General features: G+C 39.0%; 3 protein-coding genes, 4 long non-coding RNA genes, 1 other non-coding gene and 1 pseudogene across 14 annotated transcripts; 2 read left to right on the top strand and 7 right to left on the bottom strand.

Annotated features, from left to right (window-relative positions):
- Positions 1-27,600: 27,600 nt before the first annotated feature.
- Positions 27,601-31,622, bottom strand: LOC148116630 (uncharacterized). Its single transcript, XM_087886679.1, has 3 exons — positions 29,681-31,622; positions 28,733-29,576; positions 27,601-28,117 (listed from the first exon to the last, which is right to left on the bottom strand). The coding sequence occupies exons 1-3, from the start codon at positions 31,620-31,622 to the stop codon at positions 27,601-27,603; spliced, it is 3,303 nt and encodes a 1,100-aa protein (XP_087742805.1).
- An 846-nt stretch (positions 31,623-32,468) lies between these two features.
- On the bottom strand, positions 32,469-33,783 carry LOC148116629 (uncharacterized). Its single transcript, XR_015731194.1, has 2 exons — positions 33,668-33,783; positions 32,469-32,767 (listed from the first exon to the last, which is right to left on the bottom strand). It is a non-coding gene; the product is annotated as an uncharacterized LOC148116629 (long non-coding RNA).
- Positions 33,784-53,651: 19,868 nt separating this feature from the next.
- On the bottom strand, positions 53,652-260,842 carry NRP2 (neuropilin 2). 4 transcript variants are annotated; one of them, XM_034431452.3, is made up of 17 exons: positions 259,632-260,618; positions 222,720-222,897; positions 180,787-180,968; positions 172,626-172,856; positions 171,449-171,604; positions 169,414-169,583; positions 167,304-167,459; positions 153,048-153,192; positions 148,292-148,641; positions 143,025-143,169; positions 134,394-134,510; positions 123,516-123,668; positions 102,277-102,542; positions 99,017-99,113; positions 94,339-94,383; positions 60,350-60,418; positions 53,652-58,281 (listed from the first exon to the last, which is right to left on the bottom strand). In XM_034431452.3, exons 1-17 carry the CDS (start codon positions 259,705-259,707, stop codon positions 57,977-57,979), a joined length of 2,841 nt encoding a protein of 946 aa, XP_034287343.2. In that variant the 5' UTR covers positions 259,708-260,618; the 3' UTR covers positions 53,652-57,976. The 4 variants fall into 4 exon arrangements, with proteins under 4 accessions (XP_034287343.2, XP_034287352.2, XP_034287359.2 ...); XM_034431461.3 differs by having other exon boundaries at positions 102,277-102,539; XM_034431468.2 differs by lacking the exons at positions 53,652-58,281; positions 60,350-60,418 and adding an exon at positions 85,024-87,786 and having other exon boundaries at positions 102,277-102,539; positions 259,632-260,842.
- On the bottom strand, positions 241,957-243,022 carry LOC132710651 (uncharacterized). The gene is made up of 2 exons (XR_015731193.1): positions 242,928-243,022; positions 241,957-242,021 (listed from the first exon to the last, which is right to left on the bottom strand). It is a non-coding gene; the product is annotated as an uncharacterized LOC132710651 (long non-coding RNA).
- A 46,867-nt stretch (positions 260,843-307,709) lies between the features above and the next one.
- PARD3B (par-3 family cell polarity regulator beta) lies at positions 307,710-876,242 on the bottom strand. 3 transcript variants are annotated; one of them, XM_060688120.2, is made up of 23 exons: positions 875,053-876,242; positions 842,790-842,891; positions 750,692-750,863; positions 737,227-737,336; positions 699,691-699,776; positions 686,892-686,978; positions 681,798-681,923; positions 679,624-679,973; positions 677,331-677,470; positions 675,798-675,926; positions 654,965-655,150; positions 639,307-639,480; positions 628,946-629,078; positions 620,747-620,834; positions 618,926-619,041; positions 602,015-602,059; positions 563,071-563,277; positions 561,670-561,928; positions 472,328-472,438; positions 447,777-448,076; positions 380,237-380,372; positions 352,443-352,522; positions 307,710-313,586 (listed from the first exon to the last, which is right to left on the bottom strand). In XM_060688120.2, the coding sequence occupies exons 1-23, from the start codon at positions 875,170-875,172 to the stop codon at positions 313,226-313,228; spliced, it is 3,618 nt and encodes a 1,205-aa protein (XP_060544103.2). In that variant the 5' UTR covers positions 875,173-876,242; the 3' UTR covers positions 307,710-313,225. The 3 variants fall into 3 exon arrangements, with proteins under 3 accessions (XP_060544103.2, XP_060544107.2, XP_034287298.3); XM_060688124.2 differs by lacking the exons at positions 307,710-313,586; positions 352,443-352,522; positions 380,237-380,372 and adding an exon at positions 409,019-413,641; XM_034431407.3 differs by lacking the exons at positions 307,710-313,586; positions 352,443-352,522; positions 380,237-380,372 and adding an exon at positions 413,710-413,936.
- Positions 626,071-626,181, bottom strand: LOC117675090 (U4 spliceosomal RNA). Its single transcript, XR_004594118.2, has one exon. It is a non-coding gene; the product is annotated as a U4 spliceosomal RNA (small nuclear RNA).
- Positions 862,523-879,950, top strand: LOC148116628 (uncharacterized). Its single transcript, XR_015731191.1, has 4 exons — positions 862,523-862,615; positions 872,289-872,639; positions 875,071-875,193; positions 877,748-879,950. It is a non-coding gene; the product is annotated as an uncharacterized LOC148116628 (long non-coding RNA).
- A 19,654-nt stretch (positions 879,951-899,604) lies between these two features.
- LOC117673797 (ras-related protein Rab-2 pseudogene) lies at positions 899,605-900,731 on the bottom strand (annotated as a pseudogene). The gene has a single exon (XR_015731190.1). The product of XR_015731190.1 is annotated as a ras-related protein Rab-2 pseudogene (transcript).
- A 196,148-nt stretch (positions 900,732-1,096,879) lies between these two features.
- Positions 1,096,880-1,102,126, top strand: LOC148116627 (uncharacterized). Its single transcript, XR_015733700.1, has 3 exons — positions 1,096,880-1,097,018; positions 1,101,360-1,101,450; positions 1,101,982-1,102,126. It is a non-coding gene; the product is annotated as an uncharacterized LOC148116627 (long non-coding RNA).
- Positions 1,102,127-1,153,433: the final 51,307 nt, after the last annotated feature.

The raw sequence follows: 1,153,433 nt of genomic DNA, 5'->3' as shown, positions 1-1,153,433 counted from the left end.
CCACACCATCTCATGGCAAATGCTTCAGACACTGCTGAAGGACCACTATGCCCCAACGCCATCGAAGTACGTCCAACGATTCGACTTCCGGCAACGGCATGAGGGAGAATTGATCAGCGAGTACGTCGCTGCCCTGCGCAAGGCCGCAAACCAGTGCGAGTACAGAGACCTCGATTAGTCTCTAGAGTTGCTAGAGCAACTAATCTGCGGAGTGAAAGATATTCGCTTGCAGAGGAGGTTGCTCGCAAACACAAATCTCATGCTACACATTGCACTGGACGAGGCGAGGGCTCAAGAATCCTCATCCAAGGCAGTCGAGAGACTACAGGGGTCGATGCAGAGCAGAATGACACAAAAGTCAGCCCCGGTTCACCAGGAAACCATTGGAATGGGGAGTGAGGGAGAGTCAGACGAAGAGGTTCTGCAGGACCGAACAGGACCGGCAGGACCGGCGGGGTCAGCGAGATGCCTGTGCGAGTTGTGGGGGGCCCCATCCATGCCAGACCTGCAAGTTCCGAGATGCTATTTGCTGACAATGCGAGCGGAAGGGGCACATCGCCAGAGTCTGCAGAACCAAGCAGAACCCCCATTACAAGCCGCGGAGCAACGCTAGCCAATCAGAGATGGCGCAGCAGACGAGAACCCATCCGAAGGGCAGCTACAGGAAAAGCGCAAAATCTGAGGATCTTGAGGCCTGCACCATCCAAATCGGCCGGACCTGCACATCCCCCGGGGAGAAGACCTACACGACGGTCGACATCAAGGGGCAGGAGTGCGTAATGGAGATCGACACCGGATCCCCAATTACCATCATGTCCTGGGACAAGCTAAAGAAGGCCATCCCCAGCATCCAGAGACGGCAACTGCAGCACCAGTGGCTGGGACTGCGCAATTACCTGGGGAACCACATCCCCATGGAAGGAATTGGCGAGTTCCAGTTGGAGTTCGGGGAATTCCGGGAGAAGCTTCCCCTCACCATAGTCAGCAGAAAGCTCCCAAGCCTCCTGGGCATGGACTGGTTCAGAGCCCTGGGCATGGGATTCACTGGAGTCCGCAACGTGCGAAACACCCTGAAGGACGACCTGATGCAGGAGTTCCAGGATGTGTTCGACGAGCGGCTCAGCAAGTATGTGGGGACCCCTATCTCATTCAACCTCGACCCCAATATTGCCCCCATCCAGCTGAAACCCAGGAGGGTACCCTTTGCCCTAAAGCCCAAGATCGATGTGGAATTGGACAAATTGATAAAGCAGGGGGTGTTAGTGCCAGTCGATCATGCTCAATGGGAGACCCCAATTGTGACCCCTGTTAAGCTGGATGGTCTGTGCGCATCTGCGCAGACTATAAGTGTATGATCAACAAGGCCCTGCAGCAGAGCGCCTACCCGGTTCTGATCGTACATCACCTTCTGCATTCCCTAGGGCCAGGCAAGATCTTTGCTAAACTCGATCTTGCACAGGCGTACCAGCAGCTGCCGGTAGATGGCGCTACCGCAGAGGCACAAACTATAGTAACACATAAAAGTGCCTTCAAGTGTACCGGACTCCAATTCGGAGTCAGCATAGCTCCAGGACTATTCCAGAGTACCATGGAGCGACTGTTACAGGGGATCCCCAGGGTGGTCCCGTATTTTGATGACGTGCTCGTCACTGCAGAAGACGAACAGCAGCTAGGGGAGAGACTGAGACAAGTCCTAGGGAAGTTCAGGAGTGCAGGACTCAGGGTCAAACGCAACAAGTGCATGATCACAGTCCCCTCTGTGGAATTCTTGGGGTACCGGGTAGACAGAACTGGCATACACCCCACCGAAAGCAAGATTAGGGCGATCCAAGAGGCTCCCACCCCCAAAGATAAGGCGGAACTACAAGCGTTCCTGGGACTATTGAACTTTTACGCAATTTTTCTAAGGGACAAGGCACAGTAGCGGAGCCCCTGCACAGACTGTTGGCCAAAAAGTCAAAATGGGTTTGGGGGAAGGCTGAAGCTACCGCGTTTGCTGCTGTAAAGAAACTCCTGTCGGCTGAGATTTTCCTAATTCAGTACAATTCTATGCTTCCCTTAGTGCTAGTCTGTGACGCGTCCCCTTTCGGCGTGGGGGCCGTCCTGAGCCATAGACTACCGAACGGTCTAGAGGCACCCATCACCTACTACTCCCGGACTCTTTCAAGCACCAAATGGAACTACAGTCAACTTGACAAAGAGGCCCTGGCAGCTGTCTCAGGAGTCAAGAAGTTCCATGAATACCTGTTCGGCAGAGACTTCGAACTCATCACAGACCATCGCCCCCTTCTGGGCGCAGGGGACCAACCCACCCGGACAGCCCTATCTCCCAGGATGACACGCTGGGCCATCTTCCTGGCAGCATACTCCTATCACCTGGTACATCGGCCAGGGGTGAGCATGGGCAACACTGATGCCCTCAGCCGTTGCCCATTACCGGACAGGATAGAGGACCCCACACCCGGAGTTCCAGTCCTACTGATTGATATCTTGGACTCGGGGCCCATCACTTCAGCAGAGGTGGCGAGGGCCTCAACCAGAGACCACATGATTAGGACAGTCACAAGTTGGGTCACGAGGGGGTGGCTGGAAAAGACTGAGGGCGGGGAATTCAAACACTTCGCTAACAAAAAGGGCGAGCTGACAATGCAAGGGAGTTGTCTTTTGTGGGGCGATCGGGTTATTGTTCCCTTGTGCCTAAGGGAAAAAGTTTTAAATCTATTGCATGAGGGGCACCCTGGGATTGTGAGGATGAAGGAGTTAGCTAGGAGTTATGTATGGTGGCCCCTAATATTTTTTTTAAATTTGATTTATATGCTGCCCTTCTCCGGAGACTCAGGGTGGCTTACAATGCGTTAAGCAATAGCCTTCATACTTTTGTATATTTATACAAAGTCAGACCCCCACAAACTGGGTCCTCAATTTACCTACCTTAGAAAGGATGGAAGGCTGAGTCAACCTTGAGCCTGGTGAGATTCGAACTTACAGTAATTGCAGACAGCAGGTGTTAATCACAATGCTATCAGTTTTCTGAGCCACCAGGCCCATTGGTGGATAAAGACATCACTGAGTGGGTGGGGAAGTGCCAACCCTGCCAGGAGTCTAGGCCAGACCCCCCCACAGCACCGGTTAGGGAATGGGAACGGCCCCAGGGTCCCTGATCTAGGATCCACATAGACTTCACTGGCCCATTCCATGGGCAGGTATTTATGGTCGTCGTGGATGCCTTCTCGAAGTGGTTGGAGATCAGACTCATGAAAACCACTACCACTGACGCCATCATTAGGGAGCTAAGGCAGTTGTTCGCCACCCATGGCCTACCGGACACCTTAGTCTCAGATAACGGGCCCCAGTTCATGGCCACGCAGTTTGAGGGGTACCTAGCAGAGTTGGGGATCAGACATGTGCTATCCACCCCGTTTCATCTGGCTAGCATGGATTGGCGGAGAGATTTGTGAGAACGGCTAAGGAAGCCATCTCACGCCTAGGTCCCGGGGACTGGCAGGAGAGGATAGATAAATTCTTAATGGCCCAACATGCCACACCATGCACCACCATAGGCAGGAGCCCGGCGGACCTTCTGATGGGGAGAAAGCTCCGAGGAGTCCTAGACAGACTACACCCCAGTTATTCCCCTGACAACTTCAGAGGGGCAGAGAAAAGACTTAGGGAGTTCACAATAGGAACACCAGTATTCGCTAGGAATTACGGGAACGGGCCCCTCTGGGAAACCGGGACAATCATGAAGGTAACCGGGCCCAAGTCATATAGAGTAGACATGGAAGATGGGAGGATTTGGCACCGACATATTGATCAGTTACGGAAGCGTTTGGCCACTGACACAGAAGACTTCTTCGACAAACCTCTCCCTAGCTACCAACAGAACTCTCGACCTAATTCAAACCCAACTCTAGCGGAGGACTTAGCTGTCTGCCCCAAGATCCAGTGCCGCCCCATCGCGCAAGATCGACCAGCCGCAGAAGTCGCCGCCCACAACAAATTCTCGGAGGTTCCATTGGCAGAGCAGGGAGAAACAGAGAGTTCCTCCGACCTGCTCGATGCCACACCTCCGACTGAACTGCGCAGGTCAACTAGGGTGCGGACACGCCCTGGTCACCTGAGAGACTTTGTATGCTAATGTCCACCCCAAGTGACTTCTGGGAGGGAGGAGTGTTATGTATGTAGATTTGGGTGGGCAGTTTGAATTAACTGACCGTCAGCTGATTGGCTGACCACCACAGCTGCAAGGTATATAAAGGGAGCTGTTTCCCCTGGTCAGTCACTGGGTTCTCACCCTACAATAAAGAGCTGTTGTCACTCACTGCCTGGCTTGCTGTGTCCTCATTCACCCAACTTAATACTCACTGTTTCCCAGTCTCTAGCCTGATGCCTTACTTACTACACCAAACTGGTTTCTTGCTCCTTTGGCTTAGGATAACAACAGTAGCACCACTAAAGCTGAATGAGCACAGACTGCAACATTGCTTCTCTACTATTTGGTTATGAAAAGGTAAATGGTTAAAATCACCCATAGTGTAGCTACAACACAAAAGCATTAAATTGTCAACCTGATGAGGAATGTGATGAAGGAATTTGCATCAGAGACATAAGAAGATGAGGAGCACTTGCATTGTGGAGCCGGATCCTCACTCTTTTCAACACTTTGTATATACTCCATCCTCTTGCCTAACAGTTTAGTTTCAGCTATTCAAATCTGCAGAACAGACCAAGATGAAATGCTGTTTACTTCATTCTGGTGGGCTGTGGGCACAAAGGGATCAGCTCTGCAATTATCCATGGCTTTTGGTCACACTCCTTGTGGGGAGGACATAAATTCAAGTCCAGGACAGACCCTGGGGAGAATCTTGTTTAAACTTGTTAAAATATTTTCCTAAGCTTCTGAATTACAGAAGCAGTTGTAATGAATCTGACTCTCTCCTAGGCGTGAGTTTTATCAGCATTATCTCTGCTTCACATGGAATCATAATTCATTTCAGAGTCAGGATACTGAATCTGTTCAGTTCCAGCAACATTCATAACCTTGTCATTATCCAGAAGATGAGAACCCAAGGCAGAGATGCCCAGTTTTTAAGCCCCTGTGCAATGTCCAGCTTATCACACACACACATACACACACACTGCGCTTCCCTCAATATCTGAATCAGAGGAGCACTCCCCTTTTGAAGAATCACTTTTATAAATTACGGCTTGGCAGAGCAGAGTTGTGGGGAGTAAAGGCAGGAATTCCCATGAATCAATCCATGATTGAGGATTACTTTTCAAAAGGGGTTACTTTTCAAAAATTGCATGGCTTGTTGTTTTTAAAAGCCACTCTTCAGCGTATTTCTAAAATAGTGGATCCCAGAAATTACAGATGATGTGATTTTAATGCTTCAGAACTTAAAACCAGCCTCTCTCCCTCCCTGATTCCACCCTGTTCTCTCTGAATGATGTTGCTCCATTTTAGTGAACTTTGTAGATTAGATCAGTGGTGTGAAGTTGAATGTTTAAAAATCAGTGAGCAAGGCTAATTAATCTGGTCTGGCTACAGAGCACATTACTGATGTTGAGTTCTTTCTGGATTAGCTTCAGTATTATTCTTGGATGTCAGTCAGGATCAGAAATTGTTAGCATTCTTCAGTCCTAGATAAGACTTATATTTTTGGCCAGAAAAATACGAACACAAAAGACTCGTGGGCTTTGGATCTCAAATATTATTTGATATATACTCCTCCCCATCCCACTCCAGCCCCATCATCCCAGATGGAGTTAGGCTTTAACTTGATAATCAGAACATAAAATTAAAATTGAGGGTCAGGTCTATCTTAATTTACAATAAATCTCCCCTGCCCTGGTTGGTGGGAGAGGGTTGCTCTTCATTTGTCTGATCGTGATCCTCAACAGGCTGAGGCACAAACTATTAATGAATTATTAAGGTCAGACTGATGGGGAATGATGAAGTTGCTGGTTGCATTATTTGTTTTTTATTACTGAATGAAGGCTAAAAGGCAGGTGTAGCCTTGCAGGCTATCTAGACAGGAACCACCTGGAGGTTCATTTGTATGGTAAACTCTTCTCTTCTTTGGAGAAAGTTTAGAGTATTAATAGAGGTAATAAATCAGTGCTTGAGGATGTGCCCTCAGTGATCTATGAGTGAATATATTGCTCTATCTGACCCAGCTGCAGCTTGTGAAAGAAATAAAGGGAATTGATATGCATAAATTCAGATTTGTTTTTCAAAAAAAAAATGCACAGGTCATTTTTTTCATTAGGATTAACTTTCAATATTCAAACTTCAGAGTTTTCTCAAGCTAGGTGATAAAAAAAAAACCCTAGTAAAAAACCGATCTTGGTGGAGATCTCCTTTTATTTCTCTGTTGCTCAGTTTTATTCAGCCTTGAGCTGGAAATGGAGTAAGTTCGTGTAGTATGATATGCACTGACCTAGAGCAAATCTCATTCAATGCAGCAAGGCTTGCTTTGGATTAGATTGCCCCGTAAAGGTGTCAGAGCCAAGCTATCCTTCAAATCAGGCATGGCCATGCTAGAGGGGATATTCCACCCTCCCCTTCCTCTCTCCAAGGACTGATGCCCTCATCAAAACATCCTGTAAATTGAGTCAGGCTGAGAGGCTCAAGGCTAACCAATTAGCTCCACTGAAACCTCCTCTCCCTGCCTGGGTGATTGCATTCTAGCCCAGCCCAAAATATGGGTGCTTTGGGGGACTGACCAGAAGAACTTATGGGATCATAGAAAGCAATCAGAGATGTAAGGTTGGTGGTTTTGCTTACTCCTCCTTGAAAGTCACCAGTAATAAAGGCTTTGAAAAGTCACAACAAAGTGTTTTTATTGCCTTCCCACATTAACAGAGGAAGCTTAAGTGTGGTAAAGTAAAATATATTCACACTTTGACATAAAACATCTCCAAAACATACTAAAGGCCATGTTTAATTCATCAGTGGCAACAGTAGATTGATTTTCCTGTCTTGGGGATAAACCCAATCCAGTAGATTGAGGTCTCTTCTAAGCCAGCAGATTCCTCTAGAAGGAGACCTACCTTGTGGAATTAACTGCTGAATTTATTCATTGTGCACGTTTTCAGCCATTTTACTTCTACTGCAGTTTGTTGTTATTATTCCAGTTAGACTTATAAAGGACCAAATTGCTTGTTGCTAGTGGGCTGTGCTATAAATACCTAACATGTCCCTTTATCTTCGTAGCCTCTAAAAAATGCCAGCAAGCTGGGAAATTCCATCATGCAACATTCTTTAAGGGAAGTGCACCTAGCTAGGAAACAGGGAATTCCATATGCATGGCCATCTGGGAACTTGAAGAAATGATTGAGCTTTTTGCATATTGACATCTTGGGAATCTATAGATCTATTTGGCATTCTTTCTATAAGATGGGACTTTTACATGCTGTAACATCTGAAAGACCAGTTTAGGGACAGATCACCATGGACAAAATCTATCTATGTGATCACTAGGCATTGAAAAATGACATGATGGCATATAATCAATTTAAAAAACCTAGCCACATTTTCATCATCAATGGGGGTTTATTATTTAATATAAATTTTATTTTCAAAATGTAAGAGAATAAAGAGAGATGAGGCTTTAATTATCGATGTAGAATAGAGAGGTCTCTAACAAATGTATCTTTGTTCCTACAGGTGGTACAATATCAGGAAGACAGCATCTTCAAGGGAGATACTCTTCTGCAAAGTATTAGCATTAGGAGGGATTAGCTGGAGGATCAGACATTGGAAACCAGCCTGACATAACCAAACCATAAACTTCAGCTGTAAGAATCCTGGCCAAGCATATGCATTGTATAAAAATAGTCTAAGGAAGAATGTCTGTTTAAAGGATCAGATAGCAAGTCTGGATATATAAAATGGAGCAAGAAATATAGCAATGGGAACTAAGAGAGTTGAAGGTAGAAGAAGGTAATTGCTTGGGGCTGGTGCTGTGGCAAGAAGAGCCTGGTCTGGGGACCAAACTTTGGCTGTGGTTTGTCCCTGTAAACTTTGACAAGCCACCTCAGATATATTTATAGGATCAAGCCTGCTTTGTTCTACTTCTATGGATACAATTGTTCAGGGTTTATTGATTGTTTGCTCTTTCAAAAACGTCCTAAGGTGCACTGTCACACAGAATTGTAACATTTGTGATCTTCTGAGTTGAGTTAATAGAACTGTAGAAGGTTTCTCCCCCCCTTCTTCTCCCTAGATTTTTAAGGATTTTCCCATTCTAAAGTTTATTTAGGCTACTCTATCCAAAAATTGAACAAGTTTCTGGAAAAGCAGAGGTGTTTGTATATTTTAAATTTAAAAATTCAGGATTCAGTTCTATATGTTTCCTTTTCCAATTACCTTAATCCAAGGACTTGTTTATTTATTTAAAATGTGGGTTGAAGGAAAGATCATTCTTTTTCAGAACATACCAAACAGAAACTTACAGTACATTTTCCCTTTGCTCAGTTCATAAATTCAAATGGGAAAGGACCAAACCACACGTAGTTTTATTCCATCTGAGCTGTGGTTTTGAATGGCTTATTGTTACATTGTTGACTAATAATTATATTGGCCTATATGCTACTGGTAACATTAAAAAAACAATTTAGTTTGCTAATCAGCATATCATAGGAACTTTTTCAAATTCTTTGCTAACATCAAGATATATTATGTCTACAACATTCCCCATATCTATTAAGGACTTTTTAAAAAAAGGAGATAGCACTAGTCTAACAAAATTTATATTTGACAAATCCATGCTAAGTTATGTAATTATCATGTAGAGCAGTTCATAAAGAAATATCTGTAAAGGACTTTGGAAACAAAGGAAACCGATTTCTTTATGAACTACTCTATAAACTTTTCAGGTATTGATATCAAATCAACTTGCCTATATTTTAGTAGATCTTTTTCTCTCCTCTCCTCCCCACTCATTTTTGAAGATACAAATAACATTTGTTCTCCTCTGGCCACCTGGCACTTCACTAATTCGCCATGATTTCCCAAGAATAATATATAAAGTTTCAGCCAGTCCATTAACTGTTCATAAGACAATCTGTGCTCCTTCCAACAGACCAAAGAACAAATTGTATCTGGGTCAATACATTTAGTGCCCTATCCTTTGAGTTACCCTGGGTCTTGGACAAACAATTCTCCCCTACTCAATCAGAAAAGAAAAGGAAAAAAAAAAAAAAGAATCCACCTTCTTATATTTATTGCTGTCCTGAAAGCTATGTAAAGGATATTGGTGTGTAAGAACAACAAAGGAACCATCCAAGCTTTCTTGTCCCTTCTTTATATTGCATGAGAAAACACCTGAAGATGAAAGGATTTTCAGCATTTTTGCAACCAGGTGCTTTCCCCAGTACTGTATCTGTAACCAAGGATGCATGGCAGCCAGAGGAGAGGGAGAAAAATGCCCTAAACAGTGCAAAGAGGTTCCAGGAGGTTAACTTTAAAATACAGCTGGGACTCAAGACTGGATGGTTTTAGATCAGGGGTGGGCAACTGTGGTGGGCAACTGTGGACAGCCAAGCTGCTCAGAAATTCTGGAAGTTGAAGTCCACAGGTTCTAAAAGGGCCACAGTTGCCCACCCATGTTTTAGATGAACTTAGGAACCAAGGACAGGCAAGAGGAGTTGTCTTTTCTCTCAACAGAAGGAGCTATTTACAACTCTAGTACTTCTAAAGAAAAAAGTTGTGTTTCAGATTTTTTTAAAAAAAAATCAGCGTAACATAAGTGTAAAATGCTAGTGGCATCTCATCCAACAGGGCCCACTGTTAATTCTGAACTAGAGTAAAATGTTCATATAGAAATGCCCAAAGTACAGAGGTCCTGGTGAGATTTCCCTATTCTTGCCAGCATTTTTTTTAAAAAAAATTCCAGAATCACTGATTAAGTGACAAAACTCTACTGATAGAAAATTGGCTTTGTTTGAACAATTTTTTCTGCCTTAGTCTTTCACTGAACTAGTTCTTACAAAATCTTAGTCTTCCATGGAATGTAGTTAAATCCTGCCTTTAATCATGCCATTACACTTTTACTACTTATGTCTGATCAGCAAGAAACTGATTAATTGGTAGAAAGATGCCTGCAATGAGGAACTGGGAAACAAAGTGAAATGGTGAGTCCTTGGTGCCCCCTGAGCCTGGCCGTTTGCTTGAAAATGATTCATTACCCAACTATGTAAGTAGCCTTTTTGTAAATTATTTGGCTATATTGGGGTCCCTGGTAATGATACAATTGGTTGAAGAGGTATGTTGTGCTTGTGTATTTTGGGGTGCCCATAGAAGCATGGCAGGATGTATCCACTGCTTTTCATCTGCCACTGTTGGCTGTCTGTCTCCTGTCCACCATATTTTTGCTTAAAATGACCTTCCCACCTTTACAAGTGTTTTGCAATGACCCCTCACTGAAAATCTCAATTTGTCATGGTCACACAGAGTTCCATGTCCTGTGAGGCTCAGTTTGCTCAACCTAGAACACGTTTGCTTCCTGGGCTAACCTTTGCAGATTTTTGTCCAAATACACACACACTTTGATTTAATTCAGACATTTAATTCTATATTGTGGCTTTCTTTGCACATAGCTGTCTTTTTTCTAGTAATCAAATGTTCTGCCAATATTTTCTCCAGCTATGTATACCAGCAAAGAGAACCAGATGCTCTTTGTTTTCCTTCAAAATATATTTCAGTGTTGGTTTTGTTTAGTATTTCAGAGGATTGGCTAAAATACAGCTTTTAATAAACCTGGCCCACATTGCACTGGTTCTCTCAACATCCTAACAGTTTTGGCTGCCGCTCCAGATCTTGATTTAAAATCTGTCCTCATCTTTCATACAAATGAGCCTCTTGAAAAATAAAAAACAGGCCAGTTTAATTCATCTCACGTGTTCAACTTCATCTTCATTCAGAGATTGTTCCATTTTTAAACAGGAAAGGGATGTGGAAAGTAACTGAGTTTCAGCATATTTCTCACACACTTTAGCCAATCAGTGAAAGAGGAGAGAATTCTTATCCCTTATGGATTTTTTGTATGAAACAGGAAAAAATGAATTTATAATTTATAGTTTTGATGATTAAACAGAACAGATTATAGAAAGAAGAGAGTTATGTTGTAACTATAGAATAAGTTGTATATTTATAATTGTATTTATAACTGCTGTAAAGAAGATTGGAAGCTGGAAGTATCTTTTTCTTTCTTTTACTTCCCTCCCTAACATGATTAGCTTTTTCTTTGATTTTTTTCTTCTTTTTTCACTTTATATTTATTTGTATGAGTTTTTAATCTTAAAAAAATATCTTTAATAAAATTATACAGAAAAGTGAAAGAGAGAAGAATTCTTTTTCCTCCTTACAGAGTGAATGTTTACTTGTAACATCAGAGGGCTTGGAGAACAACCACAAACTATTTAAAGATCCTTGCAAGATACAAGATCACATATTCATCATGGGGATTAATAAATTTTATTTTATTTTAATTTTTAAATTTGATTTATATGCCGCCCTTCTCCGGAGACTCAGGGCAGCTTACAATGCGTTAAGCAATAGCCTTCATACTTTTGTATATTTATATGAAGTCATCTTATTGCCCCCACAAACTGGGTCCTATTTTATCATTGTCTTCATCCTAAAAAGTCATCTCTTGAACTGGTGATGTCTCTCATTCATGTCCTTAATAAAAAGGATGAACTGAGGCTGAGAGATCAATTAACAACAAGGTGTGTTTTGGATCCAGGTGTATACTCCATTGAGTCTCACTTGTATTTTTGACTCCCAGGAATCCGTAGTTGTAACATATCCTGTAGTTGAGATTTATCATGGCTTGAGTTCATTAAATAGTGGAACCTCTTGAAAATCTTGGCTCATTTCCTGAGTGACCAATGCCTCTTGCTTACTAGTCTTCCTCTTGCAGTCTGCTTTGCAGAAATGTTTGAAAATCTGCAATTGTTAACAAAATAAGCTATTTCATGGTTGGGGAAGCAATTCCTCAAGATATTTGTGCTATTGAGTTTCTTCAGTCTGTAATTAGCCTCTGTTTTGCAAAATAATGTGAATACACTCCTCTAGAACCCGGGATCCTGATCAGACAGTCTCTATTCTCCTGATGCTGCCCACTGGGCATCACAATAAACTGCTCTCTTTCTCCCAAGAGGCAGGAGCAAGTACTTCCTAAGTATTTCCTAATCCCTACGGAGTACTTGCTGGAGTTAAGGATGATGATGATACCAAGTCATAGGGAGTATGGTAGTCTTAACAAGGACTGCAGTACTGTGTATATTCCTTGGTTTGTTTGTTACTTTCATCTCTTTAACCTTGTAATATCCTTCCTTCTAAATAAAGTTTTATTAGGAATTCTTGAGGTTTCCACATTAGTACTTGTAGTTTCCTGGGACATTACACTAGTTCTGGTAGATTGCTAAATTTCATGGAATTGATTTCAAGTAACAAGATCCATTCATATATAAAATGAAAATAACATTTCAATCATATACTAATTTCAATGTTATATTTTTCTTGTAGGGGGAAAAGCACTGGAGTATAGAGTATAGACCCAAATTAGGGTCTCAGTTAAGGAAGGGACAAAGCTTTTTTTTTTAAAAAAAATCAGAGGTTATCACCCTTTTTCTGTAAATTAAAGATAAATGCATGCATCTTCTTGCTATATATTCAATGTGATAAGATTCACTGCCTTTTAATTGGTTTTAGCACTTTTTAGGCTGTGAAAGAAAGAAATAGGACAGGAAGTGCAATTCATAATCACAAAATGTGCAAGCTGCATTTTTCAGAAACTAGTTTCTATTTAATTCTAAGAAAGCAGGACTATATTATTGACTTGTTCATAATCAGGTACATAAGAACAGTTAAGTTCTCCGCTTGATCTCTCCACTAAGACCTGGCATTTCTACCTAGCCCATCCAGAGAGAGAATAAAGAAGGAGATTAGATAGATGAACAGCAAACTGTCTCCTATTCTATGAGAAGTATAGGCTCTTTTTTTCCAAACATGTCAGTTCCTGTTGATTCTATATGGAGTTCTAAGCTCTATGCTTAGCTTAAACTTGTCTGGGAGGATCATGAAATGAATTGTGGTCCATTGCACATGCTGGTTTTACATCTAAGGGTTCTGTGGAACAGAATTCAGATCCTGTAATATAAAACCAGTTTCAGGAAAACTATTTGAAAGAGTGGTGGTGTATAGCTTGCCACTTCTCAGGCTCAATGTCCTCATCAGCTGTCTTTTTCTGGATAATGGGGATGTTGTCCAGTAGTGGGATTCAAATCCCGGTGCTACCGGTTCGCTATCTGTAGCATGTGGGTGCACTCGCTTTGAGAGCATGTGGTGCTTCTGCGCATGTGCAGAAGCTTCTGTGCATGCACAGAGAGTTTTTGATGACGTCTGGGTGGGTGGGCAGAGCCTCCCGCCGCTGCCACTACCAGTTCACCCGAACTGAGCTGAACCGGGAGCAACCCACCACTGATGTTGTCCAAATAAACATGTACCTATTAACCCAGAATTTGAGTGGCTATGTTCCTCCCCCCCACCACCTTCAATTTGTTTACAGAGCAGAGCTATACTTTTTGCTTGACCTATATGGGCCCTATAATGATATATAGGAATGACCTTGGGAGACAGGGGGAAGAGCCATCATACAAAAGATATCTCAGTCTACGGAAGGAAAAGAGGTGTGAGAAACATCTCAGAAGGGGCTCCCCTAATTTCAGGAAAATAACGGTAAAGGAGGAGAATGATTTTAGACCTATAAAAATTCTGAAAGTAAAGATTTTGTTACAATAATCTCACAAGAAAGATAGCATTAGTACTCATGGCTTGTGCTTCTCATCTGGACTGACAGCCCCCACTCCCCACCCTTCTTGAGTGTAAGAATGGATGACATCATTCTCGAACTACTATCAGTCCCTCCACCCTGTTCCATTTCAAATCAGCAGTTGTCTGTCTTGACCACCTTTAGCCTTTCTGATAAGTCTGTAGATCTTCCTTCCAATCTTGTGACAACGCAGCTCTGATTGCCTAAAATGCCTGGCATGCCCTTCCTCCCTCAGGTGGCTAATTGCTATCTTCAGTAGCCATTTCTTCCTCTCAGGAACTTTCTGGTACTACATTCTCAGATGGTCAGTAGTTGCAATTTTTAGAGATATTTTATGAATGATCCAACAATAAGCCATTAAGTCAAATGAACTTTCCTTACTTTATATTCCCCACTATCCCCACCCCCACGAAACTCACTACTCTATTCAACTCATACAATCTACAAAGAGGGAACTTTCTGCCTGAGTTTAGTGAAGCATGTTCTCCTTACTTTTCACCCAGAAGCACATCTGCAAAGCTTCCCTTCCCTTAGAGTTTTCAAAGAAAGAGAGATAGGCACATTAGAATGAAGTTGAAAAGTTTCAGGTGAATGCTACTTTGCTTCTGTGAAGATGAACTGTGCCTGAAGGAACAACTTGTTCCCTTTCCTTTAATCATTACAGCACCAAAACAATGAATAGGAAGAAGGGAGGCAAGGAGGGAGGGAGGGAGGAAGGAGAATTGAGTATCAAAGAGAGAAGGGAAGGATGAATGAAGGCATTCATGGGTGCAAGCATATGGGAAAGCAAAGGAAAGAAAAACAGGGTCTTGTGACAAGACCCTGTCCTGAAATTAAAAAAAAAAAAGATAGGCACAGTCTGACCCACTCATTTATGGGGTAGCCAATAAGGTTTTTCTTCCCTATCTGGATGGGAAAAGCAAAAAACAGAGAAACAACCAATCAGGACCTGCATGGCTGTTGCCAAGACTGAGCACCAACATGGCCTCAATGCTAAGGTGACCAGATTTTAACATTGGTAAAGAGGGACATTGTGGGCGTGGCTTATTTTGTGGGCATGGCTAGCTGGTCATGTGACTGGGTGGGCGTGGCTAGCTGGTCATGTGACCGGGTGGCCATGGCTATGTGTATAGGGACTACTCAGAGGGCTGGAAAGTCATTTCTGACAGGTCCTCACACTTTTGACTGGTCCTCACACTTATGACCATCCTCACATTTATGCCCGTGCAGCATTCTTAACAACCATGTCACTCATTTCACAACTGCTTCTCTTCACCATGGTGACAAGATAGGGCAAAAACGTAAAATGTGAGGACAGTCGTAAGTTCGAGGACTGGTCAAAAGTGTGAGGACGAGTCAAAAATAACTTTTTCAGCCCTCTGAGTAGTCCATATGCATAAAAGGATACAGTAATAGAGAGGGATGAAGGAAGGGAAGGGAAATTAGAATAGGAGTGACGGTAAGAGAGGGAGGAAGAGAGGAGGAGAAGGAGAAAGGAAGAGGAAAGAAGAGGGTGGGGGGAAGAGAAAGTAAGAAGGAAAGAAAAGAGAGGTGGTAGGTTTGAGGAGAAAGATTGCTGTACAATAAAAAAAAGATGAAAGGGAAGAAAGCCAACCCCAAACAAATATAAAGATATTAAGATAAAGAATGAATTGTTAAACTTTAAAGAATAAAAGAGAACAAATATGAATAAATAGCAATAATTAGAAACACACATACAAACATACAATGTATTTTCTTTGAACAGAATATTTGGCTGGTTCACAAATTTAAACAGTGTTTAGTCATTTCAATTAAATTTACAATTTCTATATTTCCTTTTTGCCATATTTATTCCTCATCTATTTTTTTAAAAAAACAATATTACCCTTCATCCTCATCTCTAATCTTAATCAAATTCAATTTTTCCCTTCTATTCTATATTATACCCCTTCCCATTGTCATCTATTTTTATATCCATCCTCACATTGGTTAATTATGTAATTATGTAATACAGTTGTTTAATACAAATTCAACATTTTAATATAAATCAATTAGTTATATAACTATCTTTTTTGTATATTAATCAATATGAACATGAATATTCCAATTATTTCCATGCAATCCAATTTCTTACAAATCAATTAATTATACTTACCAATAATAATAAACCAAATAATTTCCCCCATATATTCCTCCAAACCACAACTTAACCATTTCTGCTTTCAACACAGTATACAATTAACAGTATCTCAATTATTACAATTCCCTAGTTAAAAAGAGCTTTTTTTTCTTTTGTGTTTTAAAATCTTGAACTCTCCTCTTTTGCCCTAAATAATTTCCCATTGTTTGCACCTACCTTTTTTGGTGAGGAAAAGGAAAATAAATCTGCTGCCTAATTTTCCAACGTTGCAAGCAAACAGCAAAGCCAACAGCCTGTTTTACTTTCAGTTTCGTTTTGAGCTTGGTTTGCACAAAGAGAAAAAAAAACTGCTGAGCAATTTAGCAAGAGCAGAGCCCTGCGCAAATCAGCTGAGACGGGGAAGCCGAGCTAATCAACGTAGGGCGGCCCTTTGAAGCCCCGCGGCAAGAGTTTAAACAGGTTTTTTCCCTCTAGGCATCAGCTGGGACTCAGGAGGCAGCCGGGACTCAGGAGGCAGAATGAAAAATCGGGACTTTTTTAAAACGCCGCGGGACGCGGGACAAATTGCTCAAAAGTGGGACTGTCCCGCCAAAAGCGGGACGTCTGGTCACCTTACTCAATGCCAACCTGCCACAGTCTTAATGCTTTTAATGTTGGCTTCAGAAACAGCTTAGATTGCTGTGTGGCATTGCCTTGGGATTGATTGTCACACAGAAAGCGTGAGTGAAGAATATGTACCGCCTTTTTCGTGTCTCACATCAAGGCCACAAGCCAGTATACATAACAGAAATAACTTAAGATATCTGGCTTTTTTTAAAACAAGCATAAGAACTTTTCCCCACTTACTGAAGAAAATTTGATTGGACTTTATTTCAATTTGAGATTTATGCATGTTGTCAAGTATTCCAGTTGTTCATTTCTGTTGATGACAGGCCTCCAGTTTAGATTCATTGCAGTTCTTAAGATCTCCTTAATATTTTAATGCGGAAAACAATAAATTTTGTTTTTCATAAGCTTCTCCCCCTCAGTAGACTGGTGATGCTCAACTGACTTGCTCATCTATTGTTCTTTAGTAGTGGCTAGTTTTCACAAACCATTTTGCAATGGATTTGTTCCCTGTCTGTTTGGACAAGAGCAGGAACAATAGGCTTAAAAAACCCCATATACCCATGCTCAATATTACAAATGAATTTAATTTTCTATAAGCTTAGACAGTTCTTCATAACTTGACAGGGGATGACATTCCTTTTCTTCAAAGCCAGAATCCTCCATGGCCTTGTTGTGCTTTCTATTAAAATACTCTCTCAACTGTACTTGAAAAATCTGGCTTTGCAGATGCTAACTTCTTTTAATGAACTGTGATTTATGCTTATATTTTTCCCTCTGATGTGTCAGTTGAAAGACATGTACACATATACCACACTGTGTGTCTGTGTGTTCGTGTATGTGCGCGCGCACACGCTATGTCTTGAATATTAGAATCTTTGCTGAAATTGTCCTCATTTTTATCTGGGAGAAGAAATCACTTTATTTTTAAGAAACTTTTCATGTGGTAAGTTCATAAAGTTTGCCTATTGGAAAGGTCTAGAAAGGCCAAGGTGGCCAAGATTTTATCCCACAATAGAGGATTACTGCTGAGCTGTAAAAAGTACAATTAAGCAAGTCTGCTGTCTTTCTAAAATATGGCCTCGAAGTCTGCTTTGCTATCCCTGCCCTTGAAGAAAATAAAAGGACACCATCATCTCCATTTCCTTACTTAGCATTGCTGAGAGAACAAGGCTGGATTTCTTTCTAGGCTCTTTTCCGGAGTCTTGAAATATTGAATCACAAGAATGCAGCAGCGATCTAGGTTTTCTAGATAAAGACAACACATGTCTACACATAAAATTCAATCAGAATGACAGTTTCCCAGATCAACCCTCTCCAATCCTCAACATGGCTTGTGAATAACCTGTTTTCTCACAGTGGAGAATTGGGCCTGCTTCATGAGTGAAATCCATGAATGGAACGCAAAATATCTGCCTTGGCAGAATCAGTGGCATCAGAAGGAAAGTATTATTTTATGGAATGCATCATGCATTGCATTCCACTTATACTTAGAGCAGCCTTTAAAAGGGGGCCCCATTATCATGAGAAAGAGCCAGGATGACAAAAAAGTGTCCCAATGGCTGCCTTTTATTGTCTTCCATGATCTCACAAAGTCTAAGCTTCTTTCACAATCAGAAGGAAAGATGGGTGCATGTGTATCCATACATCCATATATGGTGGAACTGGAGTTAGGCAATATTAGAAGGAGCATTTTAGAGACAAGTTACTTGTACAAGTTATAGTGGTATGTCAGAGCTGAATTGAATTTAATACTGCAAATGTTAGTATCTAAAAAAAAGTGATGAAAATGAAGTCATAAATTGTGTGTGGATATTGAAAAATGGTAAGGATCTTTGTAGAGATGGTATGACTGGAGAAATGTGACTTGCTTCTGGAATGCCTGTGCAACTCATTTAATCTGTGAGTCTACAGCCTACTTTGAATAGTTTATTATTTATTATTTATTAGTTCAATTTATATGCCGCCTTTCTCTGAAGACCATTATAAAAACATTTAAAAATTAAAACATTAAAACCCATTCACACCATTCATAGCCGGATCTCACAAGATCGCAACAGTGAGATCAACGGCCCCAGACCTGCTGGAAAAGCCAGGTCTTCACCGCTTTTCGGAAGGCCAATAGGGTGGGGGTGGTCCGGACCTCAGGAGGTAACTGGTTCCAGAGAGCTGGGGCAGCCACAGAGAAGGCCGTCCCCCATGGGCCTGCCAGTCAGCGTTGTTTAGCTGACGGGACCTGGAGGAGACCAACTCTGTGGGATCTTACTGGTCGCTGGGAGCTATGTGGCAGAAGGCGGTCTCGAAGATAACCTGGCCCTGAGCCATGTAGGGCTTTAAAGGTAATAATCAACACCTTGAATTGTGCCCGTGAGACCAATAGGGAGCCAGCTCGTGGAGAATTGGTGTAATGTGGGTGTATCTAGGTGCACCCATGATAGCTCGCGCGGCTGCATTCTGGACCAACTGTAGTCTCCGAACACTTTTCAAGGGTAGCCCCTTGAAGCACGTATAGAGCACGTGCAATAATCGTGAGATGACAAGGGCATGAGTGACTGTGAGGAGAGCCTCCCGATCCAAGTAGGGTCGCAATTGGTGCTCTAGGCGAACCTGTGCAAAGGTCCCCCTAGCCACAACTGTCAGATGTTGCTCTAATCTTAGCCGTGAGTCTAGGAGGACACCCAAATTGCGAGCCCATTCTGAGGGGGACAATTTCTCCCCCCCCAGAACCAAGGATGGACAATCAACATAGTCTTTAGGAGGCAATACCCACAGCCACTCGGTCTTGTCTGGGTTAAGTCTGAGCCTGTTGACTCAGTTGCATAAATAAAGCATGCATGAGAAAAGTTAGATTGCTTCATCAATAGTCCAATACTGACTAGGGAGTAAGACATAGATATAAGATGCTTAACATATTTATGGACAAGAGTATATGGACAAGGAATACCTATGTTGATAGTAGAGGGGTGCTGTTTTAGGACATGCATGTATGTGTACTTTTTGTATGCAGATGATGCTGTGTTATGGGCTGAGTATCTGTATTATTTGCAGTGAATGTAAGATTGTATGATACAATATTTCCTTTTGCGCATGCCCAAGATGGCGGTGGTTGCCTGAGTTGCTCCTGAATGATGGGGTGACTCTGGGCCATTTGGGGTTCTTCTGGGCCACAATGGACCATCTTGGCCCCTGCCCCGGCTAAGGGAGGTCCTTCCCAGCCGACCGAGGGCTTTTTCACCCTCCGGAACGCCTCGGCTGGGAAGGAATCAGCTGATTGCAGATTGATGGCGCCGTGGGTGGACGACGATGGTAGCGGCTAGCTGGCGGTGCTTATCTCTCCTTGTCTGAGGTGGCGGCGGTCGGGGCGGCAGCAGCAGCATGACGGCGGTGGCGACAGTGACGTGGTGGTCTCCCCCGGACCCTGGCGGCCTCTGGGCCTCTGGAGGAGCTGAGGTGCGTTGGGAGCCCTGATGGTGGCGGTGGCTGCGACGACAGCGGCTGTGATGCCAACAGCGGCCGCTGACCGAAGGCGAGGAAGATGGTGGTGGCAGCTGGTGGCTACTCACGAGGGAGAACGGGAGATACTTGGCTTATCATCTGGGACTGCTTGGACCTGGTAGGGTATCTGGCCAATTTTTGGTTGGACTAACCCGGCAGAGTCCCGAAGCCCCCACTGAAATCCGAGGGCTGGAGACTGGGGGATAGAATGACCTGACTGTTGGAAGATCTGGGGGTTGGGGAGGCTGGAGATCAGCTGAGGAGTGGGCATTTGGTCACCTCGGGCCGTCTCTCCCCCCCCGGCCTGGTTTCAGGCCTTATTATGGTCGTTTTGTCCTCAGTTTGCTTCCCTGCTGCAAGTTATCCCCCTTCTTATGTTTCATCTGCCTCTCCCTGGGATTACTACCATTCTGCTTTTATGGATTGGCATATATCTCAGCTGTGCCCCTTAACCGTATGGAGAGTGGACAATTATGCTGCGGGGCTGAAGGAACCGGTTTTTTTACTGCCGTCTCACTATCAGAGGGGATAGACCATCGAACTTGCCATTGTCTCTCCATCCAGGCCAGCCACCGTGAGAGGGTGACTTTGGGTATTTACCCTCTGACTATGTCGAAATGGCATGAGATTCCTCCCACTACCGTGAGAGGACAGTGGAGTTCAGTCCATTCGCATCAAGTTTTTGTCCATCTGCTCCTGGACCTTTAGACTATCTTACTGAATCCCGGCCAGATGTCACCTTCCATCGGCGGCTATTGATGTATTCAGCGGCCAAGCTTCTTGCATTGCGAGACTCCCCCCTCTCGCAGACTTGGCCCTCCACACTACCAAGGGCCTACCTTGATGATGGGTTTTGGAACCCCAAGAGGTGATATGCTGCGAGGAGGAGGTTGAGGGTTTTTTTAGAAAAGTTTTTAGCTAAAATTTTAAGGGGTTCGGGGGGGTTGTTTTATGATGGGACCTGGGGGGTCCTTGCAGATCAGGGAATTAGCCTGTCGGATGACACTAGTGGCGATGGCAGGGGAGGTGGATGGGGCAAGGGGGGGATGAGGGTCATTCTATCACCGTGGTGGTAGGGAGATATGGTGGGGGAGGGAACAGAGGGCTTAAGGACATCAGAGGGTTGCGTCCCTGCTGCTTGCAGCGGGTTCAGCGCTCCGGCCCTCGTAGTTCTGCCTGTGCCCCTGGGGGGTTAGGAGTGAGGAACCCGGGACTCCAGCTGGTGTATGTTAATGCCAGGTCCGTTGTCAACAAGGCTCCCCTCGTGCGAGATCTGATAGACGAGGGGGGTGCGGACCTGGCTTGTATCACTGAGACCTGGTTGGGTTCGGAGGGAGGGGTTCCTCTCTCCGATCTATGTCCACCAGGTTTTCATGTACCACACCAACCGCGACTCCCCGGGAGGGGTGGTGGGGTGGCGGTTGTTATTAGGGAAGGTCTCAGACCTAGGGAGGTCACTGTCTTTCAGATAGGTGGGTGTGAATCACTTCTGTTGAAGTGGGATCCTGGAGTGCAGTCGGCTCTGTTGATTATGTACCTGTCTCCCAGCTGCGTGTCTTCAGTCCTGCCCGCACTGCTCGAAGTCTTAGCCGAACTGACGGTTGAGCTCCCCAACCTGATGGTTGTGGGAGATTTCAATCTCCCGTCAGCCGGTGAGACATCTGAGTTGGTCCGAGAGTTCATGGCCTTCATGATGGCCATGGACCTGACTCAAGTTGTACAGGGCCCAACTCACAGTGGTGGGCACACACTCGACCTGATTTTTATCTCTGGGCAGTGGATAAATGCTCAGGGTAGGGATGATCTTTCTACTCAGTCCCTGTCATGGACCGATCATTCCCTCCTTAAACTGGACTTTCCGTCCATCAACCCCCACTGCTGGGAACTCGTTGGTTCCGCCCCAGGCACCTGATGGACCCAGATAGGTTCCTGACAGAGCTTGGGACATTTCCCACTGACCTATCCCATGATTCTCCAGATGCACTGGTGGATGCCTGGGAATGGGCGGCCACTGGGGCACTGGATCGAATCTCCCCTTTGCGGCCTCTCCTCCGAGGGGGATCCTGGGCAGCTCCGTGGTTCTCCGTGGAGCTGCAGGAGATGAAGCATCGGAAGAGATACTTAGAGGGCTGTTGGAGATCTTCCCGTTCCAAATCTGATCGAACACAGTTAAGAACCCATATTAGGTCTTATCTTGTGGTGATGGAAGTGGCGAAATGTGACTATTTCTCTGCCCTCATCGCGTCTGCAGAAAATCACCCAGTGGCCTTGTTCCGAGTGACCTGCTCTCTTCTTAATCAGAGAGCAATGGATGACCCCTTGCAAGGAAGCGCTGAGGACTTTGCACAATTTCTGTAAGACAAAGTCGCTCAGATCCGGACAGGTTTAGACTCTGACTGGGCAGGATCCGACAAGGAAGTGGGAGCAAGTCTTGAAGGTAACATCTGGGTTGACTTTGACCCTGTTTCTATAGATGAAGTGGACAGGATTGTGGGTAGATTGAGGGCCTCCACATGTTTGCTGGACCTATGTCCCTTCTGGCTTGTTGTGGCAACCAGAGAGGTGACTGGAGACTGGATCCAGGCGATTATTAATGCTTCATTGAGGGATGGGGTCTTCTCCGCTGTACTTAAGGAGGCGGTGGTTCGTCCCCTTCTCAAGAAGCCTGCCCTGGATCCGGCCTCCCTGAACAACTTTCGTCCCATCTCCAACCTTTGCTTTATAGCGAAGGTTGTTGAGTCTGTGGTGGCATACCAACTCCCACAATTCCTGGAGGAAACGGATTATCTAGACCGGTACCAATCAGGTTTCAGGCACGGACACAGCACGGAAACGGCATTGGTCACCCTGGTGAATGATCTCTGGCGGGCCCAGGATGGGGGTTATTCCTCCATCCTGGTCCTACTTGACCTCTCAGTGGCTTTCGATACCATCAACCATGGTATCCTACTGTGACGGCTCCAGGGATTGGGGGTGGGGGGCACTGTTTTACAGTGGTTCTCCTACTACCTCTCAGGCCGTACGCAGTTTGTTTGGGCGGGGGGGTCAGAGGTCCTTCCCGAGGCCCCTCACTTATGGGGTGCCACAGGGGTCGGTTCTCTCCCCCCCTGCTCTTTAACATCTATATGAAGCCGCTGGGTGAGATTATTCGCAGCTTCGGGGTGAAGTATCATCAATATGCTGATGATGCCCAACTGTACATCTCCACCCCAGATCAACCCAGGGATGCCCTTTCCATGATGTCTAAGTGCCTGGAGGTGGTGCGGGTCTGGATGGGTAGGAACAGGCTCAGACTCAACCCCTCCAAGACTGAGTGGCTGTGGTTACCGGCACCTCATGATCTAGTATCCCCATCACTTACGATGGGGGGAGTTGCTTACTCCCTCTGAAAGGGTTCGTAATCTTGGCATCCTCCTTGACTCACGGCTGTCCTTGGTGGATCACCTGACGGCCATGACAAGAGGGGCTTTTGCACAGGTCCGCCTGGTGCGCCAGTTACGGCCTTTCCTAGACAGGGATGCCCTCCGTACAGACACTCATGCTCCCATTATTTCTTGGTTGGATTACTGCAATGCCCTCTACATGGGGCTGCCCTTGGGGTGCACCCGGAGGCTCCAGCTAGTCCAGAATGTGGCCGCGTGGGTAGTTACGGGAACTTTCCATTACTCCCGTGTAACACTTCTCCTGCGCAAGCTGCACTGGCTGCCAGTGGCTCTTCGGATCCGCTTCAAGGTGCTGGTACTCACCTATAAAGCCCTTCATGGCATGGGCCCGGGGTACTTGCAGGACCACCTCCTACCGGCCTCCCACCGACCAGTGCGCTCACATAGGGCTGCCCTCCTCCAGGTGCCGTCGGCCAGACAATGTTGGCTGGCGGCACCCAGGATGAGGGCGTTCTCTGTGGCCGCACTGACCCTCTGGAATTGGTTACCCACCGGGCTCTGGACGGCCCCTGACCTCCGCACTTTCCACGCCGAGCTGAAGACATGGCTTTTTCAGCAAATTCCCTGATCTGTTGCGAGACTTTTTAATCGTTTGGGGATTTTTAAATTGATTAATTTTAGTATTGCATTGTTGTATTGTTTTTATTTTGTGAGCCGCACCAAGTCCTATGGGAGAAGGGTGGCATATAAATTTTGAAAAATAAATAAAATAAATAAATAAATGAATAATACTATGGTTCTGGAAATTAATGTGTAAAAAACCAAATAATGGACTGAACTATTATCAAAAAAGGAATAGTTATATTTTGCTAGAATGAGAAAGTATGGGAAACTGGATTGAAAAAAAATGTGCAAATGTGTGTCTGTTGTGAGGAATGAATGTCCATGAGAAATAAAAGTAGTGGTGTATAAGAGTGTGCTTCTGCCCAGTTCTGCACACTCAAGATACCTTCCCTGGAGTATTGCCATCTAGTTGGACCTAGGAAGTGTGTCTACTCAGGGATAGAATATACTTACCTGAGCAATCCGGCAGGCCCTTGCCCTCTTAGTCTTACTCATTAAAGGAGAAGGTTAATACTTACTCTTTATCCAGATACCGGGGGTAGCGGGGCAGAGCCTTTGGGTTGTAACATACAGCACATATTGCCTTTGTAGAAAAAGGATGAAACAATTGATCAATGGCTGCAGCAAAATTTCACAAACTGACTACAAGCAGCATCATGACTGAATTGCCAGTTTTATTCATTGGAGACTTTGCCAGAGGTTTGGATTTGAACGTAGTAAAAACTATTGAGACCATCAAGTTGAGAAGGTTTTATAACATGAGTGATAATAAGTGAGCGAAATAAGATCCTATGGAACTTTAAGATCTAAACAGACAGGCATTTTGTTCATAATGTGCCTGATACAACAGTTATTGAAAAGAAGAAAGTCTGGTTCATTAATGTTGCTATTCCAGTGATGCTAGGATTGAGGAAAAACACTTGGAAAAAATAATGGAATTCCTGGACTTGCAGATCAATATTGAATGCTTATGGAAAAAGAAATCCGTTGTTATATCAATTATTAGAGCCCTCAGAGCAATACTGAAAGGATTTTCTTGATATCTGCTCAGTAGTGTCCATGTATATAGCCAAGATATTGCAGTGGAGTTAACTAAATGTGTCTACCTTATCATCAATAGGGGAAAAATAATGGAAACTGAAGGAATAAAGATGTCTTATGGAACTATTGTGTGGAGTCTGGATGGAGATGATCACCACAAATACCTGGACATCCTTCAGGCTGACTTCAGGTACACTGAAGTCAAGAAGAAGGATAGGGTTTAACATCACGAGAGTGAAGAAGATCTTAAAGTCCAAACTCAATGGAGAAAATACTAACAAGCAATTGACATCTCGACAATTCCAGTCACTAGATACACAGCTGGAATAGTGAACTGAACTCAAGCAGAACTAAAAGCCCTGGGTAGGAAGAGCAGAAAAATAATGTTAATGAATCATGTCCTTCATCCACACAGCGATGTTGACAGATCCTAGTTACCAAGGAAAATAGGTGGGCATGGAATGTTGCAATGCACCAGATATCTGAAGAATAAAAAAGGGGAATTGGAAGAATAGCTGAAGGACAGTGACAATATGCTGTCATGCTCATACTATGAAGGCCTACTGAGTACTGGAAAGATCAAATTGGCCTATAAAACCAAATAAAAATAGAAAAGAGGCATGGCAAGGCAAAGCAAAATATTACATGGCCAGTACATAACAAATCTAGCAAGCAAAGCAGATAGCAAGACCTGGCCATCATTGAGAGCAGGAAAGTTGAAGAAAAAGACAGAGGGGCTAATTCTGGATGCAGAAGACCAAGTCTTGGGAACAAATGCATGCAAAGTAGAATTGAGAAGACAGCAACAGAAAACAAACGCTGCTTCTGCAAAGAAGCTGAAGAAACTGTGGGCCACCTAGTTAGCTGCCACAGCTAGTTAGCTTTCACAAACTGACTACAAACAACGGTATGATAAAACAGCAACCATGATATATTGGAATATCTGCAAGAAATACTGTTTGCCTGCAAGCAAGAACTGGTGGGATCACAAACTACACAAAGTAATAGAAAAGGAAGAAGCTAAACTACAGACAAGTGTCTGCCACATAACACCCCAGACTTAACAATTGTTGATAAGAAAGACAAAAAAGGCCAGATAGTGGACGTGGCAGTACTTAGAGTATCAATAGCAATAGGTGCCTTGGTGCAATCCCCAAACATCTGGAACATCATATAAATACCTTCAGCATTGATAAAATTGCCATCAGTCAATTACTAAAGGCTGCTTTACTTGGAACAGCTTACATCCTGCAATATTGCCCTTAACACCATCAAACAAAACATCTGCCTATCCTAGGTCCTTGATATGTAGATAAAAGTGCCAAATCTGGCCGACTGTGCAACCAACCATAATAATTAGTTTTATGGCTGTGAGAGTTGGATATGTCAAAAACAACATCAAAGTAAATTGAATACAGTGGGAATGGGACATGTAAGGTTTGCATATGGTGAAATAAGAGAAGATGGGAACAAGAAGGATGAAGAAATCAGAATGAAAACAAAGGTGGATGACCCAGTGGTTTGGTCATATAGAGGCAATTAAGGAGGGTCAAATTCCAAAACAAATAGTTGAAGAAAGGAAAAGGGAAATTAATAGTTGGAGATACTTGATGAGAGTCTCAGGACAAAAACAGTACTTTGCAAAACAAAAAGCAACATCTGAGTCAACATCTGAGTTTGGTGGCCAAAGGTGGTTTGTAAGGACAGAAATGTCTGGAGAAGTATAGTGAATGGTGTTGGTGTAAATTAAATTCTGTTTTTGTTTTCTTTTCTTTTTTTCTATCTCTTCCATTTCTTTTATGTACCATTTTATATTTTTCTTTTTTGCTCTTTGTAAAACATTGCTTTTGTTGAAAGAGAAAAGTGTGGCTGTGTTTGTGTAGGTGTGCCTTTGTGTATGAGTACTAGTACTTGTATGTAAACAAACATTGGGGCTCTGGGGATTCTGGAGTTTGTGGATTATCTGGATTTTTGCCAGTCTGAACTCAAGCCTGAGCCTGGAACAGAAATGTAGTAATGGCTCTTGTGGATGATCCATGATGAGACTTGTATTAAAAACTAACATTTTTATGCATTATTTCATGAGCTGTCTAGCTAAAATGGATTCGAATAATTTTTATAAGATTAAATGTACATATTTTGTAAGTTTGGACTACACAAGTAATATTTGGGTGACTTGGCTAGTACCTCTCTGTTCCACAGAGTTGTTGCGGGGATAAAATGTGGAACATATGTGTTAAATCGTGGGCGATTGAAGGAAGACTCGAAACAATGTAACTGTAACTCTTTTATTTAACTCCAGAAACAGCAATGGCTATTCAAACCCGGGCAACCCTTTATATAGGAAGGGGCTGTCCCCGGCTGCAACCACTGACGTGCCTTCTAATTTCCCGCTCTCAGGACTAATTCCTTATTGGCTTATTTGAACTGTACTTGATATCTAACACTCCTCCCCCCTAGTTCAGTGTCCGCCCGTCCGGGGTCTCTATGCTACGTAGTCGCGTAAGTAGGCGGGTCGCTTGGAGGTTCGACCGGACCTGCGCAGTTCAGTCGTCCCGGTGCCTTCGGGTTGAGAGGTTGAGGTCCGCTGCTCTCTCTGTGTGGGCTCCGGAACTCTCTCGAACTCGGTCTCTGGCGTGGATTCGCCTCCTTCTCCCACTTTACTTGGCTGTCCCCGCTGGCTCCTTTCGGCGCCTGTCACCTCCTCCATGGACTCAGGTACGTGCTCGCTGTTATCTTCTTCCGGGCTGGTGTTTGGCATGTCCAGAACTGGCGTTTGTGTATTGGCCCGCTCTGGTACTGCTTGCGTGTCTTTTCCTTCCCCCTGGTTGTTGTGCTGGGGTTCCCTCTCGACTCTCGTTAATCTTCCCCTGAGCTGGTCGATGTGCCTTTTCCAGTGCTGGCCGTCTGTTGTCTGGACCCGGTAGGATAGGGGCCCCGTCACCTGGGTTATTGTTGCTGGTACCCAGAGTGGGTTTCCGCTCAGGTTTTTTGCGTAGACTCTGTCCCCTGGCTGGAACTCCCGGATTCTGCTCGTGGAGTCGGTTGGCTTCTCTGTGCTGTACTGCGGGTGCAGTCTGTCCAGAGGGGATCTCAGCTTACGGCCCATTAATAATTCTGCTGGGCTTCGGTGGGTCGTGGCGCTTGGTGTAATGTGCTGGATGGCTAATAGTTTATCTAATTTGGCCTGAATGTCCCCTGGGCCTAGTCTCATAAGCGTCTCCTTTGTAGATCTCACCATCCGTTCCGCCAAGCCGTTCGTCGAAGGTTTTTTCGGGGCGGATAACGCGTGCCTTATTCCTTGGTCAGCGAGGAACATCTCGAAGGTGTTTGATGTGAACGGCGGCCCGTTGTCGGAGACTATGAGGTCGGGAATCCCGTGTGTGGCGAATAGGCGTCTCAATACTTTAATCACTGCGTCTGCTGTGGTCGTCGACATGAGCACTACTTCGAGCCACTTTGAATATGCGTCCACGATGACTAGGAACGTATTCCTTTTGCAAGGCCCTGCGAAGTCGATGTGCAATCTGGCCCATGGTGTTCCCGGGTTTTCCCAGTCGTGGACGGGGGCTGAGTTTGGTGCCGCCCTCGACTCTTGGCAGTTTGCTCAGGAGGACACCCACGTCTCGATTTCCTTGTCCATCCCGGGCCACCACACGTAGCTTCTGGCCAGAGCTTTCATCCTCACGATCCCCGGGTGCCCGTCGTGGAGTAATCTGAGTGTCTGTTGTCTTAGTGTGTTTGGAACAATGACTCTATCCCCCCACAACACGCACCCCCTTAGTCCTGACAGTTCATTTTGCCTCCGTTTGTATGGCAGGAACTCTGTGCTTATGTCTTTTTCTTCCGGCCACCCCTTCCAGATCCAATTTAAAATTCGCACCAGTATTTTGTCCTTTGAGGTGGCTCTCGCGATGTCGGCTGCAGATATTCGGGCTTCCTCCATCGTCTTGATTAGCAGGGTGGTCATCGCTGGCGCTGGATCCTCCCCCGTTTCTGGACGTGGGCACCTGCTGAGGGCGTCTGCATGGTCGATTGATTTCCCCGGGTGGTGGAGCAGTGTGTAATCGTAGGCCGCCAGGAATTCCACCCATCTTAGCATTCTGGGCGACAAAACGGGGGGTGTTGGTTTGTCCCCTGCTATGATGCCTAACAATGGCTTGTGGTCGGTTATTAGTTCGAAACTCCGACCGTAGAGATACTCATGGAACCTTTTTATTCCGGCTACTGCGGCTAACGCCTCTTTGTCCAATTGGCTATAGTTCCGTTCGGGTTTTGACAAAGTCTGGGAGAAAAATGCAATGGGGGCCTCTGTTCCGTTAGGCATCTTGTGGCTCAATACAGCTCCGATGCCAAAAGGGGATGCATCGCAAGTTAGTCTTATTGGTAATGTCCCGCTGTATTGCACTAAAATTCTGTCTGACGTTAAAAGGTTCTTTATATCTTCGAACGCTTTCCTCTCTCGCTCCCCCCATTTCCATTCTGCCTTCCTGTCCAGTAGCCGGTGGAGTGGTTCAGCAGTGGTAGCTTTCTGCGGTAGGAAGATATTATAAAAGTTAAGCAACCCCCAAAATGCCTGCAGTTCGGTTTTATTTTTTTTTGGGGGGGTGCTTCCTTGATCGCTCTCAGCTTTCCGGGGGTGGGTCTAATTCCCGACTCATCTATCAAGTATCCCAGGAACTCGACCTGAGTCTCTGCTAGTTGGCACTTGTCCCTTTTAACTTTGAGCCCCACTTTCTGGAACCTTGTCAGCACCTCCCTCAGCCGCTGCTTCAATTGAGCCGTGTCCCTTGCTGATATTAATACATCGTCGAAATATGGGACGACTCCTTCAATTCCCTGTAGGAGTCGTTCCATCAGGCTTTGGAACAGCCCGGGCACTACGCTCACCCCAAATTGCAGTCTCTTACATTTGAATGCGCCCCTGTGTGTAACGATGGTTTGTGCTTCCGCGGTGGCTTCATCTACGGGCAGCTGCTGGTATGCTTGTGCTAAGTCCAATTTTGCGAAGATTCTTCCCCTCCCCAAGGAATGCAAGAAGTGTTGGACTACTGGTACAGGGTATGCGCTTTGTTGGAGCACCTTATTTAATGTACTTTTATAGTCTCCGCACAAGCGTACTGACCCGTCCGGTTTAATCGGTGTCACAATGGGGGTTTCCCATCTCGCGTGGTCTATTGGCTCTAACACTCCCTGCGCGACCAGTTTATCTAATTGTTCGTCTATTTTTGGCCGTAGCGCAAAAGGGACTCTCTGGGGTTTGATTCGGATTGGGGCTACCTGGGGGTCTAAATTGAATGAGATTGGGGACCCTTTGTACTTGCCTAGCTCGTTGTTAAAAACCTCTGCGAACTCCCTCATCAGGTCCTCCTCCCAGGTGTCGTTTCCAATGTGATCGACGCCGGTGATGGCTAGCCCCAATGGCTCGAACCACTCCATGCCCAGCAGGCTGGGCCGGTCTCTGTCCACAATTGTGAGGGGTAGCGTGGCTTTGAATGTCTTGTAGGCTACGTTGAACTTGCCAATGCCTACCACAGGAATTTGGTTCCCTTGGTAGTCGATGAGGGTGAGGCGCTGTCGTTTGAGGTCGCGGGCTGTGATGTGTGGCAGGAGCTTCTTGATTGTTGTCCAGGATACCATCGATAGGCTGGATCCCGAGTCCACCTCCATTTTGCAGGGTCTCCCCTCGATCAAGACTGTCGCCGCCATCTTATTTGCCCTTCCCGCGCTGGCATGGCCGATCACGATGGTTTGATGGGTCTCGCCTCGATCCGCCCGATGGTCATCGTTTCTTTGTCCTCGCCCAAACGGTTGTCTCTTCCCACTTGTCTGGAATTTTCTGTTGTTTGTTGGCGATCGGGGGGGTCTGGTCCTCCTTGAGGCTGGCTGGGATGCCCTGCAGACCCTCGCTATGTGCCCTTTCTTTTCGCATCTTTGGCAGATAGCGTCCCGGAATCTGCATTCGGCTCTTGGGTGGTTCCCTTCGCATCCCGAGCACCAGGCCTCTCTCTTCCCCTGTTGTCTCTCCTTGCGATCGGCTCGGAGGTGATGGACTTCATCCTCCTTGTCCTCTTCCTCCGAACCCGATTCCACTCTTTCATAGTGCACGGCCGCCTCCTCCTTTACGGGCGGCCCGCTTTTCATTTTCTTCATAGCCGCCACCGATTTCTGGGAAGCTTCGGTTGCGGATGCTTCTTCCAAGGCCTCCTTGAATGTAATTTGAGGCCGGACCAGCAACCTACTCTGTAATGTGAGGTCCCTCAGTCCCAGTACTAGACGGTCCCTCATGGCCTCTTCTAGATTTAGGAAATCGCATGCGGCAGCTATTTCCCGCAAGGTCGCCACGAACGCACTGATCGTCTCTCCCTCTCTTTGGTCCCTCCGATAAAACTCATGCCTTCTTACCAGGGATGATGCTTGCGGTGCGTAGTGTGCCTTGAGTATTTCTTGCAACGTTGTCCAGGTCATGGTCTTCAGATCGGCTGGGGCGGCAAGCGCTTTTGCCATTTTAAACACTGCCGGGCCGCAATGGGTGAGGAAAAGGGCCCTCTTCCTCTGCTCTGATAAGCTCAGCAGATCGTTCGCCTCCATGAACATATAGAATCGCTCCATGTAAGCTTCCCAATCTTCCCCGGTTGGGTTGAATGGAGCGGGCGGTGTGATTGCAGACATCACGATAGCCGATGATCTGACCGGTGTTTCGGTGGATCGGATGGGTGGCTGATGATTGCTTGGAGATTGATGTGCAGTCCTGTTCCTTCAGATCCCACCTTCGTCGCCAATGTTAAATCATGGGCGATTGAAGGAAGACTCGAAACAATGTAACTGTAACTCTTTTATTTAACTCCAGAAACAGCAATGGCTATTCAAACCCGGGCAACCCTTTATATAGGAAGGGGCTGTCCCCGGCTGCAACCACTGACGTGCCTTCTAATTTCCCGCTCTCAGGACTAATTCCTGATTGGCTTATTTGAACTGTACTTGATATCTAACAATATGCATTTCTATCACATCGATCTCCTTAAAGAAAGATGGGGTATACATCAAGCAGATAAAGAAGAAAAAGTTCTTTTTTACTGCAATGATTTGCACTTCTGAAACTTACTGTGGAACCAGAACTGTTTGATAAATCATTGGTATTAACTGGATTATATTTGGATGTACTTAGATAATTTAATGAGAGTTTGGGGCAGGAGTAGGGTTGAAAACGAAATTCAGAATAGATCCAGAGATGGTTTTGTTACTGAATCTACAATAAGAATTTGTAAGACCAGCTCACTGCTTATTAATGATAAATCTGCATACTCATAGCTGTCTAGTGCTTAATTAGTATTACAAATGTCAATGGCAGGATGCATAACAATGTTTTTAATTGAATCTCGTTGTAGTTTCTGCAATATTTCACACAAGGCTTAAATGGAGAAGAGAAAATATGCATCTTCAAATATCAGTTCTTAAATGCTTTTAGCTAGTAATGCGCCATATACATCATGTTCATAAGAGGTGCTCCATTAATTAACATTAAAGTAGTATTAGTATGAGCTAAAATTTCAGAATCTAGGCAAATGAGAAAATGGTTTACACCCACAGCTCCCCTTATTCTTCCACTGTCTGCTGCTTTCTTCCCTCTTCTTGCTGTTGATGCATGAAAACTTTAAAATAAGAAAGAAATTGAAACCATTAGAGATCAAGGAAAACAAATGAAAACTTGGCAGATCAAGAGATGGCTGAACTAAAGCAGCCTGCCCCCACTTTTGTTTTTCCCTAGCTGAAACATTAGTAGGAATGGAGGGTGTCAGATCCCATGACAAGGTGGAGAAAAGGGGAAGCCATGGAGTGGAAAACTTGCTTTGTTCTCCAAAGCCCAGGGTGCTCCATGGCCCTGTCAAAAAACAGCCAGGTCAGAGAGGACGGTCAAGCCACAGCACAATCTCCACAGCAGCAGCCACTGTGGATGCTATGAGGGGAGCCAGTAATCATCTGAAAGGCCCACAGCACCAAGGAGCTAGGCAGCTGCTAAGCCTGTCAAACCATCAGCTTTCTTTCATCTGCCTTATGCTTCCTCCTGGCTACAGAATTAGGTGTATCCCAAACCAATGTGGGGGGCCCTTTACACCTTCTAACTCTTATGGCCACCGTTTGCTACTCACAAAATTATCATCCACACTAATCGTTTTTTAAATTATATGTTGTTGATGCTAATGTGGTAGAAGCACTGGTTTTTTATGAAACACCCTACACAGCAGCTGGGACTTAATTTATTCTTGTTCCCCCATTCCTAGTTTCTGTACACTTATGTACTATTTATTTCTCTTCTCTGTTGAACTCACTTTGATGCTATTTTTCCTCAGGCAACTTTTGTTTCCATTCCAGACTTAGTTTAGGAATCTGCCACTATATCCATAGATATCATAGCCCTTCAGAATTGGTGCCTGTAAGAATGGGAGATTTCTCTAGAGTTAGGGCGCAGGTCAATGGATTTGGCTTACTTTTGGTCCTTTTAAGCTGTGGCTTCCCTATTCTTAACTTTTATATTTGCAAACAAATCCTACCGTTATGAAATTCCAGAGACTTCTTTTGACTTCCTTTCAGGAGAAATTAAATTTCTATAAATATTGTATTGTGCCTCGGAACCTTCCTCCTGCTCAAAAAAGTGAGACAAAGTAATAACAGCATGAACGGGAAATAAATATTACACTTCTGTTTATAGCAATTGTGCAAATAATTTGCTAAGAATAAATAAAGCCCTGTTCACAACTTCCTGACCCAAAATGTATTTAGAATAAAGAGCAAAATCACATAATTGCACTTCATGAATTGCATCATATTCTGTCAAATTTGGCCTGTAGGGATAGGTCTTTTCTGGGCCTGTATCTTAGGGATTTTTCCACATAAAAGATTGAGGCAATCTTTACCAATGCAGGGTGCTTCAAAAGGATTGGGTTTCATCTCATATAATTCTCAACATGTCAACTGGATGCTTAGAAAATCAACTCAACTAGGGATATATTGAGAATAAGAAGTTAGTTGTGTTACAGATTCCCTCCACCTGATGCTGTCCAGATGTACTGGATATTGGTTCCCATAATTCCTGACCAGTCCAATGGCACAAAGCCATGGGAACTGAAATTTATTACATCTCAACAGTATCAGGTTTGAGAAGGCTGTGGACGTCATAACACTATATAAATTAGAGTGGCTTTTTAAAAACTGCTGATGACTCTGGATAGTCTTTTGCTTTGCAAAACAGCTTTCCAAGTGGTGCACCAGATGGATGCAACTTGGTGCCTTAACAGGAAAATGCAAGATTCACATTGAATGGCATTTTCTCATATAAAATGCTAGAAAGATAAGTGGCTAAACTACAATCACAAACAAGAGACTTTATAGGCTTCCAGGCCAGGTTTGAACCCAGCATGGAAAGGAACCTTGATATGAAAAATAAGCATCTTTCTTTGTGATAATGTGAGAAGGATCCTTTCTTCCCCTGGAGCCCAGTGAATCCAAAATGGAAAGGGAGCAGGATTGAGATGGGAAACACAACACAATGCCTATCATCTGCCTAGTTGTTTCCTCTAATTGTCCAAGAATGGTAATTTTGGGGAGCAAAGGCCAAGGATTGACATGATTTCAATCGTTTAAATATCTGATTAGAGCCTTTGAAAAGAAATTAATTAAAATGGGTCTGTGTCAAGATTTTGGGAAAGATGAGGACAATGGGCAGCAGAAAGTCCTAGCCTAGGCTACATGTGCACCGCAAGCAATTAATTAGTGGTTCATTGAGATTTCACTCATCTTCTTGCTAGGTGGCCTTCCAGCATTTATTTGAAGTTGTAGCTGTAAGAGATAAACATGCCTCTAATTTTTCACAGCCATGCATCTGGGCCATTAAAATGGGATAATATGTTCGTTAGGTTATAATTAGTTCTCAAAGATGCTTCGGAGGCATCTTGGTCTCCGAGACATCTGAATAAATGCAGAGCAATGGTGATCATTAAAACTTCACGGTTTTAATCACTGTTGAATTGTCTCAGATCCACTCCTATCTTTTGGCAGGTGACCCTGGGAGAAAAGGAAGGGCCACCCATTTACCTGCTCCCCAAAAAAACCATGTCATTTATGGAAGGGCCCTCATGTAGGTGTTTTTTCTTTTCTTCATTTTGCCTTTCCCTTGCTAGAAAGTAAGAAAGTAGCACAATGCAGCTCAGGCCATTCTATTTCCAAGCAAAAGGAAAGTACTTTCAAGCTTCATGGAATGCATACACCCTGAGCCACATCCCAGTTTTTAGACTCCAGATGGAGCCAGTGACTGCAGCCACTTTTCCTATTTATGTTGATCACTTGCTTTGGAACTGTCTCGTATAGCACAGGAAGAATCTGGAGTTGAAGTGATTTACAAGCTGTTCTAGAAGGACAGGCCTGACACTGATGGAGTCACTTATCTCCTGTTTGTGGCTGGCCTGGTGACAGCCTTTCCCTCAGGTATCAATCAGCCCACCTTTGTGAGGGAAAGAGCTGTCAGGAGGATCACATTGGGACTGTCATCTCCAATGGCATTGCCAGCTGCCCCTGTGGCTTCAAAAGTCTCCCTTTTAGCCTCACGCAGGAATGAAAGTCAGTGGCAAGGAGACGCAGCACAGCTTCCTGCAGCAGCAGCCCCATTAGCTTGGGTGCGTCTGGTTCCAATGTTTTCATGATGTCCCTAAGTTAACATAAATTTTCCCCTCTGCCGCATCAACCTGTCACTGCAATCTTAAAAACCCATATTACTAATTTGCACAAATTGGATGTGATGGGTGATGTTATTACAGGAGAGAGAGAGAGAGAGAGAAGGAGGGAGGGAGAGAGAGAGAGAAGGAGGGAGGGAGGGAGGGAGGGAGGGAGGGAGAGAGAGAGAGAGAGAGAGAGAGAGAGATACAGGAGCTGGGGAGAGGGGAATTCTTGTTTACATGGAAATATCTGTAAAGTAAACACTCAAGATATTTAAAATATTAACAAACCAGCATTTATTCTGGTTGATATTGAAGTTGAGGCTGGAGGAGGGGAGAGAGGGATCATAGGAAAGGATGTGCAAAGCCCAAACTGGATGCCATTTGCTCTTTATGCCTTGGGAAAAATAGGGCATACTTTAGTACTGACAACACAATACAAATGATTTCAGAACTGAAGAGAGGTGATCTCAAGATAGGATGGAGGAAGCGTACATAGCATTTTACTATGGGATGTTCAATAAATAAATATTCAGTGTTTGAAGACAAGGAAGCTCTAGTCTAAACAACACAAAACATTTTAGTTACAGCTGATGCTACAAACCATCTTTCTGTTCAGCAATGGCATATTTCCACTTTTCCCATTTCTTAGAATAGTTACAACTCAGTAAGGAGAGGAATAAACCTGGGTAAGTCAAACTTAAAGAAATAAGGAAGCTGTAGAGGAAGGTATTAGCCAACAAGATAAAAAACTGCATGTACAGAATGTTAGAGTCCTTCTTGACCTGCATTTAGAAGTGGTCTGGCTATTGCAATGACCAGAAGATGACATCTCCAGATTCTGTGCCAAGTAGTTCTACCATCACCGCCCCGCCCTTCCATTTTTTCCTATATGGATCTAGAACAGATTCTGATTGCTGCAACTCTCAGCAGAGAACTGCCCAGACAGATGAACTGGGCTCAGGTGGTTACAAGGGCTGAGTTCACACATTTTACTATGGCTAACAGACCTTAAGCATGATACTATATGTGGACACAGCTACCAGCCTCTTTGTCAATAAACACTTTCTTCCACTTTCAGGAAAGGAACAATTTCAGTTACAATGGGAGCATTTGTCAACACGATGTTGTTTCCCATCAATAGAAGTTACTTCAGAAAATCTGAATTTTAAGAGATTCACTGGGCATCTCTCTTTGGAAATAACTCCTGTGAAGGGAGTGCAACAAGGCAGGCTCCAAGTAGGAGCACAGGAAGGCAGGGTTTTTTTTTTCAGGTGAGGGCCTGCAAACATGTGTACCAGGGCATGATTTCCAATGTCCTGATTCAAAAGTCAAATGCAAACAGTGATGCTTCTGTGAGAACAAAGGCAGCCAAGACATAGGAATTATTAGTAAGTAGAGACAACAATTTCTACTTTTATTGTTTGTTTTTTCTATGCATGCAAAGCAATGGATGGGCTTTGACTCAAGGATGCCTGGCTCAGACATGGTTTTGCCAATGGGCCTGGGGACCCCAGGGTGATTTGGAGCCTAGGGTAATTGTCACAAGGGGGAGGGGGAGGAGTTTATTGAGATCTGTATTGAAATTTTATTTCTGTAAGCCTCCCAGAGTCATCGGGAGTTGGGTGGCCACATACATTTTCTTAATAAATAAATACAATAATAAACTGGTTCATTGGATACATCTACAGACAGAGGCAGAACTGAAGAGGAAGCTGCAAATCTGCTACAGGCTGACTGAACAGGATTTAGCCAAACAAGGGTCAATTGCCTTGTGTTGGATTTCAGCCCCAGAACCAGTTAAAGCAGGGAAGAGGGAGAGGGAACCCTTTGAAGGACTTTATGCTTCATCTCCCCATCTGTCTGTAGTTGGCCAGCTCTTCCTGAAGTTACCAACCAGGGCTATCGATCCTTTGAACAATAATCTGGGGAAATGCTAATGCATGGCTACACTTAGCTTGCCTGCCATCCAGGGAATGAAGCACTTGACATTAGAAGCTAAGATGAAATCACAAGCTCTTCAGGCATACCCAAGATGAAGGGCTGTTTGTCAGAACCGCTACAGAAGTGTGTGTGTGTGGGGGGGATCATGAATGGCTATATGCATGTGGACTGCAGTTCTAAAGGCACATTGTGGAGCAAAACAGCATTTTCAGTATTAATTTCTGAACATGTGCAAAACATAAACAGGCACACTGTTGGAACAGCTGAAATTAGTTCCCTTAATGCAGACAAGTATTAACCCAGGAAAACATCTTGAAGCAGAACAGTGGCAACCCATATTTAACATAGGTGAAAATGCAAACAAAACCGCACACCTATGGGCCCAGGTGCTGTCTTCCCCTATTTCTTTCTTTCTTTTTTTTATAAAGCTGGGCTTTTCTATTGCTCATAGGCCATGTTGTTTTCTTTGCATCATTGGATCTTAAAGCAGGTTAACCTTCCCAGGCCTCGATTCCCATGAACTGCAGATCTGACATTCCTCAGAAGCCTTTTTCAACGGAGTGAAAAACCACTTCCCTTGGACATATAAGAACAGAAATTTGTTCTGTCTTATTTTTGTTTGTTTTTTACTTTTGGCTCCAAAAACCTTGCTTGACTTGACAACAAGCAGAAAGTTTTCCAACCATCAAGACTCTTAGGTGGTTTGTGAGAAAAATATGCCTGCGCTCACATTTTGGGGTTCACTCCTTGGCTCTGAAGATGACCTGAGTGATCCTTGCTCATTCTCTGATCCCCAGTTAATGCTTGTTGTTGCCCAGCAGCTTTCGCTGTCAGATGACCTCCTCATAGGCATCTGCTAGCACCAATTACATTGCAAACTTTCCAGAAAGCATCAGATGGTAACAAGTGACAAACTTTGTAAAAGCAGAATATAAGCAGATCCTAGTTAAATTGTTGGGAATTATGAATTGATTTTTGCTATTGAACAAAGGGAGAGAGGGAGCATGGGAGAGATTTCTACTTCTCTTATGCTTTCCTATCATGAGTTTTGCCTTTATTTTTATAATCACAAAAAGAATCCATGGTGAGAAAAGAAGGGAGACTATCCCTTTCCTAAATTTTTATCAAGCCTTCAGAGGTTCTACCCTAATATAACGATTATATTAAGTTCCACCGGAATATAAGGATTTTTTCCAGTGCTGAGCTGAAGTTTTGAGGTTAGCAAGCTCTCTAGGTGGCAAAAACTGTCCATATAGTTGTTCCCTAACCTGCTTTATTAACACCGTTCCCAATTATTGTCATTCACCTACTTCCCTCCAAGGTAATGGGTGACAAATGTATTTTATGATCAGTTGCTGCCTTTGGTTGCTGCCTTTGGTTGCTGTCAGACTCAAGAGGAAATACTGCTTTAATATCAAAACACCAAAAGACAGCTTAATTCTAACTAAGGCTGGAAACAAAATGAAAGCATGGGGACATGGCAGAAAATAATGTTGCCAGGGCATGTATGAGCTATGTTTAAATATAAGCGGGGATAAGATCTTTGGAAAAGATTGAACCAGTTCATGCCTGCTTTCAAATGCATCCATCTTCTGCAGGGTGATGGCCTTGATTTTTGTATTAACTTGCTTGCTGGGGAGAATATTGAGGGCATAGCAGTCAGTCTGCCTGATTTATGGCCCTTTTGGAGTTAAGGACTGGCATCTTAAATCTACAATAATTAAATAAAATAAAAGATTCCATCAGTAATTCTTTTTTTACTGGAGTATTGCCCTCGATTGAGGGTTTTTGTTTTGAATCAATCATCCTTAATCCAATCAAAAGTCCCAACCCCGCTTAAGCTCTTCTTATGAGATGCAGAGGCTGGGCCAGTTTCTGCATTTTGCAGAGTCTGGGCCAGGTGCAAAAAATATTCAAAGTTCCCCTCGTTTGACATTCCTCTTTTCTTCCAGAATTCTTTTTGGACTTTCTAGTCTACCTTGCAGCACTGATATTCCCACAAGTGGGTTGGGTTGGTTCTCTGACCAAGTCCTAACCTGGCAAAGGCATGGGGGTGGGGGGTGGGGGGTGGGGGGGGAGAAGGGGGAAGGAATGCTGCTGCTTCTGCAAACCTCACCCTATATATATATATACTGTATGTTATGACATTACTTTCACGTACCAAGGAGCAGCACTTATGGATCAACAGTACAATAATTCTCTCATCATTTTGATAAAACCCTCAGATTCTGCAAGTGCTTCTGTCACCAGCTCCATCTCTGATTAGCTTCTAAACCCAGATTAGGTCAGCCACGTGATGCCATCTGCTCAGACCTAAAGCAATTCTCATTACAGGTGGATAATGGCTGTGTATCCCTGATTGAGAAAGTGTCTTTCTTGAACTATATTGAATTCCTAGTTAAACTTTCAACTAGCAACTTTTTAATGTGTTTAATTGCTACACCACACCAGCAAATTAAAGATTAGGGGCCATAGCACACTATATCTGTCTGTGAGTAGGGGTATTGTTGTTGTTGTTGTTGATGATTTACATTAGCCTTTCATATCCCAATGCTGGCACAACTACTTACTACATCAAGAGCAATAAAAGAAAAGTTTCATTTTAGTTGTAGAACTGCATTTTCTACAGTTCTGAAGACAATGCCATTAAAGATGTAACAGTGGAGCAGTTTGCTTGCTTGCTTCTTTGTTATTTAATCCTCTGGGTGCTCCAGGCAGCATACATAATGCTCCCTCCTCCAGTGTGTTCCATATAACAACAGCTTAATGCGCTAAATTGGGCTGAGACACAGCAACTGGCCTGAAGTCTCTCTGCAGACCCTTGTAGTTATTCCATAACTACGTTACTGTGTTTCAGTGACTGAAAAAGGCAGCTGGTGGGCAGTAACCTCTGATAATGTCTTTAGTGAAGTTGGAGTGGCTGGTGATGGACAAAGATGATCCATCTTTTTATTTCTCAGAAGTCAAGGAGATGGGAGCGAATGAGGTATGGATGTGTAGAAAAAGAACAGTTTACAGTAAAACAAGAAATGGGAAATAGGTATTTTGACTTTTGTAAAGTGCTCTGAATTTCCAGAAATCTGATCTGATTTAGCAAACTGTTGGGAATTTAATGTTCTTCCATCTATACATCTGTATAAATAATGTTTTGTCATTAAAAGTGCTACTTTTATTTATTTTTTCTGTGCATGCATGTACTAATTTGGAAACTAATACAATATAAATGTTCCAGATTTCCTGGTAACCAATAGGTATGCTAACTCACTCTTGTTCCTACAGGCACATGGGCCGTTGTTTGATTCCTTTACATGTTTGCATTGAATATTTAAAGTTGGTTAACATGATACCTATTATATCTACAAATGATTTGCATGTGTGAATGGAAATCACATTAACCCTGTTCAGAGGATGATGTTTAATTGTATTCATTTTATGTATTCAATTCATGCTTATACTTATATATATTATCTAATATGTACTCGCCAAACAAACAAACAAACAAACAAACAAACAAACAAACATAGAGTAGGGAGCAAATCCAGTTCTTACAGGTCCAGCAATTCTTTCTCTCCCTGTCCCATACATCAAGGTCACTTTTTTCCTATTTCTACTTCATTGAAATCAATAGTGCAGTAAGTGGGGATGGCTGGAAGGATTGCGAGACTGGCTGGGAAGCTGTCACAGAATGTTGATCATGTGACTGCAGCAGAAGCATGTAACACTGAAGCAGCCATAAATTTTACCTGCACACTATCCAATGTGATACCATAACATAATTTGATGGATTCACTCTTTGTATATTTTAAGGAAGAGCTAGCAAAAAACAAAAACAAAAGAGGAAATAACAGAGCAGCCTCCAAACTGTCACAGAATCTAAATAGTGGTGAACTATTAGAACATATATTATTCACAAATAAGCACATTGTAGGTAACAAAATGCACCCAAAAACTCAGGTTCAGCTTATCTATGGATGAGCTTATCTGTGAGTATACTGTATATATAGTAATACTTTTGAAAAGTACCTATATTTCCATAAATACTTGTATTTAAGTCTATTTGTGGTTGTCAAACCTTCACTTTTTAACCAAAATACCATAAAAAAATGTGGATTTTATGTTTATCTGTAAAATCTAGTGAAATCCAGGAAACTAGTGTTGCATGCATTTTGTATACCTGCATCACATTTGAATACTCGTGTTTATACCATATGGGATAAAAAATGTTAATTTTCTGTGAGAGTCTTGTTAGTAAGATGGGATGATAGGCAGAGGAGGCAAAGTCTCTTGATGTGACTTGTATTTGAGATGCCTTGTCTAATGAGGCACTGATTTTATTCTGAGCATCTAGTTAATAAGGTGTTTGGGATTTGTTTTTACTGTTTTGTTTCCATTTTTAAAAACTTGATTCCTGATGAGTTCCAATAGAGTTTCACTCACAGAGTTCTGTGCAGTTTGTTAAGGGACTATCTACAATCAAGAAACTGTGGATTGTTTATTCTGAATGCTCTTTAAATGTAGGAACCAGCTACCAATACCGGGAGTTCACATCTGAATTCAAAGTATTTTCATATGATTGTGAAGTTGGGGCTTAATTAGCCAGTCTGAGAAATATTGACCCTTGCTTAAAGACAGCATTCAAAGTGTACATCCTAGGTTTCTGCACGTTGGACCTAAACCAGCAGAGACAGCATCCTCCTGATTATCTTTATTTACTTTTATTTATTTTTATCCCACCTTTTTATATATAAATAACTCAAGGCAGCGAACATATAGAGTACCTAATATTTCTTCCTTCTCCTATTTTCTCCACAATAAAAACCCCCGTGAGAGATTCCGGCGGCGATCTCAGCGCGTTAGGGACGAAAGGGGCGATGCTCCGCTCCTGAGTTCCTAACAATCCCGCATCTGGAGCCGAAACAGGCGTTATTGATCTCGTAGTGATCAATAGCTTAAAGGGGAACATCTTAGGACCTCAGAGGAGATCGCAACTTCTCTGAAGGTACAAGATTAAGCCCTTAATCCATAGTGAGGAAAAACCAGCCTTACGGGACTGGCCAGAGGCGCTGATAACTGTATAAGAGGGAAGCGAAGATTGAAAACTATAAGAGGTCATCAACAGAAGACTATTATCTAGAAAAACCCAAAAAACTACCTGATAATAAGAAGCAGCGCTGGTGGAAGAGAAACCCGAAAAAAGAAAGAGGATAAGCGGCGACGGAAGATAGATCGGAATGGAGCCATTTTGAAAGCAAAGTGACAGCGCAAAAATCTGAACAGCTGAGTGTACAGTGAGAGCGGAAGAACGGAAGAAGGTAATTCCTATGAACACTGCAACGAGAATAGTGAATAATTTAAAAAGATTTTGATATTATTATTGGACTTTATGAGTGTGGACTGGATTGAGCGGAGAGAGTTGGACAAATAAGAACAGAACGTGCAGCACCGGAGCGAGCGGAGAGAGCGTGTGCAGTGTGGAGTGCCGGAGATCGGAGGAGAGGAGAGGAACCTGGACGGATTTCTACAAATTGTATTGGATTTAACTGATGTGGAGTGGCCAGAGTGGATTTATAAATTGATCGTATTGGATTTTACTGATGTGGAGTGGCCAGAGTGGATTGAATTAGATAATTCGAAGAAGAAAAAGTCTGTGGGAGAGTGCGGAGAGTTGGGACAAACCCCGGTAAAATTGATTGGAGTGGATTTATACAAATTATCTTTTAGTGATACTTCTTGCGAAGATTAGGATACAAAACTGATACAAAGTGTGAGGGACTTTGATTATTTGACTACTAGAGACTGAACTGTTTGGATTGAACAATTTAAATATTGACTAATACTTGGTGAACCAGATGATAAGGACTTAAATAGAGGATACAACATTACACTCTGGGGATCGGATGTGGATTCTAACAACAGGAATACAGAGGACTATAGATTAAATTGGATCGTGGAATAATTAAAGTGAATAGGGTGACTCAGACCTTTGGAACCGTATTTGGTTGGAAGTAAGATAAGTTTACATAACACCAAGACAGATAAAAGATTATAATTAATGGACAATATATATATGCTTGGCTTGATTTAAGTTTATTCTACTATATATCATAAGATACTAGACCCGGAAAATAACCTTTAATAACTTATTAGTTTTTTTCTTAAGTAGTTTGTCTAATTTGTTTATTTGAAATTAATTAAACATTTATAGCATATTATCTTCAACTATATTTAATCAATTTATTCATATACAGTAAATGATTTTAAATAATTAGATAGAACTATAATAATTAAATTGATATTGATACTATTTTAGAACTATTAGAATAAAATACATTTTATTTTGTAAGTAATTGAAGAATAAGGTAACTAATGAATTGTTAGAAGCTTACTTTTTCCCCGTTGTTTCCCCCTTCTCTTGCTTCCCCCCCCGCCTTCCTTTTTGCTGTTTTCCCAATATCGTATTATTAACCAGAAATACTCTGAAAAAACCTTGTAAAAATAATCCTGCATCTAGGTTATAAACTTTAGACCTGAGAATTTTATGAAATTGTGGGCAAAAATAATAAGCATAATAGATATGGCAACCTCAAACATACCAACTACTATTAAATCAACCAAGAAAATACCCCCAACCCAAACACTATTGGTGGCTTCCCCGGTCCAGCAGAAGACAGGGGAAACAACAGATAAAGAAAAGACCAACATAGGTATTCAAAACATCCAAGCTGCCCTTGCAATGATTCAGGAGGGAATGAAAAGGATGGAAGATAAGATGACCCTGAATCATGATGAAACCAAAAAGAACCATGAACAAATGCGATTGGATGTAGGGGAAATTAAAGATGAGATTAGAAATATAGATGAAAAAATAGAGAAAATTCAACAAAATATAACCGAAAATGAACAGAGAATCCATAAAGTTGAGGAAAAGGTGGAAGTCACAGCTACCAGGTTGGAACAGATGGAGAACCAACAAGCAACAAGAAGTCGAGACACAGAAGACGCACTGACATTTCTCGAAATGGAAAAGGCATCTTTCTACTTAAGATTTCAAAATATAGAAGAACAGAGAGAGGAAGACTTGGGCGAAATTATGGTTGGAATTTTGGCAGAGGCGACACATAAGGATAAGGATGAAATAAGAGGTGGTATCGACAAAATTTACAGGGCCTTCACAAACTATGCCAGAAGAAACAAACTCCCTAAAGAACTACACATCAGATTTACAAAAAAAACAATGAAAGAAGAAATATACCGAAAGATGAGAGAGGAGACAGTCATGTACAAAGGGAGGGAAGTTCTAACGCTAAAACAAGTACCGAGAAGGGCCAGGGATAGGAGAAGAGAATATAACTTCTTAACCCGACAGTTAAATAAACTCAAGATTAAATTTAGATGGCTTATACCAGAAGGAGTACTTATTTCTTGGGAAGGAAGAAAATTTCAAATCGACACCATAGAAAAAGCCCAGGACTTCGCAGACCAACATTTAGGATATGAAGGAGAACAGGAGAGCAGAGGAGGCAGAGAAGATTCAAACCCCAGTGACCAAGAAGAGCAACCAACAAATAAGGAGGACAAGGAACGGAAGAAGGGAAAGCTGGGGAAGGAGGAAATGACGGGGATCACACAAAGAGTCACAAGAAACACATCAAAACTCAAAACAACAGACAAATAAACAACACCAGGAATGGAAGAAGAACTAAAACTCATCTCTATAAATATAAATGGTCTAAATTCACCAAGCAAGACATCAGATATTCACTAAACTGCAAAAATTAGGAGCAGATATAATCACCCTACAAGAGGTACACATAAAAAAACAACAGAAAAAATTACTCGAAAATAAAAAATTAGGAGTAATGTACACATCCTTAGGCGACTGTAAAAAAAGGGGAGTGGTAATATATGTTAGAGACCATATAAGAACAAAGCCGATATATGTGGACAAAGAGGGTCGAGTCTTAATAATAGAAGTAAAACTGGAAACAAAAATAATACTGTTAGTAGCCATCTACGCCCCAAATGGAAACCAAATAGACTTTTATAAAAAATTACAAGATAAATTAAAAGAGCTGGATTATGAAAATATCTGCATTGTCGGAGATTTTAATGCAATTGTCAACACACGAGAAGACTACTATAGTAACAGGAAGAACAAAATCAAAAGGAAGACACTGCCACAAACATTCAAGAACTTGGTACAAGAAATGAGTCTACATGATACTTGGCGAGAGTTAAATACTACAACCAAACAGTATACATACTTTTCTGGCCCACATCAATCGTGGTCAAGATTGGATATGGCCTGGATGACACCCCAACTAAGTAAAGAAACACACGACGTAGAAATTATGCCTAACATGTGGGCTGACCACAACCCCATCAAAATAATTTGGAAAGGCTCCCGAAAACAAAAAAGATGGAAAATGGACACAAGCATTATAAAGGAAAAAGAATATCTACAAATGATGGAAAAAGAGATTAAGATATTTTTCCAAATTAACACAAAGGACCAAACGTCGTTACAAAATCTATGGGACACGACGAAAGCATATATTAGGGGCCTAACCATTGCATACGTGGCAAAGAGAAAAAAAGAGAAACAAAGAATCAGGAATGACTTATTGGAAGAAATCAAGATAGAAGAAACTAAATTACAACAGCACCCTAATAATAAGATAGCACAGCAAAAACTTAACTTGGCTAAACACAAATTGAATTTGACTACAAAAGCTGATTTGGCACAAAAAATAAAAATGGCAAAACAGACCAACTTTGAACACGCAAATAAAACTGGACGCTGGTTAGCCCATAAATTAAAAAAGCAAACAGACAAAAGAATTATACACCAACTCCAGGACGAATCAGGAACGTTATTCCATACACACGTAGATAAGAAAAAGATAGCCAAAACATTCTTTCAGAATCTCTATCGGCAGGAAGATGTCCCGGAAGACCAAATTCGAAAATATCTTAGTAAAGTGAATACTACACAATTTGAAGAAGAACATAGAGAGACCCTGAACCGTCCCATAACAATGACTGAATTGACTGAAGCTCGTAAAAAACAAAAGAACAATAAAACTCCAGGACCAGATGGAATTCCTACTGAATTTTATAAACACTCCCAACAAGAAATAGACGAAATATTGCTACAAGTCTTCAACGCAGCATTATTGACAGCTGAAATCCCAAAATCATGGACAGAAACCATTATTACGTTAATACACAAAGAAGATTTAGACCGGACCCAAGTTAGGAATTACAGACCCATTTCATTACTCAATGTAGATTACAAACTATTCATGTCAATATTAGCGCAGAGACTTAAAACAATAATTCATAAATACATACATACAGACCAAAACGGCTTCATACCCAGGAGGCAGATTAAAAATAATTTGAGAACGATCATAGATATACTGGAATACTACGATAAGAAAATAGATAAGGAAATAGCTTTAATATCTCTCGACGCCCAGAAGGCCTTTGATAATTTAAATTGGTCCTTTCTTATATCACAACTTGAATTAATGAATTGCGGAGAGAAATTCCTTAAATTGATAAGAAAGATTTACTCCTGTCAAACAGCCAAAATTGCAATAAATGGTGACATGACACAAACTTTTGACATTCAGAAAGGCGTACAACAAGGTTGCCCCATGTCACCTCTATTATTTATAATCGCACTGGAAGTTTTACTAACGGAAATCAGGAAGGAAGAAGACGTAGAAGGCCTTAAGATTCGGGGAGAGGAGTATAAATTACTTGCCTTTGCAGACGATGTGATCTTCATATTGGAAAACCCAATACGATCTGGAACCAGGTTGATGACAATGATAGAGGAATACGGGGAAGTTGCGGGCCTCAAAATAAATAAGCAGAAGACGAAAGTATTGACGAAGAATATGACCCAAACACAACAGTTGAAATTAGAACAAGAATTAGGACTTCAAATAGTAAAGAAAATAAAATACCTAGGTATTTGGCTGACAGCAAAAGCAACTACAATTAAAGAAGATAATTATACCAAATTGTTAAAACAAATCAAAAAAGACTTAGAAATTTGGAGTAGATTACAACTCTCACTGATGGGCAGAATTGCCTCAATAAAAATGAATATATTACCAAGAGTACTATATTTATATCAAGTGATACCAATACACCCCGGAAGAGATTTCTTTAAGAACCTCAACAAAACAACAATGAACTACATATGGCAGGGAAAGAAGGCCAGAATTAAAATCAAAGCCCTACAGGATTCACGGGACAAAGGAGGTCTAGCAACACCAGATTGGGAACTCTACTATAAGGCATCAGGATTGACCTGGATTAAAGAATGGATGGAACTCGACAACAAAAGAACTTTATATTTAGAAGGCTTTGACTTAATAAGAGGATGGCACGCTTTCTTATGGGACGGATCGGATAAAAGACACATGTACTTCCAATGTCATATAATTCGAGCTTCATTATTCAAGATCTGGCAGGATATCAAGAGAACTCACTATACTAAAATACCAAAATGGTGGTCCCCGATGGAAGCATTGATATACCCGAACACTCTCGAAATAGGAAAAATGATGAGGTACCAAGACTTACTGAATCATGAAGGCGAACTCATTTCAAGACAGCAACTCCAAAACTCCGGCATAAATATCGATTGGTGGCCCTACACTCAAATACACTCAAGACACATAGCAGACAAAAAGCAATATGGAATCTCGAATAATTTGAATGAATTAGATAAGATTTTACAGGGCCCAGAACAAAAAATGATAACCAAATTATATAACTACTTACTTAGATATAAATTACTGGAAGAAACAGTAAAAGAAAATATGATAAGATGGGCCAGGGACATAGGGCACAACATCCAACTGGCAAACTGGGAGAAATTGTGGAAACAGAACATCAAAATGACAAGAGCCATACCCTACAAAGAAAACCTCATAAAAATGTTTTACAGATGGCACCTAACACCAGCCAGACTAGCCAAAATATATCCAAACACCTCCCCACGCTGTTGGAAGTGCAAAACAAAAAAGGGGACATACTACCATGCCTGGTGGAAATGTACAAAGGCCCAACAATACTGGAAGGACACAAAGGAAATTATTGAAGAAATAATAAACCAACAAGTAGAAAACACTCCAGAATTTTTTTTATTTGGAATGATAACAACACAACACAACAAAGAGACAAAATACCTCATCATACACATCTTGACAGCAGCACGGTTACTGTTTGCGCAAAATTGGAAATCAGATCAACTCCCAACCAAAGACAAACTAATCTCGAAGATAACAGAATGTGCCGAAATGGATAGACTGACACTAGAACTCCAAGATAAAGAAGAAAGTGAATTCTATCTTGTATGGCACCAGTGGTATCAATGGCTAGAAAAGAAAATCAGTACAAATATAGATGAAAGAAAATAGGGTAGAAAAAATAAAACCGGAAATAAATAAATTAAGAGGAGATGCAAGATTATTTCCAATCTAAAACATCCAAATTGACAAAGTATTACTTATATATTAACTTATAAAGCAATATATATTCTGATGATGATCAAAACATATATGTAAAGTTTGGTGTGGGTAGGTTGGTGGTGGGAACTTGTTTGTCTTTGTAATGTCTTTGTATTTTTTGTATTGTCTTTATATCTCTGTTTAAAACTCAATAAAAAAAAATTAAAAAAAAAAAAAAAAACCCGTGAGGTGCTTTGGGCTGAGAGAAAGACTAGCCCAAAGTCACCCAGCTGACTTCCATGCCCAAATAAGATTTTTTAAATTAATCGCATCCTTGTTTATTCAGAAGTCACATCACTGAGTCACAGGTAACCCTATGAAAGAACTTTGATTGCCACCTCTCAATTGCTATGGGCTTCAATAAGTCAAGCCCCTGTGCTCCTTAGGCTACATTCAGCCTTAAGTTATAGGATTTTGTTTCTTTGTTTGTTTGGTGCCTTCAAGTCAGCCTTGGCTCCTGGCCTGGACTAGTCCCTGCAGTTTTCTTGGAAAGATTTTGGGACTGGTTTGCCATTGCATTCCTGGTTTCCAACCTGCTACGTCAACCACTACACAAAACTGGTTCTTAAAATATCTCCCCCGAAATCCGTGGTGTTTACAGATGATAAATTTAAGTCCAGCTGAATTGAATGTGCTTATTCTGACCATAGACATTCCCATTCAGCAGTTTTCATTCTGTTTCAGTTCCTCATAAAGCAGTGGATGCATTGCCTGCATTAAAAGGCTAAGAAGGGGCAGGGCACCACATGAGCTAGTCAATTTCTCCTCCTGGTCAATTACCTTTGATTTTAAAAGGGAATTCAAACAATGTTCCTATCTCAAATTGCCACAGCAGTGGAGTAAAAATAAGAATCCTTTCAGATCCTTAGTTGATGAAGGAAAAATGCAAAAAGTGTGTATGGAAAGGTGCTCACCCTGGATCCACCAATTATATTTAATTTTGAAGATAAAACCTCTTAGGGAAACATGACAAAGAAGTAAATGAAAATTTAAAATAATCTCTGTTGTTTAGTAATACCCATCAGTATTAAGTGCTTGTGCTTCCCTTCCACTTCTCTGAATTATATAGACATTTTTCTGCCTGGTAATGGTTAAGAGGGGAATTTCTAAGTGATTGTTTACTGAAATCCTGCTGAAAAGGACTTTTTGCATCAGAACTGGATCCTGAGTTTGCAAAGGCGTTCAGTAATGAAACCTGGGTTTATATTAAGAACCCTGATCTAAATCTTGGCAATGAAACAAGGCCTTTTTAGCCCTAGCAATGCTCCTGGGTTCCAGTAGAGAGCCAAGGTAGGGTTTTGTCCTCTTCTTCCAGTCCCCATTCAGACAAATTAAAAGAGGTAGCTATGCATGCCAAGCAAACAAGGGATGATTCACTCTTGCAAGAGACCAAAGAAGTTCTCGCTGAAACCATATTGTTCTGGGTGGGGATGGTGAATCTCTTTGCAGTCATAGGGCTCCAAGTTCAGAAAGGAAATTGACCTCTCATGTGATTTGACAAGATTTTGGCACTCTCTACCACAGGCATCTACGCATGCATTTAAGAAGGTGGAAAAGATCAGGACTTTGATCACAGTTCCTTCCTTGTGGTATTTCATCTCTCCTGCAGATACTGCTTCCATATAGTTATCACTATGGATCTCTTCAATGAATATCACAGAATAATTAAATATGAATAAAACTATTAAAGATGCCTTTAAATCATCTTTCAAGCTGCTCATTTAATCCAGAATTTACTCTCAATGTCATTTAGGGGTGTTGCATTTCTTTTGGCATAGGTGATCTTGTTCCCCTGGTAAACTTTGAATTGATTTATAATGGAATGGCTTGAAATACCAAAATTGTTTGCTCTTTTAAGATTGGAATGTACTGTATATTCTCCAAAGGACCTGGAAAAATAGATGGCAAACTGAAAATCAACAGAGTCAACAGAGTGTTCCACCTGCAAAAAAAAAAAAAAAAGGTAAATATAACTCTAGGCTGCCAGCTTTATATGTTTTTCAGTTGCTAGGAAGAAATCTTTGGAACTCATGTATTTTATGAGCAATACTTCCTCTGTATATCCTTTTTTCTGCTTCTGCTTGAATGAAAATATGGCTGCTTTAAGGGACCCATTAAAGATGTAGCTGTTCTAATGAAATGGTGTTAAAGCAAGGGTGTCAAACTCACAGCCCATGGGCCGGATGCATCACGCACTGGCCACGCCCACCACCGGTTTAGCGAAGGGGGAAAAAGTCGCAATATTGTCACACGATGACAATGTGATGCCACGAGTTTGACACCTCTGTGTTAAAGCAACTACCTCTTTTTTTCAAATTCTGTGGAAGAAAAGAGACAAGGGTGCTTTATTCCATGGCAGAGTAGTACTGTATTCTTTAGAATGCCAAAGCATTCAATTTTTGAAGCATGCATAATCCATCATCAGTGCAGTGATAATCTTCCCTTTATTGGATGTATTCAAGTCTAGAGAACCGACTCACTTGGATCCTTTGATTTGGATTCTGCACTAAATTGGATTGCAGGTCTAAATGGCTCCTCCCAGCTCTGTGATTTTATTCTACGTATCATTTCCTTACAATGATAGCAATGGTGGAAGCTGCCACTCATGACTACACTTCTTGTATTTGTAGATATTTTCTCCAGGCATATACTGAAATATGTGAGCTGCTTGTAAAAGTCGTCATGTTCCGTCAGTAGGATGTATAAGAAACAGCATGAGACTGAAGTGTGACAGGGATAAAAGATGGGTTCTCCAAAAGGTAGAACTGAATTCAAGCACAGCAGACAAACAAGGCGTATTCTGTTGCAGGACATCTCACCCCCAAAACACAGTCATCCCACTAGATTTGATTTGCTTCCAGCTGTAATAAATCTGTCCGAAAGATATGAGAATGGAAAGCCAAGCATCACTTTTAAATAGAACAATAGTTTTTAGTGGCCTCAGGCTCCAGATGTTCCCTCTCAGTCACTGCTGCCTCTTGACAACTTTTGCCATGGCTAAATCTGGTACCATTTTCCACAGTGTTGTGTAAACATTTGTAGGGAGAAGCAAGATAAGGAAACACCCCCTGCATATAAGAGATTAACGGATGCTGGTAGGCTCTATTAATGCATTAGAAATACCCAATATTTGCCTGAAGAATACTGAGCCAAATAAAAAAATATGGAAATAAGAGTATTTGAATTCATTTTTTGAATCTAATCTTAGTGCTCACACTCATAACAGGGAGGAAAATGAAATGAGTTGAAATGCCAAAAATCCAAATCTATAACTTTTTTAGAATTTAATCTTGGAAATTAATAAATGTAATACCTAGAGATCATTGCTTTGGAAATTCTGGACATTGTGTAGAAGAAATTAAAAGCTCTAAAGTAGGGGTGTCAGACTCAAGGCCTGGGGTCCGGATCCCACCCACAGGGTGCTTAGATCTGGTCGCGGGGCAGTCCTGGAAACAGCAAAGGACTCTGTGCACAAAAAATACAGAATGAATGTAATCTTAGGCACAAAATGTGACTCCATGGAACTTTTCCTTTTCCCTCTACCCAATAACTGTATAGAGTAGAACAAAATTTCATACTGTGCCACTTTCCCTTACATGTGTTCCAACCTGTAGAGGCTGGCTGAATAAAGTATTCATGGATTTCCATAATTCCTGCTCATTATAAAATGCAGAAGAATGCAATATGCTAAATGGCAAGAACATTCACATTTCATACATGTGTAGAGGTCAGAGAATTCAGCTCTTTGTGAATAATGTGGACTTATTTTACCACAGAATTTTTATTTGTTTCCTGGTAATTACAAATGATATTATAAGCAAGTCTAATCCAGCTAATGGTAGCACTGTCCAAGATCAAAACACTTGGTACATTTATTGAGAATTAACCACGCTGAGCAATGTGGTAATAATTTCCAATAAACACACCTAGCTTTGGGCTATGAATTCTGCTAAAAGCCCTGGGCACTTCAACCATTACCAATTTGTTACTCTAATTTTAATGGGGCAGTCACAATAGCTTTATTGGACTGTAGCCAAGACTTCACATAACAAGTGTTTTCAAAATTACAAAGTGCCATGGAAATTCAAGAAATTGCAATTATATGTAATCATATCTTAATCCACCTCTCACTGTATGTAACTTGTTATGTAGCACAATTAATCTCCCTGTGTGAAAAAGCCCATTGCCATCTTCATGAAAGACTAATCCAGTCAATGCCACGGACAAAGGCAGTCACACCGGCTGCAGGCAGGAGAATCGGTTTTGGCAGGGAGACCTGCCCTTGAAGCATCAGAAATCAGAACTTTTACCTCTCTTTCCCAGCTACAAAATAAGTGGACTCAGAAAAGGTATCTACTATAATGTTTATTAAATAGTACTTTTAAAAGGCTTTTATACAAATCATAGAAACACAGTTTGAGTTTTTCTTTAAACACTGAAGAATCACAGTAAAAGCTTTAAAGTCCACATGATCTGGCACAGCCAGTAAAATAGTCAAACTACCTTGAGCTGGTAAGATATGCAAAATCCCGTTTCCTGCATTTCCTCCCCCTCCTTACTCCCTAGACATCTCCCTAGAAAGCAAAGACCAATTATCCTGCAGCTCTCCTACTGGCCATGGTGAAGCTGACCATGGGAGGCAGGGAGGCAGGCAGGCAGGCAGGCAGGGAGGGAGAGAGAGGGCAAGCAATATTTCAGCAAAGGCATTGGTAACACTAGGCTGCATTTCTTTGTCCATTTGGAAAAGAGGGAGGTTACTAAAGAACATGGATCATCAAGCACAACATACATTTGCAGATGACAACATACTGACATGAAAATATGCACCATTTCTTTTCTTTTTCTTTTTTTTCCTTTCACCCTATGAAAAATACAATCAAACACCATTTTCTGCATTAGAACAGTAAAGCACCCAGCACGGAGGTAGGTGAGGTATCAGCTATGCAGCCATATGGCCGGATTCTTGTTCACTGAGTGCACACACAACAAAGCCCCTGTACCTGCCAACATGGAATACAAAGTGTGTGGGACTCTTCAATTGCATGCCATTTGCTCTGCCCTCCCAGTTGAACCTATGCTGAGGGCAGCAGCATCCTCTGCCTCCATTAAAGATACAAGAAACCCCACATAGCCACTCACATATATAATACATACAGAGAACTCACAAGCACGCGCAAACACATATACATTGTAATATATGTATACACGAACTCTCACTCTCTGTATGTCTACTACAGACAGCAACACTACCTTTTAATATATCTATATCATCTCTGAGGTCTTCCTTCATCCACCATACAAGTATAAGAGAAATATGGATGGGACCCCATCCAACTATGCTTTATTCTTCCACTGAAAACCATGGAGTGCTCCAGTGATAAGCCTTAGCTGGCTTGTGGACCTTTCTTCAACATTGGTAGCAATAATCAGTTCTGCCGAAGGAGCCCCTGTAAAATTGGATGATCCCACTCTATATGGTACTTCGGTTGAGGGTGAGCTGAAGTGTATTTGTATATGGTATACCTGGATAGATACAGTCATTATTCTGTTAGAGCAAGGCTGCTTTTAAGGCAGTGCTTTTGAAATGTCCTGCTACCAGGGTACTTTCTCTATGCTGACTTATGCTATGGAAACCCAGGCAAAAAACTAAACTCTTACACAGAATTGGGAGCACATACCAAAGTATTCTCGAGGACATGAGCCATCGGCTAGCCAGCGGTTTGCTCTGTGTGAACAATGGATGTTCCAAAACTCTCGATGTGGCTATTCATTTTAGGAATGATGGATGGCATCTTGCCCATGCTATTTTTCAAGGACATATATTTATAGGCAGTCCTCAATTTACAACTATTCATTTATTGACTGTTCAAAGTTACAATGGCACTGAAAAAAATGACCATTGCAGCATTTCCACAGTCATGTGATCAAAATCCAAGGGATTGACAACTGGCATATACTTCAGCAATGGCTGAAGAGTCCTGGGGTTGCCATTTGCGACCTTCCCAGCCAGCTTTTGATAAGCAAATGGGAGAAGCCGGATTTGCTTAACAACTGTGGCATAAAAAGTAGCAAAATCTGATGTGACTCACTTAATAATCACCTTGCTTAGCACTGGAAATTCTGGTCCCAATTGTGATAATAAGTCAAGGACTACCATTAATATTATTTTTTTCAATGAGTCGCTCCTGCAGGTCTTCTGCGGAACAGAGAAATTAGTGTAAAAATCAATGCTTTAACATCCTAATGTATCACAGAATGAAATGCACCAAAATCAGCTGCACTAAGCACACCTAGACCTGCACAGAATTGTGACTTCAGTGTGTTAAAGTGAAAGTAAGTGCCTTGTTCATATCCTTGCACACAGGTGGTTATTACCACATACACCAAACGTTCTAGACATTCAGCTTGGTAAGCATGCATATAAAACTGTTCAGAGGAGCATTTCATAGACTGCATGACAGGAGATCCTCTATATGTAGGATAGCTGCTGCAAACCCTCGTTTCTATACATGTGTACATATATGACACATGTGTACCCAAAGATGTACCATTACATTCACAAGTAGCAGTTTAGAAATGCATTCCTGCGAAGTGTAACAGGTGAAATGTCTTTAACAATTACTGACAATTAGGTACATTCCTAGAAAAGAGCTTAGCCAGCACAACATCACAAAGATGAAGCTATATCAGCATCATAGCATTATCATTGAATATCAAACTATCATACTAAGCTATGAGGTGTCATTCCTCAAATTACCACATTTAAAAAAAACCTGCATATCCAATCTGCTAATTTAGAAAATGTTCCACCTCAGTCACTGTGATTTTTTTTAAAAAAACAAAAAACAAAACAAAACAAAACAAAACAAAACAACCTGTGGCTTGAAGATTGCTGCCAAGAGCTGAACAAAAGGCATTGGAAATTGAAAGTTGATACTGTAAACTGGTCTGCAAGACATTTCAAGCATGGCACAGCACACATGAAAACATTAGTTATATATATTTGACTATCTGAAAGGACAAAACTCTACCCAGTAGAGATCTGATGGCAATGAAGAAGTGAAGGAGAAAGAGGGATAAGGAGAAATGTTGAATGCCTCAGTTGTAATTTGTTACATCACATATCTCTAAGGGAAAAATATTTTTCTAAGGCACTTTATTAAAAAAAGTCAAATACATATTCACACAAAGCCCTTCAAAAATAAACAAGTTGCTATGCAAACCACAACAAGCAAGTTGCATTTTTCTGAAGGAAGAAGAAGGTGATAGAAGATTGCTCCAGATCCATTTATGCGACATCCATACTAGAATATCAGCTTAACCTTGATACCCTGCAATTTTGCCATAACCTTAGATTTCTAATGGCTGGGTCCTCCCAAAAGGACCTGAATCTGTGAAGGACCGATGCCTTTGCCAGACAGCACAATTATGAATCTGCTCAAAGGCTATATTAGTTTAGAATCCTTTGCAGAAAAATTAAGTCCTTCTTATTGGCTAATGGTGCCATTAAATCATATCTGCCAATTAGAGGTATCATCGCCACTCTGTGTGATGGGCTGAATAACTGCATTTATTCCACGAGCCTTTTAATACTTTTTTTTCCCCATCAGAGTGGACACAGCATTAATAAAATATATTTATCTATCTATCTACCTAGCAGCCTGTCTTCCTCTTGAAATATATAAAAAGCCATCTCCTGAGTTCTTGGGCACCTTATAATTGTGTCTTTTGTTTGCGGCAATGTTTTTACACTAAAAAAACCCAACAAGATTAAAAAAAGAGGGCAGAAAGAAAAGGAGGAGAAAGAGCCCTTGTGATGAAGGCCTCTGCTGTTTCAGTCCAAGATCTGGATTTAATAAATGGCTCTTTTTCACAAATCACTTTAAGGCTCTTCAGCTTCTCTGGAGGAGGTGCTTCTGTCAACTTTCACACCTCAGGCTGCCTGTTTCTTTTGCTTGGTAATCCAGGAAGAAAGTGTTTTTCCTGGTGATCCATGAGCCAAATCCTCCCCTCCCCCCACATCCCCAATCCCTGCCACTCCTTTTCCGATTGGTGAAAGGGAGCCACACGGTTTCCCTTTGGTGGGGTGGGAGAGATGGGGGTGTTGGAAGCGGCTGCAGCTTCCTGGACTTGTTTCACCACCCACAGCACTGAGACAGTCCCTTTCAATCAAGCACCATTTCTGACAGGTGATCTACTGGCTGGGGCATGCAGGTACCTGTGTGTGCGAGCAAGCGTGAGATTATAATTCCTAAGACTAGAAAGGGGAAGGGGAGGGCGCCATTTAGCAATCTCATCTGAAGAAGGAAGTGGCAAATAATTATACATATAATGTCCCTGGCTTCCTCAAAACCAGGTGGATCTTTTGCCTTCTACAAATACGATTGGCTCATAGAAGAAATAAAATGGAGAGCATGGCGGCTGCTTTGTTTGAGTCTACCCAGTTCTTCCTGCAAGAGCAATTACCCACATTTCTTACAACTGGTAATCCTCTTCCAACTTTCTTCCTCTGCTGCTTTCTTCTTCTTTTTCTTCTAAACAACAGCAACCCCCCACCCCTTCAGCATTCCAGCATGGGCTTGTGTAAAATTATGGCATTCAGTTCCCATAGAAAAAGTAATCTTCCCCAGCCACTACTGCTGGAATGAAATGTCAAATGTGATTTCAGTGCAATCAGTCATGCCTCAGAGCAACACTTTTGGTGGTTCATTTTGACCTTGTGTTTGATGCCATCATAAAGCTCAAAGTTATAATTCTCTAGAGTGGTAGAGCTCCGGGAAGAGAGGCTAGTGTAGTAACAGGTGCAGTACAGTAGTAGCCCAGCACAAATTGCCCCTAGAAGGACTCCTAAAGAACTCATGGCTATGATGGTAACCAGGATGGGGTCCAGAGTATATAGCCAGCTCTTCTCTGTGTCCACCAGTGGAGTCAGTGGGGAATTTGTAGAAAGTGTGGTGTGGTTTCTGTCCAGGTTAATGGCATCTGAAATGCAATGGGAAGTAAGAGGTTATCAGAAAAGCAGTCTCAGGTGGGACTAGTAAAGGAAATGTCCCTGAGGGAAAAGGACTCCCATGGACAACTTGGAGGGGGCAGCTTCTAGAACACGGGTGTCAAACTCACGGCCCAAGGGGGGAAAATCATGATATGTCACATGACAATGTGATGTCGCAAGTTTGACACCCCTGTTCTAGAACATTTATCTGAACTTGGTTGGAGGACAGGCCTTATGTGTCCTTTAACCAAATTGTCACTGTGATTGTAGGAGGCCTTCTCCTGAGTGAACCAGACCTTCATTTGCATATTTATAGGAAGGTTAAAATGTCTGAAGCTAAAAGGTCTAATAGTACTTTTAATTAAACACTGTTGCTTTGGTAGATACTGTGTAATTCATTTTAAACTTGTCCTCACAACTATCTTTACTAGTGGGCCTCTTGCTGGTGTTTCTACTTTCTCAAGCCACAAGCAACAGGGAGCTTCTGTCTCCTACATGGAGACAGAAGGTCAATATTCACTGTCTCAGCCTGACCTTCAATTTGCATAACTTTATAATATTTTCCCTTCCCGTGTTTTCTGCCTGCTGTTTCAAAGAAATGCTCTTTGGTTTTACTTTAGTGAGAAAGGCTTAAAGTGCATGATTTTGCTTGCATCTCTAGTGAAACAAATTGCATCTTTTAGTTGCCAAATGTTTCTGCTGCCTAATTTGTCCCCAATTCATGCTCCTGCTAAAGCTTTACATTTCTTTTCCTCTAGATCCATCACATCTGAAGGATGCTAATTCTGTAATGGTGAGAAAATACCAGAAGGCTGGCAGGGAAGCATAGGGAGCATATATATTTAGCAGGGGTGGGTTCTAAATTTTTTTACTACCGGTTCTGTGGGCGTGGCTTATTTTGTGGGTGTGGTTTGATGGTCATGTGACAATTCTTTAGGATTTAGCAGAGGTACTGGTCTACCAGGCTTTTAACTGCTTGCAGAGCCGTACCTGTCTACCCATTTGTTTTTGGAGCGCACCAGTCTACCCATTTGTTTTTGGAGTGCACTGGTCTACCACCACACTGCCTTTTATCGCTGATCAGCTGTAGAGCGGCCCTTTGAAGTGCTGAGGCAAGAGTTTAAACAGTTTTTTGCCGCTCTACCACCACCGAGAGCATCGGAAACCGCTTTCAGGCAGCTTGGCCTCAATTGCCAATCTACCACCACCAAGCAGTTTACAAGGAGTGAATCGGTTCTAGCTGATCAGTTGAGAGGCTTCTTGGCTTCTCAATTTAAAGCTAAGGTGTCTTGGTTTTTTTTTTTTCTCTTCTTTGTCAAGTGAGCCCTGATTTTTTCCTTCTAGCCAATCAGCTGGGACTCAGGAGGCAGTGAATAGATTGGGGGCGGGGCCAGGCAGAGGTGGTATTTACCGGTTCTCCAAACTACTCAAAATTTCCACTACCGTTCGCAAGAACGGGGGAGAACTGGTAGCAACCCACCACTGATGTTTAGTAACAATTATAGAAGAACTTCTTCAGGCCTTGAGGAAGGGAATTCTAGATATTAGCTTGCTGTATTCTAACTTGCTCTCATTCTATATCTGAGAAAAGATATACTGGATGTTTTTGCGAAAGCGGTGTGTGTGTGTATGTGTGAAGATTCTTCCTCAATTTGCTCTTCTCCCTGATTGTCAGAGTCCTCTGATCTTGCACTTGACACATGCAACTGTGCCAGCATCCGCCCACCAATTAATAGATGGAGTTCTCACAATTAACAGGCCCTATTTTGTATAGAGCAGATGCTAATTAGTATTATGCAATGTGAAGGCAAAACTTACCCTGGCTATGGGACCAACTGCTATTAAAATACTGTACTTCGTTCCTATACCCTAAACATGTTTTTTGTAGCCAGAGGCAAGGACCCACATACACATCCCTACCAATTCTAAAGCAAACTGATCTAATCCACATATTCATAAAATGGCTTACTTGTGGCTAAGCAATAATTTGCTTTTCAGAGAATCATAGAAAGTAGAATTGAAACTTGAATACTGAAGCAGGGAATATCTGCTACTCACCATCTTCAGCGTCTTCTCCAAAGTCCTCCCCATGAATTGAAATCTCATCCTCTAATGCTGGGAAATCCACTGGAATGATAAAGATGTTGTAAAATGTCTAATTCAAAAAGCAGGAACAAGATACACTTCCCCTTAAATAAATACACACTTTTCAAAATGGTATTTTTTTTTCAAGGCTGTTTATAGTCAAAGCTAGGATGCATTCATATTTATTAGCATACTGTGGGAAATACATGCATCATTGTAACTTTTTTTTAATATTATAGTAACTTCTATTTTTCTACCAGACGGCAGGGAAAATGAGAATTGGAGGAATAAAACCAGGTAAGTCTGATTACTACTGAAGGAAGCTTCTTTATAATGGCTATGCTTCATTGAAGCATATGATCACATTTCCATAGTGCCCATTGTTAGTCACCATTAATGAGGCATCCATTTAGCATACCCTGTATGTTATCATCTGACATACATCTCAGTAGAAATAAAGACCAAATGACCACTTTCAATTTGGGTATCAAATGCACTCAAACTGGTTTATGGAAGCCGTGTATCATTATTACATGTATGATTGTGAAAGCCAGATTAATCTAGAAAGACAAGAATTCTGTAAATGCCTTCCAATATTCATGCAAATCATTCTTATAAGCCTAACCCTTTCTTACTAAAAAAAAAGAAGCTTTCTTTAGATTTCTAGAAACAGACTGAAAACTAAGTCTAGAGATGTTGTAGAGTATGCTAACACGTCATCACAGTATGTATTTTGTTATGCCTCTCCTGGGGAAGTAGTCTGTGAAAAGCATTGACAAAATGTTTCAAGAAATCTAAGTAGCTATAGTTTCACGATATATTTGAAAATGTACATGCCACTTCCTCAATTTTTTCACCTCACCTCACGCAATTTTTTCACTGCTTCCTTTTCAATGTGCCCTCTGCCCTTTGTTGCCCTCAAACATCACCTTCATTGTCCCACACATTCAACTTCTTCTACATTCTCTCTCTCTCTCTTTTTGGTCTTTCCATATCACCCACTTCTGACTGCCTCCCTCTCTTAGCAGCTCTTTCCGTGCTACCTGCTTCAGGCTATTTACTCTGGAGTCTGGAAAAATTAGGATGGTGACTACTGTACAGTCAAAATGGATTTCTCTGGTAGTTTCCCCTTTTCCTCAGTTTCATTTTTCTGCTTCCCTGATTTCCATGCCACTTGCTCAAAATTTATGTAATCTGCTCAGATTTTCCTCGCTTTCCTCTTGGAAGGAGGGACAGAGGATATTGTGTATGGTTCTGCCCACAGATGTGTGTATGCTCAAGAGAGAAGTAAATGTATGTTTGTACACTCAGCTTATTTTTTTGAAAACAGAGTGTGCAAGTTAACCTTTTTATATCTAATTACCTATCTAATTTGATCAGCTGACAGTCAGACATATATATGAATAGGAGAAACATTAATTTAACAAATGGGGTACTATTAATTTTATAGATGGGATGAACTGTCTCAGGGGTTTTTATGGAAATTATGTGGTTTTTCAAACTAATTTGAAATAATTATGTCTACTTTTTTAGTAATTATAGTTCCTTGGGAATTTATATATTAAAAAGAGAACTGCCTCCATTTAAAAAAAATAATCTTATATCTGCAATGGGGGAGGACATTAAACATTCTACTATATTTTAAAAGTTGACTTTTATAACTGGATTGTTTGTGGATGGGCATTAAATACAATACATTGGTATGGAGCTGAAATTGAATTATACTTCCTTATTAATTTTCTACTCTTTTGTCATTGCAGGGAATCCATAAACATGATTTATACATTTGTACATCAATTAATTTTATTTAATTTTTTTAATGGTTCGTCCACTTTTTGGACCTGGCATCATCCATTTTGGGAGTAGGACATTCTTATCATAGAATGTTTGGGGCCTTTGATCCTATGGAAGTTATAAGGATTAACAATAGTTGTACAGTAGACATTTTGCTTTTTTTTTTTTTACTTGAGGGCAATATCTCACATTTTTAAGGATAAAAAAGCTTATATGTGAACATACATGTAATCATTGGTGCACTTAATACTTGGAAGGCTCACCGCTGATGACAGCAATTCTATCTGTTTAGTTACATTCAATCAGAATAGAGCTGGAAGTGACCTTGGAAGCAGGAGATCCTATACCAGGGATGTCAAACCCAATTTCATTGAGGGCCATATCAGGGCTGTGGTTGACGTTGGGGGTGGGTGGGTGGGCAGGCGTGGCCAACTGGGTGGGTGTGGCCAGTTTGATGCCACTCCCCAAACTGCTGGTATGTTTCTTCTTCATATTGGGTAAACTGGGCTGAAGCGATGTGAGCTGGCTCCTTACATTTTCCAGGATGTCCCTACGTGCCAGATCTGACCATATCATGGGCTGGATCTGGCCCACGGGCCTTGTGTTTGACATCCCTGTCCTATACCATTTCAGACAAGTGACTGTCCAGTCTCTTCTTAAAAACCTCCAGTGATGAAGCACCCACAATGTCTGCAGGCAAGCTATTCCACTGGTTAATTGTCCTCACTGTTAGAAAGTTTCTCCTTAATTCCAGGTTGCTTCTCTCTTTGATTAGTTTCCATCCATTGTTTCTTGTCCTGCCCTCTGGTGCTTTGGAAAATAAATTGACCCCCTCCTCTTTGTGGCAGCCTCTCAAATACTGGAATATTGCTATCATGTTCCCTGGTTCAGTGATGGCTAACCTTTTACGTCACCGCGTGCTGGCCTGCATGCCAGATATGGCACGTGAAACCATCCCGCGAGGAATGCGTGGCCCCGCTGGTCTTTGCATGCATGGGAGTGCCAATACCTGGAAGAGCGGCAGTCCATCACGCATGTGCAAACCATATTCAACGAGTAGTTCTTAATATAACTACATCTACATGGAGGGAAGTAAGCAGTGGTGTACCACAATGTTCCATCTTAGGCCCAGTTCCCTCTTCCGCCCGGTTCCCTCTTCCTGTGCACACACATGTGCTGGTCAGCTGGCCATCGTGCGCGTGGGAGCGGTGAAACCTGGAAGAGCGGCAGTCCGTCACACATGTGCGAACTGGCACCTGAACTTCCGGTTTCAGGCACAGATGTGTACCCGACGAATGGCTGGCCATCATGCATGCACGCAATGTAAACCCAGAAGTTCAGGTGCCAGCCTGCGCATGCGTGACAGAATGCCGCTCTTCTGGGTTTCACCGCTCCTGCGCGCACGATGGCCATCTGACTGGCACGTGTGTGTGCACAGAAGCCAGCGAGGCCACGCGTTCCTCGCAGGATGGTTCTGCGTGCCACTTCCAGCACACGTTCCATAGGTTTGCCAACATAGCCCAAGTCCTTCTTTTCTCTAGACTAGCCAAACTGAAATCCTGCAACCATTCTTCATGTGTTTTAGTCTCCAGTCCTTTAATCATCTTAGTTGCTCTTCTCTGCACTTTTTCCAAACATCTTTTTTGTAATGTGGCGACCAAAGCTGGATGCAGTATTTAAGGTGTGGTCTTACTAAGGCTTTATAAAACAGTACTAATACTTCATGTGATTTTGATTCTATGTATCTGTTTATACAACTGAGGATTGTATTAGCTTTTTTGGCTGCTGCCACACACTGCTGGCTCATGCTTAAGTGATCATCAACTAAGACTCCAAGGTCCCTCTTACACTTACTGTTTTTGACTCTCCTAATCTGTACTTGTACCTTTGGTTTTTCCTGCCCAGATATAAAACCTTGCTTTTCTCCACATTAAATTTCATTTTCTTGGATATGGCCCATTGTTCAAGTCTGTCAAATTCTTTTAGGATCATGAGCTTGTCTTCTGGGGTGTTGGCTATTCCTGTCAATTTAGCTTCATCTGCAAATTTGTTGGGTTCCCCTTCTATTCCCTCATCTAAGTCATTTATGAAGCTATTGAAGAATATTGGGCCTAAGATGGAACATTGTGGTACATCACTGCTTCCTTCCTTCCATGTAGATGCAGTTATATTAAGAACTACTCGTTGAATATGGTTTGTCAGCCAATTACAAATCCATCTGATAGTGATGCTGTCTATCTCACATTTTTCTAGCTTACCAAGAAATAGGTTGTGGTCTACTTGCTGAAATCTAAATATACTATGTCCACAGCATTTCACTGGTCTACAGAAAAGACTACAATAATGAATTCTTTCCTCCTTTGGAACTGGCCTAGATTGCAATAATTAGTTATTATCATCTTTCCATTCTTCTTGAAGCAAAGGGAGGGTTCTGCATCCCTGTAAGAGTTCTCTCTCTGCTAATAAAAACAGACAGCCCTCCCCTTCTTACAGGGTTTGTATAACCCAAACAAATGTCAATCTACACATGGCCAGTTGGGCGTTACATGTGAGGATTGCTGCCTCCACAGTGTGTGTTGGAAATGAGGACGTGACTATTGTAGCATCTTATCTGTGGGCACTTTCCCCTAGATTAATCTTTGGTTGATGTTGAATCATCAGATGTTGAAGTTCCACATGTGAACACAACCGAAGCTCAACTCCCTTCATGAATAAATCCAACCAACAAATGTGCTACATTTTTATTCTTTAGTGTCAGAAATGGTATCACACAACACTGTCCTTCTCATTCTAGGGGGAAAGTATTCTGCTATTCAGCATGTTTCACACAAGTTAAAACACAAACAAAAAAACAATCAGCTGACAATTTGTAAAGCCAATGAAGTGAAACATGAATATATGCTTGACAAGCATGGCAAAAACAAATGCCTCCCACAGAAGGTGGTGATACAACAGTCAGGAATTACAAGCAATTATTAAAACTACAAATGTACTTGCCACGAGAAAACTAAACCTGAACTGCTATGCAGAAATGTGTGAAAGGCTCTGTTACTGGTACAGGCCTTGCTAAGTATGTCTGAAAAACAAAACAATCTCGAACAGGAGCAAAAAAACCAACAACAGCAGTTCAACAACAGTTTGGAGGATTGGGTTTTCAAATCACCCTCAAGGTCAGATGGAGACATTTTGCTGCCTCAAGCAAGAGCCCAGAGGGCACCCTCCTTTGCCACAGCCAATTTTCAGCTGTGTTGCATCATTTAGAGTGGAGCTAGATTGAAAATGTATCTAGACTTTTTTTTTTATTTTCTTTCTGTTGTCATTCAACAGAATAAAAGAATTAGGCATTCTTTTTAAAAATGATCTTGAACAGAATGAAATTCTCTTGCATTTAGTGATGAAGTGGGCAAGGGGTCTGTGAGGTGGCCAGTCTTTCATTGGACCACATTTCTGCAATAATTCACAGCCATTTTGATTTCAAACACTTCCAGTAAGGGAAAAGCTATGAGAGAACTCTCTCCCTAGGGCTTTTTCTGAAGCTTCACAGAGAGTTGCATTCTCCTGAGAAATATCAGTGAACAACACAAGTAGCACCCTCCACACCACCAGCAGTAGAGCTCAAAACAACCACCAAGTGCCATTTGAAAGAATGTCTCAAAGCCTAAAAATAGCCTAGAATAAAAAAGATTCCTCTGCCTCAAGGGGGGAAAAGCTTCTAAGACATCAAATTTTGTAGAGCGTTCATGTAGAACACAACTCTTGTATTACATCTCTGGAGTTGTTGGCAGCAGAATCACTTTGTCCCACTGAACAATCAGCACTGTTTCCATTATAATATGTTCTGTCAAACACTTGGCTCTAAGATTTTGAAACTGCAATGTTGGTGCATTCCCTTAGCTCCTGAGCCTCACTCTTACACCTCAGAGCCGTCTGCTGAGGGAAGAGCAGCCTACTAAAAGAGCCTTAGCACTCAATGGAAAACCCATAACTGAGTATGGAGCCGGATCCTAACCAAGGCATTATCCAGCTGTGAATGTTTTGTGTTCTGCTTGTGTGTTTTATTCCTCTTTCTGAATATTCATCCTTCTTTTCTGTTACAGTGTTAGAACTCCTGTTAATATTGTATGCTACCCAATGTTGCTCAGGAGACAAGCAGCCTTCAAAGTTTGGTAACAAACAAGACAGCAATCAGTATTAGCAGCCACTAATCACCTGAATCCTCCATGAACCTGTACAATCCCATTTTTAAACCAGTCAAATTGGCTCCCATTATCAAAACTGCTGGCAGCAAATGCACTGTTTGGGAAAAAAAAATCCTTCTTGTGTCTCATGAATCTTCCAGCATTTACTTTTAGGGGATGACCTCAGCTTCAAACATTGTGAACGCAAAACTTCTCTTTCATCACATTCTCTATACCATGCATGATTTTAAATAGAGTATCCCCTCCCTTGTCTCTCCTTTTTTCAACATCTATGCTGATAGTCCTTGCTTACTGACCACGCTTTCAGCAACCATTCAAAACTGTGACGTTGCTGAATGAGTGGTAATTACGACTGTTCCTTGAAGCTCTGGCTGTTGCATACTCCTGCAGTCATGTGATCGAAATTAGAGTGCTGGGCAACCAACTCATACTTACGATAGTTACAGTGCTCCATGGTCACTTAATTACCATTTGTCCCCTTCCTTACTGGCTTTCCACAAATAAAGCCAATGGGAAAGCAAACAAAGAAGATCACAAGTCACTCAAGTAAGTCCCTCCCCCCCAACCTCCTTACGTTCATGCAGGGCTGTGCCTTTTATTCCCTGCCATGCCACAGTACCCCCTTCCACAACTTGTGTGTGGTCTGTGCTTAGCCTCCTAGGCCCTGGCTACTTTCAATCTGATAGACAAATATACCAACAAATCAAAGGAACACCAATGGGATCACTACTCTTAGGATTCAAAGCAGAGGCCATAATGCAATACCTAGAAACTGTAACACTCATGAATACAACCCAAAGTATGGATCAGGTATGTAGATTACACCTTTGTCATAAACAAAAGGGAACAACTAGAGAAGACACATGAAGCTATCAATAACATCGTCAAAGGAATAAAATTTACAAGGGAAAAGGAAAACAACAACACACACTACTTTTTCTGGATATCCTCATCAGCAGAGGCAATGATGGGAAATTAGAAACACAAAACCACCCACACTAAGTTTTCCACTACAAAAGTAACAATCCAAGAGAAGCTATGTAAGAACGCTATTTAGAGGAGCACAAATACACTGCAGCAACCCTGAACATCTGGAAAACAAAACAGATAATCTCTACAGCATCTTCTAACAAAATGAATACCCACACAATTTTATCCAAAAAGTACCTGATCATTCAACTCAATATAGCACAATCAACACAAGCTGTTAAAAGGATTATGTATTTATTTATCTTATGGCTGTTAAAAGGCTAACACTGCCATATTTGGAAAAACATCTCACAAACAAACAACCGACTATTACAATCACCGTAGCACATAAACCAACTAAACCCCTATAAAACACCTTAAGTAAACCAAAACAACCCTTAGAAAAAACAGGAGTCATCTATAATATAAGTTTAAGGACTGTAGCGGCCACTATGTAGACAAAGATAGAAGACCTGCAGAGTACATCCCAAGTAACAGTCAGAAGACATGATGAAAATTCCTTAATTATGGAACATAGGCACAGACTTCATCACAGTTTCAGCTGAGAAACTGTGAACATCTTAGAACAAGTCCAAAAATGCTACAGAATTCTTGGAAGTCTGGTACTCCAACAAATCGGTCAGCAACAGGCACATAGAGATAAGCAACATTTCCATAGCATTCAAAAGAGACAATAAAAAACTAAGGACCATAACAGTTCCTTGCCAGCAATCAATATCCAGATTAAGCAGAGATTAATACCAAATTTAATACAATCAAGCAGTCAATAATACCCCAATCAAGAAACCACTAACTCAGATAAACTATCAAAGAGTAAACAACAGCTTAATCAAGGAACCACCAGTATCTTCTAGCTTCAGTGTGCAAAATCATTATATGAAAAGAAGTGCTTAATCTAAACAGAAGGGCTTTAGTTGACTTAACCGGGTCCCTTTAGGATCAAGCTATAAGAATTGCAGGTCGAGGACACTTACTTGGAAACAGCATCTACTGAAACTGGTGACTCAATATATAATTTTTATTAAGAATTTTCACATCAGTAAAAAGCAAATGTAAAGAAAAATGAGAAATAAGGAGGAAAAAGAAAGCAAAACTGATCTGAAGGAAAGAAAAACAGTGACACAAAAAATATGAAGTTTTTTTTTCAACAGTTATAAACAAATTTATCATCTCTCTTCCCTCTTGGTATTATAAAAATTTCTTCCACAGTTTAGTTAATCACTTTTCAGTCATCAAAACCATAAATTATCACTTCACTTTCTTCCATTTTTACCAAGAAGTCCATAAAAGATTTTCAGTCATGTATAAACGTCCTTGTGGTTTTACCCCTGGCTAGTCAGGTCAGTTTTGCCATTTCTGCCTGTTCTGACATTTTTACAATCCATTTTATCATTGTGGGAATTTTAGTATTGCTCCATCATTGTGCATATACCGGTAATAATGTTTCTATGCTCTACTTAGTAGCTCTTTAGCCTCTACCTAAAAAAGTAGAGACTTTCTTTTTCTTTTCTTTCTCAACTTATCTTATTGTTTAATCAAGTCAGGCAGCCATCTTTTTAAACAACTTTCTCTCCTATGGAGGTAGGATTTGATCAATTAATTAAATAATTCAAAAGTGCTTAATAAAACAATATTCCAGATTTAACTTTTCCCTTAATTCATTTTTTAAAAAAAGCTTTTTGCTTTTAAATCTTTTTATTTATTTAATTTATTTAATTTATTTAATATAATTTGTATGCCGCCCTATCTCCGTAGGACTCAGGGCGGCTCACAACAAATAAAAACAAACCCAATAAAACGTAAAATACATAAATATGCATAGATAAAATACATAAATGTATAAATATATAATTTAAACATATATTAAAACCCATTAAAATAATCAAGAAACCCCTCAGTTCAGGCTGGGCGATGTGAACAGCCATGTTTTTAATTCGCGGCGGAAGGTGCGAAGGTCAGGAGCCAACCGAAGCCCCAGGGAGAATTGATTCCAAAGAGTGGGCGCGCCCACAGAGAAAGCTCTACCCCTGGGGGCCGCCAGCCGACACTGTCTAGCCGACGGCACCCGAAGAAGGCCCTCCCTGTGAGAACGCACCAGACAATGGGAAGCCGTTGCTGGCTGCAGATGGTCCGACAAGTATCCTGGGCCTAAGCCATGTAGGGCTTTATAGGTCATCACCAGCACCTTGAATCTCACCCAGAGGGCAACCGGTAACATGGGAGTATCGGGACCCTCCCATCACAACCCGCGCGGCTGCATTCTGCACCAGCTGAAGCCTCCGAGTGGTCCTCAAGGGCAGCCCCAGCTAGACAGCGTTACAGTAGTCAAGACAGGAGCTGACTAGCACATGAGTAACTGTACATAGAGCACAGTTATTTTCTTACTTACAGTTATTTTCTTACTTTGTATTGTAATCCTCCCCGTAGGCTGAAGGTACAGTTACTGTACCTGGATGGCTTTTGCTCTTCTACTATGTTGAAGATCTTTGTCATTTTAATTTTTTTTTCATTTCATGGAAGTGCTTTAGAAAATGGGTTGGGCAAACCCACTATTGTTTAAGCAGGCTTTGTGTGAGGCTGTGTGCATGCTGTATCATCCCTCCACCCACTACTTGTGAATTATTGACAGGTTCCCACCAAATCCTAAAGCTGTGTTGGTGAACCTATGGAATGCATGCCATGAGCGGCATGCAGAACCATCCCGCGAGGAATGCACGGCCTCACTGGCTCCTCTTCCACATTCCTATGCACACACGCACACCGGTCAGCTGGCCGTCACTGTTCTGCCCCAGCTCCGGATTCCCGAGGATATTGACACACACCAATGGTCCTTATCAAATTTATTAAGTAGCAAGAATAAACCAAAGTCCGGCAAAGGTTGGCAACCAGCCCAGAAAACAAGATACGATAAGACTTTTCCAAAAATGCTCTGATGATAATTGCAAGTTGTTTCTAGCAAGAAACTTACTAATGGCGTGTGACTTAAATAGGCTAAGGGAGTGGCCAATTATCCTCAAGCCTTACTCTCAAGGAGACCTCCTCCTCCTGAGTAGCCATTCCTGCCTTTTGGCAGCCCTGCGTGCTCGAGCATTGAGGAGAGGCTCCTCCACTTTGCTATCTCCACTTGAAGGAGCCTCTGGAGTTTCTGAAGGTCCTGGCTGAGTCTCTGCCTCTGGCACCACATCCTCTTCAGCCGCCTCGCTGTCCGACGCGAGCACCGGCTGCACCGGCTGCTGGCGTGACAGCACACCAGCCTCCTCATCGTCGGGATCAGCCACGATCCACGCAGGCCGCTGGTGGGCCACAACAGTTGCGCGTGTGGGAGTGGTAAAACCCAGAAGAGTAGCATTCCGTTGTGCATGCGCAAGCCGGCATCCAAACTTTTGGGTTTACATCATGCGCATGTGCAATGGCCAGCTGTTTGTCGGGTACCGGAAACCGGGGTTTGGGTGCTGGCTCGCACATGTGTGATGGACAGCCGGTGCCGCCCTTCCAGGTATCAGCACTCCCGCGCGTGCAAAGGCCAGTGAGGCCATGTGCTCCAGGCGGGATGGTTTTGTGTGCCATTTCCGGCATGCAGGCTAGTATATGGTGACGTAAAAGGTTAGCCATTACTGTCCTATAGGCTTCCTAATGAGGAACTGCTCTCTGGAGCTCATTCTGGTGACCAAAGAAACTCCTTTAGCTCCTGCAAGGCACTCAGCTGTGGGTCTTTGCCTCAGCGTCATCCCTGCATTCCAGATACTTACTATCGTGCCAAGTTTCCATCCAGAAGTCAAAACCCGTGACCCAATAAACTACATCAGGTAATTGGCCTTCTCATTAATGGCCCCCCATTTATGAAACTCCCTCTTTGAAGATTTGCAGATGGCCCCATCAGTTACAATACTGACAAAAGCTCTGAAAATCCAATTGTTTAAAAGGTTTGACGTATTTTCTTGGTCATCTGTTATTTTATTGATTTTTAAATTAAACTTGGTAAATTCCTTATACTGGCTGCAGTTCACTATATTGGGCTAATTCTTAAAGTTTTATTTCAATGCTGCAGGTTTATTTTTATGCTTTATTTTGTTTGCTGAGAACAAACAACGTAATATTATGACAGAAACTTTCATTGTTTCACTGAAAGCACTAGATGGCACCAGTTCTTATATACTTCCAAACACAATTTCAGAAAGTCGTCACTAAACTACCAGAAATTTAATTATTACACAGCATGGAAACTTCTTCCCTCCCAATGAGTCAGTATCAGAAATCAAACATGACTGCCTCCATAAGAAGAACAATAACAGACAGCTGAGCCAAGAATATGCTTTCTCAACCATATTATCATATACTGAGTGACATGCTCACTTTCCTTGTGACAAATACTATTTTTGCAAGGCTTCTCCTAGAAAGGGAAATGCTCTGTTTAACCTTAGAAATCCCATCAGAGTTTATTATTAAATAACATCTAAGTAAAGACTGAAAGTAGGAATAGACACTTTACAATGGAATCTGAAACAAATGCTTCCTATTACTTTATGGTAAACTTTGTAAAGTTCTTTACAAAAGTTATAGAATGCAAATCAGCCTTACTGATTAGGGAGAGAATTGAGAAAATGGACCCATGAATATCTGATGCGCATCAAGAAACTATGACATTCAACCCAGAAGCACCTTAAACATTGCCTCTGAGATGAATGGGAACTATGGCATTACTCTTGGGACTAAGATCTCATGCTCACATTCCTATTACTGCAATACAGATATCTCACTGTTTTTAAGGAATATATCTTTACAATGCCTTCTTGGTGTCATTGCAGCATGCTGTGAAAAAAATCTTTCATGCTTCTGCTGTTAAAGTGGTATTTTCCTTCTCCTCCAAACATCTTGCTTTATAGTCAATTTACAACATTTCAGTGACTAGAATCTGTCAGTGACTTCAGTGAACAGCTCTTACTTGCCACTTGTAGATTTGCCCCTTCTTGTGTCATCTCTGATCACTGGCTCTATGGCCATTTTGGGTTGACCTGCATGAGAGGATGAATACCTGGCTTGTAGCTTTTATTTTGATATGGGAATCTACCGGAGCTTCCCAAACAAATGCCACTGCTGAAAACTGATAAAGTGATGTCAAAGCCTAAATAAAACAAAACAAAAATCACCTGACAAGTTGGATAAGTAATATTGGAAGGAATGGAAGATGCAGTGAGAAGGAGATTTGTTGATTTCTCTGCTAGTTGTAGTTCAACTCACAGGTTGCGTTCTTGGGCTCCTGGAAGATCAGTATTTATTTGTTTTACATAGGAATATGGGTCTCATAGCCTCTCATTGGGCACCGCCCTCCATATCCCTTTTGGCTTGGCTGAAAAAGAGAATGGATACCTGGCTTGCAAAGAATAGATTTTTTTTTTAAAAAAAACCCAAGGTTATCAATTTCCCAAGTGATCAAGTCCTATGCAAAAAGCTCCAAAGCCAAAATTAGAAATATCTTTGATTGACTGGTTGATGTGGCACAGAGGAAGACAGCAACTGGAGCCCTTGCACCAACCTGTATTACTGAAAGTGAATGGTGTTTCATTTTCCTGCTGGCTACCAGTTCTAGAGAGGTATTGGCAATTGCTTTTCCTATTGGCAGGTGTGACTATATAGGAGGAGACTAGAATTCAGGGAATCCACCAATTGCTGCCCTGAAAATGTCCCACATTAATCTGTAGGGGCAGTACCACACTCTGGCCTTGTTGCCAACGCACCAAAACGGTTTGTTGTGGGGATGATGTAAAATAAGTCAATGTACTTTTATACCAATTCAAAGACCAGAGGAGTGCACATTAACATGGCCAAGAGGAAGTGCCTATGTGAAAGAAGTTAGCAGAAAGAATAGCTTATCTCTAAAACTAACATTTTTGAGGTTTAATAGAACAGGACTTTGTATACTCAGTATTTCTCCCACATAACTTAATGGGCATTAAAATATGCTCAATCTTGTCCTCTTCCCTGTGACCTCTCTCAGGGACACCGGAGGAAAATGAAACCTAGTTTGTGTGTATATATTACACTTCTACATATATATTTATCAGGACAGCAACTTTTCAATACATCTCTGCTATGTCTATTCTAATCAGACAAGCACAAGGCACTTGGTGGCTTGACATGCCAGCAGACAAAGGTCAGCTATCTTTATGGAAGGTACTGGTAGGTCAATTTGTAGTCTTGCTAGGAGGAACTATATTGATTCTATTGGCCTCAACACAGCTACCCACATATATGTACACAGTGATTCCGAAGTGAAGGCAGGTGTTATTACTTAGGTTAGACATACTACCTAGGGAAATATTTATTTACTGGCTTCTTTCAGAATTTGAAAACCATAAACAGTTGTTATAGTTTGGACAGCAACTTCTAGAGGCAAATACCTTCCTAAATACAGGCTGAGATCCAACAGTGAAATGTAAAACCTTGGGGAAAATTAATGACATAAAAGCTATTGTAAGCAGTGTCTTATAAACTGGCTGATTGCCTATTTTATCATTTTTGCTCAGTCCATTAGAAGGATGGTACAGAGCCGGAAAAGAGCCAGTGGGCTTGAATCAAAGGACATGATGACACAACTTCAGCCCTATACAGCCAGCTGCCAAAGATGGCTGGGAAAATTAGGGATAAGGGACAGCATCTTTGCAATAGAAGAGTGTCCTCCAACTTGGGTTCCTACAAAAGTTTTCCTCTGCTGCTCCTATCCAAACTCTGTTCTGGCTGGTCATTCTAACTGCTGCAGATTGAGGAAGGCTGGCTTAGAAGGCTAATTGCTCCAGTCTTTAAAAATGTTAGTGTGAGAGATGGGTTGTGCAGAGCCATTGTATTGATTCTTTATGGTGCCTCCCCCCCCAAATCAGAAATGAGACTGGTATTGATTGTAAAGGTAAATGAATATCTCTGGATACCATAGAGGATTGTTTCACTAAAAGAATCTGATTTTCAGTACACAGAGATGAGACAAAAAAATAAATCCATTTCTTCTACTTTTTCCCACTTTAAACATCTGCAGAGGAGTTCTGCTTTTCTATATAGCAAAATACTAGAAGAGGCAGCATATGCAGTAGCTCTCTCTATTTAAATTCCATTTACAAAGCTTGCATCAGTTTTGGGGGTCATGGAGAAACAAATACATGCAGGCATCCAGGTTTTCCCCAGCATAGAAGCAGACAACCTGCAGCTCTGGACCCATTCCTTGCAACCCCTAGCATCTTCTCTGTCTTATCACTGAACATCAGTAAAACTATTTTTAACATGTTGTGGCAAGGAACAAGATGAAAAGGGTTAATGTAACTAGCATAGTAGGCTTAATAACCTTTTTTTAAAAAAACCTAATAAATCTCCTCCTAGCAAGGAAAAGATAGCTTTACACCTTTTTCATCCTTGTCCCACCTATGTTGCCCCTTGGAGTCTCAAAACAATGTCAATTATGGCTGTGGGCCAGTAAAAACTGACCATCATCCTGCCCTACACCTAGCAGCTGAAATATAGGCTGAGAAGTAAGGATAGGAGTTAAATAAACTGCGGGCTGGCACTGCTTATTTGATTCAAATATAAATTCAATTTGAATTCAAATGGAGCAGAAGCTCCTGGCTGATGCTTTAAGTGAGGAGCAAAGATTATTTCAGATTATAATTCGCACATTGCAATGTGTCCTTACCCACAATGCAGCTTCACTGAAAAGCTTTCCTTCTGGGTCCAAAGGTACTGCTTGTCCCACCACTACCAATCTGGTTTAGGGTTATAGTAAGTCTAAAGTAAGTCCACCTATGGACTGCCAGCAGGCCATCCTTCATTTGGAGAAAAACAACTTTGGGCTTTATATTTATTTATCAGGGCTGAGTTCTGAGCTACAGAATAACAGCTGTCATAAAACACACTGCTTTATTTTGTAAATAACAGCAAATAGTTGTAGTGAAGATGATTCCAAAAAAATCATTCAAAGTTCTGGTGCCAATCCACTTTCTAATTTGTCATGGAGACAATGAATATGATTTATAGCCAGTTCTCACCATAGTGGGACAGAAAACCGGTAGTAAATTTCCTTTATCCAGGGTGCTCCAGGACACTTGGCCTCATACAATATTTGTGCACTCCCTTGGGATGGAAGTCCAAAGCTATTAGTATAACTATGGCTGTGCAAGAGTTGTGACTTGAACCCAATTAGTTTTGTGACCTGCTGCATTGCCAAACTGAGCAATGATGTCACAGGATGAATATGTACTTTGTTGACCACATAGACTAGTGTAATGTGATTGTGTCTTCTCTTTGTGGTTATTTGGTCAGTCTAAACTCCAGCACAATTGAGACGTTCAAGTGAAAAGTAAAACTGAAGCAGTTAAGTGTCCTCTAACGCTTCAGTTCTGCTTGCTGAACATCCTAGTTTGGATCATATGCCTTTATAATATGACCTGTTTATTGAAGAAAAAGATTGGATTTAGCCAATATAGAAAAGAGCTTGACTCAAATACCCTTGTTTATATTATTAAATTATTACAGTGTTTTTGATTAGCACTGTGCACTAGTCAGTCTACTATGATTGGAACAGTATACATAAACTATAAATCTAACAATCATATATAAAATAAATAGCCAACAGTGTTTGTAAGAGCTGCAGAAAGTATTTTTAATTCAGAATATTTAAACTCATAAACTCAAAGCAAGCTAAGTAGTAAATATACCATTATTGGGCTGAGGGGGTGGGTATGTGAAAAGTATTTAAATCTATACCATTACTTTAATAAAACATACTAAGGTTCTAGAGATAGATTGTCTAAAAGATTTACAGCAAAGCTTTAAGCAAGACAATTTTGCATTAGCAGAGGAACAAACATTTGGCACCAGCCTTCCTTTCACTAGGAAAGCAAGGGACTCTTGTCATTTCCTAAGAGAACCTTATGGGGAAAAAAACTCTGAAGGAAATTATCTTGCATTATGGAATCAGAAGAAAAAAAGCTGACACACTATCACTATCCTTCAGAACTGCTAATTACAGATGTTTACTTTGTGGATTGCACAAAGAAGAACAAGGATGCACACATTAATACCAGGCCAATGCTAGAATTTTAGCAGCATCTGCAGATAACTTTGGCTCCCACTACGTAGTGTCAATTGATTCAGCTGCAGAACTTTAGTATTGGTAGAGCAAGTAGACATTTGAAGAGCCAAAGATTTCCCAGACATGCAGATACAGAGACAACAATAATAACATCAATGAGCAATAATTGCTTGCAGCCTGTTTGTCTGTTATTATGGTATTAAGACTCTAACTCCATCAGGATATATGGACAGACAGAAGAATTCAAGGGTTAGATGCCCTTCCTTTTACCACCAAATTGTCCCAAGAATTCCAGATTTACAGATACAACTACACATTTTTCTAGAAATTTAGCACATAGTATCTCTGGTAGCATCTTTAATTAGGTTGGAGTCTGAAAGCTATCAACTCCAAGGCAACTTTCTAAAAATGGGAACATTTCATATACATATATACAGTCAACTAGACAAACAAAGCTAAATAATCTCAAAGCCTGACTGAGACACTGATCCCAGGAGAGGGAGTTAGATTTCTTAGCTTCTAAATAATCTTTTGGAGGAAAATGAATCTGTAGAAAAAGGATTTCCCCCCCTGGATCAAAATAGAGTTAGACTACTGGCACTCATTGTCCAAAAGTTAATAAAATGTCTTTTACTGAATCTTAGGAAAAGCCAACAAAATCTGGAAGGCTTCCAGAACAGGTTGAATCATTCTTGGGCAGAGAGGGTGAAAGCAGTTTTGACTGCCAAAGTGCAAGAGAGGGGATATAACTCAAAAAAATATAGTAAACCAAGACAAATCAGACAAAGAGGCAAACTTACAAAGGGAAAAGCATCAGTGGGACACATTTGGAGGAGTACACTGATTAGATGGATGTTGTCTTAGGTGTTAGATGGGTTGGAGGAGGGAACGAGGGATCTAAGCCAAGATGGAGGAAGAGGACAGAATGCAGAAAGCTGTGGAATGTTAGAAACAACTAGACAACCCATGCCCCATTGGGTCATTGTTTCAGAGACATTTCCTTACCTAATCAGAGAAACAGAATGACCAAGGACAGGCAAAAAAGCAGTGGGAGCAAGTGTGATTTCTGACTTGCTGTTGGCTTCCTATTAAGCTTTACCATTGAGGAACCTGGTAGGGAGCTTAGGAAATGTCTTCCTTTCCCTTGCCAACAGGCAAGTAAGTGGCTGCTGCTGGGTGGAGGAGGGAGTGAGGGATTGTGAAACTGTTATGGAACATTGAAAATGAAGATTACATGACCACAGCAGCCCATAGCAGTAGCATTGAAGCAGTAATAACTTCCCCAAATTTAATTCCCGTGGGAGTGATGGGTCCCAGATTTTGTATGCATTCTGTAAGTTAGCCCATAAGTAACACCTTAGTTGGAAAACTGTTGCCCTATGATGCACCATTTCCCCCAGTTAGAGGTCATGACAACAAGAGTTTTAATAGTATATAGTGTTTCTCCAAAAAGACGGCCCACCTTGAAAAGAAGCCCTATCACATTTTTGAGCGGGGGCAATCAAATTAAGCCCCACCCACAAAATTAGCCCTAATTAAGACCCCAGTCACCCCGGGGTGAGGGGGTGGGGTGAGGCACACAGGTAAAAAATAAGACCCGGCCTTCTTTTTGGAGAAACACAGTAGATAGATGGAATACAATCTTCTCCATATATTTTCTTGGTGGCCTAATTTAACACTTAATACAAAGACTATTTTTATTAAGTTGAACTAGCCTGATATATAGCTATATATAATTTATAAAGTACAGAGGTGAAATGCTACTGATTTGGGCCGGTTTGCCCGAACCAGTAGTAAAAATGCTACTGGTTCGCCTGAACCAGTAATAAAAAAATGCTTCAAAAAGTAAAAAAAAAAAGTTCTGATAATCACACAGCACAGCTGATCGCCGGAACTTTTTTTTTTTAACTTTTTAAGGCATTTTTTTAGTACCTATTGTCCAAATCAGTATTTTTGTATAAAGTGTGATAGTTCGTTAGAGGCCATTTTGTGTGAAGTCCAGCTGCTTTTGCATTGTGTGTGAGTCAGTTGTATAGCTTTTGTGACATTTTGTATGTAAAGTATGATAGTTGATTTTTGAGCTCTCTGTGACTCTGTGAGGTTCCTGCTTGTTGCAGGGGCCATTTTGTGTGAAGTGCAGCTGCTTTTGCATTGTGTATGAGTCAGTTGTATAACTTTAGTGTTATTTTTGTGTAAAGAATGATAGTTTTCCCGGTCACATGACCACCAAGCCACGCCTACCCAGTCACATGACCACCAAGCCATGCCCAAATAACCGTTAGGAAAAATTTTTGAATTTCACCACTGATAAAGTATGAAACAACTTTATAGCTCAGACAGAATTCTAAAACATAGAAGACAGGTTTATGCATCTTGTGCCAACTCAAAAGCAAGCAAACCACATTGTATCTTAGCTGTTTGAAGTAGGCATATAGGAGGGGCATGGATTAAAGTGTTAGGATGATGAGGCTCAGATGGCAAAGAGAGTTCAATTCAAGCAAGCTAGAAATCTAAAGTGAAAATTCCTTCACAGTATTATTGACCAGGCTACCAAACAAATTAGGATTGCGAACAGTCTACTATCTTACAATCAAATGTTGAGGGTGAGTTTGAGATGAGAAGATAACTCAAAGTTGAAAGATTGTCTTAAGGCTTACTTACCATCACAATATCAATTTTATGTATAGCAGAAATGTCTGTGAGGCATAAAAAGCAGGGTGACTATTGTAGAATGATAGCTTGATGGCTAATTCTTGGTACTTAGGTAGAGTTATGAAAATGATATCTGAAACTCTCTGGAGCACTGTCAATGGTTGCCTGTGTTCTGGGTTTATGCCCAAAAGATGCAACTGGCTAATGTTGACTCCATGATTCTACTCCAGGTGCTGTCTACACATGAATTGCATAACACTGCTGCTGCTGCTGCTGTATGTATGTGTGTGTGTGTATGCATGTCTGTCTGTATATGTATGTACAGGTACGTACATGTATGTGCTAGGATTAGCATTTCAGTATTTGAATGATCTGGTCAATGACAGAAGCTTCCCCTATCCCCGCCATAACTTAATAAGTACATCTGTCAAATGGAAATGCTTTCAACAGTCTCACCCAAAACCTCTGATGTCAGCTTGCCAGCTTCTTGGTTGGATACTCAAGGATTCTGTTGCGTACTGAAACAACCCACACTGGATAATCTTTTCTGATGATTACCATTTTCATTTTGGATCCTAAAGTGCCACCCACTGGCAAGGAAGTTAAGTGTCCATTAAGCCCAAGGGTTGCAAATTCCAAGACCAACGAAATCTGGGGAAGCAACTGTCTTTTCCTGCCCAGCCTTCCCTATCTGTCTCCTTCAGACAAATGAGATGATAGAGAGCCTACTGCTTGGGAAGGCTGATTTACCCCCAAATTTGTCGTCATCTTCTTCTTTTTCTTCTTCTTCTTTGTTTTGAGTTCTTGCTCTCAAGCAAAGATAATCCTTTGTCTTTAGTTCCTCTCCGCATTCCAATTAACTGAAGATATTTATTGCTAATAGGCATTTATTGTGGCCAAAATGCTCATTTACATTACATATTCTGTCCTCGCTTTCTGTTTTACACAGAAAACATAACCTGCATTAAGATGAGCTATCTGGTGATTTAAGACCTATGTGGAAAAGTCCTCAGACTCCCGAGAGTGAGAAGACTTGATTTATCTCTATTATTATTATTATTATTATTATTATTATTATTATTATTATTATTATTATTATTATTATTATTCCACACTTAAAGCCAGGAGGAAGCATTAGAGCTGCTTCATGTGTGACATTTTGGAAATATGCCTGTATTCTTACGTGCTGAAAAAGGGAACATTTGGTGTATTAAAACATGTGTTTGGCACCACAGGGAACTGCTGATCGGTTGTGACTCCCTGCAGTGTATACCCAGTAATGTCTGCTGTTTTTGCAATAGTTTCTCCTGCCTCCCTCCTTCTTGGCTCTCGCCCATCTGCTGGAGCCAGAGTTCTTACTTTGCCTCCCAGCACAAAGGAAGTGGGGGGGAATGACTTGTGGACCTAAAAAAGAGCGGGACGGAAGGCCTGAGTGCCTCCATTTTCTCATATTACAATAATATGAAGCAGGCAGGCACCAATCTAACACCCTTATATTTCAGCAAGCATATTCCCTTCCTTTGTGTACGAGGTAGCTGAAGCCCACTAACTACAGATTATGTTCTTTCGGGAAGTGAAACCTAACCCTCCATCCATCTCTCCTTCTATCTTACCTCAGATACGAACTGAAGACATTGTCTGCTAAGGTTATAGTGGCATATACTATCAAACAGGAAAACAATGCAGTGGAATGCCATAGGTGTCTTCAAACAGATGTTCTGGGAGGAAGGGAGGGGAATGGGTAGTTTGAGTGCTTTCAGAACCAGCTGTTTCGGATTTTTTTTTTACTCTTTTTAAAAAAGTAATGTTTATGTCTGGTAGGTGAGAGCCAGTTTAGCCTAGTGGTTAAAGGTGTTGGACTAGAAGTAAGAAAACCTGAAGTACAAAAGCTTTCGATCAAGCTAGGAAGGAGGCAGAGGCAAACTACTTCTGAAAAACGTTGCCGAGTGAACTGCAGGGGTTTGCTCAGGAAGTCACCGGGAATCCAATCTGACTTGAAAGCAAATGTATCTGATGGGACAATGTATCTGAATTCCCCAGTAAATCCTACTTGTTTTGAAAAACCTGCCTAATTTGTAGCCTTCTTTGCTCGAGTTTTATTTTGCCTGAGTTTTCAGAGGACTAGTCATAATAATCTCTTACTGGATTTTGAAGACAATTCCATTTATTATTGCAGAAAGATCTTTGGCTCACAGTGCATTTAATCAGAAACACAGAGGACAGTGCTAGGAAAGGAAAGTACACTAGGTTTACAGAATATTTATTTTTCAAGGTCATATTCTAGGCATCTGACTAACTGTTCTGTGCTCCAGGAAAGTATATCCAAAAATAATCTTAAAGTGCCACACATTTCTTTTGATGGAGTGATTTCTACCAGTTTGTCATTGTGTAAAATGGAAATCACTTGCTCTTTTCCAATTACTTACCATTTCAATGTTTGATCTTCAGACCCCCCTCTCTTCAATATCTTCAATTGAAACCAGGCCATCACTTTTTTGTCCAAATGTCATATCTGCAGCCATAAACTTAGCTATCTAAAAACAAGAGCCATTGGACCTCTGATCCCAACATGGCTTGGGATGTTAACTTCTGAAGAGTTCCTCTATTTATTTATTTATTTATTTATTTATTTATTTATTTATTTATTTATTTATTTATTATTCGAATTTCTATACCGCCCTTCTCCTTTCGGACTCAGGGCGGTGAACAGCCAAAATAAAAACATTTATACATAAATACGATTAAAAATAGATTTAAAATAATTAAATTTGGCCCATAGTTTAAAATTTATCAATTTAAAATCCATATCAAAATTTAAAACCAACCATAAAATCATAAAATCAAGAGAGACCGGCTAACTGAAAGAGAGGAGTTTTTAGGGCCCGACGAAAGGTCCGGAGGTCGGAGATCACTCGTATCTCTGGGGGTAGATTGTTCCAAAGGGTAGGTTTGCATTTGTTTCTCTGGGCTTTTTTTCCCTCCAATATAATCAGTCAAATTGTTTGGGGTAATTCTGCCTAAGGTGCCTAAAGAGACCCCCCCCTAATGCAAATAAATAGCAAAAGACCATTTGTATTCCCCTTTACTACTTTATCCAGCTGACAACAATACTTAAGATGAAAACTAATCACTGTGATCAATTGAATACAATTTGAAGAATGTAAAAGATTTTAAAAGAAGACTTTGGCACATTGTTGTGAATTATTTAGATGCATTCACTGGGTTCAGTCAACATGTTCAAGATGATTTTTCAGTTATACATTTGCCAGTGTAAGACATAGCAGAGTTTATATAAATAAAGCCTTCCTGAATTGCTACTTGTGCAGTTAGTTCTGAAGTGTGAAGTTTGCAACACAGTGGTTCTTAGAAATAAAATAAAGTTTCAGAATAGTTGGGCTTTAAATAATCCTTTGTTAATTCTTGGTTAAAGCTGCAAATATTTCCCAACCATAATGAATTTAACCCTTTAGGGATTATTGATAGAATATGTAATGGGTTAGCATAGAGCTTTTCTCTTGGGATGCATCCCTTTCCTGAGTTGACAAATTTCTTGTCTTTGCTCATGCTACTTGAAGCATCACCTGATTTCACATAATTAAGTTACTATAAATAAATTAAATATTTTTCCTTTAAAAAAATCCCAATGTTTTTAATGAACTCACAACACTACATGAATGCCTAGCCATGTAAAGTATTGCTCTGAAATAATGGTACACAATCTGAGGTTCCAGAAGACTGTGTGGGCCCTCAAATCTTGAATCTCTAAATATTGCTGCCAAGTTTTTAAAGTAACAGAAGGTGTTACAAATAGAAATGGAGTAAACATATTATATATAATTAATTCATGTGAAACTGAATTACATTTAAATTGAATTCAATTTTTTGTTTTGCTTCCATTGGGTTGAATGTGGACCCTTGGTACAATCATATTTATATTACATTGTAAGATATACACCAGAGCTAATGATCCTGAAATCAAATGTTTGGATAGAACTCCTGAAGAGTATCGATCTTTCACCAAAATAAAATTTGACTGACTGTTCTATCATCCTTCTATTAAAAAATATCTGAAATGTGCTAGTTCCTCCAAGAAATAGAACCACATTTACTAAAAGTATTCTGCCTTCTCTTGAATTTCCTTTGGCTTTTTTTTTCTTGGCTTTGATATGGTATCCCAGATTAACTTTATCTTTCATTTCAGTAGCGAATATCCCACCATAGTGACCTTTCTTCAAAGTGTGAGTTTTATTCCACTATTCTGAGAGACTGCACAGTGCACTAAATAATTTCTTAAAATTGAGACACCACCACATGTCTCAATATTAATCTATTCAGATCTGTGCACATTTTCAAGTGGCCAAATGACCAATGTTATAGTGAGGCTTTTATTTATTTATTTTTTTAAACCTTCTGATGGGCAAGCTGGCCTGATACCCAGCCTAATTAGCAAAGATTTTTCAAGTGTGCTTTTGGAAAGGCAGTTCCATGCCTTATTTTGTAAATGCAATCCCATAGAGACAATTTGAAATGATGTGTCTCATCTCCTGGGCATCTTCTCCAGGGAAATCTAGTATAATCATAATCAGCAACTAAACACTCTAGCAAATCCCAAATGAATCTTATGAATTGCCTCAGTTGATCAAGATGACTACATTCCTAACAAGCAGTGACAGAAAAAAACCCCCAACTACACAGGAATCTTTCATTAAAGTCTCAATCCTCTACATAAATGGTGTGTGATTTTATTTTAAGATTATGCAGCACAAGATCCTATAAGTAATGCCCAGGGCTCAATCTGGAATACCTCCTTGTTGTTTCCTTTCCAGATGGTGTGATGGTGAACATAATTGCTCATCAGTAGTAGACACTTTATACGATCATAGCCATGCTCTTTCAGAAATTAATGTCAGTTCAGTGATCCAATATTGAACATTAGGATCCAATCTCAATTTCAAATGAAGTCAGGCAGTTAAAAGAGTGAAGATCCAATCTCATGTCAATTTGGATTTCCTCATCCTCAGGAAGTTGGAAGAGTAATAGCAATTCATGGCAGACATTCATAATTCTAGCTATTATCAATATTCACTACACTACGCTTAGGTTGCATAAGAAAGGAACTTGATAAAATCAAATCCTGTATTTGGGCATAGAACTAAAGCATATTTTACAAATGGGAGAAGTGGTATTAAACAGTATTAGAGATCAACCTCTGTGAACAAGATATGCATATACAGACCTGCAGTCTGTTCTTTCTCTTCTTATAAGATATACTGCTCACATGAACAGTGCTTAAAAATGAGACCTGTCTTAAAATCGTAATGATTGTGGGTAATGGAAATTCATATGGCACCAATTTTACTAAGAGATTCACCTGCTGAAAATTGTAAACTGAACCAAATACATCATCTACTGTATGCCACAATATTAGATCTATTAATGAGATCGTATCATTTAGCTTTTTGATAGGGAGAAAATTAAACTTGAACAAATTTGAGTATAATGGCATGCATATAAAATCAATCCAAACCATCCAAACCAATTCTTCATTTCATATCATTGGTTTTAATCTATTTAAATCTGAAGTCTCCAAAGTAAAGTGTCTGAAATCTTCCTACAGAGTAAAGAGCTCTGTACTGATCCAAAAGTGGACAGAGGGCCATAGTCAGTTTTTTCCCCTGTATTACTGATAATCTCATGAGACTTCCTGTCTTGCTTTTCCATAAGGTCAGAGTCCCTAATAACTTCAGATATGGTTACAATAATGCCGGAAATTTAAGGAGCCACAATTTCTCCTGATTTGTCTTAAAATTTTGTGATATTATTTTACCTTCTGCCACTTCATGGTGAGGGGACAATAGGTAGATACATATGTTATATACATATATATTAGAAAATTAGAAACACAAGATTCAAACGTGAGATAAAGAAGAAAACAGATCTATGTATAAAAATATCATTTTATTACATTCCACACAATACATTGTCAAGAATCTCAAAATTCCACAAGATATTTTCACACACAGGCAACTGAGTGATGCTGACAGTGTCACAGCTGTAAGGGGAGGAGTGAAAGGTGATGGTAAGTATTTGGGGTGGGCAGGTGAATCTTTGGTGAAATTTTAAAATGGGGTATCTCAATCAGGTTAAATACATCCAGACTAGGCATATTTTTTATTCAGGGTGAAATAGAGAATCCTCATGGACATATTGCACTTGATTGCTGAGGGTGGGTTGGGGCAAAATCAAGAAAACCATTGGGAGGAAATAGACCACTATTCTGCACTGGAGATTTCCTGTGACAAGTACCACAACTACAGAAAGTCAAAGATACTTGCTAACATATGACTTCCATTCTGAAAGATGTTTTCCTGGGTCCTACAAAACCAAAGGACTAAAAAGCAAAAAACAAAAGAGCAAGCACATCTTAAGAGGAGATACTGAATATTTTCTGAAATATGAGTTTTCCTTGTTCCATGGCCCTCCTTGAAGAATGTCCACCCCCTCCCCATTTTGAGATATCTGATATGTGATCACCTTTTGTTCTCACATGTCCATCCTAATCTAGTTAAAGCTTATCAGCACACACCCTCCTTTATTTTTCACTATGCACTTTGAAGAACAATTTCTGCATTAAACAGCACTGTGTGGCATTAGCCCAGCCTAAGCAAGCATCTTGGCAGAATCCATTTGCTACATGCATCAGAGCATGCTACCTGAATAACAGGATGGGAGGATATGACAAACATCTCTGGATAAAAGGGTGCCTCTGACAGAGCATCCCCAGCTGCTTTTGTGACCTTTGCTAATCCCACATAAATGTGGGGGTCAATTTGTTTGGAATCTCTCCTGCACAATTCGATTGATGGGAGTTGTTCAAGGCAGCACCCATTTTATTGCACAAGTCACATTGATTTCTTGAGGGCTTGCACAAGAGGTACCCCATGGGGAACGCTCCCACAGCCTTAAACCCCCAGCACAACAACATTTCTGCTCTATATTTCTGCTATCATGAAGGCAAAAGGATGAATGGCAGTTTGAAGAAAGATGCAGCAACAATTAGTCATGATGGATGTTTTTCAAAAAAGCAAAAACCATTGGAAATAGAATTCCATGGAGATGTATTTTGCTTGAAAATATATCTGATGGAACAATTCCAACCACCTTTGTGTATTGTAACATGTTAGTCTATATAAGGCATTTCCATTGCATTATTTCAGAGCAAATCAATAAAGAGAGGCTTACTGAGAATTCCTTTATACCTTTTTCATTAAAAGATGCAAAGATATCTGGATTTCAGTACGCCCTTATTTCGGGAGCTTTAGTTGACAGATGTTACTACCAATATTTCAAGAAGCAACATGACAACAAATACAAACTCTATCAGTCAGCCATTAATGCGAATTTGGAGAGAGAAAACAGGGGAAACAGTTGTCTTTTGTAAATTATTAGTAAATTTCAAGGGAAAAAATCCTTCCCCCCCAAAAAAATCCCAAATGAAGTATCTCTCGAAGTGAGGTTCACTAATCAAACTAAATAAACCTCAATTTTATGGAGCTTCCAAATCCTTTGATGTACTGATATCTATGCATAACTCTAAGACTGGGTTTAACAGATAAACTGAACATTCATTATGAGCTTCTCTTTTATAAGGCAACTTTAAAAAATTCGTTTTGTTGGATTAATTCCACTACCAAAACAATGGCTATGTTTTCTTGATGTCTGGGAACGCAACACTGTATAATCTGAGTTTTGACCATCACCAAGCCTTTCTGGGTTCCTCCTTTCCCCCGTAGTGATTTTTCCTTTTCTTTTTTTAGCTTGCCACATTTAATTTGTCTTGGGCCAAGCCTTTCTTTTTTAAACCAGCCTGAGCTAGCTGACATTCTTAAAGGATCTCAGTCATAAACCTAGCCAGAGTTAGATAAGGCAACAAAAAACATTGCTCACTTTGCCAAGGAAACAAATCAGCGTCTTCGGCTTTAAAAAGGTATTCCAGGAGGAAAGCCAGAATGGTACACGCAAGTCCTAAGTAATCTTCCCAGGGAGCCATCCAGCCAATATCACACACATGCACACTTACATACATAGAGATATAGATATACAAGCACACACACCTATTCGCTTGCATACGCCTCATGACTTGCTCTTGAGTTTCCTTGCAAGGTGTCTACTGGATAAAACCCAAAATCAAGTCTTTGAAAATAGAAATGAAGGAGCATTTGCTTCCAAAGAGACAGGGGAACTGAGTCTCTTCCAAGATGCAGCATTATAGTTTAAGAGTTTGTCAAAGAACAAGGGATCGGGGGAAGAGATATCTTGAGTTCACATATATGCTGGGCAAGGAGAAAAGTGCAAAATTGAGGCAACATATCTGAAGTCTGGTTTTGTTTTGTTTAAAATGATTGTGTTCCTGTTCCATTCTCAGCAATGCGAGCTGCGATCTTGCTCTAGTTTTATTGTTAAAGTCGGCTCCACAGCCAGAGGGGCCCCGTTGGCATAGTGGGAGGTTTTGTAGGTGATGGAGTGATCACTCTTCTTGGCCGCATAGCGGAACCGGTGGTAGTGGAGCACAAGGGCCAGCGCGACGGAGACCAGCACCAGAACAGCACCTCCGGCGGCCATAACGTAATACCAGTAGGCTGGAATGGGCTGCACTGACACCGTGTCCACTGTGGGCTCGCTCCCTGGCAGAAGGGTGCCCCCTGGGGGAGAGACAGAAGAATGTTGCTAGGTGGGAGGCATGCAGGTGGATTAAAAACAACAAGCACACATATACACACACATACACATGCTCTGAGAAATTTTGTGCAATTTAAACAAGGTCTTCCATGACCGAGCTATGTAGGAATATAACTTGAATTTTTGACAAGCAGGCAAATTAAAGCATTTCATTAATAGGGGAAGAGGGGAATGATGTAAATTTTGTTAATAGCCCTTATAGTTGATAGGAACAGACCCCCCCGCCCCCTCTCCAATCAGTCCCGTCTAGCAGCAATATGGTATTTGTTTGTCAAGCAATGACAAAACATATCACTGTTTTAAACAAGTGACAAGAGTTTAATTGCAAAGTATGAAGAAGGTTGTGACAGGATTAGAGGAAAGATACTAGAGAGGAGAAGCATGCTGCATTGCTATAGGAAAAGAAAAGGGAAAAGAAGCTCTGCTCTCACAGGCCATCGTGCTCCCAGTTTTCCCCAAGCCAGCTCCAGCTTTGCAGTTGAGCAGAACACAGAAAATTCTACTACGATTTTTATGATCTCTAGTATGACTTTCCAAATTTATAGCTAATTAAGAGTGGACTTATGGCACAATTTGAGGAATATCCACTCAAAAATAAATTCGACTGTACATTTCAATAGGGCTTATTCCATAATAAGCATGTCTAGGACTGCAAGCTAAGTATTACCTATATAATATTAGCTTTCCACTGATAACTGCTACAAATTCTATATTTACCCTGTATTCTTGCCTCAGAATCTTTGATTTTCTCAAGTCTTTCTTTCTTCTGGAATGTCTGAACAACTCTCCTTAGTCTGAACTAAAGGTATATTATAAAGTTACCTATCAAATTAATTAGTATGACCCAACATTAGATTAATTGATTCCCTTATCTACCCCCCTCTTCTCTATCATTTCCTAGATAGATTCCCATGCCTGGATAGTTCAAAACACTGCAATCCACAATGTTACTGGGTAACTCATACACCATCACCATTGAACATCAGTTCTGTTCTATAGGCTAGAAATGCTACAAATTGTGATACAGTTGAGTTTTCTTCTTCTGCCTTTTATCTATCTTGTCTTTTACAAGATCAAAAACGAAGTGCTTCCTGTAATGTTGGTTAATTTGGGGAGGGGCGGTATTATCTGTTCCACATGTCTTAAATATATGGTCAAAGGTGAACTACTGCTCAAATAAAAGGGGATTTCCTTCCTAAAAGAAAGGTGTAAGATGTAACTGCTTTCATTTACTATATATTATTAATCAAGTAATCAATTAAACTTAAATAAATGGTTCTATAAACCAATTTTTAATATAAATGCTTATGTTACGGTAGATAAAATTTATCTATTTATAAGTGAAACCTAGCACTTATTAGGAAAAAAAATTTTTCTTCTTCATCTCTTACAGACATAATGATAACATAATAGTATGGATCTAAGCAGAAATTCTCATCAATTAATTTTCATCACTAATTAATTCCACTTCCAGTTGATCCACTCAATTTAAATTGACTAGAGATACAAATTAAACCAGAGCTTATTTATGCCATATATCTAGATGTATTGTTCAAAAGGCTCATGTAATCAGGATTATTTGGTATGAATCAAATACGCATATAAAAAAACACTTTGCTAGAATCATTGCCTAAAGTGCTGAACAGCACAATGGAACTTAGTCTAAATAAACCAATGTAAAAAGCAGTCTCTAAGATGCTAGTTCAGAAATATCAGCTAAGTTTTAGCTGACATTACCCCTTACCTCATTTCAAAGGGTGACAATAATTCTCCTCAGTCAGACATTGGAAAACCAAGCACTCAAACAATAGGTTTGAGTCTACTGTCCTATTGCTATGTTCAACTAAACACTGTAGTGTGTTATGGAATATCATATTCATTCTATCAAGAAGGTTTTCCTTTAATTCTGCCATTTACAACTATGATGTAGGAATAAACACAATGGATTATGGTTGAAAAATGGCTGGTCCCTGTTGTAACATGAAGAATGGGTTAAGAAGACCTTATCACAAGAGTGTGAAATAGAAAGATTAGCATATAGAACAGGTGAAGGCTTGGGAATTACTACTAGCTGCATTTCTCAGCACTTGGTGTGATGGAATGTTGTCCTGCATCAGCAGAAAACAGCCCCTTGTATGTTGTCCTTTAAGATGATGAGCTTTTTCTCTCAGATTAAAAGGAAAGTGGGACTCTAGCAGCAATAGGCAGAAGAGAAGGAACAGAAAAAAGAAAAGAAAATCTTTAGTGCTAAATAGAAAGCATCCACATAAGTAGCTCAAGCTGTTGCCAGGTATTATATGTTGGCATATAATTCTTTACATATTATATTTTCAAGATGGGCACTTTATATTTTTCTATTTAAAGCATATCCCTAAATATGCCAAAAACAGATATGATGAGCAGGTATTTGAAAACACATGCCTCTTCTTGTGTACATGTAAGAGGAAACACAGATCTGTTCTTAAGCAATGTATAAACTGAAAATGCCAGGTTGCTGCTTGGAGACTGCCCTCATATTGTCAGTGGTGTGAGAAATTAGAAAACTGAGACTTTTTTCCCATTGGTTCTCCCTGTGCTCAGTTTAGCAGCACATTGGGCAGGAAAGAATAGAATATGAAAGGCTGGGAGAAGGGAACTCTTTGCTGGCTTGTGTGTGTATGAAACAACTGACTTTGCTGCCTTTTGCACAGGCAAATTTAAAGACATTAAAGGAAATCTCGCCCAGTCTCTCAAAAGATTTGCAAGTCCTTTCTAAAAGAGAAACAATCTGTAAAAGTCTTCCTATCTTCTTCCATGTGACATCCAAATTGTGATGTTAAAGAAGAGAACATTCTACTTTCTGATTAAGGTGCTTCATGTAGGAAACAAGCAAAGTGTGTCCAGCTACTCTCCTAATATCTACCCTTCAGGATTGTAATTGCAATTGCAGTATATATTTTCAAGAAATTTATTTTTAGATCAGCAGTGTTTTCACTAAGCATAAAGGTAGGTTCCCCCACCTCCACCCCGCATTTTCAGGAATAGTTAGGAATTTTAATTTGGTTGACTTTTTTGCACAAAGAATCTGGAGAATCCAATAAATATTTGGAAATTAGACTGACAATCATTCAACTTAAAAGTGAGGAGAATGCAGGGGTGAAATCCAGCAGGTTCTGGAGAACCGGTAGCGGAAATTTTGAGCAAATTTTGAGCAGTTCGGAGAACCGGTAGCGGAAATTTTGAGTAGTTTGGAGAACTGGCAATTACCACCTCTGGCTGGCCCCAGAGTGGGGTGGGAATTGGGATTTTGCAATATTCTTCCCCCAGGCGTAGGATGGGAATGGAGATTTTGCAGTATCCTTCCCCTGCCACGCCCACCAAGCCACACCCACCAAGCCACACCAGGTCCACCAAGCCACACTCACAGAACTAGTAGTAAAAAAATTTGGATTTCACCACTGAAACCCACTGATGGGAGTATGCATTTTTCCATAAAAATTTAAAAAAGCAAAATAAAGCAAGTCCACACACATAGAAGATTAAGATTATCAAGGAATATATAGGGGTGGATTTTCTTTATAACATCTGAGTTTTTAAGCAATATGGTGTGAATGTTTACATAGAAAAGCATTTATCCGTATGAATCCACACCTGTAGGCTAAGGAAGTACTGTCCAAACTTCTCCCAGAAGGAGGGGAAACATTGGAGTTAGAGCTCAGGCCTTGGCTCAGTTTTTCTCCAGTTAGAAAGAGAAGCTATCAATAGCTCTGGATACCAATGTATCCCATTCGAGATGTGCAAAGCTATTCTTCCTGCCTAGGAGACATAGTTCTCCTCCTTTACTTTAAGTATTCAAAACAAAAGTTCATGATACACTTACATTTTTAGCCAGATACACGGCATTCTAAACCAGGTTGGATAAGTAGTTCTACTCCAATAGACTTTTAAATCAGTCCTGTGTTTCAAACATAGTACAATACCAAAATCTTTCTAATTAAATATGGAGTGGTTTGAGCCAAAATGTTGCCAATACTCCTTGTCCATTCTATATAATGAGGGTTTAATAGCAAATTTTAAAAGGCCAATAAATGCTGCACATATGTAAGCATTTGTAGTTATCTCTCACCAATCAACAAATGTGAAATGATCACTTCATCCATCATTCATTTTGCCTTGCAGCATCTATATAGCATCTTTGCAACATTAGCACAACAGTGACAATTGCTATGCACAAAACAACAACGTTTGAGATCAAACTATTACACTACTTTCAATTGGGAAAATAAGCCAACAATCATGCCAAGGTTGCTAAAAAAAAACCTTCTTCTTTAACTTAAAACCTAAGTAAAAAGTTTTGAAGGTCAATATACCTTTCATCTTTGGCTATAGCAGATTTTCTACTAGGCTCTAAATCTTAATGCGCAAGGACTTTGCAAACTATTTTTCAGAACTAAGCCAGCTTCTCCCAACTACTCAAAATACATTTCTTCTGGAAGTCACAGCCAGCAATGTCTGGCAATATGTTGCCAATAGCCTGAAATTGCTCAAGGAAGGACTATCTATCCATTAATCAATGCAACAAAAATGATTTAATCTGCACTGAAAGCTTTTGGAAACGAATCCTCTTCCTTTTGGCCACACTAGAGTTTTGCATTTGACAAGGGAAAGGCAAAAAGCCCTGTGAAACAAACAAAATGAAATTTTTCCCCAGATTAAAAAAGAGATGTTTGGCTTCCTCCCCCCACTCTTCCTGACAGACACACAACAGCTCATCTCCACTGATTCAGAATCAAGTTTAATGAGCAGGACAATCTCTCTGCATTCCTTTCCCCTTTTGCTTCTTTCTACAAGTTTTATCAATCTAAGGCATCCCATTTTCTTTTCTTCAGGCCAGCATTAAGCTATTAAATGCACCATTTCACCCTTCTTCTCTCTGACTAAATGTCAGCCTTCAAACTCAGGGTGACAGTTGTTCCTCTGCTGCAGTTCCCTCCTCCCTACACCTGCTATGGTCCCTGCCTTGGCACTTGTTGGCTAAAAACATAATGCTAAATATTCATCACTGCCAGCTCATTGCACTTCTAATTCACTCTGATTTGGAGGTTAAGCCTCTCTGTGGTGGCCATTTATTCCCCCCTCTTATATCTTAAAGCTTCACTGCTCCTTGCCTGGTGCTGCAGACGGAGAGGAGTTCATTTGCATCTTTATGATCTCTATTATTAGATGGTCTGATTCCTAATACAGCTAGATGTAACTTCTGTACTAGCCCTGCAATGCAGCTTTAGCATTCTTACAATTCAGGTCTGGGCAACTTTCCAATGACCATCTTTAATTTTATCCATGTTTACCAGTGACTAGTGTAGGATTACTATATCCAAAAATCTATATGGCTACTACTTGGGAGCAAAGAGATACAATTTTTAAAAACTCTGCTGTCCTTTAATGGACATCTGGATTTCTGAAACCCCAACAGGATAGCCCTAAGTGAGGCTGCAGCACCTGAAGAAGGTTTTGTGGGTCATTTCTGTGGCTTTTTTCCCTTTAATTTTTTTTAGGTGTGAAAAATCTACTCAAAACCTTTTTTAAAAACCTTTTTTACTGGCAGGAAACTGAGCTCCTGCAACTTGACAGTTTGCTACCAAATGTTGTTGGTAGAGTCCCTGAGTTTTGGAAGATTTCAGAGCGACATGTGGCCTTGGATTATCCATAGCTACGGTATTAGATATCCTTTTCAAGGCAGTATTTCTAGAAGATTTTCAATTAAGCTACACAACAGAGTTAAACAGGTTTTGTTGTCATCACTTCTGAACCAGACAGAGAGGACAGAAAATGTGTTTCAACTCCCATTCATCTTAACAAAGATACCTATGTGACCATCTTCCAAATAATCAGTGCAGGATTTGCACTCTATGCAGGCCATTTTACCTTTTAGGTATATGATAAAAAGAAATTCAGTGGAAGAAGCATTTGCTACCCTAATGACTTGAACTTAGGCAGAATTGTTAAAGAGAGATATAGCTCTATTTTTTTTTAAAGGTAAAGCAGTAAGTTGCAAAGTTGGGTTGAACTTCCCAGGATATTATCCGAGTAAAAGCATGCTTGCTCTTCCCCCAAAGACATCTTCCAACTGACATTAGGTGAGAATGCACATACAGATAGGAGGACACACACTCATTATTTTTATTTATCAAATTTACAAACCACCCATCTTACTCAGAAAATGATTCATTGGGGTGCTAATACATAAAAGCGAGCAGATCTGTACAACTTTAAAAACATTCTGCAAGCATTCTTATAACTGAAACTGGCTCAAGTTATTTTATAGAATTAATTCTGTATTTTACACTCTTTTTAAATCCTCTCACTTTGATTTTATCATACTTAAAAGCTTTTTATTTGCATAGCAATTTTGTGTTAGTTTTGTTTGGTTGCATCTCACTTTCTGCACACACATTCATTTTTAAGTATTAAAAAAAAATCAGAAAATAAACCATGCAGTAAAATAAAGGCAAGTAGAAGAAAAAGTGCATTTTTACCTGAAATTTCAAATGTGTGTTCTCCAGGGAAAGCTGCAATGGGTTCTGTAAATAAAAAGAAGAGCTGAAAGTGAGTGTTTCCATCAGCAAATTATAGATCCTGAAGATAGTAACCCATATGATCACAGGGAGTATCTTGAAACCTCTAATCTTGAAGAACCTCTTTTTCAATTTGTACAAGTGGTAGCCAATTTTTTAGGGGGTGGGGTAGGATCTTCTGTATTCACTGAGGATAACGCTCTAAAAATGTGTTTGTGATAGCAGGCTTTCCACTAGGCCGGTCATAATAGGATGTGTTCTAGCAATAGAAACACAACTGCAATTGTATTTTCTTTTAATTTTTGGCCCAGAAGACAGAAAGCTAGGTGATAACAAAACTGATAAGCTAACAGACTGAAACAGTGTTGATTGCAAAGCACGCAAAGTATCTCAGAGAGTGTCTACATCTCTCATCCTATTCCAGCTCACAGGTTGTTTGGAGGATAAAATGGATTAACCTTATGGATACCACCATGGCTCCCTGAGAGAAGACCTTCAGTTGCATACATTAAATATTAATATACTATATTGATTCATAGCTTGGTTCCATTTGATACGGTGAACATTTGTAATAACTCTTATAACACAGTACATGCTAAATGCCACCAACAATGGTGGTGTGCCTTTTTTGAGGAATAACACAAGACATAGGCAGGGAAGCAAAGAAAATCCTTCTTCCTTTCCCCATGCATCTCTCTTGTTTTGAAACTGCAGATAAGTGATTCCTTCAAGTTTTAAAAATGAGGTAATAAAATTACTGGAGTGGTAAGCAGGGGACATTACACATCATTAATGTTAAAGATTAAGAGTAAGGTGGATGTAAGATGGGAGGATATGATAACAGATTTCATATATTGGAAAGCTTCCCCAGAAGGGAAGGGAAGGGAAGGGAAGGGAAGGGAAGGGAATGGAAGGGAAGGGAAGGGAAGGGAAGGGAAGGGAAGGGAAGGGAAGGGAAGGGAAGGAAAGGAAAGGAAAGGAAAGGAAAGGAAAGGAAAGGAAAGGAAAGGAAAGGAAAGGAAAGGAAAGGAAAGGAAAGGAAAGGAACTTAAGATGTCATTTCATAATGGGTATCAGGAAGTACTTTCTAAAGCACAATCTATTATGTATGGCAATGTCTGTTTATGAAGGTTTCAAGCAGGGATCCTAATTATATTTCTCCTAATTAGAGATGGTTAGAGATATTGCTTTTTTTCTTCCCCAAAATAGGAATAATGTGATTTTTAGTGTTATATCACAAACTCCATTTATATGCAGGGTTTTTTTTTTTATCACTTTAATCACTCAAGGCCACCCATCTCATGGTAGTGATTCTGGATAGCAAACAGAGAATAAAAACAATTTTCAAAAAATCTGCAACAACAAATACAATTGTTCGGTCCCAAATCCAGCATATATGAGCTGAGTTTAGCTTACAGATATAGATACTAGGTTTGACAAGTTTAAAAGAGGAGAAGGGGACTGCAGTTTCCTCCATCTAACCTTTCCCCAGCCTCACCCATTCTTTTTTTTTTAGTTCTCCCCTATAGGATTCCACAGCCTGAAAGAAATTCAGAATACTGAAACAGAAATAGATACTTAGCAGAAATAATATGTTACTAGCCCCTGGGGAGGGGAGAGTGGGAAGAAACGACCAATGTGTTTCACTGATTATTTTCCTGAAGAAAAAAGGAAAGGGCTTTTTTATTATTATTTTAGATGACTTCTGTATTACATTTGGAAATGGAGTCCCTTGGTATAACTATGGTTTCAATGGAGTGCTATGAAACTCTCAGCCAGTATAAAAAAGGAAAGTGACAGGTCTCTGAAAAAGAAAAATAGTAATATTGTGAGCTATTAGATGCTTTCCTCAAGTTGAAAAGGAATTTGATTACTTCTTTGGATTACAATTTTAAAACAGAAGCTTGTCAGTTTCTTTTTACAGTTGTGTGTGTGTGTGTGTGATTATGTATGCACACATATGTTTCAAATACTAAATGATTTAACAGAAACATCAGTGAAACATTTGAGCTTGACTTTTTTTTTCTTCTAGATATTGCCTTTAAAAATTATTATGAGAGGAAAATCCTGAGAGGCTGAGACAAATAAGAGCATTAGATGGGACACTTAATAATTAAAAATGGTGTAAAGAAAAGGATTAAACACTCATCATCTCAGTCCCAAGACCCCATCTCAAACCTCCCCATTACTTTTATTCCTTTAGAAATGCTCCAATTCATGGAACTGCAACTCCCCACATTACTCAACAAATCAAACAGCTATGTGAACAGCAAACCAATGTTAATCTGGGGAGGAAACATTCAAGCATGTCAATAATTCTACAGAACCAGGTTCTCAAAAGCTGGAAAGGACATGCATTTATTGTAAACATGGAAATTGCATCTGGTATGTAAATGTGTAGAAGATTTCTAAGTCATTACCTACAATGGTAACAAACATTTACTTGCACTGCAATACTTAACTCCTAAGGAATACAATCGTGAGCAAGTTTTGTGTATTGGTTAAGGTGCCAGGATCCAACTAAAGATATAAGAAACTACCTGTGGAATTGATTTTCTTGTCTGGTCTACCTAATGGGACTGAATTAAGAAGGTATCTATTTGACCATCTCCGAATGTTATCATGTTCTGGACTTTTAAAATGTTTCAGCTCATTTTGCTTAGGTAACAGATCATTTAGATGGCTATTATTTGCTATCAAGGACAGTGTCTTTCCCAGGACTTCAATTACAGCTACCAAATCTGGGCTGCAAACCTACAAACAACCATTAGCTAACAGCCAAGAAAAACACAAAAACTGAACACTGCTGCCTGAACACTGGTTGCCTGGAGTTTTACAGCCAAGATAAGATAACCTTTCTTTAACTGATGATGTCAAAGATACGATCCGCCACTCCCAAGGTGCTCTACTACTGTCTTATTTCAGTGGTTGATAGCACAAACCACAGTGATACTAAAGATGACAACATGCATGGAATGTCTTACCATAAATTCTGTTATTAGTATTTGGTGTCATTAGTATGTGGACAAGTATTGGTGTGATGGGATCATTAATGCACCTGTCATTATTGCCTCAATTCAGGTGCCCACAATAGCAGAATAACTGGCATATTTTTAAGAGTTTAAAATATTACAATTTTATTTGCTGGCTTGTGAATGTGAGTTCTAATGTCACCACCCTTTTCTGGTAGAATATTTCCTATTAATAAGGGTTTCTAATGATCTCATCAGCCCTTTCTAAATATACAGTGCTGACTGATGACTAATTTTGGCTCTTGGATATTGTTTTTTGGTAACAAACTTACTATTATTATTATTATTATGAACAGTCCATGCCATTGCAGAGACACACATTAATCTCTGTATGGATAGGAAAAACCATCAGTACAGGCTTTCCCCAGGCACTCTTGCTCCCTGACTTCTTCCAGAAGGACAGAATAGGCTAAATGAATGGGTGAGACTTGCTTTAATGCAGCCAGGGTTCTGTCTGCTTAACAACCTTAAGATAAGATTGCCTGCAAAGATGATTGCTATGTGACCTCTTGGCCACAACTGTAGAAGAATCATTTGCACATAAGAGCTATTGAACTAAGATGCTATTTGCTGCAGGGTAACCCATTCCTATTAATTTTGCCCCACTGCTCCTTGCTAGTCTGGAATTGAGTAATATACATACTGCAGGGGGGAAGGGGGAGATACAGGTTGTCCTACATGGGACCATCATCCTACAACCACCCATGTGCACAACAATTGGCCTTCTGATTGTTTCTGGCCTATTCCACACTATTGGAGAGGGTCATGGGATTCTTAACGTCAAACCAAAAAAATTAAAAAATGAAAACTTCCTGTCATTCAGAAAATTTTAATAAAGGAAATCCTTCAGAGAGGAGTTATTCAAGCCTAGCCTTAGTTCTAATACACTGATTATATGAGCAAGAGTTTTTGTCCATATGACAGGATGCATTCAATCAACTTATTTTTTTACCCACCTTGCTCAGTACAGAGTTTTTGTAAACTAGGTCTGAGTAATTTTTCTCCGGGAGGGGTGAGGGGGAATGACGACGACAAATGGAGATGGCACTTAGCAAAGCCATAGCCAATGCTTCTACATCCTTACTGAACGCCAAGATCACCTGGTTTGCTTTGGTGTTAATTGGTAGATTGAATGCATGGCTTAGGAACTATATGAAGGCTGCTTCTCATGAAATAGGCACCCTAGGAAGGCCACTTGGAATTGGATCGGTACTAATAAAATAAAATACTCACTTCATATTTCCCAGCTAGCATTTGTTATAACAGTGAAAAGTGAGTATCAGTGGCTAATTTGCATGCACATGATCAACTTGCCATTGGAACAGTCATCACAGACATGCAACTGCAAGCAGCCCTCAGATACTACTATTTTTGTATGAAAATGAACTATAAGATAGAAAAAAACCCTACAGTGCATTCAGTATCATCACAGCAGAAGTGCTATGATTCAGATAGATAGCTTTATACACTTTATATTTTGATAGTTGTTATGTGGGACAAGGAAAATTACATCAGAAATAAGAGTTCTCCCTCCTTCAACTTGTCAATTCTATTGTTTGCAGATGAGTTTTTGCTTCTTATTACAGATTAAATTTATCCTTACATACCCATGCAGTTCTCCAAAGAAGTATCAGTGCCTATTCGGACATCATCAATGGCAATGTCTCCTGAATGCCCATTGTTTATGGTGCCTTCAAATACAATCTAGGAGCGAAAATAGACAGAATAATAAATTCACAAACCACTCTTGCATATTTCAAAGAAAGGGATTAAAGTTATCAGATTTTCTTAGTATTTAGAAGTTTCCAACTGACAAAAAAGGTAGTAAAGCTCAAGAGAACCCTTGAAATGTATCCGTTATCACCAACTCCCCAAAAGTTAAATAGCTTTTTTTTTTTAACTTTAAAAGTTACTTGGAGTGGAAATAAATATTTGGCTGCCCACAATTCTTTTTGACCAAGCTTGAGGCTCAGCAATCTTCAGCTTCTTCTAATCCATTCCAGCTCTCTTCACTTTCTCCAGCTTTTGACATCCTACAGAAATTTAGTGCTTTATTGAAATCAGTACCTTAATTAAATTTTACATTATTTCTCTGATAAAACACAAACCAGTGCAAAACATCATAGCCTTTCAGGGGCTAGTAAAAACTTTACCCTAACATAATCTAGTATTTGGTTCTAAAATTGCTCGTGTTTTAACAATTTCATATCATGTATTATTTATTCATTTATAATTTAATAATAATTCTAGACAATTTTCGGTTGTCTAGAAAACTGCCTAGAGTCCAGTAGATCTGAATAGTGGATAAATGGCATTAAACTAATAAGGAAATAAACTTCACTTGTTGATCTGGAAATACAGAACTTGTGCATAAGCCTCAAATATGTATATATCTGGTGGGCAAACACCAGAGAATGTAATTTGTTTTCATTGTGGTTCTTCATCTTGGCTCCCCTCTCAGGTCCAGCTTGATTAATCTTCCAAGAAAGTAGCATGGAATTGGGAGTGTGGTGAGATGAAATCTATGTGCAGTTTCCATTAAGTTTGGGCTGTGATAAGACTCATGGAAACTGTCAAAAAAAGATCCCAAATAGCTGGCCTGGACTTTGGACCATATCCAAGTACTGTTTTCTTACTGACTATGAATGAGTGGTTTGAACTCCATACTAATTTTGTACAAGAAACTGCAAAGAGAAGAAAGAAAACCAAGCAAACAAACTAAGAACTTCATTCTGTATTCCAGCTAATTTTGCAATATAGGCAAATATGCCTGTCAGGTTTCATTTCCACACTTTATTTTAAAACTGAGACTGGCATTTTCATCAAAATGCTTCAGTGTGGTGAAGGGAAACAGAATGCGGGTTAGTGAAAAGCAATAGAGTAGGCAGGGAACATTTCTGGATTGTTGGGAGCAGAAGCAAATACAAATTGAAAAGAAGTTTCTGACGTTATATTCATATCAAATTTAAATTGCTTTAATAATTATTTCTCTTCCTAAGAAATCCTGGATGCTGCTGCATATCTGTCAAGGTTAGACTACTAAACTCTGATAGAGAATTTAAAACATTCCACAAAGCAAAAATTGTAGGGATTTTCAGAGGGAGGAAACTGGGTGGTTAAATAGTACAGATAGTCCTTGACTTATAACCACAACTGAGACCAGAATTTCCATTGCTAAGCAAGACAGTAGTTAAGTGAGTCATGCCCAATTTTACAACTTTTTTTGCCATGGTTGTTAAGAAGATCACTGCAGATGTTAAGTGACTCATGTGGTCATTAAGTGAATCCAGCTTTCCCTATTGACTTTGCTTGTCAGAAGCCAAATGGGAATGTTGCTAATGGTGATCACATGACCATTTGCTGCAAGCATTGTAAATATATTTTGTTTGCCAAGCTCTCAAATTTTGATTACATGATTGTAGGGATACTGCAATGGTTGTAAGTGTCGGACCGGTCATAAATCACTTATTTCAGTGCCATTGTAACTTTAAATGGTTGCTAAATGAATGGTTCTAAATCAAGGACTATCTGTATAAAACAATTTCAGATTACAATGCAAGCTTTCATCATAACTAGCATTCTTCTTCCAACAAGCAATTGGGGGTAAGTTTCAATCCTGGATTGCAAAAATGATTAAAGCATGAGGCTAGAAACCAGGAGACCATATGCTCTAGTTTTGCTTTAGGCATGAAGCCTGCAGAGCCGGTCACTCTCTCTCTCAGTCCTAGGAAGAAGGTAAGAGCAAACCCTAAACGCTTCGCTAAAAAAACCTGCAGGGACTTGTCCAGACAGTCACCATGAGTCAGAAAGTTACTCTAAGGCAGTGGTTCTCAACCTGTGATCTGCAGACCCCTGGGGGGGCTGTGATGTCATCACAGGGGGTCCACGAAGGCTTCATGCCGTCTAGTGCTTTAAATCTTGGTGGTCTGTGGCCACGATCTGTGACCACAAAAGGTATTTAAAAGAGGTCTGTGGTGAAGAAAAGGTTGAGAACCACTGCTCTAAGGCATTTATCTTTCTAATTATCTATCTGCCTGCCTCTACTATTCCAAGGGCATCTGCAAGGTGCTGATAAATCAGCCAGCATATTGGCCATGACTGCATGATGCATGTCAAAAAGGAGTGGGGTATTGATTAAATGTTTTGGCTGCCATCTTGATTTTTTTGACCCATTCAGAATTTATACACAGCTGCCCTCTATTGCTTAAAATGTCTGGAAACACGTGGCCCACTTTGGAGCTTTTGTCATAATCGCTCCCTTCCCCCCTACAACGAGGTGTTCAATTTCTTTCCGTGTTTCTCCAGTGTGGACTCCAGGCTCTTAAATAATTATAGCACCAACAATCTAGGCAAACTCTTAAATTCCTGCTGCCTCCAATATGCACTCACATTTACCGGTACTTCTTACATGTTTGCTTGACAAGCTACAGGATCATCATTCAAGAGAAAATAGGGGAGGGAAAAACAATCACAAAAGGTAGAGCTACCAGATCTGGGTTGCAAACATCTCAGTGATTGCAAAAAGCAGAAAATACATAGAGAAAACTCTATCTTTTTGTTGCCTTCTGCTGGTGATCTTGATTTTTGCAGTCCATGTCTAGCAAGAAGCAGAGAGTCTTTTAAGAATGTAAATGAAAATAAAATAAACCCAGAGCTAAGCTATATATACAATAGGCAAAATCCATGTACCAAATACACTGTTGTTCAGTTACTATAGCAACATGGAAAACAAAATGAAAGAAGGAAAGCTTCTTATGAACAATATTTTCTTTTCTTTTTTTTATGACAAACGAAACATGGTCTCTTGAAATCTGGGAGATGAACGTGCAGTGATGCTCAATCTCAATCCACACCTTAACATGCTCACCTGATATTCTGTATCATAACTAGGCAGAAGAATCCGGCCTTCTCTCCACTCCTCCCCTTGATCTTCCCTGATGATCCACAGTGGTTTGTTTTCATGCGTTGCCTCCCGCCACACCTGCAGCATAGTCCCAGTCCCTCCAGAGACCTGGTACCAAAACATCAGGCACACAGCACTCCTGGGCAAGAAGACAGTGGGACTGATCAGCCGAGCATGTTGTCCTTCTCTTCTTGCGCTGCTTTGCAACCTCAAATAACTCTTGCCATCTGCTGAAGAAGATTAATCCTAATTAGAATTTGCAATAGATATGGCAATCTATGGTTATTAGCTCTAGCTAATGAGAAATTCAACCATGAATAGCAAGAAAGTACATGGTTCATAATTTCAGCATGATGTAGAAAAAGAGGTCACTCATTTCCTGTCCTTCTCCACACTGCTATAACATGAGGAGAAAACTTAACACTTAAATGTCAGATGAAGGAAGCATGCATTTTAAATAAAGCATTGGGTATTCTCCAAAAATTACTGTGTTTAGACTATTAGAAGAAGAAACTGCTTCCGCAGGAACCTGCTTACTCATTAAGATATCCTAGAAAAACTTATTTTTGCATCCTACTTTATTTAATTATTCATTTCTTAGTGATAGCACCAGATTTAGGATTTTCTTCATTTGGGACCTTCCTTTTGGCTCTTAGCCTTTTGCAGATGTTTAAGACCATCTCATTTCAAAGTCATTTTTTCTAAAAAGAAGAATAATGTTAATTTTGGAAGACCTACAACTCATTCTCCACTCCTCCAACCCCCATATTTCAGTCTATTGAACTGCCCGGTATCATTTGATCTTGGCACTATAGAAATACCTGTAACAAAAGAAAATATTTTTGTGTTTGTCCCTAATCATTTTAGTTTTTTTCTTCTATATCATTTACATACTTTTGCATTTACTTTCATTTAATTCTAATCAGGGGTGGGCTTCAAAAATTTTAGCAAGGGGTTCTCTGCCTGGTTACTGGGTGGGCGTGGCCATGGTGGGAGTGGCCTAGTCAGTCTCCTGCACCACGGCCGGGGGGGGGGGGGGGGCATTTTTGCCCTTCCCTGGCTCTGGAGGTTTTCTTCGAGCCTCCGGGAGGGCAAAAATGCCTTCCTGAACTTCTGGTAGGCCCATTTTTTGCTCTCCCCGAGCCTCCGTGTGCGCCCTGCACTTACCTGCATCCAAAACGGGCCATGTGGGGACTCCTAGGAGGGGCGGGGTGGAGTGGGTGGGGCCAGTCAGGAGTGGGATTTGGGGGTTCTCCAAACTGCACAGAATCTTAGCTAGAGATTCTCCCGAACCTCTGCGAACCCCCAGCAGCCCACCCTTGACTCTAACCCTAACATAATCTTGTATTTCAGTATTCTCTCAATACCACATTGAAAGTTTACTGCTAAAAAGTGGTCTATCAATTAATGAAAACATTACACATAAAAGAGATAATAGACAATAATTCCTCCAAAACTACCAATGCATATGCTGGCTTGATCATTGATGCCATGCAAAGCATCTTTACTGACTTCTTGCTTGGGAATAAGGCCACTATGAAGCCTTCTTGCTTATTCATTGCTGAATCACAAGCATATTTTCATGGGATTTACACATTGGGAAAATTTCATCTGGTAAATATTTGCTTCTCATATGCATATCTTTAAAAAATATGCTATTAATTTTCTACAGAGAGAAGTTTAATCATGTGTGTAAGCCTATGACAGTTAATATATTTGTAGAATATTGATAATGGAGTATACACTAAAGACTGAATCCCAGGCATATTTTCATAGGAAAATGCCCCAATGTGTACAACAGGTTGCACTATTTAGATCATACTTATACGAGAGAAAATATTTGAGAAATGATAGCCCTGTACCTGAAGAATGAACCAAAGAAAATAATATGGAGCTGTGCAGCCCTTCAGATATGAAACCGAAAAAGTACCTCAGAGCATGTGGGGACATGAATGTGACTCTTCTTTCTCAAAGGCCTTCAGACAAATTTGTTGCACATCCCTACTAAACTATACACAAATCCTTGTTAGGAAGTCTAATTTTATGAAGAGAGGCACCCACCAGATGGGTAGAAAGATAGGACATTGTCCTGGCTGAGACAGAGAAGTAAGGTGGCTATCTATTTCACCAACAGCCATAAACACAAAAACCTCCTGATCAAGACACTTGAAAAGCTAAAGACAAATGATTGACATAATTAGGACAAGTGAAAGTGCTATAATTGGCAAAGAAAATTTACTCTGTAATCATGACATTATCAGTGCGTGTGCATGTGCATGCACATGTTCATATTTCTGTCTTTTATTTGCTACTCTGTTTTTAAGGTAGACACTTGTGAGCACTTGCTCGTCATTCACTATGCTGACATTACAACCAGTGGAGAGAGGTTCCCCCAGCCACCACTTAATAAGCAATAAATACTTCACAATCTGGACTAGCAGAAAATTTAACTGATGGTTCTGCTCCTGCTTCCTCCTCCTCTTTATATTTGCAAAGATTAATCCTCAACTTCAAATAGCAAGATGAAGCTGCTATTGGGGATCTAAGCAAAATAATTCAAACCTAGTAACAGATGCCAACAGCAAAGGTGACTAATTTGAGTTGAAAAAAAAATTCAGTCTCTCGGGGCCCTTCCCAACTTTTACCTACCTAAGTAGAGCAGAAACATGCCCTAGCAACATTTTTTTCTTCCAAGCCCACATGACATTGCTTTCATCTTGTTCTCAGACCTTGACTGTTACAAGCTTAAGATGCCCTTAGCTATACCAGTATTAAAAATAAAAAATAAAAAAGTATTTTCTCCTTATCTGTTCCCAAGGTTAGAATCAAAACACACAAAATCTATTGGACTTTGCTAGTCATTATTTTGAAAGGAAGTAAGGAAATACAGTGACCTGAAACAGAGGTAACAGAAGCAGGATAAGAATCAGCAGTGAGGTCTGCAAATTTGATACAGGTATCATTTTCGGTCAATTCAAAAATGGATGGACTGCACCAACTCAGTAATGGAGAAAGACCCTCCAGTAGCATTGTGGAAGTTAGGAATGTGTGTGTTATCTGTGATTTGTTTCTCCAAACACTCTACCACCTCTTCAATAGGCCGAAATTAGAGTAATGGAGAGTAAATAGCTATATGTTTGGTTGCCCTGAGGCAAATACTCAACCTTCCAACCCCAAATCCATGTTAATAAAAGTGGACTAGTTTTGGGATTTTAGTTTTTAAACAATGGTTAGAGTGGGAAGAAAAAAAGAAATCTGGGTTGGTTTGCTGATGCTTTAGAGTGACAGTAAGCTTTCACATTATCCAGTACAAACAGCCTGGTAATAATGCAAACCCTAAAACAAAATTAATGGAAGAGAATAGCTTCTAGATGTTTGCCCTGTACAGGCAGGAGAAAGAGAATATTGTTTTCACTATAAATAGAACTTACATTTGATACTCAGCACTCACTGGAACTATTTCATAATGGCTTTATAGCTTTGCTACAATAAACCTACTTATCTGAGGGTTTGTGTTTTTGGGCAGGCAGTCTTGAACTTTTTACCTTGCTGTTGAAGGAAGCCTGACAGTTACTGTATTGTGTATGAATGCTGTATCCACCTATGTCATGCTAATGTTGATCTCAGGATGTATTTAACAAACCAAAAAGCTATTCGTGTGGATTTTGTTGCTACTTTATAGGAAGAGTACTGACTTATGTGTTTTATTTATTAATGTAATCAATGTATATAGGCACTCACTCACCACACAATTCAGTACAATGTACATAATTAATAAACTGTAATAAATTTAATTAAAACACATAATAAAAGAAGGCATAAAATGTAGACCAAGCCAGAAAATACTATATAACATGTAAAGTGCTGAGAAAAACCGATCCAATGGTCATTCCATGCACAAACCCAATGCTGAAGAAAAAAAAAACAAGCCTTAATGCCTTTCAAAAAAACCAGACAGGGTCAGAGTCAGCTGGATTTCAGGGAGGAGGCTGTTACGAAGGCAGGAGCAGCAACAGAGAAGGCCTGTCTCCTAACTCCTGCCAGAGAGCAATGCCCAAGCAAGGAGACCTGGAACATAGCAAACCTGTCAGAACTTGCTGGATGGGCAGAAATAATCAAAATAGAGTCCTAAGCCTGGCCCTGTGTTGCTTTACCGATAATCTGCTAGTACATTTAATTAATTGTTGGTATTATTAGCAGAGTAGTACTAGCAGATGTTTCTTTTGTTTTGCTGTGGTAATGTTGCTGAATGCTACTCATGCAATGCCAGCTCCCATTTTGCAGCTTACAAAATGTATACTTTTGAAAACATTTAAAGAAATCTCCTGTCATGACAGCAGTTAGGTTAGTATACTTGGGAGGTGTTAACGACCAGCTAATTTAAAAAATAAAAAAACCTGATGAGATGATTGCCCTATATCTGGGGTGTCAAACTCGATTTCATTGAGGGCTACATCAGGGTTGTTTGACTTCGGGGGGGGGGTTGAGTGGGTGTGGCTGGGGTGGGCATGGCCAGAGTGGGCATGACCAGCTCGACATCCTGTAGCCCTCTGCCAGGGAAAATGTAGCCCGGGAAAATGGGCTCCGTTTTCACTGGCAGAGAGCTGCAGGAGGCTGTCACAGCCAAAAACGGAGCCTGGGAGGGCCGTGTGTGGCCCTCGTGAGCTTCATTTTTTCTGGCAGAGGCACACAGGCCAGTCCTTCACTGTTTCCAGGGTGGCCTTGTGGGCCAGATCTAAGCACCCTGCGGGCCAGATGTGGCCCGCGGGCTTTGAGTTTGACACCCCTGTCCTATATGCTTAATGCAGCATTTCTGAGTGAGAACAGAATTCTCTGTTCTATTGACTACTCAAAGTATTCTTTGCAATGTCTTTTAATCAACTCTCTTTTACCATTCTTTCTGCAATTATTATTATTTATTATTGGCTGGTATTAGTACAATCTACTCCCATTGAATTCTCATTATTTTCTATAGATAGAACACTTGGAACATTTCAAGTTCTTTTACATGAGAGGATATTCACTGTTTTTTTGTGTGTGTGTTCCGTCAAAGCACAACCAAACTGAAGGTTCCAATGGAACGATCTATGTAAGCTGCTTTGTTTTGAATAAAAAACAAACCAAATCTTCACTTTGTGCAAAACTCCAATTGTAAGCCTACTTTCTTATTGCAAGGGCAATTCACAATATTTCTAATTTAATAATATGGCTCAAAGATTGTAGAATTCCTTGTGACTGATTTAATTAGGTCACAAGGAATTGCAAATCAGCTTTCCCCCCAGAAAGCTAGGAAATTCAAGATTCATACAGTTTATTTGTTTTATTTAAATATGTATATCAATATACCTGGAAGGTCCACTTAGGCCAACATATCTAACCCCATGCTAAGTGCAAGAATCCAAATTAAAGTTCCCAATTCTACATCCCAACTCCAGTAGAAAAGAATACACTGAAAAACAGTCCACGCAATCCAAGTGACAACCCAGTCTCCCAAAAGAAGAGCTGCATAAGAACATTATTCAAACAGGTACAAGGGCACTGCAGCAACCAGGGATGAAATGCTACTGGTTCAGGCCAGTTCATCCGAACCGGTAGTAAAAAAAGCTACTGGTTTGCCAAACAGATAGTAAAAAAATGCTTTAAAAAGTAAAAAAAAAAAAGTTCTGACGATAACGCATCGCTCAGCTGATTTTCGGAACTTTTTTTTTCTTTTTAAGCATTTTTTTTACTACCGGTTCTCCGGAACCAGTAATTTAAAATGCTTTAAAAAGTTTTTTAAAAAAGCAGGAAATCCAAAAGCGTGAGTTTGGTGCGGACTGTGTGCATGTGTGTGCGACATGCATCTGGCATGAGCTGCGCATGTGTGCATGTCGTGCATGGGGAGAGAACCGGTGGTGACCAGTGGAGGATTTCATCACTGGCAGCAACCCAGAACACCAGAAAAAGGAAAAGGACTGCCTCCCAACAAAATGGATATTGACACAACTTTATCAAAAAGTATTAGACCACTCAACCCACTACAGCACAATCAACACAAGCTATGAAGGGATAACACTACCATACTTTAAAAATATCTCAGAAACAGAAAGAGATTCCATGTGCATTACAATCATGCAGCATCATGGCATCACCACAGGACACAAAGCAACTAAAGTGCTGTAAAACATCTTAAGTAAACAAAAAGACCCATAGAAATAAACCACATTTACACGCCATTCAAGGGACAATAAAAAAGCTAGGAAGGAAATAGAAAGACCAGAACACATCCTCTCCAGCAGCCTACACCCAGATAAATAGGGATTAATACCAGCAAGCAGAAAACAAGCAAGCAGAAAACAATACCCTAACAGGGAGCAAATTCCACATTTGCTAGGACTGATGATGTTAACTGGTTTGGTAATGAAATCTGAAAGCAAACCACCAAGGTCAGAGAACACCCAGAACTCCATTAAGTATCTCTGAGAAACTTCAACAGAATTTCCAGGTCATTTCACAAAGCAAAAGTATTTATTTATTTTTATTTATTTATATATCAAACTTCTTAATTGCCCATCTCCCTCAGAGAAGGATTCTACGTAAATATACAAATAACTCAGATCTTGGGCAAAGGCAAATTCTTTGAACATAAACATTCATTTTCACTTGTCAATCAAGTCATTTTAAGGTCTTGTATTTCACTGGCACTTTTACACCCTCTACATAATAGGGGCTCACATGACTGAATATTCCTCTAAACGTACATATACCAAATCCCACTGCAAAAAGCAAACCAAGCCTAAATACCCACAACAATCTAGATATTAGTGAAGGAAGTTCATTTTTCACGTTCAAGGAACATTTAAATCTAAACTGCCACCGTGTATTGTACACTGATACGATAAAGAGATATTTAAAAATACACCAGAAAGGAGTGAAAATTCCTCAATTTTCCTGGGTAACTGTCTGTATTATCCAAACACTAAAAGATGCTTCCAAGGTTTACTGAACTTTACATATACCATACTAGAAACAAGACAATACAAATATGGGTGTCCTGGAAGCCTGTTGAAAAGAGTAAGAGTCATTGTAGTATACGCAACCAGCCATATCCTGGATTGTAGCTATTTCCACTAACAAACAACAGCATTCTTACTAAATTAGTACTGAACCCTGGAAAGCTATTAGACACCATAAATATTTCCTTATCTTAAATGACCTGATATATGTTCTAGTGGCCAAATTCAAAATGGTGACAGCTATTTTTATGTAATGTTATCTTTTTAAATATCTGAAAATTATTGTGTTAGCCTTTCTGTTTTTATTTGCTTTATAAGACAATATTTAACTTCTTCAAACTATCCTTTACAGGAATATCCTATGTTTTAAATGCTATTGTATCTCTCCAGTTATCTCAATTATTCATTTACTTTGCTTGTCTATGGTGAATTTGGGACAAGCCTAGCAGCGAAGACTTTATATCTTCCTGCAATTATTGCCTAGTGTGCAGAAATGTATAGTGAAGATGCTGAAGGGTCTAGAATTTCTAAGTAGTCTACATCCATTCAGCAAATTATATTTTCAGCGAAACTCACCTGGATAGTACCACAAAAAACTATGTGGAAAAACATTTATTCATCTAAATGTTCTACATTCTGCTAAATGATCTATTAAATGTACAGTGCTTAAACTGGACTCATTTCAAGATGAAAGTGATGCCACATAACTATACCTACTTGAGTTAGCCGGATACCTCACACTGGCCTTTCTATCACCCTGCTTTCCATAATTCCCTGCCTTCAAAAGTGAGTGACAGCCACAGTGATGAGATCTCAGTTTCTAAGAAGTAGATTTTTCAAAAGCACAATTGCTCCTGGGCACTTATCTTCTGTTGAAATTAATAGATGTCAAGTTCTCAAGTGTCACTCTGGCATCAAAATCGCCACATTCACACAACCCATATAATAATGCAGACCTCTTCATTAAAAACATATAATCACAGTGTCTCTGGATTTAAAGGAAGTATATCAAGAGCACCAAGTCAAATTTGTCCAGACAATCTGCTATTTTTCTGACTTTCCTGCCAATATGGCCAATACGAGAAAAACATTTTAAAGTATAGAGCACAACACTGACTTGAAAGCATCACTGGAGGTAGAAATCAGCAGCCAGGGCTGGACTTATCTGACCTTGTGAACCTCTGGATATCTATCCAACCATACTGACCTCTATCAGCCAGCCTGTTTTAATAAAGCAGGTGCCCTCTCTTTGCACAGAGACACACATCAGAATTGAGCTCTGGCTCATTAAAAATCAAATACAGCTTTTAAGCATAGTGGAAATTTAATATGCAACCAACCAACAATAAACATACAATTAAACTGAAATATTTAAGTTATTTTTTTAAAAAAAATACCTGTGAAAATTAGTTTGAGCCTGTCATTAAAAAGAAAGTCCCATGGTACTTATTCCTAAGGCCGGATATTTTTTATAGTTTGTAAAAATATTTCTCCCATAGAAAGAACAGAGAGAAAGGTCTCCCCCAGGGATTGTAATACAAGGGAAGATTATACTGGATGACCCAACTATAAAAAAATGGAAGAGGGATTTTTCCCCCCAATCCACTTTCCCAACATAATGCACCATTTCAAAAATAGTATTCTTATGTAAAATATCCCCAAATAAAATATTCCTTATTCACTGTAGTTTTGTTTTTCTATGCTGTTTCTAGTTCAAGAATACCATTTTGATGCTCAATGTCCAAAATTAGACATAGCTTTCAAGATTATATTCTACATTATGTAAAGCCATAAAAAACTGGCAGCTTTATTTTGATGCCTTTCCCAACAAATTCCAGCTAATTAAGTCCTATAAAGTAAGAGAATTGAAAATGACTAGCTGCTGGGCAATTCATCTCCCCACTTTAGGGAGTGGGGCAGTGATTGGAACTGACATATATAGGGCAAGTGGCAAAGAAGCAAGAAAGACCTCATTCAGTCTCTCTCATCATTTTCTGGATGCTGCAATGAGAAGGGGAAAAAAAAACCACGGGGATTGTGTTAAAGATAAAAGATACCCATTAAAACCATTACAGAATATTGCAAACATGGCCCCCTTTCCCCCAAATAAAATTCTGCTCTCCTTTCTTTTTTCTCGTTACAAGCCTGGAGAGAACTACATGGAAAAACAGTGGTGAGGAGAATTGATGGCTCTGAAACCAAATGTTAATGAAGCAGGCAAACACTGGAAAAGAAATAGAGTGGGTGACTAGAAACCAGGGAAAAGGAAGGGTGCCTGTGTCTTCTAACACTCCTCTTCTAACACATTACTGATCATACCCACAGATCACCTGACTTCAATTCCAAACTAATAAATGGCAAAATATTAGAAATTTTACACATCTTGAAACTTTGGTGAAATGGGGTCAGTTTAAGAAGGTCATCACATCTCATGACTACTTAAGCCTGTCTCATTCATGGGCTCGGAGAGGAGATGAAGACAGGACAGCATGACCAGGAAGAGAGGCCACAAGAGCCAAGGGCAAGTGGAGACAGGGCCTAAGTAAACAGTAATGGGTACACCAGATGGCTTTGGGGATAATCACCATTTCTTCCCCAGAAAAGCAGCATCAGTGGGAGTTTACCAGAGCCAGACTGCTGTCCATTGCTTTTCCACATGGATAGATATAATGTTAGTGCCCCTTCATCAAACCCAGAAAAAGGAGAAGGCTGACTGGGGGATATACTAACATTTTTTTTTAAAAAAAATTATCTATTGAGAGATGTTTGTTACTTTATGTTGCTATCAAACATCCCTTTAACATATAGCAATGCAGTCCCCTCTGCATCTGGATTTCTTTGTTCCCGCTCTGTGGCTGTTAGATGCGGCAAGAAGAGTTTGAAACTGGCAACATGCCTATCATAGAGAGAAAAGGGGCTCTGAAATAAGCAGTCTTAATCAGAAATGGAGAGAATACCTTATATGAATGAAGGCAAATATGTGTCACAGGATAATGATGTGAGATCAAATGTGGGTCAGTCACTGGGACCAGAGATAGAAGACCTTATAGTCTCACTTAGACCATCTTCTTCTGTTCACCAGAAGGATTTGTGGGCATCTCAAGTGTCATTAACATATAATATCGAAACTTATTCTTTGGGCAGCCCATTAAGAGCTATTGGCACACAGCCAAATCTTGCTTGTCATGCTGAGGTACTGAATACTTTCGGAGAGATTATAAAGGAGGCAGCAGGCATTACCTATCTTTATGTGAATTTAGAATGATTCAGTGGCTCATGCTAATGGATGAAGGAATATAATGAAGGCCTGGTGGCCAAATAAGCAAGATCCACTGAAGACTGATTGGCTCTGCCAGGAATTTATATTTTTTGATGTTGTTAATTGGAAAGGAAGCAATCAGTACCAAAGAAAAGGAGCCATTCAAAATGTGTGGAAAAATAAAAATCTCTTAGGCACTGAACCGCTTGAGGAAGGAGTTTTAGCAGAAGGTTCTGATCAATGTCTTTAGGATCAGTAGCATTATTAACTCCCTCACCAGCTCTTTGATTTAAGGAAAAGGATCTGTTCTTAGTAAAGAGACAGGAGATAAAGCTTGAGCTGAACTGGCATCAAATGTTCAAAAGGGTGACCCTGAGGGATCAGTTCTGGCATTTCTGCTTCCTGCTGCCGCCTTTGGAGTGCCTACTTTGCATGGAGATTTATGAGAGCATCTGGATTCAACTGAGCTAGGACAATAAGAACATGCAAATCACTGTTGCTCACCAAACAACAACATAACTTAAGTTTCTTGATAAATTATGAGTTGATCTTCCTAAGCAGCATTCTGGGAAGCCAAACAATTTGGCCAACACAGATATCTGTTTTCTGCCAATGAGATGTCCTTGGCAACATTTACCATAGCATGAGTAAGACATTTCTGTCATTCAAACAATGCACTGGTGTGATAACTTATCTCTCAAAGTCATAATGTGTAGATCTGGCCTCTGCAATACCCAGCAAGGAAAATGGATGCAGCAGCAGAGATGGCACCATCTCCACCTACATAAAGCAAATTGAGATGCTCTCTGTTTAAGCAACCATTTTTTAACAGTGGGCCAATATGGGTTTTAAATCCCATCAGACAGAAAAAGGGAGACAATCAACAATGTCTGAAAAAGATTCCCTAAACCTTAACCTCAATTTTCCTCCTTAACACTAAGGAAAGCTAAAAAAAGTTCAGATTTACTAATAGAGGAAACCATTGACTGAAGGTATAAAAAGCTTATTTAGTTGGCTAACCTAAATCTAGGGAGCTGAGGTGGCGCAGTGGTTAGAGTGCAGTACTGCAGCTACTTCAGCTGACTGCTAGTTCAGCAGATCAGTGGATCAAATCTCACCGGCTCAAGGTTGACTCAGCCTTCTATCCTTCCGAGGTGGGTAAAATGAGGACTCAGATTGTTGGGGGAAATATGCTATTTAGTATACTGTCTTTGGTGTAAGCCGCCCAGAGTCCTCAGAGAGTGGGCGGCATAGAAATATGAATAATAAACCTGAGCCAATGCTTTTAACTTGCTTCTAATCTGCTTCTATGAGAGTCTTCTTACTTTGCAGTAGTCTTGTTTGGGTAATGCTGACTCAGTCTTTCATAAATGTAATATTTAAAGCCAGATGGGCATCTTGTCTCACAGGGAACTTTCCCAATCAGATTACCTGTTAATTTACTTGCCAAGTCACTGCCATTTTATTTTCTAAATAAAAAATCTATATATCAGCCAAATCAATGGAGACTTAAAACATTGTGGTCTGCATAAAGTCAAGCTTTTAATCGAATTTGGGGAAACCAATAAGATGATCACTGGCCTATCATCTCTTTTAATTATGCCTGATTTTCATGAAAGGCACTGTAACTACAGCTACTTCCAGGTTGAACTGAAGATAGTCTGCTGAATACCTTGAACAATCTCCCTCACTGCCTATGCCTTGAAGTGCACTAGATATGAATCTGAATTATATGCATTCTGGTATTGCTGACAGATTTTTCCCCCTTCCCATAAAGTAGAGAAGTTTTTTATTCTGGCCAACAGAAGGTCATTAATTCTTTTAACAAAGTCTCACTCTCCCTGACTGTCTTCAAACTTCAAAGGTATGCTTTGTTTGATGAAGTTTCATACAAAATACTTAAAGGCAATCAGCCCCTCCCCCTATGATTAGACAAAGCAGGAAATGGCCATATTGCTCCACTTCATGTTTCTTTAAGTACTTTTCTGGCACCTTTAATAACTGGATGAGGCTTTTGCATGTGCACTGCATATGCATAGAAGTTTGTCCCAACTTTTTCAGTTCCTGGAACTGACTTGATATTTATTTGCCATCAAATTAAGGGAACTATTTATGTCAACCTAATGAAGAGAAGGTAGGGGCAACATGACAGTTGTCTTCTGATACTTGGAGGGCTCTCACAGAGAAGGAATTGTCAACTTATTCTCCAAAGCACCTGAAGGTAGGATAAGAAATAATGGGTGGAAGCTCATCAAAGAGAGATCCAACCTAGAAGTTTCATGACAGTGAGAACAATTAACCATTGGAAAAGCTTGCATCCTGTTCTACTCTACTCTACTCTACTCTACTCTACTCTACTCTACTGTTTATTTGTAGTGATACTTGGATTTCTTTCCCTGATGACCTGTCCCTAACCTGATCCTTCAGTTCTTCCAATGATGCATTCATTGCTACCATAACTGATTTCATTCACCTTGCTGCTGCTCATCCTTGCCGGTTTTCTTCCAAATTTCTCAGCATCAGAGCCTTCTTCAGAAAGGGAGACAGCAATAGCACTTATACTTATATACCACTTCCCAGTGCTTTACAGCCCTCTCTAAGCAGTTTACAGAGACAGCTTATTGCCCCCAACAATTTGGGTCCTCATTTTACCCACCTTGGAAGGATGGAAGGCTGTCAACCTTGAGCCTGATGAGATTTGAACTGCCAAATTGCAGGCAGCTGGCAGACAGCAGAAGTAGCCTACAGTACTGCACTCTAACCACTGCACCCCTGTGGCTCATCATATCTGGATCTTCACATCATGTGTCCTAATCCTGGAACTATTGCCAAATTTATTTTGCATCACTACTATGTTGCAAAGTACCTCATTAAGATGAAGTGGTCACCTTGCACACCACAAGAAAGAAAAGTTTTCAGCTTTCTGTTCAAACCTGAAGAGATTCTTCTATACTTTCTCAAAGCATTGAAAACTGCCTGGATGAGAAGAACTGAGATGAAATGCAAACTGATTGGGAGATATTAAACTGACTAGTGTGATTATGATTTGGAAAATTAAGAAGGGAGAAACAACTGGACAAAATCTACACAGCAAGGAAAAACCTGGCCTGACCATGCATACGGCATTCATCAACTGATTCTAAGCATTCGTTTTGCAATGTTCCTAGATCAATATTAGAAATGTGAGCCAGGAAATTTAATTCCAATTCAGATGGATAATCTAGGTGATGTTAAACAAGCCATTGAGTTGTTTATCCTATCTGCTCACATTCAACTTTGTGCATTGCAACATATACACACAGCATCTACCTTCTTAGGTTTGTATCATTGCATACATTATTTGTGAAATAATATATGCAAGATAACTTGAAATAGGGATTTGCAGAAATTTAAATCACAAGTGGGAAAAATTCTTAAGATCCAGTGTGGTTCGAACTATCAGTGGCATCTTATAGAACTATGATGGCGAACCTATGGCATGCAGCATCCTCTCTGATGGCACATGAGCTGCCACCACAGTTCAGCTGTCCTACGCATGTGCCTCCCACTGGCCAGCTGGTCTTTGGGTGTCTGCCATGCATGCGCGGGATGTGTGCGGGGGCGGGGGGAATGTGCGGGGGCCATGTGTTCATGTGCGGGGGCTGCACATGCATGCGCGGGGACCACACCCATTGCATTTTGGGGATTCGAGTGTGCGCACTTTGGGCACTCAGTCCGGAAAAGGTTAGCCATCACTGCTATGGAAGATACCTCTTTTCCTGTTCCCGTATAGTGGCCACGCAAGGAGAATATATATTTGAATTCAGGAGCTGTTATTTCTAAAAACCAAAAGGCGATCATGCAAGACCAGGAAAAGGTACATTTTCTTTAAGGTGCCAGTAAGAAGATTAGAGAATATGCCCTTGCCAGATCTGAAGCATCTCTCCTGCTTTAGATCCAAATACTTGCATACTTCTACTCTGAAACATTTAAAGTGCTTTATAAAATGCTAATAATAATAGTACATATTGTGATTGTTGTTACTGTTCTTGTTGTTATGATTACCATTTCAAAAAAGTATAAGAGACCACTTTATATTAAATACTTCTAGCACAATGTAGCACAAATAATAGGGTTTTGTGGGATTTCAAAAAAGTTATTTTTCAAAATTCACTCTGTGATCAGAAACTTATTCTTCTACTGACTGAGCAGATGCTTTACCACTGGTCTATGGCCCTTTCCCAAGCCACCAGTACCCTATATTTATATTAACATATACTTTTTTCTCATCATTTTTCAATAAATCCTGTATAAATTATATATATGGTTTTATGATCCCATAATGTTTCCCCCATGATTCACTGATCCCATACAGAATTCTGTATCCCTCTTCATCAGGAGAAGATCTGAATTCTGAGAAAATGACAACATAACCCATCCAGTTAATTCAGACATAAACTCTACCTAGACTCACTACCAGATAATCTGTATAAAATTGTAGGCTAAATCCTAATTATTGACATAGCATGAAGATATTTCACTGCAGGAGCACAGAAATCTGTTTGCATGTGAAAATCCATGGGAGAGGAAAAATCCCTCCTGGCATGAAAACTGGAGTTGTACATTCCATTACTCTGGAGAATAGCTCATGTCCTAATGGATATGGGTGTGTAGTAAGAGAGACAAATTGCTCTGGGTTTGCTTTTACCAAGAGAGCTCCCTGCAGTTGTAATGGGACTTTCAGAGGGATGCAGGGATGGGATTCAGCCAGTTCGGACTGGTTCGGGTGAACCAGATGTTCATTTTAATCTGGTTCGCCGAACGGGTAGTTGCAAGGACTGGCTGACCCTGCCTCCCCCCTGCCCCCCTCCCAGAAGTCTCCATGCGGCCGATTTTGGATGCCAGGTAAGTGCAGGGCCTGCACGGAGGCTCTGGGAGGGCGAAAAACAGGCCTACCAGAAGTACTGGAAGTCCAGAAATGGGCCTTCTGGCTTCTAGAGGGCCTCCGGAGCCCGGGGTAGGCCATTCTCGCCCTCCTGGAGGCTTGAGGAAAGCCTTCAGAGCCTGGGGAGGGTGAAAATGCTCCCCCCATAGTGCAGAAAGCCGACTAGGTCACGCCCCCATGGCCATGCCCACCCAGCAACCGGTCAAAGAACCGGTTGCTAAATTTTTTCAATTCCACCCTTGGAGAGATAATCTTTGAGGCACAAGAAATATGGGGCTAAAAAAGGAAACATGAAGCTGATGGAAAGACTATCTTGGAAAAAATGGAGTGAAGAAAGTATATAATTTAGAGAGTCTTCCAATGCAAGGAGGGAAAGAGCTATGAAGAAAAAGAAAGAAGAGGACACAGGGGGAAAAAAAGCTTCCTTGCATGGACTTTAATGATCTCCTACTGGAACGCAAATATTTATCTTGCCTCATTTTGCTAGAGCCTGCTCTTCCTTTTTATGACTCTAATTCATTGTCTGTGTTTCCACATGTCTTCTTAGAGGTACAACCCATTGCCTTTATGGGAGCATTTTATTGAGCATCCACAGACTTTACAATTTAACTTGGAAAGGCTTGAAATACTACAAAGAAACGTATGCCCTGATCATCAACTCAAAACAGATTTTTGTTTTTTGTTTCTCAATATCTTGGGAGGGGGAAACGTTGCTAAATAGGACGGCATTATGCCAGGACAGATGGGCAGGCCCACTCGCAGTCACCACTACCAGTTCCCCGAACCAGTACAAACCAGTTGAATACCACCTCTGTTGATGACAGTATCTAACCATTTCATCCTCACCCTCACCCTCCACCTTCCTATTCTCCTTTTGCCTTCAATCTTTCCCAACATCAGGTTTTTTCTCCCAATGAGTCCTCTCTTCTCATTTAGTGGCCAAAGTATTTGAGCTTCAGCTTCAGTTTGAAATCAATACAGTTTTCTTTTGAGTAATAAGACTACACTGCATCTCTCTTTCCTGGGAGCATTTCATCACATTGTGCCTATGCTATGCCTAGGACGTTTCTTTTTTCTTCACATTATCAATTTTCTAGTCTATCTTGAGAAGCAAGAAGCAAGTTGTCTAAATTACTAGGAAATACAAACCCAAAAGTCATATAGGCTATCAAGTCCTACCTCTTGCTCAGAACAGGAATGCAAATTAAAATATTCTAAAAAAAAATATCTCTGGCCCGCACCATTGTTTCTACTGCTTTCCACAAAAGGCCTGAGTTTTGAAGTACAAGGTTTCCTCTGAGCATATATATATATTAAGTGAATACTCATGTCCTCCTCATATCATTAAGGGTGCCGATGCAATTCATTTTTCATGCACGCCTAAACTCAAGCACTTCTATTTAGAATCTGTGCTATCTGTCATTCTTTTATGACTATAATATCCATTGAGAAAAATAATACTTATGCCTTTTTTATTGTTGTTTTTTAAGTGAATCTAATAAATAAATGTATATTTATTTATTTATTTATTTATTTGATTTGATTTATATGCCGCCCTATCTCCGTAGGACTCAGGGCGGCTCACAACAATAAAATATCCGAATAAAAGCATGTTAAAATACATGTTAACCCCCACAGTCCAGGCTAAACAGCCATGTCTTTAAGTCACAGCGGAAGGTGCGGAGGTATATCTCCCCCCCCTTCATTATCTGTTGAAGCTATGGTTTTCATTCTGTGAAGGGTTTTATTGCACCAAGAAGTAGCTACAGTACCAATTTTAATAATGAACTGAACACAGGGAGGTATTTGGTTTTCTGTCCTTAACTACTACACTACCACTTCTGGTTGTTTGGTGCTGTTATTCCCAAGCATCTCCACCCCAGACCACCCCAACGATGCCCTTGATGTGATGTCTCGTTGCCTGGAGGCCGTGCGGGTCTGGATGGGGAGGAACAGGCTCAGACTCAACCCGTCCAAGACCGAGTGGCTGTGGCTGCTGGCGTCCCGATATAGTCAGCAGGTGCCATCGCTGACTATTGGGGGTGAATCTTTGCCCCCCACAGAGAGGGCTCGCAATCTGGGTGTCCTCCTGGATGCACGGCTGTCTTTACAAGAGCATATGACGGCCGTGGCCAGGGGGGCCTTTTATCAGGTTCACCTGATCCGCCAGTTGCAGCCCTTTCTGGACCGGGACGCCTTGCGCACAGTCACTCATGCCCTTGTCACCTCCCGGCTGGACTATTGTAATGCTCTCTACATGGGGCTCCCCTTGAAGAGCACTCGGAGGCTCCAACTGGTCCAGAATGCGGCCGCGCGGGTGATTATGGGCGCAATTCGTTGTGCCCGCGTGACACCCCTCCTGCGCGAGCTGCACTGGCTCCAAGTGGTCTTCCAGGTAAGATTCAAGGTGTTGGTTACCACCTTCAAAGCGCTTCATGGCATAGGACCCGGGTACCTTCGAGACTGTCTTCTGCCACCAATAGCCTCCCACCGACCAGTCCGTTCCCACAGAGAGGGTCTCCTCAGGGTGCCATCAGCCAAGTTATGTCGGCTGGCGACACCCAGGGGGAGGGCCTTCTCTGTGGGAGCCCCAGCCCTGTGGAATGAACTGCCCCCGGAAATACGTAAGATCTCCGACCTCCGGGTGTTTCGCTGCGCACTGAAGACCCTGTTGTTCCGCCAGGCAGGGCTATCAACATAATAATTTTAAATTGGGGTATTTTAAATTTTTGGGGTTTTAAATTGGCCAAATCTATTTAATTATTTTAATTTTTAATTATTGTTGTGTCGTGTGTTTTTAAATTGGCTGTACACCGCCCTGAGTCCTTCGGGAGAAGGGCGGTATAGAAATAAAATTATTATTATTATTATTATTATTATTATTATTATTATTATTATTATTATTATTATTATTATTATTATTATTTATTTGTTTGTTTCTCTCCCTGTTTGATAGATGCAGAAATCCTGATTAACCTTCTCCACTAGAAGCACACTACAATATGAGATATGATATAGCCATTCCAATCTCATTTCCTTCAATGAAAAATGTAAGTGATGCATTTGGGAATAATTCACTCGAAGGAAAGTTCTCCTGCCACTGAAGTAGGCTGAAGTAACACAACCTATAAAGACTTTTTAAAAAGATGATGAAATGCAAATAAAGCACTATTTCAATATGGGAACAGTCATTTGTACATGAGTATCGTACTCAAATTATTTCTTTACCAAACATACTCTGAAGGGGGGGGGGAGAGAGAGAACAATTATGAGACATGTCAGGGGAGAAAAAATGGAATGAAAAATTTAGGCTGAGTTATAAAAATAAGTAAGTTTTCTACTTACAGAAGGCTTATTACATTAATTAAATATTATTACAGAGAATAAGTTGGAGAGGGTGTACAGTCTGAGTCTTTCATGTTGCTGGAGGCCGCAGTTTTTCTGTGATATTAATTTTCTAAAGCATTTTAAATGTTAAAGAGATAAACACTGGAAATAGGAAACAGTTTCTCCAACTGCACCCCTACAGAGACTTTGACTTTGGAACAACCCAAAACGCACACTAGAGGCCCAGACAGCAGTCTCACTTTTTTTCTAAACATGACAGTTCAACAAAAAATGTGATCTTGGAAACTTTAAATGGAATTTAGGGTCAAAGCCAACATGTCTTAGCAAAACCAGGGGCTACTCTTCTTATCACTAAATGGAGGATCTGAAATAGAAACAAAACCGCCCCCCTTTCTGCCTTACTACCACTGTCACCCTCTTTGCTGCTTTATTTTTCCCGAGTCTGAAAATAGAGGAAAGAAGAATTTCATTCCCACTTCAAAGTCAAATCTGAGTTTATCTGGCTCAGTTCTTTAGGAAGGATGTAATCTTCTGTGCAAAATGTTTGCTGATAATTTTGTTAGTATGCATAAAATAGAGAGCCAGTTTGGAGTAGTGGTTTAAAGTATTAAGCTAGAAAGTGAGAGACCTCAGTTGTAGTTCTGTTTTAGACACAAAGCCAGCTAGGTAATCTTGGGCCAGTTCCTCTCTCTCCACCCTGGGAAGGAAGCAAGGGAAAGCCACTTCCAAAATCTTGCAGGACATCACCCCACACACAAAAAAGACAGCGTAATGTCACCTCCTTGGGCACCTAAAAAATCATGGGCAAGAATAAGATTGTCTAGTGGTTAAAGCACCAGGCCAGAAAGTGGGATCCCATGAGTTCAAGTTCTACCTTAGTCACAAGAGCCAGCTGGGTGACTTTGGGCTAGTCACTCTCTCTCTCACCTCACTTCACAGAGTTGTTGTGAGAAAAATGGAAGGAGGAAGATGTGTTGTATATGTTCACTGTCTTGAGTTATTTGAAAAAATAATTAAGACAGAAAACAAACAAACAAACAAACAAATCTGGAGAAATGAAATTAAATGCAGCAGTTCAAGCCAATGGTCTACACTGACTGAATGCATGGCCTTAACATGCTGTAGAATCTGCTGCAAGGCACTGGGACCCTACAGCAGGCACTGAGATAATTTACAGAATACAATATATAGAAGTGTTTGGAAGCTAGTATCGCAAACAAAGGCTGATGCTTAACCACCTAAAAGATAAATTAATCAGCGACACTCAATTTGTATTGGACCATTTTTTCGTCTTTTCTGTTCTGCCCAGCAGGGAACACTATCCTTCAATTCTAGAGCCTTATAAATCAGTAAATCTAGTTATTACCACCAACATATAGCTACCAGGGAGAATGAGTGGTTACAAAACACTTCTCTGTTAGTCAAGACCCACTAATGGGGGATGGGAATCAATTGGATTTATTGAATGCATGCTCCTTGGGTACAGATGTTGCAGTGATCGGGACTAATGCCTTAGCAATAAAATTAAATTGTGTGAAAGATTTCCCTCACACAGCAGGACCACTTCTAGTAAATCCTCAGATTTGTGGTATGAAATTTTAATGCCTGTTCATGGAAATTAGGCAAACATTTCTTTGAAGCTAGCAAATGTCTCCTCTTCTTCCTATGTCCAATGGGGAGAAGGAAAAGCGTAAATCCTGGAGTTTGTTGAAAGAGATGAAGAATGAGCAAACAGACTTTCAGCTACCAGACAAACTTAGATCCTCCACACAGCACAAGGACTCATATTGTGAAATCCTTATTGTGTTCACACAGTCCTTTGTCTGACAACACAAGTCTCTGTACTAGCAGAAGTATCAAAGCCTCCAATGCAAATATCAGGGTCTTACAGAGGCCCAGGCAAGTTCTAGCCTCAAGGGAAAATTGACAATGTGCATAGCAGAACAGCAAAAGATCTCCTTAGTTCCACATTGAAGGAGTATTCGCATGCAAAGGAATGCACAGAAAGCAGAAGCATCCACACTATCCAAAGTGAGACTTTTATTATTGATGTTTAAAACCAATACTAGCTCACCCAGACAAAAACAAGCACACTATTCCATTTTCTCAGCACATAAGAAGTCTGCAAATAAACTGAATACACGTGCACATGGACAGTTAGCAAATGATTTCAGTTTCCTCTCTGATTGTGCAAATATCCCTCCTGCAACAAATGCTTTACTTGAACCATCATTCACAACATTCACAGATAAGAGATGATACTTTACAGATATAAGAGCTAAGGACTAAGAATAGGGAGACACAAATTCAAATTCCTGATCTGAAGCTGTTATTCCATAGCCTCGCCTAGTTTATAGGGCAGTGGTGAAGACATAATAATAGGTGGTATGAATATGTAATGAAAACATATATTAGGAGAATTATACCACATACTGATTTACACCATAGACATCATATCTGTTTAAAAGCACTGTGACTTTTTTTACGTTGATTTTATTGAAGCAACATAAAAAATACTTGGAATTGATAAATAATTTTACAGCAGTATGCCAAAAAGGCAGGGTTTACAGACTTTGTAATGTATTCTATAGTTTTTCAGAGATAATTAAAGTACTTATTTTCCTAAGTCCACAGTTCATGGATATTTTTTCTTTTAAAAGGATATGAATTGACTTACCTGGGTAGACCCCGATGCCTGGTTCTAAATGGCTAGTCCAGGTATTTCTAGAATGAAAGGCCCATGTAAATCCTGTAGATGTGTCATGTGTCCAACCACAAAAATCTTCAGGAAGATCAAAGTTGCAATTGAATCCTAGTGGGACCTGGAAATCTTGTAAGAAAACAGCACAACATAAAAATGAGATCAAAGGAAGGCCTGTTTCTATTTAATAACTAACATAGTTGGCAAATCATAAATGGTTATAGAAATATAAAGTATTTTCAATGTGTGCAAGCATACAGACAGACTAGAGGTTCAGATAAATCTAAAATAAAATTTTGGAATTAATTATAAAGTATCCTTCCTATGTAAAAATATTCTTGTTTTAAATTTACTTAAAAAAAATATAATAAGACAAGACTTTAAAAATTGGGCACTCGAGGGAATTAAAAATTATAATTAAATGAGAAAAATACTTAAATTTGATTTACAGATGAAGCAAGTTTAACATTGGAGATGTTTAAGGATATTTTGAACAACGGACCCAGAAGTTAATTTTAAAAGTGTCTATTTCTATAGAAAGATTGTATCTAAAGCAGTGGTCACCAGTGGTCACTGGTGGTCCGTGAGAAAATTTTGGTGGTCTGTAGAGAAATTTTCGTATTTTTGCAGGTGGTGCAATACGGAAAAAGGAGCGCAGCCCTCGCCATTCGGAATGAATGTTGCTGTTGTGGCGGTGGGGAAGGGGGCGGCACAAGCAGGAAGAAGCGGTGTTTGCGATGGCTGGAAGCTGCGGGAGCGAAGCACTACTTTCATTTGCACGGCAACAGCATTCTGCCTCGGTATATTTGCGCCAGCCAGTGGCGCAAGGCAGCCTTCCTCTCCTGCTGCTTGGGACTCGGAGTGGTAAATGGCATCAGGTCTGGGGAGCAGCCGGATTTTGCTCTCCATTGCAGACGCCAGATCGGCTCCCTGCAAGCTCTCGTCTCTTGAGGACCACTCCCTGAAGCGGCGCTGGAAACTTTGGTCGGGCTCCTCGAGAGATGAGAGCTTGCAGGGGGCCGATCTAATGTCTGCAATGGAGAGCAAAATCTGGCTTCTTCTCTCCGCTGTAGGTGTGGCATCAGGATTCCGCCTTGGTATATTTGCGGCGCAAGGTAGCCTTCATCTCCTGACACTTGGGACTCAGAGCGGTAAATGGTGACTGGTCCGGGGAGCAGCTGGATTTTGCTCTCCATTGCAGATGCCAGATTGGCCCCCTGCAAGCTCTCGTATCTCGAGGAGCCCAACCAAAGTTTCCATATGGGATTTTCCCTTCAGGGATTTAGGATTTAGGAAAATATGAGAGATAGAAAGAAAAGGAGAGAATGAGGCAGGAAGAGACCTACCGGCTGACCCCATGGCCGCCATCCCCACCTGGCAATGATTACCTGTGAAACAGAGGAGGCGAGAAAGATGAGGGCAGCGGAGCCAGACAAACAAATGTGTAGTGGAGCCAGGTGTGGAGTTGAAAGCAGCAGAGCCAGACAAGGCAGCACGCAATGGAGCCAGGCGGGTGGGAAATAGGCAAGCGGAGCCAGAGTCAGATGAGCCAGAAGAGTCAGAGGTACAACAGAGCCAGATGAGCGGGACAGCAGGCAAGCTAAGGCACGAGCATCGGGACCAGATAATTTTGAGGATGGTGGAGGTGAGCTGAGCAAGTGGGGCATATGTGAGACTGACTGGAAATGTGCAGTTGGCCAAGGCAAGAGACAGTGATAGAGATATTGGGGTGCTAGGTGAAGGACACAAGGCAAAGGACACGACTGAGAGTGGGGAAGAGCCAAATTTCCCAGAAAAGGGCACAGAGGGACCCTTTTGGGGGCAGCTCTACAAGTGGGGACTCATCAGGGATCTACTCTAGTCCTTTCTCATAGCAGGGGTGATCACACCCAGAGACCTGAACCAAATAAGTAAAATGGACTCAACCACCGTTACTAAATAGTGAGAGGAACAAAATAGTCTAGTAGGCTATTTCAGTGTAGTGACTGAGATTCCAAGCGACACTTGGACAGAGGAGGATATTCTGCAAGCGGTAGAGCTTTATTCCCAGACCAGAGGGCATTTGTTGTGGATATGGCGGTGGACTGGACACTCCCCCCTCCTTGTGTTATTGGAGTGGAAGAGAAGGAGCCCAGCTTGCTTTGGAGAGAAGAGTTTCCAGTTAAATGAGGACGTAAGAGTGCAGGTGGTTCATTCAACCACCCCTCCAAGCCAGTGAATCAAGGAGTAGGGACAAGCCCATACCCTTAGCTGGGACATTTGCCCTGAAGGAGGAAGCACACATCCCTATCATATCACTGAGCTTCTCAAGGCTATGGAAGACATTGTGACCATGCGCACCCAGGCTGGCAGCAATCACTCAGGGACCGGGTACAGGAAACTACATGTGTTTTTAGGGACACAACCTGTGCCAGTGGGGGAAAGGAGTACAAAGCCTGGATGGAACAAGCCATGCAGGCAGTAGAAGAATGGGATGTTCCAGAGGCACAAAAGAAGAATAAGATAACGGAGAGTCTGTAAGGTCCAGCTGCAGAAGCCATTCGAAATGTAAAGCTAGGTGGGGTCATGTATGGCTCATGACTACCTCCGCATATTGTAGGATGAGTTCAGACAAACAGAGACAGTTTCTAGCCTGATGCACCAGTTTGAGCACATGTACTAGAAAAACTGCAAAAGACTTTGTGGGTATATTGAATCAGTTATTATGTCAGATCATGTTGAGGAAGGGATGGAGCCGGCTGAGGTAGATTGGACTAGATGCAACCGATTCTGTGAGATGCCTCACACACAGACTCAGTCTGGATACAGCTAAGGGCTCTGGGTAAGGGGGCTACCGTGGTGTATTCTGAAATCATAAGAGGGTGAGGGCAGAAGAGGCAATGGAAGATGCAAAGGAAGTGTGGCCAATTCGCCGGCAGAATTGCCCCTAGAAGCTGGGATGGTGAGCGCTGCAGATGCTGATGCCAGGCTTACCGCCTTGGAGAATCAAATATCCTGACTGATGGAGGCAATGGCCTTGTTGACAGCAAAGGTTGCCTCAACCCAGAGTGGAGACGCGACAGGACCAGTCAAAGGAGGGGCGGACTTCTCTACCCCAACTGAGAAGATGCTGAGATCAGTGATTTGTTATCTTTGCAGGGGTGAAGGACACTATAGATGTACCTGTCCGAGACCACACAGGCCAAGAAGTCAGACTCAGTCAGGAAATTACAGAGGGCCCCAGTGAAGGAGCGAACTGGGTGCTCACCTATGGCAGCTAGTTCCAGCCTTAAGAACTGCAGACAGCAGAATCAGGCACTGCAACCACAAGTGAAGTCCCACCTAAACCCTACTTGGTTGCAGAATCAGTGGGAACACCTTCTTCTGCAACGGATTTCTACCTATGAGGTGTAGCGAAGGTAAAGCAGTGAGGCATCACAACAGGCACCAATGATAGTTGACAGAGTCCCTGACAAATTAGTGGATCCCTCCCTCATAGTGCTAGTGCAAATGGAGGGTGTTTACACAAGGGGTCTTCTGGACTCAGGCATGCAGATGACTCTGTTTTACAGGGATTTCTATGACAGACAGCACCTTTTCCTACAAAAGCTGGACAATCTGGAGATTTGGGGACTTGGGACTGAGAGGTTTCCTTACAACAATTACCTACCCCTCCATATGACGTTTGGCCCTGGCTGTGGGGCACCCTGAAACTATTGATACCTTAGTCATTCTATGCACCTGCCCTGAAGAATCCCATACATTTGAACAATCGAGAGAAGACTGCTTTCATATGTCCACTGGGATTCTATGAGTACAGCCGGATACCCCAGGGTTTATCAGGGCCCCAGCAACTTTCCAGCAACTGATGGAACGAACGGGAGGAGACGTGAATTTGATCAAGGTGTTAATATATCTAGACAACATCATCATCTTTGGAAAGACATTAGAATAGCACAAGGAGCACCTGGAGAAAGTCCTAATATGTCTCCATGATGAGGGGTTGAAGCTGTCATTGGAGAAGTGCCAGTTTTATCAGCCATCAGTCACTTATCTTGGGCATGTTATCTTCACAGAAGGATTATCGACCAATCCCGTGTAGCTTGATGCCATCACTTCCTGGCCCAGACTGCAAAGTGTGGGTGAGCTGCAATCATTCCTAGGATTTTGCTCCTATTATCAGCAATTCGTTGAGGGGTTTGTGAAGATAGCCTATCCTCACAATGACATTTTTAGGAATGAGGAAGCTAAAGATGTTTGAGTAAGCCCCACCAAAGTAAGGGATCCAGGAAGTCCTGGAAGTCAATACAAGGAGAGCAGTGTGAGAAGGCTTTTTGTCAAATGAAGAGGAATCCCTATTCTGATCTATGCAGATCCAACCCTGTGAGCTACACGTTGATGCTATCAGGGACGACCTTGATAGGCTATTGTATCAAAAACATGATAGACATTTGAGGTTTGTTGCCTATGCCAGCAGGAACTGCACTCCACTCGAAAAAAACTATTCCACTCATAAAATAGAATCCCTGGTGTCAAAATGGGCAGTGGTGGACAATATATGGGGTGGAGTTTGAGGTCAAGACCAATAACAACTCACTTATGTATCTCCTCCACAGGGCATCAATGGTTGGCTGTTCTCCCTGGATTCCACTTCAGTCTAAAGCACTAGCCAGAAATGGGGAACAAAGATGCAAATGCCATGTCAAGAAGGTCTTATGACCTAGGGCTGCTGATAAAGAATGGATTGATTGACCCCAGACGGCATACAAGCTCTGTACCAAGGGATGGAACACCAGGCTAGAGGAGCAGCAGGGGCAGAGGCTATTAGGGTCACTGCTATGAGTGTCACCAAACTATACTGCAATCCCACTCTGGTGAGAGATGGAGGCTTGCATGTCTTAACCAAGAGGTTAAGGACCAGGCAGAAGACCCTCTTTGCAATGTGGCTGCAAGGACCGTGGAGAGTGGGTGGCAGGAGGCCCTGTTAACCAACTGCTCAAAAGAAGCCTGACTGTTGCATAAAGAATGGGATCTAGAATTTGGTGTTTCCATGGACCAGACATCACTCAGTTTGCACCAGGACTATTTGGATTGGTTGAGGAAGAGCCTGAAGACTGCATATGAAAGAGCCCAAGCCATTTCAGGGGTCCGAGGCCAAAGAAACAAGAGGAATTATGACCAGAACATGAAAATTCTACTTTTGTAGCCCAGTGACTGAATGTTGTTGCGGAATCTGGGCATCCCCAGAAAATATAAATTAGCTGATTGTTGGAGTTCCCAGACTTTCATTGTCTGTGAGAAGCTATCTGGGTTGCCAGGGTACTGGATTCACCCAGAAGAGACTATCTCTGAATGAGGTGGTACGAGTACCCTCCCAGCCCAGGTTGCAGCCTGCAAAACCTCTCCCAGAGAGGAAGGGCCAGTGACCAGAAAACAGCCCCTTTCATCAATGGAAGAAGAAAAGGAGGACAGTGATGAAGAAGGAGGCTGTATGAACTGGCTGTGGACATCTAAGCATACTGAGGCTGCTCCACCTGCACCTGACACAAATATTGGCTCAGAGGTGCTTAAGCCAGAAGCCCCCAAATTTGTGCCTTGGGAGCAGGAAGAAGTCCTCACAGAGCCTGCAGGAGAGGCAAGTGGACCCTCTCCACAGCAGTTGGAAATGGAACCCGAGAATGATCTCCCAGCTCCAGGGCCCCCTGAGCCTTCTGAACCTTTGGAGGAAGACCCATTTGCCCCAGGTGAGCCTGAAGACCTAAAAGAAGGGTGATACACTTCCCTCAGAGATTGACATATGCCAATCTAGGCCATAGCATGGAGGAGGTGAAGTGGTGAGATCACTGTTGGTGAACTGTTCGCCACTCTTTGGGGGACCAAAGACTCTTGGGCAGGGGAAATATGTAGCTGTCCCTCAGATGATAGTGCTCCACCGGCAGCCGGATATCCTCATACTAGGAGTGGGTGGTATCACCAAAAATTTGAGGGGAAGGGACAAAGAGGGGTTAAAAAGGGGGACACATGGTGGGAAGAGAGAAAACAATGACAGACTGAAAAGGAGAAGGGGAGGAGGTGAAGGAGGAGGAAGGAGAATGAAGGAGAACAGGATGATAGCAGAGTGAGGGGGAAGAGAGAAGCCAAAAGCAGAGTGAAAGAATAGCAGCCAAACTAAAAGTGTGTGTGTGTGTTTGAGAGAGAGTGGTGGCGGGGGGGAAGAAAGAGATTTTAGGAAGGCATGAGAGAGTATTAGAGGAGAGGGAGAGGCAGGAAGAGACCTAACAGCCAACCCAATGGCTGCCATCCCCATGTGGCGAGGGTTACCCAGAAAAACAATAAAGGTGAATGAGGTGAGGGCAGCGGAGTCGAATGAACAAGTGTGCAGCGGAGCCAGGTGTGGCGGTGAGAGCAGTGGAGCTGGATGAGCAAACGCATTGTGGAACCAGGCGCAAAGGCGAGAGCAGCGGAGCCAGACTAGGCAGCACACAACCGAGCCAGGTGAGTAGGGCAATAGGTGAGAAGAGGTGGAGCCAGATGAACTGGACGAGGCAGAGGTGCGGGCGAACCTGCAGCAGACAAGTCAAGGCAAAAACAGCAGGACCGTCGAGTCCATGGATGGTGGAGGCGAGCTGAGTGAGTGGGGCATATGTGAAACTGGCTGGAAGTGAGCATTTGCCTAAACAAGAGACAGTGATAGAGACTTTGGGGCACCAGTCAAATGACACAAGGCAAAGGATGCGACTGAGAGTGGGGAAGAGCCAAATTGCCTGGAGAAGGGGACAAAGGAACCCTGTCTCTACTGGCCCTTTCAAGGGCAGTGCTACAAAGATGTTATGGAAGAGGAACAAATTCTACCTCACAAGTTTGAAACAGAGTTGAAAGTGGATTTAAAAATGATACACTACAAGAATGACATGGTTAAAAAAGTTATATTGGACATGCAAAAGAAACTAGCTGATGTCTTAATAATTAAAAAGGATATACAAATAACAAATCAACAGAGTGACCTGAATAACTTTGCTATATTGTATTTATACAATATAGCAAAGAGGCTTGTTAAAGTTTTTTAAAGAATTTTATGAGAAGGAACAAAGAAAAACTGAAAAGAAATCAAGTTCTATGATATTATTTGAGGGGACTAAAAGATCAAGATTATTAGAAGTAAAGAGATGAAATATAAAACGATGAAATATAAAACCTTTATTTGATCAAGGTTAAAAATAGATAAGTTCTTATCTCTGGTAATCCTTAATGGACTTTTACTGACATCAAGACTAAAATGACAAGGCTTTATAGATTTGTTTGATAAGAGATAGGATATGAAAGGAAGTCATATAATTTAAGCGAAGGTGATAAGTTATTAAAATTGTTTTTAATTTATGATGAAGGTGGGAAGTCATTTCTTTATTTCTTTTTCTTTTCTATGTTGGAAGTTAATCTGCTAGACACACACACACACACACACACACACACACACACACTTTTAGCAGCCCTTTGAATGGCCAACCAACCTGGGAATAAACATAAAATCCTAATACTTAGACTAGCATCTCACTGGCTCCAGGGCAGGAATCCCCTCAGGATAAGGAAGATGCCAGATCCCCTCATAATAAATCCACACTTAGGGAGGAATCTACATATCTGAGAGCGATCTTCCTTTATGGCAGTGGCCTTCAACCTTTTGGGCACCAGGGACTGTTTCCATGGCGAAAGGTTTTTCCATTGACTGGAGAAGGTGGGCTTTTGCATGCTCCCTGCATTCTGCTGATGGGCCTTCGCTTGTTTGTGAAGACTGGTTGCTGGCATGCCACAGCCCGGTACCAGTTCATGGACCGGGGGTTGGGGACCGGTTTTATGGATTTCACACACACAGAATCAAAGCCCAGGGCAGGAGCACCTCAATCTGCCCAGGAAAGAGAATTGCCTATTGACAAAGTCACACACTAAAACCAGCATATACCAGCATATACACAAACCACTTCCCCTGAGGTCACACACCAAGGACCAGTCCCCCTATAAAGCCAAAATCTCTGGACCCCATTTTTTCTGTAACCTACCCCCCCCAAACCCTTTTGCTTTGGGAAATAAATGGATCTCCTTTCTCACAATATGTCTAGATTTCATTTTTAATTTGTTCTTCCACCACCCCAGTTAGTGTAACCCCCAAATTAATCTTCTAACAACTATATTCTTATTTTATTCTATTTCCCTTTTCTTTCCCTCTTTTTTCTTTCTTTTCTGCACTTTTACTTTTTGTTTTACTTTTATTTTTTTTCAATTTATATTAGTTTTTACTGTTGTAAATATAATTTAATAAAATTATTATAAAAACACAAAGGAAGAAAATTATACATAAACCATATAATTGTTTATTTTGATATTAAAAATCACAGCTAAATCAAAATAAAAAGCACAGAGGTTGTAATTAGTGTAATCCATGATGAAGTAGAAATTCATCAATGCACTGTATAATGTTTAGTTAGATTATTTGAAATTCCAGGTGAATTTTCCAAAGGCTAACTGCTTATCTGAAAATCAGCATGTCTGAAAGAAGGTTAAGTTGAAACAAGCAGATGCTTCCTCACTATTTGAAAAAATGATGAAAGAAGGGAGGGAGAGAACATTTTATCTGAAGCTACTCAAGGTTATTTCTGGATACTTCAGTATGGATATTGCTTAAGTATCCATATATCAGGCAGTTCCCCTGAAACCACTTTTAACATTACAATAAATCAATGTAATGTTTTGTGAAGTAACTCGCTCCTTGCTATTAAATAAGATCAGACTTCTGATCAAGCCTCTCTAGAGTTTGGCCTGTCACTAATAATATCATTCTGCAGTTCTGAGATTTCTTGGCTAAGAATGAGGGAGAAGCAAGAACAATCACTTAGCTGCAAACTCATTACTGACAACAATACAACTTGAATAGCCAAACAATCCCTATAAGTGGCTTCTAACTCACTGACATCAGAGAATTGTTTATTCTCTTCTAGCCAAAGAGATGGAAAGGTGGGAGGGAATGCACATACAGGTAGTCCTTGACTTACGACAACTGAGCTCAAAATTTATGTTGCTAAGTGAACATTTGTTAAGCGAGTTTTTCTCCATTTTACATCCTTTCTTGCTACAGCTGTTAAGTGAATCATTGCAGATGTGAAGTTAGTAACATGGTTGCTAAGTGAATTTGGTTTCCCCATTGATGTGTCAGAAATTCACAAAAGCTGATCACGACACTGCAACTGTCATAAATGTGAATCAGTTGCCAAGCATCCGTATCATGTGACCAAGGGGATGCTGCAACAGGCGTGTGTAAAACAATCATAAGTCACTTTTTTCAGTGCTGTTGTAACTTTGAACGGTCACTAAATGAACTGTTGTAAGTTGAGGACTATCTGTATTAAGAGCCGCAGTGGCGCTGTGGTTAGAGTGCAGTACTACAGGCTATGTCTGCTGATCACCGGCTGCCAGCAGTTTGGCAGATCGAATCTCACCAGCCTCAAGGTTGACTCAGCTTTCCATCCTTCCGAGGTGGGTAAAATGAGGACCCAGATTGTCGGGGGCAATATGCTGACTCTATAAACTGCTTAGAGAGGGCTATAAAGCATTGTAAAGCGGTATATAAGTCTAAGTGCTATTGCTATTACATTACATTACAGGGTCATGAAAATCCTTTGAAAGAGGTGCTATGGAATGAAAGGACATGGTAGAAAATATCTTTCTTTCTTTTTTTCCAAATCCTGAAAGGACATGAACATCTTCCAAGGTCATATAGCTGCTTGAGCTTGGAAAGAGAAGCAGTAAATCCAAGGATTCAAAAAGAACCGCTTCATAATGTTCTTATTATTATGAAGCACCTCTTTCAAGGGATTTGCAGTCCTAACATTAAAACACCAGCCACAGGGACAGAGCAAAACAACAGCACAGATATCTATCACCCCTTGCCATGGAATAGGGATGCTGCCACTGCTTGTCATTTGAGATGTTTAGCCTTCCTTGGGAAAAGAAAATGAGTAGGAGATGAAAGCAAACAGTATGGCTATTTACTACTTCATATGTGGTACCTCAGATATAACATACTCAGCAATATCAGGCAAATGATGGGGTGAGTGATTTTAAGGAAAGCCATTTGGGAGGGGATCAACAGGGCAAAAGTGACATGTGCTCTGGCCCCTTGGATGGACTATATTCATGCAGTAGACCAGGAGTCTCCAATCTTGGCAACTTTAAGATTTGTGGACTTCAACTTCCAGAGTTCCTCAGCCAGCTTTGCTGGCTGAGGAACTCTGGGTGTTGAAGTCCACAAGTCTTAAAGTTGCCATGGTTGGAGACCCCTGCAGTAGACAGAGCTGGGATGGCTGTTGCCTACAACCTGAATGGGTGGGGATAAATGGTGTGAACGACAATAGAAGAGAACAGTTTGGCTAGGGAGTGAAAGAGGCGTTGCAGGAAAGCAGGCAGTCAAGGCCTGAATACACTCCACAGGTTTGATGACATAATGACTCTTAGGGTCCAAAAGAGAAGTAATAACTCTCTCTTGAACTCAGCATGGTCAGACCATTGGTGAAGATAATCAAGAACTCTCTGATATAACTTTCAACTCCCAAAAAATTCCCACCAGCCTTCCTAATTATAAAAAAATCTGGAAAGCTCTAGATTTCCCACTCCTGACATAAAAGTTCTATGCTGAAGCCTGTTAAAATGCCATCTACCTACTTGTACTGAGGGTTTTTCCCCTCCCCTTGCTGAATAGAGTTTGAAAACTTCAAAGCGGCAATTAATAAGGTCCTTGATCACACAATTATTTATGTGTGCAGCTCTATAACACACTTTGCACATCTTGCGTGACATACGATATGTTTTCACTGGCTAAGGAAATACCTCCATTCTCCACACAACTATCACCACAATCTGTTGCTTCTTCATCAGTGGAAAACTGAGTGGTCAGCTCCTCACTCTTCAATGTGGGCTTCAGTGTCTCTGCAGTGGACTTCACATCTGCAAATTAAAGAAAAGAGAAAAGAAAGGACAAACGAATGAATGATTTCACCAGGTTCTAGATCGAAGTGAGATAGCAATCATATGTGATAGGAAAGAGAGAATTTTAGTTTTATTCACTTCCTGTGGGGCCTCAGCTTGCCTGGGTAAATAATACTAGGACAGATTGTTATTACACCACCACTTACCACTCTTTGAATGATGATATGGCAGATCCAAAAGGTACAGTACTTAGGAAGGCAAGTGACTACAATAGTCCTTGACTTATGGCCACAATTGAACTCAAAATTTCTATTGCTAAACAAGACAATTATTGAGTTTTGTTCCATTTTATGACATTTCTCACCATAGTTGTTAAGTGAATCACTGTCATTAAGTTAATAACATGGTTGTTAAGTGAATCTGGCTTCCCTATTGATTTTGCTTTTCAGAAGGTCACAAAAGGTGATCACATGACCCTGGGACACTGCAACCGTCATAAACACATGCCAGTTTCCAAGCATCTGAATTTTGATTACATGACTGTGGGGATGCTGCAATGGTTGTGTGAAAAATGGTCATAAGTCACTTTTTTCAGTGCTCTTGCAACTTTGAATGGTCACTAAACAAATGGTTGTAAATAGAGGACTACCATACATGCCGCCAGCCCCCATTTAGAATACAACCCCAAACATACTGCATATGGCCAAGCCCCATGATGCAACCACAAATATTGGAGTCATCAACAGTGGTACACAATTAAGGGCTTTAAAACAGGTCTTCCTCAAACAACAGCACTCAGCCAATGAATATTTTAAAAAAGATGAACAGTGCTATCTATACTGGTTCCCAGAAATAATCCTTACGAGGCAGACCCAGGAAAGAAACACGATGCAAACTGGTAGTAAAGGTAAGTAGAACCCACCCCTGGTCCCATCTCGAGACAGCACTCCGACCACTGCTTCTCCAGATGCAGGATCGGCCTGACTTTGACCGACAGGAAGAACGCTATTATGTCTAAAGACAATCCCTCTACTAAATCCCCCTCCTACTTTCCCACACATGAGAAGGTGGCAGCATGGAAGGTTCCGGCTTCCAAAGCTGACAGCCTATCAGCAACATACACCACTTTCTGTCCCCTTTCCATAGAACAAGATGCCCACACTCCACTCAACAGAAGACATGGTTACAAATCTGATATCAGAAATGACAATATTCTTAAAGCAAGAGAAAACATTTCTATATTTTATATCTCAAGAACTTTCAAAGACAAAAAAAATGCAAAACATTCAATAATAAATTCATTAATAAATTCAACACCATTTTACAGATTACAGATTTTACAGATTATGAACAGACCAAAGTTTCTGACCCAATAATATATTAACTATCAAAAGTGTTATATCACTCCTGCAACTTTATGCAATTTCACCCTTCTTTTCTTTTTTCATTTCATCCTATTATCCTTCTTATTCTCTTTCACAAGACACAAACCTACTATTTATGGGCTTATATTATTATTTTTCAAAATATTAAGCTCCTATGATAATGGATGAGTGGTCTTTGTGATGCCACAGGCCCCTTGGTTGTTTTTATTACAATAGACTGGCACAGCTGGAAACAAGTCTATTTATTTTTTGTTTATAGGCATTATGTAAATCTGAGGTCGCCAAAATATATAAAGGTAAAATATATAATGCTAAGTGTCAACTTCCAGCTCACTTTTTCTTTCTGATGGACCCTAAGCTCTCTTTAAAAATAAACATGAGCATCTTCATCTCAGTGTTTTATTTGAATTGCATGAAATGAAGCAGAAGGGATGAGAGGCAAGATCATGAGGAATCAGTGGTTTTTAACCAATTTAACTGCCCCTCATGGATGACATTTTGTGAATGAGCAAACCTTTTCCCACCAGCTGATTTGCAACAGCCCTCAGCACAACCTCCAAATCTCAGGGATGTCAACTGACACAAAAAGAACTCTCTGGTATATATAATTTAATCTTGCATATTTAAAATCTCTCTCTTTTTCAAAGATTTCTTTCTTTCTGAGACTGTAGAAATATAGTCCATTTCTACCTTTTTATTTTTCTTTTGTCCTCTCCCAAAAATTCCGTGTATATAAATATTCTTATTTCAAGATTATATATTGATGGCGTAGATTGTTTTGTATGGTAATCAAATCAGTTAATCTGTAGATGTTATAAAACATTACTGGTTTAATGCTTCAAGGAATGTATCCAAACCCTCATAAAAGTCTCTTTTTTGCAGTGAATATTCTTATTTTGTAACTTCTTATCCTGAGACTTTCAGTCAGTGGTTCTGCTAAACTGTTTCTTACAAACAACTAGCATACGGAACACAGGGATACACAGCAATCGAGAAAAGGAAGATTATGTGGCCAAATGTATGGATTAACAGAATTCTTGGTGTATGCCAAGGGAGCTATATTCATGGATCAACACAACCAGCTTGCAGCTGCTCCTAATTTGCTGTCCAAATTTGAAGACTGACATTAGTCTACCTTGGATCCCTTGCGTTCATGTGCCTGGTGCTCTTGAAGACTGTCTGTGCTCCTTTCCAGGCCATTGTGTTTCAGAACAGCACTTTGCATCTGACGCAACATAAGGTCGTGGTAACAAAGACCATTAGAACCACAGCTGCGTATGATCCACAAGGCAATGGGAAAAGAGGGAAGCAATTACTCATAGATGAGTAATTATGTTGTCTCTCTGAAAACACCATGCGGACATATACCTTTGCAAATATGAACCAAGCATATGAAGTCTGCACTGGAAATCAAGTAGAACTAAAAAAAAAAAAGAGGAAAAAACTCTGCCAGATGAATTCTAACCAAGCAGTGAATTCATACTCCCAGCAAGCAAGTCATAAAATTAATAGAAAAGTTCCCTTATGCGCAGGATAATAAAGTAATGGACAAAAGGCAATTAAGTTTCCCACATGCCACAGATATCAACATAGCTCAAGTGCCTTCTAGAGGCTGATTTATGGATCCAAAGGAAATAAAGAATTCTTTCATCTTTGGGTTTGGTGGTCAACAATCTTTTTTAGGCTTGTAGTCTTACTGGTTTTTATTTGAACTGGCAAAGAGATTTACTGCAGTTCTAAGAAAACTGAGGTCAGGAATAATACCTTTTTCTTTTATTAAAGGAATACGGCACAGAGAAAGCACACACATATGTTCAAATGAGCCAGTACGTAAGAACAAGTCACACAACACCTCAAATGGCATATCTATGAAGTACAAGAAGATCTTCTAAAGTTCTGTGGCTTTTTGTAGACAACCACATGATTACGTTTGGCTGTACAGCTCACCACTCCAGGAAACTCCCTAAGAGTAAGTGTCAAGATCAATTTAAGTCATTAATTAATAAGATCTGTAATAATTTACATAATAAGTTTGCCCCTTCAATTTAAAGAAAGAAAATAATGAGGTTGCATTACAGAGAACCATTTTACCTTCTAAAGAAACGTTCTGTACAATATCATATGCTAGACTCTATGAGATCAGTGTTATCATGAAGTTCACAGATACGATATACAAACACAAATTCTAAATGAGGAATATCATTTACTATTATTACTATCATTTACCAAATATGTTACTATTTGGCAGAAATTTGCTCGATCTGTTGAGATCAATCCAGTAAGGTTAGGATGTTATGTGGGCATATTAGGGAGGGAGGGAGGGAGGAAGAAGAGTTTCATGTTGTAGTCCTCCCTTAGCAATAGAAGCTGGCTGGGCAATTTGGGCCAATCCCTCTCTTAGCCTTAGACTGAGAAATCTAAAAGCATCTATCTAGCAATTGGACCAGCATGATAGATTACAGTTCATAACCTTTAGTGAAGAGGCCTTCATCATGCAGTGGATTTATTTAGACTGATAACACAGATAGATTCTGACACCTTGGTCAAACTGAGAGTTCAGGAATTTGCTACTTGGGAAACCTCATCTGATTATTTCATGCCAAGTCTAAATAGCTGTTCAGCATGTGACTCAGTACAAAATAATTCTCAGGCTTTCAACAAAATACTACACAACTTCAGAGCTGTATGATTTATAAGTTCAGATCTGTTATACAGTCATACATCTTCAAGGGTATTAACAGCAGCTTACATGAAAAGGAATTGAACAAAATGGTTATTAAAAATATCTGGGGAACCAAGAAATCCAAAGCTGAACATCAAATGCATTAAACCCTTCCCTTTTGTACTCAAAGATTTACAACAGGAACATAACTTTGAGAGTGATCTTTGAACATGAAAACCCCATAGTGTGTCTGCATCCTCTGATGGAGTAATTTAGAAGCTTTGCAGTGTCATATATGGTCAACAGAGTTGTACAGATTTCATAGCAGAATAAAGCAAACTTACCACAACAGTAGGAGAGACAATATTTGTTAAGAATGGAACATATGCAAAAGATAGTATCCCTCCTGCCGGGCAGTGTATGTACTGCAAGAGGCAGCTGTGGATCCTGTTACAAAGCCGTCAAGCAATGGAAACCAGATGTTTGCAAGTTCAAAGGAGAGAGGACCAGTCACGAGCTAATATTTGTCAATCTTCAGAAGGGAAAAAATGTTGGCAGGCCCTTGAAACAAGCCAGCTGTTGACCTAATGTTTCAATTTTCTTCCTACCAAGCAGCTAGAATGCCAAATGCTCCTGGCACAAGTTTCTGTAAGAGGTACTTCAGGTCTTATTACTGAAGAGCTCCAGAAACAGATCGCTTAAAGGTCAAACATGCAAGTCACACCATAAGTGGTCATTTACTGCATATTTAAATAATTTAACAAGACGTTACTAAGGCAACAAAGAGAAACAAGTACCACCATAACTCATAGTCTTTTAGGGTTTAAAAAAATCTACCACCAAGTTGCAAATAAGCATGTTCTTCAAAAAGGTATCCAAAAATTGGTTTAAAAGCATTCAATTAATGGTTTTATGAGGTGAGGTGTGGTATGAGCAACTAGCAGATATGAAGACCCTAAACTGGTGTTGTCTAGTCTAGTCTAGTCTAGTCCATTCTTGATCTAGATTTGATTTGTCTTTCTTTCAAGTAAAAAAAAAATACTAGTCTGAAACTGATGATCAAGGGTGAAGGTTCGTTCTCCGAGCTTGTGGGTTGGTTTCCGAACGATTCATTACCAGGCTAGGTAACATCCTACACCAAGCTACAGATATTCTCCATTATTGCAAACTGATGATCAACCTAAGGCTTTACGTACTGGTTCTGACAGTAGATTGAAAGGCATTCAACTGAGTGCTTCCCAGCAAAAGCATTTCTATCAACAGCATTAATGGGCATATGATTAGACTATAGTCTTTCTTCTAGACACCTAACATTTAGATGAAAGACCACTTAATCATATGAGCCTCCAATTTGCAGTCTGAAATAATGTTAAGCAAGACATACATTGGCCATCTTGATGAGTCTGGCCAGAATATTGACATTTTTGCCAATTGTAAGTTTATTGAATCAGAAGACTTCTTCTGTTCCAAAAATGTATGTGTGTATTTATTTTATAAATACTCACAGCAGGGAATGGGGTTCATGTGCGTGGCTGGTATATAGAACAGGGTGCCGGCGGTGGCAGGTTAGAGAAGTGGAGCGGATGGAGGTCGGTAATTTTTTTTTTGCTGCAAGAAGCCCGCAGCCGCTATCTCTTTTTTGGCGCAAGAAGCATCCAGCTGCACCAAAAAAAAAAGAAGCAGCTGCTGCAGGCATCTTGCGACAAGGGGGACGAGATGCAGGCTGGCGGAGAGTCCAGTGGCGACGGCTCAGCCCTAGCTTGCCTCTGCCTGCCACCAGCCACCACAGGAGGAAGGTAAGCCCAAAGAAAGAGGCGGTCATGGAGGAGGAAGTGGGGCTAGGATCAAGGCCTATGAAGGAGGAGAAACGGGACTGGCGAAGGGAGAACAGGAGGCCTTTGACAGATTAGGCCAGGCCTGGGCAGAAAATAAGTAGGCAGAAATTCAATTTTTTTTTCCTACTGGGTTATATGGACGTGGCTTGGTGGGGGAGGGGGTGTCATGTGACTGAGTGGGCGTGGCTGTGAGTGACATCGAGTTGGCCATGCCCACTCAGTCACAGCCCTCCCCCCAAGTCACGCCTACAGAACCGGTAGGGAAAAAACTTGAATGTCACCACTGATCAGACAGTTGATTTATTGAAAGATAGTAACAATCCAGTGAGGGAACTACTTCTTTGGAAGTTTGTACAGCCCAAGCCAATCTATACAATCAAGCTTTTTACAGATGTGGTTTCCAATCAGAAATCAAACCTTTTTTACCAGTGACATCTGGAAAGCAGACTGAACGCTAGATGCATCTTAACAAAATAAAAGAGAAAGTATAATTTTCTAACTCTAACAGTCAGCAGTAAAAGGATTTAGTTGGTAGAGGTAGCTTCTGCTTCACTTTTTGTCATTTCAGCTAAGCTTGGAAGCTAGAGGGCTAAATCCAGCTGACGGTTTTTATACTTTATGATTACACATCAAAAGGAAGAATAAGCAGTTTCTTTATAAAATCATATGTGTAACGTTTTGATTCCTTAGATTGACAGATAATTGGACTCTCTCTCAAGAATTCTGAAATATAAGAGTTTAACCTTGTGGTACAGATATCTCATGCTGAGCCTCCCTAGTTTTTGAGATGTTCCTGTTAATTATACTGAACTTCTTCCTAATGTATGCTGCTGGGCATATGAATTAACATAAAAGGATATCACAAAACATAGCATCAAATCAGAGCAAGGCAATAATTAAAACAGACATACAGAGTCATCAGTTTTGAGAATTACACAAAAGTGCAACTCAATGGTGCAGGATGGGTGCAGGCATTAGAATATTACCACCACCGCCACCATTACATACCATTCTTCTTCTTGTATACATTCCTTCTCCTTCCCCTCCCCATCTTAAGCCCTGATAATATATATGCTCACTCATATATATTATTCTACACATGCACACATGGGCCCTCTTGCTGCTCTTATTTCATTGGTAGAGATGGGAAAGCTTAAATTTTTGTGTGCGTGCTGAGATTCAGAATGCCTGCTCTCCACAACTCAGATGATTAGGAACCACAAATAAGAACGTCCTGGCACCAAGCAGTGGGAAGGAGAATCTAAATGAGAAGGAAAAACTAAGAAAATTTATATTCCTCTTTTAATCTGCACTCTGAATGCCATTTGGAAAAAAATACTGTATTTTTCGGAGTATAAGACACACTTTTTTCCCTCCTAAAAGAGGCTGAAAATTTGGCTGCGTCCAAAGGTGGGTTTCAGCAGGTTCTGACCAGTTCTGGAGAACCGATAGCGGAAATTTTGAGTAGTTCGGAGAACCGGTAGTAAAAATTCTGACTGGCCCCGCCCACATCCATTCTCTGCCTCCCAAGTCTCAGCTGATTGGGAGGAAATGGGGATTTTGCAGTAACCTTCCCCTGGAATGGGGTGGGGATGGAGATTTTACAGTATCCTTCCCCTGCCATGCCCACCAAGCCACGCCCACCAAGCCATGCCACGCCCACCAAGCCATGCCCACAGAACCGGTAGTAAAAATGTTTGAAACCCACCACTGGCTGCGGCTTATATTCCGAATGTAGCTTTTTCAAAGCTTTTTTTCAGCCCTAACAAGGCGCTAGCAAGTGATCTCCGCCCTTTGTCTGCTCCCTATGATTCTCAGCTGTGAAGCTTTTTTTCAGCCCTAACGAGGTGCGGTGCTAGCAATGAAGCGCTTTGCCTGCTCCCTCCGACTCTCAGCTGTGGTGTGGTTTTTTTCAACCCTAAGGAGGCTCTAGCGAGTGAAGCAATCTCCATGGTTTGCCTGCTTTTCTCATTGTTTCTCTCTCCAAAGATCAATTGTGCTTTAGAAGCTGTTTTTTATCCTCAAGCAGGGGATAAATGTGCTGAAGCTGACCAGACTAAGGATGCTAGCCAAATGAATATCTGGTTTTTGGGTATTTTCCTCCCCAAAAACTAAGCTCTGGTGCGTCTTATACTCCAGAAAATACGGTATTATTATTTGCTTGAGGAAGGTGCTATTGGGCTATCAACACTGAATTTGTGTCCCACAGCCTAATAAGCTATGAAGTTAGGCATAAATTTACAAAGGAAAGCGGTCCGAACATCCATAGCCAGTCATATACAAAACTTGAAGATTGTTCAGAAAGGAGAATATACAGCAACTGATGAACCCTAATAGGCAGAGAATAAGCAATGAAAATAATAAAATGCTATCAAAGACATTTTTATTAAGGATTTTCATAGTTAATATTGTCATCCTGAAAACATAAAGCTGAAAGAGAGCTTCACTATCATCACAGGAATACATAGAGTAAACATTTTTACTCATTTAAGCAGGGCAAGAATTATTCACCAGGAAGAGTGGGGAAAGGAAAATATTTGTGGTGCAATGTCATCAGTTTGATTCTCACATAGAAACTTTTATGCAAACATTCTCAGGACCAAAATGGCTGAAGGATTCATGGCAAGAAATAGATTCATAGAGCTCTTACCAGTCCAGTCACACCCAAGGACTTCTAATCGCATCCCGATCCCTGCTGGAGACCATCTTTCTGGGTAAACTCTGATGAACTGTGCAGGAACAGGATCAAATCTTCTAACTTCAGGGGTGTCGTAATGCATATTTCCTTCAAATATCTTAGAGAAACAGAGGTTAAATAGGACTCTTCTAGGTTTAGAGCCAAAAAACAATTTAAAAAAAATAAACAGATAGTAAAAGAACTCTTTGGGAGACTGGTTATTCTTTCAAATTTACTTGAATTTTTTTATTCTAGTAAATCAGGAGTGTCAAACTATTGGCCTGCGTGTCAGATGCGTCACGGGCAGGCCACACCCAGCCCCGTGAATGGGAAAAATGTTGTGAAATGTCACATGATGGCAACCTGACACCGCGAGATTGACACCTGTGTATGAAGCAACAATCAGTCCCATTGTAATGAATTGGGAAAACCTAAAGAATGTAATTGGTTACAAAAGGACAATTGAAAAGACAAAATAGAAAAATGCTGGGGGAAAAATAATGGCTTAAACTCAAGCTACTTGAAAAAGGATCTTTTTGTTAGCTTTCAGATAAGGATGTGATGTTCTCTGCATCCAAATTCAAAAATATATTTCAGAGGAGGTAAGGTTTAGGTGTCAGCAACCTCCTGAAAGAAGTTGCATCTTTCTTTGACTTCACAAGCCACCTGTACAATCTATGGAAAACATGTGTTTGAATTAAGAAAGCACCACAGGTAGCAAATAGGTGCTTCTGAGTATGTATGGCTATTAGCATCTCCTTATCCCACAAGCAGATTTTCCTGGGATCGTGTAGCTACTGTGTGAGCTTAGAAAGCACCAACATAAGTATATACCACTCCAGGGCACCTTTCAGTTTGAATTCAAAGTGTAGCACATTCCTATTTTCATAGTATTAATAGCTTTTCATCAATTGCTGACATATTAGACCAAACCACAGAAGCTTGTAATATTTAAGAATGCAAGCTGTCAGTATCATCTTGTCAGCAGATTGCTTTTTATTGAGGTGAAGCAATACTGAAGCTGCTTTTTCAAGAATAAATGACAATACATTCATTGAATGTTACCTCTATTAGAGAAGGTAAAAGGAAAAATACCCAACCAAGAAATACATCTTATACCAAAGCTGGCCAAGATTATCAGAAAACATTTTCTGTCTTAAATGTACCAATGGTTGAACTATCTTGGGAAATTCTACAATCTTTTTCCTGGAAATCTGAAAGATGAATTTTGCTGCCATAGGAGAACAAAGTGAACACTAAACATTTAGGTAAACAATATCATCTGCAAAACTACTGGTGAGCTTAGGTTACTTTGATTATAATTCAGTTACATTAGCCTGGAGCAGAAATTTCCTTTATCTTGGATTTTAAGAAATGCAGCACAATGTGGATCTTCCTCAGGTGAACCAACTAAAGAGTGGAGACCCTAGGGGAAAGTGTAGTTTGATAGATTCAACTTCAGCCGATATGAGCTACAGTGTAACCATGGTTAAGATTTGAACTAGACATAGGGAGACAGATGTTTGTGTGCATCCTCAGCCTGGGGAGCTCCCTGGGTGACTCTGAGCCAATCTATTTCACAGGGCTGCTGTAGGAGTAAATTGGAGGGTGGAGTTCTACAATACTGCCTTGAGCTTCTGGAAGAAAGGCATGTTATAAATTAAACAAACAAGTCAATGGGCAAGATCTGGTCAGATCTTGGTTATGTCATTTCTCATTACTGGAGTGTGTTCTACGTGAAATCACCTGTGAAAAATGTCTGGAAGCTGCAAGTGGAGCAAAAAGTGACACTTACAGTAGACTGCTAACTAATAATACAAGTTACAGGGATTATATGACTTCTCTACTGAAAGATCTGCTTTGGTTGCCAATTGCTTTTGAGGTGTTTTCAAAACTTGAATAGCTTTGAGCCTGTCTGGCTCACAATGACCTCTTTTGTTATACAACATTTGTTATGATGTGCAGGATAAATCCTATGGAAGATGCCCCCATTTTTCTGCTCCACAGGAAAGAACTTGAAATGCAGTCTCCTGTGTTCTGTTCTCTTACAATTCAGAAAAAATACAAAGATAGTATCTCTTTTATCAAACTTAATCCTATTTTTTAATAGCAATAGAGCATTTAGACTTATATACCACTTCATAGTGCTTTTACAGCCCTCTCTAAGAGGTTTACAGACTCAGCATATTGCCCCCAACAATCCTCATTTTACCGATCTCGGAAGGATGGAAGGCTGAGTCAATCTTGAGCCTGGTGAGATTTGAACTGCCAAATTGCAGGCAGCCAGTGACAAGCTGGTGATCAACAGCCTGTAGTACTATACTCTAACCACTGTGCCAGCAAGGCTCATATGTTGTGGTTGCTTCTTAAGTTTTGTTAACCATTATAAGTAGAAATATGGTGTAAACCAAATAATAAATGCAAACAAAAAAGTGTTAGGAGTGGGATGTAGCGTAATTTCTAGCCTGTTTCAAACCTTTATGCGTGTGAATCCTTCTAATGTAGCTTCAGGCTATATATATTCACATCATATTTATATAGTTTACTAAAATCCTAAACTCTTCTTAGATAGTATAGTATCTAGTACAACTATAGTATCTAGTACACTAGTTAAAGTGTAGTTTAGAGAGAGAGGGGCACATAATCCCTGTTTCCTAATCCTCAACTGTTTTATGGATCTTCATACATGGACTTAGATCTTCATACATGGGCTTAGATCTCCAAGTAGTAAAGGTAAGAGCTAAGAGATCATTCTGATGAACATACTTAAAGATGTCTTTGCAATTGCAAATTCTGAAAATGGGGATCTTCTGTGCATGGGAAACTTGCAGCCTTGACTTGATGATCTTGACTTACATTCAGTTCAAGGTACAACAAAATCCATGAAAAACCCCAACAAATCTCAATCGCCCTGTATTAACTCTGGTGGCATGCTATATAAAAACGACAGCTTAAGCATACTTTTTGGTGGTTGACTATAGTAATAAAAAACAGCAAGGGAGAAAGATGATAAGGCCTTTTCACCTTTGGTACAATCTAAGTCAGTTATTTTCAAATACATTTGATCTGCAAAGTAATTGAGAGACAGGATATGGTGCTTCAGTTTCAAAATTACTCTCCCTTCCTTCTGTCTCCATCTCACTCCTTCCTCTGCTAGCCAGAGTTTGTGGCCAACTGAAAAGTTCCATGCCTGAGAGCAGGATGCTGCTGCCAAGCGAGATGTAGTCCATCTGACAAACCACACAGCGTGCTTTGGCACAGGACATGCCTCCTCTTAGCTAGATGTTGATACCAGATATACTGACTCAAATCTGGTATAACTCTACTGACTTCTTGTGTAAACACTACTGACTTCTGACTTGGCTGTTAATGGTCTTCATCTCCTCACCCGCCTCACACATTTTTCCATCAAGTTCTAAAAGATACCTCTCTCTGATACCATATGTACTAATTCAAGTAATTGGCTAGCAGAAACTTAGACTTTGTGTTTGTCTATGATTTAGAGCCTTGGGCCTCCTGAACTAAGGTTTTAACAGTGGTGCAAAAGTTCATCTCTTAAATCCTTAACAAGTAAGAATGTCACTGGAAAATTTGGAAAAATGAAGCAGAAGCTTCAATAAGAACAACCCAAATATGGGCTCTAAAGCAGGCCATTTTTATCACAAATGGTCTATACTCTATATACCCTCACCTTCCTCTGAATCGTATGAAGAACAATGCCCTACTTCTCACTGAGGAGATAAAACAGAGACAAGGCAGGATACAGTAAACCAGGGCTGTGCCAAACGTTCTTTGCAGAAATGGTGACATTGGTGGGGGAGAAGTAATCGAGACTAAGCCATACTCTTGCTAAAAAAAACTGTAAAGAAAAAAGGCAAAGCTTTCCCTGTCCAGTCATGTCCAACTCTAGGGGGCGGTGCTCATTTCAGTTTCTTCCCTCTATTGGTTCATTTTTTAAAAAGCCATCATTTCTAACCAGATACTACTTTGCTGTCTGTCCTGTTCTGTCTATCCAAGCCATTAAGACACCCTGATTTCACTTCCTACAATAGCACGATAGAATTATTGGTAAGGCGTAGGGAATGCTGGATATGGATGTAATCTCAGCCCTACATTTTCCATTCTCCCAGTCAAGCAGAGAAACACTTGTTGGACAGGGGGAAAAAGGGAGGCACCTCCCCCACCCCTGAGATACTGAGTAGAAAGACAAGTTGTTATTTTTTAACCCAGCACCTTTGCACAGACCTCCCCAAAAAACAAACCCTGGAGCAGCAGTAAAACTCTACTTCAAGACTGGTGATCGGGCAGATTCATGCACTTTTTGGAAAGTACATGAAGAAGAGCCCGGGGAAGCAGAGGAGACTGTCTTGTACATCAGGACTTCTAATCTCTCAACAGAGCATTCCCCAACATCTGCTGCTCGGCTCAATGATACTTATTTCTAACATCTGGTTTTCTATGCACAGTAAGTGGTCAACGGTTGCTGTTGGGCATTTAAAGACATATTCAGCCACATGTGCCTTCACGTGCAATCTGAAATGAAAAGGCCCATGTGTAAATTTGCTATATGAGGGAAAAGAGAAAGAAGTGAAAAATAGATGACACTTTCCAGCTTCTAAGTGTTCCAGCTTTTCCACTATGATGATGATGATCCTACTGCTAAATAGGAAGAAAGGAAGGGAGAGGAGGAGGAGGAAGTACATTCATAGATAAGAACCCTCCTCTTTCCCACATCCTTTTGAAACACACATTCATCTTAAATGGTTTTATGCTACTTCAATCATTTCAACTTTAAGCAGCTCATTGAGAACTACTGCATAACCACTAATCACCAAAATAGAATAAGATTGTTTTTATACTGAGACAAGTGTGAAACATATGATTTTGCAGGTAGGATTGTGGTTTGCAGAAGGACCCTTCAAAGTGGTCATGTCTCCTGAAGCAAAGGCTCCCACTGATGTAAGCAGCCATAATAACTGTAGTTCGGCAGTCAATTCTCACTGGCTCAGGGTTGATTCAGCCTTTCATCCTTCTGGGGTCGGTAAAATGAGGACCTAGATTGTTAAGGGCAATATGTGCCTCTGTAAACTGCTTAGCGAGCTGTAAAGCACTACGGAGCTGTATATAAGTCTAAGTGCTATTGCTATAATAAATTTCACCAGAAAGGAAGAAGAAATAAAAGGAAAAAAAAGTACCAGTGCCCAGTAGCTCCCTATTACATTCCAACTAAGAGGTCTTACCTTTGGCTGCATGGTCCGGGGATCTTGTATTGAATGCCAGTCTTTCCCATCCATGCTGTAGGCCACTTTAAACTTCTTCACAAAAGCTCGGGCCTCCGCCACATTGATGCTGTCTCCACCTCGGGCTCCTTGGATAATCACTCCTTTCACATTCTTCGGGAGGCCCAGATCTACCTGCAGCCACTCCTCACTAGGCTGGGCTTGAGGGATGCGTGGGAACCATCCTGAGCGGCTGCTGACTAGGCGTGCCACACTAGGAACCCAGTGATATTCTCTGGTAGAAGAAGCTGAGATCTGAGAGTCTGGGATAAGTCCTGAAAGCATCCCCAACATACTGGAACAGGGTGAATCTGTATGAAAAGGAGCAGCAGTGAGCGTAGAAATTGCTATTATGCAAAATCAGGTGGGGGCTAAAAATTCTGCAATGACATAGGAAGAATAATTTCTCACTGCCATCTAGGTACTGAAGTTGATTGCAAAGCATTTAAGGCATCTTTGCTTTACTTTATAACAGCTTTCATAGGTACCAATAAGATGTTACCTAATGAAATGTCTGCAAGAAAACAAACAAGTTCAGAGAGTATTAAGGACTCCCGCTTTCATAGGTTACGGGGGCCCTTCCACGGTGGCTTAAAATACACCTTACCCAAAAATTCTTAATCCAAACTGGTCTCTGCTTCCAGCTAAACTTTCATCCGGTAATAGCATTCTGGTTGCTATTCCAGCTCTTTTAAAAATAGGTATCAATTAAATCCAATCAAATGAGAGATAAACCATAACTGGAGGCCATCCTGTTAAAACAATTCAAATGATGGCTAGGCTTAATGTTCTCTTTTTACATGTAAATTTACTTGTGGCATGTGAAGCCACAACTAATTGGTGGGGGTGGGGGGAAAGAAAAGCAATTATTGTACAGTCAGGTCCAGAAATATTGGGACATCGACACAATTCTAACATCTTTGGCTCTATACACCATCACAATGGAGTTGGAATGAAACAAATACAATGTGTGTTAACTGCAGACTGTCAGCTTTAATTTGAGGGTATGTACATCCAACTCAGGTGAACGGTGTAGGACTTACAGCAGTTTGCATATGTGCCTCCCACTTGTTAAGGGACCAAAAGTAATGGGACAGAATAATAATCATAAATCAAACTTTCCCTTCTTAATACTTGGTTGCAAATCCTTTGCAGTCAATCACAGCCTGAAGTCTGGAATGCATAGACATCACCAGACGCTGGGTTTCATCCCTGGTGATGCTCTGCCAGGCCTCTACTGCAACTGTCTTCAGTTCCTGCTTGTTCTTGGGGCATTTTCCCTTCAGTTTTGTCTTCAGCAAGTGAAATGCATGCTCAATGGGATTCAGGTCAGGTGATTGACTTGGCCATTGCATAACATTCCACTTCTGTCCCTTCAAAAACTCTTTGGTTGGTTTTGCAGTATGCTTTGGGTCATTGTCCATCTGCACTGTGAAGTGCCGTCCAATGAGTTCTGCAGCATTTGGCTGAATGTGAGCAGATAATATTGCCCAAAACACTTCAGAATTCATCCTGCTGCTTTTGTCAGCAGTCACATCATCAATAAATACAAGAGAACCAGTTCCATTGGCAGCCATACATGCCCACGCCATGACACTACCACCACCATGCTTCACTGATGAGGTGGTATGCTTAGGATCATGAGCAATTCCTTTCCTTCTCCATACTCTTTTCTTCCCATCACTCTGGTACAAGTTGATCTTGGTCTCATCTGTCCATAGGATCTTGTTCCAGAACTGTGAAGGCTTTGTTAGATGTTGTTTGGCAAATTCTAATCTGGCCTTCCTGTTTTTGAAGCTCACCAATGGTTTACATCTTGTGGTGAACCCTCTGTATTCACTCTGGTGAAGTCTTCTCTTGATTGTTGACTTTGACACACATACACCTACCTCCTGGAGAGTGTTCTTGATCTGGCCAACTGTTGTGAAGGGTGTTTTCTTCACCAGGGAAAGAATTTTTCGGTCATCCACCACACTTGTTTTCCATAGTCTCCCAGGTCTTTTGGTGTTGCTGAGCTCACCGGTGCATTCCTTTTTTTTGAGAATGTTTCAAACAGTTGTTTTGGCCACGCCTAATGTTCTTGCTATCTCTCTGATGGGTTTGTTTTGTTTCTTCAGCCTAATGATGGCTTGCTTCACTGATAGTGACAGCTCTTTGGATCTCATCTTGAGAGTTGACAGCAACAGATTCCAAATGCAAATAGCACACTTGAAATGAACTCTGGGCCTTTTATCTGCACATTGTAATTGGGGTAATGAGGGAATATCACACACCTGACCATGGAACAGCTGAGAAGCCAATTGTCCCATTACTTTTGGTCCCTTAACAAGTGGGAGGCACATATACAAACTGCTGTAAGTCCTACACCGTTCACCTGAGTTGGATGTACATACCCTCAAATTAAAGCTGACAGTCTGCAGTTAACACACATTGTGTTTGTTTCATTCCAACTCCATTGTGGTGGTGTACAGAGCCAAATATGTTAGAATTGTGTCGATGTCCCAATATTTCTGGACCTGACTGTATATAAGCATCTCAGTGAGACTGCAACGTTACTTATGTCCTGACCCAGAATTTCCAGATTTCAAAATGGCAGTTGAGCTAAGAAGCCCTTTGAAATCTCTTTGCTATGTAAAAAAGAAAAAAAAAAAGAATCAAGATGCAAGATTTACCTGATTTTCACCAAATCAGGTAAAAATGTTATGGTAAAGGGTCATTAAATCCCTGACCATTTCATGACTGCAGCCTCAAGTGATTATTTGCATAGGCCAATTACTTCTCCTTCTCCTCCAACATTTGTACTGGACAATCGTGTTGTGCAAAACCCAATATAAACCCTGGGCATTTTCCAAACCTCAGTGTCAGTCCTCCAAGAAAAAGATTAGGAAATGCAGAGCCACTGAGCAAACTTTTAAGTGCTGGGCCAAGTACTCCCAAATACTGATTAGCAGCAATGCCTAGTTATACCGTATGACTGCATGTCTGCCTGGAAAGCCCCAGTGATGCAATAAAGCCATGACACTATTCTCCTGGTACAAAGGTTGAACGGATACAAAACAGCATCTGAGAATGTGAATACAAATTTTGTGTTCCCTAAAATGGTAGCTTTTGATTGTGGGCTACTTGGTAATGAGGTAAAACCTAGTGCCTGATGAGGCTAACAGAACCTTTGTCACAAGGGCGATTTAAGAAGATCACAAACCCAGTATGCATATCCTTGTATTGCTGGGCTGACTCGGACACAAACTTGTGCACCACCCTAATAAATCTTCACATTAAAAAAAAAAAAAAACAAGCTGCAGCCACTGGAATGGGAATTTTCCCACAGAATATAAAGCTTTGATGTAGCAATTTGCACTAGGGCCACAGCAGATAAAGAAAGCTTTAATACCTCTCTCCCTGATTACCATATGAAATATCATTTCCTTTCTCAGCAGCTGCATTTGCATTTTTTAAAGTATGCAGGTTGAAGAAAAATGCATTTCAGGATAATTTAAGGAGACAAATGCACTTTTAGAGTTTCTAAAAGAACACACAGCTTTTAGAAACTCTAAAAATGCAGGAAATCTTTGAGGGGGAAAAAGACTTGTAAACTGGGTTCCTATTGTGATCCTTTTGGTAAGTCTTTTGTGCCTACTAATCAAGTTTCATGGAGAACTTCCCTCCAGAGGCACGGTCTTAGTATAGATAGTCCTTGACTTACAACCAGTCACTTAGTGACCATTCGAAGTTATGATGGATCTCCCTAGGTGCTACTTATGACCTACATTCAATCTGATGGCTTCCCCCTCCCCTCCCCCGTGGTCATGTGACTGCAATTTACAATGTGTGTGTGTTGTTGTTTTTTTGCCAGAAACCGATATTTACTTCTGGTTTCAGGCAGCAAATGCTCATTGCAGACAATGTATTTGCTTAATGACTGCTGCAAAAAAGGTCATAAATTTGGGTATGGACACCTTAACAAGCAGCATAACTTACAACTGTCATTTTGGCATCAATTATGGTCAAAGGGTGAGGACTATCACCTATAAAGCCCTACATGGCTTAGGCCCGGGGTATTTGGCGGACCATCTGCGGCCAGCGACAGCTCCCCATCGCCCAGTGCGTTCCCACAGGGAGGGCCTCCTTGGGATGCCGTCAGCCAGACAATGTCGGCTGGCGACCCCTAGGGAGCGGGCCTTCTCTGTGGATGCACCTACCCTGTGGAATCAGCTCCCCCTGGAGCTCCGGGTGGCCCCTGACCTTCGCTCTTTCCGCCATGGCCTTAAAACATGGCTATTTCGCCTGGCCGGCTTGGACTGAAGGGGTTTTAGAGGGGATTTTAATGGTTTTTATAGTTTTATAGTTTTATTGGGTATTTTTAAAGGAAGGATTGGACTGTATGTGTTTTATTGTTGTGAGCCGCCCTGTGTCCTTTTGGAGATAGGGCGGCATATAAATCCAAATAATAAAATAAATAAATAAATAAATAATAAAGGGAATGTAGTCGGTGGATTAGGCTGGCTTGGTTTGTGGGGGTTTGGGGCTAAGTGATATCTATCCCTTTCCCAAAACTATAATTCTACAGCATCATGAAATAATCTGAAGTGCCCATCTCAGAATATTTCTCTGCACAGGAAGCTACCATAGTTGTGACACTAACAACTAGGTTAGTTTGTAGGGTTGAGCAAAGGCAGAAAACGGTGAGTCTTTCTTAATGCCAGAAAAGGATAGACACCTGTAATTCGGCAGCCGTAGAGCTCCAGTCGAAGAGCGATTCCACTATGCCAAACCTGGGGACGGATCCGCACAAACCGAGTCAGCACTGGAGCATGGATTTTGTTCAGAACCACTTCGGAAGCATCAGTGTTTGCCTGAAATACCTGAGAAAGAGACATTCTCAACATTATACTTGCTTCACTGTGTAAAACTGAACAAAATAAAAAGGAACAGATAGGAAATATGAGCAATTGATTATGTAATAATACAAAATAGTGGAATAATTACTTTTCTATTTGAATTCCTTGCCTTGGTTAAGAATAATTTTCAACTCTGCACTATGTTTAGAAAAAGCATTTTTTTTTCTCCTGTGCAATTGGCAGTGCTAAGCTGGATGGATGAAACTCCATTCAGTCCTACTGTATCGCAACAGCAACTTAAAAATACAATTCCAGACAAATCAATTAAATAAGAACTACTTCTGGTTTTGAACAGACAAATCTGAAGCACCTTGGCTTAATTCCCAGAAGTGCAAGATGTTCAAAACCCTCCTAAAATCTAGATCGGATTTGCCTAAAATAGAGCATGCTAACAAAAATAACTTGAACTACAGATTTTACCCATTCATATTTGAGTTTCAATATTTACAAAGTGGGCGTAAGCAGTAATGATTATTGTCTCCAGTAAATTTTGGCAATGCAGATTCAAATCAGCAAATTAATGTGAAGACTGTTGTTGGTGTACAATGCTTTGGTTTCTCCCATGGAATTATAATCCGTCCAAGAAAAAATGCCAGTCACTTCTCTTCTACGTCCATGTGCAGACAAATAAAAACATTTTAATAAGAATAAGACTTGATGCAACGTATGTTGCAGAATTATTTGAACAAACTCCTGTCTTACCAGATGGTCATAATCCTTAATTACCATATGGACCATTTTTTCCCTTTTCCTTCTACTTTTTAATAGCTCGGGAAAGTAGCAGCAATTTTTGTTTTATCCTTTGTTTAATACAAAGACCAAAAAAAAATTATACAAGAAATTGTCCCCATATTTTCTTTTATTACTTCAATTTATATGCTGCTCCATTTCCAAAGAGTCCAGCAATTTATAATTAACAGCATACCATTAAAACACAGAAAATGGATGGCATAACCATAAAAGCAAAAAGGCCCTGACGTGTCATCATTTGAAGAGCAACATTCCTAAACAGCTGTCTACCAAGCCATGTTCAGGAAGGGGCAGTTCAAATCTCTAGAGGCAGGCTGTTCCAGAGGTGAGGCAAGAGAACATTACTGAGGAGGCTCAAGCATGGGGCCCTTCTACAACTGGAACCCCTAAAAAGGTAGTTCAAATATATCTCACCAGACAACAAGAGAGCTTTTATTGCTGGCGCTGCTGGTGTTTGTAATGTGATATCTGCATTTCAAACAATCAACTTTTCACATAATGTTCTCTTATGCTTTTTTTGGGGGGGGGGAATACAGAAATTTTATATGTATCTTCACATATATCCCTTTGATGTGGCTTAAGTAGACTGCAACCTAACAAACACTGACTGTAAAGTAAAAGTTAAACAATTTAGAGATTAAGAATCCTGGGATTTCAGGTAAGGCATTGTTTGAAGATCCTATGACATTTCCCTCAAATTCCAGGGGAACTAGGATTAAAGAAACAATGCAGATGTTTCCTCTGTTTGAAACAATTTAGTCATCTTGGGGCCAAAATAGTTTGCCAGAACCAATGTATCACGACCGCTGTGGCCGCTGTATGAACCTGTGCTCTGCATGAAAGCAGGGGAGAGCCGTTCTTCTAACACAGAGCGTGAGAAGAAAAGTATCGATGCAAAGCCTTTGGCAAAAGGCTAACCCAATGTAGAACTAATGCCTCTAACCATATACAAGGGCCTCCTTTTGTCACTCAAGAGCACATGCCCAGGCAAGCATCTCAGTAGAGAGGAGAGTGGCAAAAGTGATGATGGCTGCATTCTCTCCAACCATCAGGTCATGCAGCTTGTGACAGCTGGCGGGCGGGGGGGGGGGGCGCAGAGGAACTCAGTACTTCTGAGAACACTCCGTTAACACCCTTCATGCTAAAGTCAGAGCAAGCAGGCAAGGTAGTTAGCATCATTAGCACTTTCTTGCCCTCAGGGTAGCAAAATAGTGGCACTGTAACAAAGAATATATGCTTGTAAATCTGTGCTGATAACAGGTTTAGAGTAGAACAGAAATGCTAAACCAAAAGATGCACTGTGGATCACACTGGCAAGCACGATTGATGTGTTTTTAATATGCGATTTTTATCCCAACAGACCACCCTTTCCCCTATCTTTCCCTTACTCAGCAGTCACCAGATATCCTTTTCCGCAGGAAGTCTGGAAGTATCGGTGTCTGCCGTGAGTGGCTTTCACCTCTGCCAATATCCATATGTATGTGCACGCAGATGTATTTTGATACTGCTATAAAGCATTCCACGTTGAGTCAACCCACATAAGATGACATGTAGCATGTCATCTAAGAATCCAAGACAGGGGAGACCGGGGTGAAATTCACTTACCTTCCCTACCGGTTTGCAAATGTGTGTGTGCCCCGCACCTGCGTGCTTCGCTCGCACACACCATCATCTGTGCATGCGCAAAGCCTTCTGGGTATACGCAGAGACTTAATATTGTCACAAAAAAACAATGTCATGACGTTCACGTGGGTGGGCGGAGCCTCCTGCAGCCGCCACTACCGGTTTGCCCGAGCTGGATAGAACAGGCTGAATTTCACCCCTGGGGGAGATCCATTAGCCTCATTCCTGTCCTTATTCCTTGTTCTCTTCTCATCCTTCTTCAACATTTTTGCAACTTCAGCCTTGGCCCCTTCTTTCTACAAAGTCGTTTCTCTGAAATGGATTTAATTCCTCACCCTTCAGCCACCTCTTCTGTTGACTTATTCCATATGGTGAGTCCTCTTTTCTCTGTTTTGTTTCCTTAGTTTTCACACTAATTTTGATTCAAGCCTCCTTTGTAGTGTGAAAGTTATAGGGGGTTATTCTTATTTGAAGTGGTGTCGTATGCCAATCATTTTAGCAACTTGCATTTTCTCATTTACACTGATGGAACAGGATCAGGAAGAATTTTGTGATGGCATCAACTTTTTCAATCCTTTCTGTACAGCTGATAAATAATCCAAACACTATTTTTTTTCAAAGGAAAGTGTTAACAACCTTCCTGCTCATCACAACTTTAGGCTAAATTCATTCATTAGACACACTATAATTCAGCCAGGTGCCTAATTCCAAACAGATGTGCAAAGTCTGAAGATTCCTCCAGAAACAGCAGGATTTAGATATGTGAAACTGGCAACAAAAATCAAACCAAATGTTCCTATCCCAATTATGCTATTTCAAAGACCATGGAGTATCTATTGTTACCTAGGGCTCCAGTCTCTTTGGAAAAAGAGCATTTTCTTGCTACTGTACTGAGCGTAAGATCCAAACTGAATTACTTGCTGTATTTCTTCCAAGTAAAAGTATCATCTCTTAAATCCTATATAGTGTCAGTCTCTTTGTTGTTCTTTCGAATGGTGCCTTTGCCATCAATTATTGCTCTAAAGATCCCCAAGACAATGTCTTGATCACATTCTTTACTCCCCCACCCCACCCAAGCTGAAGACACAAATTTCTTCACATATCACTGTCCTTGATGCAGTCCGCTCAACTAAGGGCACTTTTAGGCAAAAGGTTGGAAATTACAGATTCAAACTGCCTGATACATGCTCTCCATGTCTCAAAAGACCTGTGTCTAGTCTTATGGTTACTAATCCAATCTGTTCAGAAGGGACTTGGGTATCAGAGTTGATAGCAAAGTCCACAACTATGATCAAAGCACAACTTTCCTTTTTGGTTAAGAATAAACATGATACCCGTGGGTCCATGTTACCTGTATTTGTGGAGCAAAACACAGAATGTGAACAACTGCTGATTGTTGGCGTTTTAAAGTCTGGTTTAATAAGCTGAATCAGGCAACCTCCTGATCTTCCTCTCCCCCGTGCCCCCCTTCCCTTATGGTTGCATACTATATTTGTTGGCAGTTTTCCTATTGTATTTCTTGGCAGTTTTTCTGGCCCCATATGAAAAGGAGGAGGCAAGAGAGAGAGGGGAGGGAGGGAGAGAAAGAGAGAGAAATATTTTCCTGCAAATGCCTCTGATGGTAAAATGTCCACAGCCCAATATAATCTTCCAGGGGTCTTTCAGCTAAAACATGGACCAGAACACACACATCTATTTTGCAATGTATTCTTTTAAGAAGTATTTATCTTCTTTGAGGTGGGGGGGGGAGGGGAATGAGAATCACAGTCACTCCAGGAGGCAGGAAGTGGCTCCTTTCAAAACGAGGATCCAAATGCCTTTAAGAGTAATGCGATGTTTCTTTCTGGAACATTGTACATAAAATGAAATGTTTAAATTGGCTTTTGAAAAAAAATATATACAACTTTGTTATCTAGTTATCAACTTTTTTTGGTTTAAAACCCTCACAGATTAATGAGGAGATAGGTGGAACATAGATGAAAGCCCCTTCAGTAAAGAGATTGATCCTTCCTCCCCAAATGCAGCCACAGGCAGGTAAAAATAATCTAGAAATGATATGAGTCAATGGTACTGGGGTGTTTCCCCTGTCAGTTCCTCTCCAGCTCACCTTTTCAAAATCACATTAATTTGGATAATCAGATGCCACACTGATCAACATAAATTAGTGTGCCAAACAATATGAGAACTGAAGGCTTCCCTATAAACAACCACAGGTTGCCTGTCAAATTGTAATCCAGAAGCAAATTCATAGTCATCCTCCCCTAGTCCTGGCAGCCATCTTTTCTCCCAGAATGTGATTTATAGGAGCAGCACAGAAGAAATGAGGCAGCCGAGCCTAGGGTGGTCTCCTTTTACACCACACTGGGGAAATCTGAAAATGAGACATGAATGGCCAGATTGTAATGCGGCAATATTGTGTCACCTCCAGACTTTTTCATCTTCAGTCTGGTATGAAATATGAATGACTATCATCGAGCTCTGCTTGGTTGGAATGAGCCTTTCTGAAGGAGAATATATGAATAACCACAAAATGCCATCACCTACACTGGGCTGCTAAATCTGATCATCACAGTCTTGGTGTTCAAAGCATAAAATATTAGGATTAGCTTCAGGTTTCTAGCTACCATTTGCAAAAATGCAAATAAACTGAAGAAATCAAGCTGTGGTTCCTTCTTCTGAAATCCTTGCACTTGATCTATTGCAGAAAATATTCTGCACAGGCTTTCATTTTTATTGGAACTAAATGCGAACAGCAAGTTTTTAAAGTCTAAGTAGCACAAAGCAAGATATGCTTTTAAAGGAAAAGAAGCAACATTAAAAGCTTTTAAGAAGTGGCTTTCTTATTTTGTCATTACACACAAGCACAGAATACTTGAACCTCATATTCTTGACAGATATGAAATATTTCATGTCAACAATTCTTTACTTATTTAGCTAATGCAATGTTACTTTACATGGGCTCTCACCAGGGGTGAAATCCAGCAGGTTCTGACAGGTTCTGGAGAACTGGTAGAGGAAATTTTGAGCAGTTCGGAGAATCGGCAAATGCCACCTCTGGCTGGCCCCAGAGTGGGGTGGGAATGGAGATTTTGCAATATCCTTCCCCCCGGAGTGGGGTGGGAATGGAGATTTTGCAATATCTTTCCCCTGCCACATCCACAAGCCACACCACGCCCACCAAGCCACACCCACAGAACCGGTAGTAAAAAAAATTGGATTTCACCACTGGCTCTCACTATATGCCAATACAGATGGTAATTTGTATTGGCATATAGTAATTTTAACACCCACACTCTAGTCTACCAAATTTTCTGTGGATCAATCTTGTATATACTAAGGCAGAGAGTGTAAATATAAATGGAAGAAATTGATAAAAAGGACTATTCAGCTTTGACCTATTAAGCTAAACCTAACCCACTAGCCATGTACTGGGATATGGCAGATCTTTTACTAAGTCCTCTCACTGTAGCTTAAGCAATCTTAAAAATAGCCATTGATGAGCTGCTTTTAATTCAATGGAGCACAAGATGCTTTTGTGAAACCACAGACATGTGAATTTCTATGTCTTTCCACTCAGGCACATTACAATCGAGAAAAATAAAAGACGGAAAGGGGGCCATACAGAAGAATGCCTTAGGGATTGCAGGTTAGGTTTAGGATAACTGAAAGGAATCCAGCCCAGACCTATCTTTTCTTTGAATTGCAACTTTGAATTGCAACAGCATCAGAGATGCACATCCTGCTTACCTTACCCCACGCGTAATCTTTTCCACTAATTCAGATTACCTGACATGTCCAGATGCAGAAAGGTATCAATAATCAAGAAATGCTGATCTGCATTGTTAATTTGCTTAGAGACACCACAAGAGTGTGGAAAACAACATGGCTGGATGTTTTTCTTTCCCTTTTATGCCCTCTGAGCTCCCACATGCTTCCAATTGTCCTCAACTCTAAATCAAATTCATGCTTCTCTTGGTGTTAAAGTGTTCCCTTGTCATTTCATTTTTAAAAGCTGCATTAGTTCCAGTGAGTGTAGAAACCCTGCCAGTTACAGTATCAGAAGTAAAGCCGGGGGAAGGGAGAAAAAGGCTGGCTATGATCCCCAGGAACTTTTACCTTATTTATTTTTAGTGCCGGTTTTGTTGTCAATAATTTGTAAGGGCATAAAAGAGAAAAGGTGATTGTGTTTCTTTGGAAGGGGTGATGGCTTGAAAGACACTTTCTGCGTATGTGGGTGTCTGTATCTGCCTTCTCGGACTCTTAGATTTAGGGCAGGATTATATTACCCTATGGAGTCAGAAAACATTAAGAGGATTAGGAGTTCAGGACTTTTTGAAGGCAAAAAGAAGGAAAAGCTGTGAGATTATCTTTTGACAGAGGGAGAGACTTTCAAATAAGAAGCAGAAAAATTTCAGGCACACACCATCATTCAGTACGAAAGACAATGAAACACTAATCTCAACTTCAGGATTAATTACTATATTACATTAGCCTTCCCAACCTATTACCTTCAAGAGGGGATAGATTACATCTCCCAGAGTTTTTAACCAACATTGCCAGTGAGAATGCCAGAAAACCTTCCTCCGAATACACTGTTGGAGAAGTCTGGCTGCTGATTATATTTGCATCAATTCAGCAATTCATGCAACTAATTGACTTACATGAACAGTGGATTTACACAGAAACATAGTTCGATTTATATGCTTATGGCAGCCTTTCTAAACCAGTCACCTCCATAAACATTAAACTGCAATTCCTGCCCTACTGGTGTGTTCACTGACTATGTTGTTTTCTAAGATATCTGGGAAAGAGGTTGATTAATTTCAACCTAGCAGTTGATTAGAGCTGATCAGCAAACTGGCACTGATGTTATACAGTTTAGCAGATACTACATTGAGAATAACATATAAATTATTAGAACAAATCCCCAACTTGGGTTTTCTTTTGTTAACCTAGAACTTGGATGTTCTGACCTGTCATGACAATTGCTGAGGAATGATGACTAAAGTTGTGTTTTTAGATCTATATGTGTAAAGAACTTACCCCTTTTGATCTGCACCCAGTTTCTATGGCTGGATTTTATTTCCACTGCTATTCTTACTGGGTGAAAGGAGAGATAATGGGAAGAGAAGTGCAGCTCTCATCATTTAGGGTCTACCTTATTTACATGAATAAAAATATTAAATTCCAATTTTAACTTAAAAAGGCAATATTGAATTATCTTTTTCCCAACTCTACACTCCTTTGCTCTAGATGCTTTTCACTGGTTTTTACTTTGGAGGGCCATTTTAGGGAATCTGGGGTTTCAGTTCCTCAGAAGATTTGGAGCACCCCTACACACAGCCTTAAATTAACACAGCAGAGGGATTCCTACAAAATGGAATAAAAAGACACAGAATATAAAAGTCACAATGCAGTAAAATCCTGCTTGGGAGAATGAGCCCACAAGTCTGACCTTCACGTTTTAGCCCCAAGCCGCCATCATCCAGAGATCTCATGGGTTAAATGATGGGAGCCAATTTGCTTTTGCACCCTTGGTTTCCTAGAGCTTGCTTCATCTTGCTACCCTACTTCCCAGTTTTTCTGGGATCCAATACAGATGTAGAAGTTGAGATCCTTCACTAAGAAAACAAAAAGTGGTATAATTTATTTGGACTTCAGTAAGCATTTGATAAAGTGGACCACAACCTTCTCCTTGATAAGATAAAAAAATGTGGGATAGGCAGCATCACCACTAGATAGATTCATAATTGGCTGACCAACTACACTCAATATATAGTCCTTAATGAAACTGCATCTACAAGGAGGGAAGCATGCAGGGGATACCCCAAGGCTCTGTTTTAGGCCCAGTATTCTTCAACATCTATATCAATGATTTAGATAAGGGGATAGAAGGGGAACTCATCACATTTGTAGATGACAGCAAGTTGGCAGGACAGCCAACACTCCAGAAGACAGGCTCAAGATACAGAAGACTTTGATAGACTTGAACACTGGGCCCTATCTAACAAAATGAAAGTCAATGGTGAGAAAAATAAAGTTTTACATTTAGGCAAGAAAAACCAAATGCACAGCTATAGAATAAGTGGCACCTGGCTCAATAGTAGTAACTGTAAGAGGGATCTTGGAGTCCTAGTGGATAATCACTTAAATATGAGCTAGGAGTAAGCAACGGCAGCCATTAAAAGCCAGTGCAATCCTAGGTTGCATTAACAGAGGGACAGAATTCAGGAATGGCTCATTCCTGTTCATATTCATATCATAGCAAACAGTGGTGGGATTCAAATTTTTTTACTACCTGTTCTGTGGGTGTGGCTTGGTGGGTGTGGCATGGCTTGGTGGGTGTGGCATGGCTTGATGGGCATGGCAGGGGAAGGATACTGTAAAATCTCCATTCCCACCCCACTCCAGGAGAAGGATACTGCAAAATCCCCATTTCCTCCCGATCAGTTGGGACTTGGGAGGCAGAGAATAGATGGGGCGGGGCCAGTCAGAATTTTTACTACCAGTTCTCCGAACTACTCAAAATTTCTGCTACTGGTTCTCCAGAACTGGTCAGAACCTGCTGAATATCATCTCTGATAGCAAATGATCAACAATATCACAGTTCATAAATGTTTTAGTCTCATAACAATAGTGGTAAAATACCATCTTTAACACAACCCAGTCCCAGTGCCACTATATAGCCCTTTTCTTCCACCATCTCTCCCTCACAGGTCCATTTGGCAGACTCTTTTTTATGTAGTCTGACCTGTGTGAAAAGTCAAACAAATTAATTTGGAATTAACCAAGTTATTAACCTTATATAGATGATCCTGCATCCATCCTCTGCATCTATCTGCCATTCTATACATGAAAACAATCATATTTCCAAGTGTTTTCTATAATGATATTTCTTACTTTGATCCAGTATGAAAAACTGTTGGATCAGAGCTGCACAACTGATGAGCTCCAAACTAAATGGAGCCCTCCTTTCATATACTGTGAGCCAACTATGAGTTCCCCAGTTCTGTATTCCAAAGCAAGTAGCAAAAATAACTACAGAGTCATTAATGCTGCAGGCAACCTTTTCTTTTGCCTATGCGTTACCAAATCAAGAAGCAGCGCAATGTATACAGCTTATTCCAAAGGAGGAAGAGGTTGGGGCTGGGGAATTTCAGTTGAAAGCCACACCAGCTATCAAATCCCGCCCCCCCCCCGCCGCTCCCCGATCTTCCAGCCCATCACAGTGCTGCTGTGACGATAAGGAGGATAAGCAGTATACAAGAGGAATCAAGAAGCTATTCACAAGCGTTTTAAGTGTTTAAAAAACACTTGTGATTCAGTTGCCTATCAACATTGCTATCATGTGCAGTTCTGTCTATTCTTTTCTCTAGTACATTTCAAAGCACACAAGGGCAAGTTTTGCTTCACCTCTTGGGCCATGGAATTGACACTGAGATTCAGAGTGAACTAATTTAACCTAAGCTTCTGGAAATATGAAAGGAGCTTCTGGCCTTGAAAAATGTCATTCCGTTCTTTGTACATCACACAGTTCTCACATCACACAGCGCTTCCTAAATGCCAGAATGTTAATATGCACATAAAGGTTTGAGTCTGAGAAAAAAAATAAATCTGTGTATGTGTGTATGTGCATGTGTCGATCTACGTTTCCCTCCCTCGCAGATTAAACTCTGACAGGTGCTTTGCATGTCCAAAGACAGTGCAAGTGGGTACAGGAAACGGATGGCACGTGAGGATTCTCGGACTGCCCTTCTCTGCCTTGTACTCTAAGTCCAAGTAGTGACCGTACTTGATATGGGCCGTGGAATTCTGTCAGAAAGTTGACACTGTCAAATGTTCTTTCTCTGCTGATTCCCTTCTCTCAACCATCTTTGGCACCCTAAAGCCTGTCTCCATTTCTGATATATTGTCCCAGTGCTGGCTGGGTGATGCTACCAATTGCTTTGTGCCTGGGAGACTTATCCACTACCCTGCAGCTTCTTTGTCAGGTTCCTGCAAAAAAGGTAAGAGCCGTGATGGAGATGGAAATCACTGGAGATGTTTAGGGGAGCTCCATCACTTCTTGGCAGGTGTTGGTTGCATGGTAATCCCTTTTTATTTTCTTCCCCTTCTTCTGCCCTCAAATCCAGTATTGTTTTCTGGAGAAAGAAAAGGATACAGCTGTCCCCAACTGCTATACACTCTCATTTATCTTGTTTCCTCTCCTCTTCCTAAAACCTATTCACATCCCTTGGCTTGGGTGCAGTTTCAACCCTGACAGCAGCGGGAGATTAAAAATATGCTAGCCTTCAAATTCTCCCTGCTTTTTCCCATCTTTCTCTCTCTGTCCCCCCATCCCTCCCTCCCTCCCCCTCCCTCTCCCTCCCTCTCTCTCTCTGTAAAAACTGCAAGTAAGGATGGTGAACTACTTTATTTTCTGGAAAAAAATACTATCGTTCTTTTCAAACTCTCTTACAAGCTTATTCTTCTTTCTTAGCTTCCTGGACATGTGGGCCTTACCAGACGTGTTGATAGCACCATTAACTTTGGATCTCATTCACCCTACCAAAGGATTTGACCGTCTTCTTCATCTTCTCATCTTCCCCTTTTCTGTACCGTCTAACATCAAATCAAGCTGCAGCAGAATTGACAAATTTATTTGGCACAGCATAATTATTTCAGCCTGAGCCATGGAGTTTCTGCAGGAAACCAGTCTTGGAATACTAAGGCTACAGCATCAGTTTCTATCAGGAATTTGTACACACCTGGCACCTGCCCAGGAGAAAGTTTCCTGCACAATATTTGGAATATAAAACCTGCATTGGCATAAAATTAATGTTTGAGGCAACTTTCACACTTTAGCCTTCATTATTCATAGAGAATCCAACTTTCTGAGTTTATTTGCTAATTTATTTATTCATTAGATAGATTTATATTGAGTCTTTCCAACGCACTTTGAAAATTCAAGGTAATTTAAATAATTTAAAATTGGTAACATCTAGCAAAAATTAAATGTTGAAAGCATCTAAAGCAATGGAACCAGAGATTATAAAATACATAAAAGTAATTTTAAAAACTAGTGTAATGTCAATTGCCTATTATAATTTTATCAAGATATAAAGTAAACAGATTGAGAAAATATATGTGGAGTGTGTACAATGCCAGTTTTATCACACCAACCCTCTTCTCATAAGCATTGCTTTAACCCCTTTGCACAGTGCAAGGAATGATCCAGAGGGGACAAGCTCACAAGTCTGGCTGAACATACTTAGAAATCCTCCCGGTTGTTCATAATCCCCATCATGCAGGCTTCCCAAATATGAATGCATGGCAGGTCGAGGGAGGACAGGAAGCAATCCTAGTTATATTCAACCAAATACAGAAAGATTCCACCTTTCCCTGGGCAAGGCCCTCGAGTGTGGAATCACAGGCATACCCATGAGGACATGATCCCTGCCTTTCCATGCCACACTTCCTGAGAACCTATAGGATGCTTATATTTCTGGATTAATGTTAACAACCATTTTAAAAACCTTTAAAAACCATTTACATAACTGATGCTCCTAGCAAACAAGCTTGTACTATGCTAAATCAATAGAATGAGATCAGGTGATACCAAAGTCTGCTCAAAAATAGCCTCACGCCTCAATTTGTTGTGAATGTCATATTTACCAAATTCAAATTCAGGGAATTTATTGCTTTTTTTTTCTTTTCCTGAACACGATTTTTAATTGTTCTCCATATGCATGACCACTGCAGATACATAAAACATTTCTCTCTGAATCCTGCTGGAAAGTTGGCTCAGGTTCAGCAAAAAGCATTTGGGCATTACTAAGTAAAAGGAAGCCACAGCAACGCAGAGAGACTTAGGTTCCAGTGGGTGGAAATTAAAGGAACCCTGTCCAACCCCCTCCTCTCCAAGCCTCCCGAGATCTCAAAGGTCCCCCAATTGAAGGATCACATTAAATCCAAGGAACACAAGGAACTGGAACATCAATGGACCATAGAAAGAGAAAGGCAGTCTTGAGGAACATGAACTGAACAAGTAGTTCAAATGTCCTCAACTGCTCTCTAGGCTTTTTTGTTGTTGTTGTTTGGGGGGGAGGGGTGGCTAACACCTCAACTGGAAGAAAACAGTCTGCTCTGGCTTTCTTTTCTTGTACTGGCTGCAAGACCAGTTCTGGGCAGGCCTGGCACTTTTCAGAAGTAGGAAAGGGTAGCCTGTCTCTCTTGGAGAAATAGGAGAAACCGTGGCACCATTCCCTTCAGACAACTGACAAAAGACCTCCCTCTCACCTGAAAGCAACAGTTTAAATGGGCTTCTTTGTCATTTCCCTGACAATAACAGAGAAGAGATACACAGGGGGTGGGGGTGGGGGTTGGAATAGATAAGCACCCGTCTCTCCTGGAGGCAGCAACTGCTTTAGTGAGGGTTTCATGGGGAAAAAAAGAGGAGGGATTTTTCCCCTTTGACCTAAGGTAGCTCACTGTTCTGCAGCACAGCACTGAGGATTAATTTAGAAGTGTCTCCAAAGAAAAAGCAAAGATCAGTGGCAGCTCCCTGTTGGTTGTCCCCCCATCCCCGCAGTTACAGCTTTATTAGACACAGCTGTGCTCCACACTGATATCCCTCTGGCACACCTGCCCAGGGCACAAAAGAAGGGGCTTACTTCCCTCCCTCCCCTGCCCCAAATCCCCATTGAGCACAGACTATGCATTCAGAGGTGGGAAGATCAGGGAGGGTCAATGCAGCTGTATTTACAGGCAGGCCAAGTACGGACTCAGACACCCCCCCCCCATGCATCGCTGCCAGCCAGCACTGCGGCTACAGTCCCCTTATCCCTGACAAACCAGATTGCTCCTTATTATTTATGGTTTGGCTTTATTCTCTAGGACATCATGATCCTCTCTCAGGATTTGTGCCCTTTCATTTTCCAGGCTTCAATAATTCCTGAAGTGCAGCTTCATGTGGTTTTGTGATTGTTAACCCAGCATGTGGATGAGGCTCAGGCCATTAATGCTCAATGAATCTTGTGTACTAAAACATAGTCTGCAAGACCATTTTCTCCTTCATTGGCAGTCAGAAAGCACACTGCAAACTCTCCCTCCACTGAGCAAGCTATACGCTCACCAGAGTGTGTTTTCCAAAAACACACTTGGTATCACACCAAATTTGCTCCTCCTCAAGCTCTGTTTGGGACTTGATTGATTTCACAGCATTCTCTGTTTTATTTCTGCGTCTTCTCTGGTCTACTACAAAACTGCAATTTTCCTTGGGATTGCTGTGGCTGTATTTGTGGATGGGCTCAACTGGTCCTTCCTTGTCTTCATTCCAATGGATGTTCAAGCACAGGGTTCATGGCCCTCAACTCCTCAGAACTTCTCTCCCCTCCCTCAATCCAGCCACCATCACAACTACAGTCACACTATTGGGAAGAACGGATGCATAACAGCCTTTTCTCCTTCCCAATTCATAAAATCTTTCAAAGGCAACAGAAAGGCAATCAGATTACTGGAACATTTCAAGATTTGCCCACTACTTCAACATGTTTCAAGAGAGAAGAAAAATGACTTGGGAAGAGAATGTCATCTTTTGCATCTTTTGATGTAAGCTGAATGAAATGCCAAAGATTCCTTACAGATTTGAGATCTTCCATTCCACTATCAAGATAAATTTTTGAAATCTGGAATTATTTAAAGAAAGGAGAAGAAGCACTTACTTTGTGATTTTTGCCATGCCGGTACATCATCCAGTCTTCTCCATTTGTGCTGACCTCCAGTTTGTATGAGCGAACATAGTATCCATTTTGTGTTTCTCTGGAAATGGCGCCCTGAGTAGCAATGGCTGTGAGCACTGTCAGAAAGCGAAGATCCACCTATTGTAGGAGCAGGGGATGATGACAGAAGAAGATTAGCAACAACAGACTTACTCCCATTACCTGAAACATTTGAGGTTCTTTCAGATATAATATTCTTGTGACACTTTAATGAAACTGAATGAAAATGCAGACCAAGATGAGAGAGAATTAGCAAGTTACTGTCATAAAAATGTAATGAGCCCATCATTCTACTGTGGGATGCCTTCCAGTTGAACCCCACAGAGAGATATCAACAACATACACAAGAAGCCTATGGTGCTAAGTGGGTTCCTCAAAATAGCCCATGCTGGGCTGTAGTTGCTTCAGGAGTATGTGTCTGACAATCAGGATTGGTGCTCAGCTAATATAAATTAGCATAACAATAACTCAATATTAATAGATCCCTCTGATGCAGCTTCAGCATTTGCCACTGGCCATGTCTGGAGTTCCTATTCTATCTAAATGCTGTCCCAGTATAAGAAGTTAATAGGATCAATTTTCAGCTGAGTTAACATTCCTAGATGCAGCAACATGTGAGCCATAGAAGGAAATGTTTTCAGTCTGTGGTTTTGTTACAGCTTCCAAAATTGAACTAGAATAGCACATTTTGGAATTGCCTCCCCAGCTCGTCTCTTTCTTGTTGGATTGGACTGTAAACATTTCTAGGATAAAATCTCACTAGGATTTTCACAAAATATTTGGCATAACTGTGTCACAGCCTTGGTTGCAAGCAATAATAATAATAATAATAATGTACTGCAGCATTCAAGTGCAAACATTTTTGAGCATAAGCAGGCTGAACGCTCCCTTAGCAGCGTATCATTAGTCTTACAGAGTAGAACCTCCCAATGTTTTGCTATGTCAGTTGCAGATTTCAGTAGTGAGAAAGGAATTTTTCTAGTTCGGGAAGGATATGCTGAGCTTGGTAAAGGATTTTAAAACTTTGATTCTGCTGTTACTGAAGTCAAATAAATCCAAACTTAAACCACAGGCTGTTTATCAACTGCATCATCTGTAGAGGCCAATTTATATTGAGGAGGGATGATTTTCACTCATAAGTTGAAGTTATGATGTTCACTTCATGCTTTTCAGAGATGTTCAATGGGTCTGATTCATGCAAGATCAATCTGCCAGCCCAGCAATTTAGAATTGGGCATCTATAACTAATGAGGACCTCTCTTTTTTTCCCCCTCTAATGGCAAGTGCCATCTAATACTTCCCACTGCAATCACCAATTTTGCCACCATCTGTTGGTTCGATGTAGGCCCTGTTAGAGCATTGTTTTCACACACTCTTACTGAAGTTTCCATTTGTTGAACATTGAAATCCCCCAGAAGAATAATATTATTCTACTTATACCGGTTCAACACACATGAGAAAGTCTCTCTCTTTTAGATCGCTGCAGAATCAACAAGGCTATAAGTGGTAGCGTGCGTCCTCCCCACTCTCTCCCTCTCCCTCTCTGGCCTCTGGAAAGCCCATTAAAGTTCAGGGGGCACCAGGTCAAGCCAAGAACTTCTGCAGGAATGTTAACAGCCCCAACAGTTCATGAAGACAGAGAGTCACGTACCCTTTCCCAAACAACAGTTCAAGCCTTTTTCACAGCTCTCAGTTTGCAGTAAGAGCAACAAAGACCCTACAAGGCTCATGTTCTAAGGTTGATTTAACAGCAGGGTAATCCATTTGGTTCAAGGATAAAATACACACATGAGCTGTGGGGGAAGGGGGAGAACATAAAGGTCTAGGGGACAGTCCTAGCCACGACATACGATGTGTCTCAGCAAATGGAAAAATAAAATCCAAGCTTTTTAGAGAAAAGAATGCCAGTTGAAGATTCTGGGTTTTTTTTTTTTTTTAAAAATTGACTAAAGAGTCTGGTAACTGGCAGGAAGCCTGATACTATAGCTTCCCAATCTTTCTACATGGTATAGGTGTCATTACTCTAGGCTATTGTGAAAGAAACTGAAAATACCTGCAGGAACTCTTTATTGCTATCCACATTAGGAGTCCACCCATTATCATCACTGTTGAGTCGGCTCTGTTGCGGAGTCCACCTGCCATCAGAGTATGTAGAGGAAGCTGTGATTTGCTCATTGGAGATCCGGCCAGATTCCATTCCCAGTGGACTGTTGCACTGGAAGTCTAGAAAAGGTAGAAGAATATGAAACTGAAGAGAAACTCTTCTACAGAACTGTGGGTTCCACTCCTAAATGAAACATTGGCATCAACTGCCTCCCAACATCCTATCAAATCAAATTGTTTATGGCTGCTGAAGCACAGAATTACCTCTACAGATCTATAAATTAAATATCAGCATTCAGAAGAAAGGATACAGGGCCCAATGAAATCCATTTTCAATTGTGATGCAACTACTGCAGAGAGAAAATTATAGAATTTTGCATGAAAAGCTGGGAATTTTGCACTTTGCAAGTGAAATAAATATTGTGAAAGTCTCCAGAGCTGATTATCGAACCATCTCTAATAAAGAGCTTTTCTGCAGCATACATACCTGTCTCTTTTTATTGTTTTTGAAATTTGTTTGACATTGTTTTTGTTCTTATAGTAAAGAAAGAAAATTAGATCAAAACATCCATAAGCAGACTAATTTTGTATTGATTATAGCTTACTTTTAATCATAAATCCCAAACAAGAAGAAATGGAGGAGGAACAAACAGAAATGTGGAACTCTCCTCTCTTTGAGGATATTATAGGTAGGCTTGGGTCATCTCTGGGTCTTTCTTTCTTTCTTTCTTTCTTTCTTTCTTTCTTTCTTTCTTTCTTTCTTTCTTTCTTTCTTTCTTTCTTTCTTTCTTTCTTTCTCTGAACTGTGCCTGGGGTCCATTTCAACATTAATCCGCTCCATTGCAAATTGGTTTTCCTCTGTCTATGTGGAGGGAAGGTGCTAAGGACAAGAATGAAAGCTGTAGGCCTTCCAGAGGTCTCCATCTTTGATGCCCATTCTTAACACTTCCAATAGGTTGAATTTCCCACCCTTTCTGGCCAGCAGATGATCTGTCCAAGAGCGGGAATGAATTTCCTCCTGTTCTGCTTGGACAAGCTAATAGTTGTTGTCGAAACAGAGAAAAAATGCAATTTCACAGGGTTCTGATACAAACACACACAGCTGCAATCTATCAGTTAGCTTGTTCAGGCACAGCAGGAATCCTGCCAGACTGTGTTCCCACTTGGTTTAGACAAACCAGGCGCTGGCCTGTCCAGGAAAAACAGGAGTGAGTTCTGAGAATAGCCCTCCTTTGAGTGTGCGAGTCCCTCCCAATTTGTGATCCCTATCATATTTATTCATGATATCTGGTGATTGCAACCACAGTTTGAGAGCCTACGTTATTACACTCTAAGGCAGCCAGATAGTGTCCTTGCTCTCTAATTCCAAGAAAATGCTGATTGAGGCCTTAGTTTTCCTAACAGGACTGGCAATGTTCACGTTTATCATAGAAAATGCAGAAGCCTTGCTTTTAAGAGAACTAGAAGTTCCATATTGTGTTTTCCATTTTCTAAACATGTCACAAGAGTAACAGAATATCACACATATGAAAAAGAGCTGAGATCTTACAAAAGACAAAGAATCAATTGGTAACGTTTGAAGCATTCAAATTCCCGAATTCTAATCATAGCTTCAAGTGCCTTCCTATACAAACAGTTGAACCCAAGTCTAAACTGTCTCATTTTGAAAATAAAATATTGAGATTTTACGTTGTACTTAGAGTTTCTACAGCACTTTCAAATACTGGCACTGAAGCTTTGATCTTAGTTCCAATATCTCACCATTTGGGGTAGAAGGACAAAATGTAATAGAAAACCAAATTTAAGGGCTCTAATGAAATTCAAATTCCAAATCTCAGCTATCAGTGCTAAAATTATTGAAATGTTACTTCTCCCCTCTAAATGTAAGGATCAGAAAAGATATCCCAAAATAGATAAATTCTAACTACACTGTAGGTCTAGAACAGGTCTTGAAAATACTTAGACTGAACAACCTGCCAACTTACTCTCTGGTGCCTCCTGCTGGACCAAATAATAGCGAGCAGAAAAGCCATCTTTAGCCACAGCCAAATCTGTGTGGAATGTGAGGGATAAGATGCCAGTAGTTGAGTGGATCTCTGAAAGAGTTTTAGTGCCACAGTACCTGCCAATCAAGGGTCCAACTGCAGAAGAGATGAAAGAAAAATACTATTTACCATCTCATAGGCATGTTCTCTCTTTGGTTGGAAAAATGACATAGACAGTTGAAGGAATAAATATGTCAACCAGATAAAATGAAACATTATAAATGTTTTTTAAATAACAGCCTTAATATGTATTATGCCACAGATTTGCAGAAGCTTTTCTTTATAGGCAAGTATTGAAATAAATAAACCTTTGCATTTCACACGAGTTGCTTAAAATGCCTACCTTCAACATTGGTTCACAATGTTAATAGGACAGCTTTTATCATTTCAAACTGCATCCTAATTGATGAGTGATTTAAGATAAATAACTATAGAACTTACCTGGAAGTAAATCCTACTGATCAGAATTTGACATCTGAGAAGAAAAGGCATATGACTACACAGTAACGTATCTATTGTGTATCTGTTCAGTCCCCCACACCCACACCCTAATAGATATTCACAGAAAACAAACAGGAATTTATGTACTTGTGAAACAACTAATTTAGAGCTATTTATATTTTTAACACATGCATTGTTTCCCTGACATGTAAATCACAAATGATGTGTTAATAGAGAATATTTTTCAGCCCCTTTTCCACAAAAAATTGTTGTGATAGTTATATGCAGAACTTTGCTGCAAGCAACTAAGTGTAAGTTTTTTTAAAAAAAAATGTTGTCCTTTTTTTCTAACTAGAAGTTCAGGATTCTTCAGGAGTTGAAAGATTTCAATTCCTCATCTAATTATATAAATCAGGTTACTCTTCTCTAAAGTGATTTCACTGTCGCACCAACTCAGAAAGGCAGACATTCAAGTGTAAGAGACAAAGAGATTTAATTTCCCTTCAGAGTTGATTCCTTTCTAAGAACAAAGCAACAATAAATGAGATTGCACAAAGCAATGACAATATTAGCAATTTATGACTGTCACATAATTCTTCAGTCTCAAAGTGAATTGTTCGCTTGACATTGGCCATCCAGAGAAGAAAACCACAGCATTGCATCTTTTAGTCCTTACCTTGAGGAATACCATCCCAGATGTCCAGCCAATCATATTTACAATCTCCCTCTCCGACTTGCAGAGGGTCATGCTCTAGGTCAAATGTTAAAAACTGAAGGACAATCTCCATTTTCGGCTTGGCCATGATTGTGAAGGCGCAGTCCAAATTGTGTGGATACTTATCGGGGAAGCCTGGGGATTCAATGGTGCCGTTTGAACTGGTGAAGTTTCTAGAACAATCTTCAGAGCCTACAGAAAGAGACAAGAAGGCCAAGGCCTCGCATTAACCTCATCATTAGCCACTTCCCTTACCATAGCCAGGCTGTGCTATGTTATTCATAAGCATTCTTTTTAAGCACTTAATTCCCTCATGCAGAAAATTGCTCCTGCCTTGCAAAAGTATTAATTATTAATATCACTGTCCCCATTTCATTTTCCATCCAAGTGGCAATTCTCAGGAAATAACACCTGCAGACTAGCAGCTTAAGCCTTGAAAAATGCCACATCTTCAACAATGACTAAGTTAAGACTGCTTGGGAAAGGAAGGACATGTGTGAAGGGTTCTGGTGAAAAGAGAAACAGAGCTGCCTTTCTCCCTTCATCCACGGTAATCATCAAAACTGAAATGCCAGTTATTTCTATCCTCAAGGAATGCCTTTCTAACTGCCAGCCGTGGGGACAATATTACCATTTATTTAGGGATGACCCCAACACTGGCCCTCATTGTGCCTCAGCAGCTAAGTGCCTTCTATTTTTTGCAGAGCAAGGTGCCTTAGGGAGAAGGAGACTGCATTCTCTTCAGGCCATGATTGCATTAAGGCCATCGCTCTGGAGAGAACAGACAATCGACAATTGAATTCTCTAGGCTTCGGGTCACTAAGATGAGGGAAGTGGGTAGAGAATGTTATAAGCCCTCTGGTTCCACAACTGTAGCAGAAGGTTACCTTTCACCACTCTTGCGCCCTTGGCTTTTCCAAGGAAAAGTTAATACAATTCCCACGACCATTCTAACAATTTGCATGGACTTCTGCTTCTCTTGAAGAAACAGGGCTGGACTTAAACACACAGGAGCAAAGAAGCCTATGGAAATCTATTTAAATCTATTTAAATCGATGCAAAATATGTGAGAATTAACTGGATGATATAAATTTAACTCCAACAGCACTGATTCAGGCATCTGAAAACAAATCATCAAATCTGTTAACATTACTGACCAACAAAGTTTGCGAGTGTGTTTTGAACATTATACTTATTGTATTATATTGGGGAGGGGAGGGCGAGTCAATTTTAAAGGGTTGTGCTCTACAGTATTAAACACATACAGAACTTTCAGGAATATGTTAACATTTTCCCACTACTGACCAACATCCTCATCACCGAATGATGCTATGATTCTAATAATTACTTTTTTTATATCAGAGTTTACAAAGATAAAAGATAAGAAAAACTAAGAAAAACATAAAAAGAAAAGTGCAAAGAGATAGAAAAAAGAAAAGAAAAAAGAAAATATGTAAAATATGACTCCTCCTCCCTCCAGACAAGTAGAAATAATTTCAGTAACTTAACACCTTCTCTAATATTTCAATTAGAAATATCTTTTTCTCACACCTGATTCCTTAACTATAATGAAATTGTAAAAACTCGTAATTCAGTTGTAATCAGAAAAAATCTATTAATTAAGAGCTCTCAGAAAGTCATATTTTAATCTTAAACTAATAAATCCGTTTTGTATTCCAATTTTGCACTTTCTCGAAGAAATATCTCCCCATTTATAAACAGATCTTTGAAGCCTTTTAGGCCTGGTCAAAAAAATTCCATTAATAGCTATCAGAAACTACTACGTAAGAGTAAAAAGAAAAAGAGGGGAGAAAGAAAGAATGGAAAGAGAAGGAGCAAGGGATAAAATACAAATTACAGGGAAAAAAAGACACTAGGAAAATAAGAACATCAAGAAAATAGAAATTTGAAATGGAGAAAGATTTAAAATTGATATCGATTAACATAAATGGACTAAACATTCCATCAAAGAGATCACGTACTTTTAAAAATTTACAAAGATTGAAGATAGATATTATAACATTACAAGAAGTTCATATTAAAAAACAACAACGCAGTTTATTAGAGAACCAAAGATTAGGAAAACTTTATACGGCACTAACAGAACAAAAAAAGAGAGGTATAGCAATGTACATCCGGAATCATATACAATCAAAGCAATTATTTGCAGATGAGGAGGGTAGGATGCTGATGGTTGAAATTGAAACAGAAAAGAAGAAGATATTACTAGTATCACTTTATGCACCAAATGGAACCCAAATTGATTATTTTAAAAAGATGCACAACAAAATTAAGGAATTGGAATACCAAAACATATGCATAATTGGAGATTTTAATGCAATTGTAAACATAGAGAAGGACTATAGGAGTTGTAAACATAATAAATCCAGGAAAAAAACACTTCCAGAAACATTTTATGATATAGTAGAAGAATTTCAATTACAAGATGCTTGGAGGGAACTCAATTATGATAAACAACAATACACATTCTATTCAAATCCACATCAATCGTGGTCCAGAATTGACATGGCTTGGATGACAGCAGAGCTTATAGCAGACATTAAACAAATAGAAATTACAACAAACACATGGGCTGATCATAGCCCCATTGAAATAACATGGAAGGGACACCAAAAGCATAAAAGGTGGATGATGGATAGAGATATTATAAATGACAAACAATATGTGGATATGATCCAAAAAGAATTGAAAATATTTCTACAAATTAATGTGAAAGAGCACACCAGTCTACAAAATCTATGGGACACAACCAAGGCATATATCAGAGGCTTAACAATTGCCTATACTGCACAAAAAAATAAAAACAAACAACAAATAAAACAAAATTTACAGACAATATTACATCAGTATGAATTGGATCTACAGAAACAGCCATACAATCAAGAAATTAAGGAGAAAATAAATTTAACAAGGCATAAATTAAATTTGATCACAACAACAGAAATAGCAAGAAAAATAAAAATCGCTAAACAAAACCAATTTGAACATGCAAACAAAACTGGACGGTGGCTAGCATATAAATTGAAAATAGAAAAACAGAGGAATATTATAATACAGTTAAAAGATGTAGATGGTTGTTTATACCAGAATATTGAAGACAAAAAACGAATTGCAAAGGAATTTTTCAAAAACTTATACGCAAAGGAAGAGATTAGAGAAGAAAATATCATAGAATATTTAAATAAAATAAAGATTCAAGAATTAGAAGAAGAACATATAGAATTATTGAACAGACCAATCTCAATGTTAGAATTAATAGAAGCGAGAAAGAAACAAAAAAATAACAAGACACCGGGAACAGACGGTATACCGGCAGAGTTTTATTAAGACATTCCAACAACCATTAGATGATATATTAATACAAGTTTTCAATGATGCATTAATGGAAGCTGAAATTCCGAAGTCATGGAATGAAACAATAATCACATTAATACCAAAACAAGATTCGGATCCCACGGAAATAAAAAATTATAGACCAATTTCTCTTCTCAATGTAGATTATAAACTATTCACATCAATTATAACACAGAGATTGAAAAACCTAGTCAAATACTATATACATCCTGATCAAAATGGTTTTATTCCTGGAAGACAAATTCATAACAATACAAGAACAATTATTGACACTCTGGAATTCTATGAGCAAAGATCGGAAAACCAGTTAGCTCTAATTTTCCTAGATGCGCAAAAAGCGTTTGATAATCTCAACTGGACATTTCTATTAGCACAATTAGAAAAAATGAAATTTGGAGAAAGATTTATAAAAATGATTAAAAAGATATACAACACCCAAACAGCAAAAATACAAATTAATGGAGATACAACTGAACAATTTGATATAAAGAAAGGAGTGAGACAAGGATGCCCATTATCTCCTATATTGTTTATATTAACATTGGAAATATTACTAGAAGAAATCAGGAAAGATACAGAAATAACTGGACTAAAAATAAAAAATCAAGAATATAAACTGCAAGCCTTTGCAGATGATATAGTATTCATTTTAGATAAACCCATACAATCTGGACCAAAATTAATGATAAAAGTACAACAATATGGAGAAGTAGCGGGATTGAAAATTAATAAACAAAAAACTAAAATTATAACAAAGAATCTTAACAAGTATCAAAAAGAAGAATTGGAAAATATATTAGGGATACAAATAGCAAAGAAAGTTAAATACTTAGGAATATGGATTACAAACAAAATATCAACTTTGAAGGAAGACAATTATATTAAATTGGCTAAACAAATAGAAAAGGATTTGGAAAAATGGGCAAAACTCCAATTGTCTCTTTTAGGCAAAATTGCTACCATTAAAATGAATATTCTGCCAAGAGTGTTATACTTATTTAGGGTAATACCAGTAAACCCAGGAAGAACATATTTTAAAGATTTAGACAGAATGATATTAAAATTTATTTGGCAGGGAAAAAAAGCAAGAATCAAATTAAAACATCTACAAGACAAAAGAGAGAGAGGGGGAATGGGACTCCCTGATTGGCAGAGTTATTACAAAGCCTCAGCGTTAATATGGATAAAAGATTGGATCGAACTCAAAAACATAAGAACATTAATATTGGAAGGTTTTGACTTAACAAGAGGTTGGCATGCATATCTTTGGGGAGAGAAAATTACAAAACAAGAACAATTTCGCAAACATATTGTAAGAGATAATTTGCTTAAAATATGGAATGAAATCAGAAAATATCACTATGATAGGATTCCTACGTGGACTTCCATAATGGAAGCACATATTTATCCAAATACAATAGATACAAATAAATTAAAAACATATAAGGACATCTTAAATGAAGAAGGAAAACTAAAAACAAGAGAAGAATTGAGAATGCAAAATGTGGAAATAGAGTGGTGGTCATATTTGCAATTAAAATCCAGATATAAATCTGATATGGAAAAAACTGGAATTCAAATGGAACCAAATCAGTTGGATAAAATTTTATTAGGCCCCAATGAGAAATTAATAACCAAAATTTATAATTTTCTATTGGAATATAAACTAGCAGAGGAAGTAGTTAAAGAGAATATGATCACATGGGCGACAAATTTTGGGTATGCAATAGAATTAAACAAGTGGGAAAATTTGTGGAAAAATATTAATAAATTAACATTATCTGTACCATACAAAGAAAATGCTTATAAATTGTTCTATAGGTGGCATCTACCACCGGCGCGAATTTCTAAAATGTTTCCCGGCACATCTCCACTCTGTTGGAAATGTAAAGCGCATAAAGGGACATATTATCATATATGGTGGTCATGTCCCAAAGCTAAAAAATTCTGGAACAATATAAAAATGCAACTGGAACAAATAATATCTCAAAAGGTGCCATTAAAGCCAGAAACTTATTTATTAGGAATACCTACAAGCAAATATGAAAAAGAAATAATATATTTAATAACACACATTTTGACTGCAGCAAGAATTATATACGCACAAAATTGGAAACAAGAAGAGGTCCCGACTCAAGAGAAATTAATATCCAAAATTATGGAATGCGCTGAGATGGATAAACTTACCAAGGAGATCCAAGGAAAAGAAGAATCTGAATATTATCTGGTCTGGCAAAAATGGTATAAATGGTTAGAGGGAAATGAAAAAAGAAGAGAAGAAGAAAGAAAGAAAAATTGAATAAAAGAAAAGATATCAATAGAGTAAAATAAAGTTTTAAATCAAATGAAATTTAAGAAAGAGACACGAGATATCAATAAAATAATATCATTATATAAGGTGAGAGAAATATTGTATATTGAAGAATATAGGATATTGATATTGTAACAATTCAGATATTATAGGTAGATGTTATAAAGATGATGTTTGTTGTAAATTGTTTTACTTGCATTTATAAATGTATTATGTGGTTTCTTAAATTAATAAAAATTTTAAAAAATTAAAAAAAAAAAAAAAAAAAGAGTAAAAATGCATTTTGCCTCCCCCTTCAAATATACTGAGGAGCCTGAAGATGGAAATTCAAATTTCAGCCATGGACAATTGAGGCAAAGGCCTTGATTTTTCCAGAGTAGTCTGCATTTTACATAGAAAGGGAATTCAGAGTGAAGAGGAAAATTGCAAGGAGAACACAGGCATTTGATGTAGGAGCTAAGCCTTCCAGAACTTCACAAGTAAGAGCACACTTTTACTCGACCCCTAAATTAAACTGGTTTGAGCAACTTTTTATTAGTTAATATCTTCAAAACTGAAGATTCTGAAGTTTCTTTGAAGATAATTAGATCACATTTGAATAGCATAGCCAGATCACCTCTGCCCCAAAATAGGTTGAACTGCATAGACAACTGTATCAAAGAAGATACTTAGGGCAACTTGCTTACTAAACAAGGCTTAACTCCAACCAAGTAAAGATAGACTAAAATTATTTTCCAATTCAAGGATCATTTCTGTATTAATATCTATTCCTAATGCCCACAGACACATCAAAACAACTTACTTTTGCCAGAGTTTGAGATTTTGTGACACTGGCGTTTTGGATAGTATTTATTCTCTATAGTCTGGAAATCTAGCAGCTTGTGTCCTCTACCAGAGCAAAATCACTAAAATTCAGATCTAGAAGTCATGTCAACCTCTTTCTTAACCTGATACAGTATGAAATGTGCTGCCATACAGTAGATTAATGTGCATAATCTATCTGAGGTAGAGTCTTCCAAATCTGTATAATCTCTACATGCTTCCAGGATTCATTAAGATTTCTGGGCATGATAAGAAATGCTGTTTGCCTCATGCCCTTTTCAGTTCCTCACAGCTTATTCCCCCACCCCCTTTTTTTAACCAGTGATATAATTCTGTGCATTTCCATTTAAAACTCAGATCCTATGACCACAAACTTTTTCTTTTTCAAGACTCACTGAGCCTGCCATGATGAAGAAAAACTATATTTATACTCCAGAATTTTCATCTCCAAACTTTCTAATCTGGCAAATACATAATCAGAGCCAAAGTAAAGAGGCACTGATTCACTTTCTCCAAAAGTAGGGTTTTAAAAAAATATTATTAAAAGAGCATTCTGAATAGTGGAGCTCAAGAGCGATGTCTGACAGCAATGCCAACAGCAGCCCACTTGAGCCACCATTACACCACTTAAATTACCTGGCTTCTTGAAAAAAAGAAAATACAAAGCTATTGATCAGTGCTGGAATTGCATATCCATGAGGTGGCAGGATGGGAAGAGAGGACCATTCTTGCTTAGCCTTTATTTTAATAAGCTTTTTTCTATATGACACTTTAAAAATATATGTTCTTTGTAATTCTAGAATAAATTAGATCACTTAATGAAGAAACTGCTTTCCCTTAGAAACCAAAATACCTTGTCAATATGCCATGAAATACGTCACTTTTTGAAAATGTTGATGAAATAGATTTGGTAAGGGGAGCAGAACTAAGGCAAGATGAATGTGAGGTTTAATAAGGACATTCTCATATGAGAAGTCTAACAATTCCAAGAACAGTCTCCCCAAGCTTGCCAAGTCATCAACACCTTCCTGAAGAAACTCAAAGGGTGGGCAGAGCCATTACCTCTTCCTCAGAACAGTGAAACCTGGAAATAGTTTAATAATCAGCTAGACAGGACTTCTGAATTTCCAAGAAGAAACCGAACAAAGGCTGTCCAACATCCTGCCAGCAATAAGTCTATTAACAAATAGACTTCCTTTGCTTTACTGGTGAGTAGAAGTGCAAATTTGCAAGGCTGTTTCATAGCCAAGAGCAGCTCAAAAGCATCCTACAGCTATGAGTGGTTCACTGTTCATACAGCACACATTTAGCATTTTCCAAGACACTAGAGAACTGATGATTTGGTTTCTGATAGAATTTAGATAGAATTCTGATAGGCTTTCTTTTTCAGGAAACTCATACACTCTTGAAAATGATTTGATTATAGATTACATTGAATCTTCCTTCAGGAACTCAAAATGAGAGAGAGAGCGAGGGAGAGAGAGAGAGAATGAATGAATGACTAGGGGAATTGTTGAAAAGGACATTCATAATATTGCCTATTAATATACCCCAAAGATTGCCCCATCTGAAAGAGGCCTAAGGATTTGGTTGGGAGAGCAGGTGAACACTAACCAGTCTTGTAGATCTCATAACGCAGAGAGAAGCCAGCACCTTGACGGGCATAGTCTGAGGTGAATTTGATATACACAGAAGGGCCGGATGATGTGATAGTAGGTGGAGCAATGTTTCCACAGTGTTTTCCCAGAAGATCTGCATTTTCATTATCCCCGTCCCGTATTTCAATAAAATCATACCTGCCAATGGAAGAAGAGAAAAAAAGAGTAACATTAAGAAAGAAATTCAGGAAAAAAATGAAATACTTTTACATTTTGACAGGTGTTTTATAGCAACTGTGTGACAAAGCCAGTTTCCTATGGCCCTGTTCCTTGATGCAACAAATACACTACATTTTAATCATATAATCTACTTTTGTAGCATTCCATCATCAATATTGTGTTGTCAAATTATTCTTTTGAGCAGAAATCACTGCGAACCCTCCAAATAGTTTGACAGCTACAACATTCAGAAAAGCTGCATTTCTGCTCTTATTGAAAATAGTTCAGTATCTAAACATTTTTGATCCCCTGAGACTCACTATGATAATCAAATATAAGGCATGCCTGGTACATAAAACCCAGAAAGCTCAAGACTGTTTTCATTTTTTGACCTTTTCATTTACTTATGTAAAAAATTGTTTTATGTTACTTATGTTTTGTTATATTCTGAGCTTCTATCTTTGCTGATTTGACGTGTGTGACAATAATAATAGGAAATTCATTTTTAGGTGCAAATGTTATTCATTTAACTTGTTTCATGCATTTTTTAATGGGCAAACGTGGCTATACCTCTTATAATTAGCCAGGCAGGAAGTCTTTCAAATTTCATGGTGTGAGAATCCTATCTGGCATATTGAGCCAGGATTCCTTATTCCTTCTTTAATTAAATTTGTATGCTGCCCAACAGCCAGTGGCTTTGGGCCCTTGCTGGCACCTTAAATCACCCTGAACAATAAATGTGTTCATAGGGAATGAATATAAGGCAAAATGACTTTTAAAATGTAGTCCATTCTTAGTGTTATGTTTGGATGACCACATTTAGGGCAGTCTGCCAATAGCTTATTCTGTTTTTCTACCTTTCCCAAAATTGCTGGTGTCTGCCCACCCCTGCCTCCACTTCATCTTTTGCTTTCCTCAGATAAATTGTCAACCTAGAAAACAAAGAAAAAGGAAGGGCAATGTGGGTGGAAAATGGGGAGATGGTTCATGCTCCATGTATTCATCAAAGAATCACCCCATAAATTAGCCACCAACCACAGACTTAAGTTGGGTTCTCAGCTGGGATATGAGACTCTGCTCTGGTTGCCTTGGGGAATGACCTGTGATTGGAAATGGTCCTAAAAATAAGTCATTGCTATTTTTTTGGACTTCTTATGGCTACATACCACTGACCATAGCATCCTTTTGGCTGGAATGCTGGCATGACTGGGCTTTGGTGATTCTGTTTAACTGCATTTTTGTCCAGAAGATAGTGTTGGAGAACCAAAGAGCTCCACCCCCTCCAAATGTCATTCAGTATCTAAACAAAACCACCAGGACAGTCATGGATGCTTGCAATGAGATATCAAGAAGACATTGTGACACCTAGTTCTTTGATTGGTGCCTAAGTTTAATAATGGAGAGGATGGGAATGAACAAATCCAAAGAGGTTTTCAGATAATTCTGTTGTTAAATAAAAGAGAGAGAATGATGGAGCAATTGTGGCTTGCTTTAAGAGTAGAATGAGTTGGTCTGAAGAAGAACTTAGCAGTTCATAGCTTATTCATTATGTAAGACCTTTTCCAACTCCATTTCCCCCCTTTTCCTGTAGATGCTTTTCACAATTGTTTCCCTGTTTTACCCTTGGATGTGTATCCCTTTCCCTATGTGTCTCTCCCCTAGGCCATGTCCAAGCTCATCACATTCAACATTCTCTTTTCAAAAAAAATAAAAAATTCAAGGCAAAATTTGATTGAGAAATGGTTTTCTTGCTTTTCAGCATTACAATCACAGCTTCACTCTGTATGCATGGAGGCAAGGCGCAGGTATATTGTATTTTGGTTACTTTGTTTGAACAGACTTGTGATTCCTGACATGAACTTTCCCCTTAATTTGTAGCACCATGTCGCTGCATATACAGAATACATTTGCAGGAAACTGCCCATCCCCTTCCTTTTATTTATTTGCATTGGGTTAACTTGTTAAAAAAACCCAGCATGTTACCACTCTCCCTCTCCTTTGAAGAAGAGGAGGAGGAGGAGGAAAGAAAAGTGATACATTGCCAGGCTTTGTCACAAGATCCCTTTATTTGTGAATCAAGAGCTGAAAGGAAAAATAGCATGTTGGACACGAAATGACTCTCATATGACTCATTCCTTCCCTGCGAGGCACACATTGCCAAACAACTACCCTACACAAACTTATAGGAACTCAGTGTGCCACCAGCTTAGACTAACTGAGTAGTCTTTCATATCACTCCTTTCTAGGAGTCAGTCAGGCTTCACTCCAAAAACAAATGCCTGAAGCTATGATACCTTCTATCTATAGGTTCAACCTATACACTCCGCTAAGAAGGATTGCTGCAGCCAAGTCTTGCAATCCTGTGGCTTATAGTAATATCCAGCCCTCAACCTGTCAAAAGCAAAGGGCAAGAAGTGTCCTTCAAGTAGCAAGGAGAAAGGCAGGAGTGAATACCAGCCTTAAATAGCCAGGCTTTACCTACCTAGGAAGGGAGCCAAAGAGTGTTTGAAGGACAAAGAATAAGGCAACTAGGAAGAACTCTTGATATGAATACTGCTATTTGAAAAGCAGGAAGAAGAGGGGCACTGGAAAGGGCAGAAGCTGTGGTACTGGTACAAATCTGCTTCTTCAACCACCGTAGGAGAAAGAAAGGGATTTATTTTCACAGATAGAGCATCTTTTCACATCTGAGAACCACTACAGAACGACACTACAATGAAAGTCTTTAAAAAGGCATGTGACAGTTAAATAAGCTTCCCAAAACTCCTTCCCAAACTTGGTCCCCTCCATTCTGAGGCATTCACCTACCTAGCCCAGTTAAGTCTACCACTTAGTCAGCAAAAGATTGCCTTCCCTACTGCAGCCATAGGATAGGTATAATACAATTATCTATCACATCTGAATATTACTTAGCTCTAAATTATTTGGATTATAGCTAGTATGGTCTCTCTCCCCCTCCCCCTCTCCTTCCCTCCCCCCCTCTCACAAACACACACCTCAAAATCAGTCTATTACAGCAGTGGTCCCCACCAGTGGTGGGTTGTCCCTGGTTTGCACCGGTTCTATAGAACCCGTACCAGCGGGAGGCTCCGCCCACCAACGCCAATGTCATCAGAATGCTTCTGCGCATGCGCAGAAGAGTGCGTACGGCCCCATTGCGAACCGGTAGTAAAGGTAAGTAGAACCAACCCCTGGTCCCCATCCTTTCTGGCATCATGGAACAGTCTTGTGGAAGATAATTCTTCCACGGATCAGTGCGGGGGGATTTTGCATGCAACCTAAGATCCTCCATATGCACAGGTAAAGCTTCACTCGCCTGCCCACCACTTGTGCAGCCTGGTTCCTAACAGGTCACAGACCAGAACCGGTCCATGGCCCAGGGATTGGGGACTCCTGTACTACAGGATAAAGGCCTGAACTATACTCCATCATGCTGGTCCAGTGTATACCAGTAGACAGATGTTTCTCTACTTCCCAGTCTTAAGCATTCAACCAGCTTTCTACAAGAGAACGGCTTCCTAACTCTCCCCATTCCTAGATTAGCACTCTACCACGATACCATTCTGGTTCTTATATATCTTAATGTCTTCCTACAGATAGTTTCACTGGCTGAAAGCTGAATATAACAACACTGATTAGTAATGCTTTTTCTATCTTTATATTTCTGAAACATTCTTTTTTTCAAAAATTTCATTTTAGAACAATGCTGGGATTAGAGTTTGAAACTGATTGAATTTGTAAAAGGAGGCTGTGGGGTTTTCAGGTTCAAAGCTATATAAGAGCAATAGCTTTTTTAGAAAGAGTCCAATGTTACACCTCCGCATGAACAACTTCTATGTAAAACCAGTAGGGTGTCCTTTGTTACATCAAGTTCCACACTTAGCTACAAATAGAACTATGCTGTATGCACGACCCAATGTTTCATCTGCTAGCGTATAAAATTTGTTCGAAATTAGTATTCATAAACTACTATATAAAATCACCATTTCCCCTGTAGTGAACATTGTAATTTATTCTCAGGTAGATATGATACAGTATGAGGTTTCTTAGAAAAGGGAGACAAAATACACAACTGGGGTTTTTTTTTAAAGAAATTATTTTAAAAAGCAGTACAGGCAGTCCTTGACTTACACGATTCATTCAGCAACCATTCAAAGTTACGGTGGTGCTGAACAAAGGGACTTACAACTGTTGCCCAAGGTTATGGTGACTGCAGTGCCCACAGGGTCATATAATCAAAATTCAGATGCTTAGCAGCCCTTCCACACTTATAACCACAGGGGCTCTTCAACCCTTCTCAGCTGCCTTTTTCCCCCCATCTATGCCCTTTTGGCACCCTGCCACCCTACACTCTGCTGTCCCAGCTGCCCTTAACTGTCTTGCTCCTGCTTCTGATAAGGCATGCCAGGCCTGTCTGCTGGGCTGGGCTGGCTTTGTGCTACAAAAGAGAGAGAGAGGCAGAAAGCAGCAACTCCTGAGCTGCAGGGTGCCAAAATGCCCCTTTGCAGCATGAACTTGGGTCGTGCTGTTTTTTGCTTTTTTCTCCTTTTTTGCAGCACAAAACCAGCCCCAGTAAGTCTCAGGAGCATGGCCAAGGGGCATTTTGGCATGTTGTGGCTCAGGGGCTGCTTTTTCTTTTTATATATATATATACTTAGAGCAGCCCCAGCCAGGCTGGGCATGCCTCATCAACAGCAGGAGAAAGAAGATGACAAAGGCCAGCTGAGGCAGTGAACTGTAAGGCAGCAGGGATCTGGGACTGCCAGGTGGTGATGGAGACGGTGGCTGGGATTGGGCTGACGTGGCTGTGGCTTTTTGAGGCATGGCAAGCAACCTCAGAGCCATGTGTTTATGTGGCTGCTTGCCATCTTGCAAAGCAGGGTGCAGGACAGCCAAAATGGCAGAGATGGCGGGGGTGGATGGAAGAAATAAGTGGGTGGGGGGAGTTGAAGAGGAAGAAGTTCCTTATCTTAATGAGGCTTCAGGCTGGGAGGGACCAAGCCAGGAATGACTTGGATTAATGTGGTTTTCAATATTATATTTGTTTTTCTGGGATTAAACTATACTGATCTCTCCAAATCCTGTAAACCTACCTCATCATGAAGTGATAGGTTGTTCTTGCGAGAGATGAACAAAGAGTGAGCCAAATTATGCAATATCAGGCACATTATGCAAAGACTTAGCTCTCCAGAGAAGGCTTTAACACTGAGAAAGGTGGAAAGAAAGAGAAAAGGGTGACCTTAATAATCATGGCGGGCGATTCAGTTATAGTACTGAAAAGTGCATCATTGGAAGTCCTGAAAGTTCAGGACAGATCAACATGGAAAGAAATCTATGTGGTGGCTATCAGTCAACACTGACTTGGTGACACATAATCAATCAGACTGCTGAATTCAAAGAGACATAATTCTAATTTGGCAAGTGGAAAATATTTGGAACTAATAGTTTGTAGTGTGTTTTCATTAGATACGAAAATTGGTTTTAGGACACTGGGAACACTTGAAGAATTTTCCATTTTTATTGTCACTGCTAATAACACTAATAAAAATGAATCACCATCTGCTTGATTTTCTGAGTAAGTGAATTAACGGCATATGTCTGTGCTTCCCCACAATGTGGAAGCTGAATCTTTGTTATTTATAAATCCACAAGCAGGATGTCTTTCCCCCCCAAAATTAATTGAAACGTTAACAATTTTAAAAGCCTGATAATGGTGAATTTACCTGTTGAACAAAACCCAACATTTACAATTGGTTCGTTACACCGATGGATTATGCATCAGCTGTCTCCTCATTCCTTTGGGCATTTTCTCTTACTACAAACTATGCTTAATAGCAAAAATTCTATGAAGGATGAATTTGAGGCAGGGTTCCAGGGCCTATTATTAATGCCATAGTTCAGTTTGGTAACTCATAAAATAAGTTGTAATAAAGTATTTTGGCAAGAATATTCTTTCACTCTAGAAAATAAAGTTAACGTATCTAAAGCCATACAGGTAGTCCTCTACTTTAGGACTAGTTACTACAGGGGAAAGAATAGTAGAACCTGGGGCAGAGTTAAAAGAGAGATCATCTTAGAATCTCTATGTAGCCACAAGTGAATTAAGTCCAACCCACCCCTTCAATTTAGTTGACCCTTATCTAATTCCTAACAGGTCCTAACCATTAGTTAAGAATATTTCTGAGTGAGAGCATACCTGTGCATAAGTGTAAAGCAATAAATCAGTTTAATTGGACCTTCACTCGTGGGCCTGATCTTTCACACCTGACAATTGCTTAGCAGCCGCGCGGGTGATTATGGGAACGACTCGATGCTCCCATGTTACAACGCTCCTGCGCGAGCTGCACTGGCTCCCGGTGGTCTTCCGGGTGCGATTCAAGGTGTTGGTCGCCACCTTTAAAGCGCTCCGTGGCTTAGGACCCGGGTACTTATGAAACCGCCTTCTGCCGATAGCCTCCCATCGACCAGTACACTCCCACAGAGAGGGACTCCTCAGGGTGCCGTCGGTCAAACAATGTCGACTGGCGACCCCCAGGGGGAGAGCCTTCTCTGTGGGGGCACCTGCCCTCTGGAATGAACTGCCCCCAGAGATTCGTAGGATTCCCGACCTTCTCCCCTTTCGCCGCGCCCTCAAAATGCTACTGTTTCACCAAGTAGGGCTGGCCTAATGCTATTTTAATGGGTTGTCTTTATTTTAGCTTTTTCGGCCAAATTATTTAATATTTTTAATTCATCTTTTAACTTTATATTGTTGTGGGTTTTATCTCTGGCTGTACACCGCCCTGAGTCCTCCGGGCGAAGGGCGGTATAAAAATTTAATAAAGAAAAAGAAAAAGAAAGCAAGCAGATATCCCCAAAACTCCAATGTCCAGTCCCTGCCTGCCCCCCCTCCTTCCATGGTCTTATGACCATATTTTGGATGTTTGGCAATGAGCTCAGATTTACGGCCATTTGTAGTACTCTATGTGACAATTTACAATGCGGTGGTTTTTTTGGGAATCCAATGTTTACTTCCAGTTTTTGAAAAAAATATCCCTGCATTTGCTTAATGACTACCACAAAAAAGTCATAAAATTGGATCCAGTCATGCTTTACAGTTGTTACAATTGTAACTGCCAGACTCTACTAAGGATTACCTGTACAGATCAGATGAACTAAGACCTACTCACATCAAAAGTTTTAAAGCAACAAAAATGAGTTTTCCTAGTCATTTACATACAGGAAATTGAAATACAATTAATTTGTAGAGGGATTTCATAAAAATTTAGGCCAAACTATTTTTAGGGTTTTCTTTCTTTCTTTCCTTTTTTCCTTTTGCAAAATATTTCTTGTAGAGAAACACAAACAGCAACAAAAATGCCAAACAAAACAAATGTATTAACACAAATGATTAGTATGATTTTGCTTTTCTAACAGCTCCTACAGTTTTCATGCAAAATTTTCCATTTATGTTTTTCTACTGCATGGCTAAAGATGACTGCACAGTGAGAGATAACGTAGATGGTATTACTGATGCTAATGAACACTGGGCATTTGGCTAGAGATTATGTATTTTCCTTTAAGGAAAAAAAGGGAGGGGGAAGGAAAAGAAAACCATTTTATTCCAAAAATCTGGGCATTTAGACAATAATCCCAAGAGCTACATTTTCTACATTTAAATTTAGATACAAACATGTATAATCCAACTAGTGTGGTCACTCCCTCAAACAATATTAAAATAGAATTCTGCTTTGTTTGGGATTTTTTGTTTTTATTTTTATTGCAAAAGGAAAAAAAATCAGTAACTTTGTAATTTTGCTTTCAAAAAAGTATGATTCAGTTACGCAAGGCGGGACAATTTCATGGTGTGATAACATGCAAAATGACTCAGCCAATCACTGGAATGACTTTAAAAAGGAACACTTCCTTTTTAAAAAAAGACAAAACCAGATTGAGTGACCCATTGGACAAGACAGTCTGAAATAAGTGCAGTTAATTAGCGTATCCATTTTACACATGCTAGCTCTGTTTTTGAAATAGTAAGAACAAACTTTCTTAAATATGGGATTTCTCCTCTGTAGTACTAAACTAAAAACCAAATTAAACTAAACATCCCAGAATCACAATTAATATACAATGGACAGTCTTGGATTTAACACTAACTTAAAAAACTTGTCCTATTTTATGATTTCTGTACTCTGGGCCCAGCGGAAACCTACAGCTGTTGCTCAGGTATTTAAAAAAAAAAAAAAAAAAAACAAAGAACAGAACCGTTTCTTTAATGCCCTGCCTTGCAGTTTTCTAGAGACACCTTATTAGACATAATTGAAAAGAGACTCCCCCACACTTTATCACACATTATATATTTTATTCTTTTTTCCCATACCACTTATTCTGGAAGTGAAAGCCAGCTGGATATCCTTGGGCCGGTCACTCTTTCAGCCCTGGGACGGAGGCAAGGCCAAGAAAATTCTAAAAAACCTTGCCAAGAAAACTGAAGGGATTTGTCCAGGCAGTTGCATGCATGTATACACACACACACACACACACACACACACACACACACACACACACACACACAAAAAATCTAATTTTGGAACAGCTTCATTTTACAAATGCTTTGGTGAATAGGGGCTGGAAAGCTAATCGAGGCATTAATGGAACTTTCTCCAGGACAGAGTTCATTCCTGGGGTCCTCCTCCTTCATTGGAAGCCAAACTAACTGGTGGGACTCTTTAATGGGACCTCCCCATCTGATCTCAGTGCATAGCTTGCACAGGATCGGGGGAGGGAGATGTCTTCAGTACTTGGGTCCCAAGTTATTTCCCAGTTACCCAGAGGTAACTGGGGTCCCCTTCTTTGGAGGTGTTCAACCAGAGGCTGGACAACCATCTGTCAGGGAAGCTTTAATTGGATTCTCCCCACTGAGCAAAGGGCTGGACTTAAAGGCTTAAAGAGCTGCTCCAACTCTTTGATTCTAACATATGAATAGTTTGCCTTTTATGAAAAACAGATTCAACATATGAAGAGCACTTCACTAGGAAATCATGTATAATAGTCCTTTTTATGAAACAGGTATTTTTTAGAGAAAATTCTTCCTATGTTCTTTCTGCTGTTATTCAGAATAATTCACTCTTAATGTCTCTTCAATCTCTTGTGGCCAGCACTTATCTCTTTCCCAGAACTTCATTCCTCTGTTTTCTCCATTAACCACAAAAACATTTTAAACAAAAATAAAGAAACCTAGAGACAACAAAGGGCTCTGTTTGGTGCTTCAGTTTATAACACTCAGGAGAAATCCTGTCATTTCATTCAAATCCCACAGCTTGGTTCTCGCACACTGCCCGAGGAAAAAAAAATAAAAAGAATTTTTTTCTTGCAAATGAATGAACTGAATTTGTTCCCACACATTAAAAGCTTATTGGCAAGATCGCTGAGCCAAATGCAATACTGAGATAAAAGTCCACGGCTAATAAAGATTTCTTTCTCATCTCAATTCCAATTGAAGGTAAATAATACAGAGAAGGTCCCAAGAAGCTTGACAAAGATTGAGTTTCCACAAGACCTTACAGGAGGTCAACATCTTTCTTTCAATCTTTCAATCTTCACTCTTTAAGGAGACAGACCACTTATGACTATTCTTCAGAAGTGCTATTTCTACACCCCATAGTTATGGTGTGTGTGTGTGTGTGTGTGTGTGTGTGTGTGTGTGTGTGTTTGCTAATGGTCATCTGTCTTTCTCTTCTTCCCATTCCTAGTCTAAAACAGCTTCCCCAATTCTCTTCTGATATTTCTTGTCTCACCCAACATGACATAATTTTCTTCACCCAAATAATGACCATGACAGCCATTCCGGAATTTTAGACCATGCAAAAGGAATGAAGCTTCATTCGTTTGTCTCAAACCGAACTCAGAAACACAAAAATTATCTTTGGGATTACTATTATCAGGATATTCAACCATAATTCTTCTCAGAAAAGATTTGTAAAAATAAAATATGTGGGTGATGAGTGGCTCACATTAACTGGGATGTTAGATGGTAAGGGTGGTATCAAATGATGGAATCATTTTTTTCTGCTCCTTCCTAATGCAGGAAGATTGTAGAAAACTCAAAAGCCTCATACTCTGCCCAACAACTGTTCTTATTGCCAATGTTGCTGAAGAATGTTCTCTCCTTCCCTCCCTCTCTCTCTCTCTCTCTCTCAGACAAAGAGAAAGAAAGAGGGAAAGGGAGGGGGAGGAAGAGAGGCAGCCTGCAAAATGTATATGTTGCTCCAGCCAGTTTATTTAGCCTTTAGAAGGAGATTCTTCATTCCTTGGTTTCCTTCCAAATGAAATCTGGATGATTAGGACTTGATTAAATCAAATTCCCTTAACTCTAGTCCAACTTCCTTATTGTCATCCTTTCTTCACAGCAAAGATTGAACACACCATCAGTTTCAAAAGATTATCCATGAAATAAGCCTTTTCACAGTTTTCTGCTCAGATGCAGAAGGGAAAATAAGATAAGATGTGCCCTATTATTTTAGTTAGCCTGCCTTCACAAAGTACATTGTCATGTTATCTCCAAGAAGGGAGCAGCCAAACACAAGACTAGTTCTAAACTTTTCTAGACATTTATTATTATGACTTTTATCAGCAAGCACTTATTCTGTGACATTTGTCACTGCCTTAACTGAGGCCTTGGCAAACATGTAGAAATTTATCCTCACAAGACCCTCTCAAGGGAAGAAAGAAAGAGGGGTCAATATTTTGCCCAAGGTCACACAGGAAGTTTGCAGGAGTAACTAAAATAGAACTGAGACTTGCTTTGACATATAGTCTAGGAAACTAAGCTTACATCAGATAAGCAACACAAAACAGAAAGATTAGGTACGGTTAAATCCTTAATCTTGCAAGCTTCTGATAACCAGTGTTGAATCCTGCATTCAGGTTAAAAGTCATAGTATATCAAATCACAGGTCACTGCAAAACAGTGTGCTCTCATATTCCTCTAGTGCTACATGGATCCTTATTTTTGTACGACACAAGCATAGAATTAAGTACCAAATGACTTATGAAAATTGGCTTGTCATCGTTTTCCTTTCTTGTCCCCAAAACTGCCTAAACTGGTTTGGAGATCAGACTAGCTTTCAGATTTAGTTTGTTTAGGTTTGTTGGACAAGACATAATCTGTACCCAAACTGATTAGACAATTCATAACAAATCATAGAGATTAAACCAATATAGGCCAATACCTACAATTCATCCAGATGTTGAAATCGGACTAATCTTGTCAAAGCCAATTCTTACTGATCAGTATGCAACACCTGTGCAAAGAAGTGGCCCAGGCCTTTAGGTCAGGTTAAGCAGAGTCCCAAATTTGAGGAGTTACATCATATTCAGTTTTAGCGCCTATTTTATTTTTAGTAGGTTTTAGTTTGTTGTAGAAGTTAAGGCATCAAGCTAGAAACTGTGACAAGCTAGAAACATGACTTTAAGTCCCACCTTTGGCCCAAAGTCAGTGGATGATCCTTGGTCAGTCACTCTCTTTCAGCCCTAAGGAGGAGGCAGTGGCCAACCGCTTCGGAAAAACCTTGCCACAAAAAACCTGCAAGGACTTGTCCAGGCAGTCTCTGAGAATCAGAGAACAGAATTAAAAATGGTATATGTTGTTTTTGCTTTGTATTTGTCAGTATGATGTTTCTCTTTTTTATATAGAGCTAGCTGATAATCTGGCATTGCCCGGGTATTTCTTTAGCCCAATCCTGAAATTGCTTGAGGCGTTCCAGAGTTATGCTGGAACACACACACACACACACACACCCCTAGGGGTGCGAGGGGTGGTTTACCCCCACAGTATTTGTTTTCAGATAATAAGTCATCTGTGTACAAATTTTGATTGAAATTGCTCGAGGCGTTCCAGAGTTATGCTGGAACATACATACATCCTTTTTAATATATATATATATAGAAGACTCAGCAATAAAATTGCAATGAATGATTGAATGAGTCACTTCTATTTTGTCATATACTTATTTGTGCATTACTTTCTGTCAACATTTTTGAAGGTGGATGCAAGATTCTGTTTTAATTTCTTTATATTTCCCCTGAAAATTAAGAACTACATCTCTTCAAGGATACAGGAAATGTACACACCTGTATACCAAGTTGGAAAACAGGTTCACAACAGCCTTTTAAATGCAACACAATTTATTTTCCGTATAAAAGGTAAAGTTGGAAATAATTTAGTAATATCATACCACAATTGAAATGCTCCCTAGTACATAAGACATCTATGTTTATCTTCTGATCTCTGGATAAAGGAAGAGAGAGAATTGGCAATGTCTATATTACAGATGTCCTCAGATAGTAATACTGAAAGTAGTCCCAATCTGGCTGAGATCCTGTTCTTCCATGATTCTAGACATAATTAGAACTTCTTGTCTGAATGACACTTTAACCTAAAGTAGTTCACAAAATTTTTCATGCCCATCTCCTGTTTTGTCTGGATGGAGGGGCACAGGGCTCTCTTTCATTCTCTTAACTTTTTAAAAGTGATTCTCACCATCCAGTGACCTTAGCCCCTGTCCATCCTCCAGAAAGACTTTGGGTGGTTACAGAAGATGGTAAGAAGAGAGGCAAAGAGAAAAGTTATTTTTTCTACAATTCTTTAGCTTATCTTAGGCTCCAATTCTATCTGTCTATTCTGTAGCACAAAACTCTATTATCACTCAAGGGATTTGTGACATTTAGGTGCCTAAATTGGATTCACCTTTTACCCCCCACCCCAAATCCAGAAGTACAGCATTTATTTATTTAGTGTATGGCACGTGTTAGCCAGGGATCACTGAGGAGGCTGGCTGCCTCTGTGAAAGGAATTTTTTTTGGGCAGTGTTATCTTTACCTGTGGGACACCTGAACGCCAGTAGGCAATCGGGGGAGGCTCCTTTCTTGTCCCTTCCACAGTTTATTAGCTCATGGGAATCGAACCGCCGAGCTGCCGATCTCAGTGGTGCGTCTTACCACATGAGCCACCATGGCCCCCTATACCTCTAGCAAATTTTAGCATTTAGCATAAAAGAGGGTAGAGCCATTCTATTGCTTTGTTCAACCCAGCTGTTAGAAAAAAAACAAGGTGTAGTAAATGACGCAGGGCAGAGGGGGATATAGGGTGCCTCCATTGCCTCTATACATTGCCCTGGAGATACAGCTACTGCAATATCCAAAATCCCCTGAGACCTCTTAACATGTCCCTCTGGGGGTTCTGCAATAGGTTCCAAGCACCTCTGCCTCTAAGCAACACTTCCAGCAGCTCCTACAACCAGGCACAAAAAAATATATATGCATAGCTACACAGACAATTTAAAAAGGCAATTCACTAAATTAAGACTGAGAAAATCTATTCAGTTCTAATGGATGTCAGCTGACTTTTGATCCTTAGAGAAACTGGAAAGAGAAGGACAAAATAAATCCCATTATTTCAGGGTGAGTAGAAAGGCAGCTAGGCCAGGGCCCTTTTCCTTCTTATAGTTCAAAGAGGATTTTCCTAATCCTCGCTGAACTAGGTTTTGATCCCAAGGCTAAGCACTCTCAGTGAAGTTGACCAAGCAAAGACACCACTAAGGTTTCTTCTCTGTACTCCCATGTCCCCTGGTTACCTAAGAGTCAGAGGTGATCTCATTAAGCCAAATAAGGTCAATTAAATAAAGTACTCTACAAAAATACCAAGAAGTAAATACTACAGAGTAATGATTCATGATTATTCCTCTTGCAGGCCCTTCCCTCCAGTGATTAGGCATTGCCCTGAGCAGATTTTTTTTTCCTGGGCTGCCAGTCTGCTTTGTTTTCTGTTGGTCATCCATTGCTATTTTTTATAACCTTGTGGTTGATCTAAATATGGGGCATTAAGTCAATGAACTACCATCAGTCCCAGAAGCTCATGCTGCATTCATCTCTCTGGGCACCCTTTCAATTTCTGTCTAGGCTGAGTAAAGCATGATCTTGTTGCTTTCCCACCCTATGCCCACAATATTGCAAAGTTTTCCTTCCCTTTCCATAATTTTCAAAATTTCTATATGTTGTGGCGTAGGAACATTGTTTCAATGAATCAACAATCTTATTGTTTTTATTCTACAGAGGATCAGATACAAAAGAAGGACCTGTCCCTATTGTTATGAGGGAGGGAGGGAGGGAGGGGACAGGGCAGTGGTGAAATTCAATTTATTTACTACCAGTTCTGTGGGCGTGGCTTGGTGGGCATGGCAAGGAAAGGATACTGCAAAATCTCCATTCTCTCCCCATTCTGGGGCCAGCCAGAGGTGGGATTTGCCGGTTCTCCGAACTACTCAAAATTTCACCTCTGAGATGGGGGAAATAGATGATTATATTAGCATCAAAGGGGTTTTGTGGGAAAGGAAAGCATAAAGACATCCATGTGTGCAGACTTCTGGGAAAGCAAAGGAAAGGTAGACAAAAATCTGACAAAATGCAACAATTTCCTCTATTCTATTACATTATTGTATAATAAATACCAATGAGCAGCAACAACCCCCCTCTTTCAGTCATGTAGGAAAACACAATTCTCAAGGATGCCAGTGCTCTTGAGAAACTATATTTACACCTTCCTAATGCTACAACAATCCGTTTTTAGAGAAAATTGGATTTTGTTTTCCATTTCATTGCTTTCTGAATGTTTGTTGGCACCTGATCACTGAAAGAAAGAAAACGCAAACTATTAAAAATGTTCTGAACTACAATGAACACTGGAACAATGTCCATCCAAAATTTCATGTCAAAGAATCTTCAGAAAAACAGAAATTTGGAGTCAGAAAAGAATTTTATAGCAGGAAGGAGTTTTACCAACTGAGTCTCTTTCAAAGAGTACTTTAATTCAAAGTACTTTAATAAGACTTATATACACAAAGTGCTTTTTTGTACAACAGAAGTGGTAGTATTTTCTGGTGCATGGATTGAATGCTTGCAGTCATGCAGTGGCTTAGTTGTCTTCTCAAATATTCAATTATCATATCTTCATGAGATCTTGGCAATTCCACATTAAAATAGTGAAGTATCACAAGAGTTTGAACGGCAACACTGAGATCTCTTGATTGCTGAAATCTTATGAAGTCTGGGGCATTTATTTAACTAGAAAATTTATAAGGTTGCCTTGGGTGGCTAACAGGATTGTGCACATGTATACTCTCAAAATAAAACTTCACAATAAAAATACAAACCAAATTTAAAGAAACTGTGTTAAAACCACAAAATACCTAATTACCAAATAGGTAATACAATAGTTGTATTATTATATACAAATAATAGTATAGCTGGTCATGATACAATAACTGAGGCATTGTAACAAAATCACAGCACAACTGCATCTATATTGGTATATATTTTTTGAAATAACTATCTTTATTTTGAATGAAAGTAGGAAAAAACGTACAAACACGTTTAGTGGGCCCATGGTACCTCTGGCCATTTTGCCAACCCTTGTTGTATAGTATTAACTGTTATTGGACTTATGAAATACCAAGATACAATTAGCAGTAATTCCTGTGAGATACTAGCACTTTACCTTATTGCCATGATCACAGAAATGCTGCCATCTGTATTAAAATCACATCTTCTTACACAACTGTTGGTCACATCCCTCTGTATCCAAAGTAAAGTAAAACCACTCCCATTATGGAAGAAAATACTTTGCATGAAATGGACTCAAAGCCATTGCACAAAGAATGTTACAAAAGTAAGATACTAAACAGATATTGTTGAACAGAGTGCACTGGAATGTAGTACATATTTATAAATGCTTTCTTCTATTTGAAAAAAACAAAACTATGCAAATGTAAATAAATTACTAAATGAGAAAGAAACAGCAAGCAAGAGTTTTTACTTCTGCTGTAACTATAGGATACAAATGGAATAGTGATGCAACAATGAAAAAAAGATTGGATCTAAGCTTAGACATATTAACATCTAATGAACAAAAATTAGTCACAACTAATTTAAATATCTTTCCTTGAGTTTACTTACTATGTGAGTACCTTTGGATCCAATCCAATATGTTTATATTAAAAATTAATTATTCATTACAGAATTGGTCCCACAAATTTTGATACCAAATGTGGGATTTTAGGCTCTTATTTTATATATTGATATTATTATGGAAGAGATGAAATCAGGAGAAAACAATAAATCACACGCAAGATCGAAGCAGCCATAAACGAGCTAAACTTGCTGACTTCTCTGTCTATCTTGAAATATATAAAGCTGTTTTAATATATAGCTATATTCCAAATGTATAATGTATGGAACCTCTCTTAGTTTTTGTAGAATTTAAGCCAGCTTGTTAAACATGGTTCGGAGAAATACAATTTGCTAAGTAAGAACATGGAGCTAATAATTGTTCACTAATTTTTAGAGCATTTTATTTCTCCCCATTTAATTAAGGGCAGGGAATAAGGATGGCACAAGAGATCTTCTAATGTCTGGCTTGCTGAAACCGCTTGCTTCGTTCAGTGACTTCTCAACAATCTGGCACCTCCCCTGTCAGATGAATTCCAAAGACATTGTTCTGGCTGGGTTTAAAAGGCAATTCCGACAAAATGAGTCTGGATTGGAGATTGAGTTTTTCTTGCCATGCCCCACGGAGTGATAGGGTCTGGTAGCATTTTCTGTACTTACATGATGAGAAGATCTAAACAACAGAAGACTCTATTTGTTGCATTCCTCGTTTTAAAAATAAAAGTAAAATAGTTTCCTGCGGAATTAGGCCAATCAAAGAACACTGGATAGTTAGAAGAAACATTGCTAAACAAACATTGCTAATCTGCCCACTGAAATAATTTATCCACACAGTTATTGTCTTCATTTTTTTCCAAAATAGACACAGTCTATTGTAATCACATGTAGCATACCACCAAGAAGTACAGGCCATTAGCCAGAGAATAAGAAGGATCAAGTAATTTCATAAGGTTGAATAAATTCCAGCCCCAAGAATACAAAAGGAGTCTAGGTTTTCCTGATTGCTGGGTATATTTCCTGCCCAAATTGTTACTGACAGATTCTGGAAAAAAGCAGCATAAAAATGTCAGTCAACTGTGACAAAACCTCAATATCATTGTAAGGCAGAGAAATTTTTATCAGGTACAGTTTCAGCTGCCAGGCAAAACCTCTTTCAATTACCATCACTATTTTGTAAGATTAATAATGCTTCTGAATAATGTCATCATTATAATCTATCCTGCTAAATAATATTTTGAAGATATTCTGAACACATCTTTATCAACAGCTTTTCAAACAAAACTTTATCTCAGTATACCGCACAAGAGTCTTGTCTATTGGCAAAGTTTCCTTTTTTATTATTAATTTAAAATGTTTATGTCTCAGTTAGCCTTCACCTAGTTCTAAGCAACTTAAAATACTTAAATATTGACAGCAAAAAGTATTACCCTAAAATCTTAAGGCAGCTTTTTTTTCCCATATTGAGCAGCAGCCTTTGAGCCAAGATTTTGAAAATATCATCAAATATCAATCAAGCATTGTTTTAATATTGAAGCAGACAGATCGTAGTTAGATCCATGCCATTTATAGTTTAAATTATACTTGGCAATAGATGTCAAAAAAGGACAGCAGATGAGAAAACAGTAAATAATATTAGACCAGATGATGATCTAACTCAATGTAAGTTAGCCTATTATTTTTTCCATATATAATTTTTTTTTTAAATGAAGGCTATAATGTGGTGTCCTACATGATAACTCTTACAGCATGGAACATTACTGCTCTGTCAACTTCATCTTCTCTCATCTCACGGTTATACGTAGAACCAAACGGGATAGAATCAATGCTGTCTTTAAGCTAAGGGGATTGGCCTATGGCACCAAAGTTTAGGGAATGCCAACGCCACCTCTCATTCCAAATCATTTAAAAAATGCAAATCTTTGAATTGGCAGGAGATGCTCCATCTGTCAAGGGAGCACACTCTTCAACCATCACTGAAAATGAGGTTAAAATGATAAGAAAATGTAAAATGATACAGAATGGTCTACTAGGATCATTAAGGCCACACTATTTCAAATCTCTTGGCAAACTTGCCTACAACAGTCTTGGAGTTTTTGCCTTTAAAATATGTATGAAAGAAGACTGAAATGGGTAACTGGTTTCATCTAAAATAAGGTGACCAGATTTTAACATTGGTAAAGAGGGACATTGTGGGCGTGGCTTATTTTGTGGGCGTGGCTAGCTGGTCATGTGACTGGGTGGGCGTGGCTAGCTGGTCATGTGACCGGGTGGCCATGGCTATGTGTATAGGGTAAGGTGAACAGATTTTAACATTGGTAAGAAGGACACCAGTGTGGGCGTGGCTTATTGTGTGGGCGTGGCTTGGAGGCCATGTGACTGGGTGGGTGTGGCTAGCTGGTCATGTGACCGGGTGGCCATGGCTATGTGTATAGGGACTACTCAGAGGGCTGAAAAGTCATTTCTGACAGGTCCTCACACTTTTGACTGGTCCTCACACTTATGACCATCCTCACATTTATGCCCGTGCAGCATTCTTAACAACCATGTCACTCATTTCACAACTGCTTCTCTTCACCATGGTGACAAGATAGGGCAAAAACGTAAAATTTGAGGACAGTCGTAAGTTCGAGGACTGGTCAAAAGTGCGAGGACCAGTCAAAAATAACTTTTTCAGCCCTCTGAGTAGTCCATATGCACAAAAGGACTAACCAGAGGGCTGAAAAAAGTCATTTCTGACAGGTCCTCGCACTTTTGACTGGTCCTCACACTTATGACCATCCTCACATTTATGCCCATGCAGCATTCTTAACAACCATGTCACTCATTTCACAACTGCTTCTCTTCACCATGATGACAAGATAGGGCAAAAATGTAAAATGTGAGGACAGTCGTAAGTTCGAGGACTGGTCAAAAGTGTGAGGACCAGTCAAAAATAACTTTTTCAGCCCTCTGAGTAGTCCATATGCACAAAAGGACTAACCAGAGGGCTGAAAAAAGTCATTTCTGACAGGTCCTCGCACTTTTGACTGGTCCTCATACTTATGACCATCCTCATATTTATGCCTGTGCAGTATTCTTAACAACCATGTCACTCATTTCACAACTGCTTCTCTTCACCATGATGACAAGATAGGTCAAAAATGTAAAATGTGAGGACAGTCGTAAGTTCGAGGACTGGTCAAAAGTGCGAGGACCAGTCAAAAATAACCTTTTCAGCCCTCTGAGTAGTCCATATGCACAAAAGGACTAACCAGAGGGCTGAAAAAAGTCATTTCTGACAGGTCCTCGCACTTTTGACTGGTCCTCACACTTATGACCATCCTCACATTTATGCCCGTGCAGCATTCTTTACAACCATGTCACTCATTTCACAACTGCTTCTCTTCACCATGATGACAAGATAGGGCAAAAATGTAAAATGTGAGGACAGTCGTAAGTTCGAGGACTGGTCAAAAGTGCGAGGACCAGTCAAAAATAACTTTTTCAGCCCTCTGAGTAGTCCATATGCATAAAAGGATACAGTAATAGAGAGGGATGAAGGAAGGGAAGGGAAATTAGAGTAGGAGTGACGGTTAAGAGAGGGAGGAAGAGAGGAGGAGGAGAAAGGAAGAGGAAGTAGGGAGGAGAAAAAGAGGGTGGGGGAAAGAGAAAGTAAGAAGGAAAGAAAAGAGAGGTGGTAGGTTTGAGGAGAAAGATTGCTGTACAATAAAAAAGATGAAAGGGAAGAAAGCCAACCCCAAACAAATATAAAGATATTAAGATAAAGAATGAATTGTTAAACTTTAAGGAATAAAGGAGAACAAATATGAATAAATAGCAATAATTAGAAACACACATACATACAATGTATTTTCTTTGAACAGAATATTTGGCTGGTTCACAAATTTAAACAGTGTTTAGTCATTTCAATTAAATTTACAATTTCTATATTTCCTTTTTGCCATATTTATTCCTCATCTATTTTTTTAAAAAAACAATATTACCCTTCATCCTCATCTCTAATCTTAATCAAATTCAATTTTTCCCTTCTATTCTATTTTATACCCCTTCCCATTGTCATCTATTTTTATATCCATCCTCACATTGGTTAATTATGTAATTATGTAATACAGTTGTTTAATACAAATTCAACATTTTAATATAAATCAATTAGTTATATAACTATCTTTTTTGTATATTAATCAATATGAACATGAATATTCCAATTATTTCCATGCAATCCAATTTCTTACAAATCAATTAATTATACTTACCAATAATAATAAACCAAATAATTTCCCCCATATATTCCTCCAAACCACAACTTAACCATTTCTGCTTTCAACACAGTATACAATTAATAGTATCTCAATTATTACAATTCCCTAGTTAAAAAGAGCTTTTTTTTCTTTTGTGTTTTAAAATCTTGAACTCTCCTCTTTTGCCCTAAATAATTTCCCATTGTTTACACCTACCTTTTTTGGTGAGGAAAAGGAAAATAAATCTGCTGCCTAATTTTCCAACGTTGCAAGCAAACCGCAAAGCCAACAGCCAGTTTCACTTTCGTTTTGAGCTTGGTTTGCACAAAGAGAAAAAAAAAACTGCTGGAGCAATTTAGGAAGAGCAGAGCCCTGCGCAAATCAGCTGAGAGGGGGAAGCCGAGCTAATCAACGTAGGGCGGCCCTTTGAAGCCCCGCGGCAAGAGTTTAAACAGGTTTTTTCCCTCTAGCCAGCAGCGGGGATTCAGGAGGCAGAATGAAAAATCGGGACTTTTTTAAAACGCCGCGGGACGCGGGACAAATTGCTCAAAAGCGGGACTGTCCTGCCAAAAGCGGGACGTCTGGTCACCTTGATTCTAAAAAGAACCTCCAAGTTTCACTAAAGCCCATAATAAAGCTAGGGTTTACTCTTTCGGGATGGGGCTATCCATAGTTTGCTTTAGCTTGTCACTGCATGTAAGACAGGAAATAAAAGCACACGTGATAAGACTAAATAGTTCCCAGGACCTTTGGGCTGAAGACAACTAAACTCCAACCAAAACAACTAGATAAGAGGAGAGCAAGCACATTTCTTGAGCAAGAATTGTATTTAAAGTGGTGCTTATAAATGAACGGATGTGAGCAATTTTATCAGTAAAGCACTTTGCAAATATGTCAAGCAAACATTCCATCTCTTCTTCTTGAGCAAAGAACAAGGCCCAATATTATTCATTAAAGAGTCTTTGCATTGCATTATATAGTCCTAGAAAAAAGTAAGAACATATGAATGTCATCATTGATGAAAAGCAGGGTTTTGTCTATATTTGAGCAACTTCTTGGCTTAGAGATCACCTCTAGAATTAAGTATTTGCAGCTTGGAATGTCATCCATACCCCTTATAGCTTTCTACTCCACAATCCAAATACTCTTTATATTTTGCACCTACACTATCCAGCTCAGTAAAAAGGATCCCTAATAATCACTGATTTGGAGAAACATTCAATTTTCTGCTTAGCTTTCACACTTCCTTTTTCTGATCCTTATACTAAATTTGGTTCACACTGCATTTGGTTAAAGGCAAATAATTCTCACAATGGTTTTTTCATTCTCCCTACAATGTGGCGGTAGCATATAAATGTATACGTGAGAAGAAAAGATTAATGATTTCCTCTCACTCTCTATGTCTAGTCAACACACTATTGCTAATCTTGCTCTAAGGTTTGAAATAAAAGCAAAAACAAAGAAGTCAACTTTGGCAGAAGCACTTATTGTTGAGCTGTTGGTTTTCAAAAGACACCTGTAAAATTTCTGACTTGAAAGTTCTAATCTCAGTCTCTGTCCAACGGTGTCCACTACTTGTTAAAAACTAAACACACATTCATGAACCCAAACTGGATTACTCTTGTCTTTTGTATGTTTAGAAAATGTTTAAAATTCAGTTTATTTTGGACAAAAAAGTTAATCTCTGTTTGATTAAAAGTTGCAGCCTGACCTGTTTTCAGTTATATTATTTATATTGTATTTCATTCATTCATTCATTTATTCATTCATTGTTTTTTTTCTTGTTACTGCTAGTTCATAATGTGAATATATCATATACTACTATGTTTTCATATTTCTTCCATTAACCCTGTACCTTCTAGAGGTACACAAAATGGAGAAAACTATTTTGATGTTTAGAAAGAAGGAAAACATAATCGGCAACTACTTGTATTGCATTCTAAAACAGAAGACTAAAATATTATGGCACACAATATTTTGACATCATGCCCTTAATCACTGGATTTCATGTATGCACATGTGCATATGCGCATACCAAACAAATCCTGCCAAAGCAACCTTTGCACTCATTTTATAGACTACATGAGTTGGAAATTGCAAAAGGATCAGACATTAAAAGGATAATTTTAGTGTCAATATTTAGAAATCTTCTTGAGTTAAAACACCTTAATCCTCAAGAAGCCGGAATATGCAATGATTACATGGAAGAATTCTATACAAAGGTGTGTTAAAATATGAACATTTTATAGTTATTAGATAATAGGTACTAACAATTGCCTATGTGGTTACCAACAGATTTCTCCAGTGGGAGATTAAGTAATATCAGTTATTGGCCAGATATAAATGTGACAGAGTTGTAATATCTAAAACTGAATCTGTTTTATAATGCAATATCTGGATTGTTTACTTACCAGGGAATCCCATTTTGAACATTTGCCCTTTTAAAAAGTTTGTTTGTTGTATGATAAATTACAAAACATTTATTTACTTATTCAATTTATATGGCCATCCATTCACCATGTGACAATGGGTGGCTAACAACCAGTTAAAAAGCAACCACAAAATAATCAAGAACAATTTAAAACAATGTGTTGAACTCGGGGTGAGTCATAATCTGCCCAGTCTCTTTCTTGAAGACTGGCTCATTCAGCCTCCTGGCGCTCTGCCTGAAGAAAAATCAAATTGTCAACACCTTACAAAAGATTAGCAGGGTCAGGGACATCCAAATTTCAGAGAGCATACTGTTGGATAGAGTAAGGCATGACCAAAAAAAAAGCATGCTTCCTGGGTTCCATCAAATGCCACTATGTAATAGAAGGGGCCTGGAGCATGACCAATCTGTCAGACTTAGTAGAATGACTAGAAATTAATGGAGACAGGCAGTCTGACAGATAACCTGGCTTTCTACCATGAAAAACTTATAAGTATACCCAGAAGCCCAATGCCCCACAACAAAGCTCATGGGGGAGAAGGGTTACATGAGTGTACAATGCCTAAAAAGTCACAGTCACTTGATCTTGCTAGAGTTACGCCTATGCAGAACTGTACAACCTTTAAATAATGAGGAAAAAAAAACCCTTTGATGGCATCACTTAGTCAATCTGGAATAGAGACATATGCTAGTTGCACTGCCTCATATAAGCATGTTAAGCCAGAGCTATACCTTGTATATTATTCCCCATACAAAAATGTAAGCTTGCAAAGTAATTAGTTACCTACTTCACTTAGTCACATATACATTTACTTGGACATAACCCCAATTATAGTAAATGAACCTCACTGCCAAGGAAATATGCATAGGATTTTGGCATTAAAATAAATATATGATATGAAACATTGAACTTCTTTTAAAAGAATGTTGAAAAAGAATGCGACTTACAGAATATTTTTTTTTTCTGAACTAAAACTTAATGCTGAATCAAAATAGAATGAGGAGGTGGACCCAAAATAAGAATAAAAATTCAAAGTTTTGATCTCGAATTTGGTTGGCACGCTTACTTGTTTTATGAAAACAAAGTGGATAAAGTATTTAAAAGTCATATACTTAGAGATTCTCTGATGAGAGTATGGAAGAAGCACCGAATCAAATGGGATTATAAAATACCGTTGTGGCTGGATCTTGGTCATATTATTTGGAATACAAATATAATGTCACTCGGGGGATTTTTATATAAAGAGGTTCTTTTTACAGATGTGGGCAGATGGCAACTGAAGACATTAGAGACACTGTTGGGTGAAGGGATTAACTTAATCTGGTTACAATACAATCAACTTCAACTGAGATGGAAAGAGGACCAAAAAACTGGTATTATGTTGCATGAGGAAGAGTTGGTTAGACATATAAAAGAGAAAGGTCCAATGCATATCAAAAGGCTATATAATGTTTTGTTAGAAAGGAACTCAGAAACTGAATTGGTTAAAGATTGCATGATTAAATGGGCACAGAATTTTGCAGAACCAGTAATGTTGGAAACATGGGAGAAAATATGGGTTCAGAATGTTAAATTTACGCAATCGCAGAATTTGAGGGAAAATTTTTATAAGATGTTTTACAGATGGCATTTAGATCCCAAGAAATTATCCTGTATGTATCCTAATGTTCAGCCAAAATGTTGGAGATGTGATTGTTTAGATGCTACATATTATCATGTTTGGTGGAATTGTAAGAAAGTTAAGGCTTTTTGGATAAAAATATGGTGGGTTATGCAGAATATTTTGAAGAAAAAAATTCCATTTTCTCCACAATTGTTTTTATTGGGTATAGTAAAGGGTTTTACACAGGATGAAATTAAGTTGATATTGTACATGATAACTGCAGCGAGATTATTGATAGGTAAATATTGGAAAAATGAAGCTTTACCCACTATCGAAGAATGGACTTTGAAGATGGCCAGTTTTGCCGAGATGGCGAAGATTTCAGCATATTTAAAAGATCGCTCACAAGAGACTTATGAATGGGAATGGAAAAAATGGATAGATTATGTGCAGAACAAATATCAAGTCAGAAAGTACCAAATAGTTTTTCATTGAAAGTACTATATAAAAATAGAAATGTATGAAAACTGTGAAGATAAAATTTTTTTAAGGGGGTCTGAGGGGTTCAAGTTTTATAAAAAGGGGATTTTGATGGGATTATATTTTGTGGAAGTCAGGGAGGGAGGGTTAGGGTGGGTTTGGGGGGGTTAGGGTGGGGTGTGGGGGCTGGGATGGGGGGGGAAATGGGGTGAAAATGTAATTGTAAAACTTTTGCAATTAAAAAAAAAAGAATAAAAATTCAACCAAGTAACAAAACAATCACTAAATGTTAGCCTTCTTAGTTTGGCTGGAAATATAATGTATAACTTCAAATGTTTTCCATGTATTGCAGCAAATGAGATCCAGTTTGGTGTAGTGGTTAAAGCATCCAGTTAGAAACCAAAAGACAGTTAATTCTAATCCCACCTTGGGCATGAAGTCAGCTGGGTGACCTTGGGCCAGTCACTTTCTCCTGAGCCTTGGAAGGAAGCAATGGCAAATCACTTCTGAAAATCCCTGCCAAGAAAGCTACAAACACTTGTCCAGGCAGACTTTGAAAATCAGGCACAATAGAACAGAGGGGGTGGAGGGAAGCAGCAAATATAAAATAAACCGAACAAGAATATGCTTGAAATAGGAATTTATCTCAGAATCTAAAATTGGGGCAGGAAAACTATTAAAACTAATAGTCCCACCATGACTGATGTAAATTATATGCTTTATATTTCATGTAATATTCTCATATGAAAGAAAAGAAAACCAACTGATCACTGAACCTTTGACTTGAATCAAAGCCAACTATAACCATCAGTTATAGTTCAATCTGAGCCAAATAACTGAATGGTTTGATTCCTTGTTTGTAATTTCATATTATTTATAATGAAGGACTATTCCTATTTTACATAGTTGAATACAGATGAAGAATAGCAAATAGACCCTTGAAGTTAGAACTGTCCTATATTTTATATTTAAAAGTAGCAACCGTATAAATATTTGAGTAAAGTATGGCCGTGTTATGTACATTAATAAGTAACCAAGATATTATATAGCATTTCACCTCAATAATGTCATTTTTTAAATTTGTATCATAATAGTTAAAAATTTGGAAAGTTGTGCTTCCTCTATCTCTAGATTTTGCAAGTTTATATCTCTTAATTTTTTTTCCCTTTCACGTGCAACCACCATTTTCTGCCAGAATTTCAATATCAAGTTTGTTCAAGACTGAAATTTCTACCATTCTAACAAACAAATTCAAATGTGAGGAAATGCCTGGAGGCCGTGCGGGTCTGGATGGGGAGGAACAGGCTCCTACTCAACCCCTTCAAGACCAAGTGGCTGTGGTTGCCGGCGTCCCGATATAGCCAGCTGGTGCCATCGCTGGCTATTGGGGGCGAGTCATTGGCCCCCATGGAGAGGGCTCGTAACTTGGGCGTCTTCCTGGATGCATGGCTGTCTTTAGAAGAGCATATGATGGCCGTGGCCAGGGGTTTTTTTTATCAGGTTCGCCTGATACGCCAGTTGCGCCCCTTTCTGGATCGGGACTCCTTATGCACAGTCACTCGTGCCCTCGTTACTTCCCGCCTGGACTACTGTAATGCTCTCTACATGGGGCTCCCCTTGAGGAGCACCCGGAGACTCCAACTGGTCCAGACTGCGGCCGCGCAGGTGATTATCGGGACGACATGGCACTCCCATGTAACACCTCTCCTGCACGAGCTGCACTGGCTTCCGGTGGTCTTCCGAGTGCGCTTCAAGGTATTGGTTCTCATCTTTAAAGCGTTCCATGGCTTAGGGCCTGGGTATCTACAAGACCACCTTCTGCCACTGATAACCTCCCACTGGCCAATATGCTCCCACAGAGAGGGTCTCTCAGGGTGCCGTCGGTCAAGCAATGTCGACTGGTGACCCCCAGGGGGAGAGCCTTCTCTGTGGGGGCACCCGCCCTCTGGAATGAGCTACCCCCAGGGATACGACTGATCCCGGACCTCCGTACTTTCCGCCGGGCGCTGAAGACTTTCTTATTTCAGCAAGCCAGGCTGGCTTAAAATTTTTAATTGGTTAATTTTATGGGTAAGGGGTTTTAAATTGGGGAAGCCAAATTGATTTAATTATTTTTTAAATTATTTTAATTTTTATATTGTATGTATTTTAATCCTGGCTGTTCATCACCCTGAGTCCTTCGGAAGAAGGGCGGTATAAAAATTTAATAAATAAATAAATAAATTTTAATAGTGGTAGTTCAAACATAATCAACGAAAAGTGGAATTCAATTATTTTTAAATTGACCATGAACAATATGATCAAAAGATAACCTTGATCAATGCCACTTTGAAAGTAAAAGATTTTTCCTAAACAACCAGTTTTAGAAAAGATTATTTATTCCAATATTCTGCAGTGTATTAAAATTAACGGTACAGAAAACTCTTTTCTGCTGAATAAACATCAATCCAACATTTTTCTTTGTCTTGTTTTATTTGTTAATCGTGGATAAGACCCTTTTAATATTGCCTCACTACTGCCAGGTTGTCGTAATGAATATTATTATCAATTATGTTAATCAACATTTTGCCCCAAAGCATCATACATTAAAACCCTAATTTAAAAGTGAAATGAGTTTAAACATGTTTCATAGAAAAGTCTTTATCCATTGTATATAAACACATCTATAATTACTAGAGTCCAGTATATGTCAGATCTCTAAATACCGACTGAAAATATGTGTTGGTAGTTGAATCAAAGTATTACAAATAGTTACGGCATTCTGCTTGCCAAGCCAACAGGACCAAGAATTACATTTTGTTTGAATTTAGATATTTTGAAGGATTTATTGTTGGACAAAATAAATATTTGATATAATATGATATAGATTTTTTCAGGTATTCCTTCTATCAAGCTTCTATATAAACATTTAAGCTCTATAAAAACATAAGAATTCTGGTGGTGATTGTTTTTTTCATTACCATATTTTCCTGCATAATATTTTTCAAAGAGTCTATCCTGTCTTTTTTTTTTTTTTTAACATTCTTTGGTATTACAGTGCATAATAATTTGCCCTGTTTTTCTTTCTTTTTCTAGTAATAGTGCAACTGTGTATCTTTCAATGAAGTTTAAGTGCTTCTTACACATATTTAATTCATTGAAAGGCTTAGGTTCAACTGCCTCCTTATGCATAAATTATTTTCACTTTATACATGAAGTTCTAAATGTTCTTTATTCAACATGCTATTAATAAAAATCTTTTCAATTTAGGTATCATCTGCATCCTAAATTACATTGTAGCAGAACTGTGGTGTAATTTTTAACAAATAGTTTTATATTGTTAATTGATTCCTGAATAAAATTCCATACTTTCCAGTTTCTTACTGTATTAAAAGTTACCTCTTTAATATTAATTTTTTCAGCAAGGAAAGGTGGGGAAGTAGCGTAGGGAGGAGAAGCAAGCTGATTGCTACCCATATTATAAAACAAGAAGTTGGATCTCATACAGGATATTAGAGATCTTGGTTTAAGAGGGGTGGAAAGTTGCTGTCAGCTTTGGAAGCCATATTAGGCTGGAAGCTTCCATGCTGCCACCTTCTCATGTGTGGGAAAGTAGGAGGGGGGCAGTGGTGGGTTGCTACCAGTTCTCCCCGGTTCTTGCGAACGGTAGTGGAAATTTTGAGTAGTTTGGAGAACCAGTAAATAGCACCTCTGCCTGGCCTTGGCCCCAATCTATTCACTGCCTCCCGAGTCCCAGCTGATCGGCCAGAAGGAAAAAATCAGGGCTCACTTGACAAAGAAGAGAGAGAGAGAGAGAGAAAAACAAGACACCTTAGCTTTAAATTGAGAAGCCAAGAAGCCTCCCAACGGATCGGCTAGAACCGATCCGCTCCTTATAATCTACCACCACCGATACCGCTCGGTGGTGGTAGATTGGCAATTGAGGCCAAGCTGCCTGAAAGCGGTTTCCGATGCTCTCGGTGGTGGCAGAGCAGCAAAAAATTGTTTAAACTCTTGCCGCTTCAAAGGGCCACCCTACAGCTGATCAGCGGTAAAAGGCAGTGGTAGACCAGTGTGCTCCAAAAACAAATAGGTAGACCGGAATGCTCCCCCCAAAAAATGGGTAGACTGATATGCTCCAAAAACAAATGGGTAGACCGGTACGGCTCTGGAAGCAGTTAAAAGCCTGGTAGACCAGTACCTCTGCAAAATCCTAAAGAATTGTCACATGACCATCAAACCACACCCACAAAATAAGACACGCCTACAGAACTAGTAGTAAAAAATTTTAGAACCCACCCCTGGAGGCGGGGATTTAGTAGAGGGGTTGTCTTTAGACATAATAGCATTCTTCCTGTCGGTCAAGGTCAGGCCGATCCTGCATCTGCAGAAGGAGTGGTCGGAGTGCTGTCTCGAGATGGGACGGATGGTGATTGGAGCATGTGATCGACTGAGGAGTGAGGGGATAGTTTTGGGGGGTTTGATTTACTGAGGGAAAACCCGGACCTCTCAGATTCGGGTTTTCCCAGATGTGCCAGTTTACCTATTCTAGTAAATTGAACTTTGAAAAATGTTTGCTTCAGAGTTTTTACTTGGAGTTGGGGGGTTTTCTATTGCATTGTTTATATGTCTATCAGCTGTCCAATTTATAGAGATGCATTTATTTTTTTAAAGAATTTATGCAAATATTATTTGCATAATGACCTCCGGGTTTTTTGCTGTGCCCTCAAGACCCTACTGTTCCGACAGGCGGGGCTGTCAAATTGAATGATTTTAAATTGGGTTTTAATTTTGGGTTTTAAAATTCAGTCAAAACTATTTAATGATTTTAATTAATTTTAACTAGGATATTGTATATTTGTATATTTGTATTTTAATTCTGGCTGTACACCGCCCTGAGTCCTTCGGGAGAATGGGCGGTATATAAATAAAATTATTATTATTATTATTATTATTATTATTATTATTATTATTATTATTATTAAATCTTTAGTGAGATTCACAGCCTTTGAGGCTGGTTAATAGCTCAGCAGCCCGAGTCCTAACCAAGGACCTAGGAACTGTTAAGGTATCATCGGAGGATGTAAGCTGTTCCGAGTAAGGTGGTTTTTTGTAGAGTCAAAATGTTCAAGTCCGGCAAATTTAGAATTTCTAAATAGCGGGGTAGCCCTTTGGGTATTGCTCCAAGGGCTCCAATTACAATCGGGACAACACACAATTTCTTTTTCCACAGTCGCTCAACTTCAATTTGCAAGTCCCGGTACTTTGTGATTTTTTCTTGCTGCTTATCTTCAATCCGTGCATCACCAGGTATTGCAATGTCAATGAACCATCCTTTTTTCTTTTCAACTATTGTTATGTCAGGTGTGTTGTGGACCAAGTGCCTGTCAGTCTGAATCCTAAAGTCCCACAAGATCTTGAGTTTCTCATTCTCTAAAACTTTCTCAACCTGATATTCCCAGTGGTTTTTGCTGTACTCAAATCCAAACTTCTGGCACAATTTCCAGTGAATGATCTTAGCAACACGGTCATGGCATTGTAGGTAGTCAGTTTGTGAAATTTTGCTGCACCCACTGATCAGGTGGTCAACTGTCTCATCTTTCTCATTGCAGAGGCGGCATTTGCTGTTGGTGGTAACATGTTGAATTTTTGCCTTCATGCAGTTTGTGGCTAGGGCTTGTTCTTGAGCTGCCAAAATAAAGCTTTCTGTTTCTTTTTTCAGTACTCCTGATCTTAACCAGTTCCAAGTTAGTTTCTGGTCAGCTTTGCCTTCAATACTTTTCAAGTATTGGCCATGCAGAGCTTTGTGTTTCCAATTTTCAGCTCGCTGCTCAATTACTTCTTTCTTATATTCTGCTTTTGTTTTAGTTGTTTTTAAAAGGCCTCCTTTATTTACTTCCTTAATCATTGGTTCTTCATTTTTCTGGATGTAATCATTCAAGCTGCGTTTTTCTTCTTCCACAGTCTGCTTTACTTGTAGGAGTCCTCGACCACCCTCTGCTCTTGGTAAATATAATCGGTCAACATCACTTTTAGGGTGCAAGGCATGATTCATTGTCATAAGCTTCCTTGTTTTTCTGTCCAAATTGTCTAACTCCATCTGGGTCCAGTCAATTATTCCTGCAGAGTATCTAATCACAGGTATAGCCCAGGTATTTATGGCTTTTATGATGTTTCCTCCACTCAATTTGGACATTAATATCTTACGAATTCTCCGAATGTATTTGGCTGAAGTTAATTCCTTGACTTTATTATGCATTAAGTCATAGGCTTCTAAAATCTCCAAGTACTTGTAGCCTTCTTCTGATTTTACTGCCTTTATCATTTCTTCATTCTCTAGGTCCATTCCATCCTCTTCTATGATCTTGCCTGTTTTGGTTGCTATTGTTGCACATTTGTCAACTCCAAACTGCATACCAATGTCTTGGCTGAATTCTTTTGTGTTTTCAATTAATAAATTCAGTTCAGCTTTTGTTTTACCAAACAGCTTCAAATCATCCATGTACATCAAGTGCAAGATTTTCAGTCCTTTCTTTGCAAGTTCGTATCCACAGTTCATCTTCTTCAAAATGATTGTCAGTGGTGGCATTGAGAGTATAAAAAGTAGGGGTGAAAGGGAATCGCCCTGGAAAATGCCTCGTTTAATTTCAACTTCACCCAGTTCTTCTTCATTAGCCATAAGTTTCATTTTCCAGAGGTTCATTGAAGATTCCATGAATTTTTGTATGTTGCTGCTGATGCCTAAGATTTCCAGGCATTTCTTGATCCAGCTATGGGGAACTGAATCAAACACTTTCTTATAGTCTATCCAAGCCATGAACAGGTTGGTTCATCTTTTCTTTGAGTTCTTTAGGATTAGCTTGTTCCTTTGTTCCTCTTGAGTTTTTGCAGCATCCTTTCTGTTCTACAGGAAGCAAGTTATTTCTTTCCAGGTATCCATAGATTTGGTTTGCAATGATACCAGTAAAAAGCTTGTATGTTGTTGGCAAACAGGTGATTGGCCTATAGTTTCCAGGGTCCTTTCCTTTTTCTTTATCTTTTTGGATCAAAAATGTCCTTCCAGTTGTCATCCATTCATCATTTTCAGGTGTTTTTAGGATCTGGTTCATCTGGGTTGTTGTTGTTGTTGTTGTTGTTGTTGTTGTTGTTGTTATTATTATTATTATTATTATTATTATTATTTTGTCAATCTTCACAATGCTATTAATTATCCATTAATGGCTGCCTCTTTGACTGTGGCTGGTTGCAAGACTGGGGGAAAAAAGTACAGCCAACACTCGCTCACTAGATCTATTATTAATTATCAGCTGATATTTTGGTGAGCATATAGTCAAGTCAGAACTGTATTTCAATGATTCATAATTTTCACTTCTGCTTCCCTCCACTGAGGCAATATAAAAATAGGCAGAATTTTTTTTCAAAATTTATGTTCTTCTTTCCCTGTAGATTGTTATATAAAATTAGCAAGCAACAATGTATTGTTTGTTTGCATATCATCACTGTCCATTTTCACCAAAAGTCCTGAAAATATATGACTGTCCCAATTTCATAAATGTTGGCTCAGACGTTCTAGCTTATCTGCGATATCCTAGTGATTCAATTCCTAAGCAGAGATACTGTATAAGATTGGGATCAGAAATATAATAGTGCTAAGTCTTCCTACCAACAATCCTATGAAGTTTAGCATATTTTTTCTTATAAACCCATACTTCAAAAACAAAGAAGTTAAATTATTGACTCAAAAATTAGAATCCGCATGCTTACTTTTGGTTTCCCCACCCTACAATCTATCCTAATTCAGAACCCAATATATGTCATGCTCTTTTCTCCTCTTAGATGTTCTTGTTTCCTGTTGTATGCCCAGTGTGCTTCTTTGCTTGGGGTTTGGCTTTGCCTTTGTGGAAGCCTAAATGAATATTGGCCGTCTGAAATTCTGGGTAGACCTAGGTTTTTTTGGGGGGGGGGGGGGTTGTCTGGCTCAGTCCGTCCTTGATGATACAAAAGGGAAAGACAATGATCTAAATCTATTGTGATACCTCAGGACCATCATTTATAATGCTTGGCCCTGGAAGCTTTTCTAGAGATCAAACTAAGAGTTGGGCATGTATTGTTTTATGTCATCTGGAACCCTGAGCTAAGAACCGCCATCCTGACTAAAGGCCTGGGCAGCCCTATGGGGTGGGGCTGATTTCTAATAGCAGATCAGTCCTCTCAGTTCTCAATGAAAGTAGCTGAATGCTATTAAATTGTGATCACAATTAGGATGCATTGTGTTTGATCTTGGCCTTATGGTCTTTTTATGACTCTTGTTTCATGGTTATTCTGGATTATTTGACTGTAAAGTTATGGCTCTCTCAAAGATTTTCCCATTCTGTGAGGAAACCTCTTCTACTGAATTAGATTTAGATTTAGATTTAGATTTTATTTGATTTGATTTATATACCGCCCTACTCCCGAAGGACTCAGGGCAGTGAACAGCCACAGATAAAACACATAAATACAAAATTTAAAAGCAAAGTAAAACTGAATTAAACAATTTTGGCCCAAGACAGATTTAAAACACCCCAATAATTTAAAACAGATTAAAATTTACATTTTAAAAAGGGAAAAAGGGAAAAGATTAGGCCAGGCCAGCCTGATGGAATAAAAAGGTCTTAAGAGCGCGGCGGAAGGTGCGCAGATCCGGGATCCTCCGTATCTCCGGGGGGAGCTCATTCCAGATAGTAGGTGCCCCCACAGAGAAGGCTCTCACCCTTAAATTCAAGCAGCCTAATTTTCATTAGTATAAAGAAAATAGATCCAAGAGATAGGTAAGAAACTCTTGACATAGCCTATTTCATCATAACCCTCAGCAAAATCTGTAGGTTGTACACACTAACACTAAACAAACTTACTTAGAACTACCGGTAACTCTAATATGAAAGAACATTATTTCTAAGCAAAAATACTAAGAAACACTGGTTGCTTTATTTTCATCCAATTCTCTGCTGAAACAGAGTCCAGGGTAGTTAGATGCTTTTCTAAGGTGAGTAAGAAATCTAGTGGGCAAGATCTTAGCTTGGGAAAATTAGTCCATATCCCTCATATGACTTTAATTCCTGAATTATCATTAATTCAGTTCTGCTGGTATTCCAGTTGATTGCCTTTAGGATGCAGAATACCTTCTGTAAAATTTTGCACTTCCCCTATAAAACTAAAAGCTTTAAACGCAATGGAATAATTAAGGAATAATGTTAGCATAATGAGAGAACAAGAGTTTGGATTTTAAATCAATGCTGTTGATATATTCTGGAGGCATTTGATCTATTTTTCAGGATCAAGAGACCAATTTTAAGGTACAATGCATAATACATCTAGCGTTGATTACATTTAAAACCAGTTTTCTGAAGCCTCACTGGCCTGGCCATTTAAGGTGGGTTCATTGTATTCTGCAATGATTTGTGTAATTTCCCTGTGTGAATTCTTCACACAGCATTCTATTTTTGTCAACCAAGAGCAAAAGAGGAAGTTCAGTTCAAGGTGAACACATTTAAGAATTTAAAAACCTGGTGACAACTTCACAGTTGTCTCAACTTCAGCCACTCTCTCTCTCCCCTGTAGGAGGGAGAGAGAAGTCTCAGAAGGCTGCATGCCCTCCCTGCCATGTCACCACCAGAGGGGGATGTAAGCTATCATTGAAGAAGGCACAGAGCTACCCATGCCAGGATGTCCCTTGGGTTACTCACAATTGAACAGAATTGAATAATGACAGAGAAAACTTTTTGGGCTGGTTTTAACCAATCTTCCGTTGAAGCAATTTCTTTGCAGTGGGAGAAAGTCTGCCCCACATCCATGATACCAACATGAAACAAAAAACTATCTGAATGCCCTATATGATCCTTCCGCATGATGAGTAGCCCAGCGTGGAGAAGCGAGACACATATTTCAGCAGCATTAATTCAGACACTGGAGGGCTATGGGACTGGGGAAGAGAATACATGCATACGGATTCCAAACTGAAACCTGAACTTGAAAGATGCTGTTGGGAGGGAGTGGGTGAATGAAAAAAGAAGGCCTTCCGTGCAGTGATTCACATACTGATGAGGTTTCAGAGTCAAATTTTCCAACCTAGGCAGAGTCAAAGAAATGAGAAGCAGCCATTATAGCCAGCTACGTGACCAAGGAGAACTCGGGGGCGGGGGGGGGCAGGGGGCGGGGGGGGGGGGTTCAGCCTCCGCAAGTTCAAGTCTCCTTCCAGATCAACAATGAACCTTGGCACAGGCATGGACATGGAACTTTGCTTAATCTAATATAACAGAACACCACAACAGTCTTGTTCTTTTTCCAATGAGATGCAGCTTCCCAATTCAACAAGCAGATACCTACCCACCCACCCCTTCCCAGCATGGATACTTGAAGAAGAGCAAGAGGGAAAACAGCAGCTGCACTCACTGCATGGAGAGTAAGAAATGGCAAGATGACTTGGGTTATTACCATTATTTCCAAATAGTTTGGCATGCTTCTAATCAGTGCTTCTGTTTCCCTTTCCCCTTTTGCTTTCAATTGGCTGCTGTGTCGATGCCTCTAAAGAGCAGCAGGGCAGACGATGGCTCAGCCTCCAGCCTTCATTTCAGAAAAAGCAAGCATTCAACCTCCTGACTGTGCCTATCGCAGCACACCCTGGGCGTTGATAACGGAAGGACGACAATTTCCTTGGGGTTGGAAGTACTTCCCCAAATTGAAGTGCTTTTTCCTCAAGCAGAAACAAAGCTGGGGGGAAGGAAGCAGCAAAGACGCTTTAACAGGGCCAAATGATTCCTTTCATGGTAAGGAAGGCCTCAAGGCAAGGGGGCTTCTTCCTAATTTTCCTAATTAACAGTTCCTAACGGACTGTTGGGATGAATGAATGGGTCTCCATATAAATAAGCAAAAGTGGGTTCATATGGGAAACAGAATAATACATTTGGTTTAATTCTCTTTTGCTTTTAATTCTTCAGCCCATGATTGCGATCAGTAAATCTGAAGATAAGGAAGCCAGGAAGGAAAGAATCCTGGTTTTGATTTTTCACTAGTCATTGGGATTGGGAAAAAATATCTTCTGCAAAACACTTTTGAACATATTCCCTTTTTAAAACTATTTTTCCAGTATCATCTGGCTGTTACTGCTGCTGCTGCTATTAATTCATAATTCCTGAAGCAGTCACATGTATGACCCTGGCCGGCCATGGATCATGGGAAAAAACTATATCATCATAAAGTAACTAAGCTATGTTTTGATGTTTGCCTAGCATCAATTTACTGGGGGACTGAAAATTACAGGGAGACATTACTCTCTACAAAAAACGTCATGACAAGACAGAGAATAACTAAATCCTTTATAGCAGCATAGAAAAGCTTACAGGGATCCCCGCTCAGAAGAATTCTTGGCAGCAACCGGAAAGTCCCCCCCAAAATTACACCATGGCCTCATTGATTATCACAGAAACAAAGAATTCTGGGTTGTCACAGACTCCGAAAGTCCAACAGGCCCCACTAGGACATCAGTGACAGATGACCATCCTGTCTCTCTTTGAAAAACTCTAGGAAGGAAAATTCATTCTTTAATGTGGCAGGTTGTTCCACTTCTACATGTCTTCTTGACATGTAGCTTAAATCAGCTTCTTTTCATTTTAATCAACTGGCTCTTGTTCTGTTATGTGGGCCAGCAGAGAATGATTCCACTCCTTTTTCTTTATGACCATCCTTCAAACTACTATCATACATTGTGGCTATATTCATCTTTTCTGTAAGTTAAATGGATCCAGATCCATTAATAGATCCTTTCAAACAGTGGATATCATCCTGGTAAATCTCCCTTCCCCAGAATCCCTGATCAAGACCCAATATTAAACCTTTATTGAACCTTCCTTTCTTTTTTGCCTGTCTGTCCAGTTCTCATGAAACCCTAAGGTTCTCTGGATAACACTTCAATAAGCTCTAGAGTAAAAGATTGCTTTGATTAAAACCAATGATATAAACTGAGGACCCTGGAGATTTGCAACTCTCCCACAAATTTTCTCACATTCCATTCATGGGATCAAAGGAAGAAAATATTCAGAAACAGACATATTAACCATTTTAATTAACTTAATTAGAATTCCATTTAAATTAAAACAGTTTTACTTCTGTTCTGACTATTTGCTTTTTCTTGATTTTGGTTTATATACTTTGAGAAGTGCAGATGCTAAAAGGCCATTCCAAGGCAAAGATCAACCAGGAACTGGAACAAGTTGTGCAGCCCTATTTTGCATGGATAATATATACATGGCATCACTGGAAGTAATGACGTTTCAATGCATGAAGGCAAAGGGAAAGAAATAGCAGGCACTTTCTAGGAAAAGTGCTTAAAAATACGTTTTAAAAATTAATTGAAATCACAGAGGGCTTTTAAAGGCCTAACCACAACAAATTTATGATCATTTATTTGTGAAAGATTAAGTTAGGACTATGTTGGGACATTATGCAAATTACATAGAATTATATTACAGTCCTAATGCAGGACATCCCATTATTTATGTATAAGCAAAATTTCAACCAATTACATAATAAAACAGCAGCTGCTGTTAGGCTGTAGAATTGTTTAAATTGTTTTGTGCAAGTGAATATTCTACTTTCCAAGATCAAAATCTATCACTGCTAGCCTGCTTAGAAGTAGAGAGGCTTTATAAAGTTTGGTGTGGATTTAATCCTCCCAATAAGTAGATTAAAGAGCTTTAGTGAAAATCTGGCTACTGATAAATTATACACTTCCATTGTACCCTTTGTTATCACAATCACTTCAGTTCTCTTCAACAGCCTTTCAAAATAAACTTTGTAAGAAATTCTCAAATAACAGCAAAAATGCCCTATTTTCCAAAATATTTCTCTACTGTTTCATGCACTCACTGCTTCCATCCCCCCCCCACTTTTTTTTTTTCTTTGCATGCTGATTTACATTTAGGGTGTGTGTTTCCTTTCTCCCATGCTGGACTACGCCTCTCCCATGATTAATTATTTTAAAATGGCTAATGGGTTATTGCCTTGCCAGCAATGCCTCTCCCTCCCTCCCTCCCTCTCTCTCTCTCACACACATACACACAGACATTATGAGAAGAAGTGACATTGCAAGAATAATAAATTAGAGGATTGCCTCCCAGGATAAAATGTTACTGATATAAAATAGACGTGTGATTCTCCCCATGAATACACTGCTGCAAATTCTTTCATTCTAAGCATTTAAGCCAATTCTCCTATAGGACAAGCATATTATTTTCCCTTTAAATATGGAACAAGATATCTGGCTGATTATAACTCAACTGCTATTGCAGTTCCTGGATTCTCAGGCAGAATGAATGCTGCATTTGGATCCTAAATTTTATCATATTAAACTTTTATTTTTCTTCGGAAGTACCTGGACAGGGAGTTAGCAGAAATGAAAGCAGAGTAAACATCTGAACCTGTTGCTTTAGCTCTCCAACCTCTTATCTCAGCTGGAGGATTGAATGGGAGGGACAGTCATATTAATTTGACCAAGACCAAACTTCTCCATATGATACAAGTCTGCTGGATTAGGAGTCACACTGATATTCAAGCCAATCGAAATGCACCTCCCCCTTCAAACCTGACCTTGCTATTTTGATATCTTTCATTCATCTTTCATTCAGCCAAGAATAGAAGAAAGCCATAATTTGGGACCAGCCAATAAACCAGAAGATGTAGCTGCAGGTAAAAATGAGTTTGTTTGTTTGATTGGATGAGATATATCATTTGATGAGATATATCAATTAGCAAGGTAATCATAAGCCATTACTCTGCCTCCAGAAGCCTCTAACACAGAACTGCCACATACAGTTGTTCCCACTGTATACTGCACCACATCTGGCCTTCACATAATTGATGATTTGCAAAGGACTCAGTGACACTTTCCTTTCTGGGCAAAATAATAGTAACTAACTGGTCCACCAGGAGACAGGAGGGCACTGGGGAGGGGGGGGACCGGGGTTTCAGCAAACAGGCATGATGACCTTATCCCCAAGGAGCGTGGACATAGCAACATGTATACACCTCCCCCACTTCTTCCAACTTAAAAAAAAAAATACTTGAAGAAGAAACATTATTTTCTAATTCACAAGAAGCTGCAATTTTCTTGCAATTCACAAGAAACTACCAAAATAGAGCTAACCAGCAAAAAGAGAACACAGTTCTAAAGCTTTGCAGCTTAGCTTGAAAGCTATTACTTAGAACAAACCATGATGAAGTATAATATCTGAATTAAGCTTGTTATTTCCTTCATGCAGAGTGATCCCTAGCTGTTTTCATTCAAAGTGATGGCAGATACCCTTGTAAACTGCTCCAAGAGCTAGAGAAAACAAGGACTATAAAACTATCAATATTAAAAAAAATATTAAAAGACATTGAGAGGTCCAACAAAACCAATCTTGGATAGCCACCAAGACAACAAAAATAATTTCATTCCAAAATGAACTGAACAGTTTAAACATGTACCAACAAGGATCTAAGCAAGCAATTTCAAGCTATGTCAGTTATATGAATTTACACTATTTTTTCTTAAGGATAAATTTAATTTCTCTGTTCTTATTTTTCCAGTTTCTTCTTTTAAATGTAAAACTTAACAAAGATTAGGCACATTTCCCCTACTATCTGTGTTTCACAAGAAATGTCCTTAATCAGAAAGCATTTTGTGCACAGTTGAGTGAATTTTCATTAAAGATATATGAATGTCAAAGAATAATTACGTTTTAACACAATTACAATAGTACAGAAGCATCAATTAACTAGGTTTACATTAAAATGTGAACCTAGCATTTCTCCCCACCTACAGGAGAAATTATTATTTTGGAAAAATCAAACTGCTGTATCATCAACCAGCACATCAATTCAATTTATCCACCCCCTCAGAAATAAGTAGGACTTAAAACCACATGAAAAGACTGCAGGATCAGATCTAGACATTCAAGAAAAGCAAAATATTTTAGACAGCCTCTAGGCCACAGACATTCAAACAGAGCTATAAAACCCAAGGGGCTACCTCATTAATTCATGCTTTTAATGGTGCTCACTGAAGCGGTTAATTATTTCTTACTAGCTGCTAATTGTTTTTCTTGGACATCGAGCTCCCTGGCTTTGCAATTCACCAAGTGCTGTAGAATCTGTCTGATTTTTGAAGGCAGGGAGCAAACACTTCTCTACTTATGAAAAATGTATAGCACACGAATAACCAAACCGAGGTGACAAGCTGCCGAAAGAGTCTATAGTTCTTTTTGCTAACCAGATGGGAGAGGAAACGTTAGGAAAAGTGCATTTTTCTCCACTGCAAGAGAAGTGGCACTTGCCATCAATATTTTATTTTATCAACATTAATAGTTTTGTACCTGGCCAATTACTGGAAATCCAATTGTAGCCTTTTTGAGTAAACAACAAAAACAAAAATGCCATCGTCATGCTATAAAAAAATAATCCCTTTTTTCTTTAGTCTTTTTATTATACAAAATCACCTAAGTATCCACCAATGGGAATTGGCTATACAGGTAGTCCTCAACTTACAGAAGCTCATTTAGTGACCATTCAAAGTTACAATGGCATTGAAAAAAGTGACTTACGGCAATTTTTCACATTTATGGCAGCACCGTGTGAAAAAATTCAGATGCTTGGCAACTGACTCATGTTTATGACGGTTGCAGTGTCCTGGGTCATGTGATCCCCTTTTGCAACCTTTTGACAAGCAAAGTCAATGGAGAATCCAGATTCGCTTAATAACCGGGTCATTAATTTAACAACGGCAGTGATTCACTTAACAACTGTTACAAGATAGGTTGTCAGAACTCACTTAACAAATGTCTCACTTAGCAACAAAAATGTTGGGCTTGATTGTGATCGTAAATCGACCGTACTGGAACAACAGAACCAATTATGTTAACTCCTATCAAACATGTAAATATAGGGCTTGCTCAGGACCAAAAGCCACATTTTCCAAGCTTCAATTTCTGTGCTTTACTATCTTATGAATTGAATGTCAACACATCTTGCAATTTTCAAAACTAATCTCTAAATTACCTTTCCTTGCAGTCTGTGGCTCTCTTAGTTTCCCTTCCCCCCAGCAAAGTGGCAGGCAGTTCCTTGGGTCAGTTGAAGAGGAGGAGGAATGATTTGTGATATTCCCTGTAGCTTCCCACAAGCAAAGTCACTGGGGAAGCTGGCAGGAATTCAGAAGTCACCCCTGCTCCCAGGGCTTTTTGCCCACCAGGGATCATTCTGTTTCTCTGTTTAAGTAACAGAATAGCTCTTGAAACACTAACCTAACACTAAATTGATTGTCTAGTATGATTCTAAATATGTTACCAATAGATTTGCTCCTATGTGAAAAAAACACAAAGACTCCCAACCAAACCATGAAGCTGATTCTGATTCCTGAAGCAGGAGCTCTTATTCCTGTATCTTTTTTTTTTTAAAGTAGCTTTTTCTTTTCTACCTCTGATGGATGAACAAATATAAGGAAATTGAAAATACTAGCATTGTGTATCTGTTTAGGCAGTTACTAAATGCTCAGTAAGACAGAAAAAAGACCTTGAGAGCCATGGCCATGTCAGGCACCAGAATATGATTCACACATTCCCCATCTCCCTGATTCTGTGCTTATTTGCAATGTAGCAAAGAGTAGGAATAAGACCTCTAATCTGTGCTCATGCATGCAGTGTAAGATATACTAATGGCTTATCAGAAATTTTTGCTTAATAGCTACATTCCAAGTGTGATATATTACTTGCAACTTTGCAGAATGGCACCATCAATTTTAGCTTCAGAGTTTCAACCTCCCATTCATCCACACTATCTAAATTCCTCCAATCACAGTATCAGTTTTTATAAAGATATTACGCTAATCATACAGTGGGAATGAAGAGAGGCCAAGAATCAGGAGGAACAGACTGGATTTTTTCCCCTAAGTCAAGGACAGGGGCAGTAGGAGACAAAAAAAAAAAAAAAAGGAACTGCTTACTTGCAATCGTGTTTCTCAATTTCAAAGTGAGGGTTGAAGTTGAGGGTGATCTTCTGATTGGGTTCTGGGGCATAAATGATCCACTCACAGTTCTGATGGGATGGGTAGTCTTGTGGATAGCCGGGTGAAGTGATGTAGCCAGCATCTTTGGAATTCAAGCGGCCCCCGCATGGCTGAGCTACAAACAAACAGATAAAAATATCCAAAATCTAAAATAAAGGCAGCAAGTGACATTGGTGATAATCTTAAAACACTTTAATATATTTTTCTGGTAATTGATGATTGAATTATGTTGTGATTTTCTGTTTTCCATTTGTTTTACTGTAGATGTGGATATTTAGATTTAGCGTGCATAATAACATCAACCTCAAATAGCAATACATTCACATCTTAGACAGTTCAGGAAAATAGAACAGCTATAAATGGGGCCCATCTACAAAATTTCTTTTTATTCCCCTGAATATTTAAAACAGAAAACAGATTATTTGGAAGTAAATAGAAGTGCCTCCAATTCTTTCCTTTCTTCCATAGTTAGTCTAACAGGACTCACAGGGATTATTAGATTCCAATTTAATAATCCTGCCTTTGATTTAAAAAAAGGAAAATACATAATTTGAAACTGGAATGACTATAGTCCAACTGACTATCATACACTTCTTTTCCTTCTTTGTCCCTGGTAATGCCTTTTCTCACCAATAGTTCCTCTATTTCTGAATTACACAATTCAGTACAACTGGATAAATCTCGCATAATAGTGATCACTATGCTTCAGTGCTTGGTTGTCATTTATCTTGAGAAAGTCTTCATAGGATGGTACTTAGCAGAGAACAGCCAACTGTTCTCCCTCCCTTCATAATTACCATGTCAAATAGGAGTGAGGAAAGCCATTACACCCCAAGGTACTGAAGGAACTGGCAGATGTCATCTCAGAACCACTGAACCAAGGGTGAAATGCTACCAGTTTGCTCCAGTTCAGGTGAACCAATAGTGATAAAAACTACCAGTTTGGGTGAACTGGTAATAAAAAAATGCTTTAAAAAGTAAAAAAAAAAAAAAAAAGAGGAAGGTTCCGACAATCACAGCTATGCCACGTGATCATCAGAACCTTTTTAAAAAACTTTTTTAAAGCATTTTTTTACTACCAGTTCTGGCAAATAGATAGTAAAAATGCTTTAAAACGTTAAAAAAAAGTTGGCCACACCCACCCAGTCACATGACCCCCCCCCCCACCAAGCCACACTCACAGAACCAGTAGCAAAAAATTTTGCATTTCATCCCTGCACTGAACTATATGTTTCAAAGATCCTGAAGCACCGGGGAACTTCCAGAGGACTGGAAAAGAGTGGATGTAGTTCCCATATTCAAAAAAAGAAAAAAAAAATAGATGTAGGAAATTATTGACCTATCAGCCTGAACTCAATACCAGGGAAGATTCTGGAAAAGATAATCACACAACAAATCAGTGAACACCTAGAAGCAAACAAAGTAATAACCAAAAGCCAACCTGGGTTTGTCAAAAACAAATCATGCCACACTAAACAAATTGCATTCTTTGACAAAGTGACAAAACTAGTGGACCAGAGGAATGCTGTCGATATAATTTACTTGGACTTCAGTAAGGCATTTGACAAAATAGACCATAACCTACTACTTGATAAAATAGAAAAATGTGGGTTAGACAGCATCACCACCAAATGGATTTGTAACTGGCTGACCAATCGCACTCAACGCGTAGTCCTCAATGGAACTGCATCTACATGGAGGGAGGCATGCAGTGGGGTACCCCAGGACTCTGTTTTAGGCCCAGTGCTCTTCAACATATTAATCAGTGATTTGGACGAGGAGATAGATGGGGAACTCATCAAACTTGCAGATGACACCAAGCTAGCAGGAACAGCCAACATTCCAGAAGATAGGCTTAAGATACAGAAGGATCTTGACAGACTTGAACATTGGGCGCTATCTAAAAAAATGAAATTCAGTGGTGAAAAAAGTAAGGTTCTACATTTAGACAAGAAAAACAAAATGCACAGGTACAGTATACAGTATGTGGTACCTTGCTCAATAGTGGTGACTGTGAGAGGGATCTTGGAGCCCTAGTGGACAATCACTTAAATATGAGTCACAGTGTGCTGCAGCTGCCAAAAAAGCCAACACAGTTCTAGGCTGCATAAAACAGAGGGATAGAATCAGTATCACATGAAGTGTTAATACCACTTTATAATGCCTTGGTAAGACCACACTTGGAATACTGCATCCAATTTTAGTCGCCATGATGTAAAAAAGATATTGATACTCTAGAAAGAGTGCAGAGAAGAGCAACAAAGATGATTAGGGGACTCAAGAATAAAACATAAAGAACGGTTGCTGGAACTGGATATTTCTAGTCTTATGAAAAGAAGGACTGGGGTGACATGATAGCAGTGTTCCGATATCTCAGGGATTGCCACAAAGGAGAAGGAGTCAAACTATTCTCCAAAGCACCTGAAAGTAGAACAAGAAGTAATGGGCAGAAACTAATCAAGGAGAGAAGCAACTTAGACCTAAGGAGAAATTTCCTGACAGTTAGAACAATTAAACAGTGGAACAACTTGCCTCCAGAAGTTGTAAATGCTCCAACACTGGAAGTTTTTAAGAAGAGATTAGATAACCATTTGTCTGAAGTGGTGTAGGGTTTTCTGTCTAAGCAGGGGGTTGGACTAGAAGACCTCCAAGGTCCCTTCCAACTCTGTTATTCTATTCTATTTCGGGAGTTACCTGGCAAGATTCAACAAGATCAAACACCTTGGCTTTTGAACGTGCTCGGAGTTTAAAATCTGTCTTGAAATTCACAAATAGAAAATAATTATTCTTTTTGTTTTTTTAAGCAACAATATTTATTTTATTTACTACATGTTTGTCCCACCTTTCTTGCCCAGGACATTTTTCATGATCTCTTTCAACTATTCTTAATTTAGCTGAAACCAAAAAGAGATCTGGCTCAAGATCATACAACATGGGAATTTCATCAGGAAGAAATTCCAGCCAATCTTCTCCAGTCCTAATTTAACATTTTAATGTAACAGTAGCACTCTAATGCAAGTAGACTATGACTACCAAATCTGATTTTAAGTTTTTTGTTTTTCAGTCTAGGAGCAACAGAAGCACCAATTCTGTTTCTGATTTATTTCATTTATTTCTGTGGAATAAAATCACCTGTAGTCTAAAGTAGATGATCTGCCTAAGTGTTGACTCTCCAACCTAAATTGAGGGAGAAGCAATCAAAAAATTACTAAGCCATCTTTGACCTTTTACAAGGTAGTTAGATAGCCATAGGGTATCCTGAGCATGCTCTTTTACAAGATAGCACCCTAGAAAAGTATCCACCCTGTCCAACAACAATGCCTGGTCTAAAAGGTCTACGTGTCCCACGTTAGGCCCACACATACAGTCTCTGGTTTAGCAAGGAATAGCTTTCAGATTACATCTTAACATTTCTTCTTTCCGTTCCAACCACAAAACTGCATGTCCACACCCCACTTCACGTCCTTTCTGCATGTCTTTCTTTCCTGGCTTTGCCTTCATCTCCTCCCTGTCTCCTTCAACATTTCATGGCAAGCTAAGCCGTTGGAATTAAAGACAGCAATAATCAGCAGTGGTGGTTTTTGTGGTACTGGCCCACAAATAGCCTGGTAACAATTACATCTTGAGCGAGGAAGCACTTTCAACCCTTAGTTATATAACAATGGGCCCAGGAGAGTGATTTAATCTTCAAGAAAACATTTCATCTTACAAATGCCACAAATCTGATTTATTATTTCATTACTGGCTTAGGGGGGAAAATCTGCATCATACACACAACTAAATGCATACTAAAGAATCTCAATAATGCCATTCCAATATGGCTGTAGAGCACACTGTTTTTATTTTTACTGTGTCCATCAAAAGGGACAAAACTGCACAGCGGTTCATTGCCACCACCAGATGATGTCCCCTCAGGGCAGCCTAAGGGGACTGTCCCTCTCTGCATGCCTCAAGCAATTTCCCAGAAGGAATGAGAAATAATGAAAGAAGGAAAAGTGCAGACACCCAAGAATTAAATGAAATAGCTTTCTCTTTGAATTACAGCTTTGGTTCAAATATGACCACAGCTGGAAACAGATAACAAAACAAATACTTTTGAGCAGTGTGATTGTACGTGTATTGTTTCTAGCAGCTACCCCTATTTGGAAATATCCAATGACAGGAGAACATTTTAATGTGAGGAAAATATAGTGGACAGAATGGCCATGTCTTGAGAACTGCTAAACAATGTGCCCCTTGCCCTGCAATCAGGCTTAGCCAAGCCAAGCAAGCAGCTTTAGTTTCTCCTTCTTGTGCTGCTTCCAATCTAGTTTAACCTATTTTTTCTAACTTGCTTTACGGAACAGAACTTTAGCCATCATGATCCAAAGCGATATGAGTTCTCTGCAGTCAAGTTAATAGCAGCCGACATTTGGCAAGGGGTTTTCTACTGGTGCATTGCTAACTGCTGCTAATTTAACTGGGACAGCCAAGACACATGGACAACCTGGAGAATTCATGCCTGCTTTACCATGCTGCTTCATGTTGGGAGTGGGACTCTAGGGGTATCCAGCCTAAATAGCATGGGGAGGGGCACACAAACAATATTAAAAAGGAGGTCTTTGGTAGTGGTGAAAACCTTGAGAACAGGAGGCTTTTCATAATAAAGAAAGCTCCTGAACACAGGCTCTGTTTCCCAGCTCCTCCTTCTAGCCTCTGGGGATGCTTTTATTCTACAGACACATGACACAGAGGAGTAAGAAAACTCTTTTAAATCAAGGAACACCAAAAAAGCTACTGGTGTATTCCCCACACTCCACCCTGTGAACGTTATCCAGTGAAAATAATACCTCTTGCTTATACAAACTTCTGATTACTCAAATGCACTGGATGACCTCATGGTCCTTCAGATAAATTGGGGAAGAAAAAGACAGGGGAAATGTTGCCTCAGCTGCATAGATACATAAGCAAAAGGCTGAAATTAGAAACTACAACAAACACTATATAAAATTATACAGTGCCTGTAGTTTTCCATTTGGGGAAATTGTTAATGTTTAGAATTTCAGGAGACCACAGGAAAGAGAACAGAGTGAAGAAAGTAAATGGACTTCAGAGTTTTTGCTTCTCTACTGTCAGTCATGCTTGAATGTCACCATCTGCATGAAACAGCATGGCCTTGTGAATTATATATTACTTCTCAGCAGCTAACTCTGGGTTTTAAGGACAGGGGCCTTCTTCCCAAGAGGTATGCATTTCCTCCTCTCCCCCACTCTGGTTGAATGATTGCCACTGAAGGTCCAATACACAGGAGGCCAAGCAAAGAACTTGCTTACCACAAACTGTTTTGTATGCTTGCCTTTTTCAATTTGTCGAGCCTCCGAATCTAGTTCAGCTGCACTAAATCACCTAAGAAAATCAGGCCACAGTCTGTAATAGGTGTGTCCAATCCTACATTTGGTGCCAATACACAGGAGGTGTCTGGTGCTCTCCAGCAGGGATTAACAATAACCCCATTTCTACCATGCTGGTTGTATTAGCAGACATAATGAGCTTCTCACAAATAATCCCATTTCTGTCCAAGAGTTACCCAATCTTCCCAGGGTTCCAAATAAGCAAACTGCATTTTCTGTTACCACTTCACACTGTCCAGTGAGTACAACAAGGAGGTCACTTTTTTTGGAAAAGGTGGAAGGCATCCTGGCTTTCATTCTCCAGTTTCGTCCAGTTTAGCTCCTCCAACCCTGGTGGTGGCACCCAGAGCACCGAGGCATATTGAGAGAAGGCAAAGGTGGAGACCAAACTCCTTAACTTGATCTCATTAAAAAAAAAAAAAAAAAACCTCCTTACCCTTCCCTGAAAAGCTATTCTCTGAAAGAATGGTTTTCCCCTTCCCAAGGATAGGACTAACCTGCTTTGTCCAAAGCCAGCAAAGAGGACTAGTGACAACAGGAAATGACTTCACAGCAGGATCTCTCTGCCTCCTATGCAAGCAACTTGCCATCTCCTGTTTCACAAAGGACTGTTTTCCTCTTTCATAAAATCTACCTTCCTTCCTCTGTGCTAGAGGAGACTCACAACATCAAATTTCTGGTATTAGGTAAACTGGTAAAAGGTTAACAAAACTTTTTAATCATGGGTCATGACCCAGAACCAAAATTCTCAAAATTTATCATTCTAAGTTCCACCCACCCGCCCACCCCCTTTTTTTTTGCACTCTTAGATAGCAAGTCTTCTGTGAAGACAATAGCCTGGCTTACTCATCCCTGGCAGATTCTCTTAAAGTCCTCTAGAACCATAGAATGTATTTTATCAGAACAAATGATATGCTCAGCTAGCAGTTAGCTATATAGCTCTGCAAGTTTTAAGTTTTAATTTGCTAGGTACGCTTTGGAGTGGGAACTCTTTCACCTTTTCATAGGTTGCATCTAGATCCTAGCTGTGAACAGAATCTTCTAGTGTACGAACCTATTTTTTAGTTTTTATATTTCACTTTCTTGAAAATCTCCCTTTTGTAGTATTTTTTGAACTCATTTTTGACATCAGAGAATACAAGTTCAACAAAACACGCAGTTCATATATTTCAAAATGTAAGTGTTCCCTATTTTATAATTTTATATACACTTATTTTGTTAGGTTACTTTTGGAATGAATTATTAGTATTACCGTGTTTCCCTGAAAATAAGATGTCCCTGATAATAAACCCAATCGGGCTTTTGAGCGCATGCGCTATAATAAGCCCCCCCCCAAAATAAGCCCCCCTGAAAATAAGCCCTCCTCAAAAATAAGCCCTCCCTGAAAATATTTAACCGCATGCGCAGCCGATCCCCGCCATTTCCTCTGGTTAGGTTTATGGAGATGGAGCTGGAAATCGGGTAAGATGGCAAGAGGAGCCCTGTCTTGCTCCATGCACCACAAAATAATAAGACCTCCCTGAAAATAAGGCCAAGTGCTTATTTCGGGGTTCAAAAAATATAAGACAGGATCTTATTTTCGGGAAAACACGGTGGTAGTATTAGTAGTATTACTACTACTACTATTATTTAGAAATACTTTATACAGAACCCTACAATATCTGGCAAGCAAAGCCCTTGTTAACAAATTGGCAGAACATTCTTGGCTTGTGTGTACGCCTGCACATGCACACATACACCCACATATGTGAACTGCTTTGTTCCGAAACATGCTGATTGTTTCAATACGTTTCCTTCTACAAACCTCATCCAAATAATTCTATGTGACTTTCCACTTTGGGGGAAAAAAACGGTATCCAGAAAAAAATCACAAGAAAGAATTTAAGAGGTAAGGATATATAAAAACATCTGGTTTTGTTCCATGGAGAGAATTTTGTCAACACAAAAACATTTATATAAACCCACAGCTCTTTTTAAAACCTCTTCTCTTTTCTCAGAATCCAGGCACATGTATGTATGCCGTATAGATTTTATGCATACAAACTACGCAGTTATTTTTCAGTTAACTTGATAGATGTACATGTCTACAGATTTTTTTTTGCCGTCCTCCGCACACTTTTACACCCACCTCATAAAAACAGCCATGCATCATTTGCACAAGTCCAACTCTTCCAACAAAAGCATTCAAGGGACACATTTTATTTTGCCTGGAACACAGACAAAGTAAGCAAAGAAAACTTTTATAACTTCCATATCTCATCTGCCCTTCACATTCAAGCTCTTGCATTGCGTTCAAGATTCTCACATGCTGTTAAACAATTTTTTAAAATGGAAAAGTAACAGAAATTCATGTGCAGTTTTATAGTTCCCCACATGTCCTTTGCATTTTATCTTGAAATGTCAAGCCACTTTATTTGACAGAATATGAAAAGAAAAGAAATATAATAGTCATTTTTCAAACTATGTACTCATTATAAAAAATAAACCGAGGTTGCCAGAAATTAGGAGGAAACTGCATGAAACCTGGATCCTAGAAAATTTGTCTGTATGATGGTCATATTTACAAATACAAAGCACTCTTAGAAGAATTTTGTTCAAAAAGCCCTTATCTAGGATAATCATGCACATTAAAAGAAAAAGTGTGGGAGGGAAGAGAGAAGAAAAAACAAAGTATTGCATTTATCAGGGAAAAAACCCTAAAATATTGCATTTATTAAGGTCTAAATAAGGGACAAATGGCGGAACAAGGAGGGGCATTCTCAATAGCGGGCATAATAACCCCGTATTCTGCCTATTCACCATGCTTCATAAACATGTCATCTGTTCATGAAGATGAAAATCTGCATATTTTCCATACAACTTATACATGCAGAACTGGAGAATAGAAGTATCTGAACAACATTTTGTATGTTTTCTACGCAATATGCTTATCCCCAAGCGGATGTTGGGGTGTATATGTAAAACAGATTTGTATAAACTCTGGTCAATATGCATAAACTCCAACAAAACATCAGACAAATGAAAACCATTTTGGACATCATCTCTCTCTCTCTCTCACACACACACACACACACACACACACACACACACACACACATTTATTACCATTCTGGAAGAAATATCTAAAAAATTTCCTCCAGGCATAGCAATCTCCAAAGTTATAACACTACTGTTACAACACTAAGCCTTTAGAATTGCATAAACAAACTCCAGTTCATATTAACATCACAGGAGATCTTGTACATCCTTAGTATATTTCTTAATTAAAGATATGAGCTGGGGCCAGGGTGGGGGTGAAGAGAGAACAGGCCCACACTGGTGAAAATACTGCTACTAATGTACATAAGCAAAATATTTCTGCACAGGATCTAATATTAAATATTCAAAGAGAATTTTCTCCTGGGTCTTGCAGTTTTACTTTAAATAGTAATTGGAGATGTAAAGCGACTCGATTAAAGCGGTATTGTTATTATTGCAAAAGAAGACAGACTGTACAAAAAAACCCAAGTGGGATTTAAGGTTCAGTGCGTCTAACACTGTTGCCATTGAAGACTGACGGTAGGTAATGCTGGAGCTAAAAGCCACAGGTGCTTCCTTGCTCAGCCCCGTAAAATTGTACAGATCACCCACAGATCACCAAAGGAGCAGAGTTACCAGAACGTGTGCCTCTCACCAAGTCTCCCTCTCTTTCGAGAAATTATCTGAGGACCTCATGGTACTTCAACAATAAACTCAACATTGGGTTTCAAAAAAGGAAAAACCCAGACAGCTGACTTCCTGAGCTGCCAGAGCTCCAATCCTTTAAACTGAACGCCTTATTTGCTTTTTTTCCAAATGCCATGAACATTTAGGTTCACACTCAGCTCCTGCCTGTCTTTGAAGAAAAAAGATTTTCTGCTCATCACAATTCAGTAAAGAGGGAAGATTTCCCGAAGGCAGCTTTCCACCTCAGCGCATGTGTCCATTTAAAGTATACTAAGGACTCCATTCATTGAAGGTTGAGCACCTTTTGCAAAAGTGCTGAACAATCTCAATTCTCAGCGAAGCTGAAAAATAATCAGCACCATCCCATTAAAGGTGCTCTTCCACTCCCTCTCTATGAATCATAAATGTCCTCAGCAAAGCCCCAAAGCCTTACATGCATAAAAGTCTGCTCTAGGATTCCTCTGAATCCTCCATCTGAGACCTACATGGTTCTAAGCACTCTTCTGCTGAGCACAGAGGCCTCCATTTGCCCTTCGCACGTTTTAACAAACAGATATCAGACTACAATCATTGGCATATCTGGATAGTATTTATAGGCAAAAATCCATTGTAACAATCAATGAAATAATGATTGGTTAAACATTCTGGGTATATATTTATTTCATATTTTTAGATTAATAATAGCCTCTCTAGAATGTTACACAAAGCCTAACATAGAAGCAAAGTGTATTCTACAAAAACACATATCATAATGATTATGCTTAAGATGCTGCATTGGGTCTCATATGACGCTTCTTTGCTGAAGATATCCTGTTCTGCTGTTTTTGAGCTCCGTGGTGGGAAAAAGCCCCAAAATATGAACGTATCAAATAAACAAAGGTGAATTTTGAAAGAGGTTGATTTCAACAACCAGCATTTGTTCATACTGTTAGAAACCTCATGGCGATTGAATCTCATCCTGATTCTAACTACAACATAACCAAACATTTATCTTGTTTCTAAGGAAGCTCGCACTATGACATGATTTGGGAACTGGTGGTCTATGCTTCTGCATTGTCCTTTAGCAGTATCAGAGACAGAAATAGTCTAAAGATCAGAAGACAAACTCCCAGTAGAGAATTGTAGCCTAGAGGCATGAACAAGGATTGAATAATGTAAATTTGACATCTTCTGATTTAACAACAGTGCTTATGAAAGTAATCTATCAAAGAATGACATCTAAGACAGAATCCACTAATTGGATAGAAAAAAATGACCTTTCCACTTGATGGCAAAGGTTATTTCTAAGAGATGCATCTTGCTGGTTTAATTTATATGCAGAGTAGATTATAAGAGATTCCAAATCAAATCAACAAAAACACCACAAACATTTGTAAAAATGCTACATCTGTAGGCCACGGGCTTTCTGCAGGCAAATCACAATGCAAGTAAATACATCTAAAAATTCAAGTTTTCATTACCAACTGGAAATCCTACCCACATTGCTAATAAAGCCTTCAGTATTCCCCCAGACAGATGTTTAACTAAATTTCATGGTAGGGATGCAGTCACGCTCATGATAGTTTTCTTTCTCTGCAGTCTGAACTAAGATTCTGTTTTTATTCAAAACGACTTCCCCTTGTCATGAGACCACCTCATAAATGCCACATCTGGGCTTAAGCAAAGGAGAAGAACAATCCATCAGCCCAAGAATGTGGTCATTTGACCACTTCCTAAGGCCAAGAGGGATGGGCTATAATATATCCACTTTATACTGCAAGACAGCCGTTGAGTAATGAACTCCTGAAATCTCAGCATATGGCTCTATTTTTCCGGTGAACATTCATGAGAACGAAATAAGATTCAAGCTCTCTTTCTTAAACAAAGATAAAAAGGAGGAGTTTTTTAAAACATTCACATTCTGATGTATTTCAGGTCTCAATCTTGCAAAGATTTGATGGATGTTTTCCTCCACTGTGTTTGGAAGGATTAATTTATTACAGGGATGTCCTAACCTACCTCCAAGAACCTCAGGGTGATAGAACTGCTATCTCTTCTCCGCCTTATCATCATCACCTTTTGTTTTGTCACAACAACTCAGTAAAGCAGGCTAAGCAAAAAGACTGGCCATCATCACCTGTGACCTTCGCAGACAATGTGAACAATGTGAACCATTTGCACAATTTGAATTTGTACGCTACAGCTGGTTCATGACATAAGGCATTCTAGCAGTTCTTGCCCCATTATACAAGTATCTTGGGGGCGGGGGGAAATCAAATAGGCAAATATGGTTTTAAGAGTGCAACTGCAAGCGTGTCTTTCTTTCAGTCCTAGTATCTTTAAGAAATAAAATTATAGAACTCTTCAATCAATTGGGCTTGCACATGAGCACATATGTACACAACTGCTTCAGTTCCAAGCTTGCAACTTGGAAACTTCAAGTTTGTGGCTTGATCATGGTTTACCACATCATTAGAAGACTTGCCCAAAGTTTTCCAGCAGTAATAACCCTGAAAGTATTTTATAGTTTATTTGGGAGTGCCTACAGGGATGTTCAGACAAAAGTCCGTTGTGTACAAAACACAGTAAGCCATAAAAATGCTCAGGCAATTTTCTCCTATAGCTAAAACTCTTCATTTTATCCTCTGGGTTACATCTACAAGGTTATGCATAGGAGTCATCCTCTGTCAACCCATTAGTATGCTTAGAACTTATTGTTCAAATAAGCATGAATGAATATATGGAGTTTTGGGGGGGGGGCTTCAAGTCAGTTTTCGACCCTTGGCCACTTCCTGGACTAGTCCCTGCAGTTTTCTTGGCAAGGGTTTTGGAAATGGTTTGCCCTTGCCTGCTTCCTAGGGCTGAGAGAGAGGGACTGGCCCAAGGTCACCCAGCCGGCTTCATGCCTAAATGGAACTAGAACTTTCTTAGCACTTTCAAATTTTAATTTTGGCTACATACTTTTCAAGCAGAATATCTAGAAAAAGAGGGAGTACAGAAACCTCTTCTCAGCAAGATCAACTTTGATATAAATATTAGACTCAAAATTGTGTTCAAATTTATTTAATGAAGAGGTCTGGCATTCAAAGTGATGAAGGGATACCTCAGTGAAATATTTCTGCTGTACTTGTCTTAAAAGTTTTCTCTTCCAAAGCCATCTATATGTGTACCTAATGGAGTTTAACTTTTCACTGCCAATGAGGAAGACAATGAAGAGAAGCTATTTACAGAGGATGTAGGGGTAGCCCACAATTTATCTTTTAATATTCACATTTTCCTTTTTAACAAACACAGCTGATGAGATTTTACATCCTGCTTAGCCATAATACCACCTACACTTAATATCATTATCTGACATCTTAGATCATAAACAAATGTAATTCCAATAGAGCAGATGATTTAACTTTGTTAATTGATATTTATGTCCATTATTGTCCATGTATTCCTGCAAATGCAGTTCCGGGGCCCTTGATGATAGTTCTGGAATTACAGTTCCTAACATCATCATCAATCATTGAGCCTCCCTAATACACCGCCACTCTGGTGCCTTCCTTCATGCCATCATCTCTTAGAAGAACCCATGTGGGGCTGCCCCATGCAAACTCTGTTCTGTCCAGCTTATGTGGAAAGGTAGTGTCATATTAAAAGTGTGCAGTAAAAATGGACAGCTTCAAGGTGGAAAATATTTTTATATTGTTTCCAAAAGATTTTATTAAAACATACCAGATTTCGTAGCAACATGTTAATCATTATTTCTTCCTTCCATGTGGAGATGTGTTCCTAAGTGACCAGCATTAAGGCTATTCATTATCAATAATATCTCTAAATTTGAGGTTGCAACAATAAGCCCCGTTAAACAATATTTAATATTTACTTAGACTAATTTCTGAGAAAATATACTATAGTAATATTAATACAAATTAAATTTGCATTCAGAACACCATTTTATTTGCATTTCAAATGTTGCATCTTTTACTCATGTTGCTCTGAAAAATATCTGTAAGCCAGCACATGTGGAAGAATTCAATACTCTAAGGGAACATGGTGAGAAACATTCCTATAAAACTGCTACCTGCTTTTAAAATGCAGGTGTGCATTCTGCAGTGTTAAGCAGAAAACAGAGTGGACACTTCAACTGGATGATAAGGGACACTCCCCATACTTTATGGTGTCAGACAATTAAATACTAATAGCACTTTTTTTAGTTCATAGAGTGACTCATAGCAAGGACCTGGATTTCTGGAATTTCTCACTGAGAACAAGGTCACATCAATGTTTGCTTGCTTTTTCTGATCACAATCGTAACATTTGGACAAATAATGTCAACAATGGGGTCAACAATGTATCTTTAATGCAAGAAAAGTGAGAATTCTTCCAATCCATCTATTTTGTTCAGCTTGAAACATAGGAAATTGAGACATACCATATGTTTTAGGTTTCTACCTAATCGGAGTTTGCAAGCATGGGAAAAGAGACTGTGTTGTAAATCAGGATAAAGTAGTCCATGTTGTACACATGTCTGCTCTCACAAAAGATATTCACATTTTCTATCAAAGAATCTGGAATTCTGTGCTTGGAACAAATTTAGCAAAACTGAAGAAGGTACGCAAATATAACTTATTTCCATTCATTTTCTCTCATCTGTAGAAATAGGTCACTGGCCTTTTGTTCAACGCTGCTAATATATATATTTTGTGGAAGCTCTATCCGTTAGACTGTAATTACGCTCTGCATACGTAACTGCTGCCTAAAGCAGTGGCTGTTTCCTTCCCCATCTATTGTCTCTCTGTAACATTTAAGAGGTAAAATATGAGGCAGGGTGTCATCCTTTTAGAATTCCTCTCAGCTATAGAGGTTTGTGGGGGCAGAAAACCTCAGTCACAATAACTATCCCATCACATAGGAAAGAAGACAAAAAGAAAGAATGCCAAATTTTACATTACGCCACATCTCTGTCTGATTTACCAATCACATTTTACATGCTGACATGTTCACATATTTAGAAAATACTGTAAAGCCTGAATCAACCCCATATGTAGGGGCTACATTTCATTTTTCTTTTTAATTTTATTTGAAGAGGCTGGAAATTGTATGTGATTGCTGACATCATTTATGCCACTGGAGTGGGAAGAATATTTTTGAGTTTGAGAAGTTTTAGGAAGTAAAAAGGAGGTTCTTAAATCTTGTAGACTTAGTACCTGTTTTGGTACCAAACAAGCAAGCAGAAAATCTGAGAAATTTGCTACCTTCTTATGGGACAGTTTGAGCTCTGAGGCAAGAAAGATTGTCAACCTTTTAGATTTTGGAAAGTTGTAAAGACTTGGATTTTCTGGAGAGTGTTTTAAGACTGATTCTTTAGACATTAATGGAAGCTTTCATTTTACTATAGTGATATATTGTTTCTGTTTTATATTATTGAATCATCCTGATTGCATTATATTATATACTGTTATGTGGCAAATCACTTAGAGTCCAGCTGGACTGAAGGGACATACAGGTAGTCCTCAACTTACAACAGTGCATTAGAGATCATTCAAAGTTACAACGGCACTGAAAAAAAGTGACCTATGACCGTTTTTCAGAGTTATGACCGTTGCAGCAACCCCATGATCATGTGATCAAAATTCAGATGCTTGGTAACTGGTTCATATTTATGACTGTTGCTGTGTCCCGGGGTGGTGTGATCCCTTTTTGCAACCTTCTGACAAGCAAAGTCAATGGGGAAACCAGACTCACTTAACAACCGGATTACTAATTTATCAACTGCAGTGATTCACTTAACAACTGAGGCAAGAAAGGTTGTACAATGATGCAAACTTACGTAACAAATTTCTCACTTTATAACAGATATTTTGGGCTCAATTGTGGTTGTAACTGGAGGACTACCTACATTTTGTAAATAAAAATAGAATACAAAAATGAGTAACTATCAGTGGTGGAATTCAATTTTTTTTACTACTGGTTCTGTGGGCGTGGCTTGGTAGGCATGGTGTGGCTTGGTGGGTGTGGCAGGGGAAAGATACTGCAAAATCCCCATTCCCACCCCACTCCTGGGGGAAGGATATTGCAAAATCTCCATTTCCACCCCACTCTGGGGCCAGCCAGAGATGGTATTTGCCGGTTTTCCAAACTACTCAAAATTTCCGCTACCGGTTCTCCAGAACCTGTCAGAACCTGCTGAATTTCACCCCTGGTAACAATGCCAATAAATATGTAGGACTCAGAAGCTAAATTCAGCACACAAGTATTAGAGTACAATAGACTAATAGGAAGAAGAGGAGGAGGTGGTGATGGTGGTGGTGGCGGCGGCTGGAAGGGACGTTGAAGGATTTCTTGTCCAACCCCATACTCAAGCACGACTCTTATACGATTCCAGACAAATGATTCTCCAATCACTTCTTGAAAACCTCCAGCGATGGAGCACCCTCAATTCTGGAAGCAAGTTGTTCCACTGATTAATTGTTCTCATTATCATAAAATTTCTCATTAGTTCTAGGTTGTATATTTCTTTAATGACCTTCCACCCATTACTTCTTGCCTTCACGTGCTTTGGAGAACAGGTTGAGCCCCTCTTCTCTGCGAGAATAATACTGGCTACCATGTCACCCCTATTCCTCCTCTTCGTTAGACTAGACCGACCTAGTTTCCTTAACCATTCATAGTAAGATTTAGCCTTTAGACCCCTTATCATCTTTGCTGCTCTTCTCTGTCTTTCTCAGCATCTTTTTATTAGGGTGACCAGAACTGGATGCAGTATTCCAAGTGTGGTCTCACTAGTCCAGTATAAAGTGGTGTTATCACTTCTCATGATCTTGATGCCATCCCCATCTATGCAACCTATGACTCCATTTGTTTTTGTTTTGGCAGCTGCAGCACTCATACTTGTGTTGGTCCACTAGGATACCTAGGTACCACTTAAAGTTACTATGGTTGGGCCAGGTACCACCTATTCTATACCTGGCTTAAATAGTACTTGGTTTTAATATAATTAATATATGTATTAATTTAATTAGCATTATTATTTAAATTAATTTAAGTAGTATTTGGTTTTAATTAGCATTAGCTCATCACTTTCCTTTTCTTTATAAATTAAGAAACCAGTTTATATTTCTGGCTGAGATGTATTTGCTAGAATTGTTTGACTGCTTTTCCCCCTTTCCTTTCTTCCCACAAAAATCTTGAGAGATAGCTTAGAATAGTTCACATAGGGGAGAAACTACTGTATATTTTTCAAATAGCAACAGCACTTATATCATCCCACAGTGTTTTGCAGCACTCTCTGGGCAGTTTACAATATAAGCATATTGCCCCCAACAATATGGGTCCTCTTTTTACTGACCTCGGAAGGATGGAAGGCTGAGTCATCTCTGAGCCCCATCAGGATCGAACTTCAGGCTGTGGGCAGAGTTTGCTTGCAATACTGCATTCTAACCACTGCACAGCACGGCTCAGTATTTAAATCCCTTTTTAAAAGGTACTACATAAATTTAGAAAAGGTCCCCAACCTTTCTTCTCTTCTCCATTACTTGGTCATACTCTTTTTAATCATGATATCAATTTGTTCAATACATGGAGCAGGAAGATAAGGGATTTTACAGGACCAGACCTAGCTATTGATGGAAACCATGAATAAAATTTGCAAGAAGAATAATTACACGTACCATCTTGGTTTCAAATGACTTAACTTCAATCATTTTTTCATAAAATATGTAAATCTCATCAATTGATACCATTAACATTTGAAAAATATCTTCTTTATAGCAGGAGAATCTCATTAATGTTATATAAGACTTTTGTATTAAGCATGGTAGATTTTCTTGAAAGTCTTTTAAAAACTCCAGGGGAATGATTGAAGATCTGAACTTGATGAATCCCACTGGAAGTCTGTGGCCCCGTGTTTCCTGAAAATTCATTTTAGCAAATCATCAGAAATTGATAACCCACAGGCAGCTCAGACACTCAGCTATAAATTGCACGATATAAATTGTAACATTTTCAGACTGGATTGGCAGAATTCAAGACGAGATTTAGGCCAAATGATAAGAGCCTAAAAATGTTGTCCCTCCATAGAAGTAATACTCCCGTGACATGAGATGGAATCAAATGTGATATCTGACATCTTCCAATCAGACTTTCAAACTTTAGTCACTCCCCATGCCCAAGAAAACATTTTTTTAACAATGCTGATTAAACATGACAGATAAAGAAAACTTTTTTAAAATGACTAAATTATCACAGTGAAACAACTGAGGGTATGATAGCTGGGGGAAAAACTCTGTGGTATCCCCAGTGGTGGGTTTCTACTGGTTTGCTCTGGATTGGGCGAACCAGTAGTAGCGGTGGTGGGAGGCTCCGTCTACCCGCCCAGACATCATCACAAACGCTCTGCGCATGTGCAGAAGTGCTGCACGCGAGCGAAGCAAGTTGCGAACCAGTAGTGAAGGTAAGTGGAACCTACCACTGGTAGGTTGCTCAGTGTCCTAAGCATGGCCTTACTTTGCTTCATGTTTAGTCCAGGGCTAGCAGAATTGTAAGCAAATTGGTACATATCACTGTCTGATTGCAGCGCCCAATTATTATTGAGCCTTTCTAGTTTAAAATTTTGAAGAAATAGTGAAATAGCATTTTATATATTTTCATAACAATTTTTGCTACTGGTTCATTGACCAGGTTTACTAGGAATATAAAATTATATAGTATTAGCTCCTAGTTTGTTATTGTAAAACATGGGAAATTAATATAATTGGATGAGTGGTATTTCTTGAAAATTGGTTGGCTGAAACATTAACCAAACAGTAGTTGTAGAGCTCTGAATGCCCTGCAGTGAATAATAATTAGTGGACAGATTTGAGAAAATGTCTTAAATTTATCAACTTTAAAAAATAAGACCAAGGAGCTTATAGTGGATTATAGAAGGAATAGATCTGACATCCAGCCCTTGCTTATCAATGGAGACCAAGTGGCCAGTTTTAAATTTCTGGGTGTTATTATAAACGAAGACCTGACCTGGGGCACTCACCTTGCAGCACTGGTCAAAAGGGATTACTACCTGAGACAAACAACTGAATGAAAAACTGCTGGTGACCTTCTTCCGCTGCATCATAGAGAGTATTTTAACTTACTGCACCTGTGTATGGTTTGCCAATTGTACAGTGGCAGATAGGACAGCACTCCAGAGGGTTAACATCATTGCCCAGGGGATCATTGGTTTCCCTCCCTCCTCTTTGGAAGAGCTTTATAGCTCCCGCTGCCTTAAGAAAGTTCAAAACATTCTTAAAGACCCATCTCATCCTGGGCACCCTTTTTTTGAACTATGACCATCTGGCAGACCGTACAGGATAATAAAAACAAGGACAAACAGGCTGAAAAACAGCTTCTGTCCTAGGGCAGAAACTATATTCTACTCTATAGTGCAATATTAATGCAATATCGGGTTTTCAATTCAATTGTATAGATAGGAATGTGAAGGATGTGTGTTTGTGTTTTATTTTTATAGTTATAATTTACACTGAAGATGGCATTTAAGTTCGTTGTATGAGATGCAATGACAATAAAGTAAACTAAAAACTAAGATTAGTTCCCAAAAGTTTTTTCCAAGAGCCTGATCTTCCATATTCCTAACAGTCACAAATGAAAGCACAGAACTTGCTATTTCTGGCGGTAGCCTGCTCTGCAGAAGGGATGCTCAGAGAGAGAATGCATTCTTCTGAGTCCCATCCCACTGCTCTTCACACTGGGTGGAAGGATAAGGCCTCTCAACATGTACTTTTTGCAGATTCTATTTGTAGTAAGTGGTCTTGTAAATAACTACAGACCTGATAACTTCGCTCTTCTAAAGTAACCACCTAAGCCCGGACTACCCAGTGGCTGATTACAGGGCATTTCTTTGCAGTTGAGAACAGTCCTCCCACTTTTTCCATAGATGGGAGAAACACTTCTTAATTGACCTTTCAAGTGTCAGATTTCTAAATCAGGAAATAACACGATTGTGAGAATTCATAATTCAAAGGAAAATGTCATCCTCGGTGCAATATTCTGTGAAAACAAACAGAAGAGGACTGGAACCAAATATTGGAAAGTACACACTGCACCACCAGACAGCAAATTCCTGAAGGCTTTATTAAGGCGAACTTCCACCTTAGGCAACAGAGGGATTTTTCTTTTCCTGTAATTACAAGGAAAGAAGTACAAGGACATCAGAGACCATCCTTTGAGGTTTGATTTGACGTTGACTTCAAAGAGGCTTATCCTGTTCATTTACAACACTATGACTAGAACTCTGCTTCTGCTAAGTGCCACTGTTAAACTGTGTCAGAAGCAGCCGTGGTTTACAACACAGACTTCAATTCTAGTAGGAATTTTGGTAGCTGGATAGAAGGGTGGTTTTTGTTTTTGCAAAGAAACCAATTCTCCTTTTTCTTGCATATGTATTAATTAGAAGTGTCAAAAGGCTGCTATTAGGATGAAGGTAAAACTGGAATTGTTGACATTCCCTCATTCCTTTGGGTATGACGTTGCTATCACTTGTCTCAAGTTCTGGATTAGACAAGTGTAATCTAGGACCTCATGGGAAACACAATTCTTGCATCTACAACCATCCAGTGCTAAGTGGAGGGCAGTATCAAAAAAGAGAGAGATTTTTATTTTGGCAGTATAGAACTGTACTCCCCCCTCCTCCATCATAAATAAATTCTGTACTTTAATTTGTGGTAGGATTCCCTCCCCTTTGTTCTTACATACCTACAATTTGTTTTTCTAGCACAGCTGGGCTGCCAAAAGGTCATAGGATTTGGCAGTCATCCCAGAGGTTAAAAATTAATTTTTCCTTATTAATACAACTGAGGGTCCCACAGGAGAGGATCCCAGCCTTATCTGAACCTGACAGCTTTCTAATGTTCTCCTCTAAGGCTATTGATGGTACAAGGCCACTGTATCCTGGAATGCAACCATGGAATGGAAGCCTGCTAAAGCCACGTTCCTCCTTTATTTTATTTTTGTTTGCTTTCCTTGTCCAAGGGTTGGGGAGTTGCTCTGTTACAGAGAAATAGGGATTAAAAACTAGGAATCTTACGCATCTATTCAAGGACATCATGGAAGAACATCTGGATTTGTCTTTAACTAGCATCCTGTCTTTGAAGTTCAAGATAGAGACTGATGTTTTCACACCTTGAGAGATAAAAAATTATCTTTAGATAAGCAAAACCCAAGGTAAGAGCCCTCAAAGCAGACTTGGTAACATATTGAAAGAATGAATAGGAAGGAAGCGAGAGAAGTGCAACATATGCAGAGAATAATTATTGTGCTTTCTTTTAAATTTAAAATGGCTCCAGGATCAGAAATTATTCATCCTAATAAGTCAAGAAAACAAAAATCCAAGACTTTATATAGCTAGTATTTGGGTATCAGTGGGGCTAATACCACAAAAGAAAAGTGAACTGAAGAAAACAGTTCTCTCTTCAAAAGTCAATGCAACCTTTTAAAACTTCTGACAATGTATAGTCCAAGTTATTTTCCATAGTGTAATCCTGGGTGAGTTGCAACTATGATTGAGTTGTTTATGATGCTTTCACAGTATAATTCATACCGTACTGAATACTGTTGCCAAGTTCAGTTGGTGTAGTATTACTTTTTAATCAAAGGCTTTTGGAGATTTAGTATTGCTCATTGATCTTTGGCAAGTTGTACTTCAATTAAATGATGGTAAGATAAAGACAATCCTCAACTTATGACCACAATTGAGCCCAACATTTATGTTGCTAAGTGAGAAATTTGTTAAGTGAGTTTTGCCCCATTTTACCACTTTTCTTGCCACCGTTGTTAAGTGAATCCCTGCTGCTGTTAAATGAGTAGCATGGTTGTTAAGTGAATCTGGTTTCCCCATTGACTTTGCTGGTCAGAAAGTTGGAAAAAGTGATCACATGACTCCAGAACACTGCAACTGTCATAAATGTGAGTCAGTTGACAAGCATCCCAATGTAAATCACACGACCACGGGGATGCTGCATAAGTGTGAAAAATGGTCATAAGTCATTTTTTTCAGTGCCATTGTAACTTTGAACGGTCACCAAGCAAACTGTTGTAAATTGAGGACTATCTGTACATTCCTCCATCCAAGATCCTTGCTGTTTCCACAGCCAAAAGTACAGGAAGCAACACTGAGTAAAATATGGAGCTCAGTTGGTACATGTTGTTGTCACTCAAGTAAACTCTACCTCCCTTCTAGGATTTTGGTACTTGAAAAAGAAATGATGCAGTATTGGTGAGGCATTAGAATTACTGGGTAACTCATACATTTGTCGGGGCGGGGGCATGACTCAACAACAGAACTTAAACTGAAGAAACTAACATTTATTCAAGAATTACAGAATGCCCAAGCAACATTCCAAACACAGACCCAACTCATCAAAACTTTAAAGAGGAGAAGGTGAGCAAAATGCTTGAGAATTGGTGACATTTAGTGGAGAAGAGGGAATACACGCTAATAGTGTTTTTAAAAGGTACTACTAGCATTTTGCTACAATCTGCTTTGGAAAAAATGACTGAAGGAAACTAAGAAATACTCAGATTCCCTGAAAGCCAGATTAGTTGATTTTTAAAATGATTTATTACATGCCATCAAGTTGCTTTCTACTCTTAGCAACCACATTGATTCTCTCAATGATGACCTTTCCTTAACCTTGTTCTTCAGCTCTTCCAACAGTGCACTCATCACTATTGTAACTAAGTCTATCCACCTTGCTGCTGGTTGCCTGCTTAATTTTCTTTCCTTCCCACAGCATTGGAGCTTTTGCATAATGTTCCCAAAATAGGATAATTTGAGTTGGACATTTTTGCCTTGAGTGAGAGTTCTGGATTGATTTGTTCGATGATCCAGCAATTTGTTTTCAAGGCTGTCCATGGCACTTCTCAGAAGTTGTCTCCAACACCAAAAATTCAAAAGCTTAATACTCTTCCTATCTTGTTTTTTTCAAATTCCATCTTTCACTTTTATAGAGTATCACAGGAAATACCATAGCTTGCATGATTCCGATCTTTGTAGGTATAGACACAGCACAGCATCTGAGTATGTTTTCTAAGATCAATTTAAACTTTAGTCATTAATAAATAAAACTATTCTGTTTGTTCTGAAATTTTATATTCCTTTTTTAAATGTTCCACTATGTTCATCTATAGGAGCATGTCCATATTTTTGGTCAGAATTATCATTTATCTTTTCATTTTTTCCATTTCAATTCAATCTAACTCTAACCACACCAAAAGACTTAGCCATTCATTTGCAGACTAGAGTTTGTAAAAACTGAGTCATATTGACAAACAAAGAGGCAACTGGGAAGAGTGATACAAAGCTTTGTATTTTGCCTGCAAATTTATAGCCAGTATTTACAAATGGAAAAAGACAAATGAAATATGAGATAACTGTTTTATATTGTCTATATTACTGATAGTTTGGAACTGTTTCTTTTTCTTTACATATGCACTTTCCTTACATATGCACAAGTCATATATACTGCTTTAGAGCAATAGTTCTAAATATTTCCTCCATTTTAAATCTTTATCAAATATATAAGGAACCAATGATCTACTTAACAAAGGAAGCTGCCTTATAGCCAATCTCTCTCTTTTTTTAAATCACTCATTTGTTAAATATGAAAAAGGTTCAGAAAATATGATAACTTCCTTAGAAACAAGTAGATACACTTCTTCCTCCACAACTTTCACTTATGTAAACCCAGCTTTTTAAATTCACTGGTTTCAATTGGAGCAGTTTAAATAGTGTAGTGAACTCTCTCTTGCTGAAATCAATGATTTTTCCAAGTGTTTACATCTTATTACAGAATAGACACGAATCTTGTTAAAGGCAACATTGAAAATAGCAGTTAAATGGAGCTACTCCAACTCAGCCAATCCTTTAGAAGCTGTTCAAGTCAGGCTTCCTAAAGTAAGGAGGACAACAAGCCCAAACATAAAACACAACAAAGCCTTTCCACAACATGGCCTAGATAATTTCTCTTAGGAAGCAATATATACCTGCTATGGCCAATCTCAGGGCTCTGGGCTTTAAAAGTTACCAGTGAATTGTATCCATGACCAAATAAGGCAAAATAGCATTCTTAATTAAAGGCAAGGATACATTTTTCAAAGATGCTTTTGACAACCATCCAGTTCCTTTTCAAAACCCTCATTTCCAAGAAAAACTTTAACTCAGCCAAAGAAACCAGTTAGCAGCTACCAAATATTTGCTGCAGGCTTGCGTTTCCCCATTGCAATATTTTTTTGCTAGATTTACTGAAGTCATTTCTACAAATGTTAGCTTTTAGCAAAGCATTTCAAGGTCTTTATGAGCACATATTGCTCCAAGTTGCACAAACAATATTTGAATTGCTATGCGGCACGGCCATCCAAAACTGGATTTATTTGTTTTGGCTCCCTTTTATAGCTAGTCAAGGGAGATTAAAATAGCTGCTAGTCCAAGCATCTGATTTATCCTTGGTCTCCTATTCACTGCCCTAAACTGTCTTCTCAACACCGCATGGCTACATACATGCTGGCAACTTCTCTGTTCACCCCTTCCAATTTTAGGAAATGTATCTGAACTACAGAAGGCTTTTTCACTCTATGTAGAGTACCAGACTATTTTCTATTTAAAACTCTTCCCTTTTCACATTTGACATCCCTTTGGGGAACTGAAACAGGCTTTCATTATGGATGAACACACCAGATCCTGGCATAAATTTATCTACATCTAACATGTGTTTTTACCCTGCTTTGTTAATTACCAAAGCCATCTGTGGGGAAGTCAGGGCTTCCTCCTTGTCACAATTTATCTTTATCTCTTGCTAGATTAGGTACTGAAGTCACATTATTGGATCTCAGGTATCACACTCATTTCTCTGAAGACAGAGCCTGACCAATATAAATAAAATCACAGGTGAATTAACCAAATCCACCCTTAAGTCTGTATCTTTGTCAAACAAGAGGTGATTGGCATGGATTTAATGTGGCATATTTGGAAAGAAAGACAAAGAGCCATTTGCACATACCAGGGATAATAGATTATTCAACACTGGATGTCTCACAGCTAAAGATTTGAATTGCTTATCCTGATAAATATTTGTAAGAAGAGAGCAACAAGCCAGTCAGAGCTTTCCCCCCACCTCCTTTTATCTCTTCAGACTGCTCTATTATTGTCTTGCAAGGCGGCACCCGTCACCTAGCAAGTTTCCTTTTCCTTTTATAAGAAACAGGCTAGCCAGTGAAAATCTATGAGCCGTGTAAGCTTTGCTTTTTTACACAGCCAACTATGCCTCCGTGCCTCCATAGATGTTCAAAGTAACACCTCATATAAGCTGAACACAGACCATTGCCATATTTTGAAGGCAGTTGCTACTCTCTCTTGTAGAACTGAATCTTCCAATTGGGAAAGATGAACTCAATTCCTATATATTCAGAACCAAACAGATAGCATTGATTCAAATATGTCATTCAAACATAGCACAGGAACAAAACAAAACAGTAGTTCTTCAGAAAGCATGACACAACAGTGACTAAATACTAGAGGGATTATTGTCTAGAATGTCTACACAACTCAAAAAAAATTAACACTGGACATAAAAGTGTTACTGGAAGAGTCAGATACACTTTGGTCCTTGAATACTAAACATAAATAGTCAGAAAGATAGATGATTTACTATCACAGCCATAACCTGGCTTTACTTCAGCCTTAGAGGAACTCTGGGAGGGCTGTGCACACAGGTTACACCTAGTATCTGAATGAAGATTATTCTAACCCAAGCCTACTTTGTTGCAGTACATTGATTGGACTACTGCAGCAACAATAAGATACTTTACTACAAAAGCATCTAACGCTCTCAACAGAATCTGTACATCATGGCAACACAATTTTTTTTCACATCATACCGTTTGGACCTCAGTTATATTTGAGAAAAAGTTAGTAGAGTGAGCTCAATTGAGCTTACTGAAATCTGTTTCTCAGTAACAGTACTTGAATTTATGCTGTGAAACTGCCATGGTATCTTCATCAAAAATACTTTTTTAGAAGGAAGTCACAAAATACAATCACACACAGTAAGTCATAATGTGGCTTCTTCTGTTTTGGTTTAGAAAAAGTTATTTGAACCCAAGCCGTGTGGTTTTTGGCTTAGTGTTATTTGGCAATTCAACCACTCTGGCTTTTTCAACTCAGAGTAAGTAATACAGTGGTCAGATGCTGGACTAGAACTGGGGAATCTCTGACTTTAGATCAATCAGTTTCTCAACCGATTTCAGAGATGTTGCAAGGGTAAAATCTGGGTTGATCAACATGGACATTGAGCAATCTCTCAGAGATATAAGGCAGGATATAAATAATAGTAATAAAAAAACCCAACCAACCACGGCTTTGTACCATACTGAAACCCAGTCTTTTGTTTCAACAGTACTTTCTAATAAATAAATCGCTCTTCCAATTTCCTGTTACAAGAAATGTGTTGACAGTAAAGGAAACAAGAACTCTTTCCTTTTGGTTTCCTATTTATTTAAATATCCCTATTTTCTTAGTGCCATAATGAGGGAGTGGTGCTTGGCAAAGAAAGCAACTTAAAGTAAATTTGTTGGGAATGCTTACATTTGCTCTTGTAAAATATACTGAGCCTTTCATGCAATAAAGTGTTATGCTTATAAGTGTTGTTTAACTATAACACATCACGTTGGGAGGGAGAAGAGACTCCAGCTGAGTAAGCTAGTAGAAAGTTTACTTCTGTATACACATTATTTGATCTTTCAGGTTTGTTTATTAACAGCTTCTCAACTTTTGCCCCTTCTTTTGTCAACATCTTCTCAATTTCTTCAACTGAAAGCCCCATTTGTTATCTATGGGGGAAAAAGCTATCATGATTATTTCTGCATTATTGGAGACCAGGACAACAAACTTTGCTGGAACGTCTACCTTAAACTCAGGAGGTAAAAGGTAAAGCCTCTTCCCAGTCAAACTTGATGACTACTAGAGCTGTGAAAGGACTTTGGATTCAAAGACAAAAAGTGCTTTGATGCAAGCATGGGCACCCATGCACCTGCAACTCCTTAAACCAAATGTGTGCGATCCCAGGAAAGGACACAGTTGCTTTAAGTAACTGCAGACGGAATATGTGTTCCCTAAGCACATTTTGTCTTTGAATCTAAAGAGATGCTCACCTCTAGTGACTATATGAATGCTGCTGTGCAGATTTCTTGGCAATAATCATAGTTTGTCATTCTCTACTTTTGGAATTTTTTTCACTTTAGGCTAATCTATAGTGTGGGGATTTCTTAGTAGACTCCCATCCAGGTCTGGGATAATCAGATCTGACCCCACTTCATTTTTTTCAGATTAGGCCCATGTCAACTAGGTAGTGCCATCTGCTATCGCAAAAGGAGCTCATAGCCTGGTTATCAGCCTTATAGGGAAGTTTTGGCAGTGTGCTTTTTTGCAAAATGTTATCATCACAATCTATTTTTAAACTTTGGATTTCTCAGGAGATAAAGCAACAAAAATAGCTAAGAAATACAGATTGTATTTCAAAGAGAAATATGTATATACAAGGAGAATGCACTTTGCATAAAATGAATTATTTTGGTGAGTAATAAGAGCTTGCTGGTAGAATCACTAGTAGATTCTCCCCAAAATATGGCCCTGAACATTATACACATTTTATGTATAATGGAGGCAACAGATTGAGAGAAATTATATGAACCCTACCTTATATTCCATTATTTATTTTTATTTATTTATATCCCACCTTGGGGACGTGGTGGCTCAGTGGCTAAGCTGCTGAGCTTGTTGATCGAAAGGTTGGCAGTTCAGCAGTTCAAATCCCTAATGCCGCATAACAGGGTGAGCTCCCGTTACTTGTTCCAGCTTCTGCCAACCTAGCAGTTCTAAAGCACGTAAAAAATGCAAGTAGAAAAATAGGGACCACCCTTGGTGGGAAGATAACAGTGTTCCGTGCGCCTTTGGCATTTAGTCATGCCGGCCACATGACCACGGAGACATCTTCGGACAGCGCTAGCTCTTCGGCTTTGAAATGAAGATGAGCACCCTACCTAGAGGCTAATGCTAGTATGACTATATGTGCGAGGGGAACCTTTACCTTTATCCCACCTTATTTTTTTTATAAACAACTTAAAGCAGCAAACATATCTAATGTTCCTTCTTCCTCCTGTTTTCCCCAGAACAACAACCCTGTGAGGTGAATTGAGCTGAAGGTGAGTGACTGGTCCAAGGTCATTCAGCTGGCTTTCATGACTAAGGGGGAACTAGAACTCACAGTCGCCCAGTTTCTAGCCTGGTGCCTTAACCACTAGCCTAAGCTGGCTTTCTCATTAGATATACATTTATAGCCCCAATGCAGATGGGTTGGTTTATAGATTTAAAATCAATACAGTTGTTTAAGAACTTAGAAAAAATAATACGGCCTCATTTACTTTTGAAATAACAGGAGAAAAAATGGAGTGTGACAAAAGGCGATTTTGGGGGGGGGGAGCAGAAGACCCAGCTTAAAAATGCAATAGGTAATAAATTAAATAATTCCAAATAAGTCCTCCAGATGTCTCCAAGTCTTCTGGAGAAAATCACATCAGAGAGCACCCATGTCAACATATTTGTGTCATGGTGTCCAGTATTCCAAACCAGTTGTACATATTGACAAAAGAAAACAAACACTCAGCCCATTCCATGTTGCAGGAGGACAAAGAAAAGTTGAACATAGTGCAATTTAAAAAGCAAATGGATCAATTCCATTAGATTTTTTTAACTTCAAGGTTATGTAAAGTTCATCCATAAGTCTTAACTAACACCATGCATATACTTTTTAGTTTAAGCTTTTTTTATATCGCTCAAACCTTTTCAGACAGGTTGTTCCAAATAGGAGGGAGGGAGGGAGGGGCAGTGGAAAACAGCTGGCAAATGAAGAGGGGGATGGGGACAATAAATAAAAAAATCATCTAAGGGCCACATATAATTTATTAGGTACTCATTCCTATGCTGGAAAAGGCTGGAAAGTCTACTCACTCTCATGGAGATTATTAATACAATTGCCCATGTGTCACCCTATCTTAAGCGCAACTTCTCTTCTTAGCATTAGTTTACAGCAAACTCATTCTTGATTCCTACTGTCCATAGTGATTCACAGGAATCCTGGCTACTCATTATTGGTTTCCTTCCTTCCTTGCTTCCCCCAGAGACCAAGACCAGCTCAAGACTCCTGAGAAAGGGCTGTATAGGAACAGTCATCTCTCAGTCAACAGAGAGACTAATCAAGCCTCCAGATTCCCAGTGTTACATTTATCGTAACCAGCTCTTTGGGAAAATCCCTGCACTTCTAGATCTTGAATTTAGAAGACCCACAAAACAAGTCACTGAGTAGGCACTTACTATGCAGGACTACTGAAGCAACATGCCTGTGGACTTAGGCTGTGCCTGGTTGAAAAATTACTGTGCAGTACCCACTCTGAACTTCCTTTAACAACAACAAAAAGCCACTTTTCATAACTCTTCTTGCCTCCAAGAAACTTCATGTAGGTGAGGGTGGATGCTAGAAGAGAATGCATGTTATCAGAGCCATGATGGTGCTGTGGTTAGAATGCAGTACTGCAGGCTAACTCTGCATTCCACTGCCAGGAATTCAATTCTGATCGACTCAAGGTTGACTCAGCCTTCCATCCTTCCATGGTGGGTAAAATGAGGAACCAGATCCACTTACCTTCGCTACTGGTTCGCGCACGGAAACGCATGCACGCCTCTTCTGCGCATGCGCAGAGCCTTCTGCACATGCACAGAGAGTAAAAATGGGATGTAATGATGTCCCAGTGGGTGGGCGGAGCCTCCCGCCACCAGTGCTACCAGTTTGTGTGAGCCAGATAGATCCGGCCAGATTTCACCACTGAGCCAGATTGTTGGGGGCAATACGCTGACTGTAAACTGCTTAGAGAGGACTGTAAAGCACTGTGAAGCAGTATATACCGGTAAATCTTACTGCTATCATTCTATTCCTTGTCCACCAATTGTGTTTCCATGGGGCTGTAGAGGAAGAAACATCAGCAATTCATTCACATCCCTCTCCTAGTAGTCCTTTTGGTCATAGGCTTCTTCAAAAAGAACATGCATGCCCAAATTCATGTGTCCTGAATTTCTTGCTGACTGGAAGAGTGGAGAGTCTACTCCTTTTCAGCCAGAATGAAAATGCATATTGAAGATGAATAATTAATGTTTCACCAAAAAAAACCCCATTGAATTATTTTGAGAATTCCAAGGATACCAAGGGGGAGGGAGGGAGGGAGGGAGGGAGGGAGGGAGGGAGGGAGGGAGGGAGGAAGGAAGGAAGGATTTTTCTTGCACAGCATCTAGTGACTATAGAGCTTTTTCCAAGTGAGGATTTCTGTTCGCCTTTACACACATAGAGCCTGGCTCCTTGATTTGAATCACTAAGCCATTTTGCTTTCCTGGGCAGCTTTCTGCAGGCACTATTTCTTAACTCATTTTGAGATAATGTCTTTATTATTATCAGGAGATGATTGAAATAAAGTTGCAAGCTTTCAAATTTCCAAGAAGCCTTCACCAGGAAAGATGATATAAATCTTCAACTGTTCCAGTGAAGAGGGTCTCGGTATGGATTTGTTGTTGTTTTTTCTCCCTTGTGGATCAACATGACTGCTTTTGTGCTTCAGTGTGACTAATAAAATACTGAACATAATCAATTAACAGAAAAAACCCACACAGAAGAAAGGGGGTTGTATCTTTGATGCTGAGATTGCATTTTCACAAATGGCATCACCTCCCACTATTAGATAATCCTAGCAAACCTGGCCTTGACTGACCTTTTTTACTTACTAAAAAAACCTCAAGCTTTAAATATATATATAAATACCATCTAGTCAATTATGATTTTACTATTTTCCAAGCAAAACATTTTACATTTCCATAATGACAAAGGCTAACTATTTGTTTATTTTTCTTCCTAACAAACTTTGGAAGAGTCCCTGGTACAATGTTTCTTCTCCTGTCCCCACAATCATATGCATGTCTTGATAAGTACATTTAAAACTCTAAGCTGTTTCAAATCAAAACACCATCCACAACATTTTCGTTCTAAGAGAAAATAGGGGGTGAGGGAGTCTTGTCACCTGGGTCTTCTTTATAGCTGGATTGTTAACCACCCTGGCTTAGAAATTGCCAAGCCTGAACCTCCTTAGGGGAATATAAAGACTTTCTCAGTGAAGCTCAACCTGGAGATGGCATAGACATCTATGCAATCATACAAGATTGGCAACCATACAAGAGTGGTTTGTCAATACTTTCTTTTGGAGACATTTTAGTATATAAAAACACAGTTTAGGTGAGCCCAGAAATTTGCTAGTAATGTCCTACCGAAATATTAACCAGCCCTAATCCTATTTAGCCTTTTTCAAGGTCAGCTGCCTTACTGTGGATTTTTGGCCAATATGGTTATAGAGCAATTATTCAGAAAAACAAATAATCAAACAAAATGAAAAAAAGGGATATATTTGGACAAAGGAAGCTGTATTAGAATCAGACCAAGACAGAATCTGAATATTTCCTCCAGCAGCCCTGCTTCCTCCCGTTTCTATTGTTTGGGTTTCCATCGTCAATTTTTATCATATTTAGTAATTGGGTTGATTAAATGTTTTGGAATTGGCATAGGTTTTTTTTTAATTGCATTTGATTAAAGCTGGTTCATTCTTTGACTAAAATTGATTTAATGGGCTTGTTTTACTGATAGCAAAGTGCAAGAGTCCTACCCGTAAACTGCTTTGAAAAGCATTTTAAAAATTCATTGCCCGAGTAAATAAAAGCAAAAAAACAAAAACAAAAAAACCAGGCTTTTTGGTTATGTGGCGTTTTGATCTTCAGAAGCTTGGCAGTCCCCTCTCAAGTTTAGAAACTAAAGATGAACCTCACAAATTCTGCCAGCAAAGTTACCCTATTGAGTACAGCATATGAGTTTCTCATAGCTTGTACCTGATGCCCTAAACCAGCAGATGTCCTCCCTATTACAAGAACTAATTGGAGGAATGAGCCCAAAGGGCAAGGATTAAATGGCTCTAGAGAGAAGATTCACTCACCCACTCCTCTCTCTGAGAAGTAATCTGGGTTAAGATTAGAACATAAGAAAACTGTGGACTACTTGTATAAGAGACAGAATGCAAAACTCAAATCTTGCTCCTATTTCTTCTGGATAAGGAAAATACAACATTTTAAGTACTCAACTTTACTTAGGCAGATACACTATGTTCTTGCTGTGCCTTCCATCTGTACTAACTGTAGAGGAAGTTAGCTAACCTGTAATAATTCCCACTCTCGTACCCAATTCTGTACGCACAACTAGAGTTTCATATTGCTAGGAAATCAACCTTTGAATTCTCACTTCATTTATGGAAATACTGAGGAGTGATTATAGAGTATTGAGCAATTATTTGCACCCTGTTGAATTATTTTGACTAGACCCCCTTAGGGAATGACTTCCTAACTCATCTACATTGATGTGGATGTATCAAAGCCTGTAGAATTAAAACCAGCTTGGCCTGCAAGTTGCCCTCTCATCCTCCTCTTTACCATTAAACAGCTTTCTTCTTCCAAAAGAAGCATCAGATTTATTTGATTATATTTGTAAAGAAAAGAGATTCAATCAAACCAAGTCAAGCAACTGGGGCTATATAGCTTAATCACAGCTCTGCTCTCCTCTATTAACTTTATGTCGGTATTAAGGAGAAATCAATCAGCTGAAATGAAGCATTAGCCACAATTTCCTCCTCATTGGGAAAAGCAACAACAGGCAGAGGTTCATTTGCAACTGAAATTGCTCCTGAGGGTAACAAGAGACCAGAGTGGTTCAAGTCCCCAAATGAGAGAGCTCCTTCTACATTCCCCAACTTCTCCCCACCCCCATATAGAGTATAATACCAAAATTTCTGTGTATCTCTTACATTTAGCCTTAAATCGGTGGGCTTACGATTTAGCAGCACAGAAGCCCATAATGGAAAGAAATGCATCATAAATGCTACAGCTACCTTGCATTCCATGGTTACCCATAATTAATGCCACTTGTGTATCATTTTCTTGAACACAGCAAATGCTAAACTGCAGCTGGACATGCTAAACACGTTTTACAGTAGTCTTACAGCAGCAGCAAAGCTAACGCAACACAAGTCCTTGAAAAATCCTGATACATTTTAAAATTTACAAAACAGAAAGCTAATAAAATATGAGGGAGACATTCTTCATTCTACCTAATTCTTTCTGTTTTTGGAAATCTTTTAAACTCTCTGAACTTGTTGAGTTCAAATTTTATAGTAAGCTTGTTTAACCATAGTCTGCTGAAACTAGCTTCAAAGACTATGTTTTGTTTACTTATCAAATTTATTTGCCACCCAACTCACAGTTCAAGGTGAGATTCCACAATGTCTAGATTCCTACACATACTACACATACATACTGCTTGATGGCTAACATAACATGCAACATAGTCCTTCACCTTGATCATATCAGAAGAAGTTTTCCAATATTCTAAAAATGTCCAAAGTCTTTGCAAGCAACCCAAAATGCCTCTTGTCCCCCCACAATGCCTCTTACTCAAAATGTTAAACCCTGCTTTAAAAAAATATTAGTAAGAAAATTGCATCTCTTAATTGCAAATCAATGCCAAGGGGCAAAAGAGATGATTCTCCCTACAAGCAGGGACAGCCTCTTGCCTGCTTCCCCCAGTTTGCAAAAAGATGTCCATAGGGATTGGGCAAAGAGGAGCTTCCAATGTATCTCCCTCCTGAGCTGCCATGTTTTAACTCACAAGCAGCACTGAAAAGCAGCATTCGTGACTGTTTCACCAGTCCCACTGGCAAAAGTCCAAGGCTTTTACTTCTTCTAAACCTGTTAACAATGCCATTTGGTTTCCATCAAGCTCTGACTGGGATTTAACAATATGGACAACTCCTCCTAGTCCCCAGAAAATTTAAATCATCGAATTGCAGGGGGAGGGGGTGCAAAAATCCTACATCTGCAGTTCTTCCAGCAAATCCTGCAAATGCACAAGCAGGGACTTTCAGAAGACAACAGCTGCAGAGGAAAATGGAAGAGCTCCTTATTCACAGAACCCTAACAGCTGAGAGGGACCAAAAAGCTACTTTTGCCAATCCCCACCTGCTAAATCTCCACTCCTTCCCCATCCACAGCACTCCCTATGCAGATGCTATGGGGAGAGAAAAAAAGGAGGGCTGTTGGAATAAATTCCTTCTGATAAGAGTAGTAAACAAGCCTACCCAACCTTCTTAGTTCCCCAAAGAGAAACTTCTGATGGTTGGGAAAGACTTTTTGTTTCAATTTAGCAATAAGGATTCAAATTAAAAATCCACACACACCCCACAATGTATGTCCCAGCACAATCATCATTTGTTCAATTAACTGAGGCATGTTTTTTTGTTCTTCAAAGGAGGCCGTGTATATTATTTTGTGAAATTTCAGTTCTTCCTGCCTGAATGGCTGCCAAAATGGCCAAGCCCTGGAAGTGAAAAGGCTATACAGGTTGTTCAGCCTACACAGATGCCCAGGGCTTACAGAAGAGCAGAGACGAGAGGGGCATTCTCTGAAAAACCTACACCAGTAACACACATCTGTCAGTGCCCAGCTCCTATGGCCTCAACCTCGGGCGAGATGAGATTTTAAAAACCCAGTCTGCTGTCAACACAGGGCTGCTGCAGCCTTCAAGGCAGCCACCCTCTGCAGCAAGGCACCAGTGCCAAGAATTCAGAAACAAGCCAGCATTTACGACACATTCATCACCCTTTCTGTCCCTTATTCCCTCCGTTACTTCAATCACGTTGCTGATTTCCCTGAAATCACCAGGCTGGGCTGGGGAGGTGAGGGGGAAGAACTTCCTTGGGGAGATTCCCCAACCTCTGCTGCTGAGATAGCTATAGTCCGCTCAGGGCTGCAAGGAAAAGGGCCCTTCCAGGGTCCTCCAGCAGGCAAAGGGCTGTCAGGCATTATTCACCCTCATCTCAGGCTTCCAACCCTTTAAGCTTAAGGGCTCATCTAACTGATAGGAATGCGCCACTTGCCATTTTTTTTCTTATTCAAAAGAATAACTTAGCAGAAACCCGGGGACTATTTTCTTGTTCCTTCATTTGAGGATTTTTATCATGGGCAGAAACAAGTGACCAGAACCCCCTGATTCAGAACTGAAAGGGCTTGCCTCGATTCTCACCGGCCACTTCGGATTTTCCCAGGCAGGGGCGTGGGGGGGGGTATTTCCATCAGCTGCAGCTTCCAGGCTGGGTAGCCCGGTAGTCCCTTTTGGAAGCCAGGGGGAGTCAGACAGCGCAACCAGGGCCAGCATTAGCGCACTTCAGCAAGCCTTTGCCCCGCACCCGCCTTGCCTAATAGTTGTGGGTCTTGTGATCCGCCCAGCCTTGGAGGCTTCTTTCCCCTAAAGAGCTGTGCGGCGTCCAATAGCCAGGGGCACCAGGGCGGGAGAGGCTCGTTGGAGGAAAACATGGCAGTCCAGGCCGGGCGACGGGACGGCCCTCGCAAGCCCTCTCGGTCAGACTTCCGCGGGAAGCTCGGGCGCAAACCTCAGGCCGCCCAAAGCGAAGGCACCGCCTGGCCCAACTGACCTCGGGGGAACTTGGCTTGAGAAGATTGCCGGAGGACGGGACTCACGGATGCCGCGCGGACTCCCGAGGGGATTTGTTTAGCCGGCTGTTTAAATAGGATCGGGGGGGGGGGCAGCGCCGAAGGTCCGCAAAAGTGGGCGAGACTGGCGGCAGGGCAAGGCCCCTTCGTCTGGTGGGACTCGAGGCGTTTCTCTGCCCGTCGCTTCGGAGGGGCGGCGGGCGCTGCCGCAAGGCTCGTCGTCGCCAAAAGCGAGAGCGGCGGTGGCGGCGTGTAGCACGCCCTGGACTCTGCGGGAAGCGCCGCCCCGGCGAGCCCCGGGGAATGTAGCCAGGGCCACCTTTTGCACCGGGGCTCTCAGACTCTCCCTCCTCCCGGGGAACAGGCACGAGGCTGAGGGCGCTGCCGTTCTGCCGACCGAGGAGGGAGGTCGGGAGGGAGCGTTAAAAAGGAGGCAACCCTCCCGCCCATCACTCTTAACGTTCCTTACTTCGCCGCCTCACTGACGCGTTAGCCAGCCTTTCTCCGGCGGCTTCGTTTGGATCAGCCCTTTGGGGGTCTCGCCTGCCACCCTGCCTTGCAGCCCGCCCGAAGTTGGTCCTCGCCCACCCGTCTCGTTGCCGGCTTTCCAACCCCCCTTAGAGGTGCCGGGCTTTGACGCGGGAACTTTGTGGTGTGGCCAAAGCGCTCTGCCATCCTTGGGGAAAGCTTTCGGGCCAAAAGAAACCCTGGCGCCCGGCTAAGGCCTAGCGAGCGGCGGCTTTCTTTCATCGACAAAATGAAGCCGTCTTCGTCCCATAACCCGATTCTAGCCTGATGGGTGGGAGCCACCCGCCCTGCGTGCCGGTCGACAATCTACGTAACTCCCGGAGACTTTTTAGTGCAGGAACCGTGCGCAGAATTGCGCGGCGCCCAAGCAGACCTCGAATGGAATCAGACTCCCTTTGGAATCGACTTGGAACCGCGCCGCGAACAATTTCTATTCTATTCGCTTCAAAGGCGCAGGACGCCCCCGCCCCCGCTATTTCGAAACTATCTTAAGGTGCTCCACTTCGCTGGACGAAGCTGGTGATTCTTGGCTCTTCTTCCCCTCCCCAGCCCTGTTGCTTGTGGGTCTGATCTGCCTTATCAGTTTTCACTGACCGCTCAGTAACCAATTTAGAGGAAAGGAGCGCCTGATATCTCCAAAGGAGTAATTAAGGCGGATGGGTGGGTTTAGCGCGCCCTCTTCACCAGTAATCAGAGATTAGTTCCAGCCTCCCTTTTTCTTTCAGGAACAACGCTGGAAGAGTTTTAAAGAAGCAATAGATGTTTCTAAACAATTCACTGCGGTTTGAAATAGACAGGAGGACTTAAAATGCGCCGTATGGATTGGCTCGGTTGTTCCTTGCAGCCCTTTTCGGCCAGTAAATTCATCCAGAAAAGTTTCTAACCGTTTTGCAAGGGTTTTCAGCCAAAATTGTATAAAGTTCTTTCTCCCCGTGGAAGAAAGTACACCTGTATGCGCGTGCGTGCACGTGCAGGAACAGATGCAAAGGACGTCCTCGGTTACTCTATTCCTTAGATATTAAGCAGAAAAGATGCGGTCGGCTGTTCTTTCCCGAATCCAAGCCACTCACTCACTCACTTTGGAAAACGCAAACTTTCCTATTTCTAGAAGGGAATCTCCCTTCCAGCACCACCCCAGTCGGAATTTTCTTATTTTAGAAATGTAAATCTGAAACGTATCTCACATTTAGAAATGATTTATGCCTTTTTGTTAAAGACAGGACAGATTTGGAGAAGTTATATTTTCTCTCCGCCTCCACAAAAATTACATAGCAAGGGGGACTTTGTGGTATGTTTAGATCTTTGATTTATTCCATATGTGACATGCACAGCTAAAAACAACCCCAGACTTTTCAGTTTGTTACAAAGTCATCATCCATTTTGCAACCAACTCAAGTGGAGCTTAAGTTGTTTTTTTGTAAAGGAGCGGAGTTACGGCCGTAGATATAAACAGAATCTGGCTGAGTAACCCCGGATTGGTCGCTTCCCCATCTCCCTTGAAAGAAATTGGTTGACAGAGGCAGGTTGGACGTGTCTTTTAAAATAGAAGTGGCGATCCTTAGGTCTTACCTACTGCTTGCCCCAAAACTCCCGATCCGGCCAAACGAAGGAGGAGAAATCCCCAGAGCAGAGGAACTGTATCCATTTCGGGGAAGGATGGAGAAACCCTTGATGGGGGAAAAAAAAAAGAGCGATTCCTCCCAAGCCGCGCTGGGTGAGGGAGAGCGGGATTTTTCTTTCGCAAGTCTCCGAGACGACGCGGATTCCGTCCCAGAATTTCCTCTGCCGAGGTTTCAAATCCGTCCCGGGGCTTCCACCCCTTCGGCTCCGCAATAAACCCACTTCCCCAAAAGATCGCCGAGCTGGAGGGAACTCCTGACGTTTCAGCAGGAAAAAAAAAAAAAAAGAAGCGCCCGGCAGCCCTGCTGGGGCGCGCACAGCCGGCGACACACGGCGCAGGAGGAGAACCGCGCACACACGTACAGCCAGAGCACGCGAGAGAGCCCCGTTCTTCAGAGCCCCGTTGCCTTCAGCGCCGCATCACCGGCGAGGTTCTCCGCAAAGCCGCCGGAAAAAAAAACGAAAAAAAAACAAAAAACGGGCCGCCTTGGCATCTCACCCAACCAGCCGCACCCCCCCCCCTCCTCACAGTCCTCGCCCGAGCCTGGCGGCGGAGAGCGAGAGCGCAACGCAGGGCGCTCCCGGCGAAGGGTGGTGGTGATTTCCCAGCCCGCGGCGCCCGGCTGCTTCCCCCCCTCCCTGATCCCAACACGCTGCCAGTTCGCGCTCTCAAGGCGGCTGCCGGTCAGCTTCACGCCAGAGGCGTTTTCCGGATGCGGCGCCGCGAACGACTCCTCGAGTGCTGCTCTGTCGCCGCCGCCGCCGCCGCCTTCCTCCGACGCGTGGGGTCTCGACTGAAGCTGTGCGGACGCTGGTGCGGGGTTGGCGGCTCTTCCCTTTCTTTGCCTCCGCCTCGGCTTCCTCGCAGCCTTTTCAGGCAGAGCAGCATGTGGATGTCAGACAGAAAGGCAGAGCTATCCGATTACACGCTCGCCCAGGGCCCGCCCCTTCTATGTTTCTCATTTAAACAAAACACACCGACAGCGGAGGGAGGGGGAGAGAGGGGAGTGGGGGGGGAGCCCGCGAAGCGCCGCGCAGTCCACGTTCAGAACTCGGCCGGGATCCAACGGGGTAAGCGAAGGCGCGGCGATGGGCAGAGGCTGCATAAGCCTTTCTCCGTCCCTTCCTGCTGCACCGGTCCGGCTCCGACTTTCTCGGCTGCAGCCCACGCCCGGCTCTTGGCAGAAGCAACAAGTCCGGCGCGGAGGCCTCTTTCTCGCTGGGCGTCTTGACTGCTGGGGCTGCTTTTTTTGGGGGGCGGGACGGAGCGGGGAGCTTTTCCCCACCAGCTCTCGGGAGGTCGCGTGAACGTGCTACATATTGCATCCCTCCATAAAGTGATAGGTATTTAAAATTATACACGCAGGCTGTCGGCGGAAGGTGATAGCTCCAATGCTTAACAGCTTTCTCCAACTATAAACCGGAGTTCTGAGCTCCAAACACCCACCCACACAAAGAGAGAGACACAAATAACACTTAAAAGGCTGGCAGGAGATACCTTATGCGCTACAACATAGCGGAATGATTTTTATTTATTTTTTTGGCATAAATCTTGCCAGCAGCATAGTAAATTAATTTACCCCTGGGAAAATGATAACGATTCAGCCTCAGACCGAGATTGGTTTAAATAACTTGTGGTGGTTGAAAAAAAGAATGGACTTGGTATTTTTTGCTTGGGTAAGAGAAAGCAGGCTTGCCTGCTTTCTACCTCTGGCAAGATGAAATCAGACGTAAATCGTGGCATGATATGGGCATTGTGCATTTTTCATCCAAAGTCTGGATCAAAATAATTTTACTTACTCGGTCATCATACACTGCCCTGTGCCCCCTCCTGTGCCCAAAAACACACAGCATCTACCTGACTCTACTAGGACTGGAAGAAAAGCAGGATAAGGGCAGTTTAATACTTGTATGGGAAACCTCATGGGAGATTTTGTAGGCTCTGGACTGGGAAACATTTTTTTGTTTTCTTTCAAATCCCAGAAGACATAGTTGGCAAATATTGGATGAGAGCTCCTGGAGGTGGTCATGAAATCATCCATCAGTGATCTCAGAATGTTTTGATATGGGTGCAGCCCAGTCCCCCCCCCCACACACACACACTTCTACCTGGTCTCTGGTAAGGAGAAGGGCAAGCAGGCAGGACATGTGCAACAAAACCATAGCAGCTGATTCTTATGACAAGGTCTGGCATGGTACCCTGTGGATATGCCAAGATGCTGCTGCTAGTTATGGAAACAGTCATGAGAAGCCTATTAGCACATTGGCTTTTCTCATAAGAGCTGCTTTGGAAGCAGTCCCAAGGCATCTGCTGAAAGCCCACGTGCATTCCATACGTAGGCTTCCCTGGGCCCAGTTTGAAAGGATAGTAAGAAAAGGCCCTTTGACACAGTTCCTATAAGACTGAGCTGCTCAGTTTCCACCAGTATTCAGTATATTGTTGCAGAGAAATCATCATCAGATGAGCCAGTGGAGCATAGGCGCTGAAAAAATTCCTAAAGTAGGTTGAACAAACGATGTGCTAATCATGGGCTGCAGTTGTGCCAGGTACAAGACTAGTCATTATGAACAGGCACATAGGTACAAGTCAAGAGTGGAAATTTTGAGTTGTTCGGAGAACCAGTAAATACCAGCAAATACCACCTCTGGCTGGCCCCAGAGTCAGGTGGGAATGGAGATTTTGCAATATCCTTCCCCTGCCATGCCCACCAAGCCACGCCCATAGAACCAGTAGGGAAAAAGTTTGAATTTCACCCCTGGTACAAGTCAATCAGGACATTCAATCAAGTTGTAATGTTGGTCGTTATATAAATGGTTGGAAGTAAATGCCATTGAACTGAGGCATATTTCTGATGACACATGGAGGTAACTGGTATTCAAGTGTTCTTGAATGCCAAGAACAAAATGAGTACTGTGACTTCAACTGAAGCCTAGAGTTGGAATTGCTTGCACCCACACAGATCAATTCTTTTCCTCTCGCCCCCTCCCCAAAAGAGGGGGAAACCAGGCCCTTGATTGCCGTTCTTAGACACTGGCTTTGTGCTAGAGGAGTGGGTAGTAGAAATGTCCTTGGAAAGCCAAGGTTTTGATTGAATCTCTAAAGAGCAATATGAAGTCATATGAAAAAGTGCTAAGGAAAAGAAATGGACAGAGATATAGGGGAGGTGAAATTGGCAGATTAAGAAAAAAACATTTTCATGATGCTATGACAAGAAGAGTCAATGTGCTCAAAAGCTCAAGTGCTTGTACCTGATGACTATCCATAAAACCTCATCATGAAATCTCACGGTTGACTGCGATGATGTCTAAAAGCATCACCAGAAGAGGGCAATGGCAAACTATCTCCCTGTTGGTGCTAAGAAAACAATGTCGATATGGCCAGATAGTTACCAGAAGCTGAGCCCATCTTGAGGAAGAGTGTGCCTTCATTTTATGGCAACAACTATTCTAAAAAGGATTGGAAGACAGATGGCTTAAATTAGTCTTTCCCCAAGCTGACACTTTCCAGATTTACTAGACTAAAATATTTGGTCAAGGTAACTGAAATTGATGAGAAATGCAATCTAACACTTTTGGGGAAGATGCGGTATAGTTCTTGTGTTTTTTAAACGTGTGACTATCCTAAGGATACATTAATATCCATTATTTTCTTGTTTTAATTTCAAGTGTGCACTTCAGTATTTTGAATCAAAATCTGTAATGCTACATTCAGAGAGATGGGGAACTATGTCTAGTGTACCTATTACTTAGTCTGATGAATTTCTAAATTTGGTTAAAAAAGCAGAACACCCTGTAACTTTCCCTGGTTGTGAACATTTACACAGAAGGAGCACACTCTCCCCTACACTGCTGCTTATCAGTCAAACGTTAATTTCTTCTCCCATCTTTCTCTTATTTTCTAATGTACAGTATGGCCTTGAGACTAAAGGATATGAAGAACGGCTGCAGTTTTGGGTCTGGCTAGTCTAAAGAAAAGAATTAGGGGTGATATGATAGCAGTATTCCAGTATTTGAGGGGGTCAAAGAAGAGGGGGTCAAATTATTCTCCAAAGCACCAGAGAGCAGGACAAGCAACAATGGATGGAAACTAGTCAAAGAGAGAAGCAACCTGGAATTATGGAGAAACTTCCTAACAGTGAGGACAATTAACCAGTGGAACAACTTGCCTTCAGAAGTCGTGAGCGCTCCAGCACTGGAGGTTTTTAAGAAGAGGCTAGACAGTCACTTGTCTGAGGTGATATAGGTTCTGCTTGAGCAGGGGGCTAGACTAGAAGACCTCCAAGGTTCCTTCCAGCCTCTCCTCTCCTCTCCTCTCCTCTCCTCTCCTCTCCTCTTCATCCTATCAGAATCCCGAAGGCATGTGCAATGCCTTCAATGCCTTTTTAAGGGACAATGGTGTCCCTTAAAAAAAAAAAGCATTTTATGTAAATATCTAAACTTTTGCAGAGAGTAAAAGAGATCACCCTGCAGTTTAGCAAAAGTAGCAGTTTTGGGAAAGATTATTCAGACTCCACAATGATGCTTTCACATTTCCATATGCTAATTTCATTGGATTTTTGCTTTGTTAACAATAGCATCCAGAAAGATTTACCATTAAAGGGTTACATTAAAGTTTAGGCCAAACGTAAGGATTGCTTGTTCTCAAATTAATTTTCTAAAGAGCTGCAAAAGTTTTTCCTAAAACTAAACTGATGGCACTTCCATGGTTGCACTTCCCCTTCCCTCTTGTGCAGTTGCACTCCCCACCCCCCACCCCCCTGACACCTGGTTGCACACCAGTGAAGATCTGGCTTTTCTCCAGTCCTACTAGCTTTGTAATGGAGAATATTGTCCCTTTTGTTTTACATTTATTGAACATTTACTATATTTACATACTGTGTATCTCACATTCATTAGCCAGTTTGGATGTCTTGTAGTAGAAAGCTAAGCTAAAACAATTTAAATTAAATAAATTAAGCAGCAGGAGCATTTTAGTAGGAAATCCATTACTAAGCTAAACTAGCCAAAAAACTTTGTGATAGTAGAAAAAAAACCCCAAGATTATTGGACAATTGCATCACATCTCTTGCTTTCTCGCTCCAGCTTTTACCAACTTTGACAATATCCCACCTCCTTTGCTTTCCTTCCCTTCCCTTCCATCTCTGTTTGGACAAATACTACACAACCACTTTTCATTGTTTTGTTTAAAAATGCTCTACAATTAAATCTCTTTAATCTTTTAAGGTCCGCCAGCCCCGCCGTTTGTAGAGCCGCTTCGATCGTGAGAAGCGGCTTGAAAACTCCAGAATCTGTAGGATTTGAAGGAGAGAGTTGGCAAGGCGCAGGTTGAGCCCCTGTGAGCCCCCAGGAATTTGTTACTGGGGAGGAAACAGGCGTGGCTCCCTTTCAACTTGCAAAGACTCCGGGCGGCGTGGGACGACTCTGTTTATTGCAGAGCAAGCCGGCAGCAGCAAACACAGCCGATTGAATTTAACCTTACTAATTAACGGAGAAAAAAAAAAAAACCCGAACCCTGAAACCAAGGAATTGCAAGTATTTCCCTTTCTTTGTGACTTTTTGATCTGACTAAAAACTGAAGTGAGTGGGAGTGGCTTGAAAAGATGGCGCCGCTCCAGCGCTAACAAGTTAACAAGCTGAAAGGGAAAGTGATTCTTTGAAGCTATTCTAACAAGTTACATTGTAGCGCTGTTTGTTGCGAGTACAGGAGAAGAGGGGTGAGAAAAAAAAAAAAATCCCTTTCTAAAACAAGCTGACTTCACACAAGTTTAAATTTACTTACTTCTAACCTGATTAAAACTGGGGGATTTTCTAAGAGGACTTTGTCGTGCTGGAAGAAGAAAAAGGATTTCTTTTTTTAGAAAATCTAACTCACGAGGTAAAATGGCCTCTAAAAAACAGGAAAGCAAGGCAGCAGGGGGGGGATCTCCCACACATAAGCCTGAAGAGCAGTTTGATTTTGAAAGTTTAAAAAAATTTATCACGCAGGCTTTGGATGATAAATTTCAAAAATCCCAACAGGAAATTAAGCAGGAAATTACTGAAATGAAAAATTTGGTGAAAGAGAATTATGACAAGGTGACTGATAAATTATCAAATGCAGTTTCTGGCCTGTCAGAAGTTATCATTAAAGTGGACTCTAAATTGGAAGAATTTAAATCAGAAGTGAATGTTAAAATAAAAGATACTGATTTTAAAATTTCTGATGTGGATAATAAAGTGCAGAGAGTTGAAGATGAAATCACGATGATGAAATTCCGGTCCATGGAATTTGCTATAAGAATTAGAGGTATCAAGGAGAGTGACCGGCAAGATCTGAGACAGGTTTGTGCTGATGCCTTGGCTGTGTTGTTAAAAATTGATCCTGATGAGATTTTATGCAAAATAGATAAAATTTACAGAGTGAACTCGTGGGTGGCCAGACAAAGACAATTACCAAGAGACGTGGTGATTTATTTCACAGACAGAAGAATGAGAAATGATATTCTGCAAAAATCTTTTCTTTCCTCTGTGCAAGTTGAGGGAACTCAAGTTGGAATTTATAAAGAGTTACCGCCAAAGATGCTGAAAGATAGAAAAGATTTTGGTTTTCTAGTAAAGGAATTAAACAAATTACAGATTCCATTTCGGTGGGATGCCCCAACGGGTATAATTTTGAAGTACCAGGGGGAAAAACACCGACTGAATACTGTTGAAAAAGCGGAATATTTTTACTACAATGTTTTTAAAGAGAGGTCACCATCCCCACGCTCATCTACTGTACTGGAGATAAAGGAGAGTGAGAAGGAGAAGCAACCCCAGCAAGAATTGGAAGTGCAGCTTAAGCAGATTGAACTAGATCCAACGGAAGCGCAGGGTGCTGAAGGAGGTTTTCTGGATGAGCCCCTGTTAGAATCTTCTCCAATTCTGACTACAAGAGATGTGGCACTGGACCTAAAGCGTATGGCTGAAGCTAAAGACCAGCGAATAACTCGTGCAGTTTCAAAACAACTTAAAGAAAAACAACTGCAAGAAAGAGCTACGGCACAACAATATAAAAAAGGAGCTAAGAGTACTACAGATCAAAGGGAAGCCATGGGGAGAGCAACGTCGGTGGCCTCGGAAGACATCCGGCAATTCTGCTCGTCGCTTCAAAAAGGTATACATGATGGTTAAGTTTTTGTCTTGGAATGTGAATGGACTGAATTCGCCACAGAAAAGAAAGAAAATATTTACATATTTACAACAATTTAATAATGATATAATTTGTTTACAAGAAACTCATATCAGAACGCAAGATCAAAAATATTTGATAAATTTAAAGTTAGGAATACATTTCATAGCATCAAATTTGGAAAAAAAGAATGGCGTGGTTATTTATATAAACAAAAGATTTTCAGCTAAAATTATAGAAGCGGATGAAGGTGGTAGATTTGTAGCAATTGAACTGTGTACTCCATATGGTCAAATTCTTGTGATTGGGCTTTATGCTCCCAACCAACAGCAGGATCACTTTTATAAAACTTTGCATACTAAAATGTTGCAATGGGACTATAGATCAATTTTGATTATGGGAGATTGGAATGGAGTAATTGATTCCAAGCTAGATAAAAGAAGTCTGGCGAAGTCAAAGATTAGACTACCACAAACTTTTTTTGAAATGAAAGAAGATTTGGAACTAAAGGATGTCTGGAGAATACATAACTTAAAAGACTTGGATTATACTTTCTTTTCTGACAGACATAGATCTTTTTCAAGGATTGATTTTATTTTAGTATCAAATGATTTACTTGTCAAAACAAAAAGAACAAAAATTTTTCCAAGAACTTTATCTGATCATAGTCCAGTATGGATAGAAATTGAGACTGCAAAAATTGAGAGAAGATCATGGAGACTAAATGAAAATCTGTTTAGATATGAAAAAAATATAATAGAACTTAAGAAGCAGATGAAAGAATTTTTTGAAATTAATTTGAACAAGGGTACCCCTATTGAAATTGTATGGGATGCGAGTAAAGCATATATGAGAGGGGTACTCATTTACATGAACTCTAAGCACAAATTGAATAGACAAAAGAAAAGAATTGAAATTGAAGCAGAAATAAAGAAAAAAGAACAGTTACTTATTAAAAATCCAACAGATAAAAGAACACATAGTGCTATAAAACTCTTGAAAGACCAATTCCAAATGCTTATGGCGGACCAGGTTGCAACAAATTTACAATATGCAAAGCATAACACATTTTGTAATGCCAATAAACCGGGCAGATGGCTGGCTTACACCCTAAGGAAGAAGCAGAGTATGCGGACCATCGACTGTATTGACATTGGAGGGACAGAAATTTATCAACAAAAATTAATTAAAGAAGTTTTTGTAGATTACTATACTAAACTATATGCTAAAGATGACATACAGAATGGACTTATAGAAAAATATCTAGAAAATAAAAGAGTTACAAAAGTTACTAACTTACAAAAGGAAAGACTGAATCACCCTATAACAGCTGAGGAGATAATTGTAGCAATAAAACAACTGAAAACTGCCAAAGCTCCGGGAACAGATGGTTTGACTGCAGTGTATTATAAAACTTTGCAAGCAGAAATGGTGGAACAACTTAGAGACTTATTTTGTAATATACAACAAGGGGGTAAAATACCCCCATCATGGAAAACAGCTTATATTTCTTTGATACCAAAAGAGCAAGCGGGTCCTAAAAAACCGGAAAATTATAGGCCAATATCTCTTCTGAATAATGACTACAAAATTTATGCAAAAGTATTAGCCAACAGGTTGATGCCAGTGATTCAAGAGGTGATTCATGAAGATCAAGCGGGATTTATAGAGGGTAGATATATGAAGGACAATGTAAGGCAAGTGATAGATTTACTGGAATATCTTGAGAAGAATAAACAGATCCCTGCAGTGCTGGCTTTTTTGGATGCGGAGAAAGCCTTTGATAGAGTGGATTGGAATTTTCTATTAAAGACTTTGAAAAAAATGGACTTTGGGGATCAATTTATATTGGCGGTTTCAGCAATTTATCAAGAGCAAAAGGCACAGATTATTATTAATGGAAGTTTGACAACAGATTTCAAAATTGAAAAAGGAACAAGACAAGGTTGTCCGTTATCCCCATTGCTTTTTATTTTAACATTAGAAGTCTTGTTGAATATAATAAGGGATTCGATTAGCTTGAAAGGTATAGTGATAAGGCAAGAAGATTACAGAATAAGGGCATTTGCAGATGATCTGGTTGTTACCCTAACACAACCGGTGGAATCAATAATCCTGATGAAAGACATTATAAGAGATTATGGTGCAGTATCAGGATTCAGACTGAACCAGAAAAAAACTAAGATGATAGTCAAAAATATGACACAAGAACGAAAATATGAACTTGAAAGGAGGGCAGGTTTTGAGATTGTGTCAAAGGTTAAATATTTAGGAGTTCAGGTTGCAGAATCTAATATGAAACTGATTCAAAATAATTATGAGGTTTTGTGGCGAGAGGTGCAAAAAGACATGGAGACATGGAAAAAACTGCAGCTTTCTTTACTTGGAAGAATAGCAGCAGTAAAGATGAATATTTTGCCAAGATTTCTATTTCTGTTTCAAATGATTCCGGTGCTTAAAAGTGATAAACAACTGAAAGAGTGGCAAAGAGGACTGAATAAGTTTGTCTGGAATGAGAAAAAACCGAGAGTGAAATTGAAAATTATGCAAGATGTTCCAGAAAGGGGAGGTCTTAAACTTCCAAACCTACAGTTATATTATGAAGCAGCAGCTTTGACTCAAGCAAGTGACTGGTTTGGAAGGAAAAAGACTGGAATATTGAATATAGAAAGTTTTGATCTTGAATTTGGATGGCATGCTTATTTATTTTATGATAATAAAGTGGATAAAGTATTTAAAAGCCATATACTTAGAGACTCTTTGATGAGAGTTTGGAAGAAGCACCGACTCAAATGGGATTACAAAATACCGTTATGGCTGGATCTTGGTCATACTATGTGGAATACAAATATAATGTCACTCGGGGGGTTTTTATATAAAGAGATTCTTTTTACAGATGCGGGCAGATGGCAGTTGAAGACATTACAGACACTGTTGGATGAAGGAATTAATTTAACTTGGTTACAATATAATCAACTACAATTGAGATGGAAAGAGGACCAAAAAACTGGTATTATGTTGCATGAGGAAGAATTGGTCAGACATATAAAAGAGAAAGGTCCAATGCATATTAAAAGGCTTTATAATGTTTTGTTAGAAAGGGATTCAGAAACTGAATTGGTTAAAGATTGTATGATTAAGTGGGCACAAAATTTTGAAGAACCAGTGATGTTAGAAACATGGGAAAAGATATGGGTTCAGAATGTTAAATTTACACAATCGCAGAATTTGAGGGAAAATTTTTATAAGATGTTTTACAGATGGCATTTAGATCCCAAGAAATTATCTTGTATGTATCCTAATGTTCAGCCAAAATGTTGGAGATGTGATTGTTTAGATGCTACATATTATCATGTTTGGTGGAATTGTAAGAAAGTTAAGGCTTTTTGGATTAAAATATGGTGGGTTATGCAGAATGTTTTGAAGAGAAAAATTCCATTTTCCCCACAATTGTTCTTATTGGGTTTAGTAAAGGGTTTTACACTGGATGAAATTAAGTTGATATTGTACATGATCACAGCAGCGAGGTTATTGATAGGTAAATATTGGAAAAATGAGTCTTTACCCACTATTGAAGAATGGACTTTGAAGATGGCCAGTTTTGCGGAGATGGCGAAGATTTCAGCATTTTTAAAAGATCGCCCACAAGAGACTTATGAATGGGAATGGAAAAAGTGGATAGATTATGTGCAGAACAAATATCAAGTTAGGAAATACCAAATAGCTTTTCATTGAAAGTATTATATAAAAATAGAAATGTATGAATACTGTGAGGGGGGGGAATTTTTTTTTTTTCTAAGGGGGTTTGAGGGGTTCAAGTTTTGTAAAAAGGGGACTTTGATGGGATTATACTTCATGGAAGTCAGGGGGGGAGGGTTAGGGGGGGTTTGAGGGGGGTTAGGGTGGGGAGCGGGGGGTGGGATGGGGGGGGGAAATGCGGTGAAAATGTAATTGTAAAACTTTTGCAATAAAAAAAAAATAAATAAATTAAGCAGCAGGAGCATTTTAGTAGGAAATCCATTACTAAGCTAAACTAGCCAAAAAACTTTGTGATAGTAGAAAAAAAACCCCAAGATTATTGGACAATTGCATCACATCTCTTGCTTTCTCGCTCCAGCTTTTACCAACTTTGACAATATCCCACCTCCTTTGCTTTCCTTCCCTTCCCTTCCATCTCTGTTTGGACAAATACTACACAACCACTTTTCATTGTTTTGTTTAAAAATGCTCTACAATTAAATCTCTTCAAATGAAATTTGCAGAATTTCTAGCTACATCAGAGGAACACAAGCTGTACTACTTGCTTTAGGCAATTTCTCTTCTTTGGAGGAGGAGGGAGTGGGAGGGGAATATTGGATGACCTGTAAGGATTACTGGGATTACCCAACATTTTAAACCTAGAAAATAAATGGTGATTATTTTCCCAGGATGACTCACTGTTTTTCTTTGGGAGCTTAATTTTGCACTGCACAGAACTTCTCAACCGATCCAGCCCATTTTTAGTTCAGCTTATAAAAAGTTCTTCTGTTAAAACCATCTGATAATGATATATTTTTGTCTTTATGACAAATTGCACCTGCTCACTTGAGACATTGCAAACTCTGTCACAGATGTCTAAGGGGAGTTTTTGATATCATCTACTGTTCAGTTTTGTTCTGAACCAAGAATAATTTAACAGGCTGGATGTGTGTGTGATTTAGACATTAACTAATTAACAAGCATGTTGTTTTTGGAAAGTTCACACATTATTATTGAGGACAAAAGGCAAGGAGTCTAAGATCAGGACACCTGAAAGAGCTGGTAATGTAAAGTTTAACTCTTTTGGTTCCTTGGAGATTGTACAAATCGTGTTCGGCACACCTGAAGAATGTTTTAAAAGACACAATGTTTAAAAAGACACAAATGAAACCAAGGCATTTTGAAGTCAGTGGTATTTGTTTGGATTGATGAACAAAAACTGCAAATTGTGTTAGTTGATTCTTACTAATAAAATTTATATATTGCTGTGATCCATCATATAAAGGAGACACTCAGGAAAGTTTACTATCATCCATGTACATGCTTCCTTCTAACTGAAATCCTTGTTAAATAATTGTAAATTTTACTTTGATTTTTTAAAAACATATAGACATTTCCATTTTTTCCTATCTCACCTGCCATTAATAGTTTGTCAATAGTTTGTTAATGAAACAGAGTATAATTCAGTGAATTTTCAACATGAAAGTGTGACATTTTAATGGCTAACTTATGGCTAGATTCCTTCCTAAGCTAGCCGTGCATGATTTATTTATTTGTTTATACTATTATAAATAGCTCTAGGAAACTATAACATAGTTTTTGTGTGTTATATACAAATTCCTCCAAATTCCTATCTGTGATAAACAGAAAAAATGTATTTTCTGAGATTGGTGAAACACAACCATTAAGAAGAAGAGTGAGGGAACATCATAATTAAAACTGGCATAATCCTAAACATATTTACTAGGATGACAAAATAAATACCTGTCAAATGCAATAACAGATTTACTAGTATAAAGTTTGTGTTTAGGGTGTTATACAATGAATGATGTCCACATCACAAAGAGAAAATGGGCAACACACAGTGCCAAGTGAGTCTTTCAGCTCTCATTTTGTCATTCCCAGGATTTCCCAAAACTGTACCACAAAAAGCACACATACTATTAAAATATGGACTTGAAATTTCCTGTAGGCTTAAAATGCTATTTTGAGGGGCGAAACCTCCAAAACACTCCCTGCCTGGGCCTCCAGAATTGCCCCCATCTTCTACTATATAGAGAAAGAAAAGTGAGAGGAAGAGAGGAGAGCAGCAGTTGTGGCTGTAGGAAGCAATAGGAGCCCAGGAAGCTTAATTAATCGATCAGAATAGAGCTGGAAGGGACTTTGGAGATCTTCTAGTCCAACCCCCTGCTGTGTTAAAGCTATGTTAAATCAAATAAGCCTTTCCTATTCAACTCATGTTTTGCAATTCTGTTAGCAGAGTTTTAGACTGTATCTTTCTCAGTTTAAACATAGTTGTTCTGCGTGCACAATATTTGCTCTACCATAGAGTTATGGCCTTTCCCAGTCCTGCCTAGATTTGGGAAGTTTATGTACTTTACATATGTTGGCTATGTACAACTACATTCTTTTATCAGTTTTCTGCTTTGTGGGAATCTACGTGCCTAGAGCTGTATTATGATTGGTAGGAGCTACTGAGTTTGACCTGGATCTGGAGTCTGCATTTACACTGACTTCAGCAGATTCCTCATTTAAAGTGGGCAGGGAAGGCAGCCCATGTAACTTTCACTGGAATTAAAGCCTAATTCTTAACACACCATCACTAATAGTCTTCCTCCCCCAACCTTTCCATCTCAGTGTATGAAAATCCTCCCTAAAACCTCACAGAAAATAGGACAATCTGTAATTTAATTGCTCTTTAATTGTTTGTTTACTTCAGCATCTGGAATAAATTTTAGCTGGGAGAATGTCAGAGATGAAATGCTGGCTGAAGTTTTTATGGGAAAGAATTTCCTCTCAAAAAAAAGGGTATCTTCAAACTGAGAACCTGTCTTGCTCCATTCTCAGTTCCTGTCTGGGTGAAATGGATTTCTTCTTTCACATCTCACCTCTTTGTTCTTTCTAGAATATTAAGAATTTGTCTTAAGAATTAATAACTTGTCATCATTCTTCCATTGTGGAACAAGCCACAACAGTGGATGATACTTATAACCTGCTTCTCAGTCTTGTCATATATATGTGAAAGTCTAACACAACTCATTCACCTTTTCGAACAGTCAAGCAATAACTCTGTTAGAATTAACCATTCTGCACTGGAGAAGAAGAGAGAAGATGTTGAGTCTATGGTTCTAGTTATGCAGATTGCCATGTTGCCAGATTGGATAGGTTTCTGTCACAAGGCCAACATTATGGCTCTTCTCCTCTTCATAGAGCAGTGGGACTGCACTAAATAGAAGGGCTGAAACAACCTGGTGTCCTCCAGATTGATGGATTACCTTTCTTGAAATAATTGGAGCAACAGGTTTTTGCAGCCCAACAATTCTGTATCTGGAAAGCAACAAGTTGGGAAAGGCTACCAATGAATTGATGGATAGATTGAATTTGATTTGCATTATCAAGAAGTTAAAGTGGGATATATGTTTCTGAGAAAGAAATTCATGACTGGGACTCATTGTGTTGGCTACATGTCCAAATAAGAGCTAGAGCAGGGGTGTCAAACTCGCGTCATCATGATGGTATCATGTGACATATTGGGACTTTCCCCCCTTCACTAAACCAGGCGTGGGTGTGGCCAGCGTGTGACGCATCCAGCCTGCAGGCCACGAGTTTGATAGCCTTGAGGTAGAGGAAAGAGAAAACCTGAGAAAGATAAATGGTTTAATGAGCAAAAAAATGGAATTTATAAGAAGAGTAAGAAGTATGCTGAAAGAACTCACTACACGTTTAATCAAAACCTTTCAGTAATACGTTTGCTTTGTTTGCTTCCCCACATTTTGTCATAGAAAAGTCAGTTTGGAGTAATGGTTAAAGTACCAGGCTAGAAAGCAGGAGACTGTAAATTTTAGTCTTGCCTTAGGCACAAAGCCAGTTGGGTTGATTTTGGGCCAGGCGCTCTCTCTCAGCCCTAGGTGAGACAAGGGTGAACTATTTCTGAAAAAAAAAAAATAGGCAGTAATGAGCAGTGGTAGGTTGCTACCGGTTCTGTCTGGATTTTACGAACCGGTAGAAACAGTGGTGGGAGGCTCCGCCCACCTGCCCGGACGCGCTCCTGTTGCAAACTGGTAGCAAAGGTAAGTGGAACCCACTGCTGGGGATGAGTCTAGGCAGTCAACACTGAATTGAAGGCACATACATACATTTCATTATGGAGTTCAGTGTGGCATCTCATATTGCCTGTAAAGTACGTCAAGTAAACACAGTGAAATTCTTCCAGATCTGGAAGAATGATTATGCCTCATGTTTTAAATCCAGCTAAGCTATTATATTCTCCTTGCTCCTAGGTCACAAAAGGCTTTGATTTTACTGTATGACATACCTTGGATAGAATTCCATATTTCAACTTTTCAGACTTTCTCAGATTATGTAAAGTTGACTCATTGTCACCTTCATTTCTGCCCACTCTGAAGCAATGAAAACAATGCTATGGAGGGAGGGAGAGAAAAGAGTCAGGATGAGGCAAGAGTTCCTGGCAGTGGGGAAAAATGGACCACCTACAAGCTCTGCAGAACTGAAATATCTCAAGCAAAAAGATCAGCTTGACTGCAATTTCAAATCTAGTGTAGACAGCCAATAATAAATCAAGCCACTTGGAATCAACTGATGATATGAGAGTGGACAGGTCTGGAGCTGATTGTGAACTGGCACAACAACCCAGCATGGAAGTGCATTACTTTCTCCCAACCAACTTTCCATTGTAAGAAAAAGTACTGTTGAAATACGTTTCTGGCATTGATGATGGGATCTCATTTTTCCTTCTTTCTCATTCAGTGATCATGCCAAGGATTGCATGCAAGGAGGAAGTCATGCACATAAAAGAAAGAGAGAGAGAGTACATGGATGTAGGAACAATTAATTTACAGCTGGGGTGCCTTATTAGACTGGAAGTTCGGTTTGCTGGCTAAAGACTATAATAAACAAATTGAATTGAAATTGAATATGGACAATTTGGGAAAATATTGACTTTGAAGGAAAATATTTCATATTAATCCACAATTTGTGTGTCTTTGTCTTCATCCTGGTCCTTCTAGGAGTGTAATCTACAGAGAGTTAGACAAAGGTCAATGTGCAATTTCCTAATGGGTTAATCTATCAGAATAGGTTTATAGGGCAACTTACTTATCTATTAAGACAAAACTTTATTCATGATAGTAAATTATACATATGTGAAACGTCTGACTTTTAATGAGTAACACAAAATATAGGTGTATGTGTACCAATTTTTGTTGACCTTAGTCCCAGGGTTTCCTTGGTGACACTTGGTTAAAAGCATGCCTTCACTTTGCTGTCCTTCTGGTAGAATATTTTTAAATTAATACCTGGACTATTTAAAAAATAGACATCCAGGTGGCACAATCTTTTAATTAAGAAAGTTTCAGCTGGGTATTTATAAATAGCACTTGGGAAACTGTACTATTACTTATCTATTAATAGAGATATTTTGGAGTTGGAGTACTATTGTAGTTGGAATGCTGGACTGGAATTAATGAAAAATTTAGTTCTGACATGGTGAAAATGAAACAACTAGATCGCGGTGAACCTGAAACAACCTATTGGGCTGTTATCAAAACTGAAGGTCAGATGAAAACTGTTATCTTCTGCCCAAAAGAAAGTCCCTTGTGGCTCTTTACATAGAACAGGCACAAAAAAGGGTCACAAGAAGTGTGAATCGTTGTAGAGCTCACATTTGGTGCAGAGCAGTAGTTGAAATTCTTTCATAATTACTTCATAGTTTTGTTACTCGTCTGAAGATTTGTGTTCTGGGAAATATATTTTTGCAGTGTTTTTCCTCAGTAACCAAGAGACTTCTGGCAGAGAATCCTAAAATGATGACTGTCACTTAGTTATATTAGACTAGGAGCTTGGTCTTGGTCTGTTTTACCTTACAGGGCAGTTGTAAAAGATAAATTCTGGGGGAAGAGAACATTGCCTGGAGTTCTGTCACTGCTCCAGCCTAAGATTCCTCCTTGGTTGAAGGATATGATGGGCTGGACTGATTACAAAGAGTTCAAGCTCAGGCCCCAATACTGCTGAAAAGGTAACTACAGATGCCTAAGTATGCCTAGGCATCTTCCACCATAGACTCTGTCCTTAAATTAAATGACCAGGGGTGAAATGCTCCCGGTTCGGGCCGGATCACCTGATCCGGTAGTGATTGTGGCGGGTGGTTTGGAGAACTGGTAGCGATCTCGGCATGAGGCTCTGCCCACCTGCCCGGTTGTCGTTACTTCCTGGTTTTAACCAGGAAATAATGTGTTTTGTATCCTCTGCGCAGGCCGGAACCGGTAGTTAAAAATGCTTTAAAAAGTAAAAAAAAAAAGTTCCAACTATCTTGCATCGCTCAGCTGATCGTCGGAACTTTTTAAAAAAACTTTTTAGACATTTTTTTTACTACCGGCTCAGGCAAATAGGTAGTAAGAAAATGCTTTTAAAAAGTAAAAAAAAGGCTCCGATGATCACAGCTGTGCTGCACGATCATTCGGAACTTTTTTTTCAACTTTTTAAAAGCATTTTTTTACTACCTATTCGCCTGAGCTGGTAGTAAAAAAATGCTTTTAAAAGGTAAAATAGGCTCCAAGGATCACAGCTGTGGCGCATGATCATTCGGAACCTTTTTTTTACGGGGGTGGGGGTGAAGCCTGCTAGGCCAAAAATGGGGGGGGCGTTTTTGAAAGAGAGAGAGAGAGGGGGGGGAGGGAGGGAGGAAGGAAAGAAAGAAAAAGGAGAGGGAGAAAGGACTACAAACGTGGCACTAGACGTAGCTTCAGAGGATAATCCAGGGCTGGAAGGGACCTGGAGGTCATCTAGTCCTACCCTGCTCCAGCAGGACATTGTTAGTGAGTTTCTGTCTTTTGATCCCCCAGTCATATGGTTACATAACCCCACCAAGCCACGCCCACCAAGCCACGCCCACAGAACCCATAGGAAAGAAATTTAGATTTCACCACTGTGCCAGACTGACTTTGGATAGGCACTAGAAGATGGGAAGACTGGTTATGAGCATCATGTATTCTTGATGTTCAAATCCTGGACTCGTAACTGCCAACTATACACCAGCAGTCTTGACTCTGGAAACAGAATAAAAGGGGAAGAGAAGACTATAAGGGAGGTGACCTTTTAGCTTCAAAGAGACCACAGAGTAGCTCAAATTAAAGCTATTTTTCATTTTCTGCCTCCTTGGTCTTCACTCCTATGTGGTCTACAGAGAAATAAGTCAAATAACATGCTAAGAGATGGGGCTAATTTATCTGTTTTGTTTGCTTTGTATTTTAATGGATTTAGACAGTTAAAAACATTATATTGCCTTTATTGTATTTTTCAGATATATGTATTATCCATTTTATTTTGTCAGTAGGAGGGACCGAATCATCAAAATTTCTGTTACAGTACACATATCATGGATTCTAAAATCAGTATTTGAGACTTAACCAACTTTGTTGTGACATAATTAATAATTATGGTTAGGCATCCATGGCACTTAAACTGTTCTGAGTATTTTACATATATTATTTAGTTCTAATCCTTAGGCTGGCCAATGTGCTTTTTTCCCCTCATGTATGAAAAAGAGCCCCAGGGAATGGCTTGGCTTAGTGAAGCAGCCATCAGGCCAGGCATCTCTTTAGCCACACAGTGAACTCAGCTCAAACTTGTTTAATTTTTCTTTCGGATTTCCTCCGATGAACCCTAAGCAGCATTTGTAGTCTCGTGGTTTGCAGGAGAGTCTGGTAGATAGATTTCAATTTGCCAAAAGACATCCGAAAGAGCTTCAAAAGTGGAAGGAGCAATTGAAGCCACCTTTTCTCATTCTTGGTGGCCGAAATATCTCCTCTTGGATGGTCTTTCTCCTCCTTTCCTTTCTTAGTGTATGATATGCAATGAAAGAAAATTACATTTTGTTTTTTAAAGATTATATCGGTATTGCAGTGCTTCTCCGCCTCCATTCAAATTAATTAGCACTATTACAATTCCTTGGTGGGCAAAGCTTTTTAGTGCTCCCTCACCTCCCATTGCTTTGAAACTGCCATACATCTGGAAGCCATCAGGGGGCAGCTGTGACCAGAAAAGAGTGAAACCAGAAGGAAACTAGGAAAATGCAGGCAGAGCAGAGAAAGGAGGAGGATGGCAGATGAGAAACTATCAAAGACAGAAACAGTGCAAATAAGGAACAAAGGTAAACACGTTGTGAGGCAGTCTGTAGAAGCACTATGGATAGGGAGGGAGAGAAAGAAGTGAACACGATATTGTTAGCTAGAGAAACATAAAAATGTTGAATTTGTACATTAGAAGAATGGAATTAAACACTAGAGAGCTGGAAAGAAAGGAGGAAAAAAAGAAAGGAAAAGGGGGGAGGGAGAGAAAGCTTTGAACCCAAGCATGTGAATTTAATGAGGCCAAATCTAAGAGTGTCAATATTATTTCTCTCTATACCTCAACAGTATAGAGGAAACGGATCCTCTTTCTTTTCCCCCCATTTTCTTTTCTTTTCCTTTCTTAAAGCTCGCTCTGATTCAGCCGAGTTTTTCAAAGTGCACTTCTTCCCAGCCATCCTCCTGGTTCCAGCAGGTTAACTTCATTAAAGGGTTCCTTCGGCTGCTTTCATGTTTGCTCGGAGTCCTACTGGGTGGCTACATTAGGCGGGAAAAAAAGCCCTCAGTAGGATGATGGTAAACGGATGTTTTACACCACACCAGTGAATGGAATGCCTGGGCGGGCAAGAGAGGGCCTCGGAGAGGAGCTGGGGTCTTTGGCAGCTATTAATTACGCTCCAAACACGAGGCACAGAGCCTCGGTGAGAAATAGCCTTAGGATTTGAAATGTAGCTGAACAAGAAGCTCAGCAAATTGAATTCTAAGGAAGAAGAAGCCCCGTGCCGTCTGCCACTGACCTCTCTGCGATAAGGGATCTAAATGGAGGGTGTTTCCCTCGTACTTCCCATACTTATTATGCAGCAGCAGCAGCAGCAGCTATTGCTGGCTGCCTTAGAGCTTTGTCATCGGGCCTTTATTTTATCTTTCTTTCTTTCTTTTTTCCCCTGTCTCCTTTTTGCAGACTTTGGGTGAGTGAGTAAGATTTTCTTCACTACGTTCCTTGGAAGAGAGGAATGCAGTGGGATGGAAAGTCCTTCCCTTAAAAATGAAATTGAAGCATGGGCAGAGTACTAGCATTAGGAAATTAGATCAGTGTGCACTAACGAACAAACATCCCCCTATGTTCCTTTTATTCTATTCTAGCAATAATACTTTCTAATAGACTTTTTGCCTGTTATTTAATTCACTATTTTTAAGACACAGTTATCTCTCCGTTTTTGAAAATGTGTATTAACTACCTGTGCATGAATATGGAAGGATTGTTTATACACAAACTGCCAATTAGTTGCAGTGCAGCTTCTAGAATATATTTATGAATTTGCAATGCCCAGATTTTTTTTTTAAATCAATACAGCAAACACTCTTTCTTTTGATGCAAGGCAGATTAAGGTAAAGTCTGCTTTAAGTTGAGGTTGACTCCTGGCAACTTCATGAATACATCCATGAGGTCTTCTTAGCAACAACAGAATAGTGCCTGGCCACTTTTGCCTTGTATGCTATTTTTTTTTCCAATTAATTTTATGCCATGGGATTTTCTGACAGTCTCTGTCCAGATTTGACATTATTTGAATAGACATTTTAAAAAATGCAATGCAAAAGATAGGGGAATCCAGCAATTGGGAAGGCATAATTAATTAGTAATATAAATAAACAACAGTCCTCTGAAGTTCAAATCAGAGTCTAATCACTTTTAGAGTGTAACAAATTTTGTATCGGGTCTAGTCTAAGGACTGACTCAGTGGAAGAAATAATACTACTTCAGCAGTCTTGACAGATGATAATCTAACCGCTGTTTCAAAAGATCCATTAGGGTTGAGTTTGCCACCTCTAAGGCAAGCCATGTCACGTTTGCACTGCTTGAACTAATAAGACGTATCTTAGTGATTACTAAACTTTGCTTTCTTTATATTAGCAGCTGCTGTTATCTGTCCCTTTCTCTGGAGCATTCAAGAATAAGCATGTTCCATAGTCTCCAAGAAATCTTTGGAGACGTTTACCATGTGTTCCCTTAATCACGTATAGTTCAGGCAAAGCAATCCTACCTTTTAAGTCTAGTGTTGCAGCCAGATAGAGTAATCTTGTCTGATCGGGTGGAGGACCCCAAAAGGCAGCAACCAAGTACTGCAGGATAAATTGTCTTCAGTACATTGGACTTTTACATATGAAATGGAAGGAGTGATACATAGTTTGTTGCTTCAAGATGGGAAAAGTCTCAAGCTGACCCTGCCAGGATTTGATGGAAAACACCATCAGTGACAGGTCATTGAAAATGTTAAGAGAAGCTATTATGAAGTTTATTAAAGAACAATTTGCTAAAGAAAAGCCAACATGACTTCTGTAAGTTTAAATCTCTTATTAATTTCCTAGACATTTTTTGTGTGCTCACAAACATGTATTATTGACTTAATAAATACAGCATGGTTTTTCCAATGCTTTCCTTTATATGGACCACTATATTATATGTAGAAGCTTTTGAGAACTATCACATATACCAAGTATCAGTAACATGGCATCTGTGGACACCAAGACACAGACATCCCTCCCAATATTGTTTCTACAGTACCCATGTTTTTTTTTTTTAAAAAAAAAACCTCTTTTATATTTATTCATCATTTACATGGTTGAAATTTTGTGGTATCACCAACACTTTTAAGATTCTTGGGTTCTCATGAGGCCTCAAGTAAAACCACCAAAATCTTAGTTGATTTACTACCTTTATATGTTTTTAGACAATTTGTTTTATTATGGTGCCAGTAAAAACCAACATCTATAGAACCCATACAGACCATTAATTTCTTCGGACCGCAGATTAGAAACTCCTGATAAATTATACTTAGACCTCAAAATGCTTATGAAAAAGACTGTCAGCAAAGGTTCCTGGAAATCTTAGCAGCTATGACACAAGAGAATGGGTGCTCTTGGCAATGAAGAATAGGAAGAAATGAGTAATTATTTTGGAGAGATATACAAAGTGAGGGTTCCTAAGGATTTGTATTGGGACCAGTGTTTTAAACATAGTTTATATATTATCTGAGGTTAGTACAGAACAGCCAGCTAAAAAGTGAAAAGTAAATTTCTCAGTAACACCAAATTCTTCAGGTATATGGGATTATGAAGAGTTCCAAAATAGATCTGTCTTAATACATTTTGTAATGAAAAATGCAATTCAGTTGAGACAACTACAAAAACGGATATATGGGATAAAACATCCAAATATCACATATACTATTTGTGGTTCTGGGATGACTTTATCTGACAAAAAAGAAATCTTGATATCATGGAGGATAACACCATGAAAATATGAAGTCACTATGCAACAGGTATACAAAAAGGATCACTTCCATACTAGAAAAAAAGTTGAAAGAGAGTGAAAAAGCTGTCACTTTAGTAATGTTATTATCTAAATGTATGATGGAACCATCCTTGAAATATTGTATAGAGTTATAGTCATTGCATGTCAGTAAGATCATCATAGAGATAGAAATGGTGCAGTAAAAGGCAGCCAAAATTATTAGATCTCTGTATCCTTAAAAAAAAAATCTAGCGTGGGATTAGAAAGAAGGTATGTAATGGTGATGAAGGTGAGCAAATTGTATAAAATCACACACTGCATATAAATACTTGAAATCATTTCTCTCAGTCCCAGAGTATTATAATTCAGAGTTAAATCATTAAATGTTCATGGAAGTTCAGGACCGCTACAAAAAAGTACTTTTTCACCTTTATCGATGCAATTTGTTGTCTTCAGGTATGATGATGGCCACCAATATACACAGTTTTAAAAAGTAACTACTGTAGATAAATTATTGGAGGAGAAGACTGCTGGCCTTCATGGCTACATGTTCCCTCTAGCAGCACATCTTCAAGGTTTTTCTAGCAGGCAAGAGTGGAGGAAGAGGTCATCCTTATTTCCTGTTGGTAATGCACAGGCTGTGGACGCAGAATGTTGGACTTCCTTAAAAATTGATCCAGCAGAAATGTTAAGTCCTTTAAATGTGATGCTAGGAACTTGAGACAGTATTTTGTCTTGCACTCTCATAGAATGAAACAAAATTATTTCTGATGATCCAAACACTATGCTTCCATTTGTACAGCCTAATATAATATATCAGTGGCTTTGGTTTCTGATTTGTTTGTGCTTTTTTAGATACATTCCCCCCCCCCCGGCTGCATTTCAACTTATGAACCATTAAGACACCTAAATGGGCTGGATCCAAGTCAGGTTACTCTCAACTTATATTTTGAGTATTTTTTTTACTTTTTTGGTGGGAGGGGGGTGGAAAGGGCAACCATTGGTAAAATCTTTTTCCTTCTTTTCAATTTCATCTTGTTTGTTTTAGTTTAGTGTTCCCTCCCAAAGAGATCCTTTGGCATCTGCCTCTTATAATGTTAGCCGTCCCTTCTGACTTTGCATTATCCGCATATTTGATAAACCACCTCTCTCCATCCTCCTTCAAGTTATTTCTAAATGGCCTAGAAGAGGACCTTTTGACCTTCTACTCAACACTTCTCTCAATGCTGGTGCTGAGCATATAATAAACATTCATTAGGTGCAATTTATTAACAACCACATATGATATATTGCCCCAGCAGGTGGCAGCACCTGGTTAATCCTGTCTGTACTTGGAAGTAAAGTAATATTGGGCCTGGTTAGTTCTTGCATGGGAGACTACTAGAGAATTCCATGCTAGATTGGGAAATTGGAAAACATTTTTGAGAGAAAGTAATAGCAAATCATTTCCATGCCAATTGCCAAGCAAAATGGCCTAGATGTGCCCATAGAATCACCAGAAGCCAAACTGAAGGAAACTTCACATTTATGACAGATTATATGCAAAATAAGGACTGGCCTAATGTCATCCCATAAACTTCATGGCTAAGTTAGCATTTGAAACCAAGGCTCTACTTGATATTCGAGTGTTCTACCATACCCTATAGTATGAGCCACGGTGGCGCAGTGGTTAGAATGCAGTACTGCAAGCTACTTCTGCTGACTGCTGGCTGCCTGCAATTTGGCAGTTCAAATCTCACTAGGCTCAAGGTTGACTCAGCCTTCCAACCTTCCGAGGGGTAAACTGAGGACCCAGATTGTCGGGGGCAATAGGCTGACTCTGTAAACCACTTAGAGAGGGCTGTAAAGCACTGTAAAGCAGTGTATAAGTCTAAGTAATATTGCTATACTGGCTAGCCCAGAGGTCTTTAAACTTGGCAGCTTTAAGACTTGTGGACTTCAACTCCCAGAATTCTCCAGCCAGCTAGAATTCTGGGAGTTGAAGTCCACAAGTCTTAAAGCTGCCAGGTTTGAAGGCCTCTGGGCTAGACAATTGTTATTTTTATACTGTATGAAAAAAAGGATACTATGAATCAATTCCCATCTTAACCGGTAAAGTACTGAAGGATAAGGCTACTTGTTTTTAATGTTTAGAGCAAAGAAATGACTAATTATTGAAATAGCTCTTGACATTTAACAGTGGTCAATTTTAAAGATCTCAAGCTTCCTATGTTCTTGCCCAAACCAGCAGCAATCTTTAGCATTTGTTAGGTAGTACCCAGACATGAAGGCTATATTTCTGCCCAACTTCTTTTACTAGTTATCTTGCCCTCAAGCCAAAAATCTTGGCAGATTCCACTTAACAGACTTTTCACACTGGGGCTGCTTGGTACCATTCAAAAGGATAAGTGTGTTTCAGAGAAAGGAATAGGATGCATTGCTCAGAATATGAAGTTTTCAAGTACCAAGCTAATAATTTAATAATATATTCTACTTTAATAGAGCTAGTGTGGTGTAGTGGTTAAGGCATCAGGTTAGAAACTGGAAGGCTGTGAGTTCGAGTCCCACTTTAGGCACAAAGCCAGCTGGCTGATCTTGAGCCAGTCACTCTCTGTCAGCCCTAGGAAAGAGGCAAAAACAAACCGCTTCTGAAATAACAACCTGACTCAAAGGTGTTTGTGTGCATGGGTGCAAACCATTCTACCTTATACAAAAATGTTAAAGTCTTTGTAACTGTACCCCGTTCGGATGGATTTTTTCCCCCCAGTGAACTCAAGTGGAGGTGAAATGGATGGCAAATAGGACTCCCCCATTTTATCTTCCCAACAACTTCACATCCTCAGAAGCTTGGAGCCCATTCACCATGTCCATAACGTTAAGGGAATTGTCCTAGTTTTTTATATGTGTATGTGTGTGTGTATGAAAGAGGCAGAAAGTTAAAGATATGTCTAATGTTTATGCAACACATCACTTTAAAATGATTGTGGAAGCTATGAGGAGGCATAGGCAAGGAGCACACTAACAGTAAGCCCAGAAAGAAAAGAAATGGCAATAAATATATTCTGAGAACAACATTCACAATTTATGCTGGCTTTGTTGCAGTAATTCTTAGAAGAACAACATGTTCCTTTTTATATGTATTTAGTTTTGTTTCTCACTATGTTTCACATTCCCTCGCCACCCCCCCCCCCCAGCCATCATAGGAGCAGTTCTCCTCATTTCGAAGTCCAGGACAGAAAACTAAGGCCAGAAGGTCTGTGAAGTATTTTATATTTATTTTTCTGCCAGCGATTCTGTTATGAACACTGCTATAAAATAGATTCCAAAACCAAATTATTACAGAGATATTTCATTTCCTTCCAGCCTGAAACTCACCAATAAATTTACCCTCACATACCTTCCTTCCTTCCTTCCTTCTTCCCTTCCTTCCTTCCCTTCCCTTCCCTTCTTCCCTCCTTTCCTTGATTATATTTAATAAGCCAGAAAATGCATGAAAATGTCACCTGCAATCTCCTTATCCTCTACATTGAGCAATGCTTTAGCTTGCAGTCTTTCACCTTTGCAAGCATACATATTTTAGAATACATTTGCATCCTACTAGAATCACATATTGCATGGCTCTAACTGGTCTTAATTTCATAAACACAATTAGAAAAGGCTGTGAAACACAGCAGGAGGGCCAATGTGTTCTACAGTGACATTCACTGCAATTTGAATGAGGGGGCAAACAGTATTTTTTTAAAAAGAGACTTTAAAGTGCTTTCAGAGAGCTTCAACCTCTTTGTGTTCATAGGAATGTAAGGTGATTCCTACAGGATCAATCTAAGGGTCTATCATATCCAGCACTTGAGAAGATTCAGAGAGGATGATGTAGCAGTCTTCAAATGCTTGAAAGATAACACACCAGAATTTTCTTCTATTATCCCAGGATGCAACACACCAAGTAATAAATTTAAATCCCAGTAAGGCAAATTCAGACTGAACATTGAAGAAAAAAAAAACACCCTAAGAATAACAGCTGTTGGATAATGGAACCAATCACCCAGGAAGATGGTGGGCTCCATTGAATGTTTCTGCGGAAGTTAAACATCCATTTGCCTGGGATGTTTTAACTGGGATTTATGCACTGAGCAGAGGGTTAGATGGACCTTCCAACAATATGGTGCCATGATCCCATCATGTCTCAAGCAGTGGTTACCTAGCTATCGGGTGGGTGGGGCACAAACCTGTTTATCTTCTTTAACTATGTTCAAGGATAGGTCACAATCTAAACTTTGAAACACATCATTAAACCTAGCTAAATTTATCATCACCAACAAATATAAGGAACATGAATAAGGAGATGTTCCTGCTTCTTGACTTCTAAGACGGCAAGCTAAATAACAAGTTTATTGTACAATTATTCTTAGTCAAAATTAAAGCCAAAAGAAAGCACATTTAGGAACAGAAGCAATAATCTTGTTCAGATTATCCTAAAAACTTCTTTTTGGGTAACAGAAGCTATAGAATTTGTCAGTGGCCAATCAAAAAATATGAATTTTTCTGCTTTTAAAATCCATTTTGGTTACAGTTATATAAAATTATCACCAAAAAGTTATTAACCATGGAGTGTGTATATACCCTGCTCAGAATTTTGTCTATTCTGTAACATGTGATAACAGCAGAGCAACCAAACCTAAAAATATCTGTAGATCCAGGCAGGAAAGACAAGGATATCATTGAAGGAGAGCAGAAGTTGTTCCAACAAAGGTTACGCCTTTGGGGAAATTTCAAAGGTCAATTTGCTGTCATTCATTGTGGGAACCTAGGAATGACACCATTGCAATAGGCCCAAGCAACTGCTTTGGGATCAGGTTGGAAAAGCAACTTTGAGAAGAATATGAAAGTAGATACAGGATTAAGTTTTTTTGTGCCATATCTTAATCTTAATCTTAATTTCTTTTTAAGGGTTTTATTAATTGTTCTGTTTTGCTTATCGTTTTTAATTAACGGGGCCAAATCTATATATATATTTTTAAATGTGTTTTAATATTTGTATCTGGTGTTTTTATCTGGCTGTTCACCGCCCTGAGTCCTCAGGGAGAAGGGCGGTATACAAATTCAAAAATAAAATAAATAAAATAAAATAAAATTTCTAGCGGAAACAGGTATTTTTAGCCAAGAGGTATTTTTAGTCAAGTGAAACCAGCGGGCTATGTGAAGATATGGGAGATGTACAGAATCCTTTGCTCCAGGGGTGAAATGTAAAATTTGTTACTACCGGTTCTGTGGGTGTGGCTTGGTGGTGGTGGGGTAATGTGACTGGATGGGCGTGGCCAACTTTTTAAAAAAAAACTTTTCAAAGCATTTTTTTCTAATGCTTTGAAAAGCCTTTTCAAAGAGGCTTTTTAAAAAATGCCTCTCTGACAATCCCAGCTGAGTTGCCTGATTGTCAGAGAGGTTTTTAAAAAAATGCCTCTCTGACGATCAGGCAACTCATCTGGGATCGTCAGAGACTTTTCAAAGCATTTTTTAAATCACCTCTTCGGCCAAGAGGTTGCAGAAAAAAATGCTTTGAAAAGCCTCTGACGATCCCAGCTGAGCCGCGCGACCATCAGAGGCTTTTTTTTTTACTTTTAAAAGCATTTGTCCGTCAGAAGAGGTTGTAGAAAAAATGCTTTTAAAAGTAAAAAAAAAAGCCTCTGATGATTCTGCGGCTCAGCTTTTTTTTTGTGGGTATGGTGGGGGGGGCCACAGGGATTTTTGCTACTGATTCTCCGAACCATCCGCTGCTATTGTTACCGGATCGGGTGATCCGGTCTGAACCGGGAGCATTTCACCCCTGCTTTGCTCCCTTTCCTGGTGATGGGCTACCAGATCTGGAATACAAAAATCCAGATGATCACTAGATGGCATCAGATCAAGTAAGCCCAGCGTGGGGTGGTGGTTGTTGTTTTGCCTATCTATGGACTGAAGGAGGAAGGAAAGGACTGTGTGTAAAGATGCCCTCTGTTGCCATATGCAACATCCATGAGGCAGGATTATGTCTGCTCTGTTTTTCACTAAAGTAAAAATATCAAAAATCTTAGAAAACTGCTCTAATAAAAAGATAAAGAGAACCCTGAAATCTTTCCTCCCCATCACAAGTATAAATAATTTTAGTAGCTTATCACCTTCTCTTAAAATACAACAAATGGTATCTTCTTTCTGTATCTCATATGTTATCTATAAACAAATCTTTAAAATCTTGCCATTCAGCCCTGATCAGCAAAAGTCCATTAAGGGTCACCAGAGATAACAGCGTATCTATTTTAACCCTGATCAAATCAGCCAACGTTAAATCCCTTCCCTTTACTTTTAACAATCTTTAATCCCTTCAAATAATGTCCTAGGACTTGATTTCTTTTCATTTTTTATTTTCCCTTCTCACAAATCTCTTCAAAGCTTTAACAAGTGTCTTTTGTAAATTCAACATAGGAACATTATCAAAGTCACTCTTTTGGCTATTTGTATATCCCTTTTAATTATTAAAGCATCAGCCAATTTCATTTGTATATCCAGTGAAGATATTATTTGATGTGCAGCTAGGCTTTTTGAAGCCAAACATACTGGGAGGGAAACAATATTAGGGTTAGAAGACATTGCACGCAGAAGGCAATGCTTTCTGGCATTTTCAATTCAAAGAATGCCAGATTGAAAAGTGAGGAAGAGCCTCCTTAAGTCAAAGACCTTGGAGACCCACTGCCAACAGAATCCTGGCTACAGGGAGCTGCAGTCTGGCTCAGGATAAGGCTGTAACACCAGCTGTTCAAGGATAGCATATTAATGCTCATAAAATTCTTCATAGCTCTAACTTGTCCTCTGAGGCTTCTCTTGGGTATTGGATTGTCTAGCTATTTTTTCTGCCTCTTTCCAACAATAATTCATCATCTTCACAAGAGAAGCAAGCAGAGGTTCATTTTCAGGTTGCAGCAAACAACATCGCAGGCTTCTGTGCCTTTATCAGCTGTACATCAGTGAGAATTCACAAGGTGACATCTCCTTCCTTGCTACATTGCCAGGCTAGAGAAGTCTTGTCCTTTTCTATTCCTGCCTTTTACAAAGCTGTTAAAGTCACAGCAACCTTGCCAGAAATAAAGGCTGCAATTTCAGATGGCAAGGAAGATTTTGTAAGAGAATTAGGGAAAACAAAGAATCAGTTGAGGAGGCAAGTTCATTATATCTTGCCTGGTCAAGGAGAAGAAACTCACATACCCAAGCAGGAAGACCTAAATTATATTTAGAGGAAGATTAAAATGTTACTGCTGACAAAGCAGAGTTATGGGAAATGCTTTTATTTAGTAAAGATTGATCTGGGAAACAAGGTGGTAGAGAGGCTGTGTGCATTTCACACTGCAGGAACTTTACAGTGCTTTAGAGTCAACTTTGGACCAGTCTGCTTTGTTCCAGCAAATAACCTGAATCTGAAAGGACAAAGTCAGGAAAGCTAAGGCTCAGAATGAACTAACAAATGACAATAATAATAATTTAATAATGATGATGATAATAATAATAATAAGTTTATTATATAATAATAATAATAATAATAATAATAATAATAATAATAATAATAATAATAATGTGGGACTTTTGAATACAGACGGATCATCGTTTGGAACATAACACACCAGATATCAGGGTTGTTGAGGGCCAAAACATACAGTTTATTGATATCGTTGTACCAGATGCCAGAGTCAAAGAAAAAGAACTGGAAAAAATTATGAAATATCGCGACCTGGCCATCAAAACTACACGGCTATGGATGAAACATGTAACAGTGATACCCATTGTCATTGGGGCACTTGGTACCATGTCCAAGAATTTTACAAAACACATCATGAAATTGCAGCTTCCTGCAATAACACCAGCGGAACTGCATAAAATTGTGCTAGTCGGAACATCATATATTCTAAGAAGATACTTAGTTGATACGTAGGACGCTGGCAGCAACCCGTATCAACCATTAATAGCAGCCAATGGTATTTGTGACACATTTTTAACTGTCCAGTTGACTGAGTTTCATGTTTAATGAATAAAAGAGATGATGATGATGATGATGATGATGATGATGATAATAATAATAATAATAATAATAATAATAATAATAATAATAATAATAAATCAACTGGAATCATCAACTGGACTTTGGCTGAGCTGGAAAACTTGGACTGGAAAACGTGCAAACTTTTGAATATGTACCATGCTTTACATCCACAAAGTGACATCGACAGGTTGTACCTGCCAAGAAAAATAGGAGGCAGAGGACTATTGCAAATCCATCAAACTGTAGAAGAAGAAAAATGAAGATTGAATGATTATGTGAACCAAAGAACAGAAAAATTGCTGCAGGCTGTGAAAACAGAGAACATTATAAAGACAACAGAAACAAAGGCAGAATGTAAGGAAAAACACCTGGTTGACAGATTAAATAGATGGAAAACCAAAGCTTTGCATGGACAACACTTGAAAAACATTGAAGGAAAATGTGATGACAACTTTACATGGGCATGGCTTAAGATGGGAACCATCAAGAAAGAAACTGAAGGTTTAATACTTGCTGCTCAAGAACAAGCACTACAAACTAATGCCATGAAAGCAAAGATACAAAAATCCACCGACAATCCAAACTGCCGACTTTGCAACAACAAAGTCGAAACCGTTTCACATTTAATATGTGAATGCAGAAAAATTGCACAAACTGATTACAAAACTAGACATGACCAAGTTGCTAAATTAATCCATTGTCATTATATAAAAAATACGACTTACCTGTATCCAAAAAGTCATGGGAACATGAAGTGGAAAAAGTTATAGAAAATGAGAAGGTGAAGATCTTGTGGGACTTTCAAATACAGACAGATCATCACTTGGAACACAACACACCAGATATCACAGTTGTCGAAAACCAGAACGTACAATTTATTGACATCGCGGTACCAGGAGATGCCAGAGTCAATGAAAAAGAACTGGAAAAAATCATGAAATATCGCGACCTGGCCATCGAAACTACACGGCTAGGGGTGAAACATGTAACAGTGATACCCATTGTCATCGGGGCACTTGGTACCATGTCCAAAAATTTTATAAGATACATCAACAAATTGCAGCTTCCTGTAATAACACCAGTGGAACTGCAAAAAACTGTGCTACTCGGAACATCATATATTTTAAGAAGATACTTGGCTGATACCTAAAACTCTGGCAGCAACCCGTGTCAACCATTAGCACCAGTCAATGGTATTTGTAATGCATTTTTGAATGTTCAGTTGACCGAGTTTCATGTTTAATGAATAAAGTATATAATAATAATAATTTTCTTTTAACATGTAGAAACCAAGAAAAAAGTCAAGGAAATGATTGGTCCACTAATGAGAAAAGATTGCAAGGAGGTGACAGGTAGCAGGAAGAAAGTGGAACTGCTTAATTCATTCTTTGCATCTGCGTTTTATATAAAAGGGGAAAAAAAACCAGACCAACCTATCAAAAGCAGAAGAAGACAGAATACTGTACAAGTCAAAGTAGGCAAGACAATGGCAAGAAATCACCTATTCACTCTAAATGAGTTCAAATCACTAGGAACAGATGGATTGTATTCTGGGGTTCTGAAAGAACTGGCAGACATGATCTCAAAACCACTGAACTATGTATTTCAGAGTTTTAGAAGACAGGCTCACTATCCAGAAGGATCTTAATAGACTTGAAAGCTGGGTCCTAGTTAACAAAATGCAATTCAGTGGTGAGAAAAGTAAGGTCTTACATTTAGGCAAGAAAACCCAAATACACAAGTATAGAATAGGTGGTACCTGCCTCAACAGCAATGACTATGAGAGGAATCTAGAAACCCTAGTCGACAACCACTTAAGTATGAGCCAGCAGTGTGCTGCAGCTGCCAAAAACTCCAATGCAGTCCTAGGCTGCATCAACAGAGGGATAGTATCAATATCATGTGAAATGTTAGTGCCACTTTATACTGCATTGGTAAGACCATCTTTGGAATACTGCACCCAGTTTTGGTCACTATGATACAAAAAAAGATGTTGAGACTCTAAAAAGAGTGGAGAGAAGAGCAATAAAGATGATTAGGGGACTGGAGGCTAAAGCATGATGACGAATAGTTGCAGGAACTGGGTATGTTTATTCTAACAAAGAAAAGAACTAGGGGTGACATGATAGCAATCTTCCAGTACTTGAAGGGCTCTCACAGAGAAGAAGGGGATCAATCTGTTCTCCAAAGCACCCGAGGCAAACAAGAAGTAATGGGTGAAAGATTATTAAAGAGACATCAAAACTAGAAATGAGAACTTTTCTGACAAGAACAATCAGTAGAATTGTTCCTTCAGAACCTCACTGGAGGATTTTAAAGAGATTGGACAGCCAGAATGGTATAGGTCCCTTCCAATGTGGTTATTCTATTTTCCATGTTCTGATGCCAGTAGACTTTGGGTAGTGTCAATTTATTATTAGTTCTGCTGCTTATATGTAATACAGCATCAAATCTAGTTCTTCTGAAGAGGTTCTGAGCAATCCAACAAGAACTCCTTTCTCTTGTCATAGCTTATGTCTTCCTCATTTTTATTCTGGGAAGCTGTGAAAATCACAACAGGGTCAAATGCTTGCATGCTGCTTTTCAAGAAACTCCGTGAGAAACAGAATCTGTGGCTGTGTGGAAGTGCCTTGTAAAATATTAAATTGTTCCTCCTTGGATAGATTTCTGCTGCAGATCCAAAATATTTAGTTGTATGAGATGATGAACACGATGACATTAACTCTATCTACTGTAGATTGCAAAGTGAAGTAGACTTATAATTGAATATTATGTCAGAAAGATAATCCATATCCTCCACCAGAATTGTTGCTTTTAATTCTACATTTTTCAGAGAAAGCAACTTTATTACTGATTTGTACTTGCCTCCCCTGGGTACCTAGATCTGCACTTTTCAGGGTGTTCCCTAAGGAAAAGAGGAGATCAAGATAAATGAAATGGTCTATGCATCGGAAAAGCATTTTAGGTACTGGATGGTTTTGCTTGCCTTATCATTAGTTTCCAATTCCCTGCAGGATTCCTGGGGAGTTAATAGCTGGTTAACTATTATTATTATTTATCTTCTCAACAGCTAACCAGTCCTGATGCTATCCTGGGAAAAGGATCACTTTACTAGGTATAAAAAATTGTTCCTGCATCCTTGTGTTTAGTTTCTTAAATTTCATCTATCCCCCAAGCTTCAGCTTTACTGTCAATCTCTAAAAGCATAAGATCCCATCATCAGTAATTCGTCAGGAGAATTTTGGTTTAAAATTCAAGTATGCAAGTATGTAGGTTTGATTATAAGCGGAAGGATCATTACTGTTAAAGAAACTCCAGAATGGCAGTTTTGGGGAAAACAAACGAAAAGCTGTATTTAGTGTCTTTTGCCCATTGTGAGGGGAATGAATAAAACATTTTATATTTTACAGCTGCCATTTCTTAAGAGTTCTCTGTTCACAATAGTCAAAGCAGCTTTAGTGAGTTTAGTTGCTGTAAAAACACTTTTTGTTTTGTTTTAAACTGTTCTATTGAAAGAATGTACATGAATTGGCTCATCATTCCTGAAATTTACTGGGAAAAAGAATATGGAAAGCAGCAGCTGGAAAGGGACTCCGAAGACAGGTTCAAGGCAATCTTTGAATCGAAAGTAAGAACCAAGGATCTCTACATCAAAGGGGATCACCAGTCCCCCCCACCCCAAAACAATTGCATTGGAGAATACTTTTCCATTGTTGGGTACATTTATATATATTGGGAGTATGTGTGGAAGGCTTGGAAAGAATATGATTTGGGGAGCTGTGCAGTAGGACAAAGAAAAGACGACAAGAGCAGATTTGGAAGCAGTCAATTGTTCTTCCTATCCTTGAGGCTACCATAACCAAACTGCAGAACTGCAACTGATCATCAGATGGCAGCACAGATTGGCAGCAAAGGGTCTTTGTTTTCTGCATCTCTTTTCAGGTATCCAATGGTGCCTGGATTTTTTACAGCCCAGTTCTTGTTGCCCTATTCTTTCCTATTTCATACTCCATGGAATGATTTCATCTGTGACTCCTATAACAATTTTCTTTTTTTCCCCTTCAAAATCAAGTTATTTTATTTACTTTAAATCTTTTTAGTAATTGTATGTAGAAAAACCATTGACAAGTATATCCTTCTAATGCCAAATCTTCTCTGCCCAAGGGAATTCCAGATGGATTTCAGGATGCCCTGACTCTATCGTTATAGCATTCTCAGTTAGACTGAGCCAGCCTTACGTTGAATCCTAATCAACCAAGTTTATATAGGAAAACACAGTTCTCACTCAAGGTTTGTAATCCTTAATTTAAAATACAATGGAGCCAAAGTTTCCAAAAACTCTTTGATTTCTGCAGAAAATATTTCCTCATTCAAGTCTACATTTTGTTGGTATTCCATATTTGATACTAAGCAAGTGCATCTGTTGCTCTTCATACTATAGTTTCAAGAGTCTTTTGCTGCAAGGTATGGCTCACTTGCCTGATTAATTTTAGACCTAAGAAATCCCCTAGAGTTCTTTGACTGTGGTGGATTCTGTAGGGTGATCCTAGAGGGGATGGGCACTGGGTAGCACAGTTTTTAATGCAACGTAAAGATCTTTTTCAGCATTAAAAGCACCCTACCATTGGTTCCTAGCACAAATGCTGTTAACATAGCATTGATGGCTGAATACTAGCTCTTTAGCTTATTAGTATTTTCATTTAAAAATATCACTTGGCATAAACTCAACTTCTTCTGAGGGCAAAAGAAACATGTGATCTCTCTCTGCAATTACAGTTGCTAAGGAATTGGAATGGAAGCTGTTGTCATATTATTGTAACTCATTATAGCTACTAATTGGACACTCATCTGACAAGTACCTTATTGTTTCAGGAAGGGATAAAAAAGACAATTAGGAACAAAACAAAATTAAAAATCTCTGTATGGCTATAGGTACGGTCAGGTTATTGTTTTTCTGCATTGTTGTATATTTCAGCATAAAGAAGCAACAGCTAATCAGATATTGTTCAGCCTTTTTGTTTTGAATACATAAAGCCTTATCCACACACACCCATCCCACAGAGACACTGACTAAAGATAAAGGCTACAATGACTTTCAAAGGTACTGACTGCATCAAAGGATAATCGGTTCCATCAGGAATTACTAGTTCTGAGCACATTTGAAAATCAAGCTGAACATGTTTGAAATGTATGCCAGCATTTTTCTTGGTCCTTGCTAGAAAACTAAACTTTTTTTAAAAAAGGGTTTGCCTGAAATTAATCATGAACTGTCCCATATCAATGATACTAATAATCAATTTTACTTCAAAGGCACATGCCCCTGGCTGTCTGAAACAATGCCAATGAATATTTTAATTCTGATTTTTTTTTTTATTCCGGCCTTACTCAGCATCAGAGTAAACTTTTGATACATCTGCTCGGAAGAGACTCGGTAGCAATGTAAACTGCACCTTGGAATTACACTGTATTTATTTTAAATGGCATTGCTAGTTGTTTCTTGGCACTCTGTTTTGTAACACACCTCAGCTCACTCCATCTGTACCACAACCTGAAAATGAAATTCAAGAATGTTTTCTGTACCACACGTAAATGGAAGCCAAGGTTTTAGTACCATGTGGATTTGATTTTAAAAAGAGTGAGGGGAGAAGAGAGGGAGAATAAAGCCAGCTGTGTGAAAATCAGCAGCAACCAACCTAAAAAAAAATTAAAAAATAAAGTAAATTGTTGTGTATCTCAGTAAAGTAGGAATAACTGCTTTTAAAAATAAATGTTTCCTTTATAACACAGAAATACTATTTTTCACGAAATGGCTTTAGGATTTACAGGTGTTACGGTCTAGTTGCACATCGACCAACCACCACGATAGGTATAGACAGGAAGATAATGGGGATAGTTGATGAGATCTTGCTGAGCTGATAAGAGCACTTCTGCTGGAGACCTGGATTTGGAGACTAAAGATACGCTCTGCTGTGTTAGGCAGTGTCTGCCAGAAGATCCGCCAAAGGGACATTAAAATCTCAACAGCACAGAAATTAGTATATGAAGATGACCAGTTGTTCAAGCTTACAAGTTGCACTGCTACATTTCTAAACCAATCCTAACTGGAAGTAAGACAGGCTGAGCCCCAACTTACCTTTACAAAAAAGAACTTCTTGGGCAAAAGGAAGAAAGAAATGCTGGTAATCATTTTTGGCTGGGAATGAGGAAAAGCTGATCTTCTGTTTTCTCCCCTGTCTCTCCATCATTAACCTGGGCACAGCTGGGGCTTGCTCAACGGAAAGGACAAATACTGGCTGGAGTCTTTTTGCCCTGCCCCAAAGGGAACTTAGGACATGCTATTACAAGCCATAATGCAAGAACTTCCCATCAAGGTTTCTTGATGACAACAACAGTCTTGCCTTCTGGTTCCACCTGTACAAGGCAGGGAAGACACCCATAGGTCATAAATTGGTGCAACCTTCTCTTCTTTTGGAAGAAGCTAGGCGGCCTGCTCTGGACTCCTCACTCTGATTTTCATCATTATATAATTTTCCAGTTGTCACTAAATAACATCTGCAGTAGCAAAACATTTCTGATCAGGAAAGCACTTGTCTACTGTAGGAAGCTCTAATTTCAAACCCTTCCCAGATTTAGTGTCTGTATTTCTAAATAGTAGTTTGTGGAATATATCCATAGTAGTATGTGGGCAAAGAGCTTCTGCATCTGGTGTTTTTGAATTCCCAGCCAGCCTGACCTTTGGCTGTCTCGCTTCTCTAATTAGCCCTCTGTTGACCCAGGATGTACAGTTGTAAGCACTGTTTAGATTCTCTCTCTTTTATACTATACCACATTCTCTGCCTGAAGCTTTGCTAACTAGGTAGTTAAGGACTGATTCTGGGGAGTTTATGATTCACAAATAAATGACTTGAATACGTGTATTCAGCTCCCACAACCTCAAGCCCTGTTTGGATCAGAGTTCCCAATATTCCCAGCAGTTGGGAGTTCAGCAAGTTGTAATCCCAATACATTTGGAAAAGATCCCATTTGAAAACAGGCAGCTGGGAGCTTTTGGATAAGGCATAGGTTTAAGAATAAGAAGGCATTTAGTCAATCTTTTGTGACAAATCCTTGCAATTCATATTTTGCAAACTAGGATTTATGGCTACAAAAACCTCAGTGATCACTAGATGACACTAAAGAGATATTCTTTGCTGCCAACAAGTGGTAACCCAGATTTTTCCAACCTAGATCTGACAGCCTTATTGCAAGTCACTCAGTTTTTCCAATCAAATTACTGTTGTTTTTCAAAGACCCCTAACTTCCTTTTCCTTTATGCACACACAAAAAATAACAAATAGGAAATGAAACTCAGATTTTTCCCCCAAAGCAATTTTTAAAAAAACCCAAGGGTAAACAGAAATATGCAAACAAGGTAGATTTATGGATAAACACAAAAGTTTTTTTAGCCCTTATTTTTCTCATGTGGTAAAAAACCTGGCTCAGATTTGTAATAGGACTTGCTACTATACAAGCTACTGTTGTTTATGCCTGGGATTAACCATGATACAGTAGAATAGGGTTCCCCGTGAACCAACCGATCGGCGGAGCCGCACCTCCAAATAGCATGAGGGACATAGCGGCACGAGGGCAGGGAAGACCCTAGGTCAGACAGACTGCGGTCCTTTGCGGAGGCGAGATGGCCGTGCTGTGGTGGCTTTAGCGGAGCTGGGCACTTGGGCCTCTTCAGGAGGACATGGCCATAAAATGTGGAAGTCTGAGGCGATCAGGGATCCAGAGACGGATAAGCATAGGAAACAGGAAGAGCAATTTGTGACGGCTTCACAACTAGGGCTAAGATTCGAGAGCGGCCGCCAGCCGGGGATTAAGCGGGAAAACCACTTGAGACTGGGAAGCATTTCTCGGGGAAGCTCTGGCGCCCCTTCCGTTGCGTTCTCCTGGGCTCAGCGGAGAGAAATACGGACTTACTGCACTACCGCGGTTCTTGTGTGCGACGTCGCTCCTGTCTTTTCTACACTCTCCGGCTGCTCCCACTCGGTTCAGAGGAAGGGCGTCCACTTTGCCCGCAGCTCACTATTAGCTCTGCTTCAAAAAAGCCGCTTTTGCCAGTCATTAAATAGATATGGGCGTGCATTGTGATGGAAATGTCGGCCTCTTTAGAAGCCCCACGAGCCCCCGGGTTTCTCTTGTGTTCCAGCTGAATGGCCCTTCCCTCCTCCTCCTCCTCCTCCTCCTCCGCCCGCATTATATGAAAGGATCTTCAAGGAGTGGAAAGATAAGGGGCGAAGAGGGCTGTGTATGGCCGTATTAAGGTCGCTAGGCTTTATCTTTCCCTTCTCAACCTGTTTTTGATCAGGCTGAGGTTGCTTTGCTATATTCGGCATTGATTTAGGCACCTACAAGCGAAGTCGACTAAAGCGGGTGGGGAAAATGCAGCTATCTTGTTGGGTGCCTGATTTGCACAAGGGTAAGCTTTTAGCCTAGCGGACTTACTTTGTTGTGTGAACCAAGGCAGTTGGGCTGATTTAGTTCATCTCAGGTAAGCATGTTGTATGCCTGGGTATTTATTCGGAGGAAACTCTTAGTCTTTATCTGAGAAGACACACTCCACTCAGGGATTATAAAACAGAAGAAATCCTTTTTGGTTCTTCGTGTCCCATGATTACTCTGAGTCTGGCATCAGTTCCCTTCCCTAGCCACCTAACTAGGGTGAAATCTGACAGGTCACACCAGAGCGCAGCCAGTAGCTGTTTCTTTGCTATGAGATGTGAAAACAAACATTTGCATCCTTAAAACAGCGTCCCCCAACTTGGCTTCCTCCAGATGTCCTGGGACATGAAGATCCCATCCTTTTTGTAGCTTCTTATCAAAGGTCTCAGTATTTTGGAATCATTCATGGAGTTATTTGAGAAACATTCCATTTCCGTTAATGAAAAATTGCAAGCAGCTTTAGTTCCTTAGGGAGTAATGACACTCCTAATAGTAGCAGCAAATTGAAAACCTTCTCTACTGAGTGGGGCATATATATTTTGAAGAGAAAATAAAAATTATGTATTCAGCACTTTCTTATATTTTTATGTGTTGCTATAAATGAACAGCACAAAATGATTGCTCATGAGAGAGGAGGAGAACCCAATCATTAAATAAATACATTTTACAAAGATAATGCAGAAAATTCATAAAATACTACACTGAGGAAATAGGATTCATAGTCTTTTTAGCATTGTTTTTGTTTGATTGAGTGGGCATGATGGCTATGTTACTCAAGAAAAATCATACCAACTAAAATTATGCATAAATGCATTTTGTGAAATGGTGCTAGAATTAATGCTCAGAAACACTGGCCCTGGTCTGCAGGTAATTATGATAAAGGTACATTTTGCAAAGGTACCATTATCTTAATGGGAGAAAGTGGAGGAAACATGATTTCTGTTGTCAAAATTGTATTTCCTTTGAATTTTTTTTATTTGTAGAGAGCCAAAGACATATTCAAGCCAAGTGCACTCTCTTCTCCATTTCTTTCTGTCATCATTTGAAATATCTTTCCCTCAGTTAAATATGTATATTGTTAAGCAACAAAAAGTCCACATAACCCACTAATTCAGCATACTTTGAATGTGCAAGCCAAATATTTCTTCTTTGGAATTAGATTTGTTTTGCTTCCAGTTAATGTTATCTGCTGCTATGTGGCCTTGTACTCTGAATTTCATGTTCCTAGTGACATTTTAAATTCTTTTAATATGTACAAGCCCAAAAATTTGTAACACTATATCCTGTTAGGGAAAGAAATGTCCTGCCAAAACAGCACCAGCCTGGATTCATTTTCATCTTGAAACTTTCCTGTGTTTATAGGCCTACAATGTAATGTTTATATTCTGGATGAGGTAGACATCATGAAATTGTTCTATTTGAGAAAGCTGACTGTAGGAATTTTCACTGTAGAAATGCTTTGTCCAAGTTACTATTGAAGTTTTTTTCAAGCAAGTACAAAAATCTATCTAAAACAACAAAAGTCATTGGATAATAGCCTTAAAGTTTCCAATGCAATAAATTATGAATTATGATTTGAACATTCCTGGCCTAGATATAAGGATTGAATAAAAATAGTGATGAAACAGGAAAATAGTCCTTGGAATGAGCTGTTTCCTCCCCAATGTTTGGAATTAGAATAGCCAAAGTCTTATCAATAAAGGAGAATATTTGTAAGTCAAAGTTGAAATAAGGAGTCCTTGCTAACACTGATAATGTTACCTAGTATGAGTAATGAAAAGTCTGCAAGAAAACAACCACGCTCAGAGAGCACCAAGGACCCCTCAAATGGTCTTATCTAATACATACTTACATTAATTGCAAACTCTTAACTCAGATCAGTGTTTCTCTACTTGCTGTTTCAGACTTCAGTAGGAAAAACCAAATCTCAAGAAGCTGAAAATGAGGAGTATGCCAAAAAGTCAAAGGAAGGAACACACCTGGAATCATACTATCTTTCTCCTTACAATAACATTTTGGGTAGTTAGGAGGCGTATTATAAATTGTGCTGCACCTACAACTGGACTTCTAGCAAAAACTATGAAACATGTTGTTAAATTTCAGACACATGGTTGACTTGTTCTAAACTACTGGTAGGTTTGATATCTTCTAACCACATATTGGCAGTTTCATGTTTGCTGTAGTCATTTTTATTACCTCTAAAATCCATATGGGGTTATCACAATGAACTCACACGCCTCTCCTTTTGGTCTATTCAGTCTGATAGAAGTTGCCTCCACACAAGTTTCACAACTGTGCTGAGTTTTGCACCCGAATAATCCCCACTTCCTTTATTTCTCCATCAATTTATTCAGCCTTTTTTTGCTCCTGATAATTTTTCACTGCTTAAGTCCATCAAACGTAGTCACAGATAAAGGACATGGGATCGATACTGGGAATGAATTTATAATGTGCCAGTGAGAATATATTCCTCCCTCATACCAAGATTATGAGCTAGAATAAAATCCAGAGATAAATGGAAAGTTGCTGATGGAAATGATTTCATTGTCCTAGGTTTTACATCTCTATGACCACTTTGTGTTGGGCTTGGAAATGATGAATGCTTTATAATTTGTTTCATTTTTATTGCAATGGATAATAGGGGAAATTGTTAGGGAATATGCCATTTTTAATTGAGAATCAGTATCTGAGGGCCATGCGTAGCTTCCATTAGATTTTGCAATGTTTTCAGGTATGTTGAATTACACCTTCCCTAATTTCTTGTCAGTTTACCAGAATTAAGGAAGTAGTTAGCTAAATGGCATATATAAATGGCAACAGGTAGAGGGCATGCGCAGAGGGTCAAAAACAGGTTACTTCCTGGTTTAAACCAGGAAGTAACGATGTCCGGGTGGATGGGTGGAGCCTTGCGCTGCCACCACTACTGGTTCACTGAACTGCGTGCCACTACTACCGGTTTGCCTGAACCAGCGCAAACCAGTAGCATTTTACCCCTAGTTCAAAGCATTCCAAAGGTCAGAAGCACTTGTACTATTATCCCTGCCATAAGTAAGAAGATCCATTTTTATTTTTAGACTCCAGTTTTTTTCTATCTGGATGAACATCCCTTACTTCATAAATCCATGTTGTTGAACCTCAGAAATTGAGCTGGTTTCTGTCGTTAAAATCCCATGGCGATCCCTGCCACTGAATTATTCAAATTTATTATCATTGTCATGCTCCCTGTATCCAATGGCAGTCCACAACCGAATACAGAATATATGTTTCTAGATCTTATGGGAATGTGGTGATTGTTGCTTCTTAATATTTGGATATAAGTTCATTCTAGCATTGTTTTTTCTCTCTCCACTTCAACAAGATTTCATCATATTTTTCAATTGTGCTTTTTATATTCAGATCATAAGTAAAATGATATATAATGACATACAACTGGAGTTGTTAAGAATTAGGCAGCATATACATTTAATAAATTAGCAGTGTTATTTTATTAAGCCAACTACATCCCAATGCATTGCAAAGTAACTTATCTTCTTCCATTTCTATCCGAAATCCCAGCAGGCAGCATTTTTTCCAGAGAAACCTAGACCATTGCTTCTTTTATGTGATATGATGATGAGGAACTTCCCTTAACAAGTGAGTGATGTATTCAGGGTACATGGCAAAGATTCCAAAATAGATCTTACAGCAGACCATAATTCAGGCAAATTACGCCACTTTCTCACTTGGTCATATAGAAGAACTTGTATTCCTTGCTAAATAGGACACACTGGTAGCCGTGGTTCTCGCTTGCTTCTTGCCCTACTCCGGCTTGAGTAAACTAACAGTTTGGATTCAAAGTGACAAATGTGCTGTGAGAACCTTAAAAAACAATAAAAGCCACATTTTCAAGCTTCTGTTTATAGCAAATGCTACATTTTCTCAAGTGCTGCTCTATAGAAAAGCTCTAATTTCATAATTTCTGATTGCTTTATTATCTGACGTAGGTGAGGTTTATTCAAGTCATCCTTCTCACAAACAAGTACAAGAAGTTTGCCAAGAGAAAAAAAAAACCTGAAGAGATTTCACTGCAACTTTATTTTTTTTCCACACCTTCTAATGAATTTTCATGGCAGCATTCACCTCAGTGCTATATTTCATAAGAGAAAATTAAAAACCTGCCTTGAAACCTGGATGACAATGCCGCTAACATCTTTCAGAAGCTGGCATTATCCTTTGAGAGCCTTTCAGCTTCATTTCTATGCCCCATTGTTTTCCCTCACAAAACATATTTTAAATATGAAATATTGAATGTTCATAGCTTCTTGATATTGTGTTTTAGTCATTGTATGTTGGAGGCAAAGGGCATGGTCTTATATATAGAATCCACACCAAATGTAATGATTTTGTAATTATATTTCACTGCACAGATGCCTTAAGAAATGTACTTTCTTTCAGACACAGAATTTACTGAGGGAGCGTGAGTAGCAACTTTCCTTCAAGACTGCCACATCCCTAGAAATTGATATAAAGGCCTTAACTTGGTGGGAACAGTTGCAAAAAGCATCTCCTCACTATATCTTCCTAGAGGTTTAATGTGGTGTACCACCACCTAATAAGTCTGGCCCTCCCATTAAGTCAAAAGAAGGCAGAAATGCTGGGAGGCAGAAGGAAACTATTATAGGATGCCATGCAATCCACCTATATCCCTTAGCTTCCTGATTATTAGTAGATAACTATTTTATTATCTATTGTGATGAATAGCTCAATTTGCCAATCTAACTAGCCTTTGTAGCCAGAATGGGAACATCATCCTGTCGTTTGCCTTAAACATCAAAATCTCCTGGATACAGTAGGCAGTCTGGTGTACTCTTGATGTTTAGGATTTTAGTTTCTGTCAGTGTGCTCAGTAATTAGGAAGTAGGCCCTAAACCCAGAAGGCATCAGGTTGCTTGCCTACATGTTGTATCAGCCCAATGCCAGTTTCAAGTTTGAAAGGGTTGATGAAAAGCAGATGCATTCCTGGTGTCCTTGCACTTATATGTCTGTCTCAGGGATTCCCAGACTCTGAGTTCAAATTCTTTGGGGTGGGGTGGGGTGGATATTGGCAAAATGGAAAGGAGTTCCAACTTTCCAGTTTGTTTAAACAAACTGACAACTGCTGGCAAAGTGGGAGGGATAATATGAAATGTGGTGTGGCAGGCCTCCTAGAATGGGAGGAACATGGAAGTAGTATTGCAGCTTCCACTCTACCCAAGCAAAATCAACCCCACCCAGCCCTTGGGAAGCCATGACTGATCTTGAGTCTGCACTCCATTTAGCATAAATAAGGGGAATCCATACACTATGCTGGTTGGAAGCAATGACACAGAGAAGGGAAGACTTTCAGCAGTTGTTCAGGAGCAAGACATAGACCATTTGAAAGGAGAAGGTAGGGGTATCAGGAACGCTTGTGATCCTAACCTGCAATAGGGCTACCAAGAAGATAGCTAGGCAAGCTAACATCTGGAACACAAAGGAAGGCCAAGGATTTTTGGAAGGGTGGAAGGAAGGAAACAGTGAGGGTGCTGGTTCTATAAATTGAGCCAAGAAAGGAGTGTGATACAGGCTGGAGAAGCTTCTTTGTCTTAAATGGAAGACTGGCTGAGATCCCAGGAGAAGCCTCAAACAAAAGGTTTTGGCTTTGACAAAAAAAGCCATACAGTGTCTCTGCCCAGAACGTTTCCCTGAGCAGAGGGAAGAAGGAACTCATTTGATGCTAAACTGTGAGCAGCTACACTCACTGGTATGAAGAAGAAACTCTTAAGTTTAAAACATAGGAAGATTGCACATATCTATGTATCATTTTAGGGGATCACAGCGCTGTAAAGCTTGGAAAACCCCGACTTATGGTTATGAACTGCAGGCCACATTTTCCATAGTGCCACAAAAATAATGCCCATTGGATATTCTAGGACAGTGAGAAACAAAAATGACATCTTAGTGTTCTAGTGTGTGAGTATTGGATAGTTGTGGTGTCTATTGTCATCATGGATAGGTCCCCACAATTTTTCAATATGGCAAGGAACAGAAAGAAGATCAAACTCCAAAATTCCAAATTCATGTGTGACACAAGCAGAAATCAATGGCTACTAAAATGTTTAGAACTAACTTAACGGCACCATCACTAAGGTAAAGATGTTTGTGAGAAGAAAAAGCCAAGAGAGCTCCAAGACAACCTCCTTAGTGTTTCATGAGACATGTTTTCATAACAGTCTCCATAGAAGGGTGAGGCTGACCAAAATGAAATTGAGCTGATCTAGAAGTGATGTCGCATTTGCTATCAGAAAATGAAAGAAAACCTTCTATGTGAACAAAGTGCCTAAAATAACATCCCATGAACAGCGATGTGTGGAATATGTGTCTTTATATTTGTGTTGTATATATTAATTGTAAATGTATTATGGGAAGAACTAACATTCAAATAGAAGATAGTCAAGTCAGAATATATTTGAACTATCAGTTTAATTTGTATTGCTTGAAATTTCACTTTGGATGTCCTAATTGATTTGAGTGAGATTTCTGAGATAGATCATCATATTAAGTTAATAGATTCCAAAAGTTGGTTGGGGGAAAGGAAGCAAATATGTACATGTGCAAGAAGACACAGCTCATCAGATTCAGGAGCATCCAATAGTAAGTGGGAAAGTGGATTTGAATCAAATCTTCAAAGTTCAAACTCTCCTGATAGATGATTGTGCAGCTAGCTAGCATATGATTGTTCAGCAAGTCAGACTATCTTCCTCACATCACTACATTAGTGTTTTCACATATGGCAACTTTTTTCTGTTCCCTCCTTCCGTTTAGCTTTCCAGCCAGGCCAGGCCAGCATTGGTTTTGATCTATTGAAGTGGGGAGGGAGCAGGTTGTCCATCATCAAAGGAATCTCAGTTCCCCTGTTGGGCAAATGCTTGCCCACATACTGCTTGAGGGGAAGACAGAACCGTCTCAGCACACATCAAGGGAGCTCTGGAGGCAGAGATGAGGTGCAGATGCATCCTGGCCTTCTTCGTTCTTCTGTTTGATGCCATGGCACAGAGACTGTTTTCAGATCTTTGTGTCAAATAAAATACCATGGAGCTATTCCTTTCATCTTTCTGCCTCAGCCTAAAATAGCAGGTTCTTCATTCAAGCTTCTCGTTAGATGGTATGCATATCTTAATATCCCTGCTGAGACAGCTTCAAGACCTAGTTCCGGTAGGGTGAAAGATATATGAAGTCTTACTTCTTGGAAATGAAAGCTTGAAAGTTACTTCTATAATACATTGCACATATTCATGACCATACATAGTAAAACATGCTATGATACTTTATAATTTTTTGCATGTCATAATGTAGGTGTTCTCAATTTACAACCATAATGAAGCCTGCCCATAAAGTGGGTCAACACATAACCAGGCATGTTTTATGAGCAGTTTTGGGTGGGTTATGGTGAGATGGGTTGGGAGAAAGGCTGTACAGGTAGTCTTCAACCTATAACCACAATTGAGCCTAAAATTTATGTTGCTAAGTGAGAAATTTGTTAAGTGAATTTTACCCCATTTTATGATTTTTCTTGCCACATTTGTTAAGTGAATCACTGCAGTTGTTAAGTTAGTAACACGGATGTTAAGGGAATCTGGTTTCCTGATTGATTTTGCTAGTCAGAAGATCACAAAAGGTTATCACGTGACCCTGGGACACTGCAACTGTTATAACTGTGAGTCAGTTGTCAAGCATCCGAATGTAAATCACATGACCATGGGGATGCTGCAACTGTCGTGTGAAAAATAGTCATAAGTCACTTTTTTCAGTGCCGTTGTAACTTCAAATGGTCACTAAATGAACTGTTGTAAATCAAGGACTACCTATATATCATATTTTAACAGAAGAGTTGGATTACACTCTGCCTTCTCCCAGGCCTCAAAAGGCCCAATAATTCAATCAACAGAGTTTTATCTCTAAAATATATTCTGTTCAGGTCCTACCAATTGCAGCCTACTCTCATTTCACATCATTTCAAACCATAGATTTGTATATACAATATGCATGGCATCGAAAAAAACCTTTCCTTCCACAACCCATATAAACTTACTCCTCAACCCCCTTCCAGAAAGGTAGAGGGATTAAAGTTTTGGACTACGACTTTTAGCAGGAAGAAGGAAACTAAAATATTTTACTTATATAGATTAAGTTGCTTAAGTTACTTTACTTATATAGAAAAGTAACATTCTCTGCAGAACTCCAGGTCAAAATTCCCGTTTGCATTGAGTGTTGTTTATTATCTGCTAAAAATTAACTGAATCTAGCCTGTCAAATATCACACTTTGAAAATTGCTTTGAGATTTCTTTTTACAGGATGTGGTATTCAAATATTTTAAATAAATAGATCTATCTGTCTGTCTGTCTATCTGTCTTGGTTTTTCTTAATTCCAGAAATATGTTGTAATGAATACAGTCACATTCTTGAGAGGCTGGAAAATATTCTCATGAACCAATTCTGAGGTTTTGCTATCAGTTCATTCTACATATTAGAGAAAGAATTGTTTTGGTCACAGTGCATCAAGGTCTTTACTTGTTGCTACATAGGGAACTATTTTAAATTCTTTTTTTTTAATAATTGCATTTGTTTATGGTAACAAGCAGGCCTGCTCCTGGTAAAAGAGATCAGGGAGCAGATGGGAAGCCTCAATCCCTTCAGGTGCTTTTACTACTAAATGTGTGCACTTAGCATCTGTTGCCATTTGCTAGAGTTTTTTAAATATGAAATGTCAGAAAGGGAGTTCTAAAGAGCCAGGCTTCAACTGGATGTAGCCTGCAACCTACATGAAAAGGAAGCCTGCCATTCACAGTGGGTCTAGGACAACTCGCTGCTGCCATCTCGCCACAGCCAGTGTGCCACGGGACAACTTGTTGTGGACAGTTCCACACAGGATAACTCAATGCAATAAATGTTATCCACCACTATTATTTTTGACATTAATTCCATTTTTGTCAATGGTGGATAACACTTATTGCATTGAGTTGTTTTGTGTGGAATTGTCTGCAGCAAGTTGTCCTGGGGAAGATGTCTGTGGCAAGATGGCCGCGTAGAGTTGGCTACAGCGAGTTGTCCCATTCCGTTCACGGCTGCCTGCATCATCAGCCAAGTTTCTCCTTGACAAACTTCTGTTGAGGTCTGACTATGGCTGAAAAAAAACAAAAAAAAAAAAAACAAATTTAACAAAAACCACAAAAGGCATTTCTTCTCAAAGCTTTATTTTAATGCAAAATAAAACTGTCCAAAATCTATATGGCATCCAGTATCTCTATATATAACAAAGCAAAACAGCTCAAACTTAATTTTGTTACATTCAAATTAATGATGTCTCAAATTTCTTCCTCCCCCCCCAATAATTTCCCCAAACTTTTAACGTTTCAGCTCACACAAATATAGATTTGTTCTTTAAAAAAATCTAAATATAAAAAAAAGGTCACCCAGTGTGCAAACCAGAGCAATTCCCATGATAGCTCCCCCACTGATGCCTGTAGAATTGCACCCAAAATAAACTTGAAATGGATGGCTTGTATGCTGAGGGTCAAAACAAGCAGCATTCAAGTGCACAAATCATCTTCCCAGGTTTTCTGAACAAGGGCCTGATCTGGGAAGGCATGAGCTGCTCCCATAAGAGATAAGTGAATTTACAGAACACAGAATACACAAAAGAATGGTTTTCGCTCTAGGCATAACTAGGCAGGATGTGAAACTGTTTCTGGCTCTGGACTTTAGCTGGGATAAGGAGTTTGGGGATACATTTGGAGAAGGGTGCTTTCCTAAAACTAATATTGCTCAGCCACCATTTTCATTCAGGTAATCAGAGCTTGTTCATTCTTTTGGGATTCTACAGGTGGTCACATCCAATTCAGGCTTTTTAAAAATGTCACCAATAATTTGATAGACAGTACAGTGGTTTTTCTAGTTACTTTAGAAGATTCTGATCAATCTTCTGTGCCTTGCTTGCCCAATATTCAGGTTTGGTTGACCACTGTTAGCAGTTTTTCATCCCTACTACAGTATATGATTATCAATTGAATGTTTCCCTCTTGGGTGTATCAACTGTTCAGAACAAAGTTTGTTTGTAGAATCATTCTTTAGCCAGTTTTTAAAGAAAGCACCAATAAGGAGCACATTCCTTAGCCTTTTTTTTGGTTAAGCTGGAAATGGCTGAAAATAAATAGTGTTGAGTAGATGCAGATTAAAACTATTGCAATGCACACCTCTGGATTACTAATTCTTCTTATCAGAAAACAGAAAATGAGCCAAGGCATTTGTATAAAATCTGGGATTGCTTTCCTGCTTTATTAAGACAATTTCTCCTCCATCCTCTTCCTCCTTTTCCAGGAAAACGAAATTGAAACAAGGGCATAGAAGGTTTCATTTGATCTTTTGCCTAGAAAGGGATCCACACTCCCAAAGCCATTTTACAAGTGGTTCCTGCTGGACTGGTATGTTTTTAAAGCAAATTAATGCAAAGTATATCAGAATATAAATGGATTTTTGCTGGTCAATAATATTTTTATTTATTTATTTAGATAATTGATATGGCTGCCCAAACATATGCCTGCAAAGGGAAAGAGAGCAGCTATTTTCTTAATGGCTGATGCTGGTTTTTGCAAGGATTATATTGTCATCCATCAGCTGTAGCACCTTGTGATGTAAGTGTGGGCTACACATTTTTCTGCAATATGGTGTTGAGAAAGTTTCCATCATGTTCTCTCAGAGAAGCAACCGTTCTCTGATGAAGATGTACCTCTTGAAATCAATTAACACATCCACCTGTTTTTCCCAAGTCAGAATCCTGGCTTTCTGGACTCAGGAGGATGGCATGTAATTCTTTTGCACTTTTTCTCACACTCAACCCAAGAATTTTTATTTTTCTTGCACCTGCACAAAACACCTCTATAGTGTTGTGCTGCATCTATTATTTTGTAACAGGGAATAAATTCCCTTACTGATCTAAAAAAGAGACAATGTTTAATAAGCTACTGGTTAAGATTAACAGTCCGGAAAATCTACTTTTGACCTGCCTGACTTGCTCTATCCAACTGGGCCATTGCAGTCAATGGGAGTTTTCAGATGGGAATTGCAGCTGCGCAGCAACAATTGAGCACCATCCTCAAAACATAAATAACCTAGGCAGACTCTTTTCATCCAGTTTGGATTTACCCTCGCTTTGTTCCTGAAATGCTGTCAGTTATCTTTGTAAAGGGTAGGGTAAGGTTTAGTGGCATTGATTTATAAGGTGGGAGTTTGTCTTTCAAGGCTACTCTTAATTATAGTCAGGCTTGAGAAAGCCACTATCACCAACATTTGTTGTTGCTACCCAAGGAGCCCTTTACATTATAAGTCATGATCATTAAAAAAAGAAAAGCATATTAAAATAGTTTCACTTCACTTCTGACTGTTTGTCTGCATCTACTGCATTCCTGCCAGATTTTTATTCATTTAAGAATATGGATTTTTTAAACATAAATTGAAGGCTTTATACTTGAATCAGAAGCACAGGCCCAATCCTTGAAGAAGAAAGAAAATCTGTTTCAACTTTGGAATGGCTACTCCAAAATCTAGAGTTCTTGAATATTCCTACTCAAATAGATGTCCACATCTGTTCTGTGCACAGCAATTAAGGAAAACATAAACTGAATTTAGTTCACAGAACTTTACTCACAGATTAAATCAGATAACCAACATCACTTCTGGATTATGTTGAGGCTTCTTTAAAACCAAGGAGATTATAAAAAGGAAGCATTGGCAATTCCAAACAGAGAAGAGTTGAGTTTGGATGTGTTTCTTGTTGCACATAAGCTATAAATATGCTAAATACTTGACATGATTCACAAAGGTGAAAACTTTTGTATGTATGCATGTATATGTATGTACATATACATGCATACCGGTACATATATACATACATACATGTATGCTACACACATCAAGGAAATCCATCTATTGTGGGGTGACAAATTAGCCAGAAAAATAAAATCTGATATAAAAAGAAATTGTCTGCCTGAATCATATGTATGTGCAAAGTCACTATATACTGGTGTTCACAATATGCAATTTTCCATCCTCCCTGTAATAGTTCAACTCAATATGGATTTCTTAAAATGTCGCCCTAACAAAAGTAAGTAAGTCATCAATTTCAGACGTGATTACATAGAGGTGGGTAGGGAAAATTAACTGTTTGCTTAAAATGGCATGAACAAGATTTGTTCATTTATATAAATAGATTTTTCAACGGAAGGATCAATGTAGTCTTGCAATTCCTTGCAATTAATTCTTGATTAATCATTCAGGGCCAGTTGAAATTAAATTCATCCACTGGAAATAGATAATTGGCCTTTGAATGGCCATAAAGCTCTGCATTTTAGGGGGGAAATCTAACACATAGGTGTGGGTGCATATGTAAGTGTGCTATGTGCATTAAAAATAACTTATTGGTGACATTCCCCTATTAAAATGAACATACTTGCTATTTCTCATCACTGGAGGCTTTCCATTTAGCCCCATGTTCTCATATATTTAACAGATAGTGGAAAAAGGCTATGACCTTTAACCTTGATTCAAAATCTCTATAGTACCTCATAGTTTCTGAATATGAATGCATATGAAATCAGGGCTACATTCACACCAAGCTGCTGACTCTTTCAGGGACACTAGAGAAACTGACCCTCTAAAATATAGTAATACAAATTTGTGTACATAATGAATTCTCTATAAGCCAAATCTCTTGAGGGTACCTGGTGGAATGAAGCCATTTCAGAAAGGCTAAATGATAAATGGCTCTGCCTACTTGATGACCCCTCTGAGCAATATATAATAATTATTAGATGACCTCTATAATGAATCTTGTTAATTTGCTGCATACCAAAATAAAACCCAAGGATTTTCTGTGGCCAAGCCCAAGATCTTTCATTTGGAAGGAAAAGGGCCATAACATTAGACTTAAAATGAGACCCCAGTCAGAGTTTGGAATTTAAAAAAAACATGCTGAAGCTATTAGAGACTTTTTAGAGAAGCTTTTAGAGACTGAAGAAAGTCTCAGAAGTTTCATTAGTCTTAAGTGGCAAACAACAAAAATCGTGAGAACTTAAACTACCTTTGCATTTTACAGAAATGTGCAAAGTTTGTCATTTCATTTCTTCTTTTCTTCTAGCCACATTCATCACAACTACAGTACACTATGATTCAGAGCATCCATGGGGACAGGGTGTCAAAACCATCAAAATGGCAGCTTTGATTATTTGGTTGCAGCTGCCATTTTGATTTTTTGACACCTGGCCCTTTTCTTCCATCCTGGATATTCCTACCATGATTCTACCTCAGTGGAACCCATGTTATGCTTAAATTTCTCACTTGATAACTATTATACATACTATTATTATTTCTTTTTCTTCCTTTTTAAACCTAGAATCCTCCAATGCTCCCAAAGATCTAAGCACTGTTAATGCTTGGCATTTAACAAACCTTTCCTCTGCTAAACCCTCTAGGATTAGCTGTGGGCTGCTTTGCACAGGTGATTTAAACAAATAAACTAACAAATAGCAGTCTAATAGTTACCCAAATGGTTGAAAACACTCAAACAATTTGTTTTCTGATAAGGCTATGAGAAGGATGGTCGTGTAGCAAAAATGAGTTCCTAAAAACACGATATTCCACAGCCATCTTGCAACCTTTTTGATTTGGAGTTGTGGCTGGGGAAACAAATAGTAATAAAATATCACCAGAGCACAAACTCCACCCTAGTATACAATGATTAAGTATATGCTCCATTGGTGTATCAATGGAGAATCAGCTCTCTCAAGACACAAAGACACCTAGTCCATCCACACACATCAATATACTGGCATACAAATGAACTAAATCGTCTAATAGTTGTGAAATCAGAGGTAGGAAACTACATACTGAGCCCTTTTGTATTTCCTTCCAGAAATCTTTACAATGCAACACTGTATGGTGCTCTATGAACCTTCGGCATCTTTTAAATTTGTCCATCTGCTCTTGTTATTAGAAAACAGAGAGAAGAGGAGAAAAACAGCTTCAGAACTGAAGCATCCTTATAAGCAGCTGAAAAGAATATTCATAAAGGATTCAGAGATGAGGACAATAACAAGTTCCAGGTCATACTTTGAAAGGAACACATCTCAATGATACTGCAGAATATTTCCAATTCTTCAGTTCAGAGGAAATCTTAGTAAAGGACCTGTATATTGACTGTACCCTCAATAGCATGAATTTTGTGCCTTTTCTAAAATCATTTTCTCCCCCCTTCCCCCCAAGACCATTTGGCTGTCTTTTTTGTGCCTGTGTAATTGCAAATAGCCCTGAGTGGCACTTTGTGATGTGCGTAGAAATACTGCTGAGTCTTTATCTACCATCCTGTTTAAACACTTTAAAAAAAAACACACTCTTATTCTTCAATACTTAAAGATCATGTACCATTTGTATGAGTTTGCAGTACAGCTGGGTACATGTTCTGGTCATAGATTGGCCAGCGTTAATGAGCACTTTTTGTGGAATGACTTATAGCATCTTCATAGCATCACCCAGCCAGTGCTGAAGAAATATAAAGCTTGTTTTTATTACCGGTATGTTGGCAAAATAATGGGTGGATGACTCTAGAATATGCTATAGGTTGAGAGTGCAGAAATGACTTCAGAGGGACTAACTGTAAGATGAAGTCAGCCATAAAATATCAACAACAGTCCAGCTTTCAATTATACAGCTGCAGTCACAGAGTCCTTCTGCCTTGGATCTTGATACCTGCATTGGTAGTGATCAGGAGTGCTTTGTCGGTGTCCTATTCTGCCCACTTCATTATAAGGTGGAGCTCTGTGGCCTTGTGGTGGGGACGGTGGTACATCTTGGCGGAGAGGTCCTTTGTGCTGAATTACTGGCTGAGGTGGGAAATACTGTGAATACCATAACTCTGTTGCTCTTGGGCCATCTGGTGGATGAAGGTAGCTCCCTTTGGAGGGATGACCTGCAGGTTGGCTTGCAGGAGAGTAGGGAAGATCTCTTTCTTTGTGTGCTATCCGTAGCCCTGTTAAATATTCCATTGGTTCTACAGATCCATGCCTAGGAAGAAAAATAGAAAGGATGGGGGGGAGAGAATATGTCAGTAAATAGTCTTGCATCAGCTTCATCTAAAATACAGCAATTGTTTTGGGCAAGAAATGTCATTTCGAATAATTTACAAAAGTCCCACAGAATAGAAACTGAAGCTCTGGACTGGTAAAACACAAAGGAAGCCAGTGGAAAAATCCAGCCTCGACATAATGCAGCTTCTTCATCAAAAGGTTCAAGCTATTCATGATTTATTTGCAAAACTGTACTGAAAGCACTTTTTTTTTTTGTAAGAAAGTAAAGTCTTTTTAATAAAGTATACTTGTGTCTTGTTTAGCCTGAAGATATATTGATGACTTTGGTCTGTATCTCAGCAACCCATAAGGCTCATGTACAATTCACACCTCAAAGCTGATTTGCCCATGTTCTCGCCTCAAACATGCCAGTCCATAAAACTCTTGAAGGCCCACAATTAGAAATTCCCATAAAAATATTAAAGATAAGAGGATATAGTATCTGTTTAGTGAGCTAGCTGCCAATGACATTTTTCTCTCTGTGTGTGCAGCAGCCATGTAACCTGTGGTATATGTATGATCTTGTATACGCTTCTCAACTTGCTTCCATTAATTTATATTTGACAAGATTTGGATCATTGAAAAACTCACGCCATGGACTGCCAGGGGAGAGCTGATGATGGGGTCATTCTAAAGGTTTTCTTCCCCAAATTTAGATTTATATTAAAGAGATATTCTCCCTAAAGCCAGGACAAATGATACATGGAATAAAGAAGTGTTGTATCTAGATGTCAACTCTGACATGATGAAAGTTTGACCTATTAGGAACTGTTCTCTGAAGAGTGAAATGCTTTTTCAGTTACAGAAAGAACTCTGGATGTCTTTGAACTGACTTGCTGACTGTAACATTGAAAAATCAAAGGAGTTCATGTCTTAGTGCTAGGTTTGTCAGATCCAACATGTCATATTTTCCACTCTTTCATGAACCTCAGACAGTGTTTCAAATGTTGTATTCTTCTGCTAAATTTGTGCAATTCATGTAATTTGTGCAATTATGTTTCATGCATTTGATCCAGTTTGCCAAAGAAAAAAGTGAAGCACTGGAGAATAGCCAAGGGAGAGCTTCTCCTAGGAGTAGAGATATTTAGAAAGCATAAGACAATTTTTTTGCATAAGCAAAACTGAGATATTTATACTTACAGATTTTTTTTCTAAAAGAGGCAAGGGAGCTGTAGTGGGTGGGCAAAGATTCAAAGTGAATATGAAACAGATGGATGGACAGACAGAAAGACAGATAATCAGCCTAAATCAATCAGCTGCAAGATGAAGGTGTCTTCACTTAACATTATGAACCATAGAGAAAGGATTTTAGACTTCCTAGAGAATGACACCAATTATCCCAAATCACCATCACTTCCATGCCTAAAAGTAGACCAGAATTTGGGTCTTCTCATTCCCAGTGCAGTACTTTAACCAATGCATCACATTGTCTTACACACACACACACACACACACACACACACACACACCAGTGGTGGGTTCCACTTACCTTCACTACCGGTTCGCTATCATGAACATGTGCAAGCTTTGTGCACATGGATCACTTCTGCGCATCCACATCACTTCTGCACATGCGCAGAACCTTCTGCGCATGTGCAGACCATCTGTGATGACATCTGGATGGGTGGGCAGAGCCACCCAGAGCCTGTGTGTGTGTGTGTGTGTGTGTGTGTGTCTGTCTGTCTGTCTCTCAGTGGTGGGTTCCTACCGGTTCGCACGAACCGGGACAAACTGGTAGGAACCCACCACTGAGAGACAGACAGACAGACAGACAGACAGACACACACACACACACACACACACACACACACACACAGAATTATGTTTCTTCGTAAACTAGGAAGGAAGGGAGTTTGCATGTAGTTACTTATGTTAAGTAATTTGTGGTCTTTGACTTGATGCTTGATGCAAAAGCCATGCATTGTTAGAGTTCCATCTGGATAAAAAAAAAGTACCTATTAGTTCAAGTCATCTATAACTTTGGGCTACAGAGTCATTCAAAAGAGAGCTCTACTTCTCCTTTCTAGAAAAGTGGCAGAAATATTGAGTCTCTGTTGGCAGTTTAGAATTAGCTTAAAATGGTTCTTTGATCTGGCTTTCTTGCTAGATGTGTAGGTAGAATATATATTTCCTTTTTGTTTTGTTTTGTTTTTTGCTTTGTCAGCCACAGCCATCTTGATAAAGATGGACCTTGTCAGTCACGTTTTAGCTAACTCCAGTTTAGATTACTGTCACATGAAATGTGCTCCCCAAGGGAGCAGGCTTGTCATCCATGTCTTTTCAATGCTATGCTGACAATCTTATCTCAGACATTTCTATAGTGCTATTATTCCTATGATGTTGGCCGCCTGCGTTATATTGGAACAGAATCTTTTTAATGACTTTTCTGTATTATTTATTAACTATACATATTTTTTTCTTTTTAAATTACTTCAGTAACTTTGTGGTATGCTCAGAAAATTCAGCTGATGTACAATCTTAACTTAGCAGATACGATCTACAAATCAATCAATGCAGTCAGAAATTACTCAGAAACTGTTATTAGTTCAAATGTTGCAGTTTAGTTGCTGCTGGGAAATAAGCATTTTGGCAAACTATAGCAACATAGCACATCCAAATTTAGAGCAGAGAGACCTATTCTTGACCAACAAACAAGTCAATAAATAAGCAAGGTATTGGTTAGGGTTAGGGTTAACTCAGTTCAGGATGATAAATAAAGGAAAGAAAGAACATATGCACACAATACAGGTAGTCCTTGACTTAAACCATATGTTTAATGACCATTTGAAGTTAGAATGGCAGTGAAAAAAGTGACTTATGACCATTTTTCACACTAACAACCATTGCATCTCCATAGACACGTGTTCAAAATTCAGATGCTTGGCCACTGGCTAATATTTATGATGGTTGCTGTTTTCCAGACTCATGTGATCACCTTTTGCAACCTTCTTACAAGCAAAGTCAATGGGGAAGCCAGATTCACTTTGCAACCGTGTTACTAACTTAACAACTAGCAGTGATTCACTTAACAATTGTGGCAAGAAAGATAATAAAATGGGACCAAATTCACTTAACAACAAGGACTACCTGTAGTCCCTTCTTGATCTAATGCTACTTTCAATCATAAAGAAAGTATCCTGAATTAGGGGATAGAAAGAGAACCGATTGTCTTGAAACGTGGTTGCAGTAGTACAGGTGGCAGCAGTAGTTCCCACCACACATGTTGGCTTGTAGTCCATTCAGCATCTCTGAGGGTGGCTTTATACCTTCAACACTTGGTCTGGAGTCTCTCACAGCAAACAGGGAGGGCCTGTCTTTTATAATGTTCTGTTTTTAAAGTGAAGAATCTCATGGGAGTACAGGAGCCCTGAAAGTCCAAGGCCTGGAATTTTTCCTCTTTCTCTTTCCACTTTAAACAGGAAACATTTGCACTAAGCAATTCCAGTGGGAGAACGCAGGTTCATTTCAAGGCAGATAATGTTTGCGTGTTGCTTATGTTTGGTGATTTATCCTATGGGCTTAAATGAGTCCAGCAGGAAGAAAAAACACACATTATGTTTCATGTCATGTAAAACAATGCTTGGTGAGTCTGGAGCACAGCACAGACACGAATCACTAGACAAATAAGATGAGGGTCAGAAATGTGCAATTTCAGATAAGAGTAGAATGATCAGCAATTTGCTTCTTCTTTTTTAAAGTTATTATTTTGGCATGCCAGAACATGGCATTTAAAAGTGCTGAGCAACAAAAGTAGGTTATCATGGTTTTAACTCAGACTGGTTAGTGCAGGAAGCTGGAGGAATTTCATATACTCCTAGAGTCTTAGCAGGTAGGGAAGATTATGAGATCTTGTAACTATATGAATGAAGCATTAAATGTTGCCTCACTTTTTGATGAAATGAACTAAGCAACAAAAGAGACTGAAACTAGATGGAATACCCCCAGGATGGACTTTGTACTCCTTTTTTTTGAAGAGCTTTATCTAAATTGTAGTGAGAGTCTGAATATCTAGAATGATCAGCCTGAAACAATAAATGTGGTGATGTAGCTACTTTAGCTAATTTGAGTAAAATAAAGTTCTCTTAATTTTGTTGGACTGACAATATTGTTAGTATTTTCTTTGCTTTGCTTCCCCCCCCCTCTGTTTTTTTCTTTGTGTGTGTAGAAAATGATGACTTTAGGGGAATTTTATCTGGTGGATAAAAAGTGGAGATAGTTCATAGAATAAGACAAAAATAAGATAGAAATACACATACTGGCCCTAATTGAAGTCTCATGACTAATCCGGAGAACAAGTGGAAAAAATGTTGCTAACACAAACCTACTATTTGTTGTGTTAAGAAGGTGATTTACAGAAGTTACTTTGATGGACTGTTTTGAGTGCAGGCTGTGGAAAAAGGGAAAAAGGATTTTAATTAGGGTGTTTTTGAAATAAACATACAGAGTGTTATTTCTGTTACTCTTGGGGAGAGATGAAGCACTATTCAGGATATTAACCCTCTTCTATCCTCCCTAATTTTTATATACTAATATAAAAGTACTAATGTACTAATTAGAGGACTAATTTTTTAAAAGGTTGTTAGAAGAAATAGTAAAAATTATTGCCAGAGTTCTAAAGACTTTGAAATCTTGCCAAGGCAGCCCCCAACAGCCACAACTGGGCTAAATTATATGTTTATATTGAAATATAATTCCTTTTTGTGTAAAGTTGTGAATATAGAAACTAAGCTGCTGTTTCAAAAAATGTCACAAAATCACGTTGGTGCTGAAATGGGCTTCTTTTCATATATGCAGTCTGTAGTTGTCATTTATTTTCAAGTTGTGCATTTTCTTTTCTTATTGATGGTGGTCAGCAGTGTGGAAGGGTTGAGAAAAGTGCACATGATAATATCAAGACACAGGAAAAGTGGGGCTGTCACCTTAGCATGGAAAGCAGAGCAATGGCTGTGAGAGATTTACTTTTATTACATTTTATTTTGATTTACATTTTATTTTTCTGATAAAAGAAAAATAAGGGGAGAGCCTGATAAAAGTGTATAGCTACAGAAATATAAACATACTTATGTTTATACTCGCCTTTACTTGACTTTACACAATGCCTTACTTGTTGCTACTTTCCCTAAAGAAACAACACACATGCAGACTGAGAATTCACTTATGTGTCTTTTACTTTTCCCTTTCCAAACATAAGGAAAAGCAATACTGTTTTTCACTTTGCAAAAATGGCTTATCTCCAAGGAGGTCCTAATGAATTTTATTCTTGGCTCTTATTGTTTTTGTTGACTCCTGCAGGCCCCAGAGTTCAGAAGCCCGGTTCATGCCTCCACAGTGACCCATGCTTTGGAGGGTACACAAGTCTCTCAGATCAACAGGGAAGGCAGAAAGTCAGTGACCCATGGGATTCATCCAAAATGTCTGCTGCACCAAAATTTCTGCCACTCAGAAAACATGTGAGGAACATTCCCCATAAGGGAAAGAATGAGAAGAAAAACTATCCTCAGGAATTCCAACAGGTCACAGAAGATTTAACAATATGGGAAATTTAATAACCCCAGAGAGCAAATGGAAAACTGATGCAGTCTCCAGCGTACATAATTTTGTCAATTAGATCAGCTGCCCATATCACCTGGCAATGTGAAGAAAAGTAACAGTGATATTACTTTTACCTGGCAGGCAAAGTGGCAGGTGAAGTTGTTGAAACTGAGCAAGTATTGCAAGAGTGTAAAGACAAAGATACTCATATTAATCTCTCAGGCTCCTGGCATTTCCCTTGCTTCTAGGGGATAAGCAAGTATGATCTTTTGTACATGCAACAAGAACATGTAACCAGAAATTCCACAGATATATGTCACCCTAAAGCACTAGAACAAATAGGGGAAAATAAATGAATGTGATTATAGTCTTATGCCTTTAAATTTTTGGCCCTTTCTCCTAGGTATATATGTTTAGGACCTTCTATTCCCTTCCATGAATAGAGGGAAACTATCTAAATAGAGAGACCCTCTATCTGGGGAAACTCTGCTGAGGATCATGGTTTTCTAAAGTCCTCATTTAGTTTTCCACTGAAAACAGCTCAGTCTCTACTGTTGGAGGGACACAGGAGGAGGCCAGGCTAATCAACTCATCCTGCCTTCGTTGAAAGGATAGCTCTGGCTTTCTCCCATTTCTTGCCTCTTCTCAGCTCCTTGCTTTTATTATATGCTCCATGCGCGCGCACACACACACATACACATCCCTTTTGTTCACTTCCAACAACATCTTTTCTTACACATACTCAATCCCAAGAGGAGAGCAGGGATAGAGTGTCCCTCCTCATCTCCTTGAATGCCTCTTTCCAGCTACTTGCTTTCATTATCTGCACCTCCTGCTTATTTGCTCACTTTTAAGAGCATCTTCCTCTAATAATGTATTCTTGTCAAAGATAAATACATCCATTAACAAGGAAACAGTAAAGAAATGCCCTTTTCTTCTTTCAGGTTAATATGTGGCCAACTAAAAAAGTGCGCCCATTCAAATTTTCAGAAAATTAGTCTTGTTCAAGGTCTTGAAAATGAAGAGGAAAACAAAACAAAACAAAACAAAACAAAACAAAACAAAACAAAACATGGGTTTTGCATGGTACTGGACCAATAAGCAATAAGAACCAGTCTTCCAGAAAGTGCATCAAACTATATATTTCAAATGCTTAAAAGTCATTAAAAAGCAATCAAGTTAAAATGATAAGGTATGATTTTAGCTCAGGCTACAGAATTCAAAAACAATGTTTTGCTTGTTCTGCTTTTGATATATTCATTACTATACTAAAACCAATCATTTGAACTGGGTCATTTCCCCAAAGGTTCAAAATCAGAACCAGTGAAAGCATATAAAACAGAATCATTAGACAAATGGCAAGGACACTTAGAACTATTTGTACCTGAACATTCAGCTTTATGAGTTAAAAATAATGTAAGTTATTCCCATCTTACTGATGGTATAGTCTAGCAGAAAAAAAATGGTTCTTGGGTGGGCTTAGCTCAAAGCCATATCATGGAGTCATGCTGTGGATTGCATTACTCTTATGCTCAGTTCTCCATTTTCAAACGCGAAAATCTGAGGTAATCTCACCAAAGATTATGAAGCACTTGTAAACTACGGATGCTCCAGAAATGATGAAGTTCATAGTTCAGTTAAGCCCTATTTCGTCATTTTTCTTTAGTAAACTAAAAAGAAAATATACCTCTGACCAGGCACAAGATTGCAGGTGTCTTAATCTGACTGAGACATTTTCCTTTATCACTGGACTGAGATGTGATTTGGAATTTCTAATGCAATTTTGAATCCTTTAATTCCATAGTCACATTGTTTAGAATTCTTTTATTCATGTGAGATGTTTACTCTTGATGTAAATATATGCTATCTCACAGCTTCTAATCTAATGTCAAAAACTATTTCAAAGCATAGAATAAGGCCTACAGTATTTATTTCTTTTACCTGAGATAACAGTTGCCAGTGGTACAGAACTTGACTCTCAGTGTAGAGAAAGTCTGAATCATACAAGTCCTTGCCTGTAGCCCAGAAACAGATTTACACCCTTAATGAGAACCAGACCGCAGAGAACTCCTGTGCAAAATCCAGCACTCTGCCAGTGCTGGTTCCAATGCTGGAATAGACACTGATCTTCATTATATGCTTTGCAAAAGTGCTACATAAGAGGCATATGGTAAGGACATGAGGGAACAATTCCAATCTTACTCTTTGGGGGCCTTAGGAAGAGATAAATGTTAGGGGCAAGAGGCAGATCTTACACTGCCAGAGATCTTCCATAAGATCTTAACCTTCCATAAACAACTTGCAGGTGTCTGGTTATAAGTAAGTGTTTTCAAAGAGAACTCTGCCGTTATCATTTTGATAGGGAGGAAGGTGTTCAATGACTTTGTCCTATTGTTCCAACAAGTTTAGTTCTTCTCTATTACAAGTAGCCAAACAGCAGCATAATACAAAGTTAGGAGATAGTTCCTTCCAAAACCCAAGCCCAAAGAATCTTAGACAAACTATTGCACAAATCTCTTATGTCCTCAGCGCTTACTATATTTACTCAATAACCCAAGTTCAGAGTGTAGAGAGAAGTCCTTTTGTGGGACAGCAAATGCCCAGTAGTAGTAGCAATAGCACTTAGACTTATATACCGCTCCACAGTGCTTTACAGCATTCTCTGAGCAGTTTACAATGTCAGTGTATTGCCCCCAACAATCCGGGCCCTCATTTTACTGACCTCGGAAAGATGAAAAGCCGAGTCAGCTTTGAGCTGGTCAGGATCGAACTCCTGGCAGGGGGCAGAGTTAGTCTGCAAAGCTGCATTCTAACCACTGTGCCACCAGGGCTCTTTCTGTTCATTCATAAGGCTTCTGATCATTTGTTCTGATAATTTGTTAGTAAGGAACCAGGTAGAGAATTTGAAAGCGGGATCTTCCAAGAGAAGTTGCGGTCAAGAAATTGGACCTATATACAGGAACATTTTTACATGCATAAAGTTTATTAGATTAGATGTTTGTGCGTATGTGCACAACTGTATTTATCTAGGGGCAAACCTATCGGCTACAGCTTATTGAAATCAATTTGGAAATCTTCAGAATAGGCTGGCTTCTTCTCAAATGTCCTTGGTTTTAGTAATTTTAAAATAACATTTAGGGAAGAGGGCCATGCTTTTCACATTTAGAAACGTCAGGGTCCCAAACTGCTAAAGGAAAACATAGATGCTAAAAGGAAACACATTCTGTTTGTTGCTGCTGATGTCCATGAAAAACTCTTGCACCTCATAGTACAAAGCAGATGTTTAGTAACTGCCATCCAATCCTTGCATATGCCACACACAGACTATTTATGAGTTGCTCTTGTAAAGGTGCTGTCTCCTCCTATTCTTTATCAACAAAGTGTGGCTACAAAAATCAGACAATGTAAACTCTTATCATCTCGGCCTCTCCTGCAGCACATGCCATGCACTAGAGGCTGTTTGTATTTCGAGGAGTCTGTTTGGAATTCCTGCCGTGTCAGATTTCCAGTTTCTAGACCTCACATGCAGCACTGCCGCTAAGCAGGATTAGCAAGCTACTAGGCAGCATTATATATTACAGGGTTCTGATTTCTTTAGGCTTTACAGAAGAGATCATTTGATGACTTAAGATGCTGAGTGGAGAACAAATGTAACAAAATAAAAGGCTTCACATACCACTTTTCTTTGCATCAATCTAAAAAAAAAACCTACATGAGTTCCTTCGCTATGCTGATAGCATAATTTGGATAAGGACATGTTTAAAGAAAATTGAAGAAGATAAGTTGGGCTAGCTTATCTTCTCCTTTGTGCTACTGCAGTTAGATCCAATTCCACTCAGAATCCAGACATCATAGAGTGAAAAAGTGGGCGAGAAATGGGGGTTGCTGCTCTGATTCAAACTATTTTCCTGTCTAACCCACAGAAATACAATGAATGATGCTGGCAGTACTGCTTCCACTGAACTCTTGGGGGATAGTTGATGTCTGATTAGAAGCCTTGAAATGCGAAGCTGAACCTCTACTAACAACTTGTGATAGGAATAACTGTCAAACAAAATAACTCAACCTGATTGCTTTAAGTAGTGAAATCATTCAATTAGAAAAGTCAGTAGTAGCAAACTTCAGTACACAGTCAGATTATTTTCTGTGCAGAAGACAGAAGGCTTCCTATTATTTTTTATGATTTTTTCCCAATAATGTCTTTGTCGCCATGTCTAATTTAGTTAGCTTCTTTCCAAGTTTCTCTCTTCCTATTTCCCCCACAACAACGACAGAATTATTGGCAAACTCAGAGTTGGGCTGAAAGAAAGTGATTGGCCCGAAATCCCGAAGCTAGCTTTCATGCTTAAGGCGGGACTAGAATTTATAATCTTCTGGTTTCTATCCATGGCTTTAACCACTAGACCAAATTGGCTCTGTTATTAGGCCTGTAAAAATTTTAAATTTACTTGCGAGATGTTTCAAAAATAAAAAAATAAGGGAAAGAGACATTATAACAAAGAGTGTTAGAGTAGTTGTACAGATTAAATGTCAAATATTTATTTATTTTTATTTATTTATATTTAAATTTATATACTGCCCTTCTCCCGAAGGACTCAGGGCGGTGAACAGCCAAAGGTAAAAAACATAGAATACAGAAATTTAAAAGCAATTTAAAATATATTAAACAATTTGGCCCAACAATTAAAATACCCCATTTAAAATTAAAATTAAAATTAAACAATTGGAGAAGTTAGGCTAGCCCGGCTTGTTGAAATAAAAAAGTCTTGAGAGCCCAGCGGAAAGTACGTAAATCCAGAATCATCTGTATCTCCAGGAGGAGCTCGTTCCAGAGGGCAGGTGCTCCCACAGAGAAAGCTTTCCCCCTGGGGGCCGCCAGTCGACATTGTTTGACCGACGGCACCCCGAGGAGCCCCTCTCTGTGGGAGCATACTGGCCAGTGGGAGGCTCTCGGTGGCAGAAGATGATCTCGTAGATATCCAGGCCCTAAGCCATGGAGTGCTCTAAAGGTGGTCACCAACACCTTGAATCGCACCGGAGGACCACTGGAAGCCAATGCAGCTCGCGCAGGAGAGGTGTTACATGGGAGCGCATGACACTCCCATAATCACCTGTGCGGCCGCATTCTGGACCAGTTGGAGCCTCCGGGTGCTCTTCAAGGGGAGCCCTATGTAGAGAGCATTACAGTAGTCCAGGCGGGAAGTGACGAGGGCATGAGTGACCATGTGCAAGGAGTCCCGATCCAGAAACGGACGCAACTGGCGAATCAGGCGAGCCTGATAGAAAGCCCCCCTGGCCACGACCGTCACATGTTCTTCTAAGGACAGCCATGCATCCAGGAGGACACCCAAGTTGCGAGCCCTCTCCGTGGGGGCCAACGACTCGCCTCCAATAATCAGAGATGGCACCAACTGACTATATCGGGACGCCGGGAGCCACAGCCACTCAGTCTTGGATGGGTTGAGCTTGAGCCTGTTTTTCCCCATCCAGATCCGCACGGCCTCCAGACACCGGGACATCACGTCAAGGGCATCATTGAACTGGGTTTTCCAATGAACGTAGAACTTAGAATCAGTTGTTAAGAACTCCAAAAACAAAATGAGCAAAAAATATGCTGTTTGGAAAACATGTGTTTGGAATTATATCCCATTGAACAAAGTGTGCTTTGCTTTAGTTTGCATCCAAACTAAAATATTAGTTTGGATGCAAATTAATCAATGAATGCACTAAAAATACAATAACTACTTGAATGAAATGAAGCTCAAAACGTTCAAAATAGAAACATCTTTTCTTTAAGTCTTAACAGCTCCTCCCTTGCTTAACCTGGGTGTTTTAGAGCTCGCCAGGATAACAGGCTATTAGGTGGCTATTAAGTACATTGAAAATAAAAAGCAAATTACATGAATGGTCCAATAGATTTTGGAATAAGCTACAAGGGAAAGTGACTATTGTTTGCCTAGCTTTCTTTACATACTGACAATCTTGGGCAATGCTGGCCTCCTTTCTATGATTCCCTCTTTGGAATTAAATAACTTATTGAAAAACATGCTGCTATTTTGTGACCTTTTCAAAAGCGAAAGGAGCTAAAGCCTAATGTAATGACTAGCTATTTAAATTAACAACATATGTTTTACTATATGCTGTACATTGTTTAATACAACATAATACCATGATTGTCATTAACCTCTTGGCATCAGGAATTCTCTTTTCCATGCCAAGTAATCCCGTCTTTTGTGTTGCAATCCTTTTGACCAGGTTTAGAATGTGGGTTCCTTCTTTCTACTCTTTGTTCCTCAAATTGGTATGAGCTGAGATCTTTATGTTAACAAAAAGCATTCAGCCCTGTGGAAAAAGAGCCTTGCATTTTACTGAATTAACCTTTCGGACCAATCTAGAGATGGAGTATTAGAGAATTCCTAGGTGAAGGAAGCAAAATTGCCACCTTGGAATGGCCAAAACTTTAAGGATCAAACCAAAATAGCAATCCCATCCCAACAGATTGTTGGCTTGAATTATGCACTTTGTTCAAAGATGGAGAAAATGCTTGATATTATTGAGGAGAGGCAACCAATTCTCAGTAGCAAGAAATTGAAATAAGGTCTGGTATCTCCTATTTAGTTCTAAGCCACTGCAGTCAGTGACAATCTGTTAGAATTTGGGTATCCTGGTTTACTTATTTCCCCAGCTGTCATCCCACACTATTTTTCTTCATGGAAAAAGAAATTTGCATGATCCTAATGAAATCTAAATATAATAAGTAAATATATAAATGGAAAAGGTACAGATTTAGAAAGAACAAACTGGAGTCCAGCTTGCATCAGATGTGTGATTAATGTTAATGAGGCACCTGATATCAGAAACTAAGGAGAACAGGTCTGAAGGTGAGCTTGTTAGTAGCTGGCAAGATTAAGCCTTGTTAGTGCATTTAAAATAAAATTCTCTGATACTCTCTAATGAAAATATCCTTCTCTAGCATGCATTGAGAAAGCCAGCAATATTGGCTATAAGGGGAAGGGGTGTACTGCAGATGAGTTACATATTTAAAAACTGCTTTTTGCTAGTGCTTTCCCTACAGTGCAGAGATTTTAACAGAGTATGTAAAACAAGTTCACATATAAAAACACATTTTAATCAGTTCCTATTTTGTACATGAAAAATCAGCTGCACTTTTAAAAGAATTTTCCACAAACAATAGAAGCCATTAGCAGATCTCCTTAAGTTGTAACAAGTGGTACAGAAGATTCTAGCTATTTAAATGTTAGATTATTATTATTTTTATTCACATAAAGCCTGATTTTTAGAAGATGGATAAAATACTATAAAAGGTTATTAATATACTACAGAACATTTTAAAATTATCTTTTATCTTAATTAGAGCATTCATTGGTGTTTCCTCGTCAGTGCTCATCTGCCCTATCATTCTGCAATTATACAAAAAGTTTCACTGAACTCAGAAGAGTTAGTTATTTAGAAATTTCCCTCAATTTTAGACTTTAATTTCCAAATATAGTAATTCAAGCATATTTGCTAAAACATCTTTATTTCTTGTCATACCTAAAGCTCAAAACAAAGTTCACCATCTTTGTTTAAAATATTTTTGACTTTTCATTAGATATTGCACTGTGTATGTTTACCTATAGTTTTTTTTTAATATAACAGAAATAATGGATCATTATTTCTATTTCCTCTACATGACATTTATCTGCTGGGTTATATAAAAGTGGTCAGTAAGAAAGTACTTTGAGATGAAATACTTGATTTTATATTATGGCCCACCATGTTATTGTCATTTTCCCAATTTTGGAATGCTCCTTCTAGTTATCCACATTCCCCAAATTCAAGAAAAAGCCGTTCCAGTGAATATTTGTAGTAAATGCTACAGGAAACAGCCATCAACTGTCACCTTTGCAACTTGCTTTGGTCCTACCTGAACCAAGGATCTCTTCAAAAAGAAGAAAAAAATTCAAAGTTTGAATAAGTGACAAGATGCTGATGATGATAATGATGATGATTTGTCATAAGATAATGTTCAGATAGTACACTGAAAGTCAGGATGGGAGGCACCAATTTACATTTTATAATTAATTTGTTTATGGATCTTAATTTGCAGTTTGTTAAAAAAAACCCACCAAACTGCAATCATTAGCAATGATAAATTGGTCTTGATGATAAATACCAACTATCAATGGTACATGATTGGTATATTTAGGTTCTCCTTGGTCACCAGTATTCATCTGTGCTAAAGAGAGAATACAACTGGATGTTTCCTGCTTTCCTACATCTATCAAAGAGTTAACTTCAGACTGCTGCATGGTTGGAATGTAAATACAACTCACTAAGTGACCATAACTATTTTGAGTATTTAGAGAACCTCGTAATCCTCCTCCAAATATTGCTGGGCAACAGTGTGATCTGAAGAAAAGATGTGATTTGTATGTATTTTTACAGGCAATCATGCTGTGGATTGGTCTTCCTGTCAGGCTGCTGATATCCTCTCTCTCTTCCTTTCCACTCTTTCTTTGAGGAAGATTAATAGCATTTCTCACCACTCTTCCTTCCTCTTTCTTTTTTTGATGAGAAGCTTCTATCCTATCTCTGAATTTTGCATTGCACCACGGTGACTATAAAAGGTTAGGAAATTTAGGGGATGGGCACAGCCATTCAAGGGAATGACCATTCAAGGGAAACTACATTTAAATAATGTATTACTATATTACTTGATGATGTAGTGATATACTACTTTTGGTGATGTACATGTAGTTATTCACTGGATGCTTAAGATATAATCCATTTTATTCCAAGAGGGTGATACTCCTCCCCACCCCCAGGAACCGTTAGCTGATTTAAGCCATTTTTGACATAGGGATGGAAATTTTATCCTTAGCAAAGATCTTGGAATGATAAAATTGGTAGCATGCATGTGCTTCTTAGTATGTTTTGAATACTAAACTCATCAAAAGCACAAGAAGCACTAATCCTAATTAGTGGGAATGCTAATAAAAGAATTTCATGTCATACTGTTGATGTGCTGTTCTTAATTACAATTTCTCATTCTTTTTCACGATTAAAGATGACTGTTCTAAAAAGTACAAGTACCATCTCTCCTAGAACTTTTTCCCACTTGTGTTCCTGATTAAAAGGGATTGATCAGACCATATTATTTGAGTGATGTTTAAACTTCATTGATTATGTATTTGTTTATGGGCTCAGTTTAAAACACTGGTTCTTATTGTTAAAGGTTCTAAATTGGATACTTTGAGGATTACTGAAATAAATAAAATAGAGAGAACTTTGACTGGATTGTATGGCTTTTATTAACCTGGCTGTATAATATAAGCATGTAAAGCAACTGCATTATTCAAGTTTCAAAAAAGTTTCTCTTTTCTATGTTGTTTCCCTGTTTAACATTTTATAAATTCTGCATTTAATTATTCCCAACTTTTTTAAATAAATGAATTCAACAATCCATTATTCATCCATTTACACAATGCATTTGATTTATTTCAGGATGATCTGTCTATTTCATAAACCCTCCCACCACCTAGCACTCCAGGCAGCATTGCCAGCTTTTGACAATAAAATGTCCACAATTTGTCATCATGATTTTAGTTTATTTGGTGGATGGTGGTTAAACATAGGCTTTCCATTTCTAAACTTATACCCCGCCAGCCCTTAGTAAACCGAAAGAATATGACTGGTGTTCTCATAATGCTTCCAGGCAGCTTTCTGCAGCCCTTTGAAAAATGGGAGGGTGAGTTGTGATCATCAAGCTTCCACAAGTTGCCCATTACTATATGAACTGAAGAAGATATACAGAGCAATTCAGAAGTATAAAGGACTTATTCCCAGATAAATCAAAATAGCAGTCTTAATGATTAACGTCATAGAATTAGAGTACTTCTATGAAACTGAGTAAACAGAGTTCTGAACTCTTTTTAAATTATTCACTTAACTTTCAGATGCTTCTGTGCTGTGTACATGATGTTCATTAAACTCAAGCTACTGTGACCACATTAAGTGTAATATATAGCTGTTTCAATGTGCAAACTATTTCAGTGTAGTATACAGTAGATCAATATTCTCTAATGCAAGTGAGAAATGCCTCTGCACAAACAAAGGAGGGTAACATTTCCTTAAACTGACATCTCTCACAATTTATAGAATATTGTTATTTTTTATTTATTTAATTTATATACAGTAGCTGGCCTTCTAACAAGCAAGTGATTCTAGGTAAAGTACAATAAAACTAAAACAATAAATATCTAAAATCATTATCATCAATGATTATAAAAAATTAAACTATAAAAACAGCTAAAACAAAATTAATAGGCAAAGGGTGTTAATAGTAATAGAGTCACTCATCAGTTCACTCGTCTTCTGGGTCCTCCGACTTGCTGGCATAACCAGATCTTAAGGGACCTTTGGAAGCCTAGAAGCAATGAGACCATCCTTACCCAGGGGAGGGGTAAGTTTCCACAGTGTGGGGCTACTACCTAAGGTTCACCAAATGTAGCACTTTAGACAACAAGATCCATAACATACCCATCTATTAGATTTGCTGAGAAAGGTAGATGAAGTTTAGGAGACCTATTAGTTTGGGGAATACAACAGGAGCAGGAACAGGACATTGAAAAGCTACCTTGGTCCACGTAAAATTTCACTCATGATGGCATGGATTCACTCTTCCCCCTAAAATACAACCTGATGCGTGCCTAAAGCAGGGGTCTGCAACCTTAAACACTCAAAGAGCCATTTGGACCCATTTCCCACAGAAAAGAAAACACTGGGAGCCACAAAATATGTCTGACTATTTCTTAAGCGGCCACAAAACTAGCATATGTAGTTGAATTAAATGTTCTGTTTTCTTCTGAAACTTTTCTTTTCTTGGATTTATCCATGGTTGGCCTACCGCAGGTTGAAAAGCTCAATTAATCACGTGCCAGTGGGTGGTGCACATTGGCGGTTGTGATGCATATTTTGACTGACAGGGAGCCGCAGCAGAGGGGTGAAAGAGCCACATGCGGCTCCAGAGCCGCAGGTTGCTTACCCCTGGCCTAAAGCAAACAGAATGGTCAATCATAGCACAAGTAGTCAAAAGAGTATAAATAGTGTTTTAAAACAAAATGCATGCTTTAAAAATCACAGATGGGTAAATTGGAGCATGTTGCCTTTAGAAAAGTGTTTAAAAATCTTCAGTTGATAATATGAACTTATTTTTGTTCTTGCCAAGAAGCTATTAGTCTAGGCTCCAATCTCTGAGGGAGGCAAATTGATGGTTTTTTCCCCTTCTGTAAGGTAGCCACATAAACTGAAAGAAAAGAAATACCTTAATTTTTTTTAGAAATTAATATATTAGCTATTCCCAAATAATTGTTGCTGTTACTAAAATTTTATTATCGGTAGCATGCTACCTATTTATTTTACAAAGTGTGGATCAGCAAAACATGAATCCTGATGAAAACGAAATAAATCCACTTTTCCCTAATTCTTGAACACAGCCAAGCAAAAGACATAACTAGACATACACTTTCCATAATTCTCCTTCCTTTTCAATCAGCAAATATCAATGAACAGTAGTGTTACATTATTATAATATTATATTGTACATGCCTTCTATAATATTATATTGTAATACCTGCTGAAAAAATATTTTTTCAGTAGGTATTACCGTAATTAGCAGAGACGTCACTCTGCCAACGAAAGTGCGTATAGTCAAGGCCATGGTTTTCCCATTTGCAATGTATGGCTGTAAAAGTTGGACCATAGGGAAGGCTGAGTGCCAAAGAATTGAGGCCTTTGAACTATAGTGCTGGAGAAGACTCCTGTGAGTCCCTTGGACTGCAAGGCAATCAAACCGGTCAGTCCTAGAGGAGATCAACCCTGACTGCTCTTTAGAAGGCCAGATCCTGAAGATGAAACTCAAATACTTTGGCCACCTAATGAGAAGGAAGGACTCACTGGAGAAGAGCCTAATGCTGGGAAAGATCGAAGGCAAAAGAAGAAGGGGATGACAGAGAATGAGGTGACTGGATGGAATCACTGAAGCAGTCAGCGTGAGCTTAAATGGACTCCAGAGGATGGTAGAGGACAGGAAGGCCTGGAGGAACGTTGTCCATGGGGTTACGATGGGTTGGACATGACTTCACAACTAATAACAACAATTACCGTAATTGGAATTAATACTCTAAAACTCTTATGCAATAGTTTAATGTTGAAGTATCTGTTTAAGACAATTGCTTATCTATTAAATATTTTGTATTTTATGTACAAGGGGGTGTGACGGCTTAGCAATTAAAGACATCAGCTAGAAAGCTGACAGCCCAGGTTTGAGACCTGAATGCTGCGTGACAGGGTGAACTCCCATTACTCGCCCCACTTAGCAGTTCTAAAATATGCAAATGGGAGTAGATTAATAGGTACCATTTCCGTGGGAAGATAACAATGATCCATACGCCTTTGGCATATAGCTATACTGGTCACATCACCACAGAAAATGTTTTTGGACCACGCTGGCCAAAAAACAAAGATAAGTACTGTGCCCAGAGTCAGACATGACTGGATAGGAAAACCTTTACTTTTTTTTTTTTTACTTTATGTACACAATTCTATGTGTTACAGTATATCTATCTATTTACATTCTATAAATTAATAATAATATTTAACTAAAAGATAGAACATGAACAAAAGAAATGAACAAGCATAAGCTCTTTTATCTTTGTCTCAAAATAAAACATTGCCATGTCCTGTGTTTTTTTATATTTGGAAGATGACACTAAATTGTGAAATAAAAATAAAAATAAGGCTTTATAAACAGAGAATTGAGCTGCAAAATGTATACATAAGTCAGAATGTAACAAGAGTTAACAGTTCTAAACAATAGGCAAACATCTCCTGAAAAAGTAGCAAGTGTTGATTCTGGATTATTAAAAGGTACCATCTGCTTGTTGACAGATGAGAAACAGGATGGTAACGAAACTAAATGGTTGTAAAGCAGTCTTTGTGTGATTCAAACTGATTTTGAACAGGGAAAATCCTCTGTTTTATAGGGTGCATAACCTTAGCAGGCTTAAAATAGCTCAATCCATTGTATTATTTGTCTTTTATGGGAAAAAGAGATTCTTTGCATGTAAAAGATCTCCACAGAATGCTGAAAAAAAACCTCTGGTCTGATACACTGAGGAATGACCGGACAGTTGAGTTAGATAAGCCACTGTTGTGATTCGGTATCCAGAGAACCTCTTAAGTCCCCACCCCACCTCCTTCGATTGAGACTGCTGTGTCACTTATAAGGCTGGTGAGGAGGAGAATGTGGAGCAAACAGCATTCCCTAAGAACTATTTCCTGCTCTGAATAATATTTCTATATTGCTTTCCCTCTGCTTTGATTTGTATTTATTGTCAAGTTGCTATTGATTTGCAAGCTATAACCTCCTATGCATTATATGTAACACACACAGTTTTCCTGCTATGGTTGATGGAAAGGTAACCTTGTAAAAAAACAAAAGAACAGAGAGAAAATAAAGACAGAAAAACAAAACCAACCCTCATAAATTATTGGGCTACAAACAAACATGTAGTTTAGATTCTAAGTGCACAATCCTATGATCATAATCTAATATAAGCAGAATTAGGAACTTTCTCCACAGCCCTCTCCGAACAGCCCAGGGCTTAACAAAGTTGATTCTACCATTCATTATAAAAGTTTATAGCTTTTGCCAGCTCCACAACATGTAAGAAAGCAAACCTAAGAGTAGTTTTATCTGCCTGCCTGTCTACCTATCTATAGGACTGCCTGTCTCATACAATGATTCTAAGCAACTCACAACAATCCATAAAACATTGTTTAAAACATGCACTTCTCCCCAGATGCCACTCCTAATATCCTCCCAGATCAATCCCCCCATCCTAGCCCAATGCTAGTGGGAAACCCCAGGTCTTCATAGTTCTCCAGACATCTAAAAGGGTAGGGGTATCTCTGATCTCTGGTGGGAGGCTGTTCCAAAGGATTAGGATAACCAATGAGAAGGACGCTTTCCATCCATTGGCAACATTTAAGGGGAGGGGGTCACCTTATCTAACCTAGTAGGATAGGCAGATACCCTCAAGGAGAGACAATGCAACAATGGTCTGGGGTCTGTGTCATGTAGGGCTTTAAACATAATAAACAGCACCTTCAGCTGCTCCCAGAAAGCAACCAGAAGGCAGTGCAGCTGACATAGCAGTGGTGTTTTTCGGATGATCTGCATGTTCCACTGCATTCAAGAGCCAAATGTACCTCACAGATGGTCTGTACAAATGAAGTTGCTAAACTGTGTTCCACACAAGTTTAGCTCAGAATTGATGGTTCTACAAAATTGTTTCACTGTTTTAATGCTACTTCAATGTCTGACTGCCAGGTAGTCGGTGTGGATCAAGTCCAGAATTGACTAATGTCCAATGCTCAGAAACTTGTAAATAAAAGTTAGGAGAATCTTGTTTACATTCATCTCAAGGCCTGCAAGTATTTGAGCTCATATAAGATTCTCCTGCCTCCCTCAAAATGGCTTTTCTACTCCAGAATGTCCTGGATCATACAATAAGGCTTCTTCACAATGCAGGTGGGTTCCTCAATCCCTCAATTTTTCCCCCTCTTCCCCCCCCCCATGCCTGTTACCTCAGCTCTCTGACAGATATCCTTAGCAGCTAATGCAGGTCAAGCCCCCAATGGGCTATTTCAGAATGCTCAGAGATTGCTACATAAATGAAAGATGATCTTTGGGTTTTTTGTGCTGATTCTGTTTTAATGAGCAATGGGAATAATTAAAAGCTGGTGATTCTATATGACCTATTTTTTTCTTATTAGATTTGGAATGCTATCACATCAAGTGCACAATGTTTGTTTTTCACATTTGTTTCTCAACTATTTCAATAAAAATAGTTCTTTTATACTTGGAAAAGAATACTGCTTTCTCCTAAAATGGAAATTGATAATGTCAAATGCTATCATATAATACAATTGCTGCTGACACTTTGATTCAAGTGAGAAAAATAAAAAGTTTGCATTGAGTTTCAACTATGAAATCCTACTGAGATTACTTGTGCTGGCCAAAATTTGTTTCTTATCTATATCTTATTTCCCCAGGAAATGCTTCCATTTGATGTCCCATGACACACTCCAGATTTCTTGGATGCTCCTTGTATCAGGAGTCACTCTGATTCATATGTATTTGATTTCGACTCCACAGATGATGGTATGCCACCAGTCTCTAGAACACAGCCTAAAAAAAAAAATCCTGCTGAATATGCAGTCCTCATTCTCAGTATGAAATTAACTTTGAAGTGGAACACAACTGGTAGGCAGCTCATTTTCCTCAAGGATAACACCCTTCTTCCTCTCACTTCCGATAGCTGTTATGTCATGTTGAGAATGTTCTGCTGCTTTTTCAGCTGTTGAAAAGTACCGGATATCAATTACTTGGTGCAGGGAGGATGCCGGCCTGAATAACTGCTCTTCATTTAATGTTATTTCTCACTTCCCTGTCAAGGGTTCTGCCATGCAAATGTAGCCTTCCTCCATTCCTCTTGGATCAAGGCTTCATGACTTCCCCTTCCCTTTTATGACATGGTTCATGGGGGAGGGGGGAAATTAACTCTTTAAAAACTAACATTTACTCAAGAATCACACTGGATTGCGCAGATTTCAATCTTCCAGGGCAAAATCAGAAGTGAAAAGCTACATTCATTTAAAAAGGGGGAAAGTTAATAGTAAGGGAGAAAATGTTAATCATGTGTAACTGGATAAAATGGCTTTTGTAATTTTTCACAGACAAAAGGAACAGCCCAAAATAATATGTTGCAGGCATTATAGATTTTTCAGCTTTTATTAATTTGTACCAATTATGAGCATTGGTAAAACGCCATACACAAGTGCTCTTAACATATTATAGCACAACATTGAGATTACAATTTAAACCAACTGTTTCCCTAAAAGCCTGAGAAAAAAAACCCAGAAGGTCCTAGTAACTTTAGACTCATGGAAACATTTGAAATTCAAACAACCAAATTCTGATTTTACTTTTTGTCAACTTTTGTATCATGTCTAATGGTCAGGATGTTGTCCAATCTATTCTGATGATGATTTCCATGCTGCTTTTAATCCTTCCCTCCCCTGCACAAAGCCCCTTTTAATATAGATTATTATTTGGGGGGAGGAGAAGACAAGAGCCAGAGTAGTGTAATGGTTAAGGCATCAGGTTAGAATTCAGGAGACTGCGAGTTCCAGTCCTCCTTTGGCCACAAAGCCAGCTGGGTGATCTTGGACTAGTCACTCTCTCTCTCAGCCCTTGGAAGCAGGCAAGGACAAACCGCTTCTGAAAAATGTTGATTCAGGCAGTCTCCAAGAATTGGACATGATTGAACACAAGAAGAAAATATTTGGGAAGATCTGTTTATTTTACAACTAAATATTAAGCTTTGAAATGAGAATCAACCAATTGTTAGAAATGTTGCAGAAGGAAAGCAGAATTGGCATAATAAGGTTGTTGTTACTCAAGCAAAATGGTAATTGATTTTCCCCTCCCTGTCATAATATATGTTAGCTGACTTTATTGGCCTTGGAAGGAGATTTTATTTCAAATCAGTCACTGGGCAAACTTAATCCATGCTGCTATAATATCATCCTCTTGTTCCCCATAGGAAATGAGCCATCCAAATATCAAAGAACTGAAGTGGCATTAGAGAGTAATATTTACTAAGAGATACAATATATTATTTGTATTTGTTGTTTTCCCCCTTGCATTTCTCCAAGAGGAGCTATTCATGTAGAGGAGCTATTCATGTAGGAGGAGCTCATCTACAATATAGGATCTTGTCCCTTCCAACATCTGCCCTTAATTTTGACCAAAGGGAGGGTAACTCTTATTTGGATTCCTTTATCATCTCAAGAGTCAAGACATTCACATGCAATATAGTGCCCAGGAGATAATCTAGCTGGAATCACACTAAGGCCATATACTAACATATCCATCTTCTGTTGATGAGATTTGGGGTGGTTGATGTTGGTTCAGTATGTTGAATGAATTTAGCGCTTGTAAAATGTGGTTTATAGCTTAGTACTAGACAACCCGTGTCCTCTTCAGTCATTGTTTCAGAAATATTTCCTTACATAAACAAGGAAACAGAATGAGCATAGGTGGGCAAAAAAGTAGTGGGAGAGGGAGCAATGCCTTCCTTCCTTCCTTCCTTCCTTCCTTCCTTCCTTCCTTCCTTCCTTCCTTCCTTCCTTCCTTTCCTCCCTCCCTTCCACATGAAGTTTAGACTTCCTGCCAGCTTTCCCACTGAATGGATGTGGCATAGATCAGGGAGAGTATTCAGAGGTGTGTCAAGGATTAGGAAGGATACACAGTCAAGAGTGCATGAGAGGTGGGATATGGATTGAGGAAGGTGCACAAGATGTGACACAAGTCAGTAACAGTATGTAGGAATGCAAAGGGGTAGATGAGAGGTGATGCACAGATTAAGCATGGGGATGCAGTGTGGGTCAGGAGGTGTGCATGGGAATGTGCAAGTGGCCACTATGGCAAAACACAGAACTGGAGAGACATACCCAAGCAACTTGTGACCTTCCCTGCCAGCTTTCTCACTGTCTTGTGGGAAGCTGTCACTGAGCATTGGAAATGACAGTCACAATTTACTTCTCATGTTCTATGTACAATCAGTCTTAGCTAAATCAGCTAAAAATTAAGCTATGTCTTTTAATTAGGCATGGTAATTAATGAACTACTGCATGGGTTCAAAATTTCATTGTTCCCATCACCCATCTCCTTCCACTTATGACTGTATGACTGTAACTTTGTTACTTGTATCCTTACGATTTATATTGATATTGTTCCAGCTGCCTCCTCACCGTCAGACCCTGCCCAGTCAGAGTCCAGGCCGTCCTGAATCTGAGTGATCTTATCCAGCAGATGCTGACTAAATTCCTCGGCACATCCCTGCAAAGGATCGTCCCCCGCCCTCCGATTTAGGAAGGAGCGGGACACCCTGAACAGGGCGGTCGGGCGATTATCTGCAGATGCGATGAGGGCGGAGAAGTATGCTCGCTTTGCCACCTCCATCGCCACCAGATAGGATCGTGTAAACAATCTCAACTGGGAACGGTCAGATTCGGAATGGCTGGATCTCCAACCGCTCTCTAGGCCTCTCCTACGGCGCTTCATCTCCTGGAGCTCCTTCGTAAACCAAGGAGTCAACTAGAAATTTACAGCTGAGTTTAAAATTTAAAATTTACTCAGCTGTTTAGTTTAAAAGGGAAATCACTGGCTTGTAAAACTTCCAATTTATATCAATAAATACTTTCAGGGCAAGAACTAATAGCTAAAAAGAACAAATAATAATAATAACTTATTTTGGGGGTTCATTTCTAATCTTAATCCACATTTCTGAAGGAGTCAATCTCGACAATTGTTTTTAAGGTTTTCTGAGGGGTTATTTGGTTTTAAAGTAAACTCTTACTGATACAGGAGTGGATTCTCGTCTCCTTCCTAAAATTTCTTCTGTTTCTCCCTTGGAGATTGCTGATATAGTTGGACAGCTGCACTCCATGACTTATGCTTTGACCTTGTGACCTTCTCGGCTCCTTTTAAAAAAGAATCCCTTTCAGAATAAAAGATGACTTTGGTTGTTTTTTTTTTTTAAAGCAACTTGCTAATTACAGATAGCTTCATTTTAAAGAAGACTAAATGATTCCTGTTCATTATCATATTTTTTTGGGTGTGTGTGTGTCAAGGGTCCATTTCATTCTAATTGGAATTCTAAAACACATACAAAATAGTTCACCTAAGCTGTCAATGTTCTACCACTCTATTTTTATTTGACTGTTTTGTTTTGTTTTGATTTAACCTTTCCTAATCTGGTACCCTCCAGAATGATTAGATTATAACTCCTATGCTGGCTAGAAAATTTAGAACTATAGTACCAGATATCTGTAGGGCACCAAGTTGGGACTTTTAAAATTAAGCCAACTTTCAAAAGTACCCAGAAAATCAGATAATAGGAATCAGGATGTCATGCTCAAATGGATAAGTATCAGGATTGTGGCTCAATGGATAAATTACCTCTGAAATTAATAATAATCACACCCCAAGCATCACTTTTGTAGTTCCTTTTAAAAAAAGTTAACTATGGCTATTAAAACTGATAGAGAGTAAGGGAGAATTACTTATAAAAACAGGAAGACTAAACCTGACATGAGCTTAAATGCTTTAATAAAACAACACACTAAATTTAAGAGTTTTAAATATTGACATGAACCTTTCACGCTGCTGCCTGAATTAGAATTGCACTCTCTAACCATAACCAACTACCTGCCAAGAAGGAAAGTCTCTATGTGGAGGGGAGGACTTTAAAAAAAAAAAAATCTGAGCTGTATGCACTATGCAAATTGGGGCTGGTCACAAACTCCCACTTTATTACTTTTAAATATAAAACTGAAACTTAATGTTCATACATTAAAAATATATGCTTTTAAAGAACAATCATCATGCCCAGTTTGTCCTACAGTAGGGGAAAATACAGAGGAGATTGGATGGATCTGGTGTTGCAACTGTACTGAGTTTTGGGATTACTGCCTGGTTTTTGAATTAAGTGAGCAGTGCACTATTTGTTCTTGATGCACATGCACAACTCATTTCATTCCAAGGTACATCAACCTTGAGGACCCAGTTTGTGGAGGCAATAAGCTGACTTTGTATAAATATACAAAATATGAAGGCTATTGCTTAACGCATTGTAAGCCGCCCTGAGTCTCCAGAGAAGGGCGGCATATAAATCAAATTTAAAAAAAAAAATCTATACATGGAGCCCTTCCTTTCCAACTCAATCCCAAGGCATGAAAACAATTTTAGGAAATCCGGTGTCCTCTGCCTCAATGCATGAAAAATTCATCACAGGCAACAGAGCTGCTCTGGCCACAGGCAAATTTTGGTTGAGATATAACTACTTATTTAGCTTTTGGAAATGAATTTTTAATCTATGTTGCAAATAAGATTTTAAAACAAAACCATTAGAAGTGATTCATACTTGATTGGTACTTTCCTTCTGGCTTTTCCCATTCTATACAATTTTAACAAAACCTGCATGCTGAGCCTGCATCAGGGATTGCTTTAATTCGTTGCCCTCACCGCATTTGCTGCAACCTTATTCTTCTCCTGCTGGTGGGCCGTTATCTTTTCTATACCTTTCACAATAATGCGAGGTGGCAAAGTTCTATAATTATGATAAGTCACTTATCAAAAGCATTTTCTGCTTAAATGGCAACTTCTCTAAAACTGGCATGTTACCCCGCTCAATCTAAAGGGTTCTTCATGCCTAATCTATCATTGCCTTGACTTGATGAGCTAGCAGAAACAGCGGTAACAATCAGGAGCTAAGTAGATTCATCAAGAATAATTCATATGGCAGTGCTTTATTTAATATGAACTATTTGATATAATTAATTTAAAAACTGCACTTATCCTTCAGAGTCAGTAAAATGGATGTGAATTTGGTGAATCCAGAAACAAAAAAGCAATTTGTACTAAACAGACAAAAATCAAGACAAAAGCTATTTCCTTTGGATACTTTTAAAGTAAAGTGAAAGTGATTTATTATTAACACATACACACACATGTGAATCGGAATTGGTCATGCTCAGATTGTTGTTTATTTCTACATTTGAACAGAATTTTCTTACTACATAATAAGATAAAATTCCTATAGAGAGGTCACTTGATACCTGGACCTTCAAGATTTTGAAGTTTGTGAGCCAAGATGTTTCTGTTTTTACTACTGCCTTCACATCTCCTCTGGCCACAAATCCCAGGAATTACAAGTGAAATAAAGAGGAAGTAGTAGGGTCATCTTTAATTTCATATCAACTGCATAAGCCAATGGGTAGCCAAACTGAGCAGGTGGTCTAAGATAGGGAAGATTGGTTAAGAAATAGTGGAGCTAATGCCAAGAACTCCTGTGATGGAGTCTTTGGGCAGAGAGGGGTTTTTAAAAGGAAGATCTCCTTTAAAGCATGGATTAACATTATAGGGCAGGGGTGTCAAACTTGCATCGTCACGTGATGTATTGTGATTTTTTCCCCTTTTGCTAAATCATGGATAGCATGTGATGTATCCGGCCCACTGGCTGCAAGTTTGACACCCCTGTTGTAGGGCCATTAAGATATTAGGGGTATTTAGCACTGAGACAAAAAGTTCATAATTGAACAGGTTTGAAATATACCTTGGCAAGAAAGTTGCTCATAGCTTCAAAATCCCACTAAATAGTGGGTGACCCTTGCTAATAATGTACTAGATCTTTTTGTGACCCATGAAAATTGCTGCTTTAATCATCTAGATCTAAAACTGGTCTAAGTTTTCTACTGGCCTTATATAATTCATGCAAAAGCCTTAGAAGGTTTGTTACAATGACATCCTGATATTTATCCCTTTGCTTCAACCTAATTATTCCCTTTCTATCATATGTTTTTTGTTTTTGTTTAAAAAAGAACAGAACAAAACAGTAAATGATGAACTGAACTGTATTATAGCATTTCAAACGGCTATAGGAAGTCATTCTTGTATTTCAGCATTAGCCTGCTAGCAATAGGTGACCAGCAGTTCCAAGTCGGCAGGTTAGCAGGCGTCTAGAGAAAGATAATTATTTCTTTCACATCCTATATCAAAATGCAAATGAGATGCTGCAGGAACAAAATGACCTCCAGCTTTCCTACGTCCGTCCCCAGCAATTCAGTAACACTTTCTGCAAGCTTGTATTATGTAGCTGACTCTGCTGATGTCAGAAAGAGAAGCAGGTCAGATCTTATTGATACTTGAGTGGGAGACTGTCAGGAAGTCACAGAGCAGGGAAGATAAAAAAAAAAATCTCAGGACAAGACAATGCCAACCTCTTCCCATACTATGCCAAAAAAACCACCCCATATATCCAAGTCCATGAAGTCTTCAGAAGTCAAGCTCAAGAGATTCTTATCTTTATCGCATATTCTTATTGGCTTATATGTACATTAACCTGAACTAAATATTCCTTAATTTGTTATAGTCATTAGAAGTGATTAATGCAATGCATCATATACTGATTATCTTTGAAGAATTTACAAACTTGTTTAGTCCAGTATAGAAACAAAGATATTAATTGGAGCCGTTTGTTGGGAATGCATCACACTCATTTCCTAAGAGCTGCACTCATTTCCAGTTTGCTTCTTGGAAAAGTTTCACATCACATCAAAAATACCTTGGACTCAAATGATTAAAAAAAAACTTCTTCCCATTTGGAATTGTCATTTTTTATCTGGAAGGAAGCTTTTCTTCATATCTGGAATATGGGAGAAAAGTCCTTCCTGTGGTTGCATCCAATCTAGAGACTAGCTTCAGTTCCTTCCTGTGGAGTATTATAGAATTTAGCTATTTACCTACAAGTTTCTGTTTGCCTGTTGAGTTCTTTTACACTTTTAGAATTTTATCTGCTGCTTTGAATGAGATTGTTAAACAGCTAGGAGTAAATTGCTGATACGCAACGAGTAAATAAATTCTTAAGAAATACATAGGACAAGTGCTTTCCCTAGTTTTCAGAGACCTATTCAACAAATGCTAGGGACTGAACATGTATGTTCTGCATGTAGATCACCACATTGATTTATAATCCTTCTCCACCAAGTAGGGATGAAAAAAAAAATCTTTCAAATGTACTTTTCAGAAAGTTATATTAGTAAAGTCAGATATCCATGAAAAGAGCCTTTTTTAATAGGCATTTAATTCCAGTAAGAAAAAAGAGAATTCCAAATTGGATGATTTTCCATGGAAGAATAATGAATGAAGACTGTATTCCATGGAAAGAAAAGAGGCAACTCTTGTGCTCTCGCAATCAGTACAGACATTACATTTTCAAAAGACCCATTGACTTCCAGGAGAGAAATATAAGCAACTGTTACATAATTCTACACACCATTGCTAAGGTGTACCAATACAAATATTGGTCAGTGAGAGGAGAGAATGAAATACAGGCACCAGCTGTAGCATTGTGAAGCTTACACCTGCATATAACCTTGTAAGAGCAAGTAATTGCAAGCTCTGCATCTGGTTCTATCTCAAGGGAAATATTGAAAATGGGAAGGTGATTTCAAAAAACAAAAGCCTCCAACTGGGAAGATTAATTTTGTACAGTAGCATTGAAGAGATTGATTGGACAGTAGGTGTGTATGAGTGTGTTCAAGAGAAAGAACATGACTATAACAAATCTCAGAGTGATTATGAGCATGAATTAATGAACTATTTCCAGGTTTGGAAAAGCGGACAAATGTATGCAAGTCTACCAGTTGAGTTACTCAATTCACCTTTGTTCAAAGATTATTTAATACCCTCTCAGTGCTGTAGTAAATAATATTGTAAGGGAGTAGTTGCTCCCTTGTGTGGTTCATTTAAATCTTTCTTCTTTAATGGCTGGAGAAAAGCAGAATTCTAGATGTTCTTTTAACATTTCTTTTTAAACTTAAGCAAACTTCTAAAGATAGGGCAGATGCTTCTAAAGATAGGCTCTTCCTGCTCTGCTTTTCCTCATTCTTCTAGAAATGAATTATACAATGACAATTCTCTCTTAGCCTTCTCAGATTTATCTTAGTGTCCTTTAGACTAAAAATGCTGTTCTTGTACCAAGAGAAGGACTTAGAAGAATCAAAATATTGATTTTTTTTTTAGAATCAGCATTTTTTTTTGCCAGAGAGGTGGCCAGGTTTCCTTGGGAGATATATCATATTAATACTATTTATTAAAGGCCTTGGTGACTGACCTCTGCTTCTAGTGAAGAGTCTATTTTGGGCACGAATAATTTGCTTACCTGAGATGACTCAGACAAAATTATTGTTTGAACTAAAGCAGTTTACAACAAAAGTGAAAATGAAGAGCAAACGAGAGCAACAACTTTTGAAAAAGTAGCGAAGTCTCACCTATAGAACCAGTTTGTGATTTCATCACATACTCAGGATAAAAATCCCTTGCCTGTAGTGTCACAGATGGTGGGAGAAAATGGTACTGCATTTCTTAACAGGAAAGTTCTCCAACTATGTCCAGGGGCCAAAGGAGCATTGCAGAATTGGCCAGATCTCATGTTATTTTTTTTCTATGTGAAAAGATTAAATATTGCTTGACAGTCTTCTGCAGTGCTTGCCTTAGAGAGCCTCAGGGCAAAGAATCTCTCTTTCCTGCAAATCCGTGGCTTTCACATTTCTATTTTCCCTTTCTTTCTGGAGATTAAATAACACAATCCAGTATGAGAATGAGTATCCATCACTCCTGAGCCCTTGGGAAGATCTGATTTAGCAAAAAGTTTCCCACAAAATGTTGCCAAGTGATGACTGCAAACTTTGATTAATATGAGGTCACATGACTGGTTTGATTGAATCCTGGTTGTTTTCTTTGCAGCTTTTCATAACTGAGAACTCCCAGAGCATTAGCAACCTTGCTCTGTTAACCCTGTTGTGAGTTAGACTACTACAATTTAACAAACCCAATACTTCAAGGAAGCCTCTGATATGAAAGTTGGAATCTGTTTAGGAATCACACTTACACAGCCTAATTTTTAAAGTGTGAGTACAGAAGTTAGGAACAATTTGCTCTTTTTAGCTACAACTGGTATATTTATTTGTTCACCAATTTATTTGCCACATTTTAATTCCATTTTTTTTCAATTAAAAACACATTTAACAGATAACAAGCTTATAAAAAACAGATTTAAAAATACAATCTATATTTAAATTTATGAAGGTTTTTTTTTAAAAAAAAACCTATTGTGTATAATTTAAAACATCATTTGATCAGAAATGTGAGAACTAATAGGAGACCAACTAAATAAAGCCAGGAAAAGCCAAATGAAAACCACGTTTTTATCTTATTCCTGGAAACAGAGATAGTTCAAGCCAGACTGACTTCAAGCAGTAAGGAATTCCATGTTTTATGGGAGAAGCCACAAAATGACCTGCCTTTATGTGGATACTAGGAGAACTTCATAAAAGGAGGTAAGCCTCCTTATCTGTTCTACATGCTGGGCAAGTTCAAGAGGAAATTAGCTCTCTGTTAAGTACTTTGCTTCCACATTTTTGAGGGTTTAAAGATCCTATCCAACATCTTGTTTGTTCCTGGAAACAAATGGACCATTATATTTTGACTTACAATGATGTGAAAACTGAAGTCAGTGAATGTGCCATGGTATGTTTCAGATCAGTGAACAGTTTGAAAGTGGTCCAGTAATGTCAGCCCAAGAAGGTATATCCAACTATGAAAACATTGCCATATAGAATAGGATACTTATCTTGCAAATCTGACTGAGTTTTCCCCCTTCCTCCCTTTATCTTCATGTAAACTAGGGTGGACATTTACTCAAACTAATTTCTTGAACTGGCTTGAGACTCTCTTATATAACCTGGTAGCAATAATACACAGGCATCTAATAATTTCAGACAATGTGCTGATTCCCTCCAAAGTACTTAAATAATTTCATTGTGAAGGCCATGTGGTAAACACTTTGGGAGATTGGGTGAGAAGATGCTGCCTAGGGAATGGTCAGATGATAGCCTGCAGCTGGATAGTGTGTGGGGCAAGAGGTGCAGAACACATCCTCCCTACTTTCTTGGGTTGTAAAGTAGATGGTGAAAGACTTATACTTTCAGCCTTGAAGATTGTGTTAATGTAGCTTTACCATAAAGCAGAATTTGCTCCTCTGGCTGTGTTTCCTATCTGATCTACCTGGTAAAATTGATATTCATCAGACTGACTCGATCAGGACTGGATGAGCATAAACAATCTCTTTGGCAGAGACCCATCTTAACTTTGAGACAGGCCACCAAATAATATGTACTCCAACCTATAATATACTTTTTCCACATGACACTGTGCCAGCCCTTTGAGATAAGTCAGGTCAGGGAAAAAAATGCCACCAAGGCTACAGTAACTCTGCTTCATTGTTATAGGTTATGATAACAGACTTTTGAAAGCCTGGTGGAATTTCCATATTCCCCTCTTAGAGCAAAGAGAATAAAGGTGGGATTATCTTGGGGGTTTTTCCCCTCACTCCCTCTAATTTCCTAGGGCTAAGTTGATGTTTACTCAAACACTCTTGCATTCCTGCTTCAAGGTTATCTCTGTATTTCTCCATACACTCTGTCTGTGGCTCTAGACAGGACTGAATATGTGAATATAACGACAGCCATATATTCTTGTTGGCTGACTTAAAATACATGCACACATAACAGAGTTTCTCTTGAACTATCCTGTCCAGACTGGAAAAAATTAGGACAGTTGAACAGAGAGAATCCACAAGCCGTATATCCCATTAGAAAGACCAGATGACTGAGCATATACTCCATAGTAGGAAAGTATTTATCAGGAAAAGTATTATCTATTGTCATGCTGATTCTCTATAAGCACCAAAGTCATATAAGCTGACTGTATGACTGATTTTTCAGAAAAAAATTGCTCTGTCTTAGAAAAATTAGGAAAAGGGCCTCTTTCTTTCCCAAATTTCTTGGATTATGTCCAGCTCTTGGTGCCTCTAGAAATTTTCCGTATTACTCTATTAGCATATATGATTCCAAAATGTATTTTGAAATGAGCTGGTTATCATGTTAGGGCTAAAAATGGAATACTCATGTTTTATGATAACAGAGTACTAGTGTTCAGAAATAAAGTGTATTAATTGAACATGCTTATGAAAAGTTAAAGCTACCATCAAAGTGGGACGCAAGAGTTGAGATAGTGAAGACCTGAATGGGAAATAATAGTTCCATGAATCAAATAGGATGTGCACAGCTGGGGAGCATATTCAGTTTTTACATCCTATAATAGTGCACATATAAAAGAAATGAAGATGATTCAGGGATGGAATGGAAGACAGCCTTGTCTATAGGCCTAGAAAAATAATGGACATGAAGAAGAGACTGAATAAAGTGGAGTGGTGAGAAGAAAAGTGTAAGCATGATGGCAGCAAAAGGATTGAAAGAAAAAATGGGAACAGAGCTGTGATGGGATTTTGTTTTTCAAGAACTTAGAAACGAGTAAGTTGTTGCAATGAACCAGTGGAACATGCCTCTGTAATGGATAGTTGCATTTTAACCATTATCTGGGACAAGGAGGAAAACTATAGGGATACAAATGACACATGAATAAAGTAAATATAGTTCTCCTGATACTAAATTCATGAACTGTAGCCAACCTTATCACAGATGTGAATATAAGAAACTCCATGGAATGCCAAATGCTCTTTAAATAAGATAATGCTTTTTAACTACATCAAAGTATATTTAAAAAGCATTAAAGCCTGGGAAATGTTTTCTCTTAGGAGAGATCCCGAAATCCAATTAGATATTCTTAATACGCCTAATATAAATTTAAACAATTAGAAAAATTTTGAGGGAAACAGGTGACTTCTATCAAAAAAGCATACAGTAATGCAAAATAGTATTTGTCTGTCCCTCTCTGTGTATGTGTATGTGTTTCTATCTCTATAAGATGCTTTGGAGACTAATTTGACCCCCTCTCCTTTGTGGCAGGCCTTCAAATATTGAAATACTGCTATCATGTCACTTCTAATTCTTCTAACCCAAAACTGGCAGCCGTTCTTCATATGGTTTAGTCTCCAGGCCTTTGATCATCTTACTTGATCTTCTTTTAACTTTTTCCAAAGTCTCAACATCTTGGGTGAAATATGAAAGAGAGATCCAACCTAGAACTAAGGAGAAATTTCCTGACAGTGAGAACAATTAATCAGTGGAACAGCTTGCCTCCAGAAATTGTGGGCGGTCTGGGGCATGACTATCAAACTCGATCATGTCATGTGATGTATCGTGACATATCGCAACGTTTTTTGCCTTTGTGGAGCTGGGGTGGGCATGGCCTGCAATGCATCCAGTCCGCGGGCTGCCAGTTTGACAAGCCTGCTCTGGGGGTTTCATGAAGAGATTGGACAACCATATGTCCATAATGGTAAAAGGTCTCCTGTCCAAACAGGGGGTGGGACTAAAAGACCTCCAAGGTTCCATCCAACCTTGTTATTCCATGTTCTGTGTTCTACCTCACAGGTTGTTATTGTGGGGAATTTAGGAGGAGGAAGGAGTATTATGTTTGCTCACTGTCTTGATTTATTTATTAAAAAGATAGGCAGTTAAAAAAAAAGGTCAAGGGCACAATGACCTCATATCCAGAGGTTGCCCAGCCCTAAATATGACTGAAACATTCAGGCTGGAAAGTTCCTTCCTTGGTGGGGAATGTAGACTGTAGAACCATGATATTTCAGATGTGTGTACCAATGAAAGTCTAAAATGGGGTAGATGTTGACATTAATTTAATAAGCACACACCTCACCAAATTAGATGCTCCCCAAGTGAATGCTGATAACCAGTGGTGAAATTCAAAAATTTTCCCTATCGGTTCTGTGGGCGTGGCTTGGTGGTCATGTGATCGGGAAAACCAACTATCACACTTTACACAAAAATAACACAAAAGCTACATAACTGACTCACACACATTGCAAAAGCAGCTGGACTTCACACAAAATGGCCCCTGCAACAAGCAGGAACCTCACAGAGAGCTCAAAAACAAACTATCACACTTTACACAAAAATACCTGTTCGGGCAATAGGTAGTAAAAAAAATGCTTTAAAAAGTAAAAAAAAAAAAATGATCGCGCGGCACAGCTGATTGTCACAGCTGATTGTTGAAACCTTTTAAAAACTTTTTAAAAGCATTTTTTTACTACCTATTGCCCAAACCAATAGTAAAAAAATGCTAAAAAAAAGTTCACATGATTGCACGGCACAGCTGATCATTGGAACTTTTTTTTACTTTTTAAAGCATTTTTTTACTACCGATTTGGGTGAATCAGTAGCATTTTCACTACTGGTTCAGGTGAACCGCCCCGAACCGGTAGCATTTCACCCCTGCTGATAACCATATGTAGATAACTGTCCACATTTTCTTGAATACTGTAGACTTCTATTGCAACTTTTGCATTAGAACACTGGCATTCCAATTTAAGTCACTTTATTATTATTTACTAAAGTTTGAAACTGGCAAGGTTGTCAACAGAACATACAAAATATGACAAAATTAATAACAAAATTAATTACCATGATTTTTTTCAGTTCTTTTCATCTAAAAGAAAAGGTTTGAGACATGACAGAACTCTTGGGACAGTTAGAATTCTCATATCACCAAGAGTGGTATGCCTCTTTTCCATCAAAGTGTTTACTAATTATAATTCCATAATTAGTACAATTTAACCAAGAAATTAATTTGCCATACAGGTAGAAAACTTCTGTAGTTTTAACAGTAGATAAAATCTGAGAGAATATATAGCAGGAAAATATGAACAAAGCAGTTCCATAAATCTGTACGACAGCTGGACTCTTGGGGGGTGTTTTGTTTGAACATAAAATCCCTCAGTATCGCTGAGAATGATGCATTGACTTAGAAAGCTACCTTTTCTTCCTTCTGACCTTATATATTCCTGGATTGTACATTGGTATGTTAGGCAGATATAAACTATCTGCATTTCCATGTTCTCAGTTTCCTTTTTTTAACACTGCTACATATTGTGTGATTCTACTTTGACTTTCACCATACTTTGGTCATGTAAAGTCATGGTCATATTATTTGTAATTTACAAATAAAATTATTTTGTATTTTAGGATTTGCTAAAAATCTTTCCTGCCATATTTAGTATGAGAAGCTGGGGACAGCGACCATAAGGGAGGAGGCTAAATTAGAAAAACCTGCTTACACTATGACCATAGATCTGAACTAATTAAATAAATGTGTATGTTTGTGTGTATGTATGTGTGCACTATGGCTTTTCATTGGACACTGCTTATAGTACAAATATTTATTGATGGTTTCCAAGGTCTCTGTGAAATAAGATTTACAGAGTTTCAGCTCTTCAGAAGAGTTGGAATATCCTCTTAAAAGTGAAAGTAGACGTGTGCGGTAGTGAAATCCTACCGTGCACAGGGAATCCCGATCAAGAAAGGGCCGCAACTGGCGAATCAGGCAAACCTGACAAAAGGTCCCCCTGGCTACAGCCGTCAGAGGTTCCTCCAAGGTCAGCTGTGTATCCAGGAGGACTCCCAGATTGCGTGCCCTCTCCGCGGGGGCTAAAGACTCGCCCCCGATAGTCAGTGATGGAGTCAACTGACTATATCGGGATGCCGGGAACCACAGCCACTCAGTCTTGGAAGGGTTGAGCCTGAGCCTGTTCCTCCCCATCCAGATCCACACAGCCTCCAGGCACTGGGACATCACTTCAAGGGAATTGTTGGGGTGGCCTGGGGTGGAGATGTACAGCTGGGTGTCATCAGCGTACTGGTGGTACTTCACCCCAAAACCACAGATGATTTCACCCAGCGGCTTCACATAAATGTTGAACAGAAGGGGCAAGAGGACCGACCCCTGAGGCATCCACATATAAAAGGCCTCGAGGTCGATCTCTGCCCCCCTGTCAACACGAACTGCGACCGGTCTGAGAGAAAGGAGGAGAACCACCATAACACGGTGCCCCCCATCCCCAACTCTTCCAACTGGTGCAGCATGATACCATGGTCGATGGTATCAAAAGCCGCTGAGAGGTCTAACAGGGCCAGAACAGAGGAATAACCCCTGTCCCGAGCCCTCCAGAGATCATCAACCAACACGACCAATGCCGTTTCCATGCTGTGCCCGGGCCTGAAACCCGACTGGAACGGATCTAGATAAGACGATTCTTCCAGGTACTGCGGAAACTGTCGCGCGACCACACTCTCGACAACCTTCGCCACGAAGCGAAGGTTGGCGACAGGATGATAGTTAGCTAACACTGCCGGGTCCAGGGAAGGCTTCTTGAGAAGAGGCCTCACCACCGCCTCTTTCAAGGCCATGGGGAAGTAACCCTCACTCAACGAAGCATTAATAATTTCCTGGAGCCAGCCTCGTGTAACCTCCCGGGAAGCCAGTACCAACCAGGAGGGACACGGATCCAGTAAACATGTGGCTGCACTAAGTCTCCTCAGAATCCTGTCCACGTCATCAGGGGTCACAGAGTCAAACTCTTCCCAGATAACGTTCTCAAGACTATTCCTCACCACCCTGCCCAAATCTACTCAGTCAGAGTCCAGATCCCCCCGGATCTGAGCGATTTTGTCATACAGATATTGTCCGAAATCCTTGGCCCTGCCTTCCAGGGGATCCTCCCACGCTCCCGAATGGAGCAGGGAGCGGGTCACCCTGAACAGGGCAGCCGGACGATTCTCTGATGACGCAATAAGAGCGGAAAAGTAATTAAACTTTGCCGCCTTTATCGCCACTAGGTAGGTCTTAATATGCGACCTTACCAGTGTTCGGTCAGATTCAGCGAGACTGGCCCTCCAACCAGTCTCCAGGCATCTTTTCCAGCACTTCATCTTCCTCAGCTCCTCGGTATACCAGGGAGCCGCGAGGGATCGGCACCGGGTCAGAGGCCGCAAAGGCACGACTCGATCCAGGGCCCCACCAGCCGCCCGATCCCAGGCAGCCACCAGGTCCTCGGCCGAGTCGTGTGCCAGATCCTCAGGAAATGGCCTAAGCTCCATCTGGAAGCTATCAGGATCCATCAGGTGCCTGGGGCGAACCCATCTAATTGGCTCCACCTCCCTGCGGCGGGATGTCGCGTTATGAATGCCGAACACAATTTGTCTCTTTTCATTTATGTACATTTGCTTTGAATTTTATGGACTGAACTCAGAATAATTGAGTGAACAAGCTCTCCTTTATGCTGCCTGGAATGAACTTCCTTTCCTTGGTGGCTTATTATTGTTAAGGATAACAGTGTAAGGGGACAATTAAGAAAAACTGTTACTATTGTCTCTCAGACGCAAATACCAATATCCAAAGTTTGTGGAAGGTGTCCTCTCTATATTTTGCATTATAATTCCCATACTTTCTGAGAATAGTCATCTTCTTTGAAATACATCAAGGTTATCAGAATTCCCAGCTAATTTAATGTTGGCATTGTGGTGACTGGGAATTCAGAGAGCTGTGGTCCCAAAGTATCTTGAGGACACCAAGCATGCATTGCCTTCAACCAGTTTGGATTTTTTTCAGGGGGAGGGTGACTCCAAGTCAGGTGCCTGGACAAGTCCCTGCAGTTTTCTTGGCAAGATTTAGGAAGTAGTTTGCTCTTGCCTCCTTCCTAGATGAGAGAAAGTGACTGGTTCAAGGTCACCTAGATCAGTGGTGGGATTCAAATAATTTAACAATTGGTTCTCTGCCCTAATGACGGGCTGGGTGGTCATGGCCATGGTGGGTGTGGCCACTGGGTGTGACAGGCAGCACTCGGCCTCCTGCACCCCTCTGAGAGCAAAAACGGGCCAAGGAGGGGATGTGCCACCCACCCCCACACCCTGTTATGGGCATAGTAGGCCTCTCTGCAGCCTCCTGGGAGTGAAAACAGGCCTAGGAGGCATCCTAGGAAGCCAAAATGGGGCACTTGGGGATTCCTGGATGGGGCGGGATGGAAAGGAGTGGGGCCAGCCAGCAATTTAACTACCGGTTCACCTGAACTGGCCCACATCAACTGAATCCCACCACTGACCTAGATGATATTTTGCCTAAGGCAGGGATAGAACTCATGGTCTCCCAGATTCTAGCCTGATGAGTTAACCTCAAAACTGGCTATCTTGGAAATTATAGCGCTAGAAAGTTATAGCAATCCACTCCATTAGTGGAGATTTAATCAAAGATCTAAGTATGGGGCACAGTATGAATGCCTTGGCTGTGAAAAAAATGAAATTTCCTTCAAGAAACTCTCGAGCCATTGATATGGGACTGTGATTGCAACTGTTCCCAGCGTCCTCCACAAAGGATGTCTCATTCAGCTCTGCTAAAGTGGCTAAACTCTCACAGAACAAGCTTCCGCAGCATCACAACCTTCCCCTACAGATCATGATTCTTGCTGACATGTTCAGTGACTGAAACTTCATCTCCCCCCCTCCCTCATTGGCTGTCTAAATTATTAACACAGCTATAAAGATGGCACTAAATCATCAACAGAAGGGCAGCATAACAAAATTGCAACATAATCTCTCATTTCACTGCCAGATGTCTGTTCAATGCAGATTTTGCTAAACAGTGGAATAATGGGAGGAGAGAGAGAGACTCCTTGATTGCCTGTGAAAAAACGTTTCTGTAGACACACTTGTGTCTGCATAAAAGAGTGACTGTGTATAAATATACAATGCAGCTTACCTGGGTAAGGAGGCATACTGCCTTTCCATGCCTTCAAACTGGAGGTGGTGTGGAGTCTCATCTGGACCTTTTCCAGACACCTGTGGAGAGCAATAAAATTAGTGATGAAGATCAATTATTCAACCCTGTTACTGAAAACGTTTCTCAAAAATGATAATCAAATACAAACAAGGCTCTAGTATGCCAAAATCAACAGAGAAGAAATTCTGAGGCTCAAGAGAAATCCACATTTGATCTTATAACTATTTATAATAATTTCTAAAAAAAAAATATCCTTCTTCTTATTCCTTTTCCAAGCCAAAAAAGATGCTGTGAAGTTGTATGGAACATATTTTTGAAAGGAATCAAGAAAAATATTGCATAAAATGAGGCCAGTTATTGATAACCATTCATGATTGATCATGTTAAGATTTGGACCTAAATTAGCTTTATTGAAACTGTGGAACAGACTATAAAATGAACATGCAAGTATCTGATTATATGTTTTCCAGGATATAAAACATGATGCTGTCTGTATGGTTGCAACAGAACATTGAACCTTTGTCTTCTAAAATGCTAGAGGAATGTATAATAATTAACAAAATATGAATCTATTCTTCACTTTTTGGCAGGAGTGTCATGAAGGAACAAATAAGAAAATAATTATGTTTGTTCACTATTGGGGAAGCATGTATTATTGTTTTACAACAACCCATCTTCCTGCTCTAAAACGTCTGTCCTGCAAAATGCAAATTAAAGAATATATAAGACAGTTATATGTGAGGAAGAGTAAGTCAACAGAAGCCCAAATCTCTGCTCATCCTATCATAGTCACTTAAAGTGATTGCAGTCTTATCCACACAAGGAAAGCCTACCATCAAATTAAGATACACAAAACACAAAAGGGTTTTCACAACTTCACTTGTCCAATTAAAATATGTCTGCAAGAATAATTTACACCTCAACTATATTGTCATTTTCTATTTGTTCCTCCCTCCCTCCTTGAGCACACACATTGAGCCCAGCATACTAGCTGGAGATTTCTGGGAGTTGAAGCAGAGGTGGGCTGCTGCCGGTTCGGACCAGTTCGGGTGAATCGGTAGTTGCGACCTGCCCCGGCGCTATCCTGTCCTATATCGCTGTGTTTTTGAAGCCGTGTGCATACGCGGAAGGTGCTCACATAGTCGGTGCTGGGCGAACCAGTTGTTACATTATGTGACGCCCATCTCTGAGTTGAAGCCCACACATCTTAAACTTGCCAAGGTTGAGGAACACTGAGCTACAATATGGGAAGCTGATAAAGCATTTATGAGATGCTTCTTAGTAGAAAATGTGTTTGATTCTTTGCGAGAATGGTTAATCCAGTTAAGGGAGTATGCTTTGATGTCCAAAATAACTTTGCATCTTAAAAGTAAATTTAACACAGAATTTAAATAACAATAGAAACAATTTCTGGAATAGAACTTAATACCTGAATTTGTACTCCATCCATAATTTTGGTAATTTTATGTATATAGTTCATATTTCAATTTCATGGTATACTTAAAGCAGAATAGATTCTGACTCAATGTATTGTAGCTTATAATTTTATGTGGTGATTTATATCTTACTGACCACACTTCTCACTATTTATCCTAGTTTAAAGCTTAATAAAGATGGTAGTCATTCAAAGCCATACGTGATTTTCAGTCATTCATAATTTATTAATAGTATAGTGGAAAACTAATTTTTGGATGCTTTTATTATTCCTTGCCTACCAATTTATGGTTCATTTATTTTTTTATATGTTTACTCTTTTCTGTGTTTATATACTATGTTTATAAAAATTAAATAAATATATATTTCATTTCATTTCATTTCATTTATTAAATTTTTATACCGCCCTTCTCCTGAAGGACTCAGGGCAGTGAACAGCCAAGATTAAAATACATACAATATGAAAATTAAAATAATTTAAAAATAATTAAATCAATTTGGCTTCCCCAATTTAAAATCCCTTACCCATAAAATTAACCAAGTAAAAAATTTTAAGCCATTAATATATAAATAAAACATGCTATATGGCATAATAGAAAACTATGGTTTGATGCATGGACTTCCATGGGGAGAACAGAGAAGGCACAAAATATGCACAACAACATTGCAATGCAAGCTCAGCCTCTTAAGTATTTACATGCAATTACTAAGAAACACAACTTGTAGTATCATGATACATATTTCATCACTTTGGCATCTTTCTGGTTAGGAATGATGACTTAAGGGTCTGATAATCAGGGCTTATCAGTTTTCTTTGTCTCTGTCTCAGTTGCAAGAGGAGATGGGAAATTTTGCTTCATTTTTAAACAAATGCAGGTTAGATGTTTTGTCTCAACTCAAAACAAATCACAGCTATCCTTTTTATAGTTTAGGATGACTAAAAATGCATTTCCAGATGCAGGACTCTATTATTGTCCTTGATTGCTGATAGGAATTGTAAGTCAACAATATAAGGGTTGCAAACTGTGGCTAAAAATTATTTTCTGGATCAGAATTAAGATTAGTTCTGGGTCTGGACATAAAAAGAAACCAAGGCTAACTAAAAATGGATTTAGAAGCTTTCAAACTCTTCTTTATGTCAGAGTAGAAGAAAACAAGGAGGGAGGGCATGAGTTTATGGCCTACACATACATACATAAACCATAGTTTGGCATTAAGTTCAAATCAGACCAATATTTGTGCTGAGAAATCCAAGGAATGAACCTGAAATGGAAATGGATCTCCAGAGGATCCTTTGCCACAAGAAGTCCCTGGCTCCTGCTTCCAGCAGCATGGAAATTCCTCCAGGCCCAGCTGAAAAAAGTGAAAGTATCTCTGGAAGGACCTCTTAAATAGCCACACAATTTCCCCCTACAGATTTAATTTTAAAAAATATTAAATTAAAATGAACTATTTTGTGAGGGTCATGGTGACTTAATGAAGCAGTCTGCTAGTCGAGGTTTCTTTCCTATATTTATTTATTTAAGGGAGGGGGAAACTTGGATTAGACTAATACCTGAATAAGTGGCTATTCCCTCTCCTGTGCAAAAAAAAAACCCTTTTCATTACAAAGTCTGACATTTGGCTTCGTTCTCCAATTCTGTATCTCCTCGCAGTTTTGCACTTTTGCACTTATTCTTTTAAAATAAGGAGCATAAGAACATTAAAAAATACCAATTTATTGTTTATCAAAACCAATTTATGTACTTCATATATGCCCACACTATCTTTTTTATTACTATTGCTGTTATTCCTTGGGTGGAAGGAGAAGTAGAAGGAATCCCCTTGCCAATCCTGTTTGTGTGCTCTAAGATACGGTTGCCATAGAAACTCACTGTGGATACAGTTTGTAAAAATTTGGCTCACTACAGCTGTGAGATGCTGCGCTGGGGGTAAAGTGGCCAGAGAGCTCCAAGGGCAGGGGAAAGCTCTCCATCGTTCCTCCGAGAATCCACCAAGCCCTTCTTTCATTCACCATCTGTCTAGACACAAGTCAAGATGTGACCTCAGCAAATCAAGGGGAGGGGGAAGGGGGGAGCTGACCTAATAAAACAAGAAGGGAAAAATGCATTTATGGAGGGAATGGGAAGCATATGCCTGCTTAGTTCTCATTACAGCTACTTGTGCTAATAGATATTTTCATGGGCGTTTTTGAAATCCAAACAGGGTTCTCTCTGAGGTCGAGATCAAGCACACAATAGAAATTAGCATAATGAGATTCTAAACTCATTTTGTTTAGTGATTGTTGCTCTCCTAGCTCCTTCATGGAATGGATTAGCTTAAGCTTTGGATATGGGCTTTCAATACACGGGACGAGGCTGCTTATATGTAAAACTAAATGGAACTCTACAGACTGAATGCTCTACATCCAAACCATGCAAAAAAGTACAAAGGTACATTATGGGGCAATTATCGAGACCGCACATTTTATATCCTGTTAAGAAACATTTTCTTTCCTTCCTTCCTCCCTCCCTCCCTCCCTCCTTCCACTACTTCATCTAATTTCATTTACGTTATCAAAGGTCCTGTTTCAAGTTGTGATAAACCCCTGAAGGAGCAGTTGAATAAATTGATATATATATATATATATAATGATTATCAATAAAGTTCATGGAGTTTTACTATTTTCCCTCTTCCCATCGGTCCATATACAGGACCAGTATTGGTTTTTAAAATATTCAGCAAAGCATTTTCAACAAAACATTTGAATTTTCAGGTTTCTAATCTATTTTAATAAATTATTTATCTAGTTGAATGATTTTATTATTCTGCACCCACCTAAGGGCAGAAAAAAAGTGAATTGAGATATAAATTTGCAAAACACAACAACCACATTCTTAAAAATCTTTAGAGTTTAGGATAGCATATTTGGATTGAATTCCAAATAAAACCAGTATAGTATTTCAGGAAAAAAGTGAATCCCTGCTGGAGCTTGCTGCATTACCCTTTTTGTTGTTATTGTTCAGGTAAAAAAAACAAATAGATTAATTAATAAAACAGTTCAAATATGAATTTAAACTACATAGAACTTAGTTTAATATTCTGGATTAATTGATTTGTAAATCAGACTGAAAAATACCTGCAGGTAGATGAAAATATAATAAAAAGCAGGGGAAGGTTTCTGCTATTTTGTATAGCAGAATGACTGGCATAAATCTAAAGTTTCTAACATCTAAGTACAAGAAAGCAAGAGAGAAATCTGGCCAGTTTTTTAAAGACAGAGCATCCCTCATGAAATGTGTTGCTTAGAAAGGAATAATGTGTATCATGTTTCCAGACTAGCTACCAGTCCACTTTGCCCAAAATGGTATTAATCCTTATTTGCTTCCTTCCACTAGCATCACCGGAGGACTGTATATTTGTCAAAAGCATCCTGCTGGTGGCCAGAGCGGCCTGAAGAAAGCCCCACCCCTTTTGACTGAATGTCACATGCAGGGTGAGGTTTTGATTAACCTCCATCTGGACTTTTTTTAAAAATTCCTCCTGTGGATGCCCCTGTTCCCTTCCTAGATAGGTTTGCTAGGAAGAAGCCAGAATTGAGGTGAGCAACTCTGTCACTAAGAAGATATGAATTTGTTTAGTTTATTCGATCTGCATCCCACCTTTCTTCTTGAGCAAATACTCGGGGCAGTCCAAGTAAACTGCTATTCAGAGACTTATTAATAAAATTAGAATATTTTCAAATATTGCAAATAGGGAGGGAGCTGTCATTGCCTTTGACCCTAGCCTCTATACCTTTCTAATGGTATAGAACTGCAAACTATATTACCATAATGATAATATATATTATAGATATTATAGATTAAGCTACCTCACATAGAGGTATGAAAAACTCAGTGTGAGGCTCTAAAAGAAGAAGATGGCATCGGACAGCTATCCTATGATTGATGTTGCAGAAGGTTCAGAAATACTTATTTTCCTGTGGGTTGAGGACAGTTTCTTTCATACATGAACACGTTATGTGTGCAAAGTATATAAAACCTTCATTGGCTTCTGAGGTTATACATGTGTTGCCTTAGCTAGATTGGGGTTGTGGACTTATCTTCTGATATATATATATATATATATATATGTAGGTCTTTGGTTATTCGGGTCTTCTCCCACGTAAAATTGGAAGTGTCTTGGCGACGTTTCGACGAAGTCTCATTCGTCATCTTCAGGCTGGTGTTCTCGGCTTCGTGCTTCCAGGAGCAAAGCTGAGAACACCAGCCTGAAGATGACGAATGAGACTTCGTCGAAACGTCGCCAAGACACTTCCAATTTTACGTGGGAGAAGACCCGAATAACCAAAGACCTCCTATGGATTATTCATTTAGGGACTGTCTGAATTCCATGAGAGTTTCATAAATTGATTGCATACAGCAGCAGCATCAATAACAGTTTCCCACTTTTTATAGTAATAGTAGTTGTAGTTTATAACACTTATGGGATCATTCAACTTTTCTGCTTAAAAATGACTAGCCACTCTGTTGTACTGAGTGTTGTCACATTCCCAATGGAAAAAGGTGACATTAACTCAGGTACTCCTATTGCCTTCCTTCCAGGATCTCTTTTACCTTTGACAGTCACATAAAGACGTTCTTTCAAGCAAAGCTTCACAGGTTTTTTGCTGCCCATTCACTTTGCATTAAAGGGATGGTTTCAGAACTGGCCCTGAACTCCATTTTTTAGGAATTCTCCCTCCCTCACAATCAGAGTCTCCCCATTTATAATCAAGCATTGAAAAAAAAAATCATGAAAACAAACATGAACCCATAAGTCTATCTTTGACATTTTATCTCCAAGTTTATATTTTCCACTCAGGACATGTTTGTGTGCTGGGGTGGGGGAAGGCAATTGTGCAAAAAATATAGAGCTTGCTGTGCCTGTCCAAAGGGGATTAAGTCATGGACAAAAATAAAAAAGAATAAAATGTTAAGTTTTATCAGACACATTCCAGCCAATTGCATAATATCAGTCATTATCACAAAATCCATAGTCTTCCTGAAATGCTTTCTTTGTATCAGGAAAATGACCAAACAGATATTTTTTCTCTGTCTTGAGATTCTATGGCACATTATTTAACTAAATCCTTCCAGATTTTCCACATTTCCTTTAATCCAAAAGGTACAAATTACGATTTCAAACATCCTTGTTTTCATTTTTAAAAAATGAATAATAAAGGAAAGGAAGGAAGAAAGAACAGAGTGCTGGTGTTTTCTCCACACAGAGAAAGGGTGTGTTCTTGCTTTTCTCCTTGTGATCAAAGCTGAAACAGTGATTTTGCGTTATTATAAGAGTCATCATTTCTGCCTCTAATTTGGATGGTTTTTAATAAAGCTCCATTGATTCCACTGAATGAAACCCCTCTTGACAAATGCAGAACATACACACTGATTACTAAATACGCAGCAATTATCATATTCAGCAGCACACTTTAATATCTTATTTATAGATGTATCTATCTATAATTTGCTTTAATTAAGTTGCATTGATTTTAATGACAGCAGTCATCTCTTGAAGATGGAATTAGGGTTATATAATCCCATCAATACCATTGCATCATTGTTTAATGTTACTTTTTATACTCGTCACTGCGTAGAATAAATTGTTCTTTCTAAAATACCAGACAAAAGACAGGATATCTTTCACTGGCACATCTACTCTAGATGTGGAGGAAATATATAAACTTTTGAATTACATAAACTTCAGCCTGTATGTTTAATCAATAGACAAACTAACAAATGGTACTGGTATAAAAGAATAGGGTCGGTAGCTTTTGACAAGGATAGATATGGTTTTTCACAACTCTTGATTCTCACTGTTCAGAAAATCTTACTTCCACCTTTCCCTCTCCTCTGAATTACTTGAAAACATGGGTTACCTTAGATTGCTGATTAGTTTACTTGAGCCTCTCCATTCTCCCTCCTCCTTTTCACATAAAATTGTTGAGGGAGAGAAGGTTAAAGGTTATTTTCCCTTAAAAAACAATGGAACATTTCTAATCTCTCTCTATTTGGTTCCTAAAGAAAAAGATGCTTAATGAAAAATTGGTGCTGAATACATTCTTGTGCAAGTTGGTTAGGTTACAGTAATTTTAAACACATCTGAAGATATTGAGTGTATCTGCTCAGGCATCAAACAATTCTTATAAAAAGCCCTGCTCTTCTCTATAAGCATAAACTGTACCTCTGAAATGCCCATCTATTCAGGCTGAGCCTTATGAGAAAAGATGGTAGCAATGTAGTTTTTTTTCCCGAAACAGAAAAACCTGTTGCCACTCAATGTTTTGATTCATTTTGCGCAGTAATAAGGAAAGATTATGAGCATTTCAACAGGTAAGGCTTTAAGTTATGATAACGTAGCAAATTTTTCTTCTTCTATTTTCAGTTTGATAACTGTAGATGGAATTGACAAGGTAATACCAGAAACAGTAGCCTCATATAAACATGCTCTAAGATTGAGATTTTGGAAATACATTTATAATTGGTTCATATGTTAAATGGTAGGTAGTAAATGAACTATACATTCTTTAATCATTTACCCTTCCTATGCAAAATTATTCACTTGGCATACTGAAAGAGCAGCTAATTTGTAATGTCAAGAAATAGCTCATTTTTTAAAAAATGCTATTATTTTTAGTCACTTCCAATAACTAAAAAGCCCTTACAAGGTCTAACCGCAAAAATAATTAGAACTGTGCTGTATGAAATATTCGCTACTGTTAGTCATTTTTAAAAAATTCTAGTGTGATTTAAAATTTAAAAAAACAATAATCTCTTACTCCGTTTGGTCAATCTAACTCTAAATCTATCAGCTGAAAAGTATGCATGACTTACTCCCAGACAACTGTGTCTCCTTGTTCTCTTACTTTGCACAGACCAAGATTTCGGCTAATGATTCACTAATGGAAAAGGATTCAGACAGTAGGTATAAACGATAGCCAACAGCATATTTTTAATAGTATCTTTGCATTCCCTTAATCACCATTATATGCCTAGCTGTATATGTATAACTTTTCCCAACAATCTCAGTTAAGCAGTGTGAAAATATCCAAGGATCTGGGCTTCTAATAGTTTAAAAGTTTTACTGGATGAGATGGCCAGCAAACAATTTCACAAAGCATTCCAAGAACACTCTGGGACAACTTTGCTTCCTCTTTGATGCAAGAAGTTAGTTACATTTGGGAAAGGAAGCAACATGACATTTTGCTGCTTCTGGGAGTGCTTGTTTTATTTTGCACTACAATTGAAGCCCTCAGCGCCCCCCCCCCCTTTAAAAGGAATACCCTTTATGGCAGCAGATGGTAAAAGAAAGATTGGAGTGGTGAAAATACTGCTTGGGGGCTGTCTACTTTATTTTCTAGTCAGATTTATGGTTACCTAACTGTAGGCCACCCACAAATAGAGCAGGACTGGCTGAACCAAAAATAAACCACAGTTTCAGGCTGAAGTTAAGGTATTCTGCCTTAATCATAATTTGATACTTCTTGCTACTTTTTTTTTCTTCCATTCAATCATGTCAGATTCTCGGAGACTGTCTGAATAAGTCCCTGCTTTTTTTTTTCTTTTGGCAAGGTTTTTCAGAAGTGGTTTGCCACTGCTTCCTTCCTAAGACTGAAAGAAAGAGACTGGCCCAAGATCAACCAGTTGGCTTTGTGCCTAAAGCAGGACTAGAACTCATGGTCTTCTCATTTCCAGCCTGGAGCCTTAACCTCCACAACAAACTGGGTCTCCTTGGCTCTGACATCATGGGTTGTCATAGGAGTCAGATTTATATGCTCACATAGTTAAAAGAGAAGATAACTTCCTTGTGATCAATGGAATGAAAAAAAAAAAGGCAACAAAGAGTGCTGTCCTTCCGAAACAGGCATAAAGAAATCCTAGTATGTATGTATCCAGAATATAGGTTTGTCAATGAACTGTGCTTGTATTGTAATGAAGGAGCATAGTGATCAAACCAATATTTGCTATTTGCTTCTAATATGATATACTGCTAGAAATCATTTATTAGGAATTAAGCTTTGTTATTGGCTTCTGAGGGAACAAAACCCCCTGAATTAACGGTTGGAGATTGTTGTATATCTCCAACTAACATGCATATAGCAGCTTGGCCCTAGGTCAGTCTCATTGCACAAGTCGGTGCATTGGTGCACACATCCAATAAAGCCATGCAATTGGAATGAATGCCCACATGCCCAAGGAAACTGCAACAGAAGGGAATTACGTATGATCTCACACTAAGCTTCCAGACCTCTCCTAAATCAAGAAAACTGAAATCATGTTCAGAAGAATAGCAAACATCCCAAACTGGAGAAGAACATAAAATTACAGGCAACTGGGAATATTCTGTAATTCTGCAATTTGCTTTATAAATCCCAATTGCTAATGACTTCCTCGAATAGTGATTGTTTGCAATTACTATAGTGATGAAAAAGTAACTTTGGCACCTATGCCTACATTTACAATAACAAAAGTCTTCAGTGTGAAACTGATTAAGTTCTGGTCAATTTCAGGCAGCAGCTGCAGAAGGGTTCTAATCAATTAATTAAGATTACAGAGCTGCAGCTTGTTAACTGATGCTTAGCACTTTTTAGGGATGCACTGCCCTGCAGAGAAAGGCAGCTCAGAAAACAACTGCTTGTTTAGGCAATCTCTTCATCTAGCAAGGGAGCAAAAAAGAGAGAGGAAAACCAGGTTACACACAGGACATAGTATGAGAGAACTTTGTCTGAATGAGACAGCAGCAACAAGTGACTCTCTCTCTCCCCCCCCCACACTTCTTCCCTCCTTCCTTCCCTCTTTCTCTGTGTCTCTTAATTTCACTGAAATCAAATGCAGCCACTAAATGGAGTAATTGTTTTAAATCTCTATATTTTAGATTGTACCATAACTATTGTTACAGCTTCTTCCCTCAAGATGACGCTGTTGGAAATTGCATGCCAAAACAATTAGACACAAGGACAGTCCCCCTCCCCCCATGCAGTGGTGAAATCCAATTTTTTTTACTACCAGTTCTGTAGGCGTGGCTTGGTGGGTGTGGTGTGGCAGGGGACGGATACTGCAAAATCTCCATTCCCACCCCACTCCAGGGGAAGGATACTGCAAAATCCCCATTCCCTCCCCTCTCCTGATAGAAGGATATTGTAAAATCTCCATTCCCACCCCACTCTGGGGCCAGCCAGAGGTGGTATTTGCTGGTTCTCCGAACTGCTGAAAATTTCACTCCTGCCCCCATGCCATCACTCTCCTAAACAACTAATTCCCACAACACTGTTTTATGCACTGGGATGTCAAATTACCTAGTAGGGCTGTATTAGTATTAATCCTTCTCATCTTTCCTATTACCTATTTCCTTAGTTACTTATGACTATAACTTTGTTGTTTGTATGATTTATGTAGCTTGCTTTTATTTAGTATACTATTATGATTTATGTAGATTGTTTATTTAGTATCCTATGACTATCACTGAGTGTTGTCTTATAATTTATGATTGTATTTTATGATTATGATCATGATTGATCACTTGTTGCTTGTATGTACACTGAGAGCTTATGTTCCAGAGACAAATTCCATGTGTGTCCAATCATTCTATTCTATTCTATTCTATTCTATTCTATTCTATTCTATTCTATTCTATTCTATTCTATTCTATTCTATTCTATTCTATCCCTATCCCTATCCCTATCCCTACCCCTACCCCTATCCTTATCCTTATCCCTATTCCATTTACAATTATGTAAGCATTATTCACTCTAAAATGCAAGAGCCTCTAAGAATCCCTCTAAGGTAGTGTTCTGTTTATGGTAATATTTTTCACTCCTGATTACCAAAATGTGTTGATTAATAGCTGTATGTATGTCATTAGAATGCACATTCCATAGGTCAGAAGCATTTCTGGAATAAAGTAAACATGGAATAAGTCATGCTATTCTTTCTATCATCCATAAAAGATTTTCTTATCAATAAAGTTTCTGATGACCTTGGTGTGTCTGGTTAGCAGTTTTGCAGACTTTTACAGAAAAGCAAGCTCAAATAATTAAGTGTTCCTTTAATCTCCTCCCTATCTCATATATTGAGACAGAATGAGATAATGACACTACTATTTAAATTTAATTTCTTCTTTTTGTTGGATGAAACTTGAAGACAATAATATGTCAATCATATCATTTTAATATTTCAGTATTTCTCATTAATGCAATATACTTGGACTAAAAACAATTCTGAACAAAGAAGGTGCCACACTGATGGAAACCTCCAACGAGAAGAATTAAAAGCAAAAGATGTGCCTGGAACTGTGCTATGCAAGTAAGTCATATATACTTTGAGGCACTAATACAGATTTTTGGCTGAAATCTCTCTCTGAATTATTACACTTGCTTTTGAATGGACATGTTGGACTGCATGTTCACAGGAATCTTAGTTCCAACCTAGATGCTTCCAACCTAGATGGAAGCACACTGAAAATGAGAAGCCACTTCTGAGCCAGTGATGGTGAACTTTTTGGTCTCAGTGTGTCAAAAATTTGGAAAATGCCTAATTTGACTTTGCTGGAATGTTACCCTTCCCCATCCCCCCAAAAGAAACAATTCTCTATCTCTCCACCATATAGGCCATTCTAGTGGCACTTGGTGATAGCGCTGAGGCTGGGCCTGAAATCCAGTGCTCCTGAGCACCTGCCACGTGCCGCTTATCTTCAGGTGTGTTCTCTTTCTGCTGACAGGCCCCTACCAGAGGTTGCTCTGGGCTGCATGAGCCTTTGTTTTTTTGGTGCAGCTTCAGAGGATGCTCCATTCTCACACAATATTTGGAGATTCTGGAGGCCACATGAGAACATATCTCATTCTCATGCAGCCTTCGCTGCCTGCCAAAATCAGATGAGAATGAGGTGTGCTTTTGAGAATGGTTGTCAATGTTGGTCAATGCTAGCATGTCACCCAAAATGTTCTAGCATGTCACCTTTGACACTTGTGTCATAGGTTCACCATCCCTGCTCTGGGCTCACTGGAAGCACCATTTCCAAAATCTGAAGCTACCGAAGCTTCAAGATCTTATGATCCTTTTACAAATGAGATCATTGCCATCTCAGTGCCCTTCTCTCTGGGTGGCTTTTCGTCCCATTAATCCAATCATTTGTTTTTGTTAATTTGATGCTTTAATTGTTTTAAACACAAGCAGATTGTTGGGACCCTCGCATAGAAAGCCCAAGGCTGAGATAAACTAGAAAACGGACAACAGACATCTTCAACTGGATAATAAAAAAGGCTTGCTTTATTTTCATGTTTTTAGGCCACATTAAAAATACTTCCAGTTTTTTAACAGAACATAAAGTCAGGGAAAACAAAAAACAAAGAACAATGAGTCTCTTTTCAGCTTCTATAGAGAAGCAGACACATGGAATGGTCAGTTCTTTCTTTGTTTCTTTAAACATGGAAGGACAGCATTTCTTTAATACTAGCATGACAGTCTACCGCTTTGGTTCATTTGTAATATTAAAGCCAACCTTTTGACACTGACTGTGATTGAAAATAACTCCTTTTGTTCTTCCAGTCTTGCATTCTCTTCTTCTCCCTTTATTGCTGTTAGTTTACTACACGGCTGTTCCAGATAACTACTGCTTTCTAATGACTCACTGCTCCTCTTTCCAATCAGTTGTCTTGTTATCAGTTTGAATTGTTATCTATATTTTCATGTTCTCTCATTACATTAACTTTTAACCCAAGCATTTTGAGCTCAGCACATCGGCGCTGGAACTCTCAGAGGCTAAAGTTTCAACTTAAGCTACTCAAAACATTTGTAGAAGTCAGCAGTGAGTCTGAACAGTGAGAGCCAAAAATCTGCGCTTGAGACTTTGGAAGGAGAGGAGAGAAAGTAGCAAAACTTCTCAGTTCATTAACTGGCAATGGGCAGCTGGATCTCTCACTCTATTTTTAATATTTAGCATGATTCACTGTACTGTCATACATGGCTACATGCTGCTGTGAGAGTATGCATGTCACAGCAGGATCTAAAACTGAATTGCAGATCAAGCAGAGAAAAAAGGCAGTAAAATACACATATAGGCAGATACACACACAAGGGAAACAGCATTTCATTGTCTCTAGGAGTCTTGCTTTGCTAAAGACTCTCATGAGTAGAAAGCACGGGCAATAATCCTTGCATTATTACATTCTAAACATTTAGTTAGTGCACAAATCAGGATACTCCATCACCATAGGGGGAAAAAATGGGGTAGGGGACAGAATGACAAATGCCTTACATTGCAATCCACCCTGAATAAAACAAATAATATTTTTGCTGTTAAACTTTAACCTTGCATGCTTTCCTTCTAATCTAATAACAAACCAGAACAGTATTCATGGAATGTTAATGGCTAGAGTAATAAATCCACCTTAATCCTTTTAAAAATAGATAGGATAGAGGGTAAACAAGAAAGGCTTCTCTTCTGCTTGTCTATCCATTCCACCTTAAATAATTATGGCAAAAAGCCCTCTAAACTTCAGCCGTAGTATGTAAACAAAGCACATCACCAAAATTCAATTGGTTTGCATTAACATTTATCAAAGCTATCAGCTGAAGATGATTTTAGCTGAATTTCATATGCCATAAGAACTGACTTCTTTTTAAAAAAAATCACACTGGATTAAATTTTCCAAGTGCTAAAGATTTAGTTCCTTTAAGCCTGTGGTCATAACTGGGAGACAACTTTCCCTCCCTTGCTGATACCATTTTAACAGTTGATAACAATATTTGTGTGATCTAATGCTATCTACCAGTTTTGGTACCAGATGGATGCCAGATGGACAATGCCCTTTTTTGGACACCAGTGCTAAACATCATTGGAGATGGGGTCAAGTCTGGTCAGCTGGCCATCTCAAATGACACTTCAAAACAAGACAATTGAGGAGAAGACTGCAACATCTGTTCCAAATTTATAAGGACCATAGAAAATAATATGAAGTTAATATAGAGCTTCAAACAAACAAAGATTCTAGCCTCCATGAACTTTGCCTTGCAACTGGATCACTGGTGTCCCCTCTGACTTTAAAGAATAGGCAGTATACTTCTCTCTTTCAACAAGTGAATTATAATATCTCAGTTCAAATATCCAGATGACCTCAAATTAACAGCAAGAGGCCCAAGAAACTCTACCTTTTTGGTGCTTACCTGGATTTTTTCAGCCCAGCAACGGTGGTCATATGCAATAGTACCATGAACTCTCAAGACAGGGCAAGACAGCTTCCTTTCAAATGGCAAAGCAGGACAACAAAGCAAAACCAATGGCTCTTGTCTGGGAAAGGCTGAGACTGCACAGGACGCAAGCAAAGGGAAGAGGAAAGAGGACAGTGGGGCAGAGACCTAGTAGAAGTATTAATTTTTAAATTTGTTTTTCAGAAGGCAGGTCTAGCTTTCAAATTGGATGTAGCAGCAATTGTTTAATGGGCCAAATGTGATTTTTCAGAAGGAGCTTTCCCCCTTCCTTTCTTTATGTATAAAAGAAAACAAATGCCCTTAAGTTGAGAAAGAGGTCTGCAGGAAAATACAGCTGACTTCAAAGCACAGTCTCCACTCTGCAATTTTCTTCATAGAGAAGTTATGATAAACAGGTTATGTGGTTCCCTAAGGTTACCATGGAAACCTTTTCTTTTCAGGCCATCATTTCCAAAGGTACAATTTGCATCAAAATGACAGAACTTGATTTTTTTTGGGGGGGGAGGAGATTCAAGAGAGGTCATGCCAGCATGTCTTATTGCTATTATTTCAAAAGTTGCAACGGTAACATTTAAAGGAAAGATGTACTGTATTAATCAAGCTAAACTTAGTGGCTGAGTAGAAATTAACTGGTATTTCTTTGGTTATTAAACTTGTATCAGGAGAAATTAATCTTTGAATTCAAGAATAAATATTAAACATTAATTTTCTGTTGCACCTGGTATTCTTTGATACTGTATTGCCTATTGCAATGATTCCATAGCAAGAATCTGCTTTGGATGATGCCTGAACAGTCAAGTTTCCCATTATTCTAATAAGAGTTTGTCTTTCTGGATACTGTACCTAAGAGAAGAAGCCTTCTAACAATGGTACTGTAAATTAAACCAATACTTGATTTACAATCAATAAATCTTGTAAGCAGCTACTGCTATAATATGATCTATTCCCTCTAAGCGGGAAATAATATTTATAAATGCAATGTTTTTGATATAATCACCAAATAAAATCATCATTAGCTACATTTAACAATATTGTATGTGAACAAATGCAACATATATTTTAACACCTAAACACAGTGTCTCTTAGGTCACTTTATATATAGCTTAGAAATGGCAAATATGTTGATTTGGTTTCCCCATGTTTTGTGATTTATTTTGCACATCTGTCAAGTTAACTGAAATTATTTTGCACTAAAAATAATGTGTCTTTTGCATTGATTATTATTCCTCCAAACATGCATTTTTCTTTGCAATTTTGTCTAATACACCCAATAAATATACCCAATTTATGGAAATATTAATATAATCCTTCTTGCATATATTCATTATATTATCCTTAGTACAATTTTGTCTTATTGAATTGAATTATGGAATTCAGAAATATGGTGAAATGGTGATGAAATTTCAGTTGGTGCATTAGTTTGAAAATGGGAAAACAAACATGTTCACATTCAAATACAAGTAAATTGTGTTTTCTCCCATTACCATTATATAGTAGTAGCTCCAAAGGACTTTTGTAATTTCACTACAGGAAGCAGATCTGTGTATGTATCCCCACCCCATAAATGAACATGAAATGAAATTAATATTGCTGATCCAATAAAAGTTATATATGGTTACACTGGATGAATGGGAAAGTAATAATGAAAAGGGAATTGTAGCAGGAAAGATCTATTCATTTATGGCTCAGAGGATTTGGAAAACGTTTGTACTGTTCTCAAAAAAATGAGGTTTTGATGGTTCTTTGCAACCACATTAAAAATGGCAATTCAAATTCTATTTTTCCAGCATTACTAATATAGTTTCATGAAAAAAATTATTATTTGACTTTTGGCTAGTTCCAATATTAAATTCTTAGTATTATTATTATTTCCTTAAAGCTACATAATTCATGATTTCTCCCAGATATTTAGGAAAGAACTAAAATATTGGAAAGACACAAAAGTGTTGGTTTCATAAATGGAAGCTATAAATAGTTGGAAAAGAATGTCAAAACATATATTGTTTTTTCCTTGAAAAGTTTAAAATGTAACAAAATTTCAGGATATCTAAAAGCTTCATTTAAGTGTGAATGTTTCACATAAAGTTCATTGAAAGCAAGATAGATAGTAAAATGATTGCCCAAACATTTGAGTTAAGATTTCAAAATGACAGAACTGTAGTACTTGTTCTGAACTATGTTGCTTAAACTATCAGTAGCAAACTTTATGAATGTGTGTTTAGGATGATAAGCAAATTCCAGCGGAGGCATTTTAGATTTTATGTAATTGCTACAGAGCTTTGAAAAGGAGATGACATCTTGGGATATTACTATATTTTCTCTTTCTGTGCAGCTCATCAATAATACAAATGTGAATATGCAATTCAGAACTACACAAATAGACCATTGTGGCATAGTGCTTAAGGGTTGGACTGGCACTGGGAAGATCCTGGTTCTAGTCCACTGCTGATGTTTTGAACCAATCCTTTTTGCTCTATGTTCAACAGGTCCTGGATTACACACACACACACACACACACACACACACACACACACACACACACACACACACCTATATACAGGTAGGCCTCGACTTATGACCACAATTGAGTCCAAAATTTATCTTGTTATATGAGACATTTGTTAAGTGAGTTTTGCACCATTCTGTGACTTTTCTTGCCACAGTTGTTAAATGAATCATTGCAGTTATTTAGTTAGTAACATGGTTATTAAGTGAATCTGGCTTCCCCATTGACTTTGTTTTCGGAAGTTTGCAGAAGCTGATCACATGATTCCAGGACAAATGTCATAAATATGAACCAGTTGACAAACATCCGCATGTTGATTACATGACCATGGGGGTGCTGCAATGGTTGTAAGACTGAAAAATGGTCAAGAGTCACTTTTTTCAGTGCCGTTGTAAATTTGAAGTCACTAAATGAACTGTTGTAAGTCAAGGACTACCTGTATATTTTTGGGGGGAGAAAAATGGAAGGAGGGAATGTCATGTACTATATATTGTCTTGAGCTCCTCAAAAATAGGAGCTATAAATCTAATAGATATTCCTATTATCCCTAGGTGATAGACAAACAGATGAAAAGAGAGAGAGAGAGAAACTTATAGATCTGCACATGACTGAATATGGTGGCATTCAGTTTTTTTTAAAATTACATTAGTTTTGAATTTACGCTTGTTCTGTGTCAGATTATTTGTGAAGCTGGAACATGGTCTAAGCTTCTCTGTTTCTAGAATGTCCAAGCAAGAAGAGGAGCACATGGTACTAATATGAATTGAGAGAATGCTACTCACAAAAAATTAATCAGTTATTGTTGATGATGATGAAGTATAGTACTGTTAGTTAAAGTAGAATTTATTTTCAGATAATAAATAGGGATTGATGAACAATCTGAAACTTCATGAGGGGGGTCATATCAATGCCAATCGCCTGGGGACACCAGAATGGGATGGAGCCCGTCAAGTGGCTTATTTAATTGATTGATTGTTGCCAGGAGAGTGGGGGTTATTGCTTGTTACTATTTTCATATTGGGTTTTTATCTGTGTAAGCCACTGGGAGTCACTTGAAAGTGAATTGGATGACCATACAAATTTTCTTAAATAAATAAATAAATGAGCTGAAGAGTTTGGGGTATGATATTTAAGATAGAGAAGAAAAATTGTAAGAGAAAACTTAACTAACTTAAATGAATTCAAAATTCCATGGCCAGCTGGATTTCATCCCAAGGCACTGAAGGAACTAGCAGAGGATTCTGGAAAACCATCATTAATAATTACCGAAGGTTAGCAAGGTCCTGGTAAAGAGTGAATAGCATTCCTAACCTTAAAAAGAAGGTGGGACACTCAGGAAACTATAGACTTGTCAGCCTGATGTTGGCCAACTTTTTAGAAGGATGAACCATTGCATAGGCGTAACGTAATGAACAGAAACAACTGTTTCTGGTTCTCACAAAGAAACCATTCCAGAAATTAACCTTTTTTCCCCTTTATAGAATTATTAGCTTAGTTGTTCAGATAAACACTGCAGATATACTTAGAGCTCAGCAAATCTTTCAACAGAGGAATATTTCCTGGTATTCTCTTTTTAAAAAAGGGAGAAACATGGACTAGATGCTGTTAGGTCCAAAGTTGGCTGAATGAGTGCACCCAAAGAGTGTTCATTAAATCATTCCACTTTGGATTGGAGGAAAAGTATTGTGAGGAGAGTCCTGGTACTGTGTCAATATTTTGTATGCACTATTCAACATTTTTATCTACAACTTGTGACTTGTGTGAGCGGTGTTGAGGGAACACTCATCAAGTCCAGAAGGAGCAACTAATACTTTAAAAGAGAGAGAAAAGATGAAAAGCAAAAGCAAAACAAACATCCAGTCTTGAGCAGTGAGCGGAAATGAATAGGATAGAATACAGACATGAAAAATCAACTGAGTTGATCAACCGAGTTGATTTCTGAAATGAGGAAAAATGAAAGTCAAAAGAATAGGATGGGGGAGACTTGGCTTAGCAGCAGTAGACAAGAAAGGGATCAGGCAGACCTTCTCAAGTCTAAATTAAATATAAGCCAGCACTCTGAGGCAGCTACTTAAAAGGCAAATGCTCTCTTGGGAAGTATTAAGAGGAATAATAGAGTCCAGATCATGTGAAGAATTCTACTCTATTCTGCCCTGGTCAGACTCAGACCCACTTGAAATACTGTGCCCTGTTCTGGGCACTGTAGCTCAAAAGGGATTGTAACAAATTGAAATGAGATGGAGAGGGCCCTGAATGAAAATGGGTATGTTCCAGTTAACAGAAGGGATGATCAAAGAAGAAATGATAGCACATCATATCCCTCCAATGGTGGTGGGATTCAATTTTTTTTTACTACCGGTTCTGTGGGTGTGGCTTGGTGGGCATGGCATGGCTTGGTGGGTGTGGCTTGGTGGGCATGGCAGGGGAAGGATACTGTAAAATCTCCATTCCCTCCCCACTCCGGGGGGGGGGGTACTGCAAAATCCCCATTTCCTCCCAATCAGACTCGGGAGGCAGAGAATAGATGGGGGCGGGGCCAGTCAGAGGTGGTATTTGCCGGTTCTCCGAACTACTCAAAATTTCTGCTACCGGTTCTCCAGAACTGGTCAAAACCTGCTGAAACCCACCTCTGCTCCAATGTCTGAAGGGCTGTAATAGAGGAGGTGGAGTGGGCAGGACCACCACAAGTGGGTGAGAACTACAGTAAAAGTAGGAGGTTTAGGTGAAATGTCTGTATAAGCAATCAGCCAGCAAGACAGACAGCATATGACTGTCTTTCACTGAAGATTCTGGATAGTCACTTAATGGATATCATGTTTAGGAAGTCTTTAAAAACCTAGCTGTTCTCCCAGGCCTTGGGGTACAGTGTTTGTGCAGTCCCAGTGATTTTTTTTTAATTATAGGGAGTGTGTTATCTGGATCTATGGGATTTCTCTTTCTGTTTTCCTCTTACACTTATTTTTGTGTAAGCCACCTGGAATCATTTTGGAATTGGACAGTCTCTAAATCTCATGAACAAACAAACAAAAAAGTAGCTCCTACATGAACAGAATTTTATTATCTTTAAAGGATGTTTAAATTCAAGAATTATATAAAATATATGCTATCATGATTCTAATGTCTAATTTCTCTTTGTTCTCCTTTTTGTTCAGTTGGAAAATTGCCTAAGCATATGGGATTCTCTTTTTAAAAAATCCAATAAATCCATGTACATAAGTACATCCAAAATGATAGTGTAAAAATTAGAAATATGACCAGTATTTAATTATCTAAGAACTGGGCAGATCCATTTAATGCAAACTGGGGGGGGGGGAAAGGAGGGGGTGATGGCCTTGACAGAAAGGCTAGATTTGTAGTTTGTCAAGGAGGTGATTTAGCAAATGAAGTTTTCTCCTATCCTATTTTGTTCTATACCATAATGTATGCTTATTAGATTAGCATCTGCACCACAGATCTTGAAGTGGAAACTAATAAAGTTATCCACACAATATCTAGGTGTCTCAGCCAGTGACTTTATTTTTCATTTAAAATAATTATAACAATGCCACTTGTTTGTTAAGAAGCCTTTTTATATTCACAGATAATTGGTTTATACAACACCAAGCAATGAATTCTAATTTTCACATTTTTACTGAGAAAAGGGGCTGGGTAATAGTGGTGGGGTAGGCAGGATTCAAGCTGTTGAAACTTTGCAACTACTTCATAACAATGTAGTCATTACCTTTTAAGATTAGAAGTTAAAAGGAACAATGTTTCTGATGTAGTTTAACATGCAGCCACACAATTACTACACACCTTTAGTAGTAATGTAATTTGTCAGCTGTGGGGCTATTACCAATGGAAATTTATGGCCTGACCTATTCAAAGGAACGTGATGAATCTTTTAAGCATAAAGAAGAAAGAGGAGCACTTCTGCCCTTAATGCTGACTTTGTCACTTGAACAATTGTTTTTGTAGCATCCTTATCCTAATTTATTGAGTTTCCCTTAAAATCTCCCACTTAAACTGGGGATTTTATAAACACAATTTGATTCATAGATCTGAAATCAGTGTGATTCACTGTACATCCAGATGGTTTTAAAAAGAGAACCCCAGAGCTTCTTCTGCCAAGCACCAACTGAGACATTCCAAATTCTGCTGCCAAATTCCGGCCACAGTGTTCTTTGGGCAATCCACTGGGGTAGGGTAGAGGTAAGGATTCCATTCTCTCTTGGTTGCCTGCCAGCTTTAGTGCTGCTGCCTGTGATGCAGTCAATTACTAGCCACTCTCAAACCTTCAGGCTGATTAAATAAGCTTCAGTTACTGTGTCCTGCTCCTTGGATGGTGGTAGAGGTATGGCTCTTTCTGATTCAGTCTTCACCAATACTCAGAAGGGGCAAACAAAGAGGTAGCAACACTGCCAGGTGTTTTTTTCTGGAAAGGGAAGGACTGGAAGCAAGTTTACAAAGATCTTTCTTTCTTTCTTTCTTTCTTTCTTTCTTTCTTTCTTTCTTTCTTTCTTTCTTTCTCTTTCTTTCTTTCTTTCCTTCCTTCCTTTTTCTTTCTTTTTCTTTTTCTCCTCCTCCTTCCTTTTCCTCTTCCCCTCCTCTCCCAACAATTCTTTAGTTGGCAATAGTGAAACCTATGTAGTGTTTGTAGTTTTAATTTATATAAATTTCAATCTATTGTACATCTGCACTAAAACTACAATAGAGGTTGAATGGGAGAAATACCAAATTTATTTGTGGCATCGTTAGCATTCTCACCCACCCTTTCCCCCATGCTTAAGAATTATGAATTGCCTAATACAGTCCGCATTAGGCAAGCATTAGCCACAGAAAAGTCATGTCATTCCTTTTCTGCTGGAAAGAACAACATGTTCCATAATGTCATTCTGGGGGCAAAACAAGGAACCAGGGGTCTTCCTTCTAATGTGGCATATTTGTAGCTACAGTACTGCCTGTCTGAAAATCAGTTAGGGAAGCCAAATGAATTAGAATTGTGCAACTGACTTCACCAGGCAGAAGCTTTTCAAAAAGACCATGCTTGAATTCATAGGGTGGTTCTGCAGTAGCATCCTGTGTTCCATAAAGCTGTCATTTCTTCTATTGCATGAGAAGACAGGAATGCCATTACTCTCTGTGAGCTGGAATGTCACTTTAAAAATTCACACTCTGTTACAACTGTTTGTGGTTTAGGGATACCTAACCTACTCTAAACTCAACATCCTGAAGTTGGAATTAATTGCTTATTAATGCACAAAGAGCTTCTTTCTTAGCCCAAAGTAAGCAGAGAACCTTTTGACACAATATGAGAAAATTATGCAGTTCTCAACCCTTTTTTTCTCCCTACAACTTTTGCAAGGGGGCAGGAGGGGGATGTCTGGTTCCATGCCAGATGGATAATAAACTTTTTGGCCTTGAATATAAGCTAGCGTGATTCTTCTTTTCATAACTTAATTGGATACTACCAAAACTCAGTGTGCTGCAAAAATATTTGTCAAAATCTATTGAGAGGCCATATTTTCCCGCTGGACTATATCAGTTTAAGAACACAAATGGCTCAAGGAAAGTCAAATCTGAAATAAATAAATAAATAAATAACAAGGCCATAATTATTTCTTAAGGTGTTATTTATCAAGATTTAAATCTGATTTGCAAAACAGCTGAAAAAAAGAGTTATGAGACTGGATATAAACAAGATATTATAAAAGGAAATTGTCATGCAGTCTGCATCCATCTTACCAGTGAAGAACTGCACAATTACTGTGTTTTATGCAGCTCTTGAAGACCAAAAGATAAGCAACAGGGAGGAAATTAATGCCACGTCAAAGGACACAGCTAAGATTATAAAGTAACCAAATCTCTATATGAGATCTGTTAAACAATCCATACCAACGTGCAAAGAGATTACTAATTCCAAGTTACATTGTGGATGTGTGCACATGCACATATGGAGAATCAATGCTTCCAGCCCAAACGAGAATGCATAGAGTTGCTGGACTAACCAAAAATATCTCTTTATAAAAATTTGAAATCCAAGCTAAAAGGAAAAGGAAGCAGACAGCATCTAACCAACTTTGGTCTCAAATGCTAAGCAGGGTCTGTCCTGGTTAAATGGAGTACCAAAGAATAATTCTAGGGCTGTAATCAGCAGTTTTTTGGGGGAGATAAATGTCACCAAAATGGTGGGCATGATTAGGCAATCAAAGCCACTCCCCCCCCTTTTAGCATGCACCACATGCATTGCACACAAATAAAAAGACACAATATTTTTACTGCTTGCTCACACCCACCATTCTGTTCTTATTGGCACTCATTCTTTAGGTGACCCTGCCTGGGCAAATTGAAAAAACTTGCCAGAAGGCATCCTTGGCAAACCACTTCCCAAAAGCTGCATGGATGAAGCCATGAGGAACTGGGCTCAACTCAAGGGCACCTGCCAAGATTCTGAAAGACACATTTCCCCATTTATCTATGAATAGGCATGTATAAGCCTAGTTCAATGAGTAGATTACTTGGCAGCCTTAGTTTATCTTCATAAGTTCATTTACAAAAAAGTCTGAGAAAGAATAAAGAACTCCTCTTTTTTACAAGAGGTCCCAAGCTATCTTTAATTTCTGTCATTTTCCATTTGTTTGTGTCTAAGTTAATAGGAGGAAATGCAGCACATTTAATAGGAAATTTGGCTTCAAGGTGCTTAGATCAAATCCTTACAAGTATAGCCCTAGGTGTTCAATGCCATCTGTATGCTGATGATGTCCAACTTCTCTTTCCCACTGAAATCCAAGGATGGGCTTCAATTCCAAATGGTCTTCTGACACTCTTAAAGGCTGGATGAGAGCAAGTCTTCAGTCTGGATGCCCAGAATTAAATGCATCCATTTCGGTATACACTTCATCCTGTCATAACATGCCAATTTGGAACATGCTATGATGTTTTTTTAAAAAAAGTATTTGAAACCTTAAAAGAGAGAGAGAGAGAGAGAGAATAGGCTCTCCGACTGTCTTCTAATGAAGTGACCTTCTTTAAGGGTAAAGACAAAAGCTAGGCTGCTTTTGGCATTTAAGGCACCTTGCGGTTGAGGTGGGTGTTACTCTGAACAATGCTGCTATTGATTTCTAATTGAATGTTGATGGATTGCCATTTTAATGATTAAATTACAAGGTTATCACTTATTCTTTATGTTATTCCTTAAGGTTTCTTCTACCTCAATCTGGGGACTCCAGTTTATCAGAATGGCATTGATAATGGAATAACGGATGAATACAATACTGAAATCTCTTCAGGTTTTATCATTAAGATATCTATATAAGCAGTACTATATTTATTTTCCAAGGAAACTTTCTTAAATAAGACACATACACATAACAATAAATAAATCAATTGGGCATGGAGGGGGAAGCAAAACCATCAACAATTAGACTAGGTTAAAACTAAGGAGCCTAGAGTTAGTCAATATTAATTTAGAACAAGATAATAACTGATTTGATTAATGTCTGCTAGGAATTGTGAAGATTTCAGGTTCATTTCTCTCCAGGTCACACAAAAAGGCAATGGTTAATCAAGATACTGGTCTACTCTTGATATTCAAATTGTTTTTGTGAGGTAATGTGATATCCTTTTTATGGTATTTTTAATTTTTATATATTTTATAAATTGTACATATTGTATTTCAACACTATAATTTAAAAGTACATCACACTTTTGAGGTTGCTATTGGGGTTAGATGAAAACCAGATTGATTTTTTTTGTTAGATAGTGAGCCATAATTATAGCACCTGCTATCTATTAGGAAAATAGTATAAAGTTAACTATGGTTTAGGTAACAGGAATAATTGAAACATCTCTCTCTCTATACACTCTCTCTCACACACACACACCATATACATATATGTCACATATGGAGGTCAGGAAAAACCTTTAACAGCAGGATTTCCTCCTGTCTCTTGAGATGTGCTTGTTCATATGCAGGCTCCAAAAAGTTTTCAATTTAATCTCAATTATGGGACTCAGTTTCCTTCATTCTTATAGCAAACAAGGACCCAATGACAGGAAGGTGAAGGAGAAAGTTTTAAATATTTCTCTTCATATACTCCTCCGCTGACATAAACAGATAATTTCCAAGGGTAGAAAAATTCTGGATGATAGATATAGATATGAAGCTCTAAAGGTGAACTGCTCACAAATATATGCTTCCATTACTTTATGTATCCTATTTTAGGTTTCTTGTTTTGCTCTTTGGTGTGAGAAAACTTGCTTTTCAATGGAAAAAACCTCTAGTCTGATAGAGATTTACAGGTACAAGGTACTAGCCAACACTATTCACAAACCTATGTAGCAAAGAGCAGAGTTCGAGAAACATTCATTTGTACAAACTCTCCACCCCACCTCTTGCCATTAAAGTTGTACATCTCTTTCCTCCAGTGTGAAATCTATAGAATTAATGTTAGAACATGTGCCTTTGAATGAGAAATGAAACCATCTGAAGGTTTCTGATATTAATCAGTTTGAGAGCTTTAAAGCTATCTTGGGTGCTTTGATTAACAACCCCTCCTCTCACAGGAAACATGGAGCTTTAGGAATCAGTAATCTTAGGGCATTACACTTAATAGAATCCGCTTAAAAGGGATTACCGAGAAGGGCCTTTTGTGACGCTTCAGAGACTCAATGGGGCCATACTCAAAAAGGTAATAAAGCCCTTCAAGATTTGATAAGAAATGAGAATTCTAGGCAGCTCTGAAAGTACCACTGACCTGGTCAAGATATCAACCTTTTTTTCCACCATGTCTTGGGAATGTGAACTTGTTCTTTATAGGATTTCATTAGGAAAAAACAATCCAAGCAAAGCTGTGTGCTAAGATTGGATATTTTTGGTCAAGTAGTTGACTTACTGAAATATTATTTAAACTGATTTGTGTAGAGAACATCTCAGTATTCTTATGGGCACTGAATTAAAACCTGGAAGTACCATATATTCTCCCTGATCCAAAACGAAATGGATTTGGTGTAATTACAAGGAAGACTCTATCATAAATGAAAAGCGAATCTTTTGTAGCTTAAAGTGAAGAATAACATGAACCGGCTCAGAAGCCAAATGGGATGGTAGTTTCTCAGTCTCTTTATTGGACTCTTCAGGGCAACGTGTTATCTTAAAGTACACAGAGCCATTGCACTGTGCTCAATGCATCATCTTCATCCTCCATAAACTTTCCCAATGATCAGTGTAGCTCCATACCAAGAGGTTGATTTCTAAGCAGAGATGCAATATATATTGTATACATTAAAAAAAAAAGGAAATAAAAGAAAAGCGTGTGTGTGTGCATATACACACACATATACACACACGTATACACACACACACAATCATAACTAAATAAATAACTCAAGAAAATGTAAACAATTTGTTTGAATATTCTTTTAGACTCTGTTTAAAAAGAATCAATTTATACATGAACAAGAAAAACCTATTAATAATTCACAACTGCAAATTAGGCATTTGATTTGTTTTTCTTTTTTTCCATAAACTTAATCAATCCTCTCCTAATCCCATTTCCTCTGTTCCTAAGAAGCTCTCATTATGCTAAATAAACTAAATAAAGTAATGCCTTCAAACATTGCACAAGAATTTGCTGTTGTTTTTCCCTCTCAAAATCCACTCAAATTCCATTGGCAATTTGGTATGGAGACATCATCTGACTGATGCTGTATTCCCTAATCAGCTGTGTGACCAGCAAAGTTGTTACAATGTATTTCTTTCAATGGAACTAAAAATGAACTAAGTGTGGACAAAAATTTTATATAGGGTTAAGCACCCCCTCGATTATCTTGGCTTCCACACAGTCTCCAGCTTTATATCAAAATTACTGCTTTGTGAATAATTGGCATCATCTTAATCCTAAACCGATTTCAATTTGGGCAATACATTTGTGAGATAATCTATAGAATACAAGGAGCTGATATAAAGAGATGGTGTTTAAATTTTTCAGTGTTAAGTGAATATAAAATTTCAATTACATTGATATTAACAATGTCAGTAATCACTACTCCAAGATCCCATGATAAGAAGATGGTTTCCAGGCTCTTGGAAGAATTTAATGCATGCTAGCAGAGGGAGCAGAACAAGGAACAGATTTACACAGAAACGCTAGCTACCTGGTGCCTTCAGAAGCCAAGGGAGACTGTTCTATTACTTATTTAGCCTAATGACTACTTCGATTCTGAAAGCTTCTGAGAATTTCCCAGAATCACAAGACAGAGTAGAGAGGGGACAGCATTGATCAAAGTTCCAGAAAAAAAAAAAAAGACAAATGAAATGCCATTATTTGTTTTCATGACTGCATGTAATAATGTAAGGCTAACACAAGGAAAAAGGAAGAAAACCCTCACATATGCCCACAGGAGGTGCTTGGTAAAGTTATTCACTTTTTACTTTAATTAATGTATTAATATAATGCTTAGCCATTAAGCCTTGGATTGATAATTTTTTAAAAACTGGTCTATGAACAGAATAAAGATTGATCCGTAACTATTTTTATATTTTTCAAAGCCTATATATATTTCTCCATTATTTGCATAACAAACATAACAGATTAAATTGTTTTGAATAGATTTTGAGCACCTACCCAATGCTGATCATAATCAGATGATCTTCCTCTACCTTCTTCTTCATCATATAAAGGTACACCTTCTCTCCTTGCCTGATGATACTCTTTCCGTAACTTCTGGATGCGATCAGCAGTTCCAATAGATGGACGATCACTGGAAAAAAAGAAGAAATATATCAATAATATTTCAGTGTACTTACTTTCAGCTGGTTCATGTCTGAATTCATTCAACAAATGCAATTTTTCACTTAGCTTCATTTCTTCATAAACCACAATTAGGTAAATAAACACATATAGCACAAGGGTGGGTTCTACTTACCTTTACTACCAGTTTGCAATGGGAGCGCGCATATACTCTCTCGCTTCACGTGCTTCTGCGCATGCACAGATCGTCAATTATGACGTTTGGGTGGATGGGCAGAGCCTCCTGCCGCTTTTACTATCGGTTCTAAAGAACTGGACAGAACTGGGAGCAACCCACCACTGATATAGCATACTGGGCTAGCTGGTTTTTTTTCTTTTTTTACAATTTTACTTCTGTTTGAAGACAATCAGATATGGCACATATAATACGTCAAATATTAATCAGAGTTCTTTGTAGGCTTCATTATATAGGTAGTCCTTGTCTAGTGATGACCTAATTTAATGACTGTTTGTAGTTATGACAGTGATAACAAGGTAACTTTATGACCAATCCTCACATTTACAAACTTCGCAGGTCTGTAAAGCAAAGGAAAGCTGAAGTAAGATTGTAAGCACATGGCTTCACTTAGCAACCACTTTGCTTAGTGACCGAGTTGCCAATTGTGGTTGTTAAATGAAGATCACCTATAAATCATTAGAGAAAATACCGTATTTTTTGGAGTATAAGACGCTCCGGAGTATAAAACGCACATTAGTTTTTTGGGAGGAAAATAAGAACAAAAAAAATTCTGCCTCTGCCTACCAGCATCCATCGGTATTCATCTGGTATGAAAGTAGCATCCTTGCAGCAAACAGCAAACAGCCTGGTCAGCTTCAGCACATTATCGTAGCCTGATTCAGCACAAGCAGCTGATTGCCGTTGGATTGGCCTCCCGGAATACCGCCAATCAGCTGTTCCAGGCTGCAGGGATCGCCACAGCCATTGCCACCTCCGCACGTCACATTTTTTGTCTCCGCATGCCCCTTTTTTGGCCTCTGCGTGTTGTGTTTTCAGCCAGTTACAGGCACTGGGGATCACTACCACCACCAATCCCCGGCACCTGGAACCAGCTGAAAACGCGATGCGCGGAGGCCAAAAATGGGGCATGCAGAGGCCGAAAATGTGATGTATGGAGGCCAAAAATGTGATGCGCAGAGGCAGCGATCAGCAATGGTGTGTCTGGTGATCCCTGCAGCCTGGAACGGGTCTAAAACAGGGCTGTGCAGAAGTTGAAAACATAATTCACGGAGGCCAAAAATGCGACGTGCGGAGGCAGCAATGGGCGGTGATGTGCTGTGGTGATCCCTGCAGCCTGGAATGGGTCTAAAACAAGGTGTGCGGAGGACAAAAACAGGCGGCGAGTGGGGGCTGGCGGGTGGCAGGGCTTCGGCAACATGCTGTATAAGATGCACAGACATTTTCACCCACTTTTAGGGGGAGGGGGAGAGGAAGTGTGTTTTATATTCTGAAAAATACGGTAATCTCTTAGCATTATTCAGGATATCTGGAAAATGGTACAATCATAGCAGAGTCCTATTTATCCTGAGTTCTTTCTTCTTAAAGAACTATTTTTCATCTGCACATTAAACTAGCTTCTTGACATATGTTAAGAACAATTATCACAGAGAATAAGTGCCTCAGAGAGAAAGTCCATTCAGAGGGTAGTAAGAACAGCTGAGAAGATTATAGGAAGCTCGCTTCCTGTCATTCAGGATACTCCTTATAAGTGCTATGTGCTTAGAGCTGAAAGCATTGTTAGAGATCCCACACACCCACTTCACAGTCTGTTTCTGTTGCTCCCCTCTGGGAGGAGGTTTTGAAGTATTTCTAGCAGGACTACCAGATTATGTAACAGCTTTGTTCCCTATGCCATCTTTTCCTACAAGCCTTTGTCAGACTACTGTGTTTGTCCATCTGACCTCTCTTCCCTCCTTTATCTGTCACCTAACAAAACTTGCCAGTACTTGCAGAAGGTTTGTTGAAAGGGCTATGGCACGGCATGATTGGTATCATCTACAAATTAATGTTGAGCTTAGGCTACACACATGAACAACAACAACAAAAGTTAGCTGATCAAGATTTACATTTCCTGTTTTCTGTGAATTTAAATGTAAACTGAGACATGGTGGTACAGTGGTTAGAATGCAGTATTGCAGGCTAACTCTGCCTAATGCCAGGAGTTCGATCCTGACCAGGTCAAGGTTGACTCAGCCTCCCGAGGCCTCATCCTTCCGAGGTTGGTAAAATGTGAACCCAGATTGTTGGGAGAAGTAATTGTAAACCACTTAGAGAGGGCTGTAAAACACTATGGAGCAGTATACAAGTCTAAGTGCTATTGCTAGGTATTAAACTAATTTGATTCACAGTGATATTTTTAGATACCATATTCCTTTTTTACATCTGCTCAAATGTAGGGATTATATGAGGAGGAAGAAACAATAAGTTTTCTGAGGATTGAAAGAGGCTTGTTAGATAGTACAAGTTCCATGCACGTGGAATATAACAAAGTGCTCCCATGTGCATAGCAGATGTTAATGATTTTAATAAAATAATGACTTATTTCACAGCACAATAGAGAGGATACCATTCAGCCTCCACATTTCCTGTATTCATCTAACTGTGATACATAGAGATGTGAAAGCATTTTGCTATGGACCCTGACGGGAGCAATTTCAGTTTTTCACTCTCAACTGATCCATGGGAGTGAGATGGGGAAACAAGCTTTCACCCTTCCTCAAGGACTAAAACAAACAAACAAAAATCTGATTTTTTTTGGTAAATATACAGTTTATGTCTTTTTTGTGCTTTTCACAGTGCAAATGTTATAAGTCTCCTAGCAGTTTGGTTAGGAAATGGCTTCTTCTTTCCGATGATTCTTGGAATAACCAAGTGACATTTTGCAAAAGAAACAACCCTTACCCCAAATTAATCAACTGGATTATATCTGGATATTTTATTAAAAATCCCGACATAAATCTGCCAAAATGGAAATCTACCATGCAGAGCAGGCAGTAAAATGGATTTGCACATCCTGAGTAATATATTTGGATGTGACGCCTTATAAATGTGCACCACAGTCATGTTTAATAACCTTTACTAGAGTCATACATTTCCTTACATGGATATTCTTCCTGCCTGGAAACTTTGCAACCCTTGAAGCAAGCACATCTGATCATGATTTCACAGTTCACACAATTTTTTATCAAGGCAGTTTCTGTTATTATGAATCAGTGTCTTCATTTTCAGACATCATGCTTGATGGAATAATAAGTTGCCCATGCTGGCAATTTCTCAGCTGCATCAGAACTCCTTGAGAACTCCTTTGCAGAACAATTATGAGATTACATGGCCCACAGCCTTATAAACCTAGGTTCATATAAAACTGACTGTGTTGCATTGGATTGTATGGCCTGTTGGCAAACCAACCTCAACTTAATTGCAGGGCAAAACTATCAAGTTCCACACTAAGATCTAATTTCTGAGCGGGACATAGCAAAGGAGAGCTAGATTTGTGTATTAAGACAATTTTTTGCACTATGCCTTCATTGCAAACCTCCCCCCCCCAAAAAAAAACACAAATAAAAAGCAGACCACAGATTTTGAGGAATTTTGCTCAATCAGGGTTGACAACAATATAATTAAAGGGATTTAAACCTAACTGGGGATTGAAAGATAAACTGTGTAACAAAAAAAGCTAACTTCAAGTCCCAGGCAATGTAAAATGATTGTGATATCCAATCCTTTAGCAGTTCAGAATTTCAGCTTGCCTCCTGACAATTACATGAATATATGAACTACATTCAGAGTCGCCAGATGAATTCAATCAGGGCCAGGGAAATATCGCATACATAATCTATTAGTTTACCCCAAAGGAACTGAAGCATTGAATTCAAACAAAATGAAGTCATCAGTAATAATAATGATAAAAAAGAAACGTATAAGGCAATATTAAAAAACCCACCATTTTCTCATATTTGTAAGAAAAAAAATCATACCAATTGCAACCTATTCTTCCATCTGACTATATATACATATATTTAAAACTTTGTGTTTGATCAGATAGCCATTCTAAGGTAGAATTATGAAAAAAGAAAACAGATTTTAGATGCACAGGAAGAATAAATGCTTGTCTTAAAAAAAGCAATCATAGGTTACAAAAGAAGTGCAAAAATTTATGCCAACTTGAAAACTTGGCATAATACAATATGATAAGAATTACCATTGGAATCTATCTCTGAGACTTGTAATCGCTATTTAATTTAGGAACTGTCTGAATGGGGGAGAATGTAATTTTGGTTCACCCTGACACCATCTACATCTGTGAACTACACTTAATACTTGGTATTTGTCATCCTTGCAAGGTAGAACTAGACAGGAAACTTGGCTGATGAGCTAACTCTACCTTATTATAAGGTAATAGAATCTTGCATGTCTGAAAGTACATTAAAGGAGAATATTTGCAGCTCAGGATTGAAAAGAGTGGTCCTTGGTGCTCTCTGAACTTGATAGTTTTCTTGCAGATGTTTCATTACCCAAACTAGGTAACACTTTAGTGTTTGGGTAATGAAACTTATGCAAGAAAACAACCAAGCTCAGACAGCACCAAGGACTCCTGAAAGTACATTTTTACCCACTCCTCCCTGTTGCCTTTACAGTCTAAGAAACTAGGGAAGGCCCCTTTTGAGTCACTTGCTCTGCCTACCTTCTGCTGCAAGACGTCTTTTATCTGACTATTCCCTTGGCTGTGTCTCTTCACTCTGTCTTTCAAGGCCATTACAGTATCAAAGAGGGGGGGAACAGCCCATAGTTAATTAAACCTCAGTCAGATTTAGGCCACAATCAGTATCCATCCACCAATATAGACATCACGTTGGTGTCACCAGTAGACTGAATATATGAAGGCAAAGAGGAAACAAGAACAAGTATATATATATACTAGTTCTGGCTTTTGAGTACTAGTTGAGTAAGGGTGGAGTAGCTTCGGCTTCCGATATAATGCTCTTTATTAGAAACAAAGTTTGTTGACTTTGAAGCGGGATATATATTCTCAGTACTAGTGAATAACTAAATTATAAAATGCTGTGATATTCATAACATGTAATATAAAAGATAATAAAAACCATGTAACTACATTAATAACAAACATAAAACCAAATCAGTCAAATTAAAAGCACGTACTACTGTACTAGGAACATACAAAACACAGATGTCTATTTGCAAAGGCTTGATAGAAAGGCAAGTTTTAACAGCTTTCTGTAAAATTATTAAAATGGGGGCCATTTGAATCTCCCCATTGTTCTATTAGGTCAGAATAATAATGGGAAACTATTTCTGGCTCCACCACCTTCTCTTTCTGTACTAGTGATAGGCTGGCCACGGTCAACTTGGAAGAGATAGTCCTGTAGATATCCTATTTCCATACCTTGTAGGCTAGGGGTGTCAAACTCACACCATCATATCGTTGTCACGTGACATACTTTTTCCCCGTTCGCTAAACTGGAGGTGGGCGTGGCCAGCACGTGATGCATCTGGCCTGTGGGCCATGAGTTTGACACGCCTGCTGTAGGCTAAACAGGCTAATGCCAGTTTCTTATATTGCATTCAGAAACTCACTGGAAGCCACTGAAGTGCCTATATATTAAGCACAACCTTACTAAAACCACCTCTCAGCTCTCAGCAGTCTATTATTTTCTATATCAACTGCAATTTCCAAAGACTTCAAGGGCAGATCCAAGAACAACACATTGCAGTAATCCAATCTAGAGTCTAACATTTACCACAGTGTTTCTTTCGAAAAGGTCCTAACTAGTGCACCAGTGGGCACTAGTAAGTGGCAAAAATATCCATCAAGCCGTGGGCACACCAATAGGAATTTGGATGGGCTTGATAAATCCCTAGTATATTGTCAAGGAAACAATAATAATAAATAATCAATTGCATGGTGTTTGGTTCACCTAATTGTAGCTAAACAGTATAGTGAACAACTATATAAAGGAGACATCAGCGACTGGTTAATAACTAGAAAACTGTATCTGATTCAACAAGACCAAGTGAAAAGGACAACACCAGGAAAATATAGGCCAATAAAATGCTTGCCTTTGTTTAAATTACTTGCAGACATAAGTAGCTGACAATATCCAAGATTATTTAGAAGAAAAAAACATCCTTCCAGTAGAACAGAAAGGATGTAAAAGAAAAAGCAGAGATATGAAAGATCAACTGCTGATTGATAAAATGGTTCTGTAGAACTGCAAAAGCTGAAGAACCAATTTACATTATGGTCTGAACTGATTATAAAAAGGGGGTTGATTCATTATCATACAGTTGGATCATTCAATGTTTGGAAACAACTGGTGTCAGTAAAAACATTACAATGTTCATAGAAAAATAATGAAGCAGTGGAAGACAGAACTGATGGTTGGAAATGAAAAAAATGGACTTGTCAACGTTAGAAGAGGCATCTTCCAGAGTGATTCATTATCACCCTTATTGTTTGCCATTGGCATGATCTTACTTACAGTGATTTCAAAGAAAACAAATATTGGCTATTAGGTAGCAAAAATGCTAATAACATCTCATATTTGCTTTATGCGGGTGATCTGAAGCTTTATGGAAAATTAGCAATCGAAATCTAGTAATTGACAAAGAGTGTAAGAATTTTTAGCACAGACATAGCAATGGAATTTGGCCTAAAGAAATGTGCTACAATAGCAATAAAGTGAGTAAAATCATGAACAGTAATGGAACTGAAATGCCGAATAGCCAAACCACCAGGACCCATTAGAATGAAGCAAACAAGTATCTGGGCATTTGAAAGTTGAATAACATCAAGCATGGACAAGTTAAAAATGTGATTAATAAAGAAGACTTCCAAAGAGTGAGAAAAAGACAAAAATAAAGTGAAAACACCATTAGATATGATTTAATGCTTATTTTTTCAGAGAAATAATCAACACAAGAGAAAACATACTTAACTCTGTTGTATTATTAGATGTCATTGTCTTCTGAAGTATTTGAGAACCTGCTGAAATATTCATTTTGGCAATGGCATTTTCTTTTATAATCCTGATGCTTTTTAAATTATTACTCAGCATCAGCATATAGCAGTGATGGCTAATCTTTTTGCTGTCACGTGCCAAAAGCAGGGGGAGCGCAGGGGCTTGCACGCATGCCCACACCCATAATTCAATGTGCCCCACCCCTGTGCATGTGTGCACGAGCCCGCCAGCTCCCCCTGCTTTTGGCACATGATGGGCCCAGTAGGCTTGTTTTTTGCCCTCCCCAGGCTCCTTTCTTGGACCCTGGGGAGGGCAAAAACAGTCTCCCCCCCCCAGAGGCCAGAAACGGCCCATTTCCAGACTTCCGGTGGGACTGGAAGGCCTGTTTTTAGCTCTCCCAAGGCTCCAGAGGCTTTCAGATACTCTCTTTTATCCATGGTCAATGAGTTTTGGGTAGAATGGTTCTGATGTAGTAGTGGTTGTGCAAAATAGGCTGTGCTTTAGAGAGCATATGAGAAGACAAATTTAGAGCTTGGGCATTTGCAAAACTGCTGAAAGGAAAGCAGGAGATAGTGCTAATAGCAGGGAAATATTTTTTTCTTTTGTTTTGTTCAACTGCTGTCTTCTGAATGCTAAATGTGGTTCATAAATTTGAGTGTGGGGTATAATGGGGGAAAAGCTCAGAAAGAGAACCTCGGAAAACTGGTGTGCTTAACTCTTTGCCATAACTGTCAGCAGGATGTGAAAATATATTTCAGTAACTAAGAGAACAATAAAGCTTTAGAAATGAAAACTCTAGACTTTGCAGAACAAAATTATGGGTGAAAGATGATTCAGGCAGAGTCACAAAGTCAGACATGCCCGAAAGTGGAAATTGACAAAAAGTAACCTTATGTCTCATTCTGTGCATGAACACAAACAAATGAGGGAAAGAGATGATTTTTCAATGATTCATTTATAAACAGAAGTAAGTTCTAATATGTATTATAAAAACATCATCTGGGTCATTATCCAGTTTTATACTTAAATCCTTACTGATTTTTTAAAAATTATGTAGCTTATGCCCTTTTAACTAGTGTCATAAATGCTTCTGCCTAAATCATCAAAGATTTCTAAAGCAGCACATGACTACCATTTGTTTCACATTGAGTCCATCACCACTGGCTCTCTAGTGTGATGTCCTTCACTGCTCAGAGCTTTCTGAGGAAGGAATCTTTTCCCACAGTGTCAAAAAAGGCACTCAGGAGCAATTAAAAAGATTTGTGTCTCACCATTCCCTAATAAGACCAGGGAGTTCCTCAGGATGACCACCCCGGCTACTGGAAAGTCACATCACTGGATTCTATAGATCTTTGAGAGAAGATCATTTAAGTATTGTTAAGACAAACCATTATTCCAAACAAATACCCAATTAACGTCTTCAGTGAAGCCATTTTCTCTCATTACCTCTAGCTGATGCCCCTTGATTCTGTAACCTAGAGGTGTTTGTAGACTTCTTCTGAACTGTGATTAGGACAAGCTTGCTTGAACAGTTAAAACTGAGCTGTAATCAGAGCTTCTGCTATTATAATACGAAAAACAGCTTACTCCAATGAAGGCAGCATTTGAAGCTGGTAGAACAAATGTTCAATTTTTAACCTTGACAGAATATCAAGCAGGGAGTAAGAGATGATATAATTGGAAGCAAATTAGGTGTTTCTGGTCATATGTGTAAAAATGAATTTGACAAATGGCATTTTAGTTGCTGAAAGGTTCTTAGACACAAGGCAGAAAAGAGCTTAAGACCTTCATTTTGAAAAAAATGAAACAATGAAGTTATTAACTGCTATTCTGAGCTTCTAGTATAGTCTATTCTAGAATATAAGGTCTGAATCAGATTCAGTTACTGACAACAATTGACATTTTCTCAAACTATTGTTACAAGAACAAGTAATGAGAGAGAAATATCCAACTTTTGTTATTTTTTATTTAAATATAAAACATTTGTTTTTGAAAAATGGAATTATCTCTTTTTTTTTCTCTTGCTCTTTTGGAATCACCGAGAAATCTAGCAATAGAGGGCAATTTATGTGCAATAACTTCTTTAGAATACCCCGTGCAGAATATTTGGGGTATTGCTTTCTTCTGGTACATTTTCTTATAGAAATCTCTCTCTGTCTGTTGAGAAAAAGCAGCTGGCATATTTGTAACATACAGGTCACACCACTATAGAGTGCAGTTTTTCAACCTCTCACTCAATTTACAACAGCTGTAACAATTCAACTAAGCTAACACTGAATGTTAAATTATTGCAGGAGATGGCGGCTGCTTTGTTGCAGCTTTTCTTGTTTCTCAGACCTAAGAGTTTATTTAAAAGAATGTATTTTTTATCCCCAAGTATATTAAACTGATGTTTCAGGCTTATTGCCTATTGCATTAATAAACAATTAACAATGGTGTAACTTGAAGAAATATCTATCAATAGGCCCCAGAACTGAAAAGATTGAAATGTACAGAAGGGTTATTAGGTTATTCTTAGTTTCCTTCACTCAACTCTTATTAATGCTGCTATTTTGGTGTTGTTTTAGCTGATCTTCTGTATATACGATCCCAGTTAGTTAGAAATTGTTGCATATATCACCCCCATTCAGCATTTTTTTTCCATTAAAGCTCCAAAGCTAACCATTTGATATCCTACTTCCCATCTCTATTCTGCTGCTATTATGTATCTAAAAGGGAAAAGGATGGAATAACCAAAGACTCTTTGGGCCTGTCCAGGCCAACTACTCACAACCCTGTTACCAGTAGTTCTAAAACTTTCTTTGATATAGATAGATATAGATTGTGTAGATTCTTGTTGTTAAGTTATCTCTCTCTCTATTTGTTAGCTGATCCGAGTTAATACAAACTACATGACAAATTACCCACAGTAATTTTCCAACCATGATCACATAGTGATTGTGCTGGTTTCCCATGGCTATGTGGTCAATCAACACGCTAAGGAACATGGAAGCCCATTATGTTGCTTTCATTCCAAAATATCCAGATATGCCAATTGCAATGCTCTCTGAATTGCCACACTTCTAGGTAGTTGTCTACCAGTTGTAACCGTATTTTCCTCCTGATTCAGGGCTACCCCATATGGGCCACAAAAGTGTGGTTCACACCTGGCTGGAAGCAAACAGATGCAGGAAAACTCATTTAACACTTTGCTCCCTTTTAGTGGTTGCCCAGATACACCCATGTGTTTTAGTAGAAAGCTTGTTTCTCCATACCACTGTCTGAATGAGAGATCATTACCTGAGGGCACTTTCCTTTTTTATTCCTTCAGGCTACTTCTTCATGTTTCTTTTATTCTGCTTTGGATAAAAGCAATCATCAGAAAAGAAGGAATATTTTTACAAAATGGGAGGGAGGATTCACTCCCACTACCCATTTTAGCTTCGTTGTTGATCAGTTCTGACATTTTGTGACCCAACAGACATCATTTTGCCAGGATTGATAGCTTTTTCTTTGTGGGCCTTTGATTTTTTTCCCCGAGCCTTAGAATCTTCTTATGTGTCCAAAATACTTAACTTCTATTTTTATTTATACATTTGTTTGTTTCTACTAATTATTTAATCACCAGAAACAACAATATTCTAGGAGGCTTCTAGAAATTAAGTCCTAAAAGTAAGATATAAATCAAAAATTAAATTAAGATTGAAATAAAACATTAAAATTGCACAGTAAAATTAAGTACTTTATTTGAGCTTCCATTGAGCGCTCTGCTTTATTTCATCTAGAATTTGATTACTTTTCATACTTTTAGATATTCTCAACAAACTTTTCCAACACCACAACTCAGACATTTTTCTTTGTTCAGCCTTTTTGATGGTACAGTCTTCATAATCACGTTATATAGCTGGTGAAACTATGGCATTCACAATACTGTGTTGTCTGGGTGACATCTCTGAACTTTAATATTTTGTTTTGTCATATCACAGACTTTTTCCTATGTAGTAGATGCCATTTTATTTCATGTTTACTACTGCCATGTAAATCTTTGAGACTAGAAAAATACAGCCCATTACTACTTCATGTTCTTCTCCATCTATTTTTGTTGTGTGAATCTTAGTATCTTGGTTTTTAAAATCTGAGCAGTAGACTTTTGCACTGATTCCTTTAACCTTTAGCAAGGGATTCTTTAAGTCTTTCTTTCTTCAAGGGCAGCAAAGTGCTACCATCAACCACCATAAGGTTGTTCATGCTTCTCGTTATAATTTTAATTCCAATTTGTATTTCATTGAGTCCATAATTTCTCATGATATATTCTGCATGTTAATTAAATAAAGTAACACTATACAATCCTGGCATGCTCCTATGCCAATTGTGAATCATTGGTTTCTCCATAAAGTGTTCTCTGTTGCTTTCCTAGTCATCATATAAATTCTTCAACAAGCAGATAAAAGGCCTGGGGTAACCATGATTTTAAGAGCTATCAACAATTTGTTGGTGTCTACATTGTCAAACTCATAGTAAAATTAATAAAGCCAAAACAGATGTTCTTCTGGAACTCCCTTGACTGTTTTATTGTCTATTAGATGCTAGTAATATGATCTCAAGCACTTTTGCCTCTTCTGAATTCATTTTATACATTTGGGAGTTCTTGTTCCTGTATTGTTGAAATCTGGATTCAAAAATAGTATGGGAAAGAAGAGCCATATTTTGATAATTTGAGTGTTCTTTGGGGGAGACTTTTTGGAAAAAAGAAAAGAAATTTTTTTTACAGCCCATTGGCCAGTGCTATATTTTTCAAACCTATTTACAAATCACATTTGGCACTTTAACTAGATTATCTTCCAAAATGTTAAACAGCTCAGCTGGGATTTCATCAGTTCCTGATGAAATTGTTGTCAGCAATATTTTCTAGAGACCATTTAGCTTCTGTATGGTATTCCAGTTTACACATATCATTCATTTTGAAATATTTTGGGGCATGTTTTCAGCATATCTGCATCATATATTCTTTATCCAATAGATTCTTTCCTTCTTTATCTGATATTGTACCCATCTTTGCATAAAGAGATTTCTTAATTTCTGTAAATTTTCTTTATAGACACACACACAAAATTTTTATTAAAGAAGTTTTTTCAGAGAGTAAAACAGTACACATTTTAAGTTAAATATACAAGAAATAGTAATAAAGTAATTGAAAAGTGAAAAAGACATACAGTGGTACCTTGGTACTTCATTGCTTCAAAACTCATAGAATTTGGTATTCAACACATTTTGATGTGAAATGTTGTCCCAGGGCACTTCAAAAGGAAGCAGTGGATGGCCTTTTGGTTTGGTGTCGTGGCGAGACAGTCGGGGAATTAGCAGGCTCTGATGAGCCCCATGAAAACACTGGCTGATGAACCGCTGCTGATGGGTCTTCAGACCAGAACCGTCCTGCAGGGACGGGGAAGAAAAAGAGGCATCTTGGATGACCAAGAGGAACAGGTAAGTTCCTCGAAGGTCAGAGGAAACTCTCTATGACTCGGCAGCGGGGGATGGCAGCCATTGCGGCTGCCACAAAGCTAGGACAACCGGATTAAGTATTGAGCAGGAGTGATGATCGGAACAGAGTGTTTTGAAGCCAGGTGAGTGACAGCCAACCCAGGTCGGAAACAACAATAAGGGAAACATTTTTTAACTATAAGACTCCTAGTGATAAAACAGCAGCTAATGAGCGCGGGGGCAAGAAAAGAAGATTTTGAAGCATAACTTTAAAGAGATAAAAACCCGATAGAAAATTGACTTTTGAACAAAACTACTTAGAAATTTTAAATAACTAGGTTTGGTTAAAGGATTGGAAAGAAATAAAGAGATCCTTTTTTCCTCTTTCCTTTTTAAATTTCAAGAAAATAAAGAGAATGGATAATAAGCTCTAAAATAGAAGTGGTGTATAAGTAAAAGAAAAAAAGGGAAAAAGAAGTGAGAAGAGCTTTAAATTTGGACTGGACTTTAAAACTGATTTGATACTTTTGAAACTAAAAAGAAAAAGAGAAGCTAGGTAAGATTGTTGATGTAATTGAAACAAAATGGATACTTTTTAAACAACCGGAAATTGTGGATTACAGAGAGACACCTTCAGGAGTAAAAAGGAATATTGCAACTTGATTTTTGTTTTGGAAAATTGTGAACTTTACAGATAACAACCTTGAGAACTTGTGGGGGAGGATTTCTTTGTCTGCAAGCAGCTTGACTTTGGGGGAAAAAAAGAAAAAGAAAAGGGAATACAACGGAACTTTTATAATTGGAATAATACTAATTTAAAAAGAATAAAATGGTCCAGGAAACTAGAGAAATTATCAAATTGATCTACTTGCCATGGAAAAAAGAAATAAGAGAAATAACTATAATGTTACACAGAGGACTAAAAACTAAAATTTGAGGACACAAAAGTTGTAATGGACCATACACAAGCAGACAAGAAAACGAAGATGGAGAAACAAGACATAGAGGCTGAAAATAAAGAAGATAAAGACAGTGTGATTAAATATGAATAAGCAATTGAATATGTGGATAGTAATAATAAAAAGGAGATTTTTAGAGATTATATGAGATTAACAATAATATAAAGATGAATTTATTGGGATTAAATAGAGGAATGATAAAAGAAAAAAGGTTGGAAAATATTAGGGAAGATAAGATAAAATAGAAGAGTCCAGGACTTTGATTTATATAAGTATTATATTGAGATTAGCAATGGTAATACAAATAAGAGAAGAATATGTTATAGATACTAAGAATTGAAATATGGATAGAAGTTAAAATATATGAGAAATAGATTATCTGTTTGTAGAGATTACATTGGGATCAACAGTGAAAAAAATAAAGATGATTACACTGGGATTAACAGTGAAAAAAATGAAGATGATTACACTGGGAGTAACAGTGAAAAAGATGATTACACTGGGATTAACAGTGGGTAAAATAGGGGATAGAAAAAGGAAGATAGAAATGACAGGAAAATATGCTATAGATACCTAGACTTGAAATATGGATTGAAGCTAAAATATATGAAAACTAGATTATGTTAAAAGAAAATATATCAATGGATATAATGAATTAATTTTTATTGAGATGTTGGAGGGTACTATTTGAGAAAATTGATGGCTACAATAATCAGGATATTGTTTCAATACCTATAACAATTGCAATAATTTGAATATCCTCAATAATACATTTATTTAAGCAAAAAGAAAAGAAAATTGAAAGGATATAGGATTATGATTTACTAAATAAGACTCATTTAAATTGGCTTTTATATAAATGGTATTGTTAAATAGACAGAATTTAGGGAAGTAATTGTGAACTGTATTATGTTGTGTTATTTGAATTAAGAACTTTGTTTAAATGTCAAATTGGTATATTTTCAAGATTAGAGATAAGATTTAAATCTGATGAAGTAATAAGTAAATAAAGATTTAATGAATATTATATGAAGTAATAATAAAATGTAACTTCTAGAAATGGAAATAAGATTTAGAAATATAAACATGTTTGAATTGTATTTTTAATAGTGAGTATTTGGGGTAAGAATTGTGAAATGTATTATAATGTATTAATTGAATTAAGATTTAAAGTGGATTAATAGAAGGGTAATTGCTTTGATTAAGTTAATATGAGTTAGCTTTCTACAAGACGGTAATAGTTGAGATAGGTGATAAGTGTTATGGCAAAAATAGAATATTAAAAAAATTGTTAAAAGTGAACAAAAAGTTGAACAAATTTATGACCGGATCAATGCTCTGTTCCAAAAAGATGTATTGTATGTTTATTTGTGTGTTTTTTTAAACCCCCCCCCCCCAAAAAAAAGGAAGCAGTGGATGGCCTCAGAGGCTGGAGAGGAAGGCAGCCATGCTGGGAAAGTCGCTGACATAGGAAAAGGGACAGAGAAGAAGTCCTTCCCAGCTGAAACAAAGGGTCATATAGTAAGTCATATGATTTATTTGGTACTCATCAGTTTTAGTACTCATCGTGCCTCCTGGAACCAATTAACAGTGAGTACTGAGGTACCACTGTAAAGAAAAAGCAATTGAAAAGAACAAGAAAATAAGAATAATAAAAAAGTGCCTTCTGATCTTCGTAAAAAACAGTTATAAGTCCTTGGTACTCTCTAAGCTTGGTTGTTTCTTGCTGATTTCATTACCCAACTAGGTAATATCTTCAGTGCTAGTGAGAGGTTTACTCCTTATTTATATTTAGTAGCTTGCCCTACCAATGTTGGTAGAGGTCTGGTTTTCTCCTTCATAGTTCCTTGATTAGGGTAATCATAGATCATAGAAGTAACTGTCTCAGAGTGTACATTCCCAACTCTATAAGCTCAAAAGGATACGCTAATGCCTTCAAGTTTACAGTCCAGAAAGGGTACACTTTGACTGAACACTGAAAGAAACTATTTCAATCACAGGGCTTTAAAAAACACAACTAAGATAAAAGAACATTTTTTTGCAACAATATGAGCCTGAGAGTTTGGTTTAATCAGCTACAGACCCATGTGAAGTAACTCTTGAAATCAAATTGGCAACCAATGTTTTTAATGTTTTTCACAAAGAAAAAAATGACTGGGAGTATTTTTTTCCCCCTTAAAAATAAAGACGATGAGGCTGAAACTGCCAGCCACAACCCTATTGTTAAAAGCCTTCTTGCTTCCAAATAACAGACTTTCTCTAGCTACTGCAGTCTGGGATTCTCACCAATGAGAAGGTCTCCATGGCAGATATCCCATTGTGATGTTGACTCTCCAAGCAGCAAAATTCCTGCAGCATCTGTTCACTCACTGAAGAAGCACTGCAGGGGAAAGCAACACTTGGTTGAAGAGCCATGTGGCTGCTCAGCAGTGAATCCTGAAGCAAAATTACAGACACCACCATCTAGAACATGGAGTTCCAATGTTGGTGATAATACCAAAATGGTTTCACTCTCCCTTCAGAAACATTCCATAGGGAAAACGTTGTCTGTGATAGTAACTTTTTAAACAAGTAGTTCCATTAGTACTTATGTAGGGTAAGAGCAGCTTAACAATGGACCCAATTATCAAGAGAAGTGGCTGGTCAATCTTTGGATATGCTCAAGTAGAGAGAAAACCATCTCTTATAGGTGCCTTCATTTGGATTCCAGTGGAAAACAAAGGATTGGACTTCGCCTTTGGTGCTTTTGTGCTAATTTTTAAAGACTTGGAGTTATTTCTCTACACAGAAATACTTGAATATAACTGTGAGATTTAATTCTGCGCATTGCACAAAAAACTGAAATTAAGCTTGTTTTAGGAGCATCAATTGTTCTCATGAACAGATGTTCAGCGGTCCATTTATAGCCTTCACCCTTCATTTCATCATACCTTTCCATAACTAGAAGTATTGCAAGTCTAGTGAAGTAGCCTTAAATTTTAAATTCCATACATTAGTAATACTGGAAAAAAAAATCATTTGCTTTTGTCTTTTTAAAAGGTTATTTATAGGCTGCCTAGAATGTCAGAGAAAAGTAGATAGATCATGTGGTCAAAAAGCATCCTTATAATAAAAGAAAGCTTTTAATGGATGATGGCTACTGGGATAACATTAATCCAGTATTAAGACTTTTACGGGAAAAAATACAAATGCAATTTGTCTTTTTAACTGTCAGCTGCATTTTTGAAGCTTTAAAATCTGCAGCTTCCAGTGGCCTTTTGTCTTTCTGCCATGGCAGAAAATCTTGGACAGCTGAAAGAGCTTTGTAAGTTATCTTTCTCAAAATCCATCAGCTAATTCAAGGAACCTAATTAGAACTGCCATTTTGATGAAATGCACTAAGCCTCAATACAAACTAGTAACACCATCAGTGTTGATCACAAGACCACACAAAACAGGACTCTGTTGAATACGATATATACAAAAATTATAGATGGGTACAATTTCTGAAAACATGCATATTAACATAGGCAAAAATGAATATAAAGAAAATGAATGTATATCGCTTTGTGAAATATAGTTAAAGAGGAATTGTATCGTTTTACATACACTAGTGAAAAATTAGTCATTCAGAAGGAATATTTCACAAGGACTACAATTTCCATTGTTAAGTTATGATCATTGTAAATCAAGGCTGCCATGCGACAGGACCTGATTTTACAACTATATTGCAGCAGTCATTAAGTGAATCAGTGTATTCCTATGAGCATGTTTTGCTGGAAACTTGACAAAAAGGCCAAAAACTGGCAAAAACTGTAAATTGGAGCCACGTCATAGCATAATATCTTAACTGACTATTTAATATGACCCAGTTACCAAATGCCCAAAATGTGGCTCTATGTGTGTGTGAGGGGGGAGGGAGGAAGAGGGAGAGGAAGAAGGAGGGAGGGATGGAGGGGGAGAGAGAGAGCGAGCACTATTGGAACTCCTGAAGCAGATCATAAGTAGCTTTTGTGAATTCCATCATAACTTCAAACAGATGCTGAGACTGGTAAATTAAGGACTACCTGTAGATTAGAGGCTGGTGCAGGGTGAGAGAGAGTTTCACAAAGTTCTCTTCTCCAAGTGGCTCCTTGCCACAAATGTACAAAGGGCAGATTCCCTTGCTGTAGTGATAATCTTCCCTCCCTTTCCATTAGTAAATGTGTATGTGCCTGATTGTGCATTTTCAGGCAACTTCCATCAGTCCAAATACTTTCCTCCAGTGGATCTGTCCCTCCATCTCAAGATGCCATATGGAATTTGGCATTTTGTCAATATTACTCTTTTAGTAATTTGCATGAAAAGTATCACTCAACAGTGTTCTTTAGGTACAATAGTTTCTTCTTCGTGCTTTGTAAATTCCGCCCTTAATGCTGCAAACAATAGAAATCCTGGCACACCATTTCAAAGTACATGTTTTGAAATGCATTTTCCCATATATCTAATTATATTTCAGTTCTACTTATATGTTCAGCCAAACAGATGTAAAAAACAAAACCAGCCTCTTTTCTACAGCAGATGTTCTAGTTAAGACACCAGCACGCCAGGGGTGAAAGGTGCAAACTTACTAGGAAAGAATAAAGCATTCTAGCAGCAATTTAACAAGGAATAGCATAAATAGCAAGTTAAATAATTTGTAAAGAATTTCATTAGCTGCCAGTGCAAGATGTGAGGGAAGATGAAAATGTGCCTAGTAACTATGCACGACAGAACCGCTATTACAGAACCCACAACTCCTCCGAGATGTGCACATTTAATCAGTATTATAATCACTCTGTTACTCCCTCAGAGGTCTCAACCACAGGAAGCATTGGTTTAGGCATTACTGGACACAGATCTATCACCCGTGTGGGTTCAAGTAGGTGGCACATCATTCTCAAGGAGGCTTTGGAATTTCAGAATCTCCACATAATAGGAGATGAGTGAGTTTTGAATCATTAAGGAAATTATGCAAATGGGGTTTTGACATTCATGCACCATGTCTAATGATGTGCTTAACATTTAGACCAGGCCTGCAAAACCTATGACTCATCAAGCTGAAAGCCTTCACATTGGGCGGCTCACAAGAACTTCATAATCATAATTTTTTGGCCATCTGCCTCAGCTCTCAGACAACCCACAGGCCTCTGTATTCTAGAATTAGAAGCCTAACAGAGACCATTCAGAGGCCTTCCTTGATAAAGATGAGGGTTTATACATTGTTCCAAGTTTTAACCATGTACTTAACCAAGATTTGTTTAATAAACCACAATAAGACAGGTTCACAGACCACATGAGGCCACAGTAAACCATGTGATGTGTGAACTAAGGCATATTTTCTTAAATAGGAACCAAAGCATTCCAGTTCATTCTACTCTGATTATATCTGCTCGGGATTAGGCTTTTATAGCAATTTTGCACTTTTCAAAAGGATCACAGTTGAAATAATAGGAAAAATAAATCAAGAAAAGTCATCTAACCTTTTATATGATTACTGATTTCTTCCCCCATTTCCACCAATGATAGAAGGCTTGTAGGCTAGAGCTAAATGCTCATTGGTCAGTCTGGTTTTTTGGATCCTTGCAGACCAAAGCTGGGCTCAAGCAACCAAGCACCTACTACACACCTGCTTGTACCTACTGTTTTTCTTGTCTTTTTGCTTGAGAAATGGGGTCTGAAGTGGTTCGGGAATAACGAGAGGCACAACCAAGCAAGTGACAACAGCTCTTTAATTTACAGTGAGACTTCAGCAAAAGCTCAGAGGCTGCAGCCCTCCTTATATACAATCCTGGAGGGACTGTCAGCCAATCAGAAACGTAGGCAGGTTTGAAACTCCCGCTCAAAAGTATCAATACATAACACCCCTCCCTTCCCAGAAGGCACTAACATTCAAAAATTTACATAAGTACACACAAAATCTCGCAGGTGCCCCGGCCGAGTTCTCGTCCTAGTTGACCTGCGCAGTTCAGTGTTTGGTGGGGCGTCGAGCTGGTCGGAGGGACCTTCTGTCTCTCCCGGCTCCGCCAATGGAACCTCCTGGATTTTGTCCGGGGCGTGGTTATCCCCGGTTGGGAGTGGCGACTCGCTGGGGCAGCGCTGGAACCAGGGCCTGTCAGCTAAATATTCTCGCGAACCCGGGCTTGAGTTAGCTATTTTGGAAAAGTTGTTATAGTTAGGCTCGGAGATGTCTAAATTGATGTTTGCTTCGCCGACTACCCTTTTTCTCAGTTGGTCTATGTGGCGCTTCCAGAGTCTGTCCACCCCTATGTCTACCGTATAAGATTTCGGGCCTGTTATGCCCACTATGGTTCCTGCAACCCATAAAGGTCCGCTGGCATAGTTGCGAGCGAACACCGGGGACCCAACCTGAAACTGTCTCAGTTCAGAGGTCTCTCCCTTGAAATTTTCGTGCGAGTAGTTGGGGTGAAGCCTATCTAACACGCACCGAAGCTTCCTGCCCATGAGGAGCTCTGCTGGGCTTCTCCCTGTGGCTGTGCATGGTGTGGCATGCTGGACAGCTAGGAATTGATCTATCCTGGCCTGCCAGTCCCCGTTATCTAGTCTGGATAGGGCCTCTTTGGCCGTTCTTACAAAACGTTCGGCCAATCCATTAGAAGCCGGGTGGAACGGGGCCGATAGGGCATGGCGGATGCCCAGTCCGGCCAAGTAACCCTCGAACAGGGTTGCTGTGAATTGAGGGCCGTTGTCAGATACTAGAGTATCCGGTAGGCCATGTGTGGCAAATAGCTTGCGAAGGGCTTTAATAACTGCCTCGGCTGTGGTAGAGGGCATTAGAATGATTTCAAGCCATTTCGAAAAGGCATCTACTACAATTAAAAACGTTTGCCCATGGAAGGGACCAGCAAAATCAATATGGATCCTCCCCCATGGCCCTTTTGGTTTCTCCCACTCTCGGATGGGCGCTACCGGGGGATCAGGGCGAGACTCCTGGCAGGGTCTGCACTTTCCCACCCACTCGGAGATAACTTAGTCCATGTTGGGCCACCATACATAACTGCGGGCTAAACTTTTCATTCTGACAATGCCCGGATGCCCTTCGTGCAACAATTCTAAGACCCTTGTTCGTAGTTTTGTTGGCACTACCACCCTGTCACCCCACAACAAACAACCACCTTGCGTAAACAATTCGTTTCGTTTGTTTACAAAACCTTGGTAGTCCCCCTCGTCCACCTTGACCGGCCACCCTTTCAGCACCCACCCCATCACAGTACGAATTATCGGGTCCCTGGCTGAGGCTTTTGCCACTTCGGCAGAGGAAATAGGTCCCAAAGTTAATGTGTCCAGTAGAAGGACGGAGGCCTCTGGTGTTGGATTGGTCAGTAAGTCAGGTAGGGGACAGCGGCTGAGGGCATCCGCGTGACCCAGGGTCCGTCCGGGTCGATGTACAAGCTGATATGAATAGGCCGAAAGAAAAATAGCCCATCTAGTCAAACGTGGGGAAAGAGCAGCGGGGGTGGGCCTGTCGCCTGCCAAAAGTCCTAGCACGGGCCGGTGATCAGTCACAAGTTCGAATTGCCGGCCAAAGAGGTATTCGTGGAACTTTTTAACCCCCGCAATTGCAGCCAGAGCCTCTCTGTCCAATTGGCTATAGTTTCGCTCTGCGCTTGACAGAGTGCGAGAGTAAAACGCAATGGGCGCCTCTAGGCCGTTCGGCAGTCTATGGCCTAGGACGGCACCAACTCCTACGGGGGAGGCGTCACAAACCAATACAAGCGGTAGCGCTGCGTTGTATTGGATTAGGAAACTGTCTTCCGATAGAAGTCTCTTTACTGCCTCAAAAGCGGCTGCTTGTGGTTTCCCCCAGACCCATGGTACATTCTTCCCCAATAGTTTGTGTAGGGGATCTGCGACGGTAGCTTTGTCTTTCAGGAACATTGAGTAAAAATTGAGCAGTCCAAGGAAGGCTTGGAGCTCTGCTTTGGTCTTGGGGGCAGGTGCGTTCTTAATCGCTCTCACCTTGCTTTCGGTAGGGTGGATGCCTGTGCCGTCCACCCTGTACCCCAAAAATTCAACGGAGGGGACAGCGATCATACATTTATTTTTCTTTAACTTTAGTCCCGCTTCCCTAAATCTAGAAAGGACGTTCCTTACTCTGTCCCCTAACTGACGTTCGTCCTGAGCGCTGACTAGAACGTCATCAAAATAGGGCACCACTCCGGGAAGCCCTTGCAGAAGGCGCTCCATGGTGCTTTGAAACAGGCCGGGTGCGACGCTCACCCCAAACTGGAGCCTGGTGCATTTGAATGCACCCCTATGAGTAACAATCGTTTGCACCTCTGCCGTGGCATCTTCAACTGGTAATTGTTGATAGGCCTGAGCCAGGTCTAATTTGGCAAAAAATTTTCCGGGCCCCAGGGAGTGTAGTAGATGATGCACGATCGGCACCGGATAGGCGCTCGGCTGCAAAGCCTTGTTGATCGTGCACTTGTAGTCGGCGCAGATCCTAATTGAGCCGTCAGACTTTACTGGGGTTACTATAGGGGTTTCCCACTTTGCATGGTCAACGGGAACCAACACCCCTTGTTTAATCAGTTTGTCCAGTTCCGCATCGATCTTTGGTTTCAATGCGAAAGGCACCCGTCTGGCCTTGAGTCTTATTTGGGCTACGTTGGGGTCTAAATTAAGGGAGATAGGGGTCCCCACATACTTGCCCAACGTGTCCCCGAAAACGTCCTGGAACTCGGTCAGGAGACTGTCTTTTAACGATGACTTGAGCATCTGGTGGACGCCGGTGGAGCCCATGCCGAGGGCTCGGAACCACCCCATGCCGAGAAGGCTGGGAAGCTGCTTCGTGACAATGGTCAGTTGCAGGTCTCTTTCGTAGTCTCCGTAGGTGACTCGGAACGTGCCCACGCCTTCGAGGGGGACTCGGTTCCCTTGGTAGTCTAGGATGTGCAGTCTCTGTTTGGAGAGCTGGTCCTTCCAGAACGACGGCAGGAGGGTCTTTAGGGTCGCCCATGACATTATGGAGAGAGCTGATCCGGTGTCGATCTCCATCGAGCATGGCTTGCCGTTGATTTCGACCACCGTGCTGACTTTGTCCTCGATTTCCGCGCTGGCCTGGTCTATGTGAATGCTGCGGCCATCTCGAGGTTCAAATTCGCGCCGTTTTTTCGCGCCGCCTTCTCTCGTTGGTTGTTTCTGGCGCGTTGATTCTGGTTGGCTGCGGCGCTCACGTGGTTGGTGTTTTCTGGGCAGAATGGCTCTACAGACTCGCGCCAAGTGCCCTTTTTTCTCGCAACGCCTGCAGGTAGCCTCCCTGTATTTGCAGGACAGTCTATCATGGTGCCCTCCACAGCTGGGACAGCTTCGCCGTGGGCTGCCTGTGTCCTTTCTCTGGTGCTCCGTTCGGAAAACGTCTTCATCCGACTCGGACTCCGAGCTGGATCCGGCGTCTTCTCTGTGCACCGGGGCAGACTTGGGGTTGTCTTTGCTGGTCAGCGGACGCTGCAGCGTTTCTGCGGCTTTTGTGGAGGCTTCATGAGCCCTGGCCTCGTCTAGGGCTCCAGCAAGCGTTAAATCAGGCTTGGCGAGCAGGCGCCGTTGCAGCCTAATGTCCCGGACACCACAGATGAGTTGCTCAAGCAACGCATCGTCCAAGTCTCTATAGTCGCAATGGGTTGCGGCTTTTCTCAGGCTGGCCATGTATGCGCTGACCGGTTCTCCCTCTCGCTGAACGCGCTGTCTAAGTTGGTATCGTTGCACGAACTTGGAGGGCACGGGAGCATAGTGAGCCCGGAGCGTGGCCATCAGGGTGTCCCAGGAAACGGTCTGGACCGGCGTTGGCTCGCACAGTGACTCTGCCATTTCGAACACGTCCGGTCCACAGTGGCTTAGGAAGAGGGCCCTCTTCCAATTAGCGGAGAGCCCTTGCATGTCGCTGGCTTCGAGCGAGCATTCGAACCTCGTCAGGTACGAGACCCATTTTTCGCGGGTCGGATCAAAAGGCTTGGGCGGAACGTAGGCAGACATGTTCGGTATGCCTCCAGTAGTTCGCCTCGTCGCCTAGCTGAAGCTCGTGGTCTCACTGGTTCGCTTCTTGTGACCTCAATCCCACCTTCGTCGCCAATGAAGTGGTTCGGGAATAACGAGAGGCACAACCAAGCAAGTGACAACAGCTCTTTAATTTACAGTGAGACTTCAGCAAAAGCTCAGAGGCTGCAGCCCTCCTTATATACAATCCTGGAGGGACTGTCAGCCAATCAGAAACATAGGCAGGTTTGAAACTCCCGCTCAAAAGTATCAATACATAACAGGGTCTTAGAGGGTTAGAGAAGCCTTTAAAAAGAATCCTGTGTAGGGCTTCTACTTCCAAGCTTCTTCAGCCTCGCAAGGAAACCCACCTCTCATTTTAGCTCTGCAAATTGGAGGTATATTGACAATTCCGCCTGAGCTGTTTTGCCCTGAAATCCAGCTTGAAGGAATAAGTATAATAAAATTATGGTTTGCTGCGATTTAACGATAGGTTTATAATCTATGAACTGTTTTGTTTTTATGGCCACTGTTTTATGATAATTTAGTATTTATTCTGAAAACTGCTCTAAAAGCTTCTGAGTAAAATGAAAGAGGTATAAATTTTAAAAATAAATAATGCAAACATGCACATTGAAATCTTTATTTTCTTTTACTGGCTATGTTAATTCTTTTTCACGGTTTATAGGCACAAACATAATTTATATTTGTTATCAAGGAAGTTGTAAATATTGTTTGTACAAAACATCATGGAGGTATAATAACAACAGTACAATTTCTGCTTCCTTGCTTCTTTGAAATGGAGTTAAACTATATCCTGGAAAATAGCCATGTTTGAAATCCTGGTCGAACAAGGGCTTATCAAAATGCATCTGCCATTATCTTTTCTCAGAGGTACCTAAGGATCTTTAAACTGGTCGTTAAAATATATTACAGCATTACCAATTTGCCATACTCTGGGTGATCCAGAGGGCAAAATGAAATGAAAAGTTTCTGATCGATTTCAGAAACTTTTACAAAAACTAATATAATGACAAGCCCAACCTCCCATTTTGGCTTATATGCAATCACTCCCTTGCTCAGCTTGTGGCTGGGCATCCTAGAAACTCTGGTTTCAAACCTGAGCATTTGCACCTTTGCCTCCAGGGGCTTTTGAGGTGGAAGCTCAAGCAGAGGAGGGGGAAAAGACAAAGCCATTGTGAGACAAGCTCTGCCTCTTTTACACCTGATGGTAACAATAGATCAGATCCTGTGGACACATCTGCTAGTAACTCCTCACCACCACCTCCCAATCCTATTTTTTTCCTATTTTTTCTCTCTCCCTGTTATTTAGACACTTAGCAATATGCTCTTGCCAATCAATCAATCAAAAGTAGTAGAGTTGGCTGACTGCAAAGATATGCTGGTACAGTTTTGGTCCTCCAATTACATAGATTTTGTATGCTGGAGCTTCTGTGCTTAACCTCCCTGAACAGATATTTCTTACACCTGCAAGGCACATTCTGTCACCCCCACCCCCGCAGGTCCTCCCTCATCATCTTACCCTATCCATATCTTCAAAACATTGCTTTTGTCTCATTTCCAGCCCATATTTGAGGAAGTTAAAGTGCTCTTAATCTTTCAGTTTTAAAGTACGTTTTCTATCTATTCTTGATGCAATTTTTACAGTGGGTATGATCTGGCCTGCTTCACAGACCATTTGGTTGGTGATATAACCATGGTTTGAGGTCTGTTCAGTTCCACTTAGACATTTTACACTTGCTATGGGATCCATTCTGGGCATTTGTTACTGTCCTCCAAAAGTGGACTTTTGGCTCAGGGATGAAATCCAGCAGGTTCTGACAGGTTCTGGAGAACCAGTAGCAGAAATTTTGAGTAGTTCAGAGAACCAGCAAATACCACCTCTGGCTTGCCCCAGAGTTGGGTGGGAATGGAGTTTTTGCAGTATCCTTCCCCTCCCACGCCCACCAAGCCACACCACGCCCACCAAGCCACACCACGCCCACCAAGCCACGCCCACAGAACCGATAGTAAAAAAAATTGGATTTCACCACTGCTCTGGCTATTCCATATGAATGTCTCCATATGTTTCTACCCATCTGGTCAGGTCAGCTAGAGTTGGGTACACTCCAGGTTCCATCTATTAAGCAGTGGCATCTTACAGGACCTAGCAAGAATACTTTCTGCAATTCATTAACCTAACAACATCTGTAATTACCATTTAGGTGCATGATATGATGGGAGTAAATTATTAGCAGTAGATCTTCCAAGAGTTTTGATAAAGTAGATACAGTGTAAATACCATCCATCGAATAAATAATTGGTTGGCCATTTTCAGCATATGCTTAAATTTTCAAAGAGCAGGTAGCAGTAGCAGCCAGGGGAGCCTTTGCACAGCTTCGAATTGTGCATCAATTGCAGCCTTTACTGGATCAGGAGTCCCTGCACTCAGTCATTCAGGCTCTAGTCATCGCATGATTGGACTACTGCAATGCACTCTACATGAGACTATCCTTGAAGAGCATTTGGAGGCTGCAGAGTGCAGTAGTACAGGAAATTCTTGGGGCCCCAAGAATGCCCATGTAACACCACTGCTCTGTAAGCTGAACTGGCTGCCGGTCTGCTTCTGGGTGCAATTCAAGCTGTTGGTTATCACCTTTAAAGCCCATTCTGGCATGGGTTCTGGCTACTTAAGGGACCCTCTCATCCCTCTGGAATTAGCCTGCCCCACCCATGCTGGCAGATGAGGCATGCTGTGGGCCCTGTTGGCCCGAGTATTCCATCCGGCAGGGTCCAGGAGAAGAGCGTTCTGTGCCACTGCACCTGCCCTGTGGAGCACTTTGCTTCCCAGACTGAGGTTGGCCTCAACCTTCCTGACCTTCCGAAAGAGCCTAAAGATCTGGCTCTGACAGTTGGCTTGGGGCTTCAATGGGGGAGTATCCCAGTGGAGGGGGTTGATTAACAACAGATCCCACCTCTGCTCCACCCCTCCAATCCTGCTTCCACTCTCCCCATCTTTTAACTGAGCAGTGATATTTGGCTCTGTGTAGTATTTCATTTATTTTATTTTTGAACAGTTTTTATTTTTTATGATTGTAAGTTGCCCAGAGTTACCCTGAGATAAGATGGGTGGCCAATAAATTTTGTAAATATATAAATACATAAATACATACATACCATGTTTCCCCAAAAATAAGACCGTCTTATATTTTTTTGAACCCTGAAATAAGTGCTTGGCCTTATTGCCATGCGCTCAAAAGCCCGATTGGGTTTATTATTAGGGGATGTCTTATTTTGGGGGAAACAGGGTACATACATACATACATAAAATAAATGAAATGGTTGCTTTCTGAGGTTGAATATGCTGAGAGTATCTGATTCATCTAATGTCAAGGAGGTTGGGAAGAAAAATCCATATCTGCATGTAATGATATATGGGAAGTGGACTGACAAATTAAGACTTAATTCAAGAAAAGTGGTAGTGCAGACAGTACTGTCATTTATCTGGTTTCTGCAAGAAAAACAATCTTTTGAGGAAATGGTCCAATTTTGCAGTTAGACATATTTCTGAATTCTATACCTAACGTGGATATCCACCAAACTGATATGACTAGAAATGGCACTGAGACTTTCTCCCAGTGTGCCAACCACACTTTTGTTTTCTGAAAAGGCAGATTTTGCACCTGTTTCTTTTGTTTCAAACTTTACACAAAAGTATTAATAGACACAAGTTTGACATCAGAACTCAAAACAAAGACAAAATGATAGGAGAGCATTTTAACTTCACAGGACACTCAGTTACAGTGTTCAAGGTGGTATATGTCTCTCACTACATAATGCTGGCATAGAATCGTTCTTCAAGAAGTTTCAGGCTACCTCAGAAGGCCTTGCCAACACAATGGTTTTCAACACAAGCTAATTGTAATCTGTCTCATGTGTAACCAACCTCTGCATTCCCACTTTTTCTCTCCCCCCTGCAATATCAGTTTAATCATTCACTGCCTCTGATGCATTGAATTCTAACTCATGAAAGCTTATGCCTTTTAATGCAATTTGTTAATCGGAAAATGTGCTATCATGCTGCTTTTGATTTTTGACTAGCATACACTAACTTGGTTCTCTTTCTACTCTTGAGGATGATGTCCTTGAAGTATTTTTAACATATTTTAATTTGCCTCCTTTGTTAGACATTACATGGAACAAATGCAATGAAAATAGTTTCTTTTTTGAGTAATTGGGAGTTTAAACTTTGTGCCCAAAGAGACTGTAGTATTGTTGGCCTTGCAGTAATGTTTTACATATTTTTACATAGAGTTGTTGCATAAAACCTTTTGTTTTGTGGTACATTTTTTCTATTAATTTGTGGTTGAATTGTGCTATTCCTCCTAAAACAAGCAGTAGCATTCAATTGTCAATAATTGAGTCCTTTTGGATAGAAGAGTGGAATCTTTGTAGAGATCATAGAGAAGTAAGATAAAACAATTGTTTGTGATGCTTCTGGCAATTATGTAATTGTTATGTTAATTAGTTTAATTATGATTTCTTAAACTATGTTACTCTCCAAGCTATTTATCTGTACATATTCCATATATATATTTATATACTAAAAATATCTACAATTGTAGATAAACCTTTATATATTTCAGGTTATTATTCAGATGCTTGACCTCGTTTATGCAAACTGCTTTGCAGTATCCTGGAAGATGCACAGGAGAAGCACTCTAAGAATACTCTGTGATTACTTCTCTGCCTACATAAATTTTTCTCTTCAATTAAAATTGAGTGGGACAAATAGTGGGAGAAATAACCAAGTTAAGAGACAGAACTGGGATTAATCTTTTGTTGTAAGAATATCTACAAGCTACATTCAATGAAAAATATTGCAGTTGGAATGACTTCTGATGCTTGGCACATTACACCCAATCCTATTCCATCTTCCCTCACTTTGTTGTTATTTTCAGGGTGCTGTTCTGAGTGCAGCCTATTACTTCTAATGCATATGATGGCTTGAGGCCAGGAGAGCTGAATGACCATAATGCCTGTTGCAACTATCCTAAGAAGCCCTCGTTTGTGTCCAGCTGCCAAGGAAGGCACCCTTTTTTGCAGGGGTAGCAGAAATGCTTTCCTGCCTTCATTTTCAGATGGCTGATAAAGGCATTTTTTTAATCCATCAGTACAGAGTAATATTTCAATATTTCTTATTTCCTTTGTTTTTATTTGTCCTTTAAGACATGATTTTAAAAATGTCCATTGTTCTTGGTTTTTAATGGATTAATATCAATATCAATAGATATAGATATGGCTGTATAACACCAGGGTTTATAAATATTTATCCATTGTAAAACTAAGTAATATGTATACAATTTTAATTGGGCATGCAGGCCCAACTTTATGCCAACAGCTGTTGTATATTCACTATATTCTTTAACCTTCGACATGCCCAGTAAGGCTATACTGGAATTAAGAAAAACGTCTAGAGAAGGAAATCTATTCTAATGTGGCAAAATATAACCTTGTTACATGTATTTGCTACCAGGAGAAGTCTAATTTGAAGACTAAATACATAGCTTTTTGAAAACCCAGTATAAACATGGGAACGCGGTGGCTCAGTGGCTAGACGCTGAGTTTGTTGATCGAAAGGTCGGCAGTTCAACAGTTCAAATCCCTAGTGCCGCTTAACGGGGTGAGCTCCAGTTACTTGTCCCAGCTTCTGCCAACCTAGCAGTTCGAAAGCACGTAAAAAATGCAAGTAGAAAAATAGGGACCACCTTTGGTGGGAAGGTAGCAATGTTCCGTGCGCCTTTGGCATTTAATCGTGCCGGCCACATGACCATGGAGATGTCTTCAGACAGTGCTGGCTCTTCGGCTTTGAAACAGAGATGAACACTACCCCCTAGAGTCGGAACGACTAGCACATATGTGCAAGGGGAACCTTTACCTTTACCTATAAACCTTCAGAATATATTGGAAATGGGTCAGCTGAAGCCTTAAGATATGGACACCATCATTTTAGAATACAATTTGAATAAAGAAAAATATTGTTTCAGGAGTTGGCAGGGTTGTTTTTTTTAATTCCTCAAACTTTGCATAGGCTTTATACAATGGAGTCTCTGGGCACCCTCACTGTAGAGATATGAAACATCCTGAGATCGTAAATAGCTCTCGTGCCTGCCTTTAAAATGAAGCTGTAGTCAGCTTAATGAGATAGTTAATTGATGAGCCCTACTCCCTGCTCCCGTCCATTAAGGTAAGTAGAACACGTGCGCATCTCAGCTTGTCAAAGGCAAGAAAAACACATTAATTTGGAGAGTTGTGGAGCTGTTAATAAATATGACACTCTCTGGCAGGTTTTCTTCATTTCCTCATCCGTGATGGTCACTGTGATCAGAAGTCACAGAGGCTCTCTTATCCCCCTCCCACAAAAGTGTTATTTTAGGAACAGTCACTATACTGAAAGAGCATGAAGAAACACCAAAAAGCAGCATTAAGATTTTATTTCTCTTTAAAATCTAGTCCCGGATGTCGTAATGCAAACCTGTGCAATACTGTGCTCCATTTATAGATTTTTATTATAAAAATAAACATGCCATCTCCTTGTAGGGGCATTCTGTTCAACACCACCCCTCACTGTAAAGGCCTTTCACCAGTATTTTTTCCCCTCCAACTGAAATTTGTACAGGCTCAACTGACTTATTTCTAATAATTTTTCATTACTAACAGATTTTCATGTGTGTGTCTGTTGCACCTTTGCTTTTAGGATGAGGAAAGGAAAAGGGCAGAGGGAAGCGAGGGAAAAGCTCCTATAGCTGTCCTGAAAATCATCTCCCTGAATCTTGGCCTCATAAATCCCATTAAATGTTATATTTCATCAGCGGACTGGAAAGGCTTTTTTTTCCCCAGCGATGAAGTCTGCTAGAGAAGCCTATTTTTTAAATTTATGGTTTCATTTTAGAAATGGACTATAAAAAACCCTGGCACTGCTGTCTATCAAAGTGACTCCGACATGAGAAAGTAAGGTATAGTTTTTAAAAACTTGACTTCCTTAATGTATTGTGGGACCCATAGGCATAGTAAAAATTGGGGACTCTGACTTAGAGATGTACAAAGAGAAATATTTTACACCAAAGGATTATATTCTGGTCATGTCAGGGAGAAATCTATAGTGTCTCTTTTGTTTATTCAAGTCGAAAATAGAAAAGTTAAATCCCTTTTGCCTGTTCCTTCTCAACTTGCCTTTCCATACATGACTATTAAGCACCCTAGGCTGCCCCATCCAGATCCATTGTCTTCTCTTGAATTGTTAATTTAAAAGCTGCTTCATTCTCCGTTGCAGGTACATCCAGGTTTTTTACAGTATCTATGCAATGTATAAGTGCAGAGTGTAGAGAGGAATACTCAGGAGAACTAAAGGGTGGGAAAGCTCTAGCTTCTTTAGGGATGTTCACTTTCCTCCTTTATTTGCCATGTGATTTTTGTGGGAATCAGAAATATAATAATAGTGTAACCACGACAAATGCTACGTAAAAATGATTCTCTTTGGCTGTTGCCTTCCACCTGAAACTGCTTAAACAGACACATCTGAGGAGTGTAACATCATATTTAGATTTGGAGCAATAGGTAACAGAATTTCCCATTTGGCTTCCTCCAGCTCCGGGGCGGGGTGTGTGTGTGTCTGCTGCTTTTAAGAAATGTTGCCCAGGTTACACAGCACCATCTTTGTTTTTAGGATTTTCCCCTCTCCCATGATTTTTCAACAGAAACTTTGAACAAGTCCCAATAATCACATTTGTAAAGTGTTCTTCTCTCATAACTACCGTACTACCGTTCATACACAGAGATCTTTTTACTTCTTATTGGGAAGAAATGTATGAAACTCATGCCCAAAAAAATATGTTGGCTCCAATTTTGTTCAGTTACGCACTTCTTCCAATTTCAGAATTCCAACTAGAACATTTTGGAGAGATAAAACATATTTTAGGCTGCAAGACCATTATCTGACTAGGTTAAAATATACCTTGAAAAATTAGAGGATCATTTGGTGTCTTTTGGTTTTCTTTTCTTTAACCTCCTAATTGCTTTAGAAATTTGCACTACAGATAGTCCTTGACTTACAACCATTCATTTAATGACCATTTGAAGTTACAACAGCACTGAAAAAATGACTTAAACCTGTTTTCACATTTACAACTGTAGCAGCATCCCTGCAGTCACGAGATCAAAGTTGAGGCAACTGGCATATATTTATGACACTGCCCCTGGGTCATGTGATCACCGTTTATAACTTCCCATCTAGTTTCTGACAAGCAAAGCGAATGGGGGGAGTCAGAGTCACTTCATAACTGAATGATTCATTTAACAACTGCTCAACAAAAGGTTATAAAATGGAGCAAAACACACTTAACAACTGTCTTGCTTAGCAATGGAAACTCGGCTCAATTGTGGTTGTAAGTATACTACCTGTATAGTAATAACTGCAGCAACATAAAGCAAGACTGTACATCTATATAAAACCACTATTTGGTTAGATTTGAATCTGTACCTCTTATTGGCAATCATGGTTTCTACTGTCCCTGGGATAGTTTCAATGTTGGGTGCTTTAACCTACCACAATGCCTTCTTCTCTCCAGCCCATAGTAAAATTTTGTTGCTCATACTTACTAATGCATCTCAATAACAACTTACACTTACACATCTGCCCTTCAAATGACTTTCTTAAATGGCACCAAGAGGACCACAATTTCCTGTTAATTTAAATTTTTTTAATGTTCTTATTTTTATGGTATTGTAAGCCATACCATTTCTTTGCTCTACCAATAGTAATTATTCCTTTCCCCCCAAGCCATGCATTCAAAATACAGTAGTAGGAATGGTAGAAACAAATCAAATTATCATAATAAAATAATGCTTGTAATTCACATGTGAAGGATCCCTAAATTTGGTCTCTAAATTTAGAATTCAGCCATTAATACTCTATCGTTGCTAGGAAAACAAAGCAGTCAGGAAGTGGAATAAAAATTCATAGATTCTAAATGGAATTCTCTTTTACTGTTGTTATTGTCCTGTTTAATAATAATAAAAAATTATAGCAGCAGATCGTATTCTTCATTACTGAGAAAGTTAGCCCTGTAGAACCACTGGTTGAATGTGAATACAAACTGATGATTCTGCTACTAAAAGCCTGTCCCCCCTCCAAAAAAAAAAGTCTGATTTTGAGCAACAGTGAAAGAACAAGGAATGTGATTGTGGCTGTTCCTTTGAGCATTGTTGCCATAATCTAGCTGGTTGGTTGCCAACACATGCTCTACTGAGATCAGGTCATCTGCAAATGGGCAGAGTTGACACAGCAGCCAAAGTTTTGATAGGTGCTTCTGATCACTGAAGCTACACACACCTCCAATGAGAATCTGGCAACTTCTGCAGTTAGATCTAGAGAGAAGTGCTACCCATTCAACCTAGGTCCGATGCCAATTTCTGGATCCTCATGGATACGTGATCAAAATTTGGATGCTTGGCAACTGATTCATATTTAAGTCGGTTGCAGTGTCCCCGGGTCATGTGATCACTTTTTGCAACTTTCTGACAAGTAAAATCAATGGGGAAGCAAGATTCACTTAACAACTGTGCTACTAATTATAACAATTGCAGTGATTCACTTAACACCCTAAAACTCACTTAACAACTGTCTTGCTTAGCAACAGAAATTTTGGGCTCAATTGTGGTTGTAAGTCGAGGACTACTTGTAGGTTCTTTCTTCCCAGGATTCCTCTTGGTCTTCATCCAGCTTGTCACCACCATTTAAGCCCTGATTCCAAGAGTTTCATCTTCTCTCCTGGTTCAAATGAAAGTAAGAATGAGAGTTGCATATCTTCACCTTTATTGTTGATCTCTCTCAGTAGTGTCCTATCTGGAAACAGTATGAAGACTCCACAGAATGACTGTATTGGGCTAATCAGACATTCCCCAGCGCTATTGGGCAATGGTCCTTTAGAGGTGGAATAAATACAACAGAGGAGTCCAGTTCTCAGCTCAAGAGAGCTAGCCCATTCTTCTTCTATATGATGGATGCTTGCTGCTCTTATCCACTGCACACGCTAAAGTTAGTATCAAACTCATGTGTGCTTGCCCTGTTGACCAGGAAAGGAGAAGCAACAAATTTAGTTTCTCTCAGAGCCCTCACCTTTTTCAACTTTACATGAGCAGGGCAGGCAGGTTAATAAATAACATTGCAGCCCCTGTCATTTCTAGTTTGGTCTTTAGATGTGTACAGCACACTGCTCTCTGTATTCTTGATACTCAAAATAATTGTTTTAGAAGCGGAAATCTATAAATACCATTGTTTGCATCAAATTAAGCAACCTGCTGAGCAATCTTTTTATACAATGAAAATTACATCCATGCTAAGGAGCAGTGGAATCCTCTGGAGCATATCAAAACCAGGTGAAATTGACAAGAATTCTGCCCTTTCCCTTTTCAGACCAAGCATTTAGGAAAAAATGGTTAAAGTGGAATTTGTGTGTGTGTGTGTTTCCTTTAAAAAGAAAATCAGTCCAGGAGATGTAAAGAAGCAGGAGAATTCATTAACCTTGGGCCAGGATAAACATGGCTTGGATAGAATATCAGAGCCATGGTGGCACAGTGGTTAGAGTGCAGTACTGCAGGCTACTTCTGCTGACTGCCGGCTGCCTGCAATTTGGCAGTTCGAATCTCACCAGGCTCAAGCTTGACTCAGCCTTCCATCCTTCCAAGGTTGGTAAAATGAGGACTCAGATTGTTGGAGGCAATATACTGACTCTGTAAACCACTTAGAGAGGGCTGTAAAGCAGTATGTAAATCTAAGTGCTATTGCTATTGCTATCAATGAAGGAAGAGGTGGAATTACATAGAAGGCTTCCTTAAAACTGCTTCATTTCCAGTGAAGTTTATGGACAGAAGACAAATAGCTGAAGGAAAAGCACTACATCTTCCTCCCAGCTAGATATCATTTGATGTGATCATCCCTTTCAGAATTTCCATCTTTAATACATCCAAATTAGTAGTATATAACAATGTGATTAAAAAGTGGAAAATACAATTAAAATTAGGATGCAAATCATAACTTCTACTGCACAACTTAAAGGAAAAAATAAATTCAAAGGTCACTTAAGGCTGAGATATGGCTGGAAAAAATGGTAATATTGCTATCCTCAAAGGCAAGAATGAGAGAACGATTGACCATGGGGAAGATGGTTGCAGTAGATCAGTAGTGTACTTCAATTTCGGTCGCTACTTCGGTCTCTGCATGCACAGACATCCAGGCGGATGGGTGGAGCCTCCCGCCACTGCTACAGGTTTGCCCGATCCGGGGCGAACAGGTAGCAATCCACCACTGCAGTAGAGTATTATTTGGCTGGGTGACCCTCCTCACTGTAAAATGGAAGTGAGATCTTTTCTCTCCAGAAGAATTGGATAGCCAACTAGGCAGACAGATAGATGAAATTTAAATCTTTATATCCTCAGAGGTTCCCTAGAGAAAGATCATCCATCTGAATTTACTATGGGGCTGGAACTAAAAGGAGTGTTATTGATTATATTTTTGTCTCTGGTAACCTACTTGCTTTTATAAACTGCTTTGAGGTTATTCCCCAATGTAATAATGGCCACGTCCCAGTTTTCTTATGTTTAACTTTTTTTTTTTTTTTTGCCAAAAGCCTTTATCAGTCACAGATTCTTCAAGTGGAAAGATTTTGCTGCAATCAATGGCCCCTCAGTTGGACATGGTTCCAATTATTTTAAGCAACTGGCTCAAATAGAAACACAGTTGTGATGCAACTCGCCATATTTGAGCTTCACATTTCTTCCCAATGTGGTAATCAGCATAAGAATTTCTGTGGGGAGGAAAAAATGCATGGGCAAAGATTTGGACATTTTAAATGCTTTTTGGAGAATCCAAAGTACCTTGATTAATCCTGATACTAATGCAATTCTTGTTTTTGTGGGCTCTAAAACAAAAATATTCCATTGCAATTCTCAGTGAGAATTTTCCAGGAGGCTGGAGGAAAAAAAAATTCCCTCAGGAGGACTACCAATTTTCTTTAAGGCTTGGCTGAAAGGCCTTTTTCAAATGTTATCAGAAAAGTTATCGGAATAGAAACCTAACAAATGAAACAGTAACAGAAACAGTGATATCTGCAACCTTATAACAAAGTAAGAAAAGAAATAAGAAAATCTGGATTCAGGAAAGACAAAATGAACTTGTAATTGAATACATTGTTCAATTGTTTCCGAACTGTTTATCTAAATGTGAATTAAATTACAGCAGAGTTCATTATTTATACTTGGCATTTTTAAAAATACCAATACAGTTTTTTGAACAATATTGGGCCCAGTGTACTTATATGTTGATTATACTGTACACACTCAGAGCCCCCACCCTTGAGGGAGATAGGCAATCAAAAAATATGAAATATGAATGAATGAATGAATAAATAAATAAAATGCCAGCTTTGATGCATTGACTCCAGACATTGTGGCCTTCATTAATAAAATCACAATCTTAAGTCTAAAAAAACATTTTCATTTTGGACTTGGAATGGGCCAGATTGGTATTTTAGTTGTAGGAATGGTTCCTTTATAAATTTTATCTTTGAATATGATAATTTTAAGTGGTGTGGCGGAAACAAACACTTTGGAAAAACTTAATGGTTATAACTCACATTCCTTGGGGGCAAAAGCCATTCTGGGGAGAAGTGGACAATTTGCTTCAGATATGTATCCTGTTGGTAATTAACATTTGTTTACCTTTCTTGAAGCAGAATTTTCAAATCAGGAAATTATGGCCTGAATTGGAATATTATCTAATCGATATTTTCTGATATATAGTAGTTGCAGACAATTTTATTGCCAGGTTAGACTCAGATGATGACATCTTAGAGGTTAGATATTAGAGCTGTCTGCCTAATTCAGAAGAAGATATGCTCTCCCTGACTCACTATTCAAAGGGCAAGAAGCCAAGCTTTGCAGAACTCTAACTCCTAAACCTAATAGTCTACAATTTTATATTCTTAAATGGCTCCCTTGAGAAAGAGCATCCAGCTGAATTCACTACCGGGCTGGAATTAAAAGGAGAAATAGTTTTTTATATTTTTTCTCTCTCTGATAACCTTCTTTAAAATACTATGATGTTATTCTCCTCTTTATTTTGAGCATTTCCCATTTAAAGTCTATTGACCAGCAGTCTCATGCTGCGTTTTTATTTGTTTTTAATAAATCAGTTACAGGTTCTTCAGCTGGGAAGATTCCATTGTGATAAAGCTGTGTTGAACAAAACAATAAAAGGACAATTTTAAATGCAGAACAGTTCCAGCACATGCATCTGTCTTTTATATCAGAATCATTATAACTTAATATAAGAATTGCAAACATTATTATTTCCCCCAAATAATGACTGCCATAAGTAATATGCTTTATTCTAGCCATGTAAACTATGGTTAGATTTAGATTTATAAACAACATAAGAACCACATGATTATATTCATTTTTCAAAAAGTGTTGGAATAAGAAACAACTGCTACCAATCAGTTAATATACTTTCATTTCCCCCCCAAATTTGTATTTTAGTTCTACCCACTTCCAATCACAAGATGCTCAGCAATTTCCAATAATAAAAATAAAATATCTCCATTAGATGTTTTTGTATACTATTTTTTATTAATTTTTTATTACAATAGTAAAAGCCAATACATACTAAACTTACAAAAGAGATTAGAATAGAAAGAATAAAAAGCCAATACATACTAAACTTACAAAAGAGATTAGAATAGAAAGAATAAAAAGTGCAAGAAAAAAGAAAAAGAAATGAGAGAAAAAAGAATATGACAAAGAGTAGAAAAGAAATAATTAAAAAGTGACTTACAACGTTCATCACATTTGGACAATTTCAGTAACACTTCACCCCCCATTATAAACAGACATCTCTTCATCCGAAATTCAATATTTTTATCTGTAAGCAAGCCCATGGAATTTTTCAATCCTTGTGTCAGCATAAAGTCCAGAAAAGGTTGCCAGAATTTTGTAAAAAAAAAAAAAAAGTCTTATTTTAACCTTGATAAAAAAATCCACAACTTTATATATTCTCTCTCTCTCTTTCTCTCTCTCTCTCTCTCTCTCTCTCTCTCTCTCTCTCTCTCTCTATATATATATAATATTTTACTTCTAACAGTCTTCATCTTTAATTCATTCAAATATTGTCATAAGATTTGATCTCACTTCAGCTCCTTATTTCCATCACACAGACTTCTTCAAGGATTTAACAAGCCTTTTTTGCAGAGCCAATAAGAATACCTTTTCTGGGTCATTCTCTTGGTTTGGTTTGTCATTTTATTTTCCCTGTAATTTTTAAAACTGCAGTCACTTTTGGTACGTTCTCTGTCTTGTCAGATAAAATTTGCTCATTAACATCTTTTGGATGTTAGCATGTCCATAGAATTAGATAGCATTACTGAAAATGCTGATATTGTAACTACTAATGCTGACTCCATTCTTAAAAAAAACTCCTTTAATGTTTTCATTGTTTTGATGCTTTGTATCATTTTGTAAATTCCAGTATTAACCAACACCAAAATAAGTCTTGTATTTTTCCTTCTGCTTAGAATCTTTAATCCCTTCTAATGTTGTTTCTAAAATCATAAAGCCTTCATTATGACGTACAATAACCAAGATAAATCTGGTTCTTACGAGGAGCTGTTTATTTTATATAGTTAATTCCAAAATTATACAGTAAAAGTCAGCATTCCAAATTTATCTATTTATAACTTTTTTGAGTAAAAATCTTACTTAACTTTTTTGCTGTTTATTTCAAATACTTTTAAATTCTTAAGCTTATAAATATTTATTTCTTTTGTTCAGAGTTGAAGATAAACTCACCAACAACTTTTCATACTTGTTGTTCCAAAGGTCTCTAATAACTTTAAGATAGTTAATAGGCAACTTCTGATAGTAATTTGAAAGTGAGGCTTACAAACTTAGCGTCTTTTAAAAGGCTCTTGCATTGTGTTGTAAGCAAGATATCAATAGCAATAGCAATAGCACTTAAAACTTCTATACAGCACTTTCGGGCCAGATTACAATATCAGCATATTGCTAGAGGTGGAATTCACTTCCCTTCCCTTCTGGTTTGTAAATGTGAGCGCTCTGAGCATGTGCGCAATCTCCCACACATGCTCTTTGCTCGCGCACTACATCCAGGTGGGTGGGTGGAGCCTCCCACAGTCGCCACTACTGGTTTGCCAGAACTGGACAGAACCGGCTGAATCCCACCACTGCATATTGCCCCCAACTATCTGGGTCCTCATTTTACTGACCTTGGAAGCAGGGATGAAATCTAAAAATTTTGCTACCGGTTCTGTGGGTGGGGCTTAATTAGTGGGCAGGGCTTGGTGGTAAGGTGACTGGGTGGGGATATCTTGTTGGTCAGGTGGGCGTGGCCAAGTCAATGTCACTTCTTTGCCCTTTTTTAACCTACAAAACACAACACAATACAACTGGCTCACCCACAATGTAAAAGCAGCTGTGCTAGACCCAAAATGGCCCCTGCAACAAGCAGGAACCTCACATAGCCACAAAAAGCCCAAAAAAACAACTTTCACACTTTACACACACACAACAAAGAGCCTTGGCAGTACAGTGGTCTAAGGCACCCTGTTATTAAGCTGGTTATTAAGACCAGCTGCCTGCAATTACTGCAGGTTCAAATCTCGCCAAGGCTCAAGGTTGACTCAGCCTTCCATCCTTTCTAAGGTAGGTAAATTGAGGACCCAGTTGTGGGGGCAATAAGCTGACTTTGTATAAATATACAAAAGGATGAAGGCTATTGCTGAGCACATTGTAAGCCGCCCTGAGTCTCCGGAGAAGGGCGGCATATAAATCAAATTAAAAAAAAAAACATAACTGGCTCACTCACAATGTAAAAGCAGCTGTGCTAGACCCAAAATGGCCCCTGCAACAAGCAGGAACCTCACACAGCCACAAAAAGCCCAAAAAAACAACTTTCACACTTTACACACAAAATTCCACATACAGCTTTGTGAGATTTTGTGTGTTTGTGTAGTTAGAGTGAAACACTAAAGAAACACACTAAATCTCAGAAAGCTGCACAAATTTTATTTTATTTTATTTTATTTTTATATAAAAGCAGCTAAATTTAAAACTTCCTAAACTTTAAATGGCTAGGTCTAAAAAAAAAAACAGCTAAAAAAAACACATTAACTATTTTTTTTAAAGCTCCCAAAGGGGAAAAAAACTTGCCCAATAGAACAGGGGTCTCCAACCTTGGCAACTTTAAGACTTGTGGACTTCAACTCCCAGAATTCGGAATTCTGGGAGTTGAAGTCCACAAGTCTTAAAGTTGCCAAGGTTGGAGACCCCTGCAATAGAAGATACAAGGCAGGCAGATAGAGCTGCTCACCAATGAGCTTGATTGCAGGGAGGGAGATTCAGTTGCTTGCTGATGCAATGGATTGCAGGGATTACAGCAAGGCATTGCGACCAGCAGCTAAGGCAAGCAAGCTGTGGGGGAGGATTTTTGCTACTGGTTAGCAGGCAACTCAGCTGGGATCGTCAGAGCCACTTAAAAGAAAAAAAAAGGCTCTGATGATCGCGCGGCTCAGCTGGGCATGGGGGGCGGGGGGCAGGGATTTTTGCTACCGGTTCTCTGAACTGCCCGCCGCCATCGCTACCTACTCGCCCGAGCCAGTCCGAACCGGGAGCATTTCACCCCTGCTTGGAAGGATGGAAAGCTGAGTCAACCTTGAGCTTATCAAGACTGAACTTCAGGCTGTGAATAGCATTAGCCTGCAGTATTGCATTTTAACCATAGAACCACCAGGGGTCAAGTTGGTTGATCCCTTTGTCTCCTAGCACTTAAACCTGTCCTGTGGTCTTCTCAGTCATCTGCAGTATATATGGGCAAACTCCAATTTTCTCCTTGTCTGGAGAGGTATTGAAGAACTAATATACTCATCAGTTCCTCAGTCTTTGCTGCAACCATGAGCTTCACATTCACAGGGATATCTTCATGTTGCCATATCTCCCTCAGAAGTGTCAAACTAAAATATCCCCAATAGATGTTTAAAAATACAAAAACCAAAACCAAATATATCACCATAAAATCATAAGAACAATCATTCAACTTGGGTATCATCAGTCAGTACAGGACATTTGAAATAACTTTGTTTTCAGAAGTTACCAGAAGGCCAAATTGTGGACTAGACTAATTCAGATGGGAACTCATTTTTTTGCCCAAGTGTTATCACAAAAAAAGCAGTGCCTGCAAGGCTTTCTACTTTCTACATTGCAGAAAAGGGGAATCACCAATCTTCCTAGCCAATCTCCACCTACCTAGGAAAGAATAGTCATGAGCCCAAGAGGACACACACGTTGAAGACATTAGGGACAGTGTCATCCATCAAGTGATAACATTAGAGCTGTCAAACAGCAGCTATAGCTTACAGAATAGAAAATAACAGAATTAGAATGGACCGGTAGTATGGAGTCTTCCCCAAGCAGGAGACTCCATACTACCGGTATTCTGGACAAATGGTTGTCCAATCCCTTCTTAAAAACCTCCAATGATGGAACACCCACAACTTCTGGCAACAAGCCTTTCCACTGATTAACTGCTCTCACTGTCAGGACATTTCTCCTTTACTCTAAGTTGGATCTCTATTTGATAAGCTTCCATCTGTTATTTCTTGTCTTGGCTTCAGGTGCTTTGGAAAATAGATTGTCCCCCTCTTCTTTATGACAAGCATTTCAAAATACTAGAAGTTTGCTATCATGTCTTTCTCTTAGAGTAGACATACCAAGTTCCCACAAGTGTTCATCATATATTTTAGCCTCCAGACTCATTGTCCTTGTTGCTCTTCTCTGCACTCTTTCCAGAGTCTCAACATCTTTTCTGTATCATGGTGACCAGAACTAGATGCAGTATTCCAAGTGTGGTCTTACCAAGGCAGTATATAGCAGTAGTAACACTCCATATGATCTTGATAATGTTACTCTGTTGATGCAGCCTAGGACTGCATTGGCTTTTTTTGGCAGCTGCAGAACACTGCTGGCTCATATTTAAGTGATGGTCCACTAGATTCCTAGGTCCCTCTCAGTTACTATGGTTGAGCCAGGTACCACCTCCTTTATACCTGTGCATTTGGTTTTTCTTGCCTAAGTGTAAAACCTTACTTTTTTTAAAACTGAATTTTGTTCGACAGGGCCCAGTGTTCTTGTCTGTCAAAATCTTTCTGTTAGTCTATCTTCTGAAGTGTTGTCTAGACCTGATCTTCTGTCCTGGTAAACAACTAGCAACAGCATTTGTTAAAGCCTTATTCCTCTCTCAGTCTCTACTACTCATCTCACTTCTATCTCCTGAGCTCACAATCTGGCTCTATCCAAGCTGGTACATCAATCTTTGGCTTCATGAAACTAAATCTGGGGCCATTCCAACAATAACAACAGTCTACAGCTGTAATCTTCTCACTTTCCCACTTTGCCTCACTTAAAAGTCTTCAACAATTCCACCAAGAAAGCAACCATAGCCAAACACTATCTAAACACTAACACTAACACTATCTAAAGAGAGAGTGAGAGAACACAGGATATAAGAAGTATATGGAACAAGCTTACTAACTGTACTAAGTAAACTGAAAAATTAATAGATTGCTGGGTTATCCTACGAGAGAGAGAGGGGAGGGAGAAATTGTTAGCTCCTAGTTTCCCTTGGAGCTGCAACCATACTTGGATATAACCCATAAAACAGAATGAGAGATTACCAACTCAGGGTGAATTAAATTACTGCTAGGGACCTTTCCTCATTTTAACTAAGCAATTACATCTATGTGGCCCATCATAGGGGTAAGACAGCTTTCTGCAATTCACTGCTTTCCCCCCTCTGAACTTTATTTCAAATCTCTGATGGATGCAACTATCTAGGGGTTTAAGAACCTCATTAGGATTGGTTGCAGATAGGTCAGAAAAAGGCCCATCAAAAGGTTATCATCTCCCTAACTCAAAACAAGTATTTTTTGTCAATCCCCAAGGATACTCTGTACACTCAGGAAAAGGCATTGCTGCTGTATCAAATACAGTAAGGGTGACCACATCAGATCTGAAGCTCTTTGGCATGCTTCGGATCTGAATGCCACATGCCCCTATTGTAATTCTATTAAGATGGAAAACAGTATATTGTAACTTTTCAAACCCAAATAATTCCCAAATGAAGGCTAGTCAAGCCAGGGATTTTCTGCTCTAAAGAATTTTGTCCTTAAAAACCCAGGAAGTTTTTCAGCTGGTGGAAAATGTTAGTGAAGAATTTTTCAACATTTCTCTTATTGCACTTGTGTTCCTACCCAAGGGCCTACATAATGTGGCTGTTTGATGTGTTGTAAAATCTCTAGAGCCAGAAGGAGATAGCTATAATGCTTTTTTTTTTTTGAAAAATTTACCAAACCTATAGAAGACCACGTTCCAGACCACATTCAGAAATGATTACAGAAAAATATATATTTTTAAAAAAAGGATAATTGTAAGGAGAGACTAATTTACATTTAATAAAGCAGTTTATTTTAGGATGTTGGGATGAAAGTCTTATTATGATGGTCCATCCATAAGTGGTTCTCAGACTGAGGTCCACCGGGTAATCTGTGGCAGCTGCCCTTTGTTCACTAGTGATCAGAGCCTCCATTCAGTAGACCAGATCCCAACACATATCCTGACAGTCTGCATTCACAGTTAGATAGCTGCTGAGCCCCAATATGTATCTATAGAAAAAGTGGTTGCCCTCCAAATATTAAAAACATGGCTTTTGCCAATACACATGTATTAGCATCTTACAGAAAGGTTTTCTTATGATTCTCCAAGGTCCAATCTTTCAAGAAGCATTTTTAAAAATTTTCTACAGGATTGCATTTAGAATGATATAATGTTATTTTGGACTTGATTCCACATATGTTACAGTACACAGTTCTGTAACCTCAAATTAACATTAGCTTGTTGATGCTATGTACATACTCTTACAAGTACTAGGGAATACTATCTAAGTTAGTACTTCACCAATGTAATATGAAAAGTCCCTCCTCTCAATATACATCACTTTACATTTACTTAAATTAATTTAAATTTACTATTTGCCATTTAGTTGACAAAACTTTAGATAATTTAAAGCTATTCTAAAGCTAACCTAAAATTCTTTGCAATCACTTTTGTGAAATTACCTCATTGCTAATCCCTTAGTCAAAATCATTTATAAACAAATTTAAATCTTTGAAGGAATTAACTCAAGGGTGAAATCCAGCAGGTTCTGGAGAACTGGTAGTGGAAATTTTGAGTAGTTCAGAGAACTGGCAAATATCACCTCTGGCTGGCCTCAGAGTGAGATGGGAATGGGGATTTTGCAATATCCTTCCCCCAGGTGTAGGGTGGGAATGGAGATTTTGCAGTATTCTTCCCCTGGAGTGAGGTGGGAATGGAGAGTTTGCAGTATCCTTCCCCTGCCATACCCACCAAGCCATACCATGCCCACCAAGCCACGCCCACAGAACCGGTAGTAAAAAAAAATGGATTTCACCACTGAATCAACGTCTTCCTCTTTCTATTGAAACAAATGTCCCTTTATTACTATCCTTTACTTTTTTTATTATTTAGCCAATTAGCAATCTATAAAAGGATACATCCTCTTAACCCCTGGCTGCTAAGTTTAGACAATAACTCTTGATGAGGAACTTTGGCAAAGTCTTTTGCAAAATCTAAGCATACCTATACTTATGTCCTCAGCAACAATGCAATCCATATGTTTGGTAACATTCTCCTCAAACTCTGCAAGGATAGTGAAGCAGGATTTAACTTTGACTTACCTCTCTATGGAGTAAAAATGGAATTAAGAAGTGGTTTTGAAAATGTTTTTTACAGGGATTTATTGCATCATTTCAGACTGATTTCAGCATATCCCAAAGGCTAGCAAATTGTTTAGATATGATTTTAGTGACCTGTTTCCTGAATCAGATGCAGAGGCTATAGCAAATAGCACAGCATGCTTGGCTCTTAATCCACAAGCCACAGAATATGGCTCCTTATAGTCCAACCACACCTGAGGTTCCCTTATATCACAAAATAATCTGTGGTTTATTCTTACGTCTTGATAGTAGATGTGGATTTGGAGACGATCCACAACACACGTGTCCTTGCGCTAAAGTTAATTAGTCAAAGATAGGGGCCATTTCAGATTCTAAAATGCTGTATTTTATTCTTGGCATAACAAATACCTATTCACTTATGCAGATACTGTTCCCCACTAATGGAACTGATGATGCCGACCAACGTCTTCCATTGGCATGTTATTTGCCATGTTATTTTCACCAAGTATGTGTCATATGAAGGCATTTTATGCTCTACTGTGCCTCATCTGTTACTGCTAAAAGTTATAAGTAATTCTGATGAGTAAATTATCTGTTTATCTATCTACACTTTACAAAACAAAAGGGATAGAATAACTGGTTAAAATAATATTCAAGCCTTCCCCTTTAAGGAGATGAATGCATCATAAGGCAGATTCTAGCATTCCTTGCAGCAGCGTATCCATTCCTTCATTTCCGAATAGCTGCGCATATCAGCATGATAGTGATGCTTTTGCAAAGAAGGTTTGACAACAATAGAGAGTCCCTCGCCTGCTAAATAAGAAGTGACAACTCCATTTGAAAGCTGTCCCTGGATGTGTTTTATGTGCAGAAATTAACTGTGACAGTTCAAATCAAAACAGAGCTTTCATTTCACTTGGGAGGTAAATGGACAGTAGAATAGGTTGCTTTAAATGCTATGGTCTAGCACAATTAATATTGTGAAATTTTAGTTTGGGTAGGCTGCTCATTGTGGTTCTAAATTGAAGGTCAGTGATGGAAAAAATTATTCTTCCTGATAGCTGCACTAGAAAAGAGCAAACCAAAAGATAATTTAGAAAAGGGGGAAAAAAAATCACGATTATGCTGAAGTATCTTCATAATTATTTTAACTAAATGTTATTCTCTGGGTACACATCTATGTGCAATTCTAGGATTATCAGCTGCTTCTCAAATAGTTGTTTATAATAAAATAGTACTGACTTAGAATAATTAAGAGCAATTGTACCTGCCAGAGCATGGACAGCCAGTAATGACTCATGCTCAGCATTAACCATTGGCTTTGGGGTATACATGTCAGCTATTTATTATACTATATTTTCTCAGATTTGGCAAGGAATTGTAAGAGAAGTTATAATTCTTAAATCCCCTTTATTGCCTATTGTACATATGTATATATATGGGCATATTTGTCCTGTACTTGTATTTTACACTATTTCAAAATTTATATTATCCAGATTGCTAATTTTAATTTATTCTCTCCTTGTTGCATATGTGTAGCAAAAGCAAACCCTTCACTATATTTTAGTTTAATATTGTCTTTTAGACATTTTTTGTCTACATATACTTATTTTAACTATCCTGACACAATCAATTTAATTTTGGATAGTTTGAATATTTAAATACCAATTCTGTGCTGGCTAATGACTGCAGTAAAGTTAGGTATTAAGTACAATAATATAGAAATGAATATATGATTAAGAAATCTTTAACTTCAGACCATAGGAAGTGGAAACCCTTAGTCAGAATAGATAAAACTGAATTAAATAGACCAGCAGAGTATTTCGAATGTTTAAAAACGGTCAAATACGTTGACCAAAACTTAACATGACATAACATCTATGGTACTGAACTGTATAATACTTGACCTGATACTGGGAAAGATTCCCTTTCCATTTTCAACCCATATTATAAAAAAAATTAATTCATCCTTTCCTTGATTACTTTTGCCCTGTCTCCTAGTATAGCAGTAATACAATGGACATTAAAATGTTATCCGAGGAATTCTCTATAGTTTGGAAGAATTACTAATCTGTTGTTTTGCAAATGTTCTAGTATTGCAAAAACCTTGCAGGGTATTAAGCTGTGAAGCTGTGAAATGACATCTTAGGTCATTCCTAAGAAATAGAGCCCTTATGGCCTTATTTTTATCTTATCTCATTAAAACTAAAAGTGTTTGACTACTTTCTACACTATCAAATTGAGTGTGTTCATGCAGAGCATAAGCAGCCAGAGAATTCCTGCAGCCAGTAGCCCCATTTGAATATATATATACACAAACACATCTATCTGTCTTGTCTGTCTGTCTGTCTGTCATCTATCCATTCATCATCTATCTAGCATCCATCCATCCATCCATCCATCCATCCATCCACCCACCCACCCACCTACCTACCTACCTACCTAGTTATCTTTTGAGGTAAAGAGTCACAGGGACCATGTCCGATAATTAGGGATATAATAAATTTCATCCTAGATTTTTCTGGGGACAAGAGTTTGGATTTTTGCCTATAAGGATATCTGAGTGGAATACATGATCTGGGCCACAAGCAGAGTCTGGTTATGTTCACCATTGCCACAGGGAAAATCCGCAGATAATGCAGGGATGGCTCTTATATTTCCTACCTAATAGGAATTTCTCTTCCTTTCTTGGAGGAAAGGTCTGTATTCCTTTTCGTTTCTCTTCACGTTACATTCTTAGAGTAGTCTACAGCCCCCACTCTAAGACTCTTTCTGAAACTATAACTCTTCAGTAGCAATTATCCACTGGCTGCATCTTGGCTGCCCAAATCTGGATGGTCGCTAGATGGCAGCCGACAAATCCAATACTTTTGCTGCAATCTAGTAGTGGCCAAAAGGTTGAATCAAAGGATGATGACAACTCTAATACTAACACATATATTTTTTTAAAGTTTGAACAGTCAATGGTACAATGGGAAAGAGAAGAAAATGAAAAAAGTATATGCAAGAACTAAAGAGTTGTTTATGCCAATTGATGGAGGCTTTTTATGTGCCATTGGATGGGAATGGAATTTTGTGGTCTGTAGAATGTTGTAAGTGAAATGTGCAAGTACTGCAGTGTGGCACAGGCTTCTTCCAAGGTATGCAATAAGATTATGCTATGGGAGCAGCAAGATATAAGGTGGGAGGGTTTCTCTCAGCTATGGGACAGAAGGGGATTATGTCAAAGCAGCTGTGTAGATGAAGCTGAAGGTGATCTAGGCCAGGGGTCTCCAACCTTGGCAACTTTAAGACTTTAAGCAAAGCTGGCTGAGGAACTCTGGAAGTTGAAGTCCATAAGTCTTAAAGTTGTCAAGGTTGGAGACCCCTGATCTAGGCAGCCCTCCTGATTGCTGCAATTAATTAGTTCATGGTAACACAGACCAAATACTTCATGCAGCTGGAAGTTGCAATACACAGAAAACAATAAAGAACAGAAGTCTTGTCTGCATAGCTGCATACAAATCCGGTCATAAAGCTGCATCATGCTTCCCAATTTTATTTATTGTCATCTCTACACTTTCAATCAGGATTCTGCCAAATACTGTATCTTCCAAGGCATACTTGTTTTTGCATTCATTTCTGTACCTGTCCTTTTGTATAGGGGAAAAAACAGTGGCACTCTTCCAGCATCAGACACAGATACAGTCATCACACACAAATTAAACAAGTTCTATTTAAAGCATGAGATGAATGAATGGGTGTGTGGGGGGAGGTATTATTATGGTACTATAAACCAGTTTATAATACCATTTCTTTAGTCACGCTGTTTACATTTTCAGCCTTACCATTCTGCAATTTTCTCACAGCAATTCCTCATTTTTTTCCCCTTGGACACGAACATTTTTAATGTTTTAATTTTATTCTTTGGAAAAAAAATCTATTCAATACCCTTTCACTATTCTTTCATTTTCATCACAAACTATTTTCTCATTTTTATTCTTATTATTCATTTTGCTGAAGGCTTCTTTTTTAAAACTTTTCTACTTACGCTACTGCAAGGTGATTTTTTTAAGTTGCATTACCCCACCCCCGCATTTTCTTTGCTTCTTAATCTTAACAATGTCTTTGCAACTATCTGTCTCTTTGCTCACTTCCATGTTTCATTCTACGTGAACTATCTTTAGTCTCTCTGCCCTTTTCTCTATTCAAGTATGATTCTCTTCTCTTCTTTGTCATTTCTCCAGTAACCCTTTGTTTCTTGTAGAATCAATGCAATGTCTTTTATTTTATTCCAATATTTATAAACCATTCCATGGCAGTTGAATGAAAAAAGAATTTTAATCAAAAGCGAAGAAAATACAACATAACATTCATAAATATTCAACAGTGCTATAGTCAGATGACTATCTGCAATCTCATCATGAATTGTAGCGTGGAGGAAATAAAACTGGTTTAAGGGCCTTTCAGTGTAGTACGTCCCAGTCTCATTATGTGGGAACCACATATAATGCCTAGCTCTCTTTTACTTCACAAGGAGGATGGACACTTAGCAGATCCACTCTTCTTTTGACAGAATCATGTGTAGTAAGGCAGTTTCAGATATAGTTCTATGCCATGCCATATAGGGCACAACTAGAATTTTGAATTAAGTCCAAAAGCCAACCAGTGCAGTGATTTCAGAATATATGTTATTCTACTATTAGATAAATCATGCATTCCCTTGCATCACCTTTTTTGGGGGAATATTTAAAAAATATTTTCAAATCTGAGGGCCACAAATATTTCTCCATATTTGTTAATATCACATTGTTGCCACTTTAATCGGCATTTCATCTGCATTTCCTATTTATCAGCTGGTCCACGGCCTGCTATTCCTATTGTTCTGCTGCAGTTAGTACCTGAAGATATTCTTAATCTGTGAATGATTCTGTCATTCCACAAATTTATTTATAAAACAATTCAATACAATCTTTCTTTCCTTTCTTCATTTGTCTCTATTAAAATTCTTTCATTATTTCTCTTGAACAGACATATCTTAGCTGTTCATTTCCTGTGATTGTTTTTGTCTTAAAACCATCTCTTTTTTTTTCCTTGCTATTTTATTATATTTGTTACCGTTCTTGATTGAGGAATCTTTGCTTACTCTTTCTTGCTTGTTGAATATGTGTGCCAAGTCACCATACATCCTTCTTATGATCCAGGGCTTTCATCTTCCATTTCTATTGATAGCCATTTGGAGTTCTTTCACTCTGAAATTTGAGGGTTTTTTTCCTGCTTCAGTTTTCACAACGTAGCAATAGCAATAAGATTTATATACTGCTTTAGAGTGATTTACAGCCCTCTCTAAGAGGTTTACATTATCAGCCTATTGCCCCAACAATCTGGGTCCTCATTTTACCCACCTCGGAAGGATGGAAGGCTGAGTCAACCTTGAGCCTGCTGAGATTCAATCTGCTAAATTGCAGGTGGCCTGCAGTCAGCAGAAGTAGCCTGCAGTACTGCACTCTAACCACTGCGCCACCGTGGCACAACACATCTTATCTCTTCTGCATTAGGTAAGCATACAGGGCCTGTTTCTTCCATTGATCTGATATTCTAACCTTCAGGTCAAAACTTGTTGGCACACTTAGTCCTCTTTCATTTTCTAAGTTTAACCCACATATTTGACCCCAGTGATTCATGGCATGATACACAATCTTTACCAGGAAATGTTCTGGCTGATGGGATGGCACATCTTCATCTTCTGTTTCCTATTATACAGTCAACCTGACTACGGAATAAGTGGTGGCCATGTGTAAAGCCTATGATTATGTAACTTGAAGCAAATATAGATTTGCTTCAAAGGAAAAAAATTTTTTTTTTGTAAACTCTATCTTCACAATCCAAATCCTTCTTTAATTTCATGTTCCTCCAGTTGTCCAACTTTGCATTCCAAGCACCCATTAATCATACCATGTCCTTTATACCCAGTGACCCTCTGCCAGTTTGAGTTCCTCAGCAGTTTTCCTCCAAACTGGGCTTTTTTGTCATGGCTATTTTTAAAGTGCTTTCCTCCCCACAGCCTTTGAAATGGCAGAAAAGTATGGAGGTATCCTTTGGACTGCCCTCTCCCTCCCTGCTGAGCTCTACTTTGCTGCAACAATGAGGCCAAGGACTAGTGCTATCTTTACAGTTTTATTAGTGTGTTTTATTTCATGGAATTTATAAGGTTGTCCAATTATATAATGACTCTGAGCAATGTAAAATCAAAATATGAACTGTCAACTTACAACAGTTCATTTAGTGACCATTCAAAGTCACAGCCACTAAAAAAAGTGACTTATGACCATTTTTCACACTTATGACCATTGCAACATCCCCATGGCCACATAATCAAAATTCAAATGCTTGACCACTGACTCACATTTATGATGGTTGCTATGTCCCAGGGTCATGTGATCCCCTTTTGTGACTTTCTAACTAGTACAGTCAATGGGGAAGCCAAATTCACTTAACAACCATGCCGCTAACTTAATAATTACAGTGAGTCACTTAACAACTGTGGAAAGAAAGGTCGTAAAATGGGGCAAAATTCCCTTAACAAATGTTTCACTCAGCAACAGAACTTTTGGGCTCAATTATTAATTTGGGCTAATTGCCCAACATTAAGTCAAGCAGTACCTGTAAAATACAGACCAGATACAAATGGAAGTCTTCAAATGGCCATAATTATTCTATCCCATAGAGATACAAGTACTTGGCAATTACCCCACCCAAGCACTGAAGAAAGACCTGTATTTTCAAGGCTTTCAAAAATATGATTAAAGTGGGGGGGCTTTCACAGAGCTCAGCAGTCAGCAAGCTTATTCTTTTTTTCTCCACAAAAGAAAATAAAGATACCTGCTATGACCACTGCTGATAAAGTATTGCAAAGAACTCTAGATGCATGTCCTGGGTGCTTTTCTTACCTTAATAGCACTGATTCATATATTAACAATAAAAGATGCAAAGCAAAAAAGCCAAATTTCCTCCAGTCCTCCATTATAGTCTTTTCTTCTGAAAATATTGAAAATTTGGATACACAAGAATCATGCCATCCATCCTGAAAGTAGCAAGTCTTGATAAAAATTTACTGTAATGCTGGGGATATATCCACAAAAGCATTTTTTCCACCAAGAATCAGTCTAAACCTAAAAATATCATCACCTACAGGGGCAATGATAGGAATTGCACTGCTCCATCCAGCGGTGAAATCCACTTACCTTCACTACCGGTTCGGGAATGGGAGTGCGCCAGTGGTGAAATCCAATTTTTTTTTACTACTGGTTCTGTGGGCATGTCTTGGTGGGCGTGGCGTGTCTTGGTGGGCGTGTCTTGGTGGGTTGGCAGGGGAAGGATACTGCAAAAATCCTCATTCCCACCCCACTCTGGGGCCAGCCAGAGATGGTATTTGCCAGTTCTCCAAACTACTGGTTCTCCGAACTGCTCAAAATTTCTGCTATCGGTTCTCCAGAACCTGTCAGAACCTGCTGGATTTCACCCCTGGAGTGCATGCACACTCGGTACCCTCATGCGTGCCTCTTCTGCACTTGCAGAAAGGGGCAAAAACAGGACGTAATGACATCCCAGCAGGTGGGTGGAGCCTCCTGCCACCAGCGCTACCAGTTCGTGTGATCCGGATAGATCCGGCTGCATTTCACCACTGGCTCCATCCCTGAAGATCATGGGGAATGCCCAGTCCTTGCCTCCATTTCTTCTCTCCCTCCTGCAAAATTTTGGCAAGTTGCAGGATACAAATGCATGCTGTATTTCTACCTAAGAAGATAGCCAGAACGTTCAAATCATTTCAGTGATTTCATGCCAACCAATGAAACTTGTTAATTCCAGTTCCAGAGTACTTTAATAACTTCTTTTAAAAAGATTCCCGCTATCTTGCTTCTCCTTGGGTTACCATATCCAGAGTGCCAAATAGAAGTGTTCTGTAGATGGCAGCAAAGAGACCCAGAAAACTCTCATCCTTTGCTGCCATTTAGTGATTGTATGGATTTTTGCAGTTCCCTCCTCTCTTGAAGTTTACAAAATGTGAAGATTTTTCTCTTTGTTTCCCCAAACAAATAGTTTGCTGGTTCTTTGCCTACGAAAAAGATTATAAATACTTTGTTTGAATAAACCCCCAATTAGACTCCCAATGAGTCTATGTACCATAAGTAGCTTTGTGCTCTTCAGTGGATTAATGGGTTAGAGAATTAAATGAGAAAATGAAATAGCTCAGATCAAAGAAATTAAAAATTGTGACTTAATAAGACCATTTAAATGGCACCCCAGTCTTAAAGACATGTGCATGATGATCAGATAAAATCCACTGCAGTGATTCTTTATGGCAAAGGGCACCAATGAACCATATTAAAAGTGCCACAGTTAGGCTGATTATATGTTTACAAATTAGTAGTGAGGTGGAACACGCAGGCCAAAGCATAGGGACTGATCCAAAAAGCTGGCATTTGCAGCAAGAAAACACACACACCTCTTTTGGTGCCTTTTCCCTTTCCCCACTTATTTAAGAGCAGCAGTTATTTGAGATTTTCTTCAATGCAGGGGCAAAACAGCTGCTGCCTCTGCACTGGCATAAATCAGGAGCAGCAGTTACTGAATGTAGTAAAAGAAGAAAACAAGGCTTTCTTCGTAGGAGGAACAACTACTTCTCTATAATTTGTGAGCTTAGCAATCAATAACAATTAGGGACAGGCTTGTAGCTGGTTTAACACTACTCCCTGAAGTCCTCATGCCCCCTCCACTCCCCTTTAACCCCTACCCCTCCAAACCCAATGAGGAAAAATAGCTCCTGATTTGTGAGGCCGGGGATTTGCCTTGTAAGGGTCCTCCTCTGTCATTACCTGGAGATGGATCAGAAGGACTTCAGCTCCCCCAGTTAGCAGAACACTTATTGCACACACAAGTGCTCAATTAAAGTCGCCCTTTCAGACAATTACTGAGCATTACAGCTGCTCAGAAGCAGAAAGCGGCATTCCCCTTTACCGCAAAAGAGACTGGATTTTTAGAAGTTTTACCCTTTTCCTCTGTGCCGTGAGCCTTTTTTTCCTTTTCTTTTTTAAAAACATATTTTCAAAATTGCCTCAGTCGTGGCCCCTTTTAAGGTTCCCTTCAAGACTCAAAGAGTTAATTTGTAACACTTTGGGTAGGGTCCTTCAACTGTACATAGGAGCTATCTCTCCCCACTCCCAATAAATTAAATGCATCCCCTTTGACACATTTTAATCATTCCAGAAGGCTGCTATCTAGTTATGAGGTAGACTCACATCTTGGGCTGAATATGTGGAAGAGCCCAAAGGCAGCAGTGTTTAGAGCTGATAAATTTCAGAAGCTTGCATTGGCTATGTTTTCGGTGATTACCGAGTTGACAGACAACACCCTGAAGTAACTATTACAGTGAAAATTATAATGTATCATCATTTAAATTTTAAATGAATGAGGAGAATTGAGCACAACAATGGGCTGTCAGCAAAGCTGATGATTCAGATTATTTGTAAAGGCAGTACAAAATATTGACACCTTGCTGCCCACCACTGTATACTCCTCCTCTGAGGCTTCGCTTGCAAAATACAAAAGCTCTAATTCCCTCTGGAATGAATTGGCAGGGAGGGGCATATATTGCAATAACAATACGTGACAGCTATGCAATGAAGGATGAAGTGACCTGTACGGTGGGAAAGAAGGATCATGGCAACAGGAGAGAGATGAGATGTGAAATGAACACACACAAAAAATGACTGAATGATATCCTCATGAATAAAAGCTTGTGATATTGTTGTACTTCTAAAGCTTAAGGCAGAGTTTCGTAGGTGAACTGGAGTCATGTAAGGCTTGGTCTCCAGTTCACGCTCAGGCCATGGCTATAGAGCAGGGAGATGCTGCAACGCTAACCCTAGCATAGTTACACAAGTACAAGCTGTTTTAGGAAAGTTAAAGAACAACCACTTTTGGGGAGATTGTCAAAAGAGTTGAAATGCTTTATTGCTTAAAGGGCATTTTAAAAAGTTTTCGAGATAATTTGTAAATTCTAAACTAAACACACTTAAGAATTTTTCTTATGGAAGCAACCTGATCCTATTACGCTGTTATTGCTATGTAATTTCCTATTTATTATTACCATCCTTTTTTTTTTTTAGATAATTGGAAGAGAGCATCACCATTTTTAAAAAAGTGATCCGGGAGAATTTATAGCATTACAGGCATATTAGGCTTACTTCTGGTCTACAGTAGAAAGCGTTATTAACTAAAATTGAGATATACAGAGAAGAAACGGCCTTGGTGAAGATTTATCAGCATGGTGTCTTGAAAGGGAGTGACATTTACTTTAATACTATTTACAGATTATTAGGATCACTCTTTTTTTCAGATTATTTTGAGGAGAGCTTAGACATCCTTTTTAAAAAGTCATCTAGGAGAACTGGGGCATAAATTTTTCTAAGAATGAATATGACTCCAGGGCTCTTTACTTTTTATAAACGAATGGATTGGATTAATGATTCCAATTTGTGCATCAGTGGTGAGTTTGCAGATTATAACAAATTATTCAAGATGAGAAGCAGAAAATCAGAAGGAAAATAGCAATAAGATTCAATGTAGGATATGTACAATGAAGCACTACCACAGAATAACATCATCAGCTAGATAATGCAATTCTACTTGCTTATGAGTATCCTAAAATGATTTTGGGTACATAGTGCAAAAAAAGCTCATAGAAATATTTGAATAGTGTCATGAGTGGAAGGAAATGGGGGGAAAGGCCATCTTGTCACTGAGAATTAAGGTCATCAGAATTGTAAAACTATGAAAAATTGCAATGAAATTTCATTGCAAATAATTACATTTGTGATATTCCCAAATAATGAACATGTTTGTTGTCCAGGAACATGTAACTGACCACACCTGATCTATCGAATATGAAGTGACTGAAAATGGTCAAGAACATGAAATATACATCTCTTCTCTATACATACTGAGTGATGTATTGCTTTTCTAACTTCACAAAGTACATATGTATTTATTTATTAACTACCTGTTTTCAAAGGACTCAAAGTGATTTGCCTGCAGCTACCCATCCAATATTGCATTTCACTAGAGGTGCCAAGTATATTCATGCATTTTTAATACCTCCTAATTCTAGATGAACAGAATTTTGTATTTGGACATCTTGTGCTATACAATAATTCCCCTCTATCATCTATTTGTAGAAATACAGCAGAAATACATTTGGAGGTATTGCTGCTGCTAATATATAAAAATAAAACTCTTTTAAAATCCATAATGGTGAGCCATATGTGGATTTTCCACAATGTTACCATACATTATTTTCTATTCCTGATATATTTATCTTGGCTTGGTGTTTTTCTGGAATACCACTGGAATTCGATCTAGGGACGTTCCCTTCCCAAATCTTGCTGTACTCCCTCATTGTGCTCATAGAGGGATGGGGGTGGGGGTTCCTGGGGATGAGCAAAGAATATTGGGAGTGTATGCCAAGAATATATTTTCCCAGAAGCGTCATCCAAGTTTTGAAGCTTCCTGGCTAAAGTAAACAGGTACCTATATTGGGCAGCACTGATATAGGAAGAGGCTGGAGGCTGTAATGGAATGGCAGGGTAGAGATCACTTTGGTGACAATGGCAGCGACATCAATTAAACAGTGTGGGAGAAGGCAATGATAAATACTCTTGTATTTTTACAAGAAAATGGATAGAAAATATAAAACTATTGCGGTATAGTGCTAGGTTATGAGTCCCTCAGAATAGATGGCACTCAACATGCTACTGAGGAAATGCTGAGGATCTTTTGGAGTACTAATGATGTTTAACCTTTAGGTTAAAGGTTCTCCGGCATCTAGTTGCTGATGTTGTCATACAGTACAGTAAAATTATATCTGAAGCTGCAAAGACAGAATTACAGTAGGAACATGGAACATAAGAAGCATGAAGTTCAACACAGTGATAGATAAACTGAAATGATTACAAATGACATTTGAGGGTTCATCAAATTGAGATGGACTAAGATTGAACACTTTCATCAGAATACTGTTTATTACTGAGGACATGAAAAACAAAGAAGAGGTTGCCTTTATAATAAAGAAGGGTATAACAAGAACAGTATTTGGCTATAATGTAATCAATTGCCAAATAATATTAATTAAACTTTGTTGACAAGCCTTTACTATGACAACCATTCAAGTTATGCTCCAACTGCTGAGGAAGTTGATCAGTTTTATGATCATCTTTGATGTGAAATCAACAGAATAAGCAAGCAAGATATGCTGTTTTAGGGAAAATAATAAAGGTAAAATGTAAAGGAGGATTTTATTCTGTTAGTCGGTGCTGATAACAGGGTGGTGGTACTCATCTTTGTTTCAAGGCAATTGAGCCAGCGCTGTCCAAAGACATTTCTGTGTTCATGTGGCCAGCATGACATCGTGGAGTGCTGTTACCTTCCCAACAAAGTGGTACCTATTTAACTACTCGCATTTGCATGCTTTCAAACTGCTAGATTGACAGGAGCTGGGGCAAGGATGGGAGCTCACCCCATTGCGCAGTGCTCAGGTCTTGAACCTGGGCTGCTGGTTTTCCAGCAGATAAGCCCAGCATTTTAATCACTGAGCCATCGCACCACCCCAGGGACAGGAATGCCAAAGTTGGGAACATTAAAGAGAAAAATGTAGCTAGAAAGTATGGCTTAAGAAACTGAAATGAAGCAGGAGATTCAATTATCAATTCCAGTCATTCCAATGATTTCTTCATAGCTAAATACTGTCTTCAAACAACCAAAATGATACTTCTGTAACATGGATACTACCAGATGAAGTTTATAGAAATAAAATTGACTATATTATTGGTAATATAGAAAATAAAGGACTTCAATTATAGGCATCAAAGTCATGGCCAGGTGCTGACTGTGGAACAGATCACAAACTGCTCATATACAAGTTCCAAGTTCAGGTAAAGAAAAAGAAGAATGCAGTCAGTTTCCACTACATGATCTTAAACATATACCATTTTCAAGGAGAACATCACAAATTGCTTTGAAGTACTGAATCTCATGTATAAAAAAGGAGAGGAATTATGCAGTGAACTTGCATGACGTTGTTAAGGATGAATGTGAAAAGAGACTGCCAAAAATAAATAAAGAGAAGAAAGCAAACTGATATCAGAACAAATTGTGGAAATTGCCAAGAAGAAAAAATATGTCAAAGCCAAGGAAGACAAAAATCTCAGAAAGGAAGTTAACCAAGAGTTTCAGAGAGCTATAAGAAGCAACAAGGAACAGTACTACAACAATAACTGTAAAGACATTAAAGATGGAAACAGAAAACACTGGAGGTGGGGAGGGGGGACGGACAAGGAAAATCTCTGAAAAGAACTCTGAACTCAAAAGGGGGTTGCAATCTTGAATTGCTGGCAAAGGACACATAGCAACTGATTCAAAGGAGAACAAAGGAAGGAAAATCCTGTAATCCTGAAATCCTGTAAAGTAAAGATATCAACATACATGAGATCTTAAAAGATATTCCCTATTTACAAGAACTTCTAATATTAGAAAATGAAGTGAGATCAGTACTCTGGTCATTTACCCAACTGGAAGCTACAAGGACCTGTGGAACACTCACAAAAATAGGGCATGTCACAGAAGAAGAATCAATAAGGATTTTGTGTGCCAGAAAATCTGGAGAATGACATAGTGGGCAACAGACTGGAAGAATCAATCTTCTTTCCAATATCAAAAAGGAGACTTAACAGAATGTATAAACTATTGTACAATATTCTTAATTTTACATGCTAAGAAAGTAATTAGGGTCATCCTATGCAAATTAGAGCCCCACATGTAAAAAGAGATGCCAGATTCTCAAGATGGCTTTAGAAAAAGTTAGGGAACATAGGACGTTATTGCTGATTCCACTGGATAATTGAGAAAAACAAAGAATACCAAAAGAAATCAGTATGTGCTTCATTGATTATAAAAAGACCTTTGAATGTGTTGATCACATCAAGCTGTAGAATGTGCTAAGAAAAACAGGAATTCCAAAACATCTCATTGTTCTCACAAGAATCTTATATACAGGTCATAGAACAGTATGGACAGAATATAGCAAAACAGACTGGCTTCAGATGGGCAAACGAGCATGACAAGGCTGTAATACTTTCCCTTTATTTATTCAACCTATATATCAAATATATATTAAGAGAAGTTGGATTGGAACAAAATGATTGTAGTTTTAAAATGGGAGGAAGACATACCAATAACCTGTATTTGCTATGCACTATCCTAATAGCCAAAAATGCAAAGGATCTGCAAGCTTTAGAAATAAAAATCAAGGAACACAATGAAAAAAAAAAAGGATTAAAATCAAATGCAAACAAGATCAAATTAATGGCCAGAAGGACAACCACCAGCCTTAAAACTGACAAAAAAGATATTGAAGTGGTGGAAGCTACAGACGTTTAGGATCAACCAAGAAATCAATAAAAAAATACACTGCAGATGAGCACTTAGATAGATTCAGTTACAAGGGAGATTAATGCATCATTGGAAGACCTGAAAAAGCAAGTTAGGGGCAGATTGTCATGAAGAAAATCTAGGTGATCACTAAGAATCAAGTCATGATTTGATGGCACATAAAGTCAAATCAATCAATTCAGGTGACATAATCTACCACAAAAATGCCTCTCTCCATAATTTTAGTTAGATAGCAAATTGGTAATACTAAAAAATGCATAATTTGCCCTAGCAGGTAATTTTTTTTGCTGGAGGAAAATGGGAAGCATAACCCAACTGTGAGATCTAAGGGTATGTAAACCAAAAGAGTTATTTTTTCTTTTTTATAATAGCAGTAACAATAAAAAGGTGCAGCTTTTAATAGACAGATGAAGCTCCCATACTCACTGCTGCTGTAGCAAAAAATTTTAAACACAAAATTTGGGTAGGTGCAAATAATCTCAAAGAAACTTTATTATTATTATATGTATCAAGTTCTCATATTACAGCTTTAAATCCCCATTAGCTGATGTTATAATACGGTAGCTGTATATCCTCTCCTTTTCCACCACTTTGTAATCATCAGAAAATGCAGAGCAGTGCCCCCCCCCCCACAACCTTTTGGGCACCAGAGACCGGTTCTGTAGAGAGAGGTTTCTCCACGGACTGGAGGAGGTGTGGTTTTGCATGCTGCCTGCATCCTGCAGATGGGGTTTCGCTTGTTTCCATGGCCCGGGTGCTAGCATGCTGCAGACCGGTGCTGATCCACATACCAGGGGTTGGGGGACCTCTGGTTCAGAGAACATTTTTGATCTGAATCACTTTTTTAACCAATTCAATTGCACTCAGTTTAACTAGGATCTCTGAATCTAATGTTGTCCCCAATCATAGATTCCCACCTCTGACAGCAATAATAAACGTATAAAGTATTAACAATTATTATAGCTACGAATAACATTTACTTTTTCTCTTTTAAAACTGAGGCATAGTGTACAGCGAGAAAATTGCCTTAGTATTAGACAAAGAAGCCCATGAAAGTTTCCCTCACCTTAAAAATGTGCGATTCTGGAAGCATATTACACACATTTCCAACTCAGTGTCATCTTAGTCCTCATTGTACGTGTCCTTCTCATCTTCCACTTCATGCATTAAGATTTTCCATTACTGTCTTAACAAATCTTTCACAGAATGTAGCATGTAGTAAATGCCAGGGGACTCGTTTGGTTGCTCCATGCTGACCTCATGTTTATGAGATCACCTGGTCAACTAAAGTATTTATTTGGATATAGATGGAAGATCTAGGCCTGACATCTTTGTTTAATCATATTAATCATTCAAGTTTGAAAATTGCTTTATATTATGCTTCTCTGATAAATGGGAAAGAGGGTCGGTTTATAATTCACATTGACAAAGACATTCCCTTTGGGGAATAGGAGTATCAGCCTTCTAGCGTTCATGGTTATCATTTATTTACCGCATCATAGACTTACTCAAAGGCAATTTGAGCAAACCCATTGTTTGGCTGTGCTGTAGATAAGTACAGAATCAAAGAAAGAAAAACTACATTTGCAATGGCAGATCGTTCATTCATCCTTCCTATAACAAAGCCTTGAAATTCTAATTGTCAATTTTTCTAATAATAAACATGACAGTACAGAGAAATGATTTCTTCAGTGAAAAACCAAGAAATTTATGCTCCCTGGTTTGGTCTGAAAAAGCAGAATGCCAAAATATGTACATAACAACTAGAAATATACACACTGTACAATGGAAAGAATTCTGCCACAAATATGCATTATTTCTCTTTTGGTGCTATAGTTACTCTTCCACAACTCAATATACTCACAACATCTGTGGTGAAGTATATGTCTGAGTATAGTCTAGGAATGAACACTTCATTGTAATGGTTTTTCCAGGCAGCCATATTATTGTACAATAAATAAAATGACATAAAATATGCAGCTGCCTTGAAATCCAAATATTTTCCCCAAGCTAGCACTTTCATTTCAGGGATATTGCATTTTTGTAGCTCTCACAAATGGCAATGTTTTCATTCTTTGCATCGTCCCCAGAACACTCATGATTAGGAAATGCAATACCGGTCAGAGAATAAATTCAAAGCCCTATAATTTGTTTTATGTCAGTTACTTATCTTAACATATTCTGCATTTTCTGACCTCGCACATACTAATTAAGAAACCTATGCATTTTGGAAAGGTAATCAAAAGGTTCAAGGAATAAAACACTCTAAATTGTTTGTCTGCAAAATGGAAGTAGCATAGCTTTCCTGCACTTTCACTTTGCGAGTGACTGGCCTATAAACAAGATTGTAGTAGGTTCTCTTTGGTATAACTCTATTTAATTAATCTTCAAGCCATTAACCATTGATTTAAAATGCCACTTATAAAATCTTCATTTTGCACATTATCAGTTGTTTTGCAAATAGCTATCCATGAACAGAGGCATAATGATCTCCCTTTCCCCATTCTTGCAGCTTACTAACCTCATAGTCAATTTTGGCTTTTTAATTACTCACACTCATATTAGCATTTAAAATTAAATGGCAGATTAAAAAAAAATAATGTGCACGGACATAAAAAGTTAAAATTCCTATTACAGAGCTGCCTGATGGAGGAAATAAAATCTATTTTTGTTTAAAGGGCATCATGGAATTTTGTCTAAAATTGAAATATAAACAGAGAAATGAACATTTTAAAATAAATATTAGTGAATTGTCTTAAAACTATTTTTCAATAGGTGGTGGGTTGGTCCTTACCAGCAACAACTTTTCAAAATTTTCAGTGAATTTTTTTTAATTAATTTATTTATTTATTTATTTTCCAATTTATATACCGCCCTTCTCCCTGAGGACTCAGGGCGGTGTACAGCCAAATAAAAACATAAATTACAAACATTAAAATAGTATTAAAAGAATATATATAAATTTGGCCCCATAATTTAAGAACAATAACAAACCCATTTAAACCATTTAAAAAATTAAGAAAAAAAAGTTAAGCCAGCCCGGCTTGCTGAAAAAAGAAGGTTTTAAGGGTACGGCGGAAGGCACTGAGGTCTTGGATTCTCCTTATCTCTGGGGGCAGTTGGTTCCAGAGGGTAGGTGCCCCCACAGAGAAGGCCCTCCCCCTGGGGGTCACCAGCCTACATTGTTTGGCTGATGGCACCCCGAGGAGGCCCTCTCTGTGGGAGCGCACAGGTCGATGGGAGGCCGACGGTAGCAGCAGGCGGTCTCGAAGATATCTAGGTCCTATGCCATGGAGCGCTTTAAAGGTGATAACCAACACCTTGAAGCGCACCCAGAAGACCACTGGGAGCCAGTGCAGTGCATCTCACCCTAATTAAAAAAACCCTTAATCCCCGCTTTGAAACATGCCACCTCTCGGGGCTCCAAAGCCCGTCCTTAAGGTAGGCCTTTGATAACGTGGAAGGCCATCGCCGCGAGAGGGGGGCATCTCGCAGCGCAAGCAGGTCTGCCAAGGTATAGGCCATACATAGATGAGAGGTAAAAAGTCTGGTCAGGAGTTTGATACATAGTCTAAAGGTACTGGAGCAAGATAGATCTCAGTGCCGGTAAGCTGGACTCCACTGCCCTCTCACGGCAGTGGGAGAAGTCCCATGTCATTTCGCCAAAATCGGAGGTAAGGATCCAAGCCACACTCTCATGGTGGCTAGCCCAGATGGAAATGGCTCAGGAAAGTCAGATGGTCTATTCCTCCGTTGGTGAAAGGCAACAGCTCCCTCAGCTCCCGCATGACAATTGCCCAGACTCCCTCCAGCTGGGGGCTCAGATGAGAAAGGAAGCCGGACCATAGAGGCACGATGATATTAAACCCGAGGGAGAGAAGGTGTTCAAAAGGGAGGGGTAACATGCAGCTGGACACAATCTGGAGGCGGGAAGCCGGAAACCAGGCCACAGACACGGGGGGGGGAGACCAACCGAGGTGACCAGATGACCAGTTTTTGGCCGCACTCCAGCCTCTCCAACCCCCAGAACTTCATAAATCCCCCTAATCGTATCTCCCGCCTCCAGACTCCAGTCCCCAAGTCAGATGGTCTATTCCTGGTATAGATGGAAAGGCCAGAAACAAGCCGGCCATATCTTCCCCCCTACTTTGCTGCTAAGCACCAGGCCGCTGCCGCTGCTATCGTCTCGCCATCGAGCCATAGCTGCCATTGCCGCCTCAGCTGCCATCGTCGACGCCGTCCGGAACCCGGCCCCTCAGCATATTCCAGGACCACTGGAAAGATATCCAGGCCCTGGGAGGAGAGGGCCCACTCCATGCCGCCGCCGCCACGCCCACAGCTGCCGCCGCTCCGACCTCCGTGGCCTCCGGCGCTGAAGAAGGCTGCCGCATCCAGGCCGTCCTCCCGCGGCGCCTCTCGCGTCGGCTCCGACCCAGCCATGACGTTCCGGAGGGCGAAAAAGCCCTCAACAGGCTGGGCAGAGACTCCCACAACCGGGGCTGGAGCCGCAGATGGTCAAGTCAGCTTCCGAGACCCCCAAATGACCAGAAACCGTCCCATCATCGGGCGTATCTCACACGGACAGCGCCATCTTGGGGCATGCGCAGAGAGTGTATTGTGTGTATCACGATAATAGCTATTTTACTTCCAAATGAGGGTCTTAAACACCATGAGCAGTGTGGTGGCCTAGTGGTGAACACTCTGGTCTTCCACTCTCAACCTTCCACTCAGAAGGTTGAGAGTTCAATCCTAGGTACTGTCAGATATTTCTCTCCTAGGACACAAAGAAAAAAATATTTGCTGCGAATTCCACATGGCTTCAGGAAGGGCATCCAGTCACCCCAACTCTATTCTGAATTAAGGGATTACAGGGTGGTAAAAAGGGGGAAGGTCTTAAACAGAAAACAAAAGCAATAATTTCTAAACTGAAATTTGCATCTCAATTCTAGACTTAAACCATGAGTTTGAGATCAAATTTCCTGTACATGTATCTAAAACCATTATATCTGAACTCAAGTCAGAATTTAAGGGGCTTTCCCTACTTGCACCTGATCAGGTGTGACGGGAGTAATTGCACTAGGAAAGCCAGCATTTCTCAACCCCAGAGAGATGTGTGGGTTTCAACTTCCAGAATTCTCCACCAAGCATAAAATTGCTGAGTTTGAGAAACACTGGTTTAGGGTTCTCTTTTGACTCTTTACTCTTCCTTTCTTGGTGGTTTCTTCAATTTTAAAGTAATTATTTGCTGAAGATTTTAGTTTGTGAAAAATATATATAATTTTTTAAGGACCAGAAGGTTACTACAAGCCGTTTTCTTAGATCAAGATTCTAATCTAGCAAACCATTGTGTGTGTGTGTGTGTGTGTGTGTGTGTTTGTTTGTTTGTTCGTTTAAAAAACTGGGGCTATGGTAAAATGTGGTCTGAATCCACACAATAAAAATTATGCTAGAAAGACATTAACCTATGATACTGTAACCAGTCATCCCCACCCCGATGTTATGATAATAGAGACACCACATTTAGACCAGTGTGTGTGAAACAGAATGATTTTGAAATAGTTGGTCATCCTTAAAGAAGATATATGAATGGAATAAATGGATGCTAAAGGGGGTGAGGGGTTTGCACACACAGAGCACAGAGAATAGGGAACAAGAGAAAAAATGCTGTACTCAAATGCTTTGTGTTTTGAGGCTCAGACACAGCTGCTGCTCACATCCCATTTTTTTTCTTTTAGCTTGAGAAGCCTCAATTTCTCTAGAGATAGTTCTTGTGTATTGACCATTCATGTTATGATTGTTCAAAATTACAACATTTACAAAACTGGCATTTTATAGCCCATGAGCAACTGGCATAAATGGTTGTGCCAATCCTCCCTGGTCAAATGATCACATGACAGATGGGTCAGCTTCATGACTGGTCACAGTGTTTTGCAATCAAATCACCACAATTCAAAATATTTTTTGCTTGTTTTTGACAAAAGACACCCACTCAAATGAATGGGTTTGCTTTGCAATCACTGTGTTTACCATGATACAGACCAGAAAATTACTTACCGGTAGGTCATGTGGGTGCCCTGACTTATGACTGCAATGACTTCCAACTGTAATTCCAGCGTTCAATTACAGTCATAATTCAAGGACTACCTTTAAAAGGGGTGCTGTTTCACTTCTGCACACTTAATGTAGCAAGCAGTTCATGAATGGCCAATCCTCTCCAATCAGTCATTTTACAAAAAAGTAATAACATTTTATCATGTCTGAAAAAGGAACTTTATAACACAATTGAAGTACCATGAAAGAACCTCAAGCCAAAGGATGCAGACACCTGCCTGGTCTTGCTTATTGTGAAGGCAAGTTTGTGTGTCCACACACATATGTATATACAAACATATATATGCATACACAAACATAGTTGTAAATTAAAAAGGCTTACATAGTTGGTCATAGTGTAACCACAATTCTGGGCAGCTCACAAAATAGAAAAACAGCAGGAATCCCCAATCAGAATAAAAACTCAATAAAATCTCAATAAGAATCCATGGCATTTTCAAAACATTTGTAGTTTAAACACTTGGCAAAACTTAACAAACAGTAATAAAACTCCAAATACCAAGTTTATAGTAAAGGTAAGTCCATGGCTTAAAATACTTTATCAAAAGCATCGTAAGATGAATATACTTTTATTATTTCTCCGATGAGGGAGGACCATGAATTTAAGCCACAATCAGTCATCTTTGTCAGCTTTCATAATTAATTATACAAGTAATATGGTATATGGCCTAATTCACTAAAGCTTATATCTACAATATGAGCAATATTGTTCATAATGTCTACAAGAGAGCTAAAACATTTAAAATGTTACAATGATTGAAATAAAGTTGGCTATAAAGAAATGTTGAAGTTGCCTCTCCGAAAACAAATCTCAATTCAATATAGTTTTTTGCTTTCAAAAACTAAGATAAACAATCCCCCCCCCCAAAAAAAACAAACCACAGTTCCACACATCTCAGTAGTGACTTCTTCCTCACTCTTCAGTTACCTCCAGCTATCTGTCTTGTTTGCATTTTTGGAGAGTTCCTCAAAAGTGTCTTGTTTAAACATAGGAAGCCACATCAAAGACAGTTTTTGTAATCTCCAGTGCCAGATTTCAGAATCTCATTGTTATGGTTCCCTGACTGTGACTAGGGATGCATGCTTTCTTTCAGTCATATAATAATAACGCTATCACCCTAGAAATTTGACATTAAGGATTAAAAATGGCTCCTTTCTCCCTGCTTATTATTCAAAAGACCCTGAAAAGTAATCTGTTTTATGAAGCTATGTTTTGCAATCTGCATAAATATGCCATCATTCTCTGATCTTCCTCTGACTTAATTGAAAGCACATATCATAGAATATGAAAATGCAAACTGTAAGCTTACATAGTAAAACAGTGTATAAGCAACCAGTTTTTTCTAGCAATTAGGTATAAAATGATGTCATTCCCCTTTCCCAAAAACCCTGAACACAAAAGTCTGTTAGGGTACAGGACTTCAGAGCACAGAAAGAAAACTACTTAATTTGTACTGAAATTTAATTTGAGGCAGGTCAATTAAGTCTGTTTGTGAAAGAAGAGCCTTTTGATAATAATTTCAATTTCATAATGACTTTGAGTAATGAATGTACTAATGATGCAAATTTATTTTGTTTTCTTTTAAGCAAATATAAATTCTTGATCATTTAAGATCATTCAGCCCCTTTGAGTAAAATTATACATTGTAAACAAGGGGACCCCCCCCTTCATTAAAAAAAAAACAAAGCAAATGATTTCAGAATGAGAGAATATGAATATGCTGACATGGAACTTCAATGGCTATACAGCATTAAGCCTGTGCTGAAAAACTACAAAAACTGTGATCATTGCAGCATGGGACCAAATTTGCATCAGAAAGCCTTCTGAAGCACTTGGGGGCATGGTGCCATATTGCTAAACCTGCATTTGAACTGTTTCCTCTCTGTTGTGGTATGCATGTGTTTGGGAGGTGGAGACCAAAGTGACATTGACTATTAACAAATCATCAAAACAACAGGTTATTAGAAGAAGACACTAGGGGAAAAAAGAAGATTGATTGTGAACACTGTACCTGGCTGAGACAGGAATAAAATCCTGCAACTTTGCACAGGTAAAAGGGCAAGGTAAGAAATCCCTCTCACAGAAAATGCTAGTAAAAGGTATATATTTCAAGGATAACAACACCTTTTCTTCATTTGTAAGGATGCCGAGGAGATACAGAAGACAGATTCCAAGGCGCGTGGAAAGCTTGCTATGTATGTGAAGCATTCTGCTCATAAAAAAGATGTATAGAATGCTTCTTTGACTCTTCACAAACACATCCACTGATTTATTTCCAAACTGTTCCAAGGTCTTCATTGTGCTCACGTAATATCACTTGCAGTTGTAAAACTGCAGGAGTACATCATTGAAAGCATTGACAAGAATATTCAAATCAAATTCTTTGAAATATAATATAGTTACCATGTCAATTTCATATAATATGGTGGTTGTGTTTAAAAATATTCAAACATGCATTAACTGTTTTTCCCCCATGGCATGAGTATTACCTCTCAACAGGAGCATGCTGGTGGGATGGCTTGTTTATCCTTGCATATAATCCTTCTAAGTGGTCCCTGTCCAGAGGTGCTGTAGGGTTATTGCACCCACCATAAGCTTCAGAAACAGGTGGAGAAGAAAGCTGGTAGGAGTTGATAACTGGATATACTTCTCGGAAGTGATTCACTCGTGCATAATTTGGGTCTGTCTCATCATCATCAAGATCAGGCGGGGCTCCCATAGGAACTGTGGAATACTCAGCAAGTCCCCTGATCTGCTTCTGACGGAGTTCCTGATGCTTTGCACCAATCCTGGGAGACACAACAACAACAACTAAGGTCAGTACATACTGCTGACACAAGACAGGACGCCTACTCAACTGAAGTTTTGATTACATCAATTTAATGGCAAGCCAAATGGAAATGATAATAATTTTAGTTTTAAAACCACACCATCAGAATATACTTGTATTCCTCGTTTACTGATCACAATTGGTACTGGCAACATGGTTGTTAAATAAAGCAGTTGCCAAGTGAAACCACAACTGTGCTTGCAATAATCTTTCTGCTTTTCTTTGCTTTACAGACCTACAAAGGTCACAAATGTGAGGATTGGTCTCAAAGTTACATTTTTTTATCACTGTCTTAATTGCAAATGTTTGCTAAACAAGGCGGTTGCTAAATAAGGGCTCTCTGTAGTAGCAGATGTTAAGCAGGCGAAGTAAACACAAATTCACTGTAATTATCAACAATAAACTTCTAGTCCCTTTCCAAGTTTTTTCAGGGACAAGGCTGAAATGCCTACAGTATATAGACATTCATCACTGCACAAACATAAATTACATTTGAGAATTAAAGGTAAATCTAATGATGCCCCTTTTAAAAGACCGATATCTCCTAAAATATATTTTTCTAGTTTTCCTCTGAACTAGCCAATATTATCAATGCCACTTTTATCACATTTTCCTCCCAATTTAATGAATCACCTACATTAAGTTCATTTGTGAGACGTATAGCAATGTGACACACAAATGTAAATAGCAATTAGTGGAGTAAAAAGTCAAAAACCCAAAGCATTTATTAACATTTTCGACATTTTGTCCTAACTCGTAACTTGGGGGTATCATATCTTGTTACTTGGAGATCAGAGAGAGAATATACAGTGAAGAAATGAACAGAAGCCAGTAGAGATGAATTGTGTAGACATAAGTGAATTAAATACTATTACTGACAGTATTCCATTATGATAAATCTTTAAGAGGTATTACAAATGCTGCTACTAATCAGTGCTATTGTGTAATCTGTTGGGAATAGAAGAGGTAGGAAGACACCCAGGTATAATTTCAAAGATAGTCAAATTCAGATGAATCATCATTTGCTTTATGATTGAAAACTTTAAACAAGGCGCTGTTAATAATAAGAAACTGAAATGTTCAGCTGCCTTGCTATGTAATTAAAGCAGCAGAAAAGATCAGAGCAGCAAGATGAGCCCGGTGTATAGAGAGCAAAGAATGAAAAAGCAAAAGAAGGATTAAAGCACAGGAAAGCTGCCAATTAAAAAGTCAGGATTTATTCACCATTATTAGATTCTGTAGCTCACAAAAATATTCCTGGAAACAAACACCTATAAAAATGGGTAAAAGAACAACAAATGTTAAACCATCCCTTTTGTACCAGGAAAAAAATTAAGAACCGTGGAGCAGGATGTGGATGGAAAAACAAGAACAAAAAGGAATTTGGTAGAGGACAGGGGAAATGCCTATATCACAAAAGATGCTGAAGCAAACGAGCTGTCATGAGGAGGAATTAGGGTCAGATAATCAATTTACAGAAATGCTTGCATACTGTTTATGAAGGGGTATTTTATTAAAAGCTGCCTGAAATCAGAAGTCTTCTTCAGACCTTGCAAGCTTTAGTGTATTTAAAAATGAAAGTGTAAACATAAGTGAACACATATTTACAATTGCAACCTATATATCATTGTAAGGCACCCATAGTGTGAGTACAGGAAGCCTTTAGTGACTCCAGCACTCTATTGGGTAGATAATGAAATGGTGAAAAACTGGCAATCAATTACATTTGTGAAAATGGCCACATTACCTTTTGAAAACAAGACGTACACAAAATTAAATCTTTCTCATAAGGCAGAAGACCTAGGAAAGGGAAGGCAGGTTATGAGTTTTGGAATAGGCACTAATCTGTTCCTATCTTGATGTTAGTGAAATCTGTAGAAGTCAGGCGGAGTAAAGTTAGGAGAGCACAAAGCCTCTGGGAAAAAAATCATTGGCATCTAAAGTAGTTGTTTGGATTATATGTCTGCATATGCATTATATATGAATTCTTAATGTATCTTCAACAGAATAATTTTATAACATGCTGTTAGCCCCAAAGAAACAAGAACAACATATGGAGTGTACTTCTGGGTGGTTCTTTATTATTGTTTACCTATAGACAGAAATCTTGCCAGACTAAAGCAACTATCTGTATAACTATTAGATATACTCTGTGAATTGCTGGGAAGGGGGTGGCAGTTTCCCGCCTTTGCCCTCTTCCTGCCTACCAAGGATTCCAAGCTCTGCTCTCTGGGAATGAGCCCTTCCCTGCGGTGACTCTAGACTATATTTCACCACACATATATTGTAAACACTGATATGCTCTACACTGGGTCACATATAGTCTTTTCTGATCTATAGGAAAGTCTAGCTTTGTCAATCATAGGGGTGGACAGTGCTGTTGTGGCTCCGTTGCCTGAGCCTGGGCTATCGACAGATGCAGACGCTGAGAGTGAGGGGGAGGAATTGGCAAGGCCTCCCTCTCCAGGACCCTCCTCTCTGGCAATGCCTCCGGAGGACACCGAAGGCCAAACGATAGGCTCAGAGCCAAGCACGTCCCCGCAGCCACAGGTGGACAGCGACGAGGAAAATAAGTGCTGGCTGGACCCTCGCCAGAGGCGCAGGGAGAAGCTAATCTCTGGCGAGGCACTTTGCACCTTTGGACACAACACCTATTTGCTGTGGATTTAATTACAAACTGGACTATTCAAACTGTGTGTATTTTTGTCTGTGTTATCGGAGTAAAAGTTCTTGGCAGGCAGCCACTTGAGTGTTTGAAGAGTTTATTTAACCCTCAGCTGGCTGTTTGGGTGTGTGCGTGGTACGGGGACAGAACAAGTGCCTACCCAAATGTTGGTAGTCCATGTGTTATAAAGCCACAAAAGCCCCCTTCTCCAGAAACTAACTGTAATCAGCTGTGAGACTTAGGGAGAAGAGTTGTAACCAAGAGAATGGTCAAACAAGAGAAGTCCGAGTCCAGAGCAGGAAATGTAATTTGAGCATCTCAGATTTGACCCTCCCCATTTCTCTTGAATGTAAAAGTAAGAGGGAAGAAGGGAATTTAAACTTGCAAGATTCTGCTACTTATAGTAAAAGTAGCAGTGGTGGGATTCAATTTTTTTAACAACAGGTTCTGTGGGCGTGGCTTAGTTGGGGTGTGTGGCTTGGCAATCATGTGACTGGGTGGGCGTGGCTAGCTGGTCACGTGACTGTGTAGGTGTGGGTAGCTCGTCATGTGACCAGGTGGGCGTGGCTATGTGCATAGACTTTTTTCAGAGGGCTGAAAAAAGTTATTTCTGACTGGGCCTTGCACTTTTCACCAGTCCTCACACTTATGACCATCCTCACATTTATGCCCATGCAGCTTTCTTAACAACCATGTCACTCATTTCACAACTGCTTCTCTTCACCATGGTGACAAGATAGGGCAAAAATGTAAAATGTGAGGACAGTCATAAGTTCGAGGACTGGTCAAAAGTGTGAGGACCAATCAAAAACAACTTTTTCAGCCCTCTGAGTAGTCCATATACACAAAAGGACTACCCAGAGGGCTGAAAAAAGTGATTTCTGACAGGTCCTCGCACTTTTGACCGGTCTTCGCACTTATGACTGGTCATCATTTATGCCCATTGTAGCATTCTTAACAACCATGTCACTCATTTCACAACTGCTTCTCTTCACCATGGTGACAAGATAGGGCAAAAACGTAAAATGTGAGGACAGTCGTAAGTTCGAGGACTGGTCAAAAGTGCGAGGACCAGTCAGAAATAACTTTTTCAGCCCTCTGAGTAGTCCATATGCATAAAAGGATACAGCAATAGAGAGGGATGAAGGAAGGGAAGGGAAATTAGAGTAGGAGGGAGGGTAAGAGAGGGAGGAAGGGAGGAGGAGAAGGAGAAAGGAAGTAGGGAGGAGAAGAAGAGGGAGAGGAAGAGAAAGTAAGAAGGAAAGAAAAGAGAGAGGTGGTAGGTTTGAGGAGAAAGATTGCTGTACAATAAAAAAGATGAAAGGGAAGAAAGCCAACCCCAAACAAATATAAAGATATTAAGATAAAGAATGAATTGTTAAACTTTAAAGAATAAAAGAGAACAAATATGAATAAATAACAATAATTAGAAATACACATACAAACATACAATGTATTTTCTTTGAACAGAGTATTTGGCCGGTTCACAAATTTAAACAGTGTTTAGTCATTTCAATTAAATTTACAATTTCTATATTTCCTTTTTGCCATATTTATTCCTCATCTATTTTTGTAAAAAACCAATATTACCCTTCATCCTCATCTCTAATCTTAATCACATTCAATTTTTCCCTTCTATTCTATATTATACCCCTTCCCATTGTCATCTATTTTTATATCCATCCTCACATTGGTTAATTATGTAATATTAGTTGTTTAATATAAATTCAACATTTTAATATAAATCAATTAGTTATATAACTACCTTTTTTGTATATTAATCAATATGAACATGAATATTCCAATTATTTCCATGCAATCCAATTTCTTACAAATCAATTAATTATATTTACCAATAATAATAAACCAAATAATTTCCCCCATATATTCCTCCAAACCACAACTTAACCATTTCTGCTTTCAACACAATATACAATTAATAGTATCTCAATTATTACAATTCCCTAGTTAAATAGAGCTTTTTTTCTTTTGTGTTTTAAAATCTTTCCCTAAATTTCCCATTGTTTGCACCTACCTTTTTTGGTGGGGAAAAAGAAAAGAATTCTGCCTGCCTAATTTTCCAACCTTGCAGCAACAGCAAAGCAGTTTCAGTTTCGTTTCTCAGCATAGCTAGGGGAAAAAAAATCAGCACTCTTTGCAAGGGAGACAAATCAGCTGAGAGCCGGGAGGCCAATTAGCCTATGCTGAAGCTCCGTGGGCCAATAAAATTACAAAAAAACCACCGAACTCTTTGTTAAATTGCTGGCTCCCCCGCCCCTCGCCCACCACTATTTATTGGCAATAAATAGTGGTGCGGAGGGGCAGGGCAAGCCAGCAATTTAACAAAGGGTTCGGCTGCACCACTGGCTCTAGGGCGGCCCTTTGAAGCCCCGCGGCAAGAATTCGAAGTTTTTTTTTCCTCTAGCCATCAGCTGGGACTCCGGAGGCAGCAATAGATTGGGAGTGGGCGGGGTAAGCGAACGGCCGGCGATCCAACAGAGCAGAGAGTGAGGGTGAGTGAAGGCGTGGAAGCTGCTTTCTCCATCCTGCTCTCTTGTGTCCGGAGCCGGTGGGGAACCACGTGGCAGCCCACATGGATCCCAGGCAGCGGAACTCAGGCTAGGGAAGGGGTGGGCAATTGTGGCTCTTTTACAACCTGTGGCCTTCAACTCCCAGAATTCCTGACACAGCCAAGCTGTCTCAGGAATTCTGGAAGTTGAAGTCCACAGGTTGTAAAAGAGCCACAATTGCCTACCCCTGGCTAGGGTAGGCTGGCGCCGCACGGGTGGGAGGCGAGGGGCGGGCGAGCCAGCAATTTAACAAACGGTTCGGGGGCCAATAAATTACAAAAAAACACCAAACCGTTTGTTAAATTGCTGGCTCGCCCGCCCCATTTACTGGAAATAAATAATAGTGCGGAGGGGCGGGGCAAGGGGCGGGGCGAGCCAGCAATTTAACAAAGGGTTCGGCTGAACCCCCTAGAGCCCCCAGAATCCCACCACTGAAAAGTAGTATTCATGACTTTGATCTTCAGGCAAGTTTCTGCAATACAAGTAACTAAGCATGTGACTCTGTGCCACATCAAATTCCTGTCCAAAAGCACGACAAACCAGGAATCAGCTCTTCAAAATGGGCAAATCAGAAACTTTCCTGGACCAGGAGTCAACCAGAACCCAGCACAAAGAACCAATCATGAATCAACACTCAAAAAATGACCAATCTGAAGCTGGCATGGACAAAGGATCAATTAGGATCAACCACATTTCCTGGCAAAACATTAGAACAGAATAACAGAGTTGGAAGGGACCTTGTAGGTCATCTAGTCAAACCCCCCTGCCCAAGCAGGAGACCTTACACCATTTCTGACAGATGGCAGTCCAGTCTCTTCTTGAAAACCTCTAGGGATGAAGCACCCACAACTTCTGAAGGCAAGCTGTTCTGTTGGTTGATTGTTCTCACTATCAGAAAAATGCTCCTTATTTCTAGGTTGAATCTCTCCATCCATTATTCCTTGTGTGGCCTTCAGGTGCTTTGGAAATTAGGTTGACCCCCTCCTCTCTGTGACAGCCCTTCAAATATTAGAACACTGCTATCATGTCTCCCCTGGTCTTTTTCTTCACTAGACTAGCCCTGCTCAGTTCCTGTAACCGTTCTTCATATGTTTTAGCCTCCAGTCCCCTAGTCATCTTTGATGCTCTTCTCTTCACTCTTTCTAGAGTCTCAACATCTTTTTTTATAGTGTGGTGACCAAAATTGGATGCAGTATTCATCCAATACTACACTAGGTGTGGTCTTACTAAGGCATTAAAGAGTGGCATTAGTACTTCACGTAATCTTGATTGAATCCCAATTGATGCAATTTTGGATTACACTGACGGCTGTCGCACACTGTTGGCTCATATTTAACTGGTTGTCCACCAGGGCTCCAAGATCCCTTTTACAGTTACTGCTATTAAGCCTGGCTTCTCTCAATCTGTATGTGTACTGTTGTTTTTTCTTGCCTAAGTATAAGACTTTATTGTTATGTACGGATTGGCTAGAATCTACATAAGTTTTCATGCTCGCCACGGATTGGCTAGAATCTGCATAAGGTTTCATGCTCACCGCTGATTGGCTGTCCAGACCATGGGAGATTTAACCTGCTGTCATTGGCCGGCTGGTCTGCCTGGAGCTCCTTAAAAAGGCGAGCTCTGGCAGCCCAGCCGGCAGAACGCAGTCACATTTTGCTGGAAATAAAAAGGTGCTGAATTCACTAACGACTCTCGCCTGCTGCCTTTGCACCGATCTAACATTTATTATCAGAAAATCTGTTCTCTAAACCATGGTCATAAAACCTGAAACCCAATCCTGCCCAAAAGATACCTATAGTGAAAGCCTATATCAATTGTAAAAGAGAAAAATACTCTCTTATAGTCAATCTTTAATTATAAATAAGCAACATGTTTATTATTGTCACTGAGACACAAGAACAGATTCCAAGATAGAAAAGGAGATAGTCCTCAAATGGAAGGAATCCCTGGAAAGTAGCAGGAATTGAAAGCAAACAGCAACAGACTCAAGTAAAGGGTTTGATGTTACAACAGATAACTATAAAGAAGAAGCATTTCCTTTCATTTCTATACTGCAACAATCTCAACTCATAATTAGGGAACTGTTGAGAAAAAGGCTTAATTCTCTAAAGAACCCTTAAAGAAAGATGAAAGAAAGATCACACAGCAAAGAGAAAAGACGAATTTCTGCTAGCCTGTTCAGTGTTCAGCTGGAACAAGCACATGGATAAATATGTGGAAAGTTAAAACCTAGAATTTGTCAGCAGCAAGAACAAAATTCTTGTTGGAGCATCCTTGCGCTCTATCAACTGAAATGGACTTCCGTGGACAAATCAATGCATCAATAAAAATAGGGGACAATTGAAGAGAGTGTTGAAAACTAACTGGAATGATAACACTCTCATTCCTTCTCTCTCACCCACATACAGTATAGAAAGATTAGTATCTCATATACTATTCCATGGGAGAGTTGCGTTTATAAAGATAAAAACTCTTAATTTGGCTTTAAAAACTGTATTAGTCTGTTTATTAACCCTTGTTTCAGAATAGTTTAATTTTTCTCACACTAGAGTTTTGCAAAGAAGTGGTTGTAAAGATAAACTTATGGTTGCCCAAGGTCCAAGGAGAGTACTTTGTTTGGTTTCTATAAACACTAGTACAACCAGTGGTATTACACTTTAGCAAGTAGAAATTTCTCCATTAATTTTATGCTACTGTGAAAGTAATGAATAGGTAGAAATGAATACAAAAATCTGGATAGTAATACTGTAGGTGGCCAACATAGTTCTACAAGGAAAGCCTTGAGGAGGCTTCTTAATAACACTATGATTAGTTTCATTTTCTTCTAAAACTTCAGAAATACTTAAACCTGGAAGGAGAACCCCACCAGCAAATGATTTAATTCATCTCACTTATAATTTCCCTTCAAGTTTGATAGTTTTGCTGTCAGTTCTGGTACTTGGTATAGAACAAAAATAAGAACTGGGACACCACAATTTTCTCTTATATTTAGAGTGGGGAAAATGTTAAGTCTTTATTTTTTTCTCTCTTATATAAATGCAACCTACAATTGCTTCCTCAACACTATGTTATGTTGTACTTCATTAGTCTGTACTAGGTAATGTGAATTTCTCCATGATTAACTCTTAAACAGGGTTATTATAATTGCATTTGCTTTTCTTGTTTCTCACCTCTCTCTGGAAAAAAATCTATACCTTTATTTTATTTTTTATTTTATTTTATATTGGATTTCTATACCGCCCTTCTCCCTGAGGACTCAGGGCGGTGTACAGCCAGATTAAAAACATGCAGAACAAATATTAAAAACAATTAAAAGATATATAAATTTGGCCCAATTAAAACTCATTTACCAATTAAAAACGTTTAAAACATTTAAAAACAGTTAAAAATTTCATCTTAAGCCAGCCCGGCTTGTTTAAATAAATGGGTTTTAAGGGCGCGACGGAAGGCACTGAGGTCTTGGATTCTCCTTATCTCTGGGGGGAGCTGATTCCAGAGGGTAGGTGCCCCCACAGAGAAGGCTCTCCCCCTGGGGGTCACCAGCCTACATTGTCTGGCTGATGGCACCCCGAGGAGGCCCTCTCTGTGGGAGCGCACGGGTCGATGGGAGGTCGTTGGTAGCAGCAGGCGGTCTCGAAGATAGCTAGGCCCTATGCCATGGAGCGCTTTAAAGGTGATAACCAACACCTTGAAGCGCACCCGGAAGACAACTGGGAGCCAGTGCAGCTCGCGCAGGAGCGGTGTTACATGGGAGCGCCATGCTGCTCCCGTCACTACCCGCGCTGCTGCGTTCTGGACCAGCTGGAGCCTCCGGGTGCTCCTCAAGGGGAGCCCCATGTAGAGAGCGTTGCAATAGTCAAGGCGAGAGGTGACGAGGGCGTGAGTGACTGTGCACAGGGAATCCCGATCAAGAAAGGGCCGCAACTGGCGAATCAGGCGAACCTGACAAAAGGTCCCCCTGGTTACAGCCGTCAGATGTTCCTCCAAGGACAGCTGCATATCCAGGAGGACTTCCAGATTGCGAGCCCTCTCTGTGGGGGCCAATGACTCGCCCCCAATAGTCAGTGATGGAGTCAACTGACTATATCGGGATGCCGGGAGCCACAGCCACTCAGTCTTGGAAGGGTTGAGCTTGAGCCTGTTCCTCCCCATCCAGACCCGTACAGCCTCCAGGCACTGGGACATCACTTCAAGGGCATCGTTGGGGTGGCCTGGGGTGGAGATGTACAGCTGGGTGTCATCAGCGTACTGGTGGTATCTCACCCCAAAGCCACGGATGATCTCACCCAGCGGCTTCACATAAATGTTGAACAGAAGGGGCGAGAGGACCGATCCCTGCAGCACTCCACAAATGAGAGGCCTTGAGGTCGACCTCTGCCCCCCTGCCAACACAAACTGCGATCGGTCGGAGAGAAAGGAGGAGAACCACCGCAACACGGTGCCTCCCACCCCCAACTCTTCCAGCCGGTGCAGCATGATACCATGGTCGATGGTATCAAAAGCCGCTGAGAGGTCTAACAGGACCAGAACAGAGGAACAACCCCTGTCCCGAGCCCTCCAGAGATCATCAACCAACGCAACCAATGCCGTTTCTGTGCTGTGCCCAGACCTGAAACCCGACTGGAACGGATCTAGATAAGATGTTTCCTCCAGGAATTGCGGAAACTGTCGTGCGACCACACTCTCAACAACCTTCGCCATAAAGCGAAGGTTGGAGACAGGACGATAGTTGGCCAATATTGCCGGATCCAGGGACGGCTTCTTGAGGAGAGGCCTCACCACCGCCTCTTTCAAGGCGGTGGGGAAGTAACCCTCACGCAACGAAGCGTTGATAACACCCTGGAGCCAGCCTCGTGTAACCTCCCGGGAAGCCAGTACCAACCAGGAGGGACACGGGTCCAGTAAACATGTGGCCGCACTAAGTCTCCCCAAAATCCTGTCCACATCATCAGGAGTCACAGCCTCAAACTCCTCCCAGATAACATTCTCAAGACTATTCCTCGTCACCCTGCCCTGATCTACCCAGTCAGAGTCCAAATCCCCCCGGATCTGGGCGATTTTGTCATACAGGTATTGTCCGAAATCCTCCGCCCTGCCTTCTAAGGGATCCTCCCGCACTCCCGGATGGAGCAGGGCGCGGGTCACCCTAAACAGGGCGGCCGGACGATTCCCTGATGACGCAATAGAGGCGGAAAAGTAGTTAGACTTTGCCGTCTCTATCGCCACTAGGTAGGCCTTAATATGCGACCTTACCAGTGTTCGATCAGATTCAGTGAGACTGGCCCTCCAACCGCTCTCCAGGCGTCTTTTCCGGCGTGTTGACATGTTCATCAATGGTCTATTTTTTATTTAGTTCACATTTTTTACTTGTAGTTAACAATATCTGAACTACCTTATGTCTCTTTTACTGTATTATTTGCTGGTTTAAGGATCACTTTCCTAATTTTATTTTACAAAACATTGTTTATCTTTATCAACATAGAAGCTTGGCAGCCTTCAAAACAAGGTGCCTAGGAATCCAGGTTAATTCTTTTAAAATAATGTCATTGTGGGGTAATGTGGGCACTTATTTATTTATATATTTGCACTTCTTACAGCTAAGAATATATCAAGAAGTTACAGGCAATCCTCACTTAACAACCACAACTGGGACAGGCAACTCTATTGTTAACCATGTCAGGCTTATGATGACAGTTTTTCTATATTAAATGAATATTCATTTAATAAATCACCCATGTCATTAAGTGAGACATGTCAATAGATTTTGCTCAGTTGAAGAAAGTGGGATGCTGTGACAGTTGTAAGTGTGAGGACCAGTTGTAAAATTATTTTTTCAGTGTTGTCATAACCTTGAACAGTTGTTAAACAGAACAGTTGTCATCTGAGGACTTCCTGTATTTGAACTAGAAGTGAAAAGCAGCAAGTAAATGCATCATACAGGAAGGAAAATGTTGCTTCTTTCTAACACACACGTTATAACTGTGAAATTCTTTTGAAATTGTTGCATCCCTCTCTCTCTTCAAATTATTAAAATTCTACCAGACTTTTCCAGGCTGGCATGCCTGCATTTATTTATTTATTTACTAAAACAGAGTGAATTGCTTCATAAACTGCTCCTTGATGAAGGAACTGCATGGGAATTAAAAGTGTCTGTTCATGTATATGCATGTGGAAACAGCTGAAAGCAACTTACAAAGTATCTGGGTGAGTGTAGAAAAAGATACAGCTGCTTTAATAATTTGAAAGAAGCTGCTTTCTATGCTCGGTCACAGCAACTGGATGGGAAGTAATGAATCGTTCATGCATTGTTTCCCGTTCAATGTATTTCCCAGCTTCTTACCTCTTTTGATCCTCTTAGAGCACAATGAGCACAAAAGCTTAGAATAAGAGGTAAAATATTTGAATCTGGCTGCTGCATACAGCACTGGGACATGTTACTCTAATTACAAAAGCCTGCTATTTCAAGTATAACTAGTAAGGTTTTGAACAGCAAAAGTAGTGATTAGATTTGGAGAGATTTGCCAAATGAAAAGCACAGAGCTCTATCAATATATAACATGTCATTCATCACCATTGTTAAAGGGGAAAAAATAGAGAAAATGTAAGATATGGACCATAGCAGTCATCATTCAGTGTAACTATATGCAAGTGCCTGATTGCAAATCTTCTCTACAGTGAAAAAAACTCTGAGATGTCACACAACAGCTTTCGATTTTTCTGGTATCTGGTGGCTGTTACCTAGGGGAATGCAGCTGCTTCCAGTTTAAGAATTCTGTATCTTGACAAGATTATGTAGCAACCCAAAGCTACATCAGCATGCAACTAAAGAGTTCCAAATATGAAGGAAGGAGAAGGAAAAATAGTTGACCTTTGAGGAAGCTGTCCAGTATGTGTAATATACAGAATTATGATTGCCTTAATACAAACAGCAAAGCAGGCATGAGGATACTACTATTTGTATGTATTAAAGAGTTTGGGCTCATTCAAGTTTCCCACACCCTTTATAAATGGATGTTTGAAATATTGGTCAACTGTTCCTTTTATGTTTCTGTAAGAAATACTAATTTAATCCACTTTATCTATATAGGTTGTCCTCATCTCATGAACACAATATTGACTCATAAGTAGAGTTATCACATGACCGGATTCAATTTTACGACCATTTTTACAGAAAAAAGGCATCATAGACATCACATGACTGCCATTGGTCATAAATTTCAGCCAATTTATGTCAAATGCCCGAAATGTGTTCATGTGACTGCAGGGGTAGGGTAGCAGTCACAATTTCAAAGATGGCTTGTACGTAACTTTCTTTTGAGTTCACTGTAATAGTCAGTAAGCAAGTAGTCATACGTCAAGGACTATCCGTAACATAAAATAAAGTGTTATTTTGAGTAAATAATCATCATAGTCATTTATCAAACCTATATGTTGTCTGATTCACAACACTCTGGATGGCTCACAATAATTAAACAAAGAAATTACAATACAATCAATGAAAAATAAAAGAAAGATAAAAGATGGCACGTGCAACAGACCAGATGGGATAAAGTAAAGAGTCGCACTATCCCTTGCCAAAGTGAATATTCTTTTATTAAATGTTCATAGGCCTAGGCTTGCCTGCACAAGTGCATGAACGTTTTGAATTTGAAACATTTCAAATTCAAAACACCTTGTTTTAAAAATGAAATATTTGTTTTATATATGAAACAGGTTGTTCTGACCTACCAGAAGGGCCTTGATATTCTGGAAATATTCTGAACTGAAAATCACCCTATTATGAGTTTGGAGCAAGTGTTTCAAGCTTGGAATACTTCAAGCTCAGAAAAAGCATCCAGTATATTTTTTAAACAATAATCAAAATTCATGAGTAATAGATGTGTTCTGTTCTGAGGGGATTCTAATAAATGTATTTTATATTTGTTAGTACCTGTGGTGGGTTTCAACCGGTGTTACAACCAATTCAATTCGTGCATGCGCTTTGCTAAATGGGCGCTCCGCGCAAGCGCATTGCATTTCAGAACAGCTGAGGTGCAGCAATCTGCTCTGCAGCGCCTATCAGCTGGGCTAAAAATAAATAAGTAGGTATAGCGCAGGGGTGGGCGGGAGGGCCCAGTTGACGGTCGGAGCGAACCAGTTCGCTCTCAGCTCACCATCGCTGCTACCGGCTCACCTGAACTGGGGCAATCCGGTAGAAACCCATCACTGCTGTCAGCCCAATTGTGTGCACCAGCCCCACCCCCCCATGTAAAAATACTTGGCTAGTAACCGAATCTTGCAAATGTGACTGTACTGTACTCCCTACTGCTCCTTCTTATTCTAGTAAGAATACATAGAGGGAGGTGTCTGTCTGAGTTGTTTCCTCCTCCCCACAGACTATTTTGGTTTTGAGTCACACTTTTCTCCTTTTTGCTCTCACAATCTATCTGGTTTATCTATATGAAGGCAATCTTCTTTATTCTCTACAATACCTTTATCCTCTTGATAAGTTTATTAATGAAATATATGACATATTATTATAGGTGTACATAAGTATAATATGTGATTAGAAACTGGAAAAGTCAACAGATGGATAGTTAAACTGACAAATCTAAACCAAAACTGTAGTTGAATCTGCTGCTTCAATGCAGATTTATAAGCAAGCTAACATATGTGCGAATTTTACCAACTTTTAATGTGTAATATGGGTATCTGAATTACTACCGTAATGGAACAGTAGTGGCTAAAGATCAATTATGGAGGGGAGGTATCAGATGATGGCTGGACAGAGGACCAATCCCAAATATGGAACCAATCTCAATATTTAGTTATTGGTCTGAATATGTTTGTGTGTGTTTATGCTTTGTGCTGAAAATTGTGATTTGAGATGTATGTATGTATGTATGTATGTATGTATGTATGTATGTATGTATGTATGTAATCCAGAACAATTTATTTTATCTCCAACTTGCTCACAGATAAGGCTATTCCGAAAGTGTTTAAGGGTAACTGGAAGACAAATGTATTGGACCATTAGAAATAAGCAGAAGGACTGGTTAAATAATTGAGAAGGAAACAGATAGGCTCACACACAGACATCTAGAAAGAGAACTATAAAGATTCTGACATTGACTGGATAAACCCTGGCAAGATATGAAACTATGCTGGGACCTATGGTGCCCTGATTCATAATCATAAGGAGATCATTCTGTTCCGTTAAAATATAATTCCCCCGTCATATTAACATGACTCCTAATTGAAAGAAATATCACCATATACTGCATGTACGTTTATGTTGAGTATCAGTCTTTGTTGGATGAATCCTCTCTGGTTTAAATTTGAATCTGCCTTCTCTATATCATACATAAAGAATCCTTACACACATCTGTCATCCCTGATGCAACAAGATGAGCTTTGTAGCTGACATCTTTTTGAGGGGGACTCACCAAGCAATTCAGAAATAACCACCAACATCACTTAATATCTTAGCTAGCTATTTTCACAATGTGAAAAAACAAAACATTCAATTTTCGCAATTTATGAAAGACATTTACTAAAATTCATTGGCAGATACTAATGGAAACCTGGAGGAGGAAATATATGCCACAAGTGGTTGAGAAGTCAGATAGGACAAGAGAGCGAGATTATGCCTCAGCAAATTGGTGGAATTATGTTCTTCCAAAAATAATCAGGACAGCAATATTTTAAACTATTATCAAAAGATTAAAGAGGAAAGTAAATTATCAAAAGCATTTTAAATTTTAATTTAAAACTTGCAAGTATTTTATATGCTGCCCAATTCCTAAATAATTCTGGATGCTTACTAGAGAGAGAGAAATATAGCTATACAACCAGCTGGAACAGCAAAAATACCAAAACAAAAACAAAACAAAATGAGACTCACTATTAGCCTGTTGCGAGGTCCCTGAAAATAAACAGGTCTTTAGTGATTTCCTGAACGATGTAAGGATGGGAGACATTGAAATCTCTGGGAAGGGATCATTCCAGAGGACAGGAATTGTGAAAGAGTTGGTCTGCTTTCTAAGTCCTGCAAGCCGATGTCCATTATGCTTTGATGGGATCTGTAGCAGTGCACCTAGTCTGCTGGGTCAAAAGGGTTACACCCTGCTACCTGACCCCACCTGACTAGGAAAAAATATTTTCATTCCCATCTAAAGTACATAGTAAAGATGGTCTGTAGTGAATTAACTCTATGTGGCTGGAGAAATTTTGGAAAAAAAGAGACACCCCCTCCCAGAAGTTTAAAATACAATTGTCTATATATAATAGTACAAAAGGTTTATTATCGATTCATTTTACAGCATAGCTTCCTTCCCTTTCTTCCAAAGCTTTTTTTTTTTTTTTTTTGGCTTGGAAAAGGATGCCAACAAATTGAGTGATTTAGAGCTCTTGAATCTTACCGGATGCCCTATTGTTTTCCAGTCTCTAATTACTATAAATCATCATTTACTTTGAAAAGCTGTCCAGTGTGACAAGTAAGGGATGAAAAGTCAAACGTCTGCAATGAAATACATCAGCTCAAAAGTGGTTTAAGTACAAGAAAAAATATCTTAGATTTGAATATTTGACTAAGCAGTATTTGAAGTTGTGTTAGTTTTGCAAATGATGGAATGTATATATTTAGCTGGAATTGGGAACGTGGATCAGTGGAGGTATTTTGGCATGTATGGCAGCAGCATTATAACAGAGTGAATGAGAATTATTGCAAATCAATTCTATGCGTATAATCTATCCTTTTGGTAACTGTTACTGTTCTCGTTTTGGAAACCGGACACCTGACATGTTATGTAGTCAGCATAAAATAAAACTACGACCTTGATTTGACAGCCCCATTTAGCATCCCCCACCCAAACTGCACATATCATAACTATCCTATGATCTAATAAGTATCTAAAAGTAATTAACTGGATTAAAAAATGCCAGTGCTTCAATCAAATATGTATTCTTATCAGAGTTCTGAGACAGGAGTAAATTGGGACGTTTAAAAACCTGGGACCTCATCCAAGCTGTGATCTGATCAGGGTTCAATGGTTATAATAAATTGGAACTATTAAAACTGGGATCTGATCCAACATTTTATTTTGTCTAAACCACAGTACCGAGTGCTGCTAAGTCAGGAATATTCAGGGAACGGAAGGAATTAACTCTTACCAGATATGAAGCAAAATATGTAGGGGTGCAAGATAGAGAACAGTATTCTGAAGGTAAGATTATGAATTAAATAATGAAGATATTTCAATCTTGTAATAATATAGGATTATTTGTAGTGATTCAGCCATGTGGTGGTTCTGATTTACCCCAGCCATAAATACCTGCAACTTTCTTTTTTAAAGATTTTTTTTAATCTTGCCTTTATTACGATATTATTTATTTATTATTTATTTATTCGAATTTCTATACCGCCCTTCTCCTTTCGGACTCAGGGCGGTGAACAGCCAGATAAAAAACATCTATACAAACATCACAGTTAAAAAATAAAGTTAAAATAATTTATAAATTTGGCCCATAATTTAAAACTTGTCAATTTAAAATAAATATTAAAATTTTAAAACTAACCCTAAAATCAGGACAGACCGGCTAACTGAAAAAAATAAGTTTTTAGGGCCCGACGAAAAATCCGGAGGTCGGAGATCACTCGTATCTCTGGGGGTAGATTGTTCCATAGGGTAGGTGCCACCACAGAGAAGGCTCTCCTCCTGGGGGTCGTCAGCCGGCATTGTCTGGCCGAAGGCACCCTGAGGAGGCCCTCTCTGTGGGAGCGAACCGGCCGGTGGGAGGCTATTGGTGACAGAAAGGAACCCATCCTTGTAGATGTCTCATGCTATAATTCAAAGGGTGATTTGCATTAATATTAATTTTCATATCACATTTTTGGGTGAAGGGGAGGAATACAATAAAGCATTGTAAACATTAGCAGATTAAAATTAGATTTCTGAGTTACTCTATATTTTTTCAAAATGGAACTGAATTTAGCTTATGCCAAGCATCCACAGCTGCAATATTAAAGTTCATTTTCTCAAATATCAAACAGATAGATATTGATTTAAAGTGTATTAGCATGCAGCAATGCTCAGGGCTGAAAAGACAATGCAGGGTATCTCTTGAGCTTTGCAAGGCTTTGTGGAATTCAAGGAAACCACAAACTTGAAATAATTTATTAGACCCCCCAAGACTAACATTCATTTCTTCCGATATACAGCTACAGAAACCAAGGACTACCTTTATATTTTTCTTCTTTATTTTCTGTATGTAAGCCTACTTTCTGTAAGACAATAGGATGTCCATTAATACGGTAAGCTCTTTCCAATTCATAAAAAAGCCAATTTGGTCTAGTGGTTAAGGCACCAGGCAAGAAGCCAGGAGACTGAGTTCTAGTCCCACTTTAGGCATGAAAGCCAGCTGAGTGATGTGGGCCAGTCACTCTCTCTCAGCCCAACCCATCTCACAGGCTTGTTGTTGTGGGGAAAATAGAAGGAAGGAGTATTTTGTGTGTTCACCACCTTATTTATAAAAAAATAATTAAAGCAGGATAAACATCTTGAGAAGGAAGGATTGCAATATATGTTTTCCTCCGGGAGGTCACTGCAATCTTTCATTTAGCAAATAGTGCTTCAAAGCAAATCTGCAGGTTCTGAGCACTCTGACTCTGAAATCAAGCACAATGTTTGTAAAACAGTGTCCAACATTTAAAGAATTCTTATTTTAAGGAAGGCATCCTAATTTATTTCTTTTAAAATCGTTAATTTTGATGTGGGGTTGCTCAGTTGACACCTTAAAAGACAGACATATTCAGGGGTGGGCTGCTGGGGGTTCGCAGGGGTTCGGGAGAACCTCTAGCTAAAATTCTGTGCAGTTTGGAGAACCCCCAAATCCCACTCCTGGCTAGCCCCACCCACCCCACACTGCCCCTCCCAGGAGTCCCCACGTGGCCCGTTTTGGATGCAGGTAAATGCAGGGCGTACATGGAGGCTCGGGGAGGGTGAAAAACGGGCCTACTGGAAGTTTGGAAAGGCTGGAAACAGGCCTGTTTCCGGCCTTCAGACCTTGGGAAGGCCGTTTTTGCCCTCCCAGAGGCTCAATGAAAGCCTTTGGAGCCCAGGGAGGGCAAAAATGTCCCCCTGCCATAGTACAGGAGGTCAACCAGGCCATGCCCACCATGGTCACACCCACCCAGCAACCGGGAAGAGAACCCCTTACTAGACTTTTTGAAGCCCACCCCTGAACATATTGCTTGTTTATCACAGGTGTCTGAAAATGCTGGTGCTATCTCTTGATGGGGAAGCATTGCCCATAAAGATACAGATCTGTGACTGGAGGATTCTTCTGAATTCATGGCCCCTATTAAGGCAGCATGGTGGTGGTTGGGTGCTATGCCCAGGGGGTCCCTTTGTATAACGTTGCCTTCTGTGCCAGTTGTGGCTTTACTTAATGCAAGGCAACCCGGCAATAGTATTTCACATTCTCATTACTACCTGGTAATGAGGTACCAGATTACACAATGCTGCTACTTAGGGCTGCTTTTAAAGAACATAGCAATGTTATGTCCAGAATACTAACAGACACCTATTGTTGGGATCCTATCATACTTGTGTCTCAGACCTTGCACTAGCTTCTGAGTATAGCTTAAAGTGTTGGTTTTGACCTATAAAGTCCTTTATGGCTTGGCACTTACTTATTCCCAGAACATTTATTTCAACTGGAATGAGCCCAATTTATAGGTCATATTGGAAGGAACAGTTAATAGCTCTCCAGGAAGTTTAAAAAAAAAAGGGGCGGGGGGGAGAGGTTGAAGCCAAAGATTGCTGTTTTTCAGTAGCTGCTTTACCCTTTGAAACAATCTTCTGATGGAAATCAGACTGAGACTTTCTTTGGATGCATCTAGGAAAATTTTAAAAAATCAAGTTCTTTGTAAATCATTTACATTCTAGAATGAGCTGTCACTATAACATAATGATTCAGCATGATTATCTATGTGTTGTTCTATTGTTTGATTAGGCCATGGTTTATTGATTGTATGTTTGTAATAAACTTACTGTGAATATTTAAATCAGTTTTAATATAGCTTGTAAACCACTGTGAATTGGACTTGACTGTAGTGTCATATAAATGTAATAAATAAACAAATAATCTGGCCAGGGAGACCTACTCTTTCTTACATACATTTTTAGGTGACTCTGAGATCTACAGTGGAATAACAAGACATCAGTAGGAAAACCACAATGGAGATAAATGTCTCTTTATAAGCATCCCCATAACAGCTGTTAAAGTTGGTGTTGATAGCATTTGAGGAAGAGTGGAGACAAACTGAATTCTAGTCAAAGAACCAACTACTGTACTAAACATATACATACATACATACATACATACATACATACATACATACATACATACATATATATATATATATATATATATATATATATATATATATATATATATATATAATGTTTTCTGAGGCTTTCGCGAGTGTTTGTATGTAGGTCTTTGGTTATTCGGGTTTTCTCTCGCGTAAAATTGGAGGTTTCTTGGCAACGTTTCGACGAAGTCTCATTCATCATCTTCAGGCTGGTGTCTTCGGCTTCGTGCTTCTAGGAGCAATGAAGCACATTGCTCCTAGAAGCATGAAGCCGAAGACACCAGCCTGAAGATGACGAATGAGACTTCGTCGAAACGTTGCCAAGAAACCTCCAATTTTACACGGGAGAAAACCCGAATAACCAAAGACCTACACACACACACGCACACACACACACATATATATTTTGCATATGCAAAATGATTTCTTGGAATGCAATGCTGTACCAATGGAAACATATATATCTAAAGAACATGTAAGAATTTGCATACACATGATGAAAAGAACCCCCCCCCACACACACACATGATGAGCAAACGGACAACAAATTTAGCAAGGCTAATCTTATTCTGGGACACATTTATTCCACAGTAAGATCTGCAGCTATTGATATTTAGCTGACTGAATTAAAAAGTGGCTACTAAATATTAATAACATCCCACTGAATGGTGTGAAGACATCACTTAGTTTGTTAGCCATTCCGTGAAAAGATGTTTCCTTCATTATAATTTTATTGACACACTTAAGGAGTTCAAGACTTTGTGAGTAACTATCTTCTGGAGCCATTTATCACGAAATTCTTTCTGAACTTGAATCCAACTTGAGTCCCAAAACAACTTTCCTGACTGTGCTTCAGGAAAGAACTTCTGTGGCTAGAATGAAAGAACTTCTGTGGTTAGAATGAAAGAGTACTTCCTCAAGAGGCACTTTTCTTGAAATTAGGAAACTCACTGCTTTTTGGATAAGGATCCCCCGCCCATAACTTCTATTCGGGAAAATGATTGGGATGGAAATCAAAGTGCCAAGACAAGGAAAAAATCTTTTTCTACCTCTCCACCATATAAACATTGGAACAGCACCAAACTATCATGTTAGCAGACATGGAACATTCGTAGTAGATGGCTAACAAACTTTTACCAATATCAGTAATTAGGAAAGCAGTTAAAATCTATAAAACCCAGATGAGTGGCTCAGGCTCATAATATCATTTTTCTGCTATCTCTAGCCATTGCAATTGTTAATATTTACAATAAATTAATCTCTCCCCTAATGAGGAATGTGCAACTAAGTGTGCAGAGCCTACATTCTTGTAAATCATTTTTGAGGCTTTCTGAGTTCAGAAGGTAAGACAAAGTATGCAGCTTGTGAAGTCATAGTGGCAGCAAGATCTACAGCACAAGATCACTGCATGATGGTGGTTGCCAATACATCCATTAAAATCTCAGGCCTGAACTACTTTATACATTATAGGATTAGTGAATCTTGGGGCAGAGTTATAAAATTCAGCCTTATTCTCTGGGTAAATCCTCATTATGTTAACAGAATAGCAACAAAAAGCATTAAAGTTTCACTCATCTTCATAACTTAAATAGTATCTTAGATGTGCATTTTTTACACTAGTATGTCATAGGAAAGCTAGCTTTTTATTGTTCATAAAATCAGCTGCCATTGTTCAAGACCTTGGCAATACCTTCTTTCTTTTTTGCCAGTATCACTCATTACACTAAGCTCTTGAGCTACGTCCCACATGGATGTTCATAGTTTGGTAACTGAAGCATCATGTTAGTGCAAATGAATTACCTCAAGCATGCTAAAGACACATGTTCCACAGCATGAATGTCTTTAGAGTCTTGTAGCTTTCCTGCTGCACACCAACCGCCAGAGCTGCTAAATCTGGCCAGGTTGGTAGTGATGTTCTCCAGGCTTATGGTTTTTGGTGTTCCCCATACTTATGGTTCTGGAGGACTTCAATCTGCCATTCATGGCCACCATTGAGCTAACTCATGTTATCTCTGGTTGACTTACAAGGGAGGCCACACATTAGATAATAGTTTTTAATCACATGACAGTGGAGACATGATTTAAAACAGTAATTTCCCAGGTTATTTAAAAAGAAGTAAAAAAAAAAGTATGTGCATGCACATACAGGAACCTGAAAAAATATACACAAATATCTATAGTACTTTAAGAGTAAAAAGGATCAATGTGGATGACATTTTGTAGTGATTAACTCATTCTTCCCCCATACAGAGTGAAGATGCATTTTAAATGCACAAGTACCATATGAGCAGGCACTCTAATATATCTGTTGTAAACAAGGAAAAGGCAACCTTGTATCCTTCAGATATTTCTACTTTTAGCCAGCATGGCAAAAACAAGGTGTTGTGAAAGTAATAGTCCAGAGGTGTCAAATTCAAGGCCTGAGGACCAGATCCAGCCCGCGAGGTGCTTAGATCTGGCCCGTGGGGCCACCCTGGAAACAGCAATGAACCAGCCCGCAGTGCCTCTGCCAGGGAAAATGGAGCTCAGGAGAGCTGCATGCAGCCCTCCCAAGCTCCATTTTCCCTGGCAGACGGTTGCAAGAAGCCATCACAGATGAAAATGGAGCTCGCGAGGGCTGCATGTGGCCCTCCCGGGCTCCATTTTCTCTGGCAAAGAGTTGCAGGAGGCCATCAGAGCCAGAAACAAAGCTCACAAGGGCTGCGTATGGCCCTCCTGGGCTCCGTTTTCGCTGGCAGAGGGTTGCAGGAGGCTGTCACAGCTAGAAACAGAGCTTGGGAGCCCGTTTTCATTGGCAGAGCACTCTGGCCACCAAAGGCATCCCTGATACGAGTGATGATGAGCTGGACACACCCATCCCAGCCCCCTGAGGTCAAACCAACCCTGATACGGCCCTCAATGAAATCGAGTTTGACACCCCTGTAATAGTCAAAACATCTGGATGCACCAATCATCCTATCCCTGTGGTAAACCATGGGAATTAATTTATGGTGTACATGGCTGAAGTAGGATTAAAAGTCATCTGAATGGGACACTAGACAGTTTACTGGTGTGACCATGACTGATAAGATCTGCATTTTTGCTGCCTTTCCTGAGGAGTCATCTCACTCAATAAAATATTAGTAAAAGAGTAGAGCTATATTTATATTACCAGCTGCAGCTAAAGGTTGTTATGCAATTAGAGCTTACTTATGTGACATGCTTGTTAAAACAAAAGCCTTCTTCTAGGCAACATTGACCAGAACTGTCTTCAGAAAGATGACATATTAATATGTTATATAAAAATGATAGAGAAAATAGGAATAATCTCCTTGTCTATATGGTATAAATTAAGCCCTCCTTTGGGATTCATGTTGTACATTCTTTCTCTAAAGGAGAAATAAATGATAGAAAACTATCCAGGGAAAAATGGTATTTCTTTTCTTGTTTAATTGTAGAATAAAAATCAAATATGTGAGTTAAAAATATCATATAGGTTCATCAGCTTCTAAGCACACCTGCTGTTCCCCATTTCTGTCTCAAATGATTCCAGGTCAAAAGGTGAATAATTATTAGACAAGATAAACCAGAATTATAAAGGCATGGAATCGAGTGTTTTTAATAGGTTCTTACCAATTAACTGTCACTCCAGGGAATATATTCTATTTTGAAAGAAATTTTACCACTACAAGAAATATTAACAACAATTACTCTACGTCTGTCCAATTGGAACATTAACCTAGAAACAGACGGGATCATTCCCAGAAGTCTGCCAACATTTTAACAAATGGCAGTGGCCCTTTAACAGATGGGATGCATGCTCTGTAGTTTGCCAGGATCCCAGCAATGAACATGAGCTTCCATAAAAATGAAAGACATGTACCTTACAATTGCCAGCGATAGAGTTTCAGTGTCATCAATGCAAGCGCTGGTTAAGCATATAGACCGACCACCATTTTGGCTATAAGATGATGGCGATTCATATGAGAACAATTATTGATTGGATAAACTTTAAAACTAATTTTATCATTTGCGTAATATTATGTATATTTTTATAAACACTTTATAAATAATAATAAAAAACAAAATGCTGAATTTAGCAAATGATGTCAGGCTTTTTTTGTGTTTCTAACTAAACCAAGTCCAAGGCATAAGCTAGGCATGACAGACAAGAGATCATTGGAAATGTGGCCTGTATCACAGCCAGAGGGACATATATATTATTTAATTTCTTCACATATTTATTGACACAGAATATGCAATCATTACATATAATTTATTTGGATATACGGTTTCTCAATATATGATTCTGTATGCAACTTACCCTATAACCTGGTATTTGTGGCTTTTTCTATATGACTTTTCCAATATAGTCTTAGGTAAATGATTTCTTCTATATTCAATTTTTAAAACTGAAAGTAATCCTCATGTACATTTTAAAACTCAATTTACCCAATACACACTGAAAGTTTTTACAGATAGATACCATTTTGTAATAAACTTTCCATTAAGAATTATAGGCATTCTTGAGTACCTTCCCCAGACTTTGTTGGCCAGCGCTCAGCTTTCCTTTCTACTGAAGACCAGCAAATAATAACAACACACACACACACACACATACACACAAACACTGAGCTCACCTTTCCCGTTCCTCCTTCATCTTTTCTAGGTCATCTTCTTTCAGTGTACTTTGCTTGGAGTTTCCCTTCTGATCACTTTTTACACCTTTATCCTCTTTTTTCTTGCCAAATCTGATTTAAAAATGAGATTTCATATTAAAATAAGCCAAAAATACTATGAAAATCTTCAGAGCTGATTTAAATAGACCGATTTAAGCAAACAAAGTATATTATGGTTTGTTTCAGCTTCAATAAAGCTGACTCAAGGAACTCATTTTTTTAGAGTATAAATTAACTTATTTTCCACAAACTTTTCCATAAATTTTTCATTATAATTTCCATTTTTATTGTTTTAGAAATATTTCTCTTTTGTGATTTTAATGCTTTCAATGTTGTAAGACACCCAGAGTCACTTCAAAAGGAGAGGGTGGCAAATAAATTTAACAAACAAACAAACAAACAAACAAACAAACAAACAAACAAACTGGCATGTAAGAAAATCTATAGGGACAGTCCAAGGGGAGCAATTATGTCGTAGAAAATATGGGAAACTCTGTTTCTGTCAAATTCACAAGATGAAAAATCGTGGCCAACCTAGTACTAAAGTTACTTTAAAAACATGAGCAAAGAGAATGGAAACTCTAAATAATTTAGCCCAAAATCAGTTATTTCCAATCTAAGCATAAAACAAGGTGATGAAAACATATGAAGTAAACTCAGCTTCAAAGAAAACAACCATTTAATGAGATTTTCTTAATTTTTTTTATTAAATTATGTGGAGGAGAGCCTTGAAAGGCCAAGCCAGTTCTGTCTCCCCAACAGTTTAATGTGATTGTTTTGACAATCAAAAGACTGAGAAGATGCTCTAAAGACTGAGAAGATCCCTCCTCAGATAATCTGGAAGGAGTTTAATCGCTGCATAGAATCCTCAGGAGAATGTGGCTACCTTCACATCAAGCAGTTACGATCCCGAGTTATTTTTTTAAGCCCGATTTTTTACTAATCATTACCTATGTAACATGTATGCATGTATACCATTTTCTTAATTGATTCACCATTTATTTCTAATGTTATATTATTAATAAATATATTATTCTTTCTAATTTTTATAAAATTAGCATTTGTAAAAAAAAAATGCTAACCATTACCTCTTTTCTGGTGCTAAAGGCCTTTGTAAAAGGCATTCAATAGGTATGTTTCATACATGTGCATACATAGCGGTATGAATGTGTATGTATGAATTATACTAATGAATATCTTGAATATATATATGTGTGTTTGTGCATGTATGTATATGTGCATATATCTCTATAAAAATAAAAGATTTCAGTTATTTTGTGTGTCTCTACAAAATACTGTTTTATTCATTAAGCATCTCTCCTGTGGCATGCTGGATGAATTATGTTTTCCCAAAAAGTTGGCATTTTTTCAGTGAGCGAAATTGAATTCCTGACTTTCATTTCATTATTATATAGCTCACAATACTACTGAATTCAAATAATGAGTCTCCAGCATAGTACAGTACAAAGCGAGTCTCTAAAAGGAAACCACATAATACTGCTTGGAGACTCCACATATTAATTGCCAATTAAAAATATCTTGTTCTGTGTAAATTCAACATTTGCATAAGGTTAAGTTTATGCACATATGTTATGTACATTTCTTGTGTATATGAAGTGGTATGTAGAGAGGTCAATCTTTTTGGTTCAGTATGCATGCTAGATGCTTATGCAAAATAGCAGGGGTTATGGATATGGATATCCCTTCACATATTGTCACTGGAGCAGACAAAGCACCAATTTATGATAATACTATTACCGTTATTTCTAGATTTTCTCTTTCTGAGTTCTTTCTAGTATTAGAAAGAACTAATCCCTTTCCTGGACCGACAATCCCTACTCACAGTCACTCATGCCCTAGTCACTTCCCGTCTTGACTATTGCAATGTGCTCTACATGGGGCTGCCCTTAAAGAGCACCTGGCACATGGTTTGGGGCAGAACTCAGTGTGCACATGTATCACCTCTCCTGTGGGAGCTGCATTGGTTGCCGATTTGCTTCCGGATGCAATTCAAGTGTTAGTTGTCATCTTTAAAGCCCTTCATGGCTTGGGGCCAGGTTATCTGAGGGACCATCTCTTGCGGTCACATCTACCCGACCCACCAGAGTGGGGAGGCAAGGAATGTTGCGGGTCCCATCCCCTAGGGAGATACACCTGGTGGGACCCAGAAGAAGGGCCTTTTCCATGATGGCTCCCTCTCTCTGGAACATCATTCCCCCAGAGATTAGATTCTCTTCTCTAGCACTCTTCTGGAAGGCACTGAAGACCTGGTTCTGCCAGCAGGCCTGGGGAATGGAAGAGTGGGATGGAGCCCATTAAATGGCTTGTGGATGTGTTGTTGCAGGGTGGAGGGTTATTATATTATTTTATTATGGGATTAGTTTTATTGTTTTATATATAAGGTTTTTATATTCCTGTAGGCAGCCTTGAGTCACCATGTGTGAATAGGCGGCAATATAAATTTCCTAAAATAATTAAATAATTGCTCATCTCAACATAAAAGTTGAATAGACTTATATACCGCTTCCACAGTGCTTTACAGTACTTTCTAAGTGGTTTACAGAGTCAGCATATTGCCCCCAACAATCTGGCTCCTCATTTTACCAACCTTGGAAGGATGGAAGTCAACTTTGAGCCTGGTGCAATTTGAACTGCCAAACTGCTGGCAATTGGCAGTCAGCAGAAGTAGCCTGCAGTACTGCATTCTAACCACTGCATTGCAGTGGTTAGAATGTACTAGGAATGGGGCATGTATGAATTATCTACAGTAAAAATGAAGAAATACAGTCAACAATGAATAGGTGTTGAATGAATGTGGGTACAATGCAAAAGCGAGTGATCAGTTCAAAGGACAAATATTTGAAGAAGGATTAAATGGATCAAGAAGATGGAAGGAAGGAAAGATCAGTAACACTGAGCCAGTTTGGCTCTCAACAGTGGCTAAGGCACCATACTAGAAACTGGGAGATCATGAATTCTAATTCTGACTTTCTGCTTTGGGAACAAAACCAGTTGGTCACCTTGGGCCAGTCACTCTCTCTTAACCCTAGGAAGACAGCAAGGGCAAACTAATTCTGAAACTCTTGCCATGAAAACTGCAGGGCCTAGTCTAGGCAGTTTATTTATTATTTATTACATGTATTTATATGCCGCCATTCTCCCGAAGGACTCAGGGTGGCGAACACAAGTTAAGAAACAAGTACAATAAAATCATAATTTAATCCAAATAATTAATTAGTAGTAAATAATAAAGCCCGGAATCAGTCTCAGCCTATTTGTTTGAAAAGCCAAGTCTTCAAGTCCCGACGGAAGAAGTAGAGATCAGGAGCTGTCCGGAGCTCAGTGGGTAATTCATTCCAGAGGGTGGGAGCACCCACAGAGAATGCCCTACCCCTGGGCACAGCAAGGTGACATTGGCTCGCCGTCGGAACCCTGAGGAGAGCGGCCCTATGTGAGCGAACAGGACGGTGAGAGGCAGGCAGGAGAAGGTCATGCAAATATCCCGGACCTAAGTCATGAAGGGCCTTATAGGTGAGGACTAGCACCTTGAAGCGGACCCAGAGAACCACTAGTAACCAGTGCAGCTCACGCAGGAGGGGTGTTATATGGGAGTAACGAGGGGCTCCCATAACAACCCGTGCAGCTGCATTCTGGATCAGCTGGAGTCTCCGGGTGCATCTCAGGGGCAGGCCCATGTAGAGGGAATTGCAGTAATCCAAGCGGGAAGTAACCAGGGCATGAGTGACTGTGCGAAGGTCATCTCGGTCCAGGAAAGGGCGCAACTGGCGCACCAGGCGAACCTGTGCGAAGCCCCCCCCGGTCACGGCCATTAGATGGTCTTCTAGTGATAGCCGAGCATCCAGGAGGCACCCAAGTTGCCAGTAATCAAGAAAGATATGAAGGAAATAAAAGTGCATATACCAGAGAGCCTGTTTTTTTTTTCTTATTGTATGCTATAATATTTTTATTATTAGTTTGTTTTTTAAAAAAAGATGTATAGGTTCTATTATATATTATAAAACAATTGCTACCCTATTTACTAGCAGGAAGAAGAAAGTATTTGGTCTTAAAACATGTAATTCTTTTTCGGAATTCATGACTGATTTTGCTCAGGCAAAAAATAGTATTCCTTTTTTCCATACCCATCATGGAGCACATTGCTTATGGGCCAAAAGGAATGTGGGGAAAGGAATAGGAAATAATCAACAACTCAAAACAAACAGAATGCTTTAGTGGAAGGCAAGCACCTGCCTAGGGATAAGCATCAGCAAAAAGCATATTTTTTTCTCTCTAGTGAATTCAGATAGGAGGCCTAAATACTGTTCTGTAGAGAAATCTCTACTTCCTTGAATTTTTAGCAGGCAGAAATATCATCAAAAAGGGTTGAGTATTTGAGATCATCAATTATTCTATCACATAATAACTTTACAAGCTTAATCAGATAGTGTAAAGTAGCCCTCAAGCTAATTCTGGAAAGATCTGAATCTAATAGCAGCCCAGAAGAGAGCTTTCTTGTCTAATACATACATATTAAATGGATAACACACTGCTTTTAGAGACGCTGCGTTCTAACCACACTATGTTTTATTGTTTCTGCTCTCCTTCCTAGTTTCATTTAAGCAGACCAGAGGTTTAATATTTGATTTTGCCTGTGCTAAAGTTTTTACCAAGTAATACTGCCCCAATTTTTCTATGGGTATAGGAACAATGCAGAATGTGGACCAAAATAGAAAGAAATTAAAGTTGCTTCTCTTCCCTCTTTAGACAGGAATGTTGTCTTTTTTACAAAGAAAAAATTATATATATCGGACAAAAATACAAACAAACAGAAGGAGCACCCATGGGATCAAGAACTCAGTCAGAAAAAAAGAACCAATTCCTTCCCTGGTCTAGCACCTTAGAGCCACAGGACTTGACAGAGAAAGATATTGAAGGATATCAGAAGAAATTGTATACATTTTGCAATGGTGGGAAAAGACCTAGATTAGTGAAGAAAATGTGGTATCAAAATCAAAAGGAAGGTGGATTAGGAATCCCTAAACTACTCAATTATTATTGGGCTTATGCTATTCGGACTGTGGTAAAAATATTTAAAGGTGAAGATAGCCATTGGAGAGATTTAGAATTAAAAGACATCAAGAGATTTGGCTCAACATGGTTTTTAGATAAAGCAAAATCAAAATGTGTAATTAATAGCTATTGGTTAAAGGGACTGAGTAAAATTTGGAATAAATTTGTTAAAATTTTAATTCCAGATATAATTTTCTTAGGGAAGACAATTGAAAATTGGCCGATTAAAACTAATATAAGTCGTGATAGGGTAATGGAAGATGAAAATATACAAATTATAATAGATTGGTTAAAAACTTCAGAAAATGAAAGGAGGAAAAAAGAAATCATTGAAAAATTGGGTTTAGGCTGGTTTGAAAAAATACAGATAGAAAAATGGACTAAGAAAGTAAGGGACAATTGTTCAATAAGTAGAAGTAAAACTGAATTTGAACATTTAGTATTCCAAATTATGAAAGATGAAATTAGGCTAAAGGGACTCGTTAGTAAGATATATAAGATTATAAATTTTGATGGAAAACCACAAAGGGTGATGAAGACGAATTGGGAAAAAGAACTTAATATTAAAATATCAGATTTAGATTGGAATGTGAATTGGAAGAGTAGAATTATGAAGACTTTATCTGTAAGGATTAAAGATATTATAAGGTTGTTTGGAAATGGTATTTGACTCCATTAAGATTGACATTGATGGATAACAAAATTAGTAAACAATGTTGGAGATGTGATATGGAATTAGGGACTTATGAACATATATGGTACAAATGTGATAAAGTTAAAAAGTTTTGGCAACAATTGGAGAAAATGATATTTGAAATGATGGGGAAAGCAATAATATTGAGACCAGAAACTATATTACTGTTGATAATTAAGGAAATAGAACCAACAAAATATGAGAAAGAATTGATTAGAATTATGATTATAATGGGTAGAATTATAATAGCCAGATATTGGAAATTAGATGTGAATTTTAGAATAGAAGAATGGTATTGTGAAATGTGGAAATTAGCTTTAAATGATAAAATGACATGCGATATAAAATTAGAAATGGTGACTATAAAGAAGATATTTTCTGGAAAATTTGGAAACCATTCGTGGACTATGCGCTGAGAAAATTGGATGCTTCGGTACCTGTACCCCGAGAACGTGGATTTTGGCGATCATGAGGATATATCCGAAGTACCAAATCTTCCTTTCTTATGTATAGCACAGGGTGAAGTATTGTATATGTTGTTTGTAATGTTATTTTAATAATAAAAATTAAAAAAAAAAAGAGCCACAGGACATGAAATTGACTTTAAAAAGACCAGAACTATCACCAAAACTGAACACTTTAACAACAGAATAATTAGAGAAGCCATTGAGATAAAAAAACGCCCACACAGCATGAATAAACAAGATGATACCTCCCGCCTACCAGCCATTTGGAAACCCGCCCTTATTGACAAACGAGTCCCTAACACAAAGATTGACACCAGACCCACACTCACGAGAGCCACACAGGATGTAACCACCACACATTCATGCAGAAAGCAGACTCAAACCCATACTGATGATGAGGCACGACCACGGACCAGAAGCCAGACCACAGCTGCATCATTAGCCACTTTAAACCCCTCCAATCCATAAAATAAAAGCCTCCCCCATCAACGAAGAGATCCAGCAAAGAATCATTCCCAGACAGAAATCATCCAGATGCCCTAATCTCTATGGTCTCCCCAAGATACACAAAGAAGGAACCCCACTTAGACCCATAGTCAGCTCCATAGGCTCACTTCTACAAAACCTAGCCAAATTTCTCGCCAAACAACTACAGCCCTATGCAGAATCCATCAACTCACATGTAAAAAACTCATTCCAGTTCACAGAAATAATAAAGAAACAAAACTTACAGCCCAGCAACCTACTCGTGAGCTTCGATGTCATATCCCTCTTCACCCAAGTGCCAATCAAAGAAGCCTTGACAGCTATCCAAAACAAATATAACCCCCCCCCAAGCACATCCTAGATCTGACCAACCACTGCCTATCCAACACATACTTCATCTATAACGGACAAAAATACAAACAAATAGAAGGAGCACCCATGGGATCACCCCTCTCACCTGTCATTGCTAACCTCTACATGGAACACTTTGAAACCCAAGCTCTAGAAAAATCTGATCACAAACCCAAACTCTGGCTCAGATACGTAGACGACACCTTCATAATCTGGCCACATGGGAAAGAAAAACTGGACAACTTCCTCACACATCTCAACAGCCTAAACCTCAAAATACAGTTCACCATGGAAAGAGAAGTGAGCAACCAACTTCCCTTTCTGGATGTCTTAGTCTACAAAAAATCCAATGGCTCCCTAGGACACACCATCTACTAGAAGAAAACACACACAAACTGCTATCTGCACGCACTCTCACACCACCACCCAGCACAGATCAACTCCGTAGCCAAGACACTCATCTCCAGAACAAAACGCTTAGCTGACGAACAACACCTAAAAACCGAACTACACACTCTCACTAACGTACTAACATCCAATGGATTCCAAAGAAATAAGATTACCAACCTAATCCAAAAAGAAACCCCCACTAAAATCCAAGACAGAGAACAAGAAAACGGCAAAGCCCTCCTCCCATACATAAAAGGCATCACAGACAGAATCAGCAAGATCCTCCACAAACACATCAAGACAGCATTCTGCACAAACCGAAAAATATCCACCATCCTAAGAAACCCCAAAGACAAAATTGAGTTAGAAAATCAAGAAGTATATGAAATCCCATGCACCGCCTGCCCCACCACATACATCGGACAAACCAACGGAAGAATAAGTGCACGCACTGAAGAACACAAGAACTCAGTCAGAAAAGAGGAATCAACTTCTTCCCTGGTCCAAAACCTCAAAGCCACAGGACATGATATTGACTTTAAAAAGACCAGAACTATCGCCAAAACTGAACACTTTAACAACAGAATAATCAGAGAAGCCATCGAGATAGAAAAACGTCCACACAGCCTGAATAAATGAGATGATACCTCCCGCCTACCAGCCATTTGGAAACCCGCCCTTATTGACAAACGAGTCCCTAACACGAAGATTGACACCAGACCCACACTCATGAGAGCCACACAAGATGTAACCACCACACATCCATGCAGAAAGCAGACTCAAACCCACACTAATGATGAGGCACGACCACGGACCAGAAGCCAGACCACAGCTGCATCATTAGCCACTTTAAACCCCTCCAATCCATACATGAAGCAGACTGACACCCACCATGAAGAGGTGGCACGGCCACGAACACGAAGCCAAACAACAGCAACACAGGTCACCAGCTCAAATCCCCTGCTACTCAGACTAACCCGAGCACAACCAAGCCCCCACCTAAACAGAACACACACCCAGTCAATCAGAGCATAGCCAACCCCCCATCCAATCAGAGCACAGCCAAACCTCCAACCAATCAGAATACACTTCCACCCAATCAGAACACAGCCAAGCTCCCACCCAATCAGTTCACACCCCCACTGGTAGTTAAAGGAAGAAACAGCTGTGATCAAACACATTGCTCCTAGAAGCACGAAGCCGAAAACACCAGCCTGAAGATGACGAATGAGACTTCGTCGAAACGTTGCCAAGACACCTCCAATTTTACGCGGGAGAAAACCCGAATAACCAAAGACCTACATAGAAACACCCGCGAAAATCTCAGAAAAAATGAAAACACACACACACACACACACACACACACACACACAGAAAGTTCATTGTAACACCTGGCAATTATAACACGTAGATACTGCAACAAGAAGAGTGCTATTAGCTAGTGATGTATTATTATTGTCAAAATCTGGATAAACTGAAGTAAGATTATATACTAATGGACTGTAAATCCAGATGAAAATAGCTCTCTTTGCTATTTTTGGCTTTATACCAAAACTGTGTGAAGTTGCACAGTACACCTGCCATACTAAATATACTGCCTTTTGGTAACCTTGGCTGGATTTTTTTTTAAAAAAAACTTTTTTTGCCATTTACAAAATTTTTAGAAAGTTCCTCCTGCTGGTTTTATATCAAAGCTGAAACCTGTTAAGATTTCCAAACATCCAGGTGTCAAAGCTATGGCACAAAACATGATAGAGTCCTCAGGGGCCATGCTCATCTTTAAGGTGCAGCAAGACTTACTAGGCAAGAAATGATGCAAATGCAGCCTCTAATATGACAAAGCAACAGACTAGTTTGAATTGCCAAAGATAAGGAAGTTTTACTTATTTATTCATTCAACTTTCTTCCATGAGCTCAAGCGCTCAGCACTCTCTCCTCCAATTTCCCCCCACAACAACCCTGTGTGCTTGCTTGGCTCCTTCCTCCCTCTTCTCGAGGCCTTGGTTTTACTCTGCAATTTAGTTTGTTAGATCTGGGCTGCTATTAGATTCAGATATTTCTAACATTTGCAATTATAAGAAAGGAATGGAGATGTTAGCAGCCTTTGATGTAAGAGAGAGATAAAATGATACAGTAACAGAAGATCCCTAAAAGGCTTGTATCTGAAAGAGTTCAGTGGAACTAATAATTCCCACATACTTTATATCTTAAGAAAAATCCTGGCTATCAAATGAAAAATTGCACTTATTCAAAAAAAGAGGGGAACTTTACATGAGTTCAAAAAGTCTATTTGAAACCAAAAAAAAGCACAAAAGTCACCTTCGCTAAGTAAGTTGTTGCAGTTATTTTTAAAAAACAACATTCTCATACAATCCAGAAATATACAGTAGATGCTTCTTGATAAATAGTGATACTGTTAGACTGATAGCTCAATTAGGAGAGAAAAGCCTCCTGTGATGAATAAAACCATTGGGGATTTAATATATTAGGCCTTTCAAAATGGTTTCCTCAAACTATATGAAAAGGAGACAGAAAATAAAATTAAGAACATTCTGGCCTTCGACCACTCTGCGTAATATTATGGGAGCATCAGCTGAAGTTTGCAATAAGCTATGAAAGCAGTTACGGCTATAATCCATTAGTATGCAGTTTGCAATGGAATGGCAATATCCAAATGCACTAGGTGTATTAGCTGTGCATACAAAAGCAGGAAAGGATTCTTTTTTCTGCAATTCCCAATCAAAAGAGAAAAAAATAGGTGAGTCATCCCAATGAGAAAAATCTAAAGTACTGTAGCCAAGGACAGTTTGTGCAGTCACAATGGATTCCCCTCTCCTGATTTTACCTTTAATAGGTTACCTTTAATACAAGTTTTTAAATTCTTGCATCTGGTTGCAAGAACACTAATAAATTGTTGGTGCCCAGACAGCTTTGTTGCCATCTTACACAAATCGCCTCAAATAAGGTATAGAAACAGAGGTGTAGAATTGTTCTGATAGGGCTGGATAGTCTATCAACTTAACCACCCTGCTTGACCCAGCCTGACAAGATGTACTAGCTTTGGGGTTTGGACCCCCCTCTCCCAGGTCTGATGATTTATCATCTCAGTTCTCGCGACTGAGCTGGTGTGCAAATTGAGGGTCCTCATCAACTCACAGTTCCTGCTTGATGAGCAGGTTGGTGGCTGTGTCTGGGGGAGGGGTGTGTTTGCAAAGAATTGTCTTTGCAAAGTTGCATCCTTTCCTGGACAAAGAGGCCTTGGTTATGGTCACTCATGCTTTAGTCATCTGCTGGTTGGAGTATTGCTATGTGTGTTACATGGGGTGCCTTTGAAGATACTGAGAAGTTACAACTGGCCTAGAACACAATGATGCTTTCAGTTTTCAGAGTCCATAGGCTTGCCCATGTTACACTTTTGTGATCCAAGTTGCACTGGCTTCCTTTTTTTGGGGGGGGGGGTGCTATTCAAGGGAAGTGGTTATTTGTGGTACTACCTTTCCCTAAGACTATCTGCCTGTCCCTCTAGGTCAGACAGGGTGGGCAGGCTGCAGGTCCCTTCCCTGAAATCCTGGTATCTAGCCAGATCTTGGAAGTGTACCTTTTCCATGGCTGACCCTACCTTGTGGAAAACCCCACTGCTTGTGATTCTACAGCCCTCCACCTGTCTCCCCCTCCCCTGGCCCTCAGCCTTTGGAAGGCCATTAAGTCTTGGTTTTTTACTGAGGTCCTAGGATTGTGTGGGTAAATAACTAAACAAATACACAGAACCAAACTTGAATACTTTAATTTTCCATTTCAAAAAACTGTATCCATCATTTAAATATCAAATGTACTATAAAACTATCTGTTGTTATATTTTATCATCTCTCTTATCAGAGTTGATAACGGAGAAGCAATATTTCTTTGATGCTGTCTCAGGCAAGCCTAAGTGCTGATTGCTACTTGGCCCACTAACACCATATTTTCTTTGTTTCATTTTTTAATTTTGAGGCAGGCTAAAAATGAACTTGCTGTTCTGCAAACCTACTTTGTTGCTCCCGTGATGAATTTCTTACACACAAGACTGAAAAGCGGTGACCATGGTAACATTTCATTTCTGTGCTGAAGAACTCGTTTCCACATCTCAAATGTGTTGATATTTACTTTGAGGATTAAAGAGCAGGGAGGTCTGCAAAGTCCCTAGACTTCTAATGTAGGGAAAACATCTGCTGGACAGAGTCCTAAGCAGATTGCTAGCTAAATTCAGCAACTGGGAATTCTTTCGGTTAATTAGGTCTTCCATATCAGTAGATGTCACTGGAGCTAACTGAGAACACAATGTTATTTGAAGCATTTTGTGAGAAAAGAGCATTAACTCTAAAGGTCAGTAACAGGAGAAAAACAACGTAATTCATACTAAGAGGTTGTCATCTGTAGAAACAATGGTTTCGAAACACTCAAAAAGTTGTTTGTAAATTCCACAGACCAGCCTCTCCCCCTCCAGCCCCAAACTTGGAGGGTGATGGTGAGGAGAGACTGAGATCTATGAATATATATATACAAAAGCAGAAACAAAGGGAATGACAAAAGAGAAAAAGTAGTCCAACATTTGGCTGTATTCCTCTAACTGCTGGTTTAAGCCACAATGATATATGCCAGATGATTTCCAAAAACTGTGGTCTCATCAGAATTTCTTCCCCATTTCTGCATTTTCAGATGAAGTTGTCAACAGAAGGATTCCTTTCTTAAATATTAATGGGTCTAATGCATAAACAGAAGAAGTTGCTTATAGTAGGAACAGGAACATAAGAACTTAAAAATAGACTGTAGACATTCATTTTCAGTGTGCTTCTATCTAGGAGCCATGGTGTACAGTGATTAGAATGAAGTATTGCAGGCTAGCTCTACTCACAGCCAGGAGTTTGATCCAGGCCGGTTCAAGGTTGACTCAGTCTTCCATCCTTCCAAGGTTGATAAAATGAGGACCCATATTGTTGTGGGCAATATGCTGACATTGTAAACTGCTCAGAGAATGCTATAAAGAACAATGGAGCGATATATAAGTCTAAGTGCTATTGCTATTGCTGGCAGAAAGTACTATTTTTGCATGGAGCTGAAAAGGCATCAACATTGGTATCAGATGTGTCTTTCTTTCACTTGCAACCGCTTATCTGATTTTACTTGGCAAGGGCATATAGAAAGTCTAGGTAGATACAGGAAGCGATACTCCTGTGACACAACTACTATAAACCATTGTTATACCGTGTTTCCCCGAAAATAAGACATCCCGTGATAATAAGCCCAATCAGGCTTTTGAGCGCATGCGCTATAATAAACCCCCTCCGAAAATAAGCCCTCTCCAAAAATATTTAACCGCATGCACAGCTGGTCCCTGCCATTTCCTCTGGTTAGGGTTAGGGAGACAGAACTGGAAATTAGGTAAAATAGCAAGAGGAACCCCATCTTGCTCCATGGGCCCCAAAATAATAAGATCTCCCCAAAAATAAGGCCAAGCGCTTATTTCAGGGTTCAAAAAGATATAAGACAGGGTCATATTTTCGGGGAAACACAGTAATAACTTAGCACCATCAATATAAAATGATCAGTCAAGGAACAATGGGACCATAGTAAGACACTCTCCAAACTTTTAATAGTAGGCAGCCAATCAGATGCCCCAGAAAACCAAAAATTGAAATTTGATGCGTGGTGCTAGGAAACCACTACTATTCACAAATTCAGCATTTCTGTCCTAGTAAATTCTACCTCCTGATATATCTCCACAAAGCCTGACCTGAAGATGGGCTGAAATGGACTAGATTAACTAGAATAAATTCAAGTGTGTTAGAATGGTCAGGAACATTAATGGTAAGAATAGCTTTGCATAAAAAAGCATACACATGCATGAATAATGACTTGTGTAGGGCTAAGTAAGGTGGCCTTGTGTCAAACTGTACACAACTGGTAAAACCAAGGGAACAGGAACAAGATGGATTTCAGTAAGGGGTAGTTAATATACTCTGGGATAAATACAGAAGCTTGCAAACTGTAATACAGGAATTTATAAAGTGTTAATTGAGGCAGTGTTTTTCTTCAGATCTCTCGTATCTTTCAACTGATTTTCCCACAACCTCTCAATGGAAGAGATATTTAATAAATAGGACATGCTCACTTGAGAGAATATTGAATAAACTACAGTCTATATAGAAAAGGACAGCTTGCTGGGGCATGTGGCCAATCCTGGTCTAGAACTGATATGGCCTGGATGACTGCAGATATCAGGACAGGTGTAGAAACAATAGAGATAGGAGTAAACAAATGGGCAGATCACAACCCACTACTTATAAATTGAAAGGGGAAAAAAAGATTTAGGAGATGGACAATGAACCAAAATATATGTAAAGAAAAAGGGTTTAAACAAATGCTGGAAAAGGAATTAGAATCATGTTTTAAGATTAACAAAAGAGAGGATACTTCTTTACAAAATACTTGGGATACAACAAAAGCATATATACGCGGATTGACAATTGCATATATAAGGAAGAAAAACAAAGAAAGAAGACAACAGCAAGATAAATTATATGAAGAATTTAAAAACTCAGAATATAAATTACAAAAAGATTCCAAAAACAAAAAAGTAAGAGAGGAATGGAATATAATCAAACATAAAATAAATCTGATAAATCAAAAAGGAATAGCCCAGAGAATAAAGATGGCAAAACAAACTATTTTGAATTTGCAAACAAAACAGGCAGATGGTTGGCAAATAAACTGAAAAAAGAAAAAGATAAAAGAATGATATACCAACTCAGAGACGAAAAAGGGGTAATTCAATATAGTAGAGAAGCTAAAAAGGACATTCTTTTCAAACTTATACAAACAAGAAGAAATAGAGGAGTATTGTTTTAAAGTAATATATATTGTTTTAAAGTAAAACAATATATAGAAAGATCAGAAATGGCAATAATCACAGAAGAACAAAGAGAAATATTAAACGGACCGATAACTAAACTTGAATTTGAATTGGCACTGAAAAAACAAAAAACAACAACAAAACACCGGGGCTACCAGTGGAACTATATAAAAGTCTACAGGAAATATTGGGAGAAACCATGTTAGAATTATATAATGAGGCTTTGGAAAAGGCAAAAATCCCGACAACCTGGACAGAGGCAATAATTACTATTATACCCAAAGAAGATATGGACCACTAGTTAATACAAAACTATAGACCAATCTCATTGCTAAATACAGATTACAAGATATTTGCAGTAATTATAGCTGAAAGAATTAAAAAAGTATTAAATAACCATATACACTTGGACCAAAATGGATTTCTGCCAGGCCGACAAATCAAGAATAACATGAGAATAATAATAAATACATTAGAGTTTTACGAATCACACCCGCAAAAACAAGCTTCACTGGTTTTCCTTGATGCCCAAAAAGCATTCGATAATCTAAATTGGAAATTTTTAATGGGGCAACTAAAATTTATGCAATTTGGGACAAAATTTGAAAAAATCATAGGGGAAATCTATACAAAAAAACCCAGAAAGAGTAATTATGAACGATGACACTACAGATCAATTTGGCATAACAAAAGGGGTTAGGCAGGGATGTCCACTCTCTCCACTATTGTATATTTTAACATTGGAGATCCCTTTAAAAAAGGTCAGGGAAGACCAAGAAATTAAAGAGTTAAGGATAAGGAAAGAAGAATATAAGGTTCAGGCCTTTGCCGACGATCTTGTGTTTATAGTAGAAGAACTGCTAGAGTCAGCACCAAAACTGTTTAAGAAATTGGAAGAATTCGGAGAAGTGGCGGGACTAAAGAGTAAGAAAAATAAATCAAAATTAATAACAAAAAATCTCACAAAGGAACAGGAAAAAGAGTTGGAAAACAGTATACAAATTCAAACAACTAAGAAAATAAAATATCTAGGGATTTGGTTATCAGCAAGAGGTTCATCAATTAAAGAAGACAATTACAATAAAATAGTAACACAGATAAAGAAAGATTTAGATAATTGGAGAAATTTAAAGATATCACTAATGGGAAGGATCTCCACCTTTAAAATGAATATTTTACCAAAACTTTTCTTTTTATTTCAGGTCATACCAATAAAATTGGAAAAAGTTTTTTGAAACATTGAATAAAATAACATCCAAATTTATATGGCAGGGGAAGCGCCCACGAATTAAACTTAAATTATTACAGGACACAAAACACAGAGGAGGAACAGCTCTCCCAGAATGGGAAGTATATTATCAAGAGGCTGACTTAACTTGGTTAAAAGAATGGATGGAACTAAAAAATAGTAGAATATTAACAATTGAAGGGCATGCAATACAAGTGGGTTGGCATGCATTCCTCTGGGATGAAAAATTCAAAACACACAGTTATTTTAAAAGACATTTAATAAGGAATGCACTACTACAAACTTGGTTGAAAATTAAAAAGCAGCACTATACAAAAATACCGATCTGGCTCTCACCATTAGAAGCAGTAAGACATCCAAATTTAATGGAGTTAAATAAAGTAATAAGGTATAAAGATCTAATAGAACAACAAGGAAAATTGAAACCAAAACAAGAATTGGAATCGGACCTACATAGAGAAATTGATAGGTGGACGTACGCACAAATCCAATCTAAATATAAGGAAGACACAAAAACATACGAAACACAAAGAGAGAAACACGAATTAGACAAAATTATATTAGGATCAGAAGAGAAGCTAATTAGCAAAATGTATACATTTCTATTACAATATAAAATGGAGGAAGAGATAGTGAAGAACACAATGATTAAATGGGTGCAAAATTTTAATTTTACAATAGAACTGGAGAGATGGGAAACAATGAGGCAAGTAAATGCAAAACTAACATTATTGGTGGCATACAAGGAAAACCAGTTGAAGATGTTTTATAGATGGCATTTGCCACCGACAAGACTTGCAAAGATATACCCGAACAATAGCTCAACATGTTGGAAATGCAAGAAATCCCAAGGAATATATTACCACCTATGGTGGATGTGTCCGGCAGCAAAAAAATTTTGGGCAAATATTAAGAAGTAGATAGAACAAATAACAGACCAACAAATAAAAAGAAAAACAGAAACATTCCTGTTAGGAATTTTTACAAGACCACATTCCAAGGAAATAAAATATTTGATGTTACACATCTTAACAGCAGCACAAATAGTATATGCAAAAAACTGGAAACAGGAAAGAACTCCAACTAAGGAGGAATTGATAGATAAGATTTTAGAATGTGCTGAGATGGATAAATTAACAAAAGAAATCAAAGAAAAACAAGAGAGAGATTATTATAGACTATGGAATAAATGGTATAAATGGCTTAAGGGGAGAAATAAAGAATAATAACTATCAGGGGAGAAAATTAGAAGTATAAAATGTATACATAACAAATGTATGGAATAGATTAAAAATGTATTGGAACAGACAAAAACAAGTAGTATAAATAAAAAAGAAAAATTTTTGTATAACAAGAATATAGAAATGTATAATATTAAAGATATAGTTAAAATATGTATATAATAATTGTAGATAAATGTATAAAGTTAAGCTTGTTAAAGCTAAAAAACATATTTTTTGGGGGGGAGGGAAGACAATGGGGGAAAAAAGAAGAAGAAGAAAGAAATGAAGACATAGGAGAAGAAAGATAAAACAACAGAAAGAAAACCACAAAGAAACAATATTTAAAAGAGATAAGATATCTATATGTTGTATGTTATGTGAATGTCATATATATGTTATAATAAAATTACAATTTATTTTTTTTTAAAGAAAAGGACAGCTTGCTGGGGCATGTGGCTTAATAGGTATGATTACATGGACTGAAACAGCCATTTGACAGCACACGGGCCACAGTTTCTAGCATATAAAACTAAAGCTAATATTTCATAAAAATGTTTGCTGTAAACATTTCCTGTGTGTGCAAAAAATTAGGCCTCAGTAAAAGTTCTGTATATCATATTGTTTCTTTCAAGATACGATTGGTTATAGACAGAAAAAATAATAAGGGTTTGGTTCCCCCTACTCAATTCAAGCAAAATAAAATATTCTGAAGCCATTCCCAATATTCAGAAAAATATATAGCAACAAACCACAGCGTTAAATTTAAATGTAAGTAAAAAATGAGTACGAAAGATAAAGATACTAATAAGGTATGATTTTCAGGTCCGCACAGGGACTATAAAAAGCTTAACTGCCACGACTGCCTTGTGTTTTAAGTTATTTTATCACTCCGCCTTATAGCAGGAGAAATACTCTCTCAGAACAGCACTGTACTTTGATTAATTACTTTCATACAGAGGCTTTTACAGGATATTAGCACTGGAGTGAGTCAGACAGGCTGCCTATGATTATCAGCCCAGACTCATTTTACATTTATGTTAATAGGGGTGTTAATGAAAGAAATCTTTTACATTTTTAGTGTTTCTCTAACTATGTAAAAGCTTTCTGGTTATATTCTTATTTATTGGGCAGAAATTATGGGTGCCATATACAGCAATTCTATGCATCTTGTTGAAATTATTGCATGAGTTGGGAGGAAAATATGCACAGTAAATCACAATGAAGCTCTTACTCTGTGAATAGTTAAACAGACCTTCATCCCTACCCTGTGGGTGAGAATTACAACACATAAAGCAGGAATTTATTCCAGAGAAAGCATGTCTATATAACTCTTCAGTTATGTCAATCAGAACTCATCATGTTCATCTTCATTTATAATACTAATATTCATTATTGTTTCTCTGAAGTAAAAGCAGTTAGAAAGTTAAGTGCATGTTCTTAATTTAGTTCAGTGGATTCTAGAGACCAGTCAATAACTAACTGAGACTCAGCCTGGCATCACACTTGAAACCAGCTACTCCTGTAAGTTTGGTCACAAGAAAAATTGGAATAGCATCAACCCAACTACAAGTTCTCTCAAGCTGTCTGCAGACGCAGGATAGAGAAAAGATAGGGAGCACTAGGCAAAAACGAGCTCATTGTTTTGACATCTGTTTGATTTAAGTAATCCTTCTACCACAATGAGCATTGCTTGAATGAGAATCAGGTGCAATGCGACGGGCATTTTTGCCAATATTCCCCTCCCAGAGCTCCTAGAAACACCACCTCTTTTTTTGTTTTGAAGATTTCTGAGGCCATAGGAGAAGATGGAAAAGATTAGAATGGAACAGCAGCGTTTCTTTGTGAATGTGAATGGGTAAAAGAAACACTTTCCATCTGCAGAAGGCAGATTCTGCCTCTAAGCCAAATGTTCTAACCTGAGTAGTCTGAGCTCAATTTCAGTTCTAAAAAACGGGACGACCCAATGGTTAAGACTTCCATGAACAGCAATGGAGACAGAGAAAAGAGAAACGCAAACTATTTTTGTCTTGTACAAAGAAAGATAAAAATATTGAAGCGGTTTGGCAGTTGAAAAAGAAAGTTTTAAGTCATAATTCATAAAGGAATGGCTCAGAAACCTGTATTTAAAGCCTCTCTACCACTTTAGGATACAAGATAAAAGGAACATTTGAAGATGCAGCTGGGAGCCTCCTGGTAGATATGAATGGGCTGCCTGCAGTACTTAAAATGGCAGGCAGCCAACCAGCAACAAGATCTGACTCAAAAAAAAAAAAAAAGAAAAGAAAAGAAAAAAGAAAAAAAGAAAAAGAAAAGAAAGAAAGGCAGGTTTGTGCCAGCAAGGAGAGCCTCAGTGCTGCAGGTGGGGAGCTATGGCTGAGCAGCACAGCACCACCTACTGCTCTGCTGCAGCATTGTCAAGCTCCCGGCTCCTTGGCTCCCACTTGCATGCCTTCTTGACTGCACCTGACCGCGCAATCCCCTCCCTGGGCCAGAGTCTGTGTGCGATCTGTGCTGCTTTCAGTAATTCATAGTAAGACAAATATTTAATTTACTATCCAGATTCACATTAGATACAAATTGGGTTTAAGACATAACAGAACTCGTTCTTAACCTGGGGACTTGCTTTTTCCAAAAAACTCTTTTTTTCCTTTTCGTCCCCTCCTTTTTCTAGAACTCATAAATAATAATAAAAAAATAATACAGTGCAGGCATTAATATGAATTTCAAAGTTTTAAACCTTTTTTTTATATTACAAAATAATTCAATGCACTTTGCAACTTCTTATCAATGTCAAATTAAGCATCAACATATAAGCAACTATGTTCATCATATATTAGAAATTATTTAACACTGATAGAAATTTGCTATTTGAATGGTTTAATTTACTTTAATCATTAGAGCATTAACAACTTCCAGTTTCTATTGTATAGACTACACTTTTTATTTGTTTCATACAATAAACTATTTATATTCTATAATAAAACAATTGGTTTGGAAAAAAGAAGGGAAATTTCTCTAAGTTAAAAAACGAATGCTAAATGCACATGTAGTAGAAATAGTGTACATGCACTAGAAAGTGCTATGCAAATAAAAGTACAAGAATGTGTGAAAATTGCTTTGAAGAAAGTGAAAGACTGCTTAGTTTGAAGGGAACCATTGATAGATAGAAAGCAAAAGTAGGTTTGTATTTCGTACAATAATTAGAACAATGCAAAGTGAGACCCGAAACACATTTAATTTTCAGCGTTTAACCCCAAGGAATGATGCAAAGCAAAGCAAAGAATGTGAGCCATCACTACTTTATTCCTCTGTTCAGCCCTCACATTTGAATCTTATTTCAATATTGGCAATGGGATGTCATCATTCTCTACACTTGACGCAACAGGCTGGTGGCACTAGGCAGGCTTGTGCAGGACATACATCACTGCCCTGCAACAAAATGGAATAGATGGTGCTTAGGAATTTAAATGGTGCTTCCCAGTATCTGGTGTGTGAGACAGTCACTTCCCTCTATCAAATGGTAGGGCTGGTTCTGCCGTAGATCAAAGTTGCTGTTCAGGGTCAAATTCTGACTAAAACAAAAGCCTAGAGTTCAGTGGGGCACAGAAAAGATTCAACAAAATAAGAAAGTAGAGGATTTCCATCCCCCCTCCCCGATACTTGGTGAATACTGATTTGTGTCTCTCTGAGTGAAGGGTCCTTGATGCTCTCTGAGCTTGGTTGTTTTCTTGCAGATGTTTCATTACCCAAACTAGGTAACATCATCAGTGCTAGACTAGCAAGCTCAGAGACCCCTCATTTCAACCCTGAGCTACAAATATTGTCCTTTATTGTCTCTGTGTGAGTTTGAGTGTTCTAACAACAAGTGAAGTGGCATCAATTTGATTTTATGAAACTATTTTATCTGCAGTCATTGATGCAATTCACTTCAAGGTGAAATCTTGATATAAACTAACAAAGTTTTTTTGTCACAAGCTCTAATTCAAAAGTGTTGCAGGGGAGGGAGTTCATTGCATAAAACAGAAATATATTCTGCATATGAACACACATATACAGAAGACTATTGAAAGCAGGCCAAGACACTGATTTCTCAAGAAGTAGAAGCACTATCGTACTGAGGCTGCAGTCAAAGAAGCTGTTCTTCTCAGCTTTACAAATTTTTACTTAATATTCATGATAAAACCAGATTGATTGGAAAAAGAACCAAAAGTTCAAGTGCTAACTTCTGTTTTGTAAACTCTTTAAAGGAAGAATTATTTTTAAAAACACTAGTTAAAAAAATACATATTTCCACGAAGGTATGTAGAATTTTTACACACTCATTGTTTAGCCAGATATTGAAAACAAGCTGTGGGTCCTTACAATTTTTTAACCTATCATAATTGACTTAGCATTACTTTTGAAATAAATAAATTAAACTGAACTGTATGCAGTAATAACAGATATCAGTCTTCTATTCTTGTGAAATATTAAGATGACAAATATAAAGTGAATTAAAATATCAAAGCATACTAATGTGGATTTAAGAAGTAAAACAAAAATAAATCAAATTATTTATTCTCACAGCTACTGGCAACATCTTATCATTAAAATATAATTATGAAAGAATTCAGATGCTGTGATATATTATAACAATGTGGAATCAAAAACTCTTCAAACCTGCCATCAAATGTTATTTTCTAAGAGAACAGATGACAATTAGACTAAGTATATATAACTTGCTTGAAATCTACATCCATACACTGTTATTTAATCCATTCATCAATCAAATAGGAATTAAAAGATATCTACTTGGATATTAGAGTGCCTTCCTGACCAGATTTTATTTTTACAGGCTCTTATTTAGTTATTTTTATAATTGTTGTACCAATTTAAAACAAGAATTGCAATTGATTAATATGGTTTTCTAAAATCTCTACTGTATTAGACAAGCGTACATCTGCTGAAGGCCACTCTAACAGGGCACACAGGGCCTAGAAAGTGAACTACATAAAACAAACAAACCTCTATAATTCAAAGCTGTAGGGAAAAAGAGAATAGCACAAAAATACTAAATAATCAAGGGGAGGGGAAGCAAAGAAGGACTTTCATTAGCATAATATGATCATTTCGAATGGCTAAATGACTAAAAATCATATCCAAGCTTCTGTTGAAATACCAATGAAGTTGTAGCGTGGTTTGCATGTACAAATATTAGATTAATATGCAGAGTTTTTTGTTAATCCCAACCCTGGTCCTTTACAGTGTTCAGCTATCATATGATTTAGCAAGACCTTGAAACCCACCTATCACAATGCAACATAACTACCAGACCACTTGATAGTTTAAAAGTTACATAGCTGATGAGAAAAAAAAGTAAAAGAACTTTCAGAATCATTCCCTTCCCTTCAAACCACCACGTGAAATTTCTAGAGATACTGATGTTCACCATCCTGACTTAGAATGGACTCTGTATAAAAGTATAAGAGCTTTATAGAAGGAGGAAGACTACATAACCCAAAAAAGTTTTGGAGATACATTGCTTAATTACTCATTTTGTTCGAAAGGGTACTTGGAAACAATTCATTTAGAAAAGTGAAAAATAGAGTGGCATTTGGATAAACAAAGCTTACACATTTTCAAATAAATTTTGGAAAGAAACCTGGTTGCTGTGATCTTGATACATAGCAATTACTTGTCTTTACAAGCAATTCAAAAAATGATCGGAAGTGTTATAATGAAATATGGAAGAGTATCATTAAAATAAATAAATGAAACGTATCATCAATATTGTCTGGTGCATAATTTTATATTTTTTTTCTTATATATTTCTTAATTTTTCCTGTTTTGGAGAATAAGACCAAAATAGCTACAGTCCAAGAGAGTCCAATGGGAGTTAAACTATCTTTTTCAGCAACTCTGATTAAACAAAAAGAAAGTGCTACTTTGATGCTTGAATTAGCATCTTTTCTCCAGAAGCTGAATTAATTATTAAGAGTGACAAAAGAATTAGTCCAGATAGGATCAAAGCTGAAACTATATGTACTGGGAATTTTAAATGAAAAACACAGAACTGTAACTCTCTACATGCCACTATTACCCTTTTGTTTAACATGCAGTTTACGCTACATGTATGTACAGACATCTGATTGTTGAGGGTGGCATGGATGTATTATCAATTGAACACAGAATGCTTGCAGCCAGAATGGGCTGGTGGTGGTTCCTCTTGATTAGGTCATTTTAGGGGCAACATCATTGAATACTGAAATCCTATATAAAATAGTTAATTTGAATGATCTGTCAGATTGTACATGTAATTACATCTTCATATTAGTACTAGGCTTCTGTCTCATAATATTTATAGTCATTTTTTTAAAAAAAAAACAATAGTTGATAATTATATACAAAGCAAGAGATGCAAGTCTTGGCATATTCGGGTCTTTCCCCGTGTAAGATTGAGTGTATCTTGGCGATGTTTCGACGAGGTCCCACTCGTCATTTTCAGGCTGGTGCAAGCAAAGCGTGATCAGAGCTGCCGTCTCTTTATAAATACTGGTGGGGAGGTGTGGGGTGCTGGCTTTGTTGCTGTGAGCAGGTTGGTTGCCTGTGTTGTTACATCTTGATTAGTTGATGGAGTTGATGTTTGCAGATTAGTCGGTTGTTTCGTAGCATCCTGTGTGGGTGAGGTCCTTGATGTGTGCCCATTAGTCTTTTGTGTTTTAACGACCTGAGTAATGGGCTGTGTGTTAACATCCTGAGTTCTAGTGTTGTGATATCCTGAGTTTTTTATTTTATTTTTTTAATTTAATTTTATTGAATTTGTATACCGCCCTACTCCCGAAGGACTCAGGATGGTAAACAGCCATAGAATAAAACATATAAATACAAAATTTAAAATAGATTAAAACAAATTAAATAATTTGGCTGAACAAATTAAAAACCCCAATAATTTAAAACCAGATTTAAAATTTCCATTTAAAAAGGGGAAAGACTTAGGTCAGGCCGGCTTGATGAAATAGGAAGATCTTGAGCGCGCGACGGAAGGTACGTAGATCCGGGATCCTCTGTATCTCCGGGGGGAGCTCGTTCCAGATAGTAGGTGCCCCCACAGAGAAGGCTCTCCCCCTGGGGGCCGCCAGTCGACATTGTTTGGCCGACGGCACCCGGAGCCCCTCTCTATGGGAGCGTACTGGTCGGTGGGAGGCTATTGGTGGTAGCAGGTGGTCCCGTAAATAACCAGGTCCTAAGCCATGGAGCGCTCTAAAGGTGATAACCAAAACCTTGAAGCGCACTCGGAAGACCACCGGGAGCCAGTGCAGCTGGCGCAGGAGAGGTGTTACATGGGAGCGCCACGTTGCTCCCATCACCACCCGCGTGGCCACACTCTGCGCCAGTTGGAGCCTCCGAGTGCTACATGGGGAGCCCCGTGTAGAGAGCGTTACAATAGTCCAGACGGGAGGTGACGAGGGCATGAGTGACCATGCGTAAGGAGTCCCGATCTAGAAAGGGACGCAACTGGCGAATCAGGCGAACCTGATGAAAAATCCTCCCGGTCACGGCCATCAAGTGCTCTTCTAAAGACAGCCGTGAGTCCAGGAAGACACCCAAGTTGCAAGCCTTTTCCGTGGGGGCCAGTGATGGCACCAGTTGACTATATCAGGATGTCGGAAACCACAGCCACTTGGTCTTGGATGGGTTGAGCCTGAGCCTGTTTCTCCCCATCCAGATCCGTACGGCCTCCAGGCACCGGGACATTACTTCAAGGGCATCGTTTGGGTGGTCTGGGGTGGAGATGTACAGCTGGGTGTCGTCAGCGTACTGATGGTACTCCACCCCGAAACCACGGATGATCTCGCCCAGCGGCTTTACATAAATGTTGAACAAAAGGGGCGAGAGGACCGATCCTTGTGGCACCCCACATACAAGGGGCCTCGGGGTCGACCTCTGCCCCCCCGTCAACACAGACTGCGACCGGTCGGAGAGAAAGGAGGAGAACCACCGTAGTACGGTGCCTCCCACCCCCAGCTCTTCCAACCAGTGCAGCATGATACCATGGTCGATGGTATCAAAAGCCGCTGAGAGATCTAACAGGACCAGGACAGAGGAGCACCCCCTGTCCCGAGCCCTCCAGAGATCATCCACCAACGCGACCAATGCTGTTTCCGTGCTGTACCCAGGCCTGAAGCCCGACTGGAACGGATCTAGATACGTTTGATGTAATGTTCTGAGCAGATGGCTGTGATGCCACATCCCGGGCTTTGGTTTGGCTCCGAGTTTGTGATCTTGCCATGTGTTCATGGCGTGTGTCAGTTTGCTTTGTGTGGGGATCGGAGGAGGGTGCAGCAGCTGGTGATGCCACCGTGGTCTGGCTTCTGGATGGTGGTTGTATTTCGTCTATGGGATGGGTTTGGGTTTGAATCTGGTACGGATGATTGGTGGTGGTGTCATGTGTTATCTTGGATCCAGTGTTAATCTTCGTGGCTGGGACTCTTCTGTCAACTAGGGCTAGTTTCCAGATGTCTGGTACGCGGGAGGTACCTTCGTGTTTATTCATGTTTTGGAGTTGTTTCTCTATTTCGATGGCTTCCATGATTATTCTCTTGTTGAAGTGTTCAGTTTTGGAGATTAATTTGATTCCTTTAAAGTCAATTTTGTGTCCTGTGTTTTAAGGTGCTGGAAAAGGGAGGAAGTTTTTTCTTCTTTTCTGATTGCGTTCTTGTGTTCTGCAATGCGTGCATTTATTCTCCTATTAGTTTGTCCAATGTATGTGGCTGGGCAGATTTTGCATGGTATTTCATAGACTCCTTGGATTTTGCATGAAAGTCAGCACCCCACACCTCCCCACCAGTATTTATAGAGAGACGGCAGCTCCGATCACGCTTTGCTTGCACAGGCACGAAACCGAAGGCACCAGCCTGAAGATGACGAGTGGGACCTCGTCGAAACGTCGCCAAGATACGCTCAATCTTACACGGGAAAAGACCCGAATACGCCAAGACTTGCATACCTCTACCCGTGAAAATCTACGAAAACAAAGCAAGAGATATATCCAGGCTGGAATAATAACCTGCCAATACTATTTTTTTAAATTCTGTAATTCATGTTAAAACCAGGGAAAAGAGCCAGCTATAGTAGTTTAGAATTAATGGAACACCCTGGATGCTGTCTCAATCGACACTTCACAGGGACTAATCCAGGGGTGCTATACAGCAGGTTCTGACAAGTTCTGGAGAACTGGTAGTGGAAATTTTGAGTAGTTTGGAGAACCGGCAAATACCACCTCTGGCTGGCCCCAGAGTGGGGTGGAAATGGAGATTTTGCAGTATCCTTCCCCTGCCACCACCAAGCCATACCCACCAAGCCACGCCCAGAGAACCAGTAGTAAAAAAAAAAATGAATTCTACCACTGGACTAATCTGTCCGCTGAAGCAAAGCAATGAGCCTCTTTCCATTTTGTTTATAGGAATATGCTTCTGTAATTCTGCATTATTTGAAGATAATTATAAAATTTTGCATATGAGGACCAGGGCAGTCCTGGGATAGGCTCTTGGACCTACATTCCCATTGTTCTCTCCAGGGAAGTACAATAAAGTATGGCATACTGCCAAAATAGTAAGCATTTATATTTAAACCGGAAAGTTTCTTTACATGAGCTGTTAAGTGGTTGCTATTTCATTCTGGGTAAGCTTCCTGCTGCTAGCATTCCCCCCCCTTTTTTTTTGCTCCTTCCCAATTCTTATTTTCTCTTCTCTCACTTGCAACTGAGAAAGAAAGATGTACCATCCACATCTCTCAAGGCTTCTCTAGCACTAGTAAACACCTCTGTTTCAAACATTGCTTCCTCAGCCTTTGGAAGACTGGATCATTAGGATACTGTAATACATCTGTAAAGGTACTATCTTTCTGCACAACACTGTTTGAATATGGACATAGAACACATTCATATTTTAGTACAATGCAAATATCTGCCATTTTGGAGGGAAGGGGGGACAGTAACCGTTGCCATCTATGGTTGATGGCTTTGGCCAATCAATAATTACAAAATATTACAGTAGTGCACTATGGCAGTGATGTACAACTTTTCCAGAGAAATGATGAATTGATTTATAAGCTGTCCAATGCACACAGTTCCATTTGCTTGTCCACTAGACTGTATAAGTACCATTTTGCCATATATTTTCTTTTTTCCTGATACTCTTTTTGTAGCATGACAGTAGAGTAATTTATTTTGAAATACACAGTACTAATCTTTTTTGGCTACTGGCCTGCATTGCTAATATTGCCCATTAGACAGGAACTGTTATGAATTAAAATCCCAGTTAAGGGCTATTTCACGTATTATAAAGAAATGGTAAAAGAATATATATTACACATGTGATGATGAACAATATGAATATGAAGAGAAAACTGGGAGGGTAGTAGATTAATTCATTCTTCTTTATTATCCAACTTTATTATTTTTATAGTCCAAGACTAGAGGATAATTTATAAATTCATAAAAGACACAAATGGTTTACATTTCAAGAGAAGAAGAAATCTTCTCAGACCCACGGTCACTGAGAGATTTTTGGCCTCTGTCTAATTCAGATATTGAGGGATTGTTCACTAAGGATCAGGGGTGGATTCTAAATTTTTTTACTACCGGTTCTGTGGGCGTGGCTTATTTTGTGGGCATGGCTTGGGGGTAATGTGACTTGGTGGGCATGGCCAACTTTTTTTTTTCTTTACTTTTAAAAGCATTATTTCTAAAAACTTAAGAGGTTGTAGAAAAAAATGCTTTTAGAAGCTTCTGATGATCAGGCAAATCTGCTGGGATCGCCAGAGGCTTTTAAAGGGTTTTTCTTTCCTACAATCTCTTCAGCTGAAGAGGTTGCAGAAAAAATGATTTCAGAAGTCTCTGAAGATCCCAGCTGAGCCGCGTGCTCATCAGAGGCTTTTTTTAAAAACTTTTAAAAGCATTTTTTCAGCCGAAGAGGTTGTAAAAAAATGCTTTTAAAAGTTTTTTAAAAAAAGCCTCTGATGAGGTGGGCGGGGTAAGCAAGTGGCGACCAGGCTGGGGACTGGTTCGGGGGCGTGGCCAGCCAATGTTATTACCGGTTCTCTGAACTACTAAAAAATTTTATTACCGGTTTTTGCGAACCAGTGCGAACTGGGAGCAACCCACCACTGCTAAGGATGGCCAGGGCTTCATGGTCTTGCAAACGAGTAAAGGATCTAATGGGTGCTGCTCTTTGCTCTGTAGGCCTTTGAATGTCAACAAGAGAGTGAAGCAGAACATGTAAGGGAGATTCAGTTTTGGAATCTGAACATTCTCATGAACAGCATTCACAAGGGAGATCAGAGTAAATCTACTATATTCAGATTTATTTTTCAATATAATATCATTGTTTGTCCAATTCTGAACCAGGATTGGAAAAAATGCAATATACTGAATAACAACATTTATTTACTCTTGTTTTTAAATTTTAATTACCAGATAGATATGGATATATCCCTGTATATATGTGTATATTTGAGTGTGTGTATATAAGAGCAGGCGAACCCAATGAAGCTGGTTTCCTCTCAAAAGGGTTAATGGTTGCCAAACCTTCCTTTCTTTTTGAGGTTTGTGTTCTGCTCTGAAATCTGTTGAATAGGTTATATTATAAATATTTGAATAAATATATAGTAGGAAGAATAGCAAAAAGGTTGTGCAGCACTTTAGGTCTGAAACCCAGAAAGTGCTTCACCGCACAGGGAATTATTCATGTAGGATATTTTGCAACTCCTTAAAACTATACTAAATTTGTTAGAATTTTGATGCAGTAGCAGAGGGAAGCTGCAGGATCTTGGAGAAAGGTGTAGCATCCACAGGCCTTACATCTAAGCCCCTGCTTTCTCTAAAGGACACTGTGCCTTGAGGTTGGATGCTTTGTGCAACCCAAAAGCGGTACTGACAAAAGTAAAGGGCAATTCTGACCTAGAAATATGATGGGAAGCCTTGATTTATTGTACCTTAATGGCAACCTCTGCCTAATTTACTTCAATGTACTGTAATTGCCCAGAAAATATTGACATTGCTATTTATATTTGGGATCCAAAAGAACTTTTTAAAATATTTAAATACTTTTAAATGTGCCACTTTTCTAGCCCAAGTTTGATACTTCAACCAATGTTGTGTTCCCTTATGTTCTTAATACAACAATTGCCATTTGATTTGTTTCAAAATTCTTTCTCTTCTATTTCCCATCTTGTGTATAAAACATTTTATATTCCTTTAGTTAATATTAACTAACCAAAGAACACATTATTATTCTAATCCTGCTTTAGTTTCTGAGCATATAGTAGGAAAAGGCAGGTAAGATGTAAAATGCTCTTCTGATTTCTAAACAATTTTCAAGTTAAGGTCTATAGAATTCAGATTATGACTTTATTACAACATATTGAGTGAAGTTGTCTAATCTGCATAACAAAGGTGGCTGCACTTTAGTTAACTAGTATGACATACTTTCTCCTCATGAAAACAAATGCATGGCAGATTATAAGGTTCTCAAAACAACTAATAACCAGTTTCATACATCATAGCTAAGCTCAGTAAATAAGTAATAAAAATCAAAACATCACCAGAGATCTCACCTAGAACTTTATACATATCACGTAAAACATGTGTGCTGTTTAGAGCTTGTTCACCCTGGCACTTTAAATTCAACCCACAAAAAATTAATGCACTTCTATTTCAGATTGGTAATCTTTATTTCTAGGTAGTATCCTAACAACCATATTACTTCCAGGTCAGTTTAAACACTGTCTTATTTGCATAACAGTAATTGAAGTGAAATTTGCTAATTCAAAAGTCACCAAGGCCTTAAACAGTAATATAATTATTAGGACCTAAAAACATGCTATCTTCTATAATTATTAAGGTGAAAATTATTAAGAGACATTTTTTAAAGAAATTAGCAATATATTGAATTCGAAACCCTGCATCATTCATCATTTCATTCATTCATATCAGAGACAACATTCTGTTTTTAATATTGTAATACTGGCTATACAAATTTCTATATTCTTTAGGCACGATTAGGGTAGGGAATCTCTACCCTTCACCTATTGCTATGATAGCTGGGGCTGTTAGAAGTCATTCAGCAACAACTGGAAAACTGCACTTTCCCTCCCCTGCTGATGCAAACGCATGGCAAACCTAACAGAAAGAGTCAATGGGGGTGAAATGAGACTTTCAAAGTAATTATCCAGTCCATTATCAAAATTTCCTCTAATTGCTAAATCTGCAATACTGAGTGTTTTGATTGGCTAAAATGAAGCAATCTCACTCAAAAGTTTTTTTTTTTTGTTTGAGTTTGGGAAATACATATTTACATACAACCATGTAAGGAGATTTATAAGAGATGCAGCAAGTGTGTTTGTAAATGTGATCATAGGGGTCAGTAGTGGGTTTCAATTTTATTTGCTACTGATTTGCTCGCAGGTGTGCGCACAATTCTTCTGTACATGCATAGAAGCTTCTGTGCATGCGCAGAGAAGTCCGGGCAGGTGGGCGGAGCCTCCCACCGCCGCTGCTGCTACTGGTTCACCCAATCCGGGGCGAATCAATAGCAACCCACCACTGATAGGGGTGTTATGATAAAAGTTATGTATAAAAAGACAATCCTATATCTACATGAATGACATGATATTTCACAACACAATTGCCTTTATTTATATAGCTGAGAGGCATTTCTCCCTAATGTGAATGCAATATCTAAACCAAGTAGAAACACACTTCCAATGCAACATCTGTAAAGACTGTTTGCATCTTTATGCTGCAAATTCCTGTCACCTGTTTAGAATGTCTCAATCTGTGGTCTACATTCTGCAAAGAAGAACCCAGGGAAAAGAGACTCTTATAAAAAGAAAGCCAATGCAGAGTGGCAGTGCAAAATTGTAAGCCTGGGGCTGCACTTCTTCCCCAACACAGAAGAAATCTGTATCTGTATCTATATCTATATCCCTAATATTCAATAAGAGAGTATAAGGGGATATACTCAATAATTATTTGTACAGTGATGAATTATGTTTGGCTTATATCTTTCAAAAGTATACTAGAATCTTTAAATTGTCCTAATTTTTATAACACCCCATTAAGATTTATGTATATTAACCAATATAGGGCAATAGTGGGATAAGCCTGGATTGTAACAGTAAATGTCCTCTCACCTGTTTACATGCCAGTACACACACGCACAATATTTTGTTGAATATTTCTTAGGATTTAATATTTTTTAAGATCCTAGAACATTCATTTGTTAACATGGGATATTACTAAACATTATTCCAGAATTTTTGCAAATCATAAATATGAATCAGTTATTAAGTGTCAAAATTTTGATCAGGTGGCCATAGGAATGCTGCAACAGTCATAAGTATGAAAAACAGTAATAAGTCACTTTTTCAGTGCTTTTGTAACTTTAAATGGTCACTCAATGAACTGTTGTAAATCGAGGGCTACCTGTATAGACATAAAATAAAGTACATTTTAATCCTGATATAAATTTATATTTATATTCAAAAATAAAAAAAAGCTTCCTTCAAATAACTATTCCCAGATATTTAAAAGAATTCAAGCAACAACTGCAACCTCAATTATTAAAAATAATTATTTGTAAGACCTAATGAAATTATTACATTGTAAAGACCTTATGAAATTATTACAAATTTCATTAGGTCTTTAGGAAGTATATGGAATTTACTCCAATGAACTGAATACATTCATAATACCAAACTACTGCACAATATCAGCACTTCGTTATTGAAAATATGTATTTATTAATGAAATGTAATATATGATTAGCATACAATAACAGTTCTCTAATAAACCAATAAATAAACCAAGTTGTGGTTCCAATATCAAAGTAAAGTCGAGAAACCACAATACCAGCATAACATAGCAAACAGACTGGCTCCAGGTTAGTAAAGGAGTGAGATAAGGTTGTATGTTCTCACCTTATTCATTCAACCTATATGCTGAATATATATTAAGGGAAGGTGGATTGGAGGAAAATGAGAATGTTTTTAAACATGAAGAAGAAACATGAAATCTGCTCATATACTGAAAACACTACTCTGATAGCTAAAAACACAAAGGATTCCCAAGCTCTAGTCTAGTAATGAAAGTTAAGGAATTTGGTGAAACAAATGGGACTAAATAAAGAAGACCAAGCTAATGATAACAGGCACAACAACTAAATTTTGAACTGGTATTGAAGTAGTGGATAGCTTTTGCCTTTTAGGACCAAACATCAACAATAAAGGAACAAGCAATTAAGAAATATGGGGCAGACTAGCACTTAGTAGAGCAGCCATGAAGACCTTGAAAAAGATATTCAGACATTATGATGTGTCTATAGTTATAAAGATCTGAATAGTGAAGGAAATATATTCCCTGTTACACTCTGTGGAAGCAAAAGAAGGACTCTGAAGAAGCAGAAGAGTAGTAATGCTTTTGAAATTTAGTGTTGGAGAAGACCCTTGAGAATATGGTGGGTAGCCAAGAAAATAAACCTATAAATGATCCAACAAATCAACCCAGAATTCTTACTCAAGGCACAGTAGAATTTGTGCTACTTCAGATATATTATGTAAATCTCTTGCTCCTTGAAGAAGGCTCTAATGCTAGGAAAGATAAAAGGAAAGAGAAGAATAGGATGACCAGCAGCAAGATGGACGGACTCAGTTACAATGCTGATGGTGCAGTGTTGGAAAACTTGAAAGACTAGGCTAAAGACAGATTGTCATGGAGAAAATCGATGTGTTTACTAACAGTTCACATTGACCTGATGGTAGATAATCAATCAAAAGATTAAGTAATATTATTCCAGATGATCACAGTTTAACGATGTGTTTTTTTAAAAAATAAACATTTTCTTTAGGAATCATAGCATATTTTCTTGTTTCTTTTTCCTCTCCATTCCTTCCTCACTTACATTGATTTTTAGAGCAATATAAAATTAAGTTTCTTAAAAAGGTATGCATACTTTTCTAACGAAGGTGACAAGTTTCAATATGGCATCATTAAATATTTATTATTTAGGCAGTTTAAAGGATCAAAAGCAAGCTATATAAGTATCTTTCTTCACTGCTTATAACTGATAGCCAGCATACACCAAACATGGAAGAGTATGATTTAACTATGCAAGTCTTATTATTAGTCTGCTGGGTTTTTTTTCCAAATGAATTTAATTAATGCTAAAAACAGGGTGGATAAAATTCAATGATTTTTTTTAAAAAAATCAAAAAAATCAGATTTTTTTAAAATTTAAATCAGATTTTTTTAAATAATATGCTTTTTGAGGAAAATATATTACCATCCAAAGGTTATTACATCATGAAATAAAGATTAGTTTTTTAATTATGTAGAATAAGGCTGTATATGTTTAATTTTTTTGGTAAATAAATTCCATTAATCCATTCACAATGTCATGCTCTTCCAGAGGTTTTTGTAAGATTATTGGGCAGTTTCTCTGCCTACAAGATATTATCACAGATGCTTGGTTTACTTTTGCAGTTCTCAAAACTGAATTTGACTCAGCAGAGATCACATGCCTCTTCTTCACAGCAAAAATGTTATAACATGAACGGAGTTGAGAAAAAGACCTTAATCCTATTGTTCTATAAACCTATGAATACAGAATCAACCCCTTCAGTGCTAAGTTTCAAGAAGTTCAGTGAATAGAATAGAAACAATATTTTTCTGATTGTTTGGAGTGGAATAGATCTGCATAAGAAGAAAGTGAAACTAAGTGTGAGGAGGTAGGGGCAAGCAGACAAGCAGTACAAAATGAAAGTGAAACTTTCTGAGCACAATACTGCACAGCCACAGACAGACAAGTCAAGATCTTTTTGTGTGTATGACCTGAGGTTTATCACATTCTTTCCTTGGAGGAAAAAACCTATAATGGCAGCAGGCCGTAAAAGAGACCCAGTTTGGCAATATTTTAATGAAGTTCCTTTACCTATCGGTAAGGCAAACTGCAAACACTGCAACAAAGAAATGCAAGGCCTGGCGGCCCGAATGAGGCAACATCATGAGAAGTGCTGTGATGAAGATGACCAAAGAAACACATTTGAACAGGCAGGATCTTCAGGTTGGTAAACATTTTTATTGAATCATATTTCTAAAGACTGCCTTGAACTGTCATGTTTGAGCAAAATTATATTTCTTATTATTACTGCATGTTACTGTCATTTGGTACAGTTATGAAGAAAAGCAAATATTCCTTTTGGGGCAGTGCTGTGTACAATAAGCAGAAACTGTATAAACAATAAAATAACAGCATTGACTTTTTTGTTTAGGGGAATTCATGGATTCTGGAAACTATCCACCTTCAAGATCATCATCCTTCTGTTCTACAGTTTCAGAGTTATCCATCCAGGATAGTGCTTCATTAGCATCATCATCATCAGACACTCACAGCCACATATCACTATCACCTAAAAGAAAGAAAAAATCCTTCCCTCCTGGAACCACCATAGATAAGTTTGTGATAAAAACTAGCAGATTAGAAAAAGAGTTAATTGATGAAAAAATTGCCCAGTTTGTTTATGCAATGAACTCTTCTTTCCGTCTGACTGAGAACCCACATTTCATTAATATGGCTCAGTCACTGAGACCAGGATACAGTCCACCCAGCAGAGCAGATATTGTAGAGAAACTGCTGGATAAAGTGTATGACAGTGAAATAGAGCAATGTGCAAAGCTCTGGAGGGTAGAATTGTTAACCTAAGTATTGATGGGTGGAGTAATGTCCACAATGATCCTATTATATGTGCTTGTATAACAACAGAAGAAGGGAAAGTCTTCCTTGCACAAACAATTGATACGTCAGGAAATGCACACACAGCAGAATACTTACAAGAAGTGGCAGTAAAAGCTATAATAACATGTGAATAAAAATTCAAATGTCTAAGCCAGTGATGGCTAACCTTTTTGCCATTTCATGCCAAAAGCGGGGGGAGCATGGTGGGGTCACACACACACGTGCCCACATCCATAATTCTATGTGCCCCCCCCGTGCTCCCCCCACTTTTGCCATGTGATGGCCGGGTGGGCCTGATAGGCCTGTTTTTCACTCTCCCCAGGCTCCAGAGCCTTTCTAGGAGCTGGGAAGGATGAAAACAGCCTTCCCCAGCCCCCCGAGGCCCTCCGGAGGCCAGAAACAGTGTGTTTCCTGACTTCTGGTGGGCCCAGAAAGCCCAAAAATCAACTGGCCAGCACACACATGCGTGCCGGAGCTGAGCTCACGTGCCTACCGATATGGCTCCACGTGCCACCTGTGGCATCCGTGCCATAGGTTCGCCATCACGGGTCTAAGCCAAAGACTTAAGTGTTCCAGAAATAAAGACTAATGTTGTTGAAATTGCTAAATACTTCTGTAACAATCATTTTGCTGCAGCAACTCTGAAAAGGATGGGTGGAACCAAGCTAACGCTCCCACAAGATGTTAGATGGAACTCTGTGGTGGACTGTTTTGAGCAGTATATCAAGAACTGGCCTATTCTGATGACAGTTTGTGAAGAAAATCGAGATTAAAATAGATGGCACTGTCACGGCCAAAATCCTCAACATTGGGCTTAAGAGAAATGTTGAACATATGCTGAGCCTCCTGAAACCCATCTCTGAAGCTTTAAACAAAATACAGAAAAATAGCTATTTTATTGCTGATGCTGTTGAAATTTGGAAGGAACTGAGTGAACACTTAAAAACAGAACTACACATGGACAGAATTAAATTACAAGCATTAAAAAAAACGAATGGGACAAGTACCGTCTCCAGCTCATTTTTTGGCAAATATTGTTAATATCCAGTATCAGGGTCAAAACTTAAGTGCTGAGGAAGAGGAGTTAGCTATGACATGGGTATCCAGCAATCATCCATCTGTAATGCCAACTATAATAAACTTCAAAGCTAAGGGGGAACCATTCAAGAAATGTATGTTTGCTGAAGATATTTTAAAGAAAGTCAAACCAGTGAACCGGTGGAAGTCACTTAAGCACTTGGATTTAGAGACTGTTCAAGTAATGATTTCACTTTTAACAGCAGTAGCTTCTTCTACAGGCGTTGAAAGAATATTCTCTTTCTTTGGACTCATTCATTCTAAATTGAGAAATCGTTTGGGACCCGATAAAGCAGGAAAGCTTGTTTTTCTTTCCCAGATTATGAACAAAGAAGAAGATGAAGATGACGAGTGAGCTACAGAGGACAGTATTTAAGTTTTTCATGTGTAGGATGGGCTGACAGTCTAAGTTTCTTAAAATATATATATTTTGTTTAGCCAAATTAGTTAACAAACATGGATGTTTGTTTAAGCAAATAACATATGCTGTAATATTATTGTTTCAGTTGAATAAACCTATTTAAATTGTTATTATTAAGGTAATGATTATTTTTCTCCTTCCTAAGTACAACAGAAAAGTTGTCCAAATATGAATGATTAACCTATTAAACTGAGGATAAAAAAACTAATATGAAAAGTTGTTATTCTAAAAATCTTCATCTACTTGCATATTAAAGTTATACCAGCAAGAATTAGTCTTTATGTAGAAAACTATGATTTAAATCAAGCCTTACTGACTAGTGATTTAAATCGTGATTTCATTCGTGATTTAAATCAGTTTGATTTAAATCAAATCCACCCTGGCTAAAAACCATTGGAGTCCAGACACTTGAAAAGCATCTGCTTGTTAAAAGAGTAGCCATCAATTCTTAAGTTCATTTATTTTTGCTAGATTTTGTTTTGTTGGTAGCAGTATTTTTAAGTGATGAATTTTTTATTAAGCAAGGGAACCTAAAAGACTGAGAGAAAACCACTGTATCAATAAGAGGAAAAAGTTGCCATGGATAAAAAAAACCCAACAATCTATGCCCAGAATAGTCATACTGGAAACATTATCCCCTTAGGGTACTTTATATATGCAACTAAATTAATTTTAAAAGTATGCAGAATGGGACATCTTAAGAAATCTGGGTCAGACTCATTCTTTTTAGGAGGTTTAGCAAAATTGAAAACAGCTGCTAAATAGGAACAAGAAATTATGAAATTGTTGAAAAATACAGTACATAAAAGGGAGCAGAAGGATGCAATTATACTGCTCAGAAGAAGAATCTAATTTAGGGGGAAAATCAGGAGCAAAGGTAGTTGTTTTTCTTTGATACAAGTGCACAAGTCTCATTAGTGTTAATAAGACTTATGTGCAAGTATCAAGGGGAGCATCCTTTTGTGGAGATTAACACTACCTTGTTATGGGGACTAAAGGAGATTCTGTCACTCAAAGACTCTCCCTCTCTCTGCTGGTTAATTAAGCAGAAGCCTCTGATGTCAATCTTGGGAGAACTCACTTCCCCTTCCATTGCCAGCCAGGTTGACGCAAAGCCAATTGTCAAATGTCAAGAGCAACAAAATGGATGATAGCAATGTTAAATGAAAAGTACTGAAGACAAGTTCTAACTTTCCAGTGCCCCGGACTGAATTGAAATGGGCTTTGACATAGTTACTAGAATTCAAAATGATAGCTTACAGAGAGGTTTGGGCACTGGAAGCTAGCTTCCTCCATAAACAAACAATCAAAAAAATTAAATATAATTTTCTTGATTTAAGAACATGCCAAGATATAGGAATATGAACAAGACAGTAAATCAACAAGATCCTCACCCTCCTTAATGTTTTGTACAATAGATTATGCCAATAGAAAAAAAATCAATAAATAAAAAGTAGAAGACCCAAGACAACAGTAGAAACTTTAGTAGCTGCTTTTCTTTTCTTTTCTGTAATGCAAGAGCCTGGGCAATTTTGTTCAAGTGCTATACATAGCATAGACTTTTTCAGAATGTCAAAGAATCAAGCAAATGAGCAGCTTTGAGTATTGTATAAATAGAAAGACCAGATAAATGTATATACCTTATGCTGTATCACAATTAAGTTACACATGTTGAAAAATACAGATCTCAAAACAATGAAGTCTTGCAAGAATAATTATTCTTCCTACAGTCAGATGTTTGTCAGGTACTGAGGGTTCACAGGAGAGAGACTGGCAGAGCCGTGAAGAAGTCAAGCAGGTAATAAATTTAGAGTCCTTGTGCGGACACAAGAGGGTGAAGTCTCACCTCCCTTGAATGCCATTTCAAGTTTCAGGTGCAAACCATCAGTTTGAGAAAATTCCTGTGTACAAGCATGAGAAATAAATAAGCTGACTGAATTCTTCTCGTGTGGACCTGGGTGTTCCCCCTTGACAGGCAGAATTTCTCCATCCTCACCAGATATATGAATGGAGGAGATTGAGGTTGTATGAAGAATTTGTTTCTCTGGCAGAATAGCATCTTAATTCCATACAAATACTATGTAATAAGCCATGTTATTGTCAGAGGGTTTAGCTGAATAAATATTATTTTTAGAATAACAACAGCAGTTACAACGACAGAAAACAAATACCCATGGAGCTAAAGCATCAGCTTGTTTCATACTAAAAAAAAAAAAAAAATCTCACTCTATATTTAGATAAAATTGATAAAATTACCAAGAACTTATTATGAGCCCTATATTATAAGCACCTTATATTAGTTTATGGGAAAAAATGACATTAGCAATACAAACAATAGGTTTTATGGTTAACCTGAAAAGGTTTGATAGTGTTGTGACTCCGACCCCCGAGCCCGTCTTATCGGAGGGAGAAGACTCTGAAAGTGAAGGAGAGGAGTTGGCAAGGCCTCCCTCTCCAGGACCCTCCTCTCTGGCAATGCCTCAGGTGTCTTCCGAACGAGAAGAGATAGGCCAGGAGCCAGGCACTTCCGAGCAGCCGCAGTTAGACAGCGACGGAGATAAGTCTTGGCTGGATCCCCAACAGCGTCGGAAAGACAAGCATGAGCAGCAGAGAAGGAGGCATGCCAGAGATTAAGCTGAGTCACTGGACCACACCCCACAGGGGATAAAAGGGGGTGCCTGACACTAGTTTACTTTTGAAGTAACACAGAATGTGTAGTTAGTGTTGTTTTTGATTGCTGACTGCACACCCAGAAAAATTTACCTGCAATATGAAGTAATTCTATTGGTATCTCTGTGTCCTAATAGATTTCATCCTTCACATTTGTTTATTCAATAGATAGTGAGACAGAATAGGTTTTTAAATTATTTTTAAAAATATTTTGTGGATGTTTCCACAGAGAAGACCTTGCAGGTCCTCTGGATTGGTAATGGTGGAGTGGCAATATGACAGGGGGGTAGAAAGCTGTCTGCTATTGATGGAGTACCTGGGATTTATTTATTGGTTCGATTTATAGGCCACCCTTCTCCGGAGACTCAGGCGGCTTACAATGCGTTAAGCAATAGTCTTCATACTTTTGTATATACCTGCTTAGTAGGGCTTTTGGCCCCTCCTAACAGTGTTCTTTTTTATACAAAGTCGGCTTATTGCCCCCACAATCCGGGTCCTCATTTTACCTACCTCGGAAGGATGGAAGACTGAGTCAACCATGAGCCTGGTGAGATTTGAACTCGCAGTAATTGCAGGCAGCTGGCAGATAAGTGCTATTTAACAGCACTTTAGTCCACTGCGCCACCAAGGCTCCACCAAGGATTGTTTGTTTGGTTACCATAAACTGAATATAGTCTTGTTCTGTGTGGGAAAAGTATATAGATAGTAAGAGGGAAAGAGAGGGAAATGACTGGAAAGTTTCTTTCTTTCTCCTTGGCATGCATACTGCCATACAAGATCTGGCTCACAGGTGGAGGGATTCTTCTTATGAGTTATGGTTATTTAAGGGAGAAGAAGGAATGTCTAACTTCCTAGACCAGCCATCCTGGGGTGAGGAAGGACGATGCAAGGTAACACAGTGTACATGAGTTTTCCTCCTTTCTACTAGTGTTCCCAAAAGGGCATGATATCTCAAGACAGCCCTCCTGGCCTCCAATGCCTTGTGAGGAAAAACAAGGGGCAAGCTCCACGCTTCCATGCTCAGCTGGAGACAGGGCCGGATTTAGATTGAAAAAGGCCCTAGGCTATTCCACTTATGAGGCCCTTTCACCAGTGGTGGGATTCAATTTTTTAACAACAGGTTCTGTGGGCGTGGCTTAGTTGGGGGTGTGGCTTGGTAATCATGTGACTGGGTGGGCGTGGCTAGCTGGTCACGTGACTGTGTAGGCGTGGGTAGCTCGTCATGTGACCGGGTGGGCGTGGCTATGTGCATAGACTTTTTTCAGAGGGCTGAAAAAAGTCATTTCTGACTGGGCCTCGCACTTTTGACCAGTCCTCACACTTATGACCATCCTCACATTTATGCCTGTGCAGCTTTCTTAACAACCATGTCACTCATTTCACAACTGCTTCTCTTCACCATGGTGACAAGATAGGGCAAAAACGTAAAATGTGAGGACAGTCGTAAGTTCGAGGACTGGTCAAAAGTGCGAGGACCAGTCAGAAATAACTTTTTCAGCTCTCTGAGTAGTCCATATGCACAAAAGGACTACCCAGAGGGCTGAAAAAAGTCATTTCTGACTGGGCCTCGCACTTTTGACCGGTCCTCACACTTATGACCATCCTCACATTTATGCCCGTGCAGCTTTCTTAACAACCATGTCACTCATTTCACAACTGCTTCTCTTCACCATGGTGACAAGATAGGGCAAAAACGTAAAATGTGAGGACAGTCGTAAGTTCGAGGACTGGTCAAAAGTGCGAGGACCAGTCAGAAATAACTTTTTCAGCCCTCTGAGTAGTCCATATGCATAAAAGGATACAGCAATAGAGAGGGATGAAGGAAGGGAAGGGAAATTAGAGTAGGAGAGAGAGGGAGGAAGAGAGGAGGAGAAGGAGAAAGGAAGAGGAAGTAGGGAGGAGAAGAAGAGGGGGAGGAAGAGAAAGTAAGAAGGAAAGAAAAGAGAGGTGGTAGGTTTGAGGAGAAAGATTGCTATACAATAAAAAAGATGAAAGGGAAGAAAGCCAACCCCAAACAAATATAAAGATATTAAGATAAAGAATGAATTGTTAAACTTTAAAGAATAAAAGAGAACAAATATGAATAAATAACAATAATTAGAAACACACATACAAACATACAATGTATTTTCTTTGAACAGAGTATTTGGCCGGTTCACAAATTTAAACAGTGTTTAGTCATTTCAATTAAATTTACAATTTCTATATTTCCTTTTTGCCATATTTATTCCCCATCTATTTTTGTAAAAAACCAATATTACCCTCATCCTCATCTCTAATCTTAATCAAATTCAATTTTTCCCTTCTATTCTATATTATACCCCTTCCCATTGTCTTCTATTTTTATATCCATCCTCACATTGGTTAATTATGTAATATTAGTTGTTTAATATAAATTCAACATTTTAATATAAATCAATTAGTTATATAACTACCTTTTTTGTATATTAATCAATATGAACATGAATATTCCAATTATTTCCATGCAATCCAATTTCTTACAAATCCATTAATTATATTTACCAATAATAATAAACCAAATAATTTCCCCCATATATTCCTCCAAACCACAACTTAACCATTTCTGCTTTCAGAAATATACAATTAATAGTATCTCAATTATTACAATTCCCTAGTTAAATACAGCTTTTTTTTCTTTTGTGTTTTAAAATCCTGAACTCTTCTCTTTTCCTCTAAATTTCCCATTGTTTGCACGTACCTTTTTTGGTGAGGAAAAAGAAAAGATTTCTGCCTGCCTAATTTTCCAACCTTGCAGCAACAGCAAACAAGTTTCACTTTCGTTTCTCAGTATAACTAGGGGGAAAAAAATCAGCACTCTTTGGAAGGAAGCAAAACAGCGGAGACAAACCAGCTGAGAGCCGGGAGGCCAATTAGCCTATGCTGGAGCTCCGGGGGCCAATAAAATTACAAAAAAAACACCGAACCCTTTGTTAAATTGCTGGCTCCCCCGCCCCTCGCCCACCACTATTTATTGGCAATAAATAGTGGTGCGGAGGGGCGGGGGAGCCAGCAATTTAACAAAGGGTTCGGCCGAGCCACCTAGAACCCCCAGAATCCCACCACTGTGTAGGCCCCTCTGGATCTTGAGGCCCTAGGCTGAAGCCTAGTTAGCCTATAGGAAAATCCGGCCCTGGCTAGAGAAACTGGCCGCTGCCTAGGATGGTCTCCCCATTGCCTCTGTGTGGTTGTTGCTGCAAACTGTGACTTCTGGAGAATGCTGCTGGCAACACTCACCTTTGTCAGGGGAATATTTCAGCTATCTCACCAGCATCTTCTCCCACTCACTAGCCTATGCCCCATTCTTCAGTAGGAGAATGCTATAGTGGCAGGACAGGGCTTTTTCTTTCAGAATGATGTTATAAGTGGCTATCTGAGAGTTTTCCTGTTCCCTACATAATCCATTGTAAGCAGTAAAGAAATGAAATCTTACCACAACTTTATTAAGGCTTGATTCATATATAACATTTCTTATCCAATAATCCCTCTTCAATCTTCTCTTTCTATTTACACATCTAATTTCTTAAGCCAGTTTCCAATTCATCCAAACCAGGGAACTGTGGTTTTATGTCTTATATCCTAGGTTATATGCCGTTCTGTACTGTGCTCTTAAGCTACATTTGCTTAGTTTTAAATTAACTGGAAACTATGGTTTATGAAACCAAGAAACTTGACAGAAGTACAGTGGAGGGAGAAGGGAGAAAAAGTACAGGAAAGAAGTCACTGAGTGCATGAATTATTACCAATGCAACGAATACCAAAGCAAAGCACAATGGGATTCTTGGGAAAGAATGGAAGAGCAAAGTCCAAGGAGATGTTTTAAACAATTATAGTATGCTACTGTAACTGACAGAAAAATCAATGCTTGAGTTGAATGAAAATGTGTTGATAAATGCCACACATCTGTAACCAATTTGTATGTAATTTAGACCCTGAAAGGCTCTCTATTCTCAGTTTATACAATAACCATTAATGTTATAAATCTGTTCAGGATTAGTATTTGTACATCAAATCTATAACAGGATGACAATGTTCTCAAGTGAACCTCTCTTCTCCACCATCTTTCTTCCACTCTGACATTTGCTGTAGAAGAAGTTTCAATGATATAATGATACAAAATGCTTGAGATCAGGCAGGCCACCACTACACAGAATTTCTAGCAAACTGTAATCAACATAATCTAAGTTAAAACATGCAAATCAGAATATTATTATTCTAAAATTGCAGGCCATTTTCTTGAAATTTACAATGATTTTTTGTCATCTACTAAACATTCTTTCATGAACCATTAGAGCTTTCAGTTCTACACACCAGAGTTCTGTGTTATTAAAACATTTGAATGCATTTATGTCAACCATCCAAAAATATCCCAACTCAAATAATCTTTTTGTGCCAAACATCTACTGAAAACTTTAAAAATGTATTTCTTTGTGTTTCATTACTAAACAGAAGAACGCCGGCTTTAATACAAGAAAACCATGATGCAATGCAAATAAAATACGCATGAGCAAAAATGTCTCAGGACTTGAATTAAAAATGAGCTGAGAGCACTGAAGGCTGAAAACAAATACAGAAATAGGTCATGAAAAGTTTGGCAGAGCTTGCTACACAGGACCATGAAAATGTAATTGGCTACATAGTTTGTTCTGTTGATTTCTACCTCTAGAGCAGCTGACAGAGAAAGTCTACTTGAGGCTGCTATTCGTAAAACTACTTACCGCAGAGTAAGCTCTGCTGAAAGAAATGGGAATTACAGCTGAACAGATGTTCGTATGATGGTGTCACATTGATGTCTATGCTGCAGTGAAGAAATAAACTAATTTATCTTTGATTCTGAAAACATTCCAAAATCCAAGAATCTACTGCATATTGCTTCATAATTTTATATAAGGCTTCCTTGCTATTGATTCTTACTAATCTCAATAGCATCATTTTAATGACCTGCACTATATGAACTAAGATGCAGAAATTTTTCCAATGAAACCACATACTAATCAAATACTGTATTTTTCGGAGTATAAGACTCACCTTTCCCCCCAAAAAAGGCTGAAAATTTGGGTGCGTCTTATACTCCGAATGTAGGTTTTTTGGCACTAACAAGGCACTAGTGAGCGATCTTCCCAGCTTTGCCTGCTCCTGCGATTCTCCACTGTGCTTTAATGAGGTGCTAGCGAGTGAAGCAATCTCCATGCTTTGCTCCAACTCAGCTGTTCTTTAGAAGCTTTTTTTCAGCCCTAACTAGGCGCTAGCCGAGTGAAGCGATCTCCCCCCCACCCCCGCTTTGCCTGCTTTTCTCACTGCTGCTTCCTCTCAGCTGTACCTTAGAAGCTGTTTTTTATCCCCAAGCAGGGGATTAAAAAAACAGCAAACTAATGTGCTGAAGCTGACCAGACTAAGGACGCTAGCCAGATGAATACCTGGTAGGTAGATTCCCCCCCCTCTATTTTCCTCCCCAAAAACTAAGCTGCATCTTATACTCCGGTGCATCTTATATTCCAAAAAATACGGTAGTTGTTTTAAAAAAGTTCAAACAGTTCGCAATTATTTTTTCCATTGATAAATCAGATCATCTATTAAAGACGGAAATGAAAAAAAAAATCTTATCTTTCCTATAACTGACCAATTTCCTGTCACCATAAAATTCAAATTCTGCAATTTTATTGATGATAAATATGAATATGATCACTGATATTTAGAAATCTAGAAAATCAGGATATAAATGTGTAAAGGTAAAATCATGATAAAATCCATAGGTCAGAAAAGCAGCAAATAGATGCTTTGTGACCCACAATGCCAGAAAATTAGCAAATGTTTCCATGATTCCAGGATTTACCCCCCTCTCCATTGGTTTCCCATATACTGCAAAACAAACAAACAAATAAACCAAAAACTACGTTTCATACTTCCTTGTCTTTTTTGGCTTTGCAAGCTAATTTTCCAGAAATTTGGGAAAATTTCACAATTGAAACCTAAATAAGCACTATTGCACCTTCTGAAACTTACCAAATAACAGATTTGTCCATTGCTGGGCATAAAACCCATTATTTTGGTTGCCCTGAAAATTTATCATGGTTTCCATGGTTTCAAAAATCTTTCAAAATTACCCATACACCTTGGATCATATTCTTGACTGGCTTTTGTCCTGGAGGACAGGGACTCATCTATGGCGCACCCAGAAAGATGCTCATGCCATGGATAGAATATAGAAGTATCTGATAAAAACTTACGTGGTTTTCCAAAATAATTTGATCTGCTGAAGATATATAGTAGATGATGAAAATCTCTGTTTAGCAGTCACTGTTCTTTGTCACCTTAAAGGAGGCAATAGTTGCTTAGGGAATCACTTTTCTATTCAAAATATGGAGGAAATTAATTACTTTTCATCTGTTTATGCTATGTGCACCCAAGGAAAAAAAATCTGCTCCCAAATGTCCAGGGTTCACTAGAGTAGCCTTTGAGGTGGCACTCGCAGTTTGGTGGTGGATGGAACTGAAAGATCTTCCAGTCCTTAAACTGCTGGACACAAATACTCCCTTTCCTGGTCTCAAATATAGTCATTACAGGTATTCCTCAACTTACAATCACAATTGAGCCCAACATGTCTATTGTTAAGTCAGATGTGTGTTAAGTGAGTTCTGCCCCATTTTATGACCTTTCTTGCCACAGTTGTTAAATGAAACATTGCAGTTGATAAGTCACTTTTTTCAGTGCCCTTGTCACTAAATGAATGGTCACTAAATGAACTGTTATAAGTCAAGGACTACTTGTATCTCACAAAAAAACCAGATGCTGTTGTCGTACATAAGCGCTTTGCAGCAGAAATTGCAAACTGGATCCTTGACTTACAAAAAACCATTACAAATTGCTCCATTACCTCCATTCCTAAATTACCCCTGGTTTAACAGCCACCTCTTCTAGGAGAAAGAGTTCTCCTGTTCTGCCTGCTAGCTGGTGAGAGACAGAAGAGAAAGAATGGCTCACACACTTATCAAGAGAGCCGCTGCTGGCCTGCCACAAATGTCTGACTTAACAATAGAAATGTTGGGCTCAATTGTGGTCGTAAGTTGAGGACTACCTGTAATGGCTTTATTTGAGACCAGGAAAGGGGGTATTTGTGTACAGCAGTTTAAGGACTGGAAGATCTCTCAGTTCTATCTGATTCCCAGAAGTTGCAGAGGTCTCATTTTTAGAAGAAAAAAACAGACTGACACACGGAGCCATATTAGTGGACATACCAGCTCAGCTCTGGGGCGCATGCGCACGCTGGCCAGCTGATTTTCGGGCCTTCTGGGCCCACCAGAAGTAGGGAAACAGGCTGTTTCCTGCCTCTGGAGGGCCTGGGGGGGGAAGCCCGTTTTTCTTTCTTACCTGTTTTCACCCTTCCCACTCCCTTGGAGGCCCTACGGAGGCTGAAAGGGCCCATTTCCCGACTCCCGGTGGGACAGGAAGTGACATTTTTTGCTGCCCCAGCCTCCAGAGACTCCTAGAGACTCCTAGAGAGGTTATGGAGGCTGGGGATAGCAAAAAATGTTACTTCCTGTTCCACCGGGAGTTGGGAAATGGGCCCTTTCAGCATCCGTAGGGCCTCCAAGGGAGTGGGAAAGGCTGTTTTTGCCCTTCCCAGATAAATAGAGAGGATCCGGAACAAGGTAAGAAAGAAAAACGGGCCTACCAGGCCATCATGTGCCAGGAGCGGGGGGGGGTTTGCGCGTGCATGCGCATGGGCACATGTGCGCGCAACCCTCCCCGCCTCTCCTGGCACGTGATGGCAAAAAGGTTAGCCATCACTGGATTAGGAGATTCCATTCGACAAATTCATTACATTATACCAAAGTACAGAGTTTGGTGGAAAGAAAGAAGAAAGACTAGATTTATAAATATATATATAAAATCATCTTCTGTTACATTGTTTTAGCTCCAGTTGGATCTCATTCTGTACTTGGAAGTTTTATTGTTGCCCTCAAACAATGCCAAAACAAAAATACAAATAGCCCTGCAGAATTGTAGATCAAATTCCCGTGCTTTTGAAAGGGTTGAGAACCCCGAGAAACCAACCATCTGGGAGGCAAAGCTGGTATGTAGGTCTCTGGAGCAAAGAAAGGGTTTATTGATTTACAGTCTTATTTGGACTCAGAAAAGCACAAGAAAGCAAGTTTGAAGAGAGTTCCTCAGGAAAATTGACAGATTATTTTGTAAAACCCAACAGCAGATCAAAGGATGCTGTTACTGCTGAAAAGGGTGCTTTTATATTTCAGACCATTAAGCATCAAAATAGTTTCAAGAAAAGGACTACATACCTGTCTTATCGAAGACAAAGATAGTTTGAAAATGTTCAAGTGCACAAAGACTTAGCAGATGCTACTGGCAGGCACAACAAGGACCTTAGGGAAGATTGCTCCCATGGATTACATTACAACAATTACATTATGTCAAAGTACAGAGCTTTATGAAATATTTTTTTTGTTTTGAAAGACAGTTTTCAGCCACTGGGGTAGTGCTCAAATATTACTGAAGTATATATAGTATTTTGGTTGGTGTTTCTACAGTGGCCAGCCCTGCCTGCTTGACACCACTGGAAGTAACCAGTGCTATCAGTCATGCCCACTCATTGTCAGCACAACTGTTAAGTTATTTATTGGCTAGGAAATGCACATTAATGCACTCATGAGAAAGACCCCATAGAAAGAAACTGAAGAACCAGGAGGGTCATTCTGTGAATAAGTTGTGTTTCAATATTCAGAGGTCAGATCAAAAATCACCCAAGGGATAATAACAAGAACAACACTAAAGTGACAATATATCATATTCTGCAAAGAGCTCTACTGATATTTCATATCAAAGGAACTCAAAAGCAAAATGCAGAGTACTGATGAAATTTAACAAAACATTTAGATTGTACCAGGAACGTGTATGTAGGTAGTCCTTTAAGTTTAAAGAAAGCATCCCACAGTGTAATTCATCTCTGGACAAGGAGGGGACTCTGCATTCCCAGTCAGGAAGTGCAGAGTCTAACAACATGGGGACACAGAACACTGTAGTCACTGTAAGTGTTATTTTGTGATGCTGCTCATGTTTTTCTATCAGTTTTTGATGATGTCTTTCTTTCAAAGCTGGTGGAGGCTTCACAGTACAAGGCTCACTAGTGGGTTCTGCCAATAGCTGCAGCTTCTAGTTCTCTTGAATAGATGTCACAGTGGTTTTGGCTTTCTTTCTCAGTATTTTTGTAGCACTTGTGTGGTTGACCTCATGCTCTTTCTTCTCAGACTCCAGTACACTATAGAGCAACTCAAAAGAACAAATCTCTTCCCACCTTCAAACTGTGCATGTCAAAGTGTGTAATAGGCATTAGAGGACATGCATTATAGCTTCAACTAAGTCCAACTTGAACTCTACTGACAGTTCCTTAACGTAGCTTATTCCCATGACTTTGAGCAATGTACCAGGTAGCAAATATAAACTTAGTTTAATTAGGAAACATAACAAAACATGACAATCTTAATCATAACCATGTAACATTGTTTAATTATGAGTCAGTGAGCTTGTAAGAAGGCTCAGAATAAGGGAAAGAGAAGCTGAGTAGCTTCCCAATTTTAACTTTCAACCTTAAACAATAGATCAAAGGAAATAATATTTATTTTGTTTGTAGGCCTGTGTCTCATTATATGCCTTCCAGCATCAGGCATTGTGGTATAAGCCTTCCATTCATAACAGTTTCATAGCTCACAAATAAGAGAAGGAGAGCTGGGAGATGTCTGGAAGGAAAAATATCAAATACAGAGATGTGAGATATTGAGTAGGAAATTAAAAGTTCGGCAGAAGTTCTTATGTGCTCTAGTATAACTTTGTTGTCCTTTTTGTAGAAGCTTTTGGCTTTCTCCTCAATCCTGTTTCTTCATTTGTCACATTATGACTCCTGCCTTCTTCCCATGAACATGTAGGTCCTATTTACATTACCCAGTTAAATGTGTTATGGAGGCAGGATTAGCATGTTCTGTGGATAGCCTCTTCTGGCAAATTGAGCTATAATTAAATAACCATGCAAAGAGTATTGTTTTAGCTCTAATTAGGCCTTATTTTATTACAAAATGGAATCTTTCTAGGATTATGTCATTAACTGTCAAAACTGTTCTAGTTTTTACACTTTCTCATCTGCAGCAATACAGAGAGAAGGGGGACGGAAATGCAAATGGCGGATACAATCTTGATTGCACTGTCAGTTTTATTCTTTTTTGCTCTTTCTCTCTCCCCCCCTCTGCATCTTTACATTTGTGTGTATATGTAAAATGGCAGGAAAGAAAGCTCCAGACTCCTCTGCAGAAGCTAGAAAGACTGTAAACATTACTGCCAGTATCAAACAACTCATTGGCACATCACCAATTTTATGCTAGCAGCACATAGCTGAAATTAGTAAAGGGAGGAGAGGATGATTGTATCAGCCATATTGTGCTAACATGGCCAAAGAAAGCCAAGTCAGTGGGAATTTTGATATTTGGATTCTAGTATACTTCTGTAATACTTAAATAATTAAAAAATATCAGTTTGGGAGCTAAATTGCCTATAGAAAAGCTAATAGCAATAGCAATAGCACTTAGATTTAGGCTTATATACCGCTTCATAGTGCTTCACAGCCCTCTCTAAGCAGTTTACAGAGTTAGCATATTGCCCCCAACAATCTGGGTCCTCAATTTGCCCACCTCGGAAGGATGGAAGCCTGAGTCAACCTTGAGCCAGTGAGATTTGATCTGCTGAATTGCAGCTAGCAGTCAGCTGAAGTAGCCTGCAGTACTGCACTCTAACCACTGCGCCACCTTGTCTTAAATCTCTCTCCTGTAAAAATGTTGTTCACCTTTTCCTCTCTCTCTCTTTCTCTCTGTCTGTCTCTGTTTCTCTCTCTCTCCCTCCCTCCCTCCTAAATTATATTACTGCTAACAACATACTCTTTGATTAGAAACCATATTTCTTCAAATTTATTGATACCAAACAGGATTACTGCTTTTGGGCAGAATATACTTAATAAATAACTGCCCCTCTTTGATATACAAATATGGGCAGATTGAAAAACTATTTCTAACATCGCACTGCTACTTCCAGAGCTTATTGGGTAGCCAAAGCAATCAATTATACCTGTTCAATGCAAATGTTCATGTCCCCGTCCTGATATACAATCAACTATTCCCAGAGAAGAATCAATTCACTGAATTAATTTTTGATAGTTCAGTAGTGATGGGCTGAAAGAACAAATTTGAAGTTGAGGGCAAAATAGCTTGTCCTCTCTAGCATTATGAGCATTAGCAGATTATACCATACTGTATAGCGAAGCCAGGAAGCTTATACATTACTAAGAACATGAACTAGAATCAGGTAATTAGTAATTGGATATCAGGCAAGACCAAAGTGAGATATCTATGGCTGATATGTAAAACTTCTTAATTATATCATTTTCTTATACTAAAATTATCACTGATAATTAAAGTCTGCTGACTAAATAAACACTGCTATTAGGAAATAACTACTCAAAAAATCCATGAGTTAACAGGGCCTTTTTGGTAATTACATCTTAATCTCACCATCTATTTGATAAGCATATCTGTTATCATTTAGATATGTTAATCATTCAGTAATGCATATTTCCTAAGTGATTAATAGTATGCTTAGGAAGTCAAAGGAGGATTTATAATTTTCACAGACAATGCAGGCAGGAATACTAAACTATATTACTGATTATTGATATAAGGCACATTTAACTCTGAAGCCCTAGTTTGTTGAAGTTATAGTTATTTGGATAATATAAATATAAAGGTAATAAATTCCGCCTTTGTAATAATGAAGAAATCTTTTTGTTAGAAAAGGTGAATTCACTTTTGTGATACTGAGGATGTGTTCATAAAAAAATCTGAAACAAGGAAGTTTACCAACCAGCTTGGTCATAATGCTACCCTAAACTACCAGAATGTCTCTAAAATCATTTTTAATAATACAGTATAAATTACACAAAGCAGTATTATGAAACTAAACTGAAAGAAAGGACTACAAAGCATCAAATGTATAATTTTACCGTCACTTAAATTCTCTTCAAAATATAACCACTTTCAAGGTGTAGGTAAAATTAATACATAACAAGCAATGACAATGTTTAACACTAGGCAATTGTTAAACATTTTTCTTGCATTTGATGAATTATCACATTAGAATTATATAGTATCTCATTGTAGTTACTCTGAGAATAAGAAATTTCCCCCCCTATGTTCAATCAGGTCTGATTCTTGGAGATTTCCTGGACAAGCTCTTGAAGTTTTCTTGGTAAGGTTTTTCAGAAGTTGTTTGCCATTGTCTGCTTCTAAATTCCACACAGTATTTTACCTTTGCCAAAGTGAATTATAGAATTTGAAGCCTATTTTGTCTATTCATCTTTAAGTTCTAAAGTCGACCATAATTAAAATTGGAAAAATATTAGCAGTTATCTCTGCCACATGAAAACAACTTCATGCCATAGGAATAATGTTTATTAAAGGAACCATAATCGTGACAAGTGTCAGTTTTTAAACTGGCATCCCAGCTACAGGGCTAACTGATTTTCTAGGGAAGACCTACCAAAATAGAACTTTCCTAAGTGACCAATTCAGCTAAACAGTACCTCAGTTCAAAATCAGTGACCCACTGAAGAGCAGATAACAGGTAAGGGGAGATTTGTAAATAAGCCAAGAAGCATTTTTAGTTAAAACTTTACTTCATTTCATCAGAAAATATATTTAATTCCACTAGGAGTGTAATAGCTTGCTGACTACAAAAACGGTTCCTTTGTCAGCTCATGTAGCCATCTCCACAAAACCTTGCTGCCTGCAATGCTAAATTGCTGTAGAGAGATTGGAGAAGTAGCAGGAGGTGATTAGGATGGAAATAAAATACGCATTCAGAAAAAGAAACAAATGCTCATTCTTTACACTCTTATAAACTCAATTTCAACTATGAGGAAAATCTACTCAAAGAGGGGATTTCAAGGATTAGAAGTTTGAATGCTATTGACAGGATTCTTTTTGTTCCATTGTGTAAGAAATTAAAAGACTGTAACCATGAAAGGTAAACCATATTTGTGCAATGAAAACTAATAAAACCATCTTTCATTTTGCTTTGACACATATGGTTTAAATTCCAAGTTCTACATACAGTACATGTTGACTTCATATTGCAGTAACTTTTTTTGAGCTCAGTTAACTGCACTATTTTGTTGCCATAATTTGCAAGTCTCCCTTCAGCTCTTCTACTACATATAGTAGAACTTTTTATCCTGTTAAAGATTTCTTGTGACCTACCTGACAAGTTACATTCACATATCTATATTCACAGTCCTACTGTGAATGAAATATGTTTAGAGTCTTACATGCAGAATGGCCTATCTATCCTACTGTTTGAGTAAGTAAGTAAATGTAAATGGACCTTGAAAAACAATATAGGCAAAATCTTGGAAAAATGTATTTGAAACTGAATTGAATTCGCCTTGAAAACTTCAACTGAAATGTATTCATAATTTAATATTTTTTTTTTTATCATGTTAATGAAATATCTCATGTACCATTCCAATCCTGGAGCAATCAATTTTTGTGGGGTCCCTGCTGTTCTCTGAGCTTGGTGATTTGCTTGCAGGCTTTTTATTACTAGAGCAGGAAACATCACTAGCACTGATGATGTTACCAAGTGACATAATAAAATGTCTGTAAGCAAATAATGTTTTATGTCAGAGAGCACCAAGGACTCCACAGTTAAATGCTACATATAGTCTTTTCTGTTGGAATAAACCATTTCTCCAATTGGCATGTACCATGTTCTGATTATTATTATTTTCTTTTTTTTTTAAGAAAATAGGTTTTTTTAATAGGTTTAAGTAACCTATTTGACCTACTGACCAATAAGTGATAGTCAAACGTTGGGAGGTTTTTTTAAAAAATCTCTTGGCTGCCATCTGGGGTTGTCTTTGGCAAAGTGCTGTTGAACTAAAGTCTGAAAACAGGTTTACATGCCTTAAGCCAGAGACATGCTCATCCATTTCAAGACTTTACACTTTCTAAATTCGATCAGCCAAAGATCTATCAATTTACTAAAAAAAGATAGGTTGGTGTACCAGATTAAATCATAGCCAAGAGGGAATGAGGACAGGTCAGGAATAAGATGAAGGGGGAAGTCCTACACAAAACCTGAAGCAACAGATTTGCCAACATAAAACATGTTATTTCAGACAGTCTCACCCAGGGTGAAATGCTCCCGGTTTGGACCGGCTCGGGCGAGTAGGTAGCGATGGCGGTAGGCAGTTCAGAGAACCGGTAGCAAAAATCCCTGCCCCGGCCCCCCATGCCCAGCTGAGCTGCGCGATCATCAGAGCCTTTTTTTCCTTTTAAATGGCTCTGACGAGCCAAGCGCTGACGATCCCAGCTGAGTTGCCTGCTAATCAGGCAACTCAGCTTGGATCGGCAGAGCCATATACAAGAAAAAAAGTTTCTTTTTTTCTCCCCCCCGCCCCCCCCCAGCCTCCAGCTTGCTTACCTTAGCTGCTGGTCGCAACGCTGTAATACCTGCAATCCATTGCATCAGCAAGCAACTGAATATTCCTGCCTGCAATCAAGCTCATCGGTGAGCAGCTCTATCTGCAACTTTAAGACTTGTGGACTTCAACTCCCAGCAAAGCTGGTTGAGGAATTCTGGGAGTTGAAGTCCACAAGTCTTAAAGTTGCCAAAGTTGGAGACTCCTGTTCTATTGGGTAAGTTTTTCCCCACCTTTGGGAGCTTTAAAAAAAAGGGTTTTTTTTAGTTGTTCTTTTTTTAGACCTAGCCATTTAAAGTTTAGGAAATTTTTAATTTAGCTGCTTTTATATAAAAATAAAAATAAATTAAAATAAAATATTATTTGTGCAGCTTTCTGAGATTTAGTGTGCTTCTGTAGTGTTTCACTCTAACTACACAAACACACAAAATCTCACAAAGCTGTATGTGGAATTTTGTGTGTGTAAAGTGTGAAAGTTGTTTTTTTGGGTTTTTTGTGGCTGTGTGAGGTTCCTGCTTGTTGCGGGGCCATTTTGGGTCTAGCACAGCTGCTTTTACATTATGGGTGAGCCAGTTGTGTTGTGTTGTGTTGTGTTTTGTAGGTTAAAAAAGGGCAAAAAAGTGACATTGACTTGGCCACGCCCACCCAGTCACCTTACCACCAAGCCCCGCCCACTAATTAAGCCACGCCTACAGAACCGGTAGCAAAAATTTTTTAGATTTCACCCTTGGTCTCACCCATATGCATCAGTACTGCCAAGAGATGATGTCTGGAGATAGGTTAAGAAGGAAAACACACATCCTGAGCAGAGACTTGAAGCCCTCCTCAGGGCATATATGATGATTTCAATCAAACTCCCTTCTGGAACCAGTCAGTGGTCTATCCTCATACCAGAGCAAGAAGGTTGTGTGAATTTGGCCCATTAACACTTTAATTCTATATGCCAATCACAAACTCACTTTCTGAGATTAGATTTTTTAGGCATACAAAGTGGCAATAGGAGATTCCAGCAGGTTTGAGGCAATCCTGAGATTTGCAGAAATAACAAAACAAAGCAAAGAAACAGCAATAAAAAAATGAAACAAAAATCCCCCAGTCCAATGAGAACTGGGCATGTTCAGTGAATATAGATTTTCAATTGACTACTGGAGACAATAAGAATAAGAATACAGGTAGTCCTTGACTTACAATCATTTGCTCAAAGTTATAGCAGAATAACAGAACTGGAAGGGACCTTGGAGGTCTTCTAGACCAACCTCCTGCTCAAGCAGGAGACCCTATACCATTTAAGGCAAATTACTGTCCAATCACTTCTTTAAAAACTCCAGTGATGGAGCACCTACAGCTTCTGGAGGCAAGCTGTTCCACTGATTAATTATACTTGCTGTCAGGAAATTGTTCATGTTATTATGTTGTTGAATGCATGGTGATTATGATTGGCCTTTGAAGTTATAGCTGTCCAGCAGCCCTGTGATGTGGTGAAATCTGGTGCTGAGTTGCAGAAGAGAGGGGGTCTTTCACAAGCAGCTAAAAGGCAAATCAGCCGTTAGTCCTTGGTATGTAGAAAGAGGCCCAGGTGGGATCCTTCCTAAATCTTCGTTGGATTTATCTGATAGTTATGCTCTAGTCTGGCATGATTTCTGTCTATGGTTGAACAGCAATAAACTAACTACTCTGTGTGATTCATCAGAACAACAGAGTTGGAAGGGACCTTGAAGGTCTTCTAGTCCAATCCCCTGTTCAAGTAAAAGACCTTGTACCATTCCTGATAAATTTTTGTCCAATCTCTTCTTAAAACGTCTTTCTTTGTTCTCTGCTCAGTCTGACACATGGCCACAAAGTTGCTCCACCATGCACTATTCCCAGAACCTCTGAGCTCATGCAGTGTTTGCCACTTGTCCACTCCCATGCACTCTTTCCAACCTGCATGCCCCTCCCATGCCCTCTGGCCTGTTGAAAACCTCCCTGACTATTCAACATTTCTCATGTGCCTCCATGCACTCTTCAGGATCCTTCCCCACACCCCGAAGCACCTCTAATAATTCATTTGGCAGCAGTCACTTACTTGCCTGCTAGCCTAGGGTTTAACAATTTCCTGCCAGCTTCCTCACTGAGTTTGGTTGTGGGAAACTGACAAGAAGTTGTCTCATGTAATGACCACAGGATTCAGTTAATGACAGTAACTGGGACTACAGGGATTTAAGCAATGTTTTCGTGCTTTATGATGGCATTGCTTAGTGATGTAAATTCTGCCCCCAGTTGTGGTCGTAACACAAGGACTTCCTGTAAGAATAAGAATCAGTGCCGAGAAAGAATATAATGAAATACCCTGAAACAGGGTTTATTGGCTGCCAGTTTGAATAGACAGTTGTCCCAAGGGCAATACTTTTACAGAGAGAAGATGACTAGATATGCAATATGTGATGTGGACAAAGGAGCAGGGAAATAAAATATAAATGTATTTGATCTTTGGAAGGAGATGTTTAAACAAAAGTACATTAAAAAAACAATTTTTCCCCAAAGGCCTGGCTTTTTCAGCGTGCTTTCAGGATTGGATATATTATTTTGCTTTTCCTTGCTGGGTAATGTCTAGATGTGTGTGAGTTGTGCTCCTGGTGCCAGCAGTATTTTGGATTACGTACTTTTACACATTTATTTTAATCCAATTGTTATATGAGATATGTATGCCACTCAAGAGTCTAATATGATTGTACAGTAGTCACCTATAAGCCAGTAAACAAACAAACAATAAAAAAAGGTTTGATTTTAATTCTCACAAACTCAACCAATATGGCAATGATCGTGTTACTATAGCAGCTGTAGTCCAAAATAAATGGAAAGTGGCAAGTCATCTACTCCTGATTATATATTCTGATCAGAAATGCAGGGGAGACACCTTCCTGCTGCTCTGCATTCAAATAATAGAACAATCAAAATATTAAAAGTTTCTCATAAAAGCCATTATGTTTCCTCTGTCTCAGAGCGGCTGACGCTGTCCATAAGGGCTTACCTCCATTACAGGAGCATGTGTGAGATGAAACGAAAGGTAAAATATCAAAGAAAGCAAGGTCAAGCAGCCTCTACAAAGAGTGGCTTTTTTTCTTCTTCTTCAGGAGAACAAAACATTCTCTACCCTTTGACTCCAGAGAGGTGATAAGTTCAGTCTGGGCTGGGTTGGGGAGAAAAGTTAACCTTTAGACACCACACAATTCCCCCAAGGCACGCTATTTCACATGTTTCTCTCCCCCCCACACACAATTCTGAGATGGTATTAGAACTGACCATTAGATTTACATGTTCCCTTCTCATTCTCCACCACAGGTAGAGGAGAGTCAGCAAGCAAACAAGAACATAAATATTTATCTTAACAGGAGATCTCCCTGATCACAAGACCCAGATGCTGCTAGAAAACATTCTCAGCTACAAGACTGCATAGCTACAAGAAGCTGCAATGTGTCTATAATCACCATGCACACAGCTTCTTTGTGAATAAGGAAATATTCAGAGTTTTTAATTTGAAGAATATTAGTAGCAGTACTACTGAACAAATGACAGTATAAACTAAAATTGTATTAGCCAAAATTCAAAAATGCAGGGAGTTTTTAAAGAAATTGGCTTCCTGAGATGAGACAACAGAATTGTTACTTAGGAAAAGATGAACAGTCAGTTGATCTGCAACATGCTGAATATTATTCAGAAAATAATTATGTATTTCTTTAAAAAATAAACTATTTAAAAGCACTAAACAGTAAGAAATCATTATTTTTGCAACAATATGTCTACAGCATTGTTTTTATTTAAAAACAATTGTCATTTATTTCAGATAAAGATTGGATTTAGAGAACAATGTCATGGCTTGCTCTCCAACCTACCAGGAAAGCCTTGGCATGTGCAGAGCCCAGAAGGAAAGACCAAGTGACTCAGATCAGTGCTCCCCTGAGCACTACTAGAAGTGTGTGTGTGGGGGGGGTGTTATCTGAGACTCAGTCAGCTTCCAGGTGGACCAAAGATTCTCAGAGTCATCCAACTCCTTCCATCTCCAGGCTAAGAGTTTCTTTGGGCATTGTACCGAATAGAATAGAATAGAATAGAATAGAATAGAATAGAATAGAATAGAATAGAATAGAATAGAATAGAATAGAATAGAATAGAATAGAATAGAATAGAATAGAACAGAACAGAACAGAGTTGGAAGGGACCTTGGAGATCTTTTAGTCCAACCCCCTGCTTAGGCAGGAAACGCTGCACCACTTCAGACAAATGGGTATCCAACATCTTCTTAAAAATTTCCAGTGTTGGAGCATTCACAACTTCTGGAGGCAAGTTGTTCCACTGATTAATTGTTCTAACTGTCAGGAAATTTCTCCTTAGTTCTAAGTTGCTTCTCTCCTTGATTAGTTTCCAACCATTGGTTCTTATCCTGCCCTCAGGTGTTTTGGAGAATAATTTGACTCCCTCTTCTTTGTGGCAGCCCCTGAGATATTAGAACACTGCTGTCATGTCTCCCCTAGTCCTTCTTTTCATTAAACTAGACATACCCAGTTACTGCAACCGTTCTTTATATGTTTAAGCCTCCAGCCCCCTAACCATCTTTGTTGCTCTTCTCTGCACTCTTTCTAGAGTCTCCACATCTTTTTTACATCGTGGTGACCAAAACTGCTGGTGGCTCAGCAGACTGATACCATTGTGATTAACACCAGCTGTCTGCAATTACTGTAAATTCGAATCTCACCAGGCTCAAGATTGACTCAGCCTTCCATCCTTTCTAAGGTAGGTAAATTGAGGACCCAGTTTGTGGGGGCAATAACCTGACTTTGTATAAATATACAAAAGTATGAAGGCTATTGCTTAACGCACTGTAAGCCGCCCTGAGTCTCCGGAGAAGGGCGGCATATAAATCAAATTAAAAAAAACAACAACTGAATGCAGTATTCCAAGTGTGGCCTTACCAAGGCATTATAAAGTGGTATTAACACTTTACGTGATCTTGATTTTATCCCTCTGTTTATGCAGCCTAGAACTGTGTTGGCTTTTTTTTTTTTTTTTTTGCACACTGCTGGCTTATATTTAAATGGTTGTCCACCAGGACTCCAAGATTTCTCTCACAGTTACTACTATTGAGCAAGATACCACATATACTGTACCTGTGCATTTTGTTTTTCTTGCCTAAATGTAGAACCTTACTTTTTTCACCATTGAATTTCATTTTGTTAGATAGCGCCCAATGTTCAGGTCAGTCAAGATCTTTGCTTAGTTGGATATACCAATAAAGGAGAATATTTGTAGCTCAAACTTGAAATAAGGGGTCCTTGGTACTCTCTGGAATTGCTTGTTTTCTTGCCCAAACTAGGTAGTGCTAGTAATCCATGCTAGTAAGGAGTGCAGTTTGCTGTCAGTTTGTATTTTAGTGGCTTGCCCTGTCAGTGTTGGTGGGGTGATCTTAGAGATTCTTCAGTTGGGAAAGGGAACAAAAAGATTCAAGCACCTCTCTACCAGCAATTAGCACCCAGATCATCATAGATTAACTCCAGGATGAACATCAGACCAACAGTCAAGTAAACAATACCCCAATCAAGAAACTGCCAAAGAAGTCAACAGTAAACAGCCCAACCAAAGAATCTCTAAGAACACCCTCACCAACACTGACAGGGAAAGCCACTAAAACATAAACTGACAGCAAACCACACTCCTTACTAGCACCGATGATGTTGCCTACTTTAGGTAATGAAATGTCTGCAAGAAAACAAGCAAGCTCGAAGAGCACCAAGGCCTCCTTAATTGGATATGTATTTTTTAAAGACATGGTAAGGATGATCTACGGAGGCCTGTATGGCCAAATGCAGTACCCAGTGTACATTGCAGTTATCTGCCTGAATGTCTTCATTACCAGCCAGGCTTCAAATCTGACAATCATTAGCGCATAAATAAGTCTATCTGTAGTGTCTGCCATTGTAGGAAGATTTCTGGAAAAGGCCATCAGGGCTCTCAGCATTTCTCGCTCCTTACTTTAATAACTCTCATTTTTTTTTCTGGGGGGAGGGAGTAGTCAAGATACACAATTTTATAGAGATATGGATATTCTTTTCCCCCTATGACCCCCTTTCTTTTTGTATTGTGCTTCCTCTGTTCAGCGATTGCAAATGTTCATTCTGATAGAAATTTAAAGGATTATTACAGTTCCTGATAATGAGTTTAGATCCTAATAAACCTATTTTTCCTTAAAAATTTATTTTATTGCCAGTGTAACCCTTAATCATAGTTATATGAGGAGAGATGACTAGAAAGCAGGCAATCTTACATTCTAGCCCCAGATGCTAAGCCATGGTGAAGCGATCAGCAAGATGTGTTTTATAACAAAGAAGAATTTATTTAAAATGCAAGGAGATATACCTTGAATTTAATCTACATTAAATAAATAACACACTTCTTTTCCTTCATTGTATTTTATTAAAATGTAGTACTCTGAAAGTGGAAAATTATTTCATGCATTGAATAATGTCCCTGCCAATTCTACATCCACTGGGAAGCAAACTACAATTCTGTCACCTACTGGCGGGACAGTATAATGGCAGAGTCACATCTGGTAAGATCAGGTCATAGAAGGTAAATAATATTATTGTAGGTACAGTCAGGTCTCAGAAATCAGAATATGTCCAGGGCTTGTATAAATGTTATGGCATATCTGGATGGAAGATTATTACTCATTAAAGGAAAGTGTTGCTTCAGGAAAATGTAAAAGCCTAGACAGACCAGTCTTGCTCCTGGCTTCGTACTCTCTGGGGAACCATCTCTGCTCTTACAGCATTCTACTTTTGATAATGGAGGCACACCTAGAAGTTAGTCTTCTGAATCTGGTCTTGAATGGCTTAAAGAATGATGAAGTTCCCTTGAGAGACCTTTCTCTTGTACAACTTACAATTGTACATGAATGGCTTGTGACTGCAGAATGTGACAAATAACTGCATGATCATTCAAATGTATCTATTCTCATCAGCTTACGTTTTCCCGAGACAAGGTAAAGTAATGACCGGAATCCATTTTTAGTGATTGCATAAGACTATTAACATTTAAGCAATTCTAAAAGGGGTCTTTACATTCTAAAATGTAAATTACTTAATAGAAAAATACTATTAATCAGGGATTGAACATATTCAGATCTTCTAAGATTGTCTGCTTATCAGAAAATGTAAGAAGTGTGGTTATTTAAAGCCTAAGTTAAATAAAAGGGCGGCTAAAATTCTTGTTCTTTCATTGAAATTCAGAATGCATAAACATACTTTAAATCCTCCAAAATGATCTTTTTCAGAATTCTCAGGTGATGGGGCATTATAAACCAGAAGATAAATTTGCAGAGATATTATAAATAATAAAGATATTACGTAATACGAAGCTTCAATATTGATATTTTGAAGGCCATTTCCAGATACTCTCTCTGGGTAGAAAGTGGAGGCTTGCTCTTTAAAGGGATGTAGAGAGAAGAGAAGGATTTTCAGCATAGGCAGCTTGTATAAGAAATAGCTATCATTTGGCAAATGGCACAGCATACACTTTACATTCTTTGATGCAACTGATAATGACCTAGACTGCAATTCTCTAGCCAGTTGCACTAAAACAAATTGATTTCAACACATAAGAAATTGGAACTTGCATGCTGCCATAGACATACAGGTATAAGTATGGGCATTTATCTATATGCACTTATTTTCCATTAGCCCTATGGACTTTGTTTTTCTATTTGCATTCACTAAATAACCTTTTCTTCTTCTATCAATTACACTAATGCTGTTTCATTTCCCTTCCATTTTTACCACTAGTCTTTTGTGTGCTTTTTATACTACCCCTGCTGTATTCTGAAGAATTATGGATCCAAAAGTAAATGCGGACTCCCAGAAAATCAACCTCATCAATGCTACATCACAAAGAAGAAGGCCATTTAAATCCCCAATCTTTTCTGCCTGCTATCATGGGAAATAATGAAAGCCCAAAATTGACATAACATTTCCCATTCATAGCGCAGATGATAGGGTAATGAATTATAGCGATAATTATGTTACCCACCATTAAAAGATTACTTTAGCAGAAATTGAAAAGCTTGGTAGATGCACAGAGAGCAGAAAGATAGATCACAAATTATGACGCTTCACTATGCAGCTCTGAACAACAGCATTTTTAAAGCATGAATCAATTCTATTTCACATTGCCTACTTCAAACATAATGTATATATTTATGCTGTATCTGCTTAGTAGAAACAGATGTCAATAGCTAGTTTCTACAATACATGCATAAGGAGTTCAGGTTCACAGGCAATCTGGCAGATGCATACTGAGACTTCTTGGGTCTTCTCTGCCTGAGAAGGTTTGGTCCATATCTTCCATGGAAGCCAGGAAGCACAGAGGAGAAAATTTAAAAAAGGCATTTTCTTCTAATATGGGACAACTGAAGTTCAAAGGATTACTTTTTTTCCACAGTCTTAAGAATTGCATCCTGGACATAAATTGTTTCAACTCCTAACCTCAAAACAACGCTATAGAGCACTGCACACCAAAACAACTAGATACAAGAACAGTTTTTTCTCGAATGCCATCACTCTGATAAATAATTCCCTCAACACTGTCAAACTATTCACTAAATCTGCATTACTATTACTATTAGTCTCCTCATCATTCCTATCACCCATCTCCTCCCACTTATGACTGTATGACTGTAACTTTGTTGCTTGTATCCTTACGATTTATATTGACATTGTTTCCTAGTATGATTTGATTGCTTATTTGTACCCTATGACTATCATTAAGTGTTGTACCTTATGATTCTTGATGAATGTATCTTGTCTTTTTATGTACACTGAGAGTATATGCACCAAAGACAATGTGTGTCTTTGGACAACGTGTGTCCAACGTGTGTCCAATCACACTTGGCCAATAAAGAATTCTATTGTATTCTATTTTATTCTATTTTATTCTAAATTGGCAATTCAGATACTGAAAATTCGATACTGTACCCAACCATGCAAACTTCTCTCTTCTCCATAACTGTCATCCACATAAGCAGAAATGCAGGAAATGGTTAAAGGATGGGGTTTTGTAGCTAAAACATGCTTTTATTTAACTTCATACATTTCACACTTCAATATCAAAATTCTTCAGTTGGGTAATTCTTTTTATAATGGCATAGCAATGAAATCACTTCCCTGGGATCTGGTAACTGGCATTACATTGAAATTATGGTTCTTCTTCATACAATATATATTTTTCTCCAGAATGTTTTTTTAATTAAAATTCCATTGAATGAGTTTGTATATAAGAGAACTACTGTACATTAAGAAGTGGCGCTTTAGTATAATTTTAACTACTACTACTACTACTACTACTACTACTTATTATTATTATTATTATTATTATTATTATTATTATTATTATTATTATTGCAATTCTCAATACAAACACAGCATGAAAACTACATAAAAACTATATAAGAATAGCTTAAAACAATTTAATAATGTTTTATTGCTTTTACTTACTAATGATATGTATTCATTGATTATATACTTTTTAGAGAATTCTTATTACTGGATGATACAAAAGTAGAATAAAGAAATAAAATATACTATTACAATGTAATAGAAAATACAAAGATCCATATAAAGAAAAGATCAGATTTCTTTTTAGAAGCTTCAGAAAATAGAGGCTCACTTCGGTATTTGTTAGTGGATAGAGAAAGAAAGGAAAAAAATAAATTACAGATGAGTAGTTAGAAACAGGTGGGTGACTTTGGGCCAGTCATTCTCTCTAAGCCATAGGAAGAAAACTCTGATAAGCCACTTTAGAAATGTTACCAAGGAAACTGCATGGACTTGTCCCTATAGTCAACCAGGAGTCAGGACCATAACAACAGCAATAGTTGTATAATACAATTCCTCTCCTGAAATATACGTGTCAGTAGATGAATGCTTGACTCTGTTTACATGTTGCTCTGACTATATAGTGGGGGAGGGACAGAGAATTTTTGGGCACCTTATATCTATGACATATCTATTTTCACATAAGCTTTTGTGGCTCATATTCACTTCATCTGATCAATGAAGGAAAAAGAGTTAATCTCTAGCACATCATTTTATTCTCATGCCACAATGAATTATTTATTATTTATTTATTTATTTATATTTAAATTTATATACCGCCCTTCTCCCAAAGGATTCAGGGCGGTGAACAGCCAAAGGTAAAAAACATAGAATACAAAAATTTAAAAGCAATTTAAAATATATTAAACAATTTGGTCCAACAATTAAAATAACCCATCTAAAATTAAAATTAAAATTAAACAATTGGAGAAGTTAGGCCAGCCCGGCTTGTTGAAATAAAAAAGTCTTGAGGGCCTGGCGGAAAGTACGTAAATCTGGAATCGTCTGTATCTCCGGGGGGAGCTCGTTCCAGAGGGCAGGTGCTCCCACAGAGAAAGCTCTCCCCCTGGGGGCCACCAGTCGACATTGTTTGACCGACGGCACCCCAAGGAACCCCTCTCTGTGGGAGCATACTGGCCGGTGGGAGGCTCTCGGTGGCAGAAGGCGGTCTCGTAGATATCCAGGTCCTAAGCCATGGAGCGCTCTAAAGGTGGTCACCAACACCTTGAATCGCACCCGGAGGACCACTGGAAGCCAGTGCAGCTCGCGCAGGAGAGGTATATTATAATGAGTGAACCTCCTAAACAAGATGTACACAGCCCATATCTAAGGAACATCTACCAAGGAGCTGGACAATCACAGTACCTAGAAGGATCTGGGTATATGGGCTCTATTGAACTGCCATCAAGCCTTCAGAAAATATGTCACTTTGTATGAGAAAGTATAAGCTATAAAGAAACTCATAGAAAATCTATACCAGCTGCTATGGTTGTGGAAATTACAAACGACATCACCATTTTAAAAATATTTTATGAAATTTAGAAAACATGAATAAAAGTAAACAAGCAAGAAAAAAAATAGAAAAAAGAAACCGTACAGATATGGATAAAAATACATCTACCTCTTACTCTAAAATTAACACCAGTATACATTACTTCTATAATCTCATATAATTCTAATCGTCAAATCCCAAAATCAAAATTACATTTCTCTACATTCTCACAAAAAGAGAAGACAATGGAATTTCAAATATTTGTTGAAAATGTAATCAAACCAAGGGCACATTTTTTTCATTTTTGGTGGACATGTGAGAAAGTTAGAATATATTGTGATCAAACATCTATTTTAATTCTGAAGATTTTAAAGTGAATGTACAATTGAAACCACATTTTTCTTTGGGGGTTAATGGAAAACAACTTGAAAGATCTTGTGGAACTTTGTTTTTATATATGATAACAGTGGTGAGATTTCTATATGTAATTGCACATACTTAGAAAAATGATTTTTTACTTCCTCTTTTACCACTTCAAATGTTTAAGGAGAAAAAGAATGGATGGTGAAGCTAACAAAATTGGTGGAGATGGCAAAATTGACAGCTTTGACTAAAGAAAAGACTGACTAATTTTATTTTTACTTGAAGTAAAAATAAATTTTTTTCTTTTGGACTTTTTGTGAGAAACTGAAAGAAACAATTTTTTTATTTTGAGATTTGATGATTAGAATTATATGGGATTATAGAAATAACATGAACTATTGTTAACTTTAGAGTGAGAATTTGATATATTGTTTATCTACAAAGTCTCTTCTATTCTACTTTTTCTTTCTGTACTTTTATCTTGCTTTTTTTTTTATTCTTCCTTTCTTTCAAATCTTTTCCTTCTTGCTTGTTTTTCTTTTCTCCTTGTTTTTTTTAATTTAATAAAGTTATATTTTTAAAAAATATATAGTTCATCAAATTCTGCCACATTTGAATAAAACAATCGTAAATTTTGAAAAGTAGAACCCCTTCTCAATGGAAGAAATCAAATTCAATGTTGTTCAATAAATGGTTGATGGAGACTGACTACTATATGCCAAAGTTTCCAATTTACCATTTAAACCCTCAGATTTTTTTTTTAGGAATTTAGCTCTATACATGTACTGTACAATACATAAGATGTGTTGATTAGTTTTGATTCAGTTAACAATTCTCTGCCATAAATATTAAAAAATATTTCTCCATTATCAAGTTGAAGAAAAGTGTAACAAAATGTATACATTTTGCTTATTAATGTAATGAATTATAAATGAACGTGGGGTGTTTCAAACTTCTTTGGATGTTATTGAGCACAATTATTAACCATCTCAAATTGTTGATAAAGTAGAACCATCTTTATAGTGAAAACCAGATTTATTTTTCCAAGGTTACAGGGTAGCGTTGGAGTTAATGAAAAATGTGTAGGACTGAAATACAGCGCCCCTGATGTGCCATAGAGAAACAGAGCTTTCCACAAGAGAGCATTCAATCACTAAGCCCAGGAGTAGAAGAATTTTCAGCAGAAAGGGACTTGTTAAGGCACACCATCTGCAACATTTCCATCAATTTTAAAAGTTGAATGCCAAGTCAATTGAAAATAAAAGTCTAATTCACCTTCTTGTCTCTTCACCCAGGCATATCTAGGATAAATGGGGAGAGAAAATTACCCCCCCAAACCCTGTCAATTTATAACATCTGTTTAAATTTGAACAAGCACATACTGGAAAGCTTTATTTAGCAGGTGTCTGTATAAATATATATAATCTACACAACACACAGGTGTGTCACTGTGGGTAAAATCTATACTGTATATCAAATCAGAGACTCAGATTCTGGGTATAAATATTGAGGTCTATCTGTTTGGAAAATTAATCACTCCAAAAAGAGACAAAAAGAAAAAAGAAACAATAAATTATTGAGAGAGAAAAGGAAATTGAGAGAGAGACCTACAGAAGTCAAGACTAATCAAATGACTGATTTGTCTATTGACAATGTCTGGAAGCAAATTGTTGATGGACAATTTCAAGGACTTGTCTCTGTTCTACTTTATTCTGGTTCTTTATTTTTAAACAAACTCAGATTGAACACCTTTGACATTTATTTATTTAATCACATTTTTCTACTGTTGAATTTTTAAATTCATGGCAGTTTACAATAAAAAAATGATAATATAATAAAATACCAAATAATTAGAAATAAAATATAAAACAGAGGCACCCAATCAACATCAGCCTTCAAAAGCTCTGTGGAATAGTTTCATTTTCATTGTCTTATAAAAAGGGATAATTCCACTTCAGAGAGAGATTTTCACAAGGACCAGGGAAATTGAGGATTATGTTATGTAGGAAGAGTTCATGGGTACCCATAATCAAAAATGAATATTGGTCTAGTAGGTGCATTTTGGATGGCTGTATTTCATTCAACTTCAACTTCTATGGGAAAACTTGAAGGCAACATTTAAGGAACCATTGTAACTAAAAGTTCTGGGTACTCCAACACTGGGGGGAGGGGTTAAGAAGAGATTGGACAGCCATTTATGTGGAATGGTACAGCATTTCCTGCTGAGCAGGGGATTGGACTAGAAGACCTCCAAGGTCCCTGCAAAATTCTGCAAAATGTTCAGCCTGAGAGCGGGGCATGTGCAGGAGAGGAGGAATCTCAATGATATTTATATAGGAAAGAGCCAGAAGACATATTATTATTTTCATTTTGTGTGTCAGTTGACTTCTGAGATGTTATTTAAGCATACAAGAAGTTTTATGTTTGTTTGTAGGCAGTTGTTTCCCGTTCTTATATATATTTAGGAAGTACTACAGAAGTACTATATGATTGATGCTACTTATGAAAGCGAGGTGTCTACACATTTACTTAGGATATGGATCATTTGCTTCAGCTAGCATGACTTATAACCTAATGAGTCTACATGACAGAAAAATCAGAGTATGGAACACTTTAAACGCTCCTGTATATTTGGGGCCATAAGTATAAAACATTCTTCTAATTTGTTCAACTTCAATATAATTCTATGAGTCACAATTAATTTTCTATTCTAAATATGTGCCAGCATGTATTCTAGAATGGCACTGAACTCTACTGAAAGAACGCTGTTTTCATCCAAAATTGATTCACTATCAAAATAATAGCAATTATGTGTTGTTTTAGCATCTGTGAATAACTATTAACAATTTTGTTTTCTGCTTTATTATATTATATTCATAGAACAAGTTGGGACCATTACAGAACTCAGATCACACATTCATTAATGTATCCCTGGTAAATAACAGTTTCATATTTTTATATTAAATCAAAATAATTTTAGAGATTTTCATTTTCTTTTATTAGATCAATAATCTCAACCATCAGATGAATTATTTCTAATGTGAACAATTGACCTAGCATTTTAGTAGGATTCTGTAGCTAAGTTAGAAAAATAGTTTTTTTAAAAAAATCAGGCTCATTACTTTGCTCTGCACATTGTTATTACCTGTTCATGTTAAGCACGATGGATTTGCACTCAAACAAAAATATTCTGAAGGACTTGATTGTTAGGTTGTGTCATGTGGCTGAACCTTTCTTTGGTCTTTCCAAGCAATGTTTTATTTACAGTCAATGTTTTATTTATAGCCTTCAAGTCAGCGTTAACGCCTGGCAACTGCCTAGACCACCATTCTCTATAGATTTTTGGAAATAGTTTGCCCTTGCCTCCTTCACAGGGCTGAGAGAGTAACTGGTTCAAGGCCACCCAGCTGGATTTGTACCTAAGTAGGGTTGCCAGGTCTGCTTCCAAAAAATAGCGGACAAGCGGGGGTGGGGGTTAAGTAGTAAAAAAATAAAAAAAAATTTACAATTAAATTATATATTTTCTTACAAACATTTTAACACGTATTAAAATAATCACTTCAAAACTTTACTTAAAATTCAAAACATCAAATATATTATAATAATATGTAAAATATTAAATTACATTTTAATTTCATCATAAAGCTTTTGAATAAAAAAAATGTCCACTATTTTGTGAAAAAAAATAGTGAACATAATGTGAAAAAAGCGGACTGTCCGCTCAAATAGTGGACACCTGGCAACACTATACCTAAGGTAGCATTAGAACTTGTAGCCTGATGTCATAATCACTCTCTAAGCAATGGACTATTTATGAACCTATACACAATTCTGTTTAAATTCCTCAACTCAACTTTAATTTTCAAATGGGAAGACAAGAAGCTAAAGCAATGAATCACTAAAAAATAATAATACATAGATTATGCATCAGCTTCATACCCAGTCCCTCAATATTATGAAGGAACAGCTCATTGATGGCTTGTTATTGCACACTATTACTGGATCATATCCAGAATTCATTTAAAACTCCCCTTGGCTCTGCTCAAGGTTCCAATAACATTGTCATAAGATAAAGTTCTTAGTATTAATAGTCTTGATTTTATAAATGATGTTTTAAAATGCATGCAGACTTTCTGAACTGTTCGTTTTAAGACTTAAATATATACAATACCTGTGTTAGGTAAACTGGATCTGTCTTTTCTCACATTAGAAGTCTGATATTTGGAATGTGAAGGTCTTTTTAAATAAGTTTGCATTATTTTTCTCAAATGCTCCTTTATTTATTATATAAAAGTATTAATTTGCAATTAGAAACTCATATAAAATTCTTAACTATTTTGGCAGATTTGCTAGCAGTGCAATGCTGGTGTAATGACATATTTTATTAAATATATTTATATATACCCTAGGTCGATAACTGGTTTGTTTTCAAAACAGTCACTGGATCCATCAAATTCTTATCTACATTCCACCTAGAATGTAGAAACTAGTTTACTGTTGGAGTATACTTCATTATGGTTGCCCAGATGAAAAACACAAAAAGGTACAAAAAATCTGGGCAGGGAAAGTTCTCTTCCCAAAGCAGTGTAATGTCAACTGCAGATGTCAATTTGAAGGAGAAAAATAGAAAATGAAACATAATTGACTGCTATGCTGAACAAAAATATTATACACTGAATTTTTTTGCTGTAGATTCCACTTGTACCCACTTAATTTTTTTTAAAGACAGAACTAATGTAATATAGGAGTTCTCTACAGGGTTCACATTTGAGCCATTTATTGATTTTGCTTAATGTGTGCATATCAATGATCTGCAAGATGCAATATTCCAAGGTTGTGTACTGTATTTACACTGAGCTAAAGGAGGATTTGAGACAAAAGAGACTTGGAATAAGCTTGCATTTGTGACGGTTTTTTTTAAAAAAAACTAAACAGATTCCATGGCCTGCAAAAGTTCTAAAACTCCTGCTTTAGGAGATAGGCTTCCTGCAAAAAGCTCAGCTAGATAATCTGGAACATAGTTGGTTCAGTCATACAATCATATGTGCAATTTACAGAATAACTTGAGTTTTACAATGAATGTTTTGCTAGTTGGGCAAATGGATTGTTCCTTATGTTGCTTCCAACTAATTCTTCTGAAACTGGAGTCAGTTTAGTTGATCATAATATCATTCACAGTACACTGAAAATAATTTCTAACTGTTCTTATTGAACCATCTGAAATTTCCTGTGTATTCGCAATAAAACTAGCTCATTTGTTCTTATTTATATCCTTAAAATCCCCATAAATATTCCACACACATCTACTTGAAGCAAGATCCTTTATTCTCGAAAACATCAGCTATTCTATTGTTTTTAATTAAATCTCATGGCTTTAATTATCTATATGCAGATGTTGAATACATTTATATTTATTTTATTTTCTGTATTTTCTCTTTTATTTATGATTGAAGTTTTTAGGAATCTAAAAGTATATTTATAAAGGGAATATTGATAAGAAATGTATTTACAAAGCAGGTGGGTACTTTACAGTTTTCAGAAGAGGTTAAAAGAATCATGTTGTTTTACCTTTGTGGAGAGGCATTACGACACAGGGAAAACAAATCTTTCTATTTCTCAAATATATTTGTTAAGTACAATGCATGCAGTTTCGTTTTTGATGTTTTTGACCACTTGGTGGCTTTTGATGCCATCAACCATAGCATCCTTCTGAATGGGTCAAAGGGCTGAGGGGAGGCAGCATGTTGTTAGGCTGGTTTGCTTCCTTTCGTTGATATTGATTCCATTTGGTGGTATTTGGGGGAGAGAAATCCTGCCCTTGGCGTCTACTATATGGGTGCCATTGGGATCGATGCTCCCTCCTCTACTATTCAACATCCACATGAGGTTTCTGAATGAGCTCATCCTCATCATGGGGTGAGCTATCATCTTTATTCCTGGCTAATTAAGTGATGCTATAGATGTCTTAAGGGGACGTGGTGGCTCAGTGGCTAAGACACTGAGCTTGTGGATCAACGGGTTCGAATCCTTAGTGCCACATAATGGGGTGGGCTCCCGTTACTTGTCCCAGCTTCTGCCAACCTAGTACTTTGAAAGCACATAAAAAATGCAAGTAGAAAAATAGGGACCGCCTTTGGTGGGAAGGTAACAGTGTTCCATGCACCTTTGGCGTTTAGTCATGCCAGTCACATGACCATGGAGACGTCTTCGGACAGTGCTGGCTCTTCGGCTTTGAAATGGAGATGAGCACTGCCCCCTAGAGTTGGAAACGACTAGCACATATGTGCGAGGGGAACCTTTACTTTTACCTTATAGATGTCTTATTCTGGAGCCTGGAGACTCTGCGGGTCTGGATGGAAAATAACAGGCTTCATTTGAACCATGTGGAATTTGGGGGTTCGCCTAGACTCACAGTTCCTGCTCAAGGAGCAAGTGGAGGTCATGGCCAGGACGGTCATTGCTAAACTTTGTAATGTGCATAAGCTGTGCCTGTCCTAGATAGAATAGAATAGAATAAATTCTTTATTGGCCAAGTGTGATTGAACACACAAGGAATTTGTCTTGGTGCATACTCTCTCGGTGTACACAAAAGAAAAGATACATTCATCAAGAATCATAAGGTACAGCACTTAATGATAGTCATAGGGAAATAGTCAATATAAATCTTAAGGATACCAGCAACAAGGTTACAGTCATAGAGTCATAAGTGGGAGGAGATGGGTGATAGGAACGATGAGAAGATTAATAGTAATGCAGACTTAGATGGAGAAGCTCTACTCATAGTTTGGTTGGACTATTGCAATATGATCTAGACTGGGCTGCCCTTGAAGAATGTCCAGAAGCTTCAACTGGTACAGAATGCAGTGGTGCAAGTAGTCATGTGTGCTTCTAGAAGAACACATGTTACACGTCTGTTCTGCAAGCTGCATTGGTTACTGGTTTGTTTATGGGCCCAAATCACGATGCTTGTTTTGACCTTTAAAGCTATTTAAAGTTATTTGAGAGACTGCTTCTCCCAGATTACATCTTCCCATTCTATAAGATCTAGCAGAGAAGGCATGCTGTAGGTCCCATTTTATGGAACGTTTTCCCCCCTCCAAAGAGTGGCCTCATCCCTTTGAACTTTCAGAAGTCTCTCAAGACTAGGTTGTATCATCAGCTCTGAGGACTCCAGGGGCCTGGCAAAATATTGAAATAGTTCCAGCGTAATTAATACCTGGTTTTTGCCCAACACACTCTGTGTGTGTGTGTGTGTGTGTGTATGTGTATGTGTGTGTGTTTATATACACAACTTCCCTTCCTGGATGTCTTAGTCTACAAAAAATCCAATGGCTCCCTAGGACACACCATCTACCAGAAGAAAATACACAAACCGCTATCTGCACGCACTCTCACACCACCACCCAGCACAGATCAACTCCGTAGCAAAGACACTCATCTCCAGAACAAAACGCTTAGCTGACGAACAACACTTAAAAACCAAACTACACACTCTCACTAACGTACTAACATCCAATGGATTCCAAAGAAATAAGATTACTAACCTAATCCAAAAAGAAACCCCCACTAAAATCCAAGACAGAGAACAAGAAAACGACAAAGCCCTCCTCCCATACATAAAAGGCACCACAGACAGAATCAGCAAGATCCTCCACAAACACAACATCAAGACAGCATTCTGCACAAACCGAAAAATATCCACCATCCTAAGAAACCCCAAAGACAAAATTGAGTTAGGAAATCAAGGAGTATATGAAATCCCATGCACCGCCTGCCCCACCACAGACATCGGACAAACCAACAGAAGAATAAGTGCACGCATTGAAGAACACAAGAACTCAGTCAGAAAAGAGGAACCATTCTTCCCTGGTCCAACATCTCAAAGCCATAGGACATGATATTGACTTTAAAAAGACCAGAACTATCACCAAAACTGAACACTTTAACAACAGAATAATCAGAGAAGCCATCGAGATAGAAAAACGTCCACACAGCATGAATAAACGAGATGATACTTCCCGCCTACCAGCCATTTGGAAACACGCCCTTATTGACAAACGAGTCCCTAACACAAAGAATGACACCAGACCCACACTCACGAGAGCCACAAATGATGTAATCACCACACATCCATGCAGAAAGCAGACTCAAACCCACACTGATGATGAGGCACGACCACGGACCAGAAGCCAGTCCACAGCTGCATCATTAGCCACTTTAAACCCCTCCAATCCATACATGAAGCAGACTGACACCCACCATGAAGAGGTGGCACGGCCATGAACACGAAGCCAAACAATAGCAACACAGCTCACCAGCTCAAATCCCCCTGCTACTCAGACTAACCCGAGCACAACCAAGCCCCCACCTAAACAGAACACGCACCCATCCAATCAGAGCAGAGCCAACCCCCATCCAATCAGAGCACAGCCAAACCCCCAACCAATCAGAACACACCTCCACCCAATCAGAACACAGCTAAGCTCCCACCCAATCAGTTCACACCCCCACTGGCAGTTAAAAGGAAGAAACAGCTGTGATCACACACATTGCTCCTAGAAGCACGAAAACACCAGCCTGAAGATGACGAATGAGACTTCGTCGAAACATTGCCAAGACACCTCTAATTTTACGCGGGAGAAAACCCGAATAACCAAAGACCTACATACAAACACCCGCGAAAACCTCAGAAAACACACACACACACACAGACACACACACATACATATATATATATATGTGTGTGTGTGTGTGTGTGTGTGTATGTCTGTGTGTGTGTGTGTGTGTGTTGAAGACAATATACTGTTTCAGCAGTAGCTGAACTGAATGTTCTATTTTAGCTTTAACAATCCTTTCTCATTTCTTATGAAATATACTGCTTTTAATAAAGATTTACAAAACAAGGCCCATAACATATTTATAGCGCAGACAGACTTTTATTGAGTTTCTTTGCTTAACACTGCATGCAGGCTTCCAACAGTGATTAAGCTTCAGATGTAAGTGCTTCATTAAGCTAAACTTTAGTCTGTTGTATATCTAATTTTATAGCAGTTAAAATGCATTTCAATATTTTTTCCTGGATTATACTTTAACCACAACAAAAAAAGCAATACAGAGTTCAAAGTTTAGTTGGCAAGAGAACAGGAAATCAACCATCAGAAAATAGAAAGACATATTACTTCTTTCCCAGTTTCGGTACTGTATGCTTTTACCTGGACAGCAGCAGGAAGAAAATGGCAGCATTGATTCTATGTTCAAATACCTTCCCTTCCTAACATGATTTGTTATACTGTTTGTGTCTGTTTTATGCGCTAACAGCTAGAGGTGCATCCATACAGTATTTGAGTGGTTATAGAAACCGGATTTATTGTAATGTAGAAATAAAAAAATAAATGAAGTTTATATTGACTGCTATACCACAATGTTAGTTATGTACTGCTTTTGGTTTATAAATACTGAATTTAAGGATTCTGACTTATTCCTCCTTCCTTCCTTCCTTCCTTCCTTCCTTCCTTCCTTCCTTCCTTCCTTCCTTCCTTCCTTCCTTCCTTCCTTCCTTCCTTATCAATAGCAATAAAGTTCATCTAGTCACCTAACCCAAAGGCCTGGGGAATCAGTCAGGTCTTTAATATCTTGCAAAATCTATCTAAATGTCTTGGGGGTGCTGTTCCACAGATCAGGCGCTACAACATACTTGATGCCACATCTTCAAAATTAGAGAGAAATGTGAGGCAAATGCTAGACATTCCGCATAGCCTAAGCTGTGGAAACAGGTTATTTGGAAATCTGAACTGGCCGTAAGGAAGAAGTTTCCATATTCACAAAATGATCACAATAGCAGGTGTGAGCAGTCATAAGGCATTCAATTATCAGAACAAAAACTGATAACTATTATTTCCCAACATCTTTTCTAGTTCCCATTTGAAAATGATTCTTACTATCTTTTTCCGGATGGCTTGGCATACTTTTAGATAGAACACTGGGTTGGAGTTACCATGTATATTTATTTAAAAAGTTTAGGGGACTTACATGGAGCTCAGAGACATTCTTAGAAATAAAAATGATGCCATAGGCTAATGTTTGTTTTGCTCCATGCCATTCAAAAATTATGGTGTCTCTGGGAACATTAAATGCATGGGCATCAAGTTTCCCATTCCAGCTAAACAATTTTTGATGTTATTCCATCTGCTGGTTAGCGGTATACTTTTTTCCTTTACCTGAAATTGCCTTCCTTTTCAGCCCAGCTTAAATAAAATTCTTCTGCTTTGGAAGAAAAGAAATATTTGAAGGGACATTTCTCTATTTACTAACACCTTTGACTAGATGATGAAAGCACAGTTTAAAACCTTGTTCAGTATCCTGGTTGCTATTTCTAAAATTGTTATAACTTACCATGACTTAATTCTTTCACACTAGATCTGTTGCAAGAGAAATCTTTATTCATGATTAAACGAACGTGTGCACACAGCATGAAAGAGAATGAAAAGGAGGGAGAACATCTGATTGAAAGCTATTGTATTATTTGCTTGCTCACATTGATTCCAATGAGGAGTTTCCTATAGATATGGGCAGCCACAATCCAGAAATCACATACAATGCTCATGTATTAATATGCAGTACTGGTATCTCAAAAACAGTGGAATATGGAGCCACAAAACAACCTGGCTCTATGTATGAGATTTATTATCGTTATTTCTGACTTAATTTCAAAGTCTAGTGATAAAATAAGAATTATACAGATAAATGTAAAACACTTTTTTCCCAGTAAAAATCCATAATTATAAGTCTAGTATAAGCACTTTTTTCCACTGCAACTTTTTCAAAGCTTATTTTACACATATAAAAAATCTGATGTGATTCTCAATTGAGTAGACATCACAAAATGCCTAGCATTGCAATTCCACCAACAGTTCTGTACAAATCTCTATAAAATAAGGAGTATCTCTACAAGACATATTTGGAATAGCAATTTCTAATCAGGATCTGTAAGAGAACAAATCCCATGCTATTATAGCAAGTAAGGACTAAAGAAAGTTATTCGCTCAAAACTGGTCAGCTGCATATCAAATCGTTTTTCACATCCAGCAGGTAAAATATACTTCTCATATAAGTCAAGAAATTGAACAGCTTGCACAGGCCTTGCAAAATTGACAAGATTCCAAATAAGACTTAGACTACTCTCTCTCTTTCTTTCTCTCTCCCTCCGTTCACTGGCATTGTCCAGGATTACAACTTCATTACTGTAAATTTCATTTGAAATGAATACAATGAATGAAAGCAAATGAAAACAAATCCAATATTAATAGAAAAGTGTTATATTAATGCCAACACTGCACTGAATAGTGATTAGATGTTTTGAAGGATTTATCTCATAATTTAAGAGTAAAATTTCAATACTGAATCTACAATTTCAATTCTAAACCATCTCTGATCATTCAACCTTTTCATGTGACTTATAGTAGTATTGGCACTGTTGAAGATTTAAAGTTGCTGCAGTGCTTAAATTTGCTCAAATATCTGGTTTTCTTATACAAAATGGAATATCTACTTCATATTCCCTTAAGCATTCAAACAATTCAAAATAGCATCCATTTTTCCTATATTGAAAAAATTTAGGCAAATATACCTTCATATGTTCAGAAACAATCAAAAGCATTCACAGAGCTAAATTCAGTGAAATTGATATTTATTTCATGTGTGGGATCATTTAGTTTTCTTAGGTTTTTTTTGTTTATAATTAGACAGCTATAATATTAACAGATAAGCAATAACCAAAAGGAAAAATCTACTTTTATTTACCTCTCCTCTCACTTTCCCTCCTTGCTTTTATTTTAAATTCTGTTTAAAAAATTATAGGATGAGACTGAAGGAATTACTGTAAAGATTACAATTAAAGGAGAACTCTTAAATTTAACTTATTAATAAAGAATGAAGCAGAACATTTGAACACTGAACACGGAGGATATTTTTAAAACAATTGACCCAGCAGTTAATTTTAAGAATGCCTTCCTCTATAGGTACACTAGGTTTAAAAGGTGTTATGGAACAGGAACAAGTTTTATTGGACAAGACTAAGATTGCTCTCAAACTAGATTTAAAAATGACAGGCTAGTAAGAAAGATATGGGGGGGGGAAGCTACACTGGATACCAGCTGATTAAAAGGAATATACAAATGACAAACCAAAAAGAGTGACCTGGTTAAGTTTCCTAGATTGCTTTTACAAAAGAGGCTTGGTTATTGCTTTGAAGAATTTTATAAACAGAGACAAAGAAAAAGAAAAAGAAATCAAGCTCTAGGATATTATTGGAAAGGATTAAAGCCAAGATTGTTAAGAAGTAAAAGGAAGTAATATAAAGTTTGTTGATTTGATCAAGGTTAAAATAGATACAGATAAGAGAGTCTGTAGTACAGTGGACTAAAGCACTGTTATTAACATCTGCTGCTTGCAATTACTGCAAGTTCAAATCTCACCAGGCTCAAGGTTGACTCAGCCTTCCATCCTTTCAAAGGTAAGTAAAACGGGGACCCAGATTGTGGGGGCAATAAGCTGACTTTGTATAAATATACAAAAGTATGAAGGCTATTGCTTAACGCATTGTAAGCCGCCCTGAGTCTCCGGAGAAAGGCGGCATATAAATTAAAGCAAAGCAAAATAAAATAAAATAAAAATAAAATAAAATAGAAATGTTATTTCTAGTAACCTTAAATGGAATTTTTCTGATCAGGATTGAATTATGTGGCTTTAAGGATTTGTTTGTAGATAAGAGATGGTATATGGGAAAGAGAGATCATTTGTTGTATTTTAAGAGAAAGTAATAAGTTACTAAAATTGCTTATGCTTGTGATGAAGGGAGAAGACATTTCTTTAGACATTTCATTACATTCTTATTTTTCTTTTCTATTTTTCTTTTTTCCTTTTCTGCACTTTCTATTTTTCTTTTTATTCTTCTTTATTTTTATTGGTTTCATTTTTAGTTTGTATTAGCTTTTATCTTTCCAACTAATTTTAAATAAAGTTACTGTAAAAAAGAGAAGTTAAGCATGCTATATGATTCTCTGATATAAACTTATAGTAAGTACTGTTTATCTTTTGGTAACAGTGAATTTATTCACACTGAAACAATGTTAAAAAGACATTTGATATCCTTCCAATTTTTTTTTGGTGTTGTTGCCTTTCTGAAAATTTCAGAAATTTTTTTTCTTAAAAAGCCCAAGAAGTTGAAAAAGATAATATGTCTATTTCCCCTGGGATTGATTCTCAGTGACATATTTCAGGCTAAACACTCTAATCTGAATTACTATTGACTCACACTGACTGTTTGGGAACTTTTAGGAAATAAAATTCCTCCTTTGTTTGCTTACTTTGTCCAAAAAAACCAAACAAAAGCAAGCTGAGAACCCTCCAGGGGGAAGACAACTGGGATAGAAAGGATACGGAGCAACTTCATTTCTGATCAGTTGTTGCTTTGCATTCTACATGAGACCAGTCATTTTCTTAACAGCCCTCTCTTTCATTATCAATTTTGCCTTAGTTAAATAAACTTCAGTGCATATGCTGTTTCCACATTATCTTTAAGAGTAACAAACCAGATTTCCAAAGGAGGAAATAGGTATCATTGTCAGGTGTAAATGCCTTATTCCCTAATGTGTAAATAATGTATATATGGGATATCAGGGTTAACTTATTCTTTGACTCTTAATGTATTCATAATTCACCACTCCCACTCTTGGCTCCACCCTTTGTATATATAAGGAGCCACCTTCACCATTTTCTTTGCTTCTATCTGTGAATATTCAGTGAATATAGAATGCCTGTTATAATTAAAGAGAAATATATTTAAACTTCTAACTCTTATTATTATTATTGAGTCTGATCCTGAAAATATTGCAACAAGCTGGTAGCAGAGGATGGTTAATTGACTCAATAAATACCTAAAAATGTCTAAGAAAGATAGGCCCAACACCAGGGCCTACAGCAAAGAAATAGAAACTGAACAAGAAATAATCAACGAATCCACAAACGCGATTTCGAGAGAATCCGAAGAATACACCACTGAAGAAGAAGAATTAATAAATGAAAATAATGACCGGGAGGAAATCGAAATAGAAAATAACGAACTCAGGTCAGAGATATTGAAGCTATTAAAAAGCCAGAAGAATGATGAAAGCCTCATCGCGAACCTCCAAGAAATGCTGAAGAACAGCGGAGCAGCGAGAGAGAAAAACATCGCTAAAGAGAAACCCAAAGACCAAAAAACTGTGAGTGATATGACTACAGAGAAAGTCGTTATGAAAAAGAAAAAATGTGATCCCGCGCGAAATTTTGAATGGCAGCCATCTTGGTTTCAACAAGCCTCCAAAGTGAACGAAGCAGAGCCAATCAAGATGCTCAGTTCAAAATTTCTGGCGCGAAAGACGTTATCAGACAACGAAAGTGAAAAGGAGGATTCAAACTCTTCGGAAGAACCAGAATCAGAAAGTGAAGACGACTTAACAAAATCTCAAGTAAAGTCAGCAATGAAGACGCTTTTTGCTGCATTTGGGCCAAAATTAAAAATTTCCAAAGCGCCAACGAAGAAGCAAGCGAACAAGCCGATACTTCAAGACCTGCACGCTCCCATCCTGACTTCGAGAGCGACGACGCCCGAGCCCAGAGAGCCATGTCGATTCCGCCCTACACCGCAGACCGAAGCAAGTGCCAACGCACCCAAAAGAAAGAGAAGAGCAGTCGCCGCCATCAGAACTCCTAAGACCGAGCCAGAGACCGACTCGTCTGAAGAGGAGCGGAGCGAGCGAGCTACAATGGAGAGAACCTTCCACGACGACGCCAAAGAAGAAATGAACAACGCGCATGTGCGAAACTACGTAGACGGTCCGGAAAGACTTGAACTGGCCAGAGAACCGCGCAGACTCGTTGCGAGCATCCCCATGCCGTTTTGCAATTTCCTACACTTGCGAGACCACGGACTACCTCAGGTTGTAAGTAATGGACAAAATAATGTGGGAAACTTACCCAGTGACTTTCCAAAACTTAGGGTTGATGGCATTAATTTGCAAGAATGGTATCAACAGCTTCAGGTTGTCTTTATGAAAGAAAATTTACTATTTTTTATCACTAGTCCCCCAAGAAGACCTTGGACTTTAAAAATAGATTGTTTACACCATAGAGCATTTTTCTTAATAATATCTAGCGTGTCTCCTGCAATGTATCATAGCATCAAACCAAATCTAACTGTTTCAGAAATAATTCAATGCATGTTTAATTTGTTTCACAGCGATAGTGTAGCTACCACCACAAGAATGTCTAAGGACTTCTTTTCTTCCAGAGTAAAACCAGGGGTTTCCATAAGTGAGCATTTAATATCTCTAAACAAAATAAGAGCTGAGCTGCATTTGAGGGGGGAAGTGATTTCAGATCAAACAATGAAAAGTGTTATTATCAATTCACTTGATTCATCATGGGATAGTTTTATGTCACACTTAGACACCATCAATCTAGGATATTTAACCATAGAAAGTCTATCTAACAAATTGATAGCAGAAGACAATTCAAGAAAAAATCGTTCTAGCAATCACACAGAACACAAATCTTTTAGGAAGGTAGCTTTCCAAGAAAAATATAATGAAACTTTTAAATGCCACAATTGTGGGTCCAGGGAACACAATAGAAGAGATTGTCCCAAAATTTCAAAGGAAAGACATAGGTCGGAATATAGGAATAAATACAATTATAGACAGTCTTCCACAGATAGACATAAATATAGAAGCCCACCAAATTACAGAGAAAGTAGAGGGGGCAGAGAAAATTCAAAAGAGAGAAAATCTGGTTCACTGAATGGACTAAATAAACAAGACAGCACTAAAACGCAACAAAATGAGAACAATAATTGGCTTATTGATTCTGGGGCAACTAATCACACCACTAATAACAAAAATATATTGTCTTCATTTACAGAAGATAAGTTTGTAATAAAGGTAGCTAATCAAGAAAAGGTTCAAGTATTAGGCAGAGGGAATGTGACCTTGCCTGGTCTAGGAAAAATAGAGTGGGTATTGTTAATACCAGAAATACCTCATAACATACTAAGTGCCATAAAACTAAGCAGAGATTCTGACATCAATATAGTTTTCTCAAAGGGAAAAGCAACTTTAGAGAAGAATAAAACAAATGTAGGCACTGTGATGATTAAAGGAGGCCTACCCTATCTGATAACAAAAGAAAGATGGTTACATAACATTGATTCAAATATGGAAGATTGTATTGAGGCAGATGATGAAAATATTAGTAACAGTGACAATGATGAATGTAAAATATCTCATGATCACGCAGATACACACAATGAGAAGAAACCAAAAATAGGTAAACCAATTCATGATGAGTGTGCTCACATCTTACATAGGAGGTTAGGACATGCAAGTTTTCCTGTAGTACAAAAAATGACTGAACACGCAGAAGGTGTCAAAATAAAAAATTGTGAAAATTATTTGGAATGCTCAGTATGTAAATCTACTAAACTAAAAACTAGTCCCAGGCCAAAAAAATCCACCAGATCAACTAACAAAATTTTTGACTTAGTACACATGGACTTAGTTGGCCCATTAACTCCATCAATCACTTATAGAAAACGTTACTTCCTAACAATAGTAGACGATTACAGTCGCTATGGTTTTGTTTACACATTAAAACACAAGGATGAAACCTTTCAGAAATTTAAGGAATTTTACAAACGCATAGAAACACAACATAATATCAGAATAAAACAAATTATGACAGATAGGGGATGTGAATTCATGTCTAAAGAATTCTCCCAATGGTTAAAGGATAGAGGAATGCTACATTACACGTCTAGTCCATTTTCTGCGTTCCAGAACGGGATTGCAGAGAGAAAGAATTCCACATTACAAACCATGATTAGGTGCACATTAGAGGATGCTGGTTTAGGCAAACAATTTTGGTCAGAAGCCTTACATTATTCAAATTACACTCAAAATAGAACCTGGTCCAGTATTGTGAATAAGACACCATATGAGGTGATGTATAATAGGAAACCAAAATTAGCACACATGCACATATTTGGGGTCACTGCAGACGTACACATACCTAAACAGTTGAGAAGAAAGGGAGAAAACGTATCCAGAAGACTAAGATTTATGGGATATGAAACTGGCACCAAAGGGTACAGGTTCATTGATAATAATAACAAATTTATAGTTTCCAGAACAGCTGTGTTCCATGAACAGGCCAACTGGTCTAAATTACATCTTAATGAAATATTTCCAAATAAATGCAAAGATACAAAATCTCGTGAGGAAGGGACAATAGAAAATCAAAATATCAACAAAAATAAAAACAAAACCAAAACATGGACAAATAGTCAACACAAAATAAAGACAGACACATTAACAAAAAAGGAAGCAAGATATTTGCATGACAACCATAGCAAACCTGAAAGAGCTATTAGGAACAACAGAAATCAAATACCAAATAAATACAGAGATTACATAATGCATATGGATGGTGAACAAATAACACCTAATACATATGAGGAAGTATTAAAACTCCCTCGTGAAGAAAAGGAAAAATGGGAACTAGCTATGAAAAAAGAGATGGAAAGTTTGCAAGGATTAAATGTATTCACACCTGCGATTGCACCTAAAGATAAAACAATTATTGGTACCAGGTGGATTTATAAAATTAAGAACCTAGAAGGAGACAATACTCTATACAAAGCTAGATTGGTTGCACAAGGTTATGCTCAAAAATATCCGGAGGACTATACTGACACGTACTCCCCCACAGTAAGAACAGAGAGTGTTAAAACAGCTCTAGTAGTAGCATCTGCACTCAATCTTGATGTGTTTCAATATGACATACAGACTGCGTATCTACACGCAAAACTAGATAAGGAAATATATGTAAGAGCACCTCACAGTCAATACACTAATAAAAATGAAATTTGGCTATTGAACAAGAGTTTATACGGATTAAAGCAATCTGGCAAAAGATGGTACGATTGCTTGGTAAAAGTACTTAAGACCATGGATTTCAACGCTACCACTGCTGATAACTGTTTCTTTGTCAAAAAGAGTGATGATTATATTGAATTTGTATTGATTTATGTAGATGATATTTTATATATAGGAAAACACAAAGAGAGAAGAGAAATCTTTGTAAACAAGCTAAATGAACATTTCTCGTTGAAATCTCTAGGTAAAGTAAACAAATACCTTGGTGTACAAATTAACAAAACTAGAAGGGGATTCAAACTTACTCAGAAAGATAAGATTATTGAACTTCTAAACAAATGCAATTTAAACAATGCCAAACCCTGTGACACTCCTATGCAAACTGATTTCCTTAGAAATACTGATGAATCTTCCCCTGAATTCAAGGATAATACATTTTATAGATCAGTCATAGGTTCACTTCTTTATATATCTAATTGGACTAGGCCAGATATTGCATTACCACTCAATTTATTATCAAGGCACGTTAGCAAACCAACAATGTATCACTGGGAAGCTGTCAAAAGAATTTTAAGATATCTGAAAAGTACATTAGACTTTTGCCTAGTATTAGAACCTAGTGATAATAAAGAACCAAAGCTTACATGTTACGCAGATGCGGATTGGGCTGGAGATATATCATGCAGAAAAAGTACTTCTGGTTATATTTTTCTATTAAATGACTGTCCAGTTTACTGGTACACTGGTAAACAAGAACTGGTAGCCACTTCAACCACAGAAGCGGAATATGTTTGTTTATCCAAAGCTGCAAATAACCTTGTATGGTTTAATGATTTAATTTCAGATGTTTGGAAAAAACCTGCTTTGCCTTTTATTATGCATGAAGACAATAAAGCAGCCATTGAAATATCTAGATCCGATGCCATTGGACAAAGATCCAGGCATATAGATATAAAATTTAAGCATGTGAGACAATTGTCTCAAGATGGATTTATCAAAGCAGTACATTGTGATACATCTGAACAATTAGCTGACATATTGACGAAGCCTTTACCTTCTAAACAGCACAAATATTTAACTTCTAAATTGTATGTCTTATATTGTCCTGAATCTGAATGTAATTGGTGTTGTATAGCGAACCGGCATTTAGAGGGGGATTTGTCAGGTGTAAATGCCTTATTCCCTAATGTGTAAATAATGTATATATGGGATATCAGGGGTTAACTTATTCTTTGACTCTTAATGTATTCATAATTCACCACTCCCACTCTTGGCTCCACCCTTTGTATATATAAGGAGCCACCTTCACCATTTTCTTTGCTTCTATCTGTGAATATTCAGTGAATATAGAATGCCTGTTATAATTAAAGAGAAATATATTTAAACTTCTAACTCTTATTATTATTATTGAGTCTGATCCTGAAAATATTGCAACAATCATAAAAGTTCATGATGGATTTTTCTAGATAGTATGAGAAATAACCTACATGCACATTTTCCTATTAGTTTTCTCATGTTTCTTAATCTGAACTCATAGCGAATACAAATACACATCAAAATGGTTTTAGATAAGATTACTTTCAAAAATTCTTCTCCTTTGATCAGTTAAGTTACTGACACATCAAATAGGCAATATCAAAACACACTCTCCCGACTCTTATTCTGGAATTTAAAAACTATAAACCAGCTAATTCCAGATGGTATTTGAATATTTCTCTTATAAGAGGCCTCCTTCTGTGGAAGATGGCATGAAGAAATTTATTCTTTTTAAAAAATAATTAGGGACTCTACCAATATATTGATCCTCAGGGAAAGGTTTAAGGAATTCATTTGTAGATCCACTATTACCATTGCCTCAGCAAAAAGATTTTTAAAAAAGATTTTGATTTCACACACCTGGAAAAAAAAAGAAATACTCTAATTTCCTTATGACAGAAAACCACAAATGAATTGTATCAAATATTTAAAGAAGCTGGGGTTAAATTGGGGCCATTACATTCAGAAAAAAATATTCTTTGAAATGCATTAATCAGATCTATTGGGAATCAGGAGAGAAAGCTGAACAATTAATGGTTCACTAGTTGAAACATCAAAATCAATAATATATATATATATATATATATATATATATATATATATATATATATATATATATATATATATATATATATATATATATATAATATATGTGTGTGTGTGTGTGTGTGTGTGTGTGTGTGTTTTCTTTCTTTTTCGTAGGTTTTATGTGTGTGTCTCTTTAGCCAGGTTCTACCTATGTAAACCAAGATGTTATGCAGCCCTAGTTCAGTGAACTCACAATTCACTAGTTTCTGGGCTTTTTCTTTTCTTTTTTTTCTTTTCTTCTGGCAGCCAGCAGACCCTTTGCTGCCCATTGGGAGACTAAGATAGATCTATTTCGGCCTTATACGGCCTCATCAGTTAGCCACACCCTCATCTCATGTATCCTCCCTGTAAAGGTACAATATTTGTTTTTCTTTCTTTTTCGTAGGTTTTATGTTTATGTCTCTTTAGCCAGGTTCTACCTACGTAAACCAAGATGTTATGCATTGTACCACTGGGGTTTCATTTTAATATCCATCTAAATTCTGCAATATTTTTATTAATCTAGTTATACAACTGAGCTATATAAGAAAGAATTGTAATATATAATCTTGAAAAATCTATGGTTTCGGGTTTTAAAAAGGTAAAACATCATCAGATGTTTTTGTCTGTCTTTCAATGGCTATTTAAAAAGGATTGGACACTGTAAGAAATTTGAGTTCTTTAACTTATACAAGTTAGTTTTCTCTAGCCTTAACTTTGTTTTGGATTCAAATTATAGCATTCATGTGCTATAATTTCAACTGAAAAGGAACTCTAATTAGACCATACCATTGGAATCGTTGAAATTCTGATTGGTCCTTCCTCATAAAACTGGCTTTTCAAAATTCTAGTGACATGACCCAAGTAAAGATTAGTTCTGTTATAAACACAAGAGCTCAGTCTGTTCCTGCTCAGTTCCCTGAAGAGGTATATTATAGAGCAGACCATTTGGTCCTTTGAAGATAGGAGTCATAGTTGCTGGTGAAACGTCAGATACCAGATCATTAGGCCATTTCCTTTTAGACTAGAAGCTCATAACCACTGAATTAAATGAGTTTTATTGATAATTTACGGTAATTCTCTTTTTGCAGCAGCACTATAGACATGTATTTCTATAATTTTTCCCTCCTAAATTAAATAGTACTAAAAAGAATGACTAAGGTAGACCTAAGGTCCAGGAGAAAAAAAATTGTGTATACAGTATGCCTATATGTATACTCACACAACCAGGCCCTAGGGTCCTTTTCAAGAACCGTAGTTGGTGACAGATGGTTGTGGGTATAGTACCCAAAACTGATTTCATAGGATGTGAGATTTCATGAACTGTGAAATAGATGAAATACTGAATTTCGTGTGTAAGGGAAAAATAAGAGGATCTCCAAATACTTTTGGAAGAGATGATTTGCACTTTTAAACCTGGTATCACTTGTGGCAGCCTGGTTAGGTATACCTGGTTACATTTAGAGCAGGGGTGTCAAACTCAAGACCTGGGTGCTGGATCCAGCTTGCGGGATGCTTAGATCTGGCTCGTGGGGCCGCCCTGGAAACGGCGAAGGACCGGCCCGCGATGCCTCTGCCAGCAAGACCAGAGCTTGGGGGGAGCTGGCAGAAGGCTGCAGGAGGCCATTGTAGCTGATAATGGGGCCTGGGAGAACTGTGTGCAGCCCCCTGAGCTCCATTTTCACTGACAGAAGACTGCAGGAGGCTGTCGGGAGCCCATTTTCGCTAGCAGAGTGCTCAGGTCCCCACAAGCACCTCCATGACTAGTGACAACAAGCTGGCCATGCCCACCCTGGCCCCCTGAGGTCAAACACAACCCTGATGCAGCCCTCAATGAAATTGAGTTCAACACCCCTGATGTAGAGGGTATGAGTGGCTCATTACTAGCCTGCTTCTCTTGACTTAGGGCTGTAGAAACTAGACAGAATGGTACTGCTCTTCAGCAAATGATTATGCAGTCAATGTGGTTGATCCCCCCCCCAAAAAAAAGTACAGTTGCAAAGAATGTCTTCATTAAGTAATGAAAATATTTCTTGACTTGAGCTAAAATGAAAAATTAAAATAGCTGAGATGCTTAGCTCAAAGCAATATAGGCAAATTAGGAGACAAAATGGTTCATACTGTGAAAATGAGAGTAAATAGTCTAAGATTAATTATTACTAGAAAATATAGTATTTCTACAGGAAGAAAATAATGCTTAGCACTCAGGTACTTTATTAATTTTCCTGTGCTGCTGATATAAAATAACTTTTTATTGAAATACTACTCTGGTACTATATACTGGTAATATTTGACAATGTAGCCATTACAACTTCCACCAACATAATTAAGCTCACTGGACTAGTGGAAAAAATATGGATCTGTTCCAACACTAACAGTTTTAAAATGATCATATCATGACTAAAGATGGTGTAAAAGACTTTATATTTCACATGCACAATTATGGCTTTTGTCCCTTCTATGAAAAATGTCTGGTACACAGTTGGTCTACACTTTATAAAGCTGAACGCCACAACCCTTGTCTATTGGTTGCCTATAGGGACCTAGGAATTAAAATTTCAGAGGTATGGCTACAGTCCATTAGTTAACGTACCTTTATACCCATAAAAAGTGAAGGATAAACCCAGAAATTTTACAACCACTATCTGAAAAAGGTAATAACTGAGTCACAGTCAAATTGCATTTATTATACATTGTGCCTTTAACAACTGCTTTGGGATCAAGCCATAGAGAAACAGTGTACTATGACAGATGTCATATACTCTTGGTGACTTAAAAAATCCAACTTCCATTTAACTAACCTTTTAACTAAAGAAATGATGTTAAAGTTTTGGCTTTTTGGCCAAGAAAGACATGATATAGCAAAGTTTCTTGGCACACAACAAAATTAACTAAGTCTGTGATGAACATTACATTATTACATTATTCAATCTAGCCAACTCAATAATATGCCATTTTTATGGACAAGTAAAACATGTGCAATACTTAGCAATCATGAAGAAAATGATGAATGGAACCAAAACATTGGTAGGTGATATCAAAAACCCTGAAAGATAAAAGTACCTGGTCTACATAAACATGCAATTCCTATAGTTCCCTTAGCATGATATGCATATATTTTTCCTGAAGATATAATTGTGATAGAAGAGACAATCTCCAGTATAGCATCTGAGGCCTGCAGGTACATAACCACCACTGCTTAAATCTGAAACACTTAATACAGCTTGGTAACTCTAAATATTTATCAACTAAATAGTTATCTTTTAGCATTCTGAATAAGCTACAGAGGAAAATGACATTAAACTTTATTAACAGTAAAGTGCCTTCTTACGTCAAATCAAATTTAATTGCCTGAGAGTCTGATGAAGGAGGTTGTTGTTCTTGCAAGATATGGAAGACAAATTTGTTCAGTACTTCTCTTTAATTTGAAGAATGAAATGAAATAAGAAGTACATGAACACAAAATGGTATCTTTAATATCTGAAAAAAACAATAACAATATATCTAATGTTTTTGTATATTCATCTGGAGAACAGAACAGACATCACTGCACTTTTGAGGGGTTCTTTCAGAGGCTGGGAACATTTCTCCTCTGTTTGCAAAGACATGTTTACTTCTTCCCATGGCAGTACAGGCCATTCAGAAATAAAACTCAAGAATTAATGAAGTGGTGCTGAATGGCTAACATTTAAGGCAGGTATCAAAGCAAAAAAAAAACCCCAATCAACTTAAAAATTGTGTCAAATGAAATAACTAAAAGCATTCAGCAAATCCATATTCTGGGAAAGCAGATATTTCATAACATCTCTAGAACGCTGAGGGGTGACTTCAAAAACATGCACCACCAAAAGCAGAAGATGCCAGCATTAACATAGGCAAATATTTTCTGCCATGTAATCTATAGTCACTTCTGAGTTTCTCTGTCCCTTTTATTAACTGTAAGAGTTTGGAAGGATCTTCTTTCCTACCTTTTCTCAGATAAGGAAGTAAAAAAAATGTATCACAAGACAGCAATGACAAATCATTTCCATAACACTCCCAAGAAAGCTGCATGGATGCAGTCAATACTGTGAATACTGAGCTCCACATTCTCTATTCCCCCCCTCCGTATCCCTCATTACCATTGTGGCAACACTGAAGCCTGCAAGATGGCCTCAGTTAGGCCAGCTTCGGAGTTGACAGACATATCTACTTTTCATTAAACAATATTTAGTTCATGTGGTTTATAACGCTATGATACTTAAGCACTTTAAACAAGTCTGAATTAGAACTGGTCATCCTAAAAGCAAACCAACCCAAATCAGTAAGATTTCATTCAAACTTGACTCAATCAGGTCTCACTGCTTTCAGTGTGCTTGCTCCAAAATCCATAGTTTATTTGTTATAACATCTCTCTAGCCTTTTTTTTTGGGTTTGAGGAAAAATAGGTCATAAGTGCCAACAAAATAATTAACAAGTACATATTGAAAAATATATTCTCCTTTTCCAATATGCAGTTTAACTGATGTATTAGCAAAATTAGCATATATAGTGTTCATTTATAGTAAATGTCGTTCAATGGATATAGAGCTTGAGTTCTACTCAACCTCACTGAGGGGCCTTAGGCCAAATAAATCAAGCTCAAATTAATATAAGATCAGGAAGTGATATAAAAAAGACTTTTTACCTTAACATAGCACCCAAACTTTTCTTTTTTGTTTTTCTTTCAGGATTGTCATTCTCCTCTTTTTTGTCCTTTTCATTGATTTTTGATTTGTTTTTGAGATTAGGCTTTTTATTTTTTTCTTTCGTTTTCAATTTTTCTTTGGTCTTCTTATGTTTTTTTGTCTTCCCTTCCATATCTTCTAATTCAGAATTCATGTGAAAGGCTTTTGCAAAGTTCTGATATTCTGGACCAGAAAGGGAACTCTTATCTGACAGACCGTCTGCAGAAGAAGAAAAGTAATCAGCAAGTACAGACAATAATCTTATAAACTACATACAGTAGAGGTAAGTCCGCTGAATGTTACAACAGCACTTAAAAAAGTGATTTATGACTGTTTTTCACACATTGCAGCCTCCCTATGGTCACATGATCAAAATTCAGGCATTTAGCAACTGACTCATATTTATGATGGTTACAGTGTCTTACCCTGGGGTCTTGTCATCATCTTCTGCAACCTTCTGACAAGCGAAGTCAATGGGGAAGCCAGATTCACTTAACAACCATGTTACTAACTTAACAACTGCAGTGATTCACTTAACAACTGTGGCAGGAAAAGTCATAAAATGGGCCAAAATTCACTTTACAACTGTTTCATTTAGCAAATGAAATTTTGGGCTCAATTTGTCATTGTAAATCGAGGATTACCAGTATATATTTTCTGATTAATGTGTTTAATCAAAACAACTTTTTATAAATTGCACACAAAAAACATTTCCAATGATCCTGTTATAACTGCAAAGGTTGCATTACAATGGATGTTCATCTAATTCTTTGTATTAAAGAGACCATAAAGTACGTATAGCTAAATCTAACTGTATACCATTGTTCATATTATTGACCACTTATTGTATTTGGTCATATATATCCTGCTTGGTACAAAGTTTATCAACCCTTTACATTCAAACAGAAATATATACACACTATTGAAATCTAGATTCAGATAGTACCTAGTAAGCTCACACACAGAAAAAAGATACAACATTAGATAATGCATCAACATGGAAAGAAGGCTGGTCTTTGGTCATTATATTGGAATGAGAAAGCTGTCCAAAGAATTGGACACAGATATAAGCATGCATGTACACATATATCAAGATGGAAAACTGTCTGCTAATTGATCAGTTCAATATATGGTCTCCAGCCATGTTCACAGAGATTAAGGTCAATACAAGAATCCCAATATAGTTCCCTACATAATCTGCAGTATAATATGTATGGTTCCATATGAGACTATGGTTGATATATATGCAAAATTGCATTAAACTCTTCTTTGAAATCAGTTTTTTATAGATGAATTTTCATAGGACAACATAGATTTATTGAAAAAGAATGTTTTCTTTAATAAAGTCTTGTGGTACCTACCTCCTGCCATGTCTTCAGGTCCATCATAGGATTTATCAATGGCAGCTCTGAAACTCTCGTTACATCCCCTACCACGGACCATGTGAGGTCTAGGTCTGTAGAATGGGAGCTCATTCTTTTTTACTTCAGCAACAGCTGTCTGGAGACTTTCTAGGGAACTTGACTTTTTTAATCCCAGGGTGGGACCAATATCCTTACTAGGAGATTCTAAAGGAACGGAATAATAAAAAAAGATTCAATAATAGAAAAAGCTGTAACAAAGCTGCTTTTTTTCCAAGTTTTAAAGTAGAACGGCAATTAGTACCCATTATATTATATACTAGATCTTGAACTTACATAACTAGAAGTCACCTCTTATTCATAATTATGCAGAACTATGCATGACTATGAAGCCTAGTAAATTAGATGTTAATTTCATAGGCACAGAAAACAAACTACAAAAGCTGGGCGCATATTTAACTCAAAAATAGTACTATTGTAAAACTTGAGGGAATCAAAATAGCAGGATCTAAAATTCCCCCAAGATCCTAATTTAATTTCACAACTGACATAGGCTTTGCTAAGACAAATGAATCCTAGTTTCATAAAGAAAGTAACCCTCCTTCAATAACCACATAAATCTTAAATACAGTATGTCTACCAAGTTTACTGGGCTATATCTATATATATTTTTCACTGAGAATTTTCTTTTAAAGGGCTAAAAAGACTATTAATTTGTTTCCAGGAATGTTTATGAAAATGTCTCAAGTATTTTAACCTTCAACTTTTTGGCACAGAATGCATTTGGAAAACCTAGTCATTTGCATAGGCAACCTCCTTCACTGGTACATTTGAAGACTAAAGAGATTGTCTTGTGAAGACATGGAAAACAGCATAGGGTTTTTTGCAGAATAAATGAAAAGTGAATTAGAGGACTTGCCAGAAAAGGTGTTGCACAAAAAGCTGCCCACAGAGAAGCTAGAGTAGATCTACACAGCAGAAGCCACAGAGAGAAAAAAACAAAAAAACAAAAGATGCCCTTAAAACACAACTAGGCGTATTATTGTTAGCTGAACAAATCTCTCTAAGCGAGATTGCTAAAGGATTTCTGTATGCTATGTACTTAGATTTTGTGTTTTCATAAATCATCTCAATGGGCAGGGGAAGAAGATAATTGGCCTGGATTGTTTACAAATCTTTCCCAATTCTTTCTAATAATTAGGGTCAACAAAAGCTGCCTGAAGTGTAAAAAGGGAGAGTCACTCTATCAGGTTTGGTTCTCCCAGATCAATAGCACTGCCTTTCCCAGACCATTTTTGATAGGCAGCCATATTGTACAGCTTGCTTAACCTTCAGGGACCTGCTGACACTGCATTATATCTGTAGTTCCTGCTTAAAATGGTTAAGAAGAACAATGTGCAAGAAAAGGGAAGGAAAAAGAAAAAAAATGAACATTATGAAGGAATATCATCCTTCTGGAAGACAGATTAGTCACCTATTTGTGTGGAAATTGGTCAAAATAGGTTTTTTTTTCCAGAAATGAATTGAGGAATAATGAGTGGTGCTATCTGATGATTTATTGCTGCAGGAGTTATTTATTGCTATATTATGGGTTTTGTTTTTTACATTTGACCATGGATGATTAAATTTTATGTTTTTTTCCATATAATTTACTGTGGCTATTTTAATTCTTTAAATACAGCCCACAAATAAACTAATAAACAACACTATGAAAGAGACTAAAGGAAGAAAAGAAGCAAAGACTTAGAACTGGGGATGCAGTCATAAACATCCATGGGTTGGGGAAGGGTGCCAAGTGATGAAACTTGGGTCACAATATTACAATGTAAAGTTCAAGTACATAAGAATATAGCTTTTGTCCTAATGGCATCATCACTGCTAGTTTTTGCCTATGGATGCAGTGAACAGTGGGCCAGTAAATGTGCTAAAAAAAGATATCATAGTCCAGAAGCAGAAAAATAACATTAAGATGCAGAAAGAAAAGGGGCAGGATGATGTGCAAAGAGACTTAGAGCATTTTGAAATGGTTGAGATACGCAACACAACAGGGAAGGTTGCAGGGTGCAGAACTAGCAAATGATAATTACCACACCCGAAGTTTCAAAGGCTTTAGTGATGCAAAATAAAGAGAAAGATCATGGTGGGATATAGAGAGAAATGTGTGCAAGGAAAAAATGAGCATGCATAGGGGGATAAAAGATGTGCTGGAAAGAGTTTTCAGTTTTGTTTTCATATGTATTAGCTGTGAATTGAAAGAATGATGGCAATGCTGAATATTTTTCCAGAGTAGTATTTTGCTTTTAATGCAGATCTTACTGATTACTATGCTTTACTCTGAACATTATGACAAAGCATTAAAACACCCCGCCCCCAGAAAATGGTTCCTCTCTCTTCTCAGTCCAGTTTTCTTTTACTGCATGAACTGCATAACCCAAGCAAAGCCAGAAAAGGAACTCATTCAAATAAATGGGTGAATAATGGATGTTTCTAAATGGAAATTTATTAAGGCTTTTCAACGCATGCAACGCATGCAAGAAGATAAAGAGCTCAGTAAGTGATAGATGGCAAGTAAAGAATGTAAACAGTATGTTATGATTTTTGATGGAGAAAGACCAACAAGATACTTGGATTAATCCAGTTGCTCTAAAATAAAAAATAAACAGGCAAAATAGTATGCTGGTTGCTGCTTAATAAAGAATTTTGGAGCCTTGAGAGAATGATAGCTATTTAAATGTAATACTAAATCTGGTGAAATTTGCATGTTTGGAACTAAATACACAATGCAATAATGAGTAAATTAATTCAAGTAATTAATGAAACCAGGAGAGAGGAAGGAAAAGAAAGGAAAAGGAAAGCAAGTATTGCCATCCATAGTAAAGATCACAGACACAAAGCAACTTAACTCTGCTGTCCTCTGGGACTTTGAGGGCTTGTACACAAAAAAGAAAGAGAGAAAATGAGAGAAACCAGTTTAAAGGGAACCTGGTTGCTAGGTCACAAAGTGCAAGCTTCCTTTGTTCATTAATTGCCATTGTGGAGACTACCATTATTGCCAAATTAGCAACTGCTGAAATGGACTGTGAGCACTGCCCTGTGTGCAAGGTGAAGGTACTTAAAATTAATCAAGGCATGAGCCTCAGTGAGAGGTACAGTGGTGCCCATTTGAGGCTGAAAGGGAACAACAAAAAATAAAAGGAAAATTAGTGAAGAAGGCACAGCTAAAATAAAAGGTTTTCTGATCAGTAGAGGAAAAAGGAAAGTTGCTTTCTAGTGAGAAAACAACTTTGATTGCTAGCTTTCAACAAGAAAACCACTACCTGGCTCTAAATATAGGATTCTCCTGTAGTGCTTAATCCATACTAGGTCTCGGTTTTGGGCTTGAATTCACAATTTTTTCTCCCCTTTCTTTAAAATTTTTAAACTGAAATTTTAATTTGTTTTAAATTATTGGGATTTTTAATTGTCTTGGGCTAAATTATTTAATTTGGTTTTAAATTGTTTCTAACTTTTGTATTTCTGTATTTTATTCTGTGCCTGTTCACCGCCCTGAGTCCTTCGGGAGTAGGGCGGTATACAAATTTAATAAAACAAACAAACATAAAACAAACAATTTAGGTTCATTTTTAGGAAACACATTTCAGAGAAACATGGATGATAAAGAGATGACCCCTAAGTAATAGCTTATATGCACATGCATAAAATATATATGAACCACGTAGCATAAAATTATTCAATCCAAGTAGGAAAAGTGGGTGGCAAAAAGAAAGCACAACTGCATTCTCCCATTTTGTGAGTCCTACTATTGGAAAGCAAGTCTTCTTTGACTATATTTTTACCACTGCAAGCTCAAAAAATGGACTTGAAGCTAGGTTAGAATCTTCTCCTTCCCCAACCTGCCCCACTGCAATAAGAGCCACAATGAAATAGTCTAGTCTTTTAAGATCCTCCAAGCAGCTTGTCATTCTCCGCTATGCGAAGAAAGCTGAAATATCTTCTGAAAGTCTGGACTGGAAGGAATGCACAGTAATCAGGTCATGCTATTTTACCCCAGTTCAAAGCCTAAATTGATGGGGGGGAAAACAGATTTGGTATGGGTGGGCTTCATTTTCAAACAGTCTGGGATACCAATTTTGATTTGGTTTTATTTGTTTGGGAGTACAAGGAAAAATACATATGTTCATTTCTCATATTTTAAACAATCAGCATCAGCACCCTGTGAAGATAGGATAGGCAGAGAGATGGACCAGCCCCGAAATCACCCATTGCTGAAAGTGGATTACATTAATATATAGCGCCTTGACCATTATACTACACTGCTCCCTATGTTGCAATGTTTGGGCTTTGGTGTGTGAAGATTAAACCTTTGCATGGAATGTCCTGGTCCAGGAAGGCATTACCTCATTATCTTCTTCCCCCACTTAAATGTCTGTAACGTGTGTATTCACCATGACATTCTTCCTAAGCCTTGTAAGAAAACAAAACAAAGCAAGAACTGCATGCTTAGTTTGTCTTCGCCTTTAAATGGATCTGATCAAACTGATCAACTATTGTGGTGCTTTTGGAATAGATTAAATTAACAGCAATTTTGACTCTTGTTTCATATACCAGTAGAGTTAAGTTGATAAAACTTGAGAGGAAAGTACAAAGACATATGGCATAAGGGTTGATATAGATGGATGCCATATGTGTTACAATGACACTTGGGAGGATTAATTTCCATTAAATGGATATACAATTTTTGTCTTTGAAAATATAACTGAAGGATAATGTCATTCTTGATGCAATCATTAGGGCAGATGGCTGCGATCAAGTATCTTGAATTCTACTATCAATTCTTTTTGACACTTTTTTGGATTTTACAGCTGGATAAAAAACCCAGGTGAATACAATCATTATAGCAATAGTTCTTAGACTTGTATACTGCCCCATAGTGCTTTATAGCACTCTCTGGGAGGTTTACAATGTCAGCATATTATATAAAAATCTTATTCCAGATATTCTACCCTTAGAAAATGATCTACTTATGTCCATAAATGTGGCTATGTCATCTTACATATTATACTTAGCAACATATAGCTAATGAATCAGTCATGAATTTCCTACCTTTTATAAACACTTGTGAGACTCTTTGAATGTGAAATACAATATGGATATGAAAAAAAGTAATTGCAAATATTTGTTGTTCAGCTTGATCAAAAAAGACAAATTAAATACTTCCTTCTTTTTAACCTCCCATATAGCAGCCTCCCAGGTATTTTTTGAAAAGTAGGAAGAAAAAAGGGGAAAAACCATGACAGCATTTATTTAACGAGTAAACTCAGTTAAACACTTCATTAGTTCTTGCTAATGCATCTAAAATTAGAGAACACGTTGAACAGGCTTATGTTCCGTTTATGGCCTAAGAGCATTTTATAGGGATCCTGTCAAAATATGGAGTGAAGTGGCAAAGATTAACAACACACTGTACTTGCTTGAATAAATGTGAAGTTTGCCTCTCTCACCTCCTTGAATCATACTATTTAAAACCAGCTAACATCATTTATTCAAAATTCCTACTGAGAACACACACTCTCTCCTAGAATAATGCAGAATATTTAGTTGCCTTTTTGCTTTGATAATATCATTTCATTTGAAAAGCCTACAATAATAGATTATTTTAAAAATCAGATAAAAAGAAAATTACATTTTTATATTGCACTTAAATACATTGATTATTTATTAATAAAATTTAGCATAGAATCCAGGTCATGGAAAATAATTGGTCACTCTATTCTGCCCTGTCAGACCACATTTGGAATAATGTGTCCATGTCTGGGGACTACAACTCCAAAAGGACAGTGACAATTGGGGGAAATTAAAGCAAGACATGGAATATCAAAGACGAAGAAGCATAGAGAAACCAGGTGTGCTCTTGATCATGATTTTGTAATTTGAGGCAGTAGGTCAAGCTGGCTGTGGGTTCTAATCAACAATTAAGATCACAGAGCAGAACTTGTTAACTTGCGGTTAGCACTTATTAGGTGCTAATCACAAAGCTACGGAAAAAAAAGCTGGTCAGGAAGAGTTAGCATGTTAGATACTGAAGAAGTTAAACAATATTTGATTTTAAAGACTATGCCTGCCTGACAGAGGACAAAAAAGAAGACATGCCTTCCTTTCCCCAGCAGTGTGGTAACTCTACCTACGGAGCCTGACTTCTGGTTGTTCACATATACACTTCTGAGCACACATAATGTATACACATATGCATACAATGACTTTTCGGATCAATCTCATTCTGTCGATATTAAGAAACTACACACTATAATTTATAATGGATGATATAAGATTATAGACCTTAACATAGCCATCAATAGTAACTAAGATGAAGCAAGAAAATTATACTAATTCAATGTATGCAATACCATTGTAGTGTGAGAATAATTTCCATTAGATTACTTTCGTACAGGACACCGGTATTATGGGTCTGAGCCAGGGGTGAAATGTTCCCAGTTTGGACCCGATCGCCCGATCCGGTAGCGATGTCGGTGGGTGGTTCGGAGAACCAGTAGCAAAAATCCCTGCCCCCCCCTGCCCAGCTGAGCCGCAAGATCATCAGAGGCTTTTTTTTTTACTTTTAAAAGCATTTTTTCTACAACTTCTTCCACTGAAAAAATGCTTTTAAAAGTAAAATAAAAGTCTCTGATGATCGCGCAGCTCAGCTGGGATCGTCAGAGAGACTTTTAAAGCATTTTTTTCTGCAACCTCTTCAGCGGAAGAGGTGGTTAAAGAAATGCTTTGAAAAGGCTCTGCCGATCAGGCAACACAGCTGGGATCGTCAGAGCCTTTTCAAAGCATTTTTTAACCACCTCTTCCCCGGAAGAGGTTGCAGAAAAAAATGCTTTAAAAGTCTCTCTGACGATCCCAGCTGTGTTGCCTGACCGCAGAGCCTTTTCAAAGCATTTTTTAAACCACCTCTTCCACTGAAGAGGTTGCAGAAAAAAATGCTTTATAAGTTGCTCTGATGATCAGGCAACTCAGCTGGGATCATCAGAGAGACTTTTAAAGCATTTTTTTCTGCAACCTCTTCAGTGGAAGAGGTGATTTTAAAAAATGCTTTGAAAAGGCTCTGACGATCCCAGCTGTGTTGCCTGATCGGCAGAGCCTTTTCAAAGCATTTTTTTGCATTTGCAGAAAAAATGCTTTGAAAAGATTTTTTAAAAAAAAGTTGGCCACGCCCACCCACTCACATTACCGCCACCACCACCAAGCCATGCCCACAGAACCGGTAGTAACAAATTTTACATTTCACCCCTGCTATGAGCCCGTACAGCACAGGGGTCAAACTCACGACAACACGCTGCCATCACGTGACATAACGTGACATTTTCCCCCTTCATGGAACTGGGGTGGGCGTGGCCTGTGTGTTATGCATCTGGCCCACGGGCTGCCAATTTGATACCTCTGCCATACAAAATGGTAAAAATTGGCTGTCATGATCAGTTTCTCTAATTTTTCCCCTTTTCATTCAAGGCCATTATTATCCACAGCTCAGGATACGTGGGATGGTTCCTCGAAATTTGTTATTAATATTTGCTATATTTTTATTTATAACTGTTTACGCAGTATGTAAACCATATGCAAGGCAGTGTTGGTATAATGAAAAAGGAAAATAAATAATGGTAATAAATAACTATAGAAATACATGACTTGAATACCATCACTTCAATACAGAATAAAAGTTCAAATATGTAATACAAAACCAGACAACGAAAACTATATCCACAAAATTTTTGTCCTGTATTGGTCTACAGTTCTATACACATTTAAATTTTAAAAGTATAAAAACAATAGTCCAAGGAAAAAAACCATAAACATACTTACATTTTCAATAAAGAATATCAAAATACAATAGATCCTTTAGGATAATAAGCTGCACTTTCATTAACTGATTTAGCATTGTTTAATTTTTTATAGGATTGCCAGTACAAAACTGTTGTTTCACAATGTGTTTTTGTTATAAAAGTGCTAGAAATGTAATGATTATATTAGTTTTAAATTTTGTACACACACACAAATGCATATGCATGCATAGAACTAATGTTCATAGATGGAAGCCCTCTTCACCTCATATATATCAGGTTGGAAATCAAAACAATCAATAGAACCGATACAAACCAGAAGTATTGCCTGAGAAAGCCCAGTGAGTCTTTCCAAAAAATCCTGGTATGTTCTGATAGAAAAATGTAAATATAGACACATCCATACAGACGTTGTTTCAGAAATGTTAGATTCTTACTGTAACTGCATGCATATATTGGACTATGTTGCTGCAGAGTAAATCTATATAAATATATGTAAATATATGGACCTATATAAATATATGTATTTATGGACCTATATAAATATATGTATTTGCATAAAGTAGGATTAGCTTTCTTCTTCAGCCCTCTCTCCAACTTGCCCCAGACAGTTAGGTACAATTTGGAGCAGAAAGACCCTAAGCTGAGGTCCACCAATGCAATAATAAACTGTTTTCATTGGTGGCGTACATGATTCTTACAGAGCACAAGGTAATTAGTGAAATAAATGCACAGTAATGTTAACATTTATCCCCTCTCTCTGCTCTTATTCTAAAACAGGAGATATACTACAGAGATAAAGAAAGAGCAAATTGGCCTTCCTGACTGGTATGATTTTCTGTCTGAGAGAAAAAAGGAAATGCAAATCGCCACCTAGAGTCCCTCTGTATGGGAGATGGGCAATTCCAAAATATGGAAAACAAATAAGTAAATAAACAAACTCCCAATCTTGGTCCCTTGTTTGATAAGTAAGACCAAGCCCTATTGTCTTTCAGCTCAGTATCCCCGCATTCAACTAATTTTGATATGTCCAAATAAATATCTCTAAAAAAGGAAGTGGCTTCCAAATGAAAGGGACAGGGAGTAAAATTTGAATAAACAGGAATATATCATTGGCAGCTAAAGTTCAAGGTAGTGAATGCTTGAGCAATTAAGCAGAACTTTTAAACTAGCAAGTATTAGAACTACTGACACTTTAATTTATCATACAGACTAATTTCCTTGTATACTTCAGTTAAAAGAAGATGCTTCTGGGAACCAACACAGAGAAATGAATTTGTGTAAAACAGGTTACTTAAATACCCCAATATCAGAAGGATACAACAAGTTTAGAACCATTTCAGAAGAAACAAGTATTGGATAAATTGCCTGAAATATATTTCCCTCAGAAAAATGATAATTCTTCCTCATAAAATATAGTCAGTTGGCAAAACTAAACAGAACATGGGTGGTGATGCATATTTATGGACAAGTCTACCCCAGTCAGGTGTACAGAAGGCCTTTTAATTTAAAATATTAGTTGGATGTTAGCACACAGCAAAGCAAAGCAGCCATCCTCAAAAAAATTCTGCATATTACCAGTAAAGGCACCCCAGGCACATACGCCCCAAATGTCTTATTAGAAGATAGCATGATGGGTGACTAAATTCTAGGCTTTGTGTGCAAAAAAAAAACAAAAAACAACACAGGTAAAATCAGGTAATGTAGAACATTCGGGGAGTTTAGAGGGAATGAAGAGAATAAGTACAGCCTTCTGCTAAATGGCTATTCACATCCACCGTGGCAACTGTTTTGAGCAGAGGGAAGGGGGTCCATAACACATATTCAACATTCCAAATGTGTTCCAGGCTCAAAAAGATTAGGAAGATTGCACAACTGACCCAATAAAGCATGTATGTGCCTACAGATGGGCCAGAATTTAAATACTATTGAAAAAATAAATACTGTTCTTGTCACATAAAATCAAAATCCATTCCTGCTTATGTGGATAATCTAAATCTTCCTCCACTCATGATTGTTCTTTTATAATTGGATAGCATTTGTTTTGTATGTGTGTGCATGAATATATGATATTTTATGTATATATAAACATTTTAATTCCTCAGAGATGGCTTAGGAATTCTTGTGATGATGTTCTAGAACAGTGATGCCGGAACTGGCATGCAGAGCCATCTCTCTGGGCATGCCAGCCATCCCACATTGCTCTTCCGGGTTCTGGTGCACACATACGTGCCAGCCAGCTGTTCTTCGTGCGCGCAGGAGCGCCAGAAATCAGAAGAGCAGCTCCCTGATGCGCATGCGCGCCGGCCAGCTGTTCTTCGTGCCAAATACCAGAAGACCAGGTGACCGGCGCGCATGTGCATGCCGGAAACCGGAAGTTCAGCTTCCTGGTGCACGCATGCACACCAGGGAGCTGCTCTTCCGGTTTCCAGTGCTCCCATGCGGGCGTGCTGGGGAGCTGCTCTGCTGGTTTCTGGCACTCCAATGCGGGCCCACGCATACTCCCGTTTCAGCACTCGGTGTTGAAAAGGTTCACCAACACTGTTCTAGAACTAAAGGAAAGAGAATCCATTTCCTCGTAGATCTGTAAATAGAAATTGGGAGGAACATTTGTTCTATGGTGTGTTTTCTCAATTTGTAGAACTATTGGCAAAATGTCATATGAAAAATATACCTATTTGAAGTGATTTTCTGAATACTACTGTATATAAATATTGCAATTGAATACTGAAGCGCATTTACATTTTAGAGTCTATACTTAATTTTGTTCTGTTTTCATGCAATGAATCCAATGACTTGAATGAAGGATTTCAGAAGATGCTTATCATATCTGCAGATGAGGGGTGGCTACTTGATTGTTAACAATCTAGACAGACTTGAGCTGAGATGACTATGATCATGTAATTGAACTTGGAGAAATTGAGTAGGCAAAATATAAGACACAAGTATTGGATAGAGAAGACTGGTTCAGCATTAGTACATGTGAAATGATCTCAATGTCCTTGTCTAAGTGAAACTTAAAACCAGCAGGGTAACATAGGCTAGATATCAGGGTGAATTTCATAATTCAGGAACAGCCAGTAGAACAATATTAATTGGTTCATTTTCTTAAAACAGAGGCTGAATGGTCACCCAGCAGAGAGGCGGTAGAGTTAGACTACAGTGCCTTCCAGTTCTCTGGTATTGTGAAATGAAAAGTTTTAGTTAATTATGTTTCCAAATTTATCTATTACTTTTTATCTATTGAAAGGTTATAGAGAAAATGAGCAAGGTGCAAGAGCCAGTCTAAGGAAGGTTACATTCAGACTATAGTAACAGATTGTATTCCTTGTTAAATTTCTAGGATACACAAACTTAAAAGACCAGGGTCAATTACTGAAAAAAAGGTTAATACTCTGCCCTTCTTAGCCCATGCTAAAGTACTGAAGTGTGATCCCAGGATTATTTTGACAGCCTCAGCAAATGGCTGAAAAATCTTACAACGGGAGTTTTCCTGGTCTCAAGAAAAAAAGCAATAAATGTTTGCATTTTGGCTCTGTATTCCTTTCATTTATAGGTATCAAATATAATGTTTAAAAGAGTCATTTAGAGTCCTTTCTTTCCCTCTTTCCCCTACCTCATCATTACTCATCTACATTTTCAGGCATGATCTCTGCAGAGATACTATAAATTAGCTGGGACAGAGGGATTTCAATATTCATCACACACATTCATTTGTGCTCCGCAACTGAATAGTTATCACCAGCACTCCTAGGGTTATGGCCTTTTCAACACTGCTTCATTTAGAAAACATGTATGGAATTATGAAAGGCAAGGAAATTTTATACTCAAATTACTGGTAATCATTATCTTTTAGTTGGTTTTTTTGCTTTAAGCAAAAGATCCTAAACTGGAATTAGAAATAAAAACTCTGAATAATATTATGTATGCCAAAGAAATAAAGAAGTTCAAAGCAGCCCAGAACACTTGGAAAAAAAAATCTCAGATTAAAAAATCTCATTACATATTTGACAGCTTTACATACATCTGTTTGAATTACCTGGCCTTTGCACTAGTAAAACTGTGTGAATTAACCACCATTCCCTAGGACTGTTTTTGCTTTAGTAAGCCTAGAAAAAGAAACCTGTAAAATCATTCTCACTGGGGGGGATGTTCTGGAGTGAAGACAAAATGAGAGTTTTTCACTGACATTTTAATATTTAATGTTTATATTCAGCTGTTCCCAACCATAGCTTAAACTGGGACACTCAATGCGATCATCAAGTGCTCCCTTTAGACCTACCCTTCTGAGACCTCCCTTCCAAAGCATGGAAATCTATTTTCATATGAATCACCAACATGATTCCCTTGGGTATGCAGGAACCACTGTATTGTTTTAGAGGGACCTTTCTTTTTTAACAATAGATATGTTCTCAAGATAAGAGAGTATTATGGATGACCGCAAAAACATCAGCACAGGGATAATCAAACAAATCACTAGAATAACCACTTAAGGTTAAATAAAGCAATTCCTGCCAATTTTACTCTGCTAGTCATTGCCGATAGAGATAGCAGGTAGTGCTCATCTCCATTTCGAAGCCATTGAGCCAGCCCTGTCCAAAGACATTTCCGGATTCATGTGGCCACCATGACATCATGGAATGCTGTTACCTTTCCACTGAAGTAGTACCTATTTATTTACTTCCATGTGCATGCTTTCATTTTTTTTCATTTTCAAATTTTATCTCCAAAGAATGCAGGCAGGGAAGGAAAAGGAAGATAATCAGAAGCAAGATGGTTGGGTTCAGTTATAGCAGTCATGGTACAAATGTTGGAAGATTAGGGATAAATAGTCTTGGTGTAAATCTATATGGTTTCAAAGAGTCAACAACAACTTGATGGCACATAATCATCAATCAAGATAGGAGTTGTGAATTAACAAGAAAAGCATTTACACGTAGTCCTCAACATATGTTGATAATTGATCTGAGAATTATGGCCATAAGTCATTGTGATCATTAAGCATGTGGCCATGTGATTCTCCTGGATTTTATGATGTTTTTTGTGATGGTAGTTATGCATGTTCAGTTATTGTTAATCAAATGCATTTTATCCAGTGGGCATTTTTTTGCAGGAAGACAGCAAAAACATGTTGAAATTTACAATCATGTGACCGCAGGGCACTGCAAATTGCCATAATGAAGAGCTGGTTGCCAAATGCCTAAAAAGTGATCATATGACCATCTGACATTTGTCAGAATGTCAAAATTGATTTGTACCGGGGGGTGGGGGGGCGCGCTATGGTAACTTCAAACAGTCACTAAGCAACCAGCTGTTAAGTGAGGACTATCTGTATTGAGTTTTCACTTATCTGGTTCTTAAGTTCATAGAATTGGAAATAAAAAGTTGATAATTGTGCCTATTATCTTGAATTTCTTGCTTAACACAGCAGTTGGAGTTAGTACACAAGGGGAGATATGTTTACCCCCCCCCACTTCAAATTACTTCTGCTTCTACTAACTAGTTAGTAAATATAATCTCACCCTGATCAACCGAAAAAGAATCTTGTGGGAGATAGAAATATTTTACTAATGGTGCAAATATTGAAATTTATAAATCTGAATTAAAAACATCTCATTGGCAGGCATAAATGCAGGCCAGAGACTGCAATTATAACTGGAAAAAAGTTGTAATGTTAATAATAACATTTTTAATATTGAATAATAGCAATGACAGTCAAACTTAGGCTTAGCTCTTACTAACTTTGCTATCCGAATTATCGGTTGGTTTGACTGACCAACCTCGATATTTTAGTGAAACTTGTAACAGTGGCATTGTATATTGCCCAATATTTCCATCTTTACTATTCCTAAATGATAAAGACAAATTCCTTGTGTGTCCAATCACACTTGGCCAATAAAAAAATTCTATTCTATTCTAAATAGAAAACTTAAAATATTATTTAATACAATTTGATTCAATTCCCTACCAATTTTCTTAAAAACTTGAATTTAAGTATTTATTTCAAACTACAGATAAATATACTTGTGAGATAAAGACAGTTTCAAACTCTGGAGAAATTATTAAATGTATCACTACCACGTGGAAAATGAGCATAATGAGAAAAAACGAGGTTAAAAGAGCATGCTTTTTTCCAATTAAAAAAATGGAAATGTATCTCTTAACGAGGTAACAAAACAATTCTTTGTTTCAGAATTGTGAAAGTATTGAAACAAAACAAATACCTGCTGAGTCTCAATCTGATCAATGAATCATGTTCCCTCGGGCGCTTATGTACATGTTTTATTGGGGTTCCCTCCCCTGCAGCAATTCTAATTTAAGATGTTCTGTCTATTGTTGCCATGGGCAACTCAAGAACACAAAGCAAGGCAAGCTCTACTAATAAAGCAGTTTTTACAGCATTTCAACCCTTTCTTAAAAATAAAAGTTAAAATTTAAACCTTTTAAATATAGGATCTGGAAGAGGTCAGGTTATGACTGCCTGTAATAAAAAAGAAATCAATATGGCAGTATATCTGAAGAAACTGGCAAACTAAACAAACAATTCATCCAAATCCACTTGGACCTGAATGAAGAGAACATAAAGTACAATGTTTATTCTGCTTGCCCTTTATCATTCAGAGAGATTACACTGCTTGAATCCTCACAGTTTGACATCAGGTGAGATACTAATATTTGCTGGCCAGGGTACAATTAAACAGCATGTCAAATCCAAGCCATTAACCTGATCATAAATTTACTTGTACATGGACCTTTTACAAAGTCCTGAATAGTGAGGTGGTGTCCCAGTTCTCAGACTCTATTCAAAGAGCCTAAGACTGAACTTTAATTCACAGAGCAGAGAAGAATGAGAGACATCACAACAATTATTCCTGTGATAATCACATGTTAACTCAATAATAAATTTACTTCGCTTTCTCAACTGTCCAGAAGTTAACCCATGCATGCACAGCTGGAGATGGTCAAAACTGCAAGGTGTGTGAACAGACAGAAGCCAGGACCTGAGGTCTAGCTGGCTGCAACCACCTAATGCAGAGACTCAGGCAAGATGGAGACAGAGAGACCTGAGTCTGGAATATGTGGAAGGGTGCTGAGAGCTTGAATGATCAACTCGTCTCTCCAACTCTCACCTCACAGCAAGATCTTCAGACCAGTCTTCCGCTTTCCACGGAAATGCACCTTTTTCTAATGAAGTGGTTTACTAATCCACTTTCTTTATAATCTCATTTGGTCAGATGCTGAAATGTTATTGGCCAATGACACCAGAAGCCATACTTTACAATGAGGGGAATGGGAGTCAAGGGAGAAAAGAACACATATAAGACTACCAGGTCAAAAAGGCCTTTCTGCAACCTCCAAAGGCCCTGCCAAATGTGGCACAGCTTTCAAGTGACAAGTTGGAAATAGTTCTGGGCACCACATTCTAAGAAGGAATTAGAAAACAGACTGTGTGACTATGGACTGCTCTCAAGCAAAACATGAGAAAGGCCCATCAGGTATTGAGAAATGGCTAACTCCAAGGCAAAGTGGAACACAAAGCCCAGAATGAGTTTGACAAGGGTTCCGGTCACCAATGCGGGCAAAGGAGCAGCATGGTGAAGCCTGCTCCAGCTTTGACGGGGCAAGCATGCTTCAGGTTTGCATAAGCAATGCAGAGGACAAACTCTAAGTAAATTCCGAGAGATGGCTACTTTTATGGCCCTATTTCAAAACCATCTGCATAAGAATTTTAATTATTATATATTATTCAGACAGTGTTTATTTATTACTGACCATAATTCATGAGGAAGGTCATTGTTCAAGATTCCTTGCATTAGATATTACTAGCTTCTAATATTGTTACTATTTACCTAAATTGGCAATTAAGGGAATTAAAATTCATTTTCCCTTCCATATATAAATCCTGCAATAGGGTTCTCCATCTGTTTTCACATTTGTATGAAGTTATGAATGTGGAATGAGAGCTAGCTGTTCCCATTGTTCCCAAGAGCATGAATAAAATCTGTGGAATGAAGGTACGTATAAGGAACTTCTGAATGCTTTTTCTTTTAATTGGCCAAACCTAAATTACTTCTTGATAAGGTTTAGACAGTGGGTTAGGGTTAGGGTCATTCAATCTAAAACACTCCTACTGGAATGAAACTACACTAATGTAATCTCATTGAGATTATTATTAAACTCCATACGAAGGAAGGTATTTGAGACCAACATGGAAGGTTCTTAGAACTTGTCTACTGTTCTGAATACAAATTCAAATCCATGTAAATAACTTAAGTGCAAAAACACTGAAAGACTGGTTCAACTTTCTTTATTAGAAAGGGTGTGTGTGTGTGTGTGTGTGTGTGTGTGTGTGTGTGTGTTTTAAGTGCAGATAATGTTCAAAATTTATAATCTATGAAAATACTCTGGGCTAGGGATTGATAATAAGGATAATAGGTAGTCAATACTGTAGGAAGGTGAAGACCATACCCATAGATTATTGCATAACAACATTTATTATTGTTCATTTTCCCCTTTCCTGAACAATCACTTGAATTCTAAATGTTTCATATACTTTGTCAATATAGAATGTGTTTATGCTCCTTGAAATATCTGTGAAAATCCAGTATGACAATGTGACCTTAGGATTGCTCTGTTTTGGAAGAAAGAGAAAGAAGTGATTGTTCAGATGCTGCTTCCTACCCCCAACAGCTTTAGGACGGCAGTGAGATTTTCTGCAAAACGTGGAAGCAGAAAATGACAATAGAGCTGAATTATGGATGCATTTGCTGTGAAAATCTTTTAATCAGTGCAAGGAAATTGATATGCAAATATCCAAAAGTGATTAGTAGTTAAGAAAAATACATACAAAAGAATTTAGCTCAAAACAATATTGAAAACAGAATGGTAAGATGCTTGCTCAGGCTACACAAATGCAACAAAAGAGAAAAGAAATTAAAATTCGTAATCTGGGTAGTATAAACTTTAACATATATACACATATACTACTAAAATTCTCATTGTCATAACCTTTAGCAGGCAAAATGGTGCATCATAAGGCAATAATTTTTGAACCAAGATACCTCAAATTGGTTAACTTATGTGTTAACCAATTTGTCCAAAATTAATGTGTCCAAAATCCACTCCCAATGGAATGAAATTTGGACTGCTTCAGTGCTATTGGCTGGTGCTTGGTTGGTGTGTGGGCATGCAATACTCCTTTTCAAAGTTCTGTGATAGTTTCCCAGCCAGTCTCACAAGCCCTTTCCCCCTCCAGCAGGAGCCATTTACCTGCTGGAAGGGGAAGGAGAGGAGAGGGGGAACGGAGAGGAGGGGAGGAGAAGGGAGGGGAGAGGAGAGGGGAGGGGAGGGGTGGAAATTTCAGATGCACCCTGCTAGGTTCCCTCAAGGAAACTCAATGGGGAAACTAGCAGGAAGTCAAAAGTCGTTCCTGCTCCCATTTTGGGAGGCTATTTTGGCCTGCCTTTGGACATTTGGTTTCTTTGTTTAGGTAAGGCATTGTTTCTGAAATGATGGCCCAACAAGCACTGGTTATGTAGTGGAAATATAAAATACAAAGAAATATCCAAAAGGCAGCTATAAATTTATTACAGACCTCTTTGAAACCTGAGAAAAATACAGCATTTGCTAGAAATTTGGTCTTGTTTAATAAGCATTATTTTATATTTTATCCCTATTTAACTAAATAATGGATACATATTCATTTTAAGGAATTTTACCTCACAGTTTAAGAAACTGAGAATCCATATAAGTAACTATATACCCACATATTTATTTATTATTTTATTTTATTAATTTAATTTGTATACCGCCCTTCTCCCAGAAGGGACTCAGGGCGGTGAAGAGCCAAAATTAAAAAACATACAAATACAAAAGTTAAGATAATTAAAAAGAATTAAATCACTAGCTTCCCAATTTAAAACCCCCAAATCCATAAAATTTAAAATCCCAAATTAAAAAACCATTTAGGCTAGGCCAGCTTGATGGAATAAATGTAATGTCTGTGTGTCTTTATGTGTATGTATAATACATGGATGCTATTGAAGAAAAACTGGTAAAAATGCTGAGCAAAGTAGAAAGAAAAACTTGAAGCAAAATTGAAGACCTCAAGAATATATCATTCAACATAGAGAGTATTGCTTTTCATTTTACTGTGATGTATTCATCTATTTTACACAGACCTTGTGTCCAGAATCTAATTGGCCAAAGATGTAACAATGCAAATACTACACAGAATACCTATTATTTAAATGATATATTATTAACATAATACAAATATTTCAGGTACTATTAAGGAGACACTGATTTGAAAACCCCTATTTCTTTTTCTAGAAAAACAGGAGTAGATCACAGCAATGTGGACCTGTAGATAAGCTTGATGGATTTAAATAATGAATTTAATTTTAGAATTAAGTTTCCTTAATTCTGTCTGGTTTTCCTATATGTCACTTATTATGGCTAACTATTATGGATTAAAGCCAGCCTGGGAAGACAACCAGCAGGATCAACATAAACTGATGTTCATTGCTACATATACCTGGGAAGCAGCTAAATATGGCCAAAGCAGCAGGAGGAGAAACAACCTTCTTTGCTTGCTGCTTCTTTCCCAGATTTTTCTTCCTATCTTAAAAAAGGCAGTCAGAATCAAGTCTCTTGATCAAAAAAGAATAATGATTGGTATGGAACTGCAGCCCATTTGATGTCTTAAAACTGGCGAGTAGCTAGAAAATTTGGCCCCCACCTGTCTTACCATACTTCATGGGAAGGCCACATTTGTTAGAAATTTTTTTTTGAACTATAAATGGCAGGTGATTTACTATGAGAATTCTGAAACAATGATGATTGTTCCCTTCTCCTTCTTTATCCTCAGCCCTAAATTTTTGCTTTCCATTTTCTGCTATGCATTTTAGGTTATAAGCCAAGTACTGGAATAGACTGCCAAACTTGTCAGCCAACCTGAGTGTCTTTCTTAAGAAAATGAAATAAATGAGTAAATGAAGATTACTACTAGTAGTACTGTAATAGTAAATACTCTCTTGTTCAATGTTGCTGGTAGTTAATCGTATAATTAGAAACTGAGCAATCAAATCAAATTAATATTTCTTTCTTGCAGAATAGTTTATAGGTGTGACCAGAAAGATTTTTGAACAATTTCATCTGTGCACTAGTTGTGCACTTTCCTAGGGGCCTTCAGATAATCACTGATGCCCTAGTCACCTTATCGCTTGTCTACTGAAATGCACTCACACAGAGTTGCCCCTTAAGACCACTTGGAAATTTTACTTGGTACAAGCAGTGGCACAGGCAGGGACAGGCATGCCTCAGTACACCCATGTAATACCTCTGCTTCATGGGCTGCACCGTTTGCTTCTGGGTGTGAAATCAAGGTACTGGTTGTTACTTACAGAGCTCTAACAGCATAAGGTGTTATTTCTTGAGGGACACCTGTCTTGCATAATATTTGCCTGGCTGATTTGATTTTGCTGAGTTGATGCACCTTGTGTTCTTTTGGTCAAATGTCATCTATCAGGACTCTGAAAGCAGAGTCCTGATAGTCAGAGTCAGAGATACTTCTCTGTAGTATCACCTATTCTCTGGAATGAGGTTTTCAAATCCTTTGATGTTGCTGAGTAGAGCAGTAAAGACCCTAGCTTTTCACCCAGGCCTTTGGATAGGAAGAGACCCCTCACTTCATTCTGGTCTGTCATACTTGCCATCCTTTATTTTTTTTATTGATTTTATTGTAATTTGCATGATTGATGTGAACCACCCAGAGTTGTTGGGTTTGAATGGCATAGAAGTTTAATATGTTATTGTTATGGTTGGTTGTCCAGCCAGCCAGATGTTTAGATTGGATTTGGCATTTGTATTCATCTATCAAATCCTTTCCAAGGAGTTGGGAGAGGCAGATGTTCTTGTCTGATGCCGTTATATGTGTCATTGCAGGATGTAAGCTGTTCCACATAAAGCTGCCTTTTGCAATTGGCTGGTCATTTTTATCAATGCCGATGGTATTCAAATGGTGTTACAAATGTTTTGGGATTGCACCCAAGGTAGCTATTACTATTGGTATTATCTCTGCTTTCTTTTGCCACATTATTCTATTTGCAGGTCTTTGTATTTTGTGGTTTTCTTCAGTACTTTTCCTCTTCTATTCTGCTGTCTCCAAGTACTGCAAAATTCACTATCCAGACTTTTTTTTGCCTTTCTCGTCAACAATTGTAAGTCTGGGGTGTTATGTAGCAGATGCTTGTCTTTTTGAATTCTAAAGTCTCAGAGGACTTTCATTTTCTATTACTTTGTCTATTTTGACAAAGAGGCTTAGTTAAAAAAATCCTCTTGGGTTCACTGAATCTTATTACCAAATAGAAAGGACAAGGTTGAAACCTAAATATGTAGTCTTATGTCACCTTTAGAATTTTCTTTCTCCAAATTTCTTAGCTTCCAGTATGGAGAAGGAAAAAACCCATTTAAGGATACAAGATATGTATTATACCAATTTTTATGTTAACTACTTAATGCAGTCCAAGTGGTTTACAATATTAAAACACTGAGCAAACTCTATCGTATCTTCCTTAATTATTCTCATTTACTAAAGACTTTCTATCCAAAGGCTTTATAAAAAAAAAAGAACTGTTTATGCAATTCTTCTTAAATGCAAAAAAGATGAAGGCCATTCTAACCTTGAGGGGACTCATATCTATTTAGTACAGCTTGAAAAATATGATGTATTTCAGGGGCAGACCACAATGCATTCCTAAAGCAAATTTGTGCCTGAAGCCAGTGCTAGGTAACTATCACATTCCTGGCAAGCGTTAAGAAAACCTAGGCTACATTCCAATGGACAGATGGTTGCCTAGAGGTCTTTTTTCAAAGCCCAAATAGCTCATCTATAGACATGATTATTTTGATCTAGTCGATCAAGATGAGAAGAAAATGAAGCAACGCTGATAAATGTTTCAGAAACCACAGAATATTATCTCAAACACAGCATTAACCACCTTATATTGTCCTTGACTACATTCAAACTACATAATAAGTAACCCACAATTAAGGGATGGAGTAGGCGCATAGTATCTGCTGCAAATTTTTAAACTGGTTATTTAAATGACAACATGTCAGCAAACAAGATGTTTTAGGTATCAGAATGTTAAATGCTGACATTTGTTTTTAATTCTCAGAATTTAAGGAGGTCTTGGAGAAATGTCAAAAAGCATACTGATATTTATCCTGAATAGCTTGATTCTTCCTTGGGTAGAATCTTTCATGTATCTCTAGAATTTAATCATGAGACCTTTTTCTCCTAATGGGACCACATCAACATATCTGCCCATTCTTTTTTCCATTTTCCCCCCTTGAACACACTTGCCAGATAGATCTCTTATCGAGAAGAAAAGCCAGCCTAGTATTTTTCACATGCTTTGCATTATACTTTTTACAATCCACTTCCTATCTCTCATATTGTAGGGAACTGATAGGGAACCATCATCCTCTGGGCACCGTTCTTATTTAGGATACTTACATAATGCAATAGTAACCATAAACTTTGAAGTTTTTCAAGCAGGAATTCATATTGAAGAAAAAAATATCCTGGGGTAATAGATTTAATGAAAAACAAGCATTACTTTTTATAAATATACAAAAAAATTTAAAAAATCATTTGAAACTTCCATGTTTGATCATTTGAAACTTCCAGTCCTTTGTATAGGTGAGGACTATGTAGAGAAAGTTTCATTTTATTTGCTAATTCAAATACATTGCCATTTACTCCTCTTACATTCCAAGTTCCAATCTTGAATATGTTATGATCATTATCACATGGGGTGGTAAATACCATGTTGGCCTTGACCACCAATTGTTTGATCAATTGATGCTTTCATATGATATTTTAGTAAAAAAGGAAAAATAAGATTTACATTGCCAGTCTTAATCGTTCTAACGCCACATGCATCATTTTCTGTTAGCAGTGAGAACACTACCGGTCAATGTAGACACATGTTGTTCCATACATCATAAATACAATCAAAGCCCAGTTATGCCTCAAGCAAGCACACTCTGATTATTCCATGCAAACTAGGATGTCTAATCAAAGGATTACCTTGCAAGTCAAAATATTGTTGTCCATATCCCACAAATTGAAAGGCATATGCTATTGGAGTATCTTTTTTCATTTAAAAAGTTTTGTACCCAGGGTAGAATGGTAATAATGGGAAAACATAGACACAATGAAATCTCTGTGCCTTAAAGTAGTTAAATTCATTTAAATATATTTTCTTATAAGCTTCTAATGCTTTCTGGGTTTGATTCATCACATTTCTAAACAGGTTCATTTTAGCCTCTTCGTTGTTATAATTTTACAATGTATTGTTCAATGTGGTATCTGAGACTTAAGCATTACATGAACATCAATTCTAATGTATTTAATTCTTCAAGCAGGTCCTGTCCCCTTTTTATAATCCTCTCAAACATTCCTCTTTGAAAATTAAAATAAGCAGGTGACCTGATGTAAAATTAAATGTCTACAGATATGTATTCAATCCAATGTGAACTCAAATTGTTGAGATAAGCATTATCGTTCAGATGAATGCAAGACTGTTTAACCTATAAGACAATGCCTTGAAGTATTTTAAGGTGAAAAGACTAGAAGTAAATGCTTTTTGGCTTCATAAAATATTTTTAAAAGTCCTGCTTAGATGGAATATTCATTGTGCAATTAGGATAAATGTATTTTGAAAACCATTTCAAATAGGTTTCTCTCTTTCCTATAATCTTTTGAGTAAAGTTTCTTGCTTCAAAAGGGCATGAAGCACCACACTCAGCTCAGGTGTTAAGTTCAATGAAGTTCTTTATCATTGTACATTGATAGCATAGTCCTTACAAGCTGTCAATTTCACCACACGGATGTAGTATATGGTTGATGGTGATAGTTTCAGACTTTCAACTGAATGCTTCTAGTTTAGCTTATATCTATAATACCTTCAATTCCTATTAAAGAATTGAGATAATTCAGGGGTTGATAGCTTTAATAATATTTCCATTGTTAAACTTTTTAGGATTTTAGGACTCTGTTTACTTTTCTTATGTGTTTCTTGGTTACACTGGCTTTGACTTCCACATGTCTAATGTTATTTGCTTGTAGGATGCTCAGATGTTCATTACTATTTTCTACTGCAAGGCTTCTCAATTTCCTTCTATCTGGCACTTCAATTCCAAAACCTGACTGGTTTTCCTTTGTTTACAACAAATGATGCACACTTACTTAACGGAAAATCCATGGCAGAGTCTTTGCTATAAATGTTGACTATATAAGGTAATACTTCGGTTTCCAGTTGTGATTTTCCATATAGTTTCAGGAGGTGAGAAGTTTAATTGAGCTTCAATATCTGATATCCATGGCATGTTTTATTTAAAATAATTGATAATGGGATAAATATTAATAGCAATGATGAAAGGGAATTATTATTATTATTACTATTACTATTATTATTTATTATTACAGTATTGTTATTATATTTGTTAATATATTATAATATTGTTCAAGAAGGAAGATGTCTACACATCAATAAAGGTCAGCCACAATAAAATAAGATAAAATGGAGTGAGATAAAATAGAGTGAGATAAAATACTGTAAGGTGATATACAATACAAAGAAATAAAATAGGTGCTAACGTATGAAACAGTTTGTATTCTAATAAATGCATCTCCTTTAAGTGTCAATATAAATACACAACTCTTCTCTATTTCTATATCAAATCAGCAGATTATGCAAAAGTTGGATGGAATCTGGATAAAATTTTGGGTTCATTTCTTGCTTGTAAACAAGCAAGCTAAATTACACTGATATAGCTATAATATTTTGTAAGACCATATAGATAAATTTGATTTAGTGATACTTGATATTCTGGTTCTCTTTTCTAATACTTACCAGGTACCTGAGGAAGTTTATAATGGAAACCAGGAATTCTTTCTGGGAGTAAGTTGGTTAAAGTGCAGAGAAGGTAGAGGCAATACCAGTGATATAGGTAGAATAAGAGAAGCATTGTTTACCTTAACACTTATACCCTTTCATATAAATTACATAACCAATATTACATAAGTGTGATGACCCACAGTACAATCCCCAAGTTACAGAAATTATACAAATTCTCATGCAATATAGAAAAGAAAGGGATATATGAATTTTCATAAACATATTGGAACTAAATATGGAAAAATATATTCTTTTAATATACATTGCTAAAGGCTGTGACATATAACAAATCAGGTGGCTCTCCAGCATTAATTCATAAAGCAAATAAAAGAATAATAAGCTGAAAGAATATGAATGAGAAAAATCTTTGATTTCTTCGGGGAAACTAATGTATTGTAGAGAAAACAGCATTGTAGAGTTTTATTCACAAGGCGTTACTTTTCCACATGTGGGAAGCACACGGAAGAAAAGGGAGAGGTTTGTCGGAGTTACAGATATAATGGCAGCCCCACAGACCTACAATGGAACCCAGAGATAAAATGCTGGTATTATTATTTGTAAAGCTGAATAGTTTTAAATAGTCAATCCTTTCAGTTTGCATCCTAATTAGCATATAAAAGTATTTTGCCAATTCTCCTCTCTATCCTCTGAGGTATACACTAGGAGGGTAGCTTCATTATCTGGGAATAATTCCAGCTTCATTAAATCCAAGGCATCAGAGGTTTCAGCAAAGCCCCTTCCGGAAGTGCTTCAGGAGCAGGAAAGCTTAGCATTTGGATGGAAAGGATTAAGGAAAATTAGGAACTCATCAATGATTATAGGTTTCTTTAGAGGAACGGAGCAACTTGTAGCATTTGTCAGTGATAATTGCTTACTCCTCAGGTCTCTATGGAACTATGGGTTCCACCTCCTGTGCATCTGCTGACTTCTCAACAAGGATATGGTGAAGCCTGGTGCCAGAAATCAGTGCTAAGGGACCCAGAACTACTAAAAAAAACTTTCCAGATTTTCACTTTGCTATTATGTAAACAGGTTCTAAAGTAGTGCCCTTTGTCAGAGCACTATACAACTTTTCTGCTGGGCTTTAAAATCATCAGGTTAGTTTAGTTTTTTCTCTAATATTGTCTTCTGGAAGGAACCGTAAGATTTTTAAAAAACACATCCACTCACATTAAGGTCTTTCTGAACCAGAAGATCAGTCTAGAAATAAATAAAATATTTTTTCTTAATTAAGCTCTGATCATCTGTGAAACTTGGATACATTTGTTTCATACGATGCAATTTTCCACTCGTGCCTTTATATAAGATACATAGACACCATATATGCTTTTCAAAACTTAAGAGGTATTTTGTCTTGTTTTTACCTAACACACAAAGACACATTTCCTAAACTACGAAGTCTATTGGTATACTATATTCCTTGCAACAGATGACAGAAAAGGTGGTTTCATGTTCCTTGGATAATTCACGGATATGCTGATTTTGAGTTTACTAAGAATATTTATATGCTATTTCCACAACTTTAGCAAGATGAGGATTAACTAGGTCTTCATGAATAGAAATACATATTTACGCCAACCAAGGTGTTAGCAATCTGGTCTTTACTAGTGTTTAAAATTACAGTTCTGTAGTACTAGATCATACAATGTTATACAAATTAAAACAAAACAAAAACAGCCTTTATAGGGTGTAGATGTGGTTAAACCAATAACATCCACGGACAGTTGATACTTATTATCTGATACAGATTTGAAAATTGTAGTAGGCAATTACATATTCATATCCTGCATAACCATCTTTCCCTACCAGAACATTTCTGTGTTGTGTTCAGTTTTCTGTATATGTCAGATAAAATATAAATTTTATCTGTGTAGATATACAGAAAACCAGTCTAATGTAGGGGATAAAGTGCTGAACTTAATGGGCATTTCATAGGGAAGAGGTAAATTTAGCATGTCTAGGACAAATAGATTCCTCTAGTCTAGGCCATTGTTTCTCACCCTTAACAACTGTAAGATGGGTGAACTTCAACTCCCAGAATTCCCAGCCAGCCATGCTGAAGTTGAAGTACACTCACCTTGAAGTTGCTAAGGTTGAGAAACACTGCTCTAGGCAAAAGAGGTAAAGAAATACTTTTAGAAAGAGAGAGCAAATAATCAAGGAAACAAAGAATAGTGGAGTAGGTGAACAGATTATTACAGAACCATTATTACAGAAGCAAGGTGGTGAGTTAGTCTTGGAGTTGAGCTAAAGCTTATGAACCTAGCAAACCACACAAACAACTTGAGTCCAAATTCTAGAAGGAAAGGTTCAAATGATTTCAGAGTAAAGACTACACATGACCCAAAGGTTCTGAGGCAGTATTAGGCTGGGATAAAGGAGAGAAACAGAAAATCACCCTCTGAATCAAAGGAAATTTTGTGATAAGGATGGGAAACAATTTCAGATGGAGGTCTACAACTTTAGAGAGGCTAAGGAAAAATTGGACTGGCTCAAAAAATAATAATTTAAAGGATTCACAGCTGTGCTGTTTTATTAGTATTATGAAAAGAATTGAACACCTGACCATTTAATCCATTGCTGTAGCATCACCACTGACTTGCCAAAATTATTCATTGGAAACTTTGCAAGAAGTTTGAATTTGAATGTAGCAAAAATCAAAGGGTCAATCAGGTTGAGAAGATTTTGAAAAATGAGTGGATTAAAACCTTATGGGACTTTAAAACCTAAATAAACAGGCACCTTGTTCATAACATGCCTGAAACTGTATAACAGTCATTGAAAAGAAGAAAATCTGGGTCATCTATGTTGATATACTGGCTGATACTATGATTTAGGAAAAAACAATTGCAAAAACATATAAAACACCGGTACTTGCAGATCTCAGTTGAATGTTTGTGGCAAAAGAAATCTACTGTTGTACCAATCATGACTGGAGCTCTTGGAGCAATACCTAAAGGGCTTCCTTTGTATTTGGAAATTTTGAATTTATATGATTGATCACTCTAATTTTGCACACATACAAGAAACTCCCCTGTTTGGAATAGCCTCTATTCTCAGGTGCTACCTTAATTATTAGGTCTTTGGTTAGGATTTTAATTACTAAGTTTCTACCAGTCTTTAACTGTGAAGATTACTACTTTTACTACTAATATTAATTGGACAAAGAATTGAATAATAAAACAAGATTATGGAAAGATTCTGAAATATATTGGCCTTTGTGGTCCCAGTGGTTAACAACATGCTAGATGCCATACCAAAAAAATGTGGATAACACTTAGAAAATCTGCTCATTCACAAAATTCCCACCTGTCAATTACAAAAGGTCACATGGTTTGGATCCACACATATACTATCCTAACATATTATCACTCTCTAGGTTCTTCAGAAGAACCTGATGCACATGAGGGACAACAACAGTTAAAGATTTGGCAACTGTGATTTCACATTGTTGTATGAATAATAATATCTCATCTCCTTTATATAACCGATCTGAAGCTGCATGGAAAAACACCATTCAAAATAGGATAGCTGCTCAACATTGTCCATGTATACAGTCAAGACACTGCAATGGAGTTGGACTATATAAATGTGCCACCCTCACTATCAATGGGGGGGAGACGGACGTATAGTGAATCTGAAGAAATCAAGATGCCCTGTAGAAATAACATCAAGAGTCTGGATGAAGATGATCATTGCAAAGACCTTCAGACTTACAACATCAAGGTTAGAGTTAGAGAAGGTTAGAAATGAATACATCACAAGAACGAAGAAGTTCTTGAAGTGTAAACTCAATGGAGGAAATACCAACAAGGCAATTAATACCTGAGCAACATCAGTCATTAGATACAGTGCTGGAATAGTAGACTGGACTCAAGCAGAACTAAATGACTTGGAGTTAAAGACCAGAAAAATAATAATAATGAATCACACCCTTCATTCATACAGCAATGAATTGAACTGAACTGAATTTAATACTTTATTTGCCAAGTCTGATTAGACACACAAAGAATTTGTTTCCAGTACAGAGGCTCTCAGTGTACATGCAAAGCAACACAATAATAATAATCATAACAATACCAGTAATGGGGGAGTAAACAAGATAATAAAGATAAATGATAATACTAGGATCCAAGGTATCTTCTTGTGGCCTATTATTGATCCCCCTACTAAACCACCTCATTTTGACCTGTCTTGCTCTGTCTGGTCGAAATTGAACAGAATTAGGTGTGATACTGGAGTGCCTCTGCCCTATATCAATGGGGATAGAAAGATTTCCCTTGTTGCACTTGTGGTGCTGATATGCAAATTATTAAATATATTGTGAATGATTGCCTATCGCGTGCGTTCTCTGGTTCCCTAGAAGATCTGCACAAAGCAATGCCAGACACGATCACCTAGGATAGTTGAATTGGACATCCAGTTAAGAGGCCACTGCTATAATGCATAGCTGCTTTATATATAATTATATGGGCTGTGTATATATGTTTATTCCTCTTCTATCATGTTCTCATCATGCACATAATAAAAATAATACTAACAATAACAATAACAATAATGACACGACAGATATCACAGTTGTTGAAAAATGAAGTGTACAATTTATTGATATTGCTGTACCGGGAGACGCCAGAGTCAAAGAAAAAGAACTGGAAAAAATCACGAAATATCGCGACCTGGCCATTGAAGCTACGCAATTATAGATGAAACATGTAACAGTGTTACCCATTGTCATTGGGGCACTTGGTACCATGACCAAGAATTTTATAAAATACATCAAGGAATTGCACCTTCCTACAATAACACCAGCGGAACTGTTAAAAACTGCGCTAGTCAGAACATTGTACATTTTAAGAAGATACTTGGTTGATATCTAGGATGCTGGCAGCAACCCATATCAATCATCAGTTCCAGTCAATGATATTTGTGATACATTTTTAAATGTTCAGTTGACTGAGTTTCATGTTCAATGAATAATGAATAATTTTAAAAAAAAGCTACATGGATACATAGACATTAGACAGCACTGTGAGAATTAGGTGTTCAGCAGAGTGATGGCATGAGGGAAAAACCTATCCCTGTGTCTAGTTCTTTTGGCATGCAATGCTCTATAGCACCATCCCAAGGGGAGGAGTTGAAGCAGTTTATGTTTCATTGATAGACTCTACTTACCAAGGAAAATAGATGGGCGTGGAATGTTGCAAGTACACCAGATAACTGAAGAAGAAAAAAGAACACTGCAAGAATAGCTGAAGGACAATGAAGAAGATGCATTGGAGCTGGTACTGAGTACTGGAGAGACCAAACTGGCCTATAAGAAAAAGCAAATGAAGAATAGAAAAGAGACAGGGCAAGGAAAATATTATATGGCCAGTATATTAAATAAAATAGCATGCAAAACAGATAACAATAAATCTGCCAATAGCTAACAGCAGGAAAGTTGAAGGAAGAGACAGAAGGGCTAACTTTGGATGCACAGGATTAAGCATTAAGAACCAATGCATACAAAAACAGAATTGAGAAGACAGCATGAGATAGCAAATGACATCTGCAAGGAAACTGAAGAAACAGTGGACCACATGGTTAGCCGCTGTAAGAAGATTGCACAGACCTGCTACAAATGAAGGCATTAAAAAAATAGCAATAATGGTATATCAGAATATCTGCAACACATGCCATTTGCCTGCAAGCAAGAACTGGTGGGATCACAAACTAGACAAAATAATAGAAAATGAAGAACTGTCCAAAATTACAACAGACATCCACAAAAGACAAGCAGCTGACACATAACTCCCCAGACTTAGTAATTGTTGATGAGAAAGACAAAGAAGTCTGGATAATGGATGTTGCAGTACCTGATAAAAACAGAAGAGAGAAAAAATGGAGAATATAGAACAGCAATTGGCATTGACAAAAATATAAGAGAAAAAAAGTGGAGAAAGTCACAAAATACAAAAATCTGGAAATGGGTGCAATCCCAAAACATCTGGAGCATCACTTGAATACCATTGGTACTGACAAAAAACACAGTCAATTGCAAAAGGCAGCTTTATGTGGAACAGCTTACATCCTGCAATGATTCCCTTTAATATCATCAAACAAGAACATTTGCTTATTTCAGGTCCTTGGGAGGGACTTGATAGTTGGATAAAAATACCAAATCCAGTCTAAACATCTACTGTAACTGACTGTGCAACAAAGCTTAATAATAATTTAGTATAGTACCCATGGTATTATTTTGTTGCTCAGAGTTGCGATTCCCAGCCAGCCATTATTTCATTATCACAAATTGCTGCTGTTGTTAGCAAAATCACATATCATTGCCAGCCAATATTACTTATTACAACTCAGAGTGTGAAAAGCACCTCTGGTGTGACTGCTTCAGCATGCTCCGTATAGACTGTTGTAGTCAGCAACTATAGAGAACATTGCAGGAATTCTTCTTGCTACCTGATGTCTATGAAATAAAGGAGGAAAAGAGAAAGAGAAATCAGTGAATTTTCTCAGTAAGTTACTGCAGCTTAATATCATAGAGCAGTGGTCCCCAACCTTTTTATCGCCGCGGCCCGCTGAGCACGCGCAGGGGTGGGGGCACGGCCCAGGAGCTTTTGCGCACGGCCCATTGCGCACGGCCCAGGAGCCTTTGCGCTGCAGCGTTCATGTCCCCCGGCCGCTGTGCGGCCCGGTGCCAGGTACTCCACGGCCCGGCACCGGTCCGCGGACCGGGGGTTGGGGACCACTGTCATAGAGGATACTACTGGAGTATCTTCAACTACATAATTTCCTGGAAAAGAAGAGGGAAAACCAAAAACAAAAAAAGAGCTGTACTGAGGAAGTACCAAAAAAGAAAAGCAACCCTTCCTACCAAATCAAGAAGAAAGTTGGGAAATCATCAAGTTAGTTTTCCTAGTCTAGTTAACAATATGCCAAAGAAATTTAGTGACAAACAATAAGGATTGCAGAATAAGCCACATTGCCATTTAAAATACTGTGTCATATTTTAACCAGAAATTATAAACCAGAACAATCTGGGAATTCAAATACCCAAATAAAATATGCAGGGGTTTTGGTTTTCCCAGTGGGTATTTGTGCTATTGTTAGAAGTGATTACTCCAGCCATGAATTTTAATGATTGTTTATAAATTGTTCATGTTTTTCTAATTTACTCTAATTGTTTTTAAGACATCCAGAGTCATGTAAATGATATGGACATAATGGACATTATATATGATGGACATGCATAATCCAACAAATCAAGATATTTCCAGGTGCACATTCTGGAACATGCCAAAGGTTGGTCAGTTTTCTAGATTGAGAGAACAGGGATGCCAGCAAGTGATTTTCAGAACAAGTTATCATGGTAGCTAAAAAAAGATAACAAAAGTTTGGAGCAGCAGAAAGGACAATGAAGTGTCTGAGGAGAGATATTCAATGTCAAGTATGAAAGAACAGATGAAGAACATTTTTTAAAAATTAAAAAAAAAACACAGGACAATTTATAGCTAAGTTATTCAACAGTAATTTGTTCATTTTACTTGTTTGCTTCAGCTTGTATGCTGCTCCTAATCATAACGAGTGAGCAGATAACTCTGCAAACCCATGCAGAGTCGAAATAAACAAAGCAATTAAAAACAACTCCACAATATATAATCATGGAAGAGATCTAATACTTTCATCTCTAATGAAAGAGAGATAGAAAGATTACTCTGAATTCCATTACAAATGGGATTATAGGATGATGGAAACATTTGTAAAGGCAAAACGTATTCATGAATCAATTCTACTATAAAAAGTAGGATATGACTAATACTGACAATAGATAATACAACAATTAGCATGTAATAGACTAGCGTAAAATAGGAAAGATGAAATGCATATGAAATTACCATAATGTTGTGGGAAAAGAGGCAGTTTAAGTGTTAACTGTCGTATTATCAACAAATAAGGAAAAAGATGTGTGAACTAAAGATTGAAAATACTTTGTACATATCTATACCAAGATAGGTAAATCAACAAATTACTGAATTTTCTCACACATCTTTAAGATCTTACAAAGAAGAATATGGCCGTACACGGAAGAAGACTCGTACATGGAGGAAGGAATGTCAAATGAATAAACAGATTTTAGAAAAGACAAAGGAAAATGAAGTTAGATAGCTAATGTAAGATGGATAATGAAGAGATCATGATAATTTAAGAAGAAAGTTCCATTTGCTTTGTTGAATACAGCAAAGCTTTTGATTCTGAGATTATGGCAGAAAATGAAATCTGTTAAAACTGTTAAGTATGCCAGAACATCTGATTATTCTGAGGAACCTTTACAGTGACCAAGAAGTATCATGTAAAATGAATTTGACAAAACAGAATAGTTCAGAATAAAAAAAGGAGTAAGATAGTGATGCATATTGTCTCCATATCTGTAAGGATTGTAGGAATCAACAGCTGAAATCAAAACACTAGCTAGCATTTGCAGGAAATACAACTTTACTAGTTCAAAGTAAGGAAGACTCAGAAAAGCTAATTAGGATAATAAAAATGAAAAGTGAAAAATGTGAATTAATGTTAAATATTACAAAGACAAAGCTAAAATCAGTCAGCATGCAGAGAGACTCACAGCAAGAAGTAAATAGTTTTCTTGTTTTAGGCTTAATGGGCAGTGTGCCAGAGATATAAAGAGATTAATACCAGAGAGTAAGGCAATGACAAAGTTAGACAAGGTGATAAGCGATAAGGCTACTTCTAAGATAGCAAAGATCAGAACAATAAAAGCAATGTCCATCCTACTTCCAAACTCCCTTTATCCAGTCACGGGTGGACAAAATGGGCTGTCGTTGGGATTAGTTAATACAATTTTATTATTTTAGTGTTTTGCCATCAGCACTAGCTGCCAGTTCTTTTTCTGTCCCAGTAGTAACTTATAAGAAGTTGATGGCAGGCTACCCAATGGAGCATCTCCTGAGGAATCTCTAGGAATCCTGGCCTAATGAGAAAAGATACATGAGAAAGAACCTTGGTCAATATCACTGACTCTTCCCTGAGGCAGAATGCCATTCTCAGCTGGCATTGGATAGTATAGGGTTTTTTTTACTTTCCCAGTCTTTTCAAGAACTATTTAACTATTTTAGAAATGTAAATGCACCTTTGAGGCAATTAGAAAAATATAAGATTATAAAAGTATAATTCCTTCACATTGGAATGTTTTCATCATTTCTTTTTAGAGAAAATACTGGAGAACTGGAAAAAAAGAATAAAAAAAGGGAGGGGGACATAATTATTACTAAGAAGGAGAAGCTGGCCTCTAGGAAAATTCCAAAGGATTTGGGAACGCATCGTGCTGGAAAAAGAAATACTGAAGATATAAACAGAGTAGAAGCTTATAACATTTGCAGCTGTGGAATGACAGGTTTTTTTTCTTCTTCTATAATACATAGAATCATCCAACAAGACTGAGTCAAAATGGTTTCAAGTTAAACCAAAAACAACAACAAACAAACAAACAAACAAAATCTTCATATAACACACAAGTTGGGTCATGATATTAGTCAATAAGTAATGGCAATGCAACTCTTAGCTTTAAAATAGGGATCAGAAAAATTTACAGAAGATAAAGCTGTATTCTGCCCTCAGTATTTTATTATTAGATTTATATGCTGCCCATCTCACCAAGGCAATAATAATATCACAGCAATATGCCACTGAAACCAGTTACTGGGAAACACAGAAGCAGCTATTTTGTTTATGAGTCACTTGTGAGCATTGTAGAAGAAGCATTGTATAATGCAGGTGATAATCACTGTGAAAGGAACATATCAAATAGTACTTCATGAGTTATTTTCAACTTTAGAATCTCAAAAATTCAACTATTAATCTCGTATAGATTCCAGGATAGTTTCATAAGCAGAGATCTACACAGCTTTGTGACTTTACAAAAGGAGGAGACCCTTTGGGGAAAAAAAGCCTGATGTAGTAAGCATCAGGATCCCCAAATCAGCAGAGATCAATGTATTAATCTACTAGAATGTAAAACTTCCCAACATATATTAGTCCTTTGTTGCAGCTCTTCATTTGAAGTCTCAATGTACATGTGTTTTAGAAAATTAAAACGGAAAGTGGGAAAGGTTTCTTCTTTTTAGTCCATTTTGCTAATTAATACGTCAAAGATCGTAAAGAAGAACTCATCAGCTTTTTTCCACTACTGCATCATTTTAAAGAGCTGTGTCAGCAGAGACTTCAGCAGACAGTCAATACATATTAAGACGAGTTCCAAGCATTAAATAATAAGAAAGAACCATATGAAAAATGAAAATAAAGCAAATAGCTAGAGGCTAATGGAATCCCATTTGTGACTTTGCATAAAAGGGAGGAAAGGGCAGCATTTTCCCAATACAAACAATAGCTTGAACATAAATCCTTCCAATCTATGCTATTATAACCACCATAACAGCTGTATATTTATAGCAAATTAAATTAAGATAGGCATTGTTGCCAAATCTGATTTGAAACCTGGCTTATTGAAACACACTCAGCAGAAAAGCTGTGAGAAGTAGAGTGAGTGTTTCTGAAATTACACACAGGAACTCTGGTGTAATCCCATTGGCTGCATCCCATTGGATGTATTGTCTGAAAGTGTAAAAGACTGGGAATGGATGCTTATGGGAAAAAATAAATACTTTTGTTTACCCTGTCATTTATTTCATTGTGTTTTTTTACATTCATTTGGTGGTCAAGATTAAACTGTTCCCCTGATATTCTATCAGGCTACTATAGTGGGGCAAATTTATTAAATTTATATGCCACCCATCTCACTCTGCAAAACGATTCGTTGGAGCTATAGATCTTCTTGACCAGATCTGCAGACATACCAGCTCCATTTCCTTTGTTAACTGACATCTAGTAGCTGGGAGTTCATCACACTTTTTGTATAGGGAGAAATGGGAAATAGGGTCATTCTGGCAAACCATTTGTCTCCCCCCTTTCTCAGCTGCTCCCAAGCTAATTGGGCAGTGGGTAACTTTATAATTTTAAAAATTAACTCTTGGCTTTACTAAGAGTTAGTATGTATGTATGTAACCTTTAAAAGTTATCGTGGAAGTTATTTTTTAGCTTTAAGTCAAATCTTGGCCAAGCCAAGAAGCCAGCAACTCCAGTTTAGACCACCATTCCTTTTCTTTACGCAATAGCAATAGCTAGTTCAGAATTCAGAATCTCTGTGGGGGTTTTGTTTTCTTTGAGTGTTGTGTTAAAAACAGTGCTAAATTAGAACTTGGGAAAAAGAAGAGCTAGGCTTTTGCTTATAACCTGGGATGATGACATGGCAAAACTGAGACAGCAGTGGAGTAGTCTAAAGCAAGAGGTGAGAGACAGGAACAACAGCATTTTCCATTTCTGTCTGCTTGTTTGTTTATCTATCTTGCCTATACATCCATCTGTGTTTATTATCATATTATCTAAAGACCACAGCTGGACTCTGGTTGAGGTTTGCTTGTAATAGTGTAAAAGAGACCCAGGGCCTCACCCATAGACCAGGTATGGAAATTGGAAATGAGAGCTTGTTTGGTTTGAAAACAATTCCTTGCCAACAATTATGACTGCAGTGGGCCTCATTCCAACATGGATTGACAGGAAGGGCTCCCATTTATTTTTTGGCATACAAAATGCAGCTGCTATGTTTGCAAACCGCCTCCTGAGTAGCAGGGCACAATTTCCAACTGATGAGTCACTTTTTGGAAAGATTTTCAGCTAGAGATTTAGCAGTGGTTTCAGAGAGGCGGATGAAAGACAAGACCAGGTGAGATTCTCAGTTTCAAATAGAAAAATAATCTTTTGTACACTGAAGGCAAAGGAAAGAACTACAGGGTAGGAGAAATTAAAAAGATTACATTCTTCTACCATAGAAATGAAAATTGCTGTATGCCAAAAGGATTGACTAAAAGCATCTCACTAAAAATGTCAGTGATACAGTGCAGTTACTTTGTTTAAATAAAGCTTTATTATACACAATATATTATCACCGTGATTATTAAAGCAGACAATGTCGCCTTCATTTTTTAATTTCGCAAAACATATAACAAAGTTTGTTCAAAATGGTTGCTTTCCACATATCCTTTAAAAGAAGGATATGGTTTCTAAGCTAAATAGAAAAGGCATTAAAATATTTATCTATGAGATTTTCACTGTGGTATTAATAATCTAAAGCTTTTTACTCCAAGAGAAATTAAATAGTTTTCTAAACTTGTGCTAGAATACACTGAATTTAGTTTCTACTTATATGTAGAACTCCCCCCCCCCAATATAAGATATTCTATTTATGGGAACAACCTAGGTCATGATAGATAGATAGATAGATAGATAGATAGATAGATAGATAGATAGATAGATAGATAATTTTATTTCTATACCGCCCCTCACCCGAAGGACTCGGGGCGGTGCACAGCCAAGTAAAAAACACAATACAAATCCCAATTAAATTTAAAAATTATTAAAATTATTACATTTACGGCCAAGATTCATTAAAAACGCAAAAATTTAAAACTTCGAATTTAAAACTCCTTTACAAAGATAGCCCTGCCTGTTGGAAGAGCAGGGTCTTGAGGGCACAGCGAAGAACTCGGAGGTCAGAGATTGTGCGTATTTCCGGGGGCAGTTCGTTCCAAAGGGCAGGAGCTCCCACAGAGAAGGCTCTCCCCCTGGGTGTCGCCAGCCGACATAGTTTGGCCGACGGCACCCTGAGGAGTCCCTCTCTGTGGGAGCGAATTGGTCGGTGGGAGGCTATCGGTGGCAGAAGGCGGTCTCGTAGGTACCCAGGTCCTGAGCCATGGAGCGCTTTAAAGCTGGTAACCAACACCTTGAATCGCACCCGGAAGACCACTGGGAGCCAGTGCAGCTCGCGCAGGAGAGGTGTTACATGAGCGCAACGGGTTGCACCCATAATCATCCACGTGGCTGCATTCTGGACCAGTTGGAGCCTCCGAATGCTCTTCAAGGGGAGCCCCATGTAGAGAGCATTACAGTAGTCCAGCCGAGAGGTAACAAGGGCGTGAGTGACCGTGTGCAAGGCATCCCGGTCCAGAAAGGGACACAACTGGCGGAACAGGCAAACCTGATAGAAGGCCCCCCTGGCCACGGCCGTCATATGCTCTTCTAAAGACAGCCATGTGTCCAGGAGGACACCCAGATTGCGAGCCCTCTCTGTGGGGGGTAAAGATTCACCCCCTATAGACAGCGATGGCAACAGCTGACTATACCGGGACGCTGGAAGCCACAGCCACTCGGTCTTGGAAGGGTTGAGTTTGAGCCTATTTCTCCCCATCCAGACCCGCACGGCCTCCAGGCAGTGGGACATCACATCAAGGGCATCATTGGGGTGGTCTGGGGTGGAGATGTACAGCTGAGTATCATCAGCATACTGATGTACCCTCACTCCAAAACCACGGATGATCTCGCTCAGCGGCTTCACATAAACGTTGAACAGAAAGGGCGAGAGGACCGACCCTTGCGGCACCCCCCAAGCAAGGCGCCTCGAGGTCGACCTCTGCCCCCCTGCCAACACAAACTGTGAGCGGTTATTAGTTATTAGTTATAATTCAATAGATAATAATTAAATAATAGATAATTAAAGATTTTCACATTTGTAATACTGTGTTTCCCAAAAAATAAGACCTATCCCAAAAATAAGCCCTAGCTGGATTTTACACGTGCACCCAGTATAACCCCTACCCCCCAAAATAAGCCCTAGTTAAGATCCTGCCCACTCTATTGTACTTGGTTGCATGGGGTGGGGCGAGGCACACAGGTAAAAATCAACCTAGGGTGGGGATGGGGGGTGGAGGTGCTTTCCTTGCAGCCAGGCCTCACACACTTTGACAGCTGCCTCACCTTGCCAGCCCACCTCTTCTGCGGCCACTTGGCACTACTTACACGCGTCGCTTCCAGCCTCCATTTTGCCATCAGAGGCCTTTCAGGAAAGGTCTCTGCAGCCGATAAAAGAGCTCCAGATTGACCTGCAAAGTGCCCCCTGTCCTCTGTTTCACCATCAGAGGCACCATCAGAGCTCGTTTCTCGGCTGCAGAGGCCTTTCCTGAACGCCTCTGACAGTGAAATGAGACCGAATCTTATTTTTGGAGAAATGCAGTATTTTGGGATAAATGAAATAAGCAACTTTTATTCTATTATTCTGTCAGAGAGAACGATTTGGAGTTCTAGAGAAGGAAATCTAAACAGTTTTCAACATTTATAACAGTCATCCCATAATTCAAATATGAACATCTTCCAAAATTATGCTACAATAGATAACGCAGAATAGGGCCTTATATAAGGCTTTCAAATGCTTTCCCCTAATCAAAGCAGTATTTACAGTGATCCAGAATTCCATTATAAAATGTGGGTCAAAAGCAATTGAAGCTTTGGGTCTCAAAATTTTAATTATATTCTTTCAGTCTAGAACTTGAAACAAACATAACCATCACAATTAAAAAAAAAGATTTTAAAAAATCTTTTATTTAAAAAAATCTATTTTTTCAGATCAGATGGAAATCCATTGTGTGATAGCTGCTGCGAAGTAAGGTTACTCAATGTTTTATTTAGGAACTGACCTATGCTTGGAACTGAGTTTCTGAAGCAAAGAATTGGGGCTGAATCTGGAAAAGGAATCAAGTTTATATAATGTGACACAAATTTACACAACACTGACACAAGCATGTTATCTAATCTAGGAAGGTCAAGATAAAGATGGGTTTGGAAATCCAGAAAAAACTATATTCTACATAGCTGGAATGAACTATACCAATCAGCTGACTCATATTGACAAATGAAAACATTAACATAATACACTAAAAATAACCCCCCCAAAAAGCAAAGATTTTCCTTTCCTCCCTAGCCTCCTCTTAAATTTTTAAATTTTTAGTTTTCTTCGGTTTACTTGGCACACATAATTGTTTCTAATTAAAAAGCCATATTATTGCTGCTTTTGCAAATTATTCAATTTTCAGTCAATATCCTAGAAACAGAAAAAAAATGTTAATTACAGATTAGAGATTCACCCTGAATAGAATTTAAGTGACTCTCTATTTTATATATTTTATATAATATTTTAATTGCAAAATATGGTAAAAATAAGGGGGAAACAAATCTTACCTAGTTTCTGAACAGTCAATAAGGCAACTTTACTTTCATCTGCCACTAGAGAAAAGGAAGGAAAAGAAAGTGCATAAAAATCAGATTCAGCCCTAAATGAAGAAACCATATACCATCAGTAACATCCTAGATTATATTCCAAAACAGATGCACTTGTGTTAGCAAAGTTTTTATTTTTGGTGTCTAATTCATCAATAAATATAAAATAGCAACAGATTTGAAACCCTAATTAAATTAAAGTTAAAAATAGGCATGGACTTTTCAAATATTTTTTGAGCAAAGATGATATTTCAATCATACTACGTATTTTTGCAGCCAATTTCAGTGGAAAACAGGTTGGATTTCTGTACAGAAGTAACTCCAATACACAAAAATGGAAGCATGATAAAATGTACTTGTGATATAATACAGCGGTTCCCAACCTTTCCAGATTGGTGAATCTGAGGGGGTGGGGGAGAGAGGATGGTTCTGTGTGAGTGCCAGTGTCCACCGCTCATGCAAATGGAGCTTTGCATGTGAGTGCAAACGTGAGCGCCTGCCAATCATAGAAGTAGAGCTGCCCATCCCTGTACGGTTGCCTGCTGCTCACACAGTTTGGTTCTGAATGGGCCGCAGTCTGGTATTGGGCCATGACCCTGGGGTTGAAGTATATAATATACTTCAATCTTAAATGTAAACCCACCCACCCCCACAAATTATTCATGTTTTTGCCAATACCATTTTTAGCCAAATTGGGCATTATGTTTCTCTTAATCTTATGCCTGATTTTTGTTGTTGTTTAGCCACAACTGGGAGTACTATTCATACTCAATCCTTGAAAACTCCTGTGGATCCAATCAGAATGGAATGCCCCTTATCCTATATACACATATGTTTTCTATTCACATTTGGAGGAAGGCTTCCATTGGCAAGAAATTCTAGAGCAATTCAACAGGGAAAACCCACTGTCTCCAAACAGTTTTGATGCCATTAACATGGAAATAGTTATTTTAGAAATATAATATTCAGGTAAAACTATGAGCAGAGATTGGTTTAAATCTATTTTTGCATGGTCAGTCAAACCTCCAAAAATATGCCACCAGCAGGCATCCCCAAACAAAAAGCTTTGAGTATGAAAAATTTGGAAGACCAAGATACATTCATTACTTTCAAGGTGGCTCCCTACATTGCCCTCCCCCTTTCTCTCTCTCTTTCATAGTTTGTTCTTTTTGCAGAGAGAGATTCGAAAACGAAGTTTATATGAGCTCTAATATAATAGATTTGGACAATGGAAAATCTATCCACTCCCTTCCCAAATATCTCAGTAAAATTTGAAATATTTTCTATCTGTATAAAGCGTACCAAAAGCACTTCACTTCACAGAGAGCAAATTAATTAACTAAGGCCATGTTTCCACAACCCCCCAAAATTTCCATGCTTTTAAGAATCTAAATAAATTACTTTCCCTGATCTAAACGTATTTTAGTCAGGGGAAAAATCAGTTGCTAGCTTTCCAGATGGATGTTATCCTTACACAGCCCTTTCTGCATAATAAAGATATAGTGCCATCAATTAATTTTAAGTCAATGATTGTGCCAATAACATTACTTCAGTTGCTCTTATTTCTGCATTGCAGTGTTTCCACATCTAAGGATGTTGGATAGTAACACAGAACATGTCAAATCATGGCTCAAATGCATCCTTTTGCAAACATTTTAGCTGTTTTATTTTTAATAGAAACTCTTTCATGGAATGCTAATGTTATTTTATCTAAAAATATGAACTCATTTTGAAGACCTCAACAAAATCGACAGATAAAATTCTTACATGCAAGAAGACCAAAAGCTTCTATTATTTCAAGCTAAGTTCAATAGATGAAATTGGTGAATTGTTTGTTTCAACTGCTCTTACAAACATCAGAGCCAATGTTAAGCTATGATTCGATAGCCTGGTACATTAAATAAATCATCATTAGAAGAAACCAACGTCTAGAAGTTCAGGAGTCTTGAACTTGAGCTTGCATGTATTTTGTGTGATTATGCAGGATGAATAGCAACTACTATTTGATACTGTATTGCATACTTCTTTCCTTCTCCTCTCTTCACAATATCACTCAAGGAATTACTTATTCTGTAGTCACTGGAATAGCTATTATATTCTTTTTAAAGTACAAAACAAGGTTATCCAAATGCTATATGTATGACTGAAAAGTAACATTTTCTCTCTCTCTCTGTCAAATCTCCTGAATACAGTTAAATGTCTTTGGATCTAAGTACCTGCAAATCTTTTTCCAAACCATCTAAAATAATATATCAGCCCTTGGCAGAAATCTATTCTGAAACAGGTAATAAAGAGTTGGGGATAAAATTCTTTATTCCAGGGGCATACAGCAAAATCAAAATGTAGACAAGTCTTCACAATGTTATAATTCATAACACTATATTTTGCCGGGACTATCTCACTTCCTCACACATTATTGTTATTATCAGGACAATACAAACTTTCTTTTTCTTTAATAACACCTCTGCTTTTCATTCTAAGTAATGCACAACTAATGAAAGCTAGCATACAGCTTCCTTTACACTTTTGTTGCTGCATGTCTTTCTCATACACTAAATGAAGCAGATTAATCCCCTCACAATGAAATACCACAAAACATTAATAATCCACTTTCTAATGGAATCCGTAATAGCCATTATCACTTCCACTCAGTTTCCAGGTCATAATGATCAGCATTCTATTATAGAAAAGTTACCAGGAAAGACTGTCCTAACGGACAGGTTACCTCAGCATCCCTGGCAAATAGACACCCATTGAGCCTCTGCTTAAAGACCTCCCATGAAAGAGCTTCCACCACATTTCAGGCTACTCTGACCTATTGTTAAACAGCTCTTATCATTAGGAAACATTTCTCATATCTAAGTAAAAACTACTTCCTTTCAGCTTAAAACAGTTGTAGACAGAAAATCTAAACTGAAGAGTGAACAGAGGTTGGAGAAGAATGCAACAAGGAAAAAAGGGGGCTCTTATTCTATACAGTCTATATTCAAGAGCGAATATGGCAAAAGGATATACTATATCATCATCCTTTGGGATCGACAAATACCATCTTGCATGATCAAATGCAGGATCTGAGTCCAACTGGGCTCCATTTATTCTGCTTTGCCATTGTTGCTTCAGCCTTCCATGCAGACCCTTGCCATCTGTGTTAAAGTGAAGGCGATGCAGGCAATAGTGTGGGGTGCTGCTTGTAGGACATGACCATATCACTGTAGGTGTTTCACCTACATCTTCTCAAATATTGGTGCAATGCCCATTTGCTGACGTACTGAGTCATTGCTGACATGATCAAGAAAAGAAACACCTAACAACCAGCGAAGCATGCACATGTCCGTGGCATGTACAGAGCTCTCAATTCATTTGGTGGTTGGCCAGCACTCAACACCATAGAAAGTTATTGCACGTACCATTGTTTTATACACCTTTTATTTTAGATAGATTGGTGTGCATTGATTCCAGAGTACTCCAGTGCTTTGATCATAGCCATGTTTTGTTCAAATTCAAATTCAAATTCAAATCTTTATTGTCAGTGCACAACATATGTACAATGAGATTGGTTGAGCTCCCTCAGTGCACCCCCCACCAACACAATACAACTCACAGTGAAGACAGAAAATCCCTAATCCAATAAATCATATTAACAAAACACTTGATCCTATTGCACCAATTTGGACATGTTACACATTGTGCCGGCCCTGCAGTCCATCATACTACGTAGTTACGATGTTATTTCTCATTCAGGAGTCTGACAGCCCACAGATAAAAACTGTTCTTCAGCCTATTTGTGCGGCTGGCTATACTTCTATATCTCCTTCCTGATGGTAGGAGGGTAAGGAAATGATGACCAGGGTGAGAGTCATCCCTAAGAATTTTCCTCACTCTTCTAAGGCAGCGAGCCCTAGCAATCTCATCTAGTGGTAGCAGGGGACAGCCCACAATGTTTTGTGCTGTGCTCACCAACCTTTGTAATGTTTTTCTATCCACGGCTGTCAGACCGGCATGCCATACCATAATGCAATAAGTGAGGACACTTTCTATTATGGACCGGTAAAAGGAGGTCATCAATTGTTGTTCTAATGATGAAGTGCATGCAAGAGTGAACAAAGCAAAAGGATACATAGCAAACAATAAAATAAGCATGGGATTATTCAACTCCTGTTATTGTTTAGTATTGTTTCACTGTGTCGCACGAACACATTTAATTTTGAACAGCAGGATGTTTGATTAAAATGTCATCTGGAAGTACATACTGAACTTGAATGAATACAAGCCTTCCAAAGCCATATGAATTGCATCTAAGTGTCCCGAAAGAAATTTCTAATAGTCTTGCCAAATTTTATGTTTGTCTTAACTGAAATTTCAGATAATTGGAGGAGGAGGATCATTGCTTTTATTCAGAAGAGAGGGAAAAGGAAGATCCATGAGATAGAGACCAGACCATATGACACTGAAACCATAAAGAGGCTAATTTGTCAGCACTTTAAAACAATATATGAATTACCAGAAGTCAGCAAATATTTGCCAAGAATATATGTTACCAGACTAAATTTCATTTCCTTACTAAACTAGAGAAATGCTGTGGAACTGATTTTGATTTTAGCGAAGCATTTGACAGAATACCCTAGGACAGTGTTGGCGAACCTTTTCGGCACCGAATGCTGAAATGGGAGCGCACGCACGTGGGAGCACCGGAAACTAGAAGAGCAGCTCCCCAGCGTGCATACGCAGGAGTGCTGGAAACCGGAAGAGCCATGCACATGCCGGGAAGTTAAGCTTCCAGTTTCTGGTGTGCATGTCACCTGGTCTTCCGGTTTCAGGCGAAGACCAGCTGGCTGGCACGCATGCGCATGCAGGAAACCAGAAGGTCAGCTTCCTGGTACGTGCATGTGAACCAGAGAGCTGCTCTTCCAGTTTCTGGTGCTCCTGCCTGCGCGAAGAACGGCTGGCCAGCGCACCAGAACCCAGAAGACCAACAGGCGATGGCTGGCGTGCCCAGAGAGATGGCTCTGCATGCCACTTCCGGCACACGTGCCATAGGTTCGCCATGGGAACCTTACTGCCCTAGGACTTTATATCTGATAGACAGTTAAATGGTGGCTTGACATGACAATATTATAGATGGTTTGAAAACTGTATTCAAAGAATGCTCATCAACATTTTTTCATCAAACAAGAGAGCCACTGAATGAGGTGCCACAAAGTTCAGACTTGTCCTCTTCAACATTTTTATTAATGACTTGAATAAAGAGGTGGAGGGAATGCTTATCAAATTTGCAGATGACACAAAATTAGTAATTAATACCCTGGAAGACAGAAATAACATTAAGTGATTGTGATACATTAGACAAATGGGCTGAAAATAATAGGATGAAAATTAAAAGAGAGAAATGCAAAATCCTTCACTTTGGAAAAAGAAGTCGAATGCAGATATAGCATATTCCAAAAACAGTACATTTGCAATCTGGAATTATAGCTAATCTCAAGGTGAAAATCAATAAACAAGAGGTCCTAGCTTCTAAAAAGGCAAATGCCATTTTTGCTTGCTGTACTTTGTCCATATCCTACCCCATTTGTGTTCATACCAGGTAACATATTTCAAGAAAACTTGAGAAAAAACCTGAAGAATGATAGGGTCAGAAATAAGTCCTATGGCAGGGGTGTCAAACTCACATCGCCACATGACATATCAGGACCTTTTTCCCCTTCACTAACATGGGTGTGGGCGTGGCCAGCACATGACGCATCTGGCCCATGGGCTGGGAGTTTGACAGCCCTGTCCTAAGGGAAGAGATGATAGGAACTGGGTATATTTATATTTATATATTTGAGAGAAGATTCAGCTGAGAAGCAATAGAATAGAATAGCTCTTTTAGGAGCTTAGAAGTATGCCATAGAGAAATTCAAAGTTGTTCCTTATCAACCCAGAATGAAAAATGAAATACTATCTGAATGTTAGGGAAACGTATGGTGCAATCTACCATGGAAAATGGTGTGCATCTTAAAACAAAGTTTGATGTGCCATAATTTGAGAGGCTTTACTGAGATTGGGCACTAGAGTCTAACTGGATACTTTAAACTCTATGATTTTAATATTTTATGAACAGTAGCCAAAGCACTATTGAGCCCTATTTTGCATTACATTAAAGATATTTATATTTTAAGTTACCCTTTTATTAGATCCATGGCTTATAGTTTAAATGCTATGCTGGTTACAAATAAATACTGTGTTTTTGAGTCATTTTCTTAAACAATTTACTCACAATAGGATTCCAACATAGACTGCCATTGTCCCCCTTTCCAGAAAGCAGTAAATATGTTCCCTAGCCTCATCAACAACTTCATCTCTAACAACCTCCATGCATTTGACAAGAATTCCTTCTCACAGCAAATTCAAATGTATTTGCCCCTGGAATTGCAGGCAAAATAAGAGGAATATCTCTATATACCTAAAGCAAATGACAAAGGCTAGTAGTCCAATTACGATTAAGCGTACTTAAAGTTGTATGTATAAGAGAGAGAAAAATAGGTAAAAATACAAATGCCTGCCTTACTTGGGTTAGTCATTACTGGGAAAGGTAGAGCTAGAATAGATTGCTTCTCTATGACTTTGAATTCTCTACAGTAGAGTCTAGTTGATTTCCTTTGGATTTGTCATGTGTGACAAATTAATTTCTATCTCTCTAAATTTGTGAGGAAGGTCAGGCAACTAAATACATCTGTATACAAAAGTATGTAACTTTAATAAAATAAATAAATGCATATGATGATTCATAACTCTTACTTTGGCTATACAAAAACTTATAAAACTATGGTAATATGTAAGCTCTACAATATACTAGGTTAGCAATATAAAATTCAGTCTAGGCACCAGAATTAAACTGCCTCCAACTGAATCAAGTAGAGAATAGATTAGAAATAGTGTCTTGCTTTTAATTAAAATGGACATAGAATTATTAAATATTGATTCCTTAAGAATTCCATCCTACATGATGATTCCATATGATGAGAATTAATTATTTGCCAAATATTCAAGGACAAGAGAGATTTCATAAAACAAATATACTTTTATGGAGTTGGGTAATTCTCAGAGAGAAAAACGCAACTAATCTTTCTCTGATTTGTTTTGATCCAAGATATTTTTGTAGAAGTTGTTAGCCTAGGTTGAATCAGGTGAGGAGAATCGATTCAGGAAAAAATGGCAGACGTGTTCTCAGTGAAAGATATGAGCTCCCATTTCTATAGTATGCAATTCTCAAAATGAGCAGTTTAGTAGTTATGCAGAAACAAAAAATGCAGCAAAAATGCTAGTAATTTTAAGATGAAAGGGATTCTATGCATAACTTACAGTATAAAAAATACAAGCTATAATCACTATTGGTGCAATCCTCTGCATTTCCATTCAGTAATAAATCTACCAAGACAGAGGGACTTATTCCCAGTTAAATGTTGAATGTCGTTGAAATCAGTTTGTTCAGGGTAGGAACTCTTGACTTTAAAAAAATTGATCTAATGTTTGAGAACTGGGTCTTTATATTCATTACATTTTTGTACTTTCATCATTCTCAAGGTGGTTTACAACAAAACATCAAAGATTATAGAAAATCAGAAACAGTTAAATGAGCAGAGTAGCAGTAAGAAACCAGTAAAACCTTTTAAGCATTAAAAGCTTGAAAAACATATTTTTAAAACAGTAATGCCTTTCTGGAAACATTTCTATACCATTCATCAGATTTCTATGGAACTACATCTGTTAAAATGAAGTAACACTGCTTCAGAATATATTCATCTCTGCAAATGTAGGATTGGCACTATTTCTTACTGTTTGCCAATATAATTGTATAATTTGGGATGATGTTCTTTAAAACAGTGGATGAAATTTGACCAAGTGTAAGATTCATGTTGCCAGCAAAATCGGGGGAGGGGGGGAGAAGTGTGGGGGGGGTATCAAGTCTCCAAAACCACAAGTTGCTACACTATCAATTCATCTCATGATTACTATGTACATAAAGAGGGTCTCATTTTTCCTTGAAAGGTAATCTTTTTAAAAACATGTTTAAGATCAGTAATTCTATGAAGTGGCCTGTAACCAGAATAAGCCCTGCGGTATTTCTTTGACATTTCCTTAACATTTGCTCATATGGAACATTTTCACCATCCTGTCATGTTATCCTGTTTCCTTTGTAGTGTATGCAGCTTTTCAGTTAGGCCAAATTGAAGCAGCTCATTGGGTTCCTTCAGAATATTTCACTACTTCAAATCCTGTATGCTGTTCCTCATTTAAAGAGAAATCTTCCTTTCCCTCTTTACATGACTCCAAAGCTCATCCCTAGGAGGCTGTTAGACGTTTATATTCATGGCATTCCTGCTTTTGTGACACAATTTCCTTTTTCTAGGCTGATATTCCCCTTCCACTAACAGAGTCCTGATATCTGGACAATTCAACAAGCACCTGATAACAAAGAACTATGTCCTGAACAATGAAAAACCAGTGATATTTCATCATCAGTTTGCTTTGCAACAGAAAACGTTTGGGATAACAGAGTTGCTTTGGAGTTGACCAGCATCAAATTGAATTAAAAACACAAATAAAAACATGATTAAAAAGAAATATTGGACACTCTTTCAAATCCTTAAAAGTTTTAGATTTCACATTCAACTCCCCCCCCCAAAAGTATAATATTTATTCATCTATGATTTTTTAATAATAGAAGTCAAATACAAGTATCATTTTTTTGGCTAAAATCTATGGGGCATGTTAATCAAGGTCAGGTTTATCACATTATTAAGGAATGTAGCATTTTATTTTTATACAGAGCAGCATCTAACTTCTCAATTGAGCAGAACAATCTTCACAGCAAAAGTGAAAAGAAAAAGCAAAAATTGGTTAAAACACAAATTATATAACTAATGAATAATTTTCCATTGAGTGAAAGAATCAAACTTTGATACAAAATACGCCCATGCATGTCACAAGATAGAAATGTAGCACTATTTTCCTACTTTAACATTACAGGGTATTTTATACAAATTGATGCACAGCAAAATCGTTGCATGTTGATAATATTCAATTCCCTGTGTAGCTGTGAGCTAAAACTAATAGAGCTTTCGTTCTTCTGAATATCGTTTCCTTTCTGTAGATAGGAAGACTTTTACAAAGCCCAAATAGGCTTTGTCTACATATGTTTATGGAAGAGGGTAAATGACATTAATATAAATAATAAAATAATAAAATGTTAGGTTTTTTAAAAAAGTATTTGTCTCTTGATATGATTGGGAAAAATTCATTTTTCATGCAGCTGGAGAAAAACACTGATGCTCACGTGATTGGTTAATGTATTTTAGTGCATAATGTGGCAATTATTGCCTATACAACTGTCCTATTGTGCATGAATAGGAAGTGGCATCATCCTTACAATAAATTGTATGGTAATTAGCTATTTCCCCTCATTTCCTTTCTGAACTCCAATAACACTCAGCTATATCATCTGTCTTGTTTATTTGCAGAAGTAAGATCAAACCATCTGTACTGCCACTGTTCTAAATTGGATGGACTGTAATTTTCAGATCTGTAAAGCAAAGGCTAAAAGTTCAACCCTTGGAATTGTTCACCGAGGGTCAGATTGTATTGAATTTAGGTGCCTTAAGAGATTGCATGTATAAAGATAACTGAACCACCATGATCACCAACACCTCTATGGGGGAGAGAGGAAAAATTAGCATAACCCAGTAATTTAGGGCTTGCTAACAAAATCAAGCCTTCTCATCTCCCAGTCACACAGAAAGGAAAGCTTTGGCCACCTGCTCCTTTTGCATCCTTACCACAGGCACTCTCAGGTCAGTGGCGTCTGAACTTCAGCTATAATGACATCTCCCAAATAGGGATCATCTATTATTTACATAATTATTTCTCCCAAGAAGCTGCAATTGCCAAGAATGCATAATTAACCAACAACATCTTTTCCTACAGTTTCAGCTCATTCCCCTTTAGTTAATGCTTTTCATCAGACTGGCTAATTTAGTTATTAGACCAATTCTCCTTTTCCAACTATGCATAGCTAGTAAATTAATCAGAGGACAATATCTAACAGGTTTAAATCTGAAAAAGAGTAAAATATTGAGATTTTCTCATCAAGGTTTGTGAAATACTTCTCAGCAGCAATGACAACTTTCTATGGTATTTGACCATAACAAAGGTTGATTTGATTTGAATGCTCTACTACAGGGGTGTCAAACTCACAACGTCACGACATGACGTATCGGGACTTTTCCCCCTTCACTAAACCGGGTGGGGGTGGGGCCAGCACGTGACGCAACCGGCCCCCGAGCCGCGAGTTTGACACCCCTGCTCTACTAGTGCCAGATGCTGATCCTATTTGGGTCAGTTATTTTAAGCTCAGTGATGAAAATGCAGTGGTCCACCTGCATGGACATTGATGAAATCAGGGAAAAACTGTAAAGGAGATAATGTTGAATATTATAAAGCCATTCCATATGTCCCTTTTGAAAAGGAAAAGCATAATGCAGTGTACTGTAAACATTTTTAAAGGGACACAAGCAGATCTGGCTAATTATCTGACTCTGGATCGAATTCCCATCTCTTCTGTGAAGCCAGTCAATAACCATGAACTGCTCCCACTTCAACAGCTGTTCCCATTTTCTGGAATTTCTTGCTACCTGAAACTTTTCAGATATAAGCTAAAGTTTTAGTTTTCCTCTAGCACCTGCTGGCTCTATTTAGTCGATGGTCCAACTCAGGGGTGTCAAACACACAGCCCATGGGGTGGATCTGGCCTGCAATAGGCCGCAGAGTTGGCCCACGGGCCATCCTGGAGATGGCGAGGGACCACCCTCTGCTGCCTTGGACCCGGCCACACCCACCTAGTCAGCTGTGATGACCAGGCCATGCCCACCCTGGCCCTCCAAGGGCAAACAAAATCCCAACATGGCTCACGACGGGATCGAGTTTGACACTCCTGGTCTAACTGGTTCCCACACTTCTGACTAAGGGATATTTTAAATGGATCCATTTAATTTAATTTCAATTATGCTTTTAAAATGTAGATTAGATTTAAATTATGTTATGTCAGTTATGCTTTTGTTTTAAATGAATTATAAGAAAAGTGAGCCCAAATATGTCAAATAAGTATATAAATGAGATACATGAACTGCTTTTCTTTTACACCCAAGTTTGTCATCCAGCTGGTATTTCTGGATAGGAAATATAGTACTTAAATGCCTTTTTTATTTTGGACTCAAAGGAATTTAGAATAGAAGGAACAATTATGAAGAAATATTTGATTTACTGAGGATGCAGGCTGGCTTTCACTGCCTCCAAGAGTCACTGATCCATCTCTTAGCAGTACTTTATGTGTCATACAAGCATCAGTGTTTCTGCACCAAGAGTTCTTGGAAACCTATTCCTACAAATCAGGCAAGATTGAATGCCTAATTATAACCAAGATGAATAATAATCTCAATCTACATGTTAAAAATAAGAGACAGGTGACTGAATTTTCTTCCAGACTGGAAAGATTAATTGAGGAGAAGAACTAGGCAAACCGATCTCATGCATATTTTATTTTGTTATGTTTAATAATGAAAAAAATCATTTCAAATTTGCATCTGCAGTGACCTAGACTGGTAACATATTTATCAACTAAGCATGGGTTTGTCAAATGTTCAGGAATGAGGAAAGCATTATCCCTTGGCAAGCATTTTACTACATAGTTGCATATGTGAAGCAAATTCATGTGTCGATACTTCTGGGTAGTACCACATTTGAAGGTTATGGTCCCCTAATTCCTACATCAAAAGTAGTTTTGTCAGGAAAGAAGAGACAAACTCACCATGATGTGAGTGGATAGTGCCATTCAGTTGGGATACCTGTATTGAACTATGTTTCCCTTGATGATAAAATATTAAATTTAGATTTTTCTCACTATATTTGCTAATAGAACAAAATTAGAATGAAAACAGGTGTTTTCTTATAATATTCAGTACTACAAAATCCACCTACCATCTCCATAAACCCCACTCTAGTTAAATAAAATTAATTAAAAACAGAATTTAATTAGATATATCAAGTTTTAATTGCAAGCTTATTAATTGCAGCAAAAAACCCTCGGCAAATGGAGATGAGGATCTAATAAAGAAAAAAAGCAACAGTTTGACAGTCGTGCTACATTTAAAAACAAGAATGTTTCTTGCACATAACTAGCAACTGGCTTGCCTTTAGTATGGTTTAAATCAGAGGTGTCAAACTCAATTTCATTGAGGACAATATCAGGGTTGTGTTTGACCTCAGTGGGCAGGCAGGCACGGCCAGCTCAACATCACTCATGTCGGGGGCACCTCTGGTGGCCAAGTGCTAAGGCAGGACTTTCCTGAAACTCTCCTTCACTCTCATTATAATTTCCTTCCTTCCTTCCTTCCTCTCTCCCTCCCTCCCTCCCTCCCTCTCCTCCCTTTTCTTCTTTTTCCTTCTCTCTTCCTTCTCATTTTTTCTTCCTTCCACTCTTTCCTTATTTTTCCTTCCTTGCTCTCTTTCCCATCTTTCCTTCTTCTTTTTTTTTGTATTTCCTCTTTTCCCTTCTCCTTTCCTGTTCCTTCTTGCATGCTCAAATGCAAAAGGTGAAACATTTGTCCTTTTGTTTTGTTTTTAGTTTGTTTTGCTAGCCTCTGCCAGCAAAAAAGAAGCTGGGGGGTGCCATTTTTGGGCCATAATGGCCTCCTGCAGCCCTCTGCCAGTGTGTCCCCCCCTCCCCCCAAGCTCCATTTTCACTGACAGAGGCACCATGGGCCGGTCCTTTGCTGTTTCCAGAGAAGCCCTGTGGGCCAGTTGTGGCCCATGGGCCTTGAGTTTGACACCCCTGGTTTAAATTATGGGAGAGAAAACATTTAAAAGTAGGGATTCTCTTACTTTACCAGCAAATGAAAAGAAAAATGCTGGTGGGCAAATACTTGATTGTATTCCCTTTATTCCATCCTATTCCTCACCTGAAAAAAACATAGTACCAAAGAAATAATTCTGAAAGGTTTGCTGACTGCCCCAAATCACAAGTAATCCTGGATTTACAACTATAATGGAGACTGCCCACTGCAGTCATCAGTCGTGACAGTCATAAAGTAGGTCACCCATGTGAATGGCCTAATTTTGAGATCATTTTTGTGCAGGCGTTAAGTGGCCACTACAGTTGTTAAGCAAATGCCATAGTTGTTAAGGGAAGAAATTATTTGCTTTGAGCTGGTTTTGTAGAAAACAGAAAAATACTGGTTTTCGGAGAAAAATCATAATACAGTATGTAGCCATTTACTGCAAATGGCTGTAAATGAGAGCCAGCTGACCTGACCTGAGGTCACATGAAAATTGGGGGGGGGGGGCGGCAAACAGTCAGAACTTCAGAAGCAGGTTGTAAGTAACCCTAGGGACAGTTTTGAACAGTTGCAAAGTGATTGGTTGTATGTCAAAACTATCTGCATTTCACAACCTTTTAACAATCTTTTCTCTAACAAAACATAATATAAAAAATAAGCAAAAAAATAAGCCTCATTAGAGTTTTATCATAGTTTTTTAATTATAAAAAAAGACTGTATATACAGGAGAAGGCCTTGCAGCTTTTGTTGTATATTAGATGACCAGGAAAGACCCAACTTAACCCCACCCCCCAACAATGGAAGCTCAAGGATTTGGGCCATTTAGTATGAGATATTTAGATTACAAGTCAATTTGACTGTTCATTGATGTATTAGAAAAACAGTTGTGGAAGAAAATTGCTTTTTTTTCTTTATAATTAAGCATCTTCAATTCCTGTTCTCTGAAAGCTTTGCTTACAGGAAACAATGCCTATACAATGTATAGTGAATAGAAAGGCACAGTTGGCAATGGAACCAACAGACTATAAGCTACCATACAGGAATGTATTAGTGTAACAATTATATAGTAAACAGTCACCCATTTTCATCAGAATATGAACCAAATATAGTTATTTCTATCTTGCAATTTGAACAATTTTAGGTATTGTGGAAAAACTTGTTGTCCATATCATTTCTGTAACATGTCTGCCACATGTAGAAACTGTCTAAACATTCTGTAAACTCAAACCCAGGAGCTGTATTTTCACCTCTGTTTCATCTTCACATTAACATATTCTCTGCATTAGGACGATTTCCAATTGACACTGAAGGCACCAAGCTCTGAGGTTAGCAATAGGTATAACATACTCAATTGCAAGACAGATGCTGACGGGCTACAAAATACAAGGCCAAGTTGAAATACCCACTTGTGCAGTAACTGTGCACAAAAGATCTGTCACCTTTCTCCAGAGAAAGCAATTTCAGATGAAATTGTTATATGCTGTGCCAAGAGTGTGGAAATTATTTTCTACCACAGTTCAATACATTCTGCACAGCTCTGACTGATAGCAAGGCACAATGTTGACACCAATAATGTGTCTTTAAAAGTGAGCTGAGCAGATGTTGTTGTTACTCTTACTATACCCACAACAATGTGAAATCACAGCTGCCAGTTCTTTAGGTGGTATTGACTTTTATACATATCAAGTTCTTCACAAGAACCTATGATGACGTAATGTATCGGACTACTGTATGCCTAGATCCAAGCATTGTGGCTTTTTGCAATTGACTAACAGAAATTCTGTCAGTGCATAGATTTTCTGTGCTGTCCAAAAGTTTTTGGTATGAGACCTAGTGTATTGATAGCCAGTCGGATCACCAAGGCCAGTTTATGCCATAATGTTTTAATTTCAATTTTTAGATCTTGATATTTTGTGATGTTCTCTAATTATTTGTCTTTATTTTACTATCCTCTGGTTTCGCCACACCAATTATCCACGCTTTTTTCTTTTCAACTCCACATGGTATATTATGAGCCAAGACTTCATCAAGTGTATTTGGAAATCCCACAATATTTTAACTTCTTCATTTTCAGCTACCTTTTCAACTATATGTTCCCACCAATTTTTCATTACTGGCACATATTTTTTATGGATTGTTCCAGTGAATCATTTTGGTGACTGTGTTATGTTGTTGTTTATAAACTTTTCGTGCGACATTCTTGTACATGCTGAGTATATCATCTACTGTTCTTTTTGCACAATCAGCACTTTGAAAGATTTGATCATTTTTCAATTTTGGCCTAATTGAATTAGTTTAAATAGGTTGCTCTTGACAGACAAAATCAAGCCTTTAGTTTCTCTTTTTAATATTACAGTGGTAAGCTATTGTTAGGTTGAATTTTTATCTACTTTATCTCTTCTAGAAATTGACTATGTAATATTTTTCCTTGCCAGAATCTCCTTTAATTTGCTAAAAGTTGTTCAGTGATATCTGAATTTGGACAAATGCTTTTCCACAATTCAAACGTTTAGTTGAATAGTCTCACTTTGTTGCTTCCAATTTGTAATAGCAGGCCATAATGGCACGATTTTCACACACAACATATCTTTGTTTTATCTATGGTTGTGCTTCTTCTAGTAATCCTAGAGGGTTAGGAGCTGGTTGCCCAGCCAAGCTTCCGAGTTTAATTTCTCACTTGTTGCCAAATGCTCAGGACTCTAACATTTGACATAGTCCTTGTTGACCTGGGCAACAAATTATCTGATACGTGATTCTTTTTCTCTATTCTCATTATAGTAAATGGGTTAATGGGTTCTTATTGTTGCTTGCACAGTCAGCCAGCTGTTTAGGATGGATTTGGCATTTTTATCCACCTATTAAGTCCTTCCCAAGGACCCGAGATAGGCAAATGTGGTTGTTTGATGGTGTTAAAGATATTGTTGCAGAACCTAAGCTGTTCCAAGTAAAACTGCCTTTTGCAATTGAGTAATGGTGATGTTGTCTCTGTCTATGGTATTCAAGTAATCATATAAATGTTTTGGGATTGCATCCAAGGCACCTATTATTATTGCTACTATCTTTGCTTTCTTTTGCCACAGTCATTCTAATTCTATTTGCAGGTCTTTGCATTTTGTGTCTTTCCCCCTTCCAGTTCCTTCTTTTCTATTCTGCTGTCTCCAGGTATTGCAATGTCCACTATCCAGAAATTTTTGTCTTTCTTATAGACAACTGCTAAGTCTGGGCTTTTATGTGGCAGATGCTTTTTCTGTTGATGGGAAATGGCTTCCTATTTCAATTGTAACCCTAAATGACTAGAAAAAAGCAATCTCTAATAGCTTAAATCAATAGTGACAGAGAAACCTGGCAACTTTCCTGCATTAGAATCTTATCCCAATTTCCTTGTATGCGTGTTATTATTATTAAATTATGGTTGGTCACACAGTCAGCCAGATGTTTAGACTGGAATTGGCATTTTTATCCACCTATTAAGTTCTTTCCAAGGACCTGGGAAAGGCAGATGTTGTTTGATGATGTTAAATTATTATTATTGTATTAAAGTCTACAGTATATGTCATTATCATATTTGTTTTCTCCCCATTTCCTAGGCAATATTGTAAATGGAGAAGCAAAATATTCTAAGGCATCATAATGAATAAAATATTTGACTTACTTCCATTTTCAATATTTATATACAGACACATACAAAAACTGCATTAACAAGGTAAGGTGCTTTTATTAAGCTTTAAGAGTAAAATGCCTTGATCAAAAATTACTATGTAAACTAAATATTGGGTTCAAACATTGCACTAAATTATAAATCAAGCAAATTATATTATGATTTGGTTTAATAATTCAATCTCTACAATTATAGTTTCTAAATAACAAGTTCTGCAAGAAAAGTTATTTTTCCTTCTAATTTCCTCCTAATTTGGCCTTTCATAATTATTTTTCTTCCGAATTAGGTGTATTTAAGAAATAGAACAAGGGAATATACAGTGATCTTCTCACCACATCTTACCAAGGTCCATACTCTTGGAGGCTTTCAGGTTAATTGATTCCGTCTGTTTGGACAGGGTCAAAGATCTGAAGTTGATGGGCTGATCTGGCAAAAAAGTCTCTGAATCTGCTGCTATGCTGTTGAAAGAAAGAAATCATAACAAGTATGTGGGGTGAGGATCAGATGTAGTAATTAAACTCTACACAACATAATGCATTTTCTCTCCTTAGGTCTTATAAGTCATTCAAGGTTTTTTGCATGAGTTATTGCCTACATTAAATCTAAATTACTTTGGGTAACTATCATCCAACCCAAAGGTATTGGTTTTTACCTTTTCAGCCCACTTTATCATTATTTCAGTACTAATAAGGCATATTAAAGTTTAACAAAGTGCATTAATTTAAGTTTTAAAAGTATGCTATCATCTAATACATTTATCATCAGTTCTTAATTTGTTTCCAATTAGATAAATCTGCTAGATGCTCTATAATATGCCCATGCTTATGATTAAAAATGCGAATATGCTGCTAAAAAGCAAAATGCTTTGTAGGGAAATCAAGACCAAACTTAATTATATCTCCTTTCAATTGAAAAGATCAAAGGCATAGTCCAATGTCATGCAAGCACGAGTCTTTTCACAAAATCCCTCTGTATTTAGCTCTGCTTCCAAATTTTGCCAAAAAAAAAAAAAAGGTACTTCAAAACTATCTCAGCAGATTTGGAGGGCTAATGAAAAATTGTGATGGGGAAGGATCTCTGAACTCCTTTGATTCTGCTAATTTCCATCCCTGGGACTATTAGATCCCAGCCCCTATCATTTCATTTTCATTTCATTTATTGGATTTATATTCCTCCCTACTCCTGAAGGACTCAGGGCGGTGAACAGCCACAGAATAAAACACATAAATACAAAATTTAAAAACAGAATAAAATCGAATTAAACAATTTGGCCGAGATATGCCCTTATTTGATCCATAATTGTCTTACACTTAAGTCTAAAATTAAATTTAAAAATAATACAGTATTCTGAAAATTACATATTCCCAAAAATTTCAATACCAAAATTTCACTGAAATTTGTGAATTATATGAATTTCATGGACACACATTCTGTCTCAAAGAAACACTGCAGGTCTCTTCTGAGGGAAGAAGAAAACTGTATAAAAACTGGACATTTTGAAATATCATTCTAGTCAGAAAGGCAGAACATGCAATAGGGAGAACTCTGGTGAGGACTTGTACAAGTATATAGGCTTCCCAGTCCTTCCATCTTATCTGTGGTTTGATTCAATCAGGTTTGCAATATAACCAATTTTTTAACCAGTTTCCAATTCTATTCAGAATGTTGATAAAGAATCTCCTATCAGAGTGGAAAATAAGATGGGAAAGAGGAAATTGCTCTAAAAAGGGAGAGTTCCATTTAATGAAATTGCAAATCCCATATGAACATAAAAACGCCTTCCCCCATTTTAATACTCAATGAAATATAAAACTGCAAAATGCCCCCAAATGAAAATGTTTACAAGAAGAAATAATTACTAGAAGTAAAACCATTATTACAGAAAGCTATTGATTCAATAGATACATTTGTTGGGTTTAAACTTTGAAGATTTAAAATTTTAACAGGCCTCAGTTACTTCCTACCCAATGAGGATAATGATACATCTAAATTCAGTGAGTATAAATAAGAAAAACAAATCATAACAGATTTGGAAGATGAAGAAGGCTGAATATCAGAGCATATGTTGTGGTGCAAATGAACTGTAAAGCAAAACCAGTTTTCACATAACGTGAAAGAGATTCATTGTTATCACTAGACATGAAATAATAAACATTTTCTGACCTATGATTATAATCTGTAAATAGCTTCTCACTAGGATGTGGAGGCAAAGGGGGTGGGACTTCATTTTCAGCTGTACCGCTTTCAAACTCTGAAATTTAAAGGGAAAAAGAGTAAACAATGGAAGAAGCAAATATTTGTCTCCTGGCCAAAGAACTGAACTGGCATGCTGCATCTCTCTTGAAGTAGCAGCAAATTTATACAAATCTCCAAACTAGCTAAACTAGAATTAAAAATACACCAAGCAAAAAATATTTCCCCTTTAGGATTCTCAACAGACCTGATTTCTGTTTGCTCATGTATAATTAAAGATAAACATATTGAAATTTGCCTTATGATGAAAAATGAAATTCCTATGTTGATTTTAGTAATTTCACTGGATTTCCCATATCTAAGCTTGAGCTAAGACTTAAATAAAACACTCAATGGGTGCATAGATGCTCTATCAACTATGCTGCCATATAGTTAAGCTGTGATTCAGTTCTATTTTGTTATCCACAAATTGTTGTGTATTAGAAAACAAATAAATAATACATATTAACTGATAATGAAAGCATACTCAGCAATTTCTCTTAACATTCTTAATTTGAATCTGGGCATATAAGCCATGTGCAAAATTACTCTCATGTTGTTACTGTCTGAAACATACATGATATGCATAGTCCTCCCAAGGTAAGGAAAAAAAAACATTTCCAAGTTAAGAGAAGAAAAGCTTAATGAATTCGATATTGACCTTCTATCCCATTGAGAGCTGGGAATCTTATTAACTAATAGATGCTTTTAAGGGGGAAGTAGTTGTGGGGGGGGGGAGTAGAGAAATCTGAATAAATTAATATCATCCACAAGCTCTTATTATCTTCATCTAGAATCTTTAAGAGACAAAATAAAGAAGTTTGACCTTCTGGAACAAATTATGAAAGAATGAGTAACTGAATATTTTATTTTAGCCCAAAGCCAGCAATTTACAACAGCCTATGGACATTGAAATGTCCAGACAATAAACAGATAGCTATATAACTGGGGAAAATTTAGTTTACCAGTTGTGCTGACAACCCTTACATGCAGCTGCACAAAATTTTACTACCTTCTAAGTTCCAGCAGACCATCTGTCTGCAAGTAAAAGGGTAAGCAGGAATTCATTAGTGCAATCTGGGAAGCGTGCTAACAGGGTTGCAATACGATTACTGGGTATATCCCTACAAAATTTGAGAATAACAGGACATACCCACTGCTTTGGAAGTTATGCGGTTCAATGTTGTGTTTCTTTTTAATCTGCCTTTCTGCAGAGCAGACACAAAGACAGTAAATCATTCTGCAGTGGTTAGGCTACAGCTTCCAAGATAACTTAAGGAAATACAGACCCCATTCTAGTTGTGGCAGGAAGGATTCAAATGGTTCAAATTAATTTTAAAACAATAGTTTAAAAAAGTGTAGTGGATAATAGCTAGAGGAGTGAATCCACTGTGGGACTAAGGATAGCAGTACATCAAGCTTTGACCCAACTATGCTGCTTTCAACCACAGAAAAGCATGGTTCACCAGAGGTGAGGATAAAAAATTGGCCGAGACATTCAAGATGCTTAAACAAACGTTCAGGCCAAATCTAAGTATCCTTCCCAACTCTGGTATCAGGAGGCAGCTCTGCCCCAGCTAGTCAACTAGAGAAGAGGGGCATTATTCCCAGAGGTGATATTTCTCACTACTCTGGTCTTTATAAAATACAGAGTTTTGTTTCAACATTAATGGATAAAAAATGTGAAATAATTTGGCATGCATTTATTATCACCTTTTTTGTTTGATTTTTTTATTTGAAACATTTATTACAATTTTTGTTAAAAATGAAGAAGGGATATTTTGCTGTGACACCATAATTTTAAAATGTGAAGTTATACAACTTATTTTTTTTTCTTGTGAAAAATAATAGTGGAAACAATAATAGAAAGAATGGTAGGGAAAATAAGATAGATTGTTCAGGCAAATAGGATTCCCTGCATACATAAATAAATCTGAATCAATGACATCCGGGAACATAACTTTAGTTTGATGAAACTGTAGCTGGAAAAAGCTATGCATATAAAATACAGAGTATAATCTGTAACTGTCTTAATTTGATAGATTAATCAAACTTGATAGTTGATTAATCAGTGGGGAGCAATTTTAATTAGTACTGCCACACAATAAATGTCCACTTTTTATTTCTTTAAAGCTATACTATATCAATTCTCATACATTAAACTGTAATCATGAAATAGAACATCCAAACTTCCAATGCTTATGGCAGTCAAATCCAATTATACCAGGCACTAATAAGTGAAAATAATCAGCATACTCAGGATAAACCAAGATTTGCAGATATGAAGAAAACAAGACAAATACATAAATAAAAACCTACACAAATCTTTAGAAGTAAAATGGATCTGAATGAACTCTTCTCCCAAGCAACTACGTACAGATAGTTCTTAATTTATGACCGTAATTGAGCCTGAAATTATGGTCGTAAATTGTTGTGGTTGTTAAGTGGATTACCATGTGATCATAACCAACTTTACAACATTTTTGTGATGGTTGTTAAGTGAACACTGCAGTTGTTAAGAGAGTGCAACAATTGTTAAGCAAATCCATTAAACCCAATCAGCATTTTTTGCCAGAAACAGAAGTAGACCCCAAAAACCAGCAAAAAATGATGAAAACTGCAGCCATGAGACAGCAGGATATTGCAAACGGCCGTAGCCAGTAGCCAAGTGCCCAAACTGTGGTCAAATGACTATAGTAAGGGAGGTGGCCATTATCACTTCAAAATCAGGTCATAAGTATCTTTTGAGGAGGTATCTGTCATAAGTCGAGGACCATCTCTAATAACTCAGTTGGACAGCATGTTCATTGAGTTGAGAGGAGGGGTGGGCATACTCCAGGTTGCTTCTCTCAAATATGGTCATCTAGTAGGACATAGGGAGCATGTCTTCCCAGTAGTGGACTTCTTGGCCCTGTGGAAATATTTTCTTTTCTGAAATCTGGCAGGCTCCTAACTCTTCTAGACTTGGAAGGCCTTAAAAAGCTGGCTTTCCCCCGGAAAGTGTTGTGGTGATGCTGGACTTTTAATCACAGTTATAAGATTAAAAAATGTTCTTATCACTGTTGCCTTGAGCTGTCCAGAACTGTGGCTCAAAAAATGGGCTGCAGTTCATTCGTCATCTTCGACTTGGGAACCAGAACTTGGGACCAGAACTTCTATCACTAAGTGAGGCAGTTGTTAAGTGACTCGCTCCTGATTATACAGCTTTTTCTGCCAAAGTTATTAAGAGAATCACTGAGTGGCTCACACAATGTTGTGTGATTTTACTTGTCAGAATCCAGCTATGAAGGTCACAAATGGTGATCATAGGATGCTGCAACTGTCATTATAACATTGTTCTGACCCAGCTCTCCAAACACGACAAACCCTCTGAAGTTAACTCAAAGATTCCTTTATTAGGACTGCCAGCAGCCCCAGCAAAAAGTTTCTCTCTCACCGCAGGCTAACAAGTTCATCCAGCCAGGAGATGAATAGTTGTCTGCCACACCTATTCATCTCCGCCCCCTGCCTTTTATCTCCAGAGCTAGGGTTGGGCTTTGCTAGCAGCGGTGGCTCTTCCTTCCCAAGGATTGGGCCACAGATTTCTACTGCTCTCCTCTCCTCTGCCTTCTGAGCATCTGCGTGTCAGGTGCTGGACCCAGTTGTTCCTCCTCTTCCTCATCAGCCATCTCCAGACCTGGAGGCTGTTGACTCTCCATCTGAGGGCTGATGGACAGCCCAGGCTTCACCTCTCTCTCTCTCTCTCTCTCTGCCAGCTCCATTCCCTCTTCCCCCTCAGAGCTCTCAGGTTCCCTTGATGCTGACCCTGATTCCCACACCTCCTCCTCATCTGATTTGGCTGCTGGAGGGGCCAGCAGCTGACAGGCCACAACATAGATGCTGGTTGCCAAGCACCTGAATTCTGACCATGTGATCATGGGAATGCTATGATAGTCGTAAGTTGATTGTTGTAAGTCACTTTTTTCAGCATCGTTATAACTTTGAATGATCGCTAAATGAAAGTTGAGGATCACTTTATGACTAATTTTAACCCTAAGTCTCTAAAATATCATAAAGCTTTTAGACATGACACATCAAAACCAGGCTCACAGATTCTACCCAAATCAACAAAATAACTGAAAGTTGATAAATACATGCTAGACAAGAAAATTGTAAGTAAAAATAATAAAAAATATATAGGCCTAAATGGCACCAAATGAGAGCTGGACAAATTGAACGTTTCATGCAAATACTTTAATATACTGAAATAAATAATGCAATAGAAAAATTAAATGGTTATTGCCAATTTAGGGGAATTTTGAACAATATAATCCAGGTGGGCTCTAATTTTACCAGATGAATAAAATACTACCCTCAAATTAGTTTTGTAAATAAGTAAAGTAAGAATAACTCAATACTGTTGAAAAATTGTACAGACCACTCTATCACTCTTGAGAAATTTGATGCAGGGTATCACCTTGAGGCAATGTGCCTTTTCTTTCTAGGAGGCTCAGCAGTGCTTTTAAAGGTAAATTGTAAATTATCTTATTTTGAATTCACTTTTAAACCTGCTTTTTGAGATATTTAGGCAGATATTTGCCTACTTTAATATCACAAAGGCCAGTTTTAATTATATTAACCTATATAGTAAAGGTTACTCATGAATTAAGTGAAGATAATTAAAAAATGCTTATCTGACTAGCCTCCTAAAATGATGCAATCTTTCAAATTACATATAAATCACAATAAAGGAGAATGTGTGTATGTGTGTGTGTGTGTGTGTGTGTGTGTGTGTGTGTGTGTGTATCTTCATTCTTATTCTCCCTTATTGGTACATATAGAGAATCAGTATCTTGGGTTGTTGGAATGGAAACCTGTGACATAGCCACAAAAATGATAAGTTTGTTGGCAACTTCATAGTTTTCTGGGGGACTTTAGAAATCCTCTGATGAGGCAGATTCCAGTAATCTTTCAGCAACAGAAATGTGAAATTGCTGGCACTGAAATAATACTTCTTTGTAGAGGTTGTTCCAAACAAATGCTGAGTCTGCATCACGGCTTGGCAGAGGAACAAACTGAGGACCTCAGGGTAGCAAGTATTAGATGATTCATGTAAAAATAGACTGAAGGTTGGCATTTCAATATTGGATTTTTAAGTATTTCTTCCAATAATGATAGGCAAAGCAAAATTACTTTAAAGAAGCGACTCTTAATCTTTTCACAAGAATATTAGATTTCTTTTTTAAAAAGCCAAAGTAAATTGACAGAAAGCCAGGATTTATAGAAATACATGAGAAATGAGAAGAACATCAATGAACCACTTCAATTAGCAATAATCATGTCTCGGATAAACCTCACTGGCTATGATACTGCCACTGCACAGTTTTCTAGAAGAAATAAATTCAGTGTATTGGTATTCCAAATTAATACCAATAGATTTCAACATTTAACAATAAAGCAGTACCTATTACATTTAGGATTAATTCTTCAACAACCCCTCACAGGTTTATTTTTTTAACGACATTGGTTCATACTTTTACATTACTCAGTCAAGCCTTTCTTGAGTTGTGCAGCAGACAACAAATCTCTTTCTTGAGTCGTTGCACAGACAACAGTGCAATCTAGCCCCTTCCTACACAAATTTTAAAACTGAGGGTTTGCCTTCATGTACATGTGCTCCTTCACACTCCCATTCACATCACATCACCATTTACACACACAAACACATTCCTTTTACACAATACATGTTATGTGCATGCTTGTTTTCAGTTACAAAATTTTAATCTAACATTTTTTGCCTACTTTAATCTGATTTTCATTATTTAAAGATTTCTTCTCCTCCACATACTCTACTACCAGTGGTGGGCTCCAAATTTTTTAACAACCAATTCTCTGCCCTAATAACTGGCTGTGTGGGCGTGGCTGGGGGGGGGTCGTGTGACTGAGTGGGCGTGGTCAACTCTACATCACTTGTATAGGTGGTATCTGTATGGGACAGGCAGGATTGGGGAGGGAATCCAGAGGTTTCCAGTGGGGGGCGGGAGGAAAGAAAGATCCAACTGTGTTTGTGTGTGTGAGAGAGAGAGAGAGAGAGGGAGGGAGGGAGGGAGGGAGGGAGGGAGAGACGGCGTCAAACTAGACTGGGAAAGCTGGCTGTGAGAGGAAGAGAAGCTGGGTAAACTGGACTCAGATGCTTCCCGAGTCCCCTCATCCGAGAGCAGCAACCTCACACTCTCCCCTCTCTGCTAGCCCCCTTCTTCGCACAGGATCTCCCAGCAGTGGAGACAGAGAAGGGGGCAGTGGCAGCCTCTAGCATTGAGGGAAGAGTGTCACACAGAAACAGGAGCACAAAAAACGCCGCCCCCTTCTCCCTCTCATTTGCTGGGCGATCCCATGCAAAGAAGGAGGCTAGCAAAGATGGGAAGAGTGCAAGGTTGCTGCTTCTGGGATGAGGGGACCCAGGACATGTCTCTTCCTCTCGCAGCCAGATTTTTCAGGCTGTTTTTCAGGCTGTTTTCAGGCTGTTTTCAGACTGTTTTTGGACTGAAAAATGGCCTGAAAATGGCCTGAAAAACAGCCTGAAAACAGCCCGAAGAGTGTTTGTCAGGCCATTTTTGGGGCTGTCTTTTACCTGAAAAATGGCCAAAAATGACCCAAAAAACTCGCCATTTTTGGGGCATTTTGGGGCCATTTTCAAGCCATTTTCAGGCCTTTTTTCGGGCCAATTTTGGCCTGAAAAATGGCCTGAAAATGGCCCAAAAATGGCCTGAAAAACAGTCTTTTTTGAGGGCATTTTTCAGGCTATTTTTCAAAAAATGGCCCAAAAAACAGCCTGTTTTTTGGATTAGCAGAGAATTTCTCATAATGCAAAGATAGCATTTGATTCAAGCCAGCATAACCACAACATACCAGAAGCAACAACTACCTCTATTCTTAAAAGCGTATTAAAAAGTTTTCTCATGTTATCAAGAAATAGAACTCTCCTATATGCATTTGTATCAAGAATGTTTTTCTCCTATCCCAATTATTTTAGCCCAGATTTGCTTATTTCTTCCTCTATATAAGAACGTGGTCAAAGGTAGGGAATGTGTTGTGCTTCATATCTAAAGCCAACAACTTAATTTTGTCTTTGGATCTGGGATGCAGCACATTCCCAAGTTAAAGGGAAGTATTAAAATTTTAAAAATGTGCTTGAAGTCCAAAATAATGACAGGAGGAAATATGTAACTAAGAGAGATAGTTCAACACTCTAAATTTAGAACTGTATTGCCTGGAGTTTTAGAAAATATATTAACATAGGAGTGGGAGTAGGGAATGTTCTGCTAATTCCCTGGGAAGGCTTTTTTCTCTGAATAGCTGTCACTCATTATCTGTTTTGGAATCTCTTTCTCAGGGCAAAATTACACATTCAGTTTTAGATGCAAGTCTGAAAACACACTGTTAAACAAATGTGAGGTAGCAAGGGAAGACTAGAGCATATACCGTTCTCCATCCATTCCTTTCCCGTTTTTAATTTTCCATTGTTTACGTAATGGAATTTTCAGTTTTAGATTTTGGTCCTTAATTTTATATACAAGAACTTGTCATTTTTAATCATTTACCTTTGATTAAAAATTAATATATTTTAACATTCCAGAAAAAAAATGCTAACCTACAACACTATTTGAACTGTCTTTAGTAAATTATTTTAAAAAATTAGAACATCTAAAGATTAAGAAAAACAGTTAACGTAATTTTTATTGTTCAAACCAGCTAATATATGCAGGATATTATTTAAAATAAGTCATTACAAATATATCAATACAACAACAAAAAATTATATACCACATCTGAACTTCTTATCTAAGTTTAGGAACAATGGAGTTATTTAAGATTGATAGAAAATGAATACTGAAATTACAATTTGTATTTCTAAGTTTGTTTCATAGCACTAAGTTGGAAACCTTTTAAAGGTGGAATTTATGTCAAGAAGCCAATTCATCAAGTCAGAATCAGCTCTTCCACCATTCATAAAATCTTAGATATTTTGCAATCTGTACTTTATGAATTATTTTCTAGGTTGTTATGAGTTTCTGAAAATAATACAATGACACCCCCATGCCCGACCCAAAATGTTAAAGGCAGAAGCCAAGTCCAATGCATAGTGCTTACCTTTTAACTTTTCCTGTGGGGAATATGTGACAAAACATTGTACAGCAGCATCAATTTGCTTAGGAGTGCTTGTGAAATTAATATTCCCTTCAACGTCTGCTTTTGGAAATAATATGTCAGGTTCTTTGCATTCCTAGTACAAAATAAAATCATATTTATTACGGTAATATAACACTTGAATGTTTTACAACAACTCTTCAGAAGTTGTTGACCCATAACTCTAAGGTACTCTTATCACTCTCTATGCTGGCTGGAGCTTCTGGTGAGCTCATTATCCCTAGTGTCAGATGTAAAACAATGCATCTGGTAGTTGACAGTGATTCACCAAGATATATAACATAATAAATCTGGCAGTCTTTAAGGTAATAATGCAACACTTTGTCAATTTCTTCTTCACCCAATCTTTGCATTGTTTCCAAAACATTTATTGTATGTTGTGAATACTCAAACCTAAATATAGACAGACCTACATTTAAAATAGTCTTCTTCCTCAAGGAAAAAACAGTCCACTTGCCTTTTGAAAAAGCACCTTTGAGACATTTAAAATAGTTATTAATAATTTTAAAAGGAAATTGCAACTGGAACCAATTCCTGTGATTTGATCCACTAAAACTGGAATGGGCAATGTGCTTGTGTTGAAGAGCCATACCTCCTGCAGATGATACTAAGGGCTGTCTGAGACATGGCCAACAGCATTATGTTACTAGAATGGGTGGGGCCCAGAATTTTGGCTTTTGAAGGAAGATGTTGGATAGTTAAGGTGTCTTTTCCAAATTGATAAAAATGGACTAAGGCATAGGAGGGACTTTAAGGAAGAGATTAAGGCAGGGGTGTCAAACCTGATTGCATCGCGGGCCATATCGTGACATATCGGGATTTTTTTTGCCCTTGTGGGGCCAGGGTAGGTGTGGCCCACAGGCCACGTGTTTGACATGCCTGGATTAAGGGATGAGACACATGGTTTGCAGCTGACATAGGCCTAGAGCACCTACTTTTTTCCCTTAACCACCCTCCTCCATCAATCAAAACTTTTGTAGCCACACATTCCAAGGGAAAAAGGTGTGTGCAACTTTCCACTCATGAATTGCTTGTCCCTAGGTTTGTACAAGGCAGCACCTGTTAGTATTCAAGGTAGCCATCTCCATGTAACTGAGTAGTGTCATTGTGAGATGTAAAGTGGCACCCAAGAGCTCACCACTAGATGAAGCAGCATTAAATTTCTTCCCCAAATAACCCTCATTTTTTCAAGTCTCTAAATGAGACCTGGGCAAGGAACATGGGCTTTGCCTTCTGACTATTTGTTCTTTTTTCTGAGAATTATTGGTATTCTTGGTGAATATATTTGTGTATTCATTTAGTCTGCCATCATTTGTTTCAGTGTGCTCTAACACTTAATTGACTATCAGCTGCCTCTAATGGCAAATTTGATTGGCAAGTTAACACCAGTCATAGCTATTATGAGAAGTAATTTTTTAAAAGGACACAAAAGGGAATAAAGGAGCAGCATCCATGAGAAACAATGGCAGGAAACATTCAAATAGTTCTTTTGAGAGGGGGTTATTTTTACTGGAGGAGGGCTAAAAAAAAGGAAAACTACTGAATATTTAGCAAAGTCCCATATATCATGAGAGGCAAAATACATGTAATGCATCTTCTGACCACAACTGGCTTCCCATTATTACTCCATCTGTGAAGGCAGCTTGTAGTCTTGTCAAGACAAGAAAAACTGTGCCAATGGTAATTTTTTGACAGCCAGCTGGTTCCCTTCTCTCAGTGGCTGCCACATATGTGCTGTAATGAATGCACACCAGAATGGCTTTGGAAACAAATGGCATACCCCTAAATCATATGCCAATGTATCTGGCTTTATAAAGTTTTTATTTTTCACATCAATAACCATTCCAAATTTCTTCTGACATTTCTGTTGTAAAAATAAACAACTTACTAAATGGAATTAAAATATTAATTTAAAATACAGATTAACTGTTCTTAATTTTCACAGATTAGCTATAAAAATCCTATTTTCACAACAATTAAAAGCACATTTCCTTTTTTTAAAACTATTTGCAAAGCATTGACACATTGGGCTTTGTTTTGCAGAATTGTAATCACAGGACGTGTTTCTAGCATTCAGGATACAATAGTTGGTTAAAACTATCATTAAAATTAGACTAGAGTCTATGGCCCTCTGAAATTAATTAGGTAAAGTACTATAGACATCTCCTAACTTAGGGTTCTTCAATATTTTTCAGGTTGTGGAACCAACTGTGTATCTTGGAATGTAAAGTTGACATATTCACCTCTCTTTTGGACTATCTACTCTCAAGGAAGTTAAGGACCTCAGGGTATATAACTCAAATAAAATGAAATGAAAATGAAATGAAATGAAAAAAAAGTTAAAAATAAAGTTCAGTCTGAAGAGGTGGGTTTTGTTTGTTTGTTTGGCTATACCAACAGTGCATTTTGAAAAAGTTTTGTACAATGCATAAAAACAAACCACGATAAGACTCCAGGTTCACATTTAAAATAAGGCTTATAAACCATTCATTGTCAAGAATCTGTTCATCTAAAAAGAATAATAAATCAGAAAATAATCTGGATGCCACATTTTGTTCATGTCTGTCTATTCTGGAACTTTCCTCATAATATCAATATGTGTCTAAGGAGTGGAAAAAGAGGAAAATCCCATTTTTTCTTTACATCTTTCTAAATTGGTGGTTTTTAAAGTTTTTTTTTAATCGTTTTCCTTCTCTAAACTGAGAAGGCCAGTGTTATAAGGGTCTCATGGGTTCATTGGAATTGTTCTAATGGACAGCACACAATATCTTTTTCCTTTTTATTACCATGATAATGCAAATTAGTACTTTCATTTGCGGGCATGTAAAGCAAAGTAGACAGTATTTCATTTCCACAGCTTTACAGAAGCTAAACAAATCAGTTTCTTTCCCCCTTCTTTCCTACTTCCCTCAGGCCATTCTGATAAGTGATGGTAATAGAGAAGTAGCAGTAAAAGAACAAAACAAAAGCTTGAATTATGTATGCCTATCCAAGCATTTCAAAGTTAAACCTCTCTCTACAGGTTATACATGCAGCCTTCAGTGTTAGCAAATGTGTGCCTTGCTATAGCTAGGCTCCCTTCCTACTGAGAATTAAGTTATGCTGGTCAGCAGTTCCTCTTAGGCTGGTATAATGTAGTCCTCTTCTCTTTTTCAGGAAGAAATTTACCAGCATGCAGCTTTGGGGGTCTTGGGCACCTTCAAATCATTCAGTGGTGTTCAAAAAGGGCAACATTGTCTACACCACTTCAGGATGGCCAGCCAATCCCCTATTTTAACCACATTTATATATTACAGCAAAAGAAATGATCAGCAAATCTTTTTCAGAACTTTGGAGAACAGACTGGCACAAGATATCGATTCCTCTCCCAGGACATTGTAGTAACAACCCAGAAGATTAGCAAAGAAACTGCAGGGCTCAGTATTCTCTCCGCTCCTCTTCAACATCTACATGAGGCCATTGGGTGAGATCATTCGTCACCATGGACTGAGATATCACCAATATGCTGATGATACTCAGTTGTATATCTCAGCCTGTGGTGAGTTAAGCAATGCTGTGACCTCCTTCTCACAGTGCCTGGAAGCTCTTAGGGGCTGGATGGGGAGCAACGGGTTAAAACTGAACCTAGGCAAGACCTAGTGCAATGATGGCTAACCTTTTTTCCTTCGGGTGCCAAAAGTATGCCCGTACACGCTATCGTGCGCACGTATGTGCCCACACACATAATGGAATGCCCCTCCCACATGCGCCGCCTCTCTGCACATGCGCGCAACCCCCCCGCATGCGCACACGACCCCTGCATGCGCACACAATCCCCCCCTTTTGGCCTCACATCTCAAAACAGCACTGGGGGGGGAAGCCTTTCCCTCCCAAAACAGCTGGGGGGGGGAAAGCTTCCAAAACAGCTGGGAGGGGGAAAAATAGCCTTTGCCTCCCAAACGGCTGGGGGGGGGAAGCTTCCAAAACGGCTGGGAGAGAGGGAAAAAGCCTTTGCCTCCCAAAATGGCTGGGAGTGGGGGGGGGAAGCTTCCAAAACAGCTGGGAAGGGGAAAAAAAACCTTTGCCTCCCAAAACGGTTGGGAGTGGGGGACGGAAGTTTCCAAAACAGCTGGGAGGAGGAAAAACAGCCTTTGCCTCCCAAAACGGCTGGTGGGGGAGGGAAAAAAGCCTCGCCTCCCAAAACATCGCTGGGAGGGGAATCTCCAGAGATCTGGGAAGGCATAGGCAGCAGAAAGTGAGGAAAAAGGTAGGTCTCCCCACGCATGCCGTTTGCAGGGCAGACCCAAAAATTAGCTGGCCGGCGGGAAGCTATTGCGCAGTGCAACTGAGCTAGGCGACAGCTCGCGTGCCCACAGAGAGGGCTCTGCGTGCCACCTGTGGCACACGTGCCATAGGTTCACCATCACGGACCTAGTGGCTCTTGTTTTGGGGTTCTTTGGTCCATGCAGAATTGCCACCTTTGGTCTTAGATAGAGTGGCACTGCCCCATACACACCCAGTGTGTAATCTGGGGGTTCTCCTGGACTTGCGACTCCCGCTCTTTGAACAGGTAGCAGTCATGCCCAGGAGGGTGTGCAGGTGTGCCAGTTATGCCCTTTCCTGGACCAAAAATCCCTACTCACTCATGCCCTAGTCACTTCCCGTCTTGACTATTGCAATGCGCTCTACATGGGGTTGCCCTTGAAAAGCATCTAGAAGCTCCAGTTAGTGCAAAATGCAGTGGCCCACATGGTTTTGTGCAGAATAATAATCCCCTACCCCACTCTGGTGACAAAACACACTCATATCAGCCATTTAATGGGCTCCATCTGGCTCTGGGTTCCCCAGGCCCGCTGGCAGAACCACGTCTTTAGAGCCTTCTGAAAGTGTCAGAGTGGGGACCAGTCTAATTTCAGGAGGGATGATGTTCCATAGGGAGTGAGCCACCACAGAGAAGGCCCTTCTACTGGTTTCTGCCAGATGTATCTCCTTAGAAGATGGGACTCGCAACATTCCTTGCCTCACCTCTCTAGTGGGTTGGGTGGATGTGACTGGCAAGAGACGGTCCCTCAGATAACTTGGCCCCAAGCCACGAAGTGCTTTAAAAGTGACAACCAGCACTTGAATTGCACCCAGACGCAAATCGGCAACCAATGCAGCTCCCGCAGGAGAGGTAACACATGTGTACACTGAGTTTTATTATTATTTTATTATTATTTTTATTTCTTCTATATTGTGTTTTTTATTTCCTGTAAGCCACCTTAAATTGCCATGAGCGAGTAGGCAGCAATATAAAAATTTCCAAATAAAAAAAAAAAGTTAGTAGTGTGAACCATTTTTTTCCCCTTCCACATCCAAGAAATACCCATGGAGAAAAGTTTATTTAGTTGTATTTGTGCATTGCAGATTTCTCTGTATATGCATTTAGTGCAGGTAGAAAAATGCTGTCTAGGTTCCCACGGTATTGATTAGATATGTCATCAGACCATCCCAGGATGCTTCCTGCTACGCTATGGTCTAAAATATTCTTGGCAAAGGTTCCATTTTCTACGTTTATGATCAAGTCCCTGGTAAGATGGACTATCTAGCCATCGCTAAGTGTTACTATTTAGACTCCCTGTCCCTTAAGAAAAGTATTAAAATCGTGGTAAATATCTCCAGAAAGTCTGAACCTCATTGTAGATCTAGAATCCTATTCAATTGCCAGCTTCCGGGGGTCCACCAGCTGCGATTCTTTTTTTAAAAAAACTTTTTTATTTCTATTTCTCATAAACACATTTATATGTATAGTCATTTCCATCATTTTTCATTCATCTTTTCTTTTAACTTTCATTTTTCATTTTTACTTTTTCGGGGCTGCTCTTCTTGAAGTTCTTGGCATGCTGAAAGGATGTAAATATCTGATTCCCTCTTTTGTCCTGCAACATATCTGCTATTCTGAAGATCTCCAGAACTGTTTTTGTTGTTCATTTTTATGGTTTTGTTCTTAACAATAGTTATAATTGCTATTCATTTTTATTTCTTTTTTAGCCATAATTATTGTTCAGATAAGAATTCTGCTGCTCTAGTTTAGGTATGTTGCTATCTATTCTTTAATCATGTACACACCCAAAGCATTTAATTTAAATAATCTGTTAAAATGCTCATTCAGATAATTCCATTGTCAACACTAGTCATACACTAGCAATTGAACAGCCTCTGCCTCAATTTAATCCTATTACCTTTGACCAACACTCATAAAGTACCTCTGTAGTTTATTTTTCCTTTCAGCATACTTTAAATATCTCACTCTATTCACTGGATTCTTTATTTATCAAGTTTAATTTTGTTGTAAACTATACGTCTCAAGTATCTAATACATTTTATTTACTTATTTTAACTTAAATACGTAATACTTATAATCTATATAATATATAACAATTTATAATACAATTGTATAATACAATTTATAATATAATAATACATTGTACAACAATTTATAATATAATCTATAATAGATGTGTGGTTAAGAAGTATGAAAAACAAACAAACAAACAAATAAATACTGAATGATTCCTTTATCTAATTGGTGTACAAACACTCTGTTCATATTCCATTTTCCTCTTAAAACCTCCCTCCCTTGTGTTATGTTTCCTAACCTATTTCTCCCATAGTTTGTTATAAATAAAGTTATTTTCCTTTAAATATTCTAGTATTTCCATATCTCACTCCAAAACATTATGAATAACTCATTTTTATCTCTTGCATTTTGCTCTTGAAGTCTTTTTTCTTTTTATTTTTAAGCGGTATGTTGAATTATTTGCTTTTCCTTCTATTACACTCTCCAGGTTGCCGATTTTGTTTTTACCTCCTTCTTTATCTTTTGATATTTTTGCGAGTTTCAATAATCAGACTTAAAAACATCTGTATAATTCTATCTGTATATAAGGCATATAAAGATAATATCTGCCAATAAAAATATAGTCTTGCAGTGGAAACAGATTATCAAACTAATTTTCAACTAAATCCCAATTTTCTCATTTTCCCCTGTTTAACCAATCCTTCTGAGAGCTTGACCTAGCACTGTAATGCTCCTGATGTAGACTAGCAGGAGTGGGGATATTCCTCAGCACTTTACTGAAAGTATTATTGTAGGAAATCATATAGAACAGTGATGGCGACCTTTTCGGCATCGAGTGCCCAAACTGGAACGTGCACACACATGCACGTGGGAGCGCCGTAAACCCGAAGACCAGGTGGCCGGTGCGCATGCACGTTCCGGCTACCTGGTCTTCGGGTTTACAGCGCTCCGGCATGCGTGAAGACCAACTGGCCGGTGCGCATCGGAAGCCAGAAAAGCAGCTGGTGACAGCACATGTGCCCACACAGAGGGCTCTGTGTGCCACCTCTGGCCCATGTGCCATAGGTTCGCCATCACGGATATAATAGGAGCTATTTAACTAAAATATTAAAGTTTATATTAATAAGTAATAAGGCATTTTTATCCAGTACAGCATCTCTTCTCAATTTTAAAAAAAGGGAAAAAAAACCCCATAATCTTACTTTATGTCCTTTACACTACAATTTGTAATTTTTTTCTGGTGTTAAAAATACATTAAGCTTGAAGCAAATGCAGGTAGCTCATGCGGAGGTACTTTTAAATTAACAGCAATGGGATGAAAACCTGCTTTTCTAGGTCTTTGATAAACAACCAAATCAATAGCTCAACAACTGATCAGTACACCGCCTAATTAGGGTCCTCAGTTAGTGAAACAGAACAGTCATGAAAAGATGCCATTAGTGTCCCAGCCAATAAAAAAAATAATGGATTTTTAAACAGGCAACAGAAAGAACAGGTCGTGGCTCTTTTTGCTATACTTTTTAGCTCTAAATGGAATTACAATTGAACTGGAAGCATATTTTATTAAAAAAAACAGTGTTTAAAATGAGTTAGACTCAATAAGATGCTCATTAGGCATTTTTCACAAGGCATGTGAAAAAGGTATATTGCATTTCATATCTCTATTTTCATAAGAGAAGCCATAATACATATATGCACACTGATACAGTTAAGACTGAGAAAATTGCAAAAATATGAATTGAAGATCATAACTCAATCATTAGCAACTGTTTAACAAAAAAAAATACATATTCTTCTTTGCAATTTGGGAACAATGTTTGGTTTTTTATGGACAGCATGAAAAATAATCTGATAATTCCTGTTAGTGCATTGTAGAAAATAATATTTAAGACAAACTGTACATTTTAATGCAAGGGTATAGGGTTTCCTGCTTGAGCAGGGGGTTGGACTAGAAGACTTCTAAGATCCCTTCCAACTCTGTTATTCTATTCTATTCCATTCCACTCCATTCCATTCCATTCTGTTCCATTCCTATTCCATTCCATTCAATTCTATTGTCATTTGGGTTTGCTGGCTGAGTGGTAAAAGGAGGGGGAGAAAGATTTATGGGCCTAGTGATGTGTTGGTCAAAAGAATTTTCACAAAGCCCTTCATCACTAACCATATAAATGTTGGACAATTTAATTTAATTTTTTTTTTAATTTTGATTTATATGCCGCCCTTCTCCGGAGACTCAGGGAGGCTTACAATGTGCTAAGCAATAGCCTTCATCCTTTTGTATATTTATACAAAGTCAGCTTATTGCCCCCACAACTGGGTCCTCAATTTACCTCCCTTAGAAAGGATGGAAGGCTGAGTCAACCTTGAGCCTGGCGAGATTCGAACCTGCAGTAATTGCAGGCAGCTGGTCTTAATAACAGGGTGCTTTAAACCACTGTACTACCAAGGCTCCTTTATATTTCTATGAAATTTCAGGCAAATCTTTATGTCAGCTGATAATTTTGTTCAAGTATTTGGAAGGCAATAGTAAAAAAAATAATGACAAGAAGTCTTAATTGGGATGGTTTAAAAATGGCAGAAACAAAAATGTAATGGTGAACTTAGCAAAGTCTGCTGAAAAGGGTAAAACTTGTATTTTGTGCTGCATTTCTTGGTAATAGTAAGAAAACTGGCAATACATGAGAATATGCCCGTCTTGGACAACCTATGAATTTTCACAAAGGAAGAAGGAACAAATCAACATTAAATTTTTAAAAAATGGTTTCTTTACCCATATCTGATGACACTCAGCTGTACATCTCCATCCCAGGCCACCCCAATGATGCCCTTGAAGTGATGTCCCGGTGCCTGGAGGCCGTGCGGGTTGGATGGGGAGAAACAGGCTCCGACTCAACCCTTCCAAGACTGAGTGGCTGTGGCTTCCGGCATCCCAATATAGCCAGCTGGTGCCATCGCTGGTTATTGGGGGCGAATCATTGGCCCCCACAGAAAGGGCTCGCAACTTGGGCGTCCTCCTGGATACATGGCTGTCTTTAGAAGAGCATATGATGGCCATGGCCAGGGGGGCTTTTTATCAGGTCCGCCTGATTCACCAGTTGCGTCCCTTTCTAGATCAGGACTCCCTACGCACGGTCACTCAGGCACTCGTCATTTCCCGCCTGGACTACTGCAATGCTCTCTACATGGGGCTCCCCTTGGGGTGCACCCAGAGGCTCCAGTTGGTCCAGAATGCGGCCACGCATTCTGGAATTATGGGAGCGATGGGGCGCTCCCATGTGACACCTCTCCTGCGCGAGCTGCACTGGCTTCCTGTGGTCTTCCGGGTGCGCTTCAAGGTGTTGGTGACCACCTTTAAAGCACTCCATGGCTTAGGGCCGGGGTATCTACAAGACCGCCTTCTGCCGCCAATAGCCTCCCACCGGCCAGTTTGCTCAGAGAGGGCCTCCTTAGGGTGCCGTCAGCCAGACAATGTCGGCTGGCGACCCCCAGGGGGAGAGCCTTCTCTATAGCGGCACCTGTCCTCTGGAACAACCTACCCCCAGAGATACGCCCGATACCAGACCTCTGGACTTTTCGTCAGGCCCTGAAAACACATCTATTTCATCTAGCCGGGCTGGCTTGACCCCATCCTTGCGGTTTTAAATTTATAATTGGTTTTAATTGGGTTATTTTAAATTGATGGCCAAAATTATTTAATGTTTTTTAAATTGTTTTTAAATTTTATATGTTGTGTTTTTACCGTGGCTGTTCACCGCCCTGAGTCCTGTTGGAGAAGGGCGGTATACAAATTAAATAAATAAATAAATAAAATAAATAAATATCTGAGATGAATCTTTTCCTATTTAGTAGTTCTCAAGAACATAATGGCTTAGCATTATGTATCAACGATCAAGGTTGGTAGATGTCACTGTTAATTACAGCAATCCCAGTTCAATGTTTGATATAATAGATACAAAGATAGGTGGATAAAAAATGTTTCCCCTACCATTTCAATTTGCCTTTCTGGCCTCCTGAGAACTACCAGTTGTATCATGCCACGAATATTTCCTTCCATAGACATTGAACGCCTCAAAGTCTCCATGGCTTCATGGTTTGATTTTCCAAGCAAAGAGTCACTATTTACTGCAATAAGCTGGTCATTTATTCGTAACCGCCCATCCTGCAAAAAAAAAAAAAAAAAAGACAGCGCCATCTTTTTAAAACTTTAAAGTATCAGTCAACAATGTGTTAAATGTATTTTTTTAAAAATGAAGTATTAAAGTTTCCATAAAATTCTATATACTCCAAAAACACATATCTCTCCATCACATTAAAACACTCTAGCAGAATTTTCATGATTACTATTGCTATAAGCATATTCTAAAATCTATTCTGCATTCTTCAACACATAAAAATAAAAAGAGGATAGTAAATCCCCAAAGGAACCAATTTCTGAGAACCCAGGATTTCTCAACCTTATGCCCAACTCTGACATCCGGAGTATAACAAAAGTTAGCCCCCAGATAAAATTTATTATATAAATTATATTAAATGTTCACATTGGTTGTCATATTCTTCTTTCCTTCTTTCCTTACTTTTTGATGCATGACCTTTGAACAATATAACAACACAATACAATGTTTTCTCTATAAAAATATTATTTCAATCAACCAATCAATTTTTATTACACATACACCAGCAAATGAAAACATTAAAACATAATAATAGTATAATTTTTTTAAAAAATCACTTAAAGCACCTAAATGGAATATTTGTAAATGTGAATCTTTCTCTGTGTGCATGTACATGTGTGTGTGTGTGTGTGTGTGTGTATGTGTGTGTGTACCTGAATGTAAAAAGAAAAAAAAATTCAGAGGCATGGCACATTTGTAACAGCCATTAATTATGTGCCAATGACAAGAGCTATTAGCTATTTTTAAAATAATTAGCTTAGTCATCCAAGTCCAAAGTTACAGATTTTATTTTTAATATGCATAGAAGAAAACATGTCACAAAGAGAAGTTTGTTATTATAACCCACCCACAGCACTTGCCCAGTGTATTATTGCTAAGAAACCTAAAAGTAAGATAGAAAAAAAGGTTTAAAAATCAATAATGTTTTTGAAATAAGGTGTGGTCCAAGCTGTTGGAGCAGGGGTTCTTGTGTGAGAAGAAATGTTGAGCACTACTAAAAGTTTTGAGAATGTGGGTAAAATTGGAATATTTAAAAGAACACAAATGCAACAGAAATGGTAATGATTACCTGCTAAAGCAAAGAATTAATTTGTTTCTACTTTGTTCACGATTAATTTGAAAGTCATGATGAGTATGTATCTTTCATGTTTTGGTTATGAATGGAATATATGGCTTAGATATTCACTACAATTGTTGCACAGAAAGATGTGATGGATAATATCAGAATCCAGTTTTAAAACAATGGGTACTTGTTTTTATATTTTTTAACTTATTTAATTTTCATTTTATATTTTTTGTGCTTTAAAATTCCTTGTACCCTACCCTCCATTTATGCTGATCTTTGACCATAAAAAGATTGATTTGATCTGAATGGCAAGGAAAATGAGCAGAAATGTAATATTTATTAATGACTCTCTAGCTTGGTTTAATAAAGAATTTAAAGATAGCAGCAGTCTTGTATTTGCTCAAAGCATTTTGTTGCAGCTTGCTGAAAATATCAAAACAATGAATATCTCATTGCTATAATCAAGATATAGCAAAATACAATTTAAGTTTCCTTCTAGTAAATTTAAAAAATCAACAGTGTTCTTCTTATTACAATTCTCCAAACCTTTCTAAAACAAAATAAAAATCTATAGCCAACAACACTAAAAATCAAAGGCCCAAGCATACATGAACAATATGTCCAGGTTTTTCTCTCAGTAGTCTAAGACAGGTGTCCCTAACGCCCAGGCCATGGCCCGTTACTGGGCCTTGAGCCCGTTCAGAACCAGGCCGTGGAACTGGTAGGTGAGTGTGCACGTGCACATTCCCACTTGCATGAGCAGTGGACAAATGCGTTTGGGCTTTATTTGTGCAAGCAGCAGGAGTTCGTGGTTGCCGTTCGCACAAATAGAGCTGTATGTGCGCATTTGCCCACCACTCACGTGGAACCATCCCCTCTCCCCTCCCCACCAGTCCACAAAGACAGAAAAGTTGGAGAACTCTGGTCTAAGACTAGTGATATGCAGAAGCTTTCAAGAAGTAATTCAAAATCAGCTTATAGAGCTTCCCCAGTAGTGCATGTAGCTCAGAGCTGTCAGTGTATCCGGTTCCCTTCCAGGCTTTCTGTTCTCACATCATGACTCTTTCAGGCCTGGAGGTTCTGCTACATCAGCCCCCTCATTGAATCCTTCTTTTACATACATTTATTTCTTTACTTCTTTACTTCTTTTACATACATTGCCAATGCATAAATTGCCTCTTCTTGAGTTTTCCATGTGTTAGAAGCCAAAGACGGTAGGTGGCTTCAGTAAGCTAGTTATTCCAACTCCTGTTCAGTCTATCAAGGAAGCTATAGGCCAACATCAGATTGAGGAAGAAGAGGAAGAGGAAGGAAATAGAAATAGGCAGCACCTTAATGCATCCAGAGTTAGCTTCCTTTTCAAACTCACAAGTCTACTGGCATTTATTGGCAATCATTTGGCACCAGTAAGACTTAGTGGCCCTTCATTCTATTATGGCCTTAGGCTTTTTCCTCCATCTTTTTCAGACTATTAAAGCAAAAGTATGCCCAATTATTTTCTTAGCAAATACAATAAAAGCCACCATCCAAGTACAAGTCTGGTCAGAAATAAACTCAGTAGAGCTTGTTGTGACTTCACTTCTATATATGTATACAAGGCGAAAGCATTACTATATATAAAATCATACTTTTTGAGCGTAATAATTTTTTTTGTAAACATAAACATGTCCTCTTGGAAAATATGCCTATTTTTTTTTTGTCATGGTAGGACAAGATTTTTTTATAGCAATAGCACTTAGATTTATATATCACTTCACAGTGCTTTACAGCCCTCTCTAAGCAGTTTACAGTCAGCATATTACCCCCAACAATCTGGGTCCTCATTTTACCGACCTTGGAAGGATGGAAGGCTGAGTCAACCTTGAGCCTGGTGAGATTCGATCTGCCAAACTGCTGGCAGCTAGTGATCAGCAGAAGTAGCCTGCAGTACTGCACTCTAACCACTGCGCCACAGCGGCTCTTATAGAGTATTTGGTGGAATCTAACATAAATTATCTGACAATCACTGGTCCAGAATTTTAGAGTTGGTGTTGTTATTACACAGAAAAGATATCTAAACAAACTATTTAAACTCTAAATCAATATATTGTTTGCCATGAATTGGATAAAGGCAATTAAACTGAAGTGCAATCCAGACAAATCTCCCTGGTCAGTCTAAAAATATGCTCAGGGAATGAAATTTGAGGTGAAATCATACTTTCTTTGAAGTCTCACATCTGAAGATTCAATGTACTCCTAGATTTGTTATGTATGTGCGCTACTGGAGATGTCAGAATTAAATACAATGATCTGAGCCTTAATTATGCTCTGTTTGGAACATTCAGTAAAATGTTCTGCCTTTGAAATTTGTTTGGAAACTACAGAATCCTGTAGCCAGATTATTGCTTAGGGCCTCTACAGGTGGTGTAGAGAAGAGATTATTCTGATCTGTTTCCAGGAACAATTCAAAGTACTAGTCATTATGTATAAACACTGACATCACTTAGGACCAGACTATTTCCAAGACTGTGCTCTCCTTAAAGTGTTTTCCTGGACTTTCAATTCTTTAGAAAATGTCTTTTCAGAATCCTCTCACAGCCAGAAGCATATTTGTTGGGTCATTATGTGTGGCTGTCCCAAGCTTTGAAATTATCTACAAAGAGGACAGGTTAGGAACATCTGCCTTTTGCTTTGTTTGTTTAAATGTTACCTCTTTGTACTGATTTAATTAGAACATTGGTTTTTTAATTATAAATTTAAAAAATCCCACAGTATTCTAGGTTGCCCAGAGTGGGAACTGAGTAAACACAACAGACATTTGTTTCTGATCGAGAAACCTATCCTGCAATCTTTCCTCCACAAAAAAGATTGCAGGAACTGGCAACACATATAATTGCATAAGACTTTAAACACCATATCCCAATTCTTAATGTCATCATATAAAGGGACAAAGCTTGTGTGTATTATTTAAAAAGTCCTACCCTGAAATGGTCATAGTGTCATCCATATCCAAGGCACTCATTGTCTTAATAACATAAACATGTGATAAGTAAAAAGATGCCAGTACACAATTTTTCTATCTTTAGTATCCTTTATGTTGCCTTTTAAAATGAACTATGCCATCATTTATTCTTACATTTTTAAGAGAATCTGAAATGTTAATTAAGCCATCAGACAGCATTAACCAAATGTGCATATTAATGTTGGCATGAGGTATGTACCACCACAATGCTCAGTTTTTATTTGCTGGGCAAAAAGCACTTAACTCATAGAATAAAGAGAAATAACATGAAAAAAGACAAACTAATAGGAGTTAATTTTTGAAATTATTTTAGGTTGTAAAAAATTACCTTTATGTGACTACGTATTTAAAATCTAGAGGATTATAGCTCTAGGTCTGAAATACATAGCAGAATAGCAATTGATATATCAATCATTATTTTATTTTTTAAAACTCTTAGAGACATTGCAACTCAAATTATTCACAATGATGACATAAATTTGAAAAAACCTAATATGGATTAAAAGGGTCTACAGTTCAAAAGGTCTCACAGATGAGGAAGTAGCATTGAAAAACCATTAGCCTGCTTACAATGAATTTGATTCAATCATGCATTCATTAAGAGTTTTCTATAAGCACTTGTCAGAGTTGCTTACATCTCTCATATGTCTTAGCAGTCCATAAAATGTGTATTTTCAATTCTAATATCCCCGTAAGGCATTCAATATATTCATGTTACATTGCTGCCAAGTCTGTCTGTCTATCTATTTTAATAAACAGTCATTGAAGCTGTTATAATAGTAATGTACCAAACCCAGTACCTAAGGAGGTACTGGGTTTGGTACATTACTATTATAACAGCTTCAATGAAAGGAGAAGGAGAAAATGAAAAGTAAGAACAAATAGATTAGAAAATTAAGGAACATTTTATTTTATTTTACTTTATTAATGAGGTAACTAATGATATCATCTAACAACCATATTAAACTACTAAAACATGTTTTGGAAAGAGATACAGTAGATTGACCCAACCATCATGCATCAAAACATTGCCCCCTTGATATATTACAAACATCTATAAATCTTGGAAACTTATTATATTTCTACTAATCAGTCACATTCAACATTCCACAAGATATTTTCAGATACATTCAAATAAGTTACAATGTTTGCATGTCAACCATGTATTGACAAACACATTGGGACAGTGGAGCTAAATTAGCTTCTGAAATGATGTTAATTATCTTGAACACTTTCGACAGTCACATCTAGAAGTAGTTTATTTCCAATATACTCACTTCACATTATATATGTATAATGAATTTTTAGCTTGGAATTTTGATTACCTGTTCTTTTCTAAATTCTGCCCCTGAGCCTATTTTTACAGAGCATTTCAGTTCAGCATGAGAGTGGTAACTAAGAAATTAAATACTAAAAAAATTTTCAAAGTGGAAAATTTGAGAGTTAAAGTGCCACTAGGAAGTGATCTAGAAATGACTTGGAAAGATTCTCTCCATCAAAAGTATAGTCCTCAGTACAGTTAGGGACTGCTGAGAATAGGCCTTACCACAGCCAGGTATTTTGTCTCAAAGGTTATTTTCCTTCCTACTGAATTTGCAATACAGTCAGCTACATAGCTGGCAAAATTTATCTGTTGTTCTGAGAAACAGATAGCTTCTGCTTGAATATCAAGGTTAACTCTTCCTTATCTGTTGGAAAATAATGAAAACGGGGAATTCTTCTTCCACAGAAACAGTTGATAGCTTGCCAAGGGCACCAGGTGGTTGGAAATTCTGAAGAGGAGAGCTGTCATGGTAGAGGTTCATTTGCCCATGGTATCTAGCCTGTATTACTAATTCAACATTGCAATTTTCCTTGAGTGGCCTTCACCAATAAAGAATTTGGCATTGGGCGTTATAATAGAAACTTTTATTCCTCCTTTTGTACCTTATATTGGTTTCTTTGGTTTCTTCTTCCATGGATCATTAATACTTTTAATAATGCTGGAAACAGGTTGAAGGATCCTGGGGTATATGCTTAATAATGTGCAAACTGAAAAATTGAGTCATCTATTGATTTCATCATTTGATGGATTTGTGGCAAAAAGGATTGATTTTCTAACATGTTATCAGTTCTTGCTTGGCCTCCTATTAATTTCTCTGAATTTAAGAGTTGATCAGATGTAATTATTTCTGCCTTCTGATTATCTCCTTTCTCAGAGGGGAGATTTCAACAGTCGTTTGATTGTATCTGTTCCAGCAGTTGTTTGTTTCTATCTGTTACACAAAACCTACAGTCTGTTATCCGTGATGTCAGGAGTTGATAGACAATTGTTTTGCTAGCTTCACTGGAGGGAAGAACAATCAATGCAAATTAGTCTATTATAAGGACATCAAGGCCATAGTCTGGCTCTCTCAACCTTCTTTGTATTAAAGAAGTATGGGAGAGAAAGAGAGTATGGGAGAGATCCTACAGATATGATTCATGTAGATAAGAATTTTTACTGCAAACAAAAATGAAATCAACAGCAATAACAAAAGCACTTAGACTTATATACCACTTCACAGTGCTTTACAGCCCTCTCTAAGCACTTTACAGCATATTGTCCCCAACAATTTGGGTTCTCATTTTACCAACCTCAAAAGGATGGAAGGCTGAGTCAATCTTGAGCTGATGAGAATCAAATTGCTGGCAGTCAGTAGAATAGCCTGCAGTACTGCATTCTAACCAGAGGTGGGTTTCAGCAGGTTCTGACCAGTTCTAGAGAACCGGTAGCGGAAATTTTGAGTAGTTCAGAGAACCGGTAAATACCACCTCTGACTGGCCCCGACCCATCTATTCTCTGCCTTCTGAGTCCCAACTGATCAGGAGGAAATGGGGATTTTGCAGTAACCTTCGCCTGGAGTGGGGAGGGAATGGAGATTTTGCAGTATCCTTCCCCTGGAGTGGGGAGGGAATGGAGATTTTACAGTATCCTTCCCCTGCCACGCCCACCAAGGCATGCCACGCCCACCAAGCCACACCTACAAAACCGGTAGTAAAAAAAATTTGAAACCCACCACTGATTCTAACTACTGCACCACCACAGCTCATAAAACAATTGACTGCTCACATCCAATCTACATCCACTTTCCTTCTTATATCTACTATGGTTTAAATTGATTTGTATTGTCTTCCTCCCCTCCCATTAATTAATAGACTGTTTGGTATGCACATGGTGGTTTAGAAGCTAAGACTTCATTGTAGTATGTAACTACTATCATTGGCCTGGGAAAACTGGTTCTCAACTTTACTCTTATTCTTAGGTGAATTAGTTCTTAAGGATGTTGGTTCTGATTCAGAAATGGATCATCAAAATAATGGCAACAATAAGATGGTGCATGTTCCTATTCCCTCCAACATCCCTGGGGGATATTGGTTCCATCCCACAATGGTTAATGGAAGAAGGGACAGCAATGGTTTCCTCTATTTAGTATTAGTTTCTGATGCAACATGAATGTTCAGTAATAAAGGGAAGCCAGGAAATTCTTCTCTATGTGTAGTCATTAGGATGCAACTATGAGATCATATTCTGCTCTATTTATTTCTTAATATTTGGGGTACCCTGTAAGGGAGATTCATTTCTCTGATTACTGACTCCTTGTATTGCCACATACGTATTTCATCATTCTATTTCCTCCTATTTTATTTTGGAACTAGACTGTGTACTGTATTTTATCTTATTTTATTTTATTGATAAGGTAACAGGAATGTATCAATTCAATAAACTACTAGTACTATTGCTTAACATTAATCCCTCTGGTAAACATACTGTACAACAATAACACAATAAAATACCTAGCAAAATATAAAACAGAAACCCCAATTGTCCAATTAGCAATCATAATACAAAAGCTTTAAAATCTAAAGTTCAATTTTATAGACAGTATTTTATATTGTACTTCTACTTCTATTGATTTCAACAGGAATTACACATCAATACATTTTTGAACTTCAACATGCAATTTTGAAAATTTAGACTATATATCCAGTGGATTAGGCAGCACTACTTTATAAAATTGATAGGCAACCCAAAAAATGAGCTGTTTTTAATGATATATTGACAGAGTGATCAATTATCACTTATTCAACCCTAAATCCTGCCAGCTTACTGGTTTTGGAGTATGAATGTCTGAGCCATATGTAGTATAACAGAATAACAGAGTTGGAAGGGATCTTGTAGGTCATTTAGTCCAACCCCAAGCCAAAGCAGGAGACCCTACATCATTTCTGACAGATGGCAATCCAGTCTCTTTTTGAAAGCTTTCAGTGATGAAGCTCCTTGAAGGCAAGCTGTTCCATTAGTTGATTGTTCTCACTGTCAGATAATTTCTTCTTATTTCTAGGTTAAATCTCTCCTTGATCGGTTTCCATCCATTATTCCTTGTCTGGCCTTCAGGTGCCTTGGAGAATATCTTGACCCCTTCCTCTCTGTGGCAGCCCCTCAAGTATTGGAACACTGCTATCATGTCTCTTCTGGTCCTTCTCTTCACTAGACTAGTCATGTCCAATTCCTGTAACAGTGAATCTTCTAGCATACAATTGCTTGAGGTACTCAGTAAACTCAAAGGCCTATCATTAGTGTAAGTCATATTTTCTTTTTGTCTTTTTGAAAATAGGGGTCACATTAGCCTGCCTCTAATCTTTTTAGATTTTGATCAATGGATGAAGAGAACTGTCAGCACACAAACCTTCTAGTCAAGATTGGCTTAAATCAATGCTCAAGGGTTTCAACTGCAAGAGAATATTGTATGATTTGGAGTTTTTTTTTACAGATATAAAATACAAGGCAATTATATTCTCAATATGTTTAGGAATTGACAAATAATAAAGCTCTTTTTCATTAGTGTCCTGTTTCAGACTGAGCAAATGCACTGGCTCAATCTACAAGTGATTTAGTGATGCTTAGTATTGCAGTTAATTATAAAGAAAGTGTTAAGTGAAGATGTGGCAGAATCTGAGGGTGGAGTCATAAAAGATAACAGCCTAGAGTCTCTACATAGTCACAAATGGACTAAGTCCAGTGGTGGGATTCAGCCAGTTCGCATTACTTCGGGAGAACTGGTTGTTAGCTTTCTGAGCGGTTTGGCAAATTGGTTGTTGGAAGAAATCATTAGGGCAGAGAACCTATTGTTAAATTACTTGAATCCCACCACTGACTAAGTCTAACCCTCATGAATCCCATTGATCCTTATCTATCACCAGAGTAGATTCTTATGCATACACATGAGTAGTAATAAATCAATTTAACTGGAATTTCAAGTGTGGTCCTGTTCTTTTGTGCCTAGCAGAAAGGCAGACAAAGAACTTTACAAATGTAGGCAGATTTCAGAAAATAGAAGTAAATGATGTTTTGTTTGATATTTGGATGCAACAGGGGTAGTTTAGAGTTTAGTCCAGATACAACCGTCGGAAACTAATAAAACTTACCATTTTGAACCAACTGAAGCTTCCAACTACTCTTCAAAGGCAGTTCCATTGCAAACACATTACAAACCTCCAGATGGGAGGTGATCAGAGTGTGGGTGACTGTGAGAAAGGGCACATTGGTCCAGAAATGGGCGTAACCCAGTGCATAACTCATAGCTGTGCAAAGCTTTCCTGGCCATGACAGTCACCTGCTCCTCGAGCAGGGGTAGCAAGTCCAGGAGAACTGCTTGATTGATTGACTGCTGACTTCTGAAGCTGATAGCTTACTAGATCAGGCCTTTCAACCACTAGCGCTTACAATTATGCAAGACCTTTCATGGATTCTACTATTTTTTACTGCAAAACATGAATCTGAAACTGTTGAAAAAAAATTACTCCTGAACAAACTTGAAGAAGTCTTCATTCTGAAAAATTCTGAAAGAGGTTTGTTCAATCTAGTCTATCATCTGAGACAAGTTTAATACCATTCCAGCTTAATGTTAAAAGAAAAGAGCTTCCAAACTTTCAAATAATGAACAATTCAATATGTAGGATGTTACCAAAAAAAGAAACAGAAAGAAAAGGAGAATAAAACATACTGCAGTCCTTGTGTCTGTGGTTGCTCATAATCAGTCTCAAGGCTGTCTTTCCAGATTAAATACATCTGTTAGTATATAATCTGTACTTGCTGTCAGGCAGTTGCACTCACAAGGGAGGCAATGGAAGGTTCAGATTGATGAAAGCAGCAGTGTGATGAAAGCCTCACTCGTTTTCTACATTTGTCACAAAATCTCACACATGCCCCATTGGGGAGGAGCTTGCAATATGACACTAAAATATTGCTTTCATCATTCTGACTAAAGCAGTGAGATCTTGCAGATCTTGCAGCTGCCAGATTTTTTTTCAAGTATAATCAAATCCATGTATTTAATATCTGATACATATTGAAAAAATGATACCAGATTTTGCAAAGGCACTCTTAGTATGTTGCTTGTTAAATACTGTAGCTTCTGCTGCATCTTTATGGACTATTGATACCCATAAAGGCATCAGTAGCAAGTGCATATAAACCAATGCAAATCCTCATAACTACTTTCATACATCATCTCTCCAAATTAAGGAATCTGAAGACTCTGGAGGCACCAAAAATAAGTGATGACATGACATAAAGGAAATCAATTTAACAAAAGTAGGCCTATTTATGACATGAAGGAAATCAATTTAACAAAGTAAGCTACAAGTTTTAAAGTGTTCATCTCTAAAATCCATAGCTTCAATAAATTCAATACATATCCACTGTTTTGAGCTTTCCATTATTATAAGAGGTATTCTTATTCTTCACAATGAATAAGTTACTTCCAGCAACTGCAAGAGCAGTCATTTTACAAAACATCAATTTTTCTTTATTATTTTTTATTATTATTATTTTATCATATTTCTATACCGCCCTACTCCCGAAGGACTCAGGGCGGTGAACAGCCAAAATAAAATACAAAGACATACAAAAGTTAAAAACTATTAAAAACAGATTAAATAATTTAGGCTCAAAAAACAAATTAAGACATCCAATTTATCTAAAAAACATTTAAAACCCAATTTAAAAGGGAGTGTTAGGCCAGACCAGCCTGTTGGAATAAAAACGTTTTTAGGGCGCAGCGGAAGATGCGTAAGTCTTGGATCCTCCGTATCTCCGGGGGGAGCTCGTTCCAGATGGCAGGTGCCCCCACAGAGAAGGCTCTCCCCCTGGGGGCCGCCAGTCGACATTGTTTGGCCGACAGCACCCTGAGGAGCCCCTCTCTATGGGAGCGAACTGGTCAGTGAGAGGCTACTGGTGGCAGAAGGCGGTCTCATAAGTACCCTGGTCCTAAGCCATGGAGCGCTCTAAAGGTGGTAACCAAAACCTTGAAGCGCACCCGGAAGACCACTGGAAGCCAATGCAGCTCGCACAGGAGGGGGGTCACATGGGAGCGCCACATCGCTCCCATCACCACCCGCGCGGCCGCATTCTGGACCAGTTGGAGCCTCCGGGTGCTCCGGGTGCTCCTCAAGGGGAGCCCCATATAAGTAAGAACAGTATTTCTTTTCCTGCAAATATAGCATTAACCTCTTTTTTGGATACTATCCCAAGACATTTTGAAAAACCATGTATCAGGGTAGCTTCACATTCAAATTCTCTTCTCTTTTATAAATTATCTGTAAAAATGATTTCAATTAATGTAATTTATTAAAACCAACAAAATAAAAAGAAAAAAAATTGCATTCAAACAGTAGCAGTGAAAAACATGAAATGCATTGGTGACCATACCAAGCCTCTTTAAAATTGATATTGTGAAGCATTTAGATGACTAGTTGTACCCTGAACTCTACACACATAGAAGTCCCAGCTTAATCTTCTCAAACACCATATTCTTCAATACGTTTGGTTTGGGGGAAAGTTCCTTGAGCTATTTATCAGAGTAAGAGAGATCAGATATATTAAATTCAAACAACATAGTGCTTGTTGCTTGTGAAAACAAAGAGGAGAATAATGGAATGAAAAGGTTTTTAGCAAATGGAAAAGCAAGTTTCTGTCCAAAACTTTGCTTTTATTTTTTAAAGTTTATCTTTAAAAATAAACTATATATTTCCATGGATAAAAGAATTGATATATTAAAGTGTATATGAGTAAGAAATAGAGTTGATGTACTAAAAAGCTTTGTGTGGTATATAAAAATATCTAATTCCAATATTCTTGGAAAAACTATGTTCCTAATCATGATAGAACCAAATTTGTCAATAACCAGTCACAGGATAATGTGGCTGAGAATAGACTTAGATTATTACACCACACCAAAGATACTAGTTTTGAAACATTTAAACAAGAAACGAAATGATCTACAAGTCTAAATTTAATAGTACAACATCCACGTTACAATTTTAATTTGGGGTTAAAATAAATTATTTCATAATATTAAGAAGCACTAATGGGAACAATTTAAATTCCAGTGGTTAAATGCATAATTTTCTTCTCAGTTCTGTTCTGTTTATTTATTATCAGGTAATTCAAAAATAAAAACTCCATGTCAAATATTCATAAACAAATGTCAAAGTTTAAGAACACGAATATGATTATACATTTATGTGCATATACATGATATGGATGATTCATACCACATGAACAAGAACAATGGTTATGAGATCAATGAAAACCATTTGCTCCATCTTCTACTCAAAAAGAGGACAGTTGGCATAGGATCTTTTGGAGGTAAAACAATATTACAATTGATATATATGGGGCTCCAATTTGGGATTTCAATAAACTAGAAGAATTAGAAGTGGTCCAGGTTAAATTTGGAAGATCATATCTGCAACAATATTGAGATTAAATCCCTTCCATCAATAAATATAAGGGTAAAGAAAGCAATAGTTTTATATTATAGGAAACTAGTTATCATGCCTATTAAGTTATCATACTTAATCTGAAAAAAATAATGCCTTCACGAAAAATGTATTGAGAATAGATGGATGAATCTGTTCTACTCACACAATTCTTGTTAGATCAGGAACGTCTGAGTGACATAAAGTATTATATATTATTGAGATACCACTTATTTTTTAAAGATTTTATCCAAGATAGAGAGCAGATATGTAAGTTAAATAAGTGGCAGCAACTTTTTAAAGAAAGATAAGGAATGTCATAATATTTACAGTCTCGTACATCAGATTCCCTGAGAATGTTGTTCCCCTGTTCCCTTTAAAGAACTTCACTTTCAAACAGCTTATATGGATGGGAGATATAAAGGATTACCAAATACACACGTTTATGTAGTAATTTATAGATGGAAGATTACACTGCAAACTTTAACAAGAACCCAGAACTAGATTCATCACACCCTTGTTAACCCAATTGAATCAATTTAGTTTAGAAGAAAAAAAAATCTATTTTATATTGAAGGCATAAACATGTAACAAAAAAATTGTTTGGATTGTTTGCAAGAAAGACACAAAAGCACACCTTGACAAACAGTGATGTTAATACTATGGGGATGTATTGAACGGATATGATTGCTATAATTTTATATGTACAGTATTTTGCTAAAACCTATGGTTGCAAATAAATGTTTAAATACAAAAATATGGATGATTAACTTGAGGAAAGTGAGATAAATCTAAACAAGTACTGGACACTTACCATTTATTTAATATTACTTCATAGATATCCTACAATGCATAGATTATATTGGAAATTATCTTTCCTCAAAAGTAAAGAAACATGCATTTTTGAAACAACTGTTTTTAAGGGAAATAAAATCTTCAGGAACTGAAAACGTTTTAAAAATCACATTTATACTATTAAATCAGTAAGATAGAATTTGTAAATTTTCAGGTATTTAGATCCATTCATTCTCCATTCATAAATAAACAAATAATATAGCCAATAGTATAGCTTTGTAACAGTACTACATGCATAACTACATACCTGCAGTATATATTTGGACAACAACCAGGAGGGCACCTGGGGTATTATAGTGGAATGCAGGGTTCCTAAAAGTGGTCAATATTGACACCCAAGAGTTATATCTAAGAAATCAATAAATGGCTGAGGGTCAAAATGGGGTCACTAAATGTCTGGGTATCAATGTGTCTGAGAAATGATGGAAGGTTGATTGGGGTTAATTAATCTTTTGGGATCTCTGTAGTAAGGTAAAGGTAAAGGTTCCCCTTGCACATATGTGCTAGTCGTTCCTGACTCTAGGGGATGGTGCTCATCTCCATTTCAAAGCTGAAGAACTAGCGTTGTCCGAAGAAGTCTCCGTGGTCATGTGGCCGGCATGACTAAATGCCAAAGGCGCATGGAACGCTGTTATCTTGCCACCAAAGGTGGTCCCTATTTTTCTACTTGCATTTTTTACGTGCTTTCGAACTGCTAGGTTGGCAGAAGCTGGGACAAGTAATGGGAGCTCACCCCATTACGCGGCACAAGGGATTCAAACCGCTGAACTGCCAACCTTTCGATCAACAAGCTCAGCATCTTAGCCACTGAGCCACCCCGTCTCTTGTAACAGCACTACAACATGATAAAAAAAAAATCCAGATCTTCATCATTGCTGCCTCCTCCTCTTCCTCCTCTCACTTTCTACATTTTTGTCTTTAATGTTGCCTTTAATATAATTAATTCCACAGTACGGTTTATTTATTTAAATATAATCAAGCTATTTTAATTTTCTGTGCCGACAGAATATATACTTTTTGAATTCATGGACTCGATAAATTACTTCTTTTAAAACTTAGAAATGAGACTCTTGATTTCTTTTGTGCTGATTTATGGCTCCATCTGTGTTGCATATTTTCATGCAAGTGCCCTAGTGACTTGATATTTAAGACAAGTTTGTCATGTGTGAATCTTTTAATTAAAACATGAAAACTCAAGGAACCTACTCTATAAGTGCAAACATTTTCCAATATTGCTATTTGCTAAGGTGCATTCCACAATATATAAATACCTTTCACTGAAACGTAAAACAATAATTTATCTCATCCCTATAAAAAATATTACTTATTCATCCTTTCCAAAAAGAGCAAAAAATATTTTAAGATTCAAAAAGATTGAAATAACTTCATTTAGCATCAAAATAACAAATGTAGTTGTTAATACTATATAATAGAAAGGTATATGAAATAGGATATATACATTTATGTATATTTCTTACTAAGGTAATATTAGGTTACCTTAGCTAAGGTAAGCTAAGGTAAACTAATGTTAGTAAAAGATAATGTTAGTAAAAGTATTTGATAAATTAAACTAAACAAAAATGATATAACAATCTCAGTTTATTTTAGTTTCATGTTCAAAATATATCCAAAACAAGGTATTTTGGGGTAATATGGAAAATTCCTATCTGATGTTCCCAAGAGCCAATATCAAAATAATTACAGATCATACCGAACTAAATGGAATTTCACCATATTCAAGATGAAAGTAATATAAATAAAATACCTTATATGCAGCACCACCATGGATGATAGATTTGATGAAAATTCCAAGATCTGCTCCTGTCTCTCGAGATTTGTTGCCTTTTAAGCTCACACCAAGTCCAGCTGAACCCGAATCGTTCAAAGGAATTTCAAAAGTCAATTGCTCTGTTGCCTCGAATGAAAAAATGTTGCAACATGGTTCTCCTTTCTGTTGGATGAACAGAGAAAGCAAAACATGTTGACTAAAAATAGCAAGTAAGTACTTTTTTTCCTCTGATCATACAAGATTAAGAATGGAGAGGAATACCTCAAGAGACAGAGAATGTTTTTAATTTTAACTACATTTTAATTGGGAAGCAGAATGAAAAGTCTGTCTGGAAAGGTAGGTCAAACAATATTTATTTCAATAAATTTCAAATTTTTGCATTTTAGAAGTAAAAAGTGATACAGAGGCAAACTAACTTTTTATCATACAGCCCTGAAGGAATCATTGAATGCAGTCATGTATTCTCTGAGTCATTAACAAGAGTGATAGCATTAGCAGGGGAAAGAACTACGATGCCATACAAGAACAGCAGAGAATTCTGGTGATGAGATGAATTAGAGCCATCAACTGTTTCATATCATTTATAGCATGCACAGCATGTCAATTCATTATAATGGTTAAATATTTTAAATATGTTGATCATCACATTATTGATATTTACTATTATAGGGCAATTGATTATTTTAGATGTGTTAGCATTTTCCCCAACTAACAGTGAAAGTTTATGCTTACTACCCTAGATTAACATGAGTCTCCACCTACAACATACACTATTTTATGCAGTTTTCTATTTAATTAACATGTTAATAAACAGTACATTCTATTTTTTATGCCCAAAAATTTCAGGCAGAAGGAAGACAGTAGGGACACTGCAAATCTTTCTCCCTTTCTTTTATTGACAAGCTTTATTGCATATGATGTATTTCACAGCCATTTTTATTGCTACTTTTTCAAATTTCTTACACTCACTTTATGATTCCTACAATCAAGAATCCGGTAAGAAACTCAATCTATAAAAGTAATATTTATAGGATTTCACTTTCTTAGAACTTCCTTTATGGAAATGCCACTCATATCAGTGAGCAATAATACATCCACCAATATTACAAATTAAAACTGTTTATTTTTGTTCCTGTGAAAAACAAAAATAAACACAAGTCTTCAATTTGAAAAGCATGTTATTTCAAAGAAAGAGAAAAAGTCAGGCTCTACTGAACTATAAACGTCAATTCGTATGTAACAAGAACAAATATTTCATTTATTTAATGAATGCATTCTGTTTAATTGGAAAACAAAAATGATTTGATGTTGATATTAATAATATGCTGTTATATAATCTAACAGCCTATCTCTACTTTTTTTCTATATCCAAAGCTAGTCTCAAAAATGAAAGATCATGTACACTATGTACATTTTAAACATTTAAAGGCAGAATTGTATAATTAGTATTTTAGAAAATAAGGTGTAAACTGAAATGCACTAATATATTGTACCATATGAAAGCTTGAAATTATTTTAATAAAAAACAATGACTGTCTAGTATAAAATAGATCTGCTGATAGTATAAGCCTCACAATGTCAGCTGTGAGCTGTCCTGTCATAAACCACAACAATGATTATCAAGTGAAAATAAGTGAATTAGAGAAAGAATTATTATGAATGCCTCATAATAATTGCTTTGTTGATCCCTTCCTCCTTGACTATCTGAAGAATTTTATGGAAATCATTCCAAATTTTGTGTGAATTAAATATAAACTGTAATATTCAGCACTTTCTCTCCTTTCCAAATTACACTGGTCTACAAGGAGAAAGCCTCAGAAATGAAAGTAGCTTAATTTTACCAGAATTGGGTCACTAATAAAGGAAAATTAAGTCCTGAATATTAATTGGCTCCAGTTTCCAAGACACAGCTTCAGGTCAAAACTGCATCAAAATAATTCAAAATTACGACAGGGATGTGTGATTATGCTCCACAGCTTTTCTTCAAAATATGATAGAACAATGAGAATGGTGCCACACCAATCATTATAAATTTATCTTTTTATTGACAGCAATAACATAACTTTCCATTCATGTATTGGTTTTTCATGTAACATTTTCATGCTTTTTACATGAAAAACTGACAAGCTCTAACTTCAGATTAAATGACAAGATTCCATCTTCATTTGGTATCTAAATTGCGCTTTTTGGCTTTTCTGTTGTGAACTGCAGTAGGATCATCCCTGGGGAGATTCCAGCAGTAATCGGCAAGCATAGACAGACTCCATTTCCCTCGGTATCTTTTCTCCATGCCTGTGATATCCTGGTGGAATCTCTCCCCATGCTCATCATTCACTTCCCCACAGTTCAAAAGGAAATAGTCTAAATGCGAGTGTAAGAAGTGAATTTTTAGTGACATGTTTGCACCAAGTGCTTTACAACAGGGGTCACCAACTTTTCGGACCTCAGGAACCACTAAATTCATAATTTTAAATCCCATGGACCACTAATATGATCTGCCTAAAGACTGGCTGAGTAGGAGGGGGGGGCTAGATGGTCATGTGACTGAGTGGACGTGGCCAACTCAATGTCACTCACGTCGAGGGGTGCCTCGACGGCCTCTACTCGCCACTCCCCTCCCAGCCACTCCTCACCTGCTGGCCTGGGCTCCTCAGGCCCCAACAGGAAGCAGTTGTTGGAGCTAAGCAGCCACCACGAGTTGGCAAAACAGCTGGCTCAATTCAAATTGGATCTGACCGAGAAGGAGGCTCAGCAGAAGCACCTCATTGAGGATTACAAGCATAGGCTTTCCAAGCTGAGGGAAGACCTGAGGGAGTGCAAGGCTAGGTAGTGGTGCCTGGAGACTCAGCAAGCTGAGATGGTCAGCCAGTTCCAGGCCATGATGCAGTCCCCCTTTGGCTTTTTGCCACCAACGGCACTTCCCTCCATCCTTCATCGAAAGCCCTGTATCAGGAGGCTGAAGCAGACCCCGAGTCGGAATTTCTGCCCCCCTCCAACCAGCACAAAAAGATCCTGAAGGGGAAGTCTCTCTGCAGCAACACAAACATTCATTGCACGTATCTGTCTGTTATCCATCCAATTAGACACTTCAGACTAGGAAATCAACTCCACAGATAGGATAAAATTATTTTTATTGATATTGTTATAACAACGGAATTTTGCATAGCTGTTCTGTATCTCCTCTTTCTTATTGTTCAATGAGTTAGAAAATCATCCACCTGAGCCACTTCCCAATGTTAACTCATTTAGAATTAAAGAATGCTTCAGCCCCTTTTGCCTAGGCAATGGATCCTGCATATCTTCATTAAGGTCATATTCCTTACTGCCTACATCTGCCCTTATTGATATGATTGGCTCACTCTACCCATGTTCAGTCAAGTTCAATCCTAGTCTTCTTTCCCTAGCACTCCAGGTGCTTCTTCTATAACTTCATTTCCTGGAACTCCCCGGTAAGGCCAAAGTTCCCAGGATTTGCAAACAAGTTGCTCAAATATTACATCTTGCCTTTGAGAACAAGAACATAATCAGAGGTTCAGCATAATTGCCTGCCAAGGTGCTTGAAAAATGCCTAGGATTCTGGTTGTCAGAATCCATTAGAATCCATGAGACAAGAGAAACCATCTTAATCGCCACTAACACTTATGGAGGTCACCAGAAGCCAGGAGCTGATCCGTATCAGGAAATGATTTGATCATAAAAAATGTCTATGCCCAATGTCCTTCATCTTCCATTCACAAACCAACTGAAGCCATGATGACTATGGAGATCGTGAATTTCTAAGCCACATAGAAGTAGAGTGTACTTTTACTTTCCTTTATTTGTTCTCAGGTGAATCCCCATCAACACAGAGTTGTAATTATCATGCTTTCACGGTATGTCCAACTTTTAATATACTAAGATAGACAATATTATTCCAAAATAAAGAAGTGGTCACATACCCTCTTAAAAAACCCTTAAGAATTATAGAGAGATCTATGACATTATAACTTAGAATACTGACAATGAAGATCTTGCATCATACTATAAATACCCCATAGTTTCTAACAAGCAAACTACGCAGGTTTCTTAAGAAACACTTTGACATAGCAGTTTATTTCTATATTGTATTTTATTTAGATATGTGCATCTGTTAATTTTGTTAACTTGCACTAAACTGCTAATTTTTTTCCCATTTCCACTAGTGCAGTAAAAATAATGGCAATACCACAGTTAAATTAATATATTGTAATGCTATTCTATAATAATATTTTGTAATTCCATTCTATAACAATATTTTGTATAACTATTTATATTCTTTATACTTTTCATCATAAATTTTGCACATTAATCTATCATTAACTATTCAATATGAGCATTCTAATATTTATTTCATACATATAAAAACTGGCCATAAGTAATAGAAGCCATTGCTGGCTTCTTCCCAAATAATACTTTTCTTTAAAAGTTAAAAAGTACAATTTAGAAAAGGATGCTAAAAACAACTTCAAATACAACTTTGCTCCTACAATGCAGCTATATAATTAAATTCCAAAAAAAATTCAATAATAAAACATGCAGTTTTGTGTGCTCTGGTGTTTCATACTTCTACTAAGGTTTATTAGTTTATTAAAACAGAATTATTTGTCAGATTAGCTCTTTGAACCAATCTTTTAGTTATGAACAGATTATTCAGAATACTAGCTCTGGTGAAATAGTTGTTAAATGTGCTGGAGTGAAGTGACAAATATAAATATACTGAATCATTTTCAAACACTAGATTGCTGATAGCTCTCCACTAATACTAAGTTTGTTGTCCGTAACATTTCAGAGTTACTTATTTCTTTAGAAGAGAGTCTGGAAATGATCTGCCCATCAAATAACTTATGAGAGCATCTACTCATATTTTTTGTCACATGATTAATACTAAATTCATATACCAACATATAATAGTTCATTTATGGATCATATCGGGGTGAAATCCACTTACCTTCACTACCGGTTCACAAATGTGAATGCGCACGCCTCCTCCATGCATGTGCAGAGCCTTCTGAGCATGCGCAGAGGGTCAAAAACAGGACGTGATGACGTCCGGGCAGGTGGGCGGAGCCTCCCCCTGCCAGCACTACTGGTTCGCCGGAGCCAGATAGAACTGGCTGAATTTCACCACTGGATCATATTGAATGAAAGATTGTAAAAGGTACAGCCTCAAAACTCCTCAGAGGAGGAATATGTTTTAGGCCAGACTTTTTACAACTAATGAGCCAAATCCTTGGGACAGTTAGTTACTTAGTTAGTTACTTTATTTTATTTGTCAACAAGTACAAGGAAACAAGTAACAGTATAGACATAGACATGGACACATGAAGAAAATTTGGCACAAATAAAAGGATATAAATAAGCAAAACATAGCCATAAACACATAAAATGAGTACATATAAATGGGAACAGTAGGACAGGGACAGTAGGCACCCTGGTGCACTTATGCACGCCCCCTTAGGGACCTCTTAAGAAATGTGAAAAACGTTTACCTAAGAGGCTCATTTAGGCTTCCCAGTATAATAATTAAGCTTATTAAAAGCTACAGAGGTGCTGAAGGGTTCACTGAGAAGAGAAAAACCTATTTCAGAGTAGCTCACTACAACTGGCAACTTTGCAACCAAATCAAGTTTCATGAACGCCAGTTCTTTGACAGTAATTTGAAGAAGTATGTTAGGCCTAGCATGGGCAGAGATACCTTCTGCTATTCATTAAAGCAGCATCTCTTTTTTCAGGCTTTCACGTGAGCCTGAAAAAAAGAAGTCTCATTGACTTTAATTGATCAGCTCCTTAAAATGGCCAAAATTGTTTTTCAAAAGGTTTTCTGGGAAAAAAAGAGAGGCTGCTTTAATGAATAGCAAAGAGGTGCTGTATTTGTAAGAAATCCAAAGGTTTCTTTTTAGGATATGTTTTAGAATGGGCATATTATTAATAGGCACAGCTTCCAGTATAAAGTTCACTATTTGAGATAAGCTCTTCTACTGCCTTGCAACTTATTACTCTTGCATCCTGAACCCCAAATAGATCTACTTGCCTGAACTTAATCCCAACATTTACTCTCTTATCTTTGTCCTGCAGGGTAATTACTCATGGCTCAACTTCTTCAGGACTATCAAGTGATAGTTTGGCATATATCTGGAAAAGGATTACTGTAGGCTGCATAAAGTGTGGACTGTATTTATTTCAGTTAATCCCATGTTAGTTGCTAAATGCAGTATTAGAGAAATAAGTCTTGCCTAAGGCATAAGATCTCATACTTCATCTGTTCTGCTCCAGAATGATGCGTCTTCTCCACATTATTTCCTCTTTTAATGTAGTGGCAGTGACTTTGTCCCATTCTTTTTTATTTCCATTCATTTTCAGGAATAATTCAAAGGAAATAGTAATAACTCAACAAATGTAGAAAGATAAAAAGATTTGAAAGGTTCTATTCTGTGATTGGTACACAACTAGTATAGCTTTACAGCCTTTTTGTTGGAGCACTGAGGACCCCAAATGAGGGTAGATGCAATTTTCATGATTTAGTCAACAGGAATAGTGAGTGAAAAGCGACACAGACAAGTTCTCATCAGCAAAGCAAAGGGTTTTATAGCAGTCTTCTCTTGACACAAGAACAATCCACTGTGTTCTACTTTGTCCTTAACTACGCTATTCTGGATGTATTTTCCATCTTATATCTCACTTCCAGATCCGGCATAGGTGGTACTAGTTTGAGAAGGCACCTGTTTGAAGAGGGATGTTCTTTAGAACTAAGTTCTCAAAAAATGCAGTTGACGTAGAAAGCAGTCTGATAATATCATTTTTTCTGGTAAACAAGCCAGGATAGTCAATCAAATAGGTTGTGTGGGAGGAAAGCGGCATCCCCTCCTCAAAGTGTCTAGGGATGCTCTGATAAATTGAAGAGTCTAAAAAGGGAGGAGATAAGATTTCTGAAAATTGACTTACAATCACAGAGTTGGAAGAAACTATTTAAGCTATAAAGTCCAAAACCCACAGATTACAGAATCCATATTAAAGTATCATTAGGTGACTGTCTAATCTTTATTTCAACACATCCAATGAAGTGAATCCTACTTCTTTGGTTTATTGTAACATCTAGTCAACTGATGCCTTCTTGCAACTTGAATTTATTATATTGTATTGTGCTCTGTTCTGTTCTGTTCAGGGAGACAGACCAGGGCTAGATGGCCTTCCATTTAAGATCCATTAGGTTAACTGAAGAATGCTGTATCCCCACCCCACCCCAGTGTGATATTGTACCAGAAATAGAGAGAATGCTCAAGGTGTAGTTTGGCCAACACAAAATAAAGTAGAATACAGGTAATCCTCAGTTAACAATAGTATAATTAGGACTGGAATTTCTGTGGCTTAGACATATGATCATAAAGCATATCACATGATCACATTGTTTAATGGTGGCAATCATTTTTTAATTGGTTTAAAAGTAATGACAGAAAACAGAAGGTCATGGGCTTGATCATGGCACATTTGTTTCGATTCTTCATAGCACTGAGTTAGTAACTATCATAAATCCTCTCTTTGTCTTCGTGCAGCATACAGCTGTGTTCATCCTTCCCCTGTTCCACAGTGCCTCTTTCTCAGTTCTGAAGGCTCAGAGGCTATTCAATCTGCAGCCTGAGAATTATTTTAAGTTCAGGAGGTGCAGAATATTATTTGCTTCTGTCAATGGTTTATTAGGCCTGCTTTTAGATTCTCTTCTGTAAAGTTGCTTTCTCTGTAAACTCCTATTGCATTGCCTCCATTTCTTAATCTAATAAATCTCCATCTTTTCTGAGGCCACTCACACTGATCTTCTCATCTTTTTGACCTTCTCATCAAGCACTACTACAGATTTGCACTTCCATGGATAATAGCTTAGTCAAGAGTCCTTATCAATTTTCAGAACGGCCAGGAACACCACAATTGAGACAGAAACTGCAGCATCAAACAACATGTTGTTGCATTTTAATATCTAAAAATGTACCATTTGCATTGCTTGTTGGAGAAATTGAAATTTTCAGGTAAGATTTGTCTACTTCTAAAATCCAACAATAATCAGATGTTCAAGCCTAAAACAGATGAGGATCCATTACCAGGAAGCTCATGACTGCAAAATGACTTACTTCTATGAAGGGATTTAGATCTTTGGAAATGGAATCAATTAGAAGTAACTTTTTAAATGCCATATGGGATACTGGTTGACAACATCGAGTTTTATTTTAAAAGTTACAAATATAACTACTAAGCACATAGGGAACCATATACATGAATCACAGAAACCATGAAGAATATTTAATATTCACTTATGTGTAGTGAATATTTTATTATTGTTTTATTTGGTAACTAACATGGCATGTCCCAAACACTTGGAACACAATGGGTTATATTGTCATTCTCCATTCTACCGCATCTACTTTTCTTTTAACATTTCATACTGCTGACCGCAAATAAATATATATCAGAAGAGGCACAAAAGTAAACTGAAGTAAGTAATACGATACCAATGCAATGTATATAAATACATTCTGACTAAAGTAATATAAAATAAAAGTGTTTTCAGAAAGCACTAATGCAATATAATCATGCTAGACTACAAAAGCATGCAAGAAAACACTAAGCACATGATAAACCATGTGAAATACCTCATTTGCAAGTGATCTGGACTTCAACTCATTAGGCAAGAAGATTTGCAAATATAAATCTCCATCCATTTTATACTATTTGTCATTACCTGACAATTCTGCAGTCCAAAACAACTGCAAATAATTGTAGTTGTAAAAATGCAATCCCTTATTACATCCAGGATATATGAAACTTGACAACTGGACTTGAATGGATTACAGAATAAGACTTTTTGAATTTAAATATGACGTGATTTTACATATGCCAGTAAATCAAAACTCTAATAAATACTTTTATTCTTTGTACTGGCTGCAATCTGTCAATGCAATAATAATTTATTAAAGCAATGCAAAGAACATTTCTGTATAAATAATACTGATTCATATAAAGAGCAGATTTATGAGGAAACATTTTCCTTAAAAAGATTAAGAAATCAAATGATGATTATCACTACCATTACACTTACACGCCTACTGTCCCTCTTTCAAGCATTAGAAGCAAAAATCTGCTTTTTGTATTTCTAAGTAGAGATCTTTAATTCACCTTTCCCACACTTTCTTAAAACACAATTCTGGTTTGATTAATTCATATATTATCTGGATTCCCATCTTTTTGACAAGCCATAAGTAAAACACATATCTACCATGCTCTTTTACTGTAAACTGTTCTGTATACTTTGAAAATGAAAACATCCCAGTTAAGATTTATTATTTTGTTTTCACAAACAACTTGTTAGAAATATTTTTTTAAAAAATAGAAATAGCCACAGAAAAGAGCAGTGTTGAATCTCATTTTTTTTAAATTATTTTCTTTCAACTGTTGTTTGATTTAGGCTAAGAAAGCTTCTAGAATTCTATGAGACTGCCATAGATTCAAATCAGACAACTGTAAATGGTTTCCAAATAATAAATAATTAATTCACTTTTCCTCCATAGCTCTATACCATTTTTGTAATAGTAAGCCAAACCAGATTTTTGTCATCTACTTATTTTCCCTTTCTCTAAATTATCTTCTTCAACCGGTCAAGAAATTTTGTTTCCAGCAGATGACTTGATCATTTTTATTTAACAGAAGCTATAGTCTATTTGGAATTAGTATGAATCCTAACTCTGCTAATTTTGTTAACCCAATCGTTGGAGGGAAGGGATGTGAAACTAACTTCCGATGCATTACTTTAGAAATCCAGCAAAATGTGCATCTGGTCTTTGCTAACAATTATTTAAAAATGAAATGAAACATATTCTCTGTCGCATAAATCCTTCTCTGTCCAGATGATTTTAATGTATGATCAATACTATCTAGTTTTTTTCTCTCCCGAGACCACTTTTCAATTAAATCTTGTTATTTAATCTAAGAATACCAACATTCATTGACCTCTGTACTGTCTAACTGTGAATTTACGGTAATCTAATGCACATCTCCCTTGACAGAAGGGCTATCTTAGTTATCTTTATTGTTCTGGGGGCCAAAAAACCTTCACAAAACCAGGAAGGAAACATCATCTATTTAACACAGCCAGAGACTTTTTACTAACTGTTAGATGTCCTTGACCAGCACACACAACCCTGGCCTCTTGAATGCGTGCTGGCTGCCCTCTTGCCTGACTGCTGGGCTCTGATAAGAGAAGCATGTTCCCTTGGGTGCCATTCAGATCTGAGAGCAAAAGGCAATGGACTTTAAAACGTATCATTTTCAAAGGCTTATGAATTCACACTCCCTTGGTATTTTTTTCCAAAGGAAAAACATGTGATTCAAACAAGCAGGATATTGAATCCATGATAACCATTAGCTTAGATAAATATTGAAAAATAAAATATTTGCTCTTAAATTCACTATACTATTATATTTCTGATTTTTATTTAAAATATTGACCACCCAGAAACAATTTGGTGGTATTTGTAAAATGTTCCATGAACGTTAACATGATAATGTTGGTAGAATGGATCTGATTCTGCATGTTATCCAATGTGTCTTCTCTCGAAATTACGGTTTTAGTTTCAAGGCTCTCCACTCTAGACTGGGTGCTGCAACACATAAAGAAATGAATCTAATTCTTTTCTTTCCAACAAATAATCCTCCCTTCATAAAGGCAAGTATTATACCATGAATGTTGTAAAAGTCAAACATTCGTATGCTTATTGATTTATAAATTTATTAGTAATAACTGATGTTAAGATAGCAGTGCTTTGGTGTAGAGGTCAAAAGCTCTATATTAGAAACTGGGAGGCTGGGTGAGTTTCAGTCCTGTTTTAAGAGTGAAGCCAACTGGGTGACTTTGGGCCAGTCCCTCTCTCTCAGTCCTAGGAGTCAAGCAAGAAAAAACATTTTCAAAAAACCTTGGCAAGACAATGGCAGGTAATCCAAGCATTTTCCAAGAGCCAAGATGAACTCAAAGACGGGAAGGGAAAAAATGACGTAGCCCTCTTTTTCAGGCACCCATATGTCTCAGATATTTTTTTTTTAAAGTCAAACCCAGTAGTGAAATAACACTTGGTGATTTCAGGAAAAAAAATCCATAGTTTTCTGACAACAGAAGTAGTTGCCTTTGCCTTCTTCCAAGGTGTTTTTGGACTTCCTAGTCTAGCCTAGGGGTCTAGATATACTAGTATATCTACCATTCAAGTACTAATCAGTGCCAAACACACACACACCCCCCCACGTTAGTTCCTGAGCCCAGGTGCTGTCACCAGCCAAGGCAAAGTCATTTAACAAGGTCTTTAAAAAGCAATTATGATGCTGTGGGTATCTTTGCTGCTTAACCAGTAGAGGAAGATTGCAACCTGCCTTTGATCTTACTAAACAACAAATCTAAGAGGTGGATTACTGAGAGAACCTGCCTTGCCAAAGGCTAGCTAGTATTATCCCAACAGAAGACTTCAGTGGTCTCCCAAACCTAAAACTCTATCAGGTGTTGAACAAAAAAGCAAAACCAAAATCTTTCCATTGAATCAGTTCAGAATGAGCTTCATCGGCTTTAAAGACTCCATCAGGCTGGCAAGTTGTTTACTGAGTCTAGAGCAGCAGAAATCTACATTAGTTCAACCCCCCAAAAAGGTATATTTTAAGGGAGAAACATGTTTAGACGTATCTAATCTGCAAGAAAGTTAAAGCATTACAGTCATTTATTTCCGAAGCCTTTCCTGGGTGCATGATTTGGCTGTCTACCAACTGAATTTCTCCTTATGATTCTCATACTGCGTACAACGTACATGTCTTGTGTTTAGACCTAACAGTTTGGGTCTAGAATAAATCTGTTCACTTAATTTGGGGTCCATTCACACAGTACTTTCAGAATCTTCTACCTTCTAAGGAGCCTCTGATTAAGAGGAACCAATGATCTTCTGCCCACTGATTGGGAACTACCAACTTCCTGCCTCCTGGGATTGTATTCTACTCAAACCACAGAGTCCAATCTATCAGGCACAGTCATAAATACTTTGAGATTATACCCCTTCGTATTTTTTATTACATTGTAAGCATAAGTACTAAGTACTGAGTTGACATTTGCTTTGTACTGTTCCATCCCTTAAAACTTAGAAAATTATGGGAAAATGACAGATATTATTTCTTCTACTTGAAGCTCAGCAAATGGTTATAAAATGTTGTACCCTAATATCAGAAGGAAAGAGGGAAGTGGGGCAATTCTTCAAGATTTGGCTGGTGTATTCAAGCTGATGTGAAGTTCTTTAGCCCACCTTACCAGATAAAAAATGATCGTTTACTTTTCCCTACTATTCCATCTGTACAAGCATGTTCCTTATGGTAACACTTTGGAAAATAAAACTTCTCGGCATTTCACATACATATGTGCAAGTATACAGTATCTATTCAAAAATATAAGGAACTGTATACTCAGTATCGATGGTTTTATTAAACTTTGCATAGTAGATTCATAATTTGAAATCACCAGAGAATTCCAGCGGCTATTGCAGTTGAGAACCTACATAATTACTTATGCTTTTTTAATGGAAAAACCTTAATCCTTTTCAGGATTTAAAAAACCCTAATCTTACAATGAAACTTATACTTTGAAAGCTGCCCCAAATATTAAAAGATATTAATGTATATGAAGGCAAAACCAAATATAGGTGAATATTATTATTCATTCACACTACTATGGGTGTACGTGAATGTGTAACCTGAGTTTGTATTTCCATTTGTCTACAAAATTCACTAAATGTCTCCGGATCGGATTCTCTCCCTTCGCCCAATCTATGCTGTATTGAGTTGTCAGGAAAAAAGATGGGATAGGAATGCAATTATAAATAGAACCATCATTACAACAAAGGCTTCTTTCACACTAATATTTCTTAGGACATTTATACAGCTGCATTAAACTTGATAGTTTCTACTAAAAGAGTCTTACTTTCTTTGGAGCAAGAATAGAAACAATACTTAAATTGATTTTTTTAAAAAAGTAGGCTCATAATCAATCTTTCTTGGAAATGATAATCAAACTGATTTGAGTGGAACAGTTGAATGTTTCTTCATTCTTCATTTTTTTTTTTAAAAAAAAAGCAAGAAACATATCAGGTTAATATTATCAGGTTACTATCAAACTGTTCCTTACCCATCCTCATAATCTTTAAATTATTTTCAGAGAAATCAACTTGGTATTTATTATGTAGCTGAAAAACCAAATCTATTTTATAAAATATATTAATCACAAGGAAATCTGTAGTCTGATAATTAAGCAAATTAAAATAAGCCTGAGTTTTGGAACCCGCTACTAACCCCAGCTGTTACATTGTCAATAGCTGGCACGTATTACGGTAACATTTGGCTAAGTGGATAATAAGAGGAAAGTTTGTGATTGATTCCAATTATATTTTGCTGATCTTTACAAAGGAGTTTTAAGATTCTCTCATTCATTTTCAAGCATTCTCAAACAATAATCTGGGTTTCACTGCTCTTATAATATGAAAACATTTCATATAGCAATTTTATATGTGTTTGCTGAACTTATACTTAAGTAAGACCTATCCTTTAATCCAATCAATAGTCATTATCCTTTGCTACGCCAGAAAAAAGTTTCACAAAACTTATTTTACGTTCAGAAGTTCCCCCAAAATTATGTTAAAGCAGATCCAATTTGACACGATGAGAACAAAATGAGTTAATATTTTCTGTATATCTGCCACCATCTAAAGGTTATTTGGATTTTTGCAGCCCAGATATAATCGCCCTATTTTATTAATACAGGTAGTAACCAGGTTGTGATGACAATTGGGTCTGGCATTATTATTGCTAAATGATGTCATAAAGTATGACATCATTGAACACATACCTTAACAACAACCACCCCAGTACTCCCAACTGCCATTGTAACTAAAGGAATTGTGGGTCGTTAAGTGGGAAGGGTCAGGTAAGGAGAACGGCAATACTGTGGAGATGCTGCAAGGGGATAAGAAAGACCACTGCAGGAGTTGGGGGAGGCCAGGAGAGAGCTTGGAAGACCTGATGTAGGCCACACAAGAGCACTAGAGGACAAAGAGGAATGGTACAGCAGGGTGCAAGCACAGGAAAGCTGGGGGATGGGTAGTGTGGTAGGGTGCAAAGGCCAAAAGGCCAGAGGGTGTTTGGTATGACATGACCCTCTGTCTGAAAGGGTGGAGTGGGAACGGTGCAGCAGGGTATGAGTAGCAAAAGACCAAGGAATGGATGGCACAGCAGAGTGGAAGTATAGGAAGGCTGAGGTACAGATGGCGCAGCATTAGTGAAGGAAAGTCTTAAGTGGATCATGAGACGCAGTGCAAGCCCAGGAACAGTGGGAAGTGAACAGTGCAGTCCAAGCGCTCAAAAGTCAGGGGGACTAACCAGAGCAACTTGTGACCTTTACTGACTTTCCCATTGTCTGTGCTTATGGGAAGCCATTGTGGGAAGGTGACAAATGACAATTATGTGACCATAGGATGCTGCAAATGTTTTAAGTAGGAGTGAGTTACCAAGTGCCTGAATTACAATCACAGGTGAGTGGGTGCTGGGTCAGCCAGAATTTAAAGGACTGGTCACAAGTCCCAGTTTTTCAGTGTCATCACAACTTTGAACATTCTCTGAAGAGTGGTCAGTTAGCAAGGACTATGTGTAGGTGTATATCTACATGAGCTATGGCTCATCAAGATTGTTTCAAGGAGAAAAAGAGGGAAATGGTTAGTGAAAATGCAAAGGAATCACAAAATATTAATCTTGAAATACATTATTAGCCTAAAAGAAACTATGCTGTTACACTAAATAGTGTTATATATGATTAATACTTATGTATTTATTAAAATAGGGCAATATATGTGTCTTTTGTGTATGCAATATTCCTAAAATTGCATTATCTACATATAAATATAATCTGTAAAAAAAATAAATCCTTAAAAGAAGGATGGAAGATTTCAAAAGTTATTTTCAGAGCATACTGGACAACTGTAACTCTTCAAATGTTGCTGAATTATAACTGTTAGCAAACCAACCTAGCAGTGTAAATGGTGAATGCTGAGAGATTTATCTCAGGAACATCTGAAGGGACACTAATTCTCATTATTAACCTATTAGCCACTGCAATCAGTAGATACTCCTAGATTTATGGCCATTCATTCAATGACAGTTTGAAGTTATGATGATGCTGAACGAAAGGACTTACAACTCGTGCCCTGCAGCATCCCAAGAACCATGTGAACAAAATTCAGACCCATCTCATTTACATCTGGAAGGACATTTACGATCACAGGGACACCTCAACTCCCCCCCAGACCTATTTTTTCCTCAATCTATGCTCCTTTGGCCACCCTACATAGTGGCACTCAGCATTGGAAACCCCAGGGCTGCGGCTGAAGTAAAAGCTCAGGGACTTTAGCAGTCGGCATATTTTATGCCTTTTATTTTCCTGACTTTCTTCCCTGAACATATTATCCAGACTAAATTATCCTATTGCCCAGAAGACCACTCAAGTAACAAAAAAATCTGTATTATTCCTTCCACGTATTTTCTGCCTGTTATTGTGGTCCGCCAGCAGCCTACGGAGCTGGCAGCAGAGTCAGACAGCGATGAGGCTGAGGAAGAACATGGGCCAGTCCTGGAGGCTGGGAAGGCCCGGATGAGGGCTCTGTGTCGGAGGCAGAGATGGGGCCAGGACCATCGGGAAGTGATGTGCAGACTTCGGAGCCTCCAGAGGCTGACAGTAGAGAGGCAGAGGAACAGGAGGAGCCTGTTCTTACTGAACTTATGAGAAGAGCTGCCAGAAGGTAGGAGCAGATAAAGCAGAGAGGACGACTCGGGAGTAGGGCCAAGAGATGATTGGCCCCTCCTATAAGGCTTAAAAGACCAGCAATGGCTCTTGGCCTCTTTGCCGAAAAACAACGTTGAGAGAATTGCTTCTTGTTTCACTGTATTCATTTCTTGTCAGCATCTTCTGCTTCTAAACTTTTGCCAAGAAAAGCCTTTGGCAGTTTGCTTAATTATCCCAAGGTCAGTGATAAACTGAGGAATGGTGTTTTGAAGAATTTGCTCTAATTTAATTTGAACTATGCTGAGAATGAGTTAATTCTCAGCTGTTCTAATAAAGTCTGTTTGTTTTCGAACTGTTTGTATTTAATACTAACTACTTGGGCCTGGGTCACAACACCTGTAAAATGTATACGTGTCTTATGATAGTAAAAAGAATAGACAATACTACCATATATTTAAGATGAAAATCAAGACTATTACTAACATTTTAGCACACAATGTCAACCATCCTAGTTTCAGGTATCAGCAGATTTAAAGCATGTTGCAGTATGCCTAAACAATTGAGCCTTTTTTTCAGCCAGTATGGTATTAAATGTGTTCTGTTATATAGCTGTAGAATGAGTAAACAGAGCTATATTTTATATTGCATTAGAATTCAAATATCTTCAGTATTATGAGGCCTAACACCTGTGCATCACTCTTCGAAAGAAATAAAAAGCAATTTAACTGAAGGCCAGATTGAAACTATCCAGTGTCTCTTGCCTTCTGAGATCGCTATTAAACCAGTGAGGAGCAACTTGTCCTCTTGAAAGATAATTAATCCTTAGTTCATGGATTAAATGTACACCCAGAAATTATAAATATAACTATGATTCTAAATGGCTTTGATTACTCATATAAAAATGCAGTTTCCTAGAGTGCCTTAATATGCAACAGTTAAACAGAGGAGTCACTGTTTATAACCTAGTAGTAGTAAATATACTGTATTTTTCGGTGTGTAAAACGCACTTCCGTCCCCCCCCAAAAGTGGGTGGAAATGTCTGTGCATCTTATACAGCAAATGTTGCCAAAGCCCCGCCCACACGCTGGCTCCCACCCTTCAGCCTCTGCCTCCCAGCAATTTGCCTCCTTGCCGAAAACTGCAAACAGCCTGGTCAGCTTCAGCACAACCTGATTTAGCACAAGCAGCTGATTGGCGTTTGGATCTGCTTCCTGGAATACCGCCTATCAGCTGTTCCAAGGGGATCGCCACCACCCATCGCTGCCCATCATTGCTGTCGCCTATTGCCACCTCCACGCACCCCATTTTTAGCCTCTGCGTGTCCCATTTTTGGCCTCTGCACACCCCATTTTTTGCCTCTGTGTGCCCCATTTTTGGCCTATTCCAGGCGGTGGGGATTCCCGCTGCCATGGCATATCCCCACCACCTGGAACAGGCCAAAAATGGGATGTGTGAAGGCCGAAAATGGGGTGGGTGGAGGCCGAAAATGGGACGTGAGGAGGCCAAAAATGGAGCACATAGAGGCGGCAATAGGTGGCAGTGGCGATGGGCAGTGGCAATCCTTGCAGCCTGAAACAGCTGATAGGCAGTATTCCAGGATGCAGATCCAACCGCCAATCAACTGCTCATGCTAAATCAGGCTGTGCTGAAGCTGACCAGGGTGTTTGTTGTTTGCTGCAAGAAGGTAAATTGCTGGGAGGCAGAGGCAGTTTTTTTTTCTTGTTTTCCTCCTCAAAAGCTAGGTGTGCCTTATAGTCTGGAGCGTTTTATAGTCCGAAAAATACAGTATATCAATTACAGAAAGGTAATTACAGAAAGGCCTCCCAAATATTTTTTTTCCAGTACAACCGCACTATCTATGTCAAGTGCATCGTGAGAGCAAAATTATAAAGACAACAATCATCTGTTCAAGTGAAACCATCGTGGTGAATATACTTATTTCTTTTTATTTTACCATTGTTCAGATGGGCTTCCTTCTTGCCCAGGAAAACTGTCTGAAATAGTAAACCATCATTTTGTGTCATGTATATTTACTTGTATATCTACCCAAATCTAAACATTATCTAAATATGACCCAATCCCTATATAATAGCTGAACTCCCCAAAGAGTGACAATAAATGAAATAAAACAAAGCATATACATTAAAATTGATGAGAGAGAAAAAAATTTAAAAAATTAAATATATTTAAATTCTGGATGAACCTGAGTCTTAAATTGCACCTGTAAACAATGGAATAATAAATAATCCATACATATCAGAAAGGTGTTCATCACAATAGATGCCACCACCAGGAACCTTCACATATTTGTAAGTAATGGAGTAAGTTACTTTTCCAGTGATCAAGATAGTATATTCAAAGAACCTTGATTAAGATTAGTTAAAAATAAATTTCTAAAAACTCTGAAGATTGATTAGAAACAAGGGGATAGAGAGCAATGCAAGTATTCCTTGTGCTTTTGTTTCCTCCAAAGTAGACTGGGGGATAAAAAGAAAACAGTATGTTGATTTCTAATTTGGATGTCTCTCTCCTAAACCTTGACCTAGGTTGGGGCTGAGTCAAGGAGTTCATAGGAGAGGTTGTCTGGTGCCTGATGGAAAGGGACAGATTAGTTTTATATTGCAGTTTTTATTGGTTGTTGTGACCCACCAAGGTTCATTGTGTGATGTTAAATGGCTTTATCATTTCAGTAAAAAAAAAAAAATATTCTGAACTATATTGCCCACTAGCCTTAGCTTTTCTTCCCTCCTGGCATTTGTAGATTATTCTGAAACTCTGTAAAAAGGAGCCTTTTATTTTGGCCAAGTAGGGATCTTTGTTACAAAGATGAACAGAAGAGGCTCTCCTGAAGAGAACTAAAAGGAAAGGGTTTTCTTCAGGCTATGGAATGCATTTTGCAAAGAGGTGTGTTTGGCTACCACTCTTCCAGTAATTAGGAAGATGAAAAAACTGCTTCATTTTTTGCCAAGCTTTTAATTGTTAATTATTTTAATTAGCTTTAAGTTTGGCTTTGATTTTAACTGTTTCATTTTATTATAGTATTATATTTTTATTGTTGCACATTCATTATGTGGAGGGAAGGAGGATCTCCCCCTAAAGATACTGCTCACCCGAATAAAGATGCCAACTAGCAAAACTGCAAGATAAAATTGTTTTTCAAATTTCAAAGTTAGCTTAAATTTAGCATTTCAGCAGGCAAACAGCAAACTCCATTATCAATCCATCAAAAAGGTTAAGTTCACGTATTTAATTAGTCTAGACTTAACAAAATTAAAAAGAAGCTACAAATGTATGCATGCATACTTACATATATACTACATACATTAAATCACTCTGTAGAATGTCTACTTTTTTTTGATAGGAATACCAGTCCATAGTAACCTCTCATTACAATAATGGTCAGTTCAAAATAGACTGGAGTATCAAAGGAGGGCAAACAAATAAGCAAAAATAATGGGAAGAAAATCATGCACAGTAATTGATATAAAGTCTTAGATGATTTTCATATAATAGTAAAAGCAATAAACTAAACACAATTTCTTAAGAAATAGAAAAGGAAGAGTCTTACTGGAGTTTATTTTCATTCAAGAAGAGAAGAATGAGATAAAGACAGGATGTACTGGTCTTCCTTTATGCTTTAAGTTTAAAGTATTTTTTAAGAATCAAAACAACAAAGAGGAAATCACGAGATTTACATTTTTTTTGAGATGGCAGCTACTCCAGAAAAAATATCTTCTGAATAGTGACAGACATTTCTGTCACTTTATGGACTGTTTAGGCAAGGCAACTTCTAATTGTAAACAGCTGTTTTGCAGCAGATCATTGGCAAAGTAACATGCGAGAAATTATGAAATATTTTAAACATTACATCCTTACATTTTAAAATATAAAGTTAACCTATTCTTCCGATTCAGTACAACCTGGTATATATTGTATGGACAGTTTCGGTGAAGGGTGAATTGGTACACAGATGGTCTTGCATTTTTGTTCCTTCATTGCTTCCTTGTTTCTTGCTATGCATATACAAGGAAGAAGATGAAGGAGACTAAAATTGTGATGTAATGTAAACTGGTAAAACTGAGCTTTCTGAACATGATTGGCTGAATGAAGTGTAGGATGCACATCTAAGAACCACATCACTGGAAGTCATAATTGGGAAACAGTGAGAAGCATGGTGTAGATCTTTATCTAGATGAGCATAACTTCCAGGTTTATTTGTTGTCTTTGAATAGTAGTATAATAGTAGTATAAGGAAGTAGTAATATTACAGGTAGTCCTCAACTTATGACCACAATTGAGCCCAGAATTTCTGTTGTTAAGTGAGACAATTGTTAAGTAAGTTTTGCATTTTATAACTTTCCTTGCCACATGGTTGTTAAGTGAATCTGGCTTTCTCTATTGACTTTGTTTGTCATAATTTGTGCCAAAATTTCATCACATGACCCCAGGACACTGCAACCATCATAAACATGAGTCGGTTGCCAAGCATCTGAATTTTGATCATGTGAGCATAATGGTCATAAGTGTGAAAAATGGTCATAAGTCACTTTTTTCAGAGCCATTTTAACTTTGAACAGTCACCAACAAATGGTTTTAAGTCGAAGATTAAATAAGTGTCTGGACAAATCTATTGAGGAGGAAGATGTACTACACTACATGTTAACAGAATGAAAGGCAATTACTCTTGCTAATAGCAAAAATTATCAAACTAGCATTTGAAAAAAATCATAAATACTTTTTAACATTAAATACAATAAATTTATATAACCTCCTAATTTTAATAGTACTATGGTACATTATACTGATTTTATGTCTTCATCTAGATAAGAGAATTCCAACTTCTTATTCTGATTGTCAAAGAATTTTGTAACTTCATAAAATCTTCATTACATTAACATTTTCAACTACTTAATAAACAGTGATACTTTTCCACACAGTTTATTTTACAAAGAGTATTACCAGTTCTCGGGGCAGAAAGGTTTCTTCCTGGCGAGCAATGACCAGGGAAACTATTTCTCCTTGTTTTGTGCTTCTCAAAGTAGCTACAAGTTCTTCTTGAGTTCTGCCAGTGATATCTCTACCATTCACCTAATAACACCATAAACGAGCAAGTTAGCAAAAATTGTTAACAATATATTGTTAAATATTGAGCAATTTAATCTACATAGTATCAAATTGAGGATTAGGGGCCTAAACCATCTGAGCCATCCATTTTGCCGATGTTTCAAAGTTTCCTTCCCTTCTTTAGCAGTGACATATCAACAATTTATATATCAGTATATCTACTGATATTCCCTGAAAGAATACGACTTCAACCCCACCCTATCCTCCAATGAAAGAAAGCATGGGGCTATTGAAGGGTTGCTTATGGTTTCATTGGATGAAATTTAAGGAAAATGCTGACGAAGATGTAAGAATGGAGCATTAAATTTGCCTATCACATAAGACATACTTCAAAATATTTTGCACCCAAGCCAGATGTCACAATGATTAAACTTGAATGTTGATTTCTAATTTTGATTTCTTTCCAACAATGTCATTTTACTTAGGTATGATTTGACTTCATCCAGAATTGCAGATTATCTTCCCCAAAAATAAGATCGGGTTTTATATTAATTTTAGTTGCATTAGGGCTTATTTTCAAGGAAATAAATGCATCCGTTGGGCTGACAATCTTAAGTGGGGCTTATTTTGGGGGTAGGGCTTATATTATGAGCATTCTGAAAAATCATACTAGGGCTTATTTTCCAGGTGGGTCTTATTTTCAGGGAAACACGGTATCTATTTACCTTTGCCAAATAAAGTATGGTGAATTGTTAGGAAAGGGTCTTTCTAGCTGTAGCATGCTAAGTATACTGAGAGAAACTTGCTTTGTGCTTTTTTTTTTCACATTATGTGAGAAACATATTTAACAAATATATCCAAAACCTGTTTGAATATTGTTGGGAAGATTTTCTTTTACAGAACAATTGCATCAGTTTCAATAGATCCAAATAATCAATATCATCCATAATGTCTGAATCTGGAAAGCCATAATTGGTTGAACCTTAAAGTTAGCATATTTAGGAAGATTTTACATCTCTTAGAGGTGGGATATCCAGGGAGCATTTATTACTTCTGAATTACAAATTTCCAATTTTGCTCAGCCAAATTTTAAAAGCAAAAATGGGAAAGTATCATGAATGTAAGCATAGGCTTTGAATATCCAAGAAACCTGACCTCATCTTCAGATTATAAAGCTAACAATTATCTAGAGCAATAGGGCAAGAAGATGATAACCTTGTTTTGGTAAAAAAAAAAAATGCAGTAAGCAGTTATATTTGCAAAACTGCAAATAAATTGGTTATTATGAGTATTTTATAATTCACTTGAGCCTATGTTTTACATTAAACAGGTTTGTATCAGTCGAAAAAGCATCATATAATGGCCCTCACCAAATACTGTGTTTAATTACTTAATAGTAAGATATGTGCTGAGGAATAGATTTCCAACCTCCAGTATTCTGTCTCCTGAATGCAAACGGCCATCTTTAACTGCTGCACCTCGAGGCAAAATATTCTTTACAAATATAGGGCCAGGACCGTGTATGGAGGAGTCCCTGGTGACCACTGTAAAACCTAGTCCTTCAGATCCTAAAGAATAGAAGAAGTATCTGTAAATATGAGGCAACCAATAATTAACAGAAGGCTGTTCTCCAAAGCTTTAATATTTAAATTAAAAATGGGTTTGTTTTCAATTAAGTAAGAATAGTAGGATCCATTCCTTGTTTTAGTGCTGAATTAGGACACCCTGTTCATCTTTTCTGTGCAGCAACAAAGTGTTTCTTTCATCTGGTGTCTTCAAATTCTTTAACATATGCTTGCCCACTTCCATTCTGTATGTTGTTCTTATGAAAAGCATGCAGTAACTCAATGAATGAACACAAGCTTTAGTCACGTATTATATTAGAAAAGGTCGAAAGAATAGAAAAAATATCTGAAATTTTTTAATCTGCATAAAGAATAGGGATTTCTTTCACCCCATCTTTGTTATTTTTATTAAGGAAGCAAATATATGTAATATTCCTTCCTCCTATTCATTTATCCACAACACCCCTGTGAGGTGAATTAAGCAGAGAGACAGAGAGAGTGACTGACCCAAAATCACCCACTTGGCTTTCATGCTGAAGGCGGGATTAGAACATATAGCCTACTGGTTTGTAGCCTGGTATATTTAATCACTGGACCTAATTGACCTAATTTATTACATTATTATTACAGGGTGCAGTATTGAAGTCCAAATGGGCCAAAACGCTTCAGCTCTGGTGTGGGCACTCTCACTGTATCTATTGGTGGTTCCTGAAAGGAGCTTTCCTTTCTCTTGGACTTTTATGGTAACCTTGTGGATTCCAAAAAGTGTTTGCTTGAGTCCATGAGACACTGCAGAAGTGGCAACCACAGGCTGAACATTTCCATAACTAAAATGAGCCTCATGTAGCTACCATGTAGGTCTGATGCAACAACAGGTATAACTGTAGTGCCCACACTGTATCTGAAGCATCTTTGCTAGCTTTAGATCTCAGTAGCTTAGAGCAGAGTCCTAACATAGACACAAAACTGAAAAGGAAAGCTTTCTTTGATAAAAACTTAAAACAGATAAAAACAGAATTTATTAGAGGACTTCACCAGAAGCTTACCAGCTCCAGCCCAACCTTTTTAAACTCATTTGGGGGAGATTTATCTGAAATCTGAAATATCTGAAGTATGTTATGGAATACAGCTTGAAATTGTCTTTAATTGTGATCTCTACATGCAGACTTTGCAAGGAGTTCTTTGCAGCCAACACCTAGTAACAACATATACATAAGCATAAGACAGAAGGACAGAAAGAGAAGAAAAAGAATGTGACACCTCCTTAAACAGTTTTGCTCCTAGCTGTACTCAGAGTAAGTCTGTGATATATTTTTATGGAATGTGGAATAATTTTAAGTGAAAAGGTTTAAAGTTTCGAAACTGGTGCAATATCAAATCTTTCTAATTGCTAGTTTATACATTATTTCTTTATTTTACTTTCTTGGAGTACTTTATGGACAAAAACATTGAAATAAGTAGAAACTGAGCCATGGGCAAACCATTTAGTGTTTAAGTAAATAGTCAGCTGTGTCAGACTTATCCACAGACTATCCTAATCCTCAATGGAACATTCTCAAGTGGGCTTTGAGAAGAAGTAAATTGTTGACCTTTTTAATCTGACAGATGTGTGGCTTTGAATTTAACATGTATCTTGTTTCAATAATTCAGTGTTCAAACTTCAAACTAAATTCTCTTAATTCTGTTCTGTAATATGATTTCAGGGAACACTGGTTCACTGTAGAAACTGAACATTCCATAAGAAGTCTTCTTAAAACCTTAACATCCAGTGTTGTACAATGAAATACTGAAAATTATTCAACTAAATCTTATCAGTATAGCGGTATCAAGTTATTATTTCATGTTATTATAACATTCCAGCAGACATAATCTTTGTTGACTGAAAATAAAAATAACTTTAAAAGTAATGGAAGTCCAACTGGAAAGATTTTTAAATGCAATGTCTGCTATATAATGATACCATACTTTTTTAAAAATACCGGTTGATACATGGAAGCTATTATTTACTAGCTGCCTCCAGTGCATAAGTGCTCACTTGTTTCTGTTTCCAATAGCATGCCAACTGTTTTTGCAATGAATGTCAAATTTATACATCCACATCAACCATATGTAAAAAAAATCATATTTAGAAAGTATTAACAACTCATAACCATTACCTTTTTTGAGATCAATCCTTATTTTCTTTGCATTTTTCTTGCTGCCAAACCCCATCAATGGGGATAAAGATGGTGATGGAGGTTTCCTATTAATTCTTGAGAAGTTAGGACTCTTGGAAGATGCATGTGTACCAGTCTCTAGATTGTTTGCTTCAGAGAAATCTGGGTCTTTCATCATCGGCTTTGGATGGGCTGCAGGTGGAAACTTTCCTTTGGAAATATGATCAGCTTTATTTGGGGAGTACAATGGTGCGATGACTGACTTTTCATATTGTTCACGGCCATATGAAGCAACAACTTCCAGGATGATGTTTTGAGATTTCATCGCTTGGCGGAAAAGATCTTGTGCTCTTGGGGAAAAAAAACATAAAATAGTCTCAGCAATTAAGCAGTGTAACTGCTTATTAATTAATTTGTTGAACATATATCCTGTTCATCTTACCTAGATGTGACTCTAGGTGGTTTACAACCACTAAAACACCAATATAAAACATTAAAACTATAAATAGTAACACTAAAACTGGTTAAAAATTGACAAAGAGGGGAAGGAAGGGAGCGAGATGCAAACAGAGAGGAGATGCGATATTGTATTAGTCCATTAACCATGTCTGTTCCTCCAGCACACAGGAGGATTTTCCTCTACCTGCACAAAAGGAAACAGACCTCAATCCAACATCCCATTTAATTGGAAGCTTTTTAGCCAGCATCCCATTGATTTTCTGGGGAAAACAGGAGGGAAGATTGCAAATGGCAATTGCATGATCACAGGGCATCTGGCATCCAGTTGTAAACCTGAACAGGTTGTCATGCACACAAAATGTGGTCATGGACCGGGGAGGGGGCATAATGCTTTCCAATACCTGAAAATGCTTTATGAGGTGTAAAGGATCCATTCTGAGGCCGTGACTGTGAACTGCTGTTAAATGGCTAGCTGTAAAATGATGACTACATATATGGAATATTTCTAATTAATCAGTAAAGACAATTCACTTTATAGTGCTTATTATGTCATTTATAGGGGGCAGGATGGCTCAGTGGTTAAAGACACTGAGCTTGTCAGCTGGAAAGCTGATACCCCAATTTTGAGACTTGAGTACCATGTGGTGGGGTGAGCTCCTGCCACTTGCTCCAGCTCCTGCCAACCTAGCAGATCAAAAGCATGCAAATGTGAGTAGATAAATACCGGTAGATACCACTTCGGTGGGAAGGTAACATCATTCCGTGTACTTTGGCATATAGTCATGCTGACCACATGACCATGGAAATGTCTTCTGACAATGCTGGCTCCCTCAACTAAGAAACAGGGATGAGTATCACCCCCTAAAGTCAGACTCAGCTGGACAGGGGAAATGTTTACCTTTATCATTATATGTCATTTATAAAATATCTCTTCTAAGATTGCTTTGACTACATATATTCTGTACTTGTATTTGTACACATATATTCAAATTTCAAGAGAGACATATTAGACAAAATTTGTCTAAAACTCCTACTAAGATAACTGCATATGAAAAATGAATAGACATCCTGTGAACTTTAGGAATAATAAAAACAGTCTAGTTTTAAAAGAAATGCACGTAATTTGGATATTGTTGGAACAAAAAATGAAAAACTGCCTTAAAAATAAATACCTAATTTTCATGAAATAAAACTAATGAAGAGTTTGTTAATTGAGTTCTTTGTGTTTTAAAAAAGATGGATTAATGATGTTTATTATTCTTTATTAAGAACAATCTTTGAAGTTTTTAGATTGATTACTAAAGAAATATTACAAAATACTAGTAAAATGTTCAGATTAAGAAAAAGGATTTGAGTATATAGCAAGAGGAAATAAGCATGAAAGCCAGATAGGTCACTCTGGGCCAGTCAATCTGTCAGTCAAACTCACTTCACAGGGTTGTTGTGGGAAAAATAAGACAGGAAAGGTAGGTTGGTTAAAACCTTGAGTAATTTATAAAAATAATAAAGGTGGACAAAAATAAATAAAAAATACTTTTGTTCCAGGACGTCTGTACTTGAAAAATATTAGTGCTATACACTATAAAGAGAAAAAAGAAATATCTAAATTATTTTGTTCAATTGTTTAACTTTTGGAACTTTGGATTGATTTTCAGTGAACATGATTTTTTTTTTTTAATCCAAGAAAAAAATAAGGAAAATGAAGAAGAACTTACTGTGCAAAGGTTTTATCTGCAAGTTCAATATTGTTAATTTTCACAATGCATTCATTTTCATAGAAAAGTCCATCCCGCTTAGACCGGCTATTTTCCTCAATACCACGGATGAAGAGTCCTAAAATCCTGGAGGAAATGTAAAATACGTTTAAGGGAACTTTAAATCATCTGTACCAGGTTGTGACTCAATATTTGCTTCTGTGCTCTTTGAAAAAATAGATCATTTTCACAGATTCTTCTTTTCCCTTCAGGCCATTGAGTGTTTACTTAATTCACTGTATCTGTGCAAAATAAAACGATATGAATTTCTTCCTACTTCCTACAGCATCTCTATACTGTATACAGAATGCTGGGGAGCTGCAAGAATCCACTTTGCCTAAGATGCCAGTGTTGGGGCAGAATATTATGATGTAGTATATTTTATTTTTGTCCTGCTTTGGATAATTTTTCACTTGTTGATTTTGAAGATCTGGACAAGTGTGAACTTTCTTCCTTCTGGATGAAGGAGTGTGTGTGTGTGTGTGTGTGTGTGTGTGTGTGTGTGTGTGTGTGTGTTTAGTACTTCCTTATAGGATGCGAATTCCCTTTCTGCCTAAAGATAGACAGACAAGAAGAGTATTTAGAAATCATTTTATTTGCTTGAAAAGCCTGAAAATTATTGGTCAATTTCAAAAGTATTTTTTCCAGGTGAAGTGACAGAGATAGGAATGGCCTCACAACTCCAGATTTATCTGAATGACATTGTATCTGGGCCTACTTCAGTTGGGATTTTGGCTGGGATGTGGAATCAAGAGTCAGAGATGTAAGGTCTCACAAAAGTTATTTCCCCCAATATTTTAATTTGTTATTCTATAGAAATATTCTATATTCAGTTATGCATCTCCATTCTAGGATATACATGAGTTGTGGTGAAAATCTTGACCCTTTATCTTAAATTGTAAAGATGTAGATGGGAAGAAGCAGGTTGAGATTCAACCCCAACAAGATGAAGTGGCTGTAGATTCAGGCTGTTGGCTGTTGGGAAAATTCCAATATCAGGTCCGGACAGAGGTATGATTTCTAAGCAAAAAGGGGTGTGTAATCACGAGAGGTCCCTGACTTCATTTCTGCTGGAGGAGATAGAAGGTGAGGCTTTTGTTGATTGACTATATAGTCACTCAACACTCTTCATCTCATGGATGAATTACAGTAATATACTCTACATCTTAAAAATGAAAAAAATGAAAAATGCAGGGGTCCACCTGTTTACAGGTGCAATGCAGTAGTAATAAAATAGGGAAGCACATTAATTGTTCATTTGTTTACAGGTGTACTTTAAGATCATAGTGTTCACTTTTAAAGTCCAACATTGTTGGAGTCTGGCAATCTCCCCATCCCAATTTGGCCTGCAGAGTATGACAAGAAGAGCACATAGGGCATATTAGCAAATGTGTATTATTTTAGAAAAAAGTGAAGAAATTGGGAATCTTTACCCATAGGAAGAATGGGAGTCTGTTCAGTGATGCATCTGAGTATCATGTCTGCCAATACAAACCACTTAATAGCTAGAGGAACTTTTCTGAACTATGTACAAAGAAATATTTCTTTTAATATCTATTTATGATGCTGAAAGGCTGTGATGTTACTTTAAATTCTTTGAAAAACTTTTCTTTTTCTCCTAGAAATTTCAACTATTAGATAAAAGCTTTAATTTAAAACTATGCTTCCCTCCATCACCTGCATATACATTTGTAAATATTCACAAAAAGATATAGAGGACTTGGCTCCTAAAGAAATCTGGATGAGAGAAGCAATGGTCTTCTTTATGAATGCCTAAATTACTTCCACGTGCACTTAACATTCCTACTGATTTCCTCTTCCAGTTCCAGAATTTTTGAGTTTATCAGTCCAGTTAACCTACATGAGAACATTTTGAAATGCAGGGATATTGCAACAGGCCCAAGCAGTAAAATTGTTGATGCAGAAAGTAATATCCAGTCTATACCAGATGGTTAGCATACCCAGTGAAAATCCAGATTTACAACATTAAAAGTCTACTGGATATAGTTGTGAAGCAGAAGTTCAGTTTATATATGTGGTAATTATTTTCCTCAAAAATAAGCTTCACCTATTTCTAGAAGATGGAGATCCAACCACAGCAGTGCTAATGCAAATTTACATGAGACAACTGGTCTTAGTACTGTCATGCTAATGATACTCATTTCTACTTAGGCCATGACTGAACAACATATTTTTATTTGCTTTGATTTCTTACATTTTGGAATTACAGTTACTTGTGTGCCTCCCTATTTATTTTGTTCTTTGGATTATCTATAGATTGCCTTTAAAGTTTTATTAGAAATATTTAAATACCTCACATGAAATGGAGATATTCACCACTAAAATGTTGACTATATCATTGTTATAATGAAAAGGATGCTTTTATTAAAATTTTGTTGTGCTCTCCATGCTAAATTTGGGTTCAAAATTACTGAGGAAATTTTGAAAACAATAGCAGTTTTCTGGGTTTTATCAAATGATCCAAACAGTCTAATTAAAAACCAAAGCTAAGATTTTTTAAACTATATGTTATTGACAAAGTTGTAGGATATACTGGGAAGTTTATTTCAGGAAAAGACAATGACAAACCACTACTATTCTATTGCCAAGAAAGCTGTATGAATGTGTCACCAGTGGCATCACCAGGAATCTACATCATTCTTTACAAAGGAAGCTCATCAGCTCAACCTCAATCTGAATTCCATGTTGGGTTAGGTGACAGGGTTGTAATTTCAGCTATCATTTGGCCTATTGGATTCTGCATAGTAAATCTCAAGCATGTCAGTACATCGAATAAAGAGATTAAAGCCATAATCTGCTTTTTCAGTCTTTGCCCTTCCAAGCTGATTAAACCAGGAGTCCCCAACCTTTCGGATCTCAGGGACCACTAAATTCATAATTTTAAATCCCACGGACTAGTAATATGATCTGCTTAATGACGGCTGAATGGGCGTGGCTAGGTGGTCATGTGACTGGGTGGGTGTGGCCAACTTGATGTCACTCACGTTGAGGGGCACCTCCCTGGCCTCTACTTGTCCCTCCCCTCCCAGCCACTCCTCGCCTGCCCACCTGGACTCCTTAGGGTCCCAACAGGAAGCAGTTGTTGGAGCTAAGCAGCCACCACAAGAAAGAGTTGGCAAAACAGCTGGCTAAGTTCGAATTGGATCTGACCAAGAAGAAGGTTCAACAGAAGCACCTCACTGAGGACTATGAGCATAGGCTTTCCAAGCAGAGGGAAGATCTGCAGGAGTGCAAGGCCAGGTACTGGTGCCTGGAGGCTCAGCAGGCTGAGATGATTAGCCAGTTCCAGGCCATGATGCAGTCCCACTGGAACAACACCCTCCGGTTCTTCACCACCAGCGGAGCTTCCCTCCAGCCTTCGCCCAAATCCCAGCACCAGGAGTCTGAAGCAGACCCCGAGTCAGAATTTCTGCCCCCCTCCGACCCACACCAAAAGGCTCCCAAAGGTGGGGGGACTCTCTACAGCAACACAAACGTTCATTGCACGTATCCAGCCCAGGGGCCGTAGTTTGAGGACCCCTGATTTAGTGAAATATAAAAAATGCAAATAATTTGTCTGCGGACCACCAAAATTTTCTCGTGGACCACCAGTGGTCCACGGACCACCAGTTGGTGACCACTGGATTAAACTGTTCATACCGGACTGGCCCTAAGGTTAAGGGGATGATCTTCGTTGGTTTAGCAGGAAGAGAATATTGTTCCTCCATAAGAAAGAGACAAAACAGAGAAAACCTATCCATAATATAAGGGATCTGAACAATGATAAACCAGTCTCAAATTTTACACCTCCTGGAAAGCAAATCAAAAGAACTTTTACCTTGTAATCCTGTTGCATGTGAATTTAGTGATAATCTTGATTATTTAAATTACCCTTTCAGCTATGCTCACCTTGGTAGATGATCTATGCTGAAAAGTGCAGGATATAATCCTGCTAGTTTTGGTTCTGCTCTTTGGTCATTGGCTATATATCCAGTAGCTGATATTGGAGGTCTATCTGACAGACTTCACTAGAACAATTTTCTAGCAAATATTTTGCTATCCCAATGAACAACCTGTATAGCTGCAAATCAAGTCAGGTACTCTTTCTTAGGCTCTTTCAATATAAGGAGAGAAAGCCTCTCTCTTTTGAGAAGTTGGGCCATCCTCCACCTACAGATGGTTTGGGGAATGAATATTAGCCTTATTATGGTGAAATCAGCAATCATACTCACAATTTTCACAAACAATTGATGACCTCCTTTTACCGGTTCACAATAGAAAGCGTTCCCACTTATTGCATCACGGTATGGCATGCCAGCCTGACAGCCGCGTATAGAAAAACAGAGGGTGTGAGCACAGCACAAAACATCGTGAGCTGTCCCCTGATACCACTAGATGAGATCGCTAGGGCTCGCTGCTTTAGAAGAGTGAGGAAAATCCTCAGGAACGACTCTCACCCTGGTCATCACTTCTTTACCCTCCTACCATCAGGAAGGAGATATAGAAGCATAGTCAGCCGCACAAACAGGCTGAAGAACAGTTTTTATCCGTAGGCTATCAGACTCCTGAATGCAAAATAACATCATAAATACGTAGTACGATGGACTTGCAGGGCCAGCGCAACGTGTAACTTGTTCACACTGGTGTAATAGGACTGGGTGTTTGTTAATATGATTTATTGGGTTAGGGGTTTTCTGTTTCCACTGTGAGTTGTATTGTGTTGGGGGGGTGCATTGAGGGAGCTCCACCAATCTCATTGTACATATGTGGTGCAGTGACAATAAAAGTTATTATTATTATTAATTCAACATCTAGATCACAAATTTTTAAAGGTGCTTCTCTTTAGTCAGGCTTTTAATTGTGAATTGGTTTTAACATTAATTTTAATTCATGTTTTCAGGTTTATATAATGGAACCTTCGCTATTCAACAAAATAAGAAGATTGTGATTCTCATATGTACATTGTGTTAAGTATATACTGGTGCTGATATCTGGGAGAAAAAAATCTGATTACTTTTTCTACTGGTTTGCTTCTCCATAATGGAAATCCCTTACCTTCCACTTAATGATGAAAAGTATGGTACCACATGTATCCCCAGTGGGCCTCCTTCCCCAGGTATCTCTACGATTCTTGTCACACCACTAAAAGAAAGGGAAAAGCATCAATTATCTTCAAAAGAAAGCAAGACAAGCAGAAAGATTATTCTGAGCTTGTAAGAGGCACTTGTTGTACCTCAATACCTTTTACCAATCCCTGAAATAAATGGTCATTCTTAACAACTTGCAATTCCATAAGACCATCCCTTTAATAGCCAGATCATAAAGGTTGTTCTGTATACTCTATGAGGTAGATTACACGATCTCTTCAATATACTGCTAATTGCTAAATATGCCTTTGAAAGCCAGTTTGGTACAGTGGTTATGGTATCTACACTACAAACTGGAGTCCATGAGTTCTAGTCCCACCTTAGGCACAAAGCCAGCTGGATGACTTTGGGCCACTCACTTTATCTCAGCTCTAAGAAGGAAGCAGCAATGGCAAACCACTTTTGAAAACTCTTGCCAAGAAAACTGCAGGGCCTAGTCCAGGCAATCACTAGGAATCAAAGCCCTGCTGACTTGAAGCAAAAAACAACAAAGCCTACGCACAACAAAACTGGATATCCACATATTGAAATAATTAATATTCAAATTGTCCACGTGAATCAAATCTGATTTATTAAAAAACCCATAATGATATATGCTACAAATGCAAAATGTGCTACATGAATTGGACTGTATTTATCTATTCATGTTTTCTTTTTAGATCTATTAGGAATACAACAGGGTTTTTTTGTGTTCTATAATAATAGCAAAAAGAATAATCCTTAGGAAATTGAAAATACCATAACATAAATGACTGGATTTCAGAGATATGTGATTTAGCAATTTTGGAGAAAATTATTTTTACTTTACATTATTTTATATATGTCTGTTTGAAGATGGAATAATAAACCAAAAATATTTGGGTTTTTTTAAAAAACAAATTCTAGTGGGGGAGGAGGAGGGGAAGATGAAAAGGACATAATACTTTATATTATATCAAATGAGATATAACTATAGAACCATGGACTCCTACTCCACTCATTCTACTCTCTCACAGAGAGGTGTAGAACACCCAAAGAATCCATTTCCTGTTCAATATCTTTAATATAAAGAACAAATTGTTATTTTATTTTTAATGTCTATGTAGCCTATTCCAAAGCTTTTAGAGGGTATATGTATGAAGGTAGACCTATACAAATAGCCCTCAATTTATGACCACTCATTCAGCAACTTTCAAAGGCTTGTGACTGCTCCGTGAAGTTATGGCCTTTGTAGATTCCCTGTGCTCATGTGATCGCAATTCAAGCACTTGTAACCAGTTTGCAATTACAAAGGGTACAGCGTCAACTGAATGAATTTTGCGAACTTCCCTGCCAGCTTCTCACAAACAAAGTCAAGTCACTCCTTATTGTGGCCCGTCAGCGGCCTGTGCAACTAGTAGCTGATTCCGACAGCAAGGAGGCTGGTGTGGTGCTGTGCCAGCAGCCTGTGCAACTGGCATTCGAGTCAAACAATGAGGAGGCTGGAGAAGATATGGTGCCAGAGGCGGGTATTCAGACAGGGCCTTCAGAACCTCCAAAAGCTCCCATAAGTGAAGAGGAAGAAGAGGAGAAGCCTCTTCTCGATGCACGGGCGCGCAGAGCTGCCAAAAGGCAGGTTCCTCAGGAGGTCTCCTTGAGAGTAAGGCTTGGGGCTAATTGGCCACTCCCTTAGTCTATTTAAGGAAGGACAACGACTGAGGCAATTTGCTGGGAACAACTTTGTTCACTCTCCTTCGCGTCCTGATCTTAGTTCTCTTATCAGTTTACTGCAAATTGCTTCTGGGCTTTCTGCCAACCATAGTAAGGTTACGATTATTTATTCTTTGGATTCTTGTAGGCTGTTAAGAAAGTTAATTAACAGCCTTTATTTGAAAAAGACTGATTTAATTTAGTAAACTAAGGTTTGTACAGACTTTGTGTGTGCTGCATTCTCCATAGCTGGGGCAGAATACTCCTGCTGCTTTTTCACACATCTACCCACACTCTGTAGCAATAACACTTGTATACCACTTCATAGTGCTTTACAGCCTTCGCTAAGCAGCTTACAGAAACAGCATATTGCCCCCAACAATCTGGGTCCTCATTTTACCGACCTTGGAGGCTGGAAGGCTGAGTCAACCTTGAACCAGTGAGAATAAAACTGCCAAACTGCTGGCAGTCAGCAGAAGTAGCCTGCAGTACTGCATTCTAACCACTGTGCCATGACGACTCATAGCACCCATTTATGCCAACCACCCACCAGCTTGTGGCTCTGTCCCACCAGCTTTCTTTCTTACATCTTCCAAAGACTTGGCCATGGGAGTTTCTCACTTAATGACCCATGCAGTCCTGGGATTATGGTGGCAACCAGAATTGATGTCACTACATGATGTGGTCACATGATATCACACTTTACAACCACATCACTTAGCAAAGGAAATTCCCATCTCAATTGTCATCATAACCCAAGGATTTTTGGGATGTATTAAAAACACAATATCATAAGCTGTTTTAAAATTGACTTGCTTCAACAGAAAATAAAATCACAGAGGAAAGGGAGAAAGAGAGCATTATGCTTAGATTCATACAATATTTATTGTTGTATTTGAACTATGCCTGTCTATTGGATGGACACTAGAGCTGCTGGCATAATTTTTTTTAAAAAAGTGAGGATGGGGAGTGGGAATGGCAGAAATAACCCTTGAAATCACCTTGGAGACAAACATACCATAACATGCCAGAGCAAGGAATATTATAGAACTGATCTCTTTTGTTTCAGAGAACAAGGCGGAGGAGATGAGAACTTCATCTCAGAAAATTCTGTAATGTGTGGTGTTGGGCTAGCTCACCAGTCACACTTTTCTACTTCAATATTTACTTATTAAACAATAATTCTCCTTCTAGGCTGAATTAATCTTTAATACTTTTGAGGAGACTATAATTGTAAATTATAATTGGTATCTGAGCATGCCACAGCATTCAGATATTCAGTTCAGCATTCTTACAATATATCAAGGCTTATAAAAATTGTCACAAATAAATGTGTGAATCAGCCTCTGCTATACTTTAAACAAAAATTGTATAGAATTCTGTTACCTAAATTGATGAAATTAAACTAATTGCAGTATAATAAAATAATTCACAAAACAAAGGCTGAAGTATGCCATGTTTCAGGAAATCAGTAGCCTTTATGTATATTATGTACTTCTTTCTTTCAGAATTCTTTATTTATATTTTTGAAAAAAATGTTTAAAAGAGAAGATATATATTCTTCTTACTGTTTTTAATAAGTAGCCACTTTAAAAATTGCTGAGAGGTGGCAGGTGAATATTTGGCCCAATTCTGTACTGTATAAACGATAATTGGAAAAAGGTCTAATTCAAATGAGAAACCCAGATTTCTTTATTGAGCATTTGCTGTAATTTAGGAAAATGCTAATCATTTCACAAATGAGACTGACTTAGATTAGATTCATTGTAAGGTAGATCTCATATCATGTCTCCCTATGAATGAACGTGAATAAATATAAACTGCAGACTAAGATGGAGGCAGCAGTCTAGAGCAGCATCTTTCAAAGTGTGACCTGGGAGATTGCTGGAAATCCTCAAGACCTAAGAGGATCCAAGCAGTTAAATAAATAAATATTTTAAGATTTATCAGTTTTAATTTCTCATACAAACAAAAGCTCTTTGGAGTGCTCCAACATTATTAAGCATGCAAAGGGGTCCTAAAACCAAAATGTTTGAGACTCACTGGTCTAGGGTAAGGCACAAAGACAGAAATAGAAGCAGATAATAAAAGAACAGACACTTGGGGTGGGAGGGTAGCCTCACTGTTATAAACGGATTGTACTATGCACTAGCTGTAAATAAAAAGTTTTTCTATCCATTTTCCAATTAACGAAATGACTTCAGGAAGCTGCTTCGGGAGAGCATTTCCCTGGATAGTGACACATAAATACTTTATATCACAAAGGGATGCAGGACAGAATCTTCTTCATCAGATGACTCCTAATATGACTCAAAGATACTATTTTCCTCTGTGAATTGCTGGCACAGGGTATTGATGATATGCCGCGATTTCTAAATTTAAATGGCTACTGCAGGCTAGCTTTCTTCTTACTGACTCAGGAATGTAAGATATTATTACATCACCATTCCAGTAAAATTAAACAAGGAGATTTATTTCCTCACAAAAATACCATTCCAGTTACTAGCTTGAATTTAGAGAGAGAGAAAAAAATCTCTGCTGAGGAAAAACAAATAATTCTGAGAAAGATAAGCAATGAACCTTCTGCATTGGAAATTGTCAATAACTGCTACGTTATAAAATGTATTGCAAAGTTCAAACTTATTTCTACATATTTAATAAAATGTACTGTATACTATTGCATGGACTAGATTGCCAATAGCCTTTATTTGTGCACAGGATAGTACAATTTTCAGCATTATGTGTCTGAATTTACATTTTCTATACATCCTGTGTAATTTGAGAAACACAAATTTATCCAGTTGTATCACTCTTCTCTTGATTTGTTTTGAAATGTTTATTTCCCACCATAGGTTTTAGCAAAACCACTCTTCTCAAAAATAATGTATTTTAATAAAAATATTTCAACATTGCATTCAACATGGACTTCATGTCTTCAAGGAAAAAATCCATTATCCTTATAGGTAGTTTTTAAGTAATGACTAGCTATTAAATTTCATTAATATTCCTTTTATATTTCAAAACTTAAAACTATAATTTCTTAGATCTTTGGATATAATCAATATTACAGATAAAGTGATACAAGATTATTCTAATTATCCTAAATTATTATCCTAAGTTTGAGATGTAAACTGCAAATATAGTAATGACCTGTATAAATTCTGCCTCTGGGTTTATTTTTTTAAACATATACATATGTTTAAACATTTACATATACATTCTTCCTAATGTGCTGGATCCACAAGTGCAGGGTCTGTTTTTTCTCAAATCAACTGAGTGTTGATCCATTGGTTGCGATTGGGAATTTACTAATCAATTTGTTCTGAGACTAAGATTGTGTGATGGAATCTTGTCCATGTTCCCAGGATGGAGGGAATGTATTTGAGAGGAGCAAATCACAGCACAGTTTGTGTGGGAGAAAAAGGGTGAAGATGGCTCCTCCCTTATAGTTTTCAGAGTACATGTTTTATGGGACAAGTAGTCTGCTTTAGTTTGGTAAGATGTTTGTATGTGAGGAATAATAAAGGAAACTATTTAGAAGAATCTCAATATATCTTTCTTTTGGAGCTTACCATGTCATGAGCTGAGAGAGAGTGACTGGCCCAAGGTCACCCAGCCAGTTTTCATGCTTAGGCAGGGCTAGAACTCACTGTCTCCTGGTTTCTAATCTGGCGTCTTAACCACTTGACCAAATTGGTTCTCTTTATTAAAAATGTTCTTTACAACATATATTTATCCTAGATTAAAATGAGGCCAATCTCCAATAATGCCACATTGCTGTATGTCTGTAAAAATTGTTAATATGTTAGCAACAGATTTTAATTTTAAATTGATTAATCAAAAATATTACTGGACTCTCCAAAAACATACTTGTAAAAAGGGTCATCAGGTTTTCTCTGTTCGAGATGCAAAATATTTAAGACTCATCAACCCAAATGATACAGTCTTGTAAACTTTTGAACTTCTCTGGAGTAGAATTTTAATGTATATAAGTAGGTTTATGAAGAAATCCCTAAATGTTAAGCATGCTAATGTGACGTTGAATTATATCTCTCTCTATATATAAAACTCTAGAAACTGACTGTCCATGAGGAATTATGGTTATACCAGGCATGGGGGAGGGGAGCAAAAGAATTAAACCGAGAAATTGCGAAAGTGATCATACATTAAGAACTGGCTTTTTGAAATGTGCAATTTATCTGTTCTGGAAAAATACAATATTTTCTACTAATCAAAGGATGAAGTATTATGTATTTCAATAATACAATGGCATCATTAGGTGTCTATTTTTTGTATCTCATTATAGTATAATATAATATAGTATTATATGGTAGTTTTTATAAGTCGGTAATTATCCATAAGTTTACTATATATATTTGTTTTTTAGTTCAACTCTTTAGTAACACTTCAGTATTATAATTGTTAAATTTTATTATGTACGTGAAGGGGGCTCATGTGAGGGATCAGATTTTCACTCTCTTTTTTTGCTTTGATCATTTAGTGGAATTTTATTATTGAGGTATATTCTGATACTGTGTTTATATTTAGAAATCTTCTAAAATAAAGAAGAATCTTTGAAGAAAAAAGATGAAGATGAAGACTACTCAGTTCAAAACTGGGTAGCATTGACTTTAATTGTGCATCATGAGAGCACTAAATACAATGAATGCTTGTAGAAAACGATTTTATCTATAGGTTCACAACAGAGAAAATTGTGACATAATGCTTAGTAAATAAATGCCCGCACTTTTCAGTTAGACACTGCTGCATTCCCCATATTTTACCGGGCAGTTCTAGGAAATTATTAGCCAGAGTTGATATTTCAGCATGGAATACATCAGGAACAAGGAGGTGATATAGACCTAATCAGGAAATTGAGTCAATCAACACAAGGCATTAGCTACTGATTAAATCTACAACCCTGCAGGAAATTAAAGTGACAACAAAACAGGAAGAGAATCTGATGTGGTCAAGTATGGAATAATAAGTGGTTGTCCAGGGAAATACAGGCATCATAGAGAGGCTATAGAAGACTTTCAGGGAAATACCTCCTACTGAGCCAAGAGTCTTTGTTGAAGAGATCCAATTACTACATTTTTACAGATATAACTGAAAAGAAATACCCTATTATTCCAACTTAACTGCAGCAGGGGATATTGTCAAAGGAATGCTTTGCAACATACACTATTATTATACTGTTTCACACAGTAGCAGACAATATGAGCAAAAATAGATCTTTTCTTTGCATTTTTGAGATTTAAACAGACTAACATGGAAGATGCAGGAAAATCATTGCTAAAGCTGAGGCTTCTCTGGACATGAAGATGGAAAGTAAGAGGGTATTTGTATTTTCAAAGAGTAGAATATCACCAATTGGGAAGAAGTTTGGAAGTAGAACATTAAGGAATAACTTGTATGTGAAACTATATGAAATACTCTATTGTAGTCAATAGCCAGCACAGATTTTCATGTGTGAATGAGCTATTAAAGACTACTGGTCACTGACAAAGCATAGGCATAACCGGTACCAACTAAAAAAAAAAACTTTTTAAATAGTCTTCTTTCATATATTCACAGCAAAAGGTTCAGTTGATCATGCATGTGTAAATGAGCACTTTATTTCAAGATACAACAAAAATCAGCGCTAGTCAAGTTTCTAGGTAAGGGGGGGGAAATCCAAAACACCTACTAAAGCAATACTTCTATAAGAAATAATTGAAAAATCAGAGAATAATATGCAAGCTTTTGAATTCTTCAGAAGACTTCATCAGACAAGACATTAAAGAGAAAAGCGGGGGGTGAGGGTAGAGAAAATGTAAAAGGAAGAAAAAACAAATTTGAAGGATCTTAATTTTAAAATAATATTTCTATTATTATAGCTTTGTTTATTAATGTAATATACAAATTTAAACTGATTCAGAAATGGTTTAGCCTGGGACACTATAGAAGATAAAAATGATAGTGAATTAGAATAATCTGTGATTATTAGAAAATAATAATAATAATAATAATAATAATAATAATAATAATAATAATAATAATAATTATTATTATTATTATTATTTAATCTTTAGTAAGATTCACAGCCTTTGAGGCTGGTTAATAGCTCAGCAGCTCGAGTCCTAACCAAGGACCTAGGAACTGTTAAGGTATCGTCGGAGGATTTAAGCTGTTGGGAGTAAGGTGGTTTTTTGTAGAGTCAAAATGTTCAAGTCCGGCAAATTTAGAATTTCTAAATAGCAGGGTAGCCCTTTGGCTATTGCTCCAAGGGCTCCAATTACAATCGGGACAACACACAATTTCTTTTTCCACAGTCGCTCAACTTCAATTTGCAAGTCCCAGTACTTTGTGATTTTTTCTTGCTGCTTATCTTCAATCCGTGCATCACCAGGTATTGCAATGTCAATGAACCATACTTTTTTCTTTTCAACTATTGTTATGTCAGGTGTGTTGTGGACCAAGTGCCTGTCAGTCTGAATCCTAAAGTCCCACAAGATCTTGAGTTTCTCATTCTCTAAAACTTTCTCAACTTGATGTTCCCAATGGTTTTTGCTGTATTCAAATCCAAACTTCTGGCACAATTTCCAGTGAATGATCTTAGCAACACGGTCATGGCATTGTAGGTAGTCAGTTTGTGAAATTTTGCTGCACCCACTGATCAGATGGTCGACTGTCTCATCTTTCTCATTGCAGAGGTGCCATTTGCTGTTGGTGGTAACATGTTGAATTTTTGCCTTCATGCAGTTTGTGGCTAGGGCTTGTTCTTAAGCTGCCAAAATAAAGCTTTCTGTTTCTTTTTTCAGTACTCCTGATCTTAACCAGTTCCAAGTTAGTTTCTGGTCAGCTTTGCCTTCAATACTTTTCAAGTATTGGCAATGCAGAGTTTTGCTTTTCCAATTTTCAGCTCGCTGCTCAATTACTTCTTTCTTATATTCTGCTTTTGTTTTAGTTGTCTTTAAAAGGCCTCCTTTATTTACTTCCTTAATCATTGGTTCTTCATTTTTCTGGATGTAATCATTCAAGCTGTGTTTTTCTTCTTCCACAGTCTGCTTTACTTGTAGGAGTCCTCGACCACCCTCTGCTCTTGGTAAATATAATCGGTCAACATCACATTTAGGGTGCAAGGCATGATTCATTGTCATAAGCTTCCTTGTTTTTCTGTCCAAATTGTCTAACTCCATCTGGGTCCAGTCAATTATTCCTGCAGAGTATCTAATCACAGGTATAGCCCAGATATTTATGGCTTTTATGATGTTTCCTCCACTCAATTTGAACATTAATATCTTATGAATTCACCGAATGTACTTGGCTGAAGTTAATTCCTTGACTTTATTATGCATTAAGTCAGAGGCTTCTAAAATCCTCAAGTACTTGTAGCCTTCTTCTGATTTTACTATCTTTATCATTTCTTCATTCTCGAGTTTGCATCGCTGTTTTCCTATATTGAGTCTTGGTTTGCTGCACTTTGAGCAGCTTCCTCTTGTTGATCTCCATCAGAGCTGGTTCAACATTGTCTTTCACATAATCTGCCAGAGCATGCTTCTCTTCTTCGACTGTCTGCTTCACTTGCAGAAGTCCTTTGCCGCCTGCTTTTCTGGGCAAATATAGCCTGTCGACATCACTACGTGGGTGCAGCGCATAGTGTATGGTCATCAGTTTTCTTGTTTTCCTATCCAGACTGTCCAGCTCTGCCTGTCCAGTTTACAATCCCAGCAGTATATCTGATGACGGGTATGGCCCAGGTATTTATAGCTTTGATGGTGTTACCGCCATTCAGTTTGCTTTTTAGAAGTTTCCTGACCCTTTGTATGTATTCTTTGCTGACCACATTTTTCACTTGCCCGTGCTTGATGTTGTCCAACTGCAGTATGCCCAGGTATTTGTAGGCTTCGGGTTGGTGGTGCTTGATGGTTTGTCATTGGGCATTTTAATTCCATTACTTTCTACGATTTTCTCTTTCTTCAGTGCCACTGTGATGCATTTGTCCAGGCCAAACTCCATGCTGATGTCAGTGCTGAAAATTCGAACTGTATTGGTCAGTGATTGGATTTCAATTTCTGATTTTCTGTATAACTTCAGGTCATCCATGTACAGCAGGTGAGAGATTTTCTGTGAATTTTTAGCACTTTGATAACCCAGATTAGTTTTCTGTAGAATTGTTGACAGAGGGGTCATGGCGATGATGAACAGCAAAGGTGACAATCACCCTGGAAAATCCCTCTTTTGATGTTGATCAATCTGTAGCTTTCACTTCCAATAAACAGTTCTGTTTTCCAATGTTTCATCGCATTTGCAATGAAAGTACCAATGCACTTGCATAGTCGAAGACATCCAGGCACTTGATGATCCAGCTGTGCGGTAGTGAATCAAATGCTTTCTTGTAGTCAATCCAAGTTGTATACAGATTTGTTTTTCGGTTTATTTACTTTATTCATGAAACATGAAACTCAATCAACTGAACATTCAAAAATGCATCACAAATACCATTGACTGGTGCTAATGGTTGATACGGGTTGTTGTCAGAGTCCTAGGTATCAACCAAGTACCTTCTTAAGATGTATGATGTTCCAAGTAGCGCAGTTTTTTGCAGTTCCGCTGCTGTTATTGCAGGAAGCTGCAATTTGTTGATGTATCTTATAAAATTCTTGGACATGGTACCAAGTGCCCCGATGACAATGGGTATCACTGTTACATGTTTCATTCATAGTCATATAGTTTCGATGGCCAGGTCGCGAAATTTCATGATTTTTTTCCAGTTCTTTTTCTTTGACTCTGGCATCTCCTGGTACCGCAATGTCAATAAATTGTATGTTTCGGTTTTCGACAACTGTGATATCTGGCATGTTGTATTCCAAGTGACAATCTGTCTGTATTCGAAAGTCCCACAAGATCTTCACCTTCTCATTTTCTATAACTTTTTCCACTTTATGTTCCCATGACTTTTTGGATACAGATAAATCGTATTTTTTATATAATGACCAGTGGATTAATTTACTCGGTCGTGTCTAGCTTTGTAATCAGTTTATGTGATTTTGCTACATTCACATATTAAATGTGAAACAGTTTTGACTTTGTTGTTGCAAAGTTGGCAGTTTGGATTGTCGGTGGATTTTTGTAACTTCGTTTTCATGGCATTAGTTTGTAGTGCTTGTTCTTTATTATTATAATTATTATAATATATTATTATTATTATTATTATTATTATTATTATTATTATTATTATTTAATCTTTAGTGAGATTCACAGCCTTTGAGGCTGGTTAATAGCTCAGCAGCTCGAGTCCTAACCAAGGACCTAGGAACTGTTAAGGTATCGTCGGAGGATTTAAGCTGTTGGGAGTAAGGTGGTTTTTTGTAGAGTCAAAATGTTCAAGTCCGGCAAATTTAGAATTTCTAAATAGCAGGGTAGCCCTTTGGCTATTGCTCCAAGGGCTCCAATTACAATCGGGACAACACACAATTTCTTTTTCCACAGTCGCTCAACTTCAATTTGCAAGTCCCAGTACTTTGTGATTTTTTCTTGCTGCTTATCTTCAATCCGTGCATCACCAGGTATTGCAATGTCAATGAACCATACTTTTTTCTTTTCAACTATTGTTATGTCAGGTGTGTTGTGGACCAAGTGCCTGTCAGTCTGAATCCTAAAGTCCCACAAGATCTTGAGTTTCTCATTCTCTAAAACTTTCTCAACCTGATGTTCCCAGTGGTTTTTGCTGTACTCAAATCCAAACTTCTGGCACAATTTTTATTATTATTATTATTATTATTATTATTATTATTATTATTATTATTATTATTATTATTCATCGCACAGTCAGCCAGATGTTCAGATTGGGTTTGGCATTTTTGTCTACCTATCGAGTCCTTACCAAGGACCTGGGATAGGCAAATCTGGATGTTTGACGGTGTTACAGATATCGTCACAGGATGGAAGCAATTCCAAGTAAAACCGCCTTCTGCAATTGACCGATGGCAAATTTGTCAAAGCCTATTATTATTATTATTATTATTATTATTATTATTATTATTATTATTACTATTACTATTACTATTACTATTATTATTATTATCTGTTTTATTCATTAAACATGAAACTCAGTCAACTGAACATTTAAAAATGTGTCACAAATACCATTGATTGGTGCTAATGGTTGATAGGGGTTGCTGCCAGCGTCCTAGGTATCAACCAAGTACATCTATATGTTCTGTAGATGCAGAATATGCAAATAATTCATTCAGTTTTTTTGCAATTTCCAAATCATCCTTCAAAATAACTTACCCTAATGGATCAATCACTTCCCTATTACTGTTTTAAATATATAGATATAAATACAGTGTATCTAAAAACATTATTATTGTTTCCCTTAACTTGCTTGGAATATTTTTCTTTCTCAGTTTGTACTCCTTTTTATTTTGTCCATTTCAGAAAGGGCCATTTTAATTTCCATAGCTTGGTGATGTTGGTTGATTCTTTCTTATACTATGGAATAGAAGCCACTCAAGTCTCAAGTAACCTCCAGGCATTATGTAAAGTTCTGGCACTTTGATTTTTCCCCTTAGCTTTTTTTCATCATATCCCACATATTTACAAATATTCCCTTTTGTAGTTAAATGTAATTGTGCTGAAACAGTTGACAATTTCTTATTTATGTGTATTCTATGTGTAATAAGAACTGTGGTCATTTTTCCCCTATTTTTTCCACAACACTTGCCATTCATCTGACACTAGATTACAATTACCAGTTGGGATTTAACATAGGGTTGTCTCTCTTCCTACAGCTGTTTTCAAATAAGTGAAAGTGGTAGGTCCTTACTCTGGATTTGCATCATGACATTGAGTCCCAAGTTAGATGGCAACATTATGTAGTTGAAATGCTAATATTTTTAAACTACAAGATTTCTACAGTCTTTTATCTACTCTAATAGTTATGTTAAACCAATATATGTATAAATTTACATTCTTAAAAGCAAAAAATTATAGACTTATTTGTATTATAGAAATAGAGAAAAAAAGAAATAATATAAATGGATTTTTTTTACCTGAAATTAAATTTTGTTTTCTGAGATGTCAGTGTATCATTATGTGTAGTGAAATCCCAGGCTTCTGAAGAGGATTGTGCTGAACACTAAAAGATACAAATAATATGCATTTTAAATCTGTTATATCAACAGTATCATATTGAGGAATGAAGCTGTAAAAAAAAAAACCCAAAACAATGAAATACCACATTGTTCATGACCAGGTCTTCCATAGCTCTTTTATGATAGTTATGGAGAACTGCAAAACTGAACATTAATACTGATGTTCAGATATTTTACCTGATATTTATCTCCATTCTTTATTTATTTGCCCTTACAGAAATTATTGAACATGCATAGAAATATATATAATGCACTTGTATGGGAGAAAAGGATATATTTTGAAGAGATGCCAGAAGGAGAAACAACCATTGCTTAGGTTATGAAAATATTGTGGACTGCTTAGATGAATGAAGATTAATATCCAAAACTACAACTAACCATTAAGAAAGGTATTAAAGTAATTTAAGTAATATAAAAAGTAATATAAAAAATTTATTGTACCTAGAAAAAAAATCTTAAGGAATGCCTCCTTATAGTCACACAATATATCAGTATGGTTAAAACGTAATACTACATAGATTAAGAAAATAGGAAATAGACTGGACACATTTCACCTAACTCATATTTTGTTTGACTGTCAATTATATGCCCCCATCTGGCTTAAATTCTTAACCTCCCTTTCGGAAGGAACAGCCTAGTGGGATCCAAGCCACAGACTGTCATGTTTACTCCTGAGATCAACTGTACATATTGTAAGCCAGAATTGCTAAATCTATAACTAAGACAGTCATCCTACGAACCCAATACATTGAACAAATTGGGGTACCCTGCAAAGGAGATTCATTTATGTGATTACTGTCTCTCTGTATTAACCCACTTGTTTTTTATCACTTTAATTCCTCCTTTCCATCTTATTCTGAAATTAGATTAATAATTTTTTTTATTTTATGCTTTATTTTATTTTATTGATAAATTTATAAGATTAGTCAATCAATAAACTATCTACCGGTAATTCATTACTTTTAAACATGACTGTTATTTATCGAGTTATTTGATGATCGGGAATCTTATCTTTTACCGATCTTTGTTCTGTCTCACAATGAATAAAGTAGAAAACACTAGCTAAAAGCAAAACTAGTGATTTCTGCATAGTTAAGATTTCTCAGGCTCCTATATAACTGTTTTAGGTTCTTAATAATCCCATAATGATGTTTTGAGATCACTTTGAAAGATTTGATATATAGAACCCAATAAAATACTGAGGAAATGTTCACCAGAAGAAAATAAAAAATGGAGGAAATCGTCTGAACTGGGATGGAAATGTTCTGCTTAAGCATGTCATGGCTTTGCATCTTGGGTGCAGAAGAATGACAGTTTGAAGGAAATAAACCACATAGATCTTCTTACATTTTCTAGGGAGGTTTTAAAAGAAAATAAGACAATTATTCTGCTCTCTTGAAACCATTGTCATAAAACAAGGAAGAGTTCAAATTTGCAATTAGGAAACCAAGAAAAGATATCAGAAGTATACGGCATCAAAGAACTAATCTGGTTTCCATCTGAACTTCCCCCAAACTTTCTTCCCTTTGCAACCCCTAACAGGTTTAAAGTTATCTTGCTCTAGCTAAATAGAGCTCTACACAGAAGCAAATCTGTTAGATTTATATATAGTTATATAGAGATGATATAGAGATGATATATATATATAAAGATATATAGAGATAGAGATAGAGATAGATAGATATTTAAATACATATATAGATACATACACAAACTTACACACATACTGTTGTGTTTCAAGTTCTCAATTTTATAGCTCTAAAAATAATTGCCTAAGATCAGTATTGAAGGGGAAAAATAATCCCAAACCTTTCTCTCTTAAATGAGATGCTAAGGAAATATAAATTCAGATTTTACTCTTGATCCTCCTTGCTCCAAACACTGGAACCATCATATACAAAACTATTCTGAATATATAACAACTACCAAGTTTTAATTGCAGAAAGTATGTACAAATATGCAATATCAGGATGAGAAAATGCTGTCATTTCATAGAAAGAATAAGTAGTTTTTCAGTACAAATGTGAAATTTTAAGACAGTAACCTATTGCAACACAAAAACACTACAGAAACATTTTTTCATTAAAGCAACTTAAGTGTTGGGTTTTGATTCTTTGACAGCATCAAAAGAAACAAACCTGCTGCTGTACAATTTTCTCATCTGTGATCACTCCAGCTTTGACTGTGCAAATAATAAGTGTAACATGGTAAATTATCTGAGAAAGAAGAATGCCATGAACAGAGATGATATATTTATTTTGAGTGCATTTAAATAATTGAAAAAAGTGCTGTGAAAAACAAGTCCTTCAATTTGGAACAAAGAAGGAAAGCGAAGAAGAGAATTTTACACTAATAAAGATAATATCTGAAATCTATAAATCTGGACAGTCTTCGACACTCTTATATAAATCAAAGACTCTTCCAACGCCTCACAGGTACTGAGATATTTCAAAGCAAAAAAGTTTATAAAATTTGTCACAGGCACAGACAGAATGCTATAAAAGAGATAGTCTCACCAATACGTGATTAATTACTACAGGGGTCTAAGTCAGTGGTGGGATTCAATATTTTTAACAACCGGTTCTGTGGGTGTGGCTTACTTGGGGGTGTGGCTTGGTGGTCATGTGACCAGGTGGGCATGGCTAGCTGGTCATGTGACCGGGTGGGCATGGCTATGTGCATAGGGACTACTCAGAGGGCTGAAAAAAGTCATTTCTGACTGGTCCTCGCATTATGACCATCCTCATATTTATGCCCATTGCGGCATTCTTAACAACCGTGTCAGTCATTTCACCACTACTTCTCTTCACCATGGTGACAAGATGTAAAACGTAAAATGTGAGGACAGTCGTAAGTTCAAGGACTGGTCAAAAGTGCGAGGACCGGTCAAAAATAACTTTTTCAGCCTTCTGACTAGTCCATATGCACATAGGGACTATTCAGAGGGCTGAAAAAAGTCATTTCTAACTGGTCCTCACATTTTTGACCGGTCCTCACACTTATGACCTTCCTCACATTTATGTCCGTTGCGGCATTCTTAACAACTGTTTCAGTCATTTCACCACTATTTGTCTTCACCACAGTGACAAGATAGGGTGCAAAACATAAAATGTGAGTACAGTTGTAAGTGCGAGGACTGGTCAAAAGTGCGAGGACCGGTCAAAAATAACTTTTTCAGCCCTCTGAGTAATCCATATGCACAAAAGGATACAGCAATAGAGAGGGATGAAGGAAGGAGAAGAGAGATGGAAGAAAGAAGGAGAGACAGGGAAGGAAGAGAAGGGAGGAAGGGAAGGGAAATTAGAGTAAGAGTGAGGGTAAGAGAGGGAGGAAGAGAGGAAGAGAAGAAGAGGAGGTGGTAGGTTTGAGGAGAAAGATTGCTGTACAGTAAAAAAGATGAAAGGGGAGAAAGCCAACCCCAAACAAATATAAAGATATTAAGATAAAGAATGAATTGTTAAACTTTAAAGAATAAAAGAGAACAAATATGAATAAATAGCAATAATTAGAAACACACATACAAACATACAATGTATTTTCTTTGAACAGAGTATTTGGCCAGTTCACAAATTTAAACAGTGTTTAGTCATTTCAATTATTGGGAGGCCGATAGAATCAAGGGGCTAATTAGCCTATGCTGAAGCTCCACGGGCCAATAAAATTACAAAAAAACACCGAACCGTTTGTTAAATTGCTGGCTCACCCGCCCCTCGCCCAGCACTATTTATTGGCAATAAATAATGGTGCGGAGGGGCGGGGCAAGGGGCGGGGTGAGCCAGCAATTTAACAAAGGGTTCGGCCGAACCCCCTAGAACCGGCAGAGTCCCACCACTGGTCTAAGTCCTATTTAGTTCAATGGAATTTACTCCTCATTAAATGAGCATAGGATTGTAATATTCATGTATTCAAAGAATATAAAAATTATGATATAAAATGATTAAATTGGAAAAAAATGGAATAGAAGAATAGAAGAAAGAAGTTTTTAGTTCTTCTGAACTTTCTTTCCTGTTTTTCTTGTAAATTCTACTACCAGCTGATTTATTCTATTTAATTTAAGCCATATAAGAACAGGGATATGTGGGCATATACAATACATATATTTAATAGTATTGTGTCAAAATCAAATTTATTAAAGTACACGTTCTGTTTCCAACAAATAGAACTTCTCAACATCTAAAGGAGAAATCACATTGGGTTATGTATAACAAAAAATAGATAAGGTTTGACCACCTCTTTACATTTTGGACGTTGGTAGGAGGCGGCATGTAGAACCCTTAAAGTTCCATCATTTTAAGATATTCATTTATCATCTGCATTACTGGATTCTAGGCCAACTGCAGTTTCTGAACCATTTTCAAGGCTACCTGATATACTGTGTGGCAATAACCAACACTAAAGTTCGCAGTTATGGCTCAATCTATCCCAGGACTGTCTCTTCCAAGTATGGGTGCATGTAATTTATCAGATTAAAATGGAACCTTGCAGGATGCCCTTGGAAAAATTGAGCAAAACATTCCCAATCTTACAATAATAGCTAGTAATGTATGAGTAAAACTACTATAAAGTCATGCCTCTGATCTTCATCTCTTCAAGCATTACAGAATGATATTATCGTCAAATGTGTGAAAAAAGCCCTGAGAAATCAAGGAATATAAAGAGGCTTAATGTTCCCTGACCTCTCTACCTATCTTGATCATTCATCTGAAAACCAAGACAATCTACATTCCAATTCCAGGACAGACATAGGAGCATCAGTGACCAATCAACTGGCCATTTCTTCTCCTGCCCCCCCCAATGTTTGACGAGAACTATTGGAATGACTACTTTTGCCACACTAACTTTTCTTTTTGATTGACCTCTACCTTATCAAAAGCTACCAATGCCTTCCCTCAGGATATTCTATTCTATTTGTCCTCTTTGCTCAAAGTTCAGTCTCATTGCCTTTTTAAAATACTATCAAATATTTCTTCTTTACTATTATTATGGTTCGTCATACAATCAGCCAGATTTTTAGACTAGATTTGGCATTTTTATTGACCTATCCTTCCAAAGGACCTGGGATATTCCAAATGGGGAATATTATTATTTATTGGATTTATGTGCCACCCATCTTGTTCGGAGGCAACTCTGAGTGGTTTACAAACATTAAAACCAGAAACATTAAAAAGATGAAACAGTAATAACAATAATCATAGTTATACTAAAAAGTATAATCAAAATATTTAAAAAGGGGGAGAAAAAGCATGAAGAATAGAGGGGGTGGGGGTGGGGTCTTCTCTCAATCTACTAACCACTTCCAGAATGATACCCCACTGTTGGAAGAGCCAGATCTTCAGACCCCTAACTGAAGGTCAGGAGGGTTGGTGCCAATCTACCTTAGGGGATATGGTATTCCAAAGGGTAGGAGCCATATACATGCCAGTTCTGCCCCAAATGGTTGATGAAGCAATGATCTTCGAATGGTTAGAGAATGTATACCATAACTAGGGATCAGAACAAGTTCTGGAAAAGGTGAATACTCCTGGGCCATATCTTTGTAAATGCATATGGTTTTACTATAATAATACTATAATATTAATTCTCTATGGAATATGATATTATATTTAACATCTTAATGTTAAAGCTGAAAAATCAATAAATGCATCAGGCAAAAGTAGATATTATTTATCAGACCCTGGATGGGAGGAAATACACCTCTTCTAGACTTGAAAGTTCAGCAACGGTTCAGTTGATTGTAAACATCAATCATTTTACCTTTCTGGACCATCTACAAGCCTTGGGGATCAAGCATTGTGTGGTAAGTGATTCTCCGCCTTCCATGGATTATCAATTATTTGCAGAGAAGAGAGGCTAGCCTAGTAAGAATTGATAAGAGTTCAGTCCCCTCAACCTTATTTTTCCACCAATTACATAAAACCTGTAATCTGAGAATAATCTGAGATAGATTTTTCCTCAATTCAGAAGCAGGTATCATCAACACACCAACAATCTCCAGTTACAGACTACTATCCAGGGAAGGCCAGAGATATCATGAATATCATCGCCCAGTGTCTGGAGGCTATGAGGAGTTTTGATGGGATGAAAGAGTGAATGTGAATCCCAACAAGACACAGTTCCTGATTATGCCACCAGAAATAGGGAAACTTGACTAAACACACCTGTTTTGTTCCAGAATGGGTATCTGCTGGCTACTATTGTCATCACAGTTATCTCATTTGGGGCTTTTGGTTTTTGTGGGTGTATATTAGTGGTGGGTTGCCCCCGGTTCTGACCAGTTCGCAAGAACCAGTAGTAAAACCAGCGGGAGGACCCACCCATCACCCCGAATGTCGTCATCGACCATCTGCACATGTGCATGGGCATGCGCGTGTAATCCCGTTGTGAACCGGTAGTAAAGGTAAGTAGAACCCACCCCTGGTGTGTGTGTGTGTGTGTGTGTGTGTGTGTGTGTGTGTGTGACAGACAGAGAGGGGATTTAGGATTTTCAGTCTTCAGGAACATCTTGAAGACAGTGCTTGTAAAACTGATTAGGTCAGACTAAAAAGACATAGGACATCCAATGTCAACACAGTTATGATGTATAGATAGAGATATGATACATCAAATAATAACTAGTATGCTTTTAAATTTAATGACAGACTTCAATGCATATTTAACACCATACTCTTACTCTAATTAACTACATACTTGCAACATAAAATAATTATCTATATTTAGTTTACAAGTGACTACTTTTCCTTAATCTCACCCAAAGATAATAATCAACTTAGTGGAGCATAGAATAATTATTATCTGCTGTAGTACTTAAAAATTATTCTTTGCTTTCCAATCATTTAAATTAATTCTGTCAGAAATTCAACTTCTAACAGTATTCTGAGTCCTTCTGTCAGCTGCAGCTATTATTGGATGTTACAGCATCCCAAACCAGAGAGTCCCCTAGTACTAGAAGCCAAGAACACTAAGCATCTAAATCTCCAGCATGGAGCTGGTTCATATTAAAGTTTTTGGCAACATGACACCTTCATACCCTATTATTTTAAAAAAATTATTTAATAAAGTAATAAGTAGAAACTAGCATGTTCCAGAAAAAAAAGGACAAGGATTAGCTGAGAAAGCATCTTGAGAGGTTTGAGGGATGGTTAGGAATAATCTAGTTAGTTTGCCTTGCCATAGATTTATTTTATGTATGTTTGATTTGCCACAGCAACCACAATAGCCATTTCATAAGAGTGACGTTGAATTGTATAATTATTATGGATGTATTTTTGTTATAGATGTATTTTAACTTGTATTTTTGGATTGTAAATATTAATAAAGGTTTATAAATAAATAAAAAAGAAGAGTGACCAAAACATGTTCTCAAAATTCTAGATGTGCCTATTTACTCAAAAGGACCTCTGCTATTGAAGGAAGCTTGGGAAAACAAAGAAAGATTCGAGAATTAAAGCAATTGCTATCTGTGTCATATATCAGCACAGATGATAATGATGTTTTTTTTATGGCAAATGCAACCCCCAAACTCTAATGCACAAAAAAGCAACATTTCTCTACAAGTCATATATATAAAAGCCCAAAATACCATTGGATAGCTCACAGTTATGCAAAAAATTTTATGAAGGTTGCATGTATCTCCTTCTTTCCTCCCTGGACAACTATTGCCACAGTACATACGAGAGGTGATGGAATTTTGACTATAAAAAAAATGGAGCATCAATTTTCATTAGCAGTGCAAATAGTTCTCTCCCTGACCCTTTTATTTTCTGCCAGTCAGAAGAATATTATCTATCATACTGAAGGGTGGGATCAAATTGTATTAATGCATTTTGAAACTGCATTTTCAACAGCAGAAGTAAGCATAAACTTAAATCTTCCATTCTGACAACAACAATACTGCAAATCTGGTCGAATTATGTTCTTGTTTTCAATACATTTTATCTATCCTATATATGAATGAGTCCAATTATATTTTCTTTATAAACTTATGTAACTCAATTATTCCATGTATTATTCCAAGGAAACAGTATTATTTCTAAGAAATGTGCATGATTTTATAATAATGGTTTAGATGTCCATGTATGTATTTGCATGTCCATGCATGCACATAATAGCCAAAAATAACCTTTAGTAAGTTATGATATTTAGTGTGATGTTCAATGAAATCAGTACTGAAGGATTGAATTACATTTGAATAAATAAACTTATAAACCATTGGACAAAATAATGGCATAACCTGTAATGAAATAAAACAAAACAATCATTAAAGGTAACAAATGAGAAGAATAGGCTAGCATTTGTAAAAAATGAAACACTCACTGGACAAACATACAGCACAACTACAAAAAAAAAACACCCTCAACAATGGTTCAAATATTATATAATACAGTATACACCCTTCTCATAATTATAAAGTTATAAAATTGAGACAATTAATATGAAAGCTACTGCTAATATCCATAAATTGTAATTAATTCAGAGAAAATTAATGTTATAAACCCCACAGCAGATTTCATTTTGCATTAGGAAATATGCTTTCTGACATCAGTATCTTCTTTGAGATTACAGATAATAGATGTAGTGCTATAAAGCAATGCCAACATGATTAAATAGACAAGTAAAGGTGAAAAAACAAATTAGTGAATGGATGTGGCATAAACCAAGTGAAACAGGCAAAAATTATTAAATCTCTGATGTTTAGAACTAGATGAAATGTTACATACACAGACTTCCATATTTGTAGCAGCATTTTCTTTTGCTCTCCTCTTTCTGCCATCCTCTGCAGTATATTTGAAAAATATATTGGCGACTGTAAAGGAAAAGAATGCACTCCTCTTTTTTCCCCTTATTTTTGTCAAAGAAATAACAATATCAGGTAAAATGTTTCCCAGCTTGGGGGGGCCTTACAGAAGCGTGGGCTTCAATTCTTAGAATTGCCCAGTCAGTTTGGCCATGGCTGAGAACTTTTGGAGTTGCAATTCAGACATTCACATTGATGAAGGCTGTAATCAGTGATGATGCCCTAGCATCTTCACTCAAAAAGAAGTAATATATGTACAGGTCCCAGTGTTTTCACATTCAACTTGCAATCCTTGTTTAAAGCGGAAAAACATTTATTTCAATGGTATAAGGTAAGTTATGACTGCCATTTTTAAAAGCACAAAGGTTGATGCTAAGTAATTGCAAAGCCACCCAAAGCTAACTCATAGTTGGCACCAGAGGTAGATGTCACATAATGTAACAACCAGTTCACCCAGAACCGAAAATGTGAGCATGCGCATGCACACTCACTTCACTCGTGCATGTGCCTTCCGCGCATGCACATGGCATCAAACACATGGCGATTATATAGGACCCGATAGCGCTGGGGTGGGTTGGAACTACCGGTTTGCCTGAAGTGGTCCAAACCGGCAGCAGCCCACCTCTGGCCAACACTTAATTTCCATTACCACTGTAGTAGGAGTACAGTTTATGATGGCAAAAGGTCAGGAGTGTGTTGTGAGCTCACAAAAGCTTAAGCCTTTTAGTTGGGAAAAGTGATAACAGACTCCTGATATATTACTTACTTTTTTTGATATTATTTACATTAACATGTATTTTAACCGTATGCCAGCAAAAAACTTCAGTAATCAACAGTATAAGGGAATCATGTAATGGGAATCCATTAATCACTTGCACAATTGTCTGCCTAAAGATTATTTATATATTAAATTTATACACACACACATCTTATTTTGCAAACCGACTCTTTTAATTACTGTAAAAATAGTGAGCAGAACTTCAAAAAGAGAATGTCCCTTTTGTGGCTTCTACATTGCAATTCAGAATATGACCATAAAGGGCAACCTCTCTGAATCCCTTTTTGAATCAAAACTAAAAAAAATCAACATTGCCATTTCCCATCTTTTTGAAGTAGGAAATGCAGCAAAGCCATCGTGCAAGCCTGTTTAATCTGGCTTTTTAAAAGATCCAGCTACTCACCTATTTAAATTTAGGGATTTCCTCTTTCAGAAATATTCCTTGCAGAACTACATGGGCTTACATAGTCTTCAAGAATCAAGACTGACACAAAGGCAAAAAGAAAATCAGATACTAATTCTAATTATTAAAGGGAATTTTTCAATACTAATTCCTTTAAAATTATTTTATGGGACAGCATTCTCCTGGAGACTCAAATGGGCCCAGCCCTGTTAGCCTTTCACAAGGGAAGCCCTGGCTATTTCCCCAGGCATGTGGGTCAAGTGGTTGAGTAAACTATGCTATTGTTAATTTGCTATTGGATGTGTGTGCGAATGAAGTTATACATTATAGGTTTTTCTGTGCTTTTAATTCTTGTAAGCCACTTGTAAGAGAGGGGTAGTTATATAAAACAAACATTTAAAAAAAAATCCATTCAATCATGTCTGAATCTTGAAGAGGCATGGACAAGTCCCTGCAGTTTTCTTGGCAAGATTTTTTAGAAGTGGTTTGCCATTGCCTCCTTTCTAGGGTGAGGCAAAGTGACTGGTCCAAAGTCACCCAATTGGCTTCATGCCCAAGATGGGACTAGAATTTCTGGTCATCTGTCTGATATCTTAACCACTACATCAAACTGGCTCTCTAAAACAAACATACACACATACATACATACAAACAAACAAATAAATAAAGGCACATGGGTCCCACTAAAAAATAGTTAACAGTATTTTCAAGGTAAAGATTCTAACACTATAAAATAGATCATACAAAAGATGATTGTTAGATAAATTGTGTGCATAACAATTGACAAATAATGATGTCTTTATGTACAGCTAAACTTTTCAAAACTAAACTGCTTTTGCTATTGGCTCTCAACCTGTGGTCCAAGGACCCCTGGGGAACCACAATGTCACAGAAGGTCGACGAAGGCTTGAAGAAATGTTATGATTCAAAATCTGAGTTAAGTCTTGGGGTCCGTGGCGATGGTACATAACTACAAAAAGTTATAAAGGGGGTCTATGGTGAAGTAAAAGTTGAGAACCATTGGCTTATCTGATAAGGCTCCACATTTTCAGTCTATTGTACATATTGCCATCTTAAAGGTGGTGTCTAAACTTAATGTTGCACATATGACTAATTCTGATAATCTATACACTTCCAGACTCAAGCAAGCAAGCTGAAAGTGGCTGAATATTTAAGAACATTGTTAATATTTGTCCAAATATTAATTGTATTTTAATGTTCAACTTATTTTAATTAAGAACTTAAAAGAAGGTCACATAAACAACTTTTACAACAGTTGGTGACTTAGTTATCAAAAACTGTTTCAGGATTTCCTAAATGTGATTGTATGAAAACGTTGTTGGTTGCTGTTACTTTAAATTCAACTATCTGCTCGGCAAATTCCTCCTTGGGAACATGCACTGCCATCTCAAGACTTTTTCACAATTCACATAGGTCAAACATAGGTCAGCCATAAAAAGCAGTTAAATGTGACTCACTGTCAAGATTAAATATATGATCCATTGTTTGTCACACATAATATTTTAGCATCTATAAACCGAATGAAGCATTTGGTTTCACTTTCCTATTTATAAAAATATTATCCAGCAAAGCCGATTATCTGAGCAGAAATAAGACGGTAAAATCTTTGAATTTTTAAAAAGCTGTTTTCAAACTCGCAAATGAAATATATTGCAATCAATATGGTAATTCCCTACAATTGCCAGGGCATTGCAGGGAGTAAGTATGATTTTATTTATATTCAAAAAGTTATCCAAATAGCACTTAGGTCATATTGAAAACATACAGGTGCATGGGGCATTGGTTTTGATTCTAAGTATACTTTTGGTGATTTAAATGCTTTTAAACCAGTGAATATTTCACCTAATAAATGAGAAGATTTTTTTTTCATCCCCCTCCTAAGATTCATCATGCAACCCTCATTTTTTTCACAAATATTTTCCCAACTCTCTAGGGCCAATTTATGGAGTTTTATATAAACCTGCCCCATGCCTTTTAACAGCAGGAGTAGCTCCATTCAAACATTGCTACTCTTGAAAAGGTATGAAAATTATAATTATTCTGAATGAAGAACACAAATTAAATGATTATGATTCTGCTCCAAATGTCAGCACGGTATGGTCTATTTTCTAATTTCATGTTACTTGTGAAAAAATTTATAGGGTGAAATAAGAAGCATCTGGAAAGAGGAGCAGCTTCACTCATCCACCACAGCTGACAAGCGACGTATTACTGTACATCGAATCCAGATTTTTAAAGAAATTACTCTGATCGGTGCTCATATTTGCTCTTATTTCTTCTTTTGATTTTTTTAATTTACTGAATAATTAATATTTACTTTATCTTCAGTACTCTTAAATTAAATTTAAAATACAATAATAAATCTACAATTTTCATATACTCCCATGACATGAACACAATATTTAAACATTATCTTTAAACAAAGAAGCAAAAATACCTATCCAGATCTTTTATACTCAATATTATCACAGGATAGGAAGATATAATATAATAAAGGGCACTGTTATATTTAAAGGAAGTGTTATATTTGCTTAATGATTATATTAAGAAATGGATGACATATTCATATTATTAACCAAAGTCAAGGAAAATTGGAACAATGAATTCAACTTACCTTCTGCCCCTATCGCACGGCCCTCCATCAGAATTAAGAAACCTGGCAATTTATTAATTACACTGTAATAAGGACTCTAATTATCAGGGCTTTTAAACCATCTTTAATCTCTGGATTCAATTTTTATTTAATTTTAACTAGCACTAACAATGACACTATTATTGATAACATCATTAGAGTACAGGAACCTCTGCAGCACGAAAACCATTGGGAAAGGACATACCGTATCTTAGATCAAGTATGTTTGAAAGGCTGATTCTTTTCAAATTAGAAGATGATGTTTCTGCAGGAAATATTTTGTTAGATTCACCCACAGAAAACAAAGTAAGTTGTATATCAGGGAGTCTCTAAACTGTGAGTGCTACCTCCTCCAATATATTTCCAGATGTGTATGTTTTTTTAATCTAGTTCAGCAGTGTGAAGTTTGTAAAAAAAGATGCATATGCTGATGATAAGAGTTCCACAATTTTCTGTTTGCAGTGCTGTGCCCGATTTTTGCACAAACTCATATACATCTATAGCCTGTTAACGGGATTAAAATACACCACTTCTGAGTGCTAAATATTCCTAAACAGATGGGTTTCTTTTTTTCTCAGCAGTGTACTAGTTGAGCTCTAGGTATGAACGAAACAGAAAATACAGTTTATTTAAAACTTCACATTCTGGAAGTTCTGCTGAACTATTTTGAACCAGACACAGTTTGGCCAAAATAAAACTTTGTCTGCTACCTCTGCTCAGTTGCCACCATGTACGTCCTAGTGCAAGCACATCCCACTGGCCGACCTGCTTCTTGTGCCTTCCCTGTCTCCCCTCAGCTGCTGCTGCTGCCAATCTGAAAGCCTTGTTCCTTTTTGCAATAGTCTCTGCAGAAGGGAATCAGCTCCCAGTGTGGCACTTTTTATCTACTTTTTATCATATCTAAACAGTCCACCTACTTCGTTATTTCAGTGCATTCCTGTCCCTCTTTGGCTTCCTCGTAATTACTGCCTCGGATGTCTCAGTGGAGCAGACCTCACTGGCCTTACCCCTCTGATCTTTTCAGCAACTTCCATTCTCTGTCTTCCCTGACTCCCCTCAGTCATAATATCTCCACCTGCCACTGCCAAGCAAGTAACTTGTCGCAGAGGTTTTCCCTCTCTTTCCTCCCTTCTGAACCTTTTCTACCCATAGCAAACGCCTTCCAGACCATATCTGAAAAACAGTTGTGTTTCTTTCTATATTCAAGCAAAATTTCTAAAACTTAAATAGTTTGGTTTGGGCAGAGATTATTGAAAACCTACGTATTCCATCCACAGAATGGCTTGTAATATTCCATACATCCCTATTACCTTCTGTTCTGCTACAAAAGGGGGATTTCAAAGTATCTCTTTGTGACATATTTATGTCCGTGTGGGATTGGAGAGATTGAAACAGCTTTTGAAAAGAAAAGGCATTAATACATTGGAAACATTAGAGATCTATATGGTTCCATCCTGATGATATTTGAAAATGCACTGAAAACTGGTTACCTCCCCAGGCATTGAGATAGAGGGTGGTGAGTCCCTGAGAGATTTTGTGGTATTTTGTATAATGGTTTTCTCTTTTTGGACACATGTCATTTGTTCCTTTATTGTTCTGGCTTTTTTAATCATGTGAAACATCCAAAGTTGTTGGAAGTCAGGCATTCTTAAAATCTATGTAAATCAATAGTCTTTCATAATTTTATGCCCAACATGCATAAATTAATTTGAAATTACTGACAGATTTAAGAAACCTCCCTTTAAAGACAAACGGAGAAGGAGGGGGTTGTTTATACATTTCTTTAAACAAAGAGCATCACATTTGACATTAATATTTGTACATGCAATGAGAATAAGATTGCAAATTATTAATATGGCCTTTGGTTTTAATTGCATGGTCTACCACCATAACTGAACAGATATGAATAGAAAAATACACTTAATCTGATCCAAGCACAGCATTAAAAAGGTATTCATTAATAAGCCTATGTAATCAATAGTTTCCCAAAATTTTATAGAGAGCAGATATTTTCAAATTATTCAGATCCCTACACTGATATTGGATTGCTCAAAAATTAGTATTCCTGTTTATATTATAACAGATGTTACAATCTCTACAGACAAGTTCTCGAAAATGTCACTACTATGACAAACAACTGTGCCATCTCTTCTAGTAAAGCTTCATTGTCGCTCTAGCTGACAAGAAGTATTATAAGCCTCTGCTAGGCTAAGGTTGTGATTGTGAAAACAGTGGAATACTCAGACTGGTAATTACTGTAGCACTTAGCAGAATTAAAGATAATTGCTCACATTTCTATTTGTTTTATAATGCCCTTTAATTCATACTTGCCTCAATTTCAGGAAATAGATAGTACAGACATTTTACATGTTCTACTTTAAAGCTAGGATAGCCTTAGACATGCTTTGCCATCACCCATTCTAAGTAAGGGAAATAAAAGAAAAAACTAATCAGGTAAAAAACAACTGGTTTATGTTCCAATGTTCCAAGCAAAGATATAAACTCTGGCACAGATAAACCAATTTTGACCTGTTTCTGTTCCTTGCATATATAGTAACTCAATTTAGATTGATAGATAATATTTGCAGACTTACTACTCTGGCAAAGGACCATTATATCAATTCAGATTATTTCAAAAGCCCCAACAGAAAATGCTGTTTGTTCTCCTTTTAATTTAGTTTTAGCTCTTTGTTTATTGCTGTACTTCAAAGCATTTTCAGCATCTGACAACTATTTAAAATTAAAACAGAAAAAGGTGCCAGCCTCAATCTGCTTCACTTTGGAAGGTATTTGAGCCTTAGTGCAGATGTGATGTCTTATGAAGCACCCTCCAAAATGCATAAAGCATTTCAAAAAAGGAAAAAGAGAAAAAGCAGCTCAATATTTTTTGCTAATGTTGATTTATTCAATGCAGAATCTCCCAAATGTGGTTCATTTGCACACTATTTCCTAGCATCCTTCCTCCAATTTTTCAGTGGAGATCATCAACTTCACTGATCCAAACTAAATCCAGAGTTCTGACCTTAAGCAAGCTGAAATAGCAGAAAGAGACTGAAAGAAAACAAGCTTAGGCACCTTGGAAACATCAACATAATTGATGCAGTCAGCTACTACACAACCTGTTGAATTTCTTTCTTACACTCTGGGATATGTATTTAATCACAGTAAATACACAATTGGGTGTTTAAATTCTACCCATCTTCCTAATTATTTATTACAAAGTCTTAAATGGTCTCCTCTGAAATTAGTATTGGAGTAAAATAAAACCTTGCTGATTTTAAAGAATGGCTCTGCTCTTTAATTAAATTCTAACCTTTGTCTTAGCATTCATACCCAATTTCTGACTTACACTTAGCTCCTCAAGCATGTTACTGTTTTTTAAAAGATTCATCAGTCTGTCTTCTGGGAAGTCAACAAGTTGTGAATGACAACCTCTGTAAGTTTACAATTATCCAAGTCTTCTTCCACTGCAATGATTTGAGGTAAATGTTCAAGATGTGCTCTCAAAATTCCAAATTTGGTGCTCACCAGCTACAACAGATTGGAGAATCCTCTAACAATTTTGATATAGAAACATAGGGTTGAAAGGAACCTTGGGTGGTCTCCTAGACAAACCTGTCCAGTGCAGGAATTCTCATACCATCTTAAACAAATGACTGTTCAATCTATTCTTGAAACCTCCAGTGAGACACCCACAACTTCAGGAGGCAAGTTATACTACTGTTTAACAGCTTTCACAATTCTCCTTATTTCAAGTTTGGATCTCCTGCCATAAGGTTTTTACCCATCAATTCTTGTCTTACCACTGTATGCTGCCTGAAGAGAATAAATTTACATCCTTATCCTATGATATCCCTTCATGTACTGGAAGACTGCTCTTATGTCGCCTTAGCCTTTTCTTCTTTAGGCTAACAATACCAACTTCTTTGATTTGGTCTTGGTAGGATTTTGAAAGCCAGAATTTGACATAGTATTCCAGATGCAGTGCAGCATAGAGCTGGCTTTATTTTCACTTCCAATGATTTTGATGCTATACCTCTGCTGATGCAGTCCAAAACTGCATTGGCTTTTCTGGCAGCACATGGCTAGCTCATACTTAATCTGTGATCTACCAGGACATAAAGATCCTTTTCGCAAGTTATATGGTGGAGCCAGAGACTGCTTATTTTGTACCTGTGCATCTGGTTTATCCTGCCTAAATCCACAACTGTAATGGAATGTATGGATGATCTTGGGGAATGAGAGGAAGAGATGTTGCCTAGGAAACAATCAGGTATGAGACGCAAAAGCCCAATGGCTTAATCGTCAGAAAAAGAAATTTAGGAAGGCCCTATCTTAATGCATCAAGCAACTAAACATAGCAGGGGGAAGTTTGTACTGCGAGATTCTGTCAATGTAGTGTTAATAGAATGGGCGTTGTACTTACCTGATATGCCCCTTCTCTCTATGCTATCACGGCAGTCAGGATTGGGTAGGAGATCGGTTGCTGGCCAATCGGACCGAGTCTACTGGAAGGTTTTAGCTCCGCCTCCTCTAGCTTAGCTCCAGTTTGAGGCGAAGGTATCCAGCAGACTGACATGTCTATAGAAATAAAACAGAGATGTGAGAAACACACACACACCCATACATACCCCCCGGATACCGACCAGGGTGGGACTGACTGCCGTGACAGCGTAGAGAGAAGGGGCGTATCAGGTAAGTACAACGCCCATTCTCCTCCTGGCTGTCACGGCAGTCAGGATTGGGACATACCAAAGCCACATGTCCTACAGGGAGGGATCAGGTCGGACAGCTCTGTAGAACTCTTCTGCCGAAGGCAGCATCCGCTGAAGCGTAAGTGTCCAAACGGTAATGCCGGATAAAGGGTGTCACCGAGGACCAAGTCGCCGCCTTGCAGATTTCTTCCCACGGAGCTTGAGTGGCCCATGCCGCAGAAGTGGCCGCACTCCTGGTGGAGTGTGCAGTGAGGTGTTGAGGAACAGGTAAGGATTGTGCATCGTAAACGGTGGAAATGGTAGCTCGAAGCCAACGCCCAACCGTGGTAGAAGTGACCCGGGAACCCATAGATGACGGCTGAAATGAAATGAAGAGGGCTTCCGTCCTCCGGAAGGTAGAAGTACGGGCCAAATAAATCTTCAGAGCCCTGCAGACGTCTAGGGTGTGCCAAATTTTTTCAAGGTGGTGACGTGGGGAAGGACAAAAATTGGGGAGCACGAGCTCCTGAGATCTGTGAAAAGTCGAGTTGATTTTTGGAATAAATGCAGGGTCTAAACATAGCACAACCCTGTCCTTGTGGAATAAGCAGAGATCAGACAGACGGAAAGGGAGGCGAGCTCCGATATCCGACGGGCAGATGTAATCGCCACCAGGAACGAGACCTTGAAGGAGAGGAACTTCAAGTTAACGTCACGGAGAGGCTCAAAGGGAGATCTGGTAAGTGCAGTGAGTACTTTGTTAAGGTCCCATGTTGGAAATCTGTGGATGACTGGTGGGCGTAGGTTTGTGGCGCCCCTCAAGAAGTCCCAAATAAGGGGATCTCTGGAGAGAGGAATTTCTGACCCAAATTTCAGGACAGATGATAGTGCAGCGACCTGACGGCGGAGGGTATTAGGGGCTAGACCGGAAGCGAACCCGTCGTGCAGAAAATCTAACAGTTGAACCACAGAGACCGAGGCAGGGTCGATTTCGTGTACGGAGCACCAGCGTAGAAAGGACTTCCATGTAGAGTTGTAAATACGGGTTGTGGAAGGCCAACGAGCTGCCAAAATGATGGAGATAGCCGGAGGCGAAGCCTTAGAAGCAGCTAAACAGAGCCGCTCAACCTCCAGGTGGTAAGCTGGAAGGATTGAGGGTTCGGGTGGAACATGTTGCCTTGCTGTAACAGTATCAAGTCATCCGGAATGCGCCACGGAGGGGCTACAGACAGCGCCACAAGATCTGCAAACCAAGGCCTGTGAGGCCAGTGGGGCGCAAGTAGAAGAAGCTCCGCTTTTTCCTGCAAAAGTTTGCGGACTACCTTGGGTATCAAGGAGAGGGGGGGAGCATAAAGCAGGGGCCCCCGAGGCCAAGGACAGCGCAATGCGTCCACTGCCTCCGCTTCCGGAGACGGGAAGCGTGAGAAAAACCGAGGCAGCTGCTGATTGTTGGATGTGGCAAACAGGTCCGCCTGAGGGAGGCCGAAACGTTTCGTTAGCAGTGTGAAGAGGTTGGGAGGAAGACACCATTCCGTGTGGTCCAGTGGAGAATGGCTCAGGGCATCTGCTTGGACGTTTTCCTTTCCGGCAATATACTCTGCCCGAAGAGAGCTCAGATGGGACTCGGCCCAGAGACCCAGGCGATGAGTCTCCTGCATTAGAATCTGGGAATGCGTTCCGCCCATCCGATTGATGTGAGCCTTGGTGGAGATATTGTCCGTTAGGACCAAGACATCCCGACCGACCACGTGGGGCAAGAACTCGAGGAGGGCCAGGTAGACGGCCCGAAGTTCGAGGACATTGATGCTGTGAGACTGCTCCTGCAAGGTCCAGCGGCCTTGAGTCGTGATGGAGTTCAGATGAGCCCCCCAACCCAGGAGGCTCACGTCAGTGGTGACGACGATCCGTTGAGGCTCTAGGAACTTGCTTCCCCGGGACAGAACTGGGGAGACCCACCAGCGCAGGGATTTGATCACCTTCTGAGGAAGGAGAATTGTCTGGGTGGAAGTGGACGAGGCAGCCCGTTGGAAGGGTAGCAGGAGCCATTGGAGTTCCCTGCTGTGGAGGCGAGACCAAGGAACGATTCCATAAGCTGATACCATTTTACCTAATAATGTGGACAGGTCTGAAAGAGAGGCAGACTGGCGAAGCCGTACGCGGTTGGCCAAAGAGGATAGGCTTAATTGGCGGTCCCGGGATAAGAAAACCTGCTCTGTAAGAGTGTCAATAACCGCACCCAGGTGTTGTATGCAGTTAGACGGGACTAAATGGCTCTTGGCCCAATTTATGGAGAAGTCATGAGCCGCAGAGTGCGGATGGTCCTGTCGAGGTCCCTCTGAGCTTGGGTAGAGGATTGGGAAAGGATGAGAATGTCATCCAGATAGAACATAGCTCTAATGGGAATGGAGCAGATATGGGCCATAAGGGTCGCCATTATCTTAGTAAAAACTCTGGGGGCAGAGGATAAACCAAAAGGTAGGGCTGTATACTGAAAGTGATGTCCATTGTAACAAAATCTAAGAAATTTGCGGTGACCACGCCGAATTGGAATGTGGAGGTACGCCTCAGTTAAATCAATGGAAGTCATATAGTCCCCACACCAGATGCCCAGGAGAATGGTTTGCAGCGATTGCATCTTAAACCGATGATAAGTTATGTGTCGGTTTAATGATTTCAGGTCGAGAATGGCCCTCCAACCCCCCGAAGCCTTTGGAATGAGAAAGAGACGTGAATAGAAACCTTGGCCCTGCTGGGCAAGGGACACAGGTTGGATAGCTTTGATTTCCAATAAATGCTGGATGGATGAGACCATCCTAGCATGTTTGACAGGGTCCGAAGAGACAGGACACCAGAGGAAAAGCTTCGGAGGGATGGAGCGGAATTCTAGAGAAAGGCCGAAACGAATCGTAGATTTGACCCAGGCATCTGATACAGTAATATCCCATTGGGAAACAAAGTGGGACAGGCGTCCCCCAATAGCTTGGGAGGATGCTAGATTAACGGGACCTCCTAAAGGGGCGGCCCCATCCCCCTCGAAAGGGCAGCTTGACATTAAATCGGGAACCCTGCCTAACCTGCTGATCCGTAGGGGCAGGACCTCTGGACAAGAAAGGGCGCTGCGGACGTTGAGCTGACTGAAAGGGATCCTGGTTTCAATAGGAAGATTGACGAAAGAAGGATTGAGCTCGGTTGTCGGGCCGTCGATTTAGAGCAGGCAACACTTTGCGGTGGTCCTTTGTTTCCACTAGGAGTGGGTCAAGTTGCGCACCAAAACGCTTGTCTCCAGCGAAGGGCGAAGATGCAAGACGCCATTTATTTCTAATATCCGCCTGCCAGTTGCGGAGCCAAAGGACACGGCGGGAGGTGATGGAAGTCCCTATGGCCTTGGCGGAGAAACGGGCCGCATTCAAGGTGGCATCCGCGGAGAACTCTACTGCAGCCATGATCTTGTTGAGATCCTGGTATGAACGGTGGTCAGAAGAAGGCAAGCGAGCTTGGAGCTGTCGGAGCCAGAGGATAGTGGCTCTATTAAAAAAGGACGCCACGGACGAAGCTTGTACGGACCAGGCAGACGCTTGATGGCCCTTAATCAAGGTCCTCTCGGCCTTCTTCTCCTCCGGGCGCAAACACTCCTCTGGCGGACCTGCCAGGGGAGACGAGGACGACAGAGCCAAAACAGGCGCGTCCACAGAAGGAACCTGAAGTAGTTGTAAAAATTCAGGAGCCATATTATAGAATCGTTTATTGAGATTGTTGGGCACAGGGCCCGAACTTGGAAGAGACCATTGACGGAGAATCACATCGGAGAATAATTTGGGGGCAGGTACCACCTCCTTCTGAACGGTAGGCTCTTGAAAGAGAGCAGAAGTTGGGTCAGCCGCAGCTGCAGAGGAGTCCACTGATGACGAGGCACCTCCCAAATGGGTCACATTCTGGGCTTTGAAGAGTAAAGAACGAAACATTTGAGGACGGAATAAGCCAATAAAAGAGGGCTGATCCGGCTCTAAGCCATCATCATCAGATAGGTCATGTTCCACAATGGGATCTCCCTCAGATAGCGAATCCTGGCTCACTGAGTCTACAGGTTCATCAGGTTCCCTGATATCCGCCATATCTTCCTCACCAGAAGGAGCTCTGTGGGAGGCGTTGGAACAAATAGGTGCAGAGGCCTCAGAGGGAGCCCTCTGTTGAAGGCCCTGTGAGATCCCCAGCTGGATGGCGTCAGATATCAGAGCTGCTAAAGCCGGAGGAATGTCTGAAAAGACCTGGGGAGCTTGGCTAGGTAACGGAGCTGCCGCACACTGGGACATAGGTTGATCAGTGACTTGAGGCATGGAGTCCCCTTGTGCTACTGGAAACACTGATTCCACTTCCGCATTGAAGGAGGAACCTTCATGGACTGATTGATCGGGAGAAAGTGCTGGGGTAGGTCTGAGAGGGGCATCTCCAGTAGAAGAAGACTGGTTAGGCAAGGCCTCTAGGCAGGCAGAGTTAGGGTCGGGATTAGATGCGGTCTGGGCCTTTTGAAAAGCTTTCTCAATAGCCCTGTGTCTTCTCTCCTCCTCCCTAGATGGTTTGTGCGCTGATGGGAGGGGAGGGGGTGGCGCAGTCACCCTCCTAGATTTGGCAGCTGTCCCCTTAGATGAACCCTCATCAGGATCGTCCATAGCGGGACGTTTCTCTTTGGCAATAGGATGGCGGGAATGGCACGATCTAGATGCGTCCGCCATTTTGAATAGACAACGCTGAGTCAAAATGGCCGCCTATGAGGGAAAATAAAGTAAAAAACCCCCAAGGTACTTGCGCTTGAAAATCGTCCGCCCAGGGAACTCCGAGGTCAGCCGCAAGCCTGCTGGCTAGATGTAGGCTGTGAGCGCCGTAGAAATCTTTGTTGGGGATGATTTGCCCTCGTTGCCGCCTGTGAGCGTGGGAAGGATCGGCGCTAAAATGGCTGCTGGGATGATTAGCCCTCAACACAGCACTCACCGCCCGAACTCAAGGCGAGAAGCCCGGTAGCAGACCCTGATAACTAGCCGAGGGGTCTGGAGCCACACATCCGCCGATGACAGGTGGGAAAGCCGGGAGACGCAGCAGGCCGAACCTGTGCACGCGCCAACGAAGCCACCAGCCGGTGGCAATCTAAGCAAGCTGCGGTCGCAGTCAGAAGTGAATTTAAGTCAACCGCTAGCTAGGGAATTAGGCAAAAAGCGAAGTCACGTCTGTTCCAAGGTCCAAAGGAGCTAAATCAAGTTAATTAGTAAGAGAAGGCTATAGACACGGCTGTCCTGGCAGACCAAGTCGAAAAACTGGAGCTAAGCTAGAGGAGGCGGAGCTAAAACCTTCCAGTAAACTCGGTCCGATTGACCAGCAACCGATCTCCTACCCAATCCTGACTGCCGTGACAGCCAGGGAGGAGAATTAATTCATCTAATCGTATTTCCTGTTTGGTCTACCTTGGAGGCCGACAAGAACTTTACATGTCTTATCATTGACCAACCTATTATTGTCCAGTAATAAGGTGTTCAAGTCTCATAACATCCTTTTGGACCTTGAGCCTAACTCCAGCCCCACCACATTTTACTGTATATCATCTGCAAATTGTATGAGGATCCCTTCCATTACTTCACATAAGTACTTTATGAAGATGTTGAAGAGATCTGGGCCCCAGATAGCACTCTGAGGTATCCCACTGCATACCTCCCTTTATGTAGATGTAGGCCCACATACACTGGCTGCAATTGTTCACTGAGCTGCAAATCCATCTTGTAGTAGGACCATATACTTCAAATCATTCCAGTTTATTAAGAAGCAGCTATGGTCTACTTTATCAAATGCCTTACTGAAATGTAAGTACAGGTAGGGAATCATGGACATGACCTTAGAGAAAGTTTTCAGTGAGTGTTATAACATGTTACTTAATTTGAGGAATCTTTAATACTAGGGAAAGGATTAAGAGTTTAGAATACTTAAAATTGCAAATTAAATTTATTTATTAATCAAATCTATATTAACCGCCCATCTCACTGAAGGTGACTCTGGACAACACACAACAATGATTGAAACAAGTGGCTCTTCTCCAGTCTTCTGGCACTTCTCTTATACTTCAGGATTTTCTTAAAAATTTCAGTTAATGGCTCTGAGGTAACAGACTTCCTACAGCACTCTGGGGTGTAACCCATCCTGTCCAGGAAACCTGAATTCATTCAAACCAGCTAAGTGTTCTCTCACCAATTCCTTGCCTATTTTGATCTGCAGCACACACAAGTAAGGATAGGAATTAAACAATTCAGCCTTCTCCCTGTGGCCCATCAATATCTTGCCATCTTCACTAACCAGTGGTCCAACTGTTTCCTTGACTTTCCTCTTATTCTATACAAACCCAAAAAACACCTTTATGTTATTTTTGGTTTATATTGAGCCTTAGTCTTTCTAACTCTATTTTGCAGATTCAGGCTATAAAACCAATTGTTTAAATTTAGATTACAGAAAGCAATACATTAAGACTTGTATCAATCAGCATGTCTGAGGAGCTATTGCCTTGATGACTACACCAATGATTTTAATCACGTTTTACACATTTATTCAGGGCTAGGCTATGAGACTGCATTGGTGTGAGTTGTTTAAAATTCAAAGATGATTAAAAAGCACTGCCCTTCACACATTACAGGGTACATTTTCCACACAAGATTAATTTTTTTTATAGGTGACATTACAACATATTAAGCTGCCCCCCAAATATATCTGTTTTACATCTTTTAAATTTTGTAATTATTATTTAGTCTTTGATACAATTTTTATGTTTTTAACTGACTGTAGCTCACCCTCATGTTGCTCTTTGACCCTAATAAAGGTTGGATTTGATCACAACATGCCCCCAAACCAATAGTTTCTACTTTTCTATTTTCTACTAAGCTGTCAGCTAAAAGCTCAAATAAAACAGAAAAACAGACAATCCAACAAGAACTGTACAGATTACAGAAATAAAATCAGGTCATGAAAAGGACAGAAACTATTAAACTATACTTTGATCTCTTCCTGCTTTGACTTTACCCCGGTTCCCCAAGCCAATGTAATCAGTAATGTTGAAGTCACAAAATGCATCCCATTAAATTTCACCTTTTCACTTAAATTGAAAATTTTACATGTTCATATTTACCACAGCTTTGCCAGTTAAAAATAACAAAATGTATGTTATTGCTGGCCAGATAAAAGACATAAGGAAATTAGGTTATGAGGTATAATTATTTATGCTGAGGGGGGTGGGGGAAGCTGTTCTTAATCAGAATTGGAAAAAAATCATGCCTCATCTCTCCACCCTATCTAGCAGATGAAAACTGCAAGAGAGTTTTGGCTTCTACAGTACATCACAGCAACAACTCCAAATCTAACTCCCTCCAGATGTTCCTGTGATCATTTAATCAAACATCGAAAGCACTCTCTGGACAAGCTCTCATGCTGATTAGAAGAATTTCATACATACAATCCCACAGTTTAAATGCATACAGTAGCAACTGGGCTTTTGTTATTATCAGCATCATTTTTAAATGTACTACCTAAGTCAAAGTCTTTTAGAACACAAATGAGTCATTAAGGAAACAACCCGTTATCTCCTAAATTATAGAACATTCTTCCACATATCTCGACATCTCTGTTCTTATAACACAATATCCAATGTTCCAAAAGAGCACTTAAAGTAGGATTAGATTAATTTTTATTATAGCCATTCAGCCAGAACACACAATACACTTCAAATATATTCAGAGACACACACTACTAAAATCCATTGATATAATAAAGGATGAGCATAAAACATAAAATAGAAGAAAAATAATAGTGGTGATTTATCAAAATTAGTCCAATTCTTTAGTCACAAGTACAATGAATTGAAAAAAATAGAAACACAAAATGGAGGAACTTGGGAAGACATACAGAATCTTGATCAGGGAAAAGAAGCTACAAAGAAGCTTTTATATTCTTAGGTCAGGTATGTCTTCAGAATGCTCCAGATGAATGTCAACCAGGATTTCCTGTAAGGAGCATAGCAGAAGAGCATATGGCCACAGAGCCACCTCTGCATGGACATGTGGTGATGTAAAATATTGTTACAATCAGAGTGAATGATTTTTTAAAAAAAATCAAAAAAATCAGATTTTTTTTATTTAAATCGGATTTTTTTAAATAAAATGCTTTTTGAGGAAAATATATTACCATCCAAAGGTTATTCCATCATGAAATAAAGATTAGTTTTTCAATTATGTAGAATAAGGCTGTATATATTTAAATTTTTTGGTAAATAAATTCCATTAATCCATTCACAATATCATGCTCTTCCAGAGGTTTTTGTAAGATTATTGGGCAGTTTCTCTGCCTACAAGGTATTATCACAGATGCTTGATTTACTTTTGCAGTTCTCAAAATTGAATTTGACTCAGCAGAGATCACATGCCTCTTCTTCACAGCAAAAATGTTATAACATGAACAGAGTTGAGAAAAAGACCTTAATCCTATCCTGAGAGGTTCCTGACAGAGCTTGGGCCATTCCCAGAGACTCTGACTCACGACTCGGCTGAGGAACTGGTGGCCGCCTGGGATAGGGCGGCCGCTGGAGCCTTGGACCGTGTTGCGCCTTTGCGGCCTCTGGCTCAGTGCCAATCTCAACCAGCTCCTTGGTTCTCCGAGGAGCTGAGGGAGATGAAGGGCTGGAAAAGACGTCTAGAGAGCAATTGGAGGTTCAGCCGTACCGAATCTGACTGGACACTGGTGAGGTCTTATATCAAGACCTACCTAGTGGTGATAAGAGTGGCGAAATCCAACTATTTTTCCACTCTTATTGCATCTGCAGAGAACCGCCCAGCCGCCCTGTTTAGGGGGACCTGTTCTCTCCTCCGGGTGGGAGCGAGGGAGGATCCCTTGCAGGGTAGAGCTGAGGATTTTGGACAATTCTTGCATGATAAAATCGCTCAGATTCGGGCTGGCCTGGACCCCGATTGGATAGCCTCAGATGGGACGACGGAGGTGAGTCTTGAGAGTGTCACCTGGGAAGAGTTTGACCATGTGACTCCTGAGAACGTGGACAGGATTTTGGGGAGGCTTAATGCTACCACGTTTACTGGACCCGTGTCCCTCCTGGTTAGTGCTGGCCTCCCAGGAGGTTACACAAGGCTGGTTTCAGGAGATTACCAATGCTTCATTGAGTGAGGGGGTCTTCCCATCTGCCCTGAAAGAGGCAGTGGTGAGGCCCCTCCTCAAGAAGCCTTCCCTGGACCGGCTGTATTAGCTAATAATCGTCCTGTCTCCAACCTCCACTTCGCGGCGAAGGTTATTGAGAGTGTGGTGGCGCGACAACTTCCTCGATTCCTGGATGAAGCTGTCTATCTAGATCCGTGCCAGTCGGGCTTCAGAGCGGGTTACAGCATGGAAACGGCATTGATAGCATTGGTTGATGATCTCTGGAGGGCCCAGGACAGGGGTTGCTCCTCTGTCCTGGTCCTCCTAGATCTCTCAGTGGCTTTTGATACCATCGATTATGGTATCATGCTGCGTCAGCTAGAGGGGGTGGGAGTGGGGGGCACCGTGCTACGATGGTTCTCCTCCTTCCTCTCTGACCGTACGCAGTTTGTGTTGACGGGGGGGCAGAGGTCGACCTCAAGTTTCCTCACTTGTGGGTGCCGCAAGTGTTGGTTCTCTCGCCTCTTCTGTTTAACATTTGTGTGAAGCCGCTGGGCGAGATCATCCGTGGCTTTGGGGTGAAGTGTCAACTGTATGCCGATGACATGCAGTTGTACATTTCTACCCAAGGCCACCCCAATGATGCCCTTGACGCTGCCTGGAGGCCGTGTGGATCTGGATGGGGAGGAACAGGCTCAGACTCAACCCCTCCAAGACTGAGTGGCTGTGGCTCCCGACGGCCTGATATAGCCAGCTGACACCATCGCTGGCTATCGGGGATGAGATCTTACCCCCCTCAGAGAGGGCTCGCAACTTGGATGTCCTCCTGGACTCACGGCTGTCCTTGGAGGATCATATGATGGCCGTGGCCAGGGAGGCCTTTTATCAGGTTCGTCTGATCTCCCAGTTGCGTCCCTTTCTGGATCGGGATGCCCTGCGCACAGTCACTCACGCCTTCGTCACTTCCCGGCTGGACTATTGTAATGCTCTCTATATGGGGCTCCCCTTGAGGAGCACCCGGAGGCTCCAGCTGGTCCAGAATGCAGCCGCGCGAGTAATAATGGGGGCAACTCGTCGCTCCCATGTAACACCCATCTTGCGCGAGCTGCATTGGCTCCCGGTGGTCTTCCGGGTGCGCTTCAAGGTGTTGGTTATCACCTTTAAAGAGCTCCATGGTTTAGGACCTGGTTATCTACAGGGCCGCATTCTGCCACCAACTGCCTCCCACCAATACGCTCCCACAGAAAGGGCCTCCTCAGGGTGCCGTCAGCCAAACAGTGTAGGCTGGCGACCCCCGGGGGAGAGCCTTCTCTGTGGGGGCCCCGGCCCTATGGAATGAACTGCCCCCGGACATACGAAGGATCCCCAACCTCCATGCCTTCCGGCGCGCTCTGAAGACCCTATTATTCCAGCAAGCTGGACTGACAGGATAAAGTTTTTTAAATTGAGTTTTGATAGGGGGTTTTAAAATGATCTTAGTTGGATGTTTTAAATTTGGCCGAATGATTTAATTATTTTAATAAGCTTTTAATTTTTGTTGTACATTGTTTTTATCATGGCTGTTCACCGCCCTGAGTCCTTCGGGAGAAGGGCGGTATACAAATATAATAAACTAAACTAACTAAACTAAACTAACTATTGTTCTACAAACCTATGAATAGAGAATCAACCCCTTCAGTGCTAAGTTTCAAGAAGTTCAGTGAATAGAATAGAAACAATATTTTTCTGATTGTTTGGAGTGGAATAGATCTGCATAAGAAGAAAGTGAAACTAAGTGTGAGGAGGAAGGGGCAAGCAGACAAGCAGTACAAAATGAAAGTGAAACTTTCTGAGCACAATACTGCACAGCCACAGACAGACAAGTCTTTGGATCTTTTTGTGTGTTTGACCTGAGGTTTATCACATTCTTTCCTTGGAGGAAAAAACCTATAATGGCAGCAGGCCGTAAAAGAGACCCAGTTTGGCAATATTTTAATGAAGTTCCTTTACCTATCGGTAAGGCAGGCATGCGTGCAAACTGCAAACACTGCAACAAAGAAATGCAAGGCCTGGTGGCCCAAATGAGGCAACATCATGAGAAGTGCTGTGATGAAGATGACCAAAGAAACACATTTGAACAGGCAGGATCTTCAGGTTGGTAAACATTTTTATTGAATCATATTTCTAAAGACTGCCTTGAACTGTCATGTTTGAGCAAAATTATATTTCTTATTATTACTGCATGTTACTGTCATTTGGTACAGTTATGAAGAAAAGCAAATATTCCTTTTCGGGCAGTGCTGTGTACAATAAGCAGAAATTGTATAAACAATAAAATAACAGCATTGACTTTTTTGTTTAGGGGAATTCATGGATTCTGGAAACTATCCACCTTCAAGATCACCATCCTCCTGTTCTACAGTTTCAGAGTTATCCATCCAGGATAGTGCTTCATTAGCATCATCATCATCAGACACCCACAGGGACAAGTACTGTCTCCAGCTCATTTTTTGGCAAATATTGTCAATATCCAGTATCAGGGTCAAAACTTAAGTGCTGAGGAAGAGGAGTTAGCTATGGCATGGGTATCAAGCAATCATCCATCTGTAATGCCAACTATAATAAACTTCAAAGGTAAGGGGGAACCATTCAAGAAATATATGTTTGCTGAAGATATTTTAAAGAAAGTCAAACCAGTGAACTGGTGGAAGTCACTTAAGCACTTGGATTTAGAGACTGTTCAAGTAATGATTTCACTTTTAACAGCAGCTTTTAACAGCTTCTTCTGCAGGCGTTGAAAGAATATTCTCTTCCTTTGGACTCATTCATTCTAAATTGAGAAATCGTTGACCCAATAAAGCAGGAAAGCTTGTTTTTCTTTTCCAGATTATGAACAAAGAAGAAGTTGAAGATGAGTGAGCTACAGAGGACAGTATTTAAGTTTTTCATGTGTAGGCTGGGCTATTTTAAGTTTCTTAAAATATATATATATTGTTTAGCCAAATTAGTTAACAAACATGGATGTTTGTTTAAGCAAATAACATATGCTGTAATGTTATTGTTTCAGTTGAATAAATCTATTTAAATTGTTATTATTAAGGTAATGATTATTTTTCTCTTTCCTAAGTACAACAGAAAAGTTGTCCAAATATGAATAATTAACCTATTAAACTGGGGATAAAAAAACTAATATGAAAAGTTGTTATTCTAAAAATCTTCATCTACTTGCATATTAAAGTTATACCAGCAAGAATTAGTCTTTATGTAGAAAACTATGATTTAAATCAAGCCTTACTGACTAATGATTTAAATCGCGATTTAAATCGTGATTTAAATCAGTTTGATTTAAATCAAATCCACCCTGGTTACAATATTCAAACAAGTCAGACCTGCAATTTACATTTTCTGCCAACATTGGGAGAGATATCTTATTAAGTCTTTGACGAATTGAAAACATCTACATGAGAATCTACTGTAATGATGACAATATTCGATGATATAAGAAGCCCAAATAGTGGAAGGATAGAATCAGAATGCACACCCCAGGTCCCTTTACAAGGACAAGTTTTTGAATGACTAAGTAAGCACAGAAATTTATTTCAATCATAGACAGAAAAATACAGATATCTTTGATAATATGTTATCTTCCACAGTAGGTTTCTTTAGATGCATACAATAGACAATAGATACATACAAAAGACAATATGTATCTTTAAATTTTACCAGAAATATTTGTGCAAGCATGCAAAACTTTCTAATCTAACTAGACCAACAGTACCAAGAAAAATGGTAATCACAATGCTTCCATTCTTTTGAAAACATATCAGACTCTTAACCACTGCCTAATTGAACAGCTGGAGATACATATTCTATAACTAATAACTCCCTGGGACAAGAATCACTCCGTTCGTGTGTATAATTTAATACATGCATTATATAATATACACATTATAGCTTTAAGATTTTTAAATGAATGGTGTTGCTTTATCTCAAATACAAACTTTTGAAATGCAACACTATTTCATTTGTCATATGTAAAAAAAATGCAATGCTATTAATTTGGCTGGAATATGATAGATGTTATACTGTTAAAATACTGAAACATAATAGCCTATAATTTAAAATTAAAATTAGCACTATAGGAACAATTAGCATTTGCCCTTTCTCTTTTCCTTTTTTATAAAGAAACTTAAAATACACCAAGCAATGGATTAACTAACTTTTCAAATTAATTTTTTTATGTCCAAAATGCATAAAAAGAAATATGAACATTCTTTTAGCTATAATTCCAAAGTAGACAGAGTTACTAGAGCATACTCTAATTCACTACTATATATTTTAACAGAGGTTCAAGAGCAACATAACAGATGACAGGTATATTATCTTAAGATATAATATATTTTAGAGTTTGCATGGGCACTCAAGACTCCTTACCTGATTTGCATGTACTTCAAGTTGGTGGGAGGCAGACAACAGCTTATTTGTTTACAAGTTAATTCTTGAATCACATATCCTACCTCACCCAGAATAACATGAACATATCTGGGGTAAAACTGGACTTTGGCTGAGCTTGTGGTGTACCTGTCAAAACGTGTCTAAAATTCCTAGTATATCCTTATACCATTAGCAGGGAATGCTTCATGTGTGATGAGTTACAATTTAAGGCTAGTAATTTAGAATATTTATTAAATTTATATGCCACCCATCTCTCTAATGAAGCCATACTAGATGTATAAAAAAGTATGCAAATTAGTAATTTAAACTATGCAAAAAATAAGGAACCAAGAGATGAATGGTACAGAGATGAGGTCTTCTTACCCCGTCAACCACTTCCAGCAATAAGTGCTCCCCACTGGGGCCCTAATATAACTGGCAAAACCAAGTTTTAATATCCTTCCAGAGGGCCAAAAGTGTGAATGCAGTTCTCACCTCCAGTGCTAAAGTGTTCCAGAGATGGGGCCACCACTGAAAAGGCATTTTTCCTTGACCTCAGCCGCTGAAATTTCTTGGCAGAAATTCCATTAACAGGCCTATAATTCAGATTATACTTTCTCTACTAATGTCAGTATCTATAGCACATCTGGCAAGTGGCATAGTAGGTTTAGATCTTATCTCCTATTCTCTTTTTCTTACTTCACATCATTAATTTTCTTGACTTACTTTTTCCCTGTGTTTGCTTAGGGAATAACATGATGGATATGTGTGACATGGTATATGAAAACTGGTTTTGGGGATCCATGCAGGTGGCATACACATTTTTGGAAAATGAAGGCAAATGTAACTATATGCCAGAGTTTTGAAATGTATTTACTTTTCCCCCACAGTTACTGAAGCAAATTGAGTTAGAGAGTGTCTTGGGCTTAGCTTCCTACTTCCTTCTGGCAAATTACTGCTTCTCTCATCTATTTATGTCTCCCACAACAGTTATTTTGTGATAATTATTTCATTCTGTGCTAGATTCAACAGTGCTTTTAATGCAAGTGTAGATTATCAAAGTTACAAAATGTGACCACAAGGGGCGAACTTGGACACCCAAAAAACAGCACATGTAAAAACTGGAAGCCAGTTTGCTTCTGGGTCCAATTCAAGGTGAAGGTTATGATCTTTAAAGCCAGGTAAGAGGTTCAGATTATAATTGAGTACTGTCTCAGTCCCATTAACTCAGCCCATTCCACCTGGCCAGGCAGAGAAGGCAAATTGTGCATCCCATCACTTAAAAGAATTCCAACTGGTGGGGTCCAGGAAGTGAGCCTTATCTGCCATTGCCACTGTCCTGTGGAACAGTCTCTATCCAGAGGTGAGGTGGACAGGCATGGTTCTGCAGCTATGCTTGGGGCTCACAGAAAAGCATGCAGCCATGGGGCTGGTTACGCCCTGAAAGCCTCCCCCTCCCGCCTTTCAATTAAGTTTAATATTGTGTCTGGAGGCCGTGCGGATCTGGATGGGGAGGAACAGGCTCAGGCTCAACCCATCCAAGACCGAGTGGCTGTGGTTTCCGACGTCCCGATATAGTCAGTTGACGCCATCGCTGAGTATTGGGGGCGAATCGCTGGCCCCCACGAAGAGGGCTCGCAACTTGGGTGTCCTCCTGGATTCACGGCTGTCTTTAGAAGAGCACTTGACGGCCGTGACCGGGAGGATTTTTCATCAGGTTCACCTGATTCGCCAGTTGCGTCCCTTTCTGGATCGGGTCTCCCTACACACAGTCACTCATGCCCTCGTCACTTCCCGCCTGGACTACTGCAACGCTCTCTACATGGGGCTCCCCTTGAGGAGCACCCGGAGGCTCCGACTGGCGCAGAGTGCGGCCGTGCGGGTGGTTATGGGAGCAACATGGCGCTCCCATGTGACACCTCTCCTGCGCAAGCTGCACTGGCTCCCGGTGGTCTTCCGGGTGCGCTTCAAGGTTTTGGTTACCACCTTTAGAGCGCTCCATGGCTTAGGACCTGGTTATTTACGGGACCGCCTACTACCACAAGCAGCTTCCCACCGGCCGGTACGCTCTCATAGAGAGGGGCTCCTCCAGGTGCCATCAGCTAAACAATGTCGACTGGCGGCCCCCAGGGGGAGGGCCTTCTCTGTGAGGGCACCCACTATCTGGAACGAGTTTCACCCCAGAGATACGGAGGATCCCGGATCTACGCACTTTCCGCCGTGCTCTTAAGATTCTCCTATTCCAGCAAGCTGGCCTGGCCTAATTTTCTCCCCTGTTTTAAAATTCTTTTAAATCGAAATTTTAATCTGTTTTAAATTATTGGGATTTTTTAATTGTCTCGGGCTAAATTATTTAATCTGGTTTTAATTATGTCTTTTAACTTTTGTATCTATGTATTTTATTTTGTGCCTGTTCACTGCCCTGAGTCCTTCGGGAGTAGGGCGGTATATAAATCTAATAAAACATAAAACAAACAAATATTAATTTCTAATATATCCTTTTATATACTGTCTTTTATGTTTTAATATTGCTCACTTGTACACCACCCAGAGTCCCTCTGCAATATAAATGAATGGTTTTTAAAATTTGATAAATATAATAATAAATAAAATATCCTCTATTGATTAACAGGTTAACTTATTCTATGAAAAAGAAAAGTCAAGATTGACTAGTCCATGGCTATATATACTGTATAGGTCGCCACCATTGCAGAGTGCTAAAGGAGAACTCCTTATATTGTAATAGTTAACTGATGTGCAAAACTTGTTTTCAGGAACAAAATATTCTACTTTCTACAGCAATTTGACTCTTTTGAAACTGGCTTTTTCAAATGTTATTAAGAATTGAAACAAAATATTTTGGAATTCTCTGGGATGTTTCATTCCTAAAATGACCTAACCCTAAAATAGCTTTGTACATATCTTACTGCATTTTTAGGAGTATATCTTAAATTAATCCACACTCATATTCAAGTTAATTGAAGCAATATTTATGTTCATATCTCAAAGGAACACCAGACCTGAAGCTTATTAATCTTGCTGAATTTAGACAGCCAGATTGAAAATGTTTCATGCCTGAGCATGTTACAACATAATTTTGGTAAGCATTGAGTGTAAATTGTTTATTTTCACTCAGACTATCTACGCAATTCGATTGACAAATTTGTGCAATTCAAACTTCCAATTAATTTGTTATATGTTGGACATAAACAACTAAAAAGTACAATAGAGATTTAAGTCCCTACTGGCAATTCTGTTAAAGCAAAAGGTTTATGCATTTTTTGCCTACTATAGTTCACTGAGCTATAAAAAATAGCTTGAAATTCTTCTAAATAGTGTTTAAGAAATGTTAAAATTACTCCTTGAAAATTGTTTAGGAAATAAATGTTTTAATTTTTATTTCATTTAAAACCATGTATATTTCTGTCTCTTTGGGCAGGATATGGAACTATGAAATGCTTGTTCAAGTGCTAGACTGCCTCCTGGGACACTCCCAGGAAATAGACCTCACTTGGTGACATCCTTGGGCAGTGACCATTCAGTTACAAAGTAATTTTGCAACAATGCCACCCAAAGGTGCTTCAAAAGGCAACTGGACTTTTCCTTGAAGACGTTCGCTTCTCATCCAAGAAGTTCATCAGAAACCTTCCTTCTTCTCTTCTCTTCTCTTCTCTTCTCTTCTCTTCTCTTCTCTTCTCTTCTCTTCTCTTCTCTTCTCTCTTCTCTTCTCTCCTCTCCTCTCCTCTCCTCTCCTCTCCTCTCCTCTCCTCTCCTCTCCTCTCCTCCCCTTCCTTCCCTTCCCCTCCCCTTCCTATCCACCCATCCATCCATCTGGTTGTATATATCTGTTTTAAATACTATCCTCACTAATAATCCAGGTGATACTAGAGAGAAAAAAAGAGTGGCTGACTTACAAAGACATATAGAGGATCAGCTGAAGAAGACCTTACTAGTTATCTCACACTCTACACATATAAATCTCAATTCAGCTGTCAACCTACTCATTAGTCCAGAAGTGCTATTGATAAATGCATTGCAATGGTTATAACTTCAGGGATCAGACATAAGTACCATTCATTCAGCCCTGAGGTAGCTTCAAATGGTCACTGAACAAATTTATTTATTTGTTTTTCACATTTTTGAACCACCCATCTCCCTCAGGGGGGACTTTGAACAGTGAGTTGTTAACCAAGGACTACCTATATTCTGGGTGGAAAAATGTTAACACCTTTACACACAGTTTTAAATGTTTAAATAACTCAATGAGAAAAGCACACAATAGAGAGGAGAATGATCACCTTTTGCAAACAAAGACTCATACCTAATCACCTGTTTAGCAGTTACCTTGCTAAAAGTGCAAAACAGATTGGTGCAATCAATTTAATATTGGTGATTTATAAAGGAGACATTGCCAAACAAGAATACTCGTACTATTAAATGCTTCAGCTGCATCCAAGAAAGTTCCAAAGTGGATTTCTTTGCTTATATGTGCATTGTTAATATGGTGAATTCTATTAGTATAAATTGAATATTTTTGTTTAATCAATCCAGCTTAATATTTGTGTAGTTACCAATTATATGATTTAATCTGTTTGCTAAAAGTCCCCAGATGATTTTATCATCTGCATTGGAAGCTGGTCAATATAACTCAGCATTTGTTGTATAATTTCCCTTCCTGAAAATGAATGCTGTAAGCTTTTTCTTCAGTTCCATGGATCTAGAATTGTCTATGCTATACATTTTCATTAATTAATACTATTTTATCTCTATAGTTTGAATCCTTTCTTTTTGTAACTAGATATTTTTTCTCGATAATACTCCTATATTTGCATTTAGATTTTCATTATCCTCGTGACAGAATTCACAGAATTTACCTGTAACTTATTTTTAAAAGTACTTTATTTCCTTGGTTTATGGTAATTATTATGAAGCTTTTCATTAAGACTCATATTTTTTTTAATTTATTCACCCTTAATACTACTCATTTAATTGGATGAATTAATTACACCATACATAGTGAATTCAGGTTTGGCTTTTCTGTTAATTGTCAAGCTAATGAATTATCTTGTTTGGTTCCATTTTCAAAGGATCTTTATTTAATGAAAGCCATGAATTTATCTGCGTTTTATAATCCATTAAATATATTGTTTTCTTAGGTTTCCAACTGGTTCATATACAGTATATGTATAACTACAGAGTGGTTTCTTTTAAGTTGTTCCTGCATTACTTTATATTTTTTTTAATATTTGATTTGTAGTTTCCTTATTTTTTCCTTTTATTAGACACATTTTAGTTTTCTCACTACAGTAGTATAAAGTTTTCTCACTACAGTACTATTTCAAATGCACCTCAAACAGTAGCACCTAATAAACAGGATAATCTAAAAAGTCAACCAGGATCAATCTAATGGTACTTGAATAGGATACCACAAGAAAATCACAGTGTTATAGACTAAACTAAGAAGTTAAAAAAATATTGAAAAAATATATGCCATTTTATTGTTAAGAAAACAATATTGTTCATATAATCAACACAAATCAAACTTTACTTCCTCTGTGTTTAAATTTATTTTGATTTTAAATTCTTGCAAAATCATTAGATCTTTATTTGAAGAAGATTTGGACAATTATACATGTTATATACTAGAAATTATCACTAATTATAATCCAACAAATACAAATAATCAGGATTTCAGTAGCAAGCGTGGCTACCAGAATAAGAATTAAAATCTTTTTATTTAATTTTTAATTTATCTAACATTTAATTAAACTTAACATAAAGAGCAAGTGGTTATATCAAGTAAACAAAATGTTTCAAATGTATACATTTATGTAGATTTTTGGGTGCGGGGTGGGTGTATACGTGTAACTAGAAGTGCCAGCTGGGACCAAAGGCACCTGCTACATTAATAACTATGTGAAATTGCTCTGAAGAGTGATTTTTCTCATTTCTAGTAAAACATTGAAGATGTTTTGCTTTTGTGATCATGAGTTTTATAGCATCTAGAATTTTCTGTATTCCATTGAGATGAAAAATACTTGCACAACACACATGTATATAGAAGGAGTATCAGATGTTCTACTCATCATTTCTTCAGAATTCCTCATTTTTTTCTCTTTCTTTCAAGAGCACCCACAGATACAGAACTGTAGTTCTTCATATCAGACAAACATTTTTAGAATTTTCATAAATTTCAGGAGCAGATTTCGTATAGCATACCCAGTTGTTGTAAAAAGGATTTAAGGAAACACGTTATTGGAATTCTGCTTAAAGTATTTTGCATTTGAATTTTTACTAAGGAGAATTGAGGTTGTAATCTAGTGAGCAAAATATTACTTTAGCTTCAGAACAAATATCTTTCTTCCATTCGTTTTTTACTGGACAGAGAAACTTTCTCAAATGAATTGGTAAGATTGTCCTAGATGTTTGTGATTTTTGAGTAATAGAATATAAACTGCTTAACAACTGGATTTGTAAGAATCCTAATATTGCTAGAAACAATATCAGAATCTGAAAGCACAAGATACTTACTGACACAGAAGACTTCAAAATATGGTGATTAGCATGTGAAGCTCCTGGCACAAAATCAGCTGGCTGTCCCACAGTTGGATCACTACTCCTTCTAACCAAAAGTGGAGTACCTAGAAAGAGAGAAAATAATATATTTGATTAACTAGGGTTACTTTAGAAGCATTCACTTTTATAACATTATATATTTATGATAGCTTCTGTGGATGCTTCTCCAGTTGCCAGTTCAAATGAAGAGCTGGTTCCAGGGATGTTGGGGGAAGGTGTGGAGGAACATTAGGAGATTGCCTGAAGTTCCAAGCCAGGAGCTGTGGTTGCAGGAGGACAACCAGACAAGCGGCTGGCTGAACTAGGGACAGGAGAGGCACAGCTGTAGCTGGCCAGTGGAGATAAGGAAGAACTGCTTCCTCTACAAGGATATTGTAATATTTCTACAAGGATTTAGGAATACTTTACAAAACAATCAACTCTTGCTTTTTTTTAGTATGGAAAACAAAACAAAAATTATTTTGAGTGAGATTTCCAAATACGTCAGAAAAAGAAAGAAAAACATGTTGTGTGTCAATAATACAATGTATGGATTGTAAAAAAGAATTGTAAAATTGTAAAAAGGAATTAAGAAAGCATTTTACTTTACAGGATCAGTCATCAAGATTAGCAGCCTGTGATAAGCAGATTCTCCATGATTTAGTCCAATTTCCTTTTAAAAGGAATAGTCCTAATCTATTCTTAGTTCCCATAGCATTTTTTTACTCAACAGATTTAATTATAATCTCTGGATCCTTAGCCAACTGGCATAATATCTCAAACTTTTCTCTATGTAAATTATGCCAATATATATTATTCATTTTTTCATTCCTTCGAAACCTATTTCTCAACAGTCTGTATATCAGGAGATACAACTCCCTGAATGTTAAACATATATTTAGATTTGAAAATATCATAGACAATCTGTTTTTAAAATACTATTTTAGCTTTGATGCTCTTCTAAACAAGAGCCAGCTCAAATTTGTGAAGGATTATGTCTTGGTAGGAGCAAATAGTCCTTTTCTGAGCAATTCCATTTTATTTTGGTTTTTGAAACAAGAATACACTTTATACTGCTTCTTTAAGAAAACCAAAATAAAATATCTGAGTGAAAATAAGTCCAGCTGCATACACACTTAAACTATTGAGCTTTAAGTAGCTAGAATCACTTCCGTTAGAATTTGACAACTCTGAATAACAAATCTAATTAGCATGGCAAGATATTGACTGGATAGTTATCAGAGTTACCTAGATTTTTTACTTCTCTGACCCAGCCCACAGCTATGGAGTCTGCTACTAGATGAAGTAGCATTCTGGCTGATCATGCAGCGTCAAGTCAGTGTTGACTCTAAGGACATTTTCTCCAGAAGGATTTGTTCTAATCTTGTTTGTCAAGTCTTCTAATTGTGCACTCATCACTATTGTAATTAAGCCCATCCACCTTGGTTCTGGTCACTTTCTTTCCATATTTTATTGCATTATAGACTTCTTCCAGAGAGCTAAGTCTTTGATTATTGGGTCTGAAAGAATTAATTGGAGTCATTTATGCCTTATCCCATGTCTTCCCCAACTAGAGCTAATCTCTTTGATCAGGTTCTGTACATACTGTGGTTTTCTGACTTGTATATTGTTTTTGCACTAGGATAATAAGATGCTCTGAAATTCTCATTTTTCTAAGCACATTCTACAAGTTTACATGATCAATACAACTATTGCCTTTCTATATCAATGAAGTACATATTGACTTGTTCCTAGTATTCTTTGACTTTCTTAGCTATCCCTTCATCAACATTTCTTGCATTTTTCTAAAGCCATCTTGAATATTTGCCTTTTTTCTTCTCATGTAGAGTTCTAATCTGCATTGGATTATCCTAAACATTATCTTGCTAACATAGAAATTAAGGATATTGTAAGAAATTTTGCACACCATATTAACTGCAATTTGTTGGCCACTGTGTCATTCTCCAGATTATTTGGTTAGAAGCTGTACTGATTCTTCTTTTGTTTGTTATAAATATTCCATCACTTATTGTGGTTTCCCAAACTGATAATGACAGAGCACTAATCTAAAACCATTTTAGAGGTTTCTGTATATTATTACAGGTCTTTGTAAATATGGAATATCTTCAAAGGTATCTTGGATGTTAACATCTCTATTGTACAAATTCTCAGGAAATTCCTTCCAGTTTTCTTTGATCTTTTTTGAATCAGTCACTGTCTGTCCATTTGTGTCCTTTAGAATCCCAATTAATGATACAAACCTTCTTCTAAGTTTAGAGATCTTCTGGAATACATTCTGTCTTTTAACAGTTCTGTGAAACCATTTGTTAAGTTTCTTTCTGAGATTTTTATCGTTCCTGGCTTTGGATTTTTTCCAACTCTGTTCTTAGCAATTTTAATAGTTTGTTCTGAGATCCACTTTATTTTCTTCTATTTCTTCATCTTTTCCAGTCTGTTTTCACATTCATCTTTAATGTGTTCCTTAAGTTTGTTTGTTTGTTTGTTTGTTTATTATTTATTTATTTATTTATTTATTTATTTATTTATTTATTTAAATTTATATACCGCCCTTCTCCCTGAGGACTCAGGGCAGTGTACAGCCAGAATTAAAAAACATGAAATACAAATATTAAAAACAATTAAAATATATATAAATTTGGCCCAAAATTAAAAACACAAACCAATTAAAACATTTAAAATTTCTTCTTAAGCCAGCCCAGCTTGCTGGAAAAAGTGGGTTTTAAGGGCATGGCGGAAGGCACTAAGGTCTTGGATTCTCCTTATCTCTGGGGGCAACTGATTCCAGAGGGTAGGTGCCCCCACAGAGAAGGCCCTCCCCCTGGGAGTCACCAGCCTACATTGATTGGCTGATGGCACCCTGAGGAGGCCCTCTCTGTGGGAGCGCACGGGACGAAGGGAGGTCGTCAGTAGCAGCAGGCGGTCTTGAAGATAGCTAGGCCCGATGCCATGGAGCGTTTTAAAGGTGATAACCAACACCTTGAAGCGCACCCGGAAGACCACTGGGAGCCAGTGCAGCTCGCGCAGGAGCGGTGTTACCTGGGAGCGCCATGCTGCTCCCATCACTACCCGCGCTGCTGCATTCTGGACCAGTTGGAGCCTCCGGGTGCTCTTCAAGGGAAGCCCCATGTAGAGAGCGTTCCTCTGATTCTCTGTTAATAAGATTTCAAAGTAATTCCTGATGTTCTCCTTGAAAATGGTGGGTACTTATGCTCCAAGCATTATTGTAGAACATTTCTTTTTTCAATTTCAGTTTAATGTGCAATTTGGATATGTCCAATTTGTGATCTATTCCGCATTCAGTCCCTGGCTGTTATAACTGAAAATTTCTACTTCCTTCTACCAATAATGTGCTCTATTTGTTTTTTATACAGGTAATCCTCGATTTACAACCATTCGTTTAGCACCAAACTTATAACAGCAATGAAAAAAGTGACTTACAACTGGTCCTTGCATTGCAGCAACCCCACGGACACATGATCAAAATTTGGGTTTTGGCCAATCTGCATATATTTGTAATGATTACAGTATCCCGGAATTGCCATTTGTGACCTTCTCAGATGGCTTCCAACAAGCAAAGTCAATGGGGGAAGCCAGATTCTCTTAACATCTATATGAATCATTTAACAACATAGGTGATATGCTTAACCACCATGGCAAAACAGGTCATAAAATCAATAATGCCTCACCTAACAACCAGCTTGCTTTATAACAGAAATTCTGGTCCCCATTGTGGTCATAAGTCAAGGACTACCTGTATACAATTTTCTTGCACAATTGTCATTTTAGTTATTTGATGACTGTGTTATTAATTCAAAGTTAATGGAGTGACAGAAATTGTTAAATTATTTGCCTATTAATTATGAATCATGGTGGCACAGTGGTTAAAATGCAAAATTGCAGGCTAACTCAGCCCACAGCCAGGAGTTCAATTCTGACTGGACTCAAGGTTGACTTAGCCTTCCATCCTTCTGAAGTCAGTAAAATGAGGATCCAGATTGTTGGGGGCAATATGCAGACTCTGTAAGGTGCTCAGAGACTGCTATAAAGCAGTCTGGAGCAGTTTATAAGTCTAAATGCTATTGCTAGTGATTAATTTTAATTTCCTGAGCTAATATTAGGTTCCTCTTTGATATTTCCAACTTGGCATTCCAACTTTAACTGATATTAGTCAGTCATTGAGTGCATTATAGGCAAGTACTGTTCTTGCTATTACCTTCATAATTATGTCCTTTTTTAAACGTCCTGAGTAGTAAATACTGTTAATTTCTAAGATTAAGTATCCAATTCCAGTCTATCTCAGTTCACTGATGCCTAAGATGTAAATATGTAATAGCTTCATTTCACCTTTCATAGTGCTGAACATATTCACACTTCTTACATTCCATGTGTTCACTGCAATTCTGTCTTTGCAGCTTCACATCTTCTTTCTCTGCATGGCAACATCAGCAACTAGACATCTCAAAGACTTAAAATTAGCTATTTAATTAACATTATTAGTACCCTAAAAGACTCTCAGGTCTACCTAAGAAGCATATTGAGTGCAATCGGATCTGAGGAGCTCATTATCTGGCATTTTATTATCAATACAGTTGCAAGAAAAAGTATGTGAACCCCTTGGGATTACGTGGAGTTTTGCATAAAATGTGCTCTGAACTTCATCTAAGTCACAACAATAGAAAAACACAGTCTGCTTAAAATAATACTACACAAACATTAGATGTTGCCAGGGTTTAATTGAACATAACATGGAAACATTCACAGTGCAGGGAGGAAAAAGTATGTGAGCCCCTAGTCTAATGACTTCTCCAAGAGCTAATTGGAGCCAGGAGTGAGCCAACCTTGACTCCAATCAATGTGATGATATTGGATGTGTTGCTGACAGCTGTCCTTTAAAAACACACACTTGTTTTGGGTTTACTGGTTTCAAGAAGCATTGTCTGATGTGAACCATGCCTCGCAGAAGAGAGCTCTCAGAAGACCTATGATCAAGAATTGTTGACTTGCTTGAAGCTGGAAAGGGTTACAAACGTATCTCCAAAAGCCTTGATGTTCATGTGTCCACGGTAAGACAGACTGTCTACAAATGGAGAAAGTTTAGCACTGTTGCTACTCTCCCTAGGCGTGGTCGTCCTGTAAAAATGACTGTAAGAGCACAGTGCAGAATGCTTCGTGAGGTAAAGAAGAATCCTAGAGTGTCAGATAAAGACCTACAGAAATCTCTGGCACATGCTAACATTTTTGTTGACACATCTACAATAAGGAAAACATTAAACAAGAATGGAGTATATGAGAGGACACCACGGAGGAAGCCATTGCTGTCCAAAAAAAATATTGCAGCACGTTTGAAGTTTGCAAAAGAGCACCTGGATGTTTCACAGCACTACTGGCAAAATATACTGTGGACAGATGAAACCAAAATTGAGTTGTTTGGGAAGAACACACAACACTATGTGTGGAGAAAAAAAGGCACAGCACACCAACATCAAAACCTCATCCCCACTGTAAAACATGGCGGAGGGAGCTTCATGGTTTGGGGCTGATTTGCTGCCTCAGGGCCTGGACGGATTGTTGTCAGTGATGGGAAAATGAATTCCAGAGTTTATCAAGACTTTTTGCAGGAAAACGTATGACCATCTGTCCGCCAACTGAAGCTCCGCAGAGGATGGGTGATGCAACATGACAATGATCCAAAGCATACAAGTAATTCAACAAAAAAATGGCTTCAACAGCACAGAATACGCCTTCTGGAGTGGCCCAGTCAGAGTCCTGACCTCAACCCGATTGAAATGCTGTGGCATGACCTTAAGAGGGCGATTCACACCAGACATCCCAAAAATATTGCTACACTGAAACAGTTTTGTGAAGAGGAGTGGTCCAAAATTACTCCAGATCATTGTGCAGGTCTGATCTGCAACTACAGGAAACGTTTGGTTGAGGTTATTGCTGCCAAAGGAGGGTCAACCAGTTATTAAGTCCAAAGGTTCACATACTTTTTCCTCCCTGCACTGTGATTGTTTACATGTTGTGTTCAATTAAACCATGGCAACATCTAATGTTTGTGTAGTATTATTTTAAGCAGACTGTGTTTTTCTATTGTTGTGACTTAGATGAAGTTCAGAGCACATTTTATGACCAATTCATGCAAAACTCCACGTAATCCCAAGGGGTTCACATACTTTTTCTTGCAACTGTATTTCATATTTTCTATTAATATATTAATATATAATATAATTGCTTAACACATTGTAAGCCGCCCTGAGTCTCCGGAGAAGGGTGGCATATAAATCAATTTTTTTAAAAAAATGAGTTTTTGGGGTAGAGGAATAACATTCCCTTCTCCCACACAGTATGAAATTATGCCTTTGCTGTTGTCATTGAAGTGAGTTTGCTTTTTTTTTCTTGCTAAAAATAACAATGTATTTTAATAGTTAACCTTTCATCAACAATATACTGATCACTGACAACTTTTCCAACTTCTCTTTCCACTTATTGATATTACTGTATATCCTTGTATCAATAGGATATTTTTACTTGTCAGTTCTCTTTTTAAAAAAATTATTGTCAAGCATCATCCTAAATGCCTGCTGCCTAGTATCAATGCCTACTTGCTTTAACTGAGCAGCTAGGATGATCTTTGTGGCTTGGGTGACCTTGCTGGGCTTATATATTCTTGGCAAACATTCCAGCCATTCTTTGCCTATCCCTCCTAGCTCTCCCCCCCCCCCATAATGAGGAAGCAAGACTGTAGAGGTGGGGTAGTAATAGCGTTACTGAAACCAAAGTATGTGGATCTGGACCATTTCTGATGGTAGCCACTAACACAGTATATCCCTATTTTTACATTTCTTAAAGTATTAGGTTGATGAACAAATAAATAGCATCTTTCCCCTCTATTTTAAGATCTCTATTTATTCCTAATATCTATTTCTGCATGCTTAATCAATTACTAATTTGTAACATTTGTTTTTCTTATGAATCCTGGGTTTTTCCTATACATTGGCTGATTCTCACAACATGTTCTAAAACATTTAAAGACGCACAACAGCCATTTGTACATCTACTTTGGTACTTCTTCAGCAAATCTTTTGTTACATGTTTAATAATCCTACCTTTCAATAATGCTTTCCTCTAATTAATAGTTAGCTATCCTATAATTATATGGATCACTTCTAGATCTCTTTTTAAAAATCACTGTTCCAGTGGCTGCTTTCCAATCCCATTATAGAGGCTGATTTGAGAGATAATTTGCATATTGCTGTTATTTGCATATTAGCATATCAGCAATTTCACATTTGAGTTCTTTCCTTTTACTGTCAAGAGATTATCATATAAATCAGGTGATTAGTTAATTTGTAATTTGCCAATACATTCTAAAAGATCTTTTGTCACCTGTATGTCACCTAGCACTTGGGACACCTTATCTCTAAAAGCCATTTCAGGTATAAGGTATTATACTTCTTTTCACTGTGGAGAAAAATTTAAATAATTAATTCAGGTTTCCTGAGATCCGCCTCTTCTCCTTTAGCGTTTCTGTATCATCTGACAGTCAAATGCCTTTCTGGCACTGATTCACTTAAGAACTATGGTAATTCACTTAAAAATCATGGCAAAAATCTGGTCAACTCACTCAACAAACAACTTGATTGGCAACAGAAATTCTGGTCTCAATTCTGGTTGTAAATTGAGGACTACCAGTGATTACATCTAAAATAAATGTTGAAATAAAATTCAGTACAACTTGGTAGGTTAGAGGAAAGGGCTGAAGTAAGGGCTGAAACCTATTTAATAGACACAAATGGAAAGTTAGGAAACCTAAGTCGAATGCCCAAGTGTAGGTTGGCTATTCCTGCCTTGGCAATAATACCTATACAAAAGATTTTGTTGTACTACCAGACAACATTTCACATACTGTATGAGACAGCAATAAAATGTGACTGCCACAAAAGCAAATATAATTTTAAATTGCACCATCAGAAATAGAGTTCACAAATCACAGAAATCAAATGTTCTGCTTTACTCTGCTTTGAACATAATTTTATAACCTTTGAAGTATAAAATATCTGTTTCCGATCACTTCACATTGAAACAAGTTCAAAAAAGGGCAATGAGGTCATCTGGGGATTAGAAAATAACTCCAGCAAGGGGGGCTGAAGGACAAATGAGAAAACTGAGATGAGATGATACAAAGAGCAGTCTGGTTGGGCCCTTCTTGCCCTTGGCTGCCTTTTCCTCTGGACTTGGAGGCTGCTACATTAGGGCAACCATATTCACACTCCAGTTATCAAAGGAAAAGCCTTCAAGAATTGGACGTGGGTGTGTGGCAGGGAAGAAAGAGGAAAGCATAACATGTGGGAAAGAATCACAGGTGGTAGGTGAGGTAAACCAAAGATGTCAAGGACAAAACAGGTTTGGTTAATGTGCTGGGTTGGAGTCAGCATACACTAGGAGGGACAGAGGGGGAAGAATAGCAATAGCACTTAGACTCATATACCGCTTCACAGTGCTTTACAGCAGTCTATAAGCAGTTTACAAAAGTCAGCATATTGCCCCCAACAAGAAGAGTGAATTCAGAAGCATGACCAATGGACCTTTGCCAACTTCTCCAGCAACACAAACATTGGTAACATTTTTCCCCTTACCAACCAGATGTTGAAAGATACCAAAGCCCCTGAAGCAGCTGAAGCCAGATTTCTACCTGCCAGTGAGTCTAATACACCAATTGATATTTCCACTTCTTTCATCTATCTTGTGCTTTTTCCAACCAAATAAGGATTGTCAATCAGTAGTTGACACCTTTGCAAATTTATATTCCCACAACAAAATCACAAGAAGATGATTATATCCATGACAAGTAAAAAAAAAATTGGACATAAAATTTCAACACTAGTGACAAACAAAAAAGAAACAAGAGCTAATAAACGTAAGTTTATTTTGCAAGTTTACTTATGAGTTCATAATAACAAACTCATAGGATACTCATGGAAGATACAAAGAAAATAGCATTTAGAAAGAGATATAAAGATAGACATGGATTAGAAGATGAGTTTATTTCCCATTTTGTTTGAAAAGAAATTATTTTTGCATAACCTGCAACAAAGCAGAAAAGTAGACTGTCCTATTTCCCAGTGGATCCCACCATCATTAACTACAAATATGTGAAACGATGCCACAAAGAAAAAGATCAAGCCCTCTGCCTTCTTTCCTTTCTAGAAGTTTTTCTTCAAAATATAATATTAAAGAATAGCAAGAAATTATTTAATTAGAGCGAAATCCATCTAACTTAGAAACACTGATCTGGTTCTGCACCACATATGGACCACCAAGCAACCTTGTGTGGCCCACCAGCATTTGTTAAAAATCCACTCATGCCAGGATGGATCCATTGCTGCCATCACCATCCCTTCAGGCCTCACCATCAAAACCAGCTCAGAACTGCTGCTACTTTGCTAGCTGCCAAACAGCTGAAGGGTGTCCCAGTTATTCTTTTGCAGCCCATTATTATTTTTAATTCATTACTGTGGTTCCTTCCCTTCTATATGTTCTGCTAGCCTGATGTACTGTATACTGTACATCAGTAGTATCACTTGACTTTAGAATTTTTTTCCCATTTACACTCCTTTGAAAGTGTATAGCTTTTTTTTTTTTTTTTGCCTTAGATACACACTGAAATTTATTTTAAAAGAAAGTATGGCTTTGAAAAGGCTGACATAAAATATGTCATCAGTCTAAGAGGTACAGTTTCCTTTTTTGAAGCTTAACATTTATAAATTAATCCTTGTTTCCCACACACCATTTGAAGGCAAGTTCTATTCAGGTCTTTGAAACCTCGAAGTGTGGCAGGAAGACCAGGACAAATATAGGCTCTCCAATTCACTTAAAATCCTATCCTTGTCAACATGAGGAAGCTGTGATAGAAAGATGTGGGTATGATTTTCATATGTCTGAAATGGAGCTATAATATAAACAGAGTGGCAGGTAACAAATAAATATTGAGCCATAACTTAAACATAAAGAATCTAGCACACGAACATCAATATGGTTGAAGCAAACATTTTAAGAGAACTTTGTCATGATGCACATGCGTGGCAATTATTTTGAAGTTTACATTTTCTGCTTGCTTTCTGCCAACATGATTTTCAAAATATGGTTTTAGAACTTGTCTTCTCAACTTCTTTTTCCAGAAAGTCTCAAGAAGAATAAGTGCTAAACAACAGGTTAAAAAAAGAGGCAGAAAGTAATTATTTCTTATGTTTTTATATTTTTCAGGAAAGAAAGCTCTCTACACATCCACAATATAAAACAATAACTTGTTAGAGTATAGTAAAACATATACCGATTCAGAGGATTTTAAACATGAATATTCTGAAACCAGAAGTTTTACTCTTGGGACTGATGGATAAATAGTTGGAAAAAAGTCATGGAACTTAGTTTTTGCTGTTAATTAACTGCAGTGAGATCATTGTATGCGCAAAGATCGAAAGATTTGGCAATACCTACAACAGAAATGGTTGGTGAAGATGATGCAGTAGACCTTGCTGAAATGGTCAAGTTGATAATACCTATATTTTATCGCTGACTGGAAACTGCTTAAGAACTATTTGCATATAACAGGAAAAAAATGAACTAATGATCTATGGTTTTGACAATTAGATAGGGTAGTTTATAGAAAGAAGAGTCACAATGCAACTTTAGAGAAAGGGATATAGTAAATCTACAATTGTATTAATAACTGTTGTAAAGAAAATCAGAGTATTTTTTTTCTATTTTTTCTTTTTGCGCATCATGTTTCTCTTTTACTTCATCCTTTTTTTCCTTCTTAGTCTATTTTAGTTTGCATTAAAATTTAGTCTTATTTTTTAAACTTCCAATAAAATTATAATTTAAAAAAAATAGCAAAACATAAAAGAGTACCAAAAACCAAACTTATAATTTAAAAGCTTAACATGTTAAAGAACTATTACATCAAAATAAAAATATATGTTGCAGAGGAAAGATTTAAAAAATACACACAACTTTAAAAAGGGAAAGATTAAAAAGTATGGAAGAATTTAAAAGGAAGGCACCAGAAGATGATTTAAAAAAAAAAAATCAGTGAGTGGGATTTCTAAGGACAACAAACCTTTACTACTAGCACATCTCCACTGAATATTCCACTGATTAGTTAAATAAGAAGCTACTAAAATATAGATAATTGCAGCTGAAGACCTTGCTGATGAAAGGAGCAGTTAAGCAGCATTACAGATTGCTTGCATATAGCATGTTTTAAGGAAACACTCAATAATAACAAAACATGAAGAGAAAGAGCAAAGAAGGGCACACACTTTGAAGTGTAATTTTATGAGTATATTCTAACTTATGATTCTATATCAAATGACAATTCATGTTTAAACATCTTGAGTGTTCACTTTGATAATACTTCATTTCTACCTAAGAGCCATTTAAATTACTCTATAATTGATATCAAAAGCAGTTTGTTGAAATGCCTGCTAGTGTTCATTTTATGCTATTATTGCCAGAAGTATTTTATAGACTGGAAGATATCCTTGACTCACACCATTTGTGCTGACTTATACAAGCACAATAAAGTAAGTCAAGGGCAAAGGAAACAAACTGAAATAATGGGCAGTGATGAATGGTTTAAAAAATGATTATTCTTAACATTAGTCTTTGAAGCAACTAAAAAGAAATGATGGAATACATGCATTAAACAGTCTGAGATTTTAGACTTCTAATTTTGAAAATGCTACAGAATACTTCCTTCGTCTTCACAATGAATAATTAAACTTCATATAAAAACATGGAACAAATCCTAATCCCAAAGTTAAATTACTTAAATTGGGGGTTTTGTTTTTTATGGCCACTTTTTATCATTTATCAACTAATCAGTAAGCACTGCTGGATTGCACTGAGTCTGCCTCATGTTATTATGCAATGGGATGCTCCCAAATGAAAAGGGTGAACTGGGCCCTCCACAAAAGAGGCTCTAAATCCTCAAGCCATTTCTCAACATTCATGAGAAGAGCTAATTTGGTGATGATGGCATCAACCCTTTATCTCCAGAACAATCTTTCTTTGCCATGGTCTTCTTGTGTATAGGTCAAGGCAATCTTTCTTTCTTCTTTCCATAGTTGATCAGATGGGAAGCCATGTGCTCAATGGTCCCTTTCCCCAGAATGAAGGCCACTGTGATCTTAAGAATTTAAGACTTTATTTTGTATATCAAGATCAGAAAACAAGAAGGGAATCCAAAGGCACAATACCTGCTTCTGAAGAGCCTGATTAAGTGACTTGTTTCCTTAGCTCGGAATCTCTGAAAATGTCCAAAGGCTAAGAGATCACAGTCATAAAATAAAATAAAATCTATGCCATATCTACTGTAGCTTCACTGGTATCTAATTTGCTGATAATACCCTGATTTATAAGCCAGATTTCTGTGAGTTTGGATTTCTTTTCTTACTTAGTTTTCAACCAACTCTCAGAAGAGCAAAAGCAAATCCTTCTTTTTTTAAAAAAAAAAAAATCCCACCTGCAAATGGAAAAATCCTATTCCTGATTAACTTTTCAACATTTGCTTTCATTGGATTTTGGATGCCACTGCCCATGTCCCTGGTTGACAAGTCAGATTTCTTGGGTATCTGAATCTCTTAGAATACAATGCGTATTAGCTTCCAAATAAGAAAGATGTAAGAAAAATGCAATGTGAAGGGTTAAAAAAAAGCCACTATCTGCAACAAAACAATTCAGAGTTTGATATGTACCAGTTTTGTAAAAGATCATTTTCAACATTTTGTTTTACGTATTGTATTTATATTACAAGTTTGTATTACAAGTTGCTTGTGACTGGCTGTTGAAAACAAAGGCCCCCAAAGGTGACATATGCAACTTTCCCTTTGAAAAGCAAGGCAGTAAAATGTGACAAAAAAATAGACAAATTTAAAGTTTATAAAACATGTTTCAATGGCTGTTTATGTGCTACAAAGCTTCAATAACTTTTAATTAATTAAAAAATTAATATACTACTTTTTATCATTATTTTAGTTTTTTTAATAAACTGCTTTGATACCAAACAAAATAATAAATCTTTATAGATCCTGCCAATAAAAGTACAACTGGAAGTCAAAGATTTTAAATTATCTGGATTAAAAAATAGAAAGCTTAAACCCAGTATCTAAACTAAAAGAAACGCAGAGTTAGGAATAACTCCAGGACAATCACCAAATAAGTGCTCTTCCTTCAACAGAGTCACTGGGCAATGATATTGATGTGTGGCTACTGATTTTGCATACCTTTACCATACGGATGGGAGCATATTGAGAATATTTTATTAGTGCATATAAATCCTTGGGAAGACTCAAGAAAATTACAAGGGACATTCTTACCTTAACAATCCATTCTTAAAAATGTAAGTACCGGTACCTACCTAATTTCAGAGCAGAGGATGTCACTTCTATCTCTCCACCAATAGGTTGAAATGCCGCTAGCTGGGCAGCTACATCAGTCTCAAAAGCATCTGGGCTGTTGCCTTCTGTTAAACTACCATTGGTGTGATCAGATTTGGGGAATGCATCTTGTTCATCATACACGGCAATCAACTGTAAAATAAAACAACATTTTATAAAGCATTCATAGTGAGAATAGGATTCCTCCAAGGAAGCATACCGCCATATTACTATTTCATTTTAATCCACAGTGAGCTATAAATTCATTGGAGTTTTCTACCTTCCCCTCCTTTTCTGTTAATTGTCCCAAAAACTAAGGAGATAATCTTAAACAACATGTGTTTTTATGTTATTTTACAATCAAGCAACTAGCAAAATCATTTAATACCACTCCACAAAGGAAGGAAAGGATCCCCATCCATCAAGATAGGAGCAAAATCAGAGAAGAACAGACAAATAGGATAAAAGATAAACAGTTAACAAAACCAAACTGATCTGGTTTTTACATCAAACAATACACAATTCTCCCTGAAAAAGGAACTCCATAGGCATAGCATTACTACAGAGAAAACACTGCTCCCTAAAATCACTCATAGATGTCCATTGTTAGGGTCACAAGGTACAACAGTGGATGCTGTTAGGGGTCTCAAGACAAGCACCTTGCAATGTCTGAAACTAGGCAATCTGTGAAATTATGTCATAAGACATAGAGAAAGATATGTTAAGATAGAGTGCTAAAAGATGTACACATGCCCCAAACATGAAAAAGGCAGAGAGAGAGAGGGACAGAGACAGAGACAGACAGAGATAGAACACACTAGCATATATGAAACAGTATTAATTACAAAATCAAATATTGAAAAATGTTCTCACACAGTTCAAGTTACCACATTTATTAAGAGCAAACAATTATTTTTTGATCATATATAATGAGTGCATTAAAGGAAACAGAACTGATCCAAATAATATTTCATATTTTTTGCTACAAATCTAATTGAAACAATTGTTACAGGGAAGAATAACCAGTGACACAAACAATGCTAAAACACAACTCCTAACACTTCTTAAAACTGGATATGTTGCCTGGAATTTGTTGACTTCCGGTTGGTGAATCCCAGTGATATGGCGCTGTGACAGCGATCGCTGCTTGCAGCGCCACTTTTTTGTTGCGTTTTGGGGTCCCTTCGAGGTGTGGGAGCTCGGAGAGCTCCGCAGACGATAGCGGGGTGTCAGCAGGCAGAGCGGTGAGGAGCAAGCACTCTCTGCTGGACCGACTACCGCTGTCAAACTAACGCGGCACGTCTGCTTTAAATGGCAGACTTGAAGCTGTGATAGCCAACAAAAGACAGGAAGCAAGAAGATTTCGGTGAAGTTGGTGCCTATGATCATTCGTACTACTCTCCCTTGAACACGCTCAGAGTGAGTTCAATTGGATTGTGCTGGCTGCATCGGATAAGAAGGATCCTGGAAGGAATTGGCGGCGATTGTGAGGTTGGAGGAGATTGGTGGGAGACGAAATCGCAGATGTGCCGGTGAGATTGAGGACACTTTTAGAAAGGGAGACGGAGCCTTCAGTGGATTGGATTGATACTTTGTTTTGAGCAAACAAACTTCGAAAGTTAAGAGTGTGGAATAGACTAATTGAATAAAGGAACTGGATTTTGGAAGTGCGGTAGTTGTCAGGACTAATAATAAGACTGTCTTGAGCTGAGAGACTGAGAAGGAGCACTTGGGGAAGATAACATGGCTGATGAAATCTGAATGACAATGCAAATGGAGAGTGATTGAACTTAAGAGCAACGCGAAGCAGATCATACAGCAAAGCATGCCTGCTGCATCATTGTAAAAGAACTTTTTTATATTTTTGGTTGCTTTTCCCTTTTGCTCTTTTATGACTGAGAGAAGTTATTGAGCAATTAATCAATCAACGAGTTGGGCAAATAACAACAAAAAAAAACATTAGAAAATTTATATATCTACAAGTATATATCTATATTAATATTATATACATTACATATTCCATTTTAGATAATCTAAATTAATTGTGAACTTATTTAAAATTTATTAAGTACTTTTTAGTTTTTTTTTATTAAGGAATTTATATACGCTATAATCTTATATATTCTATAATTGGATTTTTCCTTTTCTTCTCCTCCTTTCTTCTTCTTTCAATTATTGATTCTTAATTTTGATTAGCTTTTTATAACTTAAAATATTGAATATTGAGATTGCATAATTAATTATCTATATGTTTACTTAGATTGCTCAAGATATATTAGAAAGTCATCAGTGCTTAAGTGTTAAATAAGGGTAGGTAAAGATAATTTGCTTAAGTAGTGGTAGCAGGTGAGAAGGTTACCTTAGTTCAAATTAGTTTAACTATTAATTGATTAATAAGTGACTTATTACAAGATAGATTTGTGCAACAGATAAAAATTTGAATTATTGAATTATTGTATTACTAAACAATATTGAATAGTGGAACGGAAGGGAACGATTTAATATAAATTCATTTGATAGAGGCAGTTAAATATTGGTGGATGACAATCTGGAAAAACATTGAAAATATAACAAGAAAACAGAAAAAGGTATTAAAAGAGATGATGAGCTTCTCATCCACGGTGACAAAAACAGGAAAGAAAACATCCTCAAATCCCACGATCACAACAACATCACCTGCTACACAGAAATTGACTGAAGGTTTCTCTAAAATGGAGAAATCAGGAATGCTACCCACAATGCAAGCAATGCAATCAACATTGACAGCAATACAGGACACGATGATTATGTTGCAAGAAAAAATGTCTAGTAACCATACTGAATTGAAGACAGATATTAGGGCATTAGATCAAAAAATGATTGGTATACAGGAATCGATACAAACTAATACACAGAAGATTAAAAAGATGGAAGTTAAAATGGAACAACAGGAAAAAAATTTAGATACGGTTGACCAAAAACTGATGGAACAGAACAGGGAATTGGCAGACTCAATTACCCAATTGGAAATGGATCGAGCCTCCTTCTATCTCCGTTTCCAAAACATTGCGGAAGATAAGGAAGAAGATATGTGCCAGGTGATGGCAGAATTAATTGCTGAGGTGTTGCAACAAGATAAATTGGATATTATAAAGGAAACTGACGAGGCGTATAGGGTCCAGACAAATTATGCACGAAGAAATAAATTGCCAAGGGAGGTGCATATAAGATTCGCAAGGAAGAAGGTAAAGGATATCCTCTATAGTATGGCAAGAGATGATCCAGTCATGTATAAGGGAAAGGAGGTGATCATATTGAAACAAATTCCAAGGAGGGTAAGGTAGATAAGGAGAGATTATAGGTTTTTGGCTACTCAATTAAACAAAAGGAATATTCTCTTCAGGTGGATCTTACCGGAAGGCATGTGGATCACGTGGCAAGGGAATAAAGTTAAGATAGATAGCTTAGTAGCAGCTCAAGAGTTCTTGGATCAATTACGAGCGTCTGAAAAGGATCAAAGCAGTAAAGAGGAGTTAGAGGCGGAAACATCGAAAGAAGAAGCAACCCAGCAGAAAAGAGAGAAAGAAGGGACATCGAAGGAAAAGGAGGAGGAAGATAAGGATAGTAAGGAGACAAAGAAAGACCAAAGTCCACAAAGAGTCACACGCGCCAAGAAGTATTAGGATAGTATACAAAAATTAAGAGATGGATGATTGGAAATTGATATCGGTTAACGTAAATGGCCTAAACGATAACAAAAAGAGGAAATTTTTTTTTACAAAATTAGCTAAAAAAAATATGGATATAGTGTGCCTTCAAGAGGTTCATATTAAAAATGAAAATCAAAAATATTTGGAATATAAGAAATTGGGGAATCTTTATGCATCCCTAGCTGATAAAAAGAAAAGGGGAGTAGCATTGTACATCAAGAAGGAAATAAAAGCCGAACTAAAATATGCAGACCCGAAGGGAAGGATATTAATGGTGGAAGTTAAAAGAGGCAACTATCCAATTTTATTAACAGCAATTTATGCCCCGAATGAAAACCTAGGAGACTTTTATAAAAAATTAGGAGAGAGATTAAGCATGATGGATAAGAGCAAGATTTGCATAATTGGCGATTTTAATGGGGTAATAGATTCGAATAGAGATTATAAGGGGACCAAAGGTAAAAAGAAAAAGAGGAAAAATTTACCAAAACCATTCTTTGATATGGTAGAAGAACTCAATCTAGTGGATATTTGGTGGGTTCTCACCCATATCAGAGGCAGTATACATATTATTCTAATCCTAAGAAATCTTGGTCTAGGATTGATATGATGTGGATAAGCAGAGATATAGGGTTAGATATTAAGTCAACAGAAATCATGCCCAACATTTGGGCAGACCATAATCCATTAGAGGTTAAATGGGATGTACGCACAAGAGAAGAAATACAAGATGAAGATTAAATAATCAATTTGTAAAGGACAAGCAAAATGTTGAGAAAGTAAAAAAAGAATTAAATCTATTTTTTGAAGTAAATGAAAAGGAAGTAACATCTCGAGGTATCATATGGGATACAATGAAAGCGTACATAAGAGGACTAGCAATATCGTATAGTGCACATAGGAATAAGGAAAGAAGAGAGAGGCAGAAGCCACTGATAGAAGAATTAGGGAAAGCTGAGAGGGAACTACAACATAAACCAGATAATAAGGTTATTAAAGAAAATTGGATGGTTATACGGCACAAATTAAACGTTATAGATCAAGAGGAATTGGCGTACAAAATGAAACGAACCAAACAATATTATTTTGAAAATGCAAACAAACCGGGCAGGTGGCTGTCCTATAGGTTAAAAAAAGAAAAAGAGAAAGGCATAATTCATCAATTGGAAGACCCGGAAGGCCACTTTAACAATAAACAGGAAGATAAATTGGAGATTGCCCGAGAGTATTATGCGGCTCTGTATGCGGAAGAACAAATTCCTAATGAAAAGGTGGTCCAATACTTGTCAAAAGAAAGTCTTCCAAAAATCGGGAAAGAGGATAAAGAAATACTTAATAAAGAAATAACGATAACAGAATTAAGGATGGTAATATCAAAACTTAAAAAGAACAAATCCCCAGGCCCAGATGGACTTCCAGGGGAATTTTACAAAAATTAGGATTTGGAGGAAATTTTGTTACCAAAGTTGTTAGAAATTTATAATGAGGCCCTAACAGAATCCAAAATTCCAGAATCATGGAGAGAGGCGTATATTACTCTCCTCCAAAAAGAAGGAGAAGACCCAAAATTAATTAAAAATTATAGACCGATCTCCCTCCTGAATACGGACTACAAAATCTATATGGGTATTTTAGCAGGAAGGCTAAAAATAATTTTGAATAAATTAATACACAGTGATCAAAATGGATTCCTCCCTGGGAGGCAAATCAGGAATAATACAAGGATGATAATAGACATATTGGAATACTATGAGGAACACCCGAACAAAGAAATGGCATTGGTCTTTGTCGACGCCCAAAAGGCATTCGACAATCTTAATTGGCAATTTATGAAACAACAAATTATCCAAATGGAATTCGGATCAAATTTTGTCAATACGATATCCACAATCTATCAAAAACAAAAGACTAACATATTACTGAATGGAGAATTAGCTAAGGCTTTTCAAATTAGAAAAGGGGTCCGACAAGGGTGCCCTCTATCCCCACTTCTATTTATTTTAGCACTAGAAGTATTCTTGAGAAAGATTAGGAACAATAATGAAATAAAGGGTTTGACAATCAGAAAAGAGATATATAAGACACAGGCATTTGCAGATGATGTGGTATTAATCATGGAAGAACCATTAGAATCAGGCACTAAAATTCTGGAAGAATTGGGCAAGTATGGGGAGGTAGCAGGCCTTAAATTAAATAAATCCAAAACTATATTATTAACAAAAAATATGACGGAGGTAAGGAAAAAAGTACTGGAAGAATCAATGGAGATCCAAACCGCCAAGAAGGTAAAATACCTGGATTTCATCAAGGTGCTCAGCCCTCAGAGAGGATAATTATTTACCATTGATTAGAAATATTAAACAGGATCTGGAAAAGTGGGGAAAACTACAGATATCATTATTAGGCAGAATCGCGGCAATAAAAATTAGCATATTACCCAAGTTATTGTATCTATTCCGAACGGTCCCTGTTAAATTAGATAAAAAAATTTCTTTGGAGCTCAATAGCATCATCAGGAAATTTATTTGGGAGGGAAAGAAACCAAGGATAGCAATTAGGAATTTACAGGACAAGAAGGAAAGAGGGGGTTTCGGATTACCTAAATGGGAGTTATATCAAAAAGCTGCAAACCTAGTATGGCTGAAAGAATGGGCAACCCTGAGAAATAAAAGACTGTTAACTTTAGAAGGGTATGATCTCCAGAAGGGTTGGCATGCATATCTCTGGGATACTGGGAAGAAGATAAAAACTTATTTCCATAAACATAAAATAAGGGAGATATTGATACAAATATGGGGAGAGATGAGACAGAAGCACTATAGGAAAATTCCGAGATGGCTTTCCACCATGGAGGCTATAATATATCCAAATATATTAGAAATGGGTAAAACGGTCAGATACAATGAATTATTAGATGGGGGAGGGAACCTTAAAACAAGGGAAGAATTGATGGAACAAGGTATTTCTATAGACTGGTGGCTATATAACCAAATTAAATCTAGATATAAAAAAGATAAGGAGGAATTTGGCATTGAAACGAGCATAAATGGATTTGACAAGATATGGATGGGTACGGACGACAAAATTCTAGCTAAATTATATAATTACTTATTGGAGTACGATATGGCAGAGGAAGTAGTTAAAGAACCGATGTTAGCATGGGCCAAAAATATAGGACAGAATATAAATCTGAACGAATGGGATTCAATATGGAATAATAATCTTAAAATGACAAAGGCGACGGCTTACAAGGAAAACCAATACAAGCTGTTTTATAGATGGCATATGGCCCCAGCTAGGATAGCGAAGATCTACCCCAATTCGAGCCCTAAATGTTGGAAATGTGACCATCAGCAGGGTACTTTTTATCATTGCTGGTGGACATGTAATCAGGCACAAAAATTCTGGAGGATGATATGGATGTAGATTAGAGAAATAATAAAAGAAAATTTTGATTTCGACCCAAAAGCTTTTCTCCTGGGAATTTTGAAAACTGAATATGCAAAAAAGAAAAAGTATTTAATTATACATATTCTGACAGCCACTAGAATTTCCTTTGCCCAGTATTGGAAAGAAAAACAAATACCACCTCAAGAACATGTTATTGGAAAAATATTGGAGTGCGCCGAAATGAACAAATTGACTTCAGAAATTAATGACAGAGAAGATTCGGAATTTTATAGCGTGTGGGACATGTGGTATGAATGGATGGGGAAAAGAAATAAAGAAGGAAATAGAGATTAAATATTAACTAATTAACAAAATCTATATGAATAGTATTATATTTAGTCTTAGAGAGTTGAGCACTATTATCTTTAAGTGTTTTGAAATTAAATCTAGCTTTAAGAAACAATATCAAATAAAAGACAAGTAATAATGCATGTAGATGTATATATGTATATAATTGCACCAATGAACCGAAAATGTACCGATTGTATCACTATATGTTATAATAAAAATCAAATTTAAAAAAAATATATGAAACAATTGTTACAGGGAAGAATAACCAGTGACACAAACAATGCTAAAACACAACTCCTAACACTTCTTAAAACTGGATATGTTGCCTGGAATTTAAAGTCCAATAATCCTTTTTTTCTGATACAAGAGACAGGAATTGATTTTTTAATCACCTAAAAGTATATTAATAGTATCAAGATACATTGTTCTATATCCAAACTAGGGAAAGTTAGAGCTAAGGAATTCATACAGTCCACGCCATGATTTATTTTTCTCTATAAGGGCCTTCTCTTCTCTGATAAGGGTAGTACCCCAAATTAGTTTACAATTAATACAAGCAAAAAGGAATTAAAACATAAATTCTAATTGCTGTAGTCCAGGGGTGAAATGCTCCCAGTTCGGACTGGATCGGGTGATCTGGTAGCGATTGTGGCAGGTGGTTCGGAGAACCGGTAGCGATGGCGGCGCGAGGCTCCGCCCACCCACCCGGGTGTCATTACTTCCTGGTTTTAAACAGGAAGTAATGTGTTTTTTTACCCTCTGCGCATGCACAGGTTTTGCGCATGCGCAGAGAGTCTGTGCGCGCCTGTGATACACGCGCACGGCGCATGCACTTCCAAACCGGTAAGGAAGGTAAGTAGATTTCACCCCTGCTGTAGTGTGGATCTTTCTGATGGTCAGTAACAAAAGTAATATAAATAAAATTAATTCAATATATGATGGAATATAAGAATTCATTTATAAATGAAATAATCATGAGGATTTTGCATGGAAGTAAGATTACTTTTAAGTAATGAATACTAAAGCACAGTGTCTTTAAAATATGAAGCAAATCACATTACTTCCTAATTATTAGGACAATCCAATTAAAATGTTAGTAATTGAAAGATACTATGGAAGTATATTTACTGCAAATATGAATGAAACCATCTACATGCCAGTATCCTAGCCAAAGCCCCGACATGCTGGTGAAAGTATTGAGTTTTTTTTAATGTTTTCACCAGAATCAGCTAAAGCTTTACTGATTTCCAACATGAGTCACAAACTTCAGGGTGTTTGCAATCAATCGAGAGAGAGAGTGAAAAGCCCTCTCTGAATTGTTTCCAAGTATATCTATTTGCTAATGCAAAGGCAGGTGCCAGTAAAACAAACCCCTCCATGCTTCCACATCTGCTCTGGAGGATTAAGGGATCTCAGGAACAGATTGGAAAGTGCACCAGGGTTGCAAGCAGAAGAGAGCAAAGTATATTCACTCACAGAACATTATGGAAGCTAAGTGTGTTCCAAAATAATTATTTTTCTACATATGCAGAGTCAAACCAATGATGAACATGAAATTCTAAATGTAAGCTGTACCTGTGGGAGGGAGTGGAGGGAGGATTTAACATAGAATAGATACTTAAGGCTTCCTTGGGCTTACAGGGCCAATTTCATCTCTTAAAAACAACCTTTCCCATATGGGCCAATTTTTCCACCTTCCATAATGTAGATACTATTGTTAAGGAAACAGAAACATTCTTCCCAGTATTCTGCAACCTGAATGCCTAATGTTTTATGCCATCTGGAGTCATCATGAACCACAAGATAAGCAACATATAAATTTAACAAATAAATAAATTTCAAATACCAAAAATGGGTTAATATCAAATTTACTATTAAAAACTCTGATAAATCATCTGAAAAAAAAATGACAGTTTGATTCCTATCTCCACATTTGGAGAGGAGGCTGACCAAGACAGGGTATCTCCATGATCTTCTAACCTGAGGCTTCTCCTCCTGGATTCCATTTCATTAAAGTCAACAGGAGAATAAGTCCTATGCAGCCAAGATTTTTAATGAAGGTGAAATGTAGTGGGTTCCAATGAGCCAGGCAACTCCAAGTGACTTCAACTCTCTTTATTCCATGTTAAAAGCAAGTAGAAAAAGGCTAGAACAAGCTTACTTAACTAGGAACAGATCAAGAATATATATTGTTAAGGCTGCTGCTACAGGCTGGCCACTGGGTGGAGTAATTGACCAACAAAGCTGATTGGACCTAAAACCCCGGCCACCTATTGGTAGGATCAAAGAACCACCAGCTGGGGCCGCTGCAACCCGGAAGCATAGCCAAGCCGATCCCAAGACACAACACTCCTCCCCTTTAAGTGCGAATTGCCCCGCAGAGATAGTCTTTGAGGTGTATAGGCAACCGCCGTTCTCGGCACGACCTGCGTGGCAAGAACTTTTCTGGGGAGGCGCCCCCCCTGGTGGTAGCTGGAATTTTGGCCACTAGGGGTTCCACGATCACATCCGCCGGCCCCATCTCCGGCTGAGAACGACTAACCTCCAAATTAGCGGGGGTCTCCAACCTAGCCGGTTCTAACTCCAGCCCTTCCGGGCTGGGTGGGGCAAGTTCCCGCTGTGGCTCTGGGAGGTACGGGTACTCCAACACTTCCATCTCCTCCTCTGGAGGGATTTCCCTCCGCCTCAACTGATCAATATGATGTCCCCAGATGGCCCCCCGCTCTGTGGAAACCTCATATGAGGTGGGCCCCTTGACCCGTACCACGTGGCCAGGCATCCAAACCGGGCCAATGCCATGGTTCTGAACATATACTGGGTCCCCGGGGAAGAACCCCCTAGGTGCTCCTCTTTCCTCCGTGTTGGGCCTTAGAAGGGGTGCCCTGTCAGGATGGAGCCTATCTAATAAAGTGGTAAGCCTACGCCCCATAAGCAGCTCGGCAGGGCTATAACCCGTCGCTGTGCAGGGGGTGGTATGCTGTGCAATTAAAAATTGGGCTAAATGATGTTGTAAATCCCCATCCCCCAATCGCTTAAGCCCCTCCTTGGCCATACGCACCATACGTTCGGCCTGACCATTCGTGGCAGGATGGAACGGCGCCGACCGTATGTGTCGGATGCCATACTTCCGAGTAAACTCTAAAAACTCCCTTGACGTGAAAGCTGTACCATTGTCTGACGCAAGCGTATCAGGCAGCCCAAAAGTGGCAAACAGCTTTCTCAAAGCTCTAACCGTAATGGCCGTGGACGTGGTGGAAACAGGGACAACTTCTAACCATTTCGAGTGGGAATCCACCATTATGAGGAACGTTTGTCCCCGTACTGGCCCAGCAAAATCTACATGGAGACGGGACCATGGTTTCCGGGTGTCCTCCCATGTCTGCCCTGGGGCCCAGGGAGGGGCTGGACGTGACTCCTGGCAGGGGCCACAACCCCGAACCCACGTCTCAATTTCTTTATCTATCTTAGGCCACCACACATAACTTGGGGCAAGGGCCTTCATTCGCACCACTCCGGGATGTGCTTCATGCAACGCTTCCATAACTTGTTTGCGTAGCGGGGGTGGAACCACCACCCTGCATCCCCACAACAAACACCCCTTGTGCACTGATAGCTCCCCCTGCTTCTCAACATATGCCGTAAACTCTGGGCCCGGCTTGGCCTCCGGCCACCCCCTCCCCACCCAGTCCAGGACCCGGGAGATGACTCAGTCCCTAGATGAATATTTTGCAATGTCCTTGGCGTGGAGGGGCGCGCCTGGGAGGTCCTCCAGGAGCATTATGGCATGAGCCGGGGCGGGGTCAGGCCCACTCTTTGGTAATGGAAGGCGACTCAGTGCATCAGCATGCCCCATGGCTTTGCCCTTCCGATATATCAGAGAGTACTGATAACCAGGCAGAAATATGGGCCACCTAAGAACCCGGGGTGAGAGTACCTGTGGCATCTGGCGATCGGGTGCGAAAAGTCCCAACAATGACTTATGATCAATTAAGATGGTGAAGGGCCTGCCGTAAAGGAAATCATGGAACTTTTTTACCCCCTTTACTATACTAGGCCCTCCTTATCTATTTGGGCATAGTTCCGTTCAGCTGCCGAGAGGGTCTGTGAAAAATAAGCTACCGGAACCTCCTTCCCATTCGGCAACACATGGCCCAAAACGGCCCCTACCCCATAAGGGGACGCATCACACGCTAAAACCACCGGGAGCAACTCATCAAAATGGGCCAGCACGTTGTTAGAAATCAATAAGTTCTTGGCCGCCCGGAATGCTGCTTCCTGCCGCGGATCCCAAGTCCACCTGGCCTGCTTGTTCAGGAGTCTATGAAGGGGTTCCGCGACTGCCGCCTTGTGAGGTAGAAAAGCATGATAAAAGTTTAAAAGGCCGAGGAATGCTTGCAATTCTGCCTTACTCGTGGGGGCAGGTGCGTCGCAGATTGCCCGTACCTTCTCCGGTGCCGGGTGGATACCACTGGCGTCAACCATAAACCCCAGAAAGTCCACTCGCTCTACCCCCAAAAGGCATTTTTCCCGTTTAACTTTCAGCCCTGCCACCTGAAACCTTTTCAACACAGCTCGTAGTCGGACGATGAATTCTGACGACATCGGGGCGGAGATTAGCACGTCATCGAAAAAGGGCGTTACTCCCGGCAACCCTTTCAAAAGTGAGTCCATTAAGTTCTGAAAGATCCCGGGTGTGACACTAACCCCGAATTGTAGTCTTTTCACCCTAAAAGCACCTCTGTGTGTAACGATCGTCTGTGCATCGGCCGTCGCCTCGTCGACCTGCAGCTGTTGATATGCCTGGGCCAAGTCCAGCTTGCCAAAGACTTTAGCCCCCGCTAACGTGGCCAGGACGTGTTGTACGACCGGAACTGGATAGATGTGGTCGGGCAATGCCTTGTTGAGGATGCATTTATAATCCCCACAGAGGCGGACCGCCCCATCTGGCCTCACTGGGATCACGATTGGGGTTTCCCAAGACCCGTGAGGAACCGCTTCCAAGACCCCTTGGGCGACTAACCGATCCAACTCAGCATCGATCTTAGGCTTCAAAGCAAGGGGAACCTGGCGTGCCTTAAGTTTGATGGGCCTAATGGCTGGGTCCAACTGAAGGGAGATTGGAGGGCCATTATATAACCCCAACGAGCCATCAAATATGGTCGAAAACTCCGCGCAGACCTTTACCAAGTCCGGGTCTGCAGTTCTAATCATGTTCACCCCGGTCACCTCAATGCCTAGAGGGCCCATCCAATTCCTACCTAATAAGCTTGTATACAGCCCTTCAGTTATAAACAATTCGAGGTTCTGTCAGACCCCCTTGAATCCAACCTCGAATGTTCCAACCTCCTTCAACGCTATGGGATTTTTCTGGAAGTCTCTTAACTTGAATGGGGGGGCTTCAAGTGAGGACAACTTTCCAGGGCAGATACTCCGGAGTGTTTTAGCCGAAATAATGGACACGGGGGATCCCGTGTCCAAGAACATGGGACACACTGTGCCCTCAATGTTAACTACTACCCTGATGGAACTCGGGGCTTCTGAGCTAAGGCTGTATACTTGCAAGAGATCATACTGAGGCCGGGCTGCGTCCACTTCGCCGTTCGCCATCTGTCTCCGTCGCGGGCTCCGGCTCTCCTCTCGACCCCCCTTAGCTCGACATGCGCGGGCGATGTGTCCCAACTTCCCACATCGCCGACACCTAGCGTCCCGGAACCGGCAAGTCCTCCGTAGATGATCCCCACCACAGCTGCCGCATTGATGTCCAATGGCCTCCGACGCGTTGTTCCGAGCCGTCCCTCCACTGGGCCAAGGGGCACTCCTACGCCTCATCAATCGCACGTCCTCCCTTCCCGAGTCGGAATCCTCTTCGGGGCTCTCCTGATGAAACTCGACCCAACTGGGTGTCGGCGTGGTTCCCCCCTTCCAGGCCTCTGGGGCCGTCTCCTCAGCCGCGATGGCGATGGCCAGGGCATCTTCCATCTTAAGATCTTTTTTTGAACAAAATTTCCTCAACAACTTCTTGTCCGTCTGTCCACATATAAACTGGTTAAATAAAGCCTCATTCAAGTCATTAAATTCACACCAGCGAGCCAATTTACGCAACTCTGCCAAAAACGTTGTGGCTGGCTCGGCAACCAAACGCCTACGATTAAAAAACTCTACCCGCTGAGATACCAACGTTGGTTTAGGTGCTAAATGGGCCGTGATAACGCCCACCAGGTCAGAGTAAGAGAGCTGATCCACCTTCCTTGGGTGCACAAGGCTCACCGCTAGCCCACACAAGTCATTTCCGCAGAAATTCAGGAACCAGTCTCGCCGTGCACCCTCATCGATAATGCCATAGCACTGGAAAAAGGACTCCAGCCACGCTTGGCATATTTCCCACGTATCCGGGCGGTGTATGTCAAACTCCAACAATGCCGCCGCACCAGCCAACCCCAACCGGGGGGACGGGATGGCATGGGCACCTGCATGCAAGGTGGCAGACGTACCGGTGTTGCTGGAAGTGCTCGTAGTCCCCCTTGAGGAGCTCATGGCCTTCAGCCTGGAGCAACCGCTGGCTCTGAATTGCTGGATGCGTGGGCCGGTGCAGCATGGTCTCGTGCCGAGCTGCAATGCCGTGCAATGCTGAAGAAGCCGCTTCCTTCAGCATCCCACCTTCGTCGCCAGTGAAATGTAGTGGGTTCCAATGAGCCAGGCAACTCCAAGTGATTTCAACTCTCTTTATTCCATGTTAAAAGCAAGTAGAAAAAGGCTAGAACAAGCTTACTTAACCAGGAACAGACCAAGAATATATATTGTTAAGGCTGCTGCTACAGGCTGGCCACTGGGTGGAGTAATTGACCAACAAAGCTGATTGGACCTAAAACCCCGGCCACCTATTGGTAGGATCAAAGAACCACCAGCTGGGGCCGCTGCAACCCGGAAGCACAGCCAAGCCGATCCCAAGACACAACAGAAGGAGAATGGCAAATAGATGCAGGCTCAGATAATAAGAATGGTGGCAACAGGCTAGGTTGCCATTAGTATGGAAGTGGAGGTGTCTTTGTCCATCTATTAGAAAAGATAAAGACTACATGTAAATGAAAGATCATAAATGACAGGACAATAACAGCCTGAAATACAACATTTTAACAAAATGAACAAATAAACACCTTTAAGTGGAAAGAGAAATGTTAGAGTTTAAATATTTATATAATTGTAAATCAAGGCAATTAGTTTATATCAGCTGATTTCAAACATTTCAAAATGATTAGCTTTCAATTAGTTTCTAAAAGCAAAAAGAATCCTATTAATCTCTTTCTAAGTAAGTGTATGTGTACAAAACTATATGAGTTTACTGCTTTAAAAATACTCGTTTTTTTTTTTCTTAATCCCTAGAGCTGAAAATGGAGGAGGAAAAGTGATTTCAACATATACAACCAAAACCTGCATGCAATTAAATTCATCAAATCAAGTACTGCTATTTTAAAAATGTGTATTTTACCTCTTATGAACATACTAGATAATTTAAAAAAGTGAGAGTGATTGGAGGAATAGGGGAGACATACCATAATTTCTATAGTTTAAGAAAATACTAACGAATTGTGCTGTTACTACAATTACATTATTTTTTAATTATTCTATAAATAATTTCTACTATCGTTCTTAAAATAATGATTTTGTCCTAGATTCTGATGGTCCATGATATTATGTGTCAGAAGGCCTTTTATTTTTCAAAGAAGTGTAATCAATCAATAATTGTTTCTATAATCTACATATGTAGTAAAGTACTACAAAATATGTTTTCTTCATGCTACTTCATATTACTGAACTGTTGTTCAGTTTAAAGTAAGTGAAACAGTGAATACTCCAAACAAGCTTTGTCTTTGGTTTCACTATTTAAAATAATAGCCTTTATAAATCAAAGTCAGATCCCAAAATGGCAGTATATACTAATTAAGAAGACTTAAGATAGTTTACTTATATGTTTACAGATATTTTAAAAATATTTTTGTCTATATAGCACATGAAATAAGGAAGGGAGACATATTGAATTATTTTGGGATCTTCAGTTGATATCATTGAATAAATTATATATACTTAGAAAAACAGCACTACTAATTTCTTGCATCCTCTGATGCATATCATATTGGAGCTATTAAAGAGAATGGCACACTATCCAATAGTGTGCATCTTTCTAAAGATTTTAGTTTGTATTTCCTTTTCCACATAGTAAATAACAGATTTACCAATGAGTCTATCAGTCATTGACTGACACATTATTGTTATCGGTACACAAAACCAGTACATTGAGTTTTGTAATGTGAACCTGAAATTCATTATTAATAAACCTGCTCACCACACAAATTATACTCAAGCGTATCTTGGTTAATCAAGAAGATCACTTCTCAAACAAGATAGGTCCTCCCACATATCTTAAAACAATAGGAGCTCTTGTGAGTAAAATTCTACTCAACAGGAATGTTGGAGTCTCACATATGGCAGAAAAAAAGAAATAATGCAAAAACTGGAAGAACAGCAGAAAAAAGCAATTGTTTGCAGACATTTCTTGGCATTGTCTCTAAAGTGATCAAAAGTTCTAAGGTAGCTAAATAACACTGGAGGTGGGACTCCTGTTGCTCTACTGGCACAGGACCTATATGACCAAGCCACATTGGGATACAAAAAGCAACTAAGGAAGTATTCAACCTAGTACACACAGCTAACAATGTCATCCAGAAATCAAACTGAATTTGAATTTGACACTGTTGTACTCACAAAGGAAAACTGGTTGGCAAAAATGATGAAGCTCGCAGAGTTGGCTAATTTAATTTCCTTGATCAGAGAAAAGACAATATCTACATTTATGGTTGACTAGAAACACCTTATAGACTTTTTGCATGAAACTGAAAAAGTGCACTTGGGACTTCTGGTTTTGATGACTAGTGAAAAATAGATAAATAGTAATAAGTGAGCCTTTTGCTGTAAATATACAGTAAGAGATAAGTTTGTAATCATTTTTATATTTGCTGCAAAGAAAACCTAAAGCTTCTTTTTATTTCTTTTTATTCTTTCTCAGTGCACTTGTTTTTTGTTTTCTCTTTTTTCTCACCATTTTCTATTAGTTTGAGTTAGTTTTCATTTTTGCTTTAAAACTTGTAATGAAATCTATTTTAAAAATGTCTTTAAAATGTCAAGAAAAAATAGTCTTCTTAAAGATAAAGCTTTAGAACAACATACTTGGAAATAAATATAAATTTAGGTCATTTTTCTTCAATTTATTCTCATTATTATAAACAAAATCTTTGCATGAAATTATCAAGTGGATAAATACTTTTTATAGACTGTGTTGGAAACAGACCAGAGTAAAGATGTAGATATAAGATAGAATGTACACTTCTCAACCTTTTTAGCAGCACAATGTGACTGCACAATAAAATTAGTAATTACATAGTTTCATAAAATATTAATTCCATAGCAGATTACGATGGCAGAATGTAAATCTAATAAATTACAAAGTATGAACTACTAACAATATTCAATAGAAGGTCCTCTTTTATATTAGTTTGCCTTTGTTCTATGTCTAATTAGAACTATAAAATGTAAAATCATGAGAAGGGAGGTTTAAAGTTCCTAATAGGTACATATTGAACAAGACCATCCATATTTCTAAAGACCACATTTTTGCCATCCAGTTCCAACATGCTACCAGCCTACTTCTTGAATGTCAATAAGATTAATTGTTCCCTCTTGCACAAAGATCTGAGAATCCTTAACACCACACCCAAATTCCTTTGTCACATTCTTCTGTTTAATCTCCAAATTCTCCCAAATCTAGATTCTCCCAGCATATTAACTCATTGAGCCTGGTAAACTACACATTTTACTTTCCAACACATGTTGATGCCACAATAATATAATAATAACTATTGGTAGATGTATCTTGTTCTATAAAATGCACTAATTCTTCAGTTTGGTCAAGGGTTCAAACATTAAAGCATTCAGCTTTATGTACATAAACATTTTAAACAGCATGTTTTTACATATGTACTCATAATTTTTCAATGTTATTATTAATTGAGGCTCATTTTGCTGAATGTCCCTTGAATGTATAGTCCTATTGTCTTATTAAAACAAATTAACTATCAGCACTATCTAGAAAATGGAAACCATGAAGAAAATATTTTAATTGAATAACTGAAAATGTTTATTTTTTGTCTCCTCATTTCTTGCTGTATCCCTCCAATACTGAAAACCTTAGGATAAAATTTTAATTGCTATAACCAGAGATATGAAGTAAAAAACATAAAACCCATTTTGAGAACATATATTAAATAAGAGTTAGTCCTAAGGTCCTAAAGAAACCCTTCATAAGTGCATCTACTATATTACAACTGCTGCAGGCAATTATTTTTAATATTATTTTAATATTATTTTTCATAATATAACATTTATTCAAAAAGGAATCGTCTAAGAAAGCTGCAAAGGAAGTCAAGAGCAAAGATTTTAAATTCTTATTTAAGTAATTGAATATAACATATTTTATTTTAGAGTAAAATTAGATTGTCATCCCACAAGTATCATGCCTAGCAACAAATATAGGAAATATTACTAACTAACAACAGTTTTAAAACTGTAATGAAAAGTTAATTCTTCATGTTTTGACCATGCAGAAAGAATTCTATTAGCAACAATGGAGAACTAATGAACCAGCACTGATTATAGTTTCCATTTTTAAAGAAGGTATTCAGGAAACTGATCAACAAAATATATCAAAGCTTGATAAAGATCACTAGATGAACCCACTTATCTACTGCACATCTGCCACACCACATTATCCTACTGTTCAAGTGTCAATTTTGCATTTCAATGCAGTAGCTCCATCAGATTAATGCCCAAGACATTTCAGCTGCGTGGCACATAAGTCAGTGGACGTAGGGAAATATTATGCATGGTCTGTATCATTGACACTAAGCAAAGGAAATGTGATTAGTACCAAATTGTATGTGACAGGGGAATCGGAAAGCTGTCAAACACAATGACATGGATTCAGTATTTAGAAGGTAGAATGGGGAAAATAAAAGGAGCGGCCAGTCTGGCTCACAGACAGCAATAACACAGAGCAGCTATGATAAATTAATTCATTTACTTACGAAAAATTAGAAGCTTCCACATGCAGCTCTCATTTATATTCCTGTCAATCAGATTAACTAAATAAAAAGCCTGTAAGATTCAACATATTTCACATGAGCAAAGGAGAAAAAATATTTTTGCATTTAATTAATTTTAGGGGGAGAGGGGAGAAAGCTAACATTAGACTCATTAATGAAAAGTTTTTTTTTCTATTTTGATTATAAGCATCAAAAAAAACCATTCTTATGCAATGCTTACGCAATTACTCTGACCAAGTTGAAGGAACTTGCACAATCCAGTACAACACTAATATGGGAGTCCTAACAGGCCTGGTAGCTGCCCTTTTATTTGAATAAATTTGAGTTTTCCTATCTCTCATCTCAAGGAATAAGGTATTGTGTCACTGAAATCCCAATCCATTCTCTCTAAGACTTTCATTGCCAGGGTAGTTGGGTGCCAAACAATCCACTTCAAAACTTGAAAAAAAAGAAAAGAAAAGAAAAGAAAAGAGAAGAAAAAGAAAAGAAAACATCTTCACATAATCACCAATTAGCCTATAACAGTCTTCATATCCACTTCCCATTCAACACAAGAAACTCCCTTCCTAATAGTTTATCAAATTATTAGCAGTGAAACTGACATCCAACATGCGTAGTCTTTTTCACTTAATAATTGTAAGGAATGGCTTTCTTCATATCCCCAGGTTGTAGGAAGGATAGCAAGACGAAGGCCAATATGTTTTCTTTTGTCTAGAATTTGGGTTCTGCTGAATTAAGCCTAAACTTTCACTTCATTTCTCAAGCAGACAGCAATTTTACTGTTGCAGAGAGAAATATGTCAGAGGAGTAAAACAAAAAGATTATTCAAATTAAGAACTGACTGAAAAAGACAAATTCAATTGAACTGTCTTTTAATTTTGTGACATCTTACTATCTATACTTCAGAAATAACACTATTAAGCAGGAGCACCTCAGAGGTCACCGACCAACATTTTAAAATGTTCTACATAGACAATTCATGACTGTTAGGGTTGTAAGTTTTTATCTGATGCACATTTTTCTTCTAGATACTAGAAGACAGGAAATTATAAATGGTACTTCAATTGATGGTGTTACAAATACAATCAATCAAACTTTAAAATTAGACTTACCAGCATCCTTAATCTATACTATCAAATTTTTAGCTGATAGTTTTTTTCCCACTTAGTACAACAAAAATGTGTTTGCATAGGTGGATAATTCAAACTGAAAGCTTCCTAACAAAACAAAAATCAAAGAGAATCTGTGAGAGTGTCCTCCTGCAAAAGGTACTAATTGTAAAGATTTGTATATTCAGTTTGGTTACTTTGCAACTCAATTTACCAAAATTATGCACCATTTTGATTGCTTATGTGAATGTCTTCCAAATATAGAAAAAAAAGCCTTGTTATACTTTGAAGTTGAAGTAATCACCAAGTAATGAGAAATAATTCATCTATAATGATAGTGCAAAAAGATGGATTAATTTATACTTTATTTTCCTTTCCTTTGTATTTCAACCATTAGGGTTGTTGTTGTTTTTTTTCAGTTGATAAACTTGTGCTATACGAAGATGCTGTGATTAGATTCTCACCGAATTTCAAAAACCATTGCTGTTCAGGTCTTCTGTATAGTAGTCAGACATTAATTTTTCCAGATGATCACTTTCAGTTCTAAGCTCTATAGAAAATTATCTACTGTGATACTTTTGGTAAAACAGACAGAAATTAATATTGCAAAGCTACTATAGTTAATGTTAATATTTAGAAATTCAGAGACGAATGTTATATTTAATGTAATTTATTTATATTTTAAAGAGAAGATATAAAAATCATTGGCAATTAAGAAGTGGCAAGTTATTGAAAACAAAACTAGCAAAAGGCCTTTAGAAAAAGCACACCTACAATTACTTGTCTAATGTTTTATTGACTTATCTATCCTAAGAGTGTTCATGCACTTTTTAGGGGTTCATCTTAAACTACAAAAAGTTCATGTATCATATACATATTAACTCACACTGAACAGAGGCAGCTTCCTGCTGTATCTGACCTTAGAATTCCCTACAGTATAATAACTGAATCTACCCAAGGGGAAAAAAGATTAAAGGGATCTCCTACAAAAATGGAAAAAATTCTAATGCCATACTGTAACATTTATATTGAACAGATAGTGTTCTTGAAAAAATAGTAGTAACAGCCCCTTATACATGATATTCCAGTATGGAGGAGCACACAAGTTTCCTTTCTATGCCCCTTAGAACACCCTCTGACCATGACCATGGAAATCCGGCATCCAAATTTGCCATATTTTGAGGAAATAAATCTAGTGAAAGCTAGTATAAGTATCTCATTTAAATAACATTATAAAAATCTCTTCAAACTACCAGCCCAGCCCATATTGCAGTCATCACCTTCCTAAAAATATTATGTGTTGCCCTTGGATACCAAAAGATTACTGTCCTGCACTGGGGGTATTCTACCTACTCGAATAGATATATATTACTTTTCATGATTTAAAAGTCAATTTGCTTGCATTCAAGATTTTATTTCATGAAATTTCTTTGCAAACAGAAATATTCTTGATCTGGAGTGGTGTGTGTGTGTGTGTGTGTGTGTGTGTGTGTGTGTGTTTGTGTGTGTGAAAACTGCAGTTAGAGTAAACTGCATCCACTAAACACTAATTTTTTATCTATATAAAACCCATAATATTTTATCTATATAATTTTTTATGTCTCATAATTCTAATGCATATGTACGATTAGGAAATATTGTAACAACCAACCAATGTAATTGATTAAATTAAACCACAAAATCCATTTAAAAAAGAAACAAAAACTGAAGCTAAAAATAATTGCAACAATTGCAGACCTAACATTGATGGGTCTACGATTCCTAGGAGAATGCCATCCTAATCCCTTCCTTAGACAGGAAGTTTCATACCTTTCTCTACCAACGGGCCTTCCTTGTCAGTTCAAATATAAAGGAGGATCTTTCCATCATATCTTAGGGTAAAATTATAATGGAACAGATGGTCTCTAAAATATGTTGGAACAAAAGGTCTTCTCGTGTCTTCTTACTTTACTTAGAATTTTGCTTCAGAGTGCAAGAATGGAAAAATCTGACTTACAATGTAACTGATTAATAGAAGAATTCCAAGACAAAAATGTTTCAATTGTCTCCTGTAAATAATTAAGTGAGATTTCTAATAATCATTTATATATAGAAAGGAGCTACATATTTTAAAATCTTTGTGGCATTATCCACTTAGCTACTACTTTTATATAAATCTCTCACCATTGAAAAAAGACTTTTTTTTTGAAAGCCAGTTCATGCTGTTCATGGGCAGCATTTAACTTATTGGTAATCTTTCTAATTTTACTATTAAATGCAGCTTCTGCAGACAGGAGGAAGAACTGATGATAGATTCAGTAACAGAGTTGGAAGGGACCTTGGAGGTCATCTAGTCCAACCCCCTGCTCACGCAGGAGACCTGTACTAGGGATTCAAACTGCCAAACTGCCGACCTTTCTGATCAACAAGCTCACTATCTTAGCCACTGAGCCATCTAGATACTCTTCAGTATCTATCAGAAACAGTAACTCTATTTTAGTCTAGCACTTTGTTTTCATGCTAGTCAATCCGATGCATCTACAGTAGTTACAAGTAGAGACGGGGAAACATTCCTGTGTTATTGTTCCCCTGCAACCAGTATTTGGAAGTATGCTGCCTCCTCAATCCAGAGGGAGCACTGAAACTTTTAAGACTAAGAGCTCTGTTTAGACCTGCCTTCTAATCCCTTAAAAAGCAACATAAGTCATAAACAACCTTCCCCCAGAGATACGTACAATAACAGACCTCCGGATTTTTCGTCGGGCCCTGAAAACCCATTTATTTCAACTAGCTGGGCTGGCTTGAGTTAAATTTTAAATTGATTTTAAATTGGGTTGTTTTAATTTACAGCCAAAATATTTAATTATTTTAAACTGTTTTTAAATTTTGTATGTTCTGTTTTTTACTTTGGCTGTTCACCGCCCTGAGTCCTATTTGGAGAAGGGCGGTATAGAAATAGGAATAAATAAATAAACAAACAAACAAACAAACAAACAAACACATCTACCAGTTTAATTATATCCTGTTTGAAGAATTGCTTTCTTTTGTCTGCTTACATCCTCTTCCAATCAGCTTCATTGGATAATGAAGTTTGGGGAAAGTGACAAAAAATACTCATAAAAATTTTTGCTCTTATGATATTCAACCCAACTGATCTGTACTTTCTTTGTTTCTTTTCAATCCTTTTTGAAATGTGATGACCATAAATGTATACACTATTTCAAATATGGCCACAGCCCATCCTTTCCATATGGACAGCTTATTTCAATATCTTTCTTAATGATTCCTAGCATGACCCTTGCTTTTATTTCCTCCAATTACTCCATTCAACACTTTCACTGAACTATTCATTATTTTCTCAATATCATTTTCCTGGTTAGCTACCAATAATATTTTTGGTCCCAGTATGGGTCACTTTACATTAATCTGACCCCCATTTGGTTGGCCTCCCACTCATTTTAAAGAGATGCTTCTGGAACTCTTCCTATTCCTTTTTGGCTTTTGCCACCCCAAATTATTAGTATCTTTTGCAAAATTGATCAGGCCACTGCTTATCCCCAATTCAAGATGATTTATGAGAAACTTCTAAAAGACTGGTATAAAGACAGTTCACTGAGAAAATGTACTTACTCTACTTCTCTCCACTGAGGAAACAGTCCTTCTAACCTGTTTTGTCTCTTTTTTAATCTCTTTAACCCAGGATACTACCATATTTTTTGGAGTATAAGACGCACCGGAGTATACGATGCACCTACCTTTTTTGGTGAGGAAAAAAAGAAAAAGAAATCTCCATCTGCCTCTGCCCAATTTTGCCTCGTTGCAGCAAACAGCAAGCAACCTGCTTTACTTTCATTTTCGTTTTCAGCATAGCTTGATTAGCACAAGGGGAAAAAAAATCTGCTCCAGCAATTTACTTCTTTGCAGCAAGCAGCAGAGCCCTGCACAAAACAGCTGAGAGCAAATCAGCTGAGAGTCGGGAGGCTGATCCAATCAACTTGTGCTAATTAGGCTGTGCTGAAGCTGAAAGGAGCTGGTTTTTCTTGCTGTTTGCTTGCAAGGAGGTAACTGCTGCGAGGCAGAGGCCAAAGGGTGGGGGCCAGTGGGTGGGCGGGGCTACATTCTGTGTATAAGATGCACCTAAATTTTCACGGAAAAAGCTGCGTTTTATACTCCGAAAAATACGGTAATTTTCTAAGAAGCCATTGATGAGAAAATCTGGTAAAGCCTTTTTTTAAAAAAAAATAAAAGTATTTAATGTTGAAAAACTCAATTCACATGCCTACGGTCAGGTGTGCTTCCTTCAAAGTCCAGGAAAGAATGACCCAAACTCCATTGTTTATAGAGAAAGGTACTTTTACTAGAAAATGAAGTGAATGCAACCCAAGGAAAGCAGAATCTAAGGCAATAAGCGCGAAAATTGCATATAGAAAGCATCCCCTCCCACTGTCCACCGTAAATCATCCAATCCAAAGGTCTTCCAGGGGTCAGGTGGAAGCACATGTCTGGCAGCGTCATCAATCAGGAATGCAACGACCGTTGACCCGACGGCAGCTTCAAAGATACAGTCCTGTGGCTTAACTATCGCTTTCGATTCCTCCAGCACGCTCCCCCCCCCATGCTACCTAGCTCTCCCCCCTCCCGTTACTATGGCAGCCAAAGCAGTAAAGGCGGAGGCTGACATTCAGCCCCTCTGCAGAAAAGATGTTAGTCCTAAATAGGGAAAGAGAAAACAACACAACACAGAAATTAGGGTTTATCAGGATATTAGGTGTGAAACAACTGAACTTTCTTTGGCGCTCGGACATCATGTTTATTCACCCATTCAGCTTGAGATAATGGGAAATGCTTCCAGGCCACCAAATACTGCACTTTACCGTGATGCTTCCTAGAATCCAAGATTTCCTTAACTTCAAAATGTTGTTCCCCTTCTATCAGTATGGGGACTGGAGGAGAGTCCTGGTTTGGATGCCAAGGGGACGAATGTTCCGGTTTCAGTAAGCTAACATGAAACACAGGGTGGATTTGTCTCAAATTTTTTGGCAATTCCAATTCAACTGTGACTGGATTAATGAGTCTAGTGATTGGGAAAGGCCCCACATACTTTGGTCCGAGCTTTTTTGATTTCTGGGAGGTCTGTAAATATTTGGTGGAAAGATAAACCATATCACCCACTTTGTAAACGTGTGCCGGGCACCTCTTTTTGTCAGCTTGGGCTTTATGTGATCGGTGTGCGTCATCTAAAGCTTTTCGAATTACTGCCCAAGTACCCTGTAGTTGTTCGATCCACTCAATTAAAGAGGGGTTCTGTGGGTTATCCTGTGGTAGCTCTGGGATTGGCACAAACTCTTGGCCAGAGACCACCTTAAATGGAGTTAAACCAGTGCTGCTATGTATGGAGTTATTATACGCCACCTCCGCAAATGGCAATAAGTCCAGCCAGTTATCTTGCTGGTAATTTATGTAACATCTCAGGTACTGTTCTAACACGGCATTGGTTCTCTCACAAGCCCCATATGTCTGGGGGTGGTGGGCGGAGCTTAACCCCTGGGCGGAGCCTATTAACCCTAAAAACTCCTTCCAAAAGTTGGAGGTTAATTGCACACCCCTGTCCGAGATTATACATTTTGGAGCCCCATGTAATCGGTAAACATGTTGAATAAACAATTTTGCAAGGATTTTAGCTGAAGGGATTTTAGAATGAGGGATGAAATGCACTTGTTTGGAAAACAAATCCGTTACTGCCCAAATGACTGTGCACCCCCCGCTCTCCGGCAGGTCTACAATAAAATCCATGGATATCTCTTTCCAAGGAGCATTTGGCCTTGCCACACTCTGAAGTAAACCAGGTGGCTTCCCCGGAGGTCTCTTAGCTGAGGCACACACCGGACAGCTAGCTACATATGCCTCTATGTCCTTTTTGAGTGCAGGCCACCAGAATGGTCTTTTAACGAGATGTAGAGTTTTAACAAATCCAAAGTGTCCCGCTGTCTTGGCGTCATGAGCGTGCTACAACACCGCTACTCTTAAACTGGCCAGAACATACAATTTGGCCCCAATCCAAGCTAGTCCATCACGGAGTGTACATTCATTCGAGTGGGTTCGAAACCACTCGTCAGTCTTTAGAGCTTCCTGTAGTTTCTGAAGCAAATTGCCCGAGAGGGCTGGATCGGCCCTCGTCTGTGCTCTGGTACTTATTTGCGCTGCTAGTTGTGTCACAGGTATGATAGCTGAACCACTTCCTCCTTGATACTGTTGTACTGAGGCAATCTGGAAAGTGCATCCACCATGAAGTTCTTTCCACCAGGAAGGTAGCGTAAAGTGAAATTAAAATGGTTGAAGTGTTGAGCCCAGCAAGCTTGCTTTGGTGACAGCTTACATGGTGTTTTCAAAGCCTCCACGTTTTTATGGTCAGTCCAAACTTCAAAAGGATGCTTAGATCCTTCAAGAAATTGCCTCCACATTAACAATGCCCATCGCACTGCAAAAGCTTCCTTCTCCCATATGGCCCATCTCCTTTCGGTCTCTGACAATTTGCAGGACGTATAGGCACAGGGTTGTAATTTCCCTTCTGCATTCTTCTCCAGAACAACTGCTCCTACTGCCACGTCACTCACGTCAGCCTGTACTACAAAAGGCTCTTCCATGTCCAGATGTTTGAGGACTGGTTCAGCAGCAAACAACTATTTCAACTTTTCGAATGCCGCCTGACAGTCCATAGTCCATTCAAGGGCTCGTGAGGGCTTTGGTCTTACTTCACCTTTTGTTTTCAGAAGATTTGTTATTGGCAGCGCGATTTTGGTGAACGAGGGGATAAACTGTCTATAGAAGTTAGCAAATCCGAGGAAACTTTGTAGTTATTTGCGGGTGCGTGGCGCGGCCCTTTCCAATACTGCCCAAACTTTTCCAGGGTCCATCTCTATTCCATGCTGTCCGAGTAGATAAAAATATCATCCAAGTAAATCAGCACCCCCTTATACAGGTGCTCATGCAGTACTTCGTTAATCAATTGCATGAACACAGCAGGGGCTCCTTGTAGTCCAAAAGGGAGCACTCGAAACTAGAAACATCCCAGTGGGCAGTTAAACATGGTTTTCCATTCATCCCCCTCCTTAATTCTCACTCTGTAGTATGCCTCTCGTAAATCCAGTTTGGTGAAAATTTTCCCCTTTCCTAAATGTGCTAGCATGTCCTTGATGAGCAGCAGGGGGTAAACGTTTTCCACGCAAATAGCGTTAATATTCCTATAATCAACTACCAAACGAAAGGAGCCATCTTTCTTTTCTCAGAACATTACAGGCGTCGCCACCCTTGATCTGGTTGGTTGGATAAAACCCTGTTCTAGGTTTTTATCAATGAAGTTTCACAATTCCCCTAGTTCTCGAGGGGTCATGGGGTAGATCTTTGGCTTAGGGAGCTTCACCCCGGGGAGTATTTCAACGGTACAGTCCGTAGCTCTGTGGGGAGGGGGGTAGCACATCCGAGGCCTTTTCACTAAAAACTTCTCGGAGATCCCAATACTCCTTTGGAATCTTTTCCTCCCCTTCGATGTGGCCTATTGTCACTTCCGCCCTTTCGTGTTCTATTCCATCCTCCAGGGGATTTTCTTCCCTCTCTAGTCTCGGTTTTCCGGTGCGAATGCACAAAACCCCCGTTTTCCAGTTAACACGTGGGTTCCATCTACGGAGCCAGGGCAGTCCAGGTATGAGGGGGTCGTTCCATGCCAGGGGCCACAATAAACCTGAGGGTCTCTACGTGATCCCCCAATTGCATTTCAATGGGTTCAATCACAAAGCTGGCTGGGCCCCCTCCTGCAATCGATCCGTCCAACTGACAGAACGCAATGGGCCTTTTTAATGTTTTTAGCCTCAAGCCCATTTTCTCCACCACTTTTGGGCTGATTATGCACCTGGTGCACCCAGAGCCTAAGAGGGCTAACATCCGCGCATGTGCCCCTGTGGATGGCACCCTTTCCAAACTTGATGTGACATTAGTTAGCTTCCAGCCCTCTTGAATTCTTAATTTGAGATAGGAGTAAATTAGCAAATTTATCATTGTGCAGGGTAAAATACCAATTTGGCATGATGGTTAGGATTCCATGCTAGAAACCAGGAGCTGTGCTTCTAGACTACCTTAAGCATGGAAGCCAGCTGGGTGACTTTGGCCACTCAACTCTCTCTGCCCAACCCATCTCACTTTTTGTGTGTGGGGAAAATAGGAGAAGGAATGAATATTATGTTTGCCACTTTGAATAATTTATAAAATGTAATAAGTGGGATATAAATAAATAAAATATATCTTGGTTGCTATCAACTGAAGCTACTCTGAGAAAGAGAGAGAAGCAGTTAAGGCAATGTTCAAAGACCAAATATTCAAAGAACAATTCTGGACATGGAAAAATGTTTTATTAATTGCTTCTACGTACTTCTACGACAATTTTTCTAAAAAGAAAATAGTTAACTGCTTTTTTAATGTTTGCTACTGCAATCTTTTTTAAAAATTATCTTAAAAATAAGCTTCTTTGCCATTTTTTCCTGCAGGTTGGGTAATAGACACCATTCAGCACTACTACCTCAACTATTTTTGTGCCCTACAACAAAAGCCAAAGCACCCATGAACATGCTCAGGAACTGAAGTTGTCTATCAGAGTGACCATTTTGAATATGTATATTTATTTCCTGTCCTAGGAATATTTTTCCCCATGCTTGGCACATCACCTAACAGCAACCCAACTCAGAACACATCACAGCTCAAGGGAAACCCAAAATCTAATTCCATCAAACTAATTACTGTATTTGAATGTAGAGTATTCTTTCTCCCAACAGGGGAGTGTTTAGGAAAACAGTAGATTACAGGAAGATAAAGAAAAACTATTTCAACCATCTTCCAATGAAATGATTAAACTTCATTCAAACTGTGTGGGAAGGGAGGGGTAGAAAGAGCACAGCTGCAAAGATTATAACTAAGAATAACATTGCAATGGGTTGATGCTTCAAAAAGATTCAAAGACTAAAACTGTACCCCAACTAGGTTCTGTGATCTTTAAAATACTAATAATCTTAACATTCATTTAGAATATGTCTTAGTATCATGATTTTCAAAATATGTCAGTTAGGTGGCAAATAAAACTCAAACTGAAGAATCCTCTTAAGAGGAATGGTTCCAGAAGTAGAGTTCTGAAGAGCTCTCCTCTTCATTTGATCCTATCTGCTAATTCACTTTGTTCATCAAGGCTCTATTTAAATGTTAGATATTAATGCAAGTTGGTACTTTTCATTTCTTGGGGTTACCTCTTCAAAATTGGAATTATTGTAAATAGGAAGATGGAACTACTTGAAAGTATTAAAATATTATAGCAAGCAGTTCTCGCTTCCACAAATACTAAATAATAGTTGGATCTCAATATACTAAGCAATATCTATCTTTCTAGAAAAATTGCTTGTATGAGAAAGAACAGAACAAAACATTGTAAAGTCAGAACACACGACCTAAATTTAGGATCTAATAGCCTCCCAAATATGATGAGAAATTGTTTCCAACTGATTTTAAGTTATCTAATAAAAGTTCATTTAATCGCTTGTTTATATATTCAAACCAAGTCTCTATAGGTAGATCTGCTTAATGGCTGCTCAATTTATCAACCGTTCAAAGTTAAAATGGTGCTGAAAATACAAGCTTATGACTGGCCCTTGCATGGATGTTCACATAGGCGAGATTCAAGCACTTTTCAACTAACAGGTGTTTATGACTATTGCAGTGTTCTGTGATCATGTGACTGCCATTTGCACACTTTACAGCCAGTTTCCAACAAGCAAAGTCAATGGAAAAATTAGTAGTAAAATTGTGAGTTGTGATCCACGATGTCTCACTTAATGACCACAGGTTATTCATTTAACAATCACATGGATTTGAGGTTATAAATCCATCACGGTCACTTGATATCTCACATTACAACCATGTTGCTTAGCGACAGTTACTGGTCTTGTTAAGCAAGGAATACTTGTATTGTAATTACAGGGTCAGCAGTTAGAAAAAAAGAAAACAGGTAAAAATGAAGATGTATATAAATGAAAGACATTTAATACAAATTTTCCAGATTCAAAGAGAAGGAGTTAGTACAAATAACTGAGCAGAACTAGTCAGCTCAGTAGGATATTTTATTTATTAAATATATCTAGCCAACCATCTACCAGAAGGATCTCTGTGTGACAAACAAAAATACAATACACTACCAAACAATAAACACTGTTGAAGCCCTGATAAAACTCATATTAAACCACCAAACACCCCCTGCCAACCCTATCAGCATCCTGGCCCTAATATCTAGAAAAGACAGGACTTCATCTTCAGGACTTTCCTGAAGAACAACAGTTTTGGAGCTGTATGTACCTCCAGGGGGAGGCTTTTCTATAAGGCAGGTGCCATAACAGATAATGCATGTTTCCAAGTAACCTGTCCCAATGCCATATAGGACTATAAAAGTGACAATTAACACCTTGAATTCTACCCAGAAGCCTAGTGGGAGGCAGAACAGCTCAAATGTGTGGATACAGTATGCTGAGATGCTCTCACTACTGCACAGATGGCCACATTCTGAACCAGCTGCAGCTTTTCGGGGTGGAAAGATTTCTCCTAAAGGATAACTCTGTGTAGGGTACACTACAATAGTTCAACTGATTGGTAACTAAGGCATTAGTGACCATAAACAGTGCCTCCTTATTTAGAAAAGGGTATAACTGGAGTACAAGATTTATTTGTGCAAACACACTCCTAACCATGGCTGCCACCTCCTCTTTGAGGACCCAGATTGCACATCAGCTCTAAATGGGAGAGTGTCATCCCAGGCAGAGTTTTAAAAAATGATAAATCATTAGATATGGGAGACCATAAAATCCACAGTGTCTCTCAGTTTACTCAGGGCTTTGCTAAAGACAGTTCTCCCCCTTTCAGGCGGCAAAGCCTCCATGTACTGAAAAACACTCTACTTCACTGGGAGGCCCAGGTTATACAGCTGAGTATTATCAGCATACATAACCACGTGCCAATGGCTAACATCACTTACTGTTTCACATAAATATTAAGTAGGAATAGAGACACACACACACACACTTTAGGGAAACCTCATAAAACAGGAGTCTAGGACTAGCCCTCTGTTCTCTTATACCACTGACTGGAACTGACCATGCAAAAAGGAAGTGAACCACTGAAGAACAGTGTCAGCATAAGGAAACAAAAAAAGACAAGAAGTTGCAGGAACATGTTACTACATTAGAGAAAGTCTGTTAAAAATCTGGAAGGATAAGTCCAGCAATTTTGCATCACTGTCAATTTTGAGATTTAAGATTTTCAGATGTTTATACATTTAGTCCTCACATAATGACCAGTTGCTTTATGACAAAGTTACAATGGCCATTGCAAATGGTTGCAACATGACCACTACCCTGCAATCATATGACTACATTTAAGGCAGGTAAGTTTTATGCAAGGTCGCAGTGTTCTGCCATTAAGTAACCATGATTCATGACATTTTTTACTAGTCTTTGGAATTTTTTGCCTATTTCCAGCAAAAAATGGCTATTTGAATGAATGGGATCACTCAACTCTGTGTCATTCACTTAAAAATTACTACAGAACCACTGAAAATTACTTCTGGCCACATGGTTACCTCGGTTTACAATTGCAAGAACTTACAACAGTAAATCTGAGCTCAATTACAGTCGTAAATTGGGAACTCCCTGTGACTTATTTCCAGAAGGTGACTTTTGGACAAAGAAAGCAGACTTACAATCAAAACACTTATTGTTTAGCATCGAAAATTCAAACAGAATTGACTCTAGCTATTCAGAACAAAGAGAAAGACTGCTCTTCTAATCTCTCCAAACAAGGATAGGACTTGAGATAGTTCATAAAATGACCTTGGCTACAAAGACATTACAAGCTTCATAAATAAACTGTGTTCCTTATAAATGGAAAAATCTCATTGTGGACCTACACTGAAACTTGTTAAGTATAAAGAATGTCTTCTCCCAGACAATGCGGTCTAGAATAACAGTCTAAGATATTTATGAGAATACCCCTGCTCAATAACATTCACACAATTATGGTTTTTATGATCATTTGAGGAAAAAATAGTTTAGTTATCTAATAATTTATTACTATTTTTTCTTCTAAACAAAGAGAGGCCAAAGGTTTTATTCCCATCTGGGAGATGGACAGGATAACAATGTTGTTTGCATATAAAACAGCTGGGATCACTCAATTTGCTAATGCAGGAGAGTAGTGGGTGGCTCTGAATTATTGGATTGAAGTACAAATTACATAGAAGAGGAGCTAGAATATATTGCTGTCTCACACCTCTCCCAGTAGTGACCACACCAGAGAGACGCCTCCAGGGGGAACATCTGAATCGCAAATTGGTGTTATAATGAAAGGACTGAATGAATAGAAGCAGACTTTTATGTATTGGGAAACCTCTTTGTTTTATCCCACACTTTCCTTTTTGGAATTATATCAAAACCAGATTTAAAACTGATGAAGGCTGCAAAAGAGGGAATGGATGGAGTGGGAAGAATATTTTTCTGCTACATGGAGGAAAAACAAGAGATGGTTGGTCTCTTTTGAAACATAACTGCTCCTCAGCTAGGATGCTTCTACTTTTAACCCTGCCTAATAGCCTTAAATAGAGATATATGCTTGCTGATTTTATTTAGCAGACTGATACGTCTATAATTTGTCAGAGTTTAAAACATTCTCTTTGTTTTTGTAGGCTGGATTAACAATGGCATAGTCCAGTCAATAGTGAAATAGGTTGAGCTATAAATGAATAGGGAAGCCAACACAGGAGACCAACCATCCTTGTCTTCTCTTAATCATTCTAGTGTGGGATAGAATCTCCTCCCAGCGTTTTTCCAGATTTTAATTGCAAAATGAGGTTGTTGATCTCAATTTAACAGTGCAGAAGACCAGTCAGGAAGATTATTTTGAGAGGTCATAAATGGATTAACTATTGATTAAGATGTGAACTAAAGTGCGTATAATCAAGGCTATGGTTTTCCCAGTTGCGATGTATGGCTGTGAAAGTTGGACCATAAGAAAGGCTGAGCACCAAAGAATTGAGGCCTTTGAACTATGGTGCTGGAGAAGTCTCCTGCAAGTCCCTTGGACTGCAAGGTGAACAAACCAGTCAGTCCTAGAGGAGATCAATCCTGACTGCTCTTTAGAAGGCCGGGTCCTGAAGATGAAACTCAAATACTTTAGTCACCTAACGAGAAGGAAGAACTCACTGGAGAAGAGCCTAATGCTGGGAAAGATTGAGGGCAAAAGAAGAAGGGGATGACAGAAAACGAGGTGGCTGGATAGAGTCAGTAGGCATGAGCTTAAATGGACTCCAGAGAATGGTAGAGGACAGGAAAGCCTGGAGGAACATTGTCCATGGGGTTGTGATGAGTTGGACACGACTTCGCAACTAACAAGAACAAAAGATGTGAAAATACTCTTGAAATAATTAACTCAGGATTACCTGGATATATGACAATTTGGACCAAAACTTCTATTTGTGAGAGAGCCATTAACTGAGCCCACTCTTCATTTATACTGACCATGCTATTCTATACATTCCCTCAAATGACTCAATATATTTCTACCTTACCATGTACTACTGTATATGTACATATACAGGTACAGATACACATACACACATGTAACACACAGACACGTATGTGGCTGTGCATGTGTGCACATATGAAAGGGGCAAGTGTATTCACAAAAGACTGTGATTCACTGGTGACAATAAAACCAGTTGTTAAAAGATATTCCTGGATAAATGGGAGTAGCTTTTAATTTTGAAAAAAAGAAAGAAAGAAAAGGATAGCAAAAAAAGAAAGTATGGAACAGAAATAATATTTTAGTGTTTATAGATTTTTTTATACTCCAACTAAAACAGTCTATTGTATGACAGTCAGATGATATGCAACTTCAATGTAAGTCATCGATGAGTGGTTTACAGCTGTATCTTTCAAGTGGGATGAATCTAGCTGTCAGATCCCTAAAAGTGATACTGCCATTCAAGTGAAGGAAGGGGGGACTTGGATGGCCTGTGTCATCAGATATTTTACAACCTATATCCTGGCGCCAAGGAAGCCTGAGATTCCCTTTACCTGCAGGAATTTATATGATAGCCATGTGGGTTGTCTCACTTTAAAGGGAAGTGGTGGGAATGCATGTGTGTTCGGGTTCTCAAAGGAAATAGTAAAGAAAACATCTTCACACTTGTGTATTGGCTGAAATCCGCATTCTGACCTAAAGGGAGGGGTCTCTACCACTTTAATCCTACTGCTTTGCCTAAGGGCATTCAGATTGTGCTTTAACTGGATGGTTTTCACTTCTGCTTAATAAAAGAATCCTTTTGAACAACTACGTTTCAAGAGTTCGTACTTTCTTAAGTTGGAAGGAGAGGCGATCCTTACAGAAAGCACAATCTGCAAAACGGTCAACCCAGAGAAGCAATCTTTGCTCTACTGAGGGGACCTTGCAAACCATGTCTGAACAAAGCAGAGAGCTGGAAGAAACCGATTGCTGGGGAGAGACAGCAACCGCCACCCAGTCGGATGCCTGCCTCGTGCGACCCATCGGAGAGGATGAGGTAACCCTGGAGAATCCTGAAAAGCCCCGCTGGTCAATTGGCATTGGGAAGAAAGATGGCTGGGATGAGAGAACCAGAGGAGTCACCCTCAACCGTGGCAACCGAAAACCGGGGTGGAAACTGGAACTAGAAGCCCTTACTGACCAGGGGGGGCTGACCGAAGCACCCCTGAGGGAGGACTATCTGAAGAGGCATGTAACCCAATTGGTGATGGAGACTTTGGAAAATCTTAACATCCGAAGGGAGCCAGGACAACAACCAAAGAGCACTGAAAGGGCAGCAGTCATGGATGATGCCAGGGGAGGCACCCCCCTCCTGGAGGCCGCCTATCGAGCGGATGGTGCAGCAGCTACGGGAGAAGACCCAGCAAACCCTCCCCCCCAGGCAGCACGCACACGGGCGCCCATTCCCAACCAACCCCGGGCTCCTCAGCTGGAAAGAGAAACTCCCCCTCTTGGGGTGAAGTTTGATGGGAATCCGCAACAATTAGGATTCTTTGTGGCACATGTGCTCACCTACATGCAAGAGTATGGACGTGATTTCCAAACCCAAGGCTCCCGAGTGCGAGTTGTGACCCTAGCCCTAGAGGGTGCCGCAGCCAGATGGATGGTGACCCTACATAATGCCAACGCACCAGAACTGCGGAATTTCGACCATTTCATGATGGCCCTGCGACGTCGGTTCGAGGACCCACTGGCAGATCGCAAAGCACGTGACCGCATTAAGGTGGTGAGGCAGGGGCGACGGCCAGTAGCAGAGTATACCGAAGAATTCCGGGACCTCGCGTGTCGTGTGCACTGGCCGGAAGATATTTTGGTGAGCTGTTTCAAGGATGGACTGAGTGATGATCTATACAATGCCTGCGTGGCCCGAGGGGCACCGAATGACCTACATGAATGGTATGTCACCGCCGAAGAAGCTGAGATCGATATGGCCAGAAACCAGTATCGAGCGGGGCGAGCATGGAAGAAATCCTCACCCCAATGGAAGCAAGAGCCCCACAAACCACAAACCGCATTCTCCCCGAGATCTTCAGCCTGTTTCAAGTGTGGAAAAGAAGGGCACCGAGCTGCAGAGTGTCGTTCGCAAACACCCGCCCGGAACCACCCACCAGGGGAGGGTCCTGGAAAACCGGGTCGGCATGGGAAGGAGACTGCCCTGAGGAGCAGGGAGACCATAGAAGTCCCATCCTCTCCCCTCTTTGGGGAAGAAACCCTGGCATCTGAACAGGAGGAATCACACTCGTTCGGAAGCGATCCGGATGATGAGCCACTGGTAAGCAAACCAATTAAACCGCTTACCCTCCCCTTAAGACTATTTATCCCAAACCAGGACAGGGAGATAAGTATCCCCACCCTAGTGGATTCGGGGTGCACCCGTTGTTTGATCAGCCCAACCTTAGTAGGGAAGTTAGGGATTAACGTAAGAAAGCTGAAAACCCCCATTGCTTTCTGCCAACTAGATGGGTCAATAGCAGGAGGGGAGCCAGCTTCTCTGGCCACCGTGCCTCTACATATAGGCATTGGAAGCCACGAGGAAAGGCTTACCTTTATAGTGGCACCTGGCATGGAATGGCCGTTGGTTCTGGGCCTTGCGTGGCTAAAAAGATGGAACCCACAAATCAATTGGAAACAAGGCATCATAAAATTTCAGAGGAAGGTGACTTTCGCTGAGTATCCACATAAAGGACTTGAGGGGGCAGAGAATCGAGAAACGGCCATGCCTGGTCACGCCACACCAACTGAGGGCATACCCATAGAATACAAGGATTTAGCTGAGGTTTTTAGCGAAAAAGCCTCAGATGAGCTCCCCCCCCACCGTGCCACTGACTGTGCAATAGAAATCTTACCCGGCGCGAAACTCCCTAAACCCAAGATGTACAGCATGTCACCGAGGGAGTTGGAAGAGCTGAGAACATTCATTGAGAAAAACCTAGCAAGGGGTTTCATCGAGCCAGCCCGACCAAAAATTGCAGCCCCAGTGTTGTTTAGAGAGAAAAAAGATGGTTCAAAACGCTTATGCGTTGACTACCGGAACATTAATACTATCAGTGTGCAGAACGTGTATCCTCTCCCCCTTATGAAAGATATGTTAGCACACCTCGCTAAAGGGAAAATTTTTTCAAAGCTGGACTTAAGGGAGGCTTACTACCGTGTCAGAATTAAGGAAGGGGATGAGTGGAAAACGGCATTTAACACCCCCCTCGGCTGCTACCAATTCAAGGTGCTCCCCTTTGGGTTACAAGGAGCCCCTGCAGTGTTTATGCAGTTAATAAATGAAGTGCTGCATCAGCATTTATATAAGGGGGTTCTGGTCTATTTGGACGACATTTTAATCTATACCGAGACCAAAGCAGAACATGTAAAACTAGTCAGGGCAGTTTTAAACAAACTCCGTGCTGCCAAACTTTATGCCAAACTTTCCAAATGTGAATTTCATCAAGAGAAAATTGACTATTTGGGATACCGCATTTCACACCAGGGGGTTGAGATGGATCCTCTAAAAGTGCAGGCTGTACTTGATTGGGACCCTCCACGCACACGTAAACAGTTACAGAGCTTCCTGGGGTTTGCTAACTTTTACCGCCAGTTTATCCCTGCATTCGCTCAGATTGCCCTCCCCATCACCAAGCTCTTAAAAACAAAGGGGGAGGACAACCCTAAACCAAAGCAACCATTGAACTGGACTATGGAATGCCAGGCAGCATTTGAAAAACTTAAACGGCTGTTCTCAGCAGAACCAATTCTAAAACACCCGGACACGGAGAAACCATTTGTCATACAAGCAGATGCCAGCGATGTGGCAATAGGAGCGGTCCTGCTTCAGAAGAATGAGCAAGACCAACTACAACCCTGCGCTTACACATCCAAAAAGTTGAATGAGACTGAGCAAAGGTGGGCTATTTGGGAGAAAGAGGCATATGCAGTTCGTTGGGCATTGTTAACCTGGCGGCACTTCCTAGAAGGCAGTAAGACCCCTTTTGAAGTCTGGACTGATCATAAAAATCTAGAAGCCCTAAAGACCCCAAGGAAACTCTCCCCAAAACAAGTACGATGGGCTCAGTACTTTAAACGGTTTGATTTTACTCTAAAATACCTCCCGGGGGGGAAAAACTTTCTGGCGGATGCGCTATCCAGAAAACCGCAATACATTCGTGCAAGGTCAGACGTAATCAAACCTATAGTACAAAACAGTCAACTAGCCGCTAAAGTAGTCACCAGATCCCAGAAAAAACAAGAAACAGTGACAGACAATGACATCACCCAAAATTTTAAACAAGCATTGGCCACTGATGAATGGTTTTTGAACAACAAATCCAGCTGTCTGATGAAAGAAGACTTGGCTTGGGTGGGGGGGAAGTTGTATGTCCCTGCAAGCCAAAGACTATGCTTAATGGTACGGTGCCATGACTCCAAATTAGCTGGACATTTTGGGTTTGTGAAAACTTTACACCTGATTAAAAGACAATTTTGGTGGCCATCACTAAAAAAGGACATAGAAAGCTATGTAGCTAGCTGCCCCATTTGTGCAGCAGCAAAAAGACGCCAGGGGAAATCCCCAGGTCTATTGCAGAAGGTAGCTGAACCTGCAGCGCCTTGGAGAGAGATTGCTATGGATTTCATCGTGGAATTGCCAAACAGTGAGGGAAATACTGTTATTTGGGTTGTGACAGACCTATTTTCAAAACAGGCACATTTTATACCCTGCCAAAAGATCCCAACTGCTAAAAGTTTAGCCAAATTATTCCTAATACACATTTATCGACTTCATGGTGCTCCACAAAGGATCATATCCGACAGAGGGGCTCAATTCACCTCCAACTTTTGGAGGGCGTTTTTGGGCTTACTTGGTACTGGCCAGGGGTTGAGCACCTCTTTTCATCCGTGTACTAATGGAAATTCTGAAATTTTGAACTCGGTACTAGAACAATATTTAAGATGTTTCATTAATTTTCAACAGGATAACTGGACCGAACTTTTGCCTTTTGCTGAAGTTGCGTTTAATAATGCTGTACATTCAAGCACTGGTTTTACCCCTTTTAGAGTAGCAACAGGCCAGGATTTCAGCCCCATGCCTGAACTACCCACAGAAGAACCCACCATCCCCTCACTTAAGGAGTGGATGGATAATTTGCGAAACACGTGGCCAGTGGTTAGATTAGCCTTACAGGAAGCTAGAGAAGCTTTTAAGATTCAAGCTGACAAGAAAAGGATGGAACCCAAACCTTTTCATATTGGAGACAGAGTATACTTATCTACAAAATTCTTGAAATCATTACAACCATCAAAGAAACTAGGGCCAAAGTTCGTTGGACCTTTCCCCATCACTAGAATCATAAATCCAGTAGCAGTTGAACTACTTCTTCCAAAGACACTCAGGCAGATCCACCCAGTATTCCATATCAGTTTACTCAAACGAGAAGTAACCTCATCCCTCAGACCACCTGCATCTACACCACCTGTTCCCATCATGATTGAAGGTGAACAACACTTTGAAATCAAGGAAATCCTTGATTCTAGGATCCACAGAGGGAAAGTCCAATACTTAGTTGCTTGGAAACATTTACCATCAGCACACAATGAATGGGTCGCTAAACACCACGTTAGGGCTCCAATCTTACTGAGAAAATTTCACTCCCAATACCCTAACAAACCTTGTTGATCTACTATCATGAAATCTTGAAATCTTGTGTATATTTGTTTTTTTTTTTTTTTTACAGGTGGACCCTTTTGTTTTCTAAGGAGGGTAGCATGTCAGATCCCTAAAAGTGATACTGCCATTCAAGTGAAGGAAGGGGGGACTTGGATGGCCTGTGTCATCAGATATTTTACAACCTATATCCTGGCGCCAAGGAAGCCTGAGATTCCCTTTACCTGCAGGAATTTATATGATAGCCATGTGGGTTGTCTCACTTTAAAGGGAAGTGGTGGGAATGCATGTGTGTTCGGGTTCTCAAAGGAAATAGTAAAGAAAACATCTTCACACTTGTGTATTGGCTGAAATCCGCATTCTGACCTAAAGGGAGGGGTCTCTACCACTTTAATCCTACTGCTTTGCCTAAGGGCATTCAGATTGTGCTTTAACTGGATGGTTTTCACTTCTGCTTAATAAAAGAATCCTTTTGAACAACTACGTTTCAAGAGTTCGTACTTTCTTAAGTTGGAAGGAGAGGCGATCCTTACACTAGCCATGTTTGTTGCTTGCCATGAGCCAGACTTGCATGACATCTGAAAATGACAGTGCTTTGCATTATTATAATTTCTAGTGATCCATAATTCTGCTTATTGTATGCTGCATTTTATCATGTTCTGCTGAGTTCTATTAAGCCCCAGCTTATCTCTATATGTTTCAAGATATTGAAGAGGAAAACCAGTCTTCATTACATCTACTAATGAGTTGTGGAAAAGATAGCAGGTTTTGTCCCTGAACTAAACTAAATAAGGCTTACAGAACAGCAAAGCCTACTTCTATATTATTTGCTCATAGTAGTTTATGGAGTCTGGATTTTTTTTGTTTTTCTATTTTCCTTGCAAAAATCCAGAGCTTTTTTAGCTGAAGAATTTGTCTTTATTAGCTTGTGGTAGCACAATAAAACCACTATTTAATAGACTAATCAGGAGAAAGAAGTATAGATTATTCTTTCTACTCCACCAAATATATAAGCACATGATTTCTGTCAATTAGTGATATTTGCATAATGATGTCGTTACACAAACTACATAAATTGCTGAGTACTGAATTTAACTCCCCCATCTAGACAACTTGGGATGCAATAGGTCTATCTGTAATTTCAAGGAGATGTTCAGTCTGTGCAAGATTTATGGTCAACTAACCTGAAATCTTGAATAACTGTGCAATGTCATGGAATTTCACCACTAAAAATTCTAATTTTCTTTAATTAGAATTTCTAATTTTCTGGCAGCTGTGCCATCATGCAAAATTTTGTGATGGCACCTGGCACTTGAAAAGGTTTCCCTACCATAACTCAGTAATAAATAGTAGACTAATAGTTTTTCTCTTGTTCATCCCAATATACCACATGGAAATCACAATAAAACATAATTGTGCTAATATCTGGCAGGAGGAAGAGGAATGTGGGGTTTTTTTAAAAATCCAAAGCTATTAAATAATTACATCCCAAAAGACTTAACTATGCTTTTAGAACAGCAGTATCTATAAGTATAGGATCCTATACCATTCAGTCAAAATGTCACATAACTTTTAAATCTAAATATTTATGTAGACGATTAAGATATAACTTTGTGGTTATTGTTATAGAAAATATATCCTTTCTCAAATCTAATGAAAAAAAGTACAATGGCTTTTGAGTTTTTATTTATTTTATGATTGCTACTTGTGAATCTTTATGTTTTAGGTAGAACATTCAAAATTCATTTTCACTGAAGTTCTGCAATTTTAATTGAATTAGAGAAAGGAAGGCAGCTGATTAGTTATTGTGCATGTGCCAAACTATCAAATATTTTTGATATATTATTAAATATATTATTAAAATAAATTTGCTATACCTTATTTATGCAAGATATAGATACTCCAGACAATAACTTTACTTCTAACATAATCAGACAATGATAGGATAATTTTATTTAATTTAATTTCTAAAATATACAAGTTTCCCTGTGAACAAAACCTCTTAGAATAAAAACAAAAACAAAAGTAAAATCCATATAGATAAAAATAGACACAATGAACTAAAGTAAAATCTTTGTTAATAAGAGACACCAAAAGAATACCACAAGCAATTTTTTTTAAAAAAATACCACAAAGTAAACTCTTTAAAACAATATTGACTAGTCCAAGAGAATATAAATATGTTCAATGAGTGCCAAAAAATGAGTAATAGAGTAGGCACCAGGAAGAGCTTTTTAGCTGAAGTATTCCATAAAAGAATACTGGAAAAGTCTGTTTCTAAGCAGTCATATCTCAATACTCAGACTCTGATGTGATATCAGGCTCAAGAGTATGGAGGATGTGTTTGTTCAGACATGGTTCTTTGCTCATCACAGAAACATACTTGTTAAGTAAGGGGTCTATGTACCCCAATTTCACATTCATGAATACTCTGTTTATGGAATTTATGGAGCACTAATTTAAAATTTTAGAAAGGAAAATCAGTGACACTGGAATACGTCTATTGTAAAATAATTGCTTAATAGTAGCTGTAATTACGGTAATACTTCAGTTTTCTTTCTGTACCCTTGGATTTCTGGAAAAAGAAAAACATTACAGGAACACACTTGTCTATAAGAAAGAATTTTGAGTCCAAATATGACAACCTCTCTTTGTTTCAAGGAATTTGAGGCTTTTTACATTAGTTTTTTTAAATACTGCATGAAATAGTTTGGCAAGCCAAGATTGATGGAAATGTGGAAGAAAAAGATAATGATTGAAAGAAGAGTGATTTCCCCCTCCTCAAGCATAATATGTAACTTGTTTTATACAATTTCAGTTTTAATAATTTGCTATTCGTACCGCAGAAGGAGAATATATTAATCACAAGGAGGTTATTGGAACCAAAAAGGTTAACATTCTTGTTTTCCACATGAAGAGTGTTTTAAAATATCAATTTTATAAAATCCTTAACAGGATCAAAACTGCCACAACTACTGATTTTGAAAAATCTTTTTAAGGTAAAACAACACTATAATTTTTCTAATTAACAAAAATATTGCTACACATGATTAGCTACTAGCAAAGAATATGCCGTATACAGATTTTCAATCTGTTTACATCTAAGTATTTGCATGTGTATGTCAGAAGTGGGTTTCAGCAGGTTCTGACCAGTTCTGGAGAACCGATAGTGGAAATTTTGAGTAGTTCGGAGAACCAGTAGTAAAAATTCTGACTGGCCCCGCCAACAAAGTCTCTGCCTCCCAAGTCCCAGCTGATTGGGAGGAAATGGAGATTTTGCAGTAACCTTCGCCTGCCATGCCCACCAAGCCATGCCACGCCACCAAGCCACACCCACAGAACCAGTAGTAAAAAATTTTGAAACCCACCACTGGCGTGTGTGTATGTGTATACACACATGCAAATACTTAGACGTAAACACATTAGATTGAAAATGTGTATACGGGATCAGGAATATGCATTCAAGTAGTCACTCTCAAATCTATAAAAGTAGTGGCAGATTTCATAACTTTCAAAAGGCAATACTGTGTAATCAAAGTAGACAGAATTAATCTTGATTCACATGCTTAGGCCAACATGCAATCAGTCCATAATTTCTTCTGAAACTAAATACAGTATTCATTTATAATTTCAAGTCTTTTTAGAAGAGGCTTTGTTTAAATGTATGGCAATTGATAACTAGACTAGTTAAGCCTCTTTTTCTTTCATGTCAGTTATTAGAAGCTAATTGTTGTGCTTTTTTGTGCTATTTTTCTATACTACTCCAATTTTTGTAAACTTGTTGTGGTAGACAGCAACAAGAAAGAAATGAGGGAGGGAGGAAGGAAGGGAGGAAAGGAGCCAGAATAGTTCTACGGACAAAACATCCATTGAAACAGAATTGCAATAATGATCTTTTAAAATGGGAGCTATGTTGGGGCCTGTCAGCCCTTCAAGGTAGTCCCAACAAAAACAAAAACCATTCACAATAATATTACTTTCATTGTCAGGTTACAGTAACAGAATCTTACAAGTCTGAAAGCACATGTCTCCCCCCTTGACTTACTTTCCAGGGAACTAGGGAGGGTTCCTTCTGAATCACTTGCCACACTCCTATTCCTTCTGCAGGCTGAGATATCTTATCTGGCCATTCCCCTGTCTGCGGCTCTTCCTTCTGTCTAAGAGATATTCCCAAAGGGCCACTGTAGGACCAGATGCACTTCTATAGGAAGGGAATTCTAGAGTATTGAGGTTATGACTCAGAATGCCTGATGTCCAGCTGATACCCTCTGGATTTCATGTAAGCCTGGAATTCTCAGCAGGCCTTCTCTGGATGGGCAGAATCGTTATTAGCAATACAGACCCACTTTCATGTTATACGGGTTTACACACATAGAGTGAATTGGACCAGAAGTACTTGTCTAGCCAGTTGAATGAGCTCTAAATGTAATTCTACTGTAGCAGATTTCTACAGCCAGCAGCCTGGTTGCTGAATTCTGGATAAGTTGATGTCTTCATGTAATCTTCAAGAGAGTTTAATACAATAATCCAATTGTGTGATGATCAGGGCATGTAAGACTTCCTGATCAGGTACACTCATAACTGATTACCAGCTGTGGTTGCATGAAGACTCCCCTGTAACAACTTCCACCTGCTACTATAGCCAAGAGCAATGATTTGAATCCCTTTCACTTAACATAAAACTCCTAAAACAAACTGAAAATAAAACATATTATGAGTCCTATAGGCCAGGAACAAATTTGTTTAGTAATTTTATATTTCATTTTACATTATTAAATTAATTTTATGAAATGAAAAAAGTAAGCTGTCAAAAGCTGCGGTCCTGCAAAGTCTTAATTTTCTGATTTAAAAAAACCTATTAACATGTATATCAGGAAAAAAAATGCATATCAGAGGAATATATCTTTAAAATAACAGTTAAAATGGAAGATTTTAAGAACTGCTTGTCAAAAAATATTAGGTAAAATGCCATATTTGAGAACCAGTTTAGTGTAGTGGTACTAGCTTAGGAACTGGGAAACTGAGGTAAAGTCCTGCCTTAGGCATGAAAACTGGCTGGGTGACACTCTCAACCCAACTCACGTCAGAGGATTATTATGATGGACAAAATAGGAGGAGAAAAGAATATTGCATAGTTTTGCTGCCTTGAGTTATTTATAAAAATAATACAGGCAAGATAAAATTTAAAATATATATATATAAATTTAAAGAAATATGCAGGAAAATACATATTCATAAAATAAATATAGATGTAAATTATGAAGTAAGATTCTAACCAATATTTGGAAAGTAAATAATTGTGACTTATCTTTCGTTTAAAAAAGAAAAAGAAAAAATATGCCCTGGCTAAAAATTAATTTGGAATATTGATGAAATCTAGAATTAAAAACATCTTTATCAAACAAATTCCACTATAAAAGAATCAATATGCCAAGAAACTTTTCTTAAAGCTCAAATTATTTTTGTATATGCACAAATAATTTCAGTTACATATTATTATATATGTTATGTCAGAATTGAATTCAGTCACAAAGAACTGAACAGATCAGCCTCAAACATATCAGCCATAAGAATAATAGCAACAGAAATAGGAATAACACAAATGTTGTCCAGCCTGCTTCCCTGGAAAATACATTTTATAACAGAAACAGCTAAACATGTTCCACATATGTAAAAAATGAGAAGTATCAACTTTATTTTGTTGAGAAACTCCTTCTACCTGCAAAATCCTGTCCGGTATATTGAAGAGCTTCCAAACTGTTTGAATTGGTATACTGACAGGTTAACTAAGTATTTTGACAGGCAATGCAAAGCACCTGCTTCTGCTCAAGGAGAAATATTGAAGCTTTTCTTCCAATTTGTTAAACAAACAAGTTTAAAAAAAACCCTTAAAGGTAGGATGTAAATTAATATACAGCCACTAATAATATAGTAAAAACAAAATAGTATTGTTTATAAATATTTTATTTATAAATACCTCTATAGATGTGTTATGTATGTTAAATTCTTTTTCTATTAAAATGTAAAGTCAGAATAAATATATTTAATTAACTACATTGATGCCATATTAACTTAAAATTATTAATTGAATTTTATATATAGTTTTTTTACAATATTTACCACTCTAGCAAATTATATTTACCAGTATATTTGTTGTTTCACTTTTTTGTTAATATCCAAAACTATTTTTTAGAATTCTGATTGTTAAATAAATGTTGGTATTTGTCACAGGTATATTTGAAATTGGCCTTAACTATTTATATAGATCTTACAGCTCCATCTAGCTCTATACAATGGAACACAGTATTAATAGTAAAAAGTGAAAATACTTTATGGAAAATCTATACTGTTAAAAGGTCTTATAAATAATACAGCAATACTGTTGCCAATGAGTTTGCTTCCATTAATAAATAAGAAGTTTGGTAATCCTTTATTATTTCTATCCAGATCAAACTAGCTCGATTCCATTTTTTTGAATATTTTTACAATTGATTGGTATGAAAAAAGAAAAAAAATGAACAAGACATCCTAGGAAAGGAAGGAACTGAAATACAGTGTAAGATTCAAAGTAAAAAGAGAGTAAGGAGAAAAGAACTAGAGAAAATTAAAATCAAATAATGGATCCATGGATGTTTAATATAATTATCTAATTATACTTGTCAATATTGTTAATCTAAATTACTTTACTGTTGTGGGCTGGGTAAGATATGTATATCTCATAACCAAAGTATGAAAGTTTCACTCAAATGCTCCACGCATGGTGGATTTTGCCTTATTTGACTGGTGCCCAGTCAAAATTCTAGGAATTCTATACTAACTGAATTTTAGATTCACGATCTTTATTTATTGCTTTAATGTTTTATATGGTATTTTTATTGAACGACTTTAAGCTGCCTGAAGTCACGTGGGCGAGATGGGCAGCGTAGAAGTTTGAATGAATGAGGCTTATTTACCATCAAACCCAGACATGAAATATCACACTTACCCATTTTACTAGAGATCGTAAGAAATGTAAGCGGCTATTGAAAACTCCAGTCATATTGATTCAACAATTACAACATAGCAAAATAGTGGAAGTTTTCCTATGTTGGTGTCAACCTCCACAACAACTGCTAACCTGGCAAAATTGGGCAATTGATTGGTCAGTTTATTGGTCAGTTTATAGCAGTCAGAAATTGGGATGCAACTACCTTTTATGTCAAAGTACTCCTTTAGAACTGAGGTGGGATTTTTCTGATTTCACTTTCTGATGCTTACCCTAGATCCGTGATGGCAACCTATGGCATGCGTGCCAGAAGTGGCATGCACAGGCCCCTCTGTGGCCACACGCGCTGTCGCCAGCTGCTCTTCCGGGTTCTGTTGCGCACATGTGCGTCGGCCAGCTGGTTCATCGTGCATGCGCACCAGCCAGCTGCTCTCTTCTGGGTTCTGACGCACATGCTGGTCTTTGCGCAAAGACCAGCTAGCTGGCACGCATGCGCGCACGCGCTGGAACCCAGAATAAAGCAGCTGGTCGGTGCGCATGTGCATGACGGAATCCAGAAGAGCAGCTGGCCGCTGTGCACATGCACAATGGGCAGCTGCTTTCTTCCGGGTTCTGGTGCTCCGGCACCCGCACACGCGCTCCAGTTTCGACACTCGATGCTAAAAAGGTTAACCATCACTGCCCTAGATCAATAAACAATGAAGGTTGAGATGCGGCCAAAGGACATTTATCAAATGTGGTGAAGGTGACATACCATTTGCAGTAATGTGCCAATGGTGGGTCCAGGAGAGCTGGTGGACAAGTATCTTCACTTACTAATATCAGAGGAGCAGAACTGAATCTCTTAGAGCCAGTATGACTGGCCAGATTATGGCTTTCAGCCATAATCAGGGCCAGTCACAAGTCATTAGATACTGAGCTCAGTGTGTTTTATGTTAGTAAATCAACAGCTAATATGACTTTCTATCAAAGTAGGGCACTGGTTGTGCCTGTTAGGTTTACTCTACTCTATGATCTGGCCGTGTATACAGCAGTTGATGATATGATGCTCTTCCAAGCAAAAGATGTAATATGAGTGCATCTTAGTGATGAATACTGCAATACTTAGTACATTCCTGAAACACCCTGATTGAAAATGCTAACACCACACTCCACTAGTTCTCTTTCAAAGGAAAGAACAAAGGAACAATTTTAAAGCTTTTTTTAAAATGTCATGACAAAGAAGAGAAGAAAAGAAGGAAAAATTACAAACTATCAAAAGACAAAAGAGAGGAGAAAAATGCAATTCCTTCCTGATGGAGAAAGTTCCTGATGATGCAACTATTATAGCAATCCCAAACAATTTTTAAAAATGGGAGTTATGCCTTTAGGCATGGACACTGGAATAGGCTTTCCACAAAAGGCTTAACCTCAGAAGGTTCTGATGAGATACAAAACAGAAATGTGTGATGTGTGACACCCCACACCTGGGGTGTGTATCTAAATGAATATAATTTGTGATATTAAAGAGTATATTGTCTGAAGAAAAGGTTTTTATGCTGTATTTTGAACTTCAAAGAACAGAACAAATATTAGATCTCACTCTGAATGATGAAAATGTTAATTCATGCATGGGTTTTGATACTAAACTGCAATGTACTATGGAAGCCAAGTATATTTGTTTAAATACTAGAAAGAATCGGAATAATCCAGTTATATGTTTCCACTTTTTTTATTTAAGAGATTTTGTAATGGAAAATATAAACTGTTTCAGCTGGTCTAATCAAAAAGCAGGATTTAAACCTGATTTTTTAAAAAAGCATTGAAGACTGTGAAAAGAGGGTAGACAAAAAATAAAGGGAGAAATATGCCTAAAAGTATTTTATGGGCAGATTTGCCTTGGATCCTCCAGTTAGGATAAGAAGTATCTAGGGACTAAGAGTTGCAACTACAACATAAATGCATCCTATCTCAAAACTAGGATGCAACATGCTGATCTTTAAACCTACCTATTTTTTGGAGTATAAGACGCACCTTTTTACCCCCCACAAGGGGGTGAAAATTTAGGTGCATCTTATACACTGAATGTAGCCCTGCCCGCCCACCCCTTTGGCCTGTGCCTCGCAGCAGTTACCTCCTTGCAAGCAAACAGCAAGAAAAAAACAACTCCTTGAGCTTCAGCATAGGCTAATTAGCACAAGTTGATTAAATCGGCCTCCCGACTCTCAGCTGATTTGCTCTCAGCTGTTTTGCGCAGGGCTCTGCTGCTTGCTGCAAAGAGTGATGGAGCAGATTTTTTTTCCCCTTGTGCTAATCAACCTATGCTGAAAAACAAAACTGAAAGTAAAGCAGGCTGTTTGCTGCAACATGGCAAAATGAGGCAGAGGGAGAGGGAGATTTCTTTTTCCTCACCAAAAAAGGTAGGTGCAAACAATGGGAAATTTAGGGCAAAAGAGGAGAATTCAAGATTTTAAAACACAAAAGAAAAAAGGCAAAAATAAAAATGGGAAGGGAGAAAAAGAAAAAGAAATGAAAGAGAAAGATGTTATACGTATTTAGAATTGAAATATGAATAGTAGTAAGAAATAAATGGGAAATCATGATTATAAAAATGAAATGAATAATAATTGGAATATTTTTCTATATGGACAAAACTTTGGTTATTGGGAGAGTTTAAGATGTGAAAATGAGTAACATAAGGGGAAAGCTCTATTTAACTAGGGAATTGTAATAATTGAGATACTATTAATTGTATATTGTGTTGAAAGCAGAAATGGTTAAGTTGTGGTTTGGAGGAATATATGGGGGAAATTATTTGGTTTATTATTATTGGTAAATATAATTAATTGATTTGTAAGAAATTGGATTGCTGTGAAATAATTGGAATATTCATGTTCATATTGATTAATATATAAAAAAGATAGTTATATAATTAATTGATTAATATTAAAATGTTGAATTTATATTAAACAACTGTAATATTACATAATTAACCAATGTGAGGATGGATATAAAAATAGATGACAATGGGAAGGGGTATAATATAGAATAGAAGGGAAAAATTGAATTTGATTAAGATTAGGGATAAGGATGAAGGGTAATATTGGTTTTCTTAAAAAAATAGATGAGGAATAAATATGGCAAAAAGGTAATATAGAAATTGTAAATGTAATTGAAATGACTAAACACTGTTTAAATTTGTGAACCAGCCAAATACTCTGTTCAAAGAAAATACATTGTATGTTTGTATGTGTGTTTGTCTAAAAAAAAAAAAAAAACAAACTTTTTTTTAAAAAAAAAACACCAAAAAAGGTAGATGCGTCTTATACTCCGGTACGTTTTATACTCCAAAAATACGGTATTTATCAAAGCTTTCTATGCTTATTCTGCCATAAAATATGTTCCTATTCCAATTAAACTATATGAAAAATTGAAATAAGTCAGCACTTAAAAATAGAATAATTAGAACTCTAAGATACACTCTAGGGCAGTATACTTCAATAAAATTATTACTTGTCTCTGAAACATTAAAATAAACCAAAGACAAACTGATTTAGCCTCTTGGGAAATGTAACATCTCCAAAAATGCTCTATTTAAGATTTGTCTCTTACTGGTGTTGTGTGTATGATTCTCACTTAAAGGTCACAATAGATGAACTCATTGTAATTTTAAGGGCTTATTTCATTAAAGACATTCAGTATTAAAAATGTAACTAGTACATTTATATGAAGTGTAAAAGGCAATTTCAGACCATCAGCAATTTTATTTTTCTAGGAGCATGCTAGGTGGTATTTATTATCCAATTTCTATAGTGAACTCTTTTTTCAATCCATTAAAATTGCTCTAAACTTAATCACCCTATTTTAAAACAACATAAAAGCAAAAGTAGACCACCATTCAACTTAAAACTAATAGCTGACTTTTCCTGAACCCCAAAAAAAGTTTACTAAAAAAAGTTTTAGCAGCCAGTTAAATGCTCTTTCTGAATAGTTTTACTCATTTAGTGGTAGACTATACTAGTGGCATAGTTTTGTATGTCGCATTACTAATTTTTTACTATTAACCATAACTATTTTTCTAGGATCGTAATTATTGCTTAATGATTAATCTTGATTAATGTTACTATTTCAATATAATTATAATATAATGTATATAATAAATACAACGTAGCGTAGCGTAGCATAGCAGCCAGAGGCAGCAAATATTGGGGGGGGGGAGATCAAGAGAAGAAGTGTAATGGCAAGACAAGACCCTGCATGGGATGTACTATCAACAAATAGCTGAGCGGCAAACATTGGGAAATCCTACCAGTGGCTAGAAACTGCTGGACTATCATGGCAGCACAAAACAGCACTAAATTCCAGGCCACAGAAACTGGGATCTACCACACTAGACAGGACCCAAGATACAGACTATGCAAAGAGGCCTCGGAGACAGTTCAACACGTAGTGGAAAGGAGAAAGATGTAGGATGAAACAGCAACACTGAATGGCACTACCAAGTAGCTGGCATTGTGTATAGGAACATTTGTACAGAATAAAAGTTAGACCTTCCTAAATCTAGATGGGAGGTTGTGGAGAATAAGAAAGCGAAGATCCTATGGGACTTCCAGATCCAGACAGACATGCCAATCAACCAGATGCTAATCAAAAGACAGTGGTTGTGATAAATGTAGTAGTATCAACTGATATCAGGAAGGAGTATGAGAAACTGGAGAAGTACCAGGGCCTGAAAGAGGAATTGGCGAGAATGTGATCCCAGTGGTGGTTAACAGCACTTGCTCTTAAACTGGGAGAGTGGCTCCAACAGATCCCAGGAATGACATCAGAGTTCTATCCAGAACTCAAGGCGGAAAACATACCTAATATTCCTTCCTCCTCCTATTTTCCCAACAACAACCCTGTGAGGTAGGTTGGGCTGAGTGTGCTTGACTGGTCCAAAGTTACCCTACTGGCTTCCTGCCAAAGGCAGGTATAGAACTGACAATTAGAATTAACAAAGCAAAAACAGATGTCTTATTGGAACTCCCTCGTTCCCATTATGAACTGAATATTAGCAATGTAACCTCAGATACTCTTGATTCTTTTGAATGCAGCCTGCACATCTGATTCATTCAATGTAGAAGTCTGGAAACAGAATCTGGAATGTTACCCACTAACAGGTTAAACAACTGCAATTGTCTGGTAACTTGAGCTTCATCTCACGGCTCTTTTTTTAGCACTTTTTAAAGCATATTTTCTATTTTATTGGCCGCTGCTGTGTTTCTGTATTAGCTTATAAACTGTATGTTAGTGCTTCAAGTGTTTCCTATTTTCACATTTAAACAATTCTCTGGGTATTTCAACATCTCCTTCAGCTTTATTGTTAATAATATTTTCTAGAGTCCATTTCATTTCATAAATGTTTGGCACTAGTTCAGGCATCAAGCCTTCATGCATACTGTATCATTAGTTTTGGGATCTTTTTGAATACTTTTTGCTATCTTTTTCTTTGGGTTATCTCTTTGTATTTTCTTTCTTTAATAGACCTTTGTCTTTAGCATGGAAATCTTCACATAAAAGAATTCTGTAATTGCTTTAAACAAAGTATTGTCCTTTGCATTCAATTATCCTTTTTTTTTTTTTTTTTGCTTATATAAGTAGCTCCTTGTTTCTACATGTTTTTTCCTGGATCTCAACTTTTAATTTGACAAAATTTTCTCTCTCTGCAATAATTTTCAGCATATCAGTAGATAACTATTTCACCACCTTCTGCTTTTTATATTTGTGGATATTTTTGTTTGCTTCATCTTTAATCATGTCAGACATTTCAGAGACCTTCAGGGCAGGGGTGAAAGGCTCCCGATTCGGACTGGCTTGGGCAAGTAGGTAGCGATGATGGCCGGTGGTTCGGAGAACCGGTAGCAATGGCAGCTGGAGGCTCCGCCCACCCGCCCACCCGCCCCATTCCCCGGACTCGGGGAATGCACAATTCCCGGACTCCTACTGCTCACCTTTCTCCCGCGGCTGGCTGTCAGGGAAGGCAAGCGCCCAAAAGGTAGCGGAGTTGCTCACTCTCCTCCTTGAATGAGCCGCTCTGGTCCATGCGCCGGCTGCGCAAGCGCACATCCAACCTGCCGCTGAATTAAATAAACTGTGTACTTGCACCGCCGGCGTGTGGACCAGAGCGGCTCATTCAAGGAGGAGAGTGAGCGACTCCAGTAACTTTTGGGCGCTTGCCTTCCCTGACAGCCAGCTGCGGGAGAAAGGTGAGCAGTAGGAGTCCGGGGAATGGGGCGGGTGGGAGGAGAAAGAAATTTAAAAAGTTTTCCTACTGGGTTCTGTGGGCGTGGCTTGGTGGAAGGGGGTCTTGTGACTGAGTGGGCATGGTTGTGAGTGACATCGAGTTGGCCATGCCCACTCAGTCACAGGACACCCCCCACCAAGCCACGCCACAGAACCGATAGGGAAAAACTTTAGATTTCACCCCTGTTTCAGGGATTCTCTTTAGCAAAACAAAACTAACAAAACCTTAAGATTTTTAATTTTTAATTATTAAACACAGGTAGTCCTCAATTTACAGCCATTAATTAATGATGGTTCAAAGCGATGGAGAAGGAGAAGGAGAAGGAGAAGGAGAAGGAGAAGAAGGAGAAGAAAAAAGTGACTGCTACATAAAATTACAAAAATCACATCATATCCACAATCACATAAGCATGATTTTGGTACTTGGAGGCATATACAACCATTGCCGTGTCCTTCAGTCACATGATCATGAGTGTGACCTTCTCTGTCAGCTTCCGACAGGAAATATAAATGGAGGAAGCTGGATTCACTTAACAAACATGTTATTCATTTAATGATTGCATGATTCACTAGACCAGCGGTTCTCAACCTGGGGGTCGCGACCCCTTTGGGGATCGAACGGCCATTTCACAGGGGTCGCCAAAGCCTCTCTCGCCCCCCCCCTCACGCCTTCACTCACCCTCACCCTCTGCCTCTGTTGGATCGCCCGGTCGCCGTTCGCTTACCCCGCCCACTCCCAATCTATTGCTGCCTCCGGAGTCCCAGCTGATGGCTAGAGGGAAAAAAACCTTTAAATTCTTGCCGCGGGACTTCAAAGAGCTAGCTGCAAAGAGGTAAATTCCTGGAGCAAAATTTTTTCCCCCTAGCTATGCTGAAAAGCGAAAGCGAAAGCAGAGTCTTTGCTGCAACGTGACAAAATGAGGCAGAGAGATTTCTTTTTCTTTTTCCTCACCAAAAAAGGTAGGTACAAAACTGCAAACAATGGGAAATTTAGGGCAAGAGGAGGTTCAAGATTTTAAAACACAAAAGAAAAAAAGCTCTATTTAACTAGGGAATTGTAATAATTGAGATACTATTAATTGTATATTGTGCTGAAAGCAGAAATGGTTAAGTTGTGGTTTGGAGGAATATATGGGGGAAATTATTTGGTTTATTATTATTGGTAAATATAATTAATTGATTTGTAAGAAATTGGATTGCATGGAAATAATTGGAATATTCATGTTCATATTGATTAATATACAAAAAAGGTAAGTTATATAACTAATTGATTTATATTAAAATGTTGCATTTGTATTAAACAACTGTATTACATAATTAACCAATGTGAGGATGGATATAAAAATAGATGACAATGCGAAGGGGTATAATATAGAATAGAAGGGAAAAATTGAATTTGATTAAGATTAGAGATGAGGATGAAGGGTAATATTGTTTTTTTTAAAAAATAGATGAGGAATAAATATAGTAAAAAGGAAATATAGAAATTGTAAATTTAATTGAAATGACTAAATACTGTGTTGGAAGAAATATCCTTCTGGGTTCTGCTCCAAGTGGGGAAAAAGACACTGGAAACATGGAGACTGCTTGGAAAGATGGTTTAATGGTGGACAGGATCACATGGCTTGATGGGGCCCATTGTGTTAGTTTCTGTTGCTATTGTGTTGCAAATGTCCTTTGACAAAGGATTGACTTTCTGCCTCTGGCCCATTAACAAAGGGTGGGGGGCAGGAAGGTGGGAGCTGCTTTGTCTGTAAAATATGCTTCTCCATTTCTCATCCAGGGAAATATAATATTCTGCCTTTTTAATATTTCCCAAAATATTTCATTCTTCTAGGAAAGGGGTGGGTGCTAACCTCCTACAACTGTTTAAATTTGTGAACCGGCCAAATACTCTGTTCAAAGAAAATACGTTGTATGTTTGTATGTGTGTTTCTAATTATTGCTATTTATTCATATTTGTTCTCTTTTATTCTTTAAAGTTTAACAATTCATTCTTTATCTTAATATCTTTATATTTGTTTGGGGTTGGCTTTCTTCCCTTTCATCTTTTTTATTGTACAGCAATCTTTCTCCTCAAACCTACCACCTCTGTCTTTTCTTTCTTACTTACTTTCTCTTCCCCCCCTCTTCTTCTTCTCCCTACTTCCTCTTTCTCCTTCTTCTCCTTCTTCTTTCTTACCTTCATTCCTATTCTAATTTCCCTTCCCTTCCTTCATCCCTCTCTATTGCTGTATCCTTTTATGCATATGGACTACTCAGAGGGCTGAAAAAGTTTTTTTGACTGGTCCTCGCACTTTTGACCAGTCCTTGAACTTACGACTGTTCTCACAATTTATGTTTTTGCCCTATCTTGTCACCATGGTGAAGAGAAGCAGTTGTGAAATGAGTGACACGGTTGTTAAGAATGGTACAATGGGCATAAATGATGACCAGTCATAACTGCGAAGACCGGTCAAAAGTGCGAGGACCTGTCAGAAATCACATTTTTCAGCCCTCTGGGTAGTCTTTTTGTGCACAGGGACTACTCAGAGGGCTGAAAAAGTTATTTTTGACTGGTCCTCGCACTTTTGACCAGTCCTCGAATTTACGACTGTCCTCACATTTTACGTTTTTTGCCCTATCTTATACCATGTTGAAGAGAAGCAGTTGTGAAATGAGTGACATGGTTGTTAAGAATGCTGCACAGGCATAAATGTGAGGATGGTCATAAGTGTGAGGACCAGTCAAAAGTGCGAGGACCTGTCAGAAATGACTTTTTTCAGCCCTCTGAGTAGTCCCTATACACATAGCCATGGCCACCCGGACACATGACCAGCTAGCCACGCCCACCCAGTCACATGACCTCCAAGCCACACCCACAAAATAAGCCACGCCCACAGAACCGGTAGTAAAAAAAAATTAGAACCCACCCCTGGTTGGGGGTCACCACAACATGAGGAACTGTATTAAAGGGTCGCGGCATTAGGAAGGTTGAGAACCACTGCACTAGACCAAAGTGGCTCCTATATTAATATTAATGTATACAATGATTATGTGTGTTATATCTTCAAAAACAATATAGTCATTCTAGTACCGTGATGGCGAACCTATGGCACGAGTGCCACAGGTGGCACGCGGAGTCATATCTGTGGGCATGTGAGCGTTACCCTAGGTCAGCTCCAGTGCGCATGCATGCACCGGCCAGCTGATTTTCGAGCCTTCCGGGCCCACCAGAATTGGGAAATGGGCTGTTTCCAGCCTCCAGAGGGCCTCCGGGGGGGAGGCCATTTTTGCTCTCCCCAGGATCCAAGAAAGTCTCTGGAGCCTGGGGAAGGCGAGAAACGGGTCTACCCGGCTCACCAGGCCACCATGTGCCAAAAGCGGGAAGAGCATGGGGGGGGTTGCACACGTATGCAAGGGGAGGTCAGGGCTCATTGATTTATGGGTGTGGGCACTCGCATGCACAACCCCCCACACTCCCCCCACTTTTGGCACATGACAGCAAAAAGGTTAGCATCACTGTTCTAGTATTTTCCCTTACACATCCAATCCTATGTTTGTGTGAAGAGAAATTGGCAACAATTAAGCAATATGAGCCTTGTGTTTTATTAAAAAACATTTTCAACTCATTTATAAAAAGTTATGTGTATTCTTACTGGAAATCAAAAACTGAATCTGATCTAACTTACACTATTGTTCAGTCAAAAGGAAATGATGATGGAACTATTTCCTGAATGGACAATTTTGCAACAGAATTGGATACGGTATTAGTGACAAAAGAAAGAAATTTGAGCTGATAAACTTTTAAATTTAAAAAAAAATCAATTTGAACTCAGACTGCATTTTTAAGACCATCTTTGAAATATACTAAAACCATTTTTACCATCTATGCTTGTTTCCCATATATTCCCTGTAGGTATTTTTAAATGAAAGAAATACTCTATACTTTTCAGTAGCTATCAGATAAAGAAAACTATTCCTGGACTTTTTTACACTTTGAAAAGTTGTCTTGCCATTATCTTTAACAGTCTAATCACATTAACTCTGAACAAAAATAGTGAATAAACACTGTTGAGCATACCTATCCATCCCTGTAGAAATAGATTGTTTTTTGCCTTTAAGAAGTCAAAATGCATACTGTTAGCTGGAGATAACATATCTGGGATTTGGAGTTTGAAGAGGAGATGTTAATAATGCTTCAGGTTATCCATCAAAAATACAGAATTCAAGATTAGAAAACAAACTAAGATTAGTGAGTTTGTTTTACACTGGTACTGTTAAAGCAGTATACAGCAACATAATAGGCCACTTAGCAACATTTAGATTTAGATTTAGCTCTTGTGATGCTAGTGGACATTGCTTCTTTGTAGGTATGACATATAGAAAAGCAACCACCTTTGAATCCCTCACTCTCATGAAACTTCACACCACTGTAAACTGTGTGTGTTAGCACACTAGTTATAAATGTATGGGACTCCTGTCCAGGCTACTTCATTACTTTCTTCCTTACCACTTTCTCATTTGTGTGCCATACCGAGTTTTTTCTCCCCATCTGTCTGGGAATCCATACTGTCAGTGGGTACAGACTCACATTAAAACCGAATATAGAAGGATTTTTTTAAAAAATTATTATTGTTTCTAAGGCAGAAAGAAAATTATTTAAGGTTGTGAGAAAGGAAGACGACTAGTTGGAAGATGATAGTAAAATATTTTAATCTTTTATTTTCAAGGTAAAAAATATTTTATCAAAAAAAAATTCTATTTTCCAAAGGTATCTAAGATTACAGTTAAGTGGAGGGCAAAGGAAGTTCTGCCGGATGAATAGAAGGATGCCCATATTGGATAAGTAATATGCCTTGTGGAAAAGAAGATACATAAATGCTTTGGTCTTATGACGAGAACATAAATGTATTCGCTTCCAGTGTGCTCCTGGGCAAAATTCAAGATGCTGCTTTCATGGCATAGGGCTAAGTTATTTGTGGGAATCATCTCTCTCCAGTTACCCATCACATTAGATCAAGCAGGAAAGGCAGGCCTTGTCAGTCAAAGAATATCATCCTGTGAATCAGGCCTTTTCTATTGCTGCACCTGCCTTTTCAAACACCATTTCTCTCAGGATTGGATTGGTTCTAATCTGCTGGCTTTTCAGAAGGCTTTCAAGACATAAATATATTCCTCAGCATGGGGAATTGAATTATTAATTAGAGCCCCTAATAAACATCTTTCTAGTTCTAGTTTGGTCTGGCTCCTTCACTATTTTATATTATCCTGGTTATATCTATATATTCCTAAAATTCTTGTGTCTGATTGTCTGTAACCTTCAGTTGTCCATAACCTCAAATGGTTCCAAACTTTTAGAATGGTTCCAAAGCCCAGGGCCTATGACTCCTGTGGGATTGAAATCTGGCAAAGTTTGACCTGCTTCAGTGCTGCCATGCTATCACATGGTCACCATTTCCAATGTTCCCTGCCAAGTGAAAAAATGGATGTAAGACACTGCACAGGTGCTCAAGTATGCAGTGGGTGCTGAGGAGCACTGTGTGGGCCCAAGAAAAATGTTTGGGGATGCCTGAGAGACACTATGTGGATTTGGAAGGATGCACAGGTGTGCCAGAGAAGAACCATGCAGGTTGGTAAGTGTGTGTTTGGAGGCCTAAGAGACACCATGTGGGTCAAGAAAGTATGCAAGAGTCACAGCGGGGTCAGGCAGAGTGAGTGGGCATATGCAAAAGGTGCTGTATGAGTCGGGGAGGTTGTGCAGGAGTACAGTATGTGCTGGGAATGGTGTGAAGGTTCTGGGAGGGTGCAAGGTGTTGCCATTAGTGGTAGCTAAGAAAATATCTGATATGATGATACAACAGATTACTGGCTGTCTAGTTGTTTTTAAATGTTGTAAGCTGCCCAGAATTGCTATTGTGGGAAGAACAGCTGTATAAGTTGAAAAAAATAGTTAATAAATACAGGCTAAGCTTTCCTAGAAGACCTCAATAAGTGTGGAGGTTCATATAAACAAGAGGTGCTTGTTCAACTGCCTACAACTTTAAATGCAACAGTCAGCATTTTACATTTTGTCCTACTGGCAGACAGAACTTTGCTTTACTCAACGTCCAGTATAATCTGTTCACGTTCTTCTCAAGCCTATAGTGGCTACTTAATTTTGTACCAATTGGAGGTCTCCAGAGTAGACACAAAGGCAGCACCATGTATAATACATTATTTACAGTATACTCTACTTTAAAGAAGGTTACTACAGCACATCCCATTACTTTAAGGGGGGACAACTAGTTTATCCATCAAGGATAATAAAATGGTATCCTGACCACTGCAACATTTAGATTTTAGGAGGTTTTTTAAAATCTTCTTCTTGTTCAATTGCTGAGTCATGCCCAACTCTTCACAACCCCATGGACCACAGATGCCAGGTCCCCCTGTCCTCCAATGTCTCTCAGAAACTCGTGTTTATTGTATCTAACCATCTCATCCTCTACTGTTCCCCTCTCTTTTTTCCTTCAAAATTCAAACTAGAAGCACCTCCAAATTACACCTTTGCTTTTCTGGTGGCTGATAAACCACTGCTCTGGAATTATAGTTCCTCGCAATTATCACCTCTTTTAGCTGGATTAGATTTTCTGAAAATATTTACAATCAATCAAACTGTATTGGTGTACTACACAATACAGCTTAGGCAGGAAATCCAGCTATAATTTATAGACCGAGGAAGAAAATTTGCAAATCCCTACATGATTCAAAAATTATGCTCTGATCTATACCAGTACAATTATTCAATTAAAAAAAAGTAGTTATCATAATTAAAGGAGCAGCTGTTCAGGTTTATGGTTTATGTTTGTTAGCCATTGCCACTTCTATAATTATTTTCCAATTTTATGTTTAAAATAACTATTTCACCAAGGTAAATCTTTTTAGTGTTTATCTTGGCATGGGCAGATTAAACCAGACTACAATGAAAGAACCTGAAAAATGAACAGCTATCTTTGAAATTGAACCTGCTATCTCTGATTGTACAGCTTTAAGCCTATTCATAATCAGCATGGTGAAGGCTAGGTGAGAGCCTGAAGGCAGATAACATATAAAAGAAAATATTTTCAAAGCAAGTGAAACAAACAAAGGAGCTTTTTTTAAAAAAAAATGGCTTGACATATTAATTCTTCAATGAACAGTAGGTTTACTTCATGCACAAAAGAGAAGCTATCTCTAGGATCAATCTTAATAGTTGTATGCTGCAATAAGGAATTCACAGGCAGAAAAAAAAACAGGATTCTATAGACTTAAATATAGATTGGCAGAAACCTTTAAATTTCCACTCTCAACACCAATGAAATCTAATTTAAAGAAGCAAATCCCAAAGGAGAGAGAGCATCAAACACGTTTTCATCCACCGCGAAATTTGAAGTTTCCTTTGCTACCATGCATTTAAAAAAATCATTTGTATGGGTGCCCTATAATATACAGCCAATATTACTCCAAAATAATACATGCAAGGACATTCAGAAATTGTTAAGGCAAGATGGGGGGAGGGTCTTGAATAATAGCTCTATGCATTTCAGAAACAGATCAGGTTATTACTATGACATGGCATGTGGAAGTCTTATCCAAAGGAAAAGATTTTAAAACCTTCCATTGTGTATGTATATACTGCTGAAGGTGCTTAACTTCAAAATATATTTGAAAAGAAGCCAAATCATCTGGAATATCCAAAACCATTAAGTCACTCTTTTTGGTTGGAATATTACTACAAAGGAATAAATTCCAGAAGTCAATTATCTTTCATATGAAACTTTGTTCAACATTTTAGGTGAGAAGAAGAGTGATATTACTTGGATACCAAGAAAATATAAGTGTTTAATGAAAATTCCCATTAAAAGATTCCACAAATAAAGTACTTCGAACATTTTTTTTATCATGGATTGGCCATGCAGTCTTATACACAGAGTGACAACTTGTTTCATAACTTCCTTATTCCACATGGCCATCTTATACCAGCTTCAGGAAAAAATATCTGAAGATTTCCAGTTAAAAATATCATGGACATATTTCCATTTACCTGTAAATTTATCAAGTAAACATTACAATAGATATTTATATCACAATTTCAGTTCCTGAATTTTCGACATAAAAGGAAGGGTGAACTAACCTAAAGGTATATCCTGAGCAATTTCTTCTATTTAGGAACATAATTTGAAGCACTGATTAGGTGTCATATTTTCCAGAAGAAATTTTGACCTATTAAAGGTTATCCTCAATTTACAACCATTATTTTAGTAACCATTCCAAGTTACAACAATACTGAAAAACATGATTTACAATTGGTCCTTGCACTTATGACTGTCACAGCATCCCCAGAATCGCAGGATCAAAACTCAGGTGCTTGGCAACTGGTACGTATTTTTGATGTTTGCAGCATCCCAGGAAAATGTGATTGCCATTTGTGACCTTCCCATCAGCCATCTGGCAAGCAAAATGGGGAAAGCCAGATTTGTTAATCAATGGAACAGCTTGCCTTCAGAAGTTGTGGGACCTTCATCACTGGAGGCTTCCAAGAAACGATTGGACTGCCATTTGTCAGAAATGGTATAGGGCAGTGATGGCTAACCTTTTTGCCGTTGCATGCCAAAAGTGGGGGAGTCGCATACGTGCATGCCCACATCTAAACTTCAATGGGCCCTGCCCCCTGCACACAACCCCCCTATGCTCCTCCACTTTTGGCATGTGATGGCACGGTGGGCCTGGTAGGCTGGTTTTTCGCCCTCCCCAGGCTTCAGAGGCTTTTTTGGAGCCTGGGGAGGGCAAAAACGGCCTTCCCCCACCCCCCGAAGTCCTCCGGAGGCCAGAAACAGCCCATTTCCTGACTTCCGGAAGGCCCGGAAGGCCCAAAAATCAGGTGGCCAGTGTGTGCATACGTGCTGGAGCTGAGCTAGGACAATGCTTGCATGCCCACAGATATGGCTCCACATGCCACCTGTGGCACGCATGCCATAGGTTCGCCATCACGGGTATAGGGTCTCCTGCTTGGGTCGGTAGGGGGAGTTGGACTAGATGACCTACAAGATCCCTTTCAAATCTGTTAATCTGTATCTGTAACAACTGCATGGTTCTCTTAACAAATGCCATGATTCACTTAACAACCATGCAAAAAAGTCATATCAGCCTCCTTCTGAAGAAGTGAAGTTGACTGGATAGGGCCACGTATAACCTGTATCATTCATTTCTTTTCCCCCTGAACTGAAAATATGCTTGTTTGTAATGCCGTAAGATTCCTCCAATTAATTAAAAGTTAATGAGAGCCTAAATTCAGTCCTTCATTAATATAGGAAAAAATTATGTGTGTGTATGTATGTATGTATGTATGTATTTGAAACTGAAGGTAAGAAAGTAATAGCAGGGAACATTCTATCAACAGATTATGTCCCATGCAAGCAACTGTTTAGTTTGTGCTTTGTTAGGAGATGGCCAGAAGATTCTTATATACTACTTTAAGCTACATGATGTGGGGGAAATTATCAAAATTTGGAAGTGTTTCAAATTGTCTGAAAAATGGGAAATGTTCATTTTTTGTTCATTAAAAGAAGTATTATGATATTCCAATTGAAAGTTTCCTTTATACACAAAAATATAAAAGCTCTTCATGTTTCAGATTAAAGTTTAAGAAAGGAGAGTGGAAAGTATGTGTAAACATACAAAATGAAAATGTATGAAATAGTGTTTTCCTATTTCAATTAAAAATAATTCGATTTGTTCACATTGAACATAGTCATACATTACTTTGACATGCAGATCAGAAAAATAGATGAAATATCATGTGATGTAACAGGTTGAAAATGTTACTTATTATTTCTTACTCTTTTTCTACAGTTTGCATAATATTTCTAACCCCCAAAAGGAATACTATGATGGATGTGTATATATGACAGACAACCTGACTACTAGATTATAATTCTAGTTTTCATATAGTTTCTTAAAAGTGGAATGTATATGTAACTGGTGCCCTGTAGTTATTGTAGAAACAGTAGAATTTGCCATATAGGCTTTCAAGACATAATTAAAGTATCAGATGGAATAATTTAATTTTTATTCTGATATCATAAAAGATTGATTTGCAATCTATGTATTCATAATCTACATGAACGTGGTATCTACGACATATGTAGGAGCCTACTAAAAAGTGTTTTGTATGATGCAATAATTGGTGCTTTTATTATGTGGATGCTTCCCAAAATAAAATTTTAAAATGAATGTCTTAAAATCCATATTTTTTTCCATAAAATGTCTACATGATTCTAGTTCATATTCATCCCTTCACTCAGCCATAGCTAAGATATATACCTATGTTTATATATATAAGACAACTTATATAAAGTAGAAATTAAAAACCCCCATCAAAGTTAACATAAGCAATATAAAAATAGAAATCACATTAAGACCTAGACAAAGGAAATAAAGTTATCTTCTATTCCCTTCCCAAAAAAAAGAAAAACAGCAAGAGTGTGTCAGAAAAGGAGCATGTTTGAAGGGCATAGCAGCATAATGAAAAAGACCCTGCTATTAATTACAACATATCTGGTGTCAAAAGATGGAATAACAAAATAACAAAAAAAACTGTCCCAGGGACTTTAACTATAAGTCTTATACTGGAGAATTTATGTGCCAAAGTCTCGAACTATTTTATACTTTAAAGGTCAACATTTTTAATAGTGCTTGGACACAAACTGGTAGGCAACACATTTATTTTAAAACTTGCAAGTTGCATTCCTTCTTATTTCTATTACATGATTCCGAAGATAAAAACTAAATCTTGTGAAATATTTTCATGAAAATGCAATGGACAGAGCAGTAATCTTTGAGCAACACCTTCTGAACTGACCCACAAAACAGGGATTCAATTATGGTACCACTAGTTCTAATCTTAGACAATCATTTATTTAAAAACAAAAACAAAAAAAGGAGATACTATCGACGTCTCTGAAAAATTAAATGCTCAGCAAAGATTATCCATGAAACCGATCAAGCTTCCTTTATTTTCAATATATAGAAATCCTAGATTAGGTTTCGTTTCACATATCTTGGCCCCATCACAGACTATCACTAATCAACAGCTGTTAAATCCTAATTCAATTTATGATTTGTTTTGTCGTGAACTCAAGACCACATAGAAGGCTTCAGAATACAGAGTCGTCATATTATGACTGCAATAGAGACAGCAAAAAAGTATTGTTAAGCAGTATAGTCATTAAGTGAAGCAGGTGACCACATCCAATTTTACATTTTAGCTGCAACTGTTAAGCAAATTACTCATGGTCATTAAGTGAGGCATCATACAAGGATGGCTTGTGACCCCCTGCTGGCTTTTCCATTGAATTTACTTGTCAGAAGCCAGCTAGGAAGGTCATAAATAAAGGTGATTCCATAACTGCAGGATTCTGCAACTATCGTAAGTGCAAGCTGGCTGTCAAGCAACCAGTCACAATCACATGACAGTGGGAATACATAAGTAACTTTTTAAATTTTTTAATTCAGTCATAAGTAATTTTTTTCAGCACCACTGTAACTTGGAACGATTACTAAATGAAAGGTCAGTAACCAAGGCAGTACATTTAAAATGTATGTCTCTTCCATTACATACAAATTACTAAGTTTTTATTAATAAAAACTTTTAAAGATAAAATTAAAATATCACTTCTAATGTGCTTGGTAAACTATTAATCCCTGAAGGACTTTCAACAGTGAAAAAGACAAGTTTCAAAATCCCTAAACCTATGCCTACATAAGAACGAGCACTTGTAATACAATTCTTTTAAAGTTATCAGATATGTTTACCTACTCTCAGCCCTCTCAGGTAAACCAGACAGGAAACACAACCAAATGAGTTGGTTCTACCTTATTTTAAGGCTACATTAACAGAATTGCGCAAGTCTGAAGGTATAAACTTCCCACCATGACTTTTAACTGCTTGATCCATTGAGGTGTTGGGGGGGGGGAGCAGATCCTTCCTAACTTTCTTTGTCTGACCCTTAAGCACCTTGGGGTTCCATCCCCTCTTGTCAAATTATTTCCTAGGCAGCATCACTTCTCCCCTTTCCTCACCCATGCATTGCATTACATATTTTCAATTTTTCAACAAAAATAAACTAAAATGTTTAAAAATCTTTCAGCTAACTGGAACTGGATGGCTAACATTTTACATCACCGCGTGCTGACCTGCGTGCCGGAAATGGCACACAAAACCATCCCGCCTGGATCGCGCAGCCTTGTTGACCTTTGTGCACGCAGGAAGGCTGAAACCCGGAAGAGCAGTGTTCCATCGTGCATGCGCGTGCCAGCACCCAAACCTCCGGTTTCCAGTGCCCAATGAACAGCTGGCCATCACGTGCTCCCATGTGCGTGAAGGCCAGCTGACCGGCACGCATGTGTGCACAGGTACGCAGAAGAGGAGCCAGCGAGGCCGCACGTCCCGCATGGGATGGTTCTGTGTGACGCTTCCAGCACGCGTTCCATAGGTTCGCCAACACGGTTTTATACAACCTGATAAAACATTACAAATTTCAAAAGCTACAAAATATGTCCCCTCATAAAATTCAGTGTCAAAGTAACTAATATTTCCAACCATCCACTGATTAAAAATGACTAGTAAGCAAATAAGAGTTAAGTTTGCAGAATGATCCTATTCCCAGATCCTGGCAAAAAGGAAAAGGCTATTCCAACAGCTGGAAATCCTATTCAGAGAAGACTTCCCAATCCGTATCCAACAACCAGCAGGAAACTTCCAATCTCTAAGTCAAGCATAATATTTGAAATGAAATCAATGTAGGAAATGGTTAATTCACTTTGGTATTGCAATAGAAAAATAAGGGACATTTTGATTATCAGTGTTCAGCACCAAAATGTTGATCAGACTTATCATCATCCATGGCCCTTGTATTAGATAAATAATACACCAATTTTTTGTGTTCATTTTTATTGAGATCTCAAAAAAACATGAATTACTTCTTAAATCTTAAAAAAGGTTAAAATATCAGGCAAAGCTTCAATTTTTCCTTAAAAAACAAGGAGACAACTATGTTAAAAGTCTACTTGCCTCCCTCATTAACCAATGCATAGTAAAATGCAATATTAGACTGATTGATCCTTCCCCTCCAATACTTAATGCAATTCAACTTTACACTTTTTAAAATTAAGTAATTCAGGAATAATTACAGAATTAAGGTTAGTTTACAAGCAGTCTTTAACTTATTTATTTGTATCCTGCCTCTAGTAGAGTCTTTCTTCTCAGATGCTGCTTCTCAGAGCATTTTCTTCTCTAGAATCCACCTGTTTAGCTAGTGTCCTTCTCCTCTCCAGAGGACACAATAGTAGCAAAGCTAGCCTTTCAGAATTTATTGATGTATTGATTTATTGCTAGCATTTTTGCCAGATTTGAGGCCTATTGCTCTAGTGTGTGGGAGGATTTTCTCTCCCTGCACAAAAGAGAGGGAGACCTCAGCACACTGGAAGAACAGATCTCAAAACCTCCATTTCCTCCTTTTGCAACCTTTCCTGCTGCTTTCCTTAGAAGCCTGCAGAAAAGATTGCAAGTGGCAATCACTTGATTGACAACTGGTCATAAATGCTAACAGTGTGCCAAATGCCCAGAATATAGTTGTGTGATGGGGGGGGGGAGGGAGACAACATTTCCATGGAAGACCACATATATTACACTTGACCAGAGTTAACCAAAATGCAGAGAAAAAATTTAACTTGGATAGAAAAGTAGGGCATAATCAAAGACATATTTTAATTTACTTACTCATTTATGGTCTGACTTTCTGGCCTTTCTTTACTGGTGAAAATATTCCAGTAAAGCATGAATTTAATATGGAAATCAAATGCATTGATACTTAGCCAGGTAAAGCAACCTTAACTTGAAGAAATGACTGAATAACTTTATGGTTACTATGGGAAATATTATAACTTTTATAAGATATAAAGGCTTTATCTTACTGAATAGCTTGTTTAAATTGTTGAAGCATAATGATGACTGTGGCAGATGGGAGTTGTAATTCAATGTATAACTGAAGAGAACGGATGTTGCTTACCTGAACATCCCTTCTAGGCGCGCTGCTAGAGAATCCAAAAGCGAGGGTTATTCAACAGTCTAGCAGTCAGCTCTGAGTGTATGTATCTTTACATTTCCTTAGACACGCCCCCCTTTGCTCGTCAGAGGCTCGGTTTTTGTTCACGACGAAAACAGTTCAAGGAGAAGTGTAAAGTTCCAAAGCCAGCAGCCTGACCGGGTGGGTTGGATTCTCCAGCAGCGCACCTAGAAGGGACGTTCAGGTAAGCAACGTCCGTTCTCGAGCGCGCTGCTTGGAGAATCCAAAAGCGAGGGATATGCCCAAGCAAGTTTTAGATAGGGAGGGTGGAAGGCTGCACATGCATGACCAGAGCAGAACACACTGATTGCAGGACCCGCCGTCCGAACGAGGCATCAGCCGAGGTGAATGAGTCAACCTTATAGTGGCAGATGAAAGTATTCAGCGACGTCCTGCAGATGTCAGCGATCATGGCCTGAGTCATCCAAGCTGCCGTGGTGGATGCGCTCTGAGTAGAATGAGGTAAGATCCTACTGGGAACAGGTTTGTTCTGAAGCATGTACGCCTTGGAAATGCAGGCCTTCAGCCATCTCCCAATGGTGGACGAGGAGACCTTCCGACCCATGGTCACGGGCAGAAAAAAAACAAACAGCGCTTCCGACTTACGGAAATGCTGAGTCCTCCAGATATACCCGTGTAAGGCCCTACAGACATCTAAGGTGTGCCATTGGGTCTCTTGCGGGTGTCTCGGATCTGGGCAGAAGTCCAGGAGAACCAATTCCTGCTGACTGTGGTAGAGGGAATTGACTTTAGGCAGGAACGGCGGGTCCAGTTGAAGGACCACCCGGTTGGGGAAGAAGGTGCAGAGGTCCTCCCGGACAGAGAGCAGCCAGCTTGGAAATACGGCGGGCCGAGGTGATCGCGACCAAAAAGGCTGTCTTCAAGGTGAGGAGCAGAAGGCTAACGGAATCTAACGGCTTGAAGGGAGGCTGTGTAAGTACTTGAAGAACCAGAGACAAGTCCCAGGTCAGGTAGCGGTGAATGGCTGAAGGCCTCAGGTTCGCTGCACCCCTGAGAAACCCCCAAATCCTAGAGTCGTGTGAAAGAGGCAAATCGTTCTTAGCCGAGAGAACTGTAGACAAGGTCGCCACTTGCCGACCGAGCGTGTTCGGGGCAAGTCCCTTGTCCAGGCCATCTTGGAGAAAATCGAGCACCTCTGAGACAGGCGCAGAGGTAGGTTCCACATGGGCCCGGGAGCACCATGCACAGAATGAGGTCCAGGTGGCGTTGTAGATGCGGCACGTGGATGGGCGCCTGGATGCCTGGATAGTAGATATAGCCTTCCCTGAGATGTTGTCCCATCTTAGAAGGATCCTCTCAAGCGCCAGGCGGTCAACTGCAGCCATTGGGGCTCTGGATACAGTATGACCCCCTGGCTGAGAGAAATCCTGTCGTCCGGAATGCACCATGGAGGGGCGACTGACAAATTCAGCAGGTCCGCGTACCAGGCCCTCCTTGGCCAGTGGGGAGCGACAAGTATTACTTCTGCCTTCTCGTTCAGGATCTTGCATACGAGTCGCGGGATAAGCGGTATCGGGGAAAATGCGTATAGCAACCCCGGAGGCCAGTGGCATGCGAGTGCGTCGATCCCTTCCGCTTGCGGACAAGGGTGACGAGCGAAAAACCGAGGGAGCTGTGTGTTGTCCCGTCATGCGAACAGGTCAATGACGAGAGGTCCGAAGCGTTGGGACAGCTCGTGGAAGATGTCCGGGTGAAGGCGCCATTCCGAGTTGCCTATCTGCGTCCTACTCAGCCAGTCCACGGTCACATTCGTCGTCCTGGAAATGTGCTGCGCCCGGAGGGAGAGGAGGTGAGTCTCCACCCAAGTCAGTATTCGGGATTCCTCATCCATCAGCGGTTTCGAGCGGGTGCCCCACAATGGCAGTTTACGTGTGCCATTGTGGTCACATTGTCCATCTGGACCAGCACATGGTGACCCTCCACCGATGGTTGGAATTGGAAGAGGGTGAGGCAAACCGCACGGAGCTCCAGCCAGTTGATTTCGTTCTCGCGATCCCCCGAGACCAACTGCCCTGAGCAACTTGGGAATGCATGTGAGCACCCCATCCGGTCAGACTGGCATCGGTTGTCACTGTGAGATGACGTGGTTCCAGGAAGGCGCAGCCCTTCGTTAGAGCCGACCAAGTCCACTAGCGAAGTGATCCGCAAACCTCTGATGGGAGGGATACTCGAGCTGTGGAATTGCTGCGGCGGGAGCGCTGGTATGGGAGCATGAACCATTGAAGCTGACGACCATGAAAACGTGCCCACGGAACAATGGAGATGCATGAAATCATCTTCCCGAGACAGCAGCAAGAGAGGGACTGACTGGAGCGAAAGAATCTGAAGAATCAATGACCGGATGTTGTGCAACAATCTGGAGACAGAAAAACTTGCCCCTTAATGGAATCTATAATGGAACCCAGGTGCAAAATCCTGGTAGTGGGGCACAAGTGGCTCTTCGGCAGGTTCAAGGAGAAGCCGTGTTGTCAAAGACAGTGACAAACCGTGGCCAGATCTCACGTGGCCTGGGCCTGTGTAGACGATAAGATGAGGACATCGTCCAAATACCAAAGTACTCTGATTGGCATCTGCCAAAGATGTGCAGCTACAGCTCACAGGATCTTTATAAAAGTCCTGGGGGCGGACGAAAATCCGAAGGGCATCGCCCTGTATTGAAAATGACAATGATTGTAAGAGAAGCGGAGAAATCGATGCTGAGAAGGCCGAACCATGATGTGAAGATAGGCCTCCTTGAGATCCACAGAGGTCACCAAATCTCCTGCTCAAATGCATCTCAAGATAAGATTTCAGGGATTGCATTTTGAACTGATGGTAGAGAATGTATTTGTTCAGTTCTTTGAGGTCCAGGATCCCCCGGCAGCCTCCGGAGTGTTTTGGAACCAGGAAAAAGATTGAATAGAAACCGGTCCCACGGTGTTCTGTGGGAACCGGCTCTATGGCGCAAATGTTGATGAGATGTTGTATCTCCACTTCCATCAGTCGACGTTTGTTTGGATTGGGCGACACAGGGCACTGGATGAACCTGTTGTGGGGGCAGGAGCGAAGCTCCAAGGTTAATCCCAGCTGGATCGTCTGTAGTACCCATGTGTCCGATGTCGTCAATTCCCATTGGACTGCAAAGTGTTGGAGGCGGCCGCCAATGGGAAGGTGATGGGGAGCGTCACTTGCCTCTCTGAAAGTGAACCGTCAGCAGAAAACTCCGTGGCCGCAACAATTTTATTAATGTCCTGGTGGACCCACATGTCCTCCGGTGGCAAACGTTCCTGGAGCTGGCGCAACCAAATGAAGGTTGTCCTGTTGAAAAACGACACCAAGGTCACTGCCCTGACTGCCCAGGCTGCCGTGTTGTGTGTCTTGCGGACTGTAAGCTCCACCTGCTGGTCCTCCATCTGAAGGCCATTGGCGATGTCGTGAGACAGGATCGAGGAAGATGAAGTCAAGTTCGCTACAGGATTATCCACCGCTGGTAAGGCCAAGACGTCCTGGAGAGATGGAGCCGAACAGTATAACTTGCGGTCAAGACTGGTAGGTGCCGGCAAGGAGGATGGCAGGTTCCAAGAACATTGTACGACTTCCGTGAAGAGTTGAGGACACAGAATGTAGGCTTGTTCGGTCTTAGGAACATTAAACAGAGTGTCGTGTGGCTGAGACGTTGTTGGCGGATTGGAGAGACCGTCCGAGGTGGCCATATGAGTAGATGAGTTTGCCTTCTGCAACAAGGACTTAAATAGAGACGGCCGAAAAAACCGGTGAAGGCTGGTCTGTCAGGAAGAAGGTCTTCATCGTCAGAAAACTCCATGTCCCTCTGGGCCTCCTCATCCTCCAGAGAGGAGTTATCAGCTTGTGCAGAGTCTAGCTGAGACGAAAACCAGTCTGCCGGGTCATCGTAGTGAGAGACCTGATGATGCGGCGGCGGCGGAGGAGTAGAAGGAGGAGCAGCCATTGACATCGGCCTGTACAACAGAGGTTGTTGTGCGCTACCAGCCAATGTCCTAGATATAGCCTGAGAAATGAGATTCTCGAAGTCACAGGCTAACATGATATGCGAAGGTCCCCCTGGGCGGAGCCCCGTGGCCGTGGGGGTGTAAGTAGCCTCCGGAGGAGGGCGCTGAGCAGGTGGTCGCGGATGAGACAAATCCACCGGAACTGCTACGCCTTGTGAAAGGACAGTGGGAGAAAGTACCATTGTAGGCATTGGAGAAGAGCCGGTCACGGGGGTGTGACCCTGTCACACAGAATGCATGATCCCCGAATGGGGAGCACAAGGCACTACAGGTTCGGGGGCTGGAACGATTGTGGGCAAGGCTGGTGACTGAGCCTGTCGCTGAGCCAGATCAAACTGTCGTTCGAGCGCCTTATGACATCTGTTGGCATCTTTGCTGGCAGCCGATGAGGATTTGCGACCCTTCATTGAAATAGCTGGAACGGAGGTAGTCCCATGCTTATCCCACTTTTTTGCCTTTTTCTTTTCAGGGCCCAGAGAAGCTGGAGCCTCAGAAGGCCCAGGGCTGTGCTCCCGGTCGGATGAAAGCTCACAATCAGCCATGCTGAGTAGTGCTGAAGGAGCAAGGAGAAAAGGGTAAGCAGGTGTTTGTATGTTGTATAAACATATGTAAACATGTATCCATTATGATTTCAATGTTCTCAGCGTATTTTTTTAAAAAAATTTATTATTATTTATTTATTTATTTATTTAATAACGACTGAAAGATTTATTTATCCTTAGAAACAGAGGGGCTGCACTAGGCAGCAACCCACCCCCCTTTCCAGCACAGGCAGTTGATAACCTGTGCAAGATGGTGATAAACCAGACAGGTATGCCCTAATAATAGGGGCTGCAGTAAGATAGCCCAAACAATTCCACAGAAAGGCAGGCTTAGGACCTGGTTATTTACGGGACCACCTGCTACCACCAATAGCCTCCCACCGACCAGTACGCTCCCATAGAGAGGGGCTCCTCCGGGTGCCGTCGGCCAAACAATGTCGACTGGCGGCCTCCAGGGGGAGAGCCTTCTCTGTGGGGGCACCTACTATCTGGAACGAACTCCCCCCGGAGATACAGAGGATCCCAGATCTGCGTACCTTCCATCGCGTGCTCAAGACTTTCTTGTTTCATCAGGCTGGCCTGTCCTAAGTCTTTCCCCTTTTAAATGGAAATTTTAAATTCGGTTTTAAAGTATTGGGGTTTTAAATTTGTTCAGCCAAATTATTTAATTCGTTTTATTCTATTTTAAATTTTGTATTTATATTGTTTTATTCTATGGCTGTTCACCGCCCTGAGTCCTTCGGGAGTAGGGCGGTATACAAATTCAATAAAAACTAAAACTAAAACTAAAATTGCTCATCTGACAGCTTTTTAACACCAGAGGGCGCCAGAGCGGCTAATTTAATAAATGCTGCTGCAAACTGGATTAATAATGGAGACGTTCCTGCGCAGCCACAGCTCCTGTGCTGGCAGGGAACGTCACAAAGCCTCAGCGCGCAGTCGCAGCGCTTGTAGGAGGCAGAAGGGACGAGGGCTCCCTGCGCAGCCACGGTGCTGTTGCCGGGCAGACTTGCGCCAGGGAGGCAACTGCGCATGCGCAAACTCGTTCCCGGGCAAATTCACTCTAGGGAAGCAACTGCGCATGCTCAGATCAGTTGCCGGGCAGAAAAGGGCCAAAGCTAGCGAAAACACGCCTCACTGTAATGGTGGCCTCGCTAGCTATTCAAATGACGTGAAAACAAGGAGATAGGCTGCAGCACCTATCTGGCAACCTCCAGGCCATAGCGTACGTGCAGCTACTCAGAAGTAGCCCTAGTGTGAAGAGGAATGCAAACGGAGGAGTGTACCACTGAGAGCAGGGCAGAGATTCCAAATGCGGCAAATGGGCTCCAGATACGAGTATGCCGCTGAGAGCAGGGCAGGGACTCAATAACTGCCCCGACTTTCCAGGAAGAGAGGGCGAGATCACTAAGGAGAAGGTGCCCTAGACAAGGCACAGCTTTGGCTAGGGCAATGAAATAAACTTGGGCAGCCAGTCTGGGAACCTTTAGCAATAATGCAGAGTGTGCAGTAAAAAACTTTCCCATAAAATACACTTTGCAATAATATTTCAAATTATATTTTCATTAAAAAAAAAACATTAGTTGGTCTGCATCTTTGTCTTCAGTTTCATTACTGGGAAACAATATTATTTAAAATTTAGGATTAGTCTTCTATTTATCAAATTATTTCAGTTATAAATTCAGGTACAACTTCCATAATTTATTAATTAGCTTTTTTCTTTTTCATACTTCTTTTTAAGCCTCATTATAATTCTTTGTTATACAATAGTAGATCTAGTTCTGTGATGGTGAACCTATGGCGCACGTGCAAGAGGTGGCACGCAGAGCCCTCTCTGCTGGCATGAGGTTCAAGAAGAGTGTGTAGGAATGCAGGAGTGGTAGAGAAGGGTGGCAAAGCTCAGGGAGAGTGAGCAAGATTGCATAAGTGACCAGTGTGTTGCAACTGCAGAAGGGCTGTGTGTGTGTGGGAGTGGGGGACATGTGCACCAGTGATTTATGACTTTTCCAGCCAACTTCCCCAATTACTTTCTGGGGAAGCCAGCCAGGAAGGTCATAAATGGCAATAATGTAATCACAGGGCATTATGACCAGTCAGGTGAACCATTTGCCAAATAGCCAGATCATAATCACATTACCACAATGGGGGGGATTGCTGAGGCAGCCAGACCAGTTATAACCAGCATTTGTTCAGCACCATCATAACTTCAAACAATTACTGACGGTTTTAAGTCTCAAATTACCTTACTGGGTGTTAATTATTCCTTCAAGCATTGTATAATTATTCTTTCAATCAACCCCCACCCCAAAAGAGCGACAATCCTTGACATTTTAATATATTCCAAATATGAGAACTATAAATATGTGCTTTTTAAAAAGTGATGGACAGACATTATTGCATTTAGAAATTAGAGAAGACTCATACCCCCTAGTCTCTTTTTTTTCATGGTCAGTATTATCAAGAAAGCAGAAGTAATAGTGACTCATAATGAATTTTACTTTGAAGCAGAGAGCAGGACAGACAATGTCAAGACAGATTATTGCACTGTAGCAGTTAATAAGTCATGGATAATTGGCTATCCAGCATTACTGGCATAGGGTACTCAATTTATTCAAGAAAGTTTCACAATGGTATAGTTGAAGTTTGATTAATCCCATCTGCAAATAAATTCAGTCACCCATTATACTGCTAATACCAACATATCACCGTTTGTCATGACTTTGAGTCTGGATAGAGACAAAACTGTATTTGTGTATCTCAAAGCTTGACCAAAATACAAAAAGAGAGAGAGATGGCTTCCTCCTGATATGATCGAATTCTACCAAATATTTACTAAAAGCCTTTGGCACAGGATTCCAGTTATCAGTCTTTTTTTAGAATTTCCAGACTATTATCAAGCTTGGCATTGGAACAGCCATAAGTCCAAAGTTGAATGCAATCAAGATGGAAGATGCAAATTCTTATGGAAAGGAACTAAATGCACATAGTTGTAATAGGATGTTAGTAATGATATAAGCTGACCAGAATTGAATTGTGATTAAGAACACATTTTTCCATCTACTCTTTCTACAGAAGATTGGTACCTTCTTTTTGTAATTGATTCAAATATATCTGCTTTAAGGAAATGGAAAATGTACTAAATTTAACTGTTTTGCATGAAATTCTATGATTGCCACAGTACAAGTACTTTAAAAAATAATTTCAGGGTTATCTCAACATTGTTCTACTTTTAAAAAACATCTGATTTCATAGTTGAAGGGGTTACTATTACTTGATTTGTGATCGACAAATTCCATGCATATTTCCATTGTGCAACAGGTCGCACAACCAAGTGACCGAAAACAATTACTTTTATAATAAGTGCTAGAAAACATTGGAAGTAGTAGTAGTAGATTTCTAGAAAGTTAGCAAAATCTTTCTTTTTCTGCAGTTGTGTGCTGAAAACTTTGAAGAAGTCTCCTGAAGATACCATGGACAACCAATAAAAAACAAATAAATGGATCATACAATGAATCAACCCGAAGTTCTCACTTTAGGCACAAATGGCCAGACTTCACTTATCCTACTTCAGACCTACTATGCAGACCTAGCTCTCTCTAGAGAAGATTCTAATGCTGGGAAAGGTGGAAGGGAAAGAGAGGACGGTGACCAACAGCAAAGATACAGTGATAAGAGGTGCATGACTGAAAGACCTGAAGGATCATGGAGAAAATCTCTGTGGTTGCTAAGAATCAACACCAACTTAATGAATATATAATTCAATGACATTTGTAATTTGCATGTGCTTTTATTTCATTACTCATTTTTAGGACATTTTAGATGTTTTAAATTAAAACCACTTACATGAGCAGAAATATAAGCACAACAATTTTTAAAAAAATCTACTGAAATGGTTTTCTTTAATCAGAAATGCCTACTCATGGTAAAGTACTGCAATTAGGTGGGTGTCAAGGTTAGCTCTGAAGCTTTTCAGTACAAACACTGCATCAGTGTAAAGCAGAAGTGTCTTGTAAAAATCAATTTGCAATACCACATCTTCTTCATGCCACAATTTCTATCCACTCAACATGACTTTGAACAAGCAGGAGAACTGAACTACTGCTATAATATTCAACCTTCACTTGAAATTTATCTTGAGGGCAGAAAATAATTGGATGTCGCACCTATTAACTCAGTTTCATTCTGCTAATTATCCTACAGTAATAATCTTGGTTTTTTCCCCTCATCACTGTATTTGGAGATGGATTAATGAATGCACTGGTGAAATTATTTTGAGGGCTATCAAATAATACACTAAATCAAACTTCTGTGAGCATATCTACTTCAGCTGGCACCAAGGACAACTTTCATATCAAATGTTTCTAATGAATTTAGAAGTAATTGAAATGCTCTATCTCTACCTCAGTTTCTTATTTAAGCCTCAAATTAGCCTTTTCTATTATATATTCTTTATTGTAATATTCTCGATTTTCTTTAGTGGGCCATGCTTATTAGTTGATGAACTTGCACAAATTACTGACCAGAATTCTTTTCTTATTTATTTCAAAAAGTAAAACAATCTATATGGATTAAATACATCTTTGCTAAACCACAAAGCAGGGGATGTGAAGGGAGGACATATGCACTATGAAATTAATATACTTCTGTAACAAAATTAATTATATAATATTTGAGTAGCACCAGAGAAGGCCGGTTAAACATACATAGAAAAAATGGATAGCAAGAAATCCAAAATGACAAGAACAGAATTGGAAAACAAAAGAGACAATTCAAGGCACAAAATGAATTAAGAGGAACCAACTCAACTGAATGCTTTGTGACACAAAGTAATTGTAGGAATGTTATTAAAATTAAGAACAAAAAAGAATCTATAAATAGAGCATAATATCCTGTTCTCCAATTTTGAATTAATGAGATTTCTCCAATTAACATGAATGTAAAAACCATCTATTTCATTTACCTACTATCATATTTATATTAGACACAAATGGATAAGCAGATTGATAAAGGATTTTTTTTTACATTTCATATCCCACAATGCATTATGTGTTTAATTTTTAAAAGAAATTAATTCAGGTGTCAACAGCATAATCTTACTTCTAGCCATCAGCTCAGATTTCAGGATATAGAACATCAATACCATATCAGTATAGTATTACATTTCCATCTGGTATAAAACCTGATACTATTTGGTTGAGATCAGCTGTTTCCAATGATTTGATGACAATGGGCAGCTGCAGGAATCTTTTTGGAAGCACAAGTTGAAATAAAACATTATAATTTATATACAGGTATGTTTTGTGCTTTGCTCCAAGTCTGTGTAATTGTTGATAAGTACATGGTTAGCACTATTTAGGGCAAAAACATAGTAGTATTAGGAAAAGATTTGGTAATTTCATGTGTTACGTGTTCTAAAAGAAAGAGGAAAAGCTACACAGAGCAGCAAACTAATCTACCTAATGTATAATCTACACTGATGGTAGCTGCTCTCCAGAGTTTCCAACTCTGCCTGGGGTAGTCTGAACTTTCTAACTCCTCTACTGAGTATCTTGCTTTCCTTTGATTTTGGAAACATTGGTGACCATTTCAAGAGAAATGCTGCAGTATCTACAGGGGGTGTTTTCTGCAATGGAAACAAAAAAAGGCCAAGATTGGTAGATCACCTTATTGCCACAAGGAATTGAAAGTATTTACGGTCATTATACCATTGCAACAACAACAACAACAAATCTAATAGTGGCCTAAGACTTTTGCAAAGTACTGTGCATCTGTTGTTTCTCAATAAGTAATATTAGCAATAGCACTTAGACTTTATTTTATTTTATTTATTTTATTTATTTTATTTATTTTATTTTTTTATTTTTTTTATTTTATTTTATTTTATTTTATTTTATTTTATTTTATTATTTTATTTTATTTTATTTATTTTATTTTATTTTATTTTTTTTATTTTATTTTATTTATTTTATTTATTTTATTTATTTTATTTTATTATTTTATTTTATTATTTTATTTTATTATTTTATTTTATTTTATTTTATTTTATTTTATTATTATTTTATTTTATTTCATTATTTTATTTTATTATTTTATTATTTTATTATTTTATTATTTTATTATTTTATTATTTTATTTTATTTTTTAATTTTTTTTATTTTATTTTATTTTATTTTATTTTATTTTATTTTATTTTATTTATTTTATTTTATTTTATTTATTTATTTTATTTTATTTTATTTTATTATTTTATTTTATTTTATTTTATTTTATTTTATTATTTTATTTTATTTTATTTTATTTTATTTTATTTTATGCAATTTATATGCCGCCATATCTCTGAGGACTCAGGGTGGCTCACAACAGTAAAATGCATAATTCCTGCCAATATAAAATTAAAATTCCAATTTAAAACAATTTAAAAATTCATTAAAAAAAACCTCCATCAGTCCAGGCTGCGGAACAACCAGATCTTCAAATCGTGGCGGAATGAGAGAAGGTCAGGGACCATCCGGAGCCCTAGGTAAAGAGCGTTGCAGTAGTCAAGACAGGAGGTGGCCAGCGAACCTGGGCAAATGCCCCCCTGGTCATGGTCGTTACATGATCTTCCAGAGACAACCGTGAATCCAGGAGGACACCCAAGTTGCGAGCCCTATCCACAGGGGGTATATACCGCTTCACAGTGCTTTTTACAGCCCTCTCTAAACAGTTTACAGAGTCAGCATATTACTCCCAACAATCTGGGTCCTCGATATTGTTTGCATTATTTCAGTTTTATACTACTAATATTCTCAAAGCTGCAGATTTGTTCTTGGAATGGCAGATTTTGTGTGACTATTTTGTGTAGAGAGCCATTGAGGTGATCTTCAGAAAGAGGGACACAGGCAGTGGTGGCTAAATAAACAAAAACCTATTTTAAGCCTGGGCTATATTTCAAGCATGAGTAAGAAGCACAGACTGACTCCTCCCTAACTCATCTCAGTATAAGAACAACTCAGTATAAGGGGAAGAACTCAGGTTTTCAGTCCTTCAATGTACGTAGGTGAGAAATAAATTTCATAACTATATTGTTACAAGCCATAGGAACAGAATCAGAATTCCTGAGTTCTGTCCTCACTCCCTCTTACAAATTACAATTTCTGGTAGTTCTGATGAAAGAACAGCTTGTCAAGATAAGATAGACTTGACTATAGAATACTAGATAATGCATTTTTTAAAAATGTAAACTTGTGAAAAGGCATTCTCAAGACTACCTTGTAACCACCTCTCAAACTATATATCTGTCCTTTTTAAAGGAGTGGAACAAACTTATGGGACCGCCTGCTGCCACCACCGGCCAGTACGCTCCCATAGAGGGGGGCTCCTCAGGGTGCCGTCAGCCAAACAGAGCCTTCTCTGTGGGGGCACCTGCTATCTGGAATGAGCTCCCCCCCGGAGATACGGAGGATCCCGGATTTACGCACCTTCCACCATGCCCTCAAGAACTTTTTATTCAACAGGCTGGCCTGGCCTAACTTCCCTTTTTAATTGTAAATTTTTAAATTTGTCTTAAAACATTGGGGGTGTTTTAATCTGTTTTGGGCCAAATTATTTAATGGGTTTTTATATTGTTTTTAAATTTTGTAGTCTGTGTATTTTATCTCCTTAGCTGTTCACCACCCTGAGTCCTTTGGGAGTAGGACGGTATATAAATCTAATTTAAAAAAACAAACAAAAACATGCTAGCAATTCCTATTTATCAGGAATGACCTACAAGAATCAATCCCAGTTTACTATATAGGCAGGTCTGCTAACAGAATTATGGCTACCTTAGTTTTATAATACAACTCTAATTTCACCAAATATTAATCAATGAAAATGGTAAGCTTCAATAATTGAAGCCATATGACAAACACGATATCAGTTTAGCACCTAGAAGTAGAAAGATTAAATGAGTCAAAGTTAAATGTTATATTTTTTTCATTTCAAACCACTTCAAATTACTAAAGACCGAATGCCTCAGCCTGAATTTATTTAAATGCAAGTTACACAGCATTAACTCATTATATTTATCAGCTTACATTCCTGTAACTGTTCATGAAAGGCAAATTACAATTTGAAATGTATACAGTGGGTGTCAACTACAGTGTGATAGTCTAATTAATCATTACAGTCCAAGACTTAATTTTTAATGCAGAAAGTTAGGTTAAAAGACTTTAGCACAGAAAATACTTTTGAAGCAACAGAAAATAAAGAGATTTACAGTTTTCAAACTAGACAGCTACAAAATGAAATGCCATTATTATCTACTGATGATCCTACAAAAGACTACAATGTTTTGCAAACATAATTCGATGATCATGGTATTTTGAGTGATATTATTGCCAGTATCTCAATTTATTCCCAGTCTATCCACTACATAATACTGCCTTAGTCTTCTGGGAAAAGTTACTTAGAACATTAATGGGAAATAGATTTTTTAACATTTATTTATAATGCAATCTGAAGACTGGAGGCAACAAAAAATAAGTAATGTAACTATATATAGAGAGATGCTTGAATCAACAGTTTTCTTCTATTATGAATGAGGACAAGGCATTGCCTGAGTACTACTTAATGCCTCTATCACGTACAGAAATAAACTTTTTGCAATAGTAGATTTTATCTTTATTTCACCATTCATTTATTCAAGTTTTTAAAGCATAATTGACAATATTCATAAATATAAATATAAACGTCAACGTGTCTACAAATCTACAATGTTTACACACATTGTACTCAGAATCAGGAGAGGGTCACAATGCTTGGATAAAAAGTGAATTAGGACATTTCACATATACGTGCATGATCAGGATTTTGTTTTTCTGTTTGAGTTCTATGAAAATATTTTTTTGACTGTTTTGACTGAATTAAGTATATGTTAACATGACTTTGCATCATCCTCCCCAAGTAACAAGAAATAGTGTCACTGATTTTTGAGAAACTGTAACTGAAGAGGACTCTGAGGTCTCCAATAAAAGAAGTTCACTGTCAGCTGGTTATTCTATTATAACTGTATACTTTTCTGATCAATAGCCATAATAAAGATATACTCTGTTTTATTTTGTTTTAATGCTACCCATACTTTAAAAAAAAGATATTCCTAATAGTATTGGAATGGAATCGTGTAACTTCAGGTTTCTGCATCTACAGATATATTGATGACTAGGGGCATTAGATAAAGGGAGAATTAGCCATCTAACTCTCTAATAGGGATTGTGCTGTTTTATCTCCTTTCCTTGCATTTCTTCAGTGGAATGTGCCTACTGTGTTGGTTAGATCAGTGTTTCCAACTCAACATCTTTGTGATGGGTGGCCTTCAGGTCCCAGAATATGGTCACTGCTAAGAATTTTGAGAAATGAACTCCACCCATCTCAAAGTTGCCCAGACTGAGAAACACTGAGTTAGACCAATGTTCTCAGGGTTTTCCTCCCTTCCTCATTCTCTTGTAATCATGATAAGTACAATTTTGGTTCTCAGGTACCTCCTTCTCTCTCCAAGTAGCTTTAAGTAACTTAGGCTTTCCCCGTTGTTGTTGTTGTTAGTTGCGAAGTTGTGTCCAACCCACCGCGACCCCATAGACAACTTTCGTCCAGGCCTTCCTGTCCTCTACCATTCCCCGGAGACCATTTAAGCTCACACTGACTGCTTCCATCCAGCAACCTCAATCTCTGCAGTCCCCTTCTTCTTTTGCCCTCAATCATTCCCAGCATTAGGCTCTTCTTCAGTATGTCCTTCCTTCTCATTAAATGGCCAAAGTATTTCAATTTCATCTTCAGGATCTGGCCTTCTAAAGAGCAGGCAGGGTTGATCTCCTCTAGGACTGACTAGTTTGATTGCCTTGAAGTCCAAGGGATTTGCAGGAGTCTTCTCCAGCACCATAGTTCAAAGGCCTCAATTCTTTGACACTCAGCCTTCCTTTGGTCCAACTTTCACAACCATACATTGCAACTGGGAAAACCATAGCCTTGACCATATGCAGTTTTGTTGGCAGGGTGATGTCTCTGCTTTTTAGTATGCTGTATAACTTTGCCATAGCTTTCCTCTCCAGGAGCAAGTGTCTTTTAATTTCTTGGTTGTAGTCCCCATGTGCAGTGATCTTGGAACCCAGGAAAATAAAATCTGTCACTACCTCCATTTCTTCCCCAGCTATTTGCCAGGAATTGAGAGGGCCGGGAGCCATAATTTTCTTAATTTTGAGTTTCAAGCCAACTTTTGCACTCTCCTCCTTCACCCGTATCAGGAGGCTCTTTAGTTCCTCTTCACTTTCTGCCATTAAGAGTGGTATCTTCTGCATATCTGAGGTTGTTGATATTTCTCCCGGAAATCTTAATTCCAATTTGTGATTTATCTAGTCCCGCCTTTCCTATTCCAGTAATATTTCTTAAATAAAGCACATCCTTATTTTCTTGTATATAAACACCAGTCCTAAGTTTTTTTTAATAAAATTCATAACATTACTGTTACTGTTTTAATGTTACTATTATAAACTTGTAACATTACTGTTCCTTCATTTCTCCATATATTATTTCCCCTGTTCTCTGCTATTGAAGTCACACTACAATAGCAAAATACTATGTCCCTTTTCCCCAACTACATGCTCTCCAGATATTTGAGACTGTACTTCACAAAATTTCCAATCAGCATCTGATTTTAAAGCCTAAGAAGGCTTTTTTTAAAAAAGTGTATATTTAACATTATCTCAAGCATCCCAAGTTTTGCTCCTGAGGCATTAAGACTGTTTAGAAGGAGTAGGAGGGACACTTTGAACCCAAATCCCTTTTATATACCTTCCAGAAATGTGTTTATCAAAACAATTGACAAGGCAACCCAGGTGTTTTATAGACACTAAGCTGTTTCTCCTATTATTAGTTTGCTGCCAGCAATGTTCTTTCCACCTCCCACTGCCTTTTAGATGAAGTGAACACAGAATAGATTTTTTTTTTTTGTAAGGCTGTTCCTTTTACTTTTGGCAGCAGTGGGAGACAAAATTGCAAAGAGCAATCTGAAAAAATAAAAGCAATTCTGTAATCTTGAAATTACCATTATTTTGCACTCCACTGCCTCAAGGGGCAAAAACTGTGTGAACCCCATGGTCTCTTCTTTTATGAAAGAAGTTTCGCTAGGGACATGCAATATAAAATGTCAGTCTCTCCATTCATCAAATTCAGCATTCTACTCCCATACATATATTTCTAACCACTTCTCTCTAATTGCAGGTAATTAGGAATAGATAAAATAATTGGAAAAGATATATTTCATTTTGAACCTTTTAATGAAATTTGCAGATGTAACAACATAAACAGCTCAATGAAAACATTTTGAGAAGGGCAGGAAACTGCCAAAAGTCTAGTGGCAGAGAAATGTACAGTAATAAAAGGAAATGAAATATCGAGCAACGTATCACTATAATCTGGACATTGTGATTTCTTGACAGCATGTTTTTTTGTTTTGTTTTTAGATTAGCAAAATCTATTTACTTTTGCCATAAGAGATTAATAGGTAATTTCTAAGAAGCTGCAATCTTTATTTGTGCTATATTATGTTCAATGTGCAACATCTGCATCCCCCAATAGTTAGTAACAAAGTTCCACAAAATTTAAGTTTCCAGAAAAATAATTTCAGAGACTGTATGCCAAAATGGAACACGATAGCTAAACATATTGAAAAAGTCTGCCTCTGCTAACAATGGAAGGAGGATTACAACTCAACTTAATAGGATTTAGATGCCAATGGTGAATCATTTTCAACATAGATTTCAATCTCATGACAGATAGTTTTAATAGGCTTTGTTCCACATGCTATTTCATTGAGAGTTGACGAAAGAAACATCTAGATCTATTTCCCATGTTAATCTTTGGCCAGGTGATTTTCTGTAATCATTGCAGCTTTTGTAAAATATGAGTGTTGTAGCTTAAAAACAAATCTTCATATTTAGTAACAAATCATATAGTTTACTGTTTTGCAAATTCAAGAAGCTAAGGTAATGTATTTGCAATGTATTCATCCATGTGAAGTGAGGTCTGAATTGTAATACTTCTGGTTTGTAACATATATTCTCTCCACCTTCTTAACTAACCATATTTCATCTCAGAAAATAATTTCAAATGATCCAGAGAAATTGGAGAAATATAGATTGTGCAAAAACACACACTCAACATTTCCAGGTTTGAGATAGGGGCTAAACATGAATTTGTCATAGAATGTCAGTCATCACAATGAATAATATGGCAAGTCAGTGGAAGTGCTAAATGGGAATTTCCACTGGAAACCAAGAAACAATACATTCAGTCTGTGTCAGACCTGCCTCAGTTTGAACCTCTTAGTAGGAATGATCATTAACACCATTTATTGAGAAAAGTATAGTTTACTGGAAGTCAAGTGAATTTCAGTAATGCATAGCCAGAACTGAGAATCGCACACAAAATCTCCCAGTCTAACTTTTCCCTCTCTTAGTCACCTCCCTTTACTGGGCCCCCATGTCCAATCAAATTCAAACAAGATGTTTTCAGAATGGTCAATTCAGGGGTAGGTGCAGTATGCAGCTGCATTCCATTCCCAGCTGGTTGTCCTTGAAGACCATCTCAGAGAGATACAGTGAACTTTCGTTTCCGTCAAAGCATCGCCCCTCCCATCCAGCCCCCCTCCTTGAGTTCATGGCAGCTGATACTAATGATTGCAAAGAGCAAGCATGAGGTTGCAGCTGACAGTCTGATTATAAGCATATTATGAATATGACTTCACCAGATATAGCTGAAAAGCTAGGATTTCCAAGATATCCCTCACCCATTTCCTTTTTTTTTTTTTAGTTAGGAGAATAGAGTTCTTTTCATATATTTTTTTCCAGAAGAGATTGCCAAGCTCTGACTTGAATTACAAACACTGGGAAACAGCACCACAAGACCTATGTTAAGAGCATCATCTTGATAGAAGCAAGACATAACTTATACAAGGATAGTCATACCAATCTTTCAACAGATTACAGTTTCCAGTACTCACTGCCGTGAAGTTTTGAAAGAAGTATTCCAAAATCTTTAGAGAATCAAAAATCTAGGACATAAGCTCCCAAATTGCTGAGGCTTATTCTGTATATCTCACGGAATTGTTCAACAAAGAAGTTCTGATTCCAATGTAGCATGGAACCTGGGAAATATTATAAAATTTGAATTTGGAATGATATAATACATCAGTTGCAATAGAAATTCATCTTTCATGTTACAACTTTCAGCTCCTCTCCCCATTTACAAATGCATTCTGATGTGTACTTAGGGACTGTAGTCATAATGACAAAAAGTGTTAACCCTGACACTGTCAGAGGGAGAGAGACTTACTTTTATTTAATTATGCAGCTGGGCAATATAAGCTCATGGAATTTAGCTTCACTTTAAATTTAGATAAAATCATCACTCGTATGTATCCCATGACTTTGTAGATAATACATCATTACATAAAGGTTTCATATAATGTATTAAAATGTCTCAGAATCTTCTGAAGTAACCAGCAAAAAAAATCTATCCATTTCAGATATGCCATGTTAAAGAGATTAATAATGTTCAAAATGCCTTGATCTGGGTTAATAAAAGCTGTTTTATGTAGATTAGAAAGGGATATCAAGTCAGCCTAATCAAGAAATGAATGAAATGCTCTAAAATCTGGATTAGGAAAAATATATAACATAAAATACAACAATTAAGATACCTCAAGAATCTCCCAATTTTAATTTGAAAGTTGAACATTTCCTTGTTTTTTCTTAATAAAAGACGATGCATGAACCTCTAATTACCAAATTTATAAGATGGATCAGAGACCTGAATCTGGCCTATTATACATGGCGCTTATATTCTATTCATTTATGAACCAACTCTGCCTTTGCTCTCTATTAATTTCTGACAAAAAACAATAAAATCTATTTTCTTTACTGAAGCAAGCACATTTTTATGCCTTTAACAAGGAAAATTATCTATCCTTTAAAGGCAGGAGCACAGTCCTGAATACAGTTCTCAGCCTTTAAAAAATGACAGTTTTCTTTTCAATCTTCTCCACCAGGGATTGCTGATCTTTAAAAAAAAAAAAAAAAACATTGGAAAGATGTAAAAAAGAGCTCAGAGAATTATGTTTAAGATCTAAATTGTTTTTGTCCGAAAGTGAGCTACTTTCAAAATCTACGCATCGTAACCATAAAAATATTTAATTCTAAGCCTTCAAAACATTCAACAGTTAAAGCTGTTTAAACAATCAGATAAACAAAATGCTTGGAGAATACTTGGGCATCTTTATTCAACACCACAAATGAGTATCAATTTCTCTGAGGAGAAAAGCCTACAATCTTTTATTATAGTCTTATTTATCTCATTTTGTTCACAATTATTTATATATAGTGGTGCTTAAAAGTGTATGAGCCCTTCTGAATTTTCAGTATTTCTGAATAAATATGACTTAAAACATGATTTGTTCTGCGCACAAGTCCTAAAACTAAATAAAAAGAGCCCAATGAAACAAAAGAGTCAAAAACATTATAATTGTTAATATATTTATGGAGGAAAATGATCCCAAGCTACAAATTTGTGTGTGGCAACAGTATGTGAACCTCTAAGATTAGTTCATTTGAAGGGAAAACTAGAGTTAAGTGCTTCAATCAATGGGATGATTGTGAGAGTTCTATCTTATTTAAGAAAGACAATGGTGGGTATTTACTATCTAAGTCTGATCTTCACAACATAGGCAATCTGTCATGGCTCCATCAAAGATTTCTGAAAATCTCCAAAAACAGATGCTGATACTAACCCAGCTAGATAAGTTTACAAAACTATTTTCGAAGTGTTTTGATTCTACCAGTCCATTTTCAGGCAAATGAAGGTAATTCAACACTACTTGTATTATCCCTAGTGGATAACCGACGAAGATCATATTAAAAGCAAGGGAGGTCTCAAAGAACCCCAAGGTAATCTAAGGATCTAAAGGTGTCTTTTGCACTAGTAAGTATCATTGTTCATGAGACCTCCATCAGAAAAATATGGAAAAATGGTGTGCATAGCAGAGTTGCAAGGACAAAGTCAATACTCTCCAAAAAGATCATTGCTGCCCATCTACACTTTGCCAAAGACCATATGGATAAGCCAGAAAACAATTGGATGAATGTTCTGTGGATGGATGAGACCAAAACAGAACATTCTAGTTTGAATGAAAGGTATTGATTGGTAAAAGGAAAACCCTTCCTTGTAGCATAAGTACTTTATCCCATCTGTGAAACATAGTGGTGGCAGGAACATGATTTGGGCCTGATTTGCTACCTCTGGAACAGGACGGCTTGCCTATGAATTCTGAACTGTCAGGCAGCAAGACAACCACTTAAAACATACAAAAATACCATCAAAAATGCTTAAACCAAAGAAAGTTAATGTTTTAGAATGGAGAGGTGAACATTTAAGTAAGGCTATAATAAAACGACATTGCATCTGTTTCATTTTGCCAAGCCTAGCCCAAAAATGAAACACAATACCCCAAAGTTCAGTCCTCTATAGACGGAATCTTGCCTAACTAAACCTACACTACTTTCATTCCAACAGATATACCCTGGGAGATTCTAGGGAATACCTATACTAAATCACTTCCTCTTCCCACAATCCAATTTTGGACTCTGCTGTCTCTAATCTCATTCCCCTCCTTGGAATGTGCTCCCTCCTTCCTGGGAACCTGCTGCATTACTGTAGTCCATCACATTATCTCTCTCTTTTTAGACCCATTACATCCCATATTTTTTCTTACAATTTTCATTTTTTCCAAAAGGAAGAAAATATCCATTATTCCAAAATTATACCAAAAGTATAATAATTATATTATTTTATTTTTAATACAATAAATGAAAAATTAGAATAGAATCAGAATAAAAGATAAAATTCTTTCTTACAATTTTGGGGCAAATAAAAAGTTATTTATCTCATTAAATATTTTTAGGATGTTTGCTTTTAAGTCCAAGGAATTTATAGACTAGAAAATGATTTACTTATAGATAATTTCTCTATTAATTAACTGTATTGGTTTTGCTGCAGGGGAGGTGGCTAGTAGCTATTTATTTTTTCCTTCCAAATTCTTCTCATCTTTTTACTCGTTTAACAATAGCATTAGCACTTAGACTTATATATACTGCTTCACAGTGCTTTACAGCCCTCAAGTCAATCTTGAGCCAGTGAGAATCAAACTACCAAACTGTTGGCAGCCAGCAGTCAGCAGAAGTAGCCTATAGGACTGCATTCTAACCACTGTGCCACTACATCTCTTGGCAAAGATGAAACAGATACTTTCACTGGACAAAACGTATCCCAAATTTACTTCTCTTAGATTTCAAGTTTTATATACTAAGAAACAAAATATAATATGCTGAGGACGAATCCATGAAATTTCTATCCTTTTGTGTATTAAAGTGTAAATAGCTAGAAATATGCATTTTAATCTGCAGGAGATTTACCACTACAAAAACTACCACCTCCAAATACTACAAGCTTTTTTCTCTGGCTCACACCCTCTACACTGAATAACAGATGAAAGTTGACTTAATTTTCCCTTTGAAAAATTATTCTCTTTCACACATTTCAACCCAATTAGAGACAAGGCAGATTAGTGTGAAAAAGGCAGTTAATTTTAGAAAATGTATGCATAAAAATCAAATGTGTTTAATTATTTCAATATTTTTAGTATGTGACAGATTTATTTTAAATATGTAATGAAATCATTCTTTACAAAATGAAATGAGAACACCAGATTAAACTATGTAGATCTCTCTACGTGGTTTTATTTGTATTTCCATTCAATATTATAGTTTGTTAATAAACAACCAAAACTGCTGATTCTGAACCATTCAGATTTTCCACAAGAGACAATGAATGTTCTGCCATGTATGTGATGTTAAATATCAAACTATGTTTTTCTATACTCAAACTTAATATTTATAATCCCTATTAGAAAACTTTCTTAAATATTTAAATGCCTTGTTATGTTTTTAGAGTAATTTATTTTGCCAGTATGTGTTTGTGTCACCTGAAATGAAGCAAGACTTTCAGACACCTGAACAGCAGTACCCAAAACCAAAAATAAAAAACAATGGTGTGCAAACTTAGGAACAGAGAGTCAAAGTCAAAGTGAAAATAACCATATTTTTGAAGACTTCTTGTTCTTTTTACTACATCTATTTGCCAAGTTCACTGCAGAAGCAAGATTTGATCCACAAATATTCTTGTACACAAGATCAATTCAGGAGACCATGAATTTGTTACATTAAAAGTGCTATTTTGCATTTCCCAGCTATACCATAAAGAACAATATTGACCAGTCCTCCATATTTGCTGCAAATGATATAAAGTCAGATAGTGTGTTCTAAGTACTTCCTTGCACTTTCTTAGAATTCCCATAGAGTTTTTCTGAATTTTATTATGGATATAACCGAATGATTATATGTGAGAGTGAAGAATTCACTGCTAAATGCTATAAGGCAGGGATGTCAAACTCAAGGCATCCAGGATCCTGTCCATCCTGGACAGGATCCAGCCCGCGGGGAGGTTAGATCTGGCCCGCAGGGCTACCTTGGAAACAGCGAAGGACCAGCCCACAGTGCCTCTGCCAGCAAAAACGGAGCTTCGGAGGGCCACTCTATTTTCACTGGCAGAGCGCTTGGGCCACCACAGGCATCCCTGACATAAGTGATGTTGAGCTGGCCACACCCACCTGCCCCCCCAAGGTCAAACACAACCCTGATGTGGCCTTCAATGAAATCAAGTTTGACACCCTGCTGTAAGGAAATTGCATATGCTATTTAGAAGGTGGGGACAGAATGGAGACTGAATAAAAGATTTTTTTAAAAAGCAGTAAGGGCACAGAAAGAGTCTAGGGTAGATTTTGCCAATTAAACTGAAATAACCTCAAGGCAATATACTGTGCCATTGATGCATCAGAAAAGAATGTCCCAAAACTAGTGAAAAAAAGCTGAAGAGAAAGGAAATATGGATATATTTGGTTAGAGAAACAACTAATAATATTTTGTAAAAGGTACAGTATATACAAAGCCAAAGATAAATGAAAAACAGAAGCTATAAAGATACTTGCCTAATCTTTTTTGATCATAGATGTTTCCTGTTTCTTTCCTCAAAGAATAGGAAATGTAGGAGTTCATTATATTACTGGAATATTTTGTTGTTTTGCTCATCACCTCCAAAGCCCTCCCCATTCTTATTACTTCAAACAGCTGTTAGCCAGCTCTTCTCAAAAAATCCCAACAGTTAATTAGCAACAAGACACAGTAAACATGTACAGCATGCCACATTTAATTATACTGTAATTTTCTTAAGTTAGAAACTGCACACTATTCAAATTTGTGTCATTTTTTCCTTTCTTAGAAAAAGAAATTTTAGCCTTCCAGTTAAAATTGCCATAAGTTTCCCTGACAACTCTAAGACTGTTGAATTGTTTGAACAACCCATTTCACCTTCACAGAATGCAAGTCATGTAAAAAGCTAATAGTTGTAATTTTTGAGGGGAAAAAAATAATCTACTTTATTTGGCAGTATGATAATTGGAAGCAGGTAATAATGCCTAAGGTTGTTTTTACCTCATGCCTGCAATTTTCTATGGTAGAAAACTATAGAAAGTAGAGTTTAAGATAATTTATTAAGATTCTGCTGCCGAACATTCACATCATCAAAATATATGTTTCAGAATTAAATATATTTTGTGTCCCATAAAAATTACGAATGAACCACCAACCTGATTCATACCCTTATCCTTAAAAGTAATTTTTATTAAACTTTTTACTTTTAAAAACAAAATAAAGAAAAATACAACAAAAACAAAACCACATTAAAAACACATAATAACATCACATCATATATTATTTTACAGCTTTCTGTATCGACATGGATAGAGATTCTCTATTTTTATTCAATTGTTCATCTACGTACTTATATTTACATTATATCATTTACACAACCATCACTGTCAGGTTAACACTATTCAGTAATTTACACTTCCTAGTTTTAACCCAATTAATTTAACATTCTGAATTATTGTTTTGATTCCTTTTTTCTAACCATTCATATAATTTGTTCCACACTCTATAATATTCCAACTCTTCCCTCTCTTTAATTTCCAGTGTCATCTTATCCATTTCTGCACATTGTAACGTTTTTCGAACTACTGTTTCCTCTCCTGGTATGTTATTTTCTTTCCACCCATATGCAACAGTAATCCTTGCTGCCATTAAAATATGTAGTATTAGATATTGTGAAGATTTGTCTCTTTTTGGGTTGATTATTCCTAATAAATACAGTTCTGGTTTAAATTCCATTTTTAATTGGGTAATTTCTCCAACCAATTTTTAATTTTACGCCAAAAATATTTTATCTTGGGGTATATCCACCACATAGGGTAGTATGTGCCTAATTTGTAACCACATCTCCAACAGGTGATAGATTTGGGAACATTTTGGCCAATCTCGCTGGTGCCAAGTGCCATCGATGGAACATTTTATACAAATTTTCTTTATAGGCTACTGCCATTGTTAATTTATAATTTCTGTCCCACAATTTGTCCCACTTTTCTAATTCTATATTGTGCCCAAGGTTTTTTGCCCAACAGATCATCGTTTCTTTTACCGTTTCATCTTCCATTTTGTATTTTAATAAGAGATTATAAATTTTTGTGATCATTTTTTTTCCTGGTCCTAATAGAATTTTATCTATATCCAATTGTTCTCTGTGTATGCCATATTGCTCCTGATCTTTTTGATTCATACCCTCATATTCCTTAGGTACTTTCTAATTACTGACCAATCAAATTATCTTTCCAACTCCCAGAATTTCCTATGCTGAAATTTAAGGGAGTTGAAAGGTGTAAAAATCTGATACAAAAGACCAAATACTACAGCATTGTCTTTACTTAGCATACAATACCATGAAACAATAATTTAAACATTGTAAATAGGACTCAAGAGTTCACTCTATTAAACTGAGTAAATCCAAAACCAAGCCAAGCATTTCCTCCATCAATCCTGAACCTCACATTTCAGAGACAGACCGTTCAGGAGAATATGTTATATGCAATGGTGGGTTTCAAAAATTTTTACTACTGGTTCTGTGGGTGTGGATTGGTGGGCATGGCAGGGGAAACTGCAAAATCCACATTTCCTCCCAATCAGCTGGGACTTGGGAGGCAGAGAATAGATGGGGGTGGGGCCAGTCAGAGGTGGTATTTACCGGTTCTCCGAACTACTCAAAATTTCCACCACCGGTTCTCAGGACTTGGTCAGAACCTGCTAAAACCCATCTCTGGTTATATGGATATGTTTTTCTAAGCTGCTCCCTAGAAGAGAAGGAGCAAATAAGCTGACTTTCTTCTATCATCTTTCCTGCTATTCAAATCCTATGAATCAGAAGTCTGGGTTTTGTTTTTTTTTACTTTATGAAGGAAGAAGTTTTTTTACTTTGGGAAGGAGGAGGAGAAAAAATCTTTTTGTACAAATAATTTTTCTAAACCCTGTTCAGTAGAAAAATTAAGAACCAATCATTTAAAAGTAATGAATTCATTTAGAATAAGTGCATTATTTCAACTTTCATATATTTTTATAAAGAATATATGGAAGAGACACAAATGAAGAGCACAAATATGTTTGCTATTATCAATCAATGTAGAGGCAATGGAATTTCTGTGAAAATACTGTCCTGTCGGAAGGATGCATGCATTGTTTCAAATTGTGGATCAATTAAACCTTTTATAACATATAGAATGAAGAAATACATTTATTTATGCAGGACAATGCCATTATCTTTGTGAAATCAAAGAATCAAATTTAGACATCTAAAATCAATGCTTAGTCCCATGAGCTTCTCAAATTTCAAAACCATAAGGGCACTCAAGGTTTCTTTTTCCTATTGAATACTTAATATATGCTAACAATATATATCAGGTATTTTTTCAAGAATTTTTGCTGAGTTCAACAAAAACAAAAACAAAAATGAGACTGCAATATAAACATTTAACACATTCAACCTGATATTAGTCATATAGGCAATCTGTTAAACATACAAATTTAGCATGAGGTTATTCTATACAAATTATCTCTTAATTTAATCAGACACTTTCTCTTTAAAAATAAAGAAATTATTCTCCATCAACCTTATCTTTGTCTTCCACAACATCTGCCAAGATGTCATCTGGATCCAGGATTCCACCATCTGTGTATTCCAGATGGTGAACATTCACCCAATGTGAAGGATTCTGCAAATGAAACATAAGTATGTTTTCTCATTAATCACAATTTGAGCACACTTCTTTTTATAATGTAAAGGTTTTCACACTGTATACCATTATATTTAAGAATATCAAATTCTAAAAAATATAATTGCTGAAAACACACTGAAAAACAAAGTACAAGTGAAATGAAAATTTATATCAGAAAAACAAATCCAAGCAATGTTATATCATTGCAGGATTTATTGTGCAAGAGCCAGTAAAAGAACAATGCAAGGCTTTAAATAAAAAAACAGGAAAGATTCTGCATAAGACACCTTGCAAACTATTAATTTGTCTGTCTTATCCTAATTTAGAAGAGCATCAGTGAAGATAATCATTTAAATATTATTTAAAGTGTCATTCTTTAACCATTTCTAGTAAATCAGTCATAAGGTTCAGATACAACACTAAATCAATTCATATGGGTCCTCAGAAATCCTGCAATTTTATTTTGTTACTAAAACAGCCATTTGTTACCTAAAACATGCACTCCTTGGTAAAGCTCCGCAACAGGACTCTTCTGAGGAAGCTACCTCTTACTTGATCTACTTGAACATACCTACGCCTATTTGCATGACACCCGGATTGATGTTAGAAGGTAAAACGTTGCCATAGGTGTATACTACAGGCAGAGAAGAGCAACCAAGATGATTAGGGGACTGGAGGCTAAAACATACAATGAACGGTTGCAAGTACGCAGCATGGCTAGTCTAGTGAAGAGAAGGACCAAGGGAGACAAGATAGCAGTGTTCCAATATTTGAAGGGCTGCCACAGAGAGGAGGGGGTCAAGCTATTTTCCAAAGCACCCGAGGCCAGACAATCAATAATGGATGCAAACTGATCAAGGAGGGATTTAGCCTACAAATAAGGAGAAATTTTCTGACAGTGAGAACAATCAACCAATGAAACAGCTTGCCTTCAGAAGTTGTGGGAGCTTCATCACTGGAAGCTTTCAAGAAGAGACTGGGCTACCATCTGCCAGAAATGGTGTACGGCAGTGATGGCTAACCTTTTTGCTGTGTGCTGAAAGCGAAAGGAGTGCGGAGGGTCGTGCGGGCATGTACCCACACCCATAATTCAATGCACCCACCCCCCTGTGCATGTGCCCATGCTCCCCCCGGAAGTCGACAAACGGGCCATTTCCAGCCTCCGGAGGGTCTCTGGCAGGGTGGGGAAGGCTGTTTTCGCCCTCCCCAGGCTCCTAGAAAGCCTCTGGAACCTGAGGAGAGCGAAAAACAGGCCTTCTGCACCCCCCACCCCGGAGGCCCTCCGGAGAGCAGAAACAGCCTGTTTCCTGACTTCCAGTGGCCCAGAAGACCCAAAAATCAGTTGGCTGATTTCAGAGCTGAGCTAGGACAACAGTCACATGCCCACTCATATGGCTCCGCGTGGCATCACAGCTGTAGAGTCTCCTGCTTGGGCGGGGCATTGGACTAGAAGACCTACAAGGTCCCTTCCAACTCTGTTAATCTGTTAATCTGCTAAAACATAATGTTCATGTACTTGCTCTGGGGTAACAGAGTACTGTACTCAACTCAAGCCTAAATATTATAGGGCACTAATACAATAGGATTCATTTTAACTGATACTAAATTATATCCTATACCGAGTCCCATGCTATCACAAGAATATCCAATGTCTCAAAAAATACCATTTGCCATAGAGAAGCCTCTTGCTTCCTCCAATATTAACTTTTTAATATATGAAAAAGTTGGTGAAGAATATTTTTTTTACAGCACAAAGACATTTTTTGAAGAAAGTATCAGACAACATCTTTATTACACAAAATGAAATGTTTAGGGTACCAGGACTTTCTCACAGTATAAAGAAAGTAGGCAAGCCTCAGTTTTCGTTAGGCAGCAAACAGAAGCTGTGTTTTATAAAAACTAATGAATTTTACCTGTTGCAAAGCTAGATCATTTGGTTCCATTAAATATAAACCATTACCCACCTCACAGTGTTGTTGTGAGGATAACGGGAAGGATAATGGGAAGGAAGGAATATTAGGCATGTTTTCTGCCTTGAGTTAATTATAAAAATAATAAAGGCAGGATAAAATTAAATTAAATAAATAAATCATGTACAAATTCAATAGTGATTCAAATAGTTAAAATAAGACCAATGTTTTTTCAGAATAATTTAAGACAATAATCATTTTTAATTACATTTAAAAATGCTTACATTAGTTCACATGGTTCTGCTATTGTACCTTTTAATTTTTTTCAATTAGTTGACATTTTAAAAATCAATATTGATAATTCTGATAAAGTTATACTTAAATTCATTTTTAAACTTGTGAAGTTTTTGAAATGAAATAATATCACATTACAAAAAAGATGTTGAGACTTTACAAAAAGTGCAAAGAAGAGCAACTAAGATGATTAAAGTCCTGGAGAACATATGAAGAACGGTTGCAGGATTTTGCTTTGGCTAATCTAGAGAAAAGAAGGACTAGGGAGGACATGATAGCAGCATTCCAGTACCCGAGAGATTGCCACAACGAGGAGGGGTTCAACTTATTTTCCAAAGCACCAGAGGGCAGGACAAGAAACAATGGATGGAAACTAATCAAGGAGAGAAGCAACCTGGAATTAAGGAGAAACTTCCTAACTGTGAAGACAATTAACGAATCGAATAGCTTGCCATCAGAAATTGTGGGCACTTCTTCACAGTAGGTGTTTAAGAAGAGACTGGACAGTCACTTGTCTGAAATGGAATAGGGTCTCCTGCTTGAGCAGAGGGTTGGACTAGAAGACCTTGAAGGTCCCTTCCAGCTCTATTCTGATTGAATAGTTATAAAGTTATCTGACTTGGACAGCTTCAGCCTCTCCAGTTTGTATTTAAAAAAGGATTCAGACCATCTAAATCAGGTGAAAATTTAAAAATCCAGTAAAAGAAAAGGAGTTTACATTTATACACACACAGAGACAGACACACACGTGTATGTGTGAGATAGATAGGTAGGTAGGTAGGTAGGTAGGTAGGTAGGTAGGTAGGTAGGTAGGTAGGTATGTGTATGTATAAAACATACATACATTCATACATATATACATGCATACATACATATGGAAAAGTCCAGAAATAATCTAATTTAATTAAACAACATATCTTCCCAGGCTTTTATATTCTTATGCCATCCTTACTGCCACCATGCCTATATATACATTGTTTCATACAATGCATTTTAGGTGCACATTTTAAAATTTATAAACATTCAATTTCTAACTATGCTGAACTAATTTATATAAATGTATAAACATACAAACATTCAACCAAGGTACACAAGTTCATCCACTTGCCTTAATTTTTCAACCATTCTTTCTTTATTTGTCCTGTCACATAACAACTATTTCTGATACATTGATTTTAGATTCATAGTATTCTTGGCATAATACAATCTATTATTGAATCATTTGTGTATTCATTCATTATCATCTGTATATTAAAGTACAATTGTATTGTTGTCCCCAAACAATACACCTCTAACATTACCAGAAACATTTCTTATACATTGGTGAATGAATGAATAAAATAACCAAAGAAATATCTTGTTTTATTCTGTGCTTAATGTTACCCCATTTGCCAAGAATTCCATTTACATTCATTCATGCTCTACCAGCACATGCTACACTTACCAGACTCAACAATTTGTCTACAATTCTATATTTGTGCTAACTTTCTATAATTCACTTTAAATATAAATGTAATTTCCTTCTTCCTTAACAACAAATAATACAGTAAACTATCTGTCTCATATTTATATATTTCTCAGTAATCTTCTGAAGAATAAAGTGTCAGTTGTACATCTGCTGACCAACATAAAGCCAAATTGCACTTCATAAATTTGGCTCAGTCACCTCTTCTACCTTCCTCATTGGAATTTTGTCAAACATCTTTCTAGGCACATTTTACTAACTAACTAATTTCTGCATTCACTCTTACTACATTCCCCCTACACAGGGTAACAACAATAGCATTCTTTCAATTGTCAGACACAGATGTTATATTCATAATAATTTTCTGAACGTCCTCTCATTCCCACCCATCCTATCACGTCACCTAAAAAAAAAACATTTTCCCCTGGATCACATTCACACCAAATATTACATAAATAAATTTGTCTCTTGTTTTTCCAGCACCATCATTTAGCATAACGTGCAATTATCACCAGTACATAGACTCCTACTTTTACATGTATTCACAACAGAAATGACACTAATTCATACTTTCTGATAAATATTTTAGCCTCTTAATTCATATTCATCAATTCTATTCCATATGATCAAACCACCTTCATTTAAATATGTTAGTCTTCTTCACCCCCTAGTCTCACACTCAACATATTTCTTTTCCATTCGACACTTGTCCTTTACTAAATATTTAGTAAATATTAGTAAATATTTAGTAAATATTTAAAGCCCTGATAGCACAGTGGTTAGAATACAGTATTGCAGGCTAATTCTGTCAACTGCCCCCAGGTTGATCCTGACCAGCTCAAGTAAAGTAAAATTAGGAGCCAGACTGTTGGGGGCAATATGCTGACTACTAAACTACTGAGAGAATACTGTAAAGTGCTATTGCTATGTTCCAAGTTGTAATCTTTCATATGCCACAGACTTCAGCCAAATGATGACAGATGTTTGTCTGAAATGGCATAGGATTTCCTGCCTGAGCAGGGGAGGAAAATGTATACCATTTCAGATAAACATCATCCATCTATTGGACTAGAAGATTTCCAACGTCCCTTGCAACTCTGTTATTCTGTTTAAGAAAAGTTTAAATTGAAATATGAGGAAACATCTCTTCATCAGCATATAATGGCATCTAACAATAAGAACTGAGTGACAACAAGCAATATTGAAGAGAGAAAGAAGTATCATAGAGATTGTGGATATCATGCAATCATAATAATTATATAATTATAACTGGGCTAGGTATGAGTCTATGGTGTAATTTGAATGGCCAATAATCAAACTTTATTAAGCTTAGAACAATGTTTATTTTACTTAAGTATTAGAAGACTAATCTATTGACACTGCAAAAATGTGTATGCACAATACTTTGCAAATGAAAGATATAATAGATTGGGAAGATCAGGGAGGGCAGGAAGCTTTGTGAAGATTAGTAGAGTTATGGCTATAAGATCAATACTGAGTAGCCTGACATTGATGCACATACCCAAGGGGTGGGGCTTTTATCTTAATACTATGATCACCTCTACCACTCCACAGCCATTGGACTTTTACTGTTCCATATCAAAAATTTCTCTATGTTGAGCATACATAAGGATGATGAGAATGATGGACCGTGGTGGCATGATGGTTAAATTGCAGTATTGCAGGCTAATTCTGCTGACTGCCAACTGCCTATAGTTCAGTAGTTTCAGTAGTCAACCAGCGCAAGGTTGACTCAGCCTTCTAGTCTTTTGAGGTCAGTACAATGAGGACCCAGATGGTTTGGGGTAATATGTTGTCTCTGTAAATCACTTAGAGAAGGTTGTAAAGCACTGTGAAGTGGTATATAAGTCTAAGTACTATTGCTGGACACAACCCTCCAGCTGCTTAACTCACCTTGTCAACTATTTGTCAACTACTACAGGAAACAATAACAAGCATAAGTCAAGTCACAGAGGAATTTTTTAACTCTGACTTACATTTCTGGTTACATTTCTTGATAACTAAATTTACAAGATAATTTACAGCAGGTTCACCCATTTTTAAAAAATATTGGCATAGAGAATCCCAGGTTTGTACACAAGAATTATATTCAAATTAGAGAGTCTGTAAGAGAAGAGCCACATTAGCTTATGGTAATCAAAAACCAAGAAGACCTCGGTAGCACTTTTCAGATTGAAAAGATATCATCAAATTCCTTTTAATTTGTTACTCAAATTGAAGGAGGGAAATAGATTGATTATCTGAAAGTATCATTTTAAATTAATTTCATTATTGCCCAAATTGAAGTTTTAATCAAGTGTACTGTGGGTCTATAATCAATAAAAACAAAAACAAAAACTCTCATACAATTAGTACTGAAGGATCAAAACTAAACAGATGAAAGACTAAAACAATTCCTTCAAAGCCAATTCACTGCAAAATCTTCTATGACAAACCTACTTTTGGAATACAAAGAACCATGTTTAAATTTACATATATTATGTAAATTTTAATATATTACAAAATAACTTATTGACAGATATTAGACTACCATTACAATATCTTAACTCATAAAATTAAGAATTTACTACATCTGCTGCCACACACTTAATAAATCCTTATCTGTTTATAGTACATTAATTGAATAACTAATTGCTAATCTCATCAGTTACTCCAATTAAAATGTACTGCTCAAGGTCAAGTACTACATAACATAACCTTCAGTTAACAGGTTTCAGTTTCCCTATTATTTGTATACTATATATTAGAGAAAGCCATAACTTTTTATTTACTTGCATGCTGTATTTTGTTCCCATACATATTTTATCCTTGTTTTATTTTTACTTGGGAGAAGTCTTTGCTTCCCAAGCACAGTAATACATTTATAACACATCTTTCAACTAATAAAAAGTCGATTAAAGATAGATATTTTTATTTATTTTCCCAAAATTGGATTATCTCAGGATTATGAACCAAATCAATTCAAGGAGCTAAAGAAAAGCAGCTACAAAGGGATATTCATGTAGAGATAGTCAAGAGCAGCTTCTGAATCAACCACACAAGTCTTGCAAAAGACACTGATGCTTTAGCATTTCAAAAAAGATCTTCCAGATGTGCTCTGGTAGAGTATAATTAAAGAATTTTATTTATTTTATTTATCATATTTATCTCACAGAAAGTAACTCTGGATGGCATACGATTAATTAAAACAATACACACACACACACACACACACACACAGACAAAGGCAGGCATTATTCAAAAGTAAAAAACCAGAAAAGAGAGGGGGGAGGGAGGGGGCAAGAGGGAGAGGGACGGAAGGAGTGAGGGAGAAAGAGAGAGACAGAGACCCCATGACTGGGGGATTTTTGTGAAGGACATTCATAATATTGCCTATTAATATACCCCAAAGATTGCCCCAACTGAAAAAGGCTTAAGGATTTGGTTGGGAGAGCAGATGAAGACTAACCAGTCTTGTAGATCTCATAACCCAGAGAGTTATTATTCAAAAGTAAAAAAACAGAAAATATAAGAATGAATATTAACCATGGAGCCATCTCAATCCCATGGGAGCTCTAGGTCCAATGAGACAACCAGCTCTTAAGGAACAACATTAACAGAGATGGAACTAACCTCACTTCAGGGGATAGAATGTTCCAAAGGTGTTACAGCTGAAATGGCTTATCTTCTGGGTCCCACCAAGAGTAATTCCCTAACAGACAGAACCAGCAGTATGCCTTCTTTATTTGATCTGATGAGAAGGACAGATCTGCTATAATTGGGGTGAGGCACTCTCTCAGATAATATGATCCCATGCAATGAAGGGCTTTAAAAGTTAAAACATGTTGAATTGGACTAGAAGCAAATTGGCAACCAATACATATACATAACAGCTTGCACCACTACATTCTGCACTAGCTGACATTTCTGGATACTCTTCAAGGGAAGCCTCATGTAGAAAACATTACAGTAGTCCAATCAGGAAGTAACTAGGACATGACTATAAGCAGCGTCCATGAGAGTCAGATAATTTACTTTTTCTAAGGTTCTCTGAAGCTGCTGTGCAACCACCTTCTCAATCACCTTTCCCCCAAAGAGAAGGCTAGATATGGGACAAAAAATGTCCATTGTACTGGAGTCCAGAGATGGTTTCTTGAGGAAGAGGCAACCAAGGCCTCCTTAAGTGGTAAAGGGACAATATTCTCACTTAAAGAATTCACCACTGCTTAGAACCCACTCACATGGCACACCCAAGGCTGCTTTAACAAACCAGGGCATTGATCTAAAGAACAGGTAGCTGAGGTCATAGTTCTAAAGACCCTATCTACTTCCTCAAAGAAATTTCAAACTGCTCCCAGATACCTGGACAAAACTCTTCTCCAGGCATCTCCTCCAGACCTGCAACAAGGCCAGCATCTAATTCTAAGAAAATTTGAGCAACTTTGTCTGGCAGATGCTGAATAAATTCCTCCACGAACCCCTGCAAGAGTTTCTCTGACTCCCCACAAACATAAGTAAGAGGCTTGTGTCACCCGAAACAGGACTGCACAATGGCTGTCTGTGGATGAAATAATGGCAAAGAAGTACTGACACTTGAAGACCCTTACTGCCACAAGGTAGACCTTAAGAGCAGCTCCATGTTTAATGTTTAAAACATATCTAATCCATGTTTGATCAAGCTTTTCCTTGCTGAGTGCCAAAGACGCACTAAACATCTCTTCTCTCATTTCATCTCCCTCAGCTCCTACATAAACCACAGAAAGCGACAGGATTCCTAAGAGGGAAGATGTTGCTTGAGCACGATCTGATCCAAAGCCTCAGACATCCCCTTATTACAAGTGGCAACCAAAGCTTCAGTTAGACCATGCAGCCAACCAGCAGGAACTGTCCTCAGCTCCCTCTGAAACCCAACTGGGTCCATCAGTCACTGGGGGTTGATCAATCTAATGGGTCAGGCTTCCTGCGGTGGATTGTGGCAGTAGAGAACTCCAAGGTTATCAGGCATGATCAGACAATGACAAGGGAGACATCTAAAGTTCCCCCAACTGAAGAACCACTCAAAGCCATTGCTTTCATCTGGTACCTGATCACTGTCCTATGTCAGATTCTGGATGATCTGAGATAATCCCATGCCATCATGGTGGCCATGAACTCCCAAACTGCCTCAAACCACACACTATAAAATGTAGATTGAAATGTAGATCCCCCAAATCTTCAAGTCAAGTCAAAAAGCTAAACTTGGAGTCAAGGAGCTAAGCAAGAAGTCAAATCAAGGAGCTGTGAGTGAAGGAGCTAAGCAAAGAAGTTGTTGTATAGCAGGGAGGCTGGTACAACAGCAATAATCTAAAATGATCCCTAGATCCCAAATTAATGAAGAAGGTCTCATATCTGGTGATGCAGTAACCCAGAAAGTCATAAAATATTCTCAGATGACAATCAACATACTTCTATCCTGCCAGGGGTCTCAACTGATGCCACACCAGAAACCCGGCTAGCCGAAAGGGCTACCTCCCCTTCCAGACCAAGCAAGGCCTCAATAATACATGCCTTGTTGGTCATCTCATCAGTGAATAAATCACTCGTGAGGGAAAGCTTATTACAGACAGGTATTTCGTAGCAACAGCCAAAAGCCAGGGTCTCTGAAGGTCTGCTAACAAAGTACCAGAGCTAAGACCAGGGAGATGGAATTCAGAACTGGTATAAGACAACTGTACTGCATCTGGAGTATGAGCCACTCCCCATTTCCCACTATACGGTATCTCCTTATGCCTATCATCACAATATTGTAGTCTATCCCTACAATGGGATAGACTGTCCATCCAATGGCAGTCTCATCCTAAAATCTATTCCCTGCCCCCTTTTCTCAAGACCAGGAACCTCCCATTTTCCTTATTAACCAAACTGGGCACCCCGATGCCCTAAGCTTCACTAGCTCTCAACACCCCGAAACACACATCACAAACAAACATGAAGACAGCATCATTCAGCACCCACTCCCACCACCATCTTACCAGAAGTAAGTTTCTCAAGGATCTGTGAGTTTAAAACGATTTCTTTTAAATACTTCCAAAGCCTCACTAAACATTTCTGAATTGCAATATTGCTGTAAGTTCAAAGCATTGCTTTTTTTTTTTAAACTGCAGTCTTTTATACAACATTCTCATAATTATGGAAATAGCAGCACTGTCTGGATATGACATAAATTACATCAGGCTGAACTTTTATCTATAGGTACCATATTACAATTTTTAAAAAGGAGAAAGGTTGAAGGCGGGAATTGTGTTTAATTTATCTCAGCACTTCTTAAATGAATACTGAATAGCAACATGAACGCACATGCTCCTTGCCTAAGGAATGCCTCCCATGTTTGTGTATAACATCAAACCATTCTGACATTATTTTATGAGCATATCCTTTATGTAAAGAGTAGTGCTTTGGGACATATTATGCAAATGTTTTCCTAATCATATATTTAAAAAATAGTCAGTTGAAATTAATAAATGCTAAGTAGAAACTATAGTTGTTTACTTAGACATCTCTATTTCTCACCTTGCGAAGGAAACTATTCCAAAAAAACAAATTAATACTAACAATTTTACCTTTCTTAAGGCTGGCACTAAATGTCAAGGTCATTATCACAATGACAACAAAGCAAAGGAATACAAGAATAGGAGAGCTTTACAAAGCTAAATTTTCTATGCCAGGCATGAGTCATTGCATTGAATAGGAAATGAAATATATGAACATTAAAATAAAGGAATGCATCTACACTAGTAATTCACAACCGGTGGCCCACTAGATAAAACACAGCAGCTCTATAGCAACCCAGGAAAGATAAAATACACCTTATTTTGCTGATTGCAAATACAAATTAGGGTTTGTAAAGTGCCTAGTTGCTCCAAAAGACACAAATCAGTGGAACACATTCAACTTGATGATCACAATGTAAAATTACAAGAGTTTCACCAGACTCTGACAAATATATTTTGAGCTTTAGATATAACATAAAAACACTGTAAGTACTGATATAATACAGTAGTAATAGCATCAGCTTAAGGTAACATGCATACAGATGTGGCCAAAAGTATTGGTAACCATCCACTTTTTCCCCAAAGAAAAGGCATTCTGGAGCAAAACATAATGCCCTGTTTTAGAAAGCTGCTTCAGTCCCAGGTTATGGCTCCAGCAAGAGAATAGTCCAAAACATACATCTAAGAAAATCCAAGAATGTTAGAAAAGCAGACATTGGATTGTTCTGAAGTGGCCTGCTATGAGGCCTGAACAAGGGTGTCAAACTTGCGGCCCACAGACCAGATGTCTCACATGCTGGCCACACCCCCACCCGGTTTAGCAAAGGGAGGGAAGTCCCGATATGTCACATGACACCACCATGCCGACACAAGTTTGACACCCCTGCAATAGGACATTGATAGAAAACACTAAAATGCAGTTGAGAAAAAGAACCATCAAAGCTAAAGAGTGGGACAATTTGCCAGTTGAGAAGTGTAGAAGCCTTACTCAAAGCTACAGAAAGCACTTGATTACAGTTATTGCTTCAAATGAATATGCTACAAAAAGTTACATAAGGAATAATAATGTACGTACCATATTCTGGTAAATAATAATGGAAATAAAAATGGCGAGTTACACATCAAAAGCAGGAGACTGCTCTATGTTCTATGGAACAAAGAATTTTGGATGCCATTTCCTTATGTCAGTTTCAATTTATTTCACAGCAGATTGAGATTTTTTTGTGAAAAAGTGGGGTTGGCAATATCTATCTTTGGCATAAAGAAAAATCATAAATTAATATGAATATAAATCACCAACATATGACTTTATTTGGACTAATTTAAATAAAAGAATTTACTATCTGAACAATAAGCCTTTAAAATAAATAGTAAACACTGCTCCCCCCCCCCGCAAAGCAGGGCTTCACTCTTTCACCCATTTCCTACTTTTCCCCCAGCATTTTTAATTAAATAGGGTAAATAATAAATAAATTCAACTCCATGAAGGCTGAAAAGATAATATAAGTTGCCTCCCCTAAACTTCAAGCCCTGGGAGTAATAGGTGAGACACCAAATAAAACTTATATCCTAGCCCGGTGACACAATTATTGAATAACTCTACCCACTTTCCCAGGACCATATTGGTGTTCTGCTTCATCCACACCCATCTGTTTGGATTCGTAAAAGTTTCCATTCAGATGTTAGGGAAGTGTTGTAACTTTTTTTAGACCAGAGCGTATAGATAACATTCCCCCTCATACATGCTTTCAAACAACAAAACTGCTTCTTTAAAATGCTGGCTCCTCTTTGTCTAATGCAGACCTGGGCATTTCACGGCCCACAAGCCACCTCTGGCCCTTTTACTGGCCCTGTCTGGCCCATGGCAGGGGTGGGGACAACAGTCCCTGTTTTTCATGTGGCCCCTTGGGAAAATTAATTGCCCCCCCCCCGTCTAATGGAAACACACTTGAGGGAACATGAATTCTGATGCAAATATTATTTGATCTAAAACCTGGTTTTACTTTATTATTTAACAAACCATTATAATTACTGATGATTCTTAATGAATTCTGCTATATTCGCTTAATATATGATTGTGAAAGGATAAAACCTTCATCAGCCAAACACAAAAATATGATAAAGGGGGAAAATGGCAAATGGGAGCAGGGAAATTATAAATACTTTCTCCCAAGATAGAGATGGAATAAAGGGTAGAACAGATTATTATTAAATTTCTCCATTCTTTAGACTTCTAGCTTTACTGTGGCTAGTAACTGTGGTCTTGATTTTATGTAAGCAACTGTGGCAGTTTTTTCAATTGTAATATTTTAAATAAATAATAACAGAAATGCATGGGTTCTATTTCATTCAGCAGGCTACTTATATATCACACTTCTATACTAAATGAATTAGATTTGATCTTCATAAGCAAAACAGGTATTAAAAATAATGTTTTTCATCTAAATGTAAAATAAACAACTCTCCACCTTTGAAGTAAAAAAAACCAGAGAGGTCAAGAATAGGTTAAAGGCAAATTATATGGTCTTTTTCCTGTTGCCAGAACAGGGAAAGAGACAATATTTGTCCATTCTTCCCTAACTTATGATCTTCTAAGTCTCCTAAAACATGATCCAGAAGGTTGGTGTTTCTCCAAAACACAGAGAAGATGCTACTAGCTCATCACAGGGAAGCAGAACTATCAACATTCATCCCTACCAGACTGTTTTTACCACAGGAAGACTATTTCTAAAATCTCTAAGTCTACCCCCCAACATGTATGTATGTCTGTCACATGCCCATGTCTGCCACCATTATACTAGCTGTCTACCTGTTTTGTGAGTGGCAAAACAGATGAAGAATGGAAAGATTCTATATAGTATCTTTACAAATACAGTAAATGTGAGTAACGTAACAAATATGTGAACATTGAAACAAATGGCACTTGATAAAATTATGACTGAAATGGAACAAATATGTTTAGTCTCTACTCATGCCCAGATCTTTTTAGGAGTACTGATGAAGCCATTAGTTATGATAGGAATGCCAACGGCTACAATCACTAAAGCCCATGATCTTCAAAGTCCTTTAAAACAAACAATATCTCAATTCAAAACCAGGAACCAAGCCAAAGATTTAAATATAAATATAAATACACGCACACACCTCAAGATAATGTATCTATGATAGTTGGCTCTCAGCCAAGAGAAAGACTTCAGTTCTCCATATTTATATTAAGCTGTTGAGATATAATGAGAAAAATAAGAGCACCCCACAATCCCAAAGAAAAAATATATAAAACTGTTCTTGATTTTAACAGAAGTCTGAATTTCTAACTAGGTATGAAGAAATAACTTGATTGTATCAAACAGCTGTTAGGATATATTTGCCATGATTACTAATTAATGTCAAGCCCATCATTACAAAGGTTTTTTAAAAAATTAATATACAAAACAAATTACTGGAACATATTCAAAGCAGGGGAGGGGTGATATACAATATCACCATGTGAAAATAGATGCCTTAGGAAAGAATACATATACCAAGCATGCAATCTCATAAGAATAAGCTCAAGAACAAAAGGTTGGATTTTATTTTTGCCAACTAACATGCTCAATGTAAATCCTTCTGATTCTACTCACAATAGGATACAGACTGAATGAGCTCTCTTTATTCATTTCCAGATATTTTGAAGTTCAAGTCCCATCAGCCCTAGTTCAAAGGATCATAGGAGCTGAAGTTCAAAACCAATACAACTACTTGCACTGCCACTGTTCCTTGGCCTTTTGATTTTCATCATTTATTTACTGATATGGCCTCCCAACCCAAACACTGAAACTCTGGAAAGGCTCTACGATCATTTCAGCCCTGATGCCCCAGGAATACACCCGTTTTTAATGCCTTTCTGAAGGCCACTAGGACTGGAACCATATGCTGGGGAAGGGAGAAGAGGGAGAGGTTATTCCAGAGGGCAGGCCCCATAACAGAAAAGCCACAACTACTGGATCCCATCAGTTGGCACTGTTTCAAGAAAGACCATGCTTTACAGCAGTGGCCCCCAACCTTTTGGGCACCAGGGATAGGTTCTGTAGAGAGAGGTTTTTCCATGGACCGGAGGGGGCATGATTTTGTGTGCTACCTGTATCCCGTGGATGGGGCTTCACTTGTTTGCATGGCCTGGTTTCTGACATGCCACAGCCCAGTGCTTGAGATGGAACGGAAGGATGTCCAAGTCAATGGTATTGAAGGCCGCTGAGAGATCAAGGACTATCAGGACTGACAAACTACCAGGTTCTGCCAAAGCCATCAATGAGTGCCATCAAGATCTGTCTTGGTACAATATCACAGCCTGAATTCAAACTGAAAGAATCCAGATAATCCACTTTGTCCAAAATCTTTATAGCTGCAATCTTATCATTTTCTCAACAACAAGAAATCTATCGAAATCCCCTGGATCCAACAACAGCTTGTTAAGAAGGGGGCATACAACTGTTTCTTTGAAAGCCGACAAAACCATTCCTTCTCTTCAAGAAGCATAGACCACAGAACAAATGTGTCCACACACCTCTTTCCTGAAGGCTTTACTAGGCAGGAAGGAGATGGTAGAAACACACTGGAAGACAAATCAACAGCACCAGAGATACTATCTCCTCCCCGATAACAACACAAAATAGTTGAAATAGCTTGGAGTGAAACTGAAGAACTTTATTCTCCAAGTGTCAACAGCAGTTCTCATACTGACCCTTAAATATTGCCCCAGTCCCTACTCTGGAGGGATTAAGTCATTCTAAACAGAGCTCCCAGCTGGCACAATAATACTGACCTTTTGTCGCTTTTATTGACATACAATAAGTCCAGAGAAAAGTTTTTTACATACAATGTATCTGGCCAGAGTTATCGTTTATCTTCCTTCAGTGGTATTCTAGGTACCGGTATGTCTTCCACCACTTCATTCTCTATTGGGGTCTATGAAGAGAGAGTCTGCACAGAAATTACCTGCCCCAAAACCATTCCAAGCAGCAATGTAAGACCTCAGCCAGACCAGGCATCAGGGCCCCATCATTTATTACTATATTTCATTAATATAAATATTATATATACACCAACACACACACGTAATCTTTACTATTCCCAGCAGGGCAACCTATTTTGTAAACCCATTTAGCTGAACCATTGAGGCAGTCTTTCGTTCTCCAAAGCCTATTTTTTAGTAACAGAAGTTTACTGGTACACTGAAAGTTTTTAAATTTAAAGTCCCGCCTGGACTACTGTAATCCTCTCTACATGGGGCTCCCCTTGAGGAGCACCCGGAGGCTCCAACTGGTCCAGAATGTGGCCGCGCGGATGGTTATGGGAGTGACATGGCGCTCCCATGTAACACCTCTCCTGCGTGAGCTGCACTGGCTCCCGGTGGTTTTCCGGGTGTGCTTCAAGGTATTGGTTACCACCTTTAGAGTGCTCCATGGCTTAGGACCTGGGTACCTATGACACTGCCTTCTGCCACCAGTAGCCTCTCACTGGCCAGTATGCTCCCACAGAGAAGGGCTGCTCAGGGTGCCGTCGGTCAAACAGTGTCAACTGGTGGCCCCCAGGGGGAGAGCCTTCTCTGTGGGGGCACCTGCCCTTTGGAATGAGCTCCCCCCAGAGATATGGAGGATCCCGGATTTACGCACTTTCCGCCATGCCCTCAAAACTTTTTTATTCCAACAAGCTGGGCTGGCCTAACTCTTTTTAATTGTTCAATTTTAATTTGCTTTTAAAAAGTGGGTGTTTTAATTAGTATGGGCCAAATTTGTTTAATATGTTTTTAATTGTTTTTTAAATTTTATATTGTATGTGTTTTATCTTTGGCTGTCCACCACTCTGAGTCCTTCGGGAGAAGGGCGGTTTATAAATCCAAACTAAACTAAACTAAACTAAAAGTAATAGTAATATCCTCCTGTAACTTAGAACAAGAGAGGAAAAAATTCTAGTTCTCCAATTTGTTTTCTTTTGATCCAGTATAATCATGTCTGAGAGTCATTTAGGTATTTATTGTAGATATTTATGTGGCATCTACCTCTACAATTGAGGATAGGGTAGGACAGGACAGGACAGGATTTTTAATGTAGCAAAATTGTTCATCATTATTTGTTAATGAAGGGCTGGATAAGAAAAAGCCTCAGGAAATCTGTCTGTCCTGCACTATCCATTCATATATTTCCCTATATCCCATTTCCTGAGCTTCAAAATAACTGGGCCCTTTATTTATGAAGACCTCCTTCCAGGAGTGCTTTGTCCCCCCATTTCATTGTCATTTTCATTAGCGTGTTAAACACCATGTTTTAAGATTTGATATCTGTTCAGTCTTACGTTAACAACCTGCTCAAATAAGACCTTCCATTTAAAATAATTGTTATTGTTATCAGTGCTGTAAAATACATTAGTGTTGTAGCTCCTGCAATTTCGAACAATCATTCTTATTGAGCCATTAACAAAAATAAATGTAAAGCATTTGATGGCTGCATTTTATCTGACAGTGTACAGAAATTATGTGCAACAATCAAATTTCAACAGTAACTGAAAAAGGACTTTAGGGGTCAAACAAAATTATTGGGTGGGGCTGAATGTGTCCAGTCAGCTGTCAAACTCCACTTTAATTGATTTTTGATAGTCAATGATGAATGTTCCATTCCTTCACTCAACTGGATAGAGCTATGATATGAATTACATCAACATGTTCTGTTTAATAAAATGTATCTTCCATGATAGTTTTAAATGGGGTTTAAAGGGAACTGTTTAGGGAGGATGATATATGCTGAATTCAATATGATGTTATCAGCAATGGCAGATGGGTGATTCTTCATTCAACTCTCTCTAGAAACTTCCATTGATTTAGAAGTTCAACGAAGGTCATACAAAATAACTGCTGATTTTAGAAGATGCTGTGAATGGTCACCAATTGGCAACTTTTCAAAACAAGTTTTGAAATGTAAGATAAATCAAAACCCAATGGATAGAAGATGTTTTGTTTTGTTTTTTGCTTATTCCTTATGTCTGTGAAAAAGAGATTTTTAAGAAAGGAAGAAATACCCAAGAGTCTTTGGGATCAATGCTTTGTAAAACCACCAAGAGGAACATTTAGACTGCCTGGAAGACATCCAAGTGTTAAACCTAATACTATATATCTCCAAGAATTAATCAACGCTCATTTCAACTCGTTCCATATGAATACTATCATCTATATACAACAGCTAATGGCCCATCATTTGATCATAGATTAGAGAATGGTTAGCAAAAACCATATCAAAGAAAAAGAAGCCTTTGTTTTACATCTTTTTAAAAGGGTATACTACTGAGATTTGCTCGGGTTTCATCTTTTACACAAGTCACTTTTACCTATAAAGAAATCTGAGATATATAATTAGACAAAACTTGCATTTGCCTTTAATTAATTTAAGTTCTAAAACTAGCAGCATTACTCAACTTGGTTATACAGGCTGGAAAGTATAAATATTACAACTAGAGGACTATAAATTTCTCATTCCTATGATATCTTTTTATATCATAAATGCCATCAGATGTGGAAAAGTGTTTTTAAAATAAACATCATGTTATAGTGCACATGTTTATTTTACATATATAAATAAGGAACAGGAGAAATCAAATTGGTTTAGACTAAAAAAATCACCAAATAATTTTGTTAATAAAATGTCCCACCTAAAAAAATCTTAACTATAACTACAGTGGGGTGCCACAAGGTTTTGTCTTAGGCCCAGTACTCTTCAGTATCTTCATAAACGACTTAGATGAGGGAATAGAAGGGGAACTCACCAAATTTGCAGATGACACTAAGCTGGCAGGAACAGCTAACACTCTAGAAGATGGGCTCAAGGTCCAGATGGATCTTGACAGACTTGAACACTGGGCCCTATCTAACAAAATGAAATTCAATGTAGAGAAAAGTAAAGTCTTACACTTAGGTAAGAAAAACCAAAAGCACACATATAAACGGGGAAAACCAGGCTTAACAGAAGTGACTTTGAGAGGGATCTTGGAGTCTTAGTGGACAATCAGCTAAATATGAACTACCAGTGTGCAGCAGCAGCTAAAAAAGCCAATGCAGTCCTAAATTGCATTAACAGAGGAATACAATCAAGTGAGGTACTAATACCACTCTATAAAGCCCTAGTAAGACCACACCTAGAGTACTGCGTCCAGTTTTGGTCACCACACTATAAAAAAGATGTTGAGACTCTAGAAAAAGTGCAGAGGAAAGCAACCAGGATGATTAGGGGATTGGAGACTAAAACATATGAAGAACGGTTACATGAACTGGGCATGGCTAGCCTAATGAAGAGAAGGACCGTGATAGCTGTCTTCCAGTACTTGAGGTGCTGCCACAGAGATGAGGGGGTCAAGCTGTTTTCCAAAGCACCTGAAGGCCAGACAAGGAATAATGGATGGAAACTGACCAAGGAGAGATTCAACCTAGAAATGAGGAGGAACTTTCTGACAGTGAGAATAATCAACCAATGGAACAACTTGCCTTTGGAAGTTGTAGAAGCTTCATCACTTGAGACTTTCAAGAAAAGATTGGACTGCCATTTGTCAGAAATGGCGGGTGGTTGGACTAGATGACCTATAAGGTCCCTTCGAACTCTGTTAATCTGTTAATAAGCAGGTGTGAGGAAAAAATATCGGATATAAATGAAATCAGACCTGGATCCACAACTGACCACAAAACTCACAAATTTAGACAGACAGACAGACAGATGCTATAATCCTAAACATATCCTCAACATTCTTGGATATAAATATTACTGAATACAATTATAAGTAGTATCAATCCATCAAGATTTATTATAGACCAGCAAATAAAACAAAAAAAAATGCAATTGATTAAAAGGAAAAAAAATGTTCTAAAATAGTTAAGACTTAGCTCTGGTCAAGGAAGCAAAATCAGATTGGTCTGATAATAACAAGATAAAACAAATAAGAACAACCAGGATGTTTAGAAAGAATGGAGATGGTAATTCCTGGTAGCATCTGCATTGAGGAGAAAGTAATAGAAACTAATATATCCCATCATTTCAATTGTTCCTCCACTGTATGGACACAGTCTCTCTTCAAAGGGGATCTTTCGGTATCTCCCCTTCAGTAATGGCTGTTGGGAAGGCATTGCATCTGCCAAGGAAAAGGCCCTTCTAAATTTTGGAACTGTTATGTAACTAAAGTATCTGGCTGGCTGGAGAACATTTGTAGAGTGGCTATAAGTAGATACAGGTAATAAAAAAGAATATCTTTAAATTTAGTTCAACTCCAGATAACTACTTGGATGTGTCCCTAAAGAATGGTCCTTGGTTAACAACAGCAATGGGGGCTTTTGATATTGACATTGCTAAGCCATAAGACTGTAAAGTGTGACATCACATGACTGCATTGCTTAGCAACAACAATTCTAGAAGTCCCCATTGCCTTTGCTAACTGAATCAGACCAGCTATTAGGCGAGGATGCAGCCTGATCCAAGTCATTCCTACCTTAGTCCACCTCTACTGTATAAGGTAAGAGACTGCCTCCTCTTGAACACTCCCCATCTGCATATCTCATCCCCATCTCTGCCCTTTTGAACATCAGCCTGCATGCTGCCCCAGGTGCCACCACCCAGCTCTGCCCCTGCCAAACACCACTATTATATCATCCTGGGCCCTACTCTCACACTCCACCCAGGGCTTCCATTTGTGCCCGGCACAGGGCCTTCTTTTAAAAAAGAAGCCCAGTGCATGAAAGGCCTTGCTGCACCAGAACAACAGCAGGACGCGGCTAGAAGGATCCTTCTTTTCACTGGCACAGCCAGAATCTCCTTTCACACACTGGGCTTCTTTCACGAAAGAAGACTCTAGGTGGAGCACGAACGGAGACCAGGGCTGGTGCATGAATGAAAGCCCTGGCTGGTGTGCGAATGGAGGCCTTCAGCAAGATGCAAGAGAAGCCCCTCCAGCTGATACAGTTCTGATGAGTTAGGTAGTGAGCACAGTAGTACAGTGACAGGACAGGTAGCAGAGCAACTGGCGATAAGGGGTAGGCAGGGGACTATAAATGCAGGTGTGCCCGAGTGGACTCAGATTTTGTTCACATGAGTGCAAGAGCGCTTCAATGGCCAGAACTTCAATGATAAGTTGTAAGACCCTTTATTTAGCGCCACTGTAACTTTGAATAGTCGCTGAGCAAAGAGATGTTAAGCGAGAACTACTAGTACCTATAGATTTTTTTGTATTGCTTTCTTCCAGCAGGCAGCAGCAAGCATTTTAACTTCCCAATTTAGCAGTCTGGTGTTCTCTGAAGGTCACCCATCTAAGTAGGCTTTATCTTACAGAGAGGGCAGGGGAGGGGGAGGAGAGGGGAGGGGAGAGGAGAGGAGGGGGAGGAGTTTACTAGCCTGCCTGTAGCTTGTTATATTTTAGAATCTAGTAGCCAGCAGATACTTACTGACTCTCTTGATCTTTACTAAAGGTAAACACACCAGATACACTTAATAGTAGACCTATAATTATTGATGTTCTTATTCTCAAGTAATTATTTTTATAATCAGGACAAGTCCTGTTTTCTCTTTGTTTCCTTAGTCAACTATTGTAGGTGATCTGGGGGGAGGGAGGAGGTGCTATGCACTTCCAATCTCACTGAATATAAAGTGACTTTGGTAAATGTATAAGTTTTGTGTGCATGCTCACTAATACATTGGCATATCCTGGTCCAATTGTATATTTCCTCCGCTATATTAATCCCACTGGAAGCCCTCTGGGAATAATTGTATTGCTAATTCACTAAAGAAAAATGTTACAAATGATCTCCATTATATTTAAGCATCTGACTTCTACACATCAGAAAGAAAATAGTATTGCTCAGTCCACCACAAACTAAGTGTGATTTACAACTAGCCCAATAATCATATCTCACTATGTTAACTTACAAATATCTGATTAATGTAAATTATAGTACTGAACTGGAGGTTATACTTTTAAAATAGAAAATTATCCAAAAATAGTTTCAGGAATTAATTGTTGCCATAGGGGGTAAAGCAAATATTTGTATCTGTTACCTTTTGTAATTTAATGTAGTTGATTTACAGGACCTGTAAAATATGCCTATAGGGAAGGTTTCCAAACATTAAAATTTCTATAAAAACCATTCACATGTTTGTTATTACTACTGATAAACCAAATCGGAGCACCACTTAGTTTAAAAAACAGCAAGCTTTACTCAATTAGAAGATGCACAGTTTATCTAATATAGAAATTGCTACATTAGCAATGTTCAATGAGTTTCAAAAATGTGGCTTCATTGCATGCAGTCTACTTGTACAATTGTCAGAAAATGAAAGAATTCCAATGGTGACCTTTTCAACTGTAATAATTATTTCAAAAATGTATTCCACGGTTCTGTTCCATATTCCATTTTTCTTATGATCAAAAAGTATCCATTTTTAGACTGGTAGACACAAAACCTGAACTTAGAGCATATAGGCATGTAAAATCAATTAAAAGGGTGGGGATATTATATGATTGCAAATCCACAAATACTTGCATTATCAACATGAGATAAAGCTCGCTACAACAAAGAAAAAAAATGATTGTACCCTTGACTTACAACCATTCATTCAGTGACCGTTCAAAGTTACAACAGTGCTGAGTGAATTATGACAAGTAGTCCTTGGAATTTGAGTCATCTCACCACCCTCACAGGAATTACATGATTGCAAGCTGGGCACTACCTATTCACACTTATGCCCCACAATCAGGTGGTCACTATCTGCAACTGTTCTTCTTGGCTTCCACAGAAAAACCAATAGGGAAAACAGCAGAGAAGATAGGTTGCTGGGGTAAGTCTCATCCTTGCACTTTCCCCCAGCCTCTCTGTGATCATACCACGCTGGCCACTTCCCAACTCTCACCTTCCTTGCACCCTTTTCAACCTGCACCACACCTCATGCATCCTTCCCAATCTTCCCTTGCACCTTCCCCAATCCACCTGCATCTTTTGCACAACCCCTTGCAGCCTCATAAACCCTCCCTAACCTGCATTGTGTCTCTTACATATACTCTCCTGTACCCTTCGTCAACCCTCCCCTGTAGGGTCTAGGACAACTCGCCATGCCCAACTTGCCCCAAGACAACTTGCCGCAGAACAATCCATGTGGGATAACTCAACGCAAATAAATGTTATCCACCACTTTCTTCTACCTTATTTACACTTTTGTCAATGGAAATAATGTCAAAGAAATAATGGATAGTATTTACCACATTGAGTTATCCCTTGTAGAATTCTCCCACAGCGAGTTGTGTCATAGCGAGTTGGTCACAGCCAGTTCTCCCATGGTAAATTGGTGTAGTGATACGGCCATGAAAAGTTGGCTGCAGCAAGTTATCCAATTCCACCCCTGCAACCTCACATATTCTCCTGACCCATGTTGCATCTCCTGCACATCCCAAAACACTCTTGCACACCCACCCTAACCTGTGCACCCTTCACTCTTGTGCACCCTTAGCTCCCATAGTACCTTTTATGTGCCCCTCACACCTTCCCCGACCCACATTTCTCACATACACCCTCAAGCATCCTTCCTAACCTACACCTCATGCATCCCTACGCATCCCCTTGCTCCCTCAGTTACTAATCTGTGAACCAGTGACTTGTAACTTCCTGCCAGGTTTCCCATGTCTTTGATTGTCCCTGCCACATAACGACATGAGATTTGACTAATGATGGCAAGCAGGATTGCTGTCATTAAGCAATGCTGTCATGTTTTATGACCATATCACTTAGCTATAGAAATTCCAGTCCCAATTGCCACTGGAAGAAGAGGACTACTTGAACACACATTAATTGAATATACCATTTTATAGGGCTTTGAAAGATATACCTCCTTTCAAGTTGTCCAGGTAATTAATTCTATAGCACAAGGAAGCCTGAGATGGCAGTTTGCTGGGTTATATAAGTCTTCTCGGGACTTTAGATGGCATTCCTAAAGGTTTTTAAAATTGTAGTGATGTATTGTAGACAACAATTCTGGATGCCAGTTGCAACTTTTAAACAGGTTAGACTTTGGCAGGGTTAATAATGGTTATGGAACTTGCCTGATTATTAACACATGTATATATTTGTTTCATCTTTGTTATATGCCACTCAGAGTTGTTTTGAATTGGGTAGCCACATAAATAAATAATTCATCTTTGTAGTTACATCACATACTAAGAAAAATATTTTCCCCAGCGTCACATTCAATAATTGGATGCACCACATTGTTAAAACTGGTCCTTATTTGCCTTAAACTTAGGAAAATTCAACAGTATGACAGACACTGTTATTCTAATGGTTATGATTCAGTGTTTCATTTTTAATAATTATTTATTATTTATTTCTATTTTATTTAGAACATTTATATGATTTATATTTATACATATAAATATAATATGAATATAACATAAATATGATATACATATGTATATAAGAGCCAGTTATTTAGAATATTTATATAGAGAACCAGTTTGATCCAATGATTAAGGCACCAGACTAGAAAGCGGGAGATCATGAGTTCAAGTCCCACTTAGTCATGGAAGCCTGCTGGATGACTTTGAGCCAGCCACTCTCTTAGCCCAACCCAACTCATAGGGTTGTTATTGTGGTGAAAAGAGGAGGAAGAAGGGGTATTGGCCACATTTGCTGCCTTGAGTTATTTGCAAAATAATAAAGGTGAGATATAAATAAATAAAGCCATCTTTCATCAAACTCTGTAAGTTATACATAAATGCCTTATATTTCTCTTCAGAGATTGTTTTTAATTTCCTGCCAAGTTCCTCTGTATGTGCAGGTACACGATAGTTACTTCAGCAAGCAAAATTACAGGTTTTAAATTTTCGTAATGTAATTTCACATTATAATACATTTTAATCTTCAGTTAAGCAATGAAACAAGAAATACTGAATTCCTATTGGCATAAAGCTATAGAAATAAGCCAAGCATCAAACAACAACCCACCTAAAAGCCACAAAGACTAACAAATACTGCTTAAAATTTCTTAAAACAATTAAAATGGGTATTATTTAAGCAGATGTTTTAGCACAAAGAAAATGTTAATTCTTAGAAAGTTACATTTGACTGCTATCTTAGCTTACATAACAGGTGTCAAAATACATATTTTAAACGTGACCTTGTACATTATTTCAGCATTTAATGATTTTAGTTTTTTATTTCAGATTGTGGAAATAAAATATTACTAACATTGAGGTAAACTAAAAATTACTGTAATTATTTAATAGTCTTCTATTTTATCCCAATAAATCCAGAGCTGTTCTCTTATTTTCCTAGGAAAGTAATCTAAACCTATCATTATTATATTCAAGGCAACAATGATCTCCTATTTTATTTGTTCATGACCTTTAACATATATAGCTGCATTACCAAGGTAGTGGCATTGTTAAATACCTTCTTTAATCAGCCAAGCATCATTCAATCAAAAAACTGAATTTAAGAGATTGTGTCACAACCCACAAAATAGGAGAACACAATCACTGCATTCATTGCTGAATGACAGTGAAACATAAAAGCACATCAAGCATTTAAACATCTGCAGATGATATGCTTTCTCATATTATCTATTCTTTAGCCTTTTTAAAAAAAAAATAGGTCAGAGGTTGAATCCAGCCTATTTAATGCCTATTCATTCTATGGGTACAGCTGTTTTACACACACACACATACACACACACACAAAACACATGTGCACAGAGAATAAAGATCATGAAGCCAATTCAAAAGTTGTTTTTCCCTCTGGGAATTCTAAGCTATAATGTGCATCTATGTATTTTTCAATGCAAATAAGTAATGCTATAAAATGCAGATATATATGTGAATGTAATAGAAATAGTAATCTGACTACACGTTTTTCATATTTTGATGTTTACTAAAGACAGGAAAATGCAGAAATGTTAAAATGGCCAAATATTTACAAAGCATTAGAACAAAGCATTAGGAAATCAGTTTTTAGAAATTAATGTTTATTGAAATAAAATGAGTATGTACAGTAGAAGAACATGCTTCTGCCCATTTTATTATATCAAGTGTCACTTGAAAAATAAAAAGTTGAATGTAATGGGAATGAGATACTTAAGCCCATAGCATTCAAAAGAGAGAGAGAAGGGGAAGAGAAATATTAATAATATTTTTGAAGCCAGATGGATACCCAGCTTTCAAGTTCACCCATAGACATGGCAGCTCACTGGGGACTTTGGGTTGCTCACTCTCAGCTCACAGGACTGATGTTGTAGGGAAACAGGAAAGAAACTATACCTATTGTACCTAGGCCTTTCACAAAAAGTTTTTACAGGTGCAAGGAGGGCTAACAAAAGACACTAAGACACCTGCATTGGTAAATCCAACTTTTAGATTCTGAATTCAGCACATACATTGCAGTTTTTCATTTTGACAATAACTGTCAGCTATTTTTCATTATTACCAACTTTACCTCAGTTTTAAAATATATTTTAGGTTATTAATAAAAAATAAGCTTTAACTTTATTAGCAGACATAAAACTGTCAGAAATGAGAAAAGAAAGCCACAGAAGTGAAAGAAAAAAATATATGCCACAGACAGACAAAAAAAAGGAAGTAGTTGTGGTTTAGCAGTGATAACTATAGGAAACCAAGTTCCCCTAATATTATAGTCCTTACAGAAGAAATTGATATGTGTAGCACATTAAGGTTTTAGTTCTTTTTAATACCATGCTATGAAATCGCCTTTCAATTATATAGGCCCCCGTCTATGATTTATACTCTGAGTTCTCTCTTAAACTTGACAAGTAATCATCCATAATTCTCACTGTACTATGAGGCACTGATATACAAAAGTGATACTTGAGCTTATTAATATGCTTGTCATGATGAGCAAATTTGAGTGTTGTACAGCTTAATTAAGATTTTCTATTCAAGAAAATATATTGATGCACCAGAGGCAAATTAGAGAATTGTTAATGAACTCTGATTTAGAAAGGGATAAATTTGTATTTAGATAGATAGGAGAGTACATAGTTCTGCATATGTTTGAATAAGCACATCTAAAAATTCAGCTCATAGTTACTACTGCTATGGCATATAATAATCCTGTCCATCAGGAAAATTAAGCATCACTCTTGCAGAACAAGCAAAAAACTTCAATCCATGTTAATCTAAAATAAATTATTAAAAATAATATTAGTTATTACAACCATTAATTTTTTCTACACATTTGCACAAACACATGATATTGATTTAGAAATGTACCAGAATGCTAATCAAGAACTCAACAGTCTATCAAACTTATAGGGCTGAAACACATTTCTGCAAATTTCACCTCTATCCTTAAGCCAGCTATTAGGGTTATTTTAATCAAAGCTTCACTTTGTAAAAGGGGCATAGACTGCCAGCTACACCTAAAAGTAGCCTGCAATTCAATCCTAAAATTCAATTATTTGAAATAAGTATAGTTGTTTACATTTGCAATGAAAAACTAGTGGTCTGTTCCAAAATCTGTTGGTTGATTTGGCACTGTATTTATAAAATCCATGTTAACTACTGCTAATCATCTTAGTTTTCTTTAACTGTTTGCAAAATCAGTTATAAATTATAATCATGAAGTATTAAGTTGGTTGCATGCATGAAGTGTCTCTAATTGGATTACAGGTTATAGCAAAATCCTTATTCCTCTAAATAAAAACAAAACAAAACCCCTAAATCATGAATACAAATCTCTGATTGTGTTAGATTAGATATCACAGACAAGACTTTTTAAAAAAAAAAAAAATCTGTCATGGCAAAGACGACACAGTCTTTCATAAACATACCATTTGTTTTAATCCAAGCCTTGTTATTAAACTCATTTGCAAAATATCAGTGATTGTTACATTCATCAAGAGTAGATTAATTTGAAACATATTTTTTTTCTTTAAGGCAGCTTAATCTCTAGTGTGCAGACTTTTTGTTATGCCCAAAATGATTTTTTCTCTTCCTGGAAATATATTAATTGGCTCTTGCTAACTTCCACCTGGCCACTGCACAAAAACTTCCAGCCAATCTGCATAAATGGATCAGTGCCTGCCATTTTATTGACTAATGCACTCTTCATGTCTCCGAAACTTTTCCTTAAAAAAATCTGTGAAATTGAGGAATGTCAGAACACATGAAGGAATCTGTAATCATAATGCTTCGTTTCCTCCCACATTTTTAAACAGGAGTTGATTTGTTCTGAGCTTGGACAATCTGGGTAAACTGCTTTGATCTCACAGAAATGTACACTTTTGCAAAAGTTAAAGATTTAAAATCTTTCTGTTTTAACAATGTAGCAGTCCACATATAACCAATAGATAAATTTCTCCATGCTTGAAGGAGTTTTAACAACACTGTGGCTATTTAAGAAAGGCATTGCAAAATAAATCTTAAAAATGACTCATTGATTTCAATAAACCAATTCTCTACAAATAACAAGATTATCTCCTAAAGTACAATACTTTTAGTTCTTCTTAGCACTAGATTTAGACTTATATACCTCTTCATAGTGCTTTACAGCATTCTCCGAGTGGTTTATAACATCAGCATATTACCCCCAACAATCTGGGTCCTCATTTTGCCGCCCTCAGAAGGATGGAAGGCTGACTTAACCTTGAGACCCATCATGATCAAACTCCAGGCTATGAGCAGAGTTAGCCTGCACTACTGTGTTCTAACCACTGTGTCACCACTGTTGTTCTTAATTGGATGGAAACCTTATTTTCAAATAAGATGGAGGCATTCCTTATGATTCTTATTCTTAAAAGATAGGCTACAAATAGAAATAATCTAGGGGTGAAATGCTCCTGGTTCGGACTGATCTGGTAGCAATGGTGGTGGGTGGTTAGCAAAAATCCCTGCCCCCCCCCATGCCCAGCTGAGCCACGCAATCATCAGAGGTTTTTTTTATTTATTTTTAAAATTTTTGGCCGAAAAAATGTTTTTAAAAGTTAAAAAAAAAAAAAAACTCTGATGATTGTGTGGCTTTTAAAAGCCTCTGACGATCCTGGCTGAGTTGCCTGATCATCAGAGGCTTTTAAAAGCATTTTTTTACAACCTCTTGAGGTTGTAGAAAAAATGCTTTTAAAAGAAAAAAAAAGCCTCTGACTCAGGCAACTCAGCTGGGATCGTCAGAGGCTTTTAAAAGCATTTCAGCTGAAGAGGTTGTAAAAAAAATGGTTTTAAAAGTAAAAAAAAAAATAGTTGGCCATGCCCACTCAGTCACATTACCCCCCACCAAGCCATGCCCACAGAACCGGTAGTAACAAATTTTACATTTCACCACTGAAATAATCCTAGGATTCTTCATCAAGCTTTCTTTTATACAACCATGCACCTCAAATCATACATTTCTCTCCAACTACCTGAAAAGTTTGCATTTTAAACAGAAGTTAAATATCCTTTCAACTTTAGACACAATCTCTGAAACAGAAGCAAGGCTACAGCTGAAGAGAATTGTCAACATCATTATCTTTATGCAAAACCTTTAAAAGTATCAGTATTAATGATACTGTATAACAGACTTCTGCAAGCAGCTGATTTGCTCAATCACATTGTGTCATAAGCGGCAAAGTACACTAGGTTTTCCCCAACTTTATCCATAGATCTATAACAACATGTTAACCTAAAGCACACCTTATTACACCAGATGTAACAACTGACATTGTTTTTAGAAGTGGATCTGTCACCCCAATATTGTAGAAGTATTCTGTTATATTACAAATCCCAGTTTATTCCCTCGTGTCTCTTTTAAAGTATAAAATGTCTGTTTTAAAATTTCTGCTCACAGAGGATATAAGATAGGAAAAAGATTGACCTGCGAGTCCTAGCTAAACTGAAGAACCTCATACATTATAAATATGACCTAACAAATTGAAGAATGTTTCTTTCAAATTCTGTAACTGCCTGATGAAATAAACTGAAGAATCTGAATATTCGCTTTACCATGAAGTAATTACTAGTGTCAATTCAGGCTTGAGATAAATAATTAGGCACTTCAGATACTATGTACTAATAACTCAAAACATTTATCAAAGGCAGAAGAAACTAAGTCTTCATTTTTCCTCTCTGAAAATACTGCTCAAGAGTAAAATTTAATTATCTACCCAACACAATCCCCATCCATAACTCTGATTTCACGCCAATATTTTTATTTTTACAGATAATTTGCAGGAAAAAAGATGTACTGAACTTGATAATACCTGATGCAACTGAGCAATGAACAAGTTTCTAAGAGACCTATAAGTTTCATAGAAGTGTAAGATTGTACAAGATTTTCCTGCCTCCTACTGTTTCAACACTTGTTCATTCAACACTTTAATATATTAATATTAGAATCATAAGGCAAGTATTTAAAGTTTACACAAGTAAAATGCAAATGTACAACTTCCAGCAACACAAGGATCACGTCAGGCCTTGCCTGCTATGTCAAAAGCCAACTTCCAGTGGACAGTGCCAAGAGAAAACTTTGAAAGTTTCACTAGATTTGTCAGTGGAAGAGGTAAAAATTCAGGTAACCATTATCAACAGTAGATTTACAGTAGAGGCAATGAATTGTTTTCTCTCTCTGCTAAGAACATCCTTGATCTTTGAGGAAAAAAGCAGAGTAAAAAACAAAAACAATCTAACTGTATTTCATGAGCAACTGTCCTCAATATTAAATGCAGTTAATATGATCACACTCCAATAAAATAATTACTAACTTCCCTTCCACATTAAAAATTATAATTTGGCAATCACTTTTGAAGGTTTGCACAGGCATGTGCTCAAGACATTTGGGGACTGCATGTAACTCTAGAATTTCAGATTGTGCATGTCTGATTTACGAGTCATATTCCAATCATACCTCTCTTTGATTCTCTCCTAACAAACTAAGAAGAAATTCAGACCCAAAAAGAAAGCAATAAGCCATGAATTCCAGTTCAGATCTAATACTGAACTAAATTATGAAGACATTCTGGATTTAGATAGTCACTCTGAAAAGAGAAGCCACGGAGGAGCAATAAAGTAGCACTGATCCGAACACAAAAGCACTGTGGCTTCCTGTTATATTGGAACAAATTCAATGTGTTGTTCTGTATAAAAATATTTCATTATTATTTTTGCAAAATAAGTATAAGGTGCCAAGAATTATTAGCTTGGGAGTTTTTCCTAAATTCTTTCTCAATGATTTCCATATATAGGGGATCTTTTTGATAAAATATTATCTAGGATACGCATCATCATCAAGAAGAAAATGTTCCTGCAATCAGCTCAATTCTAAATTGGTGGTATGGCACAAAATCAGGTGTCTAAGTTACATGATGTTTACAGAACAGTAAAAGTAAACACTCTCAGAGTGCCTGATTTACATTTTACTTAGACAGAATTTACATATTGAAGTTATACTCTGGTGACAGTCTGGTAAAGACAAATTACCACAAATACATTCACTTCAATATCAAGACTTTGAAGAAAATTTGCATATGAACAACTGTACTTTTGTATGCTCTACCACAGGAACCATGAGGAAGACTCCAAATTTATGGGTTACAACCACTAATTCCAGACCAGTGACCACACTTTCACTTTTTATTCACTCTTACTTAAAATAGCTCAGACAGATCACTGAGAAAATGAGCAGAATTTTCTGCATTAAAAAAGCAAGTGTCACTATAACTCTTCATTTATCAAAAGTAATAATCCATAATTTTGTGGCTCTGATAGGCATACTGTCTGAAAATTTGGAAACTTGTAGGCACTACACAGGACTTCAAATTTAAAGGCAAAAAGATGCTTGGAACATGCAGGGGCATACCAACAGCCTCTAGCTGTATTATCTTAAATCATTTTCTCCCTGTAGCTGCAGAGGGTAACCTCATGAGTACAGAAAAATACATGGATTCTTTAGTTAGTTACAGGCAGTGCTATGTGGGCAACCCAATATTGAAGTTCCCTTTGCCTTTGAAGCTAAAGTACTGTACAGCCTTATTGGAAATTCAACTCATCAAGTGGGCAGATGTTAAAAATACTATCAATAATATGGAAGAAACAAGCTCCAGATGTCAATAAAAATTATGGTTTGCACCATTTGTGCAATTTAAGCGAGTGACAGGAGGAAACAGAATTGACACACTCAGCTTGTAATATAAAAACAGAAAGAACACAATAATAAAATCATGCTTTTTTAGAGATTGCTAGTATGGAAGCTTCAGAATGGCTGACTCTTCTTGTTTCTACTTGGGCTTTCTCCAATCACTGAGATAAACAAGAAATTGCAATCCATTATTTAAGAAGACATGAGATCAGGAAAAGAGGACCTGAATGTTGTAGGTGGTATAGTCATCACTCAACAGGGAATGTTTTTGAAGAACACTCTTGGGATTCTGGTAAATGGTATAACTACATTAATGTAGATGTTTAGGTCTTTCACAGAGAATAACATTCTCCAGTTTAATCCATTTCTGATAATTAGTCAACAGTGACATTAAATAAGACACTGAGTGATATAATGCTCTACATCCAATCCCCCAAATTTAGTTATTTACAAAACTGTTATTTGCCAAAGTTCTACAAAATACTTCTCCTGTCTCTTGCTTTTGAGTTTGACTAATGATTGGGCAGTACCACAGACAGAACTAATGAGATCTGGATATCTAAGTCTGATCCCAGTCCTATTTGTATCAAATACTAAGATTTAAAGGTGAATCAACTATCACATATGAAAGATGTGATACACAGAGAGAAAAGATAAAGTTTCACAATCTCAACCTATTTAGTGCCATTTCTGATATTAGCAACTTTTGCATAAAAAACTCAGAATAGATTTTCCCACTCAAAATGCCTATGCATGCAGTGGAAAGATGCAGCCAATCACCCTGCACAAGGAATAGTTAAGTAACAGGTGACTTTGCCTACAGTGTGTTACAGCAGAAGTCAATGCTTACCTTTTCTTTGGTTCTTAGGTACCTCTGTAGAGCCTGGTGGGTTAAATCTCTAACCCGGATTTGTCCATCTTTACAGGGAACTACAATCCCCGTCTTGCCAAAACAAACTGTCACTTTCATCTCATCCAAATAAAAACAAAGGTAGATGAGGATTCTTTTTTTAAAAAATGGCACATTCAGGAAGGGGGGGGGATGAAGTACCAGTTAGTCTCGCGGTAATCGGGACCTTGTTTTGAAATGCAAAACTCAACAAACTCTAAACTCCCGAAGAGAAAGGTAAACTAGTCTCGGCGACAGCAGGTGTTTATGTTTTGACACTGCGGGAAGAGGGGAGGAAACAAGGAAGAAAGAGAAAGGGGGACAGGGAGCCAGAATTCCTCAGAAAGGGCAGGACCGAGGCCTGGCAGGCAAAGCCAAGCTTGAAACCACTCAGCCCTCGTCTTGGAGGGAAGGCAAAACGGCAACAAAGGTCACACACTAACACAAGTTTCTCAAGGCAGAGAGAGAGGATGGTTGGGTTTAATCTGCAGAAAGTGCCTCCCGAAGCCAACTGTAACTGGGAGGGATTGAGCTACCACTCGGATTCCCGCTTTTGGACGCGCAACCCCCCCCCTCTTAAACAGGAACCCAGAGATGCGAGAGCTTGGGAAGCGATAGCCCCAGGCGACCCCGGCAAGGAGACATAGAAAAGAAGGTCGCTGCGCAGACCCCCGCCCTCCTCCTCAGACTGCTCTCCTCGGGGGCGGGAGGAAGAAGGAAGCTCTCGCAGGCCGAGCCTAGGGCTACAGCAAACCGCAGCCCGCGCCGCGCCCCATGCCCGGCCTGGCGACTCTTTCTTCTTCCCACCCCGCTTTTCCTCTCTCTTCCGGGCCTCTCCGCCGCCACTTCAGTACGGCAACTTCAACTCCCGCCCCTTCTCGCGCGCTCGCCTCCCCGGCTCTCGCTCTCTCGTTCCTCCCGCCTCTCCTCCCGCCCGGCGGCTCAGCCCTGCAGCATCGCTCCAAAGGTCGGCGTTTGGGGGTGTGGGTGGGTCGGTGGGTGTTGCTTTCCTGACTGCTCCCACCCAGCAAGCGAGCCCTGCCTGGAACTTAAAGGGTCCGCCGCGCCGCCTCGCCTCACTCGCCCTGCGCTGAATTCCGGAAGAGGGGCGCACCCGCAAACCCAACGCAACAAGTCCCGCTGGGCCTCTCAAAGAGGAGGAGGGAGGAGTGTGCCTTCTGAACCGGTTCGCAGCCTTTAAACCTTTGGGTTATAAGGAAGGCAGATACGGAAGAACAATGAAGTCCTGGGCTTGTTTGTTTTCACGACAGTGAAGGGAACCTTTTGTAACCACTCCAGGTTTACGCACAGAAGTTTTTGCTTTATACTAAACAAGCCCGAAAAATTCTTTTGGGCAACAGTCAAATTCTCTTGCTCCAACGTTTTGGATTGGTTCCTTCGGATTACTTCTTTTGAAAAGAATGCTGCCTACCTCCTCTCCTTTATCCAAAGCGGCTGGAAAAGCAGGCGGGGAAATTCTTAAAATGTCTTATTAGCTAGTAAAATAATAATAATAATAGCAGGAGTCTAGTGTATTTTGGCATATTGAGATTTATTTCCAGTCCTGTAGCTTAGATGCACTTACTTTGTACCTTCAAGTCAGCCTTGCCTCCAGGTGACTGCTTGGACTCCCTGCAGTTTTCTTGGCAACTTTTTTTTGGAAGTGGTTTGTCCTTGCTTCCTTTCTAGGGCTGAGAGAATGACTGGCTGAAGTCACCCAGACTTTGTGGCTATGGTTTTGTGCCTAAGGCGGAACCAGAACTCTAACTGCTAAACATAACCTAATTTAAGAATAACCATTGAGTTTGCTCCAAAGCCAAATAAACCATTTATGGCTTATTGAGATATAAAACAAGCACAAAACTCTTAACCTTCCTAGACAGAGTAAAAAGATTTAACTCTTAATAGTTTTATTCCATTTTTAGTTGCCGAGATATGAAAACAGTAAACATAAAAGACAACCTAGGTCTTTTACACAACCTAAGTCATTAAAAGACATATTAGTTGGAATCATGTACTATTTTGTGATGTACATGTAGTCCTCGACTTACAATTACAATTGAGTCCAGAATTTATGTTGCTAAGTGAGAAATTTGTTAAGTGAGTTTTGTTCCATTTTACAACTTTTCTTGCCACATTTGTTAAGTGAATCACTGCAGTTGTTAAAAGTAGTAACACAGTTGTTAAATGAATCTGGCTTCTCCTTTGACTTCTGTAAATCACATGACCATGGGGATGCTGCAGTGGTTGTAAGTGTGAAAATTGATCATAAGTCACTTTTTTCAGTGCCATTGTAACTTCAAACAGTCACTAAATTAACTGTTGTAACTTGAGGACTATCTGTACTGTGACCAATGAACTAAGGTTAGTGAATTTATGTAGTAACCCAAAATTTGAAACACAACATTCCTTCTTCCCTCCTGGGTCTGAAGGTGTAATCTTTCATTCCTAGCACACAACTGAGGTGCCCATATTCCAGCTCGAGTTACATAAAAAAGTAATATATTTTGACATCCATTGCCTTAGAAACAAGGTCAAGTGACCTGTTCTGGGTGTGATCAGAAGTGTCTGGTTACAAGTTTGCTTCCACTGTAGCCATTTATTTCCCAGTGTTTAGCTTTCTCCATTAACACTTTGTTTCCTGATTTCATTTTAGATCTGTCTCCCACCCATCCCCTCCAAAACAAAACAAATGACACCAACTTCTCTTCAGATTTCCATAAATCAAGAGGAAGCAGAGCTCTACTAGCTTATGTGTGAACAAAGAAGGGATGCTTCTCACTATTTTGCTTGAACAGTATGGTGAAATACATTAATCCGTTAAGGTGTAACACCATTGCTTTTCCTTGCACTTGCAGAAAATAAGAAAAGTCTTGAATACAGTAGGGATTTTGTTGTTTATTCGCCCATTTTCCAACGTTTGTCAGTTTCAAACACTTTTACTCCCCTCCCCTGAGCAAAGAGGATTGTCTACCAACTATTCATTTTCAATTGGGACACTACAGGATCCAGCTAGCTGCAAAATCATGATGAGATCTACTTCCCTCTTCTCTACAGCTATTTCTGCCCTAGGGTTTCCCCATGATGTTTGCTTATTTCCTATTACTTTAACTTTGGAAATAGAATGTGAGACAAAAAATAGGCAAACCAACCTAGAAAAGTACAAACAAGAATCTTAAGGCAAATCCTATTCCTGCTGCAGTAGCTTGATAGGTAGATGTTTTTTATTGCTGGCTTGTGAAATGTAAAAGGAGATGGTGGTTTGCCTTGCCTAGAATGACCGACAGAATTGCTACCAGAAAAGCACTTTCATTTTTATTTTTATGACCTTAAAGATATAATGTCATTTCTTATGATATCTACCTGATGATACAATCCATCAATAAAATAGATGCATCCTCGACTTACAAACAGCCAAAGTCTGTGTCAGAAATTAGAGAACTTTCTACAGCTGATCTAGGGAAGAGGAAGGAAGGCACGTCCCACTGTTCAAGTGAAAGTCTACTTCAAGTTAGATTGACCCCATGGGAAGCCATTGTGTTTGAATTTGGCCATTGTTTTCAACTGGTCTTGCATCATGCAGAAGGACTGGTGGCTGCCTTCAGGATTTAAGAAAGGATTCCCCCCCCCCCCCCCCCACAGTCCTGCTTTGTTGTCAGAAAATAAACCTAGAACTTTCTGTATGCAAAGCATGTGCTCTGCAGGGAATGACAATTTGCCACTTGGCAGAATGTCATCTCTGATCAATTCTCATCTGTGGTAGGTAAGTGGCCACCTGTACCTATCTAAGCAGCCTCTTCCCTATTTAATTAGTGTATGAGCAGCTATGTGATCTGAATCCACCCTAAGCAGATGAATCACAAATTTTGCAAAGGAGGAGGGTCTTACAAAATTGGAACATTATTCCTTTTCTAATTTGGTAGAACTTATCTAATTTAGAGGTGGTCAGATGGCAGCCTAAGAGCCAGATGTGGCTCCTGTATATATTTTACCTGTCCCATCTTTTAAAAAACCTATCTTAAAAATATATTTCTAGGGTAGATTTTGCATGTAATACATAAGCATTATTATATGAAAAACTACATCCGAGCATAAGTGTTTCAAAGCTGGAAAGCGTTTACTTCTGGACAGTGCCATTTTTTTAATGAAGCTAATCACCCTCCACCCTATCTCACCTGAAGGCAAGTGGCCAATGCTACAAAATGTTAATAATCTTCTGCTCTAGAGAATCAGATTAAAATATCCCATCATCTCCATAAGTAACATGCTTTATATGGGAAAAGAAAAATAATAATTCTGATTAAGCTTTTCTGCTATTTACCCTTCTCACGCTGGATGATTCATATGGAAACTGAAAGTTTGGTTCCAAAACAAATTCTAAAGAAGCTGCCAAATTTTTCTGTTGGACCAAGTCCTGCTCAAATTTCAAACTAAAGTGCAGAGGATGATTATTAATGCTCAACTACCAAAACCTTTGCTATTCCTTTGACTTAAGATGATCTAGTGGTCTGGTTCACATATAACACTAAAGCATAATATTTTCAGCTTTTGTAATGTAAGAATCCACCCTTTGTGGCTTGGCAGTATGTGTGAAAGCAGTTCCATATTATTTCTCTCTCTCACAGGCTTCAAATTGTTTCACAATAAACTGCAGTTATCTTATTTCTACTGATGCATTCAAGATTATGTTGCAATTGAAATTCCCAGAATTCTGACCCATCTATTGGCAATAGTTTGGGTTTTAACTAGGATTTTCAAGAGTTGTTGCTCCAGCACATCTGGAAGAAATATTGTAGAAGAAAATTTTGTGACGCTGTTTATGGATGATGACAATGGTAATAATATAATTCTAGACACTTCCAAATCTCTGTGGTATTATTTACTATGGGGAAAATTCATTTTCTAAGAATGATGGTTTGAGTGTTGGGAAAAGATATTTGTGAGAAAAGGCAGCATGAGTTTTCCAACAGCCTCAAAATCTTAATCATCACATTCTAAAACTTAAAGATGAAATATACTAGTCGATATAGAACATTCATTTTCAGGCAATCATTTTAGTCCAGTTTTATGTTCTCTGTCTTTTATACTAACCATACACTGTACAAGATATAACTTTTAATATTTTCATTGATTTGTGTGGGAATTTTTGTGGTTTTACAACCATTTTTTATTATTATAAAAGAACAAGATTACAATTTAGTTTCATTATATTTTATATTTCGCATTATTCTGCTGAAAATAGCCAGAAAAATTAGGTGGTTAGAACAAATCTATCCTCAAACAAGTCTGCTGGAAGTAAAGAATGGAATAACGTATTGACAATTCATGGCCTGATTCACACATCATACCAAACCCAAATGTGGTTGGCTTATAGTTACCATAAATTGAGCCCTTTGGTTTATAAATCATGGTTGATGGCTATATGCTATGTGAGATCAGCAACAGTATCTTATTCAAAAAACTACTGTGACTTAGAGAGTTTGTTTGCACATTGCCCTATCTACAAAATCTCCTACCGGTAATTCTACCTTTCCCCATAGTTTTTCACCACAGACCCCAGCAAATTATTCCTCATATTTTTATCCCTTGTCCACTATTTTGGCAGTCCCTTTTTTTCTCTGCTCCATGCCTTTTCAGGGAAGAATAGGTAATAAGGGATCAGATTCTGAAGACTATGATAATCACTATATGATAGTTTCAGATTGCCATGCTATCTTAATACAGTGATGGCAAACCTATGACCATGATGTTTAGTGTGGCATGCATTCACCAATACCCAACAACAACTATACTTGAAAGTACATCCTCTTCTTGCACAGTTTTTGGAGGCTGCAGAGTCCATGGAAGAGCATTCACTGAAGCCAGTACAGGAATGAAGCCCTCATGCAACCGGGAGCAGCTTCTGGAAGGCGGTAGGGGCCTATTAACAGACAGAGAATGCCACCTGAGGGTAAACAGTGCAGGGCAGATCTTGAAGAGCACTGGGCTGCAGTAGCAATGGGAAATGGCGAGAGGTGTTTTTGAGTGGCAGTGGTGGGACGAGGGCTGCCAATGAGTGCCAGTGTTTAGGGTGAGGTAGGTACAGGAGGTGATAGAGAATTGTTTCTCTTTTTTTGGGGGGGGGGGAGATGTGGATGTAACATGCCAGCAGAATCAAGTTAGGTGTTTTCCAAATTTTTGACACTCCGAACCCAAAAGATTTGCCATCACTGATGTAGTATGTGAATATAAGGTTAACTGTTCCATGGTTCCCTGAATTAATAAACTCTTAGTTTATGCACATGTTGAAGGATAAATTAAGCTGCCATATTGTACCCAAATCTGCCCAATGCCTCAATCACAAGGACCTATCACAATCACAAGCACCCCCCCCATCACAGGCTAAAGTGGAAACTGTGCCAGATGTTAGAGAAGCTTGATCTGAATCTACCTATTTCATGTAATACATTAAATATCTATTGTTAGTGTCATATTCTTTAAATTTTTTAAATACACACTTAAGCAAAAGGCCAGATGGAAGGTTACACATTTCTTGAGACTTAAATGGGCAGTAGGTCTCATGGTCTGATAGCAGAGGATCAGGGGAAAAACTAGTGGATTCACATTTGAAGTTTGCAATAGAGAGATCATTCAGGAATAAGCCTTATAGTACACAACTGGATACCCGTACTTTGCTATGAAACTATGTGATGGGTCTTGATAAATTGACACTTAAAGCTTGAAAATTAATGAGAAATTACTATCGGCCTCTCCTCTCCCCTTCTCTCCCTCCTTGCCTCACAGAAACCTCCCCTATCCTATCCCCTTCTCTCCCTCAGGCTTGCCCCACAAAAGCCTCTCCTATCCTATTCCCTTCTCTCCCTCAAATCTTGCCTCACAGAAACCTCCCCTATCTTATCCCCTTCTCTCCCTCAGCCTTGCCTCACAGAAGCCTCCCCTATCCTATCCCCTTCTCTCCCTCAGCCTTGCCAAACAGAAGCCTCCCCTATCCTATCCCCTTCTCTCCCTCAGGCTTGCCCCACAGAAGCCTCATCTATCCTATCCTCTGCTTGCTGTTGTGAAAGTAAAACTGAAGCTGAAACTCTGCTTGTGTTTTGCATTTGGAACAGATTTCTTTTCAGGTGGGGAGGGGGAGTAGATCTCCTTAGTATAAAAAGGCTGTTTGGAAAGTGAAACAGTATTTGCTGTGTGAGCAAGAAGGAGAAAGAAAGGAGCCTGGCTGTGGCTCAAGTGTTCTGTATTAAAGCTGCTTCCAGCTATAAAAGTAAAACTGAAAGTGAAACTCCTCTCCTCTGTGTTTTGCATTTGGAACAGATTTCTTTTCAGGTGGGAAGGGGGAGTAGAACTCCTTAGCATCAGGGCGTGTTAATAATAACATAGGAAATACTAATGCTCTGATGGTCATTTCGAAAAATCCTTTCATAGTGAGAACCTAGAAGCCAAGAGGAACACATGTGGCAAATTTCAAGTTTGTAGGCTTTACGGTTCTGGAGATTTCATGATTACACCTTGAGTGGTTTTCGCGTTTATATATATATAGATTACACTCTTTGAAAGCCATTGATTTAGAGAATATATGGGTATGAAAGATTACAAAGAACTATTTTTAAAATCACTATGCTGGACAGCCCTATTTGTTTATTGTAAAGTTCCCTTCTGGATAAGCCTTCAAAGTGTCAAGTTCTTGAGCAAGTTATTTAATTAAAAAAATAGATTTTGAAAACTACTATAAAGGAACCAAATAACAAGGGTGACCACATAGCTGATAGGAAATAACAGTGTATAACACCAAGCATTTCAGGATTAGTGAAGAAAAGGGTATTGTAGGGAACTGATATCCAGTTAAATATAAATGGAATACTATTTCTCAACTCTCTTTTTTTCCTTAGCCTAGTTATACACAGCCATCTGGAGCAGCCGTGCTAAATTTCCTACATCTCAACTTTAAAATAAACACAAAAATCAATGCCACTCCCTTTCATTATCCTTTCTCCAGATGGAGTTTATCCATTGCAGATAGTTAAAATATGCAAAACTAACTCTTTTTAGCTCCTGTAACCATATATGAACAACAAACTAAATAATAACCATACAGCATAATTTTACAGTATGTTCTTTGTCTTCAACACCATTAATTTTTTCATCTTTACTATAGAACAACTCTCTGAAATTGTTCTTTTGTTCACTTGTTACCTTTAGTGTGATCATTCTGACACATATAAAAGGAAAAGTGTAACCTGTTTGATTTTGGCAGTCAGTAATGTATTCAATTTTCTTCGATAATTTTACATACAACAAAATTAAATTGCTGAAAGCAATAGCATCACTTGCAAATTCGTAATAAAAATATAATGCACTGGGAACATTGATGGCTTGTTCAGACAGGGTTAAAATGTATATCTGTATGTGATTTAAAGATATATCTGACTATGATTGCATATAAGTCTAAATAATGGTAGATAGGACGTGTGTACATATCGCCTAATACTAACTTGAAAAACAGGACAAGACAGTATTTTCCCACCAGAAAGTAAAAGGATACAGAATCCCAAACAAGTCACTAATGTCCTCCTCCCTCGGTTTTGTTTGAAAGATCAAAAAAACAATAGGTTTCCCTGTTAACTTACTCCAAGTATGAATCATCTGTAGCTGGAGTCTGAGAGAAACTGGCCTGATCATGACCTTCTTTTGGAAAAGTATGGCTTGAGTTAATTATAGTGGATTTTGGTCCCATCTTGCCTCAGTTGTTGGTAACAGGAGAAGGCAAGAAAAGAACACAACTTTAATGAAAACTTTATGTGAATATGCATAATATATTTAAATTCTCATTGCACAAAGATTCCTTGAATTTGGTTGATTAGATTTGCTAGTATACTAGTGCTTAGGAGAAACACCTCACTGTATTTATGATATATCCAATATTTAAAAATTAAAACATACCTTGTTCAGTGTAAAATTCATACACAGGGATTTGATTGTAAATAGGTATGTTTTGTTTATTTAAACATTTATTATTATCATTCATCACCCTATGGTACTAATATAGTTTATAAATATATAGAACAAATGTAAAAGAACTACATACAATGGATAATATTTACATAAGTATTTGTGTAACTTTAAAAAGAAATTTAAAATTTCTCAGAAAAAGTATAAGTTTCTGCCTAAGATGAGAGTAGTGAAAAGCTGAAGCCAAAGTAATATGAATGGAGAGGTGACATAAAATTTTAAAATTCAGAAGAGTACCAGACAAGGGTGCCCACTATTCCCATTATTGTTCATATTGTCCCTGGAAGTGTTAACGAGGACAGTACAGAAAGGAACACAAATCAAAGGTCTGGAAATTAGGAAAGAAATTTATAAACTGCAAGCTTTTGCAGACGATCTGGTTTTTATCCTTGAGGATCCACTACAATCAAGCATGAAGCTTATGGAAGTATTAGAAGAATACGGAGATGTAGCCAGCCAGACTGAAAATTAACAAGGACAAAACTAAAATGATAGTTAAAAATATGATGAATAAATGGAAGGAGGAGTTGACCAAGAGAACAAACATACAAATAGTGAAGAAAATGAAATATTTAGGAATTTATATAACCACAAGATGCACAATCAAAGAAGGTAATTATGCCAAACTAATGAATCACATAAAAGAAGAGATGGAGAGATGGAGAAATTTGAGGCTTTCTTTAATGGGAAGAATAGTGGCGATCAAGATGAACATCCTACCAAAATTACTCTTCTTGTTTCAGAATATCCCTATAAAAATAGGTAAAAAATATTTCGGAAAATTGAATGAAATGACAGCGGAATACATTTGGCAAGGGAAGAAACCAAGGATTAAATTTAAACTTTTACAAGAAATGAAAGAAAGAGGAGGGTTTGGCGTACCGGATTGGGAGTTATATCATCAAGCAGCAACGCTCACCTGGGTAATAGAATGGATAAATTTAAAAAATACAAGATTGTTAACATTAGAGGGCCACAACTTACATCTAGGATGGCACACATTTTTGTGGTACGGGAAACAAGTAGCACATCAATATTTTATAAGATAGGCTTTATTGGAGATATGGAATAAATTTAAGCAGCAGAATTATATGAAGGTTCTGATTTGGTTATCCACATTAGAAGAGTTAGTAGCATTTTAGCATATATGGCAAAGATAATGCCAGGACTGTTACGCTGTGTCCAATGTTTTAATATGTGTTTAATAAAAAAAAAATTCAAAAAAAAAGAGTAGTGAAAAGCTGTGATTCTGGGCTTGAAATGTTTCGTTTTTCTTCCAGATCATAACAATCTAGATTTATCAATGTGAGTGGTAGTTATCTAAGTGTAAATCTTCCAAAATAAGTAGTTGTTCGCATTGTTCTGGTCCCAAAAGATCTAAGAACAGTACATTTTCATCCAGTTTAGCCAACACAAAGATAATATACTCCATCTTCAGTAATAGCTAAAGGTGGTATAAATGAGGTGCTTATTACCCAACCAGGACCCTGCAGTAAAAGGCCCATTCCCCTTGCCACCATTTCCATGCCCTAAGCCTTTCTAAGCAGATTGAAAGATAATGTATAGTTGTCTTAATTTCTCCATCTTCAAATACTAAGAACAAGGAGCAAAGAATGCAGATAACTAGCCTTCTCTTAGCTGCCACACCTCTTCCCCCTGAGGCCTTCCCCTTCTCTCCAAGTCCAAGAGAAATTTAAAATTGACATCCTTATTGTATTCCATATTCTGGTCATTGGTCTGGTCATGTGCAAAGCAAAAAAAATATGCCGTGAGTAGGCATATCATGAGGCCATGAGTAGGAGTGCAGAGAGAAGAGGGCAGACATCTACTTATAGATGCTTTCTCATGAGCAATAGATTCCATACATTTTTAATCTGCAGCTCTTCCTGGAATTTTCAGCCACATTTTCAGCTGGATTTCCCCTTTCAGTTTAGGCTTTATCAACTCTACATATAATAAAAGGTACTGAAATTGAATTAGTATCTGTGTTTTAGGATAAGAATGTAACATTTTGTGATTTAAGTAACACAGAAAGACACTGAAAAGTTCACAACAAGATGTTAAAGTTTTACAATTACATTGTATACTGTCTGAAACACTTTCTTTTCTTTATTTTCTCTAGTGAGCAACCCCCAACAATTATTAATCATATAGAAAAATATTTTTGATTTTGTTTGTTCATTTAATTAACATGTTTATTAAGTTAACATAAATTCTTGATCCTGTCAAGCTAATTTGATACTTATTTGGACTCATCATTTTATAACATCAAAAATAGACTGATTATTGTTACAATTTTATGAAACTATTTCATGATGCTTTAAATTGTGCAAAATTTAATTGTCAGTGAAAAATATGCCTTTTTTTAATCCTTCTACTTTTCTAATTACAAATTAATGTAAAAGTAAAAAAGTTAGGGTACCAGAATGCAACCCTATGTTCCCCTATTGTGAATGGTTTTTCTGTCTGTCTTCCATTTCATAACTATGTTTCTCAAATTAACAGATGTTAGGACTATTTTGAATTTGGGTTCTTAGTTTTTACATCTGCATTCCCAAATTCAATACTGACATTTACCAAAGATTTCAGTGCTAGGATGGGATAATCAGACTCTTCTTCAACACTATAATACCTCATGTTGCTCTTTGATCGGTCTGTCCTCATGGAAATCTAAAGATGCCAGGATCAAACCAATGGAATGGAAACTGTTGCAACTGATGATAAAACTCAACATGAAATTGCTTCATGAATCTATGATCCAGAGGGCAAACTAACATTTTGGGGTTCTAGGAGGACTTTTGCTTTAAATTATATGCTAATTTTTAATGTTTTGCCTCCTATTACAAACATTTGTATATCTTTCCTCTGCTGGTCTATGATCGAACATTGATTGATTGATTCACCTGGGTCTTTCCAACTAGCAAATGCTCACCTATCAGTAGCAGATTCTTTGCTATTAATTTAATAGAGTGGAGCCAATCTTTACAAGCCCTTGATTCCCTTGCCACCAACAGTTGGTGTCCCAAAGACCTTGGGCTACAATGGTTGGTGCCCCCTTTGTTGGAAGCCAATTGCTGGTGGGATGTTTTTGGGGTTTACCAGGTTTGCCATTTTGCTCTTCTTTCTTTTTCTTATTCGAGACTGGTTCTGTTTTTATCTCTTTTATATTGCCTTTAAATTGTTTCGGTGTATTGTGATCATTTGGAAGTGGGTGACATTTAAGTGAATAAATAAATTAAACAATTATTTTCATCCGTATGGTCCCAATAAGCTGCCTGTGGTTATGGCTCAATTCTTTGTAGCCTCAGCAGTTAATTGTTTGAAATAAACTGTTAAGTGTGAGTAACAAGGCCTGTTAAACAATCACTATATGCCAACAAATTATTATTTTAGCTCAAAACAGCTGGTAAAGATATAATTTTACCAGAACTTTTAAAATCTAATCTTGTTTGGTGGACATCTGTGCTAGCTTCCCTTTTTACTGCCATAAATATTTTACAATTCTCTTTTTTTAAAAAAATCCATCATTTCCCTAGATACAAAAAGAAAACAAGTCAAATTATCACTCTATTAGCAATAGCAATAGCATTTAGATTTATATACCGCTTCATAGTGCTTTTACAGCCCTCTCTAAGCGGTTAGCCTTTTATCTGTCATGAAAATTAATTATAATCCAAGTTTTTATAGTATAAAGTCTTGAAATAGGTATTTTCTAATAACACTTTGGCTCCAGACTAGACAAGCTTTAGACCTTGCCATTTAACTATGGATCAATGTACATATTGCATCACCTACCTAAGAAATATAGTCTCTCCAGTTGCCCACACTATATCACTTTCACAGACCTCAAGGCAGCCTTTGCTTCTATATGACATGAGAGACTTTGGAAAGAATTAGCCATAACACTGATCCATCATCTTCCTAAACTGATAATATATCTATAGTTTGTCATCGCCATGCAAATCAAAGTACATTGTCACAGAGGCTTAACTGAACTTACCCTCCTATTAAAAGATACAAAATAAGGCTTTATTTTGGCTCCATTATTGCTTAATCTATACATTAATGATATTGTTGAAGTTTTTGCATCATCTTTTGCTCATCTGTAATGGTATGTGGGAATAATCTTGGGAGACAGGAAGGAGAACCACAGAGTAGACAACATAAGAGGTACAAGGGTGGGTTCCATTTACCTTTACTACTGGTTCCAGCGGGATTGCGCATGTGCAGAGCACCAATGATGATGTCGTGGTAGGTGGGCGGAGCCTTCCACCAGTTTTACTACCGGTTCTATAGAACCAGAACCAGGAGCAACCCACCACTGAAGAGGTAGCTAATTTGCAGAACAGTGGTGGGTTGCTACCGGTTCACCCCAGTTCAGGCGAACCGGTAGCAGCAGTGGCGGGAGGCTCTGCCCACCCACCCGGATGTCATCAAATACGATCTGTGCATGTGCGAGCGAACCGGTAGCAAAGGTAAGTGAAACCCACCCCCGTTGCAGAAGCATTAGAGGCTGGCAAATGTCTCAGAAGGGGCACTGCCTACTCTCGTGGACTGTAAAAGCAAGTGGGGAGAGATGTACTTTCAGACTTGCAAGATCCTGTTATTGTAATCTTGCAATAAATTTAGAGATAGCACTATTGGGTTTGCTTCTTGTCTGGCAATCCTGCAAGGCTGACACATTCCTATTCCTCCCTATGCTGATGATGTGGTTATTCTTGATAACCCGGGTGGGCCTGTATAGATCCCTTGAAGCAAGATCTTCTTGCTGCTTGAGGGGAAATCTTGAGATTAATTAATTAATTAATTAATTATGAATTAAAACTAATTAGTATTAGTATCTTAGTATTTCCCAGGAAGCAATTCAAGTCTCTACTTAACTGGAAGATTTATTGAACATGCCATGACTTTTAAGTGTTTAGGTATTCAATTTTCAGTCTTCCATACCCTGGACCAATCAAATAAGAGAGCTCTTCATAAAAACTTTAAAATCATCTTTTGCAATTGCTCAATATGCAAGTCAACATGGCAACAACTATGTATCAGCAGCTATTAACCTATTCAAGACTAAAGTTTTAGGTTCAATGTTCTCTGGCGTGGAGATGTGTATTTACAGGGATGCTTCTATCTTAGAAATTACTGTATTCAATCTAAATTTTGAAATAAGACAGGTTCCTCATTCCACCCTCATGTGGTAGAATTTGACTGCATCTCCTTCGGGACCTATCTGAGACTATGTCCTCCTAGGCACCAGTTGAAGCAGAAGTGGGCTGCTGCCGGTACGGACCGGTTCAGGCGAACTGGTTGTTACAATTCTGTGCAATTCAGAAAACCAGGAAATCCCACCACTGGCTGACCCCACCCACTCTGCCCCACCCCGCCCTGCCCCGCCCTGCCCCACCCAGCCCTGCTCCACCCCACCCTACCCTATCTCATCTCGCCCATCTTGGCTGGTGGCTAGAGTCACGGATGCACTCAGCCACTCTCTGGCTCGCTTGCCCAGGCAATGTGGCCCAGCTGATCTCTGCACCTTGCCTGCTTGCCTGCCTTCGCTGTGGCCTACCACACTAACCATGCAGCCCAGCTGATCTCTGCGCCTTGCCCGCTATGCTCACTGTGGCTGCCCGTGAAGATAAGGTGTTCAGCCGAAGGGCTGCCTTGGGATGGACATGGCAAGGCTCGACCGCCTTTTGGGCCTGGCTCTCGCCATCCTGTATGCTGCCTGCTCACCCTTCGCCTCGGGTCAGGGCCCAGTGGATGCACCAGTCCCTAGCTCTGGCCTTCCCCCGGGCCTCTGCCCATGCCACCCATGCCACCCGCATGCCCCCTTCTGGCCTCAAACTACGTCTCCCCAGGCTGAAGCAATTTATCTGGTCTGAGGCCTGCTGCACTCGGCCAAATGGCTGTGGGGAGGAGCACGGGAGCAGGGAGAGCATTGTGGGAACATGGGGAGCAGCATGGGCACAGGGGGGCCAAAGCAGTTTGGGTAAAGTTCTTACCTATAAGGAGTCCCATCTAGAAAGCTCTGCAGTGGAGAGAAGCAGCTGGGTTGAATCTCCAGCAACTCTCAGATCTTGCTGCCACTTCTTCTGGCCCTTGGTGTTGGGTGAGCCTCAGTCGATCGCGGAGATGCTCCATGTGCTCTCTGGGTTGGCAGCTGTTTCTCTTTGTTGCTTCTCTTGCTGGGAGGCATCTTGTGACAGTGAAATTTAGCAGCCGTGAGCCGCCATTTTGGGTCCTGTAAGTCCCATCTGGAAAGCATTGCAGGCCTGCGGCAGAGAGAAACAGCATTCAAGCTGGCTGCTTCTGGATGGGATTTAGAGGAAAGCAGAAGCTCACAGCTGCTAAATTTTGCTGTACTGCACAAGACACTCTCAGCAAGAGCAGCAGCAGAGAGAAACAGCTGCCAACCCAGAGAGCACATGGAGCATCTCTCCCAGCGCCCAAGGCTTGCCCAGCATCAACAAGGGCCACAAGAAGTGGCAACAAGATCAACATCTTGATGGGTGGGAGGCCTGAGAGAAAATTCCTCCAGCCATCTGGAGCACCACCACCACCACTCTGGAGCTCGCCCTCGGGACAGATAAGTAAGTTCTTGCTTTGCTCCCCAGGAAGGGCTTAGTCATGGAGGGCTGCATGCCTAGACCAGGCGCTTTCTCTCAGGCCACCTGTCTGCAGTGTCAGGAGGAGGAAGTGTGTGGCAGGGAAGGCTGTCTGCAGTTTTTAAAGCCAAAGCTGGGATGTCTGCAAACTTGTGTATGTATGAGGTCTTCTGCCTTGAGCAGAAGGTTGAACTATAAGACCTCCAAGGTACCTTCTAGCTTGTGATGCTAAAGTCTCCAAAAGAAGGGAATTTGCTTAAAGTGTGTGTGTGTGTGTGTGTGTGAGAGAGAGAGAGAGAGAGAGGGAGGGAGGGAGGGAGAGAGAGAGAAGGAGGGAGGGAGGGAGGGAGGGAGAGATGTGGCTTCTTATGGGTGCATTTTGGAGAAGTATCAAGAGAAATGCTAAAAGGACAATCAGTTTGGGATTAAATTCCATATAAAATTGGGTCTTCATGGTAAGGAGACATGAAGAACTTTCAACTGCAGGTTTCTAAAAATCTTATTAAAATGAATGCCTAGAGGCAGCTCTTTAACTCAGTAGTCCAGAGGGAGCCAAAGAGATAGGCTATCTCTTAGGCAAAGAAGTTGGCCACGCCCTCCCAGCCACGCCCAGCCAGCCTGTCATTAGGGCAGAGAACTGGTTATTAAAAAATGTGAAGCCCACCACTGAGTTGAAGCAAATGCCAAAGGCAAACGGGGAACATCTTTGGGCCACCATACCTTATTAGGTAGCTTCGAGCAGACCATTGCTAGGAACTATGTCAAAACTGACACTTGTCTGTCTACATTTGCTTTCATGTTTTTTTGCTAAGATCAGACCACTTCTGGCTGTCTTGCTGTTTTTTAGTTATAAAGTGAGTTTAGTGGTTTGAAAAGTCTGTTTCACATGGTCATTGGAGCAGTGACCCAAATGTCAGTTTCATACGGTCTTTGGAGCAGTGACCCAATGAGACTGGAATCAGTAACTCAGTCGGCCAGGCAGTGAGGCTTAGCAGAGGATGGAAAAAAGAGAATAACTAAATGCCTGCCAACAGTGAATTTTGTTTTGTTATCTGGACAAGTTTTTTACCAGTTATATCTCTGTGTTAGGTTTCTAGGTTAGAGGATTCTTTACCCTCTTTGATTAAAGTAACCCTCACTGTAGCACATTCATGATCAAACTATATTTTTGAGAGGCATTTGTTCTACATGCTACTAATCTATTTAATAATTTATTTTTATTTCTTTATTAAATTTGTGTGCCGTCCATCTCCCCTTGAGGTGACTCTAATATATTATATTTGGAAGATCCTCAAGAGATTTAAGATGGAATGCTTAGGACAAAAAAAAAAAAAAGACCACAGAGTTGCAGAGCAATGGCTGAGTTTAAGATGGCAAATTCTATCTGTTTTATCTGTCTGATTTTCAGAATCCTTTCTTTGTGAGGGATTAAGTCAATCAACTTCACCTTGTCTGTGAACCTGGGTGTTTGTTATTAGGTTCACAGTGAGAAGAAAGTATTTGATACCAGGTTGGATAGCAATTGAAAAAGAGAGGCCTGATGTAATAGCCTAGTGGTTGATACTAAAGCCAAATCAATAGTACAAAAGACCTACCTATTCCACAATCCTGTTGATGTATTCCTAGAAGTCCAATTTAGTGTTAGTTGGGATAGCCTCTATCCGGTATAGTTACTGTTCCAGGGTTCAGTACAGGTAGTCCTCGACCTACAACATTTCATTTAGTGACCGTTCAAAGTTACAAGAGCACTGAAAAAAGTGGCTTAAGACTGTTTTTCACACTTAAGACCATTGCAGCATCTTCATGGCCATGTGATCAAAATTCAGACCCTTGGCAACCGACTCATATTTATAACAGTTGCAGTATGCAGATTTTCCAGGTTCATGTGATCACTTTTTGCAACCTTCTGACAAGCAAAGTCAATGAGGAAGCCAGATTCATATATCAACCATGGTACTAAGTTAGGAACTGCAGTGATTCGCTTAATAATAACTGTGGCAGAAAAAGCCGTAAAATGGGGCAAAACTCACTAAACAAATGTCTTGCTTAGCAACAGAAATGTTGGGCTCAATTGTGGTCATAAGTCGAGGACTACCTGTACTGTCTTGAAGCCGTGAACATTAACATAGAGGCTAGCACTAAATTTTTCTCCATGGAGAAAAAGTGGGGGTGGTAGGGTAAACAATTGATCAGAAGAGAGATATTAAAGCAGATAAACAAGATTTGTCATCTGGCATTGAAGTCCCTGATTATTACTTTACAATGCTTGTGCTTGGCTGCAATCTGAAATGTAATCCTCCATTTTTTCCCCAATATTACAGGTTTGGTTGGCATGGTAGTCTTTGAGGAGGAAAATAGCCACAGAGAATGAATAATTTAGTTTCTATTTTTAGGAACACAACCATGGCCAATGGAAATGGTGTAAAAAGAACATGGCATAGGTTACCAGGATTAATGTACCACACAAACACACACTCAAGGGCAGTCACCTTGAAGGGTTTGGGTTGGGCATGATGGTAGAATACAAAGTCTTCAATTGCAAGAAATGGGGATGAAAGCCTGGAGTTCATCAAATTTCCAATTTAACTACAGTTAAGTTACTGCAGCATAAAAAGAAAAAAAAACCAGAAGCAATGATCAAATAGAGCTAAAAACTACACTGCTCAAAAAAATAAAGGGAACACAAGCAGAAGACATCCGAGATTTGAATGAATGAAATAGCCTTATTAAATACTTTGTTCTTTACATACAGTGGTTTATACACTGCTCAAACAACTAAAGGGAACACAAAACTACTGTATGTAACGAACAAAGTATTTAATAAGGCTATTTCATTCATTCAGATCTCGGATGTCTTCTGCTTGTGTTCCCTTTATTTTTTTGAGCAGTATATATAATAGTCATAGAAAAATTATTAAAAATGTTAACAATAATATATTGATAGCATAGGTTAAGACCCTGGCCTGCTTGTATACTTGCATGTAATGTGCATTTAAAAAAAAAAGTCAAGAAAACTCCACTAAATTTAAGCAATCACTACTCATTACCAGTTAGTAGTATGGTAATGCTTTCACAGGCATTAGATCTTTAAATGCTATGTTAAGATTGCTATTGTCGGATGCAGGGGGAGGGGGAATATGACAAATTTGCTTCAAATACAAATCAAATACCTTTATAATGATCTTTGACCATCCTTCACCATAAAGAAGAGGAAGAGTTTGACACAACATTTTGTTATTGGGAAAATGGGGAAAAAATAGGAAAATAAAATGAAATATCTAATTAAAATTTTTGCTCAGTTGTATAACTTGGTGAAGATATTTCACCACTGGATATGTGAGTCCGGTGTCACAATTCCTTAAAAAATAATAAACATAGAATCTATGTGGCCCTCATATTTGAAAATGATTGGAGAGCTTGTCTTGGACATTATAGAAAGGACAGTGTGTGAGTGAGAATTTCTACCTTCCTGAATCCACAAGAGCAAAGTCTCCACAATTAAAAAATCCCATGAAATCTTCCTGCCAGTAGAGCTGATGGGAGTCTCATAAAATATCCCATACCATATATAGCTTTTCTCATAGAATTGTAGGATCTCACATCCATGCTTTGCTTTCTGTCTGATTGGCAGTGGTTTGATCTCTAGAAGCCATCCCTTTCCTTGTTCCTGCTGCCATCTCTGATCGATCAGATCTTGCACAACTTTGAAGCATCCAAACTTTGTTTACTAGAAGCAATAATACAATGAGGAGATACACCATGAACAGTAATAGTCCTTTCAACAGCTGAGAATAACTGCTCTCTGGGTAGAGGTATTCATGTTTACAACTAAACCTACTTAACTGACACATCTGAAGCTTGCTACAGGAAAGGTTGTGGAAGTGTCAGGTTTAGAAATGTTTTGCACTGTAGCAAGTAGATATCTCAATTAGTAAAAAAAAAAAGATGGAAACAAAACAAAACAAAAAAACAAAACGAAAAAACAGGTTAGCATCTGTTGCTGGCTATTGCCAGAATGCATTATATAAAGAATGAAAGATGCAAATATAGTAGCATAAAAAAAATACACATCACCATATTTTAAATGAAATGCCCAGCGGTGGAAAAAATAATTTTGTGTTCAAGACCCACAGGTTGTGCATTAGAAAGATTTTCTTGCTATCCATCACAGCAGGGAGTGTACTCCACAAACTGATGACATTCTTTTAATTATGCTGATGTTTCACAGGGCTCCTACCTTATAATACCTTATAGAGGTAGTTATGCACCACAAAACTGCATAAGATAGAAAAGGGATCAACGGAAAACAGATATATTTAGCAAGTTTTTAAAGAAAAGGGTGTTGATTAGTAGTGATTAACTATACAAGCAGGCAAAATGCAGTGATTAGAGTTCAGAGAATTGATATACAAGGAGCTGTGTTTTACATTTTTGGGAGCCACAAACTGCTTGATATGCAAGTTTCTCAATGCTATCTATTTCCATTCTAAGTACTTGCTTCAGAAAATGAAAAAATAAAAAAATAAAAGCAATGATTTTGATGCCACATTTCTTTATATGAAACATGATCTCTAAGTAAAAAATAGATTTTTCTCACTTTTATCAAATAATGTTCATGAAGGCATTAACATTTCTAAAAATGGTTTCCAAGGGGTCTGGGGTTTTGCTTATTTATTATTTGAACTTTTGTTGAAAGAATTCTAATTTTAACAGTAATGTTTTGAGACATGCTGTAAAAAGTAAAATAAGAAGCATTCCTTAGTTTTATCAGAATTTGGCCACTGTTAACAGTTAAGAAATCATACATATTATTAGATTATTTGGCATTGAAACCAGTTTATAGGTTTTGTGGTTAATAATTTACCTTTAGAGACAAATTAAACTCTGAAGAGACTCACCAGGCACATAATCAGGCTTTGCTATTAGGTCTGCATGGAACTTTATATTTAGAATGCAAACATAATTTAAATTTCTAAATGTCCATGTACAGTGTGTGTGTGTATGTGTGTGTTGTATGTATGTCCACTCTTTGCTCCATGTTACAGTCTCTACAAATAGACTATCGTTTGCAATTTAGACATTGCACCAAACCTGGATTAATATAATCAGTATTCTGCCAGTCCATGTCAAACCATGGCTTCTTTTACAATTTGTCAGTGCTGAATACTAGTATGCCAGCTCAGACATCATGCTGAACCATAATTAATCTTCCTTTTAAAGCAATGCTTCAATTAACTGTATCTCTAATCTTCCCAGTCATAGTACACAGAAATATCTATATAATCATAATGACAGTTTAGAGCTTAAGGAACTCTTCAATTCCCCCCTCTCTTCCATTCTTTATATTTTCAGAACATTAAACCAACTCTGTAAGGGGAAGATAAGGAACTGGTGGTTTCTTTTAACTGTTGACATGAGGGAAGGACAGTGCAATAATAGGCCCCAATGTGCAAATCAATCCCTTTTGAGTGATGCAGCAAGTAAAACGAATGCTCACCCAACCTGACAAATACAGTATTTCTCCAATGAATGCTTGCAATTCTACAATTGTCATATCAAAACCACCCGTTTACTTACAATTTTTCTCATTTTATGATCACCTCCTCTAGATAACCTATTTTGCTTCTGGTACTCATTTGTCTTTTGGGGGTTGGGTTTTTTGGTGATATTGGGGGCGTTTCAGATCAAAATCCCCTCAGCATAATCAAGGATAATGGCATTTGGAAGACCGCAGAGTAATATTTCTGAAAAGAAGTGCTATAAAAACTTTTAATGTAACACTGAATATGTGGAAAGTATGCATGGGCACAAAAGGACTGATTTACTTCATCATGATTTATTGCCAGATAATAAGCCCTTGACATCTGAACAACAGATGCAAAGATGTCTCTATAGACCTATGTTTCATATGTATACAAGCACTTATGATTTTGATTTTGCTCACATTTTAAAACTGGTATTTTGAGGTATTTGTGCAGAATCATGAGATTGGGGTAGTACAGATATAATCTTAATTAAAATCTAATATAAATAATGAATCATGGTGATTATTACTCAAGTCTATGTGCAAAAACCCCTCTCCCTATTTTTAAATATACCACTGAGGGGTGTTATGAGTAAGGGCAGCGGTTAAGATACTGGGCTTGTCAGCTGGAAAGCTGACAGTCCAGGTTTGAGACCTGAACATTGTGTGATGGGATGACTGCCTTCCTCACTTAGCTCCTGCCCACCTAGCAGTTTGAAAGAATGAAAATAAGAGTAGATAAATGGGTAGCACTTCAGTGGGGAGGAAACAGTGCTCTGTAACATCCTGCTGGCCACATGATTGCGGAAACATTTTCAGGCAGTATTGGCTCATGGCCTTGAAATGGAGATAGGTTCTCCCCCACCCCCAAAGTCAGCAACAACTAGCAGAGTAAAATCCACAGGGACTCTTTCCTTTCCTTTTTCTTTATGGGTAAAGAGAAATGGCAGTGATGTTGAAGTTTGATTTGGTGGACGACATAAAATAGATAGGATAAATCTTGCTGTAACTGATTCTTTGGGCATCAGGGACATATGTGGAATCTAGGATATGGAAGCATATGGAAACGTGGAACTGTTAATGAAGCACATCCAGTCCACCAAGTACAAGTGGAATGTTTATGAGGATATAAAAGTAGTGGCTCTGCTGACCAGAATCAAGTTCTGTTGTTACATATGCGAATGGGACAGTTATACAAGAGAGTTGCATTACATTAAAAAGAAATGGCCATTCTAAAAGAATTTGATCCCAGAACAGTGATACATGAGCTACTTGTTGACCTGACAAAAGATATTTTTGCCTCCATTTCAACTAGGACTGATTAAAAAATTCTGAAAAGTGATGAACAAGGAAGATGATGGTTTTCATTATTTGAGACAGATGTTTCCAAGTATAACTGATACCAAAATTAAGGAAGGCATTTTTATTGGCCCAAAGATCAGATATGTCATCAATTTCAAGTGGCTCAAAGATCTGCCAGTGGGACCAGAGAAGCATTGAAAGATATCATTGAGAATTTTCTTGGCAACTACAGAGCCCCAAATTGCATTCACCTGGTTGACAAACTTCTTATAGCATAAAAGACTATGGAATGTAAAATGTCATGGAAGATTAATTTTCTGCATTCACACTTGGACTTCTTTTTCTAAAGTCAAGATGCTGTCAGTGACAAACATGGTGAAAGGTTTTACCAGGACATTGCCAGAATGGGGGAAAAAATATCAGGGCAACTGGAATCCATTGTTGCAGGCTGACTGTTGCTGAACACTGCAACAAGATGAGTTGGACATTGAGTATAAACAAAAAGCAACAAAACACTTCTGGCCCTGTTGAACTCATGCAGTGTGTCATAAATATTATGCAATGAAATTCATTATAATTATTAAAAGTTAATTTTACATTTCACAATATTCCTATGTGATACAGTTATTCTGAAATTATATCATAATCACCAAAAGGTCTATTATAATCACCAAAAGTTTTTTAGGAAGCAGAAGTTTTTTAAAAAAATTGTTGTCTAGTGTATTATATCTGTTACTGTAGCCTTCTGATTTTGTAATGATCAGGGTGCTGAACATACTTCATATTCTAATACCAGAGATTCATATATGTAGGGAGCATCTTCTTAGATATCTTGCATGTTCACCTCCTTCCATTTTTCTTTAATCTCCTTGAATCAGTAACTATCTGACCATTGGCATCCTTTAAAATATCAATTCAATGTTGAAACCTTTTTCAGAGCTCAGACATCTTTTGAAAAACTCTCTTTGCTTTTCCATGCCTTGTTTCCATCTTTTCTTTCTTTATAGACATACTACTGCTTCTTGTCTCTTCTAACAGTTTTCTGAAATTCTCTATTATGTTCCTTTCTGATTTTTTCTTTCTTTCTTGGCAATTTCAAAGGTTTGTTCTGACATCCAGTTTGCTTTCTTCTATTTCTTCATCCTTGGGAATCTCTTTACACATTCATCCTTAATGAATTTTTAAGTTGTTTGGTTCTCTATCAGTGAGGTTCAGGATTTCAAAGCAATTCCTAATGTTCTCCTTGAAAATAGTGTGTGTTTGAAACAAACAAAATGTTAAAAAGTTATAATATTTACGTAGTTACCTACCAAGCACATGTAAATTATATTAAACTAACCCAAATATCTTTACAATCCCCAAGGCATGTCACAACTTTTGAGCAGCCCTAATGCTTAGAAACTGAAAGTTGAAAATTTTGATACACCCTAGTACATGCTCAAGTTCATATCATGGAAAATGGTTGGCTTTCTAATTCTTCTTTAGCTTAATTCTGAACTTGCACACAAGCACTTTGTAATCTGTTCTGCAGTCAGCACCTAGCTATGTCATTGGTGTTATAATCGAACTCCTCCACCCCTTCTACCAATAATACAGTATATTTTATTTCTAGGCATGCCATTTGGTGATGTCCATGTATAGAGGCATTATTTTGAAGACAGCAACCAAAATCATTGGCTATGAATAAATCATTCTAGTGATAGAAATTGATAGGGTGATCTCCTGCTTCATTTAGGTTTGCTAAGTTATACAGTCCAACTATTTTTTCTTTAATGTTTCCAACTTTGGCATTCCAATTGCCAGTCACAAGCAGGCCCTTTGTTTGCATGTTCTGACAATTTCAAATTGAAATTGATTTTAAAAAGACTTACCAACCTTCTCTTCTTCTGCATCATTGGTTAGAGCATAAACATGAATGATCATCATATTAAAGGGTTGATCGCAACATCTAATTAAGATTATTCAGTTATCAATTGCATTATGGCCAAGTACTGTTCTTTCTATATCCTTCCCAAAAACAGTGTCATTTCTTCTTTGTCTTTATGTCCTGAGCAATAATCCACTCCAGCATCTTTTTTTTTTTTTTAAAGGAAAAGTGAAAATGTTTAATAGGAAGCGGAGAAAGTGTACATCACAGCTGAATATTAAAATCGGGCATGGCGACCTGGAAGATCCCCTCCAAATTAAACGAGTCCAAGGTAGGGAAGTTTTCAACGGTGGGGAGAAAAGTCACTGCTGACAGAAAGCCAGATTGGAGGAGGGAAATAAAATACCTTTTCTTCTAGAAGAAAGACCGATCCACCCTGATGGGGAAATTTTGGAAAGGGACGGTCTAGCCCCCAGCCACAGATTTGATTCAGCTTAGCCACAAATTCATATAAAAAGGGGAAAGGACAACTCGACTGGAAAATCCTTGCCTCCCCGCCTCCCCCAATACTGTTTGGATAAGAAATAAAAGGCACCATCCTCTGTTTGTTCCCAGCCTCAATGGGCCAGTCAAGATTTCAAGCAAACTTAGCAACAGCCCGATCGATTCCCAGAGCCTTGCGGTCCTGGGCAGAGGGGTGATCCACCCGGAATAACTGCTGGTTGTTTAGAGCCAATCCTGATCCCATTTCCCTCATTGGAAATGTCAAGTTCACCCTGCTGGATCTTTCTGTAGATAGCTTTAGCTGTGTTGAGAAAGGCCTCTTGCACATTGGCTGATGTCTTTGCGGATGTTTCCATAAAAACCATGCCATGTTCCCAGGCGAAAGCCTCCCCCTCTTCTTTCTGCACAACCCGCCGGTGCTCCATGTCACTTTTATTGCCAATCAGCATGATGACCATGTGAGGACTGGAATGCTGCTGAGCGTCTTCTAACCAGGTGTACAAATGGTTGAAAGTTTCCCGCCTGGTGATATCATAGACCAAGAGCACCCCGGCTGTTCCTCGGTAATACGAGCGGGTGATCGAACGGAAGGATTCCTGGCCAGCCGTATCCCAAATCTGCAGTTTGATCTTTTTGTTTTCAATGGTAATCATCCGTGCCCCGAACTCCACACCGATTGTCAAATCATGAACAGCCATAAACCGTTTATCTGTGAAGTGTAGCAAGAGGCATGATTTCCCGACACCGGTGTCCCTGATGATAACGTATTTGAGAAGGTAGGCATAGGACATGGCGCCGAAGGCCCCGGAAGCCCGACCCCAACCGCCGCTCTCATTCCCACTCGGACGCTCTCCACTCCAGCATCTTTTTATATTGCTGTTGCCTAATACTATACTTCCTTGATGGAAATATATCTCTGGGCATACACTCATGACATTCTTCATTCATCCCTCCTAGGAACCCCCCTTTGCCACTATAAGGCAGCACAGAAGGATCTGAAGGGTAGAAGATACTGAGATTAATGGTTTTTATTTTTAAAGGATTTACAAATTTTCTTTGTATTTCAGTGACTCATTTCAGTGATGGAATCTTGCTTATTATGGAAGAAGAGTTTATTTCCCAGGCACCAAAATAGAGAACATCTATCCGTACTGTAGATTGCTACAAGCAGCAAATGCATAACTTTTCTGAAAGTCATAGTGAACTGAGTCACTGATGTAGATGAGGGTTTCTGAGGTAAATTGAATGACAAAGCTTCTTAAGGGGTTTTTAAAGGAGTGGTAGCACTGTAACTCTACTTTAGAAGCAAACAGGCCATGAGTTTAGATCTTTCAGCATGGACACAGTGTAGTTCAAGGCAATTTATGCTACATTCTGTATTATAGCTTTTGAACCAGCTCTAAGCACAGTTCCACCCAGAGGAGTCCAGATATAAAGTTGCCAATATAATCCTGGTGGCTTAGAAAGTCAAGACTGGAGCACATTAGGTAAATATAGAAAAGATCACATTCCTTGTCACTCTATGCAGAAACCAATCCGATTTCTGCAAAAATAAAAATTTAGAATCCTGTTGATTTCCTGATTTATCATCTGAACTCACTTAAATGCACTTAAATAACTAAAAGTCTAGATAAGAAGAATCAGAGATATGGTTCTTGTTTTATTATGTTGTAGAGGAACCAAGCCTCTATTCAATTTTAGGATTGGTTGTTTTGCCACATTATTGCTTTTAATTGGTTATAGAGCATTTCAAGCATTTTTTGGCAAAGGATACTGCCTTTATGTGAAATACGACCCTATTCCTCTCAGTAAAATGTGTATGGATAGGCCTGTAGAAATTCATCTGCTTTTCTAGTATTCAAAAAACTGCAACATCCAAGTTTGTGACATCATAAGTTGCAGAATGTTAGACTGTTTGAGATTCTATAAGGCACATGTAAAATTAATTCTAAGTGAAAAATTATCCTCTGGTATCCTGTACTGAGATAATAAGCCTCCATTTGGATTGAAGCAAAATATCTACTTTAGGGCTCAATTATAGTGATTTTCATATTTTCATATTTCTTTTTTCTTTTTAAAAGTTAGACTTTCACAAGCTGATGCATTTTCTCATATTATTGCAATATAGTGTAGGTCATGTAATGGATAGTTTTATTTTATGCCATTTTCTGTAATGCATAATTTTATAATCATATACTCAGAGGTGGCAATTCCACTACAATCTCACACTCCCCCCCCCCCGTGTAACATGTCACGTTGATAGTCTGATTATTTGATATTTTACAAAATGAAAGCTGTGGATTAGCTACAACCATCTGGTTAAGTGTGATTTTTTTTCCTATAGGTTCATTATCATACCTGTGAATAGTCATCCTATTTACTATAGCTAGATTCATACATATTACTAAGCTACAATTTGATTTATTTGGATTTGGCTTCACAAAACTTGGTTAAAGAAACTATGACTTAACATGAATCCAACAATCTTCAATTTACCCCGAAGTGTACAGTGTCATTAAAATTTTTAAAGACAAATTAAAAACTAACAAAAGCTAATATTTAGAATAGAGAAAAAAGAGAGGAAAAGAAAGAAAAATAAATACAAAAGTACAAAAAAAGAAAATATAAAGAAGAAAGAAAGAAGCAGCTTCTTATTTTCTTTACAGCAGTTATAAATGAAAGTTAACCTTTTACTCTATGGTCATAATTTGGCATTCCCCCCCCCCCAGAATCTATTTTTTTCTAACTATCAAAACTATATATTATACTTCTGTTTTTTCTGTTTCACACAAAAAGTCTGTAAGGGGTTTTCAGTCAACATTAAACTTAGATAATGTCTTGTCTCTGACCAAAGCTATTAATTTAGCTATCTTAGCAAGTTTCATCATATTCACCATCCATTCTTCCATTTTGGGTAGCGATCAATCTTTCCACATTCATAGATGCAATAATCTCACTGCAGTTATCATGTATAAAAATAGTTCCATGACTTTTCCCCCCAATTGTTTGTCCATCAGTCCCAAAAGAATGTTTCAACTGTATATTAATCTTTAAAAATCTTCTGAACATATGCACATCCACCAAACATGGTAAAATGTCCCCTCTTGCTGATTATACTTGGTTTATTATTTATTTATTTATTTGCTTATTATTTGTTTATTTATTTTATTGATCACATTCCTATACCAGCTAAAAGTTTATACATTTTAGCAATGCTCATCAGTTGTACACACACAGTTCTATTTCAATTTCAGCCTTACAATGCTTAAAATCAAATTTGTTTTATCTACTTTAAATCTCTATAGTAATTATACATAAGAAAACCATTGGCAAGTATATCCTTCTGACACCAGATCATCTCTTGATTTTGTCAAGAAGATATATCTAAATGGAGATACATGTAAACTTATATGGCAGGGGGGAAAAACCCCACAGATTAAATATAAGGTACTACAAAATGTAAAAGAAAGAAAGAGAAGGATTAGGTTACCGGATTTAAAATTATATTCTGCAGCTAATTGTTTAGTTTGGTTGAAAGAGTGGTGGTTGCTGACAAAGAAAAGATTTTGAAGCTAAAAGAACACATCCTTAGATTTGGTACCAAGGATATTTGTGGTGTGATAAATTTAAGGTTAATGTAGGTTTAAAAAACCATTTTGTTAGGTAACGTGAGAATATGAAATTGATATAAAATCAGATTGTGTTCAAAAATATCACTGTGGCTCTCAACACAAGAGGAATACTTTAGAAAAGAAATAAGTAAACACAAATGGTTATCTTATGGTGACATATTAGAACTTTTGTCAAGAAAAATGCAAAAGTGTCAGTTTTTCATATGAATATGGATCAGTTTTAAATTTCTACCCCAAAATCTTATAGGCTGGTATTTTCAATGCTGGGAAAAGAACTAAACCACAAGAGCCAAGCTCTTGCCAAAGTATAAAAGGAACCAAATCAAAATTTCCCATAAGGCAGGGGTCCCCAACCACCGAGCTGCGGCCCACTACTGGGCCATGGCTTATTTGGAACTGGGCCATATGAGTGGTGGGCTGGCACGCACATGTGCGTGCAGCTGTGCCCACAGCTCAACTTGCAGACGAACTGCGTGTGCATGCACGTTCACACTGGCCTGCCGTGTGCACGAGTTGAGTTGCGTGTGCATGTGTGTGTGCAGGCCTGCCGCTCGAATGGCCTGGTTTCCCCTCTCCTCCCCCCAGCCAGGCCACCAAGGTTGGGGACCACTGCCCTATGGGGTTTTTGGGGAGGAAAAATCACTTAAATTCCAAAACAAAACTGAAGACTTGTCCAGTTTTATTTCTATAGACAGTATTTCATTTTTTTCGACATCATTCTTGTAAATTGATATTTCCAAATTCACATTTAAACCAGTTTTATCTAACAGAACTCTTTCATCTTTCACAACTTCATTTACAGTCAGTTTATAATAGCAAATATTTTCAAATTTAATTTCTGAGACATTTCCCCCAAATATCCTTAAATACATTTGGTATTAAAATTGTTCCATTTTTGTTAAGTAATTTAGGTATTTCTCCTTTAAAATGTAATCTTTAGTTTCTTCTGGATTCCTCTAGTGTGCAAACTTCAAAGTCCCATCTTATCTATTTTTAGAATTAAAAATAACCTCAGCAGTTTCCTATGGGAAAGATTCATATAATTAATTTTAAAATATTATTTCACATCTCTATGGACCCTTAATCCATTTATAACTTTTCAAAATCAACACTTTAATCACCCAATTGCTATTTACTCCAAAAAGATTTTTTTTCTGAGTCTTTAAATTTGTAGTTAAAAATCTTTTTGCTGTGGACTTAAAGTCCTTAGAGGCTACATTACACTTGTGAGCCTGATGAAATCCCTCAACTCACAGCTGCACAACACACAAGTGACTGAAGAAACATTAATTTCTGCTGCCTTCTCATGAACAGCAGCTGTTCAGAGTGCATATGGGCCATCTGGTGAACTCTGCTTTCTTCAAAGGGATTTCCATGGCTTGGTTCTATAGCAGCATCCAGCCATAACGTTTTCCTTATTGTTCAGGGACATCCATTTACCTTTCACCAATGCTCACTGGAAGTGTCTGAATCTACACTCTTATCAAAGGTTGTTGTTATTTTTTTGAATCCAATAAAACCACTCCTGCATAATCAGTTTCTTTGGTTGTACGTCTAATGTATCAATTAGACGGCTGATACCGGTATTAACTAAAGCTTGCCATCGTTTCATGGTAACAGACCAGTGGTGAAATGTATAATTTGTTGCTATCGGTTCTGTGGGCGTGGCTTGGTGGTGGTGGGGGTCATATGACTGAGTGGGTATGGCATTTTTTTTTACTTTTTAAAAGCACTTTTTGGCTACCTATTTGCCCGAACCGGTAGTAAAATAATAAAAAAGTAAAAAAAAAGGTTCCGACGATCGTGCGGCACTGCTGATTGACAATCAGCTATGCCGCACGATCGTTGGAACTTTTCTTAAAAACTTTTTAAGTTTTTTTTTACTACCGGTTCACCCGAACCGGTAGTTTTTATCACTGCCGATTCGCCCAAACTGGAGCAAACCAGTAGCATTTTTTTAAAAAATTTAATTTATATGCCGCCCTTCTCCGGAGACTCAGGGCGGCTTACAATGTGTTAAACAATAGCCTTCATACTTTTGTATATTTTATACAAAGTCAGTTTATCGCCCTCACAATCTGGGTCCTCACCTCTGTAACAGACTGATCAGGATTAATGGTGATATATTCTGCAACCTCTGTGTCAGAAATGCAGACAATATTTTACCAGTTATGTTGCATAAATAAATTGCCCAATAGCTTATATTTTCAAGAGGATCTTTATCAAGTTTCAGTAGATCTTATAAAAAGAAAAGGGGAATTTGTGTTCAATTTATAAATCTGGAGTGTTCACCATGAGAGTTCTGGATAACTCTCTTCCAGAAGTGCTTCAATGATGTCTAAAGAGGAAAAGCCATGTTGGCTTCATGGGAGCAAGAGCATGGCTACTGATTTCATGGAAATTCTTTTCTACATAGGCTTTTCTCCTTCAGATGTGTGCTGAGTGTGCACATATTGCAGGGAATCTCCCAGTATTTGATATTTGAGTTTGTGTGGGTAATGCTTAGGGTCATCATGTTTGAACCTGCTTTTAGAAAATATAGTTTGAAGGATGGGCACTATTATTTATTGGTCTTCTTTCCCATCACTGCAACAGACATTCTGTTTCTTAACGCTGAAAAGATAGATCCAACAGAACCAGAGAGTGTTTGGCTCTGGAGAAGAAATCTTCCCTGAAACTGAAAACAAGGTGTACTCTCCAGTAATGAATGAGAGGAAATGAAGGAGGGTGAGGGAAAGCAGGCTTCTTCTGAAAGGCAGGCTTCTTCTGTGGGCCTTTGCGGGCTGCCTGTTACTGGGCCACATGGATGGGTTGCCTCTGTCTCGGCATCTCATAAGAGCCTCGGGGGCTGCAGCTGTTCCTGAAAGAGTGGTTATTTCTTCCATGAGATAGGGCATATCAAAATCCTACATTTTTTTCCAAATATTTCCAAATCCTAGCCAGAGGGAGTAAAAAAATGCAGGGCAAGTCCTAGAAAAAAAAATAGACAAATGATAAAGTAGAGGTTTACCAGAGCATTCTCATGGTGAGTACTCCAGACTAGATAATGCCAGAATGAAGTTATGGGCACTTTCAAAAAAAGTTGTCACCTTACATTTGCCTATATATTGCTGTTGTTGTTTTTCAACAACTTTGAACTACATAGTCTTATCTCTATTTTTAGAGAAACACAATTGTCCCACATTTCTTAGCTGATACATCTTTTGCTGGCTGACAGCTACTGTCACAATACATCCAGGGAAGGTTTACCCAAGCAATGGTCCGCTGCTCAAATTCTGAGAAAAAGGGAAATTAATCTACAACTTTCTTCCATTTAGCAAGGTTGTTAGAATCTGATGATGGCTATTGTTGGGGAGACCAATTTTCATCATAAAGGAAATTTAAAAAATATGAATCTCCTTAACTGGTGTCCTCCATATATGTTGGACTATAACCTTGATATTTCCTAGCCAATATGCAAGTGGCAGTCCAACATGTTGGATGGCATCAGATTGGAAAAAGCCAGTCATTTAACCTAGGTTTAACTTTTTCATCATATACAACCAGCTTCTCTTAAGTGGAGAGTTCTGAGATTGGACTTGGAATTTTCAATACATCAAATTAATTCTATATATCTATATAATTACTATATTTACTTGTGGGTATATAGTAATATGGTTGTTAAAAATCATAGTTATGGTGGGATCACCATGACAGTCCTTGTTCTAGAGAGCTAATAAAAACTCACATTTTGAGTAGCAAACATGTTAGACAGGGGGGAAATTCACTTACCTTTCCCTACCAGCTTGCAAAGGTGAGCACTCATGGGCACTCGCTACACTCACATGTGCTTCCTCCATGTTAGGTATAAATGCCTAACACGCTTTTAAAATGGCATGGCAAGGGTTAACATCTACACACCAGATCCTTCCCTTAATCCCTCCTTACCTTAGCCCTGCCTTCCAGGTATAAAAGATGTTGTCCAGGGGTCCCAGGTTCATTCCAGACGATTACCTGTAATAGTAAACATGATATAAATAAAGGTACTTTGAATCAAGCTTACCTCGGGTTGGAATCATTTTCATTTCATTTCATTTTATTAGATTTCTATACCTCCCTACTCCCGAAGGACTCAGGAATCATTGGGTAAGATCCTTGGAAACCTGTAACAATATGGTAGCAGAGGATGGTTTATAACCCAATTGAAACAAGGTATGCAAGGGACCTCCAAACTGACTGAGAAGGAGAGGAGACCGAACACCCGAGCATACCTGAAGAGCATGGCAGCACAAGCATCCACTGCAGAGGCCTTGCAAAAGGAGATGGCAGACGAGAACAAGCAGAGCTCCACTCCCAGCACCCCAGCAAGACACGAGGGAGATGACGAGGCCGCAATCGACGAAAAAGAGGAAAGGGATTTAAAATCCAAGTTGCTAGACCTCATCGAGGCAGCACCGAACAACCTGAAACTCATCGCGAAACTCCGGGCCCTGATCGAGGACTGCGGAGCAGCGACGAGGGAGGAAGAAACCGAACCCAACCATGGAGAAGAAGACACGGTAGGCAAAACCCCCCCAGAACATTTTCCCGCCGAAGAAACGGGGGCCAAAAAGGCATTTTCCCCATGGCGGCCAACTTGGAAAATGACGTTACCCAAGATGGCCAACCAACAGCCAATGGGGGCTTGAGATTTGAATTTTCTGGCGGGAATCGAGGCCTACCCTCAAGCTGCTGAAGAGAACCCCACAAACAGCCAAAACAGGTTGGGAGAGGAACCAGCTAGCTTGCCTACCGAGCTAGAGATAGACAAGGCCATGTGGGTACTAACCACGGCCTTCGGCGACAAAATCAAGTTACAGGGCCCGCACCAAAGGACACCCGTGGGCCCAGAAAGAGCAACCCACAACCTAAGGGCCTCAGAGGAGACCTACCTGGACCACGCCGCCTTCGCAAACTGGGCACAACATCCGCCGCTGCCCACCGGGACCCCTACTCGCTACGCCCGGAGCACCCCTCCGAACCCAGGGAAATCGACCAGCACCTACCGATCCGACGACCTGCTCCGAGTCACCCGGGACCACCAGCCGGCGAGAGCTTCAATCCGGACCTGATCCACGCCTTCAGCGCCGAGCCGTCCGGACGTCCGATTGAGCTTCGCGAGGCCGACGACCACCCCGAGGCATCCGATGGATGATCCAATGACCCAACGGGCCTTCTGGCAGGACTACAACCAAGCCAAGACCACCCAGGGCCGAGCCATGGAGCCATCCTGCAGTTTGGGGCCTTCTACCAGGAGTCGTGAACACGAGCACCTTCTACAATGACTGCTGGACAAGAATGATCCCCGACCATGCGCAGGAGCTGCCTACAATAAGAAAAGAGAGAAACATTGATACAAGTCTGTACAGAGCTATACCAAGCGTCCCTGTGCCATATTGTGAGTTCCCTCACATAAAGAACCATGGACAGCGACAGAATGTGAGTAACTCCACACATAGTGCTGTGACATTGCTTGCTGATTTCCAGAAACTTAAACCAGATGGGACAAACCTCTTTGATTGGAATCAGCAACTTCAAATTATTTTCTTAAGGGAGGATATGTTATTTTTAATCAGTGACCCCCCTAGAAAACCCTGGACCTTTAAGGTGGACTGCCTACATCATAGGGCTTTCTATATACTTATTGCAAGTATTTCTCCTAGCATCTACCCTAGCCTTAGCCACCACCTAACAGTACCAGAAATATTACAAAAAATATACAACCTATTTTACAGCAAGAGTGTAGCCACAACCACCAAAATCTCTAGGGAATTTTACTCTGCTAGACACAAGGTTGGCACACCAATGGGGGAACACATCCTGAGCCTAAACGCCACTAGATTAGAGTTGATACAGAGAGGGGAGGCAATATCAGAGGAGAGCCTGAAAAGTATTATAATTAACTCACTTGACTCTAGTTGGGACAGGTTCGTAACACAACTGGATAGCCTCAGTCTAGAGCACCTCACATTGGAGACACTCATGAACAAATTGATAGCGGAGGACAGTTTAAGGAGAGATCGCTACGCAAGTCGTAGGGAAGGCAGGACAACCAAAAGGGTCAACTTTCAGGTCAGGGAACACAATACTCCAGAGTGCTACACTTATGGTTCCAGGAACCACTATAAGAGAGACTGCCCCAGGAACACCAAGGATAGGGAAAGGCAAGGCCGGAGGTCAGGCTTCCCTGACAGACACCCATCAGACAACAGGTATAGACGTGGAGACTCCCCCAACCCAAGGGACAGGAGAGGGCAGAGAGATAGCTCCAGGGAAAGCCAGACAGTGTCTATGTATGGACTTGGAGATCAGGAAACCACACACACCCAAATGAGAGATGCGTGGCTCATAGACTCAGGGGCTACCAATCACACGACTAACAATAGGGAAATACTCACAGCATTCACAAAAGAGAATTACTATGTAAAGGTAGCAAACCAGGACAGGGTCCTAGTAACGGGCAAGGGCAACACATACATAAACGGAATAGGGAAACTAGAGGGGGTATTACTCGTACCCGGAATACCACGCAACATACTAGCGACCCTCAGGCTGAGCAAGGACACAGGCATCAAGACCACTTTTGAAGGGGGGAGAGCCTACATGACTAGAGACAATAAGGACATAGGTAAGATAATTATCGAAGGAGGGCTAACATACCTCCAACCCGAAAGGGAACACCATCATGCCAAAACGTACACACAGATGGCATTGAAAATGAAATAGATGACAATGAGGAAATAGAGGGGGATAAGGCAGAGGACAGTACAGAGAACAAACAAACACATGAGGCAACACACAAAGGGCCTTGATAGTACAGTGGTTTAGTGCACTCTGTTATTAACACAGCTGCCTGCAATTTCTGCTGGTTTGAATCTCTCCAAGGCTCAAGGTTGACTCAGCCTTCCATCCTTTCTAAGGTAGGTGAAATGAGGACCCAGTTTGTGGGGGCAATAAGCTGACTTTGTATAAAATATACAAAAGAATGAAGGCTATTGCTTAACGCATTGTAAGCTGCCCTGAGTCTCCGGAGAAGGGCGGCATATAAATCAAATTTTAAAAAAAGGGGGAAACTATGCATTGGCAAGCCCATGCATGATGATTGTGCCCACTTACTGCACTGAAAGCTGGGTCATGCCAGCTTTCCAGTTATCCAAAAAATGCTTGAGTGTTCAAACGGTTTGAAAATAAAGAGCTGTAAAAACTATCTAGAGTGCTCTGTATGTAAATGTTCAAAGATCAAGACCAAGCCCAAACCCAAGAGAGCCACACGCACCACGAAATCCACATTTCATTTGGTACACATGGACCTAGTGGGCCCAATGAAACCATCTATAAAATACAAGAAGAGATACTTTTTAACCATAGTGGACGACTTCAGTAGTCCACTATGGATTCGTGTACACACTCAGCCATAAGAACGAAGCGTTCCAGAAATTTAGGGAGTTTTACAAAAGGGTGGAAACACAACATAACACAAAAATAAAACAAATGATGACAGACAGAGGGTCCGAGTTCCTATCCAGAGAATTCTCGAATTGGCTGAAGGAGCGCGGGATACTGCATTTTAAATCATCGCCATTTTCCGCGTTCTAGAACGTGGTGGCAGAACAAAAAAACGGTGTATTGCAGACCATGACCAGGTGTGTGCTAGAAGACGCAGGACTAGGACAATCCTTCTGGGCTGAGGCACTCACATACTCCAACTATACCTTAAACAGGCTTTGGTCCAGTGTAGTAAACAAGACCCCATATGAAATAATGTACAGCAGAAAGCCCCAAATAGGACATTTACACATTTTTGGGGTCACTGCAGATGTACACATCCCAAAACAACTTAGGTGCAAGGGAGATAAGGTCTCGAGAAGATTAAGATTCATGGGTTATGAAACCGGAACTAAAGGGTATAGGTTTATTGATAAAGACAACAGGTTCATTATATCTAGAACAGCGGTATTTCACGAAAATACGAACTGGTCCAAAATACACCTCAACAAAATACTACACAGGCAGGAAGATACAAACAGGGTGAGAGGTGAGGACAGGCAGGACAAAACAGACACACATAAACACGAAAAGTGCAAACCTAGACACCATGAAATAATTACCAAGGAGTGGAAGGAAGGCCACCCTACAATAAAGATAGACACTCTCACTAAGAAAGAAGCCAGGTACATGCATGACACGGAAACACCACCCAACAGGCCCATCAGATCTAACAGAAACAAAACACCAAAAAGACTCAAAGATTACATCCTATCCATACACACTAGCAGAGTAACGCCCAACTCATATGAAGAGGTGCTCAGGCTGCCACCGGAGTAAAGGGATAGGTGGGAGCGAGCAATGGACAAAGAAATGGCCAGCATGAAGGAATTAAACGTATATACCCCTTCTAAGGCACCTACTGACAAGACACCCATTGGAACAAAGTGGGTCTTCAAAATCAAAGAGCTCGAGAACAACCAGGCATTATACAAAGCTAGACTGGTAGCACAAGTGTTCGCCCAGAGATACCCCAAGGACTATACAGACACGTACTCACCCACAGTCAGGTCTGAGAGTGTTAAGAGTGCTTTGGTAGTAGGATCTCTCCTAAGACTTGAAGTGTATCAATTGGACGTGCAAACTGCTTACCTGCATGCGGAACTAGACAAGAAAATCTTTGTCAAAGCACCCCCTGGGAGGAACACAACACAAGGGGACACTTGGTTGTTAAACAAAAGCTTGTACGGTTTGAAACAGTCCAGAAAAAGGTGATATGATTGCTTGGCAGTGATCCTCAAGGACATGGGCTTCACACCCACCTCTGCTGATCTTTGCTTCTTCCTCAAGAAAGAGGGCACATCAATAGAGTACATATTGGTTTACGTGGACGGTATCTTGTATTTTGGCCCTCACAAACAGAAATGCGATACATTTGCAGAAAGGCTAGGCAGGCACTTCACACTCAAGACATTGGGGAAAGTAAATAAGTACCTAGGGGTACAGATAACCAAAACACAGAACGGGTTCAGGCTCTCTCAGAGAGAAAAGATACTGGAACTCTTATATAAATGTAATATGGAGGAAGCCAAACCCTGCGAGACACCCATGCAGGCCAACTTCCTGAAACACATGTATGAACAAAGTGAACCCTTCAAAGACAACACGCTGTATAGGTCTGTCATCGGATCCCTGCTATACATAGCCAACTGGACCAGACCAGACATCATCCTGGCAGTCAACCTCCTGTCTAGGCACATCAGTGAACCAACAACTTACCACTGGGAAGGAGCAAAGAGAATTCTCAGGTACCTGAAATATAGCGTAGATGCTTGCCTACACTTAGAACCATCTAACTCCAAAGAACCCATCTTGACCTGCTATGCGGATGCCGACTGGGCCGGGGACACGAAGAGCAGAAAAAGCACATCCGGCTACGTGTTCTTCATCAACGACTGCCCAGTGCAGTGGTACACCGGAAAACAAAACCTGGTAGCCACCTCCACAGCAGAAGCGGAATACATCTGCCTGTCTAAGGCAGCAAACAACTTAACATGGTTCGATGACCTGTTTTCCAACATATGGACTGAGCCAGTCTACCCAATCATCATACACGAAGATAACAAAGCAGCCATAGACATCTCCATGGCAGACGCAGTAGGGCAAAGGTCAAGGCATATTGACATCAAGCTTAAACACATTAGGCAGTTATCAAGCATTGGATTCATCAAGGCCGTACATTGCGAGACTGTTGAGCAGATTGCAGACATACTGACCAAACCACTGCAGAACAAGCAGCATGCCTACCTCACCACAAAATTAGGTGTACATCTACTACCTACACACAAACATCAGCATGTTAGACATTTAGAGGGGGATTTGTTAGGTATAAATGCCTAACACGTTTTGACCATGGCATGGCATACCCATAACATCTACCCACCAGACCCTTCCCTCAATCCCTCCTTACCTTAGCCCCGCCTCCCAGGTATAAAAGGTGTTGTCCAGGGGTCCCAGGTTCATTCCAGACGATTACCTGTAATAGTAAACATGATATAAATAAAGGTACTTTGAATCAAACTTACCTCGTGTTGAATCATTGGGTTAGATCCTTGGAAACCTGTAACACTCCATGCATGTGCAGAACCTTCTGCACATGCTCAGATGGTAAAAAATGGGATATGATGATGTCTGGGTGGGTGGGCGGAGCCTCCCGCTGCCGGCGCTACCGGATCACGTGATCTGGATAGATCCGGCAGAATTTCACCATTGATGTTAGACCCAAGAATAACACATGGTAACTCTCTCAAGCTTAGTTAAGTTATTTATTGTTTCACACCTATAGACAAAATCTTGCCGGACTACGATTGGCATCTACAAGATACTATGGAAACTATTAGGGAGGGGCTATCTTCACCCTCTTCTTCTCATGTATTATATCTGAGCTGGAATTCTGCCCTTCCTCCTGGAATCCACCTGATCAGTACATTCCATCATAAAACATTTCATCTTTTTTGTTTTGTTTTGTTTGTGTGAAGTCTTATGGACTACTGCAAACTGGTTTGTTTAAGGATTAGCCCAACTCTGAGGAAGGTCTTCCATTCAGGGCATGATTTTTAATATTTTATTCCAAAATCATTAATCAAAATGCACATCTTCTATAGGACATCCATTTATTCCTAGCTAATATTCTTTAAATTGGCAGCTGAAGACATCAGTACATTTACCTTCAATGATATTTATTTGAAAAACTGCCAAGAACTAACATCAAAGCATCTTGCTTGATAAAATGAATTTACTGAAGACAGAGCTGAAAGAGGCCATAATTCAATCCCCTGCTCAGTTCAGGAGTCCAAATTAAAGCATCTCCAGTAGGTGACTACCTAATATCCACTTGAATACATCCAATTGTTATGAGTTGTAAAGCATTGTATTGATTCTGACTAGATTATAATAAGAAGATAACAAATCCAGTTGTACAAGTAGCTCTCTACTACTGATGTGACCTGCAGACTACAAGTAAAGCTTTTTGGCACATTGGGTTTGTCTTTCTATGTGGTGTTACCAAACATGGATTCAGAAGTCAATTGAGAAGTTTTGGGTGGTGCCAGTGTGGTAATGGACCACCTGCAGCTTCCAAACAAATTCAATTTTGTGGCAACTTACTGGAAAACTGGGGAAAGTGGAGACAAATTTACACTTATATTCCATGGAGAGAGGGGCTGATAAAAAAACTGAGAAATCACAATCCTGCATTTTACAGGGGAGCAGTGTTTAATATATTCCAATTTGAAGAGGAGTCTGATAAACAGAAGCTGCAGGCCTTGTTTAAGAATTGTGAAATTTACAGTGCATGAAGAAAGAACACTATATATGAGAGGCATAAGGTTTTTAGAAGGAAACAAAGTGAAGGTGAAGACATGAATGCCTATGTAACAGAGTTAAACCTTTTAGCACAGTCTTGTGAATTTGAACAATTAGGTGACTCCTTAATTAAGAACTGTGTAGGATGTGGAGTAAGATTTGGAAGAGTAAGAGTGAAATTGTTAAGGATAAATCACTTAACACAGGAATATGCTGTTGATGTTTGTAGAGCTGAGGAGTTGCTGTAACTTAATTAAAACAGCTTGGGAGTACTGATAAGGAAATGGATTTTTTGTGGAGTAAAGAGAAAGCATCTACAAAACCTAAATCCCAGCCATCAGTTGTAATATTGAAGGCACAAAGTATGTAGTGAGAAGATGCAGAGTTTCTCACCTTCAAGAGACATACCCAGCTGTTGGGGAAAAATGCAGAAAATGTGGAGACTAAAACATTATGTGCACTGGATGAAGAAGATTCTTCAGAATTTTTTATTAGACTGATTAAATTGGAGGGTATAAAATGTGAATGGACTGATGTTTTAGTTATGAATGATTGTAGAACTGTAACTCTTAAAAGACACATACTGGGGCACAAACAACTGCAATGTCTTACAGACTGTATAAAACCTTACAAGTTGAATCATTAAAAAAACCCCCAAATGTAAGCTTAGTTATCTATTCAGAACATAGGTAGAAGTTTATAGGAAAATATAGACTAAATCTTATCAACATTATGCCAGAGACCCTGACCTCTGAGGCACATTTTGAAGTAAAAACTACTTTAGACCTAAAATAATACCATTAAAAAATTGTAAGAAATTAAGTCTCCTCCCACCCAGCCTTTCTCTGCTCCCATGCACTATACCCTTCTCCTCCCTTCACTCACATAGGCCATGTGTCCTCATTCCCCAGCTTTCCGGCACTTGCACAGGTGCACATATACCCCACAATCTCTTTTCCTGGCTTCCCTGCACTCTTACTCTCTCTCACACACACACCATGTCCCTTTTCTCCAGTTTCACTTGTACCCTGTGCCCTCTTTCCTTGGCCTCTCTGCATGTGCACACATGCATTCATCTACAACCCTCTTTCCCCAGCCTTTTATGGCTTTGCTAATATAAAAAGTCAACAAGTGATTTTTTCCACAGTTCTCCACTAGCCAAGTTTTCTGTGTACTTCATTGGACTGAAAATATTGGCTTCAATATCCAGAAAGCATTTATTTAGAGATAGGGAATATGCAGTTGTTTGTTTGTTCGTTTGCTTACTTGCTTTGTCTCGTCAAAGCTTTTAGAAATTAACCATATTCTGCATCTAAGATCTCAGCTGTCCATAAACCTAGGCACCAATATATATGTTCTCGGCCTGACAAAGAATTTTTGAAAACTAAATTCTTGCAATGAATTTTTATAACTTTGTTGCTCCAATTGCTTCTATGGTTTTGAGGATTTTATTCTCTGGGGGGAGCAGAAAATACTTCATTGCTTTTAGCAATAAAAAGACGACAATTCTAGCCCATGGCCTAGTTCACATGTAATGCTAAACTATTATAGGTGGCTTCACAACGAACAAACATCTTATTGTTTAGTGTTATGTGAACCAAACTTCTCCTTAACAAAGCTCCTTTTTGTTGTTTCGGGATTTTCTTTTTTTTACCTCACTTTTCTTTTCTTTAAACATATTACTGTTTTTTACTTTATAAAAAAGTTTTTTAAAATAAAAATTAATTTTGAAAGAGAGAGGCATCTGTGTGTATAATAACAAATGATGAAATGTATAATAATGAAGACTCTGAAATTTATTGCTGCTAGCATGGACTGGAGGTTTGTAAATGTTAAGTGACGGTAATAATCACAACAGCTAACAGTTTCAAGCATGACCTTCAATTATATACTTCAGTGTTCTGCAGATTTCAGTCTGTGCCCAGGGTGATGTTCTAGAGGCTGCTTTGACATTACATTTACACATCTTCCGTCTCAAGCCCCAGTGGCTATAAACACATGCCATTTCTATTTATAATTAACTGGACTGTGGTATGCAGAATTAACCCAACTATTTAATTTGCACAATACCCAGAACCATATTCTAAATCCAAGAGCTGGGTTTGCATAACATGCTAGGATAAAATACAAGTGGCTAATTTATGGTACAATGTCATGCAAACACAAGTGATAAATTCCATCACTCCTCAGCAAAGAGCCTCAGCTCACATAGCCAAGCCACATCTGTTTAATTGTGGTTTACATATGGTTTATTTAGCATGGTACACAACACTTTAAACTCTAATCTGAAATGGAGTGGATGATCTTGGCAAATGAAGAGAAGAGATGCTGTTTAGGAAACAATCAGATAAGAGAGGGAGAACCCCACAGTGGCTTAATGATCAGAGAAAGGAAGGACCTGCCTTAATGCATCCTGCTGTTAAAAGTGGTGGTGGGAAGTTTGCCCTCTCAGACTTGCAAGATTCTGTTTTTGTAGCCTTACAATAAGGTAGATTTCCTAGTTGAGTTTCCTGTCTGTGTTACCATTTGGTTTACCTGGGAACACCGATAGTTCAATAGGCTATGACTAAGTCAATATGATTCAGAGTATGACTGAACTCTATGCTTCACAGGTGCTGTATGAATCATCTGGAAGACACCAAATCAAATCATCCAAGGTACTGAAGTATTTATGTACTACTTTCATATCCCACCATAATTTGATTGATAATATAAATTTGATTGATAAATATCTATATAACTATCTATAGATAAAGATAAATATTATGTAACTGGTTGTATACATTTGATTGATAAATAAATACAATACACAAGTACAATTAAAATACTAGGGTCAGATTAAAAGTTAAAATACATGAATAAATGTATTTATGGGGGAATATTAGGCATGCGACGGAAGGCTTGGATATTTTGGGGATGAACATGGGGTGTGTGAGTGACTGTGAATGTGGTGAATACTTTAGAGGGAAAGAGAAATGGGGTGGGGGGAAGGGAGTGAGGCAGGAACTTCGAACCCATGACAGGCAGAGTTTGGAAGTATGCAGGGACTTGAGGGTGGAACATATTCAGGGATGATGGATCCTACAACTGCTGCTCTGAAAAGCCAGGTTGGTTTGTAATAAATCTCCACTAGTTTGTATGTGTGATGATGTAATACAGTATCACAATGTCTCAAATGTAGATTCTGAAGTTTTAGCTTTGGTAGATGTTCTGGGTTTTTTTTAAAAAAATCCCTTTTCTGTAGCTATTTTCTCTTTATTGTTCTTGTTCCTCCTTAATGGTAGCACTTTTCTAATTTTGATTGTTCTCTCAGGTTTATGAGTGTTTACGTGTTTACTGCCTTTATAAACCCTTCTCTAATTTTCTCCAGTATATTGTTGTGAATAGGTTCTTGATAATTTTATATACTTGCTGAAAGTTACATTCTTCCTTCTGTTGTGGCTCAGCAGCATTGTTTGGGCTAAGATGCCTGCTAATGATAGATCTTTATCTGGTTTTCTAATTAGAATCTAATTTTCAAAGTCTACTTTTGTAACTGCACGATTATTTTTGCAGTTTGGCTGGTGTTTGTGCCAGTAGATTTCTCACGATGCTCTCCAGTATTAGGATCAGTTTCTACATTTACAATTCTGTCTCAATGTACATTCTACTTGTTTCTCTTTTTAAAGAAAGAAAGTTTCTTTCTCCATATTGAAATGTGTGCCCCTATACTGGGCCTTATTTTATTCTGAATATTGCAAGACTGGTATTTTTGTGATGAATTTTTTTTAATCTACTTGTAAACAGTAAACAGTTTCAGTAATTCTTTTCTTACCCACTATGACTTTTTTAAAATTACTGTGCTGGTGCTGGTGCTAAACCTGGTGAGAACTTTGTTTATTAACCAACACAGTTTTTACTAGCTCAGATTCTGCACGTTTAGTGTTCTGCACTTTGCCTTTTATTCTGGGTCTGATAGGCTTCAGCAATCTTCTTTATCTAAAATATGACAAGCTGATCGCTTTATTTTGTTTGGATAGACTGAGCATCAAGCTTTTCTCTCTCTGATCTCTATAGATGTATTTCAGGGCCTGCAATGTCAACTTTTATTCTGATGTGACCAGTTGTCTTCTTATTTCAAGAACCAAGATTTAAAGGCGGTACTTAGAAGACATTCAGTTGGTTTTGCTGTGTTGTAGATCTCTTTTTTGACACTTGCACCTAATCAAACAAAATTAAAACCACTGCTGAACACAGACATATATTATTCAATGCATTAATTACTGTAGGTATCTGGACTTAGAGAAAACATTTCCATGAGGATAGTAGCAAAATCACTATAGCATATGAGTATGTGCATGTTAAGACAAGAGGGAGAATCTCCTAAGGAAGGCACGCTCTGTATTTTGGATGACATGGCTGCTTTAATGCTTCAAGGACTATGCTTCCATTGTCCCAATTTACTTGACCAAGAGCTCTTTTCAAATGTTTTCTGCAGTTCTATACATTACAGTTGTGAGGATAAAATATGAATGCAGGAGGATACATCCCAGCCTTATGAAAAAAGGAATTTAAAAAACCTTAAAGTCTCTAATTAAAACTACAGGTGTTCCTGGATTTACAACCATAACTGAGCCCAGATTTTTGGTCATAAGTCATTGCAGTTATTAAGTAGATGATCATATGACCTGACCTGATTATACAACTGTTTGTACGACAATCATTAAATGAATTCAGCATATCCAATGGACGTTGGGGAAAAAACAATGGGGAAAAACAGCAAAAGAATGTTGTAAATTGCATTCATGCAACTGCAAAACGCTGCAACAGGTCCTTAATGTAAGCCAGTTGCCAAATACCCAAAATGTGATCACATGACTGCAGAGATGTGAAGCAGTTATACCTTTGAGGACGTCATAAGTTTATTTTTAAAAATGCTTTGTAATTTTGAATGGTCATTAAGTGACTGGTCCTTAAGTGAGAATTACCTGTATACAATCCCTTATAGAACATCTAGAGAGTAGGGTACCCATATATCATGTATGACATTTATCTCTTAGAATTTCCTTTTCTTCCATTACAAGGACAAATCTACTATTAAAATAAGGAAGAACAGAGAGAGGTCCTATGCTGGCTATCAGCCATTAGCACTTCGATTATAGACTGAGCAGTCATGCAGGCCACAATTTTCCTAGTTATAGAAATATATAATTATGCTTATTATTTCTCTATAGAAAACAACATATGTCAGTCTATGTTCTTTTTTTAATGTAGTTCCTCTTTTGGGGGCAATGCCAAATTGACCATCCTACTAAAATGCTCTTGACTACTGAATCAATAACTTTTTAGAGAAAATGTGAAATCAGGAAGATAGATTGAATGCATGTCAGCCAAGAAGGAAATATAAATAAAGAATGACAACCACCTATGGAGAATCTATCTCTTCCTCCTTACCCAGGGAGAACATTACTATAGAAGTTTTATTTTTTTGCTTCTTATATTTATCTGTTTCAGTAGTTTTGGAGACAAGTGTCCCAGCAGGCATTCGCCTTTGCCATCAGTTATAGAGAAAATTGTAGTGCATTTTCCCTTTCCATTTTGACATAGTGTGTCTGTTCAGGACACCTGGCATTGTCAAGATAGGGTAAGGTGAACTGCTTTGAGTGCCTATCAATTTTGCTTCAATTTATACTTAAAACCTACAGGATTTTACCCCACAGATCGTCCTTTTATGTGGGCATAAAAAAGAACTGTTCCCAGAATACATACTGCTTTTCCTCCTCATAATGATCCAGAGAAGCATCTGACTTCCCTGAATCAAAGAATAGAAATGAACCAAAAAATTTAATTCCACATCAATATCCCAGTTTAGATCTTTAGAATGAAGACGTTAGACAAGTGCATGTTAGAGAGGAGCACAACTATATATGGATGTATACTTGAGCATAGAATGCCTCATGCCTTGATTATTTATCAGTTGAGATTTTTATTTCTCCCTTCTTTGAACTACAGTTCCTAATTAAAATTTGGAATGACAACAAAACTATGGTCATGCATTTTTTATCTGAAATACATATATTTGTGCATCTAATGCTTTCTTGTCAGCAAATCCTGAATGCAGCTGCTTTTGTCTATGGAGGCTCCTAATGCTTTTTGAGAATTAAAATGCCCAGTGATGGCATATTTGCATCAGTTTTCAGCCACCTACTCAGAGAACAACCACCACTTATCCCTCCTTCTGACAAAACACGTAAACCACCCACCCTTTTTTTGTGGGCCTGTGTTCTTTGCTTATCTAAATTCAATTTATCAAATTAGAGCCATTGTAATATAAATAAACTTCTCTAATTCATGGGATTCAGACATGAAGAAGAAATATATTTTGTTGGTCCTTCATTTTACATACTATAGAATATATATAGAAATGGATATGTTGGCATTTGGCTTTATATTTTCTATATTTATTCTTTTCAGTCTTCCTGTTTATTTCATTATTAAACTTGCATGGGAGGTATTATAATTTATTTTCTAAAATGATACACCAAATGATTTTAAAGAGGTTTTTTTTCCTTCTCTGACAGACTGCAGTTTCTACTATCTGCAGCTTTATTCTTTCTATTCATTTTGTGACGTCAATGAGAACTAATCAGGTATCAGAGTTGTGTGGTATGGTGAAACAATGAAACATGGATATTTGGGGAATTCACTGTGTTCAAAATGTTCTTGCAGACAATAGGACGCTTGTGTCTTCTGATAAGCTTTCTAGCTCCCAAATTTAGCCAGATCAGTTGAGAACAAATGCATGTGATTTGTAACAATGTGTGTAATTTTAAGTAGAAAAAAGCATAATTCTGACTTACTTGTGGGATACATCATGGACAGTGTCAGAGGATGCTTTTTGAATGTGTGTCTTCAGAGCGGGAATCTAACTTCAACAAGGACTAGTAAATCATACCTTTGTAATTTTAACAGAAAGAAGGTTTATTACAGGTGATACATGGGGGTTGGAGTAAGGCACAGCTTCCTTCATCAGACACCAAATGTGCTTGGAAAGACAAAGATAAAGGCAGGAAAGAAGCACCTGGCAATCAGTAACTCCACACATAGCAGGTAGAAGAAGAAAAAAACAGTGAACACAGAATCTTTACACATCACTGCCCCTTGTGGCCTCTAGGCTGATAATTCTGAAGAGGCAGGGCATCTGAAGCCACACTTCTAAGAACAAATACATGGAACGGTTTACAGTTTAAGTTCCACTGAAATTACTGTAGCTTTTGTAATTCATCGTAACTCACTGTTTTTAAGGACTATAAAATATAATCCTAAGAATTTTTACTAAGACCTACATTCCACAGAAATAATTTCAGTAAATATTCAATTCTTACAGAGACATAATTTAGGCAGAAAGGATTTTCTGGCTGATCTGCATTTTTAAAAAATAATAGCTTGAGTCACAGTTCCTGAATGACTGCACACATATATATCAATTATTGTTTGGATTATGGATATCTCCAAATTCTGCCTGTAGAACTCTAGGTTTAAAATAAATTAAATTGATGCAAAAATCCATGTAAATATATTTAACTACACTCTTGACCACTTTTTTTTTAATTTAAAAAAGCTGCAGAATGATGTGTAAATGAAATGGAGTGGACCTGTGAGAAAATACACATTAAACCAATACAAATCACTAAGGTCTGTCTTTATTTGGTTACTCTCAACTCAACATTTGCCATGGGGCTTATTCCCACGTTAATTTTTTACTTTCTCAGAAATAAGACTTAGTTGAGTAGTGGGGCTTTCCATAATTCCAAGCAAATATACATAGAAGTGGATAACATCTCTTATACTGAGACTTTTTAGTGTATCCTGTAAATCCCCCTCTCCTCATCAAAAGCAAAAGCAAAAAAAAACAAAAAGGGAGAGAAAGAAACAAGAAAAGGGTGAAATGTTTTCAGCTTCACCAAAATGTTATCACAAATTCAGAAGAATTCTGAAGCCTTGTAGGTTAACATTAACATTAACCCTAACCCTAACCGTAACTCTAACATCCTGGTTCAAAAAGGTTGTAACTAAACTCTAGCCTAGATGATTGGGTGAACACTGCCATAATTATTCCTCTCCTGCTGCTTATTTCATGAAGAGTATGAGTTTGGTGGGATTCAAATTTTTTTTACTACTGGTTCTGTGGGCACGGCATGGCTTGGTGGGTGTGGCATGGCTTGGTGGGTGTGGCATGGCAGGGGAAGGATACTGTAAAATCTCCATTCCCTCCCCACTCCAGGCGAAGGTTACTGCAAAATCTCCATTTCCTCCTGATCATCTGGGACTTGGCAGGCAGAGAATAGATGGGGGTGGGGCCAGTTAGAGGGGGTATTTACCGGTTCTCCGAACTACTCAAAATTTTCACTACCAGTTCTCCAGAACTGATCAGAACTTGCTGAATACCACCTCTGACTTTCCCCCTTCACAGTAAGTCATAGTAAACTAGAGAACCTGTGGGTCAGTTCCAGGATTCTGGAATCTTCCATGATTCCAAGGAAACATCATACTCTAAAAGCTGGCTAGAACATCATGCCATAGTACTGAAGAGAAATATACACTTTATATTAAGATACAAAGTATTTCTAAACTCATACTCAGTCCAGGAAATTGTTTTTTTTTAAAGCTAGAACTGAACTCATAGCTCTTCTGTACAAAAAAAAAAAAAAAAAAAATCATCATTGCCAATTCTACCTTCCTCTATTCACTTCTTAATTACAGCAGCCCAATTTAGAAAACACCTCAGCTATCTCAGGAAAAGAAATCTGTCTGCTATTTCCTAAATATATAGATAGATCCACTAACAGAAAGTGGACCATGCGGGTCACAGGCAAGCCAAGAGACATGAAGCCAAGCCTCCCACGGCCGCCCAAGGCTAAAACAAAACCTTATTCTGCCTCTCGTCTAACTGAAGGTCTTTTTCACTATGCCTACCCCTACGATTGTCATTTGCTTTACTATGAAGCTGCATCCCAAAGCTGGAAATGTCAGGAAATGAATGTGAGAGCTCCTGCATGTAACATCTATACAATACTACAGGAGTATCTTCCCTCCATGAGAACTCCAAAGCCATGGCCATACTATTTCTTCCTGTTTGTTAAACCTTTTGTGGTGTCATTATCTTGCCTTTTATGTATTTAAGCCTTGAATCCCCAACAGGGTGCTGAAGGGCAAATTGTGCCAGAAAACAGCTCCCTTGGCATCAGTAACATCTCTAGGACCCCAATGGATGCAAAAAAAAAAAAAGTTATTAGAAAAACCAATGATGGACACTAAGCTGAGCCCTGTGCTTTGCTTAGGCAAAATTAAATAGGGGTAATAAGTGGCATCTTGCAGGGCCAGAGCTCACATTGTTTAAAAGGTTGATTTGCAATTAAACTCAAGAATAGCACTGTCAGATCAAGCCAAGACCCACCTTAATCCAGTCTTTTGTTTCTCTTAGTGGCCAGCCAGATGCTCCTCAAATGCTGGAAGCGGGATATGGCAAATTGTTTCTTTCTAGTATTTGCACCTATCTATCCATCTAGTATTTGCACCTATCTACCCATAACACAAATGGCTCTGGCTTTTAGGAAGACCTGAAAAACCTAGCTCTTATTGCTTACACTGGGAGCCTTCTGTCTTCCCTGGCACAGTTGCTCATTGTCTTGATTGTTTTTTAAATGTATCATCCTGATGTTCTTCTTTTAATCCTCATTCTGAATTACCATGAATGACTTGGCAATTGTTTGTTTGTTTGTTTGTTTGTTTGTTTTATTTATCAAGCATACATAAGATAACAGGTAAAAGTATAACATAATTTGAATACATGAAAAGAGTAAGAGTAAAAAGGAATATTAGGACAGGGACGCTAGGCACGCTGGTGCACTTATGCACGCTCCTTACAGACCTCTTAGGAATGGGGTGAGGTCAACAGTAGACAGTTTAAGGTTAAAATCTGGGGGGTTTGGGAATGAAACCACAGAGTCAGGTAGTGTATTCCAGGCATTGACCACTCTGTTACTGAAGTCATATTTTCTGCAATCGAATTTGGAGCGGTTTACCTTGAGTTTGTATCTATTATTTGCTCATGTATTATTGTGGTTGAAGCTGAAGTAGTCATTGACAGGTAGGATATTGTGGCAGATAATTTTATGTACTACACTTAGGTCAGACCAAAGTTGGCATAGTTCTAAGTTGTCTAAGCCCAAAATTTGAAGTCTGGTGGCATAAGGTATTTTATTGTGGGTAGAGGAATGGAGGACTCTTCTCATAAAATATCTCTGGACTCTCTCAATTGTATTTATGTCCGATATTCAGTGCAGGTTCCAGACAGATGAGCTGTATTCGAGAATTGGTCTAGCAAATGTTTTGTATGCTCTAGTTAGTAGTACAATATTACCAGAGAAGAAGCTATGCAAGATTAGGTTAACAACTCTTAATGCCTTTTTGGCAATGTTGTTACAGTGGGCTTTGGCACTTAGATCTTTAGAAATGAGTACTCCAAGGTCCTTGACAGAGTGAGGGTCATCTACAAGTTCATGTCCATCTAATTTGTATTTTATGTTTTGATTTTTTTTTTTTGCCAACGTGTAAGACAGAGCACCTTGAATAATCAAATAAATAAATAAATAAAACTGGAGATATTGCTGGTTCCTCAGGATCAATAGCCCTTCACAAATTTCTTCATCATGAATTTATTGAGTCTCCTTTTGAACCTATCTAAATTAGCAACCATCATCCCATGCGGTAATGAATTTCATCTTTTCTATCAGCTTTATTGGATGACCCCTAGTCCAATTGTTTTGGGAGAGAGAGAGGCAGAGGCAGAGAGAGAGAGGCAGAGAGAGGGGTGAGGGAAGCAGAGGGGGGGAGGGAGAGAGAGAGTGGCAGGGAGGAAGGGTGTGTGTGAGAGAGAGGCAGAGAGAGGCAGAGGGTGAGAGATACACCTTGATCATATCGCCTCTCTATTGCCTGTTTCAAAGCTAAACTATTCCTAATGTACTTCCTTCTTCTCAAAAGGAAGGTGGTCAAGTTCCCTAATATTCCTTGCATTTTTTCTAGCTTACTTATCTCCTTTTGTAAATGAGTGAAAAGAATTGTGCACAATAGGGCTGTAGTACAGCAGTCTGAATTTGAAGATACATGGACATTTATTTATTTAAATTGTTAAAGTTCTCTGGGTCTTCTACAATATTATGCATACAGCACCTGTCAGCACTCCTTAAATCAAACACTTTCTCCTGTAGAGAGTAAGGAAGATGACCTTCGTGGAGACAGATAATCCAGGTGACAATGAGAAGGAAGAGGAGGTTCAGCACAATTAGACTTGCCAACTTGTTATTATAACCAATCTCAATAAAAGTTAGTTTAGACCTGTGGAACTGATTTCATGGTCTGATCCATCTAGCGGGGCTGACACAGCCCTTAATAGACAATATTCCAGATTCGCATATCAGTTACAGTGCTGATAGTTTTATTTTCAGTGCCTTATTCACAACCAGTGGGCATTGATTTATCCCCTATGAGTCCAAGTGTTTTTCCTGATTCATTTTGGATAATTCAGTCCTCATTGGTGTACATGTGAATTGAGCCTTGTTTATTTGTGTTTGCCCAAATGCTTATCAATTTACATTTATTTTAATTGAACCGTATCTGCCATTCGGTTGATTATTCACACAGTTTACAGAGATCTTTCTGGAAATATTCACAGTCACTTTTGGCTTTCATCGCCTTGAATGTTAATTTTTATTTAATTTAAGCTCTGCCTGATTCCAAATAGACTCTGCATGGTATGCAATAAAACCAAACAAAATAGAAAATATAATATAATTAAAAGATAATAACAAAGGGATAAGAAAGAGAACAAAAAACAAGAACAGATGATGAATCTAGCTAACAGTTTGGTCTTATCCACAAATACACTGTGCACACCTTCATCCCTAAATCAAGATAATTTAAGAACAGGTTTAACAACACTAGTTCAAATGCAGACCCTGGAGTGATACCACTTTTACATTCTTTACATTGGCAGCAGTATCCATGAATTCATGTGCTGTGCTTTCTCTTTCTTAATCAAATGCAATGCATAAATGGTGGCATCCAGAAGAGCCTTCTCTACTGTGGCTCCAGCCCTTTGAAACATCTTACCCTCTGAGGTGAGATTGGCTCCCACCCTCCTAACTTTCTGCAAGAACCTTAAGACTTGGTTCTGCTAGATGGCATGGGGCCTCAATGGGGGAGCTTCATGCTGGAGGAAGTTGATTACTTAAGAGCCAATCCCATCTCCCACCCCCACCCCATCCTGCTCCCTCCTTCCCCATCTACCTCTGATGATTTTAATGTTTTTATGGTGTAAGCTGCCCAGAGTCACTTCGAAATGAAACAGGCAGCAATAAATTTAATAAATAAGTAAATGGACAAGAGCTCTTATCCACTGATCATAATGTTTATTCAAAAATTAGACAGAGATTTATCCATCGCTGATCAGAACAATAAAAAGAACATTCAAACATATTTGTCCAAGGATATAATGTCAATAGGGTCAACTTCATCCATGTCCCTATTCACAATCTGCCAAAACTAAAAGGTTGATGAATCAAGATTTATTTTTTGCAGAATCCATGTTGATTTTTATTCAGAAAGGCTTCCTCCTCCTAATTTTTTTAGTTGCCTATTGTTTCCAAAGTTTATTAAGAACAAATGCTAAGCTGATCCGTGTGCTCCAGATCCTTTTTTAAAAAACTGGATACATACCAGCCTCAACCATTCCTCTGCCACTGGCCCAATTTAAGGGATAAATTACGTATTTTTTCTAGGAGATGACCAATTTTACATTTAAACACTTTAAAAATTTACAAGTGGACACTCCTGGGATACATTGATTTGTTACAACATAGTTTCTCAAGATGTTCTAGAAATATTATGTCAATTTATTAGTTGAGATTTGTTTCTTGAGGATGTTAATACAGGTAGTCCTTATCTTAACAATTTGGAATGACTAAATCAATGGAACTGGAAAAAGTGACTTATGACTGTTGCAGCATCCCCACGGTCATGTGATTGAAAGTCAGGTACTTGGCAACCAGCATATATTTGAGATAGCTGCAGCATCCTGGAGTCATGTGATCACCATTTGCAACCTTCCCAGCTGGCTACTCACAACCAAAGTCAATGGAGGAAGGTGGATTTGCTTAATGACCACATGATTCACTTAACAACTGCAGTGATTTGCTTAACAACCATGGCAACAAAGTCAGATGTGACTCACTTAAAACCACCTTGCTTAGCAGTAGAAATTCTGGTCCCAATTGTAGCTGTCAGTCATGGACTACCTGTATAGAGCCTGGTGGAGCAGTGGACTAAAGCGCTGTTAAATAGCACTTAGCTTAAGGTGACCAGATTTTAACATTGGTAAAGCGGGACACCATTGTGGGCGTGGCTTATTTTGTGGGCATCGCTTGGAGGTCATGTGACTGGGTGGGCGTGGCTAGCTGGTCATGTGACTGGGTGGCCATGGCTATGTGTATAGGGACTACTCAGAGGGCTGAAAAAAGTCATTTCTGACAGGTCCTCGCACTTTTGACTGGTCCTCACACTTATGACCATCCTCACATTTATGCCCGTGCAGCATTCTTAACAACCATGTCACTCATTTCACAACTGCTTCTCTTCACCATGATGACAAGATAGGGCAAAAATGTAAAATGTGAGGACAGTCGTAAGTTCGAGGACTGGTCAAAAGTGTGAGGACCAGTCAAAAATAACTTTTTCAGCCCTCTGAGTAGTCCATATGCATAAAAGGATACAGCAATAGAGAGGGATGAAGGAAGGGAAGGGAAATTAGAGTAGGAGTGAGGGTAAGAGAGGGAGGAAGAGAGGAGGAGAAGGAGAAAGGAGGAGAAAGTAGGGAGGAGAAGAAGAGGGGGGAAGAGAAAGTAAGAAGGAAAGAAAAGAGAGAGGTGGTAGGTTTGAGGAGAAAGATTGCTGTACAATAAAAAAGATGAAAGGGAAGAAAGCCAACCCCAAACAAATATAAAGATATTAAGATAAAGAATGAATTGTTAAACTTTAAAGAATAAAAGAGAACAAATATGAATAAATAGCAATAATTAGAAACACACATGCAAACATACAATGTATTTTCTTTGAAGAGAATATTTGGCCGGTTCACAAATTTAAATAGTCTTTAGTCATTTCAATTAAATTTACAATTTCTATATTTTCTTTTTGCCATATTTATTCCTCATCTATTTTTTTAAAAAAACAATATTACCCTTCATCCTCATCTCTAATCTTAATCAAATTCAATTTTTCCCTTCTATTCAATATTATACCCCTTCCCATTGTCATCTATTTTTATATCCATCCTCACATTGATTAATTATGTAATTATGTAATACAGTTGTTTAATACAAATTCAACATTTTAATATAAATCAATTAGTTATATAACTATCTTTTTTGTATATTAATCAATATGAACAATATGCCAAGGCTTAAGGTTGACTCAGCCTTCCATCCTTTCTAAGGTAGGTAAATTGAGGACCCAGTTGTGGGGGCAATAAGCTGACTTTGTATAAATATACAAAAGAATGAAGGCTATTGCTTAGCGCATTGTAAGCCGCCCTGAGTCTCTGGAGAAGGGCGGCATATAAATCAAATTAAAAAAAAATATATTCCAATTATTTCCATGCAATCCAATTTCTTACAAATCAATTAATTATATTTACCAATAATAATAAACCAAATAATTTCCCCCATATATTCCTCCAAACCACAACTTAACCATTTCTGCTTTCAACACAATATACAATTAATAATATCTCAATTATTACAATTCCCTAGTTAAATAGAGCTTTTTTCCTTTTGTGTTTTAAAATCTTGAACTCTCCTCTTTTGCCCTAAATTTCCCATTGTTTGCAGTTTTGCACCTACCTTTTTTGGTGAGGAAAAAGAAATCTCTCTCTGCCTCATTTTGTCATGTTGCAGCAAAGACCCTGCTTTACTTTCGCTTTTACTTTCGCTTTTTCAGCATAGCTAGTGGGAAAAAAGTCTGCTCCAGGAACTCTTTGCAGCTAGCAACAGAACAGAGCCCTGCGCAAAACAGCTGAGAGCAAATCAACTGAGAGTGGGGAAGCCGAGCTAATCTACTTGTGCTAATTAACCTATGCGGAAGCTGTAAGGGGCTGTTTTTTCTATTTTTGCAGGCATCGGTCTACTCATTTGTTTTCTTTTAACACTGATCAGCTGTAGGGCTTTGAAGCCCTGCGGCAAGAGTTTAAACAGTTTTTTCCAGCCGGGACTCAGGAGGCAGAATGAAAAATCGGGACTTTTTTAAAACGCCGCAGGACGCGGGACAAATTGCTAAAAATCGGGATTGTCCCGCCAAAAGCGGGACGTCTGGTCACCTTAACTTAGCTGCCAGCTGCCTGCAATTACTGCAAGTTCGAATCTCACCAGGCTCAAGGTTGACTCAGCCTTCCATCATTCCGAGGTAGGTAAAATGAGGACCCAGATTGTAGGGGCAATAAGCTGACTTTGTATAAAAAAAGAACACCACTTGGGGGGGCCAAAAGCCCTACTAAGCAGGTATATACAAAAGTATGAAGGCTATTACTTAACGCATTGTAAGCCGCCCTGAGTCTCCGGAGAAGGGCGGCATATAAATCGAACCAATAAATAAATAAATAAATAAATAGACTGTATAGGGTATTTATTCTGTTTCTTCTATAGTAAAAACAGGTGCAAAGAATGTATTTAATTTCTCTGCCATTTCCACATTGTCCTGGGACATTCCTCTCACTACTTTAATACCTAGTTTCCTTGGCTGTTTTCCACTTCAAATTTGCAGAAAAATAGGCAGAGAACCTGCCTAGTCTGTGAACCAGTGGTGGGTTGCTACTGGTTTGCCCTGGATTGGGTGAACTGGTAGCGGTGCCAGCGGGAAGCTCCACCCACCCGCCCAGACATCTCTGTGCATGTGCAGAAGCTTCTGTGCATGAGCAGAATTGTCATGTGTGAGCGCACCTGCACCCGCAAGCAAACCAGTAGTGACCGAAATTGAAACCCACTACTGCTGTGAACGTGCAAGTTACCAACCTCCATTTTCTGAGAATATTCACAACATGCTCTCAAAGTTTTGACTATATCTACCAGCCCTGAAAATTTAGGGATCCACTTTTTAAATTCATAAACCTTTTCCTAAGGCACAAGGAAATCATCTGGCATATGTATTGATTCAGCTTAATCTTAACTAGATTGTGCCTCTAAATGTGTCCTCCCCTCCTCCCCACCCCCCGCCCCAGGACTCTCAGCTCTTCATATTCCAGTTAATCTGATTTTAAAGTAGGTTACCAGACAGGGAACTCTCTCCAGGGCCTAGCCTTGTGCAGAGATTCTTCAAGAAAGGAATTATGCAGGGAGGCTCCAGCATGAAACTACTAAATTATACCTTATCTAGAAATTAAATTCTGCCACCTGTGGCTTGAAACAAAATAGCATTTTTTAATCTCACTACTTCTGTTAATTAGTTTCTCAATTTCAGGCTCTTTATGTTATCATCAATAATGCAATGGTTGCTGTAGTACTTTTGTATGCATGCAGATTGATATTTCATTTCATTCCGACATCACTTCTAACTCTTCTCCCACCCACCACCATGTGTACATATGCTTGTCGAGTAACATGTCATCCATCTGTGAAATCTATAAAAGCCTATGCCATAAAATGTATGTTAGTTTTGAGAGTGCCACTAGGCCTTTCAATTATCATTTCTACAATAGAGTAATGATTTATAAATGTGCAGAGGACTGCAGTCTGGCTCAACTGCTTCTCTGGGTAAAGGATGAGTATCGTGCGTGTTTCCTCCTGCTCATCAGTGGTAGCCTATTCTTAATCATGGACGTAGCTAGAAATCCTGCCATTTGGAAATCAGTGAAATGAACAGGATCTGTTTCCAAGGTAGTATGCTTCAGGTGGTGATCTAAAGCTGCAGCACATCACTGCTCATTTCAACAAATCAAATAACAATGAAATCATTAATTTTGCCACTAGTCAAAGAGCAAGGATAATGTTCGTCCTATATTTGCCAGTATCTCCAGAGCCAGTGGAGGATACAATTGTAATGTTCAGCTGAATGATGGGGTAACAATAATTTCCCCATTTGCCCAGAAAGAAAAGAAGGACTTATTTGTAATTTCAACATCAAAGAACTGTATGGGGACAAATGATACGTTGGGAGGACGAAAAGGCAGTAATAATAATAAGTAAGTTGTGTTGCCCATAAAAAAATGTCCATGGTCAGACAATATCTTTATTAGGATGAACCAAAATGTCACAAAATGTCAAGTTCTGTGGAGCATATTTCTCAGCAGACATTAAGAATTGTACTTTCAGTCTGGCTCTTCTTACAGTTCATCTTAGGAATGTTAGAAAATGCAAACATTGAAACTTCAGTCTTAAGTCTTTCTTCCCCTGCCTTCCTTGTCTTATTTAGCATCCGGCCTAGTAAGGAGTTCCTAAATTTCCTAATTTGTCATAATAAAAACATATCCTGGTAGTGAATTAAGAATAATGCTTCTTAGAATGATCATGTAGAGCAGGGTTTTTCAACCTTGAAGAAGTGTGGAGTTCAACTTCCAGAATTCCTCAGCCAGCTGCCAAGATTGGGAACTCTGGATGGAAATGTGCAAGAATGATTACTTATGCTGAAACATTTTAAAGACCTGAAAATTGAGATAATGTTGGGTCACTAGATGGCTCCCTGATTCATGGAAGTGTGGGTGGGGAGATAAAGCATAACCCTACTTGCAACGTTCTGTTATTATAGCCTTCCCATGAAGTTCATGGTTTGATCTACTTACTGGGGCTGACAGATCAGAATGATATTAGCTGACTTTGGGAAGACAATTGCAGTAACCAAATCCAATAATTTCTTTTATTTCCTAAATAGGAGAAAAAAAAATCTTTGAGAAAAACATTTTGCCCACCATTTTGCTCCCAAATGTGGTTTAGTAGCAAACGGTAGTTCTTAGTTTTTATGGAGGAGAGCACAAGTTGCAAATTTGGATCATGAAGAAAAAATGACAAACTGATATTTATTTTAAAAATCATACCCTAGAACAGGGGTATCAAACTGGCAACCCACTGTCTGGATGCATCACTCGCAGGCCACACTCATTCTAGTTCCGCGAAGGAAAAAACATTACAAAATGTCATGTGACATCAACGTGACACCGCGAGTTTGACAGCCATGCTCTAGAACAGTGATGGCGAATCTTTTCGAGTGCCAAAAAGGTCATGTGGAAATGTCGCACGCATGGTCATCAGGGCTGTGCTCCGGAAAAGCCGAATTTCTGGGTTCTAGCATGCATGCACGCCTGACTATCAGCTGGCCAGCGTGCATGCGCAGGCCAGTTTTTGACACTGCCATGTGCGCGAAGGGATCGCGCTCTGGAAAAGCTGAACTTCTGGGTTCTAACGCACGTGCGCGCCAACAATCAGCTGGTTGGCGCACATGCGCATGCCGGTTTTTTACACTGCCACGTGTGCGAAGGACAGCTGATCATCATACGTGCATGCATGTCAGAAACCTGGAAGACAAACAGGCAAGGCCACATGTGCCAGGCGACATAGCTTCGTGTGTCACTTTGGGCACACATACCATAGGTTCGCCATCACGGCTCTAGAACAGTGGGCTGACACTGAAGAAATGCTGATTCATTCTAGAAACCTGATGTCAGTTTCAGAACAGGCATTCTTCACTGCTTTAGAGAAAAAGCTCCCCTCCCTGTTACTGAAAATGCATATAACTGAAAGTCTCTGCCTAAAATCATTGTAATGATCACAGTGAACATTAGGAGAGAACATTCTCCAGAGGAGAAGGAATTTATGTCTTTATGGCTGTATCCAGATTAAATATTTTTTATGTTCAAGTAGAAAGTAGAAGTAGAGTTTTAATTGGTTGTATTATTTTATACTATTACAAAAATTATTTGTAGCTGCACATAAAGTAGCAATACACATAGCACTCTATAGAAGACTGAAATTAAAAAAACAGCAATAGGACTCTGCTCAATTCAGCAATTGGGGGCTATCAATTTTTCCATTTCATTTAGGCTCTTATTCTAGAAAAGAACAAAGTTGGAAGAAGGAACAGATGTATATTACATCAAAATATTTATCTTTCATAACTTTTCTTGGCTGTCCTTGAAAACTAAGCAGGATCAACCACGTTAACACTTGGATGGGAGACAACCAGGAAATCCCCAGGTTACAAGCTTGAGTGGGAAGCCAAGAAAATATCCTTGAAGAAATTAAAGAGAAATCTTTTCCAAAGTGTTGCAAAGAAAACATCTGGGTAATCACCAGGAGTTCAGTTTGACATGAAAAACACTTTTATTTTGTAAACTTCAGAAATATCTTCCATCTGCAGTGTACAAGATGGCACTGTTTTATAAGTTTAATATGGATAAAAAAAGAATAATGTATATAAGTTCTTTTTTCAAGAATCAAGAGGAAGGCTGAATTAGTTACAGTGCCTATCCTACAGTACAGCTGCAATTTAAGGCTAAATTTACATTGTAATTAGTTTCTTAGAAATGTTAAAAACTTGAGTATCCATTGAAGTTTTGTCCATTAATAAGCTCACTGCTGTTAGAAAGTCCATTTCACCCACACGTGCTACTTAATTAAACTCACTGTTCTTCATTCATATAAGATAGATATGAAGAACAGGTGGTACCTAATGTGAAGATAATGGATATATGGCTTTTGATATAATTTTATTATCCTAACAGAAATTATATTACACACCTTGCTTGAACCTATTTCTATTTCTATAGGAACAGGAAATAGGAATGCAATTTCCCAACAGACAAAAAAATAATAATTAAAAAGACAAAACACCAACCACCATCACAAAACCCAGTATTTAAGCTTTTTATTTTTATTTTTTAAGAAAACACAGTTTTCACCTAAAGTGATTCAGGTATAATGACTTACTATTATTTTACTTGTTCTGATATCACCAAATCAGAGTTTTTTGTCTCCAGTTCCTAAACCCCTTAGATAGGGAGGAATAAGTAAGCAGCTAAACTGTTAAGTCTTGTCTGACTTTTTACACTCAAAAGTTCAATCAAATTGTGAAAACACGTCTCCCAAATATTTAGGTGAACATTAACAGGAACATGCTAAAGGATATTGTGGGATGGTACATATTACATGGAAGCCAGTGGGCGGGTACAAAAATGTCAGCAATGTGTCAAATTATTGAAACCAATGAATGAACTGTTGTTTTCTCAAGTAACAGCATATATAAGTAGTGCCTAAGAGCATAGAATTGTTCCTTTTATTGGCTCAGAGGTCAGCAATAGGGCCCTCTTTACTTGTGTACATAAATATTTTTTTTTTAAAAAAAATTAACCTTGTGGGTCGGAGCCTACTTGTGCGAAGGTACACCCAGTCCAATGAATCACCGGCTATTTTGGCTAACAGTTCCTGGATGCTTCATGAATGAACAAATGAATTTTTTTTCACAGTTGTATTTTATCCAGCTGGGTATTTTATCCTGCTTGGAAATTAATCTCATATTCATGTAAACTGTTTACCCTTAACACAGTTAGAAAATCCATTCTACTTACACTTACAAATACTAATAGTATTTTCATTTGCTGTGTGCTTATACCTAAGCTAAGTGCAAACAAACAACAGCATTGCAACATTCCGTGTGTATGATTATATAAGATAATCAATTTAACAAGTGTTATCTAATCCCAACTTCACCATACTATAAACTGCTATGGGATATTGCTGTTGAAAAGATTGATTCTGCCAGCTTCATAAAGGACCTGAAAAAGAAGCATTTTTAGGCCCCCTTTTTAACCTCCTAAGGCTGATTGATTGTCCTGCTTGGTGGCTGGGGTTTATGCTGCTTCAATAGTACAGGACTGGCGATCAGAATGAAGAAGGCCTGTCAACGAACTACAGGTAGTCTTTGATTTATGACCGGTCACTTAGTAACCATTTGAAGTAATGACAGACCATCCCAGGGCTACTCAGGACCTGGATTTAAAGTTCCAGTGGGCTCATGATCACATTCTGAGCACTCAGCAACCAGCCCACATTTATAGACTAGAATAGAGCTGGAACAGACCTTGGAGGTCTTGTAGTCCAGTCCCCTGCTCAAGCAGGAGAAACTATACTATTTCAGATAAGTTACTGTCTAGTCTCTTCTTAAAAACCTCCAGTGATGGAGCACCCACGACTTCTGAAGGCAAGCTGTTCCACTGGTTAACTGTGCGCACTGTTAGGAAGTTTCTCCTTAATTCCAGGTTGCTTCTCTCCTTGGTTAGTTTCCAAATATTGTTTCTTGTCCTATCCTCTGGTGCTTTGGAGAATAATTTGACCCCCTCTTCTTTGTGGCAGCTCCTCAAATATTGGAATACTGCTATCATGTTGTCCCTAATTCTTCTTTTCTTTAGACTAGCCAAACCCAATTCCTGAAGCCGTTCTTCATATGTTTTAGTCTCCAGGCCTTTGATCATCTTAGTTGCTCTTCTCTGAACTCTTTCCAAAGTCTCAACATCTTTTTTGTAGCATGGTGACCAAAATTGGTTGCAGTATTCCAGGTGTGGTCTTACTAGGGTTTTATAAAGCGGTGCTAATACTTCACATGATCTTGATTCTGTGCCTCTGTTTATACAACCCAGGATTGTATTAGCTGGTCACCTGACCACAGTTTTGTTTTGTTTTGTTTTTTCCAGAAAGTGGCATTTACTTCCAGTTTCCGGGGAAAAACAGCCATTGTGGACAATGGATTCACTTAATGATCTCCACAAAAAAGATTGTAAAATAGGTGTGGTCATGTGGTGACCTGCTTAATGACCAGCATGACTTATTCAAATCTGGCTCAATTACAGTCATAAATTGAGGACTATCTATAGTCCAAATAAGATATGAACTAACTGGTTGTTTCAATAGTAAGGAATGGCTGAATTCTCACATCTTTGGGAGATAAAAGTTGCAGGTTATCATGTTTTCATTGATGAAAAGATTTAAAGGAAATTTCTCATCAGCAAGAACTCCCAGATCTCATTCCACCGTGACATTGGCAGCTGACATTCCTGGAAAGTAAAAGAAATATACTGTAGAAGACGACAGGAAAAAAAAGAACAATCAGGATAAAGGTTTGTCCAAAGTAGAGGAACCACATCCAACTGGAAATCCAAAAAGGGAAGATCACATGCGCTATCCATGATCCAGAGAAATCCACTTGGAGATTATTATCATAAATAAGATAGTTGAACTGAAAGGAATAAATAAGAAAACCTAAAGACAAAGAAAGAGAACAGAAGTGGACCTCAAACCAAATCCCAAGGACTCTCATAGATAAAAGGGAGGCTGAAGAACAAACATCCCTTCCATGGAACTGAGAATATTTTTTCTGCCTCTCCTTGCCAGCATATTGAAAAGTAAAGCTGTAATTTTGAACAACTGTCTAATGTTTGATAGGACTTTTGTCCTATCTTATCTTTTGTAATAATTGCAATGGTTATTTTTCTCCATGAGTAAAAATTAATGATAAAATGCCTTTGGAAGAGGGCCTGCAGGTTAGCAGTTGCTCCTCTAGAACTCATTCTATCATGTTGCCCTTTCATAAATTCTTGCCTGCTAGTAGAAAGGCATTTTTGAGGCCTCTTCCTGCCTTCGGGAAAGAGAGCCAAATCACACATGATGATGAGGACTGAAAGACAATTTGTCCAAAGCCCAACCAGAACTGCATAGGGAATGTACAGAAGTTGGTTAGAGTTGAAATTACTCTGTCATCATTCTGACACATAAGTAAGGATCCATGCCCTGAAATAAAGATTATAGACATTTATGTCAAAACTTTCAAGCTAACTAAGGAGACAGAGAATACTACGTATACCTAGCTTTAGATTGTTGCTTTTATAGGCTATAATGATTCACAGAAACAATGAAGCATTTTAAGGTCTGGAAGATTATTTATAGAAGAAGCAAATGGCTCTTTTAAAACCTGATTCTAACAGCCATTTAAAAGAGAAAATATAATCACAGTCTAATCAATGAAGTGAGTTATATTTACTGGTTGAATGATGAATGGCACTCTTGGGGAGAAGGGATATTTTTATGTATGAGTTCTGACAGCTAGGGTAGCCTTAAGCAGCAGCAGGTTCCAATAAATATTTTATTTTGAGGAAGCTGGAGCCTTCAAATAGGGCAAGCAAATCTACTGATGCCTACATAAGCTTGCTTCCTGGAATTTGCTGTTGCTAGCTCACAAATTTAAAGAGATAGACTGCTTTTTTTCACCACAGCAAAGATGGAGGATGGTTAATTTTAATTTTTGACAAGTCATTTTTAGATGGTTAATCTGATCTCATCACAGTCACATCATAGTAGCAGTAATGCAGCTCCCAGAAGCCAAAACAAAAAAAAATAAGGAAGTGCAATCCTGGCCTATGGCATGCCAGTCCAACTATTCTGTATTCTCGCAAGAACCATGATTTTAAAAATGTTATGTCCTTATAAGGACGTCTGCTGGGGATTGGCTAATCCTCCAGCGGGAAATTCAAAATGCTGTCTCTGGGCGGTGTGACTTGCCGGGAGCGCTTAAAAGGAGAGCTCCGGCAGCGCAGCCACCAGTCTTATTCTCATTTAATAAAAGTGCTGAATGGACCACACTGGTCGTGTCTTCTTTTCCTGCGCCTGATCTAACACTGGCGACGAAGGACACAAAAAGAACCACAGCGATGATTTCGGGGCACAGCGCCAACCAACTGGAGATGGCCATCGACCTTGTGGCACCAAGGGACATTGAGGAAATGTCTTGGGACGACCTCCAAGAAGTGCTACAAGAGCACTATGCCCCAACGGGGACTCCAATCGCAAACTGCTTCACATTCCATCAGAGGAACCAGCGGGACGGAGAGCCCATCAAAGATTTTGTGGCAGCCCTATGCCAAATCACAGCAAATTGCAAATTTGATAATGTGGACAAAGCCATCAGAGACCGAATTGTATTTGGCATGAAGGACGTGAATCTACAGAAGAAATTCCTGAGCCGGAAGAGGATACCGCTAAAAGAAGTCATCGAGGAAGCCACCGCTGCGGAGACTTCAGAAAAAGCGGCGGCCGCAATGATGAAGGCTAAAGCGGTCCACAAAATACAGAAGGCTCCTCAAAGTTCCACTGATGACTCCACCGCTGCATCCAAGTCCGATGAGGAAATGGCCGTCCATAAGGTCTCCAGATCCCCAAGGCGGGAAACTGCACAAAATGGCGACAGGGGAGAGCGCTGCAGCAGCTGCAGAGGAGACCATGCAAGGGCCACTTGCCAATGGAGAGATGCTACCTGCAGATGCTGCCTGAAGAGGGGGCACATCGCAGAGGCCTGCAGAGCCGCAGAGCTGGCCCCAGAACCACCCAAGCACCGGAACCGTGAAATTCAGAAATATCACCAAAGATCATCCAAACGGTCCTCTTTCTAACCCAGACGCGGTGAAGACGAATTCTTCAGGAGCGGGACAGTCCATCAAATGACCATTGCTCACACCAACGACGACAGCGCCACCAAATTCCATGTGACCGTGCACGTGGAAGGGATGCCATGCTCAATGGATGTAGATTCGGGATCGATCTACTCCATAATGGACTGGCATCAGCTGAAGCGATTGAAAGCTGGCTTCAGCAAGAAGGATCTGAAACCCCTGCGATCGAGGCTCGTGGATTTTGGAGGGAATCCCATAGGAGTCCTAGGAAGAACCTCTCTTCAGATCTCCTACCACAAGTTCCATGGCAACCTGCCCATCACCATCATGGAGCACAGCCACCCGAACCTGTTGGGAGTGGAGTGGTTCAAGCCATTAGGGCTCTCAATTGGAGGGATCCATCAAATTCGCCAGGATGAGCTCGACAACATCATCGAAGAGTTCACGGAAGTCTTCGATGGTAAGCTGGGGAAATTTGTGGGAAAATCCATCTCTTTCAATTTAGACAAAACAATCACACCAATTAGACTTAAGCCTTGCCGGGTTCCATTTGCCTTGCGGCCCAAGGTAGATACCCAACTGGACAAATTAATTGCCCAGGGCGTATTGGAACCAATCGATCATGCAACATGGGAGACCCCCATTGTGACCCCAATGAAGCATGATGGATCTGTGCGCATCTGCGCTGACTATAAATGTTCAATAAATAAGGCATTGCAGCAGAGCGCATACCCGGTTCCAGTGGTGCAACATCTGTTGCATTCACTTGGGAGCAGGTCAATATTCACTAAACTGGACCTGGCCCAGGCTTACCAGCAACTGCCAGTGGACGAAAAAACGGCTGAGGCTCAAACAATTGTCACCCACAGGGGCGCATTTAAATGTAACCGCCTCCAATTTGGAGTCAGCGCAGCCCCAGGCATCTTCCAATCAATGATGAAACGCCTTCTCCAAGGCATTCCAGGGGTGGTGCCGTACTTCAATGATGTCTTGATCTCCGGGGACTCGAAAACCCAACTAATTGAGTGGCTCAGGCTTGTCCTGCAGCGGTTCAAGGCGAAGGGTTTGAGAGTCAGGAGAGACAAGTGCATCATTGGAGTCCAGGAGGTCGAGTTCCTGGGCTATCTCATTGATGGCACGGACATCCACCCCACCAAAAATAAAGTTAAGGCCATTCATGAAGCTCCCAGCCCCAAAAACAAAATGGAGCTTCAGGCTTTCTTAGGATTACTCAACTTTTATAGTGTTTTCCTAAAACAGAAAGCCACGACTGCTGAGCCACTCCATTGCCTCCTGGGGAAAGCGGCTCCCTGGAAATGGGAGGAAGAAGAGGAAGCAGCATTCAGAGACGTTAAAAGACTGCTCTCTTCGGACAGCGTACTCATGCAGTACCACGAGACGCTTCCCCTGAGACTGACCTGCGACGCATCACCCTACGGGGTCGGAGCAGTGCTCAGCCATGAACTTCCGAACGGATCTGAAGCATCTATTGCCTATTTTTCAAAGACAATGTCCAGCGCAGAAACTACAGCCAGCTGGACAAGGAAGCCTTGGCCATTGTCGCAGGCACCAAGCGCTTCCACGAGTACCGCTACGGCAGAAGCTTCAACATCATCACGGACCACAAGCCTCTGCTGGGACTACTCGCGGGCGATAGACAGACGCCGACGTTCATGTCACCCAGAATGACGAGATGGTCGATTTTCCTAGCCGGGTATTCCTACAGACTGGTACACAAACCCGGCAAGTCCATAGGAAACGCAGACGCCTTAAGCAGATGCCCGTCCAAAGAACCAGTGGAAGACCCAGCCCCCATACTCAGGCTCTTCCACATTGATGATGAAAAAGCCTGCCCAGTAAACCTCTGCAGATGTGGCAGCCCATACACAAAAAGACCCGACCCTCAAACAAGTTAAATCATGGGTCCTGTGGGGCTGGCCAAGGGAGAAGACGGCAGAAAAATTCAGCCCATTCATCAGGAAGCAGCAGGAGCTGTCCACAATGAAAGGCTGCCTCCTATGGGGAGACAGAGTGCTGATTCCCAGCACCCTGCAATGGAAGATGCTGGAAACCCTCCACAACGGGCACCCAGGCATCGTGCGGATGAAGGGGCTGGCATGGAGTTACATCTGGTGGCCATCCCTGGACAAGGACATCGAAGAATGGGTCTCCAGATGTGACCCGTGCCAAGAGGTACGTCCCGCGCCTCCCCATGCCCAACCATCGGAGTGGGAGACACCAAGCAGCCCCTGGGCAAGGATCCATATTGACTTCGCGGGCCTGATGCAAGGGAAGTACCTCTTGATAGTTGTGGACGCTTTCTCAAAGTGGCTAGAGGTAGTTCCCATGGCATCCACCACATCAGAAGCAACAATCAGGGCACTCCGGTGGCTGTTTGCAACTCACGGGCTGCCGGATGTCCTAGTTTCCGACAACGGCCCCCAGCTTACGTCCAAACCCATGGAAAAGTTCCTGGCTGGACTGGGCATCCGTCATGCCCTCTCAGCCCTACAGACCAGCTGGGAATGGACAGGCGGAGAGAATGGTGAGGCTTACCAAGGAGGCACTCACCAAAATGGGCACAGGCGACTGGCAAGAAAGAATCGACAACTTTCTCCTCACCCAGCACATCACGCCGCACGCCACCACCCACAAGAGCCCAACAGAACTATTGATGGGCAGAAGACTACGGTCATCCCTGGATCAGCTGCATACCCAGTACAACCCAGAGGTGCCAACAACCGCCAGCCGCCCGCTTCGCGCCTTCGCCATAGGAGATCCGGTATTTGCCCTCAACTTTCACAGCTCTCCGAAATGGCTGAAGGGGAAGATAGAAAGCATAACCGGCTCAAAGTCCTACAGAGTGGAGCTGGAAGACGGACAGGTCTATAGACGTCACATCGACCAGCTCCGGAAAAGGTAGAAGGAAGTAGGACGAAACCAACCCGACAAGGTAGACCTGCAACACCCCTTCGATGTAGACCTGCACCCCCCCGTCGACGTAGACCTGCAACATCCTGTCGAGGCAGGACTGCAACCCCCCGACGCGGTAGTCCTGCAACACCCTGATGAGGCAGGCCTGCGACACCCCGTCGAGGCCGACAACGACCCCGCGAGACGAGCCAGCAGCGTTCCCTGGGGGTAGACCAGCAACATCCTGAAGGGGGTGAACCGCAACCCCCCAGTGAGGAAGACCATCATCGCAACAAGGCAGTAGACCAGGGACATCCGGAAGAGGGGGTCCCGCAACACTCTGGCGGGGTCGGCCTGCGCCGCTCCATTGAGGGAGACCTCCACCACTCCGTTGAGGCAGGCCCGCTACACTCCGGCAGGGGTGGTCACCCCCACCCCGGCAAGGTAGGCCAACACCACCCCGGCAAGGAGAGCCTCCACCACCCAGGCGAGGGAGTCCTGCACCACCCCGGTGAGGTCAGCCAACAACAACAACAACGACCACAAACAACTGAGAACCAACGACACCAAAAACATGCACGACAACGGCAACGGGAACCGGGAACCCAACCGGACCCCATCACCTCGAAAGCTGTCAAGCTGAAAGGAAACACCAGAGACTTACCAGGGTTCAGCAGTCCCCCACCGATCAGCGCTGATAGCCAGCAGCGAGACACCCGACATTCAGGTCAGGAAGACGATCAACAGCACCAGCGGACAGAGGTCCAAGACCCGGCCAGAGGTGCTGGGGCAAAGCCCACACACTCGATGGCCAAGTCCGGTCCAGTTCCAGGGAGGGAACCGGGAGACACAGGAGCTCCGCTCAACTGGGACTGCGCAGGTCAACCAGGACTACCAGACGTCCAGCGTACCTGCGTGACTATGTGACTCTAATTAACATTGATGGACAGTTTGCTAACTAGGAGGGGAGGGGTGTTATATCCTTATAAGGACATCCGCCGGGGATTGGCTAATCCTCCAGCGGAAAATTCAAAATGCTGTCTCTGGGCAGTGCGACTTGCCGGGAGCGCTTAAAAGGAGAGCTCCGGCAGTGCAGCCGCCAGTCTTGTTCTCATTTAATAAAAGTGCTGAATGGACCACGCTGGTCGCGTCTTCTTTTCCTGCGCCTGATCTAACAAAAAACCCCATTGATTATTATAACATGTGAACTCAGTCATCATAAAATATCAGTGAGTTCATCTGATTAATAAAATAAGGTCCATTTTTCAGAGTAAAAGAGGCACCTCCAGTCTTATTTCATTCTGGCTTTAGCTTCAGCATCCTCCACCTCATTGCCCTTCAAGAGTCTGCCCTTTAACTGAAAAAAGGCTCCCCTCTTCTGCCTTAAGAGAGATGCCAGGATGAGATAAAAAGCAGCAAATAGATCAATCTCCTGCATTCATCCTCCCCATGGGATATATTGATCATAAATATACCCTACAACAGTGACTTCCTGTGAGGAAACAGCACCAGCAAACCAGCTGGGAGGTTTATTTGTTTGCTTATTTATGGCCTAACATTTGCCAGGGCTGGCAACTAACAAAAATAGTACAATAAAATTCAGGCTAGATTGTTATGGATGCAGCCCCTAGTCCCCGGTTTTAAATATTTTTTGACAGACCCTTCCTTTCTGCAAAGCCTATTTCTCATTTTCTCCTTTTTAAACAAGTGCAACATCAGCCAAGCTCTTGATACCTATTTTCTTGCTTTGGGGAAAAAAGAGATCTCAATAGCCTGGTGGTCAGAAATAATGACAGGCTGACATCATCTGTATGAGTTGTTCAGAGAAACTCTTTGGAAATGGTGCCACATGATGAGGTGCCCCCAGTTGGGTCCTTGGGAAAAAACTAAAGAAGGTTGCCAATCCATTCTTCTCGACCAGATGTTTCCTTTATTACAAAGCCTCTGCAAAGACAAGAGATACTCGCCTTTGCCAGCTCACCGCCACGATATCTCCTTGCAATACTTTGTTTCCTAACTACCTTTTCACCATTCTTGTTCTAACAAGGAGGACAGGCGCTTTAGTGAATAAGTGTAATTAGCTTGATGATGTGTCAGCAGGCTGGCACGGTGGCAGCATGCTAAATTGCTAGGCAAAGCTTTGTAATAAAAGGGCTCCTACACCTTGCTTGGTGATAAATAAGCCAAAGAAAAATGGATTGCTGTGCTCTTGTAGCACTTCCCCCACCTCTCCTAGGGAAAGGGACATCATCTCCAGGATGGTTGTTTACAAAACCTGCAAGCCAAAGGAAGGGAAGACTTTTAAGACCTTATAATGTTTGGTAAGCAATCAAGAAGCATGTCAAGAAAAGAAGTTGCAGCTTGCTCTTGAGCTTGCTTACTTGCTGATGAGAATGATTTCTGATGAAGTGTTCTGTTAGAATACTTAAATCCCACTTGATAGCTATAAGAGATCCCCAACATTGCAACCTCCACTGTTTAAATCTGTCAGTCTTGCAAGGAAGGCCAGATAGGAAACACAAGCAAATAAGCTACTTCTACTTTATTGTAAAGCAACATTAACAGAATCTTAAAATCTGAAAGTACAAGCCTCCCACCATCTCTTTTACAATCTGAGAAACCACTGTAGGGAGGGTCCTTTCTGAGCCTCTTGCTCTGTCCACTATCCAGTTGCAGGCTATGTGCCCTCTATTCCCTGAACATGTGTAGAGGGCATTTCATTCTGTCTCCCAAAGTCTATCCCATATAGCATTACAAAACCAGCCACAACCTCCTCAGTATTGTGTGCTCTTGCCTTTCCCTGGCATCTTTCCTTCTCTAGCCTCTCTCTATAATAAGGCTTGATAAGGATTTTCAGATGGGGAAAGTGGGCAAACTCCTTCCGGGTTTTGTTACCATAGACCAACATGACACTCCTTCTACAATGTCTGCAAGACTCCGTATGAGATGGGGGCAGATCTTCCTTTAAATATTTTGTGTTTGTTTGTTTGTTTGTGTGTGTGTGTGTGTGTGTTTGTTTGTTTGTTTGTCAAATACTTATAAGATAACAAATATAAGTATAAACATGATTATACTTATAAGGATACAAATAAATGGAGACAGTAGGACAGGGACGGTAGGCACATTTGTGCGTTTATGCACGCCCCTTACAGACCTCTTAGGAATGGGGTGAGGTCAACTTATGAGGACAACATTATGTCTGTATGTTGGAACAAACACTGCCTAAAGAGGATGTCAGTTGAGATGTGACTGTGAAGGAGACAGCATAAGCCTCTGCACTTTGCAGGGGACCTTAGAAAAAGGCAGTAGGTGGGTTTTAGAAGAAAAACCCTGCCCTCTTTTTGGCAAAGTTGTGCTGGTCTGCCCGCAGCTTTACTCATGTGTTTAATTTTCATCCTTGCCAGCCATTCTTACATGTCTGTCTATGTATACATGTACCCATGCATATAACAAAATGGTCATCCCTCCCCAGGGCTATTTCTTTACTCAAAAATGGGGATCTGTAATGATTGCTGGTCCTGGAGCTCACAATGACATGGATTCATCTAAGCTTAGAAATAAAATAAATGATTGTCAAAAGAAATTACTTTTTTTCTATTTTGTTTTTCTTTCTGCTTTGTTTGTGACAATGAAATTTGTTAAGGTTACACAGCTTAGGCTGATCCCTGATTTGGAATAGATACCTCAGAATAGTTCACTAATGTCACATCTTGCCGTTCTGTCACATCTGTGCTTCAAGAAGGTGCTGAAACATAACACATATTTTCCAGATCTCATTATGGATTAGGAGTCCTGTGCCTGCTTGTTATAGTTCCAAATTCGGTTTCTATAATATCTACAGTGTGAGCTAGCCCTGTGTTTCTTAAAGAACACCAGCATTCCCTGTATAGCTTCAAGATATTCCACAAATTAATCACAAATATTCAAGGTACGTTGTTTGATAAGTTTGGGATCCATTCAGGTGCCCCAGTCAAAGAAATATTCTGTGCATGAAGAAATGTCAGAAATGTCAAAAAAGAAAAAAAAATCATGGAAATTCACAGAGCAGATGAGCTTTTATTTGAAAAGGCCCAGCTAACTTTCCTTTTAACATGTTTTATGTGTAGAGTAGCTTTTTCAGCACTCAGTCTAAACCAAATATTCAAATAGTCTCATGTATTTGTTAATTTACAGTATATTCCATCTATTGTTCAAGAGCTCAGTGTAGCATATATAATGCTTGCTCCTATCTTTTCTCGGAAGAATATCCCTGTGAGGTAGATTGAGCTGAGAACTCTCTCTACCTTCTCATGGATGAGGGTAGACTTGTCTCCAGGTCTCCCCAGGCCAGTCCAACACCTTATCCACTACACCAAAGTTTTAGACATTCTTTAACAAAATGATGTTGATGAAGTGTGCTGCTTTCTGTGTGCATTAATATTTACATGAAGCACCAAGGCATTTCCAGGTTGAAAGGATTAGCCGGTGACATCACCCTTGCCCTTGGCATTAATATTTATTAAATGTAAGAAGAAATGAAGAAAATTAGTAAAATATCTTAAATAAGTCATCACTATTTCTCTTTTTTAAAGCAAACAAATAAACAAACAAACATGTTTGTTGTTCTATGGACTTGAAAAGTTTAAGGAACACTATTGAGAAGAGCTGCAGCACAATCCTCATGTCCTAAATGCCTCTTTCCCAACTGTGTTTAGGAAATACTAATACTAATCCTCTCCCTCCTCCTCCTCCTGTCTCCATTGGAATCTGTTCAGTCCAAATTCCTTAGTTCTGCTTTTGGTTCTGCCAGCTGTATCTGAAACACAGCTCTTTAGGCTAGGAGCAGGATTGATCAGAGTAAAAACAAGAGTCTGCCTGACTCCGTTTTAAACAATATTTTCCAATCCATTTGAAAAAATCCCATAAGCAGAAGCTCTTTCTGAGTGGCTGTTTTTAGACTCTTCTTAAACTATTTCATGCACCTTGGCTGCTCTCATGTTAAAACTCTGACTGCACAATTACTTGAAAGTGAGCTGAACTGAGTTCCAAAAATTATTTGTTACCAAAAATTAATTAGTGGAAGAAGCATGGCTCCCTATATTTACTACCTCACTTACTCCAAGTACTGCTGTGCTTTTACAAGGCCTCTCTGTAACACCCTTCCTTCAGCACGAGTACGAGGTAGACATCACAATCTCTCCATGACTCATTGTCTCTGCCTTGAGATGCCACAAAACTAGAATTCATAGCACAAGTTCTTTTAAAGGCAGGTCTCATACAACATTACAACATTACTTTCCCCCTTCTAGCAGCAATCTCACAGCAATTGGTAGTTTCTCTGTTTATTTTCTGCTGGCTGATAAGGTTTTTTTATATAACCTGCTATGTTGCAAAGTGTTGTTGTTTAGCATCAAGGCTTTGGCAGAGGATCTACAGTAAGATTTAAGAGAGATCATTTTATATGCTTATTGGTACTTAAGCTATTTTAATTTTCTATCCCTCTTTTATCTTGCTGGGTAAAGGCCATAACATTAATCTATCTCTTCATCCCCCACACTTTTCCTAAACCCAAGCCACAAAAATGATTCACTTACTGCCAGGCCACAAAAGCATTCATTGGCCTCCCTGATGCTCCTCTATCTTTGGTTCATGAGGCCCAAGGACTCATGAAGAAATTTTATCTCCAGCAAGCAGCAATGCTCACTCCTTTCCATATTCTGAGTGTTGCGAACTGTGGGGAATTTTAAAACTTGCTCAGCTGCAGCAATGAGTCAGGGGAGCTCTCTTTTGTGCTTTACTCTGTTTAATGGAGGAAGAACTGCTTCCTTTGGCTAAATAAATATTAGCTTGTTGGCAGATAATTTCCCATCAGTAGGGATCTCATTCTACAACAAGCATAAGTTTACAGGGAATCCCCAACCTGGATTTTGCACAAGCCATTTAAAATATGCCCTTTTCTAAAAGTGGCTAGTTTGCGAATGACAGCTGCATGAAACTGGTCTCAGAGAGCCAATCATTCTGTACAGATTATTTCCTAGAGAAAGCAATGGTCTGTGTTTTTCAGAAGGCCTGTGTGATGAAAGGAATTGGGAATTGGATTTATGTCAGAACGACTCAGCCCATTATGTTGCACCCAGTCATACACAGATGATGAGCAAATGAGTAGTTGATTTTAATTTATGTAATTGAAATGCTTTATGGGCAAAGAGGCACAATATAAATAGTGAAATGAAATGACATTATTGACAATGGGATACCCTCCAGAACAAGTTAGGCTTGCTTAGAGGGTACAAAGATAAACTAAACTGAACACCCAGGGAGGGAAACAGCCAGGAGCCTTAGTAAAAGCCGGTGGCTATTATCACTTTTCACCAAGGCATGGTCTCACTGTAGTGTTGGGGGTTGTACTAGAACTTTGTGAAGAATAGTGGTGTGTATGTATTTCCCTTAGGTGCTTATAGAATTCTATATGGTTTTATATTTTCATGTAGTAATTCGGTGTGGTAGGACAGAATTAACCAAGCATTTATCTTAATCATGAAATATGATATTTGAATTATATTTTGTTTTGCCGTGTCTTTGGTGGGATACCTATGTAGAGGAGGATAATCTTTATAATCTTCAACCCAATTAACCTTGAGAAACAGATACTTATGGTATTAACTTTGAGACAGTTTCATTGCCACCTGTATAAACAAAGACTCCTTAGCCTTGATGGTCTCATTCTTGGCAGAAAGGCAAAGCTTCCAAGATAAGATAGGCTTGTCCTTGGCAAATTCCAGTGAGATGAGACCATCAAAAAGGGGTAGGAGTAATGATGATTCAGAGCCTAAGTAAGTTAGTTAGAAAACTTTGAGGCAGACCTGATCAGGATGGTGGTGCATGCTTGCTGAAGAGATTCCTCTACAATCACCTCTATATGGTTCCCTGACTGGCAGAAAGGACATAGTCTTTTTTGGGAGGTGTCTTATTGTGCTCTTGGATATTCTTGAATATTATTTGATTGTTGCCTTGAATTGTGTTGCATTACTTCAGTACTCCTGAACATTCTTTAATTACTATTTAATGTCATGCCAGTGTTATTTTTTTAATATTGCTTGGAATATTAAGTATTTGAACTTGGTGTTGTCATTGCTTCCAAAGCTTGGAAACCAAAGCTAAAAGAACCTGTAGATCCTATGACCAAACCCTGCTGAGCTGCAACAAGCAATACATCGCCACTATCTGCTGCCTGACATAGGATTGAGCACTCAGGAAAATGTGGGGTTGCATCCCTGTAATTTTATAAGCAAATTATCACCTTTTGCTAAAGGGTTCTCTTCTTCCATTTTGTGGATGTACCCAGAAGTGCAAAAGCATATTAAAGAATAATTAACATCTGTTAAGTGATCTGACAAAAACCACCATGAAAGACTGTCACCAGCACCAGGAATCAAATATTTGTCAGTCTTGTTGAAATGAATGAATCACAGCTAAAATCTGCCTGTCTTTTCCAGATCCATAGTCTGTTGAATTTAGAAAATTGGAAGCACATGTCTCAATTAAGAACCAATTAATGTGACATCACAGTGGGAAAGAGCTATTCTGAAATTGCAACCTGCTGCAAGTTAGATAACTTAAAATCCCATCGATTTTTAAAACTATGGTCCCACAAAATTATGAAATGTGTTCCAACTAAACCATCTGGACAATAAACTGTACATTTAAGCCAAGTTCAACACTTCATGGGACAACGTATCTTCAAGATGCTCAGCCCTAACTGGTTGAAATAACCCTCAATCAATGGCCTTCTATAACAACAAATTTTAAAACACCTTGTTTGGCATAGAAACAATACTATTGTGCAATATGATACTGAATGAGTACTATATTGTAATTGTAAGACTTGATTATAAAATAAATATCCAGGATTAATTTTAAGTAGAACATTAGTAAGACTTCTGGGACAGTTCCCAGAAAGATAAAGCTTAGGAGACAATTGTGTAAACAGAGTTGCGGGCTCCTCTGATATCAGTGAGAAGATTTACCTCTTTTCCAGACTGTAGAAGATGGTTAGAAGGATTTTTTTTTTTTTAAATGTAAGCAGGGATATATTGTTTCTAACTGGAGAAACAGTTCATTGTTGGAATTCTAGAACTCCATCTCATTCATTTCAATACATCTTGCTAAAAAGAACTCCATGAAAATTACAAATGGAAATAATTGTTTCCGTTTTTAGGCAAAAAATGGAGTGAATGTTAATCTTGGTCACAAAATTGTACATATATATGGCCTCCCAAAATCATTATTTCCAAAGTTTAACATATTGTGATTAATATCAGTTTTTTCTATATAATGAAAACAAGTTTGATGTTTTCTTTTCCAAAGACAATCTATAATAATTCTATTTATGGGTGAATGCCACAAATTTTAATAATTTTCTCTACACCTTTTAAAATCTTATGGCTTACTGACCAATGCCAACGAAAGTCCTGTTTCTGACATTCAACATAATATATTGATATATAGTAAAATACCAAATTTCTGCAAGGTGATCTGAGACAATTCTTGCATGCATGACACATGGAGTATTTATTCATGACACATGAATAAACTCAACAGCATTGCTGTCAGTACAATGGAATACTGCTTAGTCTCTGTTCCAGAATAATAACTAACATTATTCTGAATTAAACCTTTTAATATGAATATATGTGGTGGAACTATAATAAAAAGGAAAAACTGGTTAATTATGCTTGATCATATTTATGAAAGCTGTCTGGATGACTTTGGGTCAGTCACTCTCTCTCAGCCCAACTCATCTCATAGGGTTGTTGTGAGGAAAATAGAAGGAGGTAGTATTAGATATGTTCATTGACTTGAATTATGTATACAGTAATAAAAGTGGAATAAAAATCTAATAAATAAAAGTGGGATATAAATAAATATTTAATATTCAACAATTGGGCCTGCACTGTGGGGAGACCTCAAACCTCTTTTATTTTGAAGAGAATTATTGTGTTCTGTTTCCAAATCTTGATGATTTTAACTGGTCTTCTTGATCATGCTGCCTTCCAGAAGTTATCAGTCAAGCTGGTAAAAGAAAAACTTTTTGAAGAGCATCTTATCATTGGGAAGAGTGTCCATGTTAACAAGTAAAATCTGTTCATTGCCATTGGCTTTGCAAGTTGGGACTTCACAGTGACCCGTTGTACTGGTTTCTTTTGCTGCTATGGTAGAGGAACTGTCTTCTAAAATATAGAAGATTGCTTGGGTATAAGCAGATCACAATGTAAACAGAAACAGACTATGGCAGCAATCTCACCCTCTCTCCCTCCCTCATCTCTCAAATAAGTATCCTGGGATAATTGCTGGTTTTATGCTGCCCAGAGATATTTTAATATGGTTGGCTATATAAATGTGTTAAATAAATAAACAAACAAAATGGTGACAGCAAAGATATTCAGCTGATAGACTGTGCACACATTTCAAATGCACAGTACATACAGGGCTATTTTTACATAGGTAACATTTTAAAACGTGTTTCGTTCTCTTGCAAATGAAAATGTAGTAGAGCTTCCTCAACCTTGTCTGGATGGATTTCTTGCTCTCAGCCTCATTCAACTGCCTGTGTAAACTAGGCAATGCAAACCTAGTGTATATTTGTAATGGCTGTAGAGGATTATGATAAGGCTTAGGTCACTTCTGTATGACAGCAGTTCCCTTTGACTGATAATAGTTTGTTAGCTGGTTGAGAGACCTCCTAAGAAAGATAGTATTTTATTAAACAGTCCTTCTAAGCAAAATATACCAGTAGAAAAAGCATGGAGTAGGGTCTATACTGCTGGCCCAAAGATTTATTTATTTATTTATTTATTTATTTATTTATTTATTTATTATTTAAATTTGTATACCGCCCTTCTCCCGAAGGACTCAGGGCGGTGCACAGCCAAAATTAAAATACATACAATACAAAATTTAAAATAATTTAAAAGCAGAATTAAATCGAATTGGCTTCCCAAAATATTAAAACCCATTACCCTTAAAATAACCCATTAAAATTTTAAGCCAGCCCAGCTTGCTGAAATAGGAAGGTCTTCAAAGCTTGATGGAAGGTACGGAGTCGTATTCCTGGGGGTAGCTCGTTCCAGAGGGCGGGTGCCCCCACAGAGAAGGCTCTCCCCCTGGGGGTTGTCAGTCGGCATTGCTTGACCGACGGCACCCTAAGGAGGCCCTCTCTGTGGGACCGAGTTGGCCGGTGGGAGGTTATCGGTGGCAGAAGGTGGTCTTGCAAATAACCAGGCCCTAAGCCATGGAGCGCTTTAAAGGTGAGAACCAATACCTTGAAGCGCACCCGGAAGACCACCGGAAGCCAGTGCAGCTCACGCAGGCAAGGTGTCACATGGGAGCGCCATGTCGCCCCCATAATTACCTGCGCGGCCGCATTCTGGACCAGCTGGAGCTTCCGAGTGCTCCTCAAGGGGAGCCCCATGTAGAGAGCATTGCAGTAGTTAGGCCGTATTGAGAGGAGTCCTATTACTGTAATCCCCAATACTTTGAGTCCAGTGAGAATTCCAATATCCTAATATTAAGAAGTCATCACTTAGCTAGTCTTAATCTTAGCTTCTGACCTGCCCAAGGATGACTCAGCCTTCCATCCTTCCGAGGTCATTAAAATGATTGTTAGGGGCAATGTGCTGACTTTGTAAACTGCTTAGAGAGGGCTGTAAAGCACTATGGAGTGGTATATAAATCTAAATCCTTTTACTATTGCAAGTATGTTTAGCTGCTTCTAAGCAGATTGCAACTAAGATGTGGTTATACAAAAAGGGAGCCCAAGGAGATTAATTTGATAACAATATCATAACCTCCTGTCATTCTCTAATGCATTTTACTGGTATTCTTAGTGTCGGTCACAACTGAAGAGGCTTAATGCTTAAGCAAACAAAGAAAACATTCAACATATTAAGGACTTATAGTCAGCAATAAACTTATACCTTTCCAGTTACCCTGACTCTGTTAAATCTTCCCTGCTTATGTCAGTGAAGCAGATCAGAGAAAGTATGTTTTTATAGCCACAAAGGAAATTTGGGAATAGATTGCATGTACCCCAGCTTCTTCATCAGATTCTTTAGTTGGCTTATATTCATTATTTCTGTGAATTATCCTTTTCTTTTGAAGGAGTTGGTGCATTATTGCATACTCAGTAATAACTTGATATATATCATTAGCATGACAATGTCTTGATCCTGCAACAGTATAGATACAATGTGTTCCATGCCATTGGGATGCTTTTAAATGATATGTCTTGAAATCCAGCTCTTTAAGTACTTTTTGTTTGAGTCTTTTCATTATGTCATTCATAGAGAGGGCTCCAACTTTTAGAGTTTGGTAGAGACATCTGGAATTTGAGAACATGTTGCAGGAACTACTGAGGCTTTTGCCTATTCACAAATAGCCAATCTCAACTAGAGATTTACAATATCTTTGCTGCCTCCCCTTGCTGGCCTTTGTCCTTTTGGAGGGCAGGCAAGCAGAAGCAAATTACAGGGCCATGGCCTATAGAGTCCAAGTGAGAGTTAGAAACATTTCTGAAAAGTTGATGCTGTGCCCTTGCTTTGCAGCTAGCCAGATTCCCCTTGTTCCCCTGCTTGGACAGCATCAAAGGAGGGTCCCTGGGTTCAGTGATGCTAAAAACCCTAGATCAACAGTGCTTGGAACTATAAAGTTGGCAGCTAGTCAGACTGAAGTACATTTTTTGAAACAGAGAAGGGAGGAGACTTTGCTTTTCTTCAGCAATGGGACAAAACCACCTTTTTTCATACCAGGGTCCCCACTGCAAGGAAAGGAGCATTATGTTTCTGAAAATCATGAAAAAGACATCTGATGTGTGTACACTTTCATTCTGATTGCTGTTTTGTTATAAAGATGAATTAATGCGCTGCCATTTTCGAATCTCATTATAATGTTTGTCCTGAGATGAAATATGGGACTTCTCTAATGGCTGTATGAATTACAGCTGCGTGCTGTGCTATGCTGACCTTTTCAATATTCTGTATTTTCACTGGCTGGCATTTCCACTTCCTCTCTGTACAACAAAGGCACTGAACTTGCTGGACCTACTTGAAGTTACACAGAGCCAATGGAAACCAAGAATGTTGAAAAGATCAGTGATACACAGTTCCCATCTCTTCTTTCTCTGTGTGGGGAAAATGGCTTAGCTCAAACATTCTATCTTATTAGTCACCAGTGTCTGGTGAGGTTTTATAGCACTGAAAGTAAAATGTGGAAAACAGTAAATTAAGAGGTTTGCTTATGAACAGTTACAGTATGAATTATAAACACCCTCTGAATTAAACAACCAGCCACAAAAGATTTTTGATACAAAATAATAAATCGCTATCTAACCAGAATCTGAAAGGGATTTCATGCCGAGTTTGGCTTTCTAAAGTGTCTGCCTTGTTCTACTTTCCAACAGACTAGCATACAATAAAATCTGTGTCTGTAAACTAAGCAGAAATCCAGATAAGTAAGGGGTGAATCCTTTTGGAATATTTCCAGAGAATAGTAATACCAGGATAGCTGGAAGCAGAGTCCCATGCCTGCCTGATATGGTTTCTCACATGACTTCCTCCCACTGGTACTAGCTCCCATTGGATGAGAGGAGGATGCTGGTTTCTTAGCACAATAGTGGACCACCAAATTCAGTGAGTTTTTAGGTAGGAGTACCATGATTGTTGAGTTCAAGTTCAGGGATAGGGACCTGATCAGCATTTCTGTACTGGGCCACACTGTCTCTCCTGACACACGCACACACACACACCCCAATGTAATCTCTAAGGTTCTTTCAACTCTGTTATTCTGTTGAAATCATGTTTGGCCACTTGATTGCAAAGCTAAATTGTGCTTTCATTCTTTGCTAGCAAACAATGGGCTAACAGCTCATTGTTTTACTAATCCTAATCCTAACTCCAGGCAGAGTTTTAACTTCATAGCTGCTTCTGGTAGCCTCCTGGAGGAGAACACTGGAAGTGAGTAACCATGGAGGAATGCTGCAGATTAGCCAGCAAGCTTTGTTTAACAATTACAATAGCCTTGGATGTGCTGCTGTCCAATGATTTTTGTCAAAGTGAAATAGCAAGAGTTGAGGGCAGAGGCTAAGAACTGGCAGAACGGAAAAATTAAAGTCCTCCCTCCTTCACTGTGTGCTATCCAAATCTTTTTGTTCTGAGTAAACTGGCACTTGTTTTGCAGGGAAACCATTACATTAATACTGACCAATAGCTGTAGAGCAATTAGCCAATCAGGATTAGCCAGCAATTCACTAGCAAGTCAGCAGCCAGAAAAAAATAGATTGGCATGAAATCTCCAAATCGATTCAACGCAGCAGTTCCTTTTAAGACTTAATCCCATGCTGGAGAGGAAGGTGGATACTACCTACAAGGAGCACAATGCCTTTTTGGAAAAGACTGCCTTATCAGCTCTGCTGCCTGTCAAATATGTCTCCGCCTTCCCTCTAGTTGCTGCGCATTTGAAGCCTCCTGGAGATTCTTTGTTAAAAAAACCCCAAGTTATCACCAGTCAGAGCCAGACAATTCAGTGCACACATCAATCTCAGCAACAATGACTGTCAAGGGGGAGCTTAGAAACACCCTCCAAACTCTTATTAATGAAATTATGGCAGGTGCAGCAGCTGACGGTGTAGCTGTTAACTCCTTCAGCCCTCCTTTTCGCCTTTCTATTCTAGTAGATGTGTTTCTTCCGCTTCACTTCTTTAATTTTCTTTAGCAACTGGTATCTGTGCCATGCATTACAGAATTGTAGATGCTTGTAGGAAATCAGAGTTCTATTGCTGGATGGGAACGAAAGACACTGTAGTCCAACAGCGTGGGGAGGCACCAGCTTGGGGAAGGATTATGGCATGATTCTTGGGTTGTGAATCACCTGCAGAATCTCCTCAGGGTTCCTCAAAATCTACCATGGTTATGACCTTTTGTGTTAATAATGTGCTGCATTCAGCTATAGGCCTCAGCAATTATTTCTAATAATAGCATAGCATGAGACAGTGTCAGATGATGTGGGGGAATAATGCACACTGAGATGCTTCAAGCCTGCCAAGTAATTAAAAGTCAATTTAAGAGAGAATTAAATAATGAATAGTTCAGCTGAAGATGAAGAGTATCTGGGATTTCACGAAAAAGAAGGGCAGCAATTAAACACGGGAAGTTTTTGCTGACAAAGAAGACATGCTTAGCACTGTTGCCTTGATTCAGCAGGGTAGATGGGGAAGACCCACGCGGATGGCAGAAGACACCGGAGAATTTGTCTGGGCAGTCCTAATACAGATAGGTATGGTGAGATTCAGGCTGCTATCAGCCTCCTGTGCCAGAGAGATGACATGTCCCTTCTGTAGCTCACATGGAACAGGCTACATGAACTTTGCAGAGGGTCACTTTGAACATACTTGTACTAACCCAGTTACCAGTGCAAGAACAGCACAACATCCAAAAAACCTTTGTGTGTACAAATTATGAATATCATTTTTTAAGTTTTTCTGAACTGCTTGATTCAATTCTGCATAGGTTTTATGTTTTTATGTGTGAACCAACTAGAGTCTTTGGACTGGGGCATTATGTATGTTTTCTCTGTTTCAAAGTGGAGGAGGAAAGGAATTTTGCAAGAAAAACTCAAGTTCATCATGCTGCAAGAGCCTATTTACATATCAAGAACTACAAGTTCTGTTTGGTTGTATCTTCTCCTGAGAGGACTATTGTAATGATCTCTACATGGGTTGCCCTTGAAAAGTATTTCCAAGCTTAGGGTATTGCAAAATGTGGTGGCATAGGCAGTTATGTGTACTTCTAGAACAGCACATGTTACACCTCTGCTCTGTGAGCAGTATTGGTTGCTTCCAGATCCAATTCAAGATGCTGTTTTTGACATTTAAAGCACTCCATGGCACAGGGGACAGGTTATTTGAAGGATTGCCTCCTCCTAATTTCATCTGCTCATTACATTGTATTTGGCAGAAAAGGTATGTTGCAGGTACTGCCTGTTAAGGAATTCCATCTGGTAGGATCCAGCAGATGGGCCTTTTCTTCCATGGCATCCACACTCTGGAACAATCCCCCTGAGCAAGAATGGTACACTTTCAGAAGACGTGACTGTCAACAAATTTGGAGTTCTCAGGGAAATGGAAAAATGTTTGATATGGCTATCTTGCCTGTAATGCTGGAGAAGTTATCTTTTAGTCTTCTAAAATAATATTGATGTTTTAATTATGGAGTGTTTTTAATTATTGTTTTATGGTTCATTTTTTACTACACACTGCCCAATCATATTTTGTGAGATGGGTGGCTGTATAACTGTGAGAAATCAATAAACTATTGAGTTATATAAATGAAACAAATGGATGTGATTGGACTCACATTTCATCCTAATCTTTTATGTTAATCATAGTTTGTTGAATAAACTGCAGCTGACTGAGATTAAACATCATACTAACTAACTAATTGAGCTCTGCCTTTAAATTATTATTGGGAAAATATGTTCTCTTATAACTATATGCATGGCTCCTATTGTGGCCTGCCAGTGGCCTGAGCGGATCGTGGCTGATCCTGACGACGAGGAGGCTGGTGTGGTGTCGCGCCAGCAGCCTGCGCAGCCAGTGGTCGCGTTGGACAGCAAGGAGGCCGAAGAGGATGTGGTGCCAGAGGCAGAGACTCAGCCAGGGCCTTCAGAACTTCCAGAGGCTCCTTCAAGTGGAGATAGCGAAATGGAGGAGCCTCTCCTCAGTGCTCGAGCACGCAGGGCTGCCAAAAGGCAGGAGTGGCTACTCAGGAGGAGGAGGTCTCCTCGAGAGTAAGGCTTGAGGATAATTGGCCACTCCCTTAGCCTATTTAAGTCCCATGCAGTTAGTAAGTTTCTTGCTAGAAACAACTTGTAATTATCATCAGAGCATTTTTGGAAAAGTCTTATCTTGCTTTCTGGGCTGGTTGCCAACCTTTGCCGGACTTTAGTTTATTCTTGCTACTTAATAAATTTGATAAGGACGGTTGGTGTGTGTCAATATCCTCGGGAATCCGGAGCTGGGGCAGAACAGCTCCCTTGTACACTGTTGCTATGTGGGGAAATTTCAATTTATGTTTTAGACTTTAATTTAAATCTGCTAAAGTTTGTAAAGTAAAGGTGATGAAGGGAGTCAAAACTTTGCCCAACACATATGATACTAAGCGAAATTCAAACAAATCACAGTATGATTCAGTATGTTTTGTAAATCCAAGTAACTAAAATTCACCTTTTAATAGAATTGACATTTAGAAAGCTATTGAAGTACCTAAAGTCTAGATGCTTCAATAGCTTTTTAAATGCCAATTCCATTAACAGATTCTAGAGTCTAAACAGTTTAGATAAGCAGGGCCTCTAAAAGATTTTGAAGGATTACTTTTACTCTAATGTATATGGACTGCAAAAACCCAGATAGCTGCCAGATGGCAGTAAAGGGCTACAGAACCCCTTTGATGCCATCTAACAATTGTGCTAGTTTCTGTATCCAAAATCTGGCAGCCATAACAAAATTCCCTCTTTCCCCACTCCATCATACTTCTTCCAAAAAGACATTAGGTGTTGAAACTGGTATTCTTTTTCTTGATCTTCAACCATATGTGTACTTGGGTTAGGTGGCACAACATTTTGTCAGTGTAATTGCAGAGAAAACTTTGGCTATGGCAGATGTTTTTCAGAGCAATAGCTTGCATTATTTGAATATGTATTATCAAAATACTAATTCTGCTGTGGAATAGTTCCCATATAGACCTTAATGAGAGAAACCAATTTAATATTGGGTGAAATCCAGCAGGTTCTGACAGGTTCTGGAGAACAGGTAGCGGAAATTTTGCGTTGTTTGGAGAACCGGCAAATGCCACCTCTGGCTGGTCCCAGAGTGGGGTGGGAATGGGGATTTTGCAGTATCTTTCCCCTGGAATGGGTGGGAATGGAGATTTTGCAGTATCCTTTCCCCTGCCATGCCCACCAAGCCACACCCACCAAACCACGCTCACAGAACTGGTAGTAAAAAAATTTGAATTTCACCACTGATAGATATCATACCAGGGCTGCAACAATCCAGTAGTATAGGACAGCAAAACGACATAGAAAGCTTTATTATTCTTTACCGTTCTCTAGTGGTCTTCTGGAATTATGCAGTCTTCTGTATTCCAGAGAGTCTGTAAAGGTGAAACAATTCCTTCAAAGGCAATCTTTTCAAAGAGGAAAAGAAAAGGACTGACAAGGTACATACAGGTTCATGGGGGGAAAATGAAAAATGGGGTAATAGGAAAAAATAGAGAAGGCGTACAGATATATGGTTAGCTATATAGAAGGAGAGAGGGAGGTAGAAATGTTTGAAAGGCAAGCAGTGCAAAGTATTTGTTGACTCTAAAAATGATGGATGCCTGGTAATGATCACGTAACTGTTCTAAAATTTACACTTGTTTTCTTTATTGATGTGACACTATAGTGGGGGGGGAAGGATAAAACTGAATTTGTCCCAGCACAAGTAGAGTAAGAGTAAATGGTGGCCCTTTTGGCTATGTTTGTCCTTAATTTCTGGTTTCTGTTGGACATGGCTCCTCATCCTGCTTAGATGAGGTCTTGCTTATTAACAGGTGCAGATACATATTAACACCCCCTGGAATTGGTAGCTAAAAGTATTCCTTCATTTTTGCTTGTTTTATTCATAGAGATTGCCGGTGGGTTCCCTGAGCTACTTTATTGAGTTTAAAAGGGTTCTGCTGCTGTTGCTGGGTTTTTAAAACTCCCTCAAGAGCTGCTGTTTAATGGAAAATGTACTTCATTCTTTGCCACAAGTCACCACAGTATGAAGCAGCATGGATCTTTGCAAATGCTATTAGGACAAACAGGTGTCAAGGCTATGTGGGCTGGAGAAGTGTAATATGGTGCTTTGTAGCATTTGTGGAAGTGGAGAAAAAGCCATGAGTCAAATGGATATACTAGCAGGGGGCAGAAATATCTCCGATAATGGAGGCCAGATGCTTCTGGCAATGATTTAATTCTAAGAAGTAGAGAGTTAGCAGGGTAGAGGCTGCCCTCAGTCTCCTTAGGACCTTCCTTTTTCTCCGAGCCTGCCACTTCTTGTGATAGTATAGATTTCTCTATTTTATGTGAAATATCCCTCATGGGGCTCTAATGAGGAGGAGGAGGAGGAGGAGGAGGAGGAGGAGGAGGAGGAGGAGGAGGAGGAGGAGGAGGAGGAGGAGGAGGAAGGGAGCTTTAAACAAGAGATTATTCATTTATTTGAAATATAAAATTATGGGTTTCTATTGCATTTGCAGTGCTCCAGGGACTTACCACAGTTCCAAAAACATCTAAAGGGGCAAAATAATGGTTCCCAAAGAGATTACAATATGTTCTGCCATATTGTAATTTCTTTGGGAACCATTATTTGCAGAAAAGCTGAACATAGCCTTAGAGGAAGCTTTCTCCCAGACTGCAACCACTTCACTGTGGACACTGACTCGCCTTACAACCATAATGGTGCCCGGAATTTCCATCACAAGTCATGAAGTCAAGACACCCATGTGCTACCTGATTTTACAACTTTTTTGTGGAGGTAGTTAAGTAAAAGTTGAGGTTATTAAGCAAATCCGTTCATTCCTATGGGCATTTTTTTTTGCTGGAAACTGGCTGAAAAGACTGGAAATTGGCAAAAAAAAATAATCATAAATCATGGTCACGTGACAGCAGAACTCTGTAACTGGCCTTAAAGATGAGCAGGATGCCAAGCAGCCAAAATGTGATCATGGGATGGATGCTGCCATCAGAACTCTGGCACCAGATTGTAAGTAGCTTTTTGAGGGGAAGGGGTCCATCATAATTTCAAGCAGTCGCTTAGCAACCAATCATTAAGCAAAGACTACCTGTACTTCCAGGACATGAAATAGAGCCTTCCAAATCTTGAACCTTGAAGGAGAGACGGGCAGACTATTACCACACATTGTCAGGGATCCTAAGCACTGAGGATTTTAAAGGTCTACCACAAACAAACCCCATGCCACTTTTTGCCTTGATCTGCTGCATCTTCTGCAACAGATTCTGTCTATGTGCAGAGATACATGTATGTCAAAATTGCTATTTGAGGGCAGAATTATAGCATGCAGGACTAGCCAAATGCCTGTTCTAGGATCAAGCCTTCTTCTGATCAGGACCATTTATCTCGACTAAGCTTCTATTTGTTCATTGTTGTTTATAATATTACTACTAACCCCAAGCCTTAATACTTGAATCTTGTGACAGGAAAAATAGAATAATGCCAGCTGCATATGAATAGCAAATGTGCCGAAACCCAGTCATTCCTTCTGAGGGTTTAGTACAATTGTTGAATAGCTTGGTGCATCCTCTTTCCCCTCATAAGCCAATGGGACTGACTATTCAGGAAGAGACAGAACATAATGGTGATCAGCCCCCATCCCTGCCAAATATTGAGATTGATAAGGCTTGGACACAACTGAGAACTCCAGTACAAACCTTCCCATTCTAGGAATCCTGGGGAAGATTGTCCATGAAAGAGAGGATGGACATTATTGATTTATACCACAGCATTAGAGTTATCAAAATTTCTGTCATCCTCCCTATAAGAAGCATAATTTTAATCTCTGGACCAGGAATTGACAATCTTGGTTGCTAAGTGATCAAAGGAGATTAAAAAAAAATATTATGAGTTGCTGAACTCTTCTGTGGCCTTGAGACATTGTCAGAAGGCTATGACAGTTATGCTGAAGGTGCCAAAGAATGTGTAGCTTTGTAACTGTTAGGTGTGATGAATTAGGTGAATGGGAGATAGAAGCTCAGTTGATTCCAATTACTATATTGACTATACAGATACATGTAGGAGGATATCATGTAAAAGTTCCCTTTGGGAGTGGGGGATTAAAAATTGGAAAACTAGCACAAAAGAGAATTGGTGAAAAATAATGAAAAGAGATCCAGTTTGATGTAGTGCTTAAAGCACTACATCAAACTGAGTTGGATGATGGAAGACAATGAATTCTTCCCATCTTGGGCACAATGCCAGGTGACCTTGGGCTGTCCCTCTGTCTTAGCCCTAGGAAGTAGACAAGAGCAAATCAGTTTGCAAATTCAGTGACTCTACTGGAGCTCAGCAAATAAATTTAAATAAATTAATAATAATATATAATGATATATTATATATCATGGCATCATGGCATCATTATATCATGCCAAGCAAATGTCAGGGACTTGTCCAGCCAGTTGTCAGGAATCAACCTGTCTTGAAAGCACCCCGTGCCAGTCACCTCGCGCCTGGACTACTGCAACTCTCTCTACATAGGGCTCCCCTTGAGGAGCACCCGGAGGCTCCAACTGGTCCAGAATGCGGCCGTGTGGGTAATTAAGGGAGCCGCTTGGCGTTCCCATATAACACCGCTCCTGCGTGAGCTGCACTGGCTCCCAGTGGTCTTCCAGGTGCGCTTCAAGGTGTTGGTTACCACCTTTAAAGCGCTCCATGGCATAGGACCTAGTTATCTTCAAGACCGCCTGCTGCTACCGCCGACCTCCCGCCAACCTGTGCGCTCCCACAGAGAGGGCCTCCTCGGGGTGCCATCAGCCAAACAATGTAGGCTGGCGACCCCCAGGGGGAGGGCCTTCTCTGTGGGGGCACCTACCCTCTGGAATCAGCTACCCCCTGAGATAAGGAGAATCCAAGACCTCAGTGCCTTCCGCCATGCCCTTAAAACTTTCTTTTTTCAGCAAGCCGGGCTGGCTTAACATATTTTTTAACATATTTTTAATCTTTAATTGGTTTGTTATCTTAAATTGGGGCCAAATTAATATATGTCTTTTTAATTGTTTTTAATGTTTGTATTGTATGTTTTTTATCTGGCTATACACCGCCCTGAGTCCCTCGGGAGAAGATGTGGTATATAAATTCGAGATAAAATAAAAATAAATAAATAAAAAAGGGTGTATATGTAGATCAAGGATGTCAAACTTGTGGCTCACAGGCCGGATGCATCATCTGCTGGCCATGCCCATCCCTGGTTTAGCGAAGGGGGAAAATGTTGCCCTTTTTTCCCATCATTTTTCATACGTCACATGATGACAACATGACGCCATGAGTTTGACACCCCTGGTGTAGATGGAGATAAACTTATATACTGTGGATAACCTAGCTGATTTTTCTTGGATTATACATTTGTATTAATATATGAAGCTGCATGCATATTTAAATTCCTTCTTGCTCACAACGAAGGATGACTTGAAATTAACACAACAGATACTGAAAATACTTGGATCTGGACTGAAACTCCACTGTATGAATATTGCTGCAGGCTGAATATTCGTAGAGAGCTATTGGTTACCCGAGTTACCTTTTTTCCTTTTTGTCTTTCTCCCCCAAAAGATTAGATTTAAATTCCAGTTAGTATTTTTTCCCCTTTCAGCCCCAGAGTTCCATCACTGCTAACAATGGATTCATGAAATCCAGCAAGAGCCCTCTAGCTCCTCCATCTAGAGTTTTTATTTAAAAATCTAGCCTACAAATCTTTGCACACTGCTTGTTGCAAAATAACACTTTTCCCCTAAAGGAAACTCCTTCAATGTATTAAAGTAACAAAGCCTGAGCCATATAAACAACTTCACTCAAACCAGCTCTACTGGAATCAATGCCTGTCGGCAAGGTGTCCCCTTGATAGAACTGCAGTGGTAAACAAAGCCTCTTTCAGAGAAAAACGCACAACCCTGCCAGGTATATTTATGGTATTTATCCATTCATATCAATGCACATTCTCAAATTCTGTCATTAAGTTCCTCACCATGCTTGATGTCTTCCCGCTCTCCCACATTAAGCTAGGGGAAAGGAAGCTGCCTTCCCTGTGAAATTAAGAGCCTTGGGAGATAACTCTGGGTTCTCTCGTTTCATTTAGTTTGCCAGTGGATAAAAACAGTTTCTCTGGGGGGCGGGGGGAGAAAAGTAACTAAAAACCAATTTTCTGTTTTTCTTGCCTTTTGTCTGTCCATCATTTTTAATAGATGGCATTTTTAATTCACATGATTTATGGATTAAGCATCATTTTTAAACAGAGGCAATTCACACATTTTAAAAGCAAACAAAAGAATAAAATCAAAGTGCACACAGCATGCTTAGTAGCCCAGAGGAGATTGTTTAGAGGTATGTCTGCACTAATATTACTAACCAGAGAATCAACAGGCCAAACAGATGGAGGAAGGCTGGAGCTTTGATTGCTTTGACAGTAGAGTCTTATTTTCTACATCTGTCAGAAGAAATAGCAATAGCACTTAGATTTATATACTGCTTTACAGTGCTTTACAGCCCCCTCTAAATGGTTTACAGAGCATATTGCCCCCCAGCAATCTGGGTCCTCATTTTACTGACCTCAGAAGGATAGAAGGCTGAGTCAACCTTGAGCTGGTCAGGAATCAAACTCCTGGCAATGTAAGCAGAGTTAGCCTGCTATACTGCATTCTAATCGCTGCGCCACCATGGCTCCTAATGGATGCCTCATTTGCCTGTCTATTCCCCAAACTGCAAATGCATATCAAAATCTAGAAAATCTTCTATGAAATCTGCCACTTCTAGTTGTCATCTCTTTGTCCACTGATCTGCTGTCTCTGGCACCAGTGTCCTGCAAGTGTAGAAGGCTCAGTGTCAACTCGCAAAGCATCCCTAGCCTGCTCTCGAGTTGCGATAGGCCAGGGGTGATGGGAAACTGGCGAAACTGCACAGCAGTCAAAAACAGATGCACATTCCACGCTTATCTCCCTCAAGGCTATATCCCAGGGATACCTACAGCAGTCGAAGGGGAGTGACCTCTACAACCCGCAAAATTGCTCCATTGGTGAATGTGATTGATGACACACCCTGGGGGGAGGGGAAAACGGAGTCATAATTGGAGCATAAATTACATAGGGTCAGAGCTGGCTTCTACTGGGAACATGCCAACATGAAGCTCCTAATAAATAACTGGCTTTCTTTTGAAGCTTGGCTTAAGACTCATGATTTAATTAGGGCATCCATCGGAACCCTGACACTTAGCATCCTGAGAGGTGGCTTTCAGCCCCCACCCCCGGCAGTAAAGGGACAATTACATCCTTGCATTGCAGTTAAAATGAAACTTCTCTCAGATGCTTCACCTTTCTAATCCAAATATTGGCAGTCTTGGGTGTTCATTAGTTCAGAGCAAGACCCAGAAATGCTCCAAAGGATAAGATAACAAACAGTATTGTATTTGAACTGAATTTTATCACCAACCAGATTATTAGCAACATAAACCAACTCTCCAATTTATGTTGTTTAACTCTGTGCCTGGCATTAACAAATTGTTTCATTTGCTCTTTGTATTTTTTTTTATTATGGTCTCTAATAGCCAAATCATCCACTTTTATATCAGGACAGAGACTACGAAGTTTAGTACAAATGTCCCTAAAAAGAAACAGCCTGGTAAATACCTCCTTTGAAGCCCTGAGTGGAGTAAAAGAAGGGGCCATTAAAATCTTACAGTAGTTTACTCCTTTTTCCAAGTCTTCTTTTTCATAGTGTGCAGCACACAAAGGGTTTTTTTTTCTCCAAATAGTGATAAAATTGTTTTATCTTCATGTTATGCTTAGGAGAGTAAGGTGAAACACAGTTAAGTTGAATGCTATAAGAAAACTGGAAAACAGATGAAACACAATGAGCCATAAGCTACTGGATATTATTTGTAACTACTTGGATATCCAAAATAAGCGAAAATGTCCAACACTCAAGTGGAAAGGCATCAACCAAAAGATAAGTCAGAAGCTCCTTCTAAAGAGGAATAATTGATGACCAACCAAGCTGCTTCTAAATAGGAATAATTGATTACCATAAGCATATGTGCTTGTTATATGGATCCGACAATAACAAAGTCCAGTTTACTCCAAAGCTGAGATAACCATGGAAGTGGGCTGACCATCAGGTAAAGGTTGAGTCTACGCAGAAGGAGCACCATTCTTGATGAATTCTTCTGCATCCAAGTTCACGTATAATCAGTAAAATTTAACATACAAAACCTAACTATTTGCACACTTTAGATTGAGTTATAACAATCCACTTTCCATGCACCAGGAGGTCATTGCCTACATTTACAGGAACAACATGCTTAAATAAGTGCAGTGGAACAATTTATTATTTTTATTTATTTTATTTGATTTGATTTCTATACCGCCCTACTCCCGAAGGACTCAGGGCGGTGCACAGCCAAACAATAAAACACATACCTACAAAATTTAAAAATAGAATTAAAATCAAATTAAATAATTTTGGCCCGGACAAATTAAAACCCCAAACTATTTAAAACCAAGTTTAAAATTAAATATATAAAATACTAGAAAATATTTAAAAATTAAAAATCTTTTATAAAAGATTTAAATAATTTAATAATTATTTAATAATTGTTTAATATATGTTTAATAATTGTTTTAATCCAGTTGCTGGACTGAACAATATGTCAATAACTTCTGAGCAAAACATCATGCTGAGAAACAAAATGGAGTTCTTTTAATAACAATTCCTCATAATCCAACACATATAAATCAACAACTTGATGAATTTACTCTTCCACTAATGAAGTAATGGAAGACACAGTTAGAAATCAACTAAATTCATTTTTTCCAGAAACAAATGAAATACTAAAATCATAAAATCAGTTCCAACTGAAAAGCTGAATATGAGGTGGTAATTTGGAGTTTTTTTAATAGTTGAAGCATGTGTAGGAATGTTTTCCGATCTATCAAAACACAAATAGATTCTCCATAAATAAACACTAAAATGGTCTACAGTCCACACCCCAAAGTTTCATGCTTAATCCACAGCTTTTGCAAGCTTGTTCTGTCTTCCTGGGAGAAATGAGTGGAATTTTAGAAGAAATGGCATTGATGTCCCAAAGCATTAATGACATTGTGACAAAGAACCACAGAGAGATAAAGAACCTAATGCATGGCATAGATGGAGAAATAGAAAATATTCTACAAGAGACAATGAATAAAAATCAAAATGTCCAGGAAAGGGAGGAGACAACAGAAAGAATGGAGGAAAAGATAGAACAAACAAATCAGCAAATAAAACAAGAAGACAAGAAGGAGAAGACAATAAAGATAATAATGACTGATGAAACAAATGAAGGGGAAAGTATTTTAAGAGATTTAAAAATGGAATTGGATAAGCGGGAAGATACTTTCGAAAGGGAGATAGGGGGCAGATACTCTGGAGGTCTGGCAGCATAAGATGGTAGAGAGGGGAGAAATATTTAAACTGAATAGTAAAGATGCAGATGTAGATAAAGACAAAGATCCAAGAGAGGTATATGGGAGGCAAGCCAAAATAAGAATTAAAGTATTAAAATGGGCAAGAGATGATGGATAGAAAGGAAATGCCTTTTAATATAATGGTGGCCTGACTAAAAGCTAGAATAGAGGTAGAAATAAGAATACACACTTTTATATACCATAATAGAATAAAAGCAATAGCTAGACCGGAAGATTAGAGGTTCAAAGATGGTATTATTATGTATGTTTAAATAATCTGGTGATTGGCATTAGAATGGCGCATTGAAACATTTCACCAGGCCGGCCTGGCCTAATTTTCCCCCTCTTTTATAAAAGATTTTTAAAATTTTAAATATCTTTTAGTATTTATATATTCAATTTTAAATTGGTTTTAAAAGTTTGGGGTTTTAAATTTGTCGGGGCCAAAATTATTTAATTTGATTTTACTCTATTTTTTAAATTTTGTATTGTATGTGTTTTTATTGTTTGGCTGTGCACCGCCCTGAGTCCTTCGGGAGTAGGGCGGTATAGAAATCTAATAAATAAATAAAAAAATAAATAAAAACATTGAACAACTAAATAATGAAGGATTATATCTCAATACAAACACGTGTATCAACACTGGGACTAGTAATGGTGGCCTGACTAAAAGCTAGAATAGAGGTAGAAATAAGAAATAGGGGGAATATTAGTATACACATTTATATATAATAGAATAAAAGCAATAACTAGATGGAAAGATTAGAGGTGAAAAGATGGTAATGCTATGTATGCTCAAATAATATTGAAACACTGAACAACTAAATAATGAAGGATTATATCTTAAAACAAATGTGTATTAACACTAGGATTACATAGGTTTGACTAATGTATTTATTTATTATTAAAATTTATATGCCGCCCTTCTCCCGTGGGACTCAGGGCGGCTCACACAATAAAAACAACATCAATCATCAATAAATACTAAAACCAATCCAATTAAAATCCCCAAAATTAAAAGCCTCATAACTGATCAGAGAATTTGCTGAAAAAGCCATGTCTTCAGGCCAGCGCGGAAAGTGCGGAGATCGGGAGCCGTCCAGAGCTCGGTGGGTAACCCATTCCAGAGGGTCAGTGCAGCCACAGAGAACGCCCTCATCCTGGGCACCATTAGCCGACATTGTCTGGCCGACGGCACCCGGAGTAGGGCAGCTCAATGTGAACGCATTGGGCGGTGGGAGGCCGGTAGGAGGTGGTCCTGCAAGTACCCCGGGCCCATGCCATGAAGGGCTTTATAGGTAAGAACTAGCACCTTGAAGCGGATCCAGAAGGCCACCGGCAGCCAGTGCAGCTCGCACAGGAGAGGTGTTACCCGGGAGTAATGAGAAGCTCCCGTGCAGTAATCCAACAGAGAGATAATGAGAGCTTGAGTGACTGTATGGAGGGCATCCCTGTCTAGGAAAGGTCGCAACTGGAGCACTAGGCGTACCTGTGCAAAAGCCCCCCTTGTCACGGCTGTCAGATGATCCACCAAGGACAGCCATGAATCAAGCAGGATGCCAAGATTGTGTGCCCTTTCTGAGGGAGTAAGCAACTCCCCTCCCATCAAAAGTGATGGGGTAGCTAAAGCAGGAGATGCCAGAATCCACAGCCACTCGGTCTTGGAGGGGTTGAGTCTGAGCCTGTTTCTACCCATCCAGACCCGCACCGCCTCCAGGCACTTAGACATCATGGAAAGGGCATCCCTGGGTTGGTCCGGGGTGGAGATATATAATTGGGTATCATCAGCATACTGATGATACCTCACCCCGAAACTACAAATGATCTCACCCAGCGGCTTCATATAGATGTTAAAGAGCAGGGGGGAGAGAACCGACCCCTGTGGAACCCCACAAGTGAGGGGTCTCGGGGAGGATCTCTGATCCCCCGCCCACACAAACTGCGTACAGCCCGAGAGATAGGAGGAGAACCACTGTAAAACAGTGCCCCCCACTCCCAAGCCCCGGAGCCGCCACAGTAGGATACCATGGTCGATGGTATCAAAAGCTGCTGAGAGGTCAAGTAGCACCAGAATGGAGGAACAACCCCCAATCCGGGCCTGCCAGAGATCATTCACCAGGGCGACCAATGCCATTTCCGTGCTGTGGCTGCACCTGAAACCCGATTGGTACAGGTCTAAGTAATCTGTTTCCTCCAGGAATTGTGGAAGTTGGCCACAGCCTCAACAACCTTCGCTACAAAACGAAGGTTGGAGACAGGACAAAAATTGTTTAAGGAGGCCGGATCCAGCGTTGGCTTCTTGAGGAGGGGACGAACCACCGCCTCCTTAAGTACGACGGGGAAGACCCCATCCCTCAAAGAAGCATTGATAGTCGCCCGGATCCAGTCTCCAGTCTTACCCCGTTCAGATCTGAGTGACTTTGTCTTGCAGAAATTGTACAAAATCCTCAGCACTGCCTTGTAAAGGGTCCTCCCTTGCTCCCTGATTGAGAAGAGAGTGTAACAAATATTATTAATATCATTATTATTTGTATCAAAATAAACAACATCCAGATGCCATACTGTTCATGTATTGATGTTGATGTATATTTAAAAATAAAATTATTTATCTATCTATCTATCATCTATCTATCTATCTATCTATCTATCTATCTATCTATCTGATCACAGTTTTTTAAAAAAAAAAACAACCATTGTTGATAGCAACTTTTTTTGTAGGTGAAGGACTTCGATCCCAGATCTGACAGAATTGGCAGTTTCCAGAACCCATAGCTGAAGCAACATCATCTGGAGGTACCCAGGAATCTTCTCTGCTCCTGCTTCTGCCTTTGGACAGCATCCCCCTTCCCAAGACTGGACTAGCTCTGGCTCACCTTTTGAAAGGCATTAAAGCCCTGCCTTTTTTCCGTAGGAATTGCAAATGGTATGACCCATTGGATGATTTTTTCTGGTACTGTAGGTATCTATATGTTTCTGTTTTTATGACATTTTATTGTGTTTTTTTAGATTTATTATGTTTTATCAAATTTGGTTTTTTTAAATGATTAATGATATCCTGAGCCATGTGCTGAGTGGGCAACTATACACTGTAAATCAAATGAATAAACTTGCTTGTTTGCAAATATTGCATAAGAAATTGTTGCAAATAACATCCTATGAACTCCCAGTATCAATCATTATCTCTAGTTGTTTTCTATTAGTATTCACAATTTCTCTCTCTAGAATCGACAAAAATATTCATCTTCATTTTTGGTTGTCCTGTTAGGTTATTTTATGGCCTTCTTGCAAAATTTATCCTTGGCTTCAAATGTTTGTTCTGACAGTATAAACAGATAGTGTTCAGTGTATCATATTGCCCTCTGGAATAGTGCAATAATCTGCAGAGATAAGAAGAAGTTTCTCCTTGTACCTGACCTGAATCCTAAAATATTGTCCCCAAGCATGTTTTGATCCCCTGTTGCTGGCCTTTCCACCACTGTTTGCTAATGAACATATTGAATGAGATGTGAGATGTTACTGTTAGCATTAAATGAATTTATTCTTGAGCATTTTGTATAATCTTGGCCATGGTAAGTGCTTTATTCAATATCAGATGTTTCTGTTGCAGATTGTTATCACACAATCTTTTGTGAATGCATTTCCTCACCACTTGATCTCAGATCAGATCTGTTTTATACCCACAAGACTTAGCTAATTCCCTAAGTGCCTTGAACATATGCACCTATAAATTCATTAGATAATGAATTCATTAGTTTTTTGTCCAGATTTAAGTCATTCCATCACAACGTTGCTGTGTGAAATGAAATATTTATCTGAAGCAGCTGTAGCTTGTAATTTTTCTCCTAGTGAGTTTGAAAAAAAAATAAACTTACTGTGCTGAAGCACAAAAATAATGCAGCTTTCTAATAGCATTGCCTTCCTTGTCTAGTTTGAGAGCAGTTTAGCAGAAGTGGCCATCTGTAGCTTGTACTTTGAAAACAGGTCATCTGCCTTCAGACTGAGATGCTGGGGCAGCAAGACCAGAGGGAGCCTGCTTGTGTAATGGTCCAGGATCCGACCTTCATTCCTGGTCTTTGTTGCCAATAGTTGTATTACTTCTTAGGGGGTTCTTAACACAGGGTTAACAACCTATCCCAGGGTAAATTGTAATTTAGAATTCTTTATTATGTAACATTTTTCAATTTCATGGTTCTTCATTTGTCTTCCTCTCTGCCCCTTCATCCTCCTCCCACTTGTTGCAAAGTCGCCTGGGACTTAGATTACACTCTAGTACATTAAAGATAGTGTGAGGTTTTTGGTTTTTGTTTTTTATTCCAACAAGTGCAACACTTTGCATTTTAAAAGACCCAAGAGGAAAAAAAGGAGGGAGGTAAGTGGAGAAATAGGTCAGAAATTTTCAGCCCTGCTCTGGTGCTATCACTACCTCACTGGGCATGTGTCGACAATTTCTATGAAACGTGAAAAAATAAAATAAAGTGCGGCCCCTGATCAGAAAAGAATGATCCATCCTTGTCTTAATTGAAACCACATAGACCTCTGCAAAGATCCCATGATCTAACTGCAACACTGCTTGTGTTTTTGATCACCACAAGACCTGCAATTTAGCAGCCTACTTTGCATGAAAAGGTCCTACCTAGACTGAACTTCTCTCTCCCTAGACTACGCTTCTCTCTATGAGGCAGGGAAAAAAACCCTGCCTAAAAAACAGTTGTCAGTCAGTATGGGCATTGCTGAACAAGATGGATGCTGGCAAGTGGATTTGTAGAGAGGCAGTAGTTAAATTTATCGTTGCTTATGGCCAACAGAGGACAAATACTTTGTTCCTCCACTGGATTAAATGAGTTTATATAGCAAGAAGATTTATTAACAAATCAATAGTCGGCATGTTTTAAAAAACAAGAGCTGCTTTCCTACATTTTTGTTCCATCCATCCAAGTGATAGTACGGAAAATACAGGTAGAAGTTGGATGGCTTCCTTCTTCTTCACAAGTAGTTAGTGGACATGCAAATGATGGATATTCTAAGAACTAAAACATACCATTGGAAGTAGCCTCCTCATATCATCAAGCCGTTCTTCTCTTCCATATTCAGGAGGGTTAAGCATTTCATTCAACATGAAAATAAGAAGGAATACACTAGACCGGTTTGGATTTGACAAAAAAAATAAAATAATGATTTGTATATCACTTTAATGTATTGAATCTGCATTTCATGTATGCTAATTAGATCGTAATGGGTCTGTTTGAGCACAGACCAGTCATCATAACGCTGTGCAGGTTTCTGGAAGAGGAGATAGAGATGCTTTTCCCCAGTCGTTTTTTTGCCTTTCGCATGCTGTAGCCTGGCAGATCTGTGAGTCCCGATTTTCACCATCCCCTCCACTTTGTGCTCAATTGTTTGGAGAACGTGAGGCTTTCATCTATCAGCGTTACAATGGCATTTCTCCAACCGCCTGGATTCTGCAATACATCCTAGCCAGGAGAGAGTACAGTAGGTATATCTAAATGATTGATTCGTGGACTTTTAAAGCTGTCAAGGTAGATCTCGTAAGGCAGCTGTCAGCTTCTCAGATACATGAAGTTGTATTTATGCAGCACATTATGAAGGAAAAATCTAACTCTCTTATTTATGGACAGGGGAAGCTGTAAAACCTAGAAAACAAGAACCACAGAGAATTCCAGCCAGGGCTGTATTTTATGCTGTTGCTGAAAAGGCTTGCCTATCTGGCTGCTGCAGGAAAGTAACACCTCAGCTTTTGCATGCAGATCTTCTCTCTAAGGTAGGAACACAAAGGGAGGCACTACAAAAACAGCTTAGAGAGAGAGACAATTAGCCATCGAGCAACAGGAAGCAATGCATCTAAAGATAACGTTGTCATGTGCTTTCACAACGATTTAGGGAACCTCAGCGAAACCACAAAGTGAAATCCAGGCCACATTTTGCACTTACTGCTCATAAGTAGTTGCTAAAGAAGCCAAGATTTACTGATAATGAGCCCTGAAAGAGACATGCGGCTTATTGGTTGTTGTTTTTTTAACAGGATTTACAGCCACCCCAATCCCTGTCTCTCCACAGCATACAATACCCCAAATATGTCCTCTGGGATTAAAAACTGAGGAAGTCAATAATCAAATTTCAAAACAGAGCATTCTACTGCAATGCCATATAAAAACTGAGAATCATGTTCATTGGAGTAGAATGATTAATTCGTCATCCAGTGGGACAGTTATAATATCCCAGCCCGAGCCCCTTCCAGTTTTGTAAAAGAACCAAGTTTTCACTATATTCTCTGGTTCTAATGATGGACCAAAAAAATGAAGTCTGCTTCAGCACAAGTTAGGAGGATTCACAGCAGTGGTGGAATTCAAACTTTTTTACGACTGGTTCTGTGGGTGTGGCTTGGGCGTGGCAGGGGAAGGATATTGCAAAATCTCCATTTCCACCAGTAGTGGATTGCCCCCGGTTCGTACTGGTTCTATAGAACCGGTAGTAAAACCAACAGGAGGTTCCGTCCACTCACCCCAACGTCATCAAAATGGTTCTGCGCATGCGCAGAAGCTTGTGCCCTTGCGCACGGCCCTTCTGCGAACTGATAGTAAAGGTAAGTAGAACTCACCCCTGATTTCCACCCTACTCTGGGGTCAGCCAGAGGTGGTATTTGTCGGTTGTCTGAACTGCTCAAAATTTCCACTACTGGTTCTCCATAACCTGCTGAATAATACCCCTGATTCACAGTTTTAGAACTGCCTAGTTAAAAGGCAAAGTGTGACTCTCATTTCACTTGTAGCATCTGTCTAACTGGTAGCTATATCAGGGCATAGGACAACAGTCCTTCCCACTTCTAAGGGCAAAGACCTCGCTTAAATGGAATAATCTGCCTAATGACCTTCCTGATTTATGGCCAAAAGTCCAGGCTCAGTTGAACTCATAAATCAAGGACATTTTTCAGTGATCAGAACAATTTCTGTGATTCTTTTGCCAACTATTAAAGTTGGGCCATACAAAATGGGAGCATTACCATTGAATTATACAGAGCCACCCCTGTCAGGTACTTTAGGTACTTGGTATGATACATTGTGGCCAGCAGAGCTGTTCCTATTAACTTTAGCGGCTGTGATGCTTGCATGTTGATTGTTGTGCTTCCTACTGAATAGTCCAAAGACTGTGGTTCTCGTTGAGAGAGCAGAAGGAGAGGCAGTCATCCAGCCCATGTGTTCTCAGTGAGTGTCACCTAATGTGCACTTTAGTTTGTTTCTACAACACATCATATTAGAACTTCCAATGTTACACTGTGGCATTTATTTTACTAGAAAGAGAGCAGGTAGCTGTTGAATCAATGAATATGCAGTAGTGAGACACTGAAGCCACAGCTGTGCATGGAAAATAATCTACCCTGACTTGATTTTATGACTATTTTTATGATGGTTGTAAAGTGAGTCACTGCAATTGCTAAGTGAACCATGTGGTCATTAAGAGAATCCAGCATATTCAATGAGCATTTTTTTTACAATTTTCTGCTAAAAAATGGCAAAAAAAATATCACAAATGTGGTTACATTACCATGGGATGTTGCAATAAGTCGTAAATACAAGTAGGTTGCCAAGAATCCAAAATACAGTCATATGACCATGGGAGAGGCACATGACATTTTATGATGGTCAGAACTGCTATACAAGTTATAAAAGACTTTTTTCAAGGCCACTGTAACTTTGAACAGTCATTGGGCAACTGGTCATCAAATGACAACTATTTGTAAACAGAATCTAGTTCCTGTAAGTTATAATAGAGCTATTACTTTTTATGGTATCTGAAGCATCGTCTTCTTTTTGCTGGAATATATAGAATGGGAGAGAATGGGAGGAATGGACCAATTGTCTAACTATATCCCTGTTAGAGATTGATAACCTTACCTTTCAGGGAATTCTTGAGGGATCAGCTAGTGATAAGGCTATTCATAATAGTGATGATCTTTTTTAAAAAAGTATTTGAATGCAAGCGGCCCTTCAGCTACCTTGATTCCAAATCATGAAGGGCTTTAAAAGTCAAAACAAGCCTTTTGAGTATATTTCAGTTCAATAAATACAGCTTGACTGTTTGACAGAAGTATCTGCCTTTCTCAGAGGAGAACTGATGGCCTTGCTTGATATTTCTGTCTTTTTCTGAACAATGAACCTTGAATTTCTGAAATGCATATTATAAGATCCATTTTGCTTGCTAAGCTAAGAGCCATAGACATTTGGAAAAATAATTAGCTATATTTCTACAGCATGTAGGAGGGCCATTTGAGGGCATGCCTTTTCATGCAGGAGCATTTAGCCCTGGATACGGTAGCTTAATTTAGTGATGTATATCTTTAAAGAAAGAGAGGACAAAAGCTTTCTAATAATTATAGATTAGCTCACTGATAGTATTTGATGCTGCAATACAAACAGATTTGTTTATGTGATCATATAACACCAGAAATCTTTTTATACCAGTAATATTTGATAATATATGCATGGGTTGAATGAGCAGAATTCTGCTTATAAAAAAAATATAATAGATCTATTCGTCTATTAAGTTGCTCAAGTATCTTTATCATTTTTGCTAATTGAATAGATAGCTGAGCATTTTTATATAAACCCAAGCAAAAGGCACTAATATAGAGCACATATTATGTTAGGCCTTGGGGAAATCTGTTTTCCTATATTTACATACCTCACTGACTATTCATAGATGACTCCTCTTAACATACCTAGGCCAGATGTTGTGAAGCTAAAATATCTTTCTCTTATTTATTGAGGAATACTAAAAAATCCTGCAAAATTATTTTTTTAAAAAGAGAAATTCAGCGCAGTGCTAGGAATCTCTCAATGAACAGGATATTTGAATTTCAGCTATGTTTTGCTCCTATGTGTCTTTCCTCTTTTAGATTCCTTCAGGGTATAATGTTAATGTTTGCCTGGAGCAAGGAAAAATTCTCTCTCTCTTTTCTCTCTTTTTTTTTTTTTTGTTTCATACATATAAATGTGTTCAGACTCACCTTAAACTTCAGCAAGTCAGATTTGACATAAAATGCCTGTGGGCTGTACTTTTCTTGGTGCATATATAGTGCCCTGAGTCATTGTCACAGGATATGAAAGCATATTTTGAAATATAATTTATTTGAATGTCAGCAGAAAATTGTCTTTCTGCATCATTATTCCTTTCTTTTGTATCACTGATAAGAGATGGCGATACCTTTAGCTGTGTGCTGTTGACAATATAAATAAGGTAAGTAGCATTTCATTAATCTAAAACAGCCACCACCACACAGCAAACATGGATCAATTGATCAAATAACACTCAACTATTTAAAGACATAAATTTGTTTGACTGCAATTCTGTTGTTTAAAAATGGCTGCCTTCCAGAAGATTCCAGAATCCAGCTGTGACAAGTTGAACAAAGCACCATGTTAGATCATGATTCAGACAGATTCAGTATTTGTTTACTTTTATTATGATAATAATGTATGGAATAATTTTCCATTATTGCTCCTTCTTCTAATGCTGCGAGTGATTCACTTTTCTTCCGATACTTTTCTTCTGTGCTCCATAACACTTGGAAATTCAGAAGCCGAGTCCACAGCTGAATTTCCACTTGTTCTCTGAACTGTCTAGGTTTCTGGAACAATGAGCAAAAAGGCAATTGGAACTGATGTCAGATGAGCTCTGAGGCTCTGCGTGGAGTGCTACACAAATCCCCCATGATATGCTAATTTTCCAGGGATGGAAAACATCGTCTTTGCTCCTTACTGAATTTTAGAAATGTTCTATCCTTTTCCCAATTTTACGGCCATTGGGTGTTATCTGTTACAAACCCTGTGATTATAACGCTGCAGCTTTTGCCAACAGGGGTTTCTTTCATCAGTGGTGCTCAGTTACACGAGAATCTTTTGGACAGATGGATGACTTCTCTTCTAATTTGGAAGAATGACTTCTCAGCAACAAATAATGGGTGCTGTAGCAAATCTATCTTGACAGCCGACAAGCATAGAGAATGGCCTAGGCTTTGCCTTCTTTAATAGGAAACAGTGAAATGAAAAAGCCAGAGGATGGAGAGCAATGCTTTCAGATCTTAAGGAATAGCATGTTTGTTTCCGGAGCTTGAGAGGCCTCTGCCTGCATATGGTCCCCTCCAAATACACTTTTTTTAAAAAAAAATAGATATACCTTGCACACTCATTTTCAATTCATGGTAATGATAAAACAAGACACCTGTGACATTGTGGCAAATTAAAACTCATTTTTACTGACAAAAGTGACATTTTGAACCTTTGGGTTTACTCAGGAAGCTCATATGATTTCTCTTTTTCAATCTTGTAGTACTGTAGATAGAATTACCTTGGTGTCCTTGCTGCTTGCCTTTTTTCTATACTGCATTCATACCAGTGGTGGGTTCCTCCCGGTTCGGCCCAGTTCGGCCGAGCCGGTAGCGGTGACGATATGACATCACTGAACCGGTTCTGGCCCCCCCGCCACCCACCCTCCCTGCCCCCCCGCCCCCTCCCTGCCCCCCCGCCCCCTCCCTACCCCCCGCGTTATTCTACCTTTTATTTGGCCCCACCCCCAATCTATTGCTGCCTCCTGAGTCCCAGCTGATGGCTAGAGAGAAAAAAACTGTTTAAACTCTTGCTGTGGGGCTTCAAAGTGGCCGCCCTACAGCTGATCAGTGTTAAAAGAAAACAAATGAGTAGACCGGTGCCTGCAAAAATACGTGAGTAGATCAGTGCCTGCAAAAATACGTGAGTAGATCAGTGCCTGCAAAAAATAAATGGGTAGACCAGTGCCTGCAGAAATAAATGGGCTGATCGGTACAGCCTGGTAGACCAGTACCTCTGCTAAATCCTAAATAATTGTCACATGACCATCAAGCCACGCCACAAAATAAGCCATGCCCACAGAACCGGTAGTAAAAAAATTTAGAACCCACCCCTGATTCATACTCTGTGCTAAACCATAATATAGCTTGAGCTTTGCATATGATATAAATTGTGATTTGTAAACTTTGATGTATTAGTTAGTATTGCCTACCCAGCTGTGATTTATTCAGTTAAGAAAGAAGCAAACCACCTTTAACTAGAGTTTCTGAAAATGGGTGGAATAGTTGCCTGCCTTTGTAAGGTGCAAACCATACAGAGAAAAACCCTTTAGTATCTTAATCCCTATAAAATTTAATTTTGTAATAGAGAAAAGAAGAAACAAAATAACCTCCTAAATTGTTCCCCAGACTGAGGCTCCTTGAAAATCCTGGCTCCACTTCTTTGGCATCATTACCCTGCCCACAGTAGTCCCTAACCACTTAAAAATGTGAAATGTCCCCTCCACCATCCAAGTTAACTACCCTGGAACACAGTTTTTACAGCTACTTTTTATTTTGTTGTTTCTTTTATATATTATTCTTCCACTGTGGTTGAAGAGAAATTCTAACATCTTGACTGAAGTTTTTGAATAAAATGTCACTCACTTTTTTAACTTTTCTAGCAGGCTTCTGGCCTTTACTACAGACTGAGTAAAGAAATGTATGTATGGCAACCATCTTCCCATCATCCCTTCTCTCCTGAGTCTGAATCTCATGGAACTACTAAAGCTAGATGGCAACAAAGGGCTCACTACAATAATTAATTAACCAGGAACATAGTCCTGGACTAAACCAACTGGCCTTGGGGACTCGTTTCATTTTATTAATTTGAGAGGAAATGCATCAGCATGAGCGTAATTGCTGTATTGAACATGTCCCTGTACTTTGGCAGGAGAAACCAAGACAAGGATATTATCTCAAAGTTCTCCCTTTATGGACCTGTGCAGCTTTTTAAAATATTACTAATAAAGCCCACCATTTATAGACTATCATGTATTAGTAATATTAAATGTTCAGGTAATGCATCCTTTAGCTCAAGTCCATGACCATAGTTTAATGAAAAGAAGGACTAGGGGCAACATGATAGCAGTGTTCTAGTATTTGAGGGGTTGTCACAAAGAAGAGGGAGTCAACCTATTCTTCAAAGCACCTGAAGGCAGCATAAGAAGCAATGGTAGAAACTAATCAAGGAGAGGAGTAATCTAGAACTAAGGAGAAAATTCCTGCCAGTTAGAACAATTACTCATTGGAATGACTTGCCTCCAAAAGTTGTGGGTGCTCAAATATGGAGCTTGTTTTAGAAGTGATCGGACAATCGTTTGTCTGAAATGGTAGGGTTTCCTGCTTGAATAGGCGGTTGGACTAGAAGACTTCCAAGATCTTTCCAAATCTGTTATTCTGCTATACCTTGTAATGTAGATGATCTAGATGATCTAGTAGGCAAGAACTGTTATCTAAGCATTTTTTAAGTCCAAAGAAACATGATAGCATTCAGAAGTGGCTCAGGCAGACGTTGGTCTTATCCTCATGGGAAGATGAAAAGGGGGATGACGACGACAGGTACAGCGCTAGCATACTTGCAAGAACCTGCTATTATAGCCCAATACAATAAAATGCATTTTATTTCAATAAAATGCTTTTTGCCTTACAGTGGAATTGATTTCCTGGTGTGTTCTTTCTAGTGGGACTAACATACCTGATATTCCCTAGATGCTTCCCATCCAGAGATTAACTTGGCCAATGTTGTTTTACTTTTAAACCCAGACAAAGTCAGGCCAGTTTTTCACAACCCTAACATTGAAATGTGCCTCAGCAGGTTTTTCATTTTATCAGCCACCCCAAGGGTTATGGCATCATGTCCAATATAACTACTTACCCAGCTTCTGATTAACTGCATGTCTGCTCTCAATACACCTGAGACTACTGGATATATGGACATTCTGGGGAATTAACAAAGAAGTTCATTTCATTACTGATCCTTTCTGATGTCACTTTCTATGTCCCTGGATTGTGTGATCAATGTGGTCCTTGCAACTGACTGCAAGAAAAGCATTTGTATGATCAATCTATATATTTCTTCTGATGTGTAAGATATTTTTCAGTTTCAAAGAAAGGCAGCATCTCCCATCCTAAAAATGAAATTACATGCAGAATCAATTACGTGGCAAAGGGAACAGATTTTAGACCATGACCTAATTCAGTGGAGTGGAATTTCCAAGTTGTACTAAACCAGCCCAAATTGTTTGTTAGTAAATTAGGGTAGACAAAGCAGCTTGACCCAGTCTCTACAATGCAATAGATCAGCCTTCCTTGAAACTATTCCTGGAGAGCAATTTCCACAGCCTGAAAAAACACTCCAAAGAAAATCTCATGAGGAAAATGGTGGTTAGTGAAAAGGTTAGGCATGCCTTCCCTGCCTGCTGCTGGTACCAAGCCACGGCCTCCTGCTTGTTTGGCTGCAATCAGTGGTGTGTCTGCTGCCAAAAATCTATTTTGGCTCTTACGATCCTTAATTCAGGATTGTACTTATTGTACTTATTGGTGGAAAGTGCTGTTTAAAATTTGGCCCTTGTGCTCTCAACGCACAACAGCCTTTGCTTTTAAAAAACTTCTGCAATTTCTACTTTTTGTTTTTTTAAAAAATAAATCTGTGATTAAAAACAGAAACAAGTCTAATTTCCTCTAATGTGAGCCAAGGAATAGAGAAGCTTTTAAATGTGTAACCTACACACACACACACACACACAAACATGCACTCCATCTAAAGGCTTTACTCTGAATAATTCACAAAACTGCTTGTAACTATACTATCCGGAAAGTTTAAATGATGCCTATGAGCTTAAAATAGTTTCTTGTTGCCATAAAATATTTAAGATTGCTTTGTGGTTGTCAGGCATGAAGGAAGAAGATACTGAGCAGGTTTGGGTGAGGATAAGGCAACCTTGAGCAATCCACCCCTCCCTGCACTCTGGTGATGCAAGACTCATGAAAATCAGCCTAACTTGCCTCAGCAGGGGAATTTTAAGGATACATCTCAAATATTTTCTTACAAATATATTCATCAATGACAGGAATTATGCAGCACCTTTCAAACAGGATCAGATTCACTCACAGTGCAGCTGACAGATACACTGAAGGTTTGATGAAAATGTATTTGAAAATATAATTTCTTGGTTGCTTATTGTATTATTGAGCTTCAGGCTGACTGGACCTTTGGGAGAGGCAGCAGAACAATGAATGCTTTTTCTCAAATTACTTTCAAAGTATCTGGGCCACTAATATGTTGTATATTCAAAAGAGCGTGTTCTATTTTTATTTTATTTTTTTAAAAAATACCAAAGTTCAGCTGAACGGCAAATTCAAATCACAAAGGTGATGGGCTAAGAATTGACCTTTATCGTGACTGTCTATCTGGAATTTCCAATACAAATAAGTAATGCAGAGCAGACTCCCTTGCTGCAAGAAAAGACAGAAACCCAACCTGCAGCTCCTGCACGGAACATGGGCTGAGACGAACAGCTATCTGAATACAGGTGGGAGATGTTTGTTTTCCTTTAATTCAAGAAAGGAAATAGCTAAAATGGTTCCAAATCCTTTGAGTTGGGAGCATTGCTTGTAGAGATGCAGACTTTTATTGATTTAGCCAGTGCAATAAATCAACTTAGGCTTTAATTGTGCAGATTAAAATTTACCCCTTGATTAATTAGTGTAGCTGCTGACAATCAGAACCAGTCTTTTAGAGGACAGAGACAGGTTTGGAATTCTTAAGCATTCTCTGTTTATGTGCTGTACTACTAAAAAGTTTCAGGACAGATATCTGTCACAAAATCTATTCCTAATTTATGCCAGTGAGCATTAACAACATGCCACTTGGGTTATTGGTATGCTATGGCTGCCTCCATTTTGTTTCAAGATAACAGGTATGGCATTTATATGGCTGCTTTCCTTTACTATAGCAGGGTAGTGCAATCTGGACATAACATAAACGTGGGAATTACTGCAGGCGGACCAACAATTTGAATGTTTGAGCTCTTGAGTAGAGAGCTTCTTGTAGATAAAAAATTCTTCTCGTTACAATTTATTTCCTGTACCTTATGCAAAATATATTTTCAGCAGCATTTTTCCAATATATATCAAAGAAGAGGGGGTCAGTCTGTTCTCTAAAGCACCTGAAGGCAGAACAAGAAACAATGGATGCAAACTAATCAAGGAGAAAACCAACTGAGAAATAAGAAGCACATGGAATCAGTGGAACGACTTGTCTTCAGAAGATGTGGGTGCTCCATTATTGGAGGTTTTTAAGAAGAGATTGGACAGCCATTTGTCTGAAATGATATAGGATCTTCTGCTTCAGCAGCTGGTTGGATTAGTTTGTGAGTGAGTTCTTTCCTGAATTCCCCTTTTTGGCCAGAAGTAATGCTCCACAGATACAATCATACAACTTTGTCTTCTAAACCTGGTTTATAGAACTGGGTGGGTTCTAGGTGGGTCCAAGACCAAGAAGCTACATGAGATACCTAAAATCTATTACATCCCTAAATTGAAGTAATCTGAAAGTGATGGAAATTAGTTTCTAACATTATCTGATGGGCCATCAGGTTCCGACCAAAGATTTAAGACAAGGTCTAAATGTACTTCACTAATGGCATTGACTATTACCTTCAAGGAAAGATTTGTCTGCTCAAACAATTAGAATTTTGGTATCTGGGATATCAGAGGAAGACAGAATTTTGAATGCATAGTCTTGGAAGGGGAATTGCCACTTTACTGTTGTTACTTTACTGGAAGTAATACATTTGCTACTAAATCATTCTGCACAGTCTTGGTGGCAATTTTGGGAAAGACTGATCATCTAGCCAGCAGGCCCAAGACAAATGATGTCTTTCAGAAAATACCATGCAAGTCTATGTAGAAAGTTCAGTAGATAATTATGTAAAGAACTCAGAAAAAAAAAGAATTCTGAGTGGGAGCTGGGTAATTAAAAATATAGTTGAATGGCAGGCTAACTAACCTTATTAAATAAATAGACAATCAATTCAATATGTTTTTCCCAAAAGCTAGCTATCACCATTGGTATGAAGGTGGCTTTATCAGTAAAAGGCATGGGAAAATAAGTGTCAGGAAGGTAAGAATTTCTCCGCTGGGTATAAATATAAGGATTGTGTGTTCTTTGTTCTACGTCTCAATTCACTGCTGCAAATGAAAAAGAGTTTCATTTCCTGAGCCAATGTGGCATGCATGTAGAACGGTGCACTGATCTGCCAAATGGTTGAAGGGTTAGAATAAAAACAATGTTGAAACAATAATTAATTAGCTGACTCTCTTTAGAATATTTGCTTTGGGAGAGCCATAGTAAATTAAGAGCACATTTTTGAATGTCAAGAGCAGGAAGGATGACAGAGGAAAACTAAGCATTAAAAAAAAGGGGAGGGGGATAACCTTTGAAAAAGAGTGGCTGTATTTATGCTTGCAAAGTTTACTGGACTTTCCTCAGCCAATGGCTTTTTGTTTCAGTCCAATTTTTCTTGATAAACAACTTCAAGCTGTTGTTGGTGTCTATTCCATTCTATCAAGAGCAATTTACCGTGTGCAAAATAAATTGACAAGATTGTGATGCCACTCAAGGCTTTTGTAGGCTGTTACCAAATTTCTTAAGCTAGTTTCTGAATGTGGCTAGTGCATCTTTGATCTCATGGATAGCATGAGTCCTATAGAACTAGGGAACTCAGAGAATAAGTACATAAAAAGGAAGGGAGTCTTATCCTTATAACAAAAGGATCCTATACAGATGAGTTTCTGACTATCTGTTGCAGAAGAGATAAACATCAAAGTTGAACTGAAAAGAAACAACACACGGTCCCTTCATGATCACCTCAGGCCTTCTTTTGGAGGGAAGGCATACAGCATCAAATGTTGTGTCCGGCAGCAGAAGGCGTCACCTCTACCCCAATTTATTCTCAAGAATTAGGGAGTAGAACAAGAAGTCCTCTACAGCAGTGGTGAACTCCAATTTTTTTTTACTACTGGTTCTGTGGGTGTGGCTTGGTGGGTTTGGTGTGGCTTGGTAGGCATGGTTTGGTGGGAGTGGCAGGGGAAGGATACTGCAAAATCTCCATTCCCACCCCACTCCAGGGGAAGTATACTGCAAAATCTCCATTCCCACCCCACTCTAGGGGATGGATACTGCAAAATTTTCATTCCCTTCCCACTCCAGGGGAAGGATACTGCAAAATCCCCATTCCCTCCCCACTCCAGGGGAAGGATATTGCAAAATCTCTATTCCCACCCCACTCTAGGGGAAGGATACTGCAAAATTTTCATTCCCTCCCCACGCCAGGGGAAGGATACTGCAAAATCTCCATTCATACCCCACTCCTGGGGGAAGGATACTGCAAAATCTCCATTCCCACCCCACTCCAGGGGAAGGATACTGCAAAATCCCCATTCCCTCTCAACTCCAGGGGAAGGAAACTGCAAAATGTTCATTCCCTCCCCACTCCAGTGGAAGGATATTGCAAAATCTCCATTCCCACCCCACTCTAGGGGAAGGATACTGCAAAATCTCCATTCCCTTACCACTAAAGGGAAAGGATATTGCAAAATCTCCATTCCTGCCCCATTCTAGGGGAAGGATACTGCAAAATTTTCATTCCCTCCCCACTCTGGGGCCAGCCAGAGGTGGTATTTGCCGGTTCTCCAAACTAATCAAAATTTCCGCTACCGGTTCTCCGAACTCCTCAAAATTTCCGCTATCAGTTCTCCAGAACCTGTCAGAACCTGCTGGATTTCGCCCCTACTCTACAGGTAAACAAATCCAGTCTATGTCAGGATGGTCATTTTTACATATTATTTTATTTTATTTTTTAGAAAAATAGAGACACTGTAATCTGGTAACCCATATTGGTTACTGTTTACAACTTTTCCTTACAAGTAGGATGCAATTTTTTCCCCAAAATATAATAGTTTAAACACAACAACTACGTTTTTTACATGCAACTTGTAAGATCTTTTAGCAAATTTTGAATGAAGAATTACAAATACAGGTGGACTCTGATCCATTTTAACACAGTTTGCTTTAGTGGACTATATGTTTCTGCTTCTATTGAAATCAATTTTATTTATTTTATATCTCTAAAGTCCCTTCAAGTGATGTTGGGTCTGCTTCAATCCTCTCTCTGCTGATATGAGAAACTGTAGGAAAGCTGAGAGAGAGTCAATTGCCTTAGAAAAGGCAACTTCATTGAGGTGCAAGGAGAGAAGAGAAAATACACTCCAAAGAGACTCTACCTTAATTAACTCTCTGTAATTGAGACTGGAAAGACCTTACTGAATGTTGTTCTTATTTCCTTAATCTTGCCAGCTATGTGGCGTCTGACAGCTCTCTTCTCCATTTAATATCTGAGACAACATTGACATGTCTGGTCAATTCACTGAGTGTTTGTTTTTATAACAATTCAGTAGGCCTGTGTACTAGCAATGCATGCTGAAGATAAAAATTCCCTCTCAAACATAATTATTTAAATTGCCATGTGCTGGAGATTTTCATTGTTTAAACTGCTAAAATCAGGACTGATGGTATTTATTTTTAAAGTGTTTTTAACATATACATGGCAGAGCATAATAAGGCAATATAATGATTAGCTTAAATTGTAACTATGTTACTATATTTACTATAACTTCTATGCCAGTTCAATGGCACCATTCCAGCAGGTTCTGACAGGTTCTGGAGAACTGGTAGCGGAAATTTTGAGCAGTTTGGAGAACTGGCAAATACCACCTCTGGTTGGCCGCAGAGTGAGGTGGAAATGGGGATTTTGCAGTATCCTTCCTCTGGAGTGGGGTGGGAATGGAGATTTTGTAGTATCCTTCCCCCAGAAGTGGGGAGGGAATGGGGATTTTGCAGTATCTTTCCCCTGCCACGCCCACCAAGCCATGCCCACCAAGCCACACCCACAGAACCGGTAGTAAAAAAAATTGGATTTCACCACTGCACCATTTTAAATAGTTATAAGGTACATAAAATGCAATAGCAAAAGAAAATCTTACAACATAATACTGTTCACAAGTTGGATGGTTAATTTAATCAATTATAATAATGATAACAATAAGCCTCAATAAGAGTGTCAGTTTCTGGAACTCTCCATACATCAGTATCATTCTTCCTTTGCAATATCCATATCTTCAGTAGCTTCCTAAACATGAGGGAGGGAGCAAACCACTCTTCAGGAGACAAGCTGTCCCAGCAGAAGAAGGCTAACGCCAAGCTTAACCCACAGGGAATTATTGTTTCTGAGTTCTGAGCATTCTCTTATCAAACATTTCATTAGTGCATATTGGGGAGATAAATTCTGTTTTCAATGGGCAGCCTCAAAAAGACCTAGTTCCAATGTACATACACGGTTTTATAGGTGATTTTGAATTGTACCAAAAATAAACAGCTAGCAAATATAGCTCCCATGGGGTAGGTAAAGCTTCACTTGTTCTTCTGGCCAAAGCCATGAATTCAGGACTACTCACAGATTATGAATTCGACTTCATCAGGCCCCTGTGGACAAGGGGCCATTGAAACTCTAGCTTACGTCCTGCTGCACTGCATATTCTGTTAGGACTCAAGGACTCAATTTATAACAATTTACCTAATAAAACATCTGGAAAATACTTTTTTTAAATGTGCAACTACTGTTATCAGATCAGTAATAAGTAATTTCTCTGAATGTGTCCAAATTCTGCTATGCTGCATTTAAAATTAGGCAAACTTTAACTGCTCACTGTTAATCCACCATCAATTGTAATATATTATTTGTCTGTCATTTTATTTTTTATTTACAAGTAGTCCTCAACTTGCAACCACAATTGAGTCCAAAATTTCTGTTGTTAAGTGAGACATTTGTTAAGTGAGTTTTGCCCTGTTTTACAACCTTGCTTGCCACAGTTGTTAAGTTAATCATTGCAGTTGATAAGTTAGTAAGCTGGTTGTTAAATGAACTTGGGCTGCCCCATTGACTTTGCTTGTGAGAAGGTCACAAAAGTTGATCATGTGACCATGGGACACAGCAACCATCATAAATATGAAAAAGTTGCCAAGCATCTGAATTTGATCACATGACAATGAGGACGTGGCAAAGATTGCAACTGTGAATAACGGTCATAATTCACATTCTTCAGTGCCATATCTTTGAATGGTCACTAAATAAACTGTTATAAATAGAGTACTATGTGTATTATTGTTGTTTTAATGCTTTTATTTGCTGGTCTGTGACCATAATAAAACTGATGATAAAAACTCTTCGATCAAGCCAGTCAAAACTGGAGCTACCTTTGAACGGGTCATCACAGCTGGCTTAGGCTGAGTTTCAATCTGATTTAATTGATTTATTACTGATGTTTCTATGTTTCTCTCCTTCAAATTGCTCTGAATGGAATTGATTGAAAGCAGCGGAACAAATAGAAGGCAGTGTCCTTCTGTTTTTCCTAATCCACGCTCGAGCTGACTCTGAAAGCCAGGTTAAGACATCTACCACATTTCCCGTTTGTCCCAGGGTAGTGATATAAAACTGGCTTTCATCTGCATGTTGATGATAACTTATGCCAAGGTGATAGATGACCTCTCTCAGATGTTAAATAAAACAGGAGAGAGAGATCTATGCCTTGAGATATCCCATATCAGAGTACCTAAGGGCTCATTTTATTTATTTTAATTCATTAGATTTAGAAGCCACCTATTTGCAGAACAACACTACTCACCTTACAATTAAAAAACCAAAAATCAATAGAGATAATCCAATGTATTAAAGTAACCATATCCATATCCCCCAATGAATAAAACAAACAAACAAACAAACAAAAACAAGATCTACCATCACGTTCTATAAATGCCCTACTCCAAGGCCTGAAATAGTAGCCAAATTTTAAAGACTTTTGGATCATCAGAATGGGGATACATGGTGGATACCAAGAAGGATATTATTCCAGAGGACAACGGAGAAGTCCACCAGCATTTTGAGGTAGTCCTGACCTTGAAACCAAAGTTATGAATGCTAATCATATTTTTATTATAAAGTTATAGTAACAAAGTCTTGCAAGTCTGAATGTGCCTTTCCTCTCCCTGACATTATGTTCAAGAGAATTAGGAGGGATTATGTCTGAGGCTCTTTCCCACATTATGTTTCTTATCTGACCATTGCCTTCATTGTAATTTTTCTTTCTGCTCTTCAGGGTTAATCTTACATTCCATTCCACTGGCATACTTCCTGATCCCAATAGAGGGCATTGTTTGATTGAAGACACTCAAAATGAAGTGATTCTACCTGATCTTACCAAATAGGCAGAAATCATGGGAGACAAGTAATCCCTAAAATGTCACAGGACCATATGAGGCATGTCCATCATTGCCCACATTGTTGCATTCTGGACCAGCTGGAATCTACAAGTGGGCTTCTAGGGCAGTTCTATGTATAACACATTGCAGTAATCTAACCGTGAGGTGACTAGAATATGACTGACTAACTGAAGGATCTCCAATCAAGAAACAGGTGCAACTAGCCCTTCAGATGAAGTGTTCAAGACCATCTTGGCTGCTCTTTGAGCAGGAGCTATGCATCCAGTATTGATTGGGAAAATTAAACTCTGTCCAAGACTAACAGTATCTGGTCCCCCCAAACCTACGTAGTTATTTAGAACTGAGCCTGAGCCTGTTCCTTTACATCCAGTCTTCAAGCATTGGAATAGGACAATAATGACATCACTTGGCCAGAGATAAACAACTGGGTATCATCTGCATATTAATGATACCAGATCCAAACCAATGGATATACTTCCCCGAATGGTTTCCTGTAGATGTTAAGTAGGAGGAGAAAGAGCACCGAGTCCCAAGGCACCTCACAAATTGAGGGATAGACAGGAACAAGCTGATGAGAAAGAAGAATCATTGTAACATGGTTTCCCAAGCTCTCAAACCCCATAGCCAGTCCAGCATACTGTGATCAAAGCTACTGAGAGATCAAAGAGCACAAGGACGTGAGTACCATTCTATCCTAGCTCTGCTAAAGGTTGTTTGCACTGTTGAACAAGCATATCCAATGGCATCACCATATTGAATCCCAGCTTGAAACCTGGCTGAAATGGATCTAGATAATCAGTTTCTTCCAGGTCCTCTGCAACTGCTGTCTGACTGCTTTCTCAACCACCTTTCCTAAAAAAGGTTGGAGACAGGACGATGATTGCCCATGATCATGGGATCCAAATATAGTTTCTTGAGGGGACACACTACCACTTCTTTCAAAGTTGAAGAAACCACTATCTGTCAAAGAAGCTGATAAAGCATGGGCCAAATTACAAGTCTTTTCCAGTGAAAGTTTGACAATCCTGGAAGGAATTGGATCTCATAAACAGATGGTTAAATTCATATGTTTGATGACCCTGTCCATCTCAATGGAGAGGCACAGACTCAAATTCATCCCAGTTGATCAAAGGTATTGTGTTTATTACTTACCAGAAGTCAGTAGTAAATGTTCTGCTTCAGTGTATGTATTTTGCATGCAAACACACTGAATTTGTATTGCAAATAAAACCATAGTGGGAGAACTCAGGGGATGTGGTTCTAATAGATTCACTAGGCCAGCTTGTATAAATGGATTTCATTGTATTACACAGATGATTTTTTCCTCTAACTATGTGATTATTCCAGGCTTTATCCTCTTGCTGTGATATGACCACTTTTGGCACTGTGCTTCACAGCATGGGATTAGTCTGCCGGCATTGTACAAAGTGACTTAGACATATTGTCTTTCTTATTAGCAAGTGGTATTGTAGATCATTTTACAGAGGCAACAGCTGCAACCATTATTCCTACAGTTATGTCATAATTTGGTACGTTAGATGCTGCTGGCAGCAGAAATTATTTGACTTGCTTATCGATACGTTGAATTTTCTTAACCTTGAGGCTATTCATTCTCTTCAGTTAATCCACTCTTCTTGCCATAGCTATAAAAAGAAAAGGTAAAAGGCTGGTCTGGAGGATTAATGAAGATAAATTTGATAATTCAAAGAGTAAATAAGGTTGAATACAATGCTAGTACTTCATTCACATGATTTAGTCTGCAAACGTAAACACAGTCTCAACCTGTAGTTCTGCAAAATGCACATGAGCCCATGGAGATCCTGGGCAAACTACTGTGTTCAGGTGTGATATCTAACCCTGAAACTTTAATTGGTTTGAGGCTTCAAATTTGTGCTCTAGAGCTGGGGAACTTGATCTTATGAATTCAGTGCCTTACCAATTAAATAGGTCTAACCCAATTCACTGTTGTGAATTCACTGTTATGTTTTACTGTATCTTTTAATGTCTTTGTGAGTCACCCAAGAATATAAGATAGGCAGCCATATAAGTCTTTTCAAATAAATATCTAAGTGTTTTCTGATGGTCTCCCACATTGACCAATGCTATTAGCATCAGCTGTTTCAAGAAGCTTTTAAAAATGTAGACTTCTTTTACAAAATAGAAATATTCCCCAGAGAGAAGCACAAAATAGAATATAAATCTGGAAAAAAATAAGAGACACAAACAAGGATTTTTGACTGTATCACACATAATTCTAAGATAATACTTTTTTAAAAAAAAAAATATTGAAATGTAGAAGAAGCAAGAATTGAATTAGGGATCATCTTGTAGTGTTGATTGATGTACCAAAGGACAATAAGGGGATTGCATTAAACCTGAATGGATCCTCTGCATTTGTCAGTATACCATTGTCCTTTGGTATTTCAATCGCTACAAGAGGCATAAGATGTAGAGCAGATGCTTCATGGAGGAACCTGTATTCCCAAAAGGAAAGCCAAACAATTAAGGCAAATAATAATCTTAAACCTAGTATGACATATGCACCGGAGGTGGGTTTCAGCAGGTTCTGACCAGTTCTGGAGAACCGGTAGCGGAAATTTTGAGTAATTTTGGGTAGTAAAAATTCTGACTGGCCCCACCCCATCTATTCTCCACCTCCCAAGTCCCAGATGATCAGGAGGAAATGGGGATTTTGCAGTATCCTTCTCCCAGAGTGGGGTGGGAATGGACATTTTACACTATCCTTCCCCTGCCATGCCCACCAAACCATGCCCACCAAGCCACACCCACAGAACCGGTAGTAAAAAATTTTGAAACCCACCACTGATATCCACACCTTCTAAAGTGCAGTTAGCAGGATTTTTAAAAAGAGTTCTGACTCAGAATAAAGCAACAGAACAATCTCGGAATATGTTCTCATGTAATAAAAGGTCTTTCATGCATCCTGTCCTATCAAGCAATGAAAACTTAAAACAAGCCCTTAGCTCCTTTAATTTTTGTCCTAAGTTCATGGCTATAATGTTTTGGAGTCTATGGCTCATACTACCTGCTACCTAAGTTTTTAATTCTTTTCTTAAAGCAATAACAAATAAGCAGCGGTTATATACACTTCTGCAACCTTTCTCAGCCGACAGCCAAAGAAATGATATGTTACTAGCAAACATCCTGCAGCAATGTATTCCCATTCACAGAGCATACTGAACAAAGTAAAAACAGCAAAAATGCACAGGCTGTTGACTTAGCTTCCTAATACATATTCACAATGTATCCTTTTTACATTTGGCTGCCTGCCTGCAAAGCTCAATAAGCAAACAAAGCAAGGTAGTTTCTGCATTTATCAATCTGAAAGGTCAACAGCATAGCAACCCTACCTGTTATGCACATATGCAATGCACAATTTTGCATTGGGCAACTTACAGGGGGGGAAAAAAGAACAGTATGGAGAGAAAATAAAAGGACAATAATATTATTCTTTCCCCATAGGGCAGGCAATATTTGACTCACTAATAAATCTCATTTTCCAAATCTTTCTGTGATCTCTAACTTGAGTCTGAATTTGGAGCACTAGTCCAAATGATTCTCAAATTCACGTACTTAACTGACTCACACTCACCCCATTTCACTTCTCTTTTCATTTAGATCTGGTTGATGTTAATAAGGATGAAACTGCCTGTGGTTTTATTGGCAAATTTATTCTTTGAGTCTCCATGATTTAAATAAATGTTTATTTTTTAATAGCCCATCAAATGATATTGGAGCATTCAAAACAAGTGGAATGAAATTACCCTTTCTCTCCTGAGCTCAAGATAAAACACAGGGTCATTCCAAGAATGGAACACTTCAAACTCTGTAAAAATGATCAATATGTGATTGTAAAATGTATACACTTCTGTTATGATTTGAAATTGAAGATGAGAAAATTAAGGGTTGCATGATAAAATGGAAGTGGAGTTTGGTTACAACATACAGATGGACAAATGGGAAAGAATGTGAGTAAACTGAAATTCATACTGTGTTATACTTTAAAAGAAAACTTTTGTAAAATGATCTGCCATTGGCACATGCCAAGACAGAAACCATCGAAGATGTATAAAAGTACTTAAAATCAATAATATTGGCAATATGAATCAGATGTCACTTATTTTTCATTACTTAATTTTCTTATGTTTTCTTTTTGCTCTTTACATTTTTCCCCTTTTCTTAGTTTCTTTATTTTTTACTTTAAATTTTAGATCTGTATTTTATTTTTTGAAAAAAAATTCTCAATAAAAAGTATATACAGTATATTAAAAGAAAAAAAACCCCTCTGAACATTTTACACTATCCTAACATTAGATTCCAGATTTAATAGTCTTATGGCAGGAAATCCTCTTCTTTTTACATGGTAATATATAATGTAGCTTTCAGAGTGTATCTTTATTTATTTAGTATAATTTAATATATTAAATATATTTAATTTAATATATTAAAATTATATTAAATAAATAAATCTTCTAATTGATCTGATGCAGATAACAGTATGCTAGTTTGCAAGGTAATCTCTAGATTAGAGATTCCATACTCAATAACATAAGTACATGGTTAAATTGTGCCAAAATAGTCCCTACATCACATTAAATTAACGGAGAATGCTACATGTGGCACAAGTACAACCAATGCTGGCTGCTTAGTCTACACTTCCAGATTACTAGAATGTGTTATTAACACCCTCAATTGATCAAAGCCACATGGCTATTGATGTTCACAATCTATGATTATGGCCTATGGAATATTGTGACTTGATATGTCAGAGAAGTAAACAGTAAAAAAGATGCACTAATAAAATTGAAAAATGAATAGGCAGTGCTTCTATGAAATTAAGAGAAAGTGGAAGAATGTAACAAACCTGAAAATGGTGATTTGATTTTTATGGAGGTTGAAATACATGGTGAGAAACTAAGGTATAAATTTATTTATGAATGAAAATGCTAAAATATATGTCATTACACATCCCATGACTGCAAAAAATACAAAGAAGTCCTAGACCAGTGATGGCTAACCTTTTCTGGACCAAGTGCCCAAAGTGCGTGCATGTGTGTGAATAAGTGCGTGCATGCCCAAACCCCTGAAATTCAATGTGTGCATGGCCCCCATGCATGCGCCCCCTGCATGTGCCCTGCACATGCCCCGTACATGTGCAGCAGAGACCCAAAAACCAGCTGGCTGGCGGGAGGTGTGTGCACATGTGTGGCTGAGCTGAACTGGGGCGACAGCTCACGTGCCCACAGAGAGAGTGTTGTGTGCCACCTCTGGCATGCATACCATAGATTCACCATCACAGCCCTAGACCGAACCTCACAAAAAATAATCACTTGAAGCCAAGATCACCAAACAGAGGCTGTTATACTTTGGTCATATCATGAAAGCTGACTCATTTGAAAAGTCAATCATGCTAAGAATGATCAGCAGAAAAAGGAGAAGGGCCACCCTAGCACCTGCTGGCTGGATATCATAAAGGATAACACGGGGATGACTATGGCTGATTTGAAAGAGACAACATGAGGCCAATGACAATTTGCCATGGCCAACTTGCTGGGGTCAATTTGCTGCAGAACAACTCACTGCAGGACAAAAGTTATACTAATATCAAAAAAATAGTGGAACAGAATTATTAAAGAAAGGATGCAAAAGGAGGAACAAAATTAAATGTGAATTGCAAAAATTAAAATATTTTACTAGTTATTTTAAATAATTAAATATAATTGTTAAACTGTCATGCAGCAAGTTGTCCCACAGTGAGTTGGCCATGGTGAGTTGGCCATGGCAAGTTGGCTGTGCTGAGTTTGCCATGGTGAGTTGTCCCATTCTGGTGTGTTACAAAGGGGCATGGAGAGTGCTGAACCATAGGGTCAGACATGACTGAACGGCTGATGACAACAACAAGTTAATATCAGTGGGTGGGAATAAGATGAGTATTGAGAAATTATTGTATATTCAGAGATCCAAGGATGCATGCAAATAGTGAATTTGTTGAGTATCTGCTCAGAAAAATGTTGTGATGGGTGTAAATATATGATTTAAACATGAGGCTGTGTATATTCATACACAGAAAACAAACAAACACAAGTTTAAATCAATAAAAATCACATCTGATTTGATTGTCTTTGACCCAAAAAAATTGAAAGAATTAGGCGATTTTGAGGAAGTGCAACGGAGAGGTGTGGATTGGAAATAAAACACATAGTTATAAATTTACCAGACAGAAATTGGGAAATAGACAAAGATTATTCATTTGGGGAAAGGAATACAGATCCAAGTGTTGGACTTATTTAAAAAAAAGAAGGTGGTGCGGAGACAATAAAGAAGAGACGAAGAAGAAACAGTATCTAGTTTCGGGAGTGACTGTGAGGGATTTAAAAACTTTGTAACGGGGGCAGAGCTTCAGTGAACAGATACTGTAACTATATTAGAGTATTAACTTGCAAATAAATAAAAAACATTGAGGCTCTGGAAGAGGTGTTTCAAATATTTTTAGAAGGCAAAATGAAGGACTTTGGAAACAAACTAGACGACTGAAAAGACACAAAACCAAGTGAGGATTGCAAAGACTTCAATTCTGGAACCTAATACAACGAAAGAAATTTATTTTATTGTTTGAGAGACTTAATTTATTTGAATTATTTTAATTGAATTATTTTAACAATATATTAAATACTTTTAAGTACTTTTATTTATTTATTTATTTATTTGTTTATTTATGTAATACTTAATGTTTTAATATAGAATATAGTATATAATATTATAGCCCAAATAGTATAAGGTTTAGGATTACTTAAGTTTAAATATTAAATATATATTTTTTAATATATTCTGGAACCTAATATAACGAAAGAAATTTATTTTATTGTTTGAGAGACTTAATTTATTTGAATTATTTTAATTGAATTATTTTAATAATATTTTAAATACTTTTAAGTACTTTTATCTATTTATTTGTTTATTTATGTAATACTTAATGTTTTAATATAGAATATAGTATATAATATTATAGCCCAAATAGCATAAGGTTTAGGATTACTTAAACTTAAATGTTAAATATATACTTTCTAATATAAGTAAGAAAAGTTGGAATATATAAGTTTTGAATAGATATAATAATATAACACATAGCATATCTGTTTTTTCTTATTTCTGTTTTATCTTGTTTTTCTATTCTAATAGTTTTTTATGTGACACAATTTAATATTAATTTAAAAATTGATATGGTGTTAAAAGAATGAATTGAAAATTGATTATTAATATTGATATATATTGATTTAAATAAGAATAAATTTATTAAAATTGATAAAATTTATTAGAGATATAACTAAAGATTTAATAGAACTTATTAGAATTAATAATATATTTAAATAGAATATTTAGTTTAAAAACTGAAATATGACTTGCTGAGATATCATATTTTATCCCTGCTCCTCATTTAAATTTAATTAATCCCTCATATAATGATATTATAGTTTGAAATTTGACTGTATTTGAAAACTAAACAAGTGATATTGGCTTCTGTAATTATCAGAAGGAAAATCTTACTATATACTATAGACAGTGCGTGAAAATTTGGGAACTATTAAATTAGAAAATTAAGACGACAACTACTGGCTTATTAATAATGACAAAACCAGGTAAAAAGGCAATAGCCAATCAAGCAATGTCTATTACGTCATCAGCACAACAGAAAACAATAGACACAATGTTACTTTCAGAAAAAGAGAAATCTCCTCAATCAATTAACATCAAAAACATTCACTCAGTATTATCAATGATACAAGAGAGTATGAACAAAACACAGGAATCAATTGCTGATAATCATCAAGAAAGTAGGAAAAACCATGAGGATTTGAAAATGGACATAGGTGAAATTAAAGATAATCTTAAAAAAATGGATAATAAGATGGAGAAAATTCAACAAAATATTGCTAAAAATGAACAAAGGATCCAAAATATTGAAGATAAGATGGACAAAGTAGAAAAAAAGATAGAAGAGTCAGAATGTGCTCAAACAATAATAAACAAAGAACTGGAAGATTCAATTTCATTTTTAGAAATGGAAAAGGCGTTATTTTACCTAAGATTTCAAAATATAGTGGAAAACAGAGAGGAAGATTTGAGAGATGTAATGGTGGGAATTCTGGCTGAAGCAACGTTAAAGAATAAAGAAGAAATTAATAAGGAAATTGATGAAATTTATAGAGTATTCACAAATTACGCCCGAAGAAACAGGTTACCAAAAGAGGTTCATATTAGATTTGTAAGGAAGTTGGTGAAAGAGGAAATATACAAAAAAATGAGAGAAAAACCAATTATATATAAGGGAAAAGAAATAATTACATTAAAACAAATACCAAGAAGAATAAGAGAAACAAGGAAAAATTATAACTTTCTGACAACAGAATTACACAAACATAAAATAATGTTCCGGTGGTTAACGCCAGAGGGACTGCTTGTTTCATGGCAAGATAAAAAATATAAACTTGATACACTAGAGAAAGCACAGCAATTTTTTGATAGCAACTTTTTTCCTGAGGAAGAACAAGAATCTGAACCACAGCAAGAAATTGCAAATCAGGAGAACAAATCGAGAAAAATACAGCAAGAAGAAAGAAAAAGAGGGGAGAAAGAAAGAATGGAAAGAGAAGGAGCAAGGGATAAAATACAAATTACAGGGAAAAAAAGACACTAGGAAAATAAGAACATCAAGAAAATAGAAATTTGAAATGGAGAAAGATTTAAAATTGATATCGATTAACATAAATGGACTAAACATTCCATCAAAGAGATCACGTACTTTTAAAAATTTACAAAAATTGAAGATAGATATTATAACATTACAAGAAGTTCATATTAAAAAACAACAACGCAGTTTATTAGAGAACCAAAGATTAGGAAAACTTTATACGGCACTAACAGAACAAAAAAAGAGAGGTATAGCAATGTACATCCGGAATCATATACAATCAAAGCAATTATTTGCAGATGAGGAGGGTAGGATGCTGATGGTTGAAATTGAAACAGAAAAGAAGAAGATATTACTAGTATCACTTTATGCACCAAATGGAACCCAAATTGATTATTTTAAAAAGATGCACAACAAAATTAAGGAATTGGAATACCAAAACATATGCATAATTGGAGATTTTAATGCAATTGTAAACATAGAGAAGGACTATAGGAGTTGTAAACATAATAAATCCAGGAAAAAAACACTTCCAGAAACATTTTATGATATAGTAGAAGAATTTCAATTACAAGATGCTTGGAGGGAACTCAATTATGATAAACAACAATACACATTCTATTCAAATCCACATCAATCGTGGTCCAGAATTGACATGGCTTGGATGACAGCAGAGCTTATAGCAGACATTAAACAAATAGAAATTACAACAAACACATGGGCTGATCATAGCCCCATTGAAATAACATGGAAGGGACACCAAAAGCATAAAAGGTGGATGATGGATAGAGATATTATAAATGACAAACAATATGTGGATATGATCCAAAAAGAATTGAAAATATTTCTACAAATTAATGTGAAAGAGCACACCAGTCTACAAAATCTATGGGACACAACCAAGGCATATATCAGAGGCTTAACAATTGCCTATACTGCACAAAAAAATAAAAACAAACAACAAATAAAACAAAATTTACAGACAATATTACATCAGTATGAATTGGATCTACAGAAACAGCCATATAATCAAGAAATTAAGGAGAAAATAAATTTAACAAGGCATAAATTAAATTTGATCACAACAACAGAAATAGCAAGAAAAATAAAAATCGCTAAACAAAACCAATTTGAACATGCAAACAAAACTGGACGGTGGCTAGCATATAAATTGAAAATAGAAAAACAGAGGAATATTATAATACAGTTAAAAGATGTAGATGGTTGTTTATACCAGAATATTGAAGACAAAAAACGAATTGCAAAGGAATTTTTCAAAAACTTATACGCAAAGGAAGAGATTAGAGAAGAAAATATCATAGAATATTTAAATAAAATAAAGATTCAAGAATTAGAAGAAGAACATATAGAATTATTGAACAGACCAATCTCAATGTTAGAATTAATAGAAGCGAGAAAGAAACAAAAAAATAACAAGACACCGGGAACAGACGGTATACCGGCAGAGTTTTATAAGACATTCCAACAACCATTAGATGATATATTAATACAAGTTTTCAATGATGCATTAATGGAAGCTGAAATTCCGAAGTCATGGAATGAAACAATAATCACATTAATACCAAAACAAGATTCGGATCCCACGGAAATTAAAAATTATAGACCAATTTCTCTTCTCAATGTAGATTATAAACTATTCACATCAATTATAACACAGAGATTGAAAAACCTAGTCAAATACTATATACATCCTGATCAAAATGGTTTTATTCCTGGAAGACAAATTCATAACAATACAAGAACAATTATTGACACTCTGGAATTCTATGAGCAAAGATCGGAAAACCAGTTAGCTCTAATTTTCCTAGATGCGCAAAAAGCGTTTGATAATCTCAACTGGACATTTCTATTAGCACAATTAGAAAAAATGAAATTTGGAGAAAGATTTATAAAAATGATTAAAAAGATATACAACACCCAAACAGCAAAAATACAAATTAATGGAGATACAACTGAACAATTTGATATAAAGAAAGGAGTGAGACAAGGATGCCCATTATCTCCTATATTGTTTATATTAACATTGGAAATATTACTAGAAGAAATCAGGAAAGATACAGAAATAACTGGACTAAAAATAAAAAATCAAGAATATAAACTGCAAGCCTTTGCAGATGATATAGTATTCATTTTAGATAAACCCATACAATCTGGACCAAAATTAATGATAAAAGTACAACAATATGGAGAAGTAGCGGGATTGAAAATTAATAAACAAAAAACTAAAATTATAACAAAGAATCTTAACAAGTATCAAAAAGAAGAATTGGAAAATATATTAGGGATACAAATAGCAAAGAAAGTTAAATACTTAGGAATATGGATTACAAACAAAATATCAACTTTGAAGGAAGACAATTATATTAAATTGGCTAAACAAATAGAAAAGGATTTGGAAAAATGGGCAAAACTCCAATTGTCTCTTTTAGGCAAAATTGCTACCATTAAAATGAATATTCTGCCAAGAGTGTTATACTTATTTAGGGTAATACCAGTAAACCCAGGAAGAACATATTTTAAAGATTTAGACAGAATGATATTAAAATTTATTTGGCAGGGAAAAAAAGCAAGAATCAAATTAAAACATCTACAAGACAAAAGAGAGAGAGGGGGAATGGGACTCCCTGATTGGCAGAGTTATTACAAAGTCTCAGCGTTAATATGGATAAAAGATTGGATCGAACTCAAAAACATAAGAACATTAATATTGGAAGGTTTTGACTTAACAAGAGGTTGGCATGCATATCTTTGGGGAGAGAAAATTACAAAACAAGAACAATTTCGCAAACATATTGTAAGAGATAATTTGCTTAAAATATGGAATGAAATCAGAAAATATCACTATGATAGGATTCCTACGTGGACTTCCATAATGGAAGCACATATTTATCCAAATACAATAGATACAAATAAATTAAAAACATATAAGGACATCTTAAATGAAGAAGGAAAACTAAAAACAAGAGAAGAATTGAGAATGCAAAATGTGGAAATAGAGTGGTGGTCATATTTGCAATTAAAATCCGGATATAAATCTGATATGGAAAAAACTGGAATTCAAATGGAACCAAATCAGTTGGATAAAATTTTATTAGGCCCCAATGAGAAATTAATAACCAAAATTTATAATTTTCTATTGGAATATAAACTAGCAGAGGAAGTAGTTAAAGAGAATATGATCACATGGGCGACAAATTTTGGGTATGCAATAGAATTAAACAAGTGGGAAAATTTGTGGAAAAATATTAATAAATTAATATTATCTGTACCATACAAAGAAAATGCTTATAAATTGTTCTATAGGTGGCATCTACCACCGGCGCGAATTTCTAAAATGTTTCCCGGCACATCTCCACTCTGTTGGAAATGTAAAGCGCATAAAGGGACATATTATCATATATGGTGGTCATGTCCCAAAGCTAAAAAATTCTGGAACAATATAAAAATGCAACTGGAACAAATAATATCTCAAAAGGTGCCATTAAAGCCAGAAACTTATTTATTAGGAATACCTACAAGCAAATATGAAAAAGAAATAATATATTTAATAACACACATTTTGACTGCAGCAAGAATTATATACGCACAAAATTGGAAACAAGAAGAGGTCCCGACTCAAGAGAAATTAATATCCAAAATTATGGAATGCGCTGAGATGGATAAACTTACCAAGGAGATCCAAGGAAAAGAAGAATCTGAATATTATCTGGTCTGGCAAAAATGGTATAAATGGTTAGAGGGAAATGAAAAAAGAAGAGAAGAAGAAAGAAAGAAAAATTGAATAAAAGAAAAGATATCAATAGAGTAAAATAAAGTTTTAAATCAAATGAAATTTAAGAAAGAGACACGAGATATCAATAAAATAATATCATTATATAAGGTGAGATAAATATTGTATATTGAAGAATATAGGATATTGATATTGTAACAATTCAGATATTATAGGTAGATGTTATAAAGATGATGTTTGTTGTAAATTGTTTTACTTGCATTTATAAATGTATTATGTGGTTTCTTAAATTAATAAAAATTTTAAAAAATTAAAAAAAAAAAAGATGATGAGTGGTGGCAAATGTAGAACAAATCCTGGTTTGGCAGTGTCAAGGGAGTAGATCTTTGGAAATATGATTGTGGAAGAGAAAAAAAGTGAAAGATATAAGAATGAAAAGACAATGACTGCAAGGAAAGGATGTTTGAGTCCTGTATAAAAAAGAATGGTTTCTCAACAAAACAAATGAAAATGAATGTAAATAAAAAAAAAACCCTCTGGATGTTGCCTGAAATAAATTATATGAGCAATTAGGTTAATGAAAAATGAAGTTTGGTGAAATGAATATCTGAGAGAAGCTGTGGATGAGAAAAACACATATAAATGAATATGGGGAAAAAGACTATATGATTTATCTACACAGAAAAATACATTTTTGCAAAGAAGTCAAAAAAGAGAAAGGAATGGTTAAACAGCAAGAAAGTGGAGGACAATTTTGATGAAAATAAAAGATGTTTTAGAGGTTAGTAAAAAGAGTGAACAGAATAAAAAAGGAAAGTGATATTGATTTCAGATGAATGGAAATGCTAGGGATATTCTGAAGACTGGAATTGAAATGAGTGCTATAAGTTAGTATTCAAGGAAAAAAAACATGAACAAGAAGTCATAAATGATGTGGAAAAAATGGAAGATGGTAAGGATGCTCTTTTAGAAGGTATAATTGAAGAAATCTTAAAATACGGAGGTGGCTTGTATGTGGAGTAAGATTGTATGTATAAAAACTGCATCTGTGCTTAACAACAGGAAGAATGCTATTATTTTTCTCCTATTCATGGAGGTGGGTAGCCAAAGTGAATTCAAAAACTACAGTGGGATTTCTTTGCTAAGTTGCCTGGGAAAGTGTTTGGCAGAACTGACTGAAAAGATACAAAAGCAACAATAAGCCAAAATTAAGGAATGCAGGGCAGATTTATGCCATCCGGTGTGTGTGTGTGTGTGTGTGTGTGTGTGTGTGTTATGTCTGTTGAATTAGAAAAAAGTATATGATAAAGGGACTAGACTTGAATTACAGAATCTTTTGCATGACCGTGGAGTTGCAGTAGCGACATGCCATAAGAGCAATATATAATGGAAGTATGAGAATAAATTGAATATTTAGTGAATGGTTCCATGAGGAATAGGGATCAAGATGAGTGTGTATGGTGTATGATGGATGTATGGTTGTTTAATGTACTTATAGGTGAAGGTATAAGAAATGGTTGCGGTGGCATCAGAGCTAGGTGGGTTGAGGATATGAACGTAGGCATACTTTTGTATGCTGAACCTGATTTCCAGAGAAAGTTGGATATACTGTATGATGCAATATGGATTATGAATCTGAAAAATAAATATACCAAATATACCAAAGACCAAGGTACAGTAATGTGTTTCACAGGGAAAACTGAGTGAACATTTAAATGCAGGGAGAATGGGGCACTTAGGGCACTTGTCTGTGATAAGGGATTTGGCCAATAATGAAGGGTGCTGAATGACTGAGAATCAAATACAACTACGAGCGACCAATATGAAAGGGAAAAAAGTGGAGGATTGAATCGCAAAATAAATATACGAAGGAGGAGTGAATGGAAGGAAGAAAGAGGAAGAAGAAGACTAAGAAAGTCATGGTTGGGACAAGTTGATGAATTCCTAAAAAAAAAAAAAAAAAAAGAGGTGAGAAAATGAAAGAATAACAGGCAATGTGTAAAGCAGAATACAGGAATGTTGAAAGCAAGAATGGTCTGCAAGACAGAAAGCAGGAGGTGGGATATAGGCGGTGGTACAGTCAATGGTATCCATGTAAACTAATGTCACTTGTATTTCCTCTCCACTTATAGCTGTAATGTCTTTGCTTTATCATTTCTTCCTTCTTTTTGATGCTCTACAAAACATTACTTACTTTGAAAGAGAATGAGAGGTAGATATATAAGTAATGTGCATTGCTATTTCATACATGTCAGCCTCAGGTGATGGTCCAAAAATACTAATTTGACCAATTTTATTTTGAAATATTAGCAGAATATTGTAAGTCTGAAAGTACATCCTCCCCCCTTGCCCTTATAATCAAAGAAATAAGAATCCCTTCTGAGATTTTTGCCATGCCCGGTTACTTCTGTGGACTCAGCTGCTGCTTATCTGACTGTGGCTTATCTGTCCAGTCTGTGGCTCTTCCTCCTGTTTCTTAAGGTGATCCCCACATACTATTACACCATGCTTCAAAACAAAAACAAAATTAATGGCTATGTTTTAAAAAAGCATCTCTCACCTCTTTATTTATATCTATCTAAACTTATTTTATATAATAATATTGTCATATCGTCACTGCTACCGGCTCGGTGGAACCGGGAGGAACCCACCACTGATTCTAGTGTTATTGAGCAGTATCTCTAAGATATAAGAGGAATAACTTAAAAAAAAACTGTTAACAATGTATTCCCTCCCAAAGGAGACAGGTTTCTGCCTAACTGCTGAAGAGGAGGAAAAACAAGTGAGAAGAGGAACAGATTTTTATGGCTCGATCCAAATGAGAGAAATCTACTCACTCATTAAGTAGTAGCAAGGACTTGGCAGGATGCTTTTTTTTTTTTTTTTTTTGCTTTAATTTATATGCTGCCCTTCTCCGGAGATTCAGGGCAGCTTACAATGCGTTAAGCAATAGCCTTCATACTTTTTGTATATTTATACAAAGTCAGCTTATTGCCCCCACAATCTGGGTCCTCATTTCACCTACCTTTGAAAGGATGGAAGGCTGAGTCAACCTTGAGCCTGGTGAGATTTGAACTTGCAGTAATTGCAAGCAGCAGTTGTTAATCACAGTGCTTTAGTCCACTGTACTACAGGCTCTTTTATGAAGCCGAGATTATATTGGCTGCATGAATTCCACCCTATAAACTATGACCTTTCCTCCCAAATGAAGAAAATATTAACCCCCAAAATCATGTCAAAGACATCCTAGACTGAGACCATACGCAAGATGCTCTGATTATACGTGAGAGAGATTCCGCCTTTTTAGTAGAGATCATTTCAGGAGCTGCCATTGGTGTGTGTGTGTGTGTGTGTGTGTGTGTGTGTGTAGGTGATTGGCTGATTGGTTTTTCCTGAAGCAGTTGGAGAGTTTGAATGGGACAAAGCAAAGGTGGATGAGCAGAAGCTGGCATTTAGAGCAGTCTTTGTTTGCTTTCTGTCATGAAAGAGTAAAAGAAGGGAAGAGGGGGATTCAGATGGCTAACCTGCAGCAGCTGACGTTTTTATTGTTGTTTAATTAAATGTCTTCCTCCAGCCAGTGAGCTGCAGCAGCAGGCCTCTCTTTCTTCGTCCCTGCCCCCAAGCCTGCTCTGTTGTCTCCTCTTGAAACCTCATTAAGATACAGGACCACAATTACACTTGGAATCCAGGGTCACCTCTCCTAGTTCCACTCTGTTGCTTGATCTGTTTTGTATGAGTGAAGACCAGCCTTGAGTAATGCAATATATATCACATTCTCATCAGATTATCTGGACAAAGGGCAAATTGCTGAGAAATTCAATATGGATCTTTTGCTCAGCATGCAGTAGGCAAAGGAGAAGGTTTTCGTTCATCCTGAGCGAAGGAGAGATGCAGGTTTTTTAGGGCATCAAGACACGGGGCCTGTTACCGTAGTTATGACAGCAGCTTTAGACTACAGTGATAATTAAGATTTAATGACAAAACCGAAGACCATGACAGAGGTGAATGGGAACATGGTATAAGTGACTACATTCTTTCCTCAGAAATCCCAGGTGGCCCTGCTGAAAAATTAATTAGTCACCCGAAGTGCTTTTTCCTGTGGCAAATACAGAGGTGACCAACTGACCTACTAGACAAGTCAAAGTTGTACTGCTGTGCAAGGTAATTCGATAGCAACAGGTAAAGATGAATAGCCTTGGATCTACAATATCCATCTATGGATATATGTGGACCTTCCCAAGCTGACTGAGAATCCATTAAGAGCTGTGGTGGCGCAGTGGTTAGAATACAGTACTGCAGGCTACTTCTGCTGACTGCCAATTGCCAGCAGTTCGGCAGTTCGAGTCTCACCGGCTCAAGGTTGACTCAGCCTTCCATCCTTACGAAGTGAGTAAAATAAGGACCCAGGTTGTTGGGGGCAATAGGCTGACTCTGCAAACTGCTTAGAGAGGGCTGTAAAGTACTGTGAAGTGGTACATGTGTCTAAGTGCTATTGCTATTTCCTGAGAGAACCAAACCAGAGAAGGTTATGTTACACAATGCAAGAACAAGACCCACAGTATTCATTCTAGGTTGATCTCTTCTACTCCACTGTTTCTATTCCAACGACTGTTCCCTCAATGAACCCCCACATCTCATGAGTGATGCATTCTACTCTTAGTATGATTTGTGAACATGCCCTGAAATGATCTTTCTCCCTGCAGTTCCCAAAGTCATCTCAGGGCATCAACATTGTCCCACTTCATTATTACAAGAACCTAGTGAGAAAGGCAGATGTACAATCAAGGAAGGCTGGTGAATGTTGTGGCTAGGTTTGCTGTTTCTGTCGAACTGTCAGAGGCATAAATGAAATGCTTCATTTCAGAAGCTTAAGTAAAAAGGAAATGGTCGACAGTGAATGAAAGTGACATTTGATTCATTCTTAGGGTATTTTGACAATTCATCACATGGTGGGTTTCCATTACACTTGCTCCCTCCTTGATTGATAAATACCGTGTTCATCTTAAAAATTTACTTGGGTATTGAAAGAGATATTTGAGCTTGTCATACAAAAAAGGTTCATTGGTTCTGTTTCTCACAGTGAGCTTTCTTTTCCTTTCCTTTCCTTTCTTTCCTTTAAATGCAGGTTTATGTGAGTGCTTGTGCTGTTTGATTCCTAGCATTTCACTTACCATATTTTGATTGTCTTTAAAGGAACAATACACTTTAACTCTTTAGATTTAAAAAACAGAGATGGAATCCAGTTGTTATGGCAACTCAAGTTCTAAAAATATTATAAAGAAAAGACCACCTTTAAGATTGCAAGAAGTTGTTATGGTAACTTGCATTTTTAAAGTAACTGGGTTAAACCACAGTTTTTATTCACAGCTTTGCATAAACAAATTCTGATTAAAATATCAGGTTTAATTTAATCAGTTAATTAATGTCACTAAATGTCATTTATCTTATAACTCATTCATATTCAGTGCAAAATTACCCAACTTGCTGAGCCCAGCGGTGTTGTCATCAGCTGGTATTTTGGAAAAGGAGGATAGATTTACTCTCGCTCCTCTTGCCCTCATGCTGATTTTTCAATGTTTCTTTATCTTTCATGTGCCTTAGTACCTCACTTAAATATGGAAGAGCTCCACGAATAATGCTTCTATAATGTAATCCTAGTGATGTCGTTACACATACGGAGAGGCAACATATGTTCACCATTTGCAAAAGTGAAACAGTTCTACCACACCCACCCTGCTCTTTGAGCGGGATGCTCACAAATGTGTGGAAGTGAATTAGCAAATGTGTCTTTCACAGAAGCCTAGCTGAAAATCTAGGTTTTCCAAACATTTAACCTCTTAGTTGGGACTTGATTTACTCAATAAACAGCTTATAGGCACAACTCAGCAAGATCAGTTTCTACTGCAGACAAGAACAAAGCCAACTGGACGGTGTATCTGCTGTATACAAAAAAAATAAAATAAAATTAAGGCCTACATATAGGTCTGTGCTTCAAGATTTAAGTTCTAGGCTTTTTCTTTCCATTTTTCTGAGTCAACTGAAATGTAGCAGCTCCTTTGCTGGTTCAGGGAGACATCAGTGTTGAAGTTCTAATAGTTCTCTCTAGCTTGCACATTCCTACCTAGCTTACATGCCCCTATCATGCCACTTTCATAGTTTGTACCATCTACATCCCTCCTTCTGTTCTGGAGGGACTCCCAAACGTTCAGAGCCAAAGTTCATGAGCATAGAACAGGGCAGGAGGAATCTTTCTCTTTGGCTTTCAAGAGTGTCATGTTTGTGCCCATTTTACATAATTATGGAGCCAGCTTTTGGGATTTTTAATAATAATTTCAGTAGCAGCAACATTTGAAGCCTTGGAATTCTTATTCTGTTTCCTATATGGGCAATAATCAAGAAAAATAATTTTCTCATGAAAGAAGAATGCATTCGTTCATATTTCATGCAGTATAGTTACCTTCTAGAGACAGATTTTATAACCTGATATTTTCAATCTTGTTAACAACAGACAAGAGCAAATCAGTCAAAGGAAATGCATAAATATCAAATATTAGTCTTTCCATTTATATTTTGGGGGGGGCTAGACTCTCATACTTATTGGGATCTAAGCCATTGTGGAGAATAGAGTAGCCTTTCCTTGTTGAGATCCTTAGGAAAAATTTTATTTTGAAGCTGGTATTTTGTACAAGGAAAGAAGTCTGCCATTGGTGTAGAAAGTTGTCCGTGTGTGTGTGTGTGTGTGTGTGTGTGTGTGTTTTGTTATTGGAAATGGTAGGCTAGTGACTCTTGAAACCATTATCTTAATTTAAGAGTGTTGTATGCTCATTTTTTTGTTTTTGTTTTTCCACCTGGTTGAACTGAAATAAGGAGTCTTACAGTGAAATATTTATGCTTTTTAAAAAGTATTAAATATAAATATTTAGAACTTGATTTTAAATTGGTTTTAGTATGAGCATCTGCATAATCATATGCAAATGTTTGGTATATAATTGGAGAACATTGATCAATTAGACCAAAATACCACCCAATATAATTTAGAATGGAGGTCCATATTTAGGTTTTACTATCCATGTGTAATATGAATTCTTGCAAGATGACCTCATGAGAATTTTCCCATTTATATCATTTGCAACCAGCTCTACAGTTATGAAACTAGTCTGAAAGGGAAGAAGTACAACATGGACTGGACCAGTGGTGGGTTGCTATCGGTTAGGCCTGGATTGGGCGAATTGGTAGCAGCAGCAGCGGGGGGGGGGGGGGGGGGAGGCTCCGCCCACCCACCTGGATGCTTCTGCACATGTGCAGAAGTGTTGCACGCACACGCAAGCACCACAAGTGAACCAGTAGCGATGGATTTTGAAACCCACCCCCTGTAATTGATGTAAAGAATATGATTCCAGAAAGCCTTGATGTTCTACATATAGAATCTATGTCTTCTTTGACCATTGGGCAGATCAAATTCCACGGAGACACTTCTTGGAAAGAATAGATTGTTATTTGTTAACTTCAGCTTAAGCTGAAGTTGACTTCAGCTGTGTAATAAGGGGGAATGTGAATGCTGAGAAGAGTCAGGGAGTATTACACCTGACAAACACTTAGTAGTAATGATCTCCCTTGATTTCACCAACTAAGTAGCCCTACTGCAGAGCTGCCCAAACTATAGTGGGAAGCAACAGCTGGAGAAAAGCAGCAAAGCGAGAAAGTACTCAGCTGTAACTTCACTAATCTTTTTGGACGTCCCATTTATCATCTTCCTCAAGAAGGACAAGAAAGGGCGACAAGTCCTGCAAGAAAAAAAAAAGGGAGGGGAGGCGGGATGAACACTTTGGAAAATGCTTTCTTCCCTCTATTGCCAACTTGGCATGGTGATGCCAGAATATTGAATGAGAAGTTCAGTGCAAGACTGCTTTTCTCAGCCATCCTAATCAGTTTTCCATACTATAAACAAACTGGGAAGGTAGCACACAACTCACTGTTTTCTTAGAATATAGCCTGTAGGCCTGGAAGTCAGATGACTGAATGTCCACACTTTTCTCTATTTTTGAATATAAAATACATTTGAATATTTTGTGTGTCTTAATGGATGTCAGTTTGCAGTTTATTCATTTGCTGTTGGGCCAATTTGATATCCTGTGTCTTATTTTAGCATATGACTGAGATGCCTATATTGATTTCCTTTTTGACTTCAAGTATATATTCCTTTTCTTTCACTGCTAAATATATGTTTATTCTTCTAATGGGTTTGGGAATAATGGCATAGAATTAATTATGGAACCCAAACAGTGAAAAATCCAGCTAGGTTGACCAGATACAAAATGGATGTAGAAGAAAGAATTTCAGCAGGTGTCACCTGTAGGTCAATGGCACCTGCTGACATCCTCTATTTAGCATTTCTGTGATTCAAGATGCAGGAACTGTGTTCTATTCTTCATCAGCCCCCCTAAGTCCAGAGCTAAGCCTTCTTGATTTCAGTTCCTATTGATGAATGCAAGATTTATAGCACTTTCCAAGTTAGCTTATGCTTGCTTACCTCAAAGTAAATCTCAATTTGCTCAATAGAATTTACTCCCTTGAAAGGGAGTAAATACATTTTTGATTGCAGTGTTTGAAAATCTCCTTTCATTACAAATCAATAAGCAGAGGAAAGGCTCTCCCACAGCAAATAAGAAATTCTATGTTGAAGTTTTAGAGAAAAGCAGTACATTATCAGCCATCTCACAGTTATCTACTTCCATTCCACAAATGCTCTGAATGCTTTTTTTTTTCCTGGCCCCGTTAGCTTGAGCGTGTTATCTTTCTTAATTCTCACATGGGGTATTTTCCAAAAGCTGCAGAGAAGTTTCCAGGCATCAGAGAAACAACATTAATGATTTGTTTTCATTGATGGAACACTTGCTCAATCCTGGAATATTTGAAATCCATTAGGGCTTGTGTGTGTGTGTCTGTCTGTGTCTCTCTGTGTGTGTGTGTGTGTGTGTCTGTGTGTGTGTGCATGAACATGCATGCACAGACACACAGTGATCTCTCAGCTACTCATTTTCTTCTGATTTAGAGTGATTGAGATCATGCTCCCATCCCATCCCATCCCATCCCATCCTGCCTGGGCACAGCAATGGTCCATAGAAATGACCTTGGAGACAGGAGGGAGAGCTGCAAATGGGACATAGGCATGTAAAAGATGTATCCACCCACACACACAGGTGTGTGTGATGTGGGAAATGTTTCAGAAGGATCCCTCCTAGTTTTCCAGAGAGTAAAAGCAAAGGAGAGGGGGAGAAATACTTTCAGTCTTTTAAGATTCTTTTAAAGATACAATAAAAGATAGGAGGTGATGCTCATGATTGTGCTTCTTATCTGGACTACCTTGCTGGGCTAACACTTACCCAAGCAAAGCATGAGGCAGAGCTCAGAGACAGCTTTGGCAGTGCTCTTGCTCTGTCTAAGAGGGCACCCAAATTCACGTAGCATTTTATGAGCTGAGTTATTTATTTATTTATTTATTTATTTATTTATTTATTTATTTATTTATTTATTGGTTAGATTTATATGCTGCCCCTCTCTGGAGACTCAGGGCGGCTTACAATATGTTAAGCAATAGCCTTCATACTTTTGTATATACCTACTTAGTAGGGCTTTGCCCCCACCCCCCAAAGCAGTGTTCTTTTTTATACAAACTCATCTTATTGCCCCCACAATCCGGGTCCTCATTTTACCTACCTCGAAAGGATGGAAGGCTGAGTCAACCTTGAACCTGGTGAGATTTGAACTTCCAGTAATTGCAGGCAGCTGGTGCTACTTAACAGCACTTTAGTCTGCTGCGCTACCAAGCTCTTTTCAATGCCGCCCACTCTCCAAGGACTCTGGGCGGCTTACACCAAAGACAGTATACTAAATAGCATATTGCCCCCAACAATCTGGGTCCTCATTTTACCCACCTCGTAAAGATGGAAGGCTGAGTCAACCTTGAGCCGGTGAGATTTGATCCGCTGATCTGCTGAACTAGCAGTCAGCTGAAGTAGCTGCAGTACTGCACTCTAACCACTGCGCCACCTCGGCTCTATTCCAAAGGTTAAGAGCTCCTGACTTAATGCTTACTGCATGAATGTTGCATAATCTGTTAAAAACTCCACAGCTACAAGCAAAATACATGGCAAAAATGGATGCCTGCATCACAGCACCACAAGCAGAGCCACCATCAGTACCTGGCATCATTGGGCTCTAGAAGTCTCAAAAGGATCGCCATTAACAACTATTGTGTTAGTGTTGTGTGTCCCTCTTTTTGTACCTAAGAAGATTTCTGATGTATTTCCCAGAACGTTTGGGCATCAATGGTACAGAATGAAAAGTTCTTTATTTGTGACTATAGATAGTCCTCATTTGACAGTTAGAGTTGGGACTGGCAACTTGGTTGTTAAACAAAGCTGTTGGTAAGTGAAACGGTGACTGTGTTTACGATCTTACTTCACCTTTGCTTTACTTTACAGATCTGTGAAGGCTGTAAATTCAAGGATTGGTTGCAAATTTACTTTTCACCATAATAGTAAATGCAAACAATTGCCACATGCCACTAAATGAGGACTACCTGTAACACGGTAGTGTAGAGCAGGGGTCACCAACCTTTTGGACCTCAGGGACCACTAAATTCATAATTTTAAATCCCACGGACCACTAATATGATCTGCCTAATGACCGGCTGGGTTGGCGTGGCTAGGTGGTCATGTGACTGGCTTGGCACGGCCAACTTGATGTCACTTGTGTCAAGAGGCGCCTTGCTGGCCTCTACTCGCCCCTCCCCTCCCAGCCACTCCTCGCCTGCCTACCTGGGCTCCTTAGGGCCCCAACAGGAAGCAGTTGTTGGAGCTAAGCAGCCACCACGAGAAAGAGTTGGCAAGACAGCTGGCTCAGTTCGAATTGGATCTGGCCAAGAAGGAGGCTCAGCAGAAACACCTCATTGAGGACTACGAGCATAGGCTTTCCAAGCAGAGGGAAAACCTGTGTGAGTGCAAGGCCAGGTACTGGCTCCTGGAGGCTCAGCGGGCTGAGATGGTCAGCCAGTTCCAGGCCATGATGTAGTCCCACTGGAACAAGGCCCTCCTGCTCTTTGCCACCAGCGGCGCTTTCCTCCAGCCTTCACCCAAAGCCCCGCACCAGGAGGCTGAAAGAGACCTCAAGTCAGAATTTCTGTCCCCCTCCGACCTACACAAAAAGGCCCCCGAAGGGGGGAGACTCTCTGCAGCAACACAAACGCTCATTGTACGTATCCAGCCCAGGGGCCATAGTTTGAAGACCCTTGATTTAGTGCAATATAAAAAATGCAAATAACTTTTCTGCGGACCACCAAAATTTTCTTGCAGACCACCAGTTAGTGACCGCTGGTGTAGAGCATTTGATAAGCAATTTACTTAAAACTCACAATAATTGATGGGAGTTAAAAGTCAGAAACATCTGAAAGTCATGGTTTTTGATACCATGTAGTGACTGGGGTGTTCAGCCAGCCACGGACATCTACAGACATTTGTTCTGCTTTTAAAAAAAAATATTTTTTTTACCAATTTAACCACCAAATTTAACCACGGATTGGTTCTTTCCATTTACTTGATCAATCTCACAGGGCATCTATGAACATTAAATTGAATTCACATAAAAAAGCATGAAAAGGAACAAATAATGCATAAATAACACTTTCACAGTCTGAAGACAGCACATGATTTTATTATTAGTGTAATTGGTACTTGCTCTGGAAATTGCTTGGTACAGAAGTGTCATCTATGGGTGGATTCAGGCTGGCTACCAGATTGTGCAATTATTTGTTGTTTACAAATGTCTGATTCTGAAAAAGCCTATGTATTGCTCAAGAGACAAACAGACAGTGTTCACTGTTATGGGTGGGATTTCCAATCCATGATGCTCAAGAGATTGATTCTTTTCTATTTACAAGGTATACTGAGCTGGTGTTTTGAACTTTAAAAGTTAATTAAACTGCTTAGTGTATTTACAGTAGCTAACCAGGAGTGAAAAAAGAAGGTTGTCCTTTAAAAATCTTTGATAACAAATATCAGTTTGTTATAAAGCATAAAATAAGAGGATTTGGGAAAAATTGGAATTAAGATAAAAGATTTTTCTCCAGCCTTAGTTAAGTTAAAGCACAAAATAACCTAACCTGGAGGTCCTTCATATACTGTTATCTATGAAGGAATATACTTCATAGAGAAAAGACTGAAATCAAAGAGATAAACAACTCTCCTTTTTGAAGAGAAAATTTAATGTCAAACATCTTTACATATTATAGAGTGGTGCGGTGGCCTGGAGGTGGAACTCTCACCTCACAATCCGGAGGCTGTGAGTTCGATCCTAGCTAGAGGCAGATATTTCTCTCTCTGGGTACACTGAGAATATATCTGCTGGAAAAAAAAAAACCTCCGCATTGGCGACAGAAAGGGCATCTGGCCAGTAAACACTCAGCCCCATTCAGTTGCCCAGACTCCACCCTGCAAGGGATTCTGGGGTCGTTAAAAGAGGGTGATGATTTTTACATATTATAAAGTATATAAAAGATAAGGTTGCTATAACTTCACCACCGAAGAATGTTATTTGCCATTTTCTACTTTCTGCAAGACGTATGCAAAGAACACAACTAGCATGTGGCTGCAATAACATTCCACATGTTGCTGACATGAATTGTTGCATGAATATTGTCAAGATTTATCACTGGGGAACTGGTGTGGTTAAGGGCCTCATTGACTGTTGCTGTTACAGCCACCTCCCCACAAATACTTTTGTGTCCTTTTTGTCTTATCTGAAGCCTGAAACTAGAGGGGAAATGGCAGTTAATCGTGTGGGTTATATAGCAGACAAGGCAAAAACTCCTGGATTGAAAGGTATGAACAAAGGTAGAGACCAGGTTTGTAGAGATACGAGATACGAGTCTATGGTCAGAGGAAGTCTTTCTTAAAAAAGGAAAGTGCTTCTTCAATAGGAAAACGCCCAATGCACATTTCTTCTGTTAGGGTACCAGTTCAACTGGTAATGGTTTTGATTGTTCTTCTCTATCCAATATAAATGAGAGAAATAATGATGTAACTCACATTTGGCTGTGGTGCTAACAGCCAGTGTCTTTTTTCCGGACCTTCAGATAGCAGCTCCGTATGCCAAAAAAAAGCAAGAAGCAGGAAAGGTGCAAGGTGACTCTGACTTTTTGCTTTCGGAGCAAAAATGGCCTGAGTTGCAGTGACTTAGCCTTTATTGCAGGAAGGCCAGGATCTGGCAGCACAGAGATGGATGTGTGCTATCTATCAAGAAGCAGGCAAGCAGAGCGGGAACACAGTTTGACTTCCAGTACCCAGCTGGAAACCACTGCGTTCATCAGCCTTGCAATTTCAATGTTCACCAGGTGTAAGAAATGAATATCATTACTTTGTCTCCATCTCTGCAAGTGCAAAATGACAAAAGGGAGACACCATTACAGGCTGACTCACAGATCTGTGGCCTGTGGGAGACATAAAAGTACCCACAGGATAAAGCGTGCTGACCCAGGGGAACGCACCTATTATTGACCATTCTGCCCTGCTGCACCATTAAAGCTACTTAAGCGAGTTACTCCACTGTATCTGCTGAGCTAGGGGGAACTAGCTGGGAGTAGGGAGAAGGTTTTTCTGAAACCTCTGCAGATATGTTACTTCATCTGTCTTTATTGTCACTATTAAAAGTGAAGGTAAACAAAATGCTGCACCGGTGTGTATATTTTTATGTATTGATTTTAACTTAGTTCAATTAAGCTTCTATGCCACTCAAATCAGGGGAGAAATCCAGCAGGTTCTGACAGGTTCTGGAGAACCGGTACTGGACATTTTGAGTAGTTCAGAGAACTGGTAAATACCACCTCTGGCTGGCCCCAGAGTGGGGAGGGAATGGGGATTTTGCAGTATCCTTCCCCTGGAGTGGGGTGGGAATGGAGATTTTGCAATATCCTTCCCCCAGGAGTGGGGAGGGAATGGGGATTTTGCAGTATCCTTCCCCTGGAGTGGGGTAGGAATGGAGATTTTGCAGTATCCTTCCCCTGCCACGCCCACCAAGCCATGCCCACAGAACCAGTAGTAAAAAAAGTTGGATTTCACCACTGATTCAAATCATGCCTGGCTCCAAGTAGTTTATGACTTCTGAATCTGACCGAACACTGGTAAGGTCTCATATTAAGACCTACCTGGTGGCAATAAAAGCGGCAAAGTGTAACTATTTTTCCGCTCTTATTGCGTCATCAGATAATCGCCCGGCCACCCTGTTTAGGGTGACCCGCTCCCTGCTCCACCAGGAAGCGCGGGAGGACCCCTTGGAGGGTAGAGCCGAGGACTTTGTACAATATCTGTATGACAAAATCGCTCAGATTCGGGAAAATTTGGACTCTGATTGGGTAGATTCGGGAGGGAGGATGGAGGCAAGTCTTGAGAATATTACCTGGGAAGAGTTTGATTCTGTGACTCCGGAAAACATGGACAAGATACTGGGCAGACTGAGCGCGGCCACATGTTTATTGGACCTGTGTCCCTCCTGGCTGGTGCTGGCCTCTTGGGAGGTTACACGAGGCTGGCTCCAGGGGATTATAAATGCTTCCTTGAGAGAGGGTGCCTTCCCCGCCGCCTTGAAAGAGGCGGTGGTGAAGCCTCTACTCAAGAAGCCTTCCCTGGACCCAGCAGTGTTGGCTAATTACCGTCCAGTCTCCAACCCTCACTTCGTTGCGAAGGTTGTTGAGAGTGTGGTAGCGCGACAGCTTCCTCAATACTTGGATGAATCGGCTTATCTAGATCCGTTCCAGTCGGGCTTCAGGCCTGGATACAGCACGGAAACGGCATTGGTCACATTGGTAGATGATCTCTGGAGGGCCCGGGACAGGGGTTGCTCCTCTGTCCTGGTCCTATTAGACCTCTCAGCAGCTTTTGATACCATCGACCATGGTATCATGCTGCACCGGTTGGAAGAGTTAGGGGTGGGGGGCACCATGTTGCGGTGGTTCTCCTCCTTTCTCTCTGATCGGTCGCAGTCTGTGTTGACAGGGGGGCAGAGGTCGACCCCGAGGTCCCTTGTATGTGGGGTGCCGCAGGGGTCGGTTCTCTCACCCCTTCTGTTCAACATTTATGTGAAGCCGCTGGGTGAGATCATCCGTGGTTTTGGGGTGAAGTATCATCAGTATGCTGATGATACTCAGCTATACATCTCCACCCCGGACCACCCCAATGATGCCCTTAAAGTGATGTCCCAGTGCCTGGAGGCTGTACGGATCTGGATGGGGAGGAACAGACTCAGGCTCAACCCATCCAAGACCGAGTGGCTGTGGTTTCCGACATCCCGATATAGTCAGTTGGTGCCATCACTGACTATTGGGGATGAGTCATTGCCCCCCACGGAGAGGGTTCGTAACTTAGGCGTCCTCTTGGACTCATGGCTGTCTTTAGAAGAACATTTGACGGCTGTGGCCGGGAGGTCTTTTTATCAGGTTCGCCTGATTCGCCAGTTGCGTCCTTTTCTGGATCGGGACTTGTTAAATACAGTCACTCATGCCCTCGTCACTTCACGCCTGGACTACTGTAATGCTCTCTACATGGGGCTCCCCTTGAGGAGCACCCGGAGGCTCCAGCTGGTCCAGAATGCGGCCGCGCGGGTAGTTATGGGAGCAGCATGGCGCTCCCATGTGGCTTCCCTCCTGCGCGAGCTGCACTGGCTCCCTGTGGTCTTCCGGGTGCGCTTCAAGGTCTTAGTTACCACCTTAAGAGCGCTCCATGGCTTAGGACCGGGGTACTTACGAGACCGCCTTCTGCCACCAATAGCCTCTCACCGCCCAGTACGCTCCCATAGAGAGGGGCTTCTCAGGGTGCCGTCAGCCAAACAGTGTCGACTGGCGGCCCCCAGGGGGAGAGCCTTTTCTGTGAGGGCACCCACCATCTGGAACGAGCTCCCCCCAGAGATACAGAAGATTCCGGATCTGCGCACTTTCCGCTGTGCCCTCAAAACATTCCTGTTTCAGCAGGCCGGCCTGGCCTAACTTTCCCTTTATATTGCTTTTGATTTTATTTTAAACTGGGATGTCTTGAATTATCTAGGACCAGAGTGTTTAGTATATTTTAATTGGTTTTTTTTAATTAACGTTTGTATTACATGTATTTTTATCGTTTGCTGTTCACCGCCCTGAATCCCTCAGGAATAGGGCGGTATATAAATTAATTAAATAAATAAATAAATAAATAAATAAATAAATAAATAAATAAATAAATAAATAAAAAAAAGCTTGTGAGATACAACTGTATCCCATACGTACTTTCAACAGAGACAGAAACAGACTCTTGGAGCCCAGTGGCCTATGAAACAGCCAGGTTTGGATGGCTTTATGAAAAACTAACTTTGTTGAGGGTTACCTGGTATGAGGAGAAGAGAGACAGCAACAGAGAAGGCCAAATCTAGGTTCCAAAAATTACATATCCTATAGGTAGCACCACAGTGGGAGCCTTCTGCTCCAAATGCCAAAGGATAGGCTGAAACCTCAGGGAGATGGCTGGCTGCCAGATATTTAAGTTCTAAATCAAGGCTCACAAATTCCCGGCCTACAGCCAGATGCATCACACACTGGCCACACCCGGTTCAGCAAAGGGGGAAAAAGTCCCGATACGTCATGTGACGCCGCCGATAGGAGTTTGACACCCCTATCCCCATGGTGTACCATGGGGATGTTAAAGATGATGACTAGCACCTTTAACTGCACCCAGAAAGCTCTGCTCTTCAATGTTACACCTGTCACAAATCTAAATTATATAAATAACATGTTCCCCCTATTGTGCAGCCTATGCACTTTACTTTTTCCCCCTTATAGGTAAGATGAATGAAGATACAGCTAACAGTGGGCAGGCAGATTATTCCTCCCACTATGATAGAGCAAGAAAAAGTAGAACTGTGGAGGTGCTGAGGAAATAATGGGCTTCTATACAACAACATATGACATGACTGATTTTTTTCGTTCTTGATTCTTAACAGTTTGTAAATCATTACTTTTTGCTCTGTTACTCCAGGAGCCAGTCATTTTTTGCAGACCTTTCTTACTTCAGGGCAAAATAATAAAGGTCTGCGTCTAAGAGTTTTCTAGTGCCCTTTAATTTCACTTTCCTGATGCTTATAATTGGTCCATGAATATATGCAGCAAGTACAGGAGTGGTAGCTCTGGGCTGCATGTAATCACTTTCCCTATGCATTACTGTATCTAAATAGCCACACCACTGTTTATTCGTCTCCCTGCTTTGCCATCTAATTACAGGCACTTATTCAAAGGTTAAAGTGTGTAGCCAGAATGCTCGGAGTGAGAAGGGAAGTCAAGTGTAATGTCCCAGTGCTACTCTCTGTCAAACCAAGTACGGAAATCCTTTTAAAAGGCTATTTTCATTTAGGCCAATTTTTAAATGGAAATGTGCTGCCAACTAGAATCAGGCTATAGCAACACCTTTGAGTTCCTCCCAAGGGAAGGAAGTGCCTCTGCTATGTATCTTAAAACATTTTGGGAGTACCTCAGCAGAGTATATGCTCAGCTCCTGAGGTGAAGATAAACAGTGGATGAAGCGTATGCCAGGGGAGGTGTGAACAGAACATATTTTAGAATATTCACCTAACACAAGAAGATATTCAAGCAAGATAGATGGTGTTTTTTGTTTCTCCACGGTCTCCCCAGGCCCAGTTTGGATAGAGCACACACAAAAGCTTTTGGGAGTCAAATTACAGCCTGCAATTGCTGCATTACATTTACAGATAGTCCTTGACTTACAACAGTTCATTTAGTAACATGACCATTTTTCACACTTAGGACCATTGCATCCCCATGGTCACATGATTTACATTCAGCTGCTCAACAACTGGTTCATATATATGAAGGTTGCAGTGTCCTGGGGTCATGTGATCGTATTTTGTGACCTTCTGTCAAGCAAAGTCAATGGGGAAGCCAGATTCACTTAACAACCATGTTACTAACTTAACAACTGCAGTGATTCACTTAACAAATATGGCAAAAAAAGTCTTAAAATGGGACAAAACTCACTTAACAAATTTCTCACTTAGCAACATAAATTCTGGGCTCAGTTGTGGTTTTAAGTTGAGGACTATATTTCTGGCAATGAAATTTAAGCTGCATGTTGGAAGTCATGCTGACTTATTCCACAAAAAGGAATTATAAAATAGAAATAATAAAACTTTAATTTAGGTGGCAAAATGCAATGAAAAACGAATAATGTAAGGAAAACAAGCATCTTTCTAAATTCACATTTAAATTAGGAATGATAAATGAAAATGCAATGCTTAAAATTGCTTAATCTTGTTTATTTTCAGAGGCCCCTCAAAATGTGAGGCTCCAAGTTGTAAGGTTGCATAACTTATCTCCTGCTTAAAGACAACAGAGTGGGCAGGCAAATGGCCTCATCGGCACCCATACCTTAAGGAGAAAGGCCTGGTAACAAGAATCTGCAATGCCTTTCCAGAAAGAGTTAACATTTTAAGCACAAAAAGGATTCCGTATTGTCTGCATTTAATAAGTTGTTTCAAAAGCTTTAGAAACCACAAACACCTCACTTTCCTAGTGCAGTTATTTAAACACTGTTTGTATGTAAAAACGTTTGTGGGCAGAGAGGAATTGAGGGATAGGCTTCCCTTGCAATTTCCTACCTCCAAACTCTTCTTCTGTATTTAATTGCTAAAAATAAAACTAAGTAGATTCCACTTCACCATTTATCTGATCTTAAACAGAAGAGAAAGCCTATCAGATCCCTGATGCTAACAGCCCTTTTATCCAGGTTTTGTTGAGTAATATGCTAAAGCCCTGGTGATCAATCTCTTCTTTTCAATTATCGGGAATAAATTCCTCATAAAATATTCTAAACAAGCCTGGGTTTTTTCTTGAGGCTCTAAATTATTAATGCATTACTTTTATTAGACTTGTCCTTAAAGCAACTCATTTCTCGGTCAGGAAGACAAACCTAATAGCATCCCACGATGGGAAGGTTCCCCAACAAGCGGCTGGTTGCCGAACGCTCACACCCGCACCGCGCGCACACCCATAGGCAAGCACGCGCGCGAACAAATACGAAAACGGAGAGCGCCCTCTGGAGGTGGAATCCTCTCATCACCACCGAAGGGAGAAAGGAAATCTGAATCGTTTGCAAGGAAATTTATTTGGTCTTTAGTTATGGCAAGGCGTTGATCATAAACCAAGGCACATGTAACAGTCTCTACCATGGATGCGGGGCTTCGTGCCATCTTCCTCTTTTCCATCTCCTTCTTCAGCTTAATTTTAAAGTTTTACTGAGCGAAAGGGAAATATGTTGCAAAAATAGGTTACTACTGATAGATCCGAGGAGGAACGTAACGTAAGTACACAGAGGTGTATATAACAAAAGTGTCTGCAACAAAGAGCTGATGGAACATCCATCAGCAACAGTCTTACTTTGAAACTGGAATGGTTAATGGGTCTATTTTTTTTGTACCCAACTCTAATGCGAATGAAGGCTTGAGATGCCAGGACTCATCATCACCTCTAATCAACGGCTTGAGGATGATGGAATCTGAACTCTTTCCCACATCAGCACACAAACTGATTGGAGCGAAAGATGCTGCCAAAGCTCCATTCCTGGAAGGACAAGTAGCTTCTGATGGTCACAGCTGATGATAAGGTTGCCCCTAAGAGCGGACCTGCTCAGCCTGCCTACGTTCTGTCAAATTCAAACACACAGTTAAGAAATTGCAAGACTCTGTTTCTGGGCATGTCCAAGGGCCACTGGTTCCAGCCTGGGCAAACAGGGCCATGAGGGGTTCTTGGCCACTAGAATATAAACTAAAAGCAAATCTTACAACTTACTTGCACCAATGATGTTACCTAGTTTGGGTAATGAAACGTCTGCAAGAAAACAACCAAGCTCAGAGAGCATCAAGGGCCCCTCAGTTCAACCTTGAGCTACAAATGTTCTCCTTTATTGGAACCAAGCCTATATTGCTGCCACTAGTTACTCAAAGCCCTAAGCTTGGCACGGTGGCCTCTGAGGAAATGCCCTGCCTCAACTCATTCAACAGATGATGCAGGCTAATGTTTGATAGTCATAGATGGACCAGCATGCACCTTGCCCAAATCTCAACTACATGTTGTATGGCGATTTCTGCATGCTGATTGGTGAGCCGACTTCTTGTTGGAAGGTGGGCAAAAGGCAAGGCACATTCAAAGGACAAAATGGAGCACTAGAGGAGATGAAGTGAGGAGACAGAAAAACAAGGAGGTTACAACCAATTCGTGGAGGGAAATTGAAAGAACTTTGGAGGAAGACCCAGACAGATTCAAAGAAACATGGAAGCAGCTGCAAGACAAGTTCATCAGTTTCCTGCCATCTTCTATGTTATTGGTGCTTTGTTGTTTGAATGCCCCCTAGCCAGAATGTTAGCATTTGCAAAAATATAAATGCAACAGCTATGCGATTGTCTCCGAATGACAGACACATACATTCTCTGACATGCAGTGAGTGCAGAAGTTTAACAAAGCTTTTAGTCCCACTGAACTTCTCTTGCCACCAGAGCTCTAATGCTGCCTTCCCACAGAGAAGGCCACAGAGAGGGTTGCTGTGGGTTCTACTGCCCAGATCAGTAGACCTGAAGGAGTTCTCTCAAATTTTACAGTCTCCCTGGGACATTAGCAGAGCAATATGTAAGGAAATAAGGAATCGTCATCTTCAATGTCTTCTTCTTCATTATCACCATAAGGGGCCAAAATCATCACACTAAACATTTATTTAAGTGTTTTGATTTTCCTCCACCTCTAATTTAGATCGGTTTCACGACCAGAAGACCCAAATCAAATGAAGATCAACATAATCTTTTTTTGGGGGGGGGAGGGATGCGAGTAGTTGCTTGGGCTTCTGTGGGGGAAAAGAAGACAATAATGATGACATGCATTGGGTATCAGAATGCATGTACCTGATGATGATGTCATTGCATGTATGTCCTAATTTTGGCATCATGGCAATTTGCTGCAGGTGCTGCTTCATTATGTTTTGGATCTTTAGGATGATTATTCTATTACATTCATTATGTTTTACTCAATTGGTTCAGCTGTACAAGGTAGGTTAAGAGACAATGATAGATCATTGGTGGAGTTTCAAGAATTGAACCTCGAGGTTGCTAGTAAGAGTGTCTAGCCATGACATTCTCCTTGCTTTTAGCCTCTGGCCCTGGCCCCATTCACAGGTTTCACTTACTGAGGCACTATTTATTCTTCAGGATTCATTCACAAAGTATTCATACACATCCCATAAGAGCCTTTTCTTTAAGAAACATTTTTTAACCTACCATTCTAGTTTACACCTTAATCTCCTATCCAAGTAATATGATCTAAGTCCTTGAACATTTACCTTCTAATGTGTACTAAAATATGGAGTATTGTCCTTGCAGTAAATAATAGTCATTTTAGGATCTTAAAATGGCCTCCAAGTCCAAACCATGATCAAAGTGTTCAGCCTGATCCCATCATTCAATACAGCCAAGAGGGTTTTATTGTCTCAGAAATCTACTTTGCAATCTTATAAAATTTAGAACATCCTTCCGGGATTTGACACTCTTGATATCTTTTTTTCAGCACTCCATTATATTTGATGTTAGTGCTACTTGATTATCTGATCATTGATTTTTGACAATATTTGATAGTTATCATGAAGCGTTTTTTCTCTTATCATACTATTGAGAGCTATGATGTAACAGTATAATAATAAACAGGATGTCAAACTGTAGGTTGTATTGGAACATTTTTAATATCACTTGTTGTTTTTCTCTCTTTCGCTCTCCCTCCCTCCCCCCTCTGTGTTGTGTGTGTGCCCAAGAGCAGATGGACAGGTATCTATTATAGAGGATTTTGAGGCCATTCCCTAGATAGAGACAAGTTTTATTATCATCCATCCTTGCCTTCCTTTTTGTGTAAATCCCTGAAGTGCTCTGCAAAGGATCAAGGAAAAGATTGTTGCAACCTCCATTTCATGACACCTCATGGTGCTGCAGTGCGGCTTGGATGATCCAGCTTGTCTTATGCTTCTATCTCAATGAAACCTCTGAAATGGGCTCCCAAAAGTCCCCTAAATTATCTTAGTGAATATGTAGAAGAAATATAGTTCCATCTTCTCAGTTGACAGATGTGATGCTCCATGGAATATAAAAGATGTTAACTGGCAGAAAAATAAAATGGTATATACTTGGAACCAATTAGGAGAAGCAGAGAGAGCGACATAAATATAACAATCAGTTATTAGGCTGCAATCTATAGAACTCGGCAGGGTGTTCCAGAACTGAAGCCATGAAATAGTATTGAATTCCCCCTTCACTGCAGAAAGGGATTTCCAACTTTGAAAAGTGTAATTTAACCCAAATGAGTCTTCCCCCCCAAAACCTCAGCCCTTAATCTTTTTGATTTTGGAGCTTCAGTGTTAGGGAAAATTGGGTAGTTCAGTGGCAATCCTGGTGCATAGTCAAAGAGGTTTTGGATACCTTAAATGTCTGTAGAGATTCTCAGTCATCCAGATGGTGGTTGTCCCAAAGGTGCTTTTCCAGGAGGCAACTGGACTTTCTTGTTTTTTCTTTGAAGAAGTTTCACTTCTCATCCAAGAAGCTTCTTCAGCTCTGATAGGATAGTGCGGAATGGAAGGATTTATATTCCTTGCAGACAGCTGGAGATTTGCATTCTTAGAGGGTCGTTGGATACCTTGTTAATAATTCCCACCCTATTGATGAAGTTGGGACTGTGAGACAGGAGACTGGAGTCAGACTGCAAAATGGTTCAGTGATCTCAATATCCCGGGCTGGCTTGATCCTAGCCATTCGGTTTTAATTTGAAATTGGTTTTAATTGGGTTGTTTTAAATTATGGGCTGAAATTATTTAATTACTTTTTAAACTGTTTTTTAAATTTTGTATGCTCTGTTTTATCTCGGCTGAGTCCTGCTGGAGAAGGGCGATATAAAAATCAAAATAAATAAATAAATACATACATAAATAAATATCCTCTTTGATAATTTTCTTCAACAGCAATTCCTCCCTCCAGCCTGATCTGGTATTACTTTGGAAACTCAGTGAGATTTCTAAAGTAGTTTTTATTTTACTCCAGGAGAAGTCACTTCATTCTTTTATTTTTTTAAGCAATGGACGTCAAAGAAGATACTGGTCTCAGAATCTTCAGATATATATTTTATTTTTTTAAAAAAAGATTGGACTTCAGGATGCAGTTCAAGGTGCTTGTGATCAGCTCTTAATTCCTTACTAGAATAGAGCTAGATTATTTAGCATCAGGCTTGGCAGAATTCCAGTTGTGCTGTCAGAGTGGATGTGCTGTAGATCCCCTCCATCAATTCAGATCCTCTAATGAGACCCAGGAGGTGTGCCTTCTCTGTGGAGGTGCCTGCCTTAAGAAAAAGCCCCCCCTCCTGAGATTTGGATGGCCCTGGCCTTGCCAGCCTTTCATAAGGCTTTCCCCCTGAGTTTTGGACCTGGCTATAGCTAAGCCTGTTTCTGGCTGTTTTTTTGGGCTTTGCTCCAGTCCTGTAAGGGTTTTTTAAAATGTACGTTAAATGTCCATTGTGATTATTTTATTAACTGTTAGCAGTCCACAGTTGCATGCTGTTTGGGTGGCATAAAATATGTATAATAAATAAACTTTCTCTTTCACACATACAAATACGCATCTTGTGTGATTCCATTTTAGCAGTTTGTTCTCTTTTAGTAATTGGTCGCCCAGTTGCTACTGAACATCATGATATCAAAACATTCTAGTTGCCCTTCTTTTGTCCGCTTGTTTCGAGAGGAAAACTGAATTTTCTCTTTCATGGAACATGTGCCTGTTCTATCAGCCACGCTAGACCTCTGCCACCTCAAGGGAGGCTTCTTCTATCAAGTCTTGTCTTGTCTATTTTCTTAATTGATTTTTATATAAAAAACCCCACTGTCTTACTTGATTAATCAGCCAGCTGTCTCACAACCCAGGGAGCTCTGTGCAGTAAAAACATCTATATGGGGGGTGGGGGTGGGGAGGGGGGAAGGGAAGGAAAGAAAAAAAGAGAGAAAACTGTTTCTCATCCATACTTCTTTGCTTTAGCCATTTTCCTTTCTAAGAATTTTATGCTGAATGCAGCCTGCGGATATCATATAATGGCATTAACCTGCACATGAACAAAGCCATATAATACATAAATAACCCAGAATGGAATACTTTTTAATTTAAAGGGAGAAGAAGAATGAAAGAATCAGTAGCTCATTTGTGATGAAAGACAAGCAAACGTTATAATAATAAAATATCTCCTTTTCATGTCACTGCTTGTCCAGATAAAGCTACATGCTGCAAAAGAGGCATCTAGTAGTAGATATTGTTTTCCTAAGGAAGCAGGGATATTCAGCCAATCCAGTCAGTTTTTGCAGACTGATAACCCCACTTTAAGAAGGCTTAGGGCCCTTATATGTGCCTTTGTTTCTACTCCCCAATTTCTCCAAATGTTTTGAAGTCAGCTTTTCAAAAGCCAGCCTCTGCTCTGGCTAATATATATTTTTTTAAAATGGTGTCTTTGAGTCAGCATTGACTCCTAGCAACTAATTGGTTTAGTTCCTGCACTTTGCTTGGCAACATTTTTGGAAGTGGTTTTTTCTTGTCTTCTTCCTAGGGCTGAGGAAGAGTAACTGGCCCAAAGTCACCCAGCTAGCTTCATGCCTAAAGCAGGATTAGAGCTCACACTCTCCCAGTTTCTATCCTGGTACCTTAACCACTACACCAAATTGTCTTCCCTTGCCATTCTGGAATGCTGAAAACCATCCGGGATTCTTTCACTTTTAATTCCCCCAATCTACTATTTGTGGCCAGCCAAAAGGAAAGTGCAAAGTTACTGTCATGTTGCTAGAGCTAGGGTTGCTTGTGGAGTACAGAAGCCCTATGATTCCACTCTACTAAGAAAGGGGAGAACAAAATTTTCTGGCACTTTTCTCCCGGGTTTTTGACACATGTATGATTGCCGGCACTAGTGGGTAGAGTTTCCCCTTTCCTCAGAGCAATAGGGCACGGTTACACAAAGTGAGCAGCAGAAATGCATGCATGACTGCCCAGAGCTTTCTATGTAACTCTTCTGCAAAGATTTGCTGATGTACTGAGCATCATCCCCATCAAGCACAAAGATAATCTGAAGAGATAGATACAGTATAAAACCCATATTTAAAGGCTACAAAACAACAGCAGTCCTATTCAAATCTTGCAGACATCATTCATCAAATGTATCCAAAGTTGTAGCCATGCAGAGAATGCAACTATCAAGGATGGAGTGATCTCTCTTTTTCTCTCTCACACATCTCTTTGGTACTATCAATGTCTTACTTGGAAGTTTCCCCTTTATTAGCAGCAGGACCTGGGGTTCCAATATGAGGATTCTGCATCCATTAGAAACAATTCCAGGGCAGTCCAAGGACTGACTGTGGCTCACCTGAAAGCAATAGGCATGCAAAAATTTCAAGATTCACAAAAACTCTGCAAAGACAGAGGTACTTGATTTTCCAATCCCAATGAGCTGTTGCCCAACCTGCCCTGACCCCAATTTCCCACTGCCTGAACTCAGAGCTGCCTAGTGATTAATTTCACAGGCAAACTTACTAAACAACTCTTAAATCCTTTTTGTTGTGTGTATAATAATAGCAGTGATATAACATCTGTATAAAAACCATGTGATCATAATTTGCAACATAGAGAACATATTGTTAACTGGTACTATAAAACACTATTTAAAGGTAATTGTCCACTACTGATGACTATTTTGGACTACCTTTCATTATCTTGCTTATTTGTAGGAGTGTGCTAACTGTGAACTGAAAGATCTGTGAAAATGAAGGCTAATTTAGGCTGGAACAATAGGATCTGTTCTGCCATTACATTTCCTCAATTTAAATAGCCTTCTTGCTGATGTTTCAGTCATGGCGTGAAATGTCCTGATGCCTTATGGTTGCTGCATCACAAAAGAATGTACTTATTCTTTTTTTTTCTAGCCCTGCTGAAGAATGTACTCATTAAATTTATATGCACACATCACAAATGGCCATGAACAAAATATCACACAGTGACAATTGCAGAACGCACATGTTCAAGATTCTAATACTCCATCTGTCTCCTTCTTCTCTGTCCTCATATTACCATCTCATTCACCTTGTGCCCCTCTCTTTCTGCTTTGGCTCCTGTGACTTGATGATACTATAAAATCAAGGCCATACATACCAGTGGTGGGTTTCCCCCAGTTCGGACCAGTTCAATAGAACCGGTAGTAAAACCGGAGGGAGGCTCTGCTCACAGACCCCGATGTCATCAGAATGCTTCTGCGTATGCACAGAAGAGTCTGTGCACAGCCCCGCTGCAAACTGGTAGTAAAGGTAAGTAGAACCCACCCCTGATACATACCTGCTGCTATTTCTACTATAGCTGCTCTGAAATCATGTCAATGGTAGGTCGTTTTAGCTAGAGTTGGGTACCAGGGAGGGCAGGAATATTTCAGACATGGATATTCCTTTTCTGAGATATTCCTCACAGAATTAGAAATTTAAATTAGAAAATATAGCCCAATCCGTTTTAAATGGCCTTCATATGCATCAAGTTCTTCCCAAAAACCAAGGATGTCATAATGTATCTCGGTAGTATATATGCAGATCCAAGCAGTATGCCTTTTGCAATTGACTAATAATTTTTTTTATTGGTGCACAGATTTTCTAAGTGCTGTCTGAGATTTTTTGGTATGGCATCTAGTGTACCATCTAGTCCCGTGGTGGCGAACCTATGGGATGCGTGCCAGAGGTGACATGCAGAGCCCCCTCTGTGGGCATGCGCGCTGTAGCCCCGGTCCAGATCTGTTGTGTTTCTCTGTTGTGTTTCTCGCCTTTGTTTGCAGGGAAACAAAAGTTTGTGGGAATAAAAAAAAAATTCACTCAATCAATTCCAACTTCTCAAAGAAAAAGAAAAAGATCTCGCAGAATTGGAATTGATTGAACTTTTTTACTTTTTCAACCAGTTTTTTATTACTGGGACATGATAATTCTTGCCAATGTTCCAGTGAATAATTTTGGCAACTGTATCATATCATTGTTTATAATCAGTTTGTACAACCTTCTTGCACAAGCTGAGTATTTAATCTACTGTTTCTTCTGCTTCTTTGTACAATCTGCACTTTGAAACATTTAATCATTTTTCAGTTCTCGCCTTGATTGCATTAGTTCAAATATTTTGCTCTTGAGCAGCTGGAGTCAACCCTTCAAATATTTGTTTTAAAGATCCAGTACTGAGCATTGGTAGTCAGGGCAGAGATGGGCACTTGGAGTCCTGTAGGTCACAAGTCCACATGGGGCTTCTCCACCATGTGTCACAGAGTACAGCTGGTTCCATTTCTGGATGGATGCCTTTTTGTAGGACTGTTCCTCAAGAAATGGTAAGCTGTCCATCTTGAGACTGGGGCAAGGAGGATAGATATTAAGTAGTAAATATCATTGTGGGAAAGTTCTCAAAAATAATTAAAAATTAACTAGCAATAGGTTTAGAAAAAGTTATAGTTTTTCTATATTTCCCTTTTTATTCTGTTAGTAGACAATAAATGAGAAATGTTTGAATCTTCAAGAAGATATGAAAAAAAAGAAGAATAAATAATAATAATAATAATAATAATAATAACAATGGTATGAGGAAGGAAAAAATTATTGCAAAGAAAGAGTCATACTTATATTTTTCTTCCAGCTCAATCACTCTCTATATAATTAGAGTGAGTTTGTGTGTGCATGTTTTTAGAGCAATGAGTAGGTAATGCAACCTGAAAATCTTACACTGCTGGAATTACATCTTTTGTAGCCATCTCAGATCTCTTGGTTGTTTATTAAAAAAAAAAAATCTCGAATGCTTTGTAAAACAGGTTTTGTTGGGCAGCATGATGATGTGGGAGCCCATTAGAAAAGCGCTAGCCATAATTGCTATAGGTCCTTTAAATTCTCTTGCTTTTAGTAGGAGAAAATTACGCCTCCGTTCTCCCTTTGAAAGCAGCATAGAGTGAGATGCTTTGTAATAATTTCTACTTACCTACTGGCAAAGGTGTCTTTGCACAGGAAATGGGAATACAACCCCTGTTGTATTCCTGGGATGAAAGCGGGAATGTGCCTATCTGCCTGTTCACTGAGAAGAAAAAGCTAATATTAGCTTTTTGAAGGAATTTGTTAGATGACTTTAATTAGTAATTATGTTATGGGCAATCGTAGCACTTTTAGGAATTAACCTTCAGCAGGGCTCCAAAGAAAGGTCAGCAAAGCGATGATCTCGACAGGTTCTTTTCCCCAATGAGAGACGTTCGGTTGTCATGCAGCGTTGATTGCCTTTAATTCAGTGGAGATTTTCCTCAAACTAAAGGTTGGTCGTCAGCTTCTCCAGACGGAGAGATACTGATTTTCACTGTGAAAATACATGCTTTTTTATTTCATTGCCCCTTTCTTTCTTAGGATAGATAGGATTGCCTCTAAATATCTTTTATGAAAACCAAAGATTTGTAGCAGTGTGGGGTGGCTATAGACTGGCCCTTTCCTCGTGCCTTGAATCATGGAAATTCTCTTTTATGGACTGAGCAAAAACAGCAGGAAGATGTCAATTGTTTTTTCTGATAAAGATGCTTTGGAACAGGAAAGATCTGGGGGTGGAGGAGGGAGGATATGTCAGTAATCAATCTCTCACTTGGTAAACCTGTTTGTAGTGGCAGGGTATATTGCCCAGTTGTATGTCCACTATGAAGTCACCTAGCAGGCTTGTTTACTGTTATAAAGGAAAGAGAGTTGAAATGTGTTTTCCCAAATGGTAGTGGTCTATAAACATATTGCCAGCACCCAGTTTCCTAACTTTACAGTGTTAAGCTGTCAAATGATGTCCCTTCCTTTTCCTGGCTACTCATATACTGCAAGGAAGTGATTGCATTCCAAATGGGTTGAAAACTCGCCTGTTTACGGTCAGCCCCCTGGGGTGGAAAATGGCAGGCAAGCTAGTATTGTCAAATTGGAGTGATATAGACACATTAATCTCTGAGGATGCTCCCAAAAAAGACTTTTATTGAACAACATTCCCGTACGTTGTAAATCAGTTGTCATCCCATTACAGCCTTCTCATGTTTTCCAACCACCGCTTGTATCTTTCCTTTTTTTTAATCACAAGAAATGAAGGAAAGGTGAAAAATTTCCCAGAGACCTTTGGCTGAAGAGGGCTAGGAACTCTCCAACTGGAAATACTCTGGTTTAGGGAAATCACAAACAAGAAAGGTGAAACTTTTCTTGTTGGGATATTGGAATATGTTTCTCTACCCCTTGTAGGGAAACAAATCGTCTGAATTGACTCTGAGTGGCTACACAAACATAACTATTCTTGTTTTTTAGCCCTATTGCAGAAGTAATTTGCTGTCACCAGTTCCTTGGATGATCCCCCACCCCCACCCCGGTCTAGTGTAGGATTTTCCAGTAGTTTCCAGTCCAAGAATTGTCTTGTTAGGGCATTTTGAAATCTGTCTGTTTGGCTTTTTGGAGATTAACAGAATAACAGAATTGGAAGGGACCTTGGAGCTCTTCTAACCCAACCCTCTGAACAAGCAAGGGCCCCTATTCCGTTCTAGACAAGTAGCTTCCAATCTCTTCTTTAAAACCTCCAGTGATGGAGCACACACAGATTCTGAAGGCAAGCCGTTCCACTGATTAATTGTTCTCACTGTCAGGAAATTTCTCTTCAGTTCTAAATTGTTTCTCTCCTTGATTAGTTTCCATCCATTGCTTCTTGTCCCTCCTTCTGGTGCTTTGGTTGACTCCCCATCTTTGTGGCAGCCAGTGGTGAAATCTATTTTTTTTCCTACTGGTTCTGTGGGCGTGGCATGGTGGGGTCATGTAACTGAGTGGGTGTGGCTGTGTAGTCATGTGACTGGGAGAGTCAAAAGACAGAAACTCACTTTAACAATGTCCTGCTGGAGCAGGGGGTTGGACTAGATGACCTCCAGGTCCCTTCCAGCCCTGGATTGCTGTGCTCTTTCAAGGTATCCTCTGAAGCTGCGTCTAGTGCCAGATTTGTGGTCCTTCCTTCCTCTCCTTTTTCCCTCCCTCCCTCCCTTTCTTTTTCTTTCTTTCTTTTTCTTTCTTTTTCCCCTCCCTCTTTCTCTCTCTCTCTCTCTCTTTCTTTCTTTCTTCCTTCCTTCCTTCCCTCCCTCCCTCCCTCCCCCTTCCTTCCTTCTTTCCTTCTCTCCCTCCCTCCCTCTTTCTTTCTCTTTCTTTCTTTCTTCCTTCCTTCCTTTCTTCCCTCCCTCCCCTCCCCTCCCCTCCCCTCCCATTCCCTCCCTCCCTCCCTCCCTCCCTCCCTCCCTTCTTTCTTTCTTTCTTTCTTTCTTTCTTTCTTTCTTTCTTTCTTTCTTTCTTTCTTTCTTTCTTTCTTTCTTTCTTTCTTTCTTTCTTTCCCCAACCCCCGTTTTTGGCCTAGCAGGCCTCAGGGAAGCCTCATAGGAGCAAAAACGGACCCCCAATAGGTAGTAAAAAATGCTTTAAAAAATATAAAAAGAAGTTCAGACGATCAGCTGTGCCGCGTGATCGTGGGAACCTTTTTTAAAAAAACTTTTTAAAGCATTTTTTTACTACCACTTCGGGTGAACCAGTAGCATTTTCACTACCGGTTCGGGAGAATCGCCCCGAACCAGTAGCATTTCACCCCTGGTGGCAACCCTCAAATATTGGAACACCACTATCATGTCACCCCTCGTTCTTCTTTTCACTAGGCTAGACATACGTAATTCCTACAATCATTCTTCATACGGAGAAATTTTCTGATAGTGAGAACAATCAGCCAGTGGAACAGCTTGCCTTCAAAAGTTGTGGGTGCTCCATCACTGGAGGCTTTTAAGAAGAGACTGGACAGCCATTTGTCTGAAATGGTTTAAGGTCTCCTGATTGAGCAGGAGATTGGATTAAAAGACCACCAAAGTTCCTTCCAACTCTGATGTTCTGTGTTCTATGTTCTAAGATAATGTCAAAAATAGAAACTAGAGCCAATGTTTAATTCTTATTTGAAACACTTGAACACATACTGTATAGCAGCAGACAAATTGAATGTAGTACAGTTCTTACTTGGAAAACTCTCAGTTTAATGGCCTTTGGTTTTATGGACTTATATTTTTCTTTTGGAATATGGATAGGTTTATTTTTGCAATAGTGGCGAATATCTGGCAAGATTTATCTATTAGACTGATGGCCTACCAGAAATCATATCATATTATTTATTTATTTATTATATTTATATTGCCGCCTATTCGCCCATGGCGACTCAAGGCAGCTTACAGAATATAAAAAAACCACATTTAAAAAAGTAAAACTCATAAAAAATCAAATAAATTAATGTAATAAAATCACTCAATAAGGTAATTATGCAAATGATGTAAATTTCGAATCAACAGATGCCCCTCCCCCAAATGTATCTATTAAATAAGAATGATTGCCTCCTTTTTCAACCAGTCATTTAATTGGTTATGTGGCATTTCCATTCGTATTGCACTTCAGTAGCATTTTGTCACTTTGAAATAATTTGCTATTTCATTGATTCCAAATTTTAATTGTTTTCATTTCCCTGAAACATAAATAAACAATTGTTTCACTTAGCTTATAAAATGCAAAAGATTCCATAATAAAAAGTATGCTAAAAGTAGAGAAAAAAATGGAGAAATAGTGGCATCTGTAGGCAAGGGGACCAAAACAATAAAGATGGCAGTCACAACCATGCAATTAATCTGCCCATTTTCTACTGGTGTGGCACATACAATCCATGGGGGGAAAGGTACAACTTTGATGGTACAGCCATGGCCACCATGTTGACTGTTCTGACCTCTCCAAAAGTATCCACTTCTGGATACTGTGAAGATACTGTAAGTCAGGTAGTCCTTGACTTTTGACATGATTGGGACTGGAATGTCCATTGACAAATGAGGTGTTTGTTAAGTGAGTCACACCCAATTTTACAACCTTTTCTGCGAATTACCATAGTCGTTAAGTGAAGTATGTGGTCATTAAAAGAATCTGGTTTTCCCCATTGACTTTGCTTGTTGGAAGCCAGCTGGGAAGGTCTCAAATGGCAATCATGTGATTATTATTATTATTTATTAAATTTATATGCCGCCCCTCTCCGGAGACTCAGGGCAGCTGATTCTGGGTTGCTACACCTTGTCCAGTTTTACCATATCTTTTCAGAGGAACCTAAATAAGATTGCGTACAGTAATCACACCATAAATTTGGAAAAAAAGTAATATTTATAAAAAATATGTTTTATTCTGATTCTAACAATAACAGAAGATTTTATATGAAACTATGGTTATGGTTGTAGTTATATATATATTTCATAACTATGTAAAAGTAGGACTTTGTGTTCTAATATGTATAGTTTTATATTTATTCTGAAGTGAGTCTGCCATTTTAATACTTGTTTCATCCACTTAGAACAATTATTTTAGAGCTGCTTGCTGTCCCTTGGATGTCAGCAAATCTGGCTCCGTCATGCTTTTTTCTGCCTCCAGATCATTGAGGAGCAACCTGAAAAGCATCTTTCCTTGAGGGAGTCCAGTGTTTGTACCCTATTCATTGAGTGAACTGGCCATTTATTCATAGACAGGTTCCGTAACAGCATCTTTCTTTTTAATCTATGGATACTGCATATATTCAGCTGGTTCTGGTATGGGCCTTTGAAAGTCTAAAAAAGTGGGCCTCATTTGCATAATTCTTGATAATTCTCCAGTCAACAAGGGAAAGAATCTAAGCCAAAACATGTGGCTTGTTTGTGTCATGTAAGCCCTGGCTTTGCAGCTTTTCCCAACATTTTGCTCTCAGGGTGTTTTGAACTATCATTCACCTTAGCCCAATTAGCTTGGTGAATAGGCAGGGATGATGGGAATTCAGTTGAAAGCATCTGGAGAAAGATTTCCTGAGTATTACATTTGAACAAGGTCACTCATACGGAATTAGAAAGAAGCTTCTCTATCAGCCTGGATCCCTCTTTCACAGATGTGCCCTTCTGCCTACTCCTGTTCTTTTATTTAGGACGTGTGATTTATTTATTGCTACATAAAATGTATACTTAATTGAAGGCTGGTGCTGACTAGATAAGTTTTTGGCAACGTATAAAAGATCTGAACATAGAATGGATGTGGATGGCTGGTGCAGGTTCTCATTTGAAATCTCAGGTTTGTGCAGAAGAGTGCTATTTATTGTGTACTGTGAGAGGCGAGGGAACAGATCTCATTCTGTTAGAGAGACAAACGTAAAAATAAGATGTGAGGGATCAAAAGGAAGTTGAAGAATGAGTGGCAGATGTTATATTATTCTAGTAAAACGGTGTCAAGTTAGAGGCATGTGGCAGGCTAATGGATATATATGCTAAGAGTTACCATTCTTTTTAATGAAAAAAAAATGAATGCGAGTAGACCAGTAGCAAACATATTATTTCAAAATATATTTTCTGCTTATTTTATTTTCATTAAAAAATTGGATGAAGCCATGTCTGCTATGGCATTACGTCTTGGTGACTAGATTTGTGTCTTTTCTGAGAAGACTTCCATTCTAGGAATTTGTAGTGTCACTCAATCATTGTGAGGTTATATAAAATTATAAGGAGGAGAGAGAAATACCATTTAGAAAGGTTCAGATAAGAAAAAGTTAATCATCAGACCTACACTTTCCAAATCAGATAGTGGGCAGAGACCAGTAAAGTCTGAGAAACTCAAACTCTGAGCAACCAACTAAGAGCAGAAAGTTTTTCCCTTTCTGGTGGGCTTTCAACTGAGAGTGGAAAAACACTGTTTCTGGTTTTTTCTTCTTAGTCTGATTTTCACAGCTAAGATCAGCCCCCACAACCCAGAGGAAGGTTGTAGAGAGAAGAAAGTAGTCATTTCAAGAAGTGCAGAACTAGATGCAGATTGAAATGTTGGTCATAGACGTAGAGTGGATTGATCTGAGCTGTTTCTTTGTCTCCTTCTGTGCATTCTTTCTACCTGTGCTCTGTGTGTGTGTGTGTGTGTGTGTGTGTGTGTGTGTGTGTGTGTGTGTATTCCTGCCTGGAAGATTAGCTGGGAATTAGAGATTGCAGAGATTTTCTTTTTCATTTATTGTCTTCAGTCCTCCTTTAGCTCCTTAACCTTAAACTGACTGGTCAGCAGTCTCTGGCTGATAAGCAATTTTGCCTAGTCACTCTGCTGACAAAACAAAAAGGGTTATTCGTCTCACTTATATATTATGTGGATTGATAAGGCTGCTCCAATCAAAACTGCTGCTGGACAGGTTCAAGCATATGCTATTTATTTATTTATTTATTTATTTATTTATTTATTTATTTTTCATATTTCTTCACAGCTCATCTTCCTATACACAATACTTATATGCCTCTAAAATTAATACCTCTAAAATTCCTCCTGAATAAAGGAGGATTTTTTCTGTAAAGGTTTGAGGAGGTGGAGCAGGATTTGTGTGGCCAAACAAACTCTCTCCAGGGTTATGGGAGGGTGCAACAATGGGTCTGGTGGGACCCTGTAGGGCCAAACCCCCCCATTCTATATACATACATGTGCAAGTAATATGCTCCTACACAAAGGTCCTCCACTGTTGAGATATAACACCACAATGATGGCGAAGTGACACCACAATTTGCTAGGGTGGAACTGCCCTGAGTCTTTCTGTCTTAACAGTAGCCCAAATTACAATAACATGTAAATATTCACTGGAGACACCGGAAAGTGTATTTTTCATATAACGTGCTATGCCATTGCTCGATCCATGCTTGAGTCAGTCCCCTCCAGAGGTGGGTTTCAGCAGGTTCTGACCAGTTCTGGAGAACTGGTTGTAAAAATTCTGACTAGCCCCGCCCTCATCTATTCTCTGCCTCCCAAGTCCCAGCTGATTGGGAGGAAATGGGGATTTTGCAGTAACCTTCCCTTGCCATGCCCACCAAGCCATGCCCCACCCACCAAGCCACACCCACAGAACCGGTAGTAAAATTTTTTGAAACCCACCACTGGTCCCCTCCAGTGACCCCTTCAGTGCATTTACTGAATCACTGGGCTGATCCATGTGCTTCCATCCCCTTCTAACCCTCTTTCTGTGATGATGGAACAGGCACCTCTACCTTGTCCCATATAGCTATGATGTTGATCCTTTCTATGTCATTTACTTTTTCTAGAATGCATTTACAGGGTGCCTTTCCATTTCCATGGTGCATTCTTAATTGATGGAGAAGATTGGCTTTTTTGTTGGAGTAATCATATGTATGAAACCATACTTCTCACCTAATACATAGCTCATATGGAGTCTATTGTCCTTCGGGTCTTTTTCATTAGTGAGTGTAGTCATTGAATAGTTGGAGCTATTGTAACAGGCATCTTATACAAGCCCACCATCATCTGCAATAAACGCCTTTTGTGTTTCATCTTGAAAGTGATTATGAATAAACATACTGACATTATTTGCATTTGGAAGATGATTTATGTGATGTTCATGTAGCTGTTGGATTTCAATTATTCACTTGATTATCAATAAAAAATAAGTGGAGAATAGCACAGAATAAACAGAATTATAAGCAACGTGAACAGGGTATCCACTCCTTTCAGAAAGCAATTTCTAATGAAGTCAACGTTATTCCCTTTAATTCCCCTCCCCCACCCCCCAATGCTAGTGAAGAAACAAATTCAAAAACAGATTCTGCACTTTTCGACTTTTTTCAGAAGAATTATCTTGCAACAAAACCATCCAACCTGTTAATTTGTTCCCTGTTGACAGGCAAATGTTCCAAAAGGAAAAACGCCAACTATCAATTCATATTGGCTGAAATTCAATTGGACCAAATGAATTGAGACTGGCATTCCATTTGGCACAATGCAATCGCAGATCAATAGCAAGTAATTGGGCACTGCTTTGTGCAAAAGAAAAAGCTGAAGCTGTTACATTGCCGTCCACTACTGTATGGATGAGATTTATTCCTGTTTGATGAGTGTTTCGTCAATGTCCTTTCTTTCCATCAATGTGCCTTAGTATTAAAATGCTATCCAGAAAGCCCTGAGCTTCTCGTCAGTTATTAACTTAAAATTAAAAGCAGAGATGCCCAGTAAAATGTGGCCATATTGTCACATACAAAGTAATCACATCATCATGCAAAGTTATACAATACACACTTGGAACAAGGAAGAAAAAAAATCACCCACTCACAGATCAAATCAAATAGCAGGCACCCCATCTGCTATTAAAAAACATTAACTGAAACAAGCTTTTCTTCCAGTTTTCCCTAATTGCAATCACTGAAAGACCAGCAGGGGAAAAAGAATACACATTTTCCTGAAACTTGAGTTGGTTTGCAGGTGTCAACAACTTTGGAAAATCATGAATATGTGTATTAGAAGGCAGATCAGGAACTTCTTTTTATGATTCAATGTCTGGGAAGCCTCCTGTCTCTGGTACATGAAGATGAACCCATTCTATAGGGAATAGTGCCACTTAAGAGACTGTAAGAGAGAGCGGACTTGGTGACATGTTCAGGAATCCGACTAGAAACTGGGAGTTCTAGTACTACCATGGGTGCAAAGCCGCTAATGACCTTGGGCCAGTGTCAGACTTGCAAGCAAATAAACCTCTAAATCAGAACGATCCTTGGCTCCATTTATTTGGAAAGGTATAATTTTATTAGAAGTCAAGTGTATTGCAGTAATGCATAACCAGAACTGAGAATCGCATGCCAAATTCCCTAAGTTTAACTCTTCCCTCCCCTAACTGCTTCCCATCACAAACCTCCCCCCAACCAATCAAGTTCAGGCAAGATGTTTTTAGAACAGACACATCAAACATCAGTTTGTACACTGCTGCCTTCTTCTTCAAGACCTTGAAGCAGCATCTTAGGGATATAGAGCATTACTTTCACTTTTCCCCAAGCATCCTGCCTCCCCTCCCTCCTCCCCAGAGTTCATGGCAGACCGTTACTTGCAAAGCACATAAGCAAGCATAAGGTGGAAGTTTTTCTCAGCCCTTGGAAAGAGGCAATGGCAAACTACTTCTGAAAATCATTGCCAAGAAAACTGCAGCGACTAGTCTAGGCACTCCACAAGAATCAGACATGACTGAAGGAAAAAAAAGACTGTAATACATGCGAAGGACATGCTTTTTTCTAGGAAAAAGTGGGATCTGCAACAAAATAACTGCAATCTGAAGCACTCCTGATCACTACCCTATTTCCAAAAGGACCACATGATGCAAATATTTGGATCACTCTGCCCCAGCTTTATTACTTACCTTGGACTTTGCAAAGACAATGCAATACTAGAATATTAGTAGGGCAGCTTCCAATCTTAAGGTAGATTGTTAATAAGCCCAGGACTCTTTATAGGACAGATCTGCCTTGAACAAACTAACAAGTCCATTGCATCTGCTTTGCCTGCTTTGCCCATAGGCAAGGGAACCATATTTGCTCCCCACCACCAATGGTTAGTCCCCCTGCCCTTGCCTTGTTCAGAGAGGATATCTACCAAGTACATTCTCCTAGAGAGGCATGTGTCACTCTATAGTAACTGCCTTGCCTAAGGCCTTAGTTTACTCAGAGCCAGGCATCAGAGCAAGCCTTTGGATACTTATTTAATACCTGGCTCTAAAGATAAATGTCAGATCAGCTCTGTTCCTTGGATGGTTCTGTTGACTGTAGTGGCTTATTTGATATGTGAGAACTTCAATGGGAGAAAGTCCAACTTTGGGCTTATATATTGACTTCTTTTTATTCTTCCATGTCTGCTACTCAATTTGGCTTCGTAAGAATTCATTGTCATGGGAGAAAGTCACCTACTTTAGGATTAAGAAGGCAAACATTTAAACAGTTCTATTACAAGCATTTTGTATCTAGTTATAGCATTGGAACAGAATAACAGAATTGAAAGGGACCTGGGAGATCTTCTAGTCCAACCCCCTGCTCAAGCAGGAGACCCTATACTGGTGGTGGCTAACCTTTTTGCCGTCACGTGCCAAAAGTGGGGGGAGCGCGGGCGGTGTTGCGCACGCATGTGCCCACACCCATAATTCAATGCCCCCCGTGCCCCACCCCCACTCTTGTATGTGTGACCCCCCCGGGAGAGGAGGGGAGTGGGCAGGGAAAGCTGAAAATCAGCTGGTGGAGCTGAGCTAGGGCAACGGCTCACGTCCCCACAGATATGGCTCCACATGCCACCTGTGGCACGTGTGCCATATGTTTGTCATCATGGCCCTATACCATTTTAGACAAATGGCTGTCCAGTCTTTTTTAAAAAAAGTCTCCAGTGATGGAGCACCCAAAATTTCTGAAGGCAAGCCATTCCACTGGTTTGTTGTTCTCACTGTCACGAAATTTCTCCTTAATTCTAGGTTGCTTCTCTCCTTGATTATGTTGGAAGAAATATCCATCTTTCCATCCATTGCATGGTAATCCATCGAAAGGTGTAACTAACAAGACATTGTGATGTTATCACATAATTGTGCTGCCTGGATGTTGACATCATAGCATCATTTTGATTGCTGTGGTCACATACTGTATGACTTCCAGTAGAGAAGTTACTGTAGCACTGTAGCAAAAATAAATAGGCTGCCAAATTTATTATATCATAAGCTTTTGGATGTTATGATCCACTTCAATGGAGAAATTATTGTCCACTCTCAGACAGGGAGGGCAAATTACATATTCCATGCAGTGATGCGATTATATATGACTGCTGACTTGGAGATTTAGTACAGGATGACAAATGTAGCCTCTGACATTAATACATTTGATTGTGACATGTGCATTTTCCAGTTTTGGTTCTGGATTTTGCATACTTTGAATTAAAACTACTCAAATTCATTTTGCCTCCAGCAGAGAATAATTCTTCCAGCAAGAGTGAGTAAGCCTAGGGCTACTTGCAGCTTTTGGCCTAATTTCAAAAGCCCTTTGCAACTTAACACTTCTGGCAAGAGTAATTGGTCTTTCCTTAGCTGGGGGGGGGCGGGGGGGGAAGGGATGGGGCAGAGGGAGGAGCAGACAGACAGCAAAGAAGATGAATCAAGGGAGATTGAGAGGGGATTGTCAGAAAGAGAGAAAAAGAGTTAACCTTGGAGCTGTGACAAATTATTCCCCAGAAAATGCAGCCTTTGGATGAAAGAGAGAAGTTCTCCTTCTCTGGTCAGGTTCACCATGGCAATGTAATGTTGCAGAGATGTAAATGCATTTCCTGGTTTGCTGATTTCTGGAAGCTTCTGAATAAGATGTGCAGTGGAATTGTGGACTGGCATTCCACTGGGTATTTGACATTATGAAGCTCTTCAAAACATTATTCTCAACTTGGATCCAATACTCACGGTGTCCTGCCCAAGACATGCATAGAGCACATTAACGGTTTAGAGAGGAAGTATGCCTTGCCAGCCTCATGGCTGCAGTTGCTTTCTTTTTAATTAAGACACCCAGACAGTGTGGATTTGGAGAGAGAAAGAGAACTTGCTCACATCTAACAAGTCTGCAAAGTGAGAGACAGATTCTCCTAAGCCAAATTTGATCTAGGTGACAACACTGTAAAATCATCCAGCTTTATTTCCTCCCTCTCAGTCTCTTCCATTTTTGTTTCTGGCTTTTATATTTTAGCATCTAATTATTGTAACAGGCATATAGAAAGGCCTCCAAATGTAGAACAGCTTGCACAAGGGAACCAAGACAAAAGGTGGTTATGTGAATTGATGCATCCAAAGCTAAACCACATTAATGACAAGTTACAGGTGTTATTTTCCCCCTGGAAAAAAAAGAAAAGGTCACAATATAATTAAGAAGGGTGTGCTCATTGTTCCCTGTCCCTAATGCATTCACTCCAAGGTACCCTTTGCATTTGCTCTGCCTAGGTATTTCCTCTCTGTTTGCTTTTAGCAAAAGCAGTGGAGGTATTTTGAAACGGTTGAATGCCAGCATTTTCAATCCCACTGTAAAACAGAGAATGCGAAAGAGAGTATTCATAATGTATGAACAATGCTAATTTATTTAGAGGCAATCATATGGTCCAATGTTTAGAACATAGTATGATGGTGGAGCCAATATTTTCATGTGGATTTGTCTCGCATTCTGATCACCAGCCAGTTTTAAATGGAAGACATTCCCTGGAATTAGAGCGTGCGTGACCTCTCGGAATTGTCTCCTGGGCTTGTGGGCGGAGAAATTAGAGGTCAATTCTTCTGAATTTTCCATTGTAGGGTGAGGGAGAGAAACTCTCTAATACTGTAATTCCTTGAAACTGGAGCTCATCGTCAGCAATCTCTATAGCTCTTCCCCAACAAATCAGTCATGTTATTTGTTAGTTTGACTTTGGTAGTAATGGTGCAGCACTAACATTTTGCATTGTCCACCATGCCCTGAGCACACTATTATTCTGGGGTGTTGTATATACCATATGTGGGATTGGGGTGGGATTGAAATTCTGCCCAGCAAAAAAAGAAAAGAAAATGGCTAACAGTGAAAAAAAAATATATGCAAACTGGAATATCTCTAGGGAAGTAAGAAAAAAGTCAGAGGCAGAAGTAGGTACAAGATCATTTTTATATATGAACTTTTCTTTTTATCTTAAAGGTTTTTCTATGAAGTCAGAGCACTATCTGCAAGGAGGATCATTTTATGCCCCATAGGATTTTATTTTTTTTAAGGTGAACTGTTTATTTCTTTTCACTCCACCAACCACTATTTTTAAAATGAATTTACAACTTTGGGTGACATCAAGATATTAACCCTGAAGATGTGCTTATATCTTTTAAAAGGTTCTTTTAAGAGAGACAGTCCCATCCCAATGAGCTGGACTATAACTTTGACAGCTCATCTCTCATGGGAAGTGTATTAAAATGATGGCCCAGGTGTGGCACCCTGACTTTTAAAACTTTATGCCATTTAACTGTCATTCAGATGTTTGCACCCAGGTATAGTTACTCTTCTTTCAAGTCATCCAGATATGTATCCAATTTAGAGACCAGTCATCTGACTCTCAGAGCAACTCAGAGCAACTGAGTCACCTTTGCAGTTGAAATATGGCAGTCCTAGTTTAATAGCCTGAAGTATTGGAATGCCTTAGGAATTCTTCTGCCATAACAACAGTCTGTAGAATGAACTTCAAAGGAGGCTGGGAAGTATCCTCTTTCTTAAGGCCAATTGCCATGCTAACAGGGGATAATGGTAGTTGTAATCTAAGATATTTTGATGGACTCCTTCGAGAATGGCTGTTTTAGAGATAAGGGAGTCAGAAAGCAGCATTTCTCCCCATCTTTGGGGAAATATTTCTGCATCTCATAATGGTGTGAATAAAAAAAATGCTGTGAGCCTCCTCTTTTACAGTATGCTTTCCCTGTCATAGTAGTTTCAGTATTTAGAAAGATTTTTTTTTTAAAAAAATGCTCTGTTTTCCAATGTTCAGCTGTAACCAAGAATTTTACTGAGGAAGGATACCAGCTTTGATTCAAACGTTGAACAGTTTGGCAACAACCAAAGGGCAGCAGGATTTGCCTGCCAACCCATCTTCAGGCTCAGTTGGCCTCCATTTTATGTACGGATTGAGGGAGTCAGTCTTTGAGCCTTGAAGTAGTTTCCCTTTATGCGCTGGCATAATACCTTAAAGTGATATGAAACTGACATTCATTCTGTGGCACACATTATCTGTGTGGTGGAAGGTAGACTGGATTCCCAGGAGTGAAGGAGTGCATTCCAGAGGAGCAAGAGACAGAAAAATATAAATAGTTTGACTGGGAGGAAGAGAGTTAGAACAGCTCTTTTCCAGGCCTTCTCAGAATATATCTTTGATGCAAGTAGTTTGCTTCAGTTTGGCAAGATTTCTGTCTATGTGTGAGGAACACATAAAGGAAAATGCTTAGAAGAAACTCTAAATCTGCAGATTTACCATCTACTCTCTGCCTATTGGATCATCTCCTTCTAGTGCATGCTCTTTCCTTCCTTCCTTCCTTCCTTCCTTCCTTCCTTCCTTCCTTCCTTCCTTCCTTCCTTCCTTCCTTCTTTTTCTTCCCTCCCTCCCTCCCTCCCTCTCTGCCTGCCTGCCTGCCTGCCTGCTAGGCCATCCCATCCCATCCCATCCCATCCCATCCCATCCCATCCCATCCCATCTAAAGGAGACCGCATTTAGTCTAGTGGTTAAGGCACCAGACTAGAAACCAGGAAACTGTGAATTTTGCCTTGGGCAGGAAAGCTGGCCAGTCACTCTCTCTTTACAGGTTTATTAGGGGAAAAGCAGAAGAAAGAAGAGATATTAGGCATGTTTATCATTTGAGTTATTTATTTATAAAAATAACAAAGGCAGAAAATGAATGCATGCATGCATGCATGTATGAATGAATGATAGCCTAGGACAGGGCTGTCAAACTCCTGGCCCGTGGGTTGGATGCATCACATGCTGGCCACACCCCTGCCCGGTTTAGCGAAGGGGGGGGAAAGCCCCGATATGTCATGTGACGCCGCCATGATGACATGAGTTTGACACCCCTGGCCTAGGAGAACAAACATAGTACAGGTAGTCCTTGACTTACAATAGTTTACTTAGGGATCATTCAAAGTTACAATGGCACTGAAAAAAGTGACTTATCACCATTTTTCACACTTATGATCATTGCAACATCCCCACGGTTACGTAATCAAAATTCAGACAATTGCCAACTGACTCACATTTATGACAGTTGCAGTGTCCCTGGGTCATGTGATCCCTTTTTGCAACCTTCTGACAAGCAAAGTCAGTGGGGAAACCAGATTCACTTAACAACCATGTTACTAACTTAACATCAGCAGTGATTCACTTAACAACTGTGGCAAGCAAGGTCGTAAAATGGGGCAAAAATCATTTAACAACTAACTCACTTAGCAATATAAATGTTGGGCTCAGTTGTGGCTGTAAGTCAGGGACTACTTGTATTTGGCTGGCATTATCCCCCAGCTTTGGACAAGGAATTCTCAGAGAGATTGCCTCAACTAAAATTGTCCCAGCAGTTTGGGTTACCTGAAAGAGCACTGGGTAATCTTTCCAATGGGAAAGGAGGACAAAGGCAAGTATTCCTGATTATGGGACCCACCTATTGAATCTGAGATGGGGGTAAACACTATTTTTTTAGGCAAAATTAAGAATTAAGCCTTTTTTTTAACAGAGAGAATAATAAGGCAAGTAGGAAATGAAATGGGGGAAATAAGATGTTGAGGCCGACATGGATAGCATGTGTATTAGGGAAACATAATTTTAAGGCAATAGATTGGGGGAAGGATCTTAGACTTCACCTAGTGACTTGCGGAGGGGGGGGGAGTCTGCCATAGAGAAATATCAGACGAGACAGGCTTTCATCATTTTCAGTCTCTGAGGAAGTGGCTGCCCTCACTGGGTTTCAAAAAAATTTGCTACTGGTTCTGTGGGTGTGGCTTGGTGGGTGTGGCATGGCTTGGTGGGCGTGGCAGGGGAAGGATACTGTAAAATCTCCATTCCCTCCCCAATCCAGGGGAAGGTTAGTGTTGAGGGTAAAACTGCCCTCTGCAAAGTGGTGCAACGGACCAGACAGCGAATAGATACGTTGCTTAGCAAAACACACAGATACTCACAGACTCTGAACGTTTAAAGAAAAATAAACAGTCTTTACTTGTAGTAAAAAAAAAAAACTTGGCTTCTCAAAACAAAGATAACACTTCTTCCAATAATCACGGTTCAACACAAAAACATAGTTTGCTTACAATTCCAGTTCTCTTCGGTAACACAGACACAGTTCCTTTCAGCAGTTCAACCTTCTAATAGCAGGAGCAGAAGTGAATGAACTTCCTGCCTTCTTTTATGTCTGCTTAGCACAGCCAGTTAGTCATCTTGTAGCAGTTAAAGTTACAGAACATAGTTTTCTATATATTACCTACCCAACCATAGGATAAGCATCCAACAGTTATTGCAAAATCCCCATTTCCTCCCAATAAGCTGGGACTTGGGAGGCAGAGAATAGATGGGGGAAGGGCCAGTCAGAATTTTTACTACCGGTTCTCCGAACTACTCAAAATTTCCGCTACTGTTTCTCCAGAATTGGTCAGAACCTGCTGAAATCCACCTCTGAAGCAAAGGAACCTTTTGCTCTGATGAACATGGAGGGTTTAAACTGCTCACAATTAACTTGGCTTTGCCATAGCCACAGGGATTTTGGTGATCTGAGGACTGAATTCTGGAACTGAATCGAGATAGCTTGGATGACCACTTGGGGGAAAACACTCCTTCTCACAACAGGTCCTAAACTGTATAGAAACACACTTAGAGATGGCATATTTGTATATCAAGGTGGAAAAGGTGGGAAGTGCTACTATTTCACCTTATAGTGTTTGAATGTAAAATCAATCTGTACCAGACTCTATAATGTATATAGAGATGCAGTGTATAATTACCCAGAAAGATGGATTTCTACCTTATATATCTTGACACAGACTATTACAAATGTCACTGAGCACCCATGCATCATTCTATGCTACTTTTTCTCAAAAGTTCAAGACGGAAGTCATCCTTCCGTCAATTTTTCCTCTCCACAGCCTTGTAGGATAAGTAGGATTGAGAGCAATATTGCCCTACGTTATCCAATGAGTTTCTGTAGCTAAAGCTAAACTTGAACCTGGGTTGACCTTGGCTTGGGCCAACACCTTCACTATTATGCTACATTGGTTCCATTGCACCATGTTTGAATTCTATGAGATTAAAGTGGCAATCTATTGGTTTGGGTCTTATTTTTTTGTTTTGTAAAATAAGCCCTTTTAAAGAAAGATGGGATTAGGTGATCCATGTGAGAGTTTACTTGATTTGCTAATCATGTATTGTTTTAATATATTGCTTCATTTTAAATTAAAAGATGGTCGCAAACAGACATTTTCCCCATCATGAAGAACAATGAAACTTACAGCTTCATGTTTATTTTTTGAGGGTGGGTAGAGATGATAGAACTTTGTTTTATGTCAACTGTAACTTTTGAGAAAAGAAAGAAAAAGCAATTTTGAAGCAAATTTTCTTACTTATCTCCATGTGGCTAACCCACAAGCAGAGGTAGTGGTTCTTTTCTTGTTCTTTTCTTCACAGTTCCTCACAGTGGGAGATGACAATTTGATGATACTTCATCAGGTTAGGTCTCCTGCTGTGGAATAGATTGTGACAAAGGAGAATGCTTCTCACTGTAGCAATGAATGGAAAATCTGATTTTTGAAAAGTTATCGTTATTGTGTTATAAAGGATGCTTTAGGTCAATTCTATGGAAAAGCAACAGTTTTTAATGTACTCCAGGTTCATGGGTTACTTTTGCCATTTGGAATCAATGGTTGTGTGACTACTCGTTTCCCAGTCTTGAAGGTTTCTGACACCTGTCCCTTTCTCTTACATGAGAAACAGAGATTCCTAACTCATCAGCATTAGCCCTTACAAGCCTCAGCAAACAACCTAAGGCATTCAATGGGATCCAACAGCTACACCTGGGCACAACATACTTATTTTGCCAAATCATGCACCAATTATTTTCTTCACTGGAGAGCTACATCCCAGCACTGCAGAGGTGTATAACATACTGGTAGATGTTCTGTGCAGCTCCATAGTCTCACTTCCTGGCAACGTTTTGGCAAGAAAATTAAAAACAGTTTATTTATTGGCTTTGCAAATGGCCAAATCCAAGCCTTCTCATGGCAGCTTGCAGAATAACAATTAAAACATCAATAGAATGACATAAATTATATGCATCAACAATACAACCTAAAATATAAAACTATGGTCACTAACATAGCATTTAAACAAGTAACAGTTGCTAGCAAAGTCCACAGGAATGTTCTAGTATAATTAAACTAATAATATTCATATTTATTATTCCAAAACTATCCCAGAATACATTCTGTAACAGCAATTTTACACATACAAAATGGATTAGGGTTAGGGTTAGGGCAAATACTCTCTGAAAAAAAAGTTTCTCACTTCCTAGAAGGCCAACCTGGAAAGTCAGTGCTAGCCTGACATCTTTGGGAAGACCACTGCATAAAAGCTGAACCATAACTGAAGAGCATCACTTCCTGGCTTCCAACCCTCCCAAAAATGTCTTACGGTAAAAACTGGTCCTGTGCTGAGCATATCCGACAGCTCATTTCCAGTTGAAGAAGGTAGTTCTGGAGATAACTTGGCGCCAAATCATATAAAACTTATATGTCAAAACCAGCTCTTTGAATTACATTTGGGAGCCAAATGCAGAGCCTTCAGTGTAATACGTTTTTAGGAGTTAAGACCTGCCAGTAAACAGGCTACAACATTGCAACTTCTAATAGTATTCAAAGATAGCCTTATGTAAACCATATTGCAATAGTCTAAACACATGTTGAAAAGAGTGTGAGTTACTACTGCACTCTGAGTAGGACCGCTTTGTTTTCACTTAGTTAGCAGTTGCAGCTTTTTAATGCTCCTGCAGTTGATCCAGATGTGGTCTATTACAGTAAATCAATGGATTATCTTCAGTCCTAGAAGCTCATGTTCTGCTCAACCCTTACAGCCCTCCAGTGGGCAGCCTTTCAGTTTTTGTCCACAGATGGAGCATGCTCCCCTTGCTTACTCACCCTCTGACCATCGACCTTCAAGGTTTCCCTCCCCTTAATGTTTTTCTCACATTTTCAGTGGTAAATAGGAACCTTGCTATTCTGTTTCTACAAAGAGATTGTAGGAAGAAAGCCATGTTAATTTATGGGGGCAAAAAATCAGGAATGAGGCAGAATTTTTTTTTTACTAACGTGCTTTGTAAATAGACATATGGTTCACTTCATCCAATGGATAGAGTACTTGGCTGAAACTGGATATAAACCGGGGGAGATGGAGGGGGAAGGTAAGTTGATTTTCTAGATCCAGGTTACATGGGAGACAGATCACAGGGCCCTTGTCAATCAACAATTGTAAGGCATCCAAAATCATTGTGCTTGCAGAGACCTTCTGAGGTTTTCACTTAATAACACTGTTAAAGTCCTGTTTTTCCAAAAACTGTAACTTTGAGGTCTTCCATACAGTATCCTGTGAGGCTGAAATACTCTGATATTACTTTGTCCATGTTTGGGGTCCTGATGTCAAACTGCCTATTGCTTTGATTAGTGAGGCTTCAAAGTAGTGGGAGGGGAAAAGAGTAAAAAAAAAAAAAAAAGGAGAATCTGTGTTAGAGCCACTGGAGGTAATGTGTGAAGGATGTCTGTGAAGGCATTCCTGCATGCACACATCTGGGAGAACACAGGAAAGGCATGGGGATGGGTGATGGGGACCTATCTTTTGAAAGAAAAGCCAGGCGCTGGTACATTGGCCTACCCAAGAGCCAGCCAATGGGGCTTGCCTTCCCTGCAGGGACAGGAGGGCAAGAAGCAGGGGAACAATCAACCCAGCCCTGCCACATTGATAATCCGTAGTCATTGAGTCTGGAATTTCTGAAGTTGGGTCAAGAAACAGCCAAGAGCAGCATGGGAAATAAGCAGCTGAGCCAGCAGTATGAATCTGCCCCAAGGACTATATGCAGTTAGTATCCAGTTTCTATAAATCAGCTACATGATTGCTATTTAACAGAAAAGCAAACAGCTGGTAACTTTAGAACCTAAGCATCTCTCTGAATAAGGCTGCTGAAAGTCAGAATCAAAATAAATATCAAGTATTAGGCTTCCATGAAGGCATCCCAGATGAGATCAGGGGAGTCAATTTGGAACGGGTGGGGAGAATGCTATTTTCCCTTGACACTGAGTTGGTTTAAGAATTTATCTGCAGAAATGGGAGAAAAGGCTCTGAGTTCTTGTAAAAAGAGGGACGGCCTTCGAAAGGCTGATTATAATGTGCGGCTTCTGGCAACAGAGAAGCTTCAAGCTGCATTTTTATATCGACGGGATTAGCCCTTCCTGCCTTTCCTTCCCCAAAAGAAGGAAGGTCTCAGCAGTCTGGAGATCTGCCTGTGAAAGAATTTGTAGGCTTCGAAAGCGTTTCTTTCCCCACCGTGCTCCCAATAGTGCTCTAATAGCAAAATGCGTGCACTGCAGAGCTTGAAATGGGGCTGCAGAAGAAGCCATACATCATCGGCTGTAGCTAGTAACACTGAACATAATCATATATTGATAAAGGGCCCTGTCAAGTCCACTATGGTTCCTGGCCATAAAGCCACATGACACTACATTTTCATTATTGAAAATGAAATACACAATGGCCAGCTTGTTCTGTTTCAAGCCTGGAGGTGCTCCTTGAGAAATACTGACTCAATCCCAAGGTTTTACTACACATTTCCACGATATAATGAAGTTGGCCTTCAACTGGCCCATGCAGGGGCTTACTGGGGCTGATTTTTTTATGAACTGTGTAAGCACAAAACATGGAATAAAATGGGTGATTGGTTGCCTGGCTCAGAATTCCCACTAGGCCCTTGTCTGCTGTATGGGAAGGAGGCTGGGTCCATGGGCCTCTTGCTTTAAAGCTACTTGGATGCTGTTTGTACAAAATTATCTTGCTAACAGAGGTGGGATGGTGTTAAAAATAACTTGCGCAAAAGAACCTGAATTTATTTATTTATTTATTTATTTGTCCAATTTATATGCCGCCCTTCTCTGTAGACTCAGGGTGGCTTACAATGCATTATAGCAATAGCCTGCATACTTTTTTGTATATATCTGCTTATTAGGGCTTTCGGCCTCCCCTAAGCAGTGTTGTTCTATACAAAGTTGGCTTATTGCCCCCACAGTCTGGGTCCTCAATTTACCTACCTCGAAAGGATGGAAGGCTGAGTCAACCTTGAGCCTGGTGCGATTCGAACTTGCACTAATTGCAGACAGCTGGCAGCTAAGTGCTAGCACTTAACAGCACTTTAGTCTGCTGCACCACCGAGAATTGTTGTTCTTATTCCCACACATGTTTTTCACTAAATATATGAAATATTAGTTTTAAGATCTTGCATGGTGTTTGTGTGGTGCCAAAGTTCCCATCCATTATTTCCAAATAATGGATAATTCCAAAATTTAAGCCTTAATAAAATATATAGGAGTAAACAAACAGCCAGGTTTAGTCTAGTGATCAAGGCACTAGGCTAGAAAGTGGGAGACTGTGAGTTCTAGTCCCACCTTAGGCATGACAATTGGCTGGGTGACTTTGAACCAGTCCCTCTTTCTCAGCCCACCCCACCCCATAAGAGGAGGGAGTATTAAATATGTTTGTCACCTTGAGTTGTTTATAAAAATGATAAAGGTGGGATATAAATAAAGTAGATAAATAATCATAATTAAAACAAGGAACAATCAAAGAAAGAGATCATTTTTTCAGGTAAAGCATCTCTCATTTCAAGATTTCTTATTTCATCTCTAGATGAAAGGGATCTGGCAGCAGAAGGGAGGGAAATGTGTGTTGGGAAAATATATCCTGGGATTGTCTCCCATGATCAGTCTTAACCCTAATAGAAGTCAGCAGCAAAGATACTGCTATACAGCCACAGGTGAAGCACAGGGTGCAACAATATGGGAACATATCTAGAAGCAGGTGATGGGGGCTTTTGTGACTGAAAATCCTGGCTTATGAGTCTTCATCACGTAGAACTATATTGTAGAAGCCCAGTGGGTTCCCTGGATAGGTCAATCCCACTTCGCATAGGATTCATGCAGAGCAGTTGATGAGAAAATTCCCCTCCATATCCCAGCCTCCTGAACCTTTGCAATTTTTCTCTAGGCTCATCTAAGCCAAATGGGCAGTCTGAATCGAGTGTAAATTTATTTCTGCTGGTTGGGGAGGTTCAGTTCATGCCGGTAAAGCTGCTTTGAACAACCAAACCAAAGAAGACATGAAACTTTTTTTCAGAGAGAGAGAAAGAAAGAGATACAGGCAGAGGCAGACAAAGAGAGAGAAACAGAGAGAAAGAGGCAGAGAGAGGCAGTTGTTGGTGAAGGGACTGTTGATTTAATCAGAGAGCAACAGACAAGTTCTTAGCATTTCTAACGTTGTGGGTCCTCCTGCTTGTCAAATGTTTTTCTTGCCTTCCATCTTTCACAATGTGAAGAAAAAAGCATCTGGCTATGCTGAGTCTTGATGTGGAGCACAGTCCACAGAGAGATTAAGTTCTTCGAATCAAGTATACAGGCTCTGAAGCTTCATTTCAGTCAAAGTAACAATCCGTGTCGCATCTAATTAGGTACTCCATCTTGAATTCCTCAAATATGAACAAAAAAGTTCAATATTTTAATTAACTCAGAAAGCAGCATTGAACTGGTTAAATCTGTTGACCTGAAAAAGGATGAGGGAGCACACATTGTTCTGTCTTGAGCTCCTGAATGAAAGGCAGGGTAGAAGGCTAATAAATAAATACAGTTGCTTCTGGACCTATTGGTTGTACCACCTATCATCGGTTGATGGCTTCAACCATCACGTCTCTAAAGCCAATTCATGACCTCCTCTGTAAGCCACTCAATGGTGTTCCATTTCATATTGGATTCCTGTTTTGTATATCTCTCAATGCATCTTACTCTTTCTTTGGCACCCACATCATAGACAGTGAAGTTTAAAAGGGAATAACATAAAAAGAGACGTAACATTGCTCTGAGCAGGTGACATCTGCTGCAGCATGAGATATGTTTTAGGGAACTGTAAACAGGCAGAAGCCAAACAGAAAAATAATAAAGTGGCTTTTAAGTAAAACCAGCAACAACTTGGATTTATATAGTACTCCGTATGTTCTGCATGAATAATACCCTAAGGCATTTTAGAGGGAAAGAAGGTAAGGAGCTGGCTGGGGGAAAAAAAGAAGAAGAAGATATATTGAAAAATAAGCAGAAAACCCTTTAATTTTTTAGTAGGCATCTACTCTTCTTATTAAAGGTAGCTTTTAAGTTGTAGCATCCAGGCATTGCTCAGGGCCAACCCTGTCCTAAGGGAGAGTGAGACAGCTGTCATGGGGGAGCAGATTGGAGTGTTGTGAAAGGACAGCACATTCTTCATTACTTAATTATTGTGGGTTTTGTTTTGGGGGAGGATTTTTGCTGACAAAGGCATGAGAGAAGGATTTTCCTGTCTCAGGTATCCACATGACATGGCTGGCATTAAGGATTGTGCTCTTTGGTTAGCAGAGACAAGGGGTGGGGGCTGCATCAAGTTTCCTGTGCCCCTTGGTCCTTCCCTGGCATTGTTCTGTGCTGGGGATGGATGCACTGAGCATCCTGAACAAATGAAGGTTGTTTTCTATTAAAAAGAAAGAATGAAAAGTGAAACAAAAAGGGGTGGAAAAACCAAATACTTACACTTGTCTGGTATCTAATGTTTGGCTTAGGTATTTGGAGCTCAAACTCTTAGAGATGGGCAGGATTTTGTTCTTTAGTATTGAAGCTTGAAGCACATTTTGATGCCATGGAGAAAAGAGGGATGCTATGTTATTATTAACTCTTCAGGAGCATTGCTGAGATTTTGGATTGGGTGGAGTGAAAATAGAGAAAGGAGGCAGATGAAGGGGCAGGCTGATCCCATGGGTTATTATTCTCTTTGTTTTCATTGTAATTCAGGGATCCGCAAAACTGCAGTTCTCAGTAAAAGGGCAATTTTGGGTGGATTTGCTTAGAAGTCACCTGAAATAAGCAGGCAAGAGAAATGAAGGAGAGATTCGGCATCAAAGGCACAAAACAAATAACCTTGGCACAACCGCCTGTCCTCAGTTTTGTTTAATATTGTTTACTACAATTCATCCCTGATCTAAGGTGTTCTCTGATTTCACTAGAGAACTAAAGAATAAAACAAACCGTCATTTCTTTCAAATGAATATTTTATTCATTCATTTTGCGTGACATTGTAAGGTTCTCAGAAAAGAGTGGATTTAATGGAAGAGAATGTCTGTAGCTAAGGACTGAACGGTGGCGTGCTTGGTGCTTTCAGAGTGCTTGCCGATTTGCTTGCAGATGCTTCATTACCCAGGTAGTAGGTAACATCATCAGTGCAACCAGCTTGCTGCCTCTTTATATGTAGTAGCTTTTGATCTGCCAATTTTGGTGGGGGCGTAGTTTCCTTCTTGGTGGTTCTTTGATTACTCTTGTTTTCTGTCTGATTGCTTGTTTGGCACTGATAACCCTGCTTATCTGTAAGTGGGCTGCTGGAGGAGATGCATTCTAGTCTTTCTGTTTCCTTCCTATGCTTTTTATTGTCTTTTGAATGGTATGCAAATGTGGTTTATCTCTACAGCAGTGGTGGGTTGCTCCCAGTTTGTCTGGTTCTTGCAAACTGGTAGTAATGGCAGCGGGAGGCTCCGCCCACTTGCCCGGATGTCATCATGAATGAGCTGCGCATGCACAGAAGCTTCTGCGCAAGCGCAGTGAGAGTGTGCTCCCGTTGCGAATTGATAGCGGAGATAAGTAGAACCCACCACTGGTCTACAGGTAATCCTTGCTGAGCACCCCTTTGTTTGGTGACTATTCAAAGTTGTGCCAGTGCTGAAACACTGGTACTTACAACCAGTCCTTGAAGTTCCAGCCATTACTCCATCCTTGCAATCATGTGATCATGTGGGCCCTTGACAACCAACTCACACTTATGAGAATTCCTGTGCTCTACGGTCATATGATCACCATTTGTGACCTTCCCTGACAGCTTCCCATAAGCAATGGGGAAGCCAGCAGAGAAGTTTGCAAGTCACTCTGGCAAATCTTGCCTGCCCAGCAGTTCCACTCCAGGCTGGAAACTGCACTTCTGCAACTGTCCATACACCCCCCCCACAGACCAAAATTGCATGTGCCACTTCAGCCACCTGTGCACCATTCCCCACCCAACAGCAGCCACCCCTGGGCCTAAAATTGCTTGTGCACACAGCAGTCCCATTCCTCCTCCAAGCAGGCATCCTTTGACTCAAAATTGCACACCACTTCCCTCACCCATACATCCTCCCTCACCTGGCAGCAGCCACTCATCTGCCTGCCAGCCTGCTTGCAAGTTGTCTGGACTTGCAACTTCTTGCTGGCTGCTCCACTGAATCTGGTTATTTGAAGGAGGAGATCCTCCTTTAACTACCCAGGATCCTGGCTTAATGACAGCAACGGGACTGCCAGGATTGACATCCCTACGTGTAACGCAGTCATGTAACATTGTGTTTTATGACCACACTGCTTAGTGTTAGAAATTCTGTTCCCAATTACTGTTTCTGAGGTGCTTTTCAGCCATGGGAGGGTTTTCCTTTTCATAGGTTTTAGTGATTGTACTGTATCAGGTTGTGTAATCAGGTACTTTTTGATGAAGTTGCATGTCTATCCTTATTGTTGGAAGATGGCGGCTTTCTTTCTTCTTTTTTTACTGTTATCCCTGCGAAGTGGTCAAGTCAAGAAGTACAACCAAGACTACTAACTCCATCTTTATTGTTAGGTTAACAAAATCTTTCAAGATTGAAAGCATTTCTCCTCTCCTTCCCTTTTACTCTCTGGAAATCTAGGAATGGTCCCCTTTGAAATATTTCTCATGCCGTTCTCCCTTCTGTGGGCTGAGATACACGCTGGTTGTCCAGTCTGTGACTCTTTTTCCTGTCTCCAAAGATCATCCCCACAGGTCAATACTCCGGTGTTCCCAGTTGCTGTAGTATGTTTATGCTGGTCTGAATAACTTTCTTGCAAAGGTCTTCATATGGGAGAGTTATTATTTTGATAATGGAGCACTTGGTTATCATGGGTTGCTATCAAATCCCAGACTTGGATAGAATTGGGTTTCTAGATTATTTATTTCATTCCCACCTTTATTATTTTTACAAATAATTCAAGACAATGAACTTATCCAACACACTTTCTACCAGGGGTGAAATCTAAAATTTTTTTGCTACCGTGTGGCTTAATTAGTGGGCGGGGCTTGGTGGTAAGGTGACTGGGTGGGCGTGGCCAAGTCAATGTCACTTCTTTGCCCTTTTTAACCTACACAACACAACACAACACAACTGGCTCACCCACAATGTAAAAGCAGCTGTGCTAGACCCAAAATGGCCCCTGCAACAAGCAGGAACCTCACACAGCCACAAAAAGCTCAAAAAACCAACTTTCACACTTTACACACACAAAATTCCACATACAGCTTTGTGAGATTTTGTGTGTTTGTGTAGTTAGAGTGAAACACTACAGAAACACACTAAATCTCAGAAAGCTGCACAAATATTATTTTATTTTATTTTATTTTTATTTTTATATAAAAGCAGCTAAATTTAAAACTTCCTAAACTTTAAATGGCTAGGTATAAAGAAAGAACAACTAAAAAAAACCCCAATTAACTATTTTTTTTAAAGCTCCCAAAGGGGGAAAAAGCTTACCCAATAGAACAGGAGTCTCCAACCTTGGCAACTTTAAGACTTATGGACTTCAACTCCCAGAATTCCTCAGCCAGCTTTGCTGGGAGTTGAAGTCCACAAGTCTAGGCAGGAAGGCAGGCAGGCAAAAAGAGCTGCTCACCGATGAGCTTGATTGCAGGCAGGGAGATTCAGTTGCTTGCTGATGCATGGATTGGGATTGTCCTGCGATCAGCAGCTAAGGTAAGCAAGCTGGAGGTGGGGGAGGGGGGAGAAAAAAAGAAACTTTTTTTTCTTTTACATGGCTCTGACGATCCAAGCTGAGTTGCCTGATTAGCAGGCAACTCAGCTGGGATGTCAGAGCTTGGCTGGTCAGAGCCATTTACAAGGGAAAAAAGGCTCTGATGATTGTGGGGCTCAGCTGGGCATGGGGGGCGGGGGCAGGGATTTTTGCCACTGGTTCTCCGAACTGCCTGCTGCCATCACTACCTACTCACCTGAGCCAGTCCGAATCAGAAGCATTTCACCCCTGCTTTCTACCTCCTATTTTCTCCTGTGAGGTGAGTTAGGTTGAGAGAGAGAGAGTGACTAGCCCAAAGTCACCCAGCTAGCTTTTGCTGGGTGTGTCCTCCTTCCACTGGTGAGTAGTATCAGGACTTTTTGATAGCTAAGTGCAGAATACTACAGAGATCCAAATACCAGATGTAGAAGTAGCATCTTCGGGATGTCTTTCAGAGTGCTTAAACTTGCCTCTCAAAACTTTCTGAGAGGTGTAAATGCTACCCTCCTAAAATTTCTCATAGCTCTAGGAAATAGATGAACATAATTATTCCCCATGCTACCTCCATTTTATTTTGGAATATTTTTCACAGCCATTCACTTACAAGCACAGGGAAATTGTTTGCTTGTTCAACCAAGTGATGAGCTGCTGACTTTATTTGTTAATAACTCCAGTTGCACACACACCCCTGGCTTGTGCTATATTTGTCTGGGGATGCAACCATGGAATAATCCCTATTGCCCTCGGTGCAACTTACTTCTCAGTAAACAGCCATCCAGGTCTGGCAGATCACAATACTTAAAAGAACACATTTGCATGAGAATTGAAACTGCACAATGGAAAAGACAAATACGTTCAGAATTTTTATGTCCCCTTATGGCTTGGCATTTTGCTGGGGCTTAAAGGTCATATCTGTCAGGAGTGGATGTGGGGAACAGACCTTCACCCTTTCTCAAGTAATTGGGCATCATGCTGATAGGGAGAATAGAATATGCTATGAACAGCTTTTATTAGACATTTATCCAGGCTTTAATGATAGACAGTTTCGGGACAAGGCCTCATATTATGCACAAGTTTGTTATACCAGTATAAATACATAACTCTTTCCACCAGAAGCCATGTATTTTGCAATATTCTTGGCCAGATGCTAACAATGAAAGTCAATAAAATTCATCAGACACTTCCATTTTATTAGGCACATCAATCATCCTAAAAATCTACTCACTTAAAATGCAGAGATTTGAGGGTAGATCACTACCAACTTCCTTCTAATACAGGTCTGTTTCATATATGGGAAATGTTTTGGATCCAGTCTGAAATTATTCCCTGGACAACTTTATTGTTTAACTATTGATCTCTGAAATTGAGGCCTGTGATACACCTAAAATGGTATAGGGTTTCCTGCTTGAGCAGGAGTTTGGACTAGAAGACCTCCAAGGTCCCTTTCAGATCTGCTGTTCTGTTAAAAAGGAGACGGGGCTTCAATCATTTGGTTTCAGCAGCTCTCTTGATTTTGGTTAGATGCACCCTGAGGTACGCTTAAATTAGAGCAGGCAACTGGCCACTCCTATTGGTCCTGATATCCATTCTGTCACACTGGGAGGTCACCACAAGTCAAGCAGACATTATTTTCAGAAAATAATAAGTCAGATAGATTTTAACAGAATAACAGAGTTGGAAGGGACTTTGGAGGTCTTCTAGTCCAACCCTATACCATTTCAGATAAATGATTGTCCAATCACTTCTTAAAAACTTCCAGTATTGGAGCACCCACAACTTCTGGAGGCAAGTTGTTCCACTGATTAATTGTTCTAACTGTCAGGAAATTTCTCCTTAGTTCTAAGTTGCTTCTCTCCTTGATTTATTTTCATCCATTGCTTCTTGTCGTGCCCTCAGGTGCTTTGGAGAATAGCTTGACCCCCTCTTCTTTGTGGTAGTCCCTTAGATATTGGAACACTTTTTGACCAGGGGAAGTAAATAAATTAAATAATGTCATAAATAAAATTTTAAATTAACACATTTATAGATTTTCATGGAGTCTGCAGCAGGCTGATTGCTTCTTAACTATGTATGTAGTGTTAACTGTATGCCCAGCAACTACTAATATGGTATGTACTGTTCTCTTTTGCATTCTGTCTGCTTCTTTATTTCATTGCAATTAACAAACTCCATCCAGCCCATTTTAAAAGCAAGTTGTTAACAGAAAAGATTATCTTAAAAGCAGATCAAAGGAATCATGTAGACGATTACCTGATTATTGACTTCACAGCAAAAGAACTGAATTGATTACTCAGAATATGTTCCATACAAACAAATCTTCTTGTATTTCAGAGAATAATTCACCATAGGGAAAAAGCACTAGGCAACTCTAAAAAATGTAACAGCTTGACAAAGAAGTAAATTAGGCTTATCATTCTACCATTTTGAAAAGGATTAGAAACAAAAATGAGAGATAAAGTAAATGTTTTTCATCCTGGACATAATCCCAGAAGAGTAATCTTCGTGGTTCTTCATGGCAAATTATAAAAACAGTGCCAAAGATTATAATTTGACTCTAGCTGTGCTTTATATTTTAATTATTTTTCGTGCCACATAGACAAATAACTCTTTCAGAAATGCACATAAATGAGGTGTATTACATTTGGAAACAGGAAATAAATAGCTGGAGTAAAAAACAAAGACATCTGTTTTATGATGCAATGTGCGGTGTTATTGGTGTTTGCTATGGATTCAGCTATTTCATATAGGAAGCTATTGTTTAGCTGCAAGGGAGTTATCTGCTGTGGATCAGGGGTTTTAGGGGACCTGAAATGTTTGGTACATGGCACACCCGTAACCACATGCTGGCTTTCTTGGTATTCTGGGGTGAACACCAGGACATTGCTCTCAAAGAAAAAAAAATCAGCTTGCTAAAGTGTAGCCATGACCTTCTACAAAGTCTAATATGATGACAAGCAAATCTTGAGGAAGAGAGCAGCAGGTATAAATTTCATACGTGTGGCATTAATTTGAGACCTTTCGTTTAAACAGTAACTCAGCAACTGTTCTTTACCCACCCAACAAATGTTGTTGTTGTTGTTGTTGTTGTTGTTGTTGTTGTTGTTGTTTTGTTTTGTTTTAAGCAGGCTGTGAAAAAACAGGCTGGACCTGAGCTGTTTAGCCAAACACAAGAGAAAAGCTAACACAGAAAACTTTCTGGATGTTCAAGGTGTGGGTGTCTGGAAAAGAGTATCCATTGCTTCTGGATTAAGCAAAAGACCACCATTATGCTTTTGAAAGTCTGCAAATGAATAGTTAGCATCTTCTAATGCAGGGGTCTCCAACCTTGGCAACTTTAAGACTTGTGGACTTCAACTCCCAGAATTCCTAACTTTGCTGGCTGAAGAACTCTGGGAGTTGAAATCCACAAGTCTTAAAGTTGCCAAGGTTGGAGACCCCTGTTCTAATGTTCAAAACAAGACAACCCATTGCAAGACCAGAATGATTAAATCAGTAGGGTGCCAAAGAATTAATTTTAAATTCAAGTCACTTTGAACTGTTTCTTCTGTAATCTTAATCTCCAAGGTCTTCTGGTCTTCTGAGGTACAATGTAGTCTTTTGAAGTTTAATAGGATCTTCATGGAGGTGGAAAACTAATGCTTTGGTTGTATTATTTCAAAAGGTATTCCATAACTGAATGATCCTCAGTAAGGAAGAAAGAAATCCCCATGTTGTAGCCAGAAAAGCAGGACAAGTGTGACTGTTGGTAGACCATGATATGAATTATACATAACTCTGATATCTGGTCTTATTGTAGGAGGTGAGAAATTGGATGCTAGAGAACTTACTACACCCTTAATTGTTGCTGGGAAAGCTGTCAGACCCATTTTTTAAATCAAAAGTAAAAGGTCCAACCTAAGAAGGCTAAGAAATTGCTGCCGAAGGTGACTCATCATTTTCTCCCTTGCTGTACGGAAGAAGCAGAAATATTATATCAGGGTTGGGGCTTGCTGGCAATACTCCATATTAGTTAATTAGCAGAAGACAGCAGTAAGATAACATAGGGAAGGTCAGTGGCACAGAGACAAGGAAGCCACGGAAAAAGAGAAGCATTTATGACATTGCTTTTCCACCTCTATTTTGAAAGTAGTAAAAAGTCTAGACCAACATCTATAAACATTACTCTAATACTCATTCACTCACAATCAGGATATTGAATTAAGTTAAGGGGGAACAAAGTTAGTTTGAGGCTGGCCACAGAGCAGAGCCCCAAATATTGTTAGCATTGTCACCCCAAAAGATATTTGATATGCCAAGAGTTGCATCAGGAGACACATCCCATATATTGGCTGCCCAGTGCCAATATAACAATCCTAGAAAGGCTCCAAGAGGCTACAAAATATTTGTATTAATGCATTTTATTTGTTTATCTATTTCTAATTCTTAATGACTTCCAGCAGATTACATTTTAACATGAGAGCATAAACATGTATCAAGAATAAAATCAGCTATGAAGTCCCTGCTTCAACTCTCAAATCTGTGGGTGATCTGACTGAAACTTCCTCAAATCAAAATGTTTCTGCAAGGCCCTGTTGGAAAACCTGGCTGGCAGCAGGTTCTATCTGCCATGGGAAGCTCCCCATGCTAGCTGTATTGCAAGAGGTACAAAGAATAGTTAATGGTGGCTGATGTACACCAGACCATTGGAAGAGACTTCAAGAGGTCTCTTGAAACCATTCCTTTCATTAGAGAAACATTTGTGGTAGGACAATTAAAGGAATTTAACTCAATTAACTAGCCAGGATTTGAACTGATTAATTGCCTAATTAGCTGATTACATTACATGCTATAGTATCTTAACACAGCTGATATTTTGAGGACATTTTGAAGTAAATTAGGTTTGCCATGATTGATTAATCCTAGTGAATCACTTATCATTTGGAAAACTTTCAACACTCAAATCCCAAAGACGTGAATGTAGATACCATACTTAATGTTTCATAACAGACAGTCCAGATATAATCAGTTAATAAAACAATGCAGTTTGTAAATCAGATTTCATTAATAGATGACCAAATCCAAGGAAAATCAGGGACCTCTCTGTTTGATGGTCAGGTGAAAGAAGGCGTTAGCAGATCCAAGTTGTCAAGGGAAAGGTTGGGGGGGGCAGGGCAATTGCCCAGAAACTGAATTTTGTTTTGCCGTTACATGTAATCTCCAAAAGTCAGGCAATCATTTTTTGCAACACTAAGATATCATTGCCAGAGTATAATTTGTTAGGGTGGCTTTTCATCTGCATAGTGCAAATGCTTTTTTTTTTTTTTTTTGTAGTTTTAAACCAGGTAAAAAATGGCTGGAGGCATTTTAGACAGCAGGAGCCATGCCTGCTGCTGTTTCTTATTTTCTCCTCATGTGGGATAAGACCCTACTTCCTAAATCCTCTGAGCTTGACGGTATAGTAGGAGAGCGGGATTGTAAATACAATTTAATAGATTTAATTATGTGCAATCAAATCAGTATTAATTCTTAGCAACCACCAAAAAAAATAATAATAATAATAATTTTTTTCTAGGTTGGATTTTCTCCAACCCAGTCCTTCAGGTCTTTCAACTGTGCACCCTCTGCCACTGTAAGTGAGTCCACCCACGTTGCATCCTTTTCTTCTCTTTCCTTCAATCTTTCCCAGCAGTAGAGCCTTCTCCAGAGAGAGAGGCCTTCATTTAAGGTGTCCAAAACGGGATAATTAGACTTTGTTCATTTGTACCTTGAATGAGAACTCTGGGCTGATCTATCAGTTGGTTTTCTTGACTAGCCACTACATTCTCAGTCTTTTCCAACACAAAGTTCAAAAGCATTCATTCCATTTCCTGTCTTGCTTCTTCAAATTCCAACTTTCACTTAGAGTGTCACAGAAAGAAACATTGCCTGCTCAGTTCTGACCTTTTTAGGCATAGACACATCACAGCATCTGAATATCTTTTCCAAAGCTTCCTGGCTGATCTTCCAAGTGGTAGCCTGTGGTGCATTTCTTGACTGCTGAGTCATTTATTGTTGATACCGGTAGTTGATTAAAGGCAGAAACTATCCACCACTTCAATATCTTCAGGCTGGTTGTTTTCCTGCTGTCGTGAGTTTGAACTTTATGAACCTTAGGCCCATTTTTCACTGTGCTCTTTGATTTTCATTATTAGAGCTTGCATTTTCAGCTATCCGCAAATGCAACTAATGGCTGACTGGCTAATAAACCAAACCATTGTTTGTGAACTTCCATGCAATGCCCATAATAAATCTTGATTATGATGTATTACTCTTTATACCAGGGCCCCCCAAACTTGGCAGGTTTAAGACTTGTGGACTTCAACTCCCAGAATTCCCTTTATACAGTCATTCTGTATCAGATGTGACTAGATAGAGTATTACGCATTCACTTCTTCACTGGGACTTTTTACAAGCATATGTAACTGTGGCCAGACTGTTCCTGTGCCAAAGTATCTGATATAAAAAACCTACCAGTATAGTAGGGTGGCTTCATTATAAACTAGTCTGAAGTTTGTTTACGTTTAAAAGGGCAAAAGGGAATGCTATAAGTTGTAGCATGGTAGTCTCAGACTCATCTACACAACTTGCTTGCTACAATGTGAACATGTCCCAACTTAAACCATTTGCTAAGACACAAGAGAATAGGTTATAATAATAAAAAAAAACCACTGCTAAGGCAGGTTGAAACCAATCTTTGATACTCTGATGTAAAAATGGTGTTTCGCTGGAAAATGAGAGATCTCCCATCTGGACAACCTGTGGCAGAGGGGGGAGAAGGCTTGAGATAATGCAGTTGGAAGTGGGGATCTGCTTGGCTACCATTAACCCAGCACTAGGACTGCCAACTTTATGTCTGATTCCTGGGCTTGCTATCTCCAAAGGGAGGGAGGAAGACTGAAACCCCAGTATTCTCAACCATTTCCTTTCAGTTTTTATGAATTGGTTGACCTGCTGAACAAGGGAATCCAAAGCCTTGAAACTGACTAGCCTGACCTAGTCTTAATGGATATAATTGAAAATGTATTTGGAAAGACCTGGCAGCCTGTGCCTGGAGGAATTTCTTTCCCAGATGTGCATTAAAGGTATGCTGCAGGTGCAGTATGATTTATGCCAGTGTGATTTCTTCCGGGCTCTGGGATGGAGGCAAGCACTGTGAATGAGCCCTTAAATGCATTTAAAAAAGAAATAAGCTTTCAGCAGAAAGGCAACTAAAATAATAAAACAACACAAACTGAAATCCAATTACATATATTATCAGGTGGGATTGATTCACAGGATTATTAATCTTAACAGAGACCACAGAAAGCAAAGTTTATTAGAAATACAGAGAAAGAAAGTGGGAAATGTTGTATATATTTTCAAGCCAACTTCTTTAGTAAGAACTTTATCTTCTCTCTAGTCATTAATACAAGAAAATTCACTTATCATTTAAGGGAACCTCTACTTTCTCAGATGGGAACTGGCATATACAAAGAATAAGAACCATATTTTTAGAAATAAGGAAGAGAACTTTTTAAAAATCATTTTACTGGTAAACCATTTGGTAAGTAATCATCTTATAACGTAGATATCCATTGCTGTAAGTCAGAATCTTATGCCATCTTCAACTTCCTCATGGAGATGGGACAAGAGCGGGAAGAACTGCCAACACCTCAAAAGACTGGCTAAAAATTCAGAAGGATTTTACTAGTTTTGAAATTGGACCCACCCAACAAAATTTATTTTGCTGGTGATTACTATAAGATTCTGCACTTAAGTAGGAAAAACTAGATGCCCAGGTACACATAATAGGCAATACTTCACTTAGTAACAGTATTTATGGAAGTATCTCAGCATCCTGATAAACTATAGAGTAACCATGAGCCAGGAATGCTGTAGCTGCCAAAAATATAAAGTAATCTTGGGTTCCATCAATAGTATACTGTCAGAATCACAGGAAATGATAGTTATGTTCTACACGGCACTGGCCAGAATCTGTCCAGTTTTGGTTGTCATAGTTGAAGAGGGATGCAGAGGAACTGGAAGAAATGCAGAAGAGGCTAAATTCTATGGAGATTGATTAAAGGAACTGGGTATGTTTAGCTTAAATAAGAGATGGCTAAGAGAAAACATGTAACAGTCTTCAAATTCTTGAAGGGCTGCCACAGGGAAGACAGTTTGGATTTATGCTTCAGGGCTTCTGAAGTTAGGAAAATAGCCAGTAGATGAAAACTCTATAGAGAAAGATCCAAACTCAAAATAAAGATCTCATGATCATGAGGGCAATTAAACAGTGAGGCAGCCTCCTGGAATCATGGTGCTATATCACTGGAGATCTTTTCTCAGACAGCCATTTATCTAAGGCTATGAGATTCCTTTCCTGGGTAGGAGATTGGACTAGAAAACCTCCAAGGACTATTCTAACTCTGTGATGTTATTATTATGTTCACTGTAGGAAGCAGCAGCAGCAGCAGCCTCCTGTGCCAAATTGCCTTATTTCTATAACTTACAACAGAATAAATGTTGGCTCACTTGAAAAAGACAATCATGAACCATCTTATGACTAGCTGTAATGGCCTAAGCATCTGATCCAACAGTATCTGGGTTTGAGAGAAAGAATTTCTATTCAGCGAAGCTTTCTAGAAGGTTACTGTGCCGTTTTCCTAAAAAGTGTTGCTTTACTTTTATTCATAGGGAAGAATGGATTAGCATAGCAATGAATTCAATTTAGAATTAGAATTATTCTGATCTCCCAATCTATAGCATGGGGTAGTTGATTGATGCAATTAATGGTAGGAAATACTCTGGGGAATCTCTGGGAAGTAAGTACATAGGAAAAACACAGTAAGAGTGCTATGAGTTTGTTGAAGTTAATTTGTACATACCGAAATTACTTTAGGTGCCAGATAGAGTGTTTCTTGGCTTCCATTGATGTTCCGCTTGCCTCTTTTTAAAAGAGGCTAATCTTATACATACCTCTTTCAGTGCAGCACACACCATGAGGACATTTCTCATTAAAGAGAATGATGAATCCTGTTAGGGCCTCCCTCAGAAGTGTCTGCTTGCTCTAAAAGTCAGAGGATGCAACAATAAAATAGGCATAGGAAGTCATAAATGAGAATAGACTTGATTAGTGAAGGGCTGTTCATGAAAGCATTCCTGACTTCTACTGCATGTCACATACTACCTCAAGGATTTTGGCACTATTCCTGCACTTGAATTTTTCCCAAGAGAATCGACAACTGGTGAATGTTAAAATGTAATTGGTTAACACATTTTTTGTTGAAGTGGTTCCTCCTCCCGGTAAACACTAAGAGGCTATAACTCTGACTGTGTGTCAGTGCAGCCACAGATTGTGCCCTTCATGGCAGCCTGCAAGGAAGTGTCCTATCTTTTTCCTTGGTGATGCAGCTGGAAAGGCTCAAGTCATTTCTGAGAAGGAAGCCCTCCAAGGCAGAAGCATGACATTTTTAAACTGCAAGGATCCCAATGCAAAGCCTCCAGCTTTCCTGCGTGACAGCCATGCAGAGTATCCGAGTGCTGACAATCACATCCATCACAGGCAAGACAGATATCTCTTAGGCTTCCTGGCAACTTGCCTTTGTCCTGATTCCTTGGCTTCCTTCCAGAACTGCAAGACTTAGGTCAACAGCCACACTTGCATGACATCCCTGGCATGGCTCTTTCCATGAGTCAAACGGAGGCCACAAAGAAGAAGGAACAGAAAACTCTAGAAAGTGGCCAGAGGGCACAGAGAAATTTTTCCCCACTTGCTCACTTTAGGACTTAGGTGCAGTGATGCAATGACAGTGTTGAAATGAGAGAGTTTATTATGGTTGCATGCAGATAAGTATTATGTATAGTATGTATTGGTACAGAAGTGTCAAGTTATTAAGATAATCTTTGTCTTAGGGTATCCACCTGATGGAATAGCCCTCCTCCAGTGATTTAGAAAGCCTTCTGGAAGGCTTGAATATTTGGCTTTTCCTTCAAGCATGAGGATTGGGATATTAGCTGTACTCCTCTGTAGGCTTTATGATGCCTAGTGGACAAATTTTGTTGAAACTTTGGGTTCATTGTATTGCAACAGTACAGCACTGCTGGTTCAAAACCCAACTGAATTATTTTTCAAAACTTATTACTGTTCTTTCCAGTCCTCTTTCTTCTGCCTTTGCTTTATTCTTTTTTTTTTTTTAAAGTATAGTTTCACTGTTTCTGTTTTGGTCATCTGAGACACAAGGATTTTGTTCTCCAGCTTCCCAGCAGCTGATTGGTTACCTCAGTATGGAGAACATTAATTGTTTGGTGACTTCATGGTTAAGAATATTCAGATGAGAGTGATTTGTCACCATCTTTTTATGAGATATTTTTTTACTCCACAGTGTGGTCTACTATTCTGGAATTCCCTGGAATCTCTCACCCAAATAATCAATTTAGCTTGGGAACTAACTCAGCCAATCAAACGTTGCTATCTACAGAGTTCTTACCAGATCTATTGAAAAGATATTTCTCTGCGCATATCCAAGATGGCCGCTCTCAGCTGAGTGGCAGCGATGCCGGGGGGAATATTCCCGGCTTTTGGGGGGTTTCGGGGGCTGGACCAGCTAATTATGCCCCATGCCCGGTGAGGGGAGCTTCTCACCAATCTCTTTCGACGTCTTGAGAGCTCGTTGCTCTCCAGAACATGACAGCCAGGATGAGGATGGAGGCTGCTATGCTGTGGTTTTGCAGCTGGGTGAGAGCGGCCTCGGCATCTCCCCACAGTCGCTGGGCTGGCGGAATGGCAGCGATGGCATCGGCAATGCTGCCCCTCGTTGGCACTCCAGGGGAATCCATGGGGATGGCAGGAGTTCCTGCGAGACCCAGCGGTGGATGGAGACGACTTTGGTGGGCTGGCGGCGTCGGTGTTGGCGCTGGCTTCAATGCTGGGACGAGCGGCTGCAGGGGATGACATCAGAGAGGGTGAAGAGGGACAGGAGGCCTGCATTGGGAGAGCGAGGGGCCCTCTGACCATTATACCAACTATGCTACCAATGCTGTTTTTGGGACTCCCTGTGCGGCCATGGGGCGGTGACCCACTTGGAGAGGGCCCACCCCTGGTCGTTCCAGAGGCTCTCCCCCCTCCCTCATGTGGACAGGGGTGAGCTAGAGCTAGAGGTATTGTGGACCCTATTGGCCATGAAACATCTCTGGCCAGGTCTTCCGTGCCTCGTGTGGTCTATTAGCCTCTGTGAGGCTATTTATCATCTGGAGGTGGCCTCTGGACAATGTGACATCTGCCTCCCATGGACTTTTTATGGCCTCCCAATTCGCCTAAGGTGCAGCCACCAGAGTTTCTTCCTGGCCCGTGGTCCTGTAGATTGGTGGTTGTCATCAATTGCTCCCCAATTGTAGGGGGATATACCCTGGATTTCAAGTCTGGTATGGAGTCGGACGATGACTTCGGTTCTTGGCCCTTCCCAGCTTTTGTGAGAGGCCAGCTGGTGTTGACATCTGGCCACGAAATGGCTTAAGACTCCATCCACTGCTGTGAGAGAGCAGTGGAGTTTATTGACTTGGACCTGACTGGATATCCCTTTTCCCGAATTTGGACCAACTTGATTAACCCCCTGGCCATGGGCTTCCCCCGATTATTTAGATGTACTCGCCAGCGGAGCTTCTTATTCTGTGAGATTCCCCCCTCTCGCAGGTGTGGCCCTCCACTCTATCGAGGGCCTACCTTTATGACGGGCTTTGGCACCCCGAGAGGTGGCATGCTGCAAAAAGGGGATTGATGAGTTTTTTGGGGAAATTTTTAGTTAGATTTTTAAGGGGTTCTAGGGGGCGGGAGGGTTGTGTGGGTTTGGGGGTTAACCCACAGGGGGAGGGATCTGGCCCAGCTGCCAGTCGGGCCACAGAGGGTGCGGATTCCGGGGGTAAGGGGGGCATTAGAGTTCATTCTGCTGAGGGCTTTACCATCCCTATGCTGAGTGAGAGGGGCAGATATTCCCTGCGGGAGCAGGGAACCATATCACGTGGTGGGGGCGCGCACTCGCTACCTTCGAGCGGTGGCATGCCCTGGTCCCCATAGCCCTTCTCGTTCCCCAGGCTGTTCAGACTCTCAGGGCCTGAGCCTTCGGCTGTTGTTGTGCAATGCCAGGTCTGTGGTAAATAAAGCCCCCCTCATTTGGGATCTTATTCAGGAGGGGAGCGGACCTGGCAGATATGGTATGACCTGGTTGGGCCAGGAAGGGGGAGTTCTCCTCGTAGATATGTGCCCACCAGGCTTCCGTGTATTCCACCAGCCGAGAGCTCAAGGCAAGGGCGGGGGGGGTGGCGGTTATTATAAAGGAAGGTCTTGATCCGAGGGAGACCACTGTTCCACAGATAGCCGGATGTGAGTCCCTTCTTGTGAAGTGGGGCCGTGGAGTGCAGATGGGTTTGTTGATCATGTACCTGGCTCCCTGCCACGTGGCAACGACCCTGCCTGAGCTGCTTAACGTCTTAGCCGAGGTCTATGGGGGATTTTGGTCATGGGGAATTTCAACCTGCTATCTATTGGTGAAACGTCTGACGTGGCTCGGGAGTTCATGGCTTCCATGACGGCCATGGACCTGACTCAGTTAATTCATGGCCCTACTCACACAGGCGGACACACTCTGGACTTAGTTTTTATCTCTGGTCAGTGGTCGAGTGGCCTTGATACAGGGGATATAGTCATCGAACACTTGTCATGGTCTGAACACTCGCTCCTTCGACTTGACTTTCTAACCGCTACATCCCGCTGCAGGGAGGCGGGACCAACTAGGTGGTTCTGCCCCAGGCGCCTGATGGATCCTGATAGGTTCCAGATGGAGCTTGGGCCATTTCCTGAGACTCTGGCTCATGACTCACTGAAGACCTGGTGGCTGCCTGGGACAGTGCGGCTGCTGGGGCTTTGGACCGCGTCGTGCCTTTGCGGCCTCTGACCCGGCACTGAACTCACCTAGCTCCTTGGTACTCCGAAGAGCTGAGGGAGATGAAGCGCCGGAAAAGACTCCTGGAAAGCGGTTGGAGGACCAGCCGTTCTGAATCTGACTGAACACTGGTGAGGTTTCATATTAAGACCTACCTAGTGGCGATAAAAGCGGCAAAATCTAGCTATTTTGCCGCCCTTATTGCATCATCAGATAATCGCCCAGCTGCCCTGTTTAGGTGACCCGCTCCCTTCTCTATCTGGGAGCGCGGGATGATCCCTTGCAGCATCGAGCTGAGGATTTTGTGCAGTATCTGCATGACAAGATCGCTCAGATTTGGGACGGCCTGGCTTCTGACTGGGTAAGTCCAGACAGGACGACTGAGGCAGGTCTTGAGAGTGTTATCTGGGAGGAATTCGATCCTGTGGCTCCCGAGGACGTGGACAGGATGCTGGGACGGCTGAACGTGACCACATGTTTATTGGACTCGTGTCCCTCCTGGTTGGTACTGGCTTCCTGGGAGGTTACACGAGACTGGCTCCAGAGGATTATTAATGCTTCCTTGAGCGAGGGTGTCCTACCAGCTGTTTTGGCTAATTATCGTCCAGTCTCCAACCTTCGTTTTATTGCGAAGGTTGTTGAGAGTGTGGTGGCGCAGCAGCTTCCACAGTACCTGGATAAAGCTGTCTATCTAGATCCGCTCCAGTCTGGCTTCAGGCCTGGGCACAGCACAGAAACGGCATTGGTCGCGTTGGTGGATGATCTCTGGAGGGCTCGGGATAGGGGTTGTTCCTCTATCCTGGTCCTGTTAGATCTGTCAGTGGCTTTTGATACCATTGACCAAGGTATCATGTTGCACCGGTTGGAGGGGTTGGGGGTGGGGGGCACCGTTTTGTGGTGGTTCTCCTCCTACCTCTCTGACTGGTCGCAGTCTGTGTTGGCAGGGGGGCAGTGGTTGACCCCGAGGTGCCTTGTTTGTGGGGTGCCGCAAGGGGTCGGTCCTCTCGCCCCTTCTGTTCAACATTTATGTAAAGCCGCTGGGTGAGATTATCCGTGGCTTTGGGGTGGAGTTCCATCAGTTCACTGATGACACTCAGCTGTACATCTCCACCCCAGGCCACCCCAACGATGCCCTTGAAGTGATGTCCTGGTGCCTGGAGGCCGTGCGGGCCTGGATGGGGAGAAACAGGCTCCGACTCAACTCTTCCAAGACCGAGTGGCTGTGGCTTCCAGCGTCCCGATATAGCCAGCTGGTGCAATCGCTGGTTATTGGGGGTGAATCATTGGCCCCCACGGAAAGTGTTCACAACTTGGGCATCCTCCTGGATACATGGCTGTCTTTAGAAGAGCATATGATGGTCGTGGCCAGGGGGGCTTTTTATCAAGTCCGCCTGATATGCCAGTTGTGTCCCTTTCTAGATCGGGACTCCCTATGCACGGTCACTCAGGCACTCGTCACTTCCCGTCTGGACTACTGCAATGCTCTCTACATGGGGCTCCCCTTGAGGAGCACCTGGAGGCTCCAACTGGTGCAGAATACGGCCGCGCGGGGGATTATGGGAGCAAGAGGGCGCTCCCATGTGACACCTCTCTTGCGCGAGCTGCACTGGCTTCCTGTGGTCTTCAGGGTGCGCTTCAAGGTGTTGGTGACCACCTTTAAAGCGCTCCATGGTTTAGGGCCGGGGTATCTACGAGACCGCCTTCTGCCGCCAATAGCCTCCCACCAGCCAGTTCGCTCGCACAGAGAGGGCCTCCTCAGGGTGCTGTTGGCCAGACAATGTCGGCTGGCAACCACCAGGGGGAGAGCCTTCTCTGTGGCGGCACCTGCCCTCTGGAACGACCTATCCCCAGAGATACGCACAATACCAGACCTCCGGACTTTTCGTCTGGCTCTGAAAACACACCTATTTCATCTAGCCGGGCTGGCTTGATCCCATCCTTTCGGTTTTAATTTGTAATTGGTTTTAACTGGGTTGTTTTAAATTGATGGCCAAAATTATTTAATGTCTTTTAAACTGCTTTTAAATTTTATATGTTATGTTTTACCGTGGCTGTTCACCGCCTTGAGTCCTGTTGGAGAAGGGTGGTATACAAATTAAATAAATAAATAAATACTAATACTAATACTAATACTAATACTAATAACAATAACAATAACAATAACAATAACAACAACAACAACAACAACAACAACAACAATAATAATAATAATAGGGAAATGCCCATTTTCAAATAACCAGGAAACCCAGAAAATAATGATCAAACCATTTTAGTTCTTGATACTAAAAAACAAAACAAAAAGAGTGAACCCCTCCCCCAAGTTATCCAAAAAGATCAGTTACCATTGCTTTGATTGATTATATGAAAGAGTTGGATTAGACCAAGGGTGTCAAACTTGATTTCATTGTGGGCTGCATCAGGGATGTGTTTGACCTCGGGGTGGGTGGGTGGGTGGGCGTGCCTGGGGTGGGGTGGGTGTGGCCAGGGTGGGTGTGGCCAGCTTGACATCACTCATGTTGGAGGCACTTGTGGTGGCCCGGGTGGGGCTGGGGGGAATCCATTGTCTCCAGCGGAGGAAGGCAAGACCAGGGAGAGCACCAAACCCTTGTCCTCCAGAGGAGCCTTGTCGTCCCTTTCAGGCCAAACGGAGGACGCCCGGGTGGCAATGCAGGCTGTCCAGAGCCCTAGGCAGTGGAGAACAAGCACCCAGCCCATTCTCAAGTGCCCAGGGCACTGGGACTCCACAGCCCAGCCCAGCCCTGCTTTTCCGAGGGGGTGCCCAGCTGTGCTTACCACCTCCTCAAGGCTGCTGCTGCTGTACTCGCTCTCTTTGTCCAGGTTGCTCATGGTGTTTGCGGGAGGGCAAAGTGTGTGTGTTAGAGGGAGGTCACTCCCTCTCCACGCTAGGAGACCCAGCTTTGTAGCCGAAGCATCCTCAGTGATAGGATGGGAGACCACCAGGAGAGGCCAGGAGGAGGAGACAAGGGGATGGTAAAGGGCAACAGGGCTGCTGGTGGCCAAGTGCTAAAGCAGGACTGACTTACTGTCTTTCTTTCTTTCTTTCTTTCTTTCTTTCTTTCTTTCTTTCTTTCTTTCTTTCTTTCTTTCTTTCTTTCTTTTTTCCTTCCTTCCTTCCTTCCTTCCTTCCTTCCTTCCTTCCTTCCTTCCTTCCTTCCTTTCCTTCTTTTCCTTCTTTTCCTTCTTTTTTCCTTCCTTTTCTTCTTTTTCCTTCCCTCTTCCCTCTTCATTCTTCTTTCTTCTTCCTTCCCCTCTTTCCTTCTTTTTCCTTCTTGCTCTCTCCCCATCTTTCCTCTTTCCCTTTCTCCTTTCCTGTCCCTTCTTGGATGCTCAAATGCAAAAAGGGAAACATTTCTCATTTTGTTTTGTTTTGCTAGCACTCTGCCAGCAAAAACAGAACTGCAGGAGGCCCCGAGCTCCATTTTTGCTGGCAGAGGCACCACAGGCCAGTCCTTCATTGTTTCCAGGGCGGCCCCACGGGCCAGATCTAAGCACCCTGTGGGCCAGATTTGGCCCGCGGGGCCTTTAGTTTGATACCCCTGCATTAGACTCTTAGTGACTCACTGTTGCTTTAAGGATCTGAAATTAGTCTAACTTTCTCTCCTGTATCCTAACAGGACTATCAGAATTATAATCCTGCCAGATAAGTTGGCAAAGCTGAATTACCTTCCTAATGCCAGCAGGACTCTGTTTCCTATCTCCAAGAGGTAGAGGAAGATGAAAAGGATGGTGGAAGGGGGATTTGTGGTATAAGGCTCATGAATCACATCTGCCTTTTAACAGTATAACAGATTTGGAATGGACCTTGGAGGGCTTTTTATTCACTGGATCCATCCACTCTTACAAAAAGGAGGCATGAAGGCTTGTATTGTGATTTTGTGAGTTTGATTTAACAGAAAGAAAACTCTAAATAAAAGAACACCACCCTAATATTCAACAGTGAAGGACAGATAAATGTACTTTTCAGGTCTCAAAAGTAACAAAAAGAGGAATCAACAACTAGGATAGGATAAGGATAGGATAGGATAGGATAGGATAGGATAGGATAGGATAGGATAGGATAGGATAGGATAGGATAGGACAATTGGAAGGGACCTTGGAGGTCTTCTAGTCCAACCCTCTGCTCAGGAAGGAAATCCTATACCATTTCAGACAAATGGTTGTCCAATCTCTTCTTAAAATCTTCCAATGTTGGAGCATTCACAACTTCTGGAGACAAGTCATTCCACTGATTAATTGTTTTAAACTGTCAGAAAAATTATCCTTTGTTCTAGATTACTTCCACCCATTGCTTATTGTCCTGCCTTCAGGTACTTTGGAGAGTAGCTTGACTCCCTCTTCTTTGTGGCAGCCCCTGAGATATTGGAACACTGCTATCATGTCACCCTTAGTCCTTCTTTTCATTAAACTAGACATACCCAATTCCAACAACCGTTCTTTATATGTTTTAGCCTCCAGTTCCCTAATTATCTAACTTGAATTTATCTTGCATTCCATATGTTCTTCAGACATAATATCCATGATTCTTTAGATAAGGTACACAGGCACCTTCTTAAAAAAACCCACCCTGCAGCTTTTAGGAAATCAACAGATTTTCAGCTTTTAGCAGTTCCTATACTTTCTGGAAAACAAAAACAACAATTAGCATCAGCAGGGAGATGCTTTGTTTCGGAATAAAATTGGCACTGGAGAAAAGCAAAGTCCCTGAAAGAACTGAGTCAGAAACACCTACACCTACACACACACACACACACACACACACACACACACACACACACCGAGTTGGAAAAGAGACTTCTGTGGCACATCTGAGATTTAGATTGTAAGGTGGCCAGATAGAAATAAAAAAAGAACTAATTATCTTGTCTCATAATTGTGCAAAATAAGGAATTTGAGCAATGGGCTCTGAAGGGATTGAAAAAAAAATGTGCCAATTCTTGGAAGCCTCCTACTCTACTTTGGATCTGGGTTCTCTAAAACTCCTGGATTTAAAAAATAAAATGCTATGCCCAGAGTGTTATTCACCACAAGGGCTTAAACCTGTCGGGCATTCTTATAACTGGTGCAATTGTTTTTAATCCTTTGGGAGTAATGTTCTATCCTGCATATTAGATGACTTTTTGACTAATCAAAAGTATAATCCTTACAGTCATGTCTTAAGGCTGATTTTTCAAGCCTACTGAATGTAACTTTGCCCAGGATACAGCACTCTCTCAACTGCTTTCTTTATCCATCTGTCTATCTCTGGTTCTATGGCCAACTTTGCAGAATTTAGAAATCAGTACGCTTGGCAGTTTCTGTTCTGTATTTCAGTACCCTGGTTTCTTTCTTCCTCTTGCCAAAATATGCCCTTAGGAGTTATGGCAAATGTCCTGCATATCTTACCTTTTCTGCTAAGCAGCTCAGGTACTACCTGTTCTAAAGCCAACAGAAGCTGGCTTTTTCGTTGACTGAAGAACCCTGCATGGAAAGAAGGAATGGAAATCAGAATTTAGCCTCATATTCTCGGATTGGAGTAGGAGCTTTTTCTACACTCTTTCTCCAAGAGGATTAATTTCATTTCTTTGAACCATTTATCTGCTCTTTCAAAGCAAAGCGGTTTGTAAAAAAGAGCAGAGGGGGAATATGAGGGATGGCTGTTTTTCCTCTGTTGCTATCGGTACAAACCTAGTTTTGGTCACTATCATCCATTTGCCTATGGGTGGTTGCTTCGATTAATTTCTGGAATGAGCATTTCCCCTGCATTACCAGCATATGTGACAAATAACTAATCTGGCTCATCAAAATGCATGAGGATGCAGTGTTCCGGCTAGTTAAAGGCATTCCTAATGCAGCAGCTTGATCTGCTTTTAAAGAATTGTCTGAACATACATTAGAAAATAACCAAGAGCAAATAAAACCCCAAGGTGGGAAGATTTTTGTCTGAAAAGCAAATAAAACCAAAGGTGTTATTCCTGTTGTGAAAAACAGTATAGCAACCTTTTGTCCTAGCACTGATGATGTTACCTAGTTTGGGTAATGAAACGTCTGCAAGAAAATAAGCACGCTCAGAGAGGACCAAGGACCCCTCATTTCATCCCTGAGCTACAAACATTGGCCTTTATTGGAACCTTTTGTCCAGATGTCTGAAGCAGTATAAAATTCCTAGTAAACATTTGGGCTTTTTCAATGGGCTGGAGAAGGGTTTACCCTTCTAACAATAGCAATACCCTGGATATGGGAAAGAGTGCTAAATATGTAATGCTAATATTTGATTCAGGTTGTTAGCATGAGACGAGCCGCAAAAAAGTTGGCAGATTTCTTAATGAGTTCCTGAAGAAATATTGCCGTTTACTCATGGAGCATCTGGATCACCCATGGGCCAGGTCTGGCTTTTACTTAGAGGCAGCTGCCTTCAGATAATACAGCCTTTTAGTACAGCCAAAGAAATGAGGTTGCCTGGAGCAGCCACTGAGGATGTTTGATAACAAATGAAATATTTGCCTGGATAAAAAGGAACATCTTGAAATATCTTGGAGGGAGGCATTGAAACAGCTGCTGCCTTCTTTGTTCTGGTTTTGTCCTTTCTGTTGTTGCTGTCACAGTTGATAACCAAAAGCACATTGATCTGCCCTTCCGCTGGCCCAATCTAATTTTAGGGAAATGTGATGTAAAGCCTTTTGTTCAGAAATTCTGATAAGATGAACTACATCACCATGCTAGATAAATGAGCATTGGTGTCATGTCATACTCTAGTCTATAGCAAGGGTTGGCAACCCACAGGCCCCAGGTTGGAAGTAGCCCAGCACCTGACATCACCTGGCCAGTAGTTCAAAAAAAGAAAGAAAAGAAAGAAAAAGAAAAGAAAAGAAAGAGTATCCACCCAGCCCACAACCAGGAGAAACTGCTCACCATCTCCCAGGGCAGACATTTTTAAAGATGGCTTCACCAGGTACCTTGGTAAGGGCAGAACAACAAATCCCCCACCTAACACTGCTGAGAGTGATCTGGGCAGAGAAGTGGAAATGGTGGCGGCAGCAGCATAGCCTGTGTCCCATATGCCAAAGAAGATTGTGAAGCCCTACTCTATAGGCAACAAATTGATTAATTTGAAAAGAGCTGGATATGGCCAAACCCAGCAAGGCTCTTCTGAAGCAAATTTGGTTTCAGGCTTCTGATCTAATATATGCCCTCACTATAAAGTCATTTTTGCCAGATATTTATCTGGATTATTTTTTCCTCCATTCTAGCAGCAGTGCCCTTCGGCAAAGAAAAGACAGGTGGTAGCCTTAAAAAGGCTCAACAAGGCTACTTCATGTACTTCCTGGGTTTATAATACTTCTTCAACAAATTCTGGAGAAATGAAACAACTGGGCACATATATGCTTGCAGAAGTGACCCAAGAAATTCTTCAGATTGAAGCAATTGTACTAAGCTTTCAGGAGAGGTGGCTGCTTCTATTTTGAAGCACCCCGTGAACATTTTCCTGAACCCTATTCTTTATTCCACTTAGAATAGTGATTTTGGTGAGTTCGTTTTAATAAAACATTTGCACAAAGTCCATACACATTTTCATGTATATTTCTCCTGATGCACCCTTTATAAATAAAATATAACGCTTACATTTTGAAATAAATTTTCTATAATGACATCAATGTACATATACAGTATGCAGAAATATAAATGTATGTATACACAGACACATATATGTGTGCATGTAGTGAATCAATTCATGCTGATAATTATAATAATTTACAATTATATTATGATTATTAATTAATATTATAATTGTATAATTATTAACATTATCAGCATGAAGGATATTCATTGCAGGATGTGGACCATAATATACTATGCTGCTCCAGTGTAGGTTGGAAAATAGATGTTTTTCAAATTCTCATTTTATGGCTGAGAGTGACTGGCCCAAATTCACCCAGCTGGCTTCAACATAGTGTTTAGGTCTTCTAAAGCATTTTAGAGGTTTGGATTATGCTTTGGTCTGGAAAGAGCATATTTGCAAACTTGCATTGAAAGGTGAACCAGATGAATCTCCTCCCACCTCTTTCTTTAATAGAGAGCTTTTGTTAGAATATGGACTTCAATGCTTCAATTTCTGTATTTATTTACAGAATACAGAAAAACAGAGTTGGAAGGGACATTGGAGGTATTCTAGGAGGTAGTCAATCCCCTATACCATTCTAAACAAATGGCTGACTCCAATCTCTTCTTAAAAACCTCCAGTGTTGGCGCACCCATGACTTCTTGGGTGCAAGCCGTTTCATTGATTATTCTCATTGTCAGGCAATTTCTCCTTAGTTCTATGTTGTATCTCTCTTTGATAACTTTATGTTTTGTACTGTTCTCAGATGCTTTGGAAGAATAAGTTGCCCTCCCCCTCCATTCTTTGTGGCAGTTTGTCAAAAATTGGAACCCTGTTATCATGTCACCCCTACTCCTTTTCTTCATTAGACTAGACATACCCAGTTCCTGCAGCCATTCATCATGTTTTAGCCTCCAGCCCCCTAATCATCTTAGTTGCTCTTCTCTGCACTCTTTCCACAGTCTCAACATCTTTTATGTATTGTGGTGACCAGAACTGTTTGCAGTATTCAAAGTGTGGTCTTACCAAGGCAGTATACACCAGTACTGATACTTCACATGATCTGGATACCATTTTTTCTGTTGATCCAGCCTAGCACTACATTCACTTTTTTGGCAGTTGATGGCTCATACTTATGTGGTTGTCCACTAGAGTACCTAAATCCCTCTCACAGTAACCACTGTTGAGCCAGTGACCTATTCTATACCTGTGCATGTTTTTTTCTGTCTGTGTAAAACCTTACTTTTCTCACCACTAAATTGCATTTTTTAAGATAGGACCCAGTGTTCAAGTCTGTTAAGAACTTTTTGGATCTTAAGCCTAACTTCTAAAGTGTTGGCTATTCCTTTTAGTATGGTGTCATCTGCAAATTTGAGGAGTTCCCCTTCTATTCGCCCATCTAAATCGTTTATGAAGATGTCAAAGAGTACGGTTCTAAAACAGAACCTTAGGGTATCCCACTTCATGCTTCCCTCCATTTAGATGTAGTTCCATTGAGGACTATATGCTGAGTGCTGACTGATAGTGATAACCAAGAAGTAGGTTGTGGTCTACTTTGTCAAATGCCTTACTGAAATCCAAGTATACTATGTTCACAACATTTTGGTGATCCACTAATTTAGTCACTTTGTCAAAGAATGCAGTAAGATTTCTTTGGCATGATCTGTTTTTGACAAACCCATGTTGGCTTCTAATAATAGCTTTTCTTGTTTCTTGCTTGCTTATCTTTTTCAAGATCTTCTCAGGTATTGATGTTAGGCTTACTGCTCTGAAATTTCCTGGATCTACTTTTTTCCCTTTCTGAAAATGGAACCACATCTGCTCTTTTCTGGTGTTATTTGAAAAAATATGGTTCAGTGGTTCTGAGCTCCTTCAGAACTCTGGGATGTGATCTATTAGTTCTGGTGACTGATGATTTCCATCTTTCCATAGGTTCTCAGGATAATCTACAAACATAGTAACACTGCAATAAAACACACACATACACATATATATGCTGGTATATATACTGGTATACCTTCGAGACCGACTTCTGCCACCAGCAGCCTTCCACCGGCCAGTCCGCTCCCACAGAGAGGGGCTCCTCAGGGTACCATCGCCCAAGGTATGTCGGCTGGCAACACCCAGGGGGAGGGCCTTCTCTTTGGGAGTTCCTGCCCTGTGGAATGAACTGCCCCTGGAATTACGCAAGATCTCTGACCTCCATGTACTTCGCTGTGCCCTCAAGACCCTGCTGTTCCGCCAGGCTGGGCTATCAGTGTAAATGATTTTAAATTGGGTGTTTTAAATTTTTGGGTTTTAATTTGGGCCGAAATTATTTAATAATTTTAATTATTTTTTAATTGATGTCTGTATATTTTTGTGTTTTTAATAGGCTGTACACTGCCCTGAGTCCTTCGGGAGAAGGGCGGTATAGAAATAAAATAAAATAATAATAATAATAATAATAATAATAATAATAATAATAATAATAATAATAGTAATAATAATGTCCAAATTGAGTGGAGGAAACATCATAAAAGCCATAAATACCTGGGCTATACCTGTGATTAGATACTCTGCAGGAATAATTGACTGGACCCAGATGGAGTTAGACAATTTGGACAGAAAAACAAGGAAGCTTATGACAATGAATCATGCCTTGCACCCTAAAAGTGATGTTGACCGATTATATTTACCAAGAGCAGAGGGTGGTCGAGGACTCCTACAAGTAAAGCAGACTGTGGAAGAAGAAAAATGCAGCTTGAATGGTTACATCCAGAAAAGTGAAGAACCAATGATTAAGGAAGTAAATAAAGGAGGCCTTTTAAAGACAACTAAAACAAAAGCAGAATATAAGAAAGAAGTAATTGAGCAGCGAGCTGAAAATTGGAAACACAAAGCTCTGCATGGCCAATACTTGAAAAGTATTGAAGGCAAAGCTGACCAGAAACTAACTTGGAACTGGTTAAGATCAGGAGTACTGAAAAAAGAAACAGAAAGCTTTATTTTGGCAGCTCAAGAACAAGCCCTAGCCACAAACTGTATGAAGGCAAAAATTCAACATGTTACCACCAACAGCAAATGCCGCCTCTGCAATGAGAAAGATGAGACAGTCGACCACCTGATCAGTGGGTGCAGCAAAATTTCACAAACTGACTACCTACAACGCCATGACCGTGTTGCTAAAATCATTCACTGGAAATTGTGCCAGAAGTTTGGATTTGAGTACAGCAAAAACCACTGGGAACATCAGGTTGAGAAAGTTTTAGAGAATGAGAAACTCAAGATCTTGTGGGACTTTAGGATTCAGACTGACAGGCACTTGGTCCACAACACACCTGACATAACAATAGTTGAAAAGAAAAAAGTATGGTTCATTGACATTGCAATACCTGGTGATGCACGAATTGAAGATAAGCAGCAAGAAAAAATCACAAAGTACCGGGACTTACAAATTGAAGTTGAGCGACTGTGGAAAAAGAAATTGTGTGTTGTCCCGATTGTAATTGGAGCCCTCGGAGCAATACCCAAAGGGTTACCCCGCTATTTAGAAATTCTAAATTTGCCGGACTTGAACATTTTGACTCTACAAAAAACCACCTTACTCGGAACAGTTTACATCCTCCGACGATACCTTAACAGTTCCTAGGTCCTTGGTTAGGACTCGAGCTGCTGAGCTATTAACCAGCCTCAAAGGCTGTGAATCTCACTAAAGATTAACCAATTTATAATAATAATAATAATAATAATAATAATAATAATAATAATAATAATAATAATAATAATATGGTTTGTTTTATACTTTGATTTGTTACTGAAATACCAGGCACTAGGATTTGTTTAATCCCTTTCTCTTATTTTATGCTGATGAGATGATCTTTAATTCTCTCTCTCCCTCCCTCCCAGTCATGGTCTCCCAATTAGAGTTCCTAGCCTGATGTCTTCACCTTTACATTAAACTGACTCTCTCTGTCCCTCCCACTTTTCTTAGTATTGACTAATACAGAATAGCTTGATTTAACCTACCATAAGAATTTCATCAAAGAGCATTATAATGAGCATTTAGTGCCATTCCCATTTAGCAGACTTCAGATGCAACTGTTCAAATTTTTGCTTGGACATCCAACTATCATCCCTATACTGAAGACATACTGGGCAGCATGGGCAGGAGAATGCTATTGTTTCAAGTCTCACTCCTGGGTTTCCAGAGGCATCTGCCTGGTTGCTGTTGAAAACAGTGCTGGACTGATCCCACATGCTTGATGCCTGGATTTACATAGCCTTTTTCATCTCTTTTCAAGGATCTTGAGAGTTGCCCCCATTTGGTACTTGAGCATTGCTAGACATCATGTGACCCTCCTGAAACGGTTGAGCAGTTGGCTCTAGCCTTACTGCTGCATTCATTATTCAAGGAGAACAAAGTTGCAGACAGGGAAAAGTTTCCAAGTTTTTATGGAGCATTACCTTGCATGCTGTAATATTTATTGCTGAAATTCTCTCTCAAGTCACTCTTAGCTGTCTACAGACAATGACTTTTGGTGGCCTGACAATGCTGAAATAATTGTAGACTCCAGTGATTATATTGTCACTACATGGAAGACTCTAAATAATCTGAGCACATATTTTTTTCAGCTGATTGATCACTAGCAATGATATAATTTGTTCTAGCTGCAGTTAGATTACTAATAAACTGTCTCATCTGTTATATGATTAATAGAATATTGGGAGTGCTTGTAAATAAGCTTAGCAGACCATTTCATTTCAGAAGGAGTAAAAAAATGATTACATTGTTATTTTAAGAGAATGTCCCTGAGAGGGCAATAGGGCAGAAGGTAATTTTTCACTCACTGTTATTTTTCCCCCTTTTGGGATTGTGTTTAAATTGGATTGTCTGTGGAAATACAGGAGTCTGGAGATCTTTTTTCAATAGTTCCTGAAAGGCTTACTTACTTATTTTCCTTTCATTCAAAAGTTTCATCAGACTCAGTTTTCTTCTCCTTTCTGTCTACATGATCCAAATGATTGTGGACAGAATATAGTTGAGCAATATCTCAGGTCACTGTGGAATCATTGTACATTTCTGGTCTCAATAAGGATTGTGCTATTGGTTTCTAGGATATTTTCCCCATTGGGGGTCTTCTGTTAAAGCGCCAGCTTTAGGAAAAGTTGGAATCCTTGGATTCCAAGGAAAAAGCTTGGAAACATTCTGGGAAATCCTTGGTGACATTCCAAGGTACCCTGTTGGTCCTCAGCCTTCAGGGCACATGAAGTTCATAGTGGAAGGAGCACAGGTCCTTAAGAAGCTTGCCTTCATAGTGTTCAGTTTATTATGGGGAGGGTCTTGTGGTTTGTGTTCTTGGGTCTTGGCAACTTCCTACAGCAATTGACAATCACTTGCCTTACAGCAACAAGAAGCATGCAAAGCGCCATATAATTGCCCTGCTGAGAATGTTGGCTGAAATGTTTCCAAGCCATGAGTGTCAGAATGACAACAGCAGAAGGCAAGGCTGAAAATTGTGGGGAGCAGGTGGCTGGCGATCCCACATGGCCTTGGAGCTCATTCCCTGACATTTAGGAAACATGTAGCTGTGCCTTTCCATGCCAAAAACTGGGCTGATATCATATGTGCCCACCTCCTTCCTTCATCTGGACATTTGTTTGCACACCCACATGAGAAGGAAAATGGGAACGGAGCACATTCAGGGGGTGGATTTGTTATTGTGTTGTGGCTGCAAAAGAAGAGGTTTGTTTTGCTGCAGAATGAGAGAATTGTGTCCAAAAAAAGCAGTACAAATGTTCCATGTTTAAAAAACTTCAGTGGCACCAGATGCGTAGATGTAATACAAGCACAGGCTTGGAAGGAAGCCACTGTATTACCTGGCAAAGGGTGGGAGTTTTTAGGAGCACTGCTGTGCTCCTGGGTTAATGTAGAATTTAACACAAACATGGTGGTTTGGGTTTTAACGAGTCTCTAGGGGGAAAAATAGACTTTTTTTAAAAAAGTGCTATTGACCTATGGGATAATATCTAGGTGATTTATTGGTACTCCCAAATGATGGACCATTAACTGTTACAAATCGTCCTTTTCACCAATGCGATCATAATGCACACAAACATCTTCACTTCATTTCAACCTTCATGTATCCAATCGGGAAGGGGCTTGAAGAGAAGTTGAAATCATGTTTGCTTGAATGCGGATATAGTACAATTATTTGCATCCTGGAACCCGAGGAGTGCAAAGCCTGGAATTGTGCTGTGTTGCGCTCATGTTCACTCAGTCAGGAGCACTACTTCCATTTAGATTCTGGCCTGCATAAAGAAAGGCTGCAGAGAGGCAAAGCAGCTGCAGGAGTGAAATGGATGCTATAATGACTGGCCTGAATTTATCCAGTGATCTCATGGCTAAGATTGGGTTTAAACTGAGTTCCCCCAAATCTAGACAATGTAGAGAGAGTGAACACTGGTACTATTGGTAGAAAGATGATCCAATGAATATCCATTGCCAATCAAATATCGGACAACAAGAAAGTATTGTTCATGTGTTTAATTCATGTACTGATCATATGCTATTCAATTGCAAATGGCAATTTGAGAAACAAATATCCTCAATCCCATTAATATTCTTAATAGTCCACAAATAGCTATTGTTTCTCAGGTTCCTGACGTTCAGAATAACAGAATAACAGCATTGGAAGAGACTCTGGAGATTTTCTAGTCCAACCCCTTACTCAAGCAGGAGACCTTATATCATTTCTGAAAAATGGTTGTCCGATCTCTTTTCTGAATTGGGGATTCAACCAGGTAGGACAAACAGAAAACATTCCTGAAATTCTTGTGAGACACAAAATATACCTTGGTTTCTCTTCAAATCACATAAGGTTTTCATCTTCTACGGTAAAGAGGTTTTTGTGCTATGTATCTTTAATTTCATTTAAACGGGTTTAAAGAAAAATGAGCAAAACTGAATAAAATTTATTGGCATGTTTGATACTTCTCAGAGGGTCAGCCCCCATTATGTTTCAGTTTAAAAGGTTCAGGGTATCTTTACAATATGATGATTTGACAAAAAATAAACTCATTTCCTTACATTTGTTGGGGGCAATTGTTATTTATATAAAGCTTAGAGATGGTTAAGATAGTTAAGAATCCTGAACATTTTATCCTGAACTGATGAAATGGTGTTTGGGGAGGAGAGGGGAATTATTTCATAGATAAATAAATGAAATGCTTAGTTAGAAGGAAGTTGAACATGTCAGATCAGGAAGCTTTGAGATTGCTTAGAACCACTTCAATTAAAGGTCAAATAAATTATAAAAATTACACGAAGCCACTTTAATTGTGGATCCAATAACACTGGATATTTTTCCTCTAATGTGTGGCATATAAACTATCCATGATGCCATGCTATGTGAGATGCCAAGCCTGTCTTGATTATATCTACATTCTTTTACCTTCTGTATTTTAAGAAAAAATAATGTCTTGTACAATTGTTTTTAGCTGTTTATGGTTTTAATCATGTGGGTTTTATTAAAGGTTGTAACTTTTTATTGTAACTTATTTATTAATTGCTCGCTGCTTTGGGATTATTTTAATAATGAGTATACAAGTTTGAAATTGTATGCCTGAATGAATGACAGTGTGATTAAACAACAATGTCAATTAAGCTATGTATGGCAAGAGGACTATTCTTCTTTTGAGAATAGTTCTAGTCTAAAAGAAGGTGAAATAAAATATAAGTTAACAGCTTGTGAAATCAGCCTGTAAACTGAAAGAGTAGATTGCTAACGGCATCAACTGGGATATCTGAAATCCTATGGGACAGCAGAGTAGGTTATTGATAATCCAAACCACTGGACTTGTGGTTATGGCAGTATATAAACATGCAATATATACATAAATGAAGGGAGATGAAGAAAACAGCACATGGTCCTGTTGATAACACAACTCATTATATTTTGAAATTGTCCATGCAGCAGGTCCTTCCTTCACCATATCCCCATTCTAAAATGCACAACGTATGTCTTTCTTTCCTTTTTATATAAAGCATCTTCAATAAATGTGTAGCTTTAGCATTAGGCAGATCATTAATACTTTGGACTGTTGAAATCAGCTGAATAAGCTGGATGTCAGATTCAGGTAATTGGCAATCTAGCCACCTGTCAGCTTTTTGCCTAGAACCAGAAGCCCAAATTGCCTCTACCTGGGGTGTGATTCTACTCAAGGAGACAATGGGGCTCTGTTAATTAAATTAAGCAGAATCCCTTTTGCTTTTTAAAAGGATGATCACCCACAGTTTTTTTTAAAAAAAGGGATGGTAGAATTGTTAGTCGGGATCTACAGACACAATAACCACAACATGTTATACTACTATACACAATGATTAACGATGAATTTGTGTGGCTTGAGAGAATGATTTTTTTTTTTTTGCATCCAGAGTTCAACCTTGCCTTGGCTAAAGGTTTCTCTTTGTAAATGAGTGCATTAATTGTGCCCACAGGATATTTAGTGGCATGGACTTCATCTGGCATTGTAAAAAGTAATAAGGCGTGCCTTGTTTTGTTCCTCCCTCTGGGGCTTAATAGGAGGACTTGCAAATAATAAAGGTTGCGGTTAAAGAAAGAGACTAAATGGGCTTAATCTCACTAGAGAGCTGTCCTAGTATCTTTTTTTTTTAAACATGCATATATACTTCAGAGGTTCTGTCTATATCTTTTCTTAGTTTTCTTTTTTTTGGCGGGGGGGGGGGAATACCTTCTTCAGCTATCTAGGTTGTTACTAATCCCAGGTTTTCAGTTGTTGCTGGAGTTCAGGACCCATAATCTTCTGGTAGGGATGGTGGGAGCTGTGGTCCAATAACAGCACAAGAACCAAGCCGGCAACCACTGTGCTGTCTATAGAATATTTTTAGTGGGGGACCTGCAGGCTAAACTTGATGGTGTGCTAGTGAGACCTGAATGCATCTCCTAACAGTTCTTTGTGCAATAAGCAGACAGGGAAGGCATAGTTGGATTAGGTGAGCAACAGGAGACAATTTATGCTCCTGTATAAAGACCGCATAGAAAAAAAAGAACAATAGAAAGTGAACCAAGGGGAATGAAGAGGTTTCCCAATAAAATGATAAGATGAAATAAAGACAGAAGCATTCTCCTCCCCACACTCTCGAAAGACAGAACAAATCTAATCACCACTTCTGCTGCTCACTGGAACTTAGTAGAAATCTTTTCACGCTTTCCCTGGTGCCTTCAGTGACAGCTGGCAGATACAAAAATAAGAAAAGCTCCCACCTCCCACTTCCTGAGCAGTTGACTTACAAAGCTGGTTAGAAATAAGCAACAAGTATTGCAACTTGTGGGAGAGTAACTACCTTGTGCTGCCACGTGGTGGCAGAAATATGAACAGGCACATCCCGTAAAACGATCCAACTTCTTAATTCTGAAGAGCATGATAGCACAAGGAGGAAATATTTGAGCAATAAAATAGTGAAAATAATGTATGCCAGTCTTAAAGCCTAAACAAACAGCATTGCTGATTTGTTTACATATTATATTTATACTCCAAGGAGCCCAAGGCAGCACATATGATTTTCTTTCCCTCTGATTCTTTTAATAATCCCGTGAAATAGGTTAGGCTGAGAAATACAAAGTGACTCAAAGTGATTGAAACATTCAGAACTGGGTCAATGGGTACAGGGTTAATAAATCCAAAAAGGAGTTAATTAGCTCTTTCAACTAATTCCCAAAAGAGACCCAGTCATGGACAGAATTAAGCTGATTTCATTCATTCAGCCACGTTGTGGGAAGACTCAGTGTCTGGCATATCTAATCCTCCAAGAAAAAACGAGATTTAGAAAAAGAGTGGCTCTAAATGTAAGATGTCCTGTTACAGAAGTCACTGACGAGGCTCTGCCATACACAACCCGGGGCACATTTCCTAGCTCTTATTGACTGCATGCAAACCTCGGCTCTTGTGGTGCGCCTCATGAACATGGAAAAGGGGAATAGGTAATTCTGAAAGTATTCCCTTGGTCAGGACTCCTGGAGAAAATGAGTGGGGGATCATTGTTTTCAACAGGATGGTTTTGGACCCAATTAGTGTGTCTATGTTATGCTACTGTTTTATGAAGTTTAACTGGGAAGTTGGATGGGGATGGGGGAGAACTTAAATATAAGTTTCTTTATTCAAATTCCCTTGTTATTGTATTATGTTTCCTCTCTTTAGTTTAGTTTAGTTTAGTTTAGTTTAGTTTATTTGATTTGTATACCGCCCTACTCCCGAAGGACTCAGGGCGGTGAACAGCCAAACAATAAAATACATAAATATAAAAAATTTAAAAAACCAGATAAAATCGAATTAAACCATTTTGGCCCAGACAAATTAAAACACCCCAATAATTTAAAAACAGATTAAAATTTACATATTAAAAGAGGGAAAAGATTAGGCCAAGCCCGCATGGTGGAATAAAAAGGTCTTCCCAGTGCGGCGGAAGGTGCGCAGATCCGGGATCCTCCGTATCTCTGGGGGGAGCTCATTCCAGACAATAGGTGCCCCCACAGAGAAGGTTCTCCCCCTAGGGGCCGCGAGCCGGCATTGTTTGGCTGATGGCACCCGGAAGAGTCCCTCTCTATGAGACCGTACCAGCCGGTGGGAGGCTATTGGTGGTAGTAGGCGCTCCCGTAGGTAACCAGGTCCTAAGCCATGGAGCGCTCTAAAGGTGGTAACCAAAACCTTGAAGCGCACCCGGAAGACCACCGGGAGCTAGTGCAGCTCGCGTAGGAGAGGTGTTACATGGGAGCGCCATGTTGCTCCCATTACCACCCGCGCAGCCGCACTCTGCGCCAGTTGGAGCCTCCGGGTGCTCCTCAAGGGGAGCCCCATGTAGAGACCATTACAATAGTCCAGGCGGGAGGTGATGAGGGCATGAGTGACTGTGTGTAAGGAGTCCCGATCCTGAAAGGGATGCAACTGGCGAATCAAGCGAACCTGATGAAAAATCCTCCCGGTCACGGCCGTCAAATGCTCTTCTAAAGACAACCGTGAATCCAGGAGGATGCCCAAGTTGCGAGCCCTCTCCGTGGGGGCCAATGATTTACCCCCAATAGTCAGTGATGGCACCAACTGACTATATCGGGACGTCGGAAACCACAGCCACTCGGTCTTGGATGGGTTGATCCTGAGCCTGTTCCTCCCCACCCAGATCCGTATGTCCTCCAGGCACTGGGACATCACTTCAAGGGCATCGTTGGGGTGATCCGGGGTGGAGATGTACAGCTGGGTGTCATCAGCGTACTGGTGGTACTTCACCCTGAAATCACGGATGATCTCGCCCAGCGGCTTCACATAAATGTTGAACAGGAGAGGCGAGAGGACCGACCCTTGCGGCACCCCACATATGAGGGGCCTCGGGGTCGACCTCTGCCCCCCTGTCAACACAGACTGTGACCAGTCAGAGAGAAAGGAGGAGAACCACCGCAACACAGTGCCTCCCACCCCTAACTCTTCCAACTGGTGCAGCATGATACATGGTCGATGGTATCAAAAGCCGCTGAGAGGTCTAACAGGACCAGGACAGAGGAGCACACCCTATCCCGAGCCCTCCAGAGATCATCTACCAATGCGACCAATGCCATTTCCGTGCTGTACCCGGGCCTGAAGTCTGACTGGAACGGATCCAGATACGTCGTTTCATCCAGGTGCTGGGGGAACTGTTGCGCAATCACACTCTCAACAACCTTCGCCACAAAACGAAGGTTGGAGACTGGACGATAATTAACCAACATTGCTGGGTCCAGGGAAGGCTTCTTGAGGAGAGGCCTCACCACCGCCTCTTTCAAGGCGGCAGGAAAGTCACCCTCACCCAATGAAGCATTTATAATCCTCTGGAGCCAGCCTTGTGTCACCTCTCAGGAAGCCAGCACTAACCAGGAGGGACACGGGTCCAATAAACAAGTGGTCACGTTCAGTCTACCCAGAATCCTGTCCACGTCCTCAGGGGTCACAGGATCAAACTCATCCCAGATAACATTCTCAAGACCTGCCCCAGTCCCTCCCCCTGAGACTACCCAGTCGGAGTCCAGATCTTCCCGAATCTGAGTGATTTTGTCATACAGATATTGAACAAAATCCTCGGCTCTACCCTCCAAGGGGTCCTCCTGCGCTTCCTGGTGGAGCAGGGAGCGGGTCACCCTAAACAGGGCGGCCGGGCGATTATCTGATGATGCAATAAGAGCAGCGAAATAGCTACATTTCGCTGCTTTTATTGCCACTAGGTAATTCCTAATATGAGATCTTACCAGTGTCCGGTTAGATTCAGAAAGACTGGCCCTTCAACTACTCTCTAGGCGTCTTTTCCGGCGCTTCAACTCCCTCAGCTCCTCAGTGAACCAGTGAATCAGTGAACCATCTCTTTGATATGGTTATTGGCTTAAATTTTTTGACTGGCATTTTTTAAAGGTTGCTGATTTCTATTTCAAAAAGGCATTTTTCTCTTCTGCATATAGGTGCATCATTAAAAAAAATAATATGACATTTGAGTTGCAGGCTTATGTAATTTGGGACAACATCCCAAGGGCTACAAATGTATTTGTTTATTAAATTTATATGCCACCCATTTGGCTATCAAGTGACACTCACATGCAGAAGAGGCCTTCATCCTGCAGTGGATAGACAATGGATAAGATGATGAGAGATAGATAGATAGGTAGGTAGATAGATAGATAGATAGATAGATAGATAGATAGATAGATAGATAGATAGATAGATACTCTGTATATATATATATCTATATCAGTGTCACTTGATAGCAAGATTTTAATAAATAAATAATTAAAAATTATTTAATTTTAATAAATAAATACATTTGTAGTCCTTGAAATGTCCCAACCTAAAGCCTGCAGCTTAAATGTCATTATATATGTATATACATGTGTATCTATGTGTGTGTATTCATTCATTCTAATGTATCTCTCCTAGAGTTTGCACAGCCCTTAGAAATGCCTCCAACTCTTGTCATTCTCCAGGAAGTTATTTTATATTTGATTTTGTTTTTTTATTTTACCACTCATCTTACAAAGGGATTCTGCTCATTGTATAAAGTTAAAAACACAAAATCCCATTTTTCCTAATATTAGGGAAAAGTGATCTTAGAAGTAGTAAAAGGATCAGTGGTGAGATATGAGCAGAGAGTACGGACAGAAGGCTGAGAATCAGAAGAATTGAAAGTTCTCTCTGCCGTAACCACCCCAAACAATGTAAACATACACGGAAAGGAGGAAGAAAAGATCCAGAAGAATGGGATTGTGATAAAACTTGTTTATTATACATGCATGAAAAATCTTTCACAGTACTGTTTTACCCACAAATATTTCTGAAGAAAATTCAAAATTGCTCTGTTATCATGTCTCCCAAGCAGGCAGTGTATAATAGCGCATATCGCTATTAATGAGCCCTTGTTCGAAAATGAATAGCTCAGTAAATAATGCTTGATGAGCTGGGAAAACACAAAACAAATGGTAGGGGAACCATTTATGAGCAACTTTAGATTCCCAAGTGATAAACTTTTATTATTGTTATGATTTTGAGAATTCCATGGTTTTTTTAAAAAATAGTTTTTATTAAAAGTTTTTATATATATAAGTACATTCAAAGAAAAAGTATAGTAAATGTGAAAGAGAAATAAGAGATAGAAAAGAGAAAATAAAAGAACAGAAAACCTGAAAAGAAATATAAAGAAATTGCTTCTTGGCAGTTTTGCAATTCTAATCAAACCTCTCTCTCGAAGGTTACATCATAATTCCTTCCTTTCTTTCTATAACCTATTCTTTCTAATCATCAAAAGCATAAGTCACAGCGTCATCTTCTCTTTTATGCAGAAACTCTGTAAGGAGTCGATCTAATCAAAGAAGCCAGTCTGGCCATCTAGTAAGTTCTGTCAATTTCACCAACCATTCCCCCATGGTGAATGCTGCCAAAACTTTCCATTTTTATGCATATAATATATCACTACAGTTATCATAAATTAAAATAATCTTCTGTGACTCTTTTCTAACTATGTATATATCAGCCCAAAAAGAAATTGTTCTGGCTTCGATGGAACATAATCTTTAAAATCCATGTGTGTATTTGAATCCAGACTTTTAAAGCTTTTTCACATGTCCACCATGCATGATAGAATGCCCCTTCATGTTAAACACATTTCCCTTTGTACATTCCAGAAAATTTCCCTGGCATCAAGTACCAACAATACAGGGGTGGGTTCTACTTACCTTTACTACCAGTTTGCAGCGGGGCCGCGTGCGTGCGCTCCTCTGTGCAAGCGCAGAAGCGTTTTGATGACGTCAGGGTCGGCGGAGCCTCCCGCTGATTTTACTACCAGTTCTATAGAACCAGTGTGAACCGGGGACAACCCATCACTGCAACAGTACACCATTTTGTAAAAATCTTCTTTAAGATCATACTATAATGTACATTTCAACTCTTTTGACCTCCTAACATACAATAGTCCTTTAATTTTCCCATTAATGTTTCTATTCCCTCTAACAGATCCTCAAAACTAACACCAGATCATTAGCAAAGGCTTTTAACTTACAAGTTTCTTTTTTAAATCTTTACTCGCACAGTTCTCTTATCTTATCTTATTCAGTACCTCAAGTATTAAAGAGGGGAGACTGTGGGCATCCTTGTCTTATCCCTTTTTGAATCTCACAAGATTTCATTAATTCTCCATTAAGAATTATTTGTTTTTTTCTGTGAGGTATCAATCGATTTTACCCATTTAATAAAATGATCTTCAAAGTTCATATCCTCCAGAACTTTAAACAAGAAAATCCAATTCAAATTATCAAAGGTCTTCTCTAAATCTAAGAAGATCAATGCCTGCTTTTTATTGTCCTGCTCCAAATATTGTAGAATATTTAACATGTTTCTAATATTATCTAGCAATTGTCTTTTAGGTAGAAAATCTATGTATGATGTGTGGGATCCAGAATTGTGTCTTCCTTTTTGATTATGATTTAAAATTAAATCACATTGCTAGTTTACAAAAAATATGAGCAATGATCTTAACATAAAAGAAAATGATGACAATAATAAGGCTGACGAGGATGACATTGACAAAGGATATCAGTGAAGTAGATGAAACTTACCTCCTAAAAGAGTAAAAAGAAATCTGATTTAGGCATATGTGTTATGATTTGAAGAATACCTGGGAATAAGGACTCACAGTTCATTGAGCCTTAGTTTATGAATCTGGATGCAAGAGGAGAGTTTAGGAACAACGGCAAATGGAATGATTGGAAATTCCCTGCTCAAAGAGAAGTGGGGGGAGCACAAGGATGATTTCACTCTTTTAAAAATTGTACTGAATTTTTTCCACTTGATCTTTCTCACATTTTCATCCTCCTCAAATGCACTGTATAGAAGCTGAAGGATTGCTTGTTAGTTGGAGCACACAACCATCTCTATTACTGTTAGTTCATAAGTGGAAGGCAGACTACGTAGTCTTCAGTTCTAAACACAAATGTGGAAAAAAGTTCAAAGTTATGTGTAGAACACTGCTGGGTCAGACAGTTGGGGTCCTAGACCCACCTCCTTTTGTTTCTGGCCACAGTGATGAATGTCAATACTCATTAGAAAATCCTTGTTCACAGGATGCTTCTCTCTGTTCAGAAAGAAGAGTTGGCGGAGTTAGAAAGGATGGCTTTAATCTGTAAGCCATTTACTGCGTGCAATAGAGACAAATTCCTGTCGTATGATATTTCTTATGGATTCTGCCTCCTCATTAGCTGACAACATCTGCTTCTTATCATAATTAGTTCAGCAGGTAGTTTCAGCTCCTTACACCTGTACTTACAATCAACACAGAAATTTCAGAAGCACATGTAACAACTCCTTCCTTAATTTTTGCCTGCTATGAAGCTTGCTTCACTTGAATAGGTTGAGAAAACTTGTCTGCATCTTCTGGAAGCATATGCAAACACTACCTTTTTTATTTTTCTCACAAGAAGAAAAAAAAATCCTGGATTCTGCTGTTCGGGCTGAACAGACGGCACGTAGAAGCAAATATTGCCCGCCGGTGAAGAGATAATTGAACAGGAATCCTTAAGATTTCCAACCGGAGCCAGCCTGGGTTAGGCCAAAACATTATGTTGTACACCACCTGCACAATGGTGCCGAGAGAAGTAGGAAGGTAGCAGAAGGCAGGAAGAAAGAAGACCAGCTGGCCCTGCTGGGGAGGCATTTTTACTGGTTTCTTTGGAGTGGAAGGGTGTGAGGGCTGGGGTCATTTCCTGCCAGGGCTGTTCTAAGCAGGAGGGGATACATAATTACACTGTCTCGCTCAGCCATTAGTGTCAAGACTCATTAGGAACTCTATCCACTCGGCAGGAGCGGTAATAGGTACACACACACACACACACACATTGACGCAGAAAGCCAGCCAAAGTCTACAGACGGCAGAACAGTTTTTAGATGGGAGTTAGTGGAGGGAGCAATTGTGAAACTCCCATCTGGATAATTAGAGCCAGCAGGGAATCGGATTGGCTAAGGCAGGCCTTTCATTTTTCTTCTTGTTGTTTTAGCAGGATTGGCACGTGCTGCTGTATTCCGGGGGTGAGGTGATGCGCCTGTGTCATCATTCACAATGAGAAATGATCACCAATTTGCAGTGATGCTCCTGGGGTGAGCTGAGCAGGCCGAGTCTGATTACTGTGTTTATTAGGGCCTTGTTAGACAGACAAGCTTGTTTGCTGGAGGCAGTTGGCTGGGAGAGAGGGTGGGCTTTCTAGGGGAGCAGATTGCAAACCAGGAACTGGGGTACTAGCTAGGTAGTTTATTAGTGGCAGAGGCAGAGAATATTACATGCTTTCTAGGTAGGTATCCATTTCTTACTTGCAGAACACAGCAAATGTACTAGAAGGATTATCCAGTGTGTAAAATATGATAGACAATTAGTTTCCCTTGAAGAAAATTGGCATTGTTTATTCTATTGGAGTTCAGTGTTCAATAAACAGAAGCAAATATTTTAATGTGGCACAGTGTTTATTGTTTATTATGTTAGTTTAGAAGATGCTTTAATAATTAGTAGAGGATTTACTTTTGTCTGTTATATACTGTATATCCTATTGAAAATATAGGGATTGAAAATTCAAAAGCTACTCTGGTCTCTACTAGGCCTTTGATACAGGGCTGCAAAAATCCAGGGAGCTACTCCATGAGAGCAATCGGATCTTTTGTGTATGTCTTTGCTGTCCCCTAATATTTGTTCAGATTTTTGTAGCCAAGTCAAACCACCTCTTGTTTTTGTTTGGCTTTGTCTGTGATTCTTAGCTTTTATTGTGAGCCTCCATGATGAGAAGTAAATCAAAGGCAAAAGAATTTATTCCAATATTCTTAGAATCTTCTAAATGTTATATGGGCACAGTTACTGCGGTTTAATAGTATGTACTGCTACCTACCTTCCTCTTGGTTATGACAGCATGTTTTATCATACTATGACTCTATTTCAATTTTCAGTATTTACATTTCCTCCTATATGCTTGCCAAAACATTCATATTCTAGAAAACATGATCTATTTGAGTTGATTTCTAAAATGAATTAACTTCTTTGGTTAATTAATTTTGATCAGTTAAAGAGGTGCTAGCAAATTAATTGGGTGCCAGATTTTAATTTGTTTTAAAAATTATATGTAATATGCAAGTAATTATAGAAAGTGGCAAATGTCCTCTTAAAAGAGATAGATCCTCCGGTGTAAGAGAAAAGAGGAAGACACCTTCCATTCTGTGAGAGAGAAAAAATGGTGTACATAAAAGAAAGGTATGCTTTTCTCTACAATGGCGTGAACAACCTCTGCCCCTCCTGATGTTATTGGATTGCAACTCAATCTTGTCAGGGAATAGCTATTGACCTAGAATGAGTTCCAGTCACCAACACGTATAGATTGGATCCTAGAATACTATGCTTGCAGATGATCTATCTGAACCTCTGTCAATTATCCTTGTGAAATCCTGGAAATGACTAGAAGAAGACAAAAGTTGCATTTATCTTCAAAAAAAAAGAATGGGAAAAAGAAAGAAGGACCCAGGGAATTATGAACAAATAAGTCAGACTGATAAGTTTTAGAGCAGATCATAAAACAATTGATCAGTAAGCGAGGCACCCTAAAATAATGCAAAGATTGCTAGAAGTCAGGATGGATTTCTCAAGAACATGGTTTCTCGAGCTAAGTTTATTTCCTTTTTTTGATTAGGTAACCAGAGTTCCCAAACCTTTTCAGGTTGGCAACCTGGAGCAGGGGCAGGAGGGAAAGAGGGGATGATTTTGTGAGAGGGGCAGAGGCATGTATGGGTGCATGCAAGTGCCTGTGACATTCATGACGCTCATGTGAGTGGGGCCGCAAACACCCCAAATGAGGGTCGCATGAGTGGGACTGCGAGCATCCATGATGATGCTTGCACGAGTGGGGTCATGAATGCCTGCGACAAGGCTCATGCAAGTGGGGCTGTGAACTCCCATGATGACACTTGCATGAGTGGGGCCATGACTGCCTGTGATGATGCTTGCACAAGTGGGGCCATGTGCACCTGTAGACACGAGTGCACTGGTTGGACGCTCATGCAGCCCAGTGGCAATTATGCCATGGCCCGGTAGTGGGCCTGGTAGTGGGCCATGGGGCCATATGTACTAGATATTATTGCCTTGGTTTCAGCAAAGCTTCTGTGAAAGTACTTCATGCATTCTGATGAGGTAGTTGCTTAAATATGAGCTGAAAGCCACACAGATTAATGAATCCACAGTTTACTTAGGACCATATCATTAATGGCTCTCCACCAGTGGTGGATTTCAAATTTTTTTACTACCGGTTCTGTGGGCGTGGCTTGGTGGACATGACAGGAGAAGAATACTGTAAAATCTCCATTCCCTCCCCAATCCAGGGGAAGGTTATTGCAAAATCCCCATTTCCTCCCGATCAGCTGGGACTCGGGAGGCAGAAAATAGATGGGGGTGGGGCCAGTCAGAGGTGGTATTTACCAGTTCTCCGAACTACTCACAATTTCTGCTACCAGTTCTCCAGACCTAGTCAGAACCTGCTGAAACCCACGTCTGTTCTCCATTAAACTTGAGGGAGGTACCTGTGGGTATCAAAGGGTTTTGTCTTAGCTCGATTTAGTATTTTCATTAATGTCTAGGATGAAGAGAAGGAAGGAAGGTTCATCAAATTTGCACTCAATAGAAAAATTGGGTGGAAAAGTAATGCTCCAGATTAAGACAGAAATTAAATTCAAAATGATCCAACTGCATTGAGCAAAGGATTAGATATGATGATCTAAATAGCCTATTCTGATTCGATGATGTTGAAGGGCTTATCTAATGTATTTTAGAATCAAAACTTTGGTATATCAGCCTATTGAAAAGGCTTAGGATAAGCAACATTGTGCATAGTGCAGAAAAGGAGTAATAATAAGCAACAGGAATTAAGGGCAGCAAATAAGAGGAAAGAAAGGAAAACTATATCTAATATAAGTCAGCGCCTTCTATTATAACTTTCCATATCCTTCTATACTTGCTTCCACCACTTCATATGTTGCTTTTGGTTCTGTACATTTCTCATCTCTCTTTTTTTTTTTTTTTGAGGATCTCAACAACTCTATCCAATCACAACTTTCTTAGTCTTGGATCTTTGTTCATTCTTTCTAAAGGACTAACTTGTGTACATTTGTTAATGGTCATTTACTTTTATATTAAGTCTTCATTAATTCAATACCTATTTCTTCTTATTTTACCATTCACACTTCTGACCCCATTCTCTACAGTAATAAACTTTTATGCTTCTCCTAATACTCTACTCTTATTACCATATTATAAAATGGGAAGAACAAGATTTTATGCACAGCTGTTTTGATTTCTTTTAACAAACATTTGTTTTTTTTCCCAATAAACTACATACTACTGGTAGTCCTTGATTTATGACCACAACTGAGCCCAAAATTTCTGTTATTAAGTGAAACATTTGTTAAGTGAGTTTTGCCCCATTTTATGACCTTCCTTGCCACAGTTGTTAAGTGAATCATTGCAGTTGATTTTATGTCTGGAGGGGAGTTGGTCAATGGCTCCAAGCAGCCTTCTGAGAGGGATTTGGCTCAAGCATAGCTGCAGTAGGACAGCCCTGAGGCTTCAGGTGGAGAAAGCATGCAGCTGGAGCAGGTCAGTGATGAGGAAGAGGAACTGCCTTCTTCACCTGATCCAAGAACATGTAGGCCAGAGAAAAGGCAGGAGCCGAGAAGGTCAGCCAATTACTCATAAGGAGAAAGCCTTGCCCTTCTTGATGGGCTGTACCAGAAGCTGGCTATTTAGCACAGCAGACAGATGGAAGTGATGCTGGGAACAACATGTTTATTTGCTATCTATGTGTTTGCTGGTTGTTGTGATTCTTGCCTTGCTTTGGATTGACACTGTGTTTTTTGTGAAGGGAATTGCGAGGAATATTAATAAACCTAATAAACCACAGGGCTGTGTATGTGTGTGTGTGTGTGCGTGCGTGCGCGCAGGACAGGACATCCACAGCCAAGAGTTCGATCCTGACCGACTCAAAGTTGACTCATCCTTCTATCCTCCTGAGGTCAGTAAAATGAGGACCCAAATTGTTGGGGCTAATATGTTGACTCTGTAAACTGGGTTAGAGATAGCTGTAAAGCACTGTGAAACAGTATATAAGTCTAAGTGCTATTGCTATTTTTACCACTGTTTGCAGGTCTTAAGATTTCTCATTTGCTTGCTCTAATTTTTTATAGGATATGCCTACGTTACCATTGTTCATTTTATTTGCCCTGTCAAATGTAAATATCATGCTTCTAGTAGCATTATATAGTCTAATATTTATTTTAAAATATTTGGGTTCTCGGCTGACAGCATGGCATCATTTCCACACAAATGTACATTCAAATGCAACAGTGAATGCACATTCATATCTTTAAGCAACATAGCAACATAATGTCTGCACAAGTCTTCTTTATAGATATATCTATTCATACATTAAACAATCAAAGGAACATTACACATTCTTGTTTTTCTATGCTGAGTCTTGAGTAATTCACTAAGCATTCCATTCATTTTTATACATGCTTTAATTTTATCATTTATTACTCTTAATGTGCATTCAGGAATCAAACTTGAATTCCATATTTGCACACAGCATTTCATAATTCAATCCTAACTCTGGAAGATAAGATGAAGAAAACTAGAATTTAAAATCTAGAATAAATGAAGATTTTAAGTACTGCATGCTTCTGAGAATATATATTGTATTATAGCTGCCTCCATTTACTGTATAGAGTTTTTGCATTAGCTGAGTTATGCCTGTGAGGTTTATCACCAAATAAACAAATCCCAGAATAAGGGTGGAAGAGCCTAGATTTAGCCTGGCTAGGTGGCTCAGTGGCTAAGACACTGAGCTTGTCGATCAGAAAGGTCGGCAATTCGGCAGTTCGAATACATAGTATAGGTCTCCTGAGTGAGCAGGGGGTTGGACTAGATGACTTCTAAGGTCCCTTCCAACTCTGTTACTGTTACCTGTTACAATACATCATAGAACTCAGGATATTACAACACTAAAACTCAGGATGTTACAACACAGCCAACTACCTAGGATGTTGCAGCTCAGGACTCAGGATGTCACAACACTGGAGCTCAGGATGCTGTCACACGGCATTATCCAGGTCGTTACAACACAAAAGCCTATTGGGCACACAGCTAGGACCTCGCCCACACAGGATGTTATGAAACAACTGACTAATCTGCAAATATCAACTCCATCAACTAATCAAGATGTAACAACACAGCCAACCAACCCGCTTACAACAACAAAGCCAGCACTTCACACCTCCCCACCAGTATTTATAGAGAGATGGCATCTCCGATCACTCTTTGCTCGCACATGCACGAAGCTGAAGACACCAGCCTGAAGATGACAAGTGGGACCTCGTCAAAACATCGCCAAGATACTCTCAATCTTACACGGGAAAAGACCCAAATACACCAAGACTTTCATATACACTTTATACTGTATATTCTTCAGAAAATATTCTTATTTGTGTTATTCTTTTGTTATCATTTATCATGTTATCATTCATCATTTACTATTAATGGTATGTGAGCCAAAATTGAGTTGGCTGCTATATTCTAAGTAAATAGATACTATTACTAATGGATACTTTAAAAAGTGTCCAAAATCTAGGAACGTAAAGAAAAACAAGGCAAAGCAAAGGGATAATCTTAAACAGGTGTTCCATGAATGTCACTTGCTAAGGGGAAAAAGATAGTATTTTGCAGCATCAATCTATGGTGGATGATTGTTGCAATTTCCCTACCATACTTGGGTAAAAGAGATTCACATTTGTAATGATGGCATGCTTGTTACACAATGTAATGATTGTCTGCAGTGCTTCTTTCTATTGGTGATCTCTATCACAAAATGCTTGTGAGTATAAGGGAAGATCTATGGAAGTTCAGCAGACAGGATACCTTCTGTTTAAACCCCCCCACCCCCACCCCCGTTCTTAGTGCAAAACAAAGAAATCCCTTTTTTTCTTTCCACTGTTTTTCATCTCCCTGCTAATTTAACAGAGATAAAGAAAACCATATATGGTCTCTCACATGAACCCATCCCTTTTCTGTCTGTCTTGCTTTCAACCTGATCTGGGCTTTTGGGCATTTGGATTAACTCATTAGTGGAGTGGTGTTTTGGCAAAGTTACTAATCTATGGCAGTGGTGCATAGCAGTGTGACAGAATTAGACTGGAAATGAAAGTCTAATGAAATTAGGATGTCATGCGTACAGGCAGGCTGTGATGCTCAAATGATCTGTGGAAGATGTGCATATGTCTCTGAGCCTTGAAGAGAAGAAGATGCCTATGCTGCTTTTGCAAACTGCCTTGGAAATGTGTTGTCTTGAAGAACAGAATGTCTGTCTCTTACATAAATCAACAAGAAACAGGGCCACTGTGTTTCATCACAGAGGAGCAGGACTTCTAGGAACACAGAGAGACACCTATCACAGAAAAAGACAAATTGCCATCTGAAGCAGAGCCAGAGACAGCCCCATCATTAAAAAAAAAAAAAAATGAAATGCTCTCCTTAGGCACCTGATTTGAGATGGCATGAAAGGATGGACCGTTTTTTACAGTTCGGGATAGAAGAGTGACACTTAAAAGATTGTATAGTGTTAATCTAAGTTGAGTAGCTTTAGTTACTATCTTCTTCACATTTCTTGGAGAACTCAAGGGCCTTTCTTGTTATGGACCAATGCTTCTGAACTTCCTTTCCAAAGCTGATTTTAGCAGATTTTACATGGCATAGGGCCTGGTTACTTGAAGAACTGCCTGTCTCCCATAACATCTGCCTGGTCAGTCCAATTCTTGCAGAGTTCCTTCCATTAAAACATCTTCTCCATAGTAGCACCTGCCCCCTGGAATGAAGTTTCCCAGATGACACCCCCCCCCAATTCTGAGGCTGTTTAGAAGAGCTGTCAGGATCAGGCTCTTCACCCTGGCTTTTGGTGAGGGACAGTGCGGCCCCTCTCTTCATCACACTAATCTTTTATCTTTTAGGTTTTATTGATATGGTTGCAATAATTGTTTGATTGTTGTGAGCCACTCATAGTCTGGCTACAAATTTCATACATTATTTATCAACATTGTTGTCATAACACTGGCACTGTGGGATCTCAAGAAATATGAATCTTTTAGAGCCGGATCTGTATTGCGTGCTGCCAGCTTGGACTTATCTGGTCAGCCCACTGACAGCCATGAACAGAACCTCTTAATGGGGGCAGAAGTAACTGCACTGTCTATTGTTCATTTCCACAGTTCACGGACTTTTTTCCTGTTACAAGGTGCAGTGGCATCCTTCCACAATATAGTGCTCTCTCCTTGTGTTGGAACTCAATTCCTCTAATTCCAAAACAGAAACATTAAATGAAGGATTATACAAATTAAAATCCAACAGGACGTTGATGTTTCCTTATAGACAAGAAGTCCTAAGAGTCATTGGGCAGGCTGTCTGGAGCAGAGGTGGGTTTCAGCAGGTTCTTACCAGTTCTGGAGAACTGGTAGCGGAAATTTTGAGTAGTTCGGAGAACCGGTAAAAAGTCTGACTGGCCCCACCCCCATCTATTTTCTGCCTCCCACGTCCCAGCTGATCAGGAGAAAATGGGGATTTTGCAGTAACCTTCCCCTGGATTGGGGTGGGAATGGAGATTTTATATTACCCTTCCCCTGCCACACCCACTATGCCACACCCACAGAAACGGTAGTAAAAAAATGTGAAACCCACCACTGGTCTGGAGGCCACAGGCTGGGGAAGCCTAGATAAAATTCATCCTTTTGGAAGAAGCGGAGGGAGGCCTCTGGCAGATCTTGATTGTCCTGTGTTCAGAACAAAAGGAATCAAAGGTAGACGTATATGTGTTGCATGGAAAGCAACGCCACCTTCTTCTGAACAGTTGTACCTGGAAGAGCAATTGTTCAGATGCCTATTTCTTACCTCCTAAGAACCTTGTGCATTTTTTATCTCAATGTTCAAAATTAAATGAAGTAATACAATGCAAATAGGTGACATAGCAATTTTGTTCCCAAGGAATGCCTTGTTCCCATAAAGCAAAACTAAAAGGTTCCCATGTAACTTGAAACATTCACAACCACCACCATAAACAAAAGAAACAAAAGAAAATCAAACAACAAAATACCAGAGCCACATTAATACCATGCTCGTCTGCCACCTAGTGGAGGCATCTGGCATTCTTCCAAATATCTATAGGATGAGTATGTTCCACTGTTTTTGGATAGAAACAGTTTTGTGTTAACTTGGGCTAACTAATCCAGGTCAGGGGTGGCATATTTCTGTGGACATCAATTAGACAAATTTAGCTAATTAGAACTCTCTCTCCAAACATTTTCTTTTCAAGTGATATACAGGGATGGAGAACTTGCACATCGGAGGGAGATAAGACTATTGTGAAGACTACTCTGAAGAAGAATTCTGAAAGATTGCATGAGGTATATTTATTTTCTCCAGAAATTAAATTAGAATTGTTCTTATAGCTATCAATTAGATTAAAAAGCTCTCCTCTCTGAGAACTGCCTATCCCTATTAAAATGAATGTTGGAGAACATCTCTATGTTGGTCAGTCCAAAGTTTGATGGGGGAAATGGCCCTTTCTGAATCCTTTGTGAATACAAATCTGTAGACAAGCGTTCCACCCAAGCAAATGTGCCCTCATTTCTCAGTGGATCTGGCTGTTATTAGATATGAGTCAAACAAATAGCTACAAATCAACTTCTTTTTAGTATACTCTATTAATTCACTGGCCATCTTATAACTGCCCTTGAATTGTGGATACCAGCTGTCCTTCTAATACGTGGGAATCCAATATATTCATGGATTTGACTAGAAGACATATTAGACTGCTCCTTATTCTTTCTGGTGTCACCTTCATTCTATCTATTGGAATACTTAATCCATAACTCCTGATCCCAATTTTCCTACTCCTTTCCTTTTCTAACTCATTGCCTAATTTGCCTTGATAGATCCATTTGTCCTGTACAGCCAAGAAAACATTCTCTCCCCTAGAAGAGCATCTATGAAACCTAAAGCTTGGTTTTGTTCTGGAATAATTTGCCTGTTCAGTTTTTAGTGCCTGTAAGGAGGTACATCTTGTATATGAGTTTTGTTTTCTTTAATATGTACCGTATGTGTTGTTGGATTTAAGAATAAACATTATATTGGTAAAGCAAGACATTTTACCAGAGAGCTTAGCTGCAAACTAATTGCATCTAGTTAGCTTTCTTTAATCTATTTTTATTAGAGTTCTCCATGCTTCAAAAATTATCTAGAATACACATTCAGTTCTTTTGTAAGCAGATCACGGCTATTCATCACAATGGTCTTTTGAATGAGCGTGAAAAAAGGTGTAGCTCCTTTCAAATTTGCATTAATTTTAATGACTCAATTCCTTCCTTCTTTCTTTCTTTACTTGATAAATTTCTATACCAGTTCCCTAAGCCATTAACAATAAAAGATGCAACAAATTAAGACAATGCAGAAATACATTCACCAGATACTCTGCAAACAATCATCATTCTCATTTATTCTTACATCTTTGAATGGCCCAACCACTTTTTGTGTGCTTTTTCATCTCACTCCTACCAATCCATTCATGTCATGTAGCAGAGTAGCTTCTCCCTTTCCATGGATCACATTCATTCATAACATTGCACAATTTCCTCACAACCTCATATCTGTCTTTTTCATTGTCACTATTCACTGAAATGTGATATGCCACTATCATCATCCTATGAATACTTACTTTCATACACACCCATAATAATCTAAATAGCATCAATTCATGGTTCTGACATACAGTTTAGTCCTTCTATTCACAATTAAACCTACATCTTCATTTCCCTGCATGTACCCATAAGGTAAGATCAGATCACCTTCACTCAGATTTATTGCATCATTCTCTTTCTGTCTCTCACTAAGTCTTATGTGAAAGCTTGGACTGAACAAAGCCATAATGGCGAGAAGAAGTCATTATTTCTGAGTCCCTCTGTGGGAAACCATAGCATTTGGAAGATTATGACTTGGAGTCTAAGAAGACAAAATGGTAAAGAGCATGAATTAATGAAAGAAAGAAAAACAGTTTGTTTGTGAAATGAAATGATTACATTACCAGCCTTATCTATACCCATTCCACATCCATCATCCCCCATTAATAGTGAGGACAACACTTGTAAATGTTGCCATAACTTGATTAGAATGCCACAGGTGCAACTAAACATTAGTTTTACCTCAAGCATGTTCACATCGTTCTATGCAAGCTAAGATCTTTAATCTAGAAACTGCCTTGAAATCCATTTTACTGTGTCCCACATTCCAGCAACTAAGAGGCATATGCAATGTATTGAGTCATTCACAGGATGTGGATTTGGTTTTTCAAGAGTGGTATGTAGCGTATATGGTTGGAAGTAAGGAAACGGTAACAGGTCTAGGCTGAGGTTTGGGAGAGGACTAAAATGTTTCCTGAATCTTCATATCCTCTCTTCATTCACTCCATTCCTTTGGATACCTATGCATATAACTTGTTAGAGGAGAGGAGGAAAAGATTGACTTAAGAATTGGAAACTCTGAAGTAAATAAGGGAAGGCTTTTGTAGTTGTTGGATGAAAATCCTTTCCCAGATCTTCAAGAAAGAATCAATGGTCAGTTTCTAATCTCATTAAAGAAGCCTGAGTCTAGGATCAGCATTTCAAGTAATCCAAAACTGCTGTGACATTTAACAAAGTATACAGCTTACCTGGGAAAAGAAAGAAAGACCCCAAAACCTGTGATAAAGGATAGACAAGCTACAAAATGGAATTGGCAGGCTTTTGAAAATCATCTTTTGTAATTTATCTGCCTTGAATGACAGTGCGAGCTACGGAGCGTGTGCAGAAGAGAGAAGAGACTGCAAGGTTTAATAGAGCAATAGCGTCGCTGACCATAACTCAATGTTCAGCCTTGACAATAACTTGGGGATTTATCTCGATGACCAGACATGCTGAGCTTTGGGTTTTTAATATATGGATTGAATGAGGGGTTATTGTTCTTCTTGATTTACTGGGACAGTTTTTATCAGTCACAGAGCATGAAAGAGAATGGGAGGAAGAAGAGGAGGAAGGGAGGTCAAATCAACACTTGGATCAGAAATTGGGGCTGAACGGAGGACTGAGCAAACCAGAGGAAGACAAGGCTGGTGTGTGGGCTGCACTCATAGGAAACAAAACACAGTAACTCATGGCTCCCATTAATATGTATGGTGCATCTTTAATCCATTCTGTTGTTTAAACGTTGGATTAAGTCATAGGGGGAGAAAATTTACATTTTGCCATTACTTCCAAGATACATTCTGTATGTAAAAGGTGGCATAGTCAACTATGCAACCTCATGAATTGTTCTATAATAGCAATAGCTTCTGTAGGGGGAGCAAATATCAGAAACAAAATAAAAAAATAAAAAAAATCAGCCAAATGAATACAAACTTAATTCCGAGCAGCACCAACACTCCATCTTCCGGTAATGACACAGACGAAGGCTGAATTCCTACAATTTACAGTGAATTATGGGGCAGCAAAGCTACTACGGCTCCAGCTGCTTCCCCCCCACCCCCAAAAAGAAAAGAAAAGAAAAGAAAATCACAACCCACAGTTTACAGTGTCCCATTAGGAAAAGGGGATATAATGAATTCCTGTTTTTATAGCCCTGAAATGGCACATTTCATTCAGCAGGTTATTTACTCTCTGGATTACAATGATGAGGTTCTGAATAATGTGCTAGGGTTCTTTGAAGAAAAAAAAAGGAAATAGTTTATTCAGCTTCATTTACATATTTCATTTCATGAACTGTAGCAGTGCCCCTCAGCTGAAGAGGTTGTTTGGGCCAGTGGGGTGCAAAGTGAAGTGATTCATGCCATCTGTGGTCAGGCCAAATAAAATATACCACTTTGCTGCATGCATGCCTCCATTTTAGCCCTGGATGGGGCCTGTGCAGGAATCTGCCAATGCTACCTTTCTCTTTTGTTAAATTAGCTCTTCCTTGCCATAAAATGTTACTTGTTCTGTTCCAAGCCATGCAGTTGTAAATCAAGTTCCACATTATGGAAAGAACCACTGGTCAGTGTAATGGAATGATCATTTGCCACCTCGGTCAAAACTTGCTCTAAGCAGTCTACAATGCAGGAATATATCTAATAAAAATGGACAATTGTTATTGTTGTAGTACAAAAATAATAATAAAGAATACAGTACAATAATTATTAAATAAGCTAAGAGGTGTCAACTAGGACATCTTAAATATATTCTACTATATGTGACAGATTGCTTCTGACATTACCTAGTCTTTAGGTAATGAAGGTACTTTGAACATGGTATTATCATATTATTTTTAGACAACTTTCTCCATCCAGGAATCACTTAATTTCTAAACCAGCTTTTCTAGCTCTAACTTGCAAACACAGTGCAGAATGTATCAGATGGCCTTCTCAACCTTTACCAACTTGTTGGCAAACTCACAAGTCATTGTGTTATTAAATCATTAAATATACCTGACAAGTAGCCATCCAAAATAATAGCCATCTTAACTTTTGCAACATCAGTTATGCCATGGTGATGCAGTGGTTAGAGTGCAGGATTTGCAAGATAATTCTGCCAACTGCTAGCAGTTCAATTCTCACCAGCTCAAGGTTGATTCAGCCTCCCATCCTTCCTAGATCAGTAAAATGAGGACCCAGATTATTGGAGGCAATATGCTGACTGTAAACTGCTTAGAGAGGGCTGTAAAGCACTGTGAAGTGGTATATAAATCTAATTGCTAATGCTATCAGTTCACAAAATTGACAGAACAACTGATTCATTAATGAAAAGGTGTCACCTCTACTGTATATCTAATTGCTGAATTTTGTTTTCTCTAGACTTAGGTATTACTTATGTCTTCCAGAATTCTCTGAGATAAAAACTACACTAAGGTGAATGTTAAAACAAAAATTACTATACACGTTGCCCTAGTTTAGACTTGAAAATGATTAAAATAAATACAGTACAGGTTTCCTGCATGAGCAGGGGGTTGGACTAGATGACCTCCAAGATCCCTTCCAACTCTGTTACTGTTAAAAATATTAACAGAACAACTGTGATGATGATGATGATAATGATGAAACAGTTGATCGTGATGATGAAACAGTGGCTGCGGCAAAATCTCAGAGACTGATTATCTTACAAATCAAATAAAACATAAAACATAAAACATTATCTACAATGTCATGATTGAGTTGCCACAATTATACATTGGAAGCTTTGCCAGAAGTTTGGGTTCAAATGCAGCAAAAATGACTGGGAACAACAAACTAACAAAGCTCTTGAAAATGAGCAAATCAAGATCCTGTGGAACTTTCAGATCAAAACAGACAGACATCTGGCCCACATTACACCTGATATCACTATTGTGGAAAAGAAAAATTGATATGGTAATACCAGGTGATACATGAATTGGAGAGAAACAACTAGAAAAAAGAATGAAATACTGCGATCTGCAAATTGAAGTTGAGTGACTATAATGGAAGAAATCAATGGTTGTACCAATAATAATAGGAGCCCTTAGAGCAATACCCAAAGGGTTGCCTAGATAGATGGAAATTTTGAATGTATCAGACCTGAATATTCTGACCTTGCAAAAAACCACCTTACTCAGAACTGCCTGTACGTTCAGATGCTACCTTAACAACTCTTAGGCCCTTGGTTAGGACTTGAACTGTTAAGTTTTTACCAGTCCCAGACTGTGAATTGAACTGAAGATTAAATCTTAAATAATAATAATAATTAGAGTCTGTCAAGATGATGATGATGATGATGATGATGATGATGATGATGATGATGATGATGATCTCTTTTATTCATTAAACATGAAGCTCAGTCAACTGAACATTTAAAAATGTGTCACAAGTATGATTGGTATTAATGGTTGATACAGGTTGCTGCCAGCGTCCTAGGTATCAACCAAGTATCTTCTTAAAATATATGATGTTCCGAGTAGCGCAGTTTTTTGCAGTTACACTGGTGTTATTGCGGGAAGCTGCAATTTCTTGATGTATTTTGTGAAATTCTTGGACATGGTACCAAGTGCCCCGATGACAATGGGTATCACTGTTACATGTTTTATCCATAGCCATGTAGTTTCGATGGCCAGGTCGCGATATTTCATGACTTTTTCCAGTTCTTTTTCTTCAACTCTGGCATCTCCTGGTACAGTGATATCAATAAACTGTACGCTTCGGCCCTCAACAATCCTGATATCTGGCATGTTATGTTCCAAATGACGAATCCATCTGTATTCGAAAGTCCCACAAGATCTTCACTGTCTCATTTTCAATAACTCTTTCCACTTTGTGTTCCCATAACTTTTCGGATACAGGTATGTTGCATTTTTTACATAATGACCAGTGGACTAATTTAGCAACTCGATCATGTCTAACTTTGTAATCAGTTTGCACGATTTTGCTGCACTCACATATTAAGTGTGAAACATTTTCAACTTTTTCATTGCAAAGTCGGCAGTTTGGAAATCCACTGACAATCCAAACTGCTGACTTTGCAACGACAAAGTTGAAAATGTTTCACACTTAATATGTAAGTGCAGCAAAATCGTGCAAACTGATTACAAAGCTAGACATGATCGAGTTGCTAAATTAGTCCACTGGTCATTATGTTGTTGTTGTTATTATTATTATGGTTAATCTTCAAATCAGTAGGCTAGATTGAATTGAAGTTTAACCATAGTAATAATAATAATGTTGACAGACTCTACCTAGCATGGAAAATAGGTGGATATGGAATGTTGCAAGTATACCAGATGGTTGAAAAAGAAAAAAGGGCATTGGAAGAATCTATCATCTATCTATCTATCTATCTGTCTGTCTGTCTATCTGTCTGTCACAGATTGGTTAACTTCTGGCAAAACCCGATAATGACAGATCTAATAAAAAAGCAGCACCAGGTAACTGCAGGTCAATTACCTACTTACTGATGACTTTCAAATTGCTTACTGGTGTGGTAGCTAATGCATTCCAACAGCATCTAGTTCCAAACAAACCCTTTCCACCTGAGGAGAAAGAAAAATGCCCAAACAACAGAGAAACAAAAAAATCAGAGCCTAACTGACTAGATCAGGGGTGTCAAACTCGTGGCCTGCGGGCCGGATGTGTCACACGCTGGCCATACCCACCTCCAGTTTAGCGAAGGGGGGAAAGTTGCAATACATTATGTGACGACAATGTGACGCTGCGAGTTTGACACCCCTGGACTAGATGGTTTTGGAAAATTGTAAGAGAATATAGCTATATATAGAATATATAGAATATAACTTGAATATAGCTTGGACTGATTACCAGAAGGCATTCGACTCCCTTCCACATGACTGGATAATCAAGTGTCCAGAAATTACAGCAGTTAGTAAAAATATCAAAAGCTTCATGGAAAGATCAATGGCATGATGGAAGGCCCAGTCGCTAATCAATGGTAATAGGCTGATAGAAGTTAATATCAAGACAGGAATATTTCAAGGAGACTCGCCATCACTAATGTTTGTCATTAGTATAGGAGTAAGACAACATGTGAATTTTGACAACATTGGCTTTGTTCAGCATTCTCTATCTGAACCTCCAAAGTCACATAAGCAAAAACATCTGGTAGAAGCTAAAAAAAAAGTCACCCATGTTATGAGGTCATTCTGCAAATGGCACCAATTATGTAATTTACATCAGTCATGTCATTTGTATAAATACATCATGAGCAAGTGTTTTCATCCATCTCAGAAATAAATATACACATTCTCTCTCACATGCATACATCGTTTCCTCTTGACTTAGAGGTTCTTGTCCTACAAATATTATTTTTGAACCATTTTCCATCTATTTAGGTATGCTATAAACTGACCATATATTGTAATCCATGAAGAAATAGGCAGACTCAGTGGTGGGATTCTACCGGTTCGCACTGGTTCGGTAGAACCGGTTGTTAAGTAGTTAAGTAGTTAAACAGTTCAGAGAACCGGTTGTTAAAAGAAATCTCCTTTTGTTTTTTCCCGCTTTACAAGGTTAATCCTGTAAGGAATTACAACATTCGGTGTTGTTTCCTAGCCTACTTCCTGTGCCTAAAATGGCTGCTGCGGTTTTCTGAGCTCCACTGGGGATGGGGCTTCTTGGTGAGATGTGGAGGTTTAGGAGGGACTTTGACTATGTCCCCCGTTATGGACTGGTAAGGGGAACATCTGGGGCTCGGCAGTTCCACTTTTTACCTACTTAGGTCCCCAGGGGATGCCAGGTGAGCCGGAGCTGCCTCCCCATGAGGCGACACAGACGGTGGGTTTCTTTGCCGCGGTCTTTGCCCGAGTCAGCTGGGTGGCGCTGTGGCATGGTGGCGGTGGGGCGCGGTGGGGTAGAGCCCCCCCATGGACTCCAATTCCATCGGAGTCTAGCGATGGCCGGAAGACCGCTCGGCGACAGCCTCCCTGGAGTCAGCTGGCACCCGCCGAAGGTGAAGGAGTTGTCGGCGGTGTGCTTGGAGGGCTTGTCGGCAGCGTGGAGGGCTGGTCAGCGGTGGAGCACCCCGTCCCAGATGCGGCTTGGTGGAGGAGAGGCCGAGCCAAGGGAAACGAGGAAGGCTACGTACCGAGATCAGGCTCCACCGCCTGCAGCTGGGGGGGGTCCTTCTCCCCTCCCTTACCACCCCTCGCCATGGGACCGCAGCGTTTTTGGGGCTGGTGGAGGCACGGATCCGGAATCACTGGCTCCCCTGTCGAGGGAAAGTGTCTTGGAGGCCTGTCTGCACCGTCCAAGTGGGATGGGCCGAGCAGAGGGCTGCAGGCAGTTGAAGGCTTCGCCTGGACATTCCATTTCTACTGCTTTGACCCCCGGACTGTTTCTTTTGCAACCACCTGGACTGGTGATGGCATCTAGAGCCCTTGCCCCCTTCTTTTCCAGCCCTATAAAGGTCGGCTCTCTGGGTGTGGTTGCCCGCCGCCATGAGAGGGCAGCTGTGGACCTATTACGTGATCAAGTCGTGTTGGGGTGGGAGAGCATCAACGATCTGTGGATCCCACCTGGATGATTGTCCACCTGGCCTAGGAACCTCGCTGCGGTGAGAGGGCAGTGAGGATTACCATCGTCTGTCTTTTTCCTATTGCCGTGAGAGGGCATTGGAAATGCAGGCTTTATTGCCTATTGCTAGGATGGATTTTGGATTTTAGACCTTGAACTACTGATCTGTGATCTTGATAGCCCCCGCTACCATGGACATTCCCATCTCTATGTTTGAGTATGACTGTACAAACTTATACAACCGCGGACTTGAGAAGTTCCCCCCATTCTTGGGTGTGGCCAGTGGGCCTTGCAAAGACTTACCTTAAGGATGGGTCTTGGGACCCCGAGAGGTGGCACAAGGATTTTAAGGGTTTTAAGGGACATAGATTGAGAGGTTTTTTTTAACAAAATTTTTAGCAAAAATTTTAAGGGGACCCGGGTGGGCGACTAGGGTGGGTTTGGGGGGTAACCCACAGGGGTTGGGGGGCTGGGGGGGCTAGTTCCTATGTTGGGGAGGGCGTTGCCATCGACATTGTGGGTGGGAGGGGCAGATATGGTGGGAGGAGGGGGCCATATCGTGTTAGGGGAGGACACACTTGCTATCTGCGAGCATTTGTGTGCTCTGGCCCTCAATGCTCATCTCACACCCCGGGTTGTTCAGATCCTCAGGCCCTAGGCCTTCGGTTGATGTTGTGCAATGCCAGGTCTGTGGTAAATAAAGCCCCCCTCATTTGTGATCTGGTTCAGGAGGGGGGTGCGGACCTGGTAGGTATTACGGAGACCTTGTTGGGCCAGGAGGGGGGGTGCCCCTCATTGAGATATGCCCTCCGGGTTTCTATGCATTCCATCAACCGAGGTCCCAGGGGAGGGGCGGGGGTGTGGTGGTTCTTGTAAAGGAAGAGGCCACTGTACCTCAGATAGCCGGATGTGAGTCCCTCCTTGTGAAGTGGGGACATGGGAGACAGATGGGCTTGCTGATTACGTACCTGGCTCGCTGCCACGTATTGGCTGCCCTGCCCGAGCTACTCAACGTGATTGCCGAAGTGGCGGTGGAGACCCCCAGGCTTATGGTCATGGGGGATTTTAATCTGCCGTCTGTCGGCGTGACGTCTGAGGTGGCCCGGGCGTTCATGGCTTCCATGATGGCCATGGACCTGACCCAACTAATTCATGGACCCACACACACGGGAGGACACACTCTGGACTTGATTTTTGCCTCTGGGCAGTGGACGAATGATCTTGAGATAGGGGAGATAGTGTTTGAGCCCTTGTGATAGTCGGATCATTCCCTTCTTAGGCTTGGCTTTCTAACCGCTACACCCCGCTGCAGGGAGGTGGAACAGACCAGATGGTTCCGCCCCAGGCACCTGATGGATCCTGATAGGTTCCAGATGGAGCTTGGGCCACTTCCTGAGGCGTTGACTCATGGCTTGGCTGAGGAGCTGGTGGCTGCCTGGGATAGGATGGCCACTGACGCTTTGGACCGAGTCATGCCTTTGCGGCCTCTGACTGTCGCTGAGTCTACCTGGCCCCTTGGTTGTCCAAGGAGCTGAGGGGGATGAAGCGTCAGAAAAGATACCTAGAGAGCAGTTGGAGATCTAGTCGCTCTGAATCTGACCGAACACTGGTAAGATCTTATATTAAGACCTACCTAGTGGCGATAAAAGTGGCAAAATGCAATTATTTTGCCGCTCTTATCGCATCGGCAGATAACCGCCCGGCCACCCTGTTTAGGGTCACCCGCTCCCTCCTCCACCTGGGAGCGTGGGAGGATCCCTTACAGGGTCATGCTGAGGATTTTGTTCAGTATCTGCACGATAAAATCACTCAGATTCGGGAAGGCCTGGTCTCTGACTGGGTAGGTACAGGCGGGATGATGGGTGCCAGTCTTGAGAATGTCATTTGGGATGAGTTCGATCCTGTTGCTCCCGAGGACGTGGACAGGATACTGGGGTGGCTGAACGCAACCACATGTTTACTGGACCCGTGTCCCTCCTGGTTGGTGCTGGCCTCCCGGGAGGTTACGCGAGGCTGGCTCCAGGGGATTATCAATGCTTCGTTGAGGGAGGGTGTCTTGCCGTCTGCCTTGAAAGAGGCGGTGGTGAGGCCCCTCCTCAAGAAGCCTACTCTGGACCCGGCTGTTTTGGCTAACTATCATCCAGTCTCCAACCTTCCCTTCTTGGCGAAGGTTGTTGAGAGTGTGGTGGCACGACAGCTTCCTGGGTACCTGGATGAAGCTGTCTCTCTGGATCCACTCCAGTCCGGCTTCCGGCCTGGGTACAGCATGGAAATGGCATTGGTCATGTTGGTGGATGATCTCTGGAGGGCTCGGGATAGGGGTTGCTCCTCTATCCTGGTCCTGTTAGATCTCTCAGTGGCTTTTGATACCATCGACCATGGTATCTTGCTGCACCGGTTGGAGGGGTTGGGAGTGGGGGGCACCGTTCTGCGGTGGTTCTCCTTCTATCGCTGACCGGTTAAAGTCGGTGTTTGCAGGGGGGCAGAGGTTGACCCCGAGGCGCCTCGTTTGTGGGGTGCTGCAAGGATCGGTCCTCTTGCCCCTTCTGCTCAACATTTATGTGAAGCTGCTGGGTGAGATCATCTGTGGCTTTGGGGTGGAGTTCCATCAGTACGCTGAAGATACGCAGCTGTACATCTCCACCCCAGGCCATCCCAACAATGCCCTTGAAGTGATGTCCCGGTGCCTGGAGGCTGTGCGGATCTGGACGGGGAATAACAGGCTTTGAGTCAACCCGGCATCCCGATATAGCCAGCTGGTGCCAACACTGGCTATTGGGGGGCGAATCATTGGCCCCCACGGAGAGGGCTCGCAACTTGGGCGTCCTCCTGGATACACGGCTGTCTTTGGAAGAGCATATGACGGCTGTGGCCAGGGGGGCTTTTCATCAGGTCTGCCTGATTCGCCAGTTGCGGCCCTTTCTGGATCGGGACTCTTTATGCACAGTCACTCTTTATGCTCGTCACTTCCCCCCTGGACTACTGCAATGCTCTCTACATGGGGCTCCCCTTGAGGAGCACCTGGAGGCTCCAACTGGTGCAGAATGCGGCTGCGCGGGGGATTATGGGAGCAAGAGGGCGCTCCCATGTGATGCTTGTGCGAGCTGCATTGGCTTCCAGTGGTCTTCCAGGTGCGCTTCAAGGTGTTGGTCACCACCTTTAAAGCGTTCTATGGCATCGGACTTGGGTATTTGCGAGACCGCCTTCTGCCACCGATAGCCTCCCACCGACCAGTACGCTCCCACAGAGAGGGACTCCTCAGGGTGCCATCAGCCAGGCAATGTCGGCTGGCGACCCCCGGGGGAGGGCCTTCTCTGTGGCAGCACCTGCCCTCTGGAACGATTTGCCCCCGGAGATACGAAGGATACCAGATCTCCGGGCCTTTCATCGTGCCCTAAAAACTTTTCTTTTCCATCAAGCAGGGCTGGCGTGAACCTCCACTTTTTTAAGCTCTTTTTTTTAGCTCTTTTTAGCTTTTTAAGTGTAAATTGGGTTTTAATTGGATTGTTTTAAATTGTGGGCCAAAGCTGTATAATTCTTTTAATTGATTTTAAATTTTCTATTGGTATGTTTTTTATCCTTGGCTGTGCACCGCCCTAAGTCCAATAGGAGAAGGGCGGTATATTAATAATAATAATAATAATAATAATAATAATAATAATAATAATAATAATAATAATAATAGGTTTAACAAGCAACAGATACTCTGCTCCTTTGCTTCACTCTGGAGAGCTTAAATGATCTCTCTGCTAAAGGGTTTCACTCTTTGAGCAAGAGTTGGCTGCTGATAGTTATCATTGCATTTTAACTATTTTAATTCCTCAAGGTGCTCTGGCACCCTCCCTGATTTGTAACTCCAGTTTGCAGGTATTTCTAATCTAATGATTGGTATTTAGGGCAGCTTTTTGCAAGCAAAGAAGCTTTTTGTATTTTTGTACAGGTAATCCTTGAATTACAACAGTTACTGGAAAAAGTGATTTATGACCATTTTTCACACTTATGACCATTGCAGCAAACTGTACCATTAGGGCAAAGAAGCGATGCCACATGACCACCTCGCCACGCCCACCCAGTCACATGAAGCACTGCAGTTGTGAAATGAGTGACACGATTGTTAAGAATGCTGCAATGGGCATAAATGATGACCAGTCATAAGTGCAAGGACCAGTCAAAAGTGCGAGGAACTGTCAAAAATCACTTTTTTCACCCCTCTGGGTAGTCCCTATCTAAATATGGACTACTCAGAGGGCTGAAAAAGTTATTTTTGACCGGTCCTCGCATTTTTGACCAGTCCTCACACTTATGACTGTCCTCACATTTTACGGTTTTTGCCCTATCTTGTCACCATGGTGAAGAGAAGCAGTTGTGAAATGAGTGACATGGTTGTTAAGAATGCTGCAAAGAGCATAAATGTGAGGATGGTCATAAGTGTGAGGACCAGTCAAAAGTGTGAGGACTGGTCAGAAATGATTTTTTTCAGCCATGGCCATCCGGTCACAGGATCAGCTAGCCACACCCACCTGGTCACATGACCTCCAAGCCACGCCCAGCCAAATAACCCACGCCCACAGAAAACAGTTGTTTAAAAAATTGAATCCCACCACTGGGCAGACTGGTTTACATTAAAGTGTCTGGAGCTAGGAAGAAGCATCCAATACCACTGAACAATCCTAATAAGAGAACAGACAAGATAAAGCAGAAACAAGGTAGAACATTTTACTCAGTTGAAAGAAGAAACATTTCACAAACTTAACATTGGAGTCTTTTTCACATATACCATAATAGCAAATGCAGTTATAAGGTTGACATGGCATGTATGTAACAGGACAGGTAACCACACCCAGTCTTAATGCATTGGCTATTACTTGTCTGAGGCCATGAACTTCCCCAACACTCATTACTCATTTTTAGTGGTATGTAGTAATCCAGCAGTGACCACCTCAGAAAATTAGATGTTGCATGTATTGTCAACAATGGTCAGTGTTCTGGTATAGTTTGTAACATAACTGGTTTTTTGTTTCTTTGTTTGGTATTATGGTTCTTTTGTATTATGGTTCTCAAGAAATGTGTTATTTTCATAGAACAAATGTTGTGCCTATTGTAAGTTTACTTTGGTTTCCCCTCTGATGGGAAAGCAGGTAATATTGGTCTTACGACCTTTCTACAACAGATAATAAGTACAAGGAAAGTATTCCTCTGTCTGCTCCACTGCTGCTAGTATCAGGATGCAGAAGAGTGTGCTGGTAGATGTCATAAAAAGCCAGCCCTGGTTAATCCTTGGCTTAAAGATTGTTTGACACTCTAGAAAGCATTGTTGTATTGATGCCCTCCTTGAAAAATGGAATTTGTGATGAGCACTTCATTTAAATGGTGCTACAACACTGATAATTGTGGTGTCAATCTCCCAAGATTTAAAAATTTTCCATGCTTTAAAGTCTTCTTATTTTAGCTACAGATTCTGGAGAGTTAATCACTGATATATAGTTTGAAATATTCGTTCAATTAAATATACTAAAAAAGTAATTAAGTCAGGAACAAGAGTTGGAAACATTTGTGCAAGTTCTACTTTTAATTAAAGAATGGGGGTGATTAAAGGATCTGATTTTTTGCAAAATCCTGTCACTTGGCCTGATCTGCGCCTCTCAAAATAACAGGCATGTAAGAATATCCATGTGTAACTTTTATGGCTGCCTGCTCACACAAGGCTGTGGGAGGCAAGAAAGATTAACACAATAGGACTATTAAAATAGAATTCTGATAACTAAACTGCAGGAGGGAAAACAAAACAATTTAATAATAACCTAATAGTGGGTACACCAATAGTGGGTACCCCAAAAATCCTAGTCCAATGCCTATAGAAAGAATGAGGTGCTTAGGTGCTTTTCTTAAAGGTAGACAATAGCAGAATTGTACAAATATGGGATGAGGTGAGGGAATGTTGTTCTAGGGCCATGATGGTGAACCTATGGCACGCGTGCCGGAAGTGGCACACAAAGCCATCCCTCTAGGCATGCAAGCCGCTGTCCGTAGCTCTTCCGGGTTCCGGTGCGCTGGCCAGCTGGTCTTCATGCATATGGGAGCACCAGAAACTGGAAGAGCAGCACCTTTTGCACATGCATGCACTGGGAAGATGATCTAACAAAATCTCCCATTTCAGCACTCGGTGCCGAAAAGGCTCACCAACATTGTTCTAGGGGGCAATTACGATATATTATGATCTGATGCATGTCAACTTTGCTAGATTTTACTATACAGGCTTTGTAGATGACAACTAACACCTTGAATTACATCTAGAGGCCTTTTGGTAACCAGGGCAGCAAAAGAAAAGAAAAAAAGGAAAAGCAAAGCAAAGAACCACCACAACACCACAACACCATGACTCCTGTTAACAAACCCCATAGTCCATGCGTGTCAAACTCGCTGCGTCATGTTGCTGTCATGTGACGTTTCGTGACCTTTTCCCCCTTTGTAGAGCTGGGGTGGGCGTGGCCTGCATGTGACACATCCAGCCCGTGGGCCAGCTCATTTGACACCCCTGCCACAGTCAGTCCAGAAGGATACTGTAATTGATAATATTTAACGCCACTGAGACAAGAAGAACCAGGAAGGTTGTATCACTCCATCCCAGGTAGTCCTCAACTTACAACTATTCATTTAACAATTGTTCAAAGTTATGATGGTTTTGAAAAACTCTGGTCCTCACACTTATGACCATGACACTTTTCTCATATTCACATGATTGCAATGTGGATGCTTGGCTACTGGCTTATATTTACAACCAGTGGCAGTGTCCTATGGTCACATAATCAAAATATGCAACCTTTTTTTGCCAGTTTTCAGCCAAAAAAAAAAGAGAGTGCCCAGTTATTAGTTTATAAAAATATAAAATAGAGAAATACAAAGAAAAATGAAAATAATGGGGGAAAGGGGGAGGAGAAGGAGAAGAGGAAAAAGTGTAAGATAAAGGGGAGAAGAAAAACCACTCATTTGGAAGAAGGGGTTTGCATTTATGACCACAGTGTTTGCTTAATCACTCTGAATTCATTTAATAACTATGGTGATTTGCTTAACAGCCACCATAAAAATAGTTATAAAATTGAGTCTGTCTTGATCTACAAACCAAGTGAATTATAATGGAAATTTCAGTCCCAATTGTGGCCATAAATTGAAGATTATCTGTACATCTCTAAAAGGGGCGCCTCCCACTCTGGACTCAGACAGATCTTGGTTATGCATGCCATGTCAGCACTTTGATCCACAGTCAGATTTAACTGAGGAAGCTTTGTCACAGTTCAACCTGGCATTAAGTAGCCCAGTGCTACTAAGGATCCAGAAACCTGGCCCTGGGGATGATCGCTGGAAGTTAGGAGGCTGGATCAAATTCAAACAACAGATCTGTCTCCTCTGAGAATGGACTCCTGCTCCCCTCTATCCCAGCTTGCCTTACTTCATTAGGAATAGATCAAGCTTCAGTTCTGTTGAGAGAGGCACCAGAAACTCCACTACTGTCTTTCCAATCTAATCCTGGGCATGAATGGCAACTCTTCTTCTCTGTCAACCCAATGCTGAATCTGGGAAGTCCACCTGAATCAAGACTCCTTGGCCATAACAGTGCATGGAGTCTGACAGCCCTACTGTTGAAAGCAGCCAATATAGTCAGTTCCTCCTTCCCTATGGAGGCTAATGTGGAGCATATATACTGAGATGGCTTTAGGAGACAGCTGCAGGATGAGGCCAACATTCAATCTCTCCCTTAACTCAAAATTCTCACCCTGTGTCCAAACTTGGGTGATTACCAGGCATCTTTCATGTTTATGTTTTCATTACTGTTGCTCCTGCTATTGGCAGTCCTACCATTTTCCCTGATCCAAACATCAACGCATTGCCCCATCTTCATTGTGCTGTTACCAGCACCATGGCCTTTGACAAAGTTGTTGCTACACTGAAGTTTCTTGCATTTGCTTCACAAAACCTTGGCTCGTCAAGGGCCAGAGATCCTGGAGGCCATCCCAACTTCTGTATTGGCTCTAGCACCTACCATTGCAGCTTGATTTCAAAGTAGTATCAGGATCCTTAATCACTGGAAAAACAAATGAAATGCACCAATATGCCTTTTGAAAACAATATGCTTACAGACACCAATATAAATAAATTTCCCTGGTGATACTTTGGATTATACTTGCACTTATACCAAGTATATTCTATGCTTTCCTAAAAGTTCTTTGTTTGTGTCTTCAAGTCAAATTCTTTCATTCTTGGCAACGGCCTGGGCTAATCCCTGGAGTTTTCTTGGTAAAATTTCAGAAGTGGCTTGCCATTGCCTGCTTCCTTGGACTAAGAGAGAGTGACTGGTTCCAAATCACCCAGATGACTTCTATTTCTCAGGTGGGACTAGAACTCAGGGTCTCCCGGTTTCTAGCCCAATGTCTTCACCACTGTACCAAATGGACTCTCTAAATGTTCTTTACAGTTAGCAAAATACATTTAGAATAATTATAGAAGAGTTTATGCTAAAGTGCTGAGATAGTAGTAGTAGTAGTAGTAGTAGTAATAGTAGTAGTAGCAGCAGCAGCAGCAGCAAACCTTATTATGGTCTTTGACCAGCATATATACATATGTTCATAATATTCTACATAGTTGCTAAAAATAAGACTTTAAAGAAAAATAAAGTATCAGAAAAAGAAGGAGAGAAGATGAAATGTTGAAGGTGTCGAATGCAATTTAAGTAGGCAATATCTGAGGCCTCAGCCTCATGGCAGCAAAGGCAGAATTTGACTACATTATCGGTAATAGAGATCTTAGGATCTGCTAGGAGGTTGGAGATGTACCAGTGATGATCTCTCTCCTGGGAGAGAAGGGGCTGCATTAACACATTGTGCAAGTTTGAGTAGAAATTACAGGGCCACTGATATGCTGCACATCCTCTCTGGCATGGGAGCCACAGGGGCAATGCCTTTCCTGGGCGGGTATGTTTCCCATCAATGCCTGCTGAAGGAAATGCGTTCGATCCAGCAAGAGCAAATGCTTTGCGATGCTTACAGTATATTAAGGATTGGCAAAAATCAGATGGGCTGGTGTAAAAGATGGCGTCCAAGGCTTGGCTTGGCTTGGTACTAAGATAATATTTCTTGCTTTCCTGTGTCAAGGATCCTCCCCATCAAATGATATTTTGGACTTCCTTTGTATTGCCTCACTAGAGAAGCCATAGGCTGCTAGAGTCATATGGATGGGACACAGATCAATTTGCTCTGTTCTGTTCAAGAACGGAGAGCTGGAAGAGGCAAGAATCTAAGTAGGCAGTGCATTTCTGTACCTTAGATGACCTTTTGGTATTACGTTTTACAGGTAAATACTATGTTGTTCATTTAATGCAGCAAAGTTTATTGATTATGACATTCCCATTCTTTTTTATATTCAGGTAGTCCTCGACTTACAACCACAATTGAGCCCAGCATTTCTGTTGCTATGTGAGACAGTTGTTAAGTGAATTTTGCACCATTTTATGACTTTTCTTGCCACACTTGTTAAGTGAATCACTGCAGTTGTTAAATTAGTGATGTGGTTGCTAGGTGAATCTGGCTTCCCCATTGACTTTGCTTGTCAGAAGGTTGCAAAAGTGATCACATGACCCCAGGACACTGCAACCATCATAAATACATGCCAGTTGCCAAGCATCTGAATTTTTATCATGTGACTCTGGGGATGCTGCAGTGGTCTGAAAAATGGTCATAAATAACTTTTTCCAGTGCTGTTGTAACTTCAAACAGTCACTAAATGAACTATTGTTAGTTGAGGACTACCAGTATTGCAAGGCACCCCAAGAAATTTCTGAGCCCTGCTGAGGGCTACAAAGTTTTAACACAATTAAACTATAATCTGTGCTGGAAGTAGCCCTGAAAGAAATTAAATGCAAGATATTTTAACATTATGTTTTATCTTCCCTGGCCTACATACAAACTGTGGTTAAGTTTTAGTGGACATTCCTCATCTCTCATTAGAAAGATTAAAAGTTAACATTTAATCTAATCAGTAGGACTGTCAATTCTTTTACTGGCCCTTTCTGAGGACTTTTATAACTGGTCAACATTCATTAATAGTGCTGGTGATATTTTTGTCTACCTGCTTTGTACTTCAGATACATTTTTAAAGAGCTAGTCCAAAGCTAGCATCTTTATTGATAGATTCAGCGCCAGCGAATATTTATGGATAATTACTTTGAATTGTTCTGAAAAGCAGCCCTTAGACCTCAAAGTATCCCTCAAACATGCAGGTCCAAACATTTTTTTATTAAAACAAGACAAATAAAAGTAATTTCCCCATTTTTTTTTTTATTATAGCTTTGCAAATTTTGGTTATGGATGATGTTTATCCATGCTCACATCTCTAGGTACATATTCAGAGGATGAATATTCAAAGTTTCACTGAATATAGAGTGTCATTCTCTAGAGAAAGAGGAGAGCAATCACAGCTGCTGCAGTGTTATCCGTAAAAAAAAAAAAAAAAGCAGCCCTCAGATCAAGCCAGGCCCTTTAGTCCTATTTAAGTTTTCTAAAAAATTGCTTTCCCTCCAGAGAGCCAAAAACCTGAATATATTTTCCTAGCTGATTGATGCTTTTCCATTTATTTTTTTAATGTAATTTTCCCCTGGTAAGGAATTGTTCTCTTGAATGTCAAGGAGGAAATATTTCCCCAATCATGCCCTCTGATTGGCTTGCTGCTGCCTAATCAGATAGCACATTTGTGGGGGGAAGAATAGGGGGAGGAGAAAGAGCGGAGGGAACAATTTGTCATGCTGGTAGATTTTTCTTCCCCCAGCCATTGCTAAAGAGCTGCTTTGTAATGCATGCCTGCCAAAGCCTCTAGCCTCAATCAAATTACTCCTTGTCCCCACATTCTCCTCTCCCCTTCTCCCCACTTCTTCCTGCTGTAAGCACACTTGCATATAAACACAACCTTGCTTTCTAGATCTATCACTGACACAAGGGTTATTAAACAAAAACTCAGCCCATAGAATTATTAATTGCAAAGATTCATTTCTTTATCAAATGCTGTGGCCTGAAGGGAGAGCTCTTTAAGTTCTCAGAAAGAAGGGTACACATTTATCACTAAAGCAGAGGGCGTGGCTGGGTGTTTTCAATATAGCAGATTAAAAGCAAGGAATTTACAAATCGAAAGCTGTGTTTAATATTTTCTGCTCTAACTGACCCATGTGGAATGGGATGGGTGTTTGTGCTTTGGTGAAATTCCTGCAGTTTCTATTGTTACATTGGAAGGACAGCCTCCAATCGGAATTACTACTAGTAATGTTTTAAGATGCAGTGACATAATTGGGGAGATTTAGGTTTATTTTATTTATTTATTTGTATCATGCCATTGTTTTACGAATAACTCAAGGCAACAAGCATATCCAACACACCTTCCTCCTCCTCTTTTCCCTGCAACAATAACCCTGTGAGATGGGTTGGGCTGAGAGAGAGTGACTGGCCCAAAGCTGCAGTGTTGTGGTCCTTTGGAAGCTGCAGTGTTGTGGTCCTTATTACAGAAACCCCAGATCACACACATACCAGCATCTCTCATCTATTGCTTTGATGCGAGGTACATTTTAATCTTTGGAAACAGTCCCAAAAGAGCCAGATGGAAAAGTTACCAATAGTAAATTTTATAAATTTGATTTCTAAGTCAGTCAGTCAGTCCGTCGTCCGTCCGTCCGTCTGTCCGTCCATCCATCCATCTGTCCGTCATTTACAGTGTTCATTGCTCAAGATTAGTCTGAAGAGTTCTACTAAAATCAGGCTCAAGAATTCAGCAACAGGTACAATATCAGGTACAACAACACAAGAAGAATATACGACCCTGTAGTTGCTTAAATGCCTCTCCTTGATGCATATGGGCCCTATATCTAATGCCTATTCTTGTTTTGTTTTTTTAAACCTCCCCCTGTAGCCTTTTGAGGGTACAAGATGTTATGGTAAATGCCTAACTGTATTGCTATCATGAGTACACAACCTTGTAAGGGTTAACAAACCACATATCCCATCACTCCCATAGCCACTCCTTACCTCCTAGCCCCTCCTCCTGGGTATAATAGCTCACACCACGAGGTATTCACATTGTTCCAGATGTGTACCTGAAAGAGAAAGGTCCAAGGTCAGTGACCTCTGGCTCCAAAAGGCCTAGGATCAATCCAGGCCTGCAATAAAAGAATTTACTTAAGAAAAAGAATTTGCCTTGTGAGTTATTGGGCTAGATCCATCACTACAACACAAGAGATTTGGGAAATGTCTTTCAAAATCTGTCCCATGCATTTCCTTCAATTTCCTGCCTTCCCAAAGTAATCTATCAAAAAATGGAAAGAGGAATTGTTTTGTTTTGTTAGAGAATAGATTTCACATGGATTGGCAAGGTAGGAAAGCTGGGTCTACAGGTGTGATCTTCCTTCTCTCTAATTTTCAGGGAGTGGAGGACTGTCTTAAATTTAAAGTTACCTTCCTAGGTAATATACTGTACTTAGTGTCGAAGGAGTATGGTTCTGGGAAGTTATGCCAAAGGCATCAAAGGAAACATCTCTATCGAGCCACTGAGGGAGTAATCATTCCAGTAAGATTTTGAAAAAAACGTGTGAACTGAAAGCCAAAAAGGAAATGAAATTTAAAACTCAATTTATAAAAGGTGTGTGTGTGTCATATAAAGTTGCTAATTGATTAGGGGTGGGAAGAAAACTGTTATGACAAGTTAAGGCTGCAAATATTTGTATGGCCACAAAATAGCATGCATACCCCAAAAAAGATCCCTAACCTTTTGCTGCTTTCTACCTGTCTAGATTTTTGCAACCCAGATCTGTTTGCCCTGATGATTTTTGCAGAAATAAACATGCAACTTTGTTACAACATGGGCAGTAGCCTTTGGATTTCTACAGACAATGCCATTATTTTATTTTTTTTTAAAAAAATACTCAGCTGTATGAATTGTTGGGCAGGATGCGGAAAATGAACTGTGCTTCTGATCCTGAGATTGAGGTTAACGGCCAGGAGCGTGTAGAATTCAAGAAAGAACTCTGGTGGAAATCTTTCCAATGAACCCGGTTTGCTGGAGAAAACAAATGTTCCCTACTCTACACAACTATCAAAGCAGGCCAAGGCCTAGGAAGGCATTCATATGTGTGTGCCAGAAAGAAGTCTCTCTCCTTCAAAGCTTTCACTGAGCATGTTTACTTAAGAGAGGGGGAAAAATGAGTAGAAGAACTCAGGGGTCCTCAGTTCACCTCCAGTCTTTGTTGAAATAAGGTGAGCCTTCATGCATCCATATGTGCCAGCTTGGGCAGGGAGCACCTACTGCATGGGGGAATTCCTTTCATCAGTTGAAAATGTTTTGCCAAGGACCCACTTATAGCTGGAGCTGGCCCTTTGGGAAAAACAGTCATCCAGATCAGCAGAGTTGTGTACTCAAATCTTCCCACATCCGAAGCAGCACTCTTGCCCCTTGCTCAGCTAAAGCTGAGCCCTGGAATGTCTGCATCAGTAGTGGGATTCAAGTCCCGTCACTACCGGTTTGCTCATGGGTCCTCACGTGCTCTCACTCTCGTGTGAAGCTTCTGCGCATGCACAGAGACATCCGGGCAGGTGGGCGGAGCCTCCCACAGCCGCTACTACCGGTTCTTCCGATGTGGTAGCAACCCACCACTGGTCTGCATGATGATGCAGAGGAAGAGCAAAGATGGGTTAACAGAATAACTGTGCATGACTGGTCTTCTTGAAATATGAATGCCTTCCATGCTTTCCTGAACAGCAGTGATAAAGTGGGAGGAGCAGTGGAAAGAACAGCTACTTCAGTAATGGTTATTGATGTGGTTCTCCTCTAAATGTCTTGTTTCTGATCACCAAGTGATAGGGAAGCAGGACAGTTGCAGAGGACCTGGCCGTGGGGTCCTTCTCATGGTGCCTTGACTGCAGCAGGATAGTACTTGCTTTTCCCATTCTCCCTCTATTGCTCCCTGTGTCTGAATGCTGGCAAGCCAATCTCTTTCTCATTTCCTCTTTCTAGGTTTTAAAGCCTTCAAGCTTTAAAGGAGGGCAGCGATCTTAGAGCACTTCCATATAGTAGTGTTTTCTTTCAGTTTTTAAGCTGGCAGAAAAGTAAGCTGGAATACAATGCAACGTCCACATTTCTAGCTCTTATGCTATCTTGGCAAGGGAGCAGGAAAGCAGTTCTGTCTGAAAGAGAAGTAAGAACAGAGGGAGATGCAGTGGGAACCCCTTAGTTACTAGATGTCTATGGAGATTCTCAGTCATCCAGGTCATGGTTGTCCCAAAGATGGTTTTTTTCAAGAGGCAACGGAACTTTCTGTTTTTTTCTTTGAAGATGATTCACTTCTCATCCAAGAAGCTTCTTCAGCTCTGACTGGATGGTGAAGTATGGAAGGATTTATACTCCTTGCAGACAGCTGGTCATTTGCATCCTTTTCTCAAACTGAAATGTAAATGGTTCTTGTAAACTGCAATTTTTCTGGAAATCTGTTCGTATTCCTGCACCATTCCCACACCATTCGAAGTTACTATCAGTAACAGATCTGCTTAGTTACTTAGTTATCTTAGTTACTAGCAGTACCAGATCTGCTTCCCACTTCTGTTGCCATAGTAAGAATGCTAGAAGTCAGGGGTGAAATCCAGCAGGTTCTGAAGGTTCTGGAGAACCGGTAGCAGAGATTTTGAGCAGTTTGGAGAACCGGCAAATACCACCTCTGGCTGGCCCCAGAGTGGGGTGGGAATGGAGATTTTGCAGTATCCTTCCCCTAGAATGGGGTGGGAATGGGGATTTTGCAGTATCCTTCCCCTGCCATGCCCACCAAGCCACACCATGCCCACCAAGCCACGCCCACAGAACCAGTAGTAAAAAAAATTGGATTTCACCACTGGTAGAAGTGCAGACTCTAAGTGCATATAATCAAACAACAATAACAATGCTACACAGCCCTACATATCTTTCCCTGGATGTTGTTGTGACCCAGGCCCAAGTAGGTAGTAGTCAATGCAAACAGTTCCAAAACAAACAGACTTTATTAGAGCAGCTGAGAATTAACTCATTCTCAGCGTAGTCCAAACTAAATCAAAACAAACTCTTCATAACACAAATTCTTCAGTCTAATCACCAATCTTGGTATAATTAGGCAAACTGCCAAAGGCTTCTCTTGGCAAAAGTTCAGAAGCAGAAGACGCCGACCAGAGATAAGTGCAGCAAGACAAGAGCAAGTCTATCAACGTTGTTTTCCGACAAAGAGCCCAAGAGCCGTGGCTGGTCTTTTAAGACTTATGGGAGGGGCCAATCATCTCTTGGCCCTACTCCCGAGTTGTCCTCTCTGCTTTAGCTGCTCTTGCTTTCTGGCAGCTCTTTTCATACATGCACTAGGAGCAGGCTCCTCCTGTTCCTCTGCCTCTCAGCCTCTGGAGGCTCTGGAGTCCGCACATCACTCCCGGATGGCCCTGGCTCCATCTCTGCCTCTGACGCAGAGCCCTCATCCGGGCCTTCCCCAGCCTCCAGGACTGGCCCATGTTCTTCCTCAGCCTCATCGCTGTCCAGCTCTGCTGCCAGCTCCGCTGCCAGATGTAAGTCTCAGTGTGGGATGGAAGTGCAGAGTTCCAAATCCTTTCTATTTAAATGAGGATAGGTTCTACTTTAGCTAGATATGGACTGTGCCGATAGAAGATAAGTGCAAACATGTTAGGTTAATATTGTGTTCTAATGTGATCTATCTCCAGGATTATCATGTAAAGCAGAATGAGTCTTTGGGGCTTCGATGCTGACAGTCTGAAAGGTGGAACTGCTTGTGTTTGCTGAGTGAGTGTATTAGTCAAACAGATGGCTGGCAGTTAATGTTGAGGCTGGTTGGCATCATAGGGAAGAATGAATGAGTAAATCATTTCCCACTCTACTTTTCCCTGTTAGGCTTTTTCCTAAAGAGAGCAATCCAGGAACACTATAGGTGTAGAAGGAAAAACTTCCGGGCAAAGGAACCTCCCCTTTTGACAGCTGGGGTAGATGCTCCAGTGGAAGAAAAGTAATTTATAAACAGTCAAGGAAGTATGTCTCTGCTTTCTGTTGTAAGTTCAGTGACTGACTTCAAGGTTAGAATGAGCCTCTCAATTCACCGTGGTAACTTGCAGCAGCTATAAGGGGCAGAGCCTTTGGGCTGTTGGTGGCAAACTCTGCCATGATTTCCTTGTAGGGATGGCCTAGAACACTATTTCTTAAAGTGTGGTCCAAGGACACTGGGGGACACCCAAGACCTTCTCAGGAGTCTGCAAAATCAAAATTATTTGACAAATATTGAAGGCATTTGCAAAAATTTAAATGTCATTCTTCTTATTTTTATTTGTTAAAAAATAAAAGTTGTTTTATGAAAAACATTTTGTTTAAGTTGATATTTAATGAATTTAAATGCTATTTTTCCATGATTTAATAAATATTTTATGAGTATACCAACTTTAATGTTCAATACAGAAAACATTAATAAATGTTACCTATATAAACAGAAGCTGTTTTGGGTCCTAGATAATTTTTCAATGCAAGAAGGGGTCTTCAGAGCAGTGAGATTTCTTGATCCTGTTTCCTGATTATTTTTTCAAACTTATTACTTAGATATATACTTGATCCATAATATTATCTATAATATAATATATATTATTTATAATATATCTATTATTTTTAGTAGTGCTAATTACATGTTTGTGTTAATTATTCTTGTTGGTAATATTGTTTATGGTTTGTCTTCTTTGCTTTTTAATTATTACTGCCTGAGTTGAGCAAATTGCTTAGTTTAGTGGGATGTATGTATACTGCATTTATTAGAGCAGGATATCAATCACAGCAAAATGGACTGATTGAAAACACTGATAAAAAAGAATAATTTGTAGGGAAGAATGAGCAGACATGGAGATATTTAAACATTTCCTGCTTGCCAGTTATTCTCTCTTAGCAAGAGTTTGTTCACTACAAACTCTACGTTCACTACTTTACATAAGCCATTTGAAGCTACAGCCCATCCAATCTGTTCAATAGTCCTTCCATGTGTTCACCTAGTAGATTGCATTGTGAAACTGTCTGCTTCTCCCTGTCTCTCGCCACCACCCTCGTCCTCTGTATGTGTATATAAGTGAACAATATGTTTAGCAAATGTGGCTTATATATTATTACATGCTGCATCTGGACTAGCTACGATTACTTTTCTGGAGGGACAAGCACCAGCTAACATATCCATCCTTCTCCATTCTTCAGATGTGTTTGACTAAAACATCTGCCATCTTCAGACTCTTGAACTATGCTAGCTGAGATGATGGGAGTTGCAGACACATAATCTCAGAACCCCACAGACACATCATCGGACACCACCATATTGGAAAAAGATATATTAAAATCAGCAAGGAATATTAATTAGCAGCAGTGACTTTAATATTATTGAATTCATAAATTGTATATCAGTATGTACACAGGAAATACTGGGTAAATTTCAGCACAAGTCAGCGAAAAATTGTCCAATTTTATTTTATTTTTTAAAAAAATTAATTTTTTTTAAAAAAATGTTTTAATGGAAAAATTAGTTAAAGAATGCTAAAAGACAGCTGCGAGGATCCAATCCAGTTTCCCATTGAGAAGTCTAGAAACTAATAAAAATTCCATACTCTTAGACATGTCAGTGTTATTTTAAATATTTTTTAAATTTGCAAAAGGATGAAAAAAGACAGATACATGACAACTTATTTTTTAAATGGGTATATGCTGTGGGAAAGGGGCAGTTTATAGGTCTATAAGATTTGGCTTGTAGAAGTCTGAACAGTAGTGGAAGATAAGGGCCAGAAGAAAAGAAACAATAATTTGTGACTTTATTCTACTGCTCCTGTAAGCACTTGTCTGTGCATAGTAGTTTAACAGTAGCATATAGGCAGAACTGACCATTGATCTCTTCTACTCGCCCTCAGATTTATGATATTTAAGCATGGTGAGAGTTCCTGACATGGAAAGCAAACCGTGTCACTTGGGTCTGGCATATGATATAACTCTTTCTATGTGTACATCAGAGCTCTGAGTCCTTCATTTCATCAAACGGGGGCAGCTGAATTTTTTGAATTCCAAAATGGGAAAGAAACCACAGCTATTTCTTCATCCCAGCATATATATGTACCATTTCAAATACCTGTGTTTCCCCGAAAATAAGATCCTGTCTTATATTTTTTTGAACCCCAAAATAAGTGTTTGGCTTTATTTTCGGGGAGGTCTTATTATTTTGGGGTGCATGGAGCAAGATGGGGCTCCTCTTGCTGTCTTACCTGATTTCCAGCTCTGCATTTAAATATTTTCAGGGAGGGCTTATTTTGGGGGGAGGCTTATTTTAGTGCATGCACTCAAAAGCCCGATTGGGTTTATTATCAGGGGATGTCTTATTTTTGGGGAAATGGGGTACAACCTCAGAATATGTGGCCACAAGGCTAATATAAACAACTCAAGCCTTTTCCCAAGACTGGGGCTTGGTTCCTGTGTCATAATAACCTATAAATGTTTTTTTGTTTTTAAGTGATTTACTTAATTTTGATTTATTGAATAAACCACAGTTAGCTGAGCTCATGCATCATAGTAAGCAAAAACTAATAAATCACATAGAGTTTAGTATGATGTGTCACAGCAGTCACTGTGCTTTGCAAACTATGGCCTATGGTTCAATATGTAAGAACTTAGCCTTTTTTTCTTAACCAACAAACCATAGCTAAAATGGTTTAGAGCATTTATGTGAATTTAATCAGTTACTAATGCCAATTCCATATCTTCAATATCAGCCTCTATTTTCCTTTCACTCCAACTTTTGCTTTAATTGACACAACAGATTATTGTGGATAATCTGTCTACTATTTGAAGAATGTTGACTTGGCTGGTATAGTATGTTCTCTTTTTTTTATTAGATAATTAGAAGGGGAAAAAGGATATTCAAGTCAGATGTTCTCCCATGCTAGTTTAACATTGACAGTGCTATGTTCAAAATCATTGGTAGTTATACTGTACTTTCTGAGGCAATTGATTCTTTGTCCAATCAGATTCTAGATGTAACCAATCTGATGGTTAAAAATGATGTCAGAAAGCTTGTACATTTCAAGACTGTTCATATAGTCTTACAATAAAATAAATTTGACTCATCTAATCGTGTTTCCTGTCTGTTTACCCAGAGGGGCAGACATTAATCTTGCGAGTGCCTATTCTCTTCCATTTCAAGTATGGCCTCTGATCTTCAGGGAACCCTGCTAACTGATCAATTAGGGCAGTTTTCCCAAAGTTTCTTTTTCTGACTGTTAAGCCTTTGGGGGCTTCCCCATCTCTCCTCTGATTGTTTCATAGGCAGCATCTCTTTCCTTGATCCCCCAAGGTCATACACACATTCCATTACACTCATGAAATATTAGTTTGAATTACTCATGAAATATTAGTTTGAATTACAGTTATGAAGCAACTAAAATTTGGTGAAGAAAATCACCAAATCTCTGGAGGGCTCGGGACAGGGGTTGTTCCTCTGTCCTGGTCCTATTAGATCTCTCAGCGGCTTTTGATACCGTCGACCATGGTATCATGCTGCGCCGGTTGGAGGGGTTAGGAGTAGGGGGCACCGTGTTGCGGTGGTTCTCCTCCTTCCTCTCTGACCGTACACAGTCTGTGTTGGCAGGGAGGCAGAGGTCGACCTCGAGGCGCCTTGTTTGTGGGGTGCCACAAGGCTCGGTCCTCTCGCCCCTCCTGTTCAACATTTATGTGAAGCTGCTGGGTGAGATCATCTGTGGTTTTGGGGGGAAGTTCAATCAGTACGCTGATGATACTCAGCTGTACATCTCTACCCTGGACCACCCCAATGATGCCCTTGACGTGATGTCCCGGTGCCTGGAGGCCGTGCGGATCTGGATGGGGAGAAACAGGCTCAAGCTCAACCCTTCCAAGACTGAGTGGCTGTGGTTCCCAGCATCCCGATATAGTCAGTTGACTCTATCACTGACTATTGGGGGCGAGTCTTTGGCCCCCTCGGAGAGGGCTCGCAATCTGGGAGTCCTCCTGGATACGCAGCTGTCCCTGGAGGAGCATCTGACAGCTGTTGCCAGGGGGACTTTTGGTCAGGTTCGCCTGATCCGCCAGTTGCGGCCCTTTCTTGATTGGGATTCCCTGTGCACAGTCACTCATGCCCTCGTCACCTCTCGCCTGGACTACTGCAATGCTCTCTATATGGGGCTCCCCTTGAAGAGCACCCAGAGGCTCCAACTGGTCCAGAATGCGGCCGTGCGGGTAGTCACGGGAGCCGCATGGCGCTCCCATACAACACCTCTCCTGCGTGAGCTGCACTGGCTCCCAGTGGTCTTCCGGGTGCGCTTCAAGGTGTTGGTTATCACCTTTAAAGTGCTCCATGGCATAGGACCTAGTTATCTTTGAGACCGCCTGCTGCCGCCGATGGCCTCCCATCGACCTGTGTGCTCCCACAGAGAGGGCCTCCTGGGGGTGCCATCAGCCAAACAATGTAGGCTGGTGACCCCCAGGGGGAGGGCCTTCTCTGTGGGGGCACCTACCCTCTGGAATCAGCTGCCCCCAGAGATAAGGAGAATCCAAGACCTCGGTGCCTTCCGCGGTGCCCTTAAAACCTTCTTTTTCCAACAAGCCGGGCTGGCCTAACACTTTTTAAAATGTTTTTAATTGTTTGTTATTGTTTTTAATCATGGGGCCAAATTTATATATATCTTTTTAATCGTATTTTAATGTTTGTAGTTTATGCTTTTACTTGGCTGTTTTTTACCTGAGTCCTCAGGGAGAAGGGCGGTATACAAATTTTTTAAAAAATAAATTAGATAAACAGTAAAAGTGTGATTAGAATGTTAATTTTGGAAAGTTATAAACGGAGGTCAGATTTCTGCTGGCTCAGAACCTTCCTGGTTGTGATGCCCTTTTGCAAGGTGGCTCTAAGGAGGGAAAGGGCTTTATATCAGCATTCCCCAACCTTTCCGGGTTGGCGGCCCAGTGCAGGGGGGAGGGTGAAGAGGGGATGGTTTTGTGCGAGGGGCAGGTGTGTGTGTGGATGCACATAGCTTTATTTGCCTGCTGGTTATGTGAGTGGAGCTGCAAGGACCGGCATCCACAGCTTGTGTGAGTGAGGCTGTGAGCATCGTCACCCATCATTCATATGAGTCGGGCTATGTGCACGTGCACCAACCCACTGCTCATGTGGCCCAGTTGCAAATAGATCATGACCTAGTTTATTGACATTGCAGAAGTGGTGGGTTTCAAAATTTTTTACTACCAGTTCTGTGGGTGTGGCTTGGTGGATGTGGCATGGCTTGGTGGGTGTGGCTTGGTGGGTGTGGCAGGGGAAGGATACTGTAAATCTCCATTCCTTCCCCAATCCAGGGGAAAGTTACTGAAAAATCCCCATTTCCTCCGATCAGCTGGGACTTGGGAGGCAGAGAATAGATGAGGGCAGGGCCAGTCAGAATTTTTACTACCAGTTCTCCGGACTATTCAAAATTTCCACTACCGGTTCTCCAGAACTGGTCAGAACCTGCTGAAACCCACTTCTGCATTGCAGGAACAGCCAGTTGTATTTCTGGTGCAATATTAGCTCTTCCTCCTGTGGTGCACCTTGAGAAGCGCACAAACATGTCCTACAACAAAGCTAGTAAATTGGCAGCCAAACTACTACTTTGCATTAGCATTGTAGTCTCATCATATGCTAAATAAATAAAAATAAAACACCATTATATACAGACTGTGTTTAAAAGATGTTATCAGAAAGAACAAGCTTTATCAGACAAGACTGAGACTGATCTGAAAATATATTTAAAAATGATAAATTACAGGAACGATAAATTATAAGAAAGATGTTATACTGGACTTTCAAATGAAGCTGATTGATGTCTTAATAACTAAAAAGGATATACAAATGGGAAACCAAAAGAGTGACTTGGATAACTCTCTTACATTTGATTATAAGAGAGATCTATTAAAGCTCTAAAGAATTTTCTGAGAAGGGACAAAGGGAAAATGAAAAGAAAACAAGTTCTAGGATATCATTGAAGGGATTAAAGATAAAAATTGTTAAAAGTAAAAGGAAGAATTATAAAGTAAGTTTATCTGATCAAGATTAAAATAGATATGTGGTTATTTCTGGTAACTCTTAATAGGATTTTACTGACCAAGACTGAAGATTTTAAGGATCTGTTTACAGATAAGAAGTTGGCATGAAGAGGTTGTTTGTTCTATTTTAAGAAGATAACAAGTTGTTAAAATTATTTATACTTGTGATTGGTGGGAGGAGTAATTCCTTTATATATATTTCTTTTTCTTTGTTACATCGTTATTTTTTTCTTACTTTCTCTTTTTTTCCCCACTTTCTACCGTACCTTTTTTATAATTTGTATTAGAGTTTTTATTTAAGTATAATGTTAAAAATATTTTATTAAACATTACAGTTAAACAGATAGAAACTCTGAAAGAAAAAACTTGAACGGGCAGAAAAAAAAATAAACTAAGAATATATAATAGTTGTACATATTATGAATATAACATAAAATTGTGGGAAAAGATAGAAAACTGTCAATATCATAAATTCATTATATAAATCTAGGGGTGAAATGCTCCCGGTTTGGACAGGATCGCCCGATCCGGTACCAATGGCGGCAGGTGGTTCGGAGAACCGGTAGCAAAAATCCCTGCCCCCCTCCCCATACCCAGGTGAGCTGCTTTTTTAAAACTTTTAAAAGCATTTTTAAAATCATCAGAGGCTTTTAAAAAACTTTTTAAAGCATTTTTTCTTCGGCCGAAAAAATGCTTTTAAAAGAAAAAAAAAAGCCTCTGATGATTGCTCGGCTCAGCTGGGATCGTTCAGAGCCTTTTAAAAGCATTTTAAAAATGCTTTTAAAAGTAAGGGGAAAAAAAGTTGGCTACGCCCACCCAGTCACATTACCCCCCTCCCCCAACAAGCCACACCCACAGAACCTGTAGTAACAAATTTTATATTTCACCACTGTATAAATCTATATTGCAACCACATTTGGAATACTAGGTGCAATTCTGATCAACATACTTCAGACATTCCCAGAGACTGAAAAGAGAAATCAGAGCTATTAAGAGGCTGGAGCACCTTGTCTGAGCACAAGATGTGATATCATGTATATGTGCACACTCAAACCCCAGGAAAAAGGTGAAAGGAGGGGAAAGAAACCTTGGAAACCAAGGAGAAGGGGGATTTAGGACAGGTATATTCAATTATATTGAATTTTATGTATAGCTTAGTGTAGATAGCATTCATACTACACATACCAATAGATATAATATATATATATACACAATTATGTATAACTGAATATATTTACTGAGTGGGGAAAGGTTTAGAACAAAAGGAAATATTTTTTCACATAACCCATAATTATACTATGTAACTTGCTATGCCACATGCAGTCATTGCAGCCAATTTGGATGTTTTTAAAAAGGGGATTAGATTAGATTAGATCCGGCAGTCACTAACTGTTTCCAATCACATGACAACATTTATTACTACTGAGGTCAGAGTAGTGCATATGCAGCTTTTGCCCTGGAGAACCAGAGAACAGAATGGTCTTCCTTTGAGGTCCTGCTTGTAGACATCTATTTAGTCCCCATGGAAACAGAAAGCAGGCTGAAGCAGGTAACATGTCATCCAGCAAACAAAGCAGGCTCTAAACAGATGCTGTTTTTCTTCTTATGGAGATGTTAGAGAAAGCTTCTCTTTTCAGGATACCCAGAAGAAGAGTGGAAGTGAAGCCCTGTTAGCTTTGCTGGATCCTCAGGGTTCCAGTAGTGAATCCTGTACTAGTTTTTTTTTGGCTTGACACTTTCCTGTATGTAGGCTCCTTTCAGTCTTGATTGGAAGCCTGAGCAGTACTCAGTTGAATTTGACTCCTAGGAATAATGAGTACTTTTCAGAACTCTTAATCAGATGAGGAAATTAAAATAAAGGTTGTAAATTAAGCACAGTACATTTCCCATCTACTCCTAAATTAAGTCAGAAGGGATAAATCTAATCATAGCAGGGTGAGGAAAGCTGTGCTTGCTAAATTCTGATAGCTGCATGGGTCTTAAAGGGACAGGGGGCTTTGTTCATCTTTGCATCTGCTCACCTTAATTGAGGTCCCTAGTAGATTCAAACTGGCCAGCATTCAAATTGGTTTTGACACTGGGGATCTGCAAACAATCTCCTGACCCCTCTTTTAAAAATGAAGAACAGCCCCAGAGAGCTATAAACCTGATTAGAGCAGTGGGTGGAAGGGATGACTCTTGACCCCGTGTCCCCCCAACCCTCAGGGTACTTCCCAGCCAAGCTGCATCATCCTGTTCAGGGAAAGGGGTTTCTGCCCTTGCTGGCTCCTGCTAACAGCAGCTAACTCACTGAAATACTGTCAGAAATGATTTAATGGATGCACAGGGGAACCTGGATTTCAGCTTGCTTGCTTTTTATCTGGTCTAAATATGTACGTCCCATTTTCCTTGGGAAATGTCCAAGCTGCTTACCTCAAAGTTGTATGATTTGTCACTGCCTACTTCAACCTAGTAGACTCTAAATGAGGTATGTTTGTAACTTTCAGAAGGCCAAGCTAGTTGGCACACTTGATTTACAACCATGAAATAACAAAATAGTAGTAGTAAAAGCAACAATAGATAATAGGAAAATAGGAAAAAAGATACAATAGAGGCACCACAGCAGCAAATCAAAAAGACACGGTATATTCCTCCCATAACACAAACTCTTTATACAGGTAGTCCTTCACTTATGGTCATAATGGAGCCCAGAATTTCTGTCATAAGTAATGATGGTTGTAAGTGAAGGCAACCTCATGACCAATCCAATTTTACAGCTTTTGCAGCGGACACTAAGCAAACACTATGGATGTTAGGCAAATGTATTCATTACTATGGCCATTTTTTTTTTTTTTTTGCTGGAAAACAGCCCCAAAGGGGCAAAACCTGTAAGTCATGGTCACATCATGGAATGCTGCCACGGTGCATAAAGATGAGCTGGTTGCCCAGCACCCAAATAAAGGGTTTTGTGCTGCCATCAGACCTCCAGAACCTGGTTGTAAATTGCTCTTAGAGATCTGTCATTATTTTAGTCTTTAATTGAGGACTAACCATATTCCTATGTCATAGCTTTTAAAGCAGTGCTTAATTCTATATCTCAAGTTAAATTGTTTGAAATTGGAGGCCTCCTGGATTGATTGATGTCTACTTCATTTAATACGTGTGCTTCATGGAGAGACGTCATTCAAAGTAAGATGTAATCCCCAGGGCCACCTCACTAGTGCCATCAGAACTGAGAAAGGCATCAAGCAAGAATGCATATTGGTTCCATTTCTATTGTATATGAACTCCATGGTGGGCCATCTCCTCAACATGAACTTTCATCCCCAAAAACCTGCTGGAAAACACCTTTTTTACTGTAAACAGACAATACAGCAATACTTTCAGGAATACCTAATAGTACCGCAAGGAAGACTAACTACAGTTACTCAAGTTACCAGAAAACCAAAATAAGGACATTTGCGAAAAAACACAAGAGCCACTCCTAGAGATAGATGGCCACAAGGTTAAGCAGGTCTCCTGTTTCATTTAAAAATAAATAAATCTTTATTCAGCTTTTTTAGTTTTAAAATCACATTTCCATTTTTACAGCGTTCAGTTATCGGTATCAATTCTAATTACATATTTTCCATTTACAGCCTTCTGTATTATACATTTATGTAATTTCTGTATTTATACATCTAAATTTATGAAACCTTTTACTATGTCATACAGTTATTCACCTTTAAAATACATTTTATAAATTCCTTATATCTTAACTATACTTATTTATTTATTTATTTATTTTTATATTTATTTACTTATTGTCTTTTCTCATATTCATAAATTTATACGCTTTTCCCTTTAACATGATTTCTATATATATTCTATGCATTAATTTTACATCTAGTTTCTAGCCATTTATACCACACGCTCCAGATCTTATAATACTGTTTCCTCTCTGTCTTTTAACTCCATAGTTAATTTATCCATTTCAGCGCAATCGAGTACCTTTTTTATTATCATTGCGTTTGTTGGTATGTCTGTTTCCAGTTCTGGGCAAATGTAATTCTGGCTGCTGTTATGATATGAAGTATGATGTATTGGTTCTCTTTACTTATATTTCCTTTTATAATACCCAATAAAAACAGTTCTGGTTTCATCTCAATTTTTTGTTCTGTAATGTCTTCTAACCATTTTTTAATTTTCATCCAATACCTCTTGGCTTTTGGGCACATCCACCACATGCAATAAAATGTCCCTTGTTCATAACTACACCTCCAACAGTTTGCCGGTCTATTGGGAAACATTTTCGCGAGCCTTGCCGGGGGTAGGTCTCCTGTTTCAAATACCTGGGCATAGTCCCTCACTCTGCTAACCACAGGAAACCCAATGGAGACTATGAACTGAAATTTGTCAGCTGATATCAGATTTCTCATGATAATAGATGGCAACTATATAATTGCTGCACTCAGACTATTCAAAACCAAGCCCATATCACCAATATCACAAATTCTGTATGGTGCCCAGCTTGGCCCTGTCTTCAACTTTGCACTGTTAGAACTTGTTCAGTCCAAATTCCAAAGATTGGTCCTTCAAGCCTAAAATTTAATATATATCTTTTAGCTTTTTAAAAGGTATTTTTTATGCTTTTTAACCTGGTGAAACTTGTGTTCTAATACCTTTTAGCTTTTAAAAAAATATTGTTTGTATTCCATTTTCCTTATGCTGGTCTATGACTGTAATAAAGATTTGATTGAAGATGTGGATGAATTGCCTAAATATAGAAATGGATCATTTCTATTTTGCTTGGCTCCAAATGCTTGGCTCTTTAAGTACTGCCAGCATCGCAGTTTTCCTTGCCAATGGCCACCATGTCACTCCAGCTTCAAACTCTGATCCTCAAACAAGGAGGATCTTTCCAGCAGAAGCTGAAATTTGTCCAGTGTTTGCTAAGAAACACCAAGAGCTCATAGAACCTCTTCATGAGTAATGAGCAACATTTTCAATCTCCAGTCTTGATTATAATAGGGATGGCATATTTGGGGTTAGTTAAAATTTCTGAATTTTTTCAAGGCCAATCTCATCTCCCACACATTGCATTGTAATCAGCAGGAACCATAATGCAAGCCAAAGCCATTGTAGCTGCCTGACTGTAGCACTGAAATCACATGACTACCAACAATGCTACAGAAGAACACTGTTTGTAAATGCAGAATTAAATATATCAGGAAAAAATTCATCATCCCATCAAACTCTCCTTTCCATAGTGGTCCAAATCTGTTCTGAAAAGGTTCAGTTTGTTTGTAAGGATCCCGCAGGGAACTGGCTTGTTTCTTTACTGACTGAAGTTGTTCCTTTAAAGCGAAACTCAATCCGGACTTCACATATTTTTCATCTCATCATCTTCTGTCTCTTCCTCTTAGAGAATAATTTTGCTGAAGTACAAACTGTAAAAATATTTAGAACATTACTCATTCTCCACTCTTAGTTCAAAGAGCAACCTCTGGGTCTTGATTTCGAAGGCTGCTTCCCCCTCCCTTCACCCGTTTCCTGGGGTATGAGTGTGCACATGTACATGAATGATTTCTTTCCCATTGCAAATTCCACTTTCCCCGTTGGAGAGAAAACTAAAGAGCAGGAGAGTTTGGGATTCCATAAATTCAACTTTCTTTGATCTGCTCATTTCATGCCCTCTGCTCTTCCTCTCTACCCCCACCTTCCCCAGTGTCATATCTACAATGCTGAGAAGGAAACAGTCATGCATATTTTCACAGAGAAGATCTAAGATTTCCCCCTTCCAAGCTGAAGCACATTTTTTTTCATTTCAGAGAAGAAAATCCAAAAATGCCCTTGGCTTTGTGAGACGCCATAAAAAGGATCATAACAGTACAAAGGAATATAGCTCTATAATTCTATGCCATAGAATAGTTCTACTCTATAGAATTCTGAAGGGCTTTCTCCCAAATTTGAACTTCTCAGACTAAAATTTGCCAGGGAAAGCAAATGTTCACATTTTGAATTAATTATCCAGGTTTTAGAAGATGCAGTAGCAAAACTGGGATCCAAGCCATTCAAAAAATCTGCAGCCTTCATTTCATAAGCTACTTTAAATGAACAGATAAAAGTAATTGCTATTTTTACCTCACAAAAAATCTGGAGAGCTATATATTCTCTTAACAACAAGCACTGAAATGGATCCAAATGAAACATTTATATGGGAGGCATGTGCCAAGGCTTAAATAGTCTTTTGTGCTAAGATGTTCAGAAAAACAAGATATAAATAAAACAATGTCTTTAGGCTACACATGGCAAATTCTATAGGACACAATGGATGTTGTCCTTTCCTGGTGCATCCCCACCTGATCTGGTGCTCCACAGATGGCTTTGATCTACACCCACGTTGCATCCTGGTAAGGCATCTGTCGCAGCCTAAGGTGCTTCTCTATTTGTTGTGATTTTGGAACCTGTTCTCAGATTTTAATGCAAAGGGTATCTGACTCCAAAGGAACATTCCTGCTGAACTGCAAGAAATTGCCTTGAAAAAAGCTGAAACATTGGTCTGCTTGTTGGAGTATCCCCATTGACTTCAATGACACACGTTCATTGTAACAATCTGAGAATTAGGACCTGAAGTTGCATTTCCTATCACTGTGTAGAAACCTAATTAATCTCTGCAGTATGGAACTGCAGATGTCAAAATTACAGAAAAGGCACAGATCTGACATTTCAGCTAACAACCACATGTGTTAGACAGTTATTTAACATTAAAATATGAGCCAGAGGTGACATTTTCAATACCTTCAAGTATGCAATATTCTCTATTCTACTAGGATCCTTAACTGCCTCCTTCTCTTCCAAAAGAGATACTAATTCCAAGGGGCAAGGACAGTTCAGAAAAACGATTTTCACCTTCTCTTCAATTGGAGGCCCAGGTGGGGCATATGTAAGATTTAGCATGTGACATGAGAGCTATATTATCATTAGAAGTGAATGAGGTGATGGCAGCTTTAGGAGGAAAGGTGGGAACAGACAAGCAATTGAAAGGGTCAAAAGGCAAATGTTGGGCACACCTAGAGAGCTCTCAGGGATACAGCTTTAAAACAAATCACCTCCTTTGAAGCTTCAGGCTCCTGAATAATTAATAATCACCAGAGATAATTAACCTGGGATAAGGTGTCCAACAGGGAAGTCAGGAATGTCAGCCTCACCAGAGGAGATTTAGGAGTCCTTTCTCATTACCATAGCCAGCATCATTGCTTCCCATCTGGCATGCCTGTTTGAGGGGAAGGTAGGGGGAGTTTTTCAGGCATGAATAGAGAAGGCTGGTAGCAGTTTCTTCTACCTATTCCTTTCTCCTTGTTGCCCTTTTGGTTGTGCTTTCATCCTATTTGATGCTTCCTTTCCCTTCCTCCTTAAAACTCAGCCTCTTACAGCCTTTAAGATCATCGGGTCCTGATCTGAAACATGCTCCGATGAAGAGGTTTACCCTCAAGGAGGATGGTTTTTTTTTTTTTATGATCAGTTTTATGATCAGTTTTTACATCAGTTTGACACCCCTGCTCTAGACCGAGCACCAGCATATTTCATCCAGTAGCAATCCCAACTGAAATTTCTGAAATTGGTTTAAGGAATGGCCAGAAGCAGCTCAGGAGAAAAGTTGTTGAGGCCATATTGCAGAATCACTCTAAATTTGGCAAACTTGTTTGATCTGTTCTAGCAGCTTTTTTTCACAACCATAAATTTAAAAACTTTCTGTCCAACCCTTTCACCTTCTAACACTTACAAAATCTCATTACAATATTGTGGGCAGTGTTGGTGCTGTCAATTCCAGTTTTCTCCTAAAAGGTTATATTTGTCTCTAGTTTTCAATTCTATTATGGAATTGAATATCTGTTTGTCAATGTGGATTATGTGGTTTTCTCAGTATGAATGTCTGTAACAGTTGATTCAGCTCTGAAATAATGTGTACTCCTTGTCTTGGCAGCTTCCTAAATATAACTTTTTAGAACATATCTTTGTAACTAGTCAAAATGATCGCATGCATTAATAGAAAAACATTTTCATTTAATGACTAATAGGATATGCCTCACATTTTTAAGCACCTGTTCTTGAATTTTTAAACAAGGTTTCACTTTATTGCCTATTTCCCTCAAAATCAGAAAAAAGTGAGATCACATAAGGCATCACTCCAGCGGTGAAATCTAAAATTTGTTACTACCGGTTCTGTGGACGTGGCTTGGTGCGGGAGGGGGGGTAATGTGACTGGGTGGGTGTGGTCAATTTTTTTTTTTTACTTTTAAAACCATTTTTTCTACAACCTCTTCGGGCAAAGAGGTTGTAAAAAATGCTTTCAAAAGGCTCTGACAATCCCAGCTGAGTTGCCTGATTGGCAGAGGCTTTTTTAAAAAGTGTCTGCTGATCAGGCAACTCAGCTGGGATTGTCAGAGGCATTTAAAAGAAAAAAAGGGGTTTTTTTCTTTTAAAAGCCTTTGACGATCCCAGCTGAGCCGCGCAACCATCAGAGGCTTTTTTTTTTACTTTTAAAAGCATTTTTTGGCCAAAGAGGTTGTAGAAAAAATGCTTTTAAAAGTAAAAAAAAAAAAAGCCTCTGATGATTGTGCGGCTCAGCTGGGCATGGGGGAGGGGGCAGGGATTTTTGCTACCGGTTCTCCAATCTACCCGCCTCCATCACTACCGGATCGGGCGATCCTGTCCAAACCGGGAGAATTTCACCCCTGCATCACTCCCATGTCTTTAGTCAGAAGTAGAGATGGAAAGGCCTGGGGGGAAAAAGAGGGGGGGGGGGACATTTGGAAAAAAAATGGAAAACAAACAGAAAATTTTTCTCAACTTTTCCAGTTTTTTTCCAGGCCTTCCCATCTCTAAGAAGTACAGATAGATTGGACAGGCCTACTACCAGCTTCTTCTCATACTGAAATAACTGTTTACAGATAACTCTTTGGCTATTTTTAGATGCCCAGTTGGTTCTGGACTACAAGTTTGATGACTTTGTTGGCTGGCTGAAGTTATAGAATTCAACAATGTTTTGAGAATAACTAGTTTCCCCCATTTGAATAGGCCGATAATCAGGAAGATAGATGTCCATGTCTAGTCTTTGTCATTCTCTATATTTGGATAAATGTGAGGAAAAAAACTTCTCTTGAAATCTATACCCACATGCCCTCCCACACACAATTATGTTAGTCCAAAGATCAATCCTTAGTGAAGCATAGAGTGTGCAGAATTATGAACATTCTGCTCATAAAAATGCCTAGTTAAATCATTTTTTATTTCTGTATTTTTCCTTTCTTTGATTCTACCCTTGCATGCATTGCTGCTTCAATTAAAATCTGTAGACATGCTTTCCTATCCCATCTGAAAGTAATAGCAATGTAATAGTTACATTGCTTGGTTATGAATCATAAACTTGCTCATCTGCCAGCCCAAGATTCATATTAGAAAAAATCAATTTGGCATCCTCATTTACTTTTTCAACTACATTTTTAAAAAAATTCCAGCAGCTTTATGTTTTAGAGTCCTTTGGTATCTATTTAAATCTTTGGCATATAAATATGGAGAGCAAACATACAACAAATCTGTTTCCCTCCCAACATCCAACTATTAATCATACTTACAAATGATAAGTTAAATAATGTTAGATATACATGCTTGAGGTATGTCCAATAGCAAAGATTAGTATTGTTCCAATAATGTGGTGTCCTAAATAGGTATTGTCAGAGAGTAGTCAGAGACCTTTATTTATTTTAATAGCAGGTCATGTGGCCTTTCCAGTGCATTGTTTATATGCCCAGTTATTGTAGATGGGTCAGTGTTTCAGGAACCTCATTGTTGTTGTTAGTTGCAAAGTCGTGTCCGACCCATTGCAATCCCATGGACAAAGTTCCTCCAGGCTTTCCTGTCCTCTACCATCCACTGAAGTCCATTTAAGCTCATGCCTTCAGTGACTCCATGCAGCCACCTCATTCTCTGTCATCCCATTCTTCTTTTGCCTCAATCTTTCCCAGTATTAGGCTCTCTTCCAGTGAGTCCTTCCTTCTCATTAGGTGGCCCAAGTATTTGAGTTTCATCTTCAGGATCTGGCCTTCTAAAGAGCAGTCAGGGTTGATCTCCTCTAGGACTGACCGGTTTGATCACCTTGCAGTCCAAGGGACTCGCAGGAATTTTGTCCAGCACCATAGTTCAAAAATTCCCATTTCCTTTTAAAAGTCCAATGGTTTTTTTTTAATTGTAAAGGCAAGATTAGGGCCATAGAAAATTTTCACAGTGTTTGAAATGATGGCAGTTTGGAAACCATGGAAGTGACATCCCCCCACCCCCAGCCCCCTACCCCCCGAAAGGAGAGGGATAGGGAGATGGGAAAGGTGCCAATAAGCAAAAGATCCCAGCATGCATTGCAAAGCTCTTTCTTGATCAATATGTTCTGCAAACTTCATGGCATTTTCCTATGTGTTATTTACTTAAACATTAGAATTACCAGCTGTTGATTATATAGTATTGAGTACTGAGTTTAGCATATGATAGTGACCTGAAGGGAAGAAAGGAAAGAAAGAAGGAATGAAGAAACTATAGGACATTAGTTTTATATTAATATTTCTATAACTGAAAAAGGAAGGAAATTATTCTGTTAAAAAAATCTAATATTTTCCAATAAAATATAATAAGAGCAATAACAAATCTAAAGGTGTGTACAAATAATCAGATGCAAAAATACCAAATGAAACAAAAAAAATTAAAAATGAGTTCTATGTGGTTTTTCTCATTCTGTTAAGGTGTGTGTGTGAGGATGATGGACAGACACAGAAAGTCTTACCAAGAGACCTGAAATGTGCCATATTTAACTATTGCAATGTGAAATGTAACCCTATAGATTTCCCCAGAATTTTCCGAAGAGAAAATTTGAAATAAGTGTTTATTCAGCAGTACTGTAAAAAATACAGCTCCTCTGGATGCATCGAAGCCAGCCTTTCTTTTGTTTTCACCTTCTGTTCTTAAATATGTATCCCACATTCTCTTAAAGAGAAACATTTTCCCAAAACCAAAGAACATAAAGGATGGATGGGAAATTTCTACATTCTGTCTTCCTTGGAAATGACTACTCCACCCTGGCCTCTCTTTGGGAATTTTTTAAAATCTGTGTATCTGATGGCGATCCTATAATCCTATGTAATTGTATTAGTCTCAATAGCAGATTAACTCTAAGTGCCCCTACAGACAGGGAGCTGTCAGGCCTGCCATTGTTTCCCACTTAATGTGATTCTGAGAGGCAAGGAAGAGCAGCTGAGGACCCCCCTCCCTCTCTCTCACATTACTGCCCCAGCTTCTAAATCAATTAAGGGAAAAGAGATTTCCAGTCAACTGGATTAGAGGGCTCTGTTTATATATCATCCCATATTTCTTTGACTAACACTCCACCCCTCATTGTCTTTGTGTCCCTGGAATCAAGTATCATTATCATGCACCTTCTCTTTTAAGAATATCCCACCTATCTGTCTACCCATTTATCAAGCCTTCTTGACAGGCATTATTTCAGTTTAAATTGAAGGTGGATAATGTATGTCCCCATCCCCACCCCCAAAATGGCTTATAGGGAAGGATTTGGAGAGTTGTAATCCCACAATGTTTGGAGGGACACATATTATCCACTCTGGTTAGGCAGCTAACTGAGAGCTACAGTACATGTTCTTCACCAAAGACATGAAAATGTAACATGCAAGCTGTATAGACCTTTACTTAGCAAGACCACCACCCAATATTATGAGATATTTGGGAGGAAGACCTCAGCTGAACCAGGCAAGTTCCAGTGCAAATCATGTGAATATACCAGCAATTTTTCACTCAGTTGGGCTTAATAGAGACCTGGGAATTTGAAAGCTTGAACATCATGACTGGAGGAACAGAACTAATTTTATATGCTACTGTAAATTCATTTTTCAGGCAGAGTTCCCACTATTGTGAGTGGCACAAAATTTAGGAAAAATTATTTCAACCACCTGATGATGTGAACTACAGTTCATGAAACATTTGCTGTTCAGAAGACTGTTATATACCAGTATTTGTAAGCCTTTTGCATGCCAGTTAGTTGTTTTTCCTCATCAGATTAGCATAGTCATGCACTGCCAACTCTGATGTTTTAAGGAGGTCCTTTGTCCCATTATTTAACTACACTGAGATAATTCCAAGAATTTGAACATGCCAGCTGTAGCCCATGAAAACCTGTGCCACCATAAATATCATTAAGACATTATTAGTATTTGTTTTGTTAGTCAAATATAGTCCATTATTTTTAATAGGACTAAGTATTGACCTAAAACAAGCCTAATGTGCTTTGCATTCAGAGCACACCAGAACAGTGCTATAAAACAAGAGAATTATGGCTATGGATTCTGAGTCTGTTGATATATGGAGAACCTGATCTATCCCTATAATTACTTTTTGTTAGTTGCAGAGGCTTGAACTATAACTGAGTATGCATGTATAATGTTACAGCTCTAAGAGTCAGTTGCAGGAAAGTAGGCTCATTCTTTTCATTTCATTCTTGAGAAAAATGTTAGACCAGGTTATATTTTTTCAGTCCCAGAAAATTCTGCGTGAGGCAGGTTTTCTGGATCCTCTTATTTGAATCTGACTCCAGGCCTTGTTAAAAGTTAGAAGCTGCTTCAGTGACCTTGAACTGTGCCAGGAACTGGAGAAGTGGGAGTCTCATCACCTAAATTAAAAAAAACAGAGTGCCTTCACACCAGCAGCCACATCCAGGGTTGTATACCACTCTTGGATCCCCATGCCTGTGGACAGAACCCAGTCTTTATACTTTTCCGAAAGGCCCTAAGAATAGGAGCAAAAACTTCCTCTTGGAAGGCAAGATATTCCATAGGGGAGGAGTAATGGCAAAGGTAGTTCTCTTCCAGTTGGAAGTCTCTAACTGATGGGGTCTATAACATATCCTTCCTGCCTGTCTGGGTGGGACTATCATGGTCCTGCTAGACCTCTCAGCAGCTTTGGATGCCATGGACCATGAAATCCCTCTGAGAAGGTAGTATGGAGTGCAAGAGATTACAACTGGGAAGCACTGTCTCTATTTCCACCTGATCCCTGCAGATACTAGTCCATGCTTACCACTACTACCTGCCCCTGCTCCAGGGGTGAAATCCTCCCAGTTTGGACCGGATTGGGCGATCTGGTAGTGATTGTAGCAGGTGGTTCAGAGAACAGGTAGCGATGGTGGTGCGAGGCTCCGCCCACCTGCCCGGGTGTCGTTACTTCCTGGTTTTAACCAGGCAGTAATGTGTTTTTTACCCTCTGCACATGCACAGAAGGTTTTGCACATGCGCAGAGGGTCTATGGGCGCATGTGATGCATGTGCACCTGTGAGCAAAGCACACATGCACACATGGCGCATGCACTTCCAAACTGGTAAGGAAGGTAAGTAGATTTCACCCCTGCCCTGGTCTATGCTAAAGTATCAAGACACATTTTCTTCCCAGCAGAAAACTGTACAATGGCAATAAGAGGAGAATATGCCCAGCAGATTCTGGTCTTAGAAGAACCTTACCACAATATATTTCTTAAGGAAATTAAAAGTGCTGATCATAATCCAGAAACCTCCACAAATTTTGCAACCAGGGAATCTGAAATATTATCTTCTTCCATACAGTACAAGATTCTGGGTTTTAAGAACTTGGTTAGAAATTATTTCAGTACTTCAGTGCTTACTGAAGGTATGATGGGTGAGAATTTGTAAGAAGTCTTTTCAGTAGGTTTTTCTGGATTTTTGAAATTCCCTTCCAAGGAAGATCAGGCTAGTTCCTGCTGCACTGACTTTCTCCTGGACATTTGGCCTTTAAATTATGTTTTATTTATTTGAGAGTATCTACATGCTACCTGATTAAGAGAATGTAAAATGCATCATAAGAACATATTAAATAATGACATTATAAAAATACATAACAAATCACATAACTGTGACAGAATGCCAGTGAAGATATATATTAGACATCACCAATCTAATGCAATCTATCCTCCAAAGAGCTGATAAAAAATGATGGTCTCTAGTGATTTTTCCTAGTTACAGCAAATCATATCTGACAATACATTCTACTTTGGTACCTTTAAGTCATCTTGCTGACTTTTATACATTTTCCTCTGTTTTTAAATGGCAACTGTCCTGCTTTACGGGATGCTCTTATAGCCATATGGGGGGAAGGAACAACTCACCCAGAACAGAGATTTTGCTATTGAATTCCGTTTCTCAGACCTCCCTTCCTCCTCATTCCAGGATTGCTTCAATATTTAAACAGGTTTAAATTTTAAATCCTCTCACTTATATGTTTAAATTACTGTAATACTTCACCAGGTTTCATTTTTAAGCCAATGCAATATGTATCACCCATCCCCTGAATCTTAGATGGGTTTAGTAATCTGGTCCTGAACTTCTTGTTCTCCTTTGCTCTGCACATTGGGAGGGGGGAGGGGGGTGCTCCCCTTCCAGGCAACCCCTCCCCACTTCATGCAGCTCTGCTTGCCTGTATGGCAGCCACTCTGCTTATCCCTAAAGGGAGATAACTTCATGATGATGAAGAAATTGCCAATTGCAGCAACATTAGCTCTCCTAATACTAGTGACATTTCAAGGGCAGGGGGTGGGAGGAGTGTATTCAGAAACATACCAACCCAGCACTTGCACCTCTGTCAAAGATGCCATATTTCAGGGACACCAAATATCCAAGGATGTGAGTAACATCCGAGGGATTTCAGGGTGGTGAAGCTAAATCAGGGGAACATGTTTATTTTAGATCACCAAAAAAACAAATCCTAGAGGTCAACCTCAAAGCCACTCTAAAATGTGCTTTTCATGTCTAATTTCTACTGTAAAAGAAGGGAGAAAATATGGCTACATTTGAGAACATCCATGTTAACTGTAATTAATTTCATTTTAATTTAGTTAAAATGAAATGCTAGTTTCATCCAGGTCTTGTTCCTTTTTCTGAATAAGTCTCCTGGTACACCACTCAAAAGTTGGAAGCAGCTTGTTTAATGGTGTTTAATAATCCTTATGCTTATTATATCAAGGAAACACTCTTTTATTCTGATCAATTAAAAACTGCATCCAATCCCTTCAGATCTCCTGGAAAAACCAGGTCTTAATGACTGGAGCTGCTCTAAGTCCAGAGGAATGCTAGTCCATTGGAAGGAGGTGGTGATGATAAAGAATGACTGCTTTTGAAGTCCCTGTTGTTAATACTTTCTCAGAGTAGGGATCTGAAGAGATCCCTCCTTTCCTAAACTTACTGGGTATCACCAAGAGCAGGCAGTCCTGATAATCCATAAGGTAAAAGTTCCCCTTGCACATATGTACTAGTCGTTCCCGACTCTAGGGGGCGGTGCTGATCTCCATTTCAAAGCTGAACAGCCAGCGCTGTCCAAAGATGTCTCCATGGTCATGTGGTCAGCATGACTAAACGCCAAAGGTGCACGGAACACTTCCCACCAAAGGTGGTCCCTATTTTTCTACTTGTGTTTTTTACATGCTTTCGAACTGCTAGGTTGGCAGAAGCTGGGATAAGTAACGGGAGCTCACCCTGTTACGTGGCCCCAGGGATTCGAACTGCTGAACTGCTGACCTTTTGATCAACAAGCTCAGCGTCTTAGCCACTGAGCCACCATGTCCCTCATTATCCATATAAGGCTTTAAAGTAGCACACCACTTTGAATTGTACCCAGAGGACTACTGACAACCAGGACAGCTCTTGAACGAGTGGTGTTAGATTCATATCCATAAGTATTGAAGCTGCTGTATTCCGGGCTAATAGTTTCCAAGTGCTATTGAAGCCAGCATAGAAGGCATTGAGGTAAAGCCAAGCAAGAGTTGAGTAAGGCATGAGTGACTTTGTGGGATCTCCTGGTCCAAGATGGTTAAAAGTGGCGTACAAGTGAACTAGAGCAAAGGAACTCGTGCCGCATATCCCACCACCTCTGAGAGGACCTCCAGATTATGGACTAGTTCCAAACAATGGAATATTGGGGTTATTCATAATGCAGTAATTTCAGAAAGGAAAAAAAGGAATAGTTTAGGAAACCATTGCAGATGTCTTGATAACTTTTGAATGAGCTAAAAAATTAAAAGGGTGCTGTGGCCCGTCAGCAGCCTGTGCGCATTTGTAGCTGATTCTGACAGCGAGGAGGCTGGTGTGGTGTTGCGCCAGCAGCCTGTGCAGCTGGCACTCAAGTCAGACAATGAGGAGGCTGGAGAAGATGTGGTGCCAGAGGCAGGGATTCAGCCAGGGCCTTCAGAACCTCCAGAAGCTCCTTTAAGTGCAGAGGACGAAGAGGAGGAGCCTCTTCTCGATGCACGGGCATGTAGAGCGGCCAAAAGGCAGGAGTGGCTCCTCAGGAGGAGGTCTCCTCGAGAGTAAGGCTTAGCCTATTTAAGGAGGAACGCCGACTGAAGCAATTTGTAGGGAACAACTTTAGTTCACTCTCCTTCGCGTCTGGATTCTCTGCAAATTGCTTCTGGGCTTTCTGCCAATCTTAGTAAGATTGTGATTATTTTATCTTTGGTTTCTTGTAGGCTGTTAAGAAAGTTTATTAACAGCCTTTGTTTTGAAAAAGACTGAGTTATTTTAGTAAATTAAGTTTTGTTCAAACTTTGTGTGTGCTATATTCTTTGGGGTCCATAGCTGGGGCAGAACAAAGGGACATATAGAGGAGATGTACCAACAAGTAATTAATGACTGCAGAAATGAAGTTAGAAAAGATGAAAAGAACTTAGGCTTGCAAGAGAAGCTAAAAGCAGTAACAGCAAAAAAAAAAAAAAACCTTATTGAGCTATGTCAGTAGAAAAGGGAGAAAAAAGAGGGGTAGGCCTGCTGCAGGAGAGATGATAAGATAGAAACAGGTGACAAGGGGAGACCACTGGAGTATACTCCGAGAATCTTATTTCTGAAAATTTCCCAAACATCTTACACTCTCTTTGACCTGAGGATTTGAATATATGGTATTCCACCTACTAATTTTCTAAGCTTTTATTTTTTTTTTCATTTAAAAAGCAGTTGGCTTTGTTTTGATGATATTGTAATTTTTTTTCTGCCCTCAAGTTCATTTTAGCCAATTTCTATATCAGTTTACAAGTTTGTTGTTTTTTGACCCACAAAAAATGTGTCTCTGTTTTCACCTGCATGTCTCCTACATGATGCAGACAGATACTACAACCGTAATATGAATGCATTAGAATTTCCACAGAATAGATCTATTTTATGCGCATGCTTTTTGAGTTGCCAACCGGAATAACAAAAAGTGCCAATTTTGGTGTGCAAGAGCATTCTGCATCCTCTACACATTTGAAACGGGGGGTTGTATAAATATTCTTAAAAACACAGAGCTGCTGAATTTCTCTGGCTCCTTTGGCCAGTGAATAATAGAACTGCAGAGAAAAAGGAAGCTGCAGCTCCTCTTGCTTTAGCTGGACATGCTTTGCGCTGGCCTCTGTAAACCATTCAGAAATAGGCTTCAAGGAATGGGCTGGGACTTTTTTCCAGGTAACCACCCTGAAGTTGCCGGAAGACCCTGGATCTGGTAGCCAGGAGGTTTATTACTGGGAGATGTCCCAGTGATGAGGCTGCTCATAGGTGATTGCTGATGGACCTTGTAGCTGCAGAACTGTTTTGTTCTCCTAGGATTATTTCTCTCTGGAAGTAATCTTGGACATATTGAATTATCACTCCCTCAGCAGCTTCAATTCATTATGAGCAGTTCACCTACAAGTTCCCTGTAGGAGCTTTATACATTTCTAAAAATATATTTTTTATTTCTAAAAATGTAGTTCTCCCTGTGCTCCGAATCGAACAATGCAAGCACAGATGCAGGGTCACAAGGGTGAATGTTTCTCATCTTGCAGGTGGGAAACTGAACAGGTCAGTGGAGAGAGTTTAATTTTACTTTCTCTTTGACACAGTACAGTTCTCATATGTCAGGTATTTTAATTTTATTTTTGTGTGAGTGCTTTGTGCAAGCCCTTACCTTCCATTTGAAGTAAAAGAGTTCAGATGCAGTTTTACTTCTAGAGTTGAAAGCTAGACTCTTTCCTCACATTAATAAGAAGCATTTTTTTAAAAAAAACCCTCAGGTGTTCAGGATACATACTGACTATAACAAGTAGCATAAGAAATTCTAAAGTAAATCTATTAATAGGTTAGATTTAGCTAAAGAAAAGCAGAGGCATGGGATGGAATACAGTTGAGAATATATTGTGCTTGGGCAGGAATGAATGCTCCCAATCTTCCAATGTTTAGGAGGATAATTTTGAAAAATTCTCAACCATGCACTGCATTTACCGAGACAAGTTGCAATGGGCTTTCATTCTAGGAAGGCAGATTTGAGTTAAAGACCATTCTCAGCTTTCATGTGCACTTAGCAACAGTCTCATCCATGAAGCAGATACTCCAATCCCTTGTTTTTCTCCTTGTAGATTTCTGCATTATTTCAAAAGCCTGTAGAGCCAGTTGACCATATATGACTGCCGGTGAAAGATACAATACCTCTTTCACATTCCCTTCAACTTCCTTGATTTGTTCTGTAGAGTAAGGCTGATCTATTGCTCATGATAAAAACATCATTTGAAGTCTGTGCTGTTCTTAGTCTCCATATGATTTAGATAAAAATGTGGCACAGGCTAGTCTTATGTTTCTTTTCACTCCCACTGACCACCTTACCCTTATGTTCAGGGTGTATCTGAGCAAAGAAACTCCTTTGTTCTTAACCCATGAATATGTGGATTTGTTCTGTAGACTTGGCCCCATCGTGTGAATGTTTGTGAAGAATATTAAGTTGGGTTTAATAAATTGAAATCAGGTAAATTGAAATAAGTTGGAGCTGAATGATTTTTTTCCCCTCAGCTATAAATATTAATAAATAACTCATTTGTGTTCAGTTCTGATGTTTCTAGAAAATACTTCAGTCTTAAGTCTTACCAGTTGGAGTTAGTAGCTAAATTATGAAAACAATTCACATAATGTCTTGTGATATTCTGCCTCCTGTGTTCGGTGGTGGGATCTCAGCCTTTGTGGAAAATCATTTCAACTCTGGTCTGGCTCCAACTGCTTAAAAAGAGCACTAGCACCTTCTTAAATGGTTCTTTCCTTCACCTGTGACATTTGATGTTCCCCTGAATTTCTAGCTGTGCTACGGTTTTGAATCTTGTTCTTCAGTCTTGACTCTAATTCACTCCTGTTGTTGACAACTCAGCAACTCAGATTTGTGGTTTAATCCCAACTGCCTGTGCAAGAGACTCAAGGAGAAAATTCATTTGCTGCATTCATTCAGGGAGGGCCTGGGTGATGAGATGGTTCTTCAGTAGATGACTAAAAAACTTCAAAGGTGCCTTCCATATATCAAGAGTTGGAATTCCAGAGTTGGCACCCCTACCAAGAAGATCCACTTCAGAAAAGCTACAAGAAAAAAAAAAGTATGTAAACCCTGCCTTAAGCAGCAGGACCTCCTCTGATGACTTAGTGATTGCCCAGGTCTAACATGCAGAAGGTGATCTAAAGACAAAACCATAGAGAATAAGGTGGTCTCCTGCCATCTCTTATTTCCACTGTCAGAGATGATACATCTTTTAATATAAATTTTAAGCAGACATTGGCATGTTCTTCTTTTGTTTCTGGTCTTATCAACAGCATTTGTTGACCTGGTTCAATTGGGCTTTTGCATTTTTATAGTCTGTTAACTTTTGGGCATAAAGCATATATTGATGCTACAAGATGAATTAAGACTCATTTCATAATGTAAAGGGGAAGCCGGAAAATGCATTTCTGTGTATCCCAAAGCTTCTTGGATGAGAAGCGAAATGCCTTCATAGAAAAATCAGAAAGTCCAGTTGCCTATTGAAAAAGGAACTTTGGGAGAACCATGACCTGGATGACTGAGAATCTCCATAGACACATTTCTGTGTAGATGCAGCCTGCAGTGAAGTGTGACTTAGTTTCTTAGGATTCTGGAGACATAAACATGGAAATAAGAAGGTCAGCGTAGACTCTTTTGATTGGCGGCTGTTCATCATGTATTTCAAACAACTATTGTCCGTGATAAGCACCAATAGAGGCTTTCAATTTGTCAGTATGAGATGATATCAGGAAAGAAAATCCTTCAAAAGTAGTATAAAAAAGACAGCAAGATAGTGTAGATGAGCTACTGTCTGTAGAATGACCTGCAAGGTTGCAAAATATGCCTCTCATACCTTATTACGCTTGCCTGTAAGTTTAGAGTATATATTATTCTGTTTAAAGATAATATTTTTTGCCTGTGTTTTTGCACTACAGAATCAGATTTCCCACCTCCTGATGCAAGATAACATTTTTTTTTAGAAATGTGAGATTTTAAAAAATCCTCAGAAGAAGAATAGACACAGCTAAGCTATTTTGAACACATACACATGTTTGGAAATGATCTAAGTGTAACATTTCTTTCCTCTGTCCAATTTCTTTTTCTCACTCATTGCTGCCGCAGTTCGTCTCCTCCTCCTCCTCCTCCTCCTCCTCCTCCTCCTCCTCCTCCTCCTCCTCCTCCTCCTCCTCCTCAACACAGGAACTGAAATACTTCTGGTAGTTTCTTCTATTAGAAAAAAATACACTGCATGACAGCCTGACAACACTTGGAGATCATTCCACTCTGCAAACTATTTCATTTATAAAATTTGTAAACTACATTTTTTCAAAGTATTTGGGACAAAAAAACCAATATTTCTTTAAAAATGATGTTATATGCATCCAATCAACATTCTAGAATGTAAAGTGAACTTTATGTATTAAAATAGAATAAACACAACACATAATGAAATTAAGAACCTATGTTTATTTCTACTTTTTTTCGGCATGTCGGTGTTAACTTTGGTCTATGTTGCTAGAGATCTGATGAGGGATCTGCTCTCTTTCTGAGAAAACAACTGTAGTACCACCACTAAGAAGGCCCTGCCATGAGCACTCATATACTTTAGGCACAAAATAAATGGAAGTAACATGATAGATGGAAATACAAGTTTTGCTGAATACTGATTTGCTGATTGGGGGTGAATCTTTGCCCCCCACAGAGAGGGCCCACAATCTGGGTGTCCTCCTGGACTCACGGCTGTCTTTAGAAGTGCATATGATGGCCGTAGCCAGGGGGGCTTTTTATCAGGTTCGCCTGATCCGCCAGTTGCGTCCCTTTCTGGACCGGGACGTCTTACGCACGGTCACTCATGCCC

Source organism: Pantherophis guttatus, chromosome 1, assembly GCF_059756535.1.
Source record: "Pantherophis guttatus breed Tessera chromosome 1, ASM5975653v1, whole genome shotgun sequence".
Lineage (NCBI taxonomy): Eukaryota > Metazoa > Chordata > Lepidosauria > Squamata > Colubridae > Pantherophis > Pantherophis guttatus.
Note: the sequence above shows the minus strand (reverse complement) of the source record. Positions and strands in the feature narration are given on the sequence as shown.

What these genes read in the sequence shown, in the direction of transcription:
- NRP2 (XM_034431452.3), bottom strand. Translation starts at nt 259,707, where the DNA reads ATGGATACAGTTCCTCTGCTCTGGGGATTTCTCCTCCTTCGTTTGGCC. An exon ending in ATTGAGAAACACGATTGCAA is followed by an intron (nt 180,969 to 222,719) that starts GTAAGCAGTTCC and finishes TTCCATTGGCAG; the next exon opens with GTATGATTTTATTGAAATAC. An exon ending in CCAGCAGGAGGCACCAGAGA is followed by an intron (nt 169,584 to 171,448) that starts GTAAGTTGGCAG and finishes TACCTTTTCTAG; the next exon opens with ACTTCCAGTGCAACAGTCCA.
- LOC148116630 (XM_087886679.1), bottom strand. Translation starts at nt 31,622, where the DNA reads ATGGCAAAAGCGCTTGCCGCCCCAGCCGATCTGAAGACCATGACCTGG. An exon ending in GAACTGCAGGCATTTTGGGG is followed by an intron (nt 29,577 to 29,680) that starts GTTGCTTAACTT and finishes GGGGGGAGCGAG; the next exon opens with AGAGGAAAGCGTTCGAAGAT. An exon ending in AAGGAAATCGAGACGTGGGT is followed by an intron (nt 28,118 to 28,732) that starts GTCCTCCTGAGC and finishes GCCAGGGGACAG; the next exon opens with AGTCTACGCAAAAAACCTGA.
- PARD3B (XM_060688120.2), bottom strand. Translation starts at nt 875,172, where the DNA reads ATGAAAGTGACAGTTTGTTTTGGCAAGACGGGGATTGTAGTTCCCTGT. An exon ending in ACCTAAGAACCAAAGAAAAG is followed by an intron (nt 842,892 to 875,052) that starts GTAAGCATTGAC and finishes TTTCATTTGCAG; the next exon opens with AATCCTTCACATTGGGTGAA. An exon ending in AAGGATTGATCTCAAAAAAG is followed by an intron (nt 677,471 to 679,623) that starts GTAATGGTTATG and finishes TCTATTCTTTAG; the next exon opens with GATCTGAAGGACTAGGTTTT.